The sequence below is a fragment of the Lissotriton vulgaris genome, chromosome 1_1, assembly GCF_964263255.1.
Source record: "Lissotriton vulgaris chromosome 1_1, aLisVul1.2, whole genome shotgun sequence".
In the NCBI taxonomy this organism is placed as follows: domain Eukaryota; kingdom Metazoa; phylum Chordata; class Amphibia; order Caudata; family Salamandridae; genus Lissotriton; species Lissotriton vulgaris.
In genome coordinates this window covers 2,117,739,602-2,118,893,034 of record NC_141685.1, presented here as the reverse complement: position 1 = coordinate 2,118,893,034, position 1,153,433 = coordinate 2,117,739,602, and the positions used below count along the sequence as shown (strand labels likewise).

Here is a 1,153,433-nt window from a genome sequence, read left to right as displayed (position 1 = left end):
TATCTGGTGAATCTCATTTTGAGATGCTTGTACCTGCAACTTATCTTGACTTTATAATAAATCTTTGAAAGCTAGAAGTTGTTTGTGATCCTTTGAAGCAGAGTCCTTTATTGGGAGAACTAACTTGGTAAGAGGTGCACTTTTTTCCCTCAATGACAGGCAATAAAGGTTCAGTCGACCAGACCGGGGTTTTAGATCGATAGTGATAAGGTATTGATCAAAATCTCGCCCTTCCAGGGGTCTCTCCTTACAGCACAGATGCTCCCTCTGCTTTTTCATTTCGAGTGTGTGTGAAAACAGGGCTGTAAATCTATTCACATGGTTTACCATCGTGCAACGTGTATTCGGTCAACATGGTGCTTAACAGCTCCTCAAAGGTCACTATTATTGTCTCCTAATGTATTGTGGATTCAGCTCATTGTGATTGATTAGCAATGCGCTCTGATGAGTGTATGTATCTAATGTTATTGTGAATAAATGTGATTAATATATAACGGTTCACTGGGACCCCCCCTTTTTTTATATACTACCTAACAGCTCCTCATCGGCACTGCAATGACTCCGGTATGAGAAACCGTGAGCACAGCACGCAATGGTCCCTCCTCCTAGCCTGGCTTTGCAGACTACTTGTGGAATTCGCGTCCCATGAAGCCCCACCTTTTACCGCTGGCTGCCCTATTGAAACATCTCTCGGCTCTATTTGCAATCATTTGACTGAAAAGGACTTGTGACAGGATCTGTCATGAAAATAATAGTGCGCAAGACAGTAAAAGCAACATGCAGGAATTTGCACTTTAAAGAAATGCACATACGTCGCAGATGCCGCTTGCGGCAACACAAGGACTCCGATAAGAGAAGCCTCGAGCACAGCAAGCACTCGCCCCTCCTCCCGGTCTGGGCATCACAGCCTAGTTGTAGAATGTACATCCCGCTGAAGTCCTGCCTACCCTGTTGCATTTACTGCTTGTTCTAAAGGGCAGCTGCTTTCCTGCATAAATCCTGTGTTCACAGTCTGCAGTCCCTTTCTGGTGGCGCCTCCGTCTGTGTTCTTTGCTGTCTGAGCAAGCACTTAACATATCACCCACACATTGAAATGTCCCGTCATGATTAGTACCCGCAGCTCATCAATCCTGAGCATTGAGGCTACATTAACTGCTTCTAATTGGATGTGGGTTAATCGTTTTATTCTCCACGGACAGGGCACTTCCTCGTGTTCAAGCTCGTAGGATGCGCAGGTAGCTTCTGTTTGTACTTATAAGTAGCAGGTTCAAGGCTCTCTTTGCCTTTTGACAATTTTTTTTCTAAGTTTTCAGTGTGTGTCATTGAAGTAAGCAGAAGCACTACCCTCTCCTATTTAGAAAATGACGATGCTTAAATTACAGCATGTGCCCTAATTCGCTACGAAGCTGCTTTTCACTTCATTTTCCAAGCTCCGCTACTTGGTTGTGCAGCTTTCTATTAGTGTATTTTTCAACTGAAAATGGTTGTACAGCTTTCCCTGCCTGCTCGTCCCTATATGTAATTGCAGGAGTCCGCAAATATTCACCACAGAGTGATCTCCATGGTGCAGTGTGAATAACTTTGATCACCGGCCTTTCACAGCCAAACTCTGATTGTTACTGACTCTGTCCCAGCTCTGACAGACCTTCAGAGGCACAAATAACTTTTTATCTGATATTACTCCATATACCCCTATAATACCGTAATACAATATTGCTAATGACTCCACCCTCAAAGCTTCCTTTATATATAAATCTCTGTCTGAGAAAGATTTATCTCAGTCATTATCCATCCATCAATGGGATCTATTGTGGTGTAAAAATGTTAGTACCGCTAAAGCTGCCAATATTACACAATCTTTATTTTTTATATACAATAGAGCTTGTATTACGCCTTCTTTGCTTCATAAAATTGACTTCTCTATCTCCCCCTTATGGTGGTCTTGTCTCTCCTCTGATCGTACTTTGACTCACCTACTTTATTATTGTCCTAAAGTCAAGGAATTTTGGAAAGCCATATGGTCAAAATGAGTATTGATTTTCGCATGTGATATTCCATTTTCTATACAAAATATTTTTGGGGTACTTTATCTGCTGATTTTGATACTCTGTCTTCAAAACATGTTTTACTTGAGGGTTTTATTGCTCTTGCTTTCAAAGTTATACTAACTTGTTGGAAAGATAACTCTAAATGATGTATTTTAGTTTGGTGGAACCTTATTGGTGATGAACATAGAATATCTACTGTTTCATCTTCTTCGTTATCTCAAAAAATTAAATCTGATTTACTTTAGTTACCTTTTACCACTTTCCTATCTTCCCACTCGTCACCTTCCTACAACTCATGGTTTTCCGTTTTATTTCTCCTCTTTCTCGCTCCCTCTTTTGTTTCTACTTTTTATTCCCTCCTTTACTCTGTCTTCTTTTTTGTAAAAGAATTCATAAAACATCAATAATCATTAGTGGTTCATTCCGTTTAACACTAGGGGCCTTATTATCATGAAAGGGCGATACATTATCGCCACTTTTATTGGCAGAAAACTGCCGCTAAAGCGGCGAAAACTGCCGCTAAAGCGGCGATAATGGGTTTGATAATATGCCCTTGTAAATTCCCATAGAAGCCCAGGTTCTGGTGTTAACCTGGGCTTCTATATGAATTCACAAGGGCATATTATCAAGCCCATTATCTCCTCTACAGCGGCAGTTTCCTGCTGATAAAAGCAGCGATAATGTATCCCCCTTTTTTGATAATAAGGCTCTAGATTTGTATTATATATTTTATGTTCTTGAGGTATTCCTTGTTCAAACTAGTTCATTAACTTTGTACTCTGTTTAACTAGTTATATTTTGCTTAACCACTGTTATGTTTACTATATTTTTCATTTTAATAAAAAGTGCTTGACCTTCAGAGGCACTGCTATGGCATGCTGTGAACTTCACACTTGTTTGGCGGGCCTTCTGAGACTCCGTCCAAACAAGGGACTTGCTCTGCCCCAGTCCTGGAGGGCAATTAGAAGCGCTGACCACATGAGCTACCAGCCCAGCAAAAGACTGTCCCATTCCCATTGCTGATGACCTTCACAGGCTCTGACCTTCGGAAACACCAGCCTGAGTGTAGCTTTCTCTCTGACATCTCTTCTGGCTATCCTAGGACAGTGTTGTGATGTGTGGCTTACTTTGACTCCACCTGCAAGGCTTTAGAGACACTGACATGTGAATGACTCTTGCAGGCCAGTGTTATACGTCACCCTCGTCTTCTTGACTTTTCTAGAATATGTTAAGGACATTTTCATTTATTGTACACAACATCTCATAAGAACACTGTCTTATCAACTATTACAGCAAGCTGAGTTGTCTACGCAAAGTTTACAGAATCTCTGGAATACTGGATCTGTTTACTGCTTCATGTCAAGTTTAAATTAACATCCTAACTTCACCTGACTAACTTGCTGCTTACTGAAAATGGCGTTTAGTTTGCCCGGTGCTTCCTTCACACTCAACGCCAATGATTACTCGAGGGTTTCAAGAGCACCCAAGGTTAAACTAGCTTTGTGTAGAAAGTGTTACATATGGCTTTTGTATGTCAGCTGCTGCCATTTCTCAATACCTTGATTAAAAAGCAAAAATTCCAGTTAGTAGTTTGGTTTTCACGCATCGCAGTATTTGAATGGCATTTTCCTTTTCACACTTCGACACACTGAGAGCAGCCCGCTTTTTAGCTGGTAATCAGGATATTAAACATATCTCCTGCTCAGCGCCTTATACTTTGTTATAAATGACAGCGCTATATCAGGAGTGCACGCACCTGGAGAGGCAGATGGACTGCGGTATTGTGTTTGTGTTTAAACAAAGACTTCTGAGATTTGCTCTGCTTTATTTAATCCTGTCGGTGCTACTTGCGGCAGGCACTTTAAAAACATAAATAGTTAAGCAATGTACATGGCTGGAAGCCATGAAGCACTGCAGCTGACTGCTGCATCATAGCTATGATCCAAGCAGGATTTCTCTATTCGCTTTTATCATGTTGCACATGTAAATGAATTTTTGTCTGTTTTCTGTTTTACATGAGTTTATTTTTTAATAATTATTTTCCATAAAACAAACATTGGAATCAGTGAATTTTTGCAGGAGCGAATCCGAATGCTATAAGGGTGTTATCATTTCCACTGTTGTTTAATGCTTTGTCTATATGGCACATTGTGGTAACCATGAGCAATGTAATTGAAGGAATTCTCTGTATATCATTGTTAAAATGGATTATTTACATTTTTTAAAATAGTATCACAAATACCTAGACAGGCTGTATTTGTAATAAATTAAACCTATTGAGTGCAGTGTAGCGAAGGGTGAGTGATGTCTGTGTGAGTGCAGGTTGAGAAGTGTGCCTGTGTGAGTCCAGGGTCAGTGATGTGGATGGGTGAATGCAGGCTTACGGCTTAGTGATGTGTCAGGGAAGGGTGAGTAATGGGTCTATGAGTGGAGGGTGAGTAGTGTGCCTTTGTGAATTCAGGGAGAGTGATGTATCTGTGCAAGTGCAAAGGGACTTGTCTGGCTACACCCAGAGATGTGTTCGCCAAGCCACCTCTTTTTCAAATTTGCTTGCGAATGCACCATTTGTCCACTCTTTTAAAAAAAAATCTCGGCGGAGAAGCCTCTCGAACCCCCCGTAAGGGGGTCGGGCACGCTCACTACGCACACTCACCACAGTGCAGTATTTACGCCTCACCAGTTTCAAATGTCACCAGCCGCCACTGCTGAGTCTTACTTAAACTTGCAGACCTTTCTAAGAACAGGTCATAAGGCCAGAAAAGTAAATACTACTGCCCTGCTCTGGATGGCTGTCAGAGAAACCGACCTGACATATGGCTGGCTCTGCCTCAGTTTTTGGACATTCAGGGGCACCGACATGACACGACTTCTTCTACCATAGCTCTTGCGGATTTCAGGGACCCCAGCCCCAGCCAAGTAAGTCTGCTTCACCCTCGAAGCAAATAAAAGCCATATCCAAATAAAGCAGACACGCCACCGGGCGTATTTCAAATGTGTTAGCGTGTTTTCATAGTTCTACTAAATTCGACTAACCAACCTACAGTGTGCCGAGATATTTTAGCTGCCCTCGCATCACCATTTCCAGAGGGTCCGACACTGGGAACGCCCCATCCTGGACATGACAATGAGGGGCATTGCTGGCCCGGAAATGGGGCACCGCTGTGTGGCAGTAGGTCAGAGGTTAGTGCCCTTTCTTCATCTGTACGTTGGAAGTGTGCTGACACTAGTACCTGCAGTTGCAGGCTTTGGCCTCTGACTTCAGCTTTCTTTCCCTACGGCTTTATTTATTTAGTTTTATTTATTTATTTATGCAATTTTATATAGCGCGGACTTTACCCAAAGGCGTCAGAGCGCTTTACAATAGGAACAGAAATGAACAAACTGAAAACATTACACGAACAGCAGATTGCAAAAGCATACGTTACGTTACATACGGTAAAGTGATAATTGTGAGCAAACAAAAATACATGAGGTAGTAAAAATTGTGAGCAACCAAAAATACATGAGGTAGACAAGGTAAAAGTGACACTTGTGAGCAAACAAAATACATGAGGTAGTAAAAATGTGAGCTACCAAAAATACATGAGGTAGTAAAAAGTGCACAGGAGGAAAAAGTGACAAGTGTGCAGGCTACAAGAGAAAATAGAGTATAATTTGAGGTATAATACTGCAATATATGCTAGACACTCAAGCACAAGAACAAACGTTACGTAGGCGAAGGTGGCACTTGTGCAAGTATCAAAGGTAAAAAACATGTGAGAGGAAGCAAACCGTGTGTTACAGGGGCAAAGTGGTGAGTGCAGGTTGCAAGAGGGTACCAAACGCAAGTACATGGATAATACTGCAATAAAAGGCAAACACTCTAACCACAAGAACACACAGGGAAGGCACTTCCATGGACATGAAAAGTAGAAATTTTCAGTACTGGGAGGTCTTCCTTCAGATAAAAGAGAGGGCGTGAATTACTTTTGGAGGTGTCTCTGGAGGAGGAGAACTTTGAGGTCCCTTTTAAAGGCCTGGGAGGAGGCAGTGGTCCGGAGCTGAGGCGGGAATGAGTTCCAGATTCTCACTGCGTTGCCTGAAAAGGATTGGGCCATCGTTCTTTCCTTCTTGAAAGTGGGAGGTTCAAGCAGTAGATTCTCCGCATTGCGTGAAGGTCTAGAGCCTCCAGAGAGTTTCAGTTTATTCGCCAGGTAGCGAGGAGAAGAGGAGTGCAGGGCTTTGTGGGTGATACAAGCGGTCTTGTAGATAGCTCTAGCCTCAAAGGGAAGCCAGCGGAGGGTGGATAACATCGGTGTGATGTGATCGCTTCTTTTGGCCCCATAAATGAAATGAGCTGCTGAGTGGAAAACAGACTTAAGTGGGGACAAGTGGGATTTGGGGAGGCCAGTAAGAAGAGAATTGTAGTAGTCGAGTCTGGAGAGGACCAGTGATTGCACCAGAGTTATAAGATCCCACTCCGGGAAGAAGCGACGGATTCCCCAAAGAAGGCGCAGTTGTATCGAGCAGATTTTGCAATGGAGTTGATGTGGGCAATTAGATTGAGTTTTTTGTCTAGTATGACACCAAGGGATTTGGCGCTGTCGACAATGATGGGTTTATTGTTTAGTAGATTCATCTGATCCATCCATGATTGAACCGGGGAGGAGAGAGTGAGGAGGAGAAGAGGAGGAATTCAGTTTTGGAGGGATTCAGAATCAGTTGATAAGTTGACATCCAGTTTTGAATGGAGTCGAGAGTGGAGCTTAGGATGGAGAGATCGTGAGTAGAGGCAATCTTGAGGTAGAGTTGAGTGTCGTCAGCATAGAGATGATAGTGAATCCCGGATTTACTTAGGAGATTTCCCAGTAGTTCTAAATAGAGATTGAACAGTGTGGGAGTAAGTATCGAGCCTTGGGGAACACCTTGACCTACCGCCACAGGAGGTGAAAGACTGTTCGCTATTTTGATCATTTGGGATCTGCCAGAAAGGAAGGATGCAAACCATTTAAGCACAGTGCCCTCCATGCCCATTCTCTGTTGAAGAATATTGAGGAGGGTGTTGTGATTGACAGTGTCAAAGGCTGCGGAAAGGTCAAGGAGAATTAGAAGACAGGACCCCCCTGAATCGAGTATCCTCAACGCATCATCAACCACTTGCAGTAGGGCTGTTTCAGTGCTGCAGTTCTGGATGAAGCCGGACTGACAGTTGTCAAGAAGATCATTGTCCTTGATATGACAGGAGAGTTGTTTTGCTACACATCTTTCAGTGATCTTCGCCAGAAAGGGAAGATTAGTGATGGGGCGGAAGTTGTTGAGGTCATTCGCATCAGCAGTGGGTTTTTTAAGAAGAGGGGTGACCTGCCCAGTTTTGAAGGAGGCAGGAAGGGAGCCTTGCCAGAGGGAGAGGTTGATCAGAGTGGTCCAATAGGAGAGGGAGTGGATATAGAAGTCAATGGCAATGGCACTGGGGATAGGGTCAAGAGAATGGTTGGATGGCTTCGTTTCTCGTATGCACTTGAGAAGGGCATCTTCAGATATGGGGTCAAAGCTCTGCCAAGTGGCTAAGGATTTGCGCTCCTCTGGAGGGGTAGGATGAGTGACCTGATCCACAAGTGATTTCACTTTTTCATCGAAGAAAATAGCAAAATCCGCTGCTCTCTTTGTAGAATCATCCACCTTGGAGGTTGGGGGAGAGCAGTTAGGCATTTTGATGAGATCGAATAGTTTTTTGGGTCTATTTTTGGCGGAGTCAAGGAGGGTTTTGAAGTGTGTCGCTTTCCCAAGGAAGATGTGCTTGTGGTACTTGGATCTTGCTGAGCGAAGCATGGCCAAATTGTCGGAGAAGGGCACTTGCCTCCAATGTTTCTCCAGGAATCTTAGCTGCTTCCTTTCCTCATAAAGGGATTTGTTGAACCAAGGTGCTGGGGGAGTGGGCCTTAACCTTTTGCTTTTGAGTGGAGCGACGTTATTAATTTCAGCTGCAAGAACTATGAGGCATTGGGAGGTGAGTTCGTCAACATCTAGGTTCGGGTCGAGCCTTGGAAGTGATAACAAAGCTGATTCACAAAGGGGACCGACATCAATATTTTTGGCATTCCGGAACCATGAGATGGCCCTCTTGGGTTGGCCAAGAGTTATAGAGTGTGAAAGTTGAAGAGAGAATGGGATGAGGAGGTGGTCAGACCAATCTACATGAATTGGGGTAGTGGTAGAAAGCATGCCTGCTTTAGAAATAACAAGGTCCAGGATTGCGCCCTTAGAATGTGTTGATTCAGTGCAGTGTTGGATAAGATCGTTTGCAGATAGGAAAGCGGCCAGTGAGTTCGCTGAGGAGTCTTGCGGTACTCCCCAGTGGAGATTGAAGTCACCCACGAAGGTCTGATTGTCACTTCGCGAGTATTGGTGGCTGATGAAGTCGGTGAGTTCATCCATAAACGAAGGGCCACTACGAGGCGGGCGGTAAATGACATGGAATCTGAGGGGTGAACGGTGTTGCAATTGAAGCTCAAGAGAAAGGCATTCAAAGGTTTTGGAGGAGCTGTTAGGAGAGGCCTTAAGTTGGAGGGTGTCTCTAAAGATGACTGCAACACCTCCCCCTGTGTTGTCAGTTCTGTCATTCCTAAATAAAGAGTAGCCTGTGGGTAATGGGAGATCAAATATAGAGTGAGATGTATCTTTGAACCAGGTCTCTGTGAGGAAGAGCAAGTCAATATTATGAAGGGTGATGGTATCGGAGATTTCAAGTTTGTGTTTTACTGCAGATCTGCAGTTGTGAAGCATGCAGCGCAGCTCTGTCAAAACTGTTTTGGTGACGGGGGCACTAGGGCTCTGAAGGGTGATCGGGATATTGTACTTATGAGGGGGTGCTAGGGAGGGTTTAGGTGGATGCTTTGTTCTGAGAGAGGTGATGATCGGAAAGGTGTAGATAGTGGGGTTGCTAGGGTATGCCGGTTGAGGAAGGGTGGCGTTCAAGGGCTTGAGTGAGTTAACAGAGTTTTCCGACGATAGGTTAAGCTTGGCTGTACTGGGGTGAGGGGGCGAGGTGCATCTCGTGGGAAGTTGGGAAGGAGTAGCGGTGCAAGAAGGGATGACAATCTTAGAGCATAAAAGTGAAATGGCAGATGTAAGCTGGGAGATGGAGGTGATAAGAGAGCCTAGCGTGTTTTCCAGTGAGAATGAGGCAGAGCACGGAAGGTTGGGTTGGGGAAGGTTGGGTGGCTCGATTGAAACAAGGGGGGGTGGAGTAGGTGGTGGCAGGATAGGAGGTAATTTGGGGTGTGGGGTTCATAAGTGGGGAAGGGTGGTGGGTGAGAGCGGGAGTTAGTGAAACGGAGGTTAAGGGAGAGTTGTCTTTGTTGGTGTTGCAAGAGGGAGAGGAATTAAGGACAAATTTAGGGGGAGAGGGGTGTGGAACACGGCGGTAGAGTAGAAGGAGAGGGGAGGCCTGTGTGGAGTCATGAGAATATAGGAAGTTTGGGAGGAAAAGAGGTGCAGTGGTTGTGGAGGACCTGTCAGCTAGGAGAGGTGGCTGTGAGGGAACGGGCATCTGGCAGAGTGAGGGGGGTTGGGAGAAAGGGAGGTTGTGGAAAGGAAGTGTTTCTGCTGGGCCCGAGGGAGGGAAGTGGAAGGGGTTACTGGGCAGGGAAGGGGAGTAGTGCAGCATTACTGAAGGAGTAGGAGGGAGGAGAGAGATGCAGTGGGATTGAGGAGAAGACGGGGTGAATAACGAGGGGAGGAGGGGGTGGGGAGGAGGGATGGAAGGGATGAGGGGAGCATAGGGAAAGTACACTGGGGGAGAAGGATGGAGGAGAGGTGGACTAAAAAGGGGGTCATGGGAAGGAATATGGGGGAGGAGAAGAGATTGGAGAATCGGGATGGTGCAGATGGGACGAGGAGCGTATTGGCTTGTGGTAAGGCTGAAGTGATGTGTGAAGGGACCTACTGTGAGGGGGGAGGAATAGGAGGGAGGTCACAAGGGAGGGGGAAGGAAGGGGGCCAACCTGTGCTTCTCGAGGGAGCGGCCAATTGGAGTGAGGTGGGGTCTGCGGAGGAGAAAGGGAGTAATGGGTGGAGCTGGAAGGAGAGTCATGGGGAAATCCAGTTGCAGAGGAGGGGAGTAAGGAGGGGAAGAGGCAGTCAAAGAGCGAGAGGCAGTTGTCTTTGCCTTGGATCAAGACAGTACCGTTGTTATAGAGTGAGATAGTGAGGTTACCTTTGAAGCAAGCAGAGGGGGAAATTTTTAGTTTTTTCCCATGGGGGATAGAGGAGGAAGAGGTGACGTTAAGGGAATAGTAAAAACTGTTGGACCAGGAGGGGATGTCGTGAGTGAAGAAAATGAAATCATTTTTAAGCCTCCCAAAACGACTATTGTAAAATTGATCAACAAAAAGGGAATCTGGGAAACGTTCAATAGTGTTATGTTTCCATCGTTTAGTTGCAGCTTTAGACAGGCTGGGAGGATAAATGATTTTGTAGCAATTAGTTCCAGCCTTAACTCGAGGGGTGGCCATGATGGTAAAATGTGGTGAAGGAGTGTGGGGGGGATAAGAGGAAGGTGTTACTGGGAAAGCGGTGGAAAGGAGAAATAGAAGGGCATAAAGGGGGCACATAGTCCGGACGTTAAGGTGAGGATATCAGAGCTAATGTGCCGTTTGGGACTAGCAAAGCCTAGGTGTGCCCATCAGCCTCAACATCTTAAGACTATCAGTAGAGGTGCTCAGAGCAGGGTGCGGAGAACATACTACATGAAAAGCAATTTCTAACACCACCATATATCTACTGGCCTGGCGCCCTACAAGTCTTGCAGACTCCTTGTCCAACTGGCCATCTCGGATGGGGACTCACACGCCCTAAAACCATAGTTTCAATGGTGCTGTCTCTGCAGTAGGATTCCATCTTAATCAGATCTGACCCCAAGGAGAAGTAACTAAAACTCGGTGCAGAGGGGCTAATAGCTGCACAGCTGAAAAGGGTCAAAAACAGTGCAGCTGTAAACAGCTCTGCTTGCTGCACATCTGTTAACGGTCTAAACGACGCAGCTGGCACTACTTGCTGCGCAACTGAACAAGCTGAAAAGGCCTACACGGTGCAGCTGGCACTACTTGCTGCGCAGCTGTAGAAGGCCTAAACGGTCCCGCTGGCACTACTTGCTGCGCAGCTGTAGAAGGCAAAGAAGGTGCATCTGGCACAGGAATGAAATCCGTTTCCGACAGCCATTTGGCTAAGCTTGTCCATGGCTGTAGATTGGCAGCGAGGATTTTATCACTCAAGCGCTGTGCCCAACAAGTTCACCAGGACTTCATCGCTGATCCGACGCTCAAGAAACAATGCTCACCTCGGTTACGGTCTTACTTGGCGGCCATGACGGGGTCAGGCATAGATAGTAGATTGAGAGCAACAGCTGGGTCTGGTCTCTGTTTCAACCTCTGCGCTCAGCCGCCCAATACAATCACACCAAATCAGCTGGTTACGCGCTTACCCAAGGCACTCGGTTAATTTTACTTGCTGTTGAACCGACGGACAACTCTCATCCTCAGATTGCAGCCGCCATTTTAGGTTCAAAACGCCGGTACCTCAGATTCCACGCGTGTCAATCTGGAAGAGGTTGTTGACCTTTAAATTACTTTTCCCTGCGTTTCTGCTACTTTAAGCAAGTTTGGGGCCGGGTGAACGCTTCGTAGCGCTCCTGTGCGCTCCGAACTGGAGAAAGCAACAGTAATTACCTGCTCGGAGGGAAGTTCCTCTGTACACACTGGCACACGCCTGCTCGCCTAAATATTTATGTCGGAAATTAGCTCAGTGGACTAATGTATCTGTTGCCAAAATAGATTTAAAACCTATAGTTTAGAATGTACGAAGATAAGTGCCAGTAGCCCTTCCATTTTAGAGCTGACTGATTTTTTCAAAGTGTGATGTTTAAAATTAGCATTAAATGTTGTTTTCATTCATTGGACCATAACCAAAATTAAGTAACTTCGGCTTTTCTAGTACTTTAATTATGTTGGCCAGCATCCCTGTGCAGCCACATTTGCTTCTTTCCACAGAAGATTGTTATAAGCTCCTTAACAGAGGAGTTTTATTACCTCATTAATAAAACGGTGTCCCAACCACTCTTATCTTAAAGGAATGCAAGCATTCCCCTGTTCTGGTCACAGAAAGAAGGTACAGAAACACTTTTATAGTGATTTCAAGCTGTGCCAGAGTAGGAACTGCGAGAGCAGTTCAGTGGGTTTATGTGAAAATGATTGTGGGGTAATGATAAACAGAATTAAACAATGTCAGGCCTATCCTAGTGAACATTGCTGAATGCGCCCATCTACAATTAAAGTATCTGCATATTATCTAGTAATTAATGGTGCAATAGCTCAAACTGTTTCCATGTTGGGATACAATGACACTTTATAAATATAACAGGGGATCATAAATATAACAGGGGAGCTAGTTTGATTTATTTTTTAGTCTACTCACCAGGGTACCATATGGCATACCTGGATGTTTCGTTTAACACATAATACCACTCCATTCAACACCACACAATTTACCAACACATCCAGCATATTTACACTCCGCATATCACCACTCAGCACATCATAATTTAACTCTACATAACACTCTACTCACTACCACATAAATACTCACCACATAAAAACACCACTTAAATACACACCACATAAAAACAAAGTATACCACATAGCAACAATCCACATAAAAACACCCCATGCCTGATAATTTCATGTGCATAATTTCACTCCATGCCACACAGTTCACCGCCTCACAATACAACTCCACATATTTCCATTACATACCACATAATTGACAACAAACCACATAATTCTAATCAAAAACAGGATAGTATAGCACTCCACATACATTAAATGCACACCCCATAATCACACATCATAACACAAACTTCTACAGAAAACCTCATGATAAACTTCACTATATAACACTCCACAACACAACATAGCATTACACATAATTGCACTCCATCACACACAATCCGCTAAACATTCTTCCAATACACTTGAATATAGTTTGTGTGCACAAAAAGCCAAGCAACTCCTAATTTGGAAACTAAGAAATATTCAAATTGTGTTCCACTTTTCTTCTAATAAACAATTTATTCTAGAAATTATTCAAGAGGAGAGTTTGATCCTGTGTCTCATCTGTGCTGTACAGCTAGCTAATATCATCTTTAATTACTAACGCCCACAATTTTTTCCTGTTTCCCTACAAACGTTTGTATTTGATAGAGACACACTTTTGAGATCCAATTGTTTGTTTTTTCTAAACTTGTGTATGAGCATACTTACATATAGGGGATTTTAGCAGTCCTCTTAATCAACTGGACTATTGTTATTGTCATTCACATCACTTCACATAATTCCAATACACTAAATAACACATAACTACTATCCACATATTTCCATTGCACATCATACCACATAATTCCACTTTACACCACATCAACTCTACCCCAAAACACATAAGTAAAAAACATTTACATTTACAACACCAATAGCTCTAAATCTTGCAAATGCGAGACCTAGTGCATTGCAAAGGATTGTTTTTCTAGCTATGTTGATCGGCTGACAGGGAACTAGAGGTCGGGTGAGTCGCTGGGACAACACCCTCATTTTCACTGCCTAATTCATATAAACAACTAGCTTAAACACTTTTTTTATTCCTGTAGGTAAATTGATTTGTTTGAGTGCGCGCTTATTTATTATGCTTGTTGTCATGGTGAAACTATTCGAGCTACAAAGTAGGTGAGCATACATAATTATCAGTATTTATTAAAACAATGTTTTGAAACCCATGCCTAAATTCTAATGGACAGGTAGCTTAAAATTTTTTTGCTCCTGTAGATGACTGATTCATTCAAGTCCGTACTTTTTCGATATTCTGGTTTTTGTGGCGACACTAATTGAGCCACAGGGGCGCTATACTGGTGAGCAGATATAACTGTTAGCATTTATTGAAACAATGTTTCAGCTCATCCCATTGTAACTATAAATAACTTAGAGACATATTGCTTATGTTTCCCCTGTAGTAGGCACATGAATATTCGCTACTCTTCCAAATCCACTGGGATTTTCATAGTGTTGGATTCTCACTCCACTGGATGAGTTCCACCAATGTTGTAGCAGAACATAATCAGACCCATAGTTACAGGGTATCCTGTAGAATAGCTTCTTATTCCACTGTTTCTTTAAATAGAATATATCCTAGTGGCACAACACCAGACCTTTTTCTTGAGATGATCTGGACCACACGAATCTCCTGACAGTGTTGGTCACTGACCTCAGTTGAGTCCGGATGTATGATGTTACAACGCGTACTTTTAGCACGCATACCATTACAACGGATTTTTTACAACGCATGTCATTTTACAACGGATACCATTACAACGCAAAACTCTACAACGCACATACTATTACAACGCATACCATTACAACGTAAGTATAGGTAAGTATATGATAATAATATATAATTTTAAAATATGTTGTAAATATTTATTAATGTATTATTTAATTTAATTATTTGTTATATATTATTTTAATAAAATTAATAATTAAATTAATTTTAATTTTTTAATTTGTAAAAATAGGTTAAAAATACCCCTCTACCCCAAAACCCAAACCCAGCCCTAAAACCTAAAAATACCCCTGTACCCCAAAACCCAAACCCAACCCTAAAACCTAAAAATACCCCTGTACCCCAAAACCCAAACCCAACCCTAAAACCTAAAAATACCCCTGTACCCCAAAACCCAAACCCAGCCCTAAAACCTAAAAATACCCCTGTACCCCAAAACCCAAACCCAGCCCTAAAACCTAAAAATACCCCTGTACCCCAAAACCCACACCCAACCCTAAAACCTAAAAATACCCCTGCACCCCAAAACCCAAACCCAGCCCTAAAACCTAAAAATACTCCTGTACCCCAAAACCCAAACCCAGCCCTAAAACCTAAAAATACCCCTGTACCCCAAAACCCAAACCCAGCCCTAAAACCTAAAAATACCCCTGTACCCCAAAACCCAAACCCAGCCCTAAAACCTAAAAATACCCCTGTACCCCAAAACCCAAACCCAGCCCTAAAACCTAAAAATACCCCTGTACCCCAAACCCAGCCCTAAAACCTAAAAATACCCCTGTACCCCAAAACCCAAACCCAGCTCTAAAACCTAAAAATACCCCTGTACCCCAAAACCCAAACCCAGCCCTAAAACCTAAAAATACCCCTGTACCCCAAAACCCAAACCCAGCCCTAAAACCTAAAAATACCCCTTTACCCCAAAACCCAAACTCAGCCCTAAAACCTAAAAGTACCCCTGTACCCCAAAACCCAAACCCAGCTCTAAAACCTAAAAATACCCCTGTACCCCAAAACCCAAACCCAGCTCTAAAACCTAAAAATACCCCTGTACCCCAAAACCCAAACCCAGCCCTAAAACCTAAAAATACCCCTGTACCCCAAAACCCAAACCCAGCCCTAAAACCTAAAAATACCCCTGTACCCCAAAACCCAAACCCAGCCCTAAAACCTAAAAATACCCCTGTACCCCAAAACCCAATGTTTATAAAAAAAGATAAACTTACCTATAATTATACTTACGATGTAATGGTATGCGTTGTAATAGTATGTGCGTTGTAGTGTAATGCGATGTAAAGGTATCCGTTGTAAAATGACCTGCGTTGTAATAGTATCCGTTGTAATGGTATGCGTTGTAAAAAATCTGTGGTAACAGTTGCATACCGTTGAGTCCACACCTGAGGAACCACACATGTTGCCACAAACAATTTAGGCCTTTGATCAATATATGTTTCTCTGCAACTTGCCAATTTAGTTGCGAGCCATGATAATGTTTCACTAAAGACTACACAGCACATCACTTATCGTGAGATTTCTAGCCACATGTTTTGGGTATGTAAATAGACTTCACATAAAAAAACTTTTTCAATACAAATTCCTCTATTCTTACCTTTTGATTGATATGGGATTATTTTACTCTCAGGTGTCTTCTTTCTATACTTCCTTGCGGATGATGACCCATATTTAAATAATAGATTGTGGACCAAAACATCGACAACGATTGCTGTGGAGTGTTTTTTCTTGTTAATTTCATTTAGGATTTAAACAGTCCTACAACGAGTGTTGGCTGCTACATCCAACATGTTCCTTATCAGTCACATATATATATATTCACTGAAAAAACCATAGGTTTTAGGCCATATATAGTTAGGGATTAGCATTTACAAAACCTTAATTTACTCGCACAAAACCATAGAAATTCGCATATATAGTTAGATGCAATAACTATATATCGCGCACCCGCAATCCACTGCTGATGATGTCACATATTACATCAATCATGACATGGTCAGTGACATCACTGATGACATCACTGATGACAACTCAAATGACATCACTGACAACATCACTGATGACATCATCCAGTGACTGTATGTTTCTGTAAAGTTAAAATATGTCTTACATATTGAAGAATGAGTGGATGTATAAGTGTCTGGATGAAGGATTTAGTAGGTACATGACTGACTGTATGAGAGAGTGATTAAATGTGTCTCACTGAGTGCATGGGTTAGTGACTAAACTGTCTTAATTTGTGCATCATTATATCTGTTGTTCTATGAACTGCTGCATGTGTTGAACAGTAGCTATATGAGTAACTATATAGGTTATTGATTGGTTGCCCAAGTATTTGTATGGGAGAGTAAGTGTGTGTGTGGGGGTGGCTGGGAGGTGTGTGACTCTGTGCATACATGTGTGAACAGTTGATTCACTAGATGTATGGGTTCAAAACTGCATGTCGAAACAGCTGTATGGGTGGTTGACTGTGTACGAGTGTATTGATGAGTGAATGGATATCTCAGTGCTACATGTCAAAGTAAGTACATATGTAAAACACAGTACATGTGAGCGTTGACATATAGAAATAACTGTGCATAAGAGCCAGTGAATGTGTGAGTGGCTGAATGGATCATTGTAAACTTGTATCAGGGATTGTATAAGAGAGTAAATATGTGTTAGTATATGTTTGAATAAGTAAGGTGTGTATAACTGCATAGTTGAGGAAATGGAGGTGTGATTGATTCTTTGCATGACTGACTAGGTGTGTGAGTAACTCCATGGATGAGTGACAGTCTGTGAGTGTCTGTTTACTCTGAGTGTATCTAAGGTTATATTAGAGTCTGAAGAGGTGGATCCTATTATCACATGATTGATGTCATCAGTGATGTTGTCAGTGATGTCATTTGAGTTGTCATCAGTCATGTCATTTGAGTTGTCATCAGTGATGTCATCAGTGATGTCACTGACCATGTCATGATTGATGTAATATGTGACATCATCAGCAGTGGATTGCGGGTGCGCGATATATAGTTATTGCATCTAACTATATATGCGAATTTCTATGGTTTTGTGCGAGTAAATTAAGGTTTTGTAAATGCTAATCCCTAACTATATATGGCCTAAAACTTATGGTTTTTTCAGTGAATTTCAATGGTTTTTTAATAGCAAATATCTATAGCTGTAACATATATTCTTATTCTAATTCACAAATATATATATATATTTTTTTTTTAAGCAAAGGACCCAGATGCATTTACAGTTTATCACAAACAATGTTCCAGGCTAATGTATTTTCACGGGAAATTAACAACTGTCCTGCAAGTAAAATATTCCTATTTCGTGAAAAAGGACGTTTCTTCGTCCCATGAGGGAGTCGTTGAGCAAAAGAGACTCGGCCTGCTGTGTTAGTCGCTGATAGGCCTGATTATCGGATTTTTATCGATCACTTTATGTTGCAACAGTGGAAAACAAAACAGCCCTTGCCCATTTATTTTTACAGCATTCCTGCGTATTATACCCTACCCCCAAACAGTATTTTGCCTGTTACCATAGTAGTAGTTTATGGAACACTTACGTCAGCACATAGGTTAAAATTTCACCACAATATGTTACTAATGAGTGAGCTTCAGCATTATAGTTCAAATTATAAATATCATTTCTATTGATGACTGCTACCCCCACAAAAAAACAGACGTATGTACTTTTTTAATTAACTTTTATTAAAACAATAACTGGAACTATAACTAAAAGATAACACTACAATAAATAACTAGAACTATAAGTAACAAAACAATATAATAAACAACATATAATATGGAGTCCAACATAAGTATTGTAGTTAATCTGCAAAACAAAAAGAAAAATTAGTGGTTAAAATTAGATTGAAGTGACTAAATGAGATCAAACATCACAAGTCAAAGTATGCCATCCTAATATCTAATTATCCATAGTTATACAGAGATCCACCCTGTATCAGACTCATATGTACAAGTGTATATTGTAGATTATCTGCCACCGAAAACCTCTCAAGTACCTATATCCTTTACTTTTTAACTTCGTTGAGTAGTCATATTGTGAGTATTTTATTGATTATTGCTATTTGAGATATTCCCTGTCTACAAACAGAGAAGAATAGGAATATTCTGTCTCCCTTTGCAGATAGTGAAGGATAGGTAATGCGGACTTTTGTCCCCAGTTGTAATCCGTCATGCCTGTTTTTCTCCCCACTGATTGATTGATAGGCTGGACATTTATTGTTCAAGGAATAGCTCTAACGAGGTATTCTCTGTTTGCAAATAACGTGGAATAGAAATATTCTGTCTAGTCTTTGCAAGTAGTGAAGGATGGATAATGCGGACCTTTGTCCCCCGTTGTAATCTGTCATGCCCATCTACTCCCCACTGATTGAGAAACTAGTTCCACCCGGACCATTTATTAGAGGTACATCATCTGGCTCAACCGGAGAGTACCCCTAATAAAGAAGACATATGTAAAATGCGAAGTAAAAACTATATCCTGTTAAACAGAAACTTTACAATGAAACACACTTGAAAAAGAAGGGAAAGAAATCGAACAAATCAGTAGGCCACTGATGAGTTTTTGACTTCGCTAGAAATAAGAAACATGGAAGTGGTGAGAGAAGCCTAGCTTGACGTTACGGCAGCCACGAGGTAGCTAACCTCCGCCACCCCCCAACTGCTCCAAGCATGTCTGTCCCACCGCCCGCCACACCCAATAACGGTAACATGAAATAGATACAAATCAGCAGATACCTACACCCATTCCGGAAACTCCCGAAGTGCAACAGGTCTACGGTTACGCCCATCCGGAAGATGAGGCCTCGACACGTGCAGGGCGGGGCCCGACTAGCCGCCATCAGCCGGAGAAGTCGTGGGATGGTCGGCCCGGAATGTGCTGGTCTTCCCATTCTCTTCTGGCGCCCTGCAGGCCACGGGGGGGATGTCTTGCCTCTGCCTCCGACCCCCCCCTCTTATCGCCTGGTCCGGACATCACGGATATCAACGCCAGGTGTCGGCCTGGGGTGCGCTGGGAGGGAGAGGCGGCGCGAACGAGCCTCTCCCACCCCCCCAGGTCGGGCCCCTCAGCTGCACCCCCAACGCTCCACTCACCCAACAAAAGGGTTGTCACGTAAGGTGCACCAGGAGAGGAGCCAAGGCCGACGGGATCTTCTTCTTTCTTCAATTATGGCTGTAACAACACTGGGAGGGGATGTCTTGCACATGCCACCGACCCCCCCCCCCCCTGGACCAGGAGAGGAGCCGAGGCCGACGGGAACTCTAGCTGCGACAACACTGGAGAGGAATGTCTTGCAAATGCCACAGACCCTCCCCTCGTATCTCCTGGTCTGGCCCCGGCTTGGTATGAGCTCCCCGTTCGGTCCTGAAGCAGCGCCCTGCAGGCCACGGGGGGGGATGTCTTGCCTCTGCCTCTGACCCCCCCCTTATCGCCTAGTCCGGACATCACGGATATCAACGCCAGGTGTCGGCGTGGGGTGCGCTGGGAGGGAGAGGCGGCGCGAACGAGCCTCTCCCACCCCCCCCAGGTGGGGGCCCCTCAGCTGCACCCCCAACGCTCCACTCACCCAACAAAAGGGTTCGTCCACTCTTGCGATGCAGCGGCGCTGCACTCACCCGACAGTCTCGGTTACTTTTGCGGTACAACTACGGTTTTCAGTTCAGCCTGAAAATGAGTCCTGCGTCCAGAAACGTTCTCCTCAACTTTGAAGATTCTATAAGAGCCACGGGGGCCCCCGACCCCCGATGAGAAATGACTGCCATGATCACCCACGGAACGACCACAACGTAGCCGAGGGACGTCGGCGCGCTCATGCCGGCGCCGGCCTCAGTCTTGAAATGATCAAAATCCTGCAAGACTACCAACTTGATCAGTTCCGGTGGGACACCAGTATGACCCGGTAGGAGAGATTGTTTCCTCCCACCCCACATTCACTGATGGTTCATGTCACCAGTCCCCTCTGCTACCCTTCAACAAAAACTTTTGGACTACCGAAAGAGGTCACGGTCCAACCACGAGCTGGTGGAGACATTTTGACTATACTTGGACCTTCCTGACCTCACCCAAAATGGCGCTGGTACAAATGAAACTCTCAACTCCTTGTTGTGCCCCGATTGCTCAGCCTTGATATCATGAGATATGTATGCAGTTTTTAACACATGAATTGATATGGGATAAGACTGATTACACGTTCGAACAATGAATTGATATTAAGTTCTAATGCATCATTGATTACTGTATTTATTATTGAAGGTTGGAATTGTCGACACTAATGGTACTTGCTCACAATGAATTATCGATATGATTTTGTTGTACTTGTCGCACTTTTTACTATGACATCAACGACCACTGACTCTGTTATGTTTTCCACAAATAAACCCCCCCCCCCCCATTTACAGTTCCAGCCTGCTCCGTGGCCGGCCCACGGGGTTGTAGGCCCGTATTTGGGCACCAACATTTTTATTAAAGGTTTTTGAAAAAGCAAACGTAGTTGTAACGCGTACATTGGTAAGTTTCGAAGAAATGGCCACTTTTTCCGATTTTTTTTTTTTTTTTAAAAAGCAGGTGAAATGAAGCAGCTCAATTAGTTAAGGGTTAAAAAGTATAGTACGCAGAAACATTGAAAATATGAATGGTCCAGATTTGTTGTATGTGTTTTTCATTTTTGTACAGCATAAAGCAATCAATAAAGATCCTGGTATTTAGCCTCTACTTTATATGCCCCTAAGCCACCCCGAAGGAATGTCACCTGGCCCCCCTAGTACGAACGAAAATGACCCCGTACCACTGTAGGTTATCTCTCTTCCTCAAAAATGACAAAAATTACTTTCTAGGACGTTTTGGACATTGATGATTTTCATATGATCTATTTATTAAAGTAATACTCATCTCTCCGCATGAAATTAATTTTCCACATGCTACACAAGTCAATCTCATCTGTTCTTTTGCAGATTTGGGACCGTTTCCCTTGCCTCTGACTCACTTATTGCTAAGTCATTGATGGATGTTTTTGCCGGTCGGGGGTTATCCACCAAATCTCGAAGATGTGCTTTAGAATAATTAGGAGGGTGCCACCTCTCCATGTGCCGATGCATGGTACGATTACCATAGCTATATTTTTCTCGGTCCCTCTCGAGATTTTTTTTTTTACAGATGAAGCAGGTAATATATATATATATCTGCATTTTGTATAGCACTTGCAAACTTTATATTCACATTTGTCACTTACACTGCACCATCACACTATTTGGAGCACCTTGTTTAAGATTGATCCTTTGAACAAAGAAGTAGGTTCTTACTGAATGTAATATATTTTTGTTGTGAATTACACAAGAAATGTGTAAACCTATTGATTAAAGGTTTCTTGTAACTATTGCCTTGTAAGTCAAGGGCTACACTTTCCCACACAAGAACCATTTGTTCCTTTATAAAAGTCCATGTGGGAACGGACTCGCCTCCCTCCATGTCATTGTAATTTGTACTTGTAAAGCGCACTAATACCCCAACTGGGGTGTCCTGGCGCTGTAACACATACTGCTGTGGAACCCTTCCTGGCTTTTCCCTGTGAAATGTCCACTCCTGGGCACCCCCAAGGTGAAGCCAGGCATCCCAGTGCTGTTGGGGCCGTTGTGGAGATTAAGCAAGCTATTGCCCAGAGTTGCAGAGTGGGACCCATGATTAGAATAGGCACCGAGGCGAGAATTATCAGGTCCGAGGAAATTGACCCCAAGACCCACCGAGGCAGGAATTGAACCCTGGTCCCAGGCCAGACCTCTGCATCAGAGTCTGCCGTTCTAACCATTGAGCCACACTTCTCCACATGCAGCAGTAATAGAGAACAGAGGTCTTTCAGTCACAAACCAGGGCAAGCACAGGGAGCACTGTGCATTCCCTAGTGGCTCTCTGCCATCAATGTACAAGGAGGAGAGAGACACACAAGAGAAATCCCGACCCAAGTCACAGTGGCTGTAGCAGTTTCACACAGGAAGGAGAAAGACCGTGACTAGGTGAGGATACTGTTTGTCCACAGGTGGCTGCCTGCCTGCTGCCACCACCATGTGGGAGGAAAAGTAACTTCCCACAACACCCCTGAAACGGACAGTCCTGCAACACTTGCCGAGAAACCTCTGGCTGTAAAGAACACATGAGAGGCTAGTGTACCAGGCATAGCTGGTGCGATGTGCCTGCACAACATGCAGCAGCTGGGCATTGAAGCCAGTGCCAGGATGAGGCACACGGCAAGGAGATGCCCACTGCAAGTGCCTCAGAGAACTTCACTGAGCCAAATGCGTCCAGTCAGGGTGGTAGTAACGATGCTCACCCCCAACCATTAAAGGGCACCTTTGTGGCCAAGTGGCATATCCTGTGTGGCCAAAATACTCCAGGATATGGCTCTTGGTCACAGGCAAAGTAGACAAAAGAAATATGGCTTGGAATGGGGTGTGCACCATTCACCTAGCACTGCACAATGGAAGGAGGATTTTGAATGTTGCTGCCCAGCTGAAATAGTGATTTTTCTAGAGTAAAGGTTGCCCGAGCAAATGGGATAAAATATGGGGTAAATGGACACAATACAGAGGTCTCTGGGGTACCGTTAGGAGTAATGGGCGGGAGGGAGAAAGGGGGGGAACCTAAGAACTGTAATACACTGAAATGTACCAAAGAATGATTTCAACAATCTATTTTGTATTGTGACATGATTAGACTTAAAGATGTCAAGCTGGATACCCTTATGAATCTGTGTGAAACACATTCATTATTGGACACACTGGCAGGCTTTCTGTTTGTTTATTCAATAAAAAAAATGTTTTAAACATTAGAGGGCGCCCTCAGGATACGAAGCGCCAGGAACTACCAGCCAATTCAGAAAGAGGCGGCCTTATGGAGTACTGAATCAGTAAGGCACTAGTCACAGAGGAACGCTGTATACCCCCTGATTGCTTCCACAGCTTCAACGAAACACTTCACAGGTACAAGGAGCCCTGAGTACCACCTAATGGTGATTGTGATACTCCATGGGGCAAGGAGCATTCTTAGCATAGGGGAAAGAACCACGGGCAATCTACCCCCAGCATCAAACATAGTCGGCCTTCCTCCTGGAGCACTCAACACAAGAAGTCTCTCAGCCTGATACTCGGCTCTGGATTGGTGGGTAGCCCATAGTAAGGGTGCCTGCTCCGGTCTTCTCCCTTCTCGGCACCCCGGTGGTTGCTGTCACGACTATTGCCAGTCTCACTTCGTTTGACCACATCCCTCGGTCTTTCTGGGGTAGTGCCAACTGGCCGGCTTATTTCCCTTGGCACTTTTGCTTCTCCTTCGTCCCACACCTCCATTTTGGGCTCCACCCCTGCCTCACTAGGACCGGGAGCCTTTTTGAACCACGACATGTTACGGACTATGCGCTAATTTCCCTTCTCAGCAACCACCAGAGTACCTTTCATCCGCACCCCCTTCCATAGGTCACGCTTGAAAGGTGTGCGGAACTTGGATCCCGGGTGTCAATCTTTTCCCACCACGTAGTCTCCTACCTGGATATCAGCCAGCAGGGCCCCCCTTCTCTTACTAGCCCGGTCATTGTTGCTTTAGCGGCGGGCTTGGGACCGTTCGACATCCAGAACTGCAGGAGTCCACACTTCGCTGCTGGGTATTCCATTACGCACAGCTCTTTTTAGCAGGAGATCGTGGGGTGCACATTTGGTCATGCAATGAGGTGTTTGACGGTAATCCCTCAAAAACTGGTGCAGGCAGGTCTCTAGATTGATACCTTGAGCAACTCCATCCGTAGGGCTTTATTTAGCGTCCTCATGAGGCCATTGGAGTGTTATTTTCCGATGCCCTGTGCCATGCTGGTCGAGGAAGTCGTGGAATTCCTGTCCTTGGAATGGCGGCCCATTGTCTGTTCGGAGCTCCTCTGGCAGTCCCAGCAAGGCAAAAGTCTTTTCCAGGGCCGGCTGAAGGCATTCAAAGGCCGTCGAGCCAACTACTTCCACCACGGGGAACTTCATGGGTGTTTATGAAATGACACATGCTGTTTTTTAAAGGCGTGGAATGGTTTGCAGCCGCATATGAAAATGTTTAATAAACATTTAAACGGAATTTCGCTGTCTCTGTGATATTTACAAGCAAGAGATGGAAGGAAACATTTTGGTGAAAAGTTCAAACTGTTGTCGAAATATGGAAAAAAAATAAAGCATTTGAAAGGGAAAAGGACCCAATTCAGCAGTGCGGAAGTTTGGAACATATCCATGCTCCTTTGTGATCTTCATTTTTGAACGAGAGACCTGGGACGGGCCTCTATAAACGGACGCACGCAAGTGACAATTTAGTACAAACATGGATTATATGAAAGGGAAGGAGTGCACTTTGATCTAGTAACTTTGTTGTACACAATTTTTACGTCCCGACGAAAGGTCCACCCCATAGAGATTAACAGTGAATAAAGTCAAGATTATGATAAACGGAGACATCAAAAGTAGAAACATCTGAGAGCCTTGATTGCATATGGATATGAACATGGACATTACATCTTGTCCCATAAGAGACTGCTGTATATCAATTTGTTCGATCAAGCGCTTGGTTGAATCATTCCTATATTTCCTTCACGTGACCATTATGTTATTATTAATATTTTTCACACAGTCCCATTTAGTTGATTATAAAAGTAGGCATCAGGTTTGAGTTTCTCTACGTGACTATTAATATTTTTCACACAGTCACATTTAGTGGATGACATAAGTAGGCATCAGTTTGAGTTGGTGAGGCAGCAGCAAAATCAGGGGATCGAGGCGTGACCTAGGGAGAGAGTAGCGTGTGTTTGATGTATGGATGATGGCAATATGAGACGCGTGTTAGGGATAGAGTTATTTATTTGATTTAATTTATGCTGAGGGCATGGTGAGATTTTGTATGGAATGCATGATAGGAGAGTTCGATGTTCAGCACGTGTTTGCTTTTGAGTAGGGTGGTCCATTGTGGGGGTTGAAGTAGTATGAGTGTTGGAGGAGTAAAGCGTGGTTGGTTAATTAATGTAGATTGAGGGCACGTGAGTGTGAGCATTTTATTTTATAACGGTTCACTTTGGGATTACGGTTGCGAGAGTTAGTTTGGGAGAGTTGAAGAGAAGAATGTCGTTTTGAAGTAGAACGAAAACTTACGTTTCACAAGGTAAATACAAGGGCATTTTAGAGCATGGTGATATGTTCAGCAGCATTTTTTGATTATGTGCTATTCATTTGGCATTTCACTTAGGGAGATGGGAGATGTTTGATTTACCTGGTGGGAGGCAACAGTTGTTTGGTAATGACAAGGGAAAGCTTGAGCACAGTACGTTTTGGCACAGCATTTTAGGATTATAGCATAGAAGGATTTTTGATATTGTATACTTGATTTTTTAATGTTACAATAGTACATTTATTTGACGCTGTTGAACTTGGCCCTTTTGGCAGGTTCACCCTTAAGCTTTTTACTTTTAATTGTGACCTGATATTAGTTGTTTTTGGCTTCTGCGCACTTTAACACTGTTTCCCAGTGTAAAGTGCTTGCGCAGTCTGAGTGCATGTGGTGAGATTGGCCTGCCCTCCCATAGGAATGCATGGGGAATGTGTGTGTCCATGGTAGTTCTTGATGTGTGGGGAGTGCAGGGGCAAGTTTGGTATGTGTGAACTCGTGAGATTAAATGCCGCGCGACGGTGTGCGCAGATTTAATGTGACTAGTGTAAAAGTGCCACTTCTAGAAGTTGGCAAGTCTGTGTAGTAAATGTGAATTGACTGTCTGGCTTGTGGTTGGCTGGAGCTGGCTGGTGTGCCTGGCTCCAGGAGTCAGGATGGGTCTGCCCCGGTGATGAATGGAGAGATCTGCATGTTGATGGGAGGGACGAGTGCACCTGGGACCTGAATAGGGCTGGGCCTTCCCTCCACAATGCTGGCTCCACCCCCTGTGGTGTGTCTGATGTCCCTGACCCATCCTATGAATAGGTGGAGGGGCTGAGCAAAACAAAGTGCTCAAGAACCAGTTGCATCTGGTTCGCCCCTTGCCTGCACCTTTGACAACAAAGGATTTCTGTGTATAAAAGAGGGGCTGTGACCCCAAATAAATGTTCTTGTTTCCTGACTTGAATCTACCAGGGTCGTGCTGCTGCTGGGGCCCAGGGGAAGGCTTCCCTCCCTGGGCCCTGTCCAGCCCCTGGATTGCTGGAGGATTTTTTTCTGAGGCCCTTCTGCCTGGCCTGAGGATGGCTGGGAGACTCTTTCCTTGCCCTGGAAACCTTGTTCCTGCTTCTTGCTGGGACCCTTAGCTTTAGGGGTCCTTCCTTGGGGGCGGGGTGGTTGCTGAGCCCTCATCACCTCATGAGCGATTTTTGTTAATTGTGGGCAGAGTGCTGTGGTTTTCCCTCAAGGGAAACGCTCCTGCCCTTCTGTGCACAGCGCGAGGCTGCTTGCCTGGGGGGATTCCCTCGATATTACGGGATTGTGCAGGTGCCCACCCTGCATTATGTTATGTTTTGTTTATATTGCATGTGGGTGCCACCCCGCTTATTTAATTATTTATGTGCGTGGGTGCCCACCCCTCGACTTTGCCCGGAGTATCAATTAAGACTGAAGCGGGTGCCCACCCCGCGTTTCACTGCCGCAGCCCTGAGCCGCAGAGTGCCCAAAAACAGGAAGTCAGACGGGGCCTGCCATCTAGTGGAAGAGCAGCTAGAGGCAAGAAGGAAGGGAGAGCCGGCCTCGCAGGGCTCCCGCATGCCAGTGGTAGCCCTGCGCCATGTCCGGGAGAAGTGCCGGCACCTCTTTCAGGCGGGAGTCCACCCTACTGTCTGGCACCCAAGGGAAGCTGACCAGAAGGCGGGAAACTACCCTGCCCGGGTGAAAGAGAAGTGCGGCTGAGAGCGGTGCTGCTGATGCGGGAGGACGGGAGCCTACCCCACCTTCCCGAGGACTGTTGATGAGTCCCGGGTCCCAGGAGGGGGCCCGGGTGAGGATCTGGGCTGCCGCAAACCAAGGCGGGACCCCTGTAGTGAAGAGGGAGTCCTGCGGCAGCCCCAGCGCGAGTGAAGGAAGACGGCACCAGAGGAGTCCCCCCCTGCAGACCGGGTGAGTGTCCCTTGTCCCGGGAGATAGGGGGCGTGATATGGGCATTGTGGTCAAGGAGTGCTATGAGCATTTAGTGCCAAGGTCGGCACTAGTGGAATCTCATGGGCATGTTTATATTTTTCGTCAGTACTCGTCCTGGGGACCGATTTGTTTCAGAGCCTAGAAGGCTCCACCGAGGGGGCAAGTGTTTTCTGCAATGGCCTTATTATTGTTCCAGAGCCTAAAGGGCTCCAACGTTTTTGCTTATTGTTGAGAAGACATATTTGGCTTCAGAGCCTAAAGGGCTCCTTCGTGTTTGGCCTCATTATTTCCAGGGCCCTCGTGTGGCTCCACCATGGGCATAGTTGTTTAAAGCGCCAGCGTGCTCCAACCTTTGGGGGCATGTTTGTTTACAGAGCCTAGAGGGCTCCAATGTGTGCAGTATGTTTGTTCTAAACCCAAAGGGCTTCCAAAATGTGCATTCTTGTTCTAGAGCCTAGAGGTTTCCAACCTGTAGCGCAGTTTGTCCTGGGAGCCATTGAGAGCCCATGCCGCAGTTTTGCTGATTCCCAGCTGCAGTTTTGCTGATTCCCAGCTGCCCAGCAAGTCGTGGGCAGCTGCACCGTTTAGGTTCTTTCTTGCAGGGGACATGTCTTTGCCCCTACCTTAGCCTTCCACAGCTGCGCAGCACTTAGTGCCAGCTGCAGCGTTTAGGCCCCTGTGATTGTTCCCAGCTGCCCAGCAAGTAGTAGCACGACTGAGCTACATGCTGAGTTGTTCGCTAAAATCAGGTGTACAACTCGAGAGGAAACACCTCTTGCACATATAAGCACCGTAGCATGTGCTTTACACACAGGGCACTGACAATCTCATACTAACCCCTGTAACACCCTACACATATAAGGGCCTGACGAAAGCCAGTAGAAGAAAAGGCCTGGCTGAAACTAGTTGACCGCACAGGACGTCAGAGGCCATAAGCCTACTGTGCACGTCCGATAGGCTTTATTTTTATTGACTGCCTGGGGCCCACCATTAAAACAGTCTTTGGAACACCCAGGACAGTATTTTAAACCTGACTCAGATCACACTCACAGCACCCTCACAAACCAAAAAAAACCGCTCCGCAGTAATCTGGCGTCAAAGCACACCTGAGGTACACTCAGTACCTCGGGTGGGGCCAGATGATGAAGCATGCCACCAACTAGGTTGGTGGGTGAGGGCCTTCATAAAACCTAATGGTTTTCCTCCACCAGCAGACATACAAACAATTTAAACCAAAGCTAGTTCTCATTGATTGCTAACATATAAACTGGGGAAACGCACTAGCCTCTCTAGTTCTCCTCCCTCGTTTTGATTACAACATGTTTATGAAATTACACATACTTTTGTTTAAAGGTCTGGAATGGTATGCAGCCACATATGAAAATGTTTAATAAACATTCAAACGGAATTTCGCTGTCTCCGTGATATTTACAAGCAAGAGATGGAAGGAAACATTTTGGTGAAAAGGTCAAACTGTTGTCGAAATATGGAAGAAAATAAAGCATTTAAAAGGGAAAAGGTCCCAATTCAGCAGTGCAGGAGTTTGGAACGTATCCACGCTCCTTTGCGATCCTTATTGTCCACAAACACCGCCATTTGCCTCCCTTCTGGAAAGATCCTAAAGTCCAAGCTCACTTGCGCCCAGAGTGACCTACTCGCTCCATCTGTTATGATCGTCACTTCGGGCGGGTCAGTCCCCGTTATCAGGCACGGATGGCACTTCCTTACTTTGTCCTCCACGAGCCAATCCACACCGGGGAACCATACTTTCGCTCGCAGGTGGGCCATGGTCTTCTCAATCCCCTGGTGCACCAGATCGACTGTCCGGCCTCTCAGTGTTGCGAGAATTACTATGAACGGGCCTCTCAAGATGATGCCATCTCCTGCGGTACTCAGCTCATCTCGGCACTGCCACAGACTCTCCCAGTATTCCTTGTCGTCAGCCGATCTTCTGTCATTTCCACTTAGAAACAACTTCCACTGATGATCACATAACATTCGGGCCACCGCCTGTAAATACTCATCTTGCAGCTATGCCTTCCGGATGTCTGCTAGCAGCAGAGCCTGGGGCGGGCCTCTTCTAACAATTGCCTCACAAATGGCTCAGCTTCTTCATCCACCTTTGGCCCCTGTACTCCACTCAGGGCCAGAAGGTGTTGTGATAGATAGTCAGCCTGGTTGCTCACCCCCGGGCGGTACACCACCTCAAACCGGTATTGCTGAATCGACACAGCCCATCTCTCAATTCGGGGAGGCCCACTTCTCACCATTCCTGCAAAAAGAGGCACCAATGGCTTGTGATCCGTCACCACTGTGAACGTGTGTCCACACAAGTAGATGTTGAAGTGTTGACACGCCCACCGGATGGCCAAGGCTTCCCTCTCAATCTGTGCATAGCGCATCTCCACTGCTGTGAGCGCCCGGCTGGCGTACGCAATGGCCAACCATTCATCCTGGTCTGTCCTCTGTAGGAGCACTGATCCCAGCCCCACCAGGCTAGCATCCACGATCAGCTCTGTGGCTGCTCCCGGCTGAAAGTATGCTACTGTTGCACCCTTCAGCAGTGCGTTCTTGACGTCGGCAAACGCTTGTGCTTCCTTATCAGTTCACTGCCACCCTATGTCCTTTTTGGTGAGTTGCCGGAGAGGTTCCGAGATAGTAGCCAACCAAGGAATGAACCGGCCACAGTAGTTGGCCACCCCTAGGAAACTCCGCACATCTGATGGCGTTTGCGGAATGGCGGCCGATCTGATGGCTTCACCTTCGCCGGATCCACTTGCAAACTTTGGACCGAGAACCAATACCCTAAAAACTCGACCTCTGTAGTAAAGAAATCGCACTTTGTTTGATGAAGAGTTAAACCTTTCTCCACCAGTCGCTGAAGAGTGGCTCTTAACCTTACATGGTGCTCCTCCAGCAATTTCGAGAAAATTAGAATGTCATCACTGACATTGATGAATCCCACTAATCCAGATAGCGCTTCCCGAACTGCCTCCTGGAACACTCCCGCCACCGATGACACCCCAAAGCTCATAACCCCACATGGGTGGAGAAAGTGGTGATATAGTGGCTTTCTTCCATGAGCATCAGATGATGGTAACTAGAGTTCAAATCTACTTTTGAGAACCATTGTGCCCCATTTAAATCGATTACAATTTTGTCAATTGGTCGGGGTGATATGTCTTTCCCGGCGGATGGCCTTGTTCGGCAGCCTCATATCCATGCACAGTCTGATGGCTCCAGGTTGCTTCAGCTTGGGAACTATTATCAGAAGCGACACCCACAGCGTAGAAACAGACACCTTCTCAATTACTCCATCACGTTTAAGACGGTCCAGCTCAGCTTCTACCAGTGGTCTTAGATAGAAGGGCACCCTACAGTGGCGAAGTGCCACTGGCTTGACTGACTCATCAATATGGAGCTGTACCTCTACTCATTTCAGGCAGCCCAGCCCCCGATACAGTTTCAGGAATTCTTCGAGAATCCGGTCCGCCCGTGATTGGTGTATGTGTTCCTCAAACATCACCAGCCCAAGATCCTCTGCCGTGTGGCAACTTAGCAACGAGCTGGCCCGATCACAGGTGACATAGAACCAAGTGGCAGTGACTCTATTCTTATACTTTACTTCGGCATCAATGACTCCCTGCAGCCGAATGGCAGTACTCCCTCCATATGTGAGAATTTTGGCTGCAGTCCGCATTAATTGTGGCCTTGGGCTAAGCCTCTTATATTGATCAGTGTCAAGTTTGTTCACAGACGCCCAGTGTCAATCAGCGCTGCCTGTACACATAACTCCCCTATTCATACTTGGCATGTAGGCGGTGGTCTCTTGGTGGTGTTCACCCCCCTGATGTGTGAGATGACAAACACATTGTCCTCCTCGTCCTCAGTGACTGCCGCCGGCTGACCGCGGCTGTCAACCTCTTCCCCTTCCTGCAATGTCTTAGCCGACTTCATGAGTCTCTGTCCTGGGGGCCTACTTTCGCCCTGCTGTGTTCCACTCTGGCACACCTTTGCAAAATGTCCATACTTATTGCATTTGAGGCACTGTCTCCCTTGTGTGGGGCACACTCTCTGGGCATGCGCTCTTATGCCACAGTTCCAACATTCTCGCCTCTGGTGCCTCTCTTCCTATTTGGCCCCTGCTCCCGCCCCTCGGCCATATGCTGTTTTGAGCGCCTCGACCCTCTCTTCCTTGATGGGCATCGGGAACACCGGTTGAACTCCAGTCGACTTCTTTGCCAACTCCACCTCCATGTCGCCTGCCTGTACATCAGCCAGCTAATGCGATCTTCCCAAGATTAGTATCTCGTCCAACGTGATCCCTGGCTGGCATAGGATCAGTTTGCGCAGCTCTATGGACTTGCACCCCACAATCAGCTGGGCTCTGGTCTCAAACGCCCGATCAACCACCACGCATATCCTGGCCAACTTCCGCAAATTCGCAAAGAACATGTAAATCGATTCATTGTTGCATTGCTCTACCTGCCACAACTTAAAATGTTCAAAATCCGGGTTCACCTGCAGATCAAAATGGCGATTCAGGGCCGGACCGCCTTCGCATAGTCATCACTATCACCTGTGTCAGGCAGATCCTGAAACAGTTCCTAAAGCTCATCGCCACCCACCAACAGCATCAACGATCTCTTTACTGCGTTCTCAGTCTCTCATGGGGCGACAAAATAGTTTTCCAGCTGCCCCAGCCACTTCTTCCAGCGCGGAGCAGCCGTCTCCGGGTCAGCAAGTTGACTGAACCATAGGAGGGACTTTGCGGTCGTGCGACTCGGCTGCCCTCCCACCACCCCTGCACTCTGGGTGGCCTCCCTTCCTGGTGAATCAGGGATCCCCGCCGGGTGTTACCAACCCCGCTGCCAGGGCAGTTGCGGGCTGATTACTCGATGACACTCCGGCCTCGCCAGGCCACAACTCTCCTTCACAGGGCAGGTCCAGGCATTGCCCACTTCTCTGTACCGTTCGGTGTGGTCCGCCACACCTTCCACCTTCCAGCAGCCCGACTGAGTGCAAAGGCCAACCTACACACCAGACACGGCCCACCTGCGGGGGTCCACTTTCACCTCGTCGCCAATGTGATACTCCGTGGGGCAAGGAGAACTCGTAGCCTAAGGGAAAAGACCACAGGCAATCCCTGGGACTTGCAGTCAGAGGTACAACCGTTTGCTAAGGGCTTGGGGCAAGGTAGGCCTAACTACTGACGGCAGAGCTGCAATAAGGTATGTCTACTCAGATGCTCGGTTCGTATCATCGGCTATGTGTGCTGACGTCACTTATATACTCTCCGGTCTGAGCCCGGCTCAGGGAGTTGAATGCGATACAAAGTATTGCAGCGGATGGGTGGCTCACTTTAGTAGCCATACTCAACTGCTGGTGAGGAGAATAACATGTAATCTCGCAGCGCAAACGGTGTCTGACCCGCTACCCCAGAACAAGAAGGAAAAGCAATGGCCTATGACATTAATGCACCAAGGGAAGATTGCACCCGGCAGAAGTCCATAGAAGGCGAGAGAGAGAGAGAGATGCCCCACAGTGCCTGCAAACACTCACTGTGCTTAGGAGTGGTTGTTTTGACACCACCAAGATGAGAAAAGACGTTCCTGCACCGCTGAAACCCCACAGAACCACCCTGGTCACTTGACCAAGCAAACAAAAACAGACGGCCAGAACAGGTCGGCCCACTGTATAGGTATAGATGCTTTTAGGCCGACGGAGCTCACAAGGGACAGGGTAGCAACAGCAAAAGGCGCTTTTTGTGAAACACCAGCAGACCGGCACTAGGACATGAGAATAAGTATACACAACAGTATAGAGCACTGCAAGCTTTGATGGCTGCTTGTTACCACCACACAGAGGCATAAAAACAGTTCATTTCCCAATGTCCCAGCTACAGAGCTTTCCCCCCGAGGTCACAAGAGAACAGGAGGAGGCCTGCAGGAGAGCAGCTCTGGTGAGAAAGAAGGAGGAACTGCAGTGATGCCAGCACTTGTAGAATGCACAAGTCCCACACAGACCTCTGCAATATGGTAAAGTCAACCTGTGAAGGAGTGTGGCTGGAGTCAAGTGACAGTCAGGCATGGGGAGCTATAGACAAATAACACCCACCAGGGCAGACAGGCAAAACAACATGGCAAAGGCTACCCAGCGCCCCAGAGGGATAATCCCTGTACCACTCCTCACCCACGAAACCCAGAGAAAGCTAGGATGAACTATAATGAGAAAGAACGCACACAGCACCAAAGGCCCTAGCCCACATACACACCAGGAGCCCCATTTGAATCACACCCAAAGTCACACTGTGCTACACCCTACCAGCCCTACCTGCTGGCAGTGACCCCTCAAGACGCAGGTTTAGTTCTACCCGGAGAAAGTGGGTCAGAACTACAGCCCCCTACTGCCCATGGAAGAAGGTTCTAGAAGACAGAACACTACGGAGTATGAGCTCCAATAATGTCTCGGAAGAGGGAACACAAGACATGTGAGTGTGCACCAAACCAAGCACAAGAGGAAACAGAGAACCAGATCAGCTACTGCCCATGGAAGAAGGTTCTAGAAGACAGAACACTACGGAGTATGAGCTCCAATAATGTCTCGGAAGAGGGAACACAAGACATATGGGTGTGCACCAAACCAAGCACAAGAGGAAACAGAGAACCAGATCAGCTACTGCCCTGATCATCACTAAGCCAGAGCCCAACACCTGAGGCCTATGGCTGGGCTACGGAGACAGCAAACCACTAGGAGGCCCTGTTGGCCAACCCTGGTGAAGGTGCATGCCACAGAACCCTAATTGCCCCGTTGGCCTGTCCAGAAGATGGTGCATGCCGCTGCACCCAGGATAAGAGACTCATAACAAGATGTCTCAACTGCGTTAGCAGAAAGAAGGTGCAGGCTCAAGCTCCAACGACAAAGTAGAAAAGGAAGTGTGACCTGCTGGTCCACACTAGGAAACTTGACAACCAACCATGCCCAGGATGGAAGATCAAGAGAGGCTAGGTCTTAAAGGCATGCCCAAGAAGACTTGAGTTGCTGATGGAGCGCATCTAGACACACAACCAGCAAACCACCAAGGTGAAATGAGGATGACCTGGTGAAAGCACAGCAGGAGAAGTGAGAGTAAGCCACAAGTACATGCAGACAGAGTCTCTACCCCACACTTTCCAGCGCCTCCATCCAGACAGTTACCGATGGCTCAGCAACCCAAAAAGTCCAAGAACAAGGATGCATCTACCTCCACTTAGAAAGACTGGAAACACCTGGACACCATCACTTCCAGTCGTCGACGACCCAATAAAGGCTTGCAACCATCAAAGCAAGTTGTCACCACCTGTCGTACAGGTTCACCAAACGGCTGACAGCCCCATCATGTCAGACCCTGTCTAGTGCGTCATCACTACCATCACTACACCATCAAATAACCAGACTAGAGACCTACGCCGTTTGCTATACCAACGGACAAGAAGCACCAGTGATGCTCTGAAGAACCAGTGACTGCCTGCTCATCCTGCCTGCATCCTGATCCCGGTGGCGAGAGAGTCTTGACCAAGACTTATCTACCCTTGTGGTTGCAGAAGTGACTAGGCAGTGGATCTTCTGTGGTCTTGCAGCAGCCCAGACATGGCACACATGCAGCACAAGTGCAGCCGATAAACAGTCCCATAGCAACACAACCAAAGGGCCTCCACAAGCTTGAGAGATGGATATGACACTACCCCACCAAAGGATTCTAGGAGGTAGCAAGGTCATGCATCGAAGACTCCAACAGGTCACAGCAAGCCAAGATTGTCTTCAGTGGATTAAGCAACACCATTGTTAAACTTCCCAATGGACTCTGACAATACTCCTAATAACCATGTTTTTGAACTATTGATATAACCATGAATCATCCTCAGTGTCAGCAGCGGGGACCAAATCCAGACTAGGGACATGATTCCACCCGGTCTGCTGCCAGAATGTCCTTGACGTCTCAGAGCCAGGATTCATGTCCTGTACAACTCAGGTTAAATTATGAAGGTGAGATGTGCCGAGGCTGCCAGCACTGCTAACCAGCTGATTGACTATAGAGACTGATGGACTATGTGGTATCCAGTTTGTTTGGCTCTGTTTTGCACAGTTTGGATATGTTAGTAAATTTGTTTGGATTTTGGGAGGGATGTAATGTCCTTCTTTACACATAATGATGCAGCCCCTCCCTGGGGGCTGTGCCAACACCCACCGAATGTCCATCTCACACAGGGGCCACCAGTCAGGTGACCCTGCTAAGAAAAGGGGACAGGTGCATGTGCCCTGGGCCTATTATACTTACTAATTTCTAGTGTCTGTATTGTCCTTTACAAAGCATGGTGGCCTAGGGCTCAAGACACTACACACCTCTTTCTCAATTTGAGAGTAACATGTTTCAGTGTCTGATAGTGCTTGAATACCTATGTATTGGATGATTATGCCTAGAAGAGAACAACTCCAAAACTGTTTGAGCTTGCATCAACTACCAGTTTTCAGTAACATGCTGAGTTGTTGTACTTCACAGTGGTTTTCCTGTGTAGCATGCTCTTGACTTTCAAGAATACTTTTTGGTGTTCTACTTTCTTCCACAAGCTTTTGGATGGTTTTAAGTGACTCCCGGAGGGTGGCAAGACCAAAGACGGATCTCCCACAGATTCGAAAGTGGCCATTCTGAGAACATTTCTAACTTCAGATTAATTAAAAGGAGTTCAGTCTTATCTGATGTCAGTGACTTTTTGTGGGTCTACATAAATTCCCTCATGAGGGGAAATGCAGCAATAAAAGTTAATCTTGCCAGTGAGGAATAGGGATTTTTTAATGTACTGTGAGGCCCCTTTTTGAGATCCTCTTCATTGTTGCTTTCAGCCTCAGGTTGTGTTCAGGGATGCACTTTGCCTTCACTGATTTTTGGAACCCATGAAGTCCAGAGATGGTCTACCAAATTGTGTTTTAAAACACCTCAATCACTGAAGAAATCCGAAACGTCAGCAGTTTATATCAGCATAGCACTACATAGGTGGAGAAGATGGTTCTGTATCGAATAACCTTGTGCTGCATCATTTGGTGGTATCATGAGTTGATGTCCAGTTTTGCACAAAGAGCAAATACAATAATTAATAAAAGGAAAAGTGTGGGTGAGGCATCAAAATGCAGGAGCCTTCCTAAGGGTAAACATTGCATATGATCTAGAATAATGGCAAGTAAATTCAGTGATTTTGTCATTTCATAATATATTAGTAAATTATCCTCCTAGGTCCATATTTATAACCTGGTTTGTGGTTATGCGACGTGGTGCAAAAGCGACGCAAACCGTAAGTCATATTTTTGAAGTCATGCAAAATCACGTTGCATGGCTTTGAATGGCTTCAAACATCTGGAATTTATGCAATGCAACGCAACTCCCATTGTTTTAGCTGCATTTCCAGATTTACCAATCCTGGTAAACATGGGAATGTGCCAAAAAGATACACCTTCCCAGGAGAGGGGTAACAAGGAGAAATATTTGTATTTATCCTAACTGTTTTGTCTTTTTATATGTGCGCAGTCTGCCCTGCACCACCAGACTCGTAGTTCTTGTTTCTGTTGCTGCATACATTTTCTTATTATCCTTCTTTATTATACTATTACACTTTGGTATTGCTTTGATTTTTGTTTGTTATTAAAAAGGGATAGATGTGTTGTGCTGGCCACTTGAGGAAATGTTGGTGTGAAATGCTTGGGAGAGAATATGTGAATGTATGTTCAGTTAGAGTAATGGCAGAAAGCGAGGAGGTGGCAGATGTGTGTAGGAGTGGCCAATGGGTCTTACAGATTCTGAACTAACTTATTGTATTTCAACTTCACTCCAACTCCATATATCTTTCCCACAACTGTTCTCCGTTGAGGTCACTGAGTATATTGTTGACTGTGGGGGTGAGGTGTGTCCCCCTTTATAGACTTGTTTAAAGCAAGAAGTTGAGACACTTACCACTTCCATTTGCTGAGTCAGCTCCATTTGCACTGGTCATGTCGTGCTGTTCTTGAATGATGCTGGATGGTTCAGTAATCTACCTTTGAGCCAACGGGTGTAAGATGCAATTTTGTTTTGGCTCTGCTGACATTGTGGTTTCTCACCACTCTATTGCACCCTCTGTTGCAATACGCAATAACAATGGAATGAGATATGGCCACAGTATTTACCTGTGGCTGATATTAAATCAAGCATTCCATCTATCACTTTTTTGTATTCTTCAGTGTGGCGCCAATGGAACCAAGCTACACCTGACTGATGAGCACTAATAAGGGCAAAATCAGTCTTGTGTTGCTTGTATTCCTTTTCAGTGAGGACCTGGTCTGGCAGTTTGGGCTGGACTGCTCTCACTGATGCATGGCCAAGGCACATTTACATATGGCTGGGTCCAAACTGATAGTGTGCAAAATAATGATGGTCTGCTTTCTGACTCGAGTAATCACCATGGCTGAGATTAAGTCAAGCATTCCATCCTTCACTTTTTTTGTATACTTCTCTATTGCAGTGCTGTCATGGTAATGTGCTATCACTGTTACCATAAATATACTGCTTCCTCCCCTTATGCTATAGCATGGGTCTTTTATAGATGTGGGACCCAAAACAGGATGGTGCTTTTCTCATACCAATATTGGGTAGTGCTCGAATACTCATTTTCCTTATGAAGCCACTGTGACATGCTGCTACACACATACTCAGGTCTTAATTTTCCTGTCCAGACAAGCACCCTCCAGCCCCCTTTTTCCACCAGAGCTGTGCTCTGCCGGTATGTCATGGTGGTGTGCTGCATAGAAAATTACATATATACAGTCTGATTCCTATTTACATATCAGAGCATTGAATGCCCAGAAATAAGACAGTACACAAAAACTAAAACAAACATACATGGTTTTGATTACCAACATAGGGTATATTTAAGCAGTTTATAATAATACAGTTTCAAACATATATAGATTAATGGATGAAACAGAAATCCTATAGGTTGCTTTGTAAGTGTAACATGAAAGTGCTCATGCAGTGCATCAAGTGAAACAATTTGAAAACAAATAATAAATAAACAAGGACAAAATTGCATTCTTTTTTTTAAAAAAAAATATTTATTTTTATATACTATCTTCAATCATGAATACTGTTGCAGGGTAAGTCACAATTGGCATATGTCGTTAGTATATTGTTGTAGTGTGATTGCCCTCTTGCTGGTTGAATTTTACTAGAAAAGGGAAATGTAAGGAGGAAAGGACAGAAAGTTAGAAAAGAGAACAGAAGGCTAGACCCCTAGAGAGGTACACATACATGACTTAAGACATTAACAAACAACTTCAAAAAGTCAATGTGTATACAGTATGTTACTGCCTGTCCAAAAATCGTGAGTCTCTTTGGTCAAGGTAAATAGGAAAATGCTCTCCTTCCTTTTTGCCAGTCAATTTATGATGGGTACAGACAATGTCATTCATTTCGAAGTTGAAGTTGAAGTTTCGACCCTTCAAAGATTGTGGTACTTAATAAACACATCCCAATGGATCTTCATCAGGACTGGAAGATTAAGCAACCTGCATAATAGGATATGTACATGAGTTTCAGAACACTTGTGTCAGACAAAATTCATTCAAATATCAATTCCTTACGTGACACACCTGGAGTCAAATGTGTAAACAGCTGTCTGAATTGATGGCCTCCTGAATTATGTGGTCTCACGTATGAGGCTAAGTAGGTTGAATGGATCTAGAGTCCTCTAAAAAGAGTGACTTTAGCATTTCATAAATAGAAAATAATCTATCAATTAACCTGTGTCACCAATCAATTCAATTTAGAGTGGGTTTCTCAAAACTCTAAAAACACTTACCTCACGTGTGATAAGATACCCAGATGGTTGATGTATAAAATTGTGAATCAACATACCTTCATAGACGGCCTTCTTTGATGTGCTCCTACATGGAAGTAGGGATGGTGGAAAAACATTTTTGCTATATAATAAATAGGCAGCGGTACGCAGCATTCGCGTGCATGTAACCGAGATGTCAGATGGAGCCCTCTCCCAGGATGGCTGATGGCCATGAAGCGGTCTTCTCTTGTGTACTGATCTCATGGTTACAGTGTAAACGAGTGGAACCCTCAATACAATCAGAAGCCTAAACCCAACAATGTGTATCCATTTTTGGAGCAAACATTACAATATAGGTTACAATTAAATAGTCCTATGGTTGAGATCCCGTTACATACCATTGCGAAGGAAGGTACTTTACAACAATATATATACCTATTTAACATTTTGATGTTACATATTAACAACAAATACAGTTTTGATGCACTTGCAATACAGCAATCGCAGTTAATACAGCCCAAAAGTTGTAATTCGATATTGCATCTTCATTGCAGACAGAAGTAGTGGCAATGCACTCATGATTAGTGGAATACATGAATAATGCACTGGAGCGGTTATGTATTATTTAAAAACAAACAGAAAAAAAGCATGTCCATGGCTGCTATGCTGGGACATAGGGAACTTTATAGGTATGTTAGGAAAATATTTTTGTTATTATAAACTAATTCATAAAATACAGAAGTACATTCTCATTTATAGAAATGGGAATGTACTTCTGTATTTTATGAATTAGTTTGATTGTTTGTTATCACTTTTGTATTTTTATTCACGACATTATTGTCACATGGATCAGAACTTTGTCTGTACAAACTTTATAATAACAAAAATATTTTTCCTACAAAAAAGATGATATAATAATTAATAAAATATTAGAATATATCAGGAAAACACATAGTGTCAGTTGATTCATTAGCACAACGTTCTTCCTTACTTAAGTATAATAGGCACAAAACCCGGTGCAATGTAGCTCCTTTTTAGGTCTCGGAACTGCGAACAGATTGCGAAGCAATCTGTCGTTCCGAGACTCTATTGTAATCATTCTGGCTTTCAAGGAGTCAAGGGAGACAGACAAGTTAGGTGCACGCGCAACCTTGGAACTGGGATCAGGTCGCGCGCGCTTCCTGTCTCCCATGGCTCCTTGGAAGCAGACTCACACGCACGCATGCACACACATACATACAGACCCCCCACCCCCCCCTCGCCGCACATACACACACTCACACACATACAGAACATCCCCCCTCGCCGCAGCGCATGCGCACTCACACACAGAGACCCCCCCCCTTCCTACCTCGTCTCGGCGTGTCTTTGCGCTCCATGGTGACGTTCGCCAAATGAGGGTGAGCACTGGACAGACTGTCTTGGCCAGGGGCGTAACACAGGCCCCCGCGGTGCGTGGGGGGGAGGGGGCGGGGGGGGCTCGCGCTCCAGGGGGCCCCTCAGCCAAACAACCACGTAAAACTCCACACATCCGATCTTTCTCGGATGTGTGGAGTTACGTACGTTACGTTCGCATTGTTGGAAGCGCAGGCGCCTCATCATAAATTAAATGGTGCGCATGCGCGGCCGCATTTGCGCGGTGTTTACCCTTAGGTGGGCTGGTCAGTCTCGTGCGCATACCACTTTGCGCTATTTAAAGTGCAATTCCCGCCCGCAGCTGTCACACATTGAGCAGTGGTTGCTGCGGGCGGGGGGTGACCTCACGTCCTGGAAGGAAGTGAGGTCACATTTAACCAGAAAGTGGCGGGAAGTTACTGGAGTGTGCTGTCCACGTTTCTGGCCGGCGTCCACCGCATTATAAACTAAGTGGCCGTCAGTGAAGTGCCTACGCATATACCCGGCGTCATGGCCGCTCATGAGAGGCCTCGTGCGGGGAGCCGAACTGCAGTGCTGTGGCCGTGCACCACCGGGACCGAACTCACGTTCAGACACAGTCTGACGATGCTAGTCTGGAAGAAGGAATATTCTGTCCAATTTAAACAGACCAAGGGGAATGCCAACGTTCGAAAAAATGGTTAACAAACTGTGTGGAGTGACACAGGAACATCGGCTTAGAGAGTTAACATTACGTATTCAGGTAAGACCATGATTTTCATACTTTTTTTGCAAGTGCTGGATCTGCGTCATGATGCTGAATAATAAATAATAAAGAGAGCGGCCTTTTATGACACTGGCAACATTAGTGCATTTAAGTCTGATACCCACTCACCTTGGAATGTGCGTGTGCGCGGGAGTGCTCGATTCACTAGCTCAGTGCTTTTTGTAAATGAGGCATTCTTAATAGTGAAAGTTTAGCCTTGAACTAGTAGTGGCGTCCAGTTTAAGATTTGCCGGGCTTTGGCCCAGCGTGGTTGCGCTCTTCATGGAGTCAAAACCTGTGTGGGGAGTGGGAGGATATCTTGCAGGTGCTTGTACTGCCACTAACTTAATTATCTTTCAAAATGTTTGAGGGATAGAGGGGGGTCACTCTGGGAGCCGCAAACTGATCGATTGAATGAATGAACCTTGGCCAGAGTACCGGCAATTCCTACAGGCCCCGGCATTGGCGCTGCTGCACTCCGATGTAAAATTATAGGACAAGACATCTTGTTCCTAAACTAGACACGTGCTCGCCTCTTGTATGTATGGGGTTGAGGGGCCCGTGTCCTATCATGGTGAGAGCAGGCCGTGCTGAGTACCTTTAACAGGCGAATGGCTCTCTCACCATGACTTTAATCTACAGCGGCGTTGTACATACAGTCTGCAGAGAAGAGCATCATCTCTGTCACTAGGCCGGCCTGCCAGCACTCTCCAAAATTCAACTGCCTCCTGTCTCCACATGACAGCGACACTGTCCGAGTGTCTGCAGCCAGAACTGTGACTCCACATACAGTTCAGCTACAGCGGCAGTCCAAAGCGCAGAAGGCATTATTTTCCTAGCACTGAGACTTGGTAAAACAAAGATAACATTGGGGATTAATATTGCTGCTGTTGAGAGGTCAGAGTTTTGTCTTCTGGCAATTTTTAATCTCGCCATAAAGTAACACAGAGGGTTAATGTGCTCCTGCAAAGAACCTGTCCCATCATATAACAGAACTCTATTTTATGTGGATAGGCATTGTTACTGCTTTTGTCACAGGGATCCCTTTGTTACTTGTGGTTCAACCCACCTGGCGCAGAGGTGAGGGGTTGAAGGGTGCTGTGTATTTATAAATAATAGGGTTAAAAGCACCTGCAACAGAGTTCCTTAGAGTTTCTCGTTGATCAAATGGAGTACATTTTGATAATTGTCTGTTTCCATGGACTTTAACGCTTGATTTTAGTCGTGAGAAAGTGTCACTCAGTCGTTGAATGTCACTCATAATTATATTGAAATTGTAAAATGTCACACATAAGCAATTTAAAACCTTGGCAGCTATGAGTGCGCGTGAGGTGAGGTGAGCCGGCTGAGAGGGACCGTGCGGCCCAGGACGGACTCGTGCAGCCTTAATTTAATTATTTGGACAATGACATGCTCAAGCCTCAACCTGGTGGACCCCAGGGACCGAAGCCTTCTTCACTCGCAGGCTCGCAGCCCATCGTGAACATCTGAGTCTGGGGAGTTGGCAGGGACAACGACAGGTGAGTGGCTGACACCTGTGTTCTTGAGCACAGATCGGGGTGCGCGTCAGTGATTGTTTTATGCCCTTGCGTCTCACATGGATGTTAAGCACAAAAATGGCCACTATTCTTGTATTAGTTTGGTCAGTAAGTTTGTTCTTTCTTGGATACGTTTGAACTGTTACTATGAGTATTTCATGAGTTGTGTGTTATCGTGTTTACATCGCTGGCTTTCTAGCAGCTAGTCTAATGTACCTGTGGACCAGTCAATACATTGCTGACCCCCAAAGCCTGGCTGTGTAATGTGAACTGTCAGTGTAGAGCAATGGATTGGTTTTTGTAGTCCGGGGAAAGCTGAACTGGGTGCTAATTTACATGTGCTTTGTTTGGCCCTACAAAGTATCACACGTTTATCCCAATAGCGTGACCGGTGTGATCTCTCTATAAATAACTGTTCTTTATACAGAAAGTGTCAAAATGTATGCTGCAGTGTAAAATACATGTGTTTCAACCTTCTGTAGTTTTAGGGAGGTGCATGTTAGAACATCCTTGGGAGGAGGTGCAGGCCAGTAGTTCAATACCACACTGCACTTCAGGGAACCCTGGGTTGAAATCCTAGCTTACCCACTTTGCCACGTTATAATCCTGAATAGAATGCCTTTACCTATTGTTCGCTTTCCATAGCTTTCAAACGTAGACATTCTTTAACAGGCCGCATACCGAAGCATTGGAAAATAACTTGACCAAACAGGGGCATTTTTTTAAAAGTACCACTGCAAAAGGAAACTTGTCTTTGTGTTTCTGCTTCATGGAATTTCAGGATTGGACCCAATAGTAATGTTAGTAGGGGTTTTCGGGGGAGGAGAAGTGCTCGCTGTAGAGGTATTTGAATGTTATTCTAAGAAGGATTTGTCGTAACCCCGGCTTTCCAATGCTAACACTTTGCAATTACGTCCTCTCCGTTTGCTTAACTACCTATATCTGTTTAAATTGGGAGCACTTCTCAATGACCAAACCCTAGAGCAGTGTCATTTTGTGGCATATCTCAGTTGGAGGCAGTGGTGGCTTGGGGACAAGCCGGGAGCATGGCCGGGGCTACAATAATGCTACTGCAATCAGCCATTAAATCTCTACCACAGAAACCAGAGTGTACCAAATGGTCTCAAAAAATAAAGAGGAGCCCCCAAATAATATTCTTGTCTCAGGAGACGGGGATGGGCCCGGGTTAATTATGTGTGGTACTGGATCCAATCATATCATTCATGGTGAGTGAGGATGTTGCCTTGTTTGCTCTTTGCATCCCAGAGCACCCTACGGCAGTCCAAAAAAATCCTCTGCCCTCACAGAGGGCATCATTCACTCCAAAGCCCCCACCCCTACAGATTCCCAGACTAAGCGTCCCGCACTCAGGGCACCCCACACTGAACTGCTCTTCAGTCATCCCACCCGTGGTATCCCACACTATCCACCCGCATTCTCTACTCCTCAGCACCCACGGAAATCATTTCCATCCTCCATAGATCTACCTTGCAGCGATCATACACTCACTTTGTAATCTACTCACCAGTTCCTCCCCCCGACTCCAGTGGCCTCCACTCATCGATCCTCAACCCCGGGGTTCCCAAACGCCACTGCTCATCCTCCAGGTTCTGTTATGTGACCCAATGTCACAAGAATACCTCTTTTGTAGCCTGAGCTTTCACTTAACTCACTGTCTTTATGACTGCAATTCCCAGAATCCACTAATGGAGTAAATGAATGCTTAGGACTGGAGACAAGTTATCCATAAGTATAGCGTCCCATTGAAGCCTATATTCTTCGGAGCCCTATGCATGGAGATCTAGCATTCTATGCACCACTGGCCGCAGGGATTTCGCCCCACCGGCACTCAGTGCTCAACTGTACAATCTATCCCACCAGGCTCCTTAGATGTACTGCCCCCTTCAGTGAGCCCAAACTCCACAGCCCCCCCATGCTTCTAGGATTTCACACTCTTCTGCCCCATCATATAACAACATTCATGGTCTCCCTCACCACAGGGACCCCATACTTCCATATTCTTGAGGGCCACGCATTTCACTGCCCCATTATGCCTCAGGTCCTGCATTTTTGCAGGCCCCACTCTTCTGATTCTACATCAATTTATAGATTAATATAGCAAGCCTGACATTTCTTTTAATATTAATGATGAGGCAGCTTCCATAGAATTGGCAATAGATGCCATCAGATCATGTATAAGAACCAGCAATACCTGTTCTATTTCCGTCGAGCACCTTTTTTTCAATACTTTGAATCTGATTCCTGTGCCACCTGGCAGAAATGAAGGAAAGAGGGCCCTATATCTAGTTTGTTTTTTCACCCGGGTCCCACAATATCTTTTGACAAGCCTGGGATCATACGGCTTTGCAGCATCCAAGTGATTCCACACTTCACTCCCTGTGCACCCAGGGGTTCCCTTCACCACTCTCAGTTCCTTTGGCTCTAACTCCGCTCTTTCATGCTATGGCTTCTATCAATTGTGTATTTTCTGTTCCTGGCTGCTAGTCCACTTGGGAAGTCTCGAATGTCATACATAGGACCAAAGTGAATATTTGTGGACTAAAACATTTGGGGAAAAAACCCAGCAATTTTAAACACTAAAAACAACTTTTTACTGGTATGAGGACCTGTCCTTGAAGCCCACTGATATATTGACAACTCACGCACACAATCCAGCACTGTGAGGACCAAAGTCAAAACGTGCATGTGCCTGGGCCATGACACTTTCCCTCTGGGGATGACCCATGTGCTCAGCGTCTAGTTGACCACTCTCCCAGCATGTGCATGGCCTGTAGGACAGCCCCTTTCTGCAATTCCAGTACAGAGATCCACTCAGAGTTGCATTTGTGCCCAAGCATTTCTGATCTGCAGCTGGCACTTCTAGCACAGTAATGGGGCACCTCACTCACTGATGCACCTCTATCCAAGAGTGCAGTGGCATAGAGTAGAGTGGCGTAGAGTTTGGGCCATCAGCGCAGTAGTTGTAGCGCACAGCTGCAGCATGGGTGCACCAGTTGCCTCATATCAGTACTCGGCCAGGCGGCCTGCCTCATAAATTAAATTATGCACTTCTGACCCTCTCAATAGTGAAGATGGGTTGGCCCTCTCTCCTGTTTACCAGCCCGGCATCATCGTCTTTGTTGTAGCACATTCTGATGACCAAGTTATAGATAGAGCTACACGACTATAGGAGTAGCAATTACATGTTATGTTACGTTATTTGTGTTTATATACTGCATTCTTTGGACAATATGGCCCACTGCCCAAATGCCATGTCTGCTTAGTTATATGTAAGTAAAATGTTCTATTTAATGTGTTGTGTTGGAAGTCTGTGTGAGTTCCATGCTATTGAAAAGTGCCCTTTGAGGCCACATTGCAGCCAGCAGTATAGTATATCTGCGCTATGTGGGGTGTATGCAAGGTCTGTCCAGAGCATTCTGTTTGATGCTTGCGTGTGTTTTAAACTACTTACAATGCTCTTGGGAGCTGCGTGCCATCCATCTATATGGTATTTCTGAGCTATGCGCTATATAAGCTCTACTCAGTGAGCACTATTACATGTCGGCGTGTGATGTACATTACTGAAAAGTGTTGTTGGGTGCTACAGTGCACCACAACAGTCAGCTGTATACTCTATCTGAGGTGAACAGACAACATACCTTTGTAAACTGATTACTGGTTACCAGTTTTTTTCTGGTTCCAGTACCCCCTGGGTCCCTACTCTGCCTATTCCTTGCACTTGAAATGTACATTTACTGCTGTAGTGTGAGAATGCATTTCATGAAAAGGAATATAACATAAGGTTACCAAAAGAAAAAGGCCAGCCATGTGTTTAAAGAGCCTGGAAAGACCGCATCTTGGCACTAAATAGGGTCATAAATGAAAAAAATGTATTCATTTGTAATGTGACTTTTCTGTCTTTGTTCCCTTTAATTATCAGTCATGGATCTCATCATTCAGGCAGCCCTAGTACACAACTAAAGTGAATTCTATTTATATTTGCTGTTCGAAGTATGCACAGAAAAGTGCTGAAAATATGGCTTTAAGTGACTGCTTATTTTTGCCGATGGGTCAAAGTGGTAGGTGGTGAGCTGGGCTGCTGGGGGGGCCCCCTCATTGTGCTTTGCAGGGGGGCCCCCTCAAGTTTCGTTACGCCACTGTGTCTTGCACAAGGATGGGCAGGTGCACAGTCGTCAACAGGCCCCCAACAAGTCACCGAGCGCCTAAGGAGGGGCACCCTCTTTCAACAGGACACACCGGCTTGCCCCAGTCGTGCGCCGTCCCTGCCTCTCAGATTGCGTGCCAGTGCTCGCGCGCAGCCGCCGTTCAAGGCTGCGCGCGCCCCCCGCAGCTGAAGCAGCAGGCCTAAGGTCGCCGGTACGTAGGGAGAGGCGGGTTGCTTTGCTAATTGTGCCGGTGCTTTCTAGTGCTTAGCACCGGCACTTACCTATCAGGACCGGGTCTACGTGTCTACTGCATGTCACATTTATTCACATGCTATTTATTACCTCACTGACTGTTGTTCTGGATGTCTCCCGACTCCTGGTGAAGAAGAGTGACGCCTGAGCGCCGGCTCTGCTGCTCCCGTGGCGCTGCTGCTTAGTGCTACAATATTTACCCTTTTTACCCCTGCTGGCTGCATTAATTGAAATACCGCACCCTCGTGGCGTGGATGTCATGTCCTTGGCATAAGGCTCGGTAATGCGGTTCGGGGGGGATCAGGGGGCTGGGGGCACAACAAGGTATAACAAGCCTCAGGGTTGAAATATATACAACTATTAATACCTTTATCATGCCTAAGACTCTTTGGTTTGTTGACTGGAACAGTCTAGGATTTAAAGCGCTGAGTGCTATATTCGGGCTGATGCTCTGGGGCTGACTCACCCTGGTTGTACTGGGTGTCACTAGCCTGGGCATGGCCCGACAAAACAGCCAATAAAGCTATGGGCGGGAGAATGGGCTCTAGGTCACAACGGGAGGGTCGCTCTACTTGATGATGCAATGGGAACTTTAAACAAGGTTACTGACCAGCATAACAGCGGGCGTCAGGCTGTTTAAATAGTAGTACAGACCCCTGTACAGACGCACGTTTGGCAGTATTGGAAAACAGACAATAGCACTTCCCTCGCGTTGCAACGAGACGAGGGGCACACGCGCTGTTAGTGCGCCCTCTGTCGGCTCCCAGCCGCTACAGCATTGATGCCGCCCGAGACAATTACTAAGTACCGCTGGAGCGATGAAGAAATGCTCCCGCGGTGTCACTTAACCACCAGAATCAAACTGAGCTGAAACACGGGTGACTTAACTGCTGGCGAGCGGGAAAAGAAAGATGAACACTGACTCACTGCCCAATAGTATGGAGACCCGGGCAGTGGTTATGTGTGTTGTGGCTGTGACCTCGCATCCTCCTCTGGAAGGAAGTGAGGTCGGATATTCAAAAAGTTGCTGGACCCGACTCAAGTGAGTGGTGTGCTCTTCACGTCCTAGCATCCGGCAGCATTACCGGCAGCAGTAACGAGGCATTCTGGTGACAACCAACACGTCTGATTGCAAGTAGGTTCCATGCACACGTACACCACCACTGCCATGCACACACGCACACCACCACTGCCATGCACACACGCACACCACCACTGCCACGCACACCACCACTGCCACGCACACCACCACTGCCATGCACACACGCACACCACCACTGCCATGCACACACGCACACCACCACTGCCATGCACACCCGCACACCACCACTGCCATGCACACACGCACACCACCACTGCCATGCACACATGCACACCACCACTGCCATGCACACACGCACACCACCACTGCCATGCACACAGGCACACCACCACTGCCATGCAAACACGCACACCACCACTGCCATGCACACACAGACACCACCAGCAGAGTGCTGAGTAGTGAGTAGTGAGTTTCCAGAGTGCAGAGTAGTGAGTGCAGAGTAGTGAGTGCAGAGTAGTGAGTGCAGAGTAGTGAGTGCAGAGTAGTGAGTGCAGAGTAGTGAGTAGTGAGTGCAGAGTAGTGAGTGTGCAGGGTGAACAATTCCAATACATACCACATAATTCCATTACACACCACATGCATACACTCCATAACACATGGCTAAAAGACATTGCCATTTACAATGCCATTAGCTCTAACTCAAATAAATCCGAGACCTATTGCATTTCCAATGCTTGTTTTCTAAAGTATTGTTTCCTTGCTAGGGTTTATCTCTAAAGGCAGGGGCCCCTTTCTTCCTAATCAACTTTATAGGTATGTACATTTCCTTCAATGTATATAATTAGCCATTATTCAGTAGTGCTACCTGTTTGTAAATTGCCTTATCCTCATTAAGACGTTTGTCCACTGTGTCCAATGAATGTATCAATTATCATTCTCTGATGTTCATAGTATTGGCCACATTCCTCCCCCTTAGTTTGGGGATGATTTATTTCCATCACAAACCATCTCAGGCCGTCAATTGGGTGGTCCAATGTAGTGAAGAGTTCCACTAAAGGAGCGCTCTGCTTTTAACATCTTGTTCTACTGCAATGCTGAGGAATTCTTGACTTAACTTTCTGATGTGTCTGTTCCACATATTTTTAGATCACATACACATTTTATTGCATAAATTACGTCTTTACTGTTACAGTTCGTATGACTTTTCAATGTCTAATTGTGCTTGAACGTATCAGGTTCTACAGCTAGACCACAAGCTTTCATCTTCCACATCAAGAATGATCTAATACAGGGGATGCATTCTATTGTGTTAGTCATTCACGGAGTTTGGGCATTGTCAATATATAGCTCACAACATGATCCCTCACATTTTTGCCTCTTTTAAAGGCATTTAGAGGTTTACTCGCTGTGCCCAATGCATCTGAGACTATTTCCCAATGATTGTTAATGACCTTTTTGATATCATTACTCCTTGTGCAGAAAACAGTTTGACGGATCATTCTTCTTTTGTCAGCTTGCAGCCTACTCTTGCGTTCAAGCAGCATCTCACATGGACAATACAAAGCTCTTTTCCAAGAATGCCTCCACAGATCTTTGGGGCAGCACCTTACTTGTAATCCTTTGAGTAGGCCTTCTGATTTACTAAAATAATCCACCCTGCATGAACAATTCCTCCTAATCACATTAGCTGACTGTAGGGGAGATTATCACACAGGTTGTTTGATTGATAACTTGAATAGCTCAACAATTTGTGTTCTGTTTGTTTATGAAGTTACGTTGTATAGAGCTTATCATCGTCAACCTTAATGTTAATATCCAGGGAACCTATCTATTTATTACTATGGGAAGAAGTAAACTTGATATCCTCTGATCTATTGTTTAGCCATTCTACAAATTGCCCAAGACTGTGTTCATATTATGTCCAAATCGTCATCTATATATTTGTTCCATAGAGCTGTGTTATCTATGTATAGGTTGCTGGCAGTATGCATGTGTGTACATTCATATTTGCTCATTAAAATGTTTGCTAGGTCAGGCGCAAATCCTGCCCTCATAACAATTCCTTTTGTTTGATAGTAGGAGTCACCCTGAAATATGAAGAAGTTTCTTGTCATTGCTATTTTGCATAGGTTCACTATAAACTCTGTGGAGACCCTCATGGGCTGCTCCTTTATATCCAGGACTTCTCTGATGACATCTGGTCTTGCAAAATCTTAGTATAGAGTGAGGTCATATTCATTGTCACCAGAAATTGTTCTAAGGGCAGAAATACATGCGCTCTTTGAGTTTAATGGCTCCATTGTGTCTCTCATGTATGACCTTGTAGTGTGTACCCATGGTATAAGAAATAGGTTGATGTATTTACACTGGGGCTATAAAAAAATAGAACCACAACCATTTACTATCGGTCTCCCAGGGGGTTTATCAACCCTTTTGTGTATATCAGAATCGTAGGCAGGCTTGGGTGCTTGATGTTTAGGAAATCAAACTCAAGCTCATTTAAGTATTCTTCAATTTGTCCCCCCTGTGCAGATATTTTTATCATCTTCGTTATATCCTGTAATGTATCTCGCCTCATTTTATGATGGTTATCACAGGAGCCTAGTTGTGTTAGCAATGCCATCCCACAGTCCTCCACATTTTGTACCACAATGGCACCTCTCTTGTCGGCTGATTTAATTTCAATGTCAGTGTTATTTCTAAGGGATTCCAAACTCATGGGTTAATTTTTACTGACGTTATATTTGATATATTGACTTTACTCTAAGACCTGCATTCAATTGCGGAGGACTACTTGCTCGAAGGCTAACATGTTCTGAGGCAATAAATATTCAGGAGGTGGAAATATTGAGGAATTTCTGAGGTCAGGTTCTCATTGTTAGGTGAGGGATAATTATTGAAATAGTACCCTAGCCTCACCATTCTCAAAAAACGATTACATTTAATTTTGCTATTGGAAAAATTGGGTACTGTGGCTGGAACAAAAGAGAAACCCTTGGATAGAATACTTTCCTCTTCCTTCGTTAGTACATAGTTGGAAAGGTTGATAATAGGGTTACTTTTATCATCTTGTGCTGTGTGCATCACCTGCTCTACCACCTGTAATGCTGCCTCCTTGTTTGAATTTCTCTGTGGCTCTCTTGAGGCAAGAAGATTACTGATCTCGAACCCTTACTTCTTCCCTTGTTCCAACCCTGAACTTTTCCTTCCTCTTCCTTCTCAAGTCTTTCTAATGCTTCTTTTGTATTTACCAATACTGATTGCTTCAGTATCTCTCTTTTGAGATCTGCAATTTCCTGCATGACTTTCTGGATGTATTCCAGGGCTGTTTCAATACCCAATATCATCCAATGCCTAAAGCAGTTATTCGTCACAAAGCTGACATTTTCTCTAAATGGGGATCTTCTATAAAAATTGGAAGTTAATTTCTCACTTGAAGGCGCACTTGTACAATGTTAGATTCTAGATATTCCGTTGGTAAGTGGCCGTGCACTCTGGTTCTCCCTAATTTCTTTTCTAGTTTTTCAGGTTTGCTAAGTTTCCCATTGAGCGTTGTGTCAATTGTGGTAGTAGCTGTATTTAGAAAATGATAGCTTGCCTGACCCTGTATTAGATTGTTAATATAATCTTTGCTATATGCAAGGGCCTCCTTTTCTGACATCTTATGTATCTGAAATGCTGTGTCTTGATCAAAGCTCTCTTATAAGAACCCTCACAGGTATGCACCTGCTCCCATGAAGCACAAAGCTATAATGGGGTAATCCTGTATTCATGCATTACCAAGCTAATGCTCTTAGCCATGTTATCCACCTACCATTGGATAACATGGCTAAGAACTGCTCAGGGGCAGGTGTTAGCTTTTGGAGATATTCGCGCTTAGCGCGAATATCTCCAAAAGTTAGCAATAGGAGGTAGCGATTTTAGGGACTGTTTCCAGTCGCTAACATCTTGCACGCCCACTTTGCATGTCATCAGTGATAAATATCACTGACATGCAAAGCGGGGCCCAAGATGGTCGCTATCTCCTACTAGCTGTCGCTAACTGGTGTTAGCGATAGCTAGGTAATAGAGAGATAATTTTATCTCCGCTTTCTTGGCTTTTAAAGCCAAAAAAGCGGAGATAAACCCCCTTGATAATATGCCCCCTGGTTATTGACAATTGTTTTTGTCAGAGTCTGATGCACTTTTAGATAGTTGTTTAGTAACTACATATAAACAATGTGATTCCCATATATATCAAAGTTCTGAATGCGCAGAAACAACACAATACAAAGCAACAAAAAATAAACACACACGTATCTGATTACAAACGTAGGGTATATTTAAGCACTTTATGATACAAAAGTGTACAGCATATATAGACTGACTGATGATCCAGTAATCATATAGGTTGCTTTGTAAGTGGAACATGAAAGTACTCATGCAGTAGAAAAGGTGAAAAACATGATAACAACTGATAAATAAACAAGGACAAAATTGGACTTCACAAAGTCAGTACATGTATCCAGTATGCTAACGCCTGTCCAAAACACTTGAGTCTCTGTTGCCAAGGGCAATGGGAACATGCTCTTCTTCCTTGTTGCAGCGCTCTTTATGATGGGTACAGGCAATGTAATTCAAGCATCGACATTTTGACCTTCAAAGACTATTGTGCTTAATAAAATCTTCCCTTGACTGGCGGTTGTGAAGCGGTCTACTCTTCAGTGTGTCCTTACTCAGGGTTACAGTGTATGCAAGCGAAACCTTCAAAACACCCTTATGTAATGTCTAAAGACAAGAACTCGTCTCATCTTGTTAGAGCAAACATTACAATATAGGTTACATTTTAAAAAAAGTAATGAATCTAAGACTAACAGTCTTATGGTTGTGATCTCGTTACTAACCATTGTCATGGACGGTACTTTACACCACCATATATGAATCGGATTTAACTAATTAACGTTTTGACGTTACATATTTGCAAGAAACACAGTTGTGAGGCACTTGCAATACAGAAATATAGTTAATGCAATACAGCTGTTGTAATTCCATATTGCATCTTCATTGCAGGCAGAAGCAGCAGCAATGCACTCGTGATGAATGCACTACAATAAATAATAATCTGGAGATGTTAAGCATTGTTTAAAAAAAAAACAGATAAAAGCCTGTCCATAGCTACTGTGAGGGATCATAGGGAAAGGAAAAGGTGTATATTTTTACTTCAATTGACGTGACTAGCCATTATTCAGTAGTGCTATGTTCAAACCCATTACAACCGAATTATTTGCCAAGCATCCCCACTTCCATGTAGGAGTGCCTCAAAGAAGGCTGTCTTTGGATATATGTTAGATCCAGGTAGACTAAGCTAGATTTTAATCAAGAGACCTTTTTCTTTGATTGATTTTTTCATTAACATTTTCTAGAATCGAGCAGATTGAATTTAATATACACCAATCATACGCACATCTTATCAAATGCGAGGTGAGTGTTTTTTAGAATTTTGAGAAACCGACTCTAGAGTGAATTGAATTGTTAACAGGAAAATTAATCGATCGTTTTCCATTAAGGTATTGCAGGAGTCACTCTTTTTAGAGGAATCTAGGTCCAAGTAAGCAACTTAGCCATCTGCAAGGGGCCCCATAATTTGAGATGGCATCAATCCCGACATCTGTTTACACATTTAACTCCAGGTGAGTTGCGTAAAGAATTACTATTTGAATGAATTTCATCTTACACACTGTGAGAAGTTGGCCTGGTATATGCTGTCCACTAATTAAAGTGAGCACCTTGCAATAGTCCAAACAACCCTTAAGGTGATTTAAGAGGTCAAAGGTAACCTTAGAAAGTTATCAAGTGGTAGCTGTGGAGAGGAGCCTTCAGGATTAGTCTTGAAGGAATGTTAAGCAGCTTGTTTTACCAGAATGCAACCTTATAGTATTGGTTAAATGAAAGGAGAACCACACAGCAGTCATAAAAATATGTTATTATTAATATAACACTTTCTAGTACCATGCAGTATCTGCTACACGAAGATACTCACAAAGCACACAATACTGAGGCACAGAAACAATAGTAAATAGCACTAATACACAGTGGGCCACGGGAGGGCCAAACTATATACTAAAATAGTGGTATAAGAGCCATGACTCGAATCAAGACAGTGTCTAGAGGATGTAAAATCACTGGGGCCCCAAAGAACCACCCAAGGTGAGTAAGTAGGGATCCCATGGAGGACGGGTGCAGTGTGGGAACACGACCACCTGCTCCGTACAATTCTATGGGGAAGTTGCGATTGAGGTTTTAAAGTTTAAGGACCCTTCCCAGTGGACTGTGAAGAAACCCTGTGGAAGTTAGGAGGTTGGAGAGCCACCCCACCTGTGGATATCATACTGCTAGAGTTATCTATCCCACGGGAGCAGGGTGCATAGGTATGAAGTGGCTTCGGAAACCACTGTCGATCTTAATGGAGGACTTCAAAGAAGAGCCACTGCTGGATGGAAGAAAAGTGTCAGTTGGAATCCAAAGGTGGCTTCTAATCGAACCTGAAAGTAGAGGGCTCTGAGTCTGGGTCACTCAGGAGTGACCAGGTGCTCGGTTGACGAATGCCCACTGATGTTGGGTGCTCCAGGTGCATTGAGGGGGTTCTTGACGTTGCAGCCATGAGGACCAGGAGACGTCAAGGACAACCAGGAGCCAGATAAAAGATTTCCCATGAAGGAGATGAGTGCTAAGGGGTCGATGTTTGGCAGGAGCACCAACAAGTTTTGACAATGGCAACCAACACAGAAGGCCAAAGAAGGTTACGTTTGGATCAGCAACGTCCAGGAGACTCACCAAATCAAGGGGGGCCAAGGCAGGCCTGGAGCAGCCAGGGAAGCCCCCCCCAAAAAATCAAAGTTGACCCTCAAGTGAACTCACGGGTCGGAGGCACAGAAGTCGCGAGAGGACCTCAAGCAATTTCACCAAACAGCAGCCCACACAAAAACTTGGTGTGAAGAGGCCAGAGTTCTTGGTAGAAAATGATGTCAGAGTTTGGGGCTACTTGTATCCCAATGCACTTGCTTGGGAAACGCTAACAAGCTTATGCACTTGCAAATGATCGCAGTGCACAGGGGTACGGATATTGCAACGCCCACAAGGGATTCTGGCCTCAAACATGGTAAGACAGCATCTCAGACCTCAAGGGATGTATGAACCTACCTCCTGTGTTGCTGGAGCCTTCGGATTCAGTAGTAGCTCAGGAGCAGCAGATTGGGCTGTCGTGAAGTGTTGCCTGCAAATGCAGCGGAGTGACTTCTTCACTCCAAGGGAGATTTCTTCATTTGTCCTTGATGCTCCACAGGTCCTGCACAGAACCTCTACGGTGCACGGAACAGACGATGCTTCAGACTGAGAGGGAGATGAACTTCGGGCCCAAACGAAGTCCAGCGAAGTCCAGAATGTCCAGACGGTTGAAGGTCAGTGGTTTCTTGTTCAGTATCTTGTCCACGTCGAATCTAGGCTCCTAGAGCCAGGTAAGCCCTTTTGTACCCACGGAAGAGGGTTGGACAGATTCAGGTGACACTCCCAGGGGAGGGTCTGGATAGTGGGGAGGTTACTCCCATGTCTTTTGTCCAGTTTTGTGCCAGAGCAGGAGCCAACGGCTCCCAGGACTGGTTTGAACCAGACTATGCACAGGGAGACCAAATGTGTCCCTCATGCAGACTTTCGATCACAGGCAAGCACACCCACTCAGCCCTAATACACTAAATCCTGTCTCGGAGGTAGTCACACTTTCCTGTGACAGGATGCCTATTGTTCTGCCTTTGTTCATGGCAGGAGAAGGACTATGCGGCAATCAAATGCTCTTAGTGGGTGCAGTTGGGTGGCTTTAACTGAGTCAAAAACATCTTGAAAGTCCTGGTATTGTTTGGGTAGTTTAAGGTTTTCTGTTCCTTGGACCAAGGCGCAATGCAGAGGTAGTCCCACCTCTGGAGCCTCTTGGAGTTGGTAGTAGTGCAGAATGGCGAGTCCAAGGTTGCGGTGTGGTGTACCCAAACAATTTTTGGTTCATGGTGTTCTAGCCAAGGTACTCCCATAATTGCCTAAATGGTGAGAGTGTCTACTAGATCAAACACACGTTGTTCAGTATACTCATTATCACACACTAAGTATAGAGCCTCTGTCTGAAAACAAATTCGTCCAGAAGACAACTCTGAACTTTTTTTAGCTGGAGGTTGGCAGAAAGGCTCAGTTCAAAGATTTTTCCTGTGGCCCCCGAGTCAATAGGCATTAATATTAATACATCCGCTGTGGGAATAGAATGACTGTAACTCGGATAGTCTGATGCTGCAGAATTTGTGTTCCTACATTGGTCAGATATTGTGAGATCTGTATGGTTTCTCTCGATGAGACGATCTCCTTTCTTTTCGAGAGACTTAGTTTTCCCTGTTCTTGATTGACCTCTACACTAGCCACAGCCTTGGTCTTTTTTAGTTTTGTAGAACATTCCCTAGAGAAATGACAAGCTTTGTCACAATAAAGTCATAGGTTTAATTTGTGGTGAGTTTCTATTTCCTCATTAAATAGTGCCCCTTATACCTCCCATCTGCATCTATTCACTATCAAGAGTCCCACTATCTGATTCTTACTTCTCGGTTTTGAGAACAATTACTCTGGTGTCTCTGTGAGATCGGTCACCCTTTGGCTCACCCAATCGATGATCTAGCTTAACCACAAGATCAATATATTCTGCACAATTGTCGGGCAGATCACTGATGTGCGAGAGGGAATCTTTAAGGTCATCTCCTAACCCTCGATAGAACAGGGATGTTATTTTCTCTTCCGGCCAGCGCATTTCTGCCACCAGTCAATTGAAACTAGTGATATAAGTCAGGAGGTTCTTAGAACCTTGTTGTAGGTTGAATAATGCATTGTCAATTTTCAGTTTATTACTTAAGAAATAGCAAGATAGCAATATAGTGCTAAGTACATTGCTGTGTAGTGTGTGCAGTCAAGGGGTCATTATTCTGTAGAGAGGCATCTATCTTGACTAGTTAATTTCACCTTTCAAGATCAGAATAAGCTTCCAATGTTAGGAAAGTTCTGCAGTATTAGTCCCTATCTAGAAACTGGGATGGTAAAGGAAGCTCCTAGAAGCAGCACACTCGGCAGCTAGCTTTGTCTGCACCATGGCATGATTCTTCCAGTAGGTGTCACTTAAGTGCATGGATAGTTGAAGATGGGTGGGGAGCTGGGCAATCCAAGAGGGACTGCTTTTGAATCCTACTGCTTTGTGCTTTTTAGGTCACACATTCAAGACCTCTTGCATACTTTGGTATACTTTTTTGGGGGGCTTTAAGCCATCTCCCGGCTTTTCATTTGTTTTGTTCAGCGTCCTTTAAAATCCTTCCTTGCTTGTGGTCAGTCCTGCCTCTTTGTCCCTCCTTTTTGTCTTTAACTCCTCCAAAGAAGCAGGGGGGGCGAGTACTGTATCATTACGCCTTGTATAATTATTTGGTGTTTTGTGGGACTATTTTCTTCTTTGCTTCCTTCTGGGGTTACTGTTTGTAGTCGAGTTTACTTAATCTCCCAGTACAGTCTACAGGCTGAGTAATGCAGCATATGGATCACTTCCCCAGGTTCCCCTCATATACAGGCTTGTAAAGATTGTTCATTTCTCCTCACATTTGCCTGAGAGTGCCCAGCACAGTGCTATCAATCCAGACTTGTTCCAGGCAGGGCTGTTAAATTTCTTTCCACATGCTTTGCCTGTGACCTCACCCTGCAGCAGGAGAGGGTGGGAGAAGAACTGGGAGGACTGGGAGAGACAGAGAGGTTAGCATTATGGCTGCTTTTAAAACTTTCTGGTTTGTGGGCAGAGTTTTGCAGTTTTTGGATATAACCTTGTATGTTTTTTTATGCCAAGTTGGATTTGGGAACCCGTAGCTGCTTGTTTTTAATTTGACAGTAATACAATTCACTATGTAATAAAAAGTTCCAGAAATGAATCCACACTAAAGACTGGTGCCGCCCGAAGAACACCTTTAATTTAGTTTCCCCACACCGTTGACTAGTTTGTGGCATCTTTCAGGATTTGGTTAATCTGAAGTTACAGCTGAGTCTCTGTGCATCTCCTCGTGCCCAGCTTCACATCAGAAGGCTGTACATAAGTTAATGCAATATGGGTCAAGAGGCAGCCTGTGTAGACAGAGTTGCGGCTGACGTGCTCTCTCCCGGCGCCTTCCGTATCCCCAAACAAGGTCAAAATCGGATCCCAATAGCACAAGGAGAAGCAAAATCCCAACTCACGCCATTGGGAGAAGCAGGTCAATGGAGCTCCGCCACATCATTTGTGCATTTTTGTAGTATTAGCGTACACTGAGGCTATTTTCTGCGAGCATGCTTCTTAAACAAGTTTAAAACCGGTGATTTGTAGTAACAAGGTATATTGCTATTTTTTTCATTTTAACTTTCCATTCCTTCCCTTTGTACTGCACCTTCTGTCCAATTTCTTGTTTTGCCTGCTGCTCTGCGAAGGCACGTAGCCCTTTCCAATCTGTGGAAGGTAACTTCCTCCCAATTACAGAGCAACACGGGCCATTGTTCCCATGTGGTGGGTAGGGATAGGGCATTTATTTTACCCTGTTTAAAGCCAATGGGTATCTTTTTCTCTACCTTACTGTACACCCTTTGACCAGATGGTTAGAGGGAATTCTAATTTGGAAATAGTCTAATTAAATGTTTTATGTGTCTTGGACTCCTTTGTGGCTGCCAGCAGCACATCTTACCACAAAGGAGGAAGACACATATATTTACAGAAGAACAAAATATTTGTAAGGGGGTCTCGCAAGTCTATTTGACCTTGTTGAGTGCCTTTTAATAGCATTTCAGACCCCGTCAAGGTTCCCTTCTAAGCCATTCTCCTGCTGAGAGTTCATGTAACCAATAGTTGCTTATTTGTTTCATTTACAAAGTAGAGCACACAGCTTCAACAATTGTGACACAGAAATGCACATCAGCTGTGTTTTCTTATCGGAGGAACAACATCTTTTTAAAGTGACCTGTGCTTGATTTTTACTCGGTTTCTCCTTTTAGCAACCAGCAGTCTTCCTTCGCATATATTTGAATGGAAGTTCCACAGAAACCACGCTGTTGTGTTTGAGCTTTACTTATGTATCAGCAGCACAGCTGATGTGGCATATCAGGGGTCCACATACTGAACAATCAGTATGTATTGTTAAACATAAATGCTTCAATTTTATATATATTTTTTGGGTTCAAATTAATAAAAAAGTGTGCAACTTCACATATTGTGGATGACTTGTGCTGCTGTATAAATAGATTAATGATGCGTTACAGGATTTTGCTGGTCACAATAATTTGATGCTTCATTGTAAGACTGTCTTCCAGTGGGACATTTTAATATTCAACTAGTGATTTTTTTGTTTTTTTTAAAACCACCCTCCCAATGTCTTCTTCTTTAAGTCTCAGCAGGACACATTGTGAACACTCGGAATCCAGTTGGTCAGAGACTGGCAATTCTGTTTTGTTTTTTTTGCCCGCCAGTGCTGGTAGTTCCTTTTTTTTATTTTATATTTTTATTAATTTCATATCAGCAAGCAGTTATACAGAAAATGAATCTCCCTTGTAAAGAGATCCAGGTGAGCAGTCATTATATACAATAACACAAGAAGCAAACAACATTGCAGGCTCGTGAAATGCAATCAATAACAAAAGAAAAAAGTCAAATCCATTTTGAAATAGGAGCTCAAACATTTCGACCAAGTGCTTTTTTTTACCCCCTTCAATTTATAGACAGCGATCTCCAATTGATATATAGATAGTAATCTCAATTGCCAATTATTAAAGACCGATGGATTAGGATCTAGCCATCGAGAAGTAATGCAAGATCGATATATCGACATACAAATGAATACAAATCCTTCCTCTGCTGCTGATCTGATTCCAACTTGATTTGTCTGAAGTCCAAAAATTACCAATTCTGCAGACATTTGTATATGTATCCCCAAACTAGTATTTAAAAAAATGTGGACATCCATGATAAATTGAGACAGTCTAGGACAATTAAAAAACGTGAATAGAATCAGCAGCAATACACCCACATCGGTTGCACCTATCACCACTTTTCAACTTCCATTTTGCCAATTTAGCAGGGGTGTAGTATAAATCAAAAATAGACATAAAATGTTGGCTTTTTAGTGAGCCATTAAACAGGATTTTGATTGACAATTCAATTGCTCTGGACATATCTATTTTATCCGTTTCCAATTTTCTTTGCCATTTGTTTTCAAATAGACATAAATCATCTTGAAGCCTGTTTACCATCACCTGATATACTAAGCCGATTTTCTTTTCCCTTCTACTAGCTTCGAGTATATCAATTTTATTCATCAGAGGCTTGTCTAGGAGACCTTTAGAATCCAGAAAACGTCGTATTTGGAGATATTTGAAAAAATCCATTCTCGAAAAATTATATTTATGCTGCAAATAAGAAACAGAAGCAACCTGATCCCCCTGATATAGATCTCCTGACATGCGGCCTCCTGCAGAATGCCATCTTATCATCACTTGGTCCCTAAAAATCTCGGGTAAAATCTGACAATTCACTAAAGGCGTATAATAATTCAGATCAAAACAGAAACCAACTCTTTTTTTTAATTGCTTCCATATTTGAAAGGCAGTTATCATAATTTGAAATTTTTTTTTTTTTTGTAGTAACTAGGCTCAATTATTCTTACTAGGCATTGACTAGCCTCCTTCCCTAATACCATTTCGTAAATTGAAGGGCTGACCGATTCTCCCAAACTAACATCTTGAAAGATTAAGATGCCCATATTTCTCAGTAAGACAGCCCAATAATACAAACGAAAATTTGGGATCCCCCAGCCTCCTCTAACTCTCGGGAGAGTGCACCATTTCAAAGCTCTTCTGGATCTATGGTAGCCCCAGAAAAACCTGGAGGACATTCTATCTATCTTGCCAAAGAAAACGGGTGGAAAGAGCAAAAGTATTGTGCGAAACAAATATAAAAATTTCGTGAATATTAACATTTTTAATACAATAGTGCGGCCATATAATGAAAGATGTAAATTATTTAGTCTCTCCAAAGTTCTATTAGCTGAGTTTAATTTGGGATCTACGTTGAGCCGTACTATATCATCTATTTTAGAGGATATTATAATGCCAAGATAGAGGGCGTCAGAAGAAAAGACCAAATCATTTGGACGGCCCTCTTCCGAATGAATCAGCTGAGTTTTTGAAACATTTAATTTATATCCCGAATACCCCCCAAACTCCTGAGCCAGTTCAATTATTTTAGGTAGAGCACGCTTAATATCTGAAGTGACAATGGCGATATCGTCTGCATATGCAAACACTTTATATTCAGTCTGGTGTATCCTCACCGGAATAATTCCTGCTTCTTTTTCCAATCTATTTAGGTAAGGTTCAATATACAGCGCAAATAACAAGGGGGAACAAGGACAGCCGTCCCTCGTCCCCCTTGTTATTGCCAGATTATCAGAAACATCGCCAGCTATGCGGATTACAGCTTTAGGATGATTATATAATGCCTGTATCGCATTATTGTATTCTTTAGGAAATCCCTTCCAAATTAGCGTAGACCACAGAAACCTCCAGGAGACCCTGTTGAATGCTTTTTCAGCATCCAACAGGGCCACCGCAACTGGAGATCCCGTAGCTTGTGCCCAATCCAATAATGAGATAATCCTCTTCACATGATCCGTTGTGTCCCTATTTAAAATAAATCCATGCTGTCTTATTGAAACCAAGGCTGGCATAAAATCATTCAGCCTATTAGCCAGAATTTTTGAGAAAATCTTGCTGTCCGCAGTGATGAGAGAAATGGGTCTATATGACCCTAACTCAGTGCCCACCTTCCCTTTTTTAAAAAAAATAACTATGGTAGCCAAAGACCACGATTCAGGGGGATAGCCCAAAAAAGCTTGATGAAACACTGATAGCAGCTCAGGTTTTAACAATCTGCGAAAAGTACGATAGAATTCAAGGGGTATGATGTCTGGTCCCATTGCCTTCCCAGAGGCTAAGCCTAGAAAGGCTGTTTCAATTTCTTCCCATTAGATAGGGGCAGCTAGTAAAAGTTTTCTGTAATTCCAAGAGTCCTACATTGCCAAGATTTTTAAAATACTCTGAAGCATTCTTTCCTGCATCCATACCATCACTAGACTCAAAGTCAAAGTCAAAAGTTTGCTTTATTCGGTCAAAACTTTAAAACCATTAAAGCACAGCATAGTATTACCTCATACAATTATACATGATTACATACTAACATATAACACTGCTAAATACATTTGATGCAATTATTGTACAATAAAAATGGCTATAAAAAGTTAAAAACTGTTTGTTACCCAATGTTAGGCATATCTTAAAAAGTTATCCAAATTACATAAAAATGACTCTTCAGGAAAGGGCTTACCTAAGAAAAATTACGGTAGCTGTAATTTATTTCTACACTTAATGGCCCCTGTAATGTAACTCGCCACTCCAAAACATACCACAGCGGACCCAAGCCTTTGTAGATACGCCATAGCTCGCTGGTCTGACTTGCTCAAAATTACATGCCCTTAATAACGGCAAGATAAATTTCTTGCGGGGCAGAACATAAAACTTACAGAAAAAACATCATGTGGAGCATATTTTGCTCAGAACAGTTATCGCATGGGCAAGGCCACTAGACTCATTATATAATAATTGATAGAAATCACGGAATGCTTTTAATACCTCTGTTTTGGACTCTTGCACAGCCCCATTCAAATCGCAAATTTTTAAAATATCATTAGAAGCTGCCTTCTGTCTTATTCTTTGAGCTAAAACTCGCCCAGTTTGCTCGCTAAGTTCATAACTCTCCGTCGTATATTGTCTGTGCTTAAGTGCAATCTGATCGGCTACATGGGAATAAGCTGTACCCCGTTTAATGGTTAAATCTCGTTGGGCATCTTCAATACCCCGACCTAGTTTAATGTTTTCAGCCAGCTTTATCTCTGCCTTCATTATCATATCGGATTCCTCTCTAAACTTACTCCATCTAGCTTTTTGTTGAAAACACGAATAACTAAGGGTTTCCCCCCTAATTATTGATTTAAAGGCGTCCCAAACAATTTGGACAGAAGCAGTATCATTATTATACTAAAAGAACTCCTCGATAATTTTAGCCATGTATTGAAGATAGTCGTCCTCCCATAATAAATTTGTTTGGAACAACCAATTAGTTTTAATGCTCCTTATTTGAGAGGACAATTGTATTTTGAGTATTAGTAGGTTATGATCTGATATAGGTTTTGGGAGGATTTCGATATTGGCTTTTTCTATAAAATATAAGGAAATAAAAAAATAGTCCAAACAAACAAATTTTTGATGTTGGGCAGAAAAAAAGCTATATCCTGGTTCGTTTGAACGATGAGTATTCCACACATCAATAAGCCCATTTAGTAGAATTAATTCACGGAGAGCTCTATAGGTCCGGTATTTTCTACCCAAGTACTTCCCACTTAACCTAATATCAAACCCAGCATCAATGTGAATATTTAAATCCCCACAAAGAATTATTGGTTGACTCCATGAGGCCAGCTCTAAATTGATGAAATTCACTAACTCACAGTCATCTAAATTCGGACCATACAATGAGCAGATGGTGAGCCTATTTTCGTCAATCTTGAGCTCTGCCATTCCCCATCTCCCCCATTTATCTGCCAATGTTTTGACGCACACCCCTAAACCCCATTTCATAAAAATGGCAACCCCTCTTTTATTCCCTGTCTGCTTTGAGCATACTAACAGATCTAGACCTACATTTTTCAACCAGTCCCTCTTTTCCCAAGCAATATGCGTCTCTTGTAGACACAAAATGTCTATTTTTAATAGCTGAATCATTTTACAAAAAATTCCCTTTTTCTTAGAGTCATTGAGGCCATTAATATTCATTGTGCAAACCTTCAATTTCCTATCTATTTTTGTATATCACATGTAGAATGAGCGTGACTTGCCTGTTTTGATTCATGCCAAAAAACATCACCCTTAAAGATGACTTACAAAGAATCCGTCCCAATTCCCACTCAATAATAACTGCTGCTGACTTACACCCCCTACCACCAACACCCACCCACCACTGCCCTCCCACCCCCGCCTTACCCCCGTCTCACCCATATGAGGCACAAGGACAATTGGTCCCTGAGAACACAGAGTGTCCCCCCCCCATTCCTTGGTCAGAAAAGAAAATATCACTGATCAATAAGACCATCTTTAATCAGACTTAAGTGTTCACACAAAAAAAAAAAACAACAAGGCCCCTTCGAAAAAGAACACTCTAAAAAGACCAAAATTATCAATATTTGTTTCAAGAAGACCCTGCAAGGCCCCCTCAAAAGAAGCTCTCAAAAAAGGGGCAAAATCAACATAATTTTGTTTCATAATGTCATCAAATATTCTTTTGCCACAATTTCAGAGAAAAAAATCCTAGTTTGTCCTTTTACGATGACTTTTAGCATGGCTGGATTCTGTAAATACACCACTGCTCCCTCTTCCTGAAATCCAGCGATTAGTTGGCATAGATGCCACCGTTTGGATACAGTGGCTTGACAAACATCCGGCCGAACAAAAAAATTACAGCCTTTTTCAAATTTCTTTTTGTCAGGCCTAGCAAGACCAAAAACTGCTTCTCTCGCTAAAAAATTATTGAATCTAACCAAGATTGCTCTTGGGCGATCAGCCTCTGTTTGTCTAGCCATTTTGATTGTAAAAAGGAAACAATGCACCCGTTCAATTACTAATGACCAGTCCCATGACGTTAATTCTGGGAATGCCTCGAGAAAAAGTTCACACATAAAATTTATGTACATCTGTTTCCCCCAAACCTTCAGGGACTCCCAAAATTCGCAAACTGTTTCTACGTGACTGGTTCTCTAACTCTGTGAGCTTAAAGCTAATGTCATCTCGTTGAGTTTTTATAGAGCTAAGCTCTGATTTCTGTGCGGCCACCTCATCCTCCAACACGGATATTCTAGTCTCGGCTTCAGTGACCCTTGAAGAGATATCAGTGCAAATTTTTGTGACTCGTCTTACAGCATTCTGAACATTACGGCACGTAGATTGTGTGCGGGCAATCTCCATCTTTGTTTCCGCTCTATGTGCCATCATAGTTTGATAGATCATAGATAATGTCACCTCCTGATCAGAACAATGTTCCTCAGATCGTGTGTGCTCTTCTTCCAGAAAACCAGACTGAGGTACGACTACAAGGGATACACCACCAGGGTCAAAACATTTATTTCTGGTGCCCTGAGTCCTCCTAACCCTGTGTTTTGTAACAGTTGTGGCGGACCACGGAGAAGTCTCACTCATTCTTGACTCATTGTCCATACTACTATCACCTGGATAGTCTGCCCAATCTTTGTCAATACTTTCATCCGATGTATGGTCTGACATTGAAAAAAATCTATCAGCAGCTTCTTGAAGAGCTATAAGGTCAGGACACAAGACTTCATTTGATGCTGATAATATTATTGCCTCAGCCAAGTGATTCAAACCACCAGAGCTCTCAGCACCTACTCCGGAAACCGAACGTGCTCCACAATGCCATTGGACGGTCTTTTTTCATTCGTTTTCTTGAGAATCGAACAATAGCGTTTCTGTAGCCATACTAGACGGTGCTTCTAAGGAATGCTCATCCTGGACCAGCACACTCAAAGAGTTTCCCCTGTAAGATTACTTCACAAACGGGATTAATCTGGCCAGTAATTCATCAAAGGAACTATTTAGAACAGTTTCCTGCCTCGCATTCCCGAAAGTGCCAGGTCCTCAACCTAGCCAAGAGTTATGTGAGGCTTTGGCCAAGTTCTTCCAGGCCAAAGTTGATACTATTTTTAGGGTCTTCCTGGATGCAGATAAGAGCGATTCACTTAGCCCTAGTCAGATCATTGAAGTGGGAGAGTTCCAGGGTTCCAGGCTAGAGCAGTTTGCTCCGGTGAGTGCGGAGGAGACAACTAAATTGCTTCTTGCGGTGAGATCGGGATCCCCATGTGATCCTTGACGGCAACGGTTGCCAAAATGGCGCATGTACCTATTACCGCGGCTCTAACAGGATTTTTAACAATATGTTTGCGACTGGACTATTCCCCTCTTGTTGGAAACATGCCTCCGTCCTTCCTTTATTGAAAAATTCTAATTTGGATATAATGGACCCCAATAACTATCGTCCCATAGCTAGGCTGCCACTTCCAGCCAAACTAGTTGAAAAAACAATGAACCTTCAACTTAGTTCCTTTTTGGGTGCCACCCGGGCCCAGATCCCTCCCAGCACGGATTCAGAGCGGGTCACAGTACTGAGTCCGCTCTGATTAAAGCAACAGAGGAAATCAGAGAAGTGCCGGATCTTGGAGGCAGAGCGGCATAGGTCCTATTAGACCTATCCGCAGACTTCGACACGGTACATCATGGGATTTTGATGGACAGGTTGAGGGCCTGTGGGGTTCAAGGGAAAGCTTGGGACATCCTGAAAGCTTTCCTAACTAACAGAGACCAGTGTGTGGCAATGGGTGATTACGCATCTAAACCTTTCGCGTTACCCTGTGGTGTTCCCCAGGGCTATTCCTTGAGCCCCACACCATTTATTATTTATGTCACCTCACTGGCCCCGAATGTAAGGTCCTTTGGTTTTGATTTAACATCTTATGCAGATGACACACAAATTGTAGTGTCACTGTTACCTGTGAAGGTGTGGTAAATAAAGTATTACCCTGTCATAATTTCTATACTTAAACAAAAGGTCATGCATATAATGAGAGGCAGAGTCCGTGGTGTCCGATTCAAAAGGGCTTTATTTCAGTAACTCGAGTTAAGGGAGAATCGGGTTCCATCACCACTAAGGTTCAGGAAGGGTCTTCTAAACTTTATTCACAGAGTACAATATTTATACATTAAATTGCATAGAGAAGGAGGAGCGCTCCAGGCAGAGCAAGAGAAAGAGAGAGATAAGAGCATGTGGGCGTGCATGAGGGCGTACATGTGTGCGTTCACTTGAAGAGTCATAGGTGAGTCATAGGTGGGTGGATACATGGAGGGGGTCTGCATGGCAAGCTGGAACCTTTGCCCTACTTGTGTGCGCAACTTGGTCATGACGTGCAATTGACGTGTAACTGGGGAAAGCTGGGGGGAGCTGACTTTCGGTCTAGTAGAGAGGCCTTCAGTGTCAGGACGACCTGCACGTCTGGTATTATCTGATATCTTAAGTTTGGAGGATGTATTATCTGAAGCAAAGGTCGCTCAAGCAAAGGTTGCTCATCACCAAGAGCCGGTGTGGGCATATATTTCTTCGTGCATTGTGGGGGGGACTTGAGCTTTTTATGGATGCGAGCTCTGCAAATCACTTAAACGGAGACAGAAAGGCTAGGCCCTATCTCTGCAGACGGGTTCTGTTTACCTTCTTCACCAGGCATGAATGTGATTCTATGGAGCAAACAGATAACTGTTTTGCAAAATACTGTCTTGGCAGGCCGGGCTGGGCCCCTCTCGGCTTAGCTAAAAGTATGCGAGAGGTCAGGGATACATAGCTGAGCTGCAGCTTTCAGAGTGTCTGGAGGCCTGAAAATTCAATTCGGGTCCTGGCTCAGGCTGAGCCACAAAACGGGTTCATCTCGATTTTAAACGTGCACAATGCAAACACATGGGCAACATGGGCCTCAGTGCAGAATTAACGTTTCTTTCATGGAAGACTTGGTAACTGACATCCTAATGTGGGACGGAAATGCAGAGGCATTATTATTGCAGGCTATAGAGGGAAAATGCATGGGTGACATGTACATACACTAAACGTGGGGTGCAGGCAGGGGACACATTGGCCATGTAAAATTTCTTTTTCCTCAAAGGAAGAAGGAATTGCCATGCAATTCCAGGAATGTATGTTGGCAGTGAGCAGGTGGATAGCTGATAATTGCCTCAAATTAAACTCATCCAAAACTGAGGTCATTGTATTTGGCGCAAAGGAGGACTTTTGGAGTCCTCGCTGGTGGCCGGAGGAGATGGGTTCCCCACCTATACCAGTCGCTAAGGTGACAAACTTGGGTATCCTCATTGATGAGCAGCTCACCTTTAGGCCCCAGGTCAATGCCATAGCATCATCAGTATTTTTATACTTAAAATGGTACGGAAGATTCTCCTATTCCTACCGGAGAGCAATAAAAAAACTGTTATTACTGCATTAGTGTTTTGTCGCGCCTAGACTACTGCAACAGCCTGCTTTTGAATGCTCAACAGGGGCTTCTTAATAAAATGCAGGTGTTGCAAAATGCGGCAGCTAGACTGCTGACGGGCATACCAAAGTATGCCTCCATCTCCGCCGAAATTATTAAATTACATAGGCTGCCAGTACGGAAGCGGATCTCTGTCAAAGCCTTATGTCTGGTCTTCAATGCCTTGCAAGGCCTTGGGCTGGCCTGCCTGAAGCAGTACTTTCAATGGTATCTTCCTTCCAGACATTTGAGGTCAGCTGGGCAACACTTGGTCAAAGTTCCTCGTATAAAGAAGGCATGGTGGGGAGGCAGGAGCTTTGTGTTGGGGGCAACGAAGGCCTGGAATGCCTTGCCCCTAGCCTTGAGGAACATGACAGACCTGATGGCCTTCAGGAGAGGCATTAAAACCTGGCTGTTCACACACTAACTTGATTCTGGCCTGATCCTTTAGGAGTATTCATCTAGCGCCAGGAGACCTTTGGGTAACAGTGCGCTGTATAAATGCAAAAAATAAATAAATAAATAGTATTGATCACAGGAGCCTCAATTACATCCGTTACTGGGCTCTCGGAACTATGGGTCTAAGTGTTTTTAATAAGCTTTTTCTCAAACATCGCAGGTAAGATTTGCAGTGCCTTATTCACATTACGGCTTTTATTTGATCGCCCCCCTCCACATTTTTGATTTAACACAGGTTGTAACTGGGCTGGCGAGTTATCCATAACACCCGTCTCCCCCGACTCACCCGCAGCTCCAACATCATCGGTGCTCACAGCGTCTAACTGCGCGTGAGCCTTTGTTTTCACACCTCTTGTAACTGGGGATTTCAGGGGGGGGGTTTGGAGGCATACTCGTCCTGATGCCAGACGTTCTCCTCAGATACAGTCCAGGTGAGAGGCGAAGGGAAGCGCCACACCGGCACCCGTAAAATGCCGGGAAGCAATAACGGAGAGACCATAAGATGCCAAAACGCTGAGGAAACTCAACGTTGGTTAAATTCACTTTTAATTCACTCTCAAAGCCAGACCCGGGGAGCGAGATCTTTCAGCAGCCATCATGGGAACGGCTAGGGTGGAAACAGCAACTCTCTTCATTCCAACCAGGAGCAGAGGAGCAGGCAGCTCACACAGTCGATGCAACGGCCGCCATCTTGCCTCCCCGAAGCCGGTCCTAGGATGCTTCCCGAGACTGGCAATTCTGAGTGTCCATTCATTGGAACCAGTATTTCATCTGTGCTGGTGGCTGCAAGTGCCAGTGCTTCATTTATGCTGGTGGTTCTGGTGGGGATCATCACCTCTTACTTTGGAGGACCAGGTCTCTTTTCACTTCTCACCACGCTGCTGCCCCTGCCCAGACCCTAGCCAAACTGCCTTGGGTGCCTCCGCTTCCTGTCCTTCATACCCCCCATAAACCCATACTCAGGCATTTCTGGTTAGTACAGCCGGGCTCACAGGGTACACCGCTAGCATTGCACTTCAAGTAATGTGTGGTCTTGTCTGCTTTGTTGTATTGCCAGTGATTGCCCTCAGCCTGCCAGCAGTGCTGCTGTGTGCCGCAGCCTACAGCCTGAATGTGAGCCCAGCTCCAAAGCCCCATGACCTTCTAGCAGGTGATCCTTCGAGCATCGGCAATTTGGGAACCTGCACCTATTTTAAAATAAAATAAGCACCAACTAGGGCATCTATCCCTCTCCCAACTATTCATCCATTAATCAATTATCCATATGCCCATCTATTCATTCATTTAACCATTTCCATCGTCCAGGGCATTCACCTGGCCATGCATGCAAGAATACATCCATTCTCATTCACTCATTCACCCATCCATGTAAGCAATCACAAGACAACATTCATTTATCCACATGCAATCGTCCATCCATCTACCCATGCATCCTTCTGTCCATCATTTAGAGCATCCATCCATCCTCCCTTACAGACACACTTTCCTGGACACGGTTCCACCTATTCATCCATGTATTTATTTACCAGATCATCCAACTATCCACATACAATCTCCCATCCATACCTCCATCTATCCAACTTTCTGCGCACCCATCCATGTTTCCAATCACTAAAGTCTCAAATAATCTACACATACTCTCCCAACAAACCATATTCAGCCTTCCTAGTCAAAAGAATAGAGACGTTGGCATTGTCTTGCCATGCATGAATGTTATTATTTTTGGTGAGGTCTCAAGCAGTTCCCAGCTTGAAGAGCACCAAATGAAAACAACCCCCCAAGAAGTGAAGAGAATTGTTAGCTCACAACCATGTGAGTACAGTCTTTAGGAGTTTCTACAGTCATTAACCTGCAAACAAGAAGCAAAAACTGCTATTTTTGGGCATGTTTTAAAGAAAGGTTTTTGAATTTACAACACTTTTCTAATCAAGTACATTTATTGTATTTTCATAACGTGTCATCAAATACATTTAATGTGATAAGTTCCCTGACAGTGTGACAGTGATGTCACGTTGTAGTCATGTGACCAGCAGAGGTGACAGCCATGTCATGTCATGTCAGTGCCAGTAGAGCTCACTGGTCAGGCTGTGCTCTAAGTGTGAAGCTAGGTGTCACACCCCTGGATTGATTAGCCAAAGCTTTCCTGGAAGCTTCTTCATTATAGCAGGATGTTCATGACATTTGCAGACCATATTCAACAATAGAGAAGCGAATGATGTAATGGCCAGAGCTACTTACTTTGGCACCAGCACAGCATCTCATGAGCAGCAACTCAGAACCAACACAGCACCACTTCAGCATTAGAGCAGTGCCACCTCAGCACCAGTGCAGCATCACTCCAGCACCAACTCAGAATCACTCAGCACCACCTGAGCACCAGCACAGCACCACTTAAGGGCCGCAAAAGCATCACTCAGCACCACCTCAGCATCACTAAGTAACACTTGAGCACCACCTCCACACTAGCACACCACCACCTCAGCACCATCTTAGTAACACTCAGCACCAGTGCTACCCCACGTCAGCACTATTACACCATCAATGCAGCCCCTGTACAGCACCAGCACAGCACCACCTCAGCACCAGTGCAGCACCACCTCAGCATTAACTCAGCATCACCTCCGCACAGCACAAACTCAGCATCACTGAGCACCACCTGAGAACCAGCTCAGCCCCACCTGAGCAGCAGTACAGCAACACCACCTCAGCATGACTTAGCACCACCACAGCATCACTCAGCACCACCTCAGCATCACGCAGCACCACCTAAGCATCAGCACAGCACCACTTGAGCACCACCACAGCACCACTTCAATATCAGCACTGCACCATCTCAGCATCAGCACAGCACCACCACTAGTGCAGCACCAACTCAGCATCAATGCAGCACCACCTCAGCACCAGTGCAACGCCACCTCAACATCTGCACAGCACCATCTCAGAATCAGCATCAGTACACCTCCACCAGCAGACACCCACCTCAGCAACAACCCAGCACCAATTCAACACCACTTCAGCATCAGCGCAGCAACACCTCAGCATCAGTGCAGCATTCGCTCAACCCAGCACCAGCTCAACATCACTCAGCACCAGCTCAACACCACTGGAGAACAAGCGCAGCATCACCACCTCAGCATGACTCCGGGCTCAGCACCACCACAGCATTAATCAGCACCAGCACAGAATCGCCTCAGCATCACTCGACGCCACCAAAGCACCACCTCAGCATCAGCACAGCGCCCCCACTGCAACAGTATACCACCACCAGTGCAGAATCAACTCAGCACCAGGGCAGCCTCACCACAGCATCAGCTCAGTCGGACATCAGCATTACCATAGCACCACCTCAGCACCATTGCAGCATCACATCAGCATTAGCATAGCACCACCTCAGCACCATTGCAGCATCACCTCAGGACCTGTGCATCACCAACTAAGCATCACTCAGCACCACTTGAGCACCACCAAGGCATGACTCGGCACCACCTAAACATCACTCAGCACCACCTCAACATCACACAGCACCACCTGAGCACCACCTCTGCATTATCAAACGACCACCTCAGTTTTACTCAGAACCACTTCAGCACCAGTACAGCACCACCTCATTATCAGTGCAGCACCACCTAAGCATCAGAGTAGCACCACCTTTGCATCAGCGCAACACCACCTCAGCCCAGGACCATCTCAGCATCAGCACAGCACCACCAGAGCACCACCTCAGCATCAGCACAGCACCATCTCAGCTTCAACACAACACCACCTCCTCATCAGTGTACCACCACCAGTGCAAAATCAACTCAGCATCAGCGCAGCACCACCTCAGCACTGGCACAGCACCACTTCAGCACAGCACCTTCTCAGCACCACCTCAGCACTGGCACAGCACCCCCTCAACATCTGCCCATCACCAGCTCAAAATCAGCACAACCGCCTTATCAGTGCACCACCACCAGTACAGCCCATCTCAGTATTAGCACGACATCTGCATCAGTGCACCACAACCAGCACATCCCCTCTCAGGTCCTGCGCAACCCCACCTCAGCAGCAGCTCAGCACCAACGCAGCACCACTTCAGCATCAGCGCAGCACCACCTCAGCATCACCTCAGCACCTCAGCACCACTCGAGCTCCAGTGCAGCACCACCACCTCAGCATGACTCAGCATCATCACAGCTTCACTCAGCACCAGCACTGCATCACTCAGAACTACCAAAGCTTCACTCAACACCACCTCAGCACTAGTGCAGCATCTCCTCAGCATCACTCAACACCACCACAGCACCACCTCAGCATACATACAGCACCACCACCACATCAGGGCACCACCACTAGTGCAGCAATAATTCAGCACCAGCGCAATTCCACCTCTGAGGTGCAGCACCACCTCAGCACTAGCACATCACCACCTCAGCAGGAGCAACGCAGCACCACTTCAGTATTAGCACAGCACTACCGCAGCACCAGTGCAGCATCACCTGAGAACCAGCACAGCACCAACTCAGCATCACTCAACATCACCTGAGAACCACCTCAGCATCACTCAGCACCACCTCAACATCACTCAGCACCACCTAAGCATCAGCACAGCACCACTTGAGCACCACCACAGCACCACTTCAATATCAGCACTGCACCATCTCAGCATCAGCACAGCACCACCACTAGTGCAGCACCAACTCAGCATCAATGCAGCACCACCTCAGCACCAGTGCAACGCCACCTCAACATCTGCACAGCACCATCTCAGAATCAGCATCAGTACACCTCCACCAGCAGACACCCACCTCAGCAACAACCCAGCACCAATTCAACACCACTTCAGCATCAGCGCAGCAACACCTCAGCATCAGTGCAGCATTCCCTCAACCCAGCACCAGCTCAACATCACTCAGCACCAGCTCAACACCACTGGAGAACAAGCGCAGCATCACCACCTCAGCATGACTCCGGGCTCAGCACCACCACAGCATTAATCAGCACCAGCACAGAATCGCCTCAGCATCACTCGACGCCACCAAAGCACCACCTCAGCATCAGCACAGCGCCCCCACTGCAACAGTATACCACCACCAGTGCAGAATCAACTCAGCACCAGGGCAGCCTCACCACAGCATCAGCTCAGTCGGACATCAGCATTACCATAGCACCACCTCAGCACCATTGCAGCATCACATCAGCATTAGCATAGCACCACCTCAGCACCATTGCAGCATCACCTCAGGACCTGTGCATCACCAACTAAGCATCACTCAGCACCACTTGAGCACCACCAAGGCATGACTCGGCACCACCTAAACATCACTCAGCACCACCTCAACATCACACAGCACCACCTGAGCACCACCTCTGCATTATCAAACGACCACCTCAGTTTTACTCAGAACCACTTCAGCACCAGTACAGCACCACCTCATTATCAGTGCAGCACCACCTAAGCATCAGAGTAGCACCACCTTTGCATCAGCGCAACACCACCTCAGCCCAGGACCATCTCAGCATCAGCACAGCACCACCAGAGCACCACCTCAGCATCAGCACAGCACCATCTCAGCTTCAACACAACACCACCTCCTCATCAGTGCACCACCACCAGTGCAAAATCAACTCAGCATCAGCGCAGCACCACCTCAGCACTGGCACAGCACCACTTCAGCACAGCACCTTCTCAGCACCACCTCAGCACTGGCACAGCACCCCCTCAACATCTGCCCATCACCAGCTCAAAATCAGCACAACCGCCTTATCAGTGCACCACCACCAGTACAGCCCATCTCAGTATTAGCACGACATCTGCATCAGTGCACCACAACCAGCACATCCCCTCTCAGGTCCTGCGCAACCCCACCTCAGCAGCAGCTCAGCACCAACGCAGCACCACTTCAGCATCAGCGCAGCACCACCTCAGCATCACCTCAGCACCTCAGCACCACTCGAGCTCCAGTGCAGCACCACCACCTCAGCATGACTCAGCATCATCACAGCTTCACTCAGCACCAGCACTGCATCACTCAGAACTACCAAAGCTTCACTCAACACCACCTCAGCACTAGTGCAGCATCTCCTCAGCATCACTCAACACCACCACAGCACCACCTCAGCATACATACAGCACCACCACCACCACATCAGGGCACCACCACTAGTGCAGCAATAATTCAGCACCAGCGCAATTCCACCTCTGAGGTGCAGCACCACCTCAGCACTAGCACATCACCACCTCAGCAGGAGCAACGCAGCACCACTTCAGTATTAGCACAGCACTACCGCAGCACCAGTGCAGCATCACCTGAGAACCAGCACAGCACCAACTCAGCATCACTCAACATCACCTGAGAACCACCTCAGCATCACTCAGCACCACCTCAACATCACTCAGCACCACCTAAGCATCAGCACAGCACCACTTGAGCACCACCACAGCACCACTTCAATATCAGCACTGCACCATCTCAGCATCAGCACAGCACCACCACTAGTGCAGCACCAACTCAGCATCAATGCAGCACCACCTCAGCACCAGTGCAACGCCACCTCAACATCTGCACAGCACCATCTCAGAATCAGCATCAGTACACCTCCACCAGCAGACACCCACCTCAGCAACAACCCAGCACCAATTCAACACCACTTCAGCATCAGCGCAGCAACACCTCAGCATCAGTGCAGCATTCCCTCAACCCAGCACCAGCTCAACATCACTCAGCACCAGCTCAACACCACTGGAGAACAAGCGCAGCATCACCACCTCAGCATGACTCCGGGCTCAGCACCACCACAGCATTAATCAGCACCAGCACAGAATCGCCTCAGCATCACTCGACGCCACCAAAGCACCACCTCAGCATCAGCACAGCGCCCCCACTGCAACAGTATACCACCACCAGTGCAGAATCAACTCAGCACCAGGGCAGCCTCACCACAGCATCAGCTCAGTCGGACATCAGCATTACCATAGCACCACCTCAGCACCATTGCAGCATCACATCAGCATTAGCATAGCACCACCTCAGCACCATTGCAGCATCACCTCAGGACCTGTGCATCACCAACTAAGCATCACTCAGCACCACTTGAGCACCACCAAGGCATGACTCGGCACCACCTAAACATCACTCAGCACCACCTCAACATCACACAGCACCACCTGAGCACCACCTCTGCATTATCAAATGACCACCTCAGTTTTACTCAGAACCACTTCAGCACCAGTACAGCACCACCTCATTATCAGTGCAGCACCACCTAAGCATCAGAGTAGCACCACCTTTGCATCAGCGCAACACCACCTCAGCCCAGGACCATCTCAGCATCAGCACAGCACCACCAGAGCACCACCTCAGCATCAGCACAGCACCATCTCAGCTTCAACACAACACCACCTCCTCATCAGTGCACCACCACCAGTGCAAAATCAACTCAGCATCAGCGCAGCACCACCTCAGCACTGGCACAGCACCACTTCAGCACAGCACCTTCTCAGCACCACCTCAGCACTGGCACAGCACCCCCTCAACATCTGCCCATCACCAGCTCAAAATCAGCACAACCGCCTTATCAGTGCACCACCACCAGTACAGCCCATCTCAGTATTAGCACGACATCTGCATCAGTGCACCACAACCAGCACATCCCCTCTCAGGTCCTGAGCAACCCCACCTCAGCAGCAGCTCAGCACCAACGCAGCACCACTTCAGCATCAGCGCAGCACCACCTCAGCATCACCTCAGCACCTCAGCACCACTCGAGCTCCAGTGCAGCACCACCACCTCAGCATGACTCAGCATCATCACAGCTTCACTCAGCACCAGCACTGCATCACTCAGAACTACCAAAGCTTCACTCAACACCACCTCAGCACTAGTGCAGCATCTCCTCAGCATCACTCAACACCACCACAGCACCACCTCAGCATACATACAGCACCACCACCACCACATCAGGGCACCACCACTAGTGCAGCAATAATTCAGCACCAGCGCAATTCCACCTCTGAGGTGCAGCACCACCTCAGCACTAGCACATCACCACCTCAGCAGGAGCAACGCAGCACCACTTCAGTATTAGCACAGCACTACCGCAGCACCAGTGCAGCATCACCTGAGAACCAGCACAGCACCAACTCAGCATCACTCAACATCACCTGAGAACCACCTCAGCATCACTCAGCACCACCTCAACATCACTCAGCACCACCTAGTATCACTCAGCATCACCTGAGCATCACCTCTGCACCAGCACACCATCTCCTCAGCATAACTCAGCACCACCTCAGTCTTCCCTCAGAATATGGCATCTGTTGATTCTCCCCTAGTGTCCGTATTCAGATACTATTTCTTAACCTCCACCCTCACGTTGTTTATGTACCCCTAAAACAAAATAAAAACAATGGCAAACAAGCATTAAAACAGGCAGGAGGAAGTTGCTAGCATTGAAAGGATGAAAAAACTAGAAGACATTTTTTTATGTTAATTGTTTTTTTAATAGGGCAGTTTAGTTGCACATAATGACTTCTTGGTATAAGGTAACACAAATGCTTATAACACTTTTTTATTTTAACTTGTCAACATTCTACACAGCAGCCACACTGCTGCACAACATAGCTTAAAGACGTCAGCAAAGCCAATAGCTCAACACTTATAAGTGCTAAAAGCCGAGATCTATTGGCCATGCCAATGCTTGTTTCTTTATGTGACTGCTAAACCAATTTTTCGTTGTTCTTGGTTTTCCAGCTTTTGATTCACGATTTATGCTTTCATAAAACATCCAATAAAATAGTATGTCAGACATTCATTAGTGTCTACTGCCACCTAGTGATACAGAATTATTTAACATTTCATTCAAGTTCTCATCAATAGCTTCGTCTCCTTTTAATTTCTCTTTCCTAAAAGAGTTCTGCGAATCAGGATATTCAGAAAAGAGGTGTACTATGACCGAGGAAGAAATCTGGCTTGACTCCAAGAGTTAAAATGCTAGCTAAGAGTGATCTACTCCTGTAAAAGCACGATAAAGTCTCGGAATAAAAAATAGGTTAGTTATTTCTTGAACCCTTGTTTTACTCTAGCACGTTAGATTATATCATTGCTTTGACATCTGTTAAAAGTAATCGTTTTATACACAAAGTGTTCCCCAGCACAAATGCCCTGACAACACCATCAGGAGTGAACCAAGAGGTAGCTATCAGTCATGTGTATCGAATATGGCCAGGCTCACTGTCTATTAAACCACACGGAAGTCAGGTATTTTATAAGGGACACATTTTAAACAGGATCTCGCCACGGGATCACTGGTTTGAGGTACAGTATAGGGATTACCGTAGGACCACAAACATTGATGAATATCTCCTTCTCTTACCATTTACTACAAAAAGGAAATACTTCATATTTGATTGCTCCCTGGCCCTAATTAGTACATTCTGTTCAATAGCACATGTTAATTTAGACTCCATGCATGCATGAAATGGCAAAATATATTTTTTGACACCCTTAAACAAAGGGAAAGGCAAGAGACTTCTTATGTTACTATCATCTTCCTCTGAGTTAACAAACAGTAAAGAGAGAGAGGTTCAGCACCCAATGACAGCAATTTCACTGATTCCCAGACCAAAGGGGGCTGGTGTCCTGCAAGTATTCTGTGAGGTGAAAATTCAGATTGGAGCTGTGCTCGTAAGCAGACACACAGAGCAGCAGGAAAGGAACTTTTTTAGGTTTTGTCTGCTCAGCTGCCATGTGTTTAGTGCTTCTTGTCTTTTAATCTGCGATCGAAATGGAAATGGCCAGCGCTAGTGCTAGTAGAATAAAGATATTACTTCAATTTGTGACCCACTAGGAATTGCTGTCATCGCAGGAATGGTGGCGTGCTGGAGCCAGCAGATCACTATGCCTGTGATTTCTTTTGAACAAAGAGTCACAATGCCACTCTCTATGGTAATCTGCTGACACGGGCATCTCTTTCCTTTTTGATCGCTTCCATTGGATCAGATGATATTTTTCATGACTTCACAATGCACCTTTGAGGTGGCTCACGTCATGAATTGTCAGTGCCTGTTCGGGCCATTTTAGGCAATAATTGTTTGTAGTTTAGTTTAGTTTAGTTTCAAAATGCTTTATTCGGTTTGTACAAGTACAACCATATAGCAACATTCATAGATACAATTGAAGTCACTTTTGAAAGGATTAAAGAATGATGAAACATGCTAGAACAAATTACAATAATACATTAGTACAGCCAATCAAGATAAAACCTAAAAAAGAAAGTAATCACTAAGTATAGCGTCAATATAAACATTTGGTGCAGGGCATGTCAAGTGGGACAGTACTAGACAAGAAGCCTATACAGGACATAAAGTGCGGTAATGTGTGCAAAGTAAGCAAAGATTGGACATAGCATTTAGCAGCAATTTAGCAATTAGTGCAGAGACATACCATGTTAGAAATAGTCACTTATATATAGCAGACGTTTTAGCTTTTGATACAGCATACAAATAGATGGTACAAAATATAAGACCTATGCTAGGCCTAAAGTGACATAGTATGTGCAAAGTATACAAAAATGAACGTTGTATTAGCAGCAATTTTTAAGACTAGTGCAAAATTTGCCAAATGAGGTAGTATCAGTCGGAGAGAGGCCTAGACTGGGCATAAAGTGCAATAGTGTGTGCAAAATATGCAAGGATAACTAAAGTGCAATGTCTGTAACGTCTCTTACTTATTTTAGCAGCGACAAAAGAAAGGCCTGAACTGGGCAAAAAGTGCGATAGTATGTGCAAAAATATGCAAGGATAACTAAAGTGCAATGTCTATAAAATCTCTTACGTATTTGGAAACAATTATATACAAAAATTTTAAAAGATATAGGTCCAGAGGGGTACAAAGCCAAGGGAACAATCGATATGGAATCTAAAAACATAATGATGCCAAAGATCGTGTATAAGAGAAATGCAAAGGTTTGACGATAGCTCACAGTTGGTCAATAGGTATCTTTACCAACGGGGATCATACAATAATTGATTTCCTGTGTCCAATACATTTAAGGACATAGGTGGCTACACGGTAACATATATTAGGGGACGACAGGTCAAACAACAGTTGCATTGCAGCTCTTATATCACACGTACTGTATTCTAAAAATAGTTGCTTTAGATAAAACTTTCTAAAACCAGTATAAAAGTTGCAAAGTAATAAAAAGTGGCAGATACTCTGTTTCGATTTCCTATCGCATGGGCACGGGCAAGACCCCGGCTTTTTTACAGTGGGGAAGGCCACCAAGTGGTGGACTATGCCCAGCCTCAGGCGTGCAAGAACAAAACGATGGGAATTAATACTGACGAAATTAAGGTATGATGGGGATCCTGTATTTAGGTTATATTCCAGGTACAATTTAAAAGTACTTTGTGTAGCATACCTCTGCATTCTAATCCCTTCTGCATGTTCCATATAAGTGGTTTTTAGGTCACACTTCGTTAAAACTGATTCTATTGGAGTGTCTTTAAAAATATCTTGACCAAAAAGGGAATTATACCAGTAAGAAATGTGTTTTAACCAGGGGATTTTTAGGTGCTGATCCAGTTTGATACAGTCCAAAATTAGTTCCTGGGTAAACTTGGTCTCATCTTTGGCCCAGATGGATCGCCAAAGGGAGAGGGGACGTAGTGCAATCAAGTCTGTGGCATGGTGTATGCCCAACTCCCTATGAATGATTTCGTTGGAGGCTGAGGCAGGAAGACATAGTAAGCGTTTAAGATACTTATTTTCTTCCTGCTGAATGGAGAGGGCGATCTGTGAATTATATCCCCATATCCCTGCACCGTAAAGGGCAGAGGACATGCACCTGGAATTATAAATAGAAATCATCTCCCTTATTCTACGCCCCCCTAGTTTGGAAGAGAATCTGAAGATGCAGTTTGTATTTCTAATCATCTTCATGCCTATACTGGATTGCTCATTTGCCCATCTCCCATCCCCTGAGAAAGTAATGCCTAGGTAACAAAAATGTTGCACAGACTCAAGTTTATCCCCGTCAAGGAAGAATGACTTGATTTTCTTTAATTTCTTCCCGCAGGTCATAGTCATAGTCTTGCCTTTATTAATTTTAAGCATTCTGCCTTTAATAAAAACATTAAATTTGTCGATTAGCTTTTGGAGCCCATTCGCGGTCCTGGAAATCAGGACCGCGTCGTCCGCGTATAATAGGACGGGTATTTGTTTACCATTTATCCTGGGGGCATCAGCAAAAGACTCTTGTAAAAACTGATCGATCTGGTTTATAAAAAGGGAGAACAACAAGGGTGCAAGAACGCACCCTTGCCTAATCCCTCTACCTATTTTAAAAAAGGGGGTACACTCTCCATTTGGTCCAAATCTAACCTTACTTGATAAGCTGCTGTACATTCTGGCCAACAAATGAATAATTTCGGGGGGTGCGCCCATAGCCAGTAATGTTGGCCAGAGCAATGTGTGTTCCACTAGATCGAACGCCGAGCTTAGATCGGCAAAACACATGAACAAATGCCCTTCTTTTGCTCTTGTGTATTTGCCGATGATAAGCTCAAGGTTCACACACTGCTCCATGGTTCCTATGCCCCTACGGAACCCGTACTGGATTGGTGACAAGATATTATTGTCCTCAACCCAGGACTCTAATCTTCCCAGGAGCACACGACTCAGTATTTTTAATGACGAGTCCAGGAGGGAGATTGGGCGGTAATTACGTGCTTCAGCCCTTGAACCTTTTTTGAAAAGTGGCACCAGAATGGATTGACCCCATGAGGTAGGAAGTTCATCCTCAATAGCAGCGTTGAAGTAGCGTGTTAAAACAGGCGCCCATAAGTCGATGTTTGATTTAAAAAAGTCCACAGGGACCCCATCTGGGCCTGCGGCTTTCCCCCCCTTGCTTTTCACTATAGCATCCTGCACCTCATTTAAAAATACTGAAAACAATAATTTCTCCCATTTAAAATTGATTGGCGTTACAGTTAAAACATTGGGGTCTGTGACCAAAGTACAGTTAGAAGAACAGTCAGAGTTAAAAATCCCAGTGAAGTGTATAATCCAATCTTGACAGCTAACATGCGAAGTGAGTTCGGGGATGTTGTCATTCTTTAAGAACGGGCTGTTTACAGTGTCCCAAAAGAGTTTGTGGTCTTTTGTTTCCGCTGCCTGGTCTAATTTGGCCCATGCCTCGTCCTGTAGTTCTCGCTTCCGGGTGGCTAGTGCAATTTTGTAGTTGTAACGCTCTGCCCTTATCATACAGGGGTCTCTCGGTTGTGTATCTAGCGAGGTTTTTAGCCTTTTTAGTGCCAGGGCACAATTATCATCGAACCACGCTGTCTTGACTTTTCTTGGCCCCCGTGATTTGCGTGTCAGTAATTTCTCAACAGTTTGTGTAATGATTAGAAATTTAGACAGCAACATTTCTGGGCATGGTGTTGGGGATAAACAGTACTCCACTTCTCCGTAGCAGTTAATCATTACATTGGTGATAATTTTAGTGGGGTCAACTTTTGTCCATTTCACCCTCATCCCATTTGGCCTTCCTACGGAAATGTCCTGAATAGGTTGACCGTAAGAGTTCCTTTTAGATCCCCAGCCCAGTAGTTCGACAGATACACTGTTGTGGTCACTGACCGTTTGTTCAATTACCCAGACGTTAATATATGTTGCAGAGCTGGATACGATGATATGGTCTATAAAGGATTTGCTGTTCCTTCCATGAAATGTTGGACATCTAACATTGTTTGCATTCATATTACATTCGAGGAGTTCCAGATCATATTTGGCCAGTAGGTTATTCAAGGCACTGCCTAGGTTGTTGTGCGGAAAATGATTGAAAACACTGGTAGTTTCCCTTCCAGAATATTCCTCCCTGTGGCCACAAGCCCCCTTAAGTGCGTAAGTGCACGTTTTGGTGTTAAAATCTCCGACCCACAAGATTACAGCTGGTTTGGAGGAGCTTAGTAACATTGCATCAATTGCCTGCTCGATGTTAGAGATAAACAACCCCTGGCTGTGGCTGGCGATGTTGTTGTAGAAGTTCGCAATTATTAAGTCCTTATCTCCATTATGGGCCACACGCAAAACGGATGCATAATCTCCCAGGACTACATGGTTACTGACCCAAAACTCGGTCAATGTTGTGGATAGTAGGGTCACTAACCCTCCCTTGGCGCGGCCAGACTGCGAAGCCACAGCCAGAACGCTAAAGGAGGTATATCCCTCGACAAATACTTCAGCTCTGTCCCAGGTTTCTTGTAGGCATATGATGTCATAGCCTTGTTTAAGAAAGTCAACCCATGCGGGTGTATTTACCTTGGAGGCTAGTCCCGCCACATTCCACGTGATGACCCTCAATGAACTCTCCCTGGATATGTGAGATGAGGTAATTTCTGTTGTGGCTGTCGGTGGTATTTGGACGCCTAGGTGGTTTGCAACAGTACAGGTGCTGTTAACTATCGTTGTCAAGTTGTTATGGCTGATTATAAGGTTCTCTATTGGGGGTTCAATTACAAGAGGGATTTCGACCGGGCAGGTGCGGGTGGTGTTGACTATCGTAGGTGGATTATTTGCACTTGGAACAGAAGTGACTATGTGGGTTTCACTTTCTCCAGCCGGTGTATCCGAGAGTCAATCATTTTCATCAAGGGGATTGAACACCTGGAATCTGTTTGATGTTGGAACAGTGAATTGGCCAGAGATGTTGCTTCCAGACCCGGTTGTATTGTGGTTATTAAAGTAGTTGGGATTAAGCATTATGAACAATTCCATAGGTGGTTGTGGAACATGCTGATTATAAAATACGTGAGTGGTCGAGGGGTACAAGGGATGGGAAGGATGCCCGGCTAATTGTACAGGTGCCTGCTGAGCAGATGGATAAGGTGTATTAATTGCTCTAGGATGTTTGAAATTTTGCATAGGAGTCTTATACCCTACCAGGTTCCTATAAAAGTAATCCAGAGGAAACAGGGTTGTGTTGTATTCGTTGTCGGAAGGGATAGGTGCATTCAAGATGGAGTCTCGTGCCCATTCAGTTGTTTTGTAATTTATAATTACACAGTCCCCGTTTATTTCTTTTTTGCTCGGGCCCACCCACCCTACCCTTTGAGTTGAGATAATCTGGTCCGCGCCACTTAAGGGGAAACCACAATTATGGACCAACCAGTGTAAGATTTTATTTTTAAGAGTTTCACTGTTTTCGAATTGGGAGGGTTTGAGTTTTGGTACATTTGCAAGGATTGCTACCAGAGGCCTGCTTTCTGGTGGGAGATTAATCACAGCTGGGATGATGTTATTGTAGTAGCTACGCGCCGGTGGATTCCTGCTTGCTAGAGTACAATCCTGGGGCCCCTCACCAGTTGCTCTGTGAGATGTGGAGGAAGATGGACCGTTAGGGACGCCACTTTGCCAATTTGCAGTTTTATTGGTAGGTGCTGGGGGATTTGTATTACTCGCTGGTGGAGCTTGTGGTTTAGATACGGTGTGGGCAGTTGTTTTAGCCTTGTTCCTGGTTGATACATTTGGGATAGGTAGGGTAGTTTGTGTGTTTCGTGGGCCAAGGTTTTCAAGGATGTCTAATTTTGCTAGGCCCAATTTTTCCAGGTTTTCCACCTTTTTGCCTATTTGCTCAAGTTTGTCGTTTAAGGGGGCAATGAGATGCTTCATAACATCCGTGATGTGGGCCATTATGGACTCCATATTAACTATAGGTCCTAAATTAGGCACCGATTGTGCAAGTCCATTAGATTGTTCTATGGGGGGTGTTGGTAAAATGGTCTTCTTTCTTTTGCCCTTTTGTTTCGTACCTCCTCTAAGAGGGGCCTGTAGTTTCCTAATATGGGTGCGTCTGGTTCTACGATGGGCGGTACCCTGGTTGTTTGTACTATTGTCGCTGCTATTATTGGCTAGATCTATTGTATGCATATTATCTGTGTTGTCGCAGGTAATCAATGATGCGCTAGGCGCAGTGCTAGGTCCCGGTTCCTCAAGTGGTGAGGCATCAATCTGTAAATTAGGAGTTAGGGACAGACGACTGTCCCCATCTTGTAATATTATGGGAGGTATCGGAGGGTCTTCTGTGGGTGGGGGCACAGTCCCAGGAAGGCCTGTGTAGGATTGCATTAGAATGGAGTCGTTTGATAATGCTGTCATGTTGATGTTATATACAGTGCTATCAACAGGTTGTGGTGTACGATGAATTAGACAAGCACTAGGTGGTAGGGACAATCGTCTCTCGGTGTTTTCGATGGCATTTGCTACCACAACGATTGTCTGTTGAAGCATGCGATCAATAGCAGTTAGTGTTGGTAACGGTGTTTTGGTTTGGGCAGTGGCCCTTGCAACAGAGCGTGTGTTGATGGGCGTTTTTTTAGCCATACTCTTGGTGGTGGATTTGGATGCAGTTGGAGCCATTAACAGTGTGTATTAATCACAAAACGTAGTACCTTGGTGATCGCTGCGAAAATGGCCAGGGGGTAGTGCCCAGCCCAGTCTCCTCAGGCCTCTGAGGGCCACAGAGGGCCCGCCCTTTGCCCGGGCTTAGCCCGGCGCCTGCCCGCGCGCGTCCCGCGACGCGGGAAGGGATGCCCCTTTTTGTGCGCCTCCTGGCGCGCTCAGCCTCGACGCGACTTCCGTCCAGGTCGCGGAGGCTTCTGGGGCTTGTGGTCTTCAACTCCCCCGCTCGGCGGCAGCACTGGTGGTCAGAGGCTGCAGCGGGGGGAGGAGACCGGCGATGTCAGGGGAGCGCGCTGGGCGCCACAGGCAGGTCCCGCGGTGGTGAGAGGGAGCCCAGCGGACAACAGCAACGGAGAGCCAGGGAACTCCGAAGAGCAGCAACAGCAGGTAACCGGAAGGAAACACACCCACTCCCCAGCAAGGGATGCCCCTTTTTGTGCGCCTCCTGGCGCGCTCAGCCTCGACGCGACTTCCGTCCAGGTCGCGGAGGCTTCTGGGGCTTGTGGTCTTCAACTCCCCCGCTCGGCGGCAGCACTGGTGGTCAGAGGCTGCAGCGGGGGGAGGAGACCGGCGATGTCAGGGGAGCGCGCTGGGCGCCACAGGCAGGTCCCGCGGTGGTGAGAGGGAGCCCAGCGGACAACAGCAACGGAGAGCCAGGGAACTCCGAAGAGCAGCAACAGCAGGTAACCGGAAGGAAACACACCCACTCCCCAGCAAGGGATGCCCCTTTTTGTGTGCCTCCTGGCGCGCTCAGCCTCGACGCGACTTCCGTCCAGGTCGCGGAGGCTTCTGGGGCTTGTGGTCTTCAACTCCCCCGCTCGGCGGCAGCACTGGTGGTCAGAGGCTGCAGCGGGGGGAGGAGACCGGCGATGTCAGGGGAGCGCGCTGGGCGCCACAGGCAGGTCCCGCGGTGGTGAGAGGGAGCCCAGCGGACAACAGCAACGGAGAGCCAGGGAACTCCGAAGAGCAGCAACAGCAGGTAACCGGAAGGAAACACACCCACTCCCCAGCAAGAAATGCCCCTTTTTGTGCGCCTCCTGGCGCGCTCAGCCTCGACGCGACTTCCGTCCAGGTCGCGGAGGCTTCTGGGGCTTGTGGTCTTCAACTCCCCCGCTCGGCGGCAGCACTGGTGGTCAGAGGCTGCAGCGGGGGGAGGAGACCGGCGATGTCAGGGGAGCGCGCTGGGCGCCACAGGCAGGTCCCGCGGTGGTGAGAGGGAGCCCAGCGGACAACAGCAACGGAGAGCCAGGGAACTCCGAAGAGCAGCAACAGCAGGTAACCGGAAGGAAACAAATTGTTTGTATAACAGGGTGCATCGCTGGATGCTGTGTCATTAATTGTAACTTAATACAAAGCAGTGAAGCGATGTTTAAGGGGTGACTGCTGTTCAGTAAAATAACCGGGCTACCACACCTTTATCATAAAATGTGTATTAATACTCATGCAGTTGCATGTGTTCTCTTTCCCTATTTTTAGGGCCGGCCCATACTTTCACCTCAATGATGCAGTTTCATTTCTCATTATTTCTCGGAGGTGGATACCGCACTGGTTGTGAATCCACTGATGTTGACCAATAACCCCACCATGACAACGGTTGCCCTTCAGAAACTGTTTTGTGTCTTCGATGGTGCCTTTTGCCAATGCGTCATTGAGAGGCAGGGGTGCAGCATAAACAACTGACCACTTATTATATGTGAAAAGGGCCTCTTTATTTAAACAGGTTGCTGGACTTGACCCTTTTTGGGAGGTTCACCCCTAAACTTTTTGACTTAAGTTCTGACATGGTGTTGGTGGTTTTAGGCCTCTACATTTGATAAGGTTGGCCTGCCCTCCCATAGGATTGCATTGGGGATTACCTGACTAAATGTGTCAGTGGTAATTCATGCTATGGGAGGAGCAGCATACTCAAATTTAGTATGTATGACATTTTGAGAATAAATCCTGCGCAATGGTGTGCTCAGATTTATTGTGACAGTTGGAAATGGCCCTTTTTGCAGGGTTAGCCCCAAACGTTTTGCTTCTTCCTCCTTTATTTTTCCTGACCTGTGGTTGTTGGCAATAGGACTCTGGGCACTTTACCACTGCTGATCAGTGCTAAAGTGCATATGCTCGCTGTATAAATTGTATTGTGATTGGTTATCCATGATTGGCATATTTGTCATACCAGTAGGTCCCTGGTAAAGTGCACTGAGTGTGCCAGGGCTGGTGATTCAAATGCTACAAGTGGGCCTGTAGCACTAATTAAACCACCCATATGAGTAGCCCTAACATGGTGTCTCAGGCCTGCCACCACAGTGCCTGTGTGCAGTTGCTTACTGCCATGCTGACCTGACCAGTGTCCACACTGGCCAGGCCTAACCCTTCCCTTTCTGTACACATTGGACACCCCTATGGAAGGCCTTAGGTACCCCCCTGGGCAGGGTGCAGTGTATGCGAAAGGTAGAACATGTACTAGTGTGGGTGACATGCTCTGGTAGTGAATTACATCCATTTTCATTTTTCACTTTTTTAAGGCTATGTTGCCCATGGTAACTACACAAAATATCAAATTCAAAATATAGAATTACCAAAATATCGAAGTCAAAATATAGAATGGACAAAATATCGAATGGACAGAATATAGGGCCCGATTATGATCGCGGACGGACTTGAGTCCGCCCGCGACCCCTGAGGAGGAGGGAACGTCCGCAGGGGCTGCGGCATTCCCTCCGAGCAGATTAGGAGGTGACCACCAGGGTGGCGGTCACATCCTCTATCTTTAACATTGGGGCGGGTGCAGCTTCAAGCTGCACCTGCCGCAAGGCTAAAAATGCATGCATTGCATTTGCATGCACAAAGCGGCAGGCACCGCGCAGTGCCTGCTGCTTTGTGCACGCGAATGCAGTGGGGTACCATAGGTACCCCCCAGGTGCACCCCCCAACCCCCCTTCACCCAGGGGGCCCGCAATGGAAAAGCCGCCGCGGAAAAGCATCTCTTTCCCACCATCCTAATATGGCTGGCGGTGTCTGTTAGACACCGCCACCATATTAGGGCTTTTTCGCCAACGTCGTATTGCGACCACGGCGGAAAAGCGGCAGACAGATTTCAAGACCCACCATCCATCCTAATATGGCGGTGGGTCTTTGGAGGCTCTGCAGTGGTTTTTCCGCATCCTCCGGGCCGGCGGTGGCTTCCGCCGGCCCGGAGGATGCGGAAAAACCGCAATCATAATCGGCCCCATAGTTGTGAAAAATATTGAATTTAAGGTAAGTAATTTAATATCGATTTTTTTAAATATAGAAAGTCAAAATATCGAAGTATATAATATAGGTATTAAAATATATCGAATTTTCAATAATATCGAATTTTTTAAAGTGTTTTGTATGTTAGTATATGTGTGAAAAGTGTATATTTTTTGTAATTTATTTTCAGTAATGAATTTTATGTTATTTAATTTTTGCGTAATTTAATTCTGTAGCGGGTTGTGGGTTTATAGGGGAATAGGGTGGGAAGTAATTTAATTATATTAAATTAAATAATCATTTTTATAAATTACGAATTATTTTTTATTTAATTTTGCGTTTTAATTCTGTAGTGGGTTCTGGGTTTATAGGGGAATAGGGTCGGAAGTAATTTAATTGTAATTAATTACATATTGTAATTTATTTATTGGTATTCATTTTGAATTATTTGGTAATTAATACATTTTTAATTGGTGATTAATTTGTATTAATTGATTACCTGATAATTATGTTAATTTTATTAATGTATTTTCCGTAGCGGGTTGTGGGTTTATAGGGGAATAGGGTGGGAAGTAATTTATTTGTAATTAAGTAAATCATTTTTATTTATTTATTGGTATTGATTTTTAATTTATTGTTAATTAATTGTTAATTGGTAATTAATTTGTATTAATAGGTAATTAATTTTAATAACTAATATGTATTTGTATTTTTAATTGATTATTACATAATATTAAATTGGTAATTCATTTTAATGAATTTTTTATTGGTATTGATATTTTATTAATATATTAAATCTTTACTTTCCCTACTGTTAAACTCACTAGAGTGGCAATAGTAATTTTTACCCCTAGGCTATCAAACGCTTTCCCGACTGTTGCACTTTCTGGAGTGGGAATAGTAATTTTTACCCCTACGCTATCCAATGCTTTCCCTACTGTTGTACTCTCTGGAGTGGGAATAGTAATTTTTACCCTCCCACTATCCAACACTTTCCCTACTCTTGCACTCACTGGAGTGGGAATAGTCATTTTTACCCCTACGCTATCCAACGCTTTCCCTACTGTTGCACTCACTGGAGTGGGAATAGTAATTTTTACCCCTACGCTATCCAACGCTTTCCCTACTGTTGCACTCACTGGTTTGGGAATAGTAATTTTTACCCCTACACTATCCAACCCTTTCCCTACTGTTGCACTCACTGTAGTGGGAATAGTAATTTTTACCCCAACACTATCCAACGCTTTCCCTACTGTTGCACTCACTGGAGTGGTAATAGTAAATGTTACCCTCCCCCTATCCTACGGTAAAAATATTGTATATTTTTTATTAATATTATGTAAATATATACATATATGTTTTAATTTTTTTTTATAACTTAAATTATTTATTTAATCATTTTAAGGTTATTTAAGTATTTTTATGTATGTTTTAGTTAATTATATTTATTATTTCATTAATTTTAAATTACTTTTAAGACATTTAAAAAAATTCGATATTTTTACTAACTATGGGGCATATTACCAAGCAATAGCGATAATTATCGGTATTGCTTGGTTAGAGACAAAAAATGATCGCTGAGCTGCGGCGATTTTTACCGCAAATAAACCTTGGTATTACCAAGGTTTATCGCAAATGCGATAAAAATCGCCGCAATGCATGAATATCGCTGAAAAGTCAACGATATTCATGCATTACCGAGCTAATGCTCTTAGCCATGTTATCCACCTCCCATTGGATAACATGGCTAAGAACTGCACAGGGCAGGTGTTAGCTTTTGGAGATATTCGCGCTTACCGCGAATATCTCCAAAAGTTGGTAATAGGAGATAGCGATGTTAGCGACTGTTTTCAGTCGCTAACATCTTGGCACGCCCACTTTGCATGTCATTAGTGATAAATATCACTGACATGCAAAGTGGGGCCCAAGATGGTCGCTATCTCCTACTAGCTGTCGCTAACTGGTGTCAGCGACAGCTAGGTAATAGGGAGATAATTTTATCTCCGCTTTCTTGGCTTTTAAAGCCAAAAAAGCGGAGATAAACCCCCTTGATAATATGCCCCTATATTTTTTTAAACAATTTTTTTGATTCGATATTTTTGTACTTACCTGTTTGTAGATAGGAATTCAATATTTTTGTATTCTATATTTTTTCCTCGATATTTTGGTAATTCTATAATATTGTATTCGATATTATGTCAGTGACCCGTTGCCCATAGACTATAATGGGGAATGCTGTGTATATTGTTTACCTGCATATCGGAGCAAGATAGAAAATTAAAGTCTGGTATCCCTGAACTCAGAATTTAATAACCTATCTTTTAGGAAGGATGTCTTTTAAATCCTGTGTTTCAGAACAGCACTTTTAGAACGTGGCTGTTCTCTTGTCTGACCTTTCTGTGTGCCTTGGCCTGTTTGTGAATTGACTGCCTGGTTTGTGAGTGACATGGGCTGGGGAGCCCCCTTCGAGGCTGGATGAGTCAGCCCTAAGCTGAATAGCTACATCTGCATCTTGAGTGGTGGGAGGATAGCACACCTGGACCTGAATGGGGCGGTGCCTGCCTTCCACAATGCTGGCTCCACCTCCTGCAAGGCGGCTGATGACTCTGCCTCTCTCTCTGAAAGGAAAGAAGAAGTCAGGAAAACAAAGTGCTCCAGGACTTACCAGAACTAGTTTTGACTAAGCCAAGGCTTCTCTGCCTCCAGAGAACAAAAGAAAGACTGGTATATAAAAGGATTCCCTGACCTCAGAAAATTAGTTCATCCTGGAATCAAGAAAGAACCTCTGCCAAGGAGAAAGCTGGAAGACTAAAGAGGAAGGATTGTCCTGCTGCGTGTTTGTGGGCTGACCTGCAGTTGCTTTTCTGCCAAGGAGAGGGAAAGGACTTTGCTGTTGCTGTGTCCCCTTGCTTGAAGAGATCTCCAAGGGCCTTTGGAGAACTGGCCTCCTGTTAAGAATTCCCAGGAATAAAAGGACTTCACCCCAGCTTCCACCCTGAACTCTACTGTGTGAGTTCGGTCCTTTCTAGAGTGCTTGATCCAATAGTGGGGCCTCTGGAAGTTTTTGCCTGCTGTTTGGGGAGCTGGTCAAGGAGAAAGGAAAAAGATCTGCAATTTTCACGCATCGCTCGCTTGCGGAGCACATTCCCGACAGTGCAAGGAAATTCCTGCCGCCGCGAAGATCGAGCTGATCGCAGCGCCTGTTGCCTCTCCAAGAACCGATGCTTCGTTCGTTCGCGGAATGCATCGCCCCGGTAAGTGCGGGAAGTTTCCTGTCGCTGGGAGTATCGCCGCAGAGCCTGGGTGAGATCGCCGCATCGCTTGTTTGCGGACTGCATCACGTCGCTACGAACATTGTTGCAGAGCCATCGCTTTGAGGTGCTGGGAGAGGAGAAGATCGACGCTGCGCTGCGCATCGCCGCCGCACCTGAAATTGTCGCCGTGCGGAAGATCATCGCATCGTGCCTGGGCGAGACGCTTCCTACCGAACCTGTGCACGGAATCCATACGAGGTATCGCATCCCTCCCCATACAGATCAGATTCGTCGCAACACGCCCGCTGCGTCCAGTGGGGCTGTCGCATCACCTCCCCAGAATCTCAGGAGTGACGCATCGCTTGTTTTTCAATGTAGCAGCTCCCATTTGGAACTTTTGTCGCATCTACAGGTACTTTGGGCTAAATGTGATGCAACTGTGGATTATTTTGACGCAAACCCTAGAACTGTTTTAAAAACGTATTCTTGAACTATGTATGTTGGATTTTTGTCTTTTTGTTTGTGTGTAGTTTAGATAAAGATACTTTATTTTTCTAAACTGGCGTGGAGTACATTTGTGGTGGTTTCACTGTGTTACTGTGAGTGTTGGTACAAATACTTTACACATTGCTTTTGATAAGCCTGTCTGCTCATGCCAAGCTACCAAGGGGGTGAGCAGGGATTATCTAAAGAGTGTATCCCCTTACCCTGACTTGAAGCAAGTGTCCCTATTTGGACATTGGTACCTACCTCTGCCAACCAGAGACCCCCAGATCTAACAGTGACTATGGGAGAAATGCCACTTTTAGAAGTTGGCATTTCTGTGTGCTATGTGTCTGCCTGCCTGATGTGAATTGCACGTCTGGCTTGTGAGTGCCAGGGGCTGAGAGGTATGTGTGGCTCCAGGATGGGCAGGGTGAGTAAGCCCTGGGCTGAATAGGACACCTGGGCTGGGAGTAGTGGGAGGGGTAATCCCATGACTCTAAATAGGATGGTGCCTGTCCTGTACAATGCTGGCTCTGCCCTCTGTGGTGTGTCTGATCACCTAGCCCCCACCTGACAAAGGGGAAGAGTAGCTTGAAAAACAAAGTGTTCCAAATCCCCCTTAACCAGTTGCATCTGTTCCCCCCATGCCCTGCGCTAAAGATAAAGAGAATGCTGGTATACATATAGGGGCTGTGACCCCATGAAAATGTTCAGTTTCATGGTGCTGGGCTGATCCTGCTGGGGCATGCTGCTGCTGGGACCCAGGAGGAACCAATATTCGGGCTTGCCTCCCTGGTCCCAGCTATGCCCCAGGGGCCTTTTACTTTGTTTTATCCTCAAGGACTTGATGGGACCGCTGGCGCACTGTGAGTGGTTTGCTTTTAATATGCCAGGACCTTTTTGCTGCATTTTTGCGCCCTGTGAGTGCTTTGTTTTAAATTCCCCATGAAAGGGAGCACGCGGGCTCTGCATCGCTGAGCTGCCCGTGGAGGAGGGAAAGCCCGGCTTAGGGATTCCCCCGCATTGCCGCTGTGAGTAGCGGGTGCCCACCCCGCATTTGTACCTCTTACGAGCAGGAGCCTGCCCTGCTTTATGGATGTTGATGGTGAGTGTCCACCCCGCATTTATGATTTAATTAGTGAGCGGGTGCCCACCCCGCCACTATCTAAGTTAGAACAGGTGTCCACCCCGTGTTTCACCGCCGCGACCCGAGCCGTAACAGGAAGTGAATTAACAAGAAACAATGGCTCCTGCGGAATAGTAGAAACTCATTTATGATAAGGCTAACGCACAATGGCGATGGGGGTGATTGATGCGGATGTCAAAACAAAGAAACTGCATATACTCGGTATGAATGTATAATTCATTTATGTAAACATATTTCAACCAGTTATACAAAATTTCAAATGCATTATAAACACATATGCAATCAAAAATCGTGATGGCGTGTCCCAAGTGAATTAAACCAAAAAGAACCTATACTTCTAAAGTGGAACCAAGATAATTTGTAGACAACATAAGGGTCATTTGTACATTTTCTGTAAAAAAGAGACGACCATGTAACATGTATATACAATTGGAGTACAGCAGTTAAAGTGGATGAATAGCTGTTGTAAAAGGGTCTGTCTCTTTATCTTTGTTGACAAATTATCTTGGTTCCACTTTAGAAGTTTAGGTTCTTTTTTAGTTTAATTCACTTGGGACACACCATCACGAATTTTGATTACATATGTGTTTATAATGCATTTGAAATGTTGTATAACTGGTTGAAATATGTTTACATAAATGAATTATACATTCATACCGAGTATATGCAGTTTCTTTGTCTTGACATCCGCATCAATTACCCCCATTGCCATTGTGCGTTCGTCTTATCATAAATTAGTTTTTACTATTCCGCAGGAGCCATTGTTTCTTGTTAAATACCTTCACCCAGGCTCCAAGTGAGTAGGGTTCCCTTGTTTCTTTCCCAGTAACAGGAAGTGAGGTGCACCGCCTGACTGGGGGTGGGGCCTAGTGCTCATCACTTCCGCCTTCCCCCGTACTGGGGAAGGATGACCCAAAATGCAGTAACTGCGTAGCGGTGCTCCGGTGAAAGGAGGGAAGCCCATGTATGGCAAGCGAAGTGCCGGTCCCAGGAAGAGGGACCGGGCGAAGAGAAGAGCCAGAGAGTAAAACCCAGGCGGGAAGAGTTTCCCCTACCATGGAGAAAATACCAACAGGAGGAGAGCCTTCCCCACGCAGCCAGCCTACGCCAAGAGGATGTCCAGTGAAGGGATCAGAGCAGAGACCAGACAAAGCCTCCCCAGTGAGCGAGCAGAGCAGGAAGTCCAGCCTCCAGAACAGCCCTGCTGAGTGGGGGCTTCAGAGGGCACATAAGGGAGTGTTTTGTGCCTAGGAGGAGACCGTTGAACTGGGCCTCTCAAGCACACTTGGTGCCAGTGCCTATTTCTTGAGCGGCCCACCTGGTAGAGGGCTGCTCCAACGTTGGGCATGTTCTATTGGTAGGGCTCCTGTGGGGGTTCAGAGGCACAGTGGTGCCCGTGGTTATGTGAATGATCCCAGCTGTCCTGCAGGAGCACAGACAGATACAACGAGGGGGCAACTTGAGTTAGAGAAGCCCGTGGGGCCGAGGAGGCAAAGGTGTGCCAGGGCCCCTTCTTCGTTTTTATCCTCAGCTGCACCACACCAGCGTGGGCAGCTGCAACCTTTGGGCATAATTGTTAAAAATCCCTGAGTGGGACAACAGAGGGCACAGTGGTGCCAGGCCTTAGTCTCCAGCTGCACAGCAATTAGCTGCTACGTTTAGGCCACAGTTTTCTGGGGGCATGGGTTATGAGATAGGAGTGAGATACATTCCTTTGCCCCAGAGCAAGGGGGCACTTTGGATTCCACTGCCTTGGCAGGAGCCCTGACATTTTGGACGTAGGGCATTTGCGACCCTTGGAGAAGGCCAGTTGGCCAGCGGGACTATTGGGTTAGTAGGGCGCCAGGCGCTACTGTAATTTATGAGGTGCTAGGAAATGTGATTCATGCACTATGATTTACCCACCCTGTTTTATGTCTCTAACTGTGGTCCATGTATGAAGTTATTTGCATACTGTGATTTATGCTAGTGACATTATGTTCTACTGTGAGTTATACACCTAATGTGAGTTATGCTTAGGAGGTTAGGTTCTAATGTGTTTAAACTGGTTAGGTTGGTGAGGAATGTAATTCATGCCTAAATGCGATACTGTGCTTAATATGGTTCATGTTACAAGTAGATGCTAAGTACAGCGGTTGCCAGTGATTACTGGCTGTGTACTACGTTTATGACATGTCCTACATTTACTAAGTTCACTTTGTGATGGTTCTGACAGTGGTCCAGTTGGCCCTGTCAGGTGTACATAATCCCTTGTAGATATTACCTAGTGCCAGGTGGCACAATGTATACTCTTTGATTACTATTCTAATGTGTTATGAGAATGCAAAGGCTTTTTTTGATATAACCTTGTGTGGAGTTCCTTTTGTGGCATGCCTGGTATGTTGTTGCTGTGTGCGTGAGCAAACGCTTTACACATGGCCTCCGGGATAGGCCTGACTGCTCGTTCCAAGCTACCAAGGGGGGTGAGCAGGGGTTATCTTTGGAGTATAACTCCCTTGCTCTGACTAGAGTGGTGGTCTCTGCCTGGCTTTGGCGCAAGCCTAAGCAAATCAGAGATCCCATTTCTAACACAGGTGCACATCACAACTTTTTGTGGCAAAACCACCTTACAAAACTAAAACCTTGCTATACATCCAGTGTAGCCCCTACCCCATCCCCACCCCTACGCCCCTCAACATACCTACCTGCAAATAACTAATTTAACTGTGTTGCATTTCAATTTTTCCAACTTTGTATTCCCTCTGCACCCTATGACTATGTGTAAGAACCTGTAAGTAACAATGGGGGATATTATCAACAAAACGCGATACATATCCCAAAGAGCGTGTAGCGCATTTTCCCATCGCCCTCTATCGCTGGTTCGCATCGCATCATTAGCGGCCTATTATCAAGGCGCCGCTAAGATGCGATGTGAAAGCCAGCGATAGCGGGTTTTAGCGGGAGAAATCCTGCGATAAACCCCAAAAAAAGCTTGCTAATAGGCAAGCGTGGTCGTAACCTGCCTATCCACCTCCCATGTAATGTATGACTAAGTCATGTTTTATGTAGGCGTTAGGGAAATGCGATAAATGCGCTTAGCGCACGTTTTTTATTGCATCGCTGGATTCAGGCTGCATTGTTAATAGGGCGATGGTGTGTCAGCTACCGTTTTCATGGACTTTTAATTCAGGAACCCCTACCTTGCAACCTTGCATGTCATTAGCGATGACATGCAAGGCGTAATTGAAAACGGTCGCTAACATTATCAAGCAAGCGCTAAAGCAGTTTAGCGCTTGCTTGATAATTGTGTGGTAGAATTATCGCCGCTTTGCACACGAAAACGGACGCTAAAAGCGGCGATAAGTCTATCGCAAGCCCATGATGATATGCCCCTAAATGTCCTAAACTGAAACTTTAACTACCTACACTCCCCTTGCATATGGTACCCCAACTGGCATACCAACAAACTTCTGCCTACTCCTGGCAAACTTTTCATTCCAACGGAGCACCTGTACAGGCAGGGTGGGGGAATTTTGCAACGCTATGCTCCCTGCAACCAGCCACCAGGTCAACTGAGCCTAAAATGGTGGCAGGTAGCCCAACTTGAACCCCTTAATATATGTTTGGCTATGTTTGGGCAATGAAATGTATCCCAATACAAAATGGCAGTTGCTGGACTACAGAGGAAAAACTTTTTCAGACAGAAATTGTCAGAAACACCTGTGTGCTTTTGCATTTGACTTGTGAGGGACACCTAGTAATGACTAGTTGAACTGCAGCTCTTTGTAGAATTATTTTGATATTGGATACTATAATATTCACTGACCACTGCTAATCTTGGCCCATAATGCTTTGCAGGGCCTTTAGTTGGGATTGTATTTTTGTGCATAACTGTGCTTGGGGTGGTCCTAAGAGGATGGGACTACCATCGTTCAGCAAGATGTGCTGTTTGTTTTCAAGGCATCTGCTTGGTTCTCTCCCTAGGTTAGGGAGGATTCCAAAATCCTCACCTCTCTCACTGCTTGCTAAATTTTCATTTTCACTTTTCTGAAATGACTGTATGCATTTCAGCACGTAAAGATAGAGATACTTGTTATTTTACCAAAATTATATGAGGTTTTTGTTTTATTAATTTAGAGTCCAGCAGAGTGAAGTTGTGGAATTCACAGAGATTTTGTTCAACTTTGTGGAATTCCACGTAGTAGTACACCGCCAACTACACCCACCCTTAAGCTTAACTCAGGCGCATGGCAAGCACAGGAGACATGTCTGGGCGTACCCATCCCACTTAGGACGACAAATGTAAAAAGAATAATTGATGGACTGAATGATGAATTATGCCAAACATTCCCTCACCAGTACCCAGATCTGGGTTAAATCTATCTTTTTTTGCCAGGCTAAAACCTCCCATTTAATACATATGTTAACCCTGGAGTAGGCCCTAAACAGCCCGTAGGGCAGGGAGCAGTGTATTTAAAACAGTGGATATGTACTTTTAACTTTTACGTTTTCTGGTAGGGAAAACCCTTATGTTTGTTTTTCACTACTGCAAAGCCTACCTCTCCCACAGGATAACATTGGATTGCCTTATTACATGTATTATGTGCTAACTTTCAATTGGGAGCTAAAAGGAATGTCAAGTTTGGTGTCTAAAGAATTGTAATTTGGACCCTTCTTTAATGGAAAAGTTGGATTTTTAGTCACAATTTTGAAAATGCCACTGTTATAAAGTTTTTTTGTCCTAAGCAGTTTGTGCCTACAGCCTGTATCCTGGGTCACATAATTAGGTGTAGCTGGCAGTTGGTCTTTGTGTATTGCACTCAGCGAGACAAAAGGGGGGTAGGTGTTGGCAGGATGGTCCATCTCTGACTTGATTGGGGTAGGAGCTGTCACATTCTAATTTGTACATCACAAAGGTTCTGCCTGAGCACCCTCACAAAGGGTTTGACACTAGTCGTTGGTGGCTCAGACTAGCTGAGGCCAGGAGCAAGGGAGGCAGGGAATTCCGAGCACCTCTGTGGGTGGAAGCCTGACAAAACTTCTCTGACTTCAAAGTAGGCACCAGGTATAAATACTGGATCCTCAGACCCATCTATTCAGTACACCTCTGGAAATGTGGTTTCTACTGGAGAAGGACTGCTGTGCTGCTTAAGTGCCAGTAGGATTGCTACCTTTCTGACCTTTTACTCTGCTACCTTGCTTGCTGGGAAGGAAGACTGGACCTCCACCCCTCATCCCAGGCTGACATGAATCCAAGAGTCAGCTGAATGACCTCCTTTTCTGAGCTACATAAATATAATTATATCCATAGGCTCCCTGCATCTGCCCAGCTGACCATCTGTCTGGACCTGCAACTAGTCCTGCAACTGGTCTGCAATCCACCTGCCCGAGCCCTGCTGGCATCTCATGGAGTGATTTCATGATTCCCAAGAGGTGCCCCTGAGGTCCTGGAAATCCTTAAGTTTTGGTCTCTTCGTGACAGAGAACAGGCTAGTTTTCACCACGATCTTGCTGCCCATTCCGCCTACCAACTCAAAGTTCTGGTGAACCTGACTCTTTGTGCCACGGCCACCGTCACCGGCATCCAACAATTCACTATTTACATTTTGCACTACAGCATCGGCAGCCTGCGGTGACCACCAACGCAAAACTACAGCAAAAGGGGTCCGTGACACCCAAAAGGTTCTCCATGCTACATCGATGGCCATCTGCAATGCCATCCCTGCTTCTCATGGCCACTCCACCATGAATGGAACTCTTAGCACTGGACTTCTGAATGTAACTCTTTCAGCAGAACTAACCTGGTCCCTGTGTCTGGCAGGCGCTACATTGGGTCGTCTTGAACTTGTGACATCCACATTGTCTTGCATGGCCAGTTACTGTGAGTGATGCTTTGTGCTTATTGGCCCTATATTTATCCAAAATCTTTACATTTGCATTTCTCCAGTTCTACTGATTGGAGTTTTGCCATATGGTCTCAAATAATTAATTATATTTAACTCTAATTTTCTAAATTAGTTTCAGATATGTTCTTGTTTGGGATTGCCTATAAGTTAAGCCTGCCTGCTTTGTGCCAAGCTATCAGAGGGGTGGGTGCAGGTTAATTTGGGGTTTGCTTGTGTATCACTCTGACAAAAATTGGATTACTGCTTGAGCAGGGTTTCATTCCCCTCAACCAGTAGCCCAATTCTCTATTCAGGCAAATTTAGCCTACAAATAAAAGCCATTTCGACAGTCTGCTCCTCTAAGAAAGAACTTAGCAAGGTGAACAAGCACCATCAGGAAACCTATTAATACGAGCCATAAGACCTAAATAATTATTTAACATAGAGAACATTCAGGTGGGGAAACACAAAATATAGAAAACGCCTACATTTCTGCTGAAAGCATGCAGAGCAATATAAGCACAAACAACTCGGCTCTCCAGGAAGCGGAAGCAAGCCTAACATCCCCATAAGACATTCAAGCCAATCCAGACCAGTCTATGGAAGGCCATTCTATCTAGCTTGAAGACAACAACATAACACATGTATTTGTAAAGCACCTTCACCCACGGGCATCTTGGCGCTGAATCACTGATGTTTATTGTTACCCAATTCAATGGTACTCATTTTATCGACCACAGGAGGATGAAAGGCGAGTGAACCCATCAGGATTTGTACCTATGATGAAGAGGTCAAACACAGGCCCGACAGTGGATGCATTAGCCCACTAAGCTACTAGACCTGGCTTAAAACACACCTCCAGTTGCCTCAAAGTAGGCCTTTCAAAACCATTCAAGGACTGGTCAAAACCCAAAGTGAATTCAGCACCAAAATGGCATCGATGAACAAACAGAAACATAATCTCATAATACCATAGATGTCACTGAAAAGAATGATCTTCAATGCTGCCTAAAGAAACAAAGAAAATGTATTGAAGAAAGTGAAAGGGCAAGATAATTCCACTCGGCTTTGTTGTAAATTTAATATCACAAAAGTAATTGAGATTTTGCTCAGACCTACAAAAGCCATTTTCTTGTTTTTTAAGAGTCCCTAGAAAATGACAAAAATGATACGTGATCTGATGCTGCCATTGTGAATATTTCTTTCAAACGTTTTGGTAGCCCAACACTATTAAATTACTTTTCTCCAATTTCATCAAGTGCTGATAAATCATTAATTGATCAACATAATGCAATCAGCAACCCACACATTTAATTGGGATGAGCCTCACCTTTATCTGAATACATTCTAATAGGATCTGTGAAAAGTGAAGAAAGTACTTTTAAAAAGCTACAGAAGAAAAATATTGAAGGTTCAGAAAGAAGTAGAGGTCAAGATAATTTACAAAAGCTAAGATTATCAGGGAGAAATATGTCTAATGTGACTGATGAAGTGAACTTCCTCGCGACTCTATATGATATCAGATATCTGCAATTTCATACCAGCAAACATTGAAATTTACTCAGGAGGTAGGCTCAATCTGTAAACCCTAGCATCTATCACAATAGATGAGATTAAATTAACTCCTGGGGAATCATTTATCAGGATCTCCTTTTGAATTATGTCCCCCTTAAAATCCTCTAACTATGCAACTTAGCCTTGTAAAGCTAATTAAAGCCTGTGTACCATTTGGTAATTGTCCAGTTTCTTGGGAATCAGTTGTAGTGAAAACCTTCTTCAAGAAACCTTCTTCTGACTCTCCTATCATATCAAATTTCAGGCCCATCTATTTACCACAATCACAATCTTGCAGAAAGTGATTATCAAGAGACATTTGTGATTCAGTAAATTCATTGTCTGTTGGATGATTCCCAGTCAGGTTTTAAACAACAAGATAGCACAGAGTCAGGCTTTGTTACAGCTTCTGAACTGCTAAGCAGGATTTTGGACCAGGATAGTTGCGCCATTTTGATGTTATTAGCTCTGTCAGCAGATATTGATACTGTATCCCATCCCATCTTACTAGAATGGTTTGGCAGTGTTGGTAACCAGGGCTCTCTCTTCATATTGGTCCACTCTTTTCTGTGAGATCTTTCCCAACTGCTCATTGAAATCAACGCAACACAGATAGGACAGGGAATCCCTCAGGGCTCCAAGCTCAGTCCCACCCTCTTTAATTTCTATATACTTCCAGTGTCTCAGTTAGTGCAAACATTCAGTCTTTTCTTCACATGCTATAGGGATATTTCTATAGCAGCCAGAGCTTTCCAAAGGATGAGTGCTATCAGCCGCTAGATGAAAGCATAACAAATGTTTGAAATTCAATCCTGTGAAAACAGAGATATTGGTCTTTGGCATCCCTTAGTATACCTGGGCACAAGTATGGTGGCCTCCAGATCTTTGTCAACCTCCCATTCCCATCACCAAAGCCAAAAATAAGGTGTTTTATTTGTCCCAGAGAAGGTCACTGAAGTCTTATCTTCCTGTTTCGGTTTCTTAAAGCCTCTCAGAAAGGGTCCTGACTACCACTTATGAAGATGTAGAAAATCTATTGTCCAGGTTTTAATTACTAATTACCCTGAGACTGAACTTTTCCAAATATGTCATTCTGCGCTTACTGACTGTCAAGAACGCTGTGGCCCACTTGGTTTTAACACCCCACCCCCCCCTGTCATCCCTCAGTTCAAATTCACTTAGGCTTTTTACATTGGCTGCCTATCTCCAAACATGTCTCTTTCAAAACCCTGGGTCTCCCTTATCGAGCTTTACACCAAATGGTTTCTAAGTATTTTCAGAAATTGGTCTGTCCTTTCACCTGCCATACTTTTCACCACCAGGATACTCCTTGGGGCAGCTCTGCTCTTTATAAATGTTTATTTCATTCATTCTTCTGACTTGCTTGTGTTTCATATATGTATTTCCATCTTTCTTATCTTACCTTCCTATTTCATTTCAGAATAGAGTTATTGCTGAGTTGATTTGGGTAAGCATTGAAGTGCCCACCTACTTAGGTACCACATTTTTAGGGAAAATATTTGCAGCAAGACTTTTTTCAAAACAACTATTCATAACAGGCTAAAATCATAAAATAGCACCTGTCCCTTAATTATCCAGTATTGTGAAAGAGAACGAGATCTCACACATTTGGATCACTTATTTGAATGAGACATGAAGCAGATAACTACGTCAAGATTTTGTGAGTGGATATGACATGACTGTGCCAACGAGAAGGATCATTAAATTAAACCATTGCTGGTTACTTTTGTGTGTAGTGTACAGATCACAGGTTTGAAACCCAACAGGGTTGACTCAGATTTTCATCCTTGATAAAGAGAGTCCTATTAAGCTAGGTTACAATGGTGCCCATTGTCGTTAGATAATTGAAATAACACACCTGTGGTAAAAAAGCCTATACAAAAATGAATAATTACTCAATATATTATTTGAGGGATCACACTTGATAGGTCTGTGATTCGGCGGTGCATCGAATGGTTATAGTTCATCCAAAAGAGTTCTTGAAGTGAAGTAATGATGACATCTCGCCGTTACTGGAGAAGCAAGCGTGGCTAATGCAAAAGGATGAAAGCCCCTTTTGTAATCATGCTGGGGGTTGGTTGCTGCTTATATCTATACACAGCTGGGTCTGGTGCCTTAATAGACTAATGCTTCCATTTAGGGGCCTGTGTTTGACATCCTGGTCACAGGTTCAAATCCTGGCGGGTCCACTCAGATGTCCATCCTTCTGAGGTGGATGAAATGACTACCGTTGAGTGACAATAAACATCTGTTATTCACTTCAAAGCTACCCTTTTGGGTAAACATGTGTTTTACAAATAGACATGTTATGTTATACAGTGACTGAGAGCATGGATTGCTGAAATAAGTTGAGAGTTCAATAACAGGCTGCACAGATTTCTGTAGAGACCTTATGTATGAGATGGCAGATCATATGCTGTTCAAGTTCACTGCATCTCCTCTCACTATCTAGAAGATCTCAGGACCCATTCCCATCAAGACACCATTTGCAAGATTTCTATAGAGATAGGCAATACAGGCCTTGTTGTTTTCAATGATTTTTATTGGAAAAGTTTTCAAAACAGGAAGGAAACAAACCATTCATTATAATAATACAATGCTGAGAAGTGCATGTGCTTTACATATTTGCAAAAATGTATAACAATGGAAAAATTGATTGACTAATGAGGATTCTCAGTATTACTAAATATCATGCATCCTACAGAAATAGAAAGGAAGGGGAGGACCATTGCATTAGGGTCGATAGCAATAACGATATATTTGGGGAAAATCGTGGTTGTAATTGAAAACCCTGTATAGTTGTGTTAGATTGCGCTAAAGTCCCTTAATTGGACACAGTCTTTAAATGAGATTTTGAGGACATGGGCTACAGCATAGTAGGATTATTCATCAGTGAAGGGTAATTCTTTGGAATATAAGGTTTCAGAATTCCAGCAGGTTTTCATTTTTTACAAGTACAAATCTAATTTGTCCCAAAGTTTGTGTGATCCATGTGGGATAACGTTCCTGTTAAATATAATATTGTCTTCACTGCTAGTAAAACATTTCCATGCCAAGCATGTATGGGAAGGATAGACTGCTGTATGATTTCGAGTCGCATAGAATTCTTTTGATTCCTATTGTTAGGAGTAGATCCATAGGTCATATGTCATGGCCAATCACATTAGGAGGGGGTGCAATAGACTCTGGCCCCAGAGATATACTCATAAAGTTTAGGAAGATACTTGCATGAACGATCTTATTTATGGTGACTTTCTCAATTCCTGCCCAGAAGGGTTTTAGTAATGGGCTGTTGAATAACATATGATCAATAGTACCAGTTAATTTATTACTGTTCCGTCATTTTTCTGATGTTAACAGGCCCAACTTCAAACGTGTTGTTTGTGTCCAGAAGGATTTGTGTAGGGTCCATATTTTGCATTGAGAAAGGACAGGAGAGATATTTTCTTTTGCAGCAGAACTTCATGTTTCTGACCACATTTTTACAGTAGGTGGCTGAAAACTGAGCACAATATGTGCTGCCTAACGCAGGCCCACTTGAGCCATGGTGCAAAGGTGCATACGTTTCAGGCAGGATTGTTTTTGTGCAGGATGGGACACCAAGCAACAAAAAAAAAAAAACAATCCTGAGAGGGGTTTTCCTCTTTCTAAGAATGCTGTAAAATGCAGCACACTTACAAAGGAGAAACAAAGATTTGTCTTCACGTTGAGCCTCTCTAGGGAAAACATACAATGCTGACGCATTCCTAGGTTTACTAGTCTTGGTAAATCGAAGAATGTGCCAAAAATCATGGGTGGATGCATTGAAACACCTGCGCTTCACCCATGTAATGTCTTCATGCCGCAGAGAAACACAAGGCAGCGACTTGCGTTGCTTTGTCTTACTCCAGATTTACCAACAAAGCAGGGCCACAGAAGGTGGCCTAGCATTGCTTGGCAAATCTAACTTAAGGGATGCATTGCCCTTGGGTCGCCTTGCATGGTTCAAGGGCAATGCAATCCTTTGATAAATCTGGCTCTTAGTGTTTTGTGTATGTTTGATGGCGGGGGTAAGAGCCCATCGTCCATGCTTGCAATATTGTCCATGGCATCCTTGATATGCCACTGGGTGTGGGCATTAGAGTTACAAACCAGCTCAAAAGAATGAAAGCATACACAGTCCCTCTCTTACACAGCCACAAACTGCCCATCTGCTATAGTTGGTGGAGTCATGTCACTCAATGGATTCCCTCTCACAACAAAGGTCCACTCCTGCTCATCAGGCTCCTTTGCCAGCATGGCTCTGCTCCTTTTATGGAGAGCATCAGACTGGACGTTTTATGTAGACTCACAAGTAGAAGAACGCAATTAAGGGCTGCATTGTAAAATATGATTTTTACAGCTGTCAATCATTTAAATTCAGGAAAGTATTTTAATAACTAATCAAGACAATCTGTCACAGTCCTGGGAGATTTCATGGCTATTGCTACATTCTTCAAAACGGTAATGTGAAATTAAAGGGTGCCAGGACCAACAGAACCGTTTGGTCTCTTTTGATAGGTTTCTGGTTAGTGAGACGAGTCCACAACTTTTTGTACTTATTTCCAACACTAGGTGGCATGCTTCATCATGTGGGATCGCTCCTAAACCAACAACTGATGTCTCTATGTGGGCTCTCTAAGAGCTCTCTTTTTGGTTCTGATACTGCAGGGTGGCTATGATTTTTATGCTGAGTGTCCTACGGTCTTATATTGCTGCTAAAAAATTCATAGTCTGATTCGTTAATATTTGTAATTGTTGACTCTCTTTCTACCATGAGATAAGATAATAGGCTTGGTTTGTTATGACTTTATTTGACTATATTGATTAGTCAACACGTTTCTGCCTCTAATTAAATGCCTGAATGGTCACAGCTATTTTTCATTCTTCAGGATTGAATTGACTCCACTTTCTTTTCCCTATTTTAACCTTATCTTGATGTGTCAGTAAAGTGAGACATATGATATATTAAAGTCTTCATCTGTGGAGAAAATAAAATCACATTCCCGTCTCCACCCTACTAAGGCATTTATCCACCTTCATCCACCATCCACTGGCGTAGTGAGGGGGCCTCCCTGCACGGTACTTAGGGGGGCCCCCTCCGGGCTCAATCAGGAGCTCTCAGGCCAGAGTTCAGTGCCGAGGGGGCCCCTTGGAGCTACGGGCACCCCCGCACCGCGTGGGCTGCGGGGGCCTGTGTTACCCCCCTGCCACCATCACCCACTAAGCACGTGTTCACACAAAACTGTATCAAATACCGTGCCTATTTGTTGCACTGTGTCTTCTTTACTTAAACCTTTGTTCATTATACTACCATGGTTATGGGGTGGTATGCTAGTGGACTTTTATTTGTTTGTGGGGATTTTACAGTTCCTGGTCTAAAATCTGCCTTAGTTAAAGGACTGATCTTTTTTACTAAAGTATAGTGTGAGCTCACGATGAAGTGTTTCACTCACTTCCTTGCCTCTGCAGAAAGAGTCCTCTTAGAGCCATTTTAGGGGAATTTTAGAGCCATCCTGGCTAAATAGCAAAGTTGATGAGTACAGAGGATTAAGACACCATTTTTCAAATGGTATGGCGAATTGCTAGTTGTTAGATTAACACATTGTCATTACTTTATCGTTTTAAAAGTATACCAATTCGTGCTGTTTCTTTCACTCTTAGAATGTCAGTGCTTTGCAAAAAGTCGGAATCTATATTTAATCCCATTTTCTTCTTGGATTTCCGAAGGGATGTCAGAAGACCTGAAAAACATTTGACGAATTTTAATTAATAACCAGAAATGCACACATTGTTATTTGCATATATTTTCTTCTTCTGTTGAGTCAAGTGCACTTACCTGCGTGCCTTTTTGTGCCACCCATGCTCATAAGGGCCTCCTCCCCAGAGTTGCCAGTAGTGGTACCGTGGGCATCACTAATTTTAGTCGGGGAGGAAATACCTCATGGTCATGAGTTGGTCCTTGGGGCTTGCATGAGAAATGGAGAATCACAGCAGTAGTCAAATATACTACATCAAAATCCCGCAGTTTTTCCTAATTTTCCCTGCGTTTCACCCTGACATTTTGCTGGCTTTCAGCAGGCAAAGTAGTTGGGTATTTCCGTAAGACTTACAGTCCTGATTTGGAAGTAACTTCTATTACTGGCCCCACTGAGATTACTTCGCCACTTGAGATGTGTCCCCAAAGGTGCAAAGAATACCTATTCTGCCATTGTAAATGATGCCCACACTCAACCCACTGATCACTCCTGACATAACCTGGTGCACAAGAAGTCACACAGCTTTATTCATTCGATTTGTCTAGTTGACTCTTCAAAGTCAGGGAAGGCAAACAGTTAGGGCCTAGTTACGAGTCCGGGTCCTCGGACTGCCAGACTCATGGTGGGGTGGCAGTCTTCTGAGCACCACCTCATGACCGTGGCAATTGCGCCACTTTGAGACTGCCGACTCTGCCAGGGAACCACCATTCCCTGGCCGTGGTGAAGCGGTTTTGAGGCAGTAATATGCTTGGCAGGACCACCATGGTCCCAACGGATGTACGTTGTTACAACGTATGCTTTTACCACGCATGCTGTAACAACACAAGTTTTAAAACGCATTCCATTACAACACATTACACTGGGGGGTGCTGGATAGTGAATAGTTTAATTTACTATTCCAACACCAGTCCCCGTGGACACTAGGGAAGGTGTTGGATAGTAAATTAAAACTATTCCCTATCCTAGAGGGTCCCCCAGTGTAATGCGTTGTAATGGTTTTCGTTTTTAAAGTCTGCGTTGTAATAGCACTGCGTGCTAAAAGTTGCGTTATGAAGGTTGTTCCCAGGTCCCAACTAGCATTTGACGACTTTCCTCACCGCCGCTGATTTCATGGAAGTCTTTCCTCCATGCAAATAGTGACAGTGATGAAAGAAAGGGGGCCCTAGAGGGCCATGTTGCCCATGACTATGCGTGCATGCACACCCAGATCCAGCACAGCATGGACTTCATAATCCATGTTTTGCTGAAACTTCTTTTGACGTTGCCATTGTGGTGCCTATTTTATAGACTTTGATATGGAAGTACCAAAGGAACCACCCACCAACAAATAAAAAAGTCATAATAAGGCGGGCCGTTCTCATGCAGGTTTGGCAGTGTGGCGGCTGCATCTTCATACTCGTAGTTGGGCACTTAATGTTATTTCAGCAGGTAGTATACTTGCATAAACAGTAAACCTTCTAAAGGAATATTTATATTTTACAAAGTAGAGGTCATTAAGGCAGTAAAAATAAGGAACCAGAAAGAAAACATGAAGATACTAGCACATACTAAGACTAGGATATAAACTGAATTACATACAATGCACTTACGCAGTAAAGATTTTACAAAACAAATAATATTTTACATGGGAAAAGTTTGAACACTCTCATATGCCCTTTCGGAAATGATGCCCAGTTTTATATTTGTCCTAAGTGCAAGCATAAAAAATCAGGTTGGTAAGCGCCCAGGTCGATGGTCCCAAAAACTAAAATCCCACTGGAAATCTCAAGCCAAATACACAGTAATCCCACACAATGTCCAATATGATGGTACTGGGACATCGAAGTAACTTGCCCAAAATCTCAATGTCAAGTTATAGGTTCAGTAGGGTACTTAGAAGCATATTATCAAGAACGGCGCTAAAAATTGTCGCCAGTTTAGCGGCAGGAAACCTTCGCTAAAGCTGTGATAATGGGCTTGATAATGTGCCCTTGAGAATTTCAATAGAAGCCCAGGTTCTGGTATGAACATGAGCTTCTATTGGAATTCTTAAGGGAATATTATCGAGCCCATTATCGCCGCTTTAGTGGCAGTTTCCTGCCGCTGACGCGGGGATAATTTTAACGCCGTTCTTGATAATATGCCCCTTGGTATTTGGTGTAGATGCAGCTGATAAGCAGCTAAATCCCTTGATACACATTCAAACTGATTATGAGACATTTTTGGCAACACGCAAATAAACATGTACTAATCACATGGTAAAGAGACATGAGAAATAATATGTGAGAAGTACTTAGTTACTCCATCATACTCCATTACTCATCAAAGCATGCAGATAAATTGCTGGATAGATGGGACCATATAGATTAAATAATCTAGGTTTATACAAAAGAAAATCCTCAGCACATGAAAATACTGTCACAATGATTATCAAAATGCGGAGTGTGAGCACAAAATTCAACAAAGGAAAATAAATTCTTGTTCTTTTCCTTTAGTCCTTGGATCTTCAAACAGCCGAAACGTGTTTACTCGCTTTCAATGGAAATTGTCCGGCGACTTTATCAAGGTTATGTTCTCTTTATGTATATCCTTATATTGTGGTGATAATTCCAATTTACAAGGGGTTCTGTTTCCTGCGACGTCCTCTATAGTAGTGCATATATCCAAAAGGTTCAAGTGTGTCACACAGTCTAAGATTCGTGATGCATGGTGACCGGTGTGGGGACGTCGCTCCTCGTGTAATTCCGAATACGGAACATGATATGGGTTCATAGTTTACCCAGGTTCAGTTGCTAATTAAATGTATATCAGAAAGTTATGTACTTAGGTGTTACAAGATTTCTAACCATTCCTATCAAAATAATGATTGGTGTGAAAAATTAATTAAATCTAACCTGATTTAGATAAATTTACATGTGACATTGAAAGCTTTCATTTTGAATTCCATCATTACATGTGGGACATTGTGCAATGAAAGTGGTGCTGTATAGTCATATTTAGTGCAACTGTTCTAAAAACCTTCAGATTCTGATCTTTATATATGTACTAATGTAAATCATTTAAAACAATATTAATACTTAATGATATGAAATTATTTCACACGTTAGTACTTTGAAAATGTAGTACTGGGCCATACTTACATGTGATCCCTGAAAAACAGCAAATACCAATAAATTGAATGCTTATGAGCTGAAAAAGTATTAGAATACCGATGTATTTTTATTAAATGTATAGTTCTATTGTTTGTGAATTACTTTTCTGGTTTTGTATGTGCTATTTGTGGATTCTTTCTCGATGGCACACTGCTAGGAGCTGTTATGGCTCATGTTCTTGCTGAACTTTCCAGAGCTTTTTGTCATCTTATGGCAACTTTAAGCTATTTAAATAAATTTACGTTCCTTCGACACTAATGTTTATTATTGATGTACTACTTTTAAAATATTTGATAAAATATTACTTTTAACCCTAATCATAGACTCTGAGGTTTTCAAGACTTGCCTCCTAATTGTAAACTCTTGAACAACAAAGGAGTGACAAAAAATGTAAAATGAAATACAAAGGTGGTGTTACTAAAATGTGCAGGTGCCAAACAAGTCAAAGAAAGGTGGTACACAATGAATGGGTGTGTGAAAAGGTGGGAAGTAACCTTCATTAAAAAGTAGAACCCTCACTCACCAACATAGTTGATGACCAGCTTCATCATAGGGTTCCACCAAGGAGACCGAATGTCTCCCTGGTGTGCTACCACGCCTGAGTTACAGCGGAGCTGGTATGTAACGGATGTGTGAAATGGTGCTCAAAAGAATTGATTGAATAGTGAATTAAAAGATGGCGGACTGATCTCAAAAGAAACTTTAATGAAGGGTCAGACCACGATCATTAAAACCAAGTGAATCAGACACTAATGGTTATAAATTCAAACCAAATGTATACTTTAAAGTGAATAGTTCGACATGTTTCTGCTTTTAAACGCTAGCTCAGCAAAGCTTTCATCAGGACGAGAATAAAAAATAATAATTTTTAAACTCCCCAGGCGGTATACGCACCCTAAGGCGTACCCTAACATTGGGGATGTGTGTGTATGTATAGGTAAACTCACGGTTCTACCTAGTGTAGGTTCTCCCAGAATTTCTAAGGCCTACAGCTCTGAAAGAAAAAATGATCTTCAAGCAATCAAAAATGACATTTCAGACATTTTTGTGAGCACGTGCAATTTGCAAAGTGTAAAAACCCTGGTGTACTTCCTTATACTTTGAGCTTTAAAAGTATAGGGCTGACTTTTTCAAAGGTTATTTATGAGGAAAAAAAACATAAAGCGGGCCTTGAAAGGACCCGTCTCTAATCTTCCACTGCTAGTGATGTGGAATTTCCATTTAACCACTTCATCCATCATTCTAGTATGCATTTATTGTAACTTGTTCTCAAATATTATGCCAGAACAATTTGGCATGCCCAGTTCTGAGAGGAAACCAAATAATGGGGAAATTAATCTACCCCAAACTGAATGCTCCATCTCCCCACAGCTAGGAAAGAAAAGAGAAACCCCAGTCAAAACAAAATACAAGATCATGGCGCTGAGGTACTGCACTTACTTCTAACGTTGGATTACGATGCTACATGGGCACAGCGGCAGGGGATCTGTCAAACGAAGAGAAACCCAAGTAAACTCCCTAAAAAGCTTTAACAGCTAAATTGCGTCTAAGCCATTAACCGAGGTACAAAGTGATCCTAGGGATTGTACCTAAGCAGAAACGTACTTGCGCCTCGACGGCTCCCCACCGGCAACCTAATTATGGCACTTCGTGGCCCGAACGATGGTGCGAGTGCTCAACGCGGAAGAACATATGCCTCTGTGGCAGGTCATGTGATCGCCGTTACGGAACCGGCATTGCGTCATCGCCGTAAACAGAACGGCGGCGTGTGTTGTTTAAAGGACTCTGCTCCGTAATATTTCAAATACAAAGTAACTTTATTTAGTATCCCAAAATTGGACAGGGAAACAAAAATCTTGGCCAGATGTATTGTACCAAGGCTCTGCTCTCGATGTAAATAGATACTGGGAAATTGTTCTAATTTAACAGGATTACGGACTCGATTATGAGAACCCGTATTGGTGTACTAAATAGCAAAAAAAGGGGGACATGTTAGTAGGCCCGGGCAAAATAAGAACAATAAGAATAATTAGAAAGAAAGGGATTTGCTGGCCTGAGGGATGTTACAACCCACCGCCCCGCATTTTCTATCTCGTTGCAGACTTCGTAAAGGTAAAGTGAAAGCCTGCCTTTAAAAACTAAAGAGTGGGGGTCTGATATCATTAGAATGGACTCAAAATAGTCCATCAATCGTTAGGGACTACATGATGGCAAAATGAACCTGATGAGTCTAGGGATTAAGGGTCTGATATCAGAAAACTGGAAAGGTCAATTCACCCTGTTTATGTATTTAGGAGGCCAGCCAGATGATAATTTTTTCATTGCTGAGCCCCAAGGGATATCATCATTGAACCCTAGACGGTGGGTGGAAAGGCGGTAAATCCACTGTTGTTCCTTCTCAAATAGGCCTCCTTGTGGTCTGCTATTCGCACAAAGTTGTTTTATAATAGTCCATCTGATATTATTAGGCGTGCGATTGTGTAGTAGAAAACGCGCCGTCAATTTTGTAGTATTCTTCTGGCATCTTATATTACTGCAATGCTTGCAAATGCGTTGTTTGACCCGTCTTGCAGTCATGCCTACATATTTAAGATCGTAGGGACATGTAATTAAGTACACAACATTGCCAGAGTTGCAATTGGTGTGACTGCGCTGTTGCCATAGTTTCCCTGGTTCAAGGCTCAAAGTTTTTGTACTGGTGGTTAAATGGCACACTCTGCACCCCCCACACGGATAATGCCCCATGACAGGGGGGAGGCCCCATGTATTCAATACAGTGCGGACTTCTTCTCCAGGAAGGTTTCTAGGGCGTGTATGTACCAAAGAATCTTTCAGACTTCTTGCCTGTTTATAGGAAAAAAGGGTCTTATCCCAATCATGTTGGTTGCTTTTGACAATCTTCCATTGCCTCCTAATTGTGCATTCCAATCTATTGATTAATGACAGGGAAAATCAAAAAAGGGAGATCTCAAATCATCAGGTACTAATGCTCTTGTTTTATATTGCCTTAAATGAAATATTGGTTTGGATCGTTTTAGTTTGGCTAAATTTCTTTAGAAGATTTGGGCTAGCAGTTTTAGGGCCAGATGTATGATCCATTTTTGCATGCGCAAACGGGTTTGCGAACCCATTTGCGCAGGCAAAAACATCATGGGTCATGTCAAAGCATTGCCTTCCAAATAGCGAGTCTCAAAGCCATCTACTAATGTATTGCGACTGCAATTGTAGTCACAAAACACTCGCAATTACCACCTACTTCAAGTAGGTGGAAATGCATTCACAAATGGGAAGGGGGCGCCAAAGGACACCTTCCCCTTTGCCTGCCCTTAAAAATGAAACAAAAACGTTTAATTTTTTTTTTTAAATGCATTCCGTTTTTCTTTAAGGAAAACGAGCTGCGTTTGAAAAAAATGCTTTATCCTCTTCGCTGCTGATGACGAGCTCTGCTCGTCATCAGCTATGGCGCCCATATGCTGATGACGAGCTGAGCTCGTCATGTAACGCAGTATTTTGAAAATTGCTGCACACAGCCGGAAAAGCCGCCGCTGCGATGCGGTTAATTAAAAGCAGTCCACCATTCCTGGGAGGGCCTGTCATTCCCAATGGGCTCGCAAATTGCAAGAGGCTCATTAATATTAATGAGCCTCGCAATTTGCGACCTCATTGTGAATCGCAAACAGTGTTAAGCACACTGTTGCACATTTTATTTTGCACCTCGCAATTTGTGACTTGAATTAGTCGCAAATTGTGAGGCGCAAAATATAAACGTCGTACATCCGGCCCATAATTTTTTTTTTATATAGTTTGGTATTGAGAGTAATAGAATCTAATTGTTAATATGTGAGTCAGTTATCCAACTCCTAATTCTCAATTGAAATCTGGATATCAAATCTTTCATTTTTAACCCCTCAGTGGCACAATACAAGATCCATCAGAGGGTCAAGTCAGTGTCAAAAGAAATTAAATATTTGATGAAAATAGGCAGAAAAAAATTGGGACCCAAAACAAAATCCACTTCAACAGTGTCAATACTTATAGAGCATCATTATGGATTGACTAGTAAGCATTCCTAGTGTACCCACAGTTAATGTCAAATGTACAGGGATTAATGGTGCTGGTGTGTGAGCACATCTTGAAGCACCACCAACCAATGCCAGCCCCATTAAGGTGAGACTAGCCAAGCAGGCCCACAAAGCTTTAGGAGAGGGCCTTGGTGAAGCTGGTTAGAATTCAGCTGGACAAACAGCCTGCCCATTCATTGGCTTGCATTTCCGACTGACTAGCAATTGTCAGCAAGTGACAGGAGTGTAGCTTTATCAAGCCACTATGCGCTCTCACATACAAAACTACTACCACTGTTAGGAAAAAGACACCAGTAGAAGGATTTGAAACCCACTGAGGGGACTATTGCACAGAATAAATAGTTCAGTCTCCCAAAACAATAATTCATGCAAGCTGAGAAAATAGTGTGATGAAAAAAAGATATACTTGAAAAGTATAGGGGACACTTCAGAAACAGAAGCTCCTCCTTTGGTAAATTAAAATCTTGCACAAACGTATCTCATTGACGTCTACTACAAAGATGCTAGACATATCAGAAGGGAAGCTAGATGGGGCAGCATATGAAAACTCAGGATAAAGCACCAGTTAAAATCCAATGATCCTTCCTCTCTAATCACACAGCAGATGGTCACTTGTACACAGCAAAATACCTCTGAGGCACCTCTATGGTAGCACATATTGAAGCCGCAAGGCACGCCTTTATGTAGGAAAGATGAAAAGAAGTCCCTGCATTACAGAGAAAGCCTGGATGAATAATCTGCAAGTAGATACAACGGAATCACACCTAAGCATACTCCATGATTTTCGAGATTTGGTTCCCCGGAACAATTGACCTTATCAACATCACCTGAAGTGGAAAACACAACAATTCAGAAGGCTTGGGTAGGAACAATGGTGAGAAAAGGATCACGTCTACTGGTATGAGTCGTCATCCACGAGGTTAAACTAATTTTAAAGCCTTAGATAATTTGGAGACATCCTTGAACCCTGGAGACTCTGCTCTATGAAAGAAGTGTTAGATGGGTCCCTCAAAGCCCCAATTGGGCCAGAGTGTGAATGCAGATATTGAATAAAGAAGGAGAAAGCATCCTGCCATGAGGGATATCTTAATTGAGAACTCTGGGTTTGTTCACATTCAGAATGATTGACACGATTTGATAACTATGTCATTTGATTCATGATTTTTTTTTACATGAGGTTTGAGAGGCAGCTAAAGCTGGCCTGAGCTAGACCTAAAATGTGCTCAGTGCATGCATCAACATGCCTGAACCTCATATTAGCACCTACATGCCTTATTTTTTTCAACCTCTGTTTAGCCTCTTTTGCAGACCTATGTTGTAACTGTTTGTGGTGTCTTTGGACATTATATTTCTAGTTGTTGTTGTTGGGGAGTTCCTTTGGTACTTGATTTGTCAATGTGAAGGGAGTCTCGCTTCTGATTTTGAAAGGGAAACACAAAACAAATACAATGCTCTGGTGCAAACACCATGAGGTTGCCACTCTAAAACGATCAGTAGGGCCAGCTTTATACAATAGTAGGTTCAGGTTTACGCAGTAATAAGTCAAGACTTTTCTTTCAGAACTTACTCTTCACATACCATGCAATTTCATTTGAGTGTAGCTTTACAATGATAACTTGCTTTTGATATAGTGCTAGATACCATAGTCCTACCATTTATTAGTGCTGTACATAAAAGATTAGGGGCCTGATTTAGAGTTCGTGGGCAGGTTACTCCATCAAAAATGTGGCAGATATCCCGTCCGCCAAATTACAAGTACTATAGGTTAACACCATCGGTGCAGCGCATTTTCCCGCTGTGCACTGAAGATTCGAAAATCCCGCGGTTCATGACGAGTTCAGCTCGTCATGAGTGTACGAGAGGTGTACTTCATGACGAGCTGAGCTCGTCATCAGCATCAAAGGGGTTAAGATGCACTAGTCATATGGCAGACGGGATACCCGTCACATTTGTGATGGTGTAACACATCTGCTGAGCTCTAATAAGGCCCTAAATTAGCCTACCTAGGCTGGAGCTCTGCTGATCAGCATTTATGTCAGTAGCTACCATTTAACTCACTGATACATCTTCCCAGTTATTGAACACTAGAGCACTTCTGCAGCAGTCTTCATCATTTGTGCAAGTAAATGGTGTTACTATTATTATTTGACAGTGTATAGTGCTCTTTTGCCTTCTGCCTGGCCTTGTACTGCTGCAACTGCCATCACTCATAGTAACACACTGCCTATGATCACTCCACTTTGGCTCATCACAACTCTCAATTGCGCACACAGTCAGGAAATGTGGGCACACAAACATGTTGTCACCGCACACGGAGAAAAATAATTAGGGGGAACATTGACCATGTACATCTAATATATCTATTAAAGACCCCTTACTACTAGGTTCCAGATTACACAGATCATCCTGTCTCGATAGACACTAGACTTTTTTTTACAGATGCAAAGCTGTCTAATGGACTTAGCATCCTTTCATATATACCTTTATGGTGCTTTGTATTTCTTTACAAGTGCATTTTTGTTGACGTGTGTCCTGACTCTGATGTAACCAAAGGTAGAGGCCACAATGCGTTCAAACAAAAAGTGAAATTTGCTTTCAACAAAGAACCGTAACTCACTTTACACTAGATGCTAATCATTCATTTCATGTAATTGGCTCTCAATTATAATTAATGAAAACTAGATGCTTCATGTACCCTCATGAACTTATTTGAGATTTTTACCTACGCCTAGATAGCAAGCTAATTAGACTAATCATATTGGGACTTGTAATTTTACTACCAGGTTGGAGAGGTCATTAGCTTTTTGTTTTTCAAAAAATTATTTTGGAAAAACAGAAATACAATTACAATTTTAGTTAATGTCTGTCAAAAGGAACAGCAGATGTCCAGCAAAATGTAAATTAATTGAAATGAACCACTGTGACGACATTTTGTTTCAATGTAAACTGATGACCGACCGTCCACTCCAAATTTGGTGGGCATTAGTTCATCACAATGGCAGAGGTAATTTCCTTCACTACCCTGACTCACTGTATTCCACCCACCAAACACTAAATCAGATCCTCAATGACCTGAAATAATATGCTGTTGGGTGAAAAATCAGGGCTGCCGACAAGTCTCCATTATGAGACGGGATAGTTGCCAATTTGAAAATCTACTTGGTAATTATATGCAATGCCTGGTTTGATGTTGCTAAACGTACACATTTGCAAAGTACTGGATTTTACTAGAGTTTTCCGGCATTATGGAAAGGACCACAGCACCAATTATTTCTACACACAAGATGAGCCTAGATTATTAAGGGATTAAATCATTGAACCACTACACAGATGTATTCAATGTATAAAATAAGGATTCAATAATCACAATCAAGTTGTCACTGCCTAACACTTGATATTTTGAAATAATATGTGTCTTGTCACATTATTATATATAACATAACAGAATTGAATAGTACTAATTTGTATTTCATGATGGAGTGGAGCGTATGTGGTCAATTGTCTATGTTCCGTAAGTTTAACATCTTGCTATGAAATGTGCAGACTTATCAATATTATGAATTTTTGAGCCCACTAATACAAACTGCAGCAAATAAGTGTCACTTAAATGAAAGAGACTCAATATTAATCAAGTCACAGAAACAGTAATATATTTTAGTCAACAATATTACAACTACATAAACCCTATAAATTTATATTTAATGTACTTAAGTATAATTTTCTGCCAACATACATTAACCTTCATTTAGTTTTATGTAGACTATGTTTTGATTTCATCGGCAACAAATAACAGAAATGAATGCTATATTATGATTTGATTTGATTGGATATTTTAATTTTATAAAGCGATCGAATGCCCTCGGGCATCTTGGCACTGTTGCTGTCATGAACATAAGCAATGGAGAAAAATAAACATGCAATGGTATTGCAAAAAAAACAACAACAAAAAACAACACTAAACACAAAAAAGCACTGGTGAAATGTAAATGGAGACAACTGATAGATGTTTTATTCATTTTAAAAATAACTGGTCGATCAGGTGGGAGTGTGGCATCATATCACTGATTGCTTTGCAAATGTGTTTCAAAAACTAGGTACATCCATTTTATATCATCAATTAACAATTGCTATCAATATATATTATGTTAAATGTGTTTCCAGATCATAATGCTCTGTATCTGCATATTCAGTTACTTAAACCATCAAATATATAGGTATAGCTAATTATGTGAACTGATGCATACACATATCCCTGCGCTATCCAGGAATTCTGTGCCTAAAAGATACATTAGCTGATATTGTGTTGTATCTGATTATTGTCACCCTTCACCAAATTTGAGCAACCTGCCTAAATGTGACAAACTATGCTAATGCCAAGCTATTGACCAATACAGTTTCCACTCATTAAACTCCTCTAGCATTTGTATTTTCATAAGGACTGAAAAAATCTAAATGGCCAAGATATAATACTTACTCTTCAACCAATTTAAAGATGTCTTCATCAAGTTCTGGGAAAAACACATCACAATTAAAGTGAGCCATAACATCGGTAAAGTATATCCGACTGCATAATGGGTGTTTCATTGCTTCCTGTTGAGATACAAAAACATTATAGCTTAGAAAATAAACATCTCCCTGTTGATTGCTGCCAACGTGCACACATAGACTCAGTGTTATTGTGTCCTCTAGATAGGGGAAACAACCTTTACAACACAGCAATTACCACACAGCTTTTTTCCATGGAGGTACTTACCACTTTGGGTCTTTTACCATGCATTTATTTTTTGGGTCTTTCTTTTACAATTCATGCCATTGCTATGCATCGTAAGTCTGTTAAGGTATATTGCTACGCATTGTAAGTCTGTTAAGGTATATATACCTCGGGCGCCAGTAGGTAGTTATAGTTATAGTTGAAACCTAGTTTCCATAGGAAATCCGCAACATTCTATTTGAAATAACTTTGGTGCCAGTGGACGAATCTTCGAGAATTTCTCCAAGAAAATGGCCTGCTCCGCTCCTTCCCTGAAAGTTTGGGGGTGATTCGTCAAGTGGGGGCTGAGAAAAAAGGGGGGTCCCAAAACGTGTTTTCCCCATGTAATTTTCCATAGGGACATTTAGCCAGGGCTACAGCTGTAAATTCGTTCAGTAGTTCCTGAGAAAATCAAAAGTAAAATCATAGCGATATCTAGAGACGGAGTACAGTACGTGTACTTTCCCGAGCACGAGCTGCATGCTGATTGGCTGTCAACTGTCTGTCAACACTCGAAACCAGGAATGTTGGCAGCCATCTTGTGCCTCGGTAGAACCAAGTAACAAGAAAACAGGGAAACAAAGGTAAAAACAAAGAAAAGGCGGCAGGGTAGAAACACCCTGACCCCCTAGATCTGCTCAGGGGGTCCCACAAGGACCCCCAAGGCCAATAAAAAAAAATCTTTAAAAAAAAAAAAAATCGCAGGGTACACGTACACTCCAGATTCCCCCCAAAACATTAAGGCACCACTCTGCAAACATGCCCCTTGGCGCGTTTGCAGAGGGGGAACTTGAATACTGGGGGTCCCTGGGGGCCAAGTAGCCCACCAACAACCTCCAATATGCACCAGGGGGCTGCCTTGCAGAGACGTGTAAAAAGGCCATGCCCCATTTTACACCTCTCTGCAACGCAGCCCCATGGCGCATACTGGAGATTCCTGGTGGGCTAGTTGGCCCCCAGGGACCCTCAATATGCAATGGGAATTAGTTACCCCTCTGTAAAGGCGCCAGGGAGCTGCGTTGCAGAGAGGTGTAAAAACGGGTGGGCCTCATTGCACCTCTGTGCAACGCAGCCCCCTCGCGCATACTGGAGATTCCTGGTGGGCTAGTTGGCCCCCAGGGACCCCCAGTATGCAAGGGAAATGTGTTCCCCCTCTGCAAATGCGCCAGGGGGCTGGCTTGCAGGGACGTGTAACGAGGCCACGCCAATTTTTACACCTCTCTGCAATGCAGCTCCCTGGCGCATACTGGGGGTTTTTGATGGGCTAGTTGGCCCACAGGGACCCTCAATATGCAATGGGAATTAGTTCCCCCTCTGTAAAGGCGCCAGGGGGCTGGCTTGCAGGGACATGTAAAGAGGTCACGCCCATTTTTACACCTCTGCAAGGCAGCCCCCTGGTGCATACTGGAGGTTCCTGACCCCCTAGGCCTGCTCAGGAGGTCCGACAAGGGCCCCCAATGCCCCCCAAATTAAAAAAAAATAAAAAATCCCAGGGATAAGCGCAGGGTACGCGTGCCCTGTGGATTCCCCCCAAAAAACATTAAGACACCTCTCTGCAAACGCGCCCTCTGGCACTTTTGCAGAGGGGGAAATAATTCCCAGTGAATACTGGGAGTACCTGGGGGCCAAGTAGCACACCAGGAACCTCCAGTATGTGCTAGGGGGCTGCCTTGCAGAGACGAGTAAAGAGGCCACGCCCCTTTTTATACCTTTCTGCAACGCAGCCCCCTGGCGCATACTGGAGGTTCCTGGTGGGCTAGTTGGACTCCAGGGACCCCCAGTATTCAAGGGGAATGAGTTCCCCCTCTGCAAACGCGCCAGGGGGCGCGTTTGCAGAGTGGTGCAATCCGCCACCTCAAGCCCTACCCCCTCCCTGCACCACTCTGCAAACGCGCAGTTTGCAGAGGGGAAAGTAATTTCCCTTGAATACTGGGGGTCCTTGGGGGCCAACTAGCTCACCAGGTACCTCCAGTAAGTGCTTTGCAGAGTGTTGTAAAAAGGGGAGTGGCCTCATTAAACCTCTCTGCAATGTAGCTCCCTGGTCCAGACTAGCGGGGGCGATCCGCCTGCCATCTTAATGGGGGTCTTATTTGTTATGAAGCTCAATAATGTCATCAATTACTGCAGTATCCTCAGTTGAAAATTCTTTAAATTTTCTACTTCAATTCCATCAAGATTGCATTCAGATGTGCCACACATTTGGCATAAATTAAGAATTTTAACATTCTAGAACACTGCAGTAAGTGTTCTGATTGGATATTGGGGGAAAATATCAATATGAATCAATTCAGGTGTTGAAAGGTTATAATAATGAGTGTTCCTAGCAGACACCACACCTCTACTTTCACTCTTAGCCATTAGTTAGTGTTGCTGCTGGATTTTCTTTTTGTCTGAGACTCTACTTTATGCAGAGTTGATTCCTTTAGACCTTTGAGGTGGCTTCTTTAATTAACTTTTATGATCAATGCTCCACAGATCATTATTCTAAAAGTTACTACTGCAGCTTTAGGGAACTCAGCTGAATTTCCAGAACTATTCTTCAAGATGAGTTTGCCTTTCTACTCACCACTCTCTTCCAGCAGATCTCTTTATGGGTTCAAGTTTAGATTAGGTCCTTTAGTCGGCTTATTTGGTTTAGGGAACATATCTTGATTGCTAATTCCTAACTTTCTCTTTATATTATTGGATTTTTCCTAATTGAATAAAGATACTTGAAATCTTAACCATACAGATAAATAAAGTCTTTAAAATAGACCTACCTCTCATCATTGACTCAACAAAATCCTCAAATGTCAATGATATTTCATGACTTTACCCTTTGGGTGGCTCTAATTCTTGACATTGTGGAAAAGGCCCCTCTTACCCCCTCTGAGCCTGGAGATTTCTCCATGGTGCTCTTTGTAAGTGGTTGTATTTTCAGAACTGAACTATTGAGGGGAATCCCTTTGGGATCCAGCATTTTCTGGTAGCAGATTGATGGTGATACACACAGAATCGAGCCTCAAAAATGTACACCAAAAGTATATTGTAATTGTCCCAATTTCTGTTTCCAGTGCTCGTATCCGGATGGAGTTGTGAGTATCAATAGGTAGAATGATGTTGCAATTGGGATTGTGAGAGTGAAGTGCATGTGTTATATGTGGACAAATCGATATTCTAAGGAACAGTATTAAAGGTCATCTTAGTGCGGAAGTTGATTTCAGGCTCGAAGAGTCAAAAGATCCTGGAATATTAATCTTTAAACAAAATATATATATATTGATTTTTGTTTGCAAAACAAACACGAACCAGTACATACTTAGCATTTTGCATATACCATTTGTTGTACAGTACATAAACTGCAATCTACTGCCCCTGCACGGAGTTTTGCCACAGCAGTTCCACCATTGGGTTTGACCTTCCCTCGCAGCCTCTCCCATCTATTTTTATATGACATTATCCAGTGAGCATGCACGTCCACCTTCCTCAAATCATGAACTTTTGCACATGTGCATTTACTCTGCATCTCCCAGGGCTCTCTTCCTGCTCTCCCTGACTTTAGGCCACATTCCTCCCAGCTGTGGTCTCAATTAGGGGTGGGCAGAATTTGCGTAGTCGTGCTACGCAAAGCTCCATGAAAAGGTAAAAAATCTCTGCGAACACGCAGAAATACGAGAACAAGCAAAAAATACTGCAATGCCGCGGAATGCAGAATTTTGGGCAATTCCATGTTCTCTGCAGAACGCGAAATTACCCTAATTCCGCAAGCGGAACGGAATTTACTGCCCAGGCCTAGTCTCAATGTGGGTGCGTTAACAAATACGCTTTCAAGGGGTCCCATAAATCTTTTGGTCTAGAGGTCGGAGGGAAGAGTTCTGATTAAGTCATGATTTGCTCCTGCCATAATAATAAATCTTGTAACCAGGTCTTGAATTTGGGAGCTCTGCATCTTCCCCATCTACTGGCAACCCTTCTTTTGGCCAATAGGAGTCCCGGTGCTATAAATTTCCTATATGCCGTCGCCGTATAGCCTAGCAGTGCTATGATTGGCGATGTCTTAATGGGGGCTCCTATAATTTCTCCTAACACCCTCATAACTTGCTGCCAGTAGGTCTTTACAGTATAGCAGTCCCAGGCTAGGTGTAAAAATAGACGGAGAAGGAACCTTGGTCTTTACGATCCCATTAAATTCTAGTAAATTTCCTAGAAATGGAGATGGTGAATTACCAGCTTGGATTGATGTATTAACATAGGAATGAAGGGTAGAAGTTGCATAGTCCCTGAAGGGCAAGGAAATTAAAAAAGATAAACCGTTAGATATTACAAAACTGAAAATAGATCTAGAAGAATTATTCAGAGGGTGCTTGGATGTTGATCATTTAGACCAATACAAAACGACCTGAACAAGGCAGAAACCACACACAGCTATCTGGCAGGAGTAGCAAAGAAATATGATGTTGATCCCACAAATAATGTGAATTTACATCGTAATTACAGAGCTGAATGGGATGATTAGACTTTTGAGAATCTGAGAGCACCTGGAATGCGAACTCACATTATTTAACTAAATGTATTTGCAGATGGAAGGAAGTGGAGAAGCTAGAGCTTAGGTGGGAAAAGAAACATGAAAAGGTGTTGTGGAAAGACTGCAATATGTTCTTTGACATTGTGGTTCCAGCAGATTTGTGGTCAGAATGTAACATTTCTGTGCAATGGCCAAGGGTTGAGCCCCTTAGGGAAAAGGGAACAGGTGCTTTATCACTTTTAGTAGTGGAGAAAAATGAGGCAGTAATAACTTTCCTGAAAGGGAAGATTCCTCCTAAATATATTGATTGCTTGAAAATCAAAAGAACTTCTTAGAAACCAAAAGAATCTGTTTATGAATACCATGAGAGGTTGTTGCAGGTTTTAAGTGGCTTCGTGGAAGTGAATACACTGAAGAGAAAGACATGGGAGTTTTTGTGGCACCATTTATTTTGGGATTTAAGCCTGAGATTAGGTCACATATTACTCAAAATGTAATTAGTTGGGAGTCAAAATCTCTAGATGAAATTCTGCTATATTCAAAGTACTGCAGTGACAAATTGGATATAAACCACAGAAGAATTAACGAAAAGTTCAAGTTAGCATGGATTAAGTAGGCTCAAAATTGATTTCAAGTTTCATCGTTGGCTGGAGGTCAGGGTATAATGCATGGAGTTGTTGCCCTGCAAGTGGGTTTTGTGACAAATCCAAATGGAATGTAAGTGTTTCAAGGAAAAGGTAGAGGTGTTCCTACAGGAGTAGGATCAGAAGCCTATATTTCTTTTTGGAAGAGGGTTACCGCTTGTCACATTTGCAATAGGTTGGGGCATTGGGAGCAAGAATGTCGATTTAACCCCAAAAATATTTCAGGGTAAGTCCAAACTTCACAGAGAATGACTGGGTGAAGGGAGGATATGCCAGTTTCAAAATCAAATGCAGGGTCAAAACCAAATAACTCTCTAATAAAAGAGAGAGAGGGACCCCTGCACCAAAGGGATAGGGTACCGCAACTGACTATATGTCAAAACAAGAATTCCCTTTGGATTATTCCATGAGAAGACAACAGTTTTCCCAGTCTATCACACAGATGTCATTCATTCATCGAAACCTAATAAGTGAAGCAATGCAATATACAACAAAACAATATACAACAAAACAGTTCTGTCAAAATTAATAAATTCAGTGTGCACAGTTTATTCATATATGTATATAAAACCAATTAAAAACAGACAGATATTAAAAAATAAGGTAAAATTGAATTTCTTAAGTTTTGGGAACACAGGCAATACAAAAACGAAACAAATCATATAAAATTACTAAACCTAAACAGTTCCTAATGCTAATAAAGGAGGTGTAAAATAAAGGTACAGATTCCACAACAGTCAGACTGATCCTTCATAGATGTATATTGCACTTCTCCCTTTTCATTCAACGCGTTTCGGCGGACTCTTATAATACAACCGCCTTCATCAGGAATTTATTGCTGTTTTCCCAAAAATTAATTTCTGCAATTAGAAATATATCCTTTAGTTACTTTATAAAAATGAACAATCCTCTACATCACATCAAATATTAGTTAAAGACAGAAATAGTACTGTTTTGCACAAGCTCCTAATGAACACAGTTACATTTATACTATACGAAAGATAACATTTATATTCTGTCATGGAAACAGACCTAAAGGCAGGTTTATACACACATGATCATTTTGGGCATTTTCAGGCCTAAGAACAGTGCTATACATGCCTAATCATTTTGGAGCGATTTCAAACCAACAAGTTCTATAATTCATACAGCACGATAAAGAAGATAAAAAGGAGAGAAAATTTCATTACACAGCATACATGACTTATGGGGATATCACTCAACCCAAAAATGTCCCACACATCCTACACATATTCATTCAACATAGATATTCCTTATTTCTATTGGCGTTGGGGCATTGTATGGAACCCATTGTCCTATACGCTTGTTCGAAACCCAACATCCTATACACTTGTACATTCTAAACCACAGTATTTTAAACCCATTACCTTTTTGGTATTTAACAATCTAATAGAAACTGTGTTTCAGAATGGTTCATATTGGATAATGGCATAGATCAATAGATCTTTTGTCCTAATGGGTAATAAATGAAAGCCAAGGCATGTATTAAAAGAGGTATTCTCATGGTCTCAGTTCTCCCTTATAATCACATTACTCAATAATGGATAATAATGTAAGTCTACCTTGTTGTCTGCAACGTCTTTTCCTGGCAAAAAAAAGATCGTCCGATACACTAATGTTGTCCGTAGGCATAGTAAGAGACGACATAAATATGCAGTCTAGATGACATTTGTGCAAATCTCTTATAACATAGCGAAACGTTACTCTCAAATCAAGTTCTTGATATGTCAGTCAGATAGGGGGACAATACTTCTTTCAATGATACACAACTGCCGCAAATAAGTCAGCTCAGGTTGGTACTTAGCGAAGATCTGAAGTCATAATAGAAACGATATTAATTTACACTCTTCCACTAATTCTGAGAGTGTCAAAGATAGGAGTTTCGAACTTACATCTTAATCTCCTCTATTGGACATCACTTAGGACTCCATAACGTTCCTGCAGTACAATTGACCGTTTGGCAATAAATATAAAGCCTATAAAGAAATATGTATAACTTCTTAGTAACGGCAAAAATTCTAGTCATGAGGTGTTTGCCAAAGTAAGAATAGATCATACTTACTTTTAAAATTAGTGATAATATCTCAGCACGCGGTATGCAAAAATCGCAAGATAGCCGTCCTTCATTTACTATGATAACAAAGGAAAGATAGAGAAGCTAGTCAGAATGGGAATCCTTTGGTTTAAGGATGGCATCCTACTGTTTAATATAACTGAAGGTAAAGGGTAATTGATATTACTCACGTTTTAGGAACGTACTTCTATGAGTGGGTAACTGACACATGTTGATGTTCAGTGGCGATTTAAAACCTCAGCTTCTGCAACAAATGTATAAAAAAAAAAAACATATTGAGGATGTTTATTTAGAATAACCCGGCTTAATAATCTAACTACTTCCGACTCTTAGATTCGATATACCTTTAAAGTTGATTCTTGTAGCGTCCCGCGTGCCGTCCCGACTTTCTTCAGCGGAAAAACGCGTTACAATGTATCTACGCGTTTTAAATAGAGGCGGAAATGGTAACCGCCCATGTATTTCCGTATCGACGGTTCAATAACATAAAGAACGGACAAATTCTCAGGTAACGCCTACGTTGCATTACGTTAAGGTTGCGATGTCCATAGCAACGGGCATAGATACAATAGACATAAAAGAGATAGGAGAGTTATTTGTGCTGATAAAGAAATTCTCATATCAGCTTTACAGCACGGATATTTTATCTCATGTATAAAAAAATATTTTTATAAGGCCGAATTGGGCAGGATAAGCTTCATAATTACTTTTATGGGTCATACAGATATGAACACGGATTTGCTTTTAACATCACATAAACCCTTTTTGTTTATTATATACTTATATACATTGTCTCTAGAGAATTATAGAGCATTCGGGGCAGGTTCTAATCTATACTAATAAAAGAGAAGAAAACGAGAGGACTACATACATACACTCGTTTTTTACCCGATGTTGTAGAAGTAGATATGTTTATATCTTGATAACTAAATTCTAGATAATTTTCGCACATTTACGATATAAAATACATTTTTAACCTAAATAGCTTTTCAGAAAACATCTACATACGATCTATCATATATAGTGGTACGTGGGTGCCCAACCAAACATACCGAAACTATTAAGATACAGGTAATGATCTACTTTCCACTAATAATTCTTTCCCATTCTTCACGTGAGTTAAGTCCATTTCTCACGGTGTCTAGGTAAGAAATATACCACTGCTCTCTCAATTTACGTGCATTGGCAATATTACCACCTCTTTTCCCTATCTTAACCCTCTCCAGTATGAACCATTTGAAGTCATGTTCTCCATGCTTCATCTCTAGAAAGTGTGGTACAATTGGGGCGGTTATCTTTTTTGTTTTAATAGCTGATCTGTGTTCTTGTAATCTAACTCGCACTTCCCTTCCAGTTTCACCTACATAATGGAGCCCGCAAGGGCATTCCAGAAGGTAGATGATATTCCTGCTTCTGCAGTTATTGTGGGTTTTGCATTTGATCACTTTTTTGTTACATGTTATTTCCGCAGCCACAATGCATTGATCACAGATATTGCACATACCACATTTGGTGGTTCCAACAACTTTAGTATTGTCTATAGTTCTTTGGTGATCAACTGTTTCATCTTTGTATGTGTGCACTAGTAGATCTACCACATTTGGTGGTTCCAACAACTTTAGTATTGTCTATAGTTCTTTGGTGATCAACTGTTTCAATTTTGTATGTGTGCACTAGTAGAATTTAGTTATGAAGATATAAACATATCTACTTATACAACATCGGGTAAAAAACGAGTGTATGTATGTAGTCCTCTCGTTTTCTTCTCTTTTATTAGTATAGATTAGAACCTGCCCCGAATGCTCTATAATTCTCTAGAGACAACGTATATAAGTATATAATAAACAAATAGGGTTTATGTGATGTTAAAAGCAAATCCGTGTTCGTATCTGTATGACCCATAAAAGTAATTATGAAGCTTATCCTGCCCAATTCGGCCGTATAAAAATATTTTTCTATACATGAGATAAAATATCCGTGCTGTAAAGCTGATATGAGAATTTCTTTATCAGCACAAATAACTCTCCTATCTCTTTTATGTCTATTGTATCTATGCCGGTTGCTATGGACATCGCAACCTTAACGCAATGCAACGTAGGCGTTACCTGAGAATTTGTCCGTCCTTTATGTTAATGAACCGTCGATACGGAAATACATGGGCGGTTACCATTTCCGCCTCTATTTAAAACACGTAGATACTTTGTAACGCGTTTTTCCGCTGAAGAAAGTCGGGACGGCAGGTGGGACGCTACAAGAATCAACTTTAAAGGTATATCGAATCTAAGAGTCGGAAGTAGTTAGATTATTAAGCCGGGTTATTTTAAATAAACATCCTCAAAATGTTTTTTTTTTTAATACATTTTTTGCAGAAGCTGAGGTTTTAAATCGCCACTGAACATCAATATGTGTTCAGTTACCCACTCATAGAAGTACGTTCCTAAAACGTGAGTAATATCAATTACCCTTTACCTTCAGTTATATTAAACAGTAGGATGCCATCCTTAAACCAAAGGATTCCCATTCTGACTAGCTTCTCTATCTTTCCTTTGTTATCATAGTAAATGAAGGACGGCTATCTTGCGATTTTTGCGTACCGCGTGCTGAGATATTATCACTAATTTTAAAAGTAAGTACGATCTATTCTTACTTTGGCAAACACCTCATGACTAGAATTTTTGCAGTTACTAAGAAGTTATACATATTTCTTTATAGGCTTTATATTTATTGCCAAACGGTCAATTGTACTGCACGAACGTTATGGAGTCCTAAGTGATGTCGAATAGAGGAGATTAAGATGTAAGTTCGAAACTCCTTTGACACTCTCAGAATTAGTGGAAGAGTGTACATTAATATCGTTTCTATTATGACTTCAGATCTTCGCTAAGTACCAACCTGAGCTGACTTATTTGCGGCAGTTGCATATCATTGAAAGAAGTATTGTCCCCCTATCTGACTGACATATCAAGAACTTGATTTGTGAGTAACGTCTCGCTATGTTATAGGAGATTTACACAAATGTCAGCTAGACTGCATATTTATGTCGTCTCTTACTATGCCTTTAGATCTTTTTATCTACGGACAACATTAGTGTATCGGACGATCTTTTTTTGCCAGGAAAAGACGTTGCAGACAACAAGGTAGACTTACATTATTATCCATTATTGAGTAATGTGATTATAAGGGAGAACTGAGACCATGAGAATACCTCTTTTAATACATGCCTTGGCTTTCATTTATTACCCATTAGGACAAAAGATCTATTGATCTATGCCATTATCCAATATGAACCATTCTGAAACACAGTTTCTATTAGATCGTTAAATATCAAAAAGGTAATGGGTTTAAAATACTGTGGTTTAGAATGTACAAGTGTATAGGATGTTGGGTTTCGAACAAGCGTATAGGACAATGGGTTCCATACAATGCCCCAACACCAATAGAAATAAGGAATATCTATGTTGAATGAATATGTGTAGGATGTGTGGGACATTTTTGGGTTGAGTGATATCACCATAAGTCATGTATGCTGTGTAATGAAATTTTCTCTCCTTTTTATCTTCTTTATCGTGCTGTATGAATTATAGAACTTGTTGGTTTGAAATCGCTCCAAAATGATTAGGCATGTATAGAACTGTTCTTAGGCCTGAAAATGCCCAAAATGATCATGTGTGTATAAACCTGCCTTTAGGTCTGTTTCCATGACAGAATATAAATGTTATCTTTCGTATAGTATAAATGTAACTGTGTTCATTAGGAGCTTGTGCAAAACAGTACTATTTCTGTCTTTAACTAATATTTGATGTGATGTAGAGGATTGTTCATTTTTATAAAGTAACTAAAGGATATATTTCTAATTGCAGAAATTAATTTTTGGGAAAACAGCAATAAATTCCTGATGAAGGCGGTTGTATTATAAGAGTCCGCCGAAACGCGTTAAATGAAAAGGGAGAAGTGCAATATACATCTATGAAGGATCAGTCTGACTGTTGTGGAATCTGTACCTTTATTTTGCACCTCCTTTATTAGCATTAGGAACTGTTTAGGTTTAGTAATTTTATATGATTTGTTCCGTTTTTGTATTGCCTGTGTTCCCAAAACTTAAGAAATTCATTTTTACCTTATTTTTTAATATCTGTCTGTTTTTAATTGGTTTTATATACATATATGAATAAACTGTGCACACTGAATTTATTAATTTTGACAGAACTGTTTTGTTGTATATTGTTTTGTTGTATATTGCATTGCTTCACTTATTAGGTTTCGATGAATGAATGACATCTGTGTGATAGACTGGGAGAATTGTTGTTTTCTCATGGAATAATCCAAAGGGAATTCTTGTTTTGACATATAGTCAAAACTAAATAACTACTGGGGTGTAAGCACAAATGGGTAATTCCCAAATTAATATAAATCAGTTAGCAAAATAAAACCTGAATCAAATTTAGAATGCTATACAAGTCCAGAATTTGAATTAAGAGATGTTAGGGCAATTTCCATTGTTTGAATGTTAGAGTTTGGTTCTGAAAATTCATAATGATGGTACCTGAGAGAGAAAGAGTACTGTGTACTTGGTGCAGTCCTAAAAGGTAGACCAAAGTGGCACTCATGTAGATGCAAATGTTTAAGGTCACAATGTATTGTTTTTGATCGATACAAGAGCTACATGATCCCAGAGTTAGAACAGTGTAAATTCCAGCCTTACCTCTCTCAGGAAGAACAATCCATGTAGTAGGAGTTACCAATAAACAAAAGGTCAAATCCAGTTTCAGAAGAGGTCCCCATCAGAATAGGGACCTTTGAGGAACAATACCAACTTGTAGTTTTTGATTCCAGCCCGGTGAACTTATTAGGAAGGGGCTAATTGTGCAAGCGAAACTGCAGAATTTGTTCCATATCGGATAGATACCCATGGTTACAATGTTGATTTAAAATTATTTAAACAAACCACTGATGTGGGGATTGTTCACCATGTTGCTGAACTTGCAGAGGATCTTAGGACTACAGTAAATACTGAGGTTTAGGATTTTACAGGAAATATATCGGACTCATAAAAGGTGTAGAACCAGCCCTTGTTCAAATACAGCCAAATTAAGTTTTCGCAAGATCACCACAATATCCATTGTCCACTGAAACAGTTGCTGGGAAACAACTTGGAAAACAAGACATGCTTTAAAAGGCAGATTGAAGGAATTAATTGGCAGCCCATGCCACTCTCCTATAATGGGAATTCAAAAACCAAACAGGTAGTATAGAATAGTACAAGGTTTAAGGATAATTAATGCGATTGTAGTGCCCTGTTGTCCCGTTGTGCCAAATCCTGCTACCGTGCTTTTCCAAATCCCTTGCACTGGTTTACAGTTGTTGATTTATGTCAGGTTTACTTTTCAGTGCCTTTGAGTGAATGTAGCCTATTTTAGTTTTCATTTGTGTTCTAACAAGAACAATAATGTGGTGTTGTGTTTCTCAAGGTTATATAGAAAGTACTTCCATTTTCAGTCAGATCCTAAAAAGATTTTTGGGACTTTAGACATTGTTGCAAAGTCATCCTGTGCCCTGGGCACCCCCCCCCAACTTGTTGCTGACTGATACTGGTGGTAACTGACTCTGACTGACCCTGGGCTCTGCCTAACCAGGCCCAGGGTCATTGCTGTGCTGAAAGAGACACATCAGAATACAGTTACACCACCTACATACACTAGGGTACACAATGGTATGGTGGGGTACCCCTGTGACTGGCATGACCTACCCTATAAGTCCCTAGTATATAATAGGGCATGGGGATTGAAACTACGTAGAAGTCCCTAGTACCCTACGGCATGGCAGTTTAGAGGCCAGCAGCTCTTTTTGCACTTGCATGTGTGCACTGCTGAAGCCCGAGGTCAGTTTAAAAGCAGCCCTGGGTGCCAGGACTGCTTTTAAAAAGTAAATAGTGCCCAAACTCAACTTTCGGGTGTGGGGCACTTACAAAAATTGATAACCTACAATGTTGTGGAATATTAGGAGCCCCTGGTTCTCCCCTAGGTGTCCCTGGGGTGGAGGGGTCAGATATCTAGAAGGTACATCCTTATAAAATGAGTTTTATATGCCCTGGGTTAAGTGAAATTTTACATTTCACTCCTCACGTTGTAATAAAGTGCTGCCCAAATTCAACTTTGATGCTAGGAGCACTGTGGAGGGAGGATCTGCAATATTTCTACAGATACAGAACCCCTAAAGTATTCTCTAGTTGTCCCATGGGGTGGGGGACCTGTAGATATAAGCAAAAAAATTATAAAATATATTTTTGTAAGTCCTGGTGCTGAAAAAATAGCCCAAGTCATTTTTCCCATTGCATAGCGTGGAGATGCCCACGGGCCTTCGTTCGCGCTCTATAAATGCTTTTAATAAATAATAAATACATAAATATCCCCTGCTCCATAGGTTAACATGATAGGAAGATATTGATTAATAACTCTTGATAGGAGAGGGCTAGAAGTGCCATTCAAAGACTTCCCCAATTGGTAATAATAAATTCAGCAATATGATTAGGCTGTCCCGAAATCAGTTAAACCCAATTGAGCCCGACAGTACGCTACCGGCTGAAAATCAGCTGACCCGGTTTAAACTGAGTATCACTGATTTTTTATATTCGCTGCATTGTTTGGCCACTTGAGGGAGCCAAAGCAGTACAAAAAAACGATCCAAGCTACGCATCAGTAATTTCAATGAACCATCCCACCCTCCTCCCACTGTTCATGGTGTTGTTTGCTCCCTTCCTACTGCCATCAGTTGCCTTGCTTTTCCAGTCCCGCCCTCTTCTCAGTGTCTATGGCTTTGCTGCTCACCATCGCGCTGCCCTCCTGTGCTGATTGTTGACCTATGGAAAATGAAAAGTTATGCTTTCCTGCCAAGATTGGGCACACCGGCTGGACACAGATCACTGCAGCAGGCGCGTTGATCACAATTCATCTCTGCTATCTGGTCGTATCTATCCTAACTGTGCAGTTGTCTCCAAACCTCCTCTGCCCCTAGTTTCTTTCATGATGAGTGCATTTGGTCCTCCCTGGGGGTTCTCTCTCTGCTTGGAACAGAGTCCTCAATATCAACATCTGAGAATCAAAGGTACCGTTGGTACTGATCGAACCCCCGACTGATGTCTTTGATACTAATTCAAAGTTTTTGTTGATGCAACAATCGTATTCACTACTCTTTTCTTTCTGCAGCATTTCATCTCATAGTTTATGTCTCAATCTGTTACTGTTAATTTGGAATTGTTGCGGCTTGCTCGCTGTCAGTTGTTAGAAAAGGCACCAAACACAGCCCGATGGCTTTGGTTCAGTCGATCACTCTGGACATTTATTGAAATCGGGGCTCATGTTACACCAACAGAGCGAAGTTTGAGGAGCGCAAACTTATGTGCACATGACCAGGTTATTATTTAATCAGATCATTTAAAGAAGCCCTTGCCTCACAGGCCAGGATACTTATCCTGCTCGAGGCAAAGACAGCTGTTGCACGAATGAGTCTTGTGGGAGGTGCAATGTGATTAAATGGTGAAAACTGGCTCAGCATTTCAGCTGCTTATGCTCGTCTTGCAGGAAGGATGGTGCCTTTTAGTTGTGCAGCATGGGATTAACATTTCAGCAGTATATCTACATCTTCCAGGAAGGTGAAGCATGTTGTAGTTGGTAATGGTTAGCAGCATTTCATGAATCATATGTACGTCTTAAAGGAAGGAGGGTTCAATGTGTTTCAGTTAGCACTGGGACTCAGCATTTCAACTTTCTTTGCATGTCTTTTCCCCCTTCCACTCATAAAAAATTATTTTACTATAAACCTCAGCTGAATATGCTGCGTGAATAAGAACAGAGATTAGGAAATATTAATAACATGCAGAGGCAGAGTTTTGGGTGCATTTAAGGGGACATCTGTACATTCTAAAGCGCCAGGAGGCAGCCTCAGGCCACATCAAACAACATACAGGTAGCCACATTGTCCTTAGAGTATACACACAAACCAGGGACATATTGGAACGTGCAAACACAGCAGAGAAGCAAATCCCTATTTTAAAAAAATTAATATAAAAGAAAGTCAAAAGATAGGGGTGCAGTACAATATCTTAACTAGTGACTAAGGGCCAGATGTAGGTAGGCGTTTACCGGGTGGTATGTAGGTGGGACTCTTCTGAGTCCCACAAGCAGTACAAAATCGGTATTTTACCATCAAATACTACTTGATGGTAAAATACCGTTTCTGGTGTGCATGCACACCTATGCCATATGACAGGCAGACCTGCCCTTAGGGCAGGTATGCCTGCCACATGGCACCCGAGCCTCTTTTGGGGGTGCCAGAGGGTGTCAAAGTGACACCCCCTGCACCCTTGTGACAGTCGGTATTTTCCGATGTGGTAAATACCGACCGGTAAATGCCCAATCAATCCTATGGGCTTCAAAGCCCATAGGAATGAATGGGCATTAACTGGTCGGTATTTCCCGCATCGGAAAATACCGACTGTTTCCGATTCGGTAATTGCACATCTGCATTTATCTACATCTCGGTACTTTTATTTTCCGACCTCTGAAATACCGAGTCGGTATGACTCGGTATTTAAGAGGTCGGAAAATAAAATTTACCTACATCTGGCCCCATGAGAGCATTACAGCATCGAGGCACATCACAAAAGGGAGGTCCTTACAATATACATGCAAGTAACAAGTAAAGAGTGCTGAACAATATGCTGGAACTCCAAAAGAAGAGCTTTATAACACGCAAGTACAGCCCAAAATGAACTGCTTTATAGCTCAAGAGAAAACCACAAAAGCATCACATTCTATATAGGGGCACATAAAAAGGTACACTCAAATATAGGGAAAGTCACAAAAGGGTTGCTTTATTGTTTATAATGGGCGTTATGGAGCAGGTGGCTGGCAAGTCACAAGAATGGACGCATTTCACAAGCACATTTTGCTTTTACTCACAATGTTTGATTTTAAAATTCTACCTCCTATGCTATCCCTTTGGATGGTGTTGGGGGTCGGAGGGAGCACAAACCTCCCCTGTTCTTTTAATAAAGAGGTGGGTCTGTGCATTTTAACAACGTTAAAATGAACATCCAATTTCTGCCCTGCATTACTTAGGAAGAAATGCCAAAGCCTCCGCCCCCACACATCTACCTTTCTTTTAACTGTACTTGATAATTACCGAAGACAACTATCTCCACCAAGCTGTAGAAATAAGAGAGGAGAAGAAGGTAGACTCTGTAGGTGGGCTAATAATAAGCAACATGGGCTAGTTTCTGGTAAGAGCACTTGCCACTTTCTGGCCCAAAGTAGCATTTCAGAATCCCCAAGTGGTTCTCACAAGGCCGCAGTAATAAAGTGCCTGAGTGAGGCTGCCCATCCCCAGCATTCAGCTCCAAGACCACAGAGAGGTAGGGTGTCTCGGACCTGGCAGAACTTGACCTGCTCCTTGAGAGGACATGGTGGCTGCTACCGATGTCAACCCACTCCATCATCTGGTATCAACAAATGTGCCGTAATGAGCACTTGTATTTGTTAGCAATGCACATTTCATATGCTGCTACACTTTTTATCTGTTGGCACAGTGCCTTATATCTGGTAATGCTGTACCTTACATCTGTTGCACTTTGTATCTGTTAGCACAGTGCCTTGCATCTATTTGGGTCCCCCTGCACTAAACAACTCTGAATATATATCCATGTTTAGCTCATTCACGCCCCCAGCAACTATGGTCATATAATTGTCAACCCTCTTCTTTGGCTAGCCTTTATCTGGGCCCATTCCTGAAACAAACTGCCTCTCAGGCCGGCAACAGAAAAGTCAGAAGACTAGATGTATGAACAAGATAGCTGCATGTGGGCTAGTGCCTCACTTATGGGCCTGTGCATAGGGTGGGTGTTTTTTTATGCTGCCTACACTACTGTCTCAGCTCTATGAGGAACAGGGATTCTCAGTCAAGTGGTACTGGACAGTGATCGTCCAACCCAGTCATGGAGAGGCCATATAATGTCACTCTGCACAGCACTTTGACACTTGGCCTGCCCTCGGGCCTTACCTTGACGAAGCAGTCTCCATCTGGAATGGTCAGAAAAGCAGACAGACTAGTAATCCGACCAAGCCTTGTTTGGTGTAGGTACTCTGTCATTACCATTAGGCACATGGTGTTGATTGGTGTTTTTGTTTGCTGCACTGCCTGAGCTGCCCGAGACTGGTATTCAGTGTCAGGTCGCACTAGACTGACCTCACCAAACTGGCAGCAGCTCTACAAGGTTGATGCAGTCAGAAATGCCAATTTCCACTGAACATTAAGGGACACATGCTGATATTGCTCTTACAATGTTGACATGTCACTGCAATCTAGATGCCATAGTATTCTCCTACCTTTTGTAGAGGCCCCAATGTGCTTTCAGGTTGGTCGAGTAAGTAGCTACTTTTTTTTGTATGACTGCAGAGTTGGTTGAGATGCCTGCTGAACGCAGGCCCTACTGCGGCCCTAATCTACAGTTGGGAATTAACTTTGGGGGGAGGCCCCCCATGCTGTAATAATGTTACTGCAATCAAGAGGTGAATTGAGAATTCAGGAGCAAATACATTTGGTAAAACATGCAGAACAGCTGTTGCTAGAGTAGGGCGACCTTATGGTGCATTGAGGGCCTCTCCCTTGCCTCTACTGTTGGTGAACCCCTCCCCTTCCCATGTGCCCTGGTCTGAGCTCAGCCATGATCCGGCCACAGCCTGCTGCGGCCCTTGTTCGATGGTTTGCAGCCCTGGCTCCTTCCTGTGACACATCTGTGCATCTGTCAATGTTGAGAGGGCCTTATCACAGATAAAAGTTTATATGGGATGGAAAGATAGAGTGCACATGACCAAAGACTCACTGAAGAAGTATTATATGGTGTACTACAATAAGTTTGATTTGTAAAAATGTATTTGGACCTCATATACACTGTACATACACTGTCTATATATCATGCACTATCAGTGCAGAAAGCAGGCAATAATAAAAGCAAAAAGATCCATAAACACTGGAAAAACACAGTTTCTGTTGTTTTTATTGGTGCGGAAATGTGTAACCACTGATACCCACTGTTTTTTAAGGTATTGAAATCACAGGAAACCTCTGGAAAAAAACTCCAGAATTTACCAAAAATAGAAACTGAAAACAGGAAAGCCTAAATATGATATTGTTCAATTTCTCCTAAAGTATACACACAAGAAGTTAAGACTTTCTTGTTTGTAAGTCCAGATTCAGCATTCCAGTGGTCTCCCCTGATTGGTCAGGGTTAAGTGGATTAGCCAGGCTGTCTTGAAGAGGTGATAAAGACCCCTGGGGTCAACCAGCTCTGCTGGCAGGGCAGTGTGCTGTTTCATAGGAATGCCAGGCCAGGGGGAGGAGTCATAAACTATGTCCTTCAAAGAGGAGAGCAGAGACCAGTGCCATTTACAACTCTGAACTTTCCACCTTCGGCAGATGGTAGGATTAAGGAAGGTATGAGCAGATGCAGGGGGGGGGAGTCTAAGTTAATTAGCCATCCTAGTGGTTTATTTAGCCAGCTCTTACCTCCTTGCTGTAAAATCAGGCATTATGGATTTGGAAGATTTGGTGCACTCTGGGACAAAATAATGCCACACTCTATAGGTTGTGGTCATATCTTTGAGGAGTTACCCTGCTCCGATTGGTCAGGAGTAACCTCCTGCCTGACCCAGAGAACTTGGAATAAGTATCTGAGAGTGGCAGAGTCATCCAGATCTGCTGCTTGAAACTTACTGAAGCAAGACATTGCCAAGCTGAGTAGATCGCTGTACAAAGATTTTCAAGGCCTGACCTCTGAAATCTGCACCATCTGAAACTACAGCCCTGTGGATTATTTTGCAGAAAAAGAACTAAAGAGTGGACTCCCTGTAAGCTACAGGTTAAAAGAGGTCATCTGGAACATCACCACCTAAACCCGCACCTTGGATAACCACCAGTGGATTTGTAAGGGTTTTGTACCAGTGGATTGTGAGAACTGAAGCCCTCAACTTTCAAAGACCTTTGGAGTGAGTTTGAGACTCGTTGGGACCCCTTGAGGAACTTCAGGAAGAATTTCAAGAAGTTTGGAGAACTTTGGAGCAACTTTGAAAAAAAGCTCTATAGAGGGACCGACCCAACCTGGACAGCCAGACCGCCTGCCTTCAACAGCGAGCCGGCCAAGCCATTCAGGTTCATCCGGCTGAAAGCTCAAGCAGTCCAACTTCCAGAGTTTGACTGGGACTAGAAGAAATCTGAAGCCGGCGGACGCTCACAGGATCCGGCTACATGAAGAGCATCGAGAGACCCTGCTAGAAAAAGCTCCAGAAAAGTTTCTAAGTCCGCTTGTAGAAAAGGTGACTGGGAGCAACCGCGAACGCCAAGGCACCTGCCTCCATCTCATGTCGGCCTAGATTCCTGGGTTGCCCTGCTGAAGCACTAAAGAAAAAGTTTCTAAGTCTGCTCCACGGAAGTTGACCGGGAGTTTGTGAAAAGGCAATCCAGCAAATCCTCACCGAATCCAGACTGGCTTGAAGCTTTGAGGAACCTCGGGGAAAAAGGCTCCAGAAAAGTTTTTAAGTGTGAAGGTAGACACTGAGACGGGGACCTGCCGCAAGCTGTAGCCGCCCAGGGTTCCATTGTGGTCAGCCTGAAACTGTGACCCGGTCCGTTGCGAGCAGGTATCCCAATATGGTGCTTTAATCTTCTATGTGCTATATTTTGCTAAATCTTTGAAAATGTATATCTCCGGTTCCCTACATTGGATTTTTGTCGTTTTGGTGTCATTTTTAAAGACAAAAATATTTCCTATTTTTATAAATAGGTATTGGATTTTTATTATGTGTTGTGTCTTCATTATTTACTGAATTGGTGTTTTTAAATACCATACATACCTGTCTTTGAAGTTAAGCCAGTTCAGTAGTAGTAAAGTTAGGAATCCTAACTTTACTTCTACTAAATGTTTTTTGTGAGTACCGAAAGTCATAAAGTTAGGATTTTGTCTCAGATTACTGTTGTGAATCGGGCCCAAAGTGTCTCCAGGTAAACTGCAGTACTGTCAAAAAGAGGTTCACTATCTGGGGCACATAATTACAAAGGGAGTCAGAAAGGTGTCGTTAGAGTGGAAGCCATCTTACAGATGACATGACGACAAGCACAGAGAGAGCTTAAAATGTTTTTAGGAATAGTTGGAGACTGTTGACAATGGATACCAAATTATTTCCTGACAGCAAAACATCTCTTGAGATTAACACATCAAGATGTGTCACATCCAATCCCATGGGATAAAGAATGTACCAAATCATTCCAGGAGCTGAAAACTAAATTGTGTTGCGCCCCGGCTGAATAAATGCCCAATTATACAAAATACTTCACTGTTTTGCAGTGAAAGAGATGGGTGTGCACTCTCAGTATTGAAATAGATGCATTGAGTAACTTGAAGACCTGTGTCTTATATTTCAAGCACCCTTTACCCTGTATCATCAGGACTCCTTGGCTGCTTAAAGGCAGTGGCCTCAGTGAGTGTAACTATGGAAAAGAAAGAAAACATAGTGATAGGACACCCATTGATTGTGATGGTTCCTCATTTAGTTGAGTTACTCCTCACCAGAGTGAAAACACAGTATGTGGCGCATAATAGACTCAGTAAATATAAGAAGAGTTTATTGGCACCAGATAATGCGACTATCAAGAGATGTAATGTGTTAAATATTTCTACCCTTTTGCCTGTGATTGACCAAGAAGATAAAGCTGATGATTTGGATCATGATTTTCTAAGCGTCACTGAACTATGCACCATGTCATGATCAGACATTAAGATGAACCACTGATCGAGCCCGTATATGTTCTATTTGTAAAAGGTTCATGCCTGAGAAGTAATGATAGCACACTAAGCGCAGCATATGCAGTGTACCTTAAAAATGATGTGGTTGAAGCCTCCTGGCTTCAATCTATTTTTTCCGCAGAAGTTGCTGAACTATTTGCTATTACAAGAGCTTGCTGTTTTCTGCACTTTCTAAAGTCACCATCTTTACATACAACTGATATGGCTTTGGTGTAGTTTACAACTTTGGCCAATTATCGATGAAAAGAGGTTTCTCAACCTCTTCAGGATCACCCAGAAGAAATGGCAACATGTGAAAAATCTACTGGAAGCGTTACAGTTACCAAACATGATTGCGATCAAAAAGTTTCTAGGACACTAAACAGCCAGTGGATACGTTGTCATTGGCAACAGATACACTGTGGAGGTTTTACAGTCAATGATGGTTTCACCTACAGAACGGATGAACAATGTGCTTTTGCATGATGATGGAACTGACTCTTGGGAGGAACTAAAAGGGGTACGAGAGACTGTGACAAAAGCTGGACAAAATGGGTGGATCAAGGCAGATTGTACCAAAAACGCAAATTACATTTGACTGTTCCACGATGGAAGACCAGTGTTACCAGACAGCTTGTTTTTTCCAATGACTAGGTATTACCATGGGTACCAACCCATTTAGGGAGAGACTAATTGATAAGGCTTTTCATACAAAGCTGTTTCAATCCAAGATTCTAAATAATAGCTTAGGAAAATTGCAGGAGATGTGTTTCATATCAGCAATTGAATGTAGGGAAGAAAAGACCAGTAAGAAGCACACACTTAGGGGCCGATTCCGATTCGGTCGGAAGGGCTCCGAACCATGTTCGGAGCCCTTCCGACCGAATCGGTCAGTGCGAGCCAGGGTCCATTCCGACCAAGCCATTCCGATGGGCTCGGTCGGAATGGAGCCTGCGCTCAAGGCCTGCGCGGTCCCTGCTGGCTTCCCGCCTCCTGCTTGAGCCAGCACTGCTTTGGGATCCAGGGAGCTTCTAACATGCAGCTTTTTGGATCCCAAAGCAATGTATCTGTTTCCCTGCTCGCTTCACAGCGGGCAGGGAAACAAACACATGCTTTGCTTTCAGCAAGCAAGAGCGATTTATGCTCTCGCTTGCTAAAAACAGAGCACTTGTTTGCTGTGGCTTGGCAGAAATTCCCCAAGCCATAGCAAGCTGCCATGTCCCAGGGTGGGCATCCCGGGACATTGCTGGTGCTGGCCCTGGGGGTGGCAGTCCCCAGGACCATGTAGGGCTTTGCAAGAGGGGTCAAGTGGCCCCCCTTCTTTGGTATGTAAGCCCCAGGGAGGTGGTGGTCCTGGGGCCAGGGGTCCGCAACAGACCCCCTTCATTATTATATTTGTGCCCAGGAGAGGCACCGGTCCCCTGGGCTACATGGAGGGCCAGAACCCCTCCCCCCACATAATATTATTTATTTTAAACCTGGGTAGGTGGCGGTCCGTAATGCCTCCCCTGCATTGTTTTGCTTTTCATTAATCAAGGTCTATGCCCTGGGGAGGTGCCAGTTTTGGGGCTGCGGGGGTCTGAGCAGGACCCCCATTTTTATTGGTTACAGCTCTGGGGATGTGGCTGTCCCCTGGGCTTTGCATAAGCCCAGGAGGGAGGTCCCTAGAGTTCCCCTTCTTCATGCCCCCAGTATTTGGCCCACCTCAGGCCATTAAAAAAGAGGCCCATGGGAGCCTGCACATCCTTTTTTTAATCTTTCCACTGATCCGTGGATCCACCAGTGAGTTTGCGGCCAAACAAATAAATAAATGCTTTTAAAACACAGCAGGGACCCTCCCCCATATCTGGGGTGGTCTGGGTTTTCCTAATCTGCCCCCTATTCTTTATATTTTACTTTTCTTCTGGGACTTGGCTTGAAACCCAGTCCCAAGATCACTGCCAACACTTCCTGTTCGAAGTGTTGGCAGCCAACCAAATCTTATTAAGATCTGCGAGTCCACTTAAAGGACTCACGTCCCTAGATATCAATATTTGTTAAACTTTAATTTCTCTGAAACTACTGAACAGATTTACACCAAATCACAAAAAAAGTGCTTTCTGGACCAAAATCTAGCTTTCTACAAAAGTTGGTGTAATTTCGTTCAGTAGTTTGTGCTTTAGCCATGTTCAAAAAATGAAAAAATCCAATAGCCATAAAATAGGGAAAAAGCATTTTAGGATCTCCCTTTTTTCTTGCTTGATGGATCCCCCTGAAACTTTCAACACTGCAACTGAACCAAAAAGGGGAAGTTTTGTGAAAATGTTGTGAAGATTCATCAAGCGGCGCCTTAATTATTGGCAGACAAAAATTTTTTTGGTCCTAACTATCACTACTTACTGACAACCACCAGTCAATAATATATGGTGATAGCCAGTAGGTAGTAATAGTTAGGACCAACTTTGCCTATAGAAGAAGAGTTATTTATTTGTGTTGCTAATAACTTTGGAGCAGTTTGACGAATCTTGACAAAAGTTTCAAACCTAGTGTTTTAATTACTTTAGCTGCGATCTGGAAAGTTTTGAGGAGATTCATCTAGAGAAGGCAAGGAAAAATGGGGGGGTCCCAAAACACTTTTTCCCCATGCAATGTTTATGGGGATTTTTTAGTTTTTAGACATGACTACAGCCAGAATAGCTGAACAGAATTACACGACATTTTGCAGAAAGGTAGATCTTGCTCTAAAAAGAACCCTTTTTGTAATTTTGGGTAAACAGCAGTTAGGAGTGATTAAAGAAAGAGATATATACATATCTAGGGACACAGAGCCTAAACGGATCCGCAGGTACCCACGGATCTGGAGAAAAGCAAGGCCCTGAACGATAATTATATATTACTTCATGTTAAATAAACATAGAAATTCACTGAGAAAATTAAAGGTAACAGAGGCGTTATAGTTAGGCTGATGTTTTGTCCACACAAAATCATAAAAATTCAGCAGTTATACTTATAGTCATACTTATCTGAAGAGAACTATACCTTGTGCCATTAAGTACCTTTAGGAAACGAGTTAGAGTCTCTGAAAATAGGTATAACTATAAGTAGAACTATAACTGCTGAATTTCTATGGTTTTAAGTGTGTAAAACATCACCATATATATATTTTTGGGTAATAGGAATATTGCCAGGCACTAAAATCTCAGGTACTAGTCCCCACCAGGTTTGTAATTGAAGACATATACATCTTTACTGATAAATTCTCAACCATAAACAATAAAGTTTCTTGTAATGTTTCTTTGTGTGTCCTTTTTTTTCCGCTTAATTAATTCAATAACACAACAATACAGCATATGTTTTGCACTTACTTGAGCTTCTTCAGGGCTCTCAATATTATACTTGTCGTACCATATATATATATATATATATATTACCTACTGGCTATCGCCAGTAGGTATATATAGTTAGGATTAATTCCCTATGGGATTTCTGAAAATTCTATGTCTAATAACTTTGGCGTTTGTGGACGGAATCGGCTGCAATTTTCAGGAAAATGGCACATTTTGTTTCTGAGCAGCCCCTGAAAATTTGGTGGGGTTTCGTCAAGGGGGGGCTGAGAAAAAAGGGGGGTCCCAAAACGCGTTTTTTGCATTGAGTTTTCCATAGGGCGGTTGGACTCACTTTTAGCTCGAACGGCTGAATGGATTTGCACGAAACTTGGCAAAATTGTAGGGACTGTTAGCCCGATGTGCCTTTGCTAGGTCTCAATATATGTGCTTCAGTGGATTTTGAGAAATTAACGTTTAAATCAAGATATATATCTGTAACAGCGCTCCGGGCAGCGATCCGGTCCGCTTACTTTTCGCGTTTCGGAACTTTGCGTGCAGAAAGCTGATTGGCTCTCCGGTGTCTGTCAACATTCTAAACAGTCCGGAGCGGCCGCCATCTTGTCTCTCGGTAGGATCGAGAGAGAAGAAGAGGTGAAAAACGAAAGGGGAATTTAATGAAAGGGGGCAAGGTATCCCCCTCTTGACCCCCTAGGAATGTTGTTGGGGTTATTAAAGGGTCCCGTGGGGAAAAGAAAAAAAAAATGATTTTTCACGGTAGAAGCGCTTCACGGGCCGCGAACTGGGACGCAAACTGGTAGCGAAACGGGAATTCGCCATTTTGTGCTTCGTTTTAATTGTTTAGAGATAAAAATTATCGCTGCACATCGGCCACAATGCATGAGTATCGTTGAAAAGTCAGCGATATTCATGTATTATCCAGCAAATGCTCTTAGCTGTGTTATCCACCTTCCATTGGATAACATGGTTAAAAACTGCTCTGTGCGTGAGTTTTTTTTTTTTTTTGTTTTTTTTTTGCTGCGTGACGTTTGTTAACGTTCGATTCGATGGAAATCAGGAAGTGTTGACCACCATTTTGTCACTGCGAGTAAATATTTTGTTATAAATGAATCCTTATTGAAAAACATTGTCTGCGCCATCTTGCCTTTTTGTCCAATGCCACAATTTTGTCGTGCACGGCAGCCATTTTAGATGCCTTGACCAGGCCCACTCTCTGCACGCCGCCGATCCTCAGCATGGCTTCCCACCCTCGCAGGCATCTCCCCCACGCACTGGTCATCCCCGCTCTGTCTCTCATGCATGGGCCATATACTTCCCCCCATCTGCGCTGCTCTTCTCTGAGAATCACACCCTGTGCCCTCCCGACACCTCTCTTTCACCCTATTCACTACAGCACCCTCTGACACTCCTCTTCCTCTGTGTCCGATTGTCCAGGCCGGACCTAGGCTATCACCTACCCCTGCGGATGTAGTTTATGGCCCCAGCTGTAGAGAATTCAGACATGCCAACCCTCCCGATTCAGGCGTGTGACTACTGATTTCAGTGCTAGTCTCCCGCCTCCCGATTTCTGCAAGCAAAAACTCGGGGGCATATTACCAACAACTAGTGATAATTTTTGTCTCTTATTTGTTTAGAGACAAAAATTATCGCCGCACATCGGCGATTTTTATCGCAGATAAACCTTGCTATTATCGCAGAAAAGTCAGCGATATTCATGTATTATCGAGCAAATGCTCTTAGCCATGTTATCCACCTCCCATTGGATAACATGGCTAAGAACTGCTCAGGGCAGGTGTTAGATTTTGGAGATATTCGCGCTTAGCGCGAATATCTCCAAAAGTTGGTAATAGGAGATAGCGATGTTAGGGACTGTTTCCAGTCGCTAACATCTTGGCACGCCCGCTTTGCATGTCATTAGTGATAAGTATCACTGACATGCAAAGCGGGGCCCAAGATGGTCGCTATCTCCTTTTAGCTGTCACTAACTGGTGTTAGCGACAGCTTGGTAATAGGGAGATATTTTTATCTCCGCTTTCTTGGCTTTTAAAGCCAAAAAAGCGGAGATAAACCCCCTTGATAATATGCCCCACGATTCCTTGGGGGTTTCAGCTGACAGGGCTTGGTATTGTGTTACATGGTAATTTTTCCAGGAAACGTCAGAGGGTCGATGCAGGGGTTCTAGAAGAGGTGATAAACCATTTAAGCCTCATGAACAAGCGCATGGTCTTTTAAAGATTTGTGAAGTACTCGGGGCGGCGGTGTGTGTGTGCCCTCTTTCAGGAGCGGGCGGGGGGGCACTGCCAGCAACTTGCCAGGTCAGGTAGTGTTCAACACGTGCATCACCCTTTCTCTGCCTGCTATTGCGCTCCATGCTTCGGAAAGGTAAGAAAAAGAACGTGCATTTGAGTTTGAAATGTCCGATCCTGCAGCAGCACACTTCCAAAGCCCACACATGACAATAACCCGATTCAAGGCCCCATTCACCCGTTTTTAAAAAAATAGATAACACTCCAACAAAGTAAGATTATAAAACTTTATTAACTATTAACTATAACGAACGGAACAAAAACTAAAAACATTTAAACATTTTTCAACACAAAAAGCAACAATGGTTAGAAGCTGTCTTTTGTGCGAATAGTCCCAAGGCAGCACAACGTGCAGAGTTCTGGACGGCACCCAGGTGATGTCGCCTGGGTGCCGCACTGGTTTTGGGATCCTACAATGCAGCACAGAAAAACAGCGTGGGGCGTCCCGGGTGGTGCGGGGGGAGGCCTCGTCAGTAGCGGTCTGTTGTGCGAATAGTCCCAAGGCAGCAGAACGCGTTGAGATGTTGATGGGACTGTGTCCAGTGTCACATGGCTGACACAACATGTACGACAGGCACCCAGGTGATGTCCAGTAAACTGCCGCACTGGTTTTGGTATCCTACAATGCTGCTCCGAAAATTGGCGTGCGGCGGCCCGGGGGTGGGGGAGGCGGCGTGAACGGGCCTCCCCAGGTGGCGGCCATCTAGCTGAGTTGCGCTCGCTTTTGCAGCTACAGCGTCTCGCTCACCATGTTGTTGAGTTGCTTCCACTCTTGCAGTGCAGCGATAGGCGGCTGCCACATGGCTCTTAAAATGGCGGACGGCTCCTCGGTTTTGGGCCTGGTCCACTGAAATGGCCCTGGGACACCTAGGAACTCGGACGCTTGCCTGCTAGGGCTTGGGCTCCATTCTCGAAAAGCGTCCCCTCAGCCGTGAAGATTCTACAAAAGTTTTGGGGGCCCCCGACTCCCGCAGGCTTCCGGTAGGGAGCGGCTGCCATGATTGCTCGCGGAATGACACAACGGAGCCACGAGATGGTGGTGCTCTCATGGTGACGCCAGTTTCAGTCTGAATGATCCAGAAACAAGGTGGGGCTTTCATCGTTTGGGAAAAAAAATGTTCTAAACCAATGAAAAGTGTTATTTTTAGGTCATATGACCAAGCCTTCCATCTTTAGGAAACCAAAAGTAAAATGAACCAATGAAAAGTTTTATAAACAAGTCACATGACCTGTTATGCGGCATAGGGCTACAAAAAGCGTAGAAAATCCGTTGGCACGTGAGGCGGCGTCAGTAGCGGACCGATATGCGAATAGGCCGAAGGCAGCACAACGCGCCGAGATCCGGATGGCACCGAGGTGGTGTCCAGCAAATTGCCGCACTGGTGTGGCCATCCTACAATGCTGGGCCGAAAGACGGCGTGTCCAGCTGAGTTGCGGTCACTGTTGCGGTACAGTGACTCGAACGCGCCGAGATCCGGATGGCACCGAGGTGGTGTCCAGCAAATTGCCGCACTGGTGTGGCCATCCTACAATGCTGCGCCGAAAGACGGCGTGTCCAGCTGAATTGCGGTCACTGTTGCGGTACAGTGACTCGAACGCGCCGAGATCCGGATGGCACCGAGGTGGTGTCCAGCAAATTGCCGCACTGGTGTGGCCATCCTACAATGCTGCGCCGAAAGACGGCGTGTCCAGCTGAGTTGCGGTCACTGTTGCGGTACAGTGAGTCGAACGCGCCGAGATCTGGATGGCCCCGATGTTGTGTCCAGCAAGTTGCCGCACTGGTGTGGCCATCCTACAATGCTGCGCCGAAAGTCGGCGTGGGGTGCCCCGTTGGCTTATGAGGTGATGTCAGTAGTGGACCGATGTGTGAATAGGTCGGAACCAGCACAAGGCGCCAAGATCCGAACGGCAAGTCCTGGATGTTGAGTGCCTCAGTTGAGAGTTCTGAGCAGTGCTTGTAAGACTATCTGAAGTTTATTATAAGAATCAGAGTAAGTTGAAGACTGTCTGAAGCTTATTTGCACCTTTTGCAGCTTCACTATTGCCCAAGGTGGTGTTCAGCGGAACTTTTTTCCTTTTCCTTTCTGCTTCTTTTCCTACAATCCGTTTCATCTGAAGACACGACCAGGTCCCTGAATGTGTGTAGGGGGACGCTATTGAGTGAATGAAAATGGCGGCTTGTCCAGCTGAATTGCGGTCACTGTTGCGGTACAGTGAGTCGAACGCGCCGAGATCCAGGACCGATGTGTGAATAGGTCGGAACCAGCACAAGGCGCCAAGATTCGAATGGCAAGTCCTGGATTTTGAGTGCCTCAGTTGAGATTTCTGAGCAGTGCTTGTAAGATTGTCTGAAGCTTATTTGCATCTGCTGCAGCTTCACTATTGCCCTTGTGTGGCCAAAGGTCGCACATGACATAGGCGGCCGGCTCCCGAGGTCCGGCGGAACTTTTTGCCTTTTCCTTTCTGCTTCTTCTCCTACAATCCGTTTCATCTGAAGACACGACCAGGTCCCTGAATGTGTGCAGGGGGACGCTATTGATTGAATGAAAATGGCGGCTTGACACAAAGCTGACTCAAGCGTTACTGTTGATGCTATACAGACAAAAATTGGTTTTCAGTTTGTACATTCTTCATGTTTTTTTTTTCCATCCAAGTCTGATTAAGAGTTTGTAGAAAAATGGCTTCAGATTTTCCACATACTACTCTTCAACATTCTTCCTAAATGTAACAATGTGAAACTCACTAGGAGAACGGCTGTTTCTGTTTCATTTCAAAATGCTGCCAACAATATTTTCTGAATGGAAGACACCATCTTGTAGCATAAAGGGCCGAAAGGGGTTCTGGTCTGGCCGATGGTTGGTGGAGACATTTTGACTATATCTTGGACCTGCCCGGCCTCGCCCAAAATGGCGCCGGTATAAATGGGACTCGTAACTCCTTGCCCGCAAATGTATATCTAGAAAATGTTATTGTAAGTGGCCCTGTCCTATTTTAATTACAAAATGTATGTCCACCGATTCCGCAACTGTTAGACACCTTAGTTCTTGCAACCTAATGGCCCGCTCGTTACGTTCCTCTACAGTGTAAATGTCTCCTCATCATATACGATTTCAGTTTGCTCCGTGGCCGGCCCACGTGGTTATAGGCTCGTATTTGTATACTGACATTTTCACAATAAAGGTTTTTAAAACAAAACACGGTAGTAGTATTTACATTGGTAAAGTTTTTACTTTTAGTCACTGTTTTCGAATCAGTAAAAGGCAAGTGAAATAAAGCAGTCCAATTACATGACGGATAAAAGGTATAATATGTAGGAACGCAGTAAAGATAAATGGTCAAGGGCAGTTGTGTTTTTCATGTCTGCAACATAAAGTGATCGATAAGAATCTGATAATCAGGCGTATCGGCGACTAAGACAGCAGGCCGAATCTCTTTTACTCAACGGTTCCGTCATGGAAGGAAGAAACGCCCTTTTTCTCGAAAAAGGAATATATTTTACTTGCAAGACAGTTGTAAATTTTCCGGGAAAGTACATTAGCCTGGAATATTATAACATATGTTTGAAAAAAAAATATTCGAAAACAATAAAAAGCGTAATTTTTAGGTCATATGACCAAGCTTTTCATCATTAAATTAACAAAAGTAAAATGAACCAATGAAAAGTTTTATTAACAAGTCACATGACCTGTTATGCTTACGTTACGCGCTGCGCTTCGGATCACTTCCGGGTGCGCTAACGCGGCGTGTCATATAACGCATTACGCGACAACGTAGGTCAAGAATATAGTCAAAATGTCTCCACCAACCAGCGTTCAGAACACAACCCCTTTCAGCAGTCCAAAAAGTTCTGTTAAATGACAACAGAGGGGACAGGCAACAAGAACCATCAGTCAAAGAGGGGAGGGCAAGTTCTTCTCTTCCGGGTCATGTTGGGGCGCTACCGGAACTGATCGATTTGGTAGTCTACAGTGTTTCTGGATGTTTCAGACTAAAGCTGGCGTCAGCATGAGACCACTACCATCTCGTAGCTCCGTCGTGGCCATTCCACGAGCAATCATGGCAGCCGCTCCCCACCAGAAGCCTGCGGGAGTCGGAGGCCCCCAAGACTTTTGTAGAATCTTCACGGCTGAGGGGACGCTTTTCGAGAATGGGACCCAAGCCCTATCAGGGAAGCGTCCGAGTTCCAATGTGTCCCAGGGCCATTTTAGTGGACCAGGCCCAAAACCGAAGAGCCGGCCGCCATTTTGAGAGCCATGTGGCAGCCGCCTATCGCTGCACCGCAAGAGCGGGAGCAACTCAACTACATGGTGAGCGAGACGCTGTAGTCGCAAGAGCGGGCGGTAAACAGCTGAATGGCGGAAGAGGTACAGTGTAGCAAAAGCGGGCGGAATGGCAACTAAAACGGTAAAGGGGCGCCCCACTACAGCTTGTCTTCAGGTGAAACGGATTGTGGGACAAGGTCCAGAATTGAAGAGTCATCAAAAGGCAAAAAGTTCCGCCGGACCCCGGGAGCCGGCCGCCTATGTCGGGGGCGATCTCAGGCTACACCAGTGCTATAAGACTTGGGGAGGGTGTCGGAGCCAAGCGTCTTATCCGAGTCCATGGCCATCACACCGCCCCTCAGGGGCCTCCGTCAAGCTGTTTAGGAAGGTAACATATCACATTGTTTTCTAATGCAGTCAGGTCCACAAACGACACTCACTTACTTTGAGAATAGTGAAGCTGCAGTAGGTGGAAATAAGCTTCAGACAGTGTTACAAGCACTGCTCAGAACTCTTAACTATGGCACCCAACATCCAGAACTTATGCTATTTGAGAATGGCAGTGACATCGAAGCAACTCAGGGACCAAAACCATTAACGTACTTTCACGTATGAAAATCTTACTTGGGGAGGGGGCAGGAGCGAAGCGCCCCCTCCCAGTCAGCGCCACCACACCGTATGTTGAAAATTTGAAGCCATCGTTCTACAAAGTCAACCAAACTTGGATTGAAAAATCTAGAAAAATGTACAAACTGAAAACCAGTTTTGGTCTGCTTAGCATCAGTAGCAACGCTTGAGTCAGCTTTGTGTCAAGCCGCCATTTTGATTCAACAAAGCACAGGCATTGAAAAAGGCTCAAACTCAGAACTCTGAACTATGGCACCCAACATCCAGGAGCTTGCCATCCGGATCTTGGAGCCTTGTGCTGCTTTCGATCTATTCACACATCGGTCCACTACTGACATCATCTTATAAACCAACGTTATGTAAATAGTTTTTTAATAAAGTGTTTTACCCTGTTTCTTTGCTGGTGTGTTGTCTATATTTTTAATATTTGCATAGGGTTTGTCATTATTTTGTGCGGGATGGGTGATGGAGCCGAGCTGTCTTGCAGCCCTCATGGTGTGGAGCTCAGTTCATCTCACTATTTTCGTATTTCTCATGAAGGGTTGTTCCTAATATTTCTATTTTAGCGAGGTCAAAAAGAGATCCAATTAGTGGCCTACTGATTTTGCTCGATTACTTTTATTTTTTTACACGATTTTTCACTATCTGCAAAGACTAAACAGAGTATTGCGACTTTGTGCTTGTTTGTAAATAGAGAATGATCCAAAGAGAACCAATTCTAAAACAGTAAATGCTTGGACAACAATCAATCAAATGGAGAGACAAGCAGGCACGACGGATTACAACGGGGGCAAAGGCTTGCGTTAACTACCGTTCACTATCTGCAAAGAGAGAGTACTACTAAGACAAAAGAGGGGAGGGGGGGGTGCAGCGTTCAAAGCACATCAGCGTGCATAAATACGAAAATGTTTTTATCTATCACGTACTTGACATTTTAAAGCTTTTCATATTTGCTATTAAAAAACCAATGAAATTCACAGAAAAAACCATAGGTTATAGTGGATATATAGTTAGGAATTTACATTTACAAAACCTTGAAAATTCAATGAAAAAACCATTGGTTTTAGGCCATATATAGTTAGGGATTTGCATTTACAAAACCTTATTTTACTCGCATAAAACCATTGAAATTCCATATATAGTTATAAGCGCTAACTATATATCGCGCACCCGCAATCCACTGCTGATGATGTCACATATTACATCATTCATGACATGGTTAGTGACATCACTGATGACATCACTGATGACATCTCAAATGACATCACTGATGACATCACTGAAAACATCTCATTTGACATGACTGATAACATCACTGATGATATCATTCATGTGATAATACGATGAACCTCTTCAGACTCTAATATAACCTTAGATACAATCAGTGTAAACAGACACTCACAGACTGTCACTCATCCATGGAGTTACTCACACACCTAGTCAGTCATGCAAAGAATCAATCACACCTCCATTTCCTCAACTATACAGTTATACAAACTTTACTTATTCAAACATATACTAACACATATTTACTCTATTATACAATCCCTGATACAAGTTCACAATGATCCATACAGCCACTCACACATTCACTGGCTCTTATGCACAGTTATTTATATATGTCAACTCTCACATGTACTGTGTTTTACATATGTACTTACTTTGACATGTAGCACTGAGATATCCATTCACTCACCAATGCACTCATGCACACAGTCAACCGCCCATACAGCTGTTTCCACATGCACTTTTGAAACCATACATCTAGTGAATCAACTGCTCACACATCTATGCACAGAGTCATACACCTCCCAGCCACCCACACACACACTCAGTATCCCATACAAATACTTGGGCAACCAATCAATAACCCATATAGTTACTCATATAGCTACTTATCAACACATGCAACAGTTTACAGAACAACAGACATAATGATGCACAAATTAAGACAGTTTAGTCACTAACCCATGCACTCAGTGAGACACATTTAATCACTCACTCATACAGTCAGTCATGCACCTACTAAATCCTTCATCCAGACACTTATATATCCACTCATTCTTCAATATGTAAGAGATATTTTAACTTTACAGAAACATACAGTCACTGGATGTTGTCATCAGTGATGTCATCAGTGATGTCATTTGAGATGTCATCAGTGATGTCATCAGTGATGTCACTAACCATGTCATGAATGATGTAATATGTGACATCATCAGCAGTGGATTGCGGGTGCGCGATATATAGTTAGCGCTTATAACTATATATGGAATTTCAATGGTTTTATGCGAGTAAAATAAGGTTTTGTAAATGCAAATCCCTAACTATATATGGCCTAAAACCAATGGTTTTTTCATTGAATTTTCAAGGTTTTGTAAATGCAAATTCCTAACTATATATCCACTATAACCTATGGTTTTTTCTGTGAATATATATATATATATATATATATATATATATATATATATATATATATATATATATATATATATATATATATATATATATATATATGTAATACAAAGGCTCAGCTTTTAGAAAAGCACTCCAAAGCGTTTTAGGTTGCACCTGATTTATTGGCATACCGAAGGTGGCTTCACATCCGTTGTTTTAAAACTTGCTTGCCAACGCGTTTCTGAGCTGTCTGCTCCTTCGTCCTGGGCTCTGGCCAAATTGGTATATTTAACTATTCACAGTCCTTGCTGCAGCTGTCTTTAGTAGTGTCAGCTGTAGACGTAACAGCTTTGTAGCTTAAGATATTGGGACATGTAGTTCTGTGTTTGAAACACCCACAGTGGGTTCCGTTTTTCCGCAATATTTTACAAGATCACAGTAGTTGAATCCGGCACCATTGTGATGATTAAAGCACTCCAATGTGCCCCGGTATGTGATTACACCTTCACAATTCTCACCAAACGCTGCGCTGTGTCTTAGACCTCTGGATAGTCCTAGTCTGACGGCCCCTTTCTCCAGAGGCTCCCTCCTTCATTACACCTGGGTGGTGCTTTTCCCACGACGAAGCTGTCATGTTGAATGTTTGTAATACAAAGGCTCAGCTTTTAGAAAAGCACTCCACAGCGTTTTAGGTTGCACCTGATTTATTGGCATACCGAAGGTGGCTTCACATCCGTTGTTTTAAAAACTTGCTTACCAACGTGTTTCTGAGCTGTCTGCTCCTTCGTCCTGGGCTCCGGCAAATCGGTATATTTAACTATTCACAGTCCTTGCTGCAGCTGTCCTTGCTGCAGCTGTCTTTAGTAGTGTCAGCTGTAGGCGTAACAGCTTTGTAGCTTAGGATATTGGGACATGTAGTTCTGTGTTTGAAACACATCTACAGTGGGTTCCGTTTTTCCGCAATATTTTACAAGATCACAGTAGTTGAACCTGGGTGGTGCTTTTCCCACGACGAAGCTGTTGTGTTGAATGTTCTAAAACAACGGATGTGAAGCCACCTTCGGTATGCCAATAAATCAGGTGCAACCTAAAACGCTGTGGAGTGCTTTTCTAAAAGCTGAGCCTTTTTATTACAAACATTCAACACGACAGCTTCGTCATGGGAAAAGCACCATCCAGGTGTAATGAAGGAGGGAGCCTCTGGAGAAAGGGGCCGTCAGACCAGGACTATCCAGAGGTCAAAGATACGGTGCAGCGTTTGATGACAATTGTTAAGGTGTAATCACATACCGGGGCACACTGGAGTGCTTTAATCATCACAGTGGTGCCGGATTCAACTACTGTGATCTTGTAAAATATTGCGGAAAAACAGAACCCACTGTGGGTGTTTCAAACACAGAACCACATGTCCCAATATCCTAAGCTACAAAGCTGTTACGCCTACAGCTGACACTACTAAAGACAGCTGCAGCAAGGACTGTGAATAGTTAAATACACCGATTTGCCGGAGCCCAGGACGAAGGAGCAGACAGCTCAGAAACGGGTTGGCAAGCAAGTTTTAAAACAACGGATGTGAAGCCACCTTCGGTATGCCAATAAATCAGACGCAACCTCAAACGCTGTGGAGTGCTTTTCTAAAAGCTGAGCCTTTGTATTATATATATATATATATATATATATATATATATATATATATATATATATATATATATATATATATATATATATATATATATTTAGTAATGGCAGATGCGTGTTAAACATGTGTGATGTAAAAAATGTGTGGTAAAGGCATTCATGGGAAAAGCATGCTCTAAAAAATGTCCTCTAGATAACAGGTAGATAGTACAGTCTTCTACTATTGAGGAAAGGAGTATCATAGAGTAGAGCAACAGTCACGGTTTCGTTGATGGCTCCATAAAATACCAAGTCTGTGTCACAAGTTACTTTTAGCAATATCAGCTGCGGTTCCGACAATGGTAACATAGAGGTTTTTCAGACTTTAAGTGGAGCCGGAAAAATGCAGGTTCGGTGAGGTGAGAGTCTACAGCTTTACAGTGTGTCTCCCACTCTCTCAAATTCTAAATGAGCGTATGGATTTCAAGCTGTCCAAATGTACAACTCCTGCCCCCTTCCTTTTCATCCAGGGGGCAGCCATCATTCATTGAGGATTTTATGAAAAAGGTGGCTTTCCTGAGCTAAGATAAGACAGTTGTCCCCAGTTTCAGTTGTCAGACAGCATGGCCAAGCCTTTCTGTAAGCATGCTCTCAATAATATAAATACATTAAATATACAATAGTGATTATTCCATTGAATCACTTACCGCAAATGATTTAGTTCCTCCCAAAACCCAGATTGTCTCGATTTGTTGAGATAGAGCCGGTCTATGAGCCAACTGAATAGCATCTTCTAGGTCACGGCAGATGAAATCAGCATGCATTGGCAATGAACTACAAATTAACAAAGCAACAAAAACAGATTGCATTTGTACTGTGAGTAGAGAATTCCATTTGTGTTAAATTTACTTTATTTGAGACTCAGGATATGTTAATACATACTTATATGTATAAATGGTTGTCATTAATTCTATAAAGCATGTTAAAAAGATACCTGCAGCCTAACTTAGAATGTAGTACTTTTTTGGTAGGGTTTTTCAAAGAGACCTTTATTGACTTTATGCAAAACTGACACAGCAGGGTGCCTACATCACCTCGTTGTAGTCCTCATCAGAAGGGGTAAGGGAAGAATAACAGCAAGCCGCCTACAACGCCATCTGGCCGGCCGTGTCAGGAGGGCATACATGTTGTTCAGCAGACTAGTCAGGTCTCTAACAAACATAAGTAACCCTTAAACTTAGTAAAGCCACAATACCCTTACCACTGGTCTCCAATCTTGGTTGACTACCACTAATTCAGTCACCTGTCATATGCCACCATCCGGCAATGACTCCGCCTCACATGCCTGCAGGGTGCACAGATCAGGACAGTCCGCTTCCTCTAGCATCTCGTAAGTTCAGCCCTTCTCGGTGTCCCTCCCCCTCCTGCCCGTCCATCCCCTCCGGTGGAAGATCTGGGTTACTGTCATCAGTGTCAGTGTGTTTCAGGGGTCGCCAAATGTCCCGTGGGCGAGATGCAGGTGGCATAAGGTCAGCATGAGTATGAAATTGTCCTGAAATAGTCGTTCAGCCACTCCTTAAATTTGGGAGCCCTTCCTCGCCCGCAAAGGCAAGCTATCCATCTTTTTGCTGATAGAAGTGCCAGGGAGGTGTATTTCCGGATCTTAACAGGCAGCTGCTCTGTGTATCCCAAGAGAGCCACAAGGGGGGTATCAGGTGCGTGCACCCCGGTCATTTCATCCAACGTGTTAAGGGCCTCCCTCCAGTATTCCAGGATCAATGGGCAGTCCCAGGCCAGGTGTCCAAACCCTGCACCCTCTGCTCCACATCTATCACAGCAGTCAGTGTCCCGCAGCCGTAGGCAGTGCAGGCGGACAGGTGAATAGTAAAGTTGGTGCAAATATCTGTAATCTATGAGTGGCAATCTGTATTGGCAGGGATTTCACTCATCTGACAGCAGCAGAAGGACCACTTTTCCTCCGTGAAGGAGCATCCCATCTCCTCCTCCCACTTGGCCCTGGCCGGGGCGGGTCTCTCACCCACTCCCCTTGTGTGGTGCGGTACAGTCGTGACACCACATGCTCTGGGGAAGCTTGCTGCAGTAAAACGTGAAGGGAGGCCATGATGGGCAGTTCTAGTGGGAAGCAAGGTGTGAGAGTCCTTATGTCCTGCATGAGTCCTACGTAATAAAATCATTCCAAAGAGGTGGGGAAAGAAGTGCCAAATAACTCCTCACTGGTGCAAAATGTCCCTTGTGTGTATAGTTGACCCCAAGTGAGCATTCTCTAAAAATTTTGTCCTCTAGATAACACGTAGATTGTACAGTCTTCTACTCTTGCGGAAATGAGTATCATAGATTAGAGCAACAGTCACAGTTTCATTGATGGCTCTATAAAATACCAAATCCGTAACATCCAACAGCATCCCCCATCCTGTGTGACAGGTAAGTCGTGTCTTCCCCGCAGAGGTGCCAAGGGTGAGTATAATAAAGGGCTCTGGAGCCTCTGTGCCAAGTCCCGCCAGGCCTGAGTGGTACATTGAACAGTAGTGGATGCTAAGTGTCTGGGGACTGTGGGGGCGCTCAAATATGCCGAGCAAGGTGTGGGAGCCATGTGTTCATCTTCCACTGCCAGATGATGCATATAAGGGGGGGGTGTATCCAGTAGGCCGCGAAGTGAGCCTGAGCGCAAATGAAGTAAAGATCAATATCAGGGACTTCAAAGACTCTGGCGTCAAAGGGACGCATGAGGACCCCCCACGCCAGTATGGGGTGCTTTCCGCCGCAAATCAATCTGCTCATCTGTGTTTTGATGCTGTTAAAAAAATGACAGCTCGGAGCGTAAGGTTTGTTAGTGAACAGGTAGAGTAGCTTAGGTAAGATCATCATATTGATCAAAGACACTCTAGCGGCAATAGATAGGGGCATCGCAATCCATCTGGTTATTTTATCCGTCAATTTGTCCAGTATGCGGCCATAGTTGTCCCGCATCAGTTCCTCCCGGCACCGGGAGACATTAATGCCCAAATACGTGACTGCGCACCAGGCGAGTGGCTAGTCGGGCTCGAAAGGCAGGGTAGAATCAGTTAGGGGGAATATTTTTGGACTTCCCCCAATTCACTTTTATTCCTGACAGTCTACCAAATAGTATCAGTACTCAGACAATTGGATTAAGGCTGGCGTTGGGGTCTCTCAGATATACGGTCAAATTGTCTGCGTATAACAATATTAAAATTTGTCTCTTTGGGTAGACCAGGGCATACTCCCGGTGGTGTTGTCTGATTTTGGCCGCCAATGGTTCAATTGCTATAGCAAATAAAAGGGGTGATAGGGGGCACACCTGTCGAGTACCCCTGGTTATCGTGAAGGGGTCGATTGTACCCCGTTAATCAGGACCCTTGCCTGCAGTCCTGAGTACAGCAGGTTGATCCAGGCAAGAAAGGGGGGGGCCCATTCGCTGCAGTATGAAGGCAAGATAATCCCACTCCAGGGAGTCAAAATTCTTGGTGGCATCTAGGAATATCGCTGCAGCGTATGTCTCAGGGTCTATGTCTTGGAGTACACGAACAGTGTGCGCAGTTTGTGAGAGGTACCTCTAGTGGGTACAAAGCCTGACTGGTCCGGGAGAACCAATGCAATCATCAGGGGGCTGATGCGGTTGGCAATTAATTTAGCTAGGATTTTTGCATCCACATTTATTAGTGAGAGGGGCCTGTATGATTCGCAATACGTGGCTGATTTGCCTGGCTTCGGTATGGAGATGATGTGTGCTTCACGCATAGAGGGGGGAAGGATCCCGGGCGCTCTAGCTTCTTCGAGCACGTGTTGCAAAACCGGGATGAGCAGGTGATGAAAGTTTTTGTAGAATTCCGCCGGGAGGCCATCTGGCCCCGGCGCTTTTCCAGATGGTAACTGCATTATAGCTGTCACCATATCCTGATCCTCATGATGCCGCAGAAGAAATGTCCGTTGGCCATCTCCTAGCCATGCAATTGCTGTGTCCTCAAAAGAGGAGTCAAACTCAGCAGAGTGATCTCTCTGAGATTTATACAAACATTTATAAAATCTGCGGAAGGTTGCCACAATGTCTGCCGTATTCCTGTGCAGCTGGCCATCCTCGCCTTCAATTTCAAGGACTGTATTTGAGAACCGCGGAGGGCGGATTAGGGATGCCAACGCCTTTCCCGGCCCACCTCCCTCCCCATATTGGCGTGCCCTGGAATACTTCCCCCTGAATTTGCACTCGCTTCCAGCTGTTTCTTGGTACTCATTTAGTGTGCTCCGGAGCTGCGGTAGTACCTCAGGTGTCGGGCTGTCTGTAAGCTAGTCTCAATAATTTTGAGGGCAGCCTCTAGCCTGCGCAGCCTGGCCCTGATGTCTCTCAAGATTCCCCTGCTTTTGGCAATGCACAGACCGCGGATGGTTACTTTAAATGCCTCCCAAATCGTGGAGTAGTGCGTCTCCGAGTTTTCATTGAGTGGGAAGAAGTCTGTGATCTCCTGTTCAAGCTCTTGTTTAAAGACTGAGTCAAGCAGGGAGAGTGGATTCAGATGCCAGTTCGAGAATGGGCGGAGTAAGAGTGAAAAGCACTGGGGAGTGATCGGAGTGAGTGCGGGGGAGATGGAGGGCATGTGTCACCCACGGGATGAGCCCTTTAGTGATAAGCCATGCGTCTATTCTGGAACAGGAGGCATGGGCTGTGGTTAAGCAGGGTGCATATGTCGCCACGCATCTACGAGCTCATGATCAGCAGCAATCAGTTTCAAAGTGGATTGGGAGTTGGAGTAATGATGTGGCTGCCGGTGTGAGTGGTCTAGTGCAGGAACAATTGTGACATTAAGATCCCCACATATCAAGTGTATGGAACTTATTTCCAGGATTTTGTCCTAGAGTATCCGGAAAAATTCTGGGTCGTCGGAGTTGGGACCGTAGCAAGAGACAAATGTAAAGGACTGTGTGGCTAATCTGCCCCAGATGAAGGAGTATCAACCCTGCTTATCCACCATGGACCCTAAAGGAGTGTAGGGGAGGGTTTTCCTCATGAGGATACACGTGCCTCGGGCATACGACAAGTAAGAAGTAAAGCTGGGATAGCTGGCCCAGCGAAAGGCAAATGTAGGGGTAACACTAGGATTGAAGTGTGTCTCCTATAACATCACGTAATGTACATTATGGCGATCTAGGTAAGCTAATATGTCTGTGCTTGCGAGGGTTGCCCAGGCCTTACACGTTCCATGTGAGGAACTGGTATGTAGGAAGGCTCGGGGGTCACTCATGGTGGCAGACGTAGGGACATATGTTCATCAACGATGTGTGTCGAACAGCAGTCGTATACGGGATTAGCAATTAGGAGCAGGTGACCAGTGTCTTGTGGCGAGTTGTGAAACTGTACATTTCTGTGGCAAGTGTTTAACATAACCCAGTCTCCCTCCCACACCAGCAGCCCAAATCTACCGTGGCCCCCAACTCTACCTCCTCCCCTCGCTTCTGTGTCCCAAGAATCACATAACTTCAGTTAAAACAGTAAAGTACTGAAGAAGAAAAAAAAATAACCTTTTAACCCCAGCCGAAAGACAACAACAGTAGTAAGGGTTCACCTGGTGGGTGGATTCCAAAGGGCGACCAGAGTCTCCTCGCAGTAGCGAGGGCGTTCGGGCAACATTAAAGGGTCAGCTCAGGTTTGTTTGTATGTTAAGTCTATGGCTTAATCGGTGACCATCACAAGGATATATAGGTCCTCCAGGATAATGTCATTACCTGCTTGCAGGTCACAATAGTAGGACACGAGAACTTATCAAGCCAGTCCAGTCAGGGGCATTACATTCTCAGCAGTGCTGGTCAGAGGGAGAGCCCGCGTCAGGGGACAGCGCGGGCCAAACCGTCCAATGTTTTCATCATAGCTCTCCCCTCCGCGCCCAGTGTCCATAGCAAATTAGGCACCCCTATTGGTGCAGACCTGGTGGGGCATTTCTTCATTCTATGTCGGAGGCGCCACCATGCTCATCTGGGGAGTGGGGAGGAGAGGTACGAGCCGTCGGTTGTTTCGGCAAAGTCTTGAGGAAGTCCTGTTCCTGCTGTGGGGTGTTGAAGAAAACCTGTTTCCCCAAATGTGTGATTTTATGACTTGCAGGGAAGAGCATAGTGTAGGGCAGATTGAGCTGCTGCAGAAACTTCCGCCTTTGTTCCTGCACCGCCATGGTAAAATCTGGGTAGAGAGAGATGTCCATACCTTCAAAGCAGAGCTGCCCATGTTCTCTAGGAAGGTGGAGGGCAGTGTCGCGGTCCTGTTAATTTAGAATCCTAGCTATGATCGACCAGGGAGTGGCACCCGGTACAGGTCGGGCAGAAAGTGAGCGGTGCGCCTACTCCACCACCAAGACCGGCGAGAGGCCTCCCTTCTAAACAGCGTTATGAGGAGATGCTCAACATAGTCCTCCATTCGTCCTCTAGCTGTCGACTCAGGTACGCCAAGAATTAGGAGATTATTGCAGCGAGAGCAGGATTCCAAATCCTCATTCTTTGCTGCTATTACCTTGAGGACCCTCTCCATCTCTGATGTTCGAGACCCAGTTGCAGTAGGGGTGTCTTCTAAGTCCGTAATGCGGCGCTCCGCCTCCGTCAGACAGTCTTCATGCTTGTCAACCCTATGCGTGACTCCATCCAGCCTTGCATTCATGAAGTCCATCTTTGACTCGATGGAAGTCAAGCTGGATTGCATGATGAGTAGGAGTTCTTTTAAATCCGCAGTGAAGGGGGGTTGGTGTTCTGCGTGATCGTCCTCCTGGTCCGTCCGTGAACGGGTGGCCTTTGTCGCTTCAAAAGTCAGCTTTGGTTGGCGTCCATCTGGCTTCCCCATTGTTGAGAGTTGGCTCGTGTGGGATAATACCTGAGCAAAAGGGAGAGGGTCCCTCAGCGTTCGCTGGATCAATCAGGCTCGTGCCACTTCTAGGGCGATGTGCGTGGAGTTACTCGATGTGGCGTTACGGGTCAAGGGTGGTCCTACGGGCCTGGAGCAGTCAGATGACACAGTGTACCAACAGGCCCCGCCCCAGAGAGAGCCCCTCTGTGACAGAGCTCAGTTCCTGAATGCAGCAGTTATGTGCTCCCAAATTATGCGTTTTTCAGCTAGGCCAGCAGCTCATCCAAACCCCCTGCAGTCTCCCAGCAGGGTGCATGGGGGGGCGACGTAGGAAGCCCACGGGCCCACAGCAGTGTCTATGTAGGCCTGTGTTGTGTAGTGTAGCGTTGGGGAGTACTTCACTCAGGCGGGCTTATCCATGCAGTTAGTGGCCATGCACAACCCTAAGAGCCCCTCAGTGACAGTGGGGGCCTGGCCTCCTCTTGCAGCAGGCTGCTCCACCACCACTATGCCCCTCAGCAGCACGGCGGCAGGCCAGGCACGGGCCTCTTGGTCCGTGGTGGTTCAAAGCGATTTCACCTTCGGCACCGCCGCAGCAATGCAGGCGGAAGCCCCCGGCAGGCCGGATGGATGGCGGGCGTCAGGTATGCCCGGCAAGGGCCCCGCAGATCTTTGTACTCCGCCGGCGCGAGGCCCAGCAGAAGCCAGCTGGCGATCCAGACAGCTCCCAAGGCCGTGGGGGGGGGGTCGCAGTGGGCCTCCATGTGTGCAGTTTCAATTCTGCTGCAATGTTCTTGCCCGCCCCGCATTCGTTTCGGGCAAGCTCCCGGCCTTGACCCGCCAGTCAGCAAAGGGCAGCTCGGGGGGCCGCCGCACACTCCGTCTCTCCACAAGGCAGCAGCGCGCCCCTTGTTGGGGCTTCTCATGCAGCACCCGCAGCCTACCTTGATGCTGTCGCAGGCCGCGGGAAGGCAGCCCCCGCAGAGTATAGTCAGTGGTCGGCAGCGTTACCCACCGTCCGTTGTGTCCAGCGCCTCCCCCGCAGGAGACGAGCACAGCTCATGTCCTTTCTCCGCTAGTAGTCGGCTGCAGCCGCTACCATTTTGCGGGCCACAGCTCCGGGGTCGGTTGGCGGATTTCAAGGTTCCTGGGGCCAATGCACTGCCGCTTTTGGTCCCAGCACAGTGCCACGCCGTCTACACAGCCATATCAGTGCACTACAGCCGTTTTCTGTGAGAGATGACCAGGATAACAGGTGGATGGCGGCCCGAACAGCAAGAGCCTCACGCAAGTGCGGCCATCTTGCTTGGCGCCTTCTAGCGCCCCCCACTCAGAATGTAGTACTTCTGTTTGAATCTTTTGAGGAGCAAAATCATCAAAACAATTTAGCCCTATAAATTGGTTTACAAAACCTTGCAGGTCCTCTTTGGGAAGTTCATTCACTTTTCCCGATCCTTAACAGAAAAAATGGTCTTAACAGAATTTTATGGCAAGGCACGGACACCAATATTATGCATTTCTCTTTAATTGCCAACTCATAGCACTAACTACATAACAATGAAAATAACTTGAAAAGTCATCTTTAACATTCTAATGTCTATTTAACCCCATGTGTAGCAGCCTTCTTCCTTCTTTGTTGCTGCTCACAGCTAAGATAAGTTCGCATTTTACTCCTGCTCATTTATAGTGTGTAGGACACTGTAATTGTTGTGTGCATGTTTGCTAGTTTCCCTGATTTAGGACTGGTTTGCCTGATTGTTATATGTAGGCTGAATAATGCTTATTTAATAAGGTCTTTCAAAATGTTTGTTCGCATACAGCTCGTGGTGCAATGACTGGGAGCTTTGATGTATTCAAAACAAGTGTCGACTCAAGTGGCCCCAGGGGTCAGGCGCAATGCTTAAAGTTTTTCCCTTAGTTTTAAAGCATTTTTGAGTGCACAGTCATGATTTGACCTGTGCGCTTGAGCAATCTAGGAGGGCGCTAGACCACAATCCGTGGCTCTCGATGCCTCTCCTGTTAAACCACAATAGGCCTCTGGCAAGCGCGAGTGGTAAGATTTCCCTCATTCTCAGTACCAAGCGGAAAGCAGCTTTGGTGAAGTACGCTATCCGACTGCAGCAATATTTGTGAGTGCATAAGGGTGGATTGTCGTCACGCTCGAGATTAACATATTATTTTGATTTTAAACAAGAAAGCTTATGTAAAAACCGGCGGGCGGAGTCCCACAGTGCACAAATTAAGTATCAAAGAAGTAAAAATTTTAATTGGGCTTACCCGAGTATGCTGATCACTTGAGGCGTACTGCTTCAATTCCCAATTGTCCCCAGGCAAGTGTACGAACGTCTGCTGATGCAACAGCCATTTTATGTTGGCTCCACCTAGGGATTTTAACTGCAGAACGGACAGTCATCTTTTGAGTATAAAAAGGGTCTGGGAAACCGTTTTTTCCAGTCAGTTTGTTGTGAGGTCAAAAGTGAAGGCAGGTGTTTGGTGATTCACTCTAATTCCTGTAGAAAGAAAGAGGTCTTTTTTGACAGGGAGCGTAATATTATAGTTCACTAGAGGTTATCTGGTGGGTATTGTTTCTACTTATAAGGAATATGGAGCAAAGTGAGGCAATTGATGGTAATGTGGAGGTGAGAGTCCAGGAATGTGTTGAAAAGGCAGTCTCTGCCTTGGCATCTCAATTAGGAAAAAAAATGGATGACTGTATAGACAAGTTGGAAGTATGATTAGGCAAAAGAGTAGATATGCAGAAGTTTTGGTCAGTTGAGGAGGTAGTAGGTGATACCACGGCGAATGGAAGTAGTAAAAAAGCTACCCGGAAAAGGAAACATCTAGGTAAAGAAAAAGTCACAAAAGGAAATGGGGCCTTTAATCAGAAAAGCAATTTTAAGTTGAGTCGTAAGGAGTTGAGTGACAAGGCTGTAAAGGCCACTAAAGGGGATCACAGAGCTATTGCCGGTGAAGATCCTCCATCAGTGCAGTGGGGATATCGTGATTTCATGCTCTTCAAATTTTGACTCCTCGGAGGAGGAGGAGGTAAAGAGGAAGAGAGCTAATAAGGAGAGGAAAGAGAAAGATAATTTGGCCCAAATTAAAGCTCCCTTGGGTGATCTCATTTTTGGCTGTCCCAACCAAACATGTTGCACAATATGTTGAATATTGGATAAGGAAAGAGATGCCTGACGAAGTAAGTGTCCAAGACCTTCCCATGCCAATAAGGTGGCTTACACACCCGAACTGGATGCAAAGATGCTCGCCTTTTTAAATAGGTTGGTCAGAGAACCAAGAAGGGGGCTCGATAAGGGGCAGAAGGGATGTCAGGACCACCTACTAGATGTTTTTGGCCCTTGACTAGGATTTTTGATTTATATGAAGAGGCTTACCTGCAAGAGAGTGCATTTACTGTTCTAGAACTAAGGCAGTGGGTGCAAAGAGCAGTATGCTTGTTAGGGAATTCAAACGCATTCCTGTGTATTGAACAAGGAAAGAGCCTACTTATGAAGATTGACCTGACACTAGTCAAGCTAGCAGGAAAAGAGTTGTGTCAGGAGGCAAATGGCCTCCTATTTGGATAGGAGTTTGTTAGGGAGATGGCTCGGTACGCAGGAGCCTTTATCTCAATCCAAAAGGTCCAAAAGGCCATCAGGAAAGTTTTGGACCAGCCGAGAGAATGGGTCAATTTCCCTGCCGAGGCATTGGAATGTCACAGAGCTCTTATTCACGTGGGTACAGACACGGAAGCTTTCAATCAGATATTCCCAGTTTCTACCCGCAGAGTGGAAGAGGACGGTTTAGAGGAGAAAGAAGTTCAAGACATCAAGGTATGTTTGGCAAACATCCCTTTGTCTGTTCAGGAAAAATTGGGTGGCAGACTCGCCCATTTTTAAGACAGATGGAAAGAGACAACTTCCGAGCCTTGGGTGTTAAAATGATAAAATCTTTCAGTAGTTATCAAATAGACTTTGTAGAAAACCCTATCCAGGTAAGATGACCAACCCCTTTAAGATTTGCAAAAGAGGAAGAAAATCTGGTAGACCAAGAGGTTCAGAAGTTGGTTAAGAAAGGGGCCATTGAAAAAGCAGACAATGTCTCTGCAGGTTTTTTCAAGCAATCTGTTCATCATCAAGAAAAAGAACAAGAGCATGAGACCAGTGGTAAATTTAAAGGACTTGAACGAGTGAGTAGAGTACAACTACTTCAAAATTAAAGGTATTCATATGTTGAGCGATCTTTTGAGGAGAGGGGATTGGTTAACCCGTCTGGACCTAAAAGTTGTACACTTGACCGTTCCAGTCTGTCGCGGACAGAGGAACCTTTTGAAGTTTCAATGGCAGGGAATCCTGTGGAGATTCAAAAGCCTTCCCTTCAGTTTAACATCAGCTCCATGGTGCTTTACCAAGCTGATGAGACCAATAGTGGTTTGGTTGTGTACAAAATGGGTAGAGCTGATAATTCATTTAGATGATATCCTGATTATGTTGCAGAGCAAGGAATTGGCTCAAGAACATACCATGATGGCAGTTCGAGTAATAGAGGATTTGGGTTTTGCAGTAAACAGAAAGAAGTCATGTTTGGAACCCAGCCAGGAGACTGTACTTTTGGGTTTTCAGATTTGGACTTTGGATTGTGTGTTGAGGTTGCCAATCGAAAAAGTGAGAAAAATCTGCATGAAAGTTCGGAGATTGTTAGTAAGTGAATGGATAACCTTGAGACAGATAGCAAGGATTCTAGGCCTCCTTTCAGGATCTATACAGGTGGTCTTACCAGCTCCCTTACATTTTCAAGCTCTTCAGAGGTTAAATTTGTATTTGCACAAAGGGGTAAGACATTCACACAAAGTCCAGACAAATTTGGAAACAAAAGAATAATTAAGGTGGGGGTTGGAGAATCTGGAAGCTGGGAATGGAAGGGCAATTTTCGGGTCAAGCCCAGATATAGTGATAGTTTTGGATGCCAGCCTTCAAAATGTGGCTCTTTGACGAAAGGGGGGAATAGATAGGCCAGGAAAGGGCAATTCATATTAACTACCTGGAGTTGTTGGCAAGTTCATTTGCAGTGAAGAGCTTTGCCAGGGATCAGGTGAGATGCTGTGTACTTTTGAGGATGGAAAACATTTCAGCAGTAAAATATGTGAACAAACTGGCGGGCCCTCATTCAAAAGCTTTGGCAGATTTGGCAAAGGAGTTTTGGCATATTTTCCTGAGCAGAAATATTATGATTCAGGCACAGTACCTACCAGGGTTAAGCATTACTATAGCAGATTGGAACTCAAGGCAGCAGAACGATTTCAGCGATTGGAGATTGAACAGTGAAGAGTTCAAATCGATGAACAAACATATAGGATCCTCTTGTGGTTGACCAGTTTGCAAACAGAGTGAATGCTCAGATTCTCAGATTTTACAGTTGGAGACCAAACGCAGGGGTGGAGGCGAGAGATACTTTCCTGCAAGTCTGGGGGAGGTTACGAAGTTATGTGTTCCCGCCTTTTTCTTTGATTCAGAAAGTATTACTGAAAGTGAAAAGAGAGAAGGCAGAAATAGTTTTAATACCCCCTTTTGGACATCTCAAGTATGGAATCCAGATGTTATGGAGATGTTTATTGCCGACCCAGTACTTTTTCCGAATACCCCAGATTTGTTGACAAATTCATCAGGGGATTATCACAAATTGTTTATTCAGGGACACTTAAGGTTGATAGTTTTGCTGATTCCGGAAGAGCCTGGCAAGTGTCAGGGTTATCATTGCTTCAAAACTTAATAAGGAATCATGGGCTCCAGGGACTTGAAAGGTGTACAGGATGGCCCGGAGGAGATGGGTTCTTTGATGTGCTTTGAGGAGTTTGCATCCAGTATCAGCACCTCTGGTGGAGGTGGGGAATTATCTTACAGACGTTTTCCTTGAAGGATTGTCCTACAGATCTGTTAACATTGGCAGGTTGGAAATGTCAGCAGGACATGAGTTGATAGATAGCTTGCCTGTAGGTCAACATGATGTGGTAAGGAGACTGTTGAGAAATGTTAGAATTAAAGCCCCACCATGAGCAAAGTATTTGTCTTCGTGGGATTTGGATCTTGTACTAAAAGAATTAGCAAGTTGTACAGAAATTAATTTATGGGCCTAAGATAACTTTCCTTAAAGTTGGTTATGTTGCTATGCCTAGTTTCTTTTAGCAGGGGTTCAGAAATCAGGGCACAATAAATGTCAGAGTGAAGGTTCTTTCCAGAAGGGGTGTGCTTTTATATCACTAAGAGAACGAAAACGATGTCTAGAACAATATTTTATCCCAATTTACATGAATGTAGGATGTTGTTTGTGGTGAGATGTTTGCGTGATTATGAAAGGAAAATCGAGAGTTTGAGATGCAATGCAGATTCACAATTGATAATTTCTCTCTGAAGCCCTCATAAGGCTTTGTCCTCTCATACTTTGGCTTGTTTGGTCGAGGAGGTCATGAGCCAAGCATGGATAGATTTGCCTAAGTTTTATTAAAGACACGTAGGCTGATATTATCCTTCCCTTTTGTTTTCCTCAAAAAAATATAAAAAATATGTTTTTTTATGGCACTTTTCAGGGGGAGATTACATGAAATAATGTGAACAGGAAAAGATTTTGTTCAAGTTGACGTTCTAAGGATTGATTAATTTATTACTTTTCTACCCGATACAAACTGTTGAGGATGTTTGCAGTACAAGAAGGAAGATGGCTGCCACACAAAGGATTAAAGAGACATTTGAATGTTAAAGATTACTAATGTAAGTTATTTTCATTGTTATGTAGTTGCTGCTGTGAGTTGGCAATTAAAAAGGCATGCATAATATCAGCTTCCGTGGCTTTAATGAAATCATGATTTTCTACCTATCCCAGCTGTGGAAAATCTGAATTATTGTTTTCATCAGAAAATGATTTTTATTATGGAGTACTGCTAACAGAACAATGCAGACCTTTTTGCCGGGGTAAACATTAGGCCTGATATTTATCATAGTATTGTGTTGGCCTTGCACCAATCAAGGGGGTGCAACACTACAGCCAGATTTATCAAGCCACGCAAGGTTCTCTTGTGTGGCCCTGCCAGGCTTGGACCATCTGGACTAATGCAAGGCAGTCCGAATCGCTGCCTTGCTTTACTCGGCGCTAGGGAGACAGGCCTGAGAATATGTCAAAATGCTACGCCTCTTGTCAAATCAATGGTATTGTTTCAACAAAATAAGTTGAAAAAAGTCTTAACGTTTGCTTGAAAGACAATGTATCTTAATCTAATTCGTGAGATCTTTCTCCAGCTAAATGTATTTTGCTGATTTTGATGCCCAGAAACGTTTTTTGTAATCGTCACAGGTTTCACACTCCCCTACTAAAGAACAATGCACAGAATTGTACTTTAGGTCCTGTAATCAAGATATGAAAATATTTGGACAAATTTCGAGAATTTTATGCAAAATGTGCTGGTAGCCCCTACTCAAAACTTAATATGAAAGTTGAACTTGACCAGATAGTATAATGTCAATTGTAAGTTTCTTAGAACTTACCTTAGAGTTTTGCTCAAAACTACAACTAAACAATTCCTCAAGGGCATATAGTCCCCTTTAAATTGTTCAGAAGTCTTTCGGCCCCAAATGATCAAATTTTTCTTTCCTGAAAAGCACAAAATAAAACTTTAATTGTTGTAACATTAGAAACAATTGTTAATACAATCTTGGGTTTTGAAAAGTCACATGCACTGTAGATTCAAGAGTGAACTGTTTCCTTTTTACAATTACACACTGCAGGGAAACTGCTCGTTATCTCTGACATGGTCTTTGAATGGCATGAGTTGCCCAAATAATTTCCTATAATTAAATACAAACTATATGAATAAATAACTGATAGTATATCACAAAGATAATTATGTATTCATAATTATTCGGAGTGTTGCTCAAAACATTAGATCTTTATTTAGTTTAACTTGTCTCCTAGCAACAGTGAACTAAGACAATCAGAACAACTGATTCCAGTAGAAATGTTATTTTTCTCAGTTTTGTAGATTGCCAATTTCAAATCTGATATCCCAACGACAGCCTATATCTGATAAAAGTCAGAATGTACATATTTTAGGTGGGATAAAAAATGGATGCTAATAAATATATTATTTAGGAAATCATATTACAATATTTTGGGCTTGAGATCCAAACACATTTGCAAATAAGGATGTGAAATTTGCACACTTGGGGCCAGATGTAAGAAGCTTTTTTCTGCTCATAAAAAGCCTATTTGCGACCAGAAAAAAGCATTTTCTGATGTACCAAACCTTTTTTGTGATTTGGTAACCTACTACGAATCTAAATATGGGTTTGTGAGTCTGTGTTTGGAAGGGGGCATGTTTAGGGCATCCCTTCCTAATACCGAATCGCAGCGGAATGCAGGAATTTTTTTAGACTGAAATGCGGATACAAAACATTCGCATTTTACCACTAGCTTCAAGTTGGTGGTAACCCTCGGCAAATGGGAAGAGGACCCCAAGTGAACTCTTTACCTTTGTGAATGGTAGTACATAAAAAATTCAGAGCACCACTGCCTGCGCTTAAAATTTTTAAAGAAAACGTTTAATATTTCTTATTTAAACGCAACCCATTTTCTGTTAGGAAAAACGGACGGCCAAAAAGAAAATGGTTGCTTTATTTAGCAGCCACCTTCTGCGTTCTAGCGATTCCCAATAGGTCGCAAGTTTTGCCCTACCGCATAAATGTTCATAAGGTAGGTTGATTTGCGACCTACTAGGAATCACTAAATGAAACTCATGGAGTTTCATACATTAGGAATAGTAATTAACTAATTGTTCGATAGCTCGATTGGTGGTGCACATGTGAGGTGCCATCTTGTCCTTTCAAATTTTTTTGTTAAAGGTAACACTTAGATTGATGTAACCTGTGTCTATCACTCACCTGTTCATTGGATTAATTCCATACTTTAAAGATGTTTCCTGACTTGGACAAGTCTTGCATTCCAAATTAATCACCCTTGCAGATAGCTCTAGTGAAAATCTAGGATCAACCTTGTGCCTGGAATAATCCCCTGTCCTGATAATGACCCTGAAATTGTTCCATACGAGTGAAAGCTGATAGCACATTATGCACGGACTGCCTTCCATATTATTGGGATATTTTTTACCGTCAGCCCAAAAATTTATGACTTAGGGTGACATGGTATACTGGTCAAACTTGATTTGCACAAGAATTAAAAGCTCTGAAGAGTTCTTATGAATAAAATCGGTTGGCTACCATGAAAGTGTTGTATTATGCTTTTATGATTATGAAGACATTTACAGAATAAAAACGATGGGGCTCATTTATGAGACCCTGCGCCACTTTAGCGCCACTGGTGCATCACTTTTTGTGACACACCAGTGGCGTAAAACATGCGCCATGTTGTGTCATATTTACAAAGTGACGCATTTAGGTAGATGTGTCACTTTGTAAACCCCTGCACTACATTATACCTGCACCAGGTATAATGTATGCAGGGTGGGCATTCTGACGCAAGTAAACCTCATAGAAGTGACGCAGTGAAATCTTTGAGATTTCACTGCGCCACTTCTAGGACACAAATGCGTCAATATCTTATGCCTGCTTCACAGCAGGTGTAAGACTGACGCAGGAACATTTGAAATGGGACTTCCCCATGTGAAGTGACCCACTGCTGAAGTTGCGTCACTTTTGTGGCACACTCCAGCAATGCGTAATTTTTTGCGCCTGCAGATACGTCAGAAATATTGACGTATCTGTAACTCCTTGCGACATGATGCGTCATACTGTAAATATGACGCATCAGTGATGTCGCAAGGAGGGTGCAATGAAAAGTGACGCATCGCTGTTTACACGCAGCGATGCGTCAGTTTTCATATGTGAGGCCCTATCTTTTCTTTACTTCATATTGGATCCCTGTGTGATTACGATATCGACTTCTGAACCAATTACTTTGTTGATATTCTTAGGTATGGCACTTACAAGAGTGGGACTTTATTGATATATAGAGTGCTGAATGACACTTTGGTCAGTTCTGAAGCAGACAAAATTCAATTTTGTCTCATGTTGGGGGATGGTGGTGGTAGGTTCCTGGTTTCATGCACTTTTGTAGGTTGCAATGGCAAAAAGACTTCACGTAAATTAAGATGGCTGATCTGACTTTTCTTATTCTGTGAGACTTATACATGCTCCTCTGAATTATTATTAATTTAACTTGGATAGTCATTTGATGTCTATTGCCTTGTTTTTTCTCACATTTCGGGGCTTTTTTGGTTTATTGACTTTGTCACTTACATCATCTGATCACCTCAGTCACAGAACGTATAGGCCTTATGTAGACATGGGTGTCGATTCCGATTTGGGAAAAACCGCTCCGAATAGCCGTTTGGAGCATTTTTCCCGTACAAATCGTACCCTGCAACGTCCCCCGTAAGTACGACGAAGTACGATTCGTACCAGGAGCTGTACTCCATACGAATCGTACAGAGACCGTACGAATGAAATCCCCATCCGAATCTCCCTTGAAACCCGCTGTTCGCGACATCCATATGGTTCGCGGCCGGTTTTTCGACCCAGCAAGTACGATTTGTGTCGGGTACGCACCGTACGACCCTTTTCCTACGAGAGCCGAAAACAGCCGTAAAAGCAGAGTTCGCCTTGAAACAGGTAAGGAACGCACTCCCCCCGGCTACGTTGCGTACCCCCATGATCTCAGGGGTACGGTGCGTACCCCTGCAATCATGGCGTTTATGCACTGTACCCCGCGATCATGGGTTGTACGGACTGTACCCCATGTTCGCAGGGTGTATGGTGCGTATACCTTGCGATCGCAGGGGTACGGTGCGTACACCCCATGATCGCAGGGCTACGCACCGTACCCCGCGATCATGGGGCGTATGAACTGTACGGTGTGTATGTGATTGTGTGCTTTTCCATACGAATCGCCCTTACCCGACGTGGGCCGTACAATTCGCGGCCTCATACCCCGTTCCGGATCATACTCGTTGGGTCGCACAGCATGTGTACGAGTCGTACGGTTCACGGTTTCAGCCTTGCAATACGTACAGATCGCAACGATTCGGACGGATTCACGACATAAGGATCCTACTACGCAACTCGGACAGATGTGTACGATTCGTACGGAGAGGGCTCCGGATACGAATCATACGGACGTTTTTTTACCAGGATCGGAATCGACCCTTGAATGTATATACTTTATTACTTTAACTTTTGCAAACATGGTCTCCTTGAACATTTTATTGCCAATTTTTGCTATTTGAACACTAACTCCTAATATATTCTTGAAACTGTTGTGCAATTTAAATGATATATGATTGGACTTTTGTTGTGCTTGCAATAATGAACTGCATACCTTTCATCATGCATTTTGCTTTATGGCACAGCCACACACTAATCCCATGTTCATGCATTGACCTAGACCAGGGTCTTTTGACAGTGATAGGTTCTGGGCCTATTCCTAAAACAGGAGTGGAGTACCAAGCGCATCTTCATTGCAACAACAGGGGACTTTCTGTGTTGTGGGTTTCATGTCAAGAACTCCATGGTGGCAGAGTATCATGGTTGGTAAATTATAGTTGGTTTATAACAAGTACTGAGACTTGATTGTGCTGTGCACTGTGCAATTAGTGACAAACACCATCAATATAAACACTCTATATTCAAACGCTTTTTCATTTATTACTCTTTTCAAAAAGATTTTTTTACTCTTAAATCAACATAAATATGCACTTCACTCTGTCAATGACATTTTGACATGAATTCACATCTTGTGCATTGTATACAAATACTCGAAAACAATATTGTATTTACAAGACCATGCAACATTGAATTTTATGCCCAATGCATTTCGGGACATAGAAAGTCCCTGCCTCAGGGGAAATCTATAAGTATAAATTAAAGTAATTACATTCATTATATCTTATAAATACTTTATCTAATAAATGTTTATATTGATGGTGTTTGTCACTAAGTGCACAGTGCGCAGCACAATCAAGTCCCAGTACTTGTTATAAACCAATTATTTAATACAGCAAGTGTTGACAGCCATGGCTTTGCTGCAGCACCATGGAGGAAAAGAAAAAGTAAGGAGTAAAACAGGAGTGCACCCCCTAACACAACAATTATGGTAAATTATAGTGACAGGATTTTACCAAGGAGACATGAAGGCACTCTTATAGGCCATTTCATATAAGGTTCCGCTGCTCATGATGAACCTGGAATCCTGAACATGACATCACATGAAGACAGACGTCAGGCTTGGAATGTGGCACATAAAAGGGGAACTGATCTCAACCGTCTCAAAGGAAGAGCATTCAGTATACGTAAGCACAGTATAAAGATCCATTGTTGTGCATTGTTGCGGTTTATTCAACTGAGGAGTAGGTACTCAAGGACTTCCTTTCAGCCAAGGGTTGGAATTGCACTGACAAACAACTTCCCAGAGGCAGGAGACATCACCTGGACTCCAATCTGCAGGAGGACTTAATGGAATGACCTGGGTGCTGAGATATCCTAGGTTTCCAAAATGAGGGTTACTGTTCCTGGTAAGGCACTAAAAAAGTTTCAAGACAAAGAGAAAAGGAACTGCTAGGTGCTGAACCAGTTTCTAAGGGACAATCAACAAGATTATTTCTTGTTGCCCTCACACATCCCTGAGGATGTCATGCTTCATTATCATCATCCGGCAGATGCTCCTCGTCGGGCCAGTGCTGCAATGCCCTACAGGTCCCCCACTCACTTTGTACTACCCCACGAGGACACCCTCACACAGATGTAAGAAGCTTTTTTCTGCTCATAAAAAGCCTATTTGCGACCAGAAAAAAGCATTTTCTGATGTACCAAACCTTTTTTGTGATTTGGTAACCTATTACGAATCTAAATATGGGTTTGTGAGTCTGTGTTTGGAAGGGGGCATGTTTAGGGCATCCCTTCCTAATACCGAATCGCAGCGGAATGCAGGAATTTTTTTAGACTGAAATGCGGATACAAAACATTCGCATTTTACCACTAGCTTCAAGTTGGTGGTAACCCTCGGCAAATGGGAAGAGGACCCCAAGTGAACTCTTTACCTTTGTGAATGGTAGTACATAAAAAATTCAGAGCACCACTGCCTGCGCTTAAAATTTTTAAAGAAAACGTTTAATATTTCTTATTTAAACGCAACCCATTTTCTGTTAGGAAAAACGGACGGCCAAAAAGAAAATGGTTGCTTTATTTAGCAGCCACCATCTGCGTTCTAGCGATTCCCAATAGGTCGCAAGTTTTGCCCTACCGCATAAATGTTCATAAGGTAGGTTGATTTGCGACCTACTAGGAATCACTAAATGAAACTCATGGAGTTTCATACATTAGGAATAGTAATTAACTAATTGTTCGATAGCTCGATTGGTGGTGCACATGTGAGGTGCCATCTTGTCCTTTCAAATTTTTTTGTTAAAGGTAACACTTAGATTGATGTAACCTGTGTCTATCACTCACCTGTTCATTGGATTAATTCCATACTTTAAAGATGTTTCCTGACTTGGACAAGTCTTGCATTCCAAATTAATCACCCTTGCAGATAGCTCTAGTGAAAATCTAGGATCAACCTTGTGCCTGGAATAATCCCCTGTCCTGATAATGACCCTGAAATTGTTCCATACGAGTGAAAGCTGATAGCACATTATGCACGGACTGCCTTCCATATTATTGGGATATTTTTTACCGTCAGCCCAAAAATTTATGACTTAGGGTGACATGGTATACTGGTCAAACTTGATTTGCACAAGAATTAAAAGCTCTGAAGAGTTCTTATGAATAAAATCGGTTGGCTACCATGAAAGTGTTGTATTATGCTTTTATGATTATGAAGACATTTACAGAATAAAAACGATGGGGCTCATTTATGAGACCCTGCGCCACTTTAGCGCCACTGGTGCATCACTTTTTGTGACACACCAGTGGCGTAAAACATGCGCCATGTTGTGTCATATTTACAAAGTGACGCATTTAGGTAGATGTGTCACTTTGTAAACCCCTGCACTACATTATACCTGCACCAGGTATAATGTATGCAGGGTGGGCATTCTGACGCAAGTAAACCTCATAGAAGTGACGCAGTGAAATCTTTGAGATTTCACTGCGCCACTTCTAGGACACAAATGCGTCAATATCTTATGCCTGCTTCACAGCAGGTGTAAGACTGACGCAGGAACATTTGAAATGGGACTTCCCCATGTGAAGTGACCCACTGCTGAAGTTGCGTCACTTTTGTGGCACACTCCAGCAATGCGTAATTTTTTGCGCCTGCAGATACGTCAGAAATATTGACGTATCTGTAACTCCTTGCGACATGATGCGTCATACTGTAAATATGACGCATCAGTGATGTCGCAAGGAGGGTGCAATGAAAAGTGACGCATCGCTGTTTACACGCAGCGATGCGTCAGTTTTCATATGTGAGGCCCTATCTTTTCTTTACTTCATATTGGATCCCTGTGTGATTACGATATCGACTTCTGAACCAATTACTTTGTTGATATTCTTAGGTATGGCACTTACAAGAGTGGGACTTTATTGATATATAGAGTGCTGAATGACACTTTGGTCAGTTCTGAAGCAGACAAAATTCAATTTTGTCTCATGTTGGGGGATGGTGGTGGTAGGTTCCTGGTTTCATGCACTTTTGTAGGTTGCAATGGCAAAAAGACTTCACGTAAATTAAGATGGCTGATCTGACTTTTCTTATTCTGTGAGACTTATACATGCTCCTCTGAATTATTATTAATTTAACTTGGATAGTCATTTGATGTCTATTGCCTTGTTTTTTCTCACATTTCGGGGCTTTTTTGGTTTATTGACTTTGTCACTTACATCATCTGATCACCTCAGTCACAGAACGTATAGGCCTTATGTAGACATGGGTGTCGATTCCGATTTGGGAAAAACCGCTCCGAATAGCCGTTTGGGGCATTTTTCCCGTACAAATCGTACCCTGCAACGTCCCCCGTAAGTACGACGAAGTACGATTCGTACCAGGAGCTGTACTCCATACGAATCGTACAGAGACCGTACGAATGAAATCCCCATCCGAATCTCCCTTGAAACCCGCTGTTCGCGACATCCATATGGTTCGCGGCCGGTTTTTCGACCCAGCAAGTACGATTTGTGTCGGGTACGCACCGTACGACCCTTTTCCTACGAGAGCCGAAAACAGCCGTAAAAGCAGAGTTCGCCTTGAAACAGGTAAGGAACGCACTCCCCCCGGCTACGTTGCGTACCCCCCATGATCTCAGGGGTACGGTGCGTACCCCTGCAATCATGGCGTTTATGCACTGTACCCCGCGATCATGGGTTGTACGGACTGTACCCCATGTTCGCAGGGTGTATGGTGCGTATACCTTGCGATCGCAGGGGTACGGTGCGTACACCCCATGATCGCAGGGCTACGCACAGTACCCCGCGATCATGGGGCGTATGAACTGTACGGTGTGTATGTGATTGTGTGCTTTTCCATACGAATCGCCCTTACCCGACGTGGGCCGTACAATTCGCGGCCTCATACCCCGTTCCGGATCATACTCGTTGGGTCGCACAGCATGTGTACGAGTCGTACGGTTCACGGTTTCAGCCTTGCAATACGTACAGATCGCAACGATTCGGACGGATTCACGACATAAGGATCCTACTACGCAACTCGGACAGATGTGTACGATTCGTACGGAGAGGGCTCCGGATACGAATCATACGGACGTTTTTTTACCAGGATCGGAATCGACCCTTGAATGTATATACTTTATTACTTTAACTTTTGCAAACATGGTCTCCTTGAACATTTTATTGCCAATTTTTGCTATTTGAACACTAACTCCTAATATATTCTTGAAACTGTTGTGCAATTTAAATGATATATGATTGGACTTTTGTTGTGCTTGCAATAATGAACTGCATACCTTTCATCATGCATTTTGCTTTATGGCACAGCCACACACTAATCCCATGTTCATGCATTGACCTAGACCAGGGTCTTTTGACAGTGATAGGTTCTGGGCCTATTCCTAAAACAGGAGTGGAGTACCAAGCGCATCTTCATTGCAACAACAGGGGACTTTCTGTGTTGTGGGTTTCATGTCAAGAACTCCATGGTGGCAGAGTATCATGGTTGGTAAATTATAGTTGGTTTATAACAAGTACTGAGACTTGATTGTGCTGTGCACTGTGCAATTAGTGACAAACACCATCAATATAAACACTCTATATTCAAACGCTTTTTCATTTATTACTCTTTTCAAAAAGATTTTTTTACTCTTAAATCAACATAAATATGCACTTCACTCTGTCAATGACATTTTGACATGAATTCACATCTTGTGCATTGTATACAAATACTCGAAAACAATATTGTATTTACAAGACCATGCAACATTGAATTTTATGCCCAATGCATTTCGGGACATAGAAAGTCCCTGCCTCAGGGGAAATCTATAAGTATAAATTAAAGTAATTACATTCATTATATCTTATAAATACTTTATCTAATAAATGTTTATATTGATGGTGTTTGTCACTAAGTGCACAGTGCGCAGCACAATCAAGTCCCAGTACTTGTTATAAACCAATTATTTAATACAGCAAGTGTTGACAGCCATGGCTTTGCTGCAGCACCATGGAGGAAAAGAAAAAGTAAGGAGTAAAACAGGAGTGCACCCCCTAACACAACAATTATGGTAAATTATAGTGACAGGATTTTACCAAGGAGACATGAAGGCACTCTTATAGGCCATTTCATATAAGGTTCCGCTGCTCATGATGAACCTGGAATCCTGAACATGACATCACATGAAGACAGACGTCAGGCTTGGAATGTGGCACATAAAAGGGGAACTGATCTCAACCGTCTCAAAGGAAGAGCATTCAGTATATGTAAGCACAGTATAAAGATCCATTGTTGTGCATTGTTGCGGTTTATTCAACTGAGGAGTAGGTACTCAAGGACTTCCTTTCAGCCAAGGGTTGGAATTGCACTGACAAACAACTTCCCAGAGGCAGGAGACATCACCTGGACTCCAATCTGCAGGAGGACTTAATGGAATGACCTGGGTGCTGAGATATCCTAGGTTTCCAAAATGGGGGTTACTGTTCCTGGTAAGGCACTAAAAAAGTTTCAAGACAAAGAGAAAAGGAACTGCTAGGTGCTGAACCAGTTTCTAAGGGACAATCAACAAGATTATTTCTTGTTGCCCTCACACATCCCTGAGGATGTCATGCTTCATTATCATCATCCGGCAGATGCTCCTCGTCGGGCCAGTGCTGCAATGCCCTACAGGTCCCCCACTCACTTTGTACTACCCCACTAGGACACCCTCACACTCATCAAATGGCGAGAAAAATCTAAAGTGACACATCGGGGGACCCCAAGGTCATTGCAGCGCCGGCCCGATGAGGAGCACCCGCCTATTGATGAAGCATGACATCACTAGGGATGTGTGAGAGCAACAAGAAATACTCTTGTTGATTGTCCCATAGAAACTGGGTCAGAACATAGCAGTTCCTTTTCTCTTTGACTTGACACTTTTTTACTGCCTTACAAGGAACAGTAACCCTCATTTTGGAAACATATACTGTCTTTTTGAGCTCAGGTACTGGACCTTTATCAGCTCCTAGTCCCCCTTCCTCCTTTTTGTGATACATGCTGAGATATTCTACCTATGAGTGAGGAAAGGAAGTGCCAACACTTCATGAGGAGTGTACCATGCAAGAGGCTGCTATAATTTGCTCTGGCCTAGACTTCCTAAGCAAAAGCAGAAGGACTCGCAGTACTGCCGGATCAGGCAGTGCAACCACATCATTTATATGCATCATAGATGCCAGGCACCTGGAGCGGTGTGCACATGTGACAGCCCAACTGAGTGCCTGATGGTGACCCTTTGTACCCCACAAGTGGACTGAACTGCATAACCATGGAACTGCTAAGTGTACTGTCAAGTTGGAACCATCCCGGAAGATTAAGTGTCCCAAGAGGTGCCCTAGCAGCCTCATGCGGGTCGTGGCCTCAAACAGCATTCAGCGTCCACCGTGATGAAGAATCATAATCTGTTGGCATTTGCCCATAGTGCTCAAGAAGAAGCCCAAGTACTCACTGGAGTGTTGCAGTGAGCAGCATTGTGAATCAAGTACCTACCAGTGAGCCAGAGTGACCCAAGAGCTGCAGCCTCTGCTCCTTACCATAGTCTTTAAGTGACACACTGTGCAGCCGACTGCCACATGGCTCCTAATGAGAGTAAGGTCCCAGGCCTAGCTCTCCCCATGCGGCTGCATTGTTCATGCTTTTTCCCCATCTTTTGAGTGCTTTCTCCTTGCTTTTCCCTGATTTTCACTGCCTTCTCCTTGCTGTTCCAATATTTTGTTTTTGTTTAAATCGTTTTATTAACATTTTGCACATTATTAATAAAACATAAAGTCTGTGCAGTGCTCATGTAGTAAGTAGTAAAAGAAAGAAAAGCGAGTGTCAATAGCACGATGCACAATACCCAATAGTAACAGGAAAAACAAAGATGTAAGTTATGGTGGGTATTTCCAACAATGAGTCAATGTCCCAGGGAGGATAGAGCAATGCTGGCGAGTCACGGCACCGGGTAGCATGTAAACGGTGCAGGTATATTGCAGTTCAAACCCAATTGGGGACATAGGGCACAACAAAATGAGGACAACATAAGTTAGGGAAGGGTAGGGTGGAGTCGCCTAAGACCTGCTGCCATGTCTAGTGTAAACGGGAGGGCCAAAAACTGTTGGGACATGGTAATAATGGGGCCCTGAGACAGAAGGGTTGGGGCAGCTATGGTGTCAGCGCTACTCTATGTTCCCGCCAGCTGGGGATATACCTTGAGTAACAACCTCATGGAGCGCATTCGGGTCCCCTGTGTCCATGTTCAGCCCTTGGAGATTGGAAACCATTGTGTCCCACTGAGGTGCTAGGGGGAACATGTGACTGTCAAGCAAGTCCTCCTGACGTAGTGCTGCACCCTCCACCTTAGCCCAGTTGGACATGGATCTGCGCCAGGCAAGTGGGTGGGGCAACAGAGGAGATTTCCATCACCTGGTGATCAAGCATTTGGCTGTTATTAGATACAGGTCTAGAAATCATCTGGCAACCATATATTTTTTGCTTCTGCTGAAGAGGTGCAGCAAGTGGGCCTCCCAAGTAAGGGGAATGGTACGGGACGTGCAGGATGTGAGTGTGATCGTCACATAGTTCCAATAGTCAGTCAGGGCCGGGCAACCCCAAAGCATGTGAAGAATGTTGGCATATAACTGCCGGCAGCGGGGACAAGCCGGATATGTGCGGAGGAAGTACCTGTTGGTTTTAGCAGGAGTAAGGTAGGCCCGATGTAGTACAAAGAATTAAATTTGTTTAAATCGTTGGTTACTGGGGACGTAGGTCGGGATGCCCCGGACGACCGCCTACTCTTTATCTGTAAACGCCTTGAATATTTCTTCTTCCTAATCCGTTTCTTGTGGACCGCAACATGCATGTACATGGAATATGTACAGCAATATTATTTGTCTGTGAGCATATGGCACCTTGTATATTGTGCGATTGCTGTGTGTGATGCACATGAAAGTGCACCTTTTCAGGAGAAGCTTGCAGTGTTTTCAATGTAGCTCTTCAGGAAGAATGAACAACACCCACCACCTCCCCCACCCCAACAGAATTCAGATTTTTCTTGTGACCTTAACGTTAGTGTGGTGCCGGTCTCAACAAATTCAGGCCCGCCGCCTCCTCATAATTTCCCACTCATCTGACGGGCAGGTGCCATTGACAAACCAATCTCCACTTGGCAATTACTAGTTGAGAGTGTAGCGTGAATTCCCCTCCCACATTATCCCTCTGAGTATGGCAGCAGGGGGAGTGCCACTTCCTACACCATACAGCACTCAGATAGGTATAAGCGGGGTGAGTCTATTCTACCAGCTTCTTCTTTTACTCATTAGCAGGTAAATATGGCAGGTTTTACATCCATACTGTACCCCGTCCTGCAGTGAGAGCCTCTCCCAAACCATTGTTAGCTCAGCAACGGGCCCGGTGCTACTTCTTCACAGCCCACCACTGGAGATTAGGTTGAGTGTTACTCAAGATGTGGTAAATAGCCCCTTTCACCCTGCGCCCACTCAAGGTGCAGGAAAGAGCCCCTTCCACACTGCGCTCTCTCAAGGTGCAGGAAAGAGCCCCTTCCACACTAACCCCCTTCTAGGAATGGGAGGGAGGTTCAGACATTATTATATAAAAATAGAATACATTGAAGGTGCTTGGCGCTGATAACACACACCAAGTTTTTGCCTACTCACTCCCCTAAAGGAATTTTGAGAGTTTATAGAATTTGTTCAACCATGATGAATAGGGTAGCTAAGGCGATCCTGGCTTGGGATTGTCGAGATCAGGTCTATTTTGCCATGTTTCCAGGGCAGATGACTGGCACCCATTGTGCTTGCCCTTTTATTGTTAGGGTGCCCTCGTGGGTGGATGGGGCACTATGCTAATCAGTGGACAAGCAGTGTTATAAAGGGACTGTGGTTAAAGTGCAGTTCTGGTAAGTCGTGTTACTAGGGCATGGCAATGGCCTCGCCTCACTATGGCTGTGCTGCACCTTGCTGGCTAGAAGGTCAGATATTTCATCTATAAATTGATGACAGTGCAATCTGATTTTGTCACAATCCTTCCTCCTAAGAGAGAACAAGCATTTGCTATGCAATAGGTCTCGCATTTACGTGAGTTTAAGCTATTGGCATTGTAAATGAGTATGCCTTTTTTTGTTTAAGTTTTAAAAACGAAAACAAAAATAAAAGGCATTTTTATTTGAAATGTGAATAGCTCAAACTTGCATAAATGCGAGACCTATTGCATTGCAATGCTTGTTTCATTTGTATGCTTTTTATTAGCTCATTGGTGCCGAGAGGCCGTGGCCCCACCTTCGGGCACAAATACTCACTTCCGTGTCCTGACACGTATAGAGGCTTTTTATGCTCTAGTGTTCCATCCCTTAATCTGTTTTAAGTACTTCCGCTTTGCGTATTGATTGCCATTACCTTGATTCACACAATGAGTATTAGGTCCTTGCTACACTATTGAACCCTTTTCCGTTTCAGAGTCACATCCCTGCCTCAGTGAAATTCTTTGAAGTGCCTTTTAATACGACATTTGTCCTTTCTCCTTTATTTTCGATCCCGTTTCCCGTTATGTCCCACCATTTGTTTTGGACATTTCTGTCACTTTAAGTGTTCGCTAACTAATAAGTCACGTATTTTTTCTGTAATGCTTTTCAGTCTGTGTATTAAAAAATGGTGCACAAAAATATGCTGTACGAGTGCTTTCTATGTTTCCGCCTTTCAAAAGGGGGGCTTGGGGGAGGGCAGCCGACCCCTGTGGGAGGTTTGGGTGGGGGTCTTTTTCTAGCAGTTTCCATTTGGGCTTCTTTTGGGCTACTTTTGGTTGTTTTTCGAGCACAGCCTATAAATGGGTGGGGCTCCTCCTTCCGGACACCATTTTAGGCTTAGGTGACCTGGTGGCCGGTTGGTTTTGCAGCTAGTTTTTGTCGGTTAGCTTTTCTAGGTCTTTTCAGTCTCGAATTTGTAGGGATTGTCTATTCAGGTTCGTGATGGCTGGCGAGGATTATCGTGTGCTTGAAGCGATTCGTCTGCTTAGCGAAGCGGGACGCTTGGATTTGGTTATCGGTGATCGTGAGCAGGTCGAGCCACAGCGTCCCCAGCGTGTGGCGTCTGCTAGGGTGTCGGCGGTTGTGGCGGCATGTTATTCTCCTAAACGTCGGCGGCAGGAGGCGGAAAGTGAAAGGGGCCGCTCCAGAACTAGGAGAGCGTCCTCGGGTGTAAGGGGGAGTGGTTCGGGGCCTTCTGAGCCTGCGGGTGGGGTGGGACTTGCTGTTGGTGGGCCTGGGTTGGTGGGTGATTTTCAGATGGCTTCGGGTGATTTATCGGCGGTAGCAATACGTGGCAGAGCTGTTTCAGCTCCTGTATTATGAGGTTGTCGTGCCTCTAGACAGCGTGGTTGCACGCGCCGCTCTGCCTCGGCCTCTGCGGTGACGGTTAGTGACGTCATCGGTGGGGGAGGGGCGGAGGCCATTTTGGAGTGCGAAGCATTGGCGTCTCGACCGTTTCAAAGCGGTAAAGTTAATACTGGGTCTGAGGTGTTTTCTCATCAGGGTGGTCTCAGGCAGGCTGCTTTTTCAGCGCCTGTGGACGGTCAGAATGACATTTTACTCATGCCTTCTCGCATACAGAAAGTTTCTTATCCTGCAGGTCCTGAAATTGCTGATTTGGCTGGAGATTTTGGGGGTGCTGCCGCAGATTTGGGTCAAGTTAGCCCTTTATTGTTTTCCCCTTCGGTCTCTGTTAGGGGTGAGGTGGTTTCTGTATGCAGTGGTTCAGTGGGGGAAGGTGAGTGGGCCCAGATGGGGGGTTTTGAGGGAGTTGGACGTGTTGAAGGGTCTTTTCCTGTGGGGGAACCTTTGAATGAGTGTCAATCTGGAGTCAGGGTTCGGTCTTGGGGTGGTCTGGATGTCTTACCAGCCTGGGGGGAGGGGCTCAGGGACATCTCGGTCCGGCAGAGGAGTGGGAGCCTTGGAGGTTTGCCTGCTATGTCTGGTGACTTAAATTTTCCAGGTTTGCAAGTGGGTGGGAGGGATAGGGTTTCGGGTGCCTTGGGGGGGGTCGGGGGTTCAGGGTCCCCAGGTACAGGGTCCGGCTTCGGAGTTTCTTCAGGCTTTGTTAGATTGTAGTACGGATGAAGAGGTATGTGCTCCTTCCCCCTCTCCCCCTCGGCTGAGCGCTGTTCTTAAAGGGAAACGCCCTGTTGGTACCGTTGTTTTTCAGGAGAGTGGTCGGGGTTTTGGTAGAGCGGCAGGTGTTTTATCTTCGGTTCCTGGTGTGTTATGTAGTAAGGGACCCGGCACATCAGTCCGGCCTTTTGCTTTACAGGTTAGAGATCGGCCTGGAGCTGCGGACTTGGTAGGGCGGCAGGCAGCCCAGTCACGCCAAGGTGAAGTGCGGGTGGAGCGGATCGAGGCATCCCGTCGTGGCCAACACAAGCAGGATCAGCGCGACCACGATGGCCCCAACGAGGGACGTCACTACAGGCAGTGTAAGTGGGTCAAGCGCGACCTTACTGGCCTCATCGAGGGATTTCAGCGCTGTTCATGAGAGCAGGTCACGCACGACTTCTCTTGTGCCACAAGTTCTTCGAGGTTCTAATTTGGTTTTGCCGGCTGGAAAAACGGTTGTAAGTGGTAATAGCGGAGGAGGGTACCAGCGCGTACAGTCGGCCTCCCTGCCACGGTCACAGTTGAGGGCTGGTAAGGCCCGTGGAAGTTCACAAACGGTTGCAAATGTTCAGAGTAATGTGGTGTTGCCTGCTCCTCCCCAGTTAGAGGAGTCTTTAATTCTCGATTATGATGAGGATAGCCCTGAGGAGGGCGAGGTGCGGGAAGTGGTGTCCGGGGGGGGGCATTCTCATGTCTCTCGTGGTATGTTACAGGCACCGGTGGTGCAGAGTCATGCAGAGTTGTCCAGACCACGAGTGCTCGGCCCCTCGGTGCGGGCTCCTCGGAGGGCGGATGACGGTTCGCGTACAGCATGGAGGACGGAGCCCAGTCAGCCTCCTTTGTTACGCCCAGGTGAGAATGTCGAACATCATGTGCAACCTAAAATGGTGTCTGTTGGGATTGGGGTGGATTTGGTTTCTGGTGGAACGGATGGTAAGGGTCGCTTTGTGAAAGACCAAAGTGTGGGTACGGCCGATGAGGATAAAGGAGTTAGTTCAAAAGTGGACAGTGGTACCTCCACAGTTGGTTTGGACACCCCAAAAAATGTTTTGCATAGTAAAGAGTTGAAGATCAAAAAATTGCCCTATATGAGTGTTACCAAGCCCTTGGGGGCTCATTTAATGCTTAGCACCAAGGAAAGGATATGGAATGGTGAGTATGTGGAACTGTTGAAATTGTTACACAGGGAGGTCCGGGCCAAAGAAGGTTCTAAAGAAGAGGAATACGAGTTGGCTAAGCGCCCGAAAGTTCCTTTGAATATCGAGAACTGGACGGCGGCCTTTTTAATCTATGCCAGCGTCTATTGCGAAAAGTTCCCTGAGCGCTGTGTTTCCTTGTTTAAATATATGGATGTTATTCGAAAAGCACAGATAACGAGGAATGATTTTGCATGGGCGCAGTATGATGAAGAGTTCAGGGCGCGCATGGCCTGGGACCCGGAGGCGAAATGGGGGGAGTTAGACACAGACCTTTGGCAGCATACTATGGGTTCCTCTGCTAGTGGTAAGACTATTTTTACTGCTAGTGGTTTGCCTTTGGTTTATCGCCCCTTTCAGGCGCGACCCACCCGGGGAGGGGTGGGGGCCAGTTCGCCAGCACAATCCAGTTCAGGCACTTGTTGGGATTTCAATAAAGGGGCGTGTAATAAAGAATTTTGCAAGTTCCGGCATGAATGTTCTCAATGTGGACGGAAAATTCACCCCTTGTCGAGATGCTGGGGTCCTAGGCCTTCCGGGGGTCACCAGGGGCCACAGCAGGGGTCAGGATCTTATGTTGCACCACAGCCACCTCCAGCTCCCAGGGGAAGGAAATCGTCATCTGGCACTGGGCCCAAAGGCTCATACGCCAGTTAATGTTCTTCATCTGGCTGCCGCTTTACAGGGCTATGAGCCCGCTGAGCGGCGGGCGTTTTTATTATCAGGTTTCCGGGATGGTTTTCATCTGGGTTACAAGGGTTCTAGATTGAGGCGTTGGTCTAAGAACTTAAAGTCTGCAAGTGAGCATTCTGCTGTGGTCCAGGACAAGTTAAATAAGGAAGTGTGTGAGGGCAGAATGGCAGGTCCTTTTGATGATTGGCCTTTAGAGAATTTGATTTTTTCCCCTATTGGAGTGGTCCCCAAAAAGGAGCCGGGGCAGTTCCGGCTCATCCAACATTTGTCTTGGCCAGAGGGTGGGTCGGTGAATGACTTTATCGACAATGAAGCTGCCTCTGTGTCCTATTCTTCTGTTGATGTGGCTATGGCATTGGTTGTAACGGCAGGCCCTTCTGCTTTGAATGCAAAATGCGATATTAAATCGGCATTTAGACTGCTTCCAGTCCATCCTGAGGACTGGAGTCTTCTGGATATCCATTTCCTTGGAAAATGGTACGTGGACAAGGCATTGCCAATGGGTTGCTCTATGTCATGTGCATTGTTTGAAACATTCAGTACGTTCTTACAATGGTTTTTCACTCAACAAAGTGGACATACGTTGGTCACACATTACTTGGATGATTTCTTTTTTGTGGGTGCGGCAGATTCTTTGGACTGCCAGACTGCTCTGTCAACGTTTCAAACGCTTATGGCTCATTTGGGTGTGCCACTGGCTCCTGAAAAGACCATGGGTCCTTGCGCGACCGTGTCCTTTTTGAGAATTGAACTTGATTCACGGAACATGCAGGCGCGTCTACCACTAGACAAGAAGCAAAAAATGTTGGAGTTGGTGGGAGTGATGTTGTCTAAGGAGAACGTTTTGGTGAGGGAGGTTCCAGTTTGGCTGGGTCACCTTAATTTTGCATGTAGGGTGGTCAGGGCGGGCAGACCTTTCTGTAGGAGGTTGGGGAGGGCTCTCTCTGGTCATTACTTGCCACATCACCGAGTTCATTTGTCAGCAGGGGTCAAGGAAGATTTGCGTATGTGGGTCACTTTTTTGCATTCTTTCAATGGTGTACCTCTATGTAGGGAGGTGGACTGGTTGTGGGATGTTCAGATTTTCTCTGATGCAGCTGGCAGCGAGGGTTTCGGTTTGTACTGGCAAGGAAAGTGGTGTGCACAACCATGGCCGGAGAGTTGGAAGAATGGAGGCAGGAGCATTGCCTTTTTAGAATTGTTCCCGGTTGTGGTGGCAGTTACTTTGTGGGGCCAGGATTTGGCTCACAAGAAGGTTCTTTTTTCGAATTGATAATATGGCTGTGGTTCAAGTGATCAACAAACAATCTGCTAAGGACCTGCAGATCCTCAAACTTCTCAGAGTTTTTGTGCTAGGCTGCCTTAAGTTTGACATTTGCTTTAGGGCCCTACATGTTCCTGGTGTGGACAATGACATTGCGGATGCTTTGTCTCGTTCACAGTGGGAGAGATTCCGTGGGCTCGCTTTGGAGGCAGACGAGGAGCCGACTCCCATGCCGGAGCATCTGTGGACGGTAGGCAACACAGGGTTGTTTAATTGGTTTTAGGTTCTTTGGCTCCGTCTACTAAGTTGGCGTACGAGTTGGCCTGGAATGAGTTTTTGGCTTCGGGAGCCTGTAAAAGGGAGATTCTTTGGCAGAGGTCTGAAGATTTTGTGGTTAATGGATAAAGGCTTATCCAGAGTTACAATTGCTGGTAAGTTAGCGGGTGTTTCTTTCATGGGTAAGTTGTTATGGGGCTATGCTCCGTCGGCTGGGGAATTGGGTAGGAGAATGTTGGAAGGGTGGTCCCGGGAACGGGGTTGTGCTCGTGCGCTCAGGTCCCCTTTGTCTTGGCAGAAGTTGTTCAATATCATATCTGTGTTCCCTGTGGTGTGTACGGATCGGACGGAAGCTTGTCTTTTTGCCACGTTGATGGTATGGATGTTTTTTGGAGCGTTTCGGGTGTCTGAGCTGTTGGGCAATAAAGTTTCAAAAGGTATTTTGTGGGGGGATGTTCAGTTGTCGGTTCGGGGTGTTCATATATGGCTGTCTCATTCTAAGACGGATCAGAGGAGTTCGGGCAAGGGAATTTGGCTGGAGGCAGTTTCCCCCCCGGAGACTTGCCCTTTACGGTGGGCTCATTGCTGGTGGGAGCTTTCGGTGGGGTTCTGGAGCATCAGGTTTTTCGACATTTGGATGGTTCTGTGGTGACCAATTATCAATTGCGCATGATACTGCGAAAAGCGCTGCGTCATCTTGGACTCGATGAGACTTTATATGGTACACACTCTTTCAGGATTGGGGCTGCAACCGAGGCCTTTAACAGGGGTTGGTCGAGGGAAGACATCATGGGCTTGGGGCGCTGGACTTCAAACTGCTTTCAGCGCTATGTCAGAAGGGAAACTAGGGGAGGGCTTGCGTCTGCTTCTGTTTTGCCTCTCTGATACTTTTTTCTTTTTCAGGTTCCGTGGCTGGTCCTCGCGCCGAGTTCTTAACTGTGTGGATCGTGGGTCATTCGTTCATAAAGAGAGCGCAACTTCAAGCTCGTCTGAGTTATTTTGGCTCAATGTTGGGGTTGAATGATTGTTTATTTAATATTGTTTGGAAGGGAAAGGGGGGTATGTTGTGGAAAGACTTGATTCCAGCCCTCAATTCTTGGTTGGTAGGGGGGGTTTGTCCAGATATTTTAGTTATCCATCTTGGGGAAAATGATTTGGGTTTGGTTAAGGGTGTTTTTCTCCTTCGTGCGATGAAAAAGGATCTTTCTTTGTTACATCAGCATTGGTCAGGGTGCCACGTCTTGTGGACCGAGTTGATTCCTAGGAGGGTTTGGAGGAATGCTGTGAAACCAAAGGCCATTGATAAATCTCATAGGAAACTCAATCTTGAGGTTTCTCAGTTTTGTAGGGATTTAGGTTTCGGGCGTATTGTGCATAGTGATATTTGGTACGATGTGGTGGAATTTTTTAAAGGCGATGGAGTTCATTTGTCCAGGATGGGGATGGATTTATATCTCCTTGAGTTGCGAGAACTACTGTCTCGCTGTTTGACAATTCAGAATTTTTTGGGTGAGTAGAATGTTCTGTTGGTGTTTTCTGCTTCTTGTCTACTCCCCCCCCCTTTTTTCCCCCGGTTATTTGGTTTCTTGTTGGGGGGCAGAAAGGTGGGGGGTCTTTCCCCTTCGGCCTCTCCCCCCCACTGCTTTCTGGGTGGCGGATTATTTTGGATTGCCAGTTTTTGGGCCATGATTGGACCCGTTAGTTTTGAAGTTGGATTTGTTGGGGGAAGTTGTACAGGTTGAGTTGGTGTTCGGAGATATGGGTTGGGGGATCTGGATCGGCTTGGGATGTAATTGGGGTTTTGAGTTATGGCTTTGGGAAATGTTGATGTTATAATGTTGTTGTGGGATTGTGGTATGGTTTATTATGTGATTGGGTATGTACGGGTGGGGGCGGGTTTGATGGAGGGTGAGGGGCGGGGGCGGGTTTTGGGAGTTTGAAATATACAAACAAATTTGGTAAGGTTTTAGATTGTTAGGCTGTTGCCGAGGTTATGTTTTTGTAAATGTGCACCTGTTTCATTAAAGCGGCCTTTTTCACACTCTTTCGGTTTCTTGGTCTGCTCACTCTCCCCCACCACTCCCTCCCAAGGGGGGCTTGGGGAGGGCAGCCGACCCCTGGGAGGTCTCCTCCCCCGGGCTGTTTGGGAGGTTTGGGTGGGGGTCTTTTTCTAGCAGTTTCCATTTGGGCTTCTTTTGGGCTACTTTTGGTTGTTTTTGGAGCCCAGCCTATAAATGGGTGGGGCTCCTCCTTCCGGACACCATTTTAGGCTTAGGTGACCTGGTGGCCGGTTGGTTTTGCAGCTAGTTTTTGTCCCTCCCTCCCTCCCTTATTTTCTGCAATGTTTTTCTGTCTTCCTTATTTTCTTTTGCATTTATTATTTATTTTGGCGGCTGGTTGCAACAGGTGGACATAGGGGTTTTGCTGTGTTGTTATCTTTGTCGCTTGGAACAGGTGCGGGCAGATTATTTTGGATTGCCAGTTTTTGGGCCATGATTGGACCCGTTAGTTTTGAAGTTGGATTTGTTGGGGGAAGTTGTACAGGTTGAGTTGGTGTTCGGAGATATGGGTTGGGGGATCTGGATCGGCTTGGGATGTAATTGGGGTTTTGAGTTATGGCTTTGGGAAATGTTGATGTTATAATGTTGTTGTGGGATTGTGGTATGGTTTATTATGTGATTGGGTATGTACGGGTGGGGGCGGGTTTGATGGAGGGTGAGGGGCGGGGGCGGGTTTTGGGGGTTTGAAATATACAAACAAATTTGGTAAGGTTTTAGATTGTTAGGCTGTTGCCAAGGTTATGTTTTTGTAAATGTGCACCTGTTTCATTAAAGCGGCCTTTTTCACACTCTTTCGGTTTCTTGGTCTGCTCACTCTCCCCCACCCCTACCTCCCAAACATGTATTACCTATGTTTAGCGAAAGAAAGTTTTTACGAATTGGTGCCTCTTCGTGGTGTTTATCTCTTCTTTACCTACTTTGTCATAAAGTTTCGATTGTCCTACATCATCCTTTTGCATATGCCACCGTGTTCATGATAGCTCAGTATTTGTGACAAGAACTTGGCTTCGCACTGTTCCTTCATAATATTGTCGTTTAAACTTCAAGCCGCCTGGTTTTTCTTTATGCCACAAGCTACCATTCCAACATATGCGTTACTTTTCATGCTCCTTGTTACAGGCTTGCCACTGTTCAAACAATTTTTGGTCTTCTCTTAGATTGCAGATCATCATTGCGCACTATTGTTGTTTAAATCTCAAGCCGCTCTGTTTCCCTTTTTGCCACAAACTACCATTCCCACACATGTGTTGATTTTCATGCTCTTTGTTTCAGGCTTGCTACTGTGCAAATAGTGTTGGTCTTCTCTTAGATTACTGATCATCATTGCGCAACCATCAAACAGTTTACATTATGTATTTCAATTTTCACACCACTTCCCCACAAATTTGGGCCCATATGTATCAAGCAAAATTGCATTCCTTATTTTGCGATTGCATTTAAGGAATTGCAAATTTTGCGATTCCTTAAATGCAATGTAAGAAGCACCAAAAAAGTGCAATGTAGCCGTAAGGAATCGCAAATTACCACCAACTTCAAGTTGGTGGTAATTTGCGATTTCTTTGAAAAATGCTCTTTTTTGCATTTTTCAAAGTGCAATGTGAAGCACATACATGCCCTTAGAGCATATATGTGAGCCACATGTGCACCCATGCCTATTTCAGGGGTGCATCAGGGTGTCCTTTTGACACCCCTGCACCCTTGAAATTATTCTCAATTTGCGATTCTATAATTGCAAATCGCAAATTGAGAATAACTTCCCATTCATTCCTACAGGCCTCCTGGCCCATAGAAAGGAATGGGAAAGTATTCCTTAATTGTGATTCGTAATTTGCTAATCGCAATTAAGGAATATTAAGAAATCGTAAAAAAATTGAGATTTTTTACATACATCCCTATTTGCAATTCTCAAATAGCAATTTCTAAAAAATCAGGATGTTGATACATATGGCCCTTGGTCTTCTATGAGTTATGGAGTCACTTTGACAATGTACTTTACACACCATAGGGTCTCCAAAGCTTTTATAGGTGCTTTCTGTGTGATCACCCGTGTTCATTCTACTTCTTGCTCCTTGAAACTATGCACCTTTTAGAATTTTTTCTTTTATTTTACTTGTTTTCTTTTATGTCCTTCCCAGGCCTGAAGAGTCACATTTGTACCACGTTGTGAGGAAACACGTGTCGACTAGTTTGTTTCTTTCTGTACTGATCTGGATTGATATATAAATCCTCTTGCATGAAACTCCTGATGTCAACCTTCGTTATTTCTTCAAGAATAATTATTTAAAATGTTGGTTTTTACACTAAAACCTAATAGCCTCATACGTGTGCACAGGACTTTGTTCTGCAGTGGAGCCAGCCCGACTACAGGCACACTGAACTAGAATTAAGTTCTTTGCTTGAGAGCAGGTCTCAGCCTATTAATGTGTAAGTGGGGCTCCAGGTCTGCCTCCATCCTGCCTGAGAAGGCCTATTCAGGCACATTGAATTCCTCTATTGTGTCGCTTACTAGGAGGTATAAATAACGGCCAACTGTGGGGGTCAGGCCACCCTGTCTAGCGCTGGTATCTCCTGTGTGCCTCATCCTCCTCTGCGGTGCAGTGCAGGTTGAAACTTGAGGCCAGAGAGTCCACAAACACAAGGCCATGGGTCAGGGTGTGATATATAGCACTGGTGTCTCTTGTGCCCCTCCTTCTCAAATAACAAGGGCAACAGGTAACTGTCTTTCTGGAACTAATTGGTACCTATTGGAGTTGGCATGTCCAAGAGTGCCCATATAGCTGTTTTCAAGTTTCTTGTCAGGGTTGACCCTAAACAGCTATCACAGATCATTATAAATATTAATTGCATTAGTTGAAAAGCAGTGATTTGTTAATTAAAAAAATCATATCTCCGGAACCTCTGCTGGATTTTTGTTGTTGAGGTACCTATTTAAAATAAAATTCGACCTATTTTGATAAAATACTGTCATATTTTTATTGGGACATGTTTTCTGATTATTTTACTGTTTTTGTACTACATAATGCTTCACACCCGCTCCTTTGAAAACGCCTGACTGCTCTGTGCCATAGCTACCTTGGAGTGAGCTAAGGTTCTCCAAATGAACTTGAATGGACCGGAAACAGATTTGCGACATTATTTTACACTGACGTTGCACAACCACACCACATAAAAATCCACATTCCTCACAGCGAATCAAAATGTAACTCACCAACAGATGAAGCCATTTGACCATAGACCCTCCATGTATGTTCATTATAAATACATTTTTGGAAAAACAGTAGTCTAGTGAGACACTTAACGTTGTCTCAAAGGCCAGACCTAAAAAAGACTGGGTAATTTTATCCTCTGCAGCAAAATGAAAGAAAGTTTCAACAATGATCCCAGCTCAGCACCAAATCATCCCAAAAACATAATTTCTGAGGTTTCTGTTTTGTAAGTACTTAATAGCCTCAACGTGTACATAAGAGTGCAACATGTCAAATAACTGACATGGTAACTATCAGTTATTGGATCACTGCGTAAATAACAAATTCATTTTTGTCGAACTCATTTGACATCAGCAAATGTTCATATTTGATTCGAAAAACACGAAATATGCCAAGATATGATATAAAAAAATTGATATCCAGTTGGACTTTCAACATAATGAAGACATAAAAGACATTTTATTAGTCAACACTTACCAAGAGTTTGTACGGTCGTGATTGTGTTTAAACAGTACTGAAATTCATTCCTTAATAAAAACAGAGAATATTACATATTAGATTAGTTCTACATCATGTAAACAAAATGTTGGATGGATCTATCATATCAGTAGGATCTCATCAAGACACTGTTACACATATTTATATGAAGAGGTTTTGCAAAGAGCACTCCAAAAAGTTATTGAAATAGTACATGAAGATATCTTTTTGTAGCCTCGCGTTCTGAGGATCAAACCCAGATATTGATGACTCAACCTCCTATACATTATAACGAATACTATTACTATTACTTTGGGCAATATGTCCACTATAAAAGGCATTTCAGTTTGCTAACACCGAGCCACTGAGCTATTCAACGATTCAAGTTTTTCCACTGAACATAAACAATCATTGGAAAAGCCAATAGGCTCGGCTTTAATATGCAGATGCATGCAATAATAGCTAAAGACAAAAAATGTGTGCATGGGTTGCATCCATCAATGCTGTTTATCAAATTAAAGCAAGAACTATTGGCTTTGGCACCGTTCGGAAACAAAGTATCAAAAAGGATTCCTTACTCTATGGATTGCATAGAGGAGATGAAGTACTAAATGTGAAAGTGGTGATGATGCTTGTACATTTATGTGTAAATAGTTCCTCAAGGATTTCAAAGGAAGCACTTCCTAAATGTTGAATGACACACTAAACAGGCATCTTTGCGGTGAGAGGGTAATAATACTCTGGCTGGAGCCAAGGTTCACTCTTTCTATATTGTCAAGAATGCATAAAAACAGGTGAAGCAGACTGGTGCATTATCAAGCTAAAGCTAAGAAGCAATACTTTGTATCTACTTTCAATTATTGCATCTTAAAAACAGTCTCTCCACCACCAAAAAACTGAATACTGAGTTTCCTTTGGCTAGTTCAAGGCAGAACGTGCTTCGACCATTCGATCTGTGTATATTAAACATGCAGGCATAAGTATATTCATAGTTATCTCATAAACTCTGAAATTGATGGTGTTCAGACGGCAAACGTGCAATATCTGAAAATTCAGGTGGCTTGAGGTTTGTCCAGGTGGATTCGAATACATTCGTACAATATGCAGAAGAACTGATGCAAAATGTTTTTGATATTTAGTGTCTCAAGTCATGTACGTTATGTCTAGTTAGAGGGCTCTTTTCTACTTACGGTAAATTCCATGCCATATCTCCATTCTTTCCAATCCCTCTGTTTCTGCAAGCAGCCACAATCAGGTGTATTGGTTTTGGCTCGACCTGTTCTGTGTTTTTGGACATCTCGATGAATATTATTGTCAGTGGCAGTAGAAAGCTAAACCTGTGGATGATACAAAAGGCTTTTTACTTTATCTGGTAAAATCATTCCTTGCCACTCCATGACATTTTTCAGTACATGCCTTGTTCAGCTACACCAATAACATCTGAAGGACCTGTTTGGAAGTTGGCTGGTGGTTTCCCGTCCGCCATTGCGTCAAAGACTGGCAGTGGAAAATCTGCTGCATTGAAATTATCTGACATGATGGCGGAGGATTCTCTGTCAGTAAAGTTGTTGTCTGCCACACAGCATGAACCAGTCTGGGGATGGTAAGGAATTCTGTTGATAATTCCACCATTGCCCATGTCAAATGATAGAGTTACTACCATGAAATATGTATTCTGGGAATGTACCTCTAAAATGGCAACACATTCTCAGTTTCTTGATATCTGGTCCCCAATGACTGTTTCTCAGAATTTTAGAGACATAGAATCTGTCTTTTTCAGAAGGTCTGCCACTCTAAAGAGGACAGCTGTTCTGACTTCCTGGTCGAGATAACACTTGGTGGAGTTGCTAATCAGGCACTTCTCCATCTGAAACTAGACTATGGCAGCGTTACCTTGTGGGTCTACAATAAAGCTCCTTTGCTCCTCCACTCTTAATTCAGCAGCCAGGATCATCATAGGTTCTAAAAAAAAAGTAGTCACATCACCCCTGACCTATGTGCACTTAATGGGCTGCCACTTGAGGCCAGGATGGGTCTCAAAACTGCTTGCATGACTCAATGTTTTGCACCACAGCACCCCTTAACTATCTGGCCCAGAAACTGACCCTTTTGAGTGAGAACAGATTCTCCAGAAATACAAGCTCCTTACTGCTCAAGTCACAAAAATTCAAGAAAAAGAAACCCTACTAATGTGTCCTTTTTCCAGAGTGGCCTCATCTGGAACTCCCCCCATCGAGATCATCCACATCCCTCTTCAAAAAAGAAGCAAAAAAAATTCCTAACCAACAAATTCCTCTTTCGCTGAAGACTTAGCCACGCCTCCACTCCGTTTGACCCCGCTCTTTATTTTGTCGACTATCTTCCATCACTCCGTAACTTGCCTGAGCCTTGGATATATGTTTTACATCACCCCCCTTGTTATTCTATGCATCGCTACCTCAGGGATAACTGTGCCACTAGTCCCCCAATCTGTATCTTTTACGTATGCTCCTGATCATATTCCTCTTTGTTTTACAGTCGAAGTGTAAGCTATTCTGCTTATATGCTGCCACTATCCATGGTTTACTATATGTTTTCTATCTCCGTATCTTGTGTTACTGATATCGTTCCTACTCCGTAAAGCGCTAACTTGCCTTAAACACTAGCTCTAAGATGCCATGTGCCTTCACTACCATGGGCTAATCTATGCATCTACTTGTCCTTCCCTAGCCACTCCCTTTCATATCTACTTCAGGACTTTCTACTGTCATGTATCCTGTCTAACGGACTCTTCTTTTATACAAATGTTACTTTGTATTTTAATCAGTGTTTTTTTTAACCCTGGTATGGCCTGCTATTTTGCTTCATTCCCCGTCGTACACCATTTGCATTTTTACCACTGCTATATATATTTTAATGTAGCCTTTACGTACCTCATGTTAATATTGTTGTGGTTAATTTTACCTTTAATATATACTTTTTGCATTTTGACCACTACTATATATATTTTATGTACCCTTTATGTTCCTCATGTTATTATTGTTGTGCTTATTTTTACCATTACTATGTTTATCTCTATGCACCTGTGATGTACCGCATGTTATTATTGCTGTGCTTACTCAGTAAAGCACTCTGATACCTTGGGGTTAGGTTCGAGCTATATAAAACTCACAAATAAATACATAAACTCATTGTTTCTGATTGTAACACCAAAGTCAGACTTTCAATAGTTGAAGCTCATAAAGAATTTGTCCAGGGACTTGTTGGAGATTGTCTAAATAGTTGAGAAAATGTAGGAGGGTTTGGATATTTCTTTCTTGGCTGCTCTGAGATTGAAGCAGGATCTGCCCGAGGTTGGACAAGCCAAGATAGATGTAGTGAATGTAAAGAGAAGGAGAAAATATTGAGGAATATCGTTTTGATTTCTTGAATCTTGATTCCATTCTTCCTTCATTATTTTCTTTTTTGTGATCTTGTTAAAAGCGGCCTCAGGTGTTTGTCGCAAACAACATTATAACCGGTTGTTAAACAAATATACTGACACTGGGCTTTGGCTTTGCATCTTGCCTCTGATTAGATGGCTTTCTTGCCTTTTTCAATTCACTTGCTACTCCTGATCTGATGGTGTTCTCACTGTTGTATTGCATTACAAAGTATAAAAATTGCTCTGTGGTGAGCAGCAAGCTACTCCTGAACCCAAGATCAGTGGTTTATCCAGTACTTATTGTGATTAGTTATCTGCACGCAAACATCAATTGCATGCTGACCCCCGGTAACTTTGTGATAGATTATATTTTTACAGGTTAGGTGTGAACATTAGTCGGGCTATGTGGTTTCAGGTGAATGACAGGTGAGAAGGATAGTATGATCGAGATTAGGTAATGACAGGTTGCAGGGATACGTTTTTAAAGAGGAGGGGCTGTGGTCTATGTAATGAGGTATCAGCCAATTGCAGACTTACGATAGGAGTGATTAAGGCAGGCAGGAGTGTGAAGAGGCTACATTCAGAAATAGAAGACATGCAGACGATGGAAGGTCAGAAGATTGTCTCACTGAAAAAGAAAAGAGAGGAATCAAGGGGAAGTGAGGCAAGGTCGATTTGTTTTCATGCAGGGTTTTTGGAGTATAATAGGAGAAGGCTTTCTAGAATTAGGAAGCAATCGGGGAATGTAAACTGTAGAAAGAATCAACATTACGCATAGTGCACCACATCACGGTCAGACCTCTATAACGTGCAATTACAAGTGTACACAGCATTTAAATATTAAGAGCCTGAGTGGGCTGTGTGCCAAGCAAAGAGCTGTACTTTTAAACCTGATCTGGATTATTACAAACTTGGTTCAGGGTGTGTACGATGAGCAAGGGGAGCTGGCGCAGAATAAAGAAGAGGGTTTGATTTAAATATCTTCCCTCTCTAGTCTGTAAATACATGTTTTTCACTCACTCACAAACATGTGTTATTTGGCACTGGCTGAGACCATCTTGCCAATTCCCAGTCAGATTTATGCCCTGTCATCTAATCCCATCTAAGTGTACATTGCGTGTGTTGGTGCATGTGGCCATTATAGTATATACATTGTAATATAAGCAAAGCAGAGTAGAGAACATGTTTTAAGCTGCTGGCCTGTTCCTGTATACAAGATGGCAGTGATGGTGTTTTCTCAGACAGTGGAAGTGTATCACAACTGATGCAAGAAGGAGGAGACCTACACGGTCGAATGAGGGCAAATTAGACAAAGCTGCTATGGAAATTCTATTAGGTCTTTTTGCTACAAGTAGATCGTGTTAAGTGTTCCACTGCCACTTGGTGGATGGTGTGGGAGGAGGGGATCTGCAGTCTCGGTTGTTTAGTGTGAGAAGTCTTTTAGGTAACATCCTTTTGTCTCCTTCCTGTTTACTGCCTTTATCGCTGCTCACAGCCAGGTAGAGGTAGTTCACACCTTTTTGTGCCTCTGTTGTGGGTGCTCCACATTGGAGTCTACCCTGATGTGAAGGGCATCACCCCACACATAGGATGTGTACTGTGTAATGTCCGTAAGCGGTCTAGCTTACACACGCACCCCTACATCCACAGGCCAGGCGTGGCCTGCGGCGTGAAATAAAAGAAGGACGCGCGCTCGGGCACGTCACTTCCGACCAAGACACAGGTGTCGGTGCATGTCCTTACTGCTGAGCGTCCAGCCCCCGCGCAAGAGCGTGAGCCCAAACAGGCCCTTTGTGGCTCCCCCAAAGTCAGGACAGAACATTGGCGACGAGCGGAGGGGGCCCAACCCTCGCTCGCACACCTGTGCCCTTTCGGAGCGACCTGCTCTGTCCCGCGGTGCCTACCGCGTGTCTGCTGCTGGGTGCACCCTGCTACTTTGGGGCCTGCGTGCCTGTCTGTGCCTCTGCCTTTGGGCCATATCACCACCCCTGGAGCAGGGTGGAGGGACCACCTGGGCCACAGCACCTCCCCTGGAGCGGGGTATAGGAAGCGGCGCTGAAGGGCGCGAAGCCGGCCCGTCTTCCGCGACTCCCTGCCGTTCCCCACGCATCTCGCGTGAGTCACGGACCGACGCAGCACCCCGCATTTGCTCACGCATTGCGCGTGAGACACAGAAAACGCCCGGAAAAGACTCCCACAGTGCATGGGTGCTGTGGACTTCAGTGGAGGACGTGCCCACTACGCCCTAGAGTGCCCTCTCACAGTGACCGGCGGCAGAGTAGCCTCCAGACCAGCCCGCTACGTTCACACACCGCCTGGAACTGACGTCACCCGGGAAGGAACACGTCCTGCAGCGTGCCTACCACGAGGCATCCCAGAGGCCTACGGATATCGCGACGAAACTGAGGTGAGCTACTCAGCTGCCACGTGGCGTCGCGGAGCCAGGGAAGGGAAATAGTCAGGAGGGACCCACTGACACCACCCAGTCATACCACCACCATGGCGGACGAAGACGCGCCGGCGCCAGTCATCAACATCCCATTCCAGCATGCCGCCACAGGGGTGCTACCACCATTCAGCGAAGCGGTAGACCCGCCTACGGCCTCCCCCAGATGGAAGATATGGCTTGAAAGGTTGAAAAATTACTTTGTCGTGACGAGGGAGACTGACAAAGCGGTGAAATGGTCGCTTCTGCTACACTATGCGGGCAATGAAATATTTAGACTGTTCAAGCACCTGCCCAACACAGGGCCAGCGGACGATTATGACGCAGCGGTCGCTGCTTTGAACGGCCATTTTGACCCCCAACTAAATGTAGACTTTGAGGTCTTCAAATTGGGACAAGCACGTCAGAGGGAAGGTGACACGATGGACCAGTTCCATGCCCGCGTCAGGGAGCTGGCTAGCTCCACCGACGAAGACCAACCAAAACCCATAAGACGGCAGATCATCCAAGGATGCCGAGACAAAACGCTGAGAGGGGTAATCCTACGCAAACCGGGTATATCGCTGGAAGACATCTTAATCCTCGCGAGATCTCATGAACTCTCAAGCGTCAGAGCCTCCGCCATGGAACAGGCACTACACCAGCCACAGGTCAAGACAGAGACCATTAAAGTGGAGCGGGCGGATGCAGTACGGTCCTAACCACGGGGACCACCGCAAAAAAAATATCGGAGGGATCCACCTAGAGAGCGATGTGGATATTGTGGGCATGAACCTCACGCGGCCAAGGACTGCCCGGCCCAGGGGAAAACATGTGCAAACTGTGGAATACCTAACCATTTTGCACCATTGTGCCGCAAAAGAAACACGTCAAAGACATTCAGAAAGTCACGGACGCCCACAAAAGCCGTCCGCCAACTATCACTGAACGGCACACCACCAGCAAGAGCAGAGAAACACCTGCCCACAGTGTACGACGACTCAGAGTCGGAGGATGAGGAGGCATACATCGTCTCATTTGCACGAGAGCTTAAACAGCGACAACGGCCACAGCCCACGTGCATCGTGCAGATGGCGGGAAATGAGGTCAAGGCCATAATTGATACCGGCGCCACCGTCAATGTGATGGGCCTGCAACAATTCAACAAACTACGCCCACGGCCCGAGGTAATGCCATCCAAGACGAGAATTTTTGCTTATGGAGCGGACACCCCATTACCCCTAAAAGGGAAAATAACAATACCAATCCAGGCTGATGAGTCACAGGTAATGGCAACGATCCATATCATTAACCGGGAGGCCGATACGTTGATAAGCAGTCACACAGCAGAAGATTTGAAACTTATAGCTTTTGCTAATCGAATAAGAGCGCATCAAGTGGATGAACTGTTGGCACGATTCCCCGAACTGTTCAAAGGCCTGGGCTGCATCAAATGTGAGCTCGTCAAGCTGCATATTGATAGATCAGTCACTCCCACCGCCTTGCGCCACCGTCGGATACCTTTCCACCTACGTCCACTGGTGGAGAAGGAACTGGAAAAACTAGAAAACCTGGGCGTCATCGAGAAGGTCACGGGGCCCACTCCATGGGTGTCACCCATGGTTATTGTAGAAAAGCCCAAGCAACCAGGCGCTATCCTCTTGTGCATCGATATGCGGCTACCGAACACGGCGATCCGAAGAGAGAGGCATCTAACCCCTACCATGGATGACATTGTCGCTGATTTAAATGGGTCGAAGTGGTTCTCGAAGATAGATCTAAACGCCGGATACCATCAGTTGCCCCTAGCGGAGGAAAGTCACTTCATTACCACCTTTAGGACCCACCTGGGGCTCTGACGTTACAAACGGCTGAACTTCGGCATTTCATCAGTGGCGGAGGTGTTCCAGAACACCATCCGAGAGCTCCTCTCAGGACTACCGGGAGTCATCAATGTCAGCGATGACATCCTGATACATTCTGCCACCGCATCGGAGCACCACAAGCACCTGAGGGATGTCCTAAAGAGACTAAGTACCCACGGAGCAACACTCCACAAAGAAAAATGTCAGTTCTTTCAGCCCTCAATAGAAGTCTTTGGTTATGTCTTCAACCAGGAGGGCATTCAGATTGATCCGAGGAAATCCAAGGCCATCAAAGACGCTCTAGCGTCGAAGTCCCCGACAGAAGTGAGAAGCTTCCTCGGTATGGCCACTTACTGTGGCCGATTCATACCGAACCTGGCCACCCGGAGTGAGCCGCTACAAGCGCTAACCAAGACAGATGTCCCGTGGCAGTGGGGCTCGAGAGAAGACGAAGCATTCCAGGGGATCAAGGATGCGCTCCTAGAGAAGGCCACACTTTCCTACTTCGACCCCAAGAAGCGTACGGAGGTGATCGTGGATGCCAGCCCGGTGGGTCTCGGCGCTGTCCTGACCCAAGAACACAAACCCGGCCAGTGGACGGCATTAGCTTTTGCCAGCAAGGCCTTAACCCCGACGGAGACCAGGTATGCCCAGATCGAGAGGGAGGTTCTCGCTATCAAGTGGGCCTGCGGCCATTTCCACCTATACCTACAAGGCCACCCGTTTGTAATGGTCACTGACCACCAACCACTAGTGTCCCTTTTCAAGGGAACTGCCCCCCACCCGCCACCTCGCATTGAACGTTGGGTGATACAACTGCAATCGTACGACATGGAAGTCACCTACCGCCCAGGGGCCAAAATTCCCGCGGACTATTTGTCACGCCATCCCTCACAACAAGTACCTGAACCAGCGGAGGACGACTGTGAGGAGTATGCTCAGTGGGTGGCCCACACATCATGCCCAAACAGTATGACAATAGAAGACATAAAGGAAGCCGCGACCACCGACAACGTATACCGGAGAACGATTCAGGCAGTCCAAGATGGATCGTGGGCTGAATATCTACGCCCGCCCACATCCTGGGTCGCGGAAGACAAAGAATCACTCACAAAATTCTGGCGAATACGGCACGAGTTGAGTGCCACGGACAACGGAGTATTGCTGAGAGGATCACGACTGGTCATACCCCACAGCCTGAGACACCGGGCGGTACAACTTGCCCATGGAGGGCATCAAGGCACGACGAAAATGAAGGTGCGCATGAGGGAGAAGGTATGGTTTCCGGATCTGGAAATCAGGGTGGAGGAATATGTGAAAAGCTGCATGGCCTGCCAGTTGACGAGCGACCTGGAGAGACCCATGCCAATAATCACGGAAGATGCCTGTACATCCCCCTGGACTAAGGTCAGCATAGATTTTGGAAGCTTCCCGGGAGAAGGACACACCCTGGTAGCCATCGACTCATACTCCAAGTACCCAGTAGTGGAGAGGGTTGTCTCCACTGCGTTTGCTCATGTAGGACCGGCATAGGAAAAGATCTTCTCCATGTTCGGCTACCCTTCGGAGATACGGAGCGACAACGGGCCGCCCTTCCAAGGGGCGGAATTTGCCACGTTCCTTACGACCAGAGGGATTCAACATCGCCGTATTACACCTCAGTGGCCACAGGCAAACGGAGATGTGGAGAGGTTTATGCGGACCCTTAATAAAGTATTCCGAATCGCTTTAGTGGAACAAGCGGATCCTGAGCAAAGGCTACACGAATTCCTGCGGGAGTACCGGGGCACCCCCCACTGCGCAACACAAAGGAGCCCATGGACCCTCATGTTCCAAGGACCACGGAGAGACCTCCTTCCCACTGCCCCGGGCTGGACACCACCCCCGGTCGACACAGAAGAAGTCCAGTCACAGCGACGACAAGGGAACCAACGTATCAGCATGCACAGGAGGGCCCATCCACAGAGCTTAAGCCTGGGGACCCGAGTGATTGTCCGGAACAGACGTCCCGGAGGGAAGTTCCAAACCCGCTATGAACCAGGCACGTGGACAGTTACATCAACAAAAGGCACCATGGTCACAGCCAAAAGAGGAGAAGAGGAAGTATCGCGAAACACTTCGTGGTTCAAAGCCCTCCCGCAGTAGTCCAGGCAGCGATCGGAGGCAGCAGGAGAGGATATCCAACCCAACGGGAAGGCGACTTCTAGCAAAGACCAACCCCCCAGAATGTCAAGCGGTAGAGCATGAATCCACAGCAGCGTCCCAAACACCGGCGGCTGCAACCAGAGACACTCATCAGACTAGTGAAGGCGGCAGGGGCAACGCCCGAAGATACTCTGTGTTCCTAACCCTGCACCACCACCAGGATCTGCTATCTCTTGAGCGCACAGCCGATCTTAACGCTGTCACGCTTCTCATCATCCCCAGCGGCCGCCATCAGACCAGGCGTGCACGCTGACCACGCCCACTTTAGGCCACACCCCCCTCTGGGTTAAATATGTGCATTTACAGGAAGCGCAGCAGACGAGCGCAGCGGGAGCGCCGTTTGCGCGCCGAAGGCGCGCCTAAGGCAAGCCCGTCTGCGCCCGTCCGCGACCAGCCGGGACCCCGGGCCACAAACCCTGGCTCCCACCCCACCCAGAGCAGGACCTACAGCTCGGTGGCCTTATACAGCATAGGCAGGACTGCCACTCCCCAGTGCTCCCATATCTTTGCTCCCACAGAGCTACCCGCCCGATGTTCGGGGTGCAAACACTCCTTCCGCAAATCCCCGTCGGCCGCGGCACAAACTTACCGTATGTACACGCTAAATTGCCGCTCCTTACCAAAACATAGCACACAGATTGCCATGCTGCTCGAGGAGCAAAAGCCAGACGCGGTTTTCCTGACAGAAACGTGGCTCACTGCTCACTCTGAGCCAGACGTGGTTCAAGCCTTACCCGTAGGCTACCATATCCTCAGAGTGGATAGACCGGTAGGGAGAGGCGGAGGTCTGGCGATCATATTGAAGAACCAGTACCGATGCCGTACTACAGCAGAAACTATCCCTGAGTGCGAGAGTGTAGCATTCTGCATAGAGTTCAACGCAAATAGCTCCTTCTCCGGCACCCTGATCTACCGCCCCCCTGAGCCTGTAAAAGTGTTCCATAGGTCTCTTCCAGAAATTATAGCGGAAATAATTCTTTCTTCCGCCAACCACACGATCCTAGGGGACCTTAATCTCCATTTCAATTCCCCCTCAGACCACATTGCTCAGGAATTACTAGATGATCTGGAAGCGCTCCAATTTTCCCAACTGGTTGCAGCCCCGACCCATGAAAAAGGCAATTTACTTGACCCTATATTTAGTAACTGCCTGGATCTAACTGTTGATCAACCCACCCCCCTTCCATGGTCAGACCATTTTTTGGTCCCGTTTACCTGGGTCAAACACAAAACCCCCCAGTTACCTCCCCAAGTCACCACCAGGAGGAACTGGTCAAAACTCCCATTGGAGTCCTGGCTGCATAACCTGGACTCCACTCGCCCGTCACCCTGCCTAGACCCCAATGTGGCAAACGTCAACTACGAAAGTTGGATCACCCACTTGCTAGACTCGATCCTCCCGCTTCGTAGATCCTCCTCGAAGAGACTACCCTGGTTCTCCGACTCTCTAAGACAGCTAAAACGCCTTTGCAGGCAACGAGAGAGAGCCTGGCGTTTAGACTTCCTCCCAGATAAAAAGGCTTCCTACAAAGAGGCGATCAAAGCCTACAGAGAAGGGATCAGAACGGCCCAGGCAACCCACTACTCTGAGAAAATACTAGAAGCGAAATCTAAGCCCAAAGAAATTTTCCAAATTATAAAGCAATGCTCCAGTGCCAACACGGCACCCCCTCCTAACAAAACTCAGGACCAATGCAACGAGCTTGCGGATTTTTTTCACAACAAAGTTCTAAAAACTTACTCTACCTTCCCAACTGCAGCCACAACCCCGGATGCGATTAATCCACTCCCCCCTAGACCACCTCTTCACCCAGACCAGCCTTCCCTCGAGCACTTCCCTCCTCTGGACCTCGACACTTTAAGCAAAGTGGCACGACAAGTCAAGTCGGGCTCTCCTTGTGATCCTGCTCCTCCAGAAATCCTGATGCAGGCAAGCAAAGCCACTCTGCCTTTAATCCTGGATCTTCTAAACACGTCCATATCCGCTTGCTCTGTCCCCACAGCTTGGAAGTAGGCCATGGTACGGGCGCTGTTGAAGAAACCCAGCCTAGACCCAGATGACCACTCCAGCTACCACCCCATCTCACTTCTCCCTTGGGCTAGCAAGGTGTTAGAGAAGTATATAAACGCGCAGCTGGTCCAGTTCCTGGAGGACCACTCTCTATTACACACATCCCAGACAGGCTTCAGACCGAAGCATGGCACGGAAACCGCCTTGTTAGCGGTCACCGAAGAAACTAGAAGGATACTGGACCAGGGAGGATCAGTGGCAGTGATCCTCCTTGATCTAAGTGCCGCCTTCGATACGGTCAGCTATACCACCTTGCTGGACCGTCTCTATAACATCGGAGTTTCAGATGACGCTTTAAGGTGGTTTGACTCCTTTCTGTCTGGGAGGTCGTTTCAGATCTTCGACGGAGAGACAGTGTCCTCTAGCAAACCCCTGAGCTGCGGAGTACCACAGGGCTCCTCCCTGAGCCCTGTATTGTTCAACGTGTACATGAGGCCGCTGGCGGGTGTTGTCGAACCATATGGCATTAAAATCGTGTCATACGCCGACGACACCCAGCTTGTGGTCTCGCTGGCCACTGAGAACAGCAGGCATTCCCCAGCCGATCTGCTAAAATGCCTAGAGGACGTTAAGAGATGGATGACCAACTCCTCCCTAAAACTAAACGGAGAAAAGACGGAGCTCATGCTCCTAGGCCCAACCTCTCCTGTGCCTTTCACTTCCTTGTGGCCCAGTGCACTGGGCCCCCCCCCACCCCTAAGGAAAGTGTTAAAAGCCTGGGAGTGTGGCTGGACAACAAACTCTGCTTCTCCACCCAGGCCACAAAACTGTCCGCCACATGCTTTGGCCTACTTAGAATCTTGAGGAAGGTTCTCCCGCTACTTCCCCTAGAGGCCAAAAAGGTGGCGGTACAAGGTCTCATCCAGTCTCGCCTGGACTCGAACAATGCCCTATACGTGGGGGCACCTGAGATGACCCTCCGAAAATTGCAGGTTGTACAAAACTGTGCAGCACGTACCCTGCTGAAAATTCCGCGCACCCAGTCAGCCAGACCTGCTCTAAAAAGTCTCCACTGGCTGCCAGTGAGGCAGAGAGTGGCCTTCAAGGCGCTGTGCTTGGCGCACCGCGCCTTCTGGAAAACGGGCCCAGCCATTAACAACGACCTTGTCATCCCCTACCACCCTAACAGGAACCTTCGGTCGACGGAGGCGTTCCTCGCCGTTGTTCCCAGAGTGAAGCGAGCCAGGTCTGGGGGTAGGCTGTTCTCTTTGAACACCGCCAGGCTCTGGAATGCTCTCCCCCTCTCACTCCGGTCCAACCCAGACCTCCTCTCATTCCGTAAAAACTTAAAGACACTGCTGTTTGCCAAATCCTATGTACCTTAGCTCCTTTTCCCATCACTTCCCTGCCTCAACTCAGCGCTTGGACGCCTACGGGCAGCAACCGCGCTTAACAAATATTTTTACAATTACAATTACAATTACAATTACAATCTGAGGCCCAACCCACCACCGAGCCAGAAACTGAAAGACTATGCCTGTCTGCTGAGACCCTGAGCCTGTCAACAAGGGACACGCAAGTACCCAGGCATTTCGTTTAACATGTTATAAGACTGAGTCTGTTTCTTCTCATCTGTTTGAAAAAAAAAAATGGTATAGTTGGATAGGGATGTAATGTCTGTAAGCGGTCTAGCTTGCACACGCACCCCTACATCCGCATGCCAGGCGTGGCCTGCGGCGTGAAATAAAAGAAGGACGTGCGCTCGGGCACGTCACTTCCGACCAAGACACTGGTGTCGGTGCATGTCCTTACTGCTGCGCGTCCAGCCCCCGCGCAAGAGCGTGAGCCCAATCAGGCCCTTTGTGGCTCCCCCAAAGTCAGGACAGAACATACTGCAGAACACACTAGAGGTAACTGAAACAGAACCCACCGAAACCAGTTCTTCTGACCGTGGATTTCTAAAAAAAGTACATTCAACAACCCAGAGCTGCAAAGAAAAACAATGCTGCATGTTGTGGACTTTCTCTCATGCCTCCCAAAAATGTATAATGTTACGTGCTAGTGCACACTGAAAACAGCCCGACTATCACACCAAGAAACCCTATGTCTGCAACTAGTTTCCACAAGCCATAGCTCCCACTAAAATGTTCAACCTATTTCTCTCACATGTCCAGAACAAAAAATCCACACAAAACAAGAGCACGCAAATAGTATGCAAAGCACCTCTAATATCTGGAAAAATAAACAACTTGCTGTACCATCCACTCATCGCACAAGCATAGTATTAAACAATTACATTTTGCTTATAGTAGGTCCCGAGGTAAAACGCTTCTAGTTTATGTGTGAATATTATCTCTGTGTAAATGGAATAGAAACACCTTAGGATGACTTTTGCCTCATATTCTTGAAAGCCGTGTTTTAAATTTTCAACATGAAGCAAATTTTCCAAAATACTGTTCATCGTGGAAGACCACCGAGACAGTGATTAACTTCTAACTGCCCCCCCTTTTTTTCACTGGCACTTTGGTTTAAAATTGGAAGACTTTTCAGAGTAAGCACCAAAGGAATATTTGCATTGCATAGCTCTGGAGTTTATCCTATTTTAACTCACGTTTTTTTGTTTGCACTGCTCTTATTCACAAAAATTTCATAAACAAGCAAAAAATCCCTTTTGCACTTGTCTTTCCCTTGTGAGAATCTATGAGAGGATACAACTTAACCTCCTTGCTGCTCCCTAATGATGAAGCGAGAGTGGGAGACAGTTGTTTGGAAACCCAGATGATGACACTGGGCACTTAAATGTGTAATGATGGGATACCAAATATCCTGAGGTGGTTGTTGCCTGCCTTTTCATTTCTGTTTTCTGCATCTTCTTGATTTCTTTTTCTTTTTGATAAAGAACAGTGGTATCCCCGCTTTTAAAAAAACCTACGCTCGACCCTGCCTGCCTTTCTAACTACCGGCCAATCTCCCTGCTCCCTTTTCCGGTTAAAATTATGGAAAAGCTGGTCACCCGTGCTCTGTCCAGTTTCCTAGAAGGGAACAGCTGGTTGGATGAGACGCAATTCGGCTTCCGCCCAGCACATGGGACGGAATCCGCGTTGGTGACCGTGTTAGACAACCTGCGGGCGCGAGTCGACAGTGGTCGGGCAGCATTCTTGGTGCTGCTCGACATGTCGGCCGCGTTCGACACGGTCAGCCATCCCACCCTGATTTCTAGGCTGGAGGAATGCGGGGTCAGGGACAAGGCCAGGGATTGGTTAATCTCCTACTTGGACTGCCGTCAGCAACGGGTTTCATTACCCCCCTTCAGTTCGGAGGAACGGAGAGTGGGACAAGGAGTACCTCAGGGCTCGGCCATCAGCCCCATACTCTTCAATGTCTACCTCCGCCCCCTGGTCCAGCTCATTAAAACCTTCGGTATCTCTGCATTTAATTATGCAGATGATACCCAGCTGGTCTTCTCTCTGGAGGGACAGGACGCAGTCACACTGGAGACTTTTCATCGGTGCATGCAGGCGACAGCGGAATGGCTCCGGCTGAACTCGTTACAGTTCAACGGAACTAAGACGGAGGTTTTACATTGCTCCACTGATCGAATTCCTCGCGACCTCCCAGTGGACTTCTGGCCTCCGTCCTTCTCAGAGACGGTGTCTGCGGCACAATCAGCGCGCAATTTAGGCGTCACTTTTGGGCCTAACCTGCAGTTGGATCTACATGTGAATAAGATCTCGTCAACATGTATGATGCTGATTCGTATGCTGCGCAAGGTCCTTCCTCTCCTCCCTGTGCAAGCCAGACCAGAAGTAGTGCGTTGTACCATCCTAAGTCGACTTGACTATTGTAACGCACTACTTCTGGAGGCCCCGGTAACACTCTTGGGCAAGTTGCAAAGGGTGCAAAACATCGCTGCTAAACTCGCCCTTTCTCGCCCTTACCATAGTTCTTCTACGGCAGCACTGCGAGAACTTCATTGGCTGCCAGTTCATCTTCGGGTGCGCTACAAAGCAGCATGTATTGTGTTCAGGGCTATTCACGATCTGGGCCCCATTCCTTTGCGGCGAATGTTTGCCTGGTACTGTCCATCGAGAGCCTTACGCTCTTCGTCATCCAGGCTATTGGTAGTCCCACGATTCCAGAGAGTGAGGATGGGGGGCCGCTCTTTCAGAGTAGCGGCAGCCAAACTCTGGAACTCTCTGCCTATATCCTTGAGAAGCCTTGGAGATCTCCTATCCTTTAGAAAGGCTTTAAAGACTCATCTTTTTCCTAGGATAGGCTGAGCTACTGTTTTCATTGAGTACGGGTCAAAGCGCCAGGATGCCCTTGGTGGTGACAGGTTGCGCTATATAAGTATGCCACAATACAATAATAATGTTGGGCGTTCTTAGACTCAATTTCTGAGGTATGCGGTATACTAGACCACGGATTCTATTTGTTTTTGACATCGTGGAAGATAGACATCTTCCACGATGAACAGTATTTTGGAAAATTTGCTTGGATGGGAACCAAATGATGAAGCATGCCACCAAGTAGGTTGGTGGGTGAGGGTTCCTCTACAATCCTAACGGGTTCCCTGCAAGGGAGACTGTTTTTCTGATGGCCCTGATGACTGGGTTATTTAAAGCATAGCTTGAGTTTGTTCTCTTTGCTTGTTGAATCTCAAATTAGGAAAGACGAATGAGCGCATATGTTCTCTCCTCTCTCTCTTCCCTTTGTTGATGAGGATCGAACATTTTCATGAGGAAGGTTGTGGACATCCTTAAGCTTAAAGGTTTGGCTGGTGAGAGTTGAGAATGCAAATTTGTAGAAAAGAAAGTCACATTTTTGGGTCATGAGATCACTGATGTTGGCATCAGTCCAAAAATGAAGTTGGTGGAAGCCATTGTTAATGCTCCTTTCCACAGAAATAAGGAAGGACTACGATGCTTTCTTGGTTTAGCCAAATTTTATGCAAATTTTGTGGGGAATGTTTTGCACAAAATGCATAAAATTAGGTCCTTAATGAAACACAACTCTCAATGTGAATGAAGATTGCCAGTGGTTGTTTGTTGTAACCAAACAAGCCAAACAGAAGGGTTTTGCAGAGCATCAGCGAGGGTTGCTCGTTTATCCATGGGATTGCATGATTTCATGTATGTGGTACAATATTTACCTGGCACTAAGAATGTAAATGCCAATTTTCCTAGTAGAATGTCATTACCGCTAAAGGAATTTGACCAAGACCAATAAAGTGACTGTTCTGTTGCTGGAAATTTTGCACAGGAATATTCCTGCTGTATACAGAAGGAGGAATTGATGGAGGCATGTATCAAGGATGACACATTGATGGAAGTGAAGAACAGGATTATAAATGGCTTGGGAATGGTACGCAGGAAGGAGTGGGATGGTGATTTGAAAGCTTTTTGGGAGGAAAGAGACAAGCTAAGTGCTTGTGATGAGTTCATTTGCGGAGGGGAAAGAGTTTTTCCCCTCCATCCTGTACAGAATAAGTTGATTATTATTGGACATGAAGGACATTCAGGTATTACTAGGACCAAACGCAACATCAAGATGTTGTATTGGCGGCTGAAAGTGGATCTTGAGATTGAAAGGTTTGTGAGGACTTGCGTAGACTGTGAAAATGCTGACAAATTTTTGAAGACTCTCAACCTGCCTTTATCTTCAATTGGTAGTCCCAATGTACCCTGGGAGGAGGTAGCATTATACATTACGGGAGCTGTTACATGTAAGGATGGGAAATGCAGGTATGTCATTGTGTTGGTGGATTTATTCACCAGATGGATAGAATTGGGAGGGGTGGACAAGGTAGACACGGGCACTGTCATTAATTTTTGGAGGACCCTTTTCTTAGAGACTAGTGGAACTGCAGCTTGAAATAAGAATAATTTCAGTGCTTTGTATTTGACTTGTGAGGGACATCTAGTAACAACTAGTTGAACTGCAGCTCTTTGTAGAATTATTTTGATATTGGATACTATAATATTCACTGCCCACTGCTAATCTCGTCCTATAATACTTTACAGGGCCTTTGGTTGGGATTGATTTTTTGCCAATAACTGTGCTTGGGGTGGTCCTAAGAGGATGTGACCACCACGAAGTTCAACAAGATGTGCTTTCTGTTTATGCACTTTTGTCAAGGCATATGCTTGGTCCTCCCCCTAGGTTAGGGGGGACCCCAAAATCATCACCTCTCTCATTGCCTAATGTTTTCATTGAAAAAGTTAACTTTTGTGAATTGGTTATATGCTTTTTAGCATGTAAAATTGCTTTATCAAAGCATCTGAGGCTGTTGTTTGTTTAGCTGCTACGCTACGTGATTAAGTTCACTTTATGTACTGTGCTAAACTAGGTATGCTCCGTTAGCATAGCGTAGTACTATGCCCAGGGTTAGTAAGTATACCAACTTTCCCACCACCTCACATATCCTGCCCACATTTTCTTCTATAACAGACAGCTGCATGTGCAGAGATATTTGCACATGTGGTGGAGCTTGCTGCACAGAAAAGATAGGATTGGAGGAGTAACACACATTAGTGAATAGCATTTTGTAGTATTACTCATGTACTACAAAACGCAGTTTATAAATAGACCTCGATAGGGTCAGATGTTGCAATTTTCACCTCAATTCTCAAAGAAATTGACCATCAAATTAAAATATTTCCAGGAAATTCTCAATCAGCACTCATGAAGCTCAACAGACTTATTCAGGGCTACCTACTATAGTTGGCCATCCAACTAATGATTGGGTGCGAGATAAAGGCTTTTTCACCTCAGTCTTTCCCACATCTTTATTGCAATAGGTCTTCCAATGTTCTTGCCTTCTTTTTTTATATTAAATTTCTTGTTTCACCTTGTTTCCAGCGGTTTCCATCTTTCCTACCATCTATTCTGTCTCTTAGCCCTTTTTGCTCTTCTTTATTATAGCTTTCCAGCTGTCTTCATTCTTTCCATCTCTCTTACAACTTTCCTGCCTTCCTACTTTTGCTCATCTTTCTGTCCTTTTCTGTCTTTCACCCTTTCTTTCCTTTCTTGTTGATGCCTGTTTTGCTCTTTTTCTTTCCTTACTTCTTTCTAATCTCCCTTCTCTATGACTTTTCCTTCAAACCACCAATCTATAAAGTGCTTCTTTCTTGCTTCCCTGTCATTTTCCAACCATGCACCCATTCATCTTTCTCTCCAACCTTCTCTCTTTCATCATCCATCCATCATCCTTCCCGTTTTCTTTTTGATTTCTTCCTTCTTCCATGCATCCACCAATTCATTCTTATTTCTCTTAAGCCATCAATCCATCCTTTTATCTACCAATACTTCCTTTTCTATCCATCTGTTCTCCTCTCCATCCACCCATTCTTTCTTCTGCCCATGCCCTGTTTTTTCTGTCCATCTATGCTTCCTTCTTTCATCCATCCATCCCTTTCTTCACTCCTTCCTTCTTTCCACACATTCATCCATCATAATCTCCACCCATCCTTCTCTCCACCCTTATCGATATTCTATGAATCTATTATTCTTTTCCTTTCTGCTCTTATGTTTCATTTGTTCCTCCACCCCATGGCTCCATCATAATATCCTTGTATATTGGTATGTCTAAGCTCCTGTTTAGCGACCAGCATTTTCGATCAAACTCAAAGGAACTATCAACAACAATTTTAAGGTTTAATGTCACCACAACTACTCACTGAAAGCTACTCCGGCACAAGATGTTAAAGAGGTGCATTGTTGATGCCCTTGAAGCAGCCCCCAATTAACACAAACTGGAACTTATTCCTACTAAAACAGTAAGAGCTATGAAACTGTGCAAAATACTTACTAAATTTGCTACTTTCACATTGGTTTAAATTAAAGTCAGATGAAATGTATTACTTTTATGCAAAGCAGCCAGTACAGCAGGACTAGAGATGAAGAAATGTAAGAAAAACAAGCACTGTCAAAGCCAATCGTTCTGGTGTTGACTGCCAACCTTTTATCTTTGTGAATGTTTGTTGTGTTGTGATGTTTGTAAAACACTATCCTGGGGAGCTGTCAGGCCCTTGCCAATATAAAAAAATAAACATTGGCTAAAAATACAAATCTTGTTTGGCCTCTCAAAGCACTCTTTGCTATAGCAGCACCTAGTACTAATGGAACCTACTTTGTATGGCTGTGCCCTTTGGAAAAGAGCAGAATGATGGTACTCACTTTGAGATGAGCCATTGGCTGAAGTTGGCAGACCGATTGCCCCATGTGTATGCTGGTGGGGGGAAAGTGTGAATGACTCAACAAACCAAAGGAAGAGGCTCGGGCTGGCTGAAAGCCTGTATTAGTAAGAATATCATATATAATTGTAGCAAAATCAAAAGGTCTTAAGTATCACCAGACCTAAAAAAAACTAAGGGAAAAGGTTTTCTGCATCTATGCACTCAGGATCTGGATTCATATCCATATAACCATCAGAACCGGCGCCGACTGAGGAAAGAGCTGAAGACGCAACACTTCAATAACGCTCCAGGTCAACATCTTTCGATGGGCTGACTTTAGAATCCCACCTCACTCTCTACATAAACAATTCTGAATGCTAACAGTGGCTTTGGCTCTCTAAAGTAATCTGTCACTCTTGGAATATTCGTGCTTTGCAAATACCCAAATAGGAACATCAAAGCAGTGGTACTTGTGTAATGGCTATCAGAGCCTTCACTGCATATTGAAATATGCACATACTATCAAAAACTGCATACATAGATATCATATGTTTTACTGTATATTTAAAGGTAATACAGCTTAGACCAAGGTTCAATAACAAGTACCATGGGCCTAATGAAAAACAAATCAATGATAACAAATATTGGGGCAGGTTTACAATCACTTTGCACTGCTGCAAAGCCACATTTAGTGACTAAACGCAACATAAAATATTTACTTTCCAACGCTAAGAATGTTTTGCAGTGGAATGTTTCCTTCCCTAAATGTTGTGCAAATATCACTTTGCAATGGTTTGTGCGACTTTAAATCAAGGGGGCTTTCCATGATGATACTTGGGTGTTCCCACAGTAAACTACCCTATATGGTTTATGATATAAAGTTAGATCTACAAAGATTGTTAGAGCTGACTTTGTGTAAAAAATAACATCTCCTTGAAACGGGTGGTAAGTGGAAGAAATGTTTACATTTCTCAAAATATTTCAGTCACTGGTTGTCTGCGCATTACAGCACATATCCAAAATGTGAAATGTTAAAAAAATACATTAAAAAAAATGTCTAATCATAGCCTTTTTGTACTGGAAGGATACCGTTCCACTACAAAAACTATGCCACGGACACATAATTGCACTGCATAGCAAAGGTTTGCGCTAGATTGCTTGTCTGTGCACCAGCACAGGGGAAGAGAGCCACAGTAGGCCATATTGATTGTGGCTCTGAGCTGCTTTCCCTCCCTAAAGTAATACAGGGCTGAAACTCTGGCTGCCAAACTACAATCGTCGCCTTCCTGACGGACCTGGCTGACTGCCTCCTCGGCACCTGACATCGCCATAGCCATTCCGGAAGGCTACAAGATCACCCGCAAGGACCGCACCAACGAAATAAGAGGAGGAATATTCATCGTCCACAGAAGCACTCTCATAATCTCGACACACAGTGACGACGCCCTCTGCACCACCGAACACCTGCACTTCCAGATCCACACTGATCCCAACACCACCCTCAGCGGCACCCTCATCTACAGACCCCCCCCGGACACCGACCGCAGTTCAGCGACTCCCTCAGCGACCTCGTCAGCACACACGCCCTCGCCTCCATGGACTATATCCTCCTTGGGGACCTGAGCTTCCACCTCGAGAACAACAACAAAGCCAAATCCTCCACTCTGATCGACAACCTCGGCAACCTTGGACTCAGACAACTCGTCACAACACCTACACACTCCGCCGGCCACATGCTTGACCCCATCTTCTCAGCGAGCACCCTCGTCTTCTTCGACCACACCACCAAACTCCACTGGACCGACCACCGCTGCATCCACTTCACCTTCCGGAAACCCACCACACACCACCGCACCCAGCAGATGCCCCACCGCAGCTTGGGCAAGATCACTGAGGACCAGCTAACAGCTGCCATCGCCAAGGGCCCACCCGCAGACCCAACCGACCCCAACACCGCAGCTCGCAACCTCAAACAATGGATCAAAGACTACGCCAACACCCTCGCTCCGCTCAAGAAACCCCCAAACACCCACACCAGCAAGAGAGCCAGCTGGTTCACCGAAGACCTCCAGGCCTCCAAGCGAACCTGCAGAAAACTAGAAAAAAATTGGACCCGCGAAAGAACACCAGAAAGCTACACAGCCCAAAGGAACGCCACCCGCTGACAACACCAACTCATCAGATCCGCCAAAAGGACCGCCTTCAGAGACCGCCTAGACAACAACGCACACAACAGCAAAGAGCTCTTCAGCATCGTGAAGGAACTCTCCAACCCCAGCTCCAACACTAACGACATCCCTCCATCACAAGACCTGTGCGACTCATGGCCACATTCTTCCATCGCAAGATCGCAGACATCCACGACAGCTTCAACGCCGTCACCACCCCGGCAACAGCTGACACCCCCGCTCCCACGACTACCACCCGTACCAACCACCTGCTCGCCTGGACCAACATCAACGACGACGACACCATCAAGATCATGAACACCGTCCACTCCGGATCCCCGGAGGACCCCTGCCCACACCACATTTTCAACAAAGCCAGCAGAACCATTGCACCCCACCTCCGGAAAACCATCAACATCTCTTTCGAGACAGCGACTTTCCCGGAGAGCTGGAAGCACGCAGAGATCAATGCCTTACTAAAGAAACCTAAGGCGGACCCCAAGGACCTCAAGAACTTCCGACCCATCTCCCTGCTCCCGTTCCCGGTGAAGGTCATCGAAAAGGCCGTCAACAAACAACAGAACGTCTGCCTCCCCACCTTCCGCTACGAAGCCACGAGATCATCTGCGGCGTACCCCAAGGCTCATCTCTCAGCCCAACGTTGTTCAAAGTCTACATGGCACCACTCGCCATCGTCCCCTGACAGCACGACCTAAACATCATCTCCTATGCCGACGACACCCAGCTGATCCTCTCGCTCACCAAGGACCCCCACACCGCCAAAACCAACCTCCACGAAGGAATGAAGGCCGTCGCCGACTGGATTAGGAACAGCCTACTGAAGCTGAACTCGGACAAGATGGGGGTACTCATCCTTGGCTCCACCCCTTCTGCCTGGGATGACTCCTGGTGGCCAACGGCACTAGGAGCACCCCCTACACCCACCAACCATGCACGAAATCTAGGGGTCATCCTCAACTCCACACTCTCCACACAAAGCAGGTCAACGCTGTCTCCTCCTCATGGTTCAACACCCTCAGCATGCTTCGCAGGATCTTTAAGTGGATCCCCACCGAAACTAGAAGGACGGTCACCCAGGCGAAGGGTCAGTAGCAGACTGGACTACGGCAACGCACTCTACGCAGGAGCCACGGCCAAACTCCTGAAACGACTCCAACGCATCCAGAACGCCTCCACTCGCCTGATCCTGAACATCCCCCGCCTGCACTGGCTCCCCGTCAACAAGAGGATCACCTTCAAGCTCCTCACCTATGCACACGAGGCACTCCACAACACCGGGCCAGCATACCTCAACAGAAAACTCAGCTTCTACACCCCAGCCCGCCAGCTCCGCTCCGCAGACCACGCCCTCGCCGCCGTCCCCCGTATCCGAAGAGTGACCGCCGGTGGCAGATCATTCTTCCACCTCACTGCCAAGACGTGGAACACCCTCCCCATCCGCCTACGGCAGAACCAAGACCTTCTAACCTTCAGGAGACTCCTCAAGACCTGGCTCTTCAAACAGTAGCAGCATTCCCCACCCAGCCCCCCTATCGCCCTGAGACCCTCACGGGTATGTAGTGCGCTTTACAAATGCTATGATTGATTGATTGAATGCGCTTTTTTTCTAATAAATGTATCTGTCTTTTTCATAATTTTTAGAATTGCCTGCACTCTTTTTCTTAACCAGACGGTAGCTGGAGACCCACATCTCGGAGAAAGGGTCGCACTCGTTTTTTTTTCGTTTTTTCATATTTATTTTATTTCAAGGCATAAATTAGCAGCAGTAAAATCAACCCAAGCGCTTTCGCTCTGTCACCATCATCATGGTAACGAGGCGCCGAGTGAGCTGGGGTTACTGCCTCCCTTTGCATGGAAATGAAGTGGTGTGGAGAAAGACAGATTGTCACCCTGATCTAAACGTGAATATTTGCATACAATTTATTAACTCCGAAAGCATCCATTTCACATATGCCAGGCAGCATATCAACCTCAATTCATTTTAATTTTCAGCTTGAATTAGTGCAAGTTTGTTACCGGCAAATCTTTCAGAACTGTGCCGAGCAAGCACAGCAGCAAACTCGTGTAAAATGAGTCACTTTCACTAGTTTAGTCCGCAAAGCATAGAATATTTTCTTACCTGACACTCCAAGTCTGGGTCCCAGCACAGAAATGCCAGCTAGCTCAGGCTGCTCGCGGATCTTGGAGGACCTGTCCCCAGCGGAACTTAAACTCCCAGGCCCTCCTCGCCACGTGACCTGCATGTCTAATGCAGCCCTAAGAAAACAAAAGCCTCGCTGTCCCAGGAGGTGCCTGCCCTTGCAAGAGGCGCTTGTGTCCCCGCCGCTCCACCGTGTGGGAAGGCAAGTCATACGGCCTTTTCAAAATGCCATATCCAATGCATTCTCCGTCTTTCTTTCATCTTGTAGTTGACTCGCAAAACACGGATGTCTATATAGAGAAACTATCCTGCTATTTTTAGCTTTCACTGTACACTGGCAGTCAGGCATCCCACGCATATCCAATGATGTTTACTGAGTCAATGGTTCAGAATGTGTATTCCTGCAAATTTCCGCCAGCAAAAAATGAAGAAGAATCGTCTTTTCGACGATATGAAACTCATGCTAAATGCACATGGTGACATGTTCACGCTCTGGGTTTGATTTCGAGCTGAAGCATGAGTGTGAATGATGCCTTGTGCTACCTTTAGGCCATGACTGCCACGCGCTCTCATGGTGGTTCGCTGTAGAAATCTATTCATTACTCTGATTTTTTTCGGGGGCTTCATTCCCCGTTCCTGTTTTTGTAAGTTTGTCATTCACACTTGTGCTGCGATGTCGCTCATTAGGGCGAAACATGTAAGTGCAATTCATACCAAGGATGCTCATGGCTATTGCATAGACTATACATAACAGTCTATGCAATAGCCATGAACATAACCTATATCTGTTTTGTGTATAAAGTTGACATTATAGATGTAAATAATGTCCAGTTATTAACCTAGGCTCTGGAAGAAGGGCCATTAAAAAGGTAGGGGCGCTATCTGACACAGGGCCTACTCTTTTGAGGGCGCTGCGCAACACCTGCTTAACATATTTATAAATTCATATGGCACAGAAGCAGTTAGCCTGGTTTTTGTGATATATTCTCGATAAGGCAGGTAACGTCAGCAGCCACTAGGTGTGGGTTATGGCCAAAAAAGGGCCCCACATCACGTTTGTTTCCTAAAGACCACATCATCTAGCAAGCGGCGCCGGCTCTTGCTCGGATAGTGCTCTGGGCGGAGAGATACGAGGCGCCCTCCCTGCTGAATACAAGGAGGCAGCAAGGGGCCCGTTGTGTGTGCGTACAGCATTGACTGGCCCTGAACACAAACACACAAGCACCTTCACTTCCCCGCCCCTACCTCCCCCACAGACTAGCTCCATCATGCTGATTGTTTGTTGGGGTGTGAGGGGGAAGCGAGGTGTAGATGTATGGCTGCAGGAGGTGAGAGGGAGATGGGAGGGCAAGGAAGGAGACTGAGAGTGTTAAAGCAGGGCATGCACCGTGTTAAAACAGGGCATGCACCGTGTTAAAACAAGCATTGGCAAAGCCAATAGGTCTCCCTTATGCAAGAGCAATTGGCTTTGCCAATGTGTTATAGCAGTGTTGTACACCAGTGAGGCTGCTGTTCAGCATGGCTACAAGTTAATGGCGAAGAGGAGAGTGTCACAGAGTGGAATGGCGAAGAGTGGAATACAGTGTTATAGAATGGAGAGGCAGTGAGTGTCATGTTATGGAATGGCAAAGAGTGGAGTTGCGTCAAGTGGCGTACAGTGGAGTGTCATAGAGTAGAATGGTGTAGAGTGCATTGCCGTACAGTGTTGCGGAGTATAGTGGCATAGAGTGCAACAACCTAGAATTAAGCAGCATAGAATTCAGAAGTGTGCAATGCACCATTGTAGAATGCGGAGGTGTACATTAGAGAGTTGCATAGTAGAGCACGGTGGCATAGAGTGCAGTGCTGCAGAGTGCAGTGCTGCAGATTGAGGTACCAAAGAGAGGAGTGGTACAGAGTAGAGCGCCGTACACTGGAGTGTTGCGTGGTAGAGTGTTGGTGAGTGCAGTGGTGTGGAATGATGCAGAGTAGAGTGCCATAGAGTGCATTGGTGTAGAGCAGGGGTACTCATAGTACGGCCCGCAGGCCGCCAGCGGCCCGACAAGCCTTTCTTGGCGGCCCACGGACCTTGGAGACATGTACCAGTTTAAAAAAAAAAGTCAAGTGTGTCAGTAAACACCGCTGGTTGCAGCAGCCTGGACTCGGAGAGGCTCACCTCTATGGGGGCCAGGGGATTCCAGCCATTGAGTGGAGCTGCAGGGCCTCAGAAGAGATGAAACAGAACAAAGCCTCATTAACACATTAATGGTCTTTTAAAGACCCGTGAAGTGCTCGGGTGCGGCTGTGTGCGTGCCAGGCAAGCTGTCACAATCCGGGCTGCCACACAAGGGGGGGGGGGTGGGCTTTGAACTCCATGGGTAATAGAAGCTGAGGCAGGATGATGTTGTATTTTCCGCGTGCTAAGAAAAAGGCCTGGGTAGGCATATCCGTAGCATGAGAAGCTGTGCAAAATACCATTGCTTCTTACATGTGTTTATGAAGAATAAAAGCAATTTGTGAGATCATTTTGGAACAATTATTTTCGGAAACATGGATTATTAATACATACATTGTTGTATCGTCACGTATGCTGTCTGCACTGTAACACTCTTTTTCTTGCATAAGCAATCTTTTTGCCCTATTTACATGCTGCACCCAGCGTCTAATGGTCAAAGATTCCGAAAACACACACGCAGGAAGTCTCATCCTGGAGGAAGAAGTTCAAGAACTATTTGGATATTTTTTTCAGATGACGAATTTTTCTCAATCATCAATTCTGAGATATTTACTAAGGACTATCTCTAATGTGTCAACATCTTAAGAATTGTCACTCAGTATGAACTGCGTGTTGAACATCAAAAGTTAGGGCGGGGTACATAGATTTTATTGCCTGGCGAGAGTTTTGATTGATGTAATAGGTGAAAAAAACGTTTTTTGAAAATGTTTAGGGTATACCTTATGTCCATATTGTTGAATAGTTCCACCAGTGCATGATGGGTTAGGTAGTTTTTTGGGACGAACATGTTAATCGTGAGCTAACATTGGTTTAACGAAAGGGGTGGAGTTATGATGTTCACATTTAAAGAGGGGAAAATCAGAGTTAATCAACTACGCATCGTTTTGTTGAGAGATGAACCAGTGTGTCATTAATAATGTGCTGCAGATTTTGGGAAGGCTGGGGAAGGTGGTTCAATGTGTGCAGCAAAGAGCTCTTGCTTTTCGTGATATTTCTAATAGAATGCTTACACCTCGCCTATACAGAGATAGGGAGACGGAGATGGAGAGAGAGGGGGAGAGTCAGGGGAGGGCGAGGGAGGAAGACGGAGGGAGAGTCAGGGGAGGGCGAGGGAGGGAGAGTCAGGGGAGGGCGAGGGAGGGAAAGTCAGGGGAGGGTGAGGGAGGGAGAAAGAGGGAGGGAGGGAGAGTCAGGGGAGGGCGAGGGAGGGAGGGAGAGAGAGGGAGGGAGAGAGTCAGGGGAAAGAGATAGAGGGAGGGAGAGTTAGGGGAGGACGAGGGGGGGAGAGATAGAGGGAGGGAGAGAGTCAGGGGAGGGTGAGGAAGGGAGAGAGAGAGTATGGGGAAGGTGAGAGAGGGAGAGGGAGAGTGAGGGCGAGGGAGGAGAGAGAGGGAGAGTCAGGGTAGGGAGGGAGAAGGAGAGCCGGGGGACGAGGGAGGGAGAGACAGAGGGAGGGAGAGAGTCAGGGGAGGGTGAGGGAGGGAGAGAGTCAGGGGAGGGAGAGAGTCAGGGGAGGGTGAGAGAGGGAGAGAGAGGGAGAGTTAGGGTAACGAGAGAGAGGGAGAGTGAGAGAGGGAGAGTCAGGGGAGGGAGAGAGAGGGAGAGTCAGGGGGTCGAGGGAGGGAGGGAGAGGGAGAGTCAGGGGAGGGAGGGAGAGGGAGAGTCAGGGGAGGGAGGCAGGGAGAGTCAGGGGAGGGAGAGGAAGAGTCAGGGGAGGGGGAGGGAGAGAGAGGGAGGGAGGGAGGGAGAGGGAGAGTCAGGGGAGGGAGGGAGAGGGAGAGTCAGGGGAGGGAGAGGAAGAGTCAGGGGAGGGGGAGGGAGAGGGAGGGAGGGAGGGTGGCAGGCAGAGGGAAGGAGAGGGAGGGAGGGAGACAGAGGGAGACAGAGACAGACGGAGGGAGACAGATGGAGGGAGGGGGAGGGAGAGGGAGGGAGGGAGAGAGGGAGGGAGGAAGACAGAGAGAGAGAAAGGAAGGGAGACATGGAGAGAGAGGGAGGGAGACAGAGAGAGGGAGGGGGAGACAGAGAGAGGGAAGGAGACAGAGAGAGGGAGGGAGGGAGACAGGGAGGGAGGGAGACAGAGAGGGAGAGAGACAGAGAGAGGGAGGGAGACAGAGAGACAGAGGGAGGGATAGAGACAGAGGGATGGAGACAGAGGGAGGCAGATAGAGAGAGGGAGGGAGGGAGGGAGGGAGACAGAGAGAGGGAGGGAGGGAAACAGCGGGAGGGAGGGAGACAGAGGGAGGGAGGGAGACAGAGGGAGGAATACCGAGAGAGAGAGAGACAGAGATAGGGGGAGGAAGAGGGAGGCAGCGGGAGGGGTGGAGACAGAGGGATGGAGACAGGGATGGAGACAGAGGGAGGGAGACAGAGGGAGGGAGAAAGAGGGTGAGAAGGAGGGAGACAGAGGGTGAGAAGGAGGAGACAGAGGGTGAGAAGGAGGGAGACAGAGGGTGAGAGGGAAGGAGACAGAGGGAGGGAGGGAGACGAAGGGAGGGAGAGAAAGAGAGGGAGGGAGAGAAAGAGAGGGAGGGAGGTAGACGGAGAGAGGGAGGGAGAAGAAACACAGGGAGGGAGACGGAGAGAGGGAGAGAGAGAAAGAGAGGGGGAGGAAGGGAGAGAAATAGAGGGAGGGAGGGAGGGAGACAGAGGGAGGAAGAGATAGAGAGGGAGGGAGACAGAGAGAGAAAGAGAGGGAGAGATATGTGTGTATGCTGGGTCTGGTGGCAAAGTGGCCAAAGACGTCAGCTGCAGGGGCCTGGGATCAACCTCATGGTCACAGGTTTTTTTGAGCTTTAGCCCCAACCCCTCCCTCACTGGCCCCACCCCCTCCCTCACTGACCCCACCCCCACCGGTGCGGCCCTCGGCCACAAACCACACTGTAAATTTGGCCCCTGAGAGAAAGTTTGTGAGTACCCATGGTGTAGAGTGTAATGGCATTACATATGCAATAGTGCTGAGTAGAGTGGCATAGAGTGCATTGGCATAGAAAAGTGTAGAGTGTACTGGTGTAGAGTACAGTGATGCAGAAAATATTACGGTGGCAAAGAGTGCAGTGGTGTTGAGTACTTGTTACTTTACAAAACGAGACGGACTTGCACGGTTCTCCGTCATTCTGTTCTCGACTCTAAACTGAAGCTAACGCCCGTGGCTTTTCTCCTGATTCATCTTTGAGCCATCATTGACTCACACATGGGTAAGTAAATGGGGTCATAACTCATATTCCTGGCTAAGCACACCGCTCACACCAGAACCTACCGCTGCTCTTTAATTTATTTTTAGAGACATACCTATCCCAATGGATTTTTGTGATTGGGACCATTATTGATGAAACAATTATCTCACTGACTTCAAATGAAGCTGACGCTCGCGGCTTCTCATTACTCATCGATGAGTAATTTTTTACTCTCACGAAGAACACTCTACAGACTCGGATTGCAGTGACTTGTACAATTATTGATGCAGCAAATAAATTACGACACGCAGTAAAACTATCAGTCCTTTCCCTCACCTGGGTTTCTCTATATTATAGTCTCACCACTAATCCATGAGTACTGTACTATAATGAGGATTCATTATTCCCTTTATTTCTTATTTTCCTACTCTCACCAGTTCCTGGCTGGGTCCCTTGTAAGTACCCTCCTTTTTACTCTCACGTCTTTGGGGTGCACTCATTTCATTCTGACAGCTGATTCCTATTTCAGGTATTACTACTAGTCTACAGTTAGCATATCCTTACAATCCTGCCTTCTTAGGCCCGACGCTGATACCCTCTATCATTCTTTCAGATGTCCCTACATTGCTAGGTCCTGAAGAGACCCTTATTGTTGGCGATGTCGAAACGTCGTAGACAAACCCAACGTGAACCATTCATCAGCCTCTATTACTGTATTAGAAGGCTATTGATACTATTGTTATGGTCAACTTTGTAACTTTGGAAGCCATCTTTTCATGTCATAAAATGTCACTAACCGTTATATAGGTTCTATGTTCACTGGGGACCCTAATTGCAAAAACAACAGATGATGGACCGAATGTGGATCAATGTCACACATTCCCCCAGTCAAAAGATCTGGGCCCAAATCCATCGTTTTTTTGCACTCCACACCACCCTGGGTTAGACAATGGCGATATGCAAATCAGCTCTGACCCTGTTGCCCCATGGGAACAGTCCAGTCCGAACTACAAAAGCCATGTCCTTCCCAGAACGGAATCAAGCATCCGAGGACCGGACCGGTTTCGAGGTAACACCTCTCATCAGCCCGGCTAGCTTGACTTCAAGTGGTGTGGAGTGCCTAGGACCCACGTCTGGGCATCCCCAGCGCACTTAGGGCGGCAATTGCAAAAACAACAGATGATGGACCGAATGTGGATCAATGTCACACATTCCCCCAGTCAAAAGATCTGGGCCCAAATCCATCGTTTTTTTGCACTCCACACCACCCTGGGTTAGACAATGGCGATATGCAAATCAGCTCTGACCCTGTTGCCCCATGGGAACAGTCCAGTCCGAACTACAAAAGCCATGTCCTTCCCAGAACGGAATCAAGCATCCGAGGACCGGACCGGTTTCGAGGTAACACCTCTCATCAGCCCGGCTAGCTTGACTCCAAGTGGTGTGGAGTGCCTGGGACCCACGTCTGGGCATTCCCAGCGCACTTAGGGCGGCAATTGCAAAAACAACAGATGATGGACCGAATGTGGATCAATGTCACACATTCCCCCAGTCAAAAGATCTGGGCCCAAATCCATCGTTTTTTTGCACTCCACACCACCCTGGGTTAGACAATGGCGATATGCAAATCAGCTCTGACCCTGTTGCCCCATGGGAACAGTCCAGTCCGAACTACAAAAGCCATGTCCTTCCCAGAACGGAATCAAGCATCCGAGGACCGGACCGGTTTCGAGGTAACACCTCTCATCAGCCCGGCTAGCTTGACTCCAAGTGGTGTGGAGTGCCTGGGACCCACGTCTGGGCATCCCCAGCGCACTTAGGGCGGCAATTGCAAAAACAACAGATGATGGACCGAATGTGGATCAATGTCACACATTCCCCCAGTCAAAAGATCTGGGCCCAAATCCATCGTTTTTTTGCACTCCACACCACCCTGGGTTAGACAATGGCGATATGCAAATCAGCTCTGACCCTGTTGCCCCATGGGAACAGTCCAGTCCGAACTACAAAAGCCATGTCCTTCCCAGAACGGAATCAAGCATCCGAGGACCGGACCGGTTTCGAGGTAACACCTCTCATCAGCCCGGCTAGCTTGACTCCAAGTGGTGTGGAGTGCCTGGGACCCACGTCTGGGCATCCCCAGCGCACTTAGGGCGGCAATTGCAAAAACAACAGATGATGGACCGAATGTGGATCAATGTCACACATTCCCCCAGTCAAAAGATCTGGGCCCAAATCCATCGTTTTTTTGCACTCCACACCACCCTGGGTTAGACAATGGCGATATGCAAATCAGCTCTGACCCTGTTGCCCCATGGGAACAGTCCAGTCCGAACTACAAAAGCCATGTCCTTCCCAGAACGGAATCAAGCATCCGAGGACCGGACCGGTTTCGAGGTAACACCTCTCATCAGCCCGGCTAGCTTGACTCCAAGTGGTGTGGAGTGCCTGGGACCCACGTCTGGGCATCCCCAGCGCACTTAGGGCGGCAATTGCAAAAACAACAGATGATGGACCGAATGTGGATCAATGTCACACATTCCCCCAGTCAAAAGATCTGGGCCCAAATCCATCGTTTTTTTGCACTCCACACCACCCTGGGTTAGACAATGGCGATATGCAAATCAGCTCTGACCCTGTTGCCCCATGGGAACAGTCCAGTCCGAACTACAAAAGCCATGTCCTTCCCAGAACGGAATCAAGCATCCGAGGACCGGACCGGTTTCGAGGTAACACCTCTCATCAGCCCGGCTAGCTTGACTCCAAGTGGTGTGGAGTGCCTGGGACCCACGTCTGGGCATCCCCAGCGCACTTAGGGCGGCAATTGCAAAAACAACAGATGATGGACCGAATGTGGATCAATGTCACACATTCCCCCAGTCAAAAGATCTGGGCCCAAATCCATTGTTTTTTTGCACTCCACACCACCCTGGGTTAGACAATGGCGATATGCAAATCAGCTCTGACCCTGTTGCCCCATGGGAACAGTCCAGTCCGAACTACAAAAGCCATGTCCTTCCCAGAACGGAATCAAGCATCCGAGGACCGGACCGGTTTCGAGGTAACACCTCTCATCAGCCCGGCTAGCTTGACTCCAAGTGGTGTGGAGTGCCTGGGACCCACGTCTGGGCATCCCCAGCGCACTTAGGGCGGCAATTGCAAAAACAACAGATGATGGACCGAATGTGGATCAATGTCACACATTCCCCCAGTCAAAAGATCTGGGCCCAAATCCATCATTTTTTTGCACTCCACACCACCCTGGGTTAGACAATGGCGATATGCAAATCAGCTCTGACCCTGTTGCCCCATGGGAACAGTCCAGTCCGAACTACAAAAGCCATGTCCTTCCCAGAACGGAATCAAGCATCCGAGGACCGGACCGGTTTCGAGGTAACACCTCTCATCAGCCCGGCTAGCTTGACTCCAAGTGGTGTGGAGTGCCTGGGACCCACGTCTGGGCATCCCCAGCGCACTTAGGGCGGCAATTGCAAAAACAACAGATGATGGACCGAATGTGGATCAATGTCACACATTCCCCCAGTCAAAAGATCTGGGCCCAAATCCATCGTTTTTTTGCACTCCACACCACCCTGGGTTAGACAATGGCGATATGCAAATCAGCTCTGACCCTGTTGCCCCATGGGAACAGTCCAGTCCGAACTACAAAAGCCATGTCCTTCCCAGAACGGAATCAAGCATCCGAGGACCGGACCGGTTTCGAGGTAACACCTCTCATCAGCCCAGCTAGCTTGACTCCAAGTGGTGTGGAGTGCCTGGGACCCACGTCTGGGCATCCCCAGCGCACTTAGGGCGGCAATTGCAAAAACAACAGATGATGGACCGAATGTGGATCAATGTCACACATTCCCCCAGTCAAAAGATCTGGGCCCAAATCCATCGTTTTTTTGCACTCCACACCACCCTGGGTTAGACAATGGCGATATGCAAATCAGCTCTGACCCTGTTGCCCCATGGGAACAGTCCAGTCCGAACTACAAAAGCCATGTCCTTCCCAGAACGGAATCAAGCATCCGAGGACCGGACCGGTTTCGAGGTAACACCTCTCATCAGCCCGCGCTAGCTTGACTCCAAGTGGTGTGGAGTGCCTGGGACCCACGTCTGGGCATCCCCAGCGCACTTAGGGCGGCAATTGCAAAAACAACAGATGATGGACCGAATGTGGATCAATGTCACACATTCCCCCAGTCAAAAGATCTGGGCCCAAATCCATCGTTTTTTTGCACTCCACACCACCCTGGGTTAGACAATGGCGATATGCAAATCAGCTCTGACCCTGTTGCCCCATGGGAACAGTCCAGTCCGAACTACAAAAGCCATGTCCTTCCCAGAACGGAATCAAGCATCCGAGGACCGGACCGGTTTCGAGGTAACACCTCTCATCAGCCCGGCTAGCTTGACTCCAAGTGGTGTGGAGTGCCTGGGACCCACGTCTGGGCATCCCCAGCGCACTTAGGGCGGCAATTGCAAAAACAACAGATGATGGACCGAATGTGGATCAATGTCACACATTCCCCCAGTCAAAAGATCTGGGCCCAAATCCATCGTTTTTTTGCACTCCACACCACCCTGGGTTAGACAATGGCGATATGCAAATCAGCTCTGACCCTGTTGCCCCATGGGAACAGTCCAGTCCGAACTACAAAAGCCATGTCCTTCCCTGAACGGAATCAAGCATCCGAGGACCGGACCGGTTTCGAGGTAACACCTCTCATCAGCCCGGCTAGCTTGACTCCAAGTGGTGTGGAGTGCCTGGGACCCACGTCTGGGCATCCCCAGCGCACTTAGGGCGGCAATTGCAAAAACAACAGATGATGGACCGAATGTGGATCAATGTCACACATTCCCCCAGTCAAAAGATCTGGGCCCAAATCCATCGTTTTTTTGCACTCCACACCACCCTGGGTTAGACAATGGCGATATGCAAATCAGCTCTGACCCTGTTGCCCCATGGGAACAGTCCAGTCCGAACTACAAAAGCCATGTCCTTCCCAGAACGGAATCAAGCATCCGAGGACCGGACCGGTTTCGAGGTAACACCTCTCATCAGCCCGGCTAGCTTGACTCCAAGTGGTGTGGAGTGCCTGGGACCCACGTCTGGGCATCCCCAGCGCACTTAGGGCGGCAATTGCAAAAACAACAGATGATGGACCGAATGTGGATCAATGTCACACATTCCCCAAGTCAAAAGATCTGGGCCCAAATCCATCGTTTTTTTGCACTCCACACCACCCTGGGTTAGACAATGGCGATATGCAAATCAGCTCTGACCCTGTTGCCCCATGGGAACAGTCCAGTCCGAACTACAAAAGCCATGTCCTTCCCAGAACGGAATCAAGCATCCGAGGACCGGACCGGTTTCGAGGTAACACCTCTCATCAGCCCGGCTAGCTTGACTCCAAGTGGTGTGGAGTGCCTGGGACCCACGTCTGGGCATCCCCAGCGCACTTAGGGCGGCAATTGCAAAAACAACAGATGATGGACCGAATGTGGATCAATGTCACACATTCCCCCAGTCAAAAGATCTGGGCCCAAATCCATCGTTTTTTTGCACTCCACACCACCCTGGGTTAGACAATGGCGATATGCAAATCAGCTCTGACCCTGTTGCCCCATGGGAACAGTCCAGTCCGAACTACAAAAGCCATGTCCTTCCCAGAACGGAATCAAGCATCCGAGGACCGGACCGGTTTCGAGGTAACACCTCTCATCAGCCCGGCTAGCTTGACTCCAAGTGGTGTGGAGTGCCTGGGACCCACGTCTGGGCATCCCCAGCGCACTTAGGGCGGCAATTGCAAAAACAACAGATGATGGACCGAATGTGGATCAATGTCACACATTCCCCCAGTCAAAAGATCTGGGCCCAAATCCATCGTTTTTTTGCACTCCACACCACCCTGGGTTAGACAATGGCGATATGCAAAACAGCTCTGACCCTGTTGCCCCATGGGAACAGTCCAGTCCGAACTACAAAAGCCATGTCCTTCCCAGAACGGAATCAAGCATCCGAGGACCGGACCGGTTTCGAGGTAACACCTCTCATCAGCCCGGCTAGCTTGACTCCAAGTGGTGTGGAGTGCCTGGGACCCACGTCTGGGCATCCCCAGCGCACTTAGGGCGGCAATTGCAAAAACAACAGATGATGGACCGAATGTGGATCAATGTCACACATTCCCCCAGTCAAAAGATCTGGGCCCAAATCCATCGTTTTTTTGCACTCCACACCACCCTGGGTTAGACAATGGCGATATGCAAATCAGCTCTGACCCTGTTGCCCCATGGGAACAGTCCAGTCCGAACTACAAAAGCCATGTCCTTCCCAGAACGGAATCAAGCATCCGAGGACCGGACCGGTTTCGAGGTAACACCTCTCATCAGCCCGGCTAGCTTGACTCCAAGTGGTGTGGAGTGCCTGGCACCTTAATTCTGAATAAATGTTAAGAATTGTGCATATAAACATTTGAATTTACAAGTATCCCACAGTATATAGTCTTAGCTCTCTCTGACATCCACCTTACCCCTGTTCATTGCCATTGTGCTTTTGATTATAATTGTTTATTATTTACATTTGTCCATAGGAACCAATGTTACTGTTTATATACGATGTACCCTGGTTCCATGTGAGTAGGGTGTCCCTTGTTTCTTGTACACGTGTTGAGTAAACTGGCACAGAGAAGACTGATGCAATGTAGAATGCAGTGGCATAGTGTGCTCTGGCATAGAATTAAGGAGTGTACAATGCACAGTCGCAGAATGCAGTGGTCTAGATAAGAGTGTTACTGCACAAATAAGGGACCCCCTCGAATGGGAAATTCTTTAAAGACTAGGGAGAAGAGGGGAAAGAACCAACACACTGCTAAATATACTCCCTCATTGTCTGTATATACTTTATAATCAGACGTAGTTCTTATTGATCATTAGTATATGGAACCACACAACAGTAAGAATTATTTTCCCATTGTCTTTATTCTTTTCATATCACTTCATTATTCTATTTCTTTTCATTTCATTTCTTCTTTTTTGTTTTCATCTTTTTTTCTTTCTATTTTTTCAAAGTCAAAAATTTAACAGATACAAAAGATAAATATAATCATTTCCATTCAATATTATTTAAACAATCCTATACAAAAAGCACAATCAACATTATTATAATCCCTGGACTGTGTACAATAAATACATATGCCTCCTACTCAATCATACACATTCACACACTCACAAAACCTCATACATCTTACATCTGTACATGGTAGATGCAACCAGATGACTAGCGGACCTACATATATAACCCAGTTTGTAAAAGTTTAGAGCACAAGGCTCAACAAATGGTCGACGCGTGTTTCGGTGGTATGAAGGAGAATAAACCACATTCATCAGGACCTTGTCAGATATCAACACACTATGTACCGCTCCCAGGGATCCCGGGTCCAAATCATATCGCCCCCACACAGATTTATTTAATATGGCACTGATTTCCCCTTCCTATATCAAATGACACAAAGTTGCCTGCATAACATCCAATTGCAGGTCACAGGTTACGATTCAAATCTCCACTTCTCTCTTCTTAAAGATTACACTAATAGTCCTGTTGTTTCTCCGATTTCGTGCAGCACTGTATTATTGCTTTAATCTCCAGTTTTCCTCTTAGTTGGCACTTGCATCGTGAAGCAATTCACCATTTCTTATTCAGCGTCCCAAAGTAGATTAGAGTGTTGCCTAGTAGAGTGTGATGGCACAGAGTGCAGTGGTGCAGAGTAGAGTGGCATAGAGTAGAGTGGAGTAGACGGCAGTGGTGCAGAATAGAGTGGCACAGAGTGCAGTGGAGTAGTGTGGTTCTGATTAGAATATAGTGCCATAGAGTGGAGTGCCCTAAAGTGGAGTGTTGCAGAGCAGAGCGGCATAAAGTGCATTGGCATAGAATGTAGAAGGGCAGAGTAAAGTGGCATAGAGTTTAGTGGCATAGAGTGCAGTGCTGCAGAGTAGAGTGTCTTAGCACGCAGTGGTGTGGAGTATTCCATAGAGTGTAGTGGTGTAGTATCATTGCCACTGAGTGGCATAGAGTACAGTGGTGCAGAGTAGAGTCCAGTGACAGAGTGCAGTGGCACTGAGTACAGTGAGGCAGTGGCATAGAGTACAATGATGTAAAGTAGAGTATACTGGTGTAGAGTGCATGGCCTATAGTGTTGCAGAGTATACTCACTTAGAGTTCAGTGACAATGAGGGCCGCAGCGTACATTGGGTGCAGTAGAGTGACGTAGAGTGCAGTGGAGTACAGTGCAGAGGTAGAGAGTAGAGTGGCACAAAGTGCAATGGCATAGAGTGGTGCAGAGTATAATATAGTGCCATAGAGTACTGTGGTGTAGAGTGGTGTAGAGTGACGTAGAGTGGCAGAGAGTGCAGTGGCATATAGTGGGATAGCATGGAATGCATTGTCGTAGAGAGGAGTGATGCTGAGTGCAGTGGTGTAGAGTGAAGTAATGCAGAGTAGAGTGGTGTATAGTTCAGTGGCAGAGAGTGCAGTGTTGCAGAGTAGAGAGGCACAGAGTGCAGTTGTGTATAGTAGTGTGGCATAGAGAGCACAATGGAACAGGGTAGAGTGCAGTGATAAAGTCTAATTGTGTATATTGCAGAGGGTGCACTAGTTCAGAATAGAGTAGCAAAGAGTGCAGTGGCACAGCGTGGAGTGGCACAGAGTGAAGTAGAGTGGTGTAGAGTGCAGTGGAGTAGAGTAGATTGTTTCAGAGTAGAGTGAAGTGCCATGGAGTGGGGTGGAGCAGGGGATAGTGTAGTGGCATAAAGTAGGAAAGATTGCAGTGACATGAAGTACAGTAGCATCCAGTAAATTAGAGTGGCATACAGTGGATTGAGGTAGAGTGCAGGGGTTTGAGTGTTACAGAGTAAAGTGCATTTGCGTAGAGTATATTAGCATAAAGTGCAGAGGCAATAAGTGCAGTGTTGCAAAGTAGCGTGGAGTAGAGTAGAGTAGACCAGAGTGGCCTAGACTGAAGTGGTGTAGAGTGCAGTGGTGTAGAGTGGAGTGGCGAAGAGTACAATGGTGTATAGATTAGAAGCATAGAGTGAAGTGGCATAGAGTGAGGTGGTTAAGAGTGGAGTGTTGTGGAGTGGAGTGACGCAGAGTGCAGTGACATGGAGTGGGGTAAAGCGGAGTGGTGCAGAGTAGAGTGCAGTGGTGTGGAGTGGTGCAGAATACAGTGGAGTGGCGTAGAGTGTGCATGGTGTTGTAGCACCCTGCCATTGCAGAAAGCAAATTTGCAACTGAAATGACCATTACATTTGCACATACATACTGTTTTACTAATTAAACTATACAACAAACAAACAATAGTTTGTGAAATTGCATCATCGAGGGAAATGATCATATTAAAATATTTGATTATTTATTTTATTTTATTTTTATTTAGAGACTTTTATATAGCGCTACTGGACCCAAAGGTATCAGGGCGCTTTACAAGGTCGATATACATACACAAAATAGTTCACAGTGTGCATTAATCATCAAAATTCCAAAACATTACATTCACATGGAAAGGAGGTAGTCAAATAAGATGGCATAGCCGCGTGCCAATAATCATGGAGGATGAAAGTGGGGAGGAGTGACAAGGAGATCAAAAAGTGGATGGAGGGTATAGAGAGTCGGAGAAATAGGGGGTGAGAGACAGGAGGAGAGGAGGTTAGATGGGTGAGAAAAGGGGTGGGGTGAAGGGAAAGCAGGGGGGCGGGAGTTGGGCAGTACTCGAATCAGAGACCTTAGGTGCCCCAATATTTGTCAAGAAGAAGTGATTTGAGCCTCTTTTTGAAAAGACGGTAGGGGGAGTTGCAACGGAGATCTTTGGGGAGAGAGTTCCAAATCGTGGGGGCATTACCAGGGAATGCACGGGATTGGACTTTTTTGCATTTGAGTTTAGGAGGGATTAGGACAAGGGAGTTCGTGCTCCTAAGGGACCCAGAGCACCCAGCTTTTTGTAGTTTGTCAGCCAGATAAGAGGGGGTGTTTAGGTGGAGGGCTTTATACGTGATACAAGCAATCTTCTATGTGCTTCATTTGTGTTTCTAATCCTGACGTTCTGAAATACTTGCACATTTGATTTAGATTTTGTTGTGTGCTAGAAAAAAAGCTTCTATGTAGGAAGGTTTCAGGAAAGAGGTTTTGTCGTGACATAATTGTCCCTTCATATCGCAGCATTAATTTCCCATTTTGATAGCTAATGTTTTTACGTTTATTGTTGACCCGCCGTTCTCATTGAACTGCATTGTTCCTCGGTTACCTCTCTTCTGTCCAGAATTACCCCACTAAACCACATCTATTTCTGTGAAGCTTCTGCTTATGCCCCACTAGGTTCCATGCCGGGACACTCATGAGTAGCCGCACGCGTTACAAATTCATATAACATAACATGTTACAGCTTACTTGCCACGTTCATTGGTAAATGTATGCAAGACTGTTTTCCTTAAGTGGATCCATGGGGGGCTATCATATCGCAGTAAGTGAAGAGATAAAGGAGAAAAAGGGTTTAAAAGTTTGATTGGGGGTGCACGTGATAAGAAGGAGTCCAGAAAGAATAATGTTTGTATGCAAAAAATATCATATTTATTCAAATTGTCTCTTTTCAAAAAGTTCCACATCTATCAACAAACATAAGCCAACGCATTTCTCTCCCTCAAGGGGAGCTTCCTCAGGGCTGAAATTTAAACATATAAGAATACATAAAAAACAGTTCTTTGTAAAAAAAAAAACATCACAGAACATATGCACTTTACATATTTCTAACAGTCTTTATACAAACAAGAGACGGCGCACAAAGGAATTGTCAAAAACTATTATTTGAAACACCAAAATAAGGGTCCACATACCAAAGTGGAAGAAAAGTATCGAAGAAGAAAAAACGTAGTGGATATATGAGGGCAGATTTTGAACATGCTTGTTCAATTTCAGATCTATAAATTCAGATAGTTTTTCTGTAGCTGAACCGATGCCAGATATAATCGGTCTCCCAGGGGGGAAGGTGCCACCCTTATGAATCTTCGGCAAGATATATATACAGGGGGATCTTGGATTGGTAATGTGTAAATATTTAAATTCCAGATCGCTAAGTAACCCCATATCTCTCCAGTCAGTGAGTTTGGAATTCAATTCCACCATTAGGGGTCCCATGGGATTACCAGAGATATGTTTGTAGCAATCTGTATCGCTGTATGTGTTTTTCTATTATAACATTATAGCCAAGACTGCGGCTGACTGACATCAACTTATTTCCGGGCACAGAACAAATCATCTGGTTATGCTTCCAATATATTTCAAGTATTCTCAACTTTGAAGGAACGTTATAAATTTATTTGGTAAGCCTTCAGGTATTATACTAGGATATATAGATATTCCTTTCTTATTTGAAATCCCCCTTTTTTAAACCTAAAGACCACTTGATGGGACCCACTACTCATAATACAAACCCTCACTGAATTGTTTATCATACCAATCTGTGTCACTAGAAGAGAGGTATACCACTTTAATTAGCAAATGCATAGATACTGAGAAGAGAAGAAAAAACTATATACCTTTCTCCTACAAGATATCAGAATAGTGATTCGTTATTCACTTTTTATACCTGCCCAATACGCCTTAGCTTTAAACAAATTGTCTTTTTTTAAATCTAGGAAACTCATACCTAATAGTTGAGTCCTTCTTGGACTACACATTATTCTCCTTCTGAAACACACTTTTTTACTTAATTACATGTTTATTCACTTCTTGCACTTCCTTTCCTTGATCTCTCTTTCTTCTTTTCTTCTCTACTTCTCTTTTTCTTCTGACTTCACATCATCCTTTTTCTACGTTTTTTCTTCTTCGATACTTTTCTTCCACTTTGGTATGTGGACCCTTATTTTGGTGTTTCAAATAATAGTTTTTGACAATTCCTTTGTGCGCCGTCTCTTGTTTGTATAAAGACTGTTAGAAATATGTAAAGTGCACATGTTCTGTGATGTTTTTTGTTTTACAAAGAACTGTTATTTATGTAATCTTATATGTTTAAATTTCAGCCCTGAGAAAGCTCCCCTTGAGGGAGAGAAACGCGTTAGCTGATGTTTGTTGACAGATGTGGAACTTTTTGAAAAGAGAAAATTTGAATAAATAAGATATTTTTTGCATACAAACATTATTCTTTCTTATCACGTGCACCCCCAATCAACCTTTTAAATATCTCAGTGATCTGGAGCTCTGTTGCGTCACTCAGCAGCTGACGCAGGGGTTGTTTGCACAAAATTCCTAATTATTTGTTGAACTGGGACTAAGGTGCGGCATCTGAAGACCCGCTGCTGCTTTTTTGTTCTTAAAGGAGAAAAAGTGTGTCAGGGTCACTTAGCATCTCAATTATTGTATTACCCAACCAGAGAAGGGAAGCCTTAGCAATTATATGGCATGTGCTTGGTGTCTTACAGGGCAAAAGGTAAGGTGTAAGAAAGGGGTAGGGAATATGAGTGGAAGGCTACGACGGTTCCATGTGGAGAATGAGAGGTTGGCAAGGGGGAGGAATCATGCAGCGGGGCAGATCTCCCAGTAGATATTAGCTCAAGTCTTACAAGATAATTAGGTGATGTATGAAGATCAGGTCTACATTTTACTTCTTATATTTCCATGAGCCTCCTTATAAGCACACTTCCACAATATTGACCGAACTTCTCTTATCAGCTAAAGTTCTCTTTGTCTGCAATGAGTCTCCTCATGGGCAGACTAGTGACCTGTTTCTCTCATTAAGTGAGGTCCTTCTTACCTGCCCTGACACTTCTACCGTAATGACTGGACTGCTCTTATCATGTGAAGCTGTCTTATCTGCCCTAAGTCTCTCCATGGGCACTCAGCTACAAGAATGACCTAGCTTATTCTGTCATTTGACTGCCCTGACACTCCCCCATCTGTTGCACAGTCACAATAATAACCTTACTTCTAATATGAAGTGAAGTACTTCTTTTGTACCCTGAGTCTCTAAATATCTCACGTCCACAAGAATGACCAAACTTCTCTTAGCAGGGAAGCCATACTTACCTGCCACGAGAATCCTCACAGGCGCACTTCCACTGCAATGATCAAACTTCTCGTGTCAAGTGAAGCTCTCCTATCTGCCCTCAGTCTCACTATGGGCACAAATCTACAAGAATGACCTAGCTAATTCAGTCATTGAAAGCCCTTCTTATCAGCCCTGACTCTCCACAATAATGGCCTTGCTACTATTATCAAGTGAATTTCTTCTTGTGTACCCTGATTCTCCTCACAGCCCACTACCACCGCAGTGACCACACTTCTCTTATCATGGAAGCCCTTCTCAAATGCCCTGAGTCCACTCAGAGGCACACTTCCTCAATAATGACCTGACTTCTTAAATCATATGAAGTGCTTCGGAGTCTTATTACAGGGCTTAAAAAGAGAACTCATTTTGGCACTCCTTTCCCATTTCTTTCCTTAGAGATAGTAGTCCAATTTGAATGCCTATCCCATCATAAATAATGCACTGTTATTCTCAAGTGCCATTGCCTTGACTCTTCCATAAGGCCAACTCTTCATGTTAAGGCCAGAACACCTCAGAGTAATTTGCCCATTACCTTTCATTTCCCAATTTTTCTGTATGACCTTGATCAAGATATTTCAAGGAATCTGTGGCTGGGGGAGATTGATTTGTAATGGCCTTTGGTATATTAGGAATTGTGAGTAAACTTGCTGCCTTATGGTGCCTTATGGTGAGTCGGAGGAAAGTGGCAATATGTTCAGCCAGAATGTGTACTACCAAATTACCTTTACTTCTTGAAACACTCTGCTCTGAGGAAGGGTACCAGCTGACCAAAAGGAGTACTGCCATATGTGTTTCAGCAACAGGTAACACCTGTGCGTTTGTAGGTGAAGAAATTAATGTAAGTGAAATACCAATGCATAAGATACTTGAAGTACAAGAGCAGGCTCCTGGACTGATCACCTAGCTTGTCACCTGCCAGTGGCCTCCGGTTCCTGCTATTTCCAGCCTGATCCAATTGTGGCCTTTTTACCCAGTGATACCTCAGCTGCCTGTGTTTTTTCTGTCCCAGTTTTTTCGCTCACTGTTCTTCCCTCCAACAGAAGTCCGCCCACCTCAGGACCTACTTAATGCAGGCAACAGTTTAACTGTATTAGTAGGCTCCTGGACATCTAACTTCTCACTTGCCAGTGGCCTCTAGTTCCTGTTCGTTCTTGCCTGATAAAGTTGCCACCTTTTGACAAAGTGACACCACCACTGACCAGGTATTCCCTCCTGGGTTTTTCCTGCTAACAGAAACCCTACCTACCCCAGGACTTACTGTCAGACAGCTCTGTGCTATATAGGAATTTAAAGCAGCTCGGACCTGTTTGTGTCGTACCCAGCAGGAGCGATGTTCCGAAGTATAATACTCCAATGCCCAACAGCGCTAACCATGATGAGTGTAAAAATGACCCACAAGCAGAAAGCACCAAGGAGATAGGGGGAAGAAAACAGGGTAAGTGAGGGAAGAGAAACTGCGCATGTGTCCATGCGGGGTCTGCCACTGTCCGCCCTCTTGAATGCTGGGTCACAGAATGCTGTGTCATCTACCAATGAAAGGATCAATACCCCTGAGACATTTGTGATCCTAAAAAGAGAGTTGTGAGAACATGAACAATGCTACCAAAGGTGTTCTGCAAAATGACCTATAAACATGTATATTTTATACCTTGAACAGTGTAAATGAAGTGGGATTCTGGAGCCTAATTATTTGTGACACTTTGTTGCAGTATCCAAGACCAGGCCCAGCATAATCAAGGTTGCAGACAGGTAGGCTATACCTCAGAACACAGTGGAAATCTCTTGGGATCAGAGAGTAAAGAATGGGTATGGTACTCTTAAAGACAGAGTCCAGCTCAAGGTAAGGAGGTTTCTGGGTTATGCTGGGGAGCCCTCACTCACTCTATGATCCTTTCTGCACACAATACTGCACACATTCCCAAAGATAAAATAAATGCAAGGACCCTAGGCATACCAATTAATTGCTCGCTGTAGTATATCTTTAAGGACTCTTGAGGTCCATATACACAGAAATAATAATGCTCATTAATAAGGCTCTTGGTAGTAAGGCTTTTTCTCGCGCACACCAACAAGAGTGCGGGCAATCCCCAATGCAGAGCTGTGCAGTATACGAAGGATCTCCCAAGCGCTATCTTTGCAGCTGAAAGTCTTGTAAATACACTTTACATGCAATTCTTTGTAATTTGCCGTTGATTATATGCCCCCGATGAGCATGCACACATTTTGATACATTATACTTAGCTTTTCCTTTGTTTTGCAGGATATGGTTAAATGGTTAGGCATATCAGAGAGGCCACTGTCAAGGTAAGGAGGCCAGTGCTGCCGTGATGAGGGGAGTTGAAGGAGGACAGAGAATAAGGAGATGAGGCTGGTCTGGGGGCTAAGCTGGATTGTCAAGCGAGGCGTGCCTCCGTGAGCAGCCCTAAGATGGCCGCCTGGGCTTTTATGTCTCGTGTATCCAGGAAACCACCAATTGGGTGGCTCCTTGTCACAGCATATCCGTGAGCTCGTCTGGGAGGCGCATATTTGTGTGTGTGTGTGTGTGTGTTTGGAGGCATGATCTTACCTGAGAGTCACTGCTTTAACCCATAAGAGCCCACAAGGGGCTGAATGGGAGAGGGGAGCCAATGCACCCCTTGACACTTACTTCCTGCAGGCCATAGTTCAACTGCATCAATAGGCACCTGGAAACTTAGCTAACCACTTTCCAGTGGCCTTCAGTTTCTACTTGTTCCTGCCTGATCCAATTGCTTTTGACCAAGTGACACCACCACTACCTGGGTTTAACCAATGGGTTTTTCCCAGTCCCAGTCAGTTCTTCCTGCCAACAGAAGCCATGCCCACCCCAGGACCTACTTAATGCAGGCCGCAATGTGACCGTATCAGTAGGTACCTCAACACCAAGCTTGCCAATTACCAGTGGCCTTTGGTTCCCGCATGTTCCATCCTGATCCAGTTGCCATGTTTTGACCAAGTGCCAACACTGCTACCTGGGTTTTCCCGCCTGGGCTTTTCATGCTCACCATTTTTCCAGCAAGCAGACGCCCCATCCACCCAAGGATCTACTTAATGCAGGCTGCAGCATGACCGCATAAGTAGTCACTTGGACATCTAGCTTGCCATTTGCCAATGGCCTACAAATCATGCTTGTGTCCAGCCTAATCCAGTTGCTACCCTTTTACCAAGCGACACCGCCACTGCCTTGGTTTTACCGCCCATGTTTTTTCCACTCACTGTTCTTACCACCAACAGAAGCCACGCCCACCTCAGGGCCTACTTAATGAAGGCCACAGTGTGACCGCTGCAGTAGGCACCTCGATACCCAGCTTGCCACTTGCCAGTGGCTTCCAGCTCCTGCTTGTTCAAGCCTGATCCCGTTGCTGCCTTTTGAGCAAGTGGCACCACCGCTGCCCAGATTTTTCCACTATTGTTTTTGCCGCTCACTGTTCTTCACACCAACAGAAGAAACACTCACACCAGGACCAACTTAATGCAGGCTGGCATGAGTCTGCATACAGTAGGCATTCCACTAGCAAACCCATATACATCTGGGCCATGCCTAGTGGCAAGAACCCTGACCCCATTACCATCCATTGCAAAATCACAACCAAAGCTGCCATCTGAGCCAGTGAAAGCAGCGACTACTTCTGAACCATAGTCCACAACAACACACACCGGCAACGATGCTGCTGCTATGCATCCCACAGGACCATGGTAGAACCTTTTTCCTGCACGCATTGCAAATTCACCTTCAACATCTCAGATGCTAGCACCGCCACCTTCAAACAGTTGATGCATGCCGCCAACACCACCCCACTCCAACTGTCTGCCATGGTTCTCAACCTCCACTTTCTCAGGAAAAACTCCACAGAAATCTGGGACTTCCTCAACAGTAACAAACCCAACCTTCTCTTCCTGATCAAAACATTGGTCAACCCAGCCTTCATCCCGGACATTGTCACAACCATTCCACCCGCCTACAACTTCACACACCAGGACCAACCCCACAAACCATGTGGAGAACGCATAATCATCTACAAAAACATGATTTACTGCACCACCTATACGAACTCAGACATCAACCTCATGGAGTGCCTCCACTTCAAAATACGAATGGACTACCCTTAAGGGAACCCTCGACTTCCGTCCACCAGGCCCCCAATCAGAATTCTGCAACAATATTGCAGACTTCATTGCTCCCCTTTCCATCAGATCAACCATTCCACCCGCCTACAACTTCATACACCAGGACCAACCCCACAAACCATGTGGAGAACGCATAATCATCTACAAAAACATGATTTACTGCACCACCTATACGAACTCAGACATCAACCTCATGGAGAGCCTCCACTTCAAAATATGAATGGACTTCCCTTAAGGGAACCCTCGACTTCCGTCCACCAGGCCCCCAATCAGAATTCTGCAACAATATTGCAGACTTCATTGCTCCCCTTTCATCAGATCAACCAACTACATCTTCCCCGGGACCTTAATCTCTACCTGGAAGATACCACAGACCAAAACTCCATAGCCCTCCTAAACACCCTCAGCAAACTTGGACTGACCCTGCTCATCCAAAGACCATCCCACACAGCCGGCCACACCATCAACCCTATTTTCTCTTCTCACAACAGGATCACAACTACCCACAAGACCCAGCTCACATGGTGTGACAACTGTGAAAAAATACCTGAAGAATACTGGTTCAAGATCCTGAAGGAAAGCACACCCAACCACACCCGAAACCTCAATGTCAATATAAATTTCTTCAATAAATGGCTCACCAACTGTGCCCACCACTCCTAACTGCAAACAACTCAGCTGGTACATGAAGGATCCCAGGGAGTCAAATGTCACTGCAAACAACTCTGCTCCATCTACATAACCTGGACACTAGGAGATGCACCCCACTCTTCTTCCAATAATGCAGCATGATTGAGCAGATTGTGCAGAAGACCGCTGTTAGAATGTGGTTCTGGCACTCTGGGCCGCCCGAGTTTGACACTTTTTGCGCCCCTATTAGTTGAGCTTTTACTGTGGGGGAACCTCATTGGTTGGGACTCACCCACAGTGAACCTTTGATGAAAGAGACTGCATGTGGATTTTACTGTTGTCCCCCTAGCTTGACTAGGGCGCTGCGCTGCAGCTGGATTAAGGGGCACCGGGCTGGTTACATGCAGACACATTTGTGCATGCATTTGTACGTGTGTACGGGCAGCGTAGGGCAGATTCGTAGAATGCACAGCCCAGGAGCAGATACAAAGAGAATGGTGTGGCAGGACGTATGTAGAATTGGGTGATGACATGTAATAGGCTTTATACACTGGGAAGAAACATGCAAGGAAAGGAAAGTGTTTTACTGGTTTCACTTCATTATTCTTGTTTGGGGATGGGGAGCCCATGTGCTAGTTTCACTCTCCTAAGGCCTACCAATTCCAGACAAGCACTAAAGTCCACTGTATCTGATGTGAGAAGAAGTATTCTGCAGAGTCCAAAATCATATTTGTACTGCTTTTGGGTCATCCAGAAATGTTATATTTCTCTGAGTCAGCCATAACCAGGGCCTGGCTGGGGGATGACCCCAGCAGGCTGGATTAATCACCTTCCTTCGAAGAGCAAAGGCCTCCTCTTCAGAGAGAAGATGGGTAGAGCTACAGGCTCATCCATTAGCAGCTGTCACCGGGTGCCAGGCACCAGGCTACACAAGGGAGAAGGCAGCGTGGGGAAGGGGCTTTCAGAGACCATGTGACAGGAGACCCCAGGACAACACCACCTTGAACCAACCCTGTGGCCTGGGCAGGAAGGTGGGATCAGGGGCAGTGAAGTGATGTGTCGCTGTTTGGTAGGACAAACATAAACTTCCTGCCAGCCCCCTCCCCAAATGTGTTTGCACAGGAAGAGAAGCTCTCTCTGGGGTGTGGTCTGCTGAAGCAGCGGGTGCTGCAGTCGGGTACTATGGGTAGTTGGAAGGAGGAACCCCCTGACTGTCCCAGGATCTTGAACAGCGCCAGGAGAAGAGAGCAGGGGACTCTGTGCAGGGAGAAGAGAGGCCCAGGAGAAGAGCCAGGTGAAAGGCTGGAGCAGGGAGTCAGTGAAGACAGCTCCCTGCGGAATCCCTCCTCTGAGAGGCCCAGAGGGCGAAGGAGAGTGCTCCCAGTGGCTGGGAGCGCCTCCAGGAGCAAGAAGAGGCCAAAACCAGGAAGATCGGACCCCTGGGGGCTGAGCTATGCCCCATCAGAAGGTAGGCAACCTTTGACCTGTGGCCAACCGATGACGAAGCGCATGGGGCTCCGCCGCCGGTTCAAAGAATGCCCCCGGGTGAGGTCCTGGGGCTGCCCCCCAAAGAAGTGCAGTTGGGGTGCACCGTCACGCAACCCGTGAAGGTACCCCCGCGGGGTGCCAGAAGCCCACCCTGGCCCCCTGCCGAACATGAAGCTGGGGAGCTCCATCGCGCTCCCTGTGAAAATGTGTAGGGGGAGGGGCCCGGGATCCCAACTCCGAGCCGTCGCGCTCCCCATGAAGAATTTCTGGGCACCTGACGTGTGGTGGGAAGACAGGGGAGTGCTGCTGCATTCCCCCGCAGCTACCAGGAGGAGGGGGAAGTGCCATGGCACTCCCCCGAGGCCACTGTGGTCCCGTGGTTGACAGGGACCCCGAAGAGAAGTGGGTCGAGGGGCCTGGGTGGGAACGGGCCCACAGAAAAACAGCAAGAGTGGCCAGGGGTGGGCTCCTCGAGACTAAGCATTCACCTGGGGGTCCGGGTGGGACCGGACCCTCCAACGAGGGAAGCAGAGGCCAGAGGCCCACATCACGGCTCTCCCCGATGCAGCAGGAGAGCTTCTGTTATAATATTCACAAGGCAGGAGAGCCTTGCCCCATAGTGTCTTGCAGGCCCGGATCGGCCTGCAAGGGAAAACCTCTCTTTTGCTGCATGTGATGGCCCCAGGAGAACGGGGTCACCACAAGGTGTGTGCCATGGTGCAGGGGGGGGGGGGCTGGAGAAGCGCAGTCTCCCCCAACATGAAGAGAACATCTCTCCCTAAGTCTCATGGGGACTTGGAAAGGATAACCCCTCAAAGGCTCAGCCAGGAGTCATCTGCTTCCCATGGCTGGAACTTTTGTTCTACAGCTGGGGGTGCTTTAGGGACTGCCTCAAGCAGTGTAATGCTGAGTTGGGGATTTCTGGAGAAGAGCATCCCCTGGAGGTGAAGAGGTGTAATTGCACCTTAAGTGCATTTGCTAATGTTATTTCTTTCAGAGAGACTGAAGGTAACATGTGTAGTGTGAAGTGCCTGTGTAAGGTGATGTTGTAAGCACAGTGAGGTTATGGTGCCAGACAGTCCTGCTAGGGTGTCTGGGTGTATATACTTAATCATGTGATTTCATCTGTGATGCCTTTAGGGGCTGTAATTGCAATGCATTCTAATGACCAAAAAACGTGATGAGTACTGTCATTCTAAAGTGAATGCTTAAACATGTATTATTGCTACTGTGCTTAGGTGAAGAGCAATCCAGACTGTTAGCCCCTAAGATGTAGAGGTGTATCCTGTATGTCAGTGGGAAATGCTCAGTCAGGATTGTGTGTCACCAGGACAGGGTTGCCTACTTTAAATGCTTGTTGAGGTAATGGGGTGAGTCGCCACTGCAATGGTGCCAGTGTGCAGGGCCCTCACTCCAGGTTATGTTCAACTATGTGCATTAGGGGGCAAGATGATGTGCATACATGGGAGTGGTGGTACTAGACCCCACCCCCCCTGCGGGAGAGGTGGAGATGTTATGCATTTTCACAAGGTAATTCCAACAGCATATATATATTTGTAAATTGGTGCATATTATTGAGTAGTGTGTGTGTTTAATAAATGTACCCTTACTTTTATAAAGCAAAGTACAGACTGGACACTCAAATATTGAGTGTTATTTCTGCGCACCTGCAATGGTGATTACTAGCCCACACCAACTCCCTTGAGTAAGCCCACACCACCTCCCTTGAGTAAGCCTCAGACTGCTTTGCAGCGCTACCTTCTGAGAGTCAGGTGCTACAATTGGGTGCTTGGTTCGCAGTGAAGGACAAATGTATTCATGTTATTTGTGCAGGCCTCACAGATACTGCCTTGTTTTCCAACAACCACCACCGCTCCTCCGTGACGGCGAATGAAAAACCCTCACAGCAGCTCCTATTCAGTGGTCTGGGATGCAACGCAACAAACCTTACTCCTCAGGCTCCACCATCCACACCTAAGGCCCACTCAATGGTATTCTAAAAAAAATCACCCTCATTGGGACCCGCTTCACCACTATGTATATGAAAACGACTTTCCTAACCCAAGATGTGAAAACCATTAAATCAGACATTGGTCTGTTCCATGCCAAAGTTGATGCTTCAGCCTTACCACAGTAGAGGGAACCCTGATAGAACTGGAGGCCCTTGGCTCTGACATATGGCACATTAAACAGAAACTGATTGATTTGGAGAAGCGCTCTTGCCGTGACAATATTATATTTTTGGGCATTCCGGAAAAGATGGAACAAGCAATTGTACATGCCTTTCTTCTTGACCTTATTCGAAAGATGGCCGGCCTGACCTTCTGCACTCATTTGGAATTACAAAGAGTGCATAGGATACCCTCCAGGCGTCCACTAGCAGAAGGGGGATACAAAATTCCATCCTATTATAGCCTGCTTTATCCTGCATGGTTATACCCAGCAAATCCTCTAAGTTGCACGTAAACACACTCATATGACATTGAGGGACAGAGTCTCTGTGTTCCGCTTCAAAATGAGGTTGCTTAGTACATCAAGCATAACACGACTGCCACATTACACGCATATATAATGTTCTTCACATGGTAAATGTTCCAGAATTAGCGTTCCTGCATATTTTGTTCTGCATACACAGAAGAATAAAAGCCTTTTCAATGCCATAAAATGATTGCATATTATTAATTGCTCAATAAGCAAGTAGACTTTTTCAAACAACTGATGCAACTTCGAGCTTACACATCTGTTTGAATTATGCTTTGTCCTGCCCTGTCGTATTTTTCAGACTGTGACTGCCATGCACTCTGATGGTGTTACATTAAAGGAAGTCTTGCCATAATATAATCACACCACTCATTACACTAATGATTTAAGGGACTCCGAGCCAGATGCACAAAAGCTTACCCAATCAGTAACCATTTGCAAACTGGTTATCAAGCTCTAAAAATGCTTTCTCATATGTACGAAAGGCTATTCATTCAATATATTTTACATACCAAATACATGGCGATACTTTAAATTATCAACTTAAAATTAAGATTCGTTATTAAGAATTTTTCAATAGCCAATTCCTATTTCTACGTTGGAAAAATTTGCAAATATGAACTAGTCGCAGAATGGTCATTTTGCATGTATAATTTACCATCAACCTCAAGAATGCACCAAAACCTTTCACAATGGTAGCTTTGCATATCATGACAAGGAGGACGTGAATACTGGTTGGACTGCAGGGGAAGAAATAGATTTTAGGTTCAGAATTACCCTCTTTCAGCACACAGAGGAGAAGATTTTGAGAAATACAGGCTTAGAAGTCAGGTTATTTTAGACCTAACTTCTGCACTTAATCCACAGCAAGAACGAACTACTGTTAGAAGCAAAGCAATACCTACCCATGTGCAAGTACTGTGCTCATTCGGCTTCTTAGCCGCTGGTAATTAATAGGCTCATACTGATGTGGCAAGTTGAATTTACCAAAGTGCCTTACCATGAAAAATCATACAACTTTCCCTAGCACAGGATTTACAACTGACAAAATAATTTTTTAGCCCACCTCACTATAACTCGTGCACTATGGTAACTATAACACACGCCCCCGCCATGCACAGTTTTTTCCCAATAATTGTATTGGAAATTTTGCACTGATCAAATGGAAGAGTTAGATATCAATATCACTTGGGAGAAAGTGGAGGCAGCACTGACATCATTGGCGGCTGGCAAAGCAGTGGGGCCTTATGGCATCCCACTTGAATTTTATAGAACCTTTCAGCATGAGATGAAAAAGGAACTTATTGCGGTCTTTTCGACAGCATATAAAGGGGAATGCACCACTGTCCTGGCGGAAATCCATCATTACTGTCTTTATAAAAAAAGACAAACCCACCTTACTGCCGTCATCATACAGGCCCATTTCGTTAATTAATAGCAAAATCTATTCTAAAATACTAGCAACACGCTTATCCGGAATCATTTCATCTCTGGTTTCACAATTTCCACACAGGTTTATTCCTGGATGTGATACTGCTGATCATGTTTGGCGCCTGATATCACTTGTGGATTGGGCACAAGCAAACAATTCCACAATGGGGGTAACCCTGTTGGATGCCGAGAAGGCATTTGACAGGGTTTCCTGGCCATATATGTGGGAGGTTTTAAGACTGAAGGGATTCGACCCTATGATTCGGCAGGCACTGAAGTCATTATATTTGTCCCCAGTGGCTTGTATTCGAATAGCCGGTCAGGAATCGGGCTTGTTCACAATTGGTCATGGTAGACAGCAAGGATGCCCGGGCTCACCGTTATTATTTGCTTTATATATAGATTTTTTTTGCATAAGTTAAATCAAGCCAACGACATCAAATCTATTCAACTGCGGCATATAGATTATAGAGCCCTGGCCTACGCGGACAACATTGTTGTTGTTACCAGCAATATTGTCACCGCAGTACCGGCAATTGAAGAATTGGCCTCTCAGTTTGGCTCCTTCTCGGGGTATAAGTTAAATACCTCCAAAACACAGATTCTGTTCATTGGTGGGGAACCTCCTGACAATGTAACAACAGTTTCAGAAGTTACCTATTTGTGAATTAAAATCTCTCTACCAGTCAGCATTATCCCAGAGTTAAATATGAATCCTGTGCTCACCAAAGTAAATTCAATGTTGGAGAGATTGGATCACTTACACTTATCTCTTTATGGAAGATCTAACGTTTTAAAAATTATGGTATTACCTAAGTTTTTATATATGTTCAGAACGATCCCACTTGAATTTCCAGTATTATGCTTTAAGAGGTTAGAGAGGATTAGTTCAAGAGTCCTGTGGGGCTATGGACGGCAGTGAAGGGCTTATAAAAAGATGGTACTGACGAAACATTGTGGTGGCTGGGGAATGCCTTATTTCATGTTTTATTATTTGGAAGCAGTTTTGCAATTTATTAGTCCTTTGGTAGTAGGGGACAGGGCTAGAATTTTACCTTGTTATAGCCCTGGAATCTACAAATTTGGGTTGGGGGATGAGGCTAGTGGGTGTCTGGTTAAAATAATAGAACCCAGTTATTTTAAGAAAACAAAATGTAAAACTCTTAAAGCTGCATATTCTGTCTGGAGACTAGTTAAGCGGCACTTGGGGGTCTCGAAGCTGAATGCATATACCCCTTTTACAGCCACCGGGCTACTGTCATTGATCTTTCGTGATCAAATTTCTAATAGATGGTACCTAAAAGGAATTCAATGTTTAGGGGATTTGTGTGATGACGGACAGCTGGCTTGACCAAGCATGAATTCTTTAAATACCTCCAAATTCGCAGCTATTTGAATACGTTAGGCCCTGGTGCGGAACATCAATTGAGAAAATGTCCCCTTATTGAAAGTATGCAGAAAAAAACACCTATTGGTCAATTCTATTCTTATTTGATTGAGCTACCCCAGATGATGTTGAGACTTGTCAGGATAAGTGGGCCGTAAAGCTAGGTCAAGAGGGAGTTGATATCGCAGAATCTTTAAGGCTTGCCAATTACGCTCTGATGACAGGGAGGATGCGCACTCAGCATTATACGGCTATATATGATTTGTATTATACCCCAAGATAATTTTTAAAGCTGGGACTAAATGTAATAGATGCGGCCTATTTGCTGCAGATGCAGTTCATATACTTTTTTCTTGCCCCAAATTAGCTGAATTATTTTTTTCTATTGAACAATTTTTAGGATTAATCATGGGTTCATCGGTGTGTATAACTGGGGAACTGGTTCTGATCATTGTTAGCTCAGACTTCTCTGCTCATACAAGTTCCAATGCAATGATATCTTTTTTGTTTATCTGTATGGCTGTGGTACCTGCATGCATAACGAAGGATTGGATTAGTCTTGATCCTCCATCATTTTCGAGCTGGCGGGCAAGGTTACTTGCTATGTACAATTTGAAATTAGCTATATATAAGACCAAGGGGAGAAGAAAGAGCGCAATGGGAGCCAAGATTTGGGCCGCTGTTACTGACTGGATCTAAAGCCTAATAGGTGATAGTTTCTGGTAGAAACTTTCTTTATGTGGAATATTTTTATTCAACTTGGCTTATGCTATTGTATAATCATTGATTGTTTTCTGATGCCTGGTTCTGTTTTTGTATTTCCTTGCTGCTTGTTTGTTTATTTCTCTTTTTTTGTATTATGTTTGCTGACCATATTTTGTCTGTGTATGTTGAACTATACATTCCTTGCAGAAAGTGGGGAGAAAACCAATAACATTTTTAAAAAAAAAGCAAATGTTGCAGTTATGTTATGAATGATGATATGGAAGATGTTATTACTGAAGTAATATTTAGGGTAGGTAGCTTTGCATGGCGAGTGCACGAGTTATAGATACCATAGGGCACGAGTTATAGTTTTTTGAGATAAGTATCATTATAACTCTTGAATTTCTATGATTTTATGCACATAAAATCTAAACCCAACTATAAAATTCCTCTAACCTTTGTTTTTCTTAGTGAATTTCTAAGGTTTTTCAACTTCTTTTTCCTAACTACAACGTCCCTGTAACCTTTTGTTTTTCAGTGAATTTCTAGGGTATTTCTAACGTTAAGTAGGCACCCACTCGAAAGTCTCGCACAGCCTTTGGATGAACAAGGTGGGAAAGGTTGGGCCCAGCGCTTGACCTCTGGCCAGACCCAGTGACCCACCCCCTACATGTAGGCACTTTGGGAGGGGCTCACGTATATCCCCTTCCTTGGGCAATAACAGCCCAGGGACCCCATCCTCTGGGGCCTGGCCAATTACTGCAAGGGGAGGGGTTACGTGGATGCCATCCCACAGAGTCCAGCCATTTCATTCTGAGTGCCTTGGCCCCACCCAGGGCATCCAGAGTGCACTGTTGGAGGCTACAGGGGGATCCTGAATGCCCACACGATATAGGCCAGCTTACCACCTCCAACTGGAGCCAGCATTGCTCCAGAACACATGGAGCAGCAAACAAGTGCTGCTCCCTGCATTTGGGAGCACGTTTTCATCTATTTTCGTGCCTGCTTGGAGCGGACTGACTGTTTGCTCCCACTTGGCAGCAGCTGTCAAAGCTTCCACCAAGAAAAATAAAAAATCTATGTCTCGAGGTGGGCACCTCGGCACCCAGGGAGCCAGCCCTAAAGGGAGGTGGGCCACAGAGCTATTAGTGGCTCCATCAGGGGGGGTCACATGGATCCCCCCTTTTGTATTTGTGTGGCCTGGCCCAGGTAGGTGGTATGACCAGGAGCCAAAAACAGCCCAGGAGGTGGTCCTCTTCTCTTATAAACATTGGCCTTGCCCCGGGGAGGTGGCGTCCCTGGGACCATAAACAGCCTGGTGATATGCACATCCCTTCTTCCCCTTTAATTTTCCTTGCCCGCACCCCCTCTCAATATACTTATATCAATTTTCCCCTAGGACCTAACCGACCTGGGGCTGAAGTAAAAACAAGCACTGGAATCTCTGTGTTTTTTACTGCAAATTATTTTTTTTAATACTTTTTGGCCCTGGGAAGGGTCCATGCAGGACCCACCACCAGGCCCCTTTTCTTTTTTTGAACTTTTTTGGTGGGACTCAGTCGAGTCCGAGTCCCAAAATGGCTGCCAACAGTTCCTGGTTGAAGTGCCAGATAATCAGATCTCGCAAGAGATCTGTTGGATCTATGTAGAATTCATGTCTCTAGAGATCTATCGTGCTTTTTTCTTAAATAACTCAAAAACTACTGAAGGATTTTACATCAAATAATAAAAAGGGCAGGACCTGGGTTGGCCAGCAGCAAGATGGCTGTGCTCTCCCTCCCTCACCAAGGACCCCTCACCACCAAAGGGACCTCCACAAAGGAATGAAAGCCTTCACCGAATAGATGAAGAACAGCTGTCTGAAGCTGAACTCAGACAAGATGGAGGTCCTCATCCTCGCTCCACCCCCTCAGCCTGGGACGACTCCTGGTGGCCGACCGCCCTGGGAGCAGCTCCAACAACCACCGACCACACACGCAACCTTGGATTCATCCTCGACCCAACACTCTCCATGACCAAGCAAGTCAACGCCGTCTCATCCACCTGCTTCAACACCCTCCGCATGCTCTGGAAGATCTACAGGTGGATCCCAACCGACCAAAGAATAACGGTCACCCAGGCCCTCGTGAGCAGCAGGCTGGACTACGGAAACGCCCTCTATGCGGGAGCCCCGGCCAAACTGCTGAAACAACTGCAATGCATTCAGAACGCCTCTGCCCTCCTTATCCTCGACATCCCTCGACACAGCCACATCACACCCCACCTGAGAGACCAGCACTGGCTGCCCGTCAAGAGGATCACCTTCAAACTCTTCACTGACGCACACAAGGCACTCCACAATACCGGACCAGCATACCTCAACCAATGACTCACCTTATACACTCCTAACTGCCAGCTCCGCTCCACCGACCATGCCCTCGCAACCATCCACTGCATCCGAAGAGCAACCGGTGGCGGCAGATCATTCTCCTTCCTCGCAGTCAAGACCTGGAACACCCTCCCCATTCTCCTACGGCAGACCCAAGACCTACTTATCTTCAGGAGACAACTCAAGACTTGGCTCTTCGAGTAGTAGCAGCACCCCCCTTAGCGCCTTTAGACCCTCACGGGTAAGTAGTGCTCTTTACAAATTTCATGATTGTATGATTTATTGTGCACTGGGCGAGCTCTGCCAGCCCAGCCTGTTATATACGCCATCATCTGCCTACAGAGGGGAGCTATCCTCATAAAAAACACAGCAATTTGATCCCGGACAAATTCTGCTGGGGTAGTGCTGTACCCAACGACCGGTGGCAAGCTCGTTGAGGGCCTAGGGCCTGGCTGGATTCGTGCACGCTCTCCTGGGCCCCGGTGGCTGCATCAGCCTGCGAAGAGTTGAGCGACCCTGACCTGGGCTATGTCTGGACAGCGCTTCAAGTTAACTGAGCTGGTCCGGTGGCATCCGGCTTCCAGAGCAATTCTGTTCTGCCCTTCGCCTGCACAGTGAGCACCGCGACCGCCACCGCCACCTGGAACGGATGACCTGGCTCCTCGGCGGCACGGCTTGGCAGTGAGCCCCCAGCCCTCAAGTTACTTCACCGGCAGCTTGGCGGCCCCACTACACTCTGATTCACCATTGCTGGCCTGCTTCTGCCGCCTCTTGCAGCCTGCCTGCACTTTCTCCCGGGCCTGTGGAGGGGGCCCATGCTGGACCTCGTGGGGGCACCCAGGGCCAAGCCTGTTTTGACACCCCAGGACCCCCTGGGCACTGCTGAACTTCATCACTGTCTACACACTGAATAGCTCTACAAGACCATAATGGGGAAATCCAATGCCAGGCAACCTAAGCTTACAATCACTGGGCGGGGGACGGGCAGAGGCGGTGATCTACCCCCAGATGCCAGTGCACAATCCAGCCAGACAGATCTGCCCGGTGAACAGGACGACAGTCTTCATTCTATACTCCTCGGTATCTAGTTCAGCCTAAAGTCCATAGATTCTAAGATAGATTACCTCACGACACGCCTCGATCAGGTCAAGCAGCTGGTCGAATCTCATGATGCCCGCATTGTCCAGCTCGAATCCAGAGTCTCTGAGGCTGATGACGTTGGGCCGAGAAGAAGCAGAGGCTCCTCAAAATGGACAAAGTCCTTGAAATTATACGCCCCAAAAATGAAGACCTTAAATCGAGCTTCTGAAGAAACAACATTTGTGTCATCGGTATACTGGAATCCACTGTGACTGGGAGAATGGAAGACTACCGTGAATCTCTGATCCGGGAACTTTCCGGCTCGGTCCTGTCTGATCATTTCATCATTGAGCAGGTGCACATGTCCCTTGGCCGGCAGCCTCCTCCTGGGACCCCTGCGAGACTCATAATTGCCCGCCTGTTAAATTATTGAGACCGTGACTCCATCCTCCGAAGGGCCAGAGAGATGGGGAAGTGAGACACCATGGTAACGTTCTGTCCTTCTACCCTGAATTCACGCTATCCGTCCAGGCCCGCAGAGACTTTCTACCAGTCAAACGCATGCTTCCTTCAAGAGACACAACTTCTCCCCACCAAAGTATCCAGACTGCGCTCTCGACATTGGGTGTAAACCTATTCTGCTTTTCATTCTAACTACACGAGCGGCGCTACCATTCTCTTTAGGAAGGACCCCATGGCATGCCACACAATCCTTCATTGACACTGAGGGCCGGTATGTGAGGGCGCTCTCTACAACCATCCAGTGATCCTTGAGGCGCTCTATAGCCCCAATATTGATGACATTTAATTTTTCTCTCGAGTATGAAACATTATATTCTCCCTCGGCCCCCACCCTCTGATATGAGGAGGCGACTTTAATGTTGCACCCTCAGGGTCGCTGGACCGCTGAGGAGCCCACATCCATCATCCTCAGGCCACGGTTAGCCTATGCACCATATCTGATGATAACTCTTTGATTGATGCATGGCACCACTCCCATCCAGACATGCGCGAGGGCACTTGCTTGTCCAATACACACAGAACCTGGTTCCGGATTGACTTGTGGCTCATTACCCACAATGTCGCTTCCAGGATCTCCAATAGCAAAATAATGGGACCCCCTCGAAGTTAAAGTAGGTCAGGGAAAGAGAGGAATGAAAAAACACAGAGCAGTAAGATTTCCCTCATTGACCACTGTGATTCAATAATAATATACTTCTATTACTTTATAATACATTACAGAAGTACATTAGTGACAACCACCAGAAATTTCTATAATTTTTTATTATTTCCACAAAATGTCTCCTTTTTAAAAAAGGTGTTGCCTATGATATCCTAACACTTCCTCTCGCCTGCGGAGGCATGGGGGCTCCTGATCTCAGGCTCTATGAGCTCTGTGCTCAAGCCAGTTTCCTTCATTTTTGGCTACACCCAACCCCTTTCCAGTCGCATGCGGCAGTTGAGGCAGACCTTGCTTCACCCTGGCCAATGCAGAAAGCACTATTATTGCCATTCAGGGTCCTCCGGGCTGAAATAGATGGGCTCTGCAAGTACATTTAAGATAGGGATTTATTTGCACCATCAATGCAGCTCGCCAGCAAACCCTCCTTCCCTTCATTTCAGACTTCAGGCATGGCACGCCGCACCAGGAATGTGGGTATTCATACTAACCCTGATGTATATCCCAACAACAGCTTTCTCCCTCTCCCTGAGAGCGCTATACCACTTGACAAACTGCTTTACTACCGGATTAGAGCTACCTGTAAAAATACTAACTTTGCATTTCCACTTTCTCCCCAGCATCACGCCACTCTGGAATACATTCATTCTGCCACATCTCCATGCAAGCAAGTTACACATTTATATGCACACTCGCTAGTGCCCCCCCCATGAGCGTGGCCATAACGCCTTGGGGTCTGACCTGGCTGACGGCCTCTCACTAGCGCAATTGCAGTATTGCTGTACAAACTAAGTGACTTTCCTCTAATTACCGGTGGCAACTTATCCACTTTAAATTCTTACACCACCTCTATCGACCCCCACTGTGTTACGCAAGATAACTGATAACAACAGATGTTTACGCTGTTCGACCCCGGATGTAACGTTTACACATTTGGCATGGAGATGCCCCAAGGTTCAGGAATTCTTGCAGGAGGTATGCACAATCATCAGTGACATCACCACAGAGGCTATCACTCCTGACCCTCTCCTTTGCCTACTGGCCCATGTCAAAGATGTTACTGACACCAACCGCAAACTGACTGCAATGTTCCTAGTCTTGGCCAAGCAACAAGTGGCAATACACTGGGGTCGCAGACCGGCGCCGCAGACCAAACTCTGGCTAGAGGATGCTGCTCACTGTCAGACACATTTGGGCGAATATTGGGACCTGATGCCTGCGGCTAACAGACCTCTCAACATATGGGGACCTCTTATCTCCTATTTACACTGAAATGCTAACTCTGGGTTATTCCCTGATGGGTCTCCCGCCCTCATCTCCAATACTACCACAGTTGGTCCTGACAGGATCGACTCTTAATTCCTGACAATGCCTCCTGTAAACTACGCACTTGAATCAGCCATTCCTCCTCTTTTTTTTCTGTTGCAGTCAACCTCGCACGTTCTGTAATGGATGCCACATCACTCAATTGGAATGTATAACTGTACCTTGCCTTAAATGCTCAATAAAGTTTTTGGGGAAAAATTACAAACGAAAAAAAATACAAAAGGGGCTCTTCCGGACCAAGAGCTAGCTTTTTGCCAAATTTGGTGTCATTCCATTCAGCGGTCCGGGCTGTGGTCATGTTCGAAAGCCCTATGGGAAATTGCATGGGAAAATTGGGTACTGGGACCGCCTTTTTTCTCAGTCCCCACTTGATGAATCACCTCGAAACTTTCAAGGGAGCAGCTGAAGTGAGTGATAAACTAATTTTGAAAAGTATGTGAAGATTCCTCAAATGGCAAAAACTAGGTCCTAACTATGACTACCTTCTAGCAACTGTCAGTAGGTAATAGATGTATATGGCAAGGGCAAGAGATAGTTGCTTGAACATTTTTAACTGCTGAATTTCAGTGTTTTAGTTTAAAATGATTCATTGAAACAAAACTTTTCACCTAACTATAATCGCACTTTGACATAATTACTAACCTTTGCTTTTTAAAGTGAATTTCTAGGAGTTTTTTTTATGTAAAGTAATAATTTATTACCATCTGTAAGTATGGCGACCATGTGTGTGGCATGGGGTTGGTTGCAGGCCACAGCTTGTAGCCACGCCCTGCACCCAGCCCATGAGGGCAGCTAACCCCGAGCTGCGTGTCCTGAAATCGTTGCTGCAACAATTCTCCTCATGTTCCAGCAAGTCGAATTGCAGTGCAATCTTCTGGGGAATCAAGATGGCATACAGAGAAAAACAACCCTTGTGGTCTATCACATCGCTTTAATATTTGAAGTTGTGAGATTGCTGGACTCTCGCAAACTTCTGGTAAACCAATCGTCCAGTTATACAAATATTTTGAGCCCTAATTTATCAAAAATTACTGAACAGATTTACACCAAATCATGAAAATCATGCTTTCTGAACACAAATGTAGCTTTCTGACGATTTTGGTATAATCCTGGTAACATGGTTTTTGGGACTCCCCCATTTATCTCAGCCCCTGCTTGATAAATTACTCTGAGACTTTCCATGAAGGAGATGAGCTGAATGAACTTCCATTTTGAAAAGTTTCCAGAGGTTTCATCAAAGTGCACCTATGTTAATAGCAAACCAAAAAAGGCTCCTCCGATAGTAAGTAGGTTTAACTATAACTACAGGGTCGCATGAAACCTCGAATATACACTTATTCTTCATGACAAGACTTTTCCTGGTATTATCGAGTGCACTTGCAAAGCTGTACTGTGATTAAGGACGCTATGCAGCACAACATCATCACGGTACAAAAAGAACTGAGTGAAGGATCTTACTCGATCTGTGTGATTAAGACACTACTTTACAGTTTAGAAATACTGCAGTGTGAATTAATGATCAAGGTGCACTATGGGACTGGTAGTATTTTTACCTGGTCACGTGATGAGGGTGTTCAAAAATATGTGAGCTAATTGATTGTGATGCACCTCACCTGTGAACAAGGCCACAAATATCGGCTGAAACGCGTAAGGTTTTGATGCCCTACCACTTCTGAGAAGCAAATAAAACCAGTGAGACATGCAATTGGGCTTCGCAGTTCTTGTGTTTGTGCTTTGGCATGCCAAAATGCGAGTTGCTTCATGCCCGCTTTGCGAAGCCACCCTGTAGAGATGGTGGCTCCCGTCAGTTGGAGGAATGCTTTTTGGATTTAATTGGGGAGCATGTCTCACGCGCTGTTGCAGTCAGAGAAGTTATTAGTGTCTGTTGGCCAGATCAACCATTTGTTCCAATCAGGAAGTGTTCTGTTTTGTTTTAGGCCACGTCCAACCCCTCATCTGTAGTGGTGTTTCTATCAGGCATTGGCTTTGGTATAGACGGGTTGTTTAAATCTTTTATCTTGGCTAAACCAAGACAGGTTGTTTGTTGAATGGTATCATTCAGGAATAGTATTTGTTCTGGGATCATGCAGGCTCTAAATAATGCTTCTAGACCTTGTACCTGCCATTCTTTGTACCCCAGATAGTTTTGTTTCAATGTTGTTTTTCCAAAACTCAAAACCAAATGTAGACATTTAGTCATAAAAATTTTCAGAATAAATCGATTTAGTATTTGTCAACATGTTTTTCATTCCTGTCTTATTTAACATTTTGAAATAAAATGTTTCTGGATCAGTGTAATTAAACCCTGAAAAGTATGGGAATTTTTCATAAAATGTTTTTTAACTGCCTTTTGGCGGAGTTGGACAATGTTCCCATTGATTATAAGTTAAAACATTTCTAGGATTTGCAGATTTATGCAGATAATGATGACCATAGTGGTTATAACAATACATTTCTTCATAATTCGATGAACCCTGTAAATAATCATGTTCTGTAAATTTTGCTGACATTTCTAAATCTGACATCATATTGTTAATATTTTCAAAGTCCCAATCATCAGAGAAAGAACTTGGTGTCACAAAGTCACTTAATGAAATATTGAATTGGTGTGGATATTTCAAGAGCTCTACCGGGCCATAGATTTAATAGTCAGTTCTGTCCTATGCTATACCACCAGGTATAGGCTTTGATGTGATGTTCACTGATGATAGTTCTCTTTTCTCTATGTGAGAGGATCTGTGTGGTTTCAGGACCAAGTTGATGTTCTGACTTGCTGTGTCCATTGTACTATATTTTCCATCAAAACATTTTCCCAACCATAGAACCATGATGAGCCAAAGTAGTAGGAAAAGTACACCTAACACAATCCATAGTTCAATCCAAGGGGAAATCAGATATGTTTCTTTTGAATTGATGAAAGAGCTCTGTAAAAAAAAATTCAACGTTTTTGTTGCTGGCTTGTCTCCATGTTCACTCGGATCGTCAGAAAAGTCATCAAAGTTGATAAAGTAGCCAGATGCAGTTCTGTCAATTGGTGGGATTGCTTCCGGATTTCCATTGATCTTTGCATTTTCTTTTGTTACATTTGTATAGTCCGAGGCTACATCGTTGTAGACTGGTGTTTCTTCATGAACTGTTGCAATTTGGGTTTCAAGAGGCGCAAGTTCCATGGCTTTGTTGCATAGTCCCTTTTTATTCACTGAAGGTTTATCGAAAGTGATTAGTCTCTCAGTTTGAACCTCTTGGATTGTAGCAAGATTTGGTCTTCTGCTACTTCTTGGGAGTCCACTGGGCCTACTGCTTATTATTGGCCACATGATTGTGGTTTCACCAGGTTGAAGGATACAACTCTGTTCTCCTTTTTACCCGCAAGTGGCGGTAGTACTACTGATCTTGTCCGCTGACAGCTAAGACAGGTACTGCTTTTCCGTAAGAAGGCCCAAATTCCTTCTTCACCGCGATCTTTTCTCTGACCAGATCCCCAATATTTGGAATCCAGACAGGTCTTGCTGGGACAGGTGGTTCTTCAGTGGTTGTTGGCTTAGACATTTTGTTACTTAGACTTTTTCTTATTTCATTCAAATCCTGTAAAACAGCCAAACGATCTTTGATATCAAAGGTTTTTTCTTCCACCACTGAAGTTTGACAATCTAAATCCTGGATTTTAATTCTAGTGCCGAACAATAGTTCGTATGGAGTGAAACCCTTTAGAGAATTTCTTGGCAGATTGTTAAGACTACGTTGGACACTTGTTAGATGTTTGACCTACCCATCACCCGAACCTAATACCCTCGCTGTTATAGATTGCTTTATGTCACGGTTTTTTCTTTCCACAACCGCATTTCCCTCAGGATGGAAGGAAGAAGAGTAGCGCAATGCAATGCCCATGCTGGTCATGGCCTCTTTGTAAGCTCGAGAGCTAAACGCAGGACCCTGGTCAGAATGTAGCATGCAAACTGTGTATGTGCCGATAAAGACTCGCAAATCTTTTATAACAGTTCTGGCGTCAGCTGAGCGCTGGGGCCACAACTTTAGTGAATCTAGTCTTAATAATTATGGGACCGCCTTCTTCCGTGTGGATGTCTGCGCATAGATAGTCTAATGCTGTCTAAAAGAGGGGTCTGGGCAGGTGTCTGGTCCGGTTCACCACTGCGATCTCTGTTGCAGTCCTGACAATTCATTGCAAAGCTATAAACTTGCACGCTCATTACCGGCCACCAGTACTGTGATTGTAATTCTATTAGAGATTTCAGGATCTCTTGGTGCCTCAGACCCAATCCCATGTGTGCTTCTTGTATCAAGAAGATTCTCCGGTTCGTGTTTGGAATTACTCTATCCCCCACTCCAGGGATTGGAGCAAACGGAACGGAGTTCGCATCAATTATGTATGTATTATTGAGTGGATAGTTGAGAGGTAACGCTGCATAGTCGCCTTTTAATGAGGCTTTTACTGCCAGCATGGTTTCTCCATCTATTTGTTTTTCTGAACGCTTTTTAGTGGCTACGGAAGCCGGTTGACCAGCTGCCGCTGTGGCTCTATCAGCCAATGAATTCCCTGCAACGTGAACGCCATCACGTTGGTGACTCAGTGTATGTATCACGTGAGTCTTTTGTAGTTCTTTCTGCAAAAGAACTACTTGTTCCCATAGCTTTTTATGCTTTATTGTGGCACCTGTGTCATCTTTGTAACCGTTTTGAATCCAAGTCTGCATGCTCTTATTGTATTATTGCATATGGCCATGTCTGAACTGGGGTGGTGGAGTGAGCTAAAGAACGGTGATGGATTAAACCCAGATCAGTTGACTGGGGGTGATTGTTTGTATTGTCAACGCTCCGTCCATCACCCCCTTTGGTTTTTCTTTGTTCACCCTAAGTTTGCAGGGTATGCTCAGACGTGAGTCCCTAGCTCACTTTGCCAGTGGATTCAAGCAAGCCGGGCTGAAGACGGCTCAAATGCCAGAAACCGGTCCTGGGAAGCTTGATTCCCGTCCAGGGAAGACATGGCTTGGCAGTTCGGGCTGGACTGTTCCCATGAGGCACAGGGTCAGGCTGATTTGCATATGGCCATGCCTGAACTGGGGTGGCGGAGTGAGCTAAAGAACGGTGATGGATTAAACCCAGATCAGTTGACTGGGAGTGAGTGTTTGTATTGCCAACGCTCCCTCCATCACCCCCTTTGTTTTTTCTTTGTTCACCCTAAGTTGGCAGGGTATGCTCAGACGTGAGTCCCTTGCTCACTTTGCCACTGGATTCAAGCAAGCCGGGCTGTAGACGGCTGGAATGCCAGAAACCGGTCCTGGGAAGCTTGATTCCGGTCCAGGGAAGACTTGGCTTGGCAGTTCGGGCTGGACTGTTCCCATGAGGCACAGGGTCAGACTGATTTGCATATGGCCATGTCTGAACTGGGGTAGCAGAGTGAGCTAAAGAATGGTGATGGATTAAACCCAGATCAGTTGACTGGGGGTGAGTGTTTGTATTGTCAACGCTCCGTCCATCACCCCCTTTGGTTTTTCTTTGTTCACCCTGAGTTGGCAGGGTATGCTCAGACGTGAGTGCCTTGCTCACTTTGCCACTGGATTCAAGCAAGCCGGGCTGAAGACGGCTGGAATGCCAGAAACCGGTCCTGAGAAGCTTGATTTCGGTCCAGGGAAGACATGGCTTGGCAGTTCGGGCTGGACTGTTCCCATGAGGCACAGGGTCAGACTGATTTGCATATGGCCATGTCTGAACTGGGGTGGCGGAGTGAGCTAAAGAACGGTGATGGATTAAACCCAGATCAGTTGACTGGGGGTGAGTGTTTGTATTGTCAACGCTCCGTCCATCACCCCCTTTGGTTTTTCCTTATTGTAAGACTGGACGCAGTAATGCGAATCGCACACTATCAGTGTGGGGAATTCGCGATCAGCATTTTCAAGCGCCATTTTTAGAGATCTTATTTCAGCTCGCTGAGCTGTACAGTTTCTGAATGATTCAGTTTTAGTGATCATTGGTCTGAATTCACCTAAGCGCCACCGTCCTGTAACAATCGCGCACGCGGTATTGTAAATCTGCTTTTCCACAATGTAGTGTTGTGCAAATCTGTCTGTGTAGATTACACAGGTGTATTGTTCGAGGGGCAGAATTTCGATCGGCAGAGGACATTCATTTTCATATTCCAGATATTCTAGTTTTTTCATTTTCGGATCAAAATAGTGTTTCACGTCTTCTGCAGCAAGAGAATTTTCCCATTGTATCCATTTTGGATCTAATGCCACAGCATTTAGATTGCGTGGGCTTGTTAATGCCTCAATGGCTGATTCTGCTGTTAAAACAGGTATCCTCTTGCCTTGAGCTAGAGCTCTTTCTTTTGCTGCAGAAGTTTGAACCGCTGTCAGAATTTTTCAGTAGAACTGAATTTCATTTCAGCTTGTGTGTAAAAATGTGATTTGTAAGCTATTGGTACCGTTTCTCCCTCATTAGAGGTCAGGTATGTAAATCCGCATCTTCCTGGGATGACTCAGATTACAGGGTTGCGTCTGTTTGCGCGTGTTTGCAGTTTTGTTTTAGTTAACATGTCTGTCTGTAATGATCTCAAAATTTCAGTGAGTTTTTTAATCCAATTATTTGGTTTGAAATCAGGTTTTATTAATTTGTAGAGAAGTTTAACCCTCTCTGCATAATTTAGAATGTATGTTCTTCCGAAATTCAGGAAACCTAGTATTGATTGTAAATTCTTCAGCGTTTTAGGTGCTTGGAGTACTGCACATTTCTCTAAGAAGTTGTCTGCTAGGTTTTTGCCTTTACTTGATAATTCATATCCTAAAAATAGGACAGTTAGATGGGCTATTCTTGACTTTTTAAAGTTGAATTTGTAACCTTCCGATGCAAACCCAAGTATTATGGTGTTCACTCTTTTCAAGTGTGTCTCCAGGTCATCTTCTGTAAGATAGATGTCATCGACATAGGATAATGCCTCATCATCATACATTTGTAGTAATTCTGTTACCCTTGCTGAGAATAATCCTGGGCTATTCTTGAATCCCTGTGGGAGTTGACAAAATTGTTTTTGCGACCCCATTATTGAGAAAGCGGTCAAATACCTGTTTTCAGGTGCAATGTTTTGACAGAAGAATCCATTAGAGATATCTAATGTCGTTTTATATTTTTTGTGCACGATGTTATTCATTAGTGCTGCACTGTGTGAGTTTTGTACTGCAAAAGTTTTACAGCAGGAGTTTAGATGTCTGTAGTCCAAAACTAAACAATATGAATCGTCTGGCTTGGAGACAGAAAACAAAGGATTGTTCATTTGTGAGGTGCATGTTTCAATCACCCCCTGATATTCAAGTTGATCTAAGATTTCTGTTACTTGTTTTTTAGCTTCTTGATTAACAGGATACTGTCTCTGTGCAGTAGGTTGATTTTTAGCTGGATTTTGTGGGGAGGAGAATCCTCATCCCATCCTACATGATTTTTATATAAAGCAGGGGCTTGGGCCACTGCCCATTTTTTTGCAAACGTGTATATTTCATGAATTGGGATATGATTTGAGAAGGCAGGCATAATCATTTCTTAACCATGTGGGCACTCCCTGACAAACTCTGGTGGCCAGTCTTTCTCTGCTAGAAGGATATCATAGCCTCTAAATAGATTCTCCCAAAAGACACCTTTTATTTTCCTAGTTTTATCTCCCTCTATACGTAATGTTATTTCATACAGTTTATGGGGCACGCTAACTCGCGTGTCTGCAGTTTCCACTTGAATGTATTCATTCGTGTCCACTGTCTCCAGAAGATTCATCAGGATCTTGCGAGCTATGGTCACTTCTGCTGCGCTGTCTAGCATTGTCTGGGCCCACTCCCCGTTTTTCAGTTGTGTCCTCAGGATTCTCTGCATGTTTAATTTCAAAACTTGCTACCTTCTTTCTGGGAAATTGTGATTTTTTTATTTTGATGAGCAGGTTCTTTGTCTTTGGACTTGACGTGCTCTTCCTTGTGTTCTGACCGTCCTCTCCTTTCCAATTTCTGTGAGGAAGTCTAAAAAGATCGAGAGGGACGTGTATCAATATCTTGATATCTGTCAGGTTTTCTTAATTTATCCCTATTTCTAAGGTTGTATCTTTTTTCAGAGGGCTCCCTTTGGGGAGACTTGCCTCCCTCTTCTTGAGATCTATTTCTTCGTTGGGGAGACCTTCCTCTGGTCTGAAATTGTTTTTCTCTGGGAGTGGTTTGTTTATTACCCTTCCACTTCTTCTTTAGAGAATTTAGATTGTTTTTAATAAAGGTTTTTTCAGGATTTTCCATTAGTTGGGGTTTTACTGGTTTACCACCCAAACTATCCCTGCCTAATTCTTCATAGGATTTTTCAATTATTTTAGCAAGCTCAAAAGGTTGGTCTGTTCTATCTGTCTGCCACACATGCTGCTTCTCCTTTTATGTTGGCTAATAATATAGCTGAGACCTGCTTAAAGTCTTTTAGTAATTTCATACCCAGAGTTAAAGCAGGTTCTGGACCGTATTCATTTTGAATCTGTCTTAGTACATCTGGTATAACCGCCATAGACGGAACACCATGTGTTTTTGTGTAGATAGAAGCAAAGACCGTGCCCCAAGTGTCACAGTCCTCCACATGTGGTGCGATCCCCATTGGGAGACAGATAGTCAGAATTCTGTGTTTTTCGTGTGGGGTAGTATCAGGAAATACTGCCTCTATCTGAGTGATTTTTTGAGCTAACCAGAATGGAATTTGTTCCTGTTTTGCGGGTGTTTTACCAAGACATGATTGTATATTCTGTGGTGTAATCTTGTTTGTGTTCCCCTGTTGAGGGGTGTTTTGTGGAATTTTAATTGCAGGTTGGACTGTTGAAGTCCGCATGACATATTGGACCAATTGTCTATGAATTTTAATTAGTTGTTTTAGAGAACCAAAAGTTCTCTGTCTGACATTGTTTCAATGTCTGGATGTGGTGTGTAGCTGGCTAGAACCGGCCATGTGGCTCTGTAGTGTAGTTCCTATTTTCCCTATAGGCCCTGCGCATTGGAATAACATAAACAGCAGTGTAGACGTAGAAGTGCGGTCTTCCAGGTCTCTACTGACTATGCTAAACTTAATTGGGTTTGTTACCAACTAGCTCAGAGGTCACTGGAAACTTTCTTGACTGAATAGGAAGTGATCAGCTTCCCTGGCACAGACAAGAAGGGATTCAGTTTTCCAACAACCGCATAAACATGACAACTTTGCTCCTTAGAATAAGAGTCAATCTCTAGAGTCGTGTGAAACAATAGACAGTTATTTTAGTCAGTCAGTTGTGCAGATTACTTTCACCAAGATGCAGAGAATAGAGAGACAGGCGTTTTCAATAAAAGGTATTATTTATTGAACAGTCTTTCTTCTCATGCAAGAGAAATGAATTGCCACAATTGTAAGACTTGTTATTATAAAAAGTGCGCACAGTAAAATGAGGATTGCGAAATAATACTGTAAAAGCATTGATATGGTTTCTTAGACATACAATGGTTAAAATGAATAAAATATATACATTCATATATACATTTAGCTAACGTACTCAACTGGTGCTTCTAACTATGCCTACCCCAATGTACCTGACCTACGCCTAATACTTGGGAGGGAGTAAGTAAGTAGCAGTTTAAGTTAAGTTGGTTTTGCCAAGGTTTGCTTTAAGAATTCTCTCTAAGGGTTTAGCCAACACCATACCTCTGGAATAGAATGTTGGAGGTCTTGTATCTCCTTTCAGTACTCGATATCCCAGTCACCCGCAAGGGTAGGCTGGAAACGCCGGAGCTGGATTTTCTCGGCAGCAGAAAAGACAGCGTCTCTCTCAGCGCGTCAAGGAGGAGGAGGGGCAGCGTCCGTTGGCTGCTTGCATCTGCTGGGCTCTGCAGGGGACAGCTGTTCTGCTCCTGTGTTCACCACACCATCGTTATCATCGATGTCATCGCATTTGCTTAAGGCAACGTTGGTAATATTTATACCTGAAAGGTGCCTGGTTTGACGTAAGTTTTTGGACATAAGACGTCAATAAAAGATGTCACTAGGAAGTGATCGTCCTTTCAGTGCTCATTAGAGTTCTATTACTAATCAAAACATAGCAAGCGGGGCTTTCCCAGGTTGCTGAGTTTTATCTTGTTGAAGAACTCGGAGTGAAATCTAGGAATCTAAGATAGTGGCTTCTGCTGTGTCATCTACTGTAATGAGCTGCAGAGGCGAGTTTCAAAAATGTGGCTGAAATATGGCTCTGATCGTTTATGCCATTATAGGGGTATGAATGGATTATAGCCATATAGGGGCATAAGATCACAGTATAGATCGGGGTCCTAGATTAGAACACAACAGCTCCTGGTCTACCTAGTGGACCAAGCCTGGTACTGTGATTTTGATGTTTTAGGGCACCATTAAATAATAATAATAATTTCAATTACCTCGAAAGGAGAATATTCCTCTGGAGATTCCGCTATTTTATAGTAGTGGAACTCTCGTGTCACAGCATGTGCTGCTGGAAAAGTTATCCAGGAATAGAATACCTCTGTCTGCCGAAACTCATGGGCCTCTACCACAAATACAACTGTACCACCTCTCGATGATACCCCATTTTCTATACGTTTTATAGTTATGGTTTTTCTTATATTGACCGGGATGATTATTGCATCATGGTTGTTTTCATTAAACCCTGTAAGGTCTGCACCCGGTTGATTCGCATTCACTGCGGCTTCACCGGTTTCGTTGTTGTCGCCGTGGTTTGACATTGTTTAATGAAAGTTATTTTTTTTGCAGAGCAAGTTTCAAGGATACAAAGATTAGGTGCACAATATTTTGGAACACTGTATCCTTCAACGTTGACTATACCGTAAACTAATACCTAGGATTCTCATCCTACTAAGTGCCGGTGGATATTTAACCTTTTACCCACTCCAGACGTCTATTGGAGTTTTTACGGGAAAAAAGGGTCTGTGTGAAAAAGCACGACTGAGATACTCTAGTATCTAGCGTTAGATTATAGCCTTACCAAACGTTGGGCGCCATGTAGTGTAGTTCCTATAGTCCCAATATGCTCTGCGCATTGGAATAACATAAACAGCAGTGTAGACGTAGGACTGAGGTCTCTACTGACTATGTTAGACTAATTAGTTTTGCCAGCTAGCTCAGAGGTAATTAGAAACTTTCTCGAATGAATAGGGAGGGGTTAACTTCCCTGAATTTAGACAAGAAGGGATTAGCTTCTGACAACCATATAACATGACAACTTTTCTCCCCCAGAATAAGGAGTCAATCTCCAGAGTCGTGTGAAAGCAATAGACAGCTATTTCACTCAGTCAATCGTGCATGCTTAATTTCACCAGGGTGCAGAGAAATAGAGAGACGGGCGTTTTCAATAAAAGGTGTTATTTTATTGAGCAGTCTTCTTTCTCATGCAAGAGAAATGAATTGCCAAAATTGCAATACTTATCATGAAGTAAAGTGCGTACAGTAAAAGGAGTATTATGAAATAATACTGTAAAAGCATTGATATGGTTTCTTAGCCATATGATACTTTAAAATGGATAAAATATTTACATACATAAAAACATAGACTAACGAACTCAACTGGTGCTTCTAAGATACGCCTACCCCAGTGTACCTGACCTAAGCCTAATACGTGGGAAGGAGTAAGTAAGTTGCAGTTTTGAGTTAAGTTGGGTTTTTGCCAAGAATCTGAATCAAGAATTCTCTTTAAGGTTTGAATCAGCTCCGTACCTTGGTTTATAGAATGAAGTAGGTCTTGTATCTCGATCTCAGGACTCGATCTCCCAGTAACCCGCAAGGGTGACTGGAAACACCAGAGCTAGATTTCTCGGCTTGAGAAAAGGCAGCTTCTTTCCAGGTGTGTCAAAGGGAGGGACGGCTCCCTTCGGCTCTCGCATCAGCTGGGCTCTGGATAAGTAGATAGACGCTCTGCTCCACACCACCGTGTGTTGCTTAAGGCAAGTGTTGGTATATTTATACCTGGAAGGTGCCGTGTTTGACGTAAGGTTGGACATAAGACGTCAATAAAAGATGTCACTAAGAAAGGGGCGTTCTTTTAGTGCTCGCAGGAGTTCTATGACAAATCAAAACAAAGGCATGGGGAATTCCCAGGTTGCTGGAGGTTTGGTATGTTGAAAGAACTCGTTGTGCTCTCTAGGAGTCTAAGGAAGTAGCCTTGCCATATTTGGGCTGCATGGGCTATGACTAAATATGGGTATGACTCTTATGCCTTTATAAGGGCATGATTTATTAAAACCATATAAGGGCATAAATCTGGAATATTTAATTCTATGGCAGGACTGGAGGCTCAGATTATGCTTTCTCGATTTCTTTACTACAAACAGCAGCCAATAGGAACACAGTAAAGAAACGAAAAACTACAAATCCCATGAGCACTAAGGCAACCATAGAGAGCATATCCCTATATAAAGAACCATAGAGGGCAAGACTTCCTCTTTCTTTGCTGCTTCGCAGCCAGTTAAGTCATTTTTCCTTCATATTGTTACTTCTTGTGCTTATAGCATTACTTGCTTTGTATTTGCATTGTGCGCGCTCGTTGCGCTTGCCTGCTTGCAACGTGTGTCATTTCGCAGTCTTCGGCGTCTGCTTTGCCGCTGCTGCGCTCGTTGCGCTGTGTTTCTTTCCACTTGCCTTCTCGCCGTCTGTGTTTGGAGAGCGCGGGTTCGCCTCTCATTAGGCTCGGGCGCTTTGGTGCCCGCGTCGCTGGTGGAGTGGGACTGGGGACAAGAGCGGTCGCGCGTTTCAGTCGCGCGCCGCTCTATTTCTGCATTTGCCGGCGGACGGGCGTCTGCGCATGCGCGACGGCCCATTTGTTTACTTTTCCGTGTCCCTCACGGATTTCCTGACAGGCTAGAGGCGGCGTTATTATCAGCCTGTGCCCACTGCCTGCCGGAGTGCTCCCCATTTGACACCCTTTCTTCTTTAGAGTTGGGGTTGGATAATTAGTAGAGGCTTTTGCCTAGAGTGGCTTTCTGCAAGCCTGTCCCTCCACTTTCTATCTCTTTACATGGGGAGTGTGTAGCTCTCTATTGTTGGCTTGCTGAGAGGTTTGTCACTCCCCCTGACTGGGTCACTTCTGTGTCCTGTTCCATATTTTCTGTGTGGGCTTTTGTCTGTCTATCCTTTCAGCCTCGCTAATATTATCATGGCTGGTTATCAGGACGACGACTCTTATTATTACGACGAGGAGCCTGAGGACTCCTTTGAATACAATTTGGTCGATGCACTTGATCAAGGGGTGCAACATTCTGTCAATTCCGCGCTAGTCCGTGCCATTGGGCTATTGAAGCGTCACCTGACGGGCTATGCGCAACAACAAGGCTGGATTCCTTCTTCTGCTAACCGCTCTTCTAAGTCCCCATGGAATCCACACAAATCAGACTTTGTCAAATTGGCCAAATCTTTGTCAAGCTCCAAGGGTTCTAAAATGGCTATGCCCTCTACCCCGGATACTGAAGATGCCTCTTCCTCGTCCTCCTCTTCTGGTCCATCTGTACCTCCTGCTAAGAAATCGAGGAAGGAGCATTTTGTTGACGCATCGGCGCATCCCTCGGGGCTTACATTTGAGCCTACTGACATAATCCATCCGAATTCGAAGTCCTGGCTCCCGGCTCCTGAGGTCGCAGAGGACGTCCAAGCCCATATTCGGGACTCCTTTGACCAGGAGGTGCGTTCTCGTCTGCGATCCGAGTTTCCTCGCCCGGATTTGGCGGACAAACTCGCTGAAACTCCTGAGGTAGATTCCACAATCCTTACCTACCTTAGGAAGTTCACGAAAGACCCCAAGAAGGGCATTGATAGATCCTGGCGTCTGTGTCAGGATAAATAGTTAGATCTCCTTGGTCCGCTCACTAAGATACTGGACTTGGGGTACCGGGCTCAGGGGTCTGCCAGTTGGGAAATGCGAACTGTGCTATTTCAACGGAGCGTCGCCGTTCCATTCTACTTAAAATGGACCCGCGTTTAACTGAACTGGCTTCTTCTGAATCGGGGCCCCTTGCCCAGGGCCTTCTGTTTGGTCAACCGTTCCTCAAAGAGCTGACGAAGTTCGTCTCGACTTTCAGTGGCCTGGATAAGGCACAATCTTCGCTGCGCAGGGCGTTCCGCCCGGTTTTTGGCAGGGCCGGACGCTCCAAGGGACGTTCGTTCGGCCGTGGTTCAGGCCATCAACGTGGCAATCAGTCCCAGCAGGGTGGAGGTCAGCAGTCTTCCTATTCCGGTTTCAAAACCAATTTCTACCCCTCCCGCAAAGGCTGTGGGCAGGCCTCTAAAGGTGGTTATGGCCGACAACAGGGAGGACGTCAAGATTTCGCAAACACAGGTGAGCCTAATTCCCTACGATTCAGTTGTCCTGGGGGGCAGAGCGCAATATTTCCTCCCCAATTGGCGTACAATCTCCAGCGATGCTTGGGTGTTACAGACAGTTTAAGGTTACCGCATAGAGTTTTACCATCCTCCCCATCAACCTCTCGCCCATTCTCCCCTTGTTTTTTCCCAACAAGATCAGGCCGTCATCTCCACGGAAATCGAGTCCCTTCTGAGAAAGGGAGCCATTGTGCGGACTTCTCTGCATCCTCAAGGGTTCGTCAGCAATGTGTTCCTGGTGGAGAAGAAGGGGGGAGGTTCTTGCCTGGTGCTCAACCTCAAAGAGTTCAACAACGGAGTGGTCTATCGTCCACTTCAAGATGGAGGGCATCCATCTTCTCAGGGATCTCCTTCGCAAGGGCGACTGGATGGTTCACCTAGATTTGAAGGACGCTTACTTGTCCATCCCCATCTTTCCGCCTCATCGCCGTTTCCTTCAATTCCAATGGTTAGGGACGTGGCTCGAGTACACGGTTCTCCCATTCGGTCTCTCGTCCGCTCCGTGGTGCTTCACGAAGCACCTGAGACCTGTCATGGAATCGCTGCGGGCACGCGGGGTGCGTCTGATCGTGTATCTAGACGACATTTTGTTGATGGCTCAGTGTCCTGTCCAACTGCAGACCCATTTAGCATGGACGGTCGACCTGTTGCAGTCTCTAGGGTTTCTAGTGAATCCTCAAAAATCTCTTTTACATCCCTCTCAGTCGATCGAGTTCCTGGGTTTCCTAGTCGACTCGGACTCTTGTCAACTGCTCTTGCCTTCCCAGAAAGTCAGGTCTATCAAGAGGGAGTTGACGTTACTGTTGTCCAAACAGAGTGTATCCTTACGATCGATCGCTCGGATTGTCGGACTGTTGGCTTCATCCATTCAAGCGATCTTTCCGGGTCCCTTGCATTATCGGGCCCTGCAACGTCTCAAGATCAGGCACTTGCAAAAGGGTCTTCGCTATTCCGATCTTGTTCCTCAGTCACCAGATGCAAGGTCGGAGATGATGTGGTGGCTCAACCACATGGAGGCTTGGAACGCGAAAGCCCTGTTCGGCTCGACTCCGGATGTGGTGCTGGAATCGGATGCGAGTCTTTGGGGCTGAGGAGCCCGGTGCGGGTCTGTGACGGCGGGCGGCCGTTGGTCACAAGACGAACTGAGTCTTCACATCAATTGTCTGGAGCTCCTGGCGGGATCGTTTGCGATCCGCAGTCTTGCTCCTCAGGCCACCAGCTGTTGCATACTGCTCCGCATGGACAACATCTCTGCTGTGAGGTATGTGAACAAACTAGGAGGGACGAGGTCGAAGCTCTTGGCCGACATTGCGAAGGACTTCTGGCACTTCTGCCTTCAGAGGAAGATCACTCTTGTTGCAGAGTATCTCCCGGGTCGCCAGAATCAGGTGGCCGATTGGAACTCTCGCCATCTGCTGGATTTCAGCGATTGGCGGCTTCATCCCCGTGTGTTTCGGAACCTGTCTCGCCTCTGGGGTCCACCTTGGATCGACCTTTTCGCCTCTCGCCTCAATGCCCAGTTGCCCAGGTTTTACAGCTGGCGCCCGGATCCGGAGGCTCTGGCCACGGATGCCTTTCTCCAGACTTGGCCCCCTCATCTTTGCGATGCGTTTCCCCCATTCGCGATGATTCCGCGAGTCTTGGCACGGACAAAGCACTTCCAGTCAGAGGTCATTCTGATAGCTCCTCTTTGGAGGGATCAGGCATGGTTTCCGGATCTTCTGGAGATGAGTTGCTCGATGCCGTTCTTGCTTCCACAGAAGTGGAACTTGTTGTTGGATCCTCTGCTCCGCCCGCATCCTCTGGTTCTGTCTGGTCAGCTCCGGCTGGTTGCGTGGCGCCTTTCGGGGAACGCTGGAAAGTCCCTGGCTTATCTGGAGACGCTACACGATTTATCGATGAGGCTTGGGCCCCCAACACGCACAAGCGTTATGCATCAGCTTGGCGGCGATGGTGTGGTTGGTGTTCTGAACGAAACTTGGATCCCGCTTCAGCGGATGTTACTTTAGTGGTTAATTTTCTTGCCTCCATAGCGTCTTCTGGTTCTGCTTATATCACTGTCAATTCCTTTCGCTCCGCTATTTCTGCGGGCCACGATTTTGTTGACGGGAAGCGTGTTGGGGAGCATCCCTTGATTTCTAAATTACTTCGTGGCATTCGGCTGGTTAAACCATCTTGTCCAAAGTATGTGGCTCTTTGGGATGTCTCCATTGTCTTACGTTTTCTGGAGGCTTGGCCTCCCAACTCTTCCTTGTCTCGTAAGCAACTTTCAGCGAAGTTGACGATGCTACTTTGTTTGGTATCTTGTAAATGCATTTCGGATGTGCGAGCGTTGGACCTCGCGGGGCGTTCGTTTTCTCCGGACGGGGTCACTTTTACAGTTTCCCGGCGCACCAAAAGTAACATGTCTTCTGTGACATACCCAGCTTTTCCTCAGAACCCGCAGTTATGTGTGGTCCAGTGCATAAAGGATTATGAGGTAAGTACTGCTCCTTTTCAACAAGATTTGTCTGGGCAGTTGCTGATTGCTTTACAGAAGCCTTTTAGGCCTGCGGCGCCGGCTACCCTGGCCCGTTGGGTACGTTGGCTTATGTCTGAGGCTGGAATTGATATCTCCATTTTCGGAGCTCATTCCGCTCGGGGTGCCATGGCCTCTAAGGCTTTTACTGTTGGTGTGAGTTTGACGGACATTATGAAGGCCGCTGATTGGTCTTCTGATACTGTGTTTAAAACGTATTATTTCAAACCCATTGTGGATATTGCTTCTGTTGTGGTGGATCAGCTTTGAACAAGCATAATCTGAGCCTCCTGTCCTGCATAGAATTAAAAATTTGCAAACATTTGTGACAAGAATTTTCAATTCTATTAAGGACATATACATTCACAACAGCAGTTCTTGTGTTTGTGCTTTGGCGTGTCAAAATGCGGGTTGCTCCATGCCCGCTTTGCGAAGCCGCCCTGTAGAGATGGTGGCTTCCATCAGTTGGAGGAATGCTTTTTGGATTTAATTGGGGAGCATGTCTCAACCGCTGTTGCAGTCAAAGAGGATTCCCCAAAGATATCTGCACGGCGCGGAAGGGAGTATTGGAGGAGGAATACTTTCTCTCCTCTTGCAAACTGTTTGATCAGTGTCCCTGGCTGCAAAGATTTGGTGACATTTTGGGCAGCACATCTTGTGGACTTCATTATTAAAGGTAACTGGGGCACTTTCATGACAAGACTTTTCCTGGTATTATCGAGTGCACTTGCAAAGCTGTACTGTGATTAGGGACGATATGCAGCATAACATAATCACGGTACAAAAAGAACTGAGTGAATTATCTTACTCTATCTGTGTGACTAAGACGCCACTGGGGTGAATGTATGACATTGTTCTGCATTCTGTCCATCAATTGTTGTTTTTGCATTTGTCACCCGGAGTGGGATGGGTATGCTCAGACGTAAGTCCCATGCTCACCACACCACTGGAGTCAAGCTATCCTGGCTGAAGGCGGCTGATAGCCAGAAACCGGTCCTAGGGGGAAACAACCTTTATAACGCAACTTTTAGCACGCAGTGCTATTACAACGCAGACTTTAAAACGAAAAACATTACAACGTATTACACTGGGGGGCGCTCTAGGATAGCGAATAGTTTTAATTTACTATCCAACACCTTCCCTAGTGTCCACGGGGACTGGTGTTGGAATAGTAAATTAAACTATTCACTATCCAGCACCCCCCAGTGTAATGCGTTGTAATGGAATGCGTTTTAAAACTTGCGTTGTTACAGCATGCGTGGTAAAAGCATGCGTTGTAACAACGTACATTCGGTCCTAGGATGCTTGATTCCGGTCCAGGAAAGACATGGCTTGGCAGTTCGGGCTGGACTGTTCCCATGAGGCACAGGGTCAAGGCTGATTTGCATATGGCCATGTCTGAACTAGGGTGGTGTGGAGTGCAAAAAATGATGGATTTAGGCCCGGATCCCTGTACTGGGGTGAATGTCTGACATTGTTCTGCATTCTGTCCATCAATTGTTGTTTTTGCATTTGTCACCCCGAGTGGGATGAGTATTCTCAGACGTGAGTCCCATGCTCTCCACACCACTGGAGTCAAGCTATCTTGGCTGAAGACAGCTGATAGCCAGAAACCGGTCCTAGGATGCTTGATTCCGGTCCAGGAAAGACATGGCTTGGCAGTTCGGGCTGGACTGTTCCCGTGAGACACAGGGTCAATGCTGATTTGCATATGGCCTTGTCTGAATTGGGGTGGTGTGGAGTGCAAAAAAATGATGGATTTAGGCCCAGATCTCTGTACTGGGGTGAATGTATGACATTGTTCTGCATTCAGTCCATCAATTGTTGTTTTTGCATTTGCAAAGATTTGGTGACATTTTGGGCAGCACATCTTGTGGACTTCATTATTGAAGGTAACTGGGGCACTTTCATGACAAGACTTTTCCTGGTATTATCGAGTGCAAAGCTGTAGTGTGATTAAGGACGCTATGCAGCATAACATCATCACGGTACAAAAAGAACTGAATGAAGGATCTTACTCTATCTGTGTGATTAAGACACTACTTTACAGTTTAGAAATACCGCAGTGTGAAGTAATGATCAAGGTGCACTATGGGACTGGTAGTATTTTTACCTGGTCACGTGATGAGGGTGTTCAAAAATATGTGAGCTAATTGATTGTGATGCACCTCACCTGTGAACAAGGCCACAAATATCAGCTGAAACGCATAAGGTTTTGATGTCCTGCCACTTCTGAGAAGCAAATAAAGCCAGTGAGACACACAGTTGGGCTTCGCAGTTCTTGTGTTTGTGCTTTGGCTTGCCAAAACGCGGGTTGCTCCATGCCCGCTTTGCGAAGCCGCCCTGTAGAGATGGTGGCTCCCGTCAGTTGGAGGAATGCTTTATGGATTTAATTGGGGAGCATGTCTCACGCGCTGTTGCAGTCAGAGAGGATTTCCCAAAGATATCTGCTCGGCGCGGAAGGGAGTATTGGAGGAGGAATACTTTCTCTCCTCTTGCAAACTGTGTGCTCACTGGCCCTGGCTGCAAAGATTTGGGCATCGCAGTTCTTGTGTTTGTGCTTTGGCGTGCCAAAATGCGGGTTGCTCCATGCCCGCTTTGCGAAGCCACTCTGTAGAGATGGTGGCTCCCGTCAGTTGGAGGAATGCTTTTTGGATATATATATATATATATATAGCACAAAACATCCATCTTTGGAAACCATAACTCTGACACCAAATGCAATACTCATGACCTCACCCTTGATGTGACTGATTCAATTAAAAATTTTGTAAATAGGTCACATATCGTATTATTCTTAACACTATGAAAAACATGACTTTGAATTTCATCGTATCGGAAATTCCTGAAAATATGTTATTACAACACGCTTAATTATACTTAGTTTGCAGAAGTAATTTAGATGAGTTCACAGAAACAGCGTGAACAATAAGAACAAGAGTGGGTGTTGTGCTTGTGCTTTTGTGCTATTATTTAGTGTGAAATACATCTTTATGTCCAAAATGTACACTAATGTGCATTATGTGCTACAACATATTGCCAAATGTTGGTTTCGCATTATTATTTACAATTTAGGGAAATTCTCATGCCAAAATTTTAAATATTCAGACAAATGCAAGTCACATACATTTAGTTATGGGTTACATGAGTTTTGTGCATGATTACAGAACTTATCCTACCATGTGAATTTCAATGGTTTTTCAGTTTGAATATGTTACTGTAATTTAAAAGTATTTTTAAGTGAATTACACGTTTTTCTAAACATATATTAGGTTCTTATAAAGAACGCTAAACATAACTTTATTTTAACCTTACTTTTTCAGTGAATTCACCATTGCAGACACTCACACAGCATCTCACTCGTCCACACAACCACTCAAACCAGTGGTTCCCTAACTTTGTCCACCTGCGGCTCCCTTGACCTATTGGTCGTTGGATGCGGCTCACATTATGTTACTTTTTTTGGAGGGTGGGAGGATTTAAGCCCGGACTTGGGAGTACTTCATTTTTCTCCCTTTGCAATGATGGTATTATAATCATAGATGTATCCTAAGTGATTGACCATTTTGTCTGTGGGTTCCTTAGACCACTGCAATTACAAAGAAAGCTGTGCACATAGGAGGAATTCATGAACGAAAATAACAGTAACAATTCACTACATAAGGAATTCCGTAATTAACACCAAATGCACATTACATACCATGCATTGATGCAATGTTCTGCTATTCTGGTGAGATACTTTTCTGAGAGACGTCCTCTTGTGTGAGAAATAGAGGGGCATATTACCAAGCAATAGCGATAATTATCGCTATTGCTTGGTTAGAGACAAAAATTTACCGCAGCGCTGCGGCGATTTTTACCGCAAATAAACCTTGGTATTACCAAGGTTTAACGCAAATGCGGTAAAAATCGCCGCAAAGCATGAATATCGCTGAAAAGTCAGCGATATTCATGCATTAGCGAGCTAATGCTCTTAGCCATGTTATCCACCTCCCATTGGATAACATGGCTAAGAACTGCTCAGGGCAGGTGTTAGCTTTTGGAGATATTCCCGCTTAGCGCGAATATCTCCAAAAGTTGGTAATAGGAGATAGCGATGTTAGCGACTGTTTTCAGTCTCTAACATCTTGGCACGCCCACTTTGCATCTCATTAGTGATAAATATCACTGACATGCAAAGTGGGGCCCAAGATGGTCCCTATCTCCTACTAGCTGTCTCTAACTGGTGTTAGCGGCAGCTAGGTAATAGGGAGATAATTTTATCTCCGCTTTCTTGGCTTTTAAAGCCAAAAAAGCGGAGATAAACCCCCTTGATAATATGCCCCAGAATCCTGTGAATTCCCTAACTGCTAACTGAAACCTTTTTACTTTACTAACGATCGTAAGGATATTATCATTCAATCACTCACAGTGTGCCCTAGTGGACTAAAATAAACCTGATTGTATGTGTGCAAATAAACAGCGCACATGAAATACAAAGTATTGGTTTGGGTACCACCTCACAGAACAATCTTTAATAAAGACTTGATTTTACTACACCCAGGCAGGGTCTGTTAAAGGCACAAAAAGTGCGTGCATTGGTTACCAGGGCGCCCCTCTCATCTGGTCAAAAAAGTGAAACACAAAACGTGTGGGTTTATTTTGCAGAAAGAGAAAAAAGGATATCTGCTCTGGATGTTAGCACTTGTGACATTATTTTGCAAATGAAATATTGGAGAATCGTGAACAAATTTTGAGCTGGACTTATAAATAACTGCCCCTGGGAAAGAATAATGATACTGCATTACTAAAAGTCCATCTCCGGATGATTTGGTGCATGGATCTGGGTCCAGTCGAGGCAGCTGTGTTTTAAGACCTCTGAACAACCTAGCCCAGAATAATACGCGGAGATTCGCTCATGAGTGAGTGCGCCATGGAAAGGAGGGCTGGATGCCCTTCTGAACTAGAAAACTTACCTGCAGCTCGATGTATCTGTTCTGCTTTCTCTCCTTCAGAAGCCAAAACTTGGGGCTCTTTTCTTGCCTTCTGCTATGTTTATGGATGATTCTCTGCTAGACTTCTATGTGAAAAACAGACACTAGATGGCAGCACACGTCAAGAATTTAATGACAAACGACGTGTAGACTCTTGACTGGAAATGCAGTTTATTATAAAATGCAGAGGCATTTAGCAGACCAGAAATGTGTGATTTTGAAACTGTGCTTGGTGTGCGGCTCCCCTGGCAAGATTTTATGCCGCACTGGGGTGCTGCAGCGCAGAGATTGGGAACCACAGACTTAAACACCCATTCAACCATTCACACACCCATATGCACAAGGATACTTGTTGTCACACAGCCACTCACATGATATATATTAAAAGTAGCATCACTCATCAGTAGTACAGCTAGTATACTACTTTAACTTTTGTAGTACCTCAGTATATATGTTTAACAATCGTAAACTCTGACAAAATACTCACACACACACTTGAAGTGTCATCAGTGATATCATCATTGATGTCATTTGAGATGTCATCAGTGATGTCATGAGTGTTGTCACTGACCATGTCATCAGTGATGTAATATGTGAGGTCAAAAGCAGTGCATTGTGTGGGCGTGAGTTATAGTTAGCTAAGGTAACTATAACTGTGGAATGTCACTGGTTTTAGGAGTATAGATATAGCTATAGGGAGGTTGTGGTTCCATTTTAAGTACGGGGAATGGTTCAGGGCCTCAAATGTTTTCTGCAAAGTGATTAAAAGAGTCAGTGTAGAGAGTTCAAATGTTTTTTTCCCACTTGTGAAATCCACAAATCCGCTTAGCATGGCCCCCTCTTGTAAATCTGTGATGGATCTGTGATTCTTGCCACACATTGATACAAAAACACTTTTAGACCCACTCACACACCCACACAGATACTCTCATAACCATTTACAGACCCACCCAGGCAGTCACACACCCACTCACAAACCTAAACAGGCATTCACACACCCTCAAACTCACAGAGCCATGTAGGCACCCTCAGACCCACTCACAGACCCACATAGATACTTTCACCCCACTTACAGACCCATTCAGACACTCAGAGACATACTCACACATATATTCACTCATCAACTCAAACACTCACAGACCCTCTCAAATACTCTCATACCCACTCAGACATTCAGATACCTACTCACATACCTATGTAGATACTCACACACCCACGCGCAGACCCATACAAACACTTATACATCCACTCACAGACTCAAACAGACACTTACACACCCATTCACAGACCCACACAAACACTCAGACACCCATTCACGCAGACATTCACAAACCTACTCACAGACCCAGAGAGACATTCACATGCCCACTCACAGACACTCAGACATCCACTCATAGACCCTCTCTACTCACCCACCCACTCACAGATCTACCCAGACACTCACACACCCACTTATATAACCATTAAGGCATAAACATACACACTCACAGGCCCACACAGGCACTCACACACCCACTCACAGAATCACACAGATATTTACACACCCACTCCCAGACCAACACAGACACTCACAGGCCCACTCAGCCATTCACTCCCCCACTCACAGACCCACTCAGATATTCAGGCACCCACTCATATACCAACTCAGACACTAACTCACAGACCCACTCAGACACTCTCACTTCCACTCACTGATCCACTCAGTCACACACTTACTCACAGACCTACTAAGACACTCATATTCTCAGTGACAGACTACTCAGGAACTCACACAGGTACTTACACACCCACTCAGAGAACCACACAGCACTCACATAGTCACTCACATGCTTAGACAGGCACTAACACACCGAGTCACAGACCTACACAGATATACACACACCTACTCACAGAGACACTCACAGACCGCACAGATACTCAGACCGCCATTAACAGACCCATGCAGGCACTTCTGCGAGGATCACAGCCGCCCTGCTTGAAAAAAATGTGACTGATCTGTGATTCCAGATACACGTTAAAAACACGTTATGACCCTCTCAGACACCCACACAGGCACTTTCACGCCCACTGACAGACCAGCCCAGGCAGTCATGCACACTCATAGACCTAGGCTGACATTCAAACACCTACTCACAGAGTCATCCAGGTACTTTCAGACCCACTCACAGACCCGGAGAGGCACTCACAAACTCAGTGACACATATGCAGGCATTGAAAAGCCCACTCACAGACCCACACAGACACTCACACACCCACACACAGACCCATTCAGACAGTCACATACAGCAAACTACACACCCAGTCAGATAGTCACACACCCACTCACTGACCTATACAGCCATACACACACCTACTATCAAAGGTTACAAGTTACAGTTAGGAAATACAACTTCCCCACCACCTCCCCAAGGCAGGCCCTTCTGAGTGAAAGGAGGGGGCGAGCAGCCCACCTCTGAGAGCCATAGATGGCTCTGGGGACCACCACCACCCAGGGCTGGCTCATGATATGTCCTGGAGTGCCCACCCCAGGTAATAGCTGTTTATTGTGGCTTGGTAGGAGCTTTACCCAGAAGAATTGCTTTCAGACACAGAGGGTTGTATCTTTAGCAACTCCTTGTTTGTGTAAGCAATGCTGGCTCCCACAGTAGGCGGGAGCTGAAAGGGACCGTGAGAGCCTTGAGGCTCCCCCTGTGATCCCAGTGGAGAGGGTGCTCTTGGGGGACTCAGGAAACTATCCCTATGCCCCATGGGATGGGATCTCCAGGGCAGAAATTGGCCCCCTCCTGTACTAATAAAAAAAAGTCCTGCCCCAAGGGATGGGGTCCGCTGGGACAAAATTGGCAAGAGAGGGGGCCACACAGCCCCCTCTCTCATTAGAAAATTGTCAGACCCCGGTAGATGGATTACTGAGATGTGAGAGTGTCAACCACCTGGCATACTACTGGTTAGGGGATTAAGTCCCCTTGGATGCTGAGGGTCGTTGGGGGCCAATAACCACTATTGTTAACATATGTAAAAGCCCTCACTATTATTGCTGAGATATAGTCAGAGGCCTGCCCCCTTTCTCAACCACTCTACACAGGGGCCTCCTGGTGTACTTCTGGGTGGGGAAATTAATGCTCTTCAGCTGCTGAGGGTCATTGTGGACAGAAAACACCTATTGTTGCGACAAGTAAGTCCCCACAGCAGGATTGTTGAGACATTGTCAAAGGCCCCACCCCCTTTCTCTACCACTCTGCAACTGGTCCTCCTGGCACACTACTGGTTGAGAGATGATCTCCCCTTGGCTTATAAGGGTCGTTTGGGGCCTATAACTCCTATTGTTGTGGCAAGAAAGTCCCCCACAGTCAGAGTGGTGAGAGGTTGTCAGAGGCTCCTCCCCCTTTCTCAAACACTCCGCACATGAGCATCTTGGTGTACTACTGGTTAGGGGATGAACTCCCCTAGGCTGCTGAGGGTTGTTGTGGACCAAGAACCCCTATTATTGTGGAAAGTAAGTTTCCACAGCAGGATTGCTGAGACTTCATCAGAGGCCTGCCCTCTTCCTCAACCACTCTACACAGGGTCCTCCTGGTATACTACTGGTTGGGGGTTGAACTCCGCCTGGCTGCTGAGGGTCGTTGGGGGCCAAGATCCCCCATTGTTGTGACAAGTAAGCTCTCCATAGTCAGACTGCTGAGACGGCATCAGAGGCCCAGTCACCTTTCTCAACCATTGTGCACAGGGGCCTCCTGGTGTACTACTGTTTACAAGATGCACTTTCCTTGGCTGCTGAGGGTCGTTGGGGGCCAAGAACCCCTAATTTTGTGATAAGTAAATCCCCACAGCTGGAATGCTGAGAAGTGGTCGGAGGCCCTATCCCCTTGCCAAAACACTGCACAGGGGCCACCTGTCATACTACTAGTTGGGGGATGAAGTCTCCTTGGCTCTACTGGGGGTTGTTAGGGGCCAAATCCCCTACTGTTGGGACAAGTAAGTCTCCACAGCAGGATTACTGAGACTTCATCAGAGGCCCGCCCTCTTTCTCAACCACTCTACACAGGGTCCTCATGGCATGCTAATGGTTGGGGGATGAATTCCGCTTGGCTTCTGAGGGTTGTTGGGACCAAGAACCCCCATTGTTGTGACAAGAAAGCCCCCCACAGTCAGATTGGTGAGATGTCATCAGAGGCTCTGCCCCCTTTCTCAACCATTGCCACAGGGGCCTCCTGGTGTACTATCATTTAGAGGATGAACTCCGCTTGGCTGCTAAGGGTCGTTGGGGGCCAATAAACCCTATTGTTGTGATAAATAAGTCCCCCACAGCTTGAATGCTGAGAAGTGGTCAGAGGCCCTACCCCCTTTCTTAAAAACCGCACATGGGCCACCTGCCATACTAGAAGTTGGGGATGAATGAAGTCTCCTGGCTGCTGAGGGTTATCAGGGGCCAAGAACCCCTATTGTTTTGACAAGTAAGCACCCCACATCCGAAATGCTTAGATGCCATCGGACATTCTGCCACCTTTCTCAACCACACTTATACATCCACTCATTCTTCAATATGTAAGACATATTTTAACTTTACAGAAACATACAGTCACTGGGTGTTGTCATCAGTGATGTCATCAGTGATGTCATTTGAGATGTCATCAGTGATGTCATCAGTGATGTCACTGACCATGTCATGAATGATGTAATATGTGATATCATCAGCAGTGGATTGCGGGTGCGCGATATATAGTTATTGCAACTAACTATATATTCGAATTTCTATGGTTTTGTGCGAGTAAATTAAGGTTTTGAAAATGCTAATTCCTAACTATATATGGTCTATAACCAATGGTTTTTTCAGTGAATTTTCTTGGTTTTGTAAATGCTAATCCCTAACTATATATGGTCTATAACCTATGGTTTTTTCAGTGAATTTCATTGGTTTTTTAAAAGCTAATATCTATAGCTGTAACATATATTTTTATTCTAATTCACAAATATATTTTATATATATTTGTATTATATTTTTTTAATTCAATTTATATTATAGTTTAAATTATTTTTTCTTGTTTCGCTGCCGATCCGCGAACCGGTAAACGTTCCGTTAGTGCAAATACCGCGTTAGAAAGGCACATCGTGACGTGTCCCGTAAACGCAACCTATCGCGTTACTACGTAATGCCCCTTATGACGTGCTGCGTTAGCGCACCCGGAAGCGTTCTGGAACGCGAACCAAGGCGCGAAACGTAAATCCCCGGAATCGATCCGAGGCGCGGCGCGGAACGCGGAACGTAAGCATAACAGGTCATGTGACTAGTTAATAAAACTTTTCATTGGTTGATTTTACTTTTAGTTTCCTAATGATGGAACGCTTGATCATATGACGTAAAACAAACACTTTTCATTGGTTTAGAACATTTTCTTTTCTCAAATGATGAAAGTCCCACCTTTTTTCCTCACTCCGACTTTCATTTTTATGAGAGAAAGACCTGTTTTTGTTTGCTAAGACATGGCATTTGTATTAGCTGCAGCTGGTGGATCTCCACCACCTCCACCACCACCAAATAAGAGAGGACCGACTAGCCAGGTCATCTTCGACCAGGAAGAAGAAGAAGAGGAAGACGAGGAACAGGAGCAAGGGACAAGTGGCTTTCTGAAAGAAATGCCAAGAACGTCCCATGTGAAACCCAACATTGCCCTATGTCTACTGATATATTTATTTTTTATGCAATTTACAGAAGGAAAATGGAAGGACAACAAAATGAAATTAATATTTCATTTGAAATTAATATGGAAAACAATCCTAAGGAAGACAAAGAGGAAATAGACTTTATGGATCACTCTCTGGACCAAGACTGAATTAATTGTGTAGAAGAAATTGAATCATGGAATGAAAAGGAGGACATACCTGATGAAATAATGTTGGAAATTCTTTTAGATTTTAAAAAATCACAACAATAAATTTTTATTTAAAAATTAAAAATAGTTTGAGACATTGTTCTTTTTTATATGTAAATTATGAAATAGTACCAAAATAGATATAATATAAAGTGAGACTTAAAATATATTGTGCAACTTTTTTGTGTTACATACTAACTTTGTTCATAGTTACTTCCTTTCTCCCACTATATAATCCCCAATGTGTATTTAACATCTCTTTATCATCTCCTGCCACCATGTTGTTTCGGCTTTCCAGATAGACTATGGTATGAATTCCATATACCACAATAACTTCTTTAACAACAAGCAAGATATCTACAAAGGAGATGGCGTTTATTAAATTATAGACTCTACATTGATACCTACATGTAGCTACGTAAATAAAAATAAACAAAAAAAAAAAAAACGAACAATCAATAAACATACAATAAGGTAAAAGTCAATCATTCTTGTTTCCTTATAGTACGCTCCCCAGACCGCTTTCCGGTACGCGAACCGGGCGCACCCCACGAAAAAAACAATTTATTTTTTTTTGGCCCCGCGGGGCACTTTAATATCCCCCTCATCAATCCTAGGGGGTCAGAAGGGGTCTACCTTGCCCCCTTTCCTTCATTTCCCCCTTCGTTTTGGCCTCCTCTTGTCTCTCGATCCTACCGAGAGACAAGATGGCGGCCGCTACGGACTGTTTAGAATGTTGACAGACACCGGAGAGCCAATCAGCTTCGCTTCCCAAAGCTCCGTTACGCGAAAAGTACGCGAACTGGAGCGCTATCTGGGACGCTGTCACAGATATATCTGTTTTTTTAAACGTTAATTTCTCAAAATCCACTGAAGCACATATATTGAGACCCAGCAAAGGCACATCGGGCTAACAGTCCCTACAATTTTGCTAAGTTTCGTGTAAATTCATTCAGCCGTTCGAGCTAAAAGTGAGGCCAAACGCCCTATGGAAAAATGAATGGGAAAAACGCGTTTTGGGACCCCCCTTTTTTCTCGGCCCCCCCTTGATGAAACCCCTCCAAATTTTCAGGGGCTGATCAGAAACACAATGTGCCATTTTCCTGAAAATTTCAGCCGATTCCGTCTACAAACGCCAAAGTTATTAGACATAGAATTTTCAAAAGTTCCATAGAGAAAAAATCCTAACTATATATACCTACTGGCGACCGCCAGTAGGTAATATATATATACATATATATATATACATATATATATATATATATATATATATATATATATATATATATATATATATGTATGTATATATTTTCACTGAAAAAAACATAGGTTTCAGGCCTTATATAGTTAGGAATTAGCATTTGAAAAACCATTGAAATTGCTCCTATATAGTTAGTTGTACTAACTATATTTCGCGCACCCGCAATCCACTGCTGATGATGTCACATATTGCATCATTCATGACATGGTCAGTGACATCACTGATGACATCACTGATGACATCTCAAATGACATCACTGATGACATCACTGATGACATCTCAATTGACATCACTGATCACATCACTGATGATATCATTCATGTGATAATACGATGCACCTCTTCACACTCTAATATAACCTTTGATACACCCAGTGTTAAACACAGACTACCATTCTTGAAACCATTGACACACCAATACCAGTTACTACATATGCACACACTGATTGCTAGGTCTATACACACATCCAATCATTTACCCATAGAATCACTCATACATACAGTCACTCATCAATACAACACTATCATCTGCACTCAAACACCTATACAGACACTCACACTCTGCCACTCATCCATGGAGTTACTCACACATCTAGTCAGTCATGCAAAGAATCAATCACACTTTCATTTCCTCAACTATACAGTTATACACACAACACCTTACCTATTCAAACATATACTAACACATACTTACTTTGTTATAGAATTACTGATACAAGTACACAACGATCCATACAGCCACTCGCACAATCAGTGGCTCTTATGTATAGTCATTTATATATGCCAGCTACCCACACACACACACACTCAGTCTCCCATACAAATACTCGGGCAACCAATCAATAACACATATAGCCACTCATATAGCTACTGATCAACACATGCAGTAGCTTACACAACAACAGACATACTGATGCACACATTCAGACAGTTTAGTCTCTAACCCATATATTCAGTAAGACACATATAATCACTCACTTATACATTCAGTCATGTACCTACTAAACCTTTCATCCAGACACTTATACATCCACTCATTCTTCAATATGTAAAACATATTTAAACTTTACAGAAACACACAGTCACTGGATGATGTCATCAGTGATGTCATTTGAGATGTCATCAGTGATGTCACTGACCATGTCATGAATGATGTAATATGTGACATCATCAGCAGTGGATTGCGGGTGCGCGAAATATAGTTAGTACAACTAACTATATAGGAGCAATTTCAATGGTTTTTTAAATGCTAATTCCTAACTATATAGGGCCTGAAACCTATGGTTTTTTCAGTGAATTTCAAAGGTTTTTTATATGCTAATTCCTAACTATATAAGGCCTGAAACCGGTGTTTTGTTCAGTGAATTTGCAAGGTTTTTTAAATGCTAATTCTATCAGCGGATAACGTTTAAATATGTTAATATCCTTGTGGGACCACCTGAGCAGCCCTAGGGATCCGATTTTTGGACCGGAGCAAGATGCTCTCTGATTGTGCCGTATTTCTTGCCTTCTGCCCCCCTGATTGTGCCACATTTTTTGGCTTCTGCCCCCCTGATTGTGCCGTATTTCTTGCCTTCTGCTCCCTGATTGTGCCATATTTGTTGCCTTCTGCCCACTAATTGTGCCATTTTTTCTTGCCTTCTGCCCCCTGATTGTGCTGTTTTTTGTGCCTCTGCCCCCCCTGATTATATTATCTTTGCCAGTGTTTGTTCACTGCTGGTATTGCCTTTGCCTGTGTTTCTTTGCTGCCGTTATTGTCTTTGACAGTGTTTCTTTGCTGCCGTTATTGTCTTTGCCAGTGTTTGTTTGCTGCCATTATTGTCTTTGCCAGTAATTGTTCGCTGCTGGTATTATCTTTGCCAGAGCTGTGTGGGCTGTGTGGGCTGTGAGAGCTGTGTGGGCTGTGAGAGCTGTGTGGGCTGTGAGAGTGTGGGCTGTGTGGGCTGTGAGAGCTGTGAGAGCTGTGTGGGCTGTGTGGGCTGTGAGAGCTGTGTGGGCTGTGAGAGCTGTGTGGGCTGTGTGAGCTGTGAGAGCTGTGTGGGCTGTGAGAGCTGTGTGGGCTGTGAGGGCTGTGAGGGCTGTGAGCTGTGTGGGCTGTGTGGGCTGTGAGGGCTGTGTGGGCTGTGAGAGCTGTGAGAGCTGTGTGGGATGTGAGCTGTGAGGGCTGTGTGAGCTGTGAGGGCTGTGTGGGCTGTGAGAGCTGTGTGGGCTGTGTGGGCTGGGAGGGCTATGTGGGCTGTGAGAGCTGTGTGGGCTGTGAGAGCTGTGTGGGCTGTGAGAGCTGTGTGGGCTGTGAGAGCTGTGTGGGCTGTGAGAGTGTGGGCTGTGTGGGCTGTGAGAGCTGTGTGGGCTGTGAGAGCTGTGTGGGCTGTGTGAGCTGTGAGACCTGTGTGGGCTGTGAGAGCTGTGTGGGCTGTGAGGGCTGTGTGGGATGTGAGCTGTGTGGGCTGTGAGAGCTGTGTGGGATGTGAGCTGTGTGGGCTGTGAGGGCTGTGTGAGCTGTGTGGGCTGTGAGAACTATGCGGGCTGTGAGAGCTGTGTGGGCTGTGAGAGCTGTGTGGGCTGTGAGAGCTGTGTGGGATGTGAGCTGTGTGGGCTGTGAGGGCTGTGTGAGCTGTGAGGGCTGTGAGAGCTGTGTTGGCTGTGAGAGCTGTGTGGGCTGTGAGAGCTGTGTGGGCTGTGAGGGCTGTGTGGGCTGTGAGAGCTATGTTGGCTGTGAGAGCTGTGTGGGCTGTGAGAGCTGTGTGGGCTGTGAGAGTGTGGGCTGTGTGGGCTGTGAGAGCTGTGAGAGCTGTGTGGGCTGTGAGAGCTGTGTGGGCTGTGAGAGCTTTGAGAGCTGTGTGGGCTGTGAGAGCTATGTGGGCTGTGAGGGCTGTGAGGGCTGTGTGGGCTGTGAGGGCTGTGAGAGCTGCGTGGGCTGTGAGAGCTGTGTGGGCTGTGAGCTCTGCTTCTTTTGTGTCTCGGTCTACCTAGCACAAGATGAATGCCAATGCTTCCTGGTTAGAAGTGTTGACAGCCAATGAGCATGCTGCTTTCCTGTGAAAGGCATGCTGATTGGCTGCCACTGTCTGTCAACACTCCAAACCTGAAAGTGTTGGCAGCCATCTTGTGCCTCAGTAGAGCCAAGGCACAAGAAAGCAGTGAAACAAAGGTGCAAAACACGCAAAGGGGGCAGGATAGAAGCACCCTGACCCTCTAGGCCTGCTCAGGGGGTCCCGCAAGGACCCCCAAGGCACCCCCAAAAATGTTTTTTTTCAAAAAATCGCGGGGTGCGCGCACGGTACTCGTACGGTACTCTTACTGTGCGCAAGCGGTGCGCGTACCCCCGCGATTTTTCGAATTTTTTTTGGGGGGGGTGGCCTTGTGGGACCCCCTGAGTAGGCCTAGGGGGTCAGGGTGCTTCTACCCTGCCCCCTTTTTGAGTTCTACACATTTGTTTTTCTGCTATCTTGTGCCTCAGTCTACTGAGGCACAAGATGGCTGCCAACAATTTCTGTTTTGGAATGTTCACAGACTGTAGCAGCCAATCAGCATGCAGCTCGTACTCGGGAAGGTACAGAGTACAGTAAGCTTACGTGCACTCACGGTGTCCCACCCATAGATATATAATTTGGGAAAATTGAATTTTCTCAACAATTACTGGAGGGATTTTCACCAAATATAAAAAAGGCACTTCTGCATACCAGTCCCTACCATTTTGCCGAGTTTGGTGTAATTCCATTCAGCCGTTCGGGCTGTAGCCGTGTCTAAAGGTCGTATGGAAAATTGCATTGGGCTACATTTCACATTCAATTTTTTCAAAAACTACTGGAGGGATTTACACCAAACATACAAAAGGCACTGCTGCATACCATTCCCTACCATTTTGCCAAATCTGGTGTAATTCTGTTCAGCCGTTCGAGCTGTAGCCTTTTCAGAATGTCCCTATGGAAATTAACATGAGGAAAACACGTTCTGGGACCCCTCTTTTTTCTCAGCCCCTGCTTGACGAATCCCCTCGAAACTTTCAGGGAAGGAGCGGAGTGCAGCGAGGCAAGTTTAAGGAAAATTACAGGCAGATCCCTCAATCGGCGCCAAAGGTATTCCCAATAGAATGTTCCGAATTTCCTATGGTAACTAGGTCCTAACTATATATACCTACTGGCTATCCCCAGTAGGATATATATATATATATATATATATATATATATATATCTATATATATATCTATATATCTATATATATATATATATATATATATATATATATATATATATATATATATATATATATAGATATATATATATATATATATATATATATATATATATATATATATATATATATATATATATATATATATATATATATATATATATATATATTACCTACTGGCGTTCGCCAGTAGGTATATATAGTTAGGATTTTTTCCCTATGGGATTTTTGAAAATTCTATGTCTAATAACTTTGGCGTTTGTGGACGGAATCGGCTGAAATTTTCAGGAAAATGGCACATTTTGTTTCTGAGCAGCCCCTGAAAATTTGGTGGGGTTTCGTCAAGGGGGGGCCGAGAAAAAAGGGGGGTCCCAAAACGCGTTTTTCCCATTCATTTTTCCATAGGGCGGTTGGACTCACTTTTAGCTCGAACGGCTGAATGGATTTGCACGAAACTTGGCAAAATTGTAGGGACTGTTAGCCCGATGTGCCTTTGCTAGGTCTCAATATATGTGCTCCAGTAGTTTTTGAGAAATTAACGTTCAAAACAAGATATATATCTGTAACAGCGCTCCGGGCAGCGATCCGGTCCGCTTACTTTTCGCGAAACGGAACTTTGCGCGCAGAAAGATGATTGGCTCTCCGGTGTCTGTCAACATTCTAAACAGTCCGAAGCGGCCGCCATCTTATCTCTCGGTAGGATCGAGAGAGAAGAAGAGGTGAAAAACGAAGGGGGAATTTATTGAAAGGGGGCAAGGTATACCCCTCTTGACCCCCTAGGAATGTTGTTGGGGTTATTAAAGGGTCCCGTGGGGAAAATAAAAAAAAAAATGATTTTTCACGGTAGAAGCGCTTCACGGGCCGCGAACTGGGTCGCAAACTGGTAGCGAAACGAGAATTCGCCATTTTGTGCTTCGTTTTAATTGTTTAGAGACAAAAATTATCGCCGCACATCGGCCACAATGCATGAATATCGCTGAAAAGTCAGCGATATTCATGCATTATCCAGCAAATGCTCTTAGCCATGTTATCCACCTTCCATTGGATAACATGGCTAAAAACTGCTCTGTGCGTGAGCTTTTTTTTTTTTTTTTTTGCTGCGTGACGTGTGTTAACGTTCGATTCGATGGAAATCAGGAAGTGTTGACCACCATTTTGTCACTGCGAGTAAATATTTTGTTATAAATGAATCCTTATTGATAAACATTGTCTGCGCCATCTTGCGTTTTTGTCCAATGCCACAATTTTGTCGTGCACGGCAGCCATTTTAGATGCCTTGACCAGGGCCACTCTCTGCACGCCGCCGATCCTCAGCATGGCTCCCCACCCTCGCAAGCATCTCCCCCACGCATTGGTCACCCCCGCTCTTTCTCTCATGCATGGGCCATATACTTCCCCCCATCTGCGCTGCTCTTCTCTGAGAATCACACCCTGTGCCCGCCCGACACCTCCCTTTCACCCTATTCACTACCGCACCCTCTGACACTCCTCTTCCTCTGTGTCCGATTGTCCAGGCCGGACCTAGGCTATCACCTAGCCCTGCGGATGTAGTTTATGGCCCCAGCTGTAGAGTATCCAGACATGACAACCCTCCCGATTCAGGCGTGAGACTACTGATTTCAGTGCTAGTCTCCCGCCTCCCGATTCCTGCAAGCAAAAACCCGGGGGCATATTACCAACAACTAGCGATAATTTTTGTCTCTAACTTGTTTAGAGACAAAAATTATCGCCGCACATCGGCGAATTTTATCGCACATAAACCTTGCTATTAGCAAGGTTTATCGCAAATGCGATAAAAAACGGCCGCAATGCATGAATATCGTTGAAAAGTCAGCGATATTCATGCATTATCCAGCAAATGCTCTTAGCCATGTTATCCACTTCCCATTGGATAACATGGCTAAAACTGCTTAGGGCAGGTGTTAGGTTTTGGAGATATTCGCGCTTAGCGCGAATATCTCCAAAAGTTGGTAATAGGAGATAGCGATGGTTAGGGACTGTTTCCAGTCGCTAAAATCTTGGCACGCCCACTTTGCATGTCATTAGTGATAAATATCACTGATATGCAAAGCGGGGCCCAAGATGGTCGCTATCTCCTTTTAGCTGTCACTAACTGGTGTTAGCGACAGCTTGGTAATAGGGAGATAATTTTATCTCTTTTTTTTTTGGCTTTTAAAGCCCAAAAAGCGGAAATAAACCCCCTTGATAATATGCCCCATGATTTCTCGGGGGTTTCAGCTGACAGGGCTTGGTATTGTGTTACGTGCTAATTTTTCCAGGAAACATCAGAGGGTCGATGCAGGGGTTCTAGAAGGGGTGATAAACCATTTAAGCCTCATGAACAAGCGCATGGTCTTTTAAAGATTTGTGAAGTACTCGGGGCGGCGGTGTGTGTGTGCCCTCTTTCAGGAGCGGGCGGGGGGGGCACTGCCAGCAACTTGCCAGGCCAGGCAGTGTTCAACACGTGCATCACCCTTTCTCTGCCTGCTATTGCGCTCCATGCTTCGGAAAGGTAAGAAAAAGAACGTGCATTTGAGTTTGAAATGTCCGATCTTGTTGCAGTACACTTGCAAAGCCCACACATGACAATAACCCGATTCAAGGCCCCATTCACCCGATTTTTAAAACATATATAGCACTCCAACAAAGTTAGATTTTAAAACTTTATTAACATTTAACTATAATGAACGGAACAAAAACTGTAAAAACATTTAAACATTTTTCACCCAAAAAAGCAACAATGGTCAGAAGCTGTCTTTTGTGCGAATAGTCCCAAGGCAGCACAACGTGCAGAGTTCTGGACGGCACCCAGGTGATGTCGCCTGGGTGCCACACTGGTTTTGGGATCCTACAATGCTGCTCCGAAAATTGGCGTGGGGCGTCCCGGGTGGTGCGGGGGGAGGCCTCGTCAGTAGCGGTCTGTTGTGCGAATAGTCCCAAGGCAGCAGAACGCGCTGAGATGTTGATGGCACCCAGGTGATGTCCAGTAAACTGCCGCACTGGTTTTGGTATCCTACAATGCTGCTCCGAAAATTGGCGTGCGGCGGCCCGGGGGGGGGGGCGTGAACGGGCCTCCCCAGGTGGCGGCCATCCAGCTGAGTTGCGCCCGCTCTTGCGGCTACAGCGTCTCGCTCACCATGTTGTTGAGTTGCTCCCACTCTTGCAGTGCAGCGATAGGCGGCTGCCACATGACTCTTAAAATGGCGGACGGCTCTTCGGTTTTGGGCCTGGTCCACTGAAATGTCCCTGGGACACCTTGGAACTCGGACGCTTGCCTGCTAGGGCTTGGGCTCCATTCTCGAAAAGCGTCCCCTCAGCCGTGAAGATTCTACAAAAGTCTTGGGGGCCCCCGACTCCCGCAGGCTTCCGGTGGGGAGCGGCTGCCATGATTGCTCGTGGAATGACCACGACGGAGCCACGAGATGGTGGTGCTCTCATGCTGACGCCAGCTTCAGTCTGAATGATCCAGAAACAAGGTGGGGCTTTCATCGTTTGGGAAAAAAAAATGTTCTAAACCAATGAAAAGTGTTATTTTTAGGTCATATGACCAAGCCTTCCATCTTTAGCAAACCAAAAGTAAAATGAACCAATGAAAAGTTTTATAAACAAGTCACATGACCTGTTCTGCGGCATAGGGCTACAAAAAGCGTAGAAAATCCGTTGGCACATGAGGCGGCGTCAGTAGCGGACCGATGTGCGAATAGGCCGAAGGCAGCACAACGCGTCGAGATCCGGATGGCACCGAGGTGGTGTCCAGCAAATTGCCACACTGGTGTGGCCATCCTACAATGCTGCGCCGAAAGACGACGTGTCCAGCTGAGTTGCGGTCACTCTTGCGGTACAGTGACTCGAACGCGCCGAGATCCGGATGGCACCGAGGTGGTGTCCAGCAAATTGCCGCACTGGTGTGGCCATCCTACAATGCTGCGCCGAAAGACGGCGTGTCCAGCTGAGTTGCGGTCACTCTTGCGGTACAGTGACTCGAACGCGCCGAGATCCGGATGGCACCGAGGTGGTGTCCAGCAAGTTGCCGCACTGGTGTGGCCATCCTACAATGCTGAGCCGAAAGTCGGCGTGGGGTGCCCCGTTGGCTTATGAGGTGATGTCAGTAGTGGACCGATGTGTGAATAGGTCGGAACCAGCACAAGGCGCCAAGATCCGAATGGCAAGTCCTGGATGTTGAGTGCCATAGTTGAGAGTTCCGAGCAGTGCTTGTAAGACTGTCTGAAGCTTATTTGCACCTGCTGCAGCTTCACTATTGCCCTGGTGTGGCCAAAGGTCGCACATGACATAGGCGGCCGGCTCCCGAGGTCCGGCGGAACTTTTTGCCTTTTCCTTTCTGCTTCTTTTCCTACAATCCGTTTCATCTGAAGACACAACCAGGTCCCTGAATGTGTGCAGGGGGACGCTATTGATTGAATGAAAATGGCGGCTTGACACAAAGCTGACTCAAGCGTTGCTGTTGATGCTATACAGACAAAAATTGGTTTTCAGTTTGTACATTCTTCAGGATTTTTTTTCCATCCAAGTCTGATTGAGAGTTTGTAGAAAAATGGCTTCAGATTTTCCACATACTACTCTTCAACATTCTTCCTAAATGTAACAATGTGAAACTCACTAGGAGAACGGCTGTTTCTGTTTCCTTTCAAAATGCTGCCAACAATATTTTCTGAATGGAAGACACCATCTTGTAGCATAAAGGGCCGAAAGGAGTTCTGGTCTGGCCGATGGTTGGTGGAGACATTTTGACTATATCTTGGACCTGCCCGGACTCGCCCAAAATGGCGCCGGTATAAATGGGACTCGTAACTCCTTGCCCGCAAATGTATATCTAGAAAATGTTATTGTAAGTGGCCCTGTCTTATTTTAATTACAAAATGTACGTCCACCGATTCCGCAACTGTTAGACACCTTAGTTCTTGCAACCTAATGGCCCGCTCGTTACGTTCCTCTACAGTGTAAATGTCTCCTCATCATATACGATTTCAGTTTGCTCCGTGGCCGGCCCACGTGGTTATAGGCCCGTATTTGTATACTGACATTTTCACAATAAAGGTTTTTAAAACAAAACACGGTAGTAGTATTTACATTGGTAAAGTTTTTACTTTTAGTCACTGTTTTCGAATCAGTAAAAGGCAAGTGAAATAAAGCAGTCCAATTACATGACGGATAAAAGGTATAATATGTAGGAACGCAGTAAAGATAAATGGTCAAGGGCAGTTGTGTTTTCCACTCCTGCAACATAAAGTGATCGATAAGAATCTGATAATCAGGCGTATCGGCGACTAAGACAGCAGGCCGAGTATCTTTTACTCAACGGCTCCGTCATGGAACGAAGAAACGCCCTTTTTCTCGAAAAAGGAATATATTTTACTTGCAGGACAGTTGTACATTTTCCGGGAAAGTACATTAGCCTGGAATATTATAACATATGTTTTAAAAAAAATAATGTTCGAAAACAATAAAAAGCGTAATTTTTAGGTCATATGACCAAGCTTTTCATCATTAAAATAACAAAAGTAAAATGAACCAATGAAAAGTTTTATTAACAAGTCACATGACCTGTTATGCTTACGTTACGCGCTGCGCGCCGCGCCTCGGATCACTTCCGGGTGCGCTAACGCGGCGTGTCATATAACGCATTACGCGACAACGTAGGTCAAGAATATAGTCAAAATGTCTCCACCAACCAGCGTTCGGAACACAACCCCTTTCAGTAGTCCAAAAAGTTCTGTTAAATGACAACAGAGGGGATAGGCAACAAGAACCATCAGTCAAAGAGGGTAGGGCAAGTTCTTCTCTTCCGGGTCATGTTGGGGCGCTACCGGAACTGATCGAATTGGTAGTCTACAGTGTTTCTGGATGTTTCAGACTAAAGCTGGCGTCAGCATGAGAGCACTTCCATCTCGTAGCTCCGTCGTGGCCATTCCACGAGCAGACATGGCAGCCGCTCCCCACCAGAAGCCTGCGGGAGTCGGAGGCCCCCAAGACTTTTGTAGAATCTTCACGGCTGAGGGGACGCTTTCGAGAATGGGACCCAAGCCCTAGCAGACAAGCGTCCGAGTTCAAAGGTGTCCCAGGGCCATTTCAGTGGACCAGGCCCAAAACCGAAGAGCCGGCCGCCATTTTGAGAGTCCTGTGGCAGCCGCCTATCGCTGCACCGCAAGAGTGGGAGCAACTCAACTACATGATGAGCGAGACGCTGTAGTCGCAAGAGCGGGCGGTAAACAGCTGAATGGCGGGACAGGCACAGTGTAGCAAAAGCGGGCGGAATGGCAACTGAAACGGTAAAGGGGCGCCCCACTACAGCTTGTCTTCAGGTCAAACGGATTGTGGGACAAGGTCCAGAATTGAAGAGTCATCAAAAGGCAAAAAGTTCCGCCGGACCCCGGGAGCCGGCCGCCTATGTCGGGGGCGATCTCAGGCTATACCAGTGCTATAAGACTTGGGGAGGGTGTCGGAGCCAAGCGTCTTCTCCGAGTCCGTGCCATCACACCGTCCCTCGGGGGCCTCCGTCAAGCGGTTTAGGGAGGTACCATATAACATTGTTTTCAAATGCAGTCAGGTCCACAAACGACCCTCACTTACTTTGAGAATAGTGAAGCTGCAGTAGGTGGAAATAAGCTTCAGACAGTCTTACAAGCACTGCTTTTGTAAACATTATTTGATTTTTTTGTATTTTTGCACAGTTTTATATATTTTTTTTGTTTTTGATGGAGGGGAAACAACAAAGCACAGGCATTGAAAAAGGCTCAAACTCAGAACTCTGAACTATGGCACCCAACATCCAGGAGCTTGCCATCCGGATCTTGGAGCCTTGTGCTGCTTTCGACCTATTCACACATCGGTCCACTACTGACATCATCTTATAAACCAGCGTTATGTAAATAGTTTTTTAATAAAATGTTTTACCCTGTTTCTTTGCTGGTGTGTTGTCTATATTTTTAATATTTGCATAGGGTTTGTCGTTATTTTGTGCGGGATGGGTGATGGAGACGAGCTGTCTTGCAGCCCCCATGGTGTGGAGCTCAGTTCATCTCACTATTTTCGTATTTCTCATGAAGGGTTGTTTATAATATTTCTATTTTAGCGAGGTAAAAAAAGATCCAATTAGTGGCGTACTGATTTTGCTCGATTACTTTTATTTTTTTACACGATTTTTCCCGATCTTCAAAGACTAAACAGAGTATTGCGACTTTGTGCTTGTTTGTAAATAGAGAATGAACCAAAGAGAATCAATTGTAAAACAGTAAATGCTTGGATAATAATCAATCAAATGGAGAGACAAGCAGGCACGACGGATTACAACGGGGGCAAAGGCCTGCGTTAACTACTGTTCACTATCTGCAAAGAGAGAGTACTACTAAGAGAAAAGAGGGGAGGGGGGGGGCAGCGTTCAAAGCACATCAGCGTGCATAAATACGAAAATGTTTTTATCTATCACGTACTTGACATTTTAAAGCTTTTCATATTTGCTATTAAAAAACCAATGAAATTCACAGAAAAAACCATAGGTTATAGTGGATATATAGTTAGGAATTTGCATTTACAAAACCTTGAAAATTCAATGAAAAAACCATTGGTTTTAGGCCATAAATAGTTAGGGATTTGCATTTACAAAACCTTATTTTACTCGCATAAAACCATTGAAATTCCATATATAGTTATAAGCGCTAACTATATATCGCGCACTCGCAATCCACTGCTGATGATGTCACATATTACATCATTCATGACATGGTTAGTGACATCACTGATGACATCACTGATGACATCTCAAATGACATCACTGATGACATCACTGAAAACATCTCATTTGACATGACTGATAACATCACTGATGATATCATTCATGTGATAATACCATGAACCTCTTCAGACTCTAATATAACTTTAGATACAATCAGTGTAAACAGACAGTCACAGACTGTCACTCATCCATGGAGTTACTCACACACCTAGTCAGTTATGCCAAAAATCAATCACACCTCCATTTTCTCAACTATACAGTTATACACACCTTACTTATTCAAACATATACTAACACATATTTACTTTACTCTCTTATACAATCTCTGATACATGTTCACAATGATCCATACAGCCACTCACACATTTACTGGCTCTTATGCACAGTTATTTATAGATGTCAACTCTCACATGTACTGTGTTTTACATATGTACTTAATTTGACATGTAGCACTGAGATATCCATTCACTCACTAATACACTCATGCACAGTCAACCGCCCATAAAGCTGTTTGCACATGCACTTTTGAATCTATACATATAGTGAATCAACTACTCACACATCTATGTACAGAGTCACACACCTCCCAGCCACCCATACACACACACTCAGTTTCCCATACAAATACTTGGACAACCAATCAATAACCCATACAGTTACTCATATAGCTACTGATCAACATATGCAGCAGTTTGTAGAACAACAGATATAATGATGCACAAATTAAAACAGTTTAGTCACTAACCCATGCACTCAGTGAGACACATTTAATCACTCACTCAATCAGTCAGTCATGCACCTAGTAAATCCTTCATCCAGACACTTATATATCCACTCATTCTTCAATATGTAAAACATATTTTAACTTTACAGAAACATACAGTCACTGGATGTTGTCATCAGTGATGTCATCAGTGATGTCATTTGAGATGTCATCAGTGATGTCATCAGTGATGTCACTAACCATGTCATGAATGATGTAATATGTGACATCATCAGCAGTGGATTGCGGGTGCGCGATATATAGTTAGCGCTTATAACTATATATTGAATTTCAATGGTTTTATGCGAGTAAAATAAGGTTTTGTAAATGCAAATCCCTAACTATATATGGCCTAAAACCAATGGTTTTTTCATTGAATATATATATATATATATATATATATATATATATATATATATATATATATATATATATATATATATATTACCCACTGGCGGTCGCCAGTAGGTAGTTATAGTTAGGATTGTTTTGCATAGGAAATCCTCAACATTCTATTTAGAATAACTTTGGCCCTGGTGGATGAATCTTTGTGAATTTCTCAAAGAAGATGGCTCGGTCCGCTGCGCTCCTTTCCTGAAAGTTTGGGGGGGATTGGTGAAGTAGGGGCTGAGATATAAGGGGGGTCCCAAAACGTGTTTTCCCCATGTTATTTTCCATAGGACCTTTAGACTCGGCTACAGGTCGAACGACTGAATGGATTTATAAGAAATTTGGCAAAACTGTAGAGTCCGGTTCGCAGATTACGCTTTTTTTGGATTGGTGTAAATCCGTTCAGTAGTTGTTGAGAAAATTAAAGTTAAAGTCAATTATATATCTATAGGCGCGCACGCGTGCGCGCACTGAAGCGGCTGCGCGTGAGCGGAATTTTTTTTTGCTGCGTGACGTCTGTTAACGTTCGATTCGAAGGAAATCAGGAAGTTTTGTTCGCCATTTTGTCACTGCGAGTAAATATATTGTTCATTTCAAAGCGTTGAAACATGGAAAAGGGAGAAGGTAGAGATTGTTTTGCTGCGTAGCTTTTCTCGGGGTGTGCAGTAAGGCCCTTAAACGCAAAAAGATATAATTTTATCCCGAAAAAAAATACGGGGTGCGCGCACCCGGTCGCGCACACCTATTTACAAGAGTGTGAAAATGGAGATAAATCAGAAGTTTGAGTGCTTAGATATAAGGTGGCTCTGAAAAGAGCCATTGTGTTAATTGAGTGTTTTCTGCATTTATAAGTAAGTACTGATGCAGAGCCTGATGTTGCAGAGGAAGATTCTGTTTCCCTCATTCATGAAATGAACACCGTCTCTCCTATAGACGTCTTGCATGTGGTATCGCAAGTTGTTGTGGTAAATAGAACCCATGCTATAATCTCTGAGGAACGCAGAAACAGATTTATTTACATGTCTCCTTGCTTTCTCAAATTGTGCACAATGTTGATTGGACCAATTCCATTTCTGTCTTTGGCATATATTGGAATATACCAAGGCAGATCGAGGAAAAAGTGTCATCAATTGTCGAAAGGTGTCTTTTAGAAGCATTTCCAGACCTACCCCAGTGATTGTGCCTAGATCGTTTCCACCACAGTGCACAATTATAAGGTCTGGTTCTGGGAGATGCATAAAAGTTTTCACCAATGGAATCAATTGGTGACATTTCAATCCTCTTTTGGCAATCCATGTTATGTGTACATTTGGTAAGCCGAGGTTGCAAATTCGTCTGCTTACTGCATATTTTTCACTCCAGTGAATATAACTGTGTCCTATAAGCCAGACCTTTATTTTCAAGGGATTTGTAGTCGTCCTCCGATCGGTTCTGGAAGTGGAATGGTAGTTAGAAGTTGAAATTCTAAATAAAGAAAAAGGAAGAGGCTGGGTGTGGTTAAAAAAATAAAAATGATTGGTTGATTGTAATAAGTGGAGATTGAAGAGTACGTTGCATGTTAATGTTTATGTTAAACGAGAAGTACTATTGGGTGTGAAAAAACAAGACATGTAACAGAGCTGTGGATTGGCAGGTGTTTCTGGAGGGAAAATAGTCTTCTTAATTTGTTGTAGAACGTTGAGACATGAACTTTTGACCTGTGCCTTCAGCAAGGTGCAGAATGAGGTGTAACCATGGAAACAGCCGGATATGGCAGTTGGTGATGGGTTCACTCTTTGGTGCCTCTGTGTCTGACTCTGTTCTGTGGTGGCAGGCGGACAACTGTTTGTTATTGTAGAGATGAAAGGGTGATAAGGAGAGAAATACGACATAGCGTTTGGCCTGTAGAAGCGTGGGAGCAGTGATTAACTCTGAGTGAAGCAGAACTGTGGCGGTGCTTGGTAACAATAAAAATGTTTTTTTAACAGTGGTATAACTGTCTATACGGTGCGCGACCTACTAAGAAAAAGTTCACGGGCCGTAATTGGCTTGCAGGTTCTAGTATCAGTAAGTGAGGTCGAGAAAAGAAAACATTCAGGACTTTATTTATGAAGGCCTTGCGCCACCGGTGCGTCACTGTTTCCCATTTTAAAAAATGAGGCACCGGCGGCGGAAGGTCTTCATAAATAAGGTCCTCAGTGACTACAGTTAAGGTTATGTGGAACCCATGAATAGTTTTTCAATATGAAATCATTTCAGTTGAGATTATGGATTAAAAGAGAAACCGTGAATATTTGAAATGTTTATTTAGAAATGTACTGTTTTAAAGGCAAATCATTATGTAATACGAGTACAGAAATTGCAAAAAACACAGTAATTGGTATTGTCAGTAGTACATGGAATACATGGAAATAAGCAGTTGAGATGCGAAATGGCGTTTACAGTTATAAAAAACTCGTTTATAATTTACACATTAATTAGGGTACATGTAGCATATATTAGCGAGTTTTGCATCGAGTACGTTTGAAATAACCTTAGATAAGATATGCAATAGAATTGTTGAGATTAGACTGTAAAAAAAAAAAGTTGAAAATCGAGTAGCTGAAGAAACAAATGTAGTCCACATAAAAGACCAAAATTTAAACAACACGAAATCATAATGTCCACTGTTAGTAAAGCCAATAGGTCTGTTTTTCAAAAGAAAATATGGAAAAGAACGTGAAGCATATAGGGAAGCAAAAGGAAATGAGGACGTCAATGGCTTGTATAAGAGTTATTGAAGCATTGTTTAGGCAAAATAGGTAACTTCTGCTTGTAACAGGAAATCACTTTTATGATTTGAAAGTATGTCAGCTATCCAATGGAAAAGATTAAAGCAGTACTGATGATCTGTTAAAATCGGAGCCTCTTTTATTATCAGAGGGCAGCTTGGTGGGTTTTCGATGTAGTTCTCTGTTAGGAAAGAGTTAACCGTCCATTGTGTAGGCAAAGTATGCAGCAAGTGCTTCTAACAGGAAATCATTGTTATCATCTGAAAACATGTCAGCCATCCAATTGAGAAGATCAAAGGAGCATTCATGATCTGTCATTATTGGAGCGTCTTTTACCATCATTGGGCAGCTCAGTGGGTTTTCGATGTAGCTCTCTGTTAGGAAATCTTGCGCCGCTGCGAATATATTCCAATGACCCAGAACTCCTTGTATCGCTGCAAAGGCCATAAACCCTCCGTTGTAACAAAGCTGTTCATGATCAAGTAACGGATTCATGAGGTGACTGTAATTCGGTTCAGGAGGTACCAAATTGCAGAGACATAAATCCAGGGCCCACGTGAAATCACAGCTCAGGCAATGAAATACAGGCTGCACACAGGTGAAATACGAATATCGAAATGTTAATCGATATGAAGTATTCAAAGTTGAGAGTGGTAAGGTGCCGTAGTACAGAAGCATTCTCTGTCGAAATAGTTCTAAGTAGTCCGGCTCGTTTGCGAAGGCAGGAGGGACATCCATTTTGAATTTCCCAAGATGGTAAAGGAAACGGCGCAGCACTGCCGGTTGTATAGCAACTCCACAGAATTAGGTCGCCGGCTATGCAGTGGAGAGGAGCAGAATGACTTGATACATTTTTTAGGAGTCTAGTCACTTATATATTGCTTAGTAGTTATCAAAAAAGTAGCTTTTCTTGAAGTGGAGGATGCGTTAAAAAATAAGGGAGTTATTTGACCAAGTTGTAAAGCAAGGTCAATTTTTTTTTACATCAATGCTGTTTTCTGTGAATGTTAGCTAAGTGAAAGATATGTGTGTGAGCAGATGCAACGTTCAGTTTTAAATGTGACAATGGAGGTCTTGTTCATGTCTTCCGATTCAAGGTTGGTATTCGCTGCCAAATACAAAGATCAAGAAACGCATGCGTGGGGTAGATAGTCTGCATTCTTAAAGGAAAGGAAATGAAGGGTTATTTTTACCGCGTTAGCATTGTCGTTTAAAAAGTTACAGTGATTTTCATTATATGTTAAGAAAGTGTCACTGATGAAGACTGAAAATAAATCCTTATAAATAACAGAGACTGGTGTATTTTAGAAAAGGTGTGTAACATTACATGAATTGTAAAAAAAAAATAATGTAATTGAAAGTGTATGGTTTGAAAATGAAAAGTAGAGGTTTATAGTTCACGTTTTGAAAGCGGTTCTAGAGGGTCAGATGCATGACAGATTTATAAAAAATAGAACATGTTTTTCAATAGTATTATGGAAAAAATATGTGCCTTTATGTACTATTTAGATTATCTGCCTGTTGCCTATTCTTTGAGTTTTAGTAATCCTGTGTCTTATAAGTTTTGCAGGGGCGGTTTGAGGTTCATGGTGGGTTTGGGCAGGGAGGGTAGGTTGGGGGTTTGTAATAGGGGGTCCGGGTGGGGTGGAGTGTGGAGTTTAGTGAAGAGTGAGGGGGCGGGGGGTTAGGGTGTTTGGTAATGAAGCAGAGTCAGAGGACGCCAAATTTCTTTTATGGGGTGCCACGGAAATATGTATTTATTCTCAGAGGTTTATTATATTAAGGATATATATTAACATGGTGGCTCTTGTCGTTTTGTGGTTCTGTACATGTGTATAATGCTGGCCCTGTAGTTTTTGTTTATGGACCTTATTACGACACACAGGGGAGCCACGTTGCACAGTGTGAGATCAGAGACTTAGGAAATAAAACTTTATAATTGTAAGGGCTCTAAGCGATACAAATCGCCCGTTCTCGGTGTAAAAAATATCACCGCTATTGGTGGTATTTTCTACGGTGTTAGTGCTCGAAGGAGAATAGTAACATATATGTGAAATAAAATTCTGTAACAGGCTCAGCATTTCACATTATCGCGTGAAAACAAAAGTTGTTCTCACATAGCAATAAGTCTCTTATATTTAAGGGACGGAGTGTATATAGTGCTATTTACTACTCTGCTATGTGAACGATGTCGAATATTTCATAAGAGGAGGCTTTAAAAGTTTTTCGATAAACTGGTTTTCCAGGGAAGTGGGTGAAGTGTTCCGTGTAAATTGCAGAATAGAAACTAGTAAGAACCAATTGGAAGTGTTGTTTTAAAGTCACATGACTGCACATGCGTGTCTCGACGCCTGTACGCGATAGGTGGGTGCGCGCACCCGGTCGCGCACTAAATGTAAGCGGTGAAAAAACATCCTATAATATGCTCTTGAAGCACGTTTTGGTAGAAAGAGTTAGTTCTGAAAAGAACTTTTTTTTTTTTTTTTTTTTTTTGGAAACAAGTGTTATGATGCTTTTGATTTCTTAAAGTTGCTACGACATTTTTCAGTATGTCATACTATCCAAATAAAGTGAAGAAATTAACTTTTCTTGGAGCATTTATGACTCTCAATTTTGTGTTTAATTAGAGTAAAGCTTTGCTCTCCGTATACAAGATGTTTTCCACAGTTCGTGCATTCCATGTGCACGTTCGCCAGATATGGTTTCAAGTCCATTTCAGCACTCGATGGAGATACAGGTCGTCTACTGGAAGATGTGCTGATTACTTCTGATGGTAATAGCGTGGCCTCCGTTTTTCTTGTCAAAGGTGGTCGCTCATTTCCTTCGGATTCGGAAGATGAATGCGGAACGGTAGCCATTGCAGCGAAGTCTTCGGGAAGATGTTCGACGTTGTTCTCTCTTGAGAGTAGAAAAGAAAGTGATGGAAGTGGGTGGAGTGCTGCGTGTAAATTCCAGAATAGAAACTACCAAGCACCAATTAGAAGTGTTGTTTTGAAGTCACATGACTTCACATGCAAGTGTCAGGTCCTGTACGCGATAGGAGGGTGCACGCACCCAGTCTCGCACTAAAATAAAGCGGCGAAAAAACATCTCATAATATGCTCTTGGAGCACGTTTTGGTAGAAAGAGGTAGTTCTGAAAAGAACTTTTTTTTTTTTTTTTTTTTTTGGAAACAAGTGTTATGATGCTTTTGATTTCTTAAAGTTGCTACGACATTTTTCAGTATGTCATACTATCCATATAAAGTGAAGAAATTTAACTTTTCTTGGAGCATTTATGACTCTCAATTTTGTGTTTAATTAGAGTAAAGCTTTGCTCTCCGTATACAAGAAGTTTTCCACAGTTGTTGCATTTTATGTGCATGTTCGCCAGACATGGTTTCAAGTCCATTTCAGCACTCGATGGAGATACAGGTCGTCCACCGGAAGATGTGCTGATTACTTCTGATGGTAATAGCGTGGCCTCCGTTTTTCTTGTCAAAGGTGGTCGCTCATTTCCTTCAGATTCGGAAGATGAATGCGGAACGGTAGCCATTGCAGCGAAGTCTTCGGGAAGATGTTCGACGTTGTTCTCTCTTGAGAGTAGAAAAGAAAGTGATGGAAGTGGGTGGAGTGCTGCGTGTAAATTCCAGAATAGAAACTACCAAGAACCAATTAGAAGTGTTGTTTTGAAGTCACATGACTTCACATGCAAGTGTCAGGTCCTGTACGCGATAGGAGGGTGCGCGCACCCGGTCTCGCACTAAAATAAAGCGGCGAAAAAACATGTCATAATATGCTCTTGGAGCACGTTTTGGTAGAAAGAGGTAGTTCTAAAAAGAACTTTTTGTTTTTTTTTGTTTTTTTTGGAAACAAGTGTTATGATGCTTTCGATTTCTTAAAGTTGCTACTACATTTTTCAGTATGTAATACTATGAAAATGAAGTAAAGAAATGTATCTTTTCTTGGGGCATTTATGACTTTCAATTTTGAGTTGAATAAGAACGAGGCTCTGCTCTCCGTACAAAAGAATTTCTCCACACTCGTTGCATTTCATGTGCACCTTCGCAAGATATGGTCTCAAGTCCATCTCAGCACTCGATGGAGATACAGGTCGTCCACCAGAAGATGTGCTGGCCACCTCTGATGGTAATAGCGTGGCCAGGGCTCTTGTCGATGCTTTTGCATAATGCTCAGGGTGCCTTTGTTTAACATGCCGCTGCATGGTGTGTATAGAAAAGGAATATTTTTTATTTGGATTTCCCCTTGAGAGCTCCGAATTGCATATCGTGCAGGTTACTTTTGGCACATTCACTTTCTTTTGATCTTTAGGATAAGTAAAAAATTGCCAAATGAAAGATTCCTTTTTTCTTCTTAACGGTGGTCGCTCATTTCCTTCAGATTCGGAAGATGAATGCGAAAGGGCAGCCATTTCAGCAAAGTTTTCCGGAAGATGCTCGACGTTGTTGTCTCTTGAGAGTAGAAAAGATTGTGAGGAAAGTGGGTGGAGTGCTTCGTGTAAATTCCAGAACAGAAACTACTAAGAACCAATTGGAAGTCTTATTTTCAAGTCACATGAGTTTACATGCGCTTCTCAGGACGTGTAGGCGGTGACACTATCTAGTTACGAACGTGATTACATACTTAGGAACTAGCATTCAAAAAAACTATGAAATTCACTGAAAAAACCATAGGTTTTACACACGTTATAGTTAGGAAATAGGATTTGAAAAACCTATGAAATTCACTGAAAAAACCATAGGTTTGACACCAGTTATAGTTAGCTGGAAATTTTACTGACATAAAACCAATGAAATTCCACGTTATAGTTAGTTGGACTCACTATAACTTGCGCGTGTAATGCACTGCTGATGACATCACATATTACATCACTCATGACATCACTGATGACACCATCCTTGTGACACAGTGACTGATCTCCTTTCACTGTAAAGTAACCCTTGAAACACATATTCAAAAATAGAAACTAACATTTTCAAAAAAGTGGATATACCCATACCAGTTACAACAACGAATTCAGTAATTTCACCATCTATGTACACATTCACACATTCACCAACAGTTTTATATAGTCACTCATACATATACTCACTCATCATATGTAGAGATGCATCTCTAGGGAAACCCCTATACGTTGCGGAGTGCCCCAGGGCTCCTCATTGAGCCCTACACTCTTCAACGTATACATGGCACCTCTGGAACAAATCGTCGTCCCCTATGGCATTAAACTCTTGACATACGCGGACGACACACAGTTGGTCGTCTCCCTCAGCCAGTCAGAACCCCCCACCATTGATCTGTATTCCTGCTTGGAGAATATAGTCAGCTGGATGAGCGACTCCCACTTAAAGCTCAACGGGGAAAAAACTGAGCTAATGGTACTAGGCAACCAGTCCCACTTCCGCCCGGAGTCTCTCTGGCCTTCCAGTATGGGCCCACCACCAATCCCCAAAACTGATATCAAGAGTCTGGGGATTTGGCTGGATGACAAACTTACTCTCAACACGCAGGCCAAGAAAACTGCAGGAATCTGCTTTGGCCTGCTCCGCTCCATCCGTAAAATTCTCCCACTCCTACCATTCCAGTCAAGAAAATTGGTCATGCAGGGCCTCATATTGTCTAGACTTGACTACGGCAACGCCCTATATCTTGGTTCCCCAAAAAAATTCATCTCTAGGCTGCAGGTGGTGCAAAATGCGGCCGCCAGAATTCTCACTGGCACCAAAAAACGCTGCTCCGCCAAACCTGCACTCAAGGAGCTTCACTGGCTCCCGGTTGAACAAAGGGTGCAGTTCAAGGCCATGTGCCTAACCCACAAAATCCTGCATGGAAAAGCCCCCCCGGTCCTGAAAGATCTCGTGACCCCTCACACGACAATCAGAACCCTACGCTCAACCAATGCCCACCTGACCAAAATACCTAAGATCAAAAAAACACGTTTTGGAGGTCGACAGTTCTCATTTCAGGCGTCCAAGATGTGGAATACTCTTCCACCTGACCTTCGGGCCCAACCTAATCTCCTTTCATTCCGTAAATCCCTGAAGACATGGCTGTTCCCCTGATCTCTTCTTTTCCCGCCGGTCCCCTCCTCTGGAGTTGATAGTGGATTTCAATTAGCGCTGGGACGCTCTCGGGCAGCCATGCGCTCTATAAATCTCCAAAATAAAAATAAATAAATATTCATCCTGTTACACACCGACAGTCATCAACAAGTTACTCACACATATACTCACATATGCAAATAAACTAATAAACATCCATTTATTTGCATATACAGATATACACACACTACCACCTTACTTCTAAGGAAACTTATACATATGTACTCTTTTAAACAATCACTTATAGAAACACATACTTATTTAAACAGGAACTCTTACAATCTCTCACTTTCACATATACTGACTTATATACATCAATACTCACATATACTAGATTAAAATGTATCTTGTTACTGATAAACACACTACTGAGATAGGCATTCAATCACTAACACACACATATACACACTCATCTACTCATACAGTCCTGCACATATGCTGTTTTCAAAAAACATACAAACAGTGAGTCAGTCTTTGATGCATCTATGTGCTAAGTAACACCCCCACCAAACCATACAGACACTCATACTGATACTAAAAAAAACATATAATAACCCATATACACACACATGTAGCTACTCACCAACCCATACAGCCACTTATACACAAAGTGAAACACTGATACATATATTTAAATTTTTAAACATTACTCGCTAATATATGTATTCACTAAGATACACTTAATAAGCCAGTTAACCAATCAATTTTTTTTAAAAAAACATCCATTTATACACTTATTTAAACATTTATTCTTCCATCGACCTTTACATATACATATATAAAACATATTTATTTTTCAGAAAGACACACATTCACTGGATGGTGTCATCAGTGATGTCATGAGTGATGTAACTGACCATGTCATGAGTGATGTAATATGTGATATCAGCAGTGCATTACACGCGCAAGTTATAGTGAGTCGAACTAACTATAACGTGGAATTTCATTGGTTTTATGTCAGTAAAATTTCCAGCTAACTATAACTGGTGTCAAACCTATGGTTTTTTCAGTGAATTTCATAGGTTTTTCAAATCCTATTTCCTAACTATAACGTGTGTAAAACCTATGTTTTTTCAGTGAATATATATATATATATATATATATATATCAATCCACAAGTTTTCCCAACTTTCAGAGAGCCACAGCACAGGTAGGATTGTATCATCCGTTCGTTTATTGCAGGAGTTGCATGTACAGTGGAAGCAAGTCTTTGCCAATACAAATGAAAGCTGCCTGTCGCGTTTCATGCCCTTTCAGCATTTCCTCAGAGGCAGTGTCCGGATGCAGCGTGTGACACCTGACGCTACTGCTGGAGATTAACTACCCGCCCACATGGGCGTCGGCCCTCTCACAGCCTTATGGGTTTTGTAGTCTCTTGTAAATCCCTCCAGTGAGCCGTTCACACATTTGCAAAATTGTCCTTGGTTATTACCCCAGTGGGCTCGGTAGAGTTAGTTTCAAACTGCAACATCTTTTGGCTCCTGCAATCGGCCTCCCGAGGATGGTACCACCACCAAATCGTTCAGTATGAAGTGCTATTTGTGTTCAAGGCCTCTGTTTGGTCCTCTCGTTAGGGGACCCCAAAATCATCACCACTCTCACTGCTTGCTAATTTTCCAGTCTCACTTTTGTGGGAGGACTATATGCTCTTTAGCATGTAAGGATAGAGTTGCTATGCTAAGTGTGTGTGAGGTTCCCATTTTAATAATTGGGGTGGGGGAGCATAGTTTCATGGATTTTTTTCTCAAATTTGTGGAACTCTGCATAGTGGCTCTCTATCAACTCTGCCCACACTTAGATTTAAGGTCTATATAGGAATAAGTCAGAGGTAATATAGGAAAAAATGCAAAAAAAAGTTGCTATTTGAACGGTTCAATGCCCATTGCTAATTTAAAATGAGGTGACAGAGTCAACATTAAATTATCATTCAACATTAGGAAATGTTTTCCAAAATTATAGTGAGTGTTTGCAGTTGTACAAGGTGGTAAAATATCAGTCAAGCTAAATAATGGTTAATGGTGAGCTTGAGCAAGCTTGTCAGAGTTAGCCTGGATACCAGTGATGTTGATATCCAGTTCGGTTATGAGAAATTTGGGTACTTCTTTACAAGCCAAAAAGTGAGGCACTGGCAGCGCAACCTGCTACCCTATATTTACAAGGACACATAATGCTATTCTGCGTGGCTTATCGTTCCCTTGTAAACATGGCCCCTTTACACGCAACACTTTGCGTGAAAGGGGGGTCCCATGGGTGTTTCTGTGGATGTTTCCATGCAACACCGAGGGCTTCTACCACATTTCCACATATATGAGAAATTCTTTTGACACCAAAACAACAAAAATCCAACTAGTAGAACTGGAGTTATGAATTTTGAAAGTTTAAGGTAAAAACTAGAACTTAAAAGATCAAACCGCCAACTACACACATCTGGTTGCGCTAGACCTAGTCAAAGTTGAAAATAATATGGCTGATCACGATGGAGCATGAATCAAATACAAAAAAGATGGATTGGCCACGGTTGGTGCTTACCTTCGGATTTAGGAGAATTTGAAGTAAATGTCTCTGAGAAGATAAAGGTTCAGTGGGGCAAGACTGCAGGAGTATTTGAGGAGGAAAATTGTCATCAGGGAGCCGCTGGAGGAAGTCGCAGTGAAGATTTCTACATTGTCACTTTGGTCCTAATTTAGAATTTGGTAGGACTCCTCTCTTTCGTGGCGGCATTTCCAAGTACTCTGTCAAGCTGGCAGATTCCTGCCTTCAATACTTAGATGTGTGCTGACTGATCGTCTGTCCATGTTGACATTAGTGTTTTCCATTGCATACGCAGTTCACCTATGTTGTTGTGGCTGATTCTTCTGCTGGGTAACATTGATCCATTGCCATCAGAGTGGGGGGATTGCGCAGAGCCTATTTAGATTTCACAGTTGTGCTGGTGTTGTCCTTGTTTCCGGTCCAGATAAGGCATGGCTTGGCAGTTCGGGCTGGACTGTTCCCATGAGGCACAGGGTCAGACTGATTTGCATATAGCCATGTCTGAACTGGGGTGGCAGAGTGGGCTAAAGAACGGTGATGGATTAAACCCAGATCTTTTGACTGGGTGTGAGTGTTGTATTGGTTCAGATGCTCCGTCCATTACCACCCCCTTTTGTACCGGTGTTGTCCTAGTGGCAGATTCCCAGATTAGGGATTCTGACAACTTTCTGACCCCCTTGGTTATAAAATTTCCACCCAGAAGGAATACCTAAATGCCAAAGGTGAGTTGCAACGGATGTTGTCTCAATGGAAAAGAGAAGGACTCATTTCTTCCGAGTGGGGACTGAGAAAAAAGGGGGGTCCCAAAACGTGTTTTCCCCATGTTATTTTCCATAGGACGATTAGACACGGCTACAGCCCGAACGGCTGAACGGAATTACACCAAATTTGGCAGAGAGGTAGAGTTCGGTTCGCAAATCGCCCTTTTGCTTAAATGGTGTAAATCCCTCCAGTAGTTGTTGAGAAAATCGATTTTGAAAAAATGTATATATCTATAAGCGCGCACGGTACGCGTACGGTACGCGTGCGCGAGCTGCATGCTGATTGGCTGCCACTGTCTGTCAACACTCTAAAACAGAAATTGTTGGCAGCCATCTTCTGCCTCGGTAGACTGAGGCACAGGAAAGCAGAAAAACAAACGCGTAGAACTCAAAAAGGAGGCAGGGTAGAATCACCCTGACCCCCTAGGCCTGCTCAGGGGGTCCCACAAGGACACCCTAGGCCCCCCCAAAAAATGTTTTTCTTCTAGATTGTTCGGCGTTATCATGTGGTAGGTTTATTTAACTCCCACATTTTACATACAAGAATCCAGGATTTTTCCGGTGTAAATAACTTTCTGTGCTTTTGTGATGTCAGAGATTAAATAGCGGCAGTATGTATTCACTTTTTATTTGTCACATGACACACTACGTCACTGTGAGGGGGTGTTCCCTTCTAACCTTGCATTTAAAAAAGCATTATGTCTCCATTACATGTTGCAGCGTGATCAAGGGCATAATTTGCCAGAAACGCGTAGCTGCTTTCTGTGTACCGAATAAAATCTTTCTGATGCTGAGTCTTCGTGGTCCGTCTTCCTTCTGTTTGCTGGCGTGCTAGCTTGAAACGCCGAGAGATTCGGAGGAGTCACGTGGTGTATGTTCAACGGAGGTTGATTTGTCTCCGTAACGGACCCCTTCCCCGCACAGCGGAAGCTGCCTTCAAATCGAATTTGTGGAAACGTCCTGTTGGGAACCCTGGCAGCTACCCCCTGGATTGCGAGTAACTACGAGAAACCGAAGCACTTCGGTGGTCAAACTGCGGTGTGGTTCGTGTCGGCGGGCGCGGCACACCAAGCGGATCCTGCCGTTTGTGGAGTCGGTGAGTAACGGAGCTTTGATCCAGGTGGGGAAGTTCAACAGCAGCAACACAATTGTATTGCGAGGCACGTAACCGGAAGAAAAACCGGCTGATAACATTTGCGCAATACTAGTTCGGATTGTTTTGCACAGAAAGTAAAACAACATGTCTGACGAGTTAGACAGACAGCGAGAGGAAGCTGCAGTTAATTTGTTTAACGACTTAACTGGTGAGAGCAGCAGTACCAAAACGCCTATTGAAACTACTCAGATTGAGCAAACTAAAAGTTTGAAAATGTTATTCAAGGAATTGGAAAAGCTTAAGAAATTAGAATGTACCAAATGGTGGGAGCACAAGTCATAGAGCAAGTATGAGGAGGTGGGGCGCGTCCCACGTGGGCTGCGTATCCTTTTGGCCCCAAGTTTTGAAAAACCAGATCCCGCCATGCTACAGGAATGGGGGGAAAGTAACTTGGCGGCATCTATGAACTTAGTCTGTATTTTGATCAAGTATGCTGCAAAAGATAGGATTAGACTGCTTGATGAAATCAAACTTCTTGAAACCGAATTATTGACATATACTGAAGTGGATGAAATAATGAAATTATCGGACATAATGAATGAGAGGTTGAAAAAACATGAAGAGAAAATCAAAATTCGCAAGGCAACTAAATTTACCCGGGATGCTAATGACTATCGTGATGGCAAAATTTTCACATTCTCAAGGAAATATGACTCAGCTAAAAGGCAGGCTTTCAGCAAAAAGAAAAGTCATATTGATGCCTCTGCTACTGCCATACCGAGTACCAGCACAAACAACAGCACATATAGACATAATGTACAATCCGAGAATGTGCCTGAAAACGCAGAGAGCGACGGAACAGTGGAAACAATCAGCCTGGATTCAGATGCAAGTTCCATCAGAAGTGAGTCCAGTGACAACTTAACCTCTTCATCTTCAGTGAATTCGGATTTAAACTTAGTGGGACTAACAAAACTCAGCTTGCAACAAGAAATGGATTTTATTGTGGAGGAAAGATTACAGACTTTGAGGCCAAGGCAGCAATCATTGCAAATAAACAAAGAAGGAACAAGCGGAGAAAAGAAAGGCGCAAGCGGCAACAACAGCGCCCAGGCACAAAACAGAAAGAAGAAACCATGGGTAAAGAGCCGCTAAATGATAACACCATAATAAACCTTTCTAGTGTCACACTGACCCAGGCGGAAAAACAATTACTATCTCTGGGCCTGAATTTTTGTCCAGTTCAAAGTTTTAATTATGCCATGACCAGGGTTGATTTGTTCTTCTTTATAAGAAAACTGAAGTTAAAAAAGCATTTTGCGCTCAAAGCCATCAAAGAGCCACCTAATACAAATGACACATCTGATGATTCAAACAATGATAACATTAATGCATTAGCAGCTTCAGATTTGCACATTTTTTTGGATGCTAATGATCTAAACACTTCCACCTATGACTCTGAGGCAGACCCGGATGCTTCTACACAAACACGTTTGAGCAAGATATCCGTCTTGCAAAAAGGAGCCGGTCTTAGCCCATTCAAAAGCAAATCCAAATATGTACCCCTGATGCCCAAAAACGCCATTGACGTCTTCCATGACTGTGTGGTGAATAACATCAAAAAATTATACAAACAGACTAACACTAAAGCGAAGAAGAAGGTTACATACATGAAAAAAGAATATGGAAAATTGATCAAAAAACTTGAAGAAAATCATGAAATAGTAGTGAAAAAATCCGATAAGGGGGGTAATCTAGTGATTTGGCCGAAGAAGGATTATATACTAGAAGCCAGACGACAACTTTCTGACCCCCTTTGTTATAAAATTTCCACCCAGAAGGAATACCTAAATGCCAAAGGTGAGTTGCAACGGATGTTGTCTCAATGGAAAAGAGAAGGACTCATTTCTTCTGAGGAATACAAGTTTATGCACACAGAGTTCCCCATTATGCCATCACTTTATTTGATTCCTAAGGTGCATAAGAGTGTAGTACCTGTGCCTGGGAGGCCTATTGTATCTGCCATTAAAAGCATGGGCGAAAATGTTGGCCAGTATATAGACTTTTTTCTCCAAGACATTGTCAAAAATCTCTCCAGCTATGTTCGTGACACCAGTGACTTTTTGCTCAAAATCGCTAATATCGAATGGGAAGACAGTATGTGGTTAATCTCGTTAGACGTTGAAGAGTTATATACAAGTATTGATCATGTACAGGGTCTTAATGCTATCCAGTACTATTTGGCTAAAAAACCTATCGCTTTTTATGAGCACAACAAAGTCATTTTGGGACTCATTCAATGGTGTTTGTACAACAATTTTTTCACCTTTGGCAAAGACATTTACAGACAACTAAGGGGAGTGGCGATGGGGGCCTGTTTCTCCCCCAGCTACGCGTGCTTGCACGTTGGCTGGTGGGAGGAGCAGGTCCTCACCGCATTGTACTCCACCGTGATGACCAATCAAGTTTTTTGTTATCTGAGGTATATAGACGACATATTCATGGTGTGGAGAGGTTCTAAAGATGAGGCACTACGGTTTATTGATGATATGAACAACAACACCATGAATTTAAAGTTCATGGCACATATTGACCAGCATAGGATGCAGTTCTTGGATGTGGAGATTTATGTGGCCAGCTCTAAACTTAACACCACACTCCATAGAAAATCTACCGCCGGTAACATGACTTTGCATGCGACCAGCATGCACCCTAAACATACCATCATGGGAATACCGTATGGCGAGATTCTCAGGCTCAAAAGAATCTGTAGTTCCCCCTCTGATTATGAACACTGCCTAGAAGAGTTGCTAGTGCGTTTGAAAGATAGGGGATACTCTGATACCATTCTGAAAAAAGTAGTTGAAAAATCTAAACTCAGATCCAGAGAGAGCCTGTTTCCAATATCTCAGTTAGAATCAGAACAAGAAAATATCTCTGTCATTCTAGAAGATGGTCCACGCATGATCACTGCTTTTAGTAGTGAGGACAGAAAACTAAAAGCAATTCTAAAAAAGAATTGGCCCTTTGTCCTTAGTGATCACATTCTGAACACTAAGTTGTCAGCCAACCCCATCATCACTTTCAGACGGGCCAAAAGTATGGGTTCTGCGTTGGACAAAGTAGCCCCTGAATTGAAGTCTAAAACTCCCTGGTTGAAACCTTCTAGGGGTTTTTTCAAATGCTCCAGCTGCCGCGCGTGCAAGTTTGGTATTAACACTCTACATTATTCAACTTCCTTTGATGTAGAACCTAAAGTGATCACTGGCAATTTCAATTGCAAGACTGACTTTGCCGTGTATGTCCTGACGTGTACCTGTGGATTAAGATATGTTGGAAGCACCAAGCTGCAGGTACATGTCAGGATTTTACAGCATCTACGCGCCATATTACATAGTGACCCAGCTTACCCTGTAGCCCGTCACTTTAAAAGAAAACATAATAATGACTTATCCTGTTTAAGATACTTTGTGATTGGAGCCATACCCCCCCATCAAAAGAGGTGGGGACAGGGAGTCACTATTAAGGCAGCTGGAAACCAAGATGATCTTAGAACTTGATACCCGTTGGCCGAATGGATTGAACAATATCGATCAAATGCATCCCTTTTTGTGATGCATTTTTATGATTCAGTAATCTCATATTCATCAATATTTTTGGACCCGGTACATTACTTTTTCCTGCCTCCTAGTTAGGTTCCCTATTTCGAGGTAGAGGCCGGGTCCTATTTCTGTTTCTCACTTATGGATTTTTACTTAAGTGGTTTGAGATGACCATAGAATATGTGTTGATTGAAATGTGAACGCTTTGATCTATGTATGTTTATCTGACTTATTCTATTTTGTATGAGGTCATTCTGATGGTGTACTTTTCCTTGATATGGATATTTGTATATAGACATTTATATTTTTATATGTGTATCTATATACATCTCTATTTTTCTATAAGGTTTTCTACTTTTGTACTTTGACTGAGGTCAAATTTGTATACATGAATTGTCATATAAAATTATAGTTTTTACTCTTTACTCTATGTATATATATGCATGTATATATTATTTTGTATATATGTATATTTATCATAAATTTAGGTGTATTTATTGGGTTTTTATCACATTCTTTTGATACTATTTTATAATATTTATAACAGAGTGACGAATCATGCTCATGAATTTAGATATATTCAATTGTTTCCAGGGACCTGTGAAACTGCTTTATGTCATGATATTCCCTGTTCCTTGATTAATGAATGGTATTGCACTGAACTTCCTTTCTCCCTTTCCTGCCTTTTCTCCTTTTTTGCACTTTATTTCACTCTCACACAGCACTTTATTGTCTGCCTCTGTTTTATGATTAGACAGGCACTTTGTGTTTCATATTGTATGTGGTAATATTTATACGTCCTACAAAAACTCTGTATTTATACAGTTAGACTGTGTTTCATTGTTCGGCGTTATCATGTGGTAGGTTTATTTAACTCCCACATTTTACATACAAGAATCCAGGATTTATCCAGTGTAAATAACTTTCTGTGCTTTTGTTATGTCAGAGATTAAATAGCGGCAGTATGTTTTCACTTTTTATTTGTCACATGACACACTACGTCACTGTGAGCGGGTGTTCCCTTCTAACCTTGCATTTAAAAAAGCATTATGTCTCCATTACATGTTGCAGCGTGATCAAGGGCATAATTTGCCAGAAACGCGTAGCTGCTTTCTGTGTACCGAATAAAATCTTTCTGATGCTGAGTCTTCGTGGTCCGTCTTCCTTCTGTTTGCTGGCGTGCTAGCTTGAAACGCCGAGAGATTCGGAGGAGTCACGTGGTATATATATATATATATATATATAGAAGAAAACTCGTCCCAAAACTCCAACACTGCCAGATAACACGCAGTCTCGAAAAGACGAAGAGAGGAACCCAGGAATGGTGCCAAACAAAGTGCGTATTTATTTAAGCTCAATTTTGCTCAGCATGCCCGCCATTACGCGTTTCGACAGTATCCACTGTCTTGATCACACATATATATATATTACCTACTGGCGGTCACCAGTAGGTAGTTATAGTTAGGACCTAGTTTCCATAGGAAATATGCAACATTCTATTGGGAATAACTTTAGCGCCGGTTAATGAATCTTCGCAAATATCTCAAAGAAGATGGCCCGCTCCTTCCCTGAAAGTTTTGGGGGGATTCGTCAAGTTGGGACTGAGAAAAAATGGGGGTTCCAAAACGTGTTTTCCCCATGTTATTTTCCATAGGACGATTAGACACGGCTACAGCCCGAACGGCTGAACGGAATTACACCAAATTTGGCAGAGAGGTAGAGTTCGGTTCGCAAATCGCCCTTTTGCTTAAATGGTGTAAATCCCTCCAGTAGTTGTTGAGAAAATCGATTTTGAAAAAATGTATATATCTATAAGCGCGCACGGTACGCGTACGGTACGCGTGCGCGAGCTGCATGCTGATTGGCTGCCACTGTCTGTCAACACTCTAAAACAGAAATTGTTGGCAGCCATCTTGTGCCTCGGTAGACTGAGGCACAGGAAAGCAGAAAAACAAACGTGTAGAACTCAAAAAGGAGGCAGGGTAGAATCACCCTGACCCCCTAGGCCTGCTCAGGGGGTCCCACAAGGACACCCTAGGCACCCCCAAAAAATGTTTTTCTTCTAGATTTTAAGGAAAAAAAATGTGTTTTGTTTGGGCCAAGGGGGTCCTTGTGGGACCCCCTGAGCAGGCCTAGGGGGTCAGGGTGATTCTACCCTGCCCCCTTTGCGTGTTTTCCACCTTTGTTTCACTGCTTTCTTGTGCCTTGGTTCTACCGAGGCACAAGATGGCTGCCAACACTTCCTGGTTTAGAGTGTTGACAGACAGTGGCAGCCAATCAGCATGCCTTCCTGAGAAAGATGCATGCTCATTGGCTGTCAACACTTCTAACCAGGAAGTGTAGGCATCCATCTTGTGCTAGTGTTGACAGACAGTGGCAGCCAATAAGCATGCCTTCCCGAGAAAGCTGCATGCTTATTGGCTGTCAACATTTCTAACCAGGAAGTGTTGGCATCCATCTTGTGCTCGGTAGACCAAGGCACAAGAAAGCAGAAAAACAAACGTGAAGAACACAAAAAGGGGGCAGGGTAGACACACCCTGACCCCCTAGGCCTGCCCAGGAGGTCCCACAAAGACAAAAAAGGCCCAATTCTTTTTTTTTAAACCTGGTCTATTTTTTAGAATTTTCCCCTTGGAGGGACCAAATCGTGGGGGCATAGTGATAAAGAAGTGTGGGGGGGTCCTCAATACCCCCCCACACTGCCCCGGGGACCGCCGCCCCCAGGGCAAAGCAACGCAGCCCCTTGGCCCATACTGGAGGCTCCTGGTGGGCTAGTTGGCCCCAAGGGACCCCCAGTATGCAAGGGGAATAAGTTCCCCCTTTGCAAACACGCCCGGGGGTGCATTGCAGAGAGGTGTAAAAAGGGTGTGGCCTCATTACACCTCTCTGCAATGCAGCCCCCTGTCGCATACTGGAGGTTCCAGGTGGGCTAGATGGCCCCCAGGGACCCCTAGCATGCAAGGGGAATTAGTTCCCCCTCTGCAAACGCGCCTGGGGGCTGCGTTGCAGAGAGGTGTAAAAAAGGGTGTGGCCTCATTACACCTCTCTTCAATGCAGCCCCCTGGCGCATACTGGAGGTTTAGTTAGGAAATAGGATTTGAAAAACCTATGAAATTCACTGAAAAAAACATAGGTTTGACACCAGTTATAGTTAGCTGGAAATTTTACTGACATAAAACCAATGAAATTCCACGTTATAGTTAGTTGGACTCACTATAACTTGCGCGTGTAATGCACTGCTGATGACATCACATATTACATCACTCATGACATCACTGATGACACCATCCTTGTGACACAGTGACTGATCTCCTTTCACTGTAAAGTAACCCTTGAAACACATATTCAAAAATAGAAACTAACATTTTCAAAAAAGTGGATATACCCATACCAGTTACAACAACGAATTCAGTAATTTCACCATCTATGTACACATTCACACATTCACCAACAGTTTTATATAGTCACTCATACATATATATATACTCACTCATCATATGTAGAGATGCATCTCTAGGGAAACCCCTATACGTTGCGGAGTGCCCCAGGGCTCCTCATTGAGCCCTACACTCTTCAACGTATACATGGCACCTCTGGAACAAATCGTCGTCCCCTATGGCATTAAACTCTTGACATACGCGGACGACACACAGTTGGTCGTCTCCCTCAGCCAGTCAGAACCCCCCACCATTGATCTGTATTCCTGCTTGGAGAATATAGTCAGCTGGATGAGCGACTCCCACTTAAAGCTCAACGGGGAAAAAACTGAGCTAATGGTACTAGGCAACCAGTCCCACTTCCGCCCGGAGTCTCTCTGGCCTTCCAGTATGGGCCCACCACCAATCCCCAAAACTGATATCAAGAGTCTGGGGATTTGGCTGGATGACAAACTTACTCTCAACACGCAGGCCAAGAAAACTGCAGGAATCTGCTTTGGCCTGCTCCGCTCCATCCGTAAAATTCTCCCACTCCTACCATTCCAGTCAAGAAAATTGGTCATCCAGGGCCTCATATTGTCTAGACTTGACTACGGCAACGCCCTATATCTTGGTTCCCCAAAAAAATTCATCTCTAGGCTGCAGGTGGTGCAAAATGCGGCCGCCAGAATTCTCACTGGCACCAAAAAACGCTGCTCCGCCAAACCTGCACTCAAGGAGCTTCACTGGCTCCCGGTTGAACAAAGGGTGCAGTTCAAGGCCATGTGCCTAACCCACAAAATCCTGCATGGAAAAGCCCCCCCGGTCCTGAAAGATCTCGTGACCCCTCACACGACAATCAGAACCCTACGCTCAACCAATGCCCACCTGACCAAAATACCTAAGATCAAAAAAACACGTTTTGGAGGTCGACAGTTCTCATTTCAGGCGTCCAAGATGTGGAATACTCTTCCACCTGACCTTCGGGCCCAACCTAATCTCCTTTCATTCCGTAAATCCCTGAAGACATGGCTGTTCCCCTGATCTCTTCTTTTCCCGCCGGTCCCCTCCTCTGGAGTTGATAGTGGATTTCAATTAGCGCTGGGACGCTCTCGGGCAGCCATGCGCTCTATAAATCTCCAAAATAAAAATAAATAAATATTCATCCTGTTACACACCGACAGTCATCAACAAGTTACTCACACATATACTCACATATGCAAATAAACTAATAAACATCCATTTATTTGCATATACAGATATACACACACTACCACCTTACTTCTAAGGAAACTTATACATATGTACTCTTTTAAACAATCACTTATAGAAACACATACTTATTTAAACAGGAACTCTTACAATCTCTCACTTTCACATATACTGACTTATATACATCAATACTCACATATACTAGATTAAAATGTATCTTGTTACTGATAAACACACTACTGAGATAGGCATTCAATCACTAACACACACATATACACACTCATCTACTCATACAGTCCTGCACATATGCTGTTTTCAAAAAACATACAAACAGTGAGTCAGTCTTTGATGCATCTATGTGCTAAGTAACACCCCCACCAAACCATACAGACACTCATACTGATACTAAAAAAAACATATAATAACCCATATACACACACATGTAGCTACTCACCAACCCATACAGCCACTTATACACAAAGTGAAACACTGATACATATATTTAAATTTTTAAACATTACTCGCTAATATATGTATTCACTAAGATACACTTAATAAGCCAGTTAACCAATCAATTTTTTTAAAAAAAACATCCATTTAGACACTTATTTAAACATTTATTCTTCCATCGACCTTTACATATACATATATAAAACATATTTATTTTTCAGAAAGACACACATTCACTGGATGGTGTCATCAGTGATGTCATGAGTGATGTAACTGACCATGTCATGAGTGATGTAATATGTGATATCAGCAGTGCATTACACGCGCAAGTTATAGTGAGTCGAACTAACTATAACGTGGAATTTCATTGGTTTTATGTCAGTAAAATTTCCAGCTAACTATAACTGGTGTCAAACCTATGGTTTTTTCAGTGAATTTCATAGGTTTTTCAAATCCTATTTCCTAACTATAACGTGTGTAAAACCTATGTTTTTTCAGTATATATATATATATATATATATATATATATATATATATATCAATCCACAAGTTTTCCCAACTTTCAGAGAGCCACAGCACAGGTAGGATTGTATCATCCGTTCGTTTATTGCAGGAGTTGCATGTACAGTGGAAGCAAGTCTTTGCCAATACAAATGAAAGCTGCCTGTCGCGTTTCATGCCCTTTCAGCATTTCCTCAGAGGCAGTGTCCGGATGCAGCGTGTGACACCTGACGCTACTGCTGGAGATTAACTACCCGCCCACATGGGCGTCGGCCCTCTCACAGCCTTATGGGTTTTGTAGTCTCTTGTAAATCCCTCCAGTGAGCCGTTCACACATTTGCAAAATTGTCCTTGGTTATTACCCCAGTGGGCTCGGTAGAGTTAGTTTCAAACTGCAACATCTTTTGGCTCCTGCAATCGGCCTCCCGAGGATGGTACCACCACCAAATCGTTCAGTATGAAGTGCTATTTGTGTTCAAGGCCTCTGTTTGGTCCTCTCGTTAGGGGACCCCAAAATCATCACCACTCTCACTGCTTGCTATATTTCCAGTCTCACTTTTGTGGGAGGACTATATGCTCTTTAGCATGTAAGGATAGAGTTGCTATGCTAAGTGTGTGTGAGGTTCCCATTTTAATAATTGGGGTGGGGGAGCATAGTTTCATGGATTTTTTTCTCAAATTTGTGGAACTCTGCATAGTGGCTCTCTATCAACTCTGCCCACACTTAGATTTAAGGTCTATATAGGAATAAGTCAGAGGTAATATAGGAAAAAATGCAAAAAAAAGTTGCTATTTGAACGGTTCAATGCCCATTGCTAATTTAAAATGAGGTGACAGAGTCAACATTAAATTATCATTCAACATTAGGAAATGTTTTCCAAAATTATAGTGAGTGTTTGCAGTTGTACAAGGTGGTAAAATATCAGTCAAGCTAAATAATGGTTAATGGTGAGCTTGAGCAAGCTTGTCAGAGTTAGCCTGGATACCAGTGATGTTGATATCCAGTTCAGTTATGAGAAATTTGGGTACTTCTTTACAAGCCAAAAAGTGAGGCACTGGCAGCGCAACCTGCTACCCTATATTTACAAGGACACATAATGCTATTCTGCGTGGCTTATCGTTCCCTTGTAAACATGGCCCCTTAACACGCAACACTTTGCGTGAAAGGGGGGTCCCATGGGTGTTTCTGTGGATGTTTCCATGCAACACCGAGGGCTTCTGCCACATTTCCACATATATGAGAAATTCTTTTGACACCAAAACAACAAAAATCCAACTAGTAGAACTGGAGTTATGAATTTTGAAAGTTTAAGGTAAAAACTAGAACTTAAAAGATCAAACCGCCAACTACACACATCTGGTTGCGCTAGACCTAGTCAAAGTTGAAAATAATATGGCTGATCACGATGGAGCATGAATCAAATACAAAAAAGATGGATTGGCCACGGTTGGTGCTTACCTTCGGATTTAGGAGAATTTGAAGTAAATGTCTCTGAGAAGATCAAGGTTCAGTGGGGCAAGACTGCAGGAGTATTTGAGGAGGAAAATTGTCATCAGGGAGCCGCTGGAGGAAGTCGCAGTGAAGATTTCTACATTGTCACTTTGGTCCTAATTTAGAATTTGGTAGGACTCCTCTCTTTCGTGGCGGCATTTCCAAGTACTCTGTCGAGCTGGCAGATTCCTGCCTTCAATACTTAGATGTGTGCTGACTGATCGTCTGTCCATGTTGACATTAGTGTTTTCCATTGCATACGCAGTTCACCTATGTTGTTGTGGCTGATTCTTCTGCTGGGTAACATTGATCCATTGCCATCAGAGTGGGGGGATTGCGCAGAGCCTATTTAGATTTCACAGTTGTGCTGGTGTTGTCCTTGTTTCCGGTCCAGATAAGGCATGGCTTGGCAGTTCGGGCTGGACTGTTCCCATGAGGCACAGGGTCAGACTGATTTGCATATAGCCATGTCTGAACTGGGGTGGCAGAGTGGGCTAAAGAACGGTGATGGATTAAACCCAGATCTTTTGACTGGGTGTGAGTGTTGTATTGGTTCAGATGCTCCGTCCATTACCACCCCCTTTTGTACCGGTGTTGTCCTAGTGGCAGATTCCCAGATTAGGGATTCTGACAACTTTCTGACCCCCTTGGTTATAAAATTTCCACCCAGAAGGAATACCTAAATGCCAAAGGTAAGTTGCAACGGATGTTGTCTCAATGGAAAAGAGAAGGACTCATTTCTTCCGAGTGGGGACTGAGAAAAAAGGGGGGTCCCAAAACGTGTTTTCCCCATGTTATTTTCCATAGGACGATTAGACACGGCTACAGCCCGAACGGCTGAACGGAATTACACCAAATTTGGCAGAGAGGTAGAGTTCGGTTCGCAAATCGCCCTTTTGCTTAAATGGTGTAAATCCCTCCAGTAGTTGTTGAGAAAATCGATTTTGAAAAAATGTATATATCTATAAGCGCGCACGGTACGCGTGCGCGAGCTGCATGCTGATTGGCTGCCACTGTCTGTCAACACTCTAAAACAGAAATTGTTGGCAGCCATCTTCTGCCTCGGTAGACTGAGGCACAGGAAAGCAGAAAAACAAACGCGTAGAACTCAAAAAGGAGGCAGGGTAGAATCACCCTGACCCCCTAGGCCTGCTCAGGGGGTCCCACAAGGACACCCTAGGCCCCCCCAAAAAATGTTTTTCTTCTACATTGTTCGGCGTTATCATGTGGTAGGTTTATTTAACTCCCACATTTTACATACAAGAATCCAGGATTTTTCCGGTGTAAATAACTTTCTGTGCTTTTGTGATGTCAGAGATTAAATAGCGGCAGTATGTATTCACTTTTTATTTGTCACATGACACACTACGTCACTGTGAGGGGGTGTTCCCTTCTAACCTTGCATTTAAAAAAGCATTATGTCTCCATTACATGTTGCAGCGTGATCAAGGGCATAATTTGCCAGAAACGCGTAGCTGCTTTCTGTGTACCGAATAAAATCTTTCTGATGCTGAGTCTTCGTGGTCCGTCTTCCTTCTGTTTGCTGGCGTGCTAGCTTGAAACGCCGAGAGATTCGGAGGAGTCACGTGGTGTATGTTCAACGGAGGTTGATTTGTCTCCGTAACGGACCCCTTCCCCGCACAGCGGAAGCTGCCTTCAAATCGAATTTGTGGAAACGTCCTGTTGGGAACCCTGGCAGCTACCCCCTGGATTGCGAGTAACTACGAGAAACCGAAGCACTTCGGTGGTCAAACTGCGGTGTGGTTCGTGTCGGCGGGCGCGGCACACCAAGCGGATCCTGCCGTTTGTGGAGTCGGTGAGTAACGGAGCTTTGATCCAGGTGGGGAAGTTCAACAGCAGCAACACAATTGTATTGCGAGGCACGTAACCGGAAGAAAAACCGGCTGATAACATTTGCGCAATACTAGTTCGGATTGTTTTGCACAGAAAGTAAAACAACATGTCTGACGAGTTAGACAGACAGCGAGAGGAAGCTGCAGTTAATTTGTTTAACGACTTAACTGGTGAGAGCAGCAGTACCAAAACGCCTATTGAAACTACTCAGATTGAGCAAACTAAAAGTTTGAAAATGTTATTCAAGGAATTGGAAAAGCTTAAGAAATTAGAATGTACCAAATGGTGGGAGCACAAGTCATAGAGCAAGTATGAGGAGGTGGGGCGCGTCCCACGTGGGCTGCGTATCCTTTTGGCCCCAAGTTTTGAAAAACCAGATCCCGCCATGCTACAGGAATGGGGGGAAAGTAACTTGGCGGCATCTATGAACTTAGTCTGTATTTTGATCAAGTATGCTGCAAAAGATAGGATTAGACTGCTTGATGAAATCAAACTTCTTGAAACCGAATTATTGACATATACTGAAGTGGATGAAATAATGAAATTATCGGACATAATGAATGAGAGGTTGAAAAAACATGAAGAGAAAATCAAAATTCGCAAGGCAACTAAATTTACCCGGGATGCTAATGACTATCGTGATGGCAAAATTTTCACATTCTCAAGGAAATATGACTCAGCTAAAAGGCAGGCTTTCAGCAAAAAGAAAAGTCATATTGATGCCTCTGCTACTGCCATACCGAGTACCAGCACAAACAACAGCACATATAGACATAATGTACAATCCAAGAATGTGCCTGAAAACGCAGAGAGCGACGGAACAGTGGAAACAATCAGCCTGGATTCAGATGCAAGTTCCATCAGAAGTGAGTCCAGTGACAACTTAACCTCTTCATCTTCAGTGAATTCGGATTTAAACTTAGTGGGACTAACAAAACTCAGCTTGCAACAAGAAATGGATTTTATTGTGGAGGAAAGATTACAGACTTTGAGGCCAAGGCAGCAATCATTGCAAATAAACAAAGAAGGAACAAGCGGAGAAAAGAAAGGCGCAAGCGGCAACAACAGCGCCCAGGCACAAAACAGAAAGAAGAAACCATGGGTAAAGAGCCGCTAAATGATAACACCATAATAAACCTTTCTAGTGTCACACTGACCCAGGCGGAAAAACAATTACTATCTCTGGGCCTGAATTTTTGTCCAGTTCAAAGTTTTAATTATGCCATGACCAGGGTTGATTTGTTCTTCTTTATAAGAAAACTGAAGTTAAAAAAGCATTTTGCGCTCAAAGCCATCAAAGAGCCACCTAATACAAATGACACATCTGATGATTCAAACAATGATAACATTAATGCATTAGCAGCTTCAGATTTGCACATTTTTTTGGATGCTAATGATCTAAACACTTCCACCTATGACTCTGAGGCAGACCCGGATGCTTCCACACAAACACGTTTGAGCAAGATATCCGTCTTGCAAAAAGGAGCCGGTCTTAGCCCATTCAAAAGCAAATCCAAATATGTACCCCTGATGCCCAAAAACGCCATTGACGTCTTCCATGACTGTGTGGTGAATAACATCAAAAAATTATACAAACAGACTAACACTAAAGCGAAGAAGAAGGTTACATACATGAAAAAAGAATATGGAAAATTGATCAAAAAACTTGAAGAAAATCATGAAATAGTAGTGAAAAAATCCGATAAGGGGGGTAATCTAGTGATTTGGCCGAAGAAGGATTATATACTAGAAGCCAGACGACAACTTTCTGACCCCCTTTGTTATAAAATTTCCACCCAGAAGGAATACCTAAATGCCAAAGGTGAGTTGCAACGGATGTTGTCTCAATGGAAAAGAGAAGGACTCATTTCTTCCGAGGAATACAAGTTTATGCACAGAGAGTTCCCCATTATGCCATCACTTTATTTGATTCCTAAGGTGCATAAGAGTGTAGTACCTGTGCCTGGGAGGCCTATTGTATCTGCCATTAAAAGCATGGGCGAAAATGTTGGCCAGTATATAGACTTCTTTCTCCAAGACATTGTCAAAAATCTCTCCAGCTATGTTCGTGACACCAGTGACTTTTTGCTCAAAATCGCTAATATCGAATGGGAAGACAGTATGTGGTTAATCTCGTTAGACGTTGAAGAGTTATATACAAGTATTGATCATGTACAGGGTCTTAATGCTATCCAGTACTATTTGGCTAAAAAACCTATCGCTTTTTATGAGCACAACAAAGTCATTTTGGGACTCATTCAATGGTGTTTGTACAACAATTTTTTCACCTTTGGCAAAGACATTTACAGACAACTAAGGGGAGTGGCGATGGGGGCCTGTTTCTCCCCCAGCTACGCGTGCTTGCACGTTGGCTGGTGGGAGGAGCAGGTCCTCACCGCATTGTACTCCACCGTGATGACCAATCAAGTTTTTTGTTATCTGAGGTATATAGACGACATATTCATGGTGTGGAGAGGTTCTAAAGATGAGGCACTACGGTTTATTGATGATATGAACAACAACACCATGAATTTAAAGTTCATGGCACATATTGACCAGCATAGGATGCAGTTCTTGGATGTGGAGATTTATGTGGCCAGCTCTAAACTTAACACCACACTCCATAGAAAATCTACCGCCGGTAACATGACTTTGCATGCGACCAGCATGCACCCTAAACATACCATCATGGGAATACCGTATGGCGAGATTCTCAGGCTCAAAAAAATCTGTAGTTCCCCCTCTGATTATGAACACTGCCTAGAAGAGTTGCTAGTGCGTTTGAAAGATAGGGGATACTCTGATACCATTCTGAAAAAAGTAGTTGAAAAATCTAAACTCAGATCCAGAGAGAGCCTGTTTCCAATATCTCAGTTAGAATCAGAACAAGAAAATATCTCTGTCATTCTAGAAGATGGTCCACGCATGATCACTGCTTTTAGTAGTGAGGACAGAAAACTAAAAGCAATTCTAAAAAAGAATTGGCCCTTTGTCCTTAGTGATCACATTCTGAACACTAAGTTGTCAGCCAACCCCATCATCACTTTCAGACGGGCCAAAAGTATGGGTTCTGCGTTGGACAAAGTAGCCCCTGAATTGAAGTCTAAAACTCCCTGGTTGAAACCTTCTAGGGGTTTTTTCAAATGCTCCAGCTGCCGCGCGTGCAAGTTTGGTATTAACACTCTACATTATTCAACTTCCTTTGATGTAGAACCTAAAGTGATCACTGGCAATTTCAATTGCAAGACTGACTTTGCCGTGTATGTCCTGACGTGTACCTGTGGATTAAGATATGTTGGAAGCACCAAGCTGCAGGTACATGTCAGGATTTTACAGCATCTACGCGCCATATTACATAGTGACCCAGCTTACCCTGTAGCCCGTCACTTTAAAAGAAAACATAATAATGACTTATCCTGTTTAAGATACTTTGTGATTGGAGCCATACCCCCCCATCAAAAGAGGTGGGGACAGGGAGTCACTATTAAGGCAGCTGGAAACCAAGATGATCTTAGAACTTAATACCCGTTGGCCGAATGGATTGAACAATATCGATCAAATGCATCCCTTTTTGTGATGCATTTTTATGATTCAGTAATCTCATATTCATCAATATTTTTGGACCCGGTACATTACTTTTTCCTCCCTCCTAGTTAGGTTCCCTATTTCGAGGTAGAGGCCGGGTCCTATTTCTGTTTCTCACTTATGGATTTTTACTTAAGTGGTTTGAGATGACCATAGAATATGTGTTGATTGAAATGTGAACGCTTTGATCTATGTATGTTTATCTGACTTATTCTATTTTGTATGAGGTCATTCTGATGGTGTACTTTTCCTTGATATGGATATTTGTATATAGACATTTATATTTTTATATGTGTATCTATATACATCTCTATTTTTCTATAAGGTTTTCTACTTTTGTACTTTGACTGAGGTCAAATTTGTATACATGAATTGTCATTCTCCTTTTTTGCACTTTATTTCACTCTCACACAGCACTTTATTGTCTGCCTCTGTTTTATGATTAGACAGGCACTTTGTGTTTCATATTGTATGTGGTAATATTTATACGTCCTACAAAAACTCTGTATTTATACAGTTAGACTGTGTTTCATTGTTCGGCGTTATCATGTGGTAGGTTTATTTAACTCCCACATTTTACATACAAGAATCCAGGATTTATCCAGTGTAAATAACTTTCTGTGCTTTTGTTATGTCAGAGATTAAATAGCGGCAGTATGTTTTCACTTTTTATTTGTCACATGACACACTACGTCACTGTGAGAGGGTGTTCCCTTCTAACCTTGCATTTAAAAAAGCATTATGTCTCCATTACATGTTGCAGCGTGATCAAGGGCATAATTTGCCAGAAACGCGTAGCTGCTTTCTGTGTACCGAATAAAATCTTTCTGATGCTGAGTCTTCGTGGTCCGTCTTCCTTCTGTTTGCTGGCGTGCTAGCTTGAAACGCCGAGAGATTCGGAGGAGTCACGTGGTATATATATATATATATATATATATAGAAGAAAACTCGTCCCAAAACTCCAACACTGCCAGATAACACGCAGTCTCGAAAAGACGAAGAGAGGAACCCAGGAATGGTGCCAAACAAAGTGCGTATTTATTTGAGCTCAATTTTGCTCAGCATGCCCGCCATTACGCGTTTCGACAGTATCCACTGTCTTGATCACACATATATATATATTACCTACTGGCGGTCACCAGTAGGTAGTTATAGTTAGGACCTAGTTTCCATAGGAAATATGCAACATTCTATTGGGAATAACTTTGGCGCCGGTTAATGAATCTTCGCAAATATCTCAAAGAAGATGGCCCGCTCCTTCCCTGAGAGTTTTGGGGGGATTCGTCAAGTTGGGACTGAGAAAAAATGGGGGTTCCAAAACGTGTTTTCCCCATGTTATTTTCCATAGGACGATTAGACACGGCTACAGCCCGAACGGCTGAACGGAATTACACCAAATTTGGCAGAGAGGTAGAGTTCGGTTCGCAAATCGCCCTTTTGCTTAAATGGTGTAAATCCCTCCAGTAGTTGTTGAGAAAATCGATTTTGAAAAAATGTATATATCTATAAGCGCGCACGGTACGCGTACGGTACGCGTGCGCGAGCTGCATGCTGATTGGCTGCCACTGTCTGTCAACACTCTAAAACAGAAATTGTTGGCAGCCATCTTGTGCCTCGGTAGACTGAGGCACAGGAAAGCAGAAAAACAAACGTGTAGAACTCAAAAAGGAGGCAGGGTAGAATCACCCTGACCCCCTAGGCCTGCTCAGGGGGTCCCACAAGGACACCCTAGGCACCCCCAAAAAATGTTTTTCTTCTAGATTTTAAGGAAAAAAAATGTGTTTTGTTTGGGCCAAGGGGGTCCTTGTGGGACCCCCTGAGCAGGCCTAGGGGGTCAGGGTGATTCTACCCTGCCCCCTTTGCGTGTTTTCCACCTTTGTTTCACTGCTTTCTTGTGCCTTGGTTCTACCGAGGCACAAGATGGCTGCCAACACTTCCTGGTTTAGAGTGTTGACAGACAGTGGCAGCCAATCAGCATGCCTTCCTGAGAAAGATGCATGCTCATTGGCTGTCAACACTTCTAACCAGGAAGTGTAGGCATCCATCTTGTGCTAGTGTTGACAGACAGTGGCAGCCAATAAGCATGCCTTCCCGAGAAAGCTGCATGCTTATTGGCTGTCAACATTTCTAACCAGGAAGTGTTGGCATCCATCTTGTGCTCGGTAGACCAAGGCACAAGAAAGCAGAAAAACAAACGTGAAGAACACAAAAAGGGGGCAGGGTAGACACACCCTGACCCCCTAGGCCTGCCCAGGAGGTCACACAAAGACAAAAAAGGCCCAATTCTTTTTTTTTAAACCTGGTCTATTTTTTAGAATTTTCCCCTTGGAGGGACCAAATCGTGGGGGCATAGTGATAAAGAAGTGTGGGGGGGTCCTCAATACCCCCCCACACTGCCCCGGGGACCGCCGCCCCCAGGGCAAAGCAACGCAGCCCCTTGGCCCATACTGGAGGCTCCTGGTGGGCTAGTTGGCCCCAAGGGACCCCCAGTATGCAAGGGGAATAAGTTCCCCCTTTGCAAACACGCCCGGGGGTGCATTGCAGAGAGGTGTAAAAAGGGTGTGGCCTCATTACACCTCTCTGCAATGCAGCCCCCTGTCGCATACTGGAGGTTCCAGGTGGGCTAGATGGCCCCCAGGGACCCCTAGCATGCAAGGGGAATTAGTTCCCCCTCTGCAAGCGCGCCTGGGGGCTGCGTTGCAGAGAGGTGTAAAAAAGGGTGTGGCCTCATTACACCTCTCTTCAATGCAGCCCCCTGGCGCATACTGGAGGTTCCAGGTGGGCTAGTTGGCCCCCTGGGACCCCCAGTATGCAACACGCCAGGGGGCTGCATTGCAGAGAGGTATACAAACATTTTTTATCAATTTATATAAAAAATATGTAATGTAATTTAAAAAATAATACATCTAAAAATAAAAAATATATAATAATGTAGTAAATAAGTATAAAAAATATAACAATTAATACATTTAAAAATGATCATTTACAAAACCATTGAAATTCACTGAAAAAACCATAGGTTTCAGCCACGTTATAGTTAGGAATTACCATTTAAAAAACCTTTGAAATTCACTTAAAAAACCATAGGTTTCAGCCACGTTATAGTTAGGAATTAGCATTTAAAAAACCTTGCAAATTCACTGAAAAAAACATAGGTTTCACACACGTTATAGCTAGGAATTAGCATTTTAAAAACCTTTGAAATTCACTGAAAAAAACATAGGTTTCACACCAGTTATAGTTAGCTGGTCATTTTACTGTTATTCCCCTGTTATAGTTAGTTCAGCTAACTATAACTTGCGCGCCCGCAATGCACTGCTGATGACGTCACATATTACATCACTCATGACATGGTCAGTGACATCACTCATGACATTACTGATGACATCTCATCACACTGAGTAGACCCATCAAACAATTCCTTACATGCAGCACCAACTATGTTATATACGTACCTGAATGTCCGTGTAAGAAGCGATATGTTGGTAGTACCACGTGCATGGCTAAAAAACGCATCTAGGAGCATCTTAGAGCCATAACTAATGTTGACTTACATTATCCCATTTCTCGCCATTTCCAAGAATTCCATCAGTCGAATAACTCACTCCTCAGATTCTTCGCAGTTGAACAAGTTAATGTAGGAAAAAGAGGGGGGAACCGGGAACTGGCACTTAGAAAGAAGAAATCCAAATGGATTATGGAACTCGAGACCAGATTCCCGGGAGGGCACAATCTTGATGAGGAGCTAGCAACTCATTTGCATGAAGAATAATAAGATCCACACTTTTATTCATCAGTCCAATTGAGCTTCTTCGAACATTGTTTTGGAATGCGTAACTGAACAGTTTTTTGCGTATGTATAGACTGATTGTACAGTAATGTAGATATGTATTATAATCATATTTTATTCACTATTGATTTTAATATTGTCTCTTATATGTTCTTTTTGTTGGAGGAAAGGAAGGGACCCGTCACTTTTTCGAGCACTTCACTGGTTCCCTACCCTTTTCTTCATTTGAATTCAAGACACTGTTTCACCGCAAAGATAAGAGACTTCACTTTCGCATGTTTTTGGTACTTTCTATTTGGTATGGAACATGACCGATTGGTTACCAGCAGAGTTAGACAGTCATGCAGTGGTGTAGTATGGTAGAACTGCACCAAGGTACAGCCATGCAAGGTCTTTTTCTTGCAAGGGTTTTTGCTTTGATCACCGGATAATCCTTAAAAACTTGACCTGTGGCACCCAGGTAATTTTCATTCATATTGGTAATTGCACTGTGTATATTTTTATACATCCTGGTTGGCATTATCTGGTCAATCTATCTCTGTGACTTAATTTCTGTTCGCGACTACAGGGCACTAGACCGCACACATTTTAAAAGTTTAATTTGTAGTCTCTGACGGAAGAGATATGCATAATCATTGTTATACTGTCTATAACACTGTGTACATTGACTGTAGTTTTATCTTGGTTTGTTAGCAACCATGTCACGCCATTAAGTCGAGCCGTCTATTACATTCAGTTGGTTTTACCGTTTTCGAATAGCGATCAGCTTTTTAGCCATTTATTCCTGGGATTGCCGACTGATTTAAATGTTCTACATGTATATAGACACCTATTCAGCGATAGGTTTTTGATTCCTTTTCTTTGGCACTAGCCCGTATAAAATGAATCTTACTTACTCGTGCATAGATGTTTCGCAAAACATTCATGCTATCATTGGTTGACTATGTATAAGTTACTTTAAATTCCAAAATTTCATTTCCTTGCAATTTATGGCATTTGAGATGTACTGCACTGGTTATTTAACCTTTTTTGTCCCTTTTCTTGTGTTATCGTTAAATACAATTCTTGTATTATACGTTATTGACAACAAATTCAGTATTCACCACTGCAAGATGTCTGCCTTGTTTTATGTCACCTGACCTAACAACTTTGGTACCTCGTTTATGTTCATTGTTTACTTACTTATATATGCCAATGTGGAACTCATGGACATAGTGTGATCAAGACACAGTTTGTGTCAAAACGCGTAGCGGTTCCTAAATAAATTTTGCAGCAACTTTAATCCTCTGAGTGCATGTCTGCTTGGAAGCATAGTTTTGGATTTTATTGAAATTGACCGGCTTTGGGTTCGCCGGAGTACGCACCACCTGACTTGGGAGCTGATCCCGGAAGGACCCTTCCTGTTTTTGAACATATATATACATATATAGGGGCGGTGAGGGTTTTTAGGGTTCAGGGCTGGCTGAGATGTAGGCATGGAAAGAGTTTTTAGGGTTCAGGAATGGGTGGAATTTAGGGATGTAAGAGGCTTTTAGATTAGAATATGGGTTAAGTTTTGGAGTAAGAAGTGCTTTAAGGGTTCTGGGGTGGGTGGAGTTTAGGGGCCAGATATTGGTAGAGTTTATGTGCGGTGAGGGTTTTTTAGGGTTTAGTGAAATTTAGGGTTAGAAAGGGCTTTTTATGATTGAAGGATCAATTTATTCTTGGACAGGCATTTTAGGGAGCAGTGGTGGATGATGTTTGGGCTTGGTGAGGGTTCATAAAATTACAAGCATACAAAGTAATTGACAATGCAAAAGATGTAAATCCGAAATAATGTCCCCTTGCTTAATGGATTGAAATAAGAACCTTTGACAAAAATGTTTCTGAAAGTAAGACCTGCAACCATTAAAAAATAAGTATGAGGAAGCCAGTTTTGAAAAAAAAATCTATGAAATGGTTTCTATGATATGGTAAATGAGATTCATCCTGGAAATTTCCATTAATCTGTTTTGATGAAATGGTTTCCCGGTATTGGAAATCCATTAAATCCTTTTTCTGAGGAATTGCATACAGCCACACCAAAGCAGTGTTCTGGAGTACACAGCAAGCCACAGCACAAGGCAGTACTCTGAGAGTCCTTCTAGAGGTCCAGGTGCAGCATGTGAATTAAAGATTGGGTCTTAAGGTCCTATATTTACACTTGGTGCCTTCTTTGAACTAGAAGCAGTTTCTAAAGAATCCCCTTTGAAAGGACTGATGTTTCCTGCTTCACCTGCCCTGGCTCTAAGCTGGCTGCATTAACAATGCAAAGGTGACAAGTCCGTTGTATAAATGCAGAGCACAGCCTATTCAGTTCCAAATGGGGCTGTGCCCAGCTCCTTCTTCCCATCCTGCCAGTGATGGCCCAACTGGGCACACCTAATCTCTCTTTTTTGAGGCTGTATGGATGGAATAAACAAATTCCAACTGTCAAATACACCCAGCTATGTGACCCTGGAACAGGCTACAGGCATCAAAAAGCTAGGGCAGGAAAACGCCAACTTTCTAAAAGTGGCATTTTCAAAATTTTTACTTAATATCAGACTTTACCATTAAAGAGGATTTTTAATTGCAAATTCTCAGGCACCAAACATGAACTGCTTACCTGTTTCCAATCAAACATTATCACTTGTTAAATGTAATAAAGGAACCCAATGTTATCCTATGGAAGACGAAGTCCTCACAGTAGCGATAAACTACTTTGGGAGTTTTTCACCACCAGGATATGTAAAATCCAAAGGTGCATGCCCAACCTTTAGATTACAATGCACCCCGCCCTAAGAACGACCTATGGCCTATTTAGGGGTGACATACAATAATAGGGGAGTATAAGGCTTGGCAATGGAGGTTATATTACACATTTTTAAACTGCATTTAGGCTGCAATTGTAGCCGTGAAACATGTTTTCTGGGGTTACTTAAGTGCGTGGCATAATATGTGCTGGCACTCGTAGCATTTCAGATTCAGATTCAGAAAATGCTTTCTTCAATTTTAGAAATAGATAAAATCATAAAAGCAGATAAATACAAAAAAGAACAGTTCATTGGATGTATACACCTAAAAATACATTAAACTATGAAAGAAGCTGACAGTTTATAATTTTTCTTTTCCTCATAATACTTTTTAAAAATCCAGACATGATTCCAACGCAATACACTTTACTCAATAATTGTAAAAATAAAAAGGCCGGACGGCATTGGCACCATGTGCCCTGCTTTAACAAGGGTATAATCCATCTGGCCTGTTCATCTGCGTAAAATTTACAAAAGAGGATCACGTGCAAAGTTGTTTGAGTTGATAAGTTATCGCACGGACAAAGATAAAGTTGTCTGGACCAGTCATTAGTGTTTGGAAGTGAGACCAGACGATGAAAACAATCAAACCTGAAACTGGTCAGAATATATCTATCGTAACCCCCTAAGCACCACACTAAATAGGGTTGAATGGAGGTACAGACCAGGGTAAGTTGATGCTGGATGTTTTTTTGTTAAACTCCAACACCATTCTTAATGACTGAAAATTATTCAGACATACAGCTTTGAGCTCTTTTCTGGATATTGAATGCAAGGAATCAGGATTAACATAAAACTCAGGTCTACCCAAGTCATTTGTTAATTTATTAATGTAATTCAACCAGGGAATTTTTCTAGCCTGTTCCAGACCCATAGAGTCTTTAATGATGTCTCGGTTTAACCCTAAATTAGGTGCAGTCCAGGTTCTATGCCAAAGTAGCATAGGTTGCATTTTGATTACATCAGTGATGTGACAGATCCCCAGTTCACTTTGACAGTTAAAAACAGGTGCGCTCTGAGGAACGGCTAGTATAAATCGTAAAAAAGCATTTTCTGCCACCTGTATTGGTGAAACATCGTAAAACCCCCAAACCCCTGCCCCATATGTGGCAATACTTGTGAACTTTGCCTGGTAGATTTTCAATAAGATCTCCGGTGGCCTTCTGACCATCTTTTTAGAAAATATCATCACTGCCGCTGTCAACCTTTTGAATAAAAGGGCCCTACTCTTAACAGCTGAACCTCAAGAGCCTATATCCTCCAACAAGATGCCAAAGTAAGAGAACGTTTTTGTCGGCTCCATTTTGCAATTCCCAGCTGCAAGAGTACAACGTTTATTCCTTCCCTTACCACAGGACATCACAAAGGTTTTCTTAACATTGAGCCTCAGTCCCCTATTTTCCATGAAGTCAATGTAAGTAGTAAGGGTCTTCTGAAGACCACGCTGGGTTCTGGCCTTTAGAACCGCATCATCGGCGTGTAGAAGGGAGACGATCTGCTTGTTATTAATCAGGGGGGAAATCACTCGCACTGACCACCAGTTCCTCCTCCAAAACGTTGGTGTATAATGAGAGAAAAGGAACGGGGCCAGTACGCAGCCTTGTCGCACTCCCTTCTCTACGCGGAAAGGTTTGGTACACTCTCCCTTTATTCCGTACCTCACCTTAGCTGCGGCACACGCATATAGTTGTCTCAAAAATAACACCAGTGGCTGCTTGACCTTGAGACCCTCTATAATCTGTCATAACCGGCTATGGTCAAGGCAATCAAAGGCAGCGGTAAGATCTACGAATACCGCCAATACATTTTCTGACTTAGCCTCGGTATATTTGCTATGTAGGATGGAAAAGTTAAAAACTTGCTCTAGTAGCATTTCATGTAAGGTCCCTGCGTATATTGTATACCACTTTATTAGGGGCCTATGAGTAGATTATTCATGGCAATGAGGGATAAGCCAATGTTACCATCTTTAAGGGGTTGAGCACAGGCACTCTAGGAGTCCTAAAGCCAATATATTTATATATATATATATATATATATATATATATATATATATATATTATATATATATATATATGTATATATATATATATATATATACATATATATATATATACATATATATATATATATATATATATGTGTGTATGTATATATATATATATATATATTTTTTTTTTTTTCTACTGATGAATTCCGTCACAACCGCCACTCTCCTCCCAGCAGCCGGGTAGCTACAGTTAGAACCTAGTTTCCATAGAAAGAGCATTTTCCCATTTGACAATAACTTTGGCATCGTTTGACGAATCCTCACTAAATTTTCCAAACTAATACGCCAGTCACTTTAGCTGCTGTTTCGAAAGTTTCACAGTGATCCATCAGAGAGGGTCCTAAAACTCTTTTTCTCAATGTAAATTTCCATAGAAACCTTTAGACATTACACCAAATTTGGCAGAAAGGTAGCTCATGGTCCAGAAAGCACTATTTTTGTTAAAGGGTGTAAATCCGTTTAGTAGTTGCTGAGAAATTAAAAGATTTTTTTCAGATATAAAACTGTGGCAATGGTGGATCAGTAACCCCTCCCAATCTCATGCCTGAGATCTGATTGGCTGCCAACACTTCAAACCAGGAAGTGTTGGCAGCCATCTTGTGACTCAGCACACTGCTGGGGGGTGATGAGGTCCCCTTGTCTCCTGGGCATCTCAACACTATAGTGGACTTAATCCTCCCCAAACAGCAGTGTGTTGAGTGGTGCATTTGCAGAGTGGTTGAGAAAGAGGGTGTGGCCTCTCCTGTTACCTACAGTAAATCCCACACAGCGGATTTTTAACAGGTGTTTGGTGGCTATGCCCCCTTTACCCACCAGTCTGCAAATGTGGCTCTTGGTGCACTACTGATTGGGAAATTAAGTCCACTTTTCTCCTGAGGGGCCTAGGGGCCAAGAAGCTTTCCTGTTACCTTTAGTAAGTCTTACACAGCGATTCCTGAGAGCTGGTTAGAGTTCCAGCGCCGTTTCGCTACCCCTCTGCAAATGCAACTAAAAAAACATAGACATTCAGTGAAATAAACAAGGATGGTAAAGTTAGGAATTAACACTTAAAAAACCTTAGAAATTCACTGAAAAAAACAAAGCTTACAGGGACGTTATAGTTAGGGTCAGCATTCACTCATACAAAACCAGTGAAATGCAGCAGTTATAGTTAGCTGGGTTAACTAGAACTTGCTATACGCAATGCACTGCTTATGACCTCACATATTACATCACTCATGACATGGTCAGTGACAACACTGATGACATCTCAAAAGACATCACTGATGACATCATCCAAAGAATATCTGATGCTCCCACACACACCCCAATGTAATCTTTCATAGACCCACTCCAGCTTCCACACTGATTCCCAAAACATTTGACACATCCATACCAGTAATTACACACCTAGTCACTGATTAATAGGTCTAAACACACACATCCACTCATACACGCATACAGCTACTCATACACCAACTCACTCACTAATACAGCCACTGATATATCCACTTATATACCCATACAGCCACTCACACACCTACTCACTCACCCACAGAGTCAATAACACAGCCACTTACTAACCTATACATTAATGTACACACCCTATCACTTATTCATACAGATACTAACACATACTCACCCACACTGACAGTGACACAAGCACACACTCACCCTTACAGCCAAAATCACAATCACCCACTCACACATACAGCCACTCATGTACTCCAACACTCACCTATACTGCCTTTCCCATATGTGGTTAGTCACCCATATACCACTGACACATACCTTTACTCACCAAAACAGCCATACAAACACTCAGTTACCCATAGAGCCCCTCACAGATGCCATCACTAACCCATACAGCCACTGACTCACCCACTCACTCATCCATGCAGGTAATTACACCCACCCTCACACACTCATACTGACATACAGGTACTCAGACAACCAATCAGTCACCCATACCTCCACTCACATACCCCCACTGACACACCCATACAGCCACTTAGATACCAACTGACAGACAGATACAAACATTCACACCAGACACTCATCCATACCTACACTAAGACACCTAATCATTCACGTACACAGTCAGCCATGCACCCATTGAGTCATCCACAGAGGCACTAATGCACCAACTGATTCACTAATACACCTTGGTATATATATATTTAACAGTCATAAACCTTTTAGAAACACTCACAGGCACTGGATGACGTCATCAGTGATGTCATTTTAGATGTCATCAGTGATGTAGTATGTGGTCATAAGCAGTGAATTGCCGAGGGGCGAGTTATAGTTAGTTCAGCTAACTATAACTGCTGAATTTCACTGGTTTTGTACTAGTGAAAGTTGACCGTAACTATAACGTCCTGGTAACCATTCTTTTTTGCTGGAAATAAACTTACTTTCTGCCTTTAACACTCTCCTTCAGGGAAATGTAGGCATATAGATAAGAAAGACTTAGGGCCTAGCACTACAGGGATTTTTCTGTTCACAATGGAGAGCAGTTGAAAATGATCTGTCAGTCTACTGCTTCCCCCAGCCAGGGCATGACTGGGAAAACAGAGCAGCCCTGGCAAATTTTGTCAGATCAGCCACCATGCTGTGCATAGCTAGAGAGTGTAGATAGCTAGTATATATTCAATTGTATTAGTATTCAAAGTAGAGTAAATAATGGCTTTACTGTGGACCAGGATTCCCAGCCACTTAAACAAATATAATTAGACTTTTTCAGTGAAAAAATGCTCCAAGACAAAACTCCAGCAGGAACACTAATCATTTTATTGTTGACTGAAAACTGCTGGACATATAAGGAACGTTGATGCTTTTAAACTCATAACAAATTTCAAAACCCAGTTTCCCTGGGAGGCTGAAAGGTTGGCAGGGGGCAATATTTCAGCACTGCTGCCAACATGCCCCCAGTACCAAAACCATCCCCCAGTACACACATTTCGCCCAAACATTCCAGCCTTCCAAGGAAATGTCCAATGCCCTGTACATCAAGTCTGGCCTTGCCCCCGAGAAACTCCACCCCTATGGCTGCTTTGGCTGTCCTGACAGCACAACTCGCCACATCTTCTGTGAAGAAACACAACTCTGCATTGTATGCCTTCATGCCTCAGTAATCACAACACGTGGGAAAAAAAGTCTATATCTCCCAGCATCTTTTGGTGATTACAACACCAATAAGTAGAAAAAATGAAACAGAAAAAGGACAAACGGAACCACAATCAACTTATATTGCCCTCACAATGTTAATTCTACCTGATTTCAAGCCAAAGGAAGCACATTTTGGGTGTCAGTTTGTTGCAAATGCAATTGGTTGGTGATGGACCCATTTTTAATCTGATGCAGATGGAGACGTAATGCAGCAAACTGCTATCATTCAGAGTTTTGGATACATCCAAAGCCCAGTAGTTATCCACTGGGCTGACCCAGAATGTAAATGACACTGACAATAAAGCTAATTGTTGATGGTGGCTCAGCCATTCCACACTCTGATCCAAAATATGAATGACACTTGATGGTGTCACTGTCTAGTGGGGGTTGTTCCTAACCACCTTTTATGTATGATGTGATTGTAATACATTTGATCACATAAAGTCGGGTGACAGCTACATTTTTAATCAAGTCTTAAAAAGAGCCACATCAGCAGTGATGGGATACAACTCATCCAATTAGAACACTGTGAGAGGGAAACACTCCCAGGCAGAACAAATACAACAATAGCGTGAAAAGCCACTGATTCAAAAGCAGACATCCAAGCTGTATAAGAAAGCCTTTTAATTATGGAACTGACCTAAAACCCATTCTAAGTATAAGTTATGTATTGGAAACAATAGGTCTACCAAAATTCCTTCCTGCATACAAACAATTCTGGCTGCCACACAGGCACCCCTGCAACATAATTTAAGGGTGTCTGCGTTGGTGCAAGGCAGCAAAAAGTGCACCAGTGCTAGGAAGGGACAGGAATGTACAAAGATGGAACACGTTTGGGTGTATTATTATACCTATTTGAATAACTGAGATGTTGGTGCAAGCTCCATTTTCTCACTTAGCAGGCAATGCAAATGTCAGTGTCAAATTGTACACGCACTAATGTAACTTATGTAATCAAAAAACGTTGGGACAGAATAGTACTAGCACTGGTGCAATTCATAAAAACCTAAGGCCATAATCAAGATGGAGAGAGCACAGGGGACATTAACAAAGTGCTACATAACTGACAAGTGTAGCAAATGAGCCACATCCAATAAACAGGAGTATGGTAGGATTGTAGTATATGTCCAATTCTGCATTCTGAAACACAGGGCCTTATTTATGAAGAATTGGAGTAGGGCAGCATCGCAAGTCTTCTTGCTGCTCTGCCCAACGCCAATTTGAAAGGGCAGGAATGCCCGCATTAATGAAATGGGGTGGGTCCCTGTCCTTTCCCCTCCACTGGCGCACAATTTGCTGCCTAGCGCCAATGTAGGCACCCTTGCACCATGGTGGAAGGATGACTCAGTTGCAGGCAGGATTGTTTTTGTGCAGGAACGGGAACCTTCCTGCACAAAAACAATACTGAGAAGAATTTTGCAAAATGCAGCACACATAGAAAGAGGAAAAATGGAGGAGAAATAAAAATATTTACGCCTGCTCTCAGGAGAAGTAAGGTTTTGGTGCTGCCCTGGGTTTACGTGATTGAGTAAATCTGGGGCAGCGTCAAAATCCCTGGGTGGTGCCCGGGAAACCCAATGCAATGCCCATGAAATTCCTCCTTGACACAGAGTGAGGCAAGGCAGTGACTTGAGCCGCTTTGTCTTACTCCATATATATGAGGCCATGCAGAGCCAGGCAGAGTGACTTTGCGTCGCCTCATAGATATGTTTGAGAGGCTTGCACCACCAGAGCATCAAAAAAAAGTGACACACTGGCAGCGCAAGCCTCTCATATATAAACTCCACAGTGTTCCAAATATGTGAGTAAAGCATGGAGCAGTAGGGTACTGTCATGTCCAAAGAGCACATTTTTCATTAAAATGTCCTCCCTAAATGGCCATTAAATTTGCATGAGGCATGCAACCTTAATGCTAAACGTATCAGGTGCACAAACAAAACTTGCGGAAATTTGGGCCCACGTTTATGAAAAAATCATGCAACACAACGCAGCAAGCCACATTGCTGTGCTGCGCTGTGTGAAAAAGAAAGGGCAGGAATGTGCCATATTTACCATTGTTTGATGCATTGCTGTCCTTTCCTAGCGCCGGTATACATGTGGCAGCTTTGCACCAACTCAGGCACCCTTAAATTATGTTGCGAGGGTGCCTGTGTGGCAGGCAGGATTGTTTTTGTGCAGGCAGGAATTCCTTCCTGCACAAAAACACTCCTCAGAGGCATTTTCATATTTGTAAATATGCTGCAGGTTATAGCACACTCAGAAAGAAGAAATGACCCTTGTTGTAACTCTGGTGAGGAGACGTACAATTCTGATGCTTTCCTAGGTCTACCAATGTTGGTAAATATGACGTGTCAGAATCCATGGTCGGATGCATGGGAACACCTACCCTCCACCCAGGGCACGCCCCCCTGCCAGGGAGTAATGCAAGGCAGCGATTTACACTGCCTTGCGTTACTGTCGATTTATCAATAAACTCAGGGCCACACATGGGGGCTTCTCGTGTCTTGATAATTCTCATTTCGTTTTTTTATCGCCCTAACGTCCCCTTGCGTGCAACAAGCGTGACACAAAACCATGATAAATATGGGCCTTGATTTCTGTGAATACTTAAAAACCCTTCACTGGCTGCCAATAAGGTTGAGATGTCAATATAAAATTCTTTGCCTCACACACAAAAGCATCTATCACACAGGCCCAGGGTATCTAGGTAAAAAATGTCTTGATTTTATTTTGACCCTGTTACGTTTTTTATTCATAACAATTCACAATTAGTAAAAAAACAACGTGATTTATTTGCTCTTTAATTGCTGCCCATATATTTTGACATTTTTGTAAAGTTCATTTGGAATTTTTATTGTGCATTACAATTCATTTGACATACTGCAACCCTCTACTTTTACACCCTCTGTTTGCAGAAAGAGAATGGAAAAGTAAACATCAATTTGCATGTTATAAAAACAGAATAAGCACTAATTTGTTAGAAGACATTGCCTGGAATTTGACCTCTGTCTTTGAACGTACAGGAAATGCTACAAGATAGAAACAAATTTGAAAGGCCTCTTTCTTGATCATGCCCCTTTTGAACTCCTGCAAGGTTATTCTGAGGAAGCTGCAGCAACTTCTGTACCCCTAGTTCAAGCACCCCTCATTATGCTTTCATGGTCCCAGGTCTTCCTGCAAACTGCATTTAAAGAGTTAGAAACCTAAGCCTAACACCAGATAGGTCGGCACCAGATGCTGGAACTGTCGTAATTTTACTGTGCATGAAGGAGATTTTTTATTAATGACATTTGAGATGCTCATATCTCCTGGCATAAATGAAATTCACCTAACAGGGCCGCACTTTCATGATTTTAACCTAAGCCCTGCAAAAACGTCTGACAAGCCTGAGGTAACTAGCCTTGAAAATTGACCATGTGTTTGCAGTCACCCTCCATAACATCTAATGATCCAGCAATGCCTTCTGTGAATATTCTGAAGCTGTGTATGTGCCTGGCTCCATCGTATACCTAACAGGGATGAAAGTGCCCATCTTCTTACAGGTCTGAAGCGTTCAACGTAACCTTAGTTCCAACGTACTCTGCTCATCTCCATCCTTAGGGAATTAATTGGTTAGACTCTTCTTATACTCATAAGGACCGTAAGACTCTTCTTATACTCATAAGGACCGTAAGACTCTTCTTATACTCATAAGGACCGTAATAACTGAAAAATAGTCATCAGTCACTCTGTTTGTTTTCCATTTCTGTTATACACTTGAAATTCATATGTGATGTCATTTTCTTTTTGTATTCCAGAAGGGACACCAGGAAACCTGTAAAAAATTTAAATAACATGAGTTATTTTTCCAAAGTAAATCTGAATGGCAGAAAAAATTCTCATTGTCAAAGAGAAAAAGCAATCAGGGTGGAGGATGGTATGCTTTGTGCACTGCCGAGGTGTTTGCGTGTATCTTTAGAAAGCAGCACTCAATGGCTAACTAGAATTTGATTTCTTACAATGCGAGGATTTCTGAATGGGCAAGATATCTCTCCAATGAGTGGGTGGCCTATATTGCGTATGCCACCTTATTATATATGTTTTTCATTCATTTGTAGAATTGTTTAAAGTGAAAAATACAGATTTAAAAATAGATTCATGGAGCATATTAAAAGAATATACAACCTACTTATATAACAACAAACTATCAGAAATACAAAAATATACAAAATGCCATCTCATTAGTTATTAGTTTGAATGCTTAATTCAGTCTTTGCAACATAAAAATCTAAAGTAGACGGAGCTACCTTATAATAGAATATATAAACGGACACAGAGTTAGAAATCAACACAAAATATTGTTCCCATGACCAGTTGTGTATACTTACCCCAGTATAATGCAGGCAGATCAAGAAAACAGAGAAATGGCTTATGTAAATGGGTCTGCCATTTCTAAATCTCAGATTCAAAATGTGCATTGATAATGTCTAATGCCCAAGTGTCTCAGCAAACAGCCATCTTTTTGGTGGAAGAGAACACATCAGACAAAAAACACACACAAAGCGCCTCAGATGCTCTTATAAACGAGCAATGACAACATAATTTTATTTGAAACAAAGTAAGAAACCCAGGAATAGGTGAATTCTGCTATGGCAGTATAACAAATAAAAAACTTAAGGAGGTTCAATGAGATTCAGATAGTGTGCAAAATAGACACTTCTTCAACAAAAAGCGCACAGATATAGTTGCTACCCTCTTTCTCCTTCAGGGTTTTAACTACTCCCAATTCCGAAATGCAATGCTTATAAAAGAGAAGTAGCCTCTATTGGTTAAGGTTACAGACAGTCAAATTGAAAAAGGCTTATGGAGATTCGAAACTCATATATGTATTTAAATCAACTAAGAGAATGAGCTCTCTTTATCTTCTAAACTTCCTGTAGTGCATCTCGTATGGCCCCCAACTCTACTCACTCGGTAATAGTAATAGTAAGAGTCTGAGTTAAATGAATGAATTGATACTTCTTGTACCCAATTCCAAATAAGAGGAGTATTTGGTGTGCTAAAAGACATCCGCAAAATATCTTTTAAGAAAAGCATGAGCCCATAATTCAGAAACATACATCACAGTGGACTGGGTCTGGGTTTTCTTTACACACATGAAATGTTAGAGGAATTGTTCTACCACTCCCCATTGCAGTAAAACAAATAAGCTTTGTGACCAGGGGCTACTCACCCAGGAGCCATTTAGATTTCATAAAATGTGTATGCCATTTGATATCAAATTCAAGTCAAATGCTGAAATTATCCATGTAAGTAACCCTCTGAAGTGTAAAACCATAAACAAATATCTGAGATGTTAATTGACAAACCAGTCAGCCCAGAGAACTGTGCAAATTTATTGAGATGTTACATAGCCTTTAGTGTACGAGATAGTATTACGTTTAATCAGAAAATAATAATGCTGATATTTTAGAATTCCTCAGTCTTGGGGCATCATGAATGCAATCCTCTTGGGTAGCCACTGCCTAATTTTCTGTACACAATGAACTAGGTCAGAGCACGAACACAACCTGTTAAACACTCTGAGTCACATTGAAAGGTTGTATGGCTTCTTCATTATTGGAGAAGCCCGCTGAATGCTGGCAGGAATATTTACATAGGGTTCAATCAAAACCTTTGATAAGCTAAAGGACCTCATGGTGGGATGTATGATTTAACCACTACTCCCTAAACCACGAATTCCTTAGCCACGATGGCTAAACAACGATCTATCCCAAACCACTACATTTTTATTACGAGTTCCTAAACCACAAAAAAATATTTACATAGCTCATTACATATTTATACCATATTTATCTTTTAAATCATGTTTGACATTTTTTTAAATACATCTATTAATAGATTAATTTAAACAGTGTATTTGTGGGGGGAGACCCCCCACACCCCCCATCTTCCCTTTTTGTCTGAGGCCCAGCATTCCCATTAAAGCTGTGCCCCCGACCTTGTACAAAGCTGGCAGGATGAAAGCTGACTGCATGACCCCGTGCTCCTCAGAGCCGCCTGCCTGGAGGCTGCAGTGCTGAGTGAATCATGCCAGGGGTCAATGAGCTTGTCAGGTCAGGGGGTGCGAAAGGGAGTGACGTACCATGCAGAGCGTTTCTCTGGAGCAAGGAGTTTTGGGAATGGGGACTGTCAGACCTTTGCATTCTTAGATCGTTCGTTGTTTAGAATAGTCGTGGTTCTGGAAAGACGTTGTTAAGGATTGTTCGTGGTTCGGACTTCGTGATTCAGGTAACTCGTAATTAAAACTTTGTGGGTAAGGTTGTTTCCCGGCAGAGGTGCCATGGACCACTCCAGACTCGTAAAATATGAAACTGCAAAGTTTTCTTTTTTCTTTTTAAGAACATGCCATTTTACTTTAAGCAGGCATAGCCCCTGCTTGCACTTAAAAGTTGGGGCGGGGGGCATCATGGGGGGTAGTCGACAGACGAGGAGGATGTAAAGTTGAATAAAGAAAAAGAAAGCCACTTACATTGCACTCTCCGCATCACTCATTTGGCGATGCGGCAAGCGCAAGGTAAGTGTTTTGTGTTTTTAATTTAACTTTACTTCGTTGTCTGTCAACCCCACGCCCAGCCCCCCCACCGCCCCACCACTCTTCCCTGCATGGGCCACGCCTGCCTGTAAGGAAAACGGACTGCACTCAAAAAAAATGATTTCTTTATTGAAAAGCAATCACAGACATGGTAGTCTGCTGACCTCAGCACATCACCATCTCTGTGAGTGCTGTGATTCCTAATGGGTTGCAAATTGCGACCTACCTCATAAAATGCATTAGGTAGGTTTAAATGTGACCCAATAGGAATTGCTAATGAAACTCAAAGGTGTTTCATTCATTAAGAAAACCGAATTTCTAGTTGCGATTCGGAGAGAATCACAATAAGTAAATCAATATTACTAATGTTAGTACATCTGGCCCTTAGTTAGCAGATTGGAGAGAGGTATTTCAAGATTAAGGGTCTGATTTAGATCTTGGATGATGGGTTACTCCGTCACAACGGTGATGGATATCCTGTCCACCAAAATAATAAATCCCATTATTGTCTATGGGATTTACATTTTCCCAGGCCGGAATATCTGTCACCGTTGTGACAGTAACCCATCCGCCAAGATCGTACTGGTTTCCACTGAGCCACATTTGTGGCTTTAGCAGGTACCCAGAACGCAGTGACTGTACTATATGCTAAAGTGCTCCTATAACATGAATTTACAAGGTCCAATATGCATGAAAACCAACATTGGTGAATGGAACCATTGCGGTTTCTTCTACTCAGAGGCTTACTAGCATGACTTCAGTTCATTTCTTCAATAACGTATGGATCAAGGAATTAGCCGAACTGCCTATGTAGATCTGTTGGCATGTACTTTTGGGGAAGCAAAGGATATAGGGAACAAGAAGAGTTTTTTTTATAGAAATGTTATGCTGTAGTCATTCATGAAACACGCCCAGGCCACTGTATTTAACTTGGCAAAAAAATAGGCAGATTCTGCGAGTGTAAATTGGAACATCTATATGGTTTTCTGAATATGCGGTTATAGAACCGTGTTGGAAATTGGATAGCTTTTGATAGTCACATCAAATAATATATTTAGTAATTTATAGCAATTGCTTTGGAGAAAGATGCCTTTTCTTTTAAACGGTTGTGTATATATATCTGGATTTCTTTTCAGCCACACATGATGTAGTTGGAGTGCATATAATGAATTTAAATATTTAGGGCTACGTGTACCAAGCATTTTTGTGGTCGGAAATGGTCAATGGCGGTGGGTGGCGGTCCCACCGACATCCGAATTAGGGCTTAGTTATCAATGTCTGTTCTTGCACTCTGTACACAGCAAAACACACAAGATGATGGACGGAATGTTGCACAATGGCAAAACATTCACCCGCAGTCACAGATCTGGGTTTAATCCATCATTATTTTGCTCACCAAGCCACCCCAGTTCTGACATGGCCATATGCAAATCAGTCTTGACCCTGTGCCTCATGGGAACAGTTCGCCCTAAGTTGGCAGGGTATGCCCAGACGTGAGTCCCTTGCTCACTTGACCACTGGATTCAAGATAGCCTGGCTGATGAGGATTATGAATTTGAAAACGGTCCCAGGATGCTTGTTTCCGGTCCAGGGATGACATGGCTTGGCAGTTCGGGCTGGACTGTTCCCATGAGGCACAGGGTCAGACTGATTTGCATATGGCCATATCTGAACTGGGGTGGTGGAGTAGGCTAAAGAATGGTGATGGATTAAACCCAGAACAGGTGACTGGGGGTGAGTGTTTGATTTGCTCAAATGCTCCGTCCATCATCCCCTTTTGTATCGCCTTGCAGTCTGTGCGACAGCTACCAGTTCACCGCACTGTGAATGGAGAAGGGCTCCGAGCCTCACCTAACACCTCCTGTTTAGACCACACTGGCCACTCAGAAAGGACCAAGAAACTTGTTACCAGCCAGAGCACTTTGTGGCCTGGTCTGTGGCATGAAGAGTTACATGGAATAATGATATTTCAAAGCAGCTGATTGGAGGCCAAAGCCCATCCATCCTCGCAAATAAAACTTCCATATTCTCACAGTCAGACCTTACATATAAAAACAATAAGTCATATGTAACAAATCCACTTACCCCTCAGTGAGCTGAAATTCATCCTTATCTAGCACGGGGAAAAATACATCACATTCAAAATCAGCCATGACCTTGGTGAAGAATATCTGATCGCACCAAGGATGATGCATCGTTTCCTGTTAAAACAAACATGTGCAAAAAGAAATGAAAATCTGCAAAAATGGGCCAAATAAAGACACTAGTTTTTGTCAGGTGATTCAGAAACGTGGTCAGCTTAGATGGCTTCCCTTGAAACATAGCTACCATTATGAAATGTCAGGGTACATCATGAAACGTTAACACGCCTACAATATTAAATTCAGGTTTAAATCTCGAAAAGTAACTAGCCTGCCTCAACAATTTCGTTATTACCTCTAACAGATAAAGTGATGTGAAGGCCACAAGTAGGAACCACGGTAGGCAGATTCAAAGTTCCATCCTTCTAAGGATGGTAAGTTGTGAGGCATTTGACGGAGTAATAGGGCCCCTTCTTATTTACAGTGCTTAGAAACTGCAAGTTTTTCTCACTAGTTCCTAAAGTATGCATACTTCCACTCACTACCAGGATATGAATTAACGGTTAATGTTTATATTGTACCGTTATTAAATCTGCAATTAAATATCAATTAATGGTGAACATGGTTTTCTTATTAATCATTTTTAATAATGGCCGATTCACAAAGGCTAACCCTTGGAGTACTTCTGATGTCGGAGGCGTACTCCAAGATTTTGGGAGTAGGTCAGAAATCAGACCCTGAATCAACAGATGGAATAAAACTTAGACCTCAGCACATAATACAGAAAGAATATTGGCATTTTTTCTTGTATGCCTAAGTAACTTGGGTGATGTCTCTTGCAGAGAGTAAGTACTCCAGCTACAAGAGGAAAGAAAGCATTTAATATGAAGTAGGTTAGTAGTATGAGATAAGAGCTAATCTTCTTTCCATTTGAATAATAATAACAAAGCTTGGAGTCACACATGGTTATGGCAGCGAAAAGACAAGATGTGCTATGTAACTGTGTTGGTAGGAGCTCATGTTCACCGTACGTAAATTATGATAAATAGGCCTAAACACAATGGTTAATAACTCAGGAAACATGTATTAGTGGACTTTTGAGTGCTAGAACAATCATGGAATTTATGATGATATTTCACACATTTTAGATGGATGCCTAAACTGACAGTGAACTCAAGATCACAGTCGATGAGACCCTTCAACAAGGGTTTTGAAGCAACGAGAAGAAAAGTATGTACTGTCTAGGTTTGCATCCTCCCGAAAGACAACCAAATCACCAAAGGCAAATGAGACACACGAAATGGGGTCCACACCTTGGAGAATACCTTAATTATGGGGTCCCAGTGAGTCCTTGTATTTCACAAGATATGAATTCGACCAGTGCGATATGCGGGATTACAAAGTGGTACAAGACATTACAAAATAGTGTAAGAAGTGGCCTCACACCTCATGGGTGTCATGCTTCATCATTGGCCATCCTTGCTCTCCAAAGAATGCCCCAATGACTGGCATGCTTTTTGTATTACCAGGCAGTACCTATTGACAGAGAATGGGAAATGGGATCCTGAATGTGGAGAATAAAAAAAATTGTGGTTACTTCCTCAGGGGAATACCTTTATTTGTTGCAAAAACAATGAGATGATTAAAAGTGACTGGACGACATGGAAAGACTATTACTCCTGCAGCTGAAAAGGTCAAATGTTTGCAGCCTTCAGGTTCCCTGGCTTCCTTAAGGCCCAGGAATCCCTACTATCCTATGCTGTAAGCATATACACAATCAACACAAAGCATTCCTACACATAATACCAAATATTCCATTCTCGCAGATGCAAAAATACTTCTTCAGCGTATGCTTTATAGTCTTGTGTTGAGTAAACATACAAAAATAAGCATACAAAAACATAAAAGTGAAAAACATAAAGGACAATCAGTGACACAAAAACCAGAAGACAATGCTTCTTCTTGCATACTGAATTCCATCTGTATGTGAAAAACCATGCGGCACTTGTGGTAGATGTACACTGCAATGTACTGCAAACTGGTGAGAGTAGTTGAAACCAGAAATGGATGCATATGTCACATATCACTCATTGCACTACATACCCTGATATTACTTGGGAACCCCTCATGGAGGAATACGACGAGGGCAGCTCTGTGGTCACCTATTAGCCCAAAAATAAATTTTGCAAGTAAATTATGACAAGGAAATATGTATATATATATATATATATATATATATATATATATATATCGAACACCAGTCCAACCATATACTTCCCGAAAGAAAGCGCTGACTCCGTGGATACCTCAAAGTAAGAATAGTTGTATTCACCAATTATCTGCTCAGACGCGTTTTGGTGGACAGAGCCACCTTGCTCAATACTATGGGGCAGATTTATGTTGGGAATGCGCCACGCTTGCGTCATGCAACTGCGGCGTAAACGTGGCGCATCCCTACGACCCATTTACAATGTGACGCATCTAGGCAGATGCGTCTCATTGTAAAGCCCTGCGCCACTTGTGGGCGTTCCGGCGCAGGGTGGGCGTTCCGGGGCAGGTGCGCCTCGCAAAAGTGACTGAGTGAAATCTATAAGATTTCACTCAGTCACTTGCAGGCCAATGCTGCGTCAAAACCCTGCGCCTGCTTTAAGCAGGCGTAGGTCTTGACGCAGCATTGTACACATGGGGCACCCCCGAGCCTTGCTGGAGCGGTGTTGCGCTTGCGACGCAACTCCAGCAATGCGCCACCTTTACGGCACAGATGCGTCACGCATCTGTGCCGTTTTTGCCCCATGGTGCGCCGCATTGTAAATGCGGCGCACCATGGGTGGCGGAGCAGCGGCGCAAAATAACTGGCGCATCCCTGGGGATGCACCAGTTATCATAAATCTGCCCCAATATATAAATATCCTAATGCAAGTTGCTCGAACAGTGAAGCGCCTCACACAGCGTCTTGTTTACACCTTTATTGATCGGAAGGCAGCAAGAAATAACAGAGCATTTCTCCCCGCAATGTCTCTTGAAGCCTCATGCCAAACGCGTTTCTGGAGCATTCCTCCCTTTATCAATGGCAGGCTAATGGGGAAAGGAAACAGCTGCTGTGCGTCTCGTGTTGGTTTTCAAGTTTGTAATCCTGCCCCACTGGGCGTGTGCACAGCATGCATTCTGGTTCCTGAAGTCTTTCAGGTAAGTAAAACTCTTTCGTGGTAGCAGCTGTGACTTATACCTTCCAAAATTATGACATCCTTCAGGTTGCTGGGTCGTCACTACGCCACATTTTTTACTATATTCATGCCCTCCGATTAGGCAACGCCGTTCTGAATGGTGCACTCCAAGTGAGAATGACCAGACCTGCCCTATATATATCTCAGTGCTCCTTAAATGCCATTACCTGTGCACTCGCGGGCGGGTACTTAGTGCGAGGGGGTTGCCTGTACTCCAAATTACTGCTCCCATACTACATGCCTCATTCGCACGACACCCAGCACTCTGGGATGAGTTCAAAGGTTTTTATTCTGGCGTGAAATCTTGCACACAAAAAACTGACGCATTTGGGTTAACGCCTTCCTCAATGTGATTGGGAACGCCAGAAACGGTCACGTTTAAATCAATTCTGAAGCGGAAATGGGCATCAACAAAGCACTTCACAATTAGTAAACATGATCGCCATATTGGAGTAACATATAGACCATGCGTAGCACATTGCATTGCACAATTCATGTTATAGAAACTTGATGTTATGCCATATATTGCGTCATAAAAATTGAGATTCCTGTTATCTTTGGGCTAGTGGCCTATATAATTCTTTTAAGTGAACGTATTTAGACAATGAACAATTAAATCATTGCTCTCTCCAGGATTGCCAAATTTTACATGAATTGACGCCATCTTGGAATGATGTCAGAGCCAGATATTGGAATACTTTTGTAAACGTTACAAATCGAATACTAGGGGGGGTGTGGCTAGCGACCAGCCAAGATGGCCGCAGTCTAACAGAGCTCTGTGACTGACGAGCCCTCTTCCATCCGATCCGTTCATTTATCCGAAACACTGCAGCTGCTACACTACAGAACCTGCAGCGGCAGACCCTCCGGTGCACGAAGAACCTACCCGTGTCCCTGGGCGCAGAATATTCAAGGCACTACGCCGTGGTGAAGACTGCGGCCTATTTTGGCGCCAGGAGCCGGGGACTAAAGTGAGAGGCAGCCCCAGCGGGACTCGATCCCTGAAGCGGACGCGATCGAACGAAGGCTGGAAGGTACGTCCCGGAGACGGAGAGGAAGTGCTACGCGCTTCCGACACAGACCAGTAGACTCCGGCCCATTAACAAGCCGCAGCGACTCCCCAACGTACCGCACAGCCGTAGGCAATCGCGGCGCCCGGACCTTATACAGGAGGGCACATCCAGTGAAATCGCTGTAAATAACGCACTGAAGGCCATTGGTGTGGCGGCCCCGACATCACGACTCAGGGGATAGGAGCTGCATATGGGTACAGACACTCAGGCTACCCACATACGAACCACGGCCAGTCTGCCTTGCTCTCCCGGCGGCTGGTGGCAAGACACTTTGCTGTAGTGGTATTGTGATACAACTCTGTGCGCACCTGAACACCAATCCGCGCACCATATCATACGGCCTGCAGAATGAGTGGCAGGGGGCCAAGAGGCCAACAGGCCTCAAAACTAGACATATTTGTTTACCACAAAGACCCGCCAGACAATATAAGAGGGGAAACACCTCGTACGCCGCCCCAGCCCAACGGTGAACCAAATAACACCGAAAAGGTTACCCTACAAAATGTAATGGCAGCCCTGAAGACGATGCAATCCTCAATAGGCACAATATCTACGGACATCTCCCTGATAAGAGCAGACTTTGCGAAGATGTCGGACCGTCTTGTGGAGGTGGAGAAGACAACTACCGGGCTCATGGGAGACACATCGGACTTCCAACGTAGAGTCCAAAAACTAGAAGATGATAATGCCACACTGAGGGCTAAGCTTGGCAATCAGGAAGGCCGCTCGAGACGCAATAACATACGCCTTATCGGTGTACCGGAATCAGCGGGCGGCCCAGCCCTGGACCTCTACGTTGAAGACCTCATCCACAATCAACTCAAACCCAAAGGGTTGTCGAATTATTTCTCGGTGGAACGAGCCCACCGAGTACCCAGAAGGAAGCCAAAACCTGGGGCTCCGCCACGGCCCATCTTAGCGCGTATCTTCAACTTCAGGGACCGTGACGTTATTTTACAAGCAGCACGCACACGCCCATCGATATAAATCGATAATTCGGAAATTAATTTCTACCCAGACTACAGGGCGGACGTGGCTCAGCAACGGAGAGGCTTCACAGACATAAATAAGGAATTATGAGCTCGGGAACTTAAGTACGCTATGATCTTTCCAGCGAAGCTACGCGTCGAATCGGAAGGAAAAACATGGTTTTTTGAATCGCCGCTGGATGCCCAGGATTGGCTAGAAGGATGGAGACCGGCTAGGGGGCCCAGGAATCGCGACCCGCAACGGAACAACGGAAGTAGAAGCCCGTTCAGGCTGTAGCCGTGTCTAAAGGTCCCATAGAAAATGCCATTTGAAAAATTTCAAATTCAATTTTCTCAAGAACTACTGGAGGGATTTTCACCAAACATAGCAAAGGCACATCTGCATACCAGGCCCTACCATTTTGCCAAGTTTGGTGTAATTCATTCAGCCGTTCGGGCTGTAGCCGTGTCTAAAGGTCCCTATGGAAATTAACATGGGGAAACACGTTTTGGGACCCCCTTTTCGTCCCCCGCTTGATGAATCCCCCCGAAACTTTCAGGGAAGGAGCGGAGCGGAGCTGGCCAAAATTCTGGAAAAATACACACAGATTCCTCAATCAGCGCCAAAGTTATTCCCAATAGAATGTTGAGCGCATATAGATATATAATTTGCTCGAATCAATTTTCTCAACAATTACTGGAGGGATTTTCACCAAATATAGAAAAGGCACTACTGCATACCTGTCCCTACCATTTTGCCAAGTTTGGTGTAATTCCATTCAGCCGTTCGGGCTGTAGCCGTGTCTAAAGGTCCCATAGAAAATGCCATTTGAAAATTTTCAAATTCAATTTTCTCAAGAACTACTGGAGGGATTTACACCAAACATACAAAAGGCACTGCTGCATACCAGTCCCTACCATTTTGCCAAATCTGGTGTAATTCCGTTCAGCCGTTCGAGCTGTAGCCTTGTCAGAATGTCCCTATGGAAATTAACATGGGGAAAACATGTTTTGGGACCCCCCATTTTTCTCGGCCCCCGCTTGACGAATCCCCCCGAAACTTTCAGGGAAGGAGCGCAGCGCAGCGAGGCAAATTTAAGGAAAATTACACGCAGATCCCTCAATCTTCGCCAATGTTATTCCCAATAGAATGTTCGGAATTTCCTATGGTAACTAGGTCCTAACTATATATACCTACTGGCGACCGCCAGTAGGTAATTTATATATATATATATATTCTCACCAGTAATCCAAGGACACAGCAGGGTACTCGATGGGCGCCTTTCATCACAGATACAAACAGCATAATGCATTTCGGTTATCTCGCCCTCCTCAGATGCTGATTTGATCATGGGTGACACCTCCTCCCTCCTTTGTAGATACATGGGCACCCCCACAGGTGGGAGATTAGCTTACCATGCTGCCTGGATAGCTGCAGCCTGATGAACAACCCTCTCACACTCCTATGATGAATCCACCAAATGGATCACCAATATATATATATATATCCCCGCCCCCCACAAAGTGATCCCTTCGTTCCGAGAGCGCTCCGCAGCGGGTGCTCTGCATAGGGGCCAGATCCTGGCCCAATTTATTTTTTAAGAGAAAGGATGCAGCACTCTTGAGTAGTTGTTGCTTAATTTATTGGTAAGCGTTCACTCCACAAGGAGTGAAAACCAGCAGCAGCATGACCGCACTCCAGTCCACTGAACATCACAGTCCCACCCAGAACTGCTGCTGGTTTGAATAAACGTATTTTGGCTGATATTTACCTGTGGTGAAGTCATCTTCTATAGCAGGCAATCTGTGTATTGTGGTATGTAGCGGCCAGCCTGGGCCGCGGAAGATGACTTGATGCTGTTCCAGCATTCCAGTGAATCCATCAACCGTCGGATTTGCCTGTGGCACGGGTGCCGGTTATTTCAAAGTAAAGCAAGCGGTGGCATTGTACAGCAACTTTATGGCACAATCCCTTTGGATAATATAGGTGGTTATTTTGGGGTTGAACAGCAGGCAAATCACTTGATAAAACTGGCTGGAACTACCGGAACCAAGAGGCCACTGAGTGGGCCACGCCCACTGAGGCGGGTTTTTGTAATTGAAAAGTGCCGCCAAATCTCGTCCTGCTGCTTTCTCCGAGCCCAATGCCCCTGATGAAGTAATCAACGAAACATGTCTGGATGGGACTGTGATGTTCAGTGGACCCAGTGCGGTCATGCTGCTGCTGGTTTGAATAAACTTATTTTGGCTGATATTGACCTATGGTGAAGTAATCTTCTATAGCAAGCACTCTGTGTATTGAGTTATGCATTCGCCACAGCGGGTGTTTTTGAACTCCATTTTGCCATCTGTTTCCTGAATAAAGGTGTCTCCAACGTCCCCTGAAGTTGGTCTTTCTTTTCTTTTTGGAGGAAAGTGGATGGACATTCAATAACGCGATTTCCAGTGTCGCGTTTCAAAGACCCCCGCATCACAAGAGGCTTTGTTTTCCACTGGTTCCACTTCGGTGTTTCTTCTATCCTGGTTACAGGAACAAGCAAAGCCCACCCTCCAAGCCCGGGACAAGAAGGAGCGGTGTTGGTGTCATCCGGCATCACGCTGGGCAAGGTGACATCGTAGCCTTGCCCCCGCTGTAAGAAATCCTGCGACAAGGAGGGTGATGCGGTTGGGGTCTCGAGGAGGCACCTGACTTTGGGACGGCTGGACATTGGGGCTCCACGCGGCGCTGCTCCACCCCACGCATTTCCTACCAGCATTATGAAGTGCATGCTGGGACCTGTAGGCGCTGTTCATCTGGTGTCTGCATGGAGGTCAAGGCGTTTGGTATCCACCTCAGGGGGCGGAGAAGTCTTTTCAGAAGCAGGATGGGGCAGGACATATAAACTCTGGGATACTCACCTGCTTTTTGAACGCTACACCCACGGCGCTGAAGAAGGCACATAACGCCGAAATGCATTCGCCACAGCGGGTGTTTTTGAACTGCATTTTGCCATCCGTTTCCTGAATAAAGGTGTCTCCAACGTCTCCCTTGAAGTTGGTCTTTCTTTTCTTTTTGGAGGAAAGTGGATGGACACATATATATATATATATATATATATATACATATATATATACACACACACACACACATATATATATATATATACACATTATATATATATATATATATATATATATATATATATATATATATTCTCACTCCCAGGTTGTCCACCTCTTGAGTAGCACGCGAGCAGCAGCTTTATTTATGTGTAGTCTCATTGGAGCCTCCCATCGGCGGGTGAGTAATATGAAATTGGAGAAGTGTAGCGGGTGCGCACACTGCTTCCGTTAAAGCCCCTGAAGAGAAGCAGATGGAGCTTCGAAACGCGCCGGGCAGATCCATTACGGAGCGGCATCTACAGGCGGATCCCCGTCCTCACCTACACATAAATAAAGCTGCTGCTCGCGTGCTACTCAAGAGGTGGACAACCTGGGAGCGAGTATATATATATATTACCTACTGGCGTCTCGCCAGTAGGTATATATAGTTAGGATTTTTTGTCTATGGGACTTTTGAAAATTCTATGTCTAATAACTTTGGCGTTTGTGGACGGAATCGGCTGAAATTTTCAGGAAAATGGCACATTTTGTTTCTGAGCAGCCCCTGAAAATTTGGGGGGGTTTCGTCAAGGGGGGGCCGAGAAAAAAGGGGGTCCCAAAACGCGTTTTCCCATGTTAATTTCCATAGGGCCTTTGGCCTCACTTTTAGCTCGAACGGCTGAATGGATTTGCACGAAACTTGGCAAAATTGTAGGGACTGTTAGCCCAATGTGCCTTTGCTAGGTCTCAAAATATGTGCTCCAGTGGATTTTGAGAAATTAACGTTCAAAACAAGATATATATCTGTAACAGCGCTCCAGGCTGCGCTCCGGTCCGCTTACTTTTCGCGAAACGGAACTTTGCGATGCGAAGCTGATTGGCTCCCCGGTGTCTGTCAACATTCTAAACAGTCCGGAGCGGCCGCCATCTTATCTCTTGGTAGGATCGAGAGAGAAGAAGAGGTGAAAAACGAAGGGGGAATTTAATGAAAGGGGGCAAGGTATACCCCTCTTGACCCCCTAGGAATGTTGTTGGGGTTATTAAAGGGTCCCGCGGGGAAAATAAAAAAATAATTATTTTTCACGGTAGAAGCGCTTCACGGGCCGCGAACTGGGCCGCAAACTGGTAGCGAAACGGGAATTCGCCATTTTGTGCTTCGTTTTAATTAAATTACTAGGTATAAGGGGGTGCGGGAGACGTATCCTAATCCCTTATGTTTTCTGAGGGTGGCTGAGGAGGCTCATATATGTTGATACATGTCTTCCAGCGGCTGTGCGTGAGCTTTTTTTTTTTTTGCTGCGTGACGTCTGTTAACGTTCGATTCGATGGAAATCAGGAAGTGTTGACCGCCAATTTGTCAGTGCGATAAAATATTTTGTTATAAATGAATCCTTATTGATAAACATTGTCTGCGCCATCTTGCCTTTTTTCCAATGCCACAATTTTGTCGTGCACGGCAGCCATTTTAGATGCCAGGCCGGTCCCAGGCTATCACCTAGCCCTGCGGATGTAGTTTATGGCCCCAGCTTTAGAGAATCCAGACATGCCAACCCTCCCGATTCAGGCGTGAGACTACTGATTTCAGTGCTAGTCTCCCGCCTCCCGATTTCTGCAAGCAAAAACCCGGGGGCATATTACCAACAACTAGCGATAATTTTTGTCTCTAACTTGTTTAGAGACAAAAATTATCGCCGCACATCGGCGATTTTTATCCCAGATAAACCTTGCTATTAGCAAGGTTTATCGCAAATGCGATAAAAAACGGCCGCAATGCATGAATATCGCTGGAAAGTCAGCGATATTCATGCATTATCGAGCAAATACTCTTAGCCATGTTATCCACATCCCATTGGATAACATGGCTAAGAACTGCTCAGGGCAGGTGTTAGCTTTTTGAGATATTCGCGCTTAGCGCGAATATCTCCAAAAGTTGGTAATAGGAGATAGCGATGTTAGGGACTGTTTCCAGTCGCTAACATCTTGGCACGCCCACTTTGCATGTCATTAGTGATAAATATCACTGACATGCAAAGCGGGGCCCAAGATGGTCGCTATCTCCTTTTAGCTGTCACTAACTGGTGTTAGCGACAGCTTGGTAATAGGGAGATAATTTTATCTCCGCTTTCTTGGCTTTTAAAGCCAAAAAAGCGGAGATAAACCCCCTTGATAATATGCCCCACGATTCCTCGGGGGTTTCAGCTGACAAGGCTTGGTATTGTGTTACGTGGTAATTCTTCCAGGAAACGTCAGAGGGTCGATGCAGGGGTTCTAGAAGGGGTGATAAACCATTTAAGCCTCATGAACAAGCGCATGGTCTTTTAAAGATCTGTGAAGTACTCGGGGCGGCGGTGTGTGTGTGTCCTCTTTCAGGAGCGGGGGGGGGGCACTGCCAGCAACTTGCCAGGCCAGGCAGTGTTCAACACTTGCATCACCCTTTCTCTGCCTGCTATTGCGCTCCATGCTTCGGAAAGGTAAGAAAAAGAACGTGCATTTGAGTTTGAAATGTCCGATCCTGTAGCAGTACACTTGCAAAGCCCACACATGACAATAACCCGATTCAAGGCCCCATTCACCCGATTTTTTAAAAATATATAGCACTCCAACAAAGTAGGATTATAAAACTTTATTAACTTTTAAATATAACGAACGGAACAAAAACTGTAACAAACATTTAAACATTTTCGACAAAAAAAAGCAACAATGGTCAGAAGCTGTCTTTTGTGCGAATAGTCCCAAGGAAGCACAACGTGCTGAGTTCTGGACGGCACCCAGGTGGTGTCACCTGGGTGCCGCACTGGTTTTTGGGATCCTACAATGCAGCTCAGAAAAACAGCGTGGGGCGTCCCGGGTGGTGCGGGGGGAGGCCTCGTCAGTAGCGGTCTGTTGTGCGAATAGTCCCAAGGCAGCAGAACGCGCTGAGATGTGGATGGCACCCAGGTGATGTCCAGTAAACTGCCGCACTGGTTTTGGTATCCTACAATGCTGTTCCGAAAATTGGCGTGGGGCGGCCCGGGGGGGGCGTGGGGGAGGCGGCGTGAACGGGCCTCCCCAGGTGGCGGCCATCCAGCTGAGTTGCGCCCGCTCTTGCGGCTACAGCGTCTCGCTCACCATGTAGTTGAGTTGCTCCCACTCTTGCAGTGCAGCGATAGGCGGCTGCCACAGGACTCTTAAAATGGCGGCCGGCTCTTCGGTTTTGGGCCTGGTCCACTAAAATGGCCCTGGGACACCTTGGAACTCGGACGCTTGCCTGCTAGGGCTTGGGCTCCATTCTCGAAAGCGTCCCCTCAGCCGTGGAGATTCTACAGGGCTGAGAACTACATGGTGAGCGAGACGCTGTAGTCGCAAGAGCGGGCGGTAAACAGCTGAATGGCGGAAGAGGCACAGTGTAGCAAAAGCGGGCGGAATGGCAACTAAAACGGTAAAGGGGCGCCCCACTACAGCGTGTCTTCAGGTCAAACGGATTGTGGGACAAAGTCCAGAATAGAAGAGTCATCAAAAGGCAAAAAGTTCCGCCGGACCTCGGGAGCCGGCCGCCTATGTCGGGGGCGATCTCAGGCTACACCAGTGCTATAAGACTTGGGGAGGGGGTCGGAGCCAAGCGTCTTCTCCGAGTCCGTGCCATCACACCGCCCCTCGGGGGCCTCCGTCAAGCGGTTTAGGGAGGTACCATATAACATTGTTTTCAAATGCAGTCAGGTCCACAAACGACCCTCACTTACTTTGAGAATAGTGAAGCTGCTGTAGGTGGAAATAAACTTCAGACAGTCTTACAAGCACTGCTTTTCTAAACATTTTTTGTATTTTTGCACAGTTTTATATATTTTTTTTGTTTTTGATGGAGGGGAAACAACAAAAAACAGGCATTGAAAAAGGCTCAAACTTAGAACTCTGAACTATGGCACCCAACATCCAGGACTTGCCATCCGGATCTTGGCGCCTTGTGCTGCTTCCGACCTATTCACACATCGGTCCACTACTGACATCATCTCATAAACCAACGTAATGTAAATAGTTATTTAATAAAATGTTTTACCCTGTTACTTTGCTGGTGTGTTGTCTATATTTTTAATATTTGCATAGGGTTTGTCGTTATTTTGGGCGGGGTGGGTGACGGAGCCGAGCTGTCTTGCAGCCCTCATGGTGTGGAGCTCAGTTCATCTCACTATTTTCGTATTTCTCATGAAGGGTTGTTCCTAATGTTTCTATTTTAGCGAGGTCAAAAAGAGATCCAATTAGTGGCCTACTGATTTTGCTCGATTACTTTTATTTTTTTACACGATTTTTCACGATTTTTCACTATCTGCAAAGACTAAACAGAGTATTGCGACTTTGTGCTTGTTTGTAAATAGAGAATGAACCAAAGAGAATCAATTGTAAAACAGTAAATGCTTGGATAACAATCAATCAAATGGAGAGACAAGCAGGCACGACGGATTACAACGGGGGTAAAGGCCTGCGTTAACTACTCTTCACTATCTGCAAAGAGAGAGTACTACTAAGAGAAAAGAGGGGAGGGGGGCAGCGTTCAAAGCACATCAGCGTGCATAAACACGAAAAAGTTTTTACCTATCACGTACTTGACATTTTACAGCTTTTGATATTTGCTATTAAAAAACCAATGAAATTCACTGAAAAAACCATAGGTTATAGGCCATATATAGTTAGGAATTTGCATTTACAAAACCTTGAAAATTCACTGAAAAAACCATTGGTTATAGACCATATATAGTTAGGGATTAGCCTTTTCAAAACCTTATTTTACTCACACAAAACCATTGAAATTTCATATATAGTTAGTTCCACTAACTATATATCGCGCACCCGCAATCCACTGCTGATGATGTCACATATTACATCATTCATGACATGGTTAGTGACATCACTGATGACATCACTGATGACATCTCAAATGACATCACTGATGACATCTCAAATGACATCACTGATGACATCTCAAATGACATCACTGATAAAATCACTGATAAAATCTCATTTGACAATACTGATCACATCACTGATGATATCATTCATGTGATAATACCATGAACCTCTTCAGACTCTAATATAACCTTAGATACAATCAGTGTAAACAGACAGTCACAGACTGTCACTCATCCATGGAGTTACTCACACACCTAGTCAGTTATGCAAAAAATCAATCACACCTCCATTTTCTCAACTATACAGTTATACACACCTTACTTATTCAAACATATACTAACACATATTTACTTTACTCTCTTATACAATCCCTGATACATGTTCACAATGATCCATACAGCCACTCACACATTCACTGGCTCTTATGCACAGTTATTTATATAGGTCAACTCTCACATGTACTGTGTTTTACATATGTACTTACTTTGACATGTAGCACTGAGATATCCATTCACTCACTAATACACTCATGCACAGTCAACCGCCCATACAGCTGTTTCCACATGCACTTTTGAACCCATACATATAGTGAATCAACTACTCACACATCTATGTACAGAGTCACACACCTCCCAGCCACCCATACACACACACTCAGTTTCCCATACAAATACTTGGACAACCAATGAATAACCCATACAGTTACTCATATAGCTACTGATCAACATATGCAGCAGTTTGTAGAACAACAGATATAATGATGCACAAATTAAAACAGTTTAGTCACTAACCCATGCACTCAGTGAGACACATTTAATCACTCACTCATACAGTCAGTCATGCACCTACTAAATCCTTCATCCAGACACTTATACATCCACTCATTCTTCAATATGTAAGACATATTTTAACTTTACAGAAACATACAGTCACTGGATGTTGTCATCAGTGATGTCATCAGTGATGTCATTTGAGATGTCATCAGTGATGTCATCAGTGATGTCACTAACCATGTCATGAATGATGTAATATGTGACATCATCAGCAGTGGATTGCGGGTGCGCGATATATAGTTAGTGGAACTAACTATATATGAAATTTCAATGGTTTTGTGTGAGTAAAATAAGGTTTTGAAAAGGCTAATCCCTAACTATATATGGTCTATAACCAATGGTTTTTTCAGTGAATTTTCAAGGTTTTGTAAATGCAAATTCCTAACTATATATGGCCTATAACCTATGGTTTTTTCAGTGAATATATATATATATATATATATATATATATATATATATATATATATATATATATATATATATATATATATATATATATATATATATATATATATATATATCTCTGCTCCAAACCTCACGACCCAAGGGAAGTGAGGACACCACACTTGTTTAGGGGATGAACTTGGTTACTTTATTATACTGAGAAAGCAAACAGGACGTGTTTCGGCTTCACGCATTTTTCCACTGTAAGCAAAGACGGGTTGACACCGTACTTGTAGAAGCTACATGCAAACATTTCCGGTGCAGAATCTACATGGAAATAGTTAACGGACTGTTACTTACACAGCCCTTGGGTGCCATCTTCGAAGGTATAAGACCTCAAACAAATATACTAATACAATAAATCGTAAGCGTGCATGATATATATCTGTTGCCAGTAGTTGCCTATAGTTAAGACCTAGTTTCCATAGGGAAAGCATTTTTTGACTTGCCTATATCTTTGGCTCCTGTTGACGAATTTTCACAAAATGTTCCCATAAAATTGCCCTAGTGATTCTTGTTATGCATGAAAAGTCTCAAGGAAATCCATCAAGGAGGGGCAAGACAGAGAAGGGGGGGCAATAAATATGCTTTTCCCATGTTAATTCCTCCAGAGGAATTATAGACTCGACTACAGCCGAACCAATGACCAGAATTACACCACATTTGGCAGAAATGTAACTTAACTGTTGCACCCAAAAGTGACCTTTTTGGGAATTGATGTAAATCCGTTCAGTACTTTTTGAGATATTAAAAAAAAATGTGTACATATAGGGAAGCGGATCCTTCGAAGATCCTATAGTTCCCATGCTGAGATCTGATTGGTTGCCAATACCTCAACCAGGAAGTGTCGGCAGCCATCAAGAGACGAGGCTCCACGGAAAACATTGAAAAAAAGAAAAGGGGACATGGTATTCCTACCCTGACTTCCTAAGTATGGAGTATGGTGGTGGGGTCCCCTTGTGATCGCAAGAGGGTCAAAAATCACCTATTTTTACAGTTTTTGCAACAAAAATGCAATAAAGCTGTGAATGTGCAGCAACAAAAAAAAAGAAACAAGTGCAGGTTTCCTTGCTTGTTTTAAATACATGTCCCGGAGCATTTTTTTTATGGATCCTTGAGCCACGGGTACCACCACCACTTTCATGGAGATTTATTGATGAAAAGAAGCGGGCATACAGGCCCCCTCCATAGGCATTATAAGACCCCAGGACAACCACCTCCCTGGTGCTAAGGAAAGAATGAAGGGGAGGGCTGTACGGACCCACTCGAACCTCAGGGATCACCACCTCCCCGTGGCTAAATAATAGCTAATGAGGGCCCTGCTGAACCCCCGGTCATAGGGACCACCACCTCCTCAAGGCCACAAAAAATGTTTTAATGGTTGAGGGGCCCCCCTCCCATGCTATATACAGCCACGGGATCAACCAACTACCAGGGGTCGGCCCATGGAGATCAAAGGAGAAGAGCTGTGCGACCCCTTCCTAGAGTCAATAATGGCCCTGGGATCGCCAATCACCAGGGCCAGCTCCTGCTATGTCCTAGGGTGTGCCCCCCGGGACATAGCTGTTTTCTATAACTTGGTGGGAACTTTGACAGCTCTTGCCAAGTCAGAGCAAACACAAACTCTGCTCTCATCAAGCAAGAGCTGTGAAACTGCTCCTGCTTGCTGAGAGCAGAGTTTTCATTTGTTTCCCTGCCCGGGGTCAAGCAGGCAGGGAAACAGTTAAAATGATTGCTCTGATAGACAGGGAGCTGCATCTTTAGCAGCTCCCGTCTGTCAGAGCAATGCTGGTTCCTGAAGGAGGCGAGGAGCCGGCTGGGACTGCGAATGCCTAGAGGCTCCTATGGCAGTTCTCCTATGGCAGTTCCGTGGGAAAAAGATGAGAAAGAGGCAAAATAAAGGTCAAAAGCGAGAAGAGAGAGGCAGATTAAAGGTCAGAAACAAGCAGAAAGAAATGGAACAAAGGTCTGCAACAAGCGGAAAGAGGCAAGATAAAGGTCATCAATGAGCAGAAAGAGGCAGAATAAAGGAAAGCAGTGAGGAGAAACAGACAAATTAAATGTGCGAAACGAGCAGAAAAAGGCACAATAAAAGTGAGAAACACGCAGAAAGAATCAAAATAAAGGTGAGAAATGAACAGCAGGAGGCAGGGTAAAGATCATCCAAGAGCAGAAAGTGGGATAATAAAGGTGAGAGGCGGAATAAAAATCGGAAATTAGCAGAAAAAGGCAGAATTAAAGGTCAGCAACGAGCAAAGAGATGCAAAATAAAGGTGGGAGATGAGCACAGATAGGCAAAATAAAGGTCAGCAACAAGCAGAAAGAGGCATGATAAAGGTGAGAAACAAACAAAAAGAGGCAGTATAGAGGTCAGAAATGACTGCATGGGTGGGCGCAATTTGCTTAGCTCCGCGAAACGTTAAAAAATCTCAGCGAGTACGCAAACGTTACGTGAACACGGAAAATTGCTTGTTCCGCCCATTCGCAATGCTTTTTTCCTGTTCGCGAACGCTGTTTGAGTGCTCACGAAGAAATATCTTGTGAACACGAATTTTGAAAGCACGAACAAGCAAAAAATGCGAATCGAATAATTTTTGGTCGTTTCGCGTTCAAAAGTACCCAAATTCTGCAAATTCCTCGAGCGGAATAACATTTATAGCCCAGGCCTGAAAATGAGCAAAAAAGGTAAAATAAATGTCAGCAAAGAGCACAAAGAGGGATAATAAAGTTGAGAAATGAGCAGAAAGATGAATAATAAAGAAGTAAAGAGCAGAAAGAGGCAAAATAAAGGTGAGAAATGGGCATCAAGGGGCAAAATAAAGGTCCTAAATGAGCAGAAAGAGGCAGAAGAAAGGTCAGCAATGAGCAGAAAAAGGCATGATGAAGGGAGAATAGAGATCAGAAACGAGCAGCAGCAGGCAGAACAAAGGTCAGAAACTAGCTGAAGAGGCAAAATAATAGTCAGCAACAAGCAGAAAGAAGCAAATTAAAGGTGTAAAATGAGCAGAAAGAAGCAGAATAAAGGTAAAAAACTAGCAGAAAAAGGCAGAATAAAGGTCATCAGAGAGCCCAAAGAAGTACTATAAAAGTGAGAAATTAACAGAAAGAGACAGAATAAAGGTCAGCAAAGAGCGAAATGAGGCGAAATAAAGTTGAGAATTTAGCAGAAAGAGGCAAGATAAAGGTCAGCAATGAGCAGAAGAGGCAAAATAAAGGTCAGCAATGAGCAGAAAGAGGCAAAGTATAGGTGTGAAACAAGCAGAAATGAGGAGAAAGGAAAAATAAAGGTCAGAAACGAGCACTGTTCAAAACAATTCGCTATGCGGTCACAGAGAGACTGTGTTGGAGCAATCTCTAGTTTAAGTGACATGGGATTTATAAATGAGTTGACTATCTTAAAGATAGTTGTTTGGGTAGAGTTAGCCAGTTTAAGCATTTTGGTGTAATGGGATTTCCTGGCAGCTTCAAAATGTTGATGGTAGTTTTTAAGAGCGGCCTTGAACTCGATTTGTTCTGTCGATTTATATTTTTGTCGCCACCAAGGTTCCAGTTTCCTGCAGTGGCAATGCATTTCTTACAGATTTTGGGTGTACCATGTTGAAGAGGGTTTCTTAGATGGGCGGTTCTTTTGTGGACCGGAGGATGCAAAGCGATCACTCAGGGTAGGAATCCACTGCATGAAACGTTGGTTGTCTTCAACTGGATCCCCCACAGTCTAGGCCTGCATGCTGAGGCTTCTAGATTGAGGTCTGGATGGGATGCCATGTCATTCCACCTGGGCTTAGTGCTTTGAGTAGTTGGGATGTGAACCTTAAGGTATGTCGTGCACTGGTATCTTATTTCTAGAGGTATAAGCTTGTGATCGGACCAAGTAAGATTGACAGGGTCCTTAACTGTGAGGGTCCTGAGGTTTTGAGCAGATATCATCCAGGTTGTGGCCTGCGTTATGGCTAGGGGTGAGTGTGCACTGTTCCAGTTGAGTGCGTCCATGATTTCTCGGAAATGTATTGCACCTGGGTCACTTTGAATGTCTAGGTGAATATTAAAGTCTCCTAATAGGGTGAAATAGGCGAATCTGAGAGTGAGTGAGCTAACAATGTCTCCTATGCAGTCCAGGAAGATTAGGGCCTGATGGGCGGTAGATCAGGGCTCCTGAAAAGGCGAAAGAGTCCTCTAATTGGAAGCAGAAACCGATACTTTCTGCCCCTCTGAGATGCTCCAGGAGGTGTGTTTGCACACTGGCTGGGAAAGGGGGCGGGGCCTCTTACGAGGTCTCTGCTATCCCACTGTGGGGAACTTACTTGTGGCAACATTAAGAGTTTATGGCCCCCAATTACCCTCAGGAGCCAAGGGGACTTTATCCCCCAACCAGTAGTGTGCCAGAAGGCCCCTTTGCAGAGTGGCTGAGAAATGGGGTGGGGCCTCCACTGAGGTCTCAGCAATCCCACTGTTATGTTAGCATGTTTTGTATAGCGCACAGCTGCCTCAGGGAAGAGGACTGTGTGGGACTTACTTGCAACAATAGGGGTTCTTGGCCTCAAAAAACCTTTAGCAGCCAAGGAGACTTCATCCCGTAACCAGAAGTGCACCACGAGAACCCTTTGCACAGTGGTTGAGAAAGGGGGCAGGCCTCCAACAAGGTCTCAGCAATCCCACTGTGGAGTACCTACTTGCAACAATAGGGGCTCTTGGCCCCAAAAATCCTTCAGCAGCCAAGGGGACTTTATCCTCCAACCAGTAGTTAGCCAAGAGGCCCCTTTGCAGAGTGGCTGAGAAAGGGGACGGGCCCCTGATGAGCTCTCAGCAGTCCCACTGTAGGGGACTTACTTGTGGCAACAATAGGGGTACTTATAACACAGTGGACAGGATATCGGTCACGTTTAGGATGAGTAACCAGTCCATCAAACTCTATTCAGGGCCTCATTCTTTTTTCTGGATGAATTTTCTTCTCAGCAGGGCAGCTACCAGCTGAATCAGATGAACAGCTGGTCAACGGAAGTAGCAACTTTAAATCTGACTTTAAATTCAGTTTGGATTTTAAACTACTATTAAATTGAGTGGTTGAACCATGGTTCTAACTATTCTCAAGTTGCAATTATACATTATAAGGTGTTCTAATGTAACTCAATGCTTTTCTTTGGGAGAGCCGTCCTTGCCCCAGTGAAAAATTACTTTGGAGATTTTTTTATTGTGAGGACAAGTAGAACTTAAAAACACATGTCCTAATTGTCAAATGCCATTCACAGTGCCCTATGGGTATTTAGGGTCTAATAAGACAAATAAGTATTAAAAAGTCAGGCTTAGGCCTGGCAAAAGGTTTATTTGGCCATGTCGAATCTGTAGTTTTAAAACTGCAATGCTAGGCTGCATTTGCCGGCCTAGAGTCATGTTTCCAGTTTGCCATTGTAGGGGTGGCACAGTCAGTGCTGCAGGCCACTAGTAACATTTAACTTACAGTCCCAGGGTACATAGCGTACCATGTACTACGGACATAAAGAAAAGTTAAATATACCAGTCAGATATTAGCCAACTGCACATATACTTTAGGGACCGGAGAGCATACCTTGGGTGCTGGAAGCAACACCCCAGTGTTCAGAGTAAGTAAACCAACACTAAATATTGCAAAAAGTGGGAGCAAAAAGTAAGTATGATCCTGCAAAAAGGGCCTTTCACTTATGATACTGTACACTATCAACAAGTCCTACCAAATAAATGTTACTCTCTTTTAACGATAATTATGAGAGTCTTCTTACGAATGTGCATCAGTTCGTCCTTAAGGGCTTCTCTCGTTCCCAAAATGTCTATCTATTGCTCACAATCCAATTTATTGTGACTGTACAGTGGTGCTTTAAGATGCAATAACCCCTTAAAAATCGAGTTCGTTAATGAATGCCAATCTAGATTGAGCTAGAGTAATATACAAGGTTAATTCATATTCACATTTTTTTTAGATCATGTGTACCCATTTGACCCAGTTACCCAGTTGACTCTGTTCAAACTCCCATGATTACTGTAGTAGTTATAAGCGAAATGGATTCTTCTATGTTGGCAGTTACTGATATCGGAGTTGAGAATCAGACATGTGCCCAATAGGGTATTTACTTCTCAGCCCCCTCATTACGAAGGGCCTCTTAAAGCCAATTGGGACGTTAACTGAAACACTTCAGATCTCTTAACTTTAGCCTGGAGATTTTGGCTGCTAGAAGTGAAATTCTGACACGGGGGAACACACTAAAAATTACTGATTCCAACAGTAACTTCTCATTTCTTAGTAAACCCCCAGGGTCAAACTCGTAATGGGGTGGATTGTCCCAACCCTGGACTTGTTTTGCACCCTCAGTTTCTGGTAGAGAGTGCTCAACTTTTTTAATACTTCCCCAGGTCTCAAGCTAGATCTGAACCCCTGCACACCAGCAGGTGACACCGGCAGCTCACGTCAACATTGCTCCACACCAGATGTAACACTCATGGGCCTGTATACGCACCATCTAGGCACATTGACATCAGTCACTTCCCTTCCACACCAACAGATGTGGAAGGCTCATCTCATCAAGATTTTAATTCCCCAAATCCTTCAATATGCAAGGGAATTATTGTAGTGTTTTCTTCTTGTTCCGCGTGGAGGCTCTCTTGCCTTTGAGACTCCGCGAGGAAGGAGTAGAATTAGATTGTTGAGAAAGCGCGTACCTTTGACTAAGGAGGGTCCGTGAGGCAGTTTGATGAAGGCTGTTATTCCAGGAGGCTCTTGTTCTTCGTTGTCTGGTGAAATACGATTAAAACTACTTTATTACGTTTAAACGTGTATTGTAATATTCTACTCGATTTATGGCGACGATCTCAGCCAGACTGGACCCTCGCAAATGCCCATTTGCTTCATATATCTAAAGATTACTGAAGAGCTATAACATCTGTTTGGAGGATTTTTATTGGCCTATCCTTTTCCAAGTTTTTGCTTCAAGTAAATTCATTGGCTTCTTCATCGTGGCTCCTCCTCTTCATGGAAAACCTTCCTCCAATTGAATACGTGAAAACTCAACTTTCACTTTGCCCCGTAAGTCGCAGCGACTCTTCCGAATGATTAATATGTGATTAGTTTTCACTTAGAAGAAGTCGGAAGAACTGCGTCGGCGGTGAACTTCACAAAGACATGCGGTATAGGAAGGTGAGACTTTGATTATATGCAGTGCTTAGAAACGGTGAGACTTTAATATATAAGCAGCGATTCCATTGGTTTTAATGCAGCGTTTGGGAATTTTACTAGCTGTGTTGGCCGCATGCCGCTAGTCGTCTTCCCTGAAAAGAGGTGAGATTGTCTGCGTCTGTATACTCCTTTGGGAATTCTTCTAGCTGTGTTGGCCGCATACCGCTAGTGCCGTATTGCTTGGAAAGAGTGAGAGATTATTAGCGCCTGCATACTCTTTTTCAATTCGGCTGTGAACGATTGCTCCATGTACGTTTAAAGGCTACTCGCATTCAATCCAGCACCTGTCGTCCATTCATTATAAACTTTCATTATTAATTATTTAAGAGACATTTTCTTTTCCTTTTCAATGCAGCATCTGTATGTCTCACGACTATTATAATGAATTGCAACTTAAATACTTAATTTTTTACATTTGGTTAAGGAGACATCTACTTATCTCAATTTAAAGCTCATCAACTTCCAAACTATTCCTGTCTTCATCTATTTAAAGTGGCTACTGCGGAACTAGAGTTAAGGTTCACAAATCACAATTTTCACTGTGTCATGTACAATGATTGAAACTACGATATTAACACTCATTTTTTAACTTACTTTATGCGGAGAAGTACGCTGATTCGCACAGCTTTCATACCTCAGTATATTCTTTGTGTCATATTTCATATTTATTCAAATGCTATAGTGATAAATATGTTTTAGTATAGGTGATAGTATCATCCTAAGTTACTATAGTTCTCAAGTCTATATTAATTCTTTACAGTTTCTGTATCATTTAATTGTGTTATAACTTGGCCATGTCTACTCCAACTACTAACATTACTGTAAATCCCCACAAAGAATTCATGTGTGTTCCTGGAGATCCTCCTGTTCTGTGGATACAATGGAAAGAGTATTTTATTAATTATTTATGTACTATTGACCATGCAAATGAGTAGTCTGATGAGAGGAAAAAGGGTTATTAAGGCACAATTTAGGACTGGAGGGTCTTAGAATATACAACAAACTTAGCAAAGACACAGCGTATGGTGATGAAAACATTTTTAACCAAGCCATTAGAGATCTAGATAATTTTCTCCTAAAGTTTGTATTGGTGTTGCACCTTTCAAATTTATTCAAAGGAAACAACTTAAGAATGAGTCTTTTGATGATTTTGTTACTGCTCTACAGAAACTAGCTATTGATTGTAGATTTGCCATTTTATAAGAAGAACTTATAAGAGACCAAGCCGTCATGCATGCATTTGATTCCTCTATTCAATACAGATTGTGGGTAAATGAAGATAATCCCCTCAAAGATGTCTTGGCGGTCGCTAGAAAAGCTGAATTGTCGGGTAGATGTGCTAAAGCTTTAAAAAATGAAATCTCCGATAGTTCACAACAGGAAACCGTAGCAAAACATACTTCCAACAAATATAAACCTAAACCCACTTACAAATCTCTTATTAAAAAAGGTAATTATTCATCTGAAGAAAATGTAAGATGTTATCGATGTGATAGCAAACATCACCTTGCAAATTACAAGAATTGTCCGGCTTTAAAACAGAGATGTACTGTTTGTAAGAAAATCATTCATTTCAGCAGTGTGTGTCATGCTAAACAATATGCCAAAGACAGAGTCAAATACATTGAGGAGGGCAACACTTCTTCCAATAATGAAGAGAGTGATAACGAACTAGGTTCTGTGTCACGCTCTATTAATAAAGTGGTCCTAAATATTTCACATTACAATGACTCTAACAAACCCATGTGTTCTATCCCTTGGAGGTGTTGAGATACGCATTGCAGCAGACTCTGGATCCACTTTCACCCTTATAAATGAAACTGTTTGGTATGATAAATTTGAATAGAAACTTGGTCCTGATTTACTTCAAGCTGATATCGGCTCCTGAGAGAACCAATTGATCTCCTAGGTTTTAGGAACCTTATTTTTGATTTAAAAATAGAAATGCTCTGAGTAAGTTGTATGTTTCCAAGAAAGGTTCCTCTTAACATCCTCTTAAATCCTAATAGTGTTGAACAAGTCCTAGTTTTAGATGAAGGCGAGTGTCCATGTAAAATGTTGTGTGACAAATTTCCTATGTTCTTCTCAGGTAATTCAGGCAAATTAGAAGGTTTTGAACATCACATTCTCCACAAGTAAAATGATTCTCCCAAAATTCACAAACTTTGCAATATCCCTTTTTCGGTCAGAAATGAAGTGGAAAAAGAATTGGATAGACTTGCAAAAGATGGTGTGATTGAGCCTATTGAGTCTTCTCAATGGATTTCTCCATTGGTCGCTGCGAGGAAGGTCAACGGAAAAATCAGGTTATGCATTGATTTACGCCATCTTAATGAGAATATTTGAATCGATCAGTTTCCTGTGCCAAAAATTAATGAAAAGCTTACTAGAACAAAAAGTATGGAAATGTTCTCCACCATTGATCTTTCTAAAGCCTACCACCAGATTTCTCTTTCTAAAGATTGCAAAAACCTCACAGCTTTCATTTCACATATAGGATTTTTTCAATACACCAGAATGCCTTTTGGCCTAGCATCTGCTGCTGCAGTATTTCAAAGTTTAATGTTCCAAATTTTTGGCCATCTGGATTATGTACTTATTTTTCAAGGTGATATTCTTGTTATGGGAAAAAACAAGGATGATCATAACAACAAATTATTCCAAGTACTGTCTCTTCTGAATACATTTGGCTTATCTGTGGAATTTTCTAAATGCAAGTTTGCAGCGTCTAGTGTAAGTTATCTAGGGCATGAAATTAGCGCTGTTGAAATTCATCCGAAGAAAAAATTAGTTTCAGCTATTTTAGACGCTCCCAGTCCAAAGGTCCAAAGAGTAAAGATGAAGCTAAATCTTTTTTAGGTCTAGTAGAGTTTTTTTCAAAATGTATAAAAAAACGTTTCCAATATAACTTTCCAAATTAGACAACTTACCAAATCTAATTCCCAATTTGAATGGTCTACTTTATGCCAGGATGAATTTTCTGACATTAAGAACACCATTTCTTCTGCACCTGCTCTGCATGGTTTTGATCCTTGTGATAAAAACATTATCAGCACTGATGCCAGTGGTACAGGTATTGGAGCAGTTTTTTCTCAAATGGATAAGAAAGGTTTGGAATCCATTGGGGCTTACGCATCTAGGTCTTTGTCTCCAGCAGAGTACAAATATGCCGTTATTGAGCATGAAGCTCTTGCTTGTGCTTGGGCATTAGAGCATTTTCGCTCTTTTGTCTGGGGTAAGGAGGTTACATAAACAATTGGTTAAAATGTGGTCAAATGCTGGTATGATTAATGTTTTTACCAGGTTAGCACGTATTTCTATGAGTTTGCTAGATTTCTTTACGAAGTTGAATACTTACCTGGTAAGAAAAATGCTGTCGCTGACTTTTTATCTCGCTTACCTGTTCAGATAGTCAAGAACCAGGATGATCTCATGGACTCTATTCAAGATGCTTGGTTGTGGGATCATGGTTTAGATTCAATACAAAAAGAAGAGTGGAATGAAGCTTTAGCTAAAGATGAGTTATTAAGGAAAGTGCTTGAATTTTTGTGCAATGGGTGGCGTCACACAATGGATTCTAAAGATTTAAAAGCTTTTTGGGAAATCAGAGATCAATTATCTTCCTTTGAAGGTAATCTTATGAGGGGAGATAAAATTGTTCCTCCTTTTGATTTCAGGACTAAAATAATTTCTTTATGCCATGATGGCCATCTAGGTATTGTAAAAACGAAGTCAATTGTTAGAAGCAGGTATTGGTGGCCTGGAGTAGACATTGAAGTAGAAAGAGTGGTTAGAGGGTGTGGTTTATATTCTTCTGCTGATAAAACATTAAAAACATTAAGACCATCTATGAGCGAATTTATGTGCCCAGATTCTCCCTGGGAGTATGTTGCTGTGGACTTTATGTGTCCAGTGGGCAGTTCTGAAAAATATGTAATTTTTATGATAGATATGTTCTCTAAATGGCCAGTTGTCAAAGTCATCAAAAAATTTGCCCCTCTCTGGACTGAGATTATAAACAGCTCCGTGGAAACAGGAATCATGCCTGACTGCCTCGAAATCGGTCAGGCACACAATTACTGAAAAAAACAGATGCCTACCCTAACTATCTCAACAACTACAGGCCTGTTTCCAATCTCCCATTCCTAGCTAAACTACTAGAAAAATATATACTCCGGCAACTCACCCATCATATGGACAATAAAAACCTCCTCGACCCTCACCAATCAGGCTTTAAAAAAGGATGCAGCACAGAGACTGCCATCCTAAATGTCATTGATGACGTTCACAAATCACTGGACAAGGACTGCTGTTGTCTACTCATACTCCTGGATCTTTCTGCGGCCTATGAAACGGTCGACCACAAACAACTCATCAACGTTCTCCAAGAAAGGGTAGGAGCAAAAGGGGTGGTCTCACAATGGTTTACCTCCTTCTTGCAAAACCGCTCTCAAAGAATAAAAATCGGAAACTTCACGTCCGACCTACACCCTATAATCAGAGGTGTTCCCCAAGGTTCAGTTCTTTCAACCAAGCTGTTCAACATTTACATGGAGCCTCTCACCTTCATCCTCAAAAAAGCCAATATTCCCTTCCACCTCTACGCTGACGACACCCAGATCTACCTAGAAACCTCCACCATAGCGGACATGCAAAGGCTAAATAACACTCTAATAGAAGTCCAAAAGTGGCTGTCCCTAAAGCATCTGAAACTCAACCAAACCAAAACGGATATCCTCCTCATAGCCAACAAAGAACAGACCCCCCAAATCACGGAATGGATAAAGTCTATTGATGCTCTCGACTGTACCCTCATCCCGGCAGACTCAGTGTAGTCATTGGGTATCACTCTAGACCCCAACTTTGATATGATCAAATTCATCAAGAACACCGCAAGATGTGCCTTCTTCAACTTAAAACTACTGCAGAAAACCAAACCCTTCATCCCAAAAAATTACCTTAAGCAAGTCACACAATCCCTCGTCCTATCCAGATTAGACTATGGGATCGCTACCCTCACAGGCACGGCTAAACTACACCTTGTAACTCTCAGAACAACCCTAAATGCAGCAGCCAGAATGGTGACAGGAGTAAAGAAATACGAACACATCTCCCCCGCTCTAAAGAACTTGAGTGGCGCCCAATAGAAATGCGGGCTAACTTCAGAACTGCTTGTCTCACACACAAAGCTCTGCACACTGGTAAACCCAACTATCTAGCCGCCAAACTCAAGAAAGTGGGACAGACAAGAAACCTCAGAAGCACCAACACTCTGCTACTCATCCCCCCAAAAACCTGCAAACAAAAGACCTTATCTAGGTCCTTCTCCGGAAACGCACCCAGAATTTGGAACACCATCCCTATACATAGCAGGACGAACCCTTCCTTCAAAGTATTCAAAAGCCAGCTCAAAGCGCTCTTCCTCAATCGAGCCCTCATGAAGTGACAATGGACCTACAAGAATATCCCGACACAAACCAGAGGACCTAGTGACTATGAAAAGACCACTCCTTACAACACGTTCCTCTAGACCCGCACAGTACTCCCCCCTACTTTTATCATAAACTTTACAACTCTGCATTGAATGCTACTTGACTTATACTGATTAATGAACCACCTTTGAACACTGTGCGTACTCTGACACTCTTTGTATACTGGTCTGTTACTGACTAACGTTGTAAAGCACTCCGATACCTCCGGGTCTGGCTAGCGCTATATAAAATTCCAAAATAAATAAACTCTGTTAGCGTTTTTTGATGAAGTTTTCCTTAGTGAGGGAACCCCTTCTGGGATCATTAGTGATAATGGGGTACAGTTTACTTTGGAGGTTATGTCAAATTACTTTTCCAAATGTGGTATACAACACAAAACCACTTCCTTATACAATCCCAGCAGAAACGGTCCTGTGGAAAGGTATAACAGAGTTTTGAAAGGTGCTATTTAATTGGCTTTCAGAAACAACATTTCCTGGGAGACGCAAATGTTTAAGATGCTTTGGTCTTATTGTGTCTCAATTGCAGATTCCACCAAATATTTCCCTTTGGAGCTTATAAGGGGTAGAAAACCCAGAGCCAAATGGTATCCGGGTTCGATTAAAAATAAAGGAGAAGTGAGTTGGTCTTCTTCTGACATAAAAAACAATCTGTCTCTTAAAGATGACAAGTACAAAATGTTTTATGACAAAAAACATAATACCCAAGATGTTAGACTTTCTATTGGTCAATGGGTCAGAATCAATAAAACTGGCTTTGTGAAAAAAAATGAAAGCAAGTTTTTTGAACCTCAACGTATTACTAATTTAAGAAAAAATGCTGTCATATTAGAAGATGGAAAATGTTGGAATCTCAAAAGAGTTGCTTTGTGCAAAGCCCCTGTTGTTTTTGATTCGGTTGACAAGAAATCGTCTTTTGCATGATTCTTACTTTTTTCCACAGGTTTATCAGGATCAAGGAAAGGAAGTCAGGGTTCCAGATCATGGATCACAGACTGAAGAAACCAACAGCAAGATCGCAGACATACACAACAGCTTCAGCACACAGCCGATGCACCCCACGACCGCACCAGCGCCCCCCAACACCACCCTCCGTGCCTGGACCCCGATCAACACCGAAGAGACCATACGCACGATGAACTCGATCCACTCCGGGTCCCCATTCGACCCCTGCCCTCACCACGTCTTCAACAAGGCCGACTCCGTCATCGCACCCCACCTCCGGGACATCATCAACGCCTCCTTAGACACCGCAACCTTCCCGGAGAGCTGGAAGGATGCCGAACTCAGCGCCCTCCTGAAGAAACCATCAGCCGACCCCACCGACCTCAAAAACTACCGCCCCATACCGCCCCATCTTGCTCCTCCCGTTTCCTGCCAAAGTCATCGAGAAGACCGTCAACAGACAGCTGGCCGCCTTCCTCGAGACGAATGGATCCCTCGACCGCTCACAGTCCGGCTTCCGGGCCAACCACAGTAGCGAGACCGCCCTCATCGCAGCCACTGACGACATCCGAGCCCTGCTCGACAACGGTGAAACAGCGGCTCTCATCCTCCTGGACCTCTCCGCGGCGTTCGACACTGTCTGCCACCGCACCCTAGTGCAGCGCCTCAGCAACGTCGAAGTCCAAGAGAAGGCACTGGAATGGATCATCTCCTTCCTCACCGGAAGGACACAGAGTCCGCCTCCCCACGTTCAGATCAGAAGCCACCGAAGTCATCTGCGGCGTACCACAAGGATCATCACGCAGCCCCACGCTGTTCAACATCTACATGAGCCCCCTTGCGGCCATCGCACGCCAACACAACCTCAACATCATCTCCTACGCCGACGACACCCAGCTGATCCTCTCCCTCACCAACTACCCCGCCACCGCCAGATCCAACCTACACGAAGGGATGAAAGACGTAGCCAAGTGGATGACGAACAGCCGCCTGAAACTGAACTCAGATAAGACGGAAGTCCTCATCCTGGGATCGTCGCCATCCGCCTGGGACGACTCCTGGTGGCTCCCTGCCCTGGGCAGCGCACCAAAACCAACGGACCACGCACGCAACCTGGGCTTCATCCTGGACTCCTCCCTCTCCATGACCAGACAAGTCAACGCCATCTGCTCGTCATGCTTCAACATCCTACGCATGCTACAGAAGATCTTCTGGTGGATCCCCACCGAAACCAGGAAGACGGTCACCCGAGCCCTCGTCACCAGCCGACTGGACTACGGCAACTCCCTCTACGCCAGAACCACTGCAAAACTCCAGAAAGGACTCCAGCGGATTCAGAACGCCTCAGCACGACTCATCCTGGACATCCCCCGACACAGCCACATCTCCCAACACCTACGAAACCTGCACTGGCTCCCCGCCAACAAGAGAATCACGTTCCGACTCCTCACCCACGCACACAAAGCTCTCCACAACCAAGGCCCAAGATACCTCAACGACCGCCTTAACTTCTACACTCCCACCCGCCAGCTTCGATCGACCAACCACGCCCTTGCCGCCGTTCCCCGCATCCGAAGAGCCACAACGGGAGGAAGATCCTTCTTCTACCTCGCCGCCAAGACGTGGAACTCCCTCACCACCCATCTCCGCCTGACCCAAGACCACCTCGCCTTCAGGAAGCAACTCAAGACCTGGCTTGACGGTAGCTTGTCTCCTTTCTGGTGAAGAATTGGCTTGGTAGTTTAGTCTGCCCTGTTCCCATGATGCACTGGGCCAGGGACAGACTGATTTGCATATAGCCAGATTCTGAGCTGGGATGGGGCAGTGAGATAAATAACGGTGATGGATCAACCCCTGATCTTTGGACTGGGTAAGAGTGGTCTGTTTAACTCAGACACTCTGTTCATCACCACCCCCTTTGCTAAATCGTTTTTGGCCACTATAGGTGTGGCAGGGTATACTCAGACATGAGTCCCTTTCTCACTGCTCCATCAGGATTCAAGCAAGCCGGGCCGAAGAAGGCTGAAATGCCAGAAACCGGTCCCCGGTAGCTTGTCTCCTTTCTGGTGAAGAATTGGCTTGGTAGTTTAGTCTGCCCTGTTCCCATGATGCACTGGGCCAGGGACAGACTGATTTGCATATAGCCAGATTCTGAGCTGGGATGGGGCAGTGAGATAAATAACGGTGATGGATCAACCCCTGATCTTTGGACTGGGTAAGAGTGGTCTGTTTAACTCAGACAGTCTGTTCATCACCACCCCCTTTGCTAAATCGTTTTTGGCCACTATAGGTGTGGCAGGGTATACTCAGACATGAGTCCCTTTCTCACTGCTCCATCAGGATTCAAGCAAGCCTGGCCGAAGAAGGCTGAAATGCCAGAAACCGGTCCCCGGTAGCTTGTCTCCTTTCTGGTGAAGAATTGGCTTGGTAGTTTAGTCTGCCCTGTTCCCATGATGCACTGGGCCAGGGACAGACTGATTTGCATATAGCCAGATTCTGAGCTGGGATGGGGCAGTGAGATAAATAACGGTGATGGATCAACCCCTGATCTTTGGACTGGGTAAGAGTGGTCTGTTTAACTCAGACACTCTGTTCATCACCACCCCCTTTGCTAAATCGTTTTTGGCCACTATAGGTGTGGCAGGGTATACTCAGACATGAGTCCCTTTCTCACTGCTCCATCAGGATTCAAGCAAGCCGGGCCGAAGAAGGCTGAAATGCCAGAAACCGGTCCCCGGTAGCTTGTCTCCTTTCTGGTGAAGAATTGGCTTGGTAGTTTAGTCTGCCCTGTTCCCATGATGCACTGGGCCAGGGACAGACTGATTTGCATATAGCCAGATTCTGAGCTGGGATGGGGCAGTGAGATAAATAACGGTGATGGATCAACCCCTGATCTTTGGACTGGGTAAGAGTGGTCTGTTTAACTCAGACACTCTGTTCATCACCACCCCTTTGCTAAATCGTTTTTGGCCACTATAGGTGTGGCAGGGTATACTCAGACATGAGTCCCTTTCTCACTGCTCCATCAGGATTCAAGCAAGCCGGGCCGAAGAAGGCTGAAATGCCAGAAACCGGTCCCCGGTAGCTTGTCTCCTTTCTGGTGAAGAATTGGCTTGGTAGTTTAGTCTGCCCTGTTCCCATGATGCACTGTGCCAGGGACAGACTGATTTGCATATAGCCAGATTCTGAGCTGGGATGGGGCAGTGAGATAAATAACGGTGATGGATCAACCCCTGATCTTTGGACTGGGTAAGAGTGGTCTGTTTAACTCAGACACTCTGTTCATCACCACCCCCTTTGCTAAATCGTTTTTGGCCACTATAGGTGTGGCAGGGTATACTCAGACATGAGTCCCTTTCTCACTGCTCCATCAGGATTCAAGCAAGCCGGGCCGAAGAAGGCTGAAATGCCAGAAACCGGTCCCCGGTAGCTTGTCTCCTTTCTGGTGAAGAATTGGCTTGGTAGTTTAGTCTGCCCTGTTCCCATGATGCACTGGGCCAGGGACAGACTGATTTGCATATAGCCAGATTCTGAGCTGGGATGGGGCAGTGAGATAAATAACGGTGATGGATCAACCCCTGATCTTTGGACTGGGTAAGAGTGGTCTGTTTAACTCAGACACTCTGTTCATCACCACCCCCTTTGCTAAATCGAAGTCCAAGAGAAGGCACTGGAATGGATCATCTCCTTCCTCACCGGAAGGACACAGAGTCCGCCTCCCCACGTTCAGATCAGAAGCCACCGAAGTCATCTGCGGAGTACCACAAGGATCATCACGCAGCCCCACGCTGTTCAGCATCTACATGAGCCCCCTTGCGGCCATCGCACGCCAACACAACCTCAACATCATCTCCTACGCCGACGACACCCAGCTGATCCTCTCCCTCACCAACTACCCCGCCACCGCCAGATCCAACCTACACGAAGGGATGAAAGACGTAGCCAAGTGGATGACGAACAGCCGCCTGAAACTGAACTCAGATAAGACGGAAGTCCTCATCCTGGGATCATCGCCATCCGCCTGGGACGACTCCTGGTGGCTCCCTGCCCTGGGCAGCGCACCAAAACCAACGGACCACGCACGCAACCTGGGCTTCATCCTGGACTCCTCCCTCTCCATGACCAGACAAGTCAACGCCATCTGCTCGTCATGCTTCAACATCCTACGCATGCTACAGAAGATCTTCTGGTGGATCCCCACTGAAACCAGGAAGACGGTCACCCGAGCCCTCGTCACCAGCCGACTGGACTACGGCAACTCCCTCTACGCCAGAACCACTGCAAAACTCCAGAAAGGACTCCAGCGGATTCAGAACGCCTCAGCACGACTCATCCTGGACATCCCCCGACACAGCCACATCTCCGCACACCTACGAAACCTGCACTGGCTCCCCGCCAACAAGAGAATCACGTTCCGACTCCTCACCCACGCACACAAAGCTCTCCACAACCAAGGCCCAAGATACCTCAACGACCGCCTTAACTTCTACACTCCCACCCGCCAGCTTCGATCGACCAACCAGGCCCTCGCCGCCGTTCCCCGCATCCGAAGAGCCACAACGGGAGGAAGATCCTTCTTCTATCTGGCCGCCAAGACGTGGAACTCCCTCCCCACCCATCTCCGCCTGACCCAAGACCACCTCGCCTTCAGGAAGCAACTCAAGACCTGGCTGTTCGAGCGGTAGCGGACCCCCCTCCCCAAGCGCCTTGAGACCCTCCGGCTGAGTAGCGCGCTATACAAATACACATGATTGATTGATTGATTGAATGAACACTGGAATGAAAAGGATCATCAAACGTCCTACTGCTTTAAGTGATTAGATATGTAATTAATTTGTGTATTTGGTTTGTTTATTTGTTTGTAGAGAAGGATATATGTAGTGTTTTCTTCTGGTTCTGCATGGAGGGTCTCGTGCCTTTGAGACTCCGCGAGTAAGGAGGAGAATTAGATTGTTGAGAAAGCGCTTACCTTTAAATAGGGATGGTCGTCCAGTAAGTTTGACGAAGTCTGTTATTCCCGGAGGCTCTTGTTCTTCGTTGAATGGCTGAATACGATTAAAACTACTTTATTAAGTTTAAACGTGTATTGCAATATTCTATAATTATGTCACCTCCCAAGTGTACAAGGTATAAACCATGTAGTAAGTGTCGGAATCAAATATGTGAGTGAACCATAAGTAATTTCCTTGTGGTGCCTAGGGTCAGATAAAAAATCTAAGGCCTGCAGTAATTGTGACTTGATGCACTCCAAAAATATTCGAGATCAGGAAGATAAACTCTTTGTGGGAAAGCAATGTAAGATCCCATGTTGGGATCAGTTGTGGTCTAAAGTTGCTGCTGTGATGGGTCTTCTTTTAGGTCTTAATCCTCAGGGAAGTCCTCTAAAAAGAAGTCCAAGAGGCACTTGTTTCCGTCCTGCCACTTTCACTCCCCTGAGAATACATGAAGGCATCATCATACCTCAAGGTCACACTCCCAAAATCGGTCTGATTAGGAATTCATTCTGGCCCTGGTCGCATATCAGCCAAAATTTCCAGGCCCATCAGCAATGGGAAATAACCTTAACAACAACGTCATTAGACCGCAATGCCTTCACAACGGGGTAGTTACAATGACCGAGTTGTTACAACTCGATTCCAATTCTACACAAGTCATTACATCGGCTTGCAGTAGATGGCTCTCTACCATAAGGCATAGTATAATTTACTATTCCAATACCTTCCCTCCTGTTGTGTAGGCTGGAGGTGGAATAGTAAATTATACATTCCTAATGTTACAGCGCCATCTACTGCAAGTCAATGTAAAGACTTGCATGATAATGGCATTGCATTGCAACAACATGGTTGTTGTAACAACCACGTTGTTAACTACCGCATAGTAAAAGTATGCATTATTAATGTGCTATATTCGTCAGCAACGACTTCAGAATTTAGAGGAATTTTATAATGCTTTGTTGCGTGTTTTTGACATGTACTACCTCCCTCTTGTGCACCTATGGACTACAAAGACCTGAGAGGCCTCTCATCTGGGCTTCCAGAAACAGGTTTGCCCTCAGTAGCAGTTGGGCCCTCCGGATCTACTCAATGCTCCAGACCAACTTTGTTACCGATTCCCTCCCTGGAACCACAAGTCATGCTGGAACATGAGCCACCACCTTCTATTCTAGACCCGGCGACTCCAGAGGGCAAGTCCCAACACATAGTGCTGTCCAATGCTGAAACAGCACTGTCCCGACTTCGATTGAGCTGCACGTTCCTCTTTCTGAGCTACAACCATTTTATCATCCTTCTGACTCAGGCACAGCACCTATACCTCCTGGTAGGGTTCAGGTTATTCATGAAATGTTCAGCACAGACTCAGACAGTTGAGGCTAAGATACTGGAGATGAGATTGCTCATCTGGCAATTGGTAAAACTGGAATGAGGATCTCCAAGATGCCAGTGGTTTGGATTCCTCTCCAGACAATGGCCTATGTTTTCCCCCAGGGCCTGCCATAGAAGAAAGCACCTCATTCACTATGGTTATGCGAAGGGAGGCAGAGGTCGTGTATTTTCACCGTTCCACTCAGGAGGTGAAGACCAATGTTCTGACAGAGATGTTGCAGCCTGGCCAGTTCAGTTCTGAGCATATGATCCCATTTAGCAAGGCTCTCACAGATAAACTGCAGAAGAGTTATTCTTTCTCGAATTGCTGAAGTCCTCAGCATAATAAAGGTGCTTTGATATGTTTATTTTTTATCTCTTTCGCCCTCCCCATTTGCCCTAATTTCCCTTCGGTTTGGAATTTCAGTTTTATAATTCACAGTGCTTGGCTTGTGTTCGTTTTAACTGCTAATGCACTTATCTCTACAACTTAAGAATGGCATTTTCCTAAAACAATCACCGGATACCAACATTTTTAACAATATGCGCACTTCAATGTAGTATATATATTATTATTGAATATTTGAAAAGTATTGTCCTTACACTTACCTCAAAGGATTTAACACCTCCAAGAACCCAAATTGTTTCAATTTCTTTACTCAGCGGTGGCGTAGAACCCAGTTTTATAACTTCATGTACATCACTACAAATATACCCCACATGTTTTGGTGCAGATCTAAATTAAAAATGGAAACAGATTAATTGTATAAAAAAAATAACTAAAATCAGAGTGCTCCAAAGACGTGGCATGTCGTAATAAAAAATAATTGTGTTAATATCGATTCAATCATTTAAAAAAAAAGTGTGAGAGCCTTTTGACTATACATGATTATATGATACGGAACAGTTATACCAATGTGAACTTTTAATACTGACCTGCGCTTAAAGTGACTCCAATATATCGACTAACATCATATGATCCAGGTAATTAGAGGTGATGTTCTTAAAAGTGCATTTATCCTTCCCTATAAATGCTTTACCTTGATGATTGCTGGTATTGACCTTGAATTTGTACTGTACGACCTCTGTGAACATTGCAGACTATTTTTAAGTGTAATTAAAGTGTAATATCGAGAACTTTAGTGGACTTCTCGAGTGATGTGGCCTTTGTGCTTCAGGGCTCAAGTGAGTCTTGCTACATCAACAATCTTAGCATGTTGTCTCTTGGAGAGGCCAGTGAGGATGCTACCATAATAATCTAGATTGAGATCCTTCTGAACTGGCTTTGGACCATGCTCATCGTATCAAGCCAGGTAAAAAGCAGGTGTCGGTGTCCACAGGACCTACATGTGCGACTTATCACTTCTGACTCTTCAGGCAGAACCAGTTTTGGTGCATCCCATTGTGGACTTGCTTAAACATGAAGCAATTTGATGATGAAAATGATGCCATCTGATGATGCAAATGATACTATCTGTTGATGAAAATTATGATGAACCTCCTGATCATCCCTAACCCAATTTGAGGAAATCATCTGCTCATCTGCATCAGTTTCCCTTGGTGAGCAATCAATATGTACACCGATGTAAGCAATGAAGTTAACAGGAGATAAAACATCAAGAACGTTAGCTGATCACCTGTGTTGGGGTTAGGTGTTAGATATTGATGTTATCTCTCCTCCTCAGTCCTAGTGACAACATGCCAATGGATTCACAGTAAGGGAAGACCAATCTCTTTACTGAAGGGGTGGCAGACCAAGGTCTCACCCACAGGGACAATGATGTGTAAGTTCAACAAGACAAAGGGCACCAATTGGGACCACACTTGCCTTTTTCGTTTTTTGTCGGATGCATTCCAACTGAGGAGTGCACTTACTTATCAGCTCCTGTAATAGTTGTTTCTTAATGCAGCTCTACTCCAGTCAACAAAGTGATGGAAGGAATGCTTGAATAAATCTTAGCCAATGCCATTTCCTCGGGCGGCTTTCCAGTCCAAGATATTTTTCTCACTTATAATTCTGGACAGAAACCAGGCATATGCTCCATCTTAGTTCTGCTCAAATAGGAACAGTCAAGATCAAAATGATAGGCCAGGTCCCTTCTAGACAGGAATATAAGCATCCCCATACAAGTTCTGTATGTCTTGCGCTTCATCAAATGAGGTGCAGCTAGCTTGTGTCATATGGCACAGTACTTGAAGACAGAGGCCTTCCTGACAGGTAGTGTCAGCAGGAGGAAGAAGTCCCAGCGTAAACACTTCATTAGGGCATTAAGGTTTTATCTTCTTATTTAGGGAAAGCTCAGCTGATGTATGTGAATTAATGAAAAAACGAAAACTGGGAAAACACATGAGAGGAAACAAAAGCATTGAAAAACAATTGTAAGGAAAGGTAATTTTAAAGAAATAGAAATAAATAAAAAATTAAATGAAACATTTTAAAGCAAGGATGATTTAGGAAAACGTACAAATTTACATTAAACTTAGGTGGAGTTTAGGGATAGTGGATAGTTTTTGGGTACGGGGAGAGTTGATGCTTAGGGGTGATGAAGGTATTTTAGGGGTCAGGGATGGGGATAGGGTTGGGGAAGCTCACCATAGAAAGGGGGGAGGGGTTTAGGGGTGTGAGGGTTTTTAGGGAACAGGAGTGGAGGGAGTTTAGCTGTGGTAAGGGCATTTTAGGGTATACACGTGTGGAGTTTAGGGGTAGTGAGTGTTTTTTATGGTTCAGTGATAGGTGGAGTGTAGCGGTGTTGAGGGTTTTAGTGTTCACAGATGGGCAGAGATTTGGTCTTGTGAGGGTTTTTAAGGTTTAGAGGTGGGTTGAGTGTAGGGGTGATGAAGGGCTTTAGGGGTCAGGGACAGGAGGAGTGTACAAGCAGAAAGAGTTTTAGGGTTCAGGAATGCATGGAATGTTGGGTAGTGAAGGGTTTTAAGGGTTTGAGGAGGTGTTGAGTTTTCATGTAAACAGGGTTTTTATAGGATTCAGAGATGCATGGAGTTTAGAGGTGATGAGGGGCTTTTAGGGGTCAGGGATGGGTGGAGTTTTGGGGTGGTTAGATGTTTCAAGTGTTCAAGGATGTGCGATGTTTAGGCATAGAAAGTAATTTTTAGGGTTCAGGAATGGGTCGAGTTTAGTGGTCGTGTTGAGTATTAGGGTTCAGGTATTAGTGGAGTTTACGGGCAGAAATAGTTTTTAGGGTTCGCAGATGGGAGTAGTTAGGTGTCAGGAATAGGTGTAATTTAGGCATGGTTAGGGTTTTTATTTTGGGGGGCAGGGGACGGTGTTTAGGGCTTGGGAGAGGATTAGGAAGGGACGGTGAAGGGTCAGTAGATTAAAAGCACCCAGAGTAATTTTTGACAATGTACAAGGTATAAGTACAAAATAATGTTTCCTGAAGTAAAGCACTGAAATAAATACCTCCAACACAAATGTTTCAAAAGTAAGACCTTCAACAATTGCATTTCAACCCAAAAAAGATACGCAAGCAAAAGACAAGTTCAGATTTAAACCCTAAAAATAAGCAAGGAAAAGCAAATAAAAAAGGTATTCTATGAAATGGTAAATGCTATTCATCCTGCAAATTTCCAATGAATAGTTTAGGTGAAATAGTTTCTGAGTAATGGTATTTCATAGAATTATTTTTCTATGAAATCATATAGAACCATGCACAGCACTGAGCTCTCTGTTCTAGCAGCACCACAGCCGGGTCCAAACTGGTCTATGTTCAAAGGTGTTAAACAACACAAATGGAAGCTACAGCTTATCCTTACAAATACTGGTGACTGAGATGTAGTAGAAGGCAAGCCATATTCACTGCACTGAGTTTGCTCTTATTTTCCCTCTTAAGAAATGGCACCCCTTGCTCTCTTCCTAAGAAGTACAGAGGTGACCACTGCTAACATGCAGCTGCCCACATGAAACCTCCAGTGGCGTCTATGCTGGGCAACCTTATGTATTCCCCTCATACGGATCCTACAGACAAAGGAAGCACAGGAGGAAAAAGAATTAAGCAGTGAGATGGTCTCAAAGCTTTACCTTGCAACCACAATTTATGCAAATATAAAGATAGTTACAATCATATGAGGGTAAGCCGAATGAGAGGCATATCTCAAACTCTCCCATGCACACACAAAGCAGTGTTTGCATTCAGTGCAAACACCTTTGCATATAATATTCCTGAACATTTTTATTCATTAAAACGTAATCACAAATGGGTGCCAAAATCTTGTACTCCTCAGAGGCACCCTTCTTCTGGCGTGTCCTATGACTGGTCTTCCCACTTCACAATATACCTTCAGCCGGGACCTGTTAGGTGACAATAGTGTCAGACCTGTCAACTCACATAATGTAACCGTGTGTCACATTACACTGGTTCCCTTCAGACAATCCCCCATTGAGCAGCTGATATCCTATGGTGGCAGGGAAAGCATGCTGAAAAACACTATTCTGCAAGGGTTTCGAGCTTGTCTTTGGAGGTTCTAAGCAGCTGGTGTTCTTTGATGGGTGTGAAAGCGCCCCAGGACATTGACTGCATGCAGCCTCAGTCTTTTTAGGTCTGGCATTAGTCAAGATCTTTCGATTTTACTACCTTTCTTCATTCATTGGTCCATTATTATGTCATTCAAATTTTGTTTCTACCCACTATAGCATGGAGCAAAGGGTCAGCCGCATTCAGCCATTGACTAACTTCATTTTGAGGGACTGCATTTTGCTCTTTCACAAGGAGCATGTCTGCTCACAAGGCAGTTATGTTCAGTGCAAGTCTTTTTGTTTTTAGTTTATTATTACTTTAGTGCTGCCTTTGTGTTTAGAGCCTGATGTTATAGCAGGATGCTTTTGATATGAATAAAAGGCACATTCCAGCTTTATCAGTTTCTGTCTCCTGCTAATGTTGGTGTAAATTCCTTTTTAAACCGCCTTTGTTTATCTGACTGCTACTATTTCACAGCATACCAGATTGAGTCAATTTGAAACAGTTCTTTATAAGCGTATCCTCTTTTTAGTAGTGAAGTAGTGTGGCTCACTGGTTAGAGGCGGCAGACCCGAGAGCAGAGGACGGCCCGGGACCAGGGTTCAATTCCCGGCGCGGCAGGTTTCTGGACCAGGGTCAGCGGACTCGATAATTCTCTCGCCTTGGTGCCCACTCTGATCAGCGATCACACTCGGCAACTCTGGGCATTAGCTTGCCTCATCTTCACTAACGGCCCCACCAGACCGCCGGGGATGCCTGGTCTCACCCTGGAGATACCCATTAAGGGACCATCTCTCAGGGAAGCCAGGAAGGGTTTCGCAGCGGTCGAAGCGCCTTGGGACCCTACGGGTAAGTAGTGCGCTATATAAATGCCAATACATTTACATTTACATGCAATGAAGTGCATTTATAACTGCACTGCTGTATGTCATGTTGATGTACTTGTAAAGTAAATGAGCATGTATGTCCTGCTTGTGTGGGTTTCTAGTTTGCTCTCAGTGCTATTGTATATTGTGCTTGTATAGACATTTGACCACTATATTACAAATTAAAGCTGTGATGTATATTCCAATGTCTCTATCTATCTATCTATCTATCTATCTATCTATCTATCTATCTATCTATCTATCTTTCTATCTATCTATCTTTCTATCTATCTATCTACCACTAGGTTGCGTACAGAGTGTTATATGGTATAACAATGCACAATCTGTATATTCAACAATACAATATATCTATTGTACTGGTCTTGTGCATTACACCACTTTGGTGCTTAGAATTTTAATATGTGCAATACATCGAACTGTTTGTTCTCGCATTACCACTACGGTGATTGAAATTGCATTTCATTGTGCACGCTTAACGGCAATATGTTGCAAATTTACACCTTGTGTATTATACCACTATTGAATTTTACGCATGGTAAATATTGATTAACTGTCACACTGCCATTTTGATGTATGTTAATGCCCCATTACGGCGCGTATATCACATGGGCGCCTATCACAGCTATCGACAATGGTTTTCTTTCCAGACTATTATAAGTCGAACAATTTTCTCTCATGCATAAATACACTGTTTGTACCATAAAATTTGCGTTCAATAATTGTATATAGAATCATCTATAATATTCAGTACTATTGTTCTCTGAGACTTTGTGACATTGCCAAAACGGCCCCCATGTTTTCATTAAAAACTACCACTGCATCAATGTAGAGTCCATCATTTGTGTCATTTAGCGACTATGTAATGCTTCCTAACTTTATTGTTCACTGTGTGATCAAGACAGCTATTCTGTCCAAACACGTTACTGAATAAACTGCTTTTGGCTATATCTCCCGAGAGTGCGTTATACCTGTTTTCAATTTTGAGTGGATATTACGGCCGGGAAGCTTCACCGGCGGCACCGGATATCTATCTCTATCTATCTATCTATCTATCTATCTATCTATCTATCTATCTATCTATCTATCTATCTATCTATCTATCTATCTATCTATCTATCTATCTATCTATCTAGCTGTCTATCTGTCTCTCTGTCTGTCTATCTATCTGTCTGTCTATCTATCTGTCTATCTGTCTATCTGTCTGTCTATCTGTCTGTCGGTCTGTCTGTCTGCCTGTCTGTATGTCTTCCTGTCTGTCTGTCTGTCTAATCTAGCTATCATCTACCTAGAAATATCTATGTCTAGGCAACCTTCTCTATCTATGCATTCTTCTCTATGTAGGCAACCCTCTCTATGTAGCTTTCTAGGCAACCATCTATATCTATGTAACTGTCAATCTGCCTGTCTGTCTTTCTACCTGACTATCTGTTTGTCGGTAAGTCTATCTATCTATCTATCTATCTATCTATCTATCTATCTATCTATCTATCTATCTATCTATCTATCTATCTATCTATCTATCTATCTATCATCTATCTATCTATCTACCTATCTATCTACATGTAGTCTAGCTATGAACCCCCTACCTATCTCTATGTCTAGGCAACCTTCTCTATCTATGCATTCTTCTCTATGTATGCAACCCTCTATATGTAGCATTCTATGCAACCATATCTATCTATGAACCTGTCTATTTACCTGCCCATCTGCCTACCTGGTTGTCTGTAAATCTATCTATCTATCTATCTATCTATCTATCTATCTATCTATCTATCTATCTATCTATCTATCTATCTATCTACGTGTCTGTTTGTAGTCTAGCTACCAGCCCACTACCTATCTCCATTTCTAGGCAACTTTCTCTATCTATGCAATCTTCTCAATGTATGAAACTCTCTCTATTTAGCGATCTATGAAACCATCTCTATCTATGCAACTGTCTATCTGCTTGTCTGTTTACCTGTATTAATCTGTCTGTCTAGGCTGCTAGCTATGCAGCACTCTATTTATATAACCGTCTCTATTTACATGCCTCACTAATTATCTATCTTTTCAAACCTCAATTTATTTGCAATATAGATTTACAAAAACATTACAAAGTACATTAGCAAAGGCAAAATGCTGGCAATAGCCAATATCTTATGACCTTCTGGTCTCTCCCCCCGCAGCTCCACTGTTAAGTGCCATGGCTCCAGGCACTGTGACCTGTTCACTCAGGCAGGTGTTCGAGGCTCCAGGGAGCACCTCATCACTGGTGGTTCAGTGGGAGAGCCTTGCTCTTCTGCAGGCCGCTGTTGTCTCTGTCTGTCTTAGTGCCATTTTCGATTTTTCTGTCTCTCTTGTGCCCGTGTCTGTCTTTGTGCCATTTTCGGTTTTTTTATGTTTCTCTTGTGCCGGTGTCTGTCTTTGTGCCATTTTTGTTTTTTCTGTCTCTCTTTTGCCCGTTTCTGCTTCCTCTCTGTCTTTTATTGTGCCAGTAATTGTACCTGTGTCCTCACTGTTTACTTAGCGGTTTTCTGTCTCTGTCCCCTTCCAGGCGCTGCTGCCCCATGGCCACTGCCTGTTTCCACCTCCCAGCTGTACTTCCCTCCCCCCCTACTTTGTCAGGTTTCCTGTCATCCGCGGATCGTTGTTGCATTACAGCGTCACGTCGGCGTTTACAGCGCAAGCAGAACCACATATCCCAGCATGCCGTGGGTCATGTTGCGGGCGTGGCGCAAGCCACGCAGAACCAGGAAGTAAATAGCTCGCCGAAGACGCCAGTATTTGCCGATTATTCCTGCTTGATTTCGGAGAGGGTTGGTAAGCTGCCGTGCCGGTAAGATCCATCTTGGTTCCTCTTTGCTTTGAGACAATAGTACCCCGCTCTGGGTCGGGTACGAGGCCTAAGTCGCTACAAGTTAAGACTCGCGGTTAGCGAGAGTTTGGAGCATTTCTAAGTTTCCTTTTTCAGGCCAGACTCTATCTCCCTGTTGTAAGAGACGAATCCTGGTCGTCTCATTGCAGGGAGAGAAACAAATTGTTTGGACCATAACACTGGAAATTGTGATCTTTATGCTCCTTTCACCAACGCGGCGCATGCAAGTTTCACTTGATAATTGCCCTATAGAATTGGGCGGCTACGTTAACTATGCACCTTGACTCTAGCACCACAATCCTCTTTTACTTCACAGGATAAAATGTTACACATGCTCGCCAGGCACTTACGGCATTAAACATCACGATCTTCCGATCACTTCAGCCGTTTTTTACTTCGCGTGATCGCTTTTACACTACGCATGGCCCAACACTTAGCATATCACCCGTTTTTAATTCTTATGCGCCGTCCCCCACAGTCCCCCCACTGCGTCGAAAATCACATGTATGCTCACTTGAATAGAATGCGTAACTGTTACAAACAGTTCGAGAAATTTAAAGGCACACATGAAAACGTAACTTTGTCACGACTGGTCAGATATGTACACATGCCTAGCCTTTGTTACTGACTTACTTTTATTCTTTTTTGTCTCTTTTTTCCTTTTATTTCCCCAATATAATTGTATGTATTATATATGTAGGCCACACAAACTGTTTATAATTTTTCAAGACAAGCACATTAACTCTCTGTCCTGAAGATGATGCCATTTATCTCTGTATAGGCATCGAAACGTCGTCGACATAACAGCGTCATATGTATCTTGTAAATGAGAAATTGTATACAATGATGCTTTGAAATGTATTCTTGTCTGTCCACTGAACTACTAGTACAGACGGCCCTTGTTTGCGTTAAGTTTACCCCCCTGTTTTGTCTTGTCCCCTGTGGGTTACTGGATGTACCCACTTTGTAAAAAATTCCTTTTATGTTATCAAATCTCTTCAATTAAAAACCTGTCCGGCTGGACAAAGGTCATACTCACTATTTAGAGTATGTCTATTACTTTGCTAAAATCCCTGAACTGCTAGGGACCACTGTCTTTTGAAATACGGGAGAGAAACAAAGTCACGGCACTGATTGATGTCGGGAAAAAACCTGTATGGTCACGGGTCGTTGTGTAACTCAATGCTATCTTGATAACATTGGAGAGTGGTTTTGGGCAGAAACTGCTTCCTGGCTTATATACTTTAAAACTTGAATGCATTGTCGTCTAAGAATAATTAGACGCCTGTGGAGCACGGAAGCCGTGCTGGTGCAACAGAACCCATTGTTATTTAACTTCTTGACTCCCGAACATCTGTGATTGTCTTCACGATATTTTGTACTTCATTTCAACCCTACACAGGAGAAACAAGATAGGGGTTTCAAGTCAGAGGGATTGTTACAACTTCAGGAATGAAAACAGACCTTGTTTGGTATGCAGAGGAATAGTGGGTGTATAAGTTCAGCTCACATAGGAATGAGAGTTACATGATATATATATTGTGTCTTCCTCTGCAGTTGGTTGCAACACCCTGACTTCGCCTCAAGTCTCTTCTCCTAGGTTCAGATCCACCGTATTTTCCTTTACAGGTAGGGCTGACACCATTTCATACGAGATAGGAAAGAAAGTGGAGGGTTCTCATAAGAGGGTGTGGGGGGTGTATTCTAATTACCTGTCATTCTCGTTTCAGATCTCCTTCCCCACTGTCCCCTTCCTTTCCTTCCCTGGCAGAACTATCCTAGTCGCCTGTGTTCACAACTTCAGGCTCTGGGAGAGTTGTGTAGGGGAAGTTATAGGTAATTCAGCACAGCCCCGAAGAGATCAGAAGAAGGAGCCTGACATACTTAATGGCGGCCGCTGCACGGCCGTGCGCCGGGGGCGTGCCGAAGGAAAACCAAAGGCAAGCCCTTCTGCGCCCATCTGTGACGAAAGCGGCCAGAGCCAAGAGCCCTGGATCTACGACCCTCTCACTGCTACAACTCAGCCGCCCTCCTCGCACTCAACCCTGGAAGAAACAACAACTTTCAGAGAGCCACTCCGAACACCACCCACGGCCAGTTCTCCTGCTGACACTGCCGACAATTCTTCACCATCAACAGGCCCCCACGACCGCTTAATCCACGCCGGATGCCCGCACCACCAAAGCCCTGACATGCATCCTCCTCAATGTGCGCTCCCTGCACCGACACGCCATGAAGATCTGGAACCTGTTCAACACTCTCTCGCCAGACGTCGCCGTCTTCATGGAAACATGGATCAACGCCACCTCTGCCCCGACATCGCCACCGATATCCCTGACGGATACCAGATGCAAAAAAAGGACTGACCCCACCACCCAGGAGGAGGACTCGCCATTGCACACAAGAGCTCCCTCTGACTCTGCACCTCCAGCACGAGCTACGCACTCTCCAACACAGAGCACCTCCACTTCCAGATTCCAACCAACCCCTGAACCACGCTGCGCAGCACCCCCGTCGGAGACCTGAACTTCTAACTCGACAACTGCAGTGACCCCAACCCCACCACCCTCCCTGACAACCTCGGACTGAAGCAGCTTGTCACCAGCCCCGCCCACAGAGCCGGACACACCCTTGACTCCTTCTTCGCAGGAGGGACAAATATCCATTTCAGCCACACCACTGGACAGACCACCACTGCGTATACTTCACCTTTACACCACCACTGCACCCAAACCCGCCGTTGCCCGCCACCACGAAACTGAAGTAAGATCACAGTGGAACACCTCAACACCACCCTCCTACATGACCCTGCCTCTGCCATGACCGAAGCCAACTCCGCAGCCAAAGAACTACACCGCTGAATCAATGCCCCCTGAAGGCCGCCTGGTTCACCACTGACTCCAAGAAGCCAGGTGCTCTTGCAGACGCCTCGAGAAATTCTGGAGGAACAGGAAAACCACTGAAGACCAGAACACCTACAGGAATGCCATGACTGAATACCACCAGCGAATAAAAACCACCAGGCAGACCTTTATCATGAACAAAATCCACACCAATGCCAGTAACGCAAAAGAACTCTTCAACGTCATACAGCCGTTCACCAAACTCCCCATCGAAGCCACGGCTGTCAAACCATCCCAGTACCTCTGCAAGCTCAGCTCCTACTTCCACCTGAAAATCAAGGCCCTCTACAACAACTTCAGCGAATAGACTCCAGACACCACCCCCCTCTTCACCACCAACAACCAGTCCGCCATCACCACCTGGAAACCTGCTACCACCGAAGACACTGCCACGACCATGAAGAACACCCACTCAGGAGCCCTCAATGACCCCTGCCAGCCGCATATCTACCTCAGAGCCGCCGCCGCCATAGCACCCCAACTAAGCCGTACCATTACTGCCTCCTTTGAATCCGGCTTCTTTCCTGATGACTAGAAGCGGGCAGACGTCAAGCCCCTCCTCAAGAAACCCTCAGCCGACCCGACGGACATGAAAAACTACCGGCCCATCTTTCTCCTTCCCTTCACAGCCAAAGATTTGTCAACACTCAGCTGACCACCTTAATCGAAGAGAACTCCATCCTTGACTTCTCCCAATCCAGATTTAGTAACCACAGCATGAGACCGACTTCCTCGCCACCACCAATGACATCCGCATGCTACTCGACCAGGGCCACACTGCGGCCCTCATCCTACTAGACCTCTCTGCAGTCTTCCACACCGTCTCACACCGCATTCTCGCAGCCATACTCCACAATGCTGGTATACAAGGAACCACCCTTGACTGGATCTGCTACTTTCTCTCCGGCAGAACCCAAAGGATCGGACTCCTACCCTTCCTCTCCGAACCTACAGAGATCAACTGTGGAGTACCCCAAGGATCCTCGCTCAGCCCCACGCTCTTCAACATCGACATGGCCCCTCTTCTCGCCATCATCAGACAGCATGGGCTCAGCATAGTATGCTACGCCGACACCCAGCTCATCCTCTCCCTCGTGAAGAATCCCAAAGACAATATTCAAGAGAGGAAGGAAGGACGTTGCAGCCTGGATGAACAACTGCTGCCTGAAGCTCAACTCGGAGAAGACAGAGGTCCTTGTCCTCGATCCCTCTTCCACCGCCTGGGACAACACCTGGTGGCCTTTCGCCCTCGGAAAACCCACCCACTCAATCAGACAACGCCCAAATCCTGGGCATCATCCTAGACTCCCCCCTCACCATAACCCGCCAGATCAACGCAATAGCCTCCACCTGGTTCAACTCCCTCCGCATTCTCTGCAAGACCTTCAAGTGGACCCCCGAATGCACAAAGAACTTCAGCCATGCATTCATAACCAGCAGACTGGACTACGGCAACGTTCTCAACGCCGGACTCAACAAATCCCTGCTGCACAAGCTCCAAACCATCCAGAACACCGCAGCCAGACTAGCCCTCGGAATCCCACAACATGAGCACATGACCCAGCACCTACGAGACCTCCACTGGCTCCCTGTCAAGAAGAGAGTAACCTTCAAGCTACTCCCCCACATCTTGCCATGGCAGAGACCCCACGCATCTGCAGAACCATAGCAGGCAAAAGAGCCTTCTCCTACCTTGCAGCATAGACCTGGAACGAGCTTCCAGTCAACATCAGATGCTTCCATACTCTGTACACCTTCAGGAAGAGCCTCAAGACCTGGCTCCTTGACTCTTTCGGGTCTACACCCTCCCCCACACAGCACCTTGAGTCCCTCATGGGTGAGTAGTGGGCTTTATAAAACCATGATCGATTGTTGATTGATTTTACTTAAATTATGTGTATAAAATAGTTCGCTACAAGGGTTTTCAGTCAGACCTCATCCCTTAGTCTGTTGTGTAATTAACTTTTTTTCTTTCACCCACTGCAGCAGGCATCATGGGGCAATGGGTCAGGCCTTCAGCCAATGACTGCCTTCACTGTGAGTTAGTTAATGGTTCCCTTTCACAAGAAGTACATCCACATGTAAAGAAGTTCTCTTCTGTGACAGGGACTATTATTGAAATGTGTGCTTTTTGCAGACCAAAAAGATATTTTTATTCCTTTAGCCAGTACTTTTTGTTAAAATTGATGATGGCCCGGGCAGCTTTGACAACAATATAGTTTTGCAAAAACCATGAGACTAAACAAGAAAAGGCAAAGCCAAAAGGGTAGCGGCCAGCAGCTACCCTCTTGCCTTTGACATTGCTTGTTTTTTAAAGAAAAAGGGGGTTGTTGGGAGCAGGGGTTAGCAGTGTCTTTCAGGTTGTAAGCACCCCCACCATTCAAGCTCCCCTCACACTTTTTTTTTAAGTTGGCCGGTCTGCATTATCTACTTTTTGAGATGCAGTAGTGGCTGCCAGGGTGATGCCACGGACTCCTCATGTAATATAAGTCTATGACCTGGGGTACAAGGATATTCTTTATGTATATTGTTGGTAATGACTGTGAAGGTTAGCTGTCAATAGATGCATTGGTTTTGCAGGGGTGACAGTAAAGCTTGAAACAAGTGCTAAATGAAAACAAATCTTGGTCACCTTTGGTGCTGTTGGCATTACGCTACTCTTATGATTGTAATCATGTTTTTATTTTAAAATGAAGGATATCTTCTGCCCACATCAAAATAACAGCCCCGTGCCAAAATCTGCCTCTGCCATCTCTCATGTCACCAGGCCCTGTCTAAACCCTTTTGGGTTTAATTTCTATCTTAGTGGATTAGAGCACGCCTTATGAACATGGCTACGAATATTGGGAGTACAGAAGGCTGAAATATCCCCATTTTGATGTTCATGAACAATTGCTTGAAACGTTTGCACTGTTTTGCCAGGAGTGGGAAATTGACCCATGTCCAGTGCACATGTTCAAGAGAGTGCTGAATGCAGGCCTGTGCTGTTACCCACCATTGTCTACTTGCAGCTGAGGTCAGTGCAGGTAAAAGCGGTGGGGCCGGGTAAGGGGGGATTTTGAGGGCCGATGCCGAGGGGAAATTAAATAAATAATTAATTTACCCTCTGCATCTTCCCTCGAAATCCCCCCTTACCTGGCCCCACCGCCCCGCCACTGTTACCTGCATGGACCGTGGCTGTCTAATTGGGCTTGAGTGTAAACATGTGGAATTACTTAAGAATTCCACGAAATTACACTGAATTATGCTAGAGTAATTATGCGTTTAGTGCTATTTCTTAGCACAAAAATACCCAGCAAAAGGTAGCATATTTGCACAAAGAAACAGTGCTAAATGCAGCAGGATTTTATCAACAAAATTGCGCCAGTAGGTGTAATCTCGTAAACAATCAATCATAGCATTTGTAAAGCGCACTACATACCTGTGAGGGTCTCAAGGCGCTAGGGGCGGGGGGGAGCTGCTACTGATCGAAGAGCCAGGTCTTGAGGAGTCTCCTGAAGGTTAGGAGGTCTTCGGTCTGCCGTAGGTGGATGGGGAGGGTGTTCAACGTCTTGGCAGCGAGGTGGGAGAATGATCTCCCAGCGGCATCAAAGACTAATGCAGATTTATCAAAATTACTCTGATTACTCCAGCGTAATTGAAATTCCTGCCAAGCCTAGTTAATTCCCAGTTTAGCTGTGGCACTGTGCTCACTGCTTTATCTGACTAAAAGGGCCTTAGCAGCCACGTGATGTGTGACAAGCCTGGAGATTTCGCCCTGCGGACGTCATGCAGGTGAGAGAGAACTCATTTCTGAAGCAGTCCTGAGATACTCGGCTTCACAGGAAATATACTTTGTCCTAAAAGATCAGCATAAGGAAGTTATCATAATAGGAGTCCCCAAGAGCTGAGCCAAGAATGCGTGGCACCCTTGAACTGTTATTCAGATTTTTACCTTTTATTGCGAAATATGAAGAATTAATATCATGTGATTGCTTGACGTTAGTGCCCTGCAGAGATTTTTGTCATGAAATGACACCATGGGAAGTGAAATTTAAATGTTTTGGTACAGTTATGTTGTTTTAATGTTGTCGACCTAAACAGTCTGCTTGGTCGGTTAATCACATACCAGGTCATACTAAGCACGGACACCACTTTATCGAGCAGTGCCCTTTCTAGGTCAGGAACTCTGCTGCAAGCGTGAGTGGGTGGGCCAGATACACTCTGGTTTGATTGGTCAAAAATGAATGAAAGGGCACAGGTGACAAAGCTCCACCTTTCTCAGCGTTTTTCCCAACAAACTAAAGCCCGCGACTGAAAATGAATTCTTCTGTGTGATTTACTTTAATACTCGTTTGACACAGATTTACGACAGTCTCTTTTATTTTTACGTCTGCTTTCTCAGCATTAATGATGGGTAGGTCTGCTGTCGGGTTTGATCTTGCTTTTTTACTAAACTTAGCAGTAGGGTAAAAAAAATGAGCACATTTAGGGTCTGATTATGAGTTTGGTGGTGTGGAGCCTGCCGATTTCTAGCGTTTCTTGTAATCAGCCCTTACTCTGCGAGGTTTTGGATTCGACTGACTCTCAACATAAAATATGTTCCTATTATATCGTAGTATATTTGATGTAAGCACATCACATGTAAACTGTGGAATAAATCTAAACTATCTTAAAGAATTTGCTCCTTGTCTGTACATTTCGCCGGGTACCGCTTTACGGGGCCTCGGGGCACAGGCCAGGAATCACATAAATAATGACCCTAGTATACCGAAAACATGCACTAGCCCACCCACTACCATACAACAACAGGCAGCGAGGCACAAAGGGGAACTGGAAGGACACATCACAACACTGCAGGGGAGCTGAAGGTCAGACTGGGCAAATCTGCAGAGCCGCCGCAGAGGCCATAACCTGGGGCACCCATATTCAGCTCTGAGGAATGGGTCCTCTCTGGCACACAGGGTTCAGCACCTCCCACAACCTTGCCTGAAACATTCCACAGCTGGCAGACTGGCGCTCCTGCAGCGTTCCTGAAGAACCTGCTCACTGTAGCCACTTCAGTCGCCAAAAGCATTAGCAAACCTAATAGTTCTGACAATGCTCAACGTCAACAACACAGGAGAACCTTACCCAGCACATAAATATACCCAGTGCAGGCAATGTGATGAGAGGAAGCTCAGCCTAGTAAAAATCAACACATACGCAATTAAATGCTATGGAGAGGGCCTTGAATGAACACTCTCACATCCAGAAAGGCCTGCTCAAAAAAGAGTAGAAATGGAGAGTGAAAATATTTTCAAAAGGCCAACTGGATAATTTACGAGAAATAGGTGACAGCCATTTTAAAGTATGGTCAGTTGTGTGAGATCATTGCCCACTTGTGAGTTGCCGTCCACCACCCCAAAAGACAAGACAAAGAGAAAAAGAAAATATCAAGAAAGGTGATCCAAATTGTAAAAGGAGACCCACAAGTACAAACCCCCAAGGAGAAAGCCCCCCTCTAAAATTTACACTGAGAATAATTTCTGCGTAGAAGGACACTACATTTAGAGTGATGATGGAAGAAATACCCAGACAGCACAGATTCCTCAAGAAAGTACATGGTGAAGTCAATGCTCATTACAAAATTAAAAGGCAACAAGTGGTGCGACCAGAGGAATCTCTTGCATTGCCAAAACAGTTATCCTCTTATGCACGGCAAGCAGCCAGCAATAATTGACATTCTTGATATTGAGTTCTTCAGGCTTTTTGGGCACCTGTGAGATCAAAGATAATAGGAGTCGAAACAGCTGTTTACATATATGCCCATCAGATAACAGGCTTCTGAACCAGGAATTTCCATGCCAGGATGGACGTGACTTTCAGGTCTCCAAAGAAAGTCATAAGCAATGTGCATGGGATTGGTGGGTTCCAGCAGCTGAAGGCGAAGTGGGGCGGTAGGGCAGTGGGGCAGGGCGGGTGGGAGGGGGAAGTCAACAGAAGACGGAATAGGCAAACGCTATTGGACAGTGGTATTGTTTTTTAGGAAAAAGGACGCAACTCAGGAGAATAGCACAGATAGTGGTCTGAAAAAGCCTATCTTTATCTCGGTGCTGTAAGGTGAGGAGAACCACCGATCTCCCCAAAACCGGTGGCCTAAGCCAACCAAACATGCAAAAGAAAATCCTCAGCACGCAATAGTAATATCACAATGGTTATCAAAGTGCGGAGTGTGAGCACAAATTCAACACAGGAAAGTAAATTCTTGTTCTTTTCCTTTATTCCTTATTCACATTTTATGAAGTAGTTACTTTGTGACTGTCGAAAAGCTGTCCTCATTCATGGGCCCTTTTTTGTGTTTTTTACAGGGATATACGTAAAGAGATCATAGGTAGTAATCGAGATCTCCCTTAACCACTAAATGGGTTACACAGGGTTGAAGTCTATCACCACCCTTCAGCCACCAATGACATCCTCACCAAAAAACGGCATTCACGCTCACCAGACTTTCCTGTTGTTTTGTCACTATTTTTTGGATTAGTTTCCACACAGATTTGTTTTATCACGTTTATCTTGTACGTTTCTCACTCCCTCTTTGCTTTTGGCAAGTTGGATATAAATTTGTATCCTTTGCTTCAAAAGGGACATTTCATGAAAATATCTTTTGGCCATACACCATGTGCATGATATAACAGACTTACCGAGATTTCCTGTGTCACCTATCACTTGGTGAGAATGTAGAAACGTTATGTACACCTAATACTGTTGATACATTGTCTATCCCATTTGTTTCTGTTCAGCCTTGATGAAGTCGCTGGACAATTTCCCATGTAAGCGATGAAACATGTGTCAGCTGTTTGGGCTGTTTGAAGATCCAAGGAATAAAGGAAAAGAACAATATTTACTTTCCTGTGTTGAATTTATGCTCACCTCCGGCACTTTGATAACCACTGTGACATTACTATTGTGTGCTGAGGATTTTCTTTTAGACAACGGAATAGGTAAAATTTGACAAATAAATAAAACCTATTCGGTCCTCTGTAGACTTACCCACTGCCCCGTCCCGCTCCACTGCTCCATTGCGCCTACCTGCATTGGAGCGACTGGTGAGCTCATGTAATTGGTCACACAGCTGTTATACCAAACTTCTAGATCTGTACTGCATGCAATAATGAAGTTGCAGTCCAACCTAAACGAGAACCTCCATAAAGAAAAAGGAAATACCAAGAATTCTGTAGGCAAAAGGAGAGAATGGCACAACATGGGTAACTAACAAGCACTTCGCCCAAATGAAACCTCACTCTGCCCAAATAAAACTTTACACAAAGCCCATTTGCCCACCACTTGCTGATAAACAGATCAGCAGAAATGTACCTGAGCAGCTATGCAGCAAATCTGTTGAGAAACCTGCCGCAGCCATGCCACCCAACCAAATTCAAAATCAACTTGTGAGGCAAAGATATGTTCCCAAGAGGTCAGGTTCTTTACAAGTACAGCTCCCCTGTGACATACCTTAAGGTTTTGCTGAGAAGTGCAATAACAGTATTTGGAAGTGGAAGAAGGCTTTCTGGAAACGTTTCAAAAGATGTTCGACCCCACATAATTAAATTCTTCTTTCCTAAAACAAATCAAAATGTATTATTATTTTATATTCAGTGAGCATCACCATTGTATTGTATTCCGCTTTAGGTGTCCGTATATAGGTTTTCCTGAAACATTCCTTATATAGGCGCAATTCGCATTGCCCTTGCATAGGCATAAGATCCCAATCCTTATTTAGGCATTAGCCATGCTATCCAAATACAGGCATGGTCACCTACACCCGTCCACCCCAACGTCACAACGAGTTCTTAGAAACCAGACCCTTAAGCTCTTGGGAGTTTTCCCTAGCACAGGATTATTGATTTCTCCAAGAACTCATTTATTATGCATGAACCGCTATTCCCTAAGCGTTCAATCCTGACGTCTTCCTCTGCCCAACTTTACATCAATGCTAACATTCCAAGGCACCTACCAGGTATAAATATACCTTCCCTTACCCAAGCAAGTAGGAGGAGACCTCGACTTTAGAGGAGCCTGTGTCCCGGCCTGACGCACTGACAAGAGACGCTGTCATCCCTGCTTGCAGAGAATCCAGCTTCCAGTGTTCTGACTCCCTTCGAAGGGTGTTAGAGTTCGAGACCCGGAAATAGATTCACACCTCTCTCATTTTCAAGGTATGGAGATGACTAGAACCTAGAGGGACTCTTGGCATACAAACTTGGAATACAGAAGATAGCACACCATACTATATAATACATCCCCTTCTTCTTACCTTGTACTACAGTTAGGTTAGGTACACTGTGGTAGAACTAGTTAGAGAAGCATCTTATGAGAACTCACATTTTTAGCTTATGTTATTTATGTATATGAATATATGTGTCATAGCTAAAAGATAATCCTAGCACAGTATTTCAACTGCTTATGCTGTACATAATATATCTTGCATACTATCTTAAGATTGTAACAGCTTATATCTCTTACACGAGAAACAAGACTGCTCAATAAATCCTTTTTTTGAAACGCCCATCTATTCTTTCTGTGTAACTCTGAAGAAACTAAGCATGCACGATTAGCTGAGTGAAACGGTTATCTATTGTTTCCACTATTCTGAGAGTATTCCGATTCTAAAGGGAAACAAAGATGTCATGTTTATGCGGTTGCCAGAAACGACTCCCTTCCTGTTTACAAGGAGTTTCTAGTGGCCTCTGAGTTAGCTGGCACACAAAGTAATTAAGTTTAATATACTTAATAGGGGCATACTGACCTCAGTCCTATGCCAAATCTATAGGGTATATTATTCCAATGCGCAGAGTCTATTTGGGAAATAGGAACTACACTACATGGCGGTCAACGTTTGGTAAGGCACTAATTTAAAGCTAGATACTGAGTAACATTGATATTGGCAGGGGGGGTCAGACAAGGATGTGTGTTGGCCCCCTGCTTTTTATCATATATATTAATGGGCTCAACACCTCTCTGAAAACGGCTACCCAAGATGTCCCATACATTAATAAAGAGCCCATCCCTGTGCTTCTTTACGCAGACAATGCGGTTCTTATAGGCCGCAATCCAAATTCACTGCGTCTTCTTGTCCTAAATTTTAATAACTATATGAAAAAGTTAGACCTGCAGGGTAAACTTCAAGAAATCCTTTCTGATGAGTAGTGGCTTTGGGAAGCACGAAATAGGCTCGATCATAATAGATGGCCAAAAATTGACGTCGGTAAGATCTTTTGTTTATTTAGGATTGGCCTTTGCTGCGAACGGCTCCTGGAGTGAGCATTTACCTCACGCCAGGAGCAAGTTGTCAAAGGCCACCAACTCAATTTTAAGTCTACCTCGTCCTAAGACCACGGGTGCTCTTTTAGGAGTACAGAAAATATACAAACTTCAGTGCACCCCGGTGGCTACATATGGCGCCGAGATTTGGGGAACGGTCAACTGCTCAGCAATCCAGCAGGAAGAATACAGGTTTTGCAGGAAATTACTGAGCACCCCAATTTCAACCCCACAATATGGATGTCACAAGGAGCTTATAACTGATTTTATTCGGGCATGACCGGCACTTATGTGGGTATCAGTGTGAAAGAACGAAGTGACATCTTTGACACAGCAGATTATCAAGGACTGTTTACACTGCGATAAAGGCTTAGAAATTCCATGGCTAAGCGGTGTGCTGAGAAGCTTGTATAGTGTAAACAGAGAAAATGTCTTCCTGGATCCATATTAGCAGCATCAGTTCCAAAAAAGGAACTGCAGAATGCTTTGTACTCCCTATATAATAACGAGCGGGACGTGGTGGAGTCTAGGAAATCAACTGTGCGAAACTATATGGCTATTGAACAGTACTGTTATCCGCTTCACATGTATTTGACTTTATCGATGAGCCGTTGGGAAATTAGCCTTTTGTTTCGACTAAAAGCTGGCACAATTCAATTTGCACTTTGTTTCCCACTTGGCTATAGCCCAAATTTTAATTTAAACTTGTGTTCTTGTGACGGGAGGAGTGAGCAAACTATCATGCACTTTATATTTTTCTCTAAATATTACATCAAATACTCTAAACAGTTTATTTATCCATATTTTAACTAGAGAAGACCAATTACTCTGGAGGCAGCGTACCGATCAATACTGATGACATTGAATTGATTTTCCGAACTGGCACTTTTCTTAAAACTGCAATAAGGGCGCGTATGATGGACCCCTGATCTTGCATGACAATCTGTGAATTGTTTTAACAACTGTATATATTAACATGATGGTATTTTTTGCACAAGGCACTTTGGTTATATGTATATGGAATTTTAATCTTTGTATTATTTATTATGATGTATTTATGTTTTTTGCGCTTTTATGGGTACTATTGTATCCGAATAAAGTTGAACTGAACTGAACTGAGTAACTAAGTCGTGCTTTTCTCAGAGACCCCTACTCGCCTACCCCATAAGACGTCTGGAGTGGGTAGGGTTAAGTATCCGCCTAAGCTGAATAGGACAAAAAATCTATATAGTAGCTGTTTGGTTTGTTCAACGTTAAAGGATACAGTGTTCCAAAATATTGTGCACTTTATCTTTGTTTCCTTGAAACTTGTTCTACATTTTTCAAAAACAATGTCCCGTAACAGGATACTAACACCAAGAACGGCGTAGCTGGGACTGACCAAGTCGTAACAGCTTTTAATTTTTCAAGTTTAAATGAAACCGATGCGGGTTTTATAAATATCCCTCCACGCTTAAGGAGAGCAATCACTCTAAAACTTATTAAACACGGCCTAACACCAAGAGGTGGTAGAGCAGTTTTCCTGATAGAGGCACACAAATCCTTTAAGGCAGAGATATTCTATTCATGGATTGTATTCCCAGAATCAAATCGAGTATCACAAGTATTTTACTTCTTTAAAGAAGATGAACCACCTGAGGACTATATTCCTTTTGAGTATATTGAAATTCCACTAACATACCAGGATCATAATCTCTTGTTTAAAGGTACCCTAAAACATCACAAAAACATTACCAGGCTCGGTCCACTCAGTAGACCATGAGCAACATGGCCGTTTCTAGCCAGCTACATACCTCATCCTGACATCGATGAGATGTCAGAAGAAGAATACCTTACTCAGCTACAAGAGTTAATAAAAATGTACAGACAATTAGTCCAGCCACCAATGACCATTCCACATTAAACCCCTCAACAGGGATATACACTAAAAAATTACTCCACCGACAGGGCTCGAAAAATCATAAAAAATGCACTAGACCTGCAGGTTTAGTAACCTACAAAATCTCCTCTACCTAAGTGAAATGCACTTGACCTCTCACTCTGAAAGCAGAGCAAATGTAACAAGTTAACAAGATTTAAAAGCATTTTCATTGCTCATTTACTTTGTGAGCAATAAAGATGCCTTTAAATCTTGCTACCTTGTCACATTTCCTCTGCTTTCAGAGGCAGAGGTCAAATGTCAGTTTGTCTTCCTACTCACCAGAAAGGGCGAGTAGGACCTAAAAATAGCTCGTCCTGAATTAATCTAACTCGCAAATGCAAGCGGTGGAGTGAATTTTTCGAGCCCTGACCGACTTCACACGCAGTCATGGGTAAAATGCCCACAAACGTGAACTAATTCCATTCTGGATAACTCAAAAAATTACTCAAATCGAAGCAGTATTTCCAAATACTAACCCTTATGAGAAACACAGAATCCTAACAATCTGTTTACCAATGGGGATCACACCACAATTGGAAGACTGTTCTACTTAGGGCACAGTCTTTGCTGCCATCCATACTAAAACACATGGTGTTCCGTCAATTGCAGTAATACCAGATGTCCTGAAACAAATTCAAAAGGGATACGGGGCAGAGCCTTCTCTGAATTTATCTATGAAATTACTGAAAAACTTCGACCAGGTCTCAACAATAATATTATCTAATATTAAAGGGGAGGCAGCATCAGTGGCGATCCGCCAACGCTTAAGGGAATTTGATGTAACAGAACATCAACAAGAACTACTCAGAATAATAGAAGCATCTTATGCAGAATTAGGCATAGACAGTTTGGGTGGAAAACCTTTGAACCCAAAACTGGCTGAAGGTCCTGAGATGGTGTCTATTACACAAAATCCTACATCTTCTAAAAAGAAGTGGGAAAACAATAAACAAAATTCAAAAGAGAAATGTTCTAAATCCTGGGGTAGGTCTCCTCAAAAGGAGCCCTCTGAAAGGAGGTATACCCTCAGGAACAGGGATAATTTGAGAAAACTAGAGAGGTATCAGGATACTGATACACGTTCCTTTCGTACATTTCAGATATTGTCACAGACATCGGAAAGAAGAAGACAGTCAGCTCACAAAGAATAACGCGTGAAGTCTAAAGACGATCAACACGTTCAGAAAAATAAATCAAAACCTCAATTCACCAAAAAGAAGGTAGCAGGTCTGAAGATCAGACATGCTGAGAACACAGCTCAAGAACAGAGAATGGGCTCAGACAATGCTGGACAGTGCAGCAGAAGTAACAATAGCTCGCCAGAACCTGAAGGAACTTCTGGAGATAGGGAACTTGAATGAGTACATCACAATAGAGACTGTAGACACCAGGGTTAGTACTCCACAAAAGTTATATGAAATAACAGTCTGGATGGAGGGAGACATACCAAGAAAAGGGAAAGCACTCTTTTGGGAGAAGCTTTCAAGGGGTTATGATATACTTCCAGCAGAACAGGACTGGCCACCAAAATTTATGAGGGAATACCCACATGGCGAGGACATCATTATGCCAGCCTTGTCCAACCATATTCCAATTCACCTAAAATATACTTATGCCAGGAAATGGGCAGTTGCCCAGGCCCCAGCATTATTCATAAATCATGTAGGATGGGATGAGAACTCACCTCACCAGAAAATACAGCTAAAAAAAATCAACCTACTGCACAAAGGCAGTACTCAATAAAGCAGTACTCAATAAAGCAAGAAGCTAAAAAACAGGTCAGGGAGATCTTAGATCTACTTGAATACCAAGGCGTGATTGAAACATTCACCTCCGCAATGGACAATCCTTTGTTTCCTGTATCCAAACCAGACAATGCATATGGTCTAGTTTTGTATTACAGACACTTGAACACTTGTTCCAAAACATTTGCAGAGCAAAATGCACATAGTACAGCATTAATGAATAACATTGTGCGTAAAAAATATAAAACCACGTTGGACATTTCAAATGGTTTCTTTTGTCAAAACATAGCACCTGAAAGCAGGAACTTAACAGCTTTCTCAATAATGGGTACCCAGCGTCAATTTTGTTGACTCCCACAAGGGTTCAAAAACAGCTCGGGGTTCTTCTCAGCAAGAGTAACAGAGTTACTACAAATTTATGATGACGAATCATTGTCATATGTCGATGAAATCTATCTGACAGACGATGAGCTAGATAGGCACTTGAACAGGGTGAGTACCATTATACTAGGCTGTGCCTCTGAGGGCTATAAATTCAATTAAAAAAAATCTAGAATTGTCCATCTCAATGTCCTTTTCCTAGGATATAAGCTTTTTAGTGAAGGCAAGAGCCTGGCAGTTAACTTTTTAGAAAAGAATGAGCCTTTCCAAACTCCAAAAACGCTGAAAAATTTACAATCCATCTTGGGTTTCCTAAATTTTGGAAGAACGTACATTCTAAATTACACATAAAGGGTTACATCTCTCTACAAAGTAATCAAACCTGATTTTTCAACAAGAAATTGGACACAGGAACGCACAGGCATCCTGAGTTCAGTCCAAGCTAACATGTTAGCAACAAATCACTTACAAACCCACGTAAATAAACGCAATTTAGTGATCTGAATAATTTCGGGTCAATGCGGATTCTCCAATTTAACATTTAATGAGGGTGAAAAAGTACCAATAGCATACAAATCCCATTTTGTATACACAAGCAGAAATGTGCTTCACTTCAACAGAAAAAATACTGACAGCAGTTCAAACCGGGGTAGCAATATAAAGAGCACTAGCTCAGGGGAAACACATTATTGTCGTGACTCCAGTACCAGCCTTAGAGGCAGTTACAAAAGCGAGCATTCCAAATCCGAAAGCTTTACATCCTAGGTGGATACAATGGGTTTATTCTCTTGCTGCAACAGATGTTGAATATGTTTTTGATCCAGATTTAAAAACACAAGCGTTCCTGCAATATGAACATGAATGTCCTCTGCCCACTGAAATTCTGCCTCGCGATCAGTACGATTTTATAATTTATACTGACGGATCAGCACAACCTGCTACAGAGAGTAAGCAAGCTTACAGTGCAGCGTGCGCAATCGTTAAAGGTTGCATGTACAATGGTAACTTCCGACCAATGTTCACTAAAACTCAATCTCTAGGAGATTATACGGCTCAGCAAGCTGAACTACAAGCATTGAAACTCGCACTTGAAAGTACAGATCGCGTATTCCCCACATTTATAGTGTGCTATTCCTTTTACCTTGTTCAGTCATATAATGAATATTTAAAGAATTGGCTTCAAAACGGATTCAAAGATGCAAAAGGTGACACAATAAAGCATAAAACGCTTTTCCGAATAAGTAGTTCAGTTGAGAAACAAACTACCAAAAGCTCATGTGATACACACGCTGAGTCATCAATGTGATGGCTTTCACGTTGCAGGGAATTTATTGGCTGATGAAGCCGCAAAAGGGCTGTTCAGGAGGTTTCCGTAGCTGCAATCACTCGTTCAAAAACGAGAATAAATAGTGAGATATTGTTGGCTGTCAATGCTTCAAGCAAAGGCAGTGGTGCAGCATTACCAAAAAAATGTCCACTCAAGTACTCTTATGTAATTAATGCGAACAACGTTCCTTTTGCTCGAATCCCTGGAGTGGGGGATAGGGTTGTTCCAAACATGGTACGTAGATTAGGACTGATCCTAGCAGCACATGAAGGAATAGGCTCTGCCCATGCAGGTGTTTCTACAACAGTATCTTTACTAAAGCAAAGCTATTGGTGGGCTGGCATCAGGAAACAGACCAAAAACTATGTTTTGGAAAGTGAAATATGCCAACTGATGAAAGTCTCCATAGTGAAATGTCCTACGCAGACACCCCTGTTGATTTCAGACAAACCATGAGCTTGTGTTTACCTGGACAACTGCGGTCCCTTGCAAAGGGACAGTCACTATAAATATATAATGGTCGCAGCAGATTCGTGCTCACGGTTCCTATGGATGTGGCCTCAGCGCTTGGCTGATGCTCGAACTGTTATAAAAGATTTGTGAGTCTTTATCGGCACATACGCAATTGGCACAATACATTCTGACTAGGGCCCTGCGTTTAGCTCTCGGGCTTACAAAGAAGCCATAGCCAGTTTAGGCATAGCATTGCGGTACTCCTCTCCGTTTCACCCTGAGGGAAATTCTGTTGTGGAAAGGAAAAACCGGGACATTAACCAGTCTATAACAGCTAGAGTATTAGGTTCGGGTGAAGGATGGATCAAACATCTTTATGGGGTCCAACGCGCATTAAATAATTTGGCAAGAAGTTCTCTGGGGAGAGGGGGGGGGTCACTCCATATGAGGTCCTATTTGGGACAAGAATGTGGGTTTCTGATCTCGAATGTAAAGGCACAGTGGTGGAAAATAAACCCTTTGATATCAAAGATCGTTTGGCTGTTTTACAGGATCGAAATTGAACTAAGATCGAAACAAAGCAACGTGTTCCTGAAGCCAACCACCACTGGGGAAAAACCGTCAGTCCCAGCAAGGCCTGTCTGGATCCCAAAAGTTTGGGCTCTAGTCAAGAGAAGAGAAGATTGCGGATAAGAAGGAATTTGGACCTTCTTACAGACAACCAGTACCTGTCCTAGTCGTCCACGGAACAAGAACAGTACTTCTGCCGCCCCTTGCTGGAGAAAAGGAGAAAAGATTTGTGTCAATTGACCTCATCAAATCACACTATATGGCCGATACTAAATAGTAGGCCTTGTGGACTCCGACCTAGTAGCAGACGCCCTCCTCTCTTTACTATCCAAGAGGATCAGACTGAAAGACTCAGCGAATTCAGCAGTAAGAGATGAAGGACTAAGCAACAATGCTATGGAACTCATCCCTCTTGAAACTCAAGTAAAAGTTCATCCAGATACACTTGTCTACACCAACGTAACATGTGATAAACTGGTTCCAGCAATTTCGACGAATCCTGATGCAATTCCAACAATTGAACTGATTCTAGCTACTTCATTAACTTAGATACGTTTTCTGAGGATCCAAGTGAGCCTGAAACAACGCCAACCCAAAAATCTTTCAAACAACAAGTACAAGACTTTTTTCATTTTCTGAAAGAGACTTATCTGCTTTCACCATCAATTCATGGATTGAAATATGGACTATATCTGGATATATTTTTCATTCTGCTTTGGCTAGCCTTGGGAATAACTCTTAGCGTGCTTATGAATGGCAGATACATTCGTTTGGACACTGAAAGTAAAAATTTGAACTTACTTTTAAAGTCACACAAATCTTCCCATCGTGAAGCAAGAGACTTGTCAACAGTCAACATCACAGCCATTCCTATACAGGATGGTATAGTTTGGGACAAAACCGATTTCGACATATTTGCCCGACTGAACTTTTGAAGATTCCACATTTATTTAAAATTTTATTACCTCCAGTACCTATTCTGATGATTCGGACATTGAGACTGTTAATAACATGATGTCTGATCAGAATGAAAACTTAGAGGGTACATCAGACTACGAACAGCTTTATTGTTACATCCACTATTGTCATAATTTATTGCATACATCTGCAACATCTAGAAATGTGTTTATGTTTAACTAATGGGAACATTGTCCTACACCACCAAAGGGTAGTTCAAAAATGTTTGCAAATAAGTTTCTATATTTTTCAGGGTATAATACATCTGATCCAAAAACATTTTTCTATTGAAATGTAAACAAACAGGACAGAAAGCGATGTTAACTAATACAAAACAGATTTATTTTGCAGCCTTTATTGCCCAACTGTCTAGACAAGGGTTTGACTTTTGGAAAGACTCCATCAACACAAAATCTGTCTGGGGTTCCACAAATTGGCAAGTGCAGGGGATAGAAGCTTTGTTTAGAGTCTGTATCATCCCACAGCAAATAATGTTTTTGAATGACACTGTGCAACAAACATCTTGCCTTCGATTAGTCAATATCAAAGACATGAACACACCTTCTGTACATACACCTGCAAGTAATAGCACTACACAGCGAGTGGTCACAGTAGACATAATACTACAAAACAACAGATCAGATCCTGATTGGAAAAAATGGATGCTCTGGCCCACAAACACCTGTCAAGAAAGATTCCTGAATAGAACACAGGGCTTTACTATCCATAGGCCAGACCCACATTATGTTCAACAACAGCATCTGGGGGAAGTAACATCATACAGTGTAGGAAAATTGTGCCTCAACCGGTTACAAAAATCTACACTTGAGGATGTGAAACAACACTCCTCTTTACTTAAAGAAGGCGCAGACCTTAGGGATTTCTTGCTAGGACCAAGAAAACTATAACAAAAATGTTTCATATCTGCTGGCATTTATGCTGCTTATAATGAAATATAGAAGGTTTCACAGGCAGGGGCCGCATAAAGAATATGTGAACTTGATCGTATTAACTTAGAGAAATCTCTCACTGTGGTCGACAATGGGTTAACAACTTTGTCATCCAGAATATATTCACTGGACAACATTGTATCCTCTGCTATTGACTTACTGGAACAAGATGTAGACATGTTACAACAAGGCCAGTCTCAGTTACATTGTAATATGTTATACAGATGTAGGAGGGGGTCGTGAAGTGTTTCTAAGCGGTACACACTGTGAAAATGCACTGAGCAGATCACTCATATGTCAGGACATTTCTTTACACAGGCTTGTAATCGTTCTGTGGCAAACTTGTCCTGCCACCTGCTGGTACACCAGCTGCTGTGATTAATCCAACGTTTGGCCAACTTTTTAACAGGAGTTACCTCATGTTGAATGATCAAAGTTGCTGTGGCATGTTGCCAGGAATCCCATATCTGGTAACAGTTAGCTCCAGGGTTACTTGTTGCATGCAAGTATTGTTCCCCCAAATAAACACAGTCAGGGAGTCGCCTCTATGGCCTTCATTGAATGTTTCTTTTATCCATTTTGATACTTTAAGCCGAATGAAAGCCATGCTTTTGCAACAGACCTTGCCTTTGACCTCGGTCAAAGAAACCTATGATCTACAAATTACAAGGACTTCGGCTGAGATCCAGGCTCTAATGCGTACAAGCTGCCCTATACATTTCGTCAAAATGATGGGACGTATCTTAAACATGTCTGATACAAGCGGAATTGTACATGTATTTAAGACCATATGTTCAGGACTGTTAACACCTTTTCAGGCAGTCCTCAGAATCATTCCAAACTTTGTGCACTCTGTGTTTGGTGGTCTGCTATTAATTCTATTACTCGTTGCAGGAATCCTTTTTCTATTCTTACTACTACACTATGGCAAGCCTATCCACAGGCATCACTCCCAGCAACTTGGAGAAAGTTCTCCTATAACGGAAGTGCAGTGAGCGCATAGTGCAACTTTTGGGCATACCTTGTCTGCGGGAAATTAATACAGCATGGTTTCTGTCATTTAGACCAATCTGGCAAGATTGCATCTTACCTGTTCTAGGCTGTCAGCTTTGCGGTGAAGAATGCCTGCTAGACATCTGTTTAACACTCCCATCAGTCATGCCAACGGATATCGATACTCTGCTGGACCCGATAACGGCCTATGCTCTGTGTTGTCCCCAAAGACTACCAATCCTGATGACGGCATTCGTTGAGATCTCACAGATGCTTCCTGCTGCTGCTGAGGTACGAGATGGGTCAACAGGCACACAGGTAACAACGGATGCAAACATTGCCACGGCATTCCATGCTGAAGGCGATGCTTCACATCTCTATGCAGTTAACCTTCTAAACGAGGTATTCCAACTATCACCGACATCGGTAGATGATCTTTTGTCTACAGGAGTAGATGATTTCATGTTTACACCAGACCCATACCCTGACTTTGAGTCGGCTCACAGTGTACCAGGGAAGCTATGAATTTGGCCTCCATATTTTTAAAACAGACCAAAACTTGGAACGCTTCCTAAAATTGACTTTTTTTCTAAATTTGAAAATACATGGCAATTCGATCTGCTTACAGTAGAACTATTCATATAGAACGGACTTCTTTGAATACTTCTAGGGACACATTGTCACCTTATTTACCACTATTTCATTTAGTACCATGTTATGAAATAGCTTTGGTTTTTGAATAATTGTCAACCATTTTGTCATATGTATATATTTGTATTCATTCATATTGCATTTATTTCCAATATATGCTTAGAATGAAAACCTGCTTTAAAATGTACAGTATCTGGACTGTTCCCATGAGGCACAGGGTCAAGGCTGATTTGCATATAGCCATTGTCTGACCTAGGGTGGCGTGGAGAGCAAAAAAACGATGGATCTTTGTACTGGGGTGAATGTAAGACATTGTTCTGCATTCTGTCCATCAACTGTGTTTTTGCAGTATCTTTGCATTACATGTTTAGCAAAAGTTTTTTAAACTTCTTTTAGTATACCTTTACAAATGTTTTTTTTGCAACATGTGGTACTCAGTTGAATGTTTAGCATTTAATGTTTAGCATTTATTATTATTGTCCATTCGAAAATGGAGGTGGTGTTGTATTCCGCTTTAAGTGTCCTTAGATAGGTTTTCCTGAAACATGTTCTTATATAGGCACAATTCGCATTGCCCTTATATAGGCATAAGATCCCAATGCTTATTTAGGCATTAGTCATGCTATCCAAATACAGGCATGGTCACCTACATCCGACCACCCTGTTACAATGAGTTCTTAGAAACCAGACCCTTAAGCTCTTGGGAGTTTCCCCTAGCACAGGATTATTGATTTCTCCAAGAACTCATTTATTATGCATGAACCGCTATTCCCTAAGGGTTCATTCCTGACGTCTTCCTCTGCCCAACTTTACGTCAATGCTAACATTCCAAGGCACCTACCAGGTATAAATATACCTTCCCTTGCCCAAGCAAGTAGGAGGAGACTTCGACTTTAGAGGAGCCCTTGTCCCGGCCTGGCGCACTGACAAGAGAGGCTGTCATCCCTGCTCGCAGAGAATCCAGCCTCCAGTGTTTTGACTCCCTTCGCGAGGTGTTAGAGTTTGAGACCCAGAAAGAGATTCCCACCTCTGTCATTCTCAAGGTGTGGAGCTGAATAGAACCTAGAGGGACTTTTGGCATACAAACTTGGCAAACAGACTATAGCATACCATACCATAGAATACATCATCTACTTCTTACCTTGTACTACACTTAGGTTAGATACACTAGGGTAGAACTAGTTAGAGAAGCATCTTATGAGTACTCGCATTTTTAGCCTATGTTATTGATGTTTATGAATACATGTGTCACAGCTAAAAAATAATGCTAGCACAGTATTATTTCTTTCTACTGCTTTCGCTGTACATAATATATCTCGCATACTGTCTTACGATTGTAACAGCTCCTATCTCTTACACGAGAAACAAGACTGTTCAATAAATCCTTTTATTTAAACGCCGTCTATTCTTTCTGAGTAACTCTGAAGAAATTAAGCATGCACGATTAGCTGAGTGAAACTGTTATCTGTTGTTTCCACGATTCTGAGAGTGTTCCGATTCTAAAGGGAAACAAAGTTTTCATGTTTATACCATTGCCAGAAACTACTCCCTTCTTGTTTACAAGGAGTTTCTAGTGGCTTCTAAGGTAGCTGGCACACAAAATAATTATGTTTTATATACTCGATCGGGGCATACTGACCTCAGTCCTATGCCAAATCTATAGGGTATATTATTCCAATGCACAGAGCCAATTAGGGAAATAGGAACTAATCTAGTGATCATAGTTTCAAGTTTATTTTATTTAGCATAGTTACTTAAAACCGTTGCCACAAAATATCTCATTACAACCGGTTAAAAGACATTATAACCAAATGGTATTTACAGTACATATAAAAATTAGCAACTATTATAGCAGCATCAGTCTTTTTCCTAAAGGAACCACACTACAATTAGACTGTTTATTTAGGTTAATTAAAACTTTAAAAAAACAGTAACATTGCCAAAATGTAACATGCTTGTAGTTTTGACCCAGGCCAGAAATCAGGAATATTTAGTTTGGGGGACATGGCCCCTGTAATGATAACATCAAGAGAAGGCACCAGTCAGAACGTATTGCTTTACAATTTGTGAAAAAATCGGCTTAATATGATTTAAAAGCAGAAAGCAGATACTGTATTTTTATTTGCATTTTATGATAATACTTTACACTTCTCTGAGGGTTTGTGGTGAAAATGTGAGTTTTGTTTGCATACTTGCTGGTATGCACACATTTTGCAGCTTCACATTTAAAGTGTTGTGCATATTTGGTACTGCTTTTACCCAGTTTAACCATACTTGATTTAACTTCCTCAGAAAGATGAAAGACTGAGTTGTCTTTGTCATGGACTCAAACCACCAATGACCTATATGTTGCAGCATTCTCAAGGGGCCTAAATACATACATGTTTACAGAGAGGAGAATGAAGACATGAGCCTAGCTGCATTTGGGGGATGTTCTGCTACCATATATGATGAATGATTTACATTTCTAGGTACAGACTGTGTGTTATAAAGTATGTCTTTGGTAATGATGTTGAAACTAATTTCCTTCCAGCCTCATCCAATGCATGCACTGCAGTCTGGATTCAGGGCTTAGTGCTGAAAGCCCAATTAGGAGGGTATTTTTCCAGTGTTTAAGGGCCAACTCTACCATATTCAGTATGGAGATCAGATCAACTTGTTGCTTTTGCTGTATTCATCTGGAGTGTTGTTTCAAGTTATGGGGTGGCACATATGGAGTTTTTGTCCATCTCTGGAAATCACCACTACTGTCTTATATCTGGGGATCAAATGAAGTGTTGTATCAAGATTGTGTCTGGAGGGAGGAATGGACAGATGGTGAATTTAGACAATTGGAAATTCATTGTGTATTGAGAATGAAAGTTAAATGGATGGATACTTAATTGTAGTTTGTGATTTGATGAATTGTGTACAGCCTCCTGGATTGGACCATGAGACACGAGTAAGATAGCATTGCCTTTCAGCACATACTTCTGAATGCATGAGGCTCCCTCTACTCACTTTGACTGTGTGGACGCTACTTTGTTTTGGCATTTCAGTTTGCATACTGTATCTCCTAGCGCTCTGAAGCGACTGCAAGGTGACATGTTAAACTATGTAAAACAACAAATCAAAAAGAAATGGTTATTCCCTTTGAAGGATCAGAAGACTGTTTAAAGCAACCCTCGAGGAACATTATGGCAATTGAACATGCCATTTTGGGTGACCAGATGATGCAGATTTGCTAGGATAGTGTGTTTTTGGGTTCTTGGCTCCAGACAACGTATGCACTGTCTCAATGAGACATGTTGTACATTACTTGTGGGCTTCAGCCGCCCACAGGCTTCCCATTTTCTGGCTCCATTGTCGCTCTCCTATTTTTTCTCCCCATTTGTCCAAAGCTTACATTCCTGTATTCAGCCCTCCCCAAGTGCAGGGATCAATTACTACTCTCCATCCGCAGCACCCAGTAAAGCGGCTGGTTTTGGAAATACTTTTAAAATTTATTTTGAGCACTTCAAGCGAATGCTCATTTCTAGCGACATTTCTGTAAACAGACCTGTAAATCTTGTCCTTATCTCATCACATTTGCTGTTCCAAGGGTGCCTGTTCTGTCCCAGAAGCCCCTTCCACTTGTTCCTGCCTGCTCCACAGCTGCACACAAATGTAGTTCTTCGTTGACCATGATAGAGAAGTTGCCATGTTTACTTGAGTTTTATTTAACACGTGTTTTTATCTAGTCACATTTGCAGTTTTCCAAGGGTGGCTGTTCCATTCTCCAACTCCCTCCCGCTTGTTCCCACCTGCTCCACTGCCACACACAAATGTAGTTCTTCATTAACCCTGATAGAACAGTTGCCATGTTTACTATCTTAAATGCACACCACGATTACCAGCGTGTTGCTCATCACCTGCTCCAATTGCTCTGCCGTCACTACTGTGATTATGGTTACAAAATAATCGCTGTGCTTTCTGGGTGTGTCTCAAACAAATATATATCTATCTATCTATCTATATATATGTTAGTGTCTTTTAGAGAAGTATTTCCTTTCCTGCACATGATCCGTGGCCATCTTGGAATTGAGAAGGTCAGTCATTTCTCTTTTTATTTTGTCTTTGTCCATGTGTAGTTAAAAGGTACTCGCAGTACCAGTGCTTCTGGTGGTAAAAGTGTGGGCATCAGTGCAAGCGGGAAGAGAGCATCTTTCAAGCACTGCTTGGTCGAAATTGCCCTTGCTCATAATTTATCATGTGTGCAGCCGAGGTAGAGATGTTTTAATGGAGCATGCTGCATTAACAACCACTGTCATTTTACATTTGGTCTACCACAACCCCTTTCCGCTTTGCTTCATGAACCACCCACTCGCCACCTCCCTCATTGCTGCTTGCCACCTTTTTGTTCTTCACATGTCCACTCTTTGCCTCTTCCCTCATTGTGTCTCCCCTCCTAACATTCCAGACTCACTTGAGCTGAATGGGAAACGCTGCTTTTTTTGCTTTGTAATAACAGGATGTGACTTTGACCGATATACATTGGGACATATAAACAAACGCAGATACAATGGCATCGCTTACCTGATATCTTAGGATGCCAATATGAGCTCAGCAGCCTTCTCCTGGTTACTTGATGCAATTGAACACGCTACATTATGAACCACTTTCATTTTACATTAGGTCAATGTTTTTTTCCCCTTGCCAAACAAATCGCAACATGTACTCATGCGTACCATTAGATATAATTGTCTAAAAAAAAAAGATTCTCCTCCTTTTTGTGTATATTTCTGTTTTTGAGTGGCCATTAGCGATTCGTCAAAATTTAGCGAATTTGGCTATGACAGACCCATTAAACTATTCTTCACTGCTCTTTTACCAAATATGCGGGTGAAGCTCCTTGTAGTAAGGTTAATGGGCAAATCCAAACTCTTGGGGTAGGGGTTTCAGGAGTGGGGGAAGTACTGTATTTGGATGCCTCCTGGTAATGTGCTTTATTATATTGTAATTGCATTTATGTAATAGTTGCTAAACCAAACATTTCACAGCAATTTATCCAGTATATATATGAAGTGTCAACTATAACTCACACTTTACATTCAAGGCAGCTCCGTAACATGATTTAAAGACATTTACATTGACAAAGCCAATAGCTCTGACAATGCTGAGACCAATTGGCTTTGCCAGTGCTTGTTATTACACCTGTCCTAGCGTCCTGACATGTTTTACTAAAAGGTATACTTGAGGTTTCATTAGGTTGAATGAGTTCAAGCATGACATGTCTCATACCTCTTTCGAAACTAACTGCACATTCAGCATGATGCGAAAATGGGTATTCATCAACCAAACCCTTGCCAAGTTTCCTAGGTCTTTATGTGACTAGCTGCTCCCATTCAGGTTTTTTCTTTGCATTCAGTGGCTTCTACTCTTGCTTATGCCAAAGGTAAAGGAAGGATTACAAGTCCCACAATGAAAAGAAAAAACTGATGTGGCCCATGTAGTCAAGCATGGATCTGGTAAATATGGCAGCTGTGCTACTAGTAAAGCTGCTGTCTTATGTTACCATTGCTTCAAAAGAAGAGGTATTAGCTGAGCATGTCAAACATTTTGTCTTTGACTTGTTAAGTAATCTACTTGCAACAATGTTTTTGTTTCATGCTATGCTTCCCAAGTGTTAGATTTCAGGTAAAAATAGCTAAATGTGAGCAGAGCAAGCCAGATCAGGTACCATCTATTTCAGGCTCTGCAGACCCCCATAGCCCAGATTCACTTACAACCCCATAGGTCTAAGCTGAAATGAGCAATTTTGAAATTGAGTTAAACAATACCATTTCATCTTTAGTATTTGATCACGACAAAAACAACAGCAATAGCAACGTCCCTGGAGATATGTGATACCATAGTGCCATGTCAGTGACTTGCCTTTGCATTCCTATCCTAACACTTACTGACTACCCTTGTTTAAGGTTTTGAAATCCTCGCCACTCTACAATTATCAGAAATAGAATGTGGTTGGAGCCCCACTTAGAGTGTCCATAACAAGATTACAACGGGGGGAACTCCCCATACTTCTGCAACTTCTCCCTCACCTAGTACACAAGCATGATCCAGGTAGTGCTTAATTTAAGCTGATGGTCACAGGTGGGTCCCACCGGCATCCACTTGTTAGGGACTGGAGCTCTTTTTCCTCTACAGATTTTGATCCTAGGAAAGAGAGAGAAAAACAGAAAAGGGGGGAAAGAAGGATGAAGAGAAAGAAGGAAAAACAGTGACAAAAGAAGAAAGCAGCGATAAAAATAACCTACAAGAATAAGATAGAGAGGACGGTTCTGAGCACTTTAAAGATGATGCCCATTTAACAAATGGCAGAGTAAGCCATGATTGGACTGAATTTGGTTAACCAACTCAGTGACCCTACCTGCTGCTGCAGGGTTCAGTGGTGCGAAAGCAGAATCGAGCGGGCCACTGAGGGCCTGATTCACAAAGGTAAACTTACACTTTTGTGTAAGTGTATATTTGTTTTGGGATTCACAAAGCTGCATTTTAATAGTAAGTTTACCAAGTGAGGAGATTTTGCAAAAGGGGCAGAGAACTCCTCACATAAAAAGTTAGAACATGCCTATCTTTTCATGTGCAGAGTTCTCCGTTCCAATTGTAGAGTCTCTGCACTCGCAAAGGTATTAAAAAAAAAATGTAAGCTTACATAAAAGGGTAAGTTTACCTGTGTGAATCAGGCTCTGAAATTTCAAGCCATATACGTGTTGTAGCTCAACTCGAGTTTCTCTTGGACCCTTGAACTCAAAACACAATGAGCTTAAAAACTGTTTCTGCCTGCCACCCACGTTCTAAGTCCAGGCACCAAGAATGAAAGTCAAAGTATTAACCTGTAAAACAGTAGTTAAATAAATTTCTACCGCAAGACTAAGTTACATGATGTGAAAGTGAAAAATAAGGGTTAAATCCCGGCTTCCTCCCTTGACCAAATTGTGTGCCCCTAGGACATGATTTGTTTAAATGTGCCACCTTTATCTTTAATATAACATATAAGAACACTTTAAATTAGGTGAGCTCAGAATGTGCACTGTACAAAAACCTATTGTGTTTGATTTAATAGGTCATATTGTTGCTCCACATATAATAAGAATATAGGGCACATATGATAACTGACTTGCTTTTTATTGTTCACTAATGGCATTGTCGTCTTTGAGGCAGACACGAATGTTTATAAAGTGCAGTTTAAAACTTATCAATTTTTATCAGCCCACTGGAATTATGCGATTGTGCAGCCACAGCAGTGGCTGCATAATTGTAGATTTGCTGCATTTGTCACATAATCTATCACCTGCTGCATAATCTGCAGAATTTAACAAAAGTATATTGTTTCTAGCTCAAACAGTTCAAAAGTTACTAAAAACACAGTGGCGCATGTTGCAGCAGGCCCGTCGAAAAAAGGTATTTGTCCCCTTTCTGTAGCTTATTGCTATATTTGAGTGTTAGACTGGTATTAATTAGGTGAAACGAATGCCCGATGATAAAACTTTTAAAATATCAAAATAATTGAGTAAGACTATCACGAAAGGTGCCCCATAATGCAGCATAATTTGCCTTTTCTTGCTGCATAATTTCCTCAACCCGGCCACATTATTTGACACTCTTCTGCTGCATAATTTCAGTGGCCCTGGTTGTAATAAATGCCTCTCAATGCAGGGATATAATCTGATATTTTAAGGGGAAACTCTTCAGTTTTCCAGAATTAGGATTTACTCTCAAAGCATTAACCATTGTATTGAAACAGACAGATAGGAAAAGAGATTCCTATCTAGCAAGGTGAATTGCACATTGTGAACCTATAAAACATGGGATCAATCCTGGCTTCTCTCTTTGAGCAAATTGTGCGATTCTTGCTGATATTTAATTTCCCAGTGATGTCATTTTCTCCATTATCGCATACGAGAACACATTCGAATATGTACGTTTAGGATATGAACAGTACAAATATCTCTTGTGTTGGATTTAATAAGCCATAATGTTGGTCTACCTATAATAATATAGGGCATGCATGATAACTGACTAGCCTCTTAGTGTTCACTAATAGCATTACCGTCTTGGATGGGTCAAGAATGGCTTAATAAATGGTTCTCAATCCAGTGATATTAATCAGACATTTTAACGTACAAGTTAAACACTTCTGGTTTCGGTATTATTAAGATTAAAAGTCAGACCATTAATCTTTGCCGTAAAAAAGTAAAGAGATTCCCATCTAGTCGCAAATTTAAATTTCACAATGGGAAACTAATAACACGAGACCAATCCACACTTCCCTGCTTTACAAATTGTGTGATCCTAGGCAAATGTTTTATTTCTTCGTGCCACGTTTTCCTTCATTGTCCCATATAAGAACACGTTCAAATATGTGAATTTAGGATGTGCAAAAACATCTTGTGTTTTATTGAAGAGGTAGTGCTGTTGCTGCATAATTTACTTGCCAAATGTTTTCCTGGCCCTTGCAACTGTGCATGAGCTTGTTAGAGACAAGCCTGAACCTTGGCTCTGCTCTGGCAGGAACTCCCTATTAATTTATTTGCTAGCTCACCTCTTATGAGAAAGGGGTGGAGAAGTGTGGCTCAATGGTTAGAGCATATCAGTCAACAAAGGTCCTTGACAGAAAACAGAATGCACAGACTTAAAATAATTATAGGCCACAATCTGCACTATACTAAGTAAGGTGTCCAGCCGGACCCTGAATTTAATCAATGGCAAGGATAGAAAACATTTAAAAACTACATGTATATAGTGGAACACAATCCTGTATCCACAACAAACAACAAGGCTAGACAAAACAATTTACAAGGGGGGGGGGTTTAACAGGCAATTTTACAATTTGTGAGAAACTAGTGCAAAATAGAAAGAATCAATCTAACTTTACTCTTGTAGTAAAAACGCATTTATGTCACACAGTGGGGAACTAGTGTTTAAACTACAACAACTGTCGACGGCGTTTCGATCCTATAGAAATGAAGGATCATCAGGACAACCAATTAATTGCCTACTATGCAAGCCTGTGAATAGAATGGGAAAACAGAAAACAAAGGACATTTGTTTAAATTCATAATTCATCCTACAGTAGCGACGGAGTTCATAGCATAAAGAGATTTCACGCCATGCCTTAAGGTGGAAACACTGTCATACGTGCAGGTGAGTGCAATATCTGGGGACATTCATCCATAATTTCATGCTTGTGATATACCAACCAGTGAATGGGGTACTGTGTTGGACATAGGATAAGGAGGGCAAGGAGTGGAATTCTGAGGATTTACCTATTTACAGGAGGAAGTCCAAGGAAATCGGGAAGGCTGAAGCTAGAAGATATCTATATCTCGGTTCCAATGGGCACTGATGACTTGACGTGGACCAACTGGGAAGGGAGGGCAAGACCTCGGGTACCTGCATGAGGGGTACCTTAATATTAATGAGGGGTCTTGTGTCGGAAGACACTATTGATGCAAGCAAGGTATAGGGGGCTTACCTGGGTGATAAGGCAAGATGAGCGTCCCATCCGAAGGCGCCGTTGTAGTAGTACAGAAGGATGGGCCGGGGCGGAGTTTCTAAGGAAAGGCACCTAGTTAGGACTGAACCTAAAGACAGGGTTGTAAATTTGGGAAATAAGGGCAACAACGCTTACCCACGTGCAATTACGATTCCAGAGGTGGTACGGATGGGAACAGGAGATGGTAGACGCCTTAGTTAAGACAAGCCTGTGAGGAAAGGAAGGGATTATCAGCCAAGACTCCGCAGGGCTGGTCAGTGATACTGACGGGTTGAGACTAGCAGAGGTGAAGGGGTGCTTACCTAGATAAGAGGACATGCAGCGCATCCCGTCCGGTGGCGCCGCTGCGGTCAGAAGGAAGGTGATTGGAATATCTAGAGGAAAAAGGCGACCTGATTAGGGTTGGGCCAGGGGACAAGGGGGTGAGTGCTGGGCAGGAGGATGCGGTGGCGCTTACTAGCGTGTACAAATTGTTCAGAACCCAGATGAGTGGTTGATGGGCGCAAGTAGCGGTAACCACCCGAAATCAAAACGGGACCTGTGGAAATGGAAGCATGTCAGCAATATTGCGAAGAGCTTGTAATTGAAGCTTGTGTGTCAGGGGTGGCAAGGGGAGAGCTAGATCTGCGCTTACCTCCATGTTCGCAATGGAACAGCAGTAACCATCTGGAGGGCAGAATGGTTGACTGATATTACCAATACCCTTGGTCCTTGCTTACCGAGTGGGTTCCCTTGTTTTTCTTAATAATATCAATGGTTAGAGCGGCAGACCCTGATGCAGAGGTCTGGCCCGGGACCAGGGTTCAATTCCTGCCTCGGCGGGTCTTGGGCTCAATTTCCTCGGACCTGATCATTCTCGCCTAGGTGCCTATTCTAATCATGGGTCCCACTCTGCAACTATGGGCAATAGCTTGCTTAATCTCCATAACGGCCCCAACAGCGCTGGGATGCCTGACTTCACCTTGGGGGTGCCCAGGAGTGGGTATTTCACTGGGAAAAGCCAGACAGGGTTCCACAGCGGTATGCATACAGCGCCAAGACACCTCAGGGTATAAGTGCGCTATACAAGTACGAATTCATTTAATTTCATCTCCTTTTATTTGTATGTAACTTATCTGCAGTGTAGCAGATGACCCTTGCTCACTCAGTCGAACAGTAAGTACTATGTAATGATTCCTTGTCCGGCTGGAGTACTCCTAGCTGACCTGCTCACAGGTGCTGGAAACAGTACCATTCCGGTAGAGAGCGGTGTGCTGCAAATATTAAGATGCTAACTACTGTAGCACCACTGGGCCTTACGCCCCAAAATGACCAGGTCCGCAGCTCTGTCTTTGCCAGCAGAAGGCAATCCTGTGATGGCACATGCTACAAGGAGAGGCATCTCTGATACTGACAGGCATGTGGCATGCCGCAGATGGGGGCCAGGCTGCAGGTGCTTTACAAGCAGCATCAAAGTGGAATCTGTGCTGCCTGAGAAAGTAATGAAAGCTGTTCCCTGAGCTGTGAAGCGCACATGCACAGATTCCAGGGTACTTCTGGCAGAGTTGAGCGAGGGGCAGGTTGGGCCCACCCCAGAGGCCTGGGCCCTCCTCTTCCTTATCGATTTGGGCCGAGAGGGAACCGTCACGTGTGTGACTGCACCAACCCTCCACTCTCCAAGGCGACGAGTCTCTGCTCAGCCTCCACTCATCAGTCGAGACTGAGAGTGCAATCTGGTACACAATCTGGTATGCAGAACATTCTAAGAACAGGGACAAATTACTACTTGATTTGCTAGTTGAGGATGTGATTAGACCAAAGACTTTCTTAGACAAAGGACTCTTTAAAATTCAGCTGACACAACGGAAATTGAATATTAGAATGATGAGGTGATGCTCATCCACCCCACATTTGTCCAATCAGAGTCTGAGTTCATATTAAAAGTTACTTTTTAGATAGATAAAATTAGTGATATAGTGCATAAAACCCCCCGACTTTACTTAAGAAGTACCCTCCTTTATGATTTCCTCCTGAGATTCTTGTCGGAATGCTGATTTTCCGGGGAGATGTAAGATTTTCTTGAATAAATGTTTATTTCTTTGAGTGAGAACTGAGCTTTAGATTAGGTTATTAGTTAGGGAAGTTAGGAGAAAATGAATTTTGGGAACGATCTGTCTTTTGCTAATACTTGTGTTCTGAAATCTAAATAATAATGTCTATTTCTGCATTTCTGAAATAAAATGAATATAACAATTTGAGATAAAACTTTCTTCTTTAAAATTACTTTAAATAAGGAATTTATAAAGCGAATAAAATGTCAGACATGCTAAAGTTTGCTTTTAATAAAAATTAGATAAATGGAAAATTAAGCTGGTCTTGTATTTTTCCTACGCCTAATTTTTTACTAGCAGATTCGTCGACCATAATGGTGGTGTGTCTGAATAAAATGTCTTGTTAATAAAAACCATGGAAAAACTCATTTAAACTGCAGGTGTAAATAGTATAAATATTTAGTTTTGATTTAGACACTCCGCCATGATACAGCAGCTCTACTTTGAATTTCACTGATCCATGAACTAGGATGGAAGTGCTTTGTGAGTAACTCGCAGTGTTATGGGCCCCACTGATGAGTAAATGTATGATTTTGTACTTCAGGGAGAGGTGACATGGTGTTAGAAATTATTTCCGGAGTAGCGCTGCATCAGTTATAAACATGGTAGCAGACCATTGGTTGCTATAGAAATAGCTATGATTATGTATAGAGTGATATATAAGGGTTTTATGTACAGAATTATGACTAACATCTGTTGAGTTCGTATTACTTTATATGTAGTCCTGAAAAGGCTTCCGAGGATTACGTGAAGCTGGTCACTCTGTCTTGCAGGCAGAGGAAGTGTGGCACGTGAAGTCGCACATCGCATAGTCTGTTTCAAAAGGTAGTATCGTCGTATACTACAGTGGTATCATTGTATATCACAAGTTTAGGGATCTTTATGTGTGAAAGGCTAAATGCATAGCGAGGGCAGTCTATAAAATCCTAGCTTTCAAGTATAGGGATCATTGCGCATACTGACTAAAACTTATCGCTGGGAGAGTAACAGAGCTTAACCCGAGCTTGAGAGAAGGGTAAAAGTAGAGGAAGTGGTGCTAATTTATTGGCAAGTGTAAAATTCTGTGGTAGAGAAGAGGTAAGCGCTGTCTACTGGAAATACAGAATACTTGTGCGATTGAAAATCTATCATTTCGTTTAGCGAAACAGACGAATGGAGTTGTTTTGTGTAAGTTACTAACCGATTCAGTTGTATATCTTGTAAATACAGCTTCTCGATGAATCCTGTAATAGAGGGGTCAGTCGGCACTGCAGAAGCAGGAGTGCTGGTGACGTCAAAAGTTTCACGCAGGGATTGGTTCTTGTGACCAAGACAGAGTAAGGGCTGATTAGTGCATCACAGAAAAGCAGCGAAACTATTGGTTAAGCACTAAGAAGACGTATCTTGTTCTAATTGGTACGCTAGTGTAAACCTCGCTGTGATAGGTTAAAGTTACGGAACAGCAACAGAAAAGTAAGCGATCTTTTCAAAAACAGGGAATTTACAGAAAAATGGATTACTATTACGAAGAGGAAAAGAAGAAACCTTCATGGTTTAAGAAATTGAAAAATGTGTTTGTAAAGGATAAGGCGATAGTAACAAGAGAGGGAAAAATACTTCCTCCGCCTAAAACGCCTGCTTCCTATATGTTGTCGAAATATGGTTACCATACATGTGTTTGGTCAAAAAATTGGACAAGGTATACCAGAAATGATGGTATGTTAGCCTTTCCAGAGGTTGGATCTTTTAATTTGGCAGTTTTACGAAATTTGAGAGAAAGGATGATGAAGCTTGAGCCAAGACCTAGACCGACTCAATTTGAAGCTCTAGTTGAATGGGAAGACGAGATGCATGAAATGGAACGAGAAAGGTCAGAAAGACATATCAGACCAAGAGGTAGATTACGTGGATTATGGGTAGAGACACATGAGAGTACAATGCGCAGATGGAGAAATGCTGACATGTGTGATGGCATGTATCCAGTTAGACTAGTGGATGAATATGAAGAGCGGACATGAACAGAAAAGAAGAGAAATTTGGAAACAGGGAAAGAAGGTTATGGTGATAGTGAATCAGAGGATGCTGTACTGGAAGAAATTTTAAATAGGAGACTGCCACCATATCAAAGAGGTTCTTTATGGACTGCACCTAATGCTCCACTAGTAGAAGGCAGAATTAATGAAACCCCAAGGCAATTTTCAAATTTTTGAGATAAACCAGAAAGAGTATAAGTGAGATTTAATCCAAACGCCTCAATAACAGAAACGAGATTTACTGGTACTCCTAAGCAGAATAACGAAAGAGGAAGTGTGAATAGAGTAGAAAAACGAATTGAGGAACAAACTAGTACTGCTGAATATATAAGATCTACAAATGAATTGACAGAAAAGATACAAGAGCTTACAAAAAATATAGAAGCAGTACCAGTCCAAGTAACGATAGGACCTGTAATCCCAGTGTTCGAAAACCAAAGAATAAAATAGCCAAGTTTAACAATCCCTTTACAGCAGAGTTTGCAAAAGGTAAAAGAAAATATTTATCAAGACTTGTCAGAAATCAGACGAGCATGTAATATAAATCCGCCTGACTTAACTTTTAATCAGAGTTTACCCTATAAATATGCAATGGAGCAGAATCTGATTCTGCTACACCTGAAAAGAGTATTGACAAAATAGATTTAACACAAACCCCAATAGGTCCCTTGGAACAAGAATTAAGTGATTGGCTTAAAACCCTAAAGGTAAAAGATTATGCACCCAAAGTGATAAATGTTGCTAGATTAAAGGTAGACATGGAAGAATTAAATATAGGATCCATTTGGAACTGACAGATTAAAAGCCTATCAAGATGATGAACTGATGTTCATCCGTAAAAGTATTACTTGGAAAACAAAATCTGTACATGATCAGTTGGAAGGATGTACCAGTGAATTAAACGTAGATTTAAAAAAAATTTAAACATTGCAGAAGACGTATAGAGTAGATTTTTCAGAAAAAAAAATTGAACATGAATATAGCTGGAAGAATACCTCAAATAAAAGAATTAATTGTGCTGCTAAGAAAGTGGGGAGATGTGAATAAGTGGAGAGTGAAATGGGCAAAGAAGAAAGAAGAGGCTAGTGATAAATCTACATAAGCGTTCCCAGTCAGAGAAAAAGAAACAGCAGTAAATGAATTTCCCATGAGAGAAATACCGGGAGGAGGATATGTGCATGTTCCTTGGAGTAGACAGGACATACTATCATTTACAAATGATTTCCCCAGATTGAGATAGAAACCAGTAGAATGGTATTGACAGGCAGACAGATTTGTGAAAGTTTCAAAAGTTTTATGGGTTGATCTGGATGGATTATTTGATATAGTTGTGCCAGTTGATTTGTGGACTGAGTGTAAAATATCTGTAAATTGGCCAAGAGAGGGGCGTGGCCAAGATGGCGGGGTGAGCGGACGCTTCCTCCCGTAGCTCCTCCGGCCCAGCTCCGCTTGAGCCCCGATTTCTGCGCTTCTCTCCCCCCGCGGCTGCATCGTGGGTGAGAGGACTGTGCCGGAGTTCGTGGGGCACATTTTGGTGCCACTTTGGCTTCTGTGGCCCCGGGGGAAGTTCCCGAGAAGTTCATTCTGAGATCGCTCCGAGGAGTGGAGCCCGGGTCGCCCCGAGGAGAAGAGCTTGGAGGCGGAGCCTAGTGCGGCGCTGTCCGCACGCCTCGGCTGGCCCGAGTGCTGAACAGCGGAAAGCCTGTGATCCCGGGGGAGCGGACTAGACGGACTCCGCGGAGTGAGGTGGCTCCCTGGCCGGTGCCCTGGCGGAGGGCACCATTGCTGGACGACGGACCTTAGCCCTGCACCGGCGGTTCCCCCCCCCCTACCCAGGGCCTCGAAGGGTGACGACTTGCGAACTCCGCGCCTGGCGGCGCTGGATGGCGGAGTTCGAGCAGTGCCCGAGCCGGACAAATCAACTGGTGGTGGAGGAGGGCATTGGTTTCATGCTCTCCGGACCCGTTACCATTTGAGACTCGCCCATGGACTTGCTGGCCCGGGCTGCCTTCTTGGGTCCCACCCTCCCGCCATCTTGTCTTTGTGTGGCTGAGCCCAGTGATCCCTGCCCACGTCCTTCTCGCACGGGAGCCTCGGCTGGTTCTGGCACCAACTCATCTGCTGCCCTCCCTGGGAGCACAAAGCAGGAGGCCTACACTTCGGACGTTGCTGCCTGTCCTACTGGCCCGGGGGCCGTCTTACCCAGGCCCAGACCGCCATTTTGTCACCTGTGACGCACTACCCTTGTCTTCGGCGAAGGCCTCACATCTGGTGCCCACGAGCGGCGGAGCTCGCCTACAGCAACTGACCCTGGGCTTTGCCGAGCCCCAAGATGACTGGAAGACGAGGCGCAGCGCGAGGAGACCGCACTCTGCCGGAAATGCTCGGCAGGTCCCAGCAACTACGCGACAGGACGCAGCCGTCCCCGGGGGCCTCCCGGGCATCAACGGACGCAACTGTGGGCGAGCCGCCGGTCACGCGGTCCTTCATGGAGGACCTATTCAGCTCCCTCAAGGAGGACTTTCAAACTCTTAAGACCGAGGTGGCTGGAGAGGTCCGGGAGGTGCGCAGGGAGGTCGAGGGCCTGGGCGAGCGGGTCGATGCTGTGGAGACGGCGGCTCAACGCCGCGATGAGGAGATAACCCACCTCCAGCAGGATGTCCTCCGCCTCCGGGAGCAATGTGTTGAGCTCCAGGCCCACTCGGAGGACCTCGAGAACAGGTCCAGGCGGAACAACATCCGGGTGCGGGGTGTTTCATCCGCGGATGAAGGTGCGGACCTGGTGGCTTACCTGCAGGACCTGTTCCGCGACATCTTGGGGGAAGGAGCGGACTTCCCAATCCGCATTGACAGGGCACATAGGGTGGGCCGCCACGCCAGTCATCAGCACCCCCGCCTGATATCCTGGCATTCTTGCCGGATTTCCCCCTAAAGGAGCGCATCATGACGGAGGCCCGTAGGAAGCAGCCACTGACCTTCCGAGATAGACCTGTGGCGCTCTATCAGGACCTGTCCGCCATCACACTACAGAAGCGCAGGTCCTTCCCCATCGCTACGGACTTTCTGCGAGAGCACGAGACAGCCTATTCCTGGGGTCACCCCTTCCGTCTTATCTTTCGATGGAATGGGGTGCTGCATCAGCTTCGCTCCTTACAGGATGTCTGCGGAGTGCTGGGTCTTACTGCTACGGAGGAGGAAGGGGCTACACCCGCATGGAGGCGCCCCGAGTGGCGGGGCCGACGGAGGTCGAGAAGGCGCCCATCGTCAGCACCGGCGAGTCGCCCAGACTCGCCCACCATCAGATCTGAAATGGCGGAGGCCCTGAGGACTGCGGCCAGGAACTTGCCTGAATCTACTGGTGTGGCCTTAACGGCCTAATTTTTCTCCGGGGGGAGAGGCTCTTAGCTTTGACGATGCTGTGCTGGGGGCTGGGGGGGCGAGGGGGGTGGTGTGTGGCTGGACGTCCACTTGACTGTTTTCTGCAGACTCGCCCATTTGGGCCGGACTGAGACTATGGGGTGTTGTTTTCTGCTTTTTGTTTTGGCTGGTTGCCATAAGGGGGCTTTGGGGGGGTTTCACTGTTGGTTTGTTGTGGGGGGGGGGTCCCGTCCGAAATTGTCCGAACGTGTACAATGCCGCTTTTGGCCTTCCCTGCACCCCTACCCCGCGCGCCCCCTCCGCTGATCCCCCGCCTGCGGCATAGCGCGTTGTTTCCCCGGAGGCGATGCCACCCCTGAAAGTTGTGACCCTTAATGTTAAGGGTCTGAATAACCCCGTGAAACGTAGGGCGATCCTTTCCCTGTTGGAGGGGTCGCAGGCGGATATCTGCCTCCTGCAGGAGACCCATTTACTTTCCAGGGATTGCCATAGGTTGCGCTCTGCTAAGTTCCCCACGCAACTCTTTTCCTCTGCTGCGACTAAGACCGCTGGGGTGGCCATTCTCCTAGCCAGCTCCTTTAGGGGGGAGGTGTTGTATAAACATGCTGAGCAGAAGGGGAGACTTTTAGTGTATCGCATGCGCTTGGGTGGTGTTGCCTTTACGGTTGGTTCGGTTTACAGCCCAAACGACCACCAGGATCGTTTCCTGGAATCGGTGTTGGTGGACGTTACTGCCTCGCCCGATCGCCATATCATCTTGGGGGGAGACCTGAATATGGTCTTCGACTCCACTTTAGATAGGTCAGCCCAGCGCTTCCCGCAGACAGGGGAGCTTTCTAAGGCGGTACAGGACCAGATTGCGGAGTTGGACCTGCATGACCTCTGGCGCACCATGCACCCCACCGATAGGGACTACTCCTATTTCTCCCACGCACACCGCACTTATTCGCGGTTGGATTATCTTTTGGTGAGCGGCCCGCTTCGCTCGGCCGCCATGGCGGCGGACATCGGGGTCTTGTCCCTGTCCGATCATGCGCCGGTTTCCGGAGTCTTTGCGTGGCCGGCGGCCCCCCCTTCCAGAGGGGTGTGGCGGCTCCGAGACACGCTTCTCCATAAGAAATCGGTAGTGTAGCGGGTGGAGGAGGTCATCCAGGACTACTTGACCCACAATAACAACTCTGACACGTCCCTGGCTACGCAGTGGGCTGCTTTGAAAACAGTCGTCAGGGGAGAGTTTATCTCCATTTCCTCGGCGGAAAACAGGGAACGCCAGCGCAAGAGGGAGGAACTGACAGCGCAGGTTAGGGAGCTTGAGCAGGTCCACCGCCGTACGGGGGTTCCTCGTGTTTGGAAGCAACTGAAGGCGGCACGGAAACTCCTCTCTGCGTTGGATCTGGATCGGGCGGAGTACGCAGCGCTGCGCCAGAAACATGCCTTTTACACCGGCGGGGACAGGTGCGGTAAGCTCCTGGCCCATAGGCTCAGGGCCGCGCAGCAACGCAATGTGGTGAAGGAGCTGGTGGGAGTGGGTGGGATCCCGGTTTCCGGTGACGCGGAGGTGGCAGATACCTTTCGTTCCTTTTACGAGGCACTGTACGCTTCAGAGCCTTCCCCACCGGGAGAGGCTGAGGCCTATTTGGATTCCGTGACCCTCCCGGCCTTGGACCCCTCCCAGGCGGACCACCTGGAGAGGGACATTCACGTGGAGGAGGTCATCTCCGCGATCGCGCGGCTGAAGCATGGTAAAGCCCCGGGTCCGGATGGCTACACGGCCTTGTTCTACAAGACCTTCTGTCCCACTGTTGCTCCTCTCCTGGCCCGCTTGTTCAATTCCTTCTCCGAACCGGGTGCCATTCCACCGGACCTCCTCTCGGCGACTGTGTCGGTTATCCCCAAGCCGGGGAAGGACCGGACCTTGTGCGGCTCGTACCGGCCCATTTCGCTCCTAAATGTGGACCTCAAGCTTTATACCGGAATCTTGGCGGCCAGACTGGGTCTACACCTACCAGGTTTGGTGGAGGCGGATCAGGCCGGTTTTGTACCCGGTAGGCAGACGGTCGACAACACGAAGAGGGTGACGCACGTGCTGGAAAAGGCCTCACGCGTCCCGGGGGAGCGGATGCTTCTATCGGTCGACGCGGAGAAGGCCTTTGATAGGGTTCATTGGCCATATCTCGAGCTGGTTCTTGGGAAACTGGGGATCGGCGAGAAGTTCCGCACTATGGTCTTTAACTGCTACAGGCGACCGTCCGCGTCAGTGCGTGTCAATGGACACAGCTCCGGCAGCTTCGCCATTGAGCGAGGCACGAGACAGGGTTGCCCCCTCTCGCCGCTCCTCTTTGCCCTTTATATGGAGCCGTTTGCGCAGAGGATCCGCGACAACCCGGACGCTATTGGGGTGAAGATGGGACAATACACACACACTGTCAGCTTATACGCGGACGATGTCTTGCTGACCCTAGATGACCCCAGGCGGTCACTCCCTGCCTGCGTCCAGGAGCTGAACGCTTTTGGCCGCGTCGCGGGCTTTAAAATGAACATGGCCAAGTCGGCTGCGCTGGATGTGTCGCTTTCTGCCGACACCAGGCGGGACCTTCAAAGTCTCTTCCCTATGCAGTGGTCCTCCTCCACGGTGGCTTACCTGGGCATTTTGCTTGCCCCCTCCCTGCCTGCTATGGTCGCGGCTAACTATTCCTCTCTGGGCAAAAAGATCAAGGAGGAACTCGGCCGATGGAACAAGGGCCTACTTTCGTGGCTAGGCCGTATTGCGGCGGTGAAGATGACAATACTTCCCCAGATCCTGTATCTTTTTCGCGCTCTGCCTCTTCAGCCCCCCGTGGGTTGGATACGGCAGGCGCAGGCAGACATCTCCCGCTTTGTGTGGCAGGGCCGTAAACCTCGGATGAAGCGGGTCCTCTCCATGCTTGCCCCGGAGGCGGGAGGTCTCGGAGTCCCGGACCTCCGGAAGTACTTCCAGGCGGCGCAGCTCCGGTACCTGGTGGAGTGGAGCCGGTGGGAATCGGACAAACACTGGCTCTTTCAAGACCAGGCAGTTGCAGGCCGTACCCTCCAGGAGGTCCCGTTCCTGCGGCGCATCCATCGACCACCTAATCTCTACGCTTCCTTTATCACCCGGGTCCCGCTAAGAGTGTGGGACGCGGTGTGTGAGCTTCGGGAGCTCACCACTTTTCCATCGCCGTTCACTCCCATTGCTGGCAACCCGGACTTCACCCCGGGTCTGGAGCCGGGGGCCTTTTCCCACTGGGTGAGCGCGGGATGTAGGGCGCTTTTCCAGATCTACGGGCCGGAGGGCGTGCTCCCCTTCCAGCAGCTCCGACAGGAGTTTGGCCTGACGGAGGGGGACAGACTGCGTTACATGCAAGTCCGCCACTGGGCTCTTCAACCCCCAGTGCGTGACGTCGCCGCCCGTTCGATTACGCCCTTTGAGCGATGGTTGGTAACCCGGGCCTCGGATGCCAAACTCATCACTGATTTGTATAAGTTTCTCCAACCCCCGCCGTTTCATTACCATAACCCAGGGAGGGAGCGCTGGCACAGGGAACTGGGCAGGACCCTGAGCCACAAGGAGTGGGACAAGATTGCATATCGGGCGAGGCACTCTGCGTACCACACTGGGCTGACGGAAACCTTCACTAAAGTGTCCACCTATTGGTACTACACCCCGGAGCGGCTCTACGAGATGCGCAAAATAGTCGATAAGGGTTGCTGGCGCGGCTGCAGACAGGAGGGTACCCTCACGCACATTCTCTGGGAGTGCCCGGTGCTGTCGGCCTACTGGAAGGAAGTCTTAGATGAGGTGGACAGGCATTTTGAGATCGAGCTTCCGCGCTTCCCCGCGTATGTCTTGCTTGGCCTCCCCAATGATTTGATGTACCCGCTGAAATCCCGCAGGGGCAGGCAGATTGCGATTGCGCTAGGCTCCGCCGTCCAGAATATACTGGTACTTTGGCGCACCCCCACTGCCCCCTCTATCACTGGTTGGTTGCATAGGCTCTGGCAGGTACTGGGCATGGAGAAGTTATCGCTAACGGTGGCTGGGAATGTTGACCAGTTTGAGGAGCTCTGGCATCCCCTTTTGGCACTGCTGTCCACGGAATTTCGCGAGCTTACGTGTCCACGGTACCTGCGCCTCCTTAGGCTGACGCCGCCGGCGCCAGCGGCGGAGTGAATGTGCGGATTGGGGGCCGAGGGCTGGGGGTGGGAAGTGGAGTTATATGCTTCTAATGCTGACTTTCGGACGGGGATGTTGGGGTATTGTTTTCTCTTCTTTCTTTCCTTGCTTTTCTTTCTCCTTCCCTTCTGGGGTCGAGGGGCTGGTGGAACGGTATGCTTCTCTTTCACTGTGTCGCGGAGTGTTATTTTGGCTTGACCTTGCCTAGGGAGTGGGGGCCTACGGGGGGATCGTACACAATGCCTTATTGCCTATGTCTTTGCCTTGTTACCCTCTGGGGCACCCCGTCTCCCTCTTTTCCTTCTGACTCGCTGCAACGTTTTGCTTCTTGTATTGTATGTTTACCTGACTTCCTGCTCCCCTCCCCGTGTTCTTTTTTATGCCTTAATAAAATACTTTAAACCTAAACTGGCCAAGAGAGGATTATCCACGAGACAAAGTAACAGGTGCTCCGGCATCTGAAGTAATGCACAAATACGAACAAGTGATAGTATTTTTGAAGAGTAAAATTCCACCAAAAGAATATGGCTGAGATACCCGCCACCCCCTCTCAACACAATCATCCCCAAGAATTGGGAAACCGGAAACAGTTCTTGAACTTTTGGAAGGCGGGAAGGGAGTTACCCTTCCCGGCCGTATTTATTAAAATATGAAACAAAAATAAAACATTAAAATAACAGTTTCATATTATGTACAATTTCATTTCCACATTACGATGTTTGGCTAACCTTAACAGATCTCTAATACAAAGGTTCTCCTAGCAGAACTAACATCCTACAAAACATTTGACTTGAAATTGTACATCCTAACGTTAAGGGCCAACGGCAAGGTCGTAACCGGTGTCAGATCCCTAACCCAGAAATGCCCCCCTCACTTGTGAGAGGAGCGACCGCACAGAGGCGTACCTCAAGTGCATCTACCAATTTCCCTTTGTACTTGACGGGGGCCCCAATAAACTCGACGCCATTTAACGGTCGTTCGAGGACTCGTGTGAGGTGTCTAAAAGGTAGCGTAAACCCCCTCCCGCACCCCACACAACTTACCCATCTGCCGTCGCAGATGTCCTGGCCCCGGGAAATTCCCCAGGAGGGGCCGTAGCCCCTCCTATCCAGGAAGGGGCCTTGACCACCTTTCCTTTCCTTCCGGCGGCCTCTCCTTAGACAGGACCGCCTCCCCATTGAGGGGCCAATTGGCCACCTCCCCCGAGCGCTCCCATCCGTAATGGGTGACGCCCCCTCATAGGGATCTTCGAATTACTGCTCACCGATCATGACCTTACCGCCCGACCAAAATAAATACGACAGTTTTACCTAAGTTACTAAGATTACAAGCAAACATCACTTATTACCAAGCGTAAATACTGATCAATCCAAATTACTTTATTTGCAAAACATACTAGAAATAACCAATCTTTATTGCATTTTAAGAAATTTCACGACCATCATCACAACCTGTAAGAAAACAGAGAAAACAAAAAAGATACTATGTCAACTGCATTCACCACGAATCGCTGTCCTCAGGGGCTGGTGGGTGGGTCAAAATTGGCTCTTCGTTCCGTCTCGAGCTCACGTGCAGCGGGGAGGTGCAGCTTCAGAGCACAGGAACAAGAGGATGCTTTCTTGGCTTCCGCTCCTTTTATCCGTCTTCAGGGCGGGCGTAAACCCGCCCCCGCCTGCCTCCGAGGGCGTGGCCGGCCGCGTCGGTGTCTAGGCCAGCCCACTCTAGGGCGGGAAAAAGGCGCGCCCCGGCTACGCCACTTCGGGCATACCAGCCGAGACTCGCCTCCCACCCAAGATGGCTTCCCGGGGGGATCGTGGTACTCCACCATACGTTCGGGGGGACCGAATGGTCGCCCCTTTCCATATGGCTGAGATACCCGCCACCCCCTCTCAACACAATCATCCCCAAGAATTGGGAAACCGGAAACAGTTCTTGAACTTTTGGAAGGCGGGAAGGGAGTTACCCTTCCCGGCCGTACTTATTAAAATATGAAACAAAAATAAAACATTAAAATAACAGTTTCATATTATGTACAATTTCATTTCCACATTACGATGTTTGGCTAACCTTAACAGATCTCTAATACAAAGGTTCTCCTAGCCGAACTAACATCCTACAAAACATTTGACTTGAAATTGTACATCCTAACGTTAAGGGCCAACGGCAAGGTCGTAACCGGTGTCAGATCCCTAACCCAGAAATGCCCCCCTCACTTGTGAGAGGAGCGACCGCACAGAGGCGTACCTCAAGTGCATCTACCAATTTCCCTTTGTACTTGACGGGGGCCCCAATAAACTCGACGCCATTTAACGGTCGTTCGAGGACTCGTGTGAGGTGTCTAAAAGGTAGCGTAAACCCCCTCCCGCACCCCACACAACTTACCCATCTGCCGTCGCAGATGTCCTGGCCCCGGGAAATTCCCCAGGAGGGGCCGTAGCCCCTCCTATCCAGGAAGGGGCCTTGACCACCTTTCCTTTCCTTCCGGCGGCCTCTCCTTAGACAGGACCGCCTCCCCGTTGAGGGGCCAATTGGCCACCTCCCCCGAGCGCTCCCATCCGTAATGGGTGACGCCCCCTCATAGGGATCTTCGAATTACTGCTCACCGATCATGACCTTACCGCCACAGGCCGGATAGTTGACCGGCTATCCGGACCCCCCACAAAACACTCCTACCTAAAGGTCATGCTGTAAACTCCTTAACCATGCTATGAAGTCTCCTATGAGTAATTCGTTCCCCACCCGGGACAAATGAACACCGTCCCCCAAATACATACTGTCCCCTTTGATACAACCATGCGAAACAGAATGCAGTGTATTTGAACGAAACAATCTACTCACTTTGTTATTTATCTTCCTTACTGAATGATTTAATGCAGTAACCGAAATAGCCCCCCGCCACACTTTCCGTGGGATCATATGGGACCATGCAATTGTGCACCCTGGAACTCTCCTTGCCAACCAACTTACCGTGGAAAGCATTGCCTCAAGAAGAAGTCATCTACCAGTGGCCACCAGATCGTTACCCCCAAGATGGACTATGATTATAGACGGCGGTGACCTTGTCCGCTCTAACAAACCCTCAAAAAAGAATTGAAACTGGTCAATACAGAGCCCGCCCTTTCCGTAGAAGGACACCCTGTACCCGTATTCCCCAGCCACGTGAATCATATCACCTGCTTTGAATACGTCCGCGGCACGCCTCACATATGAGTGGCCCACGACCCACACCTCCTTATTCGCAGACGGTGATTTCTGACCGCTGATCCCCAGGAGTCGGGTCGACTGTACAGTCCGCCCCGCTTCGTAAGCTTGCGTAACTGAAAACCAAACAGAAACAAGAAGCGTGAGTATATCATTACAGCTTCACAACATGTGCAACCGCACATACCTTTTATAACAGTTCGAGGACCAACGCCCCACACGTTTTACTTGTTCCACACTCAGACCCCTGGCTGTAGCCTCAGTAGCAGCCCCTATCCGAAAGGAATGAGTCCCGAACTCGCCGGGGTTCAAGCCCGCGGCCGAAATCGACATCGCAAGCACCCTCTGGAACTGAAACCTCGTCAGTGGGGTGGCGTCAGCGTGTCTCAAGAAGATCCCCCCCCATGCTGCAACCCTCTGCGTCAAATATTCCTCTATGCATACCACAGGGCACATGAAAGACCCGGGGATCCTCTGAATGATTACACAGTCCCCGAGTGCACCTTGATCGGATTTGGACCTAACAAATGAGACCCTCATCGTCTCCCCCCTGACCTGAATGTGCTCCCGGCACAATCCCCCCATCGTATCCCTCTTGTTCTTCGCCACTAGTTCGCTTACCCGCATAGCCCCATGGAATGCTAGCGCAAATGCGGCTCGGAATAACACAGTTTCATACTGGGATGAACATATTGCAGGGAGTACGGAGGATAACAGGGCCAACCTATCCAGACCTATCGGGTGCCTCTCATCCACTCTGCGACCCTCAAGGCGTTGCCACCCACGTAGCGCTTTCTGCACCACGAAAGACGCTGTCGGGTCCTGGATCCCATGAGCCTTTGCCATAAAGGAAATGGCGGCCCGATGCCTCTGGGCCGTAGCTACTGATTTGCCTGCCTGATGTAAAGAGAGCAGAAATTGTACTACACACTCTTCCTGACCCCAAAACTCTCCCCTAGTAGTACCCAAAAAGGCCCAATAGGAACGGAACGCCCCTTCGTATGCCTTCCTCGTCCTGGGTGCTAAACTCTCTCCCACGAGGTATTGTAGTTCGGGGCACCGAGAGACCAGAGAGCTTCGGGAAAGGGTGCCGCCACCGGGTCCGCTGCGGGCAGAAAACCCCAGAAGGCCTGCATACGGAAACGAGAAAGCGCATCAGCCGCTTGGTTCATCACCCCCGGCACATGTCTTGCCCTAAACAGTACATTCAGTTGCATACATAACAACACAATCTCCTTGAGCAGTCTCAGAATCAATCTGCATCGTGCTGCCTGACTATTGATACACTCAACCACGGTCATGTTATCAGACCAGAACACCACAGAGTGATCACGGAAACCCCCGGGCCACGTTTTCAGGGCCACCAAAATAGGAAAAAGTTCGAGAAAACCAATGTTACTCGTCAACCCGTACTCATGCCACCATGACGGCCATTTTTGAGCCGAACATTGTGTACCAAATATGGCACCAAAACCTATACTCCCCGCCGAATCTGTCCAAAGGCCCAGCTCCTCGGAGGACACCGCTGGTTTGTTCCAGACAATTCGACCATTGAAATCCGCCAGAAATGCCAACCAAATGCGCATGTCCTGGCGAACCTCTGCCGAGAGTCTCGTGCGGTGATGTCCTTCCTTCAGGCCGACCATGGCTTGTGCGATCGAGCGGGAAAAGGGGCGCGCCATTGGTATCACTCTTAGGGCAAAATTCAACTGACCCACCACCTGTTGCAATTGATGCAGGTTTACTTTTGCTGCACGAATACATGTCTCAAGGGATAACCTGAATTTCAACACCTTTTCCTTGGGTAATCGAAAACAACCTTCTACCGAGTCGAGCTCGATCCCCAGAAACTCGATCAAGGTCGAGGGCCCCACAGTCTTACCTGGCGCCAATGGCACACCAAATCGATTCATTAAGACACAAAATTCCTGTAAAGCCTGTCCACACTCAGGATCCCCGGCTGCCCCCAAAAACAGAAAGTCATCGAGATAGTGCATAACATGTTGAAAACCTGTCTTCCTTGTGAATACCCACTGCAGAAAACAACTGAACTTCTCGAAATAGGCACATGAAATCGAGCACCCCATTGGCATACATCTATCCATGTAATAGCGACCCTGAAACATGAAACCAAGAAGACGCTGATCGTCTGGGTGTACCGGGAGCAACCGGAACGCTGACTCGATGTCTGATTTCGCCATCAGCGCCCCGGGCCCCAGGCGATTCAACATGGCTACGGCCTCATCGAAAGATGCATACCGCACTGAACACACTTCCGGGTCTATCGCGTCATTCACGGAAAGACCACGTGGGGCTGACAAGTTATGTATCAGCCGAAACTCACCCGGGTCCTTCTTGGGGACCACCCCTAGAGGGGAACAAACAAAGTTAACAACGGGTGGCAAATCGAATGGACCGGCAACACGACCTCGAGTCACCTCCTTCCCAATCTTTACCTGTACCACCGCCGCGTGCTGCAAGACCGACAGTTGATTCTTACAGTTTGCTACACCCTGAAAATCCCCCACTGGGATGCGGAAACCATATGAGAACCCGTTTCGCAACACCCCAGCGGAAGCATGATCCGGGTATTCGTTGCGCCAAGGAATCATTGCCATGAGATCAATCGGGGTAGGTAAAGGCGCCCCTCGGACTATATCAGACCTGTTTGGCGCCTCCCTTACCACCGTTATCACCCGTTTTGGCTCTGCACAAGGACTCAGGATGGGATGGCTGCCCACACCCCCCACACTCATGTCTGAATTTACATGACCCCTGGGGCCTCGTACATTTCCCTCTGTTAAAATTCCAACAGATCCCCTTTTTCCCTGTGTTGCCACTCGGTTTTGAGTGATACTCATTACCTGCACCCGTCCGAAAGGGCGTCCCAGAGTTTTGGCGGGAAGATTCTCCTCCGTTACTCCCTACCAATGGTACCTTCAACATTCCTGTACTCTCCATTTTTTGCCATGACACGGAGTCGTAACAATCCCAAGTCAACAATGGGTTGTGTTCCTTAGCTTTTCTAAAAAGATTGTCATAGCAGAACCACTGATTGCCCCCATATGCCACAGAATACTCCATAATACGTGACTGATAAATGGGTAACTCGGTCAGCAACTCGGGCCTGCGCTCGCCCATGATGGAGGTAAATATGCCCCACGCTCTGCCCCAAGTACCGATGTTCTCGTCAACCTTAAAGGCGGCCATTTTTGCGCGCCAAACACTCGGATGCATGAGCTCCTTTTGGCTCTTTACATGCTCTATCTCGTAATGGTCGGTAAGCAATGAAAACATGTTTACATACTTATCCGCCCAAATCATTTCCTTAATTTCTAGTGGGACATGCTGGGCAATCTTCTCCCTTCGAGAAGGTACAGACCCCTCCCCCGCAATCGGCAATGGCCGCTTACCTGAAGTAGACCCCGTGCTTGTCGCCGAACTTGGGCCTGTTGTACTTCCAGCCGCCGGAACCTGTGGGGGAACAGAAGATGTTGCCTTCGCAGCCTCCCTAGATTCCCGCAGCTGCCTCATTACTGCCCGTGCGTCGTCTGCCGTGGCGCCCTCGCTATCTTTTCCCAACCACGCTGCCAATTGTGCCGCTAACTCGGGGGGCATATCCTCCCTGTTCACGGGGGTGACCACCACAGGAATTGGATTCCCCTCTTTCGGCACCGGGATTGGCTCCTCACGTGGGGTATCGGGAACCGGGGTGTCTCCCCAAGTGTTCCCCTTCTGGGCCTCTTGCTTTTTCCACCGGGGACTGCTCCCTGCAAAGGCCGTTTCGGTCCTCCCGCCCCGTCCTTAGCCTCCACCTTCTTCTTCAGATCGGTTATCTCCTTCATGAGCATGCGGAGCATCTGCTCGGTACCGACCCGCTTTCCGACTTTCTTGGGCATTCTCAGACGGGAATCTGTAAGACAAAAAGAAAGATTACAACGCTCAAAATTGGCTCTTCGTTCCGTCTCGAGCTCACGTGCAGCGGGGAGGTGCAGCTTCAGAGCACAGGAACAAGAGGATGCTTTCTTGGCTTCTGCTCCTTTTATCCGTCTTCAGGGCGGGCGTAAACCCGCCCCCGCCTGCCTCCGAGGGCGTGGCCGGCCGCGTCGGTGTCTAGGCCAGCCCACTCTAGGGCGGGAAAAAGGCGCGCCCCGGCTACGCCACTTCGGGCATACCAGCCGAGACTCGCCTCCCGCCCAAGATGGCTTCCCGGGGGGATCGTGGTACTCCACCATACGTTCGGGGGGACCGAATGGTCGCCCCTTTCCAACAGATTGGGTCAAAATAGACAGAACTACACAGGAACCGAAAGAATCTGTACATGTGTTTTATGAAAGACTGTTGTTGGTATTTAAACAATACAGTGGATATGAGCGAAAAGGACATGAGTCATTTTGTATATAGATTTGTGTACGGATTAAGACCAGAAATTGGAGACATGATTAGGCATAGTATGATTGGATGGCAGTCGAGTACTGTAGATGATGTTTTAAGAAAAGCCAAATATTGTAGCGAAGAGATTTATGCCAAGCAAAAGAAGTTAAAAGAGAAAGCCATGTGGGCACAAGTGAAAGTAGCAGTACACCAAGTAGCACAATTGGAGAATAAAAATACAGATACTCAAGGAAACTTTAAAGGAAATTTCAACAAAACAAAATTGGTAAGAAATATAGAAGAGCTTAAGAAAAAGTTCCCTTGTCATAATTGCGGCAGAATAGGGCATTGGAGAAAAGAGTGTAGGTATCCACCAAGAGTTAATCCCAAAAATACATCATTGAATCCACAGGTGCAGCATAAGGTAATTCAACAGCAATCACAACAGCAGCAGATAGTTACTCAGCAAAGTCAGGTGCCACAACCGCCACTTCCACACAATGTAAATCAACAGAGATACAGTGCAGAGACAGGATTCAGAGGAGGCGAGCAGGTAAACAGATTGCCTAGAGTGAATGTGAGTCCCCAGTATTGGTTACAAGGGGAAGGTGGGAGTGAATCGGATGAAAGTTTCTGACGGTGCCTGAGAGAGGGAGAAGAGAGTATGCTAGGAGCCACTCTTGAGGTAGATCAGTCTGCACCATTTGTAAACGGAAAGGTGAATAATGTAGAAATAACTTTCCTAGTGGACACTGGTACCACCCGTTCAACTGTTAGATCAGTGGAAGTTCAAAATCTTCCTCTCTTGGGAGAGCACATCCAAGTTGAAGGTGTAGCTAATAGACAGATTAAAACCTCCTTAACACAACCAGTTGAAGTAGAAATTGGAAATTTCAAAGACATGCATCGATTTGTGGTGTGTGATAGTCCCGTAAACCGGCAAGGACGAGACATCTTGTGTAAAATTAACTGTGCCATATACTGTTAACCAGATGGCATAGAACTACAAACTCCAGATGAAGATAGCCTGTATAAAATGACTATGCTTATGAGTGAGGCAGAACAAAATAAAATTGTTTCTTGTGTTTGATCGAGAAAATATGCCTGATGAATTGAAAAAGGTAGTGAAAGAAAAGGTGTGGGATTTCACAGGAGAAGATATTGGATTAATGAAAGACGTAGATCCTATAAAAGTCTCTATAAAATAAGGTGTGAGTTACATTCCCCAATACAAAATGACAGCAGAAATAATTGAAGGAATAACTCCAGTGATAAACAAAATGATTGAGCAAGGCATACTGGGAGAGATAGAGAGTAGTCCTTGTAATTCACCGATAATAGGATTGAAAAAGACAAACGGAACATTTAGGATTGTACAGGACCTTAGAAAGGTTAATAAAATCGTTGTCCCATGTTGTGCAATTGTACCAAATCCAGCAGTGATTTTATATCAAATTCCCCATGATGCAGAATGGTACACTGCGATCGATCTGTGTAATGCGTTCTTTACAGTTCCATTGCACCCAGAAAGCCAGCCAATTTTTGCGTTCCGGTTCAGAGATTGTATTTTGGCATGGTGCTGAATTCCTCAAGGGAATATTGAAAGTCCATCTATTTTTCATCAATTGCTAAAGAAATCACTAGAATGTTTGAGCATGCCTGGAGAATCTGTATTGGCCCAGTACATTGATGATCTCCTAGTGGCATCGAAGACAAAAGATGCATGTGTGACAAATACTATTGCATTGCTGAATCATTTGGCAGAGGAGGGACATAAAGTGTATCCATCTAAATTACAATTTTGTCAGAAAGAATTGCAATACGTAGGTCATAAGATTGCCAAAGGAATCAGACAAGTTACTGCAGAAAGAATTAAAATGATACAAGGAATGCAGCCACCAAAAAACCCAAAGACAAGTGAGAATGTTCCTGGGAATGGTAGGTTACTGTAGACAGTGGATTAGCGGTAAGTAAGAAAGTAATTCTTTATTGCACGATTAATAAAAATCTTTGCAATTGATCTAAAAATACATAGTTGAGCACTTTTGCAAAGCAGATAAAAGAAAAAGAAAGATAAAAGAGTACAGTTTAGTTCAGTACAAAACATTAATATAAAAGCATTTCAAAATTTGCAATATTAATAAGTATGAAAAATGTATATATGTACAAAAGCAGTTTAGAGTTTATCCAGTTCATAGACTAGCTGCTGGATTTAGCGCGGTGTTTGCTAATTTCACAAAGCGAACCAGTCTACAGGCTAATTGAATGTCTTCCCCCTTAAAGCTGGCCAACAGAGCTTGTCTTCGGTTCGCAAACGTCTTTGGTTCCAGAGCTGTGTTAATTGACTCCTTCGTTCACTATCTAAGGCTTTGCAGCTGCATAGAAAGTGCAGAACGTCCTCCTTTGGATCTTCACAGAGTCTGCACTTTGTGTTAGAATCCAAGCGTCTCCACGGGAGAAGGTGTTCTTTTGAGGGTATTACCCCCATCCTCAACCGCAGAAAGGATTCCTTCGCCATCCTTGAGAAGCCAGTGCCTAGGTATACCTGTGGTAGGTGCCTGGTGTAGCTCTGGAACACGAACTACCCGTAAGTCCTCCTAGTTAGTGCTGCTTTGTCTTCTTCCGGGATTTTATTTTCACAGTTTTGTTAACGAGGCGCTTAAAGCATTTGTGTGAACACCTTGATTCCCGTAGGTCTTTTAGCACAAGGGTATGTATTGCTGCTTGGAGATAAACCATTGCGGGGGAGTCCATATTTTTTTCCAGCTCTTTCCAAGGGTAAGTGTTCAGGGTGCCCATCTCAGCACTTTTTACTTTGTGCCAGAATTTTACGTAAGCACCCTTGCGAGCTATTTGTTGTTTCTGTAAGCCGAACTCAAGCCTTAACTGTGCTGGCGAGGTGTACGGCGGGAGACTGAAAGGTATTCGCATGGTTTTGGATACCACTTTATCTAAGGTGGTCTCCTCTCTCCCTCTCATACATTCACTGCCGTAGGTTATCGATGGCAATAGTCTTGCTGTAGTATGTCTAGTAGGGGGATTAGGTTTGGTCCCGCTATTTTGTTCTTAATGCTCTTTAGTGCGATGGCCTGTGAAATCCCTCTGTTCTCAATTGCCGTCTTTTGTTGCTTAAATGAGCCTTTCGTGTTGAAGATTATGCCCAAATACTTATATTCTTTGACTGTTACCATCTTTTGGTCCTGCAGAAACCACTGTGGTGGTTGCTTTTTGAATTTTTGATTTAATATCATCACCTTTTTTTTTTTGAACAGTTTTTATTTGCATCCAAGGAACACACAAAGCAAAAAACGTTTCAAATTACAAAAAAAAATATAGAACTATTTTCAATAGCTACATTAGGTAATTATACAACATTGCTTAGGCCGTAGCAGATATATAAAGAAGGTCATACAAACATAAGTTTTAAAAAGAGAATTATTGAGACATAAATAAACCCCAAATTCTATCAATTTTTCGTTTGGCCTGTAGCCCCCTTGAATCCGCAATAGCAGTCTCCATACTATAGGTTTCCTTAACTAGACTCCACCATTCCAAAACTATTGGTGGGTTTTTTTGGATCCATGCTCTAGCAATAATTAATCTTGCACATGTGATTAGAATATTCAAAAGATCTCTAAACCTTTCACCCCCGTTGATGCCCACAAAAACATCAGTGTGTGAAAATGAGAAGGGTTGCTCAAGTCTATCAGAAATCACCTTAGTTATTCCTTCCCAATATTCACTAAGACGTGGGCAAGAAAAAAACATGTGGATAATATCCGCACCACTCAGATCACATTTAGGGCATTTCGTTCGATCAGAATAATTATTATTTGTTGCCCATTTGAGTATCCTCTCAGGGGTATGATATAATTGACAAACAGTTTTAAACATTTGCAGTTTTAAACTAGAAGATTGAACAGATACATTAAGACTTTTAAGAGATGTAGTAATTAAATCAGTTGGTACACTCACTGCCAATTTTCTATTCCATTTCTCTGTTAAAGTAGTAACATCGCAGATCCTAAGATCAGAAAAAAGCTTATATCCTAAGCTTATGATGGATTTGTCTACATCTCTATAAATACAATCCCATAACTCAGAGTCTAATACCATAATGAGTTCTAGTTTCTTCACCAAAAAGTCTTTAATCTGATAGTATTTAAACCTTGCCAGTTCAGGTAAATTATAACAGTATTTCATTTTGTCAAATGCCATAAAACCCTGATGGTCATATAAATCTCCCAAAAATCTAATACCAGAATTTAAAAACATTCGATAGGTTGGATGATGAAAAATTATAGGAAAACCAGGATTGCCCCATAAAGGTGTCTTACAATGTAAAAGAGAGGTATTGCATTTAACCATAATAGATCGCCAGACACTCACGGTATCCCGTATAGTCTTAAATTTAACCCTTTTGAAATAATTGGGGTCATTCAGCCTATAGAGAAACATATTAGCATCCAGTCCTAGTAGGAACCTATGAAAATACAAGCATTTATCCATGACTGTCAAACTACGTATCCGAGTCAGAAATGCTGACCAGTAATAGAATTTGAAGTCCGGGAACGACAGTCCCCCTTGACTAAAGGGGAGTTTAAGCGATGATACGGCGCGCCGGGCTTTTTTATATCCCCATACAAAACTGCCAATGATACCTTCTAATCTAAGGAAGAAGGAATTATTGACCCGTAGGGGAATCGCTCAGAACAAATATAAAAACTTAGGCAAAATTTTCATTTTTATTAAATTTATTCGGCCAATCATGCTGATTGGCAATTTATGCCATTTCTTAAGTTGCATAGCGGTCTCTTTTAATAAAGGTTTGTAGTTTAATCCTATGATAGAATCAATATCAGAGGAGATTTTAACACCTAGGTAGGTAGCAGCGCAACTTGTTCCAAAAATAGGGGCAATTGGCTGATAGTTCATAACAATTTGAGTTTTTGTAATATTAAGTCTGTACCCAGAAACGGAGCCGTATATACCTGCTTCTATTAAAATGCCTTTCATGGTTTTAGAAACATCTGGGGAAAAAACGGCAGTGTCGTCAGCATATACAGTAATATCTAATTTATTTGAGCCATTAATAAAAGGACAAATTAAAGCTTGGCGTTGAAGGGCAATTAAAAAAAGTTCTATCGCTAAAGCGAAAAGCAGGGGAGATAAAGGACACCCCTGTCTTGTCCCCCTTTTAATAGAAAACAAGGTGGAGCATTTCCCCATATACGAGATCTTACCCATAGGGTTATCATATATTGATTGAATCCATCGTAAAAGTTGACCCTTGATACCAAATGCCTGTAAAAATGCCCACAGAAAACCCCACCCCACCCGGTCAAATGCTTTTTCTGCATCTAATAAAATCATACCGAGTGGGGTGAGTTTAGTCCGTGCAGCATCAAAGGCAGATATAGCCATATTGATATGCGCTGTAGTGTCACGCTTTGGAATAAAATCATGTTGTTGGGGAGAAACAAGTTGGGACATGAATGGTGCTAACCTAGTAGCCAATATTTTTGCAAAGATTTTTGCATCACTATTAATAAGTGAGATTGGCCTGTAAGATCCCCTCTCTTGGGGTGCCTTGCCTTTTTTTAAAAAGAAAATAATTTGGGTTAAATTCCAGGATCTGGGTGCGTGTTGCCCTTTACCAATAGCACCAATCACATCAGTAAATAATGATATTAGTTCCTCAATACAGTATTTATAAAGTTCCAAAGGGATAAGATCTTCCCCTACAGCTTTGCCCATCGCTAAAGATTTAATTGCCTCCCTAATTTCTATTGCTGTAATGTCGACCGCTAATTGAGCAGATTGTTCCGGCTCTAAGTTATTGACTTTGTTTACGTTAATATAATTGTTAATGCTATCATCTGGAATAGCAACTTCTGGTGTATATAAAACTTGATAGAAGGAAGCAAATTGTTGTAAAATCGATTTTGGGTCACAAAATAATTGATTATTGTCCCCTTTAATTTCTTTAACCATATTAACAGATCGATCTTCCGCAACTTTGTAAGCCAGTAATTTACCACTCCTATCACCATTTTCATACTGATCTAGTTGATATTTTTTTAATTTGTTAATACTTTTACCCCTTAGAAGATCTTTTAATGCAGCTTTAAGCTCAATTAGTTTGAAGTTTAATTCATCTAGGTTTGAGACCCCATTTCAAACAGCGTCAGATATCTGGAGTTCAATATCACGGATTTCAGTGAGCCTTCCCTCATTTAAAGTTCGAAGTTCTTTGTTTTGTCGCCATATGTATTGTTGAGTAAATCCACGTATGCTTGCTTTACAAGAATCCCATACTATCCAGGGTGAGCTGGAATGTATGTTTATATCAATAAACTCTTGTATATGCTCTTTGAGTTGAGTTACAAACACCATATCAGAAAACAAGTATCGAGGAAATGAGAAGGAACGAGGGGTAGCCTCCTCAGTCGCTAGTGCAAATGTTATAGAAATCGGGTTATGATCGGAGGTCACCCTTGGGTGTATAGCCATTGAACAGCTACCAAGAATCAAGTCTGAAGCCCATATCATGTCTATGCGTGAGCATACCTTATGTGCAGCAGAATAAAATGTATAGCCGGCTATTTCAGGATTTAGACATCTCCATACATCTTTTAGAAGATGTATAGCTGCCAAATCCAGAATTGCAGCTCTGGTTTTCCTCATTCTTTGAAAAGAGTTTTTTCTAGTAATATCCAAGTTATAATTCATTATGCAATTAAAATCACCCAACACAATATATTCCCCCTCCCAGCCAAGTAATTCCATATTAATCTGGTCAAAAATTATAGGCTCATCTTGATTAGATGCATAAACTCTGCATATTGTATATTTACAGTTTCCTAGCTTTATCTGCACTATCGCCCATCTACCAGCTTTATCAGTTAAAGTCTTGATTATCTCACATTTTAATCCTCTATGTTTTAAAATCGCTACCCCCCGAATTGAAGCGTTAAATTCAGTGCAAACTAAGGGATCATATCCTAATTGTTTAATCAGATGTTTATCTTTGTACGCAATATGAGTTTCAGTAAGGACCACTATTTGCGGGTTATACATCCTAAGCTCCTCATAAACAAGACGCCTCTTTATTTTATTGTTTAAACCTGACACATTCCAGGTTAAGCACTTTATTAAATGCATTTCCAATTATGTATTTCCCTATCTATATGATCACTATAATAAATCAAAACGGCCTTATAAAGCTTCTTAATTTTTTGTCGTTTTTGTGTCCTTTGATGCATTTTTTACCCCAAGCCATTTCTTCCCTTTGCCCACCCCACACTCTGCTCCTCCCTCCCCCCACCCCATATTTACCTGCAGATCCCCCCATTCTGTTGACTGCCGTTCCCCTGGCAGTCGATGAGTGGATAGAACGCTAATAGGGTCCAGGTATTCAAAACTAATCATTACAACACAATAAAAGAGAAAATCACCCCCCGTGCTACACACTTCTCTTTATCTCGGCTATAACCTAGCCATAGGAGCAATCATCTAAATATCTTGTGAATTTTAAAGCTAACAAAAAAGATTAACACAAATATAGCCAATAAGACCGGAAGAAACAGCGCAGCCATATATGCTAAACATTAATCATTGGCTTAATCATTTCCCCACTCGCCAGGAGGCAATAGCATTTTCAACCTCATTTACTTCTAGAAAGAAATAGGAGCGGCCATTTTTTATCACTTTCAATTTTGCAGGCTCCTGCAAATAAGCTTGAAATCCAAGTTCTTTAATCGGATCTATAAATTGCTTCAATTTCCATCGTCTTTCTAGTGAAAGTTTACTTAGATCCGATCTCACAAAGAAAGTGATAGAATCAATAGTGACTGGAGTGTTAGGACGTGCTTTTAAAGAAATGGCTTGTCGGAGCAAGTAGTTACCAATGTAGATCAGAATTGGTCGTGGAAATGTACCACTCTTGTCTTTCTGGACTAGGGGTAATCGATGAGCTCGTTGGATCTGAGAGTCCCAGTCCCAATCTGAAAGGTCAGGAAAGGCCTTTTGGAATAATTGAGTAATGTATGCTCTCGGGTCTGCCCCCTCTGCTCCTTCAGCAATACCAAAAACACGGAGATTCTCTCTCCTATGTCTATTCTCTAAATCTTCCAGCTTGGCTTGCATCTGAAGTAGTTGAGAGGCATGTCTATTCACTGCTACTTCAGAGCGTTGTGATTTCTCCTCTGTAACTACCACTCTTTGCTGCAATTTCTCTATGTCTTGCGACACCGCCCCCAGTTTACACGCCATCTCTTGCAAGGAGGTTTGAGTTCTATTATTATCTTCCCTCATTTGCTGATAGTGGTTTTTAGCTTCTTGTTTCTGTTCATTTAAAAGGTGCAAGATTGTCTGAAAAAAAGCAGACACTTCCCCTTCCGGGATCCACTCTGTTGGCCCGATAGAGGAAGCAATATCTCCCGGGTGTATTTCTTGTATAGACTCACCTAATGGAGTCGTTACCGCCTCGGAAATAGGTGCCCTTGGAGTGTTAGACATATCCTCGATTATACTGCCATTGCTGTTATTACCGCTATTGCTACTGATATTGCTGCAGTCAATTGATAAAGAAGCGGAGTTATCTTCAATAAGTATCGGAGTAGGTGCAGAAGGGTGTGGATATAGCTGGTCCAATAAGCTTTCCCCAGAAGTCTTTGTCTTATTAGAGATAGTGGATTGAGTAGGGCTGAGTGGAGCATTGATTTTTCTGAAAAGTTGCTTGTTGCGTTAATGAGGTGTTGGAGACCTACGGGAGTTTGGCTTATTAATATTATTTTTTTAAAATTTTTTATTGAGCAAACTTTACATTTACAGCAGTACATAGTAATTAACATACATCATATCATCATTCTAGTTAAGTGGGGGTTTTTAATTTCCCCCAAATTGTAAGGGAACGCTGAAGGCTATACATGATAAGGAGATACTCTTAACAGTACAATAAATTGTCTTTGTATTGTATTGTATGTGACAGGATTAACAGTATATAACTAAATAATAACAAAGCAGAACATAGTTTTGGAATAGATATTAAATTTTAAATTTTAAATTTTAAACATGCCCTTCATCCCCTTTTATTTACCCTTTCCAAAATCAGGCCCTTTGCTGATTATACCAGCTGGTATAATCAGCAAAGGGCCTGATCATTTCCCCTTTGGCTTTGGATTTTTTCCCTCTCGTTTTATATATTGCTATTTCTAACTTGTATGTAGCGAGTAATCTATTCATCCAGCCCTGGAATGTGGGTGGCTCTGTATCCTTCCATCGGGCTGCTAGCATAATCCTGTATATAGCTGTGCATAAATAAATTATATACATTTCTGAATTACTAAGTTCTACAGAGCTATCATACCCTAATATGACCGAGGTAGCTGATATTTAAATTTCCCGGCCAAAAATTTCAGCCCAGAATTTACATATACTCTCCTTTAGTTGTTCGAGTTTAGGGCATTCGTAGAACATGTGAATTAAATCTGCGGGACCGAGCGCGCATCTAGGACATTTATCATGACTAGCCTTACCCCATGAGAACAGTTTAGCTGGTGTATAATATAGGTTACAAACCGTCTTATAAATTTGAGCTTTTAAATTACTTGCAAGAATAACTTTAGAGGATAATTGTAGCACCATATCTATATCCACATTGGGATTATTAAGTTTGTTAGCCCAACTTTCCTCTATTTTCGCTAGGTCATCTGGGTGGTTGTTTATCAAAATCCCATAAATATCACTAATTCTGAGCGTTGTTTTTTGCATCAGGTCTAATAATGTTAATGACTGTAAGCTTAAACTTGTGATGTGTTGTCTGATTGATGTAAAAATTTGAATTAATTTAAAGTGGTCAGTGGGGTAGATCTGATATTTAAAACTTAACTCATGAAAAGTGATTCTGCCATCTGAGTTTAAGAAGTCGCCAATGGTAACTATGCCTAGACTTTCCCATCGCTTAGTAACATTATCATTTAGATATTGCGGTATTATAGAGCTACGCCATAAAGGTGTGTATTTGGTATATTTAGGGATTGATAGTATTCTAGTAGTTTTATTCCATATTTTGAATGCATCTGTCACTATTTTAAATTTAATTTTTTTATAGTATGATGGCTCAATTTGTCTTAGCAGCAGTCTGCGCGCAGTATCTCCTAGTGTAAGTTCATAGATAGAGGGAATAAACTGAGGAGATCTTATTCGCTCTGGAATTTTAGACGTGGTTAAGAAGGACATCTGCTGCAAAATAGCTGCCCACATATAATAAGTTAAATTTGGAACTGCTAATCCGCCTCGAGATGTAGGCGAAACTAATTTAGTTATTGCCCGTCTTGTCTTCCCATAGTTCCAAATAAATGATGTTATTACTTGGTCTATCTTCTTTATAAAGGTATTATCAATAAGGAAGGGAATTGCACGAAATAGGTATAATAATTTGGGAAAGGTTGTCATTTTGATATAGTTAGTTCTGCCAATTATGGATAAATGAAGGTTATTGACTCTAACAAGATCTTTTTTTATTTTTGTGATGACAGGGTCGTAGTTAAGTGTAATCATTTCGTTAGTATTTGGTGAGATGTTAACACCTAAATATTTTGCATTTCCGACTCTATATTGACTTATATATGGCGTGTTATCAGTACAGACAACCATCGTCTTATCTTTATTTAATGAGTACCCTGAGTACTGGCCGAATAATTTAGTAACTACTCCTATTTCCTCTATAGCCTCAGTAGGATTAGTTGTTAGGATCGCTACGTCATCGGCATAGGCGAGTATTTTAGTATTATATGTTCTCGTTTTAACTGGAATATTAATATTAAGTCGTCCGCGTACAGTAAGTTGGACAGAGTGAAGCTCCCTAGCTTTGGGGCGTGATGATCGCAGTTGTCAAGGTCTTCGGAGAGGTAGGACAAAAAGAGACTGAACAGGGTCAGTGCGAGAAAGCACCCCTGCTTCAACCCTTTTGTAGTCGGTATTTCTCTTGATAGACAATTGCCTGCCCCCAGTTTTATTTCAATCCAGGTTTCTGTATGCAATAAGATCAGTATAGTCAACAATGTGGGGTCAACATCCCAGCGTGAGAGCTTAGCCCAGATTTTTCCTCTATCTATGCTATCAAATGCAGCTGAATAGTCAATGTAGCACACATATAGCGTTTTTTATGTTTAATTGTGGAATCTATTAACAGGGAAAGGGCTAGAATGTTTGTCGTTGTCCCTTGATTTTTTGGGAATCCGGTCTGATTAATGGGGATTAATGTTTTCTTTGACGCTCAAGCAGTTAGCTCTTCTAGTAGAAGCCCCGAAAACTATTTGACATCTATGTCTATAAGGGCAATGAGCTTGTAGTTCTTAGCTTCGCGCCTGTTGCCTTTTTTTATAAATCGGGGCGATGATTGATCCCTTCCAGGAGGTCGGGATTTGTTCTGCCATCCAGATTTCTGAAAAGAGCAGGAGCAGTTGCTCGGCCCAGTAATTGATTTCTTGCTTGTAGAGAACGGGGGAAATTCCGTTTGGCCCTGAGGCTCCCTCTTTCCGGCCTTTCGCAATTCTTCCCTTGATCTGTAATATAGAGCTTGGGAAGTTGGACTCCTCAACTGGAGGCTTTTGGGCCTTCGTGCTCTCCTCCCGGATCTCTAGGTCTTGATATGCTTTGTCGGTTTCATTGTTGAAATGGTTGGTTAGATGTTTTACCCCGATCTCCTCCGTTATGTAAGAGATCACTCCGGGGGGGTTAGGATTTTCTATTTTGCTAACATTGTTCCAGAATCTCGCGCTGTTGTTATTTCTAGAGTCGTAAAGCAATTTCACCCATTTTTTTTCGTTGCAGTCCTGTTTTATTCACCACAGGATTTTGTTCTTATTGATCTTTAATGACCTCAATTCGGTCAGTAAGTTGTTATCGCTCCCGTTTTTCCGCAGCCCGCGGAGTGTTCTATTGATTTCGGTTTTTATTTGCATTAATTTGCAGGTTTGGAGTATTTTTGGGTTACTTGTCGGCCAGGCGGGTTGTTTTTCTTGGCTCGTTGGTGCATAGATTTCTTGTGAGAGGAGGGGTGGTCTTGGAATTAGCTAGGCCAAAGGTTTTCAGAAAGGTTTCCCAGACGATTCTGTTATTATCATACAGTGGTTTAGCACTTTCCCAGCACATTTTGGCGTCTTTCGCAAGTTTTTCTGGATCGCTAGTTTTGCATTTGATTCTTTTACATTTTGACGATGTCATTAAATTTTGCACATCAGTTTGAATTGTTAGGGCTGTCCCATGTGCCCTCAGTGTCAATTCTTGCGGAAGATGATCGCTACAATCAGATGTGCCGATTTTGAAATCGTGTACTAATGCGAAAAGTGAATAAGATAAAAAGGTGTAATCAATCGTTGAGCTGGAGTTGGATTTGTGGAAAGTTGCTGCTTGGGGTCGATCCCCCAGCCATCGTCCGTTTATCGATATCAGGCCCAGATTTGTTAGATCCACTACTAGGTTTTTGCATAAATTTGTTTGTTTGCCCATGGGCACTCTTCCAATGGAGGGATGCAAATGATCTTCTGTTGGATGATTGTTTCTATGGGTCTTTGAAATTTTGAAAGGAACATATTAAAATCTCCCGATACAATAAAGTTTGTGGTTTCTCCTTCCGTTATTAATTTAGTCAGTTCTAACACCAGGGACTTTGAGCAGTTTTTTTTCCCTTTCGGGTGCAGGTAGGTATTGACCAGGATTAACTCTTGTCTATTTTTTCCCGGGGTTGATATTTCCAGCTGAACTGCAGTAATTCCATTGTCCGTTCCAGATGTGTTTTTATTCAGCAGTTCTTTTGCTGTGTTTATTGTTTTTATCGAGGTGTATGTAGTTAGTCCTCCTTTCTGGTGTCCGAACTTTGAGGTTCTACTAGCTGGGAGGTGGTATGTTTTGAAGCCCTGAAGGTGGAACGGCTCTGCCAACCAGGTTTCTTGTAATAGGATTAGATCGTGCTGTTGGTAGTTTTTGCACCTAGCCAGTTTATGTTCCAAGAACACAGTTTTAGCTACGGCTTTATTTTTGGCCCATTACTGATTCGTTCTTCGGACTGTCATGGCCCAGTCTGTCTGATATTGATAGTTTTTGCTACCCAATCCCATTCTTGTCTTGGATCCGGGTCTCCTTTGTTTCTAGGCAAAGGGATATCTCTGACCTTTCGTTCGGCTGAGTTTCCGCGGGCTCCTCTTAATATAGATTTTTTAGGTGCACCAGGGCAATCTTTGTTCTGGGTTGGGTTAATGTATTCTTGGTTCGGGGTAGCCAGGGGTGTTATACGGTTTTATTCGAATCCCCCATGCCTCTAGTTGCCTTTCCTCTTTTAAGATTTTTCCCACCAGATCTCCGGAAATCCAGGTAGTTTTTGTTATTTCCTGCTCAGACAGATGTTTGTAAGTGATAAATTCTACGGCCTCTATATCTTGGGTATTTAATCTTCCCTGGTTGGTAATTTAATTTAATACTCGAAGGATGTTGCTTCTGTTTAGAATGTACTCTCGGCCCTTGGATCTGTACTCTGGGATGAATAGTATTGATTTGTAGTTGGCGTGATTGGCGTTCTCCGAAGGTTGTTCGGGTTTTGTTTCCAATTCAGTCCTTTGGAATATTCTGAGTGCTTGGGGAGCTTGCCCTTTCTGGTTCTGTGGTTCCGTATTGACAATTGGATTGTGGGTATCGTAAGTGATGTTGTCCAGAGATTGTTCGGATTTTATTTCATGTTCTGTTCTTTGGAGTGTTCCAGGGGTTTGAGGGACTCGCCCTCTCCGGTTCAGTGATTCCATGTTGAACTTTACCTCGGGTTCTTTTTTCCTTGTTGTTGGGGTCGTGGTGATGGCAAGTTCCCAGAAGTCTGAGCCCCCTGTTTTTTGTGAGGCCGTGTTTTCAGTATTTTTTGTTCCCACTTTTTGGGTTCCTAAGGCTTTTGTTGGACTGTTATTTATTGTCCCTGGATATTCTTCCTTTGTCACTTCAGCCTCTGATCCCTTAATTTTGTCGGCTTCTGTAAGTTTGGTCTGTGGGGATGATATTTCTGGTCTCATTAGAGCAAGGTCGTTAGGAGGACTCGGCTTGACTTTTGAGTTTCGTTCATCGTGAGTATTTCCTTGTTCCGTCTCGGGAACTGACACCGTTTTGTTTGCTTGTTGGAAGAAGGATTTTATGGTGCATGCTTTATTTCTCCCTTTTCTCTTCATTTTCCGTCTTTGTTTTGCTGTTTGCTTTCTGCCAAGCCATTGCTCTCCAGCTTCTGAGTTATTTGGCGGCTCAGTGGGATTACACTGCAGCTGTTGTTCTTGTTGGAGCGAGTGTAAAGATCCCGCTTGTTCTAATCTCCAGCTTTTGTTCCAATGTGGTGTTTGTCCGTCCTGGACACCCTCTTGGTGTATGCTCAATTCGTACCTTTCCTTAGACCGGGCTTTTAAGCTGTTTGATTCCTTGGAAGATTTGGGATGATTCGCAGCCTCTGTTTTTAGTTTTGAGGCATAGACCGTATTTTTTCTTTCTTCGCTTCCGACTACCATTGCTTCTCTTTGAGAGTTGTTTGCATACTTTATGTCTGTTAGGAGATCGCTCATTACAGCCGGGAGGGTGGCTAGTTTGACAATAATTGAATAACATGTGCAGCTTGGAGAGTTGATTGTAGTTTCTGATTGGGCTCTTTTAATCAGCTCGTTCAGATCTAATGATTTGTTGTCGATGTTGATGACATGTGTGGTTAGGCGGGTTAGAAGGGTTAATTGGATATCCATCTTGTCCGAATGGTATTCCATGGCTTTTGTCGAGAGATTCATGGTGTTTAGGAGGGACGCCCATTGACCGCTCTCTTCTGCAGCTAGAGCCTTTGGCACTTCATGTATCTTGCTTTCTATGTCTTGCAGTGACATATCACACTTTCCCTGGGAATAGGTATCTACCATTTTTCCCACTCTTCTGTTGTCAGGAAGGATGAGTTTATTCCAGCTGTACCTGGGGATCGAACCTGCGGTTTGTTGATGGACTTGTATTCTGGGAATGGGGTTTTAATTTTGTTCCAGATGCCGTTTGTATTAGTTGTTGAAAATTTGTCTGTAGATGAGTGTTGAGACCTTCCATCTTCTTCATTTTCCAGTTCATCAGTATTGTTGCAACCCTCCTGTGATCCTATGAGGAAATGGGGGATTGGGAGGAGGGCTGAGCCGTTTGCGGCTGTTGGTGCGGAGTCTCGTGTTGTATTTGGGCCAAGATGGCTGGATTGGATTAAAATGTTTGGTTCCAAAGCCACTCCAGGGGCCCTAAGGGGTGGTTGTTGGAAATGGAATGGAATGGTTTGAATGGTTTTGGATTAAGGGGTGCTTGGGGTGCTCGTTATGGACCGTCTCATTGATTTTTTCATCATTCTCGTCTGCTCTTAATTGGGGCTCTTCTTTGCTGCATTCTACGCTTTCTTTTTGCCGCCTGAGTTGATTCTCTTCTTTTTCGTTATCTTGATCACTGTTTTCATCTGTCTTAGGTACGGACGTTGGGTCCAGGGGAAGTTTTATTGTTTTATCGTTGTTCAGGGAGCTCGCCGATGCCGGTACCGAATCTAGATTATCTTAATTTTTTATAGGAATTTTTTCCAGGCGCAGCGGGGAGGGAAGACCCTTCTGTGTGGTGCTCATGTGATTCAGCACTGCCCCGGTACCTTTTATGAAGGCAAATCTGGAGTAAATTTTTGGTTGGAAGAGAGGTTTTTGTGATTTGGTCTGGACTAACACTCTCTGCTTCTAATTCCCTTTTCGTAACCAGTTTGACTAAAGTTTCATCCTCTGTTTTGCTCAGTGCGTCGATTCTCATTAATTTCTCCTGGGTGTTTGTGGGCACCTTGAGGATCTTATTTTTCTTTTTCCGGTTGCTAATTACTGTTAAAAATGCTCCGCCTTTCTTTACCCGATCTCATATCTAGTTCCCTACCTGACGTATCTGTCTATCTGTGTCTCTCTACCTGAGACCAGAAACGGGCTATTATACCTGTTGTTCCTGATAGGTATCGTAAAGCTCCTGCTTCCGCGCCTCCTAATTGGTTCCCCTGTTGGAGTTTTGGGCTTTGTACACAGCCTGGTGATTTAAAATGAATCCAGGCAAATCCTGGTGCCAGGTAACTTTGCTCCTATTAATTGCCCACCTTCTCCTTGTTTTTAGACACTTTATCACCTTGTTTTACTTGTGTTTCCTGATTTTTCTTGGTTTTATTTGATCACCTCCTCCACCAGGAGTAGCCACGCGTCTTGCCCTGTCCTGTCTGCGGCGGCACACTGTTTGCGGCACCCCCTAGCCGCCAGACCGGCCAAAACCAGCCAAGAATAGCCAGATGGAGCAGCCAATGCGAGGCGCAGGCAAAGCAGGTAAGTGCGGGTGTGGTTGAGGACTGATGGAGGCTAATGAAGCAGGCAGGCGGCGGGCAGATTGAATTAGACCCTCTGAGGCTTTTCACTAGGGCGGACACAGGAGGACAAAGGAGACACTGCTACAGACAATCACAGCTGTCATTCGCTGTCACAGCATGGCCAGCTGACGTTTGTACGGCTACAGTTGCGGGATAGCAGGGACCCCCGCGGGGAGGTCGGGAAGGGGGGGCGCAGGACCGTTTATAGTGGACGCCCCACCAGATACAAGCACTGCAGCGGCTCACCTCCAACTCCGTCGCTCTCTCCTTCTCCATGGACTCCGTTCACCGCCGCGTTTGCTCCGTGGGCTCCGAGGCTCGCTCCCTGCCGCCTGCCGCCTTCTACTGCTTTTCCACCGAGCAAGCCTTTCCCTCGCCTGCTTGCTTGCGGCGGCGGCGGTAACGTTTACAGTTAGGGGCTGAGTTGTAGCGGTAGCGGTAGCGTGAGCGGGAGGTGGGGGGGATGTTTCTCACTTGCTCAGCACTCAGCACACGCTCTGCTCCACCGCTCCTCAACTCTCTCGGCTCTCTGGCGATTCCTCTGACTCACGGCTCTGGCTTACGGCTCCTCTTCTTTCGGAAAGCTCTGGATTCGCGGATTTTCACGGATAGCAAAACCATTGCACAGATTAACCAGAGCAGATATCAGAGACCCTATAGTTCTGACCAAAACTGAGATGGAAGCATTTGAACAGCTAAAACAAGCTTGTGTGAAGCACCAGCTTTAGGGATGCCTGACTATGAAAAAGAGTTTGAACTGTACTGCAGTGAACGAGAAGGATGTGCATTGTCAGTATTAATTCAGAGACATGGAAAACTGAGAAAGCCAATTGCATATTTCTCAGCTGTTTTGGACCCAGTTGCAAAGGCATTGCCAGGTTGTCTAAAAGCAGTAGTGTGGATATGCTAATTCCAGCAAAGTGTGGCTTGATATCCAATTTTCACTGCCTCATTTACGATTATGAGAAGAGGGTACAAATGAAGCAGATGGCATGAAGAAGGACAAGGCCACAATATGTTTAGAGGACTATTGAGCAATGTGGATGGGCATGTTACTCTTTGTTGTTATTTTTTGGTTTAAGCTACTTCTAAGGTTTTGTTTAGCTGAGTCTGAGGAAAATGGTAGGCAGGGTTGTTCTGGCATGCTATATTTATTGTGGAAACACTGGGTTATTGGGTGAAAGTATCTTCACTACTTCTCATGTTTGCAGTACTGGCTGACAGGCAATGAGGGTGAGGGGCTGAGGTAGGGTGGGGGTGGTGGGGAGCGCTGGATGAAATAAATAATGAAAAAGAAAACACTTAACTCTTTTTCCCGTCTATTGTTTTTCCTCTGCTTTCTGCTTCTCTGGGAGTCCTGGAACCAGGAAGCACCCAGGCTTCCCACAGCCAATCAAAGCGCTGCAATTAAGCACCGTGCTTGGCTCCCTAAGCCAATCACAATCCTGCAATGCAGCAATTTGATTGGTCTGAGCGCCATGGATCGTCGCTCAGACGGGGATTGTGGGCCTCTGCATGTTCCCCACCAGGCTGTGTAATGCCTACAAAGTGCGTATGACAGTTTGGTTGGGCTAAGGCAGCTGGCCAAACAGTCATGCACACTTGGAGGGTGAAAACCACTCCTCCCCCCGGTACTGTTAGCCCCGCCCGCCCTAACCCAGTCCCAAACTTGAGATAAATAAAACGATAATAACTATGTTTTATTTTTCCTGTTCAAAGGAGCCACCCATGCATGTTTGATGTAATTAACTTAACATCTAAGGGCTTAACTAAACTGTTAGGAAGACATGAGTCCACACATTTAGATGAAAGACCAGAGGTGGTGGTAGTTCTGCCAGGAACTGTGGTTCCCTGGCGGCTGCGGCGGGCAATGGCGTTCTGACCGCCCTAATCTTAATGGGGCTGTCGAGAGACTGTTGCACCCCTACAAATCGGCCCCTCAGTGTTTATGTAAAAAAAAAAAAAATTAAGCACTACTGTCAAAAAATTTGCCAAATTATTCTAAATAGTTTTGCCCTTTCTTGTCTGCTAATTTAGTCAAGCCTGCTGCATAATTTGGTACTTCCTAGACGTATAATTCTAATGGTCCAGCCTATAGGCTCATAGTTGTGATCCTGAGAACCTTGCATTTCAGCAAGACAAACGAGTGGAACCATACTATATTAAAAAAAAAAATCTTCCATGTAAATAGGACCCTTAGATCCATACCATTTAACAGAAAATGTGCTGAATTTAACTCCAAATTCTAATAGACAGACTTACTGTAGCAATAATACTCCGGTTGGTGGCAACACTAGGGTAAATGTTGACCAGGGTGGAGTCAAACCCGTTACTCGTATTCATTTATTATACGTGCGATGTATGGCTCAAGCCGTTGTATACATATGATTGGCCTGAATGCCATGATCGTGTGATTTCATGGCACTGACATGCTCTTTCCTGACTATATAGAGCACAGGACACGTATATTTCAGTACATAAACAGATTTCATCATAAATTCATGAATAACATATATTTATATTTTTTCTGCTTTTTAGTCGACTCAACCTTGTTTACCTGTTGCACTGATATTAGTAAACATGTCTTTCCCGCAAGAATAAATGCACCGGGCTTAAATGGTAGCCAAATATGTACTTGCACTGCTTTTGTGATAATTGAATAACGTTGGGGGTACACAGTTTACAAAGTCCAAAAAGTCAGAGTAGTATGGTAAAGTCACTTCTTTATTAGAAAACAATTGTTCCGTCTTTTAAAAACCATTCAAAACATGATATCAGCTAACGCGTTTCGCTCTCAAGCTGAGAGCTTGATTCACGACTGAGAATAAAATAACTGTATCGTAATACTGTTCTAAGGACTTGAACCCTGAACAGACCGATTGTTACTATTTTGCCCTGAGGAAGCTCTCAGCTTGAGAGCGAAACGCGTTAGCTGATATCATGTTCTCAATGGTTTTAAAAGAAGGAACAATTGTTTTCTAATAAAGAAGTGACTTTACCATACTACTCTGACTTTTTGGACTTTGCAAACTGTGCACACCCAACGTTATTCAATAGTCGTTTGATCTGGAGCACAGGTACGCCAATCAACAGCTGGCATAGGGGTTGTTTGCACGGTGCTTTGAAAAAACTTTTGGAACTGGTGTGAGGTGCAGCACCAAGGGCCCGCTGTTGCTTCTTTTAGTTCGGTTCGGTACTTGTGTTTTTGTGATAATGTAGATGTTGGAAGATACCCAACATATATTGCAGGCTCTATGTTTTCTAAATGTATTTATTCATGGTATTTTAACTTTTGTTAATTTTCTGTTCAATTTGGTGTGTATTCTGGGGTTAGTCTCTGAATTACCTACTGCCATAAGCAATACAGAAGAGCCATTATCTATCGAAATGAGGCCCTTAAATGTTGTCTGCCTATAGAAGTACCCTTCCTAAGTCTTTCATGTGCCTGCCTCCCATCTCATTGTGCTCCGTGATAAAAAGGGTTTCGGCAACCCTGGAACATATTTATCAAGATGTTACGCTGTGCAGCGCAGCAAGCCACTTTGTTTAACATAATATGCCACATTTCTGCCTATTCCCAGCGCTGGAACACATTGTGCTGCCAAGCACCCACGCAGGCACTCTTGCACACTGATGCAAGGGGGGCTGTGTTGTAAGCAGTAAGCACTTGTAAGTAGTGTTGTTTTTGTGCAGGAAGTTGCACCTTCCTGCCCAAAAATAACCGCCTGAGGCATTTACCTCTCACATAGAAAGAAGAAAAAAACTGAAGAAATAAGCATATTTCTCCTCATTGCGCCTTACCTGGGCAGGAATGGCAGTTTTGGAACATTCTGTGCTCTACCACTTACAGTAAATCTGGAAATGAGTCAAACACCATGGGAGTTGTGTGGGAACACCCACGCACCACCCATGGAACGCCTCCATGGGCCAAGTAAAGCAACGCAGCAATTTGCGCTGCATTGCATTACTTTGGATTTATCAAGCCGCCCAGGGCCACTTAAGGTGCGTTTCCATGGCTTGCTAAATCGCACTCAGGGGTTCCATCACACATGTAACCCGTTGCGTGGTGCAAAAGTGATGCAACCCTTTAATAAATATGGCCCTCTATTTCTTTGTTGTTCAGTACATTCAGAGACAAGCGTTCGGTGGGTGCTGGAATCTGCATTACGTTATCCAGTATCCATACATCCATCCAAAGTACAGGCATTACAACATGGAACACAGTCACCTAAAATAGACAAGCTTTTTGCCAGTGTTTGTTAAATGATCAGATGGTGAAGTCACAGAAGTGACAAAAAGTAGGCTGTGCACATGTGCACACGCACAGCCTACAGAGAACCCAGCTAGCAAGCAAGCCAACTCAATCTTGTAGATACACCTGGGATGATATTCAAATGTTCAGTTGTTTTCAGATAAATACGACAAACTGACATATTTGTTTATATTCTGTTGTTTTAATCAGAGACGCCAAAGAGTGGTACTCCGGGTAAAGAACTGCCACTCCTACATTGCCTTTGGTATCCCTGGGACTGCTCTAGCTACGTTAGGTTTCAGAGTCATGAAGCCAGCGAAAGGAACAGTAAATGAACAGGGCTGCTAGAGGTATCCTTATTTTCAGTAGATTCCACATTTGGCTTCTGCTAGCTCTCAGCAGCAAACAGGATGCTGCTGAAGGGCTTAAGGTGGGATTAAGACTCAATCAATCAATCAATAATGGGCACGAGAATTATCGAGTCCGCTGACCATGGGTCACGACCCTGCCGCGTCAGGAATTGATCCCAGGCCGTCCTCTGCGCCCGCGTCTGCCGCCTCTAACCAGTGAGCCACACCACTCCACTTGTCAAGGGAGCATTGCTTGTAAACATCGTTGCTTGCTGCTTTTGTGTATGTGCCGTTGTGCACCTAAAAATAAGGCGCAATATGTAGTTGGATGCATTGGCAGTTCAATGGGAGTTCTGGGGAGAGGAGTTGGCCTAACGGCTAGGGCGGTAGACCTCGAATCTGGGGAACTGGGTTTGAGTCTTGGCAATGACGCTGAACATCCTGTGATTCTGGGCAAATCACTTAATCTCCCTGTGCCTAACAAACATTAATGTGTCCTCATGTAATGCAACTGGTGCTATGTAGAGTGCTCTGATACCCAATTCGGGTCAAGTTTGTGCTACATAAAACGCTGTAAAAAATAATTTCATTTTTTTAATTATCATTATTAAAGTCTGACTATACTGCTGGAGAACTTTACATCTAGAAGTTTAAAAAATAATTCCTCTTTTCAGAAATGAGCAGAAGGAGGATGGAAGAGATACTGGCGGTTCACCCAACACGTGTGAGAGTTAGGCATGCAAAGATTATCGGAGGTCAAATGGAGTCCACATTTCCTCGGTCACATTACAGTCGCCATTTTGAGCAGTCACCTGAAGCTGCACGTGACCTTGATTGTAGAAGGGCTATATTTGGATTAGACTCTATAAATTCCCCAAAGCCAATTATCAGGAATTATTTTTGTCTGGGGGATTATTGCACGGAGCAGCCTGTTTCCAATAGCAGACTGTCGATAACCAGCCGTAAAAAGGAATTGCAAGAACTCATTGCGGCTTTTCTGCACTTGGCCCTTAATGAGAAGGAGATGGAAAGAGAAGCCGTGGAAAAGTAAAGCCTTCTAAACACAAGATGGCTGTTGGTCCGATTCAGATGACAATAGATGTCCTAGTAAATAAGCTAGGCTAGGATAAATTTGAAATGTCACATGTATGCGTTACACTTTTTGTCCACATAGAAAATCAATTCCATGTGAAGAATTCCCTCCCTTCACCCTTTTTCAACAAGCATTGGTGAAGACAGTTGGTCTGTTTTGCATTTTCAGTTATAAATCCGACCTATTGTCTTTGGCTTTAGTATGCTAAAGAATGATTTTTCTGTGTGCATCAGGGGCTCTAGCATCACGTCATGTATAGTCATGTATGTGAAGTAGTGTGGCTCACTGGTTAGAGGCGGCAGACCCGAGAGCAGAGGACGGCCCGGGACCAGGGTTCGATTCCCGGCGCGGCAGGTTTCTGGACCAGGGTCAGCGGACTCGATAATTCTCTCGCCTCGGTGCCCACTCTGATCAGCGATCACACTCGGCAACTCTGGGCATTAGCTTGCCTCATCTTCACTAACGGCCCCATGAGACCGCCGGGGATGTCTGGTCTCACCCTGGAGATACCCATTAAGGGACCATCTCTCAGGGAAGCTAGGAAGGGTTTCGCAGCGGTCGAAGCGCCTTGGGACCCTACGGGTAAGTATTGCGCTATATAAATGCCAATACATACATTTATGGAGCGATGTACAGTCTGTATCTAGAGAACCATCTCTTTCATTTGCTGTGCTCCTGGAAATTGACGGAGTCTCAATTTAACTGCTCCTTCAAACAAGCATTTACAAGTGCAATAGGTGTTGCCTTGTCCGACCCTCGGTCCAAAACCCAGGCATCAACAAAGACCTACATGTCTGGGGTTTTAGAGAGCTGGAAGGCTAAGCATGTACACACATGTGCATATTACCAAGGTTCACTTGCACTGGCTCAATTGACTGTCTGAAATGTAATGTAATCAAACGTATTTTCATGAGTTTCTTGGCATGGTCATGCCCTTGAGCTCATTCCATGCCATGATTTGTACTGCTATTAAACTACAACAGAATATGTCATAAATGGCAGCGCTACAACAGGTAGGGGCGCCATGGATTCCTACAACATGTCAAAAATGATCACACTCTCTAATGGATGCCAAAAAAGGCCATGGATTACCACTATTTTGCCAGGCTGAACTTCATTTCAGGGCTGGGCACAATTGTATAATGGAAGGACACGATGTGCAAAGAAGTAAAATCATTCTGCCAGGACCCTCGTTATGCTATGTATTGGCCTCACTGCCCCACGGATGCAATATGTCAAGAATGGCCATTGTTGTCAGCATGGACATGATTCTAGAAATAAGCACCTCATTCCAATAAAGCTCCCTAACATTGTAGGAATTCTAGCTATGTGCCAGTGCGAGCACGTTTCCAAGGATGAGTGGCATGCCATGGGTGTCCCTTAGGTTCCCAACAAATGCCACCATTAATGTGAGGTCGAACATGTAAAAATGGGTGGGAAATCACCCCTTCATGAGTCATTGAAAAGGGTACATGTGCCTTCCTACACACAGAAATTAGATTGTCATCCATTTAATGAAGCAGTGGCGCTAAATGTAAAGTGTGCCTAACGACGACCTCTTTGCAATGATACGTATAGGTATATATCTCACTTGTAGTAGCTGCTGTGCAAATGGACTGGTGGGGCGGAGGAGGGAGGTGATATGGAGAGGGGGGAACGGACGACGGCCGAAAACAAACAAAAAAGAGATCAAACAAAACTTACCTGCCACAGGACTACAGCTCTTCTGCTTGAGTTCCCCGCTGCAGTACAGGCTCCCAGGCTCCCCAGACGCTGCTCTCATGTTTGCAAGCAGCATCAGGAATGGCCTGAGCGCTGTGAATTTGCGCCCACAGACAGACTGAGCCTGTGTTTTGCTGTCTCCAACCCAGCAATGCAGCTGGGTTGGAGACAGCTCAGTGCGCATGTCGGTTTGGTCAGCCTGAGACTGGCGGCAAAACTTACATGCGCACTGATAGCAGTGCCCATTGTTGCAAAGGAAGAACATAGTCGATTAGATGAATAATCCTTTAATCAGGAAAAGCATAACCCCAATGACAGATGAAGACGGACGCAGCCGCCGGTCAGCTCTCACCACCCGATCTGCACCAACAGTCTACATGCATGTAAGAACGGTAATAAGCCTGTTTAAATTCATAACAATAGCGCATGAAGACTGTGTGGTGCTCGAGCCAGAGGAGGCGGAATGGTGGCTGGCATGAGACACAACACAGTGGCACGAGATACAACACAGAGCTACGGCTCAAGACATAACACCCATCACTCCCCTATATGACTGCCCCCACAATGTCACTACCCCCACGACTAGAACTTGAAAAAAAAGATAATAAAGCTGTCTTATTATCACTTTATCTTTCAAGTTTTAAATCTGGCGGGCGGGGGCAACGCTCCTCCGCCATAGAGGAGGAGTCACTACTGTATCTCACTCAAGCAAAGTGGGGTGTCAACAGAGCGCATCATTGCCATACATCAGCCAATTAACTAGCTCAAAAAGTGGCCCATATTTGCAAATTAGGGCAGATTCGACCTTGTAAAAATACACTGTGTAAGTATTTTGCAAAATGTGGAAGACTACGTGGGTTTCAGCCTCGTGCAGGCAATCTTAGTTAACAGTAAAAACCAGTTCAGCAATCCATAAAACAGGCTCACAAGTAGTGAAAAATAGGCTCACACCCTGACCTTTGAGAACGGCCTATTTGCCATTTAGGCCAGTCCAACCCTGCTTTTCGCTCCCTGTTATCTAGAAGCAGGCTTTCAGTGTAACCAAATATATAAATCTGTCTCTAGGGTCCCTGGATCAAACCACACCATACTACTCCCTTAGCTTGCATCCCAGATTCTATCAATTTGTATTGCTACTCTGGTGCACAATTTGCACGTAATACCATTTAGAAGATGAACAGTTTTAGACTTGGCATCTTTGGCAGGGTTTTCCCAGACTTTTGGCCTCTACCTCCTGTATTTTTGATGCTGTGCTGGATTTCGTTTTTGCTGGCTTAGATGCTTTGGGAACTTTGCCACTGCTGATCAGTGTCACAGTGCAAGTGCTCCCGGGGGCGTGGCTTGGCCGTGAAGCGGAATGGCTGCCTGATATCGCAGTTCCGCTGGCCGAGCTCAAACATCCGAAATATATCCTACTTTCACACGCCGCATGTCGGGCCTACCTGGTGATAATGAGAGCGGGGAAGCTCCGACGTTGATGTAACCAAATTTCGGAGCTGTGGCGTGAAGAAGTGCGGAGCAGTGGCTGCGGCTCTTCCGACCTCAATATGAGGCCTGCAGGACTTGTGGAGACCGGGAGCTGGAGTAGCGGGCTGCCTGGATGTTGGTGGTGCTGGTGCTCGATGACAGGCAGAGGGGAGAACCCTCTGGCTGAAGCGGACCGCGAGGAGCGAGCTGAGAGGTCCGTAAGATAGTGGATATAGCCCCGGTGGTGGAGATAGTGGAGGTCCTGCCTGGACAGCGCCTGTTGCAGCGGCGAGGTACAGGAGGCGGCGCGAGGATCGGAGGTGGGCCGGCCGTTTCCGGGACAGTCGCTGGTGGACCGCGTGAGTTAGCTGCCTGCCTGCCGGAGCTTGCGAGAGCAGTTGCGGATGGTCCCGCAGTGCCTGACAAATATAGTGCAAGGGCATACATTGCGTTTTATAGTGGCAGCCTATAGTGTGCCATATATTGTGGAAAAGCCGGACATTGGAGGTCGCCATTTACATGTACTGTGGAGGTCTGTGCTGGGGACCTGGAACGGTTCTGCGGCGGATTACAGAGGGTCTCTTGTAGCGGGCTGAGACACAGAGACAGCTGGAGGGACATCAGAGCTGCACTGCGTTGTAAGAAGCGGAGTAAGTGCGGGACTGCCTACTCTGGAGTTTAGCGGCAGTCCAAGAGTTTGTTACATCGCAGTAAGACAGTGACTGGTTGGTCGACTGGGAAGTCGGAGTAATAAAGTCTCTTCGTTCTTGGTGCCCGCCGTGCCTGCAGGATCTACAGGTAAACTGCACTACAACTGATGAGCAATATCAGCTGGGACGCGCATTATTGTTGTCGGGGTCTGCTGCAAGTGAGAAGATCGCTTCAGAGCTGAGCCAGGTAGGAGCGATTTATTCTCCCTCGGTGGGAACAACACAGCATCAGACTTGCGCCAGAAGTGAACTGCAGGGGTTCGAGGTCCCACTAGGGGGCCATTCTAGACAGGCGGTGGTACAAGAAACCTGCATGTGCGTGTCGGACTCACTGTACTAAAGGTGGCACAGTGCCGCTATTACAGGAAGTGGATATAAAGGCTTTGATCTGGCAAGCTCGCGACTCACCCCCCAACGCTGCTCACCCGGGATGCAGTTTACTGAAAAATGTGGTGTTTGAACGGCCGAAGTGTCTCGGAGGTCACTGCGGTGTATGTAATACAATACAGTGAGTAGCACCCTGCGGACAGTTACCAGTACAATAACACATTGGGAAATTCGGCCACAGTTGGTGTGAGGCAGTTAAGCATCTCGAGGGGTGCAGATCCAGTTGTGATACACCTGAGTAAGTGTCAGGTCAACCGCTGGTGCGGGGTATACAGAGTATTGTAAGCCTGCCTGTGCAAGTACAAACATTGTGCCACAATGGGGAAGCCGGAAACCCGGCAGCCGAAAATCACGTTTGACAAGAAAACAAATAAATCAACTGAAACGGATGTGGCGGAGTGGGAGATGACGGAAGACGGCACACAGGGTCAACTTCCGGCGCCGGATGTAAGATCCATGTTTCAGGAACTGAAAACAAGCCTACAGGGCATTGACTCCAAGATGGACACTTTGGTCGAACGAATGGATAGAATCACACAAAGGAAGGATAAGCAGGAGGGCAGGGTCAGTGTGCTACAAACCAGAGTTACAGAGACTGAGGAGTGCCAAACAGACATGGAGAAGAAAGTAAGAGGAATGGACAAGGTATTGGCTCTAATCCAGCAGAAGAATGAGGATTTGGAGGCGAGATCGAGGCGTAATAACATATGCATAACGGGCAGACATTCAAAACATGGAACAATATGTTGAACATATGCTAAAAGAATTGTTCGGACCCAGTTTATCTCCCATGTTTCTTATAGAAAGAGCCCACCGGTCTCTGGGGCCCAGGCTTAAACCAGGCGCACCTGCACAACCGATACTGGCCCGTGTATTGAATTATAGAGATCGGGATACGATTTTACGCCTCGCAAGAGAGAAGGGAGCAATACAATACAGTGGAAATGATATAGCACTCTGTCCAGACTTTACCCTGCAGGTACAGGCTGCCCGTATGTAATTTTTTCCTGCGAAGAAAATTTTCCAGCAGATACGAACAAAGTAAGCTCTGATCTACCCGGCTAAATTGCGGGTTCAGGGCCCTGGCAGACCCATTTTTTTTGTAGATGCTAAAGCGGCACTCAACTATGCAAAGCAGTTAGCAAAAGACCAGCGGCAGCAGAAGACATCGGAGGAGGGACGGTCAGAGGATAGACTCAGTGACAATGATTGACATGCCGTAATTTGCATAGCGGGGTAAGATCCCTAACTGTATACAGTGGGGGCTGCGTGACTGCGAGCACACTCATGGCTGGTAAGATATGTATCATTTTAGTATGTTGGAGGGTCCAAGCTGCCCAAGACTCTGTGGAGCTCCCCGAGAACTATTGGGTCAAACTGCTTGGAGGTGGGCTCTAGATGTGCGTACGTGGCATAAGCAGCTTGGCCACCCTGTCACTAGTATAGGGTAAGGTGACGGCCAACCTGCGTGCCGCATGGAATAATTCCCACAAATTGGACAATATATTTGTTATGTGTGTTGACAAGGGATACGGGGGGATTACACAACCTGATTGGGGGGTTGGTGTGTGTGGGTAGGGGTGTGTTGAGGGTATGAGTGTCAGAGGGGTGTTGGTAGGCAGAGTGAGAAATGCGCGATCTGTTTGGGGGGTTGGAGTGGGAGGGGGGAGATACAGGGAGTTTCTATTGTTTTGTTGCCTGATATGTCTTCTGCCTAGATTCGGGAAAGTAAATTGCCTGTGTGTCGTCTCACGCACTAGCCACGTAGTTGGGGAAACTGGTTATCATGTAGTAGAAATTGATATCGGACCTGAACACTTTCTGCTGTCACTGACTGGAGAAGGGAGATTGCTTGCTGTTGTACATACTGTTGTGATGATGTGCCCGTGAAGGTCATCCCTTGCCTATCTATTATATTACTGAACTACAGAGGACAGATGGTGAGGTGGTGCGGTCGCCATAGGATATACTTCAAACTATGGCTGATTTCTATAGGTCACTTTATACCTCACACATAGATCCTGAGGAGACATACATCACGGAATATTTGGATACCATCGCATTAGCATGGTTTAATAACGGAGTGAGACAATATATGGACCTTCCCATTACAATGGATAATGTGAAAAGTGTAATAGCAGGCATGCCGGCTGATAAAGCCCCGGGGTCCGATGGGTTAACGGCTGCCTTTTATAAAGAATACATAGACATAGTTGCTCCCCGGTTACACCAGGTATATATAGAAGCCATGGAAACAGGTGTACTTCAGCCTACACTTAGAGTGGCCACGATTATAACCCTCCTGAAGCCCGATAAAGATCCAGCTAGTCCGGATTCCTACCGTCCCCTTTTGCTAATTAATTAAGATGCGAAGATATACTCGAAATTACTGGCGGACAGACTGAAACCCATGCTTCCGCAAATTGCGTTGTCGGATCAATCTGGATTTGTTCCGGGACGATCCATGTCGCATAATCTTAGAGTACTATTTGGACTACTACATTATCTTGATCCCCAAGTACAGGCGGTAGCTGCCCTATTAGGTGCCACCAAGGCATTCGACTCTCTCGAGTGGAAGTTCTTATTTGCCCTATTTGCCCACATGGGCTTTAGTCATCTATTTATACAACACATTCAGCTTCTATATACTGCCCCTACAGCAAGGGTGAAAGTAAATGGACAGATATCGGGACCAGTTAATATCACGAGAGGCACAAGGCAGGGCTGCCCTTTATTGCCGCTGTAATTCGCTATCGCTACAGAGCCCCTGGCAGCTCGCCTCTGACAACACCACACTCACCACAGTATTGGCTTCACCTTTAGAGGTTTGCTAATCTCCATGTACGCTGATGATATGATTATTTAATTGACCAATCCGGAAGTCAACTGTGACCTGGTTATGAGAGAGTTTATCATGTATGGAGGTCTAACGGACATACAGATTAACTGGGCAAAATCAGTAATGCAGCCACTGACTGACGATACTAAAAAGTGTGATACTGAGTTTCCTATTGTGTGGTTGGACGGCGACGTTAAATATCTTGGTATTTGGTTCAGCAGGTCTATACAGGAAATATGGCTAGCCAACTATGGCAAAGTAGTAGAGTGGATGGAAGTTAAGATACAGAGATGGAAATCATTGCCACTTTCTTTGACGGGACGTATAGCTATCACAAAAATGGTGATCTTACCTAAACTGCTTTATTTATTTGTGAACATTCCCAGGCCCTTAAATAGTCACTTTGTCAGACGCCTTCGGTCTGGAGTTCTGGAATTAATTTGGGCAGGACGACAACCTAGGGTATTGTGGAAATTATTGACACTTCCTTTTAGTCAAGGTGGGCTAGCGGCTCCCGACTTTGAACTTTATGCGTATAGCGCAAAAGCACAATATTTGCATTATTGGCACCATCCAATTCCATTCCAACCACATGTGGCCATTGAAATAGATATTGCTACGCTCACTCCGCTCAATGACACTGTTTATCACCCGTACAGCCGATCTCCATCAGACATTAACACAGTCGAAGCTACACGGTGGGCATGGATGAAAATAGCTAGAAGGCCTGGCATCACAGAATTATATGCACCGTCGATGCCACTGGGGGGGAACCCACTGTTGGGATCACTAACGGACAGAGCAGTGACGGAACGGGCAAGCAAACGAGGGTTGAGAGTGGCTAGCGATCTCTATCCAGGTGATGAATTCCTGTCACTACAAAAGATGTGTGAGCCGAATGTGCCTTCGGCCTCTGACATGCTATTACCAACTGAGAGCAGCATGCAGAGCAAGATACCAAGGTTTCCAGAAGCCCCGGCCGCACTACCGGCGTTGGAAAATATATTGTCCAACAACTCTCCCCGAAAATTGATTACACATATCTACAGTATAACACAAGACACTTCACCGATAATTACGAGTACGTCCAAAACTGAGTGGGAAAAGGAAGCAGGCATAATAATTACTGATAAGCAATTGACATTCTGCTGCTCACAGCTAGAAAACCGATCACCTAATTACAGGTTAAGACTCATACACTTCAACTATTTGCACAGAACATATCGTACACCTAAGCAGTTATGTTGTATGGGTCTTCAGCTTGATGCAAAATGTTGGAGATGTGGGGCGATGGAGGCAACTTTCTTCCATCTAACTTGGAAATGTGGACAAATAGCGAATTACTGGGAAGAAGTACTAAAACATATAGGAAACATCATAGATGTGAATTTGCAGGTAGACCCACTCATGGCACTCTTGGGCTTTGTCATGGAGGTACCTAGAGGATCGCGTAAGCTAACTGCCCTATTGTTGTTGCTGGCTAAATGTCAGATAGCGTATACACTGGAAGAGACTAGCCCCGCCCACTGTGACAGGTTGGATACGGTCGGCTATCTATTGTAAGGCTCATTGACGAATTATTGGGACCTTTTGCCTAGCAGGTCTAGGCCTGCTGATATTTGGGAATCCTTTGTAGTATGGCTGGGACAGGATGGCTCTGTGTTGTGTGCAGACTGAATGGATGCGTAAGGAACGGTGGCCGGCTGAGTGCTGCGGCTGCACACTGGGCGATGGATGACTGGGGTGGGAACTCCTGCAGTTGAATGATACGCAAAGTGACATTTAATGAATAATGCGGTGTACATCGGATGTGTTCCTGTTCTATTGGGCGATTCACAAAGCTATTTTGTAACACAGATTGAGTGTAATGGCAGATTGCATTGGGGTGCAGTTTTGTTAGTATTGTTTAAAGGCCATATAGAGAAATTGATGTTCTGTATTTGTCTATGAATCACACAAGCCACTAACAGTATTGTGGAAAATCCTTAATCGGCGTTGGACCCTATGGGTTGTCGGCTACAGGGCTGTGTTAAATGTTTAAAAGTGTGGACATCGAAAGCTGCCGGCCTCAGGGTTGTAGACTAATAGCTGTGTAATTTGTGTGACAAGCAATAAAGGTCTTAAAAAAAAAAACTGTGCAAGTGCTCCCAGTATATATTGCTACTGTTATTGTTTCTCTTTGATTGCCATATTTCATTTACCGGTAAGTCCCTAGTAAAGTGCTCTGGGTGTCCCAGGGCCTGTATATCAAATGCTACTAGTGGGCTTACAGCACTGATTGTGCCACCCACATGAGTAGCTCTGAAAAGGTATGTCAGACCTGCCACTGCAGTGTATGTGCGCAGTTTTAAACTGCCACATCGTTCTAGCAAGTGCACCCACTTGCCAGACCCTAACCTCCCCTTTTCTTACATGTAAGGCAGCCCTATGGTAGGCCCAAGGTATCCCCATGCAGAACAAACAGATATGAAGTAGATGGTATATATTTATAACACATGTGCAGTTTGCATTAAGAGGTAAGTTGCGGCTTAACTTATATCATAAGCCATATACACAAACATAAATGAGGTAGAGCATTATAAGGTTTTTGGATGTGAGATGCAGTTTTAAGTTCACATTGACATGAGGCTGCGGTAAGGATACCGTTTAGTCTTATACGTGGCGTCAGTCTCATGTCATCGATTAGCATTCATATTATTCATGTCGAGGCTTCCCCTTCTGATGACATAAATGTTCTGTATTAGGGCAGCAATAGATCATAACAGTGATCAATAAGCTTTTCTATGTAAAGTATTTACTCATCATAAGGCTCTTCACTTCCCGCTTAAATGTTGCAATATTGTGAATCTTCCTAATGCTTGGAGGGAGTGAGTTCCAGATTCTGGGGGCAGCTCCTGAGAATGCTCTGTCATAAGTCTTTTTCTTTCGGAAAATGGCTGGCCGCAACAGCAACTCCTTGGCGCTCCTAGCTGGTCTGTTACCTCCGGATAGCTCAATTTTCTTGGCTAGGTATCTTGGAGTGTTGTAGTGGAGCGCTTTATGGGTGATACATGCTATCTTCATTTGAATTCTGGCTTCATAAGGTAGCCAGTTTAATGCTTTCAGTTGAGGAGATATATGATCAAATTACCTTGATCCAGTGATAAGTCTTGCCGCAGCATTAAGGCAGGCTTTTAGTGGTGCTGTGGACGTTTTTGGTAAGCCAGCTAAGGTGGTGCAACCATATTCAATCATCGAGATAACTAAGGATTGGATTGCCAGTTTGAGATCCGCCTGTGAGATGAATGATTTCAATTTTCTTAAGAAGTTTGGGTGGAAGCGGGCACTTTTAGCCATTGAATTAATGTGGGCTTTCATGTCCAGGTTCTCATCTAAGGTGATTCCTAGTGATTTAGCTGAGTTAACTAGGGTTGGGGTGCAGTTTAGCGCAGTCACCAACTTGGTCCATTCCTTTATTTCCGTATGGCTCCTTGGTGGTGAAATTAGTAGGAACTCTGTTTTGTGAGCATTTAGCTTCAGATGATTGGTAGTTAACCATTGCAGTGCCATTTTAATGTCTCATTCATTAGTTCAATGTCTTCAAGGGATGCAATCTTTATGTATATTTGCGTGTCGTCTGCATACATGTGATAGGATATCTGTGATTTTCGGAGAATTTCTGTAAGAGGTTCGACATATAAGTTAAACAGATCTGGGGATAGCGTCGATCCTTGAGGGACTCCTATTGAGTTATGGCATGGAGGTGAGATTGATTGATTGACCAGGAATCGTGTTCTGTTCTATAAGAAAGAATCGAACCATTTCAGCACATTTCCAGACAATCCCATCTTGTCCTGCAGCCTCGTCAGTAATGCTTCGTGATTTATTGTGTCAAAAGCCGATGACAGGTCAAGGAGAATCAGTAGGCAAGTTTGATTTTGGTCTAGGGCTTGTAGCGCGTCATCGCCAATATGGAGGATCGCTGTTTCTGTGCTATGCCCTGCTCTGAATCCTGATTGGCATTCATCTAGTAAGGAGAACTTGGTGATGTGTTGGCTCAGTTGGCCCTGCACGCATTTCTCAATTAGTTTGGCCAGTAAAGGGATGTTGGTAACTGGACGAAAGTCGTTCGGATCGGTTGCATCGGCTGTAGGTTTTTTGATTATGGGAACAACTTGACCTGTTTTTAGGCAGTCGGGGAGGATCCCTTGTGATAGTGATGCATTTATTATTTTGGTCCAGATTGGAACCACAATGTGGCTGATTTCTCTTAAGCATTTTGCGGGAAGAGGGTCATGATAGTGGTTGTTAGGTTTGATCTCCGAGAGCATTTTGGTGATCATGTACTGGTCATATAATTCCAATGTGTCCCAATTTGCCTTGTTTTTTTGTCTTAGTACACTCTGTTGTCAAGTTGGCATCGCTCGTAGGCAAGGGTTGGATGTGAAGGTTAGCCGCGGCGTTTATGAGCTCTACTTCAAGCGATTTGGCCTTCTCCGTGAAAAATGTGGAAAATTCCTCGCAGCTTAAGGGTGTTTTTGAGTTCTCTTGAACGGATTTGGCTAGTTTGTTTGATTGTTGCTTTAGGATTTCAAAGAGTTTTCGTGGTCTTTTTTTGCATTGTCCAGTTCTGATCTTATAATTTCCTTTTTTGAATCGATGATCTTTTTGTTATATTGGTTTCTAATTTTTCTGAGGGCTTTCAGCTCGGGGGATGAAGGGTGTTGTCTCCATTTTCTTTCGGCCATTCTCAATTTGCGCCTGTCTTCATTCAGTGACTCATTAAACCAAGGATTTTTTGTCTTCTCCGAGACTCTTTTCAGTTTTAATGGCATGGTGTTGTTTACGATATTTCCGACTGATGTTATGTAGTGATCGGTCAGCTCATTTACATTCTGCAGGTTGCTAGGTGGCTTTAGGTCTCTCTCACAGCTTTCAACCAGTAGCTCAATATTAGCCTCTTTTGTGTCTCTAATCCATTTTTTGAACTTGAAGCTGTGCACGGTCATGCCTTTTTTCACTATGGGTATCACCAATGTTATGGCATGATGATCAGACCAGTCACACTGGGTTATAGAGAGGATTGATGTATCTTTGTTTCTTGAAATAATCCAATCTAACGTCGCTCCTTTTGAGTGTGTAGGTTGCGTGCATGCCTGGGTGAGGTTTAGTTCAACGAGGAAATCTTTAAGCGTGTTGACCAGTTTGTCATTGCAGTCATCCCAATGTAAGTTGAAATCGCCTAAAAATATGTTATTGGCATCGTTGTTAGAGTCGGCCGTTATGATCTCCATTAACTGCTCTGTGAACTTTGCGTTATCTCCTGGTGGGTGGTAAAACACATGCAAGTTGCACCTTTGATTGCTTGCTTATCTTATATTAAGACCTAGATATTAACAAGATTCTAGAGGGTCGGCTTGAATTTGGTTGACCTCTATATCCGATCGATGAATGCAGGCTATACCTCCTCCTGACTTTCTAAGTCTATCAAGTCTCTTAATGTTATATTGCGGTGGTACTAAGAGATCCATGGTTGGAGATGATGATTCAGTTAGCCACGTTTCTGTAAGGATTGCCAGATCAATTTCCTTGTTGATGATGAGGGCTGCTATGTCTGATGCATGTTTGGTTGCCGAACGACAATTGAGTAGCAGGCAAGTCAGAGGTTTCCCTGAGATACTAAGGTTCACATTTTTGGATTTAGTTGTTGTTAGCTGGACGTGCTGTAAATTGTGAAGGTTGGATTTTCTATCATTCTTTCTGGATGTTCTATTAGAATTGATTGGTACTGTTTTGATTCTCTCCTCTCTCTCGCGGTCCGGTAGTTCATATGTTCGGAATAAGGCAAGAGTTTCCTCCTTTGACAAAGATTTCGTCCGATCTGGTCGGTTGTGCCTATTTGCTACAGGCATGGCCATCTCGTTGCTCTTTCTTTGTGAGGAATGTACGAGATTTTGGATATGCGTGACCTTAGAGTGAGTGCTCACCGTCATCTCCAAAAAAATTTAAATCGCTTGTAAAGTATTAATAGTGTCTTGTGCCAGGCTGCCAACTAGTTTCTGAAGCTCTTTTATATCTTTCTGGTTTTGAAGTGATTTCTTAGGGATGATTAACCTGTCTATCCGGGGTTTGCATTTTGCTCTTCTCTGTTTTAGATCTGTTCTCAGTTCCGCAGTCCTTTTCTTTGTATCCCTGGTTTGGTTTTCAGTTCCGTTTCTATTTGAGATTTCGAAAGTGTTATCTAAGTTATGTGATGCTAGGAGTGTTTTTGTGGGTGAGAGTCTACAAGACTCTAGTATTGTACTAGAGAGAGGTAAAGGAAGGTTGGTATCTTCTACCTTATCCATTTCCCGGTTATCATAGAGTAATACACTCGGGCCGATGTACGCTCTATGTGGGAAGTCTCATCGTTTGGAAGCGACGACGACTCTTCCCTTTGGAGCTGGTCATGCTCTTTGTTCGCATGACTAGTAGACGTCTCTGTTCTTTCTGTCTCGTTCTCAGGTATTGTCATTCCTATTTCAATTATATCTCCTGAATTAGAGGTTTGAACATGGTGGCCCCCAGTTCGATTGGCGCCTCTGGTAGTAATATCGTTGATGTCAGGAGTGTCTACTGGTGGGTTGGTATCTTGGGCCCTCTAGTGAGTCTTTTACCGTTTGGAATATCTTGTCAAACTTCTCTAGTTCTCTGTTTGCTGCTTGTATCAACACAATTCCAGATTTATATATGGTAATGCACAGTTCTGCTCTGCATCTTTTTGATGGTGAGGTCATTATTTTTGTGCCATGAGGGATGTTTTTCATAGCTTTTATGGTAAGCATTCTTGTGAAGGCATTGCGCCATTTAGCTGTTTTATTTGTGTAGAATATCAGGTCGTTCATTATAGTGCCTTTAAGTATATTAAAATATAGGTTAGAGAACAGTGTGCCCTGGTTTTTTCTCAGGGTGTCATGTTTGAACTTTTTAGCTGCATGTTTGGTTGAATTAGATGGATATTTTATGCTCTGGGCATTCGAGCCAACAGCCGCTAGGTATCTTTCGTCCATTTTAGCTCCGTGTTGTATGTGACTCTTCTCTGTTTGACTCCTAATTGTTCCAGTGCTGATGCTGAATAGTGGTAGATATAGTTTTCTCTTTCAAGTAATTTTCGTCTGTTATCCCTTAGTAGTTGTGATTCCATATAACAGTAATTAATTAACTGGCCCTTGTTATGCTCTGGGTAGTATGGTGTAGAAACTAGTCATTGCAAGATGTCTGCCATTTTGGTTCTTCTTCTGTGAGCAGAGGACTTTCTCTCTTTCCACTCTTTGCAATACATGTACTTGTGTGTGTGTGACATGTTCTGATAGCGAAATACAGTGTATTTCGTTTTTCACTATTTAAAGGCTATCTGCTCCATAGGATAACATGAGAGATACTTTGTAACACCTTACAAGTGTAACTTCCCATTGGGAGAAGGTGGAGAAATACAGTTTAGGCTCTCTCAACTCAGAATTTAATGACATATTTAATAAATATGGTTTTTAAATTGTTGGAAAATGCAATTTGTAGAAAGTTGGCATTATATTGTTTAATTATTCTGTGTGCCTCTGCCTGTTTGTGTAATGACTGTCTGGTTTTGAAGTGACTGGGGATGTGCATTCACTGTAGACAGCCACTGGGGGCGGTTGAGGGGTGCCTAGCCATTCCTGGGTGACTTGGCTCATTTAGAGTAGTTCAAAACAAAAAGGTGCTACAAGGGATTTGTTTATAAGTTGTTTGGTCTAAGCTCTGAGTTGTACCATAGTAACACACTCAACAGTATCCACAGGATAACAAAATTGCTTTAAAAGGATAAATAAATTAATGGAAGGTTAGAAGAAAAACAGAGCAGAGGAATGTTATATTTCAAAAAAATCTTTACTGAAAACAAGTTTTGGGAGATGGATGTACAAATTAATTATAGCAAAAAATCATGAACAAAGATTGACAACAATTTATCTTCAGTTCATGACTTAACACATCAGCTCCTTATTAATAAAGAAAAAACAACCCAAAATTATCAATAAAAAGTGGTTGTGAATTCGTGTTATGAAACAACATTAGAGGAGTTGATGGAGTGTCGACGTTTCGGTCTCGGTTGCAGATGTCAAGAAGACCATCATCAGGACGATGACTATTTAATTGCTGAAGCAAAGACTCCCTTAGGGTAAGAAAGGATGGGCCTCCTTTAGTTGACTGTTAGATTTTGATGTAGCCTCAATAAAATTCTTGAAAGAAATGCAAACCGCCTCAGTTGGTTGCGTTAGGTGAATGAAAACACCAAAGGTGTGGAACGCTGTTCTATTCTGTGCGTTCTCTTAGTTTGTTGCTCAACACGGGTTAATATATAAGAAGTGTTGGACGTGGATCGAATCTGTTGATTATTTTTGCTGAGGTCTGATGCGATATTGATAGCGACTCCTCGATCGGCAAAGCAACGTGTCGTGGCTCAATGGTCATTCGTCGCTTTGCCGATTGAGGAGTCGCTATCAATATCGCATCAGACCTCAGCAAAAATAATCAACAGATTCGATCCACGTCCAACACTTCTTATATATTAACCCGTGTTGAGCAACAAACTAAGAGAACGCACAGAATAGAACAGCGTTCCACACCTTTGGTGTTTTCATTCACCTAACGCAACCAACTGAGGCGGTTTGCATTTCTTTCAAGAATTTTATTGAGGCTACATCAAAATCTAACAGTCAACTAAAGGAGGCCCATCCTTTCTTACCCTAAGGGAGTCTTTGCTTCAGCAATTAAATAGTCATCGTCCTGATGATGGTCTTCTTGACATCTGCAACCGAGACCGAAACGTCGACACTCCATCAACTCCTCTAATGTTGTTTCATAACACGAATTCACAACCACTTTTTATTGATAATTTTGGGTTGTTTTTTCTTTATTAATAAGGAGCTGATGTGTTAAGTCATGAACTGAAGATAAATTGTTGTCAATCTTTGTTCATGATTTTTTTGCTATAATTAATTTGTACATCCATCTCCCACAACTTGTTTTCAGTAAAGATTTTTTTGAAATATAACATTCCTCTGCTCTGTTTTTCTTCTAACCTTCCATTAATTTATTTATCCTTTTAAAGCAATTTTGTTATCCTGTGGATACTGTTGAGTGTGTTACTATGGTACAACTCAGAGCTTAGACCAAACAACTTATAAACAAATCCCTTGTAGCACCTTTTTGTTTTGAATTGCACTTTGCCCAAGCCTACAAGGGTTTACTGGGTTTCCCCTGCCTACAACCTCATTTAGAGTAGTGGCACGAGTTTTCCTTGCAACTGAATAGTGCCTGTCTTCCTTGCACGATGCAGTTTCCACCCCCTGTGGTCTACTGCACCAGTGAGGACAGAACTGGTTTGGACTGTGCTCAGAGGCCCTTGCACAAAGATGAACAAAGACAAAATGGGGTATGAGTAGTGGACCTTAAACCCCAGACCTTTAGATTACTGCTGGTCTCAGGAGGAAGCTTTGCCAAGGAGAAGAGCTGGAGAGCTGTGAGGAGGAGCACTGCCCCTTTGCTGTGTGCTTTGTGGGGTGTAGCCTGCAGTAGCTACTTCTGCCAAGGAAAGGAAAAAGGCTGGAACTACAGGGTTCATATTTAGAAGAATTTGTGGCAGAAAATGACCTAATTTATTCAAAACAAGCTAAGGAGGAAGTCCCTACTTTTAGAGGCAAGGGCTCTGGATCAATCATTGATTACATCTTTGTCAGCTCTGCTGTGGCAAGCAGGGTAAGCCAGTATAGTGTCTGCTGGTCTACCTATAGCGATCTCAACCCGGTAACGTTGACCGTGGTAGATGATCTAAGGAAAAAAGAAAAATCTAACATGACAGTTGGTATGTCAGATATTAGACCTACTGACCAAGCTCGGCATTTGAAATGGTGCCGGGTGGTGCCCCATGAGTTTTACGACAACTTGCTGGCTAAAGTTGGTCATGAAATATTTAACAGATGGCAAAGTAGATGAGGAGGTATTGGCGGCCTATACTAAAATTTGCACTCAGATCAATAGAGATCTTAAAAAGCTAGGCAAGGGCCAGAATAGGCCCGGGGAGAAATGGTTTGACCATAACTGTTCATCAGCCCACCGGAAGCTGATGGTAGCATTGAAATCTACGCCCCCGACAAAATGGAGATAGCTACCCTTAGGAAAACATACAAAACCGCACTATGGAAGCAGAAAAAAGAAGTTAGGGAGGACGCCTGGAATGAGCTCACACGCCCTCCCCTCCGAGGACTACATTCTATTGGGAGACCTCAATTTTCACCTGGAAAAGAGCAACAACAGCAACACCACCACCCTCCTGGACAATCTCGCCAACCTCTGACTCAAACAACTTGTTAATACCCCCACTCACTGCGCAGGTCACACACTCGACCCTATCTTCACCTCCAGCAAACATATCTCCTTCAGTCACACCACAGTTCTCCATTGGACGGACCACAGCTGTGTTCACTTTGTCTACAAAAAGACCACTACCCACAACCATCCTCAACCTACTCTGTGAAGAAACTGGAACAAAATCACCATCGACCAGATCTCCTCATCGCTTCTCCAAAAGCCCCCTGCCCACTCTTCGAACCCCAACCAAGCAGCCATTAACCTCACTCAATGGCTAACCAACAGCGCCGACAACCTAGCACCTCTGAAAAAACGCCAAATCAAACTAGGCAGCAAAAACGCCCCCTGGTTCAACGATGATCTCAAGAAATCCAAGAAACTCTGTCGCTCCCTCGAGAAGGCCTGGAAAAAAGACCCTAACACCAGCACCAGAGACGCCTTCAAAAAGGCCACCCGCATACACCACCAACTGATCCGGACTGCCAAGAAAGCCGGATTCAAAGACAGACTAGACAACAACGCCCACAACAGCAAGGAATTATTCAACATCGTCAAAGAGTTTACCAACCCTACCGCCAATTCCAACGACATCACTCCCTCGCAAACCCTTTGCGACTCCCTAGCTTAGTTCTTCCACGACAAAATCGCAGACATCCACAACAGCTTCGACAACCAACCCGAAGACCAACCCACCCAACCTTCTGCCGTACCTTCACCCCCCTTGAACATCCTTAATGACTGGAATCCAATCTCCACTGAGGACACCATCCGCCTGATGAACTCCATCCACTCAGGATCCCCCACAGACCCATGCCCTCACCACATCTTCAACAAAGCAGACTCCATCATAGCACCACACCTCCGAGACGTCATCAACTGCTCCCTCAACTCCGCCACCTTCCCGGAAAGCTGGAAACACGCCGAACTCAGCGCCCTTCTGAAAAAACCCACAGCTGACCCCACCGAACTCAAAAACTACCGCCCCATCTCGCTCCTTCCATTCCCGGCCAAAGTCATCGAGAAAGCTGTCAACAACCAGCTCGCCGCCTTCCTCGAAACCAACAGATCCCTCGACTCCTCACAGTCCGGCTTCCGAGCCAAACACAGCACTGAGACCGTACTCATCGCAGCAACAGACGACATTCGAACTCTACTGGACAATGGAGACACAGTCGCCCTCATCCTCCTCAACCTCTCCGCAGCCTTCGACACAGTCTGTCATAGCACCCTGTTACAACGCCTCAGAAACATCGGAATCCAAGGAAAAGCACTGGAATGGATCACCTCGTTCCTTGCCGGTAGAACTCAGAGAGTCCGCCTCCCACCATTCAAATCAGAGGCCACTGAAGTCATTTGCGGCGTACCACAAGGATCTTCACTCAGCCCCACCCTCTTCAACGTATACATGAGCCCCCTCGCGGCCATCGCACGCCAACACAACCTCAACATCATCTCCTACGCTGACGACACTCAACTGATCCTCTCACTCACCAAAGACCCTAACACCGCCAAAACCAACCTACATGAAGGAATGAAAGAAGTAGCCGAGTGGATGAAGCACAGCCGTCTGAAACTGAATTCAGACAAAACAGAAGTCCTTATCTCAGGTACCTCCCCCTCCGCCTGGGACGACTCTTGGTGGCCTGAGGCCCTTGGAAAAGCACCCATCCCGACGGACCACGCACGGAACCTGGGCGTCATTCTGGACTCCTCACTCTCGATGACCAGACAAGTCAACGCCGTATCATCATCTTGCTTCAATATTCTTCGCATGCTCAAAAAAATATTTCGCTGGATCCCCACCGAAACTAGGAAAACGGTCACCCACGCACTGGTTACAAGCCGCCTGGACTACGGAGACACCCTATACGCCGGTACCACCGCAAAACTTCAGAAAAAACTTCAACGCATCCAGAACGCATCAGCCAGACTCATACTAGACATCCCGCGTAAAGACCACATTTCCGGTCACCTGAAAAACCTCCACTGGCTCCCCGTCAATAAGAGGATAACATTCCGCCTCCTAACCCACGCACACAAAGCACTCTACGAACTTGGACCCGAATGCCTCAACACACGGCTCTCCTTCTACACCCCCTCCCGCCAGCTACGTTCTTCCAACCAAGCCCTTGCTGTTGTACCTCGCATCAACAAAACCACCATGGGAGGAAGTTCCTTCTCCTACCTGGCGGCTAAAACCTGGAACTCACTTCCCATTCACCTTCGCCTCACTCAGAACCACCTAGCATTCAGAAAGCAACTTAAAACCTGGGTTTTTGACATGTAATTCCCCACCCTTCTTCAAGCGCCTTGAGACCCTCTGGGTATGTAGCGCGCTATATAAATCAATTGAATTGAATTGAATTGAATTGACGTGGTTAACAACAGTGCCAAATTTTGGGCAGTGTTCAATAGGCCCTTTTTCCAGGATACCAGTAATAGTGAGCTTGATTGTGGTATACAAGAAGAAGGCTGGTATAATCATTTTAAGCAGGTTTATGAAGGGGAAGGAAAGCCCGTAAACCTAGATCTTAATATTGAAAAATACACCCTGTCCTTCACAGAGTTAGAGGTATCAGAAGCTATAACCCAAATGACGAGTAACAAGGCCCCGGGACCAGACGGAGTGCCGGCAGACCTTTTTAAATCAGATATCAAGACATGGACAAAGATATTGTACAATGTCTTTGTCAATGCCTGTAAATTGGGCCTCCCAACAACAAGGGCAAAATTTGTTATAGTACCAATATTTTAGAAAGGTAATAGAGGGGACCCGAGTTGCTATCGTCCAATATCACTCATTGACTCTGCTGTAAAGGTACTAGGAAGGGTGGTGCTAAGCCAAATGACGGGATGGTTGGAGGAGACGGGAACACTTTCCATAGCGCAGTATGGCTTCAGAAAAAGGATGGGCACGATAGATCAATGCTGAAATCGGCAGCTACTAATAGAGAAATACACAGTGGCGAAGAAGGGAGCTCTCTTTTTGGGCTTTATGGTCCTGACATTGACCTTTGACCGGGTGAACAGGTAAAAACTGTGGCCAATTCTCCTGACCCTAGGAGTTGATAGAAACATCGTCCCCTTTTTAGCGGACCTGCATAGGGATTTATCCGCTAATGTGAGGTATGATCAGCAGGGTAACTGCACTGAAGGAATACCCATTGCCAATGGCGTTAAACAGGGGTGCATTTTGGCGCCACTGCTCTTTACATTATATATTAACAATTAAGATTCCACCCTAACTGCCTCTTGCAAAGATATTCCCTGTGCAGGGAAACGCATGAACCCCGCACTATTATATGCGGACGATGCCGCACTTTTAGCCAGAACAGCGGTAGGACTCCAGCTACTTTTAAATTCCTTTGCTGCTTTCATGAGATCATTGGATTTGAGTGTAAACTTCTCCAAATCACACGTAATGGCCATTGGTCAGAGAACCTTGAAAGTTAAAACTCTTTATTGCGAGGGGAATATACTTACCAAGGTCTCGACGTATCTAGGAGTTTTATTTGATGACCAGGGTACATGGGGAACCCAAATTTTAGCAAAAAAAACATCGTGATCAGAGCCACATCGGCTGTCCTTGGTTTTGCTAGGAAACTAGGGGCCAGGCCAATGAAGGCCCTTTTTCAAATACATAGAGCTAAGTGTATATCGCTTGCAATGTATGGGGCTGACTTGTGGGGCATCAAAAACGCTAGGGCCGTTCAGATGGTTGAAGATAGGTTTCTTAAGAATATCCTATCCGTCCCGCAATCAACAGCCATTTACATCGTCCATCGAGAATGTGGAATTGGCTTTGTTGAAGATGTAATCGCAGTGGCACCACTGCTGAAAAGGATAGTGACCTGGCCAAATCCTGATTTGGTGTTAAATCATGACATCCTAAAAGACTGTATGGCACTAGACCGTGGGCATTGTATTCCCTGGCTCAAATATGTTCAGAAGTTGTCAAATAAGCTGGGTAGACCAGAACTATATAACTCTCCGGAAAAAATATTAAGGGGAGATATAAAATGGGCCAAGGAAACATACCTGCGTATAGCTACCGTGGCCAGAGAAGAGAGAGAGCTTGAAAAGGCAACCGTAAGGGCTCATCAGTTTCGGAAAACTACACTGTCCATGGAACCATACTTGGGTATTGTCACAAACCCTAATCAACAATTCTTATTGATTATATTCAGACTAAATCAATTCCATTTCCTTCTCGGTGATAAGTTAGGTTGGAAGAGGGCTGAAGATCTTGGGGCTTGTACCTGTGACAACTTCTCTGGGCAGGACACTATGCACTTTATGTTTTTCTGTCAGCACCTTACTGACATCAGGAAGCGCTTTATTTTTCCAATTTTAGCTAACAAAGGTTTTATGCAAGTTAGGCCAGCCTTACTCTACCTGCAAATGTTGACAAATGAATGGGACATTTTTAATATTGCTAATTTTCTCGCCGCAACCGTAACAACTGTAAGGAGAATAATCTAACACCATAAAACCATGAATGTCCCTCATTGCTGTGTTAAGATGTAATCAGTACTAATTGTTTTATTCATCGTTTTTATATGTATATATCTGAGCATTAATCGTTTTTTATATATCATGGTTTATATTTGCTGATATAAATTGTCTTTTTGTATGCTTTTATGGTTTGCACATAAACCGAATAAAGTAAATTGCCTGACTGACTGTCTGTCTGGTTTTGAAGTGACTGGGGCTGGGGATGTGCATTCACTGTAGACAGCCACTGGGGGGGGTTGAGGGGTGCCTAGCCATTCCTGGGTGACTTGGCTCATTACGGTAGTGACACGAGTTTTCCTTGCAACTGAGTAGTGCCTGTCTTCCTTGCACGATTCGGTCTCACCCCCTGTGGTCTACTGCACCAGTGAGGACAGAACTGGATTGGACTGTGCTCAGAGGCCCTTGTACAAAGATGAACAAATACAAAATGGGGTATAAGTAGTGGACCTTAAACCCCAGACCTTTAGATAACTGCTGGTCTCAAGAGGAAGCTTTGCCAAGGAGGAGAGCTGGAGAGCTGTGAGGAGGAGCACTGCCCCTTTGCTGTGTGCTTTGTGGGGTGTAGCCTGCAGTAGCTGCTTCTGCCAAGGAAAGGAAAAAGGCTGGAACTTTGCTTTGAACCTGCTTGAATAAGGATCTGCAAGGGCCTGTGTGTGCTGGCCTCCTGTTCTGAAGTCTCAGGGACACAAATACTTCACCCCCAGCTCCCCTGAACTCTATTGCTGAGAGTTCGACCTGACAGAAGGTACCTAGTCCAGTTTGGGGCCTCTAGAGGTAGTTCCTGCTGTTGGGAAGTAAGATGAAAGAAGCAAGAAAACCTGTATCCGATGCCATCAGCGATGCCGCTGTGATGCTCAACCTGCTCGAGGCCAGGGGCACTGCTGGTGGAGTCCACGATGCACTGCCTGGCCTGCACCGCAGATCTGACACCCTTTGACGCCTGCCAACGCCTGCAGTTAACAGCATTTCCCTACGCCAGTGCTCGCACCGACTCTGTCATCGCCTGAGCCTCCATCATGTTACCGTGGCGCCACTAACCAATGAGGAAGACTCCATGATCTCGCCGACTTTGCACTGTCACCGGATACGGAGCCTCACCGCCGACTCAACTAACTTCCACTGTCCTGGATTCAACACGTCTCCTCCTTGCGGACGTGACACCTCGCCTCCCTCATGGCAGCCAGGGAACAGACCTTGACCTCGGCAACCACGCCTCACCTCCATAATGTCGTGCATTGTCATAGACTTAGTTTCCAAGGTACTGTTTATTTGGGGGTTTGTGTGACTTTGTGCTCGATGCCGCACTCCTCGCAGTCGGCGCTGTACTTTGAATTTATTGCTGCAGGATGTCAACATTGCCCCAGGTGGAGCAAAATGTTTTCTAAAAGCTTTATTTTTGCAATAACTGTTCTAAAGTCATATCTTATTACCTGTATGTTGGATTTTTGTTGTTGTTTCGCTTTTGTTGAGTTTAGATAAAGATATTTTATTCTTCTAAACTGGTGTGGTGTCTATTTCTGGTGTTATCGCAGTGTTACTGTGTGTTTTTATTGTACAAATAATTTACTCATTGCCTTTGGGATAAGCCTGTCTGCTTGTGCAAAGCTACCAAAAGTGTGAGCAGGGGTTATCTTAAGTGTGTATCACCCTTACCCTGACTAGAAGCAAGGGTCCCTACTTGGACAAAGGTACTTACCTCTGCTAAGTAGAGTCCCCCATTTCTAACAAATAAGGACATAGTGCATTAATGAAATGCAGCACTTTCTTTTGATTTGGATTACCATAATATACTGGAAACTTTACATCCGCTCGATCAATTCAATACTCAGAACTTCCAGTGTTACAATTAGGAGTGCACTGTCAGCCTTATTTAGATGAAATAACTAGGAGCTACATCATTGCCTTTTTTAAATGGGGGGCAGATAACAACCTGCAACATTGTTTTTACTTCAGTTAATCATTCCATCACAAACAATGTACCCATCAACTAGAATAACTACCAAAACAAATTCAATCAATCAAGTGCATTAGTAATACGCTCGGCTGCACCAGCAGAAGCATCCTGGCGGTCAAAGCAGTGATTGAAAACATGATGTGTCATTGTTATTTTTATTCACTGGATTTGAAGAGGGCATGGCTAACCAAACAAAGGGGTTTCCAGCACTACATCATGGCATAGATACTCAGAGAATATCCTGATAGCTGATCCTGAAGTCCAAGGTTAAAACAGCCAGGTTTTAAGTTTTTAAGCGTCTTATGGAAAATGGGGAGCAATCTACATGTTCTCAAACCAGGGGGGAGAGAGTTCCACAGCTTTGGCCCTAAGAAATAAAAGGCTCAGCCTCCTAGCCTGGACCTCCTAACTCTGGGAACTGTAACATGGTCCAGGTTACTTGAACGCAGGGATCGGTTTGGTATTTAAGGTGACACCAGAGATCTTAAGTATAACAGACTAGAGATTGAAAGGCATTTATGTACATACCATAGTGCTTTAAACTGGACCTGATGCTCAATTGGGAGCCAGTGAAGCTCAGGAGGTAGGTAGGCAGAGGGATGGAACTTGGGGGGGGCTGAAGTACGAATGTAGCGACAGCATTCTGTACTACCTGGAGTCTCCTAAGAAGATACTTTGAGACCATTAGGTAGAGAATGTTTCTGTAATCAAGCCTTGAGATGACTAATGCCTGGACGACAGTTCTCCAGGCTGGGTACGAGGGACACCCTAGAATCTTTCTAAGCCATCTTAGGATACTGAAGGAAGTGTCAGAAACTTTGGTGATTTGTTGGCTCATAAAAAGATTATCGTCCAGCCAGACTCCAAGGTTCTTGACTACAAGGGCCGGAGTTGGTAGAGAACCCATTACATCTGGCCACAGATGGGGACCCCAAAGGTAGTGACAATTTCCTAGCAATAAAACCTCTGTCATATCACCTATTAACTTAAATGAGTTTGTGTTCATCCAGTTGGAGACTTGTTTGAGGCAGCTATTCAAAGCCTTTACACTGAACTTCTCCTGTGAAGACACAGAGGAAAAAATCTGAGTATTATCTGCATACGACAAGAGAGTGAGGCCGCATGTTCCTACAATGACTGCAAGTGGCCTTATGTACACACTGAAGAGAGTCGGGCTGAGAGTGGAACCCTAAGAGACCGAATGGTAAATGGTGTGGTACAGAACGATACTAGTGCAAGTGAAAGTGGAAGGCACAGTCCTTAATAAATTAACTCAACCAGGACAGGGCTGAACCCAGTAACTCCATAGCCTTTAGTTTATGAAGAAGAATGTTGCGGTTCAAATTATCAAATGCTGCAATAACAGCTAGCAGAATCAGAACAGCTGTGCCACCATTGTCAAGTTGTTGCTGTAGGCATTCTGTTATGGCCAGAAGGGCAGATTCTGTACTATGATCAGCTCCAAAACCTGATTTGAGGAGTGAGAAAGGACATTGAGTTCTAAATAAGCAGAGCTTTCATTATTTACATATTTTTCTAAAGCTTTGGAAGGATAAGCAGGAGAGAGATTGGTCTGTAATTGGCCGAGATGGATGGGTCCAAATTTGATTTTTTAAGTGAAGACTTGACCATTTTATGCTTCCATGCACAAGGGACAACATCATCGTAAACTGAGGTATTAGGAAGATGTGTGAGAAGTGCCATTGAAGGAGATTCCAATTTACCAAATACTGAGGGAGGATAGGGGTCAAGAGGTGAACCGGACTTGATAGAGGAGAGTAGGGATTTGAGAGTTGGGGAGTCCAGAGGCTGAAACAAACTAAACGAGCAGGTTCTAACATGAGGACTCTCTAACAAATGAGCTTCTATTGTACAAGTAGTGCCAGCACTATCTATCAAATTATGACCTGGTGTAGGAGAGAGGGTGGCTTGATTATCTGCACCTTTTTTTAAAAGAAGGAAGCCAACTCATCACACTGTGATTGTGAGAGAGAAACAGCAGGGGCTGTATTTGCAGGATCAGAAAGTGTTTTGACAACTTGAAATAACACATTTAAACAGTTTTGAGTCAGGCTAATTTCATCAGAAAAGTAGGTGGCTCTAACAGTGTGGCAACTTTTATGGTATTCTTTTAGGGCCACCTTATACTTAGCTTTATCGACTACACAATTGGATTTACACCACACTCTCTCAAGTGATTTGCAGTTCTTTTTGCTATTGCATAGTGCGTAATTGAAACAGGGGGACAGTGGGAGGGTTTTATGATGTTTTTTGGTCATAATTGGAATAAGGGAGCCAAGCGCAGATCCCATCCAACTATGAATTATAGCTGCGTCCTGCCAAACAGAATTATGTAGCTTCACATGGTTGGACTCTATGGTGGAACTCAAGGTGGACATGATGAGCTCTGACCAGTTCCTAACTTGGAGGAGAGCTGGGCTGCCCTAGGCCTAAGTATGCCAGGTATCATAAGAGCAAAAGGGACTGCATAGTTGTCAGTCCAAGCTAAGGGTAGAGCCTGGTCAGCTCGCAGGTTCTCCTCATTAGAGAAAATGGGCTTGAGCAAGTGGCTGACCACATGAGTAGGGCCATTATTGATTAGCTGTATATCCAGGACCAAGAGATCTTCAACGAGAGTAGAGGCCGTATTACATTCCTTGTTGTCCAAATGTATATTAAAATCTCAGATGATTGTAAAATTGGTATTGTTTACAATATATGGGGATAAGACCTCAAGTAAGGAGGAACTTTAACTCCTGACTCGGCCAGGGGGTTGATAGATCAAAGCTCCCAACATGGTAAAGGTGTTCGAAAGATTGAGGGAGAGCAATAGATCTTTACATCCTGAGATAGTTAGCTGTCTATTTTACAGGCAGATTGTGCTTTAAAAATCAGTGCAATGTCACCACCCTTTCACCACTGCTGAAAAGGATAGTGACCTGGCCAAATCCTGATTTGGTGTTAAATCATGACATCCTAAAAGACTGTATGGCACTAGACCGTGGGCATTGTATTCCCTGGCTCAAATATGTTCAGAAGTTGTCAAATAAGCTGGGTAGACCAGAACTATATAACTCTCCGGAAAAAATATTAAGGGGAGATATAAAATGGGCCAAGGAAACATACCTGCGTATAGCTACCGTGGCCAGAGAAGAGAGAGAGCTTGAAAAGGCAACCGTAAGGGCTCATCAGTTTCGGAAAACTACACTGTCCATGGAACCATACTTGGGTATTGTCACAAACCCTAATCAACAATTCTTATTGATTATATTCAGACTAAATCAATTCCATTTCCTTCTCGGTGATAAGTTAGGTTGGAAGAGGGCTGAAGATCTTGGGGCTTGTACCTGTGACAACTTCTCTGGGCAGGACACTATGCACTTTATGTTTTTCTGTCAGCACCTTACTGACATCAGGAAGCGCTTTATTTTTCCAATTTTAGCTAACAAAGGTTTTATGCAAGTTAGGCCAGCCTTACTCTACCTGCAAATGTTGACAAATGAATGGGACATTTTTAATATTGCTAATTTTCTCGCCGCAACCGTAACAACTGTAAGGAGAATAATCTAACACCATAAAACCATGAATGTCCCTCATTGCTGTGTTAAGATGTAATCAGTACTAATTGTTTTATTCATCGTTTTTATATGTATATATCTGAGCATTAATCGTTTTTTATGTATCATGGTTTATATTTGCTGATATAAATTGTCTTTTTGTATGCTTTTATGGTTTGCACATAAACCGAATAAAGTAAATTGCCTGACTGACTGTCTGTCTGGTTTTGAAGTGACTGGGGCTGGGGATGTGCATTCACTGTAGACAGCCACTGGGGGGGGTTGAGGGGTGCCTAGCCATTCCTGGGTGACTTGGCTCATTACGGTAGTGACACGAGTTTTCCTTGCAACTGAGTAGTGCCTGTCTTCCTTGCACGATTCCATCTCACCCCCTGTGGTCTACTGCACCAGTGAGGACAGAACTGGATTGGACTGTGCTCAGAGGCCCTTGTACAAAGATGAACAAATACAAAATGGGGTATAAGTAGTGGACCTTAAACCCCAGACCTTTAGATAACTGCTGGTCTCAAGAGGAAGCTTTGCCAAGGAGGAGAGCTGGAGAGCTGTGAGGAGGAGCACTGCCCCTTTGCTGTGTGCTTTGTGGGGTGTAGCCTGCAGTAGCTGCTTCTGCCAAGGAAAGGAAAAAGGCTGGAACTTTGCTTTGAACCTGCTTGAATAAGGATCTGCAAGGGCCTGTGTGTGCTGGCCTCCTGTTCTGAAGTCTCAGGGACACAAATACTTCACCCCCAGCTCCCCTGAACTCTATTGCTGAGAGTTCGACCTGACAGAAGGTACCTAGTCCAGTTTGGGGCCTCTAGAGGTAGTTCCTGCTGTTGGGAAGTAAGATGAAAGAAGCAAGAAAACCTGTATCCGATGCCATCAGCGATGCCGCTGTGATGCTCAACCTGCTCGAGGCCAGGGGCACTGCTGGTGGAGTCCACGATGCACTGCCTGGCCTGCACCGCAGATCTGACACCCTTTGACGCCTGCCAACGCCTGCAGTTAACAGCATTTCCCTACGCCAGTGCTCGCACCGACTCTGTCATCGCCTGAGCCTCCATCATGTTACCGTGGCGCCACTAACCAATGAGGAAGACTCCATGATCTCGCCGACTTTGCACTGTCACCGGATACGGAGCCTCACCGCCGACTCAACTAACTTCCACTGTCCTGGATTCAACACGTCTCCTCCTTGCGGACGTGACACCTCGCCTCCCTCATGGCAGCCAGGGAACAGACCTTGACCTCGGCAACCACGCCTCACCTCCACAATGTCGTGCATTGTCATAGACTTAGTTTCCAAGGTACTGTTTATTTGGGGGTTTGTGTGACTTTGTGCTCGATGCCGCACTCCTCGCAGTCGGCGCTGTACTTTGAATTTATTGCTGCAGGATGTCAACATTGCCCCAGGTGGAGCAAAATGTTTTCTAAAAGCTTTATTTTTGCAATAACTGTTCTAAAGTCATATCTTATTACCTGTATGTTGGATTTTTGTTGTTGTTTCGCTTTTGTTGAGTTTAGATAAAGATATTTTATTCTTCTAAACTGGTGTGGTGTCTATTTCTGGTGTTATCGCAGTGTTACTGTGTGTTTTTATTGTACAAATAATTTACTCATTGCCTTTGGGATAAGCCTGTCTGCTTGTGCAAAGCTACCAAAAGTGTGAGCAGGGGTTATCTTAAGTGTGTATCACCCTTACCCTGACTAGAAGCAAGGGTCCCTACTTGGACAAAGGTACTTACCTCTGCTAAGTAGAGTCCCCCATTTCTAACAAATAAGGACATAGTGCATTAATGAAATGCAGCACTTTCTTTTGATTTGGATTACCATAATATACTGGAAACTTTACATCCGCTCGATCAATTCAATACTCAGAACTTCCAGTGTTACAATTAGGAGTGCACTGTCAGCCTTATTTAGATGAAATAACTAGGAGCTACATCATTGCCTTTTTTAAATGGGGGGCAGATAACAACCTGCAACATTGTTTTTACTTCAGTTAATCATTCCATCACAAACAATGTACCCATCAACTAGAATAACTACCAAAACAAATTCAATCAATCAAGTGCATTAGTAATACGCTCGGCTGCACCAGCAGAAGCATCCTGGCGGTCAAAGCAGTGATTGAAAACATGATGTGTCATTGTTATTTTTATTCACTGGATTTGAAGAGGGCATGGCTAACCAAACAAAGGGGTTTCCAGCACTACATCATGGCATAGATACTCAGAGAATATCCTGATAGCTGATCCTGAAGTCCAAGGTTAAAACAGCCAGGTTTTAAGTTTTTAAGCGTCTTATGGAAAATGGGGAGCAATCTACATGTTCTCAAACCAGGGGGGAGAGAGTTCCACAGCTTTGGCCCTAAGAAATAAAAGGCTCAGCCTCCTAGCCTGGACCTCCTAACTCTGGGAACTGTAACATGGTCCAGGTTACTTGAACGCAGGGATCGGTTTGGTATTTAAGGTGACACCAGAGATCTTAAGTATAACAGACTAGAGATTGAAAGGCATTTATGTACATACCATAGTGCTTTAAACTGGACCTGATGCTCAATTGGGAGCCAGTGAAGCTCAGGAGGTAGGTAGGCAGAGGGATGGAACTTGGGGGGGCTGAAGTACGAATGTAGCGACAGCATTCTGTACTACCTGGAGTCTCCTAAGAAGATACTTTGAGACCATTAGGTAGAGAATGTTTCTGTAATCAAGCCTTGAGATGACTAATGCCTGGACGACAGTTCTCCAGGCTGGGTACGAGGGACACCCTAGAATCTTTCTAAGCCATCTTAGGATACTGAAGGAAGTGTCAGAAACTTTGGTGATTTGTTGGCTCATAAAAAGATTATCGTCCAGCCAGACTCCAAGGTTCTTGACTACAAGGGCCGGAGTTGGTAGAGAACCCATTACATCTGGCCACAGATGGGGACCCCAAAGGTAGTGACAATTTCCTAGCAATAAAACCTCTGTCATATCACCTATTAACTTAAATGAGTTTGTGTTCATCCAGTTGGAGACTTGTTTGAGGCAGCTATTCAAAGCCTTTACACTGAACTTCTCCTGTGAAGACACAGAGGAAAAAATCTGAGTATTATCTGCATACGACAAGAGAGTGAGGCCGCATGTTCCTACAATGACTGCAAGTGGCCTTATGTGCACACTGAAGAGAGTCGGGCTGAGAGTGGAACCCTAAGAGACCGAATGGTAAATGGTGTGGTACAGAACGATACTAGTGCAAGTGAAAGTGGAAGGCACAGTCCTTAATAAATTAACTCAACCAGGACAGGGCTGAACCCAGTAACTCCATAGCCTTTAGTTTATGAAGAAGAATGTTGCGGTTCAAATTATCAAATGCTGCAATAACAGCTAGCAGAATCAGAACAGCTGTGCCACCATTGTCAAGTTGTTGCTGTAGGCATTCTGTTATGGCCAGAAGGGCAGATTCTGTACTATGATCAGCTCCAAAACCTGATTTGAGGAGTGAGAAAGGACATTGAGTTCTAAATAAGCAGAGCTTTCATTATTTACATATTTTTCTAAAGCTTTGGAAGGATAAGCAGGAGAGAGATTGGTCTGTAATTGGCCGAGATGGATGGGTCCAAATTTGATTTTTTAAGTGAAGACTTGACCATTTTATGCTTCCATGCACAAGGGACAACATCATCGTAAACTGAGGTATTAGGAAGATGTGTGAGAAGTGCCATTGAAGGAGATTCCAATTTACCAAATACTGAGGGAGGATAGGGGTCAAGAGGTGAACCGGACTTGATAGAGGAGAGTAGGGATTTGAGAGTTGGGGAGTCCAGAGGCTGAAACAAACTAAACGAGCAGGTTCTAACATGAGGACTCTCTAACAAATGAGCTTCTATTGTACAAGTAGTGCCAGCACTATCTATCAAATTATGACCTGGTGTAGGAGAGAGGGTGGCTTGATTATCTGCACCTTTTTTTAAAAGAAGGAAGCCAACTCATCACACTGTGATTGTGAGAGAGAAACAGCAGGGGCTGTATTTGCAGGATCAGAAAGTGTTTTGACAACTTGAAATAACACATTTAAACAGTTTTGAGTCAGGCTAAATTCATCAGAAAAGTAGGTGGCTCTAACAGTGTGGCAACTTTTATGGTATTCTTTTAGGGCCACCTTATACTTAGCTTTATCGACTACACAATTGGATTTACACCACACTCTCTCAAGTGATTTGCAGTTCTTTTTGCTATTGCATAGTGCGTAATTGAAACAGGGGGACAGTGGGAGGGTTTTATGATGTTTTTTGGTCATAATTGGAATAAGGGAGCCAAGCGCAGATCCCATCCAACTATGAATTATAGCTGCGTCCTGCCAAACAGAATTATGTAGCTTCACATGGTTGGACTCTATGGTGGAACTCAAGGTGGACATGATGAGCTCTGACCAGTTCCTAACTTGGAGGAGAGCTGGGCTGCCCTAGGCCTAAGTATGCCAGGTATCATAAGAGCAAAAGGGACTGCATAGTTGTCAGTCCAAGCTAAGGGTAGAGCCTGGTCAGCTCGCAGGTTCTCCTCATTAGAGAAAATGGGCTTGAGCAAGTGGCTGACCACATGAGTAGGGCCATTATTGATTAGCTGTATATCCAGGACCAAGAGATCTTCAACGAGAGTAGAGGCCGTATTACATTCCTTGTTGTCCAAATGTATATTAAAATCTCAGATGATTGTAAAATTGGTATTGTTTACAATATATGGGGATAAGACCTCAAGTAAGGAGGAACTTTAACTCCTGACTCGGCCAGGGGGTTGATAGATCAAAGCTCCCAACATGGTAAAGGTGTTCGAAAGATTGAGGGAGAGCAATAGATCTTTACATCCTGAGATAGTTAGCTGTCTATTTTACAGGCAGATTGTGCTTTAAAAATCAGTGCAATGTCACCACCCTTTCTTGTTGAGGTGATCCGCCATATGGATTCAGTAACCCAGTAACCCAAGGGCAGAACATCTACAATATCTGGTTCTGAGGTCTCATTTAGCCATGTTTCTGTTAGAAACACAAAATCCAGGCCATGATCTATTCGAAAACTAAAAAAGTTCTAATTGGTGCGCGGTGCCTGCCACATTGTGCATGCAAATGGAGGGGGGTACCTTGGTACCCCCCCAAGTGCACCCCTAACCCCTCCAACCCCTGGGGGACCGCAACAGGCCCCCGAAAGTAAACTCTGCCGGGATTTTCGTGGCGGGCCCCGCCATGGAAAGCCCTGCTCCGCCGCCCATCTTAATATGGATGGTGGTGTCTTGCTGGCACAGCCACCATATTCAAGCCCTTTTCCACCAGGTTGTCTGTCCGACCGGCGGGAAAATGGCAGATGGTCTTTCCATCCTCCGGGGTCCCCACCGCAATCGTAATTTGGGGGGAAATGGTAGGCACGCGGGGGAAAATGGTGGGCAGATCGCCAATGCCAGACGGGCGGTGGCGATCCGCCCGCCATCCAAATAGATCCCACAGTGAGGATATTTAAAAAAAAAAACATTATCTGGATTTCCAGGAAAGTGGCAGGTTCCTAGCATGGCAGAGCATAAGGCCAGTCAGGTGCTTCCCTCTCTACCGCAGTGTGATGGGGCTCACATTGAAAGTTTATTGATCAACTCATTGTTTTTCAGCTGGTCTATAGGGGCCAGATTTACTGAGGGCATGTCATGCCCTTGTGTGACGCAAGTTGTCGCAAGGCAACGCAGGTTCTTTAGTTGGATTAACTAAGCCATGCAAAGCCACCTTGCATGGCTCCACATGGTTTAGTAAATCCAAAGTAATGCAAGACAGTGCACATGGCCGGTTGAACGGTCCAAACTGGGGGAGGGGGGGGATGCGGGGGAGTGGGGACATTGGTGCTTTTCTCTAAACTGGAATGGGCACCATTGTCTGTCATTCAGGTTCATGTTTTTATGGAATTAAAAAAGGTACAACAGCTGTGAGATGTGCAGCCTGTACTAATGCTGCAATGACTTGTGCAGAGTGCGCCCTCCAACCTTATGAAGCAAGGCACCATAAGACATCCACTGATCGATCCAAGCACCCAGACAACCTGTGGGCATCCCAGAATTCGAGAACATCCAAATGGCAAGCAAGGTTTGAAGCAGAACTTTTTTTAATCTCTATTGGTCAATGTAGCAGCAGGTTAACTACATTTTCTCTTTCACTTTACCAGGAGGGAGCCCTTAATCAGCCCACCTGTTTTTTTTTTAGTTGTGGTAATATCTCAGCTCAATTCTAAACTTGTGAGGTTTTGAAGTTTTTCTATTGTAGACTCGACAGGCAAACACAGCTCTGTGCTGCAAGGGTTGATCATTGTGCGCAAGTGTATATGTTGAATGTTATGTACTTGTGGTACTTTGTGTTAAGCACTGTTGCAAGTACTGTTTGGGTGAATTGAACAGAACAAACTGGTGTACACTGTATGATGTGTGCAAACAAATGTTAGTGCATCACACAAAGAGACCCAGCTCACTACAGTTGAAATGTAATGGCTCTAATGTTTTTTCTGCGGAGAGCACCATTTATTTGCGGGTTACTTTTTAAGCACATTCTTTTGTATGGAAGCAAGTGGCAGAACAACGGGAAACACTTTTCAGTGTTGTTTCATGCTCTTCACAACACCCAGAAAAACCTATAGTGATTCAGTACTTTGTACCAAATGGTTTTACCCCTTCTGGGACTATGGGAAACACGTAGCATCATAAGGGCGTAGACTTCTGATACTGTCTTTTCAGACTTCATGAAGACAGAAATGTTACTTGTTTGCATTTTGAACTATTATTAAGTGTGCAGACCTGCATACATTTGAGTTTGCATGATAAACATGACAGTAACCCAGTTTTTACCTGTGTAGCCTCAACATAAAAAAGGTTGCTGGGGGCACTAACAAAGATTATTGCACTGGGTGCCACCAATGCTAAAGCCGGCCTTGACAGCGCATATAACTGTCTTGCATTACCTTGCGGCAGGGAAGTGTTCCCTGGGAGAAGTATTCACCCGTGTAGTTTGTCACAATCATAGATTTTCAAAGTACTGTAAACCTGAGATTGCATCAAAATGGTGTGTCGCCCTTATCCAGGCACAGCAAGGAAAAATATGTGTACTTCCTCTTTGCATGCAGGCTGCATTCTGGTGCACACATGTATTTCCTGCACAAAAACAATCCGCCCCAAAACACAGGCACCCATGCACCATAGTGAAACGGAGCCTTCATTGGCCCTAGGCAGCTTGAAGTACGCCAGAGCAAAATTACAGCGGAAATGTTCCATATCTTTAGAAATAAGGCATGTTTCTGCTGTGTCCCTTTCATTCAACACAGTGCAGCAAGTTGTCTTGTTGTGTTGCGTTGTGCTGCATTGCAGGAAAGAATAGTAAATCTGCCCCTAGGTATGTTAGAGTGGAGCAGGCATCCTGTCTTACAATAGGCCTTCTGAAACTTACTTGTAGGAGTGGCCCTTTGTTTCCCCAATGTGGAAGCGTTCTCCATGCTTCTTGATGGGAGTTTTGGAGCACGCATCAGTGGGTTGAGTTTGGCCATTCAAAAAGTGGCTGTTTTTCTTGCATGTCAGTATTCACTGAGAGTATGCTTTCCTATTAGTGATCCAGCGGTTATAAATGTGCAATAGCCAGGTGTTAGACCTGTCTGACTTTTTGCGTAGTCCCTCCAATTTATTATTTATTTTGTCCCCTTTTTCCCCCTCATGCCTTTATTTATTTTTGTGTCCACTAGCTTTTTCAAGGTGTTGGTCTAGGGGATAGGTGCTTTTTCACCATCATAGTTTTTCACCTCAGGCCTAGAGGCCTTTCCTGACAGGAATTCCCTTGGAGTCACAAAATGGTGGCTACCAACTGTCCCAACTGCCATACCTGGAACCTGTCCCATAGGATAGGGCAGGGCATTCCACAACCTTCTGGTCCCTTCTGGACCTCTGAGGGTCAGCCTATAAAAGGCGGAATGCTGGTCAGCCATTTTGTCTTACCAGAGGGAGTCAGCTGGAGGACAGGCTGTAGCTGAAGGTGGGGGTAGGATAGTCAAAGGGATGACCTATTGATTCACCACCCTTCCTCCCTTGGGTTACTTGACTTGTCCCCGCTGCTTTGGAGTGCTGGAGACCCTGGGCGCCTGACCAACCCCTAGTCTAGAAGTACGGAGGTGTGAAAAGGAGAAGGAGACTGCAGCGCTGTGGAGCGCAGTCCGTTGCCTAGTGGAAAGACTTGAGGGAGACTTTTGCCGAGCAATACTCAGAAGGAGAAGGGTTAACCTTTGTGGCCACCCCCCTTGTTCAGCTCCTCAACTGAATCCTGGCCCCTGGTTGTCGTGGTTTCCCCTAGTAATAAAGTCCCACAGAGTTCCACCTCCTACCTGCTGTGGCCAATTACTGGCTGTGGAGAGGAGCAGGCACTGAGGGAGCAGAAGCGGAGTGAAGCCGAACTGGTCTGCTCGCAAGCCAGCGCGTGGTGAGCAGCGCAGGATCGGAGCTGTGGCCACCGGTGTTGTGAAGAGGGGAGAGGTGTAGCGAGGTAGTTGCTCATTGCAGGAGCAGCCCTGTGGTATTTTCCCCGGTCCCGGAGTGAGAAGAGCGGAAGGGGAGGCGCCGTCGGGAGAGCGCGATCTCCAGTGAGGAGACACTGCACCCCTGCGCATGCCCGGTGAGAGTCGGCCGGAATCGACGACGCGGTATAGAGCGGCTCCTGTCAGCGGAGGCGCGCCCTGCCTGCATCGGCCCGGAGGTCGAGGGACTGGATAGGCGGAGAGCCCGCAGGCATTCCTGGGCAGAGGGGAAGTGTCATCACCGCTCCTCCCCGCGCCATCACCGAGTTTGAACAGCTGGCTGGGCGGGAAGTAGCGGATTCAACTGCTGCCGATTGAAGCTTCGGTGGAGCCCTCCTGTCGGCTCAGCCCCCTGGAGGCTCGGACCCTAAAGTCTCTATTAGAAGTAAGGAGTGTGAGGGACTGAGTAGTGGTACTTAAAAGGAAGTCCTCCTGTGTGGGGAAAAGCTAAGCTTTGTGCATAAGCACGTGACTCAGTACTTCTGTTCGTTTTCCCCCCCCCTTGACTGGGAGCTAGAAACTGTTTATTGAGCCAGTGAAGTAAACCTCATCAAGTTCAGAACCAGGAAAGAGCAGCCACTGAAAGTAGATACTGGGGGTAGAAGCAACTGCCAATGTAGTGCTGAGAGTACCTGGTAACTAAGTAGGAGTACCTCATAGAGGCTGCTGGTGCACATGTAACAATCCTATACATCTGAAACCTTTCTTTGGTTGTGTACCTTTTTGGTGGTTAGAGGTGTTGAGGGGGAGAAGTATAGAACACTTCACAGAAGTCGAGTCTCACCAATTTTGAAGTCTAATGTAATGTACTGTTGATTTTGAGTAACATTATCATTTAGCAACTGGAAAAGTATTATTATTATTTTCATGTTAAACTGTAAAGTGCTAAGCTGTGATTTCTAAGGACAAAAAGAGCAAAGGATATTTTTATAAACAAGCTTGTATTTTTCCAAACTTTGGTGTAGCGTCATTTTTGGGTGAAATTGCGTTGATTTACTGCTGGGTGGTTTGCAACCTTTACATATGTGCCTCTAGTGATTGTGTCTTACCCTAGGCCAGGCTACCCTAGGTGACCTGACATATTTAGGTTCCAACAAGTTGGTGTCTAGCGGTGGGATCCTGACTGTGGTTGCAGCTACTCAGTAGTAAATGAACGTAATTCACTAGCCTACACCAGGAGTTTTCTCCTAGCGGCCCTCCTAATTTTACTTTTGTTTTTCCAAATTTGTTCCTGGTGGTGGGGTGGAGGTGGCTTCAGGTTGCCCTTGCAACTCTAATTTCCTTGTGTGTATAATTTGGTATTGCCTATTTCAAAATGGAGTTTGCACTAGAAAAACTAGACACCTATTCTGTGGCTCAGCTGAAAGATTTCTGCCAACAAATGGGGGTATTTTTTAAGCATGGTGCCAGGAAGGGGGAACTCCAAACCAGTCTAAGGGCTTGGGTGGAAGCACACAAAGAAGGGAAGGAGGAGGATGAAGGGACAGACCGGGACACGGTTGTGGAGATAGAAGGTTTATTCCATTCAGAGGGGGAAAACCTACTCCCAGGACCAGTGTCCTGCTCCCGGAGGGGCAGTAGTGTCTCCGGGGGAAGCCTGACTGAAGCCGAGCTCACTGACCGGAGGGAAATGAGACAATTAAAATGGGAGTTGGCTAAGCTGGAGCAGGAGAAGGAGGAGCGGAGGATGGCCCATGAGTTCAGGTTGAAAGAATTAGAACTCCAGAACCTGCGACGGGGGTCCTCTCCTGTAATGAATGGTGGCAGCGAATCCAAAGAAACAGCCAGGGAGTCCAGACCCTATTTGCCAAAAGACCTTATAGCTAGCTTTAGTCAGGGGGATGACATAGCCACGTGGTTGGCTGCCTATGAGGTCTCCCTAAGAGCCCATGGGGTGCAGGAGAAGCACTGGGGGGGTGGTTTGTATAAGTACATGCCTCCTTCTGGTCGGGACACCTTGCTGGCCCTGGAACCAGAGGAGCAAACCAACTACCCCACCATGAAGCTAGCATTGGTAAGGAAGTTTGGGCTTACCCCTGAGAAATATCGCCAGAAGTTCAGGGGGAGCCACAAGTTAAGCACCCAGAACTGGGTGGACTTCCTTGATTACGCGAGAAAAGCCTTGGAGGGCTGGGTCAAGGGCAGTGAGGTGAAGGATTATGAGGGGTTGTATGATTTATTTTTGAAAGAGCACCTCCTCGAGAAATGCTTTCCCGAGCTGCGCCAACACCTGGTGGACAGCAAGCTGACCAATCCCCGGAAGCTTGCAGAGGAGGCGGACATCTGGGCAAGTACCCGGGTGTCCTCAAAGGGGACTGGAGGGGATTCCCAAAAGGCTGGACAGGGCGCCCCCCAGAAGAAGGAGGGGGGAGATAAAAAGAGGGAGTTCTCTAAAGGTCCCCAAAACAATTTCCAAGGAAAGGGAACAGGTTTCACCCCTAAGGCAAACCCGCCCAGAAACCCTAATCCTGGACAAAGCCAACAGCCAAGGGTTCTCGACTGTTTTGAGTGTGGTGGTGTTGGACATTATAAGGGAGATGTCAGATGCCCAAAGAGACTACCCCCTCCCACCGGAGGAAAACCACCGGGAGTAGCTAGTGTAGCGCTCGGGGAGGAGTTGCCCTTAGATAAGGGGGGTGAGTGGGTGGGTGTCACCTTAGTGTCCCTGGGAGAACGGGAGATGGTTCCTAAGATCCAGGTGCCCCCAAATACTGCAAAGTATGGGCAATGGGTCACCATCAATGGCCAGAGAGGGGAGGCTCTGAGAGATACAGGAGCCAGTATGACTATGGTGAGAAGTCAACTGGTGTCTCCAGAGCAGGTGGTTCCCCATGTACTCCACCCCGCCGCGATGGCTGACGGCAGAATGGGCCACTATCCAGTGGCTGAGGTTCCTTTTGAGTGGGAAGGGGTTGCAGGTTCACTTCGAGTTGCCGTAAGCCCTGCCGTGCCAGTTGATTGTCTGCTGGGGAATGACATGGAGCACAACACTTGGAGAGAGGTGGAATACCGGACGCACTCTGCGATGCTGGGTACACCTGACTGGGCCTGTGTGAGCACACGGTCTGCAACTGCCCGGAGAGGGAGTTCGCCTGGGTTGGAGCCTGGAACAATGGCCCAATCCGCTGCCAAAAAGGGACTGACCCGAAGACAGGAAGAGCCTGCTTCGGCTTCCACACCCCATGTGACAGATCGGCCACCAGCGGTGGTGGACCAGGAGTCCGTGGAGGGGGAAGTAGACTCTCTGGAGGATTTACCCATCCCTGCTGAGTGGCATGTGGAGGGAGGTCCTACCAGAGAGGAATTCTGTAAGGGGCAGAGGGAGTGCCCTACCCTTGAGGGACTGAGGCGACAGGCTGAAGCCCAGGCAGCAGGTGATGTTACGGGACACTACCATATTTACTGGGAGGATGGACTCCTCTACAGTGAACCCAAGGTACCCTTACCTGGTTCATCAAGGGCCTTGGTAGTCCCGCAACAATACCGAGCCTTTCTGCTGGAATTGGCTCATGCTATACCCTTGGCAGGACACTTAGGTCAGAACAAGACCTTTGCTCGGCTTGTCCTCCACTTTTACTGGCCTCAGATGATAGTGGCGTCCAACACTTACTGTCGGACATGTGTATCCTGCCAGGCCAGTGGGAAAACAGGGGTAAAGCTGAAGGCTCCCCTGGAACCACTTCCAGTCGTTAGCACCCCCTTTGAAAGGGTGGGCATCAACATTGTAGGGCCTTTAGATCCACCAACAACAGCTGGTCACAGGTACATCCTGGTTCTGGTGGATCATGCCACACGGTACCCAGAGGCAATTCCTCTGAGGACAGTCACTGCACCTGTGGTGGCTAGAGCCCTAATGGGGATCTTTACCCGAGTGGGTTTCCCCAAAGAAGTTGTGTCTGACAGGGGAACCAACTTTATGTCAGCTTACATGTGGGCAATGTGGAAGGAGTGTGGAGTGACCTACTGGTTCACCACTCCTTATCACCCCCAGTCGAATGGACTGGTTGAGAGGTTCAACAAGACCTTGAAGGGCATGATCAGAAGTCTGCCCGAGAGCCTGCGGAGGAAATGGGACGTCCTCCTACCCTGTTTGCTATTCTCCTACAGGGAAGTGCCACAGAATGGAGTGGGCTTCAGCCCCTTTGAACTTCTGTATGGGCACCCTGTACGCGGTCCTCTCAGCCTGGTGAAGGATAGCTGGGAAAAGTCTCCCAGGAAACCCCCCCAGGATGTGGTGAGCTACATGCTGGCCTTCCGGAGCCAGATGGCGAGGTTGTGGAAGCAAGCTTCTGACAACTTGGAGGCCAGCCAGGCAGTCTTGAAAGAGTGGTATGACCACAATGCTCACCAGGTGGAATTGGAGCCTGGCCAGAAAGTGTGGGTGATGGAACCTGGAGAGCTTAGTGCCCTCCAGGATCACTGGACAGGCCCATTTGAAGTGTTGGAAAAGATGGGTAAGGCCACATACCTGGTGGACCTTAAGACCCCTCGACAGCCCCTACGGGTGCTGCATGCCAACCGACTCAAACCCCACCATGAGAGGCCCAAGGTCATTTTAATGATGGTGACTGATGGGGAAGAGGAAGCGGAAAGCGAACCTCTCCCAGACTTGTTCTCGTCTCAGGAGAAGGATGGGTCAGTGGAGGGGGTGATTCTCTTTACCACTCTAACTCCTGAACAGCGGGAGGACTGCCGCCAGATACTGGAGCAGTACTCTACGTTGTTCTCCCTTGTCCCGGGAAGGACTCACCTGTGTAGCCATGATGTGGACACAGGGGACAGCCCACCAGTGAAGACAAAGACCTACCGGCTGTCTGACAAGGTGAAGGCTAGCATCCATGGAGAGGTTGCCAAGATGCTAGAGCTGGGAGTTATAGAACCTTCCAACAGCCCTTGGTCCAGTCCGGTGGTGCTAGTGCCAAAAGCCGCTCCACCAGGCACCACACCAGAACTGAGGTTCTGTGTGGATTACCGGGGACTGAACTCAGTTACAAAGACTGATGCTCATCCGATCCCTAGGGCGTATGAATTACTTGACCGGCTAGGAGCTGCCCAATATCTAAGTACCTTTGACCTCACTTCAGGGTACTGGCAGATCTCCTTGACAGATGGAGCAAAGGAAAGGTCAGCCTTCTCCACGCCTAAGGGACACTTCCAATTTTGCGTGATGCCCTTTGGGCTCAAAAATGCCCCCGCCACATTTCAGCGGCTGGTGAATCAGGTCCTCTCTGGAATGGAGAGTTTCTCTGCTGCTTACCTGGATGACATTGCTGTCTTCAGTAGCAGTTGGGAGGACCATTTGCAACATTTGCAAGCAGTTCTCCAGGCCCTGAAACAAGCTGGATTGACAATCAAGGCCAGCAAATGCCAGATTGGACAGGGGTCGGTTGTGTACCTTGGACACTTGGTGGGTAGGGGGACAGTGCAGCCCCTGCAGGCAAAGATTGAGGCAATCATGGCCTGGGAACCCCCCAAGACACAGACTGAGGTCCGAGCTTTCCTGGGCCTCACAGGCTACTACCGTCGCTTTGTGAAGGGGTATGGCACTATTGTAGCGCCTCTCACAGAGCTCACCTCTAAGAAACAACCTCGACGGGTAGTTTGGACGAACGCTTGTCAGCAAGCTTTTGAGAAACTGAAGCAGGAAATGTGTGCAGCACCGGTCCTGAGGGCCCCAGATTTCTCCAAGGAGTTCATTGTCCAGACAGATGCATCAGAACATGGCATTGGGGCAGTGTTATTGCAACTGAATGAAGAGGGCCTGGATCAGCCTGTGGTCTTCTTATCCAGGAGACTGCTTCCCCGGGAACAGAAGTGGAGTGCAATTGAGAGGGAAGCTTTTGCGGTGGTGTGGGCTCTGAAGAAGCTGCGACCATACCTGTTTGGCTCGCACTTCCTGGTTCAGACTGACCACCGACCCCTTCGTTGGCTAATGCAGATGAAGGGGGAGAATCCCAAGCTGTTGAGGTGGTCCATCTCCCTACAGGGAATGGACTTCCGGGTGGAACATCGACCTGGAGTTGACCACGCCAATGCAGACGGTCTCTCTAGGTATTTCCGCCTTAGTGATGAGGACTCCTAAGGGGTTGGGTAGTTCTCCCCATTTTCAGCTGGGGGGGGGGACGCGTGTTAGACCTGTCTGACTTTTTGCCTAATCCCTCCAATTTATTATTTATTTTGTCCCCTTTTTGCCCCTCATGCCTTTATTTATTTTTGTGTCCACTAGCTTTTTCAAGGTGTTGGTCTAGGGGATAGGTGCTTTTTCACCCTCATAGTTTTTCACCTCAGGCCTAGAGGCCTTTCCTGACAGGAATTCCCTTGGAGTCACAAAATGGTGGCTACCAACTGTCCCAACTGCCATACCTGGAACCTGTCCCATAGGATAGGGTAGGGCATTCCAGAACCTTCTGGTCCCTTCTGGACCTCTGAGGGTCAGCCTATAAAAGGCGGAATGCTGGTCAGCCATTTTGTCTTACCAGAGGGAGTCAGCTGGAGGACAGGCTGTAGCTGAAGGTGGGGGTAGGATAGTCAAAGGGATGACCTATTGATTCATCACCCTTCCTCCCTTGGGTTACTTGACTTGTCCCCGCTGCTTTGGAGTGCTGGAGACCCTGGGCGCCTGACCAACCCCTAGTCTAGAAGTACGGAGGTGTGAAAAGGAGAAGGAGACTGCAGCGCTGTGGAGCGCAGTCCGTTGCCTAGTGGAAAGATTTGAGGGAGACTTTTGCCGAGCAATACTCAGAAGGAGAAGGGTTAACCTTTGTGGCCCCCCCCTTGTTCAGCTCCTCAACTGAATCCTGGCCCCTGGTTGTCGTGGTTTCCCCTAGTAATAAAGTCCCACAGAGTTCCACCTCCTACCTGCTGTGGCCGATTACTGGCTGTGGAGAGGAGCAGGCACTGAGGGAGCAGAAGCGGAGTGAAGCCGAACCGGTCTGCTCGCGAGCCAGCGCATGGTGAGCAGCGCAGGATCGGAGCTGTGGCCACCGGTGTTGTGAAGAGGGGAGAGGTGTAGCGAGGTAGTTGCTCATTGCAGGAGCAGCCCTGTGGTATTTTCCCCAGTCCCGGAGTGAGAGGAGCGGAAGGGGAGGCGCCGTCGGGAGAGCGGGATCTCCAGTGAGGAGACACTGCACCCCTGCGCATGCCCGGTGGAGCCGACGGGCTCTGAGAGGAGGAGTCGGTTGGAATCGACGACGCGGTATAGAGCGGCTCCTGTCAACAGAGGCGCGCCCTGCCTGCATCAGCCCGGAGGTATAGGGACTGGATAGGCGGAGAGTCCACAGGCATTCCTGGGCAGAGGGGAAGTGTCATCACCGCTCCTCCCCGCCCCAGCACCGAGTTTGAACAGCTGGCTGGGCGGGAAGTAGCGGATTCAACTGCTGCCGATTGAAGCTTCGGTGGAGCCCTCCTGTCGGCTCAGCCCCCTGGAGGCTCGGACCCTAAAGTCTCTATTAGAAGTAAGGAGTGTGAGGGACTGAGTAGTGGTACTTAAAAGGAAGTCGTCCTGTGTGGGGAAAAGCTAAGCTTTGTGCATAAGCACGTGATTCAGTACTTCTGTTCGTTTTTCCCCCCCTTGACTGGGAGCTAGAAACTGTTTATTGAGCCAGTGAAGTAAACCTCATCAAGTTCAGAACCAGGAAAGAGCAGCCACTCAAAGTAGATACTGGGGGTAGAAGCAACTGCCAATGTAGTGCTGAGAGTACCTGCTAACTAAGTAGGAGTATAAGTACCTCATAGAGGCTTCTGGTGCACATGTAACAATCCTATACATCGGAAACCTTTCTTTGGTTGTGTACCTTTTTGGTGGTTAGAGGTGCTGAGGGGGAGAAGTATAGAGCACTTCACAGAAGTCGAGTCTCACCAATTTTGAAGTCTAATGTAATGTACTGTTGATGTTGAGTAACATTATCATTTAGCAACTGGAAAAGTATTATTATTATTTTCATGTTAAACTGTAAAGTGCTAAGCTGTGATTTCTAAGGACAAAAAGAGCAAAGGATATTTTTATAAACAAGCTCGTATTTTTCCAAACTTTGGTGTAGCGTCATTTTTGGGTGAAATTGCGTTGATTTACTGCTGGGTGGTTTGCAACCTTTACATATGTGCCTCTAGTGATTGTGTCTTACCCTAGGCCAGGCTACCCTAGGTGACCTGACATATTTAGGTTCCAACACCAGGAATATCTTCTTGTTTTTTTTTGTTTAAATTTGTTTATTAAGATTTTCAAATTTCCTGGTACAAGTTGTTGTTGCATCATTGAAATGTCATGACATATAATTACAAGTATTTAGTTAACAATTAGCTTTTCCAATGTTTCTAGTGATCTTATCATAAATCAATACAACTTGGGTAGAGTGACTTACATCTGCCCGGGAGTCGTCCTCCAGCCTGACCTGACATGTTGTAGTATGTCATGCAGCGCCTTGTTGGGCCTGTATCCTGGGGGTGTGGGCTGGTGTTTCGCCCTCACCTTTACCCATGTATGTCATCCCTAAATCAGGATTCGGTAATGTATTCCCTGACGGATGATTTTAGCTTCGAAACAAACCAAGGGGGGAAAACAAACCTGTGGACCGTGGGGGGAGATCAGGTGTATGGGGGGGATAGAAGCGATCGGGGGAAGCGTCGTGGTGCGCAGCAGTGTGACTGGCTGTGATTGCTTAATATAGTGTCGATACGTGTGCCGGACGGGGGTGAGAGATGGTCTGTGGGGCTGCATAGGGGTATGTCTAATCTATCATAGATATTACGTTGGTGATGAGTGCTGCTCAGTTATTCCGGGGGGGTCCAGTACCTGTGTTGTGGGGGTAGAGATGAGTGTTGGGATTGGGATTGAGAGGCTTCAGGAGTTACTTCCGCTGTTGTTTCCTGTATGAATTGAAAGAGCATCTGTGCCCATTCCATTGAGACAGGATGTCTGCGTGTCCCTTTGACTTCCTCATCTCCGAGTGCCTCTTCCTTCGCAGCTCCCCATTTTTTCATAGCACCTACCCATGCCTCCACTGGGGTTCGCGCCGGGGCCCGCCAATGCATGGCTATTCCCCTGTTCGCTAGGAGCAGGGCCAGGGATGCGAAACGCCACTGTAACTTATCGGTTTTCTTTTGACAACATACTCCCAAGGCGCATGTCTCCCATGCGGATATGTTTGGGAACCTGGTCGCCACCTGGAGCGACTGCAGTATCTTATCCCAGTATTGCCGAAGTACCGGGCAGTCCCAGAACATGTGTTTATAGTCCACCTCCGGAGCTTGGCAGCGGGGGCAAAGAAAATGCATGTCGGGGTAAAATCGGTGTAGTAGGTGTGGAGTTAGATATGCGTATGTAGGATATTATATTGTATGTTTTTGAAACGCCCGCTCCTAGATACTATTCTTGGGTATTCCAGTGCTCTTTCCCACTCTTTATCATGGAATGCCCGACCCACCTCATCCTCCCAATGTGTGTCGCAACGCGTCTAGGGGGGCATTGACCAGCTCTTGGATCGCTTTGTAGTGCCAAGTGACCAGGTGCCTACCCATGCCCATGCCCATACGAAGGATTGTGTGCAAGAACGGGTGTGTTGGGGGCTCCCCCTCGCGGAGATCCCAGTAGCGTCTACCACTATCTAAGAGTTGTCTATGTGTAAGGAATTGTCCCGACAGGAGGTTGTACTGTTCTGTCAGTTGGGCATATGTCCTTAGCTGTCCTTCGGCAAATAGGGATTCCACCTCAGTTATATCTTGGTCCGTCCAAATCTGGAGGGCCTCTGCAATATAATATTTATCCTTCCGTGGGAAACCCACCAGTGGAAACAATAGGGAATATAGGGCGGTTTCCTTAGATATGTGATTTATTCGCATCATACATCTGCGGGCTACTGAAACCAGCAGGGGATATGTGTTTGAGGGTTTGGTCCCTGGCATCAATAGTCTCCGGACTGCCGGAAGGGGTAAGCGACCTGCCTCAGTGACTGTTTCTCCTATGCTCAGCAACCCAATGAGATAGCCATTGGAGTTGTGCTGCGAGGAAGTACGCCTCAAATGATGGAGCCGCCAGGCTCCCTTCAGTTGTCGGCAACTGTAGTGTGTTAAGGGCTATCCTATGTCACCCATCTCCCCAAATCAGCGCTGTGAGCAATATATCTACTTCCTTAAAGAAGGATTGTGGCGGTACGACTGGAAGGTTTGTGAAATTATATAACAAAATGGGGACCATAATCATTTTAGTGATGGCTACCCATCCAATGGGAGCCAGGGTCAATGTTTTCCAAAAATTGACTGCTGTTCGCAGCCCCGCTAATGTCTTTCTGTGTTTTCCTTCATACAGGTTGGCATGAGAGTGATATAGGTGCACTCCCAAATATCGGGGGCCATGGCATTCCAGGTAATGGTCAGGGTTCCCACTGTGATGTCTAGGGGCGCTAAGTGAGGGCTAAGCGGAAAGATCGTAGACTTGCCCCAGTTAACTTTGAGACCAGAGGTTGCTTCAAATTCTTGCAGTATTGACCATATAGGGGTAAGGTCACTGGTAACGTCTCAGACGCAAATCAGGAGGTTGTCTGCGTATAATGATACACAGTGTACCGAATCAGCTATTGGAATTCCCCATTCTTCCCCTTCTTTTTAGTTGTATCGTCAAGAGTTCTACTGCCAGGGCGAACAGAAAGGGGGACAGAGGGCATCCCTGCCTTGTCCCCCAATCTACTGGAAAGGACTCGGATATTAGTTTGCCTCCCCTGACTCTGGAGGTAAGGCCCCTATAGAGAAGCTGCGTGTACGCCTGTAGAACAGGGCCTACATTTACCTTCTGGAGGACTGAAAACAAATGCGGCCATAAAAGGATATCGAAGGCCTTTTCCAGGTCCAAAATCAGGCATGCTGACCGTGGGAACCGGCCTTTTGCCTGGTCCTGGATATGAAACAGCCTGCGCATGTTCTGCGAAGTGTTACGCCTTGGGACTAACCCACATTGGTCTGGGTGTACCAGTGCGGGTAGGATTGGACTATAGCGATCCACCAGTATCTTGCCTAAAATTTTGCAGTCCGCGTTCAGCAGAGCAATTGGTCTGTATGACGCAGGGGATGTCGGGTCTCTCTGTGGCTTCGGGAATGACACTAAGATCGACTCACGAAGCGTGCGCGGGAGCTCACCCCTGGTCAGCGCGTCTTCGAGCATGCCCGCCAACCGGGGTGCCAACTGAGTTGCAAAGGTGCTATCATACTCTAGAGGGAACCTATCCATTCCAGGGGCCTTGTTGTGAGCCAGTGTTCTAATTGCACATGTTATGTCCGGGGGTTTCATTTTTGTGTCTAGTTCTTTTTTGAGCATGATTGATGGGCAAAGGAATTGAGTCAGTTCTTGGTGCGGCATTGGTGCAGGGGATCTGTAAGTTTCAGAGTAAAAGCCCTGGAACACCCGTAATATGTCTATCTGAGAGTGCCTAGGGTTTCCCTCTTTGTCTTTGAGTTCTGTAATTGGTTTTGCCTCCGTGTCCTGCTTACCTAACCAAGCTAACAGCGTCCCGTTCCTGTTACACTCCCTGTGTACCTTGGTGGCATAGGTTCTAAAGTTGTATTTACGGAGATCGCACAGGGTTTCAGCGTTTAGTTTTAGCATGTGCAACTTGTGGTGGGGTGGCTATCCCTTAATCGCTATCTTTCGATAGCTCTGCCAGTCGTGATTCTGCTATCAATATTGCTTTCTCCAATGTTTTCCGTACCCCCACTATTTGTTGGATGCAATGTCCACTGGCTTTGACTTTGAATGCGTCCCATTCTACTAATATGGAGGATGCCATGCCGGTTTTCAGCGTGGAGTATTCTTGTATGTGATCCGCGTGTGTTTGGTGGAATGCCTGGTCAGTAAGGTACTCACGTGGCAGCTTCCATGTCGGTATGGGGGGCTGAGGTGGTTTCCATCTTAGAGTAATGACGTGTGCGTCATGATCTGAGACCACTCTGCCCAGGTAGGCTATGTATTGTACTTTGGGGAGGAGAGTTTGGGAACACAGAAATCTATTTAGTCTTACTCGAAGGTTGTGAGGGATAGAATAAAAGGAATATATCCGTATGGTTGGGTTCTGTGCCCTCCAAGCATCTACGAGTGCCTAATGTTCCACCCTTTGCCTAAAATGTTCTGTTTGTCTGTGTGATGACGAGTGTGCAGATGGAGGGTGAGATCTGTCCAAGTTAACATCTAAGGCGCAGTTGTAATCCCCTCCCAGGAGCCATGGGACCGATGTGTGCTGGGTCAGTATTCCCGTAAAACATCTCCAATCCCATGCAGCGCGGTGACAAACGCCTTTTGTAACTGGCCCCAGCAAACAGCTGAATGTGCCTAAACGGCGATAGCCGTGAGTATATGTAAAAATTTTACTTTTTTCACACTAATATCCTCACGGTCGGGTGCACCTTAGCGCGTACATACCGCCAGAGGATCACACCACTGGTCCTGAAGAATACTGAGCGACTCGGGCTCTTTAAGCAGAAACATGTCGACCAAATTTGATTAAATTCATTGAGGACTAGGGGTCTCTAATTAATGAGACCAATCCTATGAGTCCACTTATCACCTGTGTTTAACTAGTGCTGGTTGGACTATTAATAAAATAGTTGACAGTCACAACTATGCATTTTTTAACTCCTCCTTTTTTTGCACTCACTTAGCACAATTGGGTTATTTTCACCACTTCAACACACACAAGAACCAGCTCCGCTGTAATCAGGTGTTGTAGCACACTGGAAGGACGCTAGGTCCTTCCAGTGGGAACCCGATGATGAAGCACGTCACCACTAGGCTGGTGAGTGAGGGTTCTTAAAACAATTTTGTGTGTTTTCTTCACCAAGTTTTCAGTCTGTCCCTCAGATGCTCCTTTGAGGCGTCTTAGCGTTGTTTCACTCTTTATTAATACTAATATTAGGGGTAAGAGAGTGAACACATACCCTTACTCTCCTGTTGTTTGATTGTGTCTGTAATAGTTCCTAAATTGAGGCCTATGTGAGCAAACTAAATTGAAGCTGACTCCAATTCCGAGGTGGCGGTCGTAGCACGCATGCGCCAACTGGTGATGCGAGCTGCCTGTGCCTGAGCAGTATGGCTCAAGGACAGCGTGGCCTGCCTCATGGGGCACATGCCAAGTTTGTTGAAGTCAGCAAGTTAACTCGTAGGAATGGAACACCGAATAACAATGTAAAGGACACTTCAAAGGAAATAAAGTTCGAACAATAGCACCTCTATTTCTTGTGTCATAATGATGACTCCGCATAAATTGAACAGTAAAGCGATGAGGTGATGCTCATCCAACTCTAAATTGACCAATCATGGACATTTTAGGACATAAGAGTTACGAATTTAGACAGATAAGGTAGTGAAAAGGGGTATAAAAGAGGACATTTGGGACTATGAAAATAGCTTGCTTTTCGACCTGATCTTTGCACCCCAAGATGCTATCGGTCTGCGCAATTTTTCTTATGGGGCAGGGACTTGAGAGAGATAGAGAGGTGTTTCTTTGGGAACTATTTTGTTTTTGTGCTGATGTCTGCGTTTCTACATTTGGGTAATATGTGTTTTCTTATTTTCCTAAATTGTCACGCTTATAAATAAATGTTATGAATCTAACCTTTCTTTCAGGATTATTAATGCATAACTGAATTATTTCTTTCAATTAAAAAAGTAGAGATCATGCTAGGAGATTTAATCTCTAAATAAAAATTAAATAAATGGAGAATTAGCAGGTCTTGTTGTCCTCAGTTAACTTTTACTAGCTGATCCATAAAAGAAAGGAATAGTGGGGTGTTTTACATCCTTCTTTTAGAAAAAAAACATGGTATTAAAATAAAACTGCAGCTGTAAATAATGTATACATTTTAAGTTTAGGCAACCCGCTATAGCATCGCAGCTCTCTTTTTAGGTCTTCACTGAATCCTCGGAGTAGAATAAATGTGTGAGTGAATAAAAGGTAAGAGTTATGGGCCCAGTTGTGAGAAAATAGTGAATAGCTCCGTGGGTTAAGGTGATGGTTTATGAAGAATGTTTGGAGCTGCGCTGCACCACTGCTCAAGCAGGAAAAGAGCGTTGCAGGTTTTTGGCAGGAATTACCTGGCAAAGTGTTTCTCTGTCTGAAAGCTTCAGCTTTTTCTATGACCACAATGATTCCAGCATGACACCAAATATTCTCAAGACACTGGAAAGTAGAAAAGTAGAGGGGGTACAAAAGGCTTGCTCCTACCATTTCCGGTATCACAATTTTTTTCCTGACTAGCCCAACCCTCGACTCTCCCCCCGGCCCTAGCTTGATGGCCCAGTAGGAAGTCATCTTTCACTCTTTTATCCGACTATGGCAGATTCCATCTCAAATATGCAGTGATCACAGCCTCCTCATTGTGAACAGTGCACTCTTTGGTTATTGAAATGTTGCATGCTTGCTTATTTTATTTCTTAGATGTAAGAATCAAGAAACGATATGAGGACTGGAAAACAGAGCTGTAGACCAAACCAGTTGGTAGGAATAATGTGCTATATTATCACATTTTTCATCCATGGAAACTGAAAGGAAATCTTCTATATTGCCAACTAACAAGAATCAAAAGAGTTACTTTACTTCCAAGATAAACAATTTAAACATGAGAAAATCAACAAACCCTAAACATTTTTACAAAGAGGATACCCATTGAATTGCCTTAAAAAAGATTCACAAGGGTGGCATGGAAAAAAAACTTTTGGGTAAGCAACATAGCAGCCCTTCTCCCAGGCCATCTGATCTCACTTCCGGTTCCAGACACCTGCTTGCAATCTCCGGTGAATGACCACTACATATAAAAGAGAATTCTCCGCCTTTCTTGGATTCCTTCCCATGCTGCTTGCTGTTGCATGCCACCCGGATGCCTGCATTTCCAGCAGGTGTACTTGGAGTGTACTCTTTTTGACAACCAGCCACCCCACGCTGCCTGTCAGTCTCAATTACCCATTCTATTGGAGGATGAGACAGGCAGACCTACTGGTACCACAAAGAGCAAATGTGCCTGCTGCCTAGAGCAGCCTTGCAACCTCTCAACTTGCACAGGCGGAGGAATACACAGAGAATATTTGCACAGATATCAGGTATCGCCATTGGTAAGTTTGTACAGGCCTCACTCAGAGCTTGTGGACTCATGAACCCATTTCTAATGAATGTGTGTAAACCATGCTGCTCAGAGCAACACCTACCTAGGGTTGAGCTGAAGGTTTAAGAAACGAAACCGAAGGGCCCTAAAGTGGTTGGTAAGTGTATATCATGGGGCAGTTGCACAACCACACAATATAATACACCCCATTTCCTCACAATGTGGCATGCTCTTGGAACATTGTGGTTGTCAAGCAACTGTATGCAGGCACAAACTTCTTGGATTTTAGGTCTTTTTGTAGGACACCAAGGGGTGTGTTTAGGAGCTGGTTTGCATACCTTACCTGTGTTCTATTATGAAGCCACAAGGCCACTTTCTGTGGCTCCATAAATCTGGATTAAGGCAATGCAGCGCAAATCACTGCGCTGCCTTACTCTGCCCTGGGAAGATATTCTGTGGGCGTTGAAGCGGGGTTCCCACGCTACTCCCATGGTTTCTGCACATTTCCAGATTTACCAGAACGGGAAGACCTAAAAATGCGCTAAAGAGATGCACCTTTTCAGGTGTGGCGTAACACGGAGAAATATCTTTATTTCTCTGTGTTACTTTTGCTTTCTATGTGTACTGCATTCTAAGGAATATGCCTCTCATGATAGTTTTTGTGCAGGAAGGTAAGCCTTCCTGCACAAAAACAATACTGCATGCAACACAGGCACCTGTGCAAGGGTGCCTGCGTTGGAGCAAGGCTATCAAAAGGGTGCTAGTGCAGGGGGGAAGGCAGGAATGTCCTGTATTGCCTTAAATACAGCACATTACTGCGGTTTCCCTGTCATGCAGTGCTGCTCAGCTAGGTGACTTGCTGCGCTGCACTGCGTGACATTCTCATACATAGACTGCTTCATGCTATTAAAAGATGCGAGTTCAGTTATATGATTAATTTTTATGTTTGGTGCTTATAAGAGTTACAGTTGGCGTGGTCCCTTGTTTTCACTAACACATGGCTAGCATTACTATCATTTAAATATGTGCTGTCATTTTCAGCATGTTTTCTTTTATTTTTTCTCCACAGAACCCAAGGTCAAATATTCCCGTGATGAAGAGAGAAAGTCTCAAGAGGCACTGGGATTGTTTAATTAACACCTTCCTCCAACAAATAAGTGAACTGTTTGGAGTTATAGGAACTATGATTACTCACTATTAATACCATTTTTTAACCACTTATTCAAGAATCTCAGTACACCTAAATCTTATAGGGTATATTGGGGCTCACAGAGCTGTGCCAAGCAAACAAAAACTCATAGTAGGATACAGAGGTGTCACAAAAAGGATTCCATCACAAATATTTGCGTTTTGGAAGTGGTTCAATAGGTCTGTTGTCAGGACTTTTTTCGCGATACCTCCAGATGTCCATGTTGTTTCAACATTAGCCCAGGGTTCAGGACCATCAGCACGCCCTGTTACAAGGAATTTCAGATTCAGTAGACAAAACAGCCATTGTATTGGTGTCTTTGAGCAAACAGGGAACGCAAGTTTATTCTTCAGTATTTCCGGGTGAAAAGCTTTGAGAAGATTGCTGATTGATGCTCAATCTCAAGAAGCTGAATAGTTCCTAAAAAGATAGATCTGAAGATGTAGATTTTGCAAAGATTGCTCCCTTGATATCCTAGGGGAATGGATGACATCCACGGATCTTCAAGTGGCATATCTTTGAGTTCCAATACATTTGAGTTATCAGCAATTTCTACACTTTTTTGTCTGGGGTCTTCATTATCAACTTCAGCCCCAAGAACATACACAAATGGGCTTTCTCCTTCCCTATTGCTAGATCATGCTAACCCCATACCTAGACAACTAGCTAACTCATTGTCCATCCGCAGCAGGGGTGTTTAAGGACACAATCAATGTTTGTTAGCTCCTGGTAGGCTGCAGTTTTTTAATCAACATCAGGAAGTCTCATTTTAGTCCTTCATAACATCTGGATTTCATTGCATCCAGGTCCAAGACCTCATTGCTGTTTATTAATCTTTCAGAGTCAAGAGCAGGAAAGTTTATACTTTGGTTACCCAGTCGCCTAGCCAGGTACAGTATTCCTGACAGGGATTGTCTAGGAGTTGAAGTATGTAATCACTTAGCTGAAGAACCGATTTTATTGGCATGATGCTCTTGGCAATAACTATTGGGTGACATCTTGTTTTGGACAGTAGGCTTCCTGTGTAGTCATGAAAACCTAGGCTTGTCACATATATCCTTTGGTCAGACATAGGCTCAGGTTTTTGCCTCTTTTCTCCCACAATTACAAATTAGCAATTACAATATCTCCTTCGATCAGATAGTCTTCAGTGGTGGTTGACCCATGCAAATCTAAAGAAAAATGTTCCTCTATACCACTCTCAACCTGTGATAATCACTACACATGCCATTAAGATAGTATGCGGTGCTACCAGGAAGTCCCATTTGGCTTAGGGGAAAGTACTTCAGGCAGCTATGGATCACCCCTCCAGCTGGAAGGAGCTAGCGGTAATTCAGAGATCTCATCTCTATCTGTCCCTGCGAAAGTAGGTCAGTCAGTTCTGATTCTGACAATACAGTAGCCAATAATGACTTAAGCAGTCAAGAACAAATTTGGCCTCTCAAATTCACTCAGCTGTCCAAATCACTCTTGGGCTGAAGAACATTTGCTAATCCCATATACTTCTGGTTTTCAGGGACTTCACTATGTGAAAGCAGATTGCCTAAGCAAGGTTTTGTACCCCGTCTCATGATGTCTTAATAGGTTTTTCAACGGAGTTGTGAGATGTTTAGTGCTCCAATAATGGATCTCTCTGCTAGTCTTGAAAAACACAACTTCCTTGTTACCTCTCCAAGTGCCCGTAGCCTCAAAGTTTGTAGAATAGGTGCATTGATTTCTCAATGCAAAACAACAGTTGATGGACAGAATGCAGAACAATGTCATACATTCACCCCAGTACAGAGATCTGGGCCTAAATCCATCATTTTTTTGCACTCCACACCACCCCAGTTCAGACATGGCCATATGCAAATCAGCCTTGACCCTGTGCCTCATGGGAACAGTCCAGCCCGAAATGCCAAGCCATGTCTTTCCTGGACCGGAATCAAGCATCCTAGGACCGGTTTCTGGCCATCAACCGTCTTCAGCCAGGATAGCTTGACTCCAGTGGTGTGGAGAGCATGGGACTCACGTCTGAGCATACCCATCCCACTCGGGGTGACAAAATGCAAAACAACAATTGATGGACAGAATGCAGAAATCCATCGTTTTTTTTGCACTCCACACCACCCCAGTTCAGACATGGCCATATGCAAATCAGCCTTGACCCTGTGCCTCATGGGAACAGTCCAGCCAGAACTGCCAAGCCATGTCTTTCCTGAACCGGAATCAAGCATCCTAGGACCAGTTTCTGGCTATCAGCAGTCTTCAGCAGGATAGCTTGACTCCAGTGGTGTGGAGAGCATGGGACTCACGTCTGAGCATACCCATCCCACTTGGGGTGACAAAAAGCAAAACAACAGTAAAATGTAAATTGATACTTGTATAGCGCACTACTCAGCCGCAAGGGTCTCAAGGCGCTTGTACTAATACCGCTGTGGAACCCATCCTGGCTTTCCCTGTGAGGCATCCACTCCTGGGCACCCCCAAGGTGGAGGCCAGGCATCCTTAGCGTTGTGGGGGCCGTTGTGGAGATTAAGCAAGCTATTGCCCAGAGTTGCAGAGTGGGACTACATGATTAGAATAGGCACCGAGGCGAGAATTATCAGGTCCGTGGAATTTTGGGCCCAAGGCCCGCCGAGGCGGGGAATTGAAACCTGGTCCCGGGCTAGACCTCTGCATCATGGGAATAGTCCAGCCCGAAATGCCAAGCCATGTCTTTCCTGGACCCGAATCAAGCATCCTAGTCCGGTTTCTGGCTATCAGCCGTCTTCAGAAAAGGATAGCTTGACTCCAGTGCTGTGGAGAGCATGGGACTCACATCTGAGCATACCCATCCCACTCGGGGTGACAAAATGCAAAACAAGAGTTGATGGACAGAATGCAGAACAATGCCATACATTCACCCCAGTACAGAGATCTGGGCCTAAATCCATCGTTTTTTTGCACTCCACACCACCCCAGTTCAGACATGGCCATATGCAAATCAGCCTTGACCCTGTGCCTCATGGGAACAGTCCAGCCCTAACTGCCAAGCCATGTCTTTCCTGGACTGGAATCAAGAATCCTAGGACCAGTTTCTGGCTATCAGCCGTCTTCAGCCAGGATAGCTTGACTCCAGTGGTGTGGAGAGCATGTGACTCACGTCTGAGCATACCCATCCGACTCGGGGTGACAAAATGCAAAACAACAGTTGATGGACAGAATACAGAACAATGTCATACAGTCACCCCAGTACAGAGATCCGGGCCTAAATCCATCGTTTTTTTGCACTCCACACCACCCCAGTTCAGACATGGCCATATGCAAATCAGCCTTGACCCTGTGCCTCATGGGAACAGTCCACCTCAAACTGCCAACCCATGTCTGTTCTGGACCGAAATCAAGCACCCTAGGACCGGTTTCTGGCTATCAGCCGTCTTCAGCCAGGATAGCTTGACTCCAGTGGTGTGGAGAGCATGGGACTCACGTCTGAGCATACCCATCCCACTCGGGGTGACAAAAAACCACCCCAGTTCAGACATGGCCATAGGAATGTATGACATTGTTCTGCATTCTGTCCATCAACTGTTGTTTTTGTATTGGTCACCCCAAGTGGCACAGGGTCAAGACTGATTTGCATATGGCCATGTCTGAACTGGGGTGGTGTGGAGTGCAAAAAAAGATGGATTTAGGCCCAGATCTCTGTACTGGGGTCAATGTATGACATTGTTCTGCATTCTGTCCATCAACTGTTATTTTTACATTTTGTCACCCCGAGTGGAATGGATATGCTCAGACGTGAGTCCCATGCTCTCCACACCACTGGAGTCAAGCTATCCTGGCTGAAGACGGCTGATAGCCAGAAACCGGTCCTAGGATGCTTGATTCCGGTCCAGGAAAGATATAGCTTGGCAGTTCGGGCTGGACTGTTCCCATGAGGCACAGGGTCAAGGCTGATTTGCATATGACCATGTCTGAACTGGCGTGGTGTGGAGTGCAAAAAAACAATGGATTTAGGCCTAGATATCTGTACTGGGGTGAATGTATGACATTGTTCTGCATTCTGTCCATAAACTGTTGCTTTTGCATTGATTTCTCAATGGTCTGCTGTTATTTTGTTACCACTAGTCATCAGACCTTTACAGCAGCCTCCGTTTGGACCACTGGAGGAGGTTACTTAAATGTTTCTGACCTTTAAGTTTTTCTTTGCAGTGGCCATTACAGCAGCTCTTATTATTCCTATCTATAAAATTTCACTAAGTAAGATTTTTTCCAGACATTTTGGCTGTCAGCTTAGGTATGGGTTTTCAACCCAAGGTGTTCTCTTCTTTTCATACTGACCAGGAAATAGTTCTCCTTTCTGTTTTTTGTAACTCCCTCCTTGCTGGAGATGATATCACTCCATTTTCTCAGTATCACCTTTGCAGTCAAAATGTAGCTTTCTCGCTCTGCTGATTTCAGACTGTGTGACAATCTCTTTGTTAAATGTGATCATTTTAAGCAGAGTTGTGAGTTTTACTACATACTCCCTTAACTGTTGGGGTTAGTTGGTTACATCTCTAGTTTGTCAATCTCAGGGATCTTCCCCATAGTTCAGGACCACTCCACTTGTGAAATAGCCCTTTCATGTCTAGAAGCTGGAGTTGCCTTTATCCAGGACATTTCTCATGCAGCAACTTAGGCAGTCCCTCCAATCTTTGTGAAACTCTATGATTTGGATTCAATGAATCGACAATGCTTGGAGCTTGGGATTGGTGTTCTAAGTGCTGCATTATTAGCATGTTTTTCTCTTGTAATGGCTCACATCTCACATATAGATTTGCAACTACTACTTTGCAGTTGGTTTCTTATTTAGGTCATAATGTAGTTAGCTATCTTCATCATAGTGAGGACTGGGATGCAGTAATATTGAGATGCTATTGTGTTGAATACTGGTTTATTACATCACTGATGACATCTCAAATGACATCATTTCCATTACTGATGACATTATCTAATGAGGGTGCTACTTTATTTTATAGGTTACATAGTAGTGGGTAACTACCATATTACTTCTCTACCTACGTTTGTACTGCCCGTGTCCGTTAATGTGCGCAAGTGATTACAAAACGCATGTGCTGCCAGTGCATCATAGGTTTGTAGAGGAACTTAATGTTAGAATCTGTTTATTTAACCGCATCGCTGCTGCGGCGATTTTTGCGCTGTGCGGCTTTTTTTTAAAAGCCGCGTTACATGACGAGCTCAGCTCGTCATCAGCACACGCCACCCGTGGGTGATGACGAGCTGAGCTCGTCATCAGCATCGAAAGGGTTAAGAGTAACTCTTTGTGCAGATGACATTTGGCAACTTGTGTCAAGTATGTTCCACGCATGTTTTCTGGCAGGAAAAGAACAGTGCAAATATTCTGCGTAGAAGACTCTAAGTACTGTAAGCAGCCTTGAGTTATTAGACAGAATTGTCTTAGCATGGCAATTTGTACATAATGTACAAGCCTGTGTGCAACAGGTACTAACCTACAAACATGTGCTTCTTTTGCTCCAGAAGGTGGGCTATCTGAAACGTTTTCACCATAGTGTGAAGGCTGCAAGTAGTATAATCTTTAAAGCCTTCAGACCTTGGTTATTTTAAGTGAATAGTGTTTTTTTGACAAGTGTTGCATAGAGTGACATTGTTCCTAGGCGATACTTTTTAATACTCTGTGGTACATTTTTCAAGAGAGTTTCACTGTCTGCAAACCGTGTTGTACAGGCTAAAGTCTCTCCATAGAATAAACACTGTTTACAGTACCCACTTTTCTACTCATTTCAACTTTCTCAAAGTAAGTTTGGTACCTGTGAATGGTTTGATACAGAAAAATAGCTGTCCATAGTAGGACATTCATTTTGGAACAGACTTTGAGTATCTTGAGGAACTTGGCTTTCTCTGAACAGTTGCATACAGATTGAGCACCGGTTGGAATGAGAGTTTTCTATATATCTGTGGTTGATTGTTAATGTGAACTATATTACCTGTAAAGTATATTGTATGGGGTCAATGTAGCACATAACCTATGCTTGCTATATGTACTTGTAATTGTGATGGCATTTATGATGCTTCATATTATTCTGAGCTATTTTCACTTACTCTCAGGCCTCTAATGCCATACTAGTTTGTATTGTATATGAGATTATTGACAACATCAGGCTCACACTGGAAAAGAGAGAATCAGCAATCCTGGTTCTCCTGGATCTGTCTGCTGCCTTCGATACCATCTCCCACAGTATAATGAAACATCGACTGTAGGGGGTAGGTATCAAGGGACGGCCTTAGACTGGTTTGAGAGTTATCTGGCGGACCGTTCTACTACTATTCTCGTTGATTCAATATTCTCATGTAGTCATCCAGTTACAGTTGGGGTCCCACAGGGCTCCATTTGCAGCCCCATGTTGTTCAATCTATATCTAACATCTCTTGCTGGTATCATCAGATCATACCGCTTTGAGACTGTGTCGTATGCTGATGACACACAACTGCTTGTCAGCCGTGGTTCAGATCACGTCGGCACGCATTATCGTTTCAAGAGCTGCATGATCCACATAAAAAACTGGATGAGTACAAACAAGTTACAATTAAATGGCAGCAAGACTGAAATCATCTTGTTTGGGAGAGCTGAGGAACTCTGGACGCAAGATCGGTGGCCTTCGGAATTGGGTACATGTCCCTCTCCTAAGTCAGCAGTGCGTAACCTGGGAATCGCCATCGACAGTTCTCTGTCTATAAAAACCAATGTTAATCAGCTTTCAGGGGTCTGCTACAGAATTATGCGGAACCTCCACAAAATCTTTAAGTGGCTACCCATTGAAGCGAGGAAACCATTGGTGCAAGATCTTGTGATGAGCCGTCTTGATTATGGAAACGCTCTGTTTATGGCTGTAAATGAAGACTTGCTTTCCAAGCTCCAGATACTTCAAAATACCACTGCCAGACTTATTCTTAATCTTCCCCCTAGATCCCCCTTCCCCCTAATCTTAAAACCCTCCACTGGCTTCCGGTGCGACAAAGAGGCCATTTTAAAATCTTAAGTTTCACACACAAGATAATGTATGACACTGGCCCACACCACCTATCAAAAAAACGTCAATGGTATATACCAGGAAGGTCCTTAAGGTCTGGTACTAAATCATACCTTGTTCAACTCGCATTTGAACCTCGCGTAATGGTGGCCGTTCATTCTCTTTTCTTGCCACCATGCTATGGAATAACCTACCATCACACCTCTCGTCCATAGTTGACCACAGATGCTTTCGTAAAAAGCTGCAAGCCTGGCTTTTCCCTCAGTAATTTCTGCTTTCGGTTTTCAGGTTGTTGTCTTTATTACAGTCTTTTTGTTTACAGGAATATCGGACATTGACATTGACATAGTTTATAGAGCAATGGGTGCAAAAGAGGTTTGAATGATGTAATCAGTGATGTCATCAATGATTTCTTTCTAGTCGTCATCAGTGATGTCATAGAAAATGTCAACAGTGAGGTAATATGCAGTGCATAGTGGGGTGGAAGTTAACTATAACGTATGAGTTACTGTGTTTTTTCTTAGTTCAAAACGTAATGTCACTGACATGAACATTTAATTATAACAATACTTTAACCTTTGGTTTTTTTTCATTTGAGATGTCATCAGTGATGTCATCAGTGATGTCACTGACCATGTCAAGAATGATGTAATATGTGATGTCATCAGCAGTGCATTGCGGGGGCGTGAGTTATAGTTAGCTGAACTAACTATAACGGCTGAATTTCACTGGTTTTGTATGAGTGGAATGTCCAACTAACTATAATGTCCCTGAAACGTATGGTTTTTCCAGTCAATTTCAACTGTGTTTTAAATGCTAATTTCTAACTATAACGTGGCTGAAATCTATGTTTTTTTCAGTGAATTTCTAAGGTTTTTTAAATGCTAATTACTAACTATAATTGTCCTGAAACCTATGGTTTTCTCAGTGAATTTCAAAGGTTTTTTAAATGCTAATTTTTAACTATAACGTCCTTGAAACCTATGTTTTTTTCAGTGAATTTCGAAGGTTCTTTAAAAGCTAATTTCTAACTATCCCTACAGAGGCAGGACATGTGAAGAAAGGCACAGAAACACGCAAGAGAAATGCAGAAAGAGGCAGCAGAAGTTCAGAAAGACAAATAAATGTGCAGAAAGAAGGAAAATATAGTCAGAAAGAACCAACAGAGTGCTGAAAGAGGTCTTGTTGCAAAGTCATCCTGTGCCCCCAACTTTTTGCTGAAGGGTACTGGTGGTAACTGACTCTGACTAACCAGGCCTAGAGCCAGTGCTATGCTAAAAGACACTAAGAATACAGTGAAAACACCTACATACACTAGGGTACACTATGGGTTGGGGTACCCCTGTGATGGGCATGACCTCCCCTGTAAGGCCCTAGTATAAAATAGGTCATGGGGATTAAAACTACCTCCAAGTCAGAGATGCAGAATCATGCTACTTTAACTAGTAGTCGCATTTGCAATGTGGCAGAGAAAGGGTGCAGGGCCTCCGACCAGCGCTCAAGAATTAACCAGCATAGGACTTACAGGAGGTACCAGAAGGGCTTCTTGGCCCTCAAAGTCCCTCAGGAGAAAAGTGGACTACATCCCCCATACCGTAGTCTGCCAGGAAATGCGTTTGCAGAGAGGTAGAGAAAGGGAGCATGGCCTCAAAGACGTCTTAGCAATACTACTGTGTGGGACTTACTGGAGGCAACAAGAGGGGCACTTGGCCCCTAAGGACATCCATGGGGCCAGCTACCCCTCCTATTACCTCCAGTAAGTACCACGCAGCAGGATTGCTAAATTCTCATAACAGGCCACGCCACCTTTGCCCACCACTCCGCAAACGCACTACGTGGTGCACTCTGCAATGAGGATTGAAGTCCCCATCACTGCTGGGGGTCCTTAGGGGCCAACTGGCCTACCTCTTACCTCCAATAAGCCCCACACAGTGGGACTGCTGAAAGGTGGCCCTAGGCCACGCCCCCTTTCTCCACCACTCTGCAAACATGTCTCCTGGTGCACTCTTCGTTGGGGGATGAAGTCCCATTTGTTCATGAGGTTCCCTGGCGGCCAACTAGCCCACCAGGTACCTCCAGTAAGCCCCACACAGCTGGATTGCTGAGTGCTCCGAGGTCACGCCCCCTTTTTACATCACTCTGCAAACGCGGCCCCTGGCGCACTGCTGCTCAATGGATGAGGTCCTCTTGTGTCCTGAGGTCCTCAGACCACAAGAGGACCTCATCGCCCCACCAGCAGTGCGACAAGAGGCGAGTTTGCAGAGTGGTGTAAAGATGGGCGTGGCCTCGGACCACCTCTCTGTAATCCAGCTGTTGGGCACTTACTGGAGGTACCTGGTGAGCTAGTCGGCCCCCAGGGACCCTCAGTATTCAAGGGGACCTAATTCCCCAACTTAGAACGTGCCAGGGGGCACGTTTGCAGAGTGCCGGAGGGAGGGGGCAGGGCCTCCGGCGAGATGCAGGCTTTTTTATATATATATTTAGAAGGGGGGCTGTGTAGCCCCCTGTCTTTTAGTAGTTTTGGGCCCTGGGGACCCCATCCCCCAGGGCCTGAACTTTAAAAAAATGGGAGGGGCCGCGGGGCCCACTCCTGAGGGGATCCCATCCTCTGGGGCATGGCCTCCTTTTTTAAAAATATATTTTTAGGGAGGCGGGGGCACTCCAATTGTAAATAGGAGTGTGACCGAACAGTGTTCGGTCACATCCAACTTGCTGAGTTGGCATCGCTGACAGGAGATCGGTCTGTTGATCCCAGTACCCAAACGATGTCGGACTGACTCAGGTCTGTCCGACATAGTTATTCAGCCCTAAGTTTAATTGGGCATTACTATCTTGCCATTATTCTTGCTTTTCCATGCTATAGCCTTAATTTTATTCCTTTTCTTCTCTTTGTGTGTTTAAACTATGCCTTCAGGTTACAGTATTTGTAAGCCGTGCACCAATGAAATCACATGTTATTTTTGATGTGCATTTAAATAATGAAGGATTTATATACCTATTCTTAATGCACTTGCTTACTAGGAAGCACCCATATTGTTCTGTTAAAGTTATACAGGATGGGCAATTTGTTTAGGTAATTTTGTTATTGCAAACATATGACAGCATGTGTAAGGAGCAGTGTTCTGTTATATTTCCTTACGTGGCATATGTTTGGAATAAAAATAATAAACATCAAACCAACTTGCCAGGGCCATACTTATTGGCTTTGGCAATTCTTGTTAAGTTTCTTCCCTCAACCAGAAAGCAAAGGTATTTTGAATCAAAAGAGCACATCCCCTCATTTTAGTAGAGGGTCAGGTTTCTTTACTAATATTATCACTAACCCAATTTTAAATTTGCACCTTTCACTTATATCAATGTGAACGTATGTTCTTGTGCTCTGTTGAAGTGCCATTGCACCCCTGCACAATCAAGGAATACTGCAGAGCTCGTCATTCCTTAGAAGGCTGAGATTGGGAGTCTTATATACAAGCACCTAGTGGTGCTGGTATGTCACTTTTTCCCATATTAAAAGTGATACTTCGGTGATGCAAGGTGCTTGTAAATACAGTGGCATAACTGGGGGAAACGTGGGGTGGACGTTTGCCCCGGGCGGCAATCTTTTTCAGGGCGGCGGAAGTCAAATATTATTTTTGTTGAGAAACAGTTGTCTGTCAACTACTACCCCCCTCTCTGAGAAGAAGTGATCTGTCTGTGAACTAACCCCCCACCCCCTCTTAACTACACTGGCTGTCACTGGGCTGCAAACTCAGGGAACAACCCGGGCGGCAAAAGTTGTACCTACGAAGCTGTGTAAATACGCCCCGGTGGCTCTCCCATTAGGAAGCAGTGAATAGATATGATAGAGGTAGTTTTACCAAGTATAAGTTATTTTATACCTGATTTCCTTAAGTGTTGTAAATCGGATACATAATACACAATGTCTCTTTCGTCACTGTGTCTATCCGTCGTTAATGTTAAACAACAAAAACAGAAAAACTTTTATCCTTGTCAAAGTATTACAATCAAGTGCAAACGAATTTGACTTACCAGGATCTGACACAGAAGTAATTTTGTCCAAAAAGTATTTAAATTCATTCCTGCAGAAATAAATGTACTTTTGTTATTCATCCATAATATGGAGATGTCATGGGTGCAGGTAGAATGGCATCAAATAATATGCACCACTAATACATATTAATGGCAAAATTTCTAAAATACATGTGAATATAGACAACTTCACCACTGTATACCAGGCAGGGCTCGAAAATTCCACTTGACCGCTCGCATAGTCGAGCTAAATTTAACAAGGTCAAGCTGTTTTTAGGTCCTACTCGCCCTTTCTGACGAGTAGGAAAACAAAATTAACTTTTGTCCTCAGTCTGTGAAAATGGAACAAATGTGACAAGATAACAAGATTTAAAGGCATTTTTATTGCTCACAAAGTTAATGAGCAATAAAGATGCCTTTAAATCTTGTAATCTTGTCACATTTGCTCCGCTTTCAGAGACGGAGGTCAAGTAGGTTGCAGTAAGGTCGAGGACATTTTTTAAGGTACTAGTCCTGCAGGACTAGTACACTTTTTTGGATTTTTTGAGCCCTGCCAGGTAGGTACCTGCGAGCGGCACAAACCGCCTAACAAAAGGGAGGTGGTTATACACCCTCTGCCACTCTTCATTCCCAAGATCTATTTTCTGACACTCGTGACCAGTCCTTCCAAACCATCTTCTCCCACCGAAATATGTCTGGTTCCAAGAAAGGGTACACCACAATCATTAATTTGAGCTCTGCATTTGAATGATGTAAGCCAATTAACTGACAAAAGGAGGTTAGTAATAAAACATCTGTCACTCTCTATTCTCACAAGCACTATTGTGTCACTAAGGATCTGCCCCCCCACCCATTGTCGCCCACCCAAGCATGACGCATTCCAATAAAAGGATCATCCATTTGTGCTTTGGGGAGGACCCTGAGAGCGACACAAGCAACTTGATTGACAAAATGAGGATGGTCACACAACATCTGCCACTCTCCTTTCCCATGCACTCATAACCGCTTCTTCCCAATAATTGTTTTCTACCCAAGTACAGCTTTATCAAAAGAAGGGACCACCACAATTTTCCATTTGTGATCTACATTGTTATCATACCTCAAGTTGCAATGTTACAAAAATAATGGAAGACTCGTGTTAAGCCACAACGAACTGCCGCTCTGTGGAGGTCACTTATTTCAAGTTTCATATGGTTTCAGATCAACATTGTTGTTAAAGAACCCAATATTTAACTGAAGTAAGGATCTGCAATGGGTTCTTGTTCTAATTGTTAGGCAGAAAAGGGATTCTAGTAGAATGAAATCAATTAGCGTGAAAGTACAAAATTTACAGGATAGATGCACTTCAATGCAAGGTTTTTTTTTAGAAACGCTGGTGTGGTCAGCATATTGTAATAATGAGCATCTGACAATGCAGACAATAAATAGTGATCCTCTCAGAGGAAGAGCAGCATATAATTGCCTATCGAACCTCAATGTCCTGGGAAGATCTTCCAGCCCCTTAGAAATGTACTAAGACCAAGACCAGTAAAAGGCTGATCCTTATCTGGATAATACCTCCACCTCTCACATGGGTTTTTAACTTCACTACAACACAAATAGAGGCAGTTGGGCACATTTCATATCGACCTGTGCATATTGCGGGTGTACATGTGTAAAATCACATCATTTAACTGAGCCACTGGCATACTCTCCCATTGTATGTTTGATATAACATCCACAGAGATTATAATTAAAACAAATAGGAACCCATTTGCAAAGGTAAATATACATGGGACCTATTCACAAACTGCACTTTTAGTATGCTTGATAGTAATACAATAGTAATACTAATAATGTAAAATTCTATTCACAAACCTACATGCGAAGGTGTATGCCTCCACCTCTATTTTTTTTTTATGTGCAGAGATATCGGCCTAACTGAGATCTCTGCACATGTAACTATAAGCTTTATTAGTAAATGAGGAAGAAACACAGGGGACTGGCTGGAAAATGGGGAATACTTACTACTAAAGAGGAGGGGCTAAAAGAAAGAGATGAGTAAAGAGGAATTAGGATGGAGTTAGAAAGGGGTTTAGGGAGGGACATGCACCCAATCACTATAGATTAAACCCATTAGTATTCCCAAACTGCACTTCTGAAGTTACTACAGCCAACGGAAGTAAATGCAGTCCAGCTTAGAGGTGGAGTAATTCTAGCACCACACACGGCCAACCACTGGTACTGCAAGTCCTCCTATAGAAAATAATGAAGACAGGTTTTTCAAATAAAAGCCCAAAAGAAAATTAAATTAGCTTTTTTTTATCTTTTACACAATATACGTTTATTTTACTATAATAAATAAAACAATTATTTGTTTATTATAAGACATGTTATTAACCTTTTGTACATTTAAAATGTAATGCAAATATTTGTTGATCAAATAATTAAATTAATTTACATTAATTCTGCACAAAACTTTTAACAATTTTCCTACTTAATAAATAAAACATAATTTAAATTCTTTAAGTGGAAATGTCTTTTATTCAAATCCTAAAAAACATCATTTTATTTCATTTAGTATATTCCAAATAATTAATTATTTATTTCAAAATGATGTAATGTTTTTGCATTTTGTTATACATTTAAAATTACAATTTTAAATTAATTTGAATGACCTTTTAATTGAATATATCATAACTATGTTTTTATCTTCAATGAATCATAGGGAGATCTAAGCCCCGGTTGGGGAGATTTCTGCCTACTTGTGAAAAGTTACAAGTAGCTTCACACTTGTAAATTACTCCCCTCTGAGTTCAAGGGGTACGTTTTACACTTTTTAACAGATTTACACTTGTAAATGGTGTATCGTTTAAAGCAGCTAATGTACTACTAAGGGCCTGATTTAGATCTTGGAGGACAGGTCACAATGGTGATGTAAAGCCCGTCCGAAATAGGATGTAATGAGATTTACATTTCGGAGGACAGAGTTAGCTGTCCGCCAAGGTCTAAATCAGGCCCTAAGTCAAGAAGTAAACATACACATGCCAATTTACTTATGTAAGTTTACCTTTGTGACTAACACCCTACATGAGTATACTTACATGTGTAAACTTAGAGTACCTTTATTACTTTTTGGTGTTCACAATATCACAATGTAAAGCTACTGAGAAGTATAGATTTACATGTCTCTACATCCTTAGTATAGTGGTGGAGTCTGATTAAAGGAAAAGTACAACTGCAAAAATACTATTAGTACTATTTTTTTTGTGTGTGCTCAGTGGAGACCTCGGCAACTGAAGCCTTAACAGGGGTGGAGACCTCAGCATGGAAGGGGAAGGGAGAGTTATATACACATGAATCAAACCATACACATCTGATACCCATTCGCTTCCAAAACATAAATAAAATGTAACTAATACATTATAAGGGATTTGTTTTGTAAAGCCTTGTAAATTTAGTCCAATCTAACCTTGGCATTTATATCTGTACCCTATCAAATTCTTGTGTTTTTTTGAACTCTTATAAGGCCCTGTGTTGTTTTAGCATCAACCATATGCCACACCCTTGACTTCTGCTGCTAGCATTGCACCAAAACTCAGACTGGCATCGCAGAAAAGTCGGGTGGTAAAGACAGGTAAGTCAAATGTCTCCTCTTTTGGGTTTGGGTTGAGTTTTGGTTTTAAACTCTTTATTTGTTACAGATCTATATCTATTGTCACCCATGCCAATTTGCACCCTAGTCGATATGTAATGCAGTTGTTAACTAAATTGTAAACTGCCTTTAAAAACTGACACTAAGCAAACAAGCATTTACAATGCAAGAGGTCTTGCAGCATGAAACTTTGAGTTATTGGCATTGTGTATGACAATGTGTTGCATACATTTTTGCGAAAAATCTGAATTGGTGTATAAAGATGATTTGCAAACTGTCAGATGTTGCTCAATATTAAGGAGAGTTGGGAATAATTATGCTATGCTATCTTTTGCTATCCTGTGCTTTTTTATTATGCTGTGCTGTGTTTAAACGTTCATGTTTAAAAACTAACAATTTATAAAAAGTATTATCAATGCAAGTAAATAGTATGCGCTTAAACGCATCTGCGTGTTAAAGCATACAATTTTTTTAATATTTTAAAGCGACTTCATCCTATTTAACATGACGTATTTTCAGGGCTCGGCTCGTGCACGGGCTCTGAGAGCCAAGCCAGACCATTGGCTGGGCTGAGCTCAGGCTCGGCTCTCCCTGTTAATTTCTTGGCTCTCTTGCTTCTACTCATAGTGCGGTATGAGGAAAGAAGTCAGAAGAGGGAGAAAATATGTCTATGCAGCCCCACAGGTGGGCAGAATGGAGATGGGTACATCACCGAGGAAGGAGCCGCTATACAGGCGGTGGTATCACAGAAGGCAGGTCTACAGGTGCGGGCATTTTCAAGAGCAGGGCATTATCAGGAGCTGGGAGAATCCTACAGATAGAGGGGAGCGTCACACGGGGGAGGGGGGAGCAGTATCAGAAGATGGCGAAGAACTGCTACCCCTTTAGAATACCGAGCATCGACAGACCGTCTAACCAGGAATCTGTCTACAACAGTCTAATCTAGCATCTGTCTTTGACAGACAGTCTAATCTGGCATCTGTTTGGCATCTGTGTACGATCGACCGTCTAATCAGGCATTGGTCTATGATCGACCGTCTAATCTAGCGTCCGTCTACGACAGACCGTCTATTCGGGCATCTGTTTACTTCCGACACCGACAAATCTTGCAGTCGGTGCGGCAGCTCTGCGGGTGGGGGAGCTATCGGGTAAGAGGCACTTCTACAGAGAATACCATTATCCGGAAGAGACGGCGGTATAGGAGACTGTTTTTCAGGAAAAGGGCTGGTCCAGGGGTGCGGGCATTATCCGAGGATGTTCCCCCCTCCTCTCCATCTCTCTATGCTGAAAGAAGATGGTTGCCCATTCACAAAGCAGAGAGGAGGGGAAGGTAACAGATGGAGAAGGGGGAGACATGGAAAGGAAGATGCAGAGGGCCAGGATAGAAGCGAGGGGGCGTGGATAAACAGAAGAGTCACTTGGAAGTGGCTGCATCACTGGAACTCACAGGAATGGAATTTGAAAGGCGCCGACCACCCCGGGAACGCCTCTCCTGTATTGCCCCTGCAGTCCTCAGTGCATCCATCTCCCTGCACCTGCCTCCTGTGCAGACCTCTCCTCCCGGGGAGCCCCTGCGTGCAAAGCCCACTATGGGGCAGCGCAGCTTGGCACAAAGCTAAGTAGTATTATGCAGTCCCCCCCTCTGGTGTGGAATCATGTGCAGCCCCGCATCCTGCACGCGCCTGCTGTGCAGGCAGTCCCACACGACACCAACCCCGTTTATCACACACTTACACAGCCACCTCCTCTGCAAACCCCTATTTGGCACCAGGCTGTACAGCCCCCCCCCCCCATCCCCTAATATTCCCAAGCAGACGCATGGTGTGCAACCTTAGCATCAAATGCAACATCCAGCGTGCTTCTACCCTCTGCGGAGCATCTGGTCCGGCCCCTCAATCCCACAGCGGCAGGTGTGCATCTGCCTCTGGTGGTCTTCAGGCTCCCACTGGCACTCCACGCATGCAAATAACACAGACGCCCAAGCAGGTAACTCTAGAATGCTTTGTTCAATAACAATGCCAGACACACAGAGGCATGAACCCCCAATGTCGCTGGGACCACAGAGACCAAGTACCAGCTGTGCAAGAAAAAATATCAAAATCCGACTTTTCAGACCTCGCTCAGCAACCAACCCTTAAAGCTTGAAGCGCCATGAAGTGATACTGGAAACGGCCGCGCTCAGTTTTGGCAGTGACAGGGCAGTCGCCTCGGGCCTTTATACACTTCGTGCTTGGAGCTCCGATCTGTGTGTTGTAAAATGGGCGCTGCGGTTGCAGACCGGGCCAGGTTGATGTGCTGCACACCAAAGTGTCTGTTTCCTTAGCAGCCGTCAAAGTTCATTAACAAGACGTAAGCAAAAACGAAACCGTGAGCAAAAACGAAACCTGCCGTGGGGCGGGACTTCCGTCTTTGGAAGCCCGCGCCCACGGAGTGCCTGTACAGAAAAGCAGTGCTGGTGACGCGGGGCTCCAATGCCAGAGGGAGAGCCCCGCAGAGGATGCAGAAGTCCAGAGTGGCGGTAAGTAGGGCTTAGTTGTAGGGGGGAGGAGGGGTGCGCGTGTGTGTATGTGTGGGGGGCAGGGTCTCTGAATGTGTGTTTAGGTGATCTTGTGTGTGTGTGTGACTTTGTTTGTGCGCATGCGTGCAGGGGGGGTGTGGCTGTGTGGTACAGCTTTCCAGGAGAGGAGACAGGAGCTGGCCACAGCGAGCGCGTTCGCATGCGCGTGGCCCGCTCAATTCCGAGCGCGCGGCCAGCTCCTGTCTCCTCTCCTGGAAAGAAGACTCGCTGACTATAGGTCTCTGGCGAGACCTAACGCCTACGAGACCTAAAAAATGGAAAGGGAAGCACTGTAAGATATTTGTTGTGCCTTATCGTAACTTGCAGGAGAGTCATCTCTCTGGGTCCCAAGATAAGCATTTAAACCATCTAAATAGCATTTTCTTGAATGATTTATGATGACGTATTCTCCAATGCATGTTTTTCTTTTCTGTCAGCTTTGTCATACAATAGCCCCTGGTATCCCCCTTGCAAACATCAACACTGATTACTTCTAGGGACATTCTGGTAACACGCTGTTAGGTCTAATCTTAATAGGGTGGACACAGTAATTTCCCTCTACTGACTACCCCTACTTAGTCAGGCCATCAGAGAAGGTTTTCCATTGACCGAACTAACGGGGACTCTGTTGAAGAAAAACTTAAGGTCCACACATATCTAAAGGAGCGGGCAGATGCAGGGTTTTGAGGACAGGATACTACATTGCATTTGCAGCACAGTATCTTGTCCGCCAAACTCTAAATCCAGCCCAATGCTTTTTCATATAGTTGCTCTGTACAATGAGTGTAGTATGTTTGAATGACTTTGAATGCTATAGAAAATATAAATGCAAATTATTTTAAACTAGAGCATGGCATATTGTTTTATTACTTTATGTTAATTAACAGCGTAGTCTAAGGATAGTATATATGGACAATGCATTAGGAGTCCACAATTCATCATTGCAAAGATTGTCCAACCTCATTAATCCACCAACCAAACTAGAAGCTCTTGAAAGATTTTTAACTAGTCAATCCTGCACCTGAATAACTGAACCCTTATTTGCACCCCACCATGGGTAGTCAGATCTGAACACAGATCGGAGTCAAGAGCTATATGTAAATCTAGTAGCATGGTGATGCTGTGTAACAGGCTACAATAGTATTGTACACAGCTTCTGGGGAGTACACCAGCACCTCCTATATGGTCAAAATATCTGAATCATGACTTATGAATCTCAAAAGTGCGCTCAATGTTGCTAGTGTATGTATGTAAGCCTAATTGTACCTCTGTTTAGGCAATGTGAGTGGACGTCTGGACATGGAAATTAACTAGTGCTCTCTTCTGTTGATACATTTCAGTACCTAATGCAAGCATCAACACTGGATTGACTGTGAGATGCCAACATTGCCAGAGATGACCCTCTGGCACAGTGTTTCGCAAACTGTGGGTCACAAACGACCAATAAATAAAGATGCCTTCGCATTTTGCTACGTCTTCTGACAAATTGCTGCTTATTCTTTTAAAATGGGGATTGTTATTTACATTTCTTTCTCGCATAGCAGAGTGAGCTATGTGACACTCTTGCTTCGTTTAGGAAGTGTAAAAGGAAAAATTTACTCTATTTTACTAATTTGGTGTCGGATTCTACTTGCATTGCATTTTCACTTAATTACCTTTTAAAGTGCTGCATCAATACTTTACACATTGCCTCGAAGACAAGTATGACTGCTTTGTGTCAACCTACCAGAGGGTTGAGCACAGGATAATTTGGGGTTTGCATGTGATTTCATTCTGATAAGGATTGTGGTTCCTGCTTGAACAGGGTTTCCTCCCCCACCCCCAGCTAGTAACCCTATTCTTACTGTCTCTAATTTCAGTTTTAAATAATCCTGTGCGTAAAACTCAGCTCCGCTCGCGGAGTTTGCAGATTTTTGGCAACTCCGAAATTCCATGTAGAACAGGGTAGTTACAGAGTTTTTTTTCCCGTTTGCGCGACCATCCATTCGCGAGCTCCATGAGATTAGGTACCTGGCAGAATGGTCCCACAAGAGTGTGCAATCGCGAACACGTCATTCGGGCCCCCCATCGGACTTCCGGCGGAAGTTTTGGGAAGATTGCGACTCTGGACATGCAGAATTTGCAATCTGTAGAAGAATCTCTCTCGAGCAGTATCAAAACCTTCTCAAATTGATTGTTTGGATTTAAAATACTCCTCAGATTGACTTTTTTGTGCAAGGAGTCCTTCTTTTAAAACTTTTTTTTGAAGAGGAAGGAAGTGCCCCAGTCTCTCCAACTTCCAGTTCCTGTTCAGCAGGCTCCTTCTAATACTTTGTCCATCTCCTGTACACTTTTCATTTGGATTTGGAGCTGGAAGGCTTGTCTCTGCTGCATCATATATCATTGGATTGAGGACCTTTGACTGAGATTTCACAAGGAAGTTAGAAAATGTGTGTTGTTTGTTTGATTGGGGCATTGCACCTACATTTTTTTGTACTTTTCATAATTTTTTTAAATGTATTGTTGTGGGTGGCCTGTAGTTTCAGTAGGGGATCAGTTGTTTCTTCTGAAGTAATTTTTCTTCTTTCATAAAGGAAATACGTTGCTAAGTTCTCTACATTTTCTGCAACTTTTGAAATCAATTTGCAATATTTAATTCACTAGCCCAGTAGTCTGTCAATAGACCTTTCAACCAGTAGGCCCAGAGCTACTCATGGGTGCATGAAAAAACTGTTTCTGTGGTGTCTATTGAACCTAAACATCAGTTAGGGCATGGATGGCATTCAATTGAGATGCTTAAGTTTTTTGGGGGGTATTTCCCTTTATGTGTGTTAAAAATAAATGCCTTTGTTGGATATGTGTGGTTGCAACTCGCAAACCTTGTTGAGCCCTGTGGATTTTCCTTTTTTTGCATTGTTGCATTAAAACGGTGTTGTTTAGCATGCCTCCTTTGTCTGGCCATGTGTATATTTTGTAAAGGCTGCGTTCATATAGGCCTGCTTGAGTTCATTGTTTTCCAGGCCTCCTGCTAGCTGTTGTTGTGAGTGACTGACAATGTGGCTGGTGGCCATTTTGTGGTGGTGGTAGTGCTTTTGCCATAGACCTACACATCTTCTTTCGTTTGTTCCTCTTGTCTTATTGCTTCTTGTTGTGGCCTTCCTGGCCATGTGGCTGGCGGACATTTTGTGAGGGCAACCAGTGTGCTTTTGCCATAGGCCTGCATTGTCTGTCTTCCCTTTCTTGTTGTTGGGGCCTACCTGGTCATGAGGCTGGCATCCATTTTGTGAAGGCAACCAGTGTGCTTTTGCCATAGGGCTGCATTGTCTGTCTTCCCTTATTGTTATTGAGGCCTGCCTGGCAATGTGGGTGGCATCCATTTTGTGAAGGCAAACAGTGTACTTTGCCATAGGCCTGCATTGTCTGTCTTCTCTTTCTTGTTGTTGTGGCCTGGCCATGTGGCTGGCGGCCATCGTGAAGGGGCAGCCAGTATGCTTCTGCATTAGGTATGCAAGCCTTCTTTGTGGTGGCCATCCATTCTTGCTGGTTGTTGTTTTGCATGCATTTTTTTCTTCTTTTACGTTTTATCCAGCAAAAAATGTAGCACATTTCACTACATTGTCTAATGAATTTGCAATAATATTGATTTGAATTGATTCACTATGTGGCGTAGTCTGCCAATGGGTTTTCCAACCAATAGGCCCAGAGCTACTCATGGGTGCATGAAACAACTGTTTCTGTGGTGTCTGTTGAATTTAAACATCATTTAGAACATGGGTGGCATTGGATTGAAATGCAAAATGTGTTTTGTTTGGTATTTCACTTTTTTATGTTTTTTGTGTATTAAATAAATGCCTTCGTTGGATGTGTGTGGTTATAACTAGCAAACCTTTTTTAGCCCTTTGGATTTTTGTTTTTGGCATTGTTGCATTAAAGCTGTGTTGTTTAGCATGCCTTCTTTGTTTGGCCAGTGTGTGACTGTGATTGTAATAGTGGGCCTAGTTAGTTACAATAACAATGGTCAGAGTCTATTGATTCATAAAACAATAAATGTTAAACAAGCAATCGATCAGGTATAGAACAAACTAAAGTTATATCCAAAGTGTGCTTATATTATTTATTCATAAATTCCAGCACAGTATTTTACAGGTACCTGGTTCAATTCAATGGGTACCTGAGCATAGGGAATGTCATTACATGCAGACAAATGAAATATACTTGTTCAATTTGTGTCATTGAATCATATATACGTCAGTGGACATTTAATCTCATATGCATATACCATTTAGGAGCATCAATTAGAGATATAGAACAGACATTTTACATCAGTGGACATTTAATCTCATATGCATATACCATTTAGGAGCATCAATTAGAGATATAGAACAGACATTTTACATCATTCGTCTACACAAATGTCGCGCTCAAAGTGATAGAGGTAGGGAGACAGTTAGGTAGGATAGGTGTGATGGGGAACACGTGAGGACTGGGTAAAGGTGGTTGTGACTAGAAGCAATCACAGTGGGATAAAAATAAACCCTTTACAGTCTGTAATTAGATCTGAAGTTCCAAATATACACATATACATAGGAATCGTGTTATTCTGTTGATTGATCCTATGATTGGCGAACGGTTATGATCAGGTCTACGTTTCGATCCCCAGGTTAAAGGGTAGGTTTGATCCTCAAATTGGGGTCTTCATCAGGACAGGAGAAAACTGGAGCGCCTAAGAATAACAATTTTAAATGAATGTATCATATTTCTAAAGAAGCTAAAAAACACACTAAGGAAGCATATCAAAAGTGGGGAATGGCTTACTTTAGCAGGGGCCCTTACGTGGCCATTGTAGTAGGACCATCAAGGGTTCCTTTCTATTGGAGTGGTTATCCCGCCTTCATCTGAAAGGGGAATAATTATTTACTAACACAGATAGTTGTAGGTGTGGAGCACGCATTAGTAGTCTTAAAAATCTTATGGGGGTACTTACTGGGAATGTGAGCCTTCCATCCAAAGGGTTGTTTCTCTAATCCAGCCAAATCAGCGTTTGTGCGGACATTGTTCACGCACCACACGCGGTTCTGGAGGGGAAGGAATGTAACATTGTATCGTGTTAATGCCAATAACCTATGATTAGGAGAGGCATACTGTTGTTGTTTTAGTTTTAAGAAGGCGGTCTGAGGGTCAGTCCTTTTAATAGAAGAAAAGATCCCATCATAATGAATAGGCGCTACAATATAGCGCTGGAGTGACCGCCAGAATAATTACCGGCATTTATGCATAGGAAATGTCCCATTATAATGAAATGTCGCTGCATCGTGGCGCTGGAGTGCCCGATAGGCATGGCATATTGGCATGACATATTGCCGGCATTTAAGCAAAAGTACTGTCTCAATGAAAAAAGGTAAAGCGCTGTTATGCAGCGCGCAACACATCTCTGCAACCGCTGGGGCCGCGGCGGGGATAGATAGTTGCCTCAAGATTGTTTGTGAAGCTCACCGTTATTTTAGACAGCAGAGGCTGTCTGCAAGATGCTCCGTGCTCGCTTGCCGGTCAGGTCTGCGCCGCGAGGTGCAGCCGCCGGATACTTCCCAGGGGCTCGACTGCTAGGGGCCAATCAGAGCGTCTCGGTATTTAGGGAGCGTGTCTGAAGTACCACTATGGGATATTCACGTTAGGGGCCATGTAGAGGTAGTGTAGTGCTGTAACGGACAGAACAGTCCCTCTAATCACTATTATTTACTGGTGCATGAAGTTGGGCCCGATCTTTAGATCTTTGTAATGAGGTTGGGTTAGAGCAAAACAGCGCTACGTACATTTTGAAGACTGTCAGAAAATGCGATAATGGCAACAGAAACAATTCTAATTGCATGGTTGTGCAATTTATAAGGTACTGATATAAGTATCACATATTATGTACAAACGCATCGTGTCATTAGAGCCACATAGTTAAACGTTTAAGGAAAAGATGTTGTCATCTGTTTAACGTAAGAGCAATCCTAGATGATACACAACAGATAATATTAGTCAGCCGGTCTTTATGGAAAAAGACTTTCACCCCAAGAGCATAGGGAAACCAAATTTTCAAAAAAGAGTGATCTTCTCGATGACCACCCATCGGTTTTTCACCCTTTGCTTGGTTTGACCTATGTATATCTGCCCACATGGGCAGAAAATGGCATAAATCACTCCCTGGCTGTTGCAGTTGGTTAATGTCTTCAGGTGGACTGTAGTTGGGAGATTCCACATGGTCTGTATACTTGGTGCCGGAGGGGTGTGGAGTAATGAACGGACAACATAGTCTCTCACACTTTTAGCTCTTTTAAATGCAACTACAGTGGGTAATTACAAATGCACCAAATGCAAAGCTTGTGCGATGTGCATGGAAACGAAGGCAATCACACATAACAACCTGACAATCCACCTGAAGACATTAACCAACTGCAACAGCCAGGGAGTGATTTATGCCATTTTCTGCCCATGTGGGCAGATATACATAGGTCAAACCAAGCAAAGGGTGAAAAACCGGATATCACAACACTGCAGTAGGATAAGGTGTCAAACTACAGGAACACCCCTAGTTGAACACTTCATGTCATTATCCCACACACCTGAATCCCTCCGATGGGTGGTCATCGAGAAGATCACTCTTGGTGCCCGGGGTGGAGACCTAGACTCGGTCATGAATTTACGTGAATGCAAGTGGATGCAAACGTTTGATTCTGTCCAAAATGGTTTGAATGAACAGGATGCCACTTTTTCTCAAATGGCATTACTCAGCTAACAGGCGCAGTATAGGCAAACATGTGGACCGTAGCTGTTTACTTGAACATTTGGTTTCCCTATGCTCTTGGGGTGAAAGTCTTTTTCCATAAAGACCGGCTGACTAATATTATCTGTTCTGTATCATCTAGGATTGCTCTTACGTTAAACAGATGACAACATCTTTTCCTTAAACGTTTAACTATGTGGCTCTAATGACACGATGCGTTTGTACATAATATGTGATACTTATATCAGTACCTTATAAATTGCACAACCATGCGATTAGAATTGTTTCTGTTGCCATTATCGCATTTTCTGACAGTCTTCAAAATGTACGTAGCGCTGTTTTGCTCTAACCCAACCTCATTACAAAGATCTAAAGATCGGGCCCAACTTCATGCACCAGTAAATAATAGTGATTAGAGGGACTGTTCTGTCCGTTACAGCACTACACTACCTCTACATGGCCCCTAACGTGAATATCCCATAGTGGTACTTCAGACACGCTCCCTAAATACCGAGACGCTCTGATTGGCCCCTAGCAGTCGAGCCCCTGGGAAGTATCCGGCGGCTGCACCTCGCGGCGCAGACCTGACCGGCAAGCGAGCACGGAGCATCTTGCAGACAGCCTCTGCTGTCTAAAATAACGGTGAGCTTCACAAACAATCTTGAGGCAACTATCTATCCCCGCCGCGGCCCCAGCGGTTGCAGAGATGTGTTACGCGCTGCATAACAGCGCTTTACCTTTTTTCATTGAGACAGTACTTTTGCTTAAATGCCGGCAATATGTCATGCCAATATGCCATGCCTATCGGGCACTCCAGCGCCACGATGCAGCGACATTTCATTATAATGGGACATTTCCTATGCATAAATGCCGGGCATTATTCTGGCGGTCACTCCAGCGCTATATTGTAGCGCCTATTCATTATGATGGGATCTTTTCTTCTATTAAAAGGACTGACCCTCAGACCGCCTTCTTAAAACTAAAACAACAACAGTATGCCTCTCCTAATCATAGGTTATTGGCATTAACACGATACAATGTTACATTCCTTCCCCTCCAGAACCGCGTGTGGTGCGTGAACAATGTCCGCACAAACGCTGATTTGGCTGGATTAGAGAAACAACCCTTTGGATGGAAGGCTCACATTCCCAGTAAGTACCCCCATAAGATTTTTAAGACTACTAATGCGTGCTCCACGCCTACAACTATCTGTGTTAGTAAATAATTATTCCCCTTTCAGATGAAGGCGGGATAACCACTCCAATAGAAAGGAACCCTTGATGGTCCTACTACAATGGCCACGTAAGGGCCCCTGCCAAAGTAAGCCATTCCCCACTTTTGATATGCTTCCTTAGTGTGTTTTTTAGCTTCTTTAGAAATATGATACATTCATTTAAAATTGTTATTCTTAGGCGCTCCAGTTTTCTCCTGTCCTGATGAAGACCCCAATTTGAGGATCAAACCTACCCTTTAACCTGGGGGTCGAAACGTAGACCTGATCATAACCGCTCGCCAATCATAGGATCAATCAACAGAATAACACGATTCCTATGTATATGTGTATATTTGGAACTTCAGATCTAATTACAGACTGTAAAGGGTTTATTTTTATCCCACTGTGATTGCTTCTAGTCACAACCACCTTTACCCAGTCCTCACGTGTTCCCCATCACACCTATCCTACCTAACTGTCTCCCTACCTCTATCACTTTGAGCGCGACATTTGTGTAGACGAATGATGTAAAATGTCTGTTCTATATCTCTAATTGATGCTCCTAAATGGTATATGCATATGAGATTAAATGTCCACTGATGTAAAATGTCTGTTCTATATCTCTAATTGATGCTCCTAAATGGTATATGCATATGAGATTAAATGTCCACTGACGTATATATGATTCAATGACACAAATTGAACAAGTATATTTCATTTGTCTGCATGTAATGACATTCCCTATGCTCAGGTACCCATTGAATTGAACCAGGTACCTGTAAAATACTGTGCTGGAATTTATGAATAAATAATATAAGCACACTTTGGATATAACTTTAGTTTGTTCTATACCTGATCGATTGCTTGTTTAACATTTATTGTTTTATGAATCAATAGACTCTGACCATTGTTATTGTAACTAACTTTACTGACCCAGGTCAGAGGTTTCTTAGGGTGTACCCCATTGAAACTTACTACTGTAATAGTGGGCCAGCATTTGCCTTGGCTGAGCCTCCCCGTGTGGCCAGAGGCCATTTTGTAAAGTCTGTACCAATATAGGCCTGCTTAAGTTAATTGTTTTTCAAGCCTCCTGCTTGTTGTTGTTGTGAGTGACTGACCATGTGGCTGGCGGCCATTTTGTGAAGGCAACCAGTGTGCTTCTGCGTTAGGCCTGCATGTCTTTTCTTTGTTCCTCTTGGCTTATTGCCTCTATCCATTGTCAGCTGCAGCTCTCCGAATGCTGAATACCACATGATATACAATGCCAAACCAGGTGCATTGCATTTGTATTTTTGTTGTTGTTCTTCTTCTTTCCTATCCTTCCTCAGTGTACTGTACACTGGTACACCAACCATGAAAGCCCTTGTTTTTGTCAAAGGCTAAAAAATGTCTACACTGTATTGTTATGTTTTTTTAATAACTGAGGTAACAAATTTAATAATATTATTAACACTAACAAGTGGGACCACCCACTAAGTTATATATTATATTTGTTTGTTTGTACTAATAGTAATTGAACAATGAATACCACGTTTCACAGATGTTCTTCTTGCTTCTTTGCTTTTAGGGACACAAAAGAGGAGGAGATGTCATCACCCATTGTACTGCCAGACAGAAGTCCTGCTGGGCACGATGGCATGTGACGTGTAACCACAGAAGTCTCTTCCACTTGTGCCACTGCGTGCTGTTGACATCTTCAAGATGGCCCCAAAGAAAGCTACCAGGTCCTCCAGTACCAAGAAAGTTGCCAGTGAGAAGAAGGCACTGCCACGTACCAAGACCGGTATGATGCCCAAGATCTTTTTTGGGAAAACAAAAATTGTGCCTGCAGCAGCAGTTTCCGGGTAGCAAGCTGGGAGCAGCACCCCTGGAGCAGTGGACCTACCCCACCAACCTAGGCCCCAGCCCATGTCTGTCACAGAGGCAGCCAGTCTAATCACAACAACGCTGACGAACAGTGATGTTGATATTAACTCATCCTTATCACAAAGTAGTACCCAATTAATGCAGGGAACTGAGATAAGTGGGCAACAACAGCCGCAACCGCCCCCAGTAGTAGTTGCTCCTCTCAAAGTAGGGGCAGTTCAGGAGATCAAGCTTCCTGCAGAAGAACAAGAAGAGCAAGCCACTCTTTCAGAAGATCCATTGTATTTCAGATCCACAGCAAGAAAAAGGAGGGTTAGTCCATCATCTTCTTCTCCAAGCCCCCTTTCTGATGATCTAGACACTACTTGGATCCCGCCTCCCTTGCCGAGTTGGAGACACGCCACGCCCGCGAGACAAGGCTAGGGAAAAGGAAGGTTCCAGAAAGCCTTAGTTATGGAGGTACATGTAGAAGAGGAGGATGATGATGACGAGGCAGTCATCATGGACATTAGTCCCGCCCTAGTGGAGACTCAATCCCAAATTGCTGTGAAGGATGTGGTACGGATACCACCAACACAGACAATACTATCAACACCACCTCCAGATTCCATATTACACTGGCAGCCACCTACATCTACCACAACCACCTCAGTAGAAGTAGGTATAGAATAGAATCAAACTTCATGCCCACCTACTAGTTCAATCGGCATTGCAAGTGGCACCAGCAGTGCCAGAAAGTTGACGTCCCCAGTTAGGGACTTCTTTTCGGTTATCAGGGAGGAGAACATTGCTATATGCTACATTTGTGGACAAGGCGTTAGTTGGGGTAAGCTTGGTACAAACTATCGTACCAGAGGCCAAAGGACCCATCAGAAACAACACCACTTGATCCAGTGGGAGGCACACCTTAGCGGTCAAAAAACTGCCCCCATTGTTGTTGGGGTGATGAAGATGCGATCACAGTGGGAGGTGAACAAGAGGGAGACATTTTCTCTGTTACACAAAGGAGCCCTGTCCCCATCAGTGGAGTGATACTGCCCGCATCCTCATCAGCAACATCGCAGTGGCACAAGACTAAGAGTCGGGCTGAGATACCAAAGGGGGCCCAGGCAAGAGAGTACTACAATGGAAAAAACGTGCGTTGAGCCTAACAACATCTGGTGTAAAGATGTCACCGGCATCAGTGGCACCAGAAAAGAAAAAATCGAAGCTACCATTCGCAGCATTTTTAAGTCGAAGGGGCTGTGCAAAACGCAACCAACCAACGGAACATTTGTACAACGTGAAGCTGGCTAAAATGTTAGCGCTAGACCTCCTCCCTTTTTCTTTTGTGGAAGGGGCTATTTGCCCAAAATGGAAGGTTCCTAGTCGGTCCTATTTCGCCAGAGTTGCTGTTCCAGCACATCACAACATGTTGGAATTGCTTGGACAAGCTTTCCAGCAGAGTGATGTTCACACTATCCACCTGACAACAGCCATGTGGACCAGTTGCCAAGCCACTGATTACATGTGCATTACTGCACATTGGATCTCTTTTGTGGGGGTTAGAGAATAGATATCTGCAGCAGGTGTTGTTGACACTGCTGAGTTTTTTAATGCCATTCGGAAACATGCAACTGTATCCATGTTCGCCATGGAGAAATCTCATACTGCTGCAAACATTTTGGAAGACTTTGGCAGCAAGGTCTTGGAATGGCTGTGACCAAGAGGGCTTAACATTGATTTTGTTGCCACGGACAATGGCGTAATTTAGTTAAGACCATGTCCGATGGTGGGTATTTTAGGGTCCTTTGTTTGGCGTACTGCATTAACATCATTGTTCAAGACTTTCTGAAAGAAGACCAAGTCAGCAACTTACTGACCACCGGCAGAAGAATCAGCACACATGTCAGCCATTCTTTTAAAGCCCGGAAGCAGCTGAGGATCGTTCAACCTGAGCACAGAATGCCAACTAAAGCACTCATCCAGGAGGGGCCAACACATTGAAACTTAACTTATTACATGCTTGAACGTCTGTTTGAGCAGTACAGACCAATCAATGAATATGTCATGCAAAGAGGGGATGCTACTGTGAAATGCATAATCATTGAGATTGACCAATGGGGTGGATTTAAATGCTGGACAGTGTAAATGTAAATGTAAATGTGTTTCGATTTATATAGCGCGCTTTAACCCAGGGGCCTCAAGGCGCTTGCTTAGGGAACCCGTCCTGGTATTCCCCTGTGAGATACCACGGCCGGGTATCCACAAGGTGAAAGCCAGGCATCCCGCAGCGAGGGGCCGTAGTGGAGATTAAGCAAGCTATTGCCCAGAGTCGCAGAGTGTGACCCCGTGAGTCGAGTAGGCACCAAAGCAAGAATTGTCAACTCTGTGGAATTTTTGAGCCCGAGACCCGCCGAGGCGGGGAATCGAACCCTGGTCCACGGCCAATCTCAGCTTCTGGGTCTGCCGCCTCTAACCACTGAGCCACGCTTCTCCACTACTGATGCTGATGCTACTTCCTTTTGAGCTCTTCACACGTAAAGTCAGCAAGGACGACTGTACTATGGGCCAAGCTATCCCGCTGTTGCACATGCTACAGGAACAGCTGAAGAGAGTGTCTGCAATGTACACAAAGTACGCAGGTGTGGAAGAAAAAAAAGAAGCATATGCGTTGGTGTAGAGCTTAACCATTTGCTTATTTGAAAACACAAGGGTGCAAAGAGGCATTGTGTCATGCAACCGTTACATTTGTGCCACAAGTCTGGATCCACAGTACAAACCAGTACTGAACACATTGATTCCTTTTTTAGAAGGGGATGTTGCCAACTACAAAACTTGGATAGCTGTGGAAGCCAGTCACTTAGAAAAAGAACGTCCGGGAATTAGAAGCCCGCTTACTCCAGGCCACAGCAAGTACTGCAGGGCAGCTGGCACTAGTTTCAACTTCAGAGCCTCAGTGCAGTTGGCTCACAGCAGCCAAAACCACCAACAACACCAAGAACAACATCAACAACAACAACAAGAACAGGAGCATCAGCCCCACAGAAATCGGCACAGGAATGATTTCTACAGCAAAGGCTTGTTAGGCCCAGTGATGAGTCAAATGCAAAGGCAAAAGAGACCTAGCAAAACAGAGCACCCCTGAGCCATGAGCGGATGGTCCAGGCCTATCTGGATGACCCAACAGAGGTCTACATTGATCAAAACCGATTGCTGTATTGGTATTGGAAAGGCGCCAATGGCCAGTGCTCAGCAGGCTGGCGATCAACTATCTGGCTTCCCCTATCGCAAGTATCTCTTCTGAGCGTGTTTTCAGAGCTGCTGGTGCCATTCTGACAGTGAAAAGGACCATTCTCTCACCTCAAAACATGGAGAGGTTAACCATGATCAAAATGAATCAGCACTTTATACCACTAGATTATACCATACCTGAAGTAGCACAGCAGAAAGATGATGAAGGCGACCTAGGTCATGGAAGTAGTGTGTTAGATGACCTACTTCTGGGTGAACCACCAGAGTTTGAGGACAAGCTCTACTTCCCTGACAACAACTAGGCTTTCAACTTGTTACTTTCTTTCTTACTTTGACTCCCCATAAAAAGCCCCCCCAAATAATACAGCTAAGGGATATCATTTTCTTTTAATATTTGTGTGTCACTGTCTTTCTGGTTTGAATCACAACAAATCCTTCACCACCGTCTTACGCTTTTATTGCCGGTATGGAGTTGCAAGTGTGTGCAGTCAGTGAAGAAGTAAGTCCAGTCCTCCGAGTCCTGCTTCAGTCCTGATTTGCCCTAAATCCATTACCCTCAAGCCAGTCATTGGATGGAGAATAGTGCAAGAAATGTGAAATGTGTACCTGCCTCGTCGAGTCCCTCCAAAGAATCTGACTATAGCTATCCTCTTTTCCGAGCCTCGAGGGACTGCCCCATACGAACAGGTAATTGATGCTAAGCTCTGGACACTGAGTCTTTGGTGTTTGTGTTGTTGTTGTGCATGATGTCTACTAGTATTTAATCTACACACAAAAAAAGTCAGTTTTTCCCTGCTTGTTGTTCAATAACAAAATTGTACTACAGCAGGCTGATCCCTTGCATTTTTGATTCTGGACTCACTTGGTACATTACAGAGTTGGACACCATGATGATCATGCCATACTCGTAGTAAGTCAGAAGGATCGGAGAGGATTGGTGGAATAACTAGGGGTGTTTCCTGAAGTGGCCTAAAAGGTAAACAACACCACCAGATCTACATGTCTGTGTAGTGGTGGAGGCGAGTGATATGACTGACAGCGGTGCATTGATTTAGTTACTTAATTTGGGAAATGCTATGTTGCTGGGTATGTTGTCAGTGCTGTCTGGCTCAAAATCTAAGCTAAGCAGAGGTTGGGTGGGCGCTGTGGACCTGCTCCTGTTGTTTTTGTAGGTTAATGCTGGAAACAGAGTAAACATGATTTAGCACTGCCGCCTCTCAAAGTTTTCTTGTTGCACTCCTCCTTAATTTATGCAGTTTAACTTTACTTTTCTCCTTGATTTTTAAATATCCCTTTTGTTTTTCCATCTACACTTACAGGCCGGTCTTTACTCTGTGCTATACTGAGAAAAAATACTCACACTTACCTTACCAATCTGCATCTGCCATGCAGGCATCCAAGATTTATGGACAGAGCGTCCATAGAAGGATGGGGCAAGAGGAATGCCGAGATGCAGCTCCCAATTTGACCTTCACATAGTTATAGCATCATCGATTCATTTGATTAATTATTTTCTTCAATAATTACGACTGTGTGTGTTGTCATTTATTATGTTTGCTTTTTCGACTCCTAAAGATATATTTTTATTTTCTTTGCTAGCTTTAAAAGAAAGCCCGGTACAATAGGAGAACATAAAATGTATGTATCTTGGGTCTCTCTGGGGGCAGACAGGTAAGGTAATTGCTTAATTTTATTAGTTAATAATATACTGCTGCCCTGTACTACTAGTCTAGTACTACTCATCAAATCATCAGCATGCATGCATTTACTTTTTCTTCCTTAACAGATTTATAATGGCCATTGTTAGAACTGGGGGTCTCTAGTTGGCTGAGGTCGGTATCTTAGTCCAAATAAGGACCCTTGCTTCTAGTCAGGGAAAGGAGGGACACACTCTCAGATAACCGCTGCTCACCCCCCCCCCGGTATCTTGGCACGAGCAGCCAGGCTTCTCTCCAAGTTGATGTGTAAAGTATTTGAAACTACACTCCCAGTAACACAGTGATAACACTACAAATGGACACCACACTGCTTTTATAAAAATAGCAGTATCTTTATCAAAAGGAATACGATGAGACCAAACGATAGAAATCCAACATATGGGTATTCGTAATATTTCATTTTGCTGGTTATTAGGCTAACAATCACTTGTAGGTTCTTGCAGTATTAATGAGCAATTCACGATAATCTAATGCAGTCCTAATGCAATGCTATGCAGTTCATAATGTAGTAAAAAGACAGTCCCTAATGGAAGTACTAATGCAGTTCGTAATGTAGTAATAAGATAATCCTTAATTCAAGTACTAATGTAGTTCGTAACACAGGAATACCGCAGTTCGTAATGCAAGAATAATGCAGTTTGTGATGCAAGAATAATGCCGTTCGTAAAGCAAGGAATATTGTGGTTCGTAATGCAAGAATCAGGCAGTTCGTAATGCAAGAATCAGGCAGTTCGTAATGCAAGAATAATGCAGTTCATAATGCAAGAATGAGGCAGTTTGTAATGTAAGGAATAATGCTGTAAGCCAATCTGCGCAGTCAACTCAGTCACCACTAGGCCCCACAGCTGAGACAACGGTTGTAACCCTAAAAAGGCGGCCCCGGTACTGATGGGCAAGTACGGGCAACTCGGGGACTCAACGCGTCTAACGCGGTGCAGCGGAAGAGAGATCAGAGCACTTCTGTACACCTCCTGCACGCCTCCCCAGGCCACACATGCTTGCGGCTCCCAACCAGAGTCCAAGCCTTACCTGGGGGTGCGCTACCTCACTCTCTCTCTCAGCTCCCTCGTTCTCTCTCTCCGCTCATTGGACATCCTGCTGAGCGCCCCAAAGACGTTGCGCCTCCATTGCTAGGTGACACTGTAGCCAGACAGGTTACAACACTGCCTTCTCCTTCGTTGACGATCTTGGGCAGATTCCTCTTGGCGAACAACAATCCTGATACCTTTCACCTTGCAGCTTCCTTAGCTTCAGGAAATCCTTTAGCACGTTGCGGCTCGGCCCGGCGGCGGTGATCCTCACTCACAGCCTCAGTTGCAATGACGGCTCGAGCCACAAACAGCAATGCAGCACCGTGGACGATGTTTCATGCTGTGGGGACAATGCTGCCACGGGGCACCTGGTAAACAGCACCACGGACCACAAGGCAGTCTCAGGCATGCAAAACCAAATGCACCAACCGTTGCTGAGACATGGTTGGAAACTTTGATGTTCCTGAGTTTCCACAACAGGGGACCAGCTCTCCTCGGACCCTTGAAGACAAGTTACTTCAGGACACAGCAAAGTCCTCTCAAGCAGGGGGACAAATAACACAGCAAAGTCCCTTGTCCTCTCCTTAGTCAAATCAGCAAACTGCAAGCCAGCCCCAGAACACACAGCAAGGCCAGTCCTTCTCTTCAGTCTCTTCAGCTGTTCTACTTTGTCAGAGGTTAATCCTGCTCACGAAGTTGTTTCAATCCTTTTTCAGTCGTGATTACAGTCTTGAGTTCAGGGGTTTCAGCTCTCACATTTATACCCCTAAATGCCTTTGAAGTCTTTGTGTACAGGGGGCTCTGAGAGCGGTCCAAACCCGACCTGGGTGTCTTCCTGCCAGTGCACACCCTCTTCTTTTGATAGTGAGCATCTGGACGCCAGACAATCCGCAGGAGGTGAAGCCATTCTTTTGTGGCAGCAGCAAAGGCCTCTTTGCATCAAAGGAGCTACTCCTCCCACTACACCATATGCAGGCAAGCCTGTGCTGTCTCACCTACTCCTCCCTGGTGTCAGCACCCTCCCCAGACTCTGTCACATCCAAACCCAGACAGTCAAGACACAACCAGGCAGAGGCACACAGTATGGTTTAAGACAATAAACCAGCCACCTCTAATAGCGTGGTTTCTACAAACACAATTTAAAAACCATCTTCACAAAAATATGTGTCATTAACTTCTGAGTTCAGGCACACTAAACTACATCTCTCAATCTTATGCCTATGGGAACATATACGGAAAACATGGGACCCAGCATTCCCCATTCTGTCGTATAGGCAAGATGGCCTTGCAAAATTCAAAGATGATTTTGGCTATTTAAGTGTCAAGACATGGTACACACCTCAGTACATGTCCTACCTTTCACATACACTGCATCCTGCCCAGGGGGGTACCTTGGGCCTACTATAGGGGTGTCTGATGTGCATAAAAAGGGAAGGGTAAGGCTTGGCAAGTGGGTGCACTTGTCAGGACAACAAGGCAGTTAACAAACTGCGTGCAGGCACTCCAGTGGCAGGCCTGAGATCTCTTTTAGGGCTACTTATGTGGGTGGCACAATTAGTGGTGCAGTCCCAATAGTAGCATTTGCATTACCAGCCCTAGCACACACAATGCACTTTACCAGGGACTTTACTAGTAAGGCAAACATACCATTTATGGACATCTAATTAACATCACACTTTATACAGAGAGCATATGCACTGTAGCACTGATCAGCAGTAGTAAAGTGCCCAGAGTCCTAAAACCAACACAAACAGGTCAGAAACAATACAGGAGGAAGGCAAAACGTTCAGGGAAGACCCTGCAAAAAAGGCCAAGTCCAACACAACCCAATTCCAGCCAAAACACAGGGTAGACCAGTCACTACCTTGATGGACTTCCCTGCTTTGGGCGATGGAACACGGACCCTGGCCCGCAACTGCAGGGGCATATTCCAGTTGTACGCCAATCTGAACCCAGTTGGATCCCTCTTTCCATACTCTCAGGGGCCCCTGAGCTAACCCAGGGGGAACCTATCTACTAACCTGGGGACCCCATTTGTGCAGCGCCTAAACTTACTTTGCTCACAGATGTGTCCACACTGGTAAACAGTACCCACATGGCCAACACAGTGGTGTGTCCCAGTCCACCCTTCAGGTGTGACTCCAGCACTCCACCCATGGGCAACTATGTCCACCAGGGCAACCAGCCACAGTGGCCACTGACAGCTGACAGTGATGAGAGCCAGGCCTCATGCCTTTCAGGCTTCTCTAACCTCTGTGGCATCAGAAATCGGGGGGCAGTAGCCCCAGGTGCCTGGCACCTTTTCTCCACTGTTCCTGCTGCCAAGTCAGGTATGGCATCCTGACACTGGCCCGCCAGCCCAGGGTATGTACCTTCCGGCTCGACAAGAGACTGGGGTGGGCTCTCCCACACCCTGCCTTCCTCTCTGGACCAATGCACCCTCCCCACTGGAGCAGTGCTACCAGACACCAGAACTGGGGGATGTTGGTTTCAGCAGTCCCCCTAAGTTCACCTGACACTTTGGGATCCCCCCAAGAAGTGGCCTTCCAGTACAGACTAGACTCCCCTCCTGGTGTTCCCTTATAGAACCAACCAGGTCCTGGGACTAGGTATCGGGCACCTTGGGGCACATCCCCCTCCCACTCCTTCTCCTCTGAGACAGGAAGTGGGACCCTACACCCCTCCCACCACATTGGAACCTATCTGGGCTACCACCAACCTCCCCTACCTCACTTGGTTGGGGAAAACTGAACCACCCCTACTGGGTGACTCCCAAAACTTCATCAGACCCTCAGGAATCCACCCAAAGGTCTGCCTCCTGAGCAAGCTCCCTGGAATCAGAGAACTCGCGCCCCACAGGGTGTTGGCATAGCTCTGGAAAACAGGGACTTAATATATGCTCTCCAACAAATGAATCACAAAGCCCCCCACAGTTGTTAACCAAGCTATCCTTTGCCTCACCCGCCAGTGCCTCACACACATACCCCACACCACTCTCCTGAGAATGACAAGACAGGGTCTGACTGTCTCCGTCACTCAACCTACACTCTTCTGGGCGGTCTCAACACTCACACACATGGGTTTCTACCATGGGGAACCCCTCTCCCTGCACCTCTCATCTATGCCTCCCACCACTAGGAATATGATACCCTGTGTCAGTTCCCCAAGCTACTTCAGGGACACTACACATCACTGGAACTACCTCATAAACCTGAACGCCCTGGTGTATGTTAACCCCCTCCCTCAAGTCAGGCGCCATATCTCTGGGTGTATGTACTTTTCTCTCAGCACTACATTTTTGCTGCCACCATCTGAGCTGGACTCCACTTCCAACCCAGCAGAGCTCACTTCCTGAGCTACACACATCTCTTTTGGCTTGGCTGAGACACTCATGGCTTAGAGCCTGTCGATCTCCAAATCAAGCTCCCTCATTCTTAACTTATGTGCCAAAAGCAATCTCTTTTCCTCCAAAGCGAGACCGTTGTTGCTCTCCTCTGCCCACCTTTTGCTCTCAATGAGCAACTTCTTCTCATCTGCCTGAGCCTTTAGTTACAAAACCTCCATCTCATGCTCTCTGACCCTTTGGTTTTCCTCCAATTCCTCTGGGGAAAAGTTCCTCCAGGAATGGCTACTACCAGCCCTTGAGGCTGGTCCTCCCACTGGCAAATCCTGTGGACCAAATCCATTCCCTGAGTCATCTTCATCCACCACAGAATCACCTGTCTCCTGAGCCCCTCTGGCTTCCCACCAGGCCCCCAAGGCCGTTTGCAGCTCCCAAAGCTCTGCAGAATGGTCTCAATTGATCAACTTTGTAGGTAAGCAATGCCTCAATGTCGAATTCCAATTCTGCAACCTAAATGGCTACTTGACTCTTTTGAGACATGATGTGTGGCTTAAAAGTTGCTAAAAAATGAAACCAAAAATCAAAAATGTAATATGTGGTTGTGTTGTGGTCTGCGCTAAATCTAGTGAAGTACACCAGTCACTGTGAGTCAATGGCAAATACATGCTCAAATCCTCAAACGCTGTCCACCAATGTTAGAACTGGGGGTCTCTAGTTGGCTGAGGTAGGTACTTTAGTCCAAATAGGGACCCTTGCTTCTAGTCAGGGAAAGGAGGGACACACTCTCAGATAACTAACGCCCCCCCCCCGGTAGCAAGGCAATGTGTAAAGTATTTGCAACCACACTCCCAGTTGCACAGCGATAACACCACAAATGGAAACCACACTGGTTTTAGAAAAATAGCGGTATCTTTATCAAAAGGAATATTATGAGGCCAAACAATGGAAATCCAACATATGCGTATTTTTAATATTTCACTTTGCCGGTTATTAGGTCAACAATCACTTGTAGGTTCTTGCAGTATTAGTGAGCAATTCACGATAATCTAATGCAGTCCTAATGCAATGCTATGCAGTTTGTAATGCAGTTTGTAACGTATTAATAAGACAGTCCATAATGCAAGTACTAATGCAGTTTGTAATGTAGTAATAAGACAGTCCTTAATGCAGCTTATGCAGTTCGTAACGCAGGAATAATGCAGTTCGTAATGCAAGGAATAATGCGGTTCGTATTGTAAGAATCAGGCAGTTCGTAATGCAAGAATAATGCGCTTCGTAATGCAAGAATCAGGCAGTTCGTAATGCAAGGAATAATGCTATAAGCCAATCTGCGCGGTCAACTCGGGCACCACTAGGCCCCAACAGCCAAGACAACGGTTGTAAGCTTAAAGAGGCAGCCCTGGTATTGCTGGGCAGGTACGAGCGGCTCTGAAACTCAGCCCGTCTAAAGCGGTTCAGCAGGAGAGAGTTCGGAGCACTCCAGTACTCCTTCTGCATGCCTCACCAGGCCACACACGCTTGCGGCTCCCAACTGGAGTCCAAACCTTACTTGGGGGTGAACTACCTTGCTCTCTCTCTCCGCTCGTCGGACGTCCTGCTGGGCGGCCTCGATGACGTTGCAGGTCTGTTGCTAGGCGACGCTGTAGCTGGACGGGTTATGGCACTGCCTAAACCTTCATTGATGATCTTAGACAGATTCCTCTTGGCAAACAACGATCCCGATCCCTTTCACCTTGCAGCTTCCTTAGCTTCAAGAAATCTTTTAGCACTTTGCGGCTCGGGCCGGCAGCGGCTGACCTCACTCATTGCCTCAGTTACAATATTGGCTCGAGCCACAAACAGCAATCCAGCAGGGTGGACGATGTTTCACGCTGTGGGGGCAATGCGGTCACAGGGCACCTCGTAAACAGCACCACAGATCACATGGCAGTGTCAGGCATGCAAAAGCACACACACCAAGCGCCACTGAGACACGGTTGGAAACTTTGATGTTCCTATGTTTCCACAACAGGGGACCAACTCTCCTCGGGCCCTTGGAGACAGGTTATTTCAGGACACAGCAAAGTCCTCTCAAGCAGGGTGACACAGCAAACGGCAAAGTCCCTTGTCCTCTCTTTAGTCAAATCAGCAAACTGCAGGCCAGCCCCAGAACACACAGCAAGGGCAGTCCTTCTCTTCAGTCTCTTCAGCTGTTTTCCTTTGGCAGAGGTTCCTCTTGATCACAAAGTAGTTTCAATCCTTTTTCAGTTGGAATTTCAGTCTTGAGTTTAGGGGTTTCAGTTCTCACATTTATACCCCTAAATGCCTTTGAAGTCTTTGTATTCAGGGGGCTCTGAGCCTGGTCCAAACCAGACCTAGGTGTCTTTCTGCTAGTGCACACCCCCTTCCTTGAATAGTGAGGGTCTGGACCCCAGACACTCCGCAGGAGGTGCAGCGATTCTTTTGTGGCAGCAGCACAGGCCTCTTCGCATCAAAGGGGCTACTCCTACCACTACACCAAATGCAGGCCAGCCTGTGCTGTCTCACCTACACCTCCCTGGTGTCAGGACACTCCCCAGACCCTGTGCCATTCAAACCCAGACAGTCAATACACAACCAGGGCACACAGTATGGTTTAAGACAAGTGACCAGCCACTTCTAAAAGTGTGGTTTCTAAACACACAATTTAAAAACCATCTTCACAAAAATATGTGTTATTAAATTCTGAGTTCAGGCACACTAAACTCTAACTCTACATCTTATGCCTATGGGAAGATATGCTGAAAACATGGTACCCACCATTCCCCATTCTGTTCTATGGGCAAGATGGCCTAGCAACCATGAAAAACAAATTTGGCAGTATTTCACTATCAGGATACGGTACACACCTCATTCCATGTCCTACCTTTCACATACACTGCACCTTGCCCATGCGGGTACCTTTGGCCTACTAAAGAAAAGGTAAGGCCTGGCAAGTGGGCGCACTTGTCAGGACAACGAGACAGTTAACAAACTGTGCGCAGGCACTGCAGTGGCAGTCATGAGATCTCTATTTAGGGCTACTTATGTGGGTGGCACAATTAGTGCTGCAGGCCCACTAGTAGCATTTGCATTACCAGCCCTGGCACACATAGTACACTTTACTATGGACTTTACTAGTAAGGCAAACATACCAATTATGGACAACTAATTACTATCACACTTTATACAGAGAGCATATGCACTTTAGCACTGATCAGCAGTAGTAAAGTACCCAGAGTCCTAAAACGAACAAAAACAGGTCAGAAACAATACAAGAGGAAGGCAAAAAGTTCAAGGATGACCCTGCAAAAAATGGCCAAGTCCAACAGTCGTCTGCGAATATTGTGAGTCTCCATGTGTAGTGTTTGTCTTCATCAAACCTTTCCCTCAAATACCCCTTCCCAACCAATCATCAAACACTAACCCTCTTCCACCGGGCTGTGTGATTTATATTGAGGTGTGACTAAATTAAATTTACACCAATAAAATTGACCAAACACTTGCTGGGGCAGATGTGGGCAAGGATCTTCTTCTGCTTGCCCACCCATGCCAATTTATTTTCCAGAAGAACATAATCCATCATAATTAATTGCCGTCATCGATGCATCATCCTTCTAACACTAAAGGTTACGCTTCTCCACTTCATAGGTCGAGCCAACTTCAGTTTATAACTTGTACTAGGCTATCCTCGCCACCATTATGCTATATTTTACTTTTGCATTGCTTATCATCATCATGGTTTCTTCTTTGACAGTCTTCTTGTGTACTGTACTTCGACTACTCGCTCCCGAGTCTCCCTCAGGTGACTGACTGTCTCATTTTTTTAATGCAAATACTACTGTCAGTGTCTACTACTATTACCCTACCACCGCGGCATCTTAGGAAACTAAACCATCATCACCATGCAGCCATTGCTTTGCCTAAGTATAAATAAACATTAATCACAGGTAAGAGTAAAGGCTTGAGGGAGGCACAATTAATAATATGGGAATTAATTCATTAATTCCCACACCCACACCCTTACGAGTCCAGTTGCAGACTGCATAGACTAGGAGGAGAGACCAAAAGTACTAGTAGGACAAGTCACAAGTGAGGGTACCACATCTATCTGTTGGTGTGATACACTATCCGCAGAATATTTCAATCAAAAGTTGGCTGCAGCCCTGCAGCAGGAAAGGAAACCATGCGAAGCAAAAGAGTAACCCCCCAAAAAACATTTACATTTTATGTAAACTTTAAGTATAAATAATGTTTCTCTCCTAACAAAATAAACACCCCTTTCTCTAACCCCAACCAATAAAGATTCCAAGGTCCACTCCATTGTCCATAAATATAACCCAACTTTCTACCAGTTCTAGCAGTAGGCTCATGGGTTACTCTCCAAGACCTTTATCCGCTCCTCTAGACGCACCATCCGGAGGAGCATGCAGCACTTGAATGCTTTACAGTTGTACCCACAGGCGGGGCAGCAGTGTTCAATGAAGTGTGGCAAATCGTGGCGCTGTACCAATGGGGGGGCCTGGCTGGGGCCTGGGGCACTGGACGAGGCTGCAGCTGCTGCCACCTTCTACTCCTCCACCAGAGCCAACAGCCACCAATATTCTGTACAGTTGGCCTCCAGCTTTCAGCGCCGGGCCATGGCTGCTAACTCCTGCCTGTTTGGTTATGCTTTTGGCTGGGAAGGAGTAGCTATATCAAGAAAGAAAAGAAAAAGACAATTGTAACCAATACTCTTATCAAAACAGAAACACAAAATTAATTCTACACATAGTGGCACAGTAGAACTAGCAAACACAGTACATAACATTTATGGTATCCTCCTAATTCCTCGGCCTCTAACATTTGAGGGAGTCTCAGGCATTACTACTACTAGGCGCTATGGAGTAGACAAGTCTTCTCCTCTCTCTCTTGTTTAGCTAAATTAACCTTTGTTGTAGGCATGCCAGCACAATCAGCTTGCACCCTAGACAGACATAATCGTGTCGCAGGCTCACATTATTTTTATTTACTACTGTCTGCTGTTGGGGCAGCTGTAGTCTACAACTACACAATGACCTTGTATTTCTATTATGGCCATACTATGTTACATCAATGGCAACTGCTCAATTTCAGTTTCACCTTAACTACTACAACAAGGAAGATGATATTTGATCCAAATAATCATTGATTATATATGGGACAACGTTAGGTACTATTGATTGATTGTGTAACCATGGCAGGCTGACACAGTTGAAAATGACATAGGTATGGAGTGTGCCTTGGAGTCGGAGGGAGGCGTTTGATAAAGGGTAGGTATGGGTACATAAATACACAATGTATATGCTGTGCTTGAAAACTGCTTTGAGTCAAGGCAGTATTCTGAAATACAACCTTGAATCAAAAACCTTGAAAAAAAGTCCTTGTTTCTCTTCCCAGTAATTTTCCCATTTATCACTGCATTGCTCTTCTAGCATTATAATTTTTTAAGTCTAATCTTACTCTATTCTCCTTGGCTTAGCTACTTTGGCACAGTTTATTTTTCTTTTACATTGTCTTCATCCAGTGACAGTCTCCACCTATGCTGTGATGATTGAATACCATCCAGGCATCCATCGATTCAAAGTAAACATGGCTATCATTCTTCTTAATCTCTCAACAAACCTTTCACCAACAACATACATTTGTAAAAAATATATATATAAACCACCACCAATGCGTCCTTCCTTGCTTGCATTTCAGTTTGATACATGAACCCCCGTTGGAGGATTATTCCTATCACCCATACAGTTTCATGCATCCAGGCAGGCATCCTTTCTTTCAACTTCCACCCATCCTTCAACAACCCATGCATCCGATTCCTATCAGCCACCTATGTATCCAACGCATCCTACTCTGCCAGTCATATATTACATGGCGCCCGCCATTCCTCCTACAATCCTTCTTTCCCTTTTCGTTCAACCCATCCATCAAGGCCGTCTGACTCTTAATCTTCTTCATAAAACTTTCCCCGCTGAGTTGAAGTTAGATAGAAGAGGCCGTTAGTTACTCAACTCCTGCCGCTAATGCTATTGCTAATGCTAAGTAAAGGGTGTCTTCTTCAATGGTTGTTCATAACTTAGACTCTCTCAACAGTACAGTGTACACCCTTGCAGCGAGTGTCTAACTATTGTCAACAAGTAAGGAATATAAGTATAACTTACCACCATCCGCCATTGCTGCTGACTCACCCACCCCTGCAGCAGCTGCCACATCTGCTCCCTCCTCGCTGGCGTTGCCTGTCCTGCTGCTGGCACCACCTAGAAAAAATCATTACATATTTTTCATATGCCATAGACACCTCCCCCATTACGTTTTTTTTTGTAGTAAGATTGAAAGTACAAAACATACACACACCATATACATCACTAGTACAAATCGGGTTCTGGAGTAGAGTCGATAGTAGTATGTCCTATCCTATCAAAAATAGTACATTATCTGGTTCGGTATTTTGTTGGTGGCAATTGTCGAAAAGCCTCTCAAGATTAAGAAGAGGACAACCCAAATGACTGGACTCAGAGGCTAGAGCGATTGATGAATAGGAGTTTTAAAACTTTAAAAAAATAAAGAGTGGCCAACCTGGTGAGCTATAGACAGACTAACAGTAGTACAGAGTCAAAGGCAGTTAGATTGATGTAATAAAACAGACACTAGAAAAAAATACAACTAAGTAGGTAGGTAATGCAGGAATAACAAGATTTAGAAACAGATAGATCAAAGAAGATTTGGTAAAAACTATAATTAGGAAACTGAAATAATAGTTCGGAAAAAGAAAGGTGCAGTGAAAGTTAGGGAAACATAAATATTAATATTAACAATTGGAGGACTTATTGGAGCCAGCAGCAGAGCCCTCGGTAGAGGAGCTACCCTGGCCCTGGGAGGTACCTCCAGCTCCCACCTCAGACCGAGTTGACTTCTTGCACGTGGATGCTGATCATGTAAGTGTAATAAAGAGACACAAATTGATTGTTTTTTAAAATATTATATTTGTTTCACACCAATCTAAAACATTTTTGGAAAGGAAGGGAAACATTGCAATGAAATTGACCTACCTAATCTGATCGACTAGTAGTATCGTGGACCGTCTAGTTATTATTTATTAATCCAGTGTTCCTTTCCGATTCCAGAATGCTAAACCTAAGTACCACCTAGCCCACCTATTCCAAAGACATTGGAAATGAATTGCTATCAAATATATTTGCATCTTCTAAGTTTCAATCTCATTCCAAATCATCAATGAATCAACCCCCTTTGGCCAATTGTTCACTAAGTCTGCATTTCCATTTATTTTAGTCCTCAAAAGTGCATAGATGGACGCATGCATACTGCATACACCACATTGTTGGTTGGTTGCTGCTGATGTGCTGATGAGTTGCTATATTACTCACTCACTAACAATCGAGAAAAGGTTCCACTAAGGGCTGGAGTCAACAGCACGTCATAGAGGACGCGTCACGCGGACAGCTAAAAAATTACCAACTAATAATAAGTAACTAAACTACCTAACTACCACTACTATCTGAGTGACAGGACAAAATAAAGGAGTCTCTCTAGAATTGCCTAACTCAAGTTCTCTAAATTCTTTCACATAATCAGCCCAAGTGAGTACAAAGTTGCAAATAAGTAAGATTAGTAGCGCTGAGCACCTGTCTAGTCTCTAGAAGAATAACAATCACATAATATAAGATTTTTAAATGTAACTTGCCTGAATGTAAGCAGCAGCATTGTTGTTATTTGGGAAAAAAATATTATTTGGGATAACACAGAACAGAACACACAATAGTACTATATTTAGCTACTCACCAAGCCACACGACCTCAACACCTAGCAGGTCTGCAACCAGTCCAAGATGTCAGACCACCGGTGAGTCAGCTGGTTGTGGGTGCACAGGACCTCAGAGCAACAAAACCTCAGTGCACCCTCGCCCACTGGCGGTGACGCTCCTGGGTACCAGATCCAGGCCTGCCACCTGCTGCAAACGTTGAGGGGAGGTGGCGCTGTACAAAAAGAACAAGGGTGGCCACCTCCCCCTCGGAGAACAGGGCCCGGGTTGCACCCCTTCCGGGCACCGTCTTCCACAAGGAAGGCTGCTCCTGGTCGCATTAACCTTGGCCTTCCCTTCTTACTAGCCTTAGCCATGGTTCGGGGGGGGGGGGCAGGCGTAAAAGAAAATGTATAAGTAAAAAATAGAGTCAGGAGAAGAAGTAGGAAAGTAAAAAAAATAAAAAGCAAGTAATATAAAAATAGCACAAACAAAACGCAGTAAAAGTAGAAATAAAACGCAAAATATACACTTAGGGAGAGAGAGAGGGATAGATAATAAATAAAAAAAGAACTGAAAAACACTGTAAAAAACAAAGGATTTAAAAGATTGGAGAGGGATGAAAAACGGGCCCCAGAACCATGCAAAGAGTAGAAAAACAAGATGGCCACGCCCATAGACGACCGCGTGGTGAATTTTGCACAATATTTCCCCCTGAACATGTAATATGCATAGCCAAACGTCAAAAACATTCTTGCGAGCATACGCGAGCATGCAGAACAAGCAATTACGCATGCTCCTGGAACCCCGTGTAGGGTTTCAGAGTTTTTACCGCTTCACGTAGGTTCACGTAGACTCCGCCCGGGCTTAGGGGCCCCTTAGGATGGCGGACGGATCGCCCCCGCCAGGCGGGCGGTAGCCACCGCCGGCCTGGTGGAGGCAATTTGCCCGCTATCCGTGCCGGAATGACCCCCGCCATATTAGTATGGCTGGCTGGGGGGTCCGCGGCGGACGGAAAGACCGTCCGACGCTTTTCCGCCCCGGTCGCCTTGCGAACGGGGCAGAAAAGGGTTCATATGGTGGCGGTGTCTATCAGACACCGCCAGCCATTTTACAATGGGCTTTGACCGGTGCCTTTCGGTGGCGGCAATGCCGCCACGGAAAGGCATGCAGAGTCTGCTTTGGGGGCCCGATGCAGGGAAAGGCTATGGCAATTTCGGGCGATGCTTGGCTATGGAGCCACGTTTCGGTAAGGAAACAAATGTCAGGTTTTTCATTAGTTTCTCATCAGTTTTCTGTGGCCTAACTACACATACCCATCAGTGTTGGTGGTTTGAACTTTTTTTCTTATGGCAAAGCTGCATACCCTTTACATTTAGTTATCTTTGCCTCTAAACACCCAATTTTGCCATATTTTACTGCTAAACAGGCAGTCACAATTGCAGTTACCTTGCAGTTTTAAGGGCCTTGATTTAAATGGTGCAGCAGGTGTAGTGGCATCAGGCCAAAAGCTTTAGGGATCCCACTAAACACAGATCATTGCAAAATATTACTACTAAACAGACAGTCACAAGTGCAGTTATCTAGTAGACACTGGGATCCTGATTACAATGGTGCAGCAGGTGCAGTAGAACAGGGAAACAGGGATCATGATTACAATGGTGCATCAGGTGCAGCGACACCCGAACCAAAAGTTCTAGGCAGACCACTAAACATCTAATATTTCTATTGTTTACTACTAAACAGGCAGTCACAAGTGCAGTTATCTAGCAGGCACTGGAGCCATGATTTCAATGGTTTAGCAGGTGCAGTAGAACCATGACCAAAAGCTCTAGGTACCCCAATAATCACTGTTTATTGTTATATTTTACAACTAAACAGGCAGTCACAAATGTAGTTATCTTGCAGGCACTAGAGTCATGATTTGAATGGTGCAGCAGGTGCAGTGACATCGGGCCCAAACGTTGTGGAACTTTTTTTCTTAAGTTAAAGCTGCACAGCATTTACTGTTTACTGACACTTAGCTTCCTCTGGCTGCACACATTTAAAACGTGCTTTTTTAACTCTGCTTTAGTGGGTGGAAATGTTAACTAATTTTCACATTCATTATGATATTGTTCCGCTAATATAATTGCATTTCTTTTCTGTCATTTGTTTGTTGCTACTAAAAAAATAATATCTGTGCCATGTGTTTGTTGTTGGCACAATATGAAGCATAAACCCAAACAAAATAATTGCAGTGATTTACATAAGCACACTCCATGGTGCTTTGAATGGGAGTTTTTCACCTCCTTTATCTGTTGGGTCAGTTTCTGTATCACATTACAGCACCAGACAACTGAGGCAGAGTCTTCGATTGGAAACACGGTAACAAACCCATTCTAAAAGTTTTCCTTGAGTTTTGTCACTGCAACCTATTCCTTCTTCTGGCCGGCAAGGGAGGCTGCATAGTTTCAAGAGCAGTGAATTTGAAATTGCCAGGTACTGGACATTGTTGTCGCATTGCATCAAAAATTGTCTTTGTGAGCAAGCATGTTTGGTAACTGTATGGGATTTGTGCTGCTGTTTTTTTTTTAAAAAGTGTCTTTTATTTTGGAATACTTTTAAATAAAAAGTTTTTTTCTTTTGTGTGAGTACTCTACATGTAACAAAAAAGGCTACCCCTAAATTAAGTTTTTGAATTAGGGAGTCTAACTAAGTGTAAGTAACCTATTTAGGAAATGGATGACAAAGTGGGCCTAAACACAAATAAACACACTATATGACCAAAAGAAAGAGAAAAGTTCTTTCAAATATATATATTTTTATTATGTTTATAAGTTAAATGGTAAAAAATCTTATATTTTCACAATTCTATAAAGAGGAAAAGAATGACATACCATTTTTCTCATAATAAGGCTACATCTATAATCTTGTGTGTGGCCTATACATGATAGGTTTATTTAACATATATCAGAACATGATGTTGTCGATATAGAACCTAAATGTGTGTGCCAACAATAGATGACCTTTACCAACAAAACAACTTTAATTAATCAGAAGTACAAAAAAACAGACATGGTCATGGCTATCACAATTCATGTCTATGCGCGTTTCGGCTCAATGCCTTCATCAGGTAGTCATGATGGTCTAGGAAAATGATCTTAACAAAAGGATAGATCAGATCACTATGTAATTTCAATAAGAGACTCTCAGGGACAATGGGATGAAGCTGTGTCCTCTGATAATGATTTAGTAGCCTTTAAACGGTTCAGAGTTTTAGCTGCAGCCTATAAAAGTATTAGAATGTCGCTTAATTTGGCCAGGAAAAATTTTGCCCGTGACTCTATCTGATTAAATGATAGGCACAGGAACAACTCTTCTGGATGACTCTGACTAATGCCTAGAGTCAAGTGCCGCAATCACGAGATGAAACGCCCCAAAAGTGCAGATTCAAAAGAACTCGACGTGGCATGAAATAAAATGAATCTTCCTCAGTACCGCAAGTTTCAAGCATAATGGCATTCTCTCACTTGTGGACGCTGTATACCGGCACTCTCCTTTTTTAACACCAAGCATTTAGATTAGTAAACAGGTAGGTGGTAAGCCTGGACTTTTTCTTAACTGGCCTTTACTATGCAGATTGTATTGTTTTAGCACTAAAAACCTGTTAAATTGTTTGCTGTATTTTCCGTTATATCATTATCAATAAGAAAGTGAGGAATTCGGGCAGCTAGTTCACTTCCCCTGCTAAATCAATGTATAAACAAGGACTGGTCTTCAAAGGAATGATCAGTTTGTGTCCAAAGAATACCCTTCGGTTTTTTAAAAGAACCCTCACCCACCAACCGAGTTGGTGGCATGCTTCATCATTGGGTTCCCACCCAAGGTGCCGAGTGCATCTTGGGTGTGCTAAGACGCCTGAACTACAGCAGAGCGGGTGTTATTTTGGTGGTGAAGTGAGTGTAGTGATTTGTGATGTAAAACTGTCTATATGGTCACCCTCAAAAAGGAGTCAATTTAATAAGGGGGCACTACGGCAGGGTAAAAAGTAAGTTAAAGCGGATACCTTGCAAGTTTGGGTTTAACTCATGTATCCAATAAAAAGGTCTACATGTTATAGCCAGTAGATTCCATTAGCTGGCTTTCGTCAGGACAAAAATATTGTGAAGCAGACTGGGGTGAGGTCCTATGTCTAAAGGTGAAAAAAGTGTGCACACGCTAAGGTGTGACACTGAAAGAAAGAAAACACATTTGTTTTCGGTGGTTGTTTACCTGCAAGATAATAAAAACACCAACGCAAATCATCAAGACACATGTAATATAGAAACACACAAAATAGATGATCCAGGCTTGTACTTACGTGTGCATCACATTGCTTCAGGCTTGATCAAAATGATCATAGTGGTGAGGACAAATCATACACCCATGCGTGCATGGCATTTACATATTACATTTTTTTTTGCATATAGAGATTTATGGACTGTGATGGTCCCTTTAAATCAAAGTTTATGCCTTGACTTAAGTAAGACATATATCATGTCTTAACTCCCCTGTTTTTGCACTAAGAAGAACGAACCATATCCATGAGCCCTACCGCCCCCACCCCATTACAATCACAGGATAAACTTTGATTTAAAGGGACCATCACAGTCCATAAAAATGAGTTGGTTCCCGAGTCCCTGGGGAGGCGATGCATCAGTTCTGCTGCACGCAGGAGCAGTGTTGCGTCAAATCAGGACTTTAAGGGAAAGCTATGCACCGAAATCCAAGACGATTCTGGTTTGCGAGTAATGCATTTGGAAACCTGTCACACAGGTGCGATGCGTGGAAATCTGGATGCTCTGGAGATCGATGTGGTGTTGGCACACAGTTAGTGCATCGGTTTCTTCAGCCACAGTCCCACGGTGCATCGATCTTGTCAGCTGCACAGTACGGCCTGTGTTGGAGTCAGTGCAGGGGGCTCGGATTTCAAAGACATTGTGCGCTGAACTCAGGCTGTGGCGATTTCTTCGGCTGCAGGCAGCTGCTGCGTCGATTTCTTCAGCTGCCCGGCACCGATGCATGGAAATTTCTCCTGCATGGCTGTGCTCCATCTGTAAAACAGGCGCTGGAAGGACGATGCATCGATTTTTATGGTTTAAGGGCATAGAACTGGAATTGATACCACTTGGCAGGACAGAACATCCAGCCCTGGAGTTCAGGCAAGGCTCGACAAATCCACTCGACCACTCGCATTTGCGAGGTAAATTGTATGAGGTCGAGCTATTTTTAGGTCCTACTCGCCCTTTCTGGCGAGTAGGAAAACACACTAACTTTTGTCCTCCGTCTTTGAAAATGGAGCAAATGTGAGAAGATAACAAGATTTTAAGGTCTTGTTATTGCTCACAAACTTCCTTAGGGTGACTGTCTAGAGTAAATGAACAAACAGGCTCCTGTCAGTCTAAATTAGACATTGATTCCACAGACAGACAGTGGCACAGGATGACTAAACAACAAAAAGCCCACTTTCTAAAAATGTCATTTCCAAACACACAATCACCTTTACTAAAAGATGTGTTTTTAAATTCTGAGCTCAGAGAGCCCAAACTCCAAATCACTAGCTGTTCCTAATTGAAAGTTACACTCGTAAAATGTTACAAGATGGCCCCAATGATAGCCTATGGGAGAGCTAATCCTTGCAATAGTGAAAAACAAAACTGGCAATATTTTACTATCAGGACATGTAAAGCACACCAGTACATGTCCTACCTTTCACATACACTGCCTATGGGGGTACCTAGGGCCTCAACAATCAACAATCCAGGGGGTAGAAGTGGAAAGACAGGGGAAACCACGCCAAGGATGCCAGGTCTAACAGACATTACCCTACAACACCTTTTCAACTAGTTTTTATAATCTTGTTTTTCTGGATTTGTCAAACATCGCTTACGCTGTACTTGTATGGTTTTTCATCCTACCATTACCTATTCTTCCCATAGCTCCACCATTTCCTAATCTCCCCACTTTTATAATACCACTAGTAACAACACAATGCATTGCCTTTATGTACATAAATAAGTCATGACATTTTAACAGACTTTCTGTAACTTATATTGTACAACTACTCAGCAAGGCATAGCTTACAACAAAAAAAAAGTATATTATTAATCACATAGGCGAAACCTAATGCATTTACTAATGCTTGTTTCCATGGAGATCAGTTACTGTTCTCATGTCCTGATCCTTGCTCTGTGTAGATAGATAGAGAGGGCTGGGGCTCTCTACGTGTACATGCTTTAATTATCCAGATTAACTAACACCTACACCAAGAGGTTGGGTTGCAACTTAGCCCACACACTTTTTTATTAAGATTACACATCATTTGCAGGTTAAAAATTATGCCATTGTATAATGTCTACAATTTTTAGCTGCATACGGTTACTGTGAGCTAAAAATACCTTGCGGGAGACAGATTCAAGCAGAAAATATGTTGTGAGAGTCATTTTTCGGTGGACCAACCATCCCCTCTGCAACCCAAGGAATGCCCTTTCATTACATTTTTACGTGAGATACCCCAAAGTGCAATTTGTGTAATATACTGATATTTTTTATACTTTCGGGGGGAAACAATTACACTATTATGCTCATACTTAAACACCACTCAGATGCAGCAGCTGTTCTCATGGCTTAGGTACACAGTGATAGAGCTGTAACCGAGGGCTATCTAACAACCAAGAGCACATTTGGTTAGTTCAAGGGAGCCTAGCTGGCATAGCCAAGCAGGGGCTGAAATGTTTTTCTAATGGTGGGTGACCCACCCACCAGTTACAGCAGGGGAGAAGCTTAAGGTCCACTTAAAAAATGGCTGGGGCTCATCAGCAAACCAACACACACTGTGTACGTCTCGGAGGTGCGAGTGTAAATGAAACAAAGAGGGAAAGACCAGAAGGAGGTGTGATTAGACATGGCAAGAGAGCACTACGCTGTTAGGACGAGTACCCTCTCAGGGCTACACAAATAATTACCAAGTCGAATGTATGGTTGGTATTTAAAAAATACTTTTATGAAAACACTGTAGCAGAGTGACATATATTTCAGATCCTAAAAAATGCCATTGAACTTTATCAAGTCTTACCTGGCAGAAACATGTTGACCACATAAGATAGGATTACCCTTGGTCTGCTCATTTTTTAACTCCATCCAAGAGGGGCACCAGAGTAAAGGACAATTTTCGCCCACCACAAAATAGTTTTAACAACACATTTCATTATTTTGGCACTCTGTCCCTCAATCTTATACATCTACATTGCTCATCTTAACAACAAACAACCTCGGCTCCTCCTCTTTGCTTCTTGGGGAGTTGTAGCCCACACTGGGGATCTTGCGGTCCTATTGTGAGGAGGGTAAGCTATGATGAAGCATGTCACCTGCTGGAGAGTGAGGGTTCTCCTCCTAAAAGTATAGGCCTATTTTGCCCTATCTAGTCACACCTCCTTCTGGTCTTTCCTTTTTTCTTCATTTACACTCGCACCACTGAGACGTACATAGTGTGTGTTAGTATGGACATTAGAGCAGTACGTTAATGGGTGGGTTTATTCTCTAGTAAGACCCTTTTGGGTGTTAATAGCTCATTAGCAAACTCTAGGCCCAGGATGCTTCCCAGACCCTTGTCCCACTATGATTTTCACCAGTGCCCAACACATGAGCTCTCTACCACTTAGAGTTTGCAGGCAGGTCGCTCCCCTCGCTGCTGCACGGCTCTGCCTGCATTGTTTTTGCCTAATCTTGTATTGTTCCCCTGTGCCTAACTTGCTTTCTTGCCCAGACTTGTTTTTATTCCTCTGTGCCTGTACTCGCTTTCTTTCCCAGACTAGTTTTTATTCCTTTGTGCCTGTACTTGCTTTCTTGCCAAGATTTGCTTTTATTCCTCTGGGCCTGTACTTGCTTTCTTCCCCAGACTTGCTTTTATTCCTCTGTGCCTGTACTTGTTTTCTTGCCCAGACTTGTTTTTATTCCTCTGTGCCTGTACTTGTTTTCTTGCCTAAACTTCTTTTTACTTCCTGTACCCAGTTCTGCCGCGACCCGCCTGTTTTTCCAGCCGATGCATCCCTGCGGCCCGCCCCCCAAATTCTATTTGCCGCCCGCTCCCCCCTCTCAGCTGCTCCTCTCTCCCACATCCCCTCATTTGGAGGGCGCGCAGCGAGTAAGCAGCGGGGGCGCGCCGCTGGCACCCCAATGGCGCCCCTAAGTGAAGCCTGTCTGCACCCGTCCGTGCATGGACCGCGCCCAGCGCCAGGACCCTGCGAACGCCACGATGCCCGACACCGCTACGATGCCAGAACCCTCCACGTACTCAACACCAGACGATCACACACATGCTTCCTGGCCACCCCGAACCCACAGAACTTTCACCTGCCGGAACTGCAGCTTCACAAGCATCCGCCCCACCATGCTGCCGACCAGGAAAGAACCCAACCACTTCAGATGCATCCTTCTCAACACCCGCTCCGCCAGCAAACACGCCGTTAAACTCTGGGACCTACTCGACTCAACCTCCCCAGACGTCGCCTTCCTGACGGAGACCTGGCTGAACCCCGCCTCGGCACCCGACATAGCCATAGCCGTCCCGGAAGGCTACAAGATCACCCGCAGGGGCCGCACCAACGGAGCAGGAGGAAGAATCGCCATTGTCCACAGGAACACTCTCAGAGTCTCGACCAACACCGACGACACCCTCAGCACCGCCAAACACCTGCACTTCCAGATCCACACCGACCCTAACACCACCCTCAGAGGAACCCTCATCTACAGACCCCCCGGACCCGGACCACAGTTCAGAGACTCCATCGCCGACTTCGACAGCACACAAGCCCTCGCCTCCACAGACTACATCCTATTCGGGGACCTGAACTTCCACCTCAAGAACAACAACAACACCAACTCCACCACCCTGATCGACAACCTAGCCAACCTCGGACTCAGACTACTCATCACAACACCCACCCACTCCGCCGGTCACACGCTTGACCCCATCTTCTCCGCCAGCCCCCACGTCTCCTTCAACCACACTACCGCACTCCACTGGACTGACCATCGCTGCATTAACTTCACCTTCAAGAAACCCACCACGCACCACTGCACCCAACAGATGCCTAGCCGCTGCTGGAGCAAAGTCACCAAAGACCAGATAACCACCACCCTCTCCCAGACCCCAACCGCCGACCCTGACACTGTCTACCGCAACATCAGACAGTGGCTCAACGACTGCGCCGATACCCTCGCCCCGATCAAGAAACCCTCCAACAGTCACACCAACAAGAAAGCTAGCTGGTTCACTGAAGACCTCCGGGCCTCCAAGCAAACCTGCCGAAAGCTGGAGAAGATCTGACTCCGTGAACGAACACCGGATAGCCACGCACCCCACAAGAACCTCACCCGCAGACACCATCACCTCACCAGATCAGCCAAAAGGGCCTCCTTCAAAGACCGCCTAGACATCAACGCGCACAACAGCAAAGAGCTCTTCAACATCGTGAAGGAAGTCTCCAACACCAAAGACGTCCCACCCTCGCAAGACCTGTGCGACTCGCTGGCTACCTTCATCCACCGAAAGATCGCAAACATCCACAACAGCTTCAATGTCAGGACCGCCCCGACAACCACTGAGACCTCCGCCCCCACGACCACCACCCGCACCAACCGCCTGCTCTCCTGGACCAACATCAACAACGACTACACCATCAAGATCATGAACACCATCCACTCTGGATCTCCGTCAGACCTATGCCCACACCACATCTTCAACAAAGCCAGCACAGCCATCGCACCCCATCTCCGGAAAGTCATCAACATCTCCTTCGAGAAAGCAACCTTCCCAGAGAGCTGGAAGCATGCCGAGTTCAACGCCTTACTCAAAAAACCCTAGGCGGCTCCCAAGGACCTCAAGAACTTCCGGCCCATCTCCCTGCTCCCGCTCCCGGCAAAGGTCATCGAGAAAACCGTCAAGGAACAACTGACCCGCTACCTCGAGGAGAACAACATCATGGACCCTTCCCAGTCCGGGTTCTGCAGCAACCAAAGCACCGAGACTGCCCTCATCGCCGCCACCCATGACATCAAGTCCCTGCTGGACAACGGTGAAACGGCGGCCCTCATCCTCCTGGACTTGTCAGCCACCTTCGACACGGTCTGCCACCACACACTACGAACACACCTCCACAACGCCGGGATCCAAGAGAAGGCCCTGGACCACGTCCTTCCTCTCCAGCAGAACACAGAGCGTCCGCCTTCCCCCCTTCCGCTTCGAAGCCACCAAGATCATCTGCGGCATATCCCAGGGCTCATCCCTCAGCCCAACTCTGTTTAACATGTACAAGGCACCGCTCGCCCACATCGCCCGTCGGCACAACCTCAACATCATCTCCTACGCCAATGACACCCAGCTGATCCTCTCCCTCACCAAGGACCCCCATACTGCCAAAACCAACCTTCACGAAGGAATGAAGGGCATCGCTGAATGGATGAGGAACAGCCGACTGAAGCTGAACTCGGACAAGACGGAGGTCCTCATCCTCAGACCCACCACTTTGGCCTGGGACGACTCCTGGTGGCGGACTGCACTGGGAACTGCCCCAACATCCACCGACCAAGCACGCAACCTAGGGGTCATCCTCGACTCCACCCTCTCCATGACTAAACAGGTCAACACCGTCTCCTCCTCCTGCTTCAACACCCTCTGCATGCTCCGCAGGATCTATAAGTGGATCCCCACTGAACTGAGAAGAACGGTCACCCAGGCCCTCGTCAGCAGCAGGTTGGACTACGGAAACGCCCTCTACGCAGGAGCTTCGGCCAAACTCCTGAGACGGCTCCAACGCATCCAGAACGCCTCTGCACGCCCGATCCTTGACATCCCTCACCACAGCCACACCACACCCCACCTGAGACACCTGCACTGGCTCCTGGTCAACAAGAGGATAAACTTCAATCTCCTTACCCACGCACACAAGGCACTCAACAACACCGGACCAACGTACCTCAACAGACGACTCAGCTTCTACACCCCCACCCGTCAGCTCTGCTCCGCTGACCTCGCCACAGTCCCCCGCTTCCGAAGAGCGACCTCCGGCGGCAGATCGTTCTCCCACCTCGCCGCCAAGACCTGGAATACCCTCCCCATCCACCTACAGCAGACCCAAGACCCGCTGACCTTCAGAAAACTCCTCAAGACCTGGCTTTTCGAGCAGTGGCAGCATTCCCCACCCCAGCACCTTGAGACCCTCACAGGTGAGTAGTAAACTTTACAAATGATATGATTGATGATTGATTGATTTCAAAACGGTTGCAGTTTCTTTACAGATGCACTGAGACCTTAAAGCAGTGTTCAGGCTTTTAAAATAATACAAATGTATGGCTCTAAAGTGTTAGGATAGCAACACATTGCCCAAATTCTCTTACTTTGTTTCCTTCAAAAACGTCAACGAATCCTAAAAAAACACAGAAAACTTCTAATAAGAATTATGCTTCGAAAAAAACACAATGCATGTAATAAGATTTCGTGCAATTTTAATCCAACTCCAGTTTTTTGGACCGAATTATACGTGGAGTATGGAATATATTGTGCTGTGCTTTGTACACTGTACAGAAAATATTCACATTATATTTGGTAAATATCTCCAGGTGTAGCACCATGCTTTATTTTTAGTTGGGAGTTTTTCTCCCTCATGGAATCTCTTTGGGACGATAAGTACAATGTGTCATTTGTTGTGATTTGTTTCATGTTCTGTCATCTCTTTTGTTGGACAACAAAAAACGATAAATAAGAATGTCTCATAGTATTACAAGTCAATTCTGATGAATCACTGACTCCCAATATTCAAAACAAAAAAAATCTTGATCTTGGCTTTTTAAAATAAGAATAAAAAGCATAGGTCTTTTCCTAAATATCTGCTATGAAAACAACAAAATTAAAAATTAGATATACGAAAACTGGCTATTATTTAATCAAGACATGCACAAACGGGTACAACGTAAACATTATGCAGGTCCCCTTCCAAACGCACTGTGGAATTATGGACCACTGTGTTCTACGTTGTTTACATTGTTATCGTCAATATATCGTTTTATAGAAGGATAGATGGAGAACACGTGCCCACCAGTGGTCCAGAAGATGTAACACTTAATATATATAGCGCGAGACTGAATTTTTGTTTCAGCTCTCTGTCAACAGTTCTTTATAAGGTATATATTAGAAACGATCATGTGACTCACATTGTTGGTCATTTAACCTAGTTCATATATAATGCATTTTTTTTTATTTCCATAGATCTAAAATTATAAACACATAATTTATATATAACACGGTTTAATGTAAAGTATTTGTACTTACGGGAGATTCCATGGAAGATTCCTCTTCCACCCGATTCCCCTATTTCGACAGGCTGCAACGATCAGTTTCACAGGCTTGGGGTCATTTGCTTCGCCGCTCTCAATCATGATAAGCAAATGACAGACACCAATGGATAATAAAAACCTGTAAATCACAAAAGTGAAATGTATCCGTGTCTGACCAAAAACAGGCACTGCTGCTGAGTCCACAGAGCTTTGCCAAACTGAAATCTGCGCATGCGCAGCTCTGCAAGCTGCTCTGAATAAAACCAATAAAGTTAACACTAGGCAGGCATTTTTTTCCATTTATTTTGAAGCATGGGAAAATGGCAATTTCTTTGCAGAAGCGCCAAGTGACTTCATGGGTAGCATACAATTGGAAGCTGCGCACACAAATCACTAGATAAAAAGACATCGGAGTAACTTTCCCATTTTAAGAGTCACAGTTTCCTGCAATTGGGAAGCTTATTGAACAATCAGCCAGAGCCTGACCGGCTGGTCTGACAGGTTAGTGTGTGGACCGGGTTTTTGGGTGTTTCTGGGCCTGACTTATTAGCTTGTTGGGCCGGTTTTTACAGCTGATTTCCTTTGTATTAAAACATACCTTGCCTGCTATGCCGGCTATCTTTTTGCAAATGTTGCGACTTTCTTCGCTAACGGGGGAGGGGGGGGGGGGGGGGGGGATCTGGGACGAGGACTATACTATTTACATACAACCTTGTTCGAAATACGATTTATTGAAATGAGTCACTTTGCCGTGAATCTATGTCGGGCAGACATACATGGATTCATGAACTACTTAACATCTTTAACATCAAGATGTCTGAATTTAATAAACCATTGCTAAGGGTTGTAAAATATCATTTAAATATTGGCAAGTCTGACTATGAGACTACTTTTGAAAATTAAATTTCCACCAAAATCGAGAATAATTTCGCTAGCATAGGTAGATATAGATTGAATGATGCTGATCCATGGTGTGTCTCCATCTTCTAAAAATGTGATATTAGTGATCTTCTTAATATTTTATTCATAGCATTTTACACCACGAGCAATCATTTGTTTTTTTCAGATGTAAATTTAGGAATACATCATGCTACCATTCTATTTGCCGCTAAACGTATAGATTATTTGCCTTAACTGTTATGTTATTACTTTCTCATTTTAGTACGTGTGATGTTTTGTCCATCTATAGCACATCCTTTTAAACAGCATCCCCATACACAATTGTTTTGTCATCTTACTAAATGTCAAATGATATAAAAAATAAAATATATACTCTAACCATAGATTCACCTTTACCCATGCCTCCTTCTCCCATGCCTTCCTTTTTAGATCTTACTTAACTAGACAGCTTGTAGCTGTCCTCTTCTTGTGCTTGTCCAGTTGCGGCCGGCATGACACTCGGGTGGGGGCCGGGGCGGTCGCCCGGATGGGGGGGGGGGGGACGGAGACAGAGGTTTAATGTTAAAAACGTACCTTAGCCGGCCCGATCTGGTCCCACGTCGTCGCTAATTCTCTGCGCTACGCAGGAAGCAGGCAGCCTCCCTCGCCTAAGCCATTCACATTGCTGCAATGGCAGCGTTGTGACTGGTGGGGACAGCGCCCGCCTATGGGGAGGTCCCTGTGTTTGTCCTCCACTTGAATAGCCTCTAAACTATCCTTTTGATTGGGTGACTTGTATCCTTCCACTGCTCATATGTAGTCAACTACTGTTATCATTAAGCATTCCATGAGAGTGCAAGTATTTTTTCCAGCTTTCTCCTTTCTGTGCTGCTTCTCCACCATCTTTCCATGTTATGCCCTCCTCCCACACTGGCACTTCCCTCATGCAGGAGCAGCTTGTGCCTTTATGAGTGGTGGGGCAGGGTGGGGGGACTCAACAGACTACGACGAGGGAAAATTAAATGTTTTGCTATAAGTCGAGCCCCCACCCTGTTCCACTGCTCTTACCTGCTCTCATGTGCTGCTTATCTTGTTCAATACCTGCTACCCACCTCACGTACTCTGTGTTACTCACTTCTCTCCACCCAGCCTAATTAAAATTGTAGCTACTGCCCTCATGTCCACTGCTCTCCAGCCTACCTCCCTTACTATCCCAATCTGCTGCCTCCACTCACTCCTTTGTTGCTCCCCACCTCTCTTAGTCATTACAATACATCTTTTAAACACTGTGTTAAGGCCCAACAACTCCTATTTGTAGCCAGGCCACTCCCCTTTCACAAATATGCTGGCAGTGAAAAACCTCTAAATTATTTTTTCCCTGTAGAAAGGCCTACTCGACCATAAGAAAACACTTGATTACAATATAACAACGTATAGTACTTAGTTTCAATTTGGGAGCCGGTAGAGAAATGACCCACTGACTCATTTTAATAGTAATTAAACATCCAACTCAATGGTCACGTCGGATTTTATAATACTGCTTTGAAAATTGCACTTTCTACCTTAAGCCAAAAGGGCCTTATTGCCAGTGTCCAGAAACACATGATTGCTGAAGTGTCATCTTTGGTGAGGTGATGATTGTTCCCAGCCAGTGGACAAAGGTCTTGGAGTGGGGAGGTGCTTTCTTCTTTGATCAGGGTGGCCTGGGTGTGTCCAGTCCCTTCCTGAGCTTCACCTACCCTGTCAATGGCAGATGTAGTTCACACTTAGGCATGCCTCGCTTTTGTCTTCCTGGACAACTAGGCCCCAAACCCAGTGAGAAGGGGAGCTGTCCCAGAACTGGTTTAGAGTGACTACAATGGAGAATGTAACTATTATGATAGGCACGCCCCTGGATGGGGACTGGGAGCTCTGGCTGGGGATAGAGGGTGGCAAGAAAGGTCCTACCATGTTGAATTTAGCAAAAGAGGCATACTGTGGGATAGCTCACAATAATACACATGGAATGTGCTGCAAAAGTGGGAAGGGTCACCCTGGTATCTTTTACCCCAATGGTTAGGGAGTGGCCAGGAGCTTCCCACAGCCTGGCACTGGGCATGAATTTGGCATCCTCAATACGCGCCTCAGAATTCCCCTGGTCCTGTGAGGATCAGAAGAAGGACTGCCCTACTGTCTGAAAACCAAAGGAAGACTGAACGTGCTTGCCCTGAACCCAATACCCCAGCTGTGCTCCAAGGGCCAACTAGCTGATCTCCTGTTTGAGCTACAAGGACGCAACCAACTTCCAGAGGCCTCTCTCACTGCAGCTGCCTAGCTGACCAGTTTCAGCTGGACATGCAGTGGACCCTGCTACTGACCTCAGTTGGAGTGAGTCCAAACCCAAAGTGGCAACTTCCACATCCTAAGTGATGTTAGAGTGTACTCATCCTGTCCCCAAACTGCAAGAAGTGAAACTTTTGCCAACTTTCTGCTTGAGGAACTGATGGAGACCGAGTTCACCATTAAAGTTGCAGCCACTGACATCAAATCACCAGTCAGCCTCAACTTGCTGGTTTTCCCTGCCGAGGGAGATATGACTTTCGAAAAAGTTTGTAAGTCCAAACATAGAAGGCTTCATTAGGATCAATGCCGAACAACAGCAAGGCATTCCTGGGCTCAGGCTTCCAACTTTGCCTGCTCAGAGCTTTCCCAACTTATTTGACAACCTCACTGGGACGCCGCTCTTTAGCAGCCTGCCATCATCAAGCTCCTCTTTAGATCCAGCTGTTAGCTTGCCAAACCGATCACTTGTTGATGACGTCTTGTCCTCCACGAAAGTTTCTATGTCAGAAGGTAAACTTTCCCTTGGGACAAACCTAGTACCTGTATATGACCCACACTCCTTTATGGTTGGCCTTATTTTTGACCCGGTCTAGCATATCCAGATAACTGTCAATCATTCAGTCAGTATTTATAAAGTGCAGCTAATTGTCTGATAGGATATCCAGGCACTTGCAGGACCAGAAGGCTTCTTCGAACAGCCAGCTCTTGAGGGCCAGAAATTCTGTAAGGTGATGGTCAGGAGTTTCATGGGGAGTGTGTTCCAGGTCTTTGCTGTAATGTGGTAGAAGGAGCGTTCTCCACTTCTGCTTCAGTAGATGCGGGGAGTATGGGCAAGTGAGAGGAGGTGGAGCGTAGTCTTCTCGATGGATGGCAGAAGTTCAAGCGGTGATTAATGTAAGTGGGTCCTTGGTTGTTTGGAGCTTTGTGTGTGTGGGCCAGCTACTTGAATTGACATCTCTTCTGTACGGGGAGCCAGTGGAGTTGCCTGAGGTGGGATGTGATGTGGGTTCATCAGGGAAGGCCGAGGGTGAGTCTGGCTGCGGGGTTCTGTATGGTCTGAAGCCCCTGTAGGAGGTGTGAGGTGATTTCTGCATAGATGGTGTTACTGTAGTCCAGTCAGCTGGTGATGAGGGCCTGTGTCACGTTGCGTCTTGTTTGTCGAGGTAGCCACTAGAAAATCTTAAGTAGGGTGCGCAAAGTGAGGAAGCAGGCAGAGGGGACAGCATTGATCTGCGAATTCATGGTAAGCTTGTTGTCAATGATGATTCCAAGGTTTCTGGTGTGGTCATAGGGAGTGGCTGCAGGTCCGAGGTCTGATGGCCACCAGGAGTTGTTCCATGTGTTGATGCTGTTGCCGAAGATCAGTACTTCCTTCTTGTATTTTTTCAGCTGCAGGCAGTTCTTCATCCAGTTGGCAACGCTTGTCATGTGTCATTGGAAGTTGGTTCTGGTTGGAGGTGGGGTCGTCAAGGAGTGATAGGATGATTTAAGTGTCATGTGCATAGGAACTTATGTTGAGACTGTGGAATCTAAAGGCAAGAACCAATTCCCTTGACCCAAATTGTTCAATAAAATATAAAATATTGAATCTATTATTCAATGTAAAATCATTGCATTTTATTAAAAAGATTTTTTATTTATATTCTCATTCCATTATACAAAAAAGGGTTAAAATCACATCAAAATATATTCTTACAACACAATAAAAATCTGTACTCCCTTCCTTATGAAGCATTAAAACATAATAATACGACAGTTTTCAATTATGACCAGCATATTAGAGACATACACATGTAAGACACCACCTTTGTCAAATACCAATACACATCCAAATGGACTCTGGGACACCACAGTTTATACGTTGATTAATATTCAACTAAATTGTGTCAGTCCTTGAATTGTGTTCTAAATAGCGTCAACGCGTTTCAATGGTTTCCAAATTATAACACCATCCTTATCAAGACACACATTTTCTGTCTCTATTCTTGTATTCCACAATTTTATTCCTTTACCCTACACAAAACAAATGCATATTATTCATAATCACATGTATATATGTTCACTTTATATTATGTATATCATAGACAATGCACAAATCTTTTGCATATACTATCTCCTAAACATATTAACCAATGATTCTTTTTTATTTGGAATAACTATTTCAGATATTGTTAACTCTGAAGACATACATGGTCACTTATAAACTTTTAAATCAGCTCACAATAAATAATCTCACCTCCCCACACAATATAAGTCAACGTCCCTCCTTAGGTGTTTTTTAATGATACCTATGGTTCTCAGGATTGTTTGCGTCTATGATTTCTCTTTTTGTATTTGCCATTACATTAGCAACACAGAGTCTGGATTTCGTGAAGTCAGCATATTGTAACCCCTGATCCCTACTCTTCCTATCTAGTTAAAAACTCTTCTGATGCTAAATATCATTTAATCTGTGTTATCTAGTCCAAGGAAGCCTAAAGCATGATATCCCTCCTGTATTATACTAGTACAAGGTAATCACTTAGTTGTTACTTCCTTTGTACATTATGTCAGTTTCCAATTACAAACTGCATCCCTATTGTTATACTCCTGAGGCAGTATTCCTTTTAATGTTACCATCACTCGATTTACTACCCCATCGCGAAGGCGTCTTATCCTCACCTCAATATGGGTTGGTTCCTGGCGATGTATTCGTTTTAGGTTATTTCGTTCAGCACTAGATCGTTTATTTCCTCCTTAAAAGGGTGTCTAGTGGAGATATGTAAATACAACACCTTATGAAGCTCAAGTGCTTCTGGAATCCTACAAATCTTTTTACACATCCTATTCCACTATCTAACTTATTATGATTTTCCCTTTACCTTTATCGAGGGGTGTGGCCTTTCAAATTACCCAACCGTTAGAGTTGATGATGCGTTCTTGTCCGTGTGCTGTTGAAAAGGGATCAAAACATCACAGAAATTAAAGCCTACCTCTAATGCTATGACTAAATTTAATATACTTATGTTGCCTCATTTTAAGTGGCGTGTCACGCTTTACCTTGTACTTTGACCCATGAGTTTGAATTAAAATGGGCTTCTTGTGTTCGCTCCGTGATGCTGCGCGGCTTTTTGACTTGTCTCCGTCTTGCAGCTATTAATACAGGAGACAAACCAAGGACATTTCTGTATTATAAAATGGTCCCGTTCTCTCTATCCTTATGTTACTAAACTCACATGCCGCCTCGTATTCCATACCTTTGTTCTGGCGGAATATCCTCGCTACTCCGAGTGTCGGGTTGATGGCAAGTATTCTCCACCCGCACTCGTAAGACCCCTTCCTATTTATCTTTTGGGCTAGCCCTCATGATAGGTTAATTTTGTCACATGATCCCGCCACTGACGGTCTGCGTGAGTAATCACTTTCCATTCGTCTATGTGAACACGTGGTAGCGGACCACTTTTTTTCTATTCTTGTTGGGACTTTATTGATCCTGAAGTTTCACACACTCCTCCTATTATGTAATCCATAAGAGAGAATACCGATCTATTCCCTCTGGGTCCTAATTGCGCTTTAAGCTTCACCAGCTCTGTTGCAAGCTAAATATCAATGTATAAATTCTCGTCAGCCATAGTGCCCCGTACTCCCATAAGATCTAACTGGGAGGACTCGCCCTTGTCTTCGCGTATTATAATATTGGCGATCTGTACAAATAAGGCATTGCTCAACTTTTATCTGGACAAATACTTTTTTATATTATGGGGTTCCTATTTCTTTATTCTACTTCCCACTACAATAATCACATCAACTCCATGTTTAGGCAATACTGGTGGGCTCCATCTCCAGAGAATCATCTATCTTCTAAACAATGTTATCATAGTCTACAGTGGACTTATTGATTTTATTACTCGTTAAGTCTGCAACATGTTATTCACTCTTCTCTAAATCTTCCTTAGAGTACAGGAACTTCTCATTGGGATTGTTCAATCTATATTCATAAAATCTGTAACCAATCCTCTCTGGTATTTAATCCTCCCTCTAGTGGAGTGGTGTGGCTCACTGGTTAGAGGCGGCAGACCCGGAAGCAGAGAACGGCCCGGGACCAGGGTTCAATTCCTGACGCGGCAGGGTCCTGGACCAGGGTCAGCGGACTCGACAATTCTCGCCTCAGTGCCTACTGTAACCAGGGATCACACTCGGCAACTCTGGGCATTAAGCTTGCCTCATCTCTACAACGGCCCCCCACAGACGCCGGGGATGCCTGGTTTCACCTTGGAGATACCCAGAAGGGACCATCTCACAGGGAAAGCCAGGACGGGTTCCCCAGCGGTCTTCAGCGCCGGGACGCTTACGGGCAGCTGTGCGCTTTACAAGTCCCACACATTTACATTTACATTTTACTGTGTTTAAATAACACATAAACCACTGTTCCCTTTTCGTCCTTCTCTGATTTACATCTCCCCCTCTTCTGTTGATCACAATCTTTTCGAGAATGAACCATTTAAAGTCACTACAGTCATGGTTCTTTTCTCGGAAATGATCTGTCAGGGGTGCATTTTCCTTGTTGGTTCTAATTGCTGATTTGTGCTCCAACAAGTGGGTGCGGAGCTCTCTACTCATTTCCCCCACGTACCCTTTTAATCGGGCACAGATCAACAAATAGACCACATTCTTGCTGCGGCAATTATTTAAGGTTGACACAGTAAGATTCGTCCCTGCAAAGATGATACTCTTGCTTACCAAACATTGTACACATATGGAACATGTTCCACATTTGTTGTTCCCTATAGCTACCTCACCTCTCAAGGTACTTTGCTTTTCTACTGTCATTTTATATGTTTTCACTAATGCATTACGAATGCTTTTATTTTGTCTAAATGAAAAGAGAGGTTTCTGCAGTTGTGTATCCTTACCATAGTTAAGAATTTTCGAATATCTGTTTACAATGTTTTTAATTTGGTTACTTATGTGGGAATATTGGGTCTTTGTTGGGATTTAATAAGCTGTCCCTATCGTCAAATTTAGCTCTCTTCAATGAATTCTTGATCAGCTTGTTTGGATAACCTCTTGCTTTTAATCTCTTTTTAGGGCCTTCAGCATGGTGATAGGAACTGCACGACTGCAACAGATTTCTATGTAATCTTAAAAATTCCCCAAAGGGGATATTGTTCTTTTGAGAATGGGGATGATTGCTGGCATATTGTAAGAAAGTATTCTTATCAGTGGGCTTAATATAGAACTCAACTTGTAGTTCATTATCCACATTTTTAATAGGTATATCAAGAAATTCCACACTAGTGTCAATATAGTGAACCGTGAATTTCAAATTGGGGTCCCCCAAATTGACCCACTCCAGAAATTCCTTAAAAAGGCCTTGAAAAGTGATTAAAAGCAAAAGGTTATCCAAACAAACTGATCAAGAATAACATAACATAAAGTGAACATATATAATCTGATTATTGATTATATACACTTGTTTTGTGTAGGGTAAAGGAATAAAACTGTGGAATACAAGAATAGAGACAGAAAATTTGTGTCTTGATAAAGATGAGGTTATAATTTGGAAACCATCGAAACACATCGATGCTATTAAGAACACAATTCAAGAACTGGCACAATTTAGTTGAATATTGATTGGCTCAACATATAAACTGTGGTGTCCCAGAGTCCATTTGGATGTGTATTGGTATTTGACAAGGGTGGTGTCTTACATGTGTATGTCTCTATTATGCTGGTCATAATTCCAAACTGTGGCATAATTATGTTTTAATGCCTCTTAAGGAAGGGAGAATTGATTTTTATTGTGTTGTAAGAATATATTTTGATGTGATGTTAGACCTTTTTTGTATAATGGAATGAGAATGTAAATAAAAAATCGTTTTAATAAAATGCAATGATTGTACATTGAATAATAGATTCATTATTTTATATTTTATTGGATAGTTGACTATTCGATTTGAACAATTTGGGTCAAGGGAATTGGTTCTTGCCTTTGTTATCAGTACCTAATTTCCCTTGATAGCACTAAGGGGTCCTGCTCTTTTATTTTACTGTTGACTGTACAACCTGTCGGTTGGAGAGGGTTTTCTGTCTCGGATTAAGATACCTAGCGAGTCCACCAATTTATTGTATAAAGGTGACACGCTAAGATATTATCATGGAAAAATAAAAAACGTTTGGATTCTCTGAGGATCAATTTAATAGATTAATAAATCTGAAGCCACGCAGTGGGGGCTCCAAATGATTGAATAACATGTGCCATGAACAATTAGTAAAGATATTAAATCTAAAAAAGAAACAGGTTCGGACATAATTACACGCCAAATTTTTTATAGAGTATTTGAAGGCAGGCGTGATACCGATAGGAGTATTAATAAAGATTACGGGGCCCCTGCCTTATCGTATAAACAGCACTGGGTTCTGTGCATAAGTATCTAACAGACCAACAAACCGGTGTTCACTTGTGAATATATTTGACGACAATGTAAGTTATTTGAAAAATTATTATTTTTATTAAATTATATGTTGTATATATCTTTTCTGTTCTTTTTTTTTTATTTAAGTTTTTCAACTTGTAATTCTATCTTTAATTTGATACTCAGTCTCATATGTATATGTAATCAATTTTCAATTTTCATTCCATTTGATATATACATCATTTTATCAAATGAATAAGTGTGGCTCACTGGTTAGAGTAGGCAGACCTGGAAGCAGATGTCAGCCCGGGACCAGGGTTCAATTCCCGGCTCGGCGGGGTCTTGAGTCCTAAAAAAAATGTCCATGGACTCAACAATTCTCGCTCCGGTGCCTACTCGATTCATGGGTTCACACTCTGCGACTCTGGGCAATAGCTTGCTTAATCTCCACAACGGCCCCTTGCGGTGGGATGCCTGGCTTTTACCTTGCGTATACCCTGCTGGGTTATCTCGCAGGGGAATACCAGGACGGGTTCCCTAAGCAAGCGCTTAGAAACCAGTGGTGATTTGCGCTATATAAATACATGTACATTTACATTTACATTATAGACGAAAATACAAAAGTTGGATTACAGTTACGTTGATTATATACAGAATTGATTATATCCAATGTCAACGCGTTTCGGCATGTGCCTTCCTCAGGAATTCTGTATAGAAATATATAATATCTATGAGACAAGAAAATATAAACATTAATATTTCTAAAGTGACAAAGTTTTGAAGATTTACACAAAATTACAATTACTAACTAATTTTACATAAGGGACATCTAGAAAACAGGGTGGAAAAGACTCTTTTTTAAATGTAAACTGGAACTTGCTACTTCAAATAAATAGATAATTATTTCTCTCAATTCATTTTCAATTCGTGCTATACAACTAACCACTATATTTACAGTTCATTTACATTTTATATATACAATGTCAACCTATATACACCTTTCTACAATTTGTACACATTTAATGACCTATTTACAAATATTACAAAGCATATACTTGAACACTTCTCATAAATATCTCTACACTTACTAAGGGGCCTTGTCAAGTGCCAATACCTGTTGGATCTAATATCAAGTGACCAGTGTTCCATGGTTCCATGTATATGTCAACGCGAGCTCGTCCGGCATTCACACGTACCCATGTTTGAGTCTGGGCAGCAACAACAATTGTTTCACCTGAGTGCCTAACTTCAGACTATGGACCAACTTTACCATCTACAACCATCAATGTCGGTTCAAAATTTATATGGTGACTCATACTGATGAACAAGGAGTGATTAACTGTCTGAATACGGTACACATAGTAGTATATAGATCAATACCTGTATATTAACTCTGATGTTCTACTCGTGTGGGCGATTCTGAGGTGGTTGATCTTGATCTCAATGCATGAAAGATTTCTATTGATACTGCACTCTACGCCTTATTATAAATTTAACACCTTAAATGGAAAAGAATACACAGACCTATTGTAATGCATTTGTACTTCTAGGATGTATATATAAAAGGTCGTCATATCAGATGCTACGTACCTATTGGGCCCAGGAGTGTTATTAGTATTCAGTATCCATATCTAAACAGATGAATTATACTTGATACTCTCGATCTTATAAATGTCAGGTATGGTGGTTACACTTCATTCACCATATGTGTTCTTTGTTATATATGCCAAGATATTATAAACCATATGGCAAGATAAGCAAGGTTCCTATAGATGCTAGTCATTATATGTACATGATACTGTTCAATTAATCTGCACTGTGGGTACCTGTATTGGACTGCTGTCGCTAATACCATGGAAGATGTAGGAAAGTGTATGGGTACTCGCACCTGGGTGTCTCCTCTTCAGATGAATCTATATAATCCAAAGGGAAATCAATAATATCGTCATCCGCTATCCGCTCCAGAATGACCCCCACCATATTAGTATGGCTGGGGGGTCCGCGGTGGACGGAAGACTGTCTGCGGCTTTGTGGCGGTGTCTATCAGACACCGCCAGCCATATTAGCATGGGCTTTAAACAATGCCTTTCCGTGGCGGCAATGCCGCCACGAAAAGGCATGCGGAGAGTCCCTGCAGGGGCCGTTGCGGGCCCCTAGGGACTCCAGGGGGGTGTGGGGGGTGCACATGGGGGGTACCTATGGTATCCCCCAGCAGTTCCATGCACAGCATGGCAGGCACCGCGTGGTGCCTGCCAAACTGTGCATGGAAGTGCACAGCATGCCTTCCTGCGTTTTTGGCAGGCGGTGCAGAGAGCACCGCCCGCCACAATAGTAGGAATGCAGGATGTGCCCGCCACTGTGGCGGGCGCATCCTAATGCTGCCCACAGGACCCCCGCCCTTATGGCGGGCGGTCTCTTTCACCGTCAGGATGGCGGGCGGGCAAAGTCCGCCCGCCATCCTAATGGGCCCCAATGTTTAGTAAGCAAGAGTATCATCTTTGCTGGGAAGAATCTTACTGCATCGACCTTAAATAATTGCCGCAGCAAGAATGTGGTCTACTTGTTGATCTGTCCCTGCGAAAAAGGATACGTGGGGGAAACAAGCAGAGAGCTCCGCACCCGCTTGTTGGAGCACAAATGAGCAATTAGAACCAACAAGGAAAATGCACCGCTGACAGATCATTTCCGAGAAACGAACCATGACTGTAGTGACTTTAAATGGTACATTCTCGAAAAGATTGTGATCAACAGAAGAGGGGGAGATGTAAATCAGAGAAGGAAGAAAAGAGAACAGTGGTTTATTTGCTATTTAGACACAGTCGAGGGAGGATTAAATACCAGAGAGGATTGGTTACAGATTTTATGAATAGAGACAGAAAATTTGTGTCTTGATAAAGATGGTGTTATAATTTGGAAACCATCTAAACGCGTTGACGCTATTAAGAACACAATTCAAGGACTGACACAATTTAGTTGAATATTGATTGGATCAACATATAAACTGTGGTGTCCCAGAGTCCATTTGGATGTGTATTGGTATTTGATTTATTGGATAGTTGACAATTGTGTTTAAACAATTTGGGTCAACGGAATTGTTTCTTGCCTTTAGTAGCAGTACCTCATTTCCCTTGATAGCACTAAGGGGTCCCTTTCTTTTATTTAACTGTAGACTGTGGAATCTGACAATGCTGGCCAGCAGGGTCAATGATGCATTGAATAATGTGGTTCGGAGGGATGAGCCCTGAGAAACACCGCAGGTGCGGAGGTGAAAGGTGGATCCTCTGGGTTATTCCGGTTCTTCCAGTGAGGAAGGAGGTAATCCATCTGAGTGCCTCTCCTTGGATGCAGATGTGATGGAGTCTTTCGATCAACGTGTGGTGGGATACGGTGTTGAAGGCTGCTGAGGGGTCCAGCTGCTGTTTCTCCTCAGTAGAGAAAGGTTCAGATTTCGTCAGTGGCTGCTATCAGGGCAGTTTTGGTGCTGTGATTGCTGAGGAAGCCGGATCGGGAGATGTTGAGCAGCTGGTTCTGCTCCAGGGGTGTCATGAGTTGCTTATTGATGATCTTTTCCAGTGCATTCGCTGGTAATGGGAGCTGGGAAATTGACCTGTAGTTTTTGAGTTTGATAGGGTCGGTGGAGAGTTTTTGAGTGGTGGTCTGACTTTGGCATGTTTCCAGGCGTCAGGAAATGTTACGATGGTGAAATAGGTGTTGAGTAGGGTGGAGAGTCCCTGATCCATCCTCTGGTTTCTGAGGTTGAAGATGTGGTGTGGGCATGGGCCTGCGGGAGCTCCTCCTTATTATAAAATCAGCACTACCTGTCCCGTAATACAAAGAAAAAACCTGGCCTCGATGTGCATGCTCATGAATGAACCTGTGAATCTTGAGACCTCTGAACTCACCCCAATCTGGCCCACTCTGGCCACCTCACTTTCTAAAAGGGAAACTGTTAGACTTGGTATCTTTTGCACGCCTTCCCATTACTTTTTGCCTCTACCGCCTGTGTTTTTATGCTATGCTGGATAAAGTTTTTGCTGGCTTAGATGCTCTGGGCACTTTGCCACTGCTGATCAGTGTCAAAGTGCAAGTACTCTCTGTGTAAATTGCTATTACAATTGGTTCTCCCCGATTGGAACATTTGAATTACCAGTAAGTCCCTAGTAAAGTGCACTGAGTGTGCCAGGGCCTGTAAATCAAATGCTATAAGTGGGCCTACAGCATTGATTTTGCCACCCACTTAAGTAGCCCTGAAAAGGTATCTTAGACAAGCCACTGCAGTGTTCGCACGCAGTTGTGACTGCCATGTCGACCTGGCAAGTGCACCCACTTGCCAAGCGCTAACCATCCCTTTTCCTACATGTAAGACACACCTCATTTAGGCCCAAGGTACCCCCCATGGACAGGGTACAGTGTATGTGAAGGGTAGGACATGGTAGGACATGGTGTGTGTAAGATGTCCTGATAGTAAAATACTGTTTTTCACTATTGAAAGGATATCTGTCTCATGAGATAGAATGGGAGATATTTTGTAACATCTTTGAAGTAGAACTTCCCTTGGGACAAGGTAGAAGAAGAAAGTTTAGGCTCTCTGAACTAAAAATGTAATAACCCATATTTTAGTAAAGATGGTTTTCAAATTTTGTGTTGGAAAATGACGGTGTGCCCCCGGGACACCGCAGCAGGACAACAGGTGTAAGAAGCACGTAGATCGGCAATTCCGGCCTATTCTCCCTGCCAGGTGACCCAAGGAAGCTTTAACAGCAAACAGCAAGTTAAAGCAGAGGGAATCCCCCTCTAACACGTAACGCACCTTAGCGAGTGCGACACTTTTAAACAACATCACAATCACTTAAAATATTTATTTGCACCTTCACATACTCATTGGTCCTGAGGAAAGCCAGTTGTAAATAAAAGGCCTGGCTGAAACATGTAGACCACACAGGACGAAGGAGGTCATAATCCACTCCAACGCGTCCGTTTGCCTTTTTAGTTGCTAACAGGGGCCCAGTGATTAAAGTTTATCCATTCACCCTCGGGTACTGGGACCCACTGTATAGCTTTTAATCATCACCTGTCACACTCACCAACACTGCACACTCAGCAAGTATATCAGCTCCTCAGTAATCTGGAGTCGAAGCACACCCGGGACACATTCGGTGTCACTGTGGTGCGCCTGATGATGAAGCATGCCACCAACTAGGTTGGTGGGTGAGGGCTTCATGACCAAACCAAATGGTTTGCCAACATACGTACCCATTGAGTCTCCTTTCACAACTTAGCTAGTCCTCCTTGATAATGTACATTTAGTAAGTAGACATTTTCCTGTCTAACCATTCTGTGTGCCTTTGCCTGTTTGTGGATTGACTGTCTGGTTTCGGAGTGACAGGGGTTGAGGTTATGCATTCACTGTAGACAGCCACTGGGGGGGTGGAGGTTTGCCTGACCCTTCCTGGATGACTAAGAGCTGTGCTGAATAGACCATTTACATTGGAGGAGTTTGCCTTGCACCTGAATAGGGCCTGTCTCCCTTGCACAATGCGGTCTCCACCCCCTGTGGTCATACTGCACCAGTGAGGATAGAAATGGTTTGGCTGGGTTCAGAGACCCTAGCACAAAGAAGAACAAAGACAAAATGGAGTATAAGTAGTGTCCCTTAATCCCCAAAACTTTAGATTACTACTGGACTCAACAGGAACCTTTGCTATGGAGAAGAGCTGGAGGGCTGTCAGGAGTACTGCCCCTTTTGCTGTGTGCTGTGTGGTGTTGGCCTGCAGTTGCTGCTTCTGCCAAGGAAAGGACAAAGACTCGAACTTTGCTGTGAACCTGGCCTGTGTGTGCTAGCCTCATGTTCTGAAGTCTCAGGGATACAAAGATGTCACCCCCAGCTCCCTTAAAATCTATTGCTGAGTTCTGACCTGCCAGGAGGTGCCTATTCCAGTTTTGGGCATCTGGAGGTTGTTCCTGCTTTTGGGAGGTTGAGGAAACCTAAGAGAAGATATAAAACCTGCCTGCTGCTGTGGGACCGCGACCTGCACCAAGGCCAGGGGCACCGCTTGTGAAGTGCACGATGCACCGCCTAGCCTGCACCGCAGCTCTGATGACCTTTGACTCCCTTCAGCACCAACAGTTATTGGCATTCCCAACGCCAGTGCTCGCACCATTTCCATCACCATCACCACCAGCGCCTGCATCCTGTTATTGCAGCTCTATTAACTGCAGAGGGTGACCCCACAAACTTTCTGACTTCACATCCCCTCACCAGAACCGATTCCTCAACGCCAAGGCAATCTTTTTCACTGTCCTGGATTCAACACGTCGTCTCCTTGCGGACACGATGCCTCGTCTCCCCCGTGGCAGCCAGGGAGCTGACCTCAGCACCGACGCCTCACCTCCACAACACCATGCATCGTCATAGACTCTGTTTCCAAGGTACTGTTTGTTTGGGGGTCGTGTGACACATTGCCCGACTCTGCGCACAATGAGGTCAGCGCCATACTTTGGATTTATTGCTGTCATGGCATCACAATAGACCCAGGTGGACCTATTTGTTTTTTGCAAGCTTTGTCTTTGCAATAACTGTTCTAAAGTCAGCCAAGTGTAATGTAGGGATCACTTGAAGAGCCACACGCACATGTTGAGCACCGCTTGAGCCTGAAAAAATGCCAGGAATTTTTAAAAAGCGCCACACGAGTTGCTCAGCAGCACTAGAAAGATGTGCGCCCTCCAAACTTCCAGCATTTCATTAAAGGAGGGTTGTGCAGCTGCTTGAAGAAGTCAGAAATGAAGATCACCTAGAAGTGCTAAAGACAAAGTGGCGGGGTGTCGGTGGGCGAGGATAAATAGTCGCCAATATGTACTAAAGGAGATCTCCAGAGGCGAGTGGTGAAAGAAAAGGATTTATTTCAAAGGCCCTCACCCATGACTGGTAGCTTCCGGCTGGCTCAGATCCCAGACAGAACAGACACCATTCACGGGAATCCTCACCCGCTGGTCAGTTTGCCTACACAGGCCTAAATCCAATAATAACATTACATTCAAAATGAAACATGCAGCGGAGATGCGGCTAGAGGATGTAACAAATCATGCGAGCTGCACCACATGCAGCATAGCACAACACTAGCAAATCTTTTGGTCAGGACTCACTCCAGCAGAGGAAAACAGCAGGGCTCAGGTAGGACCCGTAGGTGCTGGGCAGTCCCAGAGAGGCCTCTGGAAGCTTGTTGTACCCCTGTAGCTCACACAGGATTTTACCAACTGACTCTTGGAGTCCCTCTGCATAGCCTGGGGTCAGGGCAAGCAGGCCAATCTTCCTTCCTCAAACAGCAGGGCATCCTTCTTCTGAATCTTCCACAGCCCCAGGAGTTTTCTGATAAGATGTTCTGAAGGTCTCACTTTAATTCTTGGTGCTGTTGTTTATGTGGGTGAAATTCCTGACCCACCCCGAAAGCTGGCTGTAGTCAATTCTTCCCCTGGTCCTGGCTCCTAACTGTCTAGGGGAGGGTTCTCCAACCTTTTCAGTAATAAGAGCTACTTATAATCAGTGAAAATCGTTGTCAGCTACTGAAGACCAAGTAACTTGCGCATTGTTACCAGACACCCTCTATCCAAGTTCACAGGCTTTCAAACTAATGTCCAAGGAGCTCAATAATGTGGTTTGAACAAAATACTGTGACTATGGGTACTATGATAGGGCTGCCGTGCGTGTCAGTGAGTGCATGATCTGTGGAGATGTATGAACTTGTGTGTGAATTAATCAGATTTATGTGTAAGGGTGACTGAGACCTTGTGTCATATGTACTTGTGGCACAGGATATACCTTTCGTCATACGTGGCACTGTTAACATGTTAAACACATATATAACCCATTTATTTATTTTTTAAATGGGAAATATTTAAATTGCAGACAAATGTTCTGCAAAAATGTTCCTCATAAGTAACCATTCTCTGCACTTATTGAAACATTTTTCAGCACTTTAAAATTATCCCCATTAAAAAAAACTTTTTATAAAAGTGCTGTATATTTAAGTTATAAATATTGCAGTGTGTCTACCAAATGCTGGGAGTAAGATGACTGCTGTGTGTAAATGTGACACTTTGAAATGGGAGAAAATTGAACTGAAAGAGTTAACTTTATGTTTATGCGCATTACATAAAGCTCATCATTTTAATTTTCTCCCATGTCAATGTGTCTTTACAAACAGCAGGCATATTACTCCCAGTGGTCTGTAGACCTGGTACCATATTTATAACAGGAAATAATTAATTCTGAGGAATTTAAAATGAAGAAATATGGCTTCATTTAAAGTGGAGAAAAAGATTAAGACAATGTTTCATAAAAACATTTTTTTTCTCTTTAAACGTCACACATTTAAAAGAAAATGGCTGTATTTTTCAGTTATAAATATCACACTTTGTCTACCAGCCACTGGGAGCAAGATGCCTGCTGTTTATAAATATGATAATTTGAATAGGAAGAAAATTAAAATGAAGAGTTAACTGAAACATTAAGTTAACACTTCATTTTAATTTTGTTTCATTGAAAACCATTCTGGAATATAATTTTGTTCTGATGCTCTAATACTGAGGGATTTGAGAATGACTTTGGTTTCAGAGTTAAATACCGCAGTGATTCCGTAATGTAAAATGGCAAGGCAAGGGCAGGTCAGGTTCCTTTGTATGTGCTGCAGGCAGGGTCCTTTGGAGGGTAATCAGGGCGGGGCTCAACTCCTCCCCAGACTTCTTGTTCTACCCTTACAACAGGGACCCTTTTGTCTCAGTCTGGAAGCAATACACAATCCACAACAGGATAGCCATTGACAGTCATATGACCCAGGTCAAATCGCAGACAAGGACAGTTGGCTGGGCAGAAAAATTGTAAATTTCTGAAAAGTGGAATTTTTTAGAATTGTATCATAGTATCCAATTTTACCATTAAAGAGGTTTTTAAATTACAATTAATTTATGTGCAACTATATGGTCTTAATCTGATGTTAGCACTTATTAAATGTAACAAGGCAATCCAGTGTTAGTCTATGGGAGAGATAACCTTACAGCAGTGACAAATGACTTTAGAACTTAAACTTTCATGTCTTAAATTTAGGATATCATGCACCATGCCCTAGGGTGGTTAGGGCCTACCTTAGGGGTGATTTAAAATTATTAAAAAGGAAGGTTTAGGCCCGGCAAAAGGTTTATTTTGCCACATCTAAATGGCAGTTTAAACTGCATTCGAGGCTGCAGCTGCATTCCTGAGACGTGATTTGCAGTACTATTTTAGGGGGTGGCACATTCTGTTCTGCAGCCCACAGGGAGTATTTAAGTTACAGACCTTGGGTAGTCCTTTTTACCAGAGGCTAATACGTAAGTGCAATTCATCAATTGGGAGTATGGCATTTTTACCAAGTTTAAAGGATATATCACAACCACTTTGCCACAGCTTAACACAGAGAGAGTGCAGAGTTCTAATGCCCACGAAAAGAGTTCAACAATAATCAGGGAGTGAAGGCAAACATTCTGGGGGAATATCACTCCAAGGATGCCAGGTCTAACACCCTCTAATCAATGGCAGCACTATTATGTTAGTTTAGGTGCCCAGTTAAACTGAGGGTTAAACTCATTGACTTCAGGTATGTCAGTCTTACCGGTTCAATTTACATAAACTCATATTCCAACTCCTATAATGCCATAGATGGCGAAATAGAGGGCAAGTACTGGAGCAAGTGGCCTGAAGAAGCAATGGACAAAAAGTAAAACTAGTTCACTGAATTGTGCTATTTAAGTTTATGAAGTCATCATTCATTTTAGAGTAATGTTATGGTAAAATACTTTTGGTTCGAATTAGTAACCATTACTTAGGCATTAATATACAGCTCTACCGAGATTATCTCTCCTCACAGTGGTAATACATTCAGTATTTCATACACTCCTTGCAATCATGACCAAAAAGCCACCATCACACTCCTCTGAACCTTTCCATCTCAAACACAACAGTCATCACAGGTGACTATTTCATGGACACTAGACCTAAGAAAGATACACATCTGTGTAAATGGGCCCTTAAAAAGATTGAATTTAAACATGCCAGTGTTGCCTGCACAACAGAGGCATTTAAACGGACTGTGGCTTGAATTATTGTGAGCCTACTTCTGGAACATTCCAACAACAAACGATTTGAGTAAGTGAAACAAACTGAGAAATCCTCGCATTTCCGCCCACCATTGAGGTAGGAGGCGAACTAAGTAGAAGTGGTGAGTCACAGCTCTAGTTTTAGCAGCTTTTTTAAAACAATCTGGCTGGTTTCCTGAACCCTCTCATTAGTTGTGTTGTTTTACTCCAGGCACTAAATTGAATAGCTTTGGATGGACTGCAAAAAAGGCGACCAAATGGAAAATACTTTTTGTGTGTCTGTGTGCATATAAGTTTACTAAGTTGTTGTATTTAGAGTTGGCGTAAAGTTTGAAAAAATACATTAAAAATACATACATGTATGCATAGTTAGAAGGGCTTAATCTGCACAAGTTATTCCGTCTACCGCAACCTAGAGCATGGGGCAGTGGGTGCTTTACTTGCCGTGAGGGGAACAGTTTTGCAGATATCCATATCGCTGTGAGGGGAACGGCTTCTCAGGTACCCACATCGCTGTGAGAGGAACGCTTCCCAGGCACGTACATCGCAGTGAGGGGAACGGCTCCATCACCCCCAAAGAAATCAGATTACCCAGCAGCCCTGGGCCAGCGCAAGGCAACAACGTCACTCTTGCGCCTGGAGCCCCAATGTAAGCGCTGCTGCCTTCCTGCAGCACGTGATGTGTACGGGCAAAGCCCGGGCCCAGGGCAGGCCCGTCATCGCCAGGAAGAGACAGGGCAGGGCCGCTTCTCTTCACTTTGTGTTCCTGGACTATCGTGGGTAAGACTTTGCTTGCTTGCCACCCTGAGTTCGATGACCACGCTGGATGTAGGTAACATCTCTATCTGGCTTTGTCTTGGCGAACCTCTTGGACTCATGTGAGGAATAGTGTGAGGACTGAGGACTTGGAGTGGGTTTTTTGTGTACAGGGTAAGCCTACTTGCTAAGTGCTGCCTTTGATTTATGTATGCTCCCAGTTATCTAATTACTAGCCATATCTACTTCACGCATCTTAGATCATGGGGAATCTCTGGTTTGACTATCTGTATTATAGGTGGTAGCTAGGAGGGTATACCTTAAGCCCGCAATGGGGAAACGCGCTTGCACTGTAAAACAGCCTCGCCCACAAAAAACGTCCCCTTCCCTGCTACCACCAAAATCAATTGATAGAATGTTGCAGAGGGCTATAGGGGTGGTAACAACAGAGATTGAACTCACTGAAAGGCGCTTATCATTAACCCCAGATCTTTGCCTTCCGCCTTCAGAATTGTGCTCTTACCCCTAACCACTCCCCACCACCCCAGGTATCTGTGCCTCTACTATCCCTAAGCCAAGAAGCCACATCTGGAATAGAACCTTGCAAGAGGGGTCCTGCCCTCACCTTGCGCAACAAAGGAAAACGTAATCAAGCTAACGGGGGTACCAAAGAGTAAGAAACATAGAGGGAACCCAACAGATAGAGTGGCATCTTTGGATATCCTTAATGCCTGCAACAAATTGCACTTCTAATGCTCAAATGGATTTGCCCTATCCAGCTTGGGTGCAAAATATGACCAGAGATTTACTAACCCATTTCAGAGAAATTGTGAAGGAGGAGGTTGCCCCTTTATCAGATTACATACAGAAGCTAGAGAGACTTGTGGACAGCAGACAAGAATTTATGGGCCATAAGCCAACTCAATTAGTGATGAAGAGGACCGACTTTAGTTGTCAGGTAGACACTTTAGGTCAAACTCCTGCTGTCAAACTGGGTGCCCATAAGAGCACACATCTCACTAGAACATGGGGTTCTAGAGGGCCTAGTAATAATGCTCCCAATAGTGATCAACTAGCTAGGCTATCCACACCAGATCTAGGTGTACAGCAGGAGCAAATTCACACAACCAACACAACACCTAGAAACTCTAACTGTGAAGCCTGGAACGACAATGCAGCCTGTACCAGCCAGAGACAAGGTAAAAGCACTACTAGTCAACCAGGGAACACCAGGTGCAGAGAGGGTTATCGGGAGGGAGAGAGCTCAGCGGGCAGTATAGAAGTAATAACTCAGCCTAACATATATGTGCCACCAGCCTCCTTCCCTTATTTGATTATCTTTACAGGGGTACCCTCGCTGAAGACGGGCCAGCAAGAGTCACACCTAGATCTCAGGAACAAATGTTTATTCTGGCTGGCAAGGAATAGGCAGTTCCCTTATGACAGGGCGGGGGAAATGATAATGGTTCGTAGAGTCGGTGGGGTGGGAAATGGCACAAAGTTGAATCAAGGCGACTGTGTGGTCATACATTTTTAAAATCCTCAGACCGTATGCTGGTTATTAAACCAGAATCATAGGCCTCTAGAGTACCTAAAGAGATCCAAGCACTATCTCTGGACCATTTTTACCCCCGCTATCCCATAATACACAGGGCCAGTACTTCCTTAGATCGAGGGCCAGTGTACCATCGCGGCTACAACTATCCTACCCCCAGACCCCAATTATACAGTGTATCTGTAAGAAATAGATTTCAGGGCCTTGAGGAAGTGGATTGACATCCAAAGAAACTAGGCAAGAGACCTGCAAGGCCCTATGTAGAATTTATGGAAAATAGGTTCACCCAATTTAGATGGCACATGAATTTCAGGCGCAGTCAAATATGCTGGAATCGGGATTGATATTATCACAGGTGGATGTTGACACAACAAGGCCATGGACAGAACCTTCAGCCAGCAAGCCCCCGCAACTATTGATCCCCTTGGATCTGGGGATCTGGTGGAAAAATAGCATAATTGGCCACCTACCTGCCCTCCCTTTCATCTAGCAGGGGATGCCCATATTTCTAATTTGTGTGCCTCGGTGGCCCCTGTCTACAACCTGAGCCAAGAAAGGAATGTAAAGATTTTATCCTGGAATGTTGCTGGTCTGAAAAGTAAGCTGTCCTGCCCTGCTTGGGGGATTTTTGTCGACCAGTTTCATATATGCTTATTCCAGGAGACATGGGCACTGGAAGATTCTCTTAGGGTGGGGTTTGCCTCGTTCACCATCCCAGCGACCTCGGGAGGCAGGGGCAGACGGTTCGGGGGTTTATGTATTTGTGTTGGTTCACACTTGGGCTGCACAACCAACTCCCTGGACTCCGGTTCTAGTGTTATCTTATGTGTAGTACTTACTTTTTTTACCAAGTTGGAACTGGCCCTTGTTAACATCTACCCCTAGTGAGTGTGACTAAGAAATTCCTGACCTTTGACCAACTTAATTCTTTCATGCCAGTTGTCTCCCCAAATACTCGGTTGATAGTAGGGGGTGATTTTGACTGTCCATACGAGCCCCTTGCAGATATGGTTGATGCAATTCCCACTGAAGAGGATGTACAGTGGTTAATTCCTGAACCTCATATTCCACCAATTAAGACCTGGTCGCCGTTGGCAATATAGATCAATGCCTTTACATTAGCGCACTACTTACGAACGTGAAATGGTCGCACACCCTCGGACATCCCAGGGAATCTAACATTCAATAGACTTGGCCATGCCTCTCTTCTTGATTACATCCTAGTGGAAACTAGGCTATGGTCCAGAGTCTGTGACTCCATTGTCCTCCCACGACACGACAGCGACCACTCAAGCTTCCTACAGTGCTGGGACGCCCCTGGGTAGCCAACGCGCTTTACAAATCCTCACTTCACTTCACTTCACTTCACTTCACAATGCTCTATCACTAGTATTGGAGTTGCCAAATCTGGGAACTCCCGTGCTCACTAGTATCGCTGTAGATAATGGCCTAACCCTCTCTAACAACAGGAGGAGAATTAGGTGGGGGGCAATCCAGCAGTCGCCAGAAAAGCTGTATGCATTGTACGCAGCAGTCATTCCAGTGTTAGTAGAACAGGGGGAATGGCAGTCGTGCTGGATAACACCACTTCTATCAACAAGGTTGCAGACTTAAATGCAGGTCTGGTCCTAAAGCTCGCTGATGTATTCTACCCAAAGGCATATGAGAAGGGCAAAAAGAGGGCTACCCGCTCATGGTTCAATGACAACTGCCGTGTGGCAAAACGAGCTCTATTGGAGGCCATCAAAGCTAAAAACAATCCATTAACCAAAGAAAAGAGGATGCTGTACAAAGACACCCTTCAAACTGCTCTGGCCAACAAAGATCAAAGAGAGTTTTGGTCCAAAGTTGCCACTGATAGTTGTCAGGGCAATGCTGCTACTGAACCTAATATATCAGCAGAAGCCTTGGGAGCTCACTTTCAGGCCTTATATACCACAAAGAACGTCCCTGTCCCTGTCTCCTGTGAATATGTATTTCTAATTGTTCCTAGTGATAACCACGATGAACTTATTGAATTCACTCTCTCTACAGTTCTAAGTGCGATAAGTAAGCTCCCCTCGGGCAAAGCGCAGAGACTGGACAAGATCCCAGGGGATCTCTTCCAGGCAGAACCAGGCATTTGGGGACCTTATCTGTGGGCTCTATTCAAAGCCATTTTGAAGGGCATGCCAATTCCCGAAACCTGGGCAGGGTCTGAAATAGTCCCAGTTTTTAAATAGGGGTCGCCGCTTCTCCCAGCAAATTATAGACCGATCAGTTGGATCAACGTCATACAAAAACTCTTTGCACGGATAGTTCTTGACCGTCTGCGGGGGTGGATGGGAGATCATGATATACTAAGCTCTTATCAAGCCGGATTCAGGAAGAACATTTCCACCATGGACCAAATTTACAGACTCCAACTCATATTTTGGAAAACTGTGAGAATGGAGGGTGGCAGCCTCTATGTTACATTCTTGCATTTTCTATGCTTTGTTTTCCTTCTCCAATTCCTATGTCATTATGGCTGGAGCCTAGAATGTATGATGCGTGCCTGCATCTTACATGCTGGGTTCCAGATTCTGCTTCAACTGTAATATGCTCTGGACTTGATGCCTAACGGACGTGCTGTGCTTCTTGCTATATTTATCCTAAATAAACCTCTGCATTTTTTTACTATACAAGTCTTCTACTTTTTTATACTGGCGACGAGGGACATCCATCATATTTCTGCCATGTTATTTTTGGAGCACAGGAGCAGAAATTTTGAGAATCCACCGTTTCAACTTTAAAATCTATTTCTTACTACAGAAGAGAAGCGGACCTTATGGTGATTATTTCCAGCTTCCTCCGACAAATTTCTGTGGAGTGTTCAGCGTTTCTTGGATTTCTTCGTGTTTTTCTCATTTTCTATGAACCGTGGCTGATCCTCTACGTCATTTCATCGCTAACGTCTACCTATTGGAGGTCTTGGTTTGACGCGTCAACCAATCAGAGATTATTCCCTACTCTGATTTGTCACCCGGTTTCAGCCTATCAGTGATCTCCTACTCGGATTGCCTATGTCAGTCTTTCCTGCCTATCAATGCGCAGCCTGTCCCGCGCAGCTTGTCAATGTGCAGCATCTTCCTGCATGTCAGCGCGCATTATTACTGAGCACCATCGCGTCATCGCGCACCACGCAGGGCTGCTCTACGCAAGGCAGCCATTTTGGTTCCTATGGTAACGGTGTTACCGAGTGGAAAGCCGAGAGGAAGATTACACGAAGCTTTTTGTTTATGTACACTGCAAGGAATTTCAAATTGCCTTGCTCTTGATTTCAAAAAAGGAAAAGGTACAATTTTACACGCTCTTTGTATTTTGGCGTGTTTGCTATTACTTTTGAGAAAATTTACATATTTGGTATTGCTGTTGAGGGAATTTCTTCAAAATGACTATAGACTTAATTTTAATAACCTTTGACTCCATTATTTTGACATTATTCTGTTACTTCACGCCACTTCATTTTCCTTTTATCTTGGTACCTCATACACTGGTAATTTTGACTGGAAATTTTAATTGAAGCTCTGTTTATTTTACTACTTGACTGCCATCTACTGTGTTTTGGTTAATGCTTTTTAACATTCATTACTTTTAGGATTCAGCTTGGACTTTGCATATGATATTATTTCATTTTTTTTTATTTTCTCTCTTGAATTTATTTATTTGTTTATTTATATTTTATTGAGGAATTAACATGCAATTTGATCCTCCTTCTAAGTTCTTACAATCTAAAGGTGATCCTCCCATTCCATGGACAAGATGGAAGGAAGAATTTTTTACTTATCTCAAGGCTATGGATGGAGAACGCATGTCTGCAGAGAGAAAAAAGAACATATTTTTACATTGCCTTGGTTCAGAAGGACAGTTAGTGTTTAGAACATTGCCACCTGTATGATCGGGTGGTGATAGCAATGTTTATGACAAAGCTGTTTCTAGGATAGAAGGGAGATTCAAACCTATTACTAGTGTTGCACTAAATAGATTCAAGTTTTATACTAGGGTTCAAGATGAAAAAGAATGTTTTGATGATTTTCTTACAGCTTTACGTGCATTATCATTGCATTGTAATTTTGGCCTTATGACGGATGAAATGATCAGAGATCAGATCATTGTACATGTGAAGAGTAAGAAAGTTCAAGAGCAGTTGTGGATCTTAGGTGACCCTAGTTTAGAAACAGCGATCAGTACTGCTAAAGCCCTTGAGCAGTCTGATAAATGGATAAAATCGTTAGATAAAGCATCTGCTCCTAGTACTTCTACCTCTACTAGTGAAGTTAGTGCGGTTAAACCCCATGAACAAAAAAATTTCTTTTATTCCAATAGGAACGATCGGAAAGCTAAACAGTTTTATTGTTTTAGATGTGGTAATCCCGACCATATTGCGTCTTTTCCGCAGTGTCCGGCTATTAGTAGACAATGTAATAAGTGTGGGCGCTCTGGACATTTTTCAAAAATGTGCAAAACTCCCACAAGACCGTTCCAAGACACTAAAAAATCTTCGTTTTCTACTTCTAAACGTCCTACTGGTAATGTATCATATGTTAATGACGAAACATGTGATGATCCAGATATTAAGGAGTTTGGTATTGTTGTTTCTGTACAAGAGTCATTCGACATTTCACAAGCGGACACACTATCTTCTCCTAAGAGTTGTGTTACCATTTTGGGTAAAGTATTAGAACTTATGGTCGACTCTTGTTCCCCTTGGACCATTATCACACATGAATATTGTATAGAGTCATTTGGAGATCTAATTGATATCAATGCGTTATCTAAACCTGATATCTGTGCTTACAATTTTGATGGATCTAAGATCAATTTTATTGGTTTTAAGGAAGTTTTACTTACGATCAAAAATAGTTCTGCTAGTGTGAAGTTATATGTTGCGTGGAAAGGAGTGAATGTCTTGTGCTGGAGGGACCAAGCGAAACTAGGTGTTACATTGAACCCTAGACTGAAAGATCCTGTGTTAGTCCTTGCTATATCTAATGGGGAGTCTACTGAATTACCTGAATTCACCGAGATTTCTCGTGCTTTTCCTAAGGTGTTTTCTGACAAGTTGGGCAAATTAAATGGATTTAGTCACAGAATCAAAGTTAAGCCCAATTCTGTTCCTGTTAAACAAAAACTAAGGGGAGTGCCTATTAGTATTAGGGACGAGCTTAGAGATATGCTTGATACCATGGTGAAAGATAATATAATTGAGGAAGTGGAATCATCAGAGTGGGTTTCGCCCATTGTTTTGGCCATTAAACCTGACAAAAGTATTAGGCTATGTGTAGATTTGAGGGCACTTAATAAGAGTTTGGTTACTGATTGTCACCCACTTCCTAACATTAATGAAATGCTATGTATGTTAGATGGTGCTAGTGTATTTTCAACGTTAGACCTTAGATCTGCGTATCACCAGATCGAACTCACTGAAGACTCTAAACAATTTACAGCATTCATCACCCCTCATGGGTTATTTCAGTTCAAGAGAATGCCATTTGGTCTGGCTTCAGCTGCTTCAGTGTTTCAAAGGGCAATGTACCACATTTTTAAAGACCAAACATTCGTCAAGTGTTTTCAAGACGATATTCTTGTATTTTCTAAAAATAACTGTGAACGCCACTCTCATCTTAAAGAAGTCTGTTCTAAGTTAGAACAATTTGGTTTGGCTATTAAAGCCAGCAAGCGTACATTTTTCTGTAAATCTGTTGAATATTTGGGACACACTCTTTCTGGAGAAGGTGTAGTACCAAAGAAAAATCTTGTAGATGCCATTGTGAAAGCACCAGCCCCGGATAATAAGGAAAAATTGGTCTCATTTGCTGAAGTTCTGCCAAATTTGTTTGGACAGACAAGCAAGATATGGCTTTCAAGCAAATTAAAAATGAGATTGTTAATGCTCCTACACTTAAATCATTCTGTATTAATAAGAAATGCATTGTCACTGTGGATGCCAGTCTATATGGCATTGGAGGTGTTTTGAGTCAGAGTGCTGGTAAGGATGAGTGGTGCGTAGCTTTTGCTTCTAGAACTTTATCTCCCACCGAAAGAAGATACTTGGTTATCGAAAAAGAGTTGCTAGCCTATATTTGGGCTGTGGAACATTTTAGAAATTATGTGTGGGGAAACAGATTTACTTTGAGAACAGACCACAAACCGTTAGTAGGGATTTTGTCTCCTGGGGGTGGATGGAACTCGACTGCAAGAATAGCTCGTTTATCTTCACGCCTTCAGGAATATGATTTTGAGATTGTGTATGTGCCAGGAAAGAGCAATGTCACGGCAGATTTTCTCTCCAGGTTACCTTGTAGTGTTGATAAGGTTTCTACCATTGATCTGGATGTAGATGTTGTTGCTTCCATTGAAGATTGCATATCTCAGGAGTTCTTAACGTTAACTGAAGAGGAATGGTTTAAGGAAATGGAAAAAGATTATGTACGTCAACAAATTTTGGACTATGTAAAAGTTGGATGGCCCAATAGTAAGTCCACTTCTTCTGAGTTAGCTTGTTTTTCTCAGGTTGCTTCTGAAATTGAAGAGTTTGGTGGTTTTCTGTTCAAGACTGGTAAGTTAATTCCTCCTGCCTCTTTACAAGAGAAGATTTTGTTGTTAGCTCACCAGGGTCATATTGGTATGTCGTCTATGAAACGGTTGATTAGAGAAAACTTCTGGTGGCCTGGCATTGATAAGATGGTTGATAGAATGGTAAGGGAATGTTCGCAGTGTATTAGTAGCGATAAAATGCTTCATTTGTCTTCTGCTCCTCTTAAACCTGTAGCTTGGCCTAAGTTTCCTTGGCAGAAAGTGGCTTTTGACATCTCCGGCCCTTTTAAACATTTGCCATTGAATGCTCGTTTTGCTTTAGTTTTGGTAGATTACCATTCGAAATGACCTGAAGTAAAGTTTGTTAATAATGTTTCTTCTCAGGTTATTTTGTTTTTCTTGAAAGAGATCTTTGCTAGGGAAGGTTTTCCAGAGACCTTTGTCACGGATAATGGTACACAGTTGATTTCTTCTGAGGTTGAACAGTTTCTTAACAGTTGTGGTATTAAGCATCATACTGTCTCTTTATATGAGCCTAGGGAGAATGGTCAGGTTGAGCGTTTTAATCAGGTTCTTAAGGATTGCATTAGTGGTATAAGTTCTTCTGATGACAGTTGGTTGGATGTTGTCAGGAAAAGACTATGGGTCTATCGCATCACACCTCACTCTGTCACAGGTGTGAGTCCTTTCAAACTTCTGAAAGGTAGGGAGCCTACTTCGGTCATTGGTCCCTGGTGGGTTAAGAAGTTAAACAGGAATGACTCTAAAGTTGATATCGAGGGTGTTGCTAAACATGTTGAAGATAGACAACAGAGTATGAAATTTTGATTGATTCTAAAATGAATGTCAAACTTCATGATTTTGTTGTAGGAGAATGGGTGAGAGTGAGGAAACCTGGATTTCTGGTTAAGGGATTTTCCAAATTCTTTCCTCCTATTAAAGTGGTCAAAGTATTCAAAAACAGTGTTGCCACACAAGATGGAAGAGTTTGGAATGTTCGTAGGGTGGCAAGATGTCCAAATTCTTCAAATTCTGCCAGTTCTCTTAGTTCTTCTAACTCTCTTCCATCACAGGTGTATGTTAATGTGTCTCCTCGGGCGCATGTTAATGTGTCTCCTCAAAGTTTCCCTCATAATGATTTGTCTATTGCATCTAGGGTTAAAACTGATGTTAGACCAAAAAAAGTGCCTAATAGGTACCTTTGTTAATTTTCTTTTGTAGGGATACGATGTGTTACATTCTTGCATTTTCTATGCTTTGTTTTCCTTCTCCAATTCCTATGTCATTATGTCTGGAGCCTAGAATGTATGATGCGTGTCTGCATCTTACATGCTGGGTTCCAGATTCTGCTGTAATATGCTCTGGACTTGATGCCTAACGGGCGTGCTGTGCTTCTTGCTATATTTATCCTAAATAAACCTCTGCATTTTTTTACTATACAAGTCTTCTACTTTTTTATACTCTATTTGATCTTCATGGAACTGAATACGGCTTTATACTTGGTGCCCAGGGTCAAGCTATGGGGGGTACTTGGAGACATGGGGATTCCCCCTTACCTTCTGAACATACTTATCAGATTGCATGAAGGTAATTTTGCCCAACTAAGGTGTGGAAAAGGAGGTGAATTGACCCCCGATTTCATGTCAACGGGTGTAAGGCAGGGGTGTGTGCTTGCACCTACCCTGTTTTGCCGTTTTGTCAACTCTCTGGTATCCCACCTTGCAGAGGTCAGGGACAACGATGCCCCCAAACTGGCAGGTACCAAAGTCACCACAATGATGTTTATGGATGACACTTTGCTACTGTCAAAGTTTCCGATGGGCATTCAGAGGGTCCTGGACAGCTTTGCCACCTTTTGTAGAAAATGGGGGTTGGAGATTAATACCTTGAAGACAACGTTTATGGTCTCCAATCCCCCCAAAACAAACCACCTTAACTCTAGTCTGGAGGGTACCATGTTGGACAAGGTGTCAGTGTTTGAATATCTAGGGGTCACACTGACAGAAAATATGGACTGCAGCCAACAAATTGCTAAAGCAAAGCTCAGGCTAGCCCAGACTCTGGAAGGATTGCCAAATTACTGAGAAATTCTGCCTCCAAACCTGCTGGGCCCCTAGTAGAGATTTACAAGGCCCAAGCTAGGGGCACGGCAATTTATGGGGCTGAACTCTGGGGGCATTGCTGCTGTAGACCTGTGAGCAAGGTTGTAAATAGTTTTTATGAGGCAGATCTTGGGTCTCCATGCTAGTACCCCCCTTGTTCCCCTGCGGTTTATCTAGGAATTAGACCGATTGAGGAGGAGCTGGACCTCAGACCCCTAACTATTTGGCATAGAATGTGGGTGACTCCGGAATAGGTAGGGTACAGAACAGAACTAAAAGAGATATTGAGCCTTCCGGGAGTAGCAAAAGTCCCATGGTTTGCACATATAAAGGATGAATGCACTAAGAAGGGAAAACCAACATTGTGGCGCGACCCTGAGGAAGCATGTGCTGCAATCCCACGCTCTAGAGTAAGCTTGCCGCTGTACAGGGATATTCCTCTCTAGGTCAACTGACGGCTCAATTTTTATTGTTAAAAGATGATTACAGAACGGAAACCTTTTTAGATGACATCCAGCCATCTTTGGCTAGAAAACTGTATTTCCAGTTTAGAATGGGCATTTTGCCGCTCCGTGTCTTTACCTGCAAATGGACACACCCTTCTCCCAGAGAATGCCTAGCTTGCAATTGGGAGGAAGAGACGGAGCTTCGTGTCCTTTTCTTTTGCCCGGGTTATACACTAACAAGGAAGTTCTGGCTTGTCCAGCTGTGCAAGAATTTAGAGTTTGTTCGCTGTGCTCAGGCATTTAGAGTTTTGAAGTCTGACATCCGTAAACCCATTGTTTTTGCTGTGTCAAGATTCCTGACTTCAATGTAGCGTAGGCGTGTGACTTTTGTAAAATCAGTACCTTAGTTGCAGCACCAAGCGATTTAATTCTCTAGGGTTTTAACTTATATTTTAACATTTTTAACTGTTTTAAGCTTAAAATGTATTTAGTTTTACTTTTCATATGTGTGTATACAGTTTGCGTTTTAAAGATATGATTCTGATTGCTGTTCCAATTAACTCCTCTGTAGGACCTGTATTGAAACTATTCTCACAGTTTTGCTTTTTATACTCATTGTCCTTTGCAGAGTATTTATCTTGCACATGCACTTTATTGAGTCTCCGGATTTGGAGTCATGCCAGTGCCTGACCACAGATCTGGATGTTATTTTATTGGAATACCTTTTTGTCTAATTTGTTATATTACATCTATTGTTTGTATTGTATACTTTTATGGTCGTAATGACCGAAATAAAGTTTTCTGAAAGGAAAGGCTTTGCTATGCACATTGAACTGCTCTGAAACCTTGCATGACATGAATGAGGCAGGGGCAGCTTCGTGGCACTGAGTCTGCTGACGTTTCATTCTTTCCTCTCCTGGGAACTCTTGATCCACCTTTGATCAATCAAGTCTTTCCAGCAGAACAGCAAGAGCAACGCCATTTGTGCATTTTAACGGAACTTCGATGTACAGATGATTTCCTTTACATGCATCAATGGGCCATCCTCTTCCACAAAAGCACTGCTGCAAGGACTTGAAAAACAGATGATCGAGACTAGGTTATCTTTCTTCTTTGGGATGTTCATAGCAATGCATGTTTCATTCTTACATGATCTTGTTAGATGCACTTAGGAAATCAAGTAAAAGGGAGTGAATCATTTCTCCCAATTGCACTTTTACAGCTCTGAATGATAAATTACTTTGGGAATTGAGTTTGTGGTGTTTGTGATTGCTATGTGACACTGTCACATGTTTATTTTTAAATTTATTTGTTCTTAATTCTTTCTGGAAAAGTTTAATCATCCTACCGTAACTGAACTCTATTTTGTGACCTAACATGCTGTCTGTTTCTTTAGATGCCGCCTGGAAATCATTAACATTATATTTTGAAGTCCAATAAATGAATAAGGACATTCACGTGCTGTGGTGGTGAGAAGGGCAGCCAAGGTCCTTGGCCTTGAGCTCGCTTCAGTGGCCTTCAGGACTAATCTCCTGACAGAAGTGCTTTAGTCTTCAGCTTCTTCCTCTGAACTCCAATGGCCATTCAATGCAGCTCTTACTGATGTCCTCCTGGGCACTTGGTCAAAGCCCAGCACAGGGGCTCATGTGGAGAGGACAATTGCTTGCCGCCACTGCCCAGCCCCGGGTGACCCAGTGTTCCTGTCCCAACACTCTTCCCCTGAGTTCTTGGTGGTCCAAGCCTCTTCTTCTAAGGTTGTGTTCTCTTCTGCCCCTCAGATAGGGAATATAAGAAGTTGGACCATCTTGGGAAGCAAATGTTCTCATCCCCCAGGTTGGCACTGCGGTCGGTGAATACCGCGTGTCTCTAAGGCTGCTACTCCCATACCATCTGGGATACGGTCGCGCAGGTGCTGCCTCAATGCCCGGAGGGAGGCCCGGGCTGTTCTCCTCAAGGCTGGTACGGATGGGAAAGACGCAGCCAAATTCCCCATTCGGTGTGGCCTGGATACCACCGACCCACTGGGCAGAACGATTGCCACGTTGGTAGCCCTTAGATGCTATGCCTGGTTGAGGACATCTGACTTTTCAGGGGATGTCCAGTCAACCTTGATGGACATGCCTTTTAATAGGCGTCGTCTTTTTGGTGACAAAGCAGATTTGGCGCTTGCGCGCATTAAAGACTCTCGAGCTACGGGTAGATCTTTTGGGTCACTGTGCCTTCCTGTCCACTCCTGTCCACTTTTCATCCCTTTCGTGGCTATGGGATGGGCACCCAACTACATCTGGTCCAGTCTAGCCACTGGTTCACGCAAGCTGCCCAGCCTCTGCGTGGCCACGGACGTGGGACCCAGCGTCCTCGCGGGTCTGGGAGTCAGCTTGTGGGCTCTGAATGATAAATTACTTTGGGAATTGAGTTTGTGGTGTTTGTGATTGCTATGTGACACTGTCACATGTTTATTTTTAAATGTATTTGTTCTTAATTTTTTCTGGAAAAGTTTCATCTCCTACCATAACTGAACTCTATTTTGTGACCTAACATGCTGTCTGTTTCATTAGATGCTGCCTGGAAATCTTTAACATAATATTTTGAAGTCCAATAAATGAATAAGGACATTCACGTCCTATGCTGTGGTGGTGAGAAGGGCATCCGAGGTCCTTGGCCTTGAGCTCGCTTCACTGGCATTCAGGACTAATCTCCTGACAGAGGTGCTTTAGTCTTCAGCTTCTTCCTCTGAACTCCAATGGCCATTCAATGCAGCCCTTACTGATGTCCTCCATCCACCATATCCCCCCTGCCACTGCCTCCAAATCTTCCTAGTCTGATGTTCTAGGCCCATTTTCTGCCAGTTGGAGGCATGATTCGCCATCACCTTCTCCACTGGGAATCCATCACGTCTTACGATCACATGTCAGAGGATCATCTAGCACTTCTCCACCAGGAAGTGTCTGCTCTTTTGGCTAAGGGAGCTATTGAGAGGGTCCCTGCACAAGAAGTAGGTTGTGGTTGCTGCTCCTGCTACTTTCTGGTGCCCAAGAAAGACAAAGGCCTGCATCCTATTCTAGACCTACAGGCCCTCAACCACTTCCTCCGGAAGGAGAAGTTCAAGATGGTCACATTAGCTCAAGTCCTGTCTGCCCTCAGCCGTGGAGACTGGATGGTGGCATTGGACTTGCAGGACGCTTATTTCCACATTCCCATCCTGCCAGCCCACAGAAGTTATCTAGGGTTCACTGTGGGCCACAAACACATTCAGTTCACCATGATTCCCTTTGGCCTTACCCGTGCCCCTTCGGTGTTCACAAAGGTGATGGCAGTGGTTACAGCTCATCTGTGAAGATTAGAGGGTTCCAGTCTTCCCCTATCTCGATGACTGGCTGTTGAAGGCGGGCTCGCACCAGGCTGTTGTCTCTCACCTCAAGACTACAGCAGACCTACTGCATTCGGTGGGGTTCACTATAAATGTGCCAAAGTCACACCTGACTCTCTCTCAGATGCTCCCTTTCAACTGAGCTGTTCTGTACACTGTGCAGTTTCGGGCATATCCTCCTAAACAGCAAGTCCGGGATTTACGGGCTATGATACCTCTATCCCCGATTTCGATGAGAATGACTCTGAGGCTGCTGGGCCTCATGCCCTTCTGCATCCTGATGGTGGATCGTGGCAGGTGGCATATGCGGGCTCTGCAGTGGGACCTGAAGTTCCAGTGGGCGCAGCATCAGAAGACTCTTTCAAACTATATCCAGATCTCAGAGGGGACTGTGACACAGCTGTCCCACTTCTGTCCCGAGTGCTCAAGAAGATCAAATGTGACCAGGCCCAAGTTATTCTTGTGGCTTTGGACTGGGCACGAAGAGTCTGGTATAGATCTGCTGAGAGGGTTTAAGGTATTCCAGGTTAAAGAAGGCGCACAGCCGAGTAACCGTAGGGTATTGTGGTGAAGTAGGGTATTATTTTCCAGGCAATGGGGCGGGCGGTAATCCCTCGTGACCGCTCAAGGGTGGATCGGAAATCCACACAAAATGCAAAAAAACAACAGAAGCCCCTGCTCTAGGATAAAAGTAATTAGAACACAATGGTTTCTGTTTGGTGTATCAATAGTGACTATTTGACTATTACTTCCAATGGAGTAGAATTCTTCTTAGTGCAAACACTTTATTGTTCCTCTTGTTGTGGCCAACACGTGTTTCATCTTCGACAAACGGCGCCGGGAACCACAAGAGGGAGAACGAGCTTAACCAGGTGCACCCGCCTGATTTTCGTTTCTGAGCGTAACAGCTGTAATCCAATTCTCCTCCCGGTTATGGCCCCCTTATGAGCCCAATAAGGTATGAACTAAACCACGCGCCTAAAGCGCTTTCTCCATACTCTCGCCCTTCTGGGCGTTTGGCCACAACACTTAAATCCCGTCTTTTTTTCGCAAAAGGCCCTGAAGATTCGCAGTTTGTTTCCCTGCGATGAAACACGTGTTGGCCACAACAAGAGGAACAATAAAGTGTTTGCACTAAGAAGAATTCTACTCCATTTGGAATTTCTTTCTGGGCACATCGTATTGACTTTGTAACATGGTTAATGTGCTTTAGTCACTATTGATACACCAAACAGAAACCATTGTGTTCTAATTACTTTTATCCTAGAGCAGGGGCTTCTGTTGTTTTTTTTTTACGAAGAGTCTGGTACCCCATCAATCCTACGATCAGACTGCAGGAAACGGTTCTTCACCCGAACCGGTCCAGTCTCACACACCTTGCGTGGAGACTGAGTGGCAACTATTGACAGCTTTCAACTTTCCACCCGAAGTCTGTGATGTCATCTTGGCAGCCAGGCATCCCTCCACTAAATTGGTATACGCCTGTTGATGGAACAAGTTTGTGGCATGGTGCACAGCAAAGGCAGTGGATCACCTTTCTGCTCCTCTTTCAAAGGTCCTTTTGAATATACTTTCTTTGGCCCATCAGGGCTCTGCTCTAGACACTCGCAAAGATGATCTTGCAGCTATCTCTGCTTTTCTTCGGATGCCAGTCAGCCATCCTAGTTCAAGTCCCCTGTTGGTAACAGATTCTTTAAGGCCATTACTCATCTGTTTCCTCCATCTCCTTTCATTATGCCCCATTGGAACTTGAATCTTGATCTCACATTTCTGATGTGGGCTCCCTCCGAGTCTCTTCATAACTGTCCTCTCAGGATCCTCGCTCTCAACACTGCCTTACTTGTTGCTATCACCTCTGCTCACATGGTGTGAGCTTCAGGCTCTATCTTCCAAACCCCCTTTTTTTCTCTGCATCCAGACAAAGTGGTGCTTAGAATGAGGCCTTTGTTCCTTCCTAAAGTGCTTACAGCATTTCATGTAGGACAATCCATCACCTTACGCACCTTTTTTCCCACTTCTGCTCCCTTCCAAAGAGTAGGAGAGACTCTACTGCCTGGACCCTAAAGGTGCGTTGTCATTCTATCTTGACCGCAGCAAAGACTTACGGGTGGATGATTAGCTCTTGATTGGCTATGTGGGTGCCAAGAAAGACTGGGCTGTTTAAAAACATACCATCTCTCGATGGGTTGTCCTTTGCATTAAGATCTGATATGCTTTAATGAAGAAGGATCCTCCAGTGGGGTTGCATGCTCATTCCAATAAGGCTACGGCAGCAACCACTGCATTGGCATGCAGAGTCCCACTCCTTGATATCTGCCAGGCGGCAACATGGGCATCTCTGCACACCTTTACCAGACACTATTGCCTGGATAGTCAATTCTGGAGGGACAGCTGTTTTGCCCATTTAGTTTTCCAGGACTTTCTCCTGTAAACTTGGTCTGCAGACCCTCCTCTGGGGATGGTATTGCTGGGGTATCTCTTCTAAGGTAAGGACCCTACAACTAACAGTCTCTTTCAGATGAACAAGTTACTTACTTCGGTAATGATTTATCTGGAAGAGACATATGTTGGGTGTAGATTCCTTACCGCCCCACCCAGCCTCCCCACTTTGCAAACTGATTTCTAAGGATAGGGACTCCCTTTCAGTGCCCTAGTTGTGGCGCACCAGTGGTCAGTGTCTTTCATGGTTTCGCACTTCTGGAATTAAAAGTCGTGTCAGATCTGAAGTCAGCACGCAGGTGCGGTGTCTAAGTAGGCGCCGCAACATCATTCCGGTGACCACACCGCCGCCGACGGATGCAGAGTCGACCGATGTGCTGGGGTATTGCTGAAGAAAAAATCTCCAGATCCAGACTGACACCTGTGGGAAATTCTAAGGTTAGGAATCTACAACTAACATATGTCTCTTCCAGTTACATCATTACCGAAGGTAAGTAACTTGTTCATCAAGGCGGATGGAAACATTGTGGTGAAAGAGGGCACCACGTTGAAGCACTGTGGCAATATGAACGCAAACTCCGTGGTTTAACACCGCTCTTTTGGGTTGTGTTTGCAAACCACAGTGGAAAACTACTAGTGATGAATATGAAAACATGTACATATGGATCACCCTCAATTTCCCAGAGTTATGAGCACAGTGTTGAATTATTTTGTTTAAAGTTTGTTTTGTTATAATTGTACTCATGCAGCCATAATTAGGAACCCATGTTTTCTTCTTTATAAATTGTATTTTTATTTTTGTTTTTTTTCCTTATGCTTGCGGGGGGGGTGAAGAGGCAAGTATTGCACCAAACACGTTATTGCAATAGTGCAGCTCATCTAATCTGGTAACCATATACTCATCCTGGCATGTGCACCCACATGCTTAAACGGCAAAGCCCTATGCACACTAGATGGTTGCAATGTATTAACCTGCCCCAACCACCCATCTCCTTCCTCCATCGCTTACCAACACAGCTGCTAGATCTATTACCCAAGGTGAGAAAGAGTGGCATATTATTAACTTCAGCTCGCTTCATAATGTCTCTCTCCTAGAGAAGCTTTTTGTGGCTGGCACTTTCATGTTTCGCATGAGATGGCTTGTTTGTTATAACCCCCAGAATGCTTAGCGTTGTTGGTCGAAAACACACAGTATGCAGTTGACAGTATACCGAGTGCCCCATACAGGTCTGCAAGATTCTAACTTTCAGTGCCTGGGTGCCCTCATGGGTGAATAGCTGCGGTATATTAATCCTGTTTGTTTGATTGATTGATCATTAAACCACTTTGTATAACCCTCTGTGAAGGTTATTTGATTCTAGATGTATTAATATGCATAACTCCAAAGAATAACTGAAACACGATGACTGTGGCTTTTGTTGCTGGCTGCCAAGAAGGGCAAATAAGTGTATTTGAGCCTGTGCTCAACACAGGCATGAATACCCTACATGTGTATGTAAGTATGGGATTGTGGGTAGCACGCGCACAGACTTAACCCGAGTGCAGGACACAGCGGACATTATGCTTGTTTTTCCTGCTGGAGAGGGATGCCTGTCCATTTCTGGTAAAGGCCTGAATAGCACCAACGTAGAGGCTGTACCTGAAAAAAACAAATGACACGTGCTTAAGTGCATATTAATACTATATAACTTATGTTTTTCCTCTGTTTGTCACATAGATTTTGGATGTTTCTGCTGTAATTAGCGCTTGAATCGGTGAAGCATTATTCATCTGATTATGTCCTCTCTGTGGCATCCACACATTGTTCAATCCAGTGCTAACTGGTGATCTTTGGAAGCAGTGGAGTGAGAATACCATCCTGGTATTGGACGGAACGAATTAAGTGCATGAGCCAAACGTCATTTACAGAATTCTGGGGGAAAGTGTGCCCCCCTGAGAAAATAAAACCAACTGGACCAAATAGTGCATTTTACAATAGATATGGCTCAGGATTTGCTAAAAATGCAAGAGTTTTCAGAACGATTGATGTGCTATTCAACACTTTTGTAGTGTGTTAGGCATCCCAAGAACGTATGAAAATTGGTGTTCAGAACAGCTTCTCTTCAAACAGATAAAGGGTGGATATGTTTTACAGGCAGTTATGAAACATCAGGCCATGCTGTATCACACGGCTTACAATCTGCAAAATCAATATTTCATGATTCGTGGCATAATTTAGAGTCAATGTGTAAAGTATTTGTGGAGCACTTTAAGCAGTAATAAGGTGACAACACAACACAAGAAAAACCCCACACTAATTTAGAAAAATGGCATCAAATGTAAACAATTATTTGAGACCAAAATGGAAAAAATTGAATAAGTAGAACTGGAGATACGCAATTTTAAATATTTAACTGAAAATAGTGCTTGGAAGCGCAAAAGCACCAACTGTGGTTATCTATTCGCACTGGACCACAACAAATTCAAAAGTTCAGGCCTACCACGACAGATCACTGACTGTATACAGGGACCCAGTTAGACCCCCCTGAACAAAGTACCATAAGGTAAGTATAGCGCCTAAAAGCAGATATTGCCGCTTGTGGGTATCATGTCGCGCAAAACCATGTGAAAGTCATGAGTTCAGGCGGACTGTCATGGAGCGTGGGCAGTATACAGGGACCAGGTTACTCCAGTTGAAAGAGTTACCTTCTAAAGTCTAGAGCAAAGAGATTTGTTTGCATTGGAGCGGCCACAAGGAGCCGGGAGAGCATCTTGGATGGTTGTCGATGTAGTGTGAAGATTGGCCCGAAGCCGCAGAAAGTAGTCGCTGTAGAGTGAAGATTCTGTCATGTGTCGTGCACAGCTGTCGCTTGAGCTTCGCATTGGCAGGCACCTCGGACTATTGATGCTGTAGTGCGAAGTGCAGATTTCGTGTTGCCAGCAGTAGCAGCCCGGGGAGGGAGTTCCGTGGGGCGGTGAGGCAGGGGAGAGGCAGGGTGGGGAGTAGTAAACACCGGAATATGGCTGAACGGAGGGAAATAAACAATTAAATAAATAAAATGAATTTCGTTGCGGGCGCTGCATCACATTTTGCGATGAAGCGCTCGCAACAAAAACTTTTTTTAATTGTACTGGTTTCTGAAGTTTTATGACCTCCACTGGGGGACAGCCATAGAACATTTAGCAAAGCCTTATTCCATCCTCTTCAACTGCTCTGGGTTTCGGTATATGTTTGCTACAATCACGTTCAAACGTTTTACATGTATAAACTGATGCAGAGAACGTGTGTTAAATAGTTAATGCATAGCTTTTCAGAAGGGAGTACTTTTGCATGAAAGAAAAGGTGATGCACAGGCTTTGGATGAGATTGACTTTACATCCAATAGGGCGAACTATTACAGTTCTTGTTACAACCTGAGACATGAATACTACAATCTTGAAAGGCTGAGGTAGGTCTCCACTCGGGTAAGACTGTCTACATTATATGCTCAAAGCATTCAATAGGTCACATATTTCATGGATAGACTAAAGACCCCTCTACAAAGGTAACGGCTATTCTACAAAGCCCCTACAAAATGAGATGGCTACAATTTAGACAATTAAGTGGTATCTGATAATGTTATGTTATGTTATGTTAAAAATGCTTGTATAGCGCATGGCTACCCCAGCAACAGGGCGTCCCAGCGCTTGCAGACGGTTAGAGACAAAAGAACTAGGCGTGGATAAAACGTGTGGCAGTACTAGTGGGCCTTAAGTAGGCGAAAACAGACATGTTTTAATTAGCTTTCTAAATAACAGGTAATTGTTAGTGGCACGCATCTCCAGGGGGATTGAGTTCCACAGTTTCGGAGCCAGATACCTGAAGGAACGGCCACCTGCTCTGCTCCTTCTGATTTTGATGGTACAGGCGAGGTGGAGGTCCGCTGAGAGGAGAGCGCGTGTGGGAACATAGGAGGAACACAGACCCTGCAGGATCGGAGGGCCAGAGCGATGGAGGATTTTATGAAATGATATTAAGCCCCTAATAACTTTCGACTATGTATACAATTATTAAGTTGTTTCTGGCCAAGAAAGATGAGGTCATGTTAGGCCCTCTTTTTTGCGTGTGGGAAGACTACGATACAGCTACAGTGTTAAACCTCCGATTAGCAGATATACATACATTTTGCACATCGTAGTGCAGCAATCAAAGTTGTTATGATGCATTGCATGAAAGGGAAACAGCAGAAATACACCTTATAAACTAAGATATGGTGCAGTTCTGCTGTTTCCTAGCGCTAGTGCCCTGTGTGCTGCCTAGTTTGAGTTTGTTAGTTCACCATGAAAATCTCTATTTCTGCAAGTTGGATATCCAGGTTATATATTTTTTTGTAGACAAATATATGTTTCTGTTTGTGACCTTTAAAGTTGCTAGAGCCACAATTAATGCCACTGGAATGTAGCGGATATATGATGTATTATTGATATATATTTTACCTTTGATCTTGGGTTACAAACAGAACTACGAGACAACCTTGTTTAACAGTTGAAACAAGGCCAACCCCTCCAAAGTGAGCAGGCTTAAAATAGTTCAAGTTTCCATCAGTTTATTAAGTTAGGAGAACAATCCCAGTCATCCTCCTCTCAGTTGCACCAGCTCTCATTTAAACAAGCATTTGCAATGCAATCGGTCTCGCCTTTGGGGCATTATAAGTATTTAACCGTGCAGCACATTTTTTGTATCTGGTTGCCCAGTAGTGGTTCTACCTGGAAGTAGGGAGGAAGAAGAAATAGCTGAGAAATCACAATGGGCAATTTATGCATGAACCTTTGAAAAAGTCTTGAAATGAACTCACAACAAAGTCAATATATCTTGGATGGGGACACGTTTGCCTTGGAAGGTATCCTCTAAGTTGCACCTTTCTTATGCAGATATGCATTTTTACATTGCAATATAATGTAAGTCATCCACTAGATACTCCCTGCCATTACAACAATATTTATTTTTATTTAAGAGTTTTATATAGCGCAGACTTAACCCAGATCGGGTATCAGAGCGCTTTGCATAGCACCAAATGCATTACATTTTTGTTAGGAACGGGGAGATTAAGTGGTTTGCCCAGAATCACAGAATGTTCAGCGTCCTTGCCAAAACTTGAACCCAGTTTCCCCAGATTTGAGGTTGACCGCACTAGCTGTTAGGCCAACTCCTGTGTTTCTGACATTCTGCAGCCCCTCTTCCCCCAAACAAAAATATATTATCAAACCTCCTACTGTTCAAGGGAGGAATTTAACTTAAAAGCATTTCTGATTAACTACAAACTGAGTGTTTGCCAACGTATAATTAGACCCACCCTGAAACACAAACAAACCTGGCCCTGAGAGGAGATTTGGTCATATTCCAAACTCACTATACAGGCAGAATGTCTAGACATTGTCTACGTGGGCGAATTCTCTTTATGGAGGCAAAAGCACATAGTTGGTGGTACTTGTAATCAAGAATCAAACTAGCACTTGGTAATATGCTAGTTGCCATTAAGTGTGCTAACAGCTTAGGTAATTTGGCCCAAATGATGATAGACTTGATTGAGTTATTAATAATCTTGCAATTAGAAAGCATTGCATCTGTACTTTTGCCTACGATTAATAAAAGCTGCCAACATTTTAGCGCCGGATAGGGTCACAACTACAAGGCTCCGATGTAAAATCTTCAAATTAGAGTTTGTATTGTTACATTGTGAGATGTCACAAGCCGACTAATGCTTTGCTTCTCAGGAGGTCCCCTCGAATATGTTAGCGCAGGAACATAAAATTAAACGAGTTTAAGCTATTGACATAGTAAATGAAAATGTGTTTTATGTGTCAAAAACCAAAACATAAAACATTGTCATTTACAATGCCAACAGCTAAAAATTGCGTAAATGCGAGACATGTTGCATTGCAAATGCTTGTTTTTGAAAGTTTTATCAACTCCTTTTTATTTATTTTTTAATCAGTTACATTTTCTGTAAAATGTTTTTTTAGCATCTTTCTTTTGCCACAGACATATGTTTAGAAAATTAAAAGTCAATTTTTTAGTAATTTCTTTCGAGCTATAAACTTGGGTTTTATTTTATATTTGTTGGCACGTGTCGTTCCTATTAATAGTTTGAATATGAGTTGACCTAGGTACAAATACTCCATTTATGTTGGCTACTAACACATGACATGGGAGATCACTGCAGCCTGGTTAAGCCATACACACATCTGGAGAAGTGAACTTTGTTTACTTCAGACCCTCCATGGCCCAGACCTGCATCCCTTCATCACCTCACACAGGATGTCTGCTCCTGATCATGAATAAATCCCATGAATGGACTTGATTCCTGCATTGAATTCAAGCCTTCAAGATTGTCCCATCCCCTTCGCAAAGTAAAGAAGATTAATGATTGTCTACCTGGAATGACCTCTTTACTTGACCCAGTGATGAGCACATTAATATGCAAAGCATAGTGTTCCTTTGAAATTCTATATTCTTTGAACCTTTGAGAACCAGCTCTCAGAAACATGAGTCTACCCCTCCAGGGGTTGTTTATTTCCCAGGTACTGAGAAGGAATCTTATTGTTTCATGGATGAAGCAGCCGGAAGTGCAAGGCATTAAATATTCATTTATGCATCATTATAGCAATGTGTGCATTGACTTAGATAATGCTAGCCTGCTTTGTGCTGCTAATATAATGTGTATTTTTTTACATGTCTTCCTGCCTCTGAAGCTGGCAAGCAGCTGGTCTGCATGTAGCTGCATGGAAAAAGCATGGCAAGTGTGGCACCCGCAGTCTGTTTTGGCTTCGTTGCAAACAGCACCTCTCATGTAGAATCAGGGGGGTGCATACATATGAGGCAAAGACAGCAAGACTACAACTCCCAGAAGGCAGAGTATTCAGACTTGCTGGAAGTGCTCCATTACATGAAGCAACGTCTGAGCACCGAGCGCGCCTGTCAGGATCATCTCTGGAGGACAGGTATAGGTGAAGCGGAGTCCATCACACGTTAGCACCACGCATCACCACTGATAGGCTGACAGGAGTCAGCAATAGTCATTCACAACTAGAATTCCCTGTAAAATGTCAGTGGTGCTGCATAAGTGTTAAACACTACACGTGACAGACGTCTGGTAGCGCTGGGTCACATTCAGACTATATGCTAGAATCACATCTGAAAGGCCCGTTGGGCTGAGCAGGGTAAATGCAAATGTAAATGTCCAGTATTTGTAAAGCGCGAACAATTACCCGTGGGTGTTTAGGCGCTGGGGGCTGTTGGGAAGTTTAAGCGAGCTATTGCCCAGAGTCACACGGTGCTGGGCTGATCTGCCGCCGGGGCCGGGGATCGAACCATGCTCTGCCTGATCCCTGAGGCAGCCGCCCCGGCCACTGTGCCACACCTCTTCTCTTGCCACTTACGTGCCAGGCAATGAAAGGGCAGCAGATGTGGTTCAAAGACAATCAAATCCCAAATACTCTCATATCACTGATTTACTCTTTCACAGCACAATGCATCATATGACTGCAATGAGGCGAACATAAAAAACAGAACACCCTCAGAAGGAGAAAAGGTGGACAGGCTCAGAGGACCCACTGGGGAGGTAACCTGTGACCCTGGGGTCAAAAACAGAGCCCTGTAATAGATGCAGTGGTGCACTAAGCTACCAACCGTGGCTTCACGTATACAAAATAAAACAGCGCCTAAAATACATATTTTACTCCTACAAGGGTGGAGCTCGGAGATGTTGTAGTCTAATACCTTGAGTGTCACCTCACATCAAGGATTTTTGAAGTGCTGGGCAACACATATTTTTGGGCCGCTTATTTGGATCAACTTCGAACTTCTTAATCGTTTTCATCTAATTAAACCCTCCTGAGTGGTGAGTCTTAGAGAGTTGAGGTAAAGTCGAGTGGCAGAGAAACAAGCAATATAAATGTCAGTGGAAGTTGAAATATACATTCGTTTTTTGAGAGTGGGGGCGGCAGAATGGGTTTAATTGACATTTTACTGCTTATTTAACCCCAACTTCTCTCCCTGCCCTCCCCTCATGAACCTCTACCTACTGAAAAACACACAAAGCCCCCCCGAAGGCCTAGAAAGGAAACAGCTTGATCCTCTGTTTATCTCTGTGGACTCTGCAAGCAGAAGAGAGTCATTTATCAAGCAGGCCCCGGCCAGAGGCAATCCTGGGGCTGGCAGTCTGCGTGCGTGTGCACGGGGGAAGACGCCCATCACCACGTCTCCGCCATGCTGCCCAAAAGTGCTGACATGACGAATGTGGCTGAAGTTGATGGATCAGCCGCTATCTCTTTTCCTGTCCCGCTGCAAAGAGTCGGGAGATTGACTCCTTTATCAGGGGCTCTGCAGTTTTATGGGAAAAATAAAGCTGCTGTTCGGGGTGGTACAGGTGGGACCAGCTCGGCGCAGTCTGTCTCATGCAGCTGAGAGTCGAACAAGGTTCTGTTGGCGTCTTGCGGATCCGAAAAGTAACTGCATAGTGATTTACTGGAATGCCTGATGCCACATCACCAAAGCCCATACAGTGCCCACGTTTGTGCGGCCAAGGGGCGTACAGTACGGCCACGGGGGACGCAACCCCGTAACTATCGCGTGTGGAAAGGATGAAAAACAAGCATTTGCATTGCAAGAGTTCTCGCATTTACGCAAGACCTCTTGAATTACAAACAGGAGGGCGGGTGGGCGGGCGGTTAAGTCACGAACAACGTGAGTAGGAGGGGGCGGGAGAGAAGGCACGGACAGTGGGAGGGGTGGCAAGACACAAAGTAGTGCTCTGGAAATATGCAGTGAAGGGGCCAATAGCCATGGAAGGAGACATGGCTGTCATAAGGTGGGACTAGCAGCCTCTAAACCAATCAGAATCAACATTTAGAAAGGCCAAAGCCACAAGCCAATGAAAAATTAGGTGGGGGAGTGGGCGGGGTTACCCTCACCTATAGTGTATACTGCATGCTTCGCAAAGCGAGCAGTGCATGCGCTGCACTGCTAGGCGAAACCTAAAAACGAGCATTCCTCTTTAGAACAGCTCTTGCCCCAACACACTCTATTAAGGAAGATGACATCACACTATTCCAGTTAAAACCACAGTTACCACAGCAATGTTAACCCAGGAAACATTGCAGGTTTGCTATGTGGAATATATGAAGTGTTGTGTAGTTTGTATAAATAAATCCACACGTTTAGACAATATAAACTAGGGGATTGGTGTCCAGACTGATTTCAGACACCCCCAGGGGATATATTTGCCTTTACACCAGCTAGCTCACAGTGACACCATAAGCCCCCCAAACATATCAAGGAGCGAATAGTTTCTGGAAACTACTGAATATGACAACACTTGATCCTTCAAAGATCGTGGAAACAGTACATTACTTTTCGCTCAGTTACTCATGTTCACTTGGTCTCAGAGAAATACACAGAATAAATAATGGGGATGTTTTCAATAAGACAGAAACCTATATATAGGGTTACAAGCTCCAACCGAGTAAATAAAAGGTAGAATTTTACCATGGTGCTAAAACAGTGAAAATATGCAGGCATATAGATACATGGCAGTAATCATGCGCAATCCTAAGATGCTAACCCTTAGTAAGTGTACCTGAATATACTTAGTATATATGTAAGTGTAAAGCAAAGAATCCTCTAGGAAAGAGCCAAGCCCATTACCTGATGGGAGAAAACGAAGAACCCCGTCTTGGTCTCGAGTTGGACACCCCACAAAGAATATCAGACCACTGTGTTCTGTGAGTTCTGTCAAAGAATCTCTGATTCTTGTGTCGACATCGCCACCGTGATCCCCGATGGCTCCAAATTCCAAAGAAAAGACTGCCCCATCTGCCCAGGAGGAAGACTCGCCATCGCACACAAGACCCCACTCCGACTCTCCACCTCCGGCACAAGTTAACCCCCCACTCCAACATAGAGAACCCCCACTTCAGGATCCCGACCAGTCCTGGACTATGCTACGCGGCACCCTCATATACAGACCCCCATGATCTCAAACCCAGCCCTCAACCACCCTCACCGAACTCATGCCCCCACGCCATCACCTCCACGGAATACATGCTACTCGGCGACCTGAACTTCCACCTCGACAACTGCAACAACCCCGACTCCACCACTCTCCTCGACAACCGCAACAACCTCGGTCTGAAACAGCTGGTCAACACGCCCACCCACAGAGCTGGACACACCCTCGACCCCATCGTCGAGGGAGGGAATAACATCCGCTTCAGCCACACCACCCAGCCCCTCTGGACGGACCACCACTGCGTCCATTTCACCTTCAACACCACCACGGCACCCAAGCCTGCCCCACACCCGCCACAACAGAACTGGAGCAAGGTCACAGAGGGGCTCCTCAACACCACCCTCTGCAAAACACCCCCAGCGCTACGACGACACCAACGCCGCAGCCATAGAATTTTACCGCTGGATCACCTGCTGCGGCGACAAGCTCGCACCACTCCGCAACTCCACCAAACACCGCCTGCTGAAGGCTGCCTTGTTCACTGCTGACCTATAAGAAGCCAGACACTCCTGCAGACACCTAGAGAAAACCTGGTGAAACCAGAAACCACAGCAGCACAAAACAACTACAGGAGCACCCTAAAGGAAAACCACCAGCACATAAGAGACACAAAACGGGCCTTCATAAGAGACAAAGTCCAGACCAATGCAACCAACTCCAAGGAACTGTTCAACATCATACAGCAGTGCGAAAAACTCACCAGCAAAGCCAGGGACAACACACCTTCCCAGGAACTCTGTGACAAGCTCAGCTCCTACTTCCATCTGAAGATCAAGACCCTTTACGACAATTTAGACAAACTGACACCAGACATCACCCCCCACCCACCTCCACTAACAAGCCAACCGTCATGGAAGTTTCTCCTCAGGCTGCCTAGTGAAGATGTTCTACTTTTATACCTGAAAGGTACCCTCAGGGGTTCTACCTAGATGTGTAATAGTACTGTGGGCCTGTCGTCCAAGGATGATAATAGCAGTGACTTTTGTCCAGAGTTATTATACAGAAGATGGTAATCCTGCAGGCAGGGGATTAAGATATGATACTAAGAATCCATAATAAATTAGGCTAGTCTTCGAAGAAAACCACATGACATTTAGGTAAAAGATCAGCAGGAGAGCAGTTATGTAGAGCAAGGTAAGACACGTGTAGGTAAAAGGTCCTGTGGCTACCTAGGCCTACATTGGGGCTCATAATACCCACTCCTCATCCGAAGGACAATAAGATTAAAAAATGCTAAAATATGCCTGTCGTAAAATTATAAAAACATTGTAATAAAAAACTAATTGAAAAGCATCTAAAAACATAGAACATGTGAAACATTATGCAAATATTAGAAAAGCTCTATAAGTCCTCTAAATAGTCAATATACTTTTAGACCAACTGAGCACATCGAAAGCCATGGTGCCCAGTGAGAGCAGGAGAGAAAACAAAAGAAAAATGTATGTTTTTGAATTCCAATTTGGCTTGTTTTGGAAAAAGGTAGAATCGTTCCCATCACACAGAGAGACAAATATTTATGTATCCTGTGTGGGAGACGCAACATCACCCTATCTCTCATATTCGCAGACAACGGTCCCTGTAACATCCCTCTTATCGGGTCAATGGAGCAAAAATTATCATATTCAGTTCACGCAGCAGCTGCAGAAGAAACACTTGAAGCCTGTGTGCTCATTGTAGAGCCGGTGTCCGTTTCAACAGGAGATGAAGCATCCTGTGTAGGCTCTCTGAATGCCGTCATCAACATTGGAATACGCTGAGGTCACTGTAACACGTGGGCCTTTAGGGGTCCAGTAGAACATCAACATCCGGTCACACAACTGATGGAAGGGTCAGACATATGTCCAACACACATTCATATCTGCTGAATAGGCAGCCGAGCTCAGGCAAGATACAGTCTACACAGACTGATCTGAACAAAAGGAACCAATACTCACTTAGCTCCCGAATCCGAGGTGCTCCTAGAGGGAGTACCATGCATTCACAGCAACGTCACACCAAAAGTGCTTTTTTCCATCTGCTTGGAAACTGGGATGGCCATTTGGAGTGTGCATTTATTTTTCCTCCCCACCTCTGATACTGTGTGCATTTTGTTTTCTTCACGTCTTCACATTGTGTGCTTTCTTTCTTTGCCGTCTCAGGTTCAACGCATCTCCCGCCCGTCATAGCCCTATTCACACCTTCCTACCTCTAGACCTACCCCCTCCCCTACTTAATGGCAGCTGCGCGCAGTGGGTGCACTGCTGGAGCGCTGATGGCTTGCCTAGGGCAAGCTTGGCTGCGCCCGTCTGTGACCCGACCGTGACCAGCGTCAGGGACCCTGGCTCGCCCAGGCCCCACCACTTTGACTCAACCACCCTACACGCACTCAATCCCAGAAGACAAGCCGAACACCATCCATGGACAGTTCTCGTGAAGAACCTGCTGCAGATCCTTCACCAGCGACAAAGCCCCCACAACCACCAAAGGCCCCCCTGATGCTTGCGCCACCGAAAGCCTGACATGCAACCTCCTCAACGTTGGCTCCCTGCACCGACACCCTGTGGAAATCTAGGACCTGATAGATGCCCATGTTTCCTTCTTTACGGAAACCTGGACCAACGCCTCCTCCGGCTCGACATCGCCACCGTGATCCCCGATGGCTCCAAAATCCAAAGAAAAGACTGCCCCATCTGCCCAGGAGGAAGACTCGCCATCGCACACAAGACCCCACTCCGACTCTCCAGCTCCGGCACAAGTTAACCCCCCACTCCAACATAGAGAACCCCCACTTCAGGATCCTGACTAGTCCTGGACTATGCTACGCGGCACCCTCATATACAGACCCCCATGATCTCAAACCCAGCCCTCAACCACCCTCACCGAACTCATGCCCCCACGCCATCACCTCCACGGAATACATGCTACTCGGCGACCTGAACTTCCACCTCGACAACTGCAACAACCCCGACTCCACCACTCTCCTCGACAACCGCAACAACCTCGGTCTGAAACAGCTGGTCAACACGCCCACCCACAGAGCTGGACACACCCTCGACCCCATCGTCGAGGGAGGGAATAACATCCGCTTCAGCCACACCACCCAGCCCCTCTGGACGGACCACCACTGCGTCCATTTCACCTTCAACACCACCACGGCACCCAAGCCTGCCCCACACCCGCCACAACAGAACTGGAGCAAGGTCACAGAGGGGCTCTCAAAACACCACCCTCTGCAAAACACCCCCAGCGCTACGACGACACCAACGCCGCAGCCATAGAATTTCACCGCTGGATCACCTGCTGCGGCGACAAGCTCGCACCACTCCGCAACTCCACCAAACACCGCCAGCTGAAGGCTGCCTTGTTCACTGCTGACCTATAAGAAGCCAGACGCTCCTGCAGACACCTAGAGAAAACCTGGTGAAACCAGAAACCACAGCAGCACAAAACAACTACAGGAGCACCCTAAAGGAAAACCACCAGCACATAAGAGACACAAAACGGGCCTTCATAAGAGACAAAGTCCAGACCAATGCAACCAACTCCAAGGAACTGTTCAACATCATACAGCAGTGCGAAAAACCCACCAGCAAAGCCAGGGACAACACACCTTCCCAGGAACTCTGTGACAAGCTCAGCTCCTACTTCCATCTGAAGATCAAGACCCTTTACGACAATTTAGACAAACTGACACCAGACATCACTCCCCACCCACCTCCACTAACAAGCCAACCATCATGACCTTGGATCCCCCCATCGTCGAACACATCACCGCGACCATGTAGAAAACCCACTCAGGAGCCCAACGGGCCCCTGCCCACCGTACATTTTCCACAGGGCCGCTTCCGCTTCCTTCCCTGAACTAGGATGGATCATCAACTCCTCCTTCATATCCGGCACCTGCCCAGATGACTGGAAGTGGTCGGAGGTGAAACTCCTCCTCAAAAAGCCGACGGCAGGTCCAACGGACCTGAAAAACTACTGGCCCATCACTCATCTCCCTTTTGCGACCAAAGTCACAGCGAGACTGGTAAACATCCAGCTGACCCCCTGCATTGAAGAGAACTCCATACTAGACGCCTCCCAGTCTGGATTCCGCAGCAACCACAGCACAGAGACCGCCTTCCTCGCCGCCACGGACGACATCCACATACTACTTGACCAGGGACACACTGCAGCCCTCATCCTTCTAGACCTCTCCGCAGCCTTCAACACCATGTCATATCGCGCTCTAGCAGCCAGACTTCACGACGAAGGGATACAGCGCGTTTCATGATTGGATCACGGGAGGGCTAGATGCCCTCATTCCAGCAAAATGGTCGATAGGACGCAACTCCCCATCCAACCCTTGGTATAATGACACCCTCAAAAGCATGCGCAAAGACTGCAAAAGAGCGGAGCGCCTTTGGAGAAGGGACTATAACAACGAAGATAAATCCAACTATCTACTAAAACAAAAAACGTACCACAAAGCCATCCGTGCTGCGCGAACTACCTTCTATGCTGACAAAATTGAATCTAGTCCCACCCCTGCCAAGGAAGTTTTTAAACTTGTTCAAGAACTTCAGAGCGGCAAATCCCCCCTCCCTAATATCTCCTCCGCACAACAATGCGAAGATCTTGCTAGGTTCTTTGTCGACAAGGTACAGAAAATATATACTTCTTTTCCTCAGCATTCCCCGAGCCCTACCAATAGCCTTTCTCCTTCTTCTAACTATTCTACCTTGACTCACATCCCGGAAATTTCCGATGATAACCTCATTAAACTTTGCCAAAAAGTTAAATCTGGTTCACCGGCTGACCCCATGCGCCCGGCTCAATTCGTAGAATCTCTCAACTTCTTTTTACCCCCACTTACCTCTATGCTGAACCTCTCCTTTACCTCAGCGAGCCTACCATCCGCCTGGAAACAAGCGTGGGTTTCACCCATCATCAAAAAACCCACCCTCGATCCATCGAAACCGGAGAATTTTCGACCAATCTCCCTGCTTCCATGGCTGTCTAAGCTCGCTGAGGCACATGTGAACAGCACTCTATCTCAGCACTTGGTCAATAATAACATCCTGGACCCATCCCAAAATGGGTTCAGACCAGGCCATAGTACTGAGTCTGCTCTTCTGGCCACCACAGAGCACCTTCGAACGATTTTAGATGCCGGTCAAAGTGCTGCGCTGATTCTTCTCGACCTCAGCGCGGCCTTTGATACGGTATCTCATGACATCCTCCTCAATCGTTTGGAAACATTTGGAGTGTCTGGCCATGCTTTGGAGTGGTTCCGATCTTTTCTCAAAGACAGATCCTTTCGGGTCTCTGCTCCCCCCTTTCTATCCAAACCCCACCCTATTGCACAGGGAGTTCCGCAGGGCTCTGCGTTGAGCCCATCCCTCTTTAATCTTTACGTCAAGCCTTTGGCGGCAGTGGCCAAAGAGTGGGGCCTGACATTAGTGTCGTACGCCGACGACACTCAGCTGGCCATCGCACTTACAGAAGCCCCTTCCATTTCATCCTCCAGTTTCAAAAACGGCCTTTCCGCGGTTGCTCAATGGATGACAAATAACTGTCTACAGCTTAATGCTGGCAAAACAGAGGTGTTACTCCTTGGCAAAAACACCAGCCTCTGGAATGAGCATTGGTGGCCGTCCTCCCTAGGCACCTTCCCATCTCCCAAACCCCTAGTGAAAAACCTAGGAGTCTGGATGGATGCCTCACTCAATTTTCAGGCCCACACCAAAAAAGTTGCTGGCACCTGTATCGGCCTGCTGAGGAGTCTTAGCCACATACTAGGCTTCTTCAATGCCAAGACTCGCCAACTTATCATTCAAGCTACCATCCTTTCGCGTCTTGACTACGCCAATGTTCTCCTTCTTGGCGCCAACAAAAGTGAGGTAGCACGATTCCAACGCGTGCAAAACTCTGCGGCTAGAACTCTAGTCGGCCTCCCCCGCAGATGTTCAGCCAGAGCGACCATACAAAAATTACACTGGCTACCCGTCGACTCCAGAATTAAGTTCAAGGCCCTTATCATGTCCTTCAAAATCATCAAACTGGATACCCCCCCACTGCTTCGACCACTCCTCACCCCCTACGTGCCGCCACGTAACCTGAGATCCTCAAACCAAAATCTCCTATGCGTTCCACGCATAAAACTCTGCCGCATGGGCGGCCGCTCTTTTAGGTTCCTTGGAGCTAAACTTTGGAACAGTCTGCCACAATACATCCGCTCCATAGAAAGCCTACCGGCGTTCCGGAAAGCAATTAAAACGTACCTATTCCCTCTCCCCTAATTTCCTCCCACCTTTCCCGCTCAGGCCAGGTTTCTGTGGTTCCTAGCGCCGGGACGCCTCATTGCTGGGGCAGCTGTTTGCGCTCTACCAAAACAATAGAATAGAATAGAATAAAACAAGGAACCGCCCTTGACTGGAGCCAACCCTTCCTCTCTGGCAGAACAAGAAGGATCAGTCTCCCTCCCTTCCTCTCCGAGCCCACCGATATCAACTGTAGAGTACCCCAAGGATCATCACTCAGCCCCACCCTCTTCAGCATCTACATGGCCCCACTCGCCGCCATCGTCAGACAGCATAGGCTCAGCATTGTATACTATGCCAACGACACCCAGCTCATCCTTTCCCTCACGAAGAACCCCAAAGACACCAGACTCTGTTTTCAGGAAGGAATGAAAGACATAGCCGCGTGGATGAAAAGCAGCTGCCTGAAGCTCAACTCACAGAAGACCGAGGTCCTCATCCTCAGGCCCTCCACCTCTGCCTGGGACAACACCTGGTGGCCCTCTGCTCTCAGAAACCCACCCACCCCACGGACCACGCATGAAACCTCAGCATCATCAATGACTCCTCCCTCTCCATGCACTGCCAGATCAACGTTGTCGCCTCCACCAGCTTCAACTGCCTCTGCATCCTCCGTAAGGCCTTCAAATGGATTCCCCCCGACTGCAGAAAGACCGTCACCCACGCCCTAATAACCAGCAGACTGGACTACGGCAACGCCCTCTATGCCGGAATCAACAAAACTCGTCTACAAAAATCCAAACCATCCAGAACGGTGCCGCCAGACTTGTCCTCGGGATACAGCGTCACGAGCACATCACCCAACACCTACGAGGCCTCCACTGGCTCCCTGTCAAGAAGAGGATCACTTTCAAACTCCTCACCCACGCCTACAAATCCTTCAACAACATCGGACCCAAATACCTCAACAATAGATCATCATTCCACGTACCCAAAAGGAACCTCCACTCCACCGACCTCGCCCTGGCCATGGTCTTCCATATCCGTAGAAACAGATCCAGCAGGAGAGCCGCCTTATACAATGCAGCCAAGACCTGGAACGAGCTCCCCGTGAACATCAGACGCTCCCCGACCCTGCACTGTTCAGGAAGGACCTCAAGACCTGGTTCTTCGACTGACCCAGAGCCGCTCCTCCCCAGCACCTTGAGACCCTCACAGCTGATTAGCACACTATAAAAGCCCCTAATTGATTGATTGCGTAGCAGGAAAATTAAAACAAGGGTATCCATTAAAAGTAGTAGGACCAGCAGAAGCCCTCCAAAAATGTTTGGAGTGTATAATTGATGGCATAACTCCAAAGATTGTCTGAAAGTGCTCAATAGTCCAGAATCTATGCTCTTAAATAGGTGTACTATCCCACTCTCATCAGACATGTTAAAGATATGACGTACCATTTCTCCAAAATGGACCGGGAAGGTAGTTGGGACAAGTGCCTGAATCTCAGCTGAAGAACTTGCAACCTGAGGATCAAAAGTCTCTCGGGCTGAGGTTAGGGCTACATCCTTCTGTAAAAGCATGGCTGCTCAGAAATCAAACTGTATAAGGAAAACATCCAGCGAAGGCCATAGAGTTGCCTCCCTAACTGTGTGGGTCGCTAGAAATAATACCACTGACCTGGTTAGCTCTCCCCGTGCAGCTCCACCAGTAAGTGCTGCTGCCCTGTGAGCCCTAGGTTTTCCTGTCTGGCTATAGGTTTGAGGCCCTCCTCCACCCGCAGGCTCCCTGCCTCTGCTGCTCCTGAGACCCCTCCAGCATGTCCTTTTTGCTCTCTTTTTGTTTGTTAGCTTTCTCTTTTTCTCTCTTTTCTGTTTGCATTTTTCACGCTTCCTGAAGCCGTTGCTCTTGTGGCCCCTCTCCCCTCCAGCATGTCCTTCCAGCTCCCACCCTCTGCGACCCCTACTTAATGGCAGCTGCTGTGCAGCAAGGACAGCTAGACCACTAACGTGGTCAGCTCTCCCCCGCACAGCTCCACCAGTAAGTGGTGCTGCCCTGTGTGCACTGGGCTCTCCTGTCTGGCCCTCCTCCACCCGCAGACTCCTGCCTGCGTCTCATCCCTGGTGGTCCAGTGGGAGAGCACTCTGCTCTTCTGCTGGTCCACCTCCCTTGACTTTTCTCGGCCCTCTTTTTTCCCTCCTTGTGTTCTTTTTTTTGTTTGCTTTCTCTCTTTGCTCTCTTTTCCTGGTTTCTCTCTCTTTCTTAATTAGCATGTTTTGCGTTCCCTGCCGCTGCTGCCTCCGCGGCCCTCAACTCGTTCCCGCCCTCCACCAACCTAATGGCGGCTGCTGTGCGGCCAGGCCGAAGTTGCGCCAAAGGCATGGTCTTCGGCGTTTGCCCGCGTCCTGACCACGACCAGTGCCAGGGAATCTGGCTTCCCATCCTGCCTCTGCTATGACGCCAGCACCCTCCGCACTCGCAACCCCGGATGCAGCAACAACTGCCAGCTTTCGATGCAGCAAACAAGAAAAATGCCAATACGGATCCACTATTTAGATGATTTCAACCAAGGGTGCAAGAACCATAAAACAATATACCCGTAAGCTCATTAGTAGCTTTTATTTCAATAGCACAAAATCTTTTCAATTTTTTTCTCCAAAAGTGAACACATAACTAAATGTGATGAACAAAAATAAATTGTGAATAAAACTCAAAGCAAGAAATAATAATAAATCCACTTGCATTCACATACTTCCAAACAAACCCATTCACTCTCCACAACACCATACACATTCAACCTATTTGGTGCATAAAGGGTGGGACGAGTACTCCACCAAGAAAGCACCTAAAATGGCAAACAAAACTGTGGTTAACTTACAAAAGATTTTTTCTATATATGTACCCTGTACAATATTTACACTAATGTACAACCAATGGAATATTTACATTAATCGGGCACAATACAAACAAGCCTAATCAACAAAACCACTGTTTGGCAAAAACGTGGTTTACACGTTTCAAATCCCTTTGTTCATGGGATTCTCTTCAGGACCAGAAACCACTATTCTGAAAAAGCCACAAGATCAGTTTTTCAAAGGAGTAAAGCTGTCGAAAGTAGTTGATGAATGCCCACTCTAGCGGTTCATAAATGACTTGACTCAATTTTCAAATAATGGATGGTGACGGAATCTTCCGGCACCATTCGAGGCTTGAAAAAATCCAGCTCTGTGTGCTCCAACAATGCTCCGTGCGTAAATGAGGTACAAAAGTGATAGACGGAGCATCTGAACCAATCAAACACCCACACCCAGTCAACAGATCTGGGTTTAATCCATCACCGTTCTTTAGATCACTCTGCCACCCCAGTTCAGACATGGCCATATGCAAATCAGTCTGACCCTGTGCCTCATGGAAACAGTCCAGCCCGAACTGCCAAGCCATTCCTTCCCTGGACCGGATTCAAGCTTTCTAGAACCAGTTTCTGGCATTACAGCCGTCTCCAGCCAGGCTTGCTTGAATCCAGTGGCAAAGTGAGCAAGAGACTCACGTCTGAGCATACTCTGCCAACTTATGGTGGCCAAAGCGGTAAAAAAGGGGGTGGTGATGGACGGAGCATCTGAACCAATCAAACACCCACACCCAGTCAACATATCTGGGTTTAATCCATCATCGTTCTTTAGAGCACTCTGCCACCCCAGTTCAGACATGGCCATATGCAAATCAGTCTGACCCTGTGCCTCATGGGAACAGTCCAGCGAGAACTGCCAAGCCATGCCTTCCCTGGACCGGATTCAAGCTTCCTAGTACCGGTGTCTGGCATTACAGCCGTCTTCAGCCAGGCTTGCTTGAATCCAGTGGCAAAGTGAGCAAAGGACTCACGTCTGAGCATACCCTGCCAACTTATGGCGGCCAAAGTGGTACAAAAATGGGTGGTGATGGACGAAGCGATGGAGCATCTGAACCAATCAAACACCCACACCCAGTCAACAGATCTGGGTTTAATCCATCACCGTTCTTTAGATCAATCTGCCACCCCAGTTCAGACATGGCCATATGCAAATTAGTCTGACCCTGTGCCTCATGGGAACAGTCCAGCCCGAACTGCCAAGCCATGCCTTCCCTGGAACGGATTCAAGCTTCCTAGGACTTGTTTCTGGCGTTACAGCCGTCTTCAGCCAGGCTTGCTTGAATCCAGTGGCAAAGTGAGCAAGGGACTCACGTCTGAGCATACCCTGCCAACTATGTCCAGAAACTGGTCCTAGGAAGCTTGAATCCGGTCCAGGGAAGGCATGGCTTGGCAGTTCGGGCTGGACTGTTCCCATGAGGAACAGGGTCAAGACTGATTTGCATATGGCTTTGTTCAAAGTGAAATGGCATGGTGAGCAAAACCACTATGGATTTAGGGCCAGATCTCTGTACTGGGGTGAATGTATGACATTGTTCTGCATTTTGTCCATCACCTGTTGTTTTTGCATTTGTCAACCCCAGTGGGATGGGTATGCTCAGACGTGAGTCCTGTGCTCTCCATGCCACTGGAATCAAGCTATCCAGGCTGATGAGGGCTGAAAGCCCGAAACCGGTCCTTGGATGCTTGTTTCCAGTCCAGGGAGGACCTGGCTTGGCAGTTCAGGCTGGACTGTTCCCATGGGGCACAGGGTCAAGACTGATTTGCATATGGCCGGGTTCAAACTGGAATACCATGGTGAGCAAAAAAACGATGGATTTAGGCCCAGATCTCTGTACTGGGGTGAATGTATGACATTGTTCTGCATTCTGGCCATCACCTGTTGTTTTTGCATTTGTCGCCCCGAGTTGGACGGGTATGCTATGAACGTGAGTCCCGTGCTTTCCATGCCACTGGAATGAAGCTATCCAGGCTGATGAGGGCTGAAAGCCTGAAACCGGTCCTTGCATGCTTGTTTCCAGTCCAGGGAGGACCTGGCTTGGCAGTTCGGGCTGGACTGTTCCCATGGGGCACAGGGTCAAGACTGATTTGCATATGGCTGGGTTCAAACTGGAATGGCATTGTGAGCAAAAAAACGAAGGATTTAGGCCCAGACCTCTGTACTGGGGTGAATGCATGACATTGTTCTGCATTCTGTCCATCACCTGTCATTTTTGCATTTGTCACCCCGAGTGGGACGGGTATGCTCAGACGTGAGTCCTGTGCTCTCCATGCCACTAGAATCAAGCTATCCAGACTGATGAGGGCTGAAAGCCAGAAACCAGTCCTTGGATGCTCGTTTCCAGTCCAGGGAGTACCTCGCTTGGCAGTTCGGGCTGGTCTGTTCCCATCATGCACAGGGTCAAGACTGATTTGCATATGGCTGGGTTCAAACTGGAATGGCATGGTGAGCAATAAAACAATGGATTTTGGCCCATATCTCTGTACTGGGGGGAATGTATGACATTGTTCTGCATTCTGTCCATCACCGGTTGTTTTTTCATTTGTCACCCCGAGTGGGAAGGGTATGCTCAGGAGTGAGTCCCATGCTCTCCATGTCACTGGAATCAAGCTATCCAGGCTGATGAGGGCAGAAAGCCCGAAACCCGTCCTTGGATGCTTGTTTCCAGTCCAAGGAGGACCTGGCTTGGCAGCTCGGGCTGGACTGTTACCATGGGGCACAGGTTAAGACTGATTTGCATATGGCTGGGTTCAAACTAGAATGGCATGGTGAGCAAAGAAACAATGGATTTAGGCCCAGATATCTGTACTGGGGTGAATGTATGACATTGTTCTGCATTCTGTCCATCACTTGTTGTTTTTGCATTTGTAACCCCGAGTGGGACGGGTATGCTCATACGTGAGTCCCGTGCTCTCCCTGCCACTGGAATCGAGCTATCCAGGCTGATGAGGGCTGAAAGCCCGAAACCGGTCCTTGGATGCTTGTTTCCAGTCCTGGGAGGACCTGGCTTGGCAGTTCGGGCTGGACTGTTCCCATGGGGCATGGGGTCAAGACTGATTTGCATACGGCTGGGTTCAAACTGGAATGGCATGGTGAGCAAAAAAACGATGGATTTAGGCCCAGATCTCTGTACTGGGGTGAATGTATGACATTGTTCTGCATTCTGTCCATCGCCTGTTGTTTTTGCATTTGTCACCCCGAGTGGGACAGGTATGCTCAGACGTGAGTCCCGTGCTTTCCATGCCACTGGAATGAAGCTATCCAGGCTGATGAGGGCTGAAAGCCTGAAACCGGTCCTTGCATGCTTGTTTCCAGTCCAGGGAGGACCTGGCTTGGCAGTTCGGGCTGGACTGTTCCCATGGGGCACAGGGTCAAGACTGATTTGCATATGGCTGGGTTCAAACTGGAATGGCATTGTGAGCAAAAAAACGAAGGATTTAGGCCCAGACCTCTGTACTGGGGTGAATGCATGACATTGTTCTGCATTCTGTCCATCACCTGTCATTTTTGCATTTGTCACCCCGAGTGGGACGGGTATGCTCAGACGTGAGTCCTGTGCTCTCCATGCCACTAGAATCAAGCTATCCAGACTGATGAGGGCTGAAAGCCAGAAACCAGTCCTTGGATGCTCGTTTCCAGTCCAGGGAGTACCTCGCTTGGCAGTTCGGGCTGGTCTGTTCCCATCATGCACAGGGTCAAGACTGATTTGCATATGGCTGGGTTCAAACTGGAATGGCATGGTGAGCAATAAAACAATGGATTTTGGCCCATATCTCTGTACTGGGGGGAATGTATGACATTGTTCTGCATTCTGTCCATCACCGGTTGTTTTTTCATTTGTCACCCCGAGTGGGAAGGGTATGCTCAGGAGTGAGTCCCATGCTCTCCATGTCACTGGAATCAAGCTATCCAGGCTGATGAGGGCAGAAAGCCCGAAACCCGTCCTTGGATGCTTGTTTCCAGTCCAAGGAGGACCTGGCTTGGCAGCTCGGGCTGGACTGTTACCATGGGGCACAGGTTAAGACTGATTTGCATATGGCTGGGTTCAAACTAGAATGGCATGGTGAGCAAAGAAACAATGGATTTAGGCCCAGATATCTGTACTGGGGTGAATGTATGACATTGTTCTGCATTCTGTCCATCACTTGTTGTTTTTGCATTTGTAACCCCGAGTGGGACGGGTATGCTCATACGTGAGTCCCGTGCTCTCCCTGCCACTGGAATCGAGCTATCCAGGCTGATGAGGGCTGAAAGCCCGAAACCGGTCCTTGGATGCTTGTTTCCAGTCCTGGGAGGACCTGGCTTGGCAGTTCGGGCTGGACTGTTCCCATGGGGCATGGGGTCAAGACTGATTTGCATACGGCTGGGTTCAAACTGGAATGGCATGGTGAGCAAAAAAACGATGGATTTAGGCCCAGATCTCTGTACTGGGGTGAATGTATGACATTGTTCTGCATTCTGTCCATCGCCTGTTGTTTTTGCATTTGTCACCCCGAGTGGGACAGGTATGCTCAGACGTAAGTCCTGTGCTCTCCATGCCACTGGAATCAAGCTATCCAGGCTGATTAGGGCTGAAAGCCCGAAACCGGTCCTTGGATGCTTGTTTCCAGTCCAGGGAGGACCTGGCTTGGCAGTTCGGGCTGGACTGTTCCCATGGGGCACAGGGTCTAGACTGATTTGCATATGGCTGGGTTCAAACTGGAATGGCATGGTGAGCAAAAAAACGATGGATTTAGGCCCAGATCTCTGTACTGGGGTTGAATGTATGACATTGTTCTGCATTCTGTCCATCACCTGTTGTGTCTGCATTTGTCACTGGAATCAAGCCATCCAGGCTGATGAGGGCTGAAAGCCCGAAACCGGTCCTTGGATGCTTGTTTCCAGTCCAGGGAAGACCTGGCTTGGCAGTTCGGCTGGACTGTTCCTATGGGACACAGGGTCAAGACTGATTTGCATATGTCTGGGTTCAAACTGGAATGGCATGGTGAGCAAGAAAACGATTGCTTTAGGCCCAGATCTCTGTACTGGGGTGAATGTATGACATTGTTCTGCATTCTGTTCATCACCGTTTGTTTTTGCAGAGGTCCTGAAGAAAGCCTGGGAGAGTTGTCCCAGTGGCTGAATCATGTCGACCATAGATACTAGCAGTGAATAGTTATAACTGCTATCTTTCTCTTGCACTGTTTTTAAGTAGGAATGCAATTTGAGATTAAAACTAAGAGGAACATCACCCTCTGTCTCTGTGCCCAGTTACTGGTGGAAGTGACCCACTACTGCTTCCATCACAGCCTCCTATTCACGCACCGTGTGATCCTGTATGCGCTGTCTCTCCCTATACTAGGCACACCCAGAAGACACCGAGCTGTCAAAAGCGCGGACCTACCCCAATGGGAGGAGGTGGGTGTTCAGATGTTAGGGGACTTATATAGCGATGGGCAGCTCTTGCCGTTCGATACGCTTGCTGAAGACTTAGGCCTACCCCGTGGTCAGTTCTTATTACATGCGGCGGTGGCTCGCACGCTGCAAGTGACAAGGGGTAATATTGGCAAGGAGCTGGCCATGCATCTGACTGCAATATCTGCATGAACTGGGCATGGGTCGCCATCTAGGCAGATGGTTCAGGGAATCATTGAGGGTGCACACAGCACCGCAGCTCGAATTCCTTTGCGCCCATCGTGATGCGGAGCTACAGCATCCCAGCACTGAATTTGAAAGGGAGGATATCCCTAATAACCCAACCTGTATACCCCGCAATACCAGGTTCCAGCTTATCCAGTAATATATTGTACATAGGGATTACTTGACCCCAGCCAAAATAAACAAATACTTTGAGCACACTGACGCCAGCTGCCCAAGATGCGGTGAGGCAGGAGGGGACTTAATACATATGCTATGGTCCTGCACATCCATATCATCATATTGGGGAGCAGTCACTAGAAGTCTAGCACAGTGTACAGAGTGCACGGTCGTGGGAGGTGTTCATTTTAGGAATATACCAGAGGTCCAGTAAATATAAAGTGACATCCTGCTACATAGACTTTGGGCTTATAGTAGCCAAGAGCTTACTCACACGGCAATGGAAATCCCCTGAATACCCACCAGCGATATCCTGGTTCCAGTGGCTACTTTGCTGGGCGCAAGCAGAGAGCATAGCGTTGCGTCAGGAAGAGGAAATAGGTGTTATGAAGCAATTGTTGCTGATGGAGTGGAACGCGATCCTAACGGACTTTCGTGCAATCTGGCAGAATCACTCTGAGGAATCAGATAGCACACCTGAGTGAGCGGCTAGCTAGTATCTGAGGGACTGGACGAAGTGTGCGAGGCGAGTGCATGCATCAGTAACTCAGCGTTATACACTAAGGGGCAGGAGCTTTGCCCCACCACTGACATTTACCCAGGCCAAACAGTACAACATATGGCAGACACCAGTTGGGTAATGGGGAGCTCAGCAGAGGCATGCATCCAGGGAAACACATATCTGTGTTTGGCACACAAGTGAATAGATAGGCAGCATGAAAGTGTGCTGTATTATTTCCGGAACGAGGCGCTATCTTTATTGTATCAGCTCTGAAACTGGGGATAAATGTTTTATTCTCCCTGTTAACCCCTTCTGTGCTGATGACGAGCCCAGGATCGTCATGCAGCACGGTGCTCGTGTGCTGGTGACCGTGCCTGGAATCGTCATCAGCACTGCGGCGCAGTGCGCGGCCCCCCTGGCCCCTGCACCGCGGGGAAATTACCCCGGCGGCGAAGGGGTTAAATCTATGTCATGTTGTAAGCAGTTTGAAGTTTTAATGGAAGCACACTTCTGAGATGTAAGGCTGCTTAGGATAACTATTGAATTTACAAATTGCATTGTGATGTAACTGTATGACCTTATGCACATCACAAAATGGAAAAAGTGATTTGTGATTTGGTTCTAAAATTTAATTGTGAATGATCTTGTGTTAGAAAAATAGGGGTGACTAATTTCCCTTATTTTTGTGATTCTTGTGTATGTGAATTATTGTTATAATTATTATTATATATATTTTTTAAATAAATGAGAATACATACCAACGCTGTTTGTATTGTACAAAGATATTTTGGTTGTATTCTGTATCGTTAATTTGCCAGCATATGTCCATTGTATTTTTAAACCTAGTACCCAATCTGTGATTTAGTATATACAAAAGAGCAGTTTTTTTTTCTGTTTCGTTTTGACTACCCTGTCCCTTTTGTTTCAGAGGGGTGACTCCTTTTTAGGCCGAGGACCGAAAGGCTGCGCTTGCCAAGTCTCCGGGAGGAGATTTAATGACTTGGAGTATGGTGGCTTGAACCCGCCTCTCTACTCCTCTCTCCTCCATTGGCTGGCTTTCTAAATGGAGGCCAGCCATTGGAGGAGACAGGCGTCACTCCAATTAAGCCCTGTATCTTTTGGATTCGGGCGTGTTTTTTTGCGTTCTTTCCACTGTGCCGTCACCCGTCACTCAGAACGCCAAAACACGCCCCCGAATCCGAAATTTTCGGATACTTGAGGCCGCCATTTTTTTTTCTTGTTAGCACTGTGCTCTGGCGCAATTCCTTGTTGGTTTGGTTAACTTCAGTTATGTGGCACGCAACCCCAAAAAACGCATCTACAATGGCTTGCAGCGGCAGCTGGGAGAGGAGCCCGAGCAGTGCCCCCTGCCAATCACCCAGGACCCCGGAACACAGCTCCAGGCTGCGCAGGACTCACGGGCAGTGCTCTCTAGGGAGGCTGCTCCCTTCCCCGTGTATTTTCCGTCTATTTTCATCCCACCCCTTCTCTCCCCACCCGCCGCAGCGCCATGTCCGCCGGAGGAGACTTCGGGAATCCGCTGTGCAAATTCAAGCTGGTCTTCCTGGGGGAGCAGAGCGGTGAGTACGAAGGTAGGATCTGGTTTTGCAAAAAATTACCCACTACTCCTATGGCTTGCTGGAAGAGGAGCTCGAGCAGCGCCCCCTGCCACGCACCCAGGACCCCGGAACACAGCTCCAGGCCGCGAAGGACTCACGGGCAGGGCTCTCTGGGGAGGCTGCTCCCTTCCCTGTGTATTTTCCGTCTATTTTCACCCCGCCCCTTCTCTCCCCACCCGCCGCAGCGCCATGTCCGCTGGAGGAGACTTTGGGAATCCGCTGTTCAAGTTCAAGCTGGTCTTCCTGGGGGAGCAGAGCGGTGAGTACGATCTGGTTTTTCAAAAAATTGTCCACTACTCCTCACCCCCACTTAGTTAAAGACTAATTTTGACTTTTGTCCCTGACTCTCTACCTCCAATGGTGCCCGCCCCAGTTTGCCTAGTACCTCTATAACCCCCCACAAACATTGGCCTCCCTTAACTCTTCCCCCCTATGTTATAGAAAACCACCCACCAGACCTCCAAACCAAAATTATTTTTCCTAACTGGCTCTTTACTTTTCATCACAATGTTGACAACCACCTCCATTTCCCCATCCAAACCCCCTGGTTACCCCTCTGTCATCTTCTCACAAGACGACAGAGTGTCTCCTGACGACTGTCAGGAGACACCGATGGTCAGAGCGGTGCTTCTCATACCTGAGCCGCAGCCAGGTGGGGTGAAGCTTCTCAGCCACCACGTATGGTATATGGTTGAGCACACAACCTGGGACTCTCAGGTGATATCATTTTATTACTATTCACGTAAAGCAGTAGTTAGAATACAACAAGGTCCTGAAGAATGCATTTGAAACTTTTTTCTCTTAATGCAGAAACATGTTGACCACTATCAAGTACGGTTATTATTTCAAACCCGCACTTGCACTTGCTTTTTAACCTTAGGGATTGGGAGACACTAATAAAATTTGTTTTTCTACCCAAATCACCTAATTTTAATAAAACCCCTCACTACTTCACTCCTACTATCACACACTGCTTTTTTCAGTAGCCACCTTAACTTTTGAATATCACATACTACCCACTTTTCACATCTATCGGTCACGGTAACATCAGACCGGCCGTTCTGTCTCCTGGGTAAGGAGAACCCAAATGATGAGAAAGAGGGCGGTACAGTGTGGCTTCTGATGGGAACAATTTTCTCCATATGCTCTTGAGCCTCGACTTGGCCAGCATTTACCAGCGTGCATGTGTGTTCTCACTGGTGTTATCTGTATGGTATTGGTTTTGTGATCCATGTTGAATGACTTACCCTTTTGACTCCCAGGTACAATTTGGTGTTCTTGTCTTCTCACAATCGCCAGCTCAAATTAAGCAGCCTTTTGGTGGGTCTTAACCCTGTGCCATTCTCTGGCATCCCACAGGAGTCTTTAAGCAGGCTGTACAGTGGTAAATATTCATAGGCGAGAAGCAGGCCGCCTGCGTGATCTCCAGAGCTGATGTAATCTGACATCATTCTAGATACGGAGGCAGTAGCCTTAGCTCGGTGCTGCTTATATTGGGTCAATAAAAAATTCCAGGACGGAGGATCTTATTTTGCCACTCTCCTTGTAAAACGCCAGACTGTGTTACTGATGGCAGCGGGCCTCGGTCTGTCCAGATGCTTAAATTGCTGTTTCATGCGTTGCTATTCATACTTGCCAGTGCTTGTCTCCACTGGATGGTTTAATATTCTAACCTTCCAGGCTTACATGCGAGACAAGATAGCTCCTACACCCAAGCCGTTTTTTTTATTTTTGGGATGTGCAAGGTTTTCCCTCGTGTGACGGAAGAAATGAAGTCCTATCTTGCCATAAAATGATGTACTATTCCATTTTCTTTATTGAAAGTCAAGAGGTTAGGCTTCGACAATTGTCTATGTATTTTTTTCTGTATATGCTACCCTTTTCTTAACTAGTTTGATATCGATGTTTTGCAGACACTGGGGCTCAATTAGAATGTCATAAGCACCAGTGGTTAAGCAAATGCACCTTTGTTCCACAGTTATTTTTCATTCCGAATTCTTACTCTGATCAACGCTGTACAGTGAGTGTCGTTCTTATGAGCTTTACAGTTACTCGATTTGTTTCTTACTTTCGTATTTTTTCAGCATTATATTTTTAGCATTTGCAATGTTACTATTTCGTTTGTCCCTAACATCCACGGTGCAGGGTTGCACATTTGTGTATGCTGTTTAGATACATGGCTTGATTCGTCACCATTCATTGGGTATTGGGTGAGATGCACTAGCCTATGCATTAGCTCAAAGAATATTTTAGTCGAATGCTGCACACTCATTTTTGTGATTCTGTCGTACTGTGCATGTCTGCATTTTTGGCCAGCTTGTGTTTTTGCTTGTCAGTCGCTCGCTGTGTGTCAGCATCTCTCGTGTGTCAGTCTGCCTTTCTGGTGCAGCTCCTGTGTGTGTGTGTGTGTCCGTCTGATCTCTCGTGTGTCTGTCTGTCTCTAGTGTTGTCAGTTTGTGTCTCCAGTTAAAGGGTTGGTTTGTGGGCACAGGGCGAGGGTCGCCTTACCGGGATACATGAAACCACTCCCACTATTTAAAGCGCCGAGAGAAGGTTGAGTGTGCCTCGGCGCTATATAAAGAATTGTCACAGTGATAAGCATCGCCCCTCAGACCTGCAGTTGGCACTCTGTCTTCCCGACAGGTGCAGTGCACTCTTCACCCTCCCCCTTCACTTAACCCCCACCGAAACCCCCTCTCTCAAGGCGCCCTGGCTCTTCTATTTACCTTTGTGATCCGTTTTAGGTCTGGCTGTACCCATACCACATGAACTTACCAAACGTAAATAATTTAAAGGGACTTGTGACCTGCTATCTTCATCCATTGGTCTGTTTTTGTGTCATTTACATTTTTGTTCCGCCCACTACAGCACGGGGCAATGGGCAGCCCACTCCAGGCATTGGATAACTTCGCTTTGAGTTACGGGGGATTCTTTTCTTCGTGCCAGGCGCAATATGGCAGTGTATGTTTTTTGAGACAAACTGCTTTGCGTTAAGCCATTTTTTTAAAATAATTTTTTTTAATAAGGGCAAATGCCCCCACCTCACCCAACAATAAAGTTTTACAAGAACAGTAATGGAACATAACAAATAATTAAAAGCACAAGGCTGGTAGCCAATGTTAGACCGCCGGCTTTGCCAATGCTTGTCTAGGTCTGGCTTGATGATGCAGCTCACTGCAGACCTTTTGTTACCAATTACTTGGAATGCAAATGGGGATGGAGTTGGCTCCATCCAGAGGAGTTCTTTCCACTATTTTCATGCTATGTGGCTGTTTGCTATATCATTCCACCTCCTATGCAGCGCTTGCATTGCAATGCACGAGGGAATATTTTACATCTGAATAATACAATGAATCTTGGCATTAAATCATTTTCCTTCATAGATGCACTGATTACAGAAATAACAATTTTGTGTTTCTTTTTTCACAGTAGCAGACTTAAAAAAGTATTTGAGTCGGTATTGAATCTGCAAGCCAGACCTATTCGCTTTGTAAATTGCATTTCTGTTCCTCTTCAAGTGCTGGGTGTGGGTGGCTCTGTCTGTGTGAGGGTGGCTCTGTGTAGGTGGCTCTATGTGAATGACTGTGTGGGTGGCTCTGTGTGGGTGGCTCTAGGTGTGTGTGGGTGGCTTTGTGTGTGTGGCTCTGTGTGGGTGTAAATGCAATAGGTCATGCATTTGCGAGCGATTAAGCTATTGGCATTGTAAATGACAATGCCATTTATTTAACGATTAGCTATTGGCAATGTAAATGACAATGCCATTTATTTATGATTTAAAAAAGAAAAAAAAGTCATGAGCAATGCCAATAGCTCTACCTTTAATAACGCCGAGACCATTGCATTGTAAATGCTTGTTGTTGAATGTGATGTGCTACCCCAACATAATGACTCCTAAGCTAGGTAGAGCGGGTGATGTTTTCTTAGCATTTGGAGAAGGGCAAGGTACAAGAGCTTCAAGAAAAATAACTAGAGTGTACAACTCTAATTATTGTTAATGTTTCTAATAAAGAGTGTTGCTATTGTAAACTAGAGCATCATGCACTCAAAGTCCCGTCTTGACTCAGGCTCAGTGTGTGATCGCAGGCAGCATCAAACACTCTGTTCACCCAGGCACTACTTAGTTGAGAGAAGACCTGCAAAAACACTCCCAGAAACACTCGCTCAGTTTGGATCAACAGAGAAGCAGGACAAAAGAGAGTGAAGTGTTCCCTTTGAGAAAAGGTATCTCATTTACACATTCCTGCTGCCCATTGCAGGATCTCACTTTGGCACATGGGCCGGGAGCAACCACTTTCCGAGAGACGCGGGGAACGCACAGCAGCACATACTGCCGCCAGAGTGGTACACATTTCAGCCGGTGCTCAGAGGGCGGCTTTGCAATCGGCGCTGGTTGTTTTTATCTGCATTTGCCTTGTGATTTCAGGCTCTGATCTGTAAACTCTTACCTACTCCCTTATCTGTTTGCTTTCTATGGCCTCTGATCGCATTCATTCTTGTATCTCTCAGCAGATACACCTGGCGAGTGTGGAATCGGCTGGCAAACAGGAAAGAACGAGTCAGGAAGGAACCTCCCGTTAATGTCTCATGCTGGCGGTGACAATGCACCAGGTGGGGGTGAAACAGACACTGACACTGGCTTTAGCACAATAGCAGCAAACGCCGATGCGCATCATGTTTTGTTTTGTTATTTGTAGACGGATTAGCAATAATGTTCAGCTTGAAACAGCAGGTGCTCCAGGACGATGGAGAGAGGTCTGCAGGTTGTGCAATGTCGTGTTACTGGTGGAGATCAGCAGAGTGGTGACTAGGGCATGCTGCAGGAGGATGGGACGATGGTGAGGGGTCTGCAGGCTGTGCAGTGTCATGCGACAGGCGGCGACTGACAGAGTGGTGACATGGGACAACCAACATACACTACTCAAAGCAGCCAAGTTTTCCGTTTTTCTGTGTGCTTTTTGATGCTTCCAGTTTGCCATTTCGATGACATTTTATCACAATTACAATAAAGCATTTGATGAGATAACTTATAGAAACGAGACCCTCTCCATTGTGTAATGCAACGATCTAGAAACTGCTTCAGAAGCCTGTGAGGGGGCTGAGCCGAGAGTTAGTCACACAATGGCCCTTGTCAGATTGTTCGTGGGATTGTCATACTTCAAGCCCCCCAAGTAGTGTCAGTGTCGTGTAAATGTCAGAGCACGTGGACTATTGTAAAGTTATACTAACATGTAAGCAGGAGGCGGCCTGGGAGACTCAACAGGCACTTCCCTGCCACGCAAGTCCTTCAGGAGACGTACCGGTTCCTGAGCAACCCCTCTGTACACAGGGTATTTGCAGCCATGAATGCACACAGAAGTGGGTGCCTGCTTGTGCCCCGGGGTACTAAGTAGCACAAGCTTGGCAGGCATACAGTTCAGCAAACAGAGCCCAAAACAATTCAAGTGGTGATCTTTTCTGGCATCCCAGCAGTCCTTTGGTGCAGCATGAAGAGCCAGTAGTGTCTCGTTACAAGTCCCACACATCTCTACTGTCATGGGGTCAGAGCCCCTGTACTTATAATTCAAAATATCTTTGTTCTGGAGGTAACTTCAAACAACTTTAGAAGTGCACAAAACACCTATTCAATCCGCAGTGCTGGCTCCACACACATTACGAGGGACGGAGACAGCATTGTGAAGGGCAGGCACAGCCCTATTCTGGTGTAGGTGACAACTCTTCCCACCACTATAGCCCAGGAAGACTCATCAGGATATGCAGGGCACACCTCAGCTCCCTTTGTGACTGTCTAGAGTGAATGCACAAAACAGGCCTCTTTCAGTCTAAACCAGATGTTGATTGGAGTCAGGGTGCAAAGCACAAAGAGTCATGGGCACACACAAATGCCCTCTTCTAAAAGCGGCATTTCTAAAAATAGTAATAAAAAATCCGCTTTCACAAATAAGCAGGATTTATCACCACTCTTCCAAACATACCAAACATGGCAATGTTACCCCTTCCAGATTAGAAATTACCACGGAAACACATATCGGGGAATCCCACTGGCACACCTATGATAGGAGCAGTATAACAGCAGTGAGAAACCAAAGAGGCTGTTTATCACTACCAGGACATGGCACACAACAATACACATGTCCTACTTTTCACCTACACAGCATAGGGATACATAAGGCCTACCTTAGGGGTGATCTATATGTAGTAAAAGGGGAGTTTCAGACTTAGCAAGTACTTTAAATGCCAAGTCACTGTGGCTGTAAACTGCACACACAGGCCCTGCTGTGTCATAGGCCTGAGACAGGGTTGAAAGGCTAATTCTGTGGGAGAAGCAGCGCTGTAGGACCACTGTAGTGAAAAAGCCACTTTTGTAATCTGGCACCCTATGATGACCTCCAACTACCACCATTTTAACTGGAAGGTGGATATCTGACTATGGTTTCCCCCCAAACTTTTTGCCTGGTGTTTAGCTGGTTTTTCACTTAGTTGGCCTGGGATCCTGCTATTCAGGGCCCCAGGCTAATTGCTCTCTCCTTAAAATGGACTCCGTGTACCTTAGGTACATACACAATTGGAACTGGTTCACCTTATAGGCCCTTGTAACAGTGTACCCCAGGTACCCAGGGCATAGGTGTATCCAAGGCCTACCAGGGGCTGCAGCATGTATTATGCCACCCCTGGCCTGGCCTCCATATTTGACACAACTGGCTGATCCATCATCTGGGGTAAGTTGGTGTAATCACCTCTTACTTAGATATAGTGTACCTATATCTAACCTATCTGGACACATGTTAACCTATAAGCCACTCCTATGGAAGGCTTCGACAATCCTGGAGGCAGGGTGCTTGGTTTCATGTGAGATGGTGCTCTGGCACGAGCTGATCCCGTCTGCAGCTGTCGGGAACAACTCCCTTAGCTGTTCCGGGATATTGCCATACCATATACTCTTAAGTGCATTATAAACCTCGCGGTTACTTGCTAACTTTGGTTTGGCTTTATCAAAACATGTCGAGTAAGGTGTCATACAAATTGGGATACTACCCCCTCGCCAATTCTGGCGACGGGGGTAGCATTCCACCCTTCTAGAGGGACACAACATGTACGTAACCTGAACCCCAGTTAAAGTTAAACTCGAGCCTCAGCATCACAAAATGGATGCTGCCACCACAGACACAAGTGTGACCTCCTGCTGCTGGGAGTCATTCCAGTGAGGGAGGCTTGGACAAAGGGTTTCCTGCCTTGGGAGGTGCGAGCACCACCCCAGACAGGATTTTGTGTATTGGGTAGGACAGGGCTGAATAGAAAGAGACATGCCTGGAGCACACAAGGTGTCCCCATGCATAAGCCCGTCCAAACCGGTGCTGGGGCTTTCCAGCCCCAGTCCTGGCACGGAGCTGGACAAAGGAAAGGGGGTGTAACCGCCCCCCTTCCTGGTCCCACCCAGAGGAGGGACATAGCAGGTGATCCGGCACCCAGAATGAGAATAAGAGTAGGAGCTGTGTCCCAAGACTTCAGATCATCCTGAACTCAACTTGAAACTAAGAAGAAAACTGGACTTCGACATTCTGCTGCACAGAAGACTGAAAAGCATCTCCCTTGTGGCCAAGGAGTGACCACCCTGTGAATACAGGCACCATCCAGCAACTCGACATCTGCTTTGCCGCCGCTTCCTGCCGGAGCCCGAGCCCAGAGCCAAACAAGACCCAGACTCCCAGACATCTCAGAGCCCGATCCACAGTCCCTGAAAAGAAGAGACCCGTGGAGGCACCGAGAGACGTGGGACCGGCCATCTTGAAAGACCCACGAGAAGCTGACTGAGCAGCCCCCGAGGCACCCTAGATGCTGTGCTTTGAGGTTTGAGAAGCCTTCCCACCGAGCAGCATCTGCACCAAAGATCAGCCCCCCAGCATCTCCACGATCTGCGTGGGGCCCTTTTGCACTTTGCCACTCGACGCGCCATCCCGGTTACTAGTCCGTTGGCTAGTGGCCATCTTGGCGACGAAATCCAAAATCTACACCACTGCTCTGGTTGCTCCAGACTGGCCCTCGCTCCTGTAAAAAGGAGCACCCCCTCTGACCTTGCTGGTGAGAGTGAGAAGCTTGCATCCTTTCCTGCGTGGCTTGCATTAGCCAAGGCCTGTTTGCTCTGATCAAGAAGCCAACACAGCCATCAGCTAGAGCCTTTGGGGAACAGCTCATGACTGACGCCTGGACGTCCTCAACCTCTTCGTGTCCACGTGGCAGCAGAGACAATCTTCACCTCTTCGCCTGTTTGCACCCGACATCGCCTGGTTCCATCCTGGTTCCACAGTAGTCACTGGCTAGTGACTTTGAACATTGTATCCTCTGCTTTCAGGTCTTCACCTCTTCAGATCCACCCTTGGATCCACCGTAACTCTCCTCGACGACGCGCCTGCAGCATCTTCATCTACAGGCTCCATAGACCAGCGCGACGAAACCCGACACACTTTGAGACATATGCACCCGCTTCCTGTGGGTGAGGTAAACCTGGCACTCCGGTGCCCCTGTGTAGCAATACACCTCTAGTGTCTATGTTTCAAGTTGCTAGGTTCTAGGTCATCCGGAAGGTTCCCTTTTCACTAACTTTGTAACTTTTTGTCACCATTGACTTTGCATTGGTGAATGCGTGTGCTTTAAGCGCTGCACCCGAGTCCCGCGGGCCTTTCCCGACTTCTTCACTGTTAGTCCCGAACAGCTCCAGCGATTCCCCAGGCCCTAGGCCTACTTCCTTTTCGATTTGTGGTACTTATACCACTATTTTAGTATATGGTTTAGGTGGCCCCTAGGGCTCATCCATATTGTTCAACTATTGTATATTTAAACTGTGTTTTGTTTTAACGCATTTGCTTCTGTGCTCATAAAGAGTATAGGGGATATTTGTAGTAAATAAATATATATATATTTTCAATATATATCTGTGTGGTGTCCTTTTATTTGGCATTCAAGGGGACTGTGTATGGTAAAACAGCTTGCTTCACATGCCTGTACAGAGTTTAGCCTAAGACTGCTTTGTACACGCTACTAGGATAGCTGGTCTATAAGGTTGACTTACAACCAATCATCATAAGGGTTGCTTGGCATGGTACAAGGTGATCACTAGAACTAGTGAGCATCATATACCCGGCCAAATTCTCACAATGGTGGCAGCGGTCGGATTTGAGCTTGCTGTTGTTTTACCATTACAATCTTTGAGAGTATCATTTGAAAGATCATACAGGTACCTGCTAGGTACATATAAAACAAGACTAGTATACTTAAGTTCTACTGAACTTAGTTGTTGTAGAGGATAGGGAGTAGCACACCCTGACTACAACTACTAGATAGGTTTAGCAGGTAAACACCAGTGTAGGTAGTTTGCAACATATCCACACTAAAGCAAAGTCTGGAGCAGAGGGGTCCACTGGACCTGCCCCTGTTGAGAGTGACCCTCCAAAGGCACCATCCAAATTTGCTATGTTAAACTTTAAAGAACTGAGGCAGCTCTGTACCTTAAGAGGTCTCAAGACGGGTCCAACCCATACCTTAGACCACCTCAGAGAGCTTTTAGGCCAGTCTGAAGCTCTAAAGACCTCTAAAGCAGACCCCACAGGGAATGCTGAAGGAGGCTCTCCCACTGAAGATGATAATACTGACCGTCCTGTCCCTGTTGTCCAGCTAGATGAGGAAGACCAAGTCACTGGAGATACTCAGCCTGAGGAGGAGGAGGAAGAAGAGGAGACAGAAGGGGATAGCAGTGATTCTGGCTGGCACCTGACAGAAATAGTCAGGTGCCAGCCAGAGGGCTTAGCATGGCTATCTTAAGCCTATTTGGGACTGAGTCAGGGGTAAACCCACTCAGACACCCAAGTGGACTTAACCAGGAGCAAAGGAGGAGGAGGAATCTCTCAGATGAATCCAACACCTCCCAAATTCTAGAGGTTCTCATGGTCACTCCAGAAGGAGAATGACATCACCTCAGAGGAGGGAACATGAGGCCAACATGAGAGAGGCTGAGCTTAGGATCCAGAAGTGAGAATTAGAAGTTGCCCTGGCTCAAGAGAAACTTGCTAGAGCAAGACAGCCTAGAGAGGGTGGATTAGGATCCACTGGTGGAAGCATTTTCCTTAAGGATAAAGACGGGTCCTATGACAATAGAAACCTGAGTAAGATTGTGCCCCCCTACAAAGCTGGGGATGACATCCACAAATGGATGACTGCACTTGAGAGAGCCTGCAGAGTACATAAGATCCCTCAGGAACAGTGGGCAGCAATCTTGTGGCTCTCCTTTGAAGGAAGAGGCTGAGACAGACTCCTCACAGTTAGTGATGGGGATTCTAGAAACTATCAGGTCCTGAAGAGTGTTCTGATTGATGGTTTGGCTTAACCACTGAACAGTACAGGTTAATGTTCAGAGAGACCCTGAAGACACAGACTCAGGACTGGTCTGAATTTTTGAATGTGCCACTAAGGCTCTGGAGGGCTAGTTGCTGGGAAGTAAGGTTACAGACTATACAGGATAATTTGATGATGAGAGAGCAAATCTTAAATAATTGTCAAAACCAGTTTCTACATCAGCACCTGGTGGACTATGATCTGACCTCTCCACAAGAATTGGGTAAGAGGGCAGACAAATGGGTCAGAACCAGGATCAGGCCTAAGAACCAGGGTGGTGACCAAAAGAAAGAGACTACCAAGCCTCAAGAGAAAGGTATGATAAATCCAAAGAGAAGACTTCCCCAGGGCCCCAAAACTCCAATGAGGGGGGTGGGTCCCAGAACACTTCCTCTAACCAGAAGAAACATTATTGCCATACCTGCAAACAGGTAGGCCATTGGAAAACTGACAACAGTTGCTCAAAGGCCAACAATAAGGAGAATATACCTCCAAGTAAGGCTCCAAAACCTCCTGTCACTGTTAGCAGTGGTCCCCCCGGTGCTGGGAACACCCCCAAGAATTTGGGTGGGTTTACTTTTGGAACACAGGTGGACTCTGGCCTAACCAGGTCCCCAACTGATCTTGTCTATGAAACTGGCATGGGGTTTGCCAACTTCACTGATTGCCCAAACACTTTGAGCAAGTATAGACAGGAGCCCCTCATCAATGGTCTGAAATTTGAGGCCTTTAGAGACACAGGGGCTAGCATCACCATGGTGACTGAGAGCCTAGTCCCCTCAAGGCAACTTTTACCTGGTGCCATATACCAGGTGACAAACATTGATGGAGTTCAGAAAAATCATCCCATAGCAGTGGTAAATCTCAGCTGGGGAGGTGCCACTGGCCCCAAGAGAGTAGCAGTGTCCCCAAACTTGCCTGTAGATTGTCTACTGGGGAATGATTTGGAAATCTCAGCCTGGGCTGAGGTTGAACAGAAAACCCATTCTAAAATGGTAAATCTCCATGGAAAGGTTAGCGGGGCTGTGATGGCACCAGCCCCAATCCAAGATGTCCTTCCTGAAAAGGTTGGTAGGGCTGTGCAAGTCTCAGCCCCATCTTTAGCTAACTCCCTTCCTAGACAGAATAGCAGGGCTGTGATGGTAACAGCCCATACCCAAATTGAGTCTCCTCCTGAAAAGGGTGGTGGGGCTGTGATGGCCACAGCCCAAACTCAAACTGATTCATGTGTTGTGAAGCCTGAAACAATGGATCACTCCACACAAACAGAGAGCACTGAGGGGGAAGAGAAATTTCCCTCCCACCAGACTTTAGGAAAGGATCAGCCTCCTCCGGAAACTGATCTTACCCCTGATGAAGGAACTGTCTCAGAGGTTGTTAGGCCTAGCCTGACAGAGCCCCTGATGGCAGTGGACCCTTCCCAGGTGGGACCCAGTCTGGAGCAGGTAACCTGCCCCTCTCTACCTTGCCCTACTCAGTCCAGAAAAAGAGAGAAAGGCTGGGTCCTGTCTCTGACCGGCTGGACCACTCTTTTATACCAAACACGAGAAAGTGCCGGACAGTCTGAATAGATGCAAACAAATACACACCTAGTATAAGTAATTGCTAGGTGGACAACCCATTCGTGATTGATCACTTATATTTTATAGAAAAGTTTTTTGAAACGTTTTTGGCATCAAAGAATACACACCACATTCACAAAAAGTACACAAATGCATTGAAACCAAAATACAGTACATAACATTACAACATACACATATAATGATTATAATTACAATGAACAACTGTGCTATGCCTCAAAATGTAGCGTTATACTGAGGCACCAATCCTGAATTACAAATGAACAAGTGGACAGAGAAATGAAATACTAGCCTACTTGTTTCCACCACCCCAGACACGTGTTAATTTTCACATATGGTACAAAAATAGGAACACACAAAAAACCAAGCAGACATGTAGAATTTGTGCGAATTCTGTTCCTATTGTGCCCTAATATTCGCAGTATCTGGGTGGAGCAGGACGCCGACGCGTTTCGAACCCATGGAATAAGTAAAGGGTTCTCCTCAGGACAAGGATTGGGGGTCGTTGTTGCTGTGAATTTAAAGAAATGGTATCAATGGAATGTTGACTACCACCTTACTGAGACTACCACACTGTACATACACGTAAGGGTACCTTAAACTTGCAATGTCAGGAAACTCTCTGTGGTTTTTCCTGTGGGTGAGATGATATAAACCCTAATTAATCACTATGCCACATACAATACGTAAGCCTCCAAATGATCAGGGGAAAATGGGCACGTACCTTGGTGGATACACCACTATAAAGTGTAAGGGGTGCCGGTGTGCGTAAAATCAGGAGTTACAGGGATTATGCCTGAGGAGATAAACAACACTAAGTGTCAAAAAAATCAAACTCCAAATGCCCTAAATAGTTTTTTACGCATGCAACTGTCACTACCGCAGAGGTAAAGGGAGCACGTACCTTGTTAGGTAAACGTTCGTTACTCTGCACGAACTCGAGCGGCAGCCGCCGCTGTAGTTCGGAAACTGTGGGGACAAAGAGAGGCGGTAATCAGTAAAATGCCTGATAGGCGTTTACTGGCTCACTGTTGGTAACGCTGTATTGAAGCGGGACTTACATTTTTCGCGATTGAATCGGTCTCCACACCAAACACCCAAGCTTCGCTGAACGGGTAGCGCGAGTGAGTTGGGGGCGTGTCCTGGACTTTTAAACGCGTAATGCGTTAGTGAAGGTGTGGGCGAGGGAGTGATGGGACTTGTAGTCCGCTGTGAAGCGAGGGCATGACCCGGTGTTTTCAAAACCTGGTGCGTTAGTATGTGGGCCACTAGGACCCCGACACCCACAGATACATTTATAAAACTAAAAAGTAGAAGAGGGCAGCTGGAGCCTTGTATATCCACTGAATTGTCACTCAAAGGTGTCATGTGTTTGTGGCAATCTGGCCCCTATGTGATCATGAAAAGGGGAGGCAGGCAGTGTGGGTACATCAAAACGTGAGCGGTTGAGGATATTTATGAGCACATGAGCGACTGGCAGCAAAAGCAGACGACGGATGCAGACAGGCTATCTAGAGATTACTCAGTTCATTAAGATCATTCAGTCCCACCATGGCAGTATTAAACCTCAGAATGAGGTAGGCCTCTTTCTGAGCGAGGCGGACATCAGGGTCCCCTCCAGCTCCCGGTGTGTTCTTGATGTTTGACAGGATTGTCCACTTTAGATCGTTGGATGAATGTTCTTTGCGCAAGAAATGAGATACCAGGGGCGCAGTCAGTACTTTATTATTTATCCTAGATCTGTGCTGTATGATGCGTTGGCGCACCTCCTGGGTTGTTTTTCCGATGTAGACCTTATCACAGGGGCACGTTATCGCATAGACTGCGTACTTGGTCTTGCAGTTGGTAAAATTATTATGGCGCCAAAATTTCTGACCATCGGTGAAGAGGGTTCCTTCTGTCGTCAGGTTGCACACTGAACATGTGCCACATTTGCGGTGGCCCATGACCGGGCCCATATTGAAAAGGGTACCTTGTGATTCTTTTTTTGTGGCACCTCTGGTGGACGAAATTTGTTGACCAATGCTCCTGTTTTTTTTAAGAGCAAACAAAGGTTTGCCGATGTGAGGCAGGATTTCTTCAATCAAGTGCCAATTACTGCGAATTATTTTTTGCACCGGATTGGTGTGAGGACCAAAGGTGGAGACGCAGACCATTCTCTCAACGGTAGATTTTTCTCTCTTTTGCAAGAGGTGTTCCCGTGGGGTCCATCTTGCTCTCTTCATGGACTGTTTTAGAAGTTTTGCTGGATAGCCTCGTGCCCTCAGCTTGTTCGTCAGGGCATCGCCATGGGTGGTGAAATCTTCTGTTCTTGAGCAGTTCCGTCTTACCCGAAGGTATTGGCCGTATGGGAGGTTGTTCTTCAGGCTTTTCGGGTGGAAACTTGCGTAATGTAACGCATTATTCCTGTCTGTTTTCTTCTGAAAGAGTGTGGACTTGAGGCCCTCCGGTGTAGATTTTATCTCCACGTCCAGGAATGGCATGGATCTGCAGTCGTATGCCAGACTGAATTTTATGTCTGGGCTACGGTTGTTCAACCACTGATGGAACTCCTCGAGGGACTCAGGTGTGCCGTTCCAGATGCACCAAACGTCATCTATGTACCTGAGCCACTGCCCAATATGTGCTGCATACGGGTTGTTATTATAGACAAATCTGTCCTCGTATTGAGCCATATACAATATGGCCATTTCTGGGGCGAACGGACACCCCATCGCCGATCCCTTAATCTGTAGAAACATCTCGTCCTCAAAGATGAAAAAATTCTTTTTGAGGGCTAGGGACGCTAGATTCACGATGAGTTCAGTGGGCACTCTGTGTGGCCGCGGTCTTGAGTTGAGGTACAATTCTATCACATCAATTCCATCCTGCTGCGGGATTTGGGTGTATAGAGAGGACACGTCCATTGTGACTAAGAGTTGGGTGTCTGGATCGAACTCAACTCCCTCAACTTTAGTCAGGAAATCCATGGTATCTCGAAGAAAGGATGGTACTTTGATGGTAAACTCCTTCAGGAAAACGTCCACAAACTTTGAGATAGGTTCCAACACCGAGTCGCAACCCGAGACTATCGGGCGGCCAGGTGGGGCACTTGGATCTTTGTGCACCTTTGGCAGAAAATACAGATGGGGGGTGCGTGGAAAGCGTTTGACAAGGTACTCTGCTTCCTTGGGGCCAATAATTCCATTGTCTCTCGCGTCTTTGACAATCCGTGAGATTTCATAGGTAATCTCAGCTGTAGGGTCATGTGTGATGAGACGGTACCAGTCGGTGTTATACACGTGTTTCCTTCCTTCAATCTTGTACAGGTCTTTAGACCAGAGGACCACCGCACCTCCCTTGTCTGCTGGTCTAATCACGGCTTCCTGCTGGTTCTTCAAGGTTGTTATGGCCTGTCTTTGGTCTTTGGTCAGATTGTTCGGTACGAATCTTCTTTTCTTTTCCAGCTCATTCAAAGAAGATAACACTTTCTGCTCGAAGGTAATGATGTTTTTTGCCATATTGTTATTCGGAGGACAGAAGAAAGATTTGTTTCTAAGACCTGATACCTCAGTTTGTGGTTCGTATGTCGAGTCTTTAAAGAACCATCTGAGGCGAATTTTGCGAAAGAACTCGATCACCTCTAATTTCACTTTCGTGAAGTCAATATGTGTGCCAGGTACAAATGAAAGTCCCAATTGTAGTAGTTCCTCTTCTGCCTTAGTCAGGACTTTCTTGGAGATGTTAATGATGGAGGAGTCTTCTAAGATTTGTAATTCCGTTTGCGTGTTGACATTTCCCATTGTGGTGGTTTGAATTTGGTCCGCTGTTGCGGTTGGCCCTGTCCTAAAAAAGGCCTCTTCTGTTGACCCCTGTTCGATGATCCTTCGCCTGGATCTGATTCTGCAGACGAGTCAGAAGATGAGGTTTCCGAAAATGTAAGGAATCTCTTCTTTGATCTTCCTTGGTACGTGTTGAGATATCTAGTTGACTCAGAACGGGTATAGAAGTCCTCCTTCAAAGAAGAGATTCCTTACATTTTCGGAAACCTCATCTTCTGACTCGTCTGCAGAATCAGATCCAGGCGAAGGATCATCGAACAGGGGTCAACAGAAGAGGCCTTTTTTAGGACAGGGCCAACCGCAACAGCGGACCAAATTCAAACCACCACAATGGGAAATGTCAACACGCAAACGGAATTACAAATCTTAGAAGACTCCTCCATCATTAACATCTCCAAGAAAGTCCTGACTAAGGCAGAAGAGGAACTACTACAATTGGGACTTTCATTTGTACCTGGCACACATATTGACTTCACGAAAGTGAAATTAGAGGTGATCGAGTTCTTTCGCAAAATTCGCCTCAGATGGTTCTTTAAAGACTCGACATACGAACCACAAACTGAGGTATCAGGTCTTAGAAACAAATCTTTCTTCTGTCCTCCGAATAACAATATGGCAAAAAACATCATTACCTTCGAGCAGAAAGTGTTATCTTCTTTGAATGAGCTGGAAAAGAAAAGAAGATTCGTACCGAACAATCTGACCAAAGACCAAAGACAGGCCATAACAACCTTGAAGAACCAGCAGGAAGCCGTGATTAGACCAGCAGACAAGGGAGGTGCGGTGGTCCTCTGGTCTAAAGACCTGTACAAGATTGAAGGAAGGAAACACGTGTATAACACCGACTGGTACCGTCTCATCACACATGACCCTACAGCTGAGATTACCTATGAAATCTCACGGATTGTCAAAGACGCGAGAGACAATGGAATTATTGGCCCCAAGGAAGCAGAGTACCTTGTCAAACGCTTTCCACGCACCCCCCATCTGTATTTTCTGCCAAAGGTGCACAAAGATCCAAGTGCCCCACCTGGCCGCCCGATAGTCTCGGGTTGCGACTCGGTGTTGGAACCTATCTCAAAGTTTGTGGACGTTTTCCTGAAGGAGTTTACCATCAAAGTACCATCCTTTCTTCGAGATACCATGGATTTCCTGACTAAAGTTGAGGGAGTTGAGTTCGATCCAGACACCCAACTCTTAGTCACAATGGACGTGTCCTCTCTATACACCCAAATCCCGCAGCAGGATGGAATTGATGTGATAGAATTGTACCTCAACTCAAGACCGCGGCCACACAGAGTGCCCACTGAACTCATCGTGAATCTAGCGTCCCTAGCCCTCAAAAAGAATTTTTTCATCTTTGAGGACGAGATGTTTCTACAGATTAAGGGATCGGCGATGGGGTGTCCGTTCGCCCCAGAAATGGCCATATTGTATATGGCTCAATACGAGGACAGATTTGTCTATAATAACAACCCGTATGCAGCACATATTGGGCAGTGGCTCAGGTACATAGATGACGTTTGGTGCATCTGGAACGGCACACCTGAGTCCCTCGAGGAGTTCCATCAGTGGTTGAACAACCGTAGCCCAGACATAAAATTCAGTCTGGCATACGACTGCAGATCCATGCCATTCCTGGACGTGGAGATAAAATCTACACCGGAGGGCCTCAAGTCCACACTCTTTCAGAAGAAAACAGACAGGAATAATGCGTTACATTACGCAAGTTTCCACCCGAAAAGCCTGAAGAACAACCTCCCATACGGCCAATACCTTCGGGTAAGACGGAACTGCTCAAGAACAGAAGATTTCACCACCCATGGCGATGCCCTGACGAACAAGCTGAGGGCACGAGGCTATCCAGCAAAACTTCTAAAACAGTCCATGAAGAGAGCAAGATGGACCCCACGGGAACACCTCTTGCAAAAGAGAGAAAAATCTACCGTTGAGAGAATGGTCTGCGTCTCCACCTTTGGTCCTCACACCAATCCGGTGCAAAAAATAATTCGCAGTAATTGGCACTTGATTGAAGAAATCCTGCCTCACATCGGCAAACCTTTGTTTGCTCTTAAAAAAAACAGGAGCATTGGTCAACAAATTTCGTCCACCAGAGGTGCCACAAAAAAAGAATCACAAGGTACCCTTTTCAATATGGGCCCGGTCATGGGCCACCGCAAATGTGGCACATGTTCAGTGTGCAACCTGACGACAGAAGGAACCCTCTTCACCGATGGTCAGAAATTTTGGCGCCATAATAATTTTACCAACTGCAAGACCAAGTACGCAGTCTATGCGATAACGTGCCCCTGTGATAAGGTCTACATCGGAAAAACAACCCAGGAGGTGCGCCAACGCATCATACAGCACAGATCTAGGATAAATAATAAAGTACTGACTGCGCCCCTGGTATCTCATTTCTTGCGCAAAGAACATTCATCCAACGATCTAAAGTGGACAATCCTGTCAAACATCAAGAACACACCGGGAGCTGGAGGGGACCCTGATGTCCGCCTCGCTCAGAAAGAGGCCTACCTCATTCTGAGGTTTAATACTGCCATGGTGGGACTGAATGATCTTAATGAACTGAGTAATCTCTAGATAGCCTGTCTGCATCCGTCGTCTGCTTTTGCTGCCAGTCGCTCATGTGCTCATAAATATCCTCAACCGCTCACGTTTTGATGTACCCACACTGCCTGCCTCCCCTTTTCATGATCACATAGGGGCCAGATTGCCACAAACACATGACACCTTTGAGTGACAATTCAGTGGATATACAAGGCTCCAGCTGCCCTCTTCTACTTTTTAGTTTTATAAATGTATCTGTGGGTGTCGGGGTCCTAGTGGCCCACATACTAACGCACCAGGTTTTGAAAACACCGGGTCATGCCCTCGCTTCACAGCGGACTACAAGTCCCATCACTCCCTCGCCCACACCTTCACTAACGCATTACGCGTTTAAAAGTCCAGGACACGCCCCCAACTCACTCGCGCTACCCGTTCAGCGAAGCTTGGGTGTTTGGTGTGGAGACCGATTCAATCGCGAAAAATGTAAGTCCCGCTTCAATACAGCGTTACCAACAGTGAGCCAGTAAACGCCTATCAGGCATTTTACTGATTACCGCCTCTCTTTGTCCCCACAGTTTCCGAACTACAGCGGCGGCTGCCGCTCGAGTTCGTGCAGAGTAACGAACGTTTACCTAACAAGGTACGTGCTCCCTTTACCTCTGCGGTAGTGACAGTTGCATGCGTAAAAAACTATTTAGGGCATTTGGAGTTTGATTTTTTTGACACTTAGTGTTGTTTATCTCCTCAGGCATAATCCCTGTAACTCCTGATTTTACGCACACCGGCACCCCTTACACTTTATAGTGGTGTATCCACCAAGGTACGTGCCCATTTTCCCCTGATCATTTGGAGGCTTACGTATTGTATGTGGCATAGTGATTAATTAGGGTTTATATCATCTCACCCACAGGAAAAACCACAGAGAGTTTCCTGACATTGCAAGTTTAAGGTACCCTTACGTGTATGTACAGTGTGGTAGTCTCAGTAAGGTGGTAGTCAACATTCCATTGATACCATTTCTTTAAATTCACAGCAACAACGACCCCCAATCCTTGTCCTGAGGAGAACCCTTTACTTATTCCATGGGTTCGAAACGCGTCGGCGTCCTGCTCCACCCAGATACTGCGAATATTAGGGCACAATAGGAACAGAATTCGCACAAATTCTACATGTCTGCTTGGTTTTTTGTGTGTTCCTATTTTTGTACCATATGTGAAAATTAACACGTGTCTGGGGTGGTGGAAACAAGTAGGCTAGTATTTCATTTCTCTGTCCACTTGTTCATTTGTAATTCAGGATTGGTGCCTCAGTATAACGCTACATTTTGAGGCATAGCACAGTTGTTCATTGTAATTATAATCATTATATGTGTATGTTGTAATGTTATGTACTGTATTTTGGTTTCAATGCATTTGTGTACTTTTTGTGAATGTGGTGTGTATTCTTTGATGCCAAAAACGTTTCAAAAAACTTTTCTATAAAATATAAGTGATCAATCACGAATGGGTTGTCCACCTAGCAATTACTTATACTAGGTGTGTATTTGATTACTCAGTCCAGGGCTGCAGAGGTCAAGAAGGACAGTGCGCCTGAAAGGGCCCCCTGTCAAATAAAGCACCCCCATCAGCAGTTTAGGGGCACCGAAGCTAGCAGCCCTAGCCAGGTGAAAACTTTAAAAACTCCTGAGGGATACCCCTTAAAATTAGTTAGGGACCTCCCACAGATGGATACTGTTGGGCACAGCCAAACCTGGGACCCAAAGGGCCCGAACCTGACCTGTCCTTCCAGTAAGCCAAACAAAGGGACCCAGCCTCCAGCTTTAGGTAGCCAGAGTTTGACCCTGAGAGCACAGTGCAACTCAGTCAAAGAAAGAAAGGCCTACATGGTGGAGAGTGATTGGAGGAAGCTGAGTCCTACAGATGAATCTCACTTCAGTACTCCATCTCAACACCAGCCTTTGACTTTGCCAAGGCACACCACAGGTAGAGATTCCCTATGGTGGAGACGCTCAGATACCCCTAGGGTGAGGGATTGCTTAGTGAACCATAAGACAGGGGGTAACCAAGCCAGTGCTGGTACTTCCTTATATGGCTACTTAGGCAATATAGGCTTACCTGGTCAAGGATAGCCTTATCTCCTTTCGTTTGGGGGGGGGGTTGTGTAGGAAGGTGGATATCTGACTATGGTTACCCCCAAACTTTTTGCCTGGTGTATAGCTGGTTTTTGACTTAGTTGGCCTGGGATCCTGCTATTCAGGGCCCCAGGCTAATTGCTCTCTCCTTAAAATGGACCCCATGTACCTTAGGTACATATACAATTGGAACTGGTTCACCTTACAGGCCCCTGTAACAGTGTACCCCAGGTACCCAGGGCATAGGTGTATCCAAGGCCTACCAGGGGCTGCAGCATGTATTATGCCACCCCTGGCCTGGCCTCCATATTTGACACAACTGGCTGATCCATCAGCTGGGGTAAGTTGGTGTAATCACCTCTTACTTAGATATAGTATACCTATATCTAACCTATCTGGAAACATGTTAACCTATAAGCCACTCCTATGGAAGGCCTCGACAATCCTGGAGGCAGAGTGCTTGGTTTCATGTGAGATGGTGCTCTGGCATGAGCTGAGCCTGTCTGCAGCTGCCAGGAACAACTCCCTTAGCTGTTCCGGGATATTGCCATACCATATACTCTTAAGTGCATTATAATCCTCGCGTTTACTTGCTAACTTTGGTTTGGCTTTATCAAAACATGTCGAGTAAGGTGTCATACGAATTGGGATACTACCCCCTCGCCAATTCTGGCAACGGCGGTAGCATTCCACCCTTCTAGAGGGACACGACATGTACATAACCTGAACCCCGGTTAAAGTTAAACTAGAGCCTCAGCATCACAAAATGGATGCTGCCACCACAGACACAAGTCTGACCTCCTGCTGCTGGGAGTCCTTCCAGCGAGGGAGGCTTGGACAAAGGGTTTCCTGCCTTGGGAGGTGCGAGCACCACCCCAGACAGGATTTTGTGTATTGGGTAGGACAGGGCTGAATAGAATGAGACATGCCTGGGGCACACAAGCAGTCCCCGTGCATAAGCCAGTCCAAACCAGTGCAGGGGCTTTCAAGCCCCACACCTGGCGCGGAGCTGGACAAAGGAAAGGGGGTGTAACCGCCCCCCTTCCTGGTCCCACCCAGAGGAGGGACCTAGCAGGTGATCCGGCCCCCAGATTGAGAATAAGAGTAGGAGCTGTGTCCCAAGACTTCAGATCATCCTGAACTCAACTTGAAACTAAGAAGAAAACTGGACTTCGACATTCTGCTGCACAGAAGACTGAAGAGCATCTCCCTTGTGGCCAAGGAGTGACCACCCTGTGAATACAGGCACCATCCAGCAACTCGACGTCTGCTTTGCCGCTGCCTCCTGCCGGAGCCCGAGCCCAGAGCCCAATGAGACCCAGACTCCCAGACATCTCAGAGCCCGATCCACAGTCCCTGAAAAGAAGAGACCCGTGGACGCACCGAGAGACGTGGGACCGGCCATCTTGAAAGACCCCAGAGAAGCTGACTGCGCAGCCCCCGAGGCACCCTTGATGCTGTGCTTTGGGGTTTGAGAAGCCCCACCACCGAGCAGCATCTGCACCAAAGATCAGCCCCCCAGCATTTCCACGATCTGCGTGGGGCCCTTTTGCACTTTGCCACTCGACGCGCCATCCCGGTTACTAGTCCGTTGGCTAGTGGCCATCTTGGCGACAAAATCCAAAATCTACACCACTGGTCTGGTTGCTCCAGACTGGCCCTCACTCCTGTAAAAAAGAGCACCCCCTCTGACCTTGCTGGTGAGAGTGAGAAGCCTGCATCGTTTCCTGCGTGGCTTGCATTAGCCAAGGCCTGTTTGCTCTGATCAAGAAGCCGACACCGGCATCAGCTAGAGCCTTTGTGGGACAGCTCTTGACCGACGCCCGGACATCGTCGACCTCTTCGTGTTCATGTGGCTGCAGAGACAATCTTCACCTCTTCGCCTGTTTGCACCCGACATCGCCTGGTTCTATCCTGGTTCCACGGTAGTCACTGGCTAGTGACTTTGAACATTTTCCCCTCTGCTTTCAGGTCTTCACCTATTCAGATCCATCCTTCGATCCACCAGAACTCTCCTCGACGACCCGCCTGCAGCATCTTCATCTAAAGGCTCCGTAGACCAGCGCAACGAAACCCGACACACTTTGAGACATATGCACCCGCTTCCTGTGGGTGAGGTAAACCTGGCATTCCGGTGCCCCTGTGTAGCAATACACCTCTAGTATCTATGTTTCAAGTTGCTAGGTTCTAGGTCATCCGGAATGTTCCCTTTCCACTAACTTTGTAACTTTAACGCACCATCGACTTTGCATTGGTGCATGCATGTGCTTTAAGCGCTGCACCCGAGTCCCGCGGGCCTTTCCCGACTTCTTCACCGTTAGTCCCGAACAGCTCCAGCGATTCCCCAGGCCCTAGGCCTACTTCCTTTTCGATTCGTGGTACTTATACCACTATTTTAGTATATGGTTTAGGTGGCCCCTAGGGCTCATCCATATTGTGCAACTTTTGTATATTTAAACTGTGTTTTGTTTTAACGCATTTGCTTCTGTGCTCATAAAGAGTATAGGGGATGTTTGTAGGAAATAAATATATATATATTTTCAATATATATCTGTGTGGTGTCCATTTATTTGGCATTCAAGGGGCTTGTGTATGGTAAAACAGCTTGCTTCACATGCCTATACAGAGTTTAGCCTAAGACTGCTTTGTACACGCTACTAGGATAGCTGGTCTATAAGGTTGACTTACAACCAATCATCATAAGGGTTGCTTGGCATGATACAAGGTGATCACTAGAACTAGTGAGCATCATATACCCGGCCAACTTCTCACATTGGTGGCAGCGGTGGGATTTGAGCTTGCTGTTGTTTTACCATTACAATCTTTGAGGGTATCATTTGAAAGATCATACAGGTACCTGCTGGGTACATATAAAACAAGACTAGTATACCTAAGTTCTATTGAACTTAGTTGTTGTAGAGGATAGGGAGTAGCACACCCTGACTACAACTACTAGATAGGTTTAGTAGGAAAACACCAGTGTAGGTAGTTTGCAACATATCCACCCACACTAGAGCAATGTCTGGAGCAGAGGGGTCCACTGGACCTGCCCCTGTTGAGAGTGACCCTCCAAAGGCACCATCCAAATTTGCTATGTTAAACTTTAAAGAACTGAGGCAGCTCTGTACCTTAAGAGATCTCAAGACGGGTCCAACCCCTACCTTAGACCACCTCAGAGAGCTTTTAGACCAGTCTGAAGCTCTAAAGACCTCTAAAGCAGACCCCACAGGGACTTCTGAAGGAGGCTCTCCCACTGAAGATGATAATACTGACCGTCCTGTCCCTGTTGTCCAGCTAGATGAGGAAGACCAAGTCACTGGAGATACTCAGCCTGAGGAGGAGGAGGAAGAAGAGGAGACAGAAGGGGAGAGCAGTGATTCTGGCTGGCACCTGACAGAAATAGTCAGGTGCCAGCCAGAGGGCTTAGCATGGCTAACTTAAGCCTATTTGGGACTGAGTCAGGGGTAAACCCACTCAGACCCCCAAGTGGACTTAACCAGGAGCAAAGGAGGAGGAGGAATCACTCAGATGAATCCAACACCTCCCAAACTTCTAGAGGTTCTCATGGTCACTCCAGAAGGAGAACGACATCCCCTCAGAGGAGGGAACACGAGGCCAACATGAGAGAGGCTGAGCTTAGGATCCAGAAGCGAGAATTAGAAGTTGCCCTGGCTCAAGAGAAACTTGCTAGAGCAAGACAGCCTAGAGAGGGTGGATTAGGATCCACTGGTGGAAGCATTATCCCTAAGGATAAAGACAGGTCCTATGACAATAGAAACCTGAGTAAGATTGTGCCCCCCTACAAAGCTGGGGATGACATCCACAAATGGATGACTGCACTTGAGAGAGCCTGCAGAGTACAGCAGATCCCTCAGGAACAGTGGGCAGCAATCTTGTGGCTCTCCTTTGAAGGTAGAGGCCGAGACAGACTCCTCACAGTTAGTGATGGGGATTCTAGAAACTATCAGGTCCTGAGGAGTGCTCTGATTGATGGTTTGGCTTAACCACTGAACAGTACAGGTTAATGTTCAGAGAGACCCTGAAGACACAGACTCAGGACTGGTCTGAATTTGTTGAATGTGCCACTAAGGCTCTGGAGGGCTGGTTGCTGGGAAGTAAGGTTACAGACTATACAGGATTGTATAATTTGATGATGAGAGAGCAAATCCTAAATAATTGACAAAACCAGTTTCTACATCAGCACCTGGTGGACTATGATCTGACCTCTCCACAAGAATTGGGTAAGAGGGCAGACAAATTGGTCAGAACCAGGATCAGACCTAAGAACCAGGGTGGTGACCAAAAGAAAGAGACTACCAAGCCTCAAGAGAAATGTTGGGATAAATCCAAAGAGAAGACTTCCCCAGGGCCCCAAAACTCCCATGAGGGGGGTGGGTCCCAGAACACTTCCTCTAACCAGAAGAAACCTTATTGCCATACCTGCAAACAGGTAGGCCATTGGAAAACTGACAGCAGTTGCCCAAAGGCCAACAATAAGGAGAATATACCTCCAAGTAAGGCTTCAACACCTCATGTCACTGTTAGCAGTGGTCCCCCCGTTGCTGGGAGCATCCCCAAGAATTTGGGTGGGTTTACTTTTGGAACACAGGTGGACTCTGGCCTAACCAGGTCCCCAACTGATCTTGTTTATGAAACTGGCATGGGGTTTGCCAACTTCACTGATTGCCCAAACACTTTGAGCAAGTATAGACAGGAGCCCCTCATCAATGGTCTGAAAGTTGAGGCCTTTAGAGACACAGGGGCTAGCATCACCATGGTGACTGAGAGCCTAGTCCCCTCAAGGCAACTTTTACCTGGTGCCACATACCAGGTGACAAACATTGATGGAGTTCAGAAAAAAAACATCCCATAGCAGTGGTAAATCTCAGCTGGGGAGGTGTCACTGGCCCCAAGAGAGTGGCAGTGTCCCCAAACTTGCCTGTAGATTGTCTACTGGGGAATGATTTGGAAATCTCAGCCTGGGATGAGGTTGAACAGAAAACCCATTCTAAAATGGTAAATCTCCATGGAAAGGTTAGTGGGGCTGTGATGGCCACAGCCCCAATCCAAGATGTCCTTCCTGAAAAGGTTGGTAGGGCTGTGCAAGTCTCAGCCCCATCTTTAGCTAACTCCCTTCCTAGACAGAATAGCAGGGCTGTGATGGTAACAGCCCATACCCAAACTGAGTCTCCTCCTGAAAAGGGTGGTGGGGCTGTGATGGCCACAGCCCAAACTCAAACTGATTCATGTGTTGTGAAGCCTGAAACAATGGATCACTCCACACAAACAGAGAGCACTGAGGGGGAAGAGAAATCTCCCTCCCACCAGACTTTAGGAAAGGATCAGCCTCCTCCGGGAACTGATCTTACCCCTGATGAAGGAACTGTCCCAGAGGTTGTTAGACCTAGCCTGACAGAGCCCCTGATGGCAGTGGACCCTTCCCAGGTGGGACCCAGTCTGGAGCAGGTAACCTGCCCCTCTCAACCTTGCCTTACTCAGTCCAGGGCTGCAGAGGTCAAGAAGGACAGTGAGTCTCAAAGGGCCCCCTGTCAAATAAAGCACCCCCATCAGCAGATTAGGGGCACCGAAGCTAGCAGCCCTAGCCAGGTGAAAACTTTAAAAACTCCTGAGGGATACCCCTTAAAATTAGTTAGGGACCTCCCACAGATGGATACTGTTGGGCACAGCCAAACCTGGGACCCAAAGGGCCCAAACCTGACCTGTCCTTCCAGTAAGCCAAACAAAGGGACCCAGCCTCCAGCTTTAGGTAGCCAGAGGTTGACCCTGAGAGCACAGTGCAACTCAGTCAAAGAAAGAAAGGCCTACATGGTGGAGAGTGATTGGAGGAAGCTGAGTCCTACAGAGGAATCTCACTTCAGTACTCCATCTCAACACCAGCCTTTGACTTTGCCAAGACACACCACAGGTGGAGATTCCCTATGGTGGAGACCCTCAGATACCCTTAGGGTGAGGGATTGCTTAGTGGACCATGAGACAGGGGGTAACCAAGCCAGTGCTGGTACTTCCTTATATAGCTACTTAGGCAATATAGTTTAAACAAAAAACGGTTCTGTTGGGTCGGACCAATTACTTGTAAAAACATTCAATTAATGAGAACAGAAACAAGAACTCTCTGATACAAGTCCAACAATTAGAGGAATAAATCAATGAACACTCAAGAGCTTTAAATCATGTATTCAATCAATTGTATTAAAGGCTTTCAAACATTTGGTATCTGAATTGTATTCATTCTTAGATAACAATCAATGCTTGTAGTGATTGTCAAATAAAAGTGACTTTCGGTGAATGGTGCTCAGTGAATAGCAAGATATACAGTGCAATCTATGTACAGGTATATACAAGTTTCTTCATTGGCCAGATTATGCTTTTTGAACCAAGGATTCCTAAAGTTCCTATCCGGATCCTGGTCTTTCTGGGCCTATGCTGCTCGTCGACGTTTCGACCCTCTTGCGCCACAGTTGGTGGTCGCGGCGGGTCTTTCTCAAGACAGGGGGACAGTATATGGGACAGACCGGATAACTTCAGTCTGAGACCGGTGTGGCAAACATGCCAGTCAACTCTTGTGAAGTGATTACTTTCCAAGGCAGACGGAGGTGCTTCTTTCCTCTCGTATGCGCGCTTGAGTCTTCCTTATATGGCTAATTAGGCAATATAGGCTTACCTGGTCAAGGATAGCCTTATCTCCTTTCGTTTGGGGGCTGTTGTGTAGGAAGGTGGATATCTGACTATGGTTACCCCCAAACTTTTTGCCTGGTGTATAGCTGGTTTTTTACTTAGTTGGCCTGGGATCCTGCTAATCAGGGCCCCAGGCTACTTGCTCTCTCCTTAAAATGGATTCATGTACCTTAGGTACATACACAATTGGAACTGGTTCACCTTATAGGCCCCTGTAACAGTGTACCCCAGGTACCCAGGACATAGGTGTATCCAAGGCCTACCAGGGGCTGCAGCATGTATTATGCCACCCCTGGCATGGCCTCCATATTTGACACAACTGGCTTATCCATCAGCTGGGGTAAGTTGGTGTAATCACCTCTTACTTAGATATAGTATACCTATAGCTAACCTATCTGGACACATGTTAACCTATAAGCCACTCCTATGGAAGGCCTCGACAATCCTGGAGGCAGAGTGCTTGAATTCATGTGAGATGGTGCTCTGGCATGAGCTGAGCCCGTCTAGAGCTGCCGGGAACAACTCCCTTAGCTGTTCCGGGATATTGCCATACCATATACTCTTAAGTGCATTATAATCCTCGCGTTTACTTGCTAACTTTGGTTTGGCTTTATCAAAACATGTCGAGTAAGGTGTCATACGAATTGGGATACTACCCCCTCGCCAATGCTGGCAACGGGGGTAGCATTCCACCTTTCTAGAGGGACACGACATGTACATAACCTGAACCCCGGTTAAAGTTAAACTCGAGCCTCAGCATCACAAAATGGATGCTGCCACCACAGACACAAGTCTGACCTCCTGCTGCTGGGATTCCTTCCAGCGAGGGAGGCTTGGACAAAGGGTTTCCTGCCTTGGGAGGTGCGAGCACCACCCCAGACAGGATTTTGTGTATTGGGTAGGACAGGGCTGAATAGAATGAGACATGCCTGGGGCACACAAGGTGTCCCCGTGCATAAGCCAGTCCAAACCGGTGCAGGGGCTTTACAGCCCCAGTCCTGGCGTGGAGCTGGACAAAGTGAATTCAAAAACCTAGGCCATCCACAATAAGTGACCATACATGCTGAGACCAATGGAGAAGAAGAATTGCCAAAAGATAACGTGTATATTAAAAAATTATAAATTTAATTAAACATAGATAAAAATCATATAGAGACTCAAACTAATAAGTCAAACTATATGATACAGTAAAACAGTTACATATATATTACTGGAGCAAAAACATCAAATACATTCATTAAAAAACAATTACATCTTTAAAAACAGTGTAAACCCTGACTGATTTTAACAATATTATACAAAGACGACAGTTGCATTTATTAGAAAGATATATAAAGGACTCGACGCGCGTTTCGGCAGTAGGAGAACTGCCTTCCTCAGGAGTCATTGGTGGAACTATTGATGATGTTATATCATATAGTACTCATGGCAAAGTAATCGGTGATAACTTCCTTTTGATTCTTGCAGATAGAGCCAACCAGTACAAAGAGCCAGATGGTAAAATTGGTACCTATTAATGTTACCGCATAGAAGTACTGGCTTACAATGCCTTCATGTTGGTGTTCAAATGGATGGAAAGAATAGCTCCAATATCGTTTTGTGTAGATATTTCAATAAGGGTTCATAGAGATGACCGGATGTAGTGCCGATTAAAAAATGCCCCAAGCATTGGATAAGCTCCTAAATGCGTAGCTTAGTGCCGACAGCAAGGTGGTGCTGTTCCGCTTTTAAAACACCGATCGGGATGTGAACGGTTGCAGAAACGCTCGGTTCCGTGAACGAGTCGTTTCTAGTTTTGGTTGTAGTTTCACGGACTGCAGGATGGTGCAGTTCCGGACGGCCAAACGGAGGGGCAGCTTCGTCGGGTTTCATTTTCTCTAAACCCGACGAAGCTGCCCCGCCGTTTGGCTTGGGGCATTTTTTAATCGGCACTACATCCGGTCATCTCTATGAACCCTTATTGAAATATCTACACAAAACGATATTGGAGCTATTCTTTCCATCCATTTGAACACCAACATGAAGGCATTGTAAGCCAGTACTTCTATGCGGTAACATTAATAGGTACCAATTTTACCATCTGGCTCTTTGTACTGGTTGGCTCTATCTGCAAGAATCAAAAGGAAGTTATCACCGATTACTTTGCCATGAGTACTATATGATATAACATCATCAATAGTTCCACCAACGACTCCTGAGGAAGGCAGTTCTCCTACTGCCGAAACGCGCGTCGAGTCCTTTATATATCTTTCTAATAAATGCAACTGTCGTCTTTGTATAATATTGTTAAAATCAGTCAGGGTTTACACAGTTTTTAAAGATGTAATTGTTTTTTAATGAATGTATTTGATGTTTTTGCTCCAGTAATATATATGTAACTGTTTTACTGTATCATATAGTTTGACTTATTAGTTTGAGTCTCTATATGATTTTTATCTATGTTTAATTAAATTTATAATTTTTTAATATACACGTTATCTTTTGGCAATTCTTCTTCTCCATTGGTCTCAGCATGTATGGTCACTTATTGTGGATGGCCTAGGTTTTTGAATTCATATTGGTTTATACCCTGCCCTAGGAATCTGTGTATTATCGATACCCAGGGGGTCCTTGTTTTTCTCGCCAGTGGAGCTGGACAAAGGAAAGGGGATGTAACCGCCCCCCTTCCTGGTCCCACCCAGAGGAGGGACCTAGCAGGTGATCCGGCCCCCAGATTGAGAATAAGAGTAGGAGCTGTGTCCCAAGACTTCAGATCATCCTGAACTCAACTTGAAACTAAGAAGAAAACTGGACTTCAACATTCTGCTGCACAGAAGACTGAAGAGCATCTCCCTTGTGGCCAAGGAGTGACCACCCTGTGAATACAGGCATCATCCAGCAACTTGACATCTGCTTTGCCGCCGCCTCCTGCCGGAGCCCGTCCCAAAGCCCAACGAGACCCAGACTCCCAGACATCTCAGAGCCCTATCCACAGTCTCTGAAAAGAAGAGACCTGTGGAGGCACAGAGAGACGCGAACCGGCCATCTCGAAAGACCCCAGAGGTGCTGACTGCGCAGCCCCCGAGGCACCCTCGATGCTGTGCTTTGGGGTTTTAGAAGCCCCACCACTGAGCAGCATCTGCACCAAAGATCAGCCCCCCAGCATCTCCACAATCTGCGTGGGGCTCTTTTGCACTTTGCCACTCGACGCGCCATCCCGGTTACTAGTCCGTTGGCTAGTGGCCATCTTGGCAACGAAATCCAAAATCTACACCACTGGTCTGGTTGCTCCCGACTGGCCCTCGCTCCTGTAAAAAGGAGCACCCCCTCTGACCTTGCTGGTCAGAGTGAGAAGCTTGCATCGTTTCCTGCGTGGCTTGCATTAGCCAAGGCCTGTTTGCTCCGATCAAGAAGCCGACACCGCAATCAGCTAGAGCCTTTGTGGGACAGCTCGTGACCAACGCCTGGACATCCTCGACTTCTTCGTGTCCATGTGGCTGCAGAGACAATCTTCACCTCTTCGCCTGTTTGCACCCGACATCGCCTGGTTCCATCCTGGTTCCACGGTAGTCACTGGCTAGTGACTTTGAACATTGTCCCCTCTGCTTTCAGGTCTTCACCTCTTCAGATCCAACCTTGGATCCACCGGAACTCTCCTCGACGACCCGCCTGCAGCATCTTCATCTACAGGCTCCATAGACCAGCGCGATGAAACCCGACACACTTTGAGACATATGCACCCGCTTCCTGTGGGTGAGGTAAACCTGGCACTCCGGTGCCCCTGTGTAGCAATACACCTCTAGTGTCTATATTTCAAGTTGCTAGGTTCTAGGTCATCCGGAAGGTTCCCTTTCCCTAACTTTGTAACTTTTACGCACCATTGACTTTGCATTGGTGCATGCATGTGCTTTAAGCGCTGCACCCGAGTCCCGCGGGCCTTTCCCAACTTCTTCACCGTTAGTCCCGAACAGCTCCAGCGATTCCCCAGGCCCTAGGCCTACTTCCTTTTCGATTCGTGGTACTTATACCACTATTTTAGTATATGATTTAGGTGGCCCCTAGGGCTCATCCATATTGTGCAACTTTTGTATATTTAAACTGTGTTTTGTTTTAACGCATATGCTTCTGTGCTCATAAAGAGTATAGGGGATATTTGTAGTAAATAAATATATATATATTTTCAATATATATCTGTGTGGTGTCCTTTCATTTGGCATTCAAGGGGATTGTGTATGGCAAAACAGCTTGCTTCACATGCCTATACAGAGTTTAGCCTAAGACTGCTTTGTCCACGCTACTAGGATAGCTGCTCTATAAGGTTGACTTACAACCAATCATCATAAGGGTTGCTTGGCATGGTACAAGGTGATCACTAGAACTAGTGAGCATCATATATCAGGCCAACTACTCACAAGCACTCAAATGTATAGTTCCATAATTTTTATATTCAGATGCATAGTTTTGTCATTTTTGTATTGCTATTTTGCGGTTTGAGCTACTTTGTTTATTTTTATTTATTTTATGTTAAATGAGTTTGTAAAGCGCATGTACACCAAACGGTTTCATGGCGCTGGAGTCCGGGGGGGGGGGGTACTGCCACTTGAGAGGCTTAGTCATATGCCTGGCCGAAGAGGCAGGTCTTTAAAAGATTCCTAAACTGAGCGTAGGAGGTCAGTGATGAAATCTTCAGAGGGAGAGAATTCCAGAATTGAGGGGCCAAGACCGCAAATCTTAGTCCCCTGTCTTTCTTATGTTTAAAGGACGGGGTGACCAGAAGATTCAGATGAGAGGACCTGAGATCCAAAGAAGGGAAGTAGCACTGAATCCAAGAGGATATAAATGCTGGGCTGTTGCCAAAAGAGCTTTAAGGATGATGCACACTGGCATAAATGTGCAACGTTTGGCTACTGGCAACCAGTGTAATCTTTCCATTAGTGGCGTAACATGGTGCCATTTGGGCTGATGGTAAATTCATCTGGCCCCCTTGTTTTGCACCAGCTGCAAACGTTTTAGCTGATATGCCAGAATAGCAACATAGAATGAGTTGCCATAATCAATACGGGAGATGACAAAGGCCAGAACAACTTGGGTCAGGGCTTATGTGGTAAGGAATCTACTGATCTTCCTGATCCCTCGAAGCTGAAAGAAACAGGAGGAAACCACTGTCCCAATCTGGGCTTTCATTGACAGATCGCCGTTTATGATAATGCCCAGACTTTGATGAGCATAAGGGAAGTGGTAGATTTCCCTATTAGGTTGCCTAGAAGTTGGAGTTTCAGGGATTAGCTGGTCGGCCAATTAGGATCAACTCCGTTTTTATCGCGGTTCAATTTTAGGTGGTTACTGTTCATCCACTCACTTATAAATCGCATAGTGGATTGGAAATTGGAAACAGAAGATGCCGATTGATCAAGGTCAAATATCAGTTGGAAGTTGTCGGCATAGTTCAAGGCGCCAACCTTCCTTTCTCTGAGGGAGCAGATATGAGGCACTAGGTACAGATTAAAAAGAAGCTGTGAGAGAGAGGAGCCCTGTTGCACCCCACAGGCTAATTTGACTTTGGGGGAGGAGAACTGAGCAAGGCAGACAGCTTGAGAGCGGTTGCTCAAAAAGGATAAGAGCCGCTTAAGGGCCAGGCCCTGGATCCCAGCATTATTGACGTGAAACAGCGTTTACAACTCTGTTTCCACAGCACTTAGCTTTACTACGCGTCATTACAACCACCACATTGTTACCATGCATGCCATTACATCGCAAGTCGTATCAACGACTTGCTGTAAGCGGACGTGCAACACCAGGGAATGTGTTGAAGTGTAAATCCAACACATTCCCTACCGTTGCACAAACTGGAGTAGGAATAGTAATTATTACTATTTCTAAATCCAGCGCGCCCCCTACAGCAAGTCGTTGATGCGACTTGCAATGTAATGGCACGTGTGGTAACATCGCAGTCTTTGTAACAACCGGGTTGTAAAGCCATACGTACAGAATGTATGTGTTGAAACGTCATATATTTATTACTGACACGATCGGCCAGAAGATCATGGTTGACCGTGTCAAAGGCTGCCAAAAGATCAAGGAGTACCAGCGTCTGGGTAATGCCCTTATTAGCCCCCTTCCTAAGTTCATCCACAACCCTGAGGGTGACGTTCTCTGTGGAATGTGCCAGTCGGAAGCCCGCCTGGTGGGGGTCAAGAGAGTGGGAGTGTTCGATAAAGGACCATCTTCTTATATTGTATATGTTCTGTAGTCTCCTCTTATGTTTCATGTTGTTTCTCAAGTTGGTTTGTGTATAAAAGTAAGATACTATGTTGTGTTTTACTGTATTAAGTATGTCATGGTAATGGAGCGTTACTGTATGATTTTACTGCTGCTCCTTCAAAGGAAGAGTTCCAAGGAAGTCGGTTGGAGCAATCTTGGCGAGGTGTAACAGTGGTGGCTTCTGTACAGACTACGCATATGAATCAAACTGAAGATAATCATTTAAATGCTGGCGAGCATAATCTTTCCAGAATTGTTCAGTGCTCGGAGACCAATATTGAATTAACGTGCAACTCCTCTGGTGTGTAATGGGTCCTCTGATCCAAGTTTGCTTACTCTCCATTCCCAAACATAAGAATTGAGTAAGCCGTTGGTTGCTCCCTACTATGCTCCTTGGGCCTCATTTATGAGGCCGTGCGTCACTTTTACGCCACCAGTGCGTCACTTTTTGTTACGCACCAGCAGCGTAAAAATGGTGCCTCGTTGCACCATATTTACAAAGTGAAGCATCTAGGTAGATGCGTCTCTTTGTAAACCCCTGCGCTACATTATACCTGTGCCAGGTATAATGTATGCCGGGGGATGCGTTCTGACGCAAGAAAGGGTCATAGAAGTGACGCAGTGAAATCTATAAGATTTCACTGCGCCACTTCTAGGACACAAATGCGTCAATTTCTTACGTCTGCCTCACAGCAGGTTTAGGACTGGCGCAGGCCCTTTCACATGGGGCTTGCCCTATATGAAAGGACACATTGTTGAAGTTGCGTCACTTTTGTGACAGACTCCAGCAGTCCGTTCCTTTGCGCCATACAGATACGTCAGAAATACTGACGTATCTGTAACTCCTTGCGCCATGATGCGTCACACTGTAAATATGACGCATCACTGGTGTTGCAAGGAGGGCACAGTGAAAAGTGACGCATCGCAGTTTTTACGCAGCGATGCGTCACTTTTCATAAATAAGGCCCCTTGTCTGAAAAACAGACTCTTGATGTCCTTGTCAGTCTCAGCCATCACACTAACAAATCTGAAGTCTGGGGGAAGGGTCATTGTTAGTCTCTCATCTGCCCCAGGCAATCCCTCAGTCACTGAGCCTCCTGGTGAACCCTCCCTAAGAGTCCCAGTTAGAGACAGTGGGCCAATTACTACCTCAGAGAGCAGCTCCCTCAACAAACGGAAGGCTCTTTCAGGGAACACTGTTTAATACACAACCTCTCTTGCCATGTGAGGGGCTCGAGGAAAATTACTGAACTGGGACCAAGAAAATTGATGGCGGTAACACATTTGGTGACTCAGCAAAGTAACAATATCAACTTTGGTCCAAGCATTTTACTAGCTGTGAGATGGTGAGATGCATCTGTTAGGCAGAAATCTAATTTCCATTGGTTCAACCCCATGCACTTTAAACACTGCCTGGGCTTCGATACATAGCAACCTGCCTGGAAACATCATCTGTTGTTTCCAGTGGTTTGACATGAGTTTTATTTTTGTTTTAGTGGGTCTATGCCTTCCTTATGTACATGTTCAGAAACATTTGCTCTGGAGAGTAGCTAGTTCAGCGATCCTCTAATACACCAATCGATGCTTTAAATGGGCCGGTACTGTCCGGTATGGAGTACCGGCACTTTTTTATTTTGAGAAGGAGAGACCCCGGCATTTCTCAAGAGAAATGCAATACTTTTAATTGTAGAGTACCGGCACTTCTCAGAAACAAGCAGGTACTCTAGTACAGAGTATCTGCACTTCAATTTTTCCATTTTAATCACTGACACCAATTCACATCAAAGATATAATTAAACTATAAATATAGAGAGACGTACGCTTACCTGTCCCTGCTTCCCCGCGATATGCAGGCCGCTGTGTTCAACACTACTGTTCGTTTCTGTTCAGCGGGTTACATGGTATTCGCGTCCTGAATGACTCAGCAGACTGCCATCGATTTTTTCCAGATGCCGAGCACAGATGTTTGTGGCATACTGACTGAGCAAATGTACAAAATGTTGCTGATCAATACAAGCAAACACATGGGTTAGTCATAACAATTTTCAGTTTGTATTCTGTGCTAATGTAATATTTCATCTCTGAATTAAAAGTATATTTTGCAGCTATCAGATTGGCTGACGCAATTAAAATAGTAAACCTTGAAAACAGTTCTTCGTTAAATACAGTACACTGCATCCTCCGTTATTTGCCAAGAAAGCCAATAAGGTTGTGAACGCTTTTTAACTTATAAACCAGACTAAGGGGCCGATTAGGATGGAGGATTTTCCGCCTCCTCCGGGCCGGCGGAAGCCACCTCCGGCCCGGAGGAGGCGGAAAATCCTCTGCGGACTCACCAAAGACCCACCGCCACATTACGATGGCTGGTGGGTCTTGGTTTCTGTCCGCTGCTTTTCCGCCGCGGTCGGATTACAACCGCAGCGGAAAAGCTCTCATTTGGCTGGCAGTGTCTATCAGACACCGCCGGCCAAATTAGGAAGCATTTGAAAACATGCTTTTCCGCGGCGGTTTTTCCGCCGTGGAAAAGCATGTGTACTTTTGCTTTTGGGGGCCCGTTGCGGGCCCCCAGGGTGTTGGTGGGTGGGGGGTGCACATGGGGGGTACCTATGGTACCCCCCAGCATTTACATGCACAATGCGGCAGGCACCGCGCGGTGCCTGCCGCTTTGTGCATGTAAATGTTACACATGCACTTTTAACATTGCGGCAGGTGCTGCTTGAAGCAGCACCCGCCGCAATGTTAAATATCCATGATGTGACCGCCAGGGTGGCGGTCACATCCTAATCGCACATGAGGGAACGCCGCAGCCCATGCGGACGTTCCCTCATACTCTGGGGTCGCGGACGGACTCAAGTCCGTCCGCGATCCTAATCGACCCCTTATTGCGGATGCCGTGTTTAATAATATTGAGGTGTAACGTACTCATGTAGGACATGCAAGACCTGTTGCAATAAACAAACCCAGTGAGCACCAAATGCAGCCATGCTGCTGGAAGACTGAGTGGTAAATGTAGTGCTTGGAGCCTATCAGGGTCTAAATCCACCCCACATATTATATCCACCTCTTTCCCGCCCATGATTTAGAATCCCACAGCACAGCTGCATTGGTTTTCCCAGACCATCCAATTTATTAAAAACATTCCCTGTGAGAGGACGGGGTGGAACCTCAGAGGGACGAGGCTTCCTGCCAAGAACTGCTTGAAAGGCATGTCTGCCCGCACATCTAAAAAAATAATAATAAAACAAATCGTGCTGAGTCTGCCACTGATGTTCTCAAACATTTTAATGGACATCAACAGCTTAAAGCCTCCAAAGTCAGTCTGGGAGTGTCCAGCTCGGCTTCTCTGCCGCCTTGTGATGTCGGCTCTTCACCGGGTGACTGTGTAATGGGAGTCTACATCATGTGACCCAAGGTTGCACAGTGGGAGTTAGCAGGCTTTTTCCCCAGTTCTATCCAGTAAGTTGTCCAGTTTGCTCTTGGAATGGTATTGCCATTTTTAGGTCTGGCCTCTGAGACAACTTTAACTGGTTTGCCAGACTACTGTGTTTAAAAAAAGTATATATATATATATATATATATATATATATATATATATATATATATATATATATATATATATATATATATATATATATATATATATATATATATATATATATATATATATATATATATATAATGCATATATAGAGAGGCTTATAGCCAAACCCCTCATCCATTGGCTTGTTCAAGTGTTATTCACATTTTGGATATGCCCATCACAGCATAAAGCAAAGAAAAGGACACCGATAATCAGTGCAATATGCAGTCCGTTGATTTTAATGGCTCAGATCTCCATAGTGGTGTATGATAGTTCTTGCTATAGTCAGGGCAACTTCTAGTCAGCTACCAGCTACCGATTCTCTATTGCTCGAAGTTAGACGATAAAGAGTGTCTACGCGGTGGTGAGGGGGCTTTAGTCTAATCCTTAATAATGTTTAACCAGGGCTTCTCGCATGGCCTTGTAAACTCCCCTCTCTTCTTAAAAGTGTCCGCGGTAAAAACTTCGAGCATCTTGTCTCTCCAAACTACCCATATGAAGATAGAACTTAAGCAATAGGAAACAATTGTTTTTACCATCCCCTGATATCTGGAAAATAAACTGTGAGAAAAAGGTCCTGAGGAAGGTGGCCTACAGCCGCCGAAACGCGCGTCGACCTGGTGCAGGGGCCTCAAATTGTCCTTTGAGACCCTAGAATTGGCATTTAGATCTTGCCAACTGTAACTCAGCTTTCCCCTTTTTCCTTGATAGTGTGGTTCGAATTAAGTATGGGTGTGAGAATGGTAGGATTTTGAGTTTGTGTGTTTGGTATCAGGTGGTGTCTTTTTTAATAACTTGTGTCACATGTTTTTGTACATATTTATAGCTATTTTTGTGATATTTGTTTACACGTATTATAAAAGAAAAAATATTCTTCAAAAAAATGTATTCATGATGAAATAATTTTCTACAAATCTAATAATAAGAAATTATATACAATGAGAATAAAAGAAATGTTGAAATAAATATTGTCTAGAATAACTTTGTCACCAAATTCTAACAAGTAGGACGTATACCAATGTTTGAAGTATATGGCCATTGAAGGAACAACCCTTTCATAGTGTCACTTCTAAATTAGCCATACATCGCCACCTTGTGTCGGGGTGGGCCTCAGCCACGCCTACCAGTGCTAGGGGTTCGCCCTTCTCTGCACAAGTCCTCAGACTAATAGGAAAGAAGTTGGCATGGAAACTGGAATATAAAACAAAGCTTTAATTAATTAACCTCATGAGGTGGAACCAATTCACACAACACCCTTCGGTAGTGTATGAAGTAGCACACTGAAGAGAAGAAGCATGGTCCTTTTATACCCACATAGGGGCTCAAAAGAAGGCGGTACAAGTACAGAAGAGAAGGGTTAAATACATAAAAGGTCATACAGAAATGCACAGTCAACAAGTGGGAGGAGCTAGCAATTGCTTATTCTAGTAAACACATCCTGACAGTTACACACTATGGACAGGTGCATGGACAGTCACAGTCTCCTCTGCGCATGTGTAGAGTGGCAGAGCCTAAATATAGTCGGTCTCTAAGCAGAGTTCAAGAGCAAACGATAGCAAGGTAGGACAGAGCACATGTTGAACACATGGTAGACAGGATGGCTGCCGAATACAAGATGGCTTCAGCTAAATGCTAAGCTCGATCGCTGCCAAATTACAACACTTGTGGCAGATTGTCACAAGCGCCAGTGTAGACAATTAAGTGCTGGTGCCGAACCCCTGAAACCACCAACTAAAACTGGGCAAGTGGATAGCAGCACATACCACTGACACCAGTATTGTGTGAAAAAGGCTGCTTTATTGAAACAGGTGCACAATACAACATAACCTGGACCTTTGCCCCAGAAAACTATACCCTAACATTACATCATAAATCACCTATGATAATCTACCCCGCACCCCTAACATACCCATTTCCTTCATAACAACTTAAAACCTCAATAAAATACTTGCATCAGAGCTGATCAAGTGTAACTGGGACCTCTAAAATCTCTTCTGATATCCTACATAAATTACCCCATTCAACTTCTACCTAACCTCAGATTTCTTATGTCATCCAGCCATGAACTTGTCTACCCGTTCCTTTTCAGCCTGAACTGCCACTGACAAACAAGAAACTTCTGTAAATCATGAAAACATATCAGCCAAGAACCACCCAGAAAAAGAGGGAGGATGGGACAAACTGGGGGGAAGGAGTTCCCCTCTCCCGTCTTTTCTCTGCCCCCCCCCCCCACCTCCAAGGTCCCTGTGTGACCAATGGGAAATATCTGCCATGACTGAATACCCAGTGCTTAGCCAGAGACAACTTCACCTGTAGTAGGTATACCTCCATTCCCATAAACTAGATATGGACCGAATCTCCTCTAAAAAAATAACATTCCCTTAACGGAGATATAAATGATCTACCCTGTCAAGCCAAGTTGTCCTACAGAACGCGTTCATCTCTTTGTTTAATTTTCTCCATGCCTTATATATAGCTGAGGGCTTGACCGCCCCATGCCATACTCTCTTGGGAAGGTATTTGTTCCACACTGTGTGGCAGCCGGCTCATAACCTGTGGAGCTCCTTCAGATACTCCTTTATGGTCTTAATAAGTGGCACGCCCTTCTGGCCGACCAGTTAATGAAGAAGCACATCTGGACCTTTCCGGCCCACCAAAAGCCTATTCAGACAGGAAATGAGCTCCCTCCAATGCATCCCCCCTTTTCCCACCCAAGTGATAGAATATAGGGACTTGTTAAACCCCAGATTCACCCCATGGCTGCTGTCCCGAGCTTGCCTCTCTGCCCACTTCAGGAAAAAGTGGTGCACAATACAGATGTTCATCCCTGCCATCTGTGGTCCCGGATCAGAACCTGCAATAGAACAAAAGTTCCCAACGTTCACACTTACTCCCACCCATTTTACTTCCCCCTGGTATATCTACAAAAGCAATTTCATGACCATCTGTCCAACTCCATAATGCTCCCTTGGCCTCAAATTTGTCTGCCTGCTTCTGTCACTACCCCAATCCTAAAGGAGTGGGTCTCAAAACCACTCAGGTCCAAGCCAAGTGACCTCAGAGCCTTGCGCAATACTGCCAACAATTGGAAAGAAGTCACAGGCTTACCGCCCTCGTAGTTTAATACCGTGCAAATCCATAGGTGCCCCAAGCCTTAGCCCAACGTATTTGGCAAATTCCTGCTGCCATGTCTCAGGAGCACTCTTCTCCCCTACTTAATCTGGTCAGTCTTAGACTTGTACAGCCAAACATGCAAACCTTCTTCCCCACAATACACTTCTGTCATATAGCTACTTCTTTTCTATATACTGTGGTAAGTTAGCATGAGCTTATTAAATGTTTAAACGCCATTTTACCTTTCTGCCTCATCTTGCACACAACACATAATTGTTGATTTAGCTTTCAACCCAGAAGAGCTTCGTGATTTACTTGAGAAATAATATGTTATTGCTCTGATATCTGTTTTGCTCGGTACACTGTCTGCACAGTGAGTGCTGAAGGCTGCAAGGATAACTAAACACAATGTTGTTGTGAGAACTGATCTTCGCACGTCCATAGACATAACACACATGCTGCTGCCAAAATCTGGCTCTAGGCGGGTTTTATATTGTTGTGCTGCACACACACGAGATACACTTGATGGTGTTTCGCATGCAGAGAGCTGGTGGAAGATGATGTGATCCTCTGCCACTGAGATTTTGAGGTATGGGCCCGCCCTGCTAAAACCCAAATGAGACCTTCATAGATATAAAATACTATGCTAAATAGGGAGGGTGTGAATTAGGTATTGTTAATTCCTATTCATTACAGAATCTAAGTATGCTGTCACCATTCGCCTTTTATGGACTAGTAACTATGCTGATAACTTTGTTGCTTATAATATGTTTGCTAGTATTGTACAAGATTCTGCGTTTGAGAACCTTGCATTGGTAAATAAATATTTCAAACATGCACGTGTCCTCTTTGACTCCACGTTCTAGTTTGTAATGATTATATAACAAAAGAGTGTTCATGTGTTCCATGATACCTGAGGTAATCTAAGTTCATGTTCCGGTCTGTCTAAGCATTGGGAGTTTGTTATGACCAACGAGACACTGTAGCTAGCTCGGTAAGGGGATTTTGGGTACTGAGGTGAGTTTTGGGCCATCCTAATTCACCGAGGTTCCAGGTCTCTATGCACAGTTCTGTAGGAGAACGGAATTCCCGCTAAACTTCCTCCCTCAGCAAACACCTACTCCCCCTACCCCCAATAGCTCTGATACCTGGAAGGCCTAAAAAAAAACAGGACATGAGGGTTGAAAATAGCACTGTCTCCCCATTCTCTGAGCACACTGTCCTAATGGACTTAATTACCTCAGTCAAGATATCCAGGGTCAGGGACCTCTGTATGTGGGCCCTACGTCCCGCTTCCCTCACCCAACCCTCCAAAATCCATGTTCCCAATTTTCCTGCTGTAGGGGCATAACCTCATAGGAGCTTGCCCATACATGCAATGCCCAAGAACTTGCCAGAAATTGTTACCTTTGACTGGCCCTTCTCTTGGAGGAAGAGTATGAATTGTACCATGTCCTCAACCCTCTCCCATTCCGTTGACCTCCATGTGGCCCCACCTGCTAATTTAGACCCGCCTCATGGTATGCCCTCCTTATAAAAAATGGCTAAAGACTGAGTTACCAATTGGAGCATCCACTCTCTCCTAGTGGCCAGAGTTCCTGCAGCATCCGTGTCTTCAACTGGTCCGCCTTCTTGGTAAGCCCATGGAATCCTTCCCACTGTGAATGAGACAAAGCATCGGCAAATGTCATTGACCACCCCCAGAACGTGTCAAGCTCTACAAGTAATCTCAAGTACCAAGAAGTGCAATACAAAAACTGAGAGCAGCTGCCACAACTGAGTTTCCCTGGCAGCCGTCTGTTAACCACATGCACAACCACAAGTTGTTGATGCAAAACAGAACTGTTCTGTGATCTAGCTAACCCCCCCCCCATTGCACCACCACTACCACTAAGGGAAACAATTTCTAGGAAGGCAATACTATGCCTACCCTCTTTCCAATTTCCAGGCCACTCTTCTGCGCACCAATGACCCTGTCAATACAGGACAAAGCAACTACCTCCTGCAGTGTCTGATAAGAGCTGAGCATCCACTCCAAATCCGTCAAGGCTGGCAGTAGGATAATGCTTATGATTGTAAGAAGGCCCTTCACATTCTCAGATCCTCCTTAACACCCACTGACAACCTGACATGATGGTGCGGTAAAGGCATACCCGCGAGCGACAAGCCAAGCTATCTACAGAAAGTCCTCCATGCTCTCACTACCCTGCAGGCAAAGTTCAGATGACCTAGCAACACCTGCACCTCTTTCACTGTCACCTTCTGTTTACGCATGCATTGTGTTCAGCAGATTCAGCATGTTAAGCTTTTTGTCATCAGGCAACCATGCTTCCATGGCTGTAGAATCACTCTCAATACCCAGAAAGGATAAAACCGTACTGGGGCTCACTGTCTTCTCTGGTGCCAATGGAACACCTAAGTCACTCTGAGTGTTTGGAAGCTAACCAGCAAGCGCTGGCAGTCTCCGGAACTGGGAGCACCTACAAATAAGAAATCTTCCAAGAAATGTGTCATGCGGTCCTGTCCTGTGTGCCAAATGAAAAGTCACTGGAGAAATGTGCTAAAGCACACAAATAAGGCACACGAAATGGAGCAAACTCTTGGGAGCACTTTATCCACATATCATTTCCCTTCAAATCGGATGCCCAGCAGTTGAAAGTTGGCAGGATGTACCAGCAACAAACGGAAGGTAGACTTAATGTCACTCTTAACCATCACTGTCTCCTGTCCAACCTTCTCCAATAGTTTCAAGGATACATCTACCGAGGACTGTCACTTCCACCTGTTCGTATGGGATGAAGTCACTGACTGGCCCTTGGGCCAGGAGAGGTGCAGGATGAGCCTAAACTGCCCTGGCCTCTTCTTAGGTACCACTCCAATGGGGGACACAATGAGTTGCTCCAAAGGCCTATCATCCAAGAGCCCGGCCATTCTACCCTCCTGGTTCTCCTTGTGTATTTTCTCCCTCACCACTTGGGCATGTTTACTTGCTGACTTCAAATTACTTGCCCAGCGGCGCACCCTCGGGCCAACGTAAGCAAGTCTAAAACTGTCTGTAAAGCCTCCTTGCATTGTCTGTCCTGTCATATTGTGTGAGCTAAAGAGCAAGACTGTCTAAGTTAATGGGCTACTACCTGACACTCGTTATCATCCCTCAGTTCCCTTTACTCCAAACTTCCCTTGTCATAAACAAGCTTTGCCCACTTAGTCTCTGCCCCTAATTTCCAGGGCGCACAACTGTCTAACCACCTTGGAAGGAGCTCATTCACATGCAACATATGTTCACATATCAACCTACCTGGGGTGGGCCGTACCTTGTCCTCCCCACCATTCTTACGATGCAGGACGCATATCCGGTACTTTGCCCTGGTGGAGGACGCCTGCAGTCCTTCCACCTGTTGCACCGCCGAGGTCAAACCAGACCTTCTTGTGGCAGTGATCTTGCCATTCCTCGATGGATTACAGCTAGCCGTACGAGCAACGCTGTATCTTTACCTCAGTCCATTGAGCTGCACATGGCTCTCGCCAATCTGGCCCCCCAGCAAACCTGCCGACCTAGAAAATAGAAGTATGGTCCTGTGTGTTGATAAACAACCCCCCACCATTAAACACCTCACCCGACCACCGCCCCACCTAATCCTACTCTCTACCTCCTATGAGCCCCTCGCACTGGGGTATTTGACTAGCCAAAAAGGAACCCCAATCCCCCCACCACAGCTCCATGTCCAACTGCCCCTTGTCCACCCCTCTTCAATGGGCCTCCCATATACTTTGCTCGGTTACGTAACTGCCAGGACAATGGCTGCACTCCCTAATCTGGAACTGGCCCCCCCATGCAAAACCCCATTCTGCCCTTCCTCCTCTTCATCGCTCTATTCTAGGCTTGCTGCTGCCAAAGAGAGGCATGGCGGGCTTATAGACCACAAACCCTCCCCACGTGCTCCTTCAGGTATGCGGGGGCCCGTAATTGCCCCTTCCTTTGAAACCCCATCCCAGGCTGCCCTGACTTCCAGGGGTGCCTGGTCAAGCCATGTATTATTGCTCCAGTCAATTGTATTCAGGGCTATGCCCTGCACTGGGTATAACACCTCCTCCTGCTCCCACCTTACTGTGTCAGCCTACCCTGACATCATTTCACTAGTCACTTCCCTAAAATCCACCTGCCCCAGCACCTGCCCATCTATTGCACTCCTCAGCATTTCCCTGATTATGTTCTCCAAACACCCCTCGTACCCCCAGCCATAACACCCTAGGAGAGCCTGTCCAACCAGAATTTAACCTCTTCAGAGCCCCCGCCCGCTCGCTCCCTCTGCAAGAGGTGGCGCAAGCATCTGCGGTGGCCTCCCACCTTCTGAAACCGCAAGGGCTTGCTAGAGTGTGTCGAGACCAAACGTTCTTCCTCAGCCCCCTGGGCTAGTTGGGCACTTGGGGAAGTGTCCTCCAGACGTCCCTGCTCACTGCCTGCCAAGCCCTTTCCTGCCCCTTTCTCAGGGCTGCTCTCTGAATATGGGAGTGGCTCCTCCTCCCTACATGAACTATGGGAACCTGGGGCCGGCGGGGCCCACCCGCCAGCACTGTAGCCACCACTCCATTTGTCGCTTTTTGGGCAGGATGCCTGCTGCGCAGCTGAGCCCCATTGGTGAGGAGTTCAAGGCAGCCAGCCTCCGTCAATAGCATTACTGCCTGGGCCACCTTCTCATCTTCTATTCCAACCAATGTTATAACGCCGTACTGTTAACTCACAGGCACAATGACCCCTGCTTCTCACTGGCCTAAACGCAACAATAAACTGCAAGGAAAATTTGACAAAAGTGTAAAAGCTCCTTGCAAAAAAACTAATGCCTAGGTACCAGCCATGGTGTAACTATGATATAAGTATGGCTAGTACCTTATAATGAAAGCCTATATATATGTTGGGCTACAGAATTAGCCCTATTAAAGCTCAAACCCTAGTGCAGTCACTGGACTGCGCCAACTGCGGTCACCTGCCCCCCAAGTCCCCATTCAGCATTGGTGCAGTGTTTGTTTCTATAGGGTCCTGGCTCTCTGGAATGTGAGGGCAGGAAGATTTCAGAAATCGGGTAATCAGCTGTTTTGGTGAAAAGCACTGGTAATTTCGTTATTATGTACACCCAGATTGCATAAGTGCATGCTGCTATAACAGAGAGCTCAGCTTATTTATGGGAGGGAAGCTATCTAGCTTGCTTCTGCTCTCTCAGACAGTAGTTTTACGATGTGGTGTGTATTTATCTTCCAGTCCATTGGTGTGCAATCTCACACCTTAAGCCGAGAATCCTTCCATTATAGGACAGCAATACATTTCCCATGTTTCCCCCTTGAAGCAAGTATTCCTGTGCCAATCTTCCTGTAAGTACATTGATGAATTATCTTGTTTCCATATCTAGGAGGCAGACCTGTCAACCTCCAAATACAACTCACCCTGTGAGAGGAGGTGACCTGGAGTGGGCAGGGCCTGGGGAGGGGGTGGGCCCTAGGCATAAACGTGATTCTTAGGGGGAGTGGTAATTTAGATAGGGGCCAGTGCTTTGGCAGGTCACTGACCTTGAGCCACTGTAGCCCCACCTGAAAACAAACTGAGCCTTCAAAGGGTGCCCTTGATGTTCTGGGGAGGTATTAAAGCCCAGATGTACATAAGTTGAGCTTATCCGTTCTCACAATGTAAGTTGGAAATGCTTTCTACAGGAGTTTTCAACTCCCATTGTCTGCCATCGTGTGATAGCGGTGCCTCACCAGATGACCATGAGAAAAAACACTATATCGTCTGACACACTGTGGTACAGTGTCAGGTGGCAGGTGGGGAGGGCATAGGCTAGGCACTGCAAGAAAAAGGCACAGTATGCCATAAGTTTATTCTATGCAATCAAAAGACCAGCTTTTTTCTCAATTGTTAGGTTTATAACACACATGAATGATGGTTGCCTCTGTTTAAGTGCAGCTCTTTTCAAAGGGCAACAAAAACTGACGACAGAATTTATAAATCATGAACAATGATGATGTTCTTTTTATGGCATGAAGTGTGATTAGATTTCTCCTGCAGTGCCACATCAGAGGTCAGACTCTTTAGAGCAGCCTAACTTATAAGATTTTGCTCTCATTTCTAAAAGTCTGTTTAATTCTTTACAGATATATATAAATATCACGCTGGCTGGTACAGATACTGGTACGACATGCTGAGAGTGATCGTCTAAAAACCCAGGCCAAAATAGATGAGCTTAATATGGAAATAGAATCATCATGCAGTGAGCAAACGATAGAATGTACAAAACTGCGAGGTGAAATGATGGCAAGACTCCAAAAGGAAGAGGAAGCAATCAGGAAAAGGAAAGCTTTTAAATTTCAAAGAGACAAAGCGGGCTATGCTGAGGGGCGAATTTTTACATTTGGCAAAAAATATGAAGCAATTAAAGCCAGCAGGAAATTTAAGTCTGCATCCATTCCTGGTCGTTCCACTCATAAACCTATGCCGGGAGCGGCACAACCGGATAACACCTCGGAATCTAATCAAAGCTCCAGCATGAATAGTGATTCTGACTCCAATATCTCACAGGCAGATTCTCAGTTGGGGTTTACCAAGCTCACGCTGGCAGAAGAGCTGGAATGCCTACGGAAAGACAGACGCGAGACCTTACGTCCAAGAATCCAAGCACCCTCGGAAACAAAATCCGTAATGCCAAACGTTACCAACGCCGAAGAGCCAACGCCAGGAAAAAATCAGCAAAAAAAGAAGAAAAGCACCAGGAAATGGAACAGGAAGTGAATGACTCATCAGTAACATCAGGTACTGCCCTCTCTGTTATTAATCTCACTGACACTGTGTTTACTCAGTCTGAATTACGTATTTTATCAATGGGTCTTACGTTTTGCCCTCCCAGCGACTTCAACTACGTTGACATCAGGATAGGCTTATATAAATTTGTCCGAAAGTTGAAACTTCAAAAACATTTTTCAGGGAGTAAAACACGCCCAACATTAGTGTGGGCAGAATCGGACAACCAGGGGCTCCTGGCTCGTGATGCCCCATGTCTCCAGGTTATGGAATCACTCAGACTGGAACAGTCGGTGTCTCAGGATACACCGGCGCAGACTGCCACTAACATAGGGGGCTTAACATTGTTCAAACCTCGTTCAACTTACACTCCTGTAATGGTCTATGATAACATTGATATTTTCCATGAGGCGGCTTCCAAGGAAATTAAGGTGCTTTACTCTAAAATGCTCGGTACCAAACGAAAGAAATACTCACAGAATGATCAATATCTGAAACTCATTAAGAAGATTCAGCAGAATGAGAACATCATTGTCAGGCAATCCGATAAGGGGGGCAATATAGTGTTATGGCCGAGACAACTATATTTGGAGGAAGCCCTCTCCCAACTTAAGAACTCTGATTGCTATAGACATTGTGACATCAGTTCAGTCAGAAAAGCCCAGGCGGACTTCTACTCATTATTGATGGGGTGGAGGTCCTATGGTTTGATAAGCATGGATGAACTAAAATATCTGAAAAACGACAATCCGATCATGCCGGTCCTGTACCTGATCCCAAAGGTTCACAAGAACCCAGACAATCCCCCGGGAAGACCAATCATTGCAGCGTGCGGGGGATTGCTGGAAAAGACAACTATTTATGTGGATTCATTCTTGCAAGAACATGTACAAAGTTTGCCGTCATTTGTCCAGGATTCCAATGATTTTTTGCGTAAAATCGAGGACATAGTTTGGGATCCTGGGTGGTTATTGGTAACATTGGACGTTATATCTTTGTACACCAGCATAATCCACCAAGATGGTCTACGGGCCATTGAGTTCTATTTGGGTCAGAGACCGGTAATGATGGTAGAACATAATCGTATGTTGTTATCCATGATTTCATTCTGTTTAAATCATAATTTCTTTATGTTTAATAACAGATACTATCAGCAGGTCAGAGGTGTAGCCATGGGGGCCTGTTTCTCACCCAGTTATGCCTGTTTGCATATGGGTTACTGGGAGAAGCAGGTCCTCTATGGCGAACACTCTGACACAGCAACACGGTCTATTGTGCGCTGATATCGTTATATAGACGATGTGTTTTTTATTTGGAGAGGCACACGTCTAGAAGTAGAGCATTTTATTGAGACACTGAACTGTAACAATTTCAGTCTTTCGTTTACTTCAGACATTAGCCAAGAGCAGGTACACTTTCTCGACATGACTATCAAAATCTGTCAGGAAAAACTTGAGACCAGGCTATATAGGAAGCCCACGGCTGGAAATACAGTACTCCATGCCAGCAGCCACCATCCTTCCCACCTCATACACAGCATCCCCTATGGGGAGATGCTGCATATCAGACATTTGAGCAGCACTGATGCTCAATGCCAACTGGCACAGGAGGCTAGTAAAATCAGATTCCTTGCGAGAGGGTACAAGCCTGGTCAAATTATTAATGCTTTGTCACGCAGCCAGACCCTTCAGCGCAAAGATAAATCAGGACCTGCAACTTCTCAAGACCAGTCAGGAAGACTGATTTGGGCCTATAACAGGCAACATGGTGTGCTTAGAAAGATCATCACCAAGCACTGGGACTTAATTAAATGTGACCCAATTATAGGTGATAAAATTCCAGCTAAACCATCTATCACCTATAGGAAGGCATATTCTATGCAGGATGCCCTTGTAAAATCAAGCCCTGAGGTTGTAACACACAAAAACTGGTTGGACAAGAGCAAGGGCTTTAGGAAATGTTCTTCCTGCAAGGCCTGTCAGCATGGGCTCAATAAGTCAGAATATGTGGTCCCTTTCACTACTAGTGCACGCAAGATTAAAAAACAACTGACTTGCAAAAGCGAATTTGTGGTGTATGTGCTGGAGTGTCCGTGTGCCCTGCGGTATGTGGGGAGTACCAAGCTGCAGGTGCACAAGAGGATACTCCAGCACATTAGGGCCATCAACACCAGTGACCCGGCATACCCAGTAGCACGCCATTTCAAAGAGTGACATAACAACGATAGTACTCTATTGAAATATTATGCTATAGGCAGTATAGGTCCATTAAGAAGAGGAGGTGACAGGGAGGGAGCATTGAGAAGGTTAGAGACGAGGTATATATTAGAAATGGATAGTAGAGCCCCGGGAGGGTTAAACTCCACGGAAGATTTCTATACCTGTCTCTGATCAATACCCTTTTGTGGGCCCCCCCTTGTACAAATGGGTTTTCTGAAGTATAATCAATCACTCCACTGATTTTGGTTGTCTGGAGGTTTGTCGAGTACATGTGTCCTGTGGATCAATCGGGCTTTCTAAGATTTCCAGAAAAATTCCAAGTCCCGATGGTGTCTAGTACTGCGACCAACCAAGTTGGATAACATAGCCTCGGCTTAGGCTATGTGTTTGTATATATACAGGATTGGTTAATCTATCTTTTTGAGAAATACAAAAAACTATAAAACTATTTGATTCACGTATCACTGTGCACTATCACCAGTGTTGTTGTAAAATCACATGTTTTGGGTGGAGTACTTTGGTATATTCTTCCATAGTACGTATGGGGGAGGCTGCGATAATGTAAAGAGGGGCATATTTAGAAGACTTTTGCGCAATTTTTGACATGGGTACAAGCAGAAAATGCATGCAGAAAAATAAAATATGCACCCAGACAAGAATATGAAATGCCATGAGAGATGTTTAAAGCTTTTTTTTAATGCCATAAATTGAGATAGAATGTACAAAAAAAGAGAAGCATATTTATAAGCTGTGTGCGCAATCTTTGACATAGCTGTGTGTTTATAACGTGGACTTCTTTCTAAATAGTTTTTTATGCTTGGATTCATTGCTGGTTTCAAAATTGTGTAATGGTTTCATTGGACTTGTAAATAAGCTCCTTTTTGGAAGCGCCTTGTGCAACCTTTAGCATGGGTGGAAGCAGTGATTTTTGGGGGAGGGATAGGAATAGCAGATAGAAAACCATATGAAATGGTGTGGGAGATGCATAAAGTATTTCAGGAATGGTATCAATTGAGATTGAATATAAGATAAAGAGGGACATATTTACAAGACTTTTGAGCAATGTTTGACATTAAAGCTGATACAGAGATAGTGCATTGGTTTCATTGGCATATTTACAAGCCGTGTGTGCAATGTTTGACATTAAAGCTGATACATCCACATCCATTTAAAATCAAGCTTCACTCACAGTGTGATCTTAAGCACATGTCCACGATATTACATGTAATCTACCATCTCTGTCATGTAACTCCTTGCGACATAATGCGTCATACATTAAATATGACGCATGAGTAGAAGGCTGAAGGCCTCATTTATGAGGCCATGTGTCACTTTTACGCCACCGGTGCGTCACTTTTTGTGACGAACCAGTGGTGTAAAAAATTAACCTTGTTGAGTCATATTTACAAAGTGACGCATCTAGGTAGATGCGTCACTTTGTAAACCCCTGCGCCACATTATACCTGCACCAGGTGTAATGTATGCAAAGGGGCATATTGACGCAAGAAAGGGTCGTAAAAGTGACGCAGTGAAATCTATGAGATTTCACTGCATCACTTTTAGGACACCGCTGCGTCAAAATCTTGCGCCTACCTTACAGCAGGAGTAAGACTGACGGAAGCCCTTTCACATGGGGCTGGCCCCATGTGAAAGGATGCATTGCTGGAGTTGCGTGACTTTTGTAACACACTCCAGCAATGCATCACTTTTGCGCTACAGATACGTCAGAAATACTGACGTATCTGTAACTCCTTGCGACATAATGCGTCATACATTAAATATGACGCATGAGTAGAAGACTGAAGGCCTCATTTATGAAGCCATGCGTCACTTTTAAGCCACCGGTGCGTCACTTTTTGTGATGCACCAGTGGTGTAAAAAATGCACCTTGTTGAGTCATATTTACAAAGTGATGCATCTAGGTAAATGAGTCACTTTGTAAACCCCTGTTCCACATTATACCTGCACCAGGTGTAATGTATGCAAAGGGAGCGTATTGACGCAAGAAAGGGTCATAGAAGTGACGCACATGTCCACGATATTACATGTAATCTACCATCTTTGTCTCTGTAAGCAATATGTGCGTCTGTGCATAAATTATTTCTCTGTATCTACAGGCCAAAAACAGCCCACCAATATATAAACAAGATAAACATATAATTAGTAAATTATATCTAACATTGCGGAAGCGGCTTGTAAGTATGCCAATGACACCTTTACACTATCTCTGGACCAGCATTAATGTCAATCATTCAGAATTTATGGGAAATATGTGACACATCTGAATGCCTTCTTGATGGAACCAAAGTAAACAAGCATTGAAAATGCAATAGATTTGGTGTGATGTTAGGCACATGTTCACGATATTACATGTAATCTACCATCTCTGTTTCTGCAAGCAGTATGTGTGTCTTTGCACAAATTATTTCTCTGTACCTACAGTCTAAAAACAGGCCACCTATATATAAACAAGATATAACATTAATTTGTAAATTATATTTAACATTGCGCAAGTGGCTTGTAAGTATGCCAATGAAACCTTTACACTATCTCTGGACCAGCATTAATTTCAAACAATCAGAATTTATGGCAAATGTGTGACACATCTGAATGCCTCCTTGATGGAACCAAAGTAAACAAGCATTCAAAATGAAATAGATGTCGTTTTTTTTTGTTTCCACTGATTATAATCATCTATAGAAACAAAACAAAAAAGATGCTTTCTAAAACAAGAAGAGAAAAAAATGATAAGAGAAAATTAAGGTCTAAGGAAAAAGAAAATCAAGAACCAACCAAAATAAAATCATCAGAGAAAAAGAAAAATGCTCCTGGTAAGCAAAGTAAAAATTTTCTCAGGAAGTTATTGAAATGTCAAGCAAAAAAAAGTTTTTTTAACTAAGAAGAATGAAACACCTGTAATTTAAAAAAAGACAGGATGTCCTTCTAAAAATGTTAAACGTGTAGAAGGAGACGATATCTTGCAAAGCAATAGAAGAAGCAAACAATTTTCTGACATTCGTAGACGAATGTTTTACAACAGAATTGTATTAAATTTATTAAAAAATTTAAAAAGGTATAAAAAAAAGACAGCTTTATACAAGAAAAAAAACATAGTTAAGATCGTGGATGGAGCCTTTAAAGTGAAAAATAATTTGTTTTGTTTAGTAATGAATAAAATCCGTACACTTGATAAGATAATCAATGTGTTTAAATCAAAATATAAGTGGAGGAGAGTAATTAATCGAACTAATTTCTGTGATGTTTTTTCTGGAGAATGGCAGCATAGTTCAAGTTCTGAGCCATTTTTTAATGAAGAAAGTTACTTTCAGGATAATGATTTGGTACATGCAGTTGACACCAGTGGTCGAGCATATGAGGTGAAGGACGGGTGTCCGGTTGAAAAAGAAGAGATTGTGCTTAGAAATACAGAAGAGGTGTTAGCTGATGAAGTTTTAGGGAGATGTTCTAAGGCTCCAGTATATACATGGAATTGTAGTAGTATTTGTAGTGTCCGACAGGAATCAATTGATTTGTTTCGCACTTTCTTACGGACAGATACTAAGAAAAGTGTGAAACAAAAAATGAAAATTTTACAAGAGTTAGATCCTTGTAGAGTGAGGGAAAAAACAGGTTTGCATAGTCATTCACTGGCTTGTCATTCTAGAAAAGTATGCCAGAGTGTTTTTCACCATTTTAGGATGTTAGCAGTGCATCATAATAAAGTGAGGAAATTAGTGAGAAGGTTGTACTATGCAAAAAGTCCAACACTTAAACTAAAACAGTTAAACAGTGCTCTTTTGCATGGAACTGAATTAGATGTCAAAAAAATTTGTGATGAAATTGAATTTGGTTACTTTGGTGAAAAAGAGGTTAGTGCAGAAATTGATCCAGTAATGGAAGGTAATGTAGAAGAGAATGTAGAGATTTTAAGTACAGAAAAATTTTAAAATGAAATTATAAAGTTTAAAGTCAATTCAAGTGAACGGCCTAATTTTTCTTGTGTTTGTTGTCGACGGACTCATTATAAGCATCAGACTAGATTAGTTGATTTATATGTAAAAAGCGAAAAGATAAATAATAATGAGTGGAAGGATTTTGCAACTTATTTGTTGGTTGAAAATTGTTTTGATTTGGGCTCTGATCAACGTATTTGTACATATTGCTATAATAAATTAAATGAAAACAAAATGCCTGCTAGAGCTGTTCATAATAATCTGGAGTTGGTAGACATTCCTTCTGAATTGATGGATTTAAATACCTATGAGTCTATTCTGATTCAATGTGTGCACCCTTTTCAGGCTATTGTTCGCATGGAGCCTAAGACAGAGAAATTGCCTTCTTCAGATTTACAGAGAGGATTAAAGTGAAGAGTTGTTTATTTGCCTCTAGATTTTAAGAAAAATATTGATACAATTGGTGTTGAAAAAGTAGAAGAGCAACCTCTGGTTATTCTAGTTAATGGTGTTCCGACAAAAAGTAAGAAAATCTTGCAAGAATTAATGGATGTTAGAAAAGTCAAAAAGGCAACGTTGTATCTGGTAAAAAATAATCAGTACTATAAAAATGTGTATGTGGGAGATGAGGAAACAACTGTACAAAACGACACTGATGTCTTTCCTGGTCAAATACAAAAAGTTGATGTCTCTTGAAGTGAAAACATTTACGAACATTATAGTGTTCATCCATTGCATTCCAAAGAAGTAATGGGGAATGCTATTGACTTATTTCAGATGAAAAAAGCCGAAGGAAGTCCCATTAGTGTATGGGAAGAAAGTTTAGAAGCTTGTTGTTTTCCACAGTTATTTCCAACAGGTGAAGGTGGATGATATGACAACCGACCTGTTCAAATTCCTGCATCTGAATACCGGATTTCAAGATTATATGCAGAAGATCCAAGGTTTCGTCAATGCATTCCATATTTGTTCCATCTACTGTTTGAGAGTGACTTGTCTGGACTTTCCTATGCATTAAACCATATACTGAAAAGTGGAACACATCTACAAAATGTTTCAGCAAGGGATTTTATGGATAAAGTGAAACTGCAAGACAGTGTTTTGGAATCTCAGCTAATTAATCTCATGGCATGTCAGCGTGGTACTAATGAGTATTGGTACCGTCGTCATGGGGAATTGAAATGTATGCTAAGAAACTTAGGAACTCCTACATGGTTCCTCACTCTTAGCTGTGCTGAGTATGCTTGGGAAGACTTACTTGAATTTCTACGAGAGGCAAATAAAAACATTGAAAATATTGAATACAAGACACCTGGAGAACTGTGCTCTTTAGATCCAGTTAATGTATGCAGATATTTCAATCATAGGTTTGAAGCTATGATGTCTTTTATTACAAACAAAAAAATCCTCCGCTTGGTGAGGTTTTGGATTTCTTTTGGAGAAAGGAGTATCAAGCAAGAGGTACTCCTCATATACATATGCTGCTATGGATTAAAGATGCACCAAATTTGGAACAGATTCAGATGAGAAAGTGATGAGTTTCATTGAGCAGTATTCTACATGTGCTGTTCCGAAAAGTACAGAAGAAAACAATTTAAGACATCAGGTTTTATGCTTTCAAAGCCATCGTTGTGGGAAATACTGTTGTCGAAAATACAAATCCAAGGACAAGTTCTACACAAAATGTCGTTTTGTATTTCCACATCCAGTAACATCGAAAGGAAGAGTCAACAATTGTATGTCTTCTCTGCGACATACTGTGACAAGGAAATCACCCAAAAATACATACAACCTAAGAAGAAATGAGGAATCCAAATACATAAATGACTACACCCCAGTCATTTTGTCCATGTGGAATGCTAACATGGATATTCAATATGTGGCTGACAACTCTATTGCTGTGGCTCGATATGTGACGTCTTACATCACAAAATCAGAAAAGACGGAACTGAAGGAAATGTGGGAGGAAATTTCACATGAAAAGAGTCTAAGCAAGAAATTATACAGTTACAGTCTGAAGTTGTTCTCGCATCGAGAAATTGGAGCATATGAATGTTCTGATTGGTTGTCATCAGCAAGTCTATATGCCAAATCTAGAACCATCATTTGGGTGAGTCTAGGTCTTGCTGCAACACAAAACCGAGTTTTGAAATCTGTACAAGAAATTGAGTATTTGGCGGAGAAAGAACCAGACAGTACAGATATTTTGAAGACAAACATGTTGGATACATTCTATCGAAATAGAAGTACTCACCTTGAGAATGCTTGTCTCTATGAAGTTCTGCAAACCTACATTTTTAAAAAGAACGTCACAGAAGACATCAATAAAGGTGTATATGCTGTAATTGGATGTGAAGGCTGTCTAGTAAAACAAAAAAAAGGCCATTTGATTAATCATCGAAAATTGAGTTGTGATTCTCCAGACAAAAGGGAATTTTATTACTTAGCTCTTTTACAACTCTTTAAACCTTGGCGTAGAGAAGAGGAACTACTTGGAGATTTTCTTACTTATGAAGATTTGTTCAATGCAACCAAGGATACCATAGAATGTCCTATTTTTTCAAATTATCTGCAAATTTTGATGAAGGAAATTCAGCAAGAAGCTACAATTGCAGCAGAGATTGCTAGAGACAGTTTTCAAGACAGTCAGAGTTCTGCTTCATTGAGTCAGGATCCACTAGGAGGACCAATTATACAAAATGAAGTTGCCACTGCCATGGATGAAGTTGAAAGAGCCATGGAACAAGCGCAGGAGGATGGAGTTGACTTAGAAGATTTGGAAAAAGAACTAAACATTGAGCAGAGACAAATATATGAAAAAGTCAAACAACAAATTGAGCATGGTTTATCTCATGAGAAAAGAGTGCTCATGTACATCATTTGTACCTATCCGACTGTATGTGAGTGGAGAAGCAGTAACTGGGAAAAGTTTCCCGATTAAAGTGAATGAAGCATATTTGAAGAAAACAACGGAATCATATCTCTCTTGTGTTGTTACTGCTCCAACTGGGTTGGCAGCACACAACATTAAAGGGATTACTTTACATCAATTATTGATGCTGCCAGTGGAGCATGATAACAAATTACAATACCACAAGCTATTTGGAGAAGCTTGTTGTGAAGTTTCAAGAATCTTAAAGAAAATGAAACTTCTTATCATTGATGAAGTAAGCATGGTGTCAAATGTAATGCTTGCTTTTGTGCATTTAAGAATGCAAGAAACTCTTAAAACAGACTATGATGTGTTATTTGGAGGCAAACACATCATTGTTTTTGGAGATCTACTGTAACTAACTCCAGTGAAAGGACAGCCAGTGTTTAAAATGCTTACGCATGAAGATACCGGGAAGTGCTTAGGAAGCATTGGAAATGTTAACATATGGCTGAATTTGAAATATGCAGAACTACTTCAAAATATGCGACAGGCAAAGGATGAAGATTATAAAAATATTCTACAAGATGTAAGAATTGGAAAAGTAAGTGAGCATGGGAAAGCAGCTTTACATGTACGATTAATTTCTAATTTGTTTCCAAAAGAAAACATTCTCCCAGAGAATATTTTTAAGAAAATTCCTGAAAACAAATCTGTCATATGCTTGATGCCAACTCTGCAAGAATGTTCAATCTTCAACACCAAAATGTTAAAGTTGGAAAATCAAGAAATTGTGAAACTGGAAGCTATTGATAAAATAGAACATGAAGGAGCAACTATTATTTTGTCAGAGAAGTTAAAATCAAAATTAGATTCTTTAGAGAAGACAATATCTAAAACTGCTAGTATGGAAAAGACTCTGTATGCATCTTAAAATTGTTGTATAATTCTACGACGTAATTTAGATGTGGAAAGAGGTATAGTAAATGGAGCAATGGGTCATGCTGTGGATTTTGTGAATTACCGAAATAGAGATGGAATTGAAATTATAAAAATTAAATTTGATGGTATTGAAGAAGTACAACAAATCTGTCGCTGTTCTGCTCGTTTTCTGCTAGTGAAAGATTTATATGTACGCAGAAAACAGTTTCCTGTTTGTTTGGCATATGCTGTATTTAAAAATCTCAAGGTTTAAGTGTTGATAGTGCTTTGGTGAATATTGGAAATTCTGTGTTCAAGGAGGGCATGGCATATGTTGCTTTATCTCGAGTCAGAACTTTATCTGGATTGTTCTTGATTGATTTTGATGAGACAAAGATGAATGCAGATCTAAATTGTGTAAAAGAATATAATAGGTTAAGAAGAGAGTATGCTCCAAATTTACCTCAATATCCTCTGTTTGAAAAGCGTGTGGTAGGCCGAAAAAGAATAAATGAGAAAAATTGTAATGAAGTTGTAGCAAAAAGAAAAAAAGTAGATGAAACAGTAATTGTAAGCAGAAACTAAATGGATTCAGTTAAAGATGATGTTGGATTTCAGTGTGAAAATAGTTCTGGTGTCAACTGCTATGCTAATGTAGTGGTTAATGTTGTTGTTTTTTTCTCCAAACTGTAAATGAACAGATTGCTGAAAATCGTGATCAAACACTTTGTTGTTTATTAACTTCTGTATTAGGGAAATGTAGCAGTGATAGAACAAAAATACAAAGTGTTTCTGAAATTCGAAAGGTTTTAGACATATGTTCTGGTCTAAATCAATTTACACAGAATATTCAGCAAGATTGTCAGGAATTTCTAATGTATATGCTTGTTGTTTTGCAAGGTGAAGGTGTAGAAAATCTTTTTGGCCTTTCTTATAAATGGCAACATGACTGTGACAATTGCTCCTTTTCAAGTAGTACTACAGTAGACACTGAAAGATTTATATATTTAACTTTACCAGACTGCAAATCAGTGTCTTTTAATAATGTAGGTAAAGCAGCAAATCAAAACATGGTCTGTAGTCAATGTAAATCTGCAATGCTATAAACTTTATTTTTAAGAAGATATGGACAGTATGTTATTTTAATGTTCCAACGATGTAGACCTGATGGAACTTAATTGACAACAATAATTCAAAATTTTGTGGCTTCTCAATTATCAATTTCAGGAAGAACCTTTACAACTGCAGCAATTATTTACCATGATGGTCCTTCAACAACATCAGGACATTATACATGCTACTTAAAATGTCAAAAAGGGTGGAAGCTCTGTAATGATACTCAATTGAGTTTCAGACAACGTTTGCCTTCAGACTTACTAAATTCTTACCTAGTGTTCTTACAACCAAAGTTTTAGGGAAGGTAATTGGCCTATGAAGATTACAGCAGTTATTATAACTTAATTTGCTCTTCAAAATTACTTTCTAAATGAGAGTGATGAAGATAATAAAAAACATGTATTTCTCATAGAGATAGTATATCTTTATCATATAGTGTGTGCTGTGAGTATTAGACCAATTATTTATTAAAAGTAAGGTGGAGGGGGAAGTAAAATTCTTGTTTCATAATGTAAAAAATGTTGGAGCTTTTCTTTCAGAAAGTCGGGTAAATGAGACATTAAGAAAACAGTGGACTAATTTACATAGAAAAGGACTTTCCATATACTATTTGGCCTCGTGAAAAGTGGATGGATCAAAAGTGAGTTTAGATATGGTTTTAAAAATTTTACATTATTTAAGAAATTATTCAATGGGTTTTTTAAACACAATCATTTTGATAGTGTTTTTTTTTGCCCGCTGTTATATGATGAGTACTATTGAAGTCACTGTTTTAAGTGAAATTCAATATATTCTCCGAACAGCAAAAATAAACCATTTAACATGATGTTGAAATAATTTTGTAATATGAATTATTATTAAATATATATTATTTTCCCATTCTCTTATGCTCACTCACTTATTACCACCCTCTATCACTCCTCTTAACTCACCCTCACTGGCCTTTTTTCACTCTCCTTCACCTCTCTTCCCATATTCCACTTTCTTCACTTATTCTCATTAACCACTCCTTCACTGCCTTTTCCCTCTCTCCCATTCACTATTTTCGAGCTGTCAGTCAGTCTACTTCACTCCCCTTCCCCTTGTTTTCTTTCTTTGTTTCCTTAATAATTCCCTTTCTCTCACTCACCTTATTAGACTTCCCTCACTCCTTCGCTCACTTCCTCTGTCCTCTCACATCCTCACTTCCTTTCTCTCACTTCCTGTCTCTTAGTTTCAGTCTTTCGATTCTGTTATTCTCTCACTCCTCTTTCGTCATCCTTACTCCCTAAAACTCACCCACACTCCCTTACTTATCTTTCTTTAATGTCTTACTGAGTTTCTTTCTGCCAGTGTTTCCTTCACTACCTCTATGTTCTCACACTTTCACTTCCTTTGTCTCAAGGTCATTTGCTTGTATTTTAAAATATATATTATAAATATTCTATTTTCTTTTTGTCTTTCACAGATATTAAATTTAATGGAAATATAATATTAAATTTACATTACTTATAAGGTAAGTTTGATGTACAATATTTATTTTCTCTATACTGTTTTCCATAACCTCACTACTCTTCTTTGATACTCCCACACCTCTGTTCCTTTATTGCGCTTGCCTCACTTATTCTGAATACCCACAGTTACTCTCTTTTTTCACACTGTTCTCTTACACTCACCTTCTTTCAGGCCTTCTCTTTTACTTTCTTTCCCCTCTCTTCTCGTACTTCTTTGTTTTATTTTTTTCCCTTCCTTTACTCTCCTTACTCCACTTCATTAACTCCTTCTCTTACTCCCTCTGTCCTCTTGGTGCAGGTATAATGTGACACAGGGGTTTACAAAGTGATGCATCTACCTACATGTGTCACTTTGTAAATATGACTCTACAAGGTGCAATTTTTACACCACTGGTGCGTCACAACAAGTGACGCATCAGCGGCATAAAAGTGACGCATTGCCTCATAAATGAGGCCCTCAAACACACCACAGGGCAAAACAGTGAAAAAAAATGTAGTAAAAAAATAATTGCCAGCAATGCATCCTTTCACATGGGCAAGCCCATGACCTTACCTTATGTAATGTGAGAGATGTTAACATTGTGAGAGTCTACCTTATAAACACACAGCTATATCAAAGATTGTGCACGCGGCTTGTAAATATGCCTCTCTTTTTTTGTATATTCTATCTCAATCTATGCCATTTTAAAAAAAGCTTTAAACATCTCTCACAGCATTTTATATTCTTGTCTGGGTGCCAATTTTAATATTCTGCATCCTAAACATCAGTGCTCTTTTTTTACCCTTCCACCCCCGGTTCCTTTACTACATTTTCTTCACTTATCCTCATTCCCTTTGTGGCGTCTCCTCTGGAAAGTACAGTATGGCAGATCTTGCACTCCACCTTTGGAGCATTATATTTAACTGTCTTCTGAAAGTACACAAAATGGCGGAAATAGTATACATTAGAGAGAGATAGTGAGAGAAAGAAGGCATGAGATGAAGAAGAGATGTGAACCAGCATTGGAGAAAATATAGTGGGAGAAGGGAAGTAACTGTGAGTAAACATACTATGTAACACAGAAATGTTGCACTCTATACTATAAGTCTCACTTTATACCACAATCATTTTGCTACTATATCATAAATTACAAATAGAATAATAATATAAATGTATTCTTCAGAATTTTCATAAGGTTAGATTAGAGTGTGAGGAGGTGCATCGTATTATCACATGGATGATGTCATCAGTGATGTCATTTAAAATGTCATCAGTGATGTCATCAGTGATGTCATTTGAGATGTCATCAGTGATGTCATCAGTGATGTCACTGACCATGTCATGAATGATGTAATATGTGACATCATCAGCAGTGGATTGCAGGCGCGCGAGTTATAATGAGTCCAACTAACTACAACGTGGGAATTTCAATGGTTTTATATGAGTAAAATGTCCAGCTAACTATAACTGGTGTTAAACCTATGGTTTTTTCAGTGAATTTCAAAGGTTTTTCAAATGCTAATTCCTAACTATAACAAATGTGAAACCTATGTTTTTTTTAGTGAATTTCAATGTTTTTTTAAATGCTAATTCCTAACTATAACGAGTGTGAAACCTATGGTTTTTTCAGTGAATATATATATATATATGCTCTCATTTTCAGAGCAAACTTACATTTTTAATTATCCCTCCATCTGCATTTCATTCACCACTCCTTTTCTACCCATTTCTCCCTTTTTTCTTTCTTTTGTTCCTTCTTTCTTTTTTGTATGTTTCTCTGTATAACAAGAGAAGGGGAAATATAGAGAACCATTTGTGTCACACTGTTTCTTAGCAGGTGGCACTCCTCTTCCTAGCCTAAAAGTCTTGTGCGGTATGGACACTCCCTGTACAGTGACTGTTTATGTCGTTGTAGAAAGGAAAAGACATTGGTCACTTGACTAAATGCTGAAAAAAGTCCAGAACCCTTTCATAGCTGTTCTGTCTGCATGTGTCTGTCTTTAACTTTTTCTGGTATTATGTGTGGCTATCTGCAGGGTTGTGTACTACTGAGTATGTTTTTATTTGTGCGTTAATGAATGTATATTTATGTACGTTCTTTAGCTGTCCATATATTTATTTGGGTATGGTTATGTGAGCTGGCATGCCAATGTTACTATGTTATTATACCTGTTTGGCTGCAGGCCAGCCTGTGTGTGTTTTTGTGCTTTCCTCTGTTTGTCTGCATTTAATTTTTGCAAATCCTTTGCTCAAGTATGTGCACATATTGTTTAAAGGTATTTATGGGGTTTTTAGGGGTGTGCTTGTATTCTTTGTCCTTCTTTGGTCACTGTGGACATTTGGGGAACACAGTTTTAAAGGTTGGAAAGCCTGCTCTGGTTTTCATCTTCCAGATGTGGGTAAATGTAATGCCATAAAATTAGCTAATAATAGTGCAAGCCAATAATAATAATATTAATATATTCTTTATTGTCCGATTAATTAAAATCATTACAATAAAACAACACAGTTCATAAAACAAGACCATTTCTTACATTCCTTAAAGATAATGAGGAAGTGTTAACATATCGTTATAACTGTTAGAAATACATAAAATATCATAAAAAGGTATTTTGTTCATAACCGTATAAAAACATTACATTTTCATTATTATTCACCATACATATTATTAAAACCAACCATACAGATAATCTTTGAGTCCCCTCTCTGGTTTTTAAACAGACGCTAAAAAGAAGCAGAGCATACAGTAACATGTTTGGTCCAGTTGTGATCTTAGTACTTAAAATATAAAGTGCACCCACGCTTCATAAAATTTACCCCGAACCTCGGATACTTTCTAAAATGTATCAAGTTAAATTGCCAGTATAGACGAAAACAATATAGTTGGAATCATAGCCACTTTCTATTCTTATTATATGACCACAAAATCGTCCTGAGCCAGTTTTTTCTCAGCTGTAAGGATGAATTTGACAAAATTAACTGTTAAATTGATGATACGCCCTTAGAGGCACAGTATTATAGCTTGGCAACATGTTCTCACCCCTTGTTTGTTGAATATTGGTTTTAAAAGTGTTAATCTTTTTTACATTCAATGTGCACTAACGTTTCATTGATATAACCACATAATCTACACTTGTGTGATTGCCAAACTGTACCTATCTAGGTGTTCAATCTTTTGATGGGTAATGTCTAAACCTAAGCTTAGGCAATATATCCCTTACCGCCGGTTTTAAGCGAGAAGTTAGATAGAATTGGTGTTCACTTTTATTATACAAATTAATAACCGACCAGGCGTGCTTTTTTTTTTTCAGTCTGCTCTTGATTCAATTTTAATGATACCAATTCAGTTGATTGATTTAAAATGGGTTTTAAAATGGGTTTATTTCTAATCATATTGTCAAAAGTTTGGAGCTTAAAATTATTCAAACTTTCCGTTACGTATGACCTCCATGGTCTAGTATACGCCTTCTTATTCATTTCTTGCCAACACATATATACAAGGGAATCAGGGTCCGATAAATAAAGTGAAAATAGACATTTTAAAAATGCAGCTTGTCTTACCAATATTTGGTTTAGCAAACCGAATTCCAGTCTAACTGTAGTGTGTCCAACATTTTTTGGAAATCCTAAAAATTGACTTAAATACTTTTATTTGTAATTCATTCAACAGTTGGCTATCTTTTCCTCAGAAAATTATTGACCCATACGTAAGCGCAGGGATAAGTTATGCCTTCATTACTTTTAATAAATGATTGTAACAAGGGCATGAAAGTTTATCACACAATGATCTAAAAGCAAAAGACAATGAAGTTGACTTGGCCTTTAACTTATCAAAGTGTGGTTTAAAAGTCATTCTATCATCCAGCGTAACTCCTAAGTATTTATACTGCTTTACTGTTTCAATAGATAAATCCTTCATTTTCCATAATGTCTTATCTGATATTGTTGATCCTATGATCATAATTTTAGCTTTTTGGGCATTTATTTGTAAACCGTTTGCCAATATATATTAATTAAATGACTCTCTCTATCTTTGCAGCCCTATTTGCATGTGACTTAGCAGAATAGTATCGTCTGCATATTGCAAATACTTTACACTTTGGCCTGAAAGAATTGGCGGGTGTGCATTGACACTATGTAAATGATGAGACAAGTCAGCCATAAAAAGGTTAAAAAGACAGGGGGCAGGTACGCAGCCCTGTTTAAGGCCACTATATATTTCAAGGCGATGAGTGGTGCTACTTCCATCCCCTACTTTGACCTGTACTCACGTATTTGTATACAATAGTACAATCATATCTAAAAGATTTTTTGGTACACCCCATAAACACCCCAAAACATAAGTCACAAACTTGTACCTTGCAGTTTGCAAGCAGCTGTTTGATGACAGTAAATAGGTCACTGTGCTAGATTACGATTGTCGCTTATGAACTGCACTTTAACAAAAGAATCTCTCTGACGAAAGCAGTAACCCACTGACCTATACATATAAAATGCTGTTTTTTAAAATGCATGGTACACTATCTTTGCAGTAGGCATATTAACCCTCTGTGCTACATTAGATAAGTCAAAGCTGCTACTGGACAAAACTCATCTCTCTCCAGCAGGGACATTAATCACTGGCGTTATCTTGACACTTTTTTTGTTCTTTGAAAACTGCTAATTAAACAAGATACTTTGCAGTGCTTTTAAAAATGCTGCCTGCGGACTCCCAGGGAATGTGTCAGGGACCCCTGGGGATCCTCGGACCACAGTTTGGGAAACACTGGTATAGTCAATAGTAGAGTATTGCCTTGAATTTATAAAGGTTGGGACACCTGTCGTATTGTATTGAGTATCCTATAACAGCACAAGGTCCCATTTCTGCAATTGGGAACAGAACCTCTAAGTAATATCATTACCTCTCTTCTTTATGACCCCTTAATTCTTAGTGAACAAATGCCTGTTAAAATCTCCAAAAATAATAATACTAGTTGCCGTATACTGAAGTGATAAGATTGCAATTGATTCCCATAATGCTGAAAGCGGATGAATCTTAATTGCGTTCTTTACACTCAAGTACACATTTAAGAATTTAATTGGTATTTCAAAATGTATTTTAACACACAATAACCAGGCCAATTGAAAATCTATTACATGATGGTAACATCTAGGTCCAAAGAAACATAAATAGAGAGGTCGCCTTTTGCACGACTATGAACAGATGTACGAGTTGCACAGTTGGCATACTCGTAAAAGCCTAATATGGGCTCATGGCACATTTTCCATGTTTTCTGGAACACTAAGATTTTAGAATTCTAAATAAAATGTATTGTATCATGATCTTCTAACAGCCTAGAAAGTCCATATACATTCCAGGAGCAAATATTAAAATTAGTAGGACCATTCTTTCTGGACAGACTGCTCAATTTTCAATTATTCTCATTAAGTTTCCCTCTGCCGATTATTTTCAGTAGCCAGGCCCAATCCTCCAAAGGCGCTAGTTGTTTTTGTGTTTTTTTACAAATTTGAGGGGCCCAGCTACTACATGTGATGTTTATGCCAGAAGATAAGTCAAGATTAAACTGTGGTCCTATTGCCCCTTTCAGAGTTTTAACATTCTCCTCTTTTGATTCCATAATCGTTGGTTTAGCTTGTAGATATCTTTGTTCGTCGATCTTGGGTATTAACAATGTTGGGTACAAACTGTCTTTACATTTTTCTATTTTAATTCCCCATTTCTCAAATTGTTGTATATATTTTAGTATACTATCGATGATCTCTTCACTTTACCATATGGTACAAGTTACTTCATGTTTGGGGTTATCAACATCCTGCTTAAATTGAACAGCTTCTAAGGCATTCAATGTTAGGTTACCAAGCCCTGGTATAGAAGCTATTAGCTTTAATATATTGCCACAATTTAAAATATCATATTGACCCCTTGAAACATACAATGGAATAATAACTTTGTAGGAGAAACGGCACAACCATCCCCAATCATAGTTTGATTCTTTTTCAGTAGATGATTAGTCAAAGATAAATTACAATTTCAAATTGTTCCTTGTAACCTCGGAGCTCTTTCACTTTCTTCAACACGAGCAGTTTGCCCAAGTTCACAATTTGGTTGTGAAATGACTCCTTCAAGTTGTATATGAATTTTCTTTTTGCCAACTGAAGAGGATGGTGACAATTTTATATTTGTCAATTGTATTTCCTCCAATATGATTTATGAACTGTTTTGACTTTCTTTGTTATCGACCTGGATCTGAGTCTTAAGGACTCTACCTGCTCGTGGCAACTTTCGTAAAAAACCTTGTTGAACCACACAGCTATGTGGGACTTCGCCACTTTGTGGAGGTGTTATCTTACTCCATACACCTCCAATCGAGGAGGATTTACCTTTATATCCTCTTTATCTCCATCTGTTGAATTACAAGATGATTTTTTCGATACTTTGAAGATTGGATAGACCTCGTCAGTGGCGTGCAAAACACTTGAATTAGTTCATTTATTTTTCCGATGTATTTTATTATGTGCTTTCTCTTGTTTTTTCCTTGCTCTTTTAGTAAGACCCACTGATTTATGGTTAACCGATGATTCTAAAGTCTATGGTACTTGAGCAACCTCTCCACTTTGAACTATTTCTTGTCTATTGCCTTCGATTTCACAATTAACCAACAATGATTGTATACTTCCTAGTTCAATTTTAATATTGATTCACTTTTCATTTTCTTCGCAAATTTGTGGTTCTGGTTCCAAATCCTTATGTAAATCCTTATAATGAATCCCCGCACATAATTCTCCATACTTAGTCTGCCTATATTTTTTTGGGTTACATGTATCCTTAATGTCTTGACCGTGGTAAGGATTATTCATATTTAAAATTACTGACTTTTTTACTCTGCCTTGACATTAGTCTTACTTCGTTCACAAAAGAACCAACTATAATCGGAAGGTCTGATATTTTATCTATTATATTTGTACATGTACAGGAAATATTTTGGTTATCCCTATCCGCTTGTGCCCTTACTACTAGATCTGTCAAATATAATAATTTAGAGTCTATTCCTGATACATAAAGGGCAATTGTATTTAATAGATCGACCTCAATAGTCAATTTGTCGGAATGATAGCTCAAGCGTTGGTTATATTATCCATTGTATTAAGCAAACTGCTCCATACTCCTGTTTGAATGCCCTTATGGTCCTCATCTGTTCTTCTTTCCACAAGAAATTTAGGGGCATATTTCCAACAACTAGCGATAATTTGTGTCTCTAACTTGTTTAGAGACAAAAATTATCGCCGCACATCGGCGATTTTTATCGCAGATAAACCTTGCTATTAGCAAGGTTCATCGCAAATGCGATAAAAAACGGCCGCAATGCATGAATATCGCTGAAAAGTCAGTGATATTCATGCATTATCGAGCAAATGCTCTTAGCCATGTTATCCACCTCCCATTGGATAACATGGCTAAGAACTGCTCAGGGCAGGTGTTAGCTTTTGGAGATATTCGTGCTTAGCGCGAATATCTCCAAAAGTTGGTAATAGGAGATAGCGATGTTAGCGACTGTTTTCAGTCGCTAACATCTTGGCACGCCCACTTTGCATATCATTAGTGATAAATATCACTGACATGCAAAGCGGGGCCCTAGATGGTCGCTATCTCCTATTAGCTGTCACTAACTGGTGTTAGCGACAGCTTGGTAATAGGGAGATAATTTTATCTCCGCTTTCTTGGCTTTTAAAGCCAAAAAAGCGGAGATAAACCCCCTTGATATTATGCCCCCATGTGTCATATGTGGCTAATAAGGAGAGATCAGCTGAATTGAGAGGATTATTTATAGAATAAGCGTTCTCTGATTCATTTGTCGATTTTGTACATTTATTCTCTGCCACCTCAGGATTCATTGCTGGTTTTAAAGCAGAACTGCATCTCCCTATTGTTGAAATTAAACTAAAAGGATCAGGTTCAGTTTCTGAATCTTCAAACTTAACATTATTTCCGGACTCAAGTTGTAACTAATCTGATCCCTATTATAATTAGGTAGGGCTAGATTTCTTGGTGATTGAATGGAGGATGAAAAAAATACATCATCTATTGAATGTGACCCTATACCTGATGACATACTTATCACAGAATTATCCTCCATCCAATGCACTTCATCAGGTAATTCACCATCTTTCTAATCATTTACCAAGGATTTCTCTGATCCATTTCCAGCCTTAGGGGCCCATTAGGATGACGGGCGGACTTTGTCCGCCCGTCATCCTACCGGTGATTGGGACCGCCCGCCATAAGGGCGGGGGTACCGTGGGGGCTATTAGGATGTGCCTGCCACAGTGGCAGGCACATCCTGTAGTTGTAGCATTGTGGCGGGCGGTGCACTCTGCACCGTCTGCCACAATGCAAAAAAATGCATTTTCACATTTGCATATGCAAAGCGGCAGTCACCGCCCGGTGCCTGCCGCTTTGTATATGCAAATGAAGGGGGTACCATAGGTACCCCCCCTGTGCACCCCCACCTCGGCCTTCAACATGGGGGCCCGCTGGGGCCCCCAATGGCAACGACTGCCTGCCTTTCCGTGGCGGGATCGCCGCCGCGGAAAGGCACCTATAGCCACACATGCAAATATGGCTGGCGGTGTCTGATAGATACCGCCACCATATGAACCCTTTTCCGCCCCGGCCGCAAGGCGACCGGGGCGGAAAAGTGGCGGGCGGTGTTTGCCACCGCTGCGGTCCCCCCCGCCATTGTAATGTGGCGGGGGGAAAAGGGTGGCGGGCGGGCATTTCTGTCGGGCGGATCGCCACCGCCACCATGGCGGTGGCGATCCGCCTGACATCATAATGGAGCCCTTAGTTGCTACTTTTTCCATAGACCCACTATTAGTACCACTTGGCTTGGACATGGTAATCATAGAGCATGGAGCTTGAACTTGAGCTTTTACGACCAAAGAATAAGCACCAGGATGAGCACCAAGTACTTGATTCGGAGCCATATTATTAGTTACCTTAAAAAATGTTGAGAGCTAATTCCGGCAGTTGCCAAATCTGTCTTGGTAGATTCTTCCCCAGAGAGATGCATACAAATAGATGAATTTATTTTCAATTTTTTTATTACTTATTTCTGTTGTTGTTACGTCGTTAGTCATTTTTTTTGTTCCAAAAGATCTTTTCATTTCAATTACTTCCCCTGTAGAAAAGGAATCCATAATAGTTGACTGTAGGTTCTCATTAGGATGCTTTACATAATATACATTTATATCTGACAGACTGACTTTTGTGGATCAAGATGCAGATTTTGTTAATATATTTAGCTTTTCTCCAATTTGTTGGGCTGAAACTCCACCAGATACCTCAGAATTATCCTTAGCCATTTTCTTTTTCAGCTGCTTTTTGTGCTGTTGGAGCACTGCGCCATGCAGACGCCCAGATCTCATATTTCCCTGGTTATTTAACCCACTAAGTCAAATATTATATGGTTAATATTTAGTTCACAATACCAATCAAGTTGTAATTGCTTGCAATTTAAACACAATACATTTAAATGTTTAAATATTTAACTCTCACTTGCTCTATGTAGGTGAAGTTCCCTTAGAGTCCGGCCATTACAGTGAGGGGGGTACAACACTGGTCTCCATTGGATAAACCTCGGGTTGATCTGGGTCCACCGTAATACTCCTGGCTCACAAGCTACCAGAAACTAGCCAAGTAGCAGGTTTCACTGGGTTAAACATATAAGTGGAGGTTAAGCCCAACACCAGAAGTCTCTTCAGGAAATGTAGAAAAGTAAAATGCAGTGTCCGGTCTATGTTAATTGAAGCGCTGACAGTGCTCCTTTATTTCCTTCCAGCTTTTTCAGAGGCATAAATCTGCCTCCTTTTTTTTAATCTGACCTTGAGATTTTAGGAGCATGAAAATAAATCACACTTCAGGAGTACAGATTCCGTGAAATTAATATCCCGCTACTTAGTTGCTGATTGATATAAATATCTGTAATCCAATGAAATTGCAGATGATAATCTATTTATATAAGGTACAACGAAGGAGCGAACCCAACCAGCGCAGCCGGGGAAACCGTCACACTCAAACGGCCACCCACGAATGCCGGGATCAAGAATCACGCACATAGCCCCATCCACAAGCCCAACCAATCTGCGAGCCGGAACAGAGAGAATGGCTTATGTGAGTATTACATATCCCTCTTCCTCCAAAAACAAATGAAGGAAAATTTATAAAAATACATAGCAATGGCATAAGTGCAAAGACATAACCTAAGAACATCTATGATGTAAGTTATATAATTAAGAAAATTAATAATGCAAATATAACACTTAACAAAAGAAGAAGCATATAACCCACTCCCTACCTACAGTAACATAAAAACATAAAAACGAATCATATGAAATCTTTGAAATAAGCAGGTACTCTCTGTTCACAAACTGGTTTGCCATTACCACCACTAAAAGGAACATCATTAGAAGCATGCGGTTGATGTAAATGTTGTTTGTGTTGCTTCTGGTACAAAGCAACCCTTCTGTTGTTCCATGATTGGCCATTCTGTAATTTTACAAACTTTTCACCAACAGACTCCACACAGAAAGGCCCTCTGAATTTGTTAAAACCTCAGTGTATACCACCAGGTTTGACCTTTACCAAGTCTCCTTGACACACACGCTGTTACCTTTAAGAATATCTGAGTGATGCCTATATGGAGAATTGTCCACCTGACGCTTGAGCAACCAATTGGGAACCAACTTTGTACCAGCTAATCTAACCCTCATAAGTTCAAAAGGAGATTTTGTCATTCCTTGATGCACTGTAGTGCAGTAGGCCCACAACATTCCTTTTATCTCAAGTTGCACAGAGGACTTGGCCACCACAGCCAACTGCATCGTGCCTTTTACAAGTCTGTTAACTCTATCACATAACCCATTTCCCCTGGGATTATATAATGACATATGTGAATTATTTAAGCCAATGCCCTCAAAATAGTGCTCCATCTCCTTTGATGTGAGTTATGTGCCATTATCTGAAAGGAGAACTGCTGGTACACCTTCCCTACGAAATACCTCACTGAGAATTTTGATAGTGGATTGTGTGTTAATGTTTCTCATGAACGCAACCTCCACCCACCTGGAAGCAGAATCCACCAGGACCAAAGCACTTCTCTCATTGTCATGTAATTCGTTGAAATGCCCAATGAAGTCCATACAAACCTTTTGCCAAATACCCTCCTCACCCACAACATGTTGAGGTGAAATGGGTTTGTCTAGACCAACACGCAACCGTGTCTCAGATTCCTTACAGGGTTCACATTTTTCTATCCACTCCTTGACTTGGGCATCCATTCCTGGCCATCAAAATGTATCCTTGAGCCTTCTGGCAGTTTACGTTTGGCCCGGATGGCCCTCATGAGCCAAGGCAATCCCCCGAGTCCTCAATGACTCAGGAGGAATGTATTTCTCACAACAACATGGTCGCCTCATGTAGAGATTTGGTCCTGCAACTGTACAAAGGGTCTGAGACTAGGTGATACTGTGCTCTCTCTATATACACCTTCTCTAGCCATCCTGATTACACCAGTCATAGTTTTATCGTTGAGCATGGCTTCCACCCAGTCCTCTTGGAAAATAGCTCAACCTAGATCCTTAGTAAGGTCTTCCAAACTAGCCACAATACTCTCTGTGACAAGTTCCGCACTAACCGATTTTACATCAGACAGTGGGGACAATCAATCCGCGACATTGTTGCGCCAACCAGGTATATACTCAACTTTGCACACTGACAGCTAAATAAGCTAGTCTGCCAGAACAGTTGTGTATATCCCATTTGGCCCTACAATTTTCAATAACGGCTTATGATCTGTGTGAAAACAACAACCCACAAAAAGACTTTGAAATACCTTGGGCTCCATGCTGCCGCTAATGCCTCCCGCTCGATGACCGAGTAGTTTCTTTTGGCATCCGATAGTGAGCGAGACGCAAAAGCAATCAACTTTTCTTGTCCAGCATGTTTTTGGGTTAGTACAGCACCAATGCCCACAGCACTGGCGTCCACAGTCAGCACAGTAGGCAAGTGCGGGAGGAACCCAGTTAAGAGACTAGCATTGACAATATCATTCTTATCCAAATCAAATGCTTTTTGCTGCTCAACACCCCACAGAAACGTTTTGCTTTTTCTCAACAGTTCTCTTAACGGTTCCCCCTCACATGCAAAGCTTTTGACAAATTTAGCATAGTATTCGACCACGCTCATAAAAGATTTTAACTAATCGTTGTTATCTGGAACTTTTACATTCACTATAGCACTGACCAAATCATGTTTAGGATGAATGCCCTTTTGGTGGCACGATGACCTAGATAGTCCACTTCCTCAACAGCAAAAACATACTTGTTCTTGCGTAGTGTCAAGCCAGCCGAGGATAAACGAGTTAAGACTTGATCCAGGATCAAATTGTGATCTTTTGCATTCATACCATAAATCAAAATGTCATCTTGAAATACGACCATTCGATTAATACCCTTGAAAATCTACGTCATGATGCGTTGAAATGCACTGGCAGCAGAGCACAGCCCAAAAGGAAGCTTCTTGAATTGATATGTACCATCAATTGTTATAAAAGAAGTGTACTTCTTGGAGTTCGGTTGAAGCTTAACTTGATGGTACGTGCTGCGTAAATCTAACTTTGAGACTACTATGCCTCCTGCCAAGCTCAGAATAATCTCATTAATATTGTGGAGTGAAAAACTATCCATGACAACAGCCTTGTTCAAGCTCCTCAAGTCCACACAGAAATGAAGAAAACCATCCTGTTTCTGCGTGATAACCACCGGAGATATCCACTCTGCAGCCTCCACCGGTGCTATGATGTCCTCCTCAAGCATTTGCTTAATGATATCTTTTACTTGAGATCTTGCAACCAACAGTATCCTTCGAGCAAAATGTTTCCCAGGAATTGCATCTTTGTAACCACTATTTCATTTTGAAAACCTACTGCCTCCCCCAAAACAGTGCCAAAAACTTTAGCATGTGTTTGTAGAATATTTTGGACAACATCATCATCTATGCACATTACAGGTTGGTCAGCCCTGGGGTCTACTCTGATATTAAGGTCGTACTGGTAAAGCCACCCTAGAAACGCTGGACCCTCAGGTGCTACATAAACTTTGCCTTTGGTAGATCTGCTCTCAAAGGTAATATGTGCATGGAAATACCTAAAACACCAACACTGGGACCTTGGTAGCCCTTCAAAATGATATCTGAAGGTATCCAGCTGGCATCTTGACAGGAAGAGTCATATAACATATTTGGGATAATGGTGTACAACGAGCCAGTGTCCACCATTAACGACAAAACTTGTCCATTGACACAAAAATTAGCCTTCGGGCGAGTCAAACTTTTCCCTTTATCCATAAGACCCTCCTCATCACCACTACCACCATAACAGAAATATCAAGATCATATCCATCTTCCTCATCTGTCACTGCAACTTTCTTGCTGCTAGTTTTGCACATACAGGAGTAATGTCCCTTTTTCCCACACTTAAGACATTCTTTGCCCAAATTGGATAAAAAACTGTACTGGCAGATTAGCTCGTTTAGCTGTCAGTGTGCAAGATCTGGTGTCACACCCTCGTCGCCAAAACGAAATAAATATCTGTAATCCAGTGAAGTTGCAGATGATAATCTATTTATTTAACGTACAACGCAGGAGCGAACCCTACCAGCACAGCTGGGGAAACCGTCACACTCAAACAACCACCCACGGAATGCCAGGCTCGAGAAGCACGCACGTAGCCCCGTCAACGAACCCAAGCAATCCGCGAGCTGGAACAGAGAGCGCAGCATATGTAAGTATTACAACAATCCTAGAATTAAGTTATTTTCACACAAAACAAAGACGGACAGCCTCTGCTCGAAGTGTGTCTTTACGAGGCAATTATCAAAAACAGAATCTCTAAGCCTTGAGAGGTTCTAACTAAACAAAGAGAGGCAGGAAGCCTCGGAGTTCATCGTTTAGTTAAGCTAAGAAAAATTTAGGAAAATCGCTGACCTGTGCGCCGAGGAAGGGATAAAAATTGCAAGGCAGGCAGCCTCTGGCGTCAGCGCTTCCACACACTGAAAAGAGGAAACCGGCTTTGCAGGTTTGATGTCAGCTGTGCATAATGAGAAGAAAGAAAGAGGCAGCCAGTCTCACTCGATAGCTCTAGTACGTCCTTACTGGAAACATGATATCCACAATTTTCTTAAAAGCAAATAAACTGTAGTCACAGCGCAATGTAGATTAGACTCTCGACGAGGGCACCAGATTAAACCTCATGAGTCTTTAGGGAATTCTACAGACGCCGCACTGAATCAAAAAATGGCTTTCAAAATAAAACAGGAAGTTCCACCCCCCCCAAAAAAGCACACCTCCTGTTCTGAAAAAATTTCCTTAACGCATACTTAATGTCATGATACACACCTGTCTTCGCAAGAAAAATGTATTTTCACCAAGAAAAGCCACCACTTTTACAGATACCAGCATGAGGTTTGAAATAATCAGCCTCATATTACGAAACAATCATTTACTCCTTGCCAACATACAGCATTCACAGTGTGAGAATCTTTTGTTTTGCTCATACTTACACACACTTCTCTTGTTCAGCACGTTGACATTGTCTTGGACCTCACTGCACTTGACGCACTTTGCCACTTACACATGTGATTTGCCCCCTAATCTATCCACTGTCTCACCCTTTCACCCATCCATCAATGTATACATGTATCCATCTATTCAACAAATGACTCATTCTTATATTCACATATACTTGCACACAAATTTGCCAATCATTGTAGTACTTTTGCCTGTTAAAAAGCCATACCAATTGGAAAGGGGCGACCACTCGGTCCCCCCGAACGTATGGTTGGGTGTCCCGATCCTCCCGGGAAACCATTTTGGGCGGGGGGCGTGTCTCGGCTGGTATGCCCGAAGCGGTGTAGCCGGGGCGCGCCTTTTCCCGCCCAAGAGGGGTTGTCCTAGACACCTACACCGATGACCACGCCCAGTAGGCGTACCGGAGGAGGGTACACGCCCTCCCGCAGAAGAATAAATAGAGCGGGAATCCGAAGAAGCGTCCTCTTGTTCCTGTATTCTGAAGGCTGCACCCACTCGTTGCTCCTGAGCCCTCGACGGAACAAGCAGCAATTTTGAGAACTTATAATTCTTGTGTTTCTCTTTCAGTTACTCGAAGGCGAAGAGTCCAGGACCTCGTTGATCGTCTAGGAGCCGATAATCGAAACCATGGCTGGCAGGAAAGCGGGAAAGGGTTCCGAGACGGATAAGGTGCTCCGCCTGTTGGTGAACCGAATGGCTTGCATGGAGCGGAAACTCGGACAAGTCCCGTCGATCGGTCGAGATTTGGCGGACGTCAAAAAACAACTGGCTGCACTGAACAATCCTGGTAACCCTAAGAAGGTAATAGGCCCGGCCTTGCCGGGAATCGTCCCCGAAGGTAGAGGGAAGCGGGTCAAGAAGAGGGCGGTTTCAGGGGAGGTTCCGGTCCCAGAGTTACCCCCGGCCACCCCTGTCACACCGGCAGACAACCCGGTACCAATCCCAGACGCGGGGCAGCCAATCCCGGTAGTGATTACCCCCGCTACCGATGAAGATATGCCTCCTGAATTGGCCACCCAGTTGGCCGCATGGCTCAATAAAAAGGCAGGGGGTGCCAAGGCGCCCGGAGACACGGCCGAAGAGGCCAAGCTACTAATCGAGCAATTGCGGCAGTCGCGAGATGCCGCAAAGGTGAATCTTCCTCTTGTTTCCCCACAGGTAACACCGGTAGGACCTGCAGTTGGACTTGAGAAAACGGCGGGAACAACGACGGAACCGGGTAAGCTCGCTTTGCCAATGGCAGGGGAGGGCTCATTACCCTCAAGGCGGGAGAGGGTGGCACAGCACATCCCTATGGCCACAAAAGAGTTAATATGGAGAGACAAATATATCAATATGTTTTCATTATTAACTGACCATCGCGAGATGGAATATGCTAAAACCCAGAAAGATTTGTGGCACCCGAGTGTGTGGCGCGCAAAGATGGCGGAATTCAGGGTGGATGAAACGATAACGAATTGGGCGAAGGCCTTTGCAATATTTACTGCAGTTCTGGGGGAACGTAAACCTGAGGTGTTAACTGAACTGTCTTGCTATCAAACTCGTATTATGGATTTTTATGCAATGTATGAGGGAGAGGAATGGAAAGGTTATGACATGAAATTCCGAAAAGCGAAAGAATATGATGCCTCTCTGACATGGGATTGCCTCGACTCGATCTCATGGCATAAGCAGCTCCTGCCGGGGGCGACAGGTACACCCTCGCCGGGCGGGAGTAGGTCGGGGGTCTTCCGCCAAAAACCCGTGGTGCCCTTTCGAGCAGGCGCCGGTGGCGATCACCAGCCGAAAACCGGCGGGAATGGCGGCAAGCGGGGGGTCTGTTGGGGCTTCAATCGAGGCAACTGTAACAGACCGCAAGGGACATGTAGATTCAAGCATGTGTGTGCGGGCTGTGGGAATTCCTCACACCCGGAGAGTTCATGTAGATGGAAAAATAACGGGGCGGGAGGAAAGGGAGGGTCCAAGCAGGAGTAAGATAGAACGTTGTGACCGGTTGCCTACACCCGTTGATCTCATGGCTATGACTCCTTGGTTAAACAAATACCCTGATCATGTCTCCGCTGGGGTGTTGAGGAAGGGATTCTTGTACGGCTTCCACATCCCGGCGGGGGATTTTCGAGGGGACTCCTTTTGTAAAAACCAGTTATCGGCGCAACATAATCCAAGTGTGGTAGAGAGAAAAATTGCAAAAGAAGTCAGCTTAGGGCGGGTGGCCGGGCCTTTTTATCATCCACCGGTGGCGGATTTCATCTGTTCCCCGTTAGGGGTTGTCCCGAAGAAAGACCCAGGGGAGTTTAGGCTTATTCACAACCTGTCTGCTCCAAGGGGTTCCTCAGTGAACGAGGCCATTGACCCAGAAGTCTGTTCGGTACGGTACGCATCGTACGATGAGGCCGTGGCCATATTGAATCGCCTGGGCCCCGGGGCGCTGATGGCGAAATCAGATATCGAGTCGGCATTCCGGTTGCTCCCGGTACACCTGCAGGATCAGCGCTTGCTAGGTTTTGCATTCCAAGGGAGTTATTACATGGATAAATACATGCCTATGGGTTGCTCCATCTCTTGTGCCTATTTTGAAATGTTCAGTTGTTTTTTAGAGTGGGCATTCACCGAGGCCACAGGGCATTGGCATGTCATGCATTATCTCGATGACCTCCTGTTTTTGGGAGCAGCCGGCGATACGAAATATGCGCAGGCGCTGCACGACTTCTGCATCCTCATGAGGGAGTTTGGAGTACCACTGGCACCAGGTAAGACGGTTGGGCCATCTACTTCACTGGAGTTTCTGGGAATTGAGCTCGATTCTGTGGAGGGATGTTTCCGTTTGCCGATGGCGAAGGTGGCCAAGTTTAGGGCTTCCTTGAAGCTATGCCTTGAGAAAGAGAAAGTGACCCTGCACCAATTGCAGCAAACAGTGGGTCAGCTTAACTTTGCCTTGAGAGTGATACCAATGGCCCGCCCCTTCTCACGCTCTATTGCACAAGCTATGGGTGGTCTCAAAGAAGGACACCACCGTACGAGACTGTCTGCAGAGGTTCGCCAGGATATGCGCATTTGGTTGGCATTTCTGGTGGACTTCAACGGTCGAGTAGTGTGGAACAAGCCGCCAGCGTCTTCAGATGAGCTAGGTCAGTGGACTGACTCGTCGGGGAGCGTGGGATTTGGCGCCATTTTTGGTAATCGATGGTCGGCGCAAACATGGCCGGCGTGGTGGCACTCCAGCGGTCTCACAAGTAACATCGGGTTCCTGGAGCTATTCCCCATTTTGGTTGCTCTGATGGCATGGCCAGACGATTTCAGAGACCGCTCAGTGGTGTTTTGGTCTGATAATATGACTGTTGTTGAATGCATTAACCAACAGGCAGCACGCTGCAAATGGATCTTGAGATTGTTGAAAGAAGTTGTGCTGCTTTGCATGAGACTGAATGTACAGTTTAGGGCAAAACATGTGCCGGGTGTAATGAATCATGCGGCTGATGCACTCTCTCATTCACATATGCAGGCGTTCAGGGGTTATCTACCTACAGCGGACCTAGTGGCGGCACCATTCCCCGAAGCACTTTGGCGAATCGGTGCCCCGGATTACAAGACCTCGTGGCAGCAAGCTTAGCCCCCAGGACAAGGAAGGCATACGAAGGAGCATTTCGTTCCTATTGCACGTTTTTGGGTCCGACAGGGAATCAGAGCTGGGGTCAGGAGGAATCCTTCCTGGGGTTCCTGGTAGCACTGCACAGGGAAGGCCGATCAGCGGCAACGGCCAATAGGCACAGGGCGGCCGTGTCATTCATGGCGCAGGTGCATGGCATAAAAGACCCGAGTTCCTTTTTGGTGAAAAAAGCCCTTCGCGGCTGGCAGCGCCTTGAGGGTCGCAAGCAAGACGAAAGGCGCCCGATTGGCTTAGATAGGTTGTCCCTACTCATAGCGAAACTGGATGAAACATGCTCCTCCCAATTCGAAGCAGTTCTGTTCCGGGCAGCGTTCGCATTAGCATTCCATGGGGCTATGTGGGTGAGCGAACTGGTCGCAAGGAATAAGAAAGACGTTGAGGGAGGCTTGTGCAGGGATCACGTACAAATTAGGGGTGATTCGATGGTGGTCACGATAGCCAGGTCCAAGACCGACCAAGGGGCTATGGGAAATAGTGTTATTGTGCAGCGCATGCGAGGGTCCCCCACGTGCCCGATAATGTGTATAGAGGAATACTTGGCACTGAGGGCGGCTACATGGGGGGGGGGAGTTTGCTGAGGCACAAGGATGGCACCCCACTGACGAGGTTTCAGTTCCAGAGGGTGCTAGCGCTGACAATCGCTGCGGCGGGCATGGACCCGTGCGATTTTGGGACCCACTCCTTTAGGATAGGGGCTGCTACTGAGGCTACAGCCAGGGGTCAGAGTGCGGACGAAGTGAAACAGTTGGGGCGATGGCCCTCGAATTGCTTCAAAAGGTATGTGCGATTGCACATGTTGTAAAGTTCAATTGACATGCACTCACGCTTCTTGTCTTTTGTTTTAATTACAGTTTCGCGAGCCTGTCACGCGGGGCGGAATTTGCAGTCGACCCAGTACCAGGAGACCAGCGGTCATGGGCCACTGTCTAGAGAGAGAGTGGTATGGGTCGTGGGCCACTCATACGTGAGGCGCGCCGGGGACGTATTCAAAGCAGGTGACGCGATTCACGCAGCTGGGGAATACGGGTACAGAGTGGCCTTCCATGGGAAGGGCGGGCTCTGTTTTGACCAATTCGAGTCATTTGTTGAGGGTCTTTTCGGGTGGCAAAGGTCACCGCCATCTGTAGTCATAGTACACCTGGGGGGCAATGACTTGGTGACACTGGGTAGACGTGTGTTGTTTGAACAAGTTTTGTCTGCTGTTAGCTGGTTGGCGAAAAGAATCCCGGGGTGCACAATTGCCTGGTCCCACATGATTCCCAGGAAGGTGTGGCAGGGGGGCCTTTCGGTGTCAGCACTGAACCATTCGGTGAAGAGGGTAAACAATAAAATTGGTAGATTGTTTCGCTCAGCGCAGTTGCATAGCATTCCTCATGGGTGTATTCGGGGTGATCACATGTATCTGAATGATGGGGTTCACCTGTCCCGGGAGGGGAATGATTTACTCATAGGAGACTTCATAGCATGGCTAAGTGGTTTGAGGAAGCATGACCTTTAGGAGGAGTTGGGGGGGGCCAGATAGTCGGTCAACTATCCGGCCTGTGGCGGTAAGGTCATGATCAGTGAGCAGTAATTTCTAGGTCCCTAGAGGGGGGGCGCCACCCAGAATCGATGGGAGCGCCCGGGGGGAGGCGGCCATTGGCCCCTCCCACGGGGAGGCGGCACCCACTAAGGATGGGTCGCCTAAGGGGAGACGGCCATAGGCCACTCCCAGGGGAGGAGGCAGCTATATGCCCCTCCTACTAATTTCCCGGGGGCCGGATATCCGCGACGGCGGATAGAGAGTGTGGGGATGGGGGGGAGTCCACGCTGTCCTTCTTACAGATACCTCACACGGGAACTCGGACGACCTTTAAGATGGCGTCGAGTGGAAAGGGGGCCCCCACCACGACAAGGGAAATTACAGTTGGCGATGAGGGTAGAGTCCTCTGCGCATGCGCCACTCACACCGTGAGGGCGAGAGTTTTGGTAGTAGGGATCTGACACCGGTTAAGACCTTGCCGTTGGCCCTTAATGTTAGGATGTACAACTTTAATTTTGAATGTATGCATTTGCAGGATGTTAGACTCGGCTAGGAAACCTTTGTATTAGAGATCTGTTAAGGTTAGCCAAAGAACATGTCTTCATCGAAATGTAATAAATGTAAATTGTACATGACTATGAAACTTTTATTTAATGTTTTAAATTTTGTTTCATATTTTAATAAATACGGCCGGGAGGGTGACTCCCTCCCGCCTTCCAAAAGTTCAAACCTGCGTCCGACTTCCCATCCTTGGGGATTGTGTTGGGAGGGGGTGACGGGCATCCCGGCCATATGGAAAGGGGCGACCACTCGGTCCCCCGAACGTATGGTTGGGTGTCCCGATCCTCCCGGGAAACCATTTTGGGCGGGGGGCGTGTCTCGGCTGGTATGCCCGAAGCGGCGTAGCCGGGGCGCGCCTTTTCCCGCCCTAGAGGGGTTGTCCTAGACACCTACACCGATGACCACGCCCAGTAGGCGTACCGGAGGAGGGTACACGCCCTCCCGCAGAAGAATAAATAGAGCGGGAATCCGAAGAAGCGTCCTCTTGTTCCTGTATTCTGAAGGCTGCACCCACTCGTTGCTCGTGAGCCCTCGACGGAACAAGCAGCAATTTTGACCCACCCACCAGCCCCTTATGGCAACGTTTGTTTTGTAATAAAGTTTGCTGAGTTAGGCCCTTTTTCCCTTTGTAGAAAAGTAAAGGAATGTTTAGGTAAGGATGTGACTGCTGTCTGTGGGATACTGTTTTTCTTTCTTTTAGGAGTAAACAGTCTTGATACAATTAGGCATGCTGAATTTTTCCTTCCTTAGTAGGTGAACAACTGTCTTATTTATTTTGGTCGGGCGGTAAGGTCATGATCGGTGAGCTGTAATTTCTAGGTCCCTAGAGGGGGGGCGCCACCCAGAATCGATGGGAGCGCCCGGTGGGGAGGCGGCCATTGGCCCCTCCCACGGGGAGGCGGCACCCACTAAGGATGGGTCGCCTAAGGGGAGACGGCCATAGGCCCCTCCCAGGGGAGGAGGCGGCTATATGCCCCTCCTACTAATTTCCCGGGGGCCGGATATCCGCGACGGCGAATAGAGAGTGTGGGGATGGGGGGGAGTCCACGCTGTCCTTCCTACAGATACCTCACATGGGAACTCGGACGACCTTTAAGATGGCGTCGAGTGGAAAGGGGGCCCCCACCACGACAAGGGAAATTACAGTTGGCGATGAGGCTCGAGTCCTCTGCGCATGCGCCACTCACACCGTGAGGGCGAGAGTTTTGGTAGTAGGGATCTGACACCGGTTAAGACCTTGCCGTTGGCCCTTAATGTTAGGATGTACAATTTTAATTTTGAATGTATGCATTTGCAGGACATTAGACTCGGCTAGGAAACCTTTGTATTAGAGATCTGTTAAGGTTAGCCAAAGAACATGTCTTCATCGAAATGTAATAAATGTAAAATTGTACATGACTATGAAACTTTTATTTAATGTTTTAAATTTTGTTTCATATTTTAATAAATACGGCCGGGAGGGTGACTCCCTCCCGCCTTCCAAAAGTTCAAACCTGCGTCCGACTTCCCATCCTTGGGGATTGCGTTGGGAGGGGGTGACGGGCATCCCGGCCATATGACTTTGCTAGTGCTTTTGTTGAAAGCAAAGTTCCATCTTGGAACGGTTACGAATGCTAAAGTATTCTAAATTCATTCAACGTTAGCCACCCATGACGGCAGCCATGGTTGAATGGTTTTTGCTTTATTTTTATTAATAATAAAAAATGTGATGGCCATTTACACAGCAGTAGCATGGCTAATAGCTGCACGGGAGGCCAGTAAGAGCCAGACTTATTGGCTTTGCCAGTTCTTGTTTCTCAGAAACATCCACTTTCTTACAGGCCTGCAGCTTCCAAGTCCAATACATAATATATATTATTATTAGCACAACTTAGGGGCATTTTTACCAGGAAATGGTGCATTGTGGTGCTGCGAGCAATTCTGCAGCACTACTCCATTTCAAAAACCCAAATATGCTCCGTATTTACAAGAATACAGTGCACCCCTGTGTTTTCTCTGCTAAAAATAGCTGCCTAGCACCAGTACAGACACCAATAATCCTTTGTGCAAGGGCATCTGCATTGAAGGAATGATTCCCTGCAACACAAATACCCTTGCACCATAATACAAGGGTGCCCACGTTGTGGGAAATGATTGTTTATGTGCACAATGAAACACTTTCCTTCACATAAACAATCTTTAAAAGGATTTGCACTATCTATGTGTGCTGCAGAGAGGAGAAATAAAGTATGTCTCCTAGTTGTGCCATCTAATGCCTGATTTTGAATGGTATTAGTTTTTGGTACTGCCTCAGATGTACACATCTTTGTACATCTGGGGCAGCGTCAAAAAGCAATGGGTGAAGCGGTGGAACACCCATTTCAAACCCCTTTCTCACAGATTTATGCATGAAAGGGTAACATATTTGCAAAGCGGCATTAAGCCACGTAAAGTAGCTTAATGACACTTTGTATATATGGAGCCGGGCATTGCTCCACCGAAACATCAGAAAGTGACGTTCTGGTGGTGCAATCCCCTTGTAAATAAGACCCTTCATATTTTTGCTCTGGCATTAGCCAAGACCCTTTCCTTTTCCCCAAAATATATTTAAAAAAACATACACATACATACATAAAGGGGCTTTTAGTCAGCCCTCTACATCCATTGGGCTGTTGCAGTGGCATTCACAATGTGTTTCTGCCCACTACAGTATGCAGCATAGTGCAGCGGGCCAGTCCACTCCACCCATTGTGTCCCCTCGTTCTGTGTAATGGAATTTTGCCTGTGCACAATGTGCATATATGCTAGAAGATTCCGCTTTAATGCCAGCAAATGGTCATATTGTGTATTTATTTTTAAAATAATTTTGTCCTTCCTTTTAAGAAACTTTTATTTTTTGTATTGTTTTGCAAGGGTCTGGCTGTTCCCGAGTCACTGCCACCGGGAACTCTCTGCAGCATGCAGGAAACAACACCCAACACATGCACTGACAGGGATACCTATTTTTAAATCGGAAACCATTCCAAGATGGCCACCAGTACCTCTGCGTAGCTGCACATGCAGTGACAGTCACTTTTGAATTGTTGTTCTTATACTCTTCTCTATTGCTATTCTTATATGAGGAAGGAAGAAACAAATGTATAGAAAAGAAGAAAGTATGATGCTAATAAGTATGCACTTTCATGGCAATCCCTTGTATCCTGTTCACAAAGACAGGTGCCTTTGACTTTTTTTTAACAAGATCAATATGTTCAGTTATGCAGCTGAACCTGTTGTGCATATATAATGTATATCTATTTAAAATTCTGTCCTGGCTGTCTTCCTGACATACAGGGGGCCTCCATGGCATGGATTCTGGTCGAGACACTAAGGCATCTGGGGGAAATAGTAGACAGGTGTCCTACACATCCATTTCAAGCTCTCCACCTCTCTCCACCTAAGCATGTTCCGTCGATATAGTGAATTGTAGGGACACCCTTCAGTGTGCAGTGAGGTGGGAAATCCCTGCTTTGGTCTCAACCACCATGTAGTCTCAAAAGGGGAGTCTGCCTTGTCCCTCAATGCTCAAATCATGACTGGTGTAAATCTATCTGTAGTTTTTGAGATTCATAGTCACTTCTTTTTACACATTGTCTTACATTTCGAAGGAAAACATGCATCGAAAGTCTATAGGTAATAACAGTTGCTCTACAATTCTGTGTTCCCCTAAGTCTCCCGATAAAAGTGATACTTCACTTCATGTGGGTAGGCCTGGTGCCAGCAACAGGAAAACGCAATCTGTACACTCCACATTTTTACAGTGAAAAGAGACCCTTTTTTGCAAAGTGCCTAGCTGTGGATTTTGAACCCCAGCTCAGCTGGTACCTAGGGAAACCTAGCTAATCTATACATTTCTCAAAACTAGACCCCAAGACTAATCCAGGTTTGGGTGATTTGAGTGGCTCTCACCAGGTTCTGTTAACCAGAATCCCTTGCAAACCTCAAACTTTGTAAACAAAAAACACATTTTTCTCACATTTCGTTGATGAAAAGTTCTGGAATCTGCGTGGGTTCACAAAATTCCACCCACCCCTCATTCCCCAGTCTTCTGATAAAAATGGTACCTCACTTGTGTGGGTAGGCCTACTGCCCACAGCAGGAAACAGGCCGAACAGCAACTTGGACACACCACATTTTTACAGTGACAACTGACCCTTTTTTCGAAGTGCCTAGTTGTGGATTTTGAACCCTAGCTCTGCCTGCACCTAGGGAAACCTAGAAAACATATACATCTTTCAAAACTAGACACAAAGGGAAATCCAGGATGGGGTGACTTGTGTGGTTCTCACCAGGTTCTGTTACCCAGAATCCCTTGCAAAACTCAAACTTTGTAAAAGAAAAACACATTTTTCTCACATTTCTGTGATGGAAAGTTCGGAATCTGCGTGGATCCACAAAGTTCCACCAACCTTGCATTCCCTGAAGTGTTCCGCTAAAAATGATACCTCGCTAATGTGGGTAGGCCTGTTAAAGATTGCAGGGATCGCTGTTAACATGAGCTGAAAGCCATGTTGTACTTGGCAGCCATTTTAGTTAGCCATGTGCTTGCCCTGTGCTTTCTCCCTCTTCCAGAGCCTTGCACAGGTTCAGAAAGGCCTAGCTGTCAGAATGCACCTGCTCCTAGTATAGAACTGTTAGGCTATTCTTGCTGATGTAAGGAGAAATGTCTCTTCTCCCACTTTGTTGAGCATGCACATTTTGTATACCCATATTAGTCAATTTGCATGCTGGTATGTGCCAGGACCTCCCTTTGGTTTTATGTTGACTAATATCACCTATGCACATAAAAGCCCCCTGTTCTCTTTATTCCTAAGACTGTCTCATACACTGGCCCACGGGGACTGTGTGACGCAAACTCCCTCATGTGAGGTCATTAAATACGTTTTCTTCTGTGCCAATCTCTTCTTTGTTGGTTTAAAAGGACAAGGTGTATCAGTGAACCCCTTAGGAGGTTTATATTTCTTCAAATGGCGCCCAGCGTGAGGCTCATCAGAGAAGCGGCTATCAAAGGGAGTGGTCTTGATGGGAGATAGGAATCTACTGGGGAGGACAGGACAGGAACCTACTAAGGAGGTACCCTGCACACGGACATTCTCTGTCTCTGCAGCCCAGTATATTTCTGGTCTTCCGGACTTGATCCTCCAAATATTTACCGCTCCTGACTGAGAACCGTTTTGGCTTGAGTATTCTAAAACGATGGTTAGGTCATTCAGAACTTGACAGTGAGAGGTTGGAGATTTGTGCTTGGAAAGGTCGGCGAGATGTGATTTGCTTTGGTTAGGCCAAAGATTTGGGAATTTGGAAATATATGAATTTCAATTTGTGTAGACAGGTAATGATGAGACTTTTCTCTAACTTTTGAATAATTTATAACAGCAGATATTTTGTTAAGTGACACTGCTGTATGATATTGTATATATTGCAGTATTTTTGGCATGTCTGTTTCAAGTGCACATCGTCGAATGTGTTGCTTTTTGGAGGTACCAGTATGGAATTTGAACGGAATCAGCCGGCTCCCCTAGAGGGGATACCTAAATAGGGTTAGGTATAAAAAACATATTTCTTCTTTGGTGACTCAGTACCTCATGAAATTAAAATATGTACATAAAAAAAGGATCCTGATTTGTGCACTTTCACTTTTATAAGTAGGGATATGCAGAGCACTTTTTAAGTGTTCTGCCAGCCCAAACTGGTAAATGTGGTGTATTTTGGCTTCTTCAAAATGGAATAGTCTTTGGGCTGTTTTGGTGCAGTTTTTTGTTGGACTACTTTTGAGAAGCTTTTCTTGTAAATATGACTTACAATTAGAATTTACAAACAGGTTGGTTTCAGTACAGTCTGTGGGCTGTCTTTTGTTTCTGTCCTAAGTGTTGATTTGTGGGTTAAATGTGTGTTTAAATGTCTATGTGGTTTGTGATTTGATATCGGTGGTACTTGTGTGAGTAAGTAGCGATTGCACTCTTTGTGTAAGAATGGCTAGCCTTAAGTGCGCTGTATTGTGTGTTCTGAGTGTATGACCCTCTTCTGAAAATGTCTGGATTGAGCTCAATGTATTTTTTTGTCATCATTCTGTTATGCTAAATGTCATTTAATTAATTACATATTAAATAAAAATCCAGAAATGAATTATATAACATATGCTAAATAGCTGCATGCTACTATTAAACTGACAGAGTAAGAAACTATACATGTGCAAATTGCCACAATGCTACAATAACATTAGAATTCACATTCAATAGGAATACAATGGACCTCAAAAAAACAAAATTGTGTGTTTTGCTATAATTAGGACTAAAATACAAAATGTTACAGCATTTTCCTTAGATACATTGTATTAGATATTAAAAGGCATTCACATCATCTGGGTGAATTGGTTGTTGCTGAACTAAACACAACATTACAGAACAATAGATTTGTGCTGGCTTGAAAGGCATGAGATTTTGACGCCGGCTGGTCACAGCCACAGCTGCGTCAATAGCACATGGCTATTCCTGACCGCAGGCCACAGAGGGTAAATGCTGAGTCAACTAGATTTTAAGTTAGTGTAAACTTAGTATAAAAGCCTGCATTACAGAACTGTTGATTTTAAAAGTTACAAAAGACAGTTTCATTGTTTTGGATAACAGAGAAAAGATTGAAAGTAGGGATTTTCTTTCTTAATGCCTTTTTACATAAGCACTACAAAAGGGGTTGATGGACGGAGTGTTTGAGCAAATCAAACACTCACCCCCAGTCTACTGATCTGGGTTTAATCCATTCTTTAGCTCACTCAGCCACCCCAAAACAGACATGGCCATATGCATATCAGTCTGACCCTGTGCCTCATGGGAACAGTCCAGCCCGAACTGCCAAGCCATGTCTTCCCTGGACCGGAAACAAGCATCCTGGGACCGGTTTCGGATTCATAATCCTCATCAGCCAGGCTATCTTAAATCCCGTGGCCAAGTGAGCAAGGGACCACGTCTGAGCATACCCTGCCAACTTAGGGCAAACAAAGCGATACAAAAGGGGATGATGGACAGAGCATTTGAGCAAATCAAACACTCACCCCCAGTCAACTGATCTGGGTTTAATCCATCACCATTCTTTAGCTCACTCAGCCACCCCAGTTCAGACATGGCCATATGCAAATCAATCAGACCCTGTGCCTTATGGGAACAGTCCAGCCCGAACTGCCAAGCCATGTCTTTCCTGGACCGGAAACAAGCATCCTGGGACCGGTTTCGGCTTCATAATCCTCATCAGCCAGACTATCTTGAATCCAGTGGCCAAGCGAGCATAAGCACAACCGTGGTTTTGATGTTAAATAATAACTGTCCTTTAAAAAGGGTTGCAGGCTTTTCATGTTTCAAGTAAGGCTTTTGGGCTTAGTGTTATAAATGAATACAGTGTAAGGCAAAAAGAAATGAAACTTGCTTTTTATTTGTGAAATCATCAAAAGGGTTGGTCTTATTAAAAAAAAAAAAGGGGGAATTTTGACAATATGAAAAAAAATGTTAATTAAAAATAAGTGCACTAAAAACGTTTTTTAATGTCTATACTGCCTAATAATCATACTGTGAACTCCTAGCATCAAAGTTGAATTTAAACAGTGCTGTACTGCAATGGGGGGCACTAAACGTGAAATGTTACTTTACCCAGGCGTATAAAACTCATTTTTATAAGGGTGTACCTTATACATTTCTGATCCCCATTCCTGGGATATGTAGGTGACACTCTGAGGAGGACTAATATTCATTTTTAAGTGCCCCAAAGTCGAAATTGGGCAAGATACACTGTTTAAAAGCAGTTCTGCCACTCAGAGCAGTTTTCAAACTGATCTTAGGCTTCAGTATATGCACATGTTTAAGTTTAACACAAATAGCTGACCTCGATACTGCTAAAAAAGCAAACCGCACACTGCTTACAAATGTAAATAAATATAAAAACCAGCAGAAGTTATTAAGCGTACCTCTAAATTACTGGAAAACCGGAATGGAACAGGACTGCCTTTCAGCTGTAATTCTTCATAGTTGCTTTGAATTGGAAAAGCCGCATGGAAAGCCTTGCACAAAATAGGACAGCTGGTTAGGGTTAAAGGTCGAGTTCTGCATTTAGCGCCTAGCAGGGCTCAAAGCAAGGTTTGCTTCGACACTTTGACCACTGAAACGTTTTGAAAGACAAGATGACAGTGCACGGAGAGAAAAATAACTTTTGCTTACTATTTTTGGCAAAAGCTATTTTTTGTGCATTCATATGAACAGAAGGAAATATAATGGTATATGTGAGCTCTGATTAAGAGTATAGCTCTTCCATGTATATAGCACTAATGCTTTTAGTTTGACGATTACTGTACAAGTGCTGGGACAAGGAGGCAATGGGATTGGGTTTGAATTCATTCACCCTCATGTTACAACTACTACAATTGCAAAAGGAAGTGGTGGTTGGTTATTACTGTTTTCTAGCTAGTTACATATGCTATTTACCTCCTATAAGTGTTTTTATGCCCAGCTGCCACAAGTAGATAGTGTCAACAGAAGTGAAACCTGTTTCAGGTTTCCTACTGTCGAAATAGGGGAAAGAGGTTAGCTCCTTTACAAATTAAGGTTAGGCAAATTTATGTTTTCTCTTTCTTTTCCTCAATCTTATTTGAGCCTGTCTAAGCTGTCTGAGAAACAGCCATGAGACATTTAATTGGCTATTCAGTAACACTGTTTTAAAATTGTTAGCATTAATAAAATGAATATATAAATATGCTATGTTACTGCCCATCCTGTCTGATGAAATTATGAAAGGATGAGTAGTCTAGATTGCTGTTCCCTTGTTTGACCTTTAAGGGGAACTATGGGGCATATTACCAACAACTAGCAATAATTATCGCTATGTTGGTTTAGCGGCGATTTTTTTATCGCCGCGCTGCCGCGATTTTTATCGCTTAGGAACCTTGCTATTATCAAGGTATATCTCCTAAGCGATTAAAATCGGCCGAAATGCATGAATATCGCTGAAAAGTCAGCGATATTCATGCATTACCGAGCTAATGCTCTTAGCCATGTTATCCACCTACCATTGGATAACATGGCTAAGAACTGCTTAGGGGAAGCGCGAATATCTCCAAAAGTTGGTAATAGGAGATAGCGATATTAGCGACTGTTTCCAGTCGCTGACATCTTGGCACGCCCACTTTGCATGTCATTAGTGATAAATATCACTGACATGCAAAGCGGGGTCCAAGATGGTCGCTATCTCCTACTAGCTGTCGCTAACTGGTGTTAGCGACAGCTAGGTAATAGGGAGATTATTTTTTCTCCGCTTTCTTGGCTTTTAAAGCCAAAAAAGTGGAGATAAACCCCCTTGATAATACCATTATTATTAGCTAGTCTGTGTAAATAAACTGACAGTCCTTATTAGAGCTGGTGTTGCATAGTCTGGATCGTAAAAAGTAGAAGGTAAGAAAGATGCCCATGTGATCCTCAGCAAATATTTTGAAAAGAAAATATTGTTTTATAGGAGTTTGTTTGTCACAACATGTTCTGCTGGAGAAATGTATGTATCCACTATATTGAAGTTTTTTTTAGTTCTTTATGTAATAAGAATCCCTGTTAAATAAGCAGCTTTAGATTTTCCTGCTGCACCTGTAACATGAGAGCATGGCCCTAAGCGTATAATATAGGTGCTTTTATTAAGATAAATCATTTTAGAAGTGTCTGCAGTCCTGTACAAGTAAAGTAAAGTCTATGAGTAAAAGTGTAGAACATTTCCTTTTTTCTTGAGGGCTTCAGATGAATAATATAGGAATACACAAATGTAAGGATTTGGAGTATGTCTGTATTGTTTTCCTCTTTTCCTCAGAATTTAGTAAATGAACACAGACTTGCTTAGCTGCTTCAAATAGAGTAATAGGTCAGGGGTTTTTACTCTCAGATAGATGAAGTGGTTCTTGGGTGCCTTGCTAATATATGGGGCGTCCCAAGACTAGGAAGTATTCTGGGACTATCCTCTCTGTTAATAGATTATTTGTATGCCTTGTCTAAAGACCTTTTGATCTGTCCACCAATAGATATTTGCTGCCTTACAACCATTGCTAGAGAGGCCCGGACATCAGATCCAGCCCGGGGAGTTAGAACCAGTCCAGCTTGAAGCCAAGGTGAAGGTAACCCGCACAGGCGTTGCTGGCAACTAAGACGTCAGTGAATGGCGGAAGCACTGGGATGTGAAGTGTTTACCCCTGCCACTGTCTTGAGCGAAATATGGGGTCACAAATCAGAGAGAGAAGTTGTGGATCATGTTTTTGATGCCCAGCTGAGAGTCACAGACCGACCAGAACAGCAAGGAGGCTTTTGCTTGAGGTGACCCCTTTTGAAACAAGGGTTGCTTCAGAGATCCCAGCATCCTGAATCCCGGTCCCAAAGTGAATGAAAAGTTTGCACCTTTGTTTGTTGATCAAGAGATACCTAGGCGCACTGGATATAATTAGTTGCCCCAACAAAAGAGCAGTGCGCCAACAGAGCAATACAGGAGTTTAGGGTACAGGTGCTGTGTCTTTGGTGCCGGTTAGATTGGAATGAAGAAAACTGGTGCACTGCCTGAGACACTGGACAGGGTCGTTGAAAGACTTTTTCTTCTTAAACTGGGCCGCGATTCCTGATTTGCGAGTTGTGCAGCTCCACTGAGGGAACAGCAAGAGCCTGCCTAACAGGCTCAAACGGACACAGGGAGAAGACTCGCCTCTGGCTGGTTGTACAGTGGCTTCAATTTCCCAAGGACTTCTTTTTGTTAGCAATGTTTCTCTTCCCTCCTCCTAAAAGTATATTAATGAATACTCTAGCCCTCATAAAAGGAACACTGGAAAAGTCTATTGAAAATGTTTTTACAAAGAATTGGACTAGGTGGTTCTAGGATTTGCTTTTTGCTTAGGACTAGAAAAATATTGATAATTCTGTTTGTGATTATAGTCATTATTCTCTCCTGCTATCTGTATGACCCAATGCTCTGTTCCCTTTGTACTCCTGCTTATACCTTATATATACCCGCTTAATGAAATATTTAGAATGGAAAATGCCCATCTAGCAATGGATTTATGAAAATAAATGCCCATCTAGCAATGGATTTATGAAAATAAATGTGCAAAGTATTTTCTATGTTCCTACTAGATCATTGGAATGTCTTTAGCTCATGCTAAAAGGACTATCTGTTAAAGATTGCTGGGATCTCTGTTAGCATGAGCTGAAAACCATTTTGTACTTGGCAGTCATTTTAGTTAGCCATATGCTTTCCATGTGTTTTCTCCTTCTTCCAGAGCCTTGCACATGCTCAGAAAGCCTAGCTGTCAGAATGCACCTGCTCGTAGTATAGAACTGTCAGGCTATTCTTGCTGATGTAAGGAGAAATGTCTCCTCTCCCACTTTGTTGGGGAAGCAAATTTTGTATACCCATATTAGTCAATTTGCATGCTGGTATGTGCCAGGACCTCCTCTTGGTTTTATGCTGACTAATGTAACCTATGCATATATAAGGCCCCTATTCTCTGTACTCCTTAGACTGTCTCACACAGTGGCCTGAGGGTACTGGGTGACGCAGCCTACCTCATGTGAGGTAATTAAATATGTTTTCTTGATATTACCGCTTCTGTGCCAATCTCGTCTTTGTTGGTTTAAAAGGACCAGGCGTATCAGTGAACCCCTTAGGAGGTTTATATTTCTTCAGGCCTAGTGCCCATGATAGTAAATGGCCCAAAACGCAATGTGAACACACAACATTTTTACAGGGAAAACTGTCCCTTTTTTTGCAAAGTGCCTAGCTGTATATTTTGAACCCTAGCTCTACCGGCACCTAAGGAAACCTAGCAAACCTATAAAAAAAATTAAGCTAGACACAGAGGAAATTTCCAGGATGGTGTGACTTGTGTGGCTCTCACCAGGTTCTATTACCCAGAATACCCTGCAAACCTCAAACTTTGTAAAAAAAACAAAGTTTCCTCACATTTCTGTGATGGATGGTTCTGGAATCTGTGTGGATGCACAAACCTCCACCTACCCCGCATTCCCCAACACATTTCAATAAAAATGGCACCTTACTTGTGTGAGTAGGCCTAGTGCCAGTGACAGTAAATGGCCCCAACTCAATGTGGATACACCACATTTTACCAGTGAAAACTGTCCCTTTTTTTGCAAAGTGCCTAGCTGTAGTTTTTTAACCCTAGCTCTGCTGGCAACTAGGGAAACCTAGCAAACCTATACATTTTTTAAGACTAGACACACAAGGAAATCCAGGATGGGGTGACTTGTGTGGCTCTCACCAGGTTTTGTTACTCAGAATCCGTTGCAAACCTCGAACTTTGTAAAGAAAAAAAAACTTTTCCTCTCATTTCTCTGATTGAAAGTTCGAGAATCTATGTGGAACAACAAAAATCCACCCACACTACACTCCCCAAAGTCTTCCAATAAAAATGGTACCTCACTTGTGTGGGTAGGCCTTGTGGCCCGGACAGGAAGCTGCCCAAAACACAACATGGACACACCACATTTTTACAGTGAAAACTGACCCTTTTTTTGCCTAGGTGTAGATTTTGAACCCTAGCCCTGCCGGCACTTATGGAAACCTAGAAAACATATACATTTTTTAAAACTAGACACCCAGGGGAATCCATGAGATGGTGAAGTTTGTGGCTCTCACCAGGTTCTGTTACCCAGAATCCCTTGTAAACCTCAAACCTTGTCAAAAGAAACACGTTTTCCTCATATTTCTGTGATGCAAAATTTTGGAATCCGTGTGGATCCACAAAATTCCACCCACCTTGCATTCCCGAAAGTCGTCCGAAACAAATGGAACCTCACTTGTGTGGGTAGGCCTTCTGTCTGCGACAGGAAACGTGCCAGAAAGCAATGTGGACACACCACATTTTTACAGTGAAAACTGACCCTTTTTTCAAAGTGCTTAGCTGTGGATATTGAAGCCTAGCTCTGCCTACACCTAAGGAAACCTAGAAAACATATACATTTTTCAAAACTAGACACCCAGGGAAATCCAGGATGGGGTGACTTGTGTAGCTCGCACCAGGTTCTGTTACCCAGAATCTACTGCAAAGCTCAAACTTTGTAAAAAAAAAACATTTCCTTACATTTCTGTGATGGAAAGTTCTTAATCTGCTTGGATCCACAAAATTCTACACACCCTACATTCCCCAAAGTATTCCAATAAAATTAGTACCTCACTCGTGTGGGTAGGCCTAGTGCCTGCGTCAGGAAATGGCCCAAAACGCAATGTGGACACACCACATACTACGAGTGAAAACTAACCAGTTTTTTGCAAAGTGACTAGCTGTAGATTTTGAACCTTAGCCCTGCTGTCACCTGGGGAAACCTAGCAAACCTGTACATTTTTGAAAACTGGACATACAGGGGAATCCAGGAGGGGGGGACGTCTGTGACTCTCACCAGGTACTGTTACCCAGAATCCCTTGCAAATCTCAAACCTTGTCAAAAGAAACACATTTTCCTCACATTTCTTTGATGGAAAGTTCTGGAATCAGTGTGGATCTAGAAATTTCCACCCACCCCTCATTCCCCAAGGCTTCCGATAAAAATGGTACCTCACTTGTGTGGGTAGGCCTACGGCCCATGACCGAAAACGTCCCAAACACAACAGACACATCACATATTTACAGAGAAAGCTGACCCTTTTTTTGCAAAGTGACTAGCTGTGGATTTTGAACCCTAGCTTTGCCGTCACCTAGGGTAAATTAAAAAAACTATACATTTTTTAAAACTAAACACCCAGAGGAATCCAGGATGGGGTGGCTTGTGTGGCTCTCACCAGGTTATGTTACCCAGAATCCCTTGAAAACCTCAAACTTATGAAAAACAACCACATTTTCCTCACATTTTTGTGTTGGATCACTGTGCCGGCACAAATGTCCTACCTCCCAGCGTTCCCCTTGTTCTCCCGAGTAAAATGATACCTCACTTGTGTGGGAGGGACATGGGCCTCTGACTGGGAAGGGCCAAAAACAAAGAGATTAAGGGTATAGCACAGTACGTTTTTAGTCCATTCTGCATTGGACAGCCACACAAGTGAGGCAACATTTTACTTGGGAGACCAAGAGAAATGCTAGGTGGTAGGACATTTATGTCGGCACGGTGCTCCCACACATAAATGTGTGGGAAAAGGGATTTTTTCGGCTTAATTTGAGGTTTGCAGGGGATTCTGGGTAGGAAAACGTTAGGGGATCCGCGCAAACCATAACTCACTGGACTCTCCAGTGTGTGTAGTTTTTAGAAATATGTGGGTTTGGTAGGTTTCCCTTGATGGCCGTGAGCCTGGGGCCAATAAACCCAGGTGCCTCTCCATGCAAAACCAGGTCGTTTTATGAAAGGTAATTTTGAAGTTTTCACAATACGATATGGGCCATTTCCTGTTGCGGCCATTATGCCTACCCACACAAGTGAGGTACCATTTTTATTGGTAGACCTGGGGGAATGCTGGGTGGTAGGAAATTTGTGGTGGCTCAGTGATCCCACAACTTTTCCACACAGAAAAGTGCGTAAACTGTGATTTTTTTCAGCTAAATTGGAGGATTGCAGGGGATTCTGTGTAGGAAATCTTTGGGGGATCCATGCAAGCCATACATCCCTGCACTCCCCTGGATGTCTAGTTTTGAAAGATGTATGGGTCTGGTAAGTTTTCATAGATGGCCGCCGAGCACAGGGCTACAAACCCAGATGAGCCCCTTTGCCCAAAACCAGGTCGTTTTGTGACTGGTAATTTTGATGTCTCCACAATACGCTTTTGGGTCCTTCCCTGCCATGGGCACTTGACCCACCCACACATATGAAGTAAGATTTTTATCAGGAGACCCGAGGGAAAGCTGGGTTGTAGGGAATTTGTATCAGCCCAGTGATCCCATAACTTTCCCACACAGAAATGTGAGAACAATTTTGTTTTTTTCAGCTAAATTTGAGGTTTGCAGGGGATTTTGGCTAGGAAAACGTTGGGGGGTCCACACAAGCCATAGCTCCCTGGACTCCTCCTGGTGTCTAGTTTTCAAAGATGTCTGTGTTTGATAGGTTTCCCTTGATGACCGCCGAGCGCGGGGCCAAAAACGAAGGTGAACCCCTTTACAAAATCAAGTTGTTTTGTGATAGGTAATTTTGATGTCTCCACAATACGTTTTGGGCCCTTGGCCCACCCACACAAGTGAGGCATCATTTTTATCGGGATACCTGGGGGAATGCTGGGTGGTAGGAAATTTGTGTCAGTCCAGTGATCCCACAATTTTCCCACACAGAAATGGGAGAATAATTTGATTTTTCCCCCTATATTTGATGTTTGCAGGGGATTCTGGGTAGGAAAATGTTGGGGGATCAATGCAAGCCACACTTCCCTGGACTCCCACGGGTGTCTAGTTTTCAGAAATGTCTGGGTTTTTTAGGTTCCCCTAGATGTCTGCAAACCTCGGACCAAAAATACAGGTGCTCACTTATCTCAAGGAGGTCACTCAAGGAGGTCACCTGCGTTTTTGTTCCTGGGCTAAGTGGCCATCTAGGGAACCCCACCAGCCCCAAACATTTCCGAAAACTAGATACCCAAGGAAGTCCAGGAAAGTGTGGCTTGCATGGATTCCCCAACATTTTCAGACCTAGAATCTCATGCTAACCTTAAATTTAGCTAAAGAAAATCAAATTTTCCTTACGTTTCACGTGTGGAAAAGTTGTGGGATCACCAGGACACCACACATTTTCTACCACCCAGTGTTCCCCCAGGTCTCCTGATAAAAATTTGACCTCACTTTTGTGGGTAGGCATAGTGGCCGCAACAGGAATTGGCCCAAATCGTACTGTGGAGACTTAAAAATTACCTATCATAAAACAACCTGGTTTTGCAGGGGGGCACCTGGGTTTTTGGCCCGGGTTTGCGACCATCTAGGAAAATCTGCCAAACCCACACATTTATGAAAACTAGACACCCTGGGGAGTCCAGTGAGGTATGGCCTGTGTGGATCCCCCAACGTTTTCCTACCCAGAGTCCCCTGCAAAAAAAATCAAATTTAGCTAAATAAACAACATTTTCCACACATTTTGGGGAGGAATCACCGTGCTGGCATGAATGTCCTACCACCTCGTGTTTCCCTTGGTCTCTCAGGTAAAATGATACCTCACTTGTGTGGCTGTCCAATGCAGAATCGTCTAAAGACATATTCAGAATTTGCTGTGCTATACCCTTGAACTCCGTTTTCTGGCCCTCCCCAGTCACAGGCCCTTGGCCCACCCACACAAGTGAGGTATCATTTTACTTGTGAGAAAAAGGGGAATGCTGGGTGAGAGGACATTTGTGCCGGCACGGTGATCCCACACAAAAATGTGTGGAAAAAAAGATTTTTTTTCAACTAAATTTGACATTTGCAGGGGATTCTGGGTAGGAAACCGTTAGGGGATCCACGCAAGCTATACCTCCCTGGACTTCCCGGGGTGTCTAGTTATCAGAAATGTATGGCTTTGAGAGGTTTCCCTCAATGGCCACAAGTCTCGGGCCAAAAACCCAAGTGCCCCCCGCAAAACTATGTGGTTCTATGATAGGTAATTTTGATGTCTCCACAATACGTTTTGGGCCCTAGCCTGTCGCGAGTACTTGGCATACTCACACAAATGAGGTACCATTTTTATTGGGAGACCTGGGGGAACACTGTGTGGTAGGAAATTTGTGTAGCCTGTTGATCACACAACTTTGATTAAAAAAAATCAGCTAAATTTGAGGTTTGCAGAGGATTCTGGGTAGGAAAACGTTGGGGGATCCACACAACCCATACCTCCTTGGACTCCCGTATTTAGTTTTCAGAAATGCCTGGGATTGATAGTTTTCCCTAGATGGCCGCCGAACCCAAGATCAAAAATGCAGGTCACTCCCTAGCAATACACAGTCTTTTTGTAATCATTAATTTTGAAGTCTCTACAGTATATTTTGGGCCATTTCCTGTCACGGGCACTAGGCCTACACACACAAGTGAGGTACCATTTTTATCGGAAGATTTAGGGGAATGCTGGGTTGTTGGAAGTTTGTTGCTCGCCTTACATTTCAGAACTTTCCATCACAGATATGTGAGGAAAATTTGTTTTTATTTCCAAAGTTTGAGGTTTGCAAGAGATTCTGGGTTCTGGGTAACAGAACCTGGTGAGAGCCAAACAAGTCGCCCCATCCTGGATTTACCAGGATGTCTAGTTTTAAAAAATGTAGGGGTTTGCTAGGTTTCCTTAGGTGGCAACAGAGCTGGGGTCCAACATCCACAGCGAGGCAAACTAGGAAAAAAGGGTCAGTTTTCACTAGAAAAATGTGATGTGTCCACATTGCGTTTTGGGCCGTTTCCTGTTGCAGGTACTAGGCCTACTCACACAAGTGAGGAACCCATTTTATCAGGAAACTTTGGGGAAACTTTGAGAAAAGCTGGGTGTGTGGAAGTTTGTGGATCCATGCAGATTCCAGAACTTCCATCACGGAAATGTGTGGAAAAGTTTTTTTTTAACAATGTTTAATGTTTGCAAGGGATTCTGGGTAACAGATCCTGATGAGAGCCACACAAGTCCCCACATCCTGGATTCACCTTGGTGTCTAGTTTTAATCAAGGTTTAGGTTTGATAGATTTCCTTAGGTGCAGGCTGAGCTAGGGTTCAAAATCCACAACTAGGCACATTGCCAAGAAAGGGTCAGTTTTCACTGGAAAAATGTGGTGTTCATGTTGCGTTTTGGGCTGATTCCTGTATCTGGCATCAGGCCTACCCACACAAGTGAGGTACCATTTTTATCATGAGACTTGGGGTAATGCTGGGTTGGTGGAAGTTTGTTGCTCCCCTTAGATTTCAGAACTATCTATCACAGAGAAGTGAGGAAAATGTTTTTTTTTTTTACTAAGTTTGAAGTTTGCAAGGGATTTTGGGTAACAGAACCTGGTGAGAGGCACACAAGTCAACCCATCCTGGATTCCCCTTTGTAGGTGGAGGAGTGTGGCTCAATGGTTAGAGCGGCAGACCCTGATGCAGAGTTCTGGCCAGGGACCAGGGTTCGATTCCCCCCTCGGCGGGGTCTCGGGCTCAATTTCCTCGGACCTGTTAATTCTCACCTCGGTGCCTATTCTAATCACGGGCTCCACGCTGCAACTCTGGGCAATAGCTTGCTTAGCCCCCACACCGGCCCCAACAGCGCTAAGGATGCCTGGCTTCACCCTGGGGGTGCCCAGGAGTGGACACTTCACAGGGAAAGCCAGGAGGGGTTCAACAGTATGAGTATCAGCACCAGGAAGCCGAATAGGCGACACCGCAAGGTGACCGTCTGGTGACAGTGCGCTCTATAAGTACCATGACATTTACATTTACATTACATTTCCCCTTTGTGGCTAGTTTTCAAACATGTACAGGTTTGCTAGGCTTCCCTAGGTACTGGCTGTGCTAGAGCCCAAAATCCACAGCTAGGCACATTGCAAAAAAAAAAGGCCAGTGCCTAATGAGTTTTTCCCTCCCTAGGGGTGGGGCAGATTGAGGGCTATCACCCCAATATGCCCCCAAGAGGGGCTGAAAGACTGTGGCTTTTTGTTTTCGGGGTGGGGGCATTGGTATGCCCAATCTGGGCAGCCCCACCCCTACACATAAAAAAGCCATTGAATCCCTGGTGCCTAGTGGGCTCTCTGCTGGGGGGGGGCCAGATCAGAGGCTACTGCCCCATCTGCCTCCTACGGAGGCAGAAAGACTGGCATCTTTTTTTGGGGGTTGGGCATTGGCATACTCATTCTGGGCAGTCCCCATCCCCTACGTATTAAAAAAATAATCCCTGGTGCTGATAGGGGTTCTGCCCCCCCCTGCGGGTCAGATCAAGGGCTAATGCCCCCATCTGCCTCCTGGGGGGACAGAAAGACAGTGGCATCTTTTTTGGGGGGTGTTGGCATTGGCATACCTATTCTTGGAAGCCCCCACCCCTGAAGTTTGATTTTTTTTTCCCTTTTGCCAAGTGGGCTTTCTGCCCCCCCCCCTGGGGGTGCAAATAAGGGGATATTGCCCCCATATGCCTCCTGGGGGGGGCAAAAATACTGTGGCAATTTTTCTGGGGGAGGGAGAAAGACTGTGACATTTTTTTGGGGTGGTGGGGGCATTGGCATGCCCATTATGGGTAGCCCCAACCCTACGTATAAAAAAATAAGAATAATCCCTGGTGCCTAGTGTGCTTTCTGCCCCCCCAGGGGCAGATCAGGGGCTACTGCCATATCTGCGTGCTGGGTGGGGGGGAAGACTGTGGCATTTTTTTGGGGTGGTGGTGGCATTGGCATGCCCATTCTGGGCCCCCATCCCTACTTATAAAAATAAAAATCCCTGGTACCTAGTGGGCTTTCTGCTCCCCCGGGAGCAGATCAGGAACTATTGCCCCCATCTGCCTCCTGAGGGGACAGAAATTCTTTCGAATTTTAGGAGGGCATGGGCAGCTCCCACCCATGGTTTATAAAAAAAATCCCTGGCATCTAGGGGGCTTTCTGCCCCCTGGGAGGGCAGATTGGGGGTTACTGCCCCATCTGTCACCTACGGGGGCATAAAGGCTGGCTGTGGGTAAATTAAATGGCGGAGAAAAGGCCCTTGCCCAAGGGGCTGCTCCCCCCCGCCCTGGTGGCTAGTGGGTGGATCCCTGCTTGGGGATTGCCCTCCTGGGGCGATCCCCAAGCAGGGATCCACTAGGGAAGAGAAGATTCTCCCCTTTCCAACAATACCTCCCCCATGTGTCCGGGGGCTGAGATAGCCCCCAAGCACAAAAACTGTGAAACTGAAACTAAGATTCAGATTTGTTTTTGTTGTAATGATATCAGTGCACCATGTGCATGTTCGTCATTACAAGGAAAACAAAAGATATGCCTTGGGAGGTTGGGGGAAGCTCATCCCCACCTCCCAAGGCAAAAAAAAGATAGGAAATCCCTTTGCTGACTTTATGCAAGTGTGCTCATGACAGAACCATTCCGTCATGAGCACAGAAGGTGTTAAATCAATATGAAAACAAGTTTATCTCACTTCACCGAAGATAGTGTCCTATCTTGCTTCCCCAATACAGCAAAAAGCGGAAGGAAACAGTATGCTAACATTTGATCAATTTGCTTCAATTTGACAAACATTGAGGTCTGGGTTTTCTAAGCACTTTTGTTGTCCTAACATTACGGAAGTCAATGCAAGGCAACCATAGTGCTTAAGTGATATTTACAAAGTCGGGCAAATCCCTATATGTCTGGCCTTGTTTAATTTGCCACCTACAAAGTAATGCAACACAATGTGCTTGTGGGTGGAGCATGGACATTTCCATGCAGCAAATCCAGATTTACTAAAGTCAGTAAACCTGGGTTTGCACCAAAATGGTGAAGTTACGCCAAGGTTGGGTCACAAGGGTAAATATCTTTTTAACTTTAGTCTGCCTGAGCCAGAAGTGGCTTAAAACCCATTCCGACACTTGTCACACTTCCAGAGATGGACTACTCATCCATTGTTGGGAGAGTTAAAGTCTCTGGCTCAGATGATAATGACTGCCCTCCAGCCAATGACTGTTAACTGCTGACCAGTTAGCCTGGTTTAGCTACTTGGGAGTGGGCAGGAACAATTTTTTCAGGAATGAGCCCTTTCCTTTGAAGGAGAGCAAGTCTCTCAACTAAGACCATAAACCACCAATTTCCCTTTAAGGACTCCATAAGAGGTGGTCTGATAACACAACCACCCACATCAGCATGGAACAGGAAAAGAGGGGCATAAGGGTAAGGGAAGGCGAAAAAGAAAAACACCATGCCAGCGAGAACCTGTCAGACCCATTGCACACTCGTAATGGATGCCATTGTTATAAGCAATCTCAGAATCAGGGCTATGGCCCTGAAAGAAGAAGTGAAGAACAAGTGGATCAGGAAATACCATCTGATTTTAACTGCTGACCTCGCAGTTGGGATTGGCTATCTGGGAGTGTACAGGAATAGTTGGTAGAATAAATGGCAGCTTTAGTACTATCTCTTGAATTGCAGATGCCAGGGAGGAATTTTCCTTTTCATCCGCAGGACCCTCATAAACAGCCCAACCCTAGTCATAGTGGGGTGCAAAGCCAGTTCTGCCACTAATCACACTGCAAGAGCTTTAACACACATCTTTGGATGTGAGATTTAATGACCCTGGCTCAGAGGATTATTGTATAAACTACGGCTTTAGAGTAGTTAAACAAAGTTTGCTTTCCCACCCACGGGTGGTACAGGTGAACTCAGTTCAATGCACCAGCACTGAATGTTAAATACAGGTTATTGTAGCGTTGCAGAATACCCCCCCCCCCCCTCCAAAAAATGTATTGTTTGTTTTGGATTAATAACAATCCCTGTAACGGGATCAGGGGCACTGCGGGAACAGAGACACATCCAATTTTGTTATTCACAATATCCCACACAAACTGCACTGAGAGGAATAGACACTTTTAACTAAAAGCATTTAATACAATATAACTAATCTGTTTCTGAGTACATAAAAAATGAGTACAAAGGATATCATAACAACAGCAAGAAGGCACGTTGTGAGCAACGAGAATAAAATGAGCAGTTCTAATATGTTTAAAATGTCATTTAAAACCTTACACCCAAAAACCTACTATATGCTACACTGAGAGAACATAGAAAGTAGAGCAACATGCAGTCTAGAGTTCTTTTAGGGAGAAGAGATGCAGTGCATACCTTGTTCACAGCAAGAGCTGTCGTTATTGGCTGAGGTGTGAAGGCAGTGTTCCCTGCGAAGGGCAAACACGCAGCAGTAACAGCCTTCCTTTGCTCTATCAGTAGCAGGCGAGATGTAGCATCTTTGACGTGTTCTGGACAAATCTTGTGTGATAATCTGGGTGAAGGACCTCTCCTGACAAGTGGTCAAGTGGCAGCCCTTTCATACCAAATCTTATCAGGGATCGGAATTTCTGACTTAAGTTTAAGAATGTCTGATCTAGATTTTATGCATCAAGGCCTGCATCCCAGAGACATATCTCAAGGCTGCCATTACCACCAAAAGTCCTTGAAAGGGCACTAAATACGATCTCACTTCCTTCAATAATTCAAATAAACTCAAATAAGCTCATGGCATGGAAACTGCCCTGACTGCAGCAACCGAGGACTTGAGATCAATCCTGGATGAGGGAGAGAAGGAAGGCAGTCTTGATCTTATTAGATCCTTCGGTTGCCTTCGATATGATCAGCTGCCTCATACTAATTAACCGACAGTCTGAGCTTGGAATTAAAGGCGCCATACTCAAAGTCCTTCAGTCTTTCCTACCAGATAGGGAACAACACTTGGCACTAGGTGAATCCACCTTGGTCACTTTCAAGCTACCTGTGGGGTTCCACAGGGCTCTGCATTGAGCCCTATTCTATTTAACCTGTACTCTTCTAGCAAGGCTCATGAGATCTTACAGCTTTTTAGTCATCCCCTATGCTGATGAGACCCAGATTATAGTCACGGTGTCCAGCAATCTTCAGTAAATGGCTGAACGCTTTGACATCTGTATGAGTCAGATTAATAACTGGATGAAGCTTAATTGCCTAAAACTAAACTCCGGCAAAATGGAGGTTCTACTTCTAGGTAATGACGCTTCTTTCTGGCCATCCATCTGGTGGCCCACAGACATGGGGGCTCTGCCTTCGCTAGTAAAAATGTACGAAACTTAGGAACTATCTCTGACAACAGGTTGCCCTTTAAAGATCAGATCAATGCTTTTGTCTCATCAGTCTTTTTTATCCTAAAGATGATTAGGAGGATCCGTACCTTCATTCCACCCAATCTCCAGAAGATAGTTGTGATCGCTCTGGCCTTGCCTAAACTTGGCTACGGAAATGCCTTATTCCTAAATATTCAAGAAAGACTCTCACAGAAATTACAAATGTTACAAAATACTTTGGCATGTCTACTTTTGGGATTTCAGAAACATTAATCTGTCTCGGAGGGTCTGGTTAAACTACACTGGCTGCCAATCGACAAAAGTATCAAGTTCAGATCATTGTGCATAGCTTTTAAAGTGCGGTACAAAAGGGGGTGGTAATGGACGGAGCATCTGAACCAATCAAACACTCACACCCAGTCAAAAGATCTGGATTTAATCCATCACCGTTCTTTAGCCCACTCTGCCACCCCAGTTCAGACATGGCTATATGCAAATCAGTCTGACCCTGTGCCTCATGGGAACAGTCCAGCCCGAACTGCCAAGCCATGCCTTCCCTGGACCGGAAACAAGCTTCCGAGGACCAGTTTCTGGCATTCCAGCCGTCTTCAGCCCGGCTTGCTTGAATCCAGTGGCAAAGTGAGCAAGGGACTCACGTCTGAGCATACCCTGCCACACTTATGGCAGCCAAAAGCGGTACAAAAGGGGGTGGTAATGGACGGAGCATCTGAACCAATCAAACACTCACACCCAGTCAAAAGATCTGGGTTTAATCCATCACCGTTCTTTAGCCCACTCTGCCACCCCAGTTCAGACATGGCTATATGCAAATCAGTTTGACCCTGTGCCTCATGGGAACAGTCCAGCCCGAACTGCCAAGCCATGCCTTCCCTGGACCGGAAACAAGCTTCTGAGGACCGGTTTCTGGCATTCCAGCCGTCTTCAGCCCGGCTTGCTTGAATCCAGTGGCAAAGTGAGCAAGGGACTCACGTCTGAGCATACCCTGCCACACTTATGGCAGCCAAAAGCGGTACAAAAGGGGGTGGTAATGGACGGAGCATCTCAACCAATCAAACACTCACACCAAGTCAAAAGATCTGGGTTTAATCCATCACCGTTCTTTAGCCCACTCTGCCACCCCAGTTCAGTCATGGCTATATGCAAATCAGTCTGACCCTGTGCCTCATGGGAACAGTCCAGCCTGAACTGCCAAGCCATGCCTTCCCTGGACCGGAAACAAGCTTCCGAGGACCGGTTTCTGGCATTCCAGCCGTCTTCAGCCCGGCTTGCTTGAATCCAGTGGCAAAGTAAGCAAGGGACTCATGTCTGAGCATACCCTGCTTAGTCGTGCTGCACAATATTGGTTGAGTCTATTTTAGACATAGCTTTACCTGGTACACTCAATCAAGGATTCTAAGATCAACTACTGTTAAACTCTTAGTGGCCCACAGACTCAAAAGAGCCCACTGGGGGGAAAAAGCTTCACCACAAGAACTGCAAAATTGTGTAAAACATTCCCCATCATGCTAAAAGACAGTCCTAATCTATGGTCCTCCAGGAAAACATTAAAAATGTAGATTTTTAATATCTAATACTGCGCTTTCTTTTCAACCCCTGGTACTCTCCTTCGTTAGAAGCAGCGCCAAGATCCCTTATGGTATTCGAGCTCTTTATAAAATTAAAATCAATCCTTGCAGATGGTGCTCTCTTGGTTAATTTGCATCTATTCTGAACAGAACCTCACTGACCAAATTAAGGTACTTGTTGCAATGGCTTAAAATTGCCCTGTCCCGCAGCCTTTTTAGCCTTTTTACTTCAAAGCCTACAGGACAATTTTGTTGTGCTATTCATTGCTCTCCGTGTCAACTTTTAAGTGTCTAGATTTACATCTTTAAATGATATTTTATGAAACTAAAAAAAATCTTGTGCTTTTCTGCTATTGTAAAGGTTTTAACTAACTATACATTCAAATGTACTTACTTACAGTGACCTGGAAGTATTACTACAACTCCACTTATACTTGTTCCCAACAATAACCCTTAATTCTGTTGAACACAAACATTTAAGCAGCTACCCCTGTGCAGTACTACCTCAATGGTACAGCACAAGGAGGTAGTGTAATTGACAATACTATGGGCCTAATTACGATGTTGGGCGGACTCACATCCGCTCAACACTTCAACGGTCTCGAACCGCCCGACCTTAGGTCGGCGGTTCCGACCGCAGGATTACAATGCAACAGCCCATAGGGCGGCTGCAAACATTCCTTTTTACAATGGAAGCAGCGGGCAAAAAAGCTTCCATTGTAAAATGTTTTGAAACATCCCTGCACTCTGTGGCAGGCCACCGTGCAGGGCCATTTAGTGGGGCACCACATTTGTCCCCCAAGCCCCATTGTGGAGGGCCAGGAGAAAGAGGCCCTGCTAGGGGCCCCCAAAAACACTTTCAGACAGCCTTTCAGTGTCGGAAATGCCAACATGAAAGGGCTGTTGGAAACTGTCATCTAATCCCGACAGCACAGCCGAGCCTGGCTCTGCGGTCATTAGGCGATTATGGAGTTTTCTGACGCACTGAAGGGCAGCGGACAGTCCCTTCACCCAATGTCTCCGCCCACCACATCATAAATCGGTAGGCAGACCGCAATGTCAGATGTCGGCCATACCACAACTGACGGTCAGTCGGTTGTGGTCTGATCGATAGCGTAATCGGGCCTAAAGTCTTTAAGGTGATTTGTCATCAGATTTAATCTTCATTTTATCTCCATAAACATCCCGCTTCCTATATCTCACACTTCCCTCAACCCCATAGTGTACCCTGGATAACAGATCAATCTCTGCATGCACCCATATCTTCAGGTCATCCTGCCATGCCCAGATCAGTGGATCTCCAATCAATAGCTGTAAGCATTTTCACTAGGGCCAATGTGAAGACAATACATTTGCAAGTGTATTCAGTTTTTTATGTGGACCAAGAGACCCAAGATGCATTTTAGGACTTTCTCACCACTACTCTACCAGTCAGGCTACCCACATACCTCAAACCCTCTTCTCAGAATCCACATTTTTTATGTCACTGCTATATCATGTGATAGAAATCATCTTTGCCTGCTGAGCATCTAGGGCGATTGTTGGAAACACCTGGATATATCTGTCCTATTCTTTTAGGTGGCAAGTAGGTGTGGTGCAAATAATTAAACTGGGTGTATTTGAATCTGGCGCTCCTGGAAACATATTTCACCCACTTCAAACACTTTGCTGAATTCCATCACTCCGAATAATCTATGTAAATTAAAGTCATGCTGATCTGGACCCACCATCGTTTGTGCTATAGGGATCAGTCCGCTAGCCAGTACTTTGCCTAGAACTTTATAGTCTAGATTAAACGAAAAAGGACGATAGAAGCCCACTATTACCGGCATATTTATAATCAGTCTGACAAAGATCAAGTTTCTTCTCACGCCATCAGATGTCTGCAACTGATATTTTGTTTCTCTATCTCATACCTGGGCCCTCCAATCACTCCAGTCACTCAAGACTGTACATAATCTGAGCACCTAAACAGACTCCAGCCTGTCTCTGGAGATCTAGTTTGCAAACGCAGCAAATGAGTGTTTTCTCCAGGTGAGGATCTCATAGAAAGGGCTGCCTTTCATTGATTCACAGTTCTATATCTCTGTGGTTACTGACCTGGTGCAGTGTCGGTCTTGTCGCTCCTGCAAACACTTTGTACCGCTTTCAGGTGGTGAAGAAACAAAAAATAAATCATCCACGTTGTCCTTACAGTGGCTGTCGAATCCCCGCAGAATACATTAAAACATTTAACTTCAGCTTCCTAAACCTAGAAGCATCACCTGTAATTGTAGGGCTTTTTCTGACGCTGCTTCAAGATACTGGTGCTCACAGCCCCCTTCTCTTCATACTTAATCCAGTCTGTTGAAATGAAAAATCAGCTAAAACCGGTTTTCTTGATGAAGAATTCCATTTCCTTTCTTTTGTGTTAGATTTTCACCGCTTGAATATGTTTGAGCTGGGTAGTGTTTGGCTTGTGTTTGCTATCTTTAGTTTATAGCACCAATAAGGTGTGGATGATGCAGTACAGGGGGTCACCCTGTTTCACCCTCTTCAAGCCAGAGAGGGTCAATGGACAGAGACCCTGACTTTTGCCAGCTCAAATATTCTTATTGCAGTAAGTCCCTTTGCACAAGTAAGATTTGTATTTCTGCACACACTACAAGCATAACTATGTATCCTAGACAACTTTAAACATCTTGCTCCTAGGCAAACATGAGTCTTCTTCCCTTCCACCTCTCAAACATATGTCTGGAAACCTCAACTGCATCTCCCGTCCCAACTGTAAAGAATCTTTACAGACCCAAATACCTGCATTAACTAGCCATCATTCATCATACATATGCATGTAGCCAATGCAGTAGAAGTAAAGCAGTTTTTTAAATCAAAACTTAAAAGTAGAACAACCAACGTAATATTTAGTGATACAGGCATCCACCCCACTCTCTAGACATTAAATGTAAACTGAACTCAACAGCACAGGAGGCGAGAGCAGTGCAAGCTTCCCTCACACACTGAACAGATACAGCACAGTGAAAAGCAGCACACACCTCCATAATAAAACAGAAAAGTTATAGAATGTCAAACACAGAACTGTACAGCAGAGGTAGTATCAGGGCACCATTTTTACAAACACAAAACAGGCAGAGAAGAGGACGGTTTCCTCTTAAACGGAAGCAGACAGGCAAGACAGGGGTTAATGGCCTACTCTTTGGGCAATGAGTCTGCCAAGTAACCTTTGTAGCATGTTAAGAAGGTCCTCGGTTTGTCATCACAGAAAATTTGCTGGCTCTCAGATGCCCTTGTTTAGCCCTCACTTCATCTGTAGAGCGCTGCATCGTTTTATCATTCCAAAATGGCAAACACTTCAGTTTTTAATGTGGCGGCCATGCTGGCACTTTAAAAAAACGATACAAGACTGCCACCATCTGCTAAGTTTAACTTTGTCAAGCATATGCCCGCCATGTTTTGGTGGAAGCTTGTTTTCGTTTTTCTACGTTTGCTCTTTTAGTTTTCATTGCATGTGTCGTTGAGTGTGTGAGGTTGTTTCATTTTGATTGTATAACTTGGTGAAAGCAAGAATGAGTGAATAAGCAGATGAGTGGATGCACAGGTGCAAAGATGAGTGAATAAGCAGATGAGTGGATGCACAAGTGCAAGAATGAGTGACAGAATGAATGAATGAATGATGACTCACTGGCATTGCCGATAGGTCTTTGGTGGACGATTCTCCTTAATGATCACCTTTTGTTTTTCTCTCTAGAATAAAAGTGTTTTTTTGCAACGCACTGATTTTTTTACACTAAAAGTATGTGTTTCACTGGTTAAAGTATCTCTACTTTTTCTATGCATCGTTACCTTTGTCAGTTATTCACACAATAATACATAGCCCCCATCCACGGTGGGTGTGCACCCTGAATTCCACCCCCATAATATCGATGGGCTACAAAATAGAAGACCAAGTATCGAAAAACTGCTGACAGGTAAGTAAGCCTATTTTTCCTACACCCAACTCAACATATATATGTACCTAGGCGGTATATATATCTTCAAGATGCACAGATGTGCTTTTAGGAATAGATAATCTATACTTCCTTGTATGCACTTACCTTTCCAACTGTTTCTCCCTCGATATTCTTCTAAGACGATATTCTGGTGGTCGATATTCAGCAGTACAATCACGGGGGAACACTAATGTTTTTATGAATTTTTAAGTCCTTTCTTTACAGGCCTGCCACCAGGAAACGAGGCTTGAAATGTTGCGCTCGCTGCAGATCTATCCTTAGTAAGCCACAGAGCAGCTGGAGAGAGCAGACATTACCTCCCGCCTCCACCTGAACTATTGGACTTTGGCCCTCTCTCTGCACATCTGGCTCGGCTCCACCTGAAATCATTTTCACACAAACGCGTGGGTGAGGCGGAGCGATCCCCTTACATCGCCCTCCATTCATGCTTTTCCTTATGATATATCCTGGCTTATCTCTTCAATTTTTTTGGCACCTGCATGTACATGCACTGATGCACTTTCCATTACATATGTGTTTGCTGCAGAAATGCAAATTCCCTCTGCAGGTAGTGTTGCTGCTGAACTATACTTGAGGACAGCCTTCTCGCATGGCACTCCTACTGTTCTTTCCTGTCACCTGTTCTCATATACCGTTCACCTCTTCCGTGTATCAATCAAGAGTCTAAAAACTTTGATTTCATTGTGTCCTGTTTTTCTGATACCCCGTTTCGCTTCCAATTACATTATTCTCTTTTAACATGAGATATAAAACTTAAGCAAGTGCTAAGAATAGCGCATTGTTGGCCCACATTGAAAACAGAGTGCCATGGGTATTTTTTAAGTTCATACCTTAATTCCCACAGCACATTTTTTGTAATGCAGATGCATCACAACATTTTACTCTTTTTGAACTAAATTAGTTTAATTGGCCTAGGGTTCTCAACTTGGATAAACCTGTAATATTGTTTTTTCGTGTATTGTAGGCATTTTCTTCTGAGGAAGGCCTGGCTGCAAGTTCTAAACTTCCATGGATATGCTAGTTATCCCACAAAGAAACCTGTTTCCTGAAAGGAATCTGATTGCTTTTATGTGGCAGGATCTCAGTCAAAACGCACATTTATACTGCGGCCTCTCTCTGCCACAGTCAAACAACTCAGGCCATACGTACAAAAACATTTTGAGGTCAGAAAAGGCCTGATTCACAGAATCTGTCCGTTTCTGACCACAAAAACGCCTTTTCATATGTACAATCGCAATTTGTGTTTAGCAGTTGAGAATTTCAAAGGGGTGTGTTTAGGGCGTTCCATTCAAATAGGAATTGCAATGCTGTGTATGAATGTTTGCAACCAAATTATGGTTGCAAAACATTCATTTTTTTACCCACACCTCGGGTGATGACGTGGTTCGGGTAGTGGACCCGGACCACGATCCACGGACGCATGGATCTGCTGCGCTCCCTACGATTTGTTTACAAGTACCCTCTGGAAGGTTTTTGGACGCATCCGTCCTTTTCTTCCATTCCCCCATTTGAGGAATGGGGTGTTCTTGTAACTCGGCTTCAATTTCTTATCGTGGCCGTCTCCATACTGGAGCTCGCCACGACTAACCTGAGTTGCCTTTCAACCTAGCAGCCCTGATGAGTCTCACCTCCCTCACGGTGTGACGAAACACGTGTCGGCTGGCTATTATTTTCTGTACTGACCAACAATTGATTTATTAAAGACTTCTTTACATACACAAACATTTGTGCTTGCCTTTTGAACTTTGACATACTTAGCCTTCTTGTATGTAATATTGCATCCTGACATCAGGACAACCTATTTTTCTAGCGTGTGCACAGGATCTGCTTTTTCTTCTATTTTGGTCTAGGCCTCCCTATTCCTACACAGGAGTGTTTTTCTTCTTGGGTTTGTGTTCCCCTGTCCTGTATTGCACCATATGCCCACTGCACGAACATTATAACTCAAGAGATCATACCGCTCAGAGCGCCACTGCTTCCTGTTCTCTCAACTCAAACCCATTCCCTCACAAAAACAAGCATTTGCAATGCAATAGGTCTCGCATTATTTAAGTTTGAGCTATTAGCATTGTAAATGGCAATTGTTTTTTGCTTTGTGCTATAGTTATTTTTTTACATAAAAAGCTATATATAAAATATGTTTTATTAAAGTTATTTATGCAGTATCTAAATTTTGTTTGCATAAAAGAGTACAATAATATCTTAGTAAAAAAGTCAAATATTTTAATGGTAATTCACCAAATGTTCATTTATGTGTTGGTTTTGAAAATAGCTAAATTAATAGCTTTGTCATTTACAATGCCAATAGTTATAACTTTCGCAAATGTGACACCTATAGCATTTGTAATGCAACATTTGTATTTACGTGACTTAGATGTATTGATATTACAAATAACAATGGCTTTTAATTTTTTTTAATACTTAATAAAAGTGATTGTAATTTATAATGGCAATAGCTTAAACTTTTGTAAATAACTTTTGTGAAGATTATGTTCAGTGTATTTTATTGTAACGAAATCCAAGAACAGAAGTGAAATATTAACATCTTTTTGTGACATTTGTAATAAAGCTTGAAACATTGAGAGAACATATTTGTGCTGTGGTGGTGCTGAGTGATGCTGTGGTGCTGCTGAATGGGGCTGTGGTGGTGCTGAATGGGGCTGTGGTGATGCTGAGTGATGCTGTGGTGGTGCTGAGTGGTGCTATGGTGGTGCTGTGGTGGTGCTGTGGTGGTGCTGAGTGATGCTGTGGTGGTGCTGAGTGGTGCTGTGGTGGTTCTGAGTGGTGCTGTGGTGGTTCTGAGTGATAATGTGGTGGTGCTGAGTGACTGTACTCACTGTCACTCTGCACTCACTGTCACTCTGCACTCACTGTCACTCTGCACGCACTCTGCACTCACTGTCACTCTGCACGCACTCTGCACTCACTGTCACTGCACGCACTCTGCACTCACTGTCACTCTGCACTCACTGTCACTCTGCACGCACTCTGCACTCTGCACGCACTCTGCACTCACTGTTTATGCACGCACTCTGCACTCACTGTCACTCTGCACTCACTGTCACTCTGCACTCACTGTCACTCTGCACTCACTGTCACTCTGCACTCACTGTCACTCTGCACTCACTGTCACTCCGCACTCACTGTCACTCCGCACTCACTGTCACTCTGCACTCACTCTGCACTCACTCTGCACTCACTGTCACTCTGCACTCACTGTCACTCTGCACTCACTGTCACTCCGCACTCACTGTCACTCCGCACTCACTGTCACTCTGCACTCACTCTGCACTCACTGTCACTCTGCACGCACTCTGCACTCACTGTCACTCTGCACGCACTCTGCACTCACTGTCACTCTGCACACACTCTGCACTCACTGTCACTCTGCACGCACTCTGCACTCACTGTCACTCTGCACTCACTGTCACTCTGCACGCACTGTCACTCTGCACGCACTGTCACTCCGCACTCACTGTCACTCTGCACGCACTCTGCACTAACTGTCACTCTGCACGCACTGTCACTCCGCACTCACTGTCACTCTGCACGCACTCTGCACTCACTGTCACTCTGCACGCACTCTGCACTCACTGTCACTCTGCACTCACTGTCACTCTGCACTCACTGTCACTCTGCACTCACTGTCACTCTGCACGCACTGTCACTCTGCACTCACTGTCACTCTGCACTCACTGTCACTCTGCACGCACTCTGCACTCACTGTCACTCTGCACGCACTCTGCACTCACTGTCACTCTGCACGCACTCTGCACTCACTGTCACTCTGCACGCACTCTGCACTCACTGTTTCTGCACGCACTCTGCACTCACTGTCACTCTGCACTCACTGTCACTCTGCACTCACTGTCACTCTGCACTCACTGTCACTCTGCACTCACCCTGCACTCACTGTCACTCTGCACGCACCCTGCACTCACTGTCACTCTGCACGCACTCTGCACTCACTGTTTCTGCACGCACTCTGCACTCACTGTCACTCTGCACTCACTGTCACTCTGCACTCACTGTCACTCTGCACTCACTGTCACTCTGCACTCACTGTCACTGCACTCACTCTGCACTCACTGTCACTCTGCACTCACTCTGCATTCACTGTCACTCTGCACGCACTCTGCACTCACCCTGCACTCACTGTCACTCTGCACGCACTCTGCACTCACTGTCACTCTGCACGCACTCTGCACTCACTGTTTCTGAACGCACTCTGCACTCACTGTCACTCTGCACTCACTGTCACTCTGCACTCACTGTCACTCTGCACTCACTGTCACTCTGCACTCACTGTCACTCTGCACGCACTCTGCACTCTGCACACACTCTGCACTCACTGTTTCTGCACGCACTCTGCACTCACTGTCACTCTGCACTCACTGTCACTCTGCACTCACTGTCACTCTGCACTCACTGTCACTCCGCACTCACTGTCACTCCGCACTCACTGTCACTCTGCACTCACTCTGCACTCACTCTGCACTCACTGTTACTCTGCACGCACTCTGCACTCACTGTCACTCTGCACGCACTCTGCACTCACACATGCAACAGTAATGTAAAGCTCTCAATGGACCTTAATCGGAGCGCGTTTCTGATTTAAAAGGCTGGCATGAAATAAATTAAGCGCATGTAAATTAGAAAGGAAAAAAAAACGAAAAAGCTATTAATATTGGGATAGAGTTTACGACATGCAGAAACCACACAGATTAAAGATGCAATCTGGCTGGGGACAAATGCCCACAGGCAAGACAGCAAACTAGAGAGCGCTAGAGTAAGAGTCTTCAAGGAACAAGAGCGGACGCACCGTAATCTCTTGGTGCTCACAGCTGCTTGGAAACTGTAATCAACGAACACGGGGAAATTCTCCGCATCACTGCCTGTAATTCTCTCCCAGCCTTCCACCAGCCCATCCTCTATGCACGTATGCTCATGTTACGCTTAATAAAATATTGACCTTCTATTCAATAAAAAGTGGTGCTATGTCCTTTATACAGCCACTCCATGTAGGCTCTGCGTCCCCACGCTCCAAGAGAAGCAAGGCACAAAATGTGCACTGCATTCAGAAATAATTTTTTTTTAAACATGCCCTAGCTGCGTAGTTGAGGTTCATTTCCGTCATAATGAAAACAAAAAACCCAACATGAAGATAAATCCTTCAGAAAGAATAACCTTAGCAATTGTGTGCAAATGGTGTGTGATAATTAATAGGAAATGTAATATAATATTAGGAGTGTGCGATATTTGCGTAAATTCTTTTGCAAAAAATACATGGAATTCTTCAATAAGTACACGAAATAACAAAAAAACATCGGTCCAGCATTTGGCAGCTGTTTTGCCATGTACATCCTCGCATTCATTCTTGGATACAAGGACATATTTTGCACTAAGAAAAAGTCGCAAAATCACGCGTGCACGAACAGCATCTGCACACGTTCTCTTTGCAAACCTTGTTTCCTGTGTTTATGCCATGGGATATTGACCCGAACAGAAGCTTCTTTACTTGATCTGGTCACGGTGTAATCACGTAATTGCCATGATTTCATCACAAATGTAAAGCAAATGCCAGAAATTAACTGAGATTACACTGTGTAACAGAAATTTCACCAGGACATACATAAAACCACAGAATTAGCGATAGCATCATAAGCGTGTCCTTTCACTGCAATTGCTTAATCCTCTGCATGTACACGGAAATCATTTGTCAAATATCAGGAAATGTAATCAAATAATGGAACAAAACAATTAAATGGAAAGGATAGCAAGGGTTATGAAAACATGTTCTTTGCTCACATAGATTGATTATGCACTCAGCTGTCTGTTGTACGTGCACCACAATATGCTTACAACGTGTGCAGTCTCCGAAGCTGTACGTCGTTACCGAAAGCACAGTGACAGTCCAGTATGCAAATAAACACAGTGCTAGGTGCTTGTGTGCTGACAAAATGGCCGTCTCTTCATCGCGGGCGCACTCTGGAAGTCAGGCAGCCTTTGTTTGGACGTGGGCGGGGCTCGTCAAAGAAACAGGAAGTAACTGCCGAGGAGGACGTCCGAAACATGCAGGCTTCACGCTGAAGTCCCGGGGCGCTTCAGAGAGACCGGGCGAAAGAGCGAGGGCAGACTGCATGGTAACAGAGGCAACACGGGGCTCCCGAGTGGTGAGGAGACCCCTGCGGCGTGCCAAAAGACGGCCCAGGAACCTGCACACCGAGCCGGTAAGTGAGAGCTTGCAGGCGGGGCGGGGCGGGGGGATTGTCTGTGCGTGTACTCTCGTGTGTGGGCGGCGGCGGCTGGGGGGGCGGGGGCGGCGGCGGCTGGGGGGCGGCGGCGGCGGCGGGCGGGGGGGGGGGCCGCCTGGGGAGGTGTAGTGTGTGTCTGTATGTGTGCGCTAGTGTCTGCCTGCGTGTGCATGTGTTGTGAACAGCCTGCTCTGTGTGTGTGTGTGTAGGTGCGGCGGCGGCGGCGAAGGGGGGGGGAGGGAGGAGGTGTGGCTGTGACTGTGATGTGCGCGGCTGTGATGTGCGCATGCGTGAATGTTGACGCGCGTGCACGCAGCTCAATCCACGCTCGTCACAGTTTTGTGTCCCTCATTCCCCGGTGTCAGGCAGCTATAAGTCTCCGACCCTGGACGCATCCTTCGGATGCGAATTCCAGGGCGAGACCTAAAAAGGAGCATGAATGTTTAGTGGTAGCATGCATAAGACTGAATTTCAACACATCTGGTGTGGCTACATCAAACCTGAGCAACTATAATGTAAAAAAAGTACAGGACTCTGACTTACCTGTGTCTACTGTGTTGCAGGAAGCAGGAAATTAGGCAATACACATAAACTATGCAAACCATGCAAACCTAATACCACCCTCATTTGATTTCCGGAGGTGGAAACTGGTTGCTGTGAGCATGGCACAATTACAGATAGAAACTGCACTTAGTATTATCGATTTTAGGCGTTTCCTTCCTGATAGCCTAGCCTTCATACTCTTACCCCTAGCAAGCATTGCTAAAGAGATTGCAGGTCTCATTTATGAGGTTTTGGTGCAGGGCAGTGCCGCAAAGAATCTTGCGCGCTGCCCTGTGTCAAAAGAAAAGGGCAGGAATGTTCCGTTTCTATGAGCTACTGCGCATTCCTGTCCTTTTCCCCAATGCTGCAGCACATTGGCCAGCCATGCGCCAACACAGGCACCCTTGTTCCATGGTGCAAGGGTGGCTGTATTGTAGGGGTGAGAGTTTTTGTGCAGGAAGGGACACCTACCTGCACCAAAACAATCATGAGAGGTGTTTTCCTCTTTTTATGTGTGCTACAGCATGCAGCACACATAGAAAGAGGAAAAACAAGGAGAAATATGGATATTTCTCCTCGTTGCACCTCCCTAATGGGGTGGCGTTAGAAGCTGACGCATTCCCAGGTTTGCGTTTACTCTGGGAATGCTTCAAATTCTATGGGTGTTGCCTGGGAACACCCAGCCACCGCAACACCCAAGAACGCTCTTTTCACATACTGTTCTGAGTGAAAGGGGCACATATTTAGAAGGCTGTGAAAAACCTTGGAAAGTGGCTTTGCGTGGCCTTGTAAATATGCTGTGCCACATTGCCCAACCGTAGGATCATAAAAGTGACAATGCAGCGAAGGAAAAGTGCTGCTAGGGGCCTCGTAAATGACGCCCTGCATTACTAACCCTTTTGGACTATGCCCTCCTAGAAACGTAACTCTTTCCCACTCTGATAAAGGTAACTATTACAGGATGCTCATACAGCAGGTTGGTAGTTTTTTGCCTCCAAAGGCCGCTCTTTGACATGCTCTAGTACCTCTTGCACTCTAACAGCAGTATGTTTGTTACAAAATATAGTTTTTAGAATTTTAACTGGAAGAATGACCAAGTAAACAGTTTAGGAACCCGAAAATCGGACATGAAAAGAAAATCAACTTACATTCTAAATCTGCCATTTTCCAGCATTGTTTTTCATCACAAAAGACTACAGTCCATACATATTAAGATTTAGACCACTGAGTCACAACTTTCTTGCTTTTCGATACTTCTGGAAATGCCTGCAGGAGATTCATTTCACTACCTCAGTCATGAAAACGTACTGAGGAAAACTTTAAATTTCAAATAGTTCAGAAATCAATGGCATTTTACCATCTGTTTATAGAATGGGTGATTTTCCATTTTAAAAAGAATATATAAGCCAAAACTAAAATGATAGACAATATAGACTCAAACTAAATATCAAAATACAGTAGTTGTCATTTTCTTCTAAGAATATCTAATGTTGCTGTTTTGCCAGTGCACACATTATAACGGCCAATATTACATTTACACCAAAGACCACCAACATATCCCTCTTATATCTTCACCAATGTTTGAGTCTCTATTGGTGCAGATGACAAGGCCTTCTATTGACCACTGAGTTATTTGACTGCAATTCTTATTATTGTGACTGGTATTCAATTACAGCAGTAATCTGCTACATCCATCTACCAATCCTATTTTAGTAGCCACAAATTGATTTGGTAAATGGTTGTGTTCTAGTGCTTTTTAGTGACTTATTAAGCCTACAGAGACTCGAAATATATTTAAATAATGTGTTTGAGTTGAGAGCAACAAATGGATACATTTCTAATTTATTTAAAATATGTGCTTGGACTAATACTTTTTTTACATTCCACTTTCTATCACGACGCCTACAGCACTTACCGTTCTACAAAGCACAGTTATTTGAAATTAGGAAGGCCGTCTTTGGGAAGGGAAATTACAATATTTGCTATTCTATGCTTTCATTGGACACAGTATTTGTGATGAGAAACATTTCAGCTCCCTGGAGATCGACACAGATACTCTGAGAGAGAAACTTTTTGCCCAGACAATGCTGCACACTGTGATAGTGGCTTTACAACCATACTAAAAAGGAACGGTAATACAAACTGTCAGGAGCAAAGAAGCAAAATACGGACTGGAGAGAGAGAGAAGTGGAAGCACTACTCTGACAAATGTAAAGACTCCAATCTCAGCTAAGCATTGTATATGAATGGCTGATAAATACCACTGGATGACTCTAGCCTTAAATGACAATTCTGAATACACTAGAAGAACCCCAGGTGCCAGTAGTTATTAATGGCTACCTTCTAGTACTATACATACATCAGACTTGCTGTCTCAAAATTAGACAAAAGATGTGTTCAGCAGTGGTATCAAATTGATATTTCTAGTTCCACTTTAACATTGAAATTGACATAGCATGTATGGTGACTACCATATATACATTTAAAAGATGGAGCAGATTTCATCTGCAGTCAGGCATTGTTTTATTTTTTGTGCTTCAGACAGACTGCATTTAAATTGCCGCACACATGTTGGTGCAAGTTAAAACCATGGCACATGAAAAACATGAAAGTGAGGCCTATTCAGTCTGAAATGCTTTTGCTGAATTAACATGTGTTTTTTCCAGTGTAGAGAAAAGTGGCCTTTTTAGCTTTGAAGATTAATAGAATGTGTTTCTCTCTTCCCAGCTCATCCCTTATAATCTAAATGCACTATTTCTGTCTTAAGAGACTTTGACTTGTTGCATATTTTGATAAATATTTTCAGTTAATAACACCTCTTTTTATAATGTTTGTGAATTAATAATGCACCAAACACTACACAGGGGGCTAAATGCTTTTTTGCATGAAAAGCTATCTAAAACACTAAAAGCATGTTGCTGTGTGGGCTGTATTAACTGTGTGCGCTATATTAACTGTGTGTGCTTTTAAATTTTACACTAAAGCATAAAAATGTTATGTTGCACATTAATTTTGCATGTTGTCATAAATAATAGAAAAGCTGCTTTACACTAATAGCTTGCCTAGGTAAACATTTATAAGGGGTATTAGTATGGAGTTGGGAAACATAATGGGATGATTTACATGAAATTAATATTCTATTTGTGTTTGTTTTATTTTTGGGCCTACCATTAAATGGCTGCCTGTGAAACCAGTAAGGCTATGGCTTGCTTTGAAAGAGAGGAGAGCATGCGCAGACACCAGCTTGACTCAAACCACGAGGGAGTCAAGGACATCTTGAACTGTACATTCATGTGATTGTGCCAATGTACCAGTTAGATAAAGTATCCGTCCTGACTGCGCTGTGACCGGAAGAAAGGAAAACTATAGAAACATTTTTCCTAGTAAATGTTGCAAATGTTTATAAATGTATTATTCATGTATGCTTCTTTTGTTAAAACTGGTATAGTCAGGTTTTTAGAACGAGTCAGGGTGGTGAGAACTCATGCTATTGTGGCTGACCAATCACGTACAGGTTTTCCTGAAGATGTAACATTTTTGTGTGGACTGCCAAGATTTAGAGTATAAATAATGACCTCTCTGGAGGGGCTTTGGCTTCTAGGCTCATTAGGGGTGTGTGTGAGCTCATGAGAGAAGGAACAGCTTAGACCAGACATTCTATGTGTTAGGTACGAGAAACGTCCCGGGAGATTGCTGAAGGGCGGGGTTTGCGTCCGAGGAGAGTCAGGGGGAGGTTTCTTGCTTTCACATCATATTTTGACACTGCAGGCCACATTCCTTTGAGGTCTGGTGAAGGAGGGGCTGTCTCACTCCCTGCTTGCTTTTTAGACACAGTTGCACAGGTTGAAGGGGTAACAAGATCACACGCCCTTACTAGCCAGTTTAATGAGCTTCCAATCTGTTTGCGCTTCAGCCCTCGGCAGGGGGACACCCCTTACCCCCTTGTTTAGGTAGAGAATAAAAAAGTTGTGTCGGGGCTTGAAGATTTAAATGTTTCTTCTTTGGAATAATTCCAATAAAATCACATTAGTTAGTGAAGAGCGTATTTATTGGCACATGAAGTGAACAGCCAACACGTGTTTCACCCCTAATCGGCCAGCAGGCCTGGGGCTTCTTCGGGGCTAATAGTCACGGCGCAATGCCTGGTTTCTCCTGTGTCAAATCGGATAGCAAGACCGACTTTTTAAATCTTCAAGCCCGCGCACAACTTTTTTTTTTTTTTGCTTTTTAGACACAGACAGATGCAGAAGAACAGCAACAGAAAGAAAGGCTTTTTAGATTTAGATGCTAAACTATAAGTTTATGGTTTAACTAATTAATTAGGTCTGAAAAGATTTATTTGACTTATGCATTTATTTCTCTTAATGAGAGATTTTTGCAAACTATTTGATTTTTGATTAGCCTTGCAAGACTATTTTTCTTAGAAACTCTTTAAGAGTTTTAACTGAAATTTTGCACCACATTTTCTTTCCTATATGTAATGCTTATATGCAGACTGTAATATGTTCTGTATTAATGCTATTTTTCCTGTTTTCCAAATTCTTAACCGGATTGATATTTTACTAATGAATAAAGGGTCAGAGAAAAATTAACTTTTGACTAGAAAATAAAACCCTTTAAATACTCAACAACTCTCTTTATTGGCTTAAATAATAATTGCATTTTTGACTGTTCATCTTTATTTAAAGTCTCCTGAAGGTAATACATGGTGTGAAGGGCCCAACACCTTTTTCAGCGCTAAATTAGAGGTAGCATGAGGGTTTTGCATTGAGAAATTACCAGAAGAAATTACCGCTCCATCACCCCCTCTGTTATACTTAAAACAGTAATAACAATTCACATTTCTTATATTACTTATATTGCTCACAATTTAATTGCAACTGTAGGTAAATTTGGTGTTGGGCTTGAAACATATTTTCTTATGAAGTACAATGAACAAAACAAAAAAGAATTACATGTTTTTGATGTGTTAATCCCGTTTTATTAACAAGGATAACCTTCAAGTGAATAAGGCAATAGGGAATACAAATAGAGATACAAACAATACACATATCACATTTGCAGTGTTTCAAAGTTGACAACGTTGTACACTAAAATGAAAAATATTTACATTAATAAGTACACAAAAAAACATTTTGTTTCACTAACAAAGTTGAAGTGCACATACAGAGTTCTACGCGGTAAACCATAAATACAACAGTATAAGAACAACCAAAGTAAATGATCTGTTTCAAAACCTTTACATTCTCTCATCACAGCCTAGAACACCTTCTTTATATATATCCGTGGTGCATTCGTAAATTGTTGCCAATAAATGCCATGCCTGAAAAATTATCAAAAATATAATATTGATGAGTCTAGAACTAATCAAGAGATCTATATTTACAGTCCTATTGAGTATTTACACTTTTGCTCAACAAAAAGAACCAATTTAGAGAACATTCAAAAATGCAGCTGAAAAAGAAATTAAAAATCTTCAACAGAAACAGAGACATTACGTTCTTGATGACTAAATGCCAATTGGAAACTATTTATTAAAGACTTCCAGAGGACTTACAGTCAACATGGCAAGCACCAGAAATACACTGTTCTGAGGGACTGCTTGTCTGAACTGAACAACCTGAAGCATTTGAGCAGGCCCGCTTTTCAGGCCTGCAAGAGTCCCAACCTGTTGATTGATATTCATTTTATGAGCAAGCAGTACGTAAACTTGTTCTATGGAATACTCAAGCTGATACCTTTTTATTTTCCTGCTACACCACATAGTTTGCCTTGCTACTTCAAGATGGTATAGTTCACCCAATCTTTTGTTTTATTACGATGATAGAAACTCAAAAACTTTCAAACATCTCAAACATCTCAAATTCAGCAAGCAGTAGAAACATTGGTGCTGACACAGCACAGATGCGTGGTGTGAGACTCCACAACCTGAATATCCAAACGAGTGCTCATCAACAGTTGTGTCGAACAAGTAAAGAATGTCAGTAGAGACTATGCTTCTTCATAGGTAAAATGACTACCCATACAGAACAACCTCCACAGGTATCTTAGCTCTCAGAAAGAAAACAGTGCTGAAAATGTTCGCCTTCACATCTTCATAGCTGGCGAAAAAAATGAGAAATCATTATTTTGCATGTTTTTTTAATGAAACACACCACTGAAATATATATATATACACACACATATCCACACATATTTAAATAGGCTTAGCTTATCTGTCTGTTTCTGTATCACATACATACTAATTCTTGAAGCTGCTCAATATTAAGTGCTACTATCGATGTTATTTTTATCACTTTATATTTAAAACTGTGCATTTGTAATCATATTCTGTACCTTCTATGAAGGTCATTCCAACTCTTATACCATTATATAGGTCCCCATAACCAATCATGGGACAATGGAGAGATTACCACCAAGTTATTAGAAAATTGGATAGGCATCAACACCACCTTTGATGGTCCAACTTTACATAAAAACAACTATACAGCACTTCTTTATCCTACAGTTAATGTAAGTTCAAACCATTTTGAACTTATATGAAAGAAGTGACCTCTTTGCATGGGAGATTCTGAGGAACACAGAACGTTAGAAGAGAAGTTGTAGCTCTCCTCAGCTACTCTTGACATCTTCCAAGAAATGTTCAACCTGTCGATACTGAATATTAATTACCTGCATGCACAACTCCTATATATAACAAGTACTGGAAAAGACAATAGGTATGCCATTGGCTGCTAGTCTTTTGGCCTTGTCAATTCTTGTTTTAACATGGTTTTTGTAAAAAATCATTGTTGGAGGAACTCTTGTGCATGTATCAATATAAAGAACACGGGCTAAAATCATGAATATTTTTGGTTTCCTAAAGCAGACATTGCCATGGAAGTCCCCTGAACTGAAGGGAACTAATTTGTGTGCAGATTTGCTCTTTGTGAAAGAACAGAGGGCCAGATGTAGTAGGAAAGATTTACCGATTTTAAATTACCGAATTTTACCGATTCGGTAATTTAAAATCGGTAAATCAATGGGTCCGACATGTAGGTATTCCAGATGTGCTGGAATACCGAATCGGATGAATTCGGTATTTACCGATTCGGTAAATACCGAAATCGGTAATGCCCATTCATTCCTATGGGCTTTGAAGCGGTAAATACCGAATTTCAAAAGGGTGCAGGGGGTGTCACTTTGACACCCTCTGACACCCCCAAAACAGGCACGGGTGTCATGTGGCAGGCATACCTGCCCTAAGGGCAGGTCGGCCTGTCACATGGCATAGGTGTGCATGCACACATGTGCATGCACACCAGAATCGGTATTTTACCATCAAATTGGATTTGATGGTAAAATACCGATTCGTTAAGGCTCCTGGGACTCTGAAGAGTCCCACCTACATATGGGTGGCTCCGAATCGGTAAATTTACCGATTCCTTATTTTACCGAATCGGTAAAATTACCGAATCGGTAATTTTACCGATTCGGTAAAATAAAGCCCCCTACATGCCATTCACCTTTTTACCGATCGGTAACGGTCGAAAATACCAATTTTCGGCCGTTACCGACCGACCTACATCGGGCCCAGAATGACGACACTTACAATGAAATTGGCTAATGCCTAAAGTGGGCTGACCTACTGTCCATGCTGCATAATGTAGTGAGAGGTGGAAAAATTCAAACAGACCAGTGAACGAAAAGAGCTGTCTGAAACTCCTTATAAACTTATATTATTTTTAAGTAAGTTTAGAAAAATCAAAAGGTCTTGGCTAATGCCTGACCTAAAAAGCAAATAATGCTACATAGTAAGGAAACAATATTCAGCAACAACTTCTTGATATGTCTATTTATCAAAATGATTTCTTATGTTACACAATTAGACATGGCATTCTTACACATGAATCCAGCTTCACTTGGAAGCTGAAATCTAAACCATGAAGAATTCAGTGGCCTCTTGAAAAGCTGCAAAAATTATGGCACCTAAGACACACTGTTTCCACAAAAAAGTGGCATGGATGATAGGATATAGAGAGCCGCAACTGGAGACTAAGAGGTGGAATAACAACATCTGCCTTGGCATGCAGTGCCTCAATGTAAAAAGCACTGAACAGTTCTAACAAAACACGTTGACGCAATAAAAGGAGATGAGAACCAACCCACCAAGACCTCAACTTGGGCAAACACTCACGTAGCCAAAGGATTTTTTACAAAAGAATAGTGTAAAGGGGAAGTATGATTGGGTTAAAATGTCACATATATGCTTTCTTAGAGTATGTAAACGCAACTGATGTACTGAATACAAATGTTAAACTGATCAAAGAGTGGGAACACATGTTGTGAACATACAGTGCAGTGTTATATTCTACAGTAAGGTGCGTGGTATAGTTCAAATATTTTACCGGAATATGATGGTTAATTAGGAAGTAAATGCACATTCTTTAGTGCCTGCATTTAATATATCATGCTCCTGCATGGTAAACAGGCATGTACCCATGCTCTGAGTGACTCGACTACATGAAAAACTTGTATACTGACTTTTTGTAGACCCAGTAGAACTGGGTGATGCTGGGGCTGTATCAAGAACAAGTACTAATGTAGTATGCACACTTGGAATGCATCCGTGCACCTGTTTTTCTCATATTGTGTAGTTTGTAGCACATGCTAGAGGACAGAGCTGTGGCTGCCTCTTTATGTGCCAAAGTTGTACGGTCTGCAGCTCATAGACAACTCATAGATTTTTGAGTTCATGTGTGTGCTGTAAGCAGCACAGTGCCCGCAAAACGGGTGCATGCACCCTCTGGGCCTGGAGATGGTTGTTGAAGATGTTCATGGTATGGTCCCTGTCCTTAATATGATGGGATGAGGCTCGTGAATGCATGCTTCACAAACCATTGCAATGTACAATTAAAAACAAGAAACACCATATTTCAGAAAGGCAATGATTCTAGAGGCGTCCATATGCTCAGTGACCTTTGTTGCCATCACCCTCATACCTCAGCTGTTAGAAAGTAGAGCTTTGTACCCATCAGTGATGGAGAATGACATAATACCCTAAATTAAGACCCTGTTCAGAGTTCAGCTGCAAACCCATTGGCCACTCCACAGCAATGTGCAGCTGTGCAGTGAACAGTCAGCATGTGAGGTGAGCCGTGCGCCTAAACAGAGTGGAAGTAGGTTCAGGGGGCTACAGGTCCTTTTAGGTGGTCAAAATGACATATTAAGGCTCGGATTTATTATGATTTTGCATCACAGTCACTTTTGAGGTGCAGCCCGACGCAAAATAATTTTGACATTTCCTAAGTCAATTTGGGTGGTTAAGTAAACTCAAAGAAAAACCTAGAGCATAGGGCTGCCTTTTGTTAGTTTGCGTCAGGTAGGCCTTACATCGGTGGTGCATGGGAGTTCCAATGCATCCACTCTGTATTTTACATAAACCCAGATTTACAAAGACTTGTAAACATGGATTTGCTGCGAAATGGTATGCCTTCCTAACAGAGGTGTAGCGAGAAAAATATCCTAATTTCTCCTCATTAATTCCTCTTCCAATGCAGTACACCTAGATAGTGGAATACTCCTCTAAGGATTATTTTTGTGCTGGAAATTATTAATTCCTGCACAAAACAATCCTGCCTGCAATGTATGCACCCTTGCACCATGGTTCAAAGGTGGCTGCATTGGTGATAAGTAGCATATAGAGTGTCAGTGCAGATATGTTTGCAAATATGGAACACTTCTGCTCTCTCCCTTACACGAAATGCAGTAAGTTTCCGTTCTGTTCTGCAATGCATGAATTAATAGTAAATGTTCCCCTCAAGTGGCTTACTTTGGCTAGCGTGGGTCATAGTGGGAGCAATCATTACAGAAATTCGCTAAAAACTAAACACTCCATTTATACTGCTTTGACACCAGAGTGCATCATAACAGAAAAAGTGCTTCAAATCCACCATTTTTCAGTTTCTACTGAAAAACAATTATTCCCTTTGGTGATGCTGTATTGGTGATAATCAGTTTTAACTGAAAACCATATACCCATTTAAGCATGGGGTGCTTTTTCAGTTTTTGCAGGCTGTGAAGGTCACAACAGTGGAATCCACGCATACAGTATCAATACAGAATTTCACAATATCTCTGAAGCTGCATACTTTTATAAAGTTGCAGGGGTGAGAAGCAAATACAGAGAACAGCAAGACATACATAAATCAGCATGTGAAATACACAGAAGGGCCATGCAAACCACCATTGCACAAAATCTTTAATGTACCCAATCACACAATCTGAGCACATCAAAAGTAGCACAACAGCATTTTGGTTGATGTATACAGACTACCGTGCACAGCCTTATATAAAAGCACAGGGATAAATGAAAAAGCCCTTAAGCTTGTGCACACCAAAACCAGCCATGGAACGTGCTAGAGATGCATGTTTTTTCACCACTATTGAAGCCGTGGGTGCACTGTCACAAACTACTGCCACACACTAATGCAATGTTTCCTCTTCCTGCAGCTGCTGCATGATTGCTGAGACAGAGACAACAGCTACCCACACACAGCACCATAAAATGTATTCAGAGCTCATCATGGCACGCAAAGAACCTACACCCCCTCTGGTAAGTAGAAGTTGCATGCTTACTTTGCCCAGAGAGGCATATGCACACAGTACTATCACACACAAAACAACACCAGTTCTAGCAAGAATGATGGATAGAGTTTTCTTTTTAAACTGAATATCGTAAAGTTTAACCACATACACAATGATTTCCAGACATTACGTACGAAAATAGAATCTCAAATGGGAGAAGGTTAGCATTATAATGTTTCAACTCAGCTAATTTAGACCATACAATCACAATGAACAGCTAAACAGGAGATTTCTATTGAAACAAACTTAAAACTAAACACCTAAGTTAAAGAAAACTTTGTGGATAATTGTGGGGATTGTAGTGCAGTAGTAGGGACAATATTACGCAAGCAGAGATTCTGCACTGATATCCCAGAAGAACAGGGAAAATTATTTCCTTCATTATTATCCAGTATTAGTTTCTCACTTATCGCCTCTAATGGTATTCATTCAATTCAGTGTAAAATGTTATCTCTGGAAATGGGACTTGTGTTAATACATCTGGATTCTCAGCGACCTCCTGTGCGTGTTTTTCAATCTTCTGATTATATCTGGCCACGTAAAAGCCAGATCTGCAGGAGAAACAACATGCCATCCCATGCAAATCTTTCTGCTTGCCTTTGTAAATATCCTCAGCGATGTAGGTTGTGGAAGCTGGGGCTTTAAACTAGCAAGGAGCGCAGCCTTCTCTTTTGTAATAATATTGATTAATCATATTTATATTCACATTTCACACGAGGCAACATGATCCTGTGCCTTTGCACCTGCTGGTTAAACACATTTCTAAAATGTCTGCATAAATAAGAGGGCCACATGTAAAGTTGATATTTGAGGTGGGATCTTTCATGTTGATAATGCAAAATATATGCTATCGGTGTAATTTACTATTCTGGATAAAAGTATGGGAAATTCGGTATTCTGGGTAAAAGTATGGGAAATTCGGTATAGTAAATAAAAATTTAAAAAAACAATAGTGTCCGGCTCCAGCTATATATAGCTGGATGTTGCAAGAAATTCTAGGCCTAAGCTTGCAGTTCAAAAGGTAACACAGGATGGATTTGTTCTTTACATAATTACCATGATATATGCAGCCTGTACTGTAAATCACCAGTACTAAGCACTGACTGTGAAATGAAAATAAAATTTGTAAAGCGCTACAGTTGCCCTCAGGCGTCCAGGCGCTGTGACTAACAAAAGTGCCCTCAGATGAACAACACGTTTCTGGTTACTGAAACAAGAAGGTTTTAAGCTGCTTCCGGAAACTGGTTAAGTTGGGGTTGCTTCTCATGTGCAAAGGGAGGGTGTTCCATAATTTTGATACATTATAGGAGAAGGAACGTCCTCCTGCTCTGGCTCTAAAGATTCTAGGAATCTTGGCTAGAGATGCAGACGAGGAGCGAAGCACCTTGTTGGGCAGATAGGGGGAAATCACGGAACAGTTGATTTCTGGGCCCGTTTTCCAGAGAGCTTGGTGAGCAATGCACAGAGCTTTAAACTTTACTCTGTCCCTGACAGGCAGCCAGTGCAACGCTCTTAGCCGAGCTTTTATTGAAGTTCTTCGTGGGACTCCAAGTAGCACACGAGCAGCACAGTTTTGGGTGCGCTGAAGTTTTAGCAAGGTGTAGTCCGGTGCTCCAAGATAAAGGGCGTTATTAAAATCCAGGCGGGATTGAACAGGGCCCTGTATAATTATCTGCCTGGTCTCAACTGGAAGAAGGGGAAGAATTTTTTTATTCACCCTGAGGAGGCCAAAGCAGGTGGCCGCCACCTTGGTGGCCTGTGTATTGAAGCTCAGCAACTTATCTAGCCATACCCCCAGACTTTTGATGTTATCTCTGGGGGCAGGAGCCGCCCCCATGCTCGCGGGCCATAGCAGCACCAAAGTAGAGGGGGCCGCCGGGCCCAGGATCATGAGCTCGGTCTTATCGTCGTTGAGCTTCAGACATGAGCTCATCATCCAACTCCTCACCTCCTCCAAACACACTGCTAGATTGGGCGGCGATTGGAGGCCACTCTTCTGCACAAGGGAGACCACCAGCTGGGTGTCGTCCGCATAGGAAATGATGTTAATACCATGCGGACGAACAATCCCAGCCAGCGGCCTCATATATGCATTGAAGAGCGTAGGGCTCAATGATGAACCCTGAGGGACTCCACACCCCAGAGGCCTGCTCGATGAAACGGATGTGCCGTCAAAGACCTGGAAGGTTCAATCCGATAAAAAAGACTTGAACCAAACCAGGGCTTCTCCGGACACTCCTAGGTCGGTGAGACGGTTCATCAGAATTTTATGATGTACCGTGTCAAAAGCGGCACTCAGATCGAGGAGGATCACTGCCACTGACCCCCCCCCCCCGATCCAAGATCCGTCTCGCCTCCTCAGTCACAGCCAATAGAGCAGTCTCTGTCCCATGTTTTGGGCGGAAGCCCGTCTGGGAAGCATCGAGGAGATGATTTTCCTCGAGGAACTTCGTCAGGATGGTATTAATGTGCTTCTCCAGCATATTATCTGCCCATGGGAGCAGAGAAATCGGGCGGTAATTGCTAGGGTGAGCTGGGTCAAGGGCAGGTTTTTTTAGCAAGGCCCTTACCATTGCATGCTTCCATGTCACAGGTACCATCCCGCTCAAAATGGAGGAGTTCAGCAGCTCCATGAGAGTAGGGAGAATGGTTTTGCTAGCCAACCCCAGCGAGCCCGGTCAAACCTTTTCCTTCATTTGGGACTGAGTCAAGTCAACCGAGTCACTCATTGTTACTTAGGACCAAGGTCAGCTGTGTCTAAAAGAATATGGCAGGGAGGAGATGGAAATTCTGGCTCCTATTTTGACCATATGGACCATAAATTAGGAGGCCACACTTATTAGAGAATACAACTAAACAAATGCAAACCTGAAAATACATAGCGTGGGAGAGGAGGGTCTAAAACTCGGCTCTGACCTACAAAGAAGGTGGGTGAATGTCACTCTCGCCAGACACACCCAATAAACAGGGCAATAATTATATTTTTAAGGACTTCCTTCTTAGAAAAATGATGAGGAATTGATATGAATGTCTCTTACAAGTTCTCGATAAGTCTGTAAGAGCTGGTAAGGTCTGCATTCGTCAATATAAAGGAGCAGGGGATGGGAGAGTGAGGATTGTGATCAAGAGCCAGCATGGTCGAAGTTAGGAGTATTGAACAGAATCACATAACAGAGTGTACATTCCCTTTTAAGCGAGCAATGAAGAAGTGACTGCCCAGTTCAGGAATAGGGCTGAGATTTCTAAGTTGAAATCACTAATAATGATAGGACAGGGAATCCATTACCTGTCACTCACTAGTCATTTGCTCCTAGTCATTAGTTCTCCTGACTGGACATGTAGGAAGTCTAGGATCTGCAAGTCACACATTTGGATTTAGCTGACATATTAGACTGGTTAAAAAAAGATAACACAGATATGGGGTTTGAGAGCTATATTTTCTGAAGAAGGATGGAAGTCCATGTATTAGGATTGTGAGGGGTATGAAAACACTTTGGTGTGTATATTGCAATTAATCCTATATCCAAAATCCTTTCCTCCTGACTTGGGTAAATGTAAAAGCATACAAATCTGATCTAAGAAAGAAGAGGAATACACCCTATTAAGAACTCTGTAGTCTTTATCAAAATGTGCTTAATCCTCTGGAGCTGGATAGCGCGAAACAACCTTTCGGCAGATTTTGAAAAATGATATCTGAAAGCTTATCTGCTAAGGTAAAGAATCTTCTGCCAGACAAAATCACACAGGCCTCAAACTCACACTGAACAACTATCTTCCTTATGAGTTGTTTATTGCTGGTTTGTTTAGTTGAAGGTGTCCGCTGACGACCCATCTTACTTTAGTTTGCTCATCTTGTACAACAACCATAGACAGCATCAATCAATAAATGTGGCTTTATATATTGAGAAACATACAGGACTACAAGAGCACCCTTGAAACCGTGATATGTTGAGAAGGCATTGAAAAGTACGCTTGTATAACAAATGTCCCTGTTCTGTGTGTGAAGAAGCATACTGAGTCACCACTTGACCTTTATCTGCTGTTTTTGTTAAAGAAGGCTGCACTGCTGCTTTCAATGCTGTACTCATGTTAGTGAAGCTCAGTGAACACTGTTTAACTGTAATAGAGCAAAGATAATTAACACTGGCAGGGCTAGTGGGGGAGTTGATCTAGGAATGACATAAAGGTGGTGAAGTAATGGCCAATTGACCTGGGCCCCACTGTAGGCAAGGCATTGCACACCAGCTTACAACATAATATTAATGGCAGGGGCATAGCTTCAGGAGGCTGTTTGGGTTGTAACACCCCCCTAATAAATGTATTCGGTAGGAAAAAGTTGTGTACAGCTATTTTAAGTCAGGTATGGTGAGGGGTTTGTCGGATTTCACTTGGAATTTTTACATACACATGCAGACAAAACACACATATTCTTGTTTCTGTTTTAAGGTCTTAAAAATGGTTATTTGACAAAATAATGACTTATAAGCGTGCCTCACGATCCGCACTCCACTCCCTTCCTGCTGCTCCTTTGGACCCCCCTCCTGCCCTGCTTCTCGTATAATGTATTTTAATCTGTGAGATTGTTGGGAAATCTGAAGCTCAAACCCAGCTACCCCTCCCAAATCTTACTGACCATGCTATGCCCCTGATTAATTACTTACAGTAAACGTAAGCAAGAGTCTATGTATGACCTTATGACTACAACCTCAAGAGCAGAGGTGCTTTGCAACACCAGTCATCCCCATTGTCTGTGGTGGGAAAGGGAGCACAGATGGCTCTCATTGCAAAAGGTAATACTACAGGAAAGGATGTGCACATTTTTCTATGAGTGGCATATCTCAGTGTTCACAAACACATTTTGGTGGAGGAGGGGTCACCGGAGGAGAGGTAATACGGAGAGAGAGAGGTTGTTTTGGGAAAATGTGACAATGTCAATACAGCACCCTGTTCGTTTGTAATGCATGGAATTTTAAATATATGTGTGTGTATAAATAATATATATTTATATCTATATAAAAAAAAAATATCCACTCGCTTTGGCCCCAAAACGAAAACAGCTGTGGGAACCAGTCACCTCATTTTTTGATACATGTGCTCTCCACTCTCTGCCTAAATCCCCCTTTCAACAGGAAGTCGCTAAACCTCCATGAGTTCCCTTCGTTGCTTTACTTACTTTGTATTAACAAACATTTTATCATCCTTTAGTTTATCATACATCAACAATTGTTGCACATTTTATTATTGCTGGTTCTGTCTGTAGTTTATTTCCTTTGGAATGTCTCTTTTATGTATTTTATTGTATACTTTCTCTTTGCATTTATATCTTTAATTTGTATAAGTGAATTATATGACTTAATAAAATATATCTGAACTAAAAAAATATATATATATATATATATATTTATAGAAAGAGAGAGAGAGAGAGCGAGAGAATCATACATATACGTTTCACTTCTTTCTAAGCAAAAAATGTGTTGTGCAATTGATAAAGGTTACTGGATTAATGTGCCTGCTGTAGGTATCTGTTTGCAACATTTAAATGCTAGCAGATCATCTACCCTTTCCTCCTTCCAAGTTTGATAATATTCCTAGGTTAAGGGGTCTCGCAAGTTGTTTTGCTCTGTGCCCCACCAAATAAGGTTGGCCTACAAATATATAGGTTGAAGTGCTATTTGAGATACTATTGCAATATAACACTGCTTGAACATCACATTTGATGGTTCTTAAGAATACACTCTGTGTACATTTCCAGGGATGGACATGGTACTTAAATCCAAATCCAAATCTCAGGTTCTCAGTTTGTAGAAGGAAGTGCTTTAGCTCGATGGATAGATATACCCATATGGTTGAGCTCACCTACTAGCACTTAAATCTGTTGGTAGGTTTGGCAGTAATCTGGGGTAAAGTGACTATTGGCCTTCCTTACAATTTGATAGTTTTCGACTATTTGTTCTCTTACCAATGATATTTGTAAACCACAGATCTTACTTCATAGGAAGTGAGGCGCTTCATGAAAGCAATATATGCTTAAGATGACACACACAACACAATTGAACAGCTTGGAGAAGGATCTTACAGCAGGGGTAAAAGAGAATGGTGCTTGTGGCCTTTTCCCATGCCAATGTTTGGATCACTGTTTAGTACTTCACGTAAGTTTAAACTTGTGAGTTCGCTGCATTTGTGTCAATATATTGTACTTCATGGGTGTGTTTGCCAGATCTTCTTTCTGTATTCTATCAAGGAGCTGATTCATACAGCTTTAGTTCATTTTGCCGTTTAGAACATACATACATTTGTAGTTCAATCTTGTGTTGACATGTATCCTAGGTCAGCTGTCAGGGGCCAGGGGTGGCTGAATGTGGAAGGTGTACGTTTTTTTCAGTATCTGTATGCTAGGCATTTATGTCGTCACAGAAGCCACAGGTCTTTGCTCCAAAGAATACTATTCCTCCTACCTTCTGCAACAGAGAAGGAATATTAATACCTTTACTGTATGTTTAAAGATGCACCCATGAATACTCATACATATTGTTTGTGTACAAATTGAAAAGAATAGGCTGAGAAGATGCCCTTTTTTCATTCCATGGTTTGTGTCAAATGTCTTTGTTTTTTCTCTTTGTACGAAGCTTATACATTAGCAGTGGTGTTTGTGTAGAGGCTCTAAGGGCCATATTAGCAAGAACCTTGTTAAAATTATCTCTGTTTTAGCGGCAGGAAACTGCTGCTAAAACAGCGATAATCGGCTTGCTAATATGCATGATAGAATTCCAATAGAAGCCCAGGTTAGATGTGCAGGACATCTAACCTGGGCTTCTATTGGAATTTCATAACGTATATTAGCAAGCCCATTATCGTTGTTTTAGCAGCAGTTTCCTGCTGCTAAAACAGCAACAATTTTAACGAGGTTCTTGCTAACATGCCCCTTAGATTTTATGTGGATCGCAGTAAGTAAGTGCATTCTTCCAAAAGTCCGCTTGTAACCTACAAGGGACCATGACTCAGAGAAGGATGTACCTAAGGCCTCCATTTCTTCCAAGAACCTGCTCCTTTTAAAATAATATACACGGCTGACACATAGGCTTTGCTACATGCCTTTTTTAGTAGTCAATATATAGTGTGAATTTTGCGTTTGACAAGGTCACAATAAACAACATCCTCAACGGAACTTTTCACGTCTGTATTAGTAGCAGTTTCTGTATCTCCAGTTACCTTGAATGGTTGTAAATCTTCCAGGATGTATGTAGCAAGAAGGTACTGAAGACGGAGGACGAAGTAAAGATTGCTCACTGTAGCAACTTTGATAGTGTTAGTTCTTGTGTCTCGTTTTCTCTTTTTCCCTTTCCTGCTAGCCCCTTTGCTGTCTTAACAGAGGAAGTGAAATGGAGACAGGCCCAGCTGGAATTTGTCAGGCTTTTCCCAGTGGTGGGACACGCCTGTGCTCAGGCTTTCTCTGGGTCCCGACCTGTAAGTAGTATGATCCCTACCTGTGAAATAAGCATTTAGTGGCTAATCTGTACAACTCAAGGCTATAAACACATCTGCAACTAATCTTTTCTGAGAAGTTATAATGTGACCCCACCGCTAGTTGACCTCGCACAGAGATACTGTAATCTCATATGAACTTTAGGATAAAAGATGTTACACATTGTTGTGTTAATACAAATCTTTAATTTATTGGTAAATGTTAGTTGGTGCACTAACAATGTTAAAGAGGGCTAAGGTATCTCATCTGCGTCATCAATAAATAGGATATCTAGAAGGAAGGCATCTTCAGAAGGGATTTGTAAAATCTAAATTTTACCAGATACATTTTGTCAAATTTGAATTTTTTTAAATTCTGGCATAAATATATCAAACACACAATAGAATATATTGGGGCTCCCGAACTATGGGCCCATGCAGCCACGATATCTTTACCTTCAAAAAGCACCCTTAAAAAGCTATACTGGTCAGCGGTACAGGCAAAAGCTGCAACAAGAGCAGACCTCCCTTCCTTAACTCAAATATTGTTTTTTGTTACAACTTAAACAAGCATCAAGGTTAAAAGTTCTAGTTGGGGTGCATGGCAGATTATTCTGTCTCTGACCGGGTACTTCTGATGTTTCCTGAAAATTCTCATACTTGTGGGGTGGTAAGGATGCATGCACCAATTCTTGTTCATACATTTTAAAAGTCAATGGGGCATATTATAAAGAGTGGCGTTTAAAATTATCGCCGGTTTAGCGGCAAAAACTGCCGCTAAACCGGCTATAATGGGCTTGATAATATGCCCTGGAGAATTCCAATAGAAGCCCATGTTCTGGTGTGAACATGGGCTTCTATTGGAATTCTTCAGGGCATATTATCAAGCCCATTATCGCCGCGTTAGCTGCAGTTTTCTGCCGCTAAACTGGCGATAATTTTAACGCCGTGCTTGATAATGTGCCCCTAGGTCTGTGCTTTCTCCATGACATTAGATTAAAGATTTATCTACAGAGTGCTTTCAATAAAAGTGCTGAGTTTCTGAAAAGCTGTATTTAATTATATTCAGTTCAGAGTGTTCTATTTTTTATTTCCATGTTCCTCAGTTTGAAATCAGATATAGATATAATTGGTGTGAAGGTCAAAAGGACACCAAAGTTACTGCTTAATTAAATCTAGAGTTCAACACTTTGTTTCAACATACCTACTCTTGAACTAACATTGCTTTATCTATTTTTCTGGATCAAGAGGTCATATTGGAACAATAATAGAGAAATAACTATTTCTTATGTCGATGCATGTATGATTAAATATACATGGAATGCTTATCAGAAGTAATTAATTTTTTTAGAAGAAGAGTTTTGCTTGGAAAAGATGTTCTCTGGTGAAGATTTTCACATTTGGTTTCTTTTGTTTAGTCGTTTTAAAAATATTAATAGGGGGGCAAGTGGAGTTCCCAGTAAGGCACAGTTTCTATTTGTTTTGGTGGGTATATGTTTTCTCACATAGAGGAACTATGTGTTTGAGTGTGAATAGTATAAATACATGGCAAACACAAGGAGAGGATGGACAGAGCGCTAAATCTTTTCAGACACTCACCCCGAGTCACACATCTGGGTTTAATGCATCATCCTTCTTTAGCTCACTTAGCCACCCCAGTTGATATACAGCTATATGCAAATCAGTCTTGACCCTGTGCCTCATGGGAACAGTCCAGCCCGAAATGCCAAGGAATGTCTTCCCTGGACCGGAAACAAGCATCCTGGGTCCGGTATCGGGGTAACAGCACTCATCAGCCAGGCTAGCTTGAATCCAGTCGCAAAGTGAGCAAGAGACCCACGTCTGGGTATACCCTGCCAACTTAGGGTGAACAAAGCAATCACAAGGAGATGATGGACGGAGGGCTGAATCTTTTCAGACACTCACCCTCAGCCACAGATCTGGGTTGAATCCATCATTGTTCTTTAGCTCACTTCGCCACCCCAGTTCAGACATAGCTATATGCAAATCAGTCTTGACCCTGTGCCTTATGGAAACAGGCCTTCCCGAACTGCCAATCCATGTCTTCCCTGGACCGGAAACAAGCATCCTGGGACCGGTATTTGGCTAACATCCGTCATCAGCCAGGCTAGATTGAATCCAGTGTCAAAGTGAGCAAGGGACCCACAACTGGGCATAACCTGCCAACTTAGGGCAAACAAAGCAAACACAAGGATATGATGGACGGAGTGCTGAAACCTTTCAGACACTCACCCCCAGTCACAGATCTGGGTTGAATCCATCATTGTTCTTTAGCTCACTTCACCACCCCAGTTCAGAAACAGCAATATGCAAATTAGTCTTGACCCTGTGCCTTATGGAAACAGGCCTTCCCGAACTGCCAATCCATGTCGTCCCTGGAGCAGAAACAAGCATCCTGGGACCGGTTTCAGGCTAACAGCCCTCATCAGCCAGGCTAGCTTAAATCCAGTGGCAAAATTATCAAGGGGCCCATGTCTGGGCATACCCTGCCAACTTAGGGTGAACAAAGCAAACACAAGTAGATGATGGACAGAGCACTGAAACTTTTCAGACAATTAATGGATCACAATAACCCGGAAGAGCTATAAGAAGACCTTCCAGTTGAGATAGGAGGCAGATTATTCCATCTCTGGATCTTATCTGGTACTTCTGCGGTTTTCCTGAAAATCCTCCTTGTGAGGGGGTAAGGGTGCTTACACTGAATCCTGTTCATACATTCTAAAAGTCTAAATCTGTGCTTTCTCCATGACATTAGAGTAAAGATTTATATAATATACTGATGTATAAACAGCCAAGGGGGCAGTGGCCTCTGAACACCTCTTAGCAATTGCACTGTGTAAGATTTACTGGAGGTAACAGGAGGGGTAACTACCCCTCCTGTTACCTCCAGTAAGTCCAACACAGTAGGATTGCTAACTTCCTATACCATGCCACGCCCCCTTTCTCCACCACTCTGCATACACACCTCATGGTGCGTTCTGGGTTGGTGGATTAAGTCCCCTTGAAACCTGAGGGTCCCAGGGGGCCAACTAGCCCACCAGGTACCTCCAGTAAGTGCCTCAGAGCTGGATTGCAGAGAGGTGGTCAAGGCCACGCCCCTTTTCCCACCACTCTGCAACCGCAGCTCAAGGCGCACTGCTGCTCGGAGGATGAAATCTACTATGTCATGAGGTCCTTAGGACACAAGAGATCCTCATCGCCCCACCAGCAGTGCGCCAAGAGGCACGTTTGCACAGTGGTTGGAAAAAGGAGCTTGACCTCAGACCACCTCTTTGTAATCCAGCTCTGTGGCGCTTACTAGAGATACCTTTTGGGCTACTTGGCCCTCAGGGACCCTCGGTATTCAAGGGAAATTAATTCCCCAACTTACAATGAGACAGGGGGCGCGTTTGATGAGTGGTGCAGGGAGGAGGCAGGCATCCAGGGAGATGTCAGCTTTTTTTGGGGGCTATTTTTTTTAGAAGGGGCCTGTGTGGCCCCCCTCCTTCTTTTACTTTTTTTGGGGCCCTGAGAACCGCATCCCCCAGGGCCTGGACCTTTTTAAAAAAAAAGTTTTAAAAGAAAACGGGAAGAGGGCTCTTACTGTTGAGGGCTGTGGGGGCGCCCCAATGCCCTCACGGTTCCTCGGGCTCCCCACCGCCTGCTGGAGATGGCATCGCTTTTGAGCAAGGGGAGCTGCCGACATGAAGCTTCCCTTGCTCAAAAGCAACCCTGCTTTGCTTCGTTGAAGCAAAGCAAAGTTTGCAATGACAGGGTGGGAGCCGCGCGGCTCCCGCCCTGTCATTGCAAACGGCAATGTCCCGGGGGTGGGCACCACAGGAAATTGTAAGAGCCGGCCCTGGGGGGTGGTGGTCCCCAGGGCCATCAAGGGCTCCAGGAAAGGGGCCGCGCAGCCACCTCCCAACGATTGTAAAGCCCCGGGGGGCCCCGTACCAGACCCCGTATTTAAATATAGAGTGCCCCGGGGAGGTGGTGGTCCCCAGGGCAGTGTGGGGGGCTTCACCCCCCCATTAATTATTTATTATTACAACGCCAGGGATGTGGCAGTCCCCGGGGCTTGGAAGGGTCTACGAGGCCCCCACCCTTATTTAAATGAAGCCCCAGGGAGGTGAACGTGGCGGTCCCCAGGACTTGAGGGGCCCACAAGGCCCCCACCCTTATCTTAATGAAGCTCCAGGGAGGTGGCGGGGAGGCTGCGTGCCCCCTTGAATAAATTTTCAAGCCCCGGGGAGGTGGTGGTCCACAGGGCTTTGGGGGCCCCGCTACATAATTGAAATCGCCCCGGGACCTGGCCCAACCGGGGGTTTTGAAAAACAAAGCACCGGCGTGACCCTGCCCAAAAACAAAAAACAAAAAATGCTTTTTTTGGGTAGGGACCCCCTGAGCAGGCTTGGGGAGTCAGGTTGTTTTTACCCTGCCTCCTTTTCATGTTTTGAATGCATCTCTAACCTTTTTCTTTCTCCCGCCGTACCGAGTCACAAGATGGCTGTAAACACTTCCTGGTGTGAAGTGTTGGCAGCCAATCAGAGGCAAGCTCGTGCTCAGGAGAGCTCAGCCAATCAGATCTCACAATTTTCAAATATTGATACCTGTAAATCTTTAAATATCTCAAAAACTACTGAACGGATTTACACCATTTACAAAAAAGTGTGCTTTCAGGACGCCCGTACCAGTGATTCAAGGAAAAGGTTGAGCCTTACTCAGCTGCTCGAGTGCCTTCCAAACTGCGTGTGTCAACTAGGAGCTTGAGATATATATATATATATATATATATATATATATATATATTCTGCTCATTGGGGATGTGTCCTTGAGTTGAGCCGCACACGAGTCACAGGTAAGCTTTTCCCCATTCGCTTTATTTGGTATGAAAAGTCGCGCGTAATAATTCACTGCACCTGTTAAAGCGCTACGCGTTTCGAGGCATCTCTTCATCAGGGGCCAATCAGAAGAGAGCATGCAGGGAACCTTTTCCTTGTTCAGCAATGTCGTGCCCCATGATTGGATGCTCTTTGAGGAGACTGCACATAGCCTTATGGGAGTTGGAGTCCTGAAATGAAGTCCTGGATGGATGCTCTCTTGAATGAATGCGGAGCGTTCCTGTTCTCAATCCAACTCTGTGTTTCCCACAAATGAGCCCGATACTTCATGAGCGTCGTGGCCTCCTCCCGCAGGGGTAGTGCTGGCTCTGCGACAAGGCAGCCGCGTGTAACATTTTGCTCGTTGTGGATGTGTCCTTGAATTGAGCCGCACACGAGTAACAGGTAAGCTTTTCCCCATTCGCTTTATTTGGTATGAACAGTCACGCTTAAGGTTGCCTGCATGCTCTCTTCTGATTGGCCCCTGGAGAAGAGATGCCTCGAAACGCGTAGGGCTTTAACAGGTGCAGTGAATTATTAAGCGCGATTGTTCATACCAAATAAAGCAAATGGGGAAAATAAATATTTTACTTTTTAAATTTTCAAATGACATCAGGGAGGTAAGTAAAGTGAACCAATATATGTATATACTCCTACCATGTCTTTTTTCTTGCCCTCAGTATTATTCCAAGGTATTGCGGTATGTTGTTGAAATAATCTGTAGATGTAAATACCCTTCCCTGAGGCTATACTATCTAAACTACAGGCTATACTGTCTGAATGAACAGTACAGAAAAACACAACATTAAAGTTTAGTTTATCGTTTTCACGTATGCAGTAACTTACCTAATTAAAGACTGCTTTGTCGCTGGAATTTTGGCCCTATGCTTTGTATATCCTCTTCAGAGTTAGGGCGTTTCCCGCTGCTTACAACTGTGCAGAGGGAGTTTCTTCCTTTAAAATGAAACCAAACTTGCAAGTTTAGAATTATTTCTGCATAAGTAAAAGGGAAACTGAGAAACATACCCCGATTACTTACAAAGAAACATAGAAACGTTCATCATGGAAAATACCTGAACTTTTGCTCAACAAATGTAAGCATACTCTAACATGGCTAACATTATAAATCTCACATGTATAAAATAAAAAACCTCAATCATACAACAGTAAATTCTAATACCCTTTTATTGACTAAAATTATTTCACAGTAAATCAGATTAGTAAAAAAAAAGTCTACAATTATTTAGTGAATGATACAACTCCACAGAAAAAGTTATACACCAATATTATGTCCATTAAAACGTCTTGCATTACCATCACTTTAATTTTTTTTTAGCCAGGACTATGAAGTATCCCCTAGTTAATCATTTGATCAAAAAATGTGCATTGTATTCCTAACTCTGTCTCCCTTATATCAGTTACACATCTCATTTTTAGTTCAAAATGTATTTAGCTGCCTGGATGTAACTGTAGTTTCGCTGAAGCCCCGGGGTTGGGAAGGATTTAAGTTTGCTGCTGGCACCAGAACAAGTCAAATGGACTATATAGCTCATAATGATAACATGTTACTACTATTATCAAGGTTGTATTCGCTCAAATACTGTGGGGAACCAGGAGCCAAATAGGAAAGCAAAATCCAGGCAAAGCATCAGGAGCAACAACTCTGTCATAATTCCTAATCACATTTTAATCTACTCCCAAACCTACACCTACAAAGTATTTACAGGAAGAATGTTGATTGGCCCACGTCGTGGCCTCACAAAAAATGGGATGTTTCTGAACGCAATTAAATAAGAATTACTCTGGTGTAGTGGGCATTAAGACAGGATATGATCCGATGATAAGTGGTGGATTTTTGCAAGATGCATTTTTTAAGCACAGCACAAAGCATCTAGGAATGATACTAAACTACCCAATGTTATCGGGAACAGAGCTAATTTACTTAATGTGGTGAATATAAACTTCATCACATCTCATATCCATACTGTGCAAGTAAACTCAGCTTGTGATGTATGAGAAATACAGTTGAGAAGGCAGAGTGATATACATCTTCCGGTTGAAAGTCCTTTCTACGTTACTATTGTAATAAATATTAGATTATTATAGTGAAATGCTACCTCTATTCAGATTTGGAACACACCGAAAACATTTCTCAGTTAAGAATTTAAACATAATTGACCAACAAGCCTGCACCACCAGATCCTCCTGCGGATGTCTCTATCAACGCATGAAACACAGAGAGATGATGGAGCGAGCACTGAAACATTTCTGGCACTCACCTGCAGTCACAGATCTGGATTGAATCCACCATTGTTCATTAGCTCACTTAGCCACCCCAGTTCAGACCCAGCCATATGAAAATTAGTCTTGACCCTGTTTCTCGTGGGAACAGTCCAGCCCGAACTGCCAAGCCAGGTGTTTCCTGGACCAGAAACAAGCCGCCTGGGACCAGTTTTGGGGTAACATCCCTCATGGCAATTGCACGAACTCAGAGATTTAATTACCATGCTAACATCGGATTGGGAGGTGCGCCGGTTCAGGGACCAGGGAGCTGTGAGCCTGTTCTAATGGAAAAAAAGTGGTAAAGTTATCTCAGCTGAAGAGATCAGAAGGGAGGGACTTGACATATGTGTCAATCCGACCTGTACTGTATGGATACAGCTAAGCCTCTAATGCAAGCTTATTATGTCTGGAGCATGCCTCGAGATCCACATGTTTTGCCGCAACAGTAATTAACTGTTTCTCTATCCTGGTGAGTTTCCCTGTAGTATCTGTTGTATATTCTTCAAGATCAGATATTTGGCGCTCTGCTCCATCCAAACCAGCCACACCTATGTCCAATCTTTCTTTCAAGCGGTCCAACCGCTTTGTCACTGTGTCAATCTCGGCAGCAATGAACTGTATCCTGGCCTTCAACTCGGAAAGGATTACGATGGATGCATCGGGAGTCACAACCTCCTCTCCCCCAACCGCACCCTCCGCAACTGTAGCAGACACCTCCATGTGGCGAGATGTGCAAGTGGTGTTAAATTTCAGTTTCCTCTGTTTGGGTTCACCTTTGTCCATCGTGGGCTGGTGAAGTGTTGTTCCTAGGTTATGGATGTGTGACAGAGAGGTAGCACCTTTGGGTGCCTCACGCCATTGGCAGCTGTGTCCATAGGATGGACAACACAAGGCATTACCATAGATGTGTCAAAGCTAGGACAAGACAAGAAAAAGCTATCAATACAGGGATGATGTGCCCGGAGTGCCTATGAATGGCATAGTGAAGGGACCCACCCACCACACCACAGCTGCATCAGGCATAGAAAACAAGTAGGGACACTTCATGTCAGACCAGCCCAGTGCGAAGACGCCATATCACAGGCTGCCCCATCCATGTAGAGGGGTGGAGAGGGAGGATGAGGAGTCTAGTGTCAGAAGCAGTTTGCCGATCAGCAGCATGCCTCGCCTCAGCGACTCATCTGGCTGTGCGGTGGAGAAGTGAATGTGGGCCAGCCATCGCCTCACTACGAATCAATCAGCCACTTCACAGGGTTACTGGAACGGGGGAGACACACACCCTACCCGTCCAATGCGGCAGATGGGAAGGAAAGTGGCCTTAGGCTTGTCCCTGTTGCAGCCTGACCCTTGAGAACAGCCTGACCCTTGAGAACAGGCCCTCCAACTATGAAAGCGTGCATTATATATGCCGCAAATGCTCACATGCCTCAGCGGGCTCCCCCTGGGGGTTTTACAGTCACCTCTCGACCCAGTGATGGCTGATATAGCCGGGGGTCATCTGATAATGATGATGCACGCCTCATGGAGCTCCGCGATAGGCTGTCATCTTGGTCTCCTGCATGGCCAGGTCCCACAGAATTCTGCTTCTTAATGAGAACATGGGCTTTTAGAGTAAGCACAGAACATTCGCAAAGTTTGAAAGGGTATAAAATGGACCTGGGATAGAATCTGGACCCTGTGTTCAGCGGCACTATCAATCACGCACACACCTGCATCCATAAAAGCAGAAAGTGAGGTTGAGAAGTCTCCTACATGTTAATGTTAACAGTACTTATAAAGCGCTAACAATCATCCTAAGTTAGGATATCACGGCGCTATAATGGCAGTGGTGAATGTGAATGATAGGCAGATAGTGGAATCGATGTTTTAGTCAGGCTTGGGGAAGAGAAATGTTTTTAAATGTTTCTTGAAGGACAGGTAGCAGTCTGTTAATCTAAGATTTGCGGGCAGCTCATTCCATCTGGTTGCTGCCAGGTGGGAGAAAGCCCTTCCACCCATCCTTGTTGTTTTTACACGGGTTGTTCTAGCACGTGCTGTAGTTTGGGAATGCAGATTCCTGGATGGTGCATAGAATTTCACTTTGTTTTTTAAGATGCATGGGCCTGTATTATGTAGTGTTCTAAATGTTATGCACAGTAATTTGAAGGTAGCTCTTTGCCTCATTGGCAACCAGTGGAGCTCTCTTAGGCAACTCTTGGCTGAGTCAAATTTTCTTTTGTTGCAAATTGCTCTTGCCGCAGCATTCTGTACAACCTGAAGTTTACAGAACAAATAATCAGCCATTCCTGCAAACAGGGAGTTTCCGTAATCCAGCCTGCTCATCAGTAGGGACTGGACAAGAATCTTTTTGCACTCAGTAGGAATCCATGGGAACACTCGTCTAAGCATTTTCAAGACTACCTGAACAGCCGGCTCAAATTCCACGCACCACAAAGGACCCTATGATCAGCCCAGCTCTCCTACGCCGAGGTCCCCCGAACCACAAAGACCAGATCGGGAGGCCGCTCCTTCTCCTTCCTCGCGGTCAAAGCATGGAACGCCCTTCCGCTCCACCTCAGACAGACAACAATCGCTCCCCATCTTCGCAAGAAACCTCATAACCTGGCTCTTCGACAGACCCCTGCTTGATGGAATGAAACCTGCACCCCCCACCCCTAGCGCCTTGAGACCCTTACGGGTGAGTAGTAGCGCTTTAACAAACTCCTGATTGATTGATTGATTGATTGAAGACTGCAAAACCTTTACCACAGATTGACAGTACAAGATTTTTCATGCTCAGAGTGTTGTCTAGTGTCACACCTAGATTTTTTGCCGTTGTTGTCGGGCTGGGGGGGGTACCCAAAGATGTAGGCCACCAACTGCTATCCCATAGCTGTATGTGTCTGCCAAACAATAGTATTTCACACTTGTCTGCATTCAACTTAAGACAATGGCTGTGCATCCAATTGGCTAATTCATTGAGGCAGTTTAATAGCCTCTCCTTTGAATCATTTCCCTCATCTAATGTGATCATTAGTTGGGTGTCGTCTGCATATGAGCAGATTACGACACCCCATTTTCTTCCTATTTCAGCCAACGAGGAGACATACACATTGAATAATGTTGGACTCAGAGAGGCCCCTTGCGGGACTCCATATTTGATGTTCCGGGGAGGGGATGAAAAATCACCCATCCGTACTAGTTGTGTTCTCTCAAGCATAAAGGATCGCAGCCACCCTAAAGCATTTTCCCGGATACCTTTCGCAGCAATAATTTCCAATAACCGTTTATGTGGTACGGTATCAAATGCCGCCGAGAGGTCCAATAATATCAGGGCAGCTGTCTTACCCTGGGTACATCGTACCCAAAAGTATGCATGACCGCCCTCAACACATCACAGACTCCTCCTTATTTTTTTAAGTCAGCAAAAGCTGAAAACCTTGTTCTTTGGCTAACTCTGTGGAGTGGACACCCTACACCTTGGTCCTACACCTACTTGCCTACTCATGCGCCTAGATACCCTCACTGGTGATTAGCTGCACCATACAAATCCTAGAACCATAACGTAACATAACATATGTGTAATCACTGGCAGCACAGCAAGCTGCAATCGCTTACAGAATTTTGGTACAGATACAGGGTGATGTCAGGGAATGAAGAATAGAACAGGGGGATGCCATCCTGCATGCATTTCAATCAGAGTTCAATCTCCTAAGAAATGGTGCTCACCACAATCTCTGCATGAGTCGGTGTTGTACTATATAAATTCAATGTAAGAATTAATCAGAAAATACATCAAGCCTCGCCTAAAGAATTGGAAATATCTACTTTGCTTAACCCCAAACTGCTTGATTGAATGTATCACAAGACTTCATAGTCTCCCTAGTGTCAGTGGCGCTATAGCGGAGGAGCAGCGCCCCCCACACCAACCTAAAAAGTTGAAAAATAATACCGATAATGAACCAATTTATTTACATTTTAATTTTCAACTTGCACTGCTGCGTCCTGGGGGCTGGGCCATCGTGGGGCAGTCAGGAGTGGGGGTGGTGGGCAGCACTGCTATCATACTCATGTGGGGATGGCCGGCTGTCTCAGGACCGCCAAACTCACATCCGCACTGACCTGTATCCCTCCCTTCCACCTCTCTATCCACCCAGCCCCCACTCCACCCCGCTTCTCGGCACTACGCCCGCTCAGCAGCCCTTCCAAAGGGATTTTGAGGCATTCGGATACGCAGGCAGGAGGACCACACATGGATTAAAGTAGAGGTGATTGGTGAAACGCGTTCGGAGGATCTCAGTATGTAGAATTTTTAGGTGAGCATGTCCACAGGAAGCACAATAACAAGCTGGCCACTTCTAAGTGAGCATGTCTGAGGACTGCAGGTTATACATGTTGCCACTCCTTACTAGATGTTCCAGCTTTTCAAGTTGGGAACCTATGCAAAATAAACATATATGTATGGAGATTATTTAAATTAAATAATATAAATAATAATAATAAAGTAGTTGGCAAATAGGGGCGTTCAAATTGTTTTAGTAACTAGTGCACTTCACACTCTCCACGCTGAGCCCCTTACTCAGAGTTAAAAAAAGAGAGGCGACGATTGGGCAAGAGAAACTGTCCACAGACTGGTAAACTTTACACACCTCAAAGCTGAGAGATTTATAGTTACATTCATGTAAATTGTTCATCCTCAGCTAGACACATTGCTGGCAGGTTCCTGTCCTTGCAAGCTAAGCCCATATTTTGCAAGTTACCATAAAGTCAAGCTAAGGACATCTAGCAGTATAGTGTTGTGGACTTGGTTACCACATTTGAAACGATTTCTGCAATCGCCATTAATACAAAAGTGTTTGGTGAAAGTATGCACTGTAGTAAGCCATATTGATTTGAGAGTGAAGCCGCCGTGTGTCTTTTCAGAATTATTACAGAAGAAATGTTGAGTACGCATTTAAAACCAAGGAAGCATGTCCTGCTAGGGCAAATCAATATAGAACTCTATCGGTTTTGTGATTTATGGGCAGTACTTGTTTTTCAAAACCATATTATTCCAATTTCGTTGAATTTCTTTGAGTATAGCACCAAGGTTTGTGATACAATGCATGTTCATTTATTGTTAATTTTGCTTGCGCAGGTAGCAAATATTATGCCAGGTCATTGACCTACAGATGAAGGACCATTTTGCCCCGAAATGCACTGGGGCAACTACAAATGTTCTGGACTCAACATGTTGATTGGAGAAAAGTTCAAGGTATAATCATCCTGTGACCTTTGAATATTAATGAGGATATAAGTGACACTAAACGGTCTTCAGAAGCAATGTATATAACATTCATTTGGAAACCATTTAATCTAACGTAAATCAATGCATAAACATACATTTGATGGCTACATTGGATGGAGATTGAGTAATATTTTCTGCTTTATGAAAGAAATTAATATATTTGCACCACGGGACTAGTCTCACATTGGGAAATACAAAGCTTGTATGTATAGTGTCCTTGGAAAGAGTACGCAACAAGGTTGCACGTCTTCATGATGAGAAAGCGTTATAACATTTGGGGCTTAATGTCAAGAGTGCACTACTGCCAATCATAGCTTGGCCTCCCTACTTCCCTATGCCATAGAACTCAAGAAGCACCTTACTGACAGCACCTAAATAGGCCAAAGCTAGTCAGGGACTGCTGGTGATCCCATTCATAGTGGACCTGGCCTGGCATTTGAGATTGAACTGTTCCTACTGGAGAAGTACCAAAACAGATGGACTATATTGCACACCAGAATAATTACTGGTTGCTAATATAAATTCAAGAAAATCACTCATCGCTTTTTTGTTTTATGCCATACTGTTCTGATTAGATGATCTAGACAAGGGGCCAGCCCGTACTAAGAAACAAGGGGACAACGCATCCGCTTCTACTGCAAGGTGAGAGACGGAAGGCACTGAGTGATACCATTAGAGCGCAAACTGAGCCTGTGCAACCCAGAAATATTGTTCCATGTAAGTGACTCAAAATCCTTTATCGTTGCACTATTGTGTCATAATGTCCCAGCTCAGATGCGACTGACAACCTGCCACTATGAATCTTGTCAGCCTAGTGTGCAGGCTTTAAACAAAGGATATATTCAGAGCCATTGGCATAGTGACAAAAAGATACAGCAGCTTGGGTAGAATATAATCTTAAGGAGGGTCACAATCTGAGTCAAAGATACAAGGATCCCTGGAACTGCTGGACCATAATTGTCCCCAAGTATAATTCCCACATCTCTGTGAAGATGTATTTGAGGTATCACACCCATTCCTCATGTCATTGCAATGGTAAACAGAGCACAGGCTGAGTAGTAGTTGGGGGCAGAGGGAGAATCTCCAATTTATCTCAACATATACGCCTGACAGGCTACCAGACCAAACTCCCTCTCTATGGACAAGGGAAAGGTCACTATCTGTACCTTCTTATAAAATAAAATGCCCCCGGACAGCATTATTAAGGAATAGTTGCCACCAATCTCAGGTCACTCTGGGAGTGGTGTCATCTAAGAATGCTGGCCAGAGGCTCCATAGTAACACCAATAAAGGAGATACCAACAATTAAGATATCTAGCCAGCTCTTCTGTCGGGGTTTCTATGGTGACAGATCTACCAGTACATACTATCATATAGAGATTCTGTTGTTGCAGATAGCGGCCTTGCCGTGTTGGGGGATTTATTTAGTGTTGCGTTGAACATAACAATAAAGTCACCACCCTAGTGGATGGTTTGTAGATCCACTACTAGGCAAGCAGACATCCCTCCTTCTTAGAGTATCTATGTTTGGGAATAATCCATTAGTATGTATTACATGCTCATTGGGCAATATATGCTTTTTACAGTAAGATATAGTACTTCAGTGTGGGCCATGATCCAATCAAAACAGACCCATTGATTCTTCCTGATCGGAACAGCGACCCCTCTAAAGTGTGTGTTGTATGACGAGTAATGGTGACTCTTCCACTGCATCTATTGAACTTCCCCTCTAAGTGTGTAACCTTAAAAACTCTACCAATATCCTATGTGTGTTTAGATGAGCACATCATTTTATAGTTTGTAGAAAACTACGGATTGTGATGCCATTTAGGCCCAGATTGCAAACAATATTAACACATGCGTTAATTTCGTTGTGCCTAATTATAAGATGTCTGGCTTTTTATTGACAAAAGGTGTGAGAGAACCAAACACAATATTTTCGATGGTAATTTCTGCTAGAATCGTTGCTTGAGGCTTTGACCACAGTAGCACCCAAGTCTCAGTCAGTATTTTTTCTCATAAAGCTAAAAAAAACAGCCTCCTATTGCATGCAACCTCCCCCCTATCTCCCCCCCCCCTCAAATGCTCTTGTAAAAAGGCAGACGGGATATCGGGATATCTGTCACGTTTGTGAGAGTACACTTCCACCAAACTCCAAATAGAGTCCTTAATATAAAAACAAAAGGTGAGCCATGTAAACTGAAATAAAGCACATTACTCAAGAAATCATCATATATAACAGAGATCATAAATGTTGATCAAACTATTTATCAGCGTCCTCAGTGCAAAAATGCAGTTAAAATTTGCAGAGCACCCGAAGCAACAATGTCCATTTATATAAAACTCAGCAAAAAATGCAATCTTAAAACCCTTTCATGGGTGCCTGCTGTTAGTTTTAGGTCATCATCAAGACGGACAATTAATCACTTGAGAAAATGGCTCTCTCTGTAATTTTTTTAAAGACTAGTTTTTTTTTTTTTTAAGATTAGGAATTGTTGGTTTACATGGCTGCCAGATGTCTTGCTCAGTAATGCAGTCGTTAAATACATGTTATCAAAGACCTCAAAATAATAAGAATGAGGTTGGCCAACATCATCTGTGTAATATAGCGAGTCAAGGCAAGCTTGTCAATTGACCAGTTTTCCCATTTTTATACAGTAAAACTAAAACTTGACACTCATAACTGAAAGTTCAGATACAACAGCCGGTGCATAAAACTGCAGGCTGCATTAACATTCATGAAGCTAAATTTGCATATAACATACAATTTGTATTTCACTTGCACATCAAGCGGAAATCTCGCTGTATTTGTAACACTTTTGATAGATGTGATAGATTTGTATGTCTAGCTTAAGTGTATGTATAGCTTGAATCGATTTAGAACTAATTACCTTGATTCCGAAATATGATTATTAGTACGCTACAGATCAATTTCATTACCAAGTCTAAATATTAAAATACTAATCTTTACGTTATGAAAACATAGTCCTAATGTTTTATTATCATACTCGAACAGGACTCACTAAATGAAGATATGATCTTCATGCATCTTGAATAGACTTGCCTACTAGTTAACTATAATTCTTGTCCTATCAAAAGTTTTAATTAACTCAGATAGTGAGAAAGACCATTTTTCCTCATTTAAAGATTCAATGATCCAACTTCCAATTTCCGAGAACCTTTTATTTATGCATGGTCAGTCACACAACACAAACATTTATCGCATGTATCCTCCATGTATGATCCTACCATGTAGTGCATGTGTATTGCACATGAATGACGTCTGCCACTATGCCCATGCCACTATATGGCTAGTTTTATTATATGGTGTGGAGAAGAGCATGGCACTTGCTAATTTACGCATACGTGTAGTCCCTATGTGATCCTTCAATGTACACTAATATGTACATGTGAATCCTGAATATGGGAAATGTTAACATTTCAAAGAGAAAGAACATGTAGCACACTACTGTTAGAAATAGCACACTTCTTAATTATGTCTCTAAGACAAATGGTGTACAGACATGTGAAACATAAAATCACACACTAAAGCAGATCGAGAAAACCACGTCATGACCATGAATGATTTGGTTCAATAAACTGATCTCACATGCCTGTGACTTTCCACAGCAGTCCACAGAGTAACCTTTCCCTGTATGCCCAATTTCGACACACTGCCTCAAAAATAAAATATGTGCCTGTATCCCCTTGGTACCTAGACTGCCTCACAGACAAAGCGTTTTAGAAACTAATCTGAAGTCCACTACTCAAACCATGAACACGTTGTTGAATACATGGCTCATTGCACTTATTTAAAATATGCAGTGATACGCCCCCTAGAAATACAATTTCTTTGGATAACTCCAATCTGGTAAATTGCCACTAGAAATACAATATTCCTACCCTCCAAAATATTTGAACCCACAATGAAGTACATTATTGAGGGAAACGGTCTCTGAAAAATATCTCCAGCTACTTTATTTGTTGGGTGCCCTTGGGTTTAACATAGTTGCTACTGGCGGTGTCAGCATTGTGTTTTGGCTACACTGGTCAGAAGAAATCCATAATATGGACTATTAGTTACTTTAAGACAGTCACTACTTTCAAGGATGCTTTGTGGCACAGTAAATAAGTGGCAAGCCTACTTTCGTACAGAAGGTAATTCGGAACAATTACATCATTTACTTGATAGTCTCAACCTTATTCTGTTGGGTTCAATGGGATTATTTGCTGTGCCCTTTATTGTTTACTGTACCCAACCTAACATCTGTCATTCAAATACAATTTTTCGTTTTGCCTACATGGGGAGGACACTTAAATTTTGTGGAAATTGAGTCCATTGACAAACGGTGACAGATCCTAGTAGGCTGACTTTCTTCAGAATGTAGACCATAACAATTTAATAAAATAATAACATTGCAAAAGTGAATATTGTGGGTTTTGTAAATAACCACACTCTATAGTTTAATAGTACCTTGCATTACTCTTGTTACTCATATGAATGGTTGAACACTAGTTTAACACTCCCCAAATGCACTTACGGGGGGATGTGTTTCTTTCTTCTGTCACCACCACCAATGCATAATTGTCTCCTTTCTCTCAGATTTTCATATAGTGATTTAATTTATATATTTGCTGTATGAACGTTGGACTATGGAAATGTATTGCTAGGCTTTTTAAAAATACAGCAATTTATTGGAAGATAGGTACTCTTGGAATGGAGTGTGAAAAAGTTGTGCCTTAAGGTTTGATTGAATTATTTATTGTTAATTCTTTCTGTATGACATCATTCTATAGTGCTTTAGATCCATTATCTTCCAACCACAGCATTGATATTAACTACCAGTGGCCTACTCATATGGTAACATTCACTAAGGAGCAATCTAGGAGGCATAGCTTTTTCTGTGACAGTCAGCCAAGGGAGGGACAAGCCAATGGATCATTTTTTGAGTGATGGCCACCTTCAGTTTTGGAGTCCTGTTAATGTGCCAGTTTAACCCCTAGCATAACCTTGTTTGCCGTAATCCCCATCTTCAGTCTATCTCATTGAGCTATTTAGTCGGGCACAACACAAATGAGATCACAATCCTCATGTATTGAGTTGTGATTGTGTTAGCACAGGATAATCATTAGGAAACTAGAAAAGCTTGAATGTTCTATGTTATCAAACCTTCTAATTTGTACTTATCAGGAATGTATTGGGTAAACTTTGACAAACCATCTTGAGATAGGGGAATTGTAAACTCGGAATTTATGAGGATATGTCAAGCACACATCATCTCTATTGACATTCTCACCTAATCAGTGGCGTCACTAGGGGGGTGCGGACCGCACCGGGTGACACCATTACATAGGGTGACACCCTGACACCAAAATGATAAATATTAGTCTGTCGAACCTTACCCGGCCAAGAATTTTATCCAATTAGGCTACGATTTAAAATTTAAGCACTGCACGGGCCGTGATTCACCGCCAGAACTAAGGAGAACCGACATTATGTAAGTAGTAGTTAGAACTTTCACGAACTGCAGGTGGCGCCCTTGCAAGTCTGGCTCTATTGAAATTCCCGCCCATGCCACGGCTTTCTGGAAGTGAGGTCAGAAGCAGGAAGCGGCTGGGAATTTGAATGGAGTTGTGTGCTGACTGCGTCCCGGCGACGCAGCATAAAAAAAGCGATGCTGCCTGCGAAAATTTTCGTTGGACCGGACGGGAACATCGAAACTCTTAGCAGCATAATGGCCGTGCATATTAAGTCGTTGAGGCTTCGGGCGCTGCTGGGAGCTGCAGTGCTGCTGTTCGGCCGTGACAGGTGAAGCCCAGTGCCACCGCTGCACCAAACTCGAGCTCAAGGCAGAGTGCTATACTGGACACTGTGGGCTCAGTCATGACCAATGCGGCTGTAGCGTCGTCATGACTGCCAGCCTGAGGTGAATTACAGACAGACTACTACAGTACTGAACAAAGAAGTAAGTACTTTGGCCTGCCACTGAGTGACTTAAGTAGTGTTGTCACACAGCGTATCATACACACTGCTCCGTGATGAAGACGGTAAATAACAGCGGCGTATGATGATGATGCAGATCCAGCCGCACATTCATTAGTAGCGGGGCCCGGGGCACACCGCACCAGTAAGTAGTAGTTAATATTGTTTGCCGGCTCCGGCTGCGCCATCCGCCTGTGAAGCCTGTATGCTCTGCTGCACAGCAAGCAACACAATGCCATATCAGATACGTTCGGGACTCGCTTTAAACCTTCACTGTATTGCTTTTTATGTAGGGCCCACTGTAAAGCAAAGTAAATATACATATAAACTTCAAAAAAACGGAATTCCTTAAAGTGACTGTGATTATTGTAACAGCATATTTTAATTTCGGGAAGTGATGGCTCGTTATGAGGAAGGAAAACATCCAGAGACAGCCCCGCTTCTCTCACGCTCAGCTTGTTTCATACTTGATGCACGTATTTAGAAAAGTAATGAGGGTCATGTCGGTAGTTTTTTGTTATTTGAAAGTTGGTGAAAGACAAACATGTAGAATACTCACCTGGGCACAGAGTGTGCATGGCTGCTTATTAAGAATCAGGGAGCATGATTGTATTTTGTTTAATATTGGGCCTCACTGCTACCATTTACTCCCTTGTATAGCCGTGGTGCCATTTTAGTTTTACTGATATTGTAATTGCTGTTTTTTGTTGTTGCTTGACAGGCCTTTTTGTATTTGTGTGCTTTTGTTATGTTTTAATTCTGTAGGACATACTGTGGAAACAGTACACCCCACAGGACAGTAACCCACCGAGCACGATGGTAATGGAAACATATCAAATATATCTTGTAGTAGTCAGGGCTGGTCAGGGTTTTATTGCACTGGGTATTTCTCCACATCCCTGCTATCTGAGGGGAGGAGCTGGGGCCGGAATAGAACAAGTTGGTGGGGATGGAGTTTATGGTGACTGCACAGGAGAGACAGAAGGTAATAGTGGGGAGAGTGACTGTCACAGAGATATTTTATCTAACTTCCTGAGCCAGAAGCCTGCCCTGTAAGTAAAGTTACAGCGCCTGAGCTGAGCTCAGCATTGCAGTCACTGTCTGCAATCTGCACAATGTTGAGTTCATCGTGAGTGAGGCTGGCTCAGGCTCCACGCTGTAGCCTCTCTCACGTTCTAGGGCACTTCCATTCCTGGTGCTTTGCAGCAATTTAAAGATGTTCCTAGAGTTCGTCCTTGCACAAATGGGTATATTTCCAGATATTGATATGTTTCCCTCATCTTCATTGCTTGATTTTGATCGCAAATAAGTGTCACTCATAGCCGTTGAATGTCACTCATAATGAAAATGTCACATAAGCTATCTGAAACCTTAGCAGCTATGCCAGAGGCAGCACAGAGCTAAAAGATAGAACATTTTAGCAGGCTGAAAGTGCACAAGATCTGTTTATTGAGCCTGCTGCAAGTCTCTGCAGGGAGCAGTAAAGCACTTAGCCGGCACACAGGTGTCACAGGGGCCGGCCCGCACTAGCAGCCTCGCGTAGCCTGCTTCAGTGCTGGTATAGTGGAGTGAGACAGTGGCATTTAAATGTGTGACAATGCATTTCAGTGAGGTGATGCAGATCACCCCACTGAAATGCGTTAGAGTCATGCCTCATAAGTGATACTTGGCAGGCCTGCATTCTGGGAATGCACTCTTTGGTTCCTGCCCTGCGGTGAGGGCCACAGTTTCTTCCTGGGGGGGGGGTTTACTTTAAGTCCCGCCAATTGAAGCCCTACATGCAAGAGCATTGAATAACATTGTATGCAGCAGCATGTAAACTTTCACTATTTATTGCGAAAAGATGGCTCCCGCTCCGGGTGTCTTTTCCTCGCTCTCAAGGGTTGTCATTGAAGATGACAGGTAGGAGCGTGGGGGCTTTCGAAGAAGGCATGTTAACTACTCACCTTCTGACACAGAAACCACTGCGATTTTAGACCTCACGTTTGGAATGCCGGGATGAGTACAGTCTCAGCCTTCTAACACACTGGATCCTGGAAGTGACGTACACATTCTCAATCCTGGGATCTTAATAGTGCACAGTTTCATGCCCGGCATTCAGGGCAACCACGGTCTTTTGTCATAAGTGTTACCGTGCCTGTGAACCAGAGCTGTCTGAGAACATTCCTGAGGAATTTATAATAGTAATGAGTGTACAAGGAGGGGCGGCAGGGCACAGGTGTCAAGCTGCGGGCAAAGGTTTCCATGCACAGGAGCTGCTTGGGATCCATTGTGTTAATGAGAGTAACAGGAAGAGCTATAGAATGCCCTTTCACTTTAACAGTCTCACCCTAATGTGTTTTCATAGTTCAAACCAATCCAGTCGCTTTAAATAGATATATGTCAGCGGTTGAAGTGCATACAAGTTTGGGAAAGGTCGGTGATCCTAAGTGCAACGGGGAATGGTTAGTAATTGTGGGAAGACGGAGCAAAAATGGGCAAAATAATCTGTAGCTTCTTTAGTTGGTCTTTCACTTTCAGGAAACTGGACATAAAATAACCACACACCTTCAGTGAAAAATAAATACAAATTAAATGAATCTGTGGAAAATGCACTCTTATACATTAAGAAACCTCAAGTGGTGAATGCAATCGCTGCAGATGTCTGTATGTGTAACCAGAGAGTCACAGACTCAGTGGCGTCACTAGGGGGGTGCGGGGTTATCGGTTGTGGACAGATTTTCCATGCTTGCTTCCTCAATTAATATCGCCCTCGGCCTCCATGATGAATGCATCCTTGAGCCCCTCATGTAAACACCACTCAGTGCAGTGGGAGAGGTGTGGTGCAGCGGCCAGGGCAGCACTGATCTCATGCTCAACATCAACATCGGGGGCACGCTTGATGCACAGCAGTCCATGCTCTCATGAAGCACATTGTAATGTGCATCAAACAGGGCTCAGCTGAGGGTAAGTCCTAGTCCTTTCTATTTCTGCTGTACATCACCCTGTCCCTGTTCACATTACCTTGTGTCCCTTTCCACGCATATCACTATGACTCATGCTGCATATTGTAAAGAAAAGCGTTTAGTCTCTGTTCAGCTGTATACTTGTTTACCTGCACTTATGGATGATTTTATATCTGCTGCAGTGCATTTAGTGAAATGTATGCCTGCCGGTGTGTGTTCGGGATTAATGTGTGCATGTTCGATGTGTGCAAGTAAGCATGAATGTTGAGTGCCTGCACAATTCGAAACTCAACCTTATGTGCTACGACAAGGCTTCAGGATGCCCTTATTTTAAATCATCAGCTCTGGCTGGCATTATGACAACAGCGGCAGTGGCGTTACTAGGGTTGGTGTCACGCCAGACTGGAGGAAAGGTGAAGGGAAGCGAGAGAGACGGAAGCAAAGCAGGGAGGGTAGTGATAGCAAGCTGGGGTGGACAGGAATGTGGCAACACTGCAGAGAAGACCAAAAGCAAGCAGGGAAATACTCTGAGTAGAACGCATGGCCTCCAAGGAGCAAGGGGAGGAGTTATGAAAGGATCGGTAACACCTCTGCAGTGCTTTAGACTCTGGTGTAGAAGAAGACCCCAGAAGAAGAAGTACCCCCTCCATGGGTGCTGCACAGATGACAACATCTCCTCTAGGAGGTCCATCATGAATTCATGGGGTAAGTCGTGAGGGGGTGACACCATGAGTTACCCGCACCGGGTGACACCAACCCTAGTGACGCCACTGCACCTAATGACCCGAGATGAAAGCTCTCTCCAGATTCTTTATGCTGCACATGAGCATGGCAACGGGACCAAACTTAAAAACACAAATAACCCCAGAGAAACTAGCCCATCCATATTTCAGCATGAGGGCCCCAATCCCTCTTTTGGTGGGACAGTCGTTCCTAATTTAAGTTTAAGGACTGCTATCATAACAGTGTGAGTTTTTGAAACCCTACCATGGGCATGTCCACAGACTGCAGCAGATATTTAAGCACTTTCTACTAAGACTGACATTAGTGAACACAGCCTTAAGAGAAGCTTCCAATGCAGCCAAGCAAGTGATAAAGATAGTTCTGAATGTGCACACAATCAGTATGTGAAAAGCTGAAACAAAAGCGGCTTAGCGTTAGCATAACAATATTCTGTAATCACATTTAATTTTATCCCAAATTCTCCAGTGGAAACAAAAAATAATTGTTTGGTCTTGAACTAAAACTGAGGCTATTGCAACATCAACTACAGCGGTCTCCCAAAAGAAACCTATTGACATACTGTAAAGGCTTCAAAACCAAGAAAACACTGCTTACACTGGTGAAAACCAATATATCTGAAATCATTCCACTGGTCCCCACTGGATAGAAGAATCAATACAATTCTATGCAACATAAATAATAAATGATAATGAAAGCTGTTGGGGGTGGAGCAAGGCATCTGCAGAAGCAAAGTCCCTGGTATGTGGCTATAGAAACCTGCACTCTGCTTCTACACAACTGATTGGAAATGAAGTAGGAAGGCAGCGCCCTGGGAGTCCAGGTCTCTAAACTGTAGACAACTTTAAACAAAGGAAAGAGCTGAACCACATGCGTTGGAGGGAAAACCTTAAAACAGTTTCAGCTAAAAAGGGGTTGAAATATTTTACATATCATCACTCTAATGGGACTGAAATGCGACATACAGCGCTATATAACTTTTTAATAAGTACATTACATAAAACATGGCCCCAGCAGGGACTCCAAGTGAATGGTGTGCAGATACCACTAGTAGTTCAACACTCTAAAAGTTAAATGGTAGATAAACATTGCTGCAGTGAGATTTGGCGCCTCACAAAATAAAAGGTTGCAAATATGAAGCAAGTATGAGAAAATGTTGCTTTAAGATGCATATTTCACTCAATGTTGCCATGTTAGTAAACTCTGCACTGAAGTCTTCTCAGTGAACAGAAAAGGCCACTTAGTATGTCAATTGCTTCCAAAAGCAAGACATATTTGACATTGCTGATACATTTTATGACACACCAGTATATATCAGCACTCTTTCGGCTGCCTTTTTGCGCATATACAGCTTTTTTTGTTAATGGATTTCACAATATCCTCCGATTTATATCTTTGCTTCCTGATTACTTTTTGTAATTTCTCTTCTCTCCGTGTATATCTTTGATCCACCCACTGCTGCAAGATCTGTCTTCACTTTCTACTTCTATAAGCTAACTAAAATACATTTGTTTATCCCCTGGTTACTGTAAATAACTGAACCTTTTATAAATGGTTGAGGTCTCCCTGAAATTAAATGTATTATGTTTATATCAATTGTTCAAATCCCATAGACCTGTGAGTCACAGAGACCCAATGTGAACACTGGTTTGATTTCCCCATTTGAAGCCACATTAGTTTGAAAAATAGGCATTACAAGTAGATGAATGAAACCTTCACCAAATACTGTAAACTGGATGTAGATGACACTTTAAGGAATGATTCAGTAGTGCATACCATTGTGGAAGATGCAAAATGTCTTCTATAAATCAGGAGAGAATGAATTTCTTTCTGCTGCAAACAAGAAAACAAGGTGGGTCAGGAAGTTGACATTCAAAAGGTTGGACTCAGATATTTTGCCCACTGAGTTCCATGGTTGGGTTGACTAGTCCTTGGTTCAACTACTGACAAATGCATTCCACAGCTTTTTATTGGCTTAACTAAAACCAACTTCAATAGAACCGAGGTTGCTCCTATCACACTATCCTGTCCTGAAGAAGGCCCACATTTAGGGTCCTAAATAGCCATCCCCTAGCTTTCGGGCCGAAACATTGACATAACATTACAGCCTGGGTGGAATAGAGTATTCACTGAGAGGCAATACCGATTTAAGCAACTGTCTCTATGGAGTGTAACAAAACTCTAATGACATAGGAAGATGTTAGATAAGCTTGATTCTAAATGAAATTTGAATATGCTTTGTTATCTTTTCATTTTTCCATGAATACTTTTTCTGAGCACTCTGCTGCACAACTTTGGGGCAACCCTTGTATTTAATTAATGTATATATATATATACATATATATATATATATATATATTTTGACATTCCAAGATGGCGCCCATAGCGACTATAGTGGGGTTGTCCTCTGTCTATCTCTATGTATAGAGGAAGAAAGCGAAAATGTTGTATTTAATCCACCTAAAAATGTTAATCACTGTTACCACACTGACGAAGGCAACACGCCGAAACGCGTCTGTGGAGAGTGCCTGTGAAAAATAAACCTGCACGCTAGAAAGTACCCCTCGAGTGCTGTTGTCTTCTTTTGGATACGAAGGAGGAATTGGAGCGTATATATATATATATATATATATATATATATATATATATATATATGTATATATATATATATATATATATGGAAAAGCAATCCCAACCCGTCAGTGGATGACAGGCAACATCAGGGTGCAGACCTCAGTACGCCACAGCAGACAGTCAAAACGGAGCTCACAAAGGATCCAACTCAAGTGAGTAGCAGGAATAAACGTTTATTAAATAAATGACGCGTTTCGCTCCACTAGGGAGCTTGTTCACATATAAAGATGTATATATAGATTGTTGATTCCAAATATAGTCCGACTTTTTTCGAGTGTTTTGTGTGATGTAGCCTTTTTTACACTCTTCCCTCTACTGGTTCTACATTTACCCCACTCTTGTTGTTTGGAGGGCATAGTTGTATTGCCTCAGGATATGTTAATTGAGTTAGCGTATCCTAATCATCTGTGAGGACCAAATTTGCATGTATTGTACACATGACGCTAACACACACAATTTGGGGCCTATGCTATATGGTTGTAAACAAAAATTATATTTATTTATTAGGTTAATGTCTCAGTAAAAATGCCCTTGTTTTTATAAACACCAGTTAAACCCTCTAAACAGCAAATTGCTATAGGCTATAAGGACTGTGGTGATATTCTAAGAACAAAACAAAAGCATTTATTCCAAGGGGCTAAATGACTGTTATGAGGGTTTGGAGAGTATTAAAAATGTCCAGACACTGATGACTAGGATAGGATAGGATAGAATATGTTTTGTAAAGCGCTGGAATGCCGTGGCGTCTTGGCGCTGGTGTCTAAGGAAGTGGTACATCCTATTTTACATGAGCTAGATTGAAGTAAACAGCCAAGTTTTCAGATCTTTCCTAAAAGATTGTCGGTTTGACTGCAATCTCATGGCTGTTGGAATTTTGGTCCATAACTTTGCTGCACAGTTTGAGAATGTTCTTCCACTTCATCTCACTCGCCTAATCCTATCAATCTGGAGAAGGCCCAGGTTACTGGATCTTAGGGCGTGAGCGGGGGTATAGGGCATAAACATTTTTGGGATGTCATTGGCCCCTCCCCGTAGAGTGCTTTATGAACTAGGCACAGAGCCTTGAATTCCGCCCGTTGCTGCACAGGAAGCCAGTGCAGTGCTCTAATTCCTGCCGAGGTTGATTGACCTCTAGGTATGTTTAGGAGCAACCTCCCAGCAGCATTCTGTAATGATAATAGCTTACTTATCTGGGTTTTGTCAATCCCCAACAGCAGAGTATTGCAATAGTCAAGGTTAGATAGTAGGATAGCCACCACCACTGTCTTTTGTATTTCCTGCGCAATGAAACGGAATATCTTTCTCAAGGTTTTGATTAGAAAGAAGCAGGAAGAGGTCATAATATTTACCTGAGCTGAGAAATTTTGCTGGCTATCAAAAATTACTCTGAGGTTTCTGACCTTGGGCACTGGGCTGGGGCATGCCCCGGCTCTCACTGGCCACCAGGAGTCGTTCCATAAGGATCGCCCCTGACCAAACTCAATAACCTCCGTTTTATCTGTATTGATTTTCAGGAAGCTATGGATCATCCGGGTCATAATCTCAGTAAGACACGCATGAAACCTAACAGCTGTGTCTTCAGGTTGTTTGGCTATTGAGATTATAAGCTGTGTGAAACCATGCTTCCTGATAAGTCTGGCCAGGGGTACGACAGAGATATTAAACGTCGTTGGTGATAGAGCTGATCCCTGTGGAACCCCGCAGGGGAGATGAAAACTGTCTGACTGCATGCCCTCCCAGTACAAGCTGTGCTCCCTCCCCTCCAAAAACGACAAGAGGAGGGTCAGAGCCGAGCCCTCGATCCTTACTTCCTGCAGCCGCTGCACTAACATGCTGCATAGAGTCCAGCAGCTTGTTGGTGTCAAGGTACTCGTTCAGCACCTTATTCACCGACTTCTCCAAGATTTTAGCTGCTATGGGTAATCCAGCGATCGGGCGCTAGTTCTTGGGCTCCAAGGGATCTAGGGTGGGTTTTTTCAAGACTGGATATTTAATGTTTATAAACAAAAGGGACTGGGCTAATTTCTTAGAACTGTGTTCTGATGTATCCCTTTTTCCACCCTCCCTATTTCCGTCTTCTCCTTCCTCTATATTCTTTCTGAAATATTACAGTATTACATGTGTGTAACAGGACTATTTTTTTCTTGGAAAAGCATGTCTAAAAACCAATAAAAAAAAGAAAAACAAAAATACCAGAAAAAAGCACAATGTTTTATTTGGAGCAAAACCAATGAATAGAACCCCACTGCATTTATTGCGACAGACTGGCTCCATAACACTGTCTAGCTACAAGGCAATGGTAGTGCAACTTGTTTCATAAAGGGAAACCTTCAGAGAGGTAACACTAAAACATAGTGGAGAATGAAGGAGAGATAGTATTAATTGGGTCAATGGAAGACCACCACAAGTAATATAGTCACTAACCTGCCAGGTCCAATAACATGTTTCAACAATTTAAACCAGAGTTCAACACTTGGCAGCTAAGGCACAGAGCACACAGGCTTAACATACAGAAAACGTGTAAAGCATTTAAAAGTACAAAAACACATCACAATAAAAATCCTACTCCACTTTATAAAAAGAGAATAAATTGAATATGCAAAATAACACCAAGATGACAAAAATCCAACAAAAGGAAAATGAGATATGACTTTTTAAAGATTTAAAAGGAAAAAACACCAGGAAAAATAAAGTGCCTAATTTAAGATGAGGACCAAGTTGCAATTTCAGGCTCGCCACTATGGGGCGAGGGTTAGATACATCAAGGGGATTGGCCTGATGAAAGTCTTGAAGCCAAAAAGTCAAAAACTTTAAAAGTCCCACTTCAGAAATGTACTTTGTAACTTTTTTGTAGAAAAACATTTAAATTTTTCTCAGTCCCAAGGCAAAAACATGATGTCAGTTTTTGAGAATAAAAATCCTCCCCAAGTGGGTCATCACTGAAACTGTAGCCACTGCCATGGAACTGAAGGACACATCTCTGAAGTAGGTTGGTCTCACTGGGGCTCTGAAGCTTTGGTGGTTTCTCATTGAAAATGTTTTAAGTCCCAAAGCTGAAAGGGGCTTAGTAGTTTTTCTGAGGTACAGGGATCTTGAGTAGGAGTGGGATGAAGATAAAATACAATCCATTGGTGTGGAACTGCCAGTCATATACGATATCCAGTGGGTCCCATTAGAGCTCTGGAGGAAAATAAATTCAAAGTTTCCCATCTTTCTTCTGATGTCCCAACATCTACAGAAGTTCACTTTCAAGGTCCCAGAACCTCAAGGGAGGCCCTTAGAGCCTCTCAGGCTACCTGGTCAAGGCCAACAGCAGGGTTAAGTCCAGGTTCAGTTACTACTGGTTAGTTAAGCACTTTAGGGAAAGGGCCTCTTGCAGCTTGTTGTGCACATCTAGCCATACAGGTCAGCCAACAGACCCTTGGAGTCCATTTATTTGTACTGGGTACAAGTGGGCACAGATCCAGACCTTCAGGTCTACTGACAGGTTTCGAATAGCAGGTACAGTCCTTCTTTGGTTCTTTGGCTGGTCTAGTGGGTGTTCCCAAGATATTGCCTTGGGTGCCACATTTATAATAGACACTAGCTAATGGGTGGGATAACTCCTGGGCTCTCCCTAACCAATGCAGTAAATAATTCCTGGCTGCCTTATTGCAAACAGGCTCAAAATATCATGTAGCAGAAGTCTTCAGCCACACTAAACTTTGGCTCTGTGAGCTGGTGGTGTGTATGGGAGGGTACTTCAGAAATCATCAGTCTCCTCCCACTAATACTACAATCTAGTTTAAATCAGGCTCTGGACTCGCAACTAAACAGGAGGCAGAAATCTAAAAGAAAAAAGCAGGGTCCCTCAGAAACCAGGCATCGGGTACCCAGGAATCGTGTTCTGGTCCTATTTGATCCCTTTCAAGGATTAACAATTTTATATGTACCTCAAGCAGATCTGCTAGGCAGGATTTGACACAAGTGGTTCGAAGGGCTTTACCCTAACCCTGAAGGTCTAGGAGAGCACAGAGGAGGGATCCATGACCATTCAAGTATACCTGTCAATCAAAGTGATCTATTGTGTTGCTCCTGGGATACAGTTCCCACCTCATTAAGGTCAAGCACGTGACTGACAGCTGCTGGAGAGCTAGTACAGATTAGTCTCTAGGAGTTTTAGGCAGGGAAAGATATTGTTATTTTTCCCTAAATATTTATTAAAAATCCAACTTTACCACTGAATTGGACATTTAATCCATACTAATACAATAAAGAGAGAGAACCCAAACCTTTGAGGCGGGTAATCTCAGGAACCACAGCGCCAATCAAAACACCCAATACAGCATTGGAAAGGTCAGGGTAAGCAGATGGACATAGGCTATATACCAGCAAAACATATACTTTAGAAGGGCAAAGTACGTTCTTTGACAAAGTAGTCCCTTGGAAGTAGCGCCATCTCTGAGGTGGGCGTGTGCGTTATGCGAGGGTGGGAGTGTGGGTGAGCATGTGCGTTCAGAGACGCATGCAGCCTGCGAACGTTTACCGGGTCTAAAAAAGGTGGGCGTGTGGGTGGGCGTGTGCGTTCAGAGACGCATGCAGCCTGGAAACAATGTCCGGGTATAAAAAAGATTCACCCGAAGGACGGCAAACCTTACCGAATGCTACCTACCCCCCCCGCTTTACAATGCAGCAGGCATCTCACAATGCACACACCCACACATCTCACAATGCACACTCCCACACACAACAACGCTGAACAGCACGCACACCTCACGACGTGCACGAACGCTAATCTCACTTTGATGAGATTAGCGCAAGGGTCTCCAAACCAGTCCTGGAGGGCCGGATCCATGCCAGATTTTTGGGATATCCCCATTGAGATACATGTAGTTATTTTAAAAATCTGGCATGGATCCGGCCCTCCAGGACCGGTTTGGAGACCCCTGGATTAGCGTTTGTGCACGTCTTGAGGTCTGCGTGCCCTTCAGCGTTGTTGTGTGTGGCCGTGTGCATTCTAAGACACCTGCTGCATTGTAAAGCGGTGGGGTAGCGTTTGGTAAGGTTTACTGTCCTTCAGGTCAATCTTTTTTATACCCGGACAACGTCAGGACGGGCAGCTAGTAAATAATAAAATGAGTGGTTGAATTATTTTTCCAGCCGATCCCAAACTCGAGATAGCAGAATTAATATTTTAATCAGTTTTCTCGTTGAAGGGCTTCCCTTTGTAAAAACAGATTTTGGAAACTTGGCATAGCAAGGAGATGGTAACAGTAAAAGTCTACATGTCCCATTTTTAAAAAACATGCACACTACTTTGTGGTTTATAATGCCTAATTAGGAGTGACTTATTATTATTTAAAGGGGAGTATATTCTCAGAGCACATACACTCGTAACTGATCAACAGTGCCCTAGTGTGCAGTGTAACCAGCAATAACATACAGCACAAAATGGGGATGACCATGCAAAAAAGAGCATTTTCTCACAGCTAACAACCTGGAGGTATATAAAGATGGTGAAATATAGTATTAGTGTGATCAAAATGAGCAGTTTCTACATAGCCAAGTTTATTTACAAAAAGGGAGTGACTCTTAATTTCATGCGAGAGGGGACTACTGCCATTTAGAAAAAAATAATGAACTGGTGAAGCCACAGAACAGGGTTCATCAAAGAAGTTCAGCATGTCTTGGAAAAAGAGAGGTTGAAAAGTCTTTTAAAACGCGCACACAACTGAAAATAAATCAAAAGCTAAAAACAAAAATAACTAAAGTAATAAATCTGTATTACTCCATTTAAGAAAAAATAGATGGATATAGAGTAGACAAGAATGATTTGATTGAGTTGATTCAAACCTTGGTGGGTAATGATCTATCAAAACACATAAAACTCCTACAAAGCTATGGAGGGTGCCACAAAGGTATGCCCCAATTACTCTGTATTTAATACCTATCTTACATTTGATACTTAAATATACCAACCAGTGATTTTCATAAAAGACATGACAAATAAATCAGTAGTAATAATACGTTGTTAAGCAATTCTAGAATAATGACCTTGTCGGCATTCTATTTCAATTATTAGCACTTTCATATTACATGCACTCATACTACATATTAGGGTTTTCTTCTGATAAGCAAGAATTTTGAAAACTTGCCAGTGTATGTGATGAGCATATTTCTTAGCAGGCTGGACCAGAGGCATTCTCATAATCAAAATTCTGATATTAAAAACTTTTGTGAAAAAACGGTCTAAATGTGCTCATGACACCTACGTTTGGTAGCAGCTTGATTCATGTGGTTCACGCTTATGGAGTTCTCTGGGCGCTATACCTGTTCCTAACTGTAGATTCTCTAGTCAACATAAAATGTAATTAAATCCTCTAGCAATAATAGGTATCTTATATGTTTAGTGTAGTTCACAACAGAACACTGCATCTGAGTGCCCTGCAGAACACACCAACGTCCAGAGGGATATATCAGCACATTTCAACAAGAAGCTCCCATCTGTTGCATCCTTCGGTCTAGTTGCATGAACATGACAACGTCTGAGATTAGAGATTTATGAGTGGGTAGCAAGTTTTATCATTTAAACCATCTATTTTTTTAATGTCCTGCTACAACTTGTTTCAGCTTTGCTAAATACAATTGTTTTTAATAACTGAAGTCTTCCAATTTTATCTCAGTTTGCCTTGTTGCTGTCATAACATTTAGAGACTGCGCACTATTCCAGTGGTATAATTGTTTTTTAAAATATCTCCACGTAACAATCTGATTGACGTGTGAGATTTGAAGGCAGCCAGAAGGCACTGGGCATCAACTGTGCGTTCTTTCAACTGGGGACTTTTTAGCACTTGACTCTCTGGGTTGCCAGGCAGAGCCGTCCAAGCTTGTTAAGGCATGTGCTGTGGGCTAGAAACTATCCCACAAACAGGAAAAATACTTTAATACTACACAACTAAATACAATGTGCAGCGTTAAAAATATTAACAAAATGGCAGATGGACATACCATTCGGAACCCCACGCTCCCCCACCTCTTCTTTGACTACAACGGCTGCGCACTATAGAAAGATCTCATTGGTCAACTAAATCCCTACAAGCAGATTAGGTCTGAGGCACTTTTAACATGTTGTGAGCCAACGACCCTAATCCTTAAAACCAAAATACTCACAAAAATGCCTATTGCAAATCATGGAGGGTATGGAATTATAAAAAAAACAGCTTAATGACTTTGTCAGAAGGATGCTTAAAAATGAATGATCAGTGGAAAGTGGATCTGTCACTTTGCATAAATATTTGCATGCATTTCAACAACAGTGATAACATTTTGCCTTTGACTATCAACAAACCAAACATATTGGCTTGGAAGTCCTTTAAACAAAACAACTATTTGAATCCAAGACCAAATTTCTTGTATTACACCACGATGCCTGACAGCCTTCCAGGACACAAAACACAATTTATTCATTCACAGGACACACAACTGCTTATTACTAGGAGTGACAAAACAAAATGGATTCAATCACAGGGAACACAACTGCTTTTCACCAGGCATGACACAAAACTCAATGGATTCAATCACAGGGAACACAACTGATTATCACTAGGAGTGACACAAAACTCAATGGATTCAATCACAGGGAACACAACTGCTTAGCACTAGGAGTGACACAAAACTCAATGGATTCAATCACAGAGCACACAATTGCTTATCACTAGGAGTGATTTAAAACCAAGCAAAGGCTCTCCCGAGACCACCAATCATCCGTCCAACAATACACAGAGTAACACTTTTCCCTCCCCTTTCAGAGTCCTTATGGTGGTCTCACCATTACTCCTGGTTTGTCCCCCACACTCTTTATGCTCTTTGTGGTGCCCCTTCCCTTTTGCCATTTTCTAAGTGAGACCTTCCACCAAGTATTTGCTGCTCATCTTACAATAAAGCCTTCATGAGCCTGGCATTTCACAAGAGTACACCGTCTGAGCTTTGGTGACATGTAATGTTATTGGAAACTTCATTTCTAACTAACAACAGATTGGTGTTTTTTTGTGTAAGATGTTTTTGCTTGTGAGTGATCTAGGTGAAAGTCAGTCATTTGAAGTGCATAATGCCAGTGCATCTCTACATGACTTAAAAGTGTGCTGCGACCGGTGCCACTTTTGCACACAGGTGCTAAGTGGTGCCTTTCCAGGTGAACATTGGCAGATTTGTATCTACACATGCCCTCTAAGATGCATTCTGCACATTTTTTGATGAGCACATATCTACATTTAAAAATGTATTTCTGTAAATCTGGTCCACTGAGTCTCAATTTCTGAATATTAACTTAGCATTACATTTTACTGTTAACGAGCAAACTTGCAACTTATGTGGTGTGTTTAAATGTATTTAAGGGGTTACTGTAAAGAGTTAAAAACACAATACACAGTCCCAACTGACTTCCAGGATCCTTTAGGGAATTATATGATGTGTCGGGGGAAGAAACAAATGATAATCAATCCTTTTCAAAGGTCCACTGCTCAAGAGGTCCCTGTCCGAGGTGGTAAGTCCATTCAGCAAATGTGAAATGTGAGGATGTGCGGACATTCATCCTAAAAAAGGTCTCTATTGACTCAAATAAGCCAAACTACTTCACATTAAAACCATAGGATCATCCTGGAGAACCACTGCTCTAATGGACCCAAAGCCAAATGTACCGGAGGCGACTCACATTGAAACAGCAGCCGGCAATATACATTGTATTTTCACTCAGCAACATTACTTTCTAACGCAGGCATTTTATCAGACGCTGTCAATTAAGTTTATTTTACTTCAATCTTTTAGGGGGTTAGAGATGGAAAAAAATACCTGGCGTATTGAAATGTCACTCCCTCTATTGTGAATGTGAGCCTAAAACGCACCATGGACGGCAACTGAAACCTAAGAGCTTTAAAGAGCAATTCAGACTATGTTCCCTGTAAAACACTCTGAAATCCTGCTATTGCAGAAATGGTCAGACTCAGGCCGGACTGGCCATAGCGGGCACCCGGCAATCCCCCGGTGCGCCGCACGGGTGGGGGCCAGTTCTGTGCCCCTGGGAGCCGTTTTTGTTACAGGGCCGTTTTTGCAGCATAGCTGCAAAATCGGCCCTGTAACAAAATCGACCGAAACCCCGGCAAAGAGCTCGGTGGCACCTTCAACCCCCCTGAGTGGGGAGTGGGGGCCGGCCCAGCACTTTGCCAGGGCTGGTTGTTGTTTCCAGTCCGGTCAGTCTGCAAAAGAACATAAAGGCCTCATTACGAGTCCGCAGGGAAATGGTCCAGAATGTATACAGTGGCGGGGACAACCCCCGAGCTGGGCTCTGAGGGGCCTCCACGAATGAGAAGCTACCGAGATCCCGGAGTCATAGAAAACGGATCGCCGTATTTTTGAGGATCGCACAATTCAGAAGGAGCCAGGAACAATTGTTTCCGGTAGTTAATGTCCCCGTTTGAATTAAGTAAACAATCGTAATCACCGCCGCATTGTCACTAACTGATAAACAAAAGAATGTAGGGGCATATTATCAAGAACGGCGGTAAAAATTATCCCCGGTTTAGCAGCAGAAAACTGCAGCTAAAGAGGCGATAATGTGCTTGATAATATACCCTTGAGAATTCAAATAGAAGTCCATTTTCTAGTGTGAAGATGGGCTTCTATTGGAATTATCCAAGGCATATTATCAAGCCCATTATCGCCGCTTTAGCTGCAGTTTTCTGCCGCTAAACCGGAGATAATTTTTAACGCCGTTCTTGATAATATGCCCGTCGACGCTCAGTCTCAGAGCAAAATAAATTATACATTGTAATCTGGGAAATAAAGCAAACTATTACCTGGTAGTATGTTAGTCTGTTGACTGTCTCCGTAGGCATAATGCAGTATACCGCTCCCTTGACCATAACCTAGAAGAAAGAAAGTTGCACATTATATCTTATTTATTTTTAACTAGTTGATAAACTTTCTAAAAGAAGCATTGTATTGAACGAGCAATGCATTTAGCAGCAAATGAATTTACTAATGGAAGAACAGTGTGATCAATATGAGTTTTATATCACATAACTCAAAGCACATTCACCAGGAATTGCTGTTACAAACTGTGAACACTTCACCACTCAGCTACTGGTGAGTTTCTTTTACACACGGAGGTCACCAGGGTGTAACGAGCAAGGCCACAAAGAAAGAGCAGCAATGTCCGTAGAGCCGCCATTCGACTTTGGAGTAAATAATCATATATTTTAGATGTATACTTGGTAAGACCTCTTATTTATTTGCAATAGGGCTTCGAACCTAAGGCCAGTAAGTATAGACCACTAGGAGTGAGGGCGGCTTGGACTGCGGCAGGGATTTTCCATTTGGACGAACATGTGAACCCCAGTCTTACAAACCAGGTGCTGGGTTCAGTCGTCATAAAGCGGTGTGTCCATTTCAAGGCAAAAACAGAACACAAAGAGCTTCGAATTATTTTGAAACACATAACAGCGATTATAAGGAATACTAATCTGTAGAGCATTACAATGTCTATACATCTTTAGTGTACTTTAATCAAAACCTTAAACTACATGGTGACGCAAGGGCATAATCAGCTGGGGAAAAAGCAAAGCACCTTTCCTGCCCTTCCTATCATAAACCAGGATCCTGACAAACTAGCAAGCAATCCAAGAAGGGTAAACTGAAAAATCAATAAACCTAGGCTGCAACCATACTATAAGCCAGCCAAGATGCATTCAGCATGATCCAACCAGATTCTATGGAAGGTATGCTATCCACCCACTCCCTACCCCCACATTACTGCCATGAAGAATGGGTTGAACTAAGAAACAAGGAAGAGAAAACAAGGCTGACAATGTCCAAAACGGACGGTATAGAGACAGTACAGAGCACTCCATGTTCTCAATTACTCAGCTAGAAATACTCTTGTTCAGATGTTAAGATGCATTACTGCCTCTTTAAAGAACAACAAACCTGAAAATGTCGTCATGGATACATAAGAAAGCACGAAAACAGAGGATACAAACATGTCATGATCATTATTTGTCACCAGTTCACAGAAATTCCTTCTGCTAAATCAATGATTTAGCAGATGATCGAATCTCAAAGCCAAGGCCCGGCACGTGGAACATTACAAATCACTAGCCACCTACTGCATGACTTTCTAGACCAATTGTTACAACTGCTCTAACGGACTTTCTGAAATGTAAACAACAGGTACAACAGACTTGAAAGAAATGACCACACAATCTGGCGGTACTATAGTGTGACGCCACACTTTCTGGCGGTACTATACAGGGATATGCCAAATACAGCTAGACTGGAGCCGTCATCCTCTTTATAGAAACAAGGTAATAGTAGAGCCATTCATTCACAAATGTCTGGGCAATAAGCACAGGTAAGTCCAATTCCTCCGTTAAATGCACTGCCATTAGGCTTAGGCTTGGTTAGTAATATGTAACAACATTTTCAGTCACAAGAGCGAATTTCATGATTCACACAAGATTCACTCTCTCCTGAGTAACGAAAGTAGAAAGAAAGCGCTTATAAAATAATGTTACAATGGGACTTGACTCCCATCCGGCTAGCACACAATCGTGGGGGTACTGAAATGTGCTGAAGGGGTTGTGAAACCCAAGAGATGTACCTCCATCTTTGGTGGGAATGCCTGCGGAAAGACTCACAGCCACTGTTGACGACCCAGTGTCACAGCTTGAGAACATTTGGTCACCCTTTCTCACGTTCATAAAGCAGGGCACGGATGAGATGGCAGGGGCTCAGTAGTCCTCACTAGTTTCAGGCTTCTATGAGCATTTATTGTAAAGATGACAGGGTGCGGGGGAGTTGGGATACATCACGGAGGGTACAAGAAAAATTTATTGATATGTGGATTCCCACCGGGATATAAGGCTTCGGTTTTGGGAAAAGTATAATTGCTGTTGTTAATAATGTGGCATGTAGAGTGATATTATTTTTAAGTGTGTGACTTCCTGGGTGTATAATTTTGAGATTTGGTGTACTTGATTGAAGACATCTACGTCCTATGGCCTTTCAGGCTTTTGTTGCAACATGATACAGACGAGAGACGAAGAATCACATTATTCCTTATAACGTAAACCCAGCTTATCTGACCTTTATAATTTTCCATCACACTCTTTTTTTATTGATAACAAAAAAGTAAGGGTATCTAATTTGATCGTGGTGAGACTCAAGTTTGTAAAAATAATACTTTTAATTTACTGAAATATGCATAATACACTAACATATAGTGGCTTTCAGAAACCTCTCTTTATCAAATGGTCTGTTGTAGTGTCATTCACTTTTCTTCCTGCCTACTACATCATAAGCCTGGGGCAGTGGGTCAGCCTACTTAACCCACTGATTAACTTAACTTTGGGTGACTGCATTTTGCTCTCTCGTAAGGAGCACATCCACACACAAGCCAGCTCCTTTTAGTGCCAGTGTTTTTGTTTTTATGTTAAAATTAAATTAGTGTTGCCTTTTTGTTTAGAAGCACATCTGATAGGAGGATGCTTCTGATGCGCATTCCATCTTTATAGGGTCGCATCTAATGCCAATGCTGTTGTAAATTCCATTTGGCTTGTTTTTCGTTTCTGACTGCTTCTATTTCATAACATACCAGATCAGACTGTGTCCGTTTGAAACTGTTCTGCATTAAGTTATCTTATTTTTTATACCTGTTTTTCTGTCCTTCTTTCTAAATGTATTTTCTTCTTTCTTTCTTGTTCATCTTTCCTTCTCTCTTTCTTGTTTCTATTTTCTTTCCAAGTTCTTTCCTTCTTTCTTTCCTCATGCTTTTCCCATGTGTATTAATATTGACTTCTACTGAAGCAGACGGGAGGCAGCTAAATATATCTACTTTTGGTTTAATACACCAATAGTCTCCTGCCTGAATCGAGTCTATCGACATGTATGGTTGGCTCTAAAACCACAAAGCAAACAAGCTCTTACATCCCCGAGACTTAAAAAAAATGTTCTAATGCTTTCCACAAGGTGGTGCTGTTCTGCAATTTTCAATAGGCACGTGAACTACACTAGAACTCAAGAGTTGGCAGGTTTGTCATTCAAAGTTGTTAGAATTCAAAACAATGTATATGTTTAGATGGGTAATGTAATTTATTCTGGACCCCTTTTCAATTATTTGCCAATGGACGTTCAAGTGGTATATGCTTAGCGTAAAACCCACACATTCATTATTTGATAAAAGCACATGCCATAGAAACGGGAGTGGGGGGCCACTGCGAACAGTAGGCTCATGATGACATGTTGGGGGAAATAAGGTTAGAATGAGTGACAGCGGATTCAGATGAGAGGTCAAGATGAGAGGTTCATTTGGGAATAGGATAAACTTTGTAAGTTATAATAGCCGATGAATAAACTAAGTCTTGCAGAAAGTGAAACACAATTTGCCAACAAAAGAGGTTCATAGAAAGTGTCAAAATGGCACTCTGGGCTCATGGAACAGAACTGGACTAATGTAAAGATGCTGGCATGTTAAATCTACACATAGTGTGACATTGAACTCAGATCGTGTCAAATACGAAAAAAAATGAATGGCAAAGGTGGATTGTGAAAGCGCACAATATGAAGGACAGCCATATTGCACCATTGTTCCGGTTGGTGACCTACATTTGGTTCGGCGTCAAGTACTGCACATTTTAACTGAGTAAACAGGGCGTGGGCTGAGCTCGATTATTCCTATGGCCAGATTACCTTACGTGGCCCTGGGTACACTTAAGGATAGAAGAGGCAGCGCCATAACCAGAGAGGGCATGTTCTGTGGGCAGCACTTCAATACTACTACACCAATTTTCCCTAAGGGTTTGGCAAGATGCCTTGCTGCGAAATTCCACTTGGCCCAGTATTCATTTGTGTCTAAATGCTGCTCTGAGACCCAGCAGGATGGTTCTCTCCAGCACCAATCTAAGGCCCTACAGAGGACAAATAGTATTCTGCATTGAAAAATAACACTGTCCTTTAGGCAAGTCCTGTCATGTATACCCCCTTTTTACATTGTCCCATCCACACAGACAATGTCAGTAGTGGATAAGTGACCTTTTACCTAGTAGTTTGCTCCTGTTTCTTTGACACCATGTTCTTATTTTTTTTTTATCATAATCCCTTTACCTAACACACATAAACATGTCCTCAGGCACTGCATAATTATTCTGTATGAGGGTAGCCACATTTTTCATTCTTGGCCAACAGGCCCGATGTTCATGATCGAATTGTTTAGAAAAACATTTATGATTGTTTTCAAAACATTTATGTTTGATATTGATTCTAGAAGAAACCCCGGCGTGACCATTCTAGTATATAAGACCCTCATTCCCCCTGAAAATTAGAGGAGAATTCATTCCACGCTGACACGGGGTCCTGCATACTGAATCTTCGACATGCAGTGTTCTGACATCCCTTGCGGGGTGTCATCCTCAGAGCAGAGATGAGGTGCTTCATTCTCTACCATCAAGTGAGTGAAGTGGTTCCTCCCTAGGGGTTTATTGGCTAAATACATATATATCTATACACATATACATGCTACAACTACATATCTAGGGCAGGTACATTTAGGCAAATTACGTAGGGCACGCAGTATAGGAGTATGCAAGTGCTACTGCCATCTGAACTGTATATGTTAGTCTTCTTAGCACTATGGTAGAAATGTATCTACAGTTTACTATATGGGTATTTGTGATTTCTAGCATATGCTTCTGTCTCCTGATTGTCGCAGCAAATATGTTTTACACATGACTGACACTAGAAGAATAAATACTTATTGAAACGGCCTAACCACCATCCTGTGTATTTTCGGAGATTAAGCAAGCACGAGTGGCTGAGTGAAAAGTATTGTACTATTTGCCACAATCCCTGAGAAATCGGGGGTGTCATATTCAGTGGCTGCCAGAAACTACCCACCACCACTGTAAGAGACAGGGTGGTGGTAGTGGCACTGTTGAGCTAGCTGGTCTGACTGCTGAGGTATCCTGTGGGGGTGTCTGGAACCAGTTTAGACACCAAGCTCTCAGTTTGGGTCATCCAAAACGTGTAGGTCCTGGGGATTCCTAGGAGCTACACGACAACACAGAAATCAATATTTCAAGCACTACAAAACACTGATCACTCACACCGTCTGAAAACAGGTGCAAAATGTACAGTAGTCTTCCAGAACTCCATAGGTCTATCCTGTCTTTCTATGTGAGGAGTTCTACACACGACATTTGAGTGTCCTTACTCATAAACTTACTATTAAAATGCAGTTTTTTGAATACTGAAAAAGTGTAAACTAACACAATATATGAATAAGATGCTGAGTTGAGTCTTTCCAAGACCTCAACTCTGCAATATTCTCAGCAGTCAGGTAAGAGAGGGACATTGCACATGCGAGCCACGCATTCAAGTAATGGAAAACCCACTCTTTTGGGGTTAAACTTAGTTCTTAAACAGCAACCCTGACGTATTCAAGTCTCTTAAGTCCTGCTTTAGACTTTGCCTTATTGCCCCAGTATCTCATGACCAATTCCACTCTTTCATGTTACATTCTAATATATTTGCAGTCTGTTTCTCTTTGAGCATGTGGGGCACTCCATTGCTGTTGAATCTAGGGATTCTCTGTTTTTACTGTCTACAGTTACCACCATAGGGTTTCAAAATGATATACCAGATAGACCATCTCTTTAACATCGGATGACGAGCCAAAAAGCTTTTCTCTTTGGCATGATTTCCCAGTGAGAAGTTAGTTGATATGAAACTGTAGCAGTTCAGGTACCCAAAAGCCATTAAGCTTCTTTGCTGCAAGTATAGCTTGCCTGCCTTGTTGATCCGTGAGCAGGCATGCCATGACTGGGTGTGGAGAATCCGTCCTGGTTTGGTATCTTGAGTGGATCATGTATGCTCTTTGAAACTCCACTGGTGGAGAGAAAGTTTGACTGAACGACTCAGGTAAGAAGCATTGTAAAATGCAAAACATTTTGCTCTGCTTTTCCTTTGCAGGGGCACAGGACGTCATATTGTTTCAATGGCTTCGATCATTCAAGTCTATGTCTCTCCTATGAGGTTTCACATTTCTTGACCCCAATAATGCATCAAAAACATTGGCTCCATTAGAACCTGGACAGATATTAGGCATCAGTCTATTAGGGCCAATCGAGACTTGAAAGAGGCAATGTCATTGTGTATGCATTCATTGTCTGACACCATGGAAGCGTGCATTTCTGTATCACTCATGGCTCTTTTATGGGAGGAGTGCTCTTTTAAGAGTATATCCATCACTGAGTTCCTTATAGAGGAGGTTTCAAAGTGAACTGCTGTCTTCTTCGGAATTATCAGAGAGGGCTCTGCAAAGAGGAGCTGTCTCAGAAATGTTGACATACATAAAATAGGATGATTTCAAAACAAACATGAGGTGTTATACTAAGAGTGGGTTCGATTTAAAATATAGGTCTGAGAATACATATGGATTCTGACAAAAGCACACACAGGTGGATTTGTATGCATTCAATGTTAAGGAAATAGACACAAGTTACCTGTGTGAATAATGAGGATATGAAATATCATACCTGCCTTAATGCAGCATTATCATATAGTCAAAAAAGTTAGACAGGAGGATTGTAATATCCTCTTTAAGCTGTCTGCAAAGGGCCCAGCTTGTACACTACCGAGTCACAGGCCTTCTGCCAGGTCTACTTCCCATTTCGAGCCCTTCACAGGGCCAATTCTTTGTCAACGGTGACATAGAAAATAGCGTACACTGGAAACTAGGATTGTTAAATGTCCAGGCCCTGTAGAGATTGCTAGGTGTACGCCGGAGTGGGTTCAGAAACCAGATCCCTGACTGCCAAAGGAAGCTTGAGGGGTTAAAGCCATCGCCGCAACAAAGGTAAGGTACAGGTTGAGTAACATGTATTAGTTCCGTAGTCTCTGAACAATGCCTGCCGCTCGTAGAGATATCAGTGAAGAAAGATGACTTCCATCCCTTCAGATCAGAGTGATCGAAGCCTGGTCACAGAAGCCGAGTGGAATTTGAATGTACAACATAGGATCATGCTGGTAATGAGAGGCTGTACCTTGGGTCACCCAAGAGACGATGGAGCTGGTGCCTTCTTCCTCACGTTCTGAAGGTGAGTAACTGTCATCGAGTGCATCTAATTGATCGTTCTGATACTATGGCTACGATGGTAATTAAACACCATTAGAGCAAGGCAGCTCAGAGTTCTAGGCAGAGTCAGACATCTTTAAGGTGGTCAAGCCCTGCCTTGTAGCACCAACAGTCTAATTTCGAGGCAGCGAATCTAGATGGGCTCTTGTGTAATGTGGCACAACAGCTGCCACACATTCATTTCATCTACTAAGTGAAGACAGCGGGCTTTGTTTAAGGACGGAATCGAAAACATGGAGTTCAAAAGTGCTTTAAGTCTGAAAGAGGGAGGGTAAGTATAGTAACTCTTTTCAAGGAGAAAGAATACATCCATGACATTAAACCCAGGTAATCCCTAGGTCTCCAACATGTACGGTTTTGAGCTCTTAAACATGGTGCAAAATATCCTTAACTGTTTTCTTAAAAATTATTATGCATTTGTAATATGATCTGAAATTTTCATCAAGAGGCATAACACAGGGCCATCGTGCATTTGTACTTCTACTTTTGAAATTAAATACAAATAAATAAATCATGAAAAAGCCTAAATAAATTTGGATTGTTCGATAGTTAAATGCAGCAATAATTGAACTTTATTTATTGACAACATTATGAAGCTCCTTCATGAAGATGATGATGAAAAAAGCAAGTCAGAGGTTTGAAGGTGTGGTAAACAAGTACAGCTGCACAACTTAACACCTTGCCTGCGGCGCAGATTCTCTCCTGGTGCTGAACATTCCATTCGCGGGTGTGGTCCTGACGGAACGATTCCGTCATGAGCACAGCGCGACCGATGCTCATGACGGAACCGTTCCGTCATGAGCATCGAAGGGGTTAACAAAAAAGAAATCCTTCATGAAAAAAAGCCGTTGAAAATAAAAAGATAATTGCCCGCCGGCCATGGGAGTCATCTCCCATGGCCACGTGGTATTATTTCTCTTTTACTGTCCCTTACCGCCAGGGTTTGCCTGGCCGTGATCGACAGTAACAAAAAAGTGGAATATATCTACTACATAACATATGGTCCGCCTGCTTCTAAATTGGACAGGCGGAACACTATGTTGGCGGAGAGGGAACTCTGTTGGCATTGGGACGGAGTTCCCTCTCTGCCAACAAATAAATCAGGCCCAAAGGTACTAATCCAGAAAAGAAATACAATAAATTAATCTGGATGTATGACATTAGCATGCATACTATTACCACGCATACCTTTACAACGCGGTATTTACAACGAATACCGTTACACGCATAGCGCTTTGAGGTGCTGGATAGTGGTAAGTATAATTTTATATTTCAACTCCAGTCCCCGTGGACACTAGGGAAGGTGTTGGATATAAAATTAAACTTATTCCCTATCTTAGAGCGCCCCCCAGCGCAATGCGTTGTAATGGTATGCGTGGTAATGCCTGCGTTGTAATGGTAGTGCGTTGTAGCAAATGCGTGCTAAACGTTGTATACCAATTAATCTTGACAAGCTTTTCTCTAGTCTTCAAGAACTCTAATAAATGACTGTAATTTTAAAGAAAGAGGGTCATCTCTTTACCTCCAGCACTGGTAGAACCAGGGATGCTTTCGCCGGGTGAGAAACTCATGAGGCCCCCATTGCCGTTCCCATTAGGAGTCGATGGTACAGATGCAAGTAGGCCTGAAAGTATAATAGAAATACTATTGAAAAAAATGCATATATAATTTACAATGCCACAAATATAAGCTACAGTGAAGGAAGTCTACCTGTTTTATGTGAAATCTGTTGATTATCATGGAATGTTTGAACCCCAGGAATTCCACAATTCTTTATTTTCTGCACAATGACAGCTATGCCACCTTCCCAAAAATCTACCATCTGGCATATAGTTAGCATATTTTATTTAACATTTTTTAATGTCAAATGTATCAAAGATTCCTAAGGAGACTGCATAGTGAGCAGAACATAGCTTTACAGAAGTGAAAAAAAAGTCAAATTGTATAATCGAAGCAGGAAGAGTCTAATTAAATATTCTCACTAATCACAATTCAGGTTCTAATGGGTGGTCCTGCCTCAATCGTAAAAATAACAGGTGCAGCAATACCATACCCTGTATGATTTTCGTCAGGCATAAACAATACACATTCTGAGCATGTGCGTCTCAGACGAATGAGTAAAAATATGGTATTGATGTACTATCTCAGAGATGCAGAAAAAAGATGTTTGAGGTTGTAGAGCATTTGATAAATAGTGCGCTCAGCAGTATCAATATTTAATGAGTGATCAAACACCTTTTGGGATTGCACAGAACCTATAATGAGCCCCTGAAAAGATAAACTATCTGCCCTGATGGTGTTAACTATCTGGGGACTGGCTAAAGGGAACTCTCTGCTGCAGACAACAAACCCCCAACATATGTCATTGTAATTCAAATATGGTGAAAAGAATGATTCAGTCATATAATGCTTCACTTCATTTTGTAGGAAACTACAGGTTTAAATGACAGCTTCTCAGCAATCCTAAAAATTGTACAACTCTTTACATGGTCTGAAGCTTGAATTTTAACGTGGCTCCTAATGAGAGACTTACACAAGCCATATGTATTGCAGTACTGTTTAATGTTCGAAAGAGGCACTTTCAGGTACCTTTGCTGTGATGGGGCACATTGTTGGTTAGAAAAATGTGCACAGGTAATATTTTTATGCTAAGTGCCACATGGTATTTATATACTAACTATTTCATTAGTATGGTATAACACATAGCATGGTGTTAGTAGGCTGGTGCTCCTATGCTTCTATAAAAGTCAAAATCAGCAACTTTTGGGTAATAATCTTTTGAATAGAATCTGCTGCATGTGTATAGATTACTTTGTTAAGTCTATTTGTTTACTAGTATTGGGATATTCTGTATTGCATTACCTGCAATTGCATAACATGCTGCACCATGTGCATCACTTTGCCACATAATCTGCCTTTCCCCGCAGCATTACTTTGCACCAGGTGGTCCTCCATATCCACACAACTCCAGTAGCCTATTACATTTTGTAGTGAAGCATACCACAAATGAGCCACTTGTTTAGTAGACTTCTGAAAGCTAAAGGCCTGATGTTGCTTCATTGATTGATCTGCTTACTTAAATATTGTTTCTAATTATGCACTCTGTTCCTTTGGTATTCAGAAGCTTAACATGAATTGGAAAGGTTGTCAACTAAAAATGGCAGGATTGAATTGGATGACCTGTGCAGAGCAATTCACAATGTGTGCTTTACATTTTTATGTTAGATTACCTGTTCAGGGAGGGATAGATAGCAGGTAACAGGAAGAGGTGAGGGAAGGCTTGTTGGGTATACAATTCACTCTGAAATCATATTTAGTGCAATCATCCCCTTTGCAACAAATAGTTACACCATTGTGCAGACCAGAAACTTTCAAATGGGGAGTACTGTACCTTAGGTGTCTAGAAAGAAATGTATAAATTAAAAAAAGAAAACAAGCAGCTGGACAATTCCTAAACTAGAACTAAAACTAAAGGATAAATCAGGACTTTAAATCTCCCATTTGCCTTCCAAAGCACAGAGAATCAAACTGAAGACTCTGTGACTCAAGGTGAAAGCGTATCAGGACCTGGTGTATGAGCGCAAGTACCCCTGGGAATTGATCCTCACATTAGTACACACCAAGCCTCTTGGATTCAGCAAGTCTGTAGATGTACAGCATAGAACAGTTAAAATCAAAACACACAATCAAGTCCATCAAGATACACAGGAGTATATTTTGGAATTTATTAGCCACCCAGCTGCAAGCCTCAACTAGCCTGGCCTCATTCAATAAGGTCTGTAACACTTCATTCTTCAGGGAAGCCTTTCCCAAATGACTTCTTCATATCTATAGCAATCCCTCTCCTCACCCTGAACATATTAAGGGGCTCGGCACGCATAAAACAATCGATCTGACACCCACATCTCCTTCGCCTGATCTTGAAGATGCCATGCTGCATTAAAAACAACAGATGGACGATTCAGTATTAGAAAGTGTCCTAAAAGCGTTGGGTGAAGTCGATGTTAAAGTACTCTTATAAATTTGTACTATTCACTAACTTTAGTTCTGCACAATGCATGACTGGCTCAGTGCCTTTAGTATTGCAGGATTTGTCAGAGACTAATCCTCCAATGCAACACTTTTGTGCATCTTGTACAGTTTATTCTTGAGAGTAGGTTTTAATCTACACCACTCTATGAAATATTTCAATGAGCAAGGAGAGATTATAATAAATGTGAAGAAGGTAAGAAGGTTGGAAAGTACTTCTCCTACTTTGATCAACTGTACATTTCTATACTCCAAAGTGAGCAAGTGGTGAACCAGGTCAGAGAAGAGAACAAAAGAGTTGGTCTGCAGGCAAACAGATTTTCAAGAGAGTTTTCCCAACATAAACTACAATAATCAGTTCCAACTGCAATGAACAGAGAAAAAGCATAATGATCAGCACATAGCAAATATGAAGACCACATCAAGTAGGACATTCTTAAGTAGTGCTGCACTGTTTATATTGTTCTCCACTCACAATGATGCAGTCCACTACAATATTTTGTAAACATCATCTCAATAAGGCCGGTCTGGCCAAACATATGACCTATTTTCTTCCTCGTCATACCTAGCCCTCTGTAGCGTGACAGCTGCTGGTATATTTGCTTCATTCTTTCAATATTCAGGCGGCTGGCTTCTGCATGGTTCACCATTGGTTTAGGGTAATTTACCCCAATAACACACTTTGCAGCCTTCTGAACACTTTCAGGTGCATTCCATGGATCGTAAATGTATTTTGCAGGAAATCCTCTGAGAACAGGCAAATAACGTCTAAATGGAAAAATAACATTCAATTCACATCTAGAAGTATTTTCATCTAATCATAACTTCACATACAGAAAAAATAAATACCGGATTTCTAATGGACAAGTAGCATAATTAATAACTTGCTTTTTTACAGTAAAAGACACCTATTGCCTGGAACAACATCGCAGTCAACATCCCTTCCGACCTTCCATCAGTTCAGAAAGGAAATTAAACCCACCTCTTCCGTGAACTCTACACCTCTGAAGGATAGGACTCTCCACTAATGAATATCCCACCCCACTGTAACCAATCCCACGTGATATCCCAAGGAGCCCCCCTATGAATACAGCTCTGTTGTTCTCTGGATAGTTTTGTTTTCTAATAGATTCACAATTTCACAGCACAAAAAATACAAATTGTAACTGGGGTATTATGCTACTACCTTGAGTTCAACTACCACAAGGTACACATATATCTATGAAAATACACTGACTACTACTGAGTCCCCATGATAGGTTTCATAGATATTTTACCACAATATCAATCCAACTAGCCCTGCCCTACAACGACCTAATTTTATGTTTCAAGTAGAATTGTAGATCTACTGCTCCAATGTGTATTCCTAACTCAAAAACCTACTGTATCAATTACCTGATATAGTCTCCATTAGGGTCAGTCCGTCGACCAAAACCCACAGGACAGTAGCAATGAAAAAACTGCTGAAAGAAAGCGCTGCAGGAAAGCCACATCCAACTTCCAGCATTTACACTCCAATCTGCATCAAGGAGCAACTCTTCAAAAACCTTTGACAAACAGAACAAAATCAGTGAACAGCATGTATCGACACTTCCAAAAACATAACCAGGTTATGACAAATTGATATTGCTGATAAAGGTGATCTAAGGCATACCTATAGTTCAGGGAATAGTTTTTAACAGTCAAAGACCATATTATATTTAGTTAAAAGATTCAGTGAAACAGAGGAATGCATTACTTGCTGCATAGCAGTAGTTCTCCCCATGGATCAGCACTGTCTATGAAACATACATTTGCTCTGCACTGGACTCCAGAGTACAAAGGCAGAAACGTCTATAGGGATCCTCACCAGACAATAAAAAGAAAATGTATGCATAGCCATAAATCAATGGCCTAACTTTCTTTGCTGGACATCAGGATACAGTTCAAGGACTGTGCCTATGCCTTTTAGTAACACTCCCTTGAATCGCAAGACTTGGGGCATTCTCCGTATAGACAGAATTGCTCTCCGTCGATGCCTAGAAGCTTCTATGCGCACTTATGTTATATATATAGGCTCAAAAGAACAACAGGCTGCAATTTTAAGTAAGCATTCTGATGAGATGAAAAGACCCATCAATTTCCCCTGCCTTCTTTTCTGAGTTATTTTCCTTCTAACTAGTAGATTCCCTCTCTCTTTGCTTGTGTCAGAGGCCCCTGAAGTCACCAACAGGACCCTGGAGACTCAGAATTCTATAAATGCCTCAACATAAAATAAACAATGTAAATGCTCCTGCTGTCAAACATAATCTTAAGGCATCAAAACAAGGTGGGTGAAATGAATCTCAGCTACTGGCAATCAGTAAGGGCGGCATCCCAATCTGTGCCACCTCTGTTTGGACCCAGTCATATGCAAATCAGCCTTGACCCTCTCTAATGGGAACAGTCCAGCCTGAACTGCCAAGCCCGGTCCCCACTAAATCGGAACACAAGCTACTCAGGAACAGTTTTACCCTGATTGGGGCTCATCAGTCTCGTGTAGCTTAATTGCAGTGGCAAAGTTTGAGCAACAGACCCACGTCTGGGCACACCCTAACCACTCAGGGCATTACATCAATCACAAAAAAGGGGATGGGAGAAATGCAGCTGGTGGAGTATATTCTTGCTTCTAGTTGGAAGGGACACCAAGTTTTGTTTACCATTCTCTGAATAGTCATAGGTAGGGATGTGAAACGTCTCACTGGACAAGTGGGGACTCACGTGCAGTGTTACTAAGAATTGAGGGAAATTCAATATTACCATGAATATGGTGAATCACATGCAAATTAGATATTCCGCATAAACACATATTGTAAATGAAATACCAAATGTTGGCTGAGTAGGTAGACCGTCGTCATAAAATATGTTGCACTCAAATATGAAGACTAAATATACACACTTTCATTCTAGACTTTCAATCAAATTAGCAAAACACATTACCAAGAACATGATCTAATGGACAGAGCACTCAGACTGCATAGTGAGAATGAGCAGCACAAAAGCAGAAATATTTAGGCATGACCAGGTGCATGCTTTCTGCTCTTCCGAAGATGGGAGCGAACCAGTGTTTACTATTACCACAAACAACTGATTTGACAGAATATAACTGCTAAACAGAGGGAAGGCAATTCAGAAGAAACTTACAGGCAATCAATTGAATTAATTTTGATAGGATTTTCTTTGCAAATGTAAGAATAACATGCGCAAGAGGAATTCAGAGCTTGATGTACCTTCATTCCTTCCTCCCAGCTAATCCACAAGTCACCCCTTGTCAGGAAACAAGCAACCGCATGACGTGCCAAGTGATGGATCCAGCCTTCTTGGCGCAGCTGAGTCATGATAGCATCAATCCAAGGAAAGCCTGTCCTTCCTTCCGCCCACTTGGCGAGCGCCTCAGGATTTCTGTCCCAAGGGATTTGAACGCAGATCGGGTTTCCCTCCATTTTATCAAATCGGGGGTTATTTGTCGCTGCGGTGTAGAAAAACTCTCGCCACAAAAGCTGTCCGTAGAGGGAAAGCGGTGGCAAGCTATTCTTTTTTACCTTTAAAATATAGAATAACAGCATTACAAGAAGCGTTATCAAATGGAGTTTAAAAAAAGGCTCTACAACACTGTGTTATTTAATGATAATGAAAGGTTATTTATATTTTACCTTTTTGTACAAATCTGTTAGTTTGAAGTAGAAAAGGCGGCATGATAAGCACCCAAATCTTAGGTAGGGACTCAGTCCTGTAGGACTTGCAAGAAGTGAATTTGCATTCATTCGAGGTCTTTCAAAGTTTGCAACCCATGCCTATAAATACAATAAAGAAGGTATTCAAATATTGATCAATCCAGGCTGGTGTCCAGAGCAAGGGTGTCCAATGTAGGTTTAAAAGGGTTAGGTTAGTGCCAGATGTTCACAATATCTACATTAAACAAAATAATTATATACAGTGAACTCATTTACATAGTCTGCGGTCATTCTGAAACATGGCATGGATCAAACGTTGGACCCTGCTGGGCCGAAACTGTTCATGTCAACAATACGTTTGCGTTTCAGTTGTTTCGGGAAATGTTTACATTTGAAGAGTGCAATTCATTGGAAGATTACCAAAACATCCATCCAAAGCAAGTCAAAATGACTGAAGCATTGCCCATTACACGCACCCTTTGCACAGTGATAGACATCACCATGACTAACAAACATCAAATTTTCGGATCTATGAAAAACAGCACAAACATGTCAAAATGCCTTGCTAAGTTAGACCCCATGGTGTTTAAGTTTACTGTTGTAGACTATATCTATATCTTAAATGCATACCTAAGTAACAAAAAGCAATAGTAGATTACATGACAAAAAGAAAAAAATGGTCATTAAAGTGAACACCTGCCTAAAAGACACTACATTTTAACTTTTATATTTGTATTTGAATTTGTAAAGTGTATGATTACTTGTAAAGTCGTCTTGGCGCTAGAGGTAACACAGTAGAATTCAGGTAACAAACATACTGAGTGAATTTAAGAAGAGGAAAGAAAGATTTTTAAGGCTTCTGAAAATGGAATGATCTGATTAAAAGCAGAAAGGTTTGGCAACAAGTACAGAAAATGTGTTCTCTCCCAAATAGATGTGGTGGTGCATGACCAGTCTGGCAGAGGAGGACAAGAGAAGAAGGGTTGAAGATGAATGGGAACACTAGCTTTGAAAATAGAGGACCAGTTTTATGAAAAGTCCATCAGGCCAAGCACTAAGACTTCACAATCACCACTGATAACCAGTGCAATGACTGAAGGTAGGGAGTAGTATGGGTATGAAAGGGAAAACTGAAAATCAGACTAACATGACCATTTTAAATGCATTGAAGACAGTTGGATCAAGTAGAAAGGAGAAGTCAAGTAGAGAGCATTACAGTAATCAAAGCATTTAAAGATGAATGTGTGTACAACCTGTCATCATTACGCAACAACAAGGAAAGGTAGAAGTATTTGAGTAGCCTCATCTGAAGAAAAGCCTGATCTGAATAAAGAGACTTTATTGACCGAGAAGTGAGGATGTTTGTTTTTACCATTGATCAGGATGACCTCAGTTTTATCAGTAATTGCTTTTCAAAAATGATTATTCATGCATTACAAAACAGTATTTGTTCGCTGGCTAGTAGGGATTCCTTATCAAGCTTTATCAACATTTCTGCACCCTCTGCACAGCCCCTCACACTTTAGCCAAAGTAGGAAATGAGTTGAGAGCAGGGGTGAGAAAGAGTACAGAAAAAGTGGAGAAGTTGTTGCATAACTTTTGCGAGTGCTCAGAGAAATTAGAGGAGGACTCTGAATTAGAGATGGAGTGAACAGTTTTAAACAGCTCCTAGCTGCAGGTACTTGAAATGTAGATTTTTGGTAGCACGATAAGAGGCACGAGTGTTGCCAACAGTTATGGGGAGTTTGGCGAGCTTAAGATGTTGGTTCCACCAAGATACAAAGGGCCGGAGATGGTGGTCGCAAGAGAATTTGACTTGAATAATGCTTTTAATCATGCGATCAGCATCTAGTAAGGAGTAAAAGCTGGAGTCTGTTGATAAAAAAGCAGAAAATAATTTCAGTTTAGACTGTTTGGTTGTGGAATGGGTGATGTTGGTGGTGTTTTTCTTAAATGTTTCCAAGAGGATAAAGCAGAATAGAATAACTAAATGGTTAGATGAAGACAGGGGAACTGCAATGGAACAGGACATCTGGCTGGCTGCAAATAAGACCTAAGAGGTGGCACGCTTGGAATATGGGGCCATTAACTTCTTTACTAAGGAGAAGCATTTAAAAGAGCAGTACTGCGAAAGTATTACAATCTCCGGGTAGTGTGATTTGCTGATGATAATGTTGAAAGTAGCAAGTAGGCTCACAAATTTTCTGTGAGGCTGGGAAGCATAGAATATTTTTTTTTTAAACTTTTCCTTCCAAAACGCTACTTTCCTGTAGTTAAAGATTTGAAAATGGGTATTTTATGAGGATCTCTTACTTTCTCATATAGCCACTGTTGGAGAGAAATCTTGAAAGTGCTTGGGGATATTCATAAAAAAGTCAATAATAAGAACCCAGGGCTCTTAGACTTAATCACATTTAGATTTTTTTTTTTTTGACACAGCTTTGGGTGTTCAGTATTGCCAAATACATAAAATAAATGTTTTGTTTCAACACACAAAGTAATTTGTGGATAAATGAAACGGTGCATTAATGATGTTATTATTGTAACTGTTACTGATGTATGGTTCAATAAATCAGAATGATATTGATTGACTAACGCGCATGGGGACCATTGAGTTCTTTTACTTTTCAGTTAATAGAATTAATCTGTGGGACATGTGTTAGTCCATGAGACTAATCCACATCCTGGCTAGTGCATTCTACAAATATCAAATTTCTGAATAAAACATGAAGTGATAACCAGATACTTTCTTTGACTGAGCATTACCTTTCTTTCCAAATGCCTTTCGAGGCGTGTCAGAGCTTCCGTTTCTCCTCCTGGCCAAACTGCAGATGATAAACCTTCTGTATCGAAGCCTAAATGAAGATTATATTTTAAAAAAGCAACATTATTTGTAGGTGTCAATTTTCTATTAAATAACTTTAATATTGTACATCAACAGAGGCAACACAGAAATAGTCTATCAGCTACTAAGAGATATTCATAAGGATCAACACACATTATCTCACTGAGGGTAACCTTTTCTTCCATAATATAGAAGGGTATATGACAACCCAAACAATTACTGAGAGTAGAAGGTTACGGGTTTGCATCAGGAATTACTGTATTTTCATGCATTTTAAAACCCAATATTATATTCTCATTGAAAATAGTTAAAATGTACACTGAACTCAAATAGGCTTTTCCATTCATAGGTGTGATAAACATAGAAAAAGCTAAACCATTTGTGTAAATGGTTTTAGAAGGAAAGACATTTACATTTTTCAGTTAGCATTTGATTGGTCACCATCTTTTTTCAAGTGATGAACTACCTCACACCAAAAAGTGTGCTGTTACACGATAAACTTGATTTGAACATACAGACATATTACATGCAGACCCTGAGGTTTCATCAGCATCAAATGCAGGTAGAATCTCTCTTCCCATCTCAAATAACAAAAGATTATAAAATCACTACACCTTTGCCTTCTTCAGCAAGGATTAAAGCAAATAGTTCTCATTAATTGATTTTATGTGAACATTTCTAACGTTGAAATATCTATACTCATCAGGTAAACATCCCTGAAACAGTTCCAAAACTTCTACAAAAAAAACATATGCAATGCCAAGTGCAACAAGTCATTATTTGTTATAAACGGGTGAAGCGACTAATATTTTATGTACTACATAACTTCATTTCCTTAAAATTTAAAGATTCTCCCAGCATGGTCCTGCAAAAGTGGATAATGTAACCCAAGAAATTCCAAAGGAATACTTCTTTAGGCAAACTATTTTTAAAAGACAGCAGTCTACCAGAGGAGAAAAGCCAAACAACATATCTTAGCGAAGGAATTCCCGCCTCCCTCCCAGACTTTGCAACCTCACTCTTCCTGTCGCCAGAACCCTGAGAGCCACAGGAGGGAGGACATCAGGCCCCCCCGCCCCAGACCTCTGCCCCCTCACACCGAAATCAGAGTGCCAGTAACTCGACCAAAGGAAAAAAAAAGATTCAAAGATAATGTTGCAACCCTATACATCTCCAAATCAGAGCCGAAATACCTCGACAACAAATGTGGAATAAACAGGTAGATACTGTTGTTCACCTTTTAGCTTATTAGTAGAACAGGGTGGAATAGAAAAAAAATTACCAAATTCACCACAGAACAGTGAACAAGAGACAACATCCCACTCTTGCTAAGTTAAACTACTGCTTTTTGGACTGGTTGGAGTTTGAGTTAGTTGATGTTCAAATTATCCTTTGCCTGTAAACACAGGCCCTGGGCTAAGCAGGCCAAACAACATACTTCTACACAGTTTGCTTCCATAGTTTTACAACTGTTAACATGCTAGCAATCTTTTATATTTGAACCACGATAGGGGTTAGGCCCAATCAAGAGAAAACAGGTAGGGCCCATATAATAGTATAAACATCAAATGACCTGGTATCTGGCTTAATTCAAAATATCAACCACACTATATGCCTTTGGTGGTGGGGTTATTTATTTACCCTATTTTTTATATACTGGAGTTTTTTCTTTTTTTCACCGGAATCCGGTTGTAAAGGTCACGTTATTGCGGAACTTATGTTCGAGCACCTTGGTACGAGATGACCGTTTTCCTTCCGTAATGCAGAAGGCACCGCGAGTGAAGGTTTAGCGCAGACCCAATGAACCAGCGAAACATTGCTAGCGAAAGAAAAGGAACGGAATGCGCCCCTGAATTTCTTCAAAAAAAGAAAATGAAGAAAGATACGTGAGGGCAAAATAAGGCGCGCTGATCAAGAGAAACCGGCCAGTATACAAATTACAACCTATAAATCTAAGGTTGCACACCTTTAGCTGCTTGCCTATTTCCTTAAACTGAAAGGCTGGTTGTGAATGGCTCAAAGAATGAAGACACACAACAGATATGTCCAATGAACTGTCATTAAGGAGCCCTGATGAAAGGCCATAGAGAAAACCGCGAGGCTAGAAATGCGTCGCTAATGTCATGCTATTACTCTATTATAGTAGTCTTGCACAAAATAATCAATGAGTATTGACTAATGCATATCAAATTTTGTGATGTTTATAAATTTGGTGCAATAAGTTGTAGGACGTATTGATTCACATTTATGATGGTAAATGTTACATGTGTTCGATAATGTCAAAGGTTTTTGTGATACTTTGTTGTATAAATTGTGTATGTTTTGTTATATATGTTTTTTCTAAAAAGGATATGAGTTTCCTGTGAAAAAAACAAAAAACTCCAGTATATACAAAATAGGGTAAATAAATAACCCCACCACCAAAGGCATATAGTGTGGTTGATATTTTGAATTAAGCCAGATACCAGGTCATTTGATGTTTACAAAGGAATATTTTATATGACGCAATGCTTCAAAGTCCAATATCACCTCTAAAACACATGGCCTACACATCTACAGTATTATACCTAGCTCTTCCAATGATGGTACACCATATTTGTCATCATGGTCATCTGATACTGGAGTCGTACACTTTTCCATCACTTCAGGTCCAATGGTTTCCACAGGCATCTCCAGGGGTTCCATTCTACTTATTAAAGTTTGAAATCTTTTGTAAGTCATAGGTGGCTGTCCTCCATTTAATTCTATTATCCTATGAAAATAATTAATAGATGCATCAATATAGTGAAAATACATGGATAGAGTTAATTAAGGCTTACATTTATTCATAACACTCTTACAATACTGTAATTATGTGCAAGTGAAGAAGTCTCTGAATGCTTAGCAGCAGAAAAATATTCCTGTTAACAAACAAAGTGCCATTGGCTTAATAAACTCACCTAAACTCACCTGAACAAGGCAGATATTAGTTGACATGATTTTTAAGATTTACTGTTTAAAACATGAAAACATTTTATGCAGGTATTAAATCAAAGTGTTTAATGTATTTGATAGCAAACTAGACAGCACCAGTCAACATGATGCACATTTACCTGTAGGTTGTAGCTTGCTTAAATTGACAACTGCAACCCAGCCATAAGAAAAAGATTGTGATCTTTGAGCAAGCAAATTTAACCCACTTGAACTACACAGGGCCACATTTTTATCATCTCTGCTTGTATGCACAGAATAGGATAAACTGTGTGAAAATTCACACTGTTGCTTTCTACATAAATATTTAGAAAAAAATATTTATGAAAACCTTAGGTATTTGTCTGGTTTTACTGATTAGTGAGGTCCATTAATGTTCTGAGTTTTTTTAGGAACAGACACTAGCTACTAGAACATTTGATAAATTCTCTGTTTGTTTTGATTTGAGAAATTTTAGTTGTTGAAGACTGTTAATGTAAACTGGATGGAATAATTCACTACACAAACAAAGCCGATTGATGAGCTGCAGCTAAGTTAAAGAAACATGGTCATTCGTTCCGTGAAGGCTATTTAGTGGAAAGAAACATACTTCTTTATTTGTTAATGAACTCTACATAAAATGTGAAACTTTCAACATATGCTTTCAACGTGATTTAAAGGTTAAAAAATAGTTTGATGCTGCACCATTAATAGCTAGGCCTTTGTTCTGTATCTTGGCCCTAAAAGAAGTAGATGTATTCCTTACTATGGGTCAGGGTATGATCCCCTTGATATCCCTTACACAAAGTGCACTTTTTAGGATTTCCATCTCTTTAAAGAGCAGGTGTTATAATACAGTGACTATGTACATGTGAAAGCAGAAAAGGCAATCCATTGCCCCTTGTGGGTTTGCATATCTGCATTTGAGTCTGGTTGAGAGGATTCACAGAAGTAATCCTAGATTATGAGGCAGGACATCTGTAAATCCTTTTCAATGGTCTGCTTGTGTTGTACTGGAATGATTTAAGGGGCAAAGAGCAAAAAAGCTATTGTAGATGCTATGAAAAGGGCTGAGAAGCGACCTGGCTGTTAATGGACCTGGTCTATAGTACTGGTCCATTGATATTTTCTGTTGTAGTATTCTACTTCCAAAGCCTCCCAGAAATGCCTTGCAGCACCACTTAGGGAAGAGAAGTATCAAACACATGCATTGGTATTGTCCTCTTGCACACGTGAATATATATATATATACGATTCAATTTCTTTACAATCATGCACTTACTTGTCCAGGTCATACAATGTATGGGATATTCGTACAATGACTTCCACCCCAGCTTCGCTTGCGAGCTTTTTAATCGCGGCATCTCGCTCCTTCCCAAATGGCTCAGAATCGTATTCAATAGAAAGTTTTGATATTTTCCACTCCTGGAAAAAAGATCAGTAAAAAATGAACTGTGGCATTGTAAACAGAGTAAAACAATTCAGAGCAAAATACATAGTGTTACAGTATAAATAAACTAAGCAGAAAGAACACATAGGAATCATTTTTGAGACAGCAAGAACGTACAGAGGTTCCATTAAAAATTATTTGCATTCTTATTAACCATAACATGAGCTAGTCTCATTGTACACTGCAATCTAAACAGAACGAAGATTCAGCCTAATTGTTTTATATTTGTTTTGCTCTATATCATTATATCTGCCAGATATATATTTAGGAAAATTAGAATCTGGTATAAGAAGCTTCATTTGGGGTCACAAGGAAAGTCAACGTGTAATACAATTTTTGTTATGATGAACCATCTGCATATCACATTTGTTTAGGGAAATAAGAAACAGTTTCTTTCTTAAGGACTTTAATCTACTTCAAGAGAGTAACATTCAATGGACTAAGATCAACCTATGTGAAATGGCAGCCATGGAAAATCACATTCAACATGACCCTAATAACTCAATATATAACTTTTAGGAAGTGAATCTTATCATTTTCAAATCATTTAATATGACTGCCATTCCAGACATGGATATATAATCAAGGGATTTTGAAATGCTTCAAGTAATTGCAAGATGAGTTTAAACTATCAAGACAAGCTTTTTCACATACTCACAAAAACGATACAATTTGACTTTTAAAGGACCTGAGATATTAGTTTGAAAGGAGAGTCCATTCATTGAAATCTTGAAAAAGAGATTGTGAACTAGAGAAAGTTTTGGAAGGAACAGTAAACATAGAGTAGAAGTCACCATCTGAATTTCTTTGACCACCTGCTTCCAGTGATAGTAGAAACACAGATGGTGGAGTGTCTTCTGTCTGCACCAGTTCCACTTAATAAGGGAGGATTAGCACCTATCACAAGAGGAACAGAAACAGTGCAGACAGCTCCAGATGGTAAACCAAAAAACTACCATTTAATATTTGGATTATCAACTTCTATCTCTGCAGTCCATGCCTTCAGTTTGGACAATTATCCTGTGTGGTCACAGTAAACTCTACTCACGGATTTAAGGAGGGAAACAGAAGTCGGCAAGAGTTACTTTTGTTACAATGTGTTTAAATTCTGGAACGTTCAAGTGCTGATACATTGTATATATTGAAATACAAGTGAACAAAAAAACGTGGGCCTGGTTCTTAAAATAATGAGTAAATCGGTAAGCAGCCATGACAACACGGGCTTTACCCTACGCTGCCATTACGACGTTGCTAGAACGACTTGCGCTGGAGGGCGTTGTTGGTAAAGGAATAGTTTAATTTTCTAGTCCAACACCTTCCCTACTGTAACGTGGGCTGGAGTTGGAATAGAAAATTAAACTATTCCACAATCCAGCGCAAGTCGTTGTAATGACTTGCGTTGTAAAGGATGCGCCATAATGGCAGCGCGGGGTAAAGCCCGCGTTGTCATGACATACGTCCAAGTAAATCCACTCGCATGAGAGTAAAGTTACTCATCTTGTGAATTCAGATTTGCCAGGCTATGCCTGAAGACCTGCGGCAATTTTTTAGGCATAAATCTAGGCAATGTTTGTGAATTTGAAGTTGCAACTGCTCAAAGACATTCCCACAAGTGCAACTGTGGATAGTGCAAATGTGCACATGGAGAATTACCACCATGGAAAATATTCTATCACTGGATAATACTCTTCCTGCGAATTGGACCCTGTGTGTGCGTGGGGATCTATGTATTATCTCACAGGATGTTGGTCACAAGTGCGTTTGAACAGTCTTGCTTGGATGTTGCAAATGCTGCCTACTGGGCTTCCCAAGTAAGACTGCTACTAAATTGCTATCTATCCAGAATGCTGCTGACAACATGGTTGAAGAAATCTGATCCCAGCACAACAATTGGATCCATTTCAAACCTACATTTATGTTACTCAGATCTATTACATTCAAAAATGTTTTGCTCTGCGATGAGTTGTTTCAAATATTCTCTAATTAAAACACTTATTTCAGCAAAGAAACCTCTGCTACAATATGAAGTGAAGCAGTGCTGGACTGGGTTATTGCCCACGTAGGCACTGCCAGCTGGGCCCCTCTTGAAAGCACATGGGACCAAAATAAAATGGTCCACACACTGGCCTTTTCAGGATGATCCATATGTCAGAGGCAAGAGTGCCCAATAGGACAGTCCAACTCTGAAGTGAAGACATGAAGTGGCCAAGCCATTAATGTTCAGTGTGCCTTACTCTGGAATTACATCCTGGAAATCATCTGGATTGAGCCAGTGAATGTATGGCTTAGTCTGGAAATGTAAATTTGCTATTATTAGTATTGAGGTTCAGGATTGTATGGAGTACTCTATCAAAGACAGCTGATTTCTCAGTAGCATCAAGATTCCCATGTTGGTTGGAAGCTACTGCTTTGTTAAATACTGAATATTAATAATAATAATATTAATAAAATAGAGTTTTTTTGCAGAAGCCAATCCTTTCTCATCATGAGGTTTATAATTGTGTTCTTTAGACAGAGCATTAAATTAAAAACTCCTCTTCATGAATGGATACATTTTTCCAAAGGACTGATAATGTCTAGATGGTTTGATAAGTCAAGGATGGGTTCACATCACTAATAGTTTTAAGATTGGAGCTGAAATGGAATTACCTTTATGACTACTTGTACTGTGGCAGCAGACAGCGAGGGCGCAGAGAGTCGATGAAGAACAAAACAAGACGCTAACACGTCATTGGGTTTGATGTGGTGGCCATCCCGGTGATGAGAAACCCCCCTGGAACCAGAGAAAGTGCAAGAAGCACTATTTTTTTCAGCACATAACTTCTGCTCAATCAAATCCTGTACTCCTTACTCCTAATACGTTGGCAGAGCCAAAGCCCCTCTCTATTGTTGATCACATAAAGGTATATCGACAGCTGCACCGTCAAGCCAGACCAGAAAACGCAGTCTTAGTACTTCTAACAGTTTGAATGCCTACGGGGTATATTTCCAGTAATTGATGGAATTTAAGTCACTTGAATTGTTACTGTATTTTCCTAATGGCTACATTTTTATGGTTTGAGGTATCTAGGTTATATGCAATTTTGCAGTCAAGCATTGTCTTAGGGCTTACTTTAGAGTTTGATTGACAGGGTACCCCTAGGCAAAGATAATGGAATACCCTATCCACCGAACTCTTGGACTGCCCACCTAATTTAGAGTCAGGCAGACGGGAAGGTTTAAACAGATAGAGTTAAATTTACTCTGTGGCTGTAAACCTTCGTTTAGTGGTCTAAAGGAGTAAAGACTGTCAGAAGTAAGTCGCCTGACCACCCACTCTATTTAGAGTGTGTGGTCGGATTACATTTTTTTCTTTACTATTCATCACTGCCAGGACTATCCTGGCGGTGAGGGACAGTAAAAATAAAAAACGACCCTCCTCCCAACCATGCAAGAAAACTCCCATGGTGTTGGGGCACTTAACTTTTACAAAAATAAACTCCTGCATTTTATCATTTTTGTGGAAGCACTCATCACCAATGACGGATGCACACCAAACTTTTAAATACATTTGTATGAAAGCCTGTGATGCCATAGCACTCACTGCAGTGCTGGTGGTGTATTCTAAAATTGATAGGTGGAGTAAAGGCAGGATGGCAGATGTAAAGTCCTCCACCACCTCGACTTCCTTTTATTCTGACTGCTGAACTCTAAATCAGGCCCTTAGTCTGTTAACGTGAAGGACGCACACAAACTGAGATAAACTAGGATAAACAGATTTTCCCAACTTTTTTGTTTGACTCCTTCTTGATCAGGGCCGGACTGGCCTTAGCAGGCACCGGGCAATCCCCCGGTGCGCCACACGGGTGGGGAGCTGGTTTGGGCCCCAGGGGGGCCGTTTTTGCAGCATAGCTGCAAAATCGGCCCTGTAACAAAATCGGCCGAAAACTGGCCCCGGCAAAGAGCTCGGCGGCACCTCCAACCCCCCCCCCCCCCTGGACGGGGGCGGCCGAGAACTTTGCCAGGGCCGGTTTTGGTTCCCAGTTCGGCCCTGTTCTTGAGCGCACAATTTGGAAACGGTCAAGAAAAAATACTTGATGGTGGTAAGAAAATATAGATCAAAGACAGCGGTACAGGGAACATACTCAAAGACTAGTCTCGCAGGGTTGAGCTTCTGTCTGGTAAATCACGAAGAGAGTAATCCTCGTGTAAAGCATGTGATTCAGTTCATGTGGCTGCCATATAAATTTCCATTTCGGGGCCATGCCCACAGAAAGTAACACACTGTGTCTTAGCTCAGGGGGAACGAGCATAAACTCCACTTTCCATGTGTGCAAGCTCCATGACAGATTATTTACATGTGCTTGCAGAGTTTTCAGTCCTCTTTATACCGCTTGTGGTCTATGAATGTGAAGGAGAAGGAAAGAGTATGCTCCCAAAGCTGGAAACACGCCCACTCTTCCAATTAAAAACATTCAAAAATAAAACAAGAATTAAAATGGAAAAAGGCAAATAAATTAAGCATTCAAAATTATGACGTTCCAGTTACTCTCCCACATCGCATCATACGTTAAATTCAAATAATTTGAATTATACTGAGCAACTGTTGCATTTTATAGCACGTGTCACTCAGAAGTACTGCTATATAGTTTGACAGATGTACAGATGTAGACAAAATGCTTAAATCAACCTGTATGTCAACCTACTTTGAAGAGGCGTGGAAACACATCTGCTGGCTGGCCGCGAATCACAAACAAGCGGGAATTCAGTTTCCTCAAATTGGCATCCAGATCTTCAAGGCATTGCAACAGAAATCTAAGAAGAAATGTAATCATTTAGAAGACATCACTAAATAATGGTAGAACTTTACTCTCACTGCAGAGAGAAAACTGAAAAGAACACCGCATACTGAACAGTATAATCAGATCTAATAAACATGTTTTACTGGTATGCCAAAAAAGGAAATTAATGAAACACTGACTACTTGCAATGATATCTTGACATTATCAAAAGTGAGGCAAGATTTGCATCAGACAATGTATATTAATAAGGAAAAGGACAATGTGGAATATTATTGTGGTTGCATTTTGCAGTCTCACTACAGACAGCTCCAGAAGCCCTTGCTCAAGATTTGATTGCTCCTTGTCACTTTAAGTTCCCTGCTTTTTATTGGTGGCTCTCCTCTCTATTTTGTGTTTGTCCCTCCCCTGGACTATAGCTTTTTTAACCTTCTTTTTGATTGACTGGGTTGTAGGCTTCCACCACAGATGCTATTTAAGAAAAAAATAATTACATGTTTAGGATTCAATGGGAGTGTATGTCTTGACCTTCAGAGCAAAGTCACACTTTCGACTTTGCCGCCCCTGAATCCCCCCATCTCTCACCTTCCGCTCAATGCTTGCCAGGAGCGGGATAGTAGCCTTACTGATGGCCTGTTGGATCTCTTTACCTATTCTCTCTCCGCCCACCCTCCCTCTCAATGCACTTCCATGGAATGCCAGGCAAAGGATAGTGGCCTTGGTGAAGCCCTGGATAATGTCCCATGACAATATCCAGTGCCACCCATCTCCATGGTGGCAGTTGCTATTGGATTTTCCGATGCAGAGAGTTGTAAACACTGCCAGTAGTATGAAAGCCACCAGCAGCAACTGGCCATGTTAACAGAATAAATAACAATGAAAATATTGTTTCTATACTTCCCAAAAGTCCGACTCTTTGCTTGACACTGTCAAGTGGTGACTACGCATTGATGATGTCACAAACAATGGGTCACACAATACAATGGCCATCTTTAAAGTATATATAGCAAAGTCTTAATTGCTTACTATACTTTCAACATAGCCAGTTGGGCGCTTGCATAGTTGATTGCATGGCTTGCTCAACATAGGCAAAGCAAGACCGACTGGCTTTGCCAATCCTGGTTTCGTTTTTCTAATCTAAACATAACCTTTCACAAAATATTGTCATACACTTTTTTGGAAAGTGTCAAGTAAACTGTTCGAGGAGGAGAAAGTTAGAGAAAGGAAAGTAGGTCCCAATATTTACTAATCCGTTTTAATTCGTGACACCAAATTTGTCAGGTACACATAACCACTGAGTTTGCTTAAATATTTAGCAGCAAGGGGAGAGAAAATTGCATAGCTCTCTGAGTTCTTTTAGGTCGTGCACTTCTGATGTTGGATCTGAATCTGGAATTGACCGGCTGTGAAAAGCTAATCATTTTTGCTCAATCCACCATTGTCCAGTGCGCACACATTCATTAAGTTCGCAGACCTTTTCGGGTTAAGATTTGTCTTGTGGCCAATAAAGGGGACTCTGGAAAAGCCATATAATGCAAGGAGTGCATTGATGATCCTCAGAATGATGGAAAACACTTTTTTTGCCTGAAGAAAAGACACATCAACATTCAGCCATAGAGTCTGCAAGCTCAATTCAGCTCCATGGGCAGTATGCATGCTTTCAGCCTTGATGTCCATCGTCATTGCAGCACTAATCCTAAATGTAATCCTGACCACAGCCACAATACTGACCTCTATTCTAACCAAATCTTCGAATCTGTGTGTAATGTGTACATGGCACATATGAGGTTCATGTCCTATTCTCAGTAACAGTTGGTGCTGGTATTGTGCGTAGCTATTAAACAACACATATTTGGATTATATGCAACACTGACATTGTTTAATGAATGCAGACAACTTTTGAAATACTAAATACTTCTCCCTACATTTTGATATTGGAAAGATGGATGCATGCTTTTCTAAGCGGTTATCAAAGTTGCTTTTTCAGTTTAAAAACACTATCACAAAACTATGCCCAGGCAGTACAAATTCCATAGTATTGGTTACATTACATGGTCAAAAACCACCTCATGTGCCCAAGGCTCATTGGGACATAACCACAAGTATCTGCTTGGCTTGGGAACAGGCTGTGCTTGCACATACAGGAGCCAAGGCACTGGGCATAGTGCATGGTCCAACATATTCCCACGTATTGGGATTAAACGTAATGTGCACTGAACAAGGATGATGGCCACCTGTACCTGCTGCTCTTGGAATCTGCTGCCAACAGGAAATGACCTTAAAGCCTGCGGTGAAGCAGAAAACACATCTGTGCTCCTGTCAGGTCAAGAAACAGCCAGAAACTTGCTCTCACGATGGCCATATCACAACGGGGATATGACAAGTCTTAGAGATGATGCAGAATTATCACACCAGTGCCTCTGGAATGCTCCCTGCAGGAGCTCGGCCTTCATGCTCATGTAAATGTGAACAGGAGTAATCCGACCCGTTCTGTCTTGCAAGACACTTGTGGCAAATAGACAGCTCATTTCCTTCACACACTCCAAAAAGTCTTTGGTCTCCTGGGCTGCACTAATTATCCTCTTGGTTAGGTACCTGCTCCCTTCTAACTCCAGGCAGTAGAGGTTCCTTTTGTTCCCAGAAAGGTCACAGCAGTAGGGTTTTTCTAGTGAACTTAGGCCTGGTCCTGAACAAGATACAGTGATAGCACAGCCCTATCCCAGGTAAACATTTCTATAGGAGGGTGAACAGTTGAAGGTAAACAATAATCCTGAATGAGGGCAATGTTCATCTTACCTTAGGGCACACTTGTAAATCTAGGACTCACCAAACACCCAAGTTATTTTACACATTTTAACCCTCATCCAATCTGGAAAAAGATCATGTTCCTGAGATTTGCTCTAAGTTGATAGATCCTTGCAAAATATGAGGAAGGGGCTGACAAAAAACAATTAACTGAATGTAGATTGCACACTTTGCTAGACAAAGGCCTTCTGATTGCGAGATGGTCTGCCAGAAGAGATCAGGAATGAGGAGAGCACAGGTACAGTTGCTGGGTAAACGAGAGCCTGGCACGAAGTATATTCTATCACTTATATAGGCATACGTGCGGTCTATTGAGCAGAGCTCAGGAGCAACAGCATCAATATTGTTATATTCACAAAGAATATAACAAAGGCAGCAAGAGGAGAGGAAAATTTTTTTGCACTCATGCGCTATGTCCTCCACAGGACACCATCAATTCCGTGTGCATCAGGGAAAGAAAGTACAGGAGACTGCAGGGATTTCACGGCAGAGCTGGTAGGTCTTCAAAATACCAGGTTTATAGGTAAAAAGCTGAGTGCTTCTGAAGCAGTTTCCATTATGATCAATGAATACAAAATAATCACACAAAACAGACAAAGCAAAAAAAAAGGAGGTGGAGTCGCTGTGATTTTCAGAGACCACCTAACATGTCTCACGGATACAATTACTGCCTATCCCGAACATGAGTTACTACCATTCAAAATTCTCGCAGAGAACCTTATCATATTAGCAGGTGCAGTTGTCTATAATCCGCCAGGACAACAAACCAGCGTCGGCGCCAAACTACTGAACCAACTGCTCCCATCGTGCCTGAAACACAAAAATTACATGGTCATTGGGGACTTTAATGTCCATTATGAAAACAACAATGCCCCTGGATCGACACAGCTAAAGTACGACATGGAAATCCTGCAACTCAAGCAGTTGATCGAGGGCCCTACGCACATAGCAGGGCACACCTTGGATCTCCTTTTTACTAACATTGAGTCGGCCATCATTAAGGAAATCCTCCCCCTGTCCTGGTCCGATCACTCCATGCTATCATTCTCTTTTAAACTTCCCGGTAAACCCGTAAAGACTAGACCCACCCCCATCACCACCAACAGAGCCTGGAGACTAATCAATGACTCTAACTTCCAAAATCACTTTCGTGAAATAGATGTCTCCTTGCTAGACGACTCCTCTATTTGCAACAACGTCATTCTGCTAGAAACCGGAATCCGCCAAACGTTGGACAAACTAGCACCCCTGCGGGAAGTAAGGAAAAAAACATCCACCAATGAAAAATGGTACACCCCCATCCTCAAAAGCCTTAAAAGGGAATGTAAAAAAACAGAACATCAATGGAGACAAACTAAAGACTCTGAAACCAGAGCTAATTATATCACTAAGCGGAGACAATACATCCTCGCCATTCGAGATGCAAAAAAAAGCATTCTTCACGCAACGAATTTACGAAAACCACAACTCCGCAAAAGAGCTGTTCAAAATCGTAAAAGAGCTTAGTAATCCATCTAGCACCTCACAAACCCTCACCCCCTCAACTGAGGCATGTGAACGGATTAGCGCCTTCTTTTCCGAAAAGATTAACAAAATTTACTCTACCTTCACCTCCTCCCATCCCACTGCCCCACCCGACAACCCTGACGGAAACTCGCCAACATCCGACAAAGACAACGTCCATCTAGACGCAGGCCATTCCCCACGTCTAACTAACTTCCAACCACTCTCCGAAGAGGAGGTGTTAGCGGTTCTTAAAGCAATCAAATCCGGCTCTCCTGCAGACCCCTGTCCGCATTTTGTGTTTTCAGAAATCGCACCGACACTCTGCCCCTTCATTACCAAACTTTTCAATCAGTCCCTCACCTCTGCGTCCTTTCCAGAATCCTGGAAACACGCATCTGTAACCCCCCTCCTGAAGAAAGCCGGATCCGACATCCTTAACCCAGAGAACTACAGGCCAATTTCCCAGCTCCCCTATCTCTCCAAGGCTTTGGAGAAAATGGTCAATTCAAAACTGTCCAGATACTTGGAGGACAACTCACTTCTGGACCCCACCCAAACCGGCTTTAGAGCAAACAACAGCACCGAAGCAACGTTGCTGGCAGTGTCGGACAGTGTCAGATGCATCACAGACCAAGGGGGATCTGTGGCTCTGATACTGCTAGACCTGTCAGCAGCGTTTGACATGGTGTCGCACGACTGCCTACTAAAAATCCTCCGGAGTAAAGGAGTACAAGCCACAGCGTTAAAATGGATCAAATCATTCCTAAGCAACCGCACCCAAGCAGTGCACATGGGCCATTTCCATTCAAAACCCCGTCCCATCGGCTGTGGGGTCCCACAAGGGGCCTCACTAAGCCCCACTCTCTTTAATGTCTATGTTTCATCTCTGGCTGACATTGGAGGAAAGTGGGGCATCGGCATATGTTCATATGCCGACGATACACAGCTGATGGTGACTAACGGTGGCCGGCCAGCTACGCTCCATCTGCGGAGTGTGCGTAGTGCCGCCTACTCCGCATTTTGCGGAGCTGGCGGAGCCAGACGACACTACGCACGCTCCGCAGACGGAGCGTAGCTGGCCGCCACCCGCCTCCCTCCCGCCCTCCCTAAATACTTTGAAATAAAGGAATGAAATAATTTAAAAAGCACTTACCTTGCCGCCTCTGCCCGCCGTGTCCCCGGGGCTCACTATCTTCCGTCTTCCATCCGCTTTACTAATGCGCATGCGCGGGCGGCCGCGCATGCGCATTTTCACGAGAAAATGCGCATGCGCGGCCGCCCGCGCATGCGCATTAGTATAGAAGACGGAAGATAGCGAGCCCCGGGGACGCGGCGGGCAGCGGCGGCAAGGTAAGTGCTTTTTAAATTATTTGATTCTTTTATTTCAAAGTATTTAGGGAGGGCGGGAGGGAGGCGGGTGGCGGGGCTGGCGGCCAGTGGTGTTTCCGGAGTGGGGCGGAGGTGGGCGTAGTTTCTCACCCACTTCGCGTAGCTCCGCGAAGCCCCACTCCGCGAACTCCGCCCAGGGTTAATGGTGACTATGGACGAAGGGTCGGAAACAACTAAGAAAAAACTTCACAGTTGCCTCTCCGAAATGGCAGAATGGATGCGCAACCACTGCCTAAAACTCAATGCCGGAAAATCTGAAATATTACTGTTCGGAGGAGCTAAACTATCATAGAATGATACGTGGTGGCCACCGTCACTGGGAACAGCCCCCACCCCGAAACAGTACGCCAGAAACCTTGGCATTATGATGGACGACGCACTGTCCATGAAAGACCACGTACGCATACTCTGGGGCAAAGGCTTTGCAATCTTGAAACTCCTGGCCAAAATCTTCTCTTGGATACCATTGGACTGTCGACGCACAATCACCCAGGCCCTCCTGGTCAGCCGCCTGGATTACGGCAACGCCTTATTCGAAGGGATGAACGAGCAACTGTTCTCCCGCCTACAGGTCCTACAAAACCAGGCAGCCAAACTGGTCTGCAACAAAGGCAAACGAGATTCGGCATCCGCATGCCTAAAAAAACTCCACTGGCTACCAATGCGTCAGCGAGCCACCTTCAAACTACTCTGTCACGCGTACAAAGCCCTCCACAAAACAGGCCCTACAATCTTGCAAGGAAAAATCGAATTCTATATTCCTAACAGGAACCTAAGATCCAACAACTCAGCCCTGGCGAAATCCAAGCACATTTACAGGGCAAGGACAGGTGGACGAGCCTTTTCACACCTGGCGGCCAAAAGATGGAACGAGTTACCTATGGATCTTAGACACACTGCAAACCTCCTTCAATTCCGGCAAAAATTAAAAACCCACCTCTTTCCAAAAAACTAACTCCTTTCGCACAGTTTCAGTAGTCCCCCTTTCCTTACAGCGCCATGATATCCCATGGGATGAGTGTCGCGCTCTATAAATACCAGAAATAAAATAAATAAATAAATGAAGAGGCACTATTCAACCTTGACTAAGCACAGGGATGCACTCTTTGTGCACTAGCTGAGCAGCTGGGCTTGTGGGCCGCAAAAAAAATAGTATCAAGAATACATAAACTCCATTGGACTTAAATATTGAGGAGAAGGTAATTTAGGGGTTGCCCGAGTGTACTGTGTTCCACCAGGGCAGCCGAAGCACACCACGGTGGGTCCTCTGAAGTCACCTTACTTTTTTTGAATGGCCATGATTCATGCAGCCGCTTAGCAAACACTTGTTTATTCAAAAGCAAACTCCCAAAGTGGAGAAAAACAAAAAAAGTAGTGCCACTCACATCCTGGAAGCTCTCTTCAAGGGTGTGGAGGTCATTTTAAAAAAAATGTTTGAGACTGCCAAGCTTTTCCGAGAGGTCTCAAACAAAAAAGAAAAGTATGTCAAAACATTCAAGCTAAATAGGGCAGATGGTCTGCGGTACTCAGATTGATGACCCAATGTCCATGAGCTAAAGTTTCCTCCAGCAGAGCCAGCGCGGGCTCCACCATCGGAAAACAAAGCAGTTTGCCTGTCTCTAAATAGAGTGGAGGAAATGATAGCTTTTGAGTTTGGCTTAGAGTTTAGCCGGCAGAGTATTTCACCTTAATTGTCTCACAGCCTCTAAATAGCCCTCAGAGCCTAGATGGGGATAACACAGGACAGTTCAAGAAGGTTAAAATATTTGCCACATGCAAGGCATTTTGGACCAGATGTATCAATAAACTGGTTGCAATTTGCGACCAGTCTTTTTGCTACCAATATTGAATTTTGAGAATTGACCTATGCAGGGATAGGTTGTTTCACAAAATTCTGATTCAGCATGGTCACAATCTGACCTACATCTTTATTTTTCATAAGGTAGATTGCAAATTGTGACTTACTCCAATTGGTGTGCAATCACAGGGCCTGAAAAGGTCAGCAGACCGTCATGTCTATGAATGTGATTTTAATTTAAAAAAACTATTCTGAAAGCTGTCCATTTTTCTTCAAGGAAACAGGACAGATAAAAAAAAGACAAATTTGTTTTAAAAGAGTATTTAGGGGAAGTTGAGCGTGGTCCCAATAATCACTCCCTACTCTTCCTGAAACTGTTTCCATAATTCACAAAGGAAAACGGCTTCTCTTTGGCAAATATGTTACAATACCAACTTTCCTTCTGAAAATGAGTTACCACCTCAATTTAGGAGTGGGAACTTATTGAGAGTATCACTCAGGAACAGTAGGCAAGGTTTGCCTCTTCATGTTTCTCAGCTGTGCTTTCTGAAAATAAAGGACTAACTCAGAGAATTATCTGTCAAATTAATTCACTGTACGGAGTGCAGGCGCATAAAGCAGGCGCTCGGCTCTGCACTGCGCCAGCAAAGCACATCATGGCAGATACACCGTGTTTCTTTAAGCATGCCAGCCTAGCTTTGTAAATCCCCACTTTGATGACAACAACTCTGATTCCAGTCTGAGTGCAAACTCCATGCGCACCTGAAACAGGATTCAAAAGTTGGATAAAAGTTCATGGTGCAAAAATCATAATTTCATTTTGTTAAATTAACGCTTCTTGCCCGGTTCATTCGGCAGTAAACTTGTGGGCAAAGAGAATGGGCGAACAATTTCCACATAGATTACATTAATTAGTCTATGTGGAAATTGTTCGCCCAGTCTCTTTAAGTCATCTAAAAGATGGATATTTAATAAAATATATCTGCAGGACAATAATTGGATCTCTTTCTTAAAAGTTCAAATTACTGAGTTTATAGCACGTAATCTAGATACAGCCCTACTCCATATCGTATGGGACTCATTAAAAGCTTTTATTCGTGGTATCATAATCAGTAAAGATGCAGAAGAATGGCGCACTATTAAACAAACTAAGACCTCACTTTATCAAAAAATCCAGTCACTTACTCTGTTGCCCCAAGTCAATCCTTCCAGCGATGTACAAAAAAAATTAAATGAGGCTAAACGTGAACTTAATACGTTTCTTTATACACAGAGTGAACAGCAATTCTCGATTAAATCTCAGAGGATTTACGAGGAAAGTAATTTCTCTGGGAAACTTCTTGCATGGCAGGCAAAAGACAAAGTTGCCGCAAAGTTAATTCACTCTTTAAAGTGCCCTGTTACTCAAGTTGAAGTATCACAGACGGATGCTATTGGCACTATTATGTTGTCCCACTATAAACAGATTTACAGTCAACAACAAATAATAGATCACTCCAAGCTCTCAAATTTTTTAGCCAGATATAAAATGCCCTCCCTAACGCAGGTAGATAGTGATTCAATGCAGCGTTTATTTTCCAAATCAGAATTAGAGTTAGTGGTTAAGAATTTACCAATAGGTAAAGCATGTGGCCCGGATGGCCTTCTGGCTGAATTTTTTAAGAGTTTCTTTACCGCGTTCTCTGATTTATTATTACAATTATTTAATTATATGTTAATGGGCGGCCAAGTTTCGGATTCTTTTGGGGAGGGGACTGTTGTTAGTTTTCCTAAGAAAGGTAAAGATTCAAAAGACCCTAACTGGTACAGGACTATCACATTACTTAATACCGATTATAAGATCCTCACTAAATTACTCGCAATACATTTCAATTCAATTGCAACAGATCTTATTCACTTAGACCAGAATTGCTTTGTGGCAGGCGGGCAGATAGTGACTAATACCCATTTTCTCACGGAAGCGCTAGATTATTTTCAGGTTAAAAAAATCTCGGCTTTAATTTTATTATTAGATGCAGAAAAAGCTTTTGATTTAGTGGTATGGACAACTTTATTTGCTATTTTAAAACACTTTGGTATCCCTTCACAAATTATTAGTTTAATTCAAAATTTATACACGGGTGCCAGAGCAAATATAATTATTAATTCTGTTATGGCAGGCACAGTATCGGTCCAATGGGGCACCAGGCAGGGCTGCCCCTTATCCCCTATCCTTTTTGCTTTTTTTATGGAACCGTTAGCCACAGCTATTCGTGAATCTGTAAATATCCCTCCACCGATCACATCTATGGCAAAAATTAAATTTTATGCCGATGATATTATGTTGAAAATTAAGACGGGTATCCAATCTCAAACTGCTGTTTTGCAGCTTTTTGAAGAATTCGAGGCCTTAGGAGGTTACCGAATTAATTTAAAAAAAACTGAAATATTAGTGTGTGGTGGGGGAGAGGTGGATTTACATGCGGATTTAGTTGGCTGCATTAATTCAAGACCAAAACGGTATTTAGGGGTTATGTTTTGCACCTTGGTATCCGATTTAGTTAAGCTGAACTTTGACCCACTTCTACGAAAAGTACAATCCTTATTCACTAGATGGGATTCACTACCATTCACTATTATGGGACGGGTGGCACTCATAAAGATGTCTGTACTTCCACTATTTAATTTTTTATTTTCATCTATTCCGTTCTTTCTACCTAGTAGCTTTTTTTCAAAAGTTGAATCATTATTTTCAAGCTTTATATGGGCTAAAAAACGTCCAAGGATAGCAATGAAGACACTTTACGTAGATACTGATCTGGGAGGCTTATCTCTTCCTAACCTTACAGATTATTATAGTGGATATTTCGCCCAATATTTAGAGCGATTTAAATTAGGAATGCAGAGTCCAAAATTATTTATTAATTTCTTTTTTGACCAAATTAGTCAAGATATAAAATATTGTATTGGTTCTTTAAACGTCACAACGCTGTTCTAAAAAGGGATTCTCTCCCGCAGTTCAATTCTAGAATTCCTGTAAGGAATGCTCTAATTTTTTTGGGAATTAAAATCGGAGCAGATATTGTTTTCCAATGGGAGCGGGCTGGGTTTTGCACTCTATCAGATTTTTTAAGAGAAGGGGCCTGGCTGTTACCAGGAGAGATGCAGCAATTAACCTCAGGATTTTTTTTGATATCCAATTCATATGCTTTGATCTTTAAAGTACTGGGACAAGTTGAGCCAAGAATGATCGACTCTCCTTTTCAGTTTTGGGATGATTTGTTTATGATTCCTCAGAGTAAGAAGCCAGGAGCATGGAAACGTTATTTATCTCAACATATTGAATTAGATCTCAGCACAAGAGTCATTAAAAAATGGCAGGAACAAGAGAATCATGTTTTTACTATGAATACCTGGAAATGTATAAACAAATTGAATTTTAGTGTTCTTCGAGGCTCTAATTGGAGGAGAATGTTTTTTTTACTAAATGGCTCCTATATTGAACTCCTGCCGTCATTTCTAAAATGTATACGAATGTTAGTGCCATCTGTTTTAGATGTAAGCAATACAGTCCTGCTAATTGGTCCCACACTACAGCTCACTGTGTTAAAATTGTACCTTTTTGGAATGAGAGTTTCGAATATTTACAAAAGTATTGTGGGATTCAGATTGCCTATAACGTCAAATTAATACTTTATGGATATGATACTGAGCTCGGTTTGCTCGAACAGTCGGTTAAACTATTATTTATTGCGATGGCAGTAGCGAGGTCTTTGGTGCTTCAGAATTGGAAATTAACACAAGCTCCTACGTTTAATTCCTGGCTTCAGAAAATGAGAAATGTTAGAATAAGTGAATTTTGTTATGCACAGGGAATTGAGGGGATAAGGAAATTTGACAAAATTTGGAAATTGCATTTTGAGTAATATTGGAAATTGTATTCTGTAAACTATGATTTTTGTTTTCTTTGGTTGTCAATATATGCATGTTTTCTTTTTCTTTACTAATTGAAACTATGATACAAGATCTTCAATAATAAAAAGTTAAAAAAAAAAAAAAGATTAAATTAATTAGCACATGGGCAAATACTGCTCGAAAGTCCATTTCGGACAGAATTTAAGCTTGCATTCAAAAAAAAATTAGTGCCATTGCTGTAATAATAGGTAGGGAGCAGAGAACACAAGTTCCCTTTGCCTTATTTTGGGGTGAAACTAAATATAGCACAGTCTGCCCATTATGTAATCAGTGCAAGCAACTACAGAACAACATGCTCCATGACCTAAATATCTCCCATGTAATAAACCATGAGATGATACAGGTTGTACTAGGAAACTGACTGGTTTCAGAATTCTTTCGCAAGAGGAATGAGGAATGCATGCTTGCCAACCATAACACATCTCTAATTATACCTCAGTGACTTGTTCACTTTAGGATGAACGTGTCCTGCTTTGAACTTTATGGTTTAGCTGCAATAACTTCTATGATAGTTTTTTCATCCCAGTTTAAGTAACTTAAAAAAAACTTGCTAACTTCGATCCAAGCATGTAGGTGCTACCCATTTATGAAACTGATAAAAACATAATTGCAAGTAAGCTTTTAAAGGGGTTCTCCAGTGTAGAGAAAAACATGCGTTCTTGTTGTCCACCACTCCTGCTTCTCCAACAACCTTCAACAGTAGGGTGGTTTGCTTGATGACGTCAGCCGGGGTTTTGGATGTACTGTTGCATAATTTACTAGATAGCCTCTTTAAGGAAGGTGCACTTTAAGTTTCATAAAATACATCTTACAAAAACGTCAACTCAAAGTGCAAATAGACATTTTTCTAAAGAGAGAATGTAACTATTAGCTTAATGGTAGGCTTGGTTGGTACTGAAGGCTGGAGGGAAGGAAAACATATGGTGAAAGGACTAGGTGCAGGCTTGATCAAAAACCTTTAAATACATATACCCTCTTATTTGTTTATAGGTTGGTAAATACAAAGTATAGTACATTGACATAGATTGAACGCAAAATGTTCTTTATGAAAACACAAAACAATGTAGAAAATCTTTTAAACATGGGAACTCTGGTATGCTCATTCTAGGGGGTGAGGCCTACACTTAATTATTGTTTGGATATGATGGAACTGGATAAAAAAACGCATGAGAAGAATAATGTAGAAATATAGAAATTGTGTTCATGCAGCATCTTTCGGTGTAATCCCGATTCTGCCTTTACAAGCCATTGGACGAAGCAATTTCAAGTAATGATCGACACTCACATTAAAATGCAAGATTAGGTGCTGGCTTTCCGCTGAGTGAGGAAGCCGGAAGCCGGAAGCTATTGGTAAAAGGAATAAGCAAATTCAATACGATAGCGACTGCATCAGGTTGCTCTTACTGCCCAACACCTGGGGGGATAGCCCCAAGAATACAGGAATCTCAAGAACACATGATGATGTCTTCTGTGAGCCTCCCCTCAAACTGTCAGTCAGAGGAGTGCATACAACAGGTCATGGAGAAACATGTGAGGCTCCTGTCCTTGGGAGAGACATGTACCTGCTTAGCCGCATATGCAGCCCTTCTTCACGAGGAATGAGTCCTGAACCCGTGACCAATGGTAGAAACAGAACCTTGTCTGCTTATCCACTGTAGGTGTCAACGAGCATCATTTTTATAATTTGCTACTTGGTAATCTCAAACACTAATGTACGAAAGTGTGTTTTACATTTTTGGGGATATCCAGTAGGTCACAAATAAACCTACCTAATGAATTTTAATGAGGTTGGTCTCAGTTTGCGACTCATTGGGAATCGCAAAAAGCAGAATGGATGGCGACTTGCTGGGGTCGGCAGACCACTATGTCTGTGATTGCTTTTAAATAAATAAATATTTTTTTAAACGCAGGCTGTGTTTTCTTAAAAGAAAATGGGATGCATTTAAAAAGAAAAAAATAAATGTTTAAGTTTCATTTTTTCAGGGTGGGAAGTGATCCCTGGGACCACTGCCTGCTTTTAAAAATATTTTTTTTGCCATTCACAAGAGGACCCCTTTGCCATTTACAAATGGCTGTTGCAAAGTGCAAATGTTTTGCAACCTCTTTTCAGTCAAAAAATATTCATACATACCAATGCAAATTGGTATTTGGAAGGGATGCCCTAAACACACCCTTTCCAAATATTCGCAAATGTATTTTTGTGTTTGCAAATGGGATGACTCTGGGAATAGGCCAATGTGCGACCACAAAAAGGCCTTGTATATGTGGCCCTCTACTCTGTGCATATAGCAGAAGCAAAAATCTGAGTGCATTTGTAGGATCTGCTTTATGAAGCTGCTATCTCGATGAAAATGCTGGAAAATTCCTTCTAGGTTGACTTGGAATTTGAAATCGTTTTTGGAATGAAGGTTAAATGGGTCTGTGAAAGAACATGTAAAGGCGAGAAGCAGGTACACCCTCAGGTTCTCCAAAATTCTCCGAAATTTCAGGCAGCAATAATTATTTTTAAGTCAAGACCTAACTATCACAGAAATGTATGGGTGTAAAACTAATCTTGAAAAGCAATCGTAGGTCAGTATTCAGAACTCACAGAGGCCGCCATAGTGTTTAATCATGTTAAATGCTTTCAAAATGCTTACAAATTCATTTCACAGAATAAGCATGGGGGCAGGGCAACTGAATGGGTGCCACAAAGTTTTGAACGGATAGCTGAACTGTTTGGATAAGAATGTTTTCGAGAACAGCTAGCGTTTCAGAAGACTTTTTAGACGGTGGGAAAGGGTCTCTATATTCCAGAACTGGATCCTATAAACAGATCGGCGACCGTAAAGATAGGGCCTTTTGAACCAAGACTATGTAATTTTAGTTTCCTTGATGACTGAAGGTATCTCGCCGTTGGGCAGCATAAAATAACCCCATGGATGTCGAGCCACAGAGGTGGTTGTTTTCTTGAACTGGTTATGTTATGTTAAGCGTTTTGTAAAGCGCAACAGCTGCCCTGGCAACGGGGCGTCCGGGCGCTAGAACCAACATAACAAACTGGGAGAGAAGCAGGAGGACATCTACAGGGGGGGAAAGAGGTGAGTTTTAATCGCTTTGCGGAAAGCCAATAGGTTGTTCATGCTCCGAATATGGAGGGGGAGGGAGTTCCATAACTTAGCCCCTAACAGTCTGAACGAGCGCCCTCCTACACTGCAGTATTTCGTGTAGGGGACCAGGACTAAGTGTTGCCCTTTGGAGCGAAGGTTTCATTGGGGTTTATAGGGCGTTAGCAGTGGGCGAAGGAGCTCAGGTCCCTCAGTTCGCAGAATCTTAAAGGCAAAGATGAGGGCCTTGAATTGGATACGGGCTTCCACAGGCAGCCAGTGCATTCTATGAATAGTAGCTCTCGCGGAGCACCTTCTCGGTAAGCCTACTATCGCCCTGGCGGCGGAATTCTGAATCCGTTGGAGTCTCTTAATTTCCACTTTATTGTCTCCTAACAGCAGAACACTGGCGTAGTCCAACCTGGCCAGGATGGTCGATTGAACAATCAGTTGCCTCGTTTTGGAATCAAAGAAGCCTAAGATGGGGTTAAGGCTTCTCAGTAATCCAATGCAAGTCGCGGCCACTTTTTTAGTGTGAGCCTGAAAATTAAGGGCCGAGTCCAGCCAGACTCCCAAGTTTTTTGCCAGATTTTTTGGAGGAGGGGGTGGGCCCAGTGAGCAAGGCCACCAAAGGTTGCTCCAGCTGTTGGAGTTTTTGCCCATGATCAGCACCTCCGTTTTACCACCATTGAGTTGGAGGCAGTTCGCTGTCATCCAATTGGCGACAGCGGTCAGTCCATCCCTGAATCTAGTGGCATCAGGGGAGGGAGCCTCGTTGAGGCTGATGACCAACTGGGTGTCGTCGGCGTACGACACCATTGTAAGATCCCATTTTTTGGCGACTTCCGCCAGGGGTTGCATGTATAGATTAAAAAGGGATGGACTGAGGGCAGAGCATGGACTGCGGAGGGGCTGCCTTTGCTCTCACCAAGGACAATGTAAGCGGTTGTGTTTTCTACAGTGTCAGAGGACTGAAGAATCCTTTTGTACAGGGAAGTTTGGTTGCAGAATTCACCCATGAGGTAGACATATTCAGTTGGTTTCAAGGTGTTTTAAAAATAGGAAGTAAAGCAGAGAAGAGTAAAAAGAGGTGAAGACTGATTGTACCTACTGCATGTGTGCAATCCTTTAGATCCCCACGAATAAATTCCCTGAACCCAAATCTGAATTTCTTACTATTTACCATACAAGACTATTGCCAGTTTTTACAGACTGTAAACCTGTGCACAAATAGGGACGAGTATACAATTTCAGTTTGGAGAAACAGTACGTGTGAAATCAGTGAATGGGCAGATAAGGCCCAATTTGCAATCACATTTTGGGTGTAAATGGGAGTGTGCAACCGAATAGGATTATATTTTATTTAAACAGCACAAATAAATACAAGCATGGAATACAGTTTCACATCAAAGTAAAATAAAGAAAATGTGGGCACATTGTTATCGCACCAAGGCAGGAGAGAGGAAAGGGAAGGCAGGGAGTTGTAAGACACAGGGAGATCATATGATGGGAACTTTAAACACACAGGTTTCAAGAAGGCTGATTATGACAAGTGACTGATACACAACACACACCACAAAATATACTCACACAGAAACGTGCTTTTGGACTGCCAATTTCAGCCACTGGCTACTGTGGTTCAATTGGCTTAAGGCATTGGCTAAGAGTGCTGTCCATCAGCGTTGGGCTCAGCCCCCAGCATTTACCGGGTGCAAACATCCCTAAAAATGTTTGCAAACACACACAAACACAAGGATCCCTACCTAAACCTTTACTCCATGGTCCTCTGCCGCCTGTCCCTGTCCTGTTGATGCCCTAGCCCTACAGGCAGTGGCATAGTGAGGCTGCCACAGGCCTTTATTCAAGAAGGGAAATGGACCACTGGATCGTAGTTGTCTAGTCAAAGGCGATCATAAATTTGGTGCCCGTAAACTAAGGCTGATGGTTTGGCTAATGCTTAACTTAGGTGACTAATGTGACTCTTAGTCAGATTAAAAACACTGCCTTCTTTTGTTCTCAGCACCTGCTGAGGTTATAAAGTCACAGGAGGAGAACTCCGCCCACCTCTCATTACTCGCACACTGTGCTCATTACATTCTCCAATCATTTCAGACCATTACTCAGTCGCTCAGCATCTGCTGCAGCCGCAGTCAAGCAACAGGTACCACAATTACCACCTCAAGGGTGTTCATTATAATGACCTCGGAAAGGTGAAAGGCTGAGCCGGGTGAGTCGAGGCTCGCGTGCTGATCTATGCTTCCGGTGCTTTTCCTAGAAGCTCTCACCACGTTCCACTAAAACAAGTGCCACTGATGTGAACGTGGGAGTGCCCAAAGGCCACAGACAACAAACCCAAGCTCAAGTGCAATATCCAAATCCATGTTTTCATTAATGCATGGGATAGAACGTAAAGCATAAAAAAAATTCGTGAGTGTTCTTGTCTATTTAATTACATGGAAAAAGAATGGAAGACTTAGTCAACTTTAAAAATATCGTGGCCTTTGCATAAATAAAAAAAAATCAGGTGCTCAATCACATCATAAAGTTATCCTTTATGTGTGCTGTCTGCTTGTATACCGGTCTATCCGTTTATGTTGGAGACTTTGTTAAGGGTTGCACCTGAAAGCACAGTGACACGCTGGGGATGTCTACTTTTGTGAAAGGGTTGGCAGATCTCAAGCCTGGCCAACCAATGACGGGGAACACAACTTGCAACATCCTTTTAAGGGGGGCTAAGCTTTAGAAACATCCATCATCCGTGACATTGCACCAGAGTGTGCCCTCATTTGATGGTGTTGGGGAAGGCATGGGGAGCGGACAAGAGACGAGCCCTAAATCGTATACTCAGCCAAGGGCCTGTAAGTCTTAAAGAGCAGTGCCCATCTAAGCAGTTGCAAACCCTGCCTCAACTCATGGAAAGTCATTAGTATATCAGTCTGCACAAGAACCTTCCACTTGGCAAACAGTGGTGTGGTGTGTGTTGCGTCTGGTAGTCCACTCCACAGGTCATTCAAAGTGACTGCCACCTCCTCCTGTCTGATGAGGTGAGAAGGAGCCCCTGAGAGTACAGCCACACACTCAGTGTAACAGCCAGCACTGAGCACTTAGGCCGCCACACGTGATTGAGCAGTGCAGGAATTCATGTCACAGCTTGTCCCTCATCTTGAGACCTACGCACAGTGTCTGTTTACATTTTGAGTGAAAAATGTGATTCCCCAAAGGAAATCCTGCAAAAAAAAAAGGTTACCTACACCTGAATACCAGAGAACACAATACATAATAGAGTTTCATAGGTATACAAGTATGTACAAATCACTGGAGTGCTATGTGTTACTTATTAAGGAATTGACAAGGCGCCACCACACTGTTCTGAGAGACAACATTAGGGGCCCAAACATATACTACCCTAAACATTGACAACATATATACTTGGCAGTTGAACACATAGTTATAGACTCAGAGCCGTATCCCATCTGAAATAGGAGGAACTGAGATTGTAATTCTATGAGCTCTATAACTGTCTGGGAGGTACAGGGGGGGAAGGTTGGAGGGAAAAATGTTTTACATATACTATACATTGTGGATTTGTTCACAATAAAGCTGGATGAGATGTAAACACAAAGGTGACCTTTACTTTTACTGTGGAGTGCAAATTTAAGGGTTAGTTTTCTTTTGGGTTTCATGTTTTTAGTTAAACCAATTTTAACTGATGAAATTACAACAATGTCAACATGTTTTTTCAGTGGAAATTGTAAAAGCTAAATATTTGCACCATTCTGTGATGGATACTCTCTCCATGCTAAATTCTCGGGCCAGGGTCAGCTACCAAATGTGAACTTGTGACTGTCCCCAAGGTCTGTGGGTCCCCAGAACCTACTTCCATCTCCTTGTCCCTATCGTTTTTGGGAGCATGACATACCACATCAAGATTCAGCTTGATGTTGTTTACATAACGTTGGGCTGCATTTACTGTCAACATATTTAATTGTGCTTGTTTTTTTCTGCACAAGATGGAAAACCCACCAAAACAGTGTATAGGTGAAAATCGCTTAATAGAATACAAGGGTGAAGTAGAGGGAGCAACTCTCACATATGCCCTGCACGAGCACAGCATTTCCCACATTGCTTTCATACACATACAGGCCCACATGCCTGGTAGAAATCAGTTCTTAGCAGGCCTCACACTTATTTTCGTATTTACCTAATAATTGATACACGTCACCCAATATTGTGAAAAAAACATGAGTATGAAAGAAAAGCTTCAAGAATGTACATAGATTACATGGCCTTCAAAAATGTGGCGGTTGACATCCTATTTTGCATACACTGACTACATTCGCAGTGACCTTAACTGCCAAATGACAAAAGGATTCACGTAGATCATAAGGTTGCTTAACTACCTAATAAAGTTTCTTAAGTACCTATGCTGCTTTTATCATACAACAGTACATTTACTGCTATCAAAGGTCTTACAGCCATTGTTATGCATAGTAAATTCTCAGTAGGCTTCTCCCCTATGACCAGATATGCAGGAAAAGGCCCAGATCAGACACTGTTAAAAAAGCACAAAAGCCAATTCCTTTGAATTTAGAGTTTGGTAGACAGGTTACTCTGTCACAAAAGCGACAGATATCCAGTCTGCCTTAATACAAGTACATTATACGCAATGGAACGTGCAATTAGAGCAACAGGATATCTGGCACATTTGTGATGGAGCGCACATTCGCCAACTTGCAATCATGCCCTTGGTATCCTGAGACAAAGAACAGGACTACTTAACACTGGTTTGCAATAGTGGAACAGAGAATGCTTCATAACACGTACCTCATGTCCTAACTAAAAATAATCTCTACTTCCAGCCGCTCACTCTCATTCAAAGGAAACAGCAGCATGATTGTCTGCTAAGTACCTACCATTAATCTTTTATCTGCTGCAATCAAACCTTATTGATCTCCAAGCATATCTCCAGTCATGTTCATGTTTGACATGGAGTGCGATTTTCCTGCTGGTAATAGGAGTATGAAAACTGTAAAAATAGTTAGGCAAGAAGTTGACAGGAATAAAGAAATGTTACATGCAAAAGCAAATTCAAGGAATGCGTAGAAGATTTGAGCAGGAAATAAAAATTGACAATCGTAATGATTGAGGGAAATAAGAAGATAAAAGCAGTTTTTCTGTAAACACTGAAAACAACCTACCAGGATTCGGGCAAAAATGATAAGATAATGATAAGAACAGCGGCCCTCATCCTCCTAGACCTCTCCGCGGCATTCGACACGGTCTGCCACCGCACCCTAGTACGGCGCCTCAGCAACATCGGCATCCAGGACAAGGCGCTGGAATGGATCATCTCCTTCCTCGACGGAAGAACACAGCGAGTCCGCCTACCACCGTACAAGTCAGAGGCCTCCGAAGTCATCTGCGGCGTCCCCCAAGGATCATCCCTGAGCCCCACCCTCTTCAACGTCTACATGAGCCCCCTCGCGGCCATCGTACGCAAACACCACCTCAGCATCATCTCCTACGCCGACGACACCCAGCTGATCCTCTCCCTGACCAACAACCCCGCCGCCGCCAGAGCCAACCTACACGAAGGGATGAAAGAGGTAGCCGAGTGGATGACGACCAGCCGCCTGAAACTGAACTCGGACAAGACGGAGGTCCTCATCCTGGGCTCCTCTCCCTCCGCCTGGGACGACTCCTGGTGGCCTCCCGCCCTGGGCACCGCACCCAAACCGACAGACCATGCACGAAACCTGGGCTTCATCCTGGACTCCTCCCTCTCCATGACCAGGCAAGTCAGCAGCGTCTCCTCGGCGTGCTTCAACATCCTACGCATGCTACGGAAGATCTTCTGGTGGATCCCCACAGAGACCAGGAAGACCGTCACCCAGGCCCTCGTCACCAGCCGACTGGACTACGGCAACGCCCTCTACGCCGGGACCACCGCCAAGCTCCAGAAGAGACTCCAGCGGATCCAAAACGCCTCAGCCAGACTCATCCTCGACATCCCACGATCCAGCCACATCTCCGGACATCTGAGAGACCTTCACTGGCTCCCCATCAACAAGAGAATCACCTTCCGCCTCCTCACCCACGCACACAAAGCCCTACACGACCAAGGCCCGAGCTACCTCAACAGCCGAGTCAACTTCTACGCTCCCAAACGCCACCTCCGATCAGCCAACCACGCCCTCGCCGCCGTCCCCCGCATCCGAAGAGCGACTACAGGAGGAAGGTCCTTCTCCTACCTGGCCGCCAAGACCTGGAACTGCCTCCCGTCCGACCTGCGCCTGACCCAAGACCACCTCTCCTTCAGGAAGAAGCTGAAGACCTGGCTGTTCGAGCAGTAGCGGCACCCCCCCCCCCCCAGCGCCTTGAGACCCTATGGGTATGTAGCGCGCTTTATAAGTGTCACTGATTGATTGATTGATTGAATTTGTGATGTATTTATGGGTGTTCGATTTCTATTACTTTTTAATGTGACTTTTCTTTCGCATAATTTTCAGTGGGGACCTTTTTTCATTATTTTGATTTTCGATTGGATTTTCATGATGTGCTTCTGAACTCTTATTTCAAGTTTAGAGTCATGCATCACTAATTGCTTAAGGGGTATGTTTCTCATTTCCCATAACGCTTGAAATCCTTATTAATTTTTCTTTATATTTTTGGCTTAAAATTTGAATAAATTTTTTCTCTTTCTCTTTGTACAGTTGTGGAGCTTGAACTTCTTGGTTACAGTAGTTGTAATAGTTTGATTGGCTAGGATCACACCTGAACACCTCTCAGGGTTCACTACAGATTAGCTCAGACCAAGCTCCAAAGATGGGCCAACAATGTACTTACTAAAGCCTGTGCACCCCGTGGGCTACAGCAGGGCCGGCTCTAGGCTCATGGTGGCCCTGGGCAGGGAGAGTAGGTAGGGGGCCCGGAAGAGGGGGTCCGGGCGGGGCGGAGCGCGCAGGCCAGTAAAGAGGGGAGGGGGTCAGGGAGTTTAGAAGTGGAACAGAGCCGGAGGCCGCCAAATCCCTGCCAGGGGCCGCCACGCAAGTATGTATCCATCCTCAGAGGATTAATATATTAAGGATATATATTGGCGTGGTGGCCCCTGGGGTTTGGTGGCCCTGTGCAGGTGCACAGCTTGCACATGCCTAGAGCCGGCCCTGGCTACAGAGCACCCACAAACAGCACCCTCGAGAGAAAAAAAGTACAACATGGCGAAGCTTAATGTAATGGACCAATGAGATCACACTAATATTCTACTAAAAAAATCTTTAAAATACTATTGAAAAACTACATAGAAATATAATTGGACTGGGTTGGAGGGTGGAGAAGGAGGCATGTCAGAGTGGGTGGTCGTTAAAATGTTCACTCACAAGGCTGGTAATGTTGTGAATACATGTGTGATCCAAGAAATATGTACCAAAAAATCAGTATATATTATAGCCTTAGAGCCCACTGCTGGCGGCTATTCTGGTTGTTCAACCACATGAGCCTGAGTAACATGCCCAATACTCAGACGAGGGCCTGTAACAAGTGAGAGAACCTTTAACAGCCTGTATAACCCAAAGCAGAATTGCTATGTCTTAGAAAATTCTACCCACAGTGGATAGAATGTTCTAAATTCAAGTCGAAGTTGAAAGACCAGCATTAGAATGCTGCGTCACAAGCTATACCAGTCATTGTTGGCCCTGGACCGATACAGTGTCTTATTTAAAGCTCTGAACATTCCGATGTTCTGCCTTCAGTTACCATATCAACCTAACTGGATTGGAACCACCTGATGTGTTCCAAAAGGAATATTCTGAAACAGAATAGAATCTGTGTATCTTTCTGTAAGTCTAGAACACTAATAAAATACAACTGGGTAGATTTCGCTTTATTCTAAAGAACAGCACAAGTTTCAAAATGCAGGTCACTTGGATACTCCTAATGCATCTTAATTTAATAGTACGTGTCTAGTTTAGTCACATTTCTCCTCAGGTGTGAGGGAAACCCGCTTGCATAACTGTCTAATAGATCATGTTCTGTAGAACTAAAAGAAACAAAAAGCGAATGTCTCAAAATTGTCTTTTACTGGTTTTATGATAGTTATTCTCACTTTTCTGATGCAAGAAACCTTAATCGCTACAGTAACACAGAAGATATGCCTGTGTGGAAGTGAATAATTTGTGTTGGATACGTAGTGAGACATCAGTCCTGAGCACCTTAAGAATCACAAAACGAACCTGTTGAGGCAAAAGATGTCTGACAATGGTAACTGGGAATGGGATGTTGTGCACACTACATAAAAGCCAAACAAACACAAGCAAGCCAACGGATTCTAATATCATACCAACTTCTCAACTACATGTCGCAGGATCAAATGAATATATGAGTGATCTTGCGTTCAAACTAAAGGAAGAAGGAAAGAACAAAAGAGATCGGTAACAGTTGAAGGTATTTTTCAAGCTGTCGTAAAATAGATCCTGCCACTGTAAACTAACATTAGCGCCTTTTTGCTTGGTGCAACATCAACCTTTTCAACATGCATTCATATTGATATACTGTTCCATAAGAACTTAAACAGGCGCAAAGAAAATATTAATATAGACACGAATGTCGCAAGATTATGACCTTAAGGCGCAAAAAGAAACACTATGTTGAACATAAGAAGTGTATAGGGAAATAAATATGGTGCTCAAATATTTAAATAGTATCAAATATATTTTGTAGTAATTAGTCCGTTGTGTATTCCTTGCCGAGGAATGCCAGTAGTGGTCTACATTCTTACTTTCAGTTTCAATCAAAAAATGTTTTAAGAAAAGACTAAAACAAACAAGTCTGACATCACCACAAAATGTTCCTGCAGTACAACGCCAAACCTCTCCGATAAGAGCGCACACACGTATACAACTATCGTGCATACCAGAGAACATAAGTATCTGACCTACAAACCCATTTCTGTCTCCTGCACTTCAAACATAGCATAAGTACTGCTTACAACAAGGCGTATTACACTCTCCTGAGCACCAGATTAGGTAAGAAGTATCTTAGAGGGACCAAAATAGACGCAGGAAACATCTCCCCTTTCTCCCTTTTTTGGGATCACGGGGGTTTTAGGTGGCACGGCAAGCATCACGTGCTTGGTTCTCTCACGGGAGCACGTGTAATAAACAAAGTGAAGAATGACTAACACAGACTGCAAACACAGCACTGATTGGCAGGTCTCTATCAGGAGATTCTGTGCGATTATTAAAACAGTGGCTCTCACATATTAACTGTTCTCTAAATTCATACTTTTATTGTATGTCAGTATGAAAACAGGTAAAGATATTCAAACTTAACACACAAATTGCCCTTAGGGTCTGGAATTACAACTAATTCCTATTTGTACTCATACCAGAGGTCAGCCTTCTAACACATAGAGCTGTTTGGGGTGGTGGGGGACCAGTCTATTGCTACCTCACATGAAAGATAGCAGTTGCTGTCACAGTGCTCATGTCACAGCTCGGCTGCTTCAATTGACGTCTCGATGTCAATGAAGAAGAGGGGTTTGGGGGGCAGCCAAGCCGCGAGGTCTGCCCCCCGGGCAGTTTGGGAGGGGGAGGGAGCGGAGCATGTTCGCGGCCATTTTGCCATTGGGCTGCTTTTGGTTTGTAGCCCGAAGGCAGCCCAAAGCCTACGTTATGCCAGGGGTATATATTGCGCCTCTCACGTGACCCAGCCACCATTTTAGGTATCTGAACCTGGTGGCTGGGAGAGGAGCAAGGTTTTTGTCCCACCCATCAACCCTAATTTTGGGGTTTTCTTTAAGGCTGCAGTATTGGAACAGGTACACTGGTCAGGACTACGTTGTATGATCGTCGCTGGAAGCAGGTACAGGCAGAGTTTGGTGGGGATGTTGGCCAAGTTTGACTGGAGTTCGGTATTTTGGCGTTAAGTTGGGGACTTGGAGAACGGGAGCGGGGAAAGGGGTAAATAGTTGGGGGTTACATTAGAGGGTAGTTTGGTTACAGTTGCAAGAGGACAGACAGGAATGTAGCATTTGTGAGGGCTTGGAGTTAATAGGTAGGGGTCAAAGTTGGATACTCAGAGGATGTAATGCTGTGATATATATTGTAATGTTGCAGGTGGAGGGATATTATCATGTGGGATCGTAGGGGTGGAGGGAGAAAAACAAAAAGGGGGGTCAGCTAATTTGATGTTTAGAGAGGTTATAGTTTTGTAGGCGGTTTGCCAGTTGGGAAATAATGTTATGTGCACCTGTTTCAATAAGGCGGCCTTTTTCACACACAAAATGGTAGTCGGTCGTGCTTGCCTCCCTTTCTCCCTCCCAAACTACACACCAGCCCGAATGAGTCCTTTTTGCCTGCAGGGATCAGGCCGCACCTCTCCAGTATAAAGACTAATTCGAGATTATTTGCCAGCGAGTACATACCGGACATATCAGCCAAACAGACACCAAGAGTCAACCCCCAAGGAGCAGCAGTCAGTCAGCAGGGCCACGTACACACGTGTCGTCGGAAGATGCAAGGGTCATTCATCCATCTGAAACTGGTTTTTGCTCGATTTGAGACTAGAATTTAGGGCCAGATGTAGGAACCCCAATACCGGTCGGTAACGGTTGAAATTACCGAATTTCGGCCGTTACCGACCGGTATTAGGCATTTGGGATGTAGGTGGGTACATTTCAGATTCGGTAATTTACCGAATCGGTATTTAAGAATTCAGTGAATTACCAAATTCTTAAATACTGATTCGGTAAATTATCGAATCTGAAATGTAGGAAGCACTCAAGTGAGTGCTTTTCATCTGTAAGGATTCGTTATTTACCACCAACTACAAGTTGGTGGTAGATAACGAAAACCATTAAAAAAGTAATTTTGTGCTTTTTTAACAGTGCCATGTGGCAGACATACATGCCCTTAGGGCATGTATGTGTGCCACATGTGCACCCATGAACTATTCAGGGGTGCAACAGGGTGTCAATGTGACACCCTGCCACCCTTGTAGGTCTTCCCCCCCTTACCGATTCGGTATATACCGAATCGGTATTTGCTGAATTTGACAGATTCTGTAAAAATTACCGAATTAATACCTACATAACATTTACCCATTCTAAAATACCGAATCGGTAAAATTCTGTATTTTAGAATCAGTAAATGGTATTTACCTACATCTGGCCCTTAGTGATTAAAGTTCAGTACGGCTCTGAAGATTCTCTGAATTGCTGGTTTCCCACAATCCTTAGTGTGAAGGAGCCAACTCGTTGACCCCAACTGCACTTCTTTTTTACTGTCCTCCACACACCCACCTTCATGTTCTAAAACAAAGGCGCTAGACTCAAAGTACAGTAAACACAATAGGCTGATTGTCCAATCAAATACTTGCTTTTATGAAATATTTATAATTTTAATATAAGCAACAAAGCTCCCACAAAGCATAAAGATAACACACAAAATAATATTTATAGACTCTTATAGTTGGTGCGCTAGCGTAGTCCTGGGCAGTGTCCCCAAGTCCCTCTGCCCCACTAGAGGGGCTGGTTATGCCCCATTCAATAATACAGGGGATTCTCAGATGTGGCCCAAGTTAGTCCTCCCGCGACAAAGGGAGTATTTGGAATTAAGTTAACTTCAGCAGCACTATGCACTCAGTTTGTATAAGTCCCTAGCAGGCCTGACAGCATTGAACAGTCTTACCCGACCCGATGGCAGCTGGCAAATGTGGGAGGACCGAGGCTTCACAGGCTACACTCTCCCAATGCGGACAGTCCGAAACATCTTGCGGTTTTTCCCTAATGACATGTTGTGCCACCTAAGTCTTCGTACAGCCACTGTCGGTTTTAGGCGTCCTGTCCATATCACCTTTGGCAATTAGTAAATGTTCTTCACCGCAGCCTTAGTAGGATAATCTAGGGCAACAACCCTGCCTTCACAGCAGACCCGTCCTCGCACACGTGGATTGCCAATTTTGCTTGCACAAGGGCGACAGCATGACTTTCAGCGTGGCCTCCTCCTGACACATGGGGGTCGCTATCTTTGAAAGCCCTCATGCACTATGGCCCACTTCAGGCACACAGAGGTTGGCAACTTGCCAAGAACGGCATGACACTTCGCCAATCAGGATCCACTCAGCTGCCTTCTTGCTGGACCTTGCTCCCACCAGGCTCTCTCCTCCTTATATTGGACGCTGGTCTTGTCAGACAGGCAAAAGACTGGTGCTCCAGGCTCAGGACAAGTGGTCTTGACTTCCTGAGTGATGGCCCGTCACACAGCAGGAAGAATAACAGACTGCAGTCCCTAGTCCTGGTTCCAGAGGCTGGAAGTCTTGGCAGTGGCGTAAGAAGTGGGGTGCAGTGTGAGCGGGCTGCTCCGGGTGTCATTACTGAGGGGGGTGACAAAATGGCACAAATATGTGTTTTAAACACATCTTTTTGCCATGTTGTCAAGCCGGGGGTGCCAAGAAATTTTCTGAACGGGGTACCACCTGACCTTGCTACACCACTGGGTGTTGGTGATCATTTCTCCTGTTAAACAATGCTGTTGAACAACTTGTGGGGCTCCGGCTACCAAATGTAGACACTAATGTGAATTTGTGTTTGGTCCTTTGATCTTTCTGTTGTGGGTGTTGACCTCTTTGAAGTGCCCTCTCTCCTACCCGGTCCTTTGTCAAACGGACCGTCTGCCACAGCAGATGTGGTTTCAATATTGATTGACCCACAACACAGCCCAAGAGAGTAACCAGGGATCACACCTGGCTCTCAACCTTCACTGAAAAATGCCTCAGAGGCTCAAATGCCCACGCGTTCCACTCTGTCAGGATTCCCTGGCTCTGACAGTGCCAACCATATGAGACTCATCATCTCGCTTTGCATTGAACCCGGTCCCACTGACCAGTAAGTCTTTCTCGAATCAAAGCAACCTTAAATGCACCAAGGATGCTCTGCTCCCCTCCTCCCTCGTGTGTGTTTCAATCCCAACCCTCAGGAATGTCAGCAATCCACTTCTCCTGTATGGGGCCAGGGGGTGGGGTGGGGTTGCATTCCTGACCTCCAACTAGCCTCTCCAAGCCCTGGGCTTCCCAAATACAACCAACAGGCCTCCATGTTATGTATTATGCAGAGTCATAAATACTTCCCAGCACGCATATGTAAATATCAAATGCTGCCTGCCCCTATACAGTCACCATGTAGGCCAGGGGTGAGCAAAGTACATAGCATCTGAATTTCACATGAGTAAGAAAAAAAGGGCTGGTTCAGTGTACTGATTCTTACTAAACACAAATTGGGTATACTACCACTACTGCAGTTGTGACACTTAACTCCTAGCAAGGGAGGTAGCCCTTTACCACTATGAGGATCGCGTTTGATGAGCCACTCCTCATCAGGACCGCCTTACTATGAGACAGGCCGAGGTCATCACGCACTTGCATGATTAGTGTTCGCCCATGAGCAAAAATCAGTATAAGTGATCCAGATATCCATGGAGTTGGGACACTTGGGGCATTTCACCCCAAAACTCATGCAATTAACTGCCGAGTTCAGTGATGTATCTATCACTTGACAAGTACACTACATCCACTATATTATCCTAACCACTGCATCCCACAATACGTTTAGGTAAGCAGACATGTAAGAAAGCTGTTCAACTAGTCTGGCCCCATCTAAGTCTGAAATCTTACAAGCATAAAACACCTCACTGTTTAGTAAGGTATGTGAAGTGGCAACCACCTCCCCACTTTTCCATCAGATTTACGTCCATAAATGAAATAATATTTCAGGGAAAGAAAAATAAAAAATGTTTGGCTAGGGCTGTGGTATGGAGCAAGATGTCTCACAACGGCAACAAACGCAAAAATATGCCATTCATTCGGGACTGAATTTTTCATTACTATGCTAAGCTTATGACTTTTGTTTGATAAGGACAAAAGTTAAGAAAGCCATTAATTTATTTCTTAAAATGACTCTGTAACTCCTTTCTGTGTCCCAATCTGAGGTGATTGCCAACCCAACTAAATTAAAGGCGACCACGTCAAGGAAACTGGTACTAGAAATGCAAATTTGAGCTTCCTTAAAGGAGAGGCCTGACATGCCATTGGCTCCGGTCAATAGACCAGGGGTTGGCTGTTGAGAAGCCTCTGACAAAGCCCTGAGATAATGAACTTTCAAATCTTTGGATGTCAGGCAAAGACAGAAAAGTGATCATTGTAGGTTCATGATTTAAAAACATATTTTACATTGCAGTGTTGTTTTTCTACACAATGCATTCAAATAAAAAGAACCCAGAAGTGTGAAGAGATACACGATTAGCTGAGATGATGAGTGAAATTCTAAGGCAAGATGTTTAGTGGACCCTTAACCGTCCACCCTGCAGTCCTCATGGGCATGTTTGTTTAGCAAGAATGAACAGTTCAGGTGAAGTCCACAGCCCAGGATGTCAGTCAGTTTCCTCACATAGGACTGCTGAAACCAACTTTTTTTGTGGAAGGATAATTAATGCATAACTGCTACAGATATGTCAAACTTCCTTCCAAATCCATCACAACCATCACCCCCGCTTATCTCTCAGGTGACCTCACCATCTCTGATGGTTTTCAAAGCACTCTGTTTCATGCATAAAATCAAAGCTTACAGTGCTCCGAAATATCTCCAATCGCTTGTTCACTTGTATCTTTCATCTCGTGTTCTCCGCTCCTCCACGTTAAAGAAGTTTGTCATTCCCAAAATCAAGCTCTCTCGGATGGGCGGCAGATCTTTTTCCTACCTTGGGCCCTCATTATCGTACTCTCTGCCGTTCTCATTACGAAACAAGATTGATTACTTTACATTTCGTAAAGCTTTAAAAACCTGGCTATTTAACATCTAGACACTTATTTTCTCCTAGCCCTACGTACACAACTCCGTTAATCCGTGCCGGGAAACCCTTTTTGGGTAGCTGCAGCGCGTTACAAGTGCAATAATAATAACAATAATTTTCAGCACACCTCTAGCAAGGACACCATAAGGCTGCAGACAAGGAGCAGGCCACCACCATCTATGCATCCAGCTTCTGGAACAACATCATTATATCCATCAGAACCGCCCTAATGCTGTTCCAATAAAGCTGGGAGATGAAGACTCAGTTCTTAAAGAACATTATATCAAAATGAATTAACCATCCACAACCCAAGAGTCCTTCATTACTTGTTGACTGTATGCTAGTCTTTCACTATGTACAGCACTTCCCTATCACTTGGCTAGGCTTGCTCTACAGAAATACCTTAAACACACACACACACACATTTATTCAAGGTCAGGGCCAATATAGGATCTACTAACAAATCATAAAACTTCAAAATAAAAGGTGACTGGTACTTCTCAACAAACTGAAAAAATCAAATGTCTTCCAGCATAAAGTGTCTGGGACGGATATGGCCGCTACATTAGGTTTCTTAAATAAATCACCAACATGCATTTCAATGTATTGCTATTGACATTGAAACTGACTCTCCCAAATCAAAAGTTGATTTCATGAACCCTGCTTAAGTGCCAATGTGAATCTGGTTGAAATCCTATTAAATCCTTGTTGTTGTAATCTGCTTATTTTGTAGCCGCCACAACTAAATAACAGAAGTAGAAGCTTTAGAAGCTTGACCGTGGTGCAACAAAGCACATTTGACCATTCATCACATAGGCTTACTGTTCAAACATGGTCAAATAAGAACACACGCTTGCGTTAAGTAACTCAGTTGGTGTTACCAGGAAAGGGTCTCAGGAAGTGGGGTTATGAAATCTTAAACACATGATAAAGAATGTATGCAAAAACTAGCCTTAAATTATCTCTTTGAACTTTTACTTCTACATACATAAAAATAAAGCTCAAAGCGGAGTTCATACATTTTTTATGTTTTTTCTAGATCACTATGGTGTATAGTAAAACGCATATTGGTTAAATAACCTGGAACAATATACAGAGGTATTTAAGATTTTAGAATAAATCCGTTTTGTAGGGGATTATGCCAGATTCAGTAAACTACTCAGTATTCTGTATTATATTGGGAATATACTTGATCGGCTATGGCAAAAAAGGGGTTTGACATGCAATGTCAATACATCAGTCTTCCTGCATCCTAAATGGAGAAGCTTAACTGAAGAGGCAACCAAAAAAGGATAGGTCTACTCCAGAATTGAGAGGTTTATGTACAAAATGCTCAGCAAGATACCTGTATCGAGAAAAATGGCACCTTTATTTCCAGATCATTTAAGCTGTCAGAATGTAAAGCCTTTATAGTCAATGCAACATCTAATCCAAGTTGTTGAATGTAACCATTCTGAGATCGAGAAAATAACCTATTCAATTCCCCAAGTCAAATAATTCAAGAAATGCCAGTTGCATGCTCTAAAAAGTGAATTAAATATCACCACAAGGTTGACAGGATTGATTCCTCTTTCATTTCTTTTCTCATACATGAGGTGTATTTTGTACGGCAGTAAACACCATTCCCTCCTTTAAATAAAAGTGCCTGCCTACTGTCATGTCCCCAACTCCCATTCCTGCCCATTGGTTGACTCCACTGACCGCATCTCTGCATGCACACATTGCCAGGTGGATTACAGAGCCTTTTCTGATGCCCTTTCATATTAGTGAACACAGACACAGCATCCACTGCCTCTTGCAATACTTATGTGCTGTATAGCCACCTAGATGTTTTAGCCCTGACTCTAAAGTTTGCACGTCTATCTCTGACAGCACTATCATAACACTGATAGACCATGTGCCCCACGACAATAGGGCAAGGGGCATGCCCAGACACGAGTTCCTTGTTATCTGTGTGATAAGACTCAAGCTGCACCCTACTGATGAAGCTCAGATCTACTGGAGTAGGTCTACGTCGCATTTGCTAGGGCTGGTTCAAGCCTGAGCCTGCTTAATAGGCAAAAAACAATGGAGTGGATTGCGACCCAGAGTAATTACTAGTAAATTAGATTAATTCAAGCAATCCACCCCTCACTTTTCTTGTTTTCCAGGACAAGATAAGAGAACCTCTTGGTCCCTCACACGTGACACCAACACACTTCCTACATGGATTGACAACAAGTACAATACTTTGTCAACCTCACAAATCCCCATGGTTCAGTATGGTACCCATCCAAAAATACACGTTAGCACACCACATACGTGTATGAAGCACTATATAAATGCAAGAATACAATATACAGTGCCCCTGGCTCTCGTGTTGCCAGACCTTCATAATGGTCAAGAACTGAAATGTAATCTTCAGGTTGACCTCACGCTTCCTAAGAACAGAGATCAAATCAAAGGACAGTGCTATGGGCTCTTCACACTTTTCTCAGAAACAGATGTGAAAATGGATTCACTGCATGGTAAGCGGTAGGCGCGAGAACACAAACTAATTAGGGGAAGGCGGTGTATATTTTGAAAAAACATGCAATGTGAAGAGAAAGTTAACTTATGAACACCATATACACCGTAACTTTAAGTGGTTTTCAGTAAACTCAGTAGGATTCATCTATCAGCACAAGAAAATGGAAATAAATGGGAGTATGACTACTTGAAGTGATTGGAGCGGTACCTTGATTTCGACTCAAAGGCCTAAAGAAATAAGACATAGGCACATATTTACAAGCCCTCAGAGCCATCAGAGCCTCACTTTTTTGGACGCTGCAGTGGTGCAGCACCATCTTCTGTATTTACAAGGTGGTGCTAAGTTACTTTGCATGTCTTAACGCCACCTTGTAAATATGCCCCTTTCCGCCGCAGTCCTCTGCGGCAAAGGGTTTTTATTTATTTATTTATGCATTTTTATATAGCGCGGACTTTACCCGAAGGCGTCAGAGCACTTCACATTAGGAACAGAAATGAAACATAATGAGAAACATTACAAAAGAGCAGATTGCAAAAGCATACGTTACCTACATAAGGTAATAGTGACAATTGTGAGCAAACAAAATACATGAGGTAGTAAAAATTGTGAGCAACCAAAAATACATGAGGTAGTAAAGGTAAAAGTGACAATTGTGAGCAAACAAAATACTTGAGGTAGTAAAAATTGTGAGCAACCAAAAATACATGAAGTAGTAAAGGTAATAGTGATAATTGTGAGCAAACAAAATATTTGAGGTAGTAAAAATTGTGAGCAACCAAAAATACATGAGGTAGTCAAAAGTGCACAAGAGGAAAAGTGACAAGTGTGTAGTTATAAGAGAAAACAGAGTATAATTTGAGGTATAATACTGCAATAAGTGCTAGGCACAAGAACAAGCGTTACGTAGGCAAGGTGGCACTTGTGCAAGTATCAAAGGTAAAAACATGTGAGAGGTAGCAACCGTGTGTTACAAGGGCAAAGTGGTGTGTGCATGTTACAAAAGGGCACCGAACAAAAGTACATGGAGAATACTGCAAAAAGGCAGACACTCCAACCACAGGACAAACACTGGGAAGGCACTTCCATGGTCATGGAAAGTAGAAAATATCAGTAGTGGGAAGTCTTCCTCCAAATAGCAAGAGGACGTGAATTACTTTTGGAGGTGTCTCTGGAGGAGGAGAACTTTGAGGTCCCTTTTGAAGGCCTGGGAGGAGGCGGTGGTCCGGAGCTGAGGCGGAAACGAGTTCCAGATTCTCACTGCGTTGCCTGAAAAGGATTGGGCCATTGTTCTTTCCTTCTTGAAAGTGGGAGGTTCAAGCAGTAGATTCTCCACATTGCGTGAAGGTCTAGAGCCTCCAGAGAGTTTCAGTTTATTCGCCAGGTAGCGGGGAGAGGAGGAGTGCAAGGCTTTGTGGGTGATACAAGCGGTCTTGTAGATAGCTCTAGCGTCGAAGGGAAGCCAGCGGAGGGTGTATAACATCGGTGTGATGTGATCGCTTCTTTTGGCCCCATAAATGAAACGAGTTGCTGAATGGAAGACAGACTTAAGTGGGGACAGGTGAGATTTGGGGAGGCCAGTAAGAAGAGAATTGCAGTAGTCTAGTCTGGAGAGGACCAGCGAGTGCACCAGGGTTATAAGGTCCTGCTCCGGGAAGAAGCAACGGATTCCCCAAAGAAGGCGCAGTTGGTAGCGAGCAGATTTTGCAATAGAATTGATGTGGGGAGTTAGATTGAGTTTTTTGTCTAGAATGACACCAAGGGATTTTGCGCTGTCGACAATGATGGGTTTATTGTTGAGTAGATTCATCTGATCCATCCATGATTGAACCGGGGGAGGAGAGAGTGAGGAGGAGAAGAGGAGGAATTCAGTTTTGGAGGGATTCAGAATCAATTGATGAGATGACATCCAGATTTGAATGGAGTCGAGAGTGGAGCTTAGGATGGAGAGGTCATGAGTGGAGGCAACCTTGAGGTAGAGTTGAGTGTCATCTGCATAGAGATGATAGTGAATCCCGGATTTGCTTAGGAGGGTGTGCAATGAGTGTTGCTGTGGGAGTTCCACTGCAACATCCATTACTTTTTGACTCGGACCCAGATTTACAAGGCTGAGACAGCACTAAAAACGAATGCCATGGAATACGAGGCGTTAAAATGGCACAACGAGTTGAAATTATTAATTTCTCCTTGATTTTTGCTGTCAGGGTATACAAATTTAGAACGCTGTTTTACAGAAATTGTGCAGCAATCTTACCTACACATGACACATTAATTACAGGAAAACTAAAAGCAGCTTGCATGTAACCCTAGATATCTCAGCAGTTTGTGTCGGTTTACTCACAAAAGTTCTGCGATTAAATCAATTATTTGCATTAAAAAAATGATTATTTAACTAGTTACTGCAGATGAGCATAGGTACCCAATCTCAGCGTTTGTTAAATTTTAATTCAATCAGCAGTCATAAACTATGCTAAAACACCTTAATATTGATTGAAACGATTTAGTTTTCCTTGTGCACCGTATTTCTGGAAATCATTTTACCAGGAATTAGAAAAACATTGACCAGAAAGTAGGTCGTTACCCCGGAAACCAGATGAGTGTCTGAATTGGCTGACAGACTAACCTACTTTACAGTATTTTCGACTTAGTGCCATTTACTTGACTTTTTATGCTCCTATTAAAAAAAATCACCGGTATTCAAGTTAATACTCTAAAGGACCCGCACTGTAAATTGCATTAAACTCCGAAAAACATCAAAAAGGTAACGACGAACGTCAACTTAAAAAAAAACCCGGAGAATCTGTGTCTTTTTACAAGAACCGATTTAACACTACCTGGGAAAGATAACTGCACTTAAAAAGATGAACAGGGCTCAAAACATTAGTTGAAAATTAGGTAGACAGTGATTGGGAACAATTTTAAGAAACCTCTATATATTTTTTCATGGAGTAATGGACACAAACTCGTAGAAAAACTCCTTAAGACAACAACATGCACTTTGCAAGCCACATATGAAGGTTGATGCGCTAACCATAGACAGCATATACTACACGTTATCTGCGTTATCTGTATGAATTATTGGCACACTACAACCACACCGACATCTTGAGCTGTCCCACTTGTAATTAAGTGGTGACATGAACCATACATGCTACTGCCACGTATATACAAAAACAGGACTAACTTGACAGAAGGCACTGTACGAATTCCCAGATACATTTTAAAAACGTTGAAAAATACCCTGACAAATTATTTTTTAAAGCTATTTGGTTGTCACCAGAATACTGTTATAAAAACAAGATGTGGTGTTCCGAAAACATTATTTATTTATTTAGGTACAAAAGCATAGGCGGGTACCCTGGAAGGGGTGTCCTCAGCCAAAGAAAGTCCTGGCATAGGGAGCAGCTTCTTCACTGTAGGAACAGCCAAGAATTGAGTGGTTTCTTGAAGTGTTTTAAATGGGGAAATAGATGACTGGAGCTGGAGGAGGGTAGCAGAGTTCCCAAACTAAAGGCTTAACTACCCCATGCATTTACAGTGGCTTCTAAAAGGCTGGGGCCAGTTGGAAAGGGAAACAGTTAACACCTGAGCGGCGCTCAAAGCTTAGATGACTTGAGTGAGTGAGTCACTCCGCTCACCTGGCAGAACTGAGTCCCTTCCATGAGCTGAGGTGGGTGCAGGGTCCATTGCCAGCCCTGCCTCACCCACAGAGACGGGTGCACAGGTCAGACTCATGCATATGGGATTGGTAATGGAATATCAATATTTTAGCTATAATGCTGCAAAAATATAGTAGCACAAATATCAACAATCAACTATCAATAAGGTACGTTTATAGAGTTAATTATAGGATTACTATACTTCAATTAATGTATACATATCATGACAATATATGTATATCTTCAAGTTACACATATGTGGCATAAGTATACTTACCAATATTTGCTTATCACTACAATAGTTTGGTCGATGATACTTTTGCTACAATATTCTTTAGATCGATGTTTCAATAGTCAATACTCTTATAAACAATCAACATAGCACACAACTCACTGCAGCACAAGTACAAGGAGGGGATAGGAAGAATATGTGAGGTGTAGTCAAACCGAACACACTACGGAGACAGCAGAAGGGGCAAGAGCGGATTCGAATGGGAACCCTTGATGCTAAGAATCAGTAGGAGAAGGGACAAGGGCAGCACATGATATAATAGCACTGCAGAGACATGTGTGACGTTTGACTATGACACAGGCAATATAAGCTGCTAAAGGGGATACATAGAAATGAGGTCAGATTGAAGCTGCTCTGGCAAGTGTTGTTGGGTTTGAAATCCAAAAAGAACCCAATTTCCATAAAATAAATGTTTACAAAAATCCCAAATCAACTGCATGTTCTACCTAAAATAACTCAAAGACCAGCATAACATCAAATATTCTCAAAAATACTGAAAGGGATAATAAAAATGCAGAAATACTGATAAATTCACATAACATTTTTCAAATAACACTCATTAACCTGTTAATGTCTTTCTGTGAAGTAAAAACAGCAAATATTTACAATGCTATAAAGGAAAATAACATAACATAACATAGTTACCAGGCAGAAAACTATCTTGCCTTCAACTGCAGATTTTTAAACATATTGAAGTTGCTGATGAAATTACTGGGAGCAACAATAAATGCCATGTCCTTGGCACAGCCTAGAAGTAGTAGAGGTTTTATCCAAGAATACACAATATGGAAAAGCTAAAAGGGACCGAGATCAACGCAAAATACAATGTTAAAAAAGCAACTTCTGATCACTGCAGCTGTTTGTAGGTTCAAGAAGAGATCTGAGTGCAGTGAGATGCCAAAAATTACTAACAATATTGTATTGTATTGTATTGTAATTGCATTTATATAGCGCTTACCACCCCTGACTAGGCATCAAAGCACTTTTTCGGCGAGTAGCACGCTACTCTGGGACCCATAGAGGATTAGTGTTGAATTAGTATAGTGAAACATGCAAGTACATTTTAAGTAGTGGATATGTTAGTCAGTTATTTGGAATAATATGTGCCTTTGCAATCAATAATACTGTGAATATACTATTTTGAATGACTGCATAATTACCTGCTGGCTTTAGGATATTATATCATGCATGCAAAGCAGAGTTAGGAGTTCGACTTGAGTTAAAAAGATTTTAGATATAGAGGGATTTACCTTAGGGAAGTTAGAAGGCATGCGTAGATGTACCGCACTCAGAAAAAAGCAGAGATGAACCTGATTTACATCTTTACCTAACATATACTCATAAGTGCCAACTAAGGGTGCCTTCAAGAACAAGAAAGGTTGATTTAATTTAATTAAGTCATAATGGCAATTCAAAGTGATGTCAGTGGGTGTGGCATGTTGATGTTGCCCAGGGTATTCTACGGAATGATAGTATATGTGAAATATGTTGATGATGTCAACCTTATGGTGCTCGACCCTGGCCCCTTCTGGTGTTCGGGGGTATACAAGTCGGAGGTGGGTATAAATGAGTTTTCAAACGCACCCTGAAAAGTGGGCGGAAAAGTAAACTCTCAGGGAATGGTCTTGGGTGACCCAAAGCCACAGACCGCACTCCTCAACAGTCGTGTTGAAAATGACTGGTAGAACCCTATTTTTTCTACGTTTGATATTTATGTAAAGAGTGTTTGTGAGTGCACAGCACTCCGACTGCTCACGCCGAAGGGGTCTACCGCTCACGTTCCTTCTTTGCAGTGACAAACAGCACTGATTTTGCTACCTCGGCTGCATGGAGCTGTTGAATGCCTTTCATGCACTTGGCCTTGGCGGCAATGCAAAGAGACCATCTTATCCTTACTCAGGCAGCTGTAGGGCAGGAATAGATGAGGAACGAAAGAACACTAGAGAAGGCAGCACGTGGTTTGGTGTCATGGAAAACACCAAACCAAAGGCAGTAGAGAAATTAACAAATGCACAGTACAAGGTAGAGTTCCCATCACCATCAGTTTCAAAGCCATTGGGTTACACAAAATGAAGCAGGCCTTTCTAATTAATCAGGGAAAAAAGCAAGAGAGTCTGTTCTTTAAACCAAACAGTGAAGTGGACTAACAAATGCTTAAAATGCAGTTTCTGGAAGGTATCGATTAGGGCCAATAGCTTGAGGGGAGAGTGTGTGGACATTTCTAAAACACTAATGCAGGTAATCAAATAATCATAATAGGGAGTATAGAGAGCAAGGCCATTGTAAGAGAAACCCGAAAGAAGTGTGCTACCTGAACCCCCCTTTAAGCTCCACAAAATGAATGCTCTTCAAGTAATATCTACAATAGTCCCTCCTGATTAATATTTCTCTGTTGGATGTAAGGTGCTGCGATACAGTAGAGTGGTGGTGAATGCAACCACCTCACTTGCGTTTCGTGTTCTGGGCCAGTCTCAATATCAGAAATACGATGGGAAGAGAGTGCATCGGGGTTGCCATCTACACCTGTACATTGCCTATCCACCACTGCGTAGTGCGAGAAGAGGTGTGTGCATCGGTAGGCGCTGCTTGTCACACAAGTACCTGTGGTTGCTGATGTTGGAACCCAAAGCTGAACATCTGGACACATCCTTTCAGGACCCCCTCAGGACAGGTAGGCACAAAACCCCTATTTTAAAGAAACTCCCACAATGCCCATCGCCCACCACAAGGAAATGTCAGAGTGAAGAACTCTACCATTCCCACAGTCGGGTGGCATGTACTATTGTCCACACTCAGCTGATACGGGGCGCCAAATGTGCCGCTTTTTGTAGCTTGCGGCGAAAGAGAGCAGTTCTAAAGAAGAATGAAAGGACACCTTGAGGTATCTACCTCTCACTATATGAACGCGCTATAAGGTGTGAAAGAGAAGTTTTGTCTGTGGCTGGTGGTCTGAGGCTTCAGCATGGGATGTGCCCTACAAAAGTCAGCTAAGAAACACATTTGCATTCAATAGTGGACACCTGCAGTTAAACAACCAGGAATGTACAAATGAAAACCATGCTGCGAACCTGCCTTGGTGTTTATTTCTTCGATTAAGCCCCATTAAAAGTAAACACATATTGATAGATCAGGGGAGAGAGGCACAGGCAGAGTATTAATTGCCCAAGATCAGACAGTTTGGTAAGGTTTGAGACCCAAGATTGTAAAGCAGTACTGCTTGTCGCAAATGCTATTAGTTTATCACCACAGTACGGTCTGTTGAACAGGGCATGAGAGTGGACACTGTCTCCCTGCCCTCTGATGAGGTAATGTCCATTCATTTTTTTTTTTTTACTAGAAAATTATTAACAGCTTTTACATTTAAAAAAAATAAGGAAAGAAGAATAATTGGGGAAGAAGAATATGTTTAAAAGTTGATTGCCATAGAGCCCGCAAATGTGGATAAGTAGGCAGGCTGAAATGTGGATAAGTAGGCAGGCTGAAATGTGGATAAGTAGGCAGGCTGAAATGTGGATAAGTAGGCAGGCTGAAATGTGGATAAGTAGGCAGGCTGAAATGTGGATAAGTAGGCAGGCTGAAATGTGGATAAGTAGGTAGGCTGAAATGTGGATAAGTAGGCAGGCTGAAATGTGGATAAGTAGGCAGGCTGGGATTAAACAACATTTCTCCAGGTTCCAAAGTTTCCAGTTATCCCACTAGACTACAAGTGGGGCGGCAATGATTATGGTGGAAAGGCCAGGGGGCTACCCTTCCCTGTGAAATGTCACTGTATGTCTGGCTTTGCCCAGATTTATCATATAGTGTTTATTTCAGTAAAGGGGTAAAACCAGGATTAGTTGTTAAGTCTAGTGGTGGTATCTCCCCACCCAGTGACTTGCCCACCTCGTTAGGAGTCCTGTCATTGTGTTTTTATTGGAATGTCTGTACTGTGCCAATTACTAAGCTCCTCCCTATTTCATTCCAGTTGGATGATATTTATTTTCTAAACGTGTCTCTCCAGCATTGCCAATAGCGATCAGGCAAAGCTTACACCGGGAGTTGGAAAATAGACTGAAAGTCAAATACAGTAGGACATTGCAATCACACTCAATACGCTCAGTGTAAACTTTTACAAATATGTAATTCAGCGGAGGAGGCTCAGGTATGAAACTCCCAAAACGTGCCCTGCCACTCATAGTCCTCCTGCTGCTCAACACATTTTTTGATGGGTCTGCATGCGCAAAGTACCCACACGCATACATAGTGTCTATACAGGGTCCTAGTGTCTCCATGAGTGCACTGTGTCTTGAAAAGTGAGAATGAGAAGTTGCCACCCGAAATGGTCATGTTGTGGTCCCCCGAAAAGTCTTCCATAGTGACATGAGAAAGAGACCATATTTGCCTATGCAGATTCTTATTGTACTAAATGCAGAAATGATATGGCTGTACACCAGTGAAAAGGCAATACTGCATACATCATGGATGGCACAAGAACCTATGGTTGAAGGAGGGTGGCCATAGCTATAGTCCTTCTCTCCGTTCATTGATCAAGACCTAAAAAAAAGAAAAACCTCCTCCCCACCAGATCTCCATACTCTGTAATTGTTGTAATCCAAATGATGCAAGAATGTCACCAGAGCCAGGTGCATTTTTTTTTTTACTTTACTTCATGCTTCCGGCAGAAACCTCACCAGGACCTAGAGGCATCTTGTTCAGCCTCCAGAAATACTCTCTCTGCCTGAACAGTCACTGGCGGATCCGAAAGGGTTGAAACGTTCGACGCAGTGACATCACACGCTCTATGTACCAGCTCACTTATTTCAAAAATGGGAAAACGCAGGATACCACACGATTATTAAAAAAAAATAAAAAACCTCTCTTGTGTCTCCGTTCGTTCTCCCACGCACCGTGCCCCCCCCCCTCCCCTCCGAGTAAGTGGGTCTCCTTCTCTCTCAGGCGCTGCCTCGTTTCTAGGACGCTGACGTCCTTTGACAAAACAGGCCCCTGCAGAGCACTCAAGAGCCAAACAGTCACACAACAACCTGCAATGTCCTTCAGCCTTTTTTCACTCACACTCAGTGCTTTAAATGGATGTACAGAAGTGCAGGTACTCACTACTTAGAGTACCTGTTTGCTCCCGTTCAAAGTACAGGTACTCAGTACCAAACAGCACCTAATACTGCCAGTACTTCATATAAAAAGTTATTAGCATGTTATTGACTTGTGAAAGGATCTGCTTCAAAATCCTTCTTTTCACCAGAAGTACAAATCGATACCAGTAACAGATCTAAACGCAAGATATAACAATGGAAGTAAACACCTCATATTAGCAAAAAAAAGAAGCCCTTGCTGGAAAGAAGAATGAAGAAGAATGAATATGTCGGCGAGCTACCCACTCTCCCATTGAAAATGTGGGGGCCATCACTTGGAAATGAGGTGAGGTTTGTCCCTTCCATCCGGGCTGCAAAGGGGACAAGAGAATTAAGTTTAAAGGATAATATGTAGAGGCGCCACTGGCTTTTCCAGCGTCTTGCCAGAATCTTGCAGGCAGCTGCTAGTGGTTACCCGAGGTGACCTGGGGACATCAGGCCTGTGCATCTCAGATGCAGCTGCACGAGCTCCCAACACGAGCGCTGGTAGCGCAGCTTCCGCGCCACGCCCAAGCGGCGGTGAAATGAGGACGTGCACAACCCTGAGGCTGTGGGCTTGCATAATCACCTCGATTTCCAGATACACCTGGCGCACATTTACAGCCATGTGCCTGTATTCTACAACACTGTGAATTCAGTGAGCCGAAAACAAGCATTGCTAAAGTCAAGTCATGTCTATGCTAGATTTATTGGCTTTATCAATTTTTTTTTGTCATGTTGTACTGCGGCGCGACTACCGAGCAGCATGGCTGATGGTGAAAAATAAAAAATGCCACACTATTGTACAAAATGGTAAAAAACACAACGACAAAGCCAAATAGTTCAACTGTTCGACTAAGCCCATGTTTTTTAGGCCTGCTCCTGCTTTGTTGCTTGTCCTGCTTCAACCCATCAGGAATGCACTGAAAAGCCAATAGATCTTGTCTATGGGGATGTACTTGCTTGTTTTTTAGCCATATTGTACAGCAGCGCGGCTGGTGTGCAGCACGGCTAAAAGTTTAAAAAAAACGATGACAGGTCCAAAGCCGGCCACACCATCTCACTTTTAAAGAAAAACTTTTAAAGCACAAAAGCTGTACTGAAGAGCAACATGACAAGAAAATTGACAAAGCTGCGGCTGCTGTGCAGCATGGATAAAAATTGCTAACAAAGCCAATAGATTGTGCATAGGTGAGACCTATTGGCTTTTCAATGCTTGTTTTTTTCTGGCGGGAGGGGACAAGCAACAAAAAGGTGTGGGGAGGGCAATCAAGAATGCAGGAGGGGACTAGGTGGGTGGCAAGCAAGAACGCGGGATGGTGCAAGCAACACAGGAAGAGGGAAAGGTTTAGAATGCTAGCAAGAATGCAGGAGGAGGGGGATACTAACTAGGAGGTGGTAAGCAATGAGGGGCAAAAGCAAACGAGCAACATTGACAGGGTAAGCAGCCACAGGGCAAACACAACAAAGGGGCAAGAAAGACAGGGCAAGCAACAGAAATGGGGCAAACATATGCATTACGGAACCCTACCACTAAAATGTTTTAAAAGTATCCACTTAAGCACACGAGCAGTAGAAACACACCTGGCACTGAAAGGAACTAGTACTTGGGTCATGATCTAGGGAAGGGACAAACACAAAGACGAAGTGAAGCTGGCATGCGCTGACCACATTTAATCAAGGAAATGAAAGTGACAATGAAGCCAACCGATGGTATGAAATGGGCGGCCTCTAAGCCCCTTGTACATAAACAATATAGCTTGCAAATTATAGCCCATATGGTGCCTTAGGCAACACCTAAAAATGAGTTTAGCGATCAGAGATCCAACCACATTCATTGGTGTCTACCAAAGTGGGAAGCACATGGGTGTACCTGTCATATATGTGCGCTCTATTACATCTTCGCCTCACATTAAAGCCCTAAATTAGCAGTACTTAATTTGAGCCACTGGTTGCATGTGGAGCTGCAGGTGGTTTCCACCGGCATTAATTTTAAGGACCAGCACCACAAATGTTTCCCCATTATGCCTTCACCAAGAGCAAAAGAGAGAAAAACATAAAAAGGGGAACATAAGGAAGAATAGGAAAGAAGGAAAAACAGTGGCAAAGAAAGCATGGATGAAAGAGAATGTGAAAGGGTGAGATAAAGGGGCAGAGAGTGTTTAGGCTTCTGAACAAAACTGTGGGCCCCGGCACTTAATCGTTCACAAATTAAGCAACGCTAATGAGTAACCCTGGCCCTGAGCATGGTACGCGTTGTGTCGTATGTACATATCTCAGAGCTTTGTCCCTTGCCTTGCACCTATTGTGGAATTGATATGTAACCTTAGGGTCTTAGGTTCAAATCCTGGAAGAACACTCAGCCTTTCATCCTTCCGAGATTGATAAAACGAGTGCCCATGATTTGGGTAATAAATAGGAGTGGTGAACAAATTCAAAATTATTTATTACGTTTAACAAAAATTTCGTAATAATGTGAACAAACTAATCACATAAGGCGGTTCAATGTAATACAAATATGACTCAAAGTAAGTAACCAAAATGAAATTGTGTATTTATTAGGAGCAAGTCTGTAAAGATATACAACTTTTTTATAAACCGAGAGAGTCTCAAAATAATTGTTACAGCTGCACAATTCTCCCAAAATTCAGCACTGAAAGTGGAGCAAATCGTAAACTGTGCTGTGTAAATGTAGCAATTGAATCACTCTCTGCCCATAATCCAAAATCGGGCTGTCTCAGTTGTCTGTGAGGCCCAAAGACTTCAGTGAACCCCCTCAGCTGCTTTCCCATATAACAGAAGGTGTTTCTGCTGCTTAGAGGTTTTAAAGAAAAGTCCTCCTTACCTGCTAGAAACAGTACATTATGTTAATTCAGGCCTGATGAGCTCTCACCTGAATTATGCAAATGGCCTTTTCCTTGTGTTCCCTCTTGTGCTCTACAACGCTTACATTTGGGTCAGAATTGTGCAGCTCGTGCTCTCCTTGGCCTACCATGTAAAGTCATCTTTTATGGACTCGTATGGTCATTGTGGTGGATTTCGGTAGAAAAAGCTTATTTTCTTTAAAAGGTTTTGTGTTTTGGGTCAGGGCACTAGGACGTGACCATACACTCATCACTGGTCTATCTTCTTGAAATTCCTAAAATAAAGAAGGCCCTGCAAGGGGGCTGATCCTTTGCATACCAAGAAGCAACACAATTGAATTCTCTTCCTTGGGGGCATGAAAAGCAGGACTTATGTAAAGAGTTTTAGGGAAAACCTTAAAACGTGGTTATTTTCACAGGAAATTGACTTGCCCTTTAATTTTGTCCTTCTGGCAATCTTCCACTTTAGAAATACAAATGCAAATGCAAGTGTTGAAAGCTCAGCATGTACTGCTAAAATTCCAACCTGTACAAGGATGGTCCATTATCAGCCTTCAGAATAGTTGGCAAACCGATGGTATTACAAGTATCATCTAGCCTTTGGAGCACCTGCTAGAAGGCTGTTAATTGCACTATCTCGACAACAAAAATATTGTGCATTAGTACATCAGGACCAGTAAGTACCTCCTACCTTGGAGTAGACTGACATCCGTCCATGTTTTAGTGCATGCTTCCTCCATTTTTACTGGAGTGGGCTGTTCTGTACTCCCCGATGCTAGGCTTCACTGTCATTCAATCGCCCTCTGGTTTACTAGTGTGAGTATGCCAGGGAACCATACACCTTCCTTAAGTTTAGCCTTGGTTTTGGTAACTCACTGTTGACCATGTGGTCTGTTAGTGAATGTGGAATGATGCTCTTGTTCCTTTTAGAAGAGCTTCGCTCTTGGAGGTGCTGATTTCACTGTACACTCTCTATAGCGTAAGAAGGTAGAGTCCACTAACATCATCTCTTTCATTGGTGTGGGACAGACATGTTTCCACTGCGTGTTCTCCGTTCTGGAGACATTTATAAGGAGATATTTTCAGTTCAGTGTCTTTGAGCAATAGAGGTTTGGCGCAAGCCACATGTATAACACAGCTTACATTTTGAAATGGTGTTTAGAGCACCACCATAAAAGAAAGTATCAAGGTCCATATATTCAGTAGCTCCTTTTAGTTGTGTTCAACAGCACCTCGTAATCAGTACACGAAGGCTAAAGGAAAGTTACATATTCTTTATTCCAAAATTCCAACTTGAGCAACAGCAGACACGTGTTTCATCATGAAACGACTTTATTAAGGCTTTTGGAAACAGTTCTGAGGAATACTCATACGGTAGTAGACGGTATGTATTCCTTAAGTGGATAGAAAGTGTCCAATGGGCCGTCGTTATGCACAAATCTTGGTACAGAATAAATGTATTCTATCCATGGAAGAGCATGCAATTTTGGAGCTAGTACCTTGGTAAATCATTAGCACTCTCGAATGAGTGAAAAAAAAACGCCGGTCCCAATGTGCAGTCGTCTGAAACCATAGCTTACATGTTCCTATGAATTGTCTCTTGGAGGGTGGCGGGTTGCCATGCCTTTCCGTGGATGTCTCAAGCGGTAGTCAGAATATTGAAGCCAGACTTGTATGACATGCTGAAGCTCTAATGACTGAAGGGATTCCTCATTCAGTCAGAAGGATGGGGTAGATGATGTGCATTTCCTGCAGAGATGGACAGAAGGGACTTGTGACCAGTGACCACAAATCATGCAGGGGTGAGTCCTTGATGGCCTGGGGTGCTTTCTGTTGAGAAATTCCCCAGGGCTATTGGGTTCTATTTTTGGTCAGAGTCCTCAAGGGTTCGTATATCATAGTAAGGTTGTGGACCAACCGGCTATCCCTAAGAAGCTTTACTCCTCTGACACATTCTGTGGTGAAGGTCTCTCTTTATTTGGGAACTTAATTTCTATGCACAGCTGTATTGATCCTGGTAGCATAGGTTTTATCATTAGCACCATGGGTGACATCCACAGCGTGGGACCAGAGATATTTTTAATCTCTCCCAGGTCCTCTAGCTTCTGGAACTCTGCCTCCACCAAAGGTCTAATGTGAAATGGCATGAAGCTTGAATTGATGCTTCTCACTGCATATATTTATGTGAATTAAATACTAACAACTATATTCTTTAATGCTGTGACTACTTTAACCCGAAGTGGCTTCTTTGCTTGCCTGAATGGATTATTCATTCATGTATTGCCACTTTAAGAATTTTCTGAAATGAACATCTCCATGAGCCACTGTTGTAGTATTCTATCATTAGCAATTTAAGGCTAGATTGCAAATTAATGGGGATGTGCCAGGAAGTGGCACGACCATGTGAAGTCAACGCACAAGTGGCACTGCTAACAGACCATACCTTCACCCCTTCCAGTCAAGAGCTAATCATGTAAAACTCTTTTAATAAGCCAAGCCCAGACACAAATATATAAAACTTTGAAAGCTAAAGTTCTTTGGTATGACTGGAACAGATAGGCACCCTTGCAGTCAATAATTTGATACACTTTCTTGTATAGCACAAACACCACACTTAACCACCTCGTTGTATAGAAGGGAACTGATGCACATTAACAATATGTTGATCTGACCAGTAACCCACAATTGTATTAGGTATTTCAATTCAGGTGGCCTGGTTCCAAAGCCTCTGAGTTGTGAGACTACATTTTCTCCATAATGACGCGTATGCAAAATCGCTAATGCCAGTCCACCGTCTCTAACATTCAGTGAGTCGCATAAGAACCTCTCAAAGTCCACAAAGTTTGGATCTGCTATGTCCAGACTCAAGCACACCAATGCAAAAGATGACCGGATATTTCACAATGACTGTAGACAATGTTTTTACATCTGTCTTTGGAGAACTGGCACTGCACTTGGTTTTAACCAAAGTACTTCTCTGACGGATGTTTTCTCCTATCCACAAGTTGGTTTTACACGCATTCTCATCAACGACACAGCCTCAGAGCTCTTATAAAGCACCTCTGTCCTGATATTATACACTAGTGTGGGATTGCAGATGCACCCTGGCCCTCTCATGATGCACCTCTATCTTGAACCACATTATACACTAGTGTGGCATTACAAACGCACCCTGGGCTTCTCATGATGCACCTCTATCTTGAACCACATTATACACTAGTGTGGCATTACAGACACGCCCTTGGGCCTCTCATAAGGCACATCTATCCTGAATCAAGTTAAACACTAGTGTGGTATTACAGACACCCCCTCAGAGCTCTCATAATGCACTTCTATCCTGACTTGCATTATACACTAGTGTGGTATTACACACACACCCTCAGAGCTCCTGTGATGCACCTCTACCCCGACTCGCATTTCACACTAGTGTGGTGTTACACACACACCCTCCGAGCTCTCATGATGCACCTCTATCCTGACTCGCATTAACATACTGGTGTGGTGTTACAGACACATCAAGGTCAGATTGGTAAGGCGGGCACTGGGGCATTGCGTGACGGGCCCATATCAGAGTAGCACTTGTGAGTCGCTTTTTTGGCCGGCGTGATTGCTGATTTGGGCAGTCTTTGTGCTGTTCAGATGCCGCCAGAGGTCCAGTGGGGGCTCGACAGCCTTTACGGGGCAGATAGGCCCCTATTTCCTCCCTTTTACTAAAGGGATAGAGGCAGGGCTCGAGTTGGGGGTACACGCGGGTGGACGGCGTACCCCCTCTCTTTTCACTGGGTGGACGCCGTCCCCCCTGCCAAGAAGCTGGGCCCCACAGAAATAAGCTGAACGTGTTCCCGTGTAATTTTCAGACACCAGGACACGTTGAGTATGTGACGTCATGGGGTCATTTGCATATGGTCAGTCCCCCCACTTCTTTTTATAGAACTTGTGCCCTGGATGGACGTGTTATTCCCAGTCTCCAGCTGGACAGGCCCATTAATGAATGTAGATTGAGAAGGGGCAGGAGGCCTGAGAAAAAGGGGCCTCACTTATATTCAGGTGTGGTTCATCATTGTAATCTAATCTGTGCGCAATTAGCCCTGGCAACATTTGCATGTATTATCTCAGTGAAGTTAAGAAAACATGCGTCTTTAAAGAGACCTCCCCCCTACCCAAACATTCTTTTCATTATAACTAAAACACTGAAGCAGTGTTATGCGAAAAGGTGTAATCCGCAAATGTGGGACACTTTTTAAAGGCATTTGTGATCCCAATCCAATGCTGAGACACCCTCAGAACTCTCATAATGTACCTCTATCCTGAATTACAGTATGGACTGGAATCTCAATACTGAAAACAGTCACAGAATTCTCAGCACGTACCCCTATATCGACTTGTACTTTGCAAGTGTACCTCTGTGCTGAGACGATATAAAAAATTGTCTTTGTCTCCACGCATTTCGCCATGGTACTGGAAGAAGTCCCTCTTTCCGGTATAGCAGTCCATGGGGTCAAGGCACCTGCGTAATTCACAGGTTCAAATTCAAAACCAGAACCAAAGAATTAAGCAAGAAGAACAAGTCATGGACAGCCAGGGGACGATTTACGTCAGTGTGTTATACGAGTCTTCCCTCTGGTGTCTGCACATGGCCAAGAGAGGTTGTTAAATCACTGGAGCGACTCTCTCCTCTCCTCCTTTCTTCTCCTTTTCTTTTCTCCTTTTTCTCTCTATCCTTCTTTTTCTATTTTTGAAACTTAAAAGCAAAAATGCTCCTTTTAATATGGTACTATATGATTTTATCTTCCTCTTACATTGGTTTTTACTCTCGCAGTTGTATGATGCATTAGATTTTTCACCATTTGATTCTTACTTTTTATTCCTCGTTATTCTATGGATTTGTACTTCATGCTCCTTTTTATATTTCTGTACCATGTTTTCTCTTTCTATTTCAATAAAGCTTTCTAAACAAACCACTGGAGCGAATGGATAGAATTAGAGAAACCATTTGATGCTATAACAGGAGGAGCCAGCAAACAAGGGGTCCAGGATGTAGACGCAGGGCATGGTGTTGGCTTCCTGGATTAGTCCCTGGACCTGCTTCAGGGATGCGTGTGTACGTGTGTGTATAAACCTCACACAATGGCTACTCGGGCCAATAAAATGTCTCGGTTGGATAAATCACCTGCTACAGAGCAACTGAGGTTAAGTGATGTTCACCGATTTTGATCCCGGCAAGTTTACTTTGGGGTTAAAGTCTCACTTACTGGTCACAACATACTATACCCATAACAGTGCTCTGGGCTCTCATGTACTGGCTGCATGTACGTACGCATATGTGTAAACACCATTAAACACCTACACAATAAAAATGTTCAATGCTAAAGCAGACATTTGTGTATCATGCATAACGCAAACATGCATGTCCAGTTAAAGCTCAGGAGTTGATATACGGCTCGCAGAGGTGTGCTCTGATAGCCAGAAACTGGTCCTAGGATGCTTGATTCCGGTCCAGGGAAGACATGGCTTGGCAGTTCCGGCTGGACTGTTCCCATGAAGCACAGGGTCAAGACTGATTTGCATATGGCCATGTTTGAACTGGGGTGGTTTGGTGAGCAAAATACCGATGGATTATACCCAGATCTGTGACTGGGGGTGAATGTTTTGCCATTGTGCAACATTCCGTCGATCATCTTGTGTGTTTTGTTCTACCACGCATAATACAGGTTACAGGTACCCCCCCTGTAGGGTAACTACCCCGGTTCGTGTTCCTGCTGCAGAGATCTGTGTGTAAACTTTCGGTCACAAGTTCTGATACAAGTCAGAAAGCCCAGCGCCATAAAACGCTTGTTACAGTGATCTGTTTGTAACTGCACACTACTCATCTGAATGCCAGCAGGACCACATCAGCCATTTTAACCTCTGAAAATAAACAGGAATAGTTCATTTGGACTGAGTAACAACATTAGCTTATATAAATTGCTTGGTTGAGCTTTTATTATCTTTTAAACAAAAGCAAATTTGTAACACCATTTCGTACCCAAAATTACCTATTTTTTTATTTTTTCGAATTGGGATGTAACATACCAAGCATATTTAACCTATTCCTCACCCTCAGCCCGTCCCTACATGCCCCCCAAACTCAAACTCTCAAATACGTATTTAAGCGTTAAATATAAAAAGGGGTGAAAATGAGGGTTATTGAAGGGTACCAGATTCTAATGCGCAACGGAATCGCGTTGTGTAGAATTTACTTTTATAAGAAAAAATGAGCAAATGGGAGTGAAAATCAGTACTTGCCATTCTGAAGAGGGATTGGTGGAATGCACAACCACATAAACTCCAACAAAAATTCTCCGAACCCAGAGGTTTATTTGTAACACGTCACTCACATCAGAGTGATATACGAATGAGCACCGTCAAGCCCTTCAAAAAGCTGACCACAAAATAAATGAAATCATTGTATCCATTCAGGATACAGCGCTGGAGGGCGCCATGTAAATCCCCCTGTATCTTTCCAGGGCGGAATCCATTCTATTGTGTGGTGATTCATTTGAACTGTACAGGTGTGCCCCCACGCCTCTGATAAGGGGACCTAACGCGGGCCCCAAACCTTCAGGATCCCCCTCCCTGCCCAAGGCTAATGAATAAATATGATATATGCGAGACTCGGGACCCTTAACACACTATGCAGGGGCCCTATAGTTGTGTCTTACCTTCTGTCCCTGGCCCCAGGCTATGTGTATGAGACGGCTACTTTGACTGGGAACACGGGGGCTGCCTGTCGCTATCTATACGTCACCGAGGCACCTATGCTCTGTGAGCCCCTGAAGAATCCCGAATATCGCCGGCACATGCGACAGCTGCTGTCAGAGTCGGACTGGCCACCAGGGCAATCTAGCAGTGTCAGAAGGGCTAGCCTAACAGGTCAGTGAGCGGACCAGTTATTTTGGTGTTTGGGGGCAGTTTTAAGGTCTGGTGGGAATGTTACTGTTAATTTCCCTAGACCACAAACATTGCCTGCAACAAGCACACATGCTTGCAGTTTCCCATACAGTGCAAAACTCCCTCATAACTTGGATTTCCAAGTTCAAAACTGCTCTGATGTGTAATGAGCCCCATTTTCAGCTATCTGATAAGCTAATGGGGTCTCTTTTATTTTGGTTCCAGAGCCTATATTCTGTCCCAGTCCTGTGCTGTTTGCTGCTTCCCTGCCAAGGAAGCACATCCCCTGCCCACCTTTGCTTAAAATAAGACGCCCCACCCTCTGGTCTCGAACATTCTGCACCCCTAACCCCCCCCACCCCCCCCAAACTCCCCTCCCATGGGTGGCATACCTCCATCTGTTGATGCCCACGTTGGAGGAACCAGCAAACCAGGGGTCCAGGATGTAGACGCAGCGCACGGTGTCGGCTCCCTTGATGCTGTCCCGCAGCGCCGGGTTGTCGTGCAGTCGCAGCCCCTTGCGGAACCAATGCACCGCGTTGACCCCCATCGTGGGGGGCAGCGAGGGCTCTGAGCGTCGAGGGCCCCGTACGGTCTCCTGCAACCCTTGGCACCGCCGAGCCCGCTCAGTCCCTCTGCTCGCTGCTGCGCCGGTGGTCGGACAGGTAACAGTTCACGGCTGGTAAGATGCGGCGATGGGCAGTGGGGGGCTCGCCCTCGGTGCAGACGTGATGGTGAGAGGGGGTTGGGGGCATGGGGTACCCGGGGTGTGGTGGTATAGGACAGCGGGGGGCAGAGGTAGGTGTAGAGATGGGTAGTGCTGCTGTCGAGCGGCGAAACTGGCTGGAGATACGCGCTCTGGTGTCTGCCAGCCGTACCTGTGCAGGTGGGCAAGAGATGCTGATCACCCCGCGGACTGGCAGGATGAGGGCAGTGGTGATTACCAGCTGGGGCAGCGCACGCGAGCAGGGGTCTCAAACGGGCAGCGGAGCCTCGGCTGTGCTGGCTGGCACCCAGGCGGGCATGGGCCGGTTCCAAAGAGGCAGCGGACAAGGCTGTAGATTGCCAGAAGTGAGTACCAGCCTGGGCGGGGGTACTAGTGCCAAGGGAGGGCTGGCGGTGACCGCAGGGTATTCCAACAGGGAGAGCGCGCGCGCCGGGCTGGTCCTGGGACCCCGCAGGTGACGCCAAGCTCCTGCTCTCAGGTCAGCCAGAGCTGTTATGTAAAGCCAGACACTGGCTCCCATCAGCAGGGGCCGCTGACGTGCGCTGTACGTGCTTCCCTCAGGCTGCCGCTTGATGCGCCTGGCCACGGCTGAGCGCTCACGCGCCATCCCGCGTGGGCTCCTGTTATGGTCAAACCGGTGCTCCGTGATGTGGGCGGCGATCATTATAAGAGGGTGTGCGCGCAGACACATCCGAGAGAACGCTTGAAGCGGACCACAGAACTAGCGCAGTGCCATTGGCTCCACGCGCTGTTCAGCACAGAATGTGTGTGATTTACATTTTTCCTGGCTGGCAGTTCTTAAAAGCAGGTGCTGAGACGGGTCCCTCTCGGGCTTTCCATTTTTGCTCTCACGCTCAGGGTGAGAAAAAAAAATCTCAACTCTGCAGCAGTACCACTGCGCAAAGCCTTTGATGTAACTTCAAATTATAGTTCTTTGACAGTCTCAATCATTTCAAAACTGAAGCATTTTCAATATTATATAATACAAAGTCATAGTTGTTGCTTATTTATCTGAGGCAACTTAGAACCTTTGAGCCAACAGTCCTGGCTTGTTGTAGTGTAATGTTACTTTTTGCATCCTATATCTGGATACAATGTCAGGTACAGCAAAATACCAGTCGGTCATCACACTATGCTAAGCACAGGTTTGTAGCTTATGTGTTTTAAGCCACATCCTTAATTACATCGGTCACGCCCCATTGAGACCCCCCCTTTTATTAGCCCACTTAAAAAAGCCCTACCTGAAGGTGTGTATTTATCAGCGGTACAGCAGGTGCAGAGGCACCGGAGCCCAGGACTTTGACATGCCGATGTTTCTGGGCTTCAAATTCTTAAAAAAACAGAAGACAAAGGCGTTTTTCAGAACAAGAACAGTTTCGTTTACTTAAACAATGCAGCCGGGTGAACAGTTACAGGTAGAGGTCTGAGGACTGTCTCAATTTACATTGGGTTCGGATTAGTCATTTATACATTTTACATCAAGCCATAAACGTATCCGGTGCACCATATATGGAGAGGAATGGTGGTTGCTGCCTTAGAGTCATAAATGAATGGTCAAATGGTTACTATAGGTGGGTCGCAACCTTGCGTGGACACAGTGTGGCCAGTTGTGAATGTGTCCAGATGTTAGCCATGGGGAGAGCATGATCACTATGTGTGCTAGGTAGGGGTGGGCGGCCCGCTACGCTCCATGCACGGAGTATGCGTAGTGACGCCTACTCCGCATTTTGCGGAGCGGGCGTAGCCAGGCGGCACTACGCACGCTCCGCAGACGGAGCGTAGCTGGCCGCCACCCGCCTCCCTCCCGCCCTCCCTAAATACTTTCAATTAAAGGAGTCAAATAATTAAAACGCACTTACCTTGCCCGCCGCTGCCCGCTGCGTCCCCGGGGCTCGCTATCTTCCGTCTTCCGTCTTCTTTACTAATGCGCATGCGCGGGCGGCCGAGCATGCGCATTTTCTCGTGAGAAATGCGCATGCGCGGCCGCCCGCGCATGCGCATTAGTAAAGAAGACGGAAGACGGAAGATAGCGAGCCCCGGGGACGCGGCGGGCAGCGGCAGGCAAGGTAAGTGCGTTTTAATTATTTGACTCCTTTAATTGAAAATATTTAGGGAGGGCGGGAGGGAGGCGGGTGGCGGGGCTGGCGGCCAGTGGTGTTTGCGGAGTGGGGCTACGCGGAGTGAGGAGGTGGGCGTAGTTTCTCGCCCACTTCGCGTAGCTCCGCGAAGCCCCACTCCGCCCACTCCGCCCAGGGTTAGTGCTAGGCCCTGATTGGCTATGTGTTCCTAACTCATGTGGCATCTTACTTTATGGTGTTTTCTGAAGCGTGCACACCACCTTGGGCCATGTGTGCTTTATTGGGGGTAATCTCACCTAACCATTGTGATGTCGCTGCGCCTATCTGTGGGATCGATCAAGAATTTCCTGACTGTGTGTTCGCCTGCCAGCCATGCACACTCCCACCTGTGAACCATCAATCAGGGATCACAGGCCTAGGTCGCAGGACCTGCCTGACTACATTCTTGCGTGTCGAGGTAGATGTGGAGTTCAGGAAGGATGATTTTATTAATAGGGATCAATCAATCAATCATGGAATTGTAAGCACGTTACTCACCCGTGAGGGTCTCACGGCACTGAAGGGGGAGAGAGTGCAGATCCATTCAGCCGAAGTGCCAGGTCTTGAGAGTCTTCTTGAAGGTGTTCAGGGAGGGGGCGCCTCTGACGTCTGCCGGTAGCTCGTTCCAGGGATGACGGTTCATTTCTATCAATATACTCATTGATATCCACATAAACATTCCCCCTCTCAAGCTGATCCTTTAACTACACAATCCAACTCATGCGTTTGTACCATCACTTTATTAGGCTCCTGCTGATCTGTTTGCTTGCTTTGGACTATAGCAACCTTTATAGTTATTTGCATTCTACCTAATTTGAGGACTTTTGGGATGCCTGGTCACCCTGGTGCCCCTACCCCCAACTGGAGGCTTGAACTCAATATCATGCTGCTGTCTCGCAGCTTACTGTCTCTTTGTGTGTGTGCTGTGGATTTACCATTCCAGCCACATAGGCTAGTTTCATTTTAGAATTGAACGTGGGCCTCCATTAGTAAGGAGGCTTTGAGCTTTTAAAGGTGCTGTGGGTGGGGAATACATGCCATGAAGAAAAAATTGGCTGTGGTCTGATGCCCGAGAATGGGGGCTTCTTGACTTAGCGATCAGAAAGCATTGTTTTGGATGTTGGCCCGTGGAACCTGGGTGTCTCTTCTTAAGCAATTCTTGGCCATGCCCCCTCGTCATACTGCTCTGCCCCTAGGGTATGGTCAGCCATCCCCAATTTCAGGGATCACCAGCAGAGCAGGACCCCATGAGATCAACCCTTGATGACGTACTTGGTTCGGGCCCCTAATCAACACAGCTCTCAACCGCTCTGAATTTATGGATGCAAGTAAATAATTTGACCTCCCACTTCTGTCTTTAGTCATTTTTGATAGTGGTTTGGGGGAAGAAGACGGTGAGTGGGTGAACCACTGGGTGTTAATTTTTTGGGATCATTCCTAATTGTGCAGTTTTTGTTTTTTATTTTTACTGCTCAGTTTCGTTTTGTGTTTGCATGAAGGCAATACCTCCCCACACTGTCACACCTCCCAATTGGTGTTGTGGTCCCAGACCCTGTCATGTAGGATTCCATGTCTGTGGCTGCTTCTGCCACATGCTCATCCAATTGCTGGATCCCTGTTGCGGTTGTGTAGCGACCAGCGGACGTCTCTGCTGGATATGGGGTACATTTGGATTCCCCAGTGTTTGGTGCCATCTGCACAGTTGCAGCCATTGCTGCCCCTTAAAGGGCAGTCTTTTTCAATTTGTGGTGAACCAGTTTTTCAGTGTCTCTTTGGGACTGCTTCTGTTTTTCTATATCCTTTTATTGCTTCTTTTTGTGGTAGTGAAATATGTGAGCCTGCATCTACTGCCAGGGTTTAGTATCTAACCCCACTGCGCTGTCCAACCCGATATGTATCTTGGTGGGAAGCCCATTCTAAGAATGTTGTAGAAAAACGTGGCTTGTGAGCCAGTATCAGTCCATGGCTGTCCTGTCTCTTGTCCCTATCGTTTTGTCATTCTATCAAGAATTCGCTTATATTTTCCTCCAATTTCATGGTCTCTGCTATTAGCTCCCCTTACATCTGGGCGGTCAGGGAATATTTCTCTCAGGGTGGTCCATTGCCAGTGCCAGTTGGAGATAAATGCAGCCTCATCGCACTGGCTCTCTCTTAGTGTTATTGCTGGAATGCGGGCTTGGGCGAAAACTGTATTTGTTCGCAAATTAGGCTGCTCAACAGACTCTTGATGTCGCCTATCGCTAGGCGAATACCTGTATTCTTTTTTTAAACATTTAATCAATTTCCTTGCCCCATCCAGCATCAACAGTAACTTCGTTCTTAGTCCCTCTTTGTCCATTTGGTCCCAGGGTATGCATATGACCCAGCCTCACCTTTCTGCAGAAGTGGGCACATTCTCCACCTGGGTGGCTGTGCTGGTTTATCCTCAACATAGCCTTTTCACCTTGTGAGGCATTGCTGCATGTAAGGGAAGTTCCAATTTGAATTTCCACCTTCATGTCTGATGCAATCCTCAGCTACCGCCATGTCCTCGGGCTTAAATGATCCTTCTCTAGACCAAGACCACTTATATTGGTGCCTCTCCTCAGTCCACAACACTAACAGGTCACAGAACTGGTACAGAAAACTCTTGCCTTCCTCCTTTGCTATTATCTCTCTGGAGGTAGGTCTATCTTTGCTGTGCACGCATGTGGATCAGCGCCTGTCGTCATCGCTTCTCCCCTCGTGTGCACATAAAGGTGCCATCCTGCTTTTCCTGCAACACAGGTGTATGAGTACCAAATTGTCTTGATCTTTGATTTCTTGGTCAGTTCTTCTCCTTTGACAAGCAAACAGTGTGACTCTGAGCCCTGCTAGTAGTCTATTGTCCCAGCACTGCACTTTATCCTGATCTCTGCTACCCTTGTGAGGGGATCACGACATCCTGTGCTCTTGGTCTAATTCCCAGCTGCATGCCCTTTCTCTCTCTCGAGTAGGAGCTCAGACCTCTCTTCCTCGCGCCATCTGGCTTGTCTCTTTTGCTCTGAACTACACGCTGCTTTCGTTGACCTGGCTTCACATTTAAGTTCACCCTGTGATTCCTCCTCAGCTAACTGAGCAAATCCTTTAGCCCCACCCTTGTCCTCAGTTCCTGGGGGACCGGGGCTTCCAATCCTCGCTTGAGCTTGCTAAATCACCGACGAGGACCACCACAAACTTCTTAACATGTGCTTACACTCACTTGCCCCAGTGGGTATGCATATCCTACCTGCTCTTTGAGTGTCACATGTCATGTGTGGTGGATGGGGAGTCAAGCTTTTGGGGACCCTCCCTAGGAACATGGACTGTGCTGGAGGTGCCTGGGCCCGCTTAGTTTACTTCTCTATGGCTTGGATCTGACTGACCTTTTAGTGGGGGGTCATTGGATTCTATTACTAATGGGCTTGAGTAACCTAAAGCAAGGGAAGCAGGTGTTAGTACATCTATCCTTGCATATGGTGAGGGAGGTGTCAACAGTTTATTTGCTAATGGCATTGTATGACTATCGCTGTTGGCCTCCTCAAAGATGACCCATAATTCAAATAATGCCTCTCTCTTTTGACCTGTATATTTGGTCTTTATGTGTGCTTTAGTATGCTAAATTACCTGTGTGTCAAATGTCCCTATCTTAGGCCAGGTAAATGTGTGTGCCTTCATGCGTGAGTGCCATTAGTTGTAAAACTTATTTAGTCTTTTTACCTGCTTAGGGAACCTATTTTGCATGTGTTTTAGTGGGGAATCAAAAATTTGCTAGCATTTGCGCCAAGAATTTTCAATTCTATTAAGGACACGGAGGCGAGGATTATGCTTCTCAAACTTTACTGCATCAACACAGCAGCCAATGAAAATATATTATTTTCGCAACAAACAATAAATTACTACATTTCCCATGAACACCATGGTTATAGGCACGCCGCCATAGTCCATAAGAACCCTCTGCGTGCGTTACACATCCTCTTTCTTTGAGGCGAAAGTCCAGAACTTGAACCAACACGAACTCCAACTTGGAAGAATAACTTCAGCTTAACAGCTTGACGTCCATCGTCTCATAATCTGACTTTTTCTCAGCTCCTGGAAAAAAGGATAACACCATCGTAATCACTGAAATACAGGGTGGGCAAGCGTATGATATACAGACATTAAGCCGGGTGGGATAATCCTCGCCTCCGTGTCCTTAATAGAATTGAAAATTCTTGGCGCGAATGCTAGCAAATTTTTGATTCTTTTACAGGACCGGAGGCTTCTGATTATGCTAGTTTAACGCTTGATTAAATACAACTGAAGTAATATCTCCCACCGGCTTATAATAAAAAGTTTTAAAAGTCGATTCAGACGACCAATCTGCACAACGCATTATATCTTGGATACTTGACCCCAACCCATACGATTTCGACGCCATTGCGCCTCTCACTGAATGAGCACCAAAGATTCTAGTATCTACGCCAGCTTCAGCCATCACATAACGAAGCCATCTAGCTATGATGGCAGCAACCACAGGTTTGAAGGGTTTTTGAATGGCAATCAACAATTGTTTACAACCCTGCGGCCGCAAGGCCTTGGTACATTCCTCGTAAGCTTTCAAGCAGTGAACCACACACAATTTGTCATTTGTAGGAAAAGCATTATATGAAATGTGACGTGACAAAGTTTTAGTGCGACCTGTAACCTGAAAGGAAACCCCTTCCGGGGTGAACACTCTACCTGTTACGTCGAGCGCTCTCACATCCGAAGTCCGTCTGCAAGACGATAAACACAATAACATAGCCAGCTTTGCCGATAGCTGCTTTCTGGACAGAAGAGCGTTACACGGCCAATCATTGAATAAAGAAAGCACTAAGGATACATCCCACAAACCTGTATATTTGGGCGAGGGCGGCTTGGCAGCCCTGATGTCTTTTAACAGCTTGCATACCATCGGGTGCATGCCCACCGGTTTCCCGTCTATCTGGGCATGCCCCGCCGAAATCGCCGACCGAAAATTATTAACCGACCGGTACGCTAAACCTGATCCGGCCTTTTCCGTCAGAAAATTCAAAATTTGGGACAACTCTGCCCCCATGGGATCCAAACGTCGTCCCACGCACCAATCCACCCAGTTTTTCCAGGCCGAGGAATAACGTTTCCTGGTGGAAGGCGCCCATGCCTGTCTGATAAACTCAGCAGTTTCGTTCGAAATTCCCGGCAACTGCCACTGTTCCCGGAAAGCCTCCATGCCATCAGCGACAGCTTGCCCTCCAGAAGCAACGGGTGCTGTTCCTGTTGAGGGCCCTGCAACAACCATCTCGAGTCCGAAAGCATCCGTGGGCAATCGCAGCTCCACTGCAAGAGCTTGGGGAACCAAGCTTGAGACGTCCACCACGGAGTCACCATGACTATCTCCGCTCTCTGTCTGATTACCTGTGTCATCACCCTGGGAATCAAGAGGAAGGGAGGAAACGCATACTGCGTCCCCTGAGACCAGTCCTGGAGAAAGGCGTCCGTCGCCGCCGCCATTTGGTCCGGTCTCCAGCTGAAGAACCGGCGAATCTGAAACGAGAGCCTGGAGGCAAACAGGTCCGTCTGAAACGGGCCCCACGTGGCCTGAAGCCACCGAAAGACATGAGGGAGCAGCTTCCACTCGCTGTAATCCCTGAGATGTCTGGAATTCCAATCCGCTACCTGATTGGCCTGACCCGGAATGTATTCCGCCACCACCGAGATCTGGTTCTGGAGACAATAATGCCAAAAATCTTTGGCTATTTGAACAAGCATCGACGACCTTGTGCCGCCCAACTTGTTGATATACCTCACCGCTGACACGTTGTCCAAGCGGAGGAGGATGCAACAAGACGTCTGTTTCGGAGACAAAGTGCGAATCGCAAACGACCCTGCCAACAGTTCCAGACAATTTATGTGCATTTCCAGTTCCTGCGCCGACCATCTGCCGCCTGTAGAAACTTCTCCACAGCGCGCGCCCCAGCCCCACCTGCTGGCGTTGGACTCGATCACAACTTCTGGTTGTGATCCGAAAATTGCCCTGCCATTCCAGGCATCCACGTGACTTAACCACCACTGTAGTTCTGTCCGTACCTCCTCCGAGAGAGGTACCGAGTCCGTGTATGATAGGCCCCTCCTTAGATGTTGTATCTTGAGCCTTTGAAGGGCCCTGTAATGCAACGGCCCAGAAAAAGATTGCTTGAATGGACGATGCCAGTATGCCCACTACTCTGGCCAGCGTCCTGAGAGTCACCACCTGACTGTCTAACAACTTCTTTATCTCTAGTTTCAAATCCCGCAATTTGGCTTGCGGAAGAAATAGTTGTGCCAACAGAGAATCGATCGTGAACCCCAGAAAGTCCACCGACTGCGTCGGAACCAGAATCGATTTCTTTGAGTTGACTACAAATCCTAAGCTTTGGAGTAAAGACATAGTCATGGCCAGATGCCGCAGGAGACAAAGTCGCTCTTGCGCCATGTTTAATATATCGTCTAAATATATGATCAGTCGTACCCCTCTTTCCCTGAGGAAGGCGACCACCGGTTTCATCACTTTCGTGAAGCACCATGGAGCCGAGGAAAGACCGAAGGGAAGTGCCAAGTATTCGTAACAGTGGTTGCCCCACATGAATTGTAGAAACTTGCGATGCGGTGGGAAAATCGGAATAGACAGATAAGCATCCTTGAGGTCCAGGCGGACAAACCAATCCCTTTCCTGCAGCAAATCTGCCAGGAGATGAATACCCTCCATTTTGAAATGGTTGTAGGTAAGGTATTGGTTGAAATCCCTGAGATTGAGAACCAACCTGTTGCCGCCTCCTTTCTTTTGGACAAGGAAGACATTGCTGAAGAAAGACAGAGGACCCCTCTGAACCCGGGCGATCGCCCCCTTCTTCAGCAATTCTTCCACCTCTTCGTTTATAAAATTGTGATCTTGTAGGGAAAAATGGAGAGGCGGAGGGGGAGATCCCTGCGCTGGGCGGGAGTAAAATTCCAGGTGGAATCCCTGAACCATTTGCAGCACCCATGCATCTTGCGTCAAAGCTCGCCACTGCGCCATGCAATGCTGCGTCCGTCCCCCCAACGGAAGAATGGAAAGATCTGGAACACTCACCGGAGTTCTGACTGGACTTGAAGGAGGCCCTGTTGTTCCCCGACTGGAAACGGCCCTTCGAGAATCTCCGTTTGGAAGGATAGAAAGTTCCACCGCGGGTGGAGTCCCACTCTCCACGTCCCCGACCAAAGTCTCCACGATGGGAGCCTTGCTGGAATTCTCGGCCTGACGAGCGGCCCCCGCCTTGTCCGGCCCTGTTGAAAACCCCCTGGCTAAGGGCTCGTTTGATACCGCTCTGGGCCTTGTCAAGGGCGGTGAAGGTGCCGACGTATTTAGTAACGTCCTTCACGAATTTGTCGCCAAAGAGGAAACCCCCCGCCAGGGGTCCCGGTTCCGCTTCCGCAAGCTCCGTGAGATTGCTGTCCATCCGAAGGAGTAGGGATTTTCGCCTCTCGGAAGAGATGGCGCAGTTAGCGTTGCCCACGAGGCAAATGGCGCGCTGGGCCCAGCCCGCCAGAATGTCCGGGTCCACTGCGTCCGGACCCTCCTTGGCCTTCAGCGCCATTTCCAAAATTTTCGCGAGGGGCCCCACGACATCCAACATCTTGTCCTGGCAGCCTCGCCAGGCCCTATCCAACCCCCTCTTCGGGTCTTTGGAGAATTTACGTAAGAACGTGAGCATGCTCGCGTCTATCTCCGGAGTGTCTGCTACGCCATCATGAATGTCAGGCCGGGGACACTCCGACCTTAAACGATTGCGGACCTCCCTGCTAAAAGGCTTGCGGAGGTTCTTATGCAGATATTCAGCGACCGCCGGGGGAGGGATCCAGTCCGAGGACCGGGGTTGGATGATATCCGATGGGTCAAAGTTGAATGTCCCGATTTTCTCCTCCGCCTGTTTCGGGTCGATTCTGGCCTTCTTAAAGGGAGGAGGGTGCTCCTCCGAGGTGTCGGTGTCGGTACCCGTGTCACTATTCGTGGTAGCCGTGTCCGTATCCACAGGTATCGGGCGTTTAGACTTGGCCTTTCCGCCCACGTAGTGTTGGTCCGATGGCCCTTTCGCCGGCAGGGAAGCCAGAGACTGAGCATGCGGCCACTGCTGTCCCACCGAGCCCGTCTCGGAAGAAGTGGCTGCGTGTTTCGATTTCTGCTTCTTCTTCTTCCCATAGCCATGGCGTTTGGCAAAACCCTCGAGCTGTTTTTGAATAGGGCGCAGAGCCTCTGCAAGTGCCTGATGCACCGTCTACGGGACTTGCGTCTCCATAGCTTTCGTAACCGAAGCCTGGACCGAGGCATCCAGGGCTTCCACGATATTGTCTTCCAGAACAGCTTCTTGCTGTCCATCCACGATCTCCTCCTCATCCTGATGTTCCTCATCTGGGTAGCGAACCCAGCCCTCCATCGTGAAGGAACTCCGGCCGTCTGCCGGTACAATGGGGAGTAACGGGGGGGGTCAGCCCGGGCACACTGAACAAGTTCGACGGTAACGTTTCCCAAACCCCCTCAGCAAAGCTGTAGTCAAAGGTCAAGGACCTGGGCCCTTGATTCCGAGAGCGTGTGCACACTCTGGGCCTCGCAGACTTTCCAACCAACAAGCTCAAGAGCGCTGGCGATCACACAAGGGGTCCTGCCGGTGTGTGGAACGCGTGTGCAATGCGTTCGCAGAAAAGCCAAGGGATCAGAACGAGGCGAGCCGCCCAAACGCTACCAAAACCGCCAAATTAGCCAAAATTGGTAAGCGTGAAGGTAGCGCGCGTCGGCCGAGAGCCACCCGGAGGAAGCGTCAGGGCGTACGAGGGAAGCCTCTGCGCGCCTTGCGGCTGCCGGTAACGGGCTCGTATGCGTTGCGCGGCGGCCCCCTTGCCGGTCAAAGACCGTCTTCCTGAGTGCTTGAAAGCGTGGGGACCAGAAGACTGAAGTCCAAAGTCAATGGCTCTGAAGTGGTTCGTGAACGGACAGAGAAAGTGCAACAACAATTCCAACATAAATAATAAAACAATTCAATTCGGAGCTATGGCTCAATCATACAAACACATATCAAATCAATACATATTAACCCCAAAGGAACAATCCAAACACAAGCAGAGTGAGGGGACCACAGGGAGGTGCACTTAACTCTGACTTGAGCAGCAAAGAAAGAGGATGTGTAACGCACGCAGAGGGTTCTTATGGACTATGGGGGCGTGCCTATAACCATGGTGTTCATGGGAAATGTAGTAATTTATTGTTTGTTGCGAAAATAATATATTTTCATTGGCTGCTGTGTTGATGCAGTAAAGTTTGAGAAGCATAATCAGAAGCCTCCGGTCCTGTAATAGAATCCCTGGTAATTTCATAATCTGGCTAATATAATTGAAATGGTGATTTCCTAGTCTGGTTTGTCAAGTTGTAGGGGTGATTCCTACGTGGTGCTCTCTTACAATTGTATGTACTATAAGTTCACTGCTTGCAATTTATTACAAAAAACTGTTAAAACAAGTATTTATGAGCAGTTACTTGAGACATGACATGACTGTATACTTAGTATTGTAACACAGGGTGAATATGCAATGGGTTAGCACAAAATCTGCATGCACTCAATTTACATACAATGTATTTTCAGCGACAGTCTATGCAAGTAACATTTACATACAACAATGCATTTCATCAATGAACAACAGAAAAGATTGCTTAGTCAATAATCACTTACTGGTTCATTGGAAGTTATCCTCTAGAAAAAGAAGACTAGCGTGGGACACATTCCTAAGTGATCTGGATAGTCTACAACTCTCCGCTCCTTGATAAAGGTGGTAGTCACAGATACCAAACACTAGTAACTCGGTATCACCGGCCCTTCTTGACCCCACTCAAGTGATGCCCAGTTTCCTACGTCCAGCTTTCTCCTAAAGTCGGAATTACATCATGTGTCACGCCTAGGGGCCAAGCATATGTTCTGTCCTCCCTGAGGTCCAAGCTACCTACAACTCTCACTGTGTTCAGACACCAATGGTGTTCAGAAACCAGTAAGCACTGAGTAATCCTTTATGACTAAAACTATCAGACTGAGGTGCCGAATCTGTGCTTACTGGATACCTGTATCTTAAAAATAGCGCCTGGCAGCCATCAAGGGCTATACAAGAAATATTCCCCTTTCCTAGCGTGCTGACTATCGAAAAAACTGTGACTTCTGTGGGATCGCCTCCTGTGCCACCTTATGACTGTTACAGTTGGGACATTTTAAAATAGGAAATATACAAGACCCTGCCAGTGGCAGGGTGCTCAGGTTATCTTTTTATGCTTCCCCCAAGTTTACCATATGCCAAATGCATTAAAAGACAATTTGTCGAGTTTGGATGTGGCCTCTTACTCCCTGTAATGGCTGCTTCAGGATGGACCTCCTCCCCTTGTATTCGGCAGAACTTCAATCAATTGCGGTGTCTTCCTACCTTTGTCGACTTGCAATGCGAATCCATCTGGGCAGGGTCACCTTTGTTTGGCTGTAGTAGGGTACAAGGCCCGGTTCATGCCTCCACCCGGGTGCTTAAACCCACGCCTCGCGGCCCCCGCTTCGCAGGGGCCGCTCGAAGCTGCGTGGTTGGACTTTTGCTGGCTGGAGAGGAGTTTGCCTTTTTGCCCCTGGGAGCCCAAGTGCTGCGTGTTGACGGCGGAAGGAAGAACGGGACTGCGAGTCCCAGGAACGCCAGCGGCTTGGCTGTCTGCCGCACCTGTGTGACTCTTCCCCCTTGACCCCACCTCCACCCGGGTGCTTAAACCCACGCCTCGCGGACCCCGCTTCGCGGGAGCCGCTCGAAGCTGCGTGGTTGGACTTTTGCTGGCTGGAGAGGAGTATGCCTTTTTGCCCCTGGGAGCCCAAGTGCTGCGTGATGACGGCGGAAGGAAGAGCGGGACTGCGAGTCCCAGGAACGCCAGCGGCTTGGCTGTCTGCCGCACCTGTGTGACTCTTCCCCCTTGACCACGCCCCCTCTTCCCAGGTTACCTCAAGACTCATTGGCTATAGGAACACCGAGGGCGACGCGCGCGGGCGGGCGCCGGGCTAAGCCCGGGCAAAGGGCGGGCCGTTTTAGGCCGTTAGCGGACGGAAGAGACCAGACCGGGTAGAAAATAATGGTCTGTGTTCTTCTCCTAGTCTAGCAATGAACACTAGCACACCGTTATTGCTTGATGCCACCCACCTGTCTCTAATGGATAGTATTGACCAAACTATTGAGTCCGTCCTGCAACAGCTCAGGACACCATCATCCACGCAGAGGGATAGGGACACATCACGGATCACCAGTGATGTGGAGCTCTCCCCTGTCGTGGAGCTGGCACAGTCCGGGGCTCAGGGGAAGGATCCTAATTCACTGGAGCATGTGGGGTGTAGAGCGGATCCTGTACTGAAACTGAAAAGGAAAAGATCAAGAAAGCCCAAAAGCGCTAAAAGGGCCAAAACCGATCCCATACTGCCCGTGCGGGAAGATAGTGTAAGTGTCTCTGTGTCACCAGTTATGGGTAATGATGATTCGGATCTGCTGAGTACTCCACCCATCCCCTCTATACCTGTGCCCCCCGAGCCATTCATCTTCGACTGGGTTTCTCCCAACAATACATAACTCCTTATTGCCTCGCTTACTGACATCCTTAGGAGCCGTCTAGATCCCCTTGTCCTCAAACTGGACTCAATCGAATCTAGACTGATAGCTCTCCCTGACCAACGACCCCGCCGCCGCCAGAGCCAACCTTCACGAAGGGATGAAAGACGTAGCCGAGTGGATGACAACCAGCCGCCTGAAACTGAACTCGGACAAGACGGAAGTCCTCATCCTGGGCTCCTCGCCCTCCGCCTGGGACGACTCCTGGTGGCACCCCGCCCTGGGCACCGCACCCAAACCGACAGACCACGCACGCAAACTGGGCTTCATCCTGGACTCCTCCCTCTCCATGACCAGACAAGTCAACGCCGTCTCCTCGTCGTGCTTCAACATCCTGCGCATGCTACGGAAGATCTTCCGGTGGATCCCCACCGAGACCAGGAAGACGGTCACCCAGGCCCTCCTCACCAGCCGACTGGACTACGGCAACACCCTCTACGCCGGAACCACCGCCAAGCTCCAGAAGAGACTCCAGCGGATCCAGAACACCTCAGCCAGACTCATCCTCGAAATCCCACGACACAGCCACATCTCCGGACATCTGAGAGACCTGCATTGGCTCCCCATCAACAAGAGAATCACCTTCCGTCTCCTCACCCACGCACACAAAGCCCTACACGATCAAGGCCCGAGCTACCTCAACAACCGCAGCAACTTCTACGCTCCCAAACGCCATCTCCGATCAACCAGTCACGCCCTCGCCGCCGTCCCCCGCATCCGAAGAACGACAACAGGAGGAAGGTCCTTCTCCTACCTGGCCGCCAAGACCTGGAACTCCCTCCCGACGACCTGCGCCTGACCCAAGACCACCTCTCCTTCAGGAAGAAGCTCAAGACCTGGCTGTTCGAGCAGTAGCAGCACCCCTCCCCCCCCCCCTAGCGCCTTGAGACCCTCCGGGTAAGTAGTGCGCTCTATAAATGTCTTTGATTGATTGATTGATTGAAGGATCAAGTGTGGGTAATGGTGTTCAGTCTGGGAAGGGAGTTAGTACACGGGTAGTACAGGGGTCCACAGCCGGAGCATCCCACCCTCGTTCAATCACACTGGCCATGGTTGCAAACACACCAACAGTTATTCCTGGGGAAAATACCAATAATAGCGCAACACCGGTGCGTCAAACAGCACCTGTACCACCACCCAGGCCACTGCCCCTGATACCAATTCCTAGGAGGTCGAAGCAATTATCTCAGGCCAGTCTACCCAGTCAGGAGAGACCATCCAACGAGATGGATAACGGCTCCAAACGACCGGATGGCCCCAAAACAAGGCACAAGGCAGTTCATTTACCCCCTGCGGCGGTGGGTTACACTGTAATCTTGATGGGGGCACCTGAGCTTGCAAGTGGCGTAATGGAACCTTATTACTCCTTACGTCACACGGTAATCAGGTGGCTAAATATCCACAGGCCCTTACCACCGCACCTAAAGGGAGAGGTTCTCATGGTCAGAAGGGTCCCCTGGGTTGGGTACACTGCTAAGAAAAGTGTATTATTGTTAGCTTTAGGAACCCCCAGGTTGTCACATTCACATATATCTGTAACTGGCTTGGTAACACAGGTAATACAACTATTGAGTTGGTCCCTCTCTCATACTTCTATCCTAATGTCCCAACCACACTATGAGGAGGGATCATGGCTGGACACGGGTGGGCTTTGCTGTGGATGGGACAAGATATAGGCCTAGGCACAACATCTTCCCCGCCCCAGTTAATTATGCACATCCCAACAGATACACTTGCCTTGATGATGTGGATTGACTTTGTAGGGGTATTCCCTCACAATCCAACGGAAACATTGAAAGTGAATCTGCAGGACAGGGGGCGGTAAATAGTGTGATGGTGATTCCCACTAGAGACTTGGAACCCTTCCAAGGGAGTATACTAAAGTCCCCTATCACTAGGGGGGTTGGAGTCAATTCACCTCAGAGCCAAACCGGCAGTATTCCAACACTTCCAGCCCGTGTGTCCCTAATATAACACCTATTTTGCAGCCCACTATGGAAGTTCATGTACATTGTCACGCACCACGTCCGGCGGACGCTGTAGCGGAAATTACATTGCAAACAACCGGAGGGCAGGCACCAAAAACTTCTACTGAAGTTCTGAAGTTCCTGTCCTGGAATGTGGCGGGTATTGCAAATAAAATTCACACAGTGGACTGGAACCTTCTAGTGGAAAGGAGCGATATCTGTCTCTTCCAGGAGACTTGGGCGAGGGAACCATTGTGTAGAACGGGCTACGCTGTTTTTGAAATCCAGGCTAGATGGAGTGGCAGGGGGAGGCCCTCGGGGGGTCTGGCGGTTTGGGTGGCTACTCACATCGGGTGTTCTGCGGAGAGTGTACCTTTGTTCTCCCCGGACATCCAGTGTGTCCTTCTCAAATGGCCAAATGCTGTAAATCTGGCAATTATTTATGTATATTCCCGCCCTGTCAGCGTGGCCATGGAATCACCTACTCTTGAAGACCTTTCGTCCTTCCTAGGCCAACTGCCGAGTGATTATAAAATAGTGATGGGCGGTGACTTTAATTGTCACTTCGAACCCTTGGAAGGTTTAAAGGAGGGTGCCCTCACCACTGAAGAAGATTACTGGGGTGTTCCACCATGTCAATCCCCTCACCCAAAATTCTGGTCCCCTCTTGCAGTTCAAATCGTGTCCCTTACTCTAAACTATGCGATGAGGGCCTGCAACGGATGAACTCCCTCCAACAGCCCTTCATTGTGCACCTTTAACAGGAAGGACCATGAATCGAGGTTGGACTACATTTTCGTTGACATTTCCCTATGGTCTAAGGTCCAGGATTTTAGGATAGTGGCTAGAACAGACAGTGACCACAATGCACTTTTACTAGAAATTAAACACCCTGCTCCTGTTGGAGAGTTGCAATCTTCCAACCCTTGTGGTGACCCCGGGAATTTGGTCCTTACCTCCAATAGACGAAGGGTTAAATGGGGAAAAATAATTAGTACAGAAGATAATATAAGTAGAATCTATGAAGTAGCACTTCCCAACCTTGAAGAAATGGAGGTTCTAATCAATCTGCCCAGACAGCCGGATTTTAACGAGCAACTAGGGCAAATTCATGCTAACCTGGTGGGAGCACTAGGTGAGGTTTTTTACCCCGTGGTAGCCCCACGACGTAAAAAGACCAGAACTTGAACCTTGTGTAATTCCTCTTGTAAAAAGGCTAAAACAGAGCTCATCTCCTCAATAAAAGCAGGCGGAGACAGGGGTAAGATTGTCGAACTTAGGCGGGACTACAAGGCTGCCCTGGCACTGGCAAGGTCAGAGTGGGATTGGAATCGCTGGCAGGAGCTCTCCCTAGCATTGGAAGCCAGGGATCTCAAAAAATTCTGGTCCTTGGTAAATTTTGGTACAGGAGAACCTAAAGCTGCAGTAGAGCCAAACATTGCATCCTCTGCTTGGGAAGATCACTTTGGCAAACTATACCAAGAGACCGAACAATTCACAATTGATGAAATTGTCCCAGGTGATCTATCCACCTCTGTGGCTGGTTTGGAATTCACCCTTGGTGAGGTGGTGGGTGCAGTGGAGAGATTAACAATGGGGAAGGCCCCGGGACTGGATAGATTGCCTGGTGATCTATTCAGACACCATCCGGAGATCTGGGGCCCGTACCTTCTAATTCTTTTCAATGCCATCTTGGGAGGCATGAAGATCCCCTGTACTTGGCTGGGGGTAGTGATAGTGCCCATTTTCAAAAAGGGTTCTCCCCTTCTCCCAGCCAACTACAGGCCGATCGGCCTTATAGATGTTCCCCAAAAACTCTTCTCCCGTCTTCTCCTGGACCACCTTATGGACTGGATGGAGGCCAATGAAATTTTGAGTCCACTCCAGGCTGGCTTCAGGAAAAACACGTCCACCATGGATAAGATTTTACGCCTCGTCCTCCTGTACTGGAAAACGGTGAGGATAGAGGGGGGGGGGGGGGGGACTGTACATGGTGTTCGTGGACCTGAGGTCAGCCTTTGACATGGTCTCACGCAAGAAACTATGGAAGGTCCTAAAGAAGCTAGGTGTTCCTTCACAAATATTGCATGCCATAATTAGGCACCACGATAACAACTACGCGCAGGTCAGGTGTGGGAGAATTGGAGTGTTGTCATCAAGGTTTCCTGTTCTCAGAGGGGTGAGGCAGGGTTGTGTCTTGGCGCCAACCCTGTTTTGCCTCTTTGTTAACAGTGTCATATTCCATCTGGACAATGTTAGAGACAATGACGCCCCCTTTTTGGCAGGCAGGAGGGTGCCAGCTATCATGTTTGCTGATGACACCCTCCTGCTTTCCAAATCTCCTATGGGGATACAAAGGATCTTAGATGGATTTGGTCTCTTCTGTAGACAGCATGGTCTAGAGATCAATACCGAGAAGACCAAGTTTATGATCTTTAATCCATCCCCAAAGACCAGACCAAATCCCACCTTGGGCGAAGCCAGCTTGGAAAGGGTTACAACTTTTCAATACCTGGGGGTCACATTACATGAGAACTTATCGTGGGACCCCCAAATAGTAAAATCCCGGCTGAAGTTGTGCCAACTTTCAGGTGCTATCCTGAAGGTTGTAAACACTTCAACCTTTAAACCCATAAGCCCGGCTCTAGAACTTTACAAAACTCAGGCTAAAGCAGCTGCATTACATGGCAGCGAACTTTGGGGATATAAAGCGGGGCGTGACTTGGCCAGAGTAGAAAATAATTTTCTCAGACGCCTTCTGGCACTCCCTCGTGGTACACTCCTGCTCCCCCTAAGATTAGATGTGGGTTTACCATCTATCGCTGTAGAATTAGAGTCTAAGACAATAAGATTCTGGCACAGGCTATGGACCACCAGCGAGCGCTCCCATTACAGGCGCGACCTCACCCATGTAATGAGTCTGAATAAGTGCGATAGAATCCCATGGCTGGCTTTTGTCAAGAAAGAACTGTACCGGATGAAACTGCCTGAGATATGGGAGGACCCGAGCAGGGATGTTGAACTATTTCCCGCAAAAATCTGGTCATAATCTACAAGGAACAAAGTTTAGCTCTCCTCCTGTCCGCTCCTACTAACGGCACCCAGACTGACCGCTTTTTGGAATTTAAGAATTCCTATGAATTCAAGGGTTTTATGGACATTATATTCCCCATCCTAGCGAGAAAATTGTTCATACAGTGGAGGTTAGGCACTTTGCCCATTAAAACCTTCACCTGTAAATGGCTCAAGGGGGGGGATAAATCTTGTCCCGGATGTAATATTCAAGACGAGGAGGAAATTCATCTTCTTTTCTTTTGCCCTGCTTACAACAGACCCAGGAAATATTGGCTGGTGCCCTTGTGCAGGAACCTGGGATCTAGGTGTCACCTGTCTGCATATAGAATTTTAAAAACTAGCACCTTGCCTCATATTGTATTCGCAGTGGCTAAATTCATTATGGCTATGTGGCAGATAAGAAAAAAAACTATTGCATGCCTAAATGTAGAAATCATGAAATGTTTTTCTCAAATTAGAATTATCCCTTTTAACTCTGAAACTTTCCCTCCTAATCATGAAATTGATCTTTCCAATCCCTTTTTATCTTTGGCATAATATGGAAATTTCTTTTATCTATTGTATTTTAAAAATGTAATGTGTTCTTTTTAATGTCGATGTATAAATGTATTTTGTATGAATCTTTTATGGTCTTAAGGACCGAAATAAAGAAATTTTGGATTGGATTGGACTGATACAAAAAGCCACAGACAATAAAACTTAACTATAAAGTACTGCTTGTATGGACCACATTGAACTATGCAGTGGTGAGGATGTGAGAGCATTCGTTCAAAGTACCCAGGCATCACTTTATAATTAGCAATGCTTTACTGCACTCTACTGCCTATACTCTGAGGTACTACTTATACTGCACTTTATAGCCAATAATAATGCTTCTCTGTTCCAGCAAAACAATAGCCAGCCATTTGTAGCCCATGCTGCCCAGTGTACAGGGCCAAGTACGGTGCTAGTGGTGACCAAAATATATTATAATGCTACTTTACAGCAGTGTACACACTGCTAGTTTTCTGCTGTACAGTAGAGAGAACATAGATATCCCTTTTTAAAATTAACATTGTTGCATTGTTCAGTATCAAGCACATCTACATCGAGTAGCAATCTGTGTGGAATACATGGGCTGATGGGCAGCATTTTACCTGATACTGTTCCACTATACAATGCTGAATAAACGGCATTTATTTAACTGCAAGGAACTTTAATCAAGGGCAGCGCTTTATCACTAATACTGGTTTGCTGTGCACCACAGAGCACAAATGTACTTAGTAATGCTGGGCCCTGATTTACTGCACAGCGCGTAGGTCAGGAGGAGTTCTAACCCGTATTGAAAAGTGTTCACTGTACAGTTATGAGTACGTACGTGGTATTTTATATGCCAACCATTTACTGTGCAGCCTGGAACAAAAGAACAACTCTGATCCAGCGGCGCACCAACAACAGATAATCCAATACTATAAACTCAGCTGGGCCCATAAACACACACACACACTTAGTTGAGTAAACCGATGGAGTAAAAAATGATATCAATTTCTTCACAGTTTTCAAGATGAGTTTGTCACTATTCCTGACTAATCTTTCCCTGATCCAAGTTCTTTCCTCTGGTCGCTGGACCATTAGTTGAACTAGTTGATGGTGAAATGACATAAGTTAACCCATTTTTTACTTAAGGTAAATAACCACAGACTCTGGAAAGTTTTAAATCTTTATCTAAATTTCAAATGCATGTGAGCCATCTTAAATACACAGTGCAGCCACCGTCATTCATAGGAAATAAAATTCCATTAAACACATACTTTGGTTTCACGCAATGATCAATGCTCAGAAAGGGAGAGGACAGAGAGAAAAGAACATCTGCGAAATTATAATTACCAAGAATGGTGTGAAGACCAACACCCTGGCCAAAGGGCTGGTAAAGGTCCCCGGGAACAGATCCGGGAACAGATCCGGCGACAAAGGTTTTAGGACAGGGATCAGGACAGGATAGATGACCTCTCTAGAATACCGACAACTGTGTCGCACCCCTCTCTGACACTCTCTTCCTCCTCGACATTCTTCTGCTATCTTCTTTCTAAGTCTCATGATTTAGGATATTAAGCTCTGCATTCGATTTTTCATCAGCATTTCACTGCAACAGCATCCCAAATTGTGTAGCATTCAGCATCGACATCTCTCAGACAGCATCCCAAGCTCTGCATAATTAACTAACTAAAGCTACATCAGTTAGGGCCATGTGTATCATCATCACCATTTACGATTTCTAAATAGCGATTTTTAAGGAATCGCTATTTAGAAATCGCAAAATGGTATGTATGTAGAAAATCGCTATTTTTTAGCGATTTCCAATTATTCCTTATTTGCGAATTCCCAATTTGCAAATTCGCAAATAAGGAATAATTTCCCATTCATTTCTATGGGCCAGGAGGCCCATAGAAATGACTGTGAAATAATTCTCAATTTGCGAATTTGCAATTTGCTAATCGCAATTTGAGAATTATTTCAAGGGTGCAGGGGTGTCTTTAGGACACCCTGCTGCACCCCTGAAAATTACATGTGTGTGCATATGGCACACATACATGCCCAATGGGCATGTATGTGCGTCATATGCCACCCTCACAAATGCACAATTGTGAATATTTATAAGAAATCGCAAATTACCACCAACTACAAGTTGGTGGTAATTTGCGATTTCTAAACCTGAATTCGCAATTTTGAAAAGCTTCATACATAGCATTTAAGGAATCGCAAAATTGCGATTCCTTGAATGCTTAAGCAAAATAAGGAATCACAATTTTTTGTGATTCCTTATTTTGCTAATTTTTCATACATTTCAAAATCGGAAAAAAGGCCGTTTGTTATTCGCTAAGGCCGAAATTCGCAGAATTCCAGCCTTAACGAATCGCAAAAGGCTTGATACATATGGCCCTTATACCTTTTCATTCCTCATGTACCACCCATTAATGTTTCAATATTGCAGAAATACTAACTCTGATTGCTCAGGCAAGGGGGTAAGAGTCACACCATGGTTATATGTCACTCTTTTCACTTAGCCCTTTGTTAACAAACCCATCCCCTTAATTTTTATTCATATTTTATTTTCCCACCCGAATTCACATTACATCTGCAACAAATATTTCACTTGAACATGTGGCCTTATTCATTTAGGTTTTTCACTGTCGGTTCTCAGGCTTCAGGCAGACTGTGACCTTGTACTTTTCTCGACCCACACGTCATTCTTCCGGGCTAACTTTCAGCGCCCATGCCCAAATGTCACATGGCTCAGCTCACTCTGGACATACACGATAGGCCCAAATACGCACTAGTAATAAAGTCAGAAAGACAGATGTTACTTTCAAGAATAAATGGTTTCACTGTATACCACCCATCTCTACTCTATCCCAATTTGTTTATTTATTCTTTCTCCACATTGGCATTAGTAAATTCACCCGATTTAGTTTCAAGCAAGCAGATGCAAAGCTCATGAGTCTTCAAGACTCCATATTAGTACCGTCAACTCATGCGCAAGAATTTTCCTCCTAGCAACAGCTCATCATACTGCGTAGATGCAGTTGACGCATGCGCAACAACTGGCTTGATCATCGGATATTACTACCTCTTTTCTAGGATTACTCAAAGAAGTTGATGGAATAACAGGACCTATAGTCACTGGTACTGTCAATGCTTCAGGGTTTAAACTCAAGTGGCCTATTTTCTGTATTAATCTTTCCCTATTTTTACTTAACGCTCTTTCTCTCTGTCTTGAAGCACTCTATTAACTGATGTATCATGTACAATTTGTGGAATTAAGGGTGTTCCCATTACTGGTGCACTTGGGCGACTCTACTGGGTCCTTCTTGATACGGTGGAGGGTTTTTAGTTAATATGTCCTCCAAAAATTCATCACCTGATTCACCATATCCTGTCACATTCATGTGTTTTGTTTCCTTCTTACACTTGTTCCCTGACTGTTCCTCAGCCATTAACATTGGGTATGAACCTTCTGATGCCAAAGCTCTCCTCCCTTGCTTCATTTGACCTTCATGTGACTCAAGTAAATATCGAGGAAAAGGTCCCAAATATCTCCCACTCCTGTTTCTCTCTTGTTCAAATAATTCATTCTCCCACTCTTCTAAAGCCTCATACTGAGTTAACCTAGGTCATGGTTCCAAACCATTCATTTTTATTTTCAAATTCTGAAGAATTCTTCCATTAAACGTACCATTTTCTGGGAAGGGTAGTACTCCATCACCTTTGGTATATTCTATCCAATTCTCCAACCATACACAAGTATGATATCCTCTTTCCATCATCATAAAGGAAGCAGGTGTTTTTGGTGGAGGAATATGAATTCCCTTTCTAGTCAACACAGGTTTATCTCTCTTAAAGAAATTCTTAATTTTCTTTAATAATGACATCTCTCTCTTTCCTCCATACATTTTGGATACACAATGTTTAAAAGAATAATCTGCAAACTCTTGAAGTCTCCTGTCAATTTGAGTCACACCTGCACAAATCAGAATCTAACATATCATTTTCTTTTTAACCAATGCTAAAAAAGCTTCTATCTAATGCCCAATTAAACTCAGCATTTCCGTGATCTTCTTTCTAAGCCTAATAATTTAGGATATTAGGCTCTGCATTTGATTCTTCATCAGCATATCACAGCAACAGCATCCTGAATTGTGTAACATTCCGTATCAACGTCTCCCAGACAGCATTCCAAGCGCTGCATGATTAACTAACTAAAACTACCTCAGTTATACCTTTTTGTTCCTCATGTCCCCCCCATTAATGTTTCAATGTCGTAAAAATACTAACTCTGATTGGTCAGGCAAGGGGTGAAGATCATCACACCATGCTTATATGTCACTCTTGTCAGTTAGCCCTTTGTTAACAAACCCATCCCCTTAATTTTTATTCATATTTTATTTTCCCACCAGCATTCATATTACATCTGCAACAAATGTTTAACTTGAACATGTGGTCTCATTCATTTAGGTTTTTCCCTGCTGGTTCTCAGGTTTCCGGCAGACTGTGACCTTCTACTCTTCTCGACCCACACGTCGTTCTTCTGGGCTGACTTTCAGTGCCCAAGCGCAGATGTCACATGGCTCAGCTCACTCCAGACATACACAAGAGGCCCAAATGTGCACTAGTGATAAAGTCAGAAAGACAAATGTTACTTTCATAAATAAATGGTTTCACTGTACACCACCCATCTCTAATCTATCCCAATGTATTTATTAATTCTTTCCCAGCATTGGCATTAGTAAATTCACTCGCTTTAGTTTCAAGCAAGCAGATGCAAAGCACGCGAGTCTTCAAGACTCCATATTAGTACCTTCTTCTCATGCGCAAGTATTTCCCTCCAAGCGACAGCTCGTCATACTGCGTAGATGCAGTTGACGCATGCGCAATAAAGATTTCCCGTTTAAATCCAAAAGGTCAGTCCCTATGAACCGTTATATATGTAATGTAGGGGAGGATATAGGTGAAAAGTGGCAGTGTTACTTGTGCCTATATAGGGTACCTATATGGAATATAACACCCACTCCTCTTCCAACTGGACAACATATGTAACCTAAATTTGCGCTGCAATTCTAACTAGAAATTGGTACACACAAAGTGTTAAAAGCATCTATAAAAAGTCTAAAGAACTTAAAAATGTTAAAAGAAAATGTTTTCAAACTATAGCTCTAAAAGTGTCCGTAGTTATTGTCTGAACCACTATAAGCATGAGAAAGCCATTTATGCCTAAAAATGAAAGGAATGTCAAAGTTAATTTTGATTCTTAGTTCCAAATAAAGTTTGTTTAAAAAAAGGCAAATTTCTTCAATCACATGACAAGCCAAATGTGAGTCAAATGTTTATGTATCCTGGCTGATGGATGCAGCATTTTTGTTGCTTGCTTCCGCAGTAGACGGCCCCTAAAACACCTTGCAGAGTACGCCAATAGAGCACAGATGTTATGCCATGCAGTCTGCAGCCGGTGCTAGGGCAGCCTGTGCGCCGTCCAAAGCCTAGGTATCAGTGGAGGAGCTGGTGTCCATACCAACAGGTGCAGTTACTATGGTGGCTCAAGGTGTTGTATAGCATTTGAGGACCCTAGTGTAATTTTCACGATTCATACCCTTATATAGGTATAAATCACCATGTCCTTATATAGGCATAGAAATCATAACCATATTTAGACGTAGCCCATGCAGTCCAAAGACAGGCATGGATACTTCCACGAGTTCTGAAAAGCGACAACGATTTCTTGGAAAACTCGGCTTCAGCAGTTAGGGACTTCCCCTTGTTGAATATTGATTTGTCCAAGAACTCATGGAGTTTTCAAAGAACTGCAACTCTTTGATGACGTTATTATGTCCACCTTTAGGTCAAACTCGGCACCTTCAAGGTATAAATATGCCCACACTTGCCCTAGCAAACACACAGTGGTTTGGAGCAGTTCGACTATCTACTTGCCCGACGCATCTCGCTACAGCAAGTGCTAAAGGAAGCCGACATTCCAGCTGACGCACTGATAGAGACGCTGTCTTTTCTCTTGCCGAGAAATCCAGCTCCAGTGTTTCCAAGCTCCCCTCACGGGGTGTTGGGAAATCGAGTCCAGAGACAAAGAGATACCAGACCTCCTTCATTCTAAACCAAGGTACGGAGCTGATTAGACCCTAAGAGAAATCTTGGATAGATTCTTGGTAAAAGAATACTAAACTTATGCTACGCCACACTTACTCCTTCCCTCGTACTAGACTTGCGTTAGGTACATTGGGGTAGGCGTATTTTAGAAGCACCAGTTGAGTAATTTTAGTATTTCTTTATTTATGTATGTATTTTATGGCTTAGAAACCATACCATGCTTTTGCAGTATTATTTTAGAATACTCTTCTTGCTGTATGCATTATACTTTACAACCAGTATTATGATTGTAGCAGTTCATTTCTTCTGCATGAGAAAGAAGACTGTTCAATAAATACTTTTATTGAAAATGCCCGTCTCTCTATTTCTCTGCACCTCTGGTGAAACGAAGCATGCACAAATGACTTAGTGAAATATCTATCTATTGTTTCCACGACTCTGAAGATACGTTTTATCTTGGGGAAACAAAGTGGTCATGTTTATGCGGTTGTCAGAAACGAATCCCTTCTTGTTTGTTCGAAAAAGTTTCTAGTGACCTCTGAGCTAGCTGGCACTCACAATTAAGTCTAATATATTCAATAGAGACCTAGTCGACCTAAGTCCTACGTCACATCTATAGGATATATTATTCCAATGCGCGGAGCTTATTGGGAATATAGGAACTACACTACATGGCGCCCAACGTTTGGTAAGGCACTAATTTAACACTAGATATTAGAGTAACTCAGTCGTGCTTTTCACAGAGACCCCTTTTTCCCGTAAAATACTCAAATAGACGCCTGGAGTGGGTTAAAGGTTAAAATATCCGCCATAACTGAGTAGGACGAAAATCCTATGTATTATTTTTTGTTTTGTTCAAAGTTGAAGGATACAGTTTTTCAGTGTTTCAGTCAACAAAATGTCAAATAGTGACGAAGAAAACGGTGGAGATGCAGTAAATGCAAACCAACCGGGTTTAAACCTTGCAGGTTTCCAAGAAACCGATGCGGATGCTATAATCATCCCGGAAAACGTACGGAAAACCATCGCTATAAAGCTTATACAAAATCGCCTATAAGCAAGAGGTGGTAGGGTAATTTTTGACATAGAGGCACACGAATATCGGCAGGCAGAGGTATTCTATTCATTGATTATCTTCCCTGAAGCAAATCCAAGAACACATGTGTTCCACTTCTACAAGATAGAGGAACCTAGAGTGGAATACACTCCTTTTGAGGATATTAAAATTCCATTAACATACCAAGAGCATACGCTCTGGTTTAAAGGCGCCCTACAACATCAAAATCACATTACCAGGCTCGGTCCACTAGGTAGACCAGGAGAAACATGGCCCGTACTAGCCAGCTATACACCACATCCTGGAATTGAAAGAATGTCAAGTGAAGAACTATTAGCTCAGCTAAAACAAGTAATTAAAATGCATAGACAATTGGTTCAATATGTCATGCGGACTCTAACAGTCCACCCTGCTATAAGAATTCCACAGCATGCCCCTCATCAGGGGAACACAAACAAAATTACACCAGACTATACAATCGGTCCTTGGTAAATTACCCACAAAAAGGGAACACATTCCATTCTGGTTAGCCCAAAAAATTACTCAAATCGAGGCAATATTTCCCAATAGGACACCTCATGAGAAACACAGGATTCTAACAATCTGTTTACCAATGGGGATCGCACCACACCTGGAGGTCTGTGACACTTGAGGTACAGTCTTTGCTGCAATCTACACAAAAACACATGGTGTTCCGTCCATGTCGGTAATACCAGACATCCTGAAACAGATTCAAAATGAATACGAGGCAGAGCCTGCTTTAAATCTCGGTATGAAGTTACCGAAGGATTTCAAACAGGTCTCAGCTATAATATTAGCTAATATTAAAGGAGAAGCAGCATCCGTGGCAATCCGCCAAAAACTAAAAGAACTTGATGTAACTGAGCAACCGTATGAACTGGCCAGAATAATAGAAAAATCCTATGAAGAACTAGGTAGATATAGTTTCGGTGGGAAACTAGTGAAGGCCGAACTAAAAGAAAATCCTGAAAAAGTTTTTAATAAAAACACACTCACTACTCCTAGAAAGAAGTGGAAAAATACTAGACAGATACTTCCTAAAGAGAAGCGTTCTCAATTCGGAGGTATTTCTCCACAAAAGGAGCCCTCTGATAAGAGGTATAACCTCAGAAACCGGGATAATTTGAGAAAACCTGATAGATATCAAGATACTGATACACGTTCCTCTTGTACCTTTCAGACTTCTTCACAGAAATCGGAAAGAAGAGGACAATCAGAACACAAGGAAGAACGTGTGAAGTACAAAGACGTTCAACACGTTCCTAAAAATAAGAGAACCCAATTCACAAAGAAGAAGGTAGCAGGTCTAAAAATCAGACATGCCGAGGATCTTGGGGACACAACTCAAGAACGGGGAGTGGGCCCAGACAATGCTGAAGAGCGCAGCAGAAGTTACCATAGCTCGCAAGATCCTGAAGGATCATCTGGAGACAGTGGACTTGAATGAATACATTTAAGTGGAAACTGCCGATACCAGGGTTAGTGTAAGTTATATGAAGTAACACTCCAGATAGAGTGGGACATAACTAGAAACATAACAGCACTCTTTTGGGAAAAACTGTCTAAGGGTTATGACATCCTTCTGGCTGAAAAAGACTGGCCACCTGAATTTGTCAGGTAGTGCCCACATTACGAAGAGATCATTATGCCAGCCTTCTCAAATCATATTCCTATTCATAAAAAATACACCTGTGCCAGAAAATGGGCTGTAGCCCAGGCTCCAGCATTATATAAAAATCATGTGGGATAGGTGAGGACTCTCCTCACCCGAAGATCCAGTTAAAAAATCAACCTACTGCTCAGAGGCAGTATCCAGTTAAACAAGAAGCTAAAAAACAGCCAGGGAGATCTTAGATCAACTTGAATACCAAGGGGTGATTGAAACATGCACCTCGTCCATCAACAATCCTTTGTTTCCTGTCTCCAAACCAGACAATACATATCGTCTGGTTTTGGACTACAGACATTTACATTCTTGTTGCAAAACCTTTGCAGTACAAAATGCACACAGTACAGCACTGATGAATAACATTGTGCGCAAAAAATATAAAACCACATTAGATATTTCTAACGTTTTTTTCTGTCAATTACAGTCAATTCTAGGCTTCCTGAATTTCGGAAGAATTTACATTCTAAATTACGCAGAAAGGGTTAACCCTCTCTACAAACTAATCAAACCTGATTTCAAATCAACTAATTGGACTAAAAAAACATACAGAAATTTTGCGTTCAGTGCAAACAGACATGTTAGCAAAAACCTATTTACAGACATGCGTAAACGTACGCAACCTTGTAATCTGAATCATCCCAGGGAGATGCGGCTTCACGTACTTAACCTTTAATAAAGGTGAAAAGGTACCAATAGCTTATAAATCACACTTGTACACACAAGCTGAAATGAAATTCAATTCAACAGAAAAAAATCTGACAGCGGTTCAAACTCCAGTAGCAAAAGAGAGAGCTCTTGGACAGGGAAAATGTATAATGGTCATTACGCCTGTACCTGCCTTAGAAGCAGTGACAAAAGCGAGCATTCCTAATGCAAAAGCTTTACATCCGAGATGGATACAATGGGTTAATTTTCTTGCTGCAACAGACGTTGAATACGTTTTTGACCCCTACTTGAAAACTCAAGAATTTCTACAATACGAACATGAATGTCCTCTGCCCACTGAGATTCTGCCTCTAGAACATTACGGATGTATAATTTATACAGACAGATCAGCACAGCCCACAATTAGGGGAAAACAAGCTTATAGTGCAGCATGCGCGATTGTTAAAGGTCGCTGGCGTGATGGTAAACTCTGACCTATGGTCACAAAAACTCAATCTCTAGGAGACTGTACCGCTCAGCAAGCTGAACTACAAGCTTTCAAGATGGCGCTGGAAAACGCAGATTGCAAATTCCCCACACTCATAGTGTGCGATTCGTATTACTGCGTTCATTCTTACAATGAATACTTGCAGAACTGGGTTCAAAAGGGTTTCAAAGATGCAAAAGGTGGCACAATCAAGCATAACATGCTTTGGGAACAAGTAGTTCAATTACAGGAAGAACTACAAAAGACTCACGTGATCCATACACTGAGTCATCAGCGTGATGGCGTTCACGTTGCTGGGAACTCATTGGCTGATGAAGCCTCGAAGGCAGCTGTGCAAACGGCTTCCGTAGCTGCAATCACTCATTCAAAAACAAAAATAGACGCAAAACAATACTAGCTGTCAATGCCACGAGCAAAGGCAGCGGTGCAGCATTACATCTTAACTATCCACTCAATATTCATACATAATTGATGCAAACTCCGTTCCTTTTGCTCATATGGGAAAGGGTCTGATACATCAAGAGATCTCAAAATATCAACTAGAATTAAAAGAGACGTACTGGTGGCCAGGGATGAATGCCCACATTTACGAATTTGCAATTAATTGCTATGTCTGTTACAGAGATCACAGCATATAATGCTGCCAGATACCTGACTGCAGTATAGCCAGCCCAGTACAGACACCATTGTTAGACAGCACTAGACTTTCTACACGCAGATGTCACTATGGACGAATACGGTCCCAACAACTATTAGGACAAGGTTCATTTGGATGTGGCCTCAGTGCTCGGCTGATGCCCGAACTGTTATAAAAGATTTGTGAGTCTTTATCGGCACATACGCAATCTGCACGCTACATTCTGACCGGGGTCCTGCGTTTAGCTCCAAAGCTTACAAAGAGACCATGGCCAGCTTGGTGGTTGCATTGCGGTACTCCAGTCCATTCCATCCTGAGGGAAATTCGGTTGTGGAAAGAAAAAAATGTGACATACAGCAATCTATAACAGCAAGTGTATTAGGCTCGGGTGATGGGTGGGTCAAACATCTAATAAGTGTCCAACGTAGTCTTAACAATCTGCCAAGAAATTATCTGGTTGGAATCACTCGATATGAAATCCATTTTGGTACTAGAATGATTGTCGAATACCTCGATCGTCATACTTCAGTGGTAGAACAAAAACCCTTTGATATCAAAGACCGTTTGGCTGTTTAACAGGACTTAAATGAAACAAGAAGAAGTCTAAGCAACACATTATAGAAGCCAACGGCCACTGAAGAAAAACCCCCTGCCCCAGCAAGACCTGTCTGGATTCCAAAGATTGGGATCTGGTCAGAGAAGAAATAGTGGATGAGAAGGAATTTGGGCCATCTTATAGAAAACCAGTACCTGTGCTAGCAATCTGCGGATCAAGAACAGTGTTACTGCCGCCCCTTGCTGGAAGAAAGGAGAACCGGTTTGTGTCCATCAACCTGGTAAAACCACACCATGTGGCCGATAATTAGTAGTAGGCCCAGTGGACTCCAAAGGTGTAGCAGACGACCAAATCTCGCTACTATCCAAGAGGTTCAAACTGAGAGACTTATCACCTTTGAAGAATCTGCAGTACGAAAAGAGGGACTATGCAACAAAGCCATGGAACTTGTGCCTCTTGAAACCCAAATAACAGTTCGTCAAGACACTCCCGTCTACAATGATGTAGCATCTGACTATAATAATATGTCAAGGGACCAAGTAGCTCCAGAGATTTCAAATAATCCGGATGCAATACCAACAACTGACTGCACTGCCTCTGGCTATTTCATCAATTTTGATACATTTTCTGAGGATCCCAGTGAGCCCGAAACAACGCCAGCAAATCAAACTTTCAAGGAACAAGTAACATAACTTTGTCACCAGCTTGCAAATACATATCTGGTTTCACCATGGGTTGAATTTTGGATTGTGTTAGGTGTAATTTTTCTCCTACTATGGCTCATTCTCATTTTAAGTTTGGGAAAGCTGCTAGATGGAAAATATAGTAAAATAGACACAGTAAGTAAGAACATCAACTTGCTCCTGAAGCCACACAAATCATCTCATCGTGAACAAAGAGACCTATCATCAGTGAACATCACAGCTGTTCCTATACCTGGTGGTATAGCATGGGACAGAACTGATTATGACATTCATGGTCCTGTAGAGCTGTTGAAGATTCTACACTAATTTAAGGTTTCCTTGAGTGACTTTGTTTCACCCAACACATTTTTTGATGATTGGGACTTTGAGACTGTTAAAAACTTGATGGCAGACTTAGAAATGTCAGCCAAATTTACAAAACATAAATACTTAGAAGGTTCATCAGATTATGAACAAATGTATTGTTTTAATCATTTTGTTCATCATTATTTGCACAAATCTGCAAACCCTAGAAATGTTTTTGCTTGTAATCAATGGGAACATTGTCCAACGCCACCAAAGGGTAGCGAAAAAACATTTAATGAAAATTTTCCATACTTCTCAGGTTTTAATGTTTCAAATCCAGAAACATTTTACTTTAAAAATGTTAATAAGACAGGAATGAAAAGTATGTTGACTAATACTAAGCAAATTTATTCTGCGGCCTTTTATGCTCAATTGTCCACATTAGGTTTTGACTTTTGGAAAGACAACATTGAGACAAAAACCTTCTGGGGCACAAAAGACTGGCAGGTGCAAGGTTTAGAAGCCTTATTCAGAGCCTGCATCATCCCAGAACAAATAATGTTCTTAAATGAAACTGTTAAACAGACATCTTGTCTTGGCCTGGCTAAGATAAAAGACTTAAACAAACCGCCAATACCTAAGCCCAAACCTGATAGTAATGGAACTAGAGATGAGGAGGTAGAAGTGAAATATATTTTACAACAGAACAGAACTAATCCTGATTGGAAGAAATGGTTAATCTGGCCCACCGACACGAATAACTGTCAAGATAGATTCCTGAATAAGACGGCATGGTTTACAGTAACTAGGCTAGATCCAAGATATGTCCAGAGACAACATCCAGGGATAATAACATACCGTGTAGGAAAACTGTGCCTTGAGTGGCTACAAAGATCCGCACTCCTAGATATAAAACAACACTTAACTTTACTTAAAGATGGTGTTGATTTGAGAGATTTCTTACTAGGACCTCATAAACCACGTCATAAATGTTTCATATATGCCGGTATTTATGCTGCTTATAATGAAGCATGGAAAGTCACGCAAATGGAAACTGCAGAACGAATACGAGAAATTGATCGTATTAATTTAGAGAAAGCTCTCTCTGTAGTTAACAATGGGTTAACGACTCTGTTATCCAGAATTTATTCTTTGGACAGCATTGTATCCTCTGCCATAGGATAATGGAACAGTGCTTGCTCATGTTACAACATGGACAGTCTAAATTGCGTTCTATAATGCTGCTAGGCTGGACGTTACTAAATCTTCGTTCAGGCTATGTGCCTTGGCGTCTAATCAACACCTCGTCATTGTTTGCTCGGTTTAACCTTACTGATAAACAAATCTCTTTGGCACAAATGGGAGCAGACTATACGGTTCTGAGCATAGAAAAACTGGAGAGATTACCATTAACTGTTTCTGAGAAACCAGCCGTAGATTGGTAATACATGGCACCATCACGATGCCAGGAACGAGTTTCCAGTTTCAGTATTGCTTGAAACACATACCAGCAGGCCTGTAAAAAAGGTTGGGTAAAGAATACATAAAGTCAATCTGGGATTTAACATACACACACAATTGTTGGAGTGGGGAAAAGGAGGTATTTCTTAGTGGTAACAATTGCAAAAGCACACTGAGCGGTACACTTTTATGTCAGGGTATTAATGTACATGGAGCCTGTGATGGTTCTTCGACCAACTTATCCTGCCACCTGCAAGGTTCTCCGGCAGCAGTGATAGATCCAATTTTTAGGCAGCTATCCAATGGGAGCTACATAATGTTGAATGAACACAGCTGTTGTGGAATGATGCCAGGAATAGCCTATCTCATTAGTGTGTCAACCAGGGTCACTTGCTGAATGCAAGTATTGTTTCCTAAAACTAAGACAGACGGGGAGTCGCCGCTATGGCCTTCACTGAACATCTCTTCTATACGGATTGATACTTTAAGCAGAATGAAAGCCATTCTTTTACAAAAAACTGTGCCACTGACCTCGTCCAAAGAGATGTATGATCTGCACGTTGCAAGGTCCTCTGCAGAGATACATGCTCTTTTATCAACAAACTGCCCAATACATTTAGCAGAAATGTTAGGCCGTATCTTAAACATGTCTGATACCTGTTGTATTGTACATGTATTTAAGACGATTTTTTTGGGACTGTTAGCACCCTTTGAAGCAGTCCTAGGCATTTTTCCAAACTTCGTGCACTCTGTGTTCGGCAGCCTGCCTCTCATTTTGGAACGTGTAGCAGGGATACTATTTTTGTTCCTTCTGCTCTGATATAGCAAGTCCAGTCACCAGTGATACCCAGATTACCATGGAGAACACTCTTCTGGTAATGCAGTATCATGAGCGCATAACAGAGATTCTTGGCTTGGTTTGTTTGAGAGATCTGAATACCACGTGGTTCCTTTTGTTCAGACCAATCTGGCAAGATTGCATCTTACCTGTTCTACAATGACGCTTTGTGGAGAGGAATGCGTGTTGGATATTTTACTGACACTTCCATCAGCACTGCCAATGGATGTTGACGCTTTGCTTGGTTCGGTAACGGCTCATGCATTGTGTTTTCCCCAGCGGCTACCAATCCTGATGAAGGCATTCACTAAGGTCTCACCAGCAATTCCAACTGAAGGTGAGATACGTGGACCAACAGGCACACAGGTACCATCTAGTGCGAACACTGCTAATGCGACTGACGCTGACGGCGATGCTTCTCATCTGTGTACGATTGATCTACTTAATGAAGTGGTTCAACTCTCACCTACTGTGGTAGACGATTTCTTTGCCAGCTTAGAAGATTTAATGTTTTCTCCTGACACCGAGAATAACTTTTGAAATTAGCACACAGCGTTCTATCAACTTTGAATTCGACCTTCGTTTTTCAAAACAAAAACTTCTACGATTTGATTTGACTTTTTCCAAAACTGAACTTTGGCACATAGTAATCTACTTAAAGTAGAACTATTCTTAGAGAACAAGAATTCTTTGAATACTTCCTAGAAACAATATTGATCTTATCCACAAACCAAACCAGTTATATATTCTGCTATGGGATGGTCTTGACCTTTTTTCTTCAGCATTTAAGAGCCATTTCATAAATGTCATTTTCATGATTCATTCAGTTAGCATTACCAATATCATCGTATATGCTTAAAGTGAAATCAATGTTTACAAATGCGTACAGCACGAATGCTCATTTTTCATGAACAACCATTTCAAATGCATTTTTATGTATTTTCAGGTGGGATTGTAAACACATGCTTTAGATATGTTTTAGTGCTTGAATTTAGTAATGTCGAACATAATAAAGTGGAGTGGGTGTTGTATAGCATTTTAGGACCCTCGTGTAATTTTCCTGATTCATGCCCTTATATAGGTATAAATCACCTTTTCCTTATATAGGCATAGAAATCATAACCATATTTAGACATAGCCCATGCAGTCCAAATACAGGCATGGATACTTCCACTAGTTCCGAAAAGCCACAACGGTTTCTTGGAAAACTCGGCTTCAGCAGTTAGGGACTTCCCCTTGCTTGAATTTTGATTTGTCCAAGAACTCATGGAGTTTTCAAAGAACTGAGACTCTTTGATGACGTTATTATATCCACCATTATGTCAAACTCGGCACCTTCAAGGTATAAATATGCCCACACTTGCCCTAGCAAACACACGGTGGTTTGGAGCAGTTAGACTATCTACTTGCCCGACACATCTTGCTAAAGCAAGTGCCGAAGAAAGCTGACCCTCCAGCTGAGGCACTGAGAGAGACGCTGTCTTTTCTCTTGCCAAGAAATCCAGCTGCAGTGTTTCCAAGCTCCCCTCGCGGGGTGTTGGGAAATCGAGCCGGGTAGACAAAGAGATACCAGAGCTCCTTCATTCTAAACCAAGGTACGGAGCTGATTAGACCCTAAGAGAAATCTTGGATAGATTCTTGGCAAAAGAATACTAAACTTATACTACACCACACTTACTCCTTCCCTTGTACTAGTCTTAGGTTAGGTACATCGGGGTAGGCGTATTTTAGAAGCACCAGTTGAGTACTTTTAGTCTTTATTTATTTATGTATTTATTTTATGGCTTAGAAACCATACCATGCTTTTACAGTATTATTTTATAATACTCTTCTTGCTGTATGCATTATACTTTACAGGCAGTACTACGATTGTAGCAGTTCATTTTTTCTGCATGAGAAAGAAGACTGTTTAATAAATACTTTTATTGAAAACGCCTGTCTCTCTATTTCTCTGCACCTCTGGTGAAACGAATCATGCACGATTGACTGAGTGAAAAATCTATCTATTCTTTCCACGACTCTGAAGATACTTTTTATCTTGGGGAAACAAAGTTGTCATGTTTATGCGGTTGTCAGAAACTAATCCCTTATTGTTTATTCAAGAACGTTTCTAGTGACCTCTGAGCTAGCTGGCACTCACAATTGAGTCTAAGTTATTCGATAGAGACTTAGAGCCAGATGTAGGTAAAATAGATTTATCGATTTTTAATTACCAAATTTTACCGATTCGGTAATTAAAAACCGGTAAATCTAAGGGGTGGATATGTAGGTATTCCAGATGTGCTGGAATACCGATTCGGAAGAATTCGGTATTTACCGATTCGGTAAATACCGAATCGGTAATGCTCATTCATTCCAATGGGCTTTGAAGCCCATAGGAATGAATGGGCATTACCGATTCGGTATTTACCGAATCGGTAAATACCGATTTTCACAAGGGTGCAGGGGGTGTCAATTTGACACCCTGTGGCACCCCCAAAACAGGCTCGGGTGCCCTGTGGCAGGCATACATGCCCTAAGGGCAGGTCTGCCTGTCACATGGCATAGGTGTGCATGCACACATGTGCATGCACACAGCAATCGGTATTTTACCATCAAATTGGATTTGATGGTAAAATACTGATTCGGTAAGGCCTCTGGGACTCTGAAGAGTCCCACCTACATCTGGGTGCCTCAGAATCGGTAAAAAAACAAATTTTTATTTTACCGAATTGGTAAAATTACCGAATCGGTAATTTTACCGATTCGGTAAAATAATGCCCCCTACATACCTGTCACCCATTTACCGATCGGTAACGGCCAAAATCGGCCGTTACCGCTCGGTAAATGGCCTCAAACGGCCACCTACATCTGGCCCTTAGTCAACTTAAGTCCTACGTCATATCTATAGGATATATTTTTCCAATGCGCAGAGCCTATTGGGAATATAGGAACTACACTAGAAAGGAATGCCGCCATCAACATTGGAATACGCTGAAGACATCGCAGGCCATTATTGGGTCCAGTAGAGCATTCACGTCCAGTTTCACACATGATGGGAGTGTCAATCAAAGGTCTAACACGCATTCTTCTCCGACTAACAGGCATCTGAGGACAGGTAAGATGCAGTCCATCCAGACTGGTTGAAATGACAGGAACCAAGATGCACTTAGTTCTCTTAGGTGAGGCACAGAGGCGTAGCTAGAGCCTGTGGCGCCTGGGTCTATCCCTCAGATTGCCACCCCTGAGGGGTGGGGGGGGCGTGCTGGGGAAAAAGGACTGAGAGACACGTAGTATTGCCGTCAATAGTTACCTCGATCATGCAAGTTACATGCACATACATGACACTGTCCAAGGCTACACAGTTGAATACACCAGTGACTGGCATTACAAAGGAGAACACACAGACTGCCACCCTGCAGGATTTCAAGAAGGGCCTAAAAACATGGTTATTCGATTAACATACCTCATCAGCAGCATACATGAGAATAGCTAAAATTATAAATGTGAATAAATCACTGGTGTTGCTGAATACATGACTAAAGAGTTTTAATTTTAACTGGTACACCAGCTGTTTGATGTTCTTGGGTAATATCGCATATATGTGGGAAATGGAGCGAGAACAATGGGCGAGGAGGTAATGATCAGTTTAATTACTAGTAATCTTTATTACTTGTCACAGTTCTAGTTAGCGACCCTCCCTCTTCATACACAAGCAAACCCACTGTACAGCTTCATTTTTATATTCCCTGGATAATACAAGAAGTTTGGAGGTGTACTTTCTCCTTTTCTATAGGAGGGAACAGTGAAGTCATAGGATGAAGTTATATTGGGTACGTTTTTTTAATGGTATTGCTGACATTGGTAAACAAAGCCTGCATGCGCAAAACAATCACTCATATGGGTAAGGATTTAGAGGAGTAAGACGGTGAGGAGGTAATGCGTAATTTCGGTGGTCGTAGAAATAGCATTCAGGTATTCAGCATAACCTTCATAGCTGCCAAGGTTTCAGATTGCTATGTGTGACATTTTCATAATTTCAATGTAATTATGAGTGACATTTCAACGACTATGAGTGACACTTCCTCGCAAGCAAAATCAAGTCATATTCCAAGGTGCTCAAGTCTGGGTGAAGTCTGCCTTTTACAGCAGCCTTTAGTGCCACACTTCAAGGGTAAGCCAAGTCTCCCACTCACCACATTAAATATAATTATCACACATTATAGTGCTTCCTCAGTGTCAAGCTGAAGTGCTGCAGTATAGGAATTGTTCATATAAGAAATATGATAGCCAGTAAGCGGTACGTACTTGGGGCCTCTCAGCTCCTTGAGTGTGAACAACATATTTTAAGGGCGGCCTGCAGCGTCAATGAAAGACAGTCATTATGATGTCTGGGGGTAGGGGGGCTAGGAGCATGAGAGCCATATTAAAGATGTGCTCTCACCTGACTTCCCTGTGGTGCCGGCCACAACAAAAACAAAATCAGCCAGGATCCTGTACCATGCCCACTTCGCTACCCACTGACAGTGGAGCAGGCACCCTGCAGGAAAATCAGCAACGTAGGCAGAGCAGTAAGCAGCAGTCCATCACAGATCTACAAGGGGTGGGGAGTAGTTTAAGTTCAAGTTTATTTGTTTGATTAATTAAAATCTTACAAAAAAGTACACATTAAAATATCTTCAATAATAAAAAGTTTAAAAACATCATACAAATAATAATACTAATCTTTTTAAAAGAGGCAATCTACATAACATTTTCCTTAAAGCCTTTAACAATCACAGTTAAATTTTTTTACAAAAGCAGCAATCATTGGTAGATTGTTCGGGTTTAGGCACGCCAATATTGCTTGTCTACAAGTTCTTATACCTCGAGCATTAAATAACCGCCTGAGGATTACTCTCCTTTCTGCTTCTATTGCAGGACACAAACATACCAAATGCACAATGTCTTCTTGTCCCCCTTTACATAGCCTTCATATCATATTGCCTTCAGTTGACTTCCATGGTGGGAGGTGGCACAAACCTGGCCATAGACCGAAGCGTACTCTTATGAATGTTCGCTTACTTTGGGCAGACCAGGGAGTTTGAAGGTTATTTTCGACTTCCTTTTTTTTGTAGTTGTTTTTAATTCGCCATGAATGCTTTCTTTTTACCAATAGTTCTTTATCTTTTAGGAGCAATAGATGCATAACCAGTTTATTCATTGTTTTTTTAAAGCTTTCCTGGGTGATTGTGTTTTCCCAAATTGTTGTTATTCCAAATTCTTCTTTTGCTTTATTTAGGTATGTCCATGCTTGAAGTTTCTGGTTAACTCTTACTTCTTGCCATAATGCTTGAGACAGTTGATTGTCCTGATCGTTTTTTACACGGTTCCAAACTTTTAAAATTTGGCCTTGACGGGCATATTGCTGATTATTTATCCCAAACTCTAGCCTTATTTGTGCTTGTGAGGCATTACATTGTAGGTTGAATAGTATTTTGTAGGTTTTTGCCACTGCATTGTTAATTAACTCCGCATTCTTACCGTTTAGGACTTCGGCACCGTATGTTAAAGCTGGTAATAGTTTAGCAGATATGATTTTTAATAAAGGACCATATGTCAGTGCAGTTAGATTCTTTTGTATGGTTCTAAATGCTGCAACCAAGCTATTTGCTTTCCTGGTGATATCTTTCCTTCGGGGGAGAAAACTTTCACTCTCATTAAATAGGACACCAAGGTATCGATAGCTATCAACTTGCTCTAGGTGAGTTTGTCCAAGCATCCATTTATTTTTTTGTCTTCTCTTCGATGTGACAACCATTATTTTTGTTTTTGCCTCATTTATTATCATTTGGTTATCCTTTGCATACCTAAGTGTACGATCAATGAGTCTTTGTGGTCCCACTTTTGTGTGACTCAGCAACGCCACGTCATCTGCATATAGCAGATTCGACATTTGTTTTCCGGCAAGCCTAGGTGAGTGTGAGTTAACTTCGTTTAGTGCTTTGATGAGGTCGGCTACAAATAAGTTAAAAAGTAATGGTGCAAGCACGCAGCCCTGCTTAAGGCCGCGTGTCACCGGTATTTTATTGGATAATGATCGGCCGTCTCCGATCCGCACCTTGACCCAGTTTTCGGAATATAGAAGTTTGATAAGGTTCAGTAGTGAGTCAGGGATTCCGTACTCTTCAAGTTTATTCCATAGAAGGGTTCTATTTACAAGATCGAAGGCCGATCTGAAGTCGACAAAACAAAGATAGACGGACTGTTTAGCTAAAAGTGCTTTATCCGTTAAAACTGATAAGATTAAAATATTAGTTGTGGTGTCTAAGCCTTTAATGAACCCTGTTTGGTTTGGGGGTAATATTAGACTTTCTTTGACCCAATCTGACAGAATTAGTAATAAAAGACCCGCAAAAAGCTTTGCATCCGTGTCTTGGAGGGTGATCAAACGATAATTCTCGGGTAGTTGCCAATTACCCTTTTTGTAGACAGGAGATATTAATGATCCTCTCCAGGATTCCGGTATTTGCCTTGTTTGGATAACTATGATAAAGACCTTTGTCAAATAAGTAGCCCATAATGCGGGGTCCTCTTTATAAAGTGCAAACGGAATTCCGTTGGGTCCCGGTGCTCCATCCTTTTGTCTCTTTATTAAATTGGCTACCTCGCTGTCTGTAAAGTCTTCCACCGGATCAATTTCTTGTTCTCTTTCAGTGATCTCTGTCTGAGTGTCCTCCTGAGAGTGAATTGCTGCTTCAACATGTAAGGTTTTATTGAGAAATCTTACCCAGTCCTCTTCCATTATTGGCGAGGCTATCACGTGTTTATTAGGTCTATTCTTGTTATGAATTATTTTCCAAAATTCTCTGGAATTTGGTTGGTTACTTGCGTGGAAGATTTTTGTCCACAAGTCTTGCTGGACTTTGTTTTTTTCAGACCACAATAATTTCCTCAAATTATTATTCGCACTTCTAAACTGATTTCTGATTTCCTCATTATCCGGGATCCTAAATAGCTGTTTTCTCAGTTTGTTACGAATCGGCCTTACTTTTTTAATTGTGTATGGGAGATTAATACTAGTATCCCTTTTTATTTTCGTCCCAAATTGGGATTTCCTGCTAGTTGGAGTACCTTTATCCAATTCAACTACCTTCTGGGTGAACTGTTCCCAATGTGTTAGTATAGACTGGATAGGCTGTTCATTAAAACATTCTTGGACCAATTTCTGGGCCTTTTTTTCCACAACATAATTTTTATCCGGTTTCCAAATTAGTTTTCTATGGTTAATCATGCTGATTTGACCTCGTGTAGGTAAATAATTTTGGTATTTTGGAAGTTCGAAGTACATTTCCAATATTTGCTGGCTGTGGTCGCTCTCAATTACCTTTTTAAGCCTATAGGAACTAAATTCATCAAACATATCTATTGATAATAATGTAAAGTCTATTCTTGATTTTGATTCATGATTATGAAAAGACCAGCCAGCGGGTTGATCGGTTGGGAACCTACCTCTCACCTGACTTCCCTGTGGTGCCGGCCACAACAAAAACAAAATCAGCCAGGATCCTGTACCATGCCCACTTCGCTACCCACTGACAGTGGAGCAGGCACCCTGCAGGAAAATCAGCAACGTAGGCAGAGCACTAAGCTGCAGTCCATCACTGATCTACAAGGGGTGGGGAGTAGTACTATTAAGGTACGTTATAGGATGATGTCTAGGATTAAAACAAATAAAGTATTGGTGACACTGTACATATTAGAGTTCGGGCAAGGCGTACTGTAAGGATTAACAGTTTATGCGTGGTTAGGATTTGAATTTGGTTGTGTTTACTGAGGGTGATAAAAAATATTTTTGCTACAGAAGACTCAGTTGTATATAGTCCAACATGGTGGGTAAAGTAGTGGTAATTTAAACATCTGTTTGGAGTCTCATTGTGACGGATTCTCAGAAAATATCCTTCTGAGTAACAGTCTCCTGGTATGACAAGGATCCCTTGCACAGTGCTCCTCCATCAGAAGACACACTGCTGAAAATGACACGTGCCACATATTTTTTCCTCCTTGCTTAACTTTCCACTTGGAGTGCTTTGACTCTTCCGTCCGCTGTGCTACCTCTATACAAGGGCACTACATGGACTAAATAAGTAATCCAGAAGTAAGGAAGAACAAACACACACACACACACACACATACACACACGAACACACACACACAGTATTTAAACCTTCAAGAACAGCATCCACTCGTTTACATATCCCTGATGGGGTAGAGAAAAGCATGATAATATATCAACTTCAGTTGGTTTTCAAGAGTCCCTTCACTAGTCTGCAGTCTGCCATTCCCAATCTGTATCTCAGTAAACATAAATATACAGTACGTTTCATCTGCTATAAACATTTTAGTAAAATGTAAGAAGGATGCCTTCTTTTGTAGAGCATTATTTTCAACATAATGGCAACTCTATTTAGGATATTTTTTTCAAATAATGGACTTGAAATGAGCATGTGGACTTTATAGTGCTTTATTACGATCCAGGTAGCACGCTTCCTGTGTGCGATCTATTTTACTGAGGATAAAATAAAATCCATAGCTGCCCATTTCCAAATAAATAAAATTTAATAATTACGTAATTATGAAAAACAAAGAGGAAGTCGGCAAAGAAAATAAATGCTAAGAAACAAAGCAAAACATGATTACTTTTTTCAGGAAGACTGTTCAGCCTGCCTGCTAAGGGTACAGTAAACATTTCATCCACAATCATAATAGAGCTGAAGTCAAGGATTGCTATAAAATGCGCGTAGAATGTAAAGAATTAATGAATAAACGAAGTACTGTGAAGTAAATCATCTCGGCTTGAAAGACAGTGTTACTCTGATGGCTGCAAATTGAAGCTACTTCATTTTTTTTTCTAATGGTGAGGATTGTTACGAGAGAGCTAAGAATGGTGGGCGGGGTGAGGGAAGTTAAATGAAGCTAATTATCTTGACACTACTACTCACACATCGCGGCCGCGGTCTAATCAGGACTCACGCAGAATTCTTGAGGCTCAGCTGCAGGAATTCTCTCGTGTGGCATGATCGGCTGAGGGGACTGCATACATTATTGGCACCTCAGCTCTACATAGCACACTAGGGGTGCCTCGGGAACTTCAACTACAGCGGCGGGATTTGCCTTCTGAGCATAACGGACGCCAGCTTGTGCCTCCTGCCACCCGCCTTCATGTGTCCTGTCTTGGCTGTACAGCCATTGAATTCATATACTGCAGCGTCAGACCAGTCCCGCTCCTACCACGCAATAGGAGCAGGGCGCCAGAAGAGGCAGCATGCCGCCCGGCAGTGCATTGGAGGTTAGCATTGCCCAGGAGACTGCATGTCCTGAACTCAGTGACCCAGTCGCGATTAGCGCTCTCACCAGACCAGTGCGTGCAGCTTGCGCGTGCGTGCGTGCAGCGTGCGTAAGCAGGTGAGCTTGCTTGCATTTAAATGGGGCGGTTTGGCGGCCGCGCGGCACTGCTGGTCCATTGCGGCGGCCTTTATAATTTATTTGGGGACAGTGAGTGTCCCCAAATAAATGATAAAGGCCGCCGAAACGGTCCACCAGTGCCGCGACCGCCGCCCCCTAAACAGTGCCGCCTGGGGCAGTCCGTGCACTCCCCTAGCTACGCGGGTGGTGAGGCATGCCTAGTTGTTGAATCATTCAGTCACGGTATTTCTGCTCCAGGAGCGCTTTTTCCAACTCCATGGTGACTGGGACGTCCACTGCATAGCAGATAGAAGACAATCAGGATACTCCCTATTGGAAACAGGATTAGCGAAAGTCCTCCAAAGATGCTTCCAAATACGGAGTGTATGAAGTTTGGTGTACCTTCAAGTACCGTCTGAAAGGTGCCAGGAAGTCCAGAACCTATGGTCTTAAATAGGTGAACAATGCTAGTCGTATCAGAAATGTTAAAGTTACGATTTACCATTTCTATGAATGGAAAGGGCAATAAGCACCTGTATCTCTGCTGAAGACCTTCCGATCTGGAGATCAAAAGTCTCTCGAGCGGAGGTTAACTGCACAGACTTCTGTAAAGGCATGGCTTTCATTCCGCTTAGAGAATCAAACCGTATTAAAGAAACATTAAGTGAAGGTCATAACGGCACCTCCCTGACTGTATGTGTTGGTGGAAACAATACTTGCATACACCAAGTAACCCTGGAGCTCACGGTACTAGATATGCGATGTCCAGGAGCATTCCGCAGCAGCCTTGACTGTTCAGCATCAAGTAACTCCCATTTTAAAGTAGCCCGAATGCTTGAGTAATCACGGCAGCTGGGGCACCCCTCAGTTGACAGGACAAGTTTGCTACAGAACCATTACAATCCCCGTGCCGCATTATATGCTGACATATGAGTGATCCACTTAAAGCGTTCTCACAGTTTATGCAGCTTAGAAACACTTCTCGATTCCCACTCCAGCATCAAAATCAGTATGGTAATTCACAAGATTTGATACAAACACAACAGCCAAACTGTAATTGTGCGCATTGTTCATTCATGGACACGACAACCGTATATCAATTATCGCGATTAATTTTGTTATCAATTTGTCGCTTTTAATAGAGTCCAAGTTGTATGAGATGTATGATTGCAGATATGAATGGATCAGTATGATTGGGATATATTCGTTTATTGCTAAATGTTTATCAACAAACTATAAGTTTTGTACTTTTCTAAAAAACAATAGTAATTGTTGGTTCTTTCTTTCAACATGTTTTCTAGTATAGAATTTGCATTGTAAAATGTATGTTGTATCACTGTTGCCTTAAGTATTTACACTGTGAATTCCCAAGATTCCTTAATGTATTCCTTACCTATTTTTTCATATCTGCCTGCCTGCTTTTGTTCAAGTCAATATTGAAACTGAAAAGTACTGACCGGTAGAGTTATGTGGCCATGGATTATCAATTCTATTCTGTGGATGGTGAATCTGCCACTGTAAATGGTAATCCATCCAGTTTTTTTATACACAGCATTGTATATTTTGCTTCCCTTTGTGCCATTTCTATCTGTTTATCTGTTATAGTGTATTCAGAAAACAGAGACGTGCTGTTGATAAAACGCCAAGGCACATAGCATGCACGCAAAGATTGCAGCGTCCAGCTCAACAACATAATAGAACGTAACTGAGATTGGCCGTGTTGTAATACTGCAAAATCTGGAAAGGGGAGACCTCTCGGTCACCCCGAACGTATGGCTGGGTGCCCCGATCCCCCGGGAAACCTTTGCGGGCAGGGGGCGTGGCCCCTGCCGGTATGCCCAGAGTGGCGTGGCTGGAGCACGCCCCCACAGCCTAAGAGGGTTGTCCTAAACACCCGCCCGGAAGTCTGTGCACCTCTGGGCGGGATGGGGATGCTGCTCCGCCTTCCCGCAGCAAGATAAAAGGCGCGGGAATCAAGGCAGGCGTCCTCTAGTTCCTGCGCTATGAAGGCTGCACCACTTGTCGCTCGTGAGCCCTCAAGGGAACAAGCTGCAGTTTTTTGGAACGTGTAATCGTTGTTTTTTCTGTTTCAGTCATCGAGGCGTAGCTGGTCCGAGTCACTACTAGAAAACAGGCAGAGATAAAGCAGATTGCAGATATGCCTGGTAAGAAGAGTGGAAAGAGCTCCGAGATGGAACGAATGCTGCGCACACTGGTGAACCAAGTGTCGGTGATGGACAGGAAATTCGGTAAAGTAGACCAACTGGGTCGCGGCTTAACGGCGCTCCGGAAACAAGTGGAGGCTCAAGCGGGGCCCTCAGGGCGGCCTGCTTTGCCAAACATTACCCCAGGGGGGGGGATAAGGGGAAAAAGAAGAAGGGGAAAGTGGGTCCTAGCGAAGCCCCAGTCCCGATGGAGGTCCCGCTGGTCCCAGTAGCACCAGCGCCTAGCCCGGTACCCACACTGGACGGGGGATTGCCAATCCCGGTGGTAATCACACCGCTGGGTAATGATGAAATACCCCCCGAACTAGCGATTCATTTGGCGGCTGTGTTGCCCTGGTTGAAGAAGGGAGCAGGGGATCCGGGGCTGTGGAATACCCAACCGAAGAAGCTAGGCAGATTATCGACTAGCTCAGGCAGACAAGGGGCGCTGGGGCTGCGAACATGCCTTCTATTTCTCCGCAGGTGGTGAACCTGGCCGTGGTCGAAAATCGGAATAAGTCGATGGACACGACCGGAGGTACGACAGAAGACGGTAAGAGGTCGCTCCTAATAATGGGGGAGGGCGCTGTGCATTCAAGGCGGGAATGCATGGCGCAACATGTTCCTATGGCCACAAAAGAAATGGTGTGGGCAAATAAGTACATTAATATGTTTTCATTGCTGACTGACAATCGTGAGTTAGAATATGCCAAGACCCAGAAGGATTTATGGCACCTCAGTGAATGGAGGGCAAAAATGGCAGAATTCAGGGTTGAAGAGTCTATGATGAACTGGATCAGGGCTTTTTCTGTTTTTGTAGCAATTATGGGTGAGCGAACACCAGAACTTTTGGGAGACCTTGCTTGCTACCAGAGCAGGATCACGGGCTTCCATGAGAAGTATGGAGGGGACGCATGGAAAGGGTATGACGTGGCATTTAGGAAAGCAAAAGAGTTCAATGAATCACTGACTTGGGATTGTTTGAACACTGTATCTTGGCATGCGCAGTTCACGCCGGGCTCGGCGAGTGGATCAGGGTCGAGTGCAAACGGCTCCAGGGCTTTTCAGCAGAAACATTTGCAGCCCTTTTGACCAGCTCACGGGGGAGATACTCAGTATAGATCTGGCGGGAATGGGAATAAGCGGGGAGTATGTTGGTGTTTTAAGAAGGGAACGTGTAGCAGGCCACAGGCAACATGCAGGTTCAGGCATGCCTGCGCAGGTTGTGGTAACACCTCCCACCCCGAAACTAGCTGCCGATCCAGAGGCAATAGTACTGGAGGAAAAGGGGGTACCAAGCAGGACTGATACGGTGCTTCCGAGGTCCAAGCAATCGCCCGTTGATATTCTGGCTTTGACTCCCTGGCTGAGCAAATACCTTGATCATGTGTCCGCTGGGATCCTGCGAGAGGGCTTCTCGTATGGTTTCAGGATCCCGGCGGGTGATTTTCGGGGGACTCTCTTATGCAAAAAAAACAACTGTCCGTGATGCACAAAAATGGCAAAAGAGGTCCGCTTGGGGCGGGTAGCAGGGCCGTTTGGGGAACCCCAACGGCCAATTTTGTGTGTTCCCCATTAGGGGTAGTTCCCAAGAAAGAGCCAGGAGAATTCAGGCTCATTCCTAATCTATCTGCACCAAGGGGGGCTTTGGTTAATGAGGCAATAGATGCAGACATGTGCAGTGTGAGGTATGCATCATTCGATGACGCAGTGGTAATGTTGAATCGCCTAGGTCCCGGTGCATTGTTAGCAAAATCGGATATTGAATCCGCATTTAGGTTGCTTCCCGTGCATCCCCAGGACCAGCACTTGTTGGGTTTTGCATTTCAGGGGAAGTACTACATGAATATGTGCATGCCGATGGGGTGTTCAATTTCTTTAGCCTATTTTGAAATGTTTAGCTCGTTTCTGGAGTGGGCATTATCTCGATGATTTCCTGTTTCTCGGCCCGGCGGGCTCTCTGGACTGTGCAAGGGCATTGCAGGACTTATGCGTGCTCATGTGGGGTTTCGGGGCCCCGTTGGCGCCAGGTAAGACGGTGGGTCCAACTACCTCCCTGGAGTTTCTGGGTATCGAACTAGACTCCGTGGAGGGTTGCTTCCGTCTGCCAGCGGAGAAGATCGCCAAATTCAGGGCCTCCTTGTTGCAATGTCTTTGGAACGACAAAGTGACACTGCACCAATTACAGCAAACAGTGGGACAGCTGAATTTTGCATTGAGGGTTATATCGATGGCTCGCCCTTTCTCCCGATCCATTGCCAGGCCATGGTTGGCCTAAAGGACACCATCGTACGAGGCTGTCGGCAGAGGTTCACCAGGACATGCTCATTTGGCTGGCATTCTTGGTGGATTTCAACAGCCGAGTAGTCTCGAGCCCCAGCCTCGTCGGCAGAATTAGGTTTATGGACCGACTCTGCGGGCAGTGTGGGGTTTGGCGCGATCCTGGGTAACCGATGGTCGGCCCAGAAATGGCCAGCATGGTGGGAAACAAGTGGCTTGACGAGCAACATTGGTTTTCTAGAGTTATTCCCCATCTGGGTAGCATTGTCGACCTGGCCGGAAGAGTTCTGAAACCGCTCAGTGATATTTTGGTCTGATAACATGACCGTAGTCGAGTGCATTAACCAGCAGGCAGCACGCTGCAAGTGGATATTGCGATTGTTGAAAGAAATTGTGTTAAAATGCTTGAAGCTAAATGTGAAATTCAGGGCAAAACATGTGCCGGGAGTACTGAATAATGCAGCTGATGCGCTCTCTCGTTTCAAAATGCAGGCTTTCAGGGATTGTTTACCCTCAGCGGAGCTAGTCGCAGCGCCATTTCCAGAAGCATTGTGGCAAATCGGCGCCCCGGACTACAAAACCTCGTGGTAGCCAGTTTAGTGCCCAGGACAAGAAAAGCTTACGAAGGGGCATTCCGCTCGTATTGCGCCTTTTTGGGCCCTGCATGGGAGCATAGATGGGGTCAGGTGGGGTCTTTAACCCAATTTTTAGTGGCACTTCATGAGGAGGGCCGGTCGGTGGCAATCGCCAGTCGGTATACGGCCGCCATATCATTTATGGCCCAGCTCCAGGGGATCAGGGACCTGACGGACTCCTTTATAGTCAGAAAGGCGCTGCACGGCTGGCGGCGCTTAGAGGGTTGCAAAAAAGATACCAGGATTTGACAGGTTGACCGCTTTGTTGGCTAAACTAGAGGAGACATGCTCCTCACCTGGTGAGGTCGTCCTATTCCGGGCAGCATTTGCACTGGCATTCTATGGGGCCCTGCGAGTAAGCGAACTAGTGGCTGCCAACAAAAGAGATACCGAGGGGGGTCTGCGCAGGGACCACACACAAGTGAGGGGTGATTCCCTGCTGATCACGATAGCCAGGTCAAAGACAGACCAGGAGGCCCAGGGGAGTAGCATTGTGTTGCAGCGCGCTCCAGGTAGTCCCTGTTGTCCAGTGAGGCATGTTGAGGTTTACCGAAAACAAAGGGGCACGACGTGGGGTGGGGGCCTTGCTGCGACATGCTGACGGCACCCCGTTAACAAAGTTTCAGTTCCAGAGAGTGCTGGCAATCATGATTGCAGCTGCGGGCTTGAACCCGAGTGATTTTGGGACTCATTAATTCAGGATAGGGGCCGCTACAGAAGCCACGGCCGGGGGTCTGCGGGCAGACAATGTTAAACAATTAGGCCGCTGGTCTTCAAATTGTTTCAAACGGTACGTGCGGCTGCACATGTTGTAACTTACTGAAGAAGTGCACTCACGCTTGTTGTCTTTTGTTTGGATTACAGTTTCACGAGCCTGTGACGCAGGGTGGAAATTGGGACCAGCCCAGTATCTGCTAACCACCGCTTCAGGAACAAGGAATGGAAGACGAGTGGTCTGGGTCGCGGGCCACTCATACGTGAGACGTGCCGGGGACATATTCAGGGCAGGTGATGCGATCCACACATCTGAGGAATATGGTTTCAGGGTGTCCTTCCATGGGAAGGGCAGCCTATGTATTGACCGATTGCAAAGTTTTATGGAAGAATTGTTAGGGCGGCACAGGTCACCGCCATCAATATTCATAGTGCACATTGGGGGCAATGACTTGGTAAGGTTAGGCAGACGGGCCTTAATCGAGCACATACTTTCAGCAGTTAGTTGGTTAGCAAAGACACTCCCGGGGTGCACGATAGCTTGGTCACACATGATTCGGAGGAGGGTTTGAAGGGGTGGGCGGTCCACGACAGCGTTGAACCATTCGGTAAAGAGGGTCAACAATAAATGGAGAAATTGTTTCGCTCAGCTCATCTTCAAAGCATACCTCACGGGTGCATCTGGGGGGACCACTGTTATTCAGACGATGGGGTACACCTGTCCAGGGTGGGGAATGACTTATTGATAGGAGACATGATAGCTTGGCTAGTGGGATTGAGGAGACATGACCTATAGGAGGTGTGGGGGGGCCAGATAGTCGGTCAACTATCTGACCTGTGGCGGTAAGGTCATGATCGGTGAGCAGTGATTTCAAGGTCCCTAGAGGGGGCGCCACCCATTATGGATGGGAGCGCCCGGGAGAGGCGGCCATTGGCCCCTCCCATGGGGGGGCGGCACCCATTACGGATGGGATCGCCCAGGGGGAGACGGCCATCGACCCCTCCCAGGGGGAGACGACTATAGGCCCCTCCCATGAATTTCCCGGGGGCCGGATATCCGCTCCGGCGGAAGAGACTGTGGGGAAAGGGGAGGGGGTTCCACGGTGTCCTTCTTACGGATACCCCGCACGGGAACTCGGACGACCTTAAGATGGCACCAAGTGAAAGGGGGACCCAATGACAAGGGAAGTTACGTGAGGGCGGAAATTTGGTGATAGGGATCTGACACCGGTTAAGACCTTGCCGTTGGCCCCTAACGATAGTATGTAATGCATTATGTCATGATGTTAGACTCGGTTAGGAAAATCTTTGTATTAGAGATTTGTTAAGGTTAGCCTGGATACCTGTCTTCATCAAGTGTAATGAAAGTTGAATTTTGTACATGATAAATGAAACGTTTTAATTTATAGTTTTAAATTTTGTTTCATATTTTAATAAATACGGCCGGGGGGGGGGGGTTGCGAGGCCCCCCTGCCTTCCAAAAGTTCGAACTGTGTCTGTCTCCTACCATTGGGATTGGTGGTGCAAGGGGTGGCGGGCATCCCGGACCATATTGTTCCAGTATGTCTAGAGCAGAAGATGCAATGTTGCCTAAGGAATATATCCTGGAGGTCAATGTTGTTAACCCATTGTCTACCACTGCTAGAAATTTTTCTAGGTTTATACAGTCTATTTCCCGTAGTCTATCTGCGGCCTCTTGTTGGGATATTTTCCACATTTCATTGTAGGCAGCATAAAAGTCAGCAAATATGAAACGTTTCTGCCGTGGCTTCCTGGGACCTAGTAAGAAATCCCAAAGATCCACATCCTGTGAGAGTAAGGATAAGTGTTGTTTCACCTATGTGAGTGTTAAGGTTTTAAGCCAATCAAGGCACAACTTCCCAACACTGTATGGTGTCACTACCCCCGGATGTTCTCTCTGTACATAGCGCAGATCTGGCCTATGGATGCTGAACCCTTCGGTACGACTCATGAATCTTGCCAAGGCAAGACGTCTGTTGCACTGTCTTGTTCAAAAACATGATCTGTTGAGGAATAAGGCATGCTCTAAATAAAGCTTCCGTTCCCTGAACTTGTCATTCTCTAATACCCCAGACCGATTTTAAGTCTATGGTGTCTTTCCATAAGTCATAACCTTGTTCAGACAGCTGAGAAATAAAGGATGCAGTGTAAATCTGCTTGGTGTTAGTTAGCATATTTTTCTGTGCTGGTGTTGTTGCAACCTTATAATAATATGAGGATGGGTCAGACATATTAAACCCTGAAAAATATGGAAAGATTTGTGCAAATGTTTTGAACTGCCTTTTGAATTAAAAAAAGAACACTTGATTGCCAGAATGCATAACAATGTCATACATTCACCCCAGCACAGAGATCTGGGCCTAAATCCATTGTTTTATTGCTCCCCATGCCATTCCAGTTTAAACCCAGCCATATGCAAAACAGTCTTGACTCTGTGCCCAATGGGAACAATCCAGCCCGAACTGCCAGGCCAGGTCCTCCCTGGACTGGAAACAAGCATCCTAGGAACGGTTTCAGGTTTTCAACCCTCATCAGCCAGGATAACTTGGCTTCAGTGGCTTGGAGAGCACAGGACCCACATCTGGGCATATCCGTCCCACTCGGGGTGACAAATGCAAAAAGAACAGTTGATGGACAGAATGCAGAACAATGTCATACATTCCCCCCAGTACAGAGATCTGGGCCTAAATCCATCGTTTTTGTACACCCCATGCCATGCCAGTTTGAGCTGTGTTGGAAAATGTTCCCACTGATGGTATGTGAACCTATTTCTAGGATTATCAGATTTATGCAAAAAGTGATGACCATAATGCTGAGAACAATACTTTGTTTCAAAATCTGGTGTGTTTTCCAATATTTCACTATTAGAAAATGCAGCAGATTTTTCTAAATCAGACAACATGTTATTTACAGTTTCATAATCACAATCATCGGAAAATGTACTTGAGGGAATGATATTACTCAACGATATTTTAAATAAATGAGGAATTTATAAAATTTCTGTTGAGCCAAATATAACGAAATCAACCTTGTACCAAATTATACCATCCAGTACAGGAACTGCTGTAATGGTCACTGATGACAAGTCTCTTTGTTCTCGATGAGATGATTGATGTGGTTTTAAAAAACTAAATTCACTTTTTGGGTTTCAGAGCTTTGCCGAAGGTATTTGCCATTAACAAGCATGCTAAAAACTATTACTAAGCCTAAACAGAAAAGAAAGAAAAGTATACTGGAAATTATCCGTATTTCTACCCATGATGATACCAGGTAAGTCTTTGTAAGAATGTTTAGAAAGTCTTTAACTTGCTGCTTGCACGATTTTTGGGCTGGCATCGTTTCAAGTTCACTTGGATCCAAAGAAAACATATAAAAATTTATGAAATAGCCAGAAGCAGTTTGATCAATTTTTATTATTGCATTAGGATTTGTAGAAATTGTTGTTTGCTCTTGTTGTGGCATGTTGATGTAGAAATCTGTATTTGGTCGAATAGCAATTTGATTTCATATTAAGTTTGATTTTGAAGTTGAACGTCCGGTTCAAGGGGAACGAGTTCCATGCATTGTTGCATAGTCCTTCATTCCGTACAGGGGACTCTTCGAACGTGATGAGTCTTTCTGTTTGAACTTCTTTAATTATAGCAAGAGGAGGGCATCTGCTACTTCGGAGTCCATGTGGTTTACTGCTCCGTATCAGCCACATAGTGTGGTTTGATTAAGTCAATTGAGACAAATCTTTTCTCCTTTTTTCTGGCAAGAGGCAGTAGCTCTTGTTCCTTTCACTTCTAGGACTGTTACAGACTTTCTGTAGGATATCCCAAATTCTTTCTTGTCCACAATTTACTCTCTGACCAGATCCCCGTATTTGTCCTAGAGTGCCTTGACTTAGTCCTAAATGACAATGTGTTTGAATTTAACGGCAAATTATACAAGCAACAACAAGGAGTCAGCATGGGGGCTTCTTGTGCCCCTACAATTGCCAATATTTACATGGCCTACTTTGAGTCCCAATTTGTCTTTAATGAAGTGGCACCCTTTTTTGAATCAGTGACAAATTGGGCAAGATACATAGATGACGTGTTTTTCATCTGGGTAGATAATGAAGACATGCTACAAAACTTTCTATTATGGATAGATTCATGTGACAGCAACATCAGATTCACTCACCACACAGACAGAGAACAAGTAAACTACCTAGACGTGGTGATAAGACATCAAAAAGGGACATTCATTGTAGACCTATTTGTTAAGCCAACTGCCAAAAACACACTCCTCCACTACGATAGCTTCCATCCAGCTACTCAAAAAAATAGTGTACCAACTGGAGAATTTCTCAGGTTGAGGCGTAACTGTACAAACATACAAGACTATGACACCAAAGCCGCAACAATGAAAGAGAATTTCTTGACCAGAGGATATCCTAGGAAAATAATAAGAGACTCATTTAAACGGGCCCGTTTTTATGATAGACAAAGCTTGTTACAACCAAAAACCAACAAGAATACTCCACAACTGGTATTTGTCACGAAACACTCAAGTATAAATGACAGAATTAGACAAACAGTGAGTGCCAACTGGCACATACTAAATGTCAACGTCCCAAAACCAGAACAGTTATCCAAACCCATCTTTGCGTACAAACGAAATAAAACACTGAAAGACCATATAGTAAGATCCAGAATGACACCCAAAATCAGTACCACTCAAAGATCTATAACAAACATGAAACCAGTGGTAGGAAATTACAAATGTTCTATCTGCAAATCATGTGAGTCAGCAATAGAAGGTGAGAGTTTAACCTTCAATAAGCAACTTATTAAACCATCAGACCTAAACAATTGCAGAACCGCAAATGTAATTTATTTAATAATTTGTCCTTGCAAAAAAGGTTACGTAGGACAAACAGGCAGAACCCTCAATGTAAGGTTGACCGAACACAGATCGGCAATAAGAACAAAAAAATTAACAGCACCAATGGTGAGTCATTATGTTGAACACAATCATACACCAGAGAATATGGCATGGTATATTCTGGAAAGAATACATCCAAGAATAGGCTTGGAACCAGAAAAAATACGCAAAATGAGAGAAGTCTACTGGATATTTATTTTGGGTACTGCAACCGATGGGTTAAATGCAGAAATTCCATGGGAACAAGCAATTATTTAATCTCAAAGGATGGTAATAATAACCAAAAAAAATTGGGTTGGCTTTCAGTAGGAACTAGAGGGAAGGGAAAAGTGAAGTCAAAAACAAACACAATGTATATGTGATATTGTATTTAAATATATGTGATATGAAATGTAGTATCTGAATATTGCCTGCAGATGGTAGCATACCCCACATTTCCTTAGAAGACCCCTTGTGAGAAATTACAATCACCATCAATTAACAACCTTCTAACCATGTTAATTTGAATTGACCAGGACACATCCCCTTGAGTGGCTTATACCACTTCGTATTTTGAATCTATAGTCTATGAGCCCTATGTATTTTGAACTCATTATAGTACTCTAGGCTGAAGACGAGCGAGTATACACCACTACAAAATGGCGATCTAAATAGCCCCTATCTGTAAAGCCATATGCCACCTTGTTAACTCTGCGTATAGCAGTAACAGCTTTTTACCATAGGTACAGCACTGGCTCTAAGGAATAGAAATTCTTTATTGTAAAAGCAGAAAGCAAGTAGAGATCAATATAAATGTAGTTTAGGAAATCCGCCTTTGCCATCCTAATACATAAACAAAAACGGAAATTCAACATAACTGACACCATCATAAGATGGCGGACCCGCTTAGCCCCAAGCCCAATACCAGTAGCCACCCGACTGAAATCTCGAGAGACCCCAGGAGTTTCATCCGCACAGAATGTGTAGAAATATATTCGAGGTCAAGATAGACAACGTCCTACTGCCGGTAAACAATATTCAAATAAAGGCTAAGAATTCCGCCTTTATCGTCCCAACATTAGTACCAAATCGGAAATTTAACATAAATACACCATCATAAGATGGCGGATCCGTTTATACTCAAGCTCAGTGCTAGTAACCACCCGCCCGAAATCTCGCGAGACCTCGCGAATTTCACCAACAGAGAACGGATTTGGCGCCAAAACAATGGGCTTTTTAAACAGAGCAGAATCCAATACGCAGTAAATATCCAGCGCATCGACAGGAGAGGTACGACGCAATGCCCAATTCTAAATACTGAAGGTATGTACATAGGAGGGGAAAAAGGGAAAAAAACGAGGTACCTTAATTATTTAAAAACGCCAGTAACTAAATCAAATGTCATCCCATTTGTCATTTTAGCTAGAATATTCCAAAGAGGCTAAACACGGGTTGACATCCTCGCGGATTGGCACCTACATAGTGGATGTACAAACAGAGCAGAAGCCAAAACGCTGCATACAGACATCACATCTATAGGAAGGACACCACTTAAAAAATAATACATAAAAAAGTGAAGGTATGTACCAAAAATAGATTAACATCTAGGACCTTAGTTATACATCCGAGCCAGTGAAATTAAATAACAGAGTTTACATGCCATCCCATTTGTTATTATAGTCAGAAGAATCTACAGAGGCAAAAGACGAGTTGACAAGAAGCCAAATTAATAAAGGAGATGATACCATAAAAGTGTTAAAGAAGATTCTTACTTGGAGCAGCCAAGCATATACAGGTAGATCATTTACCGGCCTAATATTAAGTATAGAAAAAGAGAAAGTAATACCGGTCAGAGTAATACAGCCGTACACATTTCTTCTAGAAGCGCTATCCAGAACCCCCCAAAGAACATCACTCCTGATGCAACCGAACATAAATAACATCCGAATATATATTGAGCAGCTACGAAAATATTCAGGTACAGACCTTCCGCTAAATCCTCTCTACACCAGCATAAATGCATCCAAGGATTCCTAACATAGCTACACAATTTATTTGTATCCCTCACTTACAGGAAACAACGTAGCAGTATACTACGCTCGCAGCAGACGCTACAAATCCAGTTTATACGCTATATAGTCTGAATAGCTAAGGTATGATATGAGATAAACCACAGAATAAACACTGTATGAATTGAAAATAGGATCCCTTATGGATCAAGTCATATAGACCCATGAGTTAGCAAGGAAGACTCACTAAGGCAATTATTAGTTGCCGACTGTCAACCTCTTATCAAATCCACCTGCTCCTGACCCCTGTCCCTAGTAAAGCAACCCATTAAAAATGAGCTACAATCTGCAAGTAAATCAGATTTTTGATATCTAAATGTAAAAATGTACAGAGAGACTTCAAGTGAGACATGTGAAATGCTTTACATTGTGTACATAGATGTATAGATCTTGTAAATAAAAGTATAGAAAAGTACAGATATAAGAACGCCGAACCGTGTAGAGCCGACTATTGGTAGTAGGGAAAACTAGGAAATAAGTAAGATGGACAAAATCCATGTTAAGTGAAAAGGAAGTAAATGTCTAGACGTTGAAAATAATTTATCTGCTGCTACATGAGTATAATACTAAAATACTGTTTCTTTACTATCATAGCTACTATTGATTAAGAAAAGAAATATGCAGAATTCCTGAGGAAGGCGAACGGCCGAAACGCGTTGAAAGGAATAATCTCTGCGTATTGTTGAATGTTTTAAATATTTTCTATTGTACAGTAACCAAAATGTATTATATGTAAAAAAATGTGTTAAAAAAAACTAAAAAACGTTAATATATGTATAAATGAAAGAACTGAAAAAAGAGCAAAAAAAAGATAAAAATCAAAAGATGAAATACAAATAAATAATTTGAATAATGAGGATCTGGTAGAATTATTGATTTAAACAGCGTCTAGTTTACTCAACAGATATAAATGTTAATAACCTGACTCTTTCCTTCCAAAAAAAACAGATCCCCGACTTTTGGCATCCAGACTGGTCTTGCTGTGACTGATTTGACTTCCCCAGTGGCAGTTTGGTTCAGGTGAACATTACTTTGATGTGTCCTGGATTCATTTAAATCCTGTAAAACAGCCAAACGATCATGGATGTCAAAAGATTTTTTATCCGCCACTGCGCCTTCACAATCAAGATCAGGTACCCACATTCTTGTCCTAAAGAGGACCTGATATGGAGTGATCCCCCGAGGACAACTTCTTGGAATGTTGGAATATTGTTAAGAGTCCTCTGTACCTCATAAAGATGTGTTGCCTAGCTCTCACCTGTGACTAATACTCTGGCTGTCAAAGCCTTCTTTAAGTCTTGGTTTTTTCTCTCCACGACCGAGTTTCCCTCGGTATAGTATGGAGAGGAGTACTGCAATGCTACACCCAATCCTGGAATGGTCTCCTTATAAGCCTGAGAGCTAAACCCAGGGCTCTGGTCAGAATGTAATGTGCCAATTGCATATGTCCCTATGAAGACTCGCAAATCTTTTATAACAGTTCCAGCGTCAGCTGAGCGCTGGGGCCACATCCATAGGAATCCTGAGCAGGAATCCACTGCTACCATTATATATATGTAAGCCCCATCTCTTTTTAAGGGGCCACAGTAGTCTAGATAAACACACGCTAATGGTTTGTCAGATATTAACAACGGTGTCTGCGCTGGACGTGTCACGTGGGAACCTTTCATCTGCTGGCAGATGTCGCATATCAAGACATAGTATTTTGTTCGCTTTGTTAACCCAGGCCACCAATAGCGTTGTTTCAATGAAGAAACCATCACCGTCACTCCTGCATGTGAAGAACCTATACCCTTGCGTGCTGCTAGTATGAAACCTTCCCTATACTATGATCTATGTTTGGAATTACTCTACCCCCACTACACAAATGGAATGCTATTGGAATTTAACTTGTTCACATTTTCATGATTTAAACACCAGGGACTGTTAATTTCTTCATGTTTGAATGTTGAATTTAAAACACTAAGCTGTTTCTCTTTTTCAGGATCTGAGTTAATTTGTTCCCCCATGTTTTCTATCTTTTTAATCACTGCTGCTTCCCCCCTACCTTTCAGTGCTGGAACTGTCTGGGGTATTTTCTGTTCAATAATCTGTGAATTCTGAGTTTCTGAAATAACCCTTCCATAATCACTCCTTCTGCAGCTCTTTGAACTTTTTGAGTAGGGACCATAATAATTGGGACGTCACAATTTTTCTAGGCATTGTCTGTGCTTCTGCAGTTTGTAATATTTGTACTGAATCAGTCATATTTGAAGCAGTAACACCTGGAGGTAGCACTGTCACTGCTGAATAAACAGGTAGTGGGTCAATATAAAACGTCTGCACAGTTCTCTCAAATCTGTGTTTCTCTCTGTTTAACAGAAGCAGTAGCCACTGTAGTACTTACTGGTACAATATTATCAGTATTTTTAATGGGAACCACATACGTTGGTGGACATTTAGTTAACAATGCAATCATTATATCATCACCTGAATCATTATTGATTTCAAGCTTTAATTCCCTTTTCCTGCACCTGGTGCATTACCCATTTATCCTCACTTGCTTTGTCTCTTGCTGCCTTTTCCCACATGCTTAAAGCTTCAAATTGTGCAGCTCTAGATGGTGTCTTTATTTCACATACCACTTCCCTTAATTTGTCAATGATTTGCAATTCAAAAGTACCATATTTTGGAAACCTCAAAGGACGCTCTTTTTCAGTAATCTAGCACCATTGGCGAACCCACATATACACATTTTGTCCCAAACTGGTAGACATAAAATGCACAGGTGTTCCCTCAGGAGCATCACCAATTAAAAACACATTTTCACTTTACCTCCCAACAGTTTCTTTAAACCTTTAAACAATTTCATTTCTGCAATAGTTCAATGCAATTTCTTATCTACAATGCTGTCAGTTTCAGTTTCAGTCAGTTTAACTCCTACTACTGACCCTTTCAAACAAAATCTTACTGCAATATTTTTCTGAGTTTTCTTAATCAAAATTCTGTTATTAACAACATTAAAACATTTGCTACTCTGCCTGTTCCACTAAAACAAAGGATAGAGTTCAACTTATTCTGGAGTCTCAGAATTGCTTCTCTTTCACTGCGAGTAAAAACCTCTGTTTACCCTTCATTCAAGCTCAAGGGAACCTGTTACTCCTTCAGTGTTACCCTTTCTAGGTGATATAAGACCAAAGTTTCAACAGTGAACCTTTTTGCTACCACTCACACACAACTTGTATGCAAAATAGTCCCTAATTTAACACTGCCAGCCCTGCATAGCTTCTCAGTGCTATTCCAACAGACGAGTAACCTCACTGCAGTGTGGTTTCTGTCACCACCCGCTGTTCATTCTCCGGGAATTTTCCAGACAACATAAGACAAGAAGCTAACTCTTTTTGTTAAACATAAATTAATAATCAATAATCAAAATTCTGTCCTATGAAATTACCAATGTAATCAATAAAACCATCAAGTCAAAATGAGCATCACCAACAGTCAAAACCCTTAGTAATTTTTCAGCACTTTAAAAAAACATACCTTCTAGCACATACAACATTTCACAACCTATTGATACTCACACCACTCCAGCAATCGCCTTTTTGCATTACCTTTATGGTTGGGCGGAATTTGCATAATGGCGTTACACAAATCTCCGCGAAAAGGTAAAAAATCTCTGCGAACACGCAGAAATTCCGCGAACAAGCGGAATTGCTTGTTTGCGATCCTTTGTTACTGTTCGCAATCGCTGTTTGCGTGCTCGAGGGGAAAATATCTCGCGAACACGCATTTGGGAACCCGATCAAGCAGAACATTTCGCGAAGTCGCAGAACGCAGAATTTTGTGCAATTTCGCGTTCTCCGCGGAACGCGAAATTACCCAAATTCCGCAAACAGGACGGAATTTACCAGCCAGGCCTAATTACCTTCCAATACGGCTCTGCCAGTCTTCAAGTTCTGAGCATTGGAATCAGGAATCAGGACTTTTGGACAATCTGGACATTTATCCAACTTGGGCAATTATTTTTCTAGCACTATTTAGGCTTTACACTAAATTATGTTCCTTTTGGTGATGGTGTTAACCTTACTTCTGCCTTCTGCCTTGACCTTACCAGAAACTGATCCAGCTGTAATTTCACGATAATTTCTCAATGCAAAACATCATTTACCTATAGTTTACTGCTTTAAAGATGATGGTCCTTTGCCACCGTATATCACCTTCAGGAGACTTTACATAAACATAAAAAATCAAAATGCAATTAATATTTAAGCCAATACAGTGAGTTGTGAGCTTTTTTAAGGGTTTTATTTTCTAGTCAAAAGTTAGGGTTCTCTGATTCTTTATTCATTAATCAGTTTTCAATCAGGTTACAGAATTGAAAAATAGGAAAAATAGAATTCATACAGAACATAATATAGATTGCATACAAAGCATTCCATAAAGGAGGGAAAACCCCTAATTCTATGTCAGTCAGAACTCTTTAAAGAGTTCCAGGAAAAAAGTAATTCAAGAGTGAGTTCTGCAAGGCTAATCAATAATTAATAATTAGCAAACATCTCCCGTAAAGAGAAATAAATGCATAAGATAAAAACCTGTCCTGATCTCTCAGCTGCTCTCTCTTCGCTGGTCTGCTCATCTGTTTCTCTCTCCCTCTCTATGCCTGATAGAATGTGATCTGCTTTGCCAAAAATATGACGTGCACCAGCTAGCCTATGCTTCTCTGAAAAAGATATGAGCAAGGCCCCCTCCTCCCTCTGTGTCTCCTCAGACGCAATCTCCTGCCAGGCTGCACCCGTGACGTTCACGTACCTAACCCAAATGATGTCTGGCCAGATCTGCTCCTTCTCCTCATCTCTCCCGACATGCACCCTAAGGAGGCATTATTTATACCCTAATTCTTAGCTGAATACACTAAAATGTTCCACGAGTAGAAATGTGCACTGTGATTGGTTAGCACAGGGGACATGGGGGTTTCACCAACCTGTTCTCATTGCAAATCTAACCCATACCGGTTTTAACAAAGTAAGCGTTAAGGCTTAATACAGTCATATGTACCACCATCAATAATTATACAATATTGCAACATCCAAGCGAAAACAATGTATCAGTCCATTTCCGTCTCGCTTTTACATCGCACTCAGGTATGACACTCTCCCACAAACACTGGTATGTTGGCACGGTGACAGGAGTGTACAGATCATTGTGGTCTTGACCCATGTGTCTTCACAAGTTATCATGGGTTTTCCACTTTCCTAAAATAAATGTATGTAAGAATGAATGAATGAATTGCTTATTGTTCAGTTAATAAAACAATTACAACAGACATCTTAAAAGGCAAAGATGTAATTTGTGTAGGTTCAAAAAATGCGATCATAAAAACAAATGAAATACAAATTTCTCTCTTAAACTAGATCTACCCCACACATGAGAAAATACTTTCTTCCTTAGTCCATTTGAACATCGCTTCTCCAGGATAGTTCAAGAAGACAGGAGGTGCATTCATGTTTTGCATGACACCAGAAAGTGAAAATATGAACTCTAACGCTTTGCACAAAGCAGCAAGTGATGACTGTGCGCTTATGAAAGATAACAGGGTTCTGCAAAGGAAGGTGCAGCTCTCTTTCCAATGGAGAGTCACCTCAGAGGCTGTTGTGTGATATGGAAATGTCAGAGGGGAGATTTGTTATGTTATGCTATGTTAATAACTTTTATAAAGCGCAGCGACTACCTGAGGGTGTCCTGGCGCTGACATAGCTAACCTGAGGGAACAAGGAGGAACTACGTTTATTCAGCAAAAAGACAGGTCTTCAAACCCTTCCTAAAATTCTAAAAGGTCAGCAGAGTTTCTTAGACGAAATGGAAGGTCATTCCAGGCTTTCGTCGTGCACACAGCAAAGCTTCTGCCCCCCACAAAGCTTTCCTCTTGGACGGTACACAAACCAGTGTAGCCCCTAGGGAGCGGAGTGCTCTTTTTGGAATGTACCACTGGAATAGTTGGTTCAAGTAGTCTGGACCTTTGCCCTGAAGAGCTTTGAAGACCATGCACACTCGACTCCTTACTGGTAGCCAGTGCAGCTTCCTTATTTCCTTAGAGATGGAGGAGAATTTGGATGTACTGGTCAAAAGTCTCGCTGAAGTTTATTCATTTTTTTTGTTGGATATTCAGATAGAGGCTGTTGCAGTAGTCCAGCCTCGACAGCACCAGAGCTGTGACCACTGTTTGGCGGCTACTAGAGCTAGGAATGACATTACTTTCCTGACCATTCTGAGCACATATTCAGTTGATGATGTTACTGCATTAACCTGATCCCCAAAGGCGAGTCTCTCATCCACTATTACTCCCAAATTCTTCACCTTTTTTGAAGGCAGAGGGAGAGAGCCCATTAAATCCGGCCACCAACTTGCAGTCAAACAATGAGTGCATTTTCCAAACAGTAGGACTTCTGTTTTGCCTGAATTAAGCTTCAGACAGCTCTCTGCAATCCATTTCCCAACTGATTGCATACAGGCTTGGACACGTAGATCTATACCCGTTTCCTGCCCTGTTCATAGAGACACCACAATTTGAGTTTCATCCGCATAGGAAGTAAGACCAAACCTGAATGCTCTAATAATAGGGGCCAAGGATGAAGCATAAACATTAAATTGAGTGGGGCTGAGGGAAGACCCCTGTGGGCCCGCACAGAGCAGCGAAAAGGGTTTAGATTTATATCCACCTAATGCAACATAATGTCCTCTGCTGGATAGAAAGGAATTTAGCAAAGCCCAGGCTTTATATTGTATCCCGCAATCTTTTAAACGGTCCATCAAAATACCATATCAAAGGCCGCAGATAGATCTAACAGGAACAGCATGGCACTAAATAAAATGGTAATCTCTGTATCATTTAAAGTTGCAACCCTCTTCAAAGAACCACACACACTTTTTGGTTCACTATGCCCTGTTTTCCCTGAAAAAAAGCAATGTCTGTTGAAAAACAAAGAAACCTCACACTTAAATTAGACTTGTTCCATAAAGAAGCTTGGAGATCCTAAAGTACATTTACCAGAAACACCAAAAATGCCTTCAAAAGATGCTTATTATTGTCTCTCTTTCTTTTCTCTCTTGACCGTAATATACATGGGCTGTCGTCCTGCCAAGGTGTGGGAGTCATAACCTGTCCCACCCTGGCAGGTAAATGCCCAAATAAAAGTTTGTTATTGATAAACAAAACACCAATGGACCTGACACTGAGGGAGGTTTCTCTCAGGATATAGGAGCTTTATTTCTTTAAGAATCACCATGATTTTACTGGTGGTTCTTAGAAGAAAAAATGTCAGAGCATCAACCATATAGGGTGTCAATGTAAAGTTTCAAGTGGCAGAGCCACTTGGGTTAATAATACTGCACTGCCTGGAACATTATACCTATTCTATTCACAGACCTCACTTTAGAAGAATCAAGGATAGGTAACCAAATATTATGGTTTTCCTGAAAAAGGGCGAGGGCCCTCTCTCCCTGAAGAAACATACTTCATCAGAATGGTCCCTCCCTACTGTGGTAGCACCCAGATCCTCATAGAAGACATCCCCAGAGCTCTTTTTATGCAAGAGAGAATATTGTGCTTATAGCCAAAGAGGAGGACCAGGTTAAAAGGTGTAGGGGAGTGAAGCATATCTGAGTGAGTTTTACCCATTACATGCTATATCATGCTTAAACACTTGCCCCATAAGGTCTACTCAATGCAGAACCCCCAGTCGATTACATGAGCATGTTTTTGCCTCCTGTGAAAGGCCCATTTTTGTCCGGGGCATTTATCAAGAAGGAGAAAACCTCTCCCCTTCTAGTTCCGAACGCTTACCTGGGGATTTAGTCAGCTAAATGTGGCTTGGTGAGCGAAAGAGACAAAATGGTACACCTTGACTGCTGATGTATCCTAGTAGATGGTTCTTTTGACTAGTTCTAGACCTGTAATGAGCTGCCTGACTGTGGCCGGTGTTTTTTAAATGCCCGTTTAGAGCTAATGTCACTGTCCAGAAATCACCAGTCTATCCAGTGGCTGCTCTGCATGCATAAACATGACAGGTCGCTCAGCTGTGAACTGAATGGATGTGCCATCAGTTTGTAGGACAGGTACTCAGGCCCCCAAATACTAAATAATCTCAATAGTTCTTTGTAAATTTCTGTGCACTTTTAAATGTGGGTTGTGTTTAAAGTAACAGAGTTCTTGTCACACATAGTGTGAGTTTAATTATTTCCCAGTTTACATTTGTCACTAAAGTAAGAAATTACACTCAAACACAAGGTGGTTATTAATCCTGATGCGCTTACGTGTATTCTTCTGAAGTGCCTCACCTGCTCGTCTGCTTCTAGTCGTATTCTGTTCTGTGTATTATCCTGCTTACCTTCAAGATACCACACATACCTCACAGACATTGACCAACTTATTTACACCAATGGCAGTCAAGCTATACAAACAACTTTGCAGTAAGTCAAGATCAGCGTTTTACTCTAAGTCCTGAAGCTCATTGAACATTGGTGACATTACTACAATGTCCTCGATAATAAATATAAAGGAAAGTGACTTATCTGAAGAGCACTGACTCTGGGATATATGCTTCATGACTGGAACCAAACTGATTAAGGAAAGCAGGGCCCAGCCGCTCTATCAGTGCCGAGAATCAAGCTCAATGCCCAGTCATGGGATTCCAATTTGGAGCTAACCCTGTTATAGGGCCTTTGAGAATATAACCACAGCCCCACTACCAAGGGAACTGACACATGAGGGGCCTGGGGTGAAAGCATGGACCAACATCTCCAGGATTAGGGCCAAATGGGTAATACACACAACAAAATCCATATTTCTTTCCAGGTCTCAACAGTAGTAGAGATGTAACAGAGGGGATTACCCTTCCCCTCTCCCTCCACCCTCCACCCCTCCTCCTAAATACGTACACCTTCAGCTGTCACTGCTGCCAGCACACCTATAGCACCGCCAGGAACATGGACCCAACACAACTTACCCGCAAGAACGCACCTGAACTGAAGCCCCTGCAATGCATCCTCCTCACCGTCCGATCACTCCATAAACACACCACCGAAATCTGGGACCTCCTCGACAGCACCACCCCGTACATAGCATTCTTCACCGAAACCTGGACCAACACCACTTCAGGACCAGACATCGCCATTGCCATTCCCCAAGGATGCAAGATCTCCCTGAAGGACCGCCCCACCCGCCTGGGAGGAGGAATCTCCATCGTCCACATATCCACCTCCCCCTGAGCACACTCCCCGATGAGCCACAGACCTGATGGAACACCTTCACTTCAAGATACAGGCCAGCCCTACCACCACCCTCCGGGGAACCCTCATCTTCCGACCCCCTGGAACTCATGGACCATTCACCTACTCCATCATGGATTTCATCTCCCCGCAAGCCATCACATCCCCCAACTACACTTTACTGGGAGACTTCAACTTCCACCTCGACAACCAACTAGACCCCAACACCACATCTCTCCTGGACAACCTCCACAACATGCCAGATATTGACCGAACCTATGCTCTCAGCAGGACACACCTTTGACCCCCTCTTCACTGAAGTAAACTCCATCACTTTCAGCCATGCCACAGAACTCCCATGGAGAGACCATCAATGCATCCACTTCACCTTCAGAACCCAACACCGCAGCCCGAACTCTGCACGGATGGATCACCAACAGCGCCAACACCATAGCCATCCTCAAGAACAAGAACAACACACATGCCAAGAGAGCTAGATGGTTTACCACCGAACTTCGAGAGTCCAATTGCAACTGCCGCCGCCTCAAGAAGACCTGGAGGAACTCCAAAACCACAGACGTCCGCAATATCTTCAAAGCCACTGCCAACGCCCACCACCAACTCATCAGAAACACGGGGAAAACAGCGATTGAAGACAGAATCTTCACAAACAACAGCGAAGAACTCTTTAACATTGTTAGACCTGGCATCTTTGGCGTGGTTTCCCCCTATCTTTTTGCCTCTACCTCCTGTATTTTTGATGCTGTGTTGGATTTCGTTTTTGCTGGTTTAGATGCGTTGGACACTCTGCCACTGCTGTTCATTGCCAGAGTGTAAGTGCTCCCTGTGTAAAAAAATTATTGTGATTGGTTATCCATGATTGTCATATTTGTATTACTAAGAAGTTCATAGTAAAGTGCACCAAGTGTGCCAGGGCTGGTGATACAAATGCTACTAGTGGACCTTCAGCACTGATTGTGCCACCCACATGAGTAGTCCTAAAATGATGTCTCAGGCCTGCCACCACAGTGCCTGTGTGCAGTCTGTGAACTGCCATGTCCTCCTGGTCAGTGTCCCCACTGACCAGGCCTAACCCTTTCCTTTCTGTGCACATTGGTCTCCCCCTATAGAAGGCCCAAGGTATCCCCTTGGGCAGGGTGCAGTGTATGTGAAAGGTAGAGCATGTACTTGTGCAGGTGACATGCTCTGATAGTGAATTACAGCCATTTTCGTTTTTCACTGCTGCAAGGCTATCTTGCTCCATAGGCTATAATGGGTGAATGCTGCTACAGTGGCTACCAGCATATCTTCCCATAGGACCAAGATAGGACATAAAAGTCTAGTATCCCTGAACTCTGAATTTAATATCACATCTTTTAGGAAAGGTTGTTTTTAAATCCTGTGTTTGAAAGCTACTGGCTTCGGGGCAGTTTTGTTCCGATCCTTGGGAAGAAAGAGAAAACGGTAGCATTTGCTTCACGCTCACTCACAAAGTCCAAAAATAATTATTCCCCTATTGAGCAGAAAGCAGTGGCTGCAGTGTGGGGTGCAGAATACTTCTGTATTTGTGGGGTTCACCATTTATTTTACAAATGGATCTGGCAGCCAGATTGGTGGCTAGATTGCAGGAGTATTTATATGTTGTGTAATTAATTCAAGGGTGGAGGAATGTCCAGGCAGATTACCTATCAAGATTACTGTAGATTGGGAGGTTGTTGATGGACTTGCTGTGATTGAGTCTGAGAATGAAGGGGTAGTGGCGTCCATAGAAGATGTAATAGACAGTGGTCTGTGAGTCTTTACAACTCAGGAATGGGAAGATGGAATGGATTCTGATGTGGTATTGAAAGAAATATGAGAATGATTTGCAATGGAGCGTGAAGATTTCAGTTTCAACTAGACCATTTGTTAAAATGTTTTATGAGCTGTCGGTGAGTGGTCAGCATGTTGTTATGAGCGGCTTGTGCCTCCTTTTTGATTGAGATTTAGGTTGCTTAATTTGGCTCATGATGGCCACTTAGTCCAATCTTTAACCAAACAGAGGCTAAAGAGTGAGTTTTGGTGGCCTGGTCTTGATGTTTAAGTCAGTGTGTGGGTGGCGAGGTGTCTTGTTTTCAAGGAGAGTGAAAAAGGGTTGAGAGTGGGGAATAAATCGAAGGGAGGTTATATTGAGGACCTAGGTGTCAGGATTCCCCGGCCGCTGGTAAATCACTGCCTGCAGTCCGAGTTCTGTATGGGCTCGAAAAACTACAATCCCCATGATCCTTAGCGTGGCGCGCTGCAATGACGCTATGCGCCCGGAAGGGAATATCCTGGCGCTGTCGGAGAGAAACGCTGCCGATTATTCCTCCTGGCGAGCAAGAGTGATTGCTCGTGTTTCTTGTTTCCAGTCGGCGTTGGTCGTGGTGAGCTAAGGTAGCTCACATCTTTAGTTCCTCGGACCCGTGGATTATCTTGGAGGGGCTTAGGAAGCGCCCGTATTGAGAGTGGAGAGTCCGTGACATCTTCACCGGTTTTTCACCGGACCTGTGGATTACTTTGGAGGGGCTTAGGAAGCGCCCGTATCAAGAGTGGAGAACGTTGTTTCAGGTTTTCCTTTGGTCTGGGGGGTGCTTGTATTTCGTACATTCCCGATGAAAACTGCTTATTTTCTCCTGTTCTAAACTAACGAGTAGGAGCGAGATCCTCCTATCCTTACCGGACACCTAGGCTCAGGTGCCGCATGTTGCTATAGGGAGTTCCGTCCCTGTTTGTGCTTGCAGAGACGTATCTGCAGAGACGCTGTGTTTGCTGCACTTTTGTTTTGTGCTGGGTATCTTTTTCCTTTACTGGTTGATTACCAGGAACATACTTGGTGAACTCCATTGAGGTGATATATGAATAGTGTAGGGGTTTGACTCTTATGCTACCAGCGCTTACCCTTGACTTTGGCTGTTCATATAATTACCTCGGAGGGGAAATCTTTTCATAAACTTGATGATATTACTGGAAAAGAGTGATAGTTACTTTCTGGGGCTGTTAGGTCTTCTTCATTCCCGTTTGGTAGGAGAACCAGGGGATTTAGAAGACGCCCTTTCTATTACTCTCTGCTTCAGCATACCTGTAGGATATTTCAGGTTTCCAGTTCCAGTCGCCCAGCTGTTCCCCTCCGGACCTATTTTTTCCCCCGCTTGATCTCCTTAAGAGTCTGTGTACTTGAGAGCCAGACTTGGGATGATCTAGAGGAGGGCCCCCTTTATAGCATCAATCCGATCCTTAGGAGCAACCACGAGAGCCTTGACAGAATAATCGGCCCAAGAGTTCTGTTCCTCCTGGTTGGACTGATCCAAGGGATGGCCACCTTAGATGACGTGCTGGCAGCACTAGGCTTAGTGCAGGAAGAATTAGCCACCTCCCGCCAGGAAACAGGCACGGATGGACGCCTTACAGCGGAACCCTTTTGATGCAGGGACCCCTGCCCCTCAACCTGCCTCAGTAATGGTAGAAATGCCTTCCCCTGTTCCATTGGCTCCCCCTGAAAGATTTCTGGGAGATAGAAAAAAGGTGCAGGTATTCATGACCCAGGTGATGTTACATTTCACCTGTAAACCCAAATGTTTTCTAACTAACCAATCCAGGGTTTCTTTTCTGATTTCATACCTGGGTGGAGAGGCAGTTCAGTGGGCGGTCCCTATAGTCAAGAATAACGATGCAATCCTGTATGATTGGGATTTGTTTCGTACTGAATTTGAAAAGACCTTTGACAGGAGAGCAGAAACCTTTTCCGCTGATAAGGAATTGCTTGTCCTCAAACAAGGCACTTCCGATTTAGTTACATATTTGAATCACTTTAGGAGGTTGATAGCGGAAACCGATTGGCCTGAGGCAAAGCAAATGGTCTTGTTCTACCAAGGACTCACAGAAAACCTAAAAGATGTCATAGCCCAGGTTGAACCCCAACCTACGACGTGTGCTGCTTTTATTGATTTGGCCTTGCGTTTGGACCACAGGTTACGTGAGAGAAAAGGAGAGCAAGGAAGAAAAGACAGACCACTACTGTTGGGTGACAAACCGACCAGTGGAGAAAAGCATGAGGGAAAGACAGAACCAATGGAAATCGGAGTAGTACGAGCGTCCCTAACCTCGAGCGAACGAGATCATCGCCGCAAATTTGGGCCCTGTCTTTATTGTGGGAAAAAAGGACACTTCCTGCGCGAATGCCCAGTAAAGCCTAAGAGAGGTCGCTATCGTACAGGACAAGGAGCGGTGTCCACAGTTGACAAGGGGTCGGAAAACTCCAACGCTTGAGTTTAGAGGAAGGGAGGAACTCGAGCACGCACTTCATCTCTTCAGTAACAGAAGAGGACCTGGTGGGAAACCATCTATTTTTTCTGGAAATGGAACTGTGGATGGACCAAACACCTAAGTCCATCAGAGCCATGGTAGACTCAGGAGCGACAGGTTGTTTTATGGATCTGGCGGAAGCTCGTAGACTGGGGGTGACTCCTGTTACAAAATCTGTCCCTGAAGCCGTTTTTGCGGTAGACGGTCATGAACTAGAATCCGGCCCTATCAATCAACATACACCTGAATACGAGTTGTGGTATGGGGGTTACCACATGGAACGTCTTTCATTCAACCTCATTCATGCCCCAAATTATGGAGTGATATTGGTACTCCCATGGTTAAAGAAACACGAACCACCATTAGGTGGACGGATCAGTCTTTGGATTTCGTCTCCCCTTATTGTCAAGAACAATGCCTCCGAGAGAATCCTCGACCTTCCATGGATCTGGCAGTTACCCACCTTGTTTCTACCACAGCAGAAAAGGAGGTAGAATTACCTAGTTGTTACCAGGAATATGGGGAGGTTTTCAGTAAGACGAAAGCGGAAGTGCTCCCTCCTCATAGAGAATATGACTGTCGTATCGAGTTAACACCTGGGTCTGTCATTCCATGTGGCAGGATATATGCTTTATCACAACCCGAAACTGAACACCTCCGGGAATACTTGGATAAACTCCTTAAATTGGGATTCATCAGACCTTCCAGGTCTCCAGCGGCTTCCCCGCTTTTCTTCATCCCAAAAGCTAACGGGGAATTACGCTGTTGTATCGACTACAGGGCATTGAATGCCATAACTATAAAGAACCAATACCCACTCCCTTTGATACCAGTATTATTGGAGCAAGAGCGATCATCGACCTGCACAAGGGCTTTTGCAAACCATGCCCACTCCTGTGAGTCCTTGGGAGAGCTTTTCTGTGGATTTCGTGGTGGGTCTCCCTAAAGATCACGGTATGACAGCTATAGTAGTAGTAGTGGACTACTTAACAAAAATGGGTCACTTCATTGCCTGTAAAGGGGTTCCCACAGCTAGTCAGCTTGCCCAGTTACTGCTCCTCCATATAATCAGGTTGCATGGACTTTCCAGGGTCATAGTTTCAGACAGGGGAGCCCAGTTCACCGCTAAGTTTTGGAAGGTCTGGTGTGACAGATTAGGCATTGCTTCTTCCTTGTCCACCAGCTTTCATCCTCAAACGGACGGGCAAACCGAAAGGTTAAATCAGACCCTCAAACAATACCTGAGGTGTTTTGTAGACACCACTACTGAGGCATGGGTTGACTGGTTATGGACGGCTGAGGTAGCATATAATGATGCTGCCCATTCCTCTACTTCTTACACCCTGTTTTTCTGTACCTACGGGTTTCACCCTAGGTTTGCCCCATTAAGTGTTCCATCCGTAGAGGCTCAGATAACTCAGTTGCAGTCTAGATTGGTGCAGCTACGGAAAACGGTACTCTTAGCAAGAAGAAATCTTGAGAAGGCAAAACAGAAATATAAAGCACAGGCTGATAAACACCGCAGGTTTTGCCCTGAGTATAGCAAAGGGGATTGGGTCTGGTTATCCACTCGAAATATCCGTTTCCGCAGGTACAGCATATTCAACCCTAGGTTTATTGGCCCTTAACAAGTGCTTCGCCACGTTAACCCTGTGGCTGTGAAACTGAGACTCCCAGCCCATTTCAGGATACATCCAGTGTTCCATGTGTCGCTGCTCAAACCGGCGAAGTGTCCCCGTGCTACGGCCCCTGCGCCTGTGAGAGTACAACAGGATGTGGAGTACGAAGTACGGTGCATCTTGGATGCCCGTAGAGTGCGGGGCAAGCGCCAGTACCTGGTGTCCTGGGAAGGTTATGGATCGGAGGAGGACTCCTGGGAGCCTGTGGGTGCTGTACATGCCCCTAGACTGGTGCGGAAGTTCCACTTATCTCATCCAGGCAAGCCTGGTGGCAGTCAGTAAATTTTGTAAGAGGGGGTGTCCTGTCAGGATTCCCCGGCCGCTGGTAAATCACTGCCTGCAGTCCGAGTTCTGTATGGGCTCGAAAAACTACAATCCCCATGATCCTTAGCGTGGCGCGCTGCAATGACGCTATGCGCCCGGAAGGGAATATCCTGGCGTTGTCGGAGAGAAACGCTGCCGATTATTCCTCCTGGCGAGCAAGAGTGATTGCTTGTGTTTCTTGTTTCCAGTCGGCGTTGGTCGTGGTGAGCTAAGGTAGCTCACATCTTTGGTTCCTCGGACCCGTGGATTATCTTGGAGGGGCTTAGGAAGCGCCCGTATTGAGAGTGGAGAGTCCGTGACATCTTCACCGGTTTTTCACCGGACCTGTGGATTACTTTGGAGGGGCTTAGGAAGCGCCCGTATCAAGAGTGGAGAACGTTGTTTCAGGTTTTCCTTTGGTCTGGGGGGTGCTTGTATTTCGTACATTCCCGATGAAAACTGCTTATTTTCTCCTGTTCTAAACTAACGAGTAGGAGGGAGATCCTCCTATCCTGGCCGGACACCTAGGCTCAGGTGCCGCATGTTGCTATAGGGAGTTCCGTCCCTGTTTGTGCTTGCAGAGACGTATCTGCAGAGACGCTGTGTTTGCTGCACTTTTGTTTTGTGCTGGGTATCTTTTTCCTTTACTGGTTGATTACCAGGAACATACTTGGTGAACTCCATTCAGGTGATATATGAATAGTGTAGGGGTTTGACTCTTATGCTACCAGTGCTTACCCTTGACTTTGGCTGTTCATATAATTACCTCGGAGGGGAAATCTTTTCATAAACTTGATGATATTACTGGAAAAGAGTGATAGTTACTTCCTGGGGCTGTTAGGTCTTCTTCATTCCCGTTTGGTAGGAGAACCAGGGGATTTAGAAGACGCCCTTTCTATTACTCTCTGCTTCAGCATACCTGTAGGATATTTCAGGTTTCCAGTTCCAGTCGCCCAGCTGTTCCCCTCCGGACCTATTTTTTCCCCCGCTTGATCTCCTTAAGAGTCTGTGTACTTGAGAGCCAGACTTGGGATGATCTAGAGGAGGGCCCCCTTTATAGCATCAATCCGATCCTGAGGAGCAACCACGGGAGACTTGACACTAGGTGTGCCATGGCATGCTGTATGTCTGGATTTCAAATGTCCCTTGTCAGATTTACCGCATGATATGCAGTGCTTAATTTGTGCTGGTGGATTCCGTTGCTTAGCATCAGCACCTATATTTTAGGGCCAGGCCTACACCCAATATCAGCTCACCACCTTCATGCATTCTCCCCGGTGAAGAGCTGATATCGCACGTTAATCCATAACTGGGTTTCAGTGTTGCCTGATTGGACTGGATTTGTGTGCACAATATTTAAATTTGGATGCTGTGACCTCCCGCCTTATAATGAGGCACATAGACAGCACACACACAACCCCCAGAAACTTCCTGGGTGAGGTCCCTGCCTCAGCCTAACAGAAATCATAGCCTTAGAAGGCAACCACTGGCTGTTTGAAAATGGATTACTAGCCAGTCCCAGTCCCTCTTGAGTTGGATCAATGCAGATTAGTGTCCCCACTTCAGCTGCCCCAGCACACTTTGCAGCTGCAACGCTGGTCAGTGGACTCGAGACTCAAGCAGTGTGTCACGCAGCCGCAAGGCTATAATTAAATGTTTTAAACCAAAAGGCAGTAAGTAATGATTTGATTTATTTTCCTAACATGCGCAAGTATGTCTTGTTTAATGGTTGAGGTACGTGCCCGGAAAAGTGTAACCTCTCATTTCTTGCGCTTTTTTTAATGTAAAAGTAGCATACGTTCATTTGGAAATTCCACTGCAGATGACCTGCCCTACAATACCTGATTGCCGGGCTACCCGAGTGATAATAAATGTGTCTGCGTATTGTTTCTGCAACAGCCAGGTTTCCATCTGCGGATCCTCTTTCGATTCTTGATCTGCACTGTGTTGTGTTCTTTCTTACTGTGTTTTGCAGAGATGTGAAAAAAACACACCGAGCCGGGAGCTAGGGCTTAACCAATGGTAATTGGGAATGAGGAGGACGAGTTTGCTTGAAACATGGAAGCTGGAGGTTGCAGAGTTTGGCACAAGGATTTAAATTACTAAACGATAAACCCTTTCATAATTGCAGTTAATGTTTGAACTATGTCAGTAAAAGAATTATATTACATTGTAATAAACAATACACAGAATTGGTAGACACGAGTGCGATCGAATATATCAACAAATGTGTTTTGGAATCAGTTTCACTTAATGATATTGCAGCTCATTACAAGGCAAATTTAATAAATTCTACACACAATAACTTCCACCTTGTGGTCAGGACATAGGCTTCAGAATGAAAAACTCTCGCTTTACAGTGTCAGGTGTAGTAGTATAGTTACCAAGGAAGTGGCTTCCCCAGCAATGGTAATGAATGATAAGAAATAAGCACCCATCCAAAAGGTATTTTCTTTGTAATTTCAAATGTCCACAATACATATGAAAGTACACGATCTTGTAAAAAAAGTCCGGATTTTTGTAAGATTTTCTTATTCAAGTTCTTTATTGTGGTATTTTAACACAGGAAAAATCCAAGAAGACAAATGGATTTCCTTCTTAGCCAGCGAACGCGTTTCGTCTCTGACAATGAGACTTCTTCAGGGCTAAGGGTAAAACATACCATAATTAGACACTTTACAACATTTGCACATACAGTTGAATTGAAATAAAAAAATATACAAAAACACCCAAAAACGTGTTATATCCATTAGGTTTATCCAAGTTAGATAATGATTTGATTTCAAAAATTGCAAAAAGGAAGAAAGATTGGTTGAACAAACAGAACAGAAGGAAGCACTGTTCTTAAAGAGGACTCCACTTATTTTACTACGGTGCTCACAAGAGTCTTCTATGTATATAAGACTCATAAAAATTGATAGAATCAGTTTATGGAATATTGATCAAAAAGCAAAGAAAACGATTATTTTCAAAGAACATGAGCCAGTAGCATACCTTAAACGTTAATTGATAATCACAAATCAGTAAATCTTGATAGATTTTCTCAAAAACAACGTGTTATGGTAATTTCTAAAGAGATACATTACAGAGACAAATTCCACTTTCAATGATATAGCAAAAGAAAGTTAAACAAGAACATGGTGTCATTCAAGCAACAGTATAGTCCTATAGGAAACTATCTATTCATTTTCTATTACAGAAGCTTGATGTGTCTGAATTTTTACAAACATAAAGTGTCTACCTATATAGTCGTACTCGTCTGAATTATCAAATAGTTCAACTCAAAAGACACATTATTGTCCAGGTAACAGTCTAGTCCTGTGAGAGATTGTCTATCAATGTTCATTATTAAAAATCAAAGGTAAATTGGACAGAATATGAGACACTATAGTATTCCCTAAAGCTATAATAATGTTGCACTAAAGTATCATCTATTATGATGCTAGATTTAAATTCTTCATGATATATTTCAAGAGACTTTTTGATTACCTCTTTATCCTGACGGGATGTGTTCAGAGAGATAGAATCCGTACAAAATCAGGAATCCCTGTCTATAAGATAGTTGTGTTTCTAACACTGAAAATAAATACCATATTTACATTAACAACATGACTTTACTTGTTGAACTAAAATAGTAAGTTTCTTAGATCATATAGTCAAATAGACACATCTAAAAATAAAGGACTACCTGTTCTTGATAGTCTAAAAATGGTTCACAGAAAAAAGAGCAAGTAGAGAGAAAAGAAAGAAACTATATTTTAGTCACTGTTGATCTATGGCATATCAGTTATAAACAGTTGTAATTTTAGTTGTCTCTGAGAGCTCACAAGATCTTAGATCTGAAGTCTTAAAAGTTGGTCTTAATATCTTACCTTCACAATGGCAATTACAGAGATTACCTAAACTTCCACCCAATGCCTACCCAGAAACTCTCTAACATTAAAAATATCGTTCAGTACATAATATATAACATAGACTCTATTAGTTACTAACATTGGACATGATTTTATCATTCACCATAAATTATATTGAGTATTCTACTCCTTAGTTCCCTCTAAGACAGTGATTATTATAGGGAAAAAAGACCCATTTGGAAAGCCACTTGCTGGTCCATTAATGTAAAAGAATGGGGCAAGTGTGTGAACCCGTAAGGCAGCAAAAATTAAAAAGTAAAAATAAGTAGCTTCACTAAAGCTGGTAGCTAATAGAACTAAAAAAATAATAAAAAATATATTAAATGCTGAACAGAAATTAGCAAGGATATTAAGCAAAAGTTAACTTGGATAGAGTGGCCCAACCTAGTTAGAAGAACTAGAAAAGTGCCCACATCTACACTCACCTAGGAAAGGTATGGTAACCAGCAGAAGTTCCACATCAACGGTAGGACAGCAACTAAATGATCTGTCAAAGCCCCTGTCTTTTATACCCTGGGCTGTAGTGTAATAAGGTGCACCTGAGTTTAATTAGTTTCCTATTTGGCGTTAAAAAGAGGCCGCAATTCGAGCATTACAGGCAGCAGCCATCTTGTAATGTAAAATATATACCGGTGTATATATGGACACGGTTCTATTCTTATATATTTAAGTATTTAGGCTCACAAATTAAGATAAACCAGAGCTTAGAACCTATATAGAATGCACCGAAATGATACGTGAATTTATTAGCATCGAGAACTATTCTTGAGTAGGTCCGCGATTTCGAGCGTATTGAGCATTACCGGCGGCGGGCATCTTGTAACGTGAAAATTAGACCAGTATGTATACGAGCACAGTTATATTGCTAAGTGTTTAAGTTTCTGGGCTCCACAAATTAAGATACTCCAAAGCCCAAAATGCAACGACATTAGGATGTGAATATATTGATGTCGAAAGCTATTTCCAAATGAGTTGACAATATCGAGCATAAAAATGTGTTCCTATCATGGAGAAATCTTATTTTATGCGGAACACCCGTTTATGAGAAAAAATACGAAAAATAAAATTAGAAACACGATGGATAGCGTGATCTAAAGTTTAACTGTTCGAGATATGCTTGACTAATTTAAAGGATGGTAATTCGAAGGCCACGTTCATTCAGCGAATCCGCCGGCCATCTTACAGGGTCAAAAAACAGTTAGTTGAAACAATACAGTTCAACATAGTGAAAATAAGTGATTCCACAGAAAAAGAAATAATAACATTGAGTGTTAGTTAATATAGGAATCAAAATAGAGCGTGACCCGTCATGTATGTAATGAAATTTATCCAGTACTGAAATATTGAGATGTTAGTTGGCGTGTTCGAGGTTACAATTTTTTTTTTTTAAACGATAATTATATGCCACACGCAAGTGAAATCAAGACATAGAGTAGGAAATATAAAACCAACACCATAATGTACAGACAAGTAAGCCGCTATTTATTAAGAAAAAGGTCTTGAAGGCCACATATATTTATACGAAAACGGCGGCCATCTTTAAAAGCCAGAGGTAATACATTCGTCACCTCGACTGGAATAGCATAAAAGAATGCTTTATTAAAACCAAAATAGTGGCGTTTGTGATATAGATACAGTTGGGCACCAAAAGCTAAATACTAACCAGACTAATTATAATAAGATTGTGTAATACCGAAGTACTAGTGTAGAATTGGTTAGCGTATTAATACATAATGTTCGGAGAATCCAGCGTTAGTCACATCTATAATCAAAAACCAGCGGTCATCTTAGATTTTTAAAAGTAACAAAGAGAGCTGAACATAAATTAGGATTAATACCATATCACATGACCATTATTCTAAAGAAACGAATTGGGAACCTTTTTTAGAAATATGAGTTGTAAAAATTACCAAAATGATATATAAGGGAAAGATGGACGTTAGAATGATAACATCAGATGCAATATAGTTCACAAGGAATACAAAGGTCAATGTATAGAAAGAGGAATTATTTTTAAGCCGTATACATTGTATATAACAAAAGATCAAATGCATAGAGAAATATAGTCACAGTTCATATCTCTAATACATAAGCATAACGGATAGACTGAAGCTTGACATTTATGCTAATTTATAGGAAGTGATGAAATTCTGAATTTTGATTAAGTCCCTGTTGCACACTCCTCAGACGACAAATCCATTTAGATTCAAGTTGTCTGAGGGCAAGCTCCCTATTCCCTCCTCTGACTCCCGCTTTGAGATGATCAATGGCATGAAATTCAATATTTCTATCATTTGGATGTTCTTTAGAAATATGGACTGCCATCGGATATTTGAAGTCTCCATTGTTTATTGCTCTTACATGTTCTTGTAGGCAAATTTTTAAACATCGGCTACTGCTACCAACATAGGTTTTGCCACACGCACACAATAATATATATTGTGAAAGTAGTGTTGCAATTGATGAATTCTTTAATCTCAAAGCACTTAGAGCCATTGTACGAGAATTGATTGATCTTATTCTTTCCAAATTTGCATATGGAACAACAACTACATACAAAAAATCCTTTGGGTTTTTCTGGAAACCAATTGGTCTTTTGTTTAGTAGCTCTTACATAACTAGGGCACAAAGTGTTCTTCAAGGTTGTTCCTCTTTTATAAACAATTTTGGTTTCACAGAAACAATGTCTTTCGGGATGCTCTCTGCCTGTAAAAGATGCCAATTCTTGCGCAATATGTTATAAAGATGACTGCTGTAAGAATTGTAGTGAGTTATAAAGGACACTTGTGCTGAGTGAGTTTCATTGATTTTCTTATTTTTAGCATGTTTTAATGTGCTCGCTCTATCCAGAGGGAGTGCACGTGTTTCAGCTTTGTCCAAACATTCTGAGTCATAACCCCTTCTTTGGAAGTTACATGTGATCTGTTTCAGATTTTTAGTACAATCGCACTCTCTGCTACAGTTGCGCCTAGCGCGCACCATCTCGCCATAGGGTATGGCTTTTATGGTAGATTGAGGGTGAGCGCTAGCGGCATGCAGTACACTATTGCATGCTGTGGGTTTTTTTAAAACATCACTGTGAATTTTTCCCTCAAAAGCATAGAGTCTCAAGTTCAAAAATTCTATTTCTTTGGATAAATATTTCATAGTTAGTTTAACGTTGAAGTCATTTTCATTGAGATAGTCAAAGTAAGCCAACAGGTTGATTATTGAATAAGAAAATCTTACAAGAATCCAGACTTTTTTACAAGATCGTGCACTTTCATATGTATTGTGGACATTTGAAATTACAAAGAAAATACCTTTTGGATGGGTGCTGATTTCTTATCATTCATTGCAATTTTTGGGCTTTGCCCTTGAAGGAACAAACAGGGTTGTGTTCCTTGGAATCACAAGCACCATCACTCTTATTTACAAGCCACAGATGCAAGCAGGTGCATTCTTTCTGCCTCAACCCTTGCTTTTCATGTCCCCAGCAATGGTAACCACGTTAAATGTGCTCTCCAAACTGTTCTTGTGGCTTATTTGCCAGTTCTGAATTCTGGAAAGGTGGGAAGCTGGGTGGATCACAAACGTCTGATAGAATGAGCCTGCGTTTTTTCACGATGCCCACCACTTGCAGTGCTCAGAAGCTTGGCTAAGGCATTCATACAGTACAATACGTGGACCATGTACAGGGGATGTGGATGACTTCTTATAGTTTGCGAGACAGAACTCTCACCTTGGATTTTCTTTAACATCCCATTGCATTCTGGGATCAGTATTTCTGGTTTACTTTAGTTATATGCATTATACTAAAAAGAGATTACACAGTTTACTAAAACAAAAGCACATGGCTGGATTAGCCTTTCCCTAATGACTTAGAGCCAACAAGTAAATGAATAACAGATAGATTTTTAGCAACACCAATAAAGTACCTAGGTTTCCATGGGTGACTTAGGAGGGATTTTTCCCTGCAAATAAGGCAAAACATCAATTGATCTGGCCATCAACTTTTGCTCCATACAAAACCAGAGCACAACACATCACGAGCATCATTGGTTAGGTTGCGCATTTGAGAACTATTGCAACTTCTCTTGTGTACTTAAAGCCATCCCCATGCTATCTATTTGTTTGTTTTCGTGTCCTTTAAGAATCCTTGCCCACTAGTGGTCAGTCCTGTCTCTTTGTCCCTCTTTATTCTCTTTCATTCCTCCCAGGCAGCAGACACTAAGAACGGAATCATTACGATTTGATTGTATTTATGCTCTTCGGGGGACTTTTTCTTTCTTGGGTTCCTGCTCAGTGCCATAGCTGCTTGCATGTTATGATATTGTCAGTGCCCTGAGCTCTGACTTTCTGTGAACAGGCATGGGAAGGCTCTCTGGTCGCACATCTGCTCCCACCTGCCTTTTGATTGTAAGCACGATTAAAAACAGGCCTTATATTTAATCAGCACGGGTATGTGAAGCATTTTAAAAGCACAATTCAACACCATCCGTCCATGCCTGCAGGCCCTCCCCACCTACCCCTGCGTATGCTGTTTCTTTTAATATTTTGTTTGCCGTGATGTTGAAAAGACGGTGTTAAAATCAACAACAGCTGTTCTGATTTCCGTCGAGCACATTGATTCGCTACTATTCACAACCTCAGCGGGTGGTCATGCCTCTGTGGAGGACGGCCAGCCGTTGGGTGAGAGGAGCATGGTTCTTTGTCAAACGTACTCATTCTTTTTTCCAGATCCGCTGTCTTTGTCTGCAGCAAACTAAAAGAGCTAACCCGACTATCCTTTATTATATATAACTGTGTGTGCTTCTCAGTTGCATTGGCTATTTCTCATAGGCAGTCATTGCTTTCCGTTCGTTTAGACTGTTCTCCTTTTCACTAGGAACAGAATAATGGTGAGTGAGGAAACACACACCTACGCCATTCGTATTCATTTTCGCAACTAACTGTTTATTCTTAATTTTAAACTAGAGATCGTTATGTGCTTGATAGTACCCGAAGAAGTTGTAATGTGGCTATTTTCTCCTCTTCTGCCTTATCTATTGCTATCAGGTAGTCTTGTGCATTTTCTGTCACTTTTAACAAGTTTTGGCTTTTTAGCCAAACACTTTGCATGCTGGGGTTTTTAACTACGCTTATAATAGGAAATATCACAGTCAGGTTCCACAATGCAAGTGCGTTGTTGAGCAGAAAGCCAGCATAGTTGCCATGTTTTCAGGTTGTTTATGTTTGACATTTCTATGATTTCAGTGTGAGCAAGGGTGACATTCTACTGCGAAATCTGTGACACCTTGAGTGATACTTTCTTGCGAGTAAAATGAAGCAATGTAAATAGTTAAATAATGGATATTACCTGTTCTTAAACTACGGGAAGCTCTAAAACATAAGTGAAAGTACTGCCGCACCTGTGAAATGAAAAGGCACTAATCTATTGTAACTGATAGTGCTGTAGTGATTTCCAGTAAGAGTATGACCTCTGGTTGAGGATTAGTGTAATATTACCTGATCCCTTTTGGGAGGAGTTTTCAGGCTTGTTTTCTGCAGTAGCTAGAGTGGGCTACACAAATCTCCCAGCAGGTACTAAGAAAGAGGGTAAAAAAACACCTACACCACCCAGTCATCATTCATGTTGTCAGCCTACCACTATTTTATAGGCCTGTGTATTAGTAAAGCAGCCCTCGGTTGAGGACACTCGTGTGAGGTAAAAGGAACAAGTTTGTTCACGGTAAAAGGGTCCCCTACAACTGCTAGCTCCAACCAACACAGAGCGTTGACAACATTCTAGAAGTGTATGGGGCAGAAATGTAAATGTAAATGTAAATGTGGGTGTACTTGTAAAGCGCACTGTGACTCCAAGGAGTATCCTGGCACTGAAGACCGCTGGGGAACCCGTCCTGGCTTTCCCTGTGAGATGGTCCCTTTCTGGGTATCTCCAAGGTGAAACTAAGCATCGCCGGCGTCTGTGGGGGGCCGTTGTAGAGATGAGGCAAGCTTAATGCCCAGAGTTGCCGAGTGTGTTCCCTGGTTAGAGTAGGCACCGAGGCGAGAATTATCGAGTCCGTTTGACCCTGGTCCACGACCCTGCCGCGTCGGGAATTGAACCCTGGTCCCGGGCCGTTCTCTGCTTACGGGTCTGCCACCTCTAACCAGTGAGCCACACCACTCCAGGGGAGGGGGACGATAATGACAAATACGACAAACTATTTTAATACAACTGCATGTAAATAATCACAATACAAATACAGCATAACACATTGTTTCCCATCTTTAAAAAAGTTTTTCAGTACATCACAAAGTCTTTGAACTTGGAAGGACATGCAGCATTTCTCTTACTGAACTCCTCACGGAACGGTGATTCTCTAGCCTTGCTTTCCCTCACACTTGGGTAACAACCAATTCTGGGAACATTCTCTGCTGAAAAACTACTGATGATTTCCACCATTGGCCATTGCCAAAGAGTGTGGTAGTGCATCTCTTCTTGATCATTCAACACTACTCAACCACCCCTTTTATACAAATGACCAATAAGGTTGTAGTCTGGTAATCGCTAGCCTGTCCACTGAGTAATTTGAAAGGAGTTTTCCAGTGCAATGGAGAGTCTTGCGGTAGGACCAAAGCCTGGTCTTAAAAGTGTATACTCCTTCACTCTTCTATCCCTCCACTATCATTTTCAATCAAAATACTAGCCTAAAATGTCCACTTCTCAAATTTCATGTTTCACCATATTAATCCACCACTAATCCTTTATGAGTTCCCGAGTAGCGTGCTACTCGCCGAAAAAAGCGCTACCTCATCAGGGGTAGCAAGCACTATATAAATGCAAACCTTTTTCCCCTCTTCTATCCCTCCGCTACCCTTCTCTATCCAAATAACTGAATATCATATCCACCACTCAAATTACTTTCATATTTCACTGTACTAATTCACCATTTACCCTTTATGGGTTTCGGAGTAGTGTGCTACTCGCCAAAAAAGCGCTTCAACATCCCATCAGTGGTAACAAGCGCTATATATATATATATTCAAACCTTTTTCCCTCTTCTATCCCTCCACTACCCTTCTCAATTCAAATAATTGACTAACATATCCACCACTCAAATTACTTTCATATTTCACTATACTAATTCGTCACTAATCCTTTTATGGTTTCCAGAGTAGCATGCAACTCACTGAAAAAAGCACTTCAACACCCTATCAGGGGTAACAAGCGCTATATAAATGCAAACCTTTTACCCTCTTCTTTCCCTTCGATATCCTTCTGAATCCAAATAACTGACTAACCGATCCACCACTCAAATTACTTTCATATCTTTAATATACTAATTCAACACTAATCATTTCTGGGTTCCGGAGTAGTGTGCTACTCGACGAAAAAGTGCATCGACGCCTCATCAAGTGTAGTAAGCGGTATATAAATGCAATTACAATACAATGTAATTCATTTAAAGTTGCTAGTTTGTGGTCATATTAAGTAAAACTTTGACTTGGAGTTGTGATGCTTTGGGTTCAAAGGTGTACAAAGCGCCGCCCCACCGCATGGTAACATCTGCGTAAGACTCATGCTAGTTGTTGAACCCACGACCACTGCTCCTTGCGAATTTCCATGCAGCCATACTTCACCAGATCCCCGGGCCGCTGTGCCAAGCTCTGCTGCCAGTGTCCATCCATTATAGGCCAGCCCTGGTACCTCACCGAGCAGGCAGGTGTGCTGCTGAATAAACACATGGTCAGGTATGAGCCATTGGTAATAAATCTCATTTTCATATCAGACGCTGCCGACGTCTGTTGGAGCAGCCGGAAATGAAACGAGTTTGATTTCCAGGTAAATCTACTGAAATTGACAGCAGCAGAGGAAATTGGGAGCAATCAATGCTAATTGCAATTTGGGTCTATTTGTATTTGAATTTATCAAGCGCCCCAAGCCTTATTTCTAAACTCACACATTTCAATGAATATCCATTCGCTTTCATCGGAGAGCTGCATGAAAACTACAAGGTATAGATTAGAGCGTTATGGTCCTCCCCCAGTATTTTATTATTCTAATGTTGCCTAAAGGGTTTATTTGGGTTGAAATCAATTATTAGTAAAGACAACCCCTAACCATGGTGTTACTTTTTAAATTCTGAGGGTGTGCTTCTCCACACCAAGCACTCCTAAACTATACTGTCTAGCAACAGTGTGATGTAATATTTCATAAACACTGCTTTACTGACGTATGATTTACTGTCTCTGTAATGTGTGTGTGATGTAAAGTACTCTGACACCCTATACTGGTATGAGTGGCACTATAAAGCAAACAAAAAGCATTGGGGAGAGAGTGGCTATGAAGACTTGAGGAGTACTGTTAAAGGTTGATAGTAAGAGAGTCCGTGGTGGAGGTGGTCATGGGGGCTCCAACAAACAATGTCGCACCACTCTTCACCAGCGCTAAAGCCAGCCCTGAAACTGCCTTTCTAGTAATGGAGGCTGTAAAAACCTACAGAGAAAATAGAGTAAGAGCACAGAAAACGCATACATGTGCATGTATAGCAAGTCTTGTTCATCAAGCCCTGTTGCATCATCATGCAAAGGTCCTGCTTTTGAAATGTGTAGGATATGTCTGTGCTAAGGAATAGCCTGTGCCACAAAAAATGCATTTAATCATTATTTCAAGTTTCCTTTCCATCGGCGCTAGGTGACCAGGTGAGTAATAAGCATGCTGTACAAAGTTCTACAGAAAAAGACACACAATGAAGTTCTTTCTTTTATTACGGTGAGGGAGGGCATATCCTTACAAGTGCATTCATGTTTGGCCTTTTACATCATGTAATTGTAAAAGTATTATTTATAGGAGCTTTTGTGCAGCACTCAACAGCACACCACATCATTTAACTCCACAGCATATCACTCAACAACACAAAATGCAATTCCACATAATTATACTCCAAAACACACAATCCCACTCTACATGATTCCAGTACACGCAATACCTCATAATTCCACAGCAAACCAGGCAACATAATTTAAATCCACTCCACTCCACTCCACACAAACCCAGGACACACAATTACACAACTAACTAATCCAGTACAACTCACATAATTCCACAACACATCACATACATACACTCCATAACTCATAAGTAAAAAACATTACCATTTACAATGCCAATACCTCCAAGTCCCAAAAATGAAAGGCCTATTGCATTTCCAATGATTGTTTTTTTTACCAGCATTCCACAGGAGCAAAGAGGGCATCAATATTCTTTACTAAAATGTTGTTATTGGCAAAACAATAAATAACTACCTGTCTCTATTCCTGTGTATCCTCCCCTTCTTTACTGCCCCTGTCCGCCCCTTCTTGTCGATATGTCTTTCTTTGCAAGGTCAACTTTCCCCAAATTCTATTTTTTTTTCAACAGATGTACTCAATTTGGGGGGATGACGGAAAACATTGCGGCCGGCTAGCAGCAGGCCACGGGTGCTGTAAGCAGAGGTGGTGCATGTAGCTGTGCAGGCTGAGCGAGAGCGAGTTACTAATTCTGGTGAATCAACAATAGAGATGCATGATTTGGAAGAGTTGAAATCGGATTTAATGGCAGTCCTCACCTATAAAATTAAGGAAAAATGGGAAGCTAGTCAGCTGGCTCACTTTAGTTATGGTGAGGGTTGCGGTAAACTTTTAGCATGGAAGGCGAAGAAAGACCAGGTCCGCAATTTCATTAAGGAAGTGAAGCCGGCAGGGACAAATACTACCATCAGAGAGAGTAAAGGAATAGCGGATGCTTTCTTTGATTATTTTTCAAAAGTTTATAAGGAAGATTTAAATCCGGAATTTTCAGCAATAAGGGGATAGCTACAGCTGGTAAACCCACTCCCAACTGAGTTTAAGCAGGTTTTAATGGAGAAATATCTTTAACTGAAGTTGAAAATGCTATTAAGTCGGGAAAGAGAGGCAAGGCCCCGGGGCCAGATGGCCTGCTGGCTGGGATGTATAAAGTTTTGAGTGGGAGAATTGCGCCTATAATTTTTCAACTATTTAATAGCATTTTTCGGGGAGAGGCGGCTTTGCCGAACTCATGGAATGAAGCGACTATTGTTTTAATTCCAAAACCAGGGAAATCACCAAATATTTAGATTCCTATAGACCCATCTCGCTAATAAATTGCGATTATAAACTTTTTGCTAAAATAATGGCTGATAGGCAAAGTCTGGTTATTTCCAAATTAGTACATGAAGATCAAAGGGGATTCATTAAGGGTAGGTTCCTAAAGGAACTCACTTTTTCCCAAATAGGTGCAATAGATTTGGCTTCCCTTGGCGGTCATAGCGCTGGACGCCGCCAAGGCTTTTGACCGGGTATATTGGTCTTTTTTAAAGGCCCTTTTGGGACATCTTGAGTTAGGGTCGTATTTCACTAATTCACTGTTAGCATTGTACAATACCCCTACATCTAAGGTATTGATTATTGGGATTCTAACCCAGTCCATCAAGGTGATGCGGGGTACACTTCAGGGATGCCCATTGTCCCCTTTATTGTTTGATTTGTACATAGAGCCCCTGGCCTGTAGGATTAGGAATGCTGAAAATATCCCCCCTTTTGTTGTAGAAGGGTGGTCCAAGAAAATAGGGTTGTATGCTGATGATATAATCATATTTACCCCTAATTTGCAACAAGCAATGCAAAGTCTGTTAGAAGTAACCAAAGAGTATGGACTTGTCTTAGGATATGAGATAAATGAAGATAAGACCGAGATAATGGCGTGGAATTTGGATACGGGACTAATTCATTGTAAAGCTGAGATGAGATATTTAGGGGTTAGGATCCCACAGAATCTTGACAATTTAACGAAAACATACTTTTTAAGGATTAAAAGAGAAATAGGAGCTATGCTGCGAGGTTGGGGACATTTATCGCTTAACTTGTATGGCCGTAAGAATCTAGTAAAGATGATGGTGTGCCAAAATTGACTTTTTTGTTTGAAACTATCCCCCTCGCATTTAAAAAGGAATGGTTTAAGAGGCTGCAGAGTGAGATTTGTTCATTCATTTGGACCTCAAAAGGATCTCGTCTATCCTGGAACAAGATAAGACGCAAATTGGTTAAAGGGGGATTGGCGGCCCCCCATTTTCAGTTGTATTTTTGGGCTTTTCAGTTAAAAAACTTTAGAATACCGTTGAACATTCCGACGGCCACAACTATTGGAACATTGTTTGCTGCAATGCTGAAGATTTGTAAATATAACGAATATGGCTTCTTGTGTAAATTCTCTGATCCAAGGTATTTCAAAAAAGTAAGGCTCAAGATATTGCATGATGCGGCGGAGCTTTGGTATACGATAAGGAGAGTATTAAAGATTGCCTACTATGGGCACATGGCCCCAATATGGGATAGTCCAGGGGCACCTCTCTGGTCTAAGGATGCACTGGCTACTCTTTTGAGAGTGTTGGGCTTGGAGTGATGGGGTGACCTTTTTCCAGATGGAAAGCTGATTGGGTGGGGTCAAGGTGAGGCCATGTGGGGTCGGGGCTTCTCAAAATTTAAGTATCTGCAAATTTGCAGGTGGGCATGCAAAGCGGAAAATACTGTCGGACTTCAGAACGAGATAGAAGAAATGATCTATACAACTCAAATGTATAAAAGGGAAGTGGCTCTATGATATCAGTCGATACTCGAGATGGAGGACGGCGTGTTTGCACTTCCTGAGGCCCTTTGGGGTGATTGCTTGCCGGACGTCGCAACAGACACTCAATGGCAAGTAACTATGGCTATGCTATATAAAATAGTCAAACCTGCAAATTTAAGGCGAAACCATTTGTTTACAATTCACAAGGCATACTAGTCTCCTCGTAGACTTTCGAAATTTAAGGCTGGCGGGCTGGTGGAATGCCCTAAATGCAGGAGCCCTAACGAGTATGACTTGGACATGTTTGTGGATTGTCCGAACATCAGGGAGTTCTGGCAGGCCGTAAGTAACTGTTTATCACAAGTTGCTGATCAAAAGATTGAGGTAAACCCCGAGCTAATCATAACTAGAAGATATAATTTGCAGAGTAATGATATGGATGACAGAGCTAAACTGCTTTTTTATGGGATTCTCCGAGCCCGGAGGGAGATTTGTAAATTATGGGTGTCTCCCCTATCTCCAACGATTTTGGATTGGGTACGAGCCATGAGATATACTGCTAAAATAGATACACTGCATCAGATTAAGAAGAAGCGTACATTTTGGACACTATTTTTGACACACTTTGAGTGAGGGAGGGAATTTAGCGTAGGGTGAAGGCGACACACCAATAATAATCCAATGATTAAGGTCTTGGCCTATCTCACCGGCAGTTTCTTTTTCTTCATTGTCAGGAAATGGAATTGACAAAGCAGTAGTGTCTACTTTTGAACTTGGGCCGGTGTGCACAAAAGAAGCTATGTTCGAAGTAGCATTTCATGTGCCGTTGTTTACAAAGCTGGTATATGAGATAAAAGCCCAGGTAATCAGACAAAATATCGAAAAAAAAATATCGGAACGACAAAATATCGAAGTAAAAATATCGATGGTCAAAAATATAGGTAAGGAAAAATATTGGATACAAAAATATCGGAATAGGTAAGTATGCAAAAATATCGAAAATAAAAATATCGTGTGACAAAATATCGTTAAAAAAAAAATATCGTGTAGTAATGGAAATAATCAATAGTATAGTAAAAAGTAAAATAATTGTATATAAAATGTATTAAAATAGGTGTATTATTATAAATAAAACAATTATAAATAAATTTTAAAAAAAACAAATCTAGTTTTAGGAGCGGGTTATTGGGTTTATAGGGGATAAGGGTGGGAAGTAATTTATTATTAATTAAATAATATATATGTCATTAAATAATACTAAATTATACCTAATTGTTACTTATTAATAATTAATTAGTTAATTAAATAAGATCATATAGTCTATATTATTAATTACTAATTAATTGGTAATTAATTAATATTAATTAAGAAATCATAATTATATACTTAACTAATTTAATGTAGATACATGTTAAAAAAAATTTTTTTAATTTATAATAAATAATAATTGTAAAAAACATTTCAAGGTTTAGGAGCGGGTTATTGGGTTTATAGGGGATAAGGGTGGGAAGTAATTTATTAATAATTAATTAATATATGTAATTACATAATACTAAATTATACCTAATTGTTAATTATTTATAATTAATTAGTTAATTAAATAAGATCATATAGTCTATATCATTAATTACTAATTAATTGGTAATTAATTAATATTAATTATTAAATCATAATTATATACTTAAATAATTTAATGTAGATACATGTTTATTTTGTATATTTAAATTTATAAGCAATTATTTTTTAAGAAAACATTTCAAGGTTTAGGAGCGGGTTATTGGGTTTATAGGGGATAAGGGTGGGAAGTAATTTAATAAGTAATTAATTAATTAATAAATGTTATAAAATATTCCAACATTATACCTAATTTGTAATTATTTATAATTAATTAGTTAATTAATTAATATTATATATTCCAAATTATTAATCACGAATTAATTGGTAATTAATTAATTATAAATAATAAATGATAATAATGTAATTACATTTTTTTCAGATATACTTTTTTGTTTAGGATTTTAACAATGTTGTGAAAAAAATTTTTTTTAAAACATTTCATGGTTTATGAGCGGGTTATTGGGTTTATAGGGGATAAGTGTGGGAAGTAATTTTATAATAAATCTATAAATAATATATGTTAAGCAATATTCCTAAATTAAACCTAATTGGGATAGAATTAAATTTAATTACCGGATTTATTAAGAACACATAGTCCATATTATGAATAACTAATTAATTGTCAATTAAATGATAATAATTCGTTTATTAGAATAATGACGTTAATTATGTCAACATATATTAAGATTTGGGTTATTTTGAATGTAATTTTTATAAAATGTTTTACATTAATATATAGGTTTAGGAGTTGTTTTGGGGGTTTACAGGGGATAAGGGTGTGAAGTCATGTCATAATAATTAATTTTAAATTAAATGTTTATGTATATTTCTATTTTTTACTTAATTGGTAATTAATGTGAACTAATTTATTAATGAATCAAGATCATATACTACATATAATTATTTACTGATTAATTGTTTTTAGGTTAAGGGGTATTAGTTGGGTTCAGGGTCAGTTTTCAGTTTTTGGGAAAATGGGTATTTATTGGGTTCAGGGTCAGTTTTAAGTTTTTGGTGAAAGGGGTATTTGTTGGGTTCAGGGTCAGTTTTCAGTTTTTGGTTAAAGGGGTATTTGTTGGGTTCAGGGTCAGTTTTCAGTTTTTGGGTAAAGGGGTAGTTTGTTGGGTTCAGGGTAAGTTTTCAGTTTTTGGTTAAAGGGGTATTTGTTGGGTTCAGGGTCAGTTTTCAGTTTTTGGGTAAAGGGGTATTTGTTGGGTTCAGGGTCAGTTTTCAGTTTTTGGGTAAAGGGCTAATTTTAGGGTTCAGGGTTAGTTTTAAGTTTTTGGATAAATGGGTTTTTTAGAGTTCTGGGTCAGTTTTTAGTTTTTGGTAAAGGGGTATTTTTTAGAGTTCAGGGTCAGTTTTCAGTTTTTGGGTAAAGGGGTATTTGTTGTTTTCAGGGTCCGTTTTCAGTTTGTGGGTAAAGGGGTCATTGTTGGGTTCGGGGTCAGTTTTCAGTTTTTGGGTAAAGGGGTATTTGTTGGGTTCAGGGTCAGTTTTCAGTTTTGGGGTAAAGGGGTAGTTTGTTGGGTTCAGGGTCAGTTTTCAGTTTTTGGGTAAAGGGGTATTTGTTGGGTTCAGGGTCAGTTTTCAGTTTTTGGGTAAAGGGGTAGTTTGTTGGGTTCAGGGTCAGTTTTCAGTTTTTGGGTAAAGGGGTATTTGTTGGGTTCAGGGTCAGTTTTTAGTTTTTGGGTAAAGGGCTATTTTTAGGGTTCAGGGTTAGTTTTTAGTTTTTGGATAAATGGGTATTTTTAGAGTTCTGGGTCAGTTTTTAGTTTTTGGTAAAGGGGTATTTTTTAGGGTTCAGGGTCAGTTTTCAGTTTTTGGGTGAAGGGCTATTTGTTGTTTTCAGGGTCAGTTTTCAGTTTGTGGGTAAAGGGGTCATTGTTGGGTTCAGGGTCAGTTTTCAGTTTTTGGGTAAAGGGGTATTTTGTTGTTTTCAGGGTCAGTTTTCAGTTTGTGGGTAAAGGGGTCATTGTTGGGTTCAGGGTCAGTTTTCAGTTTTTGGGTAAAGGGGTATTTGTTGGGTTCAGGGTCAGTTTTCAGTTTTTGGGTAGAGGGGTAGTTTGTTGGGGTCAGGGTCAGTTTTCAGTTTTTGGGTAAAGGGGTATTTGTTGGGTTCAGGGTCAGTTTTTAGTTTTTGGGTAAAGGGGTATTTGTTGGGTTCAGGGTCAGTTTTCAGTTTTTGGGTAAAGGCATATTTGTAGGGTTCTGGGTCAGTTTTTAGTTTTTGGGTAAAGGGGTAGTTTTTTAGGGTTCAGGGTCAGTTTTTAGTTTTTGGGTAAAGGGGTATTTGTTGTGTTCAGGGTCAGTTTTTAGTTTTTGGGTAAAGGGGTATTTGTTGTTTTCAGGGTCAGTTTTCAGTTTGTGGGTAAAGGGGTCATTGTTGGGTTCTGGGTCAGTTTTCAGTTTTTAGGTAAAGGTATATTTTTGGGGTTCTGGGTCAGTGTTCTGATTTTGGGTAAAGGAGTATTTGTAGGGTTCAGGGTCAATTTTGTGTTTTTGGTACTTAGTTCTACAGGATAAAAATATAATTAATTTGCATTTAATCAATTAAAGGAAATTATACATATATAACATTACACCAACTCAAATTTACTGTAGACTACAGTTGGAATAATCTATTCTAATTAATTAGTGTACAGCACATATTAACATTTTATGTTGAATGCAGTAGGAATGTTAATTCTTATGTTATTAGTGTGCAACACCTACTCTAATTTAATGTACACTGGATTTGGTATATGAATCATTACATTATTAGAGTCCAACATATACTCACTTTTAATATACAGTTAAAAAATTTTAATAACATTGATACTTTTTAGGCAGATAATAATAAAATGTATTCACCATGATTGTATAAACTTTTATTTTATTAAAGTTTCAACAAATAAAATAAATTCATAATAACAATTTTTTATTTACATTTCTTTTGAAAAATAATATTATAAACACACTTAAAAACAACTATACTATACAGAACCATTATTATTTTGCAATTTTTTAATATGAAATTAACATTCTTTATTATCTCTTTTACATATTGTCATGTCAGAAATGAAATATAAATATCACAACTTTTTTTCTGTTAAGCTTTTTTCTGCTTCATTTGTGAAGATCAAATTTTTATAATATAAAAAAAAATATTTTCCTCTTTTTTCCATTTTTCCATTTTGTGACAATGTACTTACATTTTTTTCCATTGTTAACATCAACATTATTGTTTTCATCATATTTAATTATTACATTCATGTACATTTTTGATAATGATTTCTTTCTAGGATTAAAATTTTTTTTTTTTAACAATAACATGAATTAATACATTTTTATAACACATTTAGTTCTGGATAGATATTATATTTTACACTTGGGACTATTTTATTGCTTTTTGGTGCTTTCTTTTTTAACCGGGTTAGGTCGTTTTGGGTTATTTGGAAGAAGGGCTGATCGCGGTTGGGAGACACTTCACGTCGCTGCAGGTAAGGTTCATTTTATATGTTATATGTGTATTGTTATGATGTTTTTAGACTAGTGACCTTATATTTAGTGTTGTTGAATGTAAATGAGTTATGTTTTAGGTTTTGAAAACAGATATTTACATATGGTAAATACACGTCGTGTTAGTTAGTTAATTAATTCTTTATAGAGTTAATTTAAGTCTTTTAGGGTATATCTAACATTAAATCATCAATGTTAATATGTTGGTATGTAATTTTTAGCTAATTATTGTGGGTGGGAATGTCTGTTTTCTATGTTTTTTTCATAGGTGTACGCTACATCGGAAGTTCCGTTTTTTTTAAAGGAAGTGTTTGTTTTTTTCATCCAACACTGATTTACAAACACTTCTTTACATTTTTTGGGTTTTCCGGAGCGATTCTTTTTTTTTTTTCTTTTTTTTCGGGTTTTTGATGGTATTTCGATGGCTAAGGACCGCGTGGATTTCTTAATTTTGGAACAGTTGTATTTTTACATTTTTTTTTTGGGTTACTTTTCCACTACCTGGATTACTTTGGTGGTGAAGGACGTTATTGGATTGACAACATAATTGGTAAGTCTTTGCTTTCTATTATTTTTGTGGGTGGGTAATGTCATATTTATTATGGAATTGTTTTTAACTTGTTATTTTGTTTTAATATGTGCATATATTAAAATAATATTATTATATATTGCATACATTAAAAACTTTAGAAGCTCACGTAACATATTTTTGCATACTTAGGTGTTACTTTTGGTGTTTTATAACAGTTTCAGAATTATTTACAGTAGTGTTTTGGCTATGATGTTTAAGTATTCTATGCCTTTCGTATTAGGGTAAAGTTTAACTTGTTCTTCCAGGTACTTATGCATCTGTTTATTTTGCTTGGATGTTTTAGGGACAAGTTCGGTTACAGATTGGTCCATTCTAAATTCTTGATAGCTCTGTTCTTTCTGTAGGCATTTTATGAATTTTTCCAGAGTAGGTTTGGTTCTGCCAGTTGATTGGACAAATGCATTGTGCCAACCTTCCACGGCATTGTTAGTTTTTGACTCCCCGTTAAGGGTACTATTGTACACGTTCCACCAGGGAATGAGGAATTTTGGATTTCTTCTGTGGCCAGATCTGTGGAGTCTGCCTACCCAGGTGTCTTCAAAGTAATCGAGAAAAGGACTTAATCTAGCTTCGTTTTGTTTGTAGAATGGACTGTCTATAATAATGTTCAGCTACATCTGTTGTAGGGACATAGGCAAGTGCAATTAGTTTTTTGATTTGAAAAGCAAATGATGAATTTGTAGCATATTCGACACTTAGGGTAGTTTTTTGAAGGTGTCGCCATAAACACTGGTTGAAATGATAATAGCAGCCTTGAATGGAGGTATGGGGGTGGATTTTTAGAATAGTTGAGAGCATTGCATGCTCAAAATCAAGAATGATTTTTTCTGGAGAGAAATCATTCGTTTTTTGTTTTATGACATTTAATAATTCCATATATGTAGAATTGTTTTTGTTAGGCAATAGTGCATATAACAAAGGGATGTTGCAGTTGTGGTAGAGGCCATGTATTGTGTATAATTGGAAGAATGGTTTGGGACAGATGTTAAATGTCCCATCCATCATCCAATATTGGCTTTGCTGCAGTTTCACTAAATTCATACTGGTACCAAAAATTATAAGCCTATTCTCATTGCTTTCGTTGTCATAAACTATAAATGGTTGTTTATTTAAAGTTATTATTTCGTTTGCAGTAAAATTTATATCCCGATAGGTTCTGGGAGATGGTGTTGAAGAAGTTGTAGCTTTTTTGGTTCGTGCTATAGTTCTTTTTAATGATAGGATATTGGGCATTTGGGTTGTGGCTGTATTGGGAATTTTAGGAATGGCTTCTTTTAAAATGACATTAGTTTGCTTTTGGGATCCGGTACTAGCTTCTTTTATACTCTATTTCTGTAATATTAGGTGGATGATTATGTTCCCTGGTATATAGTACTGTAGCTTCTCTTGTTGTTGCTCTGCCATAGCACTTGTTCGAATAATATTTACAACATTTCCAATTCACTTTCATGCCATATTGTTTTTCCTGTGTGTACGTGTAACCCATGTAGCATAGTAACAATTTTCCTTTTTGGCTGGTCACAAATTCGGCTCCTTCGGTCATTTTGTATTTTGTATATCTATAAAATATATATATAATAGTTAATGTCAATTTAAATGTGATAAATTATCTATGTTAGTGATAAGTAGGAATGTTTATACTTACGTGTTTTAGAATGTACGGCAAAACTTAGGAATTTCTTTCTTCTTTAGTTGAGGATAAATGGTTGTGATGTTGTTGTAGCTGTTATGAGAAACATGAAAGTAGTATATTATTATTTAATGTTTAGGTAAATTTGCACTTTTAGAGCTTATTTTTACTACAAAAGTGTATCTTCATTATTCACATTGTGAAGATACTTACATATTTTTTGTGTGTGGTTGGTATTTGGCAGTATAATTGTTTCTTCAGCTTCTGGAGAATAGGTTGTAGTGTTATCTTTAAAAAATAAGGAACATATGAGTTAGTTTAATCACCATGTTGGAAAGTTTTTTTAAACATGTGGTAAATATGTTATTTAATATACTTACTTAGTGATTTGTATGACTATTGTTTAGAATGTGAAGTTCTGTATGTTGTCTGTATATCTATTCACCGTGTTTGCTCTGTAAAAAAACAATATATCATTGAAATTTATTAGAACAGTTATAAATGTTTGTCTTGTTTTTCCACATTTATTGCAGTTGCATAATGCTTACTTACTAAAATGTATTTTAGAAGTAGTACTGAGGTCCTTAATTAATTAGTAGTGCAGTTTTCAGTAGTCGAATCTACAGAGAAAAAAAAATATGTTGAGCACAACTTATTATTTTTGTGTGTTTAGATTTTTGAGCACATAATTAAATAATGTGACCTAACTTACATAGTTATTCGATTCTGTATTCCTATGCTTTGTTCACAGTTAGTTTGAGCAGAATATTCAGTTGTCGTAGTATCTAAAAAAATAATAATATTTTATTATTTAGCATGTTAAGTAGTATGAATAGCAAAGGGCCACTGGGTATTTAGCAGGTAAATAATTAGTAGTACCAAATTATGCAGTTTCCATTTTATGTACTTACTTAGGAAAAAGTGTTGTAGAAATAGTTCTGATGTTCTTAGTTCAGTAGTAGTGCAGATTTTAGTAGTATAATCTATAGAAAAAAATAAATATGTGGGGGGCAAATTATTATTTCTGAGTGTTTAGATTTATGTGCACATAATGAAACAATGTGAAATTACTTACATATATTTTTGAATCTGTATTCCTATGCTTTGTTCACAGTTATTTTGAGTAGAATATTCTGTTCTCGTAGTATCTTAAACAAATAGTTGTAGATAATTATTTAGCATGTTAACTGCAATGATTAGCAAAGGGGTACTGGGTATTTAGCAGGTAATTAAGTATTACTAGCAAATAAAGCAGTTTCTATTTTATTTACTTACTTAGTAAAAAGTATTGTAGATATAGTACTGATGTCCTTAGTTCAGTAGTAGTGCAGTTTTCGGTAGTAGAATCTACAGAAAAATAAAAAGATGGTGTGCAAAAGTCATTATTTCTGTGTGTTTAGATTAACGTGCACATAATGAAACAATGTCAAATTACTTACATAGTTTTCAGAATCTGTATTCCTATGTTTTCTTCACAATTATTTGGAGTAGAATTATCAGTAGTGGTAGTATTTAAAAAAAATATTTTTATATCATTATTTAGCATGTTAAGTAGTATGAATAGCAAAGGGGCACTGGCTATTTATCAGGTAAGTAAATACAATTAGCAAATAATGCACTATCTATTTTATTTACTTACTTAGAAGATGTAATAGTAGGTTGATAGTCTGGTTCTTCTAGTTGTTGTGCAGCAATTCGAATAGAGATGAATCTCCTTCTGTGACTTTTTGCAAGTAGTTTGTGATGACGTTTTCATTGCTTATATAGGGGAGTGTCAGTAGCAATTACTTTACTATTGGTTCATTTAAAAAATTAGGGTTGTGATTGGTTAGTTAGTAGATTTGAATTTCTGTTGTGATTAATTAGTATTAGAATTGAAAAACCAACAATAATTATAAAAGTATACAAAGTAGCATAGAATATTTTTATATGTGTAGGTGATATAAATATACCAATATTAAATATTATATGCATTTATAGTGTGTCTATAGTATAAATTAAAGTGTTGTATGTTTTTTTTGATGTGTAAACATATAAAGCGTTAATTAATTATGTAAAGAAATGCTTTTAAAAAGTCGATATAGTTTATAATCCGATATTTATGTGCACGATATATTTGATGTCGATATTTTTGTAAATGTCATTATTTTTTGCAGAATGCGATATTTTTGTATTCAGATATTAATGTCGTCGATATCACAGTAAACGATGTTTTTGTATATCGATATAAAAAAATCGATATTAGTGTAGATATATAGTTAAGTATAGGATCCCGATATTTTTGACATCGATAATTTTGTTCCGATATTTTTGTACATCGATATTGTGGATTTCGATATTTAGTCAGACATTCAAAAGCCCATGGGCGGTATCATATGGTTAGAAATGGGTGGCGAAAAGGCTAATGAGGATAAAAAAAATAAAAAAAATAAAAAAATAACAGATGTACTCAATTTCCATCTTTTTAGACCCTCTTCCTCTTTCTTCCATATGTCTCCATCTCTCTCTTTTGCTTGCAACTTTCATAGCACTCGCTCTGTCTTCATCCATTTTATTACCTCGATTTCTTTCTCTTCCTTGTGTTTGTTTCTCTCTTTCAGGCTCTGTCTTCTTCTCTCTCTCTTGTTCTCTATCTCTATTTGCATTCTATGCTTCCACCTCATTTGCCTCCACTCATTCTGTATTCTGTCCTGCAGAGTCTTGCCCTGATTACCGTGACTATTTCTTAAACAAATTGTTTTAAATGCCATTTTCTTTTTGAATGTGGGGGAAATGTGAGACTCTATTGCGGACCTTTTGCAGAGATATGCTGCATTGATATGTAGTTTGCTGTGGTTTTGATTAATGTTTTTTCAAAGTGGTTGACTGTAAAATGTTTAAAAGAGATAACATCTAATGCAACCATTTGGGCATTTGAAGAGAATTCCGCTGAAGGAGTACCTTTGGTTCTCATAACAGATAACGGTACACAGTTAACATCTAATGAAATGGTAAATTTTCTTGAATGTTGTGAGATTAAACACTCTTGCAGTTCACTTTATAACCTCCTGGGAAATCGTATGGCAGAGTGTGCCAACAGATTGGTTGAACTTTGATTCAAATGGTGCTAACCAATCATTGTAATATTAGAAGGAGGGTGTGAGACATAATATCGGCGTACGGTACCACTGTTCATAGTGTCACCATGAGTTGCCTGTTTCAAGAGATTTGTTGAAACTTACCTAGCAGCAAATTGGTTCCTGCATTGCTCACGGATTCAGTTGCTTCTGTTGGCAAGAGGACAGATGTGGGCTTGAGAAGAAAGTATTGTAAATTCGATTTCGGTGACTGGGTGAAAATAAAATCAGGACTGGTGGTCTCTCCATGTCCATTTTGGGTGAAAAAGGTCAGTAGGTTTTTTGTGATTCTTGAGTGTGGAGAAAAGTGGACTTTGAGGAATGTGAAATGTGGCATTGTATCAAAAGGGAGGAATATGTGTGAGAAGGAACAAAGGATGTTCTGGAGTGATGTTGATGGGGGGTGATGAATTACATGGAACAAGTAGTTCAGTGTCTACAGATGTGTATACAAGAAGGGTTGAAGAAGGATCTAGTGTTGCCAGAAAGAGAAGGGATCACAGATCACCATCCTATTTTAGGATGCCAGCGCCATCCTAAAATAGTTACTACGTTAGCTTCAACAGGAAGCTCCTGTTTAAGCTAATTTAGTAAGTATTTTAGGATGGCGCTGGCAGCTTGCCGGCGCCATCCTAAAATAGTTACAACATGCCCTTCCTGTAGCGTCGTCGAGGCAGGTGTGCCTTCTTCACAAATCAACCTGGAAAATCAGCTGTGATGCTGGATAGAGGCTTTTGCATCCTTGACTTTCACAAGCACAATACCCGTGCTGTTCTTGTGACCAGGGGTTTCTTTCTCTTCATCTGCTGAACTGATCTTTCTCTGACCTTTTATAAACACAAGAAGCATGTTGACCGCGCATGGTAGCCCTGCCCGTTTGGCCCCGCCCACACACTCGCGGTTTGCACCGTCTGCCCGCCATTCACCCACTATGATGGACAGCTCACTCAAGGGACCCCTGCGCCCGTCGGGGCGATTGCATAGTAACACACACATGGTCGCTCGAAGTAGTTGATGCTCAAATTCAGTGACTCATTCATTAGCCCAAAAACAATCGGTAACACACACATGGTCGCTCGAAGTAGTTGATGCTCAAATTCAGTGACTCATTCATTAGCCCAAAAACAATCGGTAACACACACATGGTCGCTCGAAGTAGTTGATGCTCAAATTCAGTGACTCATTCATTAGCCCAAAAACAATCGGTAACACACACATGGTCGCTCGAACTAGTTGATGCTCAAATTCAGTGACTCATTCATTAGCCCAAAAACAATCATGAGCGTCGTCGAGGCTGGACAGGTGTGCCTTCTTCCCAACTCTACCGTGGAAAATAAGCTGTGATGCTGGGTAGAGGCCTCACAAGAGGCATGTGCACTCGCATGGAAGCCCCGCCCCCGCCCCAAATCCGCAGATCCGCAAATCCGCAAAATCCGCGGATTTTGCGGATCCACGATCCGCAAATCCGCAAAATCCGCGGATCGTGGATCCGCAAAATCCGCCCATGCTTAGTATTGAGGGAGAAAATCAGCCGGGTTTTTGGTGCCTGGTTGGTACACTACTTCCATCTCATATTGCTGGATCCCAATAGACCATCCTTCAATTCTCGGAGGTGGAAGAGGTGCTGATCCTTTGAACAAAGGTACTAACAGCTGGTGGTCCATGATGACCTTAAATGGTTGGCCGCAGATGTATAAGTGAAAGTTTTAGCATGCCCATCTAACGGCCAGGGCCTCCTGCTCGATCTGCGCATAGTGTGATTGCGTGGGTTAGAGGGACTTGCTTGTGTATGCTTGTGCGGCCCATCTTCCGGGCTTCTGTTCCTAATACTGGCCCTAGGCCCACCGGGCTGGTGTCGACAAGTATCTCGGTTCGCTTGGCGTGGTTGAAGTACACCAACATGGTGTGGTCGAGGAGAGCGCTCTCGACCCTCTGGAATACTGCCTCTTCTGGGGGCTGCCCATTTCGACATGGTGTCAGCACGAGTGAGGTTCCGTAGGGGCTCCGCGATGGTGGCCCGGTCAGGGATGAATCGGCCACAGTACGTGGCCATCCCAAGGAAGTTTCGTACTTCGGACACTGTTGAGGGGGCCACCGCGTCTTTGATGGCCCGGGACTTCAGCGGATCTACTTGGATCCCCTCTTAGTTGAAGAGACAGCCAAAAAACTATCTGCCTTTGGAAGAATAGGTTCTTCTCCCTTTGCAGGGTGAAGCTGTGTTCTTAGAATCGCTTTACCGTTACTCTCAGGTGTCTGTAGTGTTCATCTGCCTTGTTGTAATGGATGAGGATGTCATCACTTACGTTCAACACCCCTGGAAGGCCAGTCAAGGTCTCTCGCACTACATTCGGGAACACATCTGCTGTGGAGGATATTCCAAAAGTAAGGGGCTTGTAACTTCGCAGCCCGAGGTGGCTGCTGAACGTAGTGATATATCTGCTTTCTTTGGCTAGGACCAACTGGTGGTACCCTGCGTTCAGGTCCAATTTGGAAAACCAACAGGATGAGTTGACGTCAGCCACAATGTCATCCATAGTTGGCGTGATATGGCCTTCCTTTCTGTCATCACCATGGGGGACACCCATGGAGTGGGTCCAGAGACTTCTCAATGCCCTCTTGATGTTCTAACTTTTGCACCTCCTGCTCCACTAGCAGTCTGAGGTGGAAAGGGATCCGTCTGTGGCATAGAGTTATCAAGGTGACGGATGGGTCGATATCGAGTTTGATTGGAGCCTTCTTGATGCGTCCTAGGCCCTTGAACAAATCTGGGAATTGGTTTAGCAGTTCTTTGGTTTGGTTCGCCTGTACACTCTTTATGAACATTACCAGGACCAGGTCCTTGATGACGAGGAGGTCAGTGGTGATTTTATTGTCTTCTGACTGTATTGGCGCAGTAATTTTCCCCCAAAGTGGCAGGGGTAAGTTGCTTCCACATGCGAAGATCTTCATTTTGGAAGGCTTCAGCTCAGGTTTGGGTCTCAGTTGATTATACTATTAGACTCCCATGACGTTGACCGATGCGACGGTATCAATGACTGCCTTAACTTCCTCACTGTGCATGTGGGCTGTGCCCTTCTCCACCTCTTGAGCTCCTGGGTGAAGGAAACAAAGTAAATCTCTCCTTCACCATCTTCAGTGGATGTGGCTTCCACTTGTTATGCAGCTTGTTTGTTCCTCTCCTCGCCCCTTGAGGATGTGAGGGAGGAGCTCAATATCTGGTGCACTAATCTTCGCAGTGGTCTGGCTCCTTTGCTTTCCTTGAACATGGTTCTCTTTCTGCATACAGATGCGAAATGGTTCGGGATACTACAGTGGGAGCATGTACTCCCTTGTGAGGGGCACGCAGGTGGACGGCCTTGCTGCCCACTCCCTCTTTCTCACATCCTGACGGCATCAGCTCGCTATGTCTTGACGGTCGCGCTCTTTTCTTTTGTTTACATCAATGCCAAGTCCATCTCCTCTTCTCTAGCTGCTGACAGATCATGTTTTCAACACTCCATCCATCATCCGCTTTGGTTTTGCTTAGTTCGCCCTACGTTTGCAGGGTATGCCAAGACGTGGGTCCCTTGCTCACTCTGCCACAAGATTCAAGCTAGCCTGACTGATGACGGCTGAATAGCCAGAAACCGGTCCCAGGATGCTTGTTTCCGGTCCAGGGAAGACATGGCTTGGCAGTTCAGGCTGGACTGTTCCCATGAGGCACAGGGTCAGATTGATTTGCATATGGCCATGTCTGAACTGGGGTGGCGGCGTGAGCTAAAGAATGATGTTGGATTAAACCCAGATCAGTTAACTGTGGGTGAGTGCTTGCAATGTTCAACACTCCGTCCATCATCCCCTTCGGTTTTGCTAGGTCATGTGTCCTGGACAGGACTAATATGTTGTTGAGGGGTTTGGTTGGCTGCCTCAGCATTGGTTTGCACAGTATCTTGCTGCGCACCCCTTGGATGAGCTGAGCATGAATCTCCTCTGCGGCTCTGTCTTCTGTGGCGTAGGTATTCGCCAGCTCTCTGAGTTTAGTGTGGAACGCGTCAATCGATTCTCCCTCCCTTTTCCGGGGTTGGCGCAGTTTGGACTTCTAGAAGTCTGGGTTCAATTACGGGTCGAAGTGCGCGTTGAGTGCCGTCACTGCTGTGTCGTTGTTGTCTGGTGTCCCTGTGTTTGGATGTGTTTGAATAAAAGGTAGACATCTTCCCCTTCATAATGGAGCAGTAGTAAGTGCTTCACTGCCCCGTCTGTTTCCTTGGATGCCACAAAGTGATTTTCCAAATGTCCCAACCATGTTTTCCATTGTGGGGATGCATTAGTAGAGTCAACTGCTTCACTGAACTGGGCAATACACCTGTAGGGGCATGTTGCCTAATGACTCGGACTGGTGGCTGGTTCTCGTCTGGATTATCTCCCATTGTGCCTTGAGAGTGCTGCCTTGGTGTCAGAGGGGTGTGATGTGCTATAATTCCCCTTATGTGTCCTCTGTGGTTGCTCTGGTCTTGCTGCGCATTTGTATACGTGGTGGATTTGTACTTCTGCCTCCCTGCTGTGTCTTGGGGGGTGGTCTCCTGTCAGTATTATGGCCTCAGTTCTTGTGTTTGTGGCCTGTGTCCTTCACCTCCCTTGGCTGGTGCCCCCTGTGTTCCGAATGGGCTCTGCCCTCATTGGCCAGGCCCTCATGGCGTGCTTGGGTGATGGTCATGTATGGGTGCCCAGCGTGTGGTTGCGCTCTGTACAGTTGAATTTGACAGTGATTTGTAAATTTAGTAGAAGCCTGGGGTAAAGCTCCAGAAAGAAGGGGGGGCAGGCTGCTGTTGACGATGTGCTCGACGACCGTTGGAGTCGGAGCAAGCTATAGCTCTTGGTTGCTCAATGTTCAAGCTTCTGAGGGGTCAGTGGTAGGGAGTGTTGGATTTGTTGGAGATGGTGTTGATAACAGACTCCCACGCTGGCTCCTGCCTGGTGTCTCCAGTTGAGTTTCAGAGCTTTACTATGGTCGACAGGACGTCTGTAGTCAAGATCGTTCTCAGAAGTAAAGAGTAAGCATGGGCAAATTTTGCGAATCTGGCGTTCGCGAATTTGCGAATTTGCGTATTTGCGACCTCGCAATCCGCAAAATCTGCGAATTCTCGCAAATTTGCGGATTTTTTTGTTTTTATAGTGTTCGCAAGGGTTTCTGCCAGTTCGCGAGGATTTTGTACCAGTTCGCAATTGCGAACTTACTTGTCGGCACGCAAGAGTCGCGGCTATGTTGTTTCTACGTCTGGTTCATCATCACAAGTTCACAATACCCTCTGTTTCAACACTGCCACCCTTTGTTTCACCCATGCCCACCTCTGGTACATCAATGCCACCCTCTGGTTCATCATCATCACTGTAGATTATGGGGGGGAAAAGCAAACACACCTGCCCTGCTTCAACTGACATGAATTAATTTGGGGTTGATTTATTAATGTGTCACTGTTTTAAAATTCCAGTCTGGCACCTGCTTCCTTATCTGTAATTTGCTTTCTGTTGCAGTGCAATTTTTTTTTCCAGGACCCTTGTGGCCTACTTGTAGCTATTCTATGATCTTGCTGTGAGGGTCAGAGCAGGGTCATACAATTGTTGCAACTAGCAACTGAACTCTGGAGGGGCCCCAGTCAGGAAGCACTACAAGGGAATGGTTACTAATGATGAATTTGAACTTTAGCACCTGCTGAGTGCTTTCAGTTTAGCAAAACTCGTTTTTCTGCAGAACAGCAAATGTAATGCCCCAAACAAACTTACTTGTGAAAGTTGATTTCTAGTCCAAAAGTGATCCAAAGAAAGTCAAAAGGCCTCAAATCCAAAAAAGGGCAGGCAAATGTCAACCTGAGGAGTTATTCTGATAAAAATCATCATTTTCAGAAGGTATGTGCTGCTTGCTAGTGGATTTCTTGTGCAGAATTGCAAATTTTGTAATTTCGCGAGTGCGAGATTGTTGCTGCCCGCCGCACCTACATGTTCGCAATTCGGAACTTACGCCGCAAAATTGTATCACAAAGAAAAAAAATCCGCTGCGTGCAAATTAGCGGATTTTCGGTAAATTCGCGAGCGTTCGCAGATCACGAATTTACCGAAAATCCGCAAAATCCGCGAGCGGAACGGATTTTCCGCCCATGCTTAGTAAAGAGGCCCAACCTCAAAGGCTTTTGTGGGGAAGCCCTGTGGCTGTACTGGAAACCATGGTCGCCTTTTACTTTTAAGACCACTTTTTGAAAGCGAACCCAGGGCGGAATGTGGAAGGGGCGTGGCTTCCATGGGTGCAGTGGCACCTGGGCCCACTGAGCCCTCATTTGATAATTCATACAGCAGCTAGAGGGGACATTTCTTTCTTCTCAATGGGGACCTGACAGTGGCTACGCTACCGTGATTTTTGCTGTCCCCTCTCTCCCCTGGGTGTGTGCTGCCTAAGCGTGGGCGGAAAATCCGTTCCGCTCGCGGATTTTGCGGATTTTCGGGAAATCCGCAATCCGCGAGATTTGCGGATTTCCCGCAAAATCCGCAAATTCGCACAGAGCGGATTTTTTTGGCGGCGCGCGGCGTTGGTGATACAATTTTTGCGGCGCGCGGCGTTTATCATCGTTTGCCGAGTTGTTTTTCTCGATATTTTGCGAGTGCTGCGCCATTTTGGATCTTGCTGTGTGATCCCGCGGGAATTTGGCGAGCGCGATTACGTCATCGCGGCTTGCCAACTTGCACAGCGAGAGTTTGTCAACGCGAGTACGGCGAGATCACGTCTCGCGGTACTTCGCAATTGCGAGATTTGAGATGCGGCGAGCGAAAATATAAATTTGCAATTCTGCACAAGAAATCTACCAGCAAGCAGCATAAACCTTCTAGAAATGATGATTTTTATGTGAATAACTCCTTAGTTTGACATTTGCCTGCACTTTTTTAGCGAGGAGTCCATTTTGGGGAGGGGGCAGGGGGGTGGGAGGAAGGAAGTGCCCCATAGTCTTCAACTTCCTGTTCCTGTTCAGCAGGCTCCTCCCAGTGCTTTGTCCATCTCCTGGTCACTTTTCATTTGGATGTGGACCTGGAAGGATTACTTTTTGTGGATGCTGCTGGATCTTTGGATTTGAGGCCTTTTTGACTTTGTTTGGATCACTGTTGGATTAGAAATTTTACAAGTAAGTTTGTTTGGGGCATTACAGTTGCTGCAACTAAAATTTTGGGATTTTCGATTTTTGGGCTGTTTTGGGGCCTTTTGCCCAGGGGTACTCAGTGGTGGGTGGACTGATTCTTTCTGTGGGTTGTCTTGAACTTAAACATCATGGAGGCCATAGATGAATTGGGATTGTGCTGATTTTTCTGTGTTTTTCGATTTTTTTTTTTTGTAAAATTTTGTGTTTTTCGATTTTTGACCTGTTGTTGGGGCCTTGACCAGGGGTAGTGAGTGGTGCATGGGCCTAGTCTTTCTGTGGGCTGTCTTGAATTTAAACATCATGGAGGCCATGGATGGAATGGGATTGTGCTGATTTTGCAGTGTTTTTTGATTTTTGGGCCTGTACTTGTGGCCTTTTCACCAGGGGTATTTGAGTCTAGCATGGGCCTAGTCTTTCTGTGGGCTGTCTTGAATTTAAACATCATGGAGGCCATGGATGGAATGGGATTGTGCTGATTTTGCAGTGTTTTTCGATTTTTGGGGGTGTTCATGGGGAGGGACATGCCATGTGGCTGGTGGCCATTTTGAGTGCAGCTACAGGCACTGGCCATGTGCTGGCAGGCAAGTGGCCATTTTGAATGCAGGCTTTGTTGTTAGGCCTCCAACCATTTTGCCTACTTTTCAACCTTTATTTATGCCCAGGGGTAGTGAGTCTTGCATGGGCCTAGTATTTCTGTGGGTTGTCTTGAATTTAAACATCATGGAGGCCATGGATTGAATGGGATTGTGCTGATTTTGCAGTGTTTTTCGATTTTTGGGCCTGTACTTGTGGCCTTTTCACCAGGGGTATTTGAGTCTAGCATGGGCCTAGTCTTTCTGTGGGCTGTCTTGAATTTAAACATCATGGAGGCCATGGATGGAATAGGATTGTGCTGATTTTGCAGTGTTTTTCGATTTTTGGGCCTGTACTTGTGGCCTTTTCACCAGGGGTATTTGAGTCTAGCATGGGCCTAGTCTTTCTGTGGGTTGTCTTGAATTTAAACATCATGGAGGCCATGGATTGAATGGGATTGTGCTGATTTTGCAGTGTTTTTCGATTTTTGGGGGTGTTCATGGGGAGGGACATGCCATGTGGCTGGTGGCCATTTTGAGTGCAGCTACAGGCACTGGCCATGTGCTGGCAGGCAAGTGGCCATTTTGAATGCAGGCTTTGTTGTTAGGCCTCCAACCATTTTGCCTACTTTTCAACCTTTATTTATGCCCAGGGGTAGTGAGTCTTGCATGGGCCTAGTATTTCTGTGGGTTGTCTTGAATTTAAACATCATGGAGGCCATGGATTGAATGGGATTGTGCTGATTTTGCAGTGTTTTTCGATTTTTGGGCCTGTACTTGTGGCCTTTTCACCAGGGGTATTTGAGTCTAGCATGGGCCTAGTCTTTCTGTGGGCTGTCTTGAATTTAAACATCATGGAGGCCATGGATGGAATAGGATTGTGCTGATTTTGCAGTGTTTTTCGATTTTTGGGCCTGTACTTGTGGCCTTTTCACCAGGGGTATTTGAGTCTAGCATGGACCTAGTCTTTCTGTGGGTTGTCTTGAATTTAAACATCATGGAGGCCATGGATGGAATAGGATTGTGCTGATTTTGCAGTGTTTTTCGATTTTTGGGCCTGTACTTGTGGCCTTTTCACCAGGGGTATTTGAGTCTAGCATGGGCCTAGTCTTTCTGTGGGTTGTCTTGAATTTAAACATCATGGAGGCCATGGATTGAATGGGATTGTGCTGATTTTGCAGTGTTTTTCGATTTTTGGGGGTGTTCATGGGGAGGGACATGCCATGTGGCTGGTGGCCATTTTGAGTGCAGCTACAGGCACTGGCCATGTGCTGGCAGGCAAGTGGCCATTTTGAATGCAGGCTTTGTTGTTAGGCCTCCAACCATTTTGCCTACTTTTCAACCTTTATTTATGCCCTGGGGTAGTGAGTCTTGCATGGGCCTAGTATTTCTGTGGGTTGTCTTGAATTTAAACATCATGGAGGCCATGGATTGAATGGGATTGTGCTGATTTTGCAGTGTTTTTCGATTTTTGGGCCTGTACTTGTGGCCTTTTCACCAGGGGTATTTGAGTCTAGCATGGGCCTAGTCTTTCTGTGGGCTGTCTTGAATTTAAACATCATGGAGGCCATGGATGGAATAGGATTGTGCTGATTTTGCAGTGTTTTTCGATTTTTGGGCCTGTACTTGTGGCCTTTTCACCAGGGGTATTTGAGTCTAGCATGGGCCTAGTCTTTCTGTGGGTTGTCTTGAATTTAAACATCATGGAGGCCATGGATTGAATGGGATTGTGCTGATTTTGCAGTGTTTTTCGATTTTTGGGGGTGTTCATGGGGAGGGACATGCCATGTGGCTGGTGGCCATTTTGAGTGCAGCTACAGGCACTGGCCATGTGCTGGCAGGCAAGTGGCCATTTTGAATGCAGGCTTTGTTGTTAGGCCTCCAACCATTTTGCCTACTTTTCAACCTTTATTTATGCCCAGGGGTAGTGAGTCTTGCATGGGCCTAGTATTTCTGTGGGTTGTCTTGAATTTAAACATCATGGAGGCCATGGATTGAATGGGATTGTGCTGATTTTGCAGTGTTTTTCGATTTTTGGGCCTGTACTTGTGGCCTTTTCACCAGGGGTATTTGAGTCTAGCATGGGCCTAGTCTTTCTGTGGGCTGTCTTGAATTTAAACATCATGGAGGCCATGGATGGAATAGGATTGTGCTGATTTTGCAGTGTTTTTCGATTTTTGGGCCTGTACTTTTGGCCTTTTCACCAGGGGTATTTGAGTCTAGCATGGGCCTAGTCTTTCTGTGGGTTGTCTTGAATTTAAACATCATGGAGGCCATGGATTGAATGGGATTGTGCTGATTTTGCAGTGTTTTTCGATTTTTGGGGGTGTTCATGGGGAGGGACATGCCATGTGGCTGGTGGCCATTTTGAGTGCAGCTACAGGCACTGGCCATGTGCTGGCAGGCAAGTGGCCATTTTGAATGCAGGCTTTGTTGTTAGGCCTCCAACCATTTTGCCTACTTTTCAACCTTTATTTATGCCCAGGGGTAGTGAGTCTTGCATGGGCCTAGTATTTCTGTGGGTTGTCTTGAATTTAAACATCATGGAGGCCATGGATTGAATGGGATTGTGCTGATTTTGCAGTGTTTTTCGATTTTTGGGCCTGTACTTGTGGCCTTTTCACCAGGGGTATTTGAGTCTAGCATGGGCCTAGTCTTTCTGTGGGCTGTTTTGAATTTAAACATCATGGAGGCCATGGATGGAATAGGATTGTGCTGATTTTGCAGTGTTTTTCGATTTTTGGGCCTGTACTTGTGGCCTTTTCACCAGGGGTATTTGAGTCTAGCATGGGCCTAGTCTTTCTGTGGGTTGTCTTGAATTTAAACATCATGGAGGCCATGGATTGAATGGGATTGTGCTGATTTTGCAGTGTTTTTCGATTTTTGGGGGTGTTCATGGGGAGGGACATGCCATGTGGCTGGTGGCCATTTTGAGTGCAGCTACAGGCACTGGCCATGTGCTGGCAGGCAAGTGGCCATTTTGAATGCAGGCTTTGTTGTTAGGCCTCCAACCATTTTGCCTACTTTTCAACCTTTATTTATGCCCTGGGGTAGTGAGTCTTGCATGGGCCTAGTATTTCTGTGGGTTGTCTTGAATTTAAACATCATGGAGGCCATGGATTGAATGGGATTGTGCTGATTTTGCAGTGTTTTTCGATTTTTGGGCCTGTACTTGTGGCCTTTTCACCAGGGGTATTTGAGTCTAGCATGGGCCTAGTCTTTCTGTGGGCTGTCTTGAATTTAAACATCATGGAGGCCATGGATGGAATAGGATTGTGCTGATTTTGCAGTGTTTTTCGATTTTTGGGCCTGTACTTGTGGCCTTTTCACCAGGGGTATTTGAGTCTAGCATGGGCCTAGTCTTTCTGTGGGTTGTCTTGAATTTAAACATCATGGAGGCCATGGATTGAATGGGATTGTGCTGATTTTGCAGTGTTTTTCGATTTTTGGGGGTGTTCATGGGGAGGGACATGCCATGTGGCTGGTGGCCATTTTGAGTGCAGCTACAGGCACTGGCCATGTGCTGGCAGGCAAGTGGCCATTTTGAATGCAGGCTTTGTTGTTAGGCCTCCAACCATTTTGCCTACTTTTCAACCTTTATTTATGCCCAGGGGTAGTGAGTCTTGCATGGGCCTAGTATTTCTGTGGGTTGTCTTGAATTTAAACATCATGGAGGCCATGGATTGAATGGGATTGTGCTGATTTTGCAGTGTTTTTCGATTTTTGGGCCTGTACTTGTGGCCTTTTCACCAGGGGTATTTGAGTCTAGCATGGGCCTAGTCTTTCTGTGGGCTGTCTTGAATTTAAACATCATGGAGGCCATGGATGGAATAGGATTGTGCTGATTTTGCAGTGTTTTTCGATTTTTGGGCCTGTACTTGTGGCCTTTTCACCAGGGGTATTTGAGTCTAGCATGGGCCTAGTCTTTCTGTGGGTTGTCTTGAATTTAAACATCATGGAGGCCATGGATTGAATGGGATTGTGCTGATTTTGCAGTGTTTTTCGATTTTTGGGGGTGTTCATGGGGAGGGACATGCCATGTGGCTGGTGGCCATTTTGAGTGCAGCTACAGGCACTGGCCATGTGCTGGCAGGCAAGTGGCCATTTTGAATGCAGGCTTTGTTGTTAGGCCTCCAACCATTTTGCCTACTTTTCAACCTTTATTTATGCCCAGGGGTAGTGAGTCTTGCATGGGCCTAGTATTTCTGTGGGTTGTCTTGAATTTAAACATCATGGAGGCCATGGATTGAATGGGATTGTGCTGATTTTGCAGTGTTTTTCGATTTTTGGGCCTGTACTTGTGGCCTTTTCACCAGGGGTATTTGAGTCTAGCATGGGCCTAGTCTTTCTGTGGGCTGTTTTGAATTTAAACATCATGGAGGCCATGGATGGAATAGGATTGTGCTGATTTTGCAGTGTTTTTCGATTTTTGGGCCTGTACTTGTGGCCTTTTCACCAGGGGTATTTGAGTCTAGCATGGGCCTAGTCTTTCTGTGGGTTGTCTTGAATTTAAACATCATGGAGGCCATGGATTGAATGGGATTGTGCTGATTTTGCAGTGTTTTTCGATTTTTGGGGGTGTTCATGGGGAGGGACATGCCATGTGGCTGGTGGCCATTTTGAGTGCAGCTACAGGCACTGGCCATGTGCTGGCAGGCAAGTGGCCATTTTGAATGCAGGCTTTGTTGTTAGGCCTCCAACCATTTTGCCTACTTTTCAACCTTTATTTATGCCCAGGGGTAGTGAGTCTTGCATGGGCCTAGTATTTCTGTGGGTTGTCTTGAATTTAAACATCATGGAGGCCATGGATTGAATGGGATTGTGCTGATTTTGCAGTGTTTTTCGATTTTTGGGCCTGTACTTGTGGCCTTTTCACCAGGGGTATTTGAGTCTAGCATGGGCCTAGTCTTTCTGTGGGCTGTCTTGAATTTAAACATCATGGAGGCCATGGATGGAATAGGATTGTGCTGATTTTGCAGTGTTTTTCGATTTTTGGGCCTGTACTTGTGGCCTTTTCACCAGGGGTATTTGAGTCTAGCATGGGCCTAGTCTTTCTGTGGGCTGTCTTGAATTTAAACATCATGGAGGCCATGGATTGAATGGGATTGTGCTGATTTTGCAGTGTTTTTCGATTTTTGGGGGTGTTCATGGGGAGGGACATGCCATGTGGCTGGTGGCCATTTTGAGTGCAGCTACAGGCACTGGCCATGTGCTGGCAGGCAAGTGGCCATTTTGAATGCAGGCTTTGTTGTTAGGCCTCCAACCATTTTGCCTACTTTTCAACCTTTATTTATGCCCAGGGGTAGTGAGTCTTGCATGGGCCTAGTATTTCTGTGGGTTGTCTTGAATTTAAACATCATGGAGGCCATGGATTGAATGGGATTGTGCTGATTTTGCAGTGTTTTTCGATTTTTGGGCCTGTACTTGTGGCCTTTTCACCAGGGGTATTTGAGTCTAGCATGGGCCTAGTCTTTCTGTGGGCTGTCTTGAATTTAAACATCATGGAGGCCATGGATGGAATAGGATTGTGCTGATTTTGCAGTGTTTTTCGATTTTTGGGGGTGTTCATGGGGAGGGACATGCCATGTGGCTGGTGGCCATTTTGAGTGCAGCTACAGGCACTGGCCATGTGCTGGCAGGCAAGTGGCCATTTTGAATGCAGGCTTTGTTGTTAGGCCTCCAACCATTTTGCCTACTTTTCAACCTTTATTTATGCCCAGGGGTAGTGAGTCTTGCATGGGCCTAGTCTTTCTGTGGGTTGTCTTGAATTTAAACATTATGGAGGGCATGGATGGATTGGGATTGTGCTGATTTTGCAGTGTTTTTCGATTTTTTTGTGCTCTATAACTGAACTGATGTTCCTCTGTCTTCCATTTTTTTTAGGTGCACAAGACTCAAGAGAACCACCAGTGCCAGGAAGAAGTCCTGCAGCGGTGTGTGTGTGCAGCATAACGTCACGCGACGTCACGTCTGGCCTCAGACAACTCTACAATTCGTGCAACTGCGGCCTGCTGTCTGACCTGCTCTGAAGAAGATGGCCCCGCCCCCAAAGAAAGTTCTCCGTAGCTCCTCTAGCAAGAAAGTTGCTAGTAAGGAGCAGAAGAAGCAAGTTACCAAGGAGGCTGGTGTGCCACCCGCCACTTTTTTTGGGAGCAAAAAAAAAAGTACGCCTGCAGCAGCAGGATCTGCTGGGGACCAACCTGAGAGCAGCACCCCTGCTCCATTGGGTTCAGTGCCTCCACCACCAAGGCAACTTAAGTCAAAGCCCTTGAGTGCTTCAGAGGCAGTCAGTGTACTTCTCCAATCACCATCGACCAGTGATGTTGGCTCATCGCAAGAAAGTAGCAGCAATGTCCCTGAATCAACACAGGTTGTTGTAACTCATCTGACAAGTGTTGAACAACCACAGCCGCAACAACACCATGTGCAAGTACACGCCCAAGTACATGTGGAAGGAGAGGCAGCAAAAGGAGATGCGCAAGCAAAGGTGCATGGAGGTTCACAAGTGCCCACAATAGTTGTTCCTCCCGAAGTAGGGGCACATTTGGAAATCGACATTGAAGCTGAGGTATCATTGGAAGCCACTCCTCCTGATGATCATTCATTGTCTTCCACATCCCTAGCAAGGAAAAGATCAAGGGGGGTGTCTACATCTTCTTCAAGCCCACCTCGTTCTGGTGCAAGTGATCTGTCTTGGGAACCACAACTGCGGTCTGACAGTGAGGCAGAGGCACACCATGATCTGACACCGGCACCTAAGCGTAAAAGGAAGGTCGTCCAAAAACTCAAACCTATGGAGTGTGATGAGGCTCAACAAGAAGTGACAGATACTGCTGGTGATGAAGCCTCTCACGATGACGACGAGCCAGTCATCACAAAGGTCACTGCAGCCCCACCGGGCATGCAGCAAAGAGACATTTTGACCCTATCCCGAGAAGCTGCTGAGCGTGATGATGATGTCGGCGAGGAGGCAATGGAAATGGAATCATTAGATTTGGAGTTAAGTAGTACACCAAAACCTACCGCTTCCATATTTCTTCGCAAGAAGGTACCCACCTCGTCCTCGACCTCAATTCGTGGTGGTGAAAGTGCAAAACGTACTGAAGTTCGGCAATCCACATCCTCCACTTCATCTGTCATTAGCAGCAGGACCACCACCACCAGTATCGCCGCCTCCTCCGGCCCCCGAAGACATTTCAAGTCTCCAGTTTGGGACTTCTTTAGTGTTTGCCCAAAAAAGGAAAACGTAGCCATTTGTAGCCTTTGTAAGCTTCGATTTAGTCGTGGTAAGCTTGGTTCTAACTATGGTACCGGAGGCCAGAGAGGTCATCTTGAGAGAAGGCACGCTGTCGAATGGTTTCCGCACCTAGAGGCGGTCAAGAAAGCCGGAATTGCACGTAATGAAAACGTTGATTTGTCATCTGCTGATGACGAGGAGGTAGAAGAAGACGATTCAAACACTTCACTTACACCCAGTTCCCATGTCAGCAGCACACCCCATGGGAGCCACACTAAGAGTGTGGGAGAGAGTGAGACATCAATGCGGAAAAGTTCATCAGCGAGCGTAACTGGGTCGAAGAGATCATCATCATCCCGTAAATCATTGGTCCAGGGCAACATTAAAAAGATGTTGTTTACAGAAGCGCAATATGAACGCAACCACCCAATGACCCGTCTGTATAACACTAAGCTGGCTAAAATGCTAGCTCTGGACCTTCTCCCTTTTTCTTTTGTAGAAGGGGTTGGTTTTCTAGAATTAGTGACAGCGCTCTGCCCTAAATGGAAGGTTCCTAGCCGGTTCTATTTTGCCCGAGTTGCGGTTCCAGCACTACATGAAGATGTTCTGAAGGTGATTGGGGCAGCTTTGCAGAAGAGTGCTGTTCACACTATACATCTGACAACAGACATGTGGACCAGTGGCGCAGGCGCTGATTACATGTGCATCACTGCACACTGGGTCTCTTTTTCAGGGGCTAAAGCAAAGCTAAACTCAGGTGTTGACACTAACATTGTTTTTAAAGGTGCTCGGAAACATGCAACACTAGCCATGTTTGGTTTGGAGAAACGTCACACAGCAGAAAACATTTTGGATGTCTTTAACACAAAGGTCCTTAACTGTCTGTCCCCACTAAAACGCAAGGTTGGTTATGTTTCCACGGACAATGGCTCCAATATAGTTAAGGCCATGAGGGACGGTTACTATTTCAGAGTGCCGTGTTTGGCGCACTGTATAAACCTGGTTGTCCAAAAATTCTTGGGTAATAAACGCAGTGCAGCGTACAGTGTATTGGAGAACTGCCGAAAAATTTGCAAGCATTTCAGGCATTCTTTTAAGGCCCGGAAGCAGCTGAGGAGCATGCTATATCAATGTCAAATGCCAGTGAAAGCACTCATCCAGGAGGTGGTAACACGTTGGAACTCAACCTTCTACATGCTTGAGCGTCTGTATGAGCAGTATACGCAACTCGATCAATATTTCTTGAAAGAGGGTATAGAGGAGCTGAGGATGGGTGGGCCGCAATGGAACATAGTTGAAAGCCTAACACGCATGCTTCGTCCTTTTGAGGTCTTCACGCGTGCAGTCAGCAAGGAGGACTCTAATTTGGGAAAAGCTATCCCATTGTTGTACATGCTGGAGGACCAACTGAAGGAGGTGTGTTCTGTGTTTCGAAAAGATGACAAAAAGAAAGACTCTTTGCTTCTGGCTGAGCAATTATTAGAGCTCCTACAAGGTGATGAACGTCTTAAAAAGATCCACTCAGAACAGCATTACATTTGTGCTACTATTCTGGATCCACGCTACAAAAAGGCGCTGGCAGGCAGAGCATTCTTTCCTTTTGGTGATGAAGATGTTACAAAGTACAAACGTTGGCTAGCCTTGTCAGCCAAGAAGTTTGAAACAGAACGGCTGGAAATTGAAGGAAATGGCAGTACATCAGCAGGCCATCCCCAGTCAAAACAATCCACTTCTGCACCTGTGGCTGTGGCACAAGTGACCTCTCAGCCGTTAAAGACACCGGCAACCGGATCATCTGCACGAAAGACAACAGAAACATTGGAGGCTGAAGAGGATTGGCTAGCTCTGCGTGGGTTTGGTTCTCAAAAGGTCAGAGGCACAGCAAGAGCTACGCAAAGTGGAGGAACCTTGGAGGAGGACCTTGAGTCGATGGTGAAGGACTATCTGAATGACTCCACAGAGGTCTATGTTAATTCTGACCCATTGGCGTATTGGCATGGGAAAAAAGAATTGTGGCCACAGCTCACCAACCTGGCTATAAACTACTTGTCTTGCCCACTCGCAAGTGTGTCTTCTGAACGGGTTTTCAGTGCGGCTGGTGGGATTGTAACTCCCAAACGGAGCCGCCTCTCGCCCAAAAATGTGGAGAGGTTAACAATGATCAAGATGAATCAGCACCTCATACCACCAGATATAAGAGTACGAGAGAGCGTGCCGGATGAAGAGGAGGTGGCCGGCAGCAACATAGATGAGGGAATTTCTACTCTGTCAGGTGGCACTGACCTCACCCTGGCTGAATTCGCAGAGTATGATGACGAAGCCTTATTCTTATTCCTGGACCGTGATACCGACTTCGAGCCCTGAAAATGAGACAACGAATCAATAACTTTCTTTTTCATCCTTATTCACTTTTATTCCTGTGTGGCTGTCTTTCTTTGTTGTGCACAGTTAATATAATTCAAACTTTAATCAGATAATCACAAAAACAAGCCCATCAGCAGAACTGTCTTCACTTGTTTGCTAATTTATTTGAAGGTGCCGCAGTCTGCATTCCTCAGGTTCACAAGTTCAGAAGAACATGCTCCTCTATCCTCCTCCTCCAGACTCCTATTTCCATCAAAGCAGAGGGCTGGTTTACGCCCAATGAAGAAAGACTCAGCACTTGTGGGGGTGTTGTTCTACCTCTTTGCAGGTGAGTTGACGGGTCTGGGGCCATTGCTGGGAAGCACTAAAAGTGGTTTGGACCAAATCCGAGGCGGAAAATTTTTTGTGTTTTTGATGACTTGCTTGCCTTTGAGGTGCTCTTAGGGGGGGTTCCGTCTGTTTGTGGGTGAGTTTCGTGGTCTGAGAGCATTGCTGGGACACTCTAATCTTGATTGCATTTGCTTTTCAGGAAATCCGTCGTGCCAACCCCGACTTATGGCCTAGCTACGCAGCGCGTTTGGACCGAAGGCCCAGAAATATTGCAAGTATGAGATTTTGCTTTTGGCCTGTTTGGGGGTGTTATGCTTCTTGGCGGGTGGGTTGCCGGGTCTTGGGGCATTCCTGGGAAGGTCTAATACCGGGTAGAAGTGGTTGGGACAAAATCCAGGTCGATTTTTTTTTTTGGGCTATTTCTGACATTTTGCTCTATGTAGCGTTTTCGGGGGCCTGTTTGGGGGGCTTCCTGGTGTTTGTGGGTGAGTTTCGTGGTCTGGGAGCACTGCTGGGACACTCTAATCTTGATTGCATTTGCTTTTCAGGAAATCTGTCGTGCCAACCCCGACTTATGGCCTAGCTACGCAGCGCGTTTGGACCGAAGGCCCAGAAATATTGCAAGTATGAGATTTTGCTTTTGGCCTGTTTGGGGGTGTTACGCTTCTTGGCGGGTGGGTTGCCGGGTCTTGGGGCATTCCTGGGAAGGTCTAATACCGGGTAGAAGTGGTTGGGACAAAATCCAGGCCGATTTTTTTTTTGGCTATTTCTGACATTTTGCTCTATGTAGCGTTTTCGGGGGCCTGTTTGGGGGGCTTCCTGGTGTTTGTGGGTGAGTTTCGTGGTCTGGGAGCACTGCTGGGACACTCTAATCTTGATTGCATTTGCTTTTCAGGAAATCCGTCGTGCCAACCCCGACTTATGGCCTAGCTAAGCAGCGCGTTTGGACCGAAGGCCCAGAAATATTGCAAGTATGAGATTTTGCTTTTGGCCTGTTTGGGGGTGTTACGCTTCTTGGCGGGTGGGTTGCCGGGTCTTGGGGCATTCCTGGGAAGGTCTAATACCGGGTAGAAGTGGTTGGGACAAAATCCAGGCCGATTTTTTTTTTGGCTATTTCTGACATTTTGCTCTATGTAGCGTTTTCGGGGGCCTGTTTGGGGGGCTTCCTGGTGTTTGTGGGTGAGTTTCGTGGTCTGGGAGCACTGCTGGGACACTCTAATCTTGATTGCATTTGCTTTTCAGGAAATCCGTCGTGCCAACCCCGACTTATGGCCTAGCTACGCAGCGCGTTTGGACCGAAGGCCCAGAAATATTGCAAGTATGAGATTTTGCTTTTGGCCTGTTTGGGGGTGTTACGCTTCTTGGCGGGTGGGTTGCCGGGTCTTGGGGCATTCCTGGGAAGGTCTAATACCGGGTAGAAGTGGTTGGGACAAAATCCAGGCCGATTTTTTTTTTGGCTATTTCTGACATTTTGCTCTATGTAGCGTTTTCGGGGGCCTGTTTGGGGGGCTTCCTGGTGTTTGTGGGTGAGTTTCGTGGTCTGGGAGCACTGCTGGGACACTCTAATCTTGATTGCATTTGCTTTTCAGGAAATCCGTCGTGCCAACCCCGACTTATGGCCTAGCTAAGCAGCGCGTTTGGACCGAAGGCCCAGAAATATTGCAAGTATGAGATTTTGCTTTTGGCCTGTTTGGGGGTGTTACGCTTCTTGGCGGGTGGGTTGCCGGGTCTTGGGGCATTCCTGGGAAGGTCTAATACCGGGTAGAAGTGGTTGGGACAAAATCCAGGCCGATTTGTTTTTTGGCTATTTCTGACATTTTGCTCTATGTAGCGTTTTCGGGGGCCTGTTTGGGGGGCTTCCTGGTGTTTGTGGGTGAGTTTCGTGGTCTGGGAGCACTGCTGGGACACTCTAATCTTGATTGCATTTGCTTTTCAGGAAATCCGTCGTGCCAACCCCGACTTATGGCCTAGCTACGCAGCGCGTTTGGACCAAAGGCCCAGAAATATTGCAAGTATGAGATTTTGCTTTTGGCCTGTTTGGGGGTGTTACGCTTCTTGGCGGGTGGGTTGCCGGGTCTTGGGGCATTCCTGGGAAGGTCTAATACCGGGTAGAAGTGGTTGGGACAAAATCCAGGCCGATTTTTTTTGGGGCTATTTCTGACATTTTGCTCTATGTAGCGTTTTCGGGGGCCTGTTTGGGGGGCTTCCTGGTGTTTGTGGGTGAGTTTCGTGGTCTGGGAGCACTGCTGGCTATATATACTTTACTTTGCAAGAGGTTTGAAGCAAATCCATGGTGGCAGAGGGGACTTAGGGCCTAGCTGCAGAGCGCGCGCAGAGTGATTTGGGAAATTTGTGAAAAAGTGACTAAGTCCCCATTTTTGTACTTTTGCTCTTTGGCTGTTTGGGGGTCTTCTACTCGTTTTCTCCTGGGTTGACGGCTCTGGGGCCATTGCTGGGAAGCTCTAATACCGGATAAAAGTGTTTTGGACCAAATCTCAGGCGGAATTTTTTTTGTGTTTTTGATGACTTGCTTGCCTTTGAGGTGCTCTTAGGGGGGGTTCCGTCTGTTTGCGGGTGAGTTTCGTGGTCTGGGAGCACTGCTGGGACACTCTAATCTTGATTGCATTTGCTTTTCAGAAAATCCGTCGTGCCAACCCCGACTTATGGCCTAGCTACGCAGCGCGTTTGGACCGAAGGCCCAGAAATATTGCAAGTATGAGATTTTGCTTTTGGCCTGTTTGGGGGTGTTACGCTTCTTGGCGGGTGGGTTGCCGGGTCTTGGGGCATTCCTGGGAAGGTCTAATACCGGGTAGAAGTGGTTGGGACAAAATCCGCGCGGAAAAGCCTTTAGTTTTGGCACTTTTTGTAACTTAGGGTTCGTTAGGGTTAGCCCTAGCAGCAGGATTGCATGTGTTTCGGGGTGTTCTAGATTTTTCAAACTGAGTTCTGGGGTCTTAGAGCACTCGTGAGAATGTGTAATTTTGGTTGCAAGTCATTTAAAGAAAATCCATGGTGGGAAAGGGGGGATTTGGCATAGTTAAAGAAAGCCTTTGCCACTATTCTTAACTTAGGGTTCGTTAGGGTTAGCAGTATTTCTATTGCATGTGTTTGAGTGGGGGGGATTTCGAGTCTTGGAGCGATGCTGGCTATGGCTACTTTTGCTTGGTTGCTTGCAAGTGGTTTGAATGCAATCCACGGTGGGTAATGGGTAATTAGGGTACTTCGGCCTACTTTTACTTTCAAAGTAAGTTTTGTCACCAGTTTTCTGCTAGGCCTTGTTTTGAGGGGCAAGATCCGATACATTAATTTGCCCATACTTATTTATCCTTCAAAAGGTGACTCAGAGTACGCACTTTCGAAAACATTGTACTGTCTACTAGGAAAAACAAATTGTGACTTTTTGCACTCCACAGCCTACATACCTTATATTTATTTATCAGTGGTGTTGTAATATTATATCACTTCCTGTTTTTCGTTGAATAATTACAGGCCGGGTTTCAGTCTCTGCAATGGGGAAAAAAGGATGGAGTCAGGCTTCACAGTAGCGAGCCACAATTCAGCATCAGGCAGGCAGTGGACAGGGTGTCTTCTGGTGACCAACATCGATGGACGAAGCGTCGGCTGCAATGGAGGAGTGCCGCTAATAGGAGGATTTTTTTTCTGCGGGCAACTTACTTACCACTTCCAACAGGACCACTACAACCACATAGATACAGTATCCCTTGCCTTTTTCTCTGACTGTGACTGCATTTCTTGGCTCTCTCTCTGCTTCTACATTGATCCCTTAACACATCACTTAGTCCACTCCACTATCACATCTGCACCACACATAGTCATTTGTAAGTGCTCCTACGTAATTCGCAAGTTGCAGCACGCCCCAGGCCGTAGAGGACTGGGATGGCCCCAATGATGAAGCATGTCACCAAGGGGCAACCCTGGTGAGTGAGGGGACACCTAGAAAAAAAGCAATTTCTCCTTTTCTATCTACTATACCTTCTGTCAGGTTACGCAGCCCCTAAGCGCCTACCGTACTATGAAACTACATTTCCCATGAGTAGGCGGGAGACTTGCAGACTATTTAGTGAGACTATATGAGAGTACCCTTGTATGTTAGGACAGCACTTCACTGATGCCTGTCTTGTCTTCTGTTACAGGTATCCTTTCCCTGCTGACCCTACCTTTACCCATCCCACATTTTTTATTTTAGTTTGTTATTTTTCTCCCCCGCCTAATGCCTCGAACACCCTGTGTTTACACTTCTGGGTGTTGGTGACATTTGGAGGTGGAACCATATTTGCATCGACTGGATCACGGGGAGTAAACCTGACACCTTCCAGACCAACCCCATTGAGTGTTGTTGTGAATGGATTTATAGTGACCAGCAAGGCTCTCAGGTATCTGGCTACAGAGACCTTATGTTGAATATAGTTATCAATATTTCCACCCACGCCCTGTACTGTCGCATTCTTTCTTCCACAGTTGTCGAAAGTACTACTTACTTTTAACTGACATGCATGCAGTTACAGTAGTGTATGCACTTTCAAAGATTGATGGATAGGTTTGTACCCAAAGATTTGTTTATGTTCACAATTGTTCGTCCATGCTGTGCTACTTTTTCTTGTCTCCCAAAACCTTTCCCAAAAACCCCCGTACCCATCCATTTTTCAAACCCTAACCCTCTTCCCCCGGGCTGTGTGGTTTTGATTGATGTGTGACTAAATTACAGCAATAAATCCACACACTTGCTGGGGAGGATAAGGTGATAGCAACAGGCTGGTGAAGAAATCCGAGGATATATTCTTACTCTGCTTGACAAAGACCCATGGCTAATGTCAAAGAACTTCAACCGAATTAGTTATACTTTAACATTTGTTAGGCTACAACGTGGCACTGTTCTAGTGTACTTCTGTCACCTGCTATATTCTGTATTGTACCTTTGTATTGCTCAGGAGGACAAACCAGATTTCATTTTCTTTTTTTCATAGGCAAGCAACTGCCACTGTGTCACACCACTAGTACCACCGCTATGAGGAAATTTTATCCGCCCAGGATTGCCAACCTTATTTGCTGTTTCCCGTGGAGCCAGCCCTGGGCCTAGCCCTACTTGCAAACAGAAATTACAGGTAAGATAGGCGTTTGGTTGGAGGTAGTATAATGGAGTATTAGGAGAGACGAGAGATTTGATTGACGGTAGTACTACTAAAGTCCTAGGACTATTCAGGAAAACAAACTTACTGTTATGTTAAACCCCCACCCACCAGACTCAAAAGCAGTAAAAAACAGGTATGGTCAGATAAAGTTTCAAAAAGTATATTTTTATAGCCCTAACAAAAGAATCTCCCGCAAGACCCTCCCTAACCCCAACGATTGTCCTTCAAAAGTCCCCAAAAATCACAACTCCCAATTCCCACCCCCCAAAAGTCTCTAAAAAAGGGGCAAGGGACACTATGGCAGGGTGCTGTTGGAATTAGCAGCCAGGGCATCATGCTCCTTGCGGAGGGTGGCAAGTTCGAAGCGGAGGCCCTCCACCACGTTCTTATAATTATGGACCTCCTGCTCCAGGTAGGACAGTCTGAGGGATAAGCGGCGCCGGTGTGCCTTGCAAATCCTGTGAGGGGCAGCTGCTTTCTTTGCTGCTGGGCGGTGGCGTTTGGCTTTGGTAGCCCGGCTCCGTACCGCTGGAGCACTGCGCTGGCTGGCAGCCCGCACGGAGGAGGAGGCAGCTGTCCCAGTGGACGTTGTTGTTGTTCCAGACTGCGTCTCCTCCTCCTCCAGGGCCACCAGCCGCCGATATTCAGCAACAGTGGCATCCAGCCTCCGTTGCCGGGCCATTCGAGCCAGCTCCTTCCTCCTTGATGGTGTCTTGGATTTGGAAGGAGCAACTACATGAAAAAAGAAAGACATAGTCTGTAACCAATGCTCCTTAAGATTAACACAAAATGATTGAACAGAAAGTTGTCACAGTACAAGTAGCAAATTGAAAGCACAGTGCATAACTATTGAGGACAGTATCTATGTAACCTCCGACTTCTTCATCCTTGCTCTAACATTAGTGGGAGTTTAAGGAACAAATTCTACGAGCACTATGGACTTCTATTACAGTCGACTATGACAGTACACCACTCTTATTCTTCTTCTTCTCTCTTGTTTAGGAAAATTGGTACGTTATCTTATGCAAGCCGGCATAATGCCAGCGCAGTGAACTTGCACCCGAGAAAAACAGACGCACACCATGGTGAGTGAGACAGACTTGCGTTACTGTACCGGTCCAGTACATGCAGGTGGTGAAGCTCTTACTTTTCTATTACGGGTGGCACTGAGAATACTCTGTTAAAAGGGCTACTGCTTAATTAATTTAGCTTTCACCCTACAGTGCAAATGAGTATTAGAAAAGGAAAATGAAGAAGCTAAATTATCTGATTATCTATCACTTCACATGGGATGTATTTGATGACATATGGGATGACTTTAGGTGCTTTGCTTATTATTGAGTGAACAGTGATACCCCCACACATGAATGACGTACTACTACTAAACTAAAGTTATTAAGGGAGGTAGGGAGTGCCCACCGTAATAACTGGATATATGCTGTGCTTGCAGTTGCAATACAAACTACTGCTACTATTCATGGTAGTCTTTGGACAACGTTACAACTTCTTTTCCTTGCCTTTCCTACACTGGAACGGACGTGCGGGTGCGGTGTTACATGCTCTTCAAAGTAACACTTAGTTCATCCAGTGACCGTCTACTCTCTCTAGATTCACATATGCTATCTAAGAGTCAGATAGTACCATGAATGATCCAGGCATCCATCCATTCAAAGTATATTGCACACATACAGTTTCTGTCTCACCCACCCAGGCTGTTCTCCTTCCACCCATCCTTGCTTCATCATTCACCCAGCCATGCACCATACCATTTTCTTACCTTCCCAGCCACCTCGGGGACCAAGCAAACACATATCATTCTTCTTTGCCAGTCATCATTACATTTCTCGTGCTTCCACACTTACTTACACCCTTCTTTCGCTTTTCGTTCATCCCATCCATCAAGTTCACCTCAGATCTGATTGGGATTCTTCTCGCCAAAAACTTCACAGCTAAGTCGAAGTACATTTAGAGGAGGCTACTACCTGCTTTTTTTATAATACACCCGTGCAGAAAGCACACTCTGCAGTCTTCAATCTCAATGACTAAGGAATGTATAGCTTACCTCTGCCCGCCACCACCGTGTGAACCCTCACAGGCATGTCCTTTTCCGGCACTTGCACCGCCTCCTCCCCAGAGTTGTCCTCCTCGTCCAATGCCACCACCTCCTCGCTGGCCCCGTCTCCAGATGTTCCACCTACAAAGTACATTTAATAATGTTAGAATACACCACTCACTACTATATAATATTTGGTCTAGGAGGAAGAAAGAAATGTGAAAAAAAGTGTACAATTTAATAATTTTTGACTGTGTACTCTAGAGTAAAAATGTCCCTTTTTCCAGGGAAGGCTGTTGTCTTGCTGCACTTTTTGGCACAACTGATGAATGTTTGCTTTTTACTTTTTAACACGCACCACTTTTTCTCCTAACAGACAGAACCTTGACTTCTAAGAACACGAGCAGGATCAAGTTCAAACCAGGTGAGAGCTCGGCTCGACCACAAGAAATGTGTCCAATTAATCGTCAGCACTAAGCACTTTTCCATTTTCAGTTACACGTTCACTTTTATGACAAACTTGAATTTAATAAATGTGTTTACTTTTAATAAAGCTTTTAAACTTAAATAGACTCTGTGGTTTTTGGTCCTCCAGACTAGAGTGGATGAGCTAAAGGTTTTTGAATTTTTGCAAGCATGAGTCCGTGCCTCTGCCATCGGTGACTTTGGGAGCTAAATGACTCTGCCACACTATCTAGTCAGTAAGGAGATTGGGGGTTCAACTACAAAGTCTGTTATCACTGAGGTATGTGGAAAGTCTAACAGTTACAGCACCTATTATAATTGATTAGCTAAGCGATGCATTATTTAGTGTCCATAGTTCTGTTTGTGCAGATTTGTCCCTGCAACAGTAGTAGAATGGATTGTCCTATCCAAACCAAAAGTAAAGTAGGATCTTATTATTTCTTGGTGGTGGTCATTCACCTTTTTATTGTTGGCAATGGTCAAAGCATAAACATTTAGAATACTTGAAAAGACATTATGGACAATCCCAGAGGACTACACTCAGTGCATAGAGCTATTGCTGACTAGAATGGGAGTCCAATGGAAATGCCAAATGTGCAATCTTAGTTAGCTACACAGACAGACTAATAAGAATAATCTAGTAATACCACACGGAGTCATAGGGATAAGAATTTAGATCCTGTCGACAAGAAGATCAAAGACGATTTAGAAAAAATCGAATGAGGAACGCTAGGAAAAAATAAGTACTCTATATTAAAATTAAAACTTACTGGGGCCAGCAAAGGAGCCCTCGACTGCCCGGTCCTGGCCTGCATCGACAACAGCACCCTCCTCCTCCTCCTCCTGTGTCCTCCTCTTGCCCCTGGGGGAAGCTGATGTACAACATGAAAGAAAGAAAAACAGAAAACATGGATGATATTTATTTCTCAACCAAATCAAACATTTAAAAAAGAACTAACAAAGTAACAAAATATTTTTGCGAAATAGCAAATAGGGAACGACTCCACGGGATATATTATTGACCAATCACATGTGGTCGACTACGTCATTACTTTAGTATTGCTTGATTTGCGGACCGTCGAATTGGAAACTACCCTATGTAACTCACTAAACAAAGTACTAAAAAGGTTTGCCTAGGATTGGCAGGCAGCAGTCCGCAGCACGCAAAGTGACAGCCAAAGTCCATCGTGATTGAAGATCAGCGACAACACTAAAGTTTCCTACTACAGTCATTAAAATACTCAAACTATTAATCCACCACCACTATTTCTTCTTATCGCCATGTGTACAAAGGAAGGACTGGACTTGAGTCTGTAGGGGCTGATTTATAAGGCCCTTGCGGCTCTTTTGCTCCATTGTTGCGTGACTTTTGTGACGCAGCGACAGCACAAAAGAGGCGCAATGGTGCGGCGTATATTAACAACGTGACGCATCTGGGAGATGCATCACGTTGTAAAGCCCTGCGCCAATAGGGGTGTTCCGGCGCAAGGGAGGGCGTTCCTGCGCAGGAACGCATCCTAAAAGTGGCTGAGGGAAATCTACAAGATTTCAATCAGTCACTTTGAGGACAATGATGCGTGACTCAAACCCTGCGCCTGCTTGAAGCAGACGTACGGCTTGACGCAGCATTGGGGAGATAGGGCACCCCAGAGAATTGATGGAGCTGCACCATCGTTGCGACGCAACTCCAGCAATGCGCCACCTTTACGGCACAGATGCGTAACGCTTTGGTGACGTTTTGGGCCCATGGCGCGCCACATTGTAATACGGCGCACCATGGGTGATGGTGGCGTGACGCACAATTACTGGCGCATCCCTGCAACTTTGCAGGGATGCGCCGGTAATTAAAAATCTGAACCTTAGTGTGTAGCATTGCGCAGTTCTTTCAACTACACTCATACATAATTTCACAGGCCAATGAAATGAACACAAAATCTAAAACAAATAAGCATAGTAGCAACACTACTGAGAAGGAGAGCAGTGTACCTGAAATGCACAGAAGATTTTGAAATAAAATGTACCTACAATGTAATGAGCAGCATTATTGCTCTTGGTAAAAAACAAAAATTTGCAATATAATAACACAGCAGGAGAAAACATAGTAGTAAAGACATAGCTACTACTACTCACCAAGCCCGGGGATCTCAAGGCCAAGGAGGTCGAGCAGATCTCGCTCACGGGTCAGGACATCCGTCCAGCGGTGGGTGGCCTGGTTGTAGGTGCGCCAGACCCGAGAGTGGTGGTAAATGGCCTGGCACACCTTCTCCCACCGCTTCCGGCGCTCCCGGGCCCCGTACCCGGCACTGATCTTGCCGCCTCCCATGATGGTCCTGGGGAGGCGGCGCTGAACATAAAAAATGAGTTGGGCCACCTCCTCCGGGGTAAAGATCTCCCGTGGCATCACTAGCTCCCCCCTCAAACGCCCGCACGGGAGCCGGACACGGGGTGCGGGACCCTTCCCCTTCTCGGGATGCTTCCCGGCTCCCTTCACCATGGTCTGGGCGGAAAGGAATAAAGAAAATAGAATAGGGAAGAGAAGAAAAGAAAAGAGTTTACAAAAGTAGTTTAAAATTAACCAAAAGTAGCAGTAAACACAAAAATATAGGGCTAGAAAAATAGAGGGATAGATAATAAGTAAAATAGATAAAAAAAAACTTCAAACAAGCAAAGGATGGCAGAGATTGACAGAGGATACAAAGACCATGCCCAGAACCATAGCAATGAATGAGAAACAAGATGGCCGCGCCCGTTCACGACCGCGCGGGTAAGTTCGCGCGAGATTTCCCTTGCGAACACGCGCGAGACTGTACTGGCAAGCCGCGGACTTTGCGAGATTACACTTCGCGCCCGGAAACGGAAATACGTCAGGCAAACAAGATGGCTGCGCCCTTGAACGACCGCGAGGGTAACTTCGCGTCTTATGCTACGAGCGGCTCGCAAAAACGCACAAAACCTTGCCAACTAACACGCCGCAAAAAAAACAAATTGCATATTCGCACGAATTTGCGGCTTCCGAATCCGATCTTGCGCGTGTTCGCACCCCGCGAACCCCGCGAAATTGCAGAAAAACAAGTTTTTCAAAAGTGAAAGCACTCGGCAGGGGCAAGAGTTCAAACTCATCATTAGTAACAATTCCCGGTAGTGCTTCCTGACTGGGGCCCCTCCAGAATTCAGTTGCTAGTTGCAACAATTGTATGACCCTGCTCTGACCCTCACAGCAGGCTCATACAATAGCTACAAGTAGGCCACAAAGAAGTCCTGGGGAAAAAAAATGCACTGCAACAGAAAGCAAAATTACAGATAAGGAAGCAGGTGCCAGACTGGAATTTTAAAACAGTGACACATTAATAAACTAACCCCAAATTAATTCATCTGAGTTGAAGCAGGGATGGTGTGCTTGCTTTTCCCCCCCATAATCTACAGTAATGATGAACCAGAGGGTGGCATTGATGTAACAGAGGGTTGCAGTGGTGAAACAGAGGGTGCTGGGAACCTGTGATGATGAACCAGACGTAGAAACAACATAATTCGCGACCGTTGCGCGACGAAATGTAAGTTCGCAATTGCGAACTGGTACGAAACCCTCGCGAACTGGCAGAAATCCTTGCGAACACAAAAAAAAAAAAAAATCCGCAAATTCGCAAGAATTCGCGGATTTTGCGGATTGCGAGTTCGCAAATCCGCAAAATTCGCGAACGCGAGATCCGCAAAATTCGCCCATGCTTAACTGCTGCCACCACACTCCTCGGGGTGCTGTGCTTGCTGCTGCTTCCCCCTCTCTCACCCAGGTGTGCCTAGTATCCCAGGCCATCTCGCGCTCCCAGGTCTCAGATCACCTCTCCACAATGCCCTTTGGTAAACGCGTGCACAGGCTGCGCGCTCGCAGGCAGATCACAGGGCTGTATACCCAGGCAGATCTTGCACCAGCCTTTAAATTACATGTCTGCTGGGCAGCGCCGCAGGTCCATACTGCTTCTGTGGGGGAGAGTGGAGTAGATTTACCCGGTGACGAGACGTGACACTCCATGTTGACCGGTTCTCAAATCTAGTCACCTGCTGACGATGTTTGCCATATTTCATGAAAATGTATGAAACTGATCCTACATTGTTGCCTTGGAAAAACTACAAATAGCCTTGAGAATACCCTGGCTTTACTCGCCACACAGGGCAAAACATGTGTCAGCTGTTCTCTTTTGCTCTTTTTAAACAATATCTTCAATGAATAAAATAAAAAATGATAAATGAGTAAAAATGTACTAAATAAAGTGATAAATACAAATAAAAAGAACTACTTTCACTACAACCAATTCGTACTGTGCTATCTTCACGAAGACAAATAAGAAAAATATACCCATTGATGGGGTGAACCTAAACATTTGGAAAGGAGGATCACATGCTCACAACTTTCTTCTTACTGAGCTTGGAGAGGCGACTACCTCTGGTGCAGATCTCCCCACACACAGAGCCAATATCGGGGCTCGCCCCTCACAAACTGAGCCGAGCGTGCTGGTGGCGGTAGACTGCTCAAAGAAACTATGGCGTGCTGATTAATAAAAGAGCCATTTAATTCTAAGAATGAGCTCTTGATGTCTTTTCTTTACAGTTAAGGCCAGCATGTCAGTAAAGACATTTTTTAATAAAATCATGGATAGAATTCTACATATTTGCATAAGAAAACATCGTTGCTGCATCCCTCAAGCGCAATGCGTGATCGGCCGTAAATGTTTGTTTAAAGAGAAGACTGTTGGCTTTAAATAGCGAGAAATCCGAGCTGTCAAACTTTCAGTGGTGCCTTGACAGCACACGCTTGACAGGACTCCGGTGTACTCCCCCACCCCCTAGTCCACCCGCAGTCTGTACACCCGCTGCCGTCTGCTTCACGTTGCCCTTGACAAGCGGATGACTGTACACTCTGCTATCCAGATGCTTTCAGGAAACACGAATATTTGTGATAAATGAGGGGCACCTGTCTGTCAGTGGCACATTGCACCGGGATGGCGAGGCAAGAGGGCAGAGCGGCCAGTTATTCCCACAATATATTACGGCATTTTGGGGAATATATATTCCGTTTATTAGAGGGGTTTCAGCATCAAACGTTTACAAGCTATGCTGTCAATGGTATGCCAATCCTATTAATCACTGAGGCCGACCCCTGGAGCTGAATGCGGACTGGCATGCTAATGCTAATGGGAGGCAGGGCATTTAAAGGAAAATCCTTACCGCTGGCTACGTGGAAAGGTGGCTTTGTACACCGGGTGCCAGATAAGGTTGAAATGTCACGTTTTTGGGGAATCATTCTGTCTGTTTAGGATGAGACACCAGCAGCAGCCGGTAGAGGTGATGTTGGGCCACGGTTACCTCGCACCTTACATGCACGTTTTGCATTGCTTTCTATTGCAACGTGTGCACGTTTGGCGTTTTCCTTGCAGGAGCGAGCTTTGGCTACATCTGTATGTAATTATCTGGCAAACAGATGGTGTCCCTGCTCGCTCCTGCAAGGGAAATGCTGTATGTGTCTGGGATGCAGGCCGTGTCAGTTGCCTTTCAATTCAATGCCATGCCGCATGCTCCCTGGAAGCAGTATTAAGTTGTTTTCTCAGCAAGAATGAAATGCTTTTAGAAACTAATACTTTGAATAAATATGTTAGAATGGAAAACTCGGACATGTACCCCTGTCAGTTGGCTTTCAATTTGATGCCATGCATGCTCCATCCCTACCCCCTTCTGCCCTTTTGGTCTTTGCCCCTCCTGTGCTGCTATTTGCTCTGTATATTTTTCATCTTTAATTTTGTTTTGTGCTCTTTCGCACTACATTAACCTATATTTTCAGCTAGCTAACAGAGGTATCGCTAAATGGCGGAGGTTACCCTCTCTCCTCTGAAAGCTCCCCGAAAGCAGTAATACGTTTGTTGTGTACCTGTGTCAGATGGCTTTCAATTCGATGCCACACCGCATGCTGCACCACTACCCCCGTTTGCCCTTTTGGATAAGGGGGTCTTGGGGGGCAGCCGAGCTTAGCGAGGTCTGCCCCCCGGGCAGATTGGGAGGGTGTGGGGCCAGCTGGGCGCAGCCATTTTGTGGCCAGTGGGCTACATTGGGAATAGCCCAAATGTAGCCAAAATTTCAAACAGTAGCCCAAGATACTCAGGGGATACTCACGCTTCCCCAGCCACCATTTTAGGTTTGGTGACCTGGTGGCTGGGAGCTCTGTAGTGTCAGGTTTTTGTCAGGAAGGCCTGGTGTAGATTGAGGGCTTAGTTTCCAGTGTGAAGAGCGGAGTTTATTGCGGTTTTATTATCATCATGTCCAGCGAGGATTACAGGGTGCTCGAGGCCATTCGCCTTCTCAGTGAGCCTGGCCGAATGGATTTGTTGGTGGCGGGCCCTTCAGGCGAATCATGCCCGGTGAGGCGCACGTCAGCGGGTGTGGCAGCCGCCGTAGTGGCCTGCTCGCCTCCTCACAAAAACTCCAAGAAGCAGGTGAGCGATCAGGGCCATGCGTATGCCAGGAGTGCGGCCCTGGAGGTGCGTCCGTTGGGACCCGGGGGCGTGGGGAGTGGGAGGCCCGGGGGGGCAGGCAGGAAGAAGACCCGGCAGGGGAGCGCTCCTTGCGCAACTGAAGCCCGGCTGCTCCGGTAGGATGGGAGCGGCCGCAGGAGTGAGGGGGGAGGGTGCGGGGCATGGGGAGGAGCACGCAGAGGCCCGGGCCCTTGCGGCTGGGCCTCCAGGAGTTGGGCAGAAGGCACAGAAGGTGAGAGAGGAGAGCCCCTCCTCGTCCCCAGCGAATGCTGACAGGGACTGCCTGCATGGGAAGAAAGCAGCCACTGCTAAGTCAAGTGGGGCGGACTGCACGTGGCAGGCCGGTTTCAGTGAGGTGGGCGGGGGCCTGGGGTTTAGTGGTAGTTCAGCCCGGGGGGTGCGGCCCCGGGGCCCAGGCACGTTGGGAGGAGTGGTGTGAGGCAGTATGAAGGGGGAGGGCAGGGGGCCAAGGGCAAGAGGAGGGGGGCACCAAGGAGGGGGCCAAGAGGGAGGTAGGGCAGAGGAGCTTGACAGGTCTGGGGGAGCGGAGGCTAGTGTGCAGGTGTGGGGGGCATGTCCCCGCTGCTGCTGGACTCGGATGGCAGCGAGAGGGACTGGGAGGGTTTGGACATCTTTGAGTCATTGGCGGAGATGGTCAAGGATGCCCAAGGAGAGGGTGAGCAGGCAAGGGCCGTGGGGAGGCTTCAACCGCCCCACATTTTGGGGGAGGGGGATTACGGTCAGGGGAGAGGGTGAGGGTGAGGGGAGGCAGGCATTGGGGGTGGGGATGAGGAGGAGGGTTCCTCAGACAAGGGGGGCCGGGAAGGGAGGGCTAGTGTGGAGCGAGGAGGAGGCGGATGGGGAGGACCGGGGCTGGGGTCGATCTTAGTGTGTTAGGTAGGGCGTGGGCAGCTAGTACTTTGGGGGTAGGGATGAGGCAGAGTGGGATAGGTAGGGGGAGGTTAGTGGGGCCCAGCACACCAGACCTTACATTTGTTTTTCAGGAGGCGGAGGTCATGGGGCACCAGACTTGGTAGGGCTGGGAACGGCCCACTGTCACCAAGGAGAAGGGATGGTTGAGCCTCGGGCGCCATGCCCGGTATCAGCGGGCATCCCGTCGAGGCCGTCAGAAGTAGGCCCGCAGTGGGCTTGCCGGCCCCTACACCCACAGGGCCGCTACGGCCTGGGGACCACCGTCGGAGGAGGAGCGACATGAAAGTTGATTTTAATGTTGTTAAGAAGGTGCAGTTGGCGCCGCCGGCCGGGAGGGCTGGTTGTTCTAAAGATGATGATTTAGCGTATGATGACGATAGTATGGATGAAGGAGAGCTGAGAGAAGGAGAGGGTGAGGGGGGCCAAGTAATATTGTGAATAGTATCTTGCAGGTGTCATGGCACCAGGCAGAGCCCACGGGTCGGACATCACGCTGGGAGGACAGGTCGCCCCCCGGAGGGGAGGACAGGAGAACGACGAGCGGCTTCTTTGGCTCCAGGCAAAACAGCGGCCGGTGCTGCCACTTTTATGGTATCGGTGGGGGTGGGGGACATGGGTGGCAGGTTACGTAAAGGTACATATGTGACTGATGTTGGGGTAGGAACTGACGAAGCGGTTGAAGGGGCAATGGGGGATGCAGGTAAGGCATCCAGAGGAAAGGATGGCCCAGGTAAAGGTCCCACGGCTACGGGAGATGGCCCGGGTAAGGGGCCTGTGGACACAGAGAATAAGGGGTCTGGAGGGGACACAGCAGGAGGCAACACGACTGGGGAGTCAGGGGTCAAATTGGAAACTGGAAAGTAACGACTTGAAGGTTAAACGGTTACCGTATATGGGTGTCACTAAGCGGTTGGGGGCTCATTTGACGTTAGCTACTAAGGAGCGCATATGGAAGGGAGAGTATGTGGAGATACTGATGCTCCTGCACAAGGAAGTTAGAGCAAAAGAAGGGTCGAAAGAGGAGGAGTATGAGTTACAAAGAAGGCCGAAGGTGCCGGTTACAATTGAGAACTGGACGGCAGCTTTCCTTATTTATGCCAGCGTGTATTGCGAGAAATTCCCGAGAGGTCAGTGGCCATGTTTAAATACATGGAGGTTATCAGAAAGGCCCAGATTACTGGGGGGGATATGCATGAGCCCAATATGATGAGGAGTTTCGGGCCCGCATGGCGTGGGACCCTGAAGCGAAATGGGGCGAGCTGGACACGGACATGTGGCAGCATACGATGGGGTTAGCATGGTCAGGGAAGACCATATTTACGGCCAGCGGGCTGCCCATAGTGTAACAGCCCTCTCAGGGACGCCAAACTGAGGAGGGGTGGGGGGCATGGGGAAGGGACAGTTAGGATCCAAAGGGACCTGTTTGGATTATAATAAGGGATTGTGCACACAGGAATATTAGTTTCTAGCATGAATGCTCGGGCTGTGGAAAGAATAGGCATGCCCTGGTTAAATGCTGGGGTAGTCAAAGTCTGCAACAAGGGAACCAGCAAGGACAGACAGGGGTTTAGGTCCAGAAACCAACAACAGCCTGCGGGTGGGAGAGGGGCCAATGGGCCTGGGCCGAAGGGCTCATACTCCGGTCAAGGGGGACCAGTTAGTCGCAGCCCTGTGGGGTTATCCGGACGCAGAGGCTGCAGAACGCCTGCAGGTGGGATTTCTAGAAAGTTTTAGGCTTGGGTATGACGGACCGAGGACGTGACGTGGGGCTGACAATTTGAAGTCGGCAAAGGAGCACCCCGAGGTGGTGCAGGAAAAATTAAACAAAGAAGTGAGTGAGGGCCGTATGGTCGAACCCTTTGAGGATTGGCCTCTGGACAATTTGATTGTGTCACCCATTGGCGTGGCGCCAAAAATGTAGAAGGGGCAGTTTCACCTCATACAGAATCTGTCGTGGCCCGAAGGTGGCTCAGTGAATGATTTTATTGATGAACGGGAGACCACTGTGTCATACTCATTAGTTGTTGCAACCATGTCACTTGTAGTGACCGTGGGCGCAACAGCGATGATGGCAAAGTGCAACATTCTGTCGGCTTTCCGGCTGCTTCCAGTCCAGCCAGACGATTGGGACCTACTGTGGATCCAGTTCAACGGGCGCTGGTACGTGGATAAAGCACTGCCGATGGGCTGCTCCGTGTCCTGTGAACTTTTCTTATGTTTCAGTACGTTCCTACAATGGTTGTTCATAGAACGGACGGGTCACCAAGGAGTTACGCACAACTTGGATGATATTTTCTTTCTGTCTGGGCACCCCAGGCTCCGCGGACTTCCAGGATGCACTGGACGGGTTCCAGGAGATCATGGGGGAGCTGGGTATGTCACTAGCACCGGAAACGATGGTGGGGTCCTGTGCGGCACTGTCATTTCTAGGAATTGAATTGAACTTGTGGCGATGGAGGCACGCCGACCAGCACTCAAAAAGCAGCAAATGTTGGGGCTGCTGGCAGCTATGTTGACACGACACAAAGTCACGGTGATGGACATACAGGTGCTGTTGGACCACCTGAACTTTGCATGCAGGGCAGTGAGAGTAGGGCGGACTTTCTGTAGGCGACTGGCCAGGGCGCTGGCAGGACGGAAACCGCCACATCATCATGTGAGACTGTCAGCAGGAGTGAAGGAGGACCTGAGGATGTGGCAGTTCTTTCTACAGAACTTCAATGGCGTACCAATGATGCAGGACGATGACATGGTATGAGATGTGCAGACTCTATTGGCAGGGAAAATGGTGCGCCTAACGGTGACCCCCTGAATGGACGGGAGGGGGGCGAAGCATAGCTTTCCTGGAGTTTTTCCCGCCGGTGGTAGCGATATCACTTTGGGGGAAAATTGCTGGCTCACAGAAAGGTGACGTTCAGGATAGACAACATGGCAGTGGTAGAAATTGTGAATCAGCAGTCTGCAAGGGATGAGCAAGTGTTGAAATTACTAAGAGTGTTTGTGCTGGGCTGTTTGCGGCATGACATTGCTTTTCGCGCAGTGCATGTGCCAGGGGTGGACAATGAGATAGCTTATGCTTTGTCTCATTCACAGTGGGGGAGATTCAGTGGGCTAGCCGAGGACGCTGACAAGACCCCGACCAGCATGCCACCGCATTTGTGGTACGTAGTCAACACAGGATGTTGCAGCTGGTTCTACGTTCACTGGCGCAGTCAATGAAGGTAACCTACGCGTTGGCATGGGAGGAGTTTTTAGGCTCAGGGGCTAGGCGGCGGGAGTCAATGGCGGGTCGGCAGGAAGATGTAATACAGTTTATCCTGTCTTTAATTGAAAAAGGGCTCACGAGGGTGACAATAGCGGGTTAGTTGGCAGGGATCGCTTTCATGGGTAAGCTCCTGTATGGTTACGCGCCATCTGCGGCCGAAATTGGTTCGCACATGTTGGAAGGGTGGGCCCATGAGTGTGGTCGGGTGACTCAGGTCAGGAACCCCCTGTCATGTAAGCTCCTGGAGAGAGTGTTGCAGACATTGCCAGGGGTATGCAGGGACGACTCAGAGCTTTGCCTATTTTCCACATTGATGTTGTGGATGTTCGTCTGGGCTTTACGGGTTCTGGAATTGTTAGGTTCCAAATGGGGGGAGGGTTTGTTATGGACCGAGGTTTCCCTCCCGGGGAACAGGGTCTGCTTGTGGCTGAGGAAATCAGAGGGGCGGGGTGGGGGGTGAGATGGAGGTCTTGGGCCACAGACACGTGGAGTTGGTGTTCAGGCATTCGGATGGGCGGGTGGCAAAGGGGTCTCAGCTCCTGGCTATGTTGAGGAAGGCCTTGATCCGCCTGGGGTTGGACGGCAAATGTTTTGGGACCCATTCTTTTAGGATCGGGCTGCATTAGAAGCAAACAATCAGGGTTCAGGGCGAGGGGACATTATGAGATTAGGCAGGTGGTCATCGGACTGTTACCAGCGTTATGTGCGCAGCGCTCCCGGCCCATTGTAGCGCGGTTATGTGTTTTCTCTGTGTTTATTCGTGTTTCTCGTTTCAGGTTCGGTGATGGGTCCCCTCACCAGGGAAATGTCCATTAGTGTCGTGGGTCATTCTTCAGTGAAGTGGACCCAGGTCCAGGCCCGCTCCAGCTATTTCGGGGAGAACCTTGGATTTAATAAAGAACTATTCAGCATTTGTTGGAAAGGGAGAGGGGGAATGCTATGGAAATAACTTTTGCAAGTGTTGAATAGGATGTTGGTGGCTGGTAGGTGCCCCGATGTCTTGGTCATTCACCTAGGTGAAAATGATATGGTTAAGGAGACGGGCCTGGCACTGATGAGGTGCATGAAGCACGATTTAGAAGAGATCAAGCGCCAGTGGTCAGGGTGAACAGTAGTGTGGACGGAGTTTGCGCCGCGTTGGGCTTGGAGGGGCGCTGGACAAGGCCAGAAGAAAGGTAAACGTAGAGATGGTGCATTTTTGCGGCCATTTAGGTTTTGCCAGGATTCGGCATAAAGACATCAGGTACGACACACCAGAGTTTTTAGGGGGGCTGAGGTCCATTTTTCCAAGCTAGGCATGCACTTATATTTGTTGGAGTTGAGGGAAGTGCTAGCCAGGATACTGGGCGTGCATAGAGGCTGAACCGGACATTTTTCTGGAGGATACGTAGGGGGATAGGGATAGAGGCAGGGGTTCAGGGGAGCAAGGAGTTGGGGCTAGGAGGCAAGGGGCAGGAGAATGGGGAGGCGGCGTTTCCGCCTACTCTCCCGCCTTTTCCTGGGTGGCAGGGTTGTTTGAAAGTTGGCAAAGTTTGGCTGGAGTTTTGTAGTTTCTTGTTAAGTTTGGGGAGTTTGTGAACAGGAGCAGGGAAAGGTTAAACAGGCAGGAAGTTTACATTAGAGAGACGTTAGTTACAGTTGCATAAAGGCAGGTAGGATTTTAGATCATGGGAGGTTAGGATTTATAAATGCTACATTGTAAGATTGTGTAATATTATTGTTATTTAAAGTTATTTATTGTATTGTTGCAGGGTGGGAGGTTATGATGTGGAGATCGTAGGGGTAGGGGGGAGACAAGGGGTCAGGTACTTGATGTATAGAGAGGTTTTAGTTTTGTAAGGCAAAGTGCCAGTGTTAATAAAATTGTTATATGCACCTGTTTCAATAAAGCGGCCTTTTACACACAAAATGGTTGTCATGTGGTTTGCCCCCCTTTCCATCCTAAGAGGTGTTTGGGGGGCAGCCAAGCATAGCGAGGTCTGCCCCCCGGGCAGATTGGGAGGGGTTGGGGCCAGCCGGGCACAGCCATTTTGTGGCCGGTGGGCTACATTGGAACAAGCCCAAATTTCAAATAGTAGCCCAAGGTACTTAGGGGATCCTCGCGCTTCCCCAGCCACCATTTTAGGTTTGGTGACCTGGTGGCTGGGAGTGCTGTAGTGTCAGGTTTTTGTCCCCGCCCTCCCTCCCTAGGCTTGGGAGATTTTGTGAGAGGCAGTGAGGGTAGGATTTTTTTTTGCAGGGGTTTTATTGGAACAGGTTCATAGGGGTTTGAGGTATTGTAGACTTGTCGCTTGGAACAGGTGCTTGCAGGGTTGTTTGAAAGTTGGCCAAGTTTGGCTGGAGTTTTGTAGTTTTTTGTTAAGTTTGGGGAGTGTGTGAACAGGAGCAGGGAAAGGTTAAACAAGCAGGAAGTTTACATTAGAGGTTCGTTAGCTACAGTTGCATAAAGGCAGGTAGGATTTTAGGTCATGGGAGGTTAATATTTATAAATGCTACATTGTAAGATTGTTTAATATTATTGTTATTTATTGTATTGTTGCAGGGTGGGGGTTTATTATGTGGGGATCGTAGGGGTGGGGTATTTGATATTTAGAGAGGTTTTCGTTTTGTAAGGCAACGTGCTAGTGTTAATAAAATTGTGATATGCACCTGTTTCAATAAAGCGGCCTTTTACACACAAAATGGTTGTCATGTGGTTTGCCCCCCTTTCCATCCTAAGAGGTGTTTGGGGGGCAGCCAAGCATAGCGAGGTCTGCCCCCCGGGCAGATTGGGAGGGGTTGGGGCCAGCCGGGCACAGCCATTTTGTGGCCGGTGGGCTACATTGGAACAAGCCCAAATTTCAAATAGTAGCCCAAGGTACTTAGGGGATCCTCGCGCTTCCCCAGCCACCATTTTAGGTTTGGTGACCTGGTGGCTGGGAGTGCTGTAGTGTCAGGTTTTTGTCCCCGCCCTCCCTCCCTAGGCTTGGGAGATTTTGTGAGAGGCAGTGAGGGTAGGATTTTTTTTTGCAGGGGTTTTATTGGAACAGGTTCATAGGGGTTTGAGGTATTGTAGACTTGTCGCTTGGAACAGGTGCTTGCAGGGTTGTTTGAAAGTTGGCCAAGTTTGGCTGGAGTTTTGTAGTTTTTTGTTAAGTTTGGGGAGTGTGTGAACAGGAGCAGGGAAAGGTTAAACAAGCAGGAAGTTTACATTAGAGGTTCGTTAGCTACAGTTGCATAAAGGCAGGTAGGATTTTAGGTCATGGGAGGTTAATATTTATAAATGCTACATTGTAAGGTTGTTTAATATTATTGTTATTTATTGTATTGTTGCAGGGTGGGGGTTTATTATGTGGGGATCGTAGGGGTGGGGTATTTGATATTTAGAGAGGTTTTCGTTTTGTAAGGCAACGTGCTAGTGTTAATAAAATTGTGATATGCACCTGTTTCAATAAAGCGGCCTTTTACACACACAAAATGATTGTCGGTGTGGCTTGCCCCCCCTTTCCCTCCGAAACACATAAGGTCCCAGAAGCGAGACCTATTGGCTATGCCAATGCTTGTTTTTGGTGTGCCATCGGGCTGCTTGGTGGTCGTGCGCAAGGTCTGGTGCAGGGGGGGGAGGCGCGCGGGAGCATAGGTTTGGCTCCGGCTCTTTGTTCTGGCTGCTCCAAGCACTTCAGGCCCAATGCTAGCAGCGCACAGAAATGATAGGGACAAACACACAGTATTATGGTTGGGTGTCGACTGACCTTGTGCAGTCACACCCCTTTTATTATGCGTGCTCCGCTGGGTTGTATTGCTGAACCCCGAACTCATTACAACGTTGTGAATAAAATGCAGGGTAACATTTTAATAAGAAATAAGTCAATTAACAATATAACAAGATTGCATGAATAACATGGTGAATTAAAGAAAGAAAACACAGGAAATTAGTTTTAAACGTGGACATTTCTCCTAGAGTGGTTTCTGTTAAATAAAAGTTTGCCCCCGTCTAATAGAAAATTAGCAAATTGAAAGGAAAATATTAATGAAGTCTTTCTTCGCCTGAACCTGTCTGTCCCTCGCCCCCTCAAAACTAAAGCTATACATTTATTGGCGAGATCCGGCTTCCACATATAACAATCGCTCGGTGAAGCCAAGGGTACTGCTCTGCGTGGGGGGAGGGAACCTGCCAATGACGCACATGAAGCAAAACCCCGGCTGTTCCTTAACAACATGGTTCTCTGTTTCTGAACGGTTATTATTTTTTACCCATGTGGGGTAAGGTTCACCACATGAAATTCTGAGTTACTCTAAATCATTCTGTTCCTATCAATGGCAGAAATTAGATGAAAACCGGGTTACCATAGTACCGCAAATGGACGCAGCAAAGGTCGCAGATGTAAAACAGGTTCAGAAAGGTAGTGCTTTGTAAATGTAATATCCATTTTCTTTTCGGGTATGGCGGAAGCGACGTGGGTGTAGGGGGGAAGATGTTGGGGGCGGGACTGTGTAGCGGTCGAGAGAGAGACAGGCAAAGGAAAGAGGTAGGTTTGTGTCTGTCTTAATATGTTTGTTTGTGTGGCTGGAAGACGCAGCACAACATATGCTTCTTCTGCTGGGGCTGTTCGTCCATGTTACCTCTGTTTTGTCACACCCTCCTTACCCCATTGGGACTCTACTTCCTCCACTTGCTGGACCACGCCATCTTCACACCAATATGCAGCATCACCAAAGCCACCATGACTGGCACAATTGGAGTTCAGTGATGATGAAGAGCTGTTTATGTTGCTCCTAATGTGGGAGCAATGTAGCAATGATACTATGTTTGTACTAGAGGTCTGAAACGCTAAGGAGTAACAGAGAGGAGCTGTCTTTTTTGTTAAGACTGAATTGGGCATCCTTCATATAATTCAAACTGTTTACTTGGGTTGAATGCTCCACTGTTAGCAGTTTGCCTTTCTAGACGTGGATCGTTTAGGCCTTTTCTGTCTGCAGAACAAATTCTCATGAATAAAGCTGTTAGAGATTGCCACTACAGAAAGGGTGTGAGCCATAGGGTGATATACACAGTGAATAAAACAGAGAAAGAGAAATTAAACATGCGAATAAACAGAGGAAAGGACACATTAAAAAATGAGTAAGACAGAATGGCAAGAAAAAAAAGTAGGGATAAGTGAATAAGTTCAGTAGGTAGGAAAAGGATAGAAATAATGGAACAAGGAAAGAAGTAAACATGAATGGAAAAAGGGAAGATAGAAAAGTAGGAAGAAGAGTGATTGAAAGTAAGGTTGAAATAATGAATGGCTGAAGGAGTGAAAATAAGAATACATCAAAGAGTGAAATGGTGGATTTAAGAGTGAAAGGATCTATAGGTTAGAGGGTTAATAAATGGAAAGACCGAAGAATATACATATGGGTGAAAGGCTGGAGGTAATACGAGTGAAAGGATGGATCTTATGCATGTATGTGGGATTTTTATAGTACAAATCTAACTGAAATCAGCACAGCAGAGTCCTGTTCAAGGTCAAGGTCAAAGGCAAAGAAAGACACAGCATGAGATTAGAGAGTTAGCTGGTTTCTAAGGTAGTATTAGTGCATGATGATGGAGTGTTTTTAAAGATAGAAGTGGATGGGTTAGTGGGGAGATAGATGCATGGTTATATTGATGGATGACTGAAAAGGTAGATTTACACATGAGAGGTATCACACTATCTTGCTTAGTCTACGCAATGCCCTTTATCTAGGCAGCCAACTAACCGTCACCAAGAAACTGCAAGTAATCCAGAATGCAATGGCCCAAACACTGCTCGGTATACCCAAAACTCAGTCAGCTTGTTCGGCTCTCAACACACACCACTGACTGCCAACAAACAAAAGAAAACAATTTAATGCACTCTGTATCGCACACCTGCAAAACATAAGGTTGGTCCGCATATCCTTTGTCAAATCATAAATCCCCACAGCGCCAACGGAGAATTAAGATCAAACAATCTATCTCTCCTCGCCGTCCCTAGACTCAAGAGAGTCAGAGGGGGTGGTCTGCCATTTGCATATCTCGTTCAGAAGCTCTGGAACTCCCTAACGATCAGACTTAGGATAATTGACAATCTTTTAAGATCTAGAAAAGATCTCAAAACCCATTTATTCACCTATTGGATAGCTATGCACTCTTTATAAATCATGAATTGAATTGTATTGAATTGATGGGTGTATAGACAGATTGATGATGGGTGGATGAAAATATGGTTGGATATGTTAGTGAATTGATGAGTGGATGGACAGAAAGGATGGATGTATGGAGATGTGATCAAAGGAAGAAGAGAATTCTTCAGAGGCGTTTAGGATTTGCTTGTTTCTCATGCTTGTTGTCATTCCAGTGTTTTTTAAAAAAAATTATTTTCTCATTCTTCCTTTGCACCTGTATGATATACTTCTATTGCTAATCTAAATCTGTCTGAAATAGGAGATACTATTAGGTTTGCACATTTCTTGAGTAGTATATTTGGATAAAGCACATAATTGTGGAACTGCTTCTTCGGTTTACATATTACTCTCACAGCATACATTCGCACAGAACACTCTCACTTGATAAATTCTCAACGAATCCTCTCACAGGATACATTCTCACATAATTCTCTCATGGGATACATTCTCACAGAATCCTCTCAAGGGGTACAGTTTCCCCAGCCACGGCCCGTGGAGGGAGTTTCAGTGGGGCGGAGAGGCAGGGCGGGGGAGAGGCAGGGTGGGAAGTGCTAAAAACTGGAGTATGGATAATTGAAGGCAAGTAAACAATTTAATAAATAAAACGAATTTCGTAGCGCACCCTACATCACATTTTGCGATGCAGGGCGCGCTACGAAATTCGTTTTATTAATTAAATTGTTTACTTACCTTCAATTATCCATACTCCAGTTTTTAGCACCCCCCGCCTCTCCGCCCCACCGAAACTCCCTCCACGGGCCATGGCTGAGTTTCCCACTCATCAGTGCAGAGGCTACATGCACAGAATACTCAGTACATGCAGATGCACAGATATGCTTCACAATCTTCAGAAAATCTGTTTCTCCTTTGTGTCAGATGTTACTAGAATGTAGGCTTTTGAAAAGGCTTTCGATTCTTTTTTTTCTTCTTACAGTGACAATTTATTAACATTTCCCATTTACAGAGTTTATAAGAATTCTATATATTGCAGTAGTATCCATTTGCTTCGTAGCATCCATGCAAATGTTTTAATTTTTTTTTAAAGATAAAACAGAAACAACAAAAGTAAATTATACAAAAATGTCCACCCACCTCTCTCTTCTCGCCTGGTTGTCCTTGGTAAATCCAGAGTGAGATTAATTATATATGTCACTATTACCAGACTTGATTTTCTGTTAATCAAAGAACATTACTGTAAGAAGTCGCATTTCTGGTTACCTAGGGCTTGCGCCTAAGCCAGGCAGAAACCACGACTCTAGTCAGGGCAAGGGAGTTACACACGGAAGATAACCCCTGCTCACCCCCTTCGTAGCTTGGCACTAGCAGTCAGGCTTATTCCAGAGGCAAAGTGTAAAGCGTTTGTGCAACACACACAGCAGCAACACACTAGGCACACCACAAAAGGAACTCCACACAAGGTTATATATAAAAATAGCCTTTGTGTTATCCAAAACACATTAGAATAGTAATCACACAATATACACTCTGCCAGCTGGCACTAGGCAATATTTACATTGGAATATATACACATGACTGGGCTAATAGGGCACAGTAATTACTGGGCAAGCACTATACTCAGCATTATATCCTGCAACATAAATCATATTATGCAATCAGCATCACATCAGGTGTAAAACACATTATGCGCCAACCTCATAAGCATAAACATATTATGCAATAAACCTCACCAGCATAAACACATTATGCAATAACCTCATAAGCAGAAATCACATTAACATACCCTCCCAAGCATAAATACATTATGCAATAACCTCATAAACATAAATCACAATAGGGCCTGGCACCCTATCAACCTAACACTGTCCCTGGCCAACTGGCCTTCTCAGAGGGCTCAAAATGCCCTATGCCCCAAATGTCTGGGCTGGCTGCCAATGCAGCAACATCACAGGGTGTGCACTGCGCTGGAGCAGGGCAGGAGTGTATCTCACTCCTTTCATCAAAATGCCCCCAAAGAAAGAATGGTACTGGCACTACTGTGCCTCCCGGGTCCCCACTGGGACCCCTAAAAATTAACTGCCTAAACGTTGCAGCTGCCGCTAATTTGGGGTTCAGCTGTGAAGCACAAGAGGCACTGGCATGGCTGTGCCCTCGATAATTACTCACAAGTCTCACTCCTGGACTTCTGAGCAGGATTCGGCTACAGCGGTACAGCTATGAAAACCAGCAGACTTTGGCACTACGGTACCCTTGGAGTAGCCCCCCTCTAGGACTCCTATATATCGAATGAACCCAACAGGCACCCTAATTTGTCAGCCCCCACTCACCAGGGCTCTCTCGGGAATCCGCTGGTCAAAATAAAGGGGGCTGCCACTGTAGGCACCAACCACAGGCTCTTCTTTGGTCTACTTCTGGGACTCGATGGTGGGCGCAGCAACACGTGGGGCTCTCTCCGCCCACGAGAGCCCCGCCTCAAATCTGGCTGCACACTGCAGCACCCACGTAGGCGGGGTGGGCTCCCGCCTGCCTTCATCTTCTTCTTTTGGCACCAGGGCTCCCAACAGCTCACAGGAACCCTGCTCGAGCCGGCAACTCCTACACCTCACTTTCGGCCATCCACTGCAAGCCACACCCACAGTCAGTTGGACGCGCCTGACTTCCAGTTTTTGTTCGGGTCGCTACGGTAATTCCTCTTTAGCACTGTAGTGCCGGGTGGGCACCCGCCTTGAAATAAACACATAAGCGGGGTGGAAAACCGCCAACAACCACCAAACGCGGCGTGGGCACCCACCAACAACTATCAAATGCAGGGTGGGCACCCGCTTGTCACAGGTGCATGGGAACGGGGTGGGCTCCTGCTCCGATCAGAAGAAGTGCTGAGGAATCCCCATGTCGGGATCCCCTCCCAATGCCATCTGCAGCCCAGCCCTGCAAAGTTAAGCAGAAAAAAATTAATGCTCCTCTTCTCCTGGAATTAAAAGTAAAGCGCTCCCATGGGGCAAGAGTCCTTTAGAGTTCAAGGGGCATAAGAGGGCCCAGGGAGGCTAGCACACAGGGCCCTCCAGCAGGGAGGCAAGCCCTCGTGGCAGTTCCTCCTGAGACCCTATTAGCAGCAAACCCCAGCAAGTTCAGGAATAAGCACACCTCTCATGGGGTCACAGCCCCTATATTTATATCACATTTTCTTTTGTCTGCAGTACAGGGCTTAGGGGAACCATATGCAACTGGTTCAGGTGGAATTGGAGGACTCTGTTTGCCAGGCTTCTCTTCCCCTTTGTCAGGTGGGGGCTCGTCATCAGACACACCACAGGGGGGCGGAGCCAGCATTGTACATGGCAGGCACAATCCTATTCAGGGTCAGGGGACTACTCCTCCCACTACTCCAAATGTAGATGTCCCATTCAGCCTAGTTCTGACTCACCCTGCCCCTCCTGGAGCCACACACACCTCACCAGCCCCTGTCACTCAAAAGCCAGACATGCAAGTCGCATCAGACAGGCAGACACATAGCATACAGAAATGCCAACTTCTAAAAGTGGCATTTCGAAAATAGTTATAATAAATCAGCACACACCATTGCTCAGCATTTATTATTATCATTCCAAATATACTAAACTTGACCACGCTGCTCCTCTCATATCAGGAATTACCACTGAAACACTTATCAGGGAATCCTCAATGCATTCCTATGGGAGGGCACCCCCACAGTAGTGAAAAACCAAAATGGCTATTTGTCACTACCAAGACATGTCACACACTTAAGGTACATGTCCTATCTTTTACATAAAATGCACCCTGCCCATAGGGCTAGCTAGGGCCTACCTTAGGGGTGACTGACATGCAGTAAAAAGGTAGGTCTCAGACATGGCACACACTTTAGGTGTCACGTCACAGCGGCAGTAACACTGCACGCACAAGCCCTGCAATGGCAGAGGCCTGAGGTTTTAAAAGGCTAATTTGGTGGGTGGCGCAATCAGCCCTGCAAGCCCACCAGTAGCATTTAATTTACCAGCCCTGGGTATATGAGATACCACTTTACAAGGGACTGACGGGTAAATTAAATAGGCGAAACAGGTGAAGACCAATCTTACCATAAGTAACACAGAGAGCACACACACTTTACACTGGACAGCAGTGCTAAAGTGCCCAGAGTCCTAAAACCACCAACACCATGTCAGAGAAAAGGCTAGGAGAAAGGCAAAAAGTTTAGGGATGATCCTGCAAGAAGGGCCAAGTCCAACACTTATGAACTGAGCTTATGCTAACATTAGGATGTGTTTACACTGTTCTCCATCTTGCCTCAAAGTTACATTTTACCATGTGATGACTACTGCTATTTTCTGTTCTAAATAAAGTATACTAGTATTCACATGTCTAGGCAGAGAGTGTTCTCAGGGGTTTTTCTCAATGTACTAAATCAAGGGTATTCCCAACTATCCCCGACTCTTGCTCAAACAACGTATCAGTTCAACTGTTCAGCTAAAAGCTGATAACAACAGATTTTTAATATATTGCTGTCCTGAGTGAATCCTCAAACGTACATCACAGTGAAATGTTTCACATAGCTTGTTCTAATTGGTGCAAATCCTTGAGAGTCATGTATTCCCACAGAATGTATGATTTGTTTTGTCTGAAGTCTTATAAAAAGAGATGGATTTCTGTAACTGAGAGACACTTTTCCCTCTATTTAGAAGGCGGATCTATGCCAGATTCCATTTAGAATTGTCTTTGTTCTTATAAATTCTATGATTTGCTACTAAACCTACCAATGGCAGTTTTATTGTAATCTGCCTACAGATTCTGTACAGAAAGCCCTGAAACACCAATCATTGTCTGTTATTCCTTAAGAATGTGTCAGCATATTCATGTGAATACACCTAAATAGAGTAAGTGACGGCTCCTATAAGGAATGGCAATTCTCCAAACTTAGTGAAATGAGAATCAAGATTTCATTAAAGACACGGAGGCTAGCATTATGCATTACAACTTTTATTTGCCACTTCAACAGCACTTTAAAGAACCTCACTGTAGAAACAATACACTAGAATAGAACACAAAGTCCTTAAGTATTCCAAAAACACCAACATTCTTCCTCTTTTAATGCTGAAACTGAAAACTCCTCCTGGAAAAAAATATTTTCATCCTCTTGTTAAACTCCATCCATTACTCTGCATAGGAAAAAAACATACAATTAAATACAACATTCCAAGAAAACAGATATCCTTATCTCTTATCACTTACTAGCAGCCTGTCCCGACGTTGTCCGGGTATGAATTGCTGCCGGCCAGTAGTATATTGTTTTGTAGGATTTCGTTTTGATAGCATTTCTTATCTGTGACAGGCCTGTGAAACGCTCCGAATCACAGTGCACTGCTGATGCACTTAAGAGTGCGCGTTCAGTAGTGTGTGAACTCGAGTTTCCCTACTTTATTTTTCCTTGCAATTTTATATAGCACGAACTCGACAACATGGCATGAGCACAATTTACATTACAGAAGAACACATTCATTTTGGTAGGCACGGGGAGAGAAAGCGATTTGCCTGGAATCACAGGATGTTGAGCTGATGCCGAAATTCGAACGTAGCTCCCCAGCTCTAAAGTTCGCAATTCTAGAACTTGTGGTGGGAGGTGTGTCTATAAGTGTATATCGGTGCTGGCCATCAATGAGAGAGACCTCTGCATTGTTCAAATGGGTGATGAAAAAATATGAGTATGTTGCTGGAGATGTGGGCCGCCGTGCCACCAATGTACTTACCGTGGGAGGGTAAACACCCATTATTCCGCAACTTTCTTTCCACATACCATCACTCCGCATACTTTCATTACGAAAGTACCATGACTCCGCAATGCCATTATAACACATGGCATTACATTTTATATGCTTTTAGCACGCATACATTTACAACAAAATTCGTTGTAAATGCATGAATGGTAAAAGAATGTTTTTTTAATGTTTGGATAAGGTAAGTAGGGGTTTATGTTTTGGGGTACTGAGGTATATGTTTTGGGGTGTTTGGGTATTTTAAGGGTTCAGATATAGTTTTGGGTTATGGGGTACAGGGGTAGTTTTAGGGTTTAGGGATAGGTATGGGTTTTGGGGTACAGGGGTATTTTTAGGGTTCAGGGCTAGGTTTGGGTTTTGGGGTATAGGGATATTTTTAGGGTTCAGGGATAGGTTTGGGTTGTGGGGTACAGGGGTATTTTAAGGGTTCAGGGCTAGGTTTGGGTTTTGGGGCACAGGGTTATTTTTAGGGTTCAGGGCTAGGTTTGGGTTTTGGGGTACAGGGGTATTTTAGGGTTCAGGGGTAGGTTTGGGTTTTGGGGTACAGGGTTATTTTTAGGGTTCAGGGCTAGGTTTGTGTTTGTGGGTACAGGGGTATTTTAAGGGTTCAGGGCTAGGTTTGGGTTTTGGGGTACAGGGGTATTTTAGGGTTCAGGGCTAGGTTTAGGTTTTGGGGTATAGGGGTATTTTTAGGGTTTAGGGACAGGTGTGAGTTTTGGGGTACAGGGTATATTTGTAGAGTTAAGATGGGTTAGTGTTCAAGGGTGTTGGGGTATTTTAAGGAGTAAGGGTGGGTTATGATTATGGGGTGCAGGTGTATTTAAAGGGAGCAGGGTGGGATTAGCACACAATATGAGACATGGCATGAAGGGCGGAACGTACCACACGCACCCAGCGTTTGTCACGCCCCCAGCACACGCCCACAGCACAACGCAGACACGCCCACACAGGACTACTTTGCTGGCATGGTTCTTTTACTTTTTAAATGTATAAGGTGGGTGTCTGCATAGCCTATGTCCTTCTGATGCAACTGCCTTTTCCAACGCTGTATTGGGTGTTGTGATTGGTGCTGGGGTTCCTGAGATTACCCGCCTCAAAGGTTTGGGCTCTCTCTTTATTATATTAGTACTAGCAGCCCATCCCGACGTTGTCCGGGAGCAATTAGGCTTCAGGGCCCCCGCCCGCCCCGACGTTGTCCGTGGGTCCCCAGGAGCCTTCCTCCATATATTGCAGTATTATACCTCTATGTTTACTTTGTTCGCTTTTGTAACCTGCACACGTCACTTTTTCCTCCTATACCTCTATGTTTACTTTCTATGCTTTTGTAACCTGCACACGTAACTTTTTCCTCATGTAATGCACCGTTTGGCTCACTTTTGTAATGCTCCGTTGCTTCCTCTTGCTACCTGCACACGTCACTTTTTCCTCCTATACCTCTATGTTTACTTTCTACGCTTTTGTAACCTGCACACGTAACTTTTTCCTCCTGTAATGCACCTTCTGGCTCACTTTTGTAATGCTCCGTTTGCTTCCTCTTGCTCACGATGTACGCTTTTGTAACCTGCACACATAACTTTTTCCTCCTGTAATGCACCGTTTGGCTCACTTTTGTAATGCTCTGTTTGCTTCCTCTTGCTCACGATTATCATTTTTGCTTCATTTTTCCGCCGCTCACCGCTCCTTACTGAATAAATAAATAACCTACCTCATCCGCCGCTCACTGCTCCTCCCCGCCTGTCCGTCGCTCCTCACCGCCTGTCCGCCGCTCCTCACCGCCTGTCCACCGCTCCTCACCGCCTGTACGCTGCTCCTCCCCGCGCCATGTCCGCCGGTCCTCCTCGCGCTCCTGGACGCCGCTCCTCCCCGCGCTCCTCACGTCAGCACGCACGTCGCGGCCGGCGCTTCTTCCAAGGGACTACTTTTTTTTCGGTACATTTTTTAAATAACATATATTTATTATGTTTATATAGCCTATGTCCATCTGCACACCCTGACGATTACAACGATGTATCGGGTGTGTGGATTGGCGCTGTGGTTCCCGAGTTTACCCGCCTCAAAGGCTCAAAGTTCTTTCTTTATAATAGTAGTATAGATAGAAGACTACTTTATTCTACTAGATACATTTTAATTAAAAATCAAAAAACTTATCCCCCAACTCCTAACCAAAGGGTTGCGGAGGGAGGGATAATGCTAGCCTCCGTGTCTTTAATGAAATCTTGATTCTCATTTCACTAAGTTTGGAGAATCTCTGTTTCATTACAAGACCGGAGGCTATCATTATGCATGTTCAAAGCCCCTTAAAACTACATTTGAAACATGCTTTATTGGTCTAAAATAATGCTTCCCAAAAGTGCTTGCATTTGCCCAATCTGCTGCCTTTAAAATTTCCCCTAAAGAAGCGCCTGACCAATACATCTTACTTGCCATAGCACCCCTCAGGGAATGTGATTTAACCCGTTCCAAGCTTGTGACGGAACCGCTCCGTCACAAGCCACGGGTGAGCTGTGCTTGTGACGGAACGGTTCTGTCACGGCCCGCTCGCCGCGCCTGCGCGGCGTGAATTCCGCGCCTGCGCTGACGCTTTAATGGGCGGGCGGGTTCGTGACGGAACTGTTTCGTCACAAGCACAGCTCACCCGCGAGCCGTGACGGAGCAGTTCCGTCACAAGTATGGAGCCGCCGCGCGGCCGCCCCACCCCCTTAGCGCTGCGGCGGAATAGCCGCCGCAGCGAAGGGGTTAAACACTCCTACATCTATTCCACACTCAGACATAACATTTTTAACCCATTTCGAAATAATAGCAGTGCTTAGTTACCATACGAAATGGTTTTACATATGAAATCAAAAGCTGTTTATCACCATCCTTTCTATTTTCTAAAACCCTGCACTTATATTCTTGTATACAATCAACTACACACAACTTCCTGTTAATCAAAAAACCTGGGTAAATAACCCAACTGGACATCATTTTTAGTTCTGCTATTAATTTCAAGAAATATTCCATCTGGTCCTACAACTTTGTTATCTACCTCTAAAGCCTCTACATCTGAAACCCTTTTACACAACACACGGAAAAGTAAACAGGCCAGTTTCTCAGTCAGTCTTTTTACGTCTAAATACCTATTAACCGGCCACTGCTGAAACAAAGATAACATAATATTTACGTCCCATAAAAACCTATATCGGACCTTAGAAGGTCTCCTGATCCTCATGCTTTTTAGCACTCTACACACCATCACATCTCTTCCTATTGATTTCCCATTTATTAATGAATGACCTGCAGAAATTGCAGACCTATAACAATTTACAGTTCTGTATTCCAAACCCTCCTTAAATTTCTCTTCTAAAAAATGTACCACTTCTACTACAGAAGCTTCCACGGGATCCAGACTCCTTGACAAGCACCAACCAGACCAAACTCTCTGAAATTCCTCTGTACTTTCTTCTAGTCCCTGGAGCCCATGAATTCTCCAATAATTCTGCGGCCTCTGACAAAAGCCCTTTGACTCCACAAGAACCCATGATACTTTCCAAACAAGAAGGTTCAAAATCCCGCTCAAAACTAAAGGATGTTCTTCTTCTTCTGCGCCCCTGAGGAGACCCTTCCGGGCCGGAATCAACAAATGTTCTTCACAAGCCAACTCCATTACTGAAGGGACCCAAACCTGAGACACCCAAAATGGTGTTACTAACACCAATTGACTCCTCTCCTGTCTCAACTTCAACAATACCCTCTGAATCATCGCAAAAGGAGGGAAAGCATAAACCTTCCTCCCTGTCTATTTGTGTTGAAACGCATCTATTGCAGAAGCTTTTGGATCTGCTCTACAACTGTAAAATTTCTTCACTGGGCAGTTAATTGACTTGCAAAAAGATCCACCTCCAGTGGTCCTCATCTTAGATTTATTTTCGTAAAACAACTCACATTCAACTTCCAATCGCTGTAGTCTTTCAAATATCTTGAATTCCAGTCTGCATTCACATTCAACTCTCCTGGTAAATATTCTGCTTTCACTTCCGCCTTGTGCTCCATACAAAAAAAAATATTATTTCGCTAAATCTGCTAAATGTTTGGATTTTGTTCCCCCCCAATTTGTTTATATAAGTAACAGCTGTTACATTGTCCTGTCCATACTCAATAAAAATCAATTTCCCTATCATATTCTCCTTGAAACTCTGCAAGGCATAAATTCCTGCTGTCAACTCCTGACAATTGATATGCTTCATTCTCTCTTCTTTCGACCACGCTCCCCCTGTTTCCAAATCTCCAAGACGTGCTCCCCATCCAGTCATACAAGCATCTGATTCTATCACAAAATCTGGAGTCATTCCAAAAATCGCTTTTCCATTCCATGCCTGCATGTTGTCTAACCACCAACATAATTCTTTCTTTCCTTCCACATACCAAGCTATCTTGTCTCCATACCGCAGACCTATCCTTAAGGCATTCCCTTTCATTTTCTGCAGAGCCTGGTAGTGTAATGGACCTGGAAAAATAGCCTGCACTGAAGAATTGAAAAGACCTATAATTCTCACTAATTCCCGTATATAAATTAACTCTTGCTTTAAACTCTGAATTATCTCTCTCTTTATATTTTTCAATTTCTTGCATGGAAGACTCAATTGACATGTCATCCTATCCACCATGAAACCTATGAACTCTATCCTTTGCAATGGAATAATATAAGATTTTTCTTTGTTTATTATGAAGCCTAATTTCTCCAGCATCTCCATTACTTCCATCATTGCTTTTTTCAACTCCTTTTGACAATCCGATAATATCAAAATATCGTCTAGATATATAATCATCCTCATTCCCCTTTTCCGAAAAATTGCTACTACTACGCTCATCACCTTTGGGAAACACCAAGGTGCTGATGATAGTCCGAATGGAAGACATAAGAATTGGTAAATTTTCCCTTTCCATCTGAATTGTAGATATTTTTGCAAGCATCTTTCAGATCCAACTTTACCATCCAATTGTTTTCTTTTAACAAATCCCTTAGGCAAAGAATCCCCTCCATCTTGAAATGTCGATACACCAAAAATGTGTTTAGCCCTCTTAGATTTATCACTGGACGCCACCCCTTTTCCTTTTCTCTACTAAAAACAAATTTCTTAGAAAACAAATCTTCAACTTTTCCACTTCCTTTATTGCATTTTTCTCCTTTATTGATATTATCTCTTTTTCCACAATAGCTTCTTGCTCCCGAGACATCTTTATCTCTTTTGGTTCTAATTCCTGGAACGGAGTACTTACAAAATCTATTACAAACCCTTGTATTGTTTGCAAGACCCAAGGATCTTTCGTTATTTTTTGCCATTCTTCCTTGAAATATTCTATTCGACCTCCTACTCCTGAATGGGAAAAACCAAAAGAAATCCCCATACTCATCTTGTCCTCCACTATTCTGTCCTTGTCCCCTCGAAAATCTCCTCGTTCTACCATATCTTCCTCTAGTTGGATAAAAATGTGGGTTTTGTTGAAAACCCCTTTCTCTGTTCTGCCATCCATACTGATTGTAGTTCTGCGCTCCATACTGGGACCTCTGCATCGGACGGTCAGTAAAGGGTTCCCTTTTACTGGCCCTTCCAAAAACACCAAACATCTTTCGCATATTCCCCTGAGCTTTATCCAATGCTGTGAACGTTCCTACATATTTACCTATTCCTTCCTGTCTTCTTGTATTTCTTTCTGTGCTAAGTCTCCCAAATTAGGATAGATTTTCAGCAATATTGCCTTCCTAATCTCCTGAAAATATCCTGCATTGGCATTTCCCAAAAGCACTACCGCCCTCTGGGTCCAACCTTTCAACAACTCTATATCAGTCTGCTCTTCATTAGCATATGCGTCTTCAGCCATAACCAATATTCTTCCTAATGGACCAAACACGTCCAACAATTTGTCTTGACATATTTTCAAGGATCTCTCTAATCCCTTCCTAGGATCCCTTCCTAAATAAGTAACTAATCAGATCCAGATCTAAATTAGGAGTAGCACAGACCTTTTCCTCAATCTTTGGCCTTGAGCATTCTGCTCTCATCAGTCTCCTTACTTCTCTGTCTAAGGGTTTTGAAATCCAATTTTTTATACATTTTGCAACGTGGTCCAAAGGCCACCATTCAACACTTCTAGGGGTTTTCATATTTATTGGACTGAACATTTCTCCACCAAAAGGATCCTTTGTACTTTCGCTTAAGGCTTCCACCTCCATATTCTCAAATTCCTCAAATCCAACATCCTCTTCCAAATCCAAAACATACTCGTCTAAGATATCATCATCTTTTCCTGACCATATGTTTTGCATTCCTTCATCAAAATTCTCTTCCTCCTGTGTGCCGCAGGGGGCATCCTCTCCATGTGTGCCGCTTTGGACACCTTTTCTCATTGTGCCGCAAGGGACACCTTTCTTGTTATTGCTTTAATTTTTTCCTTTTTTAATCATTTCCACTTCTTCAATATGTTTCATTTTTTTAGATTTTTTCCTACCTATTTTTTCTGTACTCAAACATTCACCCTGATACAAAGAATAAAACTCTTCTCCTGGCTCATTTGTACTCCTTTTCCTACTTTTTCAAAATTCATCCATTGTTTCCTTTACCTGTCTTTTCATTTCAAACTCTATTCATTTCCTTACTATCTCTTCATATATGTTTCCTCCTGAAACATACAATTCTTTCCCAATATTTCTTCCATTTCTTGAATAAAAATATCCTCTCTAACCAACTTAATATTCTTAATCCCAAACTCCTTAAACTCTCCTTTCTCACTTAACAAGTCTCTCCTTCTCCTCGATCTGAAAAAATCGGCTCCTCACAAGCTGTCACGGATCCGATCGTTAAACCGATCTCTCTCCCCGCATAAAACCTATCCTCAAACAGTCTCGTTTCCCAATTCAAAATGCCCTCCTTTCTCGCGAGATCACACCATCATGTCTGACGTGTGATCCGCTTTATTCATTTTTCTGTCTACTGCGAGCCCTGCGAGCCTTCGCGAGCCTCTCATGCACTTCCGATCCTGCCTCGCTAATCAAAATACGCCACTCCACGAGGTAGGCTTGTGCCTATCTCGTCACTTTCACTGGCAATAAGCTCCTTACTGTTTATTCAACAATAAAAATATATTCGATCCTTTCCTTTTAACTATGCTTATTATGTGAATATAAATCAACCAAAAGCTTCACATACATAAATACCTTAAAAAAATATTAAAACAGTCATCTTCATTTTTATTTTTTTATTTTTATATAACTACTATAAATACTCACTCAAAAACAAATTAAAATTGAGCATGCTTCCATAAATTAGAAGCTAGCTCAAACTCAAATTATAATTCATTCACATCCAAACAATTTTAAACAAATCTCACATTCATACAGAAAAACGAAAAAAGTTTGACTTATCTCTTTCAGGAGCAGCAATAAAAGAAGAAGAATGTTGGTGTTTTTGGAATACTTAAGGACTTTGGGCCCGATGTAGGTACCAAATACCGGTCGGAAACGGCCGATTTCGGCCGTTTCCGACCGGTATTTGGCCTACTGAAATGTAGGGGACCTTTTTTTGTCCGCTTCGGTATTTTACCGATTCGGTAAAATTACCGAATCGCAAAAATACCGAATCGGTAATTTTACCGATTTTTTAAATTTGGGATGTAGGTGGGACTACTTTCAGTCCCACAGGCCCTTCAGATTCGGTATTTTAACACCCAATCCAATTGGGTGTTATAATACCGAATCCAGGTGTGCATGCACATGTGTGCATGCACACCTATGCCATGTGACAGACAGACATGCCCCTAGGGCATGTCTGTGTGCCACATGGCTCACATGCCTTTTTTTGGGGTGCTGGAGGGTGTCAAAGTGACACCCCCTGCACCCTTGCATAAATCGGTAATTACCGAATCGGTAATTACTGATTCGGTAATGCCCATTGATTCCTATGGGCTTCAAGGCCCATAGGAAGCAATGGGGGATACCGAGTCGGTATTTACAGAATCGGTAAATACCGAATCTTACAGATTCAGTATTTACCGAATCTGAAATACCTACATCTCCCCCCCTCTAATTTACCACTTCATAAATACCGATTCGGTATGATTCGGTATTTATGAAGTGGTAAATGTAGATTTACCTACATCGGGCCCCAAGTGTTCTATTCTAGTGTTTTGGTTCCACAGTGAGGTTCTTTAAAGTGCTGCAGGAGTGGCAAAAAAAGTTGTAATGCATAATGATAGCCTCAGGTCTTGTAATGCAATAAACCACTCCTGGTCCTAGTCATTGGCGTGCCCCATGAGCTAGAAGTTGGAGACCAATTTATGTGCCAATACCATCCTTATATTAACTTGGTTTTACCAATACAGTCACACTTCGAAATATTGTGCATAGGTACGTGGATATCTGCCAACCCTATCTAAAATGTCACATGGCCTTTCATTTCAAGGGAGAGGAAACTGGAATTTCGGTGGCCCCAGGTTAAAAACTCAAAGCACTGGGCCCCAAATCCCCTCAAAGCTCCCCTACATAGATAACAAATCTCTCCATGGCAACCATTTCCCAAAACCTACTATACTAGTAGAAGGTTGAGGGAAGATCTGCATTTTAACACCAGATTGCTGTTGTTAGTTTGACAGCTTCCAGGCAGTTTCATGATATGATCCTATTGGTCTTGGTAAGGTGTTTCAGGCCTGGCTGTCTTTGTTCTAAGAGGGATAGTTTGAGTGTGTGAGACTATCACAAAATCTCCCTGTTGGACCTGGCCCTTTTTGCAGGGTTGTTCCCAAACGGTTTGCTATTTTGTCTGACCTGTATGTGCTGGCTTTATGACCCCAGGATCTTAACCAGTGCTGCTCAGTGCTAAAGTGCATGAGCTTTCTGGTGTAAACTTGGTATGATTGGTTTACATCTGTTTGGCATTTTTAATTTACTTATAAGTCCTTTCTACAGTGATATCCTATATACACAAGGCCTGTGAATTAAATGCTACTAGGGGGCCTACAGTGTTGCTTGCGCAACCCACAAAGTAGCCTTTCAAACCTGTCCCAGGCCTCAGCCACTGCAGGGCCTGTGTGCGCAGTTTACTGCCACAAAGACTTAGAATTTAAAGTTACATGCCAAGTCTGAAACTCCCCTTTTATTACATATAGGTCATTCCTAAGGTAGGCTCCAGGTAGCCCTATGGGCAGGGTGCTGTGTAGGTAAAAGGTAGGACATGTATATTTACTGTGTGGCATATCCTGGTAGTGACAAACAGACTATTTGGTTTCTCACTCTGTGAAGCTGCTTCTCTCATAGGCTAGCATTGGGAATTCCCGGAAATATTCTTCTGTGGTAATTTCTGGAATGAAAGGAGTAGCTTTAACTGCTCTAGTTCCCAGCTCCCAGAGATGTCACCTATTTCTGACTCGTACCAAGATCTTACTTGGAGATATTTGAACCTTGAGAAGAGGGGCCTATCTTAGCTCATAAGACTTCCCAGGGAAGAATGCCCTCTGAGTCCACCAGATCCGACAACCTCACTAGCCCCAAACTTTTATTCGCTATCGCTAAGCTATCACCCATGCAAGGTGGGGTCCCAGGGGAGTCCCAGATTGGGGCAAAGTCAGAAAAATAACCTATGTCCCATATACACCTAATTTTATACCAATTTGACAAAGCTGATTTCAAAACTTTTAGCCGGACCTGTCTAAAAAACCTTGGTGCACCAAATTTATACTGAAACCCTCCTTGCCCACTGCCTGCCTCAACCAACACCAATTACCCAAGTAACCTACCCCAGGCAATTTCCTCAGGAACTAGAGCAGTTATTGAAAGATCCTCGGCCAAGGAAGAAAGAGATATCTCTTTGGTATGGAAGAATCCAAGAAGCAGAGGAAGTTAAAGTCCCTTCCCTAACATCAGTTTGAAACCAAACGTCACTCGCCCCTCATATTGAGGAATATTTTGAATCATCCCTCAAAACACTGTATAAATATATAAAGCCTGCCTGCCTGAAAAAAAAATCATTTTTTTGTGATAAATAAGCTATATTACACCCCAGCCAAGATTGCAAAATTTGCCCCTGACCCGCTGCCGAGCTGCCCCAGATGCAGACTCGTCACTGGCAATGATATACATATTTTTTTTCAATGCCGGAACTAACTATCTTTTGGGAAAATGTGGGAGACATGTTAACATCCATTTTCGAAATTGACATAGAAGTAGGGCTGCAGCTCGTGTTTTTTGGTAAGAACGATTGCACCAGTGGGGTGCTCCCATAGAAACAAATGGGTCTCCTGCTATGCGTAGTGCTCCTGGCATTGAGAGAGATTTGTATTAAATGGAAGGCCTCCACTCTTCAGGGTAGAGAAGATTGGCTTAAAGCCACCCTTAACATGGCACATTTAGAACAAGATACTGGGGAGAATAGTCCTCCCAGCATTTGGCTGCCTCTGATAGGATAGGCGCGGCAAAGGCACTTGATTAACTAAATTAGTAATAGATCAAATTGGGCCCTTTCCCAAAGTCTTGATTACACCAGTACTCAAACACGTGAGGAAGGCCTGTGGGCCTAGACGGATGCAGTGACCTGTAGGGTGTCCCCAGAAGCAGAAATTTCAGCTTGTCAAACCTGTGAAAGTCTTTGGTGAGATGAGGACAAAAAAAAAAAGAAAGAAGTAGAATGGCCATCTTTGGTATGTTTGGAATAGGCTGAAACGGTGTACAGACAAAATATCGACTCCAAAATATCGACTGGACATAATATTGAGTTTTAAATATAGACTGGACAAAATATCGACTGGACATAATATCGACTACAAAAATATCGTTTTTCAGGTAAGTGAAGTAATATCGACTGTATAAAATATAGATAGCAAAAATATCGAATTTTTAATAATATAATATTTTATAGTGTATTTTTATGTAATAATATGTGTGAAAAGTGTGTCTTAATGTTATAAAATATTTTATTAAATGAATTTTGTTTTTATAATAATTGCGTAATGTAATTCTGTAGCGGGTTGTGGGTTTATAGGGGAATAGGGTGGGAAGTAATTTAATAATAATTAATTAATTAATATATGTTTGTTAATATTTTTAATTAATAATTAATTGATAATTAATTAATATTAATTAGTTAATTAATTAATATAATTTTGAACATATTTTGTATTAGTAATTAATTGGTAATTAATTAATTGTAATTAGTTAATTACATTAATTAGAGTAAATTTTTAATATATATAATTTTGTGTTATTTTTAAGTAATTAATTTGGAAAAAATAATATTAATTATTAAAATAATTACAGCTAATGTGCTAATATATTTACTTTATTGTTATTGTTAATTAATAATTAATTGGCAATTAAATAATATTGATACATTTTGGGTAAAGGAGCATTTTTAGGGTTCAGGGTCAGTTTTCAGTTTTAGGGTAAAGGGGTATTTTTGGGGTTAAGGGTCAGTTTTCAGTTTTTGGGTAAAGGGGCATTTTTAGGGTTCAGGGTCAGTTTTCAGTTTTAGGGTAAAGGGGTATTTTTAGGGTTCAGGGTCAGTTTTCAGTTCATGGGTAAAGGGGTATTTTTAGGGTTCAGGGTCAGTTTTCAGTTCATGGGTAAAGGGCTATTTTTAGGGTTCAGGGTCAGTTTTCAGTTCTTGGGTAAAGGGGTATTTTTAGGGTTCAGGGTCAGTTTTCAATTTTTGGGTAAAGGGGCATTTTTAGGGTTCAGGGTCAGTTTTCAGTTTTTGGGTAAAGGGGTATTTTTAGGGTTCAGGGTCAGTTTTGGGTTTTGGGGTAAAGGGGTATTTTTAGGGTTCAGGGTCAACAAATAAGATTGTAAAAAATTATTTTTATTATTTTCATTTATTATTTAATTATTATAATTTAATTTAAGTATTTTTAGGTATATTTTAGTAATTAAAATTTAATATTAATTTAATTTAACACTGTTTTTAATAAAGTCGATATTTTTTACATCTATATTATTGTTAACGATATTTTGTACTCGATATTTTTGTACTTACCTGTTTGTAGATACAAACTCGATATTTTGACTGTCGATATTTTGTCCACGATATTTTGGCAAGTCGATATTTTGTCCCTCGATATTATTTCAGTGATCCGGCTGAAACATCTCACGCTGGCAACTTTGGCAGCCCCCGCGGTGGAGAATGGGTGCACGAGCTCCAGCTGCCATTCGTGTCCCCTCTCGCCTGCCCTGCGAAGAACTCCTGCCTGTATTGCTGAGCCAGCACCATTTCCACGAGCCAGGAGTTGAGGAGTGGGAGCGGGTCCTCGGCAGTCCCCCAGAGAACCCTGAAGAAGCCGTAACATCGCCGGATGGGGTCTTAAAATACGTGACGTTTCCCCCGGTACTGTGGGGGGGCGCTTAGGAAGAGGCACCCCTCCACTGTACTGTCGCTGTAGTCTGGGCGACTTTGGACAGTTGCGCTGATGCTGCCAGTTGCCTGTGAGGAGCGCTTCTTTCTGAGGACATTTTTCATCCCCTCTGACTGACTGTAGCTGAACTTACAATGTCGCATACCCCCTGTCTGAGTTCCAGATGGCCGACTCAGTGAGACCCTCTGTGATGTTTTTGTTCTTCCCCTGGTCTTTAATCATTGACCTCCACAGGACCTCACCAGCCTTCTCCCATCCCTGTCCCCGCCCACCCACCTGGTCCTTTTCCCTGCTTCCTTCCCTAGACAGCTGAGACCTAGCTACTTTTGTATGATACCCGGTGGAGCTACCTCACGAGCTATAGGGGAGATTGGCTTTGGACTCCCTCCTTTGACTATCACCTACCCAGCCGGACTTCGTGCAAACGCTCCCGCGTCTCTCCTGACCTTATCTTCCCCCTCTCCCCTAACCCCCTCCGCTCCCACTCTTTCCAACTTCTGTCCTCTGCCCTCATCTGCCCTTGCCCTTTGTCCCCACCCTGTTTTTCTGTGAACCTCTTCCCTCGCCACTTGAGACCGAACTATTTTGTCTGATGCCCGATGGATCTACCTGGTTTAGCTATAGGGGAGATGGGCCGTGGATTCCCTCCTTGGCCACCACCTACCCAGTCGGTCTTTAGACAGACTTCTTTTCGTCTCTACGGTTGTCTCCTCCCTTATCCTCACTTTCTTACCTCCCCTACACCCCACTACTTTTCTCTCTTCTTTCTCTCCTCTCCTAATGTATCGCTGATTATTTGATGTAATGTGTAATTGTTGATCTTTTTCTGTTATACTGTTGAACCACATTGTTGAACTTTCTTTTGTCTCTCCTGTCGTCTCCTCCCTCACCCTCCCGCTATTTTTGTCTCTCCCTCTATCCTCTCTCAATGTACTGAGACTCAACTATTTTGTCTGATGCCCGATGGAGCTACCTGGTTTAGCTATAGGGGACATGGGCCGTGGATTCCCTCCTTGGTCGTCACCTACCTAGTCAGTCTTTAAACATACTTCCTTTCGTCTCTCCTTGTTGTCTCTTCCCTTATCCTCCCTTTCTAACCACCCCCTCCACTACTTCTCTCTCACCTTTCTCTCCTCTCCTAATCGTATTGCCTATTTTTTTATGTATTGTGTAATTGTTTAACTTTTTCTGTTACAGTGTTGATTCTCATGTAAAGCGCTCTGATACCTTCGGGTCTAGCCAGCGCTATATAAAACTCTTTTAAATAAATAAACCAGCGGGTACAGCCCCAGCGAGGAGCGAGGGGAGGCTTTGCATGCCGAGTCCACCGCCAAGAGTCACTTTGAGCGGGGAAACAACGGCGCCAGTAGCGCAGCCGCCCCGGGACTGCTAATCCCGGCAGCCTCCGCGGCGGCGCGCTCCCAGTGACGCCACTCGAGCTCCAGGAGGCGCATAAGATGCCAGAGATCTGGCGAGCACTGGGGGAACTCACCAGCGGGTACAGCCGCAGCGAGAAGCGAGGGGAGGCTTTGCATGCCGAGTCCACCGCCAAGCGTCACTTTGAGCGGGGAAACAACCACGCCAGTAGCGCAGCCACCCCGGGACTGCTAATCCCAGCAGCCTCAGCGGTGGCGCGCTCCCAGTGACCCCACTCGAGCGCCAGGAGGCGCATAAGACGCCAGAGACCCGGCGAGCACTGGGGGAACTCACCAGCGGGTACAGCCGCAGCGAGGAGCGAGGGGAGGCTTTGCACACCGAGTCCACCGCCAAGAGTCACTTTGAGCAGGGAAACAACGACGCCAGTAGCGCAGCCGCCCCAGGACTGCTAATCCCGGCAGCCTCAGCGGCGGCGCGCTCGCAGTGACGCCACTCGAGCGCCAGGAGGCGCAAAAGATGCCAGAGACCCGGCGAGCACTGGGGGAACTCACCAGCGGGTACAGCCGCAGCGAGGAGCGGGGAGGCTTTGCACGCCGAGTCCACCGCCAAGAGTCACTTTGAGCGGGGAAACAATGACGCTAGTAGCGCAGCGGCCCCAGGACTGCTAATCCCGGCAGCCTCAGCGGTGGCGCGCTCCCAGTGACGCCACTCGAGCGCCAGGAGGCGCATAAGACACCAGAGACCCGGCGAGCACTGGGGGAACTCACCAGCGGGTACAGCCGCAGCGAGGAGCGAGGGGAGGCTTTGCACGCCGAGTCCACTGCCAAGAGTCACTTTGAGCGGGGAAACAACGACGCCAGTAGCGCAGCCGCCCCGGGACTGCTAATCCCGGCAGCCTCAGCGGCGGCGCGCTCCCACTGACGCCACTCGAGCGCCAGGAGGCGCATAAGACGCCAGAGACACCGCCTCGCCGGACGCGGGCGGGACGCCGGGCTAAGCCCGGGCAAAGGGCGGGCCCTCTGTGGCCCTCAGAGGCCGGAGGAAGACGGGACGGGCGCACCCCCCTAACATTTCCATTTTAAGGTACCTGATTGTTTCTTGACTACGTGCCTGGGGAGATGCCCTGAGGACTACTGACATTATTTCACCATATTTGCGCTGGGAACATCAAGATATTGATATCTAGTTAACTGTCTTGCCTTGCTCGGCAATTTGTGTGGCAATTTATATCTTCTCTTATACATCTGCTCACTGAACTGCCCAATAGATGTTGTCGCTTGATCCCACCTTGTGACCGGTTTAGTATATTACTTGCTATTTTTGATATGTCTCCAAGGGGCAGTCGCAGTAGAACAGCTGCTGCTGGGGGTGGTTCAGTAACTTGCCCTATCGATAATTTTATCATTAAAGCCAACGATGCTATAAACCAGGGTATCTCTCTCTTAGAACGGAGGGTCTCTCAAGACCTGGCCCATGCTAAACGTTCATCCCTTGGTCTTATTGCTTCTGCCACTACACCCAACCAGGTTATGCCTAATAATATCAGACCTGTAGTAGATGTATGCGCTGATATTCATACCATCCCATGTGAGGTGAATTTATCTGCCTCAATTCCTTTGATAGACTCTGAGACAGATATTAGTTTGGATTTGGAGAAGACCCCAGACCTGCACATCAATTCCACTCCTGAAGTAATACCAGCAGATAATACGAGGCAATTAAGAGGTAGACGTGAGGGTGCCATTTAAAAACACAAACAATATGCACCAGAGCATCGGTCTCCAAAGGTTAGAAAACACGGTCTGCCCAAAAGAAAAACCAGGAAAGGTGCCAACTCCAACTCTCATCTAAATATGAGCAGGACAAAGGAGACCATTGAGGAGAATGAAAGAGAGGAGGGGCAGCAGGGTGGGATATCAGATAAGGATGGTAAAATTAATGATAATACCAAAATCATAAATGATCGCATGCTAGAAAGGTTGGGTGAGTTACTTAGTATCTATCTGTCCCCTATTGAAAGTAGGCTCACTCGGAGAGAAAAGCAAATAGCCGAATTGAGCATTCCCATCAAGAGTTTATCTAAAGAAGGCGCTGTAAATGGTGCAACCAAACCTACCTCCATTAAAACAGCAGGCACTAAACCTAATATCTTACAAACAACAATTACAAATACAAATACTGCAGCTAAACCCCCATTAGTCCCACCTAAAGGGAGCAATGTTAGCCAGTCAACAGCTAACCCTAGTAGCAATAATGTAGCCCCAGACACAAGGAAGGACCAAAACACTAAACAATTTAATGGGACTACTGTGAGCCAATCTCTGAATCCTGCAAGTAGTTCCCCTATGGTTCAACCGCCACAAAACACAACAAGGCAAGTCCCCTCCCGTATTAACCTTCCACCGGAATGCTGGGCATATGTGCTGGTCCTAGTTAATGTTTCCAAACTAAGGAAGGACCAAGATGAAACTCCCACATCCCTCAAAAACAAAACCTTAATCTGGTTAATTGCAAATTGCAATTTTCCTATAGAAGGTGCAAGGGAGATCATCAACACCCAGAGAGTGGGCTGGATAGGCCCACTCAGGAAAAAGTTTGAGGGTGATTGTGTTACAATAAATTTAAAAAAAACCCAATGGGCAGAGAAAACATTAGCAAGTGCCGCATTACCCTCACCATGGGAATTTAATACTACACTCCTTCCATTAGGTTATTTCTACAGACATTTGATACCACCTAAACAAGCTATGGTGAATCACCCCACAATTCCTTATCAAGATCTGAATTTTGGAGCAAGGATTAAATCACCACTCTTTACTCAAAACCAAGATTTTACTCTTAATCACATGAATGGCCGCAATTGGCAGAATCAGGCTCCTATGTCAGTACCTTTTTCCCTTCCCCTGCATCACCCGCAACTCTCAACCATGCACCAATATAACTATAGAGATAGGTCTTATCCTGCTCCTGATTTCCATCAGTTCACACCGATAACTGAAGTTAGGTCAATATTTAACATCCCTACTCACAATCGGTTTGAATATTTTTCCAACTTAGATGAGCAGGACTGACTGGATACAATGGCTAAAAGTAATATTACCACCTAAGTCACAGTCAGCAAACCAGAGGGATACTCAGCACCAGTTGTAGATTGTCAGGATCTAAATGGTCCTGTGGAAACCATGCTCACTAACAGTATTCTGCCTGTTGTTGCTAATATATTTTATGATAAAACAGGGAGTACTGGGGGTAGGCCTGGCAAATGCTGTACTTCCAATGGTCTATCTATTCTAAGCTGGAATGTTGCAGGATTGGAATCTAAGTTATTGGACCCTGCATGGATTGAGATAATTAATGATGCGGATATTCTTATGTTCCAAGAAACATGGGCTGTTGGGAATCTGTACATAGAGGGCTATCACTGTTTTAGTCTAACATCATCTAAACCCAGTTTCGGCCAAGCAGCGGGTGGCCTATTCATTGGGATTAAGATCTTGGCAGGAGGCACAATTGGAGAACCCTGATAACCCCAATATTCAAATTCTTGAATATAAGTTAAAGTCAAAGACCACGGTTTATTTAATCAACTTTTACAATAATGATTTTTATTGTGTACCGAACAAGAACTTTCTGACATTATCAAAGGTTTTAAGTAAATTGTAATGTTTCTTATTAGCTGATACTGAATCAGGCATTCTAATAGGGGGTGATTTTAATGCGAAACTCACAGAGTGTCATGGGCCTGGAAATCAGACCTATCTTGACTCAGCGGAACGCAGGGGTTCGGAATTGTCTAAAATATTAACTGATTTTGACCTTGCTGACGCCATGAGAGTAGGGCATAATCCTAACACCCCCTATGCCCCCACGTTTATTAGCAGGGATAGCAGCTCTACCATTGATTATGTATTCACGTCACCACTGTTAACAGATTGTATAGTTAAAACCTCTGTGGTACAAACATCTTTTAGTGATCATAACCCACTGGTTGTAATTTTGAATCTCGCACCAAGTCCGATCTTTATGAATTTAAATGGTGCTAGGGACATCACACTGTGGAAATTTACAAAATTGATGTACATAAGCGGCGTTCATTTGTCTTTTCCCATTCCCCTCCCTGTACGCACCACGAATATCGTGAGGCGTTGACCGCATCACTCCGCCAGTAAAGGCCCGTGCCCGCATGTACCTGACAGCCATTTTAGGCACCATGGCCTCTTTGCCCGCTCATTGAAATCCCCGGCTTCCCTCCTGCGCGCATTTGAACCCCCCCCCCCACTCTCAAATGACCCTCTCCCTCCGCGCACCCTGGCTGCCCCCTCCCTCACATGCACAAGTCCGCATGACCCTGTCCTTGGGAGTCACGGCCGCGCCTGACCAACACCTCCTTTCCTTTCATGAATAACCCCTCTGTTGGTAAACCCTCCCTCCGCGATTGACTGTCCACACAGGTCCGAGGCCATCGCCTAAGCCGGGAGATACTGTTTACTGCCCCTTATTGTATGGAGTCACTCCTCTTCAAAGGACCCGCTATTGATCCTGTCCTCCCCACCCCCTGGGGTACGATCAGGCGCACACATCCTAAGAATCGGCGGAACACTCAGCTGCGTGATTGCCCCCTCCTCTTATCAGCAGGTTAAGGGCCTCTATTGTGGATATATGTGGGGTGGGATTGACACGAGGATTACGGGGATGTCTTTTCCTTGTTTCACAATGTCGTTATTGTAATAAGGAATGTTTGTAAGGTATAAAGGCGATGTCTCAGAGAACTTGTTAGAGCACCTCCCGAAAGACACTGTGTTTCGTGTCCGAAATGACAGGCTCTCCTCATGAGTAATAAATCCTGTTCTTGGGATTCCTGCTTCCAGCGCCCGTCTCTTTATTTGGTAACTATTCAGAATGGGAACTAAGAGGCGTCTTGCGCCAGCAGCCCGGGCATCGATAGAAATATGGGCTCACTTTCCACAATTGGCGCCTAACGTGGGGCCCATCAGTGACATAAGGTCCAGTAAGAGAGATTCAGACGATGAGGTGAACATCTAAATAATTGGAGTATACCTGCCTTGAGAGGGCCCTCGTCCGGCTGCCGATTGACTGAACTTCACCGATTCTGAACGGACCTCTCTCGAGTGACCTATTGTCCTGACTGGAAACCCACAGGAATGCCCTTGGAGTAAGAGAACGATCGGGCGCTGGAAAGGGAAGACGAAGAACTGTCCGCATGGTCCGGTCCGGGTAAGATTAAGTAGGGCATTTTTACGCCTGATTGGTAGGATGGTTTTATCCATCTGATTGATTGATTGATTGTATTGGAATCGGTATTTAAATACTGATATTGTTTGTTTATTGGTTCATTTGGCTTTGGTTGCTACTTGAAATATTGGTTCTCTTCTTGAGAACGAGACATTCTCTGTTTGCAAACAGCGGCGAATAGGAACGTTCGTCTCTCTTTCCAGATAGAGAAGGGTAGGTAATGCCCCTTTATGATTCGTCATGCCTACCTTTCTCCCCACTGGTTGTTTGATATCGATTTATATCGATTGTTGCTCTTTGAGATCTTCCCTGTCTACAAACAGAGAAGAATAGGAATATTCTGTCTCCCTTTGCAGATAGCGAAGGGCAGGTAATGCAGACGTTTGTCCCCGTTGTAATCCGTCATGCCTGTCTTTCTCCCCACTGATTGATTGATTGACTGGACATTGTTGTCCAAGGTATTGTTCGTTTGAGGTATTTTCTGTTTGCAAATAACGTGGAATAGAAATATTCTGTCTAGTCTTTGCAAGTAGTAAAGGGTAGGTTATGCCCCTTTATGATTCGTCAGGCCTACCCACTCCCCACTGATTGACTATTTCTTGGAGGTAGACCATCTGGTCCGTCCAGGTGGATACCCTAACGAAGGGACATGTGCTCCACACTCATTGGAGGTGATCATCCGGTCCGTCCAGGCACCTTAATGAAAGGACACATGCCCCCCCACTGATTGATCATCTAGTTCCACCCGGACCATTTATTGGAGGTAACTCATCTGGTCCGTCCAGGAGTACCCCTAATGAAAGGATATATAAAAATATGAAGTGATCACCGTACCCTGTTAACAGAAACTTTAGCTTGAAACACGCTAAGGAAAGGAAGGAAAAATAAAAGAAATCGGGCTAAGTCAGTAACCCCCTGATGAGCTTTCGACTTCACTAAAAATAAGAAACATTAGAAATAGTTCTTAATAAGAAATATAAAATGGCGAAAGCTTGACGGCAAGACAGCCACGAGGTAGCTAGGCTCCGCTGCCTATTCCTGCTCCAAACATGTCTGCCTCATTGCCCACCACGCCCAAATAATGTTAACATGAAATAGATACAAATCAATAGATACCTACCCCCATTCCAGAAGCTCCCGAAGTGCAACAGGTCCGCGGTTACGCCCTTCCAGAAGGCGAGGCCTTGATGCGTGCAGAGCAGGGCTCGGCTGGCCGCCATCGGAAGGGGAGACCGTGGGGCGGACGGCCCGAAGGTTGTCATGGTCTCCCCATTCCCTTCTTTCCTTCTGCCCGGCGGGCCACGGGGGGGGGATGTCTTGCTGCCTCCGACCCCCCCCCCATCTTCATTGCCTGGCACGGCCATACCAAAGCGCTGGAGCCGAAGAACGGCGCGGGGTCGCTGGAAGGGGGAGGCGGCGCGAACGAGCCTCCCCCACCTCCCCAGGTGGAGGCTTCCAGCGACACCCCAACGCTCCTGCTTAAAGAGGGTCCATATCAAAAAGCGGGTTTTTTTGCCCGGGACTGGCACACGCCCTGTGCTCCTCAACCTTGAAGATTCTAAAAGAGCCGGGGGGGGCGACCTCTCCACGAGCTGCCCCCGCCCCCGTCCTCCGATGGAGCCACGAGACGTCGGCGCACTCCTGCCGGCGCCAGCCTCAGTTTGGAAATGACTAAAATCCTGCAAAGATACAGATTTGTTCAGTTCCGGTGGAACACCAGAATGACCCGGTAGGAAAGATTGTTGCCTCCCTCCCCACTTTTGACTGATGGTTCATATCGCTAGTCTGTTACCCCATTGCGAAAAACTTTTTGAACTGCCAAAAGAGGTTCTGATCCAACCACGAGTCAGTGGAGGCATTCTGACTATACTGGGACCTGCCTGACCTCGCCCAAAATGGCGCCGATACAAAATGAAACTTTCAAACTCCTTGTTGCACCCTGATTGCTCAGCCTTGATGCTCCAAGATATGTATGCATTTTTTGGACAATGAAAGTAGATAAGATGGATAGTGATTATGTGCTTGGAAAAGAAAGCGATATAAGATGGATATTGATTATGTGTTGGGACAGTGAACTGATTTAGGGTGGGTACTAATTATGTGTTGGAAGCAATGAATTGGTATAAAATAGGCACTGATTGAGCATTTGGACAATGAATTGATATACGTTAGGTATTGAGTAAATAGTTGGACAATGAGATGATATTATTGAAAGCTTGAATTCTTGACACGCATTATACTCGCCCCTTAAGAAAGTTCGATACGATTTTATTGCACTGCTGCACTTTATGAAATGAATGGCCACCGACTTCGTTCCTCTTATGCACAGTTCCAGTCTGCTCCGTAGCCGGCCCACTGGGTTGTAGGCCCGTATTTGTGCGCCAACATTTTTTAATTAAAGGTTTATTGAAAAAGAAAGTATAATTGTAGCGATTGCATTAATGAGTTTCGAATGTGTTACTACTGTCTCCAATATAAGTGAAAAATAAGCAGCTTTATTAAGGTTGAAGGGTAAAAAGGCCCGATACTTAGCAGCTACATTATGTGTCACAGGCAGCCGGAAAAGTGTTTTAGACGCCCCTAAGCGATACCGAAGAAATGCCACCTGACCACCACCTTTGCACATGACCTAAAAGGCCAAGATCAAGTGATTCATGTAGCTGCACAGACCATCGATGATTATCTATCTAACAATACTGGTCCCTCTGGGCTTAAACGCCGAGATGGTAGAGAATGAACCCCGTGGAGATAGGTCGAGTATGAGGTAGGTAAAAACATTTTTTCGGATTTATGCGCGTTGATGTGTTTTGAATCCTGCCCCCACTCCCTTCTTCTCCTCCCTTCTGCAGGTCACGTCGGAACATCGGTTGAAGTATGGAGGAGTGATGATCGAACGACCGACGAAAGGGGAAGGAGGGGATCTGAGCATAGTACTTATGCTAACGAGTTTTGAAAGACATAGACTTAGATATGACTGTTCCTCCTTAGAACGTAGCGACTGTGAGGATGGACTGACTTAGAAACTTGACGGGTTAGTACTGTATGACGGAATTTGACTCGAACCAGCACGCCAGATAGTGCAACTATGACATTTAACTAGATAGGGAAAGGACAAGGAAAGTTCCGGGGTAAGGTTTACCTAGGCACCACCCGTCTGGAAAAGTAGGAATGATGTTAATGTTCAAAAATGTACCACCTCCTTCTCACACTCTTATAGATATAGCCAAGCTGTCCGACTGTTCTCCCGATCAATACCCTCCGTTGCCTCAGCCTGGAGAACTTCTCACCAAAAGAAGAAACTCAAAAGTGGTTTAAGATCCAACCGTGGGCAATAGCCCGACCAGGTTAATCTCTGACCGGCTGACCGAGGTGTAAGTATTAGCAATCGAGAACGCTCGCAAAGATAGCAAACGAGAGGAAAAAGGAGGAAAAGGTAAAAAGAGCTCAGCCCGTAGATAAATAGGATACTAAAGATACGCCGCATGCAAAAAGAGATCTTTTTGGCCAATAACTGTTCTATGTTTTGTCGTGAATCTCTTTGTATGTAATACATGTACTGTCTTCCTTTGACTAAGTTTGTGTGTATGTAATGTATGAGTTTATGTCTCCCCTCTGTTCGCGTCTCTTTGTTACCTGACCCCTGCTGTTCTGTGTTGTGAGCGCACTAAATGACCTATTGCCGTACACGTCTCTCTCTCTCTCTCTTTCTCTCTCTCTCCCTCTCTATCTCCCTATCTCTCTCTCTCTCTACATGTCATACGTGTACCGAATGGCTCGTTTAGGTTGCGGACGACTCTCACTCTCTACGGGAGTCCCCCTGTTCCCTCTTCCCTTTTTGTGGTAAAATTGTGCCCCGCTGGCACCAGTCTAATTGGAAACTTATTGAACGCGAAGGTGTTCAGCGAAATTGACAGAAACTAAAACGATTGTAACTTGCCATATTACTACCTCTCCTTTCTGCAAAATGAATGAACTTGAATTGGCTAAGAAAGAAAGGGCAGGTAAGACGACTGATATCCCCCAATCTGGCCTTTTATAGGGGAACTATATGTCAATGGCATCCTATTTTTTAGTTCGTTAGAGATACAAGCGCCAATGCCCAGATTGGTCCCCAATGTCCAGATTGACCCCCAATGCCCAGATTGCCCCACCCCTTTGCACTCAAGCGCGAATGCCCAAAGCGTCCCCGCCCCACCTGGTTGACCCCAGCTGCTGTCCCCGATGTATAACTGATAACCATGAGCAACTGTCGCCCCTCGAGAAAAACCTGTTTAACACTGTCTTTCGATGATTGCACCCCCGCTCTGCTTGAAAGAGTTAGCCAGCTCTAAAGGGAAACGTAAGACTGTTAAGGCTCGGGTTAGAAGGACGAGTCTCCCCTGAATGTTGACTGTTAAGGCTCGGGTTAGAAGGACGAGTCCCCCCCTGAATGTTGCCAATTTTGGAGTTTTTGATGAAATACGCAAGTGATAGGAGTCTGACCTCTGTCCATATGTGTCATGAATGAACGCCGATTAGACTTGGTGCGAACACAGTAGAAATACCCACATACTTACTTCATAGTAATAGACTTCTGACTATGACCAATGAGCATAACCCCCAGGTGCTAGGATTGCGAGTGGAATTCAAATGTAAAAATGTCTTCTCCTGCCAGTTCTCTAAAACTTGTTTTTACCCATTCAAAGATATACGATCACCGGAGGAGAAGGGTCGGACGTGATGCACAGACTGGCTGCAGATCATGAGACACATGCGACCTCGACCAAAGGTGGAGCCGCAGCGCAACAAGATACGGGACGAGGCAGCACTCTCAAACGCGGTAAACGAAAGGATGACGGGCTGTCCTGAAGCTCTCTGTCCACTAACCCACGTGTGCCTGAAGCCTCCGTCCCCCTTTTCGAGCCCGATTGATGGGCCTGCTTGCTCGTTATCCTTTGCTCCCTTGGTCCCTTTGGTGTGTCCCAGGAAATCTGACCCCACTCCGCCCTCTCTTCCATCGACTATTGAACCACACACCCTCTTTTCCACGTGACTTTTTGCCGAAAGGAAGAACAGCATTTAGGTGGAAATGGGGTTATGCCACGGAAATATAGGTGCCGAGCATAAGGCGCCGCTAAAAGGATTGGTTAGGGAACAGGACTGTGGTCTAACAGCAGAGGACAGACCGCACCTTGCAACGCGAAAGGTTAAATCCGAGCTGGACCTATAGCTCCACCGCCGGTGCTCAACAGCGCCAACGAAAGGACACGGACTAGAGCCTACCAGTGATGGCTCACTGCTAAAAAGACACTGTGACGAAGAGATCATATGTATTGGACTGAATTCCTCCCTCAACTACTTGGTCGAAATGTTCATTGGTCACATTTTTTTAGAAAGTCAGAAGCATTTATGCTATGTAGTACGTTGAACGTTGGGCTTGTAGTAACCCAACAAATGTAAATTTCTATGTATTGCATTCTGCCAATTTCATCCACCACACATGTTTATATGTACGCCCATCAATTAGGAAATGAACTTTCTTATGTAAAAAGCGGCGACTGTGGAAATTTACAAAATTGATGTACATAAGCGGCGTTCATTTGTCTTTTCCCATTCCCCTCCCTGTACGCACCACGAATATCGTGAGGCGTTGACCGCATCACTCCGCCAGTAAAGGCCCGTGCCCGCATGTACCTGACAGCCATTTTAGGCACCATGGCCTCTTTGCCCGCTCATTGAAATCCCCGGCTTCCCTCCTGCGCGCATTTGAACCCCCCCCCACTCTCAAATGACCCTCTCCCTCCGCGCACCCTGGCTGCCCCCTCCCTCACATGCACAAGTCCGCATGACCCTGTCCTTGGGAGTCACGGCCGCGCCTGACCAACACCTCCTTTCCTTTCATGAATAACCCCTCTGTTGGTAAACCCTCCCTCCGCGATTGACTGTCCACACAGGTCCGAGGCCATCGCCTAAGCCGGGAGATACTGTTTACTGCCCCTTATTGTATGAAGTGAGCAAAGACAGTTCCCAACAGGTATTATGCGAAGACAGTTTTAGAAATGTATGCAACATGCATTACAAAGAAAGGAAAACCAAGGAGTCAAATGCTTTTCAGAAAGGGTAATCTTATTTTCAAAAGCAAAAGGAAAAAACTTTCAAGGGTCAATACAGTTAAAGCAGCACTGTACAGAGTGGATCTTGTGACAACCCGGTGACACTTGGTGCAAGTGCTATATACAATCAGTGACAAGTGAGTGTGCAAGTGTTAAAAACAACAGCAAAGGCGATGCATTAGCCAGGGTATAAACATCAAATAATGGCTCCAACAGAGACAAGTTGCAATCACTTGAAACACAATTATTTATATGGGAGCACAAGACGTGATATGCGTCGTAAAATTCAAGCTGTCTAGTCGACGGCGTTTCGATCCCCTTTAGTAGGGATCGTCATCAGGATGGGGTTGTCGATGGGAACAGTGACTTAAGCTCAGGCAGGAAGGCGTAGTTGAGATCCTGTTTTAGAAACTCAATGGTCCAAAGTTACTGAATGTTTCTTCCGTCTGGGCAGCGAGTAATACTGGCAAGGCCTGACTTAATCAGGGCTGTAGGCCGTAACCGGGGCTCTGCTGTCAAGCGGGCTGCAGGCAATGAATGCGACAACCCCGTCCTGATGACGATCCCGACTAAAGGGGATCGAAACGCCGTCGACTAGACAGCTTGAGTTTTTAACACTTGCACACTCACTTGTCACTGATTGTATATAGCACTTGCACCAAGTGTCACCGGGTTGTCACAAGATCCACTCTGTACAGTGCTGCTTTAACTGTATTGACCCTTGAAAGCTTTTTCCTTTTGCTTTTGAAAATAAGATTACCCTTTCTGAAAAGCATTTGACTCCTTGGTTTTCCTTTCTTTGTAATGCATGTTGCATACATTTCTAAAACTGTCTTCGCATAATATCTGTTGGGAACTGTCTTTGCTCACATGATACACCCATCCCAACGAGGTTTATGGGTCTTCTCCTGTTGTTCTTACACCCTTATTGTATGGAGTCACTCCTCTTCAAAGGACCCACTATTGATCCTGTCCTCCCCACCCCCTGGGGTACGATCAGGCGCACACATCCTAAGAATCGGCGGAACACTCAGCTGCGTGATTGCCCCCTCCTCTTATCAGCAGGTTAAGGGCCTCTATTGTGGATGTATGTGGGGTGGGATTGACACGAGGATTACGGGGATGTCTTTTCCTTGTTTCACAATGTCGTTATTGTAATAAGGAATGTTTGTAAGGTATAAAAGGCGATGTCTCAGAGAACTTGTTAGAGCACCTCCCGAAAGACACTGTGTTTCGTGTCCGAAATGACAGGCTCTCATCATGAGTAATAAATCCTGTTCTTGTGATTCCTGCTTCCAGCGCCCGTCTCTTTATTTGGTAACTATTCAGAATGGGAACTAAGAGGCGTCTTGCGCCAGCAGCCCAGGCATCGATAGAAATATAGGCTCACTTTCCACAACACCGTCAATTGACGGCCTTCGCCTAAAATGGAGGGGAGTCGACTGTGGGGCCATTCTAGACAGTGTACAAAAGTCACATTTACATTTGATTGATTCTTGTTTATCCCCAAGTGGTAACCATGACAAATTAATTGCTGATTTTGAAGTATTGTGTTTAACCATTAAAACCCTTCTGTCAGTTCCATTACCCAAGGAAGGCAAAGAGCCAAAGTGGTTTGATTCATCTTGCTCCTTGGCAAATAGAGAGCTAAGAAAGGCACTTTCTGCCAAACCTAGGTGTAAAGCTACCATCCAATCTGCCAGGAAAAACTATAAAGTCACAATAGCTGAAAGGAAGGCTAATTTACTCACCGAACAGTGGGACTCTTTGGTGATCAGCGCAAATCTGGGTGGCAGTGGCCCATTTTGGTCTGCTGTTAAAAAAACTAGGGAAATGGGAAAGAAGCTCACCCAAATTAGCTGTAATATAACAAGTGCAGTATGGGAGACCCACTTTTCCAGAATCTATGCAGCCCCCCCTGAGGAGCATTCTCCTTTGTCTAATCTAGGACAATCAGGTGGCCTACAGATTCTGGATTACGAAGTAAAAACTGCCATAAAAGAGAGTCTGGGTAATAAGGCGCCTGGACCTGATGGCCTTCCCATAGATATTATCAAAAATAATGTCGATTTGTGGACACCAATACTTCTTAATATTTTCAACAGCCTTCCAAAAACAGCCATGCCGGCCACATGGGCAACCAGCATTATCGTCCCAATTTATAAAAAGGGAGACAGTCAGATCCTGCGAACTATCGCCCTATCTCCCTCTTGGATAACACCTTAAAGGTTTTGGGACGTATAATCTATAATAGAGTATTGGAATGGGCCGTTGATACAGACTTTTTAGACCCTTGCCAGATGGGGTTCCGGAGTGGGGTAGGAACAGTGGAGCAATGTCTAAATCTGAAATTAATAATTGACAAATATAGTGTTGCCCGCTCATCTCCTACCTACCTTGCTTTTATGGATCTTTCATCCGCTTTCGATCTTGTGAACAGATCCAAACTCTGGTCAATCCTTTTATTCAATAGCCTTGATGACACTCTTGTAAGATTCTTAGCCTACCTCCATACTGACCTGAAAGCACGGGTACGTATTGGGATGGGGGAGAGGTCTCAGGAGCCATTGATATAGGGAGGGGGGTTAGACAGGGGTGCGTTTTAGCACCCCAGTTGATCATCATCTATATTAGTGGTTTATCTAACTGTCTGAAAAAAGTCACCACAGATGTTCCAACAATTTCAGGGAAACCACTACCAGTGCTTTTATACGGAGACGATGCGGTGCTTATGGCCCGCACTCCAAATGCTCTTCGTCTGCTTGTACATAGCTTTGTCAACTTCATGGAGGGTCTGGATTTGAGGGTAAATTTAAAAAAATCTTTAATTATGTCCTGTGGCCCTGGTAAAAGGAAACTCAATACTATACAGATAGGTACAGATAAACTAGAATGTGTCCCTAAATTCCCTTGTTTAGGGTTGGTTTTCGCTGCGAACGGCTCGTGGCGTGGGCATTTGGCCCACGCCACGAGCAAGTTCTCGAAAGCCAACAATTCTGTTTTGAGCCTCCCTCGCCCAAAGAAAATTGGTGCCAATAAGGCTATTTTAAAGATTTTTAAACTACAGTGCTCACCTGTTGCCTCGTACGGAGCTGAGGTATGGGGGTCGGGAAGCAGCCTCTGCATTCAAAGGGAGGAAAACCGCTTTTTCAGTAAAGTGTTGGGCGCACCGATCTCATCTGATTTTATTTGTCATAGTGAATTAAATCTTCCTTATCTAAGTGATTTTATTAGAGCAAGACCAGCACTCTTCTGGATTAGAATCTGGAGGAATGATGCTGCTGTCCTTACACAAAATATCATAAAGGACTGTTTAAATTGTGATCATGGAATGGAAATCCCATGGCTCTTAGAAGTTTTTAAATCACTTAATGAAGTTGATAGAGGCACTCTGTTTACTAATCCTATGACAATTGAAACAAAGGATAAAATCGAGGTTAAAAATGCACTGTATGCACTTTACAATAATGAACGGATAGGAAGTGGATCACAGAAATCAAGTGTTATGAAATATATAGGAAATGAATTGTGTAGACAAACTTTGCCGCCTTATCTCTCCCTTCCCATGACCAGCTGGGAGCGATCACTACTGTTTCGCTTAAGGGCGGGTACTGTAAAATTTCTGTTGTCTTTTCCTTTGGGGTATCGTTATAGTGCTGATTTCACTCCATGCCCCTGTGATGGTGTGAGTACACAGGATGATTTGCACTTCCTATTTTTCTGCAAATTTTATCTTAGATTTATCAAGTGGTTTTTAACTCCTTATTTTAAAAAACACAGACCACTCACACTCAAAGAATCATATATTATGTTGGTTACTCTGGATACCGATGAATTGACTTTTCGCACCAGCACTTTTCTAAGATCGGCCATACGAGCTCGCAAAACGATGAAAAATCCCTGAATATAATTAGTTTTAATGATGCTACAATGAAAATGATATAATGAAATGAAGTGCACTGTATTGTTACAGTATGGAATTTTATACTATGAAATTATGAAATGCTTCTCTGTATAATACTGTTTTTACTTGTTTGTATACATATCTAATGAATTGCTGTTGTTATCGGTACTTTTATGAATTTTATGAAATTCGAATAAAGGTCTTTTGAACTTGAAATAAATAAAAAAAATCTTATCATTTGGGACACTGCGTGGGACTTGTAGCCAGATGCTGTTGGCTTTACCTGCTTCAACAAAGGACTATTGGGCTGTCAGTGGAAACCACCACTTGGACTTGGTTTTGCTGTGCTGACCTGCTTAAGAAGGATTGATTCTTCACCTTCCAAGGACCTTCAGTGTTGGTGTGCCTGCATCCCTGTCTGTGTGCCCCAGTGATCTCCCAGGACTTGCTTCAAAATTCAGTTCCTGTTGAGTGATTTACTTTGTAGGCAGATTTACCATGCGGTGAGCGAGCTGATCCCTCTTGGCCCTGGGGTTGATTTGAACAAGGCACGTGATGTGTGCTTTCTGATCAAGCATGTGGTAAGCGTTTTTCATTTAAATCTCCCCAGTGCGTGTTGAGCGCTGTAAGCTGTTCCCTGGCAGGGTACCATGTGGAGGACCGCTCTCGGCCTTGAGCAAGGTGAACACGTTGTCTCCCTCCAGAGCATGCTAATCGCATGCCGGTGCCATAATAGGGATGCCCACAGGCGCGTAACACCCATTGGACTCACCGAGCTTCAGCACCCCCCCTCTCCCCGTCGTGTGTGGCAGCCCGGGATGAGACAGATCCCGGGCACACACAGAGCCGCACCTGAACGTTTCACAGGTCTTTAAAAGACCATTTGAATGTTAATTAGACCTTGCAGTTGTTTCACCCCTTCTAAGAGCCCCTGCAGCTCCACTCTGCCAACTGATTAAAGGTTCAGCCCCCCCTAGCCCCCGAAATTGTTTCTTAGCCCCCCGGAAAAAGTAGTTGCGCCTCTGGATGCCCATTAGAATCCATCTTCAGCGTTTGAGCTATGTGAGCCCAAGGGTCGGCCCAGCAAGGTTGAGCTGCACAAAGACCACCGTGTAGCCAAACTGACCTGAGCCTGTGCAGGCACAATCCTTCACACCTTCGTTGTGTTCAGGATGGATCAGGAATGACACCCCATGACCGCATTCCAGACTGGGACCAGCTCCCAATAGCTGGGGATTGCAGTAGCTGCGCTGCACGATCTCGGGCAGATGCCTTTCACTGTTAGATGTGAGGGACCCAGCGAGATCGTCCTGCGGTTCCAAAGTGAGTGTGGGCCCCAGTGTTGGTACATTTCTGGACAGGCACTTATTCCTTGCTGGTGACATTACGGGGTGAGTTCTAAATGGAGGCCCCCGATTGGAAATATGCCGCGTGTTAGAAAAACGTCCTGATATTACTGTATTCACCAGAGTAGGCGTGCTGCCCCTCCTGCATGACATGGTGCCCAGGAAATCATTGTATAACCCGTCATAGGAGCACAGGTACAACATGCTCTATGATTTCATGGTGCATTGGAGTCCAGCAGCTCTGTGCCGAAAGTTATAATAGTAAGATGTGGTAATTCCTATATTTTCATTCATTGTCTGCTGCATTTTATGCCCTGATGTAATGATGCATATAGTTCTGGTGTTTTTCATGCTCAGCCACGGACAGTAGTGATGATTCTTGTTCCATTACACGCTGCATTTATTGCGCACAGGGATATGTTTTTGTATGCCTTGCTTAGTCAGGATAGGGAGTAACCTATGAGGTTATTGTAGAATATGCACAGTAATGTTGTCTTTCATGGTGTTTTTATGACATGTAGAACATATACGTCTTTACCTTATTGCACTAACTGTGATGTAATGACAATTACCTAGTTGGCATAGTGATTTATGGCTTGGGGGTATTGTGGTTTCATTGGTGAAACACCAGTTCTATCACTTTTTAAAACTGAAGTAATCTACGACACCCTCCACATGTGAATATTGAAGCTTTTTTGTCCACAATGTCGCCAGCATATGGGCTAGCGGATGGAAACATGTTATGTACTTTAGCAGGGTTGCATGCCATCTATAGAAACGTTTATAATGTATTTCTCTTGTTTTCTTGGTAAATTACCTTTTAGTAAGGTCTCTGCATTGAATTTTCCACACTTTGTATGTGTTTTCTCTCCAAGATCCCTATCCCATTTATATTGATATGCAAATTTAGCAATGGTTCTGGTTTCCAATAGTACTGCATATATCATAGAAATTAGGCCTTTCTGTGATGTCAGGGTAGTGGAAAGTTTTTCAAACATGCGATGACTAATCAAATTTCTGCATGCAAAAGCCAGTGCCTCACTGTGCATAATGCAGTTTTTTAGCTCCATCCCGTTGGAAGTCATTTTCATTTTATATGTAAAAGAGGCGTGATAGAAGTCTGCAACCTATTCTTCACATTTATCAAAAGGCCCTTTTGGAGTGAGAGGGAGAAGTCTGGGTTGAAATGAATTGGGTGTATGGAGGAGGAAAGGAAGTAAGTTGCCCCTCTTTGACAAGACTATCCTAAGAGCGTTGTGGTATCACTGACTTAAAATCGATGCATACTGTATCAAAACACAAAAATATTGTAAATTAAATATCAATAACAAAAATATCAACTTCTCATACTTAACTAGTAAAACCACAAAGACAGAGAACACAAATATTGTAATTAAAAATATCAATTTTACTTGCTTAAAAACATAAATATCGAAAACAAAAATAGTCTCACCATTAAATAAACATACGTCAAAAATATCAATCCTGACAATATCGACTACAATTTCACCAAAATAATTAAATGTTCATTAATAAACATTAAAAAATCCTTTTTTTATCGAAAATATTAATTTGAAATAAACCCAAAACCTTTCACACATATATTTAAATTAAACATAAATAGATTACATCACTAAAATATTTAACATTCACCACTATAAATTGTATAACTAAAATCATAAACATACAACCCAAACATATTTCAACAAATGACTAAATATTTATAAATGTATATAAATACATTTATATTCAAAACTATAAAACTATATACATACTAAATAAAACCTAACGTAGCATTTACTAATGAAGGATATACAATAAATAAAACTAAACTAACTAATAAAATCAAAGTATAAACAACTTTAATCAATAAAATCAGACAGATAATTAAATCAACAATATAAAAGACAAACTAATTTAAACAACTAAATACTTCAAAAATGACAAACAGGGCAAGATGAGGAAACTCTGCTGGATTCTCTGATCGTACTATTAAAGAAGAAATACATCTCAAAAACTAATGAAGTAAGCAAAACCAAAACATATTTATTAATAAACTTGAAAATGTAAACATCAAATAATTAATAATACATCTCCCATCTCTTTACATAGACTTCCTAATAGAAACAACTATGACTTAGAAAGCAATAAACTGCTAGAAAAAAACAAACCAGAAAAAAGATATAACAAAGTATGTATATATAAATTAATAAAAACTATAAGCTCACTCAAATAGAAACTTAAAATAAAAGAAGTTCGTTCAGTAAAAAAAAACACTTTAACCTCTACAAACTACCAACAAATGAACATGTCAAATGGAACAGATGTTTTTGTTATCTAAAAGAAAAGAAAGCACCTGCTCCAAATTAGAACACCCACAATGGAAAAGCTGCGGAACAGTGTGAAATATCTAAACAGAACATATATTTAATTATACAAAATAGAAGTAGTTGTATAATTTTACATGTACATAACAAATGTACAAATTTTACCATATATATTTATACTAATACACTACTTTCAGATACAATGACAGAGGCAGCAAAATACATACAACACAGAAAGGGAAGCAGTTACTAAATCACATTGGCCTCACCTACAGCCAAGAAAGTGCATTAAGAGAAAATATATTTTGGAAATGTACCAAATATTATTCTTTTTAAAAACAATGTTTTATTGTTACACCTAGATATACACCGCTCTGCACTACCCGTTGATCCAGACAGGCCGTATTGCTGTTTTTAATGATCTGTGTTTTTTCCATTTTTAAGGCATAGCCAGGCACCTCACCGAAGATCTGTGCTTCCACCTCAACAAAGCCTATAGCTTCTGTAGAGTGAGGAGTAACAATAGCAACGTCATCGGCGTATGCCAACATTTTACATTGTCCCCTTCGAGTATTTACTGGGCAGATCTTCACATTTAAATCTATTCACGGTATATACAGGTCCATGTAGAAAGCAAACAGGAGTGGGGAGCATGGGCACCCCTGCCGTGTGCCCCTCTTGATCTGAAATGGCAGCGTGTACTCCGCGTTTACTCCTATCCGAGCTGTAGGATCAGCATATAGAGCCTGAAGAGGTCTTACTAGACGTTCCCCAAACCCCACCCTCTCCAGGATGAGCCACAGAAAGTCCCAGGAGACCTGATCAAAGGCCTTTTTCGGCATCCAATAATAGCACTGCGAACGGGTCTCCTGCAACCCCTGCAGCATCTAAAAGAGTTTGATATCCCTGCCTGCGCTTGCTGCATTGTTAAGCACATATCTTTCTTAATTACATCCCAGAATGTTTTAAAGAATTCCAATGGGATTTGATCAGGGCCCGCAGCTTTGCCGGAGGGGAGATTAGTTAAGGCCTCCAAAATTTCTTCCTCAGTAAAAGATTCCTCCAGCTTCCTTGCCTCACCTTGTGGTAGAATGTCTGCCGGAATGGCCCGCAGATACTCCCTTATTTTAGGTACATAACCTGGTGACTCTTGATCACATAAAGAGATATAGAATTTCCTGAATACTTCTTGTATCCCCTCTGGGTCTACCAATGGTGCTCCCTTTTCATCAAGTATCTCTCTAACTTTCCCTGTAGACACATTCTGCCTTGTACGGATAGCGAGGGTGCGTCCCACAGATTCACTAAATTCATAACATCTTTCCCTATTCACTAAGTATATTTTAACGGCCTTATTAGCTAAACTTTCCTCAGCCTCCGTCTTTGCTTTTGCTATTCTAAGTAGAGCTTGATCTAAAGGTACACCTCTTAACACATTCTGGGTTAATTCCTCCTCTGCGTGTACAACAGCCTTGACCAACTCCGCCTCCCTTTGCCTTTCCTACCTCCGACTTGCTACACTAAAACTTATTGTTTCCCCTCATACTGCCATCTTAAAGGAGTCCCACATGTTCCCTACTGCCGTGCTTCCTCTGTTTACATCCAGGAAGCTCGCTATCCACTCGGTCATGTGTGCAATATAAGCCTCTTCTTTTAACAGCCCTCTATCGAATGTCCATACTCGACCCACCCCTTCAGTTGTACCGAGGTTTGCTGTTAAAATCAATGGGTTGTGATCGGAGATTATCCGAGGGTGCCTCTTGATTTTAATCTTAGACTGCAGAGAAGTTGAAACGAAAAAGTAATCTAGCCTTGCACAGACTCTGTGCGGGGCTGAATAGTAAGTGAATCCCTGTTCTCCAGGCCTAAAAGCCCCCCATGCATCCACTAAGGCATTATTTCTTATGAGGCCACATAAAGAGCGCCAAACTCTCTTTTTCCTACCCTGGTACTGGCCGTTCAGTATCCCACCCACTCCTGCTGCCCCATTAATATTGAAGTCCCCAGTCAGGATACCAGTTGGGGACCAGGCAGCTAATTCCAGATCCATAAAATCAAGAATATCCGGATCGTCCTCGGTTGACCCATATATACACCCTAGAGTGACCCATTCCTCATTAATTTTAAGTTCTATCAACACTCATCTCCCCCATTGATCTTCGAGCTTCCTCCTTACAATGACATCTCTACATTTTGACAATATTGCGACTCCCCTGGTTTTTGCCCCTTGCTTGGAGTACCCCAATACAGTGAACCCCAACTGCTGCAGTAGGTTGACCTTGCTGTCCCTCTTTGTGTGTTTCCTGAGGGCACACGAAATCCAGATTTAAAGATCTTAGCCACACCGCAACCCTTTGCCTCTTATTGTGATCATTTAGACCACAAACATTCACGGTCAGTATACGCGCACCCATTAATGCACATCAGATAATTGTCCCTCCAAGCTTTCGTCAGCAAAAAACATTTTTATGGCATTTCTCTATTGTCGTTTCCTCAATAGGCATTCACAACCCCATGATTTACCAGTATTTTCATGCATGCAACCTCTGAGGTTCCGTGACGGTTCCGTGACGACTTGAACCCGTGTTTTCAAGTTTGTCGGAAATACATAAAATTAGTATCAGCGAACCGCAAATGATCCATTTAGTATATCCTAGTGTTTTCGCTACGCTACGAGCAAGAGCACTCCTTCCACTGACACATTTCTGATATACACACGGCATCCATCTTAGATCGTGGCCGCCATTTTGTGGTTCCTTGCCCTCACATATGCAATAGCCTCTGATCATTTCATTTCACTTCACTTTGATTAAGGACACGTAGCCTTAGCCGGAGATTCACCTCTTACATGACACGTGCACCTTAAACCAGATCACGCTGAAGCTGCATGACTCGACAAAGGCTGCCTCCTCTGCCCGAGGCCAGCCCACCTGAACTGGTTTTCCTGTCCATTGTACCTGATCATGATTAGGCGGCCGAAGCCGGTAGCCTTGCCCATTTACAACCCACAAACATCTCTTATCCCGCTTTTCTATCTTCTGCACCTGGCTCTGCTCCTTTCCTTCTGGGCCTTTATTAGGGGGAGGTAACGAACTTTACGATGAGGCGGTCCGGGTCTTGAATGCAATATTGACAAGGGATTGTGATGGACTGGTGGGAACCCCTCTTCGTGATGTTTGGTATCAGATATTATCGACAGTTCCTGTGTAACGCCAAATATTTATTGTTTAGAGACACAAAGGTTTGGGAATGTACCGACATGTGAAATATTTGCCTAGAGCACAATTTTTGGTATATAAGGAGCAACCCTCAATGTACAAATCGAACAGTCTCCTAGATTCTGCCCGTGTGTAGATTCTGTGACTTCTGTGTCCCTGCAGTAATAAACCTTTGGTCTTTGACGCCACCATCGAGAAGCCCGTGTTTCTGTTCATTTGTGCACCAAGGCAGGTGGGACTCCGGGGTCTTTGGGTGTTGTACCCTGACACCTCTGGACGGAACCAAAAAGTCCAGAACTCCAATTGGCGCCCAACGTGGGGCGACGTCATTCGGTACCGGTCCAAAAGCCTGAAGAGTTCGAGAAGCTTCGTGTGAAGATTCCTGAGGGAGGCGCCCCACTTCATCGATCCCGGCATATCGCAAAAGTGGCCCTGAAGTTCTCTTCCACGAGGGTTTCCCGTTCAGGACGGCTGCAGTGGGCCGTTGCCTTGACCGTCGCCCTGTCTTGGACCCGAAGTGGTGCAGTCCTTAGTACGGCGAAACGTGACGGGTTTCTCCTTGGTGACGTCTTCAGTGCCTCAGTTAAGTATTTAGTGATAGCTAGCTGGTTACTTTTGTGAGGATTGTTAAAAATCCTTGATCGGTTCTTGGTTTGGTTTGGTTTTGTAAGATTATCATTAGTTGTTCTGGTTACGATAATCTATTTGGTTCAGTTTTGGGTATCGATACATTAGTTTGGTTTTGGTAGGCCTAAGTTCTTGGTTCAAGTGCACAATTTGTTTCGTGTTTTGTTTGTTTTGTGTTCCGGACTGAAAATGGTAAGTCGGAAAATGTTGTCTTGTTTTAGTTGCAACAGTGACTCACAATTAGAGGATTCCTGTCTGGTTCCTCCGATTGGGACTCCCCTATATGACCTATATTGTAAGTATGGTGTGGGTCCTATAACTTATAATGAGATATGGGTCCGTTATTGTAAGAAGGATGGTGTCCTTAGTTGGCCACTGCATGGTAGTTTTGAACAAGAGATTCTCGACAATTTAGAAGCGAAATTGTTTAGGAAGAAAGCCCGGCCGGCAATGTTTGACTCTTTTCGTTATTGGCGGAAAGAATCCAAACAGAGAGAAATGAAAAGGTTGAAAAAAGAGCAAAAAGAACTAGAAGAGTTAACTCTAGAGCAAGCGACTAAGCAGTTGCAGGCTAACGAGTGTGAGAAAGCCATAGATGTGGCCATTAGAGAGCGTAACTTAGCGATTGACAAGTGCTATCCTGCCTTGCCATCGAAAATGGCTAAGATACTGGAGGACTCCGAAAACGATCCTCTGCTATCTTATCTGTTACGGTCGCCTCCACCGTATGCACAAGGTGCTGCGGCTCCACTCATCCCGAATGTTCAATTGCCGGTTGCTGGACAACCTGGTGTTCCTGTTCCTCAGAATCAAGTTCCTATACCTCCTGTGGTAAATGTAAATGTTCCTACAGCTCCTCCTCTTCCTGCACTGCCCGCTCCTATACCTACCACTGTACCTATTGGTCCTCAAACTATTTTCCTCGATACTCCTACTGTTTCGTCATCTATTCCTACCTCTACTGCGTTCTCTATGTCTGCGAGTGTACTAACTCCACTTTCTGTTCGTCGAAGAATTACTGATTCTGTTACTAATATGCTGTCTCCAATATATAAAACCTTGATTAAGACTCCTACTCCTGACTCTGTTCAGAGACGGAGTCAGCTTCCTAGTACTGAGGAACGGGGAGTTTTAGACTCCACGGCTCTCAGATGGATTACAAAAGTTAGAAGATATAGTACGAAAGATGTGTTAGAGACATTTATGCAATGGGGAGAGCCAACACAGCGATACGTCTTCGACGAGATGTGCTCGTTGTTGCGTGAGGAAATAGAAGAAGACGATGTCGAATCAGATTTGGAAGATTTAATTAAGATTCAAAAAGAGTTTGCTGCTGGAATGATAGTGGGCGATAATATAAAGGAAGCGATGGAACTCATTTTGAGTTTTAGGAATGATCCATCTCTTCGTTCCCCGAGAGATTTAGAGAAAGGTAGAATGAAGCTAAGTCGCCAATATCCTATGAGGGAAGTTCCTCCAATTTGGCGCGAAGCAGTACAACGTGATGATAATGCGGGTATTGCAGCTGCTCCAGCACAGTTCCAAAGAGTATGGATACATATTCCGTGGAAGCGAGCAGAAGTGTTAGCAGTGAAACAGGCCTTGCCAGATCCACGTAAGAATCCAGCCGGATATTACAAGGAATTGACACAGACAGTTGAGGCTTGTATAATGAACTTAGCCGACATTGATATGTTGTTTGGTAATGTAGTTCCACAACCAGTGTGGGCTAAAATTCGTAGAGAGGATCATCAGGCTGCTTTAGGTGGTGATTGGGCAGCTATCACTGCAGCAGATGCTCAACAAATAGGTGGTGCGAAACCCGAACCCCTAATTGCTAATCTTCCTGGTAGAATAATTGATTTAATGAAGACTCTGATGCCAGCATTGCGTGTTAATTGGGATAAATTATCCGCATGCAAGCAGAAGAAAGACGAAAGTGTCTCCGACTTCTTCACGAGGTTCGAAGAGACTTTTGTAGACCATAGTGGTCAGGATATGAGCACTGAAGGAGGACAGAGATTGTTTGTCGATAAATTTGTGCATAATTTGTTACCCGAACTATGCAATAAATTGAAAGACTCAGAAAGTGCGTGGGCTGTATCTACGACAGCGCAAATACTTGCGACTGCACAGTACTACGAAAATAGGGATAAAGAGGAAAAGGAGAAATCAGAGAAGAAAACGAAAGATTTAAAGACTAAAGTTCTTTTACAGCAGGCGTATCCGCCTCGCACGAATCAGACTAATATGCAACAGAATTCGTATCAAAAGACAGATTATAATTCGACCAGGCCTCAATACCAGTGGAATCAGTGTGCGTACTGTAAGAAAGAGGGTCACTATAAAAATGAATGTCCGATCTTAGCGCAAAATAATGCGGCAGCAGCTCAGGGAGGTCGTGGTGGTTTTGCACAGAATTCTAGAGGTCGGGGACGAGGTGCTATGCCTCCACAAACTAATGATCGTCCTTCTAATCACTTTGATCAACAAAATGTACAGTCAGCTCAACAGAATAGATCTCAGCAATATCTTGTTGAGGATTATTGTGAAGTTGAAGAGGGATTTCAACAAAATGGGTACTAGGACAGCCATAGACAGAGAGAGGGAGTAGTATCAGTTCCAGTGGATCAGAGTGGGCCTTATGTCGCAGTAGCAACATCAGGTGTAGTCGAACCGTTTCTGTTGGATACTGGTGCCGCAAAAAGTTCTATCATGCATGCGAAACTCCCTGGCGCACCTTTGTCTGGCTCAACAAATGTTTCCGTAGGTTTTTCAGGCGCCCCTGTGTACAACCCGATATCTGGTCCTTTGTCTATTTCTGTTGGACCGTGTCAATTGAAAGCACCCTTAATTTTGACGACAGGTTGTAATGAAAATCTGCTTGGTTTAGATTTGTTAAAACGACTATATGCGACATTGTACTGTTCTCCGGAAGGAGTACAGCTTACTTTGGGTAAAAGACTCACCTCTCCGATGTACTTGTCAATGGACGCACTCCCGCCGGAGCTACGTTCACTCCCTGATTCTCTTTGGGCGACTGGTCCCAATGATGTAGGTCTACTAGAAATTCCACCGTATGTAGTAACTTTGAAAGCGAATGTGAAATTTCCAAGAATTCCTCAATATAAAATATCGAATGAAGGTGAGCGTGCACTCTTATTGATTGTGCAAGACTTGATTAAGAAGGGTGTAGTTGAAGAAACTAGAGGAAATGTCTGTAACAGTCCTGTATTACCGATTCTGAAGCGAACAGACCCTACAAAACCTCCAGTCTATAGGTTTGTCATAGACCTTAGAGAAGTTAATAAGATTGTAATTCCGCAGTTTCCTGTAGTGCCAGACATTACTGCTTTGTTAACATTGATTCCCGCTACAGCCAATTGGTTCTCAGTCATCGACTTGAAGAATGCCTTTTTCAGCATTCCGATAGCCGAGGAAAGCAGAGATATTTTTGGCTTCTGTTTAGGAGGTCGCAGTTTCAGATTTAAACGCGCTCCACAAGGCTACTGTGAAAGTCCATCTATTTACAGTCAAGCTTTAAAAAGCCAGTTAGATTCTTTTGTCCTTCCTCCAGGTTCTGCCCTAGTACAGTACGTAGATGATCTTTTGGTGGCTGCCGATGACAAGGAAACTTGCAAGGCAGCTACAATTTCACTATTGCATCATTTGTCTAATTTGAATCATAAGGTATCACCTTCCAAAATGCAATATTGCTGCCAAGAAGTAACCTACTTAGGTCATCTCTTGTCAAAGGAGGGAAGGAAGTTGACCCCAGAAAGAATAAAAGCAATTACGCAGATGAGTGTTCCACGCACACAGAGGGAAGTACGTGCCTTTCTAGGTATTACCTCTTACTGTAGGCAATGGATCCCAAATTTTTCACTTTTAGCAAAGCCATTGGTAGCTTTGACTGGGAAAAATGTTCCGAGTCCGGTGCCATGGTCTGATGAATGTCAAGAGAGTTTTGCTGAATTACGAAAAGCTTTGTGTTCAGCTCCTGTATTGGGCACACCTGATTACAGTAAGCCATTCACGCTCTACGTTCACGAAAGAGAAGGTTGCGCGTTGAGTGTCTTGACACAGAAGTTTGGTGATAAACAACGCCCTTGTGCGTATTTCTCATCAACATTAGATCCGGTAGCTAGAGCATTGCCTAGTTGTTTGAGGGCTACAGCGGCAGCTGCAGCTTCCATTCGACAATCTGCTGGTTTGGTGATGAACAATATGCTAGTGGTCATGGTTCCTCATGCAGTGGACACACTCATGAACCGAACGAAGACTCAACACCTTACTAGTGCGAGATTATCTGGTTACGAGCTGACATTATTAGCGAGTCATATTCAGATCAAAAGATGCAATGTATTGAACCCAGCAACATTGTTGCCGACTGATCAAGAGTCGAGTGATTCTGAGCCACATGACTGTTATTTCAAAACGGAGGAAGAGACAAAAGGTCGTATCGACTTGAGAGATACTCCTCTATCCGACCCAGATGGTACGCTGTATGTGGACGGGTCATGTTTTAAATTGGAGAATGGTGATGTGACTGCTGCCTACGCGGTAACGACTTTGAAGACGATTGTGGAGACTGCAAGAGTGAGTCAGAATTCTGCCCAAGCTGCAGAGTTAATAGCTCTTACGAGAGCGTGTGTTTTAGCTGAGGGAAAGAGAGTGAATGTGTTTACAGATAGTCAGTACGCATTTGGCGTGGCCCATAGTTTTGGCCGGTTGTGGAGAGAAAGGGGTTTCATTACGTCCCATGGGACTAAGATTCAACATGGTCAGCTAGTTAACGACTTGTTAGAATCTCTAACCTTGCCGACTGAAGTTGCGATTGTGAAGTGCAGTGCTCATAAAGCAATCACGGATGATGTTGGTCGGGGAAATGCCTTTGCTGATGAAACCGCTAAACAGACAGCTAGAGACATGATGAGTAGAATGTATGTTGCTACGTCTGCAAGATGGATTGCTGAGTCTGGAATGTGTGAGGACACAATGGAAAGTGTGAAAGAGATTCAGAAAGAAGCGACTGAGGAAGAGAAACGCGTATGGAGAGAAAGTACGGGCAAATTGGACTCGAATGGATGTTGGATCGATTTGACAGAACAGCAGCGTTGGATGTTGCCTGATGCGTATGTGCTTGCAGTAGTGACGATGGCGCATGGAGTGGCGCACATAAGTTCTAAAGGGATATGTAAGATGTTAGCTCCGGTCTGGAAGAATGAGGGAATCAGTAAGTGTGCAGAGAGAGTGGTGAAAAATTGTATGGTGTGCTTGATGCATAATCCTGGCAAGGGAACTCCAACTCCAGCTGGTCATTTTGCTCCTCCTTCCTGTCCCTTTGAAGTAATACAGTTAGACTTCATTCACATGGAACGCTGCAACAATTTAAAATACGTCCTGGTGGTGGTTTGTGCTTTTTCCAGGTGGATAGAAGCATACCCACTAAAGGACAACACTGCTTTATCAACTGCCAAAATTCTTCTCAAAGAATTTTTTCCTAGGTTTGGAATGCCACGGATTGTATGGTCAGATAACGGAAGTGAGTTTATAGGGAAAGTTATGCAGAGTGTGTGTGCTGGTCTAGGATTGAAACAAAAATTTCATAGTGCGAACCATCCCCAGTCTGCTGGTTTAGTCGAGGGTTACAATGGCACTCTCAAGCTTAAAATAGCCAAAATTCAAGCATCCACAGGTTTGGCTTGGCCAGACGCACTTCCTTTGGCCTTGTTATCAACGAGAGCAACAGTGCATTCTAGAATAGGGCTTTCTCCATATGAGATTGTATTTGGCCGCCCGGCAAATGTCTGGGGTGTGCCAAGGCCTAAACAATTCTGCTCCATTGAATATCCTATGTTGATAGACTATCTTTACGACTTGACTGCTAAATTAAGTCTTATTCATCAACAGGTCTTTGATGCTTTGCCAAAACCTCCGGAGAGTCCAGGGCATCAGCTGAAACCCGGCGACCACGTGGTGGTCAGAAATTTTGCGAGGACAAAGAATCTTCAGCCTCGCTACATCGGCCCCTTCCAAATCCTGCTGGCTACGAGGACAGCTGTACGTGTTGCTGGTCGCAAGCACTGGATCCACGCTTCTCACGTAAAGCGTGTTCCACTGCCGCTGCCCTACGACGACTGGGTGAAGAAGGGAATTGGTGCCTCCGAAGCTGAAACAACTCCGAAATTTGTCCCTTTCAGCGATGCCGATTTGATTACTGACACTTTGAAACTTGACTCTCCTCTTGAAAAGACTGCTTTGAACACTGAACATTTGTCTCCAGCATCAGAAGAAACTTTGCCATCTGCGAACGTAAACTCTGCAACAGCTGCTAGTGATACACTATTTTCCGATCAAACAGTACCAGCGAAGAAAAGATACCACCTTAGAAGCCATAAAACGAACTTATAAAGCAGGCAACTGCATATTGTGATTTTGATATTTATATACATTGGACCTTTTTGCTTTTCAGCCAGGAAGTTTGCTATTGTTTATTGTTTTTAAAATTGCCTTGCCGTCTGGGTAGCCGTAGGGTCGTGGCTGTGTGCCTAGTTTGAATTTGCAGGGGTCTGACACAAGGTCGATCTTTCTGTTAGTACTGGGAACTCCCAGGGCTGACAGAGGCATTTTCATCTACGTACACATCATCAGTGGTCGCGAGCGGATTGTAGAAGATGGAGCTTCCTGCGCTGCAACGAAAGAATGTGATTTACGTTCGCAGAAACAGACTAAATAGAATTCTTCATAGCAAATGTTTCTTGATGCAATGTGCCATTACATTTTTGATTGTTTTAGCAACACTGGTGGGTGGAATTGTCTTTAGCATAAATTTGATTTTTGTGCCAGTATCTACAGTACCTCCCCTTGATCCTGCTATTTCTACTGTTTCTTCTATACACTCTTTTCACTCGTTTCCGGAACATGAGCAAGCTCGACGCTCAGAATTCATTAATAATACTTTTGTACAGCTCTTGCACCAACACCAACTGGTAGTTAACACGACAGACTGCTGGGTATGTGGCTTGATACCCCACACTATGGATAAAGGTATTCCCTATCTGGTTTTGCCTTTCAGCTACAATGGATCATTTCAGGCCCTTCAAACCATCTTTGCTTATGCTCTTGAGACCTATCCTCCACGTCCACCACGCTCCACTAAATATAACTCTGCCAACAAAGCTTTAGTCCAGGGAATTATTGACATGATCAAAGACGTCAATAATACTCCATCTTACCCTAGAGACGAATTGCGAGTATATTTAAGTTGGAATACTTCAGAGTATCGCCTTAGTTTAGGAGAAAGCAAGCGTAAAAGCTCAACTCCAATCTGGGTCGTACCTCACCGAGGTCAGGTCTGTTTGCAAGGTAATGGGAGAAATCCGAGAGCTCAGCTAGGGAGGAGTGAGTGCGTAGAGACTTATGTGTTTCCGGCTAACTCTTCCCCTGCCTTCCTTACTGCCAGGGGTACCTATTTCATTTGTCGAGACAGAGCTTATACATGGTTGCCTGCCGACTTCTCAGGTTCATGTTATATTGCTCGATTATTGCCTCCGACATACACTGCTTCACCTGATTACCACAGAACAAGAGTAGCGAGAGGTGTCTTCAGCAAGGAAGATACAGCTGGTCAGGAAGCTGGAGACTTCTTCAAAGGCTTCCTTCCGTTCTGGGGGCCTATGGCCAATAGTAGAAACATACGTCAGCTAACACGGGTAGTTGAATCTACTATTACCGAAACTGCTGGTGCCCTTAGCAATCTGACAGCTGAGCTTCAGGCGGATAGGCTCATGACATTGCAGAACCGTATGGTTCTAGATGTTATACTTGCAGATCGAGGTGGGGTATGCAGAATGATCCAATCGAGCTGCTGTGTCTTTATTCCTAATAATGCTCCAACAGTTTACGAGGCGATCTCTAAGTTGCACAAGATTTCGGACTCCATACATGTAGATGAGGGAAACTGGTCCTTTATGGAGTGGGTTTGGACTCTGATCTCAGCGTGGGGATGGAAGGTTCTAATGGTCATTGGTGTCATCTTAATATTACTATTCTCATGTTGTCTGATTATCCAGTGTGGTCCTGCTCTGTGTAGTCTTTGTGCTACAACCTGTTTTAGGAAACCACCTGCATTTGGAGAAAAGACACGAGAAAGGATGATGATACAACAGCATGTCACTGACCTGATGAGCATAGAACTAGATTCAGACATAGATTGAGTAATTGCCTATGTAAGGGCAAAAGGAGGGTCTGAGGTTCCGTGACGGTTCCGTGACGACTTGAACCCGTGTTTTCAAGTTTGTCGGAAATACATAAAATTAGTATCAGCGAACCGCAAATGATCCATTTAGTATATCCTAGTGTTTTCGCTACGCTACGAGCAAGAGCACTCCTTCCACTGACACATTTCTGATATACACACGGCATCCATCTTAGATCGTGGCCGCCATTTTGTGGTTCCTTGCCCTCACATATGCAATAGCCTCTGATCATTTCATTTCACTTCACTTTGATTAAGGACACGTAGCCTTAGCCGGAGATTCACCTCTTACATGACACGTGCACCTTAAACCAGATCACGCTGAAGCTGCATGACTCGACAAAGGCTGCCTCCTCTGCCCGAGGCCAGCCCACCTGAACTGGTTTTCCTGTCCATTGTACCTGATCATGATTAGGCGGCCGAAGCCGGTAGCCTTGCCCATTTACAACCCACAAACATCTCTTATCCCGCTTTTCTATCTTCTGCACCTGGCTCTGCTCCTTTCCTTCTGGGCCTTTATTAGGGGGAGGTAACGAACTTTACGATGAGGCGGTCCGGGTCTTGAATGCAATATTGACAAGGGATTGTGATGGACTGGTGGGAACCCCTCTTCGTGATGTTTGGTATCAGATATTATCGACAGTTCCTGTGTAACGCCAAATATTTATTGTTTAGAGACACAAAGGTTTGGGAATGTACCGACATGTGAAATATTTGCCTAGAGCACAATTTTTGGTATATAAGGAGCAACCCTCAATGTACAAATCGAACAGTCTCCTAGATTCTGCCCGTGTGTAGATTCTGTGACTTCTGTGTCCCTGCAGTAATAAACCTTTGGTCTTTGACGCCACCATCGAGAAGCCCGTGTTTCTGTTCATTTGTGCACCAAGGCAGGTGGGACTCCGGGGTCTTTGGGTGTTGTACCCTGACACCTCTGGACGGAACCAAAAAGTCCAGAACTCCACCACCCAATCCGCAACCAGTGTGCCCTGTACCCCCTCCCACCTGCCCAGCCCCCCCTCCCAACCTCCTTACAGGCAAATAGGTCAACGGAGGTTGAGGCCGAAACTGTAAGGTTGGAAGAAGATGTTGAGAAATGGAACAAGTTTAAAACTGAGCAGGAAAAAAGGACGGCTGATGTACATTGGAAGCTCAAGGACTATGAAAATCGCCAGAGGAGGAATAATGTCAGATTACTTGGGGTGGTTGAAGGGAAAGAAGGGCAATATGTCCGGGAGTTTGTGGTGGATTTGCTTAGGGGGGCTTTCCCAGAGCTGTCCTCCTGGAGCTGGGAGAATGAGATACAGAGGGCCCATAGGTTCCCTTTGGTGCAGAGGAAAGGGGTAGCATCAAATAAACCAAGGGCATTTCTGATATATGTTGGAAACTTTTTATTGAGGCAGGAAATTATGGATAAAGCCAAGCCTGATGCGAGGTAGTCGTACAATAGTACAACGTTTTTTGCTTGCCCAGATTTCTGTCACGTGACAGTAGAAAGGAGATGGCGCATGAGGCAAATGATAACCCCTTTCCAGAATATAGGTTGCGAGGCCTATCTAATGTTTCCATCCCGCCTCAAAGTAGTGAGTGAAGGGCAGGTTAGGATCTTCTTTTCTGAGATTAAAGCTCAGGCCTACCTGGATGAGTTAAAAGGTAGGAAAGGAGGTTTAAAGGCCATGACAGTTGCCCTAAGGCATACAAAGGGAAAGTGATTAATGCTGGAAAGCAGGTATACCCAGAGAAGGAAGAGTATTTTTTGCAGCACTTAATGGTATTCAATAGTATTTAGTAAGATGGATGTGGCAAATCATGTCATAGGTATAGGTTTAGGTTAGAGCACGACACAGAGTTAGCAGGAGCGGGGGTTCGGAGGGGTGACTAGCACCTGGGACTACAGCTGTCACGCATAGGTCAAGACTGACCTATTTACCAAATATTATTCTATTGCATGCTATTGAGGACAATTTCAAAGGTTTATGTTGTACTTCATGTAAGAGAACACAACCCCTCCACCTAGTTGTGAAAGAAATGGAAGTAAGGGAGGTATTGCAGGATATAAGAGAGGCAGACACTAACTCCCAGGAATCCACAATCAAAATCCTTCAAAATATACTGCCTAAAGCCCCAGAACACATCACAGGCCAATAGCAATCTATACCCACTTTAAAACGCTACATTGCCTGAATTAAAATAGTCACCAGTGTCACTCCTCCTGCCCATAGAAGATACCAACACATAAAAATACCTGGACATTTAACAATGACACATAATGAGGAACATTTTACTTATATTCTAACAGAAACAATGAGAAACTAATCCTAATATTCTCTACAGAAACTAACTCCCTTAAGCAAAGCCATTGTCAAACCTGCATATTATAAAATAAATATGAATCTACCAAAGTCCCCACAAAAAATCTAAATTAACATGATAAATCATTTTCAAATAATAAATGTCATATATTTGTCATCAGTCTGAAAATGTAATACAATTCAGACTGATGTAATAAAATTATGTAGAAATTATTTAAACAAAAATTGTGACCACCACCAACTCCTCATCGAAAAAACTAAATTCATCAAATAGATTAATTACAACACATAAACCACGCCATTCCAAATAGCAATCACACAGTATTTACACAAACAATAAAATGTAACATTTGCCACCAAAATTAAACAAAATAAATAATACTTACTCTTAAGTAGCTGTAGATCTTTCTCTGTGCCCATGCAGTCAAAAGCCTCCCAAAAATGCAAAAATAAAGCAAATCCAATAGAGATCCCTCAAGACAATCCAAAGTTTTTAGGATCCATAAAAAAAGCGAAGAAGTGTTTTAAATAAAGAAATTCTCCAGGAAAGAAAATCAAAGTAAAAAGCATAGGTTTATTGTAAACCCAAATAGTTTTCTTTAAACAAAAAAATAATGCAGATACTCCCAATGTCCATAGAACACGTTTGTAGACAAAAACCTGCAAAGTAAATAAGAAGAGCCACCCGCAAACACATTACAATCCCAAAAATACATTTACATCACACTTAGGGCCTTAGTATGGTATGAGTATGGCAGTCCAGGGACTGCTGTACTCGCAATGGCAGTTCGACCACTAGGGTCCACCCATCGTATCACTATTCCGGTGATCGGCTCCAGCAGACCTCCAACTCACCAATGTCACTCCCAGGATCCTGGTGTGGGAAGTGGGGAGGAATGGAGGCAGTGCCCATCGTGGCACCGCCATCTATTTTATGGCTTGACCTCCTGCAAGCCTTTTAATGGTGGTCATCCCACCATGAAAAAGCTGGAGACAGGGCAAGAAGGGGGTACCCAACAGGGCCACCGGGCAAAACTGTCCATGGGGGTGGGTGCACGAAGCACATGAAGTGCCCACCCACAAGTGCATGGTCATGCATAACATAACACATGGCGATGGAAGTGGGAAAGCCTCTGACTGAAGGTCGGAGGCTTTCCGATCCCCATCGTCAATTTCAATTCTGAACGGCTAATTATGCATCATCCGGCCAGAAATTAAATTGGCTGGTCATTCTGATTGGCTTCCGACGGGCTCAAGGAGCCCATCGGCCAGTCGGAACCAGTTCAGCATCCCAAAAGGTGGGCCTTTCCGCCTTTTGGATTATGCTGCATGGTTTCTGACATGCTTTCCATGCTGGCCTGTCTAACATGGAAACCATGTCAGCAAGCATGTTGGGGGCCCCAAGCAGGGCACCCTTGTGGGTGTGGCCTATGGTTGGGGGCCTGTGCCCGCCTGTTGATTTCTGCACCCTGTGGCAGGCACCTTGAGGTGCCAGCCACAGGGTGCAGTGATGGACTGCACCTCCCATTTCCTTATGGGAGCAAGGACTACTGCCGGTTTATGGTCGCAATGCATGCTCCCATAGGGAAATATAGGAATGCGACCGACAGTATTCGGTCGCACCCTAATTAGGTGGTAGGGACTGCTCACTGGAGGTCGGTCAGTCAATGCAAGGACCAAGACAGTGTTGGGCTGCCTCAGTAATGAGGCCCATAGTCATTCTTACTCATTTTCAGTCACGCACACTTCGTCACTTCTACACTCACTATCTCAGTCTTTTATACCCACTCTAACACACTCTCCAAACACCACCTCATTTATTCAGTCATTCTCATTGCCTCACACTCTGTCATTTAAACTCACTCACCCACTCTCGCTCTCTTGCACTTGCTTATCCTCACTCATTGTCAATCATTTTATTCCAACCTCAGTTACTCAGTCTCACAAACTCATACTCTCTTGCACCCACTCACTCACTCTCACTCTCTCACACATTCACCCACACACTTACTCACTCCCCTTCACTTTCGCTCACTCTCACATAAGTACCTGCATAGAGTGCAATCAAATATTTTAGTTTGCACTTAGGCAATGTGCATGCGTTGTCTGCAAGACCTGTTGCATTCATACACATTACTTTGTTTGTGCCTTCTGCTTGCAATTTGTTCACATAGTGTTGCTTATCTTGGTTGCCTCCTAACTCGTTTGCTCAGCCAATACCTCACTTCCGTTTAAGGCTGAGGAGCATCTGCCAAGCCAAGTACAATATCCTCACACTCACATTCTTTATCTGTCCTTTCAGATAACGATTTTGTTGTTTTCCGCCCGTCACAGACTTCTATCTGCACCTCCACACTCTTTGCTTTTTAATTGTTGCTTTCCGCAGGTCGCTTTCTGCCCGTGTCTTTTAAATGTCGTATTCACCCTTTGGGAATTCATGTAGTGCTGCTAATCAACTCAATTCTATCGCCACCTCCACCCTGTCTGAACTCGACCCTTCTGAGTGTACGGCAAAGAGAGCAAAGTCTCCATTACACCACAAACGTTGCAGTTCATCTGAGTGAAATCACAGTATGGAGATATTGTGTTATTGCTAATTAGTAAAACTAGGGGGGAACCTCTTTAAAAATTGTGCAAGATATTGCTGTCAATATTTTATTAAATAAACACCTGCATTGCACGGTATCTTTTCAGTAAGAAACACTGACTCAGGGCACCTACCGATATGGCAGGGACCCAACATGCCAACCCTCCAGACTCGGGTGGGAGGTTCAGAGCGCTTGCCTTTATTTCGTCTAACTTCTTTTTTCTACCCCTGCAGCACTGGAAGAGACAACACTGCTCCAGGTAAAGTTTCCCCTCCCCGTTGAAGATAGGGTGAAAGAGCCAAGTAGGTGCCTTTCCATTAACAAACATATTAGCATATGCAAAACAGGTTACTACTGACCTAGTTATTCTGGCCATCAATCACTGCGAGCCCCCACAAATGTATCCCATGCATTCAATGCGTTTTCTATGCACAACACGTTCCCCCAACAGGAGTATCTTTGATAAACTAACAAGAAGGATTGCTGTTTTGCTTCTTTTTTTTTTCACTTAAAAAAGCAAAACAGAAATTGTTCCTGTTAGTTTATTTACAAAAACAAATGCCCAGAGTTCGAGGGGAACATTGCAGCAGCTAATCAGTAACGGTTGTGAGCTCTCCGACGTTGATGGTGAATTTGCTAGCTAGGAGTGGTAGTTTGTGCTTGCCGCAAAGGACTTTGATGTAAATACCTCATGAGGAAGCTGTGGGGATGAATTTCTCTTTTTTCTGTGTTTTTAAGGGGTTGTCTCCAGTTTCCTTGCCACGTGAGCCCCGGCGTTTTCGGTGGTGTGCGTGGTGGAGAGAACCGTTGGTGAGACACTGGGAGGAGTGTGGGCGGAGGCAGCAGCGCGGCTTGGGAGAAGTCGCCAAGCTGCAGCAAGGATCCGCTTACCGTGAAGGAGCATTGACGGGCTGGGAGCTCTCAGCGTTGCCCAGGACGCAAAGGAGAAAAGCCTTGAGAAATGTATATTTAAAAAGCCCGCTTTGATCTTTAATCTGGAGCAGGGAAATGTAAGCGGAACAATGCTGACCCCGGAAAGGAGGAAGGGGCAGGTTTCAACAGAGGACGGCGATTCTGAAAGGAGCTAAAAATCCTGGCACAACCACAGCATAAACAGGGAACAAGGTAAAAAAGGAGAAAAGGGATAAGAGGGGGGAGTTTAAGGTATCAACAAGTAACACTAATACCATAAACAAGTATACACTACAGAGCAGAGGGGTTTGGGGGAAGGAGGATCTTACTTTAAGCATTGCGAACACAAAATCGAAAATTAAGGTAATCTCTCCAGCCACGCAAACCGAATTTCTTCCAGGTAACCCAGCTGTGCCTGCTTCTGCACCAGGCGTGAGTAAAAGGGGGTGTAGGGTATCAAAGGCATAACAAATCTAAACAAACAAAGAAGGGGAAGGGCATGAAAATTAAAATCTCACCCTCTCTGCGTTCATATTTCAAGGTACAAATGCAGGAACTACTAACTAAAACAAAAGATTACTTCAGTCAGGGCTCACAACATCCCCCTAAGGTTACACCATACAGTCAGAAGGTGAAGGAGTGTATGGCTACTGCTACAGGCTCCAAGGAAATATCCATAATAACAACAAAAAATAGCTTTGACCAATTGGTAGGTCTCGAAGACGGTTCAGACTTGTGTCCAGATAGCAAAATTCCTAGGCCCGAACAAAGTCTGGCCACTTCACAATCCCCTATGGAAGATCCGGCACCGACTATTGTAGGAGATCCAGAAACATTGCCAGACGAGCTTCCCCGATTTAGAGAATTTAATGATGACAATGTTTTCCAACATAAGGGGGAAGTTATCTCCGAAAGTTACCATCGAAAAATTCAAGGGCATTGTGAATCGATGGAAGAAAAAATCAATAGTTTAGTGGAATGAGTAGGAGCTATTGAACTCTCACACTAGCAGCTCTCAATGAGGGTGGTGGATAATCAAGAGGAGATTTTGAAACTAAAGAAAAACTAGCAAGATTTGAGAGACATGTTAGAAGCCCTTGAAAATAATGCGAGACACAACAATATTGGAATTCTCAATGTTCCTGAAGGGTCGGAAGGTAGAGATCAAGGCCTTCATTGTCTCCCTAATATTAGAGCAGAATAAGGATCTTGATCAAGCTTTATTAGAGGAAGATAAACAGAGAGTTCATAGGGATCCCTTTGTACTGTGTACAGGTATGAAGGCAGCAAGAAGGATCCTAGTAAACTTTAAAACTTACTCACTGAAAGAAAGTATTCTTACAGGAGCATTACAAGTGGGATCATATAGGAAAAATGACTGGTCGTTCCGTATAAGTTCGGATATATCCCGCACAACACTGGATAGACAATGGGAGCTTGGTAAATATATTCAGGAACTAAGAGACCTTAGCCCCACTGTGAATATCCGGTTCCTCGCATCCCTAAGAGTCATGAGGAATAATAAGGTGCACAATTTCCGTGATCCAAACGATGTGAGAGTCTTTATAGAACAGATTAAAGCACAAGCAATATAATAAGTCATATTAATAAGTCCATCAGAAGGTAGGATAGCTCAAAAAGAGGTGTAAGCAGTATACCCCCCAGGGAGGGTGTGGTAGGTTACGAGCATAAAATCTAAATTTAGGAAAAAGCAAAAAAATTAAGATTCACAAAGAGTGGGTGAGCATGTGGGAGAAAAGCAAAGAAAAGTCTTCAAATGTCGATTATGATTTATTTTTTAGTTAGTTCAGATGCGTTATGGCTGTTCTTATTGCTTGAATTTTGGAGTTACTCAAAAAAAATTACAGGAACTACTCATATGAATGGCAGATCTAATTAAGTCTAGATGTCAGAAAATTTTGACATGGAACGTCAATGGGTTGAGGGTGTTACCAAGAAGGAGAAGGATACTAGAATGTTTGAAGCTGTGTGATTCAGATATTATTTTCATTCAAGAATTGCATCTCTTAAAAGAAGAATGGTTTGAAATTTTAAAAAGTCATCCTTGGATTGATCATTGTATTTGTACCACTCAAGCGGTTACAGTAAAAGGGGTTGCAATTCTGTTGAAAAAAGCCTCCCAATGTATTTTAGGTGAAACGTGGGTTGATCCATTAGGTAGATGGGTAATAGCAAGGGCAAAGATCCAGGGAATTTGGCTTGCACTCGGAGTATATTATGGGCCAAACCTGGATGACCTGACACCCCTAAAAACATCATTTTTACGTTTAATTGAGATAAACGAACCCATTATCATGGGGGGCGATTTTAATGTACTCCTTAATCTTAAGCAAGATACAACGTCTAAGAGGGTGGTTGTCTCTGCACCAAAAATTAGAGCGACCCTAACGCAAATAATCCATGACCTAAGTTGATATTTGGTCTTTAAAAGGCATAAAGGCAGGGTCAGAATCGGGAAAATATACTTTCCATAACAAAACACGGTCATCGATCGTGGATAGATTTTTTCCTGGTAACAGCCGCTATTAGTTACCATATTAAGAGTGTGGTACATATTCCAGTGCATTTATCCGATCATTTGGCAGTCTCACTGCAATTTTCAGTGAAAGAAAAGACAGCCAAATGGCACTGGACCTTGAATCGGTCACTACTTTTAGATACTCTAATAATTGACAAATTGAAAAATTCTACGAATGAGTTTTTTCTTTTTAACCTGGACTCAGCTCCCTTAAATAAGGTATGGGACACGTATAAAGCTTAAATCAGATGCATATTAGTTGGTATTATTGCATCGCAAAATAAAAAGGTTAAGAAGGAGATTAAACTTTTATAAGACACAATCCAAGCTGAACAGGGGAATATAGGGTGTAGTTCAGATCCAATTAATGGCTTAGGGCTTGAAGCAGAATTAATTAGCAAAAGCAAAAACTAATTTAGCCGACTATCTAGAGATTAAGGTAAAGCAAAAATGGGAAGCAAGTAAACTTGCTAATTATGAGTACTGGGAAGAATGTGGTAAACTTTTGGCATGGAAGGCAAAAGTAGATCAAGTCAGAAATGCGATAAAAGAAGTAAAATGCCATACTACCGGGAATGTAATCACTGAAGACGGGGAGATTGAACAGGCTTTAGTCCAATTCTTTCAAGACCTCTACACGGAAGATAAAAATCCGGACAATGACTGAATAGCAGCTTTTTTCCAAGATATTAATCTCCCACTACTCAGTGATGAACTTAGAGAAGAATTATCCGCCCCCTTTACAACAGAAGAAATTCATATGGAAATAAAAAGCCAATAGAAAGGCAAGGCCACAGGACTGGTGCTCTTCCAAACCCAAACTACTCCCATCTGAAAGAAGAACTGGCTCCCATTTTGCTTGATCTCTTTAATTCGGCGTATATTTTAAAACAAGAACCCCCCCATCCTGGGGCCAAGCCACAATAATCATTTTGTTGAAGCCTAAAAAAGATCCAAAATTATGTGAATAATATAGGTCGATCTCCCTTCTTAACAGTGCTTATAAATTATATACTCAGATAATCACTAAAGTGTTGGATAGGATGCTCGGCCTCTTGATTCACAATGATCAGAGGGGTTTTATAAAGGGTAGGCATTTACACGACTTAACCTATGAGTTGATAGGCGCAATCTAGCAATGGAATGTGCCAGTCCCCTAACGGTGATGACATGCGACGCAGCCATAGCTGTTATTAGGCCTTTCCTTCAAGAGGTAATTCAACGTTTTAATCTAGTTCACAATTCTGTTTCCGCAATTAAGCCTCTATATAAAAATCCATCAGCTCGAGTCTCAGTAAATGGCATTCTATCTAAGCAGGTTATAATAGGAAGGGACACCAGGCAGGGGTTCCCACTCTCTTTTCAGTTGTTTAACCTGTATATAGAGCTACTCACCACAAAACTAAGGGCGTGTAAGAATATCATACTTTTCTCCTGTAATGGGTGGACTAAGAAAATCGGCCTTTATGCAGATGACCTGATGATATTTACTGGCCACATACAAGACTCAATAGCAGCTATTTGGAAACCTTAGAGAGTTTTGGGGAAATATCTGGATATGCTGTCAATCCAGCCAATACAGAGATTATGCAATGGAACACAAATTACAGGTGTGACCTAGTTCGACATAGCATTAGGTATTTAGGGATCGAGGTGGTTCAGAAACTTGATTTATTAGCAAAAACACATTTTGATAAAGTTACTTCTAAGGTCAGGAAACAATTACAACAGAGGGAATTGCTACCTCTATCATTCCAAGGCAAATCTAATCTCCTCAAAATGACAATTGTACCTAAATATACCTTTTTATTTAACTCTATTCCATTAGTGTTTAAGAATGACTGGATAAAGAAAGTGCAAGGCCTCTTTTCTAGTTTTATATGGGGCAAGAAAAGACCCAGAATAGCCTGGCAGAAGTTAAGGGGAAAAAAGGAAAACGGTGGAGTAACTAGTCCAGACCTCCTCCAATGCCAGAGAGCCTTCTATCTAAAAAATTTCAGACAACTATAAAGAGACACCGCTGACCTTTCACCACTTTCTCAAGTCCTTCCTTTCGGCCCTCCGGATCGACTCAATTTTTTTCTTTTTAAATTTGGAGACCTGACATTTTTTAAAAAGGTGAGACTGAAAATGCTTCAAAAGCATGTAAGGTATGGTTTCAAACACGGGGGATATTGAAAATCCCATATTACAGCAACTACGCCCCAATCTGGAATTCGCCTGGAACACCAGATTGCTTACAAGACTCCCTTGTGGTTCCAATCAAAGAAAAAGGAATTGTCAGATGGGGCCAATTGTTAGAGGGTTCGGAACTAATCTCTTGGCAGAAATTATAGGACATTACAGAAGATTCCGGCTCCAAATTTAAATATTACCAGTTGCTAAGCTGGGCCAAAGCGTTGAGAAAATCTGGAAAGGGAAACAATTTTTTTGAGTCTAAATTAGCTTTGTCTCCACCGAGTCGAAAGGAAATCTCAACATGGTACTGGATGTTGATGCAGTCTCATGAAGATTCACAGCCTTGGTTTAAAGCAACTTGAAGGAAGGAGCTGCCGAACTACGATCTTGACATATTATGGCAAGTATCTCTACCTTTTCTATGGCATAGTGTTAAGTCTGCACCTCTAAGAAAAAAACACTTATTTACTATCGACAGGGCATATTGGACTCCACAAAGGCTCTCCAAAATGGGTTTACACAGTCATGAAGAAGTGCCTAAAGTGCGGTGAAATAAATGCAGACGAATCACACATGTTTTGGCAGTGTCCTTCCATCCAAGTCTTCTGGGAAAAAGTAGGTGCAATGATTTCCAGTATTGTGGGTCATTAAATTAAGGTGAGTCTTGCGTTGGTCATTTTTGGATTAATTCAGATGAAGATTCTAGAATTAATATAACTAAACAATATAAACTTCTTATTTTTTTGTTAATTTTACTGGCGTGCGGAAAACTGTGCTTTAAATGGATTTCACCTGTTACACACTTAGAATGCGAATGGTTTATTAAATACATTGAACTGCAAAATTAGACAGGGCAACATGTAACACGAAAAAAACAAAATTTTGGAACTTATGGTATAATTGGCGTAAGAATACACCTCCTTAACACCTTGGCTGCTAAGGGTTTTCGCCCCCGGTGCTGGGTTCCCAGATTTACCATTGTTCATGACAAGGTCAACTCGTCATAAGCACAGCTCCAGTGTGACTCATGACGAGCTGACCTTGTCATGAGCAGCGAAGGTGTTAAGAGGAATTTCTATAAGTATTTTTTTTCTTATTTATCCTTTAAAAAAAAAAATTCTCTTATACATTTTTTCCTTTTTTCTAAAAATAAATTGTGTATTATATAGTCCTATGATTAAGTAGCAGTAACCCAGGTTGTAAGGGATTGTCCAGGATGGATTGGTAACACTGAAGCAGTATATCCGTATATACTTGCAGTAATGGTGGGCCATTCCTCAAAAGATCTATCTGCTAGCAGAACACCTACCAGGAGTTCAAAATCAGATAGCAGACATCCTAAGCAGACAGTCAGAACAAGTACACGAATGGGAGCTGCACGACCAAATACAGCAGCCATTCTTCCAAAGATGGGGGCAACCAGAGATAGATCTGTTTGCCAATCATCAGAACGCAAAATGCCAAAACATCGCATCCAGGTACCCACATCAACGGTCCCAGGGCAATGCACTATGGATAAATTGGTCCAACAGATTTGCTTACGCTTTTCCCCCTCTCCCACTAATTCCGTTAGTGGTGCGGAAACTGCAGCAGCACTCAATAACAATGATACTAGTGGCACCAACGTGGGCAAGACAGCCGTGGTTCACCACGCTACTACAACTCTCACAGGTGCCACATCAAAAGCTAAAATTATTACCCATGCACCTTACACAGAACCATGGAGAAATAATGCACCCAGATCCCAAACAATTGAACCTAGCGATCTGGCTCCTGAGGTCATAGAGTTTGGATATTTAGATTTACCACCAGAATGTATGGAAATCATTAAACAAGCAAGACGTCCTACCACCAGAGCATGCTATGCAGCAAAGTGGAAGAGGTTTGCTATACACTGTAACAGTAAGCACATCAACCCTCTGGACTTATCCACTAAACAGATCATTTGCTATTTACTACACTTGCAGCAATGTAACTTAGCATACACCTCTATCAGAGTTCATCTCGCAGCTATAGCGGCGTATCTACAAAACAGGAAACATCTTTCACTGTTTAAAGTACCAGCAAATAAAGCTTTCATGGAGGGACTCAAAAGAGTCATTCCACCAAGACGACCACCTTCCTCAGTCTGGAATCTCAACATAGTACTTACCAGACTAATGGGGCCACCATTTGAACCTATGCATAGGTGTGAAATACAATTCCTCACTTGGAAGGTGGCCTTCCTCATAGCTATCACGTCACTTAGAAGAGTAAGTGAGTTGCAGGCTTTTACGATTCAAGAACCATTCATGCAGTTACACCAAAATAAAGTGGTTCTTAGAACAAATCCAAAATTCCTACCAAAGGTAATTTCTGCATTCCACATCAATCAGTCAGTGGAATTACCGGTTTTCTTTCCAAAACCACAGACGGTAGCGGAAAGGGCCCTACATACATTAGATGTCAGAAGGGCAATATTGTACTATATAGAAAGAACACAAACTTTCAGAAAGACAAAACAGCTATTTGTTGCGTTTTCTCCTACACATAAGGGCAATCCCATCTCTAAAGCGGGCATTGCCAGATGGATTGTAAAATGTATTCAAATATGCTACTTAAAAGCAAAGAGAACATTAACTGTTCCTCCTAGAGCTCACTCTACACGTAAACTAGGAGCATCTATGGCATTTTTGGGAAACATTCGACTAGATGACATATGCAAAGCAGCTACCTGGGTTACACCGCACACCTTCACAAAGCACTATTGTGTAGATGTGCACACAACACAACAAGCTAGAGTGGGACAAGCTGTATTAAAGACTTTATTTCAGACAGTTGCAACAGACACAGGCGACCACCTCTAGGGAGAGAACTGCTGTATAGTCTATTCATAATGTACCATCTGCAGCCCATATGCCTTGAACGGAATATGCTACTTACCAGTATGCATCTGTTCTTGGCATAGAGGGCTGCAGAGTGGTACATGCCCTCCCAGCCTCCCCGGAAACCTGTGTCTGTTCCAACATTATCTTATTTAGATACACTTACATGGGCATTCCTATCTGTATTCTATCATACTACTCCATCTAACCCTACTATGGCAAAACAATCTAAGGATGGAGCCGATGCCCATGCGCACTACCAACCAAAGGAGGAGTCACCAAGATACAAAAGACTCTCCAAGAGAAAAACAAAGTGCAATCATCCGAGCCCAACACCAGATGGCGATCTATTCATAATGTACCACTCTGCAGCCCTCTATGCCAAGAACAGATGCATACTGGTAAGTAGCATATTCCTTTTGTCTCCAAACCCTAACTGCTTATGACAAAAGAGGACAAAAAACAAAACAAAAACGAAAAAACAAATGACCATCAAGTGAACGCATTATGTTCAGAGAGCGCGTTCAATGCATCTTTAATAACTTTTACAACATTAGTTTTAAGAGGCCCGCCCTCTTCCTGTCTCCCTTAGAGACAGCATCTGGTTAGGGGTGTGGTAGAGGGGGCAAGAGAACCATGCCTGAGTTGTATTTAATGGTTTCAGGGATGCAGAACTCACTTAATGAAGTGTTGCTGTAACCTTTTACACTTGATGGTTGTTATTTTTGTTGCTGCATTTTTGCTGCACATTTTTTTGTTATCCTGTGTTCTTTCATTTATATTATCTCATCAAATGCTTTGTGGTGTTATCAGAAAGGAGTCGAGTTTTTAGTATTAGTAAATGTACACCTTATCGTACAAAAAAAGAAGCAGGCTGCTGCACATTCAGAACCCAGATACTTGAAATCTCAACTTGAGAGCAAAATGTCACCCTCCCCTTTTCAGAAAACTGTTCAAGACTGACTTCTTTATGCAGGCATTCCTCACATTCAGTCGGATACTCCCTTCATACTGCTGTGTACAGTTTGCATTCCTTCAGTGCTCTTTAGGGACCACAATGCAACATTAAACCCAACTATACCGCATTGCAACAATACACATAAATACACTCCTCAGCATGCCACACAATTATAATCAGCATAATTCCACTCAGCGCCACATAGATCCATGCCACACCAATCACCCCAGCATGTTTCCTTTAAACTATACATAATTCAACTGTTGTGGTTGTCCAACCACTCACCTGAAAACCTGGTAGTCCACAGGGGCGATGACAGTGCCCCAACCCTCTCGGAATATTTGTCAGCACTACTGAAGAGAGAAACCACACCCCTGGAAAATATCCCAAGAGGGAAGGGGATTGGGATGAGAAACGAGACACAGAGAGAAAAGACACAGCCTTGTTCTGCCGCGATCTTAGTTGCAGAACTGCCTTCTTCAATCTACTCTATAAAAGAAGTCAATGTATGAGCTAAGCAATGATAACAGTCAAACAACCGTAAAATTACACTTATGTGTTGCAATGTGCAACAATCACCTGAAGTTTTCACCTTCCTTGAGAACTTTCACTAAAATATCCGTTAGTCATGTATCATCGTTTAGCTACAAATGAGACAGGAAATAGAAAGCAAACGTCATGCATTTAAAATGTGTTTTTCCCTTGTACAATTATTCGTATTTGTTAGATTTGCATTATCTTACATTAGTGTAAAACTGTAATTGCTAAAACTGCTTGGATGAGGTTCCAAAGAATAATAAGGCACTGATACTTCTCAAGCGCAAGGTCAAAAATGAAGGCTAACTTCAGATTACCAAATATGTCTTTGCAAAACACACGTCCACTTATTTGCCTTGTAGAGCACGTGAAACACACGAGGGCTTACTATATGCAAATCAGGTAGCGAGTCCCGCAAAATTGTTTTCCACTCTCTTTTATGCTCATAATCCTCCAGTGAGGCAATGCTAGATGCTGCACCCAAACATGGCTCCACAGGACTGGATACGTTTTTTCTTGCTGTCTCCCTGTAACCTCCAACTTTGTAATGAACTTCAAGTTGGCAAACCTGGAAAAAGAGGCTTCTGATATCTTATTTTTTTGCATATACTTGGCACTTTGCCCATTTCACCAAAGTCCCATATTTAAAGAAAGTTTAATATCTGTACTATAAAAGTAAAACCATTCATCCCTGAAATTCACTTTCAAACTTCTGTTCAAATCCTTCTACTCGCAAATGTGGATGAACATAACACTCTGCCTCACCAACATGGCATTGGGCCTACTTAAAAGCATTCTACATGTCGTAGGATGCCCATAAAGGGCCTGATGAAATTCGACCACATCACACCACATCCAAGAACAGCGGCATCATCTAGAAATGCATCATTAACTGCACGGCTACCTACCTGGCAATCAAATTAATCATCCCTTGTAGCTCTTGATCTACCAACGGCTATGACATGGCTGACTAGAAAGAAATAAACAATCATGGGAAATAAAAATAGTAAAACAAGTCTTCTCCATCTATGCACCTGGGATCTCAACAATATCTCCATAAGCATCCCTGCAAACCCAGTTATGAAAAGGGCTAACTACTCTCCTATAGAAAGAACAGTACATATCAATGTTTTATAGGATGTTCTTTACTGTGCTGAAGTCAGCAGCTACTCACTGTACTCTCTAAATCAACCCTCTTCACACTCTTGGCATTTGGACCTGTACATTGCTCCATCCCTGGCTTAGTTTCTGCACTGCATATACCCACATATCTACACACATACATAATATAACTGCCCATTATGTTTGTCCCATACTGATGAACTTTTAGCCAGTTGTTATTACCTGATGCAGGAACCTGAGTCTGCAGCTGTCAGAGCCGTAATTGACCTCATCACTTCTGGTTACATCTTTATCTACAGACAGTGCTCTACTTTAGAAAAGGCTTCCTGCAAGAAGAATTTCACACAAATGACATATTCAGAGTCTTTCTCTTCTGATGTTATGCAATCCCCTGAATCCTTTAATGGAGTTTCTTGTCATTCTTCGTTCTTGTGTAGATATTTCGGAACACTGCAAATAACCTTTTTTGCAGTAACATGAAGGCCATTAATCACCTTGGTCTTAGGCAGACATATGTCACCTAGATTCCATAACCTGGAATTGTTTTTGGTCATCAGTCAGATATCAGATAAAGAACAACTCAAATAGTGCAACTAGGAATCAAACAATCAGCAGAATTTATCATGAGATATTTGTGGATGTGGCAGCACAACACCTATCTACGGTCTAAACGTATAGGTTGTCACTAGAGGTTGGTTCTAAAGCCAACATTAAAGGTGAAAGTGTAAGTAGGATGAGCTACACATGACCCAGCACTTGTCTATTGCAGGGGTGCCTAGTAATTAAATGTCAATATTGCTCTGATGCAAAATAGGCAAATTGGAGCTGATCAAGAAATTCTATCAATAATTGGAAGCTGTCGGCTGAAGGTGCAGGTTGTGAGTATAACAGTTTAATCGAGTTGCGAAAGATGGGTCCAAAACCTATAAAGTTCAGCACTGAATAGAGATAGACCCAGTCCACTGTGTCAAAGGCCTTTTCAAAGTCCATGAGTAGCAAGGTTACTGATTGTCACAGATTTGAGCCATGCCATGTGAATACGTCAGATACATTGTCTAGTGCCGCAGTTGGGCATAAAACCACATTGGTCAGGGTGGACCAGAGTTTGAACGACCTGCTGCAGGCTATGGCATATATTTTGGTATCAGTATTATCCAGGGAAATGGGATTGTTAGATCTGGGGGTCTCTACCCTTACTTCTAGTCAGGGTAAGGGTGAAACACACTAATGGTAACCTCTTCTCACTCCCTTGGTAGCTTGGCACGAGCAGACAGGCTTATCCCCAAGGCAATGTGTAAAGTATTTGTACAAACACTCACAGTAACACAGTGAAACACCAAAAATGGACGCGACACAAGTTATTTATAAAAATATCAATCTTTTTATCTGATTAGGCAAGATCAAATTGACATAAAACCAACATACACAATAAAAGTTGTTTTAAAAACAAAGGTTCTCTTGTAGTGTTCTTTTCAAAAGCAAACGTGTAGTTGCGGCATTCCTTTAGGCAATAGTACCATGTGCGCGGGGCCTCTCTCACCCTATCATCGGGTTGGGCTAGTTACCGCATACTTACTGAAATGCTGCCTTTAATGTTGCGTTTATACCAACAATGCCCCCGTTGTACTGGTAGGTCAAAAATGCGGCACTTGTGGGAAAGAACACTTTCCTTCATGGACAACAATACGGCCCGCTTCCCTCGTAGCAAAGAATGCTGCACTTGACTGGTTGTTACAACAAGATGCCCCCGCTGGACTGGGATCCCAAAAATGCTGCTTTCAGGTTTGTGGAGAAGCGTCCAGCTCCTGAGTGCGGGCTCTGGTACCGCAGCACGTCAGCTGTGCTGGGATAGGCCGTCGGGAAGGACCGGGCGTGGAGGCTCTACTGACCGGGACACTTCCTCCTCCCCAACCCGCCCAGGTAATTGCACACAGCAGCGCTGGACCGGAGTCCGAGTGGTTACCTGGGGGTGGTCTCGTCGTCTCTGCTCCTCCAGCTGGACGTCTTCTGGGCCGGCCTTGTCACCAACAGATGTTCCCCCGAGCAGAGTCGGGTTGTTCGGTGGTGCCTTTCACTGCCTGGTGTCATCACTGCGATGATGCCCTTCTGGGCGGTTCTTCTTACAGCAACCCTGTCTTGGAAATGCTTCTTGATTGCCAGGCAACTCTCCGGCTCTGCTCCCGCTGCAATGTGGCTCCTCTCATCAGCGGACCCAGCCTCGAGCAGTCGGCTCGAGTGGCGGTGGTGAGATGAAAGGAGACACACAGCACTTCTGGGGATCGGGGGCTGGTGGTAATGAGACACCGGCCCTCAGTGCTTTTATACGATCATGGGCCGGCGGTGGTTTTACAATCAATCAATCAATTATTTGTAAAGCGCACTACATACTCGCGAGGGTCTCAAGGCGCCGGGGAATGGAATGGAATGGAAAGGTGTTTTATAAAGCGCGGACAGTTACCTTAAGGCATCCAGGCGCTGGTAGAGGAACTTCTGCTGGGTTGGATCGCCGGTGGATGATTTTATTTAGATGTTTTTTGGTTGAAGAGGAAGGTTTTCAGTTGTTTATGAAAGGTGAGCAGGTTCGGGTTGGATCTTAGGTGGAGGGGGGAGAGAATTCCATAGCTTGGATGCGTTATAGGAGAAGCAGCGACCTCCAGCTCTGGCTCTTCGTATCTGTGGAACAGCAGTTAAAAAGGCTTTCAATGAGCGGAGTTCTTTTTTGGGGTAGTAGGGGGTGATCAAGGAATGGTTGATAGGCGGCCCGATCTCCAGAAGGCTTGGTGGGTGATGCACATTGGCTTGAATTTTATCCTCTCTATAACAGGGAGCCAATGCAGGGATTTCAGGCCAGACCCTATAGAGTTTCTATGAGGAATTCCGAGGAGGGTGCGTGCAGCGCAATTCTGGATCCGCTGAAACTTGTTTAAGCAGTATTCTGGGGATCCAAGGTATAGAGCGTTGCTGTAGTCTATACGAGACTGAATTAGGCTCTGGATGACTACCTGTTTTGCCTCAAAAGGGAGAAGTGGTAGGATTTTTTTCAGCTGCCTAATTAGGCCGAAGCAGGTTGCTGACACTTTGGTGACTTGTGTGTTAAAAGTCAGGGCTTTGTCTAGCCATACTCCAAGACTCTTTATGTTGTCTTTGGGTGTAGGGGGATCGCCTAGGCTAGGGGGCCACAAAAGCTCTAGAGTGGACGGGGCCTGAGGGCTGAGGAGCATCAGCTCCGTCTTGTCCCCGTTGAGCTTTAAGCATGAGCTTATCATCCAGCTCTTTACCTGCTCCAGACAGGGAATCAGGTTGGTTTGTGATTGCTGGCTGTCCTTGTGTGCAAGAGAGACCACTAGCTGCGTGTCATCAGCATAGGTGACGATGGTAATGCCGTGCGGACGAACAATCTCTGCCAGTGGTCTCTTGTATGCATTAAAAAGCGTGGGGCTAAGTGAGGAGCCCTGTGGCACCCCACACCCCAGAGGCTTGCTTGCGGAGACTGAGGCTCCTTCAAAGACGCTGAAGGTATGGTCTTTTAAAAAGGATTTAAGCCAGGCTAGGGCTTCTCCCGATATTCCCAGATTTAGTAGACGGTGGAGGAGGATTTGATGGTTCACCGTGTCTGATCAAGGAGGATCACTGCCACTGCTCCTCCCTGATCTAAGATCCGCCTTGCCTCCTCTGTAACCGCTACCAGGGCCGTCTCCGTGCCATGCTTGGGTCGGAAGCCAGTTTGTGTAGTGTCCAGCAGTTGGTTACTCTCAAAGAATTTGGTTAGACAGGTATTAACATGCTTTTCAAGGAGTTTTCTTGCCCAGGGGAGTAGTGAGATGGGTCTATAATTATTGAGGTTGCAAGGGTCGAGATTAGTTTTTTTTAGGAGTGCACGTACCCTCGCATGTTTCCATGTAAGTGGGACTGTGCTGGTTGTTATCGAGGAGTTCAGCAGTTCCAGTAATGTGGGGAGAATTACCTGTCCAACCGAGATCAGTGAGTTTGGTGGGGCAGGATCACAGGGTGAGCCGGATTTTATTTGGTGCATTAGTTAGTCTAGTGTGACTGAATCTAGTTGTGGGAGATGGGCTAAGGTGTTATGGAGAGATACCTCTGTTTCTGCTGCGGAGGAGCAGCTTTTGGAAGAGGGTTCTGCTACCGTGTTCGGGAAGGATGTGTAGATTTTATTTATTTTGAGAAAAAAGAACTCAGCTAGATCGTCACATCGTGGGGGTTCGATGGGGTTAACGGTTGAGGGCGGGGGGGAGCGTAGTGAGGCTTTTTACCGTTCGGTACATTTCTTTGGGCTTGCAATTGGCTGCCATTATTTTAGCCTCATAGTAGACTGATTGAGTCAGCTTTATCGCTGACTTATAGGCGCTGATGGCCTCTCTGTATATAGTTTTATCTGTGGCCATGTAGTTCAGACGCCACTTCCTTTCAAGCCTCTTACAGGTGCGTTTTTTCTCTCGGAGCTCTTCCGAGTACCAAGGGGCTGTTTTATGGTGTCTTTTTGATCTGGTGATGCCAAGGGGTAGTATGGAGTCTAGCGAGCTCATGATCCAACTGTTGTACTCAATGTTGCTTTTTGAGGGGTCACTGTTGAGTACTGGTTTAGTTGTGGTGAGGGTGCTAGCCCATTTATCCAGACAGAGTTTGGACCAGTTCCTTGATCTAGAGGGGAAGTGGGGGGATGGGACACACTTGCGTGTGGTCCAGGTGAGTGGGATGAGGAAGAGATCAGTCCATGGGAGGCGAGTGAGGGCGCCAACTGTTAGTTGGGGGCAGTTGCTGAACACGGGATCTAATAAGTGGCCTTGTATATGGGTGTGGGAGGGAACGAGCTGTTCTAGTTCGATTGCCGCTAGACTAGCTATTAGTTCATTGGCGACAGTGTCCTGTTTGTTGTCGAAATGTATATTAAGGTCGCCATACTGTGAGGTTCGCCGATAAGGTGGTTAATTCGGCCACAGTATAAGGAAGTGCGGTAGGGAACTGTTTAGGCGGTCCAGGGGGGCGGTAGATAAGGATGCCTGTGAAACTTTTGTTGGAGTAGAATTTAATGGCGAAATGCAGGCTTTCACAGTCTGCGATGGGCTCAGGTGTGCATCGGCAGGTATAGGTGTCTTTATAGATGATGGCGAGCCCCCGCCTTTTCCCTGGGCGCGGTCTAGGCGTGCAATCTGGTAGCCTGGGGTAAGTGCTTGGACCAGGTCAGGTTCAGAAGCCTGGGTGAGCCATGTTTCAGTCAGGAAGAGTATGTCTGGCATGAGCTCATCCAACAGCACTGAAATCTCCGGACGGTGTTTTGGGAGAGATCTGCAGTTTAGTAGCAACATTTGGTATTCCCTCAGCTCGTCTTTCTGCAGAGGGCTGGAGAGCTCTGTTTTACAGTGAGGGCACTGGTGGGGGATTTCCAAGGGATGGAAAGTTTGGCCGCACTTAGCTTTGTTAGTGTGCCGTAGCTGGTAGAGAGTATCAATGCTGTAATGCCTATTTATTTTCGTGAGTGAGGGAGAGGTTGTAGGGGGGGTGGCCCCTGGTGCTACTAATTGAACAGCCAGGTCTTGAGTATCCTCCTGAAGGTCAGCAGGTCTTGGGTCTGTCGTAGGCTCAGTGTGAGGGTGTTCCATGTCTTGGCGGCAAGGTGGGAGAAGGGTCTCCCACCCATGGTTGTTCTTCAGATGCGTGAGACAGTGACGAGTGAGAGGTCGGCGGAGTGTAGCTAACGTTTGGGGATGTAGAAGGAGAGCCATCTGTTGAGGTAGGCTGGGCCGGTCTTGTGGAGTGCCTTGTGTGCGTGGGTGAGGATCTTGAAGGATATCCTCTTGTTGATGGGGAGCCAGTGCAGGTTTCTCAGGTGGGGGGTGATGTGGCCGTGGCGTGGTATGTCGAGGATCAGTCATGTTGAGGCGTTTAGGATGCGCTGTAGTCGTTTGATGCGTAGAGGGCATTTCCATTGTCGAGTCTTCCGCTGACAAGGGCCTGGGTGACTGTCTTTCTTGTCTCTGTCGGGATCCATCTGTAGATCTTGCGGAGCAAACACAGGGTGTTGAAGCAGGAGGGGGGAGACTGCGTTGACTTGCTTGGTCATTAAGAGCGTTGAATCGAGGATGATTCCCAGGTTGTGTGCATGGTCGGAGGGTGTTGGGGCTACCCCCAGTGCCGTCGGCCACCAGGAGTCGTCCCAGGCTGAAGGGTTGGAGCAGAGGATGAGGACCTCCGTCTTGTCCGAGTTCAGCTTCAGACTGCTGGTCTTCATCCAGTCGGCGACGGCCTTCATTCCTTCATGGAGGTTGGCTTTGGCGATGATGGGGTCCTTGGTGAGGGAGAGGATCAGCTGAGTGTCATTGATGTAGGAGATTATGTTGAGGATGTGCTGTCGGGCTACGTGTGCGAGCGGGCCTTGTAAATGTTGAACAGCGTCAGCCTGAGGGAGGATCCCTGGGGTACGCCGCAGCTGATCTCGGAAGCTTTGGAACCGAATGGGGGGAGGCGGACGCTCTGGGTTCTGCCGGAGAGGAAGGAGGTGGTCCAATCAAGAGCCTTGTCTTGGATCCCTGCGGCGTGGAGGCGTGTGCGTAGTGTGCGGTGGCAGACGGTGTCAAAGGCGGAAGAGAGGTCTAGGAGGATGAGTTCTGCGGTCTCGCCGATGTCCAGCAGGGTCCTGATGTCATCGGTGGCGGCGAAGAGGGCCGTCTTGGTGCTGTGGTTTCTGTGGATTCCTGACTGGGAAGGGTCCAGGATTCTGTTTTCTTTGAGGTATCGAGTTAGCTGTCTGTTGACGGTTTTCTCGATGACCTTGGCCAGGAAGTAGAGCAGAGAGATGGGCCGGAAGTTCTTGATGTCTCTTGGGTCTGCCTTAGGTTTTCTGAGTAGGGCGTTGATATGGGCATGTTTCAGATCTCTGGGAAGGTCGCGGTCTCTAGGAAGAGATTGATGACCTTGCGCAGGTGGGGTGCAATGGAGCTGCTTGCTCTATTGAAGACGTGGTTCGGGAATGGGTCTGAGGGAGAGCCGGAGTGGATTGCGTGCATGGTCTTGATGGTGTCATCGATGCTCACGCTGGCCCAGGCTAGCATAGGGTCGTGGTCAATGGTGTGTTGTGTTGCTGGCTGTTGGGGCTGTATGGGTGTTGAAGCTGTCATGGATGTCTGCTATCTTGCGGTGGAAGAAGGTGGCGAGGGAGTCTCACAGGGCTAGCGACGGAGGGATGTCATTGATTTTGGAGCTGGGGTTGGAGAGTTCCTTCACAATGTTGAAGAGATCCTTGCTATTGTGTGCTTTGTTGTCGAGGCAGTCTTTGAAGGAGGTCCTCTTGGCCGCCCTGATGAGGTGTTGGTTGCGGATGGCGTCCTTGTGTGCTGTGTTGCTGTCCGGCGTTTGTTCACTGTGCCATTTCTTCTCTAGTTTCCGGCAGGCTTGCTTGGAGGCTAGGAGTTATGAGGTGAACCAGCTGACCCTCTTTCTGGTGTCTCTGTGGGGGGTTTCTTCAGCGGGGCGAGGGTGTTGATGCAGTCCAAGATCCAGCGTCTGAGGCTATGGGCAGCGTTGTCAGTGTTGAAGGGTTCGGTAGGTGGGCTGAGAGCAAGGTTTGCGTGTAGTTGGTCTTCGGTGATTTTGCTCCAGCAGCGGCGGGGGATCTGTTGGGTGCGGTGATGTGTGGTGGGCTTCTGGAAGGTGAAGTGGGTGCAGTGGTGGTCGGTTCAGAGGAGTTCTGTGGTGTGGCTGACGGAGACGTGCAGGCTTGAGGAGAAGACGGGGTCGAGAATGTGGCTGGCGGAGTGGGTAGGCGTTGTGACGAGTTGCTTCAGTCCGAGGTTGGCAAGGTTATCGATCAGGGTTGTGGAGTTGTTGTCGTTGTTCTCAAGGTGAAAGTTCAGGTCTCCGAGGAGGATGTAGTCGGTGGAGGTCAGGGCGTGCATGCTGATCAAGTCGGCGATGGAATCGCTGAACTGGGGGCGAGGTCCGGGGGTCGGTATATGAGGATGCCTCTGAGGGTGGAGTTAGGCTCTGTGTGGATCTGGAAATGCATGTGTACAGCGGTGCTGAGCACGTCGTCGATCCTAGTCGAGCCCCTAGGCTGTTCTTGTGGACGATGGCGATTCCTCCTCCGACTTCGTTGGTGCGTTCTCTGCGGGTGATCTTGTAGCTGTCTGGGATGGCTATGGTGATGTCGGGTGTGGAGGAGTCGTTAAACCAGGTCTCTGTCAGGAAGGCAACGTCCGGGGATGTTGTGTCGAACAGGTCCCAGAGCTCGACGGCATGCTTGCGTGCGGAGCGGGTGTTTAGTAGTATGCATCGGAGGTGGTGGGGGTCTTTCTTGGTGGGTGGTTCATCGGCTCTGAGGCTGGCGTAGCTGCAGTTCCGGCAGGTGAAGGGGCCGTGTGTGCATTTTGTGGCGGCCTTGAAGCAGGTGTGGCTCCGTCCGGAGTTGAGAGTGTGCAGAGTTCTTGTGTCGTAGTGGCGGTGGTCGTCATTGCGGGTGCCGGGGCCAGCGGTTCTGTCGCTGGGCATGGTCCAGGCTCGGTCGGGCGCAGAGGGCCTTGCCTTAGGCGTGCCTTTAGCGCGCCAGCTGCGCGGCCGCACAGCGGCCGGCATATATGGGGAGGTGGGAGGGAGGAGCAGGTGGGAGGCGGGGCAGCAAATGGCCAGTGCGCCATCAGGGGGGCGGGCCATAGGGGACGCAGCGGTGAGGGCGGTGAGGGACAACAAAGGTAACAGAAGGAAAAAGGGGCACAAATCAAGGGAAAAATTAGTGGAACAGATGGCAAAAGGAGTACAGAAATGAGGGAAAACGAGTGGCACAGAGGGCAGAAGGGCACAAAAAATGAGTGGAACAGAGGGCAGAAGGGCACAAAAAACGAGTGGAACAAAAGTCAAAAGGGGCACAAAAAAGGGAAAAACGAGTGGCACAGAGGGCAGAAGGGCACAAAAAACGAGTGGAACAGAGGGCAGAAGGGCACAAAAAACAAGTGGAACAGAAGGAAAAAGGGGCACACAAACAAGGGAAAAATGAGTGGCACAGAAGGCAGAAATGCACAAAAAACAAGTAGAATAGAAGGCACAAGGGGCACAAAAATGAGGGGAAAACGAGTGGCACAGAGGGCAGAAGGGCACAAAAAAACAGCGGAAAAGAGGGCAGAAGGGCACAAAAAAACAGTGGAGCAGAAGGCAAAAGGGGCACAAGGGCACAAAAAACGAGTGGAACAGAGGGCAGAAGGGTACAAAAATGAGGGAAAAATGAGTGGCACAAGGGCAGAAGGGCACAGAAATAACGGAAAAACAAGAGGCACAGAGGCAAAATACAGAACACAGAAATACAGGGGCAGCTAAGAACAGAAGGCAGAACGGGCAGAGAGGCACAGGGGCAGCAAGGGGAACAGAAGGGAAAACTGGGCAGAGACACGGGCGCAGCAAGGGGAACAGAAGGGAAAACTGGGCAGAGACATTGGGGCAGCAAGGGGTACAGAAGGAAAGACTGGGCAGAGAGAGCACAGGCCGAGCAACAGGAAAAGAGGGAAGAAATTGGGGCACGGACCACATACAGGCAGCGGGGGAAGACAGACAACAGCAGTCACAGACACAGCAATGAAAATACAGGCAATATAATAAAAGCAATGAAGCGGAGGATGAACAAACCTACCTACGGCCTACCACTGGCCACCAGGGATGAGGCGCAGGTGGTAGCCTGCAAGTGGTGGAGGGCCTCGAACTTCCTCAGCAGCATCAGCTGGGGCAGGGAGACACAGGCGGTGATGTGCGGAGGGGGAGCAACCTACCTGGTGGGGTCAAGGTTCGCTCCACTGCACTCTTGGTGCTTCTTGAGGGCAGATGGGTGTTTAAGCAAGGCTGCTTCACGGCGGCACTAGCGACAATCTGGGGGCACACAATTATCCCCAGAGACAGCAGAAACATCGGAGCACGGTGCAGGGCGAGTTTCAGGAGTTTTGGCAAAACGTTTGACTCGCTGAGTTTCCAACAGGAGGCCAGCTCTTCTCAGTCCCTTGGGTACAGTTACACTTCAGAGGGGGAAAAGCACCCAGCAAAGCTCCTCTTCAAGTAGGGGGACAGAGCACACAGCAGAAAGTCCCTTAGTCCTCTTCCTCAGCAACTGCGGGTCAGCCCCCAGACACACAGCAATGGCAGCACTTCTCCTCAGTCTTCTTCAGCTGTTCTTCTTTAGCAGGGATTACTCCTTGATCACAACGTTTCCTAGTCCACAGTTTAGGGATTTCAGCTCAGATATTTATATCCCGAAAGTCTTTGTTCTTCATGTGTAAGGGGTCCTGGGCACAGTCTAAACCAGTTTTGGGTGCAGTCTGACAGTGCACCTCTTCTTCCTTTGTGAGTGTGGGCCAGGGCCATCAGACGGACCGCAGGAGGTGGTGCCAGCATTGTGGAAGGCAGGCACAGCTCCAGGTGCTAATCCTCCCACCACTCTACATGCAGATAGGTCTATTCAGCCTAGTGCTGACTCACACAGCCTCCTGGAGCCGCCCCAGCCCCTGTCACTCACAAACCAGACAGTCAATCTACAAACAGGCCGAGGCACACAGAAAGGTTGAACAAGAAAATAGACACTTTCTAAAAGTGCCATTTCCAAACGTAGAATTTAAAAACTATCCTGCCTAAAAGATGTGTTATTCATTTCTGAGTTCAGGGATACCAGATTCCAACTTTCTATCTTGCTGCTATAGGGAGATATGCAGGAGTGGAGCGATACTGCACTCCAATCCAGGCGCACAGCAATGTGAAAACAGGAGTGTGCGGCAATCTCTGACAGTGAAATAAGATATGCAGGTAAACATGTTACACAGCATTCCCCATTCTACTCTATGGGCAAGATTGCCTTTCAATAGTGAAAAACGAAATTGGCAGTATTTCACTATCAGGACATGTTACCCACACTAGCAAATTTCCTACCTTCCACATACACTCCACCCTGCCCAGAGGGGTACCCTGGGCCTACCATAAGGGAGTTCAATATGTAAGAAAAGGGAAGGGTCAGGCCTGGCAAGTGTGTACACTGGCCAGGACAAAATGGCAGTTAACCAACTGTGCACAGGCACAGCAGTGGCAGGCCTGAGACACCATTTTAGGGCTACTCATGTGGGTGGCACAATCAATGCTGCAGGCCCACTAGTAGCATTTGAATCACCAGCCCTGGCACACTCAGTGCACTTTACTAGGGACCTACTGGTAAAACAAATATGCCAATCATGGATAACCAATCGCAATAACAATTTAACCAGGGAGCTCTTGTACTTTGGCACTGATCAGCAGTGGCAAAGTGCCCAAAGCATCTAAACCAGCAAAAACGAATGCCAGAACAGTGTAAAAAATATGGGAGGTAGAGGCAAAAAGTCAGGGGAAACCACGCAAAGGATGCCAGGTCTAACATGCGTCCCCTCCAGCTGAAAAGTGTGGAGAACTACCCACCCTCTTGTGAGTTCTCATCACTAAGGCGGAAAAACCTGGACAGACCATCAGCATTGGTGTGTTCAGTACCAGGGCGGGGTTCCACCATAAAGTCCATTCCCTGTAAGGAGATGGACCACCTCAACAGTTTTGGGTTCTCATCCCTTATCTGCATTAACCATCTCAGGGGCCTGTGGTCTGTCTGAACCCAGAAGTGAGTACCAAACAAGTAGGGCCTTAGGTTATTCAGTGCCCAGACCACAGCAAATGCTTCCCTTTCAATTGCACTCCACCTCTGTTCCCTGGGAAGTAGCCTCCTACTAATGAAAGCTATGGGTTGGTCCAAGCCCTCACTGTTCAATTGTGAGAGTACTGCTCCCACACCATGCTCTGAAGCATCTGTCTGCACCAAAAACTTCTTGGAGAAATCAGACACCTTGAGCACGGGTGCCGTGCACATGGCAGCTTTCAAGGCATCAAACGCAGTCTGGCAGGCATCGGTCCAGATCACCTTCTAGGGCTGCTTCCTTGAAGTCAGCTCTGTCAAGGGGGCAACAATGGTGCCATGTCCCTTATCAGCCCGCGATAATACCCGGTTAGTCCTAAAAAGGCTCTCACCTCTGTGTGAGTCTTGGGGGGCCCCCACCCCAGAATGGTATCAATCTTCGCTTGGAGGGGTGCCACTTGGCCGCTCCCTACCTGGTGTCCCAAGTACACCACAGATCCCTGCCCTATCTGGCACTTACTGGCCTTGATAGTGAGGCCTGCCTTTTGCAGAGCCTTCAACACTTCACAGAGGTATTGCAAATGTTCTTCCCAACTGGAGCTGAACACAGCAATGCCTCAGGGGTCCATATTAAGCCCCCTTTTCTTCAACATCTATATGGCTCCCCTCCTCGCTGTGATAGAATCTCATGGGATCCTCGTCACGTCATATGCCGACGACACACAACTTGTCGTCGCCATTGATAAAAAGTATATGGACGCAGACCTGCGTTTTCGTAATTGTCTCTCTGACGTCTTTCAGTGGCTGAATAATAACCACTTGAGATGCAACAGTGCGAAGACAGAAATTATACCACTGGGTAAAGATCTATCCTTCTGCCCGAAAGATTGGTGGCCCACAGGATCAGAGGCCCCTCCCAGCGCTGTTTCCTCCGCACGTAACCTGGGCGTGCAGTTTGACTCATCCCTCTCTTTGGATGACCATGTCAGGATCACTGCTGGACGCTGTTTTGGACTCATTAAGTCTTTAAAGAAGTTCTTTGACTTCCTCCCCATCGCCGCTAGGAAATCAGTCGCGGTAGCCCTAATACTCTCCCGACTTGATTATTGTAACGGCTTAATGGCTGGAGTGAAGAAGTCCACCCTCAGGAAGTTACAGAGTATACAACATGCAGCCGCTAGACTGGTCCTGAAACTCCCTAGAAGGTCATCAGCTTCAGCAGCACTAAACTCCCTCCATTGGTTACCGCTTCACAAAAGAATCCTTTTTAAACTTTTACTTACCGTCTTTAAATCCGTGAAAAACATAGGTCCTCACTACCTTGCTAAACGCTTCACACATTACAATCCCTCACGATGTCTGAGATCCTCTGGGACCAACCTCACCATGATCCCAAGGTTCAAGTACAAAACCAGAGGCGGAAAATCCTTCACCGTTCTGGCAGCAAGGGCATGGAACAATCTACCCGTTAATCTTAGATTAATTGAAAAGGAGAGTCTTTTTAGAAAACTCCTTAAGACCTGGGTATACCAACAACCAGACATCTCTGTTCTGGCAGCAATTTAGATCCAGATTTTCGTCACGCATCACCCATCACACACAAACATGCTTAGCGCCAAGATGCTCCTTCCGGAGCGAAAGTTTGCGCTCTACAAATACTCATAAATATCAAATATCAAATATCAAAATATCAATGTCATCCAGGTATGCAGCGCTGAATTCCTCAGCCTGGACAGTACCAGGTTGACCAGTCTCTGGAAGGTGGCAGGGGCGTTATACAACTCAAAGAGCATGGCACAGAGCTGGAAGTGCCCCTCTGGCATTGAAAATGCTGACCTCTCCTTGGCCCCCTCAGTTAAGGCAATCTGTCAGTACCCAGATGTTAGATCAAACATACTGAGGTACTGGGCAGCGCCCAACAGGTCCAAAAGCTCATCCGATCTGGGGATGGGGTGTGCGTCAGTTTTGGGGACCGCATCAAGCCCACTGTAGTCCACACAAAACTTGAGTTTTGGGGTGGTATCGGATGTAGCAGCTTTTGGTACTAAGACCACTGGGCTAGCCCATGGGCTACTTGAGGGCTCAATTAACCCTCGCACTAGCATCTTTGAAACTTTTTCCTTGATGCTGGCCCTGACCTTGTCAGCTACCCTGTAAAATTTCTGTTTCACAGGGAGACTGTCCCCAGTGTCCACATCATGGATGCACCAATTGGTGACTCCTGGTGTCAGGGAGAACAGGGAGGCAAACTGACCCAACACATGGCAACAGACTCTCTGCTGTTCTTGGGTCAGTGTGGGAGAGAGGTTTACCCCATCCATTGACCCATCCTGCTCCTTTGCTGACAGGAGGTCAGGAAGGGGGTCACTTTCCTTCTCCATTCCATCATTTGTAGCAAGGCACATTGTCACATCAGTCCTCTCAAAGTGGGGTTTGCGGCGGTTCACATGTAGCACCCTCAAGGGGTTCCTGGGAGACTGCAATTCAACCGGATAGGTTACATAGCTCTTGCTCTCCACCACCTCATATGGCCCAGTCCACTTGTTTTGGAGCGCGCAAGGCTATACTGGCACCATCACCAACACCTTCTGCCCAGGTTGAAATTCGACCAGAGTGGCATTCTGGTCGTGCCATCTTCTAATTTCTTCCTGGCCAGATTCTAGGTTTGCCTGAACGAGTTTCCTGAAGTGTTGAGTCTGGTTGGGGAAGGCCAGCACATAGCTGAACACATCCTGGGGGGTCTTACCAGGAGATTCCTCCCAACCCTCCTTCACCAGACTGAGAGATCCTCTAACAGGGTGACCATGCAGGATTCAAAGGGACTGAACCCTAAGGACTTCTGAGGCACCTCCCTGTAAGCAAACAACAGGCATGGTAAAAATACGTCCCACTTCCGTCTCATGGGCTCTGCAAGGCCCATTATCAAGCCTTTCATGGTTTGGTTTAATCTCTCAACCAACCCATTCCCTTGAGGATGGTAAAGATTGGTAAACTTGTAAGTTACCCCACACTCCTCCCACAAAGACTTCATGTACTTCGAGATGAAGTTGGTACCCCGGTCGTAGACCACCTCTCTGAGGAACCCCACATGGGAAAAAATCACCATCAATGCACGGCCCACCACTGGGGCTGTGATTGTCCGGAGAGGGACAGCTTCCGGGTACCTGGTGGCATGGTCCACCAAGACCAAGATGAACTTGTTGCCTAAGGCTGTCTTGGGTTTCAGAGGCCCCACAATGTCGATGCCCACCTGCTCGAAAGGGTTGCTCACCATGCAGTTCCCTCCACTCTTGCCACTTGCCTGGAAAGTCTGGCAAGTCCTACAATGTGTATCTACATGCGTCTTCATTTGGGGCCAGTAAAAGTGGGTGCCAAGCCTTTGGTAGGTCTTGTCATGCCCCATATGTCCTGCGAGAGGCGCCTCATGAGCCAGACCCAGTAGGAAGGTCCTGAAGCTCTCGGGTACCACCAGGACATGGGCTGCACCTGCTCAGTGACCTTAGGCACACTATAGAGTAACCCATCCTCCCAGTAAATGAGATGATTCTTGGACTTGCCACCTGCTGCCTGGTCTGTGGCCTGTTTCCACATATGAATGAGAGAAGGGAATTCTCTGTGCACCCTGCAGAACTACTCCCTGGAGGGACCTCCTTCTTGCTACCAATGGGTCAGCTCAGGCAGGTCTCCCAGTTCGGCTATCTATTCCCCTATATGTTCCAGGGCATCCCCCTCACGTTCCGCCTACTCCTGGACCATGGGAATTGTGGGGACTGGTTTCCACACCCCACCCTTCTTCTTCCTGGCAGGTACCTGGGCCACTGTTTCAGGCTCCAGGTCGACTTGGTTACCCCTACTAACTGCCATTGACCGAGTGGTCACACAAACCCACTCAGGCACACCAAACGTCTCCAAATGAGCCTGGAGTTCCACCTCCCACCATGGGGAACTCTCCAGGTAATTTCCTAGCAGACAGTCTACAGGCAATGATGGACTAACAACAACCTTCAAAGAACTGGAGACAACCCCCCACTCAAAGGGAACTTGCACCATTTTGCAGAGGCGCACAGAGTTGTCTGCTGCAACTACAGGGTGAAGTGTATTGGGAATTACCTGCTCCACAGACACCCACTGACACCTCATGGATGTCATGCTGGCTCCTGTGTCTCTCAGAGCCTCCACCCTCCTCCCATTGATGGTCACCCACTGCCTGTATTTCTTAGTGTTCACTGGCAGGTAGGTCTGCTGGACCATCTCGCTGTCTCCTAAAGAGGTTCATGACTGCTTGCTCCTCCCCTTCACTGGAAACTAATTCCTCTCTCAAATCTACACTCACTAAACCCGGTGACTGAGCACCAGTGGGTGCTTGGGACTTCTTGGGACACTTAGGGGCAATGTGGCCCTCTCACCACAGTGGTAACACCTGGGGGGACCCTGAAAAGGTATGCCCGTCCTTAGGGGGCTGCAACATCTTAGGCTGGGGGGGCTGGGACGGCTGGGACTCCTTTCCCGCTGAACTGTTTTGGGGCCCTATGGAGAACTTCTTTTGATTATACTTGTCCCCCCCCACTCTTCTGCTGGAGAGCCTGCCCACCTTTGGCTGCGGTCCCCACAATCCCCTTGTGGACTTTGGTGTTGGTCCAGGTGTCCGCCTCCTTAGCAAGCTCACTGGGATCAGTTAACTTACTGTCCAAAAGATGCTGGCACAGCTCTGGAACACATAGACTGCCCAAGTGCTCCCAACTAATTAGATGGTACAACCCCTCATAAATAGTAACTTTGCTGCCCTTCATCCAACCGTCCAGTGCTCTGATATACACTCTCACACATTTCATCCAAGTATCTGCATCATTCTTCTTGGAGTTTCTGAACCTTACTCAGTACTGCTCTGGGGTGAGCCCATACTTGAGGCATAAAGCCTCCTTCATCTTGGCATAGGTCAGGGCACCCTCCTTTTCTAAAGGTGTCAAAACTACAGTCCCAGAAGCCTCAAAATGTTTCCACAGGCCCGAACCCAGTTCTTTTCAGGGACCTCATGCATCCGCAAAGACATCCCATACGTTTCAAACCAAGCATCAATATCATCTCCCTTCTTGATAGTCAGCACTAAATCCTTCGGTATGTACACCTAACCCCCATGCACTGGCTGTGCACTGCCACCATTTGAGCTGGACTCCAGTTGCTTGGCCTTAATGTCCAACTCCCTCACGCTCAACCCATGAGCCAAAAGCATTTTCTTTTCTTTCAAGCACAGGCCTGCTTGCCTTCTTCTGACTTGGCCTGGATTTATTTTTCCATTTCCAATTGCTTCATCTTGAGCCTCATGACTTCTAGCACATAACCCCCTATCCTTTGGTTCTCTTCCCTCTCTTCCCAGGAGAGACTCCCTGCTGAATGGATGCGTGCAGCCCTGGAAGCTGCCCGAAGGCCTGATTTAGGGATAACCAGGTTAGTTACCATGTCAAGGTCTGTAGAAAAAGAACACTTTTTCCCTACTTCCTTGTCAAAGCAAACGCAGGAGATGATGGACAGAGCACTGAAACTTTTGAGACACCCACCCGGAGTCACTATTAGATCTGGGTTGAATCGTTTATCAATCTTTAGGTCACTTTTCTACCCCAGTTAAGACTGAGCCATATGCAAATCAGTCTTGAACCTGTTCCTCATGGGTACAGTCCCCCCTTAACTGCCAAACCAGGTCTTCCTTGGACCGGAAACAAGCATCCTGGGACCAGTATCAGTGTAACTCCTCTCATCAGCCATGTTAGCTTAAATCCAGTGGCAAAGTGAGCAAGGGACTCACGTCTGGGCATATGCTGCCAATCTAGGGCAAGCAAAGCAAACACAAAGAGATGATGGATGGAGCGCTGAAACTTTTCAGACACTCAACCCAAGTCACAGCTCTGGGAGTTTAGAGTATTATTTGAGGAGGAAACTATCCTGGCCAAGGGTCTTCCCCCGGTTAAGATCTCGAACTGCAGCAAGTACTACATCTTCAGTAAAGGGAGAATCAAGGCCTGAGCGTTGGGCCTGGGTGACACGAGACAGAAGGACATCATGCAGTTGAGGATAGGGAAGTTTGCGTATGGGTCTCCACTGCTGGGCATAAAGCTGTTCATAGTATACCTCAAATACAACTGGAATCACTCCTGGGTATGAACTGGGTTCCCCATCGAGTCCTCAATAGAAGGAATTAGATTGTGTTCGCGCTCCTGGAACCCAGCCTGTATTGGAGCTTCCCACTTTAATCACCGTGCTCATAAACCTGGTGAACAGATGCACACCAGCATTGTGAAATTCCTGTTGACGAAGAAAAACATTTTCAATTTCTAATTGCTGGCTGAGGGATTGAGTTACATTTGCTGCTGCAAACATCTTTAATCAAAATATTAGGGACTCAGGCTCCATCATGCAATGGTATCTGTCCGTAGGTTTGAGGTATGTTTTGGCCACCCCCATGGAGTGTAGTTTGGCACTATGCCCATAGGGTGCCCACCTCCTGGACTATCTATTCGTTAATCTCAAAGTAGGAACACAGTTCTTTCAACAAGGGATCAAGGAACTTATCATCTGTGAGGGACCCAGCATTAAGACTTCACATGGGTCTTCCAAGGTGCGCTTGGACCCCTATCCGAAGTTGTGGGGTGAATGGTCCTGGATACCAATGGAGAGGATATTATCAGGTGATGTGGTTGCCACATCTGTGGTAGGGAGGAATAAGTGGTCAATGTGGTACAGGATTTTGGTAGATGCAGAAGTATTAGTGTATGATCTCTCTCACAGATACCGCACCCACCAGACATTGCACAGCCCAGAGGAGTCCACCCAGTAAGTGACAGCCCTGGACAGCTCTCCGCGAGAGCATGAGGGGGGGCGGGGCAGAGAAATCCACATCTGGATCCAGGGTAGGGGTAATGTCTCCCCCAAGAAGCAGCATCCCAAATGGCAGCATGGCAATCATTTTTGTGATCTCCCTGTGAGTTTGTGCAACTGAAGGGGAGCATAGACAATCAGAATGTTGTGAGGATTTCCCACCAATGTCCCAACCACCCCCACATATCAGCGTTGCAAGTCACAGAAAATCTGTGGTACCACCGAAGGTCAGTGTTTGTGAAGTAGTATTGTTGCCCCCCCGAATCCCTACAGAAGACTGAGCGATAAACCGGGTTATACCTGAATTGGCGTAGGAAGCGGCACATCGAGCTCACAAGGTGGGTCTCCTACAAGAGTATGACGTCTGGTTTGAGATGCTTGAGGAATCGGAGGACTGCGGTGCATTTGACATTTCAAGAGATAAGACTGAATTCAGCCATGGGGCAGATGAGAGGGGTCCATAAAGTATGAGTGGGGCTGCATTAGGAACCATGGTATGCAGCGTAAGGTGTGTGTGAAAGCAATCTTAATAAACCAACAGACAACAAAGGGAACAAAAAACTGAAGAGCACCCCCCACAGAAACAACCCCCACCACACGATTCCACCCCAGAAGAATCGGTCACTCAACATCCCTCAACAGAGTAAATAGAATAATAACGGTATATAGTCAAAACACCCCCTGTGTCAAGGGCCAGATGCCAAGTAAAAACAGAATCTGATCACTTCAGTCTGGATTCCCCTTCTTCAGATGTATCCACTGTCAAGGTCCCTGAGGCATCATATTGTACCAGGGGGCAGGAAGTGTCTCCTTTCCATTTTGGGGCCAGCCAGGATCCATGTCCGATGACTCAGGAAATGTTTTTGTCTTCCCCGCTCCCCCTTGGATTTAGGTCAACTGTGGTACTGGGTCCAGGCAGCAGTTGGGAGGAATAGTTTCCTGTCCCCTACAGTGTTTAAGTGTGAGGGGTCATACTATCTAAGGGCCTGATTCTCAGCTGTCCATTCCCACACCAGTTGGACCAAGACCTGTGGATTACCTTCCATCGTGTTGGGAAGAGCAACATATACTGGAAAGACACCACCCTAAGCTTCTACTTGATGGCATTGAAGGATTTGAACTGCTTCTGAGAGGTAAAAATATGTACATAACATCACTAAACATATTTAAGGAGCAATAAATACAATTTGTACAATTCCAAAATGCACGTCATATTATTCTGAAACTGATATCTTTATTACAATTTATATGTACACAAAATCAAGACGCATATCCCCATAATTATACCACACTAACATCCTTACCTGCATTCCATTCCACACTGACACACAATTCTCACATTCATACAATGCCCAGCCTACAACAGCATACACTGATGTGATCACGGAAATTACATTTCAACCATCCATGGTTGTGTTGCCAACTGGGTTATCACTCAGCCCGGTCAACATGTTTCAGTGGAAATTGTAACTTGTATCCAGATTCTTCAGGATCACTCATTGTTAACAATTTAAATGTGAGTGTTAGGGGATCATGAAGGTTTGCAGGTGTTCGCAAGCGAACATCATTTCATTTTGAGATGGGGAGACCTTTAATATGGACCTTGAGGAGGTATCCGAGTTATATCTGTAGATTGATATCCATTGGTAATCTACTTGACACATATGGCGCCCTGAAACAGACTTCCAATTTGAAAAATATTGACAAATTGCTAATTGGTGAGTATTTTACAGATTCTATTTGTTTATATGATTGTCAATCTGTGTTCTATAATCCATGATACTTCGGAGAAATAAATTCTTCTTGATAGAGAATAACCATGTAGCAGAGGTTCTGAGATAAGTTCCGTGCTGCTTTACACCGTAAATTCAACACGCCATCCTTCACCACAGAATCACAGATTTGGAGGTATTTGTAGTCCGGAGGCCTGGTTTAGTTAATAGACCCCCCCATTGGGTTCAAAGCATCAGTTGCGGGCTATACAGAACCCTGGGGCCCAAGACCAGTCTAGGGAGGAGTCCTAGCCTCTGCAGGGTGGACAGTTCCATGGGACCCTGTTGCACGCAAGGCAGTCCGTCACTGGAACTTCATAGATGTAGGCCTGAGTAGGGGGAAAATGATAGGGATCGGATGGCAGGCCTGAGAATGTAGTTCGCTTGCCGGGAGTGACGCCTGCAGCCTGCAGGTCCACGGCCGGCTCAAAGTACGATCAGGCGCCAGTCGCCAGCATACAATGGGAAGTCCGGAGGCCCACCAGCTCAACTCCAAGCCTACATTCTTATGTCTTCTAATACACCACCGGCCATGCGTGCTCTGTTTGGAAAGTCCACAGACCACTCAGGCCAGGAGCAGCTCACCCCATCACCTGTGGTCAGCCACCATTTTGATGATTCAGGCAGGCTCCGCACTCTCGCCCACAGTAGCAGTGGCTAGATGGTCGGGTGAACTGATGCCCACCGGCAATATGGGCTGTCCACGGGTCAGGTACAAGGCTCCGGCAGTTTGTAGTGGGCACAGGACACTGAATGGCAGCGGAAGGTGGGGGAGGTCTAATGAGCATCGTTAAGACACACTCACCATCTTCGCTGCTTTAGCCACACCCAAGTTTTTTCATCATAATTATGAGAAAGTGCAATATTAGTTGGGATCGATAGTTGTTCCACATCAATATTAATGTCAATATTCTTCTCCAGTAAAGGCTTCAGTAATTTAAATCTGAGCTCCGTCCTTGAAAGGTATGGCATAGAGCAGACAGGCTTAGCTTAAGAAAACTTGCAAAACTTTTAGGAATATCAAATTAGTTACCAAGTTGGCTAAAGATCCCACTACAATTTAGAAGCATAGGGGAAAATCTAATGAGTAGAATGACACCAAAACAAAACAAATCTAATAAGAGAAACCAGAGTTATGGATTTAAAAAGTTTTAGATACCAATAGTGGCAAAAGTGCAACGCGCCAACTCTAGGCAACTGGTTGTGCCAAACTAGGATACGGCTAATGTTTAGGTCTGAGTACAATAGAGTGTGGGTCAGATACAGAGACCAGGTTTGTCCTGTATGGAAGTGTTACCTTCTGACTTAGGGCCTTATTTTGATAACCGATGGTTGGATTGCCCTCCACTGTTGTCGCGGTCAGGAGACTGCCCAACAAACATAGTGCCCATTGAAGTCCCCTTACCCTGATGGTATTTGGTGTTTTTATATTTGAAAAAGTTGTTTGTGAGGACAATTCTTGCAAAGTCCAGTACAAATGGCACCAGGGTAATGGTATCAATGTGTGCATCCATTAGAAGGTTCTCGGTGGTGGTTAGGGTTTTCTCCTGGGGTATTGACATGTACAGGGCTTTTATATCCATTGTCATCAGTAGGTCCACACTGGTATCAATCCTAAGATCATTCAGGAGGCACAGAACCTCCTTTGTATCCTTTAGATATGAAGGCATAGTCTTGACTGGTGGTGGAAGGAACCAATCGCAGAACTGAGTTACAGGTTCAAGGATAGAATAAATCCCCAACACAATAGGCCTGACAGGTGGTGGAAATATATTCTTATGAAGTTTAGGGAGTAAATAAAACAAGGCCATCCACGGACTACCTGTGGTGAGGAATTTTGCCTCTTGCACAGTAATCGAGCCCAAACTTAATGCTTCCTCTAGCATAGATTTGATTTAGTTAGTCAGACATGGTGAGGGGTCTTCTTTCAGGGCCTCGTAGCTGGTTCTTTCCGATAGTAACCTTTTACACTCTGTGTAATACATCTCGGTTGTGAGAAGAACCGTGGCTTCCCCTTTGTCTGCTGCTTTTATGACAATATCCTGTCTTTTCCTAGTGCCTTTAGTGCTTTCTTTTCTTGGTTGACATATTATCGAAGCTTGCATTTATGTATATAGGTCTCTAGAGAAGACCTCTTCAAAGGTTTGTATTGCTGCGTGGGTAGTATGTGTCGGGGGTTAGAAGGTTGATTTTACCCTGAGACTGTTTTCTTTGTTGTTATCCCTGTGTCAACCTCTAGTGTGTCATGGAAGAATGATTTCAGTTTCATTTTCCTAAAAAACTCTGATAATTCCTTTCTAAGTTATCTTCCAAACAAGATGCCAAAATCTTTGCAAAAACTTTATATTATAGTTGACTAATGAAATTGGACGTAAGTCTTAACAGAGGGTGGGATCCTTATCTCATTTATGGATAATGACAATAAGGGCATCCAATAAAGAGCCATCTGCTTTAGGCCTGGAAAAAAAATATTAAAATATTCTAGTAAGTTAGGAGCAAAAATGGAGGAAAAGAAAGAAAGAAATTCCTCAGAAAAACCATCTGGACTTAGAGCTTCAGCTTTTTTCAAAGACTTAATATCTATAATTTCCTGAAGGATAATATCTTTTTCAAGAGTTAAAATAGTATCAGGAATGGAAGGAGGGTTAGTGAGTCCATGAAAAAAGTTGTGATATCACACTCAGAAGGATTTGCAGCTTTTGTATATAGTGGTTCATAATAGGATTGAAGGTATTAATAATGTCAGACGACATCATATTGGTATAGTGCTCAGTACGAATAGGGCCAATAGTTTTCCGTTCCGATTTGATTTTTAAATAATTGACCAACATTTTACCAGCTTTATTTTGGCCTCCATGGTATATGTATTTAATTTTAAGAAGGACATTGCAAGCTCTACCGTGGCAATCTTATTCAGGGCCGACTTGGCTTTAATCAGCTCCTGTAAGCTCGAGGAGGATTTGGAGGTGAAGTAGGTGTGTTCAAGAACTTTAATATGTTGGAGAACTGAGAGGTATTTAGAATCCAATACCTCTTTCTTTTTTACTGAATTGGTAATAGTGAAGGCCATGAAGGAAGCCTTTAAAGCGTCCCAATTATTATGAATAGAGGTTTCTTTAGATTGATTGAATTGAAAAAAAAATCATTAATAAAAGAGGTTGCTTCCAAAATAAAGGTTTGGTCAGACCGTAATAAATGATTAGAGCCCTGACGTCCCTGTTTAGAAGTATTGAAGGACCTATCAAAAGACGACAAAACAGTGGCATGATCAGAAATAAAAATAGAACCAATTCTTGATGATTGAACCAGAAGGTAGTAAAGATTTAGGGCCAGATGTAGGTAATTCCGATTTACCGACTCTTAAATACCGAATCATACCGATTCTGTATTTAAGAGTCAGTAAATCGGAAGGGGGCAGATGTAGGTAATACTAATTTTAGAATGACCGAATCTGTATGATTCGTATTTACCGATTCGGTAAATACCAAATCGGTATTGCCCATTGATTCCTATGGGCCATGAAGCCCATAGGAATCAATGGGAAATACCGATTCGGTATTTACCGAATCGGTAAATACCGATTCCTGCAAGGGTGTAGGGGGTGTCACTTTGACACCCTCTAGCACCCCAAGTACAGGCTAGTGTGACATGTGGTACACATACATGCCCTAAGGGCATGTCTGTGTGTCACATGGCACAGGTGTACATGCACAGATGTGCTGTACACCTGAATTCGGTATTTTACCACCCAATTGGATTGGGTGGTAAACTACAGAATTCTGAAGGCCTGTAGCACTGTAAACAGTGCTACCTACATCTGGAATTTACTCGGTCAAATTACCGATTTGGTATTTTACGGAAACGGTAAATTTACCGATTCGGTAAATTTACCAAATCTGTAAAATGAAGGGCCCTACATCTCAAAATCCAATTACCGGTCGGTAACGGCCGAATTCGGCTGCTACCGACCGGTAATTGGCGATCTACATCTGGCCCTAAGAGACTAAACTATAATCAATACGAGATATAGTGTGATCTACATTGAAAAAGAAAGTGAATTCATATATATATAGTGGTTACAAGTTTTCCACACATCAAAAAATAAACCAGAGATAATGGCAGATTAGAATGCTTTGTGAGTTTTATCAGGTTTACATTTACAATTAGACTTTCTATCAGTAAATGGTCTGAGCAGTCATTAATATCACAAGCAAAAATGATATTATGATTAAAAATAGAAGGAAGTTTTAATTTAACATTTTGCCAAAAATCAAGGTCAGATTTAACAGGACCACAAATATTAACAGCAGGAGAAACGACTGCCTGACTAACCCATTAAGTTATTTAACATCATTTCAATGCATTTCCTGCAAAAAAATCAATATGTGCATAAAGTTTTGATAGATGAGATAGTTCCTTTTGACACTTGACGGGATGACCCAGACCAGGGACATTCCACGAGACAACATTAAACATGCTGAGGGGCGAGGAAAAGCATATGGGAAAAGGCACAATGGGCTGCAAGACCAATAAAAATGACAGTAAGACACTGTTTGTCAGCCATGAAAAAATATAAGTAGACAATTATTGGGAAAATTAAAAAAAGGGTTAAGAAAACACTCATGTAAAAACAAGGGAAGTAAGAAGATGAGACAAGGAAGAAGAAAGGTGAATAAGAGAAAGGGAGAAATGAGGAGAACAAATAAGAGAAAGATAAATGTAAGACAGATCAAGGATAAAAATACAAAAATGTAGTGAAGAGGTAAAAGGTTAAGTGAAGGGCACGTTTCACCAAGAGTAAGAACAGCAACCGAGGAGAACTGAAATATTTATAACGGGGAGCCACAGACTTAAAGAGAACATAGAAATAAAAGAGTAGAATAAGACACAAACAAGCACGTAAAATTAAGAATATTGAGTGACATGATGCATCAACCTCATTATTCTGACTTGTAATATTTGGCAAAAAAGTTTTTAGTTTAGCTGGCTCCTCAAAAGATTGTGATACATCATCATGGGGGACTTTACAGAGGTAGGGATGTAGAATGCCATAGCGAATGTTCAGTTGTCTCTTCCGGGGTCGAAGAGCTAGAAATTCTTTCCGATGAGCATTGGTTATGTTGGAAATGTCTTGAGATAGAAATATATTATGGCCGGACCAGACCTCCCCACATTTTCCCTTTGCAGCCCTCATGAGGTGCATCAAGTCGGTGAATTACTGAAAGAGCTTTATGATACCACGTGGTTTACTGGAGCGGGTTTGAGGGTGTCCCAAACTATGTGCTCGAGGAATGTTGAGAGGAGGTGTATTTTTAAGTTGAAGAAGATCATGTACAAACCTCTTCAGAAAGGTTAGAAGAACAGACCCTTCAAGATTCTCTGGCAGGCCATAAAGGCGGAGATTGGTCCTTCTGTTTCAATTTTCAAGGTCTTTGGTATGTAACTTGAGATTTTGAATTTCTTTTTTCCAACAAAGGTATTTTGGTAGACATGTCTTGGAGAGCACTGACATGCTGTTCCAACTCAAACATATTACTCTCCATTACAATCCAACAATCTTCAATTTGTTGTACTTTTCATTAGTTGCACACATGAGAGGCTGAAGGCTGCGCACCTCATCCAGAACAGAATCCAAAACAGGATTGTGAGATAACAGAATCGGAGAAGGAGTTTCATTTTTTGCTCTTTTTGGCTTTTTACCGGAAGATGACGGCTTGGAAGATGTATGTAAGTTACTGGCCATCTTGATAAAATGAGGTGAACATTGCGTGAGCTGATGCAAAGGCAGAGTCTGCCCATACACTAAAGAAAGTGATTTAAGGAATTATAGAGGCAGCAAAAATTAGACACAAATTGATATATATCAGACTATATCAAACAAGGTTATACCATGTATAGCACAGGCTCATTAAAATTCATGTGAGCGTAAGGAGCAGGCTGGCATTGTATATTGAGGGTACATTCCTGTGGCACTAGGAATTAAAATACACTTAGGCAGACATTCTGTGGTATGTACTGTGGCTGTCAGGCGAAGTCTGACAAGGCAGAGAGATTTAGATGTGAGTGACGCGTTATATAATTTCTGTTGCGTATGTGAGGAGGAATCACCCCTGCGGCATCAGAGATTCAGAAACTTACCTCCGACAATCCATTTTCAGTGTGGGAGGTTGCTGGAAGATTTGACAGCTGGAGTCTGCATCAGGGGAAGCACGGCATGGCACAGTAAGGCTACAAACAAAGACGAAGCTCCATAGTCGTAGCGGAGCTTAGCAATCCGCTTCCATCTTATATTGGTGCAGAAGCCTGTCCAGGTCTGACCATTTTTGTGTGCAAATTAACATATCCCATTAACGTAAACAAAGTGATGTTCTTCTTACCTTCAGGACCATGGCTTGGGATCTATTTACAACAATAAAATCTATTTTAAAAATTGTTTCAAAAATGTATATTCCATTTCATGGCAGAAGGCAACAGTATTTTCCTACACAACATCAAAAAAATGTATCCTGTTTTTATATATCAGTCATCAGAGAAGACGTTATGGACACAAAGGGTCATCTTTTGTTCATAACATTTTAAAATCTTTTTTGATAGTTTTTTTTTTATTTCTGGATACTTGTCAAAGCCTTTTCTGCCACATTGTTTGGTGAAGTCCCTGGAAGTTATGAGTTTTGCAAAACCAAGTTAAGTTCCTCCACTGGCTTCCTGTCAGAAAAATAACTTGTTTCAAGATTCTCTGCTTAATTCCTAAAAACATGTACAGCTATGGTCCTGGTTACTGGAAGAAGAAACTCAGTTGGTACTGCCCATAAAGGGCTCTAAGATCCAGCAAACAAATTTCTTTCAACTTCCATCAAAATTTGTGCAATCAGAATTGGGAGGGAGATCTTTCTCTTTCCTCGTGCCTGCTTTCTGGAATAAACTGCCCCTGTACCTGCGTGCTATTTCAAGCCATAATCATTTTCGTGGGGGGCTAAAAACCTGGCTTTTCGACTCCTAAGTGGCCCGGCTTAAATCTAACTCCTGAGCGTCATGAGACTTTCGGGAGATATGTTGCTCTAAATAAATATTCCTGATTTGACTTGATTTGATAAGTTCAGTGAATATTTCTCTCCGAATATATTTGCATAGTGTTGGGAAGCACAGGTGCCTCACACATCTCTTTCTATTCACCCAGTGAATTCATGTTTTTAAAATATTGTTTTCTTTATATAATTAACTAGGTCAGTCCTTATGCTCATTAGACCTAACAACTAAATGAACATTCAAAATGCGTTGGCATCTCCCTTACATAACATATATTTGGAGTAGATTGAACATCAATCAAAGCTGTTCTGTATTGGTCATGCATAAAACCCTGATTCTGGTCATGGTGGGTTTTTTCATTAATGGGCAATTTTTAGCTTCCTCTTAACTTTTAAGCTATTACATGGTATTTGATAATACTTGGTCTGTAATTGTTCACCACACCCACCACTGGAGAACAACTGCACAATTTATGCAAAGAATTATATAACTTGAGCCTCGTAAAATTGCATATTGGTGTTTACCCAAATATGTTTTTTTTGTATGATCGAAGAAGTACCTAATATACAAGTAAATCTAGAATTCAAAAGTCCCATTATTTATTACTCTAATTGTTCTTAATTACAGAAAATAATTTGTGTATTGAATTACATTTTTATTGATGGACATGCTCTTTAGTGATATGGGAGGAATTAACAAGTTGCATGACAAAAAACAGACCTAAGATGTGTTCTTTTTCCTTTTTATGTATTTATATTGGGCAAAGCCCCTGTGTCTCTAAATGGGCACGAATCCTGCATGCACCCCTTTTTTTCAATTAGCCAGCTTGCAAACAAAGCTGGTTCCGCCATTACTTGCTCCTAACCGTACCTGCTGACTGCTTTTGGGCTGCAAGGCCATTCCCGACACATTGCTGCCTGTCCCAGCAGCAATCCAAGGCGTGCAATGCAGGAGACCTTGCCCTACGCGATCCACTGTTGCATCTTTTGAGTCAACCTGAAAACAGCATCCAGATCCAGAGACAATAGCTGTGGGCAGCTCTAACATTAGGAAAGAAATCCCAAGATCCTACTCTCTCACACACTGAACGGCATGCTGATTCTTCAGCATCATTATAAAGGTTTTCCATTTTAGGGTGGCTCCTATACTTTAAAGATGGATGAGCTGCCATGTTGGTGGGCATCTTAAAAGTATAGCAAACATATATGTTCTACACAAAGTTAATAATATTTTATATGTTGCTGCCAGATCATGTCACACAATGTGAAGGCAACCCTGACAGCACAGAAAACAATGTTTTCTATACTTTTAAGATGGTTGCTACCTTACATCGTCATGTTGTGCCACACAACATGGCGACCATCTTTAAAGTATAGAAGACAGTTCTCTATACTTTTATTATGACCAGCATATGAAGGAGGGGGGGGGGTAGAGAAGATGGGGAATGTTTGGAAGGGACAAGGGCAGATTTGTCGTTTGGTGAAAGTATAAATGAAATCAGAGGGAGGGGCAGGGGAAGCAAAGGATGATCTGAGGGGTGAGGGGAGCAAGACTGAGAGTAAAGAGCGAGAGTGGTAGGAGGAAGCGATGGGGTGACAATATAAAGCTGTGAAAGCAAGAAAACATATAGGCCCCTATAAGGTAATGAAGGAGAAACAAAACTCTAGTTCCCTTAAGGGAAGCAAAGTCAGAAGTGGACAGATACAAGTCAACCAGTCAGGGCACTATGCGGGGCAAAGTGTGAATGGAGACGAAAGCTATCAAATGAAGAGGAGAAAATTAACATAGAAAATAGAAAACGAACGCAACCAGTCATGAGCAAGGATTGATCTAAAGCCCACTTTATGACTTTTGAAAACAATAGGTCTGGCCAACCAGCTAAAGATGTCTGTAGCCGAGAACTAAAAATGACCAAGGACCCAATCCCTTCCCATATCCGGCAGGGCCATACAAGCTTGCTTGCAGTGCCTACCTCTCAAAATCATCTATTCTAGTTACCAGGAAAGAAATAGCCTCTGCAATTCCCACATGAGTTCGATCCTGTGAAACCCAGATTTTTTGTTTTATTTTTTGGACCTCTGGTTTTGACTTCTGTAGGGTATAAGACTATCAAAGGAAGATTCTACCACTGTAATGGTCTATTAAAATGTAATTCTGAGTGTCAACCTACAGTGCTCCAAACCAATATAAGGTGAACTACCTGTGAATAGCTAAGGTACCTTGACTTGGTTAAGCTTAATTTTACACATATAGCACCATATACATGTGAAAGAGTTTGTCTGACTGAACCTGTTATCTGTGTTCAAGTAAGCCTGTTGGCAGGTTTGAAAGTTTTTGACATCTTCACAGAATACACAAGCCTTAAGAAGTATTCAAAATTCTTTATTTCAGTAGATAATTATGATGAGGAAATAATTGGACCACACAATTGTCTGGAAGCTAGAAACATGAGGGCATAAACTGGATCTAGTATTTTGAAGAGCATTGTTCTAAGGCATAGAACCCTGAGGGCCGTTTTGTTCTCACATGTTGAAAAATGGCCCTATCTGAAGGGTCACTCGAACTTTCTGCCTTCCTCCTAATATTTTTTATGACCTTTGTTTTGTTGACCTTAGGTCTCCAAGCTAGGCTGACCTGTACTAAAGTGCATGTGCTCGCCCCTCTAAACATGGTATAATTAGTTTTCATCTTTTTCGTATAGTAAAGTGGTTTACCATATACCCAGGGCCTGTAAATTAAACACTACTAGTGGGCCTGCAATACTGATTATGCCACTCATACAAGTAGCATTTCAAACCTGTCTCAGACTTGCCATTGCAAGGCCTGTGTATGCAGTTTACTGTCAATTCTACTTGGCATTTAAAACTCTTTGCCAAGCCTTAACTTCTTTTTTATTACACATACGTCACCCCTATAATAGGCTCCAGGAAGCACACGTATCTTATCTTTTAACTCCGGCTGTCCCCGTCTTGGCTCGAGGAATAGGAAGCACAGACAGGCTTCCATGACCAATCACAATGCTGCAAAGTTGTGATTGGTCTGATCGTCCTGGTTGGATGCTCAGACAGAGAATGGGGGCATGGTCATGTTCTCGATGCAGGCTGTAATGCAGCCTGCATGGAGGACAGGGAAAGTGTGCATTAATGTTTCGGGTGACTCGAGAGGGCTAGCCAAACAGTCATTTAGGAGTGGACAAACCACTTCTCCCCTGCCCTGCTCCTAGAGCAGAGCAGCCCCACCACAGACACCCCCAAACCATTAGGCACTCTAATGTCATCAATATACTGGTACCATTGGGTAAGGCTTGTACAAAGGGATTGTTGTTGTGAATAAACCTGTCCTCGAATCTTGCCATGCACAGTATGGCCATTTCTGAAGCAAAGGGACAACGCATGGCAGCCCCTTGATTTGCCAATAAAAGGTGTCCTCAAACTTAAAAAAGTTCTTCTTGAGCGCCATTGCCGCTAATGGCACTATGCAATCTGTTAGAACCCAGTGAGGTCAGTGAGGTCGTGTTCTGGAGTCGGAAGAGAACTCTATGGCTTCCAATGCTGCATCCTGTGAAATTTGGGTGTATAAGGAGACCACTTCTAAGGAGGCGCCCATGATGGAACTTTTTAACGATGCCCCCCTAGGCAGAATCTAGAACCTTCTGTATGTACTGCGGTGCCCGAGCAACCTTTGGCGATGACCGGTGGAGATGGTCTATGCAGCCAAAGAGGAGTTTAGCCTGGGTTCACCCCTTGGCCGTCACCTACCAAGCCGGACATCGGACACTGTTTTTCCCCGTCTATTTCTTAGCCCCTCCATCCTATGTTTATGCTATGCTTTTGCAACTCATGTAACTATTCTCCAGCACCTATTTGACCGTCACCTACACAGCTGGTCTTCTGACATTCTTTTCCTCGTCTCCCCATTTGTGTCTCCTTCCCTCCCCCTCCTCCTCCCTCTTTTGATTCTTTGATTCAAACTGATGTAACTATTTAACCCGTAACTCGCTGATTCAACTGATGTAAATTACAAAACTGTTTGTACCTACCACGGAGCCTGAGCAACCTTGGCGGATGCCCGGTGGAGCTGTCCTATGCAGCTATAGAGGAGTCTGGCCCCTTGGCCGTCACCTACCCAGCCGGTCATCTGACATTGTTTTTCCTCGTCTCCCCATTATGTGTCTCCTTCTCTCCCACTTCGATGGAACAATGACGACGCCCCCTGCACAGATACAAAATCTGTTTGTACTTACCGCGGAGACCGAGCAACATTGGCCTATGCCCGGTGGAGCTGTCCTATGCAGCTATAGAGGAGTCTGGCCCCTTGGCCGTCACCTACCCAGCCGATCATCTGACATTGTTTTTCTCTTCTCCCCGTTTGTGTCTCCTTCACTCCCCCTCCCTCTGTGATTCTTTGATTCAAACGGTTGTTACTATGTAACCTGTAACTCGCTGTTTCAACTGATATAATTATGTATCCTGTAACTTGCTGATCCTCATGTAAAGCGCTCTGATACCTTCAGGTCTAGCTAGCGCTATATAAAACTTTGCAAATAAAAAAAAAAAAAAAAAAAATTATTGGTTCTGCATGATGTATTTGCAGGCTCACTGGTTCATTGGTGTGTGATATGTGTGATACCTGTATGAAAGGTACTGCTTGCTGCAAATGAGCGACATCAAATTGTATTACGTAGCATCACTGCTGCTCCTCCCTCCCCGAGCCTATTCACTAGTGTGCTTAGCGCGCTTGCATCATTTGCACCCCAATGGCACACCATTGCCATGCCTGTCTGTGCATGTCCACAAGCCTGACGATGACATAGTGATGTTGTGCGCTGAAGGTGTGGCGTAGAGCCACATGTTGAATTACCACACCCCTAGGCTGTAATGCCGTATGCCGGTCCACTCCCTTACGCTCACTTGGGCTGCACAGAGTTAGTGGCCCCAGATGGCAGGCACAGGCACACCAGCAAGGGACGGTGACTTGCGGTGCACTGAGATAGGACCACAAGAGCTGAGCGGGTCCTCGTTGATGTCCAAGGAGAATGTTGCGGAGTGTTATGGGAGACGGGTGGAATGTGTCCATCCAGGGCATGATGCAGACGGCAGAAGCAATCAGAAACAGTCATTATGGAGTTGAATGCTACAGTCTACTTTTTCCTACTATGCCAGTATCAGCTACTTGATGTAGACAAGCCCCAGGCCATGGACTCAGACGCCACCAAAGTTCAACGGGAGAGTGTCCATGACTCCCGTGGCACAGAGTGAGTGGCACCAGAGCTGGAAGTGAATACAGTCTGTGATGAGGCCTGTACAATGGTATGAACTCTGCAATGAACAAATCAAGACTCCGTTCAAATTGAATGTCCTACTCGACCGCAGTGTGTGCCGGAGGCTGTGGTCAGCAGTGGCCCACAGCCACGTGTTGTCAGCTTGCGATGCACAGAGTCAGTGGCACTAGTGTAGTTGTAGGTAGTGTTCAATCACCTCCGTAACTGGGATCCTTTAGGCCTCCAGACTGAACTGCTTCTTCCCCTTACTCCGCTCCTTGTGTGTAGTGATATAAACTCTGCAATAAACCAATTAGGACTCAGTTCCAGTTGTGTGTCCTACTCTACCGCAATGTGTGCCGGTAGCAGTGGTCAGCGTGGGTCAATCACTGAGCAACCAGCTCCACATGGATCTCCAACACACGGCGTTGAAATGGCGTGTGGAGAAGATTCCTGATTGACGGAGGTGGAGGCACCAGAGCTGGGCAGGTCTGCATCCTGCGACGATTCCGTGTCCTGCATGGGACGGACTGGATAAGATTTGTCCGAGGCCTGCTGGACTGGTGTGTAGGCCTACGAGGGCCCACAGACACGTGTGGTCGGAATGCTATGCACAGAGTTAGTGGCACCACATCGAAGGGAGTATAGGGATTTAAATGATGCCATGAAGATTGACTCTGCCATTGTGTAATCAAGACTCAGTTCCAATTGTGTGACCTTCTTGTCCGCTGTGTATGCCTGTGGAATGCGTAAATGAGAAGGGAGTATTTTAGGCCTTGCTCGCGGAATCCCCAATGCTCTGAGAAGGCTGCCATGGTCACATGCCTCTGGCTTGGAGCTAGCACAGGCATGTCGTGGGCACTCTTGGAGACACGCCAGTCTTGGCAGGTGGGCAGTGAGGCCCGGATGCGCTGGGGCGGACGGGACTGGTTCGGGGACCTGCGGCCCGGGCAGCAGCAGGCGAACAGGATGGCAGGCAACTCCGCTCAAGACGACGGCGTTGGCCTCGTGGCAGGGTGAGAGGCGCCACCCTGGCAGACACGCTGGCCATTCCGGAAGAGAACCACGCTCAGGGCTACGTGCTTTTTATTTACACCCCTACGCTAGCCTGGCATAAGCCAGGGAAGCGCACTCTGCACACGCTTACAGGGGGGACTTAACAAGCTACATTTCCAGGATCCTCCCCACTAGCTGGGGTGACATGGTTGTGTCCACTGTCCTCAATACTTCCAACACCAGCATCATATGTCGACATGGATATGTCTGTGGTCTGTATACTGCAGTCTGTCCAGCACATCCACGCCACACTTGGAAATGTGTGCATTCTCATTCATGGAACACTGGCCTCCTACGCACATACCTGGTTGCCACCTACCTCCACATTCCGCTGGTGTGTGGCTGATGTGCCATGCCATTGATGGCTCATGTACCTGGCTAGCCGAGTTTGCCACAGTAAGTTGTGCTCTCATATCTGGTGGGTGGGCATGTTGTTTGGCATGTTGTACGTGAGTTTGTAACATGTGTATTCCCAGAGTTGTGAGTTGCATGAGTGTGGAGTTGAGGTGTGTGCTGTGTTCAGTTGGTACTTACCAACGAGCAGAGAATTTCCATAGGTGCCATCCTGGAAGCGTCGGTTGATGATGGACTGTCGGAAGATGTATGAATCATACACACTGCCTGAGTAGCTGGCGACGACATTGGTGAAGAGTCTCTAGTGGTCCACTATTGCCTGCAAATTGATGGAATGTGTGTGCTTTCTGTTGCGGTAATTGTGTGCAGTGTTGGCAGGGAGCACAAGTAGGACATGAATGCAGTCAATTATCCCCAACACGTGTAAAATACTGCTATGGAGTAGAATCCATGCTTGGTCTCCAGCTGTTCCTGCGCAGTGTGGGGGAAGTATAGGTACTGGTGTACCAAGCTGATGATGGAATCCAGGACAGGTTTGAGGAACTTGAATAGGGCTGGCTGTGAGACTCCTCCGACTCTGGTGGTTGTTGGTTAGAATGTCCCAGAGGCCGCCAGGTGAAGCACAGCAAGCAGCATTGTCTGCAGAGGGATGTTGGTTCTCCGCTGTGTTGATACCGCCAGCCTGTGGGCAATGATTTTCAGGATGCAGAGGATGGTTGTCCTTTTGAGCCTTTATTGGGCATTGACATACTCTGGTGTTAAATCTGTGAGGTTGGTGCGTTTCCTGAAGGTCTGCTGTCCTTGTCTGCGCTGCCTCTGTGGTGGTCCGGAGGTGGGTGTGGGGTGTGGGGTTGGTCCAGAGGGGTGGCAGTCCTGGGGGTGGTGGCAGCGGGTGTGGTTGCCCTGAGGGGCTCCGGGCTGCATTATGAGTAGCTCCATGGTATCTGTTGTTCTTCAGGTGTTGGCTCTGGGCTGGGCTCCCTTTTCTGGTACAAGTTGTTGTCCGACTTTGCACCAGGTCAGAGCAGGTGTTAATTTCCTGCTGCTAACATGCTTTATTGCATGTTTTGTGTTCTTATCGAAGATCTGGCTGGTCGTTGAGAATGTTGAAGTGTAGTGTTGTAGCGACTTTTTGCTCGGGAACGCCTTCTCTGCATCTCATTTGCAATAGTTGCTGGGGTCATCCGTGGTGATGCTTTTTAAGGATGCTATTGCCGAAAAACTAGTGATATCGGCTGTTAGCAGCAGCTTGTAAAAGGGGCAGTAAATTTATTGCGACTTCGGCTGAGACAAAGTGCTGCTAACTCAGAGATAGGTCTTTGAGAATATGCCAGAGAGGGCTACAAACCACGTAAACTCCATTGTGATTGTCCCGCATGCACGTTAACAGCGTCCTCGGTGAAAAAGCAGAGACTCTTGAGCGGGCTTTGAGTGCACATTTACTGCATACTAGAAAAAGTAATGCTACGGTTGAATGGTTCAGAGTGTTGTGCGCGGCTAGCACCAAAGCTGTGCCTTACCTGGTTCTCCTGCCTACTGTGTACTAAAGGCTGAAGGGGGAGAACAGGAAGTCAGACTCCTCATAAAATATGGCAAACCGGAAGTGAAATAAACTCTTTCCAGTTGGAGGAGGCTCATGGTTAATGTAGTTTCGTAATTCACTAACCTAGGTAATCTATGAAATCCAGAGGCAATAAGTGTGGATCGTTAACAGCAAACTGGCTGATAAGGGCGGTGCCAAGGCTATACTGACACGGAGGCATACTGCAATGAATACCTCAGACATCAAATTCTACAAACCCATTCAACGAGATCCCACCATCAGATTACAGGGTGAAATTGAGTCCCTCACTGATAAAGGAAGAGATTCAGACAGGATCATGAAAGGGGAAGCAGAGTTCCTCAGTCAGAAACATTCCAGAATATTGGCTTTTTACATCTTGCCGAAGATCCATAAAGAAAAGAGACCGCCACCAGGATGACCTATTGTTTCTGGGATAGGCCCTCCTCTGGAACCCCTCTCTCAATTTGTAGATCACTTCCTATGCCCTATAGTGACTGACATTCACTCATATTTACAGGATACGAAGCATGTACTATGACTGTTTGTAACAGTCGCCTTTGACCCCAATACCAACCTGATGGTGACATACAACGTGGAAGCATTATACACGAATATTCCCCAAGATGACACACTGGATACCATATACCATCTCCTCGAGAAATACCCCAGCAAGGACCAAACACGTAAATCCTTCATCATGCGTTGTGCGAGGTTGGTACTGAAAGCAAACTTCTTTAGTTTTAAAGGACCGCTCTACTGGCAAACCAACAGAACTTCCATGGCCAGCACGTGTGCCCCCAGCATGGGAAATTTGTACATTCAGGGTTTTGAAACCAAGTAGATCTACTCTGTCACCAACCCATTTCAACAACATCTGAAATTGTGGAGGCAATATATAGATGACATCCTGGTCATCTGGGAAGGTGACTGGATGTCCCTGGACACTTTTTCCACTTGGTTGAACTCTTGCGACCAGAATTTGTGTTTTACAAGTCAATCTAGTTCTGTAGAGGTCTCTTTCTTGGATCTCTGGCTCTATCCCAAAGATGGGAGAATCTATACTAAATCGTACCAAAACCCTATGGCATGCAATTCTTTATTGAGTTGCTCCAGCTTCCACCCCAGCTTCCTTTTAAATAACCTACCTGTAGGACAATTCTTGAGGTTGAGGAGAAACTGTACGGAGATAGCAAAATACAAAAAACATGCAATAATTCTGAGTAGTGAATTACAGGCAAGGCACTATCCTGACCACCTTGTGCGCGGAGCATCCAAGAGGGCACGCAACAATAACAGGGAGGCCCTCCTTGAAACACAACACAAAGAAAAGAAACAGAATAGTGTGTGTTACTACATTAAGGAACCTGACGGACAACATCAAGAAAGCCATAAATAAAAACTGGCACATCTTTAATACAGGAGAACTATCCCTGGAGACACCCCTTTTTGCTCTTCAATGGAGCAACAATCTCAGGGACTTGTTGGTGCACACACGGCCAAAGTACAGACAGACACAAGAGAGACAAAAAACGCTCTGGGGTGGTACACCTGTAATAGGACAGTTCCCATGTTGGTCTTGCTCGGTGTGCCCATTTACTCAATCTATCAAACAACTTGACTTGGGCCTACAAACACCTTGGCAACTGAATACCCACACAAATTGCAATTCATGAGGTGTGATTTACATGATTACATGTCCTTGCTAACTCAAGTATATTGGAATGACTAGACCAGGAGCACGGGAACCTTGCTGTAACAAGAGAAACCTGTTTATCAATGTTTTGTCTCTTTCATTGAGACTACCAAGCGGTCCCGCATAATTCTATATAATCGGGATTACCTTCAATGTTTCCTTGAAAAAGAATCCCCCAATTGGCATTATATACATAATTTAGACCTGGGGAGCTCCATTCGGTTCGCCCGGCGACTCGCTTTACTCTCATTAATCGACTAATTCAACGATTCTGTTTTTAGCATCAATACCCCCTTTTGAAGATTTTCTCACCTTCTAAAATCTTATGACCTCCTACTTAACCTAAAGTAAATTATGTACCTTGGGTCCAAACATCCACTTTGGTCCCCTTAGCATACCTAATTAGGTCTCTTTTTTGTGGCTGTCCTGAAGAAGGCACTCAAAAGCCGAAACGCGCGTAGACAAATATAGACCTTGTCCAACATCTAGCCACTATGTCTTAAATAAGAAATACTTATTTTATGTCCATCAGTTCTTGTGTTTTATGTTTGAATTAAGTCATATTTGTTTGTATAAATGTATTGTACATTTTAGTGATTATGTCACTAAACACAGTACGTTTCAATATTTTGCATTAAATTGATTTTACCATGAATTTATCAAAATAAAAAATGCAGATTTAAAAATAAATGTTTAGTGCACTGAGTCTATACATATATCAATGAGCCTGTTGTAGGTCCTTTCATGACCAGTTAATTGCCTAGGTTTTTGTGTTTCGACTTACACCCATGGTTAAACACAGTATTGTGGAACACCGCAGTGCTATCCGGTGTAGAAAATCTAACACACGAATGACTGCATATTATATGGAAATGACCCATACTGAATTCATTTGGGGAATTCATGAACTCGTTAGACCTGGTAGTAAACATCGATAAATCGCATGTCATGCGTTGGGCTCACGCAAGAATAATATCAGATCCCTTTACTGTAATGGGGTGGAGGTCACAAGGGTGAAGGTCTTTACATATCTGGGGGTCTTGTTTGATGATAAACGTTCTTGGGCTCCCCAACTCACAGCTGAAGTAAATGCCGTAAGAAGATCTTCCTCAGCCATACTTAGTTTTGCTCAGAGTCTAGGTGGTAAACCCTGTGAGGCTATCCTTTCTATCTATAAGGCAAAATGCCTGGCAATTGCGACATATGGTGCCGCAATTTGGGGCTATAAACAATTGGAATGTATCCAGAAGGCGGGAAATACATTTCTACGCTCACTTCTATCCCTCCCCCAGTCGACTGCAACTTTTGCTACCCATCAGGAGTTAGGGATCGGATATGTTTCTGATTTAACGAGTATGGCCCCTCGAATCTGCTGGATCATAACATTGCTGAATCCGGAGCTTTTATTAAACCATAAGATTCTAAAGGATTGTGTCAACCTAGAGAGATCTAACGAGATACAGTGGCTCTCCTTTATCAAAGCAATGTTTACGAAACTGGGGCGACCTGAGATTTTTTTTGCCCTTGAGGGAATAGTAAAAGCCGATGTAAAGTGGGTTAAAACTAACTTCCTGAATTATAGAGAACAGGAACGTGAGGCAGTGGAGTTAAGAAAACCTCTGGTTAGGGCTTATTATTTATTAATAACTTCTTTAACTATTCAGCCCTATTTAAAAATTGTTACCAAACCGTTCCACCGTTGGTTACTAACCAGATTTCGTTTTAACCAGATTCACCTCATTCTGGGGGATTTTTCGGGGTGGTGTAAACCAGAGGATGCAGGCCTCTGTAACTCTGATTGTTATCCAATACAGGACACTGCACACTTTACAATTTTCTGTACTTTTTACACAGATATTAGAAAAAAGTACATTATTCCACTGTTAAAAGATAAGGTTTGTTACAGGTTAAACCAGCTTTACTGTATCTACAACTGTTGGACAACCCACGGAATATCTTTTGTATTGCAAACTTTTTTGTATCTGCTGTTCGGATTAGGAAATTAAGATACACAGGAATGATAGAATCATACTTTTTTTGGACCTTTTTAAATTATAATGAAATTGCTTTTATTGAATTTTTGTATTTTATAGATGTCTTATGAATTTGTATTCATGAATGTTGCGGTGGCCTTTTTATTGTACAGTGCTCTGACACCTTCTGGTAAAGTCTGCGCTTTATAAGAATGCATTAAATTAAATCCTGACGTTAAGACCGCGCAATAATGACACATCCGTTTGTCTGGCACTGTGGGGGGACGTCACGTCACCTCCTGCTTCCAAGGGCGGTGAAGTAGGTTTTTTGGAGCAGGAAGCGGCTCGGCCTGGCTCTGCGGGCGCTACCTCTATTATGGAGCTTGAAGCACCTGCCTCCTGCTCACAGCTGCAAGGCCGCCGTCCTGTGCTGTCTCACTTATCCATTACCGAGGTGAGCTGAGCTCACATCATGGAGTCGGTGACCAGCAGTTCCAGCAGCATCCGCCAGGACAGTCGAGACTCTGAGGACAGCCCCGGACCAAGAAAGCAGGTGGCAAACTGACTAGAAGTAAGTACCAGCCACCCGAATTTCTATTAACACCATGCTGCTGCAGAAATACACGATCTTTAAAACGGTGCCATGTGCAGAGGCACACGCTCTTTGGGGGATAAAATAAGCAATAGAGGAATACAGAAGACTGGTGACTGGCAAGATGGGATGCACTGTCATGTCTTGGCAGCAATAATGACTGACAAATGTATAAGGTTATGCAAGCTTTATTCTCTACTTCTTATTGTGACCCTGTCCCTACTCTAACTGCCCTTTTCCTGTTGCCGCCCCTCCTCTTCCTCCAACCCCGAAACTCCTCCCATCCCAGCTACTAGACTGCATACAACATTACATCTCCCCCTTTGTTAACAAAAGAAAACTTGAGCTATTTCTAATCCATTTCCTCAATTAGTCTCTTTGGCTTGAGTATGTCTCGTCGAGGTCTGAGTCGTATTCCAGAGTCTAAAGGCGCATTCTCAGGTGGCCTGTCAAGTCTCAAGGTTGGGCTGGGTTGACCTAGTCCACCACCATCTCGTGGAGCTGTGTCCCTCTCAAGTGTTTCTTTCAGGCCTGGTGTGCACTTCTGAAAATGAGGCACATTTCGAGTAATCCTTCTTTGCTCGGACTCGGCGGTGATCATGGTGCCTTTCTGCTGAGTAACAAGTAGAGGTTCATCCTTGAATCGACAATCCGTTTTCTTGGTCTGTTCCTGTTTAACTAATACCCAATCTCTGGTCTGGAAAGAGGGAGACTTTGCGCGCCTTACAGCGTCCGCATATGTTTTCATCCTGTTCTTCTCTGCTTGGTCAGCTCTTGCTGTTTCTTGATCGGTGCGAGTTGGGGACACCGGTGTCAGAGCTCCTTCCCACGTCGGGATCCTTGTCCTGATAGCTTGCCCGAGCATGAGTGTGGCCGGACATTTTCCAGTGATGGCATGTGGAATAGTCCTGTATGCTCTTAGCACTTCATTCAGAGCTGTTTGCAAGTCTTTTTTTTCTAATGTGGCCTGCTGGAAGGTCTTTGTGAGGGTGGACATAAACCTCTCAATGGTGCCATTGGCTTGAGGCCACAATGGCGTAACCTTCGATGTCGAAAGTTTAGATGCTTCGCAAATTCATTGAATTCATGGCTGTTGAACGGTGGACCATTGTCTGTTTTGAGTTCTTTGGGAACGCCCCATGCGGCAAACACTTCGTCCAGCACGGCAATTGTGCTGGAGGCGTTGGTGGAGGGCACAAACTGAGCTATCGGGAATCTTGAATATTTGTCCATGATGGCCACCAAGTACCGGCCTGATTGGAGGGGTCCATAGAAGCCCATGGCAAGTTCCTGCAATACCCCTTCCAGCAATGGAGTCATTTGAAGAGGAGCTGGAGGCTCTCCTGATCTTACCAGTTGACATTGGGGACAGTCTTTCAAGGTGAGCTCAACCATTTGATCTAGTTGCGGGAACCAGACTCTCTCCCTTAAAGCTCTCTTTGTGGCAACCACTCCCCGATGACCCTCATGTGCGAGGTTGACTACTCCTTGCCGTAGCTGCCTCGGGATTACAATTCGATGGTCCCTCAGCAGGAGCCCCTCTGAGGTGGTTGACAGCTCGTCACTGACATGTCGGAAGGCTTGCATTTCTTGGCGTATTTGGGGATCACTCGTTTCATCCTCGCTCTCATGTCTCCAGCGATGTGTGCGCAATCGGCGCATTACCTTCTGCAGGATATTGTCCTGCACCGTAGCATCCTTGATCGCATCTATTGGGACTGCCGGTGGTCGGGCTACGTCTACCACAAAGTGTATGTATTCCTCAGCTATCGATGGGTGTGATTCATGAGATGCCTGCGGGTATCTGGACATGTAGTCCGCTGGATTCTCACCTTTCCCGGGTTTGTGAATGATGGTGAAGGTGTATTCTTGCAATCTCAGACCCCATCGTTCAACGCGGGCGGCATCTTTGCTTTGGGATTGCCGAAAAATGGTGACCAGGGCCTGATGATCCGTGATGATGGTGAAGTGTTTGCCGAAGATAAACACATGGAAGTGTTCACAGGCCCACACTATCACTAGGCCCTCTTTTTCGGGCTGAGAATAAGCCTTCTCGGTGTCGGAGATGCTGCGGCTGGCATAGGCCACAATATGGCGCTGCTCAGTGTCATTGTCATATTGAGCTAAAATGGCAACCAGACCCACGGGACTGGCATCCACCGTTATTTCCGTCTTTCTTTTAGTGTTGAAATAGGCCAGGTTGTCCTCTGATTCCACTGCTTGCTTGATTTCTTGGAAGGCTCGCTCACACTGAGGGCTCCACACGAACGGTTGTCCTTGTTTCGTGAGAGCACGAAGTGGATGACTAATTGTTGCATAATCCTTGATATACCTGGAGCAGTAGCTGGCCATGCCCAGGAACGATCGGACGTCGCTGACGTCTTGAGGGCTTTTGGTGGTATTAAGCGCGGTTACTTTCTAGGGGTCGGGCTTCATTCCTGCCCCTGAAAACACATGACGGAAAAACTTAAGAGTGGACTGATGGAATTCACACTTGTCTTTGTTCAAAGTTAAGTTCGCTTCCAGGAGAGCATGGCACACTCGATATAGGGCTTGGTCGTCCTCTTGTGTGTTCGATCCATAAACTAGTATGTCGTCACTGTAATTTAGTGAATTCGGGATATGCCTGATGGTTTGGCGTATCACCTCTTGAAATGTTTCTGCTGCGGAGGAAATTCCGAAACTCAGTCTTTTGTAACGAAATAGGCCCAAGTGAGTTGCAAATGTTGTAATGTGTCTTGATTTTTCGTGCAACTCCAGCTGATGGTATCCCTTATTGAGATCTAGCTTTGAGAATACCCAGGCTCCATTTAATTCCGCTATCATGTCACTCAGGTGGGGTCCTGGATGTCTCTCTCGTTCTATGCCTGTGTTGGGAAGCCTCATGTCCACACACAGCCGTACCTTCTCAGGGGTACCTTTCTTGGGGACAATTACAACTGGTGACACCCATGGTGTGGGACTGTCCGTTTACTCAACGATGTCCGCTTGAAGCAGTTCCTGAATCTCGTCTTCCACCGCCTGCTGAAGGTGGAAAGGTACTCGCCTTGGGTGTTGAGCAATGGGGCGCACCTGATCATTTATGTGTAAGCAAATTAGGCACTTGTTCATCTTGCTGAGTCCGCTGAACAGCTTGGGGAACTTCCGGACAATGTCTGTATTGTCATGTACTCGGTAAAGTATTTCCACCAGTCTGAGTCTCTCTACCGTGGGCAGACTGAGGAGGCAATCAGCCTCCGGTCCTTCAATGACATGAATGTATGCCGGTACTGCTGTGGACTCATGTTTGAGCGTCGTTGCAAACTTGCCCAGACAGGGAAGTGATTTTCTCGCCATCCAGGTGAACACTCTGACATGTGCGGGATTCAGGGCCGGTGGCGGTTTCATCTTCTTGTATTCAGTCACGGGCATGTAGTTTAATGATGCCCCACTATCAAGTACAAATTTGGTGGCATGCGTCCCCACTTTAATGTCTAGCGGAGGATACTTCTTTAGTTGATCTGGGTCAGCTACCATACATATGTATTCATCCGTGTATGTCGTCTCTCTAGAGTTTGACCTCGACTCCCTCGACAGTGACCTTCTGGTCCATTGAGATCTGTGCGAATCTTTGCTGGAGTGTGATGAGCCAGACGACGTCAGTGCTCGGTCTTGCACAGCTTTCACGTGGTGTCGCTTTCCTTCTGGCCGAGATCTGGTTGTCTCACTCCTTCTCTCCTTGTTGAATACTCCGCACATCACTTCAAAATGGTTCATGTGCCTGCATTTTCGACACTGTTGGCCCATCGCGGGACAGGAGTCTGTGTGTGGAAAGTCATACCCACATCTGTAGCATTTTCGTGAACGTTCTGGCTTTTTTTTATAATTCGCTTTCTTTTCTCTTCTTCTTGATTCGTAGCGTCAATGATTTTGGTGTGCGTGTCGGGATACTGCACAAGACTTTCTCTGATGGTCACCTGATCTTCTCAGACTGCTGGACCTTTGAGTCCAATATGCCTGTTCCTTCTTTTCTCCCCGGCCTGTCTCCATGTTTTTTGTGTGCTCTTCCGCCTGGTCATAAAGTCAAGTCAAGTCAAGTCAATTCATTTGTATAGCGCACTACATACCCAGAGGGTCTCAAGGCGCTTGAGGAAGGGTGAGGAATTACTTGTCGAATATCCATGTTTTAAGCTGCTTTCTGAAGGCTAGGTGGTTTTGAGTAAGGCGGAGGTGAATCACTGTTTGTCCTGTGCACTCACCAGTGCGTGTTTGCATTCATCAGTGTTTGTTTGCCTTATCAAGGCTCGTTTTGTAATTTCATATACTCTTGTCATCTCCTCAATCACGTCGAGATCATGACTTTTTCTTAGCAGACGCCTGCGGAGGGTCTCTGACTGACAGCCCTCAATGACTCTCAGTCGGATGGCATCTTCCGTTGAGAAGGAGTCAAAATTGCAATACTGCGACAATCGGCGCAGTCGTGAGATGAAAGTGCTCATCATTTCATCTTTGTCCTGATGGGCTTGATGAAACACGTATCTCTCATAGTCCACATTTCTTTTATGCACGAACTTCCTGTTGAGTGCATCACGCACCTTATCATAAGTCTCTTTGTCATCCGTCGGTAATTCTTTGATGACCTTCCCAATCTCTTTGCCAACCAGATTGCAATTAGTTTGTCTCTGTCTCCGGTGACTTTCGACCCTTCTAGGTAATCTTCAGAATCCTCCAGCCATTCCTGCCACCGAGGACCCATACTTCCGCCTGCCACCACGGTCAATGGTTCCGGGGGGCGTAGATGTGAGACTATGGACGTGACCGGGGCAGTCGTGGCTGCTGCTGCACCACCTCCATTCCGGGAGGGTGAATTCGACATGGCTGGTCTGATGTGTCACCAACGTGCTTGCGTTCCGACCACTACACGCCTTTGCAGTGTCCACTGCTTATTTCTGCAACTTGTCACTGTTTGTCCTGTGCACTCACCAGTGCGTGTTTGCATTCATCAGTGTTTGTTTGCCTTTTCAAGGCTTGTTTTGTAATTTCAATGCTTGTTTTGTCTTTTCAATGCTTGTTCCTTTGCCTCACACTGGGGATGCCTGACTCCAAGATGGCCACCCATGTACTTCACAGGGGTGTCCTTCCCAACCGCCTGACTCAAAGATGGCCGCCGCACAGGAGTTCTCATCACCCACGATGTTTCATTCACTTTCTGGCTCACTCGGTCTCACAAGACACTCACCGAGGACCTCTCTTCCGGACAATAGGACTCGCACGGCCCCAGCTCCAAATTCCAGGCTGCTTTCACCCTCAGGTAGGCCAGGGACGAGCTTCGGTTTCTTTTTTCCGCTGCGTGCCGTTTCTCACGCATCGGGGGTGAGACCCGATTGCGGCAACGTCAGCGCTTCTCTTCTGGCACTTCCGCGGGCTTCGCTCGCCTCACCAGATGCTTCTCTCTCCTGCAGGGCGCTCCAGGAGGGCTGGGGTGGGCTCCCAGTTTCTTCTCTCTGGGCCCAGACTTCGGGATGTACTCCCGATTTTTTGGGCATGAACTATTGCGTCTGAAACCGGAGGGGCAGCGCTTCTCTTCCGCTGCTCCGGAGGGGGTTCTACACGACCTCCTGGTCGTGGGGCGAATCCTCTACCGCTGGCCTCGAACTGTAGGCGGTGGCGGCTTCAGGGCACAGACGTCGCGACAGCGACCACGTCTTGCTGGTGCCAGGGACAGGGCAGTTCTCGCTCGTGCTCTTCAGCAGGAATGGCAGGTCACCTGTATCCCACCTTCGTCGCCAGTTGTCATGTCTTGGCAGCAATAATGACTGACAAATGTATAAGGTTATGCGAGCTTTATTCTCTACTTCTTATCGTGACCCTGTCCCTACTCCAACTGCCCTTTTCCTGTTGCCGCCCCTCCTCTTCCTCCAACCCCGAAACTCCGCCCATCCCAGCTACTAGACTGCATACAACATTACATGCACCAAAGAGGGCTCTAAATAAAAAAAGAAAGTAAAGAAATAGACGGCCTTCAGGGAGAGGCTGCGAGCAGAAGCAAGAGAGGGGGCACAAGAGATGGTAAGTCATGGAAGAGGGAAAGAAAGCTCCAGCAGCAACAAGGAAGATGATGGTGGAGTGAGATAATTGAAGAGGGTCGAACATAATGGCATGGAGAGCGTGAAATGGATATCGGAATGAGACACAGGTTTGGGAAAGTGGTGAGTGGAAGGTTGGTGAAGTAAGAAGTTGGGAAATAAAGGGCAGGGGAGAAATTGAAAAGTAAAGCAGGAGGGGCTGATTGGGGGCAAAAGAAAATTACGAAAAGAATGTAAGGGGAGAGCAATGGAATGAAGAGGGAAGGAAAGGAGAGGGTAAAGGAGACAAGGTGAGTCTTCCTTGGACGGGGGACATGATGACTGCAGACAGAAGTGTGAGAAAACGAGAGTAAGAAAGAGAGAAGGAGGCAAGAAGGGAAGGACTGAGGATGTGAGAGAGGTAAGGGTAGGGTGGAGATACAGGGAAAGAATTAGTACAGAAGTGAGGAAAGAATGACCGTGTGAGTGGGAGGGAGACAGAAGAGGCGGTTAGCGGGGAAGTTTAGTGAGAAATAAGCAAGGGACTGGGAAATAGAAGGAGAGAGGGGAGGAAGGGTTATAGAAAAGGGATAGGGGCCGAGAGGGGCGGAGGCTGTCCTATCATGTAGAAAGGGGCTGTGTAAATAAGGGAATCGGGCAACAGGAACAGGGGAGGGGTAAGGGTCGATAAGGGAAAGAAGGGGTGTAAAGAAAAGTATGAAGCAAATGCAGGAATCCAGGAGGGACAGAAGGAGAAAAGATTGTGAGAGAAAATATGTGAATAAGGGCGGGAGTAAAGGAGTGAGAATGGAAGGGTAAAATAGAGGTTAAATAATGAGGAAAGGAGGCTGCTGAAAAAGAGTGGAAGGGAGAAAGGGGGAAAATATAAGGGCGAAGGGAGTGAATGAATAATGGGACGTATGAAGATGGACGAAGGAAGAAAGTGAGAAGGAATAAGGCAGAGAAATCTGACTAGAAGAATTAGATACATACTATGAGCAGACTTGTCAGTAACAGCTGTAGTGTTCCTGTTATATCCGCTCTACGAAGTATAGGAACCAGATACCCATGTTTCTAGCAAGAGCAAATCCCTGAACTTTCCAAGGATGGGAGTGAGGTGGGGGACCAGTGCGTGAACACCTTACACCTACAATTGTTTGCATTAGTTCACAATCACATGATATTACCGTGGTGAGTCGAAGCCCACTTCCTATCCAATTCTCGTAGACATACAAAAACCGTTTCCGTGTTTTGACAACACATACTTTTTGTCTTTATTTTGCACTTGACTTTTATACAGTGCGAATCTGAACCGAAGAAACGATTTGAAGTAGCACCAATCACGTGGCACTGTTCACAATTAGTTTTTAGGCCCGGGTAGATAATGGAATGATTTGCAGGCCCAATATGCTTCATGGCCGGGTGTGCGCGCTATCTACCATACATTGTGTTATGCAAAGGCCTGACGATCTGGGAAACTGTCATATCAGCTGAAGTTGCATTACTCTGGGCTGATTAGAAAAGTCGCTGTGCAGCTACAGGTACACACAAAGAGGAAATATGTAAATAGGATGGATTTGGAGGAGCGTAAATTCAGTTTCTACTAAGTAGAACTGAAGTTTTTTTTACCTATGTGCTTGTTGTTATGTTACACACAACATCTAAAGTAGGTCATTTGCATGTTCTATGACGCTTCAATCAGTCCGAGTTTCTGTTGCACATACCTTGCCACGCATTTGAGGTGAGTAAGATATGCACATTACAACAGCCCCTTCTCAGGCAGGAGACACCCGATTTTGTTATGCCAAAAATTGCTTTATTGTAGCTGTCTCCTGCCTTAAATGCCTCTGCTTCTATATGGGAGTGCTGGCTCACAGGCCACTTCGATGTGCCTGCTGTCTCGAAAGGGGTCTCTATCGGGCTGTTTTGGGACCTGGCACTTTTTTCCGGACTGCAGTGACAGCAAACTGCTGCCACTGCAGTCCGGAAAAAAAAACGGACCACCTGTACCAGGACTCAAAACAGAGCCCGATTGAGACCCGTTTCGAGGCCCCCTTTAAAAAATTGCTGGTGCTTAGACCCTTTGAGACCCGGTCCACTTAAAGCCCTGCCTGAGGCTTTCATGCACCCCCATGCTCTATTGAGTCTCAGTGTTAATTGCTTAGACTAGCAATACAACTTCAGCCTCAGGTTGTGAATAAATAACGGTCTGCACCGCACACCCTGCTGTTATCTGCAAATTCATTTTTAGCAAATTGCTCAGTGTGTCTTTTTGAGATAAATTACAGTCTGCAGAGGGGTTGTGACCTCTAAGCTACGAGTGTACCCTTCCATTTCCAGTGCTTTGCAGCCGTTTTAACAATCTTCTTACAGTTTCTCAGTGCACAAATGGGTGTAATTTCGGATATTTATGTTTCCGTTGTTTTTATTGCTTGATTTTCCTTGCAAAAAAAGTGTCACTCATAGTTGTTGAAATTTCACTCATAGTTACGCTGACAATATAAAAATGTCACACTTGAATCTGAAACCTTGGCAGCTATGCTTCCTTTATGTCCGGCCTGCTGTTGTTAGCTGTACTTCCGGTGCCAGCTGCGCCCCTCCACGTTCACAAACCATGAGCTGAACATTGCAGGCATTGCCCTGCAACTGCAGAAACGTAGACATGGCCGTCTGTTGTACAGTGGGGTGTCGGAGAACATTCCATAAAGTATAGAACCCTGCGAATGCTGGTAATTTCTAACTTGCACAGACATACAGTTTTACAGATAAAACTAATATAGCGCACAAATGATGTGTGGAAATCAGGTGTCAATCAATCCAACAAGCAGGATTTGTATAGCGCTACATATCACCTGTGAGGTTATCTAGGCACTGTGGGGTGGGGGCAGTGCTGCTGCTGATCAATAACAATGGCCTAGATGTAGGTAATAGCAATTTACCGAATGGTAAATACCGAATTTTACAGATTCGGTATTCACTATTCGGTAATTGCTATGTAGGTAAAATAATCGGTAAAAATACCGAATCTGTATGATTCGGTAATTACCGATTCTGTAATTACAGAATCGGTATTTGCCATTGATTCCTATGGGCCTTGAAGCCCATAGGAATCAATGGCAAATACCGATTCTGTAATTACAGAATCGGTAAAATTACCGATTTTGCAAGGGTGACAGGGTGTCACTTTGACACCCTGTTGCACCCCTGTTTCTGGCTTGTGTGCCATTTGACACACAGACATGCCCTTAGGGCATGTCTGTGTGCCACGTGGCACAGGTGTACATGCACAGATGTGCATGTACACTGGAATTCGTTATTTACCATGGAATAGTATTCCATGGTAAATAACGATTCGGTAAGGGCCTGTGGCACTGATTACAGTGCCACCTACATCTTGATTTACAGAATCGGTAAATTTACCGATTCGGTATTTTACCGATTCTGTATATTTACCGAATCGGTAAATATACCAATTCTGTAAATAAAATGCCCCCTACATCTCAAAAGCCAAATACCGGTCGGAAACGGCCGAAATCGGCCGTTTCCGACCTGTATTAAGGCTCCTACATCTGGCCCCATGTTTTTAGGCCCTTCCTGAAATCCTGCAGGGTGGCAGTCTGTGTGTTCTCCTTTGTACTGCCGGTCACCGGTGTATTTAACTGTGTAGCATTGTATGTGCATGTAACTCGCATGATTGAGGTAATTATTAGCAGCGATACTACGTGTTTCTCGGTCCTTTTTCCCCATTACCCCTCACCCTCCTCCCCAGGGCGGCAATCTGAGGGATAGCCCCGGGCGCGACAAGCTCTAGCTACGCCTCTGCTTTCATACACAGCAGACAGCCATTTTAGAATGGTATATTAAAATATTTAAAAATTACTGTGAGCAGCCTGACTGTACATTGCATCTGTTAGATACTTGTGAAAAAACATTTATGTTTAGCAAAAAAAGCTGAATAAAGGCAGAGGAGCCTCCGAAAGCGGGGCAGGTGAAAAAGAAGATACCCCTGTGAAAGAGACAGGAAATTAATTGACTCTGCACATAAAACGATACGGGTACTGGCAAAGCCAATAGTGTAGTGTAGTTCCTATTTTCCCAATAGGCTCTGCGCATTGGAATAACATAAACAGCAGTGTAGACGTAGGACTGAGGTCATCTAGGTCTCTACTGACCATGTTAAACTTAATTTAGGTTTGCGCCAGCTAGCTCAGAGGTCACTGGAAACTTTCTTGTATGAAGAGGGATGGATAACCTTCTCAGTTTCAGACAACCGCATAAACATGACAACTTTGCTCCCTCAGAATAAGAGTATATCTCTAGAGTCGTGTGAAAACAATAGACAGATATTTCACTCACTCAGCAGTGCATACTTAGTTTCACCAGAGTGCAGAGAAATAGAGAGACGGGCGTTTTCAATAAAAAGGTGTTATTTATTGAGCAGTCTTCTTTCTCATGCAAGAGAAATGAATTGCCACAATTGTAATACTTAAAGTAAAGTAGAGTGCGTACAGTAAAAGTAGTATTATGAAATAATACTATAAAAGCATTGATACGGTTTCTTAGCCATATGATATTTTAAAATGGATAAAATATATACATACCTAAATACATTGACTAAAAGGCTCAACTGGTGCTTCTAACTACACCTACCCAGGTGTACCTGACCTAAGCCTAATACGTGGTAAGGGACAAGTAAGTAGCGACGTTAAGTTAAGTTGGTTAAGATAATTTTGCCAAGAATCTGCATCAAGAATTCTCCTAAGGGTTTAGTCAGCTCCATACCTTGGTAATAGAATGTAGGAGGTCTGGTATCTCTTTCCTCAGGACTCGATATTCCAGCAACCCGCAAGGGTAGGCTGGAAACACCGGAGCTGGATTTTCGCGCCTGGAGAAAAAGACAGCGTCTCTCTCAGTGCGTCAAACAGGAGGGGCGGCTTCCCCGGGCACTCGCATCAGCTGGGCTCTCGGGCAAGTAGATGGCCGCTCTGCTCCAAACCACTGTGTCCTTGCTTAAGGCAACTGTTGGTATTTTATACCTGAAAGGTGCCGGGTTTGACGTAAGGTTGGACATAAGACGTCACCAAGAACTAACAGTTCTTGCAGGACTTCAGGAGTTCTTGTTCAAATCAAAACAAAAGCAGGGGGGTTTTCTCGGGCTGCTGGAGGCTTGGTTTGTTTAAAGAACGCGTTGTGCTTTCTAGGAGTCGATGGGAGTAGCCGTGCTATACTTTGGATTGCATGGGCTATTACTGAATATGAATCTGATTCTTATGCCTTTGTCAGGACATTATTGATTATAACCTCACAAGGGCTTAAATCAGGAATATCGAATTAGGGTCTTAGATAAGAACACGACAATAGGTCTAGATTTTCACGAAGCTACAAGGTGCTACAAGGTGTTTGTATATGGCCTTCTTGAGACGGATGCAACTGCTGGGAAACTCTTTCACACAGCTGCGGTATTGCAAACTGTTACTATATATTCCCCTTGAGTCAGACGCAACTGCTTGAAAAGTCTTTCACAATACTGGTGGAGTGTGACTTCAGCACTTAAATCCAAATATACACTTTTGTTACTCTGAAGATTTGTGCTTATGCTCTATAAGCTACGTACGGATGTATGACATTACAACGCATACTTTTACAACGCCTACCTTTACAATGCATTTTTTACACCGCAACATCCATTACAACGCATACCATTACAACGCATACCATTACAACAAATTATTTGAAACTTCCTTTACAACGCATTCCACTACAACGCATACTACATTTACAACGCATACTATTACAACGCATAACATTACATTGCATATAAGGTAAGTATTGGATAGTGTAGGGGTAAAAATTACTATTCTAACTTCAGGGGGGGCAACAGTAGGGTAAGTGTTGGATAGTGTAGGGGTTAAAATTACTATTCTAACTCCAGGGGGTGCAACAGTAGGGTAAGTGTTGGATAGTGTAGGGGTTAAAATTACTATTCTAACTCCAGGGGGTGCAACAGCAGGGTAAGTGTTGGATAGTGTAAGGGTACTATGTGTTGTAATGCTATGCGTTGTAATGGTATGCGTTGTAATGACTGCGTTGTAATGGCATGCGTTGTAGTGGTGTGCATTGTAGTGTCATGCGTTGTAATGGTTGCGTTGTAAATCCATGCATTGTAATGGATGTTGCGTTGTAAAAGTTTCGTTGTAATGGTAGTGCGTTGTAAAAGTTGTGTTGTAAAGTTTGTTTCCCGCTACATACATATGCCAAAGCTATTGTATGGTGATAAGTCAATACTGCAGCTTTAAATAAATGTCTTGCTTGTTATTGAAGACTGTGATGACATGCTAATATACATAGGTACTATTAGTCACTGGTAAATACAAGTGCCTACACCCTTCTATCCCTAGTCTGCTACTTTTTAGGTGGATGTATACCAGTAAAATGGAGTTTCTCAAAATGAAGTCAAGGTATGGATGAAGAGGGCGGATGCATTAACCCATGCCCCCTGTAGTGATGGGAGGAAGCAAATTGTGAATGACATTTAAACATGCCAAATGGAGAAAGAGGCTTGACTGAAGGCCCCTCTACATAAGACAAGACCTAAAAGGGATCCATCAAGTGAGCAGTGGAAGGATACAACTCATCCAGAAGGCTTTTGGGTGGGACAAACAGCAGTAAGGAGTAAATGCATCAAATCTCGTGCGCACAGTTGAGATACACAAGAAAGTCGTCCAATGATGAGCAAGAAGCTGACCCAAGGTCAAATTTAACAATTTTGATAACAATAGGTTTGTAAACAGATCTAAAAAGGGACGGCACATGAAGAAAATCAAATATTGCCACAAGACCTTCCAATTCTATCATTCTTCTACAAAAGAGATAGCTTCACCAAAATGTATATTTATTTTGGAATGACCATTTAGATTCCCCCCCTTCCCCGTTTACAAGTCTGGTCTTTATTGCATAGTGACAGTTTGCACCTAAATAAGATATTGAAGCCGTATAACCTTCTGTACAGACGTTTGTTACAGTTGTGGGCATATTTGAATGCCTGGAATGAGTTCTCAGTACCAAAAATATAGGTCTGTGCTGAAAGCAACTCCGTGAACAAAACTTCGAATCCAGTAATTATTGGCTATTAACTTCAAAAGGAACAGCTGCTTTGATGAAACAATAGATGTGTGGACTAATTATTAGCCACTTATTAGCCCTCTCCTCTGTGCTCTGAAACACCTCGCTGCTTTTGATGTCTGCCCACCTCTGTTCCGAAGCAATTTTCACTGGTTTCTAAGTATTAAAAGATCATTGTTTCCTTTTACCCGTTCTTGGTCTGCTGGGCATTTTGGACAGTGTCTAACACATAACAACATAATATATGTGATTTCTTGAGAAATGCAGCATGCACTGGCCAGCATAGTTTCTCTGGGGGCAGTATTTCATCTAGTGGCAGATATCAGGTGTGATGTGGAAGTGCTCGCCTTTCCAATGCACTTCACAATTTCATACCACTGCTCCTATAGTTCAGAATAGGCAGGCACCATGGATACCTCCACTCTGGACAGTTGCTTCCATCACAATTTGTAGTGTCGGCTACCAGGCGGTGTATTTGACCGGGCACCCTGTAAGTACAAATGTGCATGCAGAGTCGCTAGGGATATGATCGACAATAATGCATTCATTGTATTGAGGTAACATTTTACAAATTAAAGATTGCAAATTAACACATTGTAATCTGTTATCCTGCATAGAATATTACATTTCCTAGCAGGCTTATTAACAGAAATGGACCTTTCTCAAAAACCAGAGGGGAAAGAATAAACACATCAACCAATCAGTAAACAGTCCCATAAATATAGTCTATCAGCACTGTTTATGCTCCCTCTTTCTTCATGCAACAGGTGCCTCTCGACTTGTGAGCTCCATTCATAATTGGCTCAGTCTTGCTTGGAGGCTTCATTCCCTGGAAAAGTAGAAACAATCCTTTAATTCATGCCCTCAAATCGGTGAACATTTCACCAATTCTGAGACATTGGTCCAAATTTAGATCTTGGTGGAGGGAAATACTCTGTCACAAATGTGACGGATATCACGTCTGCCGTATTACGAATCGATTATATCGTATGGAGATCGAAATAAGGCTGACAGAATATCCCTCACGCTTGTGACGATGTATGCCATCCATTGAGATCTAAATATGGCCCATATAGTCATTGATGCAAAGAAAGCATTACATTGTACAAATTCATCATAGAATAATCATCAATAAATCATAAATCAATATCATACTTCTACCCTATGAATTCCAGAACTTCCCGTCTGTTTCTGGGGTTTCTGGTTGGCTAAGGTATACATCCAAGCCAGGCAGAAGGCACCACTCTAGTAAGGGTAACCTAGATACCTAGATATACACTAAATATAATCTGCGCTTACCCTCTGGTAGCTTGGCATAGAGCTGGCAAGCTTTTTTTTCTTCTTTTTTTTATTGAGCAGAATTATAACTAACAAAGAGCAACTTTAATGATACATACAGTTATTATTGCCTTATACAATTAAAATTCAATGTATTATCTTAAATTATAGCTGAAATCAATTTCCCCCAATCCTCATCACATACAGATGTAAATCCCGCGCCTATCAAAAGTGCAAGGTGCAAATAACGAATGATAAAGTGCAGTGCAAAACTATTTTAACATAATCAAGTTGTTATATTCAGGTTTACTAAGGGGACTTGTCCCTCATCCGTCCTAGATACCTAGATCGAAGCGCAGTGCTCAGCAGCTTTTACATATTGAAGCATAATTAATCCATTAATTTCATTGTTGCATATCTCATTCATATGATTTCCACCTTTCCCGAGGTGATACATCCCATGAACAAAAAACCAGAGTTAGTCTTCTCAACACTGTAAAAGATATTAAAGCACTATGAACATTACTCACCCACCTCAATCTAAAATACTGAGCATTTTACTTTCTGTCTTATCCATAAATTTCCAAACTGCTAAGAATCTCCTAATAGCCCCTACCCTTTTTGTATATGCTTCCTCGAAAGTTTTAGTGCATTGCATTTTTTTATACCAATATTGGTAGGTTGGAACTTTCGCTGTCCTCCAATTCTGAAGAATCAAGGAGCGAGCAACTAAAGCAAAAATTGCTGTAAATGCATTATCTCCTTTGGAGATTGGAGTATTCAAACTTTGGCTTATGAACCTAAACAATGCAATCTCTGGTTCTGGTTTTAATTTTCTCTGTAAACCTTCATTAAAAGTGGAAAACATGACAGTGAAAGCACTTGTCTGCTATTCTGGATACATCTTATGTAAGGCTCTTGGTGTATAATAAGACATCCAATGGGAAAAAAATGCCATTCTTTTAGAATTAGCAGCTCTTAGTGTTTTATTACCATTCAACAAACTTTCCTGCCACTCTGATTCTGAAAAGTACACTGAGTTTCTTCGGAGATTTTGTCCCAAAAACTTGTTACTAAAGGACTTTACCTCTGATCGCGTAGTAATCTATACCAGTTTCCGACACCCCTTAATTTAGCCCTATAAAGGGCTGTTAATAGGGAGGCCAAAGCTATGCTCAATGGAAAACAACATTTGTTTGCAAATTGAGTAATCTGGAGAAAACCAAAAAGATTCGAATTGCAGCTAGTTCCACTTCTAGCCTGGTTCTCCTGCCATTTTAAATATCAACCCGACTATAAAATGGCCTAATTCCCTGAAGCCTTTGCTTTCCCAAAATCTTATCTGATTATTATAGATATATAAAGGCACAATATTTTGCACTCCATGAGTTTCAAAAACTCATACCCCGCTGTATTCGGCTTCATATAATAAAATGAGCGTATTCTTTCCCCAAACCCTTAGTGTCTTATAACGAGCCTTTTTCGGAAGTTTAGCCAATTAAATAAAAACTAGAGTCTGCGATTCTGCTTCCTGCACCATCTTATCGACAAAAAAGCTATCCAACGATTCCTTGGCTTCTATCATTTGAGCCATTAAATCCTCAAAATTTGCTTCATAGTAACTTTGTATCTAGATAAGTGCCAACCCCTCTTGACTAATGTTGAGTTGAAGCACTGAAAGTCTCACTGTTGATGCTTTCTTCTTCCAAATAAATTGACAAATCTTAACTTCCAACTGTCTACAATATGAGATATACATTTTTATAGGTACATTTAAAATTAAAAATAATAATAATGGTAGGATGAACATTTTTATGAGGGCTAACCTGCCAATTATTGTAAATGAAAGAAGAGTCCATCTATCTAATAGATTTCTAATCTTGTTGACCATCGCTAGATAGTTAAATTCAAAAATGTCCTCACAACTATTTGTAACATAGATCCGTAAATAGCGGATAGGATCTGGAGATTTGGCTTTCCATTGCAAAAACCCAGGAAGAATTTGACTACTTCATTGAGTAACAACATTTCTGTTTTATTATGGTTAATTGTATATCCTCCAATAGCTTCGAGCTGCATAAATTCCGTCAAAGTTATCCTGACGTTCTGTTCCTCTGGCCTAAGGTAAATAATAATGTCATCTGCGATCAATTTTAATTTGGGCATTCCTTCCAAAGGTGCTTGTATCTGCCGATTGGCCTTAATTCGTGCATCAAGAGGTTCTATAAAAATTGCAAACAAAGCAGGGGATAGAGGACATCCCTGGCGGGTTCATTGCCTTCTATCCACTCTTCCTGCTAGCTGTGAGTTTATAATAACTTGGGCCTGAGCCCCTTGATATAAGTTTGCCAACATTTGTGTTATTTGTATTGGGAATCCGACCATTGTAAGGACAGCAAAAAGAGCATCCCAGTTAACTAAATCAAATGCTTGTTCAGCATCGACTGTCATAATTAAGACAGGTAATTTATTCGAGTTAAAAAAATCATGCGCTTCGACTAAAAACCCAATATTTGATGACATGTATCTTCCTTAAACAAACTCAGTCTGATCTTTATGGATGACCTTCTGAGCTATTGGAGAGAAGTGGTTTGCCCAAATTGTCATTACTATTTTATAGTCCACATTCATCAAACTGATTGGTCCATACGAGTTGACGTTTTTAGGGCTCTTATCTTTTTTAACAAAACCTACTATCGTAGATCACTTAAAAGTAGAGGGAACGTCCCCTCCTACTCTTACAAAATTAAAAAGCTCTAACAGAAAGGGTGTTATTTCTTCTGAAAATACCTTATGGAACTCTGTTGGCAAACCATCATTTCCTGCGGCCTTACCACCCGGCATTAAGGCAAGGGCACTCTTTCTTTCAATTGGGATGATTTCAGCACTTATTTCATCTACCTGGTCAATTTACATAAGCAGAAGATTGATGCCCCCCAGATATTGGGTTATCGCCTCATTTGATACCATATACGTAGTTGCGTAAAGCTTGCGATAATGATCCACAAACATTTTTGCAATTTTTTCCTTATCAGAAATCAGTGCCCCTGACTCTGGTTGTACCAATTCTGTAATTAACAGCAGAGCAGGTAGGCTTATCAACAGAGGCCATTTTCAAAAGCATTTGTGCAACACACACACAGTAACACAATGAACAAGCCTCCACAGAGGTTTAGAAAAATAGAATATATTATTCTGAACAAACAAAGACAAAATAATAGAGATACAATGAATTCTTCTTACAATATGCATGTTAAAAAATATATAACATTAGTTGCAAGTTGCCCACTTATTGAGAATAAATCACATTAAATGCAATCATTACATTGTTCTGGTAAACCCATGTGCTGGGAAGCACTGCAACAAGTGATTTATGGATACAGTTAAAGACTCCTTCGTTGTGGCTACGTGGAAAGACAGTGTTTTAAAAGGTGCATCCCTTGAGACCGGGGACATTAGAAAAATGCATTGGCCGCAAGTGCACCAGGCAGCAACTATACCCTCACAGACCCTGCCATGCCTCCCAGTACCTGGTCTCTGGCTGAGAAATCTGGGGCATCAATGTCCTAGCTCAAATGGGAGTAGAAACTGCTGCACCAACACAAAGGGATCCCTGATGCTGTGATCCTTTCTCTCGACCAGCCCTTCCCTGAGGGGTAGTTGCTGACGCCATGATGTAGGGAGTCCCCAAGTTACACGGGCAGTTTGGCTGGATCATACAATACGGAGAAAACCCTGGATCACCAAGGCAAATCTGGTGTGCGCTAGCAGGCTTTCCTTAGCACTGCGACGTAGGCTGGAGCACAGAGACAGAAGGTCCAATTATTTCCGAAGCGCAGCCCTTCTGACCATGAAGTTTGTGGTTCAAACAGCAAAGTGCTAGACCTTTGTTGACCCATTTCATCAGTAGGGAGGGAATGGAAGTAGGTTACGATAGGGTACAAGCACTTTGAGAACACTTGAAATATCACAGTCGAAAAGGCAGCAGGCCAGTACACCAAGCAGGTTGCAGACTGGCAGTCTCTCCTGCAGCAAAGTCAGCAGCAGGCCAACACAGAAGAGCAGTTAGTAAAATGGCAGACCCTACTGGCAGCGCAGCAGATCCCCTGGCAATGCACAGATGTAGAGATAGTGATGTCTAGTTACAGGTTTAAAAATGTCTGATTAGATGGGGGTCAGATATCCTGTACTTATACCCATAAGAGCCTTTGAAGTGAAGTGCCCCTGAAGTGCACAGGTCCACTTCCAGCTCAGTCCTCTTTGCCAGCCCAGCTATGAGTGGCAAACCAGTCCCTTGTGTGGAAATAGGACAATACCTATGCAAGTGAGGTGTTACTTCCTCTCCTCCTGTCTGCTCAGGATGACCCATCAGTATGCGGATGGATGCAGATGCAGTTGAGTGCCCTGTGTTGTGGCTGTCTAGAGGGAATGCACAAATGTACCTATCACCCAGCCTAGTTATGCATTGAAGACAGTTTCTCAGGCACACAGAGTATTTAGTGTAGAGAAATGTCTACTGTCTTAAAGTGCCATTTGTAAAACAGTAAAGTTAAATCCAACCCCACCAGTAAGTAGGATTTATCTTTAAAAAATATATATATTGAGAAATCTTCAGCATCAAAAGACAAATATACACTTGTCTTAAATCATAACACAATAATAATTCAGTTTGTCCACCTATAGAAACATTAATCTCAGTCCATCATAGAGTCAATTAATCCTACAAAAAGAAAGTATAAGAAACAAAAAACAAAAAAACTCAGGAATTTACAGCTCCTTCCCTATAAATATTAATCCGCCATATAGTCAATCATTGCCCCCACACATAAAGACCAATCTTTCTTTTTCTGGGCCCTTTAACAGAGTAAAGACTAAATTCCATATTAAAGATGTTACAGAACTTGGCCCACCACATTACAAAAGATGGGACCTCCTGCTGTAACTAGAAGGAAGCTATAGATATCCCTGCCACAGCCGTGGCTATGAATATTAGATAGAGAAATTTGTACATTGGCATTCCTTGGCGCATCTCCTCCCCAATCCCTAAAAGCATCATGGAAGTTGACATTTTAATAGGTACTCCAGTGATCTCTGGCAAAAACTTTTCTATAGATCCTACCAGAGGAGTCAGAGTGGAACATAAATAGAATATATGAAGAATATCGCCATTATCTGCTCCACGCCAAAAACATTTCCCATCATTATGACTCCCCCATTTCATCATCTTCGCAGGAGTATGGTATAGGTTATATAGTGTTTTATAATTCTGGGTTTTTTAATTAGCTGCCAACAAAATTCTCCCAGCAGTATCAATTGATTTCTCTAAAGAAACTGACTGATTTCCCAACCAGCTTCCCCATTTAGAATTATACTTCTCTAAGTCGTCTGATCTAGCAGATAATATTTTATACAGAGAATTAATGTTTTCCTGAAGCCTAATAGCTTCTGCAATCCTATAGGATGTCAACCTGATTGGGTGTCTGCCTAAAAAGACCCTTATCTGTAGAAATTTGAAAAATTGGGCTTTGGATAATTGATGTTTATCCAAGAAGCATGAAAATGTGAAACAGACCGCATCAGCCTGATAAAAATCACCAATTCGAATAATTCCCTTTGACCTCCAACTAGCTGCCACAAAGTCCCAGAAGATCGAAGGTAATAATCCTACTGCAGCGATAGGTGTATACTGAGAGACCCCAGGAATCTGTAAGTTCTTTCAAACTATATTCCAAACTTTAAAAACTGCTCCCAAAACTTTAAAGCGGGTTCTTTTATATTAGCAATCGTTAATTCTCTTAAACAAACAGTTTTTCGCCTCCGAGCCGAAAACCATCTGATAAATCACTTCTTCTCCAGTCAGTAATATACGTATGTTTGACAAAATGCACTCATAATAATAGAAGGCAAAGTCGGGAACCGACCATCCACCTATCTCTTGAGGAAGAGTCATAAACCGAGCGGCTCTGCATGGTTTCCCTGGGGTGGTACACAGTGTTTACAGATGTTGAATTTCTCCTGATGTTACTTCCAGAGCAACTACCCTAAAAGAATACATTACCCTAGACAAGATATTCATTTTAAGTACATTAGCTCTGCCAACCAGGGAAAGGTGCAAGCTCTCCCACCTCTCAAGTGCTAGCTTCACTTTACCTATAAAATTGCCCCAGTTAACCTCAACAATCTCTTTTACAGAGGCCCGAATCTTAATGCACAAATATATAGATTCCTTAACTACTCTAGGGTCATTACCCAAAATTTGGCTTGTACATAAAATTTCGGTTTTGGATGTATTGAGTTTGTAGCCTGAAACAATGCCAAATTCCTGTGCCAGCCATTTGATTTCAGGTGCAGCCGTACCCGGAATAGACATTACAATCGCAAATAATCGGCGTACGCCAAGACACAAAAAAGATCCTGCCGAACAGTAAAGGGTACAATCTGGTTGCTCTGCTCTAACTTTTTTTATAAAAGGATTCATATAAAGCGCAAGCAAAAGTGGATAACACAGACATCCTTGTCGTGTACCTCTGGAAATCTGAATTGCCTCAGAACAAAACCCTATTGAACATATTTTGGCTGTGGGAGATCAATATAGGGCCTGAAGAGCCTGAATTTGCTGTAACCCCCCCAGAGAAAGTCCCACAAAACACGGTCAAATGCTTTTTCAGCATCGAGGAGGATCAATCCTAGTTCCCTAGACTCTACCTATGCTATGTCAAACAGGGTTACTACCCTGCTGATATGATGTACAGTTCCCCTTCCAGGTGTAAAACCATGCTGCCTTAAAGAGACCAGGGGAGGTATGACTTTCGCCAACCGAGTTGCAAGAATTTTTGCATAAATTTTACTGTCACAGTTGGTGAGAGAAATTGGACCGCAGGACCATGGTAGATCATGTGGTTTACCTTTTTAATAAAATATAATAATGCTAGCCTTGTCCCAGGATTGTGGTACCGCCCCAATTTGTGCCGCTTTGAAAACCGTAAGCTTTCAAAGATCTTGAAAAAAAGTTTTATACATTTCCAGAGGTAGTTTGTCCGGGCCTGCGGCTGTTCCAGTCGCCAAGCTGTTAATGGCCTCCTCTAATTCATCTAGATGGATAGAGCTATCCAACATCTCATATCCAGCTTCCACCTGATCCAATTTTTTCCACAGCGAAGATGGAAGCCATAAAGCCAAAGGCTGTCGCCCAATATCTTGCACTGAATACAATTCTGTATAAAAGTCGAAGAAGACCTTAAGAATTTCATGAGGGTCGTAAACTGTGTCCCCTGAGGCATTTTTCATAGCAGTAATTCTTTGTCCTGCCTCCTTCATACGTATCTTCAGAACTAAACATCGCCCAGTGGCCTCCCAATATTCATAGCAAACTTTTTTATAAGTTTGATATTTTAAAGCAATTTCTTTACTCCATAACACATTTATTTTAGCTTTACATCTAGCCAAATTAGTTTGCAAAGCTACAAAATTACTACCAGCTGCTATCCCACCTGCCAGATTCTCTTCAGCTATTTTAAGTTCGGTATATAACTCCTGCACTGCCAGTTTGGCCTGTTTTTGCTTATATAATCCATAGCTCATGACTTCTCTTCTGAAGCCCGTTTTGAATGTGTCCTCATATGCTCAAGAAAAGGGTTATCCAGGAGATGTTTTCTATCAAAAGTAAGCCTCTTGGGGCTACACATAGGCCAAGTGCCAGAATATCTAAAACTACTGGTGCATGGTCCGATGTAATCCTTGGATAAACACATATTTTTAATCCTGTTTATAATAGAGGGGATACAAAAAACATAGTCAAGCCGTACCAGCTTGTTGTGTGGATAAGAGTAAAATGTATACCCTGGGTCTTGCAAATGCAAATTGCTCCAAACGTCCATCAGATCATGATCAGTTAACAAATGGTATAAGGCCTTAAAAACTCTAGGCTTCCTACCTTTTAGTTCTGGCCACAGGATTGAAAATCAGTATGGCTCAAATTAATATTAAAATCGCCACAGAGCAATAACGGAGCCATAAAGCAAGCTCCCCATTTAAGTATTCAAGAACAGGGGCCTCATTGAGGTTGGAGCCATATACGGTGCATTGGGTAAACTTCACTCCCCCAAGACACATTCCAAAATAGCCCAACGTCCCTGAACATCAACCAATATACGGCCTGTTGTTTGAATTGCTGGTCTAGCTAACATCGCTAACCTCCTGGTCATAGTTGGCTGCTTCAAGGCTGCTAAGACTGCGTAGCACAATTCTGACAGGATCTTCCAGTTCCCCCATGATATATGTGTCTCCTGCAGACACACTAAATCCAGCTGAATCACACGCATCTCTGTCGCCAGTCTTTGCCCTTTGTTATAATTGTTTAACCTACAAACATTTAGGGGCCGATTCCGATTCGGTAAACCAATCCGTACGACCAAATCTAATCCGTAGCCCTCTCCGCATGACTCGCACAATTCCGTCCGAATCGCGTAGTACGATTCGTTTGAAAAATATACGATTGAATCGTTGCGAACCTTACGAAAAGCAAGGGAAAATCCGAACGACACGGACCCTCACAGTGAACCGTACGAATTGTAAACATCCTGTATGACCCGACAAGTACGATCCGGATCGGGGAATGAGAACGCGATTCGTACTGAAAACGTTGCCTATGAGCGATTCGTACGGAGAGCCGCACAATCACATATGCACCATATCCCTGCAATCATGGGTGTGTATGCACCGTACCCCAATAATGCATGGCGTGTGTACGCACTGTACCCCTGCAATCATGGGGTGTGTACGCACCGTACCCCAATAATGCATGGCGTGTGTACGCACCGTACCCCAATAATGCATGGCGTGTGTACGCACCGTACCCCTGCAATCATGGGGTGTGTACGCACCATACCCCACTAATGCATGGCATGTGTACACACCATACCCCAATAATGCATGACGTGTGTACGCACCACACCCCTGCAGTCATGGGGTGTACTTGCGTACCCGGGAGTCCGTTTCGTATGCAGTTCTAGTCAAAATCTGCTTTTCCGGATGTTTTGAGCTCCCGTAGAAAAAGAGTCGTACGGAGTGTTGACAGGACGAATTGTACTTGCTGAGTCGGAAAATGCTGCTTCGATCCGTACGGACGTCACGTACTGCGTGTTCCGAGTATGATTCGTATGTATTTTTAAGTCATATGGTCTTTTGTACGATTCGTACGGAGATCTGCTTTGGGCCAGAATCGTACTTAATCGTACATATGGGGACGTTTACGGGTACGATTCGTACGGGAAATATGCTCCATACAGCTATTTTTAAAGGGATTTTACTGAATCGAAATCAGCCCATTAATGTACAAACTCGAAGACCTAGCTTAGCCATAAATTCCATCTACATACCAGCATTTGGTCAGATCTAAAAAAGCACACATTCTCAGAACTCTCAAAACACCATCATTGCTGTGGATTATTTTTCTTTTTTATCTCCACCTCTCCCCTTCCAACACCCCCTCCACCCAACCAACCCCCCCCCCCACATACCTAAACCCACCCCACCCCTTCAATGAGGCTTTAGGACTAATTGTCCTTGTGATGACGAGCTCTCACCCCCTGAACGGTACCTCCCACTCCTATCTGGCACCCCATATGCAAAGAACAAGCCTCAAATAGAAGAACATCATCACAAAACATGGAAAAACACATAGACTTTCTTTTATCCCTGTAGCAATAAAGAGATAAAAAACATAGCACTCATATGGTGTCTTAGGAAAGATGGTGTCAGAAGAAAAAAAAGGAAGGGACCATAAAATTGTGGCCCTAATCACTTAAAATTTAACAGATTTTACACATCTCAGCAAGCCTAGCAGAACCTAATATGAATTAACCATAGCCCAGAACAATAGCTGACAGTATGAAATTAAAAATGTTTGCTTTTCACAGAGATTGTAGAAACTCCTTAGCTAATATCTCACAAGTGAAAAATCTAGTGTGCTCTTTGTGGAGAAGTTTTAGCTTGGCTGGGTTTAATAAGAAGGCTTGGGCCCCTTTGGCCTGAAATGGTGGGATAAGCTGGCAAATTTGCCAGTGTTTCCCGGCCATTTGACCACAATAATCTGGCCTAACAAAGAACTCCAGCCCTTTTCCAGCTCTTTTTATGTCATGGCGTGCTAACTCTAATACATCTTCACGGGTTGTTGTTTGACCAGACCTAGACCGTAGGGAGAACGGAAAGCAATGTGCCCTGTGCACCTCTCTCTGCCAATCCCATTGCGTTAGTTCAGGGAAGGCTTTTGTAAATAGTTCGATAATAAACTTGCGTGGTTCCTGCCCTACTGTGCCCCTGGGAATTTGGAGGACTCTCATATTGTTTTGACAAGATTGATTCTCTAAGTCGATGAGTTTCCGCTGGGTATCATCTTTCATGGTGCGCAAGGTCTCAGTCAATGCCCTTTGTGCTGCCAGTTCATCATCAAGGCAAGACATATGGGCTTCTACCTCACTGAACCTTGTGGTGAACTCCGTACAGGTTTTAGCTATGCCACGTACTGAACTTTGCAATTTACTGCAAGAGTTTTGAGCCCTTTGACTCCCCGCTCGTGTCTCCCCTCTATGGGTCATAATTGCCTGATGAATCAGTGCCAGCGAGACCTCCTCTAGTGGTTCTGTTGATTTTGCTTTCGGGATGTCCGGGTTATTGCCCGACCTAGGACCAATGTTTAGTTCTGTACCGAAGGAATAGTCCCATTGTAAAGTGATGCCGCTATTGCTGTTATCTACCCGTTTAGTTCCTTCTCTTAAATCAGGGTTCTTGCGCATTGTCTGAGGACTGCTATCCGATGAATCCCCTCCCGTATCCTCTGGAAATGTGCTACTATAATCGCTTATCCTATCATGAAGGGCAACCTGCATCTGCACACTGGCCTCTAAATCATCGATAGAAGAATCTGAATGATCTGAGAGCGAGTAAACATTTTCCCCAGAATCTACCTCCTTTATAAGAGATTTCCTGTTCTGTAGCTCCATCTCTATCTCTTTACCAGAGCCAGAACCAGGTTTTTCCCTATTGTCGGTATTGGTATGGATATCAGCAGGTGTGTTAGGGATTCATCTCTTCTCCGACTCACAGTTGCTCAATGCTGTTCCAGAGGAAAGTGAGTCTAATAGTGGAATCTGGGGGGAGTTCAAACTTGAGCATCCCTCCAGTTGGTTGAGCATCACCACAGTCAGATACTGGGGTAGAATTATTACCAATATCACCCAAGCCAATATAGTGAGTGGTAGAGACCTTCTCTATATTTTCCTGCCACCCCAAATTGTCAGAGACCTCCCCATATCCACTTTCAAGCAAAGGAGTATCCACCTGGGGAGACTGTACAGATTTCCTTTTATCTTTCCCCGCCGAAAACAACAGGGGAATAGTACGCTTACCGGAACTGTCTTCTGTATTTTTATCGCCGGCGGCAATATCTGAGTTTGCGGTGGCATCCTTTTTGTTTCATTTTCCGTTTGTGCTTGCAACATTCTTGCCTCCAGCCATGCCTGCTCCTGTACTGGCGGGATCACCATGAGGGCGAGGTCTCCCTCTTCCGGCTTTCGGAGGCATCATATGCTGTTCAGTCCTTTCCCCTGACTGCCTTCCGTAGAATGCAGAGTCTGCGAAATGCCTCCCACTTCACCGCCGGCTCCTCACAGTGAAATAGTAAC

At 44.2% G+C, this 1,153,433-nt stretch overlaps 3 protein-coding genes and 1 pseudogene across 12 annotated transcripts; 1 reads left to right on the top strand and 3 right to left on the bottom strand.

Moving 5' to 3' along the window:
• Positions 1-106,468: 106,468 nt before the first annotated feature.
• Positions 106,469-218,032, bottom strand: LOC147751686 (dihydrofolate reductase-like). Its single transcript, XM_086939155.1, has 7 exons — positions 217,833-218,032; positions 194,629-194,775; positions 193,439-193,488; positions 168,965-169,070; positions 155,284-155,410; positions 118,695-118,810; positions 106,469-106,992 (listed from the first exon to the last, which is right to left on the bottom strand). The coding sequence occupies exons 2-7, from the start codon at positions 194,733-194,735 to the stop codon at positions 106,917-106,919; spliced, it is 582 nt and encodes a 193-aa protein (XP_086795281.1). The 5' UTR covers positions 194,736-194,775; positions 217,833-218,032; the 3' UTR covers positions 106,469-106,916.
• On the top strand, positions 199,341-201,125 carry LOC147751687 (uncharacterized; annotated as a pseudogene).
• A 122,492-nt stretch (positions 218,033-340,524) lies between the features above and the next one.
• On the bottom strand, positions 340,525-743,495 carry LOC147751685 (dihydrofolate reductase-like). 9 transcript variants are annotated; one of them, XM_086921679.1, is made up of 9 exons: positions 743,273-743,494; positions 722,891-722,983; positions 670,319-670,472; positions 571,053-571,196; positions 525,586-525,635; positions 399,571-399,676; positions 381,588-381,714; positions 346,480-346,595; positions 340,525-341,634 (listed from the first exon to the last, which is right to left on the bottom strand). In XM_086921679.1, exons 4-9 carry the CDS (start codon positions 571,157-571,159, stop codon positions 341,544-341,546), a joined length of 597 nt encoding a protein of 198 aa, XP_086777805.1. In that variant the 5' UTR covers positions 571,160-571,196; positions 670,319-670,472; positions 722,891-722,983; positions 743,273-743,494; the 3' UTR covers positions 340,525-341,543. The 9 variants fall into 9 exon arrangements, with proteins under 9 accessions (XP_086777805.1, XP_086777766.1, XP_086777788.1 ...); XM_086921640.1 differs by lacking the exon at positions 722,891-722,983 and adding an exon at positions 676,747-676,844; XM_086921662.1 differs by lacking the exon at positions 722,891-722,983 and adding an exon at positions 676,747-676,844 and having other exon boundaries at positions 670,319-670,468.
• Positions 743,496-754,943: 11,448 nt separating this feature from the next.
• On the bottom strand, positions 754,944-881,746 carry CRY1 (cryptochrome circadian regulator 1). Of its 2 annotated transcripts, XM_086921610.1 has the most exons (13): positions 880,838-881,746; positions 829,616-829,724; positions 824,763-824,905; positions 823,099-823,283; positions 820,453-820,541; positions 817,666-817,806; positions 817,243-817,554; positions 815,390-815,541; positions 814,560-814,762; positions 811,488-811,589; positions 802,635-802,703; positions 773,799-773,906; positions 754,944-756,086 (listed from the first exon to the last, which is right to left on the bottom strand). In XM_086921610.1, exons 1-12 carry the CDS (start codon positions 880,993-880,995, stop codon positions 773,803-773,805), a joined length of 1,767 nt encoding a protein of 588 aa, XP_086777736.1. In that variant the 5' UTR covers positions 880,996-881,746; the 3' UTR covers positions 754,944-756,086; positions 773,799-773,802. The 2 variants fall into 2 exon arrangements, with proteins under 2 accessions (XP_086777736.1, XP_086777743.1); XM_086921617.1 differs by lacking the exon at positions 773,799-773,906 and having other exon boundaries at positions 880,838-881,739.
• Positions 881,747-1,153,433: the final 271,687 nt, after the last annotated feature.

Bases quoted from the DNA above. Each gene is read 5' to 3' on its own strand.
- LOC147751686 (XM_086939155.1), bottom strand. From the start codon at position 194,735: ATGTCCAAAAACACAGAACAGGTCGAGCCAAAACCAATACACCTGATT. The intron at 169,071-193,438 runs GTAAGTGTTGAC...TGTGCTTTTCAG, and splicing joins CACGACCGTACAAACTCTTG to GAAAGAAAAATTTGATCATT. The intron at 106,993-118,694 runs GTAAGTATTATA...AATGTTTTTCAG, and splicing joins ATCTTTAAATTGGTTGAAGA to GTCTTCTGACATCCCTTCGG.
- LOC147751685 (XM_086921631.1), bottom strand. From the start codon at position 676,793: ATGCTGCAGGAACTCTGGCCACTAGGAGAGAGTGGATGCTCCAATTG. The intron at 381,715-399,570 runs GTATGTCACAGG...TTTTTAATTTAG, and splicing joins CTTCTCAGCAAAACCTTAAG to ATCTGCACCAAAACATGTGG. The intron at 346,596-381,587 runs GTAAGTGTAAGG...TTGTTTTAACAG, and splicing joins GAGGTGTTAAATCCTTTGAG to GAAACGATGCATCATCCTTG.
- CRY1 (XM_086921610.1), bottom strand. From the start codon at position 880,995: ATGGGGGTCAACGCGGTGCATTGGTTCCGCAAGGGGCTGCGACTGCAC. The intron at 824,906-829,615 runs GTAGGTTGACAT...TCTTTTTTCCAG, and splicing joins TGTTTCCACGCCTCTTCAAA to GAGTGGAAAATATCAAAACT. The intron at 820,542-823,098 runs GTATAATACTGT...ATCTTCATTTAG, and splicing joins ACCATCATTGGAAGAGCTAG to GCTTCGATACAGAAGGTTTA.